The 1,070,233-nt window shown below is 40.9% G+C and overlaps 39 protein-coding genes, 2 long non-coding RNA genes and 3 other non-coding genes across 70 annotated transcripts; 26 read left to right on the top strand and 18 right to left on the bottom strand.

Annotated features, from left to right (window-relative positions):
- The first annotated feature begins 6,121 nt into the window (after positions 1-6,121).
- On the top strand, positions 6,122-35,554 carry fgf22 (fibroblast growth factor 22). Its single transcript, XM_085398917.1, has 3 exons — positions 6,122-7,247; positions 32,035-32,138; positions 33,592-35,554. The coding sequence occupies exons 1-3, from the start codon at positions 6,872-6,874 to the stop codon at positions 33,784-33,786; spliced, it is 675 nt and encodes a 224-aa protein (XP_085255043.1). The 5' UTR covers positions 6,122-6,871; the 3' UTR covers positions 33,787-35,554.
- Positions 35,555-44,774: 9,220 nt separating this feature from the next.
- On the top strand, positions 44,775-46,641 carry LOC146641056 (granzyme-like protein 1). Its single transcript, XM_085398189.1, has 5 exons — positions 44,775-44,966; positions 45,042-45,189; positions 45,268-45,409; positions 46,015-46,284; positions 46,375-46,641. Exons 1-5 carry the CDS (start codon positions 44,909-44,911, stop codon positions 46,540-46,542), a joined length of 786 nt encoding a protein of 261 aa, XP_085254315.1. The 5' UTR covers positions 44,775-44,908; the 3' UTR covers positions 46,543-46,641.
- Positions 46,642-54,812: 8,171 nt separating this feature from the next.
- On the top strand, positions 54,813-56,862 carry LOC146641055 (granzyme G-like). The gene is made up of 5 exons (XM_085398235.1): positions 54,813-54,903; positions 54,979-55,126; positions 55,208-55,349; positions 56,233-56,502; positions 56,594-56,862. The coding sequence occupies exons 1-5, from the start codon at positions 54,846-54,848 to the stop codon at positions 56,759-56,761; spliced, it is 786 nt and encodes a 261-aa protein (XP_085254361.1). The 5' UTR covers positions 54,813-54,845; the 3' UTR covers positions 56,762-56,862.
- Positions 56,863-70,254: 13,392 nt separating this feature from the next.
- LOC146641054 (duodenase-1-like) lies at positions 70,255-71,526 on the top strand. The gene is made up of 5 exons (XM_085398236.1): positions 70,255-70,312; positions 70,490-70,637; positions 70,735-70,867; positions 70,997-71,251; positions 71,362-71,526. Exons 1-5 carry the CDS (start codon positions 70,255-70,257, stop codon positions 71,524-71,526), a joined length of 759 nt encoding a protein of 252 aa, XP_085254362.1.
- A 9,264-nt stretch (positions 71,527-80,790) lies between these two features.
- LOC146641053 (serine protease 1-like) lies at positions 80,791-81,966 on the top strand. The gene is made up of 5 exons (XM_085397299.1): positions 80,791-80,851; positions 80,935-81,082; positions 81,172-81,298; positions 81,434-81,688; positions 81,799-81,966. The coding sequence occupies exons 1-5, from the start codon at positions 80,791-80,793 to the stop codon at positions 81,961-81,963; spliced, it is 756 nt and encodes a 251-aa protein (XP_085253425.1). The 3' UTR covers positions 81,964-81,966.
- Positions 81,967-85,123: 3,157 nt separating this feature from the next.
- Positions 85,124-86,551, top strand: LOC146641052 (mast cell protease 1A-like). Of its 2 annotated transcripts, none has more exons than XM_085397302.1 (5): positions 85,124-85,176; positions 85,275-85,418; positions 85,630-85,762; positions 85,855-86,109; positions 86,213-86,551. In XM_085397302.1, exons 1-5 carry the CDS (start codon positions 85,124-85,126, stop codon positions 86,372-86,374), a joined length of 747 nt encoding a protein of 248 aa, XP_085253428.1. In that variant the 3' UTR covers positions 86,375-86,551. The 2 variants fall into 2 exon arrangements, with proteins under 2 accessions (XP_085253428.1, XP_085253427.1); XM_085397301.1 differs by having other exon boundaries at positions 85,124-85,181; positions 85,271-85,418.
- A 4,894-nt stretch (positions 86,552-91,445) lies between these two features.
- Positions 91,446-92,563, bottom strand: LOC146641051 (granzyme A-like). The gene is made up of 2 exons (XM_085398095.1): positions 92,261-92,563; positions 91,446-92,184 (listed from the first exon to the last, which is right to left on the bottom strand). The coding sequence occupies exons 1-2, from the start codon at positions 92,561-92,563 to the stop codon at positions 92,020-92,022; spliced, it is 468 nt and encodes a 155-aa protein (XP_085254221.1). The 3' UTR covers positions 91,446-92,019.
- A 149-nt stretch (positions 92,564-92,712) lies between these two features.
- LOC146641050 (serine protease ami-like) lies at positions 92,713-94,728 on the top strand. The gene is made up of 4 exons (XM_085398094.1): positions 92,713-92,770; positions 92,855-93,002; positions 94,372-94,438; positions 94,530-94,728. The coding sequence occupies exons 1-4, from the start codon at positions 92,713-92,715 to the stop codon at positions 94,692-94,694; spliced, it is 438 nt and encodes a 145-aa protein (XP_085254220.1). The 3' UTR covers positions 94,695-94,728.
- A 2,637-nt stretch (positions 94,729-97,365) lies between these two features.
- Positions 97,366-98,970, top strand: LOC146641049 (uncharacterized). Its single transcript, XR_014909532.1, has 2 exons — positions 97,366-97,869; positions 98,706-98,970. It is a non-coding gene; the product is annotated as an uncharacterized LOC146641049 (long non-coding RNA).
- A 2,073-nt stretch (positions 98,971-101,043) lies between these two features.
- Positions 101,044-102,646, top strand: LOC146641048 (duodenase-1-like). Its single transcript, XM_085397304.1, has 4 exons — positions 101,044-101,199; positions 101,279-101,408; positions 102,124-102,387; positions 102,482-102,646. Exons 1-4 carry the CDS (start codon positions 101,099-101,101, stop codon positions 102,644-102,646), a joined length of 660 nt encoding a protein of 219 aa, XP_085253430.1. The 5' UTR covers positions 101,044-101,098.
- A 5,815-nt stretch (positions 102,647-108,461) lies between these two features.
- LOC146641047 (mast cell protease 8-like) lies at positions 108,462-109,612 on the top strand. The gene is made up of 5 exons (XM_085398246.1): positions 108,462-108,510; positions 108,589-108,736; positions 108,826-108,955; positions 109,103-109,354; positions 109,454-109,612. The coding sequence occupies exons 1-5, from the start codon at positions 108,462-108,464 to the stop codon at positions 109,610-109,612; spliced, it is 738 nt and encodes a 245-aa protein (XP_085254372.1).
- A 3,370-nt stretch (positions 109,613-112,982) lies between these two features.
- LOC146641046 (5S ribosomal RNA) lies at positions 112,983-113,101 on the bottom strand. Its single transcript, XR_014909841.1, has one exon. It is a non-coding gene; the product is annotated as a 5S ribosomal RNA (ribosomal RNA).
- Positions 113,102-121,970: 8,869 nt separating this feature from the next.
- On the top strand, positions 121,971-182,508 carry faf1 (Fas (TNFRSF6) associated factor 1). Its single transcript, XM_085397769.1, has 19 exons — positions 121,971-122,282; positions 124,599-124,667; positions 126,357-126,403; positions 129,093-129,358; positions 129,469-129,560; positions 129,838-129,929; positions 136,894-136,999; positions 142,579-142,665; positions 151,689-151,784; positions 151,890-152,013; positions 152,125-152,188; positions 152,368-152,449; positions 160,146-160,300; positions 164,529-164,665; positions 164,763-164,851; positions 168,440-168,520; positions 170,229-170,306; positions 173,467-173,682; positions 181,512-182,508. Exons 1-19 carry the CDS (start codon positions 122,223-122,225, stop codon positions 181,593-181,595), a joined length of 2,025 nt encoding a protein of 674 aa, XP_085253895.1. The 5' UTR covers positions 121,971-122,222; the 3' UTR covers positions 181,596-182,508.
- A 10,241-nt stretch (positions 182,509-192,749) lies between these two features.
- Positions 192,750-195,875, top strand: dmrta2 (DMRT-like family A2). 2 transcript variants are annotated; one of them, XM_085398815.1, is made up of 2 exons: positions 192,750-194,441; positions 194,813-195,875. In XM_085398815.1, the coding sequence occupies exons 1-2, from the start codon at positions 193,982-193,984 to the stop codon at positions 195,700-195,702; spliced, it is 1,350 nt and encodes a 449-aa protein (XP_085254941.1). In that variant the 5' UTR covers positions 192,750-193,981; the 3' UTR covers positions 195,703-195,875. The 2 variants fall into 2 exon arrangements, with proteins under 2 accessions (XP_085254941.1, XP_085254942.1); XM_085398816.1 differs by having other exon boundaries at positions 192,767-194,441; positions 194,816-195,875.
- Positions 195,876-276,411: 80,536 nt separating this feature from the next.
- elavl4 (ELAV like neuron-specific RNA binding protein 4) lies at positions 276,412-348,039 on the bottom strand. 10 transcript variants are annotated; one of them, XM_085398449.1, is made up of 8 exons: positions 347,410-348,039; positions 320,328-320,414; positions 314,387-314,633; positions 302,473-302,576; positions 297,082-297,234; positions 286,093-286,328; positions 279,641-279,679; positions 276,412-276,826 (listed from the first exon to the last, which is right to left on the bottom strand). In XM_085398449.1, the coding sequence occupies exons 1-8, from the start codon at positions 347,455-347,457 to the stop codon at positions 276,499-276,501; spliced, it is 1,242 nt and encodes a 413-aa protein (XP_085254575.1). In that variant the 5' UTR covers positions 347,458-348,039; the 3' UTR covers positions 276,412-276,498. The 10 variants fall into 10 exon arrangements, with proteins under 10 accessions (XP_085254575.1, XP_085254572.1, XP_085254571.1 ...); XM_085398446.1 differs by lacking the exon at positions 347,410-348,039 and adding an exon at positions 346,579-346,710 and having other exon boundaries at positions 286,093-286,318; positions 297,081-297,234; XM_085398445.1 differs by lacking the exon at positions 347,410-348,039 and adding an exon at positions 346,579-346,710.
- A 4,541-nt stretch (positions 348,040-352,580) lies between these two features.
- Positions 352,581-709,605, top strand: agbl4 (AGBL carboxypeptidase 4). 4 transcript variants are annotated; one of them, XM_085398442.1, is made up of 13 exons: positions 352,581-352,645; positions 353,909-354,031; positions 387,906-388,030; positions 502,662-502,756; positions 555,528-555,744; positions 602,475-602,514; positions 671,317-671,406; positions 673,006-673,120; positions 675,170-675,281; positions 689,910-690,062; positions 696,264-696,426; positions 708,940-709,033; positions 709,167-709,605. In XM_085398442.1, exons 1-13 carry the CDS (start codon positions 352,600-352,602, stop codon positions 709,252-709,254), a joined length of 1,461 nt encoding a protein of 486 aa, XP_085254568.1. In that variant the 5' UTR covers positions 352,581-352,599; the 3' UTR covers positions 709,255-709,605. The 4 variants fall into 4 exon arrangements, with proteins under 4 accessions (XP_085254568.1, XP_085254566.1, XP_085254565.1 ...); XM_085398440.1 differs by lacking the exons at positions 352,581-352,645; positions 353,909-354,031; positions 387,906-388,030; ... (1 more) ...; positions 555,528-555,744; positions 602,475-602,514 and adding exons at positions 627,688-627,780; positions 627,904-627,962; positions 629,048-629,178; ... (1 more) ...; positions 632,504-632,652; positions 635,341-635,554 and having other exon boundaries at positions 709,167-709,596; XM_085398439.1 differs by lacking the exons at positions 352,581-352,645; positions 353,909-354,031; positions 387,906-388,030; ... (1 more) ...; positions 555,528-555,744; positions 602,475-602,514 and adding exons at positions 627,694-627,962; positions 629,048-629,178; positions 630,207-630,684; positions 632,504-632,652; positions 635,341-635,554 and having other exon boundaries at positions 709,167-709,596.
- trnak-cuu (transfer RNA lysine (anticodon CUU)) lies at positions 457,234-457,306 on the top strand. The gene has a single exon. It is a non-coding gene; the product is annotated as a tRNA-Lys (tRNA).
- Positions 578,866-578,937, bottom strand: LOC146641041 (small nucleolar RNA SNORD36). The gene has a single exon (XR_014909800.1). It is a non-coding gene; the product is annotated as a small nucleolar RNA SNORD36 (small nucleolar RNA).
- A 244-nt stretch (positions 709,606-709,849) lies between the features above and the next one.
- Positions 709,850-725,888, top strand: spata6 (spermatogenesis associated 6). Its single transcript, XM_085398444.1, has 11 exons — positions 709,850-710,055; positions 713,070-713,207; positions 714,219-714,267; positions 714,400-714,441; positions 714,604-714,722; positions 717,116-717,196; positions 719,734-720,156; positions 721,314-721,416; positions 722,458-722,498; positions 723,206-723,369; positions 725,444-725,888. The coding sequence occupies exons 1-11, from the start codon at positions 709,975-709,977 to the stop codon at positions 725,556-725,558; spliced, it is 1,356 nt and encodes a 451-aa protein (XP_085254570.1). The 5' UTR covers positions 709,850-709,974; the 3' UTR covers positions 725,559-725,888.
- Positions 725,889-726,189: 301 nt separating this feature from the next.
- Positions 726,190-735,887, bottom strand: dnttip2 (deoxynucleotidyltransferase, terminal, interacting protein 2). The gene is made up of 7 exons (XM_085398438.1): positions 735,768-735,887; positions 731,391-733,408; positions 729,070-729,208; positions 728,754-728,849; positions 728,440-728,604; positions 728,164-728,273; positions 726,190-727,142 (listed from the first exon to the last, which is right to left on the bottom strand). Exons 1-7 carry the CDS (start codon positions 735,840-735,842, stop codon positions 727,046-727,048), a joined length of 2,700 nt encoding a protein of 899 aa, XP_085254564.1. The 5' UTR covers positions 735,843-735,887; the 3' UTR covers positions 726,190-727,045.
- Positions 735,888-737,308: 1,421 nt separating this feature from the next.
- On the bottom strand, positions 737,309-744,878 carry gclm (glutamate-cysteine ligase, modifier subunit). Its single transcript, XM_085398995.1, has 7 exons — positions 744,535-744,878; positions 742,664-742,726; positions 741,737-741,821; positions 741,330-741,386; positions 741,046-741,248; positions 740,788-740,902; positions 737,309-740,297 (listed from the first exon to the last, which is right to left on the bottom strand). Exons 1-7 carry the CDS (start codon positions 744,673-744,675, stop codon positions 740,128-740,130), a joined length of 834 nt encoding a protein of 277 aa, XP_085255121.1. The 5' UTR covers positions 744,676-744,878; the 3' UTR covers positions 737,309-740,127.
- A 5,436-nt stretch (positions 744,879-750,314) lies between these two features.
- Positions 750,315-753,336, top strand: LOC146641036 (C-C motif chemokine 20-like). Of its 2 annotated transcripts, XM_085398084.1 has the most exons (5): positions 750,315-750,419; positions 750,802-750,915; positions 752,392-752,503; positions 752,682-752,772; positions 752,860-753,336. In XM_085398084.1, exons 2-4 carry the CDS (start codon positions 750,852-750,854, stop codon positions 752,770-752,772), a joined length of 267 nt encoding a protein of 88 aa, XP_085254210.1. In that variant the 5' UTR covers positions 750,315-750,419; positions 750,802-750,851; the 3' UTR covers positions 752,860-753,336. The 2 variants fall into 2 exon arrangements, with proteins under 2 accessions (XP_085254210.1, XP_085254209.1); XM_085398083.1 differs by lacking the exon at positions 750,315-750,419 and having other exon boundaries at positions 750,748-750,915.
- A 7,541-nt stretch (positions 753,337-760,877) lies between these two features.
- On the bottom strand, positions 760,878-767,798 carry LOC146641035 (serine/threonine-protein kinase NIM1). Of its 2 annotated transcripts, XM_085399276.1 has the most exons (5): positions 767,740-767,798; positions 765,840-765,942; positions 763,956-764,258; positions 763,348-763,616; positions 760,878-762,335 (listed from the first exon to the last, which is right to left on the bottom strand). In XM_085399276.1, exons 2-5 carry the CDS (start codon positions 765,859-765,861, stop codon positions 761,583-761,585), a joined length of 1,347 nt encoding a protein of 448 aa, XP_085255402.1. In that variant the 5' UTR covers positions 765,862-765,942; positions 767,740-767,798; the 3' UTR covers positions 760,878-761,582. The 2 variants fall into 2 exon arrangements, with proteins under 2 accessions (XP_085255402.1, XP_085255401.1); XM_085399275.1 differs by lacking the exons at positions 765,840-765,942; positions 767,740-767,798 and having other exon boundaries at positions 763,956-764,370.
- A 131-nt stretch (positions 767,799-767,929) lies between these two features.
- pole4 (polymerase (DNA-directed), epsilon 4, accessory subunit) lies at positions 767,930-770,287 on the top strand. Its single transcript, XM_085398429.1, has 4 exons — positions 767,930-768,325; positions 769,298-769,382; positions 769,811-769,852; positions 770,018-770,287. Exons 1-4 carry the CDS (start codon positions 768,077-768,079, stop codon positions 770,029-770,031), a joined length of 390 nt encoding a protein of 129 aa, XP_085254555.1. The 5' UTR covers positions 767,930-768,076; the 3' UTR covers positions 770,032-770,287.
- Positions 770,288-777,816: 7,529 nt separating this feature from the next.
- ccl44 (chemokine (C-C motif) ligand 44) lies at positions 777,817-781,070 on the top strand. The gene is made up of 5 exons (XM_085398929.1): positions 777,817-777,988; positions 778,861-778,990; positions 779,675-779,819; positions 779,938-780,018; positions 780,135-781,070. The coding sequence occupies exons 1-4, from the start codon at positions 777,925-777,927 to the stop codon at positions 779,974-779,976; spliced, it is 378 nt and encodes a 125-aa protein (XP_085255055.1). The 5' UTR covers positions 777,817-777,924; the 3' UTR covers positions 779,977-780,018; positions 780,135-781,070.
- A 2,579-nt stretch (positions 781,071-783,649) lies between these two features.
- On the bottom strand, positions 783,650-795,969 carry slc1a6 (solute carrier family 1 member 6). Of its 3 annotated transcripts, XM_085398465.1 has the most exons (12): positions 795,872-795,969; positions 795,672-795,742; positions 789,360-789,626; positions 789,121-789,258; positions 788,713-788,920; positions 787,980-788,022; positions 787,647-787,775; positions 787,356-787,540; positions 786,985-787,218; positions 786,635-786,829; positions 785,317-785,451; positions 783,650-785,070 (listed from the first exon to the last, which is right to left on the bottom strand). In XM_085398465.1, exons 3-12 carry the CDS (start codon positions 789,580-789,582, stop codon positions 784,872-784,874), a joined length of 1,689 nt encoding a protein of 562 aa, XP_085254591.1. In that variant the 5' UTR covers positions 789,583-789,626; positions 795,672-795,742; positions 795,872-795,969; the 3' UTR covers positions 783,650-784,871. The 3 variants fall into 3 exon arrangements, with proteins under 3 accessions (XP_085254591.1, XP_085254590.1, XP_085254592.1); XM_085398464.1 differs by lacking the exons at positions 795,672-795,742; positions 795,872-795,969 and adding an exon at positions 793,070-793,196; XM_085398466.1 differs by lacking the exons at positions 795,672-795,742; positions 795,872-795,969 and adding an exon at positions 791,224-791,713.
- A 4,759-nt stretch (positions 795,970-800,728) lies between these two features.
- Positions 800,729-808,976, bottom strand: tax1bp3 (Tax1 (human T-cell leukemia virus type I) binding protein 3). The gene is made up of 4 exons (XM_085398640.1): positions 808,781-808,976; positions 803,336-803,455; positions 802,368-802,445; positions 800,729-802,225 (listed from the first exon to the last, which is right to left on the bottom strand). The coding sequence occupies exons 1-4, from the start codon at positions 808,817-808,819 to the stop codon at positions 802,076-802,078; spliced, it is 387 nt and encodes a 128-aa protein (XP_085254766.1). The 5' UTR covers positions 808,820-808,976; the 3' UTR covers positions 800,729-802,075.
- Positions 808,977-810,481: 1,505 nt separating this feature from the next.
- On the bottom strand, positions 810,482-815,228 carry hsh2d (hematopoietic SH2 domain containing). The gene is made up of 6 exons (XM_085398909.1): positions 815,190-815,228; positions 814,568-814,758; positions 812,710-812,799; positions 812,438-812,603; positions 811,999-812,259; positions 810,482-811,551 (listed from the first exon to the last, which is right to left on the bottom strand). The coding sequence occupies exons 2-6, from the start codon at positions 814,690-814,692 to the stop codon at positions 811,087-811,089; spliced, it is 1,107 nt and encodes a 368-aa protein (XP_085255035.1). The 5' UTR covers positions 814,693-814,758; positions 815,190-815,228; the 3' UTR covers positions 810,482-811,086.
- A 4,832-nt stretch (positions 815,229-820,060) lies between these two features.
- LOC146641029 (ras-related protein Rab-8A) lies at positions 820,061-826,370 on the bottom strand. The gene is made up of 8 exons (XM_085398391.1): positions 825,871-826,370; positions 825,319-825,379; positions 824,403-824,463; positions 823,812-823,889; positions 822,893-822,982; positions 822,726-822,791; positions 820,636-820,686; positions 820,061-820,502 (listed from the first exon to the last, which is right to left on the bottom strand). The coding sequence occupies exons 1-8, from the start codon at positions 825,992-825,994 to the stop codon at positions 820,413-820,415; spliced, it is 621 nt and encodes a 206-aa protein (XP_085254517.1). The 5' UTR covers positions 825,995-826,370; the 3' UTR covers positions 820,061-820,412.
- Positions 826,371-826,516: 146 nt separating this feature from the next.
- On the top strand, positions 826,517-828,092 carry LOC146641028 (small ribosomal subunit protein eS27-like). The gene is made up of 4 exons (XM_085398392.1): positions 826,517-826,656; positions 827,352-827,460; positions 827,549-827,659; positions 827,752-828,092. Exons 1-4 carry the CDS (start codon positions 826,651-826,653, stop codon positions 827,778-827,780), a joined length of 255 nt encoding a protein of 84 aa, XP_085254518.1. The 5' UTR covers positions 826,517-826,650; the 3' UTR covers positions 827,781-828,092.
- A 3-nt stretch (positions 828,093-828,095) lies between these two features.
- tpm4a (tropomyosin 4a) lies at positions 828,096-850,276 on the bottom strand. 3 transcript variants are annotated; one of them, XM_085398388.1, is made up of 9 exons: positions 849,934-850,276; positions 847,270-847,395; positions 833,007-833,140; positions 832,755-832,872; positions 832,576-832,646; positions 832,389-832,464; positions 831,316-831,378; positions 831,012-831,081; positions 828,096-829,263 (listed from the first exon to the last, which is right to left on the bottom strand). In XM_085398388.1, exons 1-9 carry the CDS (start codon positions 850,045-850,047, stop codon positions 829,181-829,183), a joined length of 855 nt encoding a protein of 284 aa, XP_085254514.1. In that variant the 5' UTR covers positions 850,048-850,276; the 3' UTR covers positions 828,096-829,180. The 3 variants fall into 3 exon arrangements, with proteins under 3 accessions (XP_085254514.1, XP_085254516.1, XP_085254515.1); XM_085398389.1 differs by lacking the exon at positions 828,096-829,263 and adding an exon at positions 829,894-830,099; XM_085398390.1 differs by lacking the exons at positions 847,270-847,395; positions 849,934-850,276 and adding an exon at positions 840,531-841,110.
- Positions 850,277-866,366: 16,090 nt separating this feature from the next.
- Positions 866,367-898,903, top strand: LOC146641026 (disintegrin and metalloproteinase domain-containing protein 10). Its single transcript, XM_085397499.1, has 15 exons — positions 866,367-866,575; positions 868,696-868,843; positions 869,091-869,209; positions 869,815-869,970; positions 876,564-876,649; positions 877,456-877,578; positions 881,888-881,980; positions 882,252-882,420; positions 888,581-888,744; positions 892,087-892,258; positions 892,386-892,530; positions 892,779-892,962; positions 895,691-895,790; positions 896,131-896,351; positions 897,991-898,903. Exons 1-15 carry the CDS (start codon positions 866,515-866,517, stop codon positions 898,093-898,095), a joined length of 2,046 nt encoding a protein of 681 aa, XP_085253625.1. The 5' UTR covers positions 866,367-866,514; the 3' UTR covers positions 898,096-898,903.
- A 138-nt stretch (positions 898,904-899,041) lies between these two features.
- lpl2a (lipoprotein lipase 2 a) lies at positions 899,042-904,662 on the bottom strand. Of its 2 annotated transcripts, none has more exons than XM_085397500.1 (10): positions 904,409-904,662; positions 903,380-903,576; positions 902,931-903,110; positions 902,621-902,732; positions 902,293-902,526; positions 901,583-901,825; positions 901,222-901,342; positions 900,705-900,923; positions 900,345-900,452; positions 899,042-900,253 (listed from the first exon to the last, which is right to left on the bottom strand). In XM_085397500.1, the coding sequence occupies exons 1-10, from the start codon at positions 904,506-904,508 to the stop codon at positions 900,232-900,234; spliced, it is 1,536 nt and encodes a 511-aa protein (XP_085253626.1). In that variant the 5' UTR covers positions 904,509-904,662; the 3' UTR covers positions 899,042-900,231. The 2 variants fall into 2 exon arrangements, with proteins under 2 accessions (XP_085253626.1, XP_085253627.1); XM_085397501.1 differs by having other exon boundaries at positions 903,380-903,453.
- A 5,805-nt stretch (positions 904,663-910,467) lies between these two features.
- Positions 910,468-917,540, bottom strand: lpla (lipoprotein lipase a). The gene is made up of 10 exons (XM_085397738.1): positions 917,324-917,540; positions 916,354-916,559; positions 915,823-916,002; positions 915,195-915,306; positions 914,417-914,659; positions 913,584-913,826; positions 912,620-912,740; positions 912,280-912,462; positions 912,072-912,179; positions 910,468-911,540 (listed from the first exon to the last, which is right to left on the bottom strand). Exons 1-10 carry the CDS (start codon positions 917,421-917,423, stop codon positions 911,489-911,491), a joined length of 1,548 nt encoding a protein of 515 aa, XP_085253864.1. The 5' UTR covers positions 917,424-917,540; the 3' UTR covers positions 910,468-911,488.
- A 24,976-nt stretch (positions 917,541-942,516) lies between these two features.
- On the bottom strand, positions 942,517-949,942 carry safb (scaffold attachment factor B). Of its 2 annotated transcripts, none has more exons than XM_085398141.1 (21): positions 949,647-949,942; positions 949,253-949,349; positions 948,938-949,002; positions 948,638-948,853; positions 948,492-948,551; positions 948,366-948,405; positions 947,132-947,558; positions 946,702-946,745; positions 946,507-946,616; positions 946,258-946,407; positions 945,856-945,944; positions 945,582-945,631; positions 945,396-945,481; positions 945,137-945,279; positions 944,837-944,987; positions 944,500-944,696; positions 944,230-944,398; positions 943,779-943,852; positions 943,638-943,696; positions 943,501-943,555; positions 942,517-943,409 (listed from the first exon to the last, which is right to left on the bottom strand). In XM_085398141.1, the coding sequence occupies exons 1-21, from the start codon at positions 949,797-949,799 to the stop codon at positions 943,289-943,291; spliced, it is 2,556 nt and encodes an 851-aa protein (XP_085254267.1). In that variant the 5' UTR covers positions 949,800-949,942; the 3' UTR covers positions 942,517-943,288. The 2 variants fall into 2 exon arrangements, with proteins under 2 accessions (XP_085254267.1, XP_085254268.1); XM_085398142.1 differs by having other exon boundaries at positions 944,882-944,987; positions 949,647-949,941.
- Positions 949,943-950,567: 625 nt separating this feature from the next.
- On the bottom strand, positions 950,568-959,779 carry malt2 (MALT paracaspase 2). Its single transcript, XM_085399113.1, has 17 exons — positions 959,328-959,779; positions 958,723-958,877; positions 958,383-958,549; positions 957,136-957,266; positions 956,832-956,976; positions 956,563-956,750; positions 955,332-955,428; positions 955,076-955,126; positions 954,692-954,781; positions 954,398-954,601; positions 954,064-954,241; positions 953,908-953,982; positions 953,650-953,777; positions 951,979-952,128; positions 951,734-951,891; positions 951,434-951,571; positions 950,568-951,256 (listed from the first exon to the last, which is right to left on the bottom strand). Exons 2-17 carry the CDS (start codon positions 958,857-958,859, stop codon positions 950,813-950,815), a joined length of 2,481 nt encoding a protein of 826 aa, XP_085255239.1. The 5' UTR covers positions 958,860-958,877; positions 959,328-959,779; the 3' UTR covers positions 950,568-950,812.
- Positions 959,780-970,895: 11,116 nt separating this feature from the next.
- mrpl54 (mitochondrial ribosomal protein L54) lies at positions 970,896-974,107 on the bottom strand. Its single transcript, XM_085398335.1, has 3 exons — positions 973,900-974,107; positions 973,555-973,711; positions 970,896-971,548 (listed from the first exon to the last, which is right to left on the bottom strand). The coding sequence occupies exons 1-3, from the start codon at positions 974,024-974,026 to the stop codon at positions 971,416-971,418; spliced, it is 417 nt and encodes a 138-aa protein (XP_085254461.1). The 5' UTR covers positions 974,027-974,107; the 3' UTR covers positions 970,896-971,415.
- Positions 974,108-974,206: 99 nt separating this feature from the next.
- fam32a (family with sequence similarity 32 member A) lies at positions 974,207-977,004 on the top strand. The gene is made up of 4 exons (XM_085398336.1): positions 974,207-974,366; positions 975,707-975,851; positions 976,642-976,695; positions 976,822-977,004. Exons 1-4 carry the CDS (start codon positions 974,293-974,295, stop codon positions 976,888-976,890), a joined length of 342 nt encoding a protein of 113 aa, XP_085254462.1. The 5' UTR covers positions 974,207-974,292; the 3' UTR covers positions 976,891-977,004.
- An 87-nt stretch (positions 977,005-977,091) lies between these two features.
- On the bottom strand, positions 977,092-979,208 carry fh (fumarate hydratase). The gene has a single exon (XM_085398334.1). It carries the CDS (start codon positions 979,145-979,147, stop codon positions 977,648-977,650), a length of 1,500 nt encoding a protein of 499 aa, XP_085254460.1. The 5' UTR covers positions 979,148-979,208; the 3' UTR covers positions 977,092-977,647.
- Positions 979,209-980,355: 1,147 nt separating this feature from the next.
- On the top strand, positions 980,356-990,984 carry hdgfl2 (HDGF like 2). Its single transcript, XM_085398617.1, has 16 exons — positions 980,356-980,594; positions 981,207-981,283; positions 981,792-981,933; positions 982,279-982,494; positions 982,948-983,070; positions 985,004-985,072; positions 985,176-985,356; positions 985,512-985,596; positions 985,722-986,019; positions 986,098-986,231; positions 986,334-986,401; positions 986,528-986,598; positions 986,694-986,795; positions 988,535-988,691; positions 988,801-988,918; positions 989,859-990,984. The coding sequence occupies exons 1-16, from the start codon at positions 980,523-980,525 to the stop codon at positions 989,956-989,958; spliced, it is 2,013 nt and encodes a 670-aa protein (XP_085254743.1). The 5' UTR covers positions 980,356-980,522; the 3' UTR covers positions 989,959-990,984.
- A 263-nt stretch (positions 990,985-991,247) lies between these two features.
- ap3d1 (adaptor related protein complex 3 subunit delta 1) lies at positions 991,248-1,016,990 on the top strand. 5 transcript variants are annotated; one of them, XM_085397564.1, is made up of 35 exons: positions 991,248-991,591; positions 994,920-995,015; positions 995,883-995,963; positions 996,177-996,257; positions 996,377-996,484; positions 996,652-996,781; positions 998,729-998,868; positions 999,003-999,076; positions 999,193-999,242; positions 999,636-999,685; positions 999,923-999,971; positions 1,001,702-1,001,847; positions 1,002,170-1,002,318; positions 1,002,430-1,002,660; positions 1,002,956-1,003,187; positions 1,003,324-1,003,469; positions 1,003,683-1,003,824; positions 1,004,929-1,005,000; positions 1,005,127-1,005,202; positions 1,005,388-1,005,587; positions 1,005,876-1,005,949; positions 1,007,103-1,007,126; positions 1,010,034-1,010,202; positions 1,010,384-1,010,527; positions 1,011,113-1,011,166; positions 1,012,807-1,012,911; positions 1,013,189-1,013,344; positions 1,014,055-1,014,102; positions 1,014,522-1,014,542; positions 1,014,850-1,015,039; positions 1,015,548-1,015,636; positions 1,015,891-1,015,976; positions 1,016,338-1,016,459; positions 1,016,633-1,016,712; positions 1,016,815-1,016,990. In XM_085397564.1, the coding sequence occupies exons 1-35, from the start codon at positions 991,496-991,498 to the stop codon at positions 1,016,908-1,016,910; spliced, it is 3,807 nt and encodes a 1,268-aa protein (XP_085253690.1). In that variant the 5' UTR covers positions 991,248-991,495; the 3' UTR covers positions 1,016,911-1,016,990. The 5 variants fall into 5 exon arrangements, with proteins under 5 accessions (XP_085253690.1, XP_085253694.1, XP_085253693.1 ...); XM_085397568.1 differs by lacking the exon at positions 1,011,113-1,011,166; XM_085397567.1 differs by lacking the exon at positions 1,007,103-1,007,126 and having other exon boundaries at positions 991,249-991,591.
- A 4,499-nt stretch (positions 1,016,991-1,021,489) lies between these two features.
- Positions 1,021,490-1,033,200, top strand: cdc34a (cell division cycle 34 homolog (S. cerevisiae) a). The gene is made up of 5 exons (XM_085397818.1): positions 1,021,490-1,021,916; positions 1,030,406-1,030,492; positions 1,030,719-1,030,816; positions 1,032,037-1,032,171; positions 1,032,326-1,033,200. Exons 1-5 carry the CDS (start codon positions 1,021,734-1,021,736, stop codon positions 1,032,552-1,032,554), a joined length of 732 nt encoding a protein of 243 aa, XP_085253944.1. The 5' UTR covers positions 1,021,490-1,021,733; the 3' UTR covers positions 1,032,555-1,033,200.
- A 7,366-nt stretch (positions 1,033,201-1,040,566) lies between these two features.
- LOC146641015 (C2 calcium-dependent domain-containing protein 4C) lies at positions 1,040,567-1,048,615 on the top strand. Its single transcript, XM_085399114.1, has 2 exons — positions 1,040,567-1,041,923; positions 1,042,770-1,048,615. The coding sequence occupies exon 2, from the start codon at positions 1,042,819-1,042,821 to the stop codon at positions 1,044,073-1,044,075; it is 1,257 nt and encodes a 418-aa protein (XP_085255240.1). The 5' UTR covers positions 1,040,567-1,041,923; positions 1,042,770-1,042,818; the 3' UTR covers positions 1,044,076-1,048,615.
- Positions 1,048,616-1,064,217: 15,602 nt separating this feature from the next.
- LOC146641014 (uncharacterized) lies at positions 1,064,218-1,065,470 on the top strand. Its single transcript, XR_014909766.1, has 2 exons — positions 1,064,218-1,064,756; positions 1,064,842-1,065,470. It is a non-coding gene; the product is annotated as an uncharacterized LOC146641014 (long non-coding RNA).
- The last annotated feature ends 4,763 nt before the right edge of the window (positions 1,065,471-1,070,233 follow it).

The raw sequence follows: 1,070,233 nt of genomic DNA, 5'->3' as shown, positions 1-1,070,233 counted from the left end.
TGACTGACCATCCTCCTCCTCTCAAACACATGTTGCTCCGGGAGGACACTTCGGTACTTCCCGAGAACCTCACAACCACTACCAGATGTGTGTTGGGAGAGATACCGACATCTGCCACTTCAATGGGATGGTGCTACCTCTGTGTGTGTTAATGTGGAAATCCCAGAAATACAGTATGTCGGCTTGCATGAACAGCAGCAGTGTTTTGCAAAAGACCTTCAGAAATATAGGAATTCCAACTCCCAAAAACCTGCCTTTGTAGTGGTTCTGTTACACTAACACACATTTGAGGAAGGTCTATGACTTTTGCTGAGAAATTTTAAGAGAGTCCAAAATTTTCGTTCGATTTTCACTAATTTGGTTATGTAAGTTTTACCATCAGAGAAAATGTTTAAAAAATGTCATTTATATGACACTAAACATTTTTAACTACTTAATTTTCTGTGTTTTCAGCAGCATCGGTGAAATATTTATCTGCTGCACAGTGTGGTGTACTAAAAGATGAATTACGTTTGGCCTGTAGGTGGCAGTCTCACCACAGCCATTCAAGATGGGGCCTGAAGTCAAATTGGTGGCAAAGGTGAAAATGACTGTCTTACACGATTATTGAGTAATAAGCAGTAATGTGGCCGAATTCTCTATGTACTAGTTATATATACTAAAATCTGCTTGGATTTCTTGGATTTTCATTATTGTAGTATCAGTCATCTGTGTGCAGATCTAAATACTGAATATTAAGCGGGTAATGTAACAAATTTGCACAAGATCTTTTATTGTGTAAATGTTAATTAAAATGCACATTTGGTTTAACGTTCTCTTTAAGGAACTTAAAGCTTCTACACTGAATGCCATCAAATTCAGTCAGGTGAGTATGACTTTTAAAGTACAGTAGTACAGTATTTACACTCCTGCAGTTATTCTGGCAGTTACTTGATCTAAACTTCCAGGAAATATTGCATTCTATCTTACCTTTATTGCCAGTGAAGTAATCTGAGGCTCGTAGTGAAACACGTAACATGCTCTCCTGCTGTCTAAGCCCAGAGTACTCGTTATGGCCTGTTGGAAATTATTGTCTTCTTTTTCTAGACAGCTTTTGAAGTTCAACTTTCATATATTTTAAATTAAGTGTGACACAACTTCAAATTGAAAGTAAAACTGAATTTATTTCATTCACATCCTGTATACTTTCTGACCCCCAGCAGTGTCAGCCTCCCCTTGTCATGCGTCCATAAAGCATTCTTAAACACTTTAGCAGCTCTTTGTGTCTCGGCAGGCTGCAGGTTAACACAAGCACTACTTGACAGAGAGAAAGAGAGAAGGGAGGGGGGCCAAAGAGGGAAATGAGGGAAATGAGGTCCGGGCAGTACATCTTTTCTCAGTGGAGGCAGCGGCTGAGAGCACAGCGGTGGGTGTCTGCTACTGAGCTGTAGGTGAGGATCAGGAGGTGTTTGTTGCAACGGTTCACGAGCAGGGCCCCTTGACAGCCTCGTTTGATGTGGTTTGGCCCCTGTCGGCGGCTGGCTCTTTGCACTGGTGTGACAGTCATTGCCGGGTGAGTGACTGTCAATGCCCCGACCGACAAAAGAGGAGAAGACAGGCATTCATGGGGCCTGATAATGGCCAGGCCAGGACAAGGCTGCCATTCTCATACACTTTGATCATGTGGATTCTTTTGCACACCTTTGTAGGGGCTCCCTATTTGTTTAACACATTGAAGACGGCGGTTTTTGAAACTGCTTCACCTGGTTAGGGAAACTTGATGGAGAGATGTGTGTATTGCTAAATGCCTTTGGCATGTTTTTGTGTGTGCTTGTTAACCTCTCCTTGGTGTGCACTCTACATCACTTACATTGTAAAAATGTGGTAGCTTGTGTGTGGAAAGCAGGCTTCTTCACCCAGCTTCTCTATAGAACTTCCATACATGAACCTCGGAATTCATTTTTTAAAATATATATTCTACTCCAAGACCATACATTACAAAAACTGCTCATCCCATATCCATTAATGTCCATTACAGGGAGACTGACCTCAGAAGAATCTTGTGGTCTTATTTAAGGGCTTTTAATGGACTGATGTACTCACACTACTCTTACAGATTTTCCACACTCGTCCATCTTAAGATCGACTGAGATGTGAAGACGTTAAAATGTCCTGTCACGTTTCGTGCCACGCATTTACATGTTTATCTTTTTGGAATAATTTAGGAGAACCATGGTGTTGGGCCAATCTCCATATCAAGATTTTATTTCATCTGTGTCTTTTTTTATATGCCTCTGATAGATCAGATTATCTGTCTACAGAGGTTTAATCATTCCTAACAACAACTTGTGAAGAACTGTGAGTCTGCATCTCTCAGAACTTTTGACACCATCAGATATACAATCCAGTTATCTTAACATTGCTGACAATAGACAGTAGTCACGAAGCAGGACATGCAAATGTCCTCAGTGGACAGCATCCGTACATTTGTCAGCCAGCTACATCTCACAGATAGCGAGCACACCTGTGCTAGCTCTAGAACAACAACTCTTGGACGCTCTGAAATGATAAGCAATTACTGCCACTGAGTGACATGTATGATACAACTTCCTTAGGTGAGTGTTTTAATATTTTATGCTTTGGAATAAGAGGAAGCAAGGTATTTTATCTGTGACGATTCTTATCTAAAACAACGATAACAAACACACCAAAGTTTTAAACTAGCACAATGTGAGGCTGCTTAAAAGCACTATTTCAAGGGTAAGTAGCTACAGGAGAAAGAGCGAGACAAGGATTTAGCAGGAAGGCAAAACAATTAATAATAGGGAGCTATTACTGAGGGTTTGTCAGTTCTAGGAAGGGGGTCATATTTCAGACCCTTTTGAAGACTTTGATGGTACAAAACAGGCCTCATTATAGAGATATTATCTCTATTCATACACTTACAGAGCCGCTTGGATCCCTGCTGGGAGAGATTAGGTTCCTCTACTTGGGAACATCCTCCATGGGTGCCGGCTCTCACTGTTTTCAGTTCATGGCACACCCACGCTGCATGGCTCAACTCCGTTAAGGGGGAAACTAATCCAGGATCTTTTTAGCCATTACTCTTTGGATGACATTGCTAGTCTTACGGTTGGTCTTTCTACCATGTTTTTTTGAAAAAACAAAACAAAAAAAACAACAACCTCAAGCACTATTAGATGGAATACGTTGACATTTTGTGCAGAGATACATGGTCCCCAGGGGGCACATCTCACTGACTTTCTCAGTCACCTGATATTTCCCCTTTCCAGGCATGGCATTTGTGGTGTTCTCAACCACTACCGGATGGATTGCCATCATATTCTGCTCAGATATTCTTGCCCACACACATTAGTATGAATTGAGATCAATTCTTTAACCTTTCTGCTACTGCCATCATTAAAATTGTAATTTTTTCCACTGCTTCTTAAATGTCTAATTAATGGTATTCCTTTATGCAGGGTCTGTATTTGGAAATGATAGCATGCTCGTGCAATGATGCTTAGAGCAAAGGTCTAAGAACTACTACTATAGCCTCAAAAAGCCATTAGCACCAGTCCCGCATTTTTTCAAAGCTCCACTTGTGCTCGTTTCTGCTCTATAAAATTAGAAATTATGCATCCCTACATGCTGACTGGATTACAAATTGAAAACATAAACTAGACTCTGAACAAAACTAGCTTAAATGGAAATTTAATCAATTCTTATCTGTTATAATTGTGAATCACAAATTGCTGTAGTTTTTGACATCAAACATTCACACTATAAAACATCAAGACATTGCATGCTAAGATATTAAAACAAAGAGACACGTTATGCTTGTGTGTGTGCTCTGGCACTGAGCTCAGACTCCAAAAATGTACTTCTAAGACGCCACAAAGCAATCTGCTGCCACATCTGATTTTCACATGATGACTGAGCTTTGTTGTTGACCTCAGGAGGCGCTCAGATTTTTGACAAGTTCTGCTCTACATTGGAATGATTGTATGATTTTAATTACAGGAAATTTCAGAATAGGAAGGACAACTGGGACTTCCTTGGGACTCTTTTTGCCCATTTTGCTGTCCATGGCTTTATGTCTTTGTATTGTTGTGTTTTGGCAGTGACACAAACATAATTATTTGTATTTAATTATTCTTTACTTTAAGTGGGCTTCTCTTCTTGACTAAAATACTTTTAAAAAAATTGTATTGCACATTTTGGGAGTGTCTGACGTTGTTTTGAGCATCATTAGTGAAATATTGTAAAAGTACATGTTGAGGCCAATGAAGAACTTAGAGTAAATAACATGTGCAGCAACCTGGGAGCTTCCTTTGTCCAAGAATAGTAAGCAGAGGGAATTCAGCAAAGGGAAAAAAAAGGGGGCTTTTGTTCATGATGAAGCAAAGACCTTACGTCAATTTCATAACAAAGACCTTCTTCCGACCGGGCAAAGACAGAATGTTAGGTTGGCTGGTGTTTCTAAATTGTCTGTAGGTGTGAATGGGAGAGTGACTGGTTTTAGCCTTGTGATAGACCTCTTCAGGATGTACCCTGGCTCTCTCCATATGGCAGCTGGGATAGGCTCTAGCCCAATCACGACCCTGAATTGGATAAGCGGACAAAAATAGATGGAGAGATGCTTCTCTTCGTCTGCATGTTCCTCTTACTATTTTAAGTGATGCTGATAAGCTCGTTTAAAGCTCCTTTAAATTCTGATAAGCTGAAGAGAAATGGAAGCAACGTTTTTAGATTTATGCTGAAACTAGTCTTTACATGGAGGCTGGCAGGCACCAAGTTCAAGATCACAATGGCATGTATAGGAATGGTTTGAGCGATCTGGGATTAAAAGTTGAGCGTAATTAGTATGTGACAGAACGCTACAACAAAGGTGGACATCCAGGCAATGATATACCTGCTGCTCGGTCTGTGGCTTCTTGTCAGACTCGGGGACCACAACATTGTTTTTTGTAGACATTTCCCTCATTACTGGGTTTCAAAAATGTCGGTTTACTATTTTAGTACCTGGTCAGTACCAGGTACTATGACCTAATATGAAACCCTGAAAGCTGGGGCAAACTGTGGCCATACAAAAAGGGCTCAAGTCTCTAGCGGCAGTCAAAAAGCCCACAGAGTGTGAAGTGACTGTCCCACTTGTGAACGTGAAGCCCTCGGAAACACCTCCAGCACTGGACAAGTGTGGCCTCAGGTCAGGGTGCTAATTGAAACGAGGACCCAAATAAAGAAAAGGAGATGAGTGGCAAAGCTAATTGGTAATTTTTTTCATCTTGTGTTCTACGCTCTTACGCATACTTTTGAATCGCATTAGTTGTTCCTGGCTGCTGGCTCTATGTTATATTCACCATAAAGATTAAAGAAAAGAAGAAAGGAAGTGAATCTTTTTACCAAAATGACAAAATTTTCCATAAATTTCAAAACTATTCAAGAGGTTTTTGTTAGTTTTCTTTATATTGTTAAAAATTTTAATAAAATAACGCATTGACTGTGCTCGTTTACCTTGATCTAATCAGGCTTATTACACAGCCTCTAAAAACAGACAAGTGGGTGAACTCACAAAAAAAAGGTGTTCTTCATTTCCATCCTGCTCTGCCAAATTAAATGGTAAAGATCAGAGACGCCGTTCCATTGAAATATTAACAAAGGTGATCAGAAAGACTCTCAGACTTCATCTGGACTAGGTCTACCAACACTCACAACCTGCTCTGTGTTTCTGACTGCTTGATGATTCAAACCAGCAACCATTAAAAAAAGGGGGGAAGGCTCCCTTAATTTGCCCCATGTGCAGAGTGAAAGTGTCAAAAAAGGTTTAACTGGACAGCAATCGAGCTGATTTGACTCTCACCGTTCACATCTTGAAAGACAGTTTGAACCTCTCCAGGTGTCTGTAACCACAAAAAGCAGAAAAAATCCTCAAGTTTAAAGGCAAACTACCTATTTCTCACAGAGCAAAGTTTTCTGTAAGAGATTAAAATGAGGATGGTGTTTGATGTAAGGCTTCTCATTTGTTTGAAATGGTTATGAATGAGTGCAGTGGCCCCATCCCCCCACCCTTCTCCTGGCCCTGCCCAGGATAAAATGCAGGACAACTGAGCCGCTGCCTTCACAGAAGAGAGGACTGACTGACTGCACACAGCAGAGCGTGGCTTCGCTTGCCTCACTGCTTCGCTGCCCTGTGCTCGCAGACTCTGACACACACAGACACACTCTCGCTGCCTCTCTCTGTCACAAACACCTCCCATACTCACTCCCTCTCTTTCTCACTCACTCTTTCTCTCTCAGTATCACATACACACACGCACACACGCACACACACACACACACACACTAGAAGTAGTCAACTCTTTCTCTGCCACGGGTCAGCAATTCAGACAGGCAACTTGTTCCTACCCAGCTGGAAACAGCAGAGCATTGCAAGGTGCACGCACACATGCTTAAACTGGCACAGAAACACACTTGTACATTTACACTCACTCATTCAAACACACGTATGTGAATCCTCATAGAGCCCAGGACTTTAATTATGGACCAGTGAAGAAGACTTCAGTCAAAGGAAGAGACGACAAACAAGCAAGGAGCAGCATCAAGGAGGAACTTCAAAAAACTGGATTTGTTAAATTGCGACACTTTGTTAAAGGAGGAGAAAAAAAGAATAAAAAAAACACAACTGAAGATGACAACTGGAGGAACTCTGGCAAAACTGATTCTGTAGGAAGGAAGGCCCGCTTTCAGCTCAAAGTGGAGACTGGCTGTGACATCCAGAGGATTTGCTGTAAGTGCCGCTTCCCTTCCTTCTCTCCCTCCACAGGGACTTCTCCTGATCATCAGCATGCCTACAGCTTGCACAAGGTGCACCTTGGGAGTCTGACCCACCATGTGCAGATGGACGGCGTCCGCAGTTAATTTCTGTCCTGAAGCTGCCCTCAGCACCACCGCTACAACTGCAGCCTCTGCCGGTCCACATTTCCCCCTGCCTAGTGCAGCCTCACTCTGCCTGGCATGCTTCACCGTGCTCTTGGTCACCGCTGGTACTGTCACGGGGGCCTGTCCTCCTCGAGTAGGGCATGAACCCCTTCAGGTGCTCGCAAGCGGAATCAACTGTTCATGGACACTGGAAAGGCACACGCGCAGTTATAATCACTTAGAGGGTGACGTCCGACTTCGGCGACTTTACTCTGCCAACAAGTTCTTCCTCTGCATTGACAAAACCGGCAAGGTGGACGGCACTCGACGTAAAAACTACGCTGACAGTAAGTAAAGTGAGAAAAAGTTGCATATCTGAAATTTGTGTCAGAGGGAGGATGCCCTGTGACGTTTTCGGATTTATTTTTATGGCTGAACTTTCTTATCTGTTCACTTTTACAGCTGTTTATGGGGATATCCCTTAGTCATATCACTGCTGAGCAATTTGTGTTGCGTTGTTTAGAGCAGGGCGGAAGCGTTGCTAGGTAGGAAGGGAATAACCTAGAGATGGTTTAGACCCCTCGTGGGACAGCAGGCACTGAGGAAAGACAAAGTGGTCTTGGAAAAAAAAAAGTTTCCCTTTCACTGGGAATTAACCTGTCAAAACTGTGGTGAAAATGCATCAGTCATACTGAAACACATTTCTGAAACACTTTTTTCCAACACAGACCAATTTGTAATCTTCACAGTTCATCTGCTCTGTTGGTAAATGGTAAATGGACTGGTCCTTATATAGCGCTTTTCTACTCTATCTGAGCACTCAAAGCGCTTTATTGTGATTTTATATGGCTTTCTGTGGGTGTGCATGCAAGTAGGAATTTCATGTAAAATTCTCTAGCAGTGTGGCTTTGCCCCGAAACCCACATTATGTCTGACGAGTTAAACAAGATAAACTCAACTGGACGGGCATATTCAGACAGATCTGTGTCGTTCAGTTTGTAATCTGTCGGACAATCTATGCTTTGTGGACACTTGAGAAAACCTTGTTCATGCAGTGATGGTTTCTTAACCACCATTACTTGACCAGGTCAGATGAACTGATTCTGGTCATGATCTGACCTTCCTCTCCATTAGTCACTGGCTGACTGACTTATTGGACAGCTCTTAGAGACATTTTTGCCTTTGACTGTAATATTTATGTTTGGTTCTTAATCCCTTTTTATACAAGGGGGTGAGTCAGAGTTTTTCCATACAGCTACTGGGGGAGAACAGCTGCTGCGTCCAGCTAACAAGCCAGTCAGTCTGTTGCCACCATTTCAGTGATCTCCAAGCGGCAGACTGGATGACATTTGTTAACCTGTCGGGATTAGTCACCTGGCAGAACCTTTAAAAGCCACACACACTGGTATAAATTCAAATTGAGATGAATTATTACTGTGTTAAATTTGGACCCGTGGGCATATCCAAGTTGGGACATTATTCTTTCACATTAGTGGTAATAAATGTCAGCTACCATAACAAAATACTACTCCCAAACTTTGCTTGTATTTGACAGTTTGACAGAAGTCATGCCGAAGGACTGAAAGACATTTGGCAAAAAGAAGAAATTGACATTTAAAATGTCTTAAAACAGCAAAATTGATTGTGAAATGTATGCTTTTTTACTTTTTGCCAATTGGGTCATTTACTCTTAGGAGGCTGTAGTAGCCATTAATGAAAAAGTACAGTCCCCTTAGATGTAATGTCCTCATACACTTTAGCCATCATCCTCTCATTTCCTTTGGTGGAAAGAACGGTTCTTTCGGCACTCACACAGAATGAGGGTGTGTTCTGCACCCTGAGCTGAGCACCGTGCCAAACCAGCGGTCATGTAGGCTTTGCCTTAGATTTAACAAAATGAACCTTGTGGTCAGCCTGTGGTTGCAACTCACACTGGGACAGATCTGGTTTAAGACCATTTTGAGATCTCCTTTTCTGTTTAAGAGCACTGTTACTCTTGCAGAGACCTTGAAATTAAACTGTAAGTGTCCTGAGCAAGAGAATTTCACTATGCTATAGACTGGAGGCAGAACAAGTAGAAAGTTATACATGGTAAATGACGTAAATCAGGTACTAGACATGAAAGACAATGCATTAGTAATCTTTTTTTAAGATTTCTAATAAATTGAGATATATTTTTTCCATCTGATTTAAAAATAGTGTAATATATATGATGTAGCTTGTGGGAATCTACTTGCAAAAACACATAGATCCTTACAGAGACCAATACCGAGAGACCCAGTACTAATTCTGCCTTTAATATACTTGTGTAACCTATAGCGTTTCCTAGTGCTAGTCTTAGCCCCATCCTCCACCTGCTCCGCACTCTGTCCTCTGGTTTGCCCTTACACTCTTGTCGACACAGCTCTGCTGCCCCGACAGCTTTGCCTGCTACACCCAAGCACCGTCCCTCACCTCCGCCTCACCAACCTCAGTTTTTCCAGCCCCAGCTCACAACTCTCAGGTGCAAAAACAGTTGGAATTAGTCAACAGACTCGCTGCTAATTGAGGCTGGAAAATATTGTATCAATCCCAGTGGAGTAGGGGCATGGAACAGCTGAGGGAAGGGGCAAGTGGGAGACATGCAAACTTAAAGGGCTCGAGGATTTAAAGGATGAGACAGCTGGACGGGGCTGAAGGGAGATAAAGAATACAAAACACGTATGTGGCAAATAAACCTGTTTTTATTTTACAGTCTTCAGTTTTAATTCATGATGAACGACTTATGAGTGTGACATAAAGAGCCTAAAGTCAATTATCAAGTCATTAAAACAGCCTTGTAGTTGAAGGACAGTTTTAATTCTCTTTTTGTACGACTATGTAGAAGCAGACTAAACAGCCTGAATATATATCAGTTATGAGCCCCCCCCAAAAAATAAAATCAAAATCAAAAAGAATTATTTCATGTGAGTATGAGTGTGGAAATACACAGAAAAATCACACTAAAACAAAAACAGTAGACTCCATCCACAAAATTTCCTCAAGTTTTTTTTTTTTTTTTCAGTCAGGGAAGTTGTAAATTATCGGCTATATTTGTTAATCAAACTAGAGACAAATCAAGATAAATTATCTTGCTATGATCTGAGTACATCCTGTCAACCTACATGCTCCAATTATAGTTCCACATATAATAAAAAAAGATTATAAGTGTTACTAAAAATAACTTGAAACAGCCGCACGAAGAGTCAAAGTGCAGTCCTTTGAGAGACCAGAAGGGAGGGTGACAACATGTTTTTCTTTTGAACTATGGTAAAGCAGAAAATGATCTAGAGGGAAAAACACACCCAAGTGTTTACAAAAGCTTCAGAGGCAGGTACACATCATATCCTGTCATGGGCTACTGATCGTAGCCTGCTAATTAGACTGTCCTGAAGCACAACAGCTGCGCAGACACACCCGGCAACTGGTTTGTGATCAATTACAATAGTTATAGCCTAGTGTATTAATACAGCATATGTAATTATTAAAGTCCAGTTTAATTAACAAATGAAGGCTACTTGTAATTGTAATTGTCAAGTCTGTGATCTATTTACAAAATCTTTTTTGGCAAGCCACCCTGTGTATATTTTATTGCATGTTTTAATTTTTTCCTCATATTTTAAATAGATGGACTAAATGTGTGTGGCTACAATCATCAAACACTTGGTCGGCCTCCAGTAGCATCAGCCAGTTCATAAAGTGACACCGCTACAACTGCAAAAAGTCACTGTGGCCAGACTAGCTTAATTTTGCCTCTATAGCCTCTCAGCTCTCGCAGCCGGGGTGTGATGTATTTACTAAATTTCCCTTGGTGTGCAACATGTTACTGTTTGATGTGAAAGTTTTCCAAGTTCATGGGTGTATTTGACTTGGAGCAAAACCATGGGGTGAAAACCTTCCACCCAACTGAAATATGTTGTGGAAATTATTAAAAGTTTTCATACACAGGGGAAACTGTCACTCACAAAAGAGAGACTGACTTGAATTTTAAAATCATAAAAGGACAAGACAAGTGTGGCGGACAGTATTGCAAAGACAATATTTTTGTTTTTTTGTTTTTTTAAGATGGACAATGTCAAAAAAGGATGTGGAGTAGGAGCAAAAAAAAAATTTATCTTTATTTTTTAACTGTAAAACTCAATTTATTGCATTTTACAGAGAAGTAGTTTGTGAAACAACATTTGTTTTTATTTACATTGTCATGCACGTCTTAGCACAGATATTTTCACATACACAAATTTTAATTGTTTAAGTCTCACTTGTATATAGTCATGTGCTATACTGCTACTCATTTGTGACATACTAAAGCCCTAGTTGACTACGCATGCATAGCGCTTTAAAGCAATGGCAAAACAAAGCATCAGGCAATTTAAAAATACCAATGTTCATCATCGACCCACGTTTTACTTTGGGGACAATGTCACTAAACAACAGATTTTACAAAATGTCTGTTCTGTGCTGTCTGCCATTTTAAAGGTGGAAAGAGGGTTATTCTACCCTGGCCTTTTTTTTAACCTCACCATGACTCACCATTAATTCTGCTATAGCTCAGACGGGGATGTGTGACTGGATCAACAGCACCAAGGCTGGAGGGGCCAAAGGGGGAAGCACCTGGCTGAAGGAAGTACTTTGGTGTTTTGAATTGGAAGAATACACATGTTAATGAGGCTAGGAGAAGGGCTGGGGCGTGCTCTGCTTAGTATTGAGGTGGAAATTAAAGGCTAGAAGAGTGCTGGAGCGCTTCCCGTTGCTCATTAGGCATTAAGGTTTCCTCTGGGTTGTCTCAACTGAGAAGGGATTCGTGGACATTTTGGATGCCAATAGGAGGGTAAAATCCCACGAATCATGCATTAACCCCCCAGTCTTCACTGTAAAGGCACGGCCACAGCTTGTCTGAGAAAAAAAAATGAAATCAGTACTTAAATTGTGGTTTGTGTTATTAAGAGACAAAAAACCCCCACATAAAACATCACAGATACACGTTTATGTTTAACAGGCATGTTAAAATCCTTCATACAAATTTACAGACTATCACTGTCCTGGGAACATTGGAGGACAAGAGTGTCAGTGTCAGGCTAATTAGCAGAGCATCCCTGGTTTCTGCCACATGGGTTTGATGTCTTGAATGGGCCCTAGAAATGTAGCAATTAGTAGCTAACAACCTTTAGTAGTCTGGCTCCAGCTCCTCTCTGGGGTTTACGGGGTTCATCAGCAGGTTTATAGAGTCTGACTTTGGCACTGACAACCGAGTCCTTTATAACATCGCACAGCTATGGACATCCTGTGGGTGTGAAGGTAACACAAAAGGGAAGACTTCACAGTTCCAGCAACCAACAGCTTGAACCTTGACACCATTGACTGAAGACGTGCTCCTTAAGTTTGTAAAAAGCAGAGAATGACTTGATAGCAAGATAGAAATACATCAATATCCAAATGGTTTTACCAGAAAAGTATTAAGGTCCATAGTAGACCAAGACTACCTATTCTATAAATATTAATTGGGCCATGGAGGATGAGTAGTTTTTGCATTACTTTTCATCCCCTTCGCATAAGGAGACTTGTTGCTTTCCAAAAGCTACACTATGATTTAGGTGCTTTAAACATCAGTGTAACGAGCAACAATTATTGCCAGTAGAGCAACGCAAATCTGAACATGTTCACAGCCAAGCTCTTCATTTTTAGAGTGAAAAATATGGCCTTTTCCTCAATGTGAGCACATTAGTGCTCTTATTACAGTAAGAGCTTTTTGTGGAAGGTGTAAAACATATTAATGAAATCAGCTGGGAACAGACGACTAGCTAGCCTTACTCATGCAGCACCACATGTTTGAAATCATTCACCAAAGGAAATATTCATGAAGGAGCAGCTGCCACTTACATCTCGAATCGTACACATGCACACACACGTGCACTGACGTAATCAGCCCACTGAGACAGAGGAAAGCGGTCTTGCCTCAACCTTAGATAGACCAAGACATTTTGACCCTTCCAATAAAGCCTCTCACCTCGCCGCTTGAACTGAGCCAGACATCATGTCTTGGACGGCGTTTAACCACTGGCCCAGGAATAAAGAAGCTGAAAGAGAACCCCTGCTGTAGATGGGGGGGAAAAGAAACAACTTGGCATCCCTAAATACAGTCATGGCTGACTGACTACAGCTACAAGAGTTTAAAGGTGTTTGAATTTAACCTAAAATTACTGGAAGAATTGCACTAGGAATGCAATGCACCTGTTACCCTTAAAGCACATATGCCTCTCTGTAAGGTTTTATCATAAGAGAGCGCAATAGGAGGCTATAAAACCAGAGGCTATTCTCTGAGGTGACTTTCAGGTGAATCTGGGGCTTCTCTACCATATAAGTTACAAGAACACGTGGAAGCTCTAGCGCGTGCAGATTTTAATCTCTCTCACAAACATAAACAGATCAACCAAAGCCTGCCTATCAGCCTGTGTGGCAAAATATTGACATGCTGTTAGGCAATTAAGTCATAACGTGTGTGATTTTGTGTACGACTGCAGAATGACAATCACACACCTTGCGTCTACTACGGGCTAATCGCAGTTACATCAGTGCTAAAAGTTATTAGAAAGTCAACATTAATAAGTCAACATTCTTTATCATGATGTTGTGTCATGTTTTCTGGGCAATTTAAGATTATGTTAAGAAACTTTATGCCTGACTAAAAGTCTACAGTCAGGCAAAGAACTCTTAAAAATGTAATGCTTATTTAAATAAAATCGCACTGTTAAAACTGGCTTTGGATGGTGAATGTTAAGGGGATTACCAAATTTGGAACCAAATGTAGAAATGCATATAATATAACTTGCAGCTGGATTGGACCTTAAAGGAGAAAAATCTATAAAATCAAAAAGGTTTTACTGCATTTTAACGATATTTGGTTCAAAATAATGCAATAATATGTAAGATATATTCAAAAAACTGAGGCAAAGAGGTTACCTTAGGGCTATTTTCACCATACTTACAATCAGTGTTGGTCAAGTTACTTGAAAAAGTAATCAGTAACTAATTACTAATTACTTCCCCAAAAAAGTAATCCCGTTACTTTACTGATTACTTATTTTCAAAAGTAATTAATTACTTAGTTACTTTTTAAAAACACAATTTACAACCTGAATAGGTGATAAAGCGATAGATCTTTCAGCCCAATTCTACTTTTTCTGCATAATCCATCATACAAAATGTAATCAAATGGAAAAGTCCCTTTTTAAAACTTGTTTTATCAGTTTTAATCTTTTAACTTTATGCATCAAGCAAAAATTTAATTATATGCAACATTCTCTGACTGGAATAAATTAGTTTAACATTTAATCCTATTTTCTGCACATTCCAGCACATAAAATATTTTTTTGTGTGTGTTTACACTCACTCTTTCAAATAGATGCAAGTAAAACACAGCAGAAAATAAATAAAGTCACAGACTAGCGGTCCTGTTGCTCTATTTTTACCTGTAAAGCAGGAGTACGGTAGGCGGAGGTTTACCCTGGTGCAGGTGTCCCGCAGCGGTCAGTGGAAGGATACAGCAGTTTCTCTGTGAGTTTCCCATTACGTCATAGCGCACTAGGTGCTTGCTTGGAAGTTTAGGGTTTTTTTCGCTGTAAAAAGAAGTTTTCTTCCCACGCACAACGGATGCTAATGTTTTTGTCACTTTTTACGGAATCAAACTCAAAGTAAGGTCAGTACTTCCACGCTTTAAACGCTGCACCTCATACTCTCTCCCACACTCGATATATGATCCATTGTTGATCTGCACACAGCTGTTGCCACGAACATGGCACTTGCTTACGTCACTGTCATGAGACATTCTTGCAAAAAAATCACGGTTTTAGTAACGCAGTAACGCAGCGTTCCTACGGGAAAGTAACGGTAATCTAATTACCGTTTTTGCATTAGTAATCCCTCACTTTACTCGTTACTTGAAAAAAGTAATCGGATTACATGCCCATCTCTGCTTACAATATACTTACAATACAGCACATATTGAGGCAGTTGTTGTTGTTATTTGGCCCAAATAAAACTGAATTGAACTGAATTAGATTCAACTAGCTGGACTGAATAATTGTGTTCTAAGTTTGTTTCCTGAAAGTAGTAGCAGGATAATTAATGTAAATGTGAGAGACTAAAAACAGCAACTCTGGTTCAGTCTGTGCATTCCAACATCCTGAGACCATGCAGTCTTGTCTGAACTGCATTACAAACAACCCATACCTGCTTTTTATCTCTGAGGCCATTTCACTAAATGAACATGGGCAGGATGTGAATATCATGTCAGCTCCTTGAATGTGCGTGTACGTTCCCAACGCATGTGCCTGTGTTTATACGTGTGCCACTGCAGGAGCATGAAGTGGACCCTAAGCTGAAAAAGATGTGCGTTTCCGTTCCCTAATGGTTAATATGAACCAGACCTTACCTTGTACTCAGTTCAGACGCATGCATGTTTCTGTGTTTGCATGCACACTGACATGTGCGAGCTTGCGTGCACGTGGGTGTTTTTCTCATCTGAAAGGCCACGTCCTCATTAGAACACAGAAGGTGGTACAAAGCATTGCAGTGCTATAGCTGAAACAGCATAGTCAACATCATGCATCACACCGCTTTTCTATAGCTCTTGGATCTTTGCACCATCGTTCTCCTTGCCTTGTTATTTTAGACCTACTTTTAAAAAACAGGGACGAATGGGCTGAATTTTCAGAGCTCAATGTTTTTTATTTTTTTGTTCTGCAGTTGTCCAAAGCTGAGCAAAAATATCCATATGCATGTGAAACTCAATACATATGAATGTCAGTCTGTACATATCGATAAAAGCATACTTTCACTATTCTTTTTTTGACTGCCGGCCTTTCCTACCTGTCACCGTCTCTCTCCAGCTGTATCCATTTCCACCTTTCCTCCCCTGCAACGGATAGGATTGAGGTCAGGGCCCTTTGGCCAGTGGAGCAAGTGACAGCTCTGACAGGTTGCCTGATTTCACTCTTGTGCCTTTTGTCACCTCCTGTATGCCCTTCTCATTTTAATAATATAAATATGGGGCAAGCTCAGGCCACAGAGAATATTCTGTGTCCTGGTGCTCAGTCACTGGAAACTCACTGCACACCTGAATTGCATATGCACATACCTAAAACTGGCAGTACTCTCCAAACTAAATCAGGTTTCTTTATTTTTTAGCCTACTACTGAACAAATGCACTGGACTGGAAAACTGCAAAAACTATGTAGGATTTAAATGACAGTTATTTAAAAATAATACTGATAATATAGTACTGCCATATACACATGCCAGCCAACGATGTATCACGATTCGCGTTATCTTGGATTGATTGTTGAGATTAAAAAGGTTTCTCGGTTTTAAACTTTGTAAGTACTGTTCTCATTTTATTAGACTTGCTGCAGCAGAGGACAAGACATTTGTTTCTGTTGTTAGTATGTGTTAAGCACCAAAAACATGCACTGGCCACTGGCCAGCGTTCAGTGGACCTGTTTAATCTCCCACTTTGCTTTTCTTTTAACATGATCAAGTTTCTGGTCCATCCTGAGAAGCTATTTTTGAAATTAGGAAGGCTTGCTTGATGGAGATTATTACTGTATTCAGTTGCACATTCAGGGTGCACAGTTCTTCTCATGGCCAGATGTGTATAAGTAGCCAAGTGTTCCCCCTTTATGAAGTATTGTGCATTCACAATGAAAAATACTATAAAAACTTCAGGATGTTTGTTTTTTATACTTTAATTAATTTCTAAGCTTCAAAAATGTAGAAATATACAGAAAAGGTCTTCTAATTGTATTTATTTCCTAGATTTTGAATTGAAATTGGGAAATTTGTTGTTACTGACTTCAACCTGGCATTAATATCGAATGCATGCATTTTTTGAATAAGTTTAAGCAATTAAGCTGCATTTATCATACCTGCCTGCACACACATTTTTAGCTCAGGGTTTTTATTTATTTTGTTGAAGAAACTTTTTCACTCAAATTCAAAGGTTAAATCTATTTGAAAGTGACTGCAGCTGCTTGGTTGGTTCCACTATCAGTGATCTTTATATATCTTTTTTCACCAGAGCATCCTAAAGATGAGGGTAGAAACCAGCAAAAACAATGTCTTTCCCTGAGTATGCTTACACCCACTGAATCCAATCTGAACAACCAACCATATAAGACACAGATGCAATTCACCTGCTTAGTGTTATTTATTAAGTAGCAGGGTAGATGACCTCAGTTTAACGTGGATCCCGCCATCCCTGCTGCGCTCCTGGGGTATCTTAAAGTTCAGGAAAATTCAGAAGCTGTGAGTCACAAACCTCTGGCAGATCAGCTCATAACTATCTGTGAAGCCTTTGATAGTCTGCCGTCCGCTTGTTACGGATGTGATGCATGATTTGGAGGCAGTTTGCTCTCCCTGGTCTCCCTCCCTGATTAAAGAGAATGCCTCCTGGTCGGAGATTACAGCCACTTGGTACCACACAGGCACAGACGAACAGGAGTGGTGCACACTGTGGGCTTCGTTAACCTTTTTCACCTCTCCAATCCCTCAGTTTGACTACAGCAGGCCTCCACCCCCACTAACCTAAACCTTCCCAGTCATCCTCTAGTATACCCTCTTCTGGATAGCTTGCCTCCCCATCTGCTCTTATAAATTTAGGGTTTGGTAGGGTCTGATTCGGCATCCTGGGGGTCCCTAATGAACTGATTGAAGTTCCATTACATACAATCAAAGCTTTGCTTGGCCAAGGAAGCTTGTGTTCAGTGATATAACAACCATGGATGACATGCTGACAGAACCTCTAGACACACTAATGACTCGGAAGTGTGTGGTAAAGAAGAGCCCAGTGTTTTATTAAGAGTAGAAGCAATGTTTATGAGGAGTGAAATTGTTCACATGCACACACATACAGCTGCCTCCCGTGACACATGCACAACGTATCCAGATGTGGATGGTGATTTTGGAGTATTGGGTCAGTCTGTCTGGGGATAAATCAGACAGGCTAATCTGTCCTGTGAGGGGATGGAGGGTAATTGGTCACATTTGACCCCCCAACCTTGCGGACTGTGGGAACGCAGGCTTTATCTACCAGCGGTAATTGGCTAATGAAACACTTCCGCAGCTCTTCCACTAGATTGTCATCCACCGGTTGGGATAGGGTGAGGCATATGTGTGTATGTGTATGTGAGTGTGGCCGGCAAAAGAGGCCAAAAGGCATGTATGTGTGGGTGAGAGTGTGTGTCTGTGTGTAGTCTAGAGAAAATGGCAGGATGCGGAACTCCCTTTGGCCATCTCTACAACTTTATCAACAGAATCAGTCTCACGACGCCTGCAGCATACTGATACATTGACAGACCACACATTAATGGTTGTGTGGTTGCCATTACAAGTTAAATTTAGTTTTCAAGTGGAAATAGTTAATGTTATTCAAATTCAATTTCAACTGATGCCAGGTCTTTTTGTAATGCACATACCAATTTGTGTTTGCAGCATACAGGTTATATCCTTTCTACCACGGTAGATAAGGTGAGTATCAACTAACCCACCGTGGTTCAAGTCATGTAGATTTTGCGTTTTGTAGTCATTTTGTGTGATCATTTATCTGGGCAAACTCATGCCCACATCAATTTAAAGATGGGAAACTCAACAGGGAGAGAGTGAGATGTGGGGGTAGAGGGTACTAAGAAAAAAAAGGCTAAAGTTACAGTCGTGAGACAATGTCTCTGAGGTCCCATCAAGTGAGCCATTCATAGATGCAGGTCTACCAGTTTGTGGAGCCAAGGAGACACTCCGATAGAGTGGGGCCCAGGGTGGCCTTGTCTTTTTGTCCCAAGCTGACCCCTGCACTCCTGCTTGGCCTCTACGCCCCTCACCTGGCCTGTCCCAGCGCACTGGTAAGAAGATACCTGTAATTTGCTCTAATGGCCTTTGAAAGACCTGACTAGGCTAATCCCTGGAGTACTTCTCCTAGCACAACCGTATGAAAAGGTGGGGGTAACTGGGCCGAGTGTGAGTCCTGAAAGAGGACCGGTCTCTGGATTGTGTGTGAGAGAATGTCACCCCTTGCGGCCGGGGCTGGGGCAGAGGGAGTGTGGGAGTCAGCTTTCAGCAGATCACCACCATGCGGCTTGTTCACAGGCTCCGAAAACCTGCGCACTGGCTTGCACAGAGGTAGATCGGCTCGGCTTTACACCTCCCTCAGTAGCCAGTGTGACAGGGAGGTAGAGTGGCCTGAAAACCTGCCTGAACACAACAACATCAGGTTATACACAACTTTGAAAGACTGCACTTCAAATAATTTTGGAATTTTCTCTGTAACCTGCTCTAATGTTTGTCGTCGTGGATGAAATCAGCAAAATTAGCAATATACACAAACTGATTCATTTATTGCTGCAGGGCTGTGAAAAGCTAAGAAAAAAGCAATAACAATAATAATAATGATAATAAGAATAATAGGAATAGAAGTTCAATTCAATTCAATTTTATTTATATAGTGCCAAATCGCAACAACAGTCACCTCAAGGCGCTTTATATTGCACAGTAGATCGTACAATAATAGATACAGAGAAAAACCCAACAATCACATGACCCCCTATGAGCAAGCACTTTGACGACAGTGGGAAGGAAAAACTCCCTTTTAACAGGAAGAAACCTCCAGCAGAACCAGGCTCAGGGAGGGGCGGGGCCATCTGCTGCGACCGGTTGGGGTGAGACAAGGAAGAGAGGATGAAAGACATGCTGTGGAAGAGAGACAGAGATTAATAACAGATATGATTCAATGCAGAGAAGTATATTAACACACAGTGAGTGAGAAAGGTGACTGGAAAAGAAAAAACTCAATGCATCATGGGAATCCCCCGGCAGCCTACGTCTATTGCAGCATAACTAAGGGAGGATTCAGGGTCACCTGGTCCAGCCCTAACTATATGCTTTAGCAAAAAGGAAAGTTTTAAGCCTAATCTTAAAAGTAGAGATAGTGTCTGTCTCCTGAATCCAAACTGGAAGCTGGTTCCACAGAAGAGGGGCCTGAAAACTGAAGGCTCTGCCTCCCATTCTACTGTTAAATACTCTAAGAACAACAAGTAGGGCTGCAGTGCGAGAGCGAAGTGCTCTAATAGGGTGATATGGTACTACAAGGTCATAAAGATAAGATGGGGCCTGATTATTTAAGACCTTGTATGTGAGGAGCAGGATTTTGAATTCAATTCTGGATTTAACAGGAAGCCAATGAAGGGAAGCCAAAACAGGAGAAATATGCTCTCTCTTTCTAGTCTCTGTCAGGACTCTTGCTGCAGCATTTTGGATTAACTGAAGGCATTTCAGGGAGTTTTTAGGACTTCCTGATAATAATGAATTGCAGTCGTCCAGCCTGGAAGTAATAAATGCATGAACTAGTTTTTCAGCGTCACTCTGAGACAGGATATTTCTAATTTTAGAGATGTTGCGCAAATGGAAGAAAGCAGTCTTACATATTTGTTTAATATGTCCTGGTCCTGGTCAAAAATGACTCCAAGGTTCCTCACAGCGTTACTGGTGGCCAAGGTAATGCCATCCAGAGTAAGAATCTGGTTAGATACCATATTTCTAAGATTTTCAGGGCCGAGTACAATAACCTCAGTTTGATCTGAATTAAGAAGCAGAAAGTTAGCGGCCATCCAGGTCTTTATGTCTTTAAGACATTCCTGCAGTTTAACTAATTGGTGTGTGTTATCTGGCTTCATGGACAGATAGAGCTGGGTGTCATCAGCATAGCAGTGAAAATGTCTTCTAATGATGCTGCCTAGGGGAAGCATGTATAGCGTAAACAGAATTGGTCCTAGCACTGAACCCTGTGGAACACCATAATTGACCTTAGTGTGTGAAGAGGACTCTCCATTTACATGCACAAATTGGATAGAAATGATATAAACCACTGCAGTGCAGTACCTGTAATACCTACAACGTGCTCTAATCGCGCTAAGAGAATATTATGGTCGACAGTATCAAACGCTGCACTAAGGTCTACCAGGACAAGCACAGAGATGAGTCCACTGTCAGAGGCCATAAGAAGATCATTTCTAACCTTAATTAAAGCTGTTTCTGTGCTGTGATGAGCTCTGAAACCTGACTGAAACTCTTCAAATAAACCATTCCTCTGCAGATGATCTGTTAGCTGTTTGACAACTACTCTTTCAAGGATTTTTGATATGAAAGGAAGGTTGGAGATTGGCCAATAATTAGCTAAGACTGCTGGGTCTAGAGATGCTTTTTGAGTAAAGGTTTAACTACAGCCAGCTTGAAGGCCTGTGGTACATAGCCGATTATTAGAGATAGGTTGATCATATTTAAGATTGAAGCATTAATTAATGGCAGGACTTCTTTGAGCAGTTTTGTAGGAATGGGGTCTAAAAGACACGTTGATGGTTTGGAGGAAGCAATTATTGAAGTTAACTGAGAAAGATCAATTGGAAAAAAAGAGTCTAAATGAACATCAATGGTACTAAGAGTAGCTGTAGATAATATTACATCTGTGGGATGATTATTGGTAATTTTTTCTCTAATGATTAAAATTTTATTTGTGAAGAAGTTCATGAAGTCATTACTAGCTAACATTAAAGGCATGGTTGGCTCAACAGTGCTGATCCATTTAAACGAACATAATCATCCGGCTGCAACCAGGTTTCTGTAAGGCAAAGTAAATCGATTTGTTGATCAATTATTAAGTCATGTACTAACAGAGACTTGGAGGAGAGAGACCTAATATTTAATAATCCACATTTCACTGTTTTACTCTTTGGTTCAGATGTGGATACTGTATTGTTCTTAGCAGTAGTAGTAGTAGTAGAAAAATCACGGCTGAAAATAAGATCCAGGCACTGAATATGGACTGAAATTTTTTTTAAAAGACAGAATCTTATCAGTCTCATCTTAACCCTCATCTCTCCTGAGAGTTTAATGGAATTTGGGAAAGCAAGTGATACATGGGCAGGGAAGAGCAACCCTCTGCAAGTCTTTTCTCTCCTTTCTTCCTGTTCTTTCTATCCACCGTCCTTTTTCTTTCTTTTGACAGGATGGGCCACATACAAGGGAATGTATTTGGACAGAAAGCACACATGCAAACCAGTTTCGCTGTGTCCTACTTCCCTGAGTTAGTGGCCTTTGTATACAGTTATATTTAAATGACAGCACACATGCATACGTGTGTGCTGAGTAATTAAGAGACTGACAGCATGTTTACGTCTGCAGAAGTTCAAGTGCGTAAGAAAAAGGGTGCAAACGTAACCCTGTTTCTTATTTCCTTTGCTGTTATCTTAGTTGTGTATTTTTTTCAATTTGGTTTGATCAAAGCCTTCATGACTTCATCTGACTGAATTCAAAGCTAAACTAAGCAAGAGAAACACTGTTCAGGCTTCCAGACAGTCTGAGCTCATTCAAGGAACAGAATCAGATCTCAGGCCAAGGTTTTCAGCATACTGGATGCGCTTCTTTGACTAACATGTGGTGGATGATATGACTGAGGGTTGGCTAATTCATCTACTCAGTATGTTAGAGATTTTTTTTAGGGTTTTTATTTACTTTCTAGCCCTTGTCGGGGGGAAAAAACACTAAAAACCTACAAACTCAGTGTTTGTGTGTCACTGCCTTTCATGTTTACTGTGCGTGCGAATAGCCCAACCCCACTCGGCTTAGCTCAGGGCAGACATATCTTATAGCTGCCGGTAAAAGGATGAAATAAATCATCCCAACCCTGTAAGAGTTAATAGGTATGATGCATGTCCGGAGACCCATTGCAAAGGGGCCAGCAAGGAGGGAGAGGAAGACCTAGCCAGGGAAATAACTAGAATGAAACAGCAAAACCACAAAGGACAGTGAAAATCAGGCTGACTATTTAAAGACATTGAGAAAAGGTGTGACAGTGATACTTTCATATACAACACACACACAATATCCATAAATCCTGAAACAGCAGTCTCAGAGAGGCAGCTCCTTTTAAAGAGACTGTAAATTTTCTATTGCTGTCCAGAACTGGTTGGTCTATTAAGCCACAGCGGGATTGCATCATTTGTATTTTAAACCTGATCACCCTCATTCAAACAAAAATAAATGTCACCATGATGAAACATAGTCAACACTGACTCAACTAAAGGTGTGTATGTATTAATGAAAATGAATATAAAGTTCCACTGGATTAAATGCCCCCAGAAATGAGGTCAGCTGACTTCCTAAATATACAGAATGACCACATTTTCCATCGCTGGGAGTTTCTTCTTGCCTTATGGCATGGCTGTAAGATGACAGCGCTAGGATTGTGAAAGAACGCTTCAAATGGATTGGCCAGCACAGATTCCAGACTTTAATATCACTGAGAATATGGGATGTGCTGGAGAAGAGGTTAGTGGTCTGACTATCCAGGTCATCATTACATGGATGTTGCATGAGCCTATTGAAATAAGCATAGCATAGCATTTAACTGTGAGGCTTTCTTTTTGGGCATTGTAATAAGAATAAGAATAATAGTACCCATTATAGTAGTTAAAAACATGAGATTATTATGTTACTTAAAGCAGGAGATAGCAATTATTATGGCATATAACTCACAGAACTATGACCAAGAGTGCTACAGGAGTTTCAGACAACACATCAATGACATTACAATGTTAATTAACGCATATTTTTCCTTGGATATCTGTTGATAATGTTTGGATTTCAGGAATTTTGAACATAAAGCAACTGTGAAATACACACATGAACATTTATCTTTTTCTTTTTGCTCTTTTGTTTCTCCTTGGAGGAATCGTTTGTTTGAAGTTTCACTGGATTTCATACAAATCTGTGTTGTTGCCATTTGGTGGCAAAAAATACACTGAATCAAAGTTGTGTGATGGGCAGATGATGAATAATTAAACCTCATAAACTCACATGAAGCTGATGAAAGCTTTGTAAGCTCTTTATTTAAATGTAAATATTGTTAGTAATTCACTTCACATCATATTAAAGCATTGTTTATAGCCACTTTAACATTATTACTACTGGCTTGTGCTATAATTGACCCACAATATAATTCCATTACTTTTAAAAAATACAGTCTATTGTGGACAAAGAAGCACATAGCTGATTGTATTTACTTCACTTTGGAGATAACTGTAATACTCGTCATCCTGAGGAGGACCGGGTTAAGTGGCTTAGCGCAGCGCACTGGACAAAGAAAGCAAACTGGTTGTCCTTGAGAATGCACTCTGTGAGTGGTTTCCAGATGTAGAAGTAGGCATGTTAATCTGTGAGCATGTGATTAATATTGGAAACCAAGAAGGAAAAAAACCCTTTGCCACATGAAAACAAGGACTACCTTGGAATGGAAGACAATCCGGCAACTGAGAAACGTGATGAAATTGTCCCAATTCCACAATTTGGTTGATAAAGTAAAATTCACTGGAAGAAACCTTAAGTCACAGTTCATGTTTAATATATTTGGCTTAGTGTGCTTGAACGCAGGTTTTCAGCTTGTGCTTCACCCCCATCTAGAGATCCCAGAGTCTCGGTCTGCAGGCTGAAATAGACGTAAATGACTAAGCGAATGTCAAGTCAACCTTCAAAGTTATGTGGTTATTCAGAGAAATTAGTTTAACTAAACCATACCTTAGACATAACATACTGATAATCTGAAGTCTCCTTTGAAAGGGATTGGTATACATATTCATATTGCAAACCATTTAAAACCAACTGCTCACTATAAATATTTTTTTTCTTATCTCTGCAGCCCTGTCAAAATCTACAAATAAAATAGAAGATCAGCTATCATAGTAGCTTCTCATTGCAATGAGATCATCACTGCACTGGTATCACTTGTGTTCCAGCAGTGATATCAGACTTCTAATATATGAGCCTTATAAATAGACTGTCCTTCCCCTACCGATCAATACGATCGATAGGAAGTGTTTAAATTTCAGAAGCTAGCAAGCTATTGTTTGCCTCTTTACTATTTGATTACACTGCTTTAGCAATGCTATTTGGTCATATAATCAGTCTTTGCATATAATTATTGGGGTTGTCTTGTCAAGATATCAGCTTTGACCTCTGGTCTATTATTTCCCATTACTTATTAAATGAATGAGAAATATGGAATTGTGGCCTGAGTTTGTTTGGTTTCCTTCACATTGCAGGTAATGTTGGCCCAAAGTGCATTAGATTTCAGGTTAAACTGTTCCCTTTATTTATACAGTTAAAAGAGCTAACATGCAGAGAAGAGAAAGTTTCCCATCTGAACCATGAGCCATGAACCATGCATGTTTTGTCATGCACCATTACCATTGGAATAATCACAAGTCTGTTCTAATTACAGCTTTTTCAGGAAGATGACATATAAACCAATCCAATGGTTTGTAGCACAATTATATGACTATGTTTGTTAAATTTAAGCCACCTTATCAGAACTGTTATCACCAACACAGATTTTGCGTGTCTTTTGTCTTTTTCTTGACATAATGAACTCCACAAAACGAGATAAAGATGCATACTTTGGAACAGGATATTCCTGTTAGCATTCATGGTGTCATGCTCAGTTGACTACATGAAAAGTGATTAAGTGAAGAATGAATAAAAAGGCCTCAAAAGAGCAGTTCATATTGTGTCTAATTTGAGTTTCAAAAATAGCTGGATAAAGCCATCAAAGAGGCATTCTGGATTTACTATAAACGAAAGGTTTGATTTTGTTCCACGCATAATAAATGTGCAAATTTCACCCTGAGTTATTTGTGTTTATTTACATTTTTTTTCCATCTTTTTTTCCGATGGTGTCCAAAAACCCAAGGTTACTTAAAATTGCTGGAGCATATTTGTATTTTGGCAGGTGCATGTTAAATATTTAAATCTGGGATTAGCCAAGCAAAACTTTGCTTACCGAGAAGACCCTCCAAATTATTTACTGTACATTCAGGCCTCAACGTGCAAGTTTCCATATCACTGCACCTGTCAAGGCCTCCACTAGAAAGCTGGTTCTCATGGTAATCTCTCAAGGTGTTTAAAGGAATAGTGAGTGATGTAGCCTTTGTCTGTGCCGATACACACAGACGGCTGCTTTGCCCAGTACCAGACCCTTTGAGGGGGTCATGGCAGATCAAAGGTGCTGGTCACAGCCATTAGGCCTGGCAGCCCGAACCCGACATGAAAAGCTTGTTTTGAAAAGAAGGGCAGAAGGAAAAAAACAACAGGGCCCTCTTCGTTTAAAAAGCAAGCAAACTGTGAAATAATTGAAAAGGTATGTCAATCAAGACCAGGAGCACAGCGGGAACTCCAAGATTCCCAGGCTCTGCTCTGGTCGAGCACTGAGCCATGGAGGGCGGCTCAAGGGGGCAACCCAAGAAATTAAAGACCTGGGAAAAGGAACAAAAAGAAGACAGGAGGAAAGGAGTAGAAAAATATCTTTTTTTGCTCCGTCTTTCACTCTTTTCTACTCTAAATTTGTGATGGAAGGAACTATTTTGCCACAGTTTGCATAGCCCTATTCAAAATGCTCGGTCATTAATAAGATCTTGTCTAGCTCTTCACCTCTCAGGTGAGTAACAAAGACTTGTAGGGGAGTAGGGTGGAGGGGCTCAGGAGGCTTCTGCCCCCACCACCATCTCATAACCAGCACCTTCATCCTGTACTCCCTCCTTCCTCTTCCCCCATACCATGAGTCTGACAAAAGGGAACGCTGTGAGTGTCTCTCTCTTTCTGCTTTTTTTCCAAGGTCAGAGAAGGCTTGAATGATCTGACGATGGGCTAACGTCCAAAAAATGGGGGACGGAAAGAAAAGAAAGAGTAAAAAGAGACTGAGTTAAAGACTTTTTCTATGCTTTTAAAAAAAACCCATGGAGAAGAAGTAAATGGCAAGTCCACAGTTGACTAGACATGTATAGTGCAGGATTTGCTTGTAATGGCAGCTTGAGCTTATTGACAGTCCCAGCCAAAACATGTCAAAGGTTAAGAGATCGTGCCAGTTGCAAGTGGGAAGCCAAAAGTGCCTTTTTCATGAGCTCAATGGGGCCATCAGTTGATACTTGTTTAGCAGAACGAGGCGAAGAAGTGACCTTCAGTTTCCAGTGCAACTCACTGACAAAGAGTTAATTTGTCTTCATTGTGTTTCTCCCTCTTCCATCAAACTGGGATTTTGTTCGACATTTGAAGCAGATTTTTGAATAAGAAATTACTCACAACTATATATATTTATATATATCATTATCTCAAAGTGTAGTGATCAATCAAAACAAGTTTTATGAAGTACTGAATCACTGCCTTACTGAATTTCAAAATGTTAGACACATCCAGAAACAGGGGCAATTTGTCAAATGGAATTTAATCTGATTTGCAGAGGCCATATCCTCATGACTATCTAATTTTAGCAAACTGACTTCAATCAATACAACAGTTACAGATAAAAACGCGTAGTGCCTGTAAACCTATGTCAACATTATTCTTTCTGTGAGCGTAGAGCACTCCACCAAACTGACCTTTGGATTTCAGCAGTTAGAATAAGCTCTCTAATAGCTTGAAATACCTCACTCTGGTTTCTCAGGCTTTGAACACAATGGAGTGACTTTTCAAAGGGGGGACTGTGAGTTATATGGATCTAACTGGTCTTTATAGATGTGTGGTCAAGCGTCCAGAGCCCAAGTGATTCTTCTAGACAATGTGAAATCCCCATTCCATATCCTCAGATCTTTTGTGTCTACCGGCTACAACAATGAGTACGAATAAACTGAATAAAGTGTAGCGCATGAGACCTGGAGTAGGCCAGGAGAATATTTAAGGTGTTCCTTAATAAATTCCTTCTAGAGAACGCCCAAACCCATTGCAAGATCTATTAAAATAAGAAAAAAATACAATGAGTTCTTCAATATATATAGTTTATTTTTTATGTCCCAACATTAAAATTCAATTTAACTTTATTTCTATAGCGGCAAATTGCCCCAAGGCCCTTTATAATTATGCTCCTTACCCATATTTGCTTTAAACCTGATATGTTAAACCTGAGCAAACGTAGCTCTTTACATTCAGGTCCCTGCATTGTCTCCGACGTGACAAACATGCTTCCATCGCACCTACTGTGCCTGGAACTCAAGCCAGCAAATAACGACAATTACTGCTGGCACCACTTTCAGGCACCAACGGTTTTCATTGGCCTGCACTAATCCCCCATAAACCCTTGCAGTGCAACAATCACCAGCAGAGGCTCAGCTAATTGCTGATGAGTCCCTTGCACGCTCCAGGTGCCACCATAGCACACCCGGTGTTTGTAAACAGCACTCATAAAAAGGAGGCTACCATCAAAGTGGCAATGTTTTCTTGGAGGATCAGAGACAATGAGGAATGATGCGGGTACAGCTGGGCAGCTGATACCTGGATGGACTCCTTGCCTACAGCTTTGCACGAGCAGAGAGAGGGTTTAATTTATGTGTTCCAGTCAGAGAAGAAAAACACTCAACAGGGGTTTGTGTACTTTACCCCCCCCCCCCCCCCCCCTTTTTTTTTTTTTTTTTTACTCTGTACTTCTTTGTATCACCTCATATAGACTATGACTTCACTTGGTAAACATGACTAGTGATGTTCAGGGCAAAAAATCCCTGATGTCAGATATTTCTGTGCAATACAAATACAGGCCATTTACCATTTCTGTGCTTAAAGTTTTTACAGCTCTGCAGATGTTCTGTGTTAGAGCAGCAACATTAGTCTGATGGCACTGATAGCCGCCTGGGGGCATAATCTATATGCAATTTTGTATTGTGCTGTCATTTGTATATGATTACCCAGAGATGCTATCATTTTGTCTTTAATACTGAAATGCACAAATGTGCACAGACAGAAAGATTTTGGTTACTATCAATGGTGAGCGTTGGGGTGCCTCTGTACTGACCTCCTTAGTACAAATTGGAGCCAAAAATTTCAAATTTGGATACTTCACTCCAACATTCCTATTGGAACTGAATTTCAGTCAGGTTCTTGGGTAATTTGGCGTACCTCAGCTTTTTCCCCAAGAATGACTTCTTGACAGACATCTTCCACTGAGACCATTTCTGATGAAGCTTCAGTAAACAGTAGATGGATCAACTGAAGAGCCAGATGCATCTCTTAGGCCATATCTCAGGTCTTTGCTAGATTTTTTTTCCTGTTTCATAAGTACGTGACTTTCAGATACAGTTCATCTGATAGTTTTATAAGGCCTAACATTCATGTATTGTCCTCAATTTGTTTTTTATTTTTTATTAGTCTAGTTTCCTCAAATCTTTTAAAAATGTGATGCACACCATGGTGAAATGTATCAAGTTTTAGACTAATAGCTGTTTAGCAAAACTTGTTGGCGCAAAAAATACAATTTTATGTCTGTCAAACTGTAAATACAAATACAGAAATGAGAACAAATAATGTTTTTGACAGGCTCCTAGTAACAGAGTGGCTAAAGATATCAGTTACAAACGGTTCTTTGCTAAGTTGTCAATTATGTATAGACAAAACACTGGCTCATCCCTTGAATATGGAGCCTTTTTTAATGTTTGAAATATTCATAGGCCAGTGTTAGGTAGATTAATGAATAAAATAATTCCCATGAAAATGGTCAAATACGAGGACTGTATGAAAATGAGTGAAAAAGCAGTGAACAAAATTGAAAGACTCTTAGAAAGCATGGAGAACTATTAAACAAGACGATTAGTCTTGGGTTCGCTCACCTCCTTGAGAAAAAATTGGCTTCTTGGAAACAAAATATAATAAAATTATAGGTGGCTCAAGAATTTTTCCTATTAGTTTATGTTTAGAAAGAAGTATAGTTCCATTATTAGTGAACAATTTAGGTAGAGGTATACTAAGCAGGAACCAAAGGTCTGAAAAATCAAGGAGATGCATTATTATTATTATTATTTATACAACTCATATTATTCAGTCTAAATGTTAAGATTAGCATTTGCACTTAGTATCTGAACCGTCCTGTACAAATAACTGCACAAATAAACAGACTTTAAAAACACACTACAGTGCAGCACCTGCAAAGCCACTGTTATTCTGTTATTTGCATTTCTTTTTCATCAGAACTATTCAGGAACTTTGTTCGGTCACTGCCCTGTACAAGACTTGTGGTTCTACCAAAATAGAAGAGGATTGGTCAGTTGGGAGACCTGTGGCCCAATGCTGCTTTTATGACTCATCACCATCACTCATTTCCTACCAGCTTGCCTCATGCAGAACTTCAGCACCTTGATCTAGTGTTGTGTATACCCACTTCTGTCCAAAGCTAAGAAATCTTTCTTTTTCTTACAAATATCCAACTGTGGCCTTTTAGCAACAGAAAAGAAAGCATCTTTTCTGCTTCTCTGGTTTACAAGGCATAAGAAAAAAGGATTTGCACCCAACAAACCAAGACATCAAAGTGCTTTTGAGATTATTTGCAGGTAAAGTAAGGAAGAAAAATCAAAAGAAGCATTAATCTCTATTAATTAGCTCCTATTAAGGATGCTGTGGTAAGACAGGACATCTCTAAAAACAACTAGGTAGAAACCTTCACCTTGGAGGTTTTCGCAGGGTGACATAAGTTACCACCAGAGACAGTAAACAACAGCAGCATGACCAAAGCATGATTGTGAGGGCTGCTTCTGGAGAGTTGCATGGATGCAATTCGGCAGGATGATTATGTTCACATTTAAGTATGACTGATAGTAGGGCTGCAATGATTCATCAAGTAATTCAAATAACTCAATCATAAAAAATCTTTTACATAAATGTTTTGCTTTGATGCTTTGTTTAACGAACCTGCTCTGTAGCACTCAGTCATCACCATATGTTTCACCCGTATGTTTGTTTTCCCAACATATGGGTGAAACATTGCTTAATTAAACTTCTATGAAAATATAATTATAACCAAATTCAAATTCAAATTTTATTTGTCACATACACAGTCATACACAGTACGATATGCAGTGAAATGCTTAGACAACTGCTCGTGACCTAAAGAAAAGAAGACTATGAATAGGATAGGAAATAAATATGAAAATTAAAATGAAGGGTAAATTTAACTAGGAAGGAATAAAATAAAATCTAAAAATTAAAGTTAAAAATAAAATAACTGCACAACAAAATACACAATACACAAATACACAGTATAGAAATATATAAGAATATATGAAGAAATATAGAACAATAACAGCAGCTGTACAAGTACTAAATGGTAATGAAGAAATATAATGTCCAGGGTTGTGCAATCCACATGTGTAAGTGACTGGTGCAGTGCAAATATGCTTAAAGTGATTTGTTTAAGTGACTTGTGATAAAGTGATTCGATTTGATGACCACACAGTGTAGTTGTGCAGTGGCCACTAGTGTAAACAAATGTCCAGAATGTTCAGTGTGTGTGTAAGAACCATATGTGTGGGTCAGTACTGTGTGGTGGTGTGATTGAGAGACCGTATCGCCTGCGGGAAGAAGCTCCTCCTCAGTCTCTGTGTTGGTCTTCAGGGAGCGGAATCGCTTTCCTGACCTCAACAGAGAGAACGGTCCGTTGTTGGGATGGCTGAGGTCCTTCACGATCTTCCTGGCCTTGGTCCAGCACCGCCTGCTGTAGACTGAGTGCAGGTCAGGGAGCTCAAAGCGGATGGTGCGCTCAGCCGATCGCACAACCCTCTGTAGAGCTCGTCTGTCCTGCATGGTGCTGTTCCTGAACCAGGTTGAGATGTTTCCCGTCAGGATGCTCTCTATGGTGCACGAGTAAAAGTTCCTGAGCACCTTGGAGGGCAGTCGGAAGTCTCTCAAGCGTCTGAGGTGATCTGATAGGATTGCAATTTTTTGTGAGACTCTTGTACATGTCCTGCCTGTATGTGAGCTTTTTGTCCTGGACTCTGAAATCCATGTGTTGTAGATTGGCTATAATCTAATCTTTTATAAACCCCCATCTCCCTCTGGATGCAGTTAATAGTTTAATATTACTAGTTTCTTTTTTTTCCTTTTCCTTTTAAACATATATTTTGAAATGAAACCTTTATGAGTGTCCTGGACTCTCTCTCCTCAGAGCATATGGCCGTCTGATAAACTAATCACTAATGATAGAATGACTTTTGATGGAAGAAGTTCCCAAATCTGGATCTTTCTAACCTTGCCCCTTGTTCTCCTTTTATTTTCCAGGCTTGATGGAAATCCGATCTGTCAGTGTGGGAGTTGTTGCCATCAAATCTGTCAGCACCGGGCTGTACTTAGCTATGTCCAAGAAAGGCACGCTCTTTGGATCGGTGCGTATACAACCTGGCAACATTTTTCTGGAGGTCAAGACTTCTGGACAGGGAAGGAAAGTTGTTGGGGTTGCAGGATATATATGAGTCCCAAATGAATGCCACCCTATGTTTGATGTTCCCGAAGAGAGGGAAAATCTGAGAAATCTTCTGATGGAAAGTTCAGAGAGATGTCAGACTGTTATAATCAATCATGGCTGTACACCTGCACCTTGTCTGACTATACAGAAGCTTGAGCTGGCTTGCTCCACCATCAAAACAGACAGCAGAAAAAAGAAACCTAAGCAGCAATGACAAATAGCCAGCTGGGTTCATGTAAGTCCTTGCGTGCCATCTGCCAATTGTTGTTTTGTAAAGCAGCTTTCAAAAGTAATCACCACTCATTGTTAAACTCAAGCACAGTTCAGAACTGAGGTGTGTGGTGTCTAGCTCGTGTACTTAAAGCTTGAAGACGAAAACATCAGGGATGAGTGATAAGACAAGTGCCTCCGACCATCTAACACACAAAATAGGACATAAATAGACCCGATGGAGGACTTTACAAAATGGCAGATGAATCACGGCATGCTCACTTTATCCCGATGCTATCACAGAGAAGGCCTCGTTACAGGAGCCTGATAACAATCTGGAAAAGGGAATGCAGCAGAGCCTCTTGTAACTGCAACATCTTTTGAGACCCTTACTGATAAGAAGCTGTAACCACCCGTGGAAAAGTGGCTTTGCTGAAGGTTGAATTTTTAAGTGCCTTTAAGAAAAAAAACTTTGTTTTATTGTTATAATGTGATTAATTTGAGAACACTCAAGGTTCAGTTAACCCAAATCACAAATAAAGACACACACCAGCCACCTGCTTCGTCACAGTCACGTCTTTTCACATTTGTAAGTGTTTTAAGCTCTCATGTCTAAGGTTTCAATTCGACGTAAGCGAACAGAAATGAATATGTCCTTCCAATAATAATGTCCCAGTTAACCAAGATATTTCACAGAACTCACCATCATGTGTCTCTGTCAAAGATCACTTTTTAGAAAATGGTCCCAAAGAAAATGAAAATGTCAGGTGTAAACATATCTCAAATAACCAGAATATTGTTTCTGGAATGCAAAGCCTGTTCCTATCCTCTAAAATAAACTGCACAGAAATGATGGAAAAGATATTTAAGAGGTGAATGTCTTCTAAAGGGTGAGGATTGGGAAATTCTTTTCAAATTTGGGTTAACCAACCATTTAATTCTTACTTCCACTGTCTGAGAAAAACAACCCAGATCACTACAGTGGATAAACTCACTGTATATACTGCAAACACCTGGAAATCTTTTACTACAGCAACTGTCATTAACCTTTGTACACTTGAAAGCTGGCCTTGTACAGAGAAGGAACAGCAGTCAGCTGTTAGCAGTAGGTTAATTGCTCACACCCTCTTTAATGTCTCTTCTCTTTCTTCCTGCAATCACAGGTGAAGTACAACCCGAGCTGCAAGTTTAAAGAACGCATTGAGGAGAACGGCTACAATACATATGCTTCGCTTCGCTGGAAACACAGCGGCAGGCAAATGTTTGTTTCGCTGAATGGGCGCGGTAAACCGAGGCGGGGTCACAAGGCTAGACGTAGACACCCATCTACTCATTTCCTGCCTATGCTCCCCTCGTAGCAGTCCAAGTCTGAACTCTGACCAACAACTGGATGGCTCACCTCCTTCCGAGGACTAGTGTTGATGTGGCTGTGACACAATGTGTATTTTTATTATTCCATCCTCTTGTCACATAAATGTACATTTGCTGAGGTCTGTAACATTTGTAGAGGTAGTATAATATCTACTCTTAAGTTATTTTCTGCATTTTCTAATGATGTTCAGTAATACAGCACAATACAGTAGAACTACGTTACGTTCAGACATCCGTCTTGCCACCAAACCAGCTGTGTTTGTAGCGCACGTTTGAGGTGAGAGGACAGAAGGGGAGATAGCGAGACAGGGGCTTCCAAATGATAAAATTTGGATTTGTGAAGAAAACACATCACTATTAAAAGAGACCCTTATAAGTCAGTGGGCAGGATCAAATTCTACTATTAAAAACATCTGCACAGTAGCTCTGTTCCAACAGCTTGGCTTCATTTTGCTGTATATTTAGCCTCACAAAAAAGCACTTGTGAATTTATCATTACATTGCATCATGTGCAGGTCTACCTGAAAAGACATTTTTTTATGTATTCGCACTGCATCCAGCACTGTTTTCAATGCAGTGTGTGAAATAACATTTTTGTAAGGCTAAGTATGACTACATTTATGCAACAAACCCTGACGAGGATTAGTGGAAGAGAGCTGACGGATGGATATGCAATATTTTTTTAAATAGGGATAAAGTATCATAATGAATGGGTTAATAAACGCAATGAGAAAACTCCAAAGAATCAAAAAAAGGGGGAACCTCTACTCAGCAAAGTCCATGGTACAAATTTTATACATGTTCACTGTTGCTTGGGAAAAAACTGACACCACTAGAAAAAAGATAATGACGTGCAGTTGAATTGTACTGACTCAAACACAACGATAGTTGTACTGTTCTGTGTGTATATGTTGATATATGTCAAGAACACGACAGGAACTAAGCTAACTACTGGGATAACATGCTGGATTTCTTGACATGCCCTTTCAACGTCTGTGCATGCTTCTGTCACTCCGCTTCTCTCATTCAACCTACAGTTAGTAGATTAGAAATCAGATAACAGAGAACTTTAATTTTTAATTTTGGTCTTTAATTCTGTCGTGAAATCGCTGACATCTGCTTTGACTCATTTAACGCTTTCTAGCAGCAGTAGGCAAACACCGCGTTGCATAGCAGCAGCTCCATTAATTTTGTACGCCATAGTAAATGGTTTTTACAATCTGCTTCTTTCAAGTCTTTCTAACGTTTTCTCGACAACAAGGCTAATAGAACATTTAATATATTTAAAACTTTTATACTCTTTAACTGTTTGAAGTTGATGTTTATTGTTATTGTTGACTTTTTTGTTGGATTGTAGTCCTACTGTTTAAAATAAGGGGAAAAAAATAATATTCAGTCCATATTCAGCTCAATTTGTATTACTACTGGATGTTGGTACGTTTGTGATCCATTTATCATAAGCAGTTTTCCACAATAGAAATTAAAAGCCGTGTGTGTATATATATAACAACAGATTCTCAGAACAAACAGTCCCTGGATCCATTTCAGTTGAGTAAAGTAATTTGAGTGCCTTGGTTCATGGTAATCTTCAATAAAGAAAAATGTGGATACGTCAGCAGTCACAGCTCACGTGCTTACAAGCCTTATTTAAATAGTTTTTTTTAGTCATGAAGAGCCACAATGGCATTTTTATCTGCTATGGCGCTGATTGTTAAGAGTTGGTAACATCTCCATCACAGCACTTCGACATAATCCCCCTCTCATCATAATCATGAAGAAACTCACAGCGGGAGAGGCGTTGATGTGGAGGACCTCCCCGTGTCTAATGAAAGCTCTGTGGTTATGAACTATGCAGCCGAGCATCAAGATCATTTACACACAGACGAGACCTTCGGTGGCACAGGAGGCCACTCGGTCTTTTCAGTGAACAGAAAGGAGAGTCGGGCATGAATAGTGGGTGTTTGGGGTGAATAAAGGCCAACCTTTCAGCCTGTCATAATGTGAGATTACTGTGACGGGGTACATGTCTGGTCAGAATGGCGTGAAGTCACACTGTAGTTCAGCTCTGACGGTCTGGGTGCGACGCAGAATATCGGTATGGGGGGTCTGGCAGTACTGTTGCCATGTAAATGTCTTTGTCCTCTGCTGTGCACACCAGAGGTGCACTTATATTTTTGAGAAGTAAATAATATTTGCAGTTCTTGCTGATGTGGGTAAAACTTTCACTTAAAAGAACGTTACCTTAACTCTGGAGAGTACTAGATGAACTTTTTACTCCATTTCTAGTCTGTTCTCAGATTATCTAACTGTCTGCTGACATAAAATTTAGAAAGTAAATAAGAGGAGGGTCATGCATGTTAACAAGCTATTGAAGCTTTATTAATATGCTATTATACTTTATAAAGTCCATTCAAAAATAGGGTTGCACAGGACAGAGAAATCCCATTTTCTGACTGATCTCCTGATTGACTCGCTTCTTTGTCAGTGTCCTCCATCTCCTGTGCTCTACCTCTCCTCTTTCTTCCTTAAACCGTCCAAGAATCTCTTTCTCCTTGGCCTGAGGGTGCGACTGGCTGTTGGTGCCAGTTCCACGGACAGCAAATGGGAGCTGTAATTATCATTGCTCCACCACTGTCCTGTCAGTGTGCTCGCCAGCAAAACAAGAGGGGAGCCTTTGGAAGTCCTGATCAAAAGCTTTGGCCTTTGATCATGAAGCAAAAGGAAAAACCTAAACACTGTGCAAAATCAACAAGGAATGTCCCAAAGAGAAAGACCTCAGGAGAATGCAAATGACAGCCATCCAGAACGCATCCTCAGCTCCTCCTCTGCAGTGACGTGCTGATGTCACTAACACAGGTGTTTGGGCTGTGTTTGATCTAACCCGCATAAGCAGAGGACTGAGGGAGTGAGTCACGCACTGATGTTGTTGCACAAGTATCTAAAGACAGCACATGGTAAGCTGCACAGCAGGTAATGTGTTCATGTTTTTGGAAAGGCCTCAGAAGGTTCACATTTTGAATTTGATGGAAATATCTGTATACTTATATCATAGTAGGGTATGTCTTCACATCAGTAAAAACATAAAAAATAGATGGGATTCTGCATGACCCAACACAATTAATGTTCATAGAGAAGGTAACTTTGTAGGCAACAAAATAAATTTGCAGCTGACTGACAGAAAAAAAGTAATAATAGAAGCCCATTTTGAGGGCCTCAGCCAAAATCTACAGGGGCACAAGTCATGCTGCTTCAGCGACAACAAACCACAGCCTCTAGAACCTTTGAAACCCTGTGTGGTCATTTTCTCTCACAGTGACTGAAAAGAACTGTGGTGGGTGGGAAAGAGAAAAAAAAAAAGAGCCCTTCTTAATACCAATCTTATGTATGTAGACGAAAATGGGAGAAGTGGGAGGGGTTGGGGGGTGGCAGACAGACTAAGGCACAATTTTAAAGCGCTTATTGAATTGCCATTACAGCTCCTGAGACTAATTGTGGCTGTTGTGTGTCTCTCGGTGGCCTAGGGGGCTCTGGAGTGGCCCTGTATGCTCTTACTCAGTGGGGTTTTCAAACCGAGTGGCCCTGAAAGAGAACAGGACCACCGTAGATCAATGGCAAACCTTTCACTCTTTCACAGGCCCTCACTAATCCTTCTCATTTGTCTGCCATTTGTTGAGGCACATTCACAGCTCCCTGAATTTAGGATTAGGGCTTGTTTTGTTACAAAAACAGCCCAAGTTATAAAGCTGAATAGATGGACTGAAGGGTGGACGACAGATGAGTGTGCATGTGAGTTTTTGAACATGTTTGCATGTGTGTATGGTTATTATGTATACACTGTTTGTATGAACAAATTTATGAGATCACAGTGCCTAGTCATCTATATGCACATGATTTGTGGCCACGACACACATGTAAAAATATATGGACATTTCAAGGTGAATTCTAGCATTAAAGATCAATAAAGAGATGTAAAGGGGCAGAAATAGAGGCAGTCACACTTAGAGAAAGTGTATAGATAGATAGCTAGCAGAGATCAACACTCTTTGACAGCTGCAGTTGGTCCTTCCATTTTTAACCAGCTCACATCTGCACAATACGTATATGCGAAAATCCTCCTTCACCTAAAATTTCAACACTCTGGAAATACTAAATATGTCGCAGTGCTGCTGTTGCTATTATATCCAAGACAGGACGTGGAGAACTTTCTTCATATTTCTGCAAAGGCCTTTTGCTCTTTTCAAAATGTTAATTCAGTTTTGTATACATGTTTCATGTTTCTCAATGTAGTATGAGTATGAGTATGAGTGCATGGATTAGCAATGCACATATCTATATATCTGTAAATACATCTATATTAGTATCTGCATCTCTCTCTCTCTTGCTGTGTACATGTGTAGTCACATTTATTTGCACAAAGAGAGAGCAAAGACAGAGTTCTCTGTCCTGAATCACCTTTTGGAAATAAACTTTTCATAAAAAGGAGGAAAAGCAAGAACAAATTGATTCATCACACACAAATACCTGCAAAGGAAATACAGTTTCATTAAAGCTGCTGCAATTCCCTTTGAACTTCAGAGTTTTTCTCCATTGTGTTCTGTTTGAACCTGAGAGTGTGCTTTGACAGACTTGGCAGTCTGCTACACGACTATCAGACTGAGGCCTTCTCATCACTGACTGGATTAGTGTTCATGTTTGAAGCCACTTAGTAGACTTTAGACAGGGCTGCTGAGTGGCATATGCGCCACATTTCCCCTTAAGCCCTGCCATGCCATCCAAAGGTATGTGGTGCTGACTGGCCAAACGCCATGTCAGGCATTCTTTGAATATCTGCAGCCCTGCCAGACACCAGGGGATGTTGTGAGGAGATGGATGGTAAGACGATTGTGTGACAGCAAAGTTGATCCCTGAAAAAGAACATATTAAAGGCTAGAAATACCAGTAACAGTAGTGATTTCTTGCTGAGAGCTACACAGAAGTGACAACAACACTTTGCCACTTATTCAGTGAGGGGATCAGGTGGCTCTGTTTTGCTCTAGGGAGACATTTCTCATATGTTTTAGGTTCACTATTCCCCTTGAAAGAAAATGTCTCTGCAAATCACTACAAACCTTTTCGGTGTTATCAACATTTGCCTATGATGAAATAGCTCCATCCTGTTGGGAGTAATATCTTTCTGGATAATAGTTCCACCATCCATGGGGCAAATGGGGGTCACAGATTTTTTAGGTGAGTATAAAAATAACATAAATTATGCACAGGCAGCAGTCTGAGCAAGACAAGTTGTTCCCAAGCCAGCTGAGAGATATGATCTCTGCAGCAAGTCCTGGTTCTTCCCTGGGGCCTGCTCCCAGTAGCACATGCTCGAAACACCTTGCCTAGGAGGCAACCAGCAGGAACCTCGTCAGTCACCTCAACTGGCTTCTTTCGATGGGAAGGAATAGCAGCTCTGCTCAGAACCTCTCAAATAACCAAACACCTCATCCTGTCTCTGAGGGAGAGCCCAGAGACAGGATGATCAAAAAAAATTACCACCACTTGTATACACATACTTATTCTTTTGGTCACTATCTAGAACTCACGACCACGAAATGGGAACAAGAAATGACAGGTAAATCGAAAACTTCGCTTTCATGCTTAGCTCTCTTCACCACAACCGATCAGTACAGCTTTTGTATTACTGCAGAGGCTGCCAAGCACAAATAAAAAATTAAAATGAAAAAATATGTTTATTAATTTGCGATCTTTTCTTACTGACTTCTTTTAAATCACAGATTCTAGCTACGTGTTTCCAGCGCAGCAGGTTTTTATGGCAGCTTTAACTAATTATCTGCTTGTTGCTATTAATATTATTTACTTCTCAAAGGTTTATGAGGGTAAAAAGAATGTATACCTGCTTTAAATTTTGACTGCTAATCAATTAACTGATCATCTGTAGCCTGACCACTTCTATAAAAGCATGAATTTTGAGCTTTGGCAGATTGCTGAACTGTTGCAAAATTAAAGAAGCTACTGTTGCTGCCATTCAGTCAATTTCCAGGCTATTTAAAGGCCACGGTTCCACAGTGATAATGATTATTCACAAATGCAAAACATTCAAGATGGATGCCAGTCTTCCCAGGAGTGGATGTCCTAGCAAATTCATTCCAAGTTCAGACTGTGCAATGCTCACAGAAACTGCAAACAAACAAACAAATAAACAAGAGTACAAGAGAAACCTCTTAGACTCACGAGCCTCAGTTAGCATGTCAATACGATAATGTCCAAGTTCTGTCTGACCAAACCGCGAGATTTTTTGGAACAGTGTGGAAATCTGGCCATAATGCACACTGCACAGATAATCAGCACAACACCAATACCAGCTGTCATCCACGGTGCTGGAGGGCTGATGAGTTTGGTTTGGTTTGCAGCCACAGGACTTTGACACCTTGCAGTTATTGTGCTCCTCTTGATACCAAAGTATTCTAAATCAAATGTGAAGCCATCTGCGTGACAGGTTTGGCCAAAACAATGATGCAGACCACAGCAGCAAAACTCTACAACATAATGGCTAAAAAAGAAAAGAATCAAGATGCTGCAGCGGTCCATATATTTGACCTTAATCTCACCTGTCCAGACCTCAAGATATGGTAGCTGTGCATCTGAGATTTGCAACGAAATCCTGCAAACCACAATGAAATGAAGCAACATAGTGAAAAACAGCGGCCCAAAATGCCTCCACTATGGTGTGAACGACTTATAAAGTCATATAGAAAATAATTAATTCAAGTTATTGTCGCTAAAGGTTGTTCCAAGACATTGAATAATGGAGTCTACTTAGTTTTTCTGCTTTTTGACATAGTTTTTGTTAAATAAATAATGCCTAAATAATTATGTATTATGATGTTGTTTATATGAAGTTGTATTTAAATAATTTTAAGGCCTTATAAGAACTAGATCTGTACCTTAAGCCTTAAATAGCTCTCATAGCTTTACCAAGCTTTTAACTGTAAGCAGCAGTGATACTGTATATTTGCAGTAGACATTCTAAAAGACTAAAAAAAAAAAGCAGTGCACTCAGCAATCATGCTATTGGGTAAACCTGTTTAGTCTAATGCAATCCAACATGTCAGCTCCCTTTGTTTATATGCTCATAGTCTGTACTTTGTAATAATTTTGTCCTGGACTGCATTACACTGAAAGTCTAGCTAATGTTCTGGATATTTACAAACATAAAAAGAATATCAGAAATACATTTCACAATAACACAGTCCAGTAGAACTTCACTCTTTGTATACACGTTTTAGCATCTGTCTTTCCTTTGCGTTCCTCAACAGCTGATCTTGGAAGTACAGTGTCCAGTTGTTTGGATGAATGGTTCTCATATTTTGGCTATTGTTGTGCACTGAATGACTGTACACAAACTTCTCCTGTATAGACATTTAGTAACACTGGGTGGATTTTTATTTGCTTAAAGAACATAAGTTGTACCATTATTAGAGAAAGATCACAAATGAAAAGGTGATAATAAACAAGAAAAAAAGGCTAAAGGGGAACCTTCTACATAGTTTGGTCTGCTTAGGCAGGCCACATGTTGGGTTGAGTCCCAGTCAACATCATGAGGTTGTCTTTGGCTGTTAGTAAAGGGAAAAGACCAAAGTCAGTCACTTCATGCAAAGTTTGCGCTGTGCCAAACCTATCCACCCTACTGCTCAATTCGTGCCGTGTGTGAAGAAATTCTTCATGCCAGTGAAGCTAGACAGCCTCTGTGTTTTGTCACTGTACGCATGGTGATATTTCTTCAGCACTGTGTTTTTTTTTTTCCAACTTCAAAGATTAACAGGCATTTATGCACAATATCAAAATGTCGTTGCTTTCTGCAGCTGAGGTTAGTGTTGGATTAAAAACTCACATGTTGTGTCACGCAGCAATCGTGATGTGTAAAGGTCTTTAATCATTATAGTTGCGGAGAGAATTTGACACTGGCTGGAAAAACCTAAGGATGCTGCATCCAACATCTGCAGAGAAACAATCTTCCAGTCAAATCTTACTAAGGATTAATACAAAAAAATGACATTTTTTCTGTATCCTGTAGTATGAATGTTTATTAGACTATAATACAAATAGAGCCAGAAGTGACATTAAGAGGTTTTTGGACACGGAATTAGCAGAGACAGGCCGCTGGGACACCTATCAATCAAAGCTACCACGGCTCTTACTTCCAAAATGTAAAAAAAGACTCTCCATACTACTTTTTTATAAAGAGATAAATTGGCTTAGAGGCCATTTTTTTGCATCGAAATGAGAGTAAATGGGGACTCTGACTTTTTGGACAACTGGGAGTTTCAACCGGCATGTCTGAAAATACCAAAGACAACGACAAATCAGTCCCGCTCTGTTAAGCTTTGAACATTGCATAAAAGAAACCAGTGCATCTCATAATGATTTTTTTTTTTTTTAGCATATGACTATGTGTCCCTTTCTACATTCTTGTGCCTATTCATAATACAGTTGGTTTAATAGCTAGTGAGGACAGACACCTTCCACTATCGAAGTGCCAGTAAGAGACATACACACACATCCAAAAACGAGCCATTCAGGATTATAATATTAATAATATAAATGGAGAGGAGTAAGTAAATCTAGATATCCTCAGTTATTTAATGTTTCAGTGTCAGAGCTGTCTCATATTTTCTGGCAAACGTTGAATAATGACATTTAAAATCAAAATAAATGAAATAAAGATTAACATTTGTTCATAACTGCAATGGAATAACTTGATTACTGCTTTTTTCCATAAAAGACAGACAAACACAGCTTGTGTTAAGAAGAGCGTCTCCATTTGTGACTTTACATCCATCACTTTTATAGTGATGGATGTATGGCTCCCTCTGATGGTCAGAGAGCAGAGCAGCTCAAAAGCTTAGTGACCTATGAACTTTTTTATGCTCAAAATTATGATGTATTTAGCAACAGTTGAGCTGTACACATGTAGAATATGACATTTGATGGTTTGCAGATATTGGAAGAACAATATCTGCAAACCAAGTATATGTAATAAGACTGATTTGTGATGTATATTGATTGATTGATAAGGTGCAGTGTAAATATTTCAGTGTGTGTATATAATATATCTCTGTATGTGTATTTGCTTGACAGCCCTACAAATGAATGAAATTGCAGTAAACTTTACTGACTTTTACTTACTGTACTTACTTTTATTTGAATTTTGCACCACGTTTTGAAAAGACAGACTAGTTTAACTAGTTTAATATCTGTGCAAAGGTGTGGCTGGAAACTGTGACTTTAGTGACTCATTTAGTTTTCACAGTTTTTCAAAGTGTGATGTTTCTCACAGCTACAGAAAACAAGAAAAAAGGCGAGCAGTTGCACTTTTAAACCTCATTAAACATGAGTTCACTTGGTAGTGAGAGGTCCAGAGTTCCCTTTAAACTGCAAAATAAAACTATAAAAAGAGTCATAAATAAATGAATGTGTAAAGAAAAGAAATAGAAAGGAAGTCCTGTTGATGAAAACCCCGAGGATTGAGCCAGCAACCTTCTGATGGTTGCTCTATCTGTCCACTTTTACAGTTCCCTATAAGCCTCTCTAAAAGCCTTATAGAGAACTCTGCTGCCCTCTGCAACATATCATGACGTATTGAACAACAACACTATGGAAAGAGGAAAAATGTAATAAAACATCTGACATAAAATGTAAAAATGTGTGACATATTTATTAATATACATTTTTAGCAACTGAAAGCACTCTATCAAGTGCAGTGTGCATGTGTTTGCATTAAGTCTGCATCACTCACAATAGTAATCAGCATAATTAGAATCACTTATTTGAATCAAACCAAACAGTAACATTTTAAACAGCTAGACCTCTTCAACTCCGGTAATTGCAAAGCTGCTGCTGGAAAAGAAAAAAACGTCAACAGCTCGTGTACGTTTTACAGTTTTAAAGGTGTGATGTTTCTCGTTGCTAGAGAAAATGACAAAGAGAAAATGGGAATACTTTTCGATTAATTTAATGTAAGTTCATTTAATAATGAGGGTACAGGACTTTAAAGATCAAAATAAAAACCACAAAAAGAATCTTAAAAAAGACTGCCGTGATAAATGTCTGACAAAAGTTTCAGAAGAGAAATACACCGGATGTGTTGTTAATGAAAACCACAGACAGACTGCAAGGTGATGCATAATGACTGCACCTCACAGGCACAATGCACACTCTGCAACTGTTTTTGCTCTTCCTACCAATTAGTTGTCTCAAACAAAATGGTAAAAATTTAGTATCTTATCTTTTTTTCAAAGAATGTGAGATAATTGTTATTCTTTTTCTTTTTTTTCCATTTCTTTGCAGCAAGAAGAGTTCAATGCTGTATATGGCATCAATGCAACACAGGATAAGGCACGTATGTGGAGGATTCCTTGTCAGTGAAGACTTTGTATTGACTGCTGCACACTGTGATGATTGGAAAGTTACTAAGATCCTACAAGGAATCTGTTCATCACCTAAATATGAATATTTCTGCAGACTTCTTAATTATTATCAATGCAGGAAATGTTGTTCTGGGCACCCACAATCTCAAGAAAGCTGAGAAGACCATGATATATCAAATAAAAAAGAAGTGCAAGCATCCTTCTTACAAGAATGCTAAATCTGGAAATGATATCATGCTTCTCAAAGTGTTCATCAACTCATTTATTACAATATTATATGTTGATATGATATGTATGATATATTTGAAGATCTCAATTCATAAAATTTCAAGACTGTGATTTTATGTATTTTTGTCGTTGTTGTTGTTGTCTCCAGCAAAATCAAATAAAGATATTTTTTTCACACAGGGTGATTCTGGGGGTCCTCTGGTATTTGACAAGAAGATGGCACCCATATACAAATGCACACACACACATGCACACACATACACACACATGTGTGCATTTACACTACTTTAACATCTGACATGTGACCGTGAAGGTGTAGCTGGAAAATGTGGTTTCATTGACTCACAGACTCAACATATACGTGTTGATGAAAAGCCACAGAAACATTGCAAGGTGATGCATAAAGCAGACAAACTGCCCCCCTAAACAACGACATTTTACTTGACTTCCACGCATCATGCACGCTCTACAGAAGTGTCTTCTATTCACAGCTGTGACATGCCTCATACAAAATGGTAAGATTGCAAAATATTTTTCTTAAAGTTATGCAAAAACTATATTTCTCTCAGTTTTTCTTCATTTATTTTCAGCACTGGGAAGTGAAATCATAAATGGCAAAAAGGCTGATGAAAAGTTCATGCAGTATATGGCATCAGTACAAAACAACAAAATACACACATGTGGAGGATTCCTTGTCAGTGAAGACTTTGTAATGACTGCTGCGCATTGTGCTGTTAAGTGAGTAACCACCAAAAGCGTGTCACATTCATCTAAATATAAATAATTATTTTGGTTTCTCATTCATTATTCACGTAGGAAGCTTAAATCCTTAAGTGTTGTTCTGGGTACCCATGATCTCAAGAAGGCAAATAAGAAAATGAGATATGGAGTAAAAATGATGTGCAGACACCCTGCCTTCAAGGAAGTTGCAAATGGGAATGACATCATGCTCCTCAAAGTAAGTATTCATCTATTCAGCCTCGGCTTCACAAAGGATATCAGACGTTCTTATGAATCAATCAATAATAAAAATAGTTAATACAGGGAGGAAAGTATAAAATAAAAATAAAAGAATAAATAAAAGAAACATAATTAAAAGAACAACAAAAAACCTAAACATTTTCTGGCACTTTCGGCCAGCATTTACTGTCAAACCACATGATCAATCACCAATTACATGATTTTGTTTAAGCTTCAACCAATCAAAGCACATTTGATTGTAGTATAGGTAAAACCAACAGCAACAATAATAATACATGAAATTACTTCTTGTTCCACAACAAAACAAACAAGCACCTTTTCTTATTTTTGCTGTAACAATAATATACATGTCACGCATTATTAGATATATTAATACATCTAAATACAAAGACGATAATAATAGTATTTTAGAATAATTTGCCTTATGCAAGTCGCTACCCACATTTGTGCATGCACTATCTGTTTGAGAGACATGCAAAGACAAATATTGGAGAACTTTAAATACACACAAATTTGACATCTTCATAACTGATTTCAATTTTAATCATTTATTTTCTGAGGTTTTTGATTTTATCTTTCCAGCTGTCTAAGAAAGTTTCCCTGGGTGGCAAAAAACCAATTAAGCTAATTCCACTTCCAATTCAACAACTAAACCTGAAGGAAAAGAAGATCTGCAGTGTAGCTGGATGGGGGCCCACAGAACCTCGTAAACATCGATCTGGTTATGTTAATGAGCTGCAAGTGTTGGATGTTCCCATCATTAACAAGGACGAGTGTCAGAAGGTGTGGGGACAAATTCCCAAAAATGTTATTTGCGCCGGTGGATACAAAGCAAAGAGTGGAATCTGTCAGGTCTTTTTTTCATGTTTTCTTATCAAAATAGTATAAACATCAAAATTATTGAAAAACAACAAATTAATATTTGATATTTCTTCCTCACAGGGTGATTCTGGTGGGCCTCTCATATGTAACAAGTTGGCTGTTGGCATTGTTTCCTTTAACAACGACAATGGCTGTAACTATCCAGATGTCCCAAACGTCTATACAGACATATCACAATTTCTTCCTTGGATCACAGATATTCTCAAGAAAAAAAAATGCAAAGGGTAAAAAATATTTTAAATTGTGTTATGGGTGTATTGTAAGACTGTTGGGCAAGTGATATGTGAGCTGTGTAAACTGCTTAAATTCAGCAATATCTAACATTAAAGGGCCTTTCAAAAAACTGCTGATGACTCTTTTCAATGTCAAGCTTACACTAGAACATCAGTAACATAGTAGCTTTGAAGTGCGCAAGTTAGTATGATGTAAAAAAACAAACAAAGGTTTGTCATTAGTTGTATTACACAAACTAATTTGTCAGAAAAAGAATAAAGATCCATTGAGAATTCAAAAAGGCTCATAAACAGTAATATCCAGCGCAAATTAATCTCATTTCATTACAATCTGACCAATACTGTAGGAGGAGTGATTCTTATGAAACATGGCCAGACACTTCACCATGGCTAAAACTCCTCAATCCACATCAATCAGAAAAAAGAAAGAAAGAAAAGTGTATAGTTTTGTTTGACATCACAATTGTACATGGCTATTGAGAGGTCGAGTGACTTCACAAAGAAATTTGATAATTCATGAATTAATTTCCTGTATTTAGTAGACTTTTTGCACATTTTATTTTACATCAGTTTATACTGTGCATGCTGTTATTTATGAAAAAGAAACCAAAATCCAAATCCAATTTATTTATATAGCACATTTAAAAACAAAGAGTTTGCCCAAAGTGCTGTACAGAGACAAAGGGGTAAAACACAAGATAAAACCACTGACACCCACATAAACACATAATAACACATAACAAACATATCAACTCACACCAGTCTAAATGCTATCATAAAAAGGTGTTTTTTCAAAAGAGACATAAAAATAGGAAATGAATATGCCTGTCTGATATTTAAGGGGACTTATTCCAAAGTTTGGGAGTCATAATTGAAGACGCTTGTTGTCCTCTACGCTTTAGCCTAGATTTTGGAACAACCAAAAGCAGCAGGTTGGCTGATCTAAGGGCCCGTGAAGGAATATAAGGCTGAAGTATCTCGGAAAGGTAAGGGGGAGCATTTAGGCATTTATAAACCAGCGTTAGGACTAGAGATGGACCGATCCGATATTAGGTATCGGTATCGGTCCGATACTGACCTAAATTACTGGATCGGATATCGGAGAAAAATAAAAAATGTAATCCGATCCATTAAATATCACGAAAGCACCTCACAAAACTTGCAACACGCCGTAACTCACCTCAGAACGTTAGCAGTCGGAGCAGTATGCATCACGTGATAGAGCAGCTGTGGCATGCGGGACCTGTCGGTGGTCTGGATAGCATGCAGAGCTTCGCTAGCAACCTGGCATTTCATCTCCGACAAAGTTATCCCCGAGAGAAGTAAAGCAAGTGTGTAAGTCCATCTCTGAATGTTTGTAAAGCATTCCCACGTTAAGCTTAACAAGCGACTGCCTCTCGCTCTCCGGCTGCTACTTCAATCATGAAACTGCTTAAATGATCAGCTGATCGGCTTTTCTGTCGCGAGTCCGTGTCTCTTGTTTGTTTTTGGCCCACTTTGCACCAGAAAGAGGAAACCAGCGGCTGAACAACAGCAGAACGTTTAAGCTTGATAAGCTGTTGTTAGAATTTATTTAATATTACTTTCTACACCAGGATCTTTTTTTATGTAGCTGACGCTGGTAACTGTGCAGGGGCGGATCTAGCAAAGTTTAGCCAGGGGGGCCGATAGGGCATTAACAGGGAAAAGGGGGCACAAAGACATACTTTTCTTTCTTATTCTCATTTAAAATGTCGAGCTTTTAATAAATAATTATCTGACACCCAAAGTTTTAATTTGATGTAAAATGAATAGAAGTCAATTACTGTATATAGTGACTATTAAGTCTAATATATACCCTAGTAAGCTATAGTACTTTTTACTTTGGGAAGGTACCATCTGTGCAGTCTGCAATTTTGTTGAAGAAAGATGTTGAATCTATTTAATATTTCTTGAAAAATAATTGATTTCTGTGCATTTTTTTTCACACTGCATCAAATTAAGGTTGATTACGTCGATTAAGCATCATGAGGGGCGCGTGAGGGGTGGTTCCTTATTTTTTATTTATTTCTTTTTGTTGTTGCTGGGAGTTGGAACCCTATTAGTTAGGTTGCTTAATATTTACGCTAAGTACTCTTTAAAATACCAGAATAGGGAGGATGGTGTAGGTCTAAGTTTATTAGATTGATCAGTATTGCTGAACTATGAAATATTTTTTTTGTATACAGGTATAACAGAATAGCTTTAGTGTAGTTGTTGTTTTAAACTTGAGTATGAACTTGCAGACTTGCAAAATGCAGCAAGATATTTTAAAAAACAGTTTTGTTGATTAAAAAACACTATATCGGATTCATATCGGTATCGGCAGATATCCAAATTTATGATATCGGTATCGGTATCGGACATAAAAAAGTGGTATCGTGCCATCTCTAGTTAGGACTTTGAAATTAGCCAAGCCAACCACAATTCCCAAGCGGGTTGCATGAAATATTATTAGGCCTAAATGCAATCACTTCCATTTTATCCTCATTGAAGCTCAAAAAGTTCAGAGCCATCCAAGCTCTGACATCTTCAAGGCAGTTCAGAAAGATTTGAATCGAGCCTGGGCCGTTTGGCGCTAAAGGCAAATAAATTTGGCAGTCGTCTGCATAGCAGTGAAAGGATATTTTGTGTTTTCTAAAATAGACCCCAAAGGGAGCACGTACAGTGAAAAAAGAAGAGGGCCAAGGATTGAGCCCTGTGGCACCCCACAAGAAAGAGGGGCTGAGGTGGATTCAAATTTTCAACATTAACACTAAACGTTCTGCCACTCAAATAACGAAGTTATTGAACGAAGCCAATCCAGTGTTACACCTTTGATGCCAACCAGGCGTTCCAAACAAGAGATAAGAATACTGTCGCCAACAGTATTAAACGCTGTAGTTAGATCTAAAAGCACAAGGCTCACGGTACTTCGACAATCATTGGCTAAACAGATATCGTTACAAAACCCATAAAAGTGCTGTTTCAGTGGAGTGTAGATGTTTAAACCAAACTGAAAAACTTCCAGGATACCATTAGTACGTAAAAACGTATTCAGTTGGGTAAAAACATTTTTTTTCCAATAACTTTGAATGGAAAATTTAGTAAAGAATGGAAATTTTGAAATAGGTCAAAAATTTGAGCAAACTGAAGGGTCACGGCCAGGATTTTTAAATAAAGGGTTTACAATTGCATGTTTTAAACCATCAGGAAGTACACTGGAAGTAATATTGATATTTATAATGGCAAGGACTAAGGTTCCAATCAAGGGAAAAACCTCTTTAAAAACCATGCAGGGATAACATCCACGGGAGAACCAGAAGGTTTAATTTGACTAATCATCTCGTTAAGAAGTGTAATTGAGACAGGTTTAAACTGGCAGCTGAACAGGGACTAAACATGCACGGGTCACATGTAGGAGGTACTATTGCTGACTCGACCTTGTTTACAAAAAGAGAAAGAAACTGATTACATCTGTCAACAGAGCCTTTTACCAAAACTAAAATCCAGACACTAATTAAATTTCAAATAAAATATAATGTGTGAATGAGAATATGTGGCTATAATGTGTCAATAGTGAGCCTCATATTAAACAAAAGTCTTTTTGTTTTTTTGTTTTTCCTTTTTTTGTGTCCTGTCTGGCACTGTAGCAATCAGAATTATTGTCTGAAGGCCAACAAAAGTCATTTTGTATACAAATATTTTTGCGGCCCGCGGTCCATTTTTAATTGGCCCGCAAGTAATTTTATAAATAGAATAGAATATGGCCCACACTTCAACTTTTGCTTGAGTGTATTGCACCTCTTAGTTTTAACACCAGGGGGAGCTGCTGTTGATCAAGGCAGTTGCTCCACCAAAATGGACAATCACAGAAGAAATTTACCCCAAGTTACTAAACATGGCAGAACCAAAGAAGCGAAAGGTAGAAAAGTGAGTGCAGAAAATTTCAGACACGGTGGGAGAGTGAATATTTCTTCAAATAATTCAAGGGGAAGTGTATGTGTTTGATCTGCACTGAAACTGTGGCAATTATGAAATAATGCACCACGTCATTATGAAACCAAACATCAGGCCTATGCATCCTACACTGGTGCTGAGCGAGAGCAGCAAAGGGTAGCTCTCCTGCGGGGTCAGCAACAGTATTTTTTTTCGTGCTCAAATTGTCCAGGAAAAGGCTCCAATAGCCAGCTATGAGGTCGCCCAACTTATCGCAAGACATGGCAAGGCTTTTTCAGATGGAGACCTCATAAAACACGGCTTCGTTAAAGTCACCGAAATAATGTGCCGCAGCTGGATGGCCCGATTTACATACCCAGCGCAGCTGATACTCACCAGAATAATTTACTAAAATTATATGGACTCCTGTTATTAAGTCCAGTTCAGTCTGTTAATGTTGATAATCGTTTCAAACGGACGTTAATAGATGTTTTGCTAAGCCTAATAACTTAAATAACAAACTTGAAATGTACCGTCCCATTTTCCCCTTTATTGTTTTAAATGGATGCAAAATAACTTTGTTGTTTGCAAAACTTGTGCATAGGATTTTAAAATCGACAATTTATATTTGCTGTAAATCCTCTGTCTAAGAAGAAATCTGAGGCTGCTGTTCTGAGAATGAGCTACCAAAGCTTTTTCTGAATAAATCAATAAACATCCATTTATGGAAAGCTGTGATGAAGGCAGTTTTGTCTTTAATTATATTCAACAATATAACACATTTGACCACTTTTAAGTGATTTTTCTAACTTTAATACAGTAAAGTTAAGGTTATATACCTAATTTATACCTAATTGGCCCTCAGTGAAAAAAGTTTGGACACCCCTGCTTAGCTTTCAAGGGCAATAAGATGACTGCTTCATTATTGTAAGGTGACCACCACCAAAATGAAGCAAGATTGTTTTTGTTTTTTTCACAGTTTACAACCTTTAACATAAAGCTACTGTTAACATCTTGTTAGTCTACTGTTGCTAATAATTAGATAAATAATTATGACCTCCACACACTCTCTTGCTTATAGAAATGTGCAACGCCATAAAATTCAAAATGACTTTTTTTTTTTCTCAAACTGGTGCATTTTCTCAGTTGAAACATTTTGTATATTTTTGTGCTCTATTGTGAATAAAATACGGATTTATGAGGGCCTCTCTGCTTGCCTTTCTGCTTTTTTGGTTATGTAAAACTGTGGTTGTATATCACATATCTGCAAATAACAATGCTTTTTTGGGTTTTTGTTTTTTTGTTTTTTTGGTGCAACTGCACATGTAGTAGTATGCATAAAAACCAGTGATGGGAATAACGGCGTTACAAGTAACGGCGTTACTTTTTTCAGTAACGAAATAATCTAACTAATTACTATTCCTATCGTTACAATGTCGTTACAGTTACTAACAAGAAAATGCGGTCCGTTACTATTTTTCAACAAACAGACGGTTGAAGCTGTGTTCAGTTTACTGCATCTTATATCAGTTGCACGGACGTAGCTGCCTACGGACGCTACAGCTTTAAGCAGCTGCGCGCACTCCCGCGCTAGAAAGTGTTCATGATCACTTTCTAGCACAACACCTGGAGCTAAGGGGGCAAAACAATGGCAGGAGTGCTGCTACTTGACTGAGGAAAAATAAAGTAGTCGTGGTAAGCCAATCACATGACCGCTTAAAGACAAAGCAACAAGGTGATTTATACCAGTTTATAAATTGTGTTGATAGGGTCATGATAAACAATGTATACGCAGCGTTTTTTCCTCAATAGTTTTGTCACGTTTACTGTCTAAGGACAGCGCTAGCAAGCACTCTGCTTATGATCAAAAAAACAAAAACAAAACAGAGGACGTTTTAGGAGTGATGGCGAGAGAGAGAGAGAGAGAGAGAGAGAGAGAAAGAGCAGAAAAAGAGAGAGAGCGAGTTTTGAGATGTTTTTGGAGTGTGTAGTTAATGTGTTGTCTTGTGTAGTTAGAGTGTAGTGTTGTGGATAGTTTTGTGTTGTGTGTCAGAACAATGAGGCGGCTGCTGTCTCCAGGTAGAAACAGGAGTGATACACCTGCTGCTGTCAGACCTGCAGGCTGTGATGTTCTCCTTTATAGTGGACAGAAATTATTTTGTGCGGCATCTTATTGAATGCAGAACAGCTGATTGTTCTGTAAATAGTTTGAAATGGTTATTTAAAAAAATCAAGGTAAAAGGTAAATGGATGCAAATAACTTTGTTGTGTGCAAAACTTGTGGATAGGATTTTAAAATTGACAATTTATATTTGCATTTATGTATGTGTAATGTGTATATATAGACACGTGTGTGTGTGTGTGTGATTTACATTGCTGTGCTTTAGAGCCACCATCTACCGGAACCAAATTCCTTGTATGTGTCTGCACATATACTTGGCCAATAAACAAGATTCTGATTCTGATTCTGATTTAAAGTTATGAAATATGATTCATTAAACATGTCTGTGGTTGTTGCAGTTAAAGATATAACTTTTTCTACTCTGATTTTATGTTTTTTGTCTGATTTTAGATCAATTGTGTTAATACAGTATGTTAAAATGAAAACATAACTGTAAATTCAGACATGTGAGGTTGTACTGAAAAGAATGATACAAGACAAAGTAAATATTTTTTAAGGTAAAATGTGGAGAGAAAATCGAAAGTAGTTAAAAATGGCCAATTATACCCTGGACCCCAGAGGATTAAACGTTTTTTTAAAATAACGCAATAGTTACTTTTCAAATAATTAATTACTTTTAGAATATTGTAACTCAGTTGCTAACTCAGTTACTTTTTTTGAAGAAGTAACTAGTAACTATAATTAATTACTTTTTCAAAGTAACTTGCCCAACACTGATAAAAACTTAAAGGAGACCTAACAAGGTTTAAAATTAATTAAAACAATGCAGTAAAAGTATCAGAGAACAAAAATCATATAAATAGAGAATTAAATAACTAATAAAATAGAGATAATAGATTAAGTATATGTCAGTTGCATCACATTTACTATATTACTATGGTAAATAACATACCGATAGACTGACAACTGTACAATAAATATATAATATAAATATATAATATATATCTTTGTGCATATCGTGTGGAAATTATCTGTTTGTTAATGACTTTTTAGGATTTCTTAACCTGGAAGATTGAGTACGCATCAAGACAGCAACCTATATATATTTTTTATTTTAGAAAACATAGTTTAGAATTCAACTTTATTGTCATTGCACATTGTTTCTTCATGCTGGTCAAATTCAACAGTAAGATACTGTCACTACACTAACATCTTCGCTTGTAAAAATGATGATAATTTTTGATGCTAAGACATGTTTCACACCTTCAACAAACACACACATGCAGACATGTGTGCATTTAGAGGAGATAAATGTGCAACAAAATTTTGAGAGGAGAGAAAGATAGGAAGTGTTAAATGAAAACCGCTTACAGATTGCAAAGTGATGCATAAAACAGGCAAACTGCCCCCCTTAAAACGATTACATTTTACTTGACTTCTATGCGTCATGCACAGTCTGAGGAAGTTTCTGCTCTTCTCTTCTTCTCTTCAGGCTATGACATGCCTTATAAAAAAATGTAAGATTTCAAAATATGTTGTGAAAATATTCTCTCTCAAATTTTCTACATTTCTTCTTGGGCACTAGGAAGTGAAATAAATAAATAATAAATAAATAAATCTCTAATATGTGTACTTACTGCACTATGTGTCCATTTTTGAAGTTCATCTCAAACTTCTAGAAGCAACTACACATTCAAATGTAATATACTAGCAGGAAATAACAGGAAAGAGGCTTGATAGAGAGAGCATACTGTAGTGATGTTAAAAGACTTATTTAATCAACTGTCACTGTTGCACTTTTCTGTTGCACTGTTGTGTCTGCACCCTCTTGTGTCTTCTGTTCTGTCTTTCTTTGTTTTTTGCATCTGACATGTGACTGTGAAGGTGTAGCTGGAAAAAGTGGTTTCAATGACTCACAGTTTTTCACAGGTTTTGGTACTCTTTGGTGTTTCACACCTTTGCTTGGTTTTACAATATATATATATATATATAAATTAAAAATTCATTACATTTATAATTCATTACATTTAAACTAATTTGGTTCAATTAGTTAATTAGTTAGTTCAAGTTTATTTAAGAGAAAAAATAAAATCACATGTTTAGTGGAGATAGATGATTGATGTGGGAGGAGTGACTGATGGGAAGTGTTGATGAAAAGCCACAGAAACATTGCAAGGTGATGCATAAAGCAGACAAACTGTCCCCCTAAACAACGACATTCTAGTTGACTTCCACGCATCATGCACGCTCTACAGAAGTGTCTTCTAGTCACAGCTGTGACATGCCTCATTCAAAATGGTAAGATTGTAAAATATTTTTCTTAAAGTTATGCAAAAACTATATTTCTCTCAGTTTTTCTTCATTTATTTTCAGCACTGGGAAGTGAAATCATAAATGGCAAAAAGGCTGAGGAAAAGTCCATGCAGTATATGGCATCAGTACAAAACAACAAAAAACACACATGTGGAGGATTCCTTGTCAGTAAAGACTTTGTAATGACTGCTGCGCACTGTCGTTTTGAGTGAGTAGCCACCGATACTTCAAGCAATGTCACATTCATCTAAACATAAATAATTATTTTGTTTTTCAATCATTCCTGCAGGAATCCTAAATCCTTAAGTGTTGTTCTGGGCACCCATGATCTCAGGAAGGAAAATAAGAAAATGAGATATGGAGTAAAAATGATCTGCAGACACCCTGCCTTCAACAAAGTTGAAAATGGAAGTGACATCATGCTTCTCAAAGTAAGTATTCATCTATTCAGCCTCGACTTCATAAAAGATATCAGACGTTCTTATGAATCAATCAATCATTAAAAAGGTTAATACAGGGAGGAAAATATAAAAGAAACAGCAAAAAAACCCTAAATCATTCAGAGAAACATTTTCTGGCACTTTCTGCCAGCATTTATAATCAAACCATTCAAAAATTATATGATTTTCTTTAAGTGTCAACCAATCAAAACACATTTGGGCGATCGTGGCTCAAGAGTTGGGCGTTCGCCGCGTAATCGGAAGGTTGCCGGTTCGAGCCCCGGCTCGGACAGTCTCGGTCGTTGTGTCCTTGGGCAAGACTCTTCACCTACCGCCTACTGGTGATGGCCAGAGGGGCCGATGGCGCGATATGGCAGCCTCGCTTCTGTCAGTCTGCCCCAGGGCAGCTGAGGCTACAACTGTAGCTTGCCTCCACCAGTGAGATGACTGGATGTGTAAAGCGCTTTGGGGTCCCTAGGGGAGACTAGTAAAAGCGCTATACAAATACAGGCCATTTACCATTTGTTTGTAGTACAGGTAAAAAAAACAAAACAGCAACAACAGTAATACATGAAATGACTTCTAGTTCCAAAACAAACAAGCACTTTTTCTTAATTTGCTGTAATAATAATAAACACGTGACACATTAATAGATATATTAATACATCTAAATACGCTTGTGATAATGATAGTATTGTAGAGTAATTTGCTTTATGCAAGTGCACGCACTTTCCTGTCTTGAGAGATATGTAAAGAAAAATACTGGAGAACCTTAAATACACACAAATCTGACATGTTCATAACTGATATAAATAATCATTTTTATTTTCTGTGGGGGTTTTTTTGTTTGTTTGTTTGTTTTTTATCTTTCCAGCTGTCTAAGAAAGTTCCCCTGGGTAACAAAAAACCAATTAAGCTAATTCCACTTCCAATTCAAAAACTAAACCTGGAGGAAAACAAGATCTGCAGTGTAGCTGGATGGGGGCCCACAGAACCTGGTAAACATCGATCTGATTATGTTAATGAGCTGCAAGTGCTAAATGTTCCCATCATTAACAAGGACAAGTGTCAGAAGCTGTGGAGAAGAACTTTAAAAAATGTTATTTGCGCCGGTGGATACAAAGCAAAGAGTGGAATCTGTCAGGTAATTTTTTTCATATGAATTATCAAACATAGTTTAAACATCAAAATTATCAAACAAAAACAAATTAATATTTGATATTTCTTCCTCACAGGGTGATTCTGGTGGGCCTCTCGTATGTAACAAGTTGGCTGTTGGCATTGTTTCCTTTAACAACGACAATAGCTGTAAATATCCAGATGTCCCAAACGTCTATACAGACATATCACAATTTCTTCCTTGGATCACAGATATTCTCAAGAAAAAAAAATGCAAAGGGTAAAAAATATTTTCCATGTTATTGTGGGTGTATTGTAAGACTGTTGGGCAAGTGATATGTGAGCTGTGTAAACTGCTTAAATTCTGCAATATCTAACATTAACTGTATCTAACAAAATATCTAACAATATCTAAGCAATATCTAAGCAATATCTAACAAAAACTGCTGATGACTCTTTCATTGTCAAGCTTACAAATAGATCAGTGACATAGTAGCTTTGAAGTGCACAAGTTAGTATCACGTATGAAAAAAGTCAAAGGAGGTTTTCCTGTGGTTCGTTGGTTGTATTACATAAACTGACGAGAACTAATATCCACTGACAAGTCAGAAAGCTCATAAACAGTCATATCCAGGGCAATTTCATCTCATTTTACTAAAGCCTGCCCGATACTGGAAACATGAACAGGCACTTCACCAGGGCACAAACTCCTCAATCCATATCATGAGATAAAAATGTCATCAGAACAAATAAAATTTTAAAAAATGTATAGCTTTGTTTGACATCAGAATTGTACGTGGCTATTGGGAAGTCAAGTGACTTCACAAAATTTTGATAATAGACTAATTTCCTGTATTCAGTAGTCTTTTTTCACATTTTATTTTACATCAGTTTATAGTATTTAGTATTTATTTATTTGTCAAGAACAATGAAATTGCGTTTGGGGCTTCCATACAACCCAAAAAAAAGAAGAAAATAATAAATACCCCTTAAAACCCAAGTGTACATATTTAACCCAGTGTGACTCCAATGCAATAAGACAATCCTTAGCAATAATGTTCGTAGAAATTCAGACAAAGACCTGAGAAACATGACAAAATACAACAATGCAACCCATTCAATATTATTGTACTGTGAGATATGATATCAGATATGATAGTTATCTATTTAAGAAAGAGGGGGGGGGGGGGGGGCAGGAGGGGGAAGAGAATAAAGATATGATGCACCAATGCAGACCAGTTCATTGCTATTAAGAAGTTGGATATGGTTATTGTCCGTGAGAGGGGGGCAGAGAGTTCAGGAGCCTCACAGCCTGTGGATACAGGCTGTTGGCCAGTCTGGATGTTCTGGCCTGTATAGACCTGTACCTTCTCCCTGAGGGCAGCAGATGGAAAAGGTGGCGCGCAGGGTGATGTTGGTCCCGCAGGATACTGTGCACCCTCCTCAGACAGCGAGTGGGGAAGATATTACTGATCTCTGGCAGACTTGTTCCAATAATTCTGCCAGCTTCTTTCACCACCCGCTGGAGTGCTTGCTGATCGGCCTTGGTGCAGCTGGGGAACCACACTAGAAATCCATACGTCAGAACGCTGCTGATGGCACAGTTGTAGAAGTTCAACATCAGAGATCTGGGAATGTGTGCGCTCCGCAGTCTCCTCAGGTAGTAGAGGCGCTGTTGGGCCTTCCGTACAACTGAGGTGATATGGTTGCCCCAGGACAGGTCCTCGGTCACAGTTACCCCCAAGAATTTAAAACTGCTCACCCTCTCCACCGCCTCACTGCCAATGAAGAGAGGCAGATGGTTGTTATGACCCCTCTTCCAGAAATCTACAATGATCTCCTTGGTCTTTTTGGTGTTTAAGACCAAGTTATTGTCGTGGCACCATGACTCTAGTTGTTGCACCTCTGTATAATGTGAATGCTGTTATTTATGAAAAAGAAACCAAAATCCAGACACCAGTTCAATTTCAAATAAAGTATAATGTGTGAATGTGAATATGTGGATATAATGTGTCAATAGTGAGCCTCGTAGTAAACATGACAAAAGTCATTTTGTATACAAATAATCTTTGGAGCCCAAAGTTCAGACGTCAGATTGCTCCACACACTTCATTTCAGATTATTTCTACACTTGGAGGTTTATGATGTCATCGAGAGGAAACATCCCTTATATGGTCATCTCAGGTACACAACTCTGGCCGTCCATAACTAAATCATTTATTTTGTCATTCATGGATGCCACTTGGATGGATGTGAAATTAAATAGTCAGTGCCTTATTTTTTATTATGCTGTTAAAAAAATAAGAGAACCATATAGTCAAACAGCGCTTTATTTTATACACTTCGAGCACTTTATCTACTTCACATCTATGATCTAACCACACAGGTACAGGGAGAACATGCAAACCTCACATATAAGGGTGTAAGGCAGGGTTGGAACAAAGCCCCTTCTTGCTAACCCTTCACTCAAGCACAATGCTACCCTTAAATGGAACAGGTATGGCATGGTGTAATGAAGTTCAGCTCTAAGGTGTGAACAATAACATCTGATGTTGCTTCCTTAAACAGCTAATTTAAGTGACTTCCTAGATGGATCAGTTACCCATTGCTTGAAGAAATATCAGTGCAATGGAGGAAAACACAGTAATAATGAATGAAAACACTGAAAATTGAAACAAAGACATTTTATGGCACCACGATGGCATCCGTTTGCTCTTGCAGTGAGATTTTGGACAATTTAACTCCCATTTTCACCACTAGGGGACAGTGTTTTACCAGAAAGTTTGAGTGATAAACAAGACGTGTGTATTTGGTCTGAGATCAGGGTGGTAAGAGGTTACAGAAGAGCTTACAGAAAGAAGTTTCTGGGTATAAACTGGGGCTTCTCTGTACTGTTTTGTGTTTTTACACAGCCCAGTGATAAACTGCAGGTGTAGATTGATTTCTTCCTCTTAACTAAAGACAGTTACAACAGCATGCATTTAATAAGAAGAAAATAGCTTGGTGGATAGCTTTATACCTTTCAAGGGCAATAAGATGACTGCTTCATTATTGTAAGATGACCACCACCAAAATGAAGCACCTAGATTGTTTTTCTTTCACAGACAATTTACAGCCTTTTATATAAAGGTACTGTTAACATCTTGTTAGTCTACTGTTGCTAATAATTAGATAATTAATTATGACCTCCACACACTCTCTTGCTAATGAAAATATTTGCCATAAAATTCTCAAACTGGTGCATTTTCTCAGTTGAAATGTTTTGTATATTTTTGTGCTCTATTGTGAATAAAATATGGGTAAAATATGAGGTCCTCTCTGCTTGCCTTTCTGCTTTTTTGATTATGTACAACTGTGGTTGTACATCATATATCTGCATTAAAGAACAATGCTTTTTTGTTTTGGGTTTTTTGGTGCAACTGCACATGTAGTAGCATGCATAAAAACCTAGAGAAGGAGACCTAACATGGATTAAAATTAATTAAACAATGCAGTAAAAGTATCAGAGAACAAAAAATCATATAAATGGAGAATTAAATAACTAATAAAATAGAGATAATAGATTAAGTATCTGTCAGTTGCATCACATTTACCATATTACTATGGTAAATAACATACTGATAGACTGACAACTTTACAATAAATATATAAAATAATAGATAGTTATTATTTTTTCGGGCTTCCAAAATCTGTCTTCTTTGTGCATATCGTGTGGAAATTATATACAAATCTCTGATTCACAAATTTCATTTAGCCTCTTTTAATATTCCTTTCCCATTTAACAAACAACCACACTAACATCTTCACACCAGTCAAAAGTATCACCAGTTAGTCAGGTGTATGCATTTTTCAAATACACACACACACACACACACACTGCTGGCAGTCAGGAATTAAGAAATTACTTGCACATGCCACCATAACACATGCAAAAGCAAAGGTGGTAAAACCTGAAGACTGACGCTGTGGTTTCTCTTAGTCATCTAGTTGTAGCAGTGTAAAAGGGAACCAAAAAAAAAGTGGAGCAAAAAAGAAAAACAACAGCTTTGATCTAACAACATTTGCTGAACTCATCACATTCTTGTCAGATAATGCTATGAAAGTGTTTCAAGCTTTGCAGACCATGGTATAAGACACCTTATCTTATATCACGCAATCATCACCATGCTCTTCCTGCCTGAAGCAGTTCATCCAGGTCACCAAACAAACAAAGTATTTCCAGAATGTTTGTCTTGGCCCATCACATTAGAGGCCCATAATACAAGGTTTATAATGTGAGGTAGTGTAAAACTTCATTAACCAGAACATCAAACTAAGGTTTCTCTGACAGATTACTAGAAATCTAGGACATAGTTGGAGTGGTGACATCCATCTAGAGCGCTTTCTCTCACAATGTCACCAATATCATCTGGCTGAGAGTGAGAGTGCTACAGCATGTAAATAATGCCATCATCCACCCCCTACAAGAGCCTGGTAAGCAAACTGAAGGGGGTCATGAACATTTTCCACTTGTGAACTGATGAGAGCCAATCTCTCCAGTGGCTTTGTGACATGTGAGGTCAACACAAAGTCACTCTGAAGTCAGTAAAGTCAGAAGAGGTGGCTCTCTTTCATACTAGCACCAACTACTGGAGTAAGAAATGTTAAATCTTTAAATTTACTTAGAACATAACATATAAACATGTAAATATATTAAGGTGTGCCCCCTTACTACTATTTAGTAGTAAGCTTATATTTTAATATTTCACTTTCATCACTGTGATATTGAGAACATTGACGTTCTACATGAAATTTGTTATCTGTGGTTTCTGTGGTTCAGTTATACTTCGTCACAGTGAATGTAAAGTTTTTCAGTGAGCTTTGAGCTACATAAAAAAAATAGCTATGTGCCCTTTGTGTTATTCATTTATGAATTGTTGATCAGCAGTATCCAAAAGGGTATAAGGTTTCGAAAACAGTGTTCAAAAGCTGAGATTAAAAAAATAGAACTGCAGCTGTACCGCTCTTATATCTGTGGGTTTAAAACTGTCACCATCTAATCTGATATCTAAGTTTGCCTGGAAAAGAGGGCACGAAAAGCTTGTCTTACAAGAAGTGATACTACAGGTGTAGTCACCTCAGAATAGCTTTACTGTGATTGCAGTGCAAGTGTGCATTAAAAAAAAGATATCTTTCCATTTGACATTCATGCCCGTGAGTTCAGAATCTTTGCAATGCCAGAACTTACATCATTGTAACAGTAATGTGATTACTGAATTTAGTGAATTACTGAATTTAATATAATAGCACGCTGCATGCCAAATACGCTTGGGCAAGTTACTAGACCCAAGTTACTCTCAGATGTATGCAGAGTGTAAACAGCACTTGAGCATAGAAAAAAAAGTGCCTGTATGAATGAATGGGTGAATGTGGTATGTTGTTTAAAGTGCTGTGAGTGCTTCAAACAACATACCTCAAGTAGAGGAGAAAAGTGCCGCGTGAGAACCAGTCCAGGAACTATTCAACATTTACATTAGTGCGTTGCTTAAAAATGTTATGTGATTAACCGTAACTTACTTTGGGGAACACATTACATTCAGCAATATCAATGACATATAAACCACTCATAAAACACTTACTTACAAACAGTGAAGAGAAGCAGGTCTACAGTAGCCTAGTAAGAACAAAGTAAGGCAAGAAAAGGAAAGAAAGTAATTCAGAGAGAACAACCAATCGATCATTCTGACAGACTTTGGTTTTTATAAAAGAATTAAAATGTCTGTTTTTACTGATTAAATCGATCTGACTTGATTAGTGATTATAGAAGAAGAGGAGGTCTAAAAAGACACAGAATGTGGTTAAGACTGGCGAGGTACTGTGCAGTTATGATAAGCACGATAACACCAATGTAGCTGACGCTGAAATGTTTGTGTGGGTTGCCATGACAACACCAAAGTGAATCTGAGATCGTTATTGTTTTCTATTTGTTTTCTTTATTTGCTTCTCATGCTTGTGTACATTTGCAGTAGGAAAGGTAATCTATGAATCCAGTGATATATCCTGCTTATAAGAAATGTTTCTGTTAAAATATTATTGTGAAGTAGTCACTTCCTGTGAGTTGCGGGAACCGGAAGTTGTGCGCGGGAGAGACAAGACAGAACGGTAACACGGCGGACTTTTCGGAATATACAACTTTTCTACTGCTGGTTTTACAAGGCGTACACGGTAAAAAATCATTATGCTGTTATTTGTTTAACACTTGTGCACCTTGTGAAAGGAAATAAGTGGCTGAGATGAATATCATATGTGCTATCGATATTATTTTACTTGTTTCTAGTTTTCACGGTGCTCCATGATTGTGAGAGGAATAAAAGAATTGTGGACATCAGTACGAAGCGTGGATTCTTTCGACCAGAGTAGAAACAGTGAAAACGTGTCCCAATCCATCTGGAGGCTTCGGTGTGCAAAGCTCTTCTCATCCTGCAGCAAGCTACAGGTCTCGGTTGCTTCTCATCCTGCAGCGAGCTACAGGCTTCAGTGGACACGTTGCTTTGCATTTTGTGACAACCAATCGGGAGCTGCAGATTCAGCGGACACTCCAAGAAGCGGTTTCAGGCTAAAGCGTGAGTCCTCAGGCTATATTGCGCAGTTATTATGCCTCATGAGTTGATGGATAGAACATGAGCTACAAATTTGCTGTAATGGACAAGGAATTAATAGTGTTCAAATTTCGGATTGTGTAAAAAAAAACAAACAAACAAACAAACAAACAAAAAAAGAAAAAAAAAAAAGGACAATCTGTTGAAGTTCTGGAAATTATTGTTGTTTTCTTACCTGTTGCTTGCAAGCTTCATGAAGGCTGAAACTGAAAATTTATTTGCTGTCATACGTAAGAATCTAAGCTAAGGTTCCTTTGTGTTAATTTTAATAATTCTCCGCCTATTACATCCATTCTTGTAATTACTTCAGTTATCTTGTCCTCTTCATAAGATACCCCCTTTATAGTCTGAAAATGTCTAAAGATGGTCATAGTCACCCTGATGTTATGTCAGAAGTACAAGATGCAGGGGATTTGGAAGAGGAAAAAAGTGTAGTGTCTGAGAAATCTGAGACAAAAGCAAGAAAATCCTCTCGTGAAAGGCGATTAACGCCAAAAATGCAGGAACTGAAAGATCAAGAGTTAACTCAAAAGGAGAAGAGGTTCAAAGCAACATACGAGAAATGGAAAAGCAACGTAAGAGACATTCGCACAAAGTTAAAGCAAGTATGCTCTGAGAGTGACATGTATGATATGACGGATGAGGCTGAGAAGCTTGAGTCTGAATTAAAGGAACAGTATGACAGAATTCGACTCCAAACCTCACCAAGTCAAGAATTTCGAAGAAAGATCGATGCATGCTCAGCCGTGACGGCCGACTTGCTGCAGCTGATGAGAGTACGTCTGACTGAAGATGAAGGTGAGTTTGACACGGTGGCGGAAAGATCAAGGTTACGCATGCTACTTGATAATGAATATGCTAGGTCCATATATGGATCCACAGCCTCCAGAGTTACTGCACCCAGCTGTCACAATTCTAACCATCTCTCAGAGTCACCTAGCATTCCAGCTATGAGAGCGGAAGTGGCTGCTCAGCTGGCTGCAAAGAAAGCCGAAATTGATATGGAAGCTGCCATCGAAGCTCAACGTCAGCAGTTGAGAAAACTTGAAAATCAGAGGGACATTGATGTAATTCAGGCAAAGCTAAATGTCTACACTGAAGAAGAGGGAAGGGATGGGACACGCAGTCCTCCATTCAGCAAAGTGAGTGATGCACACCCCTTCGCTCACCACATCCCAGATCAAGAACGGCAGGTTGTGCAAAACGAGACATCATTGGTCCAATCGCTACAAGAGTCATTAGCTCTTACTCGCTTGCCAACTCCAGAACCTTCTGTATTCTCGGGCGATCCTCTGAAGTTTACAGAATGGAGCATAAGCTTCAAAGCCCTCATAGAGAGACGATGCTCTGACCCTGCAGACAGGCTATTCTACCTGCAAAAGTACATAGCAGGTGAGGCAAAATCCTCTCTTGAAGGCAGCTTCTACAGAAAAGATGAAGAAGCCTATCAACAAGCATGGGATAGGTTAAATGCTAGATATGGCCATTCCTTTGTAGTGCAGCGGGCTTTCAGAGATAAGCTAAATGGGTGGCCGAAGATTGGTGGAAAGGAATATCTCAAGTTAAGAGATTTCAGTGATTTCCTCCAAACATGTAGTAATGCCATGCCTCACGTAAAGGGCTTACAGGTTCTTAACGACTGTGAGGAGAATCAGAAAATACTAGTCAAGCTTCCTGATTGGGTGACATCTAGATGGAACCGTTATGTCACAGAGCAGCTAGATCGGGGCAACGACTATCCAAGCTTCCATGAGTTTGCTTCCTTTATCTCTAAGGAGTCACGCATCGCATGCAATCCAGTGTCATCCTTACATGCCTTAAGGCACTCTGCAGAGGCACCAGCAAGAGAGATGAAGCGTTCAAAAGCAAACACGTTTGCCACAAATGTGAAACCCCCGATTCCATCAAGCTCCACCGCCAAATCTGACCCTGGTGAAATCAAGTTGGGAGATGCAGGGAAACCAAAGAAATGGACCACACCAACACAAAATTCCAATAATGGCCAGTGTATTTGCTGTAGTGAGAACCATTCCATACATAAATGCAAGAGGCTTATGGACATGTCTGTAGAGGATAAGAAAAAATGCATACTTGAAAATAAGTTGTGTTTTGCATGTCTAAGAAAGGGTCACAATTCTAAAGACTGTAGGAACAGGGCCATGTGTGGCATATGCAGAAAGAGTCACCCAACGCCATTGCATGAAGATCGTTCTACAGCAGCATCAACACAAGGCGCAGTTGAAGAAAGTACGTTGTCATTATCATGTTGTGTGAGTGGAGGTGAAGGTGGGAGTACATCAATGATAGTCCCAGTGTGGATCTCAACACTTAGTGCTCCGGACACTGAAACCCTAGTGTATGCACTATTGGACACTCAAAGCAGTCACACATTTGTTGATCAGGAGGTGTGCGAAAAGCTACAAGCAACAATGGAACCAGTGAAACTTAAACTTTCCACCATGATGGGGAGAGACTCAGTCGTGAAGAGTCAAAGAGTATGCAAGCTCAAAGTTAGAGGATTTTCCTCTAATGTTTCCATCAGTTTGCCTCCAGCCTACACAAGGGACTTCATTCCCCTTGACCGCACACATATTCCCACTTGCCAGACAGCCAACAAATGGAAACACCTTGTAAGCATGGCCCAGGAGATACCCCCGTTGATGGACTGTGGTGTTGGATTGTTGATTGGATACGACTGCTCCAGAGCGTTAATTCCAAGAAGGGTCGTCACTGGGGGTGACTATGAGCCTTATGCTATTGAGACGGATCTTGGTTGGAGCATTGTGGGAAGCGCACCACAGCGTGTGCAGGCTAAAGATGTGACTGGTTTTTGTCATCGAGTGTCTGTCAGAGAGGTGCCACCCATAACACCATTTGCTGTCATCAAGGCCCTGGAGTCTGATTTTGCAGACACAAAACCTGGTGACAGAAGCATATCTCAAGAAGATATTTGCTTCCTGCAGATCTTGAAAGACAGAATCCAACAAAATAAGGATGGTCACCTGGAGATGCCTCTCCCTTTCAAAGCACGTCCGCATCTCCCAGACAACAAAGGGCTGGCGTTAGTACGGCTGAAGCATCTAAAGAGGAAGCTGGACAGAGATCCCAAATTCAAAATAGACTACGTGAGATTTATGGAAGGTGTCTTCAAGGATGGAGATGCAGAGAAAGTGGAAAACCAAGCAGAGCTGGGGAAAGTCTGGTATATCCCACACCAAGGAGTTTACCACCCCAGAAAACCAGGAAAAATCAGAGTGGTTTTCGACTGCTCTGCAAGGTATGAAGGCACCTCCTTAAACGACCATCTGCTAACAGGACCTGACCTCACAAATAGCCTAACAGCCGTGCTGTGCCGCTTCCATAAACATCCCATCGCAGTCATGTGTGATGTGGAGAAAATGTTCCACAGGTTTTATGTGAGCGAGGATGATAGAGACTACCTGCGGTTTCTCTGGTGGGAAAATGGAGACACAAACTCTGAACCCAGAGAGTACCGCATGAAGGTTCACCTGTTTGGAGCATCATCATCCCCTGGCTGCGCCAATTATGGCATGAAGCACCTTGCCAGCCAATGTGAGAAAGAGTACCCCTCCGCAGCTAACTTCATCCAGAAACATTTCTATGTCGACGATGGTCTCATAAGTGTAGAGTCGGTGGGTAAGGCAATTGAACTGGTCAAAGAAGCCCAAGCCGTGTGTGCCAAAGGAAAGCTGCACCTTCACAAATTTCTCTCCAACAGCCGAGAGGTCCTTGACTCTGTCGATGTTGCAGAGCGTGCTACGGAGGTAAAGAATGTTGATCTTAATCACGAGGATTTACCAGTTCAAAGAGTGCTAGGTATAAGGTGGAATGTTGAAAATGATAGCTTCTCCTTCAAGGTGTCACTTGAGGAGAAACCAGCAACGCGCCGAGGGATTCTTTCAATTGTGGCCTCCTTGTATGACCCTTTGGGGTTTCTAGCCCCAGTCATTCTTGAAGGGAAAAGAGTGCTGCAGGAGATGTGTCAGAGAGGCACAGGGTGGGATGAGCCACTACCCAAAGGCTTGAAGTTAAGGTGGGAGACTTGGATGAAGGATCTGGAGAACCTGGAAAGAATTGAAATTCAAAGATGCTTCATACCTGACAGCCTTGGCGAGATTCAAAGAGTCGAGCTTCATCATTTCTCTGATGCAAGCAGTCAAGGGTATGGCCAGTGCTCTTACATCAGAGTGGTAAGCAGAGAAAGGGTATGCTGCTCCTTGGTCATGGGCAAGGTGAGGGTTGCACCAACCAAAATAGTTACCATACCGAGACTTGAGTTAACTGCAGCAGTAACCTCGGCATCTGTGAGCAGCATGTTAAGAGAGGAGCTAGAACTCAAGGTTGATGACGAATATTTTTGGACAGACTCAAAGGTCGTGCTTGGTTACATCAATAATGAAGCAAGAAGGTTCCATGTGTTCGTGGCAAACCGCGTGCAGAGAATTCGAGAAACCACCGATGCACAGAAATGGTACTATGTTGACACAGGAGAAAACCCTGCTGATCATGCCTCGAGAGGCCTCAAAGTAGCTGACCTCATCAAGTCAAATTGGTTCTCTGGTCCCAGCTTTCTATGGGAAAGAGAGATAGCCACAAAACAGGCTACTTCAGATTTGCTGGTGGGAGACCCAGAGGTGAGGACTACTCAGGTGTTGAAGGTTGATGTAGCAAGGCAGTTTGACATCCAGAAGCATCTGCTGCGGTTCTCAAGATGGACTACAGCTGTCAACGTCATTGCTCGTATCCAGCGGCTGGCAAAGAGGATCAGGACCGCTGAGCCTTTAAGCGTGGAAGAGAGAAAGCAAGCTGCACAGACTCTCGTCAAGCTTGCACAACAAGATGCCTTTCAAGAGGAGTTAAACACACTCAGCCAGAAACTAGGAAGGCTGCCTTGCAACCACCAACTCTTTCAGCTTGACCCATTTCTCCAAGATGGCATAATGAGAGTAGGAGGAAGACTGAGGAAGGCATCTGTGCCTCTTGAGTTAAGACACCCAGTGATCCTTCCTAAAGATGGTGCTGTTACAAACCTCATCATTGCACACCATCATACCAAGATACAACACCAAGGCAGAGGACAAACCCTCAATGCCCTGAGAGCCAATGGTTACTGGATCACTGGTGGAAGTAAGGCTGTAGCCCAATACATCAGGCAGTGCGTACAGTGCAGGAGAGCCCGCGCGCCACCAGAGGAGCAACGGATGGCAGATCTACCTAGTGACCGTGTTGATCCCACACCACCATTCACTTATTGTGGTATGGACTGCTTTGGTCCTTTTCACACCAAACAAGGTCGCAAAGATCAAAAACGGTACGGCCTCCTCTTCACATGTTTTTGCTCAAGGGTAGTGCATATAGAGATGTTGGAGGATTTGACGACTGACGCATTCATCAATGCCTTGCGCTGCTTCATTGCCCTTCGTGGAGCTGTTAGGCACATTAGGTCCGATCAGGGAACTAACTTTATGGGGGCAAGAAACGAGATGGCAAAGGCTCTGAAAGAACTTGATAAGGAAAGAGTGACTGCATACCTAGCAGAAAATCAGTGCGACTTCCAGATGAATACGCCCCACTCTAGTCATGCTGGAGGCGCATGGGAGCGTCAAATCCGGACAGTGAGAAGCGTACTGAGCACAGTCCTTGCCTGCAGTGTGGGAAGGTTGGATGATGCTTCATTGAGGACATTCCTTTATGAAGCTATGTGCATCGTGAATAACCGCCCACTCACTGTTGATAACATCAATGACCCCAAAAGCTTGGAGCCACTCACACCGAACCACTTGATCACCATGAAATCCTCAGTCCCACTTCCACCTCCAGGTAAATTCGTCAAGGAGGACCTGTATGCTAAGAAACGGTGGAGAAGGGTACAGTATTTGACTGAGCAATTTTGGCACAGATGGAGAAAGGAATACCTGGCCAATATTGCTCTGAGACAGCGATGGCATACACCAAGACGTAATGTGGAGGTGGGTGACATTGTGATTCTCAAAGAGGAAGATGTTCCTCGCAATGAATGGAAACTTGCTAGGGTTGTGGAAGCACATGAGGATGATGATGGACTTGTACGGAAGGTGACAATCCAGACTGGTGATCGGAAGTTAGGAAAGGGAGGCGAACGCCTCGTCCAACCCTCAATCATTCAGAGACCCATTCAGAAATTAGTGGTCCTGGTGAAAAACAGCTAAATGGGAAAAATGTCATTCATTGATTAGATTTCCCTTCTAAAATAGAAGTTGTCATTATGCTGTACTTCATGCACATGTTATGGAGATGTAAAATCTACTGTTCATATTGTTGAATTCATTTGTTGAGAAAAGAATATTGTTTATGTCAATGCAAGAATGTTTAAAACAACAACATGGTGCTTGGGAATTACCATTGATATAATGAGAAATGCAAGTGCATTTACGTTCTCAATTGTAATAATCAAAGGTAATTGGTGGGAGTGTAGCTGACGCTGAAATGTTTGTGTGGGTTGCCATGACAACACCAAAGTGAATCTGAGATCGTTATTGTTTTCTATTTGTTTTCTTTATTTGCTTCTCATGCTTGTGTACATTTGCAGTAGGAAAGGTAATCTATGAATCCAGTGATATATCCTGCTTATAAGAAATGTTTCTGTTAAAATATTATTGTGAAGTAGTCACTTCCTGTGAGTTGCGGGAACCGGAAGTTGTGCGCGGGAGAGACAAGACAGAACGGTAACACGGCGGACTTTTCGGAATATACAACTTTTCTACTGCTGGTTTTACAAGGCGTACACGGTAAAAAATCATTATGCTGTTATTTGTTTAACACTTGTGCACCTTGTGAAAGGAAATAAGTGGCTGAGATGAATATCATATGTGCTATCGATATTATTTTACTTGTTTCTAGTTTTCACGGTGCTCCATGATTGTGAGAGGAATAAAAGAATTGTGGACATCAGTACGAAGCGTGGATTCTTTCGACCAGAGTAGAAACAACCAAGGTTCCAAATGAAGGGCACACATACACCGAATAAAGGATGTGGTTATAAGTCAAAATAAGAACGATGATAATCATACTTGACAACACAGCAAACTGCTGTATAAAAGGGTCTCCTTGACACCCCCGGAGGCTGTTTCAGTGGCAACATGGAAAGTCTGCATGCATTTCTGCTGGTCTATGTTCTGACATGTCTGGGACAACTAGGTAAGAATGACATTAATATTATTCTCTGCCCATTATCACTATCCCTGCTATTGACAAAATATGTGAAAGAGAAACTATGTATATACACAGAGAAAGTGTGTCATTTGAGAGTCATAAGAGCGTGTTAATGTGACATTTACAGTGTTTTGGCTTACTTTATTTTCCATTTTTTTGCAGGATATGGAACTGACATCATACATGGTAAAAAAGCGCCAGATAAATCAATGTTGTATATGGCTTCTGTACAGAGCAGCAAGGGTCATGTATGTGGAGGATTTCTTGTCACTGAGGACTTTGTTGTAACCGCTGCACACTGTGACACTGTGTAAGTAATATGTTTTCTTGTGAGGCAGTCTCTGATGCGCGCCATTAAAATAGTTTTCTTAAACATATTCACCACATCTCAATGATTACTTGTTCAGGAACATCACACATGTTGTTATTGGCAACCACAATCTCCAGCAGGGCAGTGATATAAAAATAATCGTCGAAAGGAAATTCAAACCCAGCAATTTTAATGATGTTTGGCTGGGTGAGGACATCATGCTCCTTAAAGTAAGTATATATTTACACAAACAACCATTACAGGTGATGTAATTTATGGTTTATTTATTTAGATTACATAAATACTACAAATGTACTAGACATCGACATTTCTAATTCAATGCTGTTGTGTGTCTACAGCTGTCTAGGAAACCTCAACTAGGCTGCAAAGTACAAATAATTCAACTTCCATGTGCTGAAATAACCTTGGAAGAAAATCAAATTTGTCAAGTGGCTGGATGGGGAAAAACTAAAAATGGTGGCTCAGTTGTCGATGACCTGAGAGTGGTGAACGTGTCCGTCATTAACCCAGAAGTCTGTAGGGAACAATGGCCCGGTCTTCCTGTTAATGTTATCTGTGCAGGTGGATACGGCACAGACAAAGGATTCTGTCAGGTATGGCTTCTGTCCTTTCATTGTCTATGTCTACTTGTTTCCTGTTGACAAATAGCTGAACAACCTAAATTAAATATGAAATGAAAACTGAAAATCCTCCTTCCTCACAGGGTGATTCTGGTGGTCCTCTGGTGTGCAACGGTTTAGCTGTTGGTATTGTTTCTTTCAACAAATATCACAACTGTAACTACCCAGATGTGCCCAATGTCTATACGGACATCTCAAAATATCTTCAATGGATCAACAAAGTTCTGGCAACTACAAAACCTTCCTAAAAATGTATTTTTGCATTACTACAGTAGAAGCAAAAATAAACATTTTGCTCTCTGTCATGATCTCTGGGTTTTTAGCTTTGTTTTTTATTTCTATTTACTCGTGTTCTAGAGTCGTTAGCCCTTGAATTGTTGTATTTTAGATCTGTTTTGTTTCATATTTATTGTACCGCCAGTGTTTCCTCAGTCTTAACCACCCTGCTTTACTCTAATTTAGTAGAAATTTTAGGGATCTATACTTTATTTATTTATTTCTCTGGCAACATTTTACTCTTTATTGTGCATTTTTACACACATTTCTGTACTTTCTTCTTTCTATTCCATACAGGCTTGTTACTTTATGTTTAAGATATTTGAGGGGAGTTTTTATTTCACATCGCTATCCTCCTTTCAACATCAAACTGATCTGAGATTATCCAATAACACATAAAGGACAATCCTACTGGTGCTTATCGCATACAAAGATGAAAGGTGCAAAAGCATCATTTATGTGTCATTCATAGCACTATACTCAGGGGTTAAAGAAGGCATTGACAGTGAAACTGGTGCTTCAGCCGTTTCTAGGTCATAGCAGGGTTAAGTCTGGCTGGTTCATGATTAGTATTTAATATTCTAACCAATTTCCTGTTTCCTGAGGGCTTGGAAGATGTTTGGGTCTTCCTCTGGACCTTGCCAAAGTGGTGACATACCAGAGTAAATTGTACTAATTTGTTTAAACTGATAATCTGCTTGTTTAGAAATGGCTCAATTAGTTTCTTGGACATTGTTATGAGGACCTAGCAAGAATAGCTCTGCACCTTGTCAAATTAAGACATTGTAGAGCCTTCACCACCACTTATTAAAAGATTTAAGTGAGGGTATGTATATATTTAAGCCTCTATATAACAATTTCACTCTAAGTGGATTAGAGAAACTCCACAATGCATTCAAAATTGTACACCAAAATCTGGTTTCCAAAATTCATAAAAGTTGTACAATCATTCCACCTTAAAAAGAAAAAAAAAAGAAAGAAAGTTCAAAGAAATGATTAAAAGCCCAAAATTACTATGGCATTCATACCCATGGTGATTATATGCAAACTAATGATCACAACTTCATTTCCAGCTCAGCTGTCACATGAACAATCTGCAAAGATTTCGTTTACCCCACTTGCAGACTTTCAACACTTCACATGGGTGGCTTGATCTGGAAAGATGGAACCGCGGTGTGATATATGCAGACATTTCAGTTTCAGAACTGTTACAAACCTAAATTCATACTGTGTGAACTGACAACTTATTTCAAATTGTTTCTGAATTTTTACTTGAAGGGAACTTGTAACTATTAATAAAGATGTAACAATTCATTTTATTCGTAATTGATTTTTGGAGACAGCTGAAGCTAAGTATGTGTGTGTCTCCTCAGCTTTATCAGATAACAGCTAATAACAGGCCTTCTATAGTATTGGTGTGTAAAAAGAGTGAGATAATCTAAGGAACTTGGAAAGACATCCAGTACTTCTTTTTCCATTTCTTGAAGATGTTTCAGCTTTCATCCAAGAGCCTTCTTCAGTTCCTTCTTAAATTCAGAAGAAGACTCTTGGATAAAAGGTGAATCAGAAATCTAAAGAAGTTCAGTCACTTTCTTTCCAAGTTCCTCAAACTACCATGACCTGGGTGACTGAGATCCTTCCCAGTTTGATAGTACTCTCTCTTCAGCTTTAAAATTAAATTAACTACCCAAGCGTTCTATAATATTGCATTATTAAGATAAGATTATTCAGTCCCAGATTTGGAAAATATATGGTTAAAAATTAATTTAAACACATTTATATGGCACATTTATATTTATATTTTTATATTTTAAAAAATAGCTTAAGTAAATACAATGGTGTGTAGTTCAATAAAATAGAATGCTGGCAAAAATGAATGGAAGATATATCCACAGTACATTCATAGAAATGTTTGCAGTGGATGAAACCACGGTGATGATGAATATCAAGCTGTTTTAGAATTATAACATTTGCAGCATTTTTAGAACATATTTTGATTGCTGATGTTTTATAATCGTAAGTAATCATTGTATATCACTGTTTGCCTGCTGAAGGCAGTTGTTTGTAATCAGATTTGTAAAAATCAACTAAACTATTCACCAGTAGAGGACAGTGTCTTACCAGAACATTTTACTACAGCTGTGCGTACAGTAAAAAAAACAAACAAGAAAATTCAGCATTTTGGTCGGACATCATGGTGGCGTAGTGTTTAGCATTACTGTCTTACTAAAAGAAGCTTTTTTTTTCTTTTTTTTTTGCGCCTGTCCCGTTTGGCTCTTTTGCCATCAGAATTGTTGTCTAAAGGCAAAGAAAGATGCCCAACGGATTTACTTTACCAAATTGACCATCCCAGCCTTGCCGTAATGGTCCATTTGATTCACCTTTTATTGTTTATTTTATTTTCACTTACTGAATACGGGACAGACTTGACTGGGGGAAAGAAGGGGAGAAAGAAAGAGGGAAAGAGAAACAGCTGAGAAGAGGGACGGGGGAGAAGGGCAAAAAACAAAAACCAACAGAACGGGCAGAGAAAAAAAAATGCATATATCAATCACCTGGATCACCTGCTGAGAAAGAAAAAAGAAAACAAGCAGAAGAGAACAAGAGTAATAGAATAAACAACATCACAATGATATATGGGAATATGACAGTAAATACTAAATATTAAACATTATTGTGCAGCACGTAAGATCAACAGAACACAGTGTGCTTTGAGGTAGGAGCCAAAAAGGGTGTAGTTTGTGGGTGTGATCACCCGTGTGTACACCTGTGAGCATGGACGCGCTTGTTTTTTTTTTTGTTTTTTTTTAAAAGGTTCCTTCATGTAATAATCTGCTAGAGGGTGTGGGGGGGGCACAGCCCCGTCCTCCAGGGCATGAAGCAGGCATGGAGGAGATCAAAACTCCAGACATCCAGAGGCCCCCAGAACACAAGAGACCAAGGAAGACCAACAGAGGGGCAGCCGCGCCACTGTCCCAGAAAGAGCTGAGGAGAGTCCCAGATGAGGGCTCACTCAGCAGCCGCGGAGCAGAAGCCAGGGGGAGTTGCAGTGACGCGCCCGTGAGCTCCGCCGGCAGCCAGCCGTGCCTGAGTGACCGAGCCCCAGGCCGAGAGGCCCCGATAAGCGGCCGCCAAGGAGTGAGCCGGTGTGTACCTGGACGCCCATCCCCAGACACAAAGAACCACCAACGCACCGATGTCTGAGGGAGTCCGCCACTGGCAGGGGAAGTGGTGGTAGGGGGAGATAGGCCTCCAAACTTTGGAGGGCCTGAGATGTCCCCAGAGAGGTGGCGTCTGATACCCAACCTGACATATAGACACAGACATACAGGCACACACAGATACAAACATCCATTCCCACCCTCATGCTCTCATATGCACTTACTCCACACTCAACCAACGTGGAGACAGACATAAAGAGACGCTGTACACACAATCACACTCCCCAAGCGTACTCTACAAACCGGGTCTAGGTACCCTTGCCCCTGGAGGGGGAACTGCACCCAGACCCAGGTGGTGTTACCCTTTTCCCTGCGGTGGGGGGAGGCAGACCGCCCCGACTCCGCAGCAGCAGGAAGGCCCCACACTCCAGACCGCAGTCGGACGGCCAACTCCTCCTCCTAGCCCCCCCGCTCCAGCAGGTCGCAGAGAATGGGGGTGAGAGAAGAAGCTTTATTTTTTAAGGTTCCTGGTTGGCTGGGGTCTTTCTTTGCAGTTTTGCATGTTCTCCCACAGTTCAGAGACACGGTTATTAGGTTAAGTAACAAACTGTAGCTGTACAGTAAGCAAACAGTCTCTCTGCCAGCCTTGCAAGAGACTGATGACCTGTTCAGGGTATCTTGTCTATCAACCTCTAACAGACATGACAGGCTACAGCCATGTAACTCTTGATAAAGTTTGATAAACTTTTAAGAAAAAACTTATCTTTTCAACATTTTACCAATTTTACTTGCAATTTCAAAGATATTGCATCCAGTACAAAGTTGCAGATGTAACATTATAGAGTCTCAAGTCAAACAATAGTTTTACAATTTCTATTACTTGAAGTTTATATTAATTTTCTACTTATCTTTATTTTTGCATAAAAAGACAAATAAATAATACTGAAATTAAAATTGGGAAACAACTCCTTTGTATTGCTAACACAATATCAGCTCTTGAAAAGCAGCTCCAACAATGGTATTACTAGCCAAGAACCCAGAGTGATGTTAAATCCCAATATACCCTCATGTGACCCGACTAAATAAACAGAAATGGATGAAATTATCCCACAGAGGTGATATACCAAAAGTATCTGATCTTGTCTAAAACCCGAGTCTTCTTTAAGCATCATTTCTTAAGCTGTTAAACACAGTTTAGACTTTTGTCAATCGTTAAATAAACACATAGAAGATAATGTTTGAATGTTACCTGTTATTTACAGTTTTTTACAGACGCTAGGACACATGTCTCAATACTTAGGTCACGTTTGCAAAACTCCTCACACAGTGAGCACAACAGAAGTCTATGTGGGCCAAACTGAGGACCAGTTATCATTGTTTTGGCACAAAATGCATTCAATGACTACATCTCTCAAATTTCATGAATTATTTTCTCACTCAGACACAACAACTGCCAAAAATCTTTGTACGTACAGGACATTTTGCATGTGCTTACATACTGTTTTCAAAACTGTTAAACTTATGGCCAAAAACAATAACACAATGCAAAACTTGAAAAGACAGCAAAATGCAACAGCAATATTTTATTGAAACATATTTTACAGTTTTTTACAGCCGCTAGGACACATGTCCCAATACTTAGGTCACTTTTGCAAAACTCTTCACACAATCCTCCTAACTGACCGTCAGCTTGGCAAAGCAGTTCATTTCACATTCAAAATGCACTACAACTACCAAAACACTTTATTCAGGTCTCAAATAAACTCATTCTTCCAGAACACTAGCAAAGGTTGACAGCCGACAAACACACTTTGTCACCCACAAAACAATGACCTAAAAAACACTAACAACATGTAGCATTACACAGTGTTTTCTTGTGTAAAACAAGGACACATCTCTGTTTATAATTTCAATATATGTTACTGGAATGAATCAGACATCATGCAGAATTCGTTAATATTTGTTTCTGTATTTTTATTTTTTTGCACTAAGTAATCCCAAAATACAAGAATTTGTATACACACCATCCACTGATACACATACAATAGTAATGCTAATCTACTCGGTCTTCTCCATTTGGCCACAGGTTCTCATCCACATCACATCTTATGTCATCTAGGGCAATACACCTAGGAAAGAATCTCCTGGCTGCCAGAATTGAAGGAGTTGAACAATTGAAGGAGTAACACCTGTGTAGATGTTCATCTACAATGAGAATAAGCTGTGGCTGGTTAAACTGCATTTTTAGATTTAAAATATGTTTCAATAAAATATTGCTGTTGGATTTTGCTGTCTTTTCAAGTTTTGCATTGTGTTATTCTTTTGGCCATAAGTTTAACAGTTTTGAAAACAGTATGTAAGCACATGCAAAATGTCCTGTCCGTACAAAGATTTTTGGCAGTTGTTGTGTCTGAGTGAGAAGATAATTCATGAAATTTGAGAGATGTAGTCATTGAATGCATTTTGTGCCAAAACAATGATAACTGATCCTCAGTTTAGCCCACATAGACTTCTGTTGTGCTCACTGTGTGAGGAGTTTTGCAAACGTGATCTAAGTATTGAGAAATGTGTCCTAGCGTCTGTAAAAAACTGTAAATCTAAAAATGCAGTTTAACCAGCCACAGCTTATTCTCATTGTAGATGAACATCTACACAGGTGTTACTCCTTCAATTGTTCAACTCCTTCAATTCTGGCAGCCAGGAGATTCTTTCCTAGGTGTATTGCCCTAGATGACATGAGATGTGATGTGGATGAGAACCTGTGGCCAAATGGAGAAGACCGAGTAGATTAGCATTACTATTGTATGTGTATCAGTGGATGGTGTGTATACAAATTCTTGTATTTTGGGATTTCTTAGTGCAAAAAAATAAAAATACAGAAACAAATATTAACGAATTCTGCATGATGTCTGATTCATTCCAGTAACATATATTGAAATTATAAACAGAGATGTGTCCTTGTTTTACACAAGAAAACACTGTAATGCTACATGTTGTTAGTGTTTTTTAGGTCATTGTTCTGTGGGTGACAAAGTGTGTTTGTCGGCTGTCAACCTTTGCTAGTGTTCTGGAAGAATGAGTTTATGTGAGACCTGAATGAAGTGTTTTGGTAGTTGTAGTGCATTTTGAATGTGAAATGAACTGCTTTGCCAAGCTGACGGTCAGTTAGGAGGATTGTGTGAAGAGTTTTGCAAAAGTGACCTAAGTATTGGGACATGTGTCCTAGCGGCTGTAAAAAACTGTAATGGAAAAATGTAATGGCAGTAGTTATGAGTAACCTACTATTTGTTCATTTTTGTTCAGCCAATGTAAATGCACTAATTCTATACTTTGAGAATACTGATTGCTCTAACAGAATCTGGTAACTGTGAGATGTGTTTCTGTGGTTTAGTCATAGTGTATCAGAAGTGACAAAACTGTTTCAGTGAGCTCATAAGTATCCGTGATCTAAGAATGATAGAATTTCTTTTCTATTATGCATTAGAAAAGTCATCTTCAATTGATGCTTTACTGTAGTGTTCGTCAAGGTGAAGGATGGGTTGTAAAAGAAATGTTAAAAAGACAAGAGATGTTTTTTTAAAAACGTTTTTTGGTTGTACTGCTACTCTATTTCTGAGTTTTTAACTTTCAGTTTCTTATATATATATATATAGTGTTAGTTTCAGTGACTGTGACAAATTTATAACATTTGTGGTATGTCAGGAGGTCTCGGTATGTAGAAGAAAAAGCCATATAACAGAAACTCTTTTTGCCATTAGGCTGACTGTTAATATGAAACCAATGACGTGCAGTAATGAGTGGAAATAGCTTTTCAGTTAGCAGCTGTTAGAAGTGACCTTAATAGTAAATAAAATAATGATAACTGGCATACTCTGCTGGTGCCATTGCTTCTAAGTTTGTGGAACTGGATGACGTTTGCTTTTAGTTTATGAATTACTCAATGTAGCTACACTAACCACTGACTTTTTAAAGCAGGAAATGTGTCACTTTAGATTGCATTGGGTTTTTTTTTTTTTACTTTGACTGGAAGACCACTGATTCTGATACCCACGCTGAAGATGAAAACTGGTTTCTGTGGTTCATTAAGGAATTTGAAGAAATGCTGTTGCACTACCAAAACTCTAAATAACAGAAAGATGACAAATGATATAGAGCAAGGTTTTACTTGCTTAACTTGTTTAACTTCACAAACAGTGAGGATGAACATATTCATAAGAGCTTGAAAGATGAGTCCACTTCTTAATCATTTTATATTGATTAGGAAGTAGATGGTGCTCAACTAAGTGATAGAAAATCTCCATCATGTTGCTGCACATATCAAAGAGTTCATCTCCCTCAGAAAATAGAGCTTGCTCATCTTCTCTATTGCAGTCTGCATTTTTCTTGGATCAACCTCTTGTCCCGGTAAGGATGCGGGTCATGTTGTTGTCCTCTTCTGTCGAAATTGAAACACCATCTATGTTCTTATACACATTTAAAATGAGATTCTTTTTAGACCATTCCACAAGACTACTTGAATCATGTCATTACGCAGTGAATACTTTTACTTGAATGGCATTACCTTGGCCAGCTGTGAGAAATATTGGAGTAATATATCAACACACCACACACAACAAGCGTACTTTTTGTCAATTTTTGACTAATAAACCATTAATTTGGCCTTGAAGACCTTGGGGGACCTAAGTCAAATTTTAATGTGTCGCTAAGATGACCCCACTCTACACCAGTATTGGCGGCAGCATACTGCAATATTCTGGCAAAAATAGAACGAATCCTTTTTTCATGAGAACGTGTCAATATTTGTGTATGCACATGTTCTTCTACTAACTTTTGCAACAGTTCCATAATCATGACTATAGGCACAGTTTAAATTATAATCTTATCTCCGGTTCTTGCAGTTCATAGTTTGATGCAAAATATCACTGTGTCAAGTGTTCCTACGGCAAAGAAGCCTTGCATCTGCCTTCTTTACTTGTTAGATTAAATAAACTACAACTCTCGCAATGTGTGTGAACCATTTTCATAAAAATCTGAGACATTATAGTCCAAATAAACTGAAATTAAAAACAAATAAATATAACTATTTCTGAATTCAGTTAACCAATTATATTAGTATTCAACTCTAAGGTGAATTGGACCTGACAGTCCTTGAGGAAGATGGGAATAATTGAGTCCTAACTGTCAAGTATTACTGGAATTAAGCCAGAAGCCAAATGATACAAACTGTGTTTACAAACCAGGCCTTAAATCTAACAAATACAGAATATGGACATGATAGGTCAGTGAGCTACAGCCATAACTATAAAAGAAATACTGATACTGATCTGGTAATAATGTTGCTTCTGTCTAAAATAGAAATAGATATTTGCTACAGCAGTAGCTTATTAATTACTTGGTCTATTTATTATATTGACATTATCCAAATAATGTCAACATTACAAGTTAAGTGTTAATTACAAGCAATTAGTCGCATCTTACAACACAAGGCTAACAGACTGTGGGGTGGCTGTGGCTCACTAGGTAGAGCAGGTCACCTGCTAATTGGAAGGTTAGTGGTTCAACCCCTGTATGATCCAGTCTACTTACCAAATATCCTGGGCAAGATACTAACTTGATACAGCCACTCGTGAGTGAATGTTAGATAGAAAGCACGAAAAGCATGGGGGAAAAAAATGTCCTTGCATAGAACAAAAGCTATTTGATTTGTATCTACAGAAGAGCAGAAGGTCCGTATAATAATACTGAAAGCACCAAATCAAGTGTCAAATCCCAAACTCATACTAAAAGTGAATGCAAAACGGTGTCATAAGTAAGAAAATAAAGAATAAATAATGTCAGAATAATAAACCTTCTCATAACACTCATAATACAATCTGTTTCAGACTGCTGAGGTAAAGTAATTAGGACGAACTAGATCATGCAAGGATAATACAAATGCAGAACTTGCACGCTTACTTGAGCAAAGGATGTGGTTAGAAGTCAAAACACAAAAGATTGTGCTGATACATGCCAACAGTGGAAACTAGCCGTATAAAAGGGTCATCTTGACACACCTACAATTACAAATTAACTGCCATGATGCAAGGTCTGCAAAACATTCTGCTCATCTATGTTCTGAGATGTCTCGGACAAATTGGTAAGAATCACAATCCTTGGTTGTTTTTCAGTGATCATTTAATGGAGCATCAGCCTAATTTTGACGTTTTTTTTTTGTTGTAGTACATGGTAGTGACATCATAAATGGGAAAAAGGCCCCAGAGAACTCAATGCAGTATGTGGTCTCAGTGCAGAACATTGATGGCCATATATGTGGAGGTTTTCTTGTCACTGAAGACTTTGTGGTAACTGCTGCACACTGTGACGTTGAGTAAGTAATCAGTCTTCTCGTGATGACCTCTTTGACTCGTGTAACTACATCAATTTAATTGATGGCTCTTAATGATTGTCTTCCTTCAGAAACCCCACACATGTTGTCCTTGGCAGCCACAATATCAAGAAGGGTTATCAAATAAATATTGAAAAAAAATTTAAGCCCCCCTCTTACTCTAACATTTGGTGGGGTAATGACATCATGCTCCTTAAAGTAAGTATGTATTCATACAATCAACACTTTCAAATGCCATAATTGTTGATTTAATGATTTCAATTCTAATAACACTGCTAATATGTTATGGAATTAAGAATTTGGGATTTTTTTCTTTCTAATGTGTTTCTCCAGCTGTCTAGGAAAGCTCGGCTCGGATGCAAAGTACAAATAATTCAACTTCCGTGTGCTGAAATGAACGTAAAAGCAGATCAAGTGTGCCAGGTGGCTGGTTGGGGAAGAAATAGAACTGGGGGTGAAAATATTGATGACCTGAGAGTGGTGAGCGTGTCCGTCATCAACCGATATGTATGTAGGGAACAATGGCCCGGTCTTTCTGCCAGTGTTATCTGTGCAGGTGGATACGGCACAGACAAAGGATTCTGTCAGGTATGGCTTCTGTTCTTTCATTGAATGTGTATGCTTGTTTCTTGTTGACAATTACCCAAACAACCTAAATTAAATATGAAATGGATATTTTCCCTATTTCTTCCTGACAGGGTGATTCTGGTGGTCCTCTGGTGTGCAACGGGTTAGTTGTTGGTCTTGCTTCTTTCAACAAAAATTACAACTGTGCTTATCCAGATGTACCCAATATCTACACAGACATCTCCAAACACCTTAAGTGGATCAATTGGATTCTGCTAACTGCAACATCTTCCTAAAAATGTGTTTTTGTGTTGCTACTGTAGAAGCAAAAGATAAATGAATAAAAATATAATGGCTGTCTGTCATTACCAGTGTGACAAAATATCAATAAAAATCTATCCCAAATTTTCTGTCTAATTTCCTTTTGTAATAGTCTTAGTTTACAAAACAATAAGAAACAAGAATACTGTAGAGGTCATTTTTGTCTCAGATGAAGTCCAACTAACGTCTTTTTTATATCTTCTTTGAGATCTAAAAAAATACAAAATGCTAACTGAATACTCTGAGAAAGCTTACTTCAAACATTTTTTTTTCTCCTGTACTGATACTCGCTGATGCACACAGGGGCAAACAAAAGCTACGTGAACTACGTGTTTTGACTGCCATGATTAATCGTTAATACAATTATCATAGTTTTTAAGATATTTATGTAAACTTTAACAAAATTTGGTTAAAAATGACAAATTTGGATCTAATGAGAAAGATGTAAGAAACAAAAGATGGAAGAGTGACTAGTCCAACACTTAACAAAGCAGTGTTGGATAGGTCTTCTACCCTAATTATTTGATTGAAGAAAAGTTTAACCCACCTATTTTATCACCCACAGGCTTGACTTTGCCTCAGAGGACTTGCTGCAGTTTGGGGTCCACAAATTAAATTCAGTTCACAAATTTTCTTTCACTTTGACTCTGTCTTTGGCTCAGTTTTACAAGGGACTTTTTTTATTTGGCTAAATCTGGCAAATACTTTTTTTGATTACAAGCGCAAATATGCTAACACTATCTTGTAAAATACTGCCACCTACTGGTGAAAGACAAGTCACAAGTTTGTCACATGGCTACCACAGACAGCCATGCATTCACAAAGTCAGACGTATGGCCAATTGAGAATTGCCAAGTAACCTAACAAGCATGCGTCTAGACTGTGGGGGGTAACAGGAGAGAACCTGTGTATAGGGGAGAACATGCAAACTTTATACACTAACTTTATACAGAAAAGCCTCAGCCTGTGGATTCAAACTAAGTAAAAAATCTCACCTGCCTGGCTTATCACACTTGTTCTGTTTAATTCAGTTTTGTTTATATAGCACCACCTCACAAAAACAGTTGCTGCAAACAGTTGCGCTTTGTATTGTAGGGAAAGACCATATAATAATAGAAAGAAAACCTCAACTATCAGATGTACCCTTATGAGCAAGCGCTTGCAGACAGTGCGAAAGAAAAACTCCCTTTTAAGAGGAAGAAAAGTTCAACAGAACTAGTCTAATGAAGTCTGCCTTGTTGGGGGTGGGGAGAAAGAGAAGAGCGTCATATAACAGATAGTGTGTAATCACACTGAGAATGTTAAGAGGTGAGCGGAAAAAAAATATTCAGCGCATTAGATGACTTAGACTATTAGCATAACTGAAGTATGGTTCAAGATCACCTGATCCAGCCCTAACTGTAAGCTTTATTCAGTAATGCAGTAGGAGACACAAAAGTGGCAACACTTTTGACACACAATTCTGCATTAGTAAAGTATTACTAAGTGCTTAATTTATCATTATTTAAAGCATTACTACTCCTTAGTATGTAATTTACAAATACAGATGGTTGGGTCTGCGCTTTCACAGGCCCCAGTTCAGAAACGTATTCCCGTTAACAAAGCAAGACAAACAGCTCAACCAGTTTTTCACATGCTAGCAAGGGAAGGATCTCAGAGCAGCCCTTCTGCCCTCGGTGTTAGACCACTTTGAAGAACCATCTCTCCTGCAGCCTTTTATTTCTGTGACACACAGTTTACACAAACACCCACTGTAAAACCCCCCTATGGTTATAAAAGACAAGGCACTAGGTGTGTGTGTGTGTGTGTGTGTGTGTGTGTGTGTGTGTGTGTGTGTGTGTGTGTGTGTGTGTGTGTGTGTGTGTGTGTGTGTGTTTGGGGATGCGTTTGTGTGACCTCCTGCTCACCAAAAGGGTCAAAAGGGCAGGAAGCTTACTAAACAAGAAAACAGAGCCCTCACATAGGATGTGTCTCTATAATAAACACTACAGCCTCCCCCTCCATTCAACAGGCTGGGGAGGGGGACAGAAAAAAAGGAATGTCTTGGATCATACAGTTTGAACCAAGACTTACAAATTTAAGTACAATAATGGCAACATTTAACCATTTCACTCCAACACAGATATAAATATTTCGTTTGGTTTATAAGCTTAAATACAGCATGTTTTTGGTATGTGTTTTTTGATGACCTTAGCCATATTTTATTTTAAACGAAGAAGCCTTAGTATAATTATGTTAAAGTACCCTATAGCTCTAACGACTTCATGTATCTTTCTCTCGTAAGCCCCTTTTTTCAAACTTCGACTGTGGGCCTAGCTACATTTGTTCTTCAAATCTCAGGTGTGCTATGTTTGCATCTAGCAATACATTTGTATGTTGTGTATCTCTTTGTGCTTTGTCTGTATCACTTTTCTGTTGTGAAGATAGCTGAGACTTGTTCAACTCTTGAGGTACTTTCATTTACTTTTATAAATGCTTTATAAGGCAAAAATAGTCCTCACTTTAGATGAGGTCACAAAATACTTAACAACTAGTAACTGTCTCCGATTACTGTTTGTGATGCAATGAACATATTACTTATCTGTTCTCATAAACTGCATACTAAAAAACTGCATACGATGACCTGGATGACTGAGAACCTTCACATGCATACTAATGCTTTATAAATAATGAATTAAAATGGCCTGCATTTGTATAGCGCTTTACTCAGCCCCTAAGGACCCCAAAGCGCTTCACACTACATTCACACACTGGTGATGGCAAGCTACATTGTAGCCACAGCCACCCTGGGGCGCACTGACAGAGGCGAGGCTGCCGGACACTGGCGCCACCGGGCCCTCTGACCACCACCAGTATTAAGTACTTACTGATACCTTACTAATGCTTAAGAGTCATTATGTGTGTGTTACCAAAAAGTGTCATGCTGAAGGACCTTTACTGAGAAAGAGGTATACATTTAATAACTAGTTTTGAACAGTGCTGATAACTGGAAGTGTTTGTTTTGGAAAGTTACCACATTTACCAAAGGAAGTCACTGCAGCTGCGATAAAATGGATAGGGATCAGTCAGTGCAAACCACATAAAAGGGTTTGCTACACAGTTCCATAGTGACAGAACGAATATCTTTCTGCCAAGATGTATGCTTTGCACCAATTTATGCTAATTCATGTTTTGACGTGCCTTGGACAAAATGGTAAGCCACACTATACAAATACTTTTAGCCATCTGCAAGCTGAATATTGACACTTTTAACTCATTTTGATCATCTTCTGATGTCTTTAGCACTTGGAAGTGAAATTATAAATGGGGAAAAAGCTCCCGAGAACTCACTGTTGTATATGGCCTCGGTGCAGAACAACTATGGCCACAGTTGTGGAGGTTTTCTTGTAAGTGAGGACTTTGTGGTCACTGCTGCACACTGTGATGAAGGGTAAGTAATCAATCCTGCAGGTAATTTGTGGGTCATGTGATAAGAAATCATTTCAGAAGTTCCTATTAATATTAATATGCAACACTTTTCACCTGCTGCACAATGTATGTCACAATTTCTCCCTTAAAATTATACACACACGCACACAAACACAGATAACCATTACCGTTTAGAAAGCCTACTGATTATCTCTGACTTGCAACTTATTTAGGAATCCAAGGAGAATAGTTCTTGGCACCCACGATCTCAGCAAGCCTGCTGACACCGTGAAAGATGTAATCATGAAATGCATACACCCATATTATATAGGTGTTGGAAATGGGAATGACATCATGCTACTCAAAGTAAGTCGATTTTTTTTTTTCACTTAATATACAGAAGACATATTTGTGATCTCTAGAACATTTGCATATACAATCTCTTAATCTGTTCCCAGCTTTCTAGTGAAGTCCAACCAAGCAAAAGCATCCAAATTATTAAACTTCCCTCTTCTGAAATAAAGCTAAAGGAAAATGAAAGATGCCTTGTGGCTGGGTGGGGTTTGACAAAAATTGGCGGTCCATTAGTTCACCAGTTGAGAGTAGTGGATGTGTCTGTTATCAGCCCAGAGGTCTGTAGGGAGAACTGGCCGGGTCTTCCGGATGGTCTTATTTGTGCTGGTGGTTATGGCACAAACAAAGGGTTCTGTCAGGTATGTTTTTTTTTTTATTTGTTTGATTTTTAAGATTAACTGCTAACTCATGTGTACTTGAAACAGTGTATAAAAAATGTTTTCTCTTGAATAACCCTCAAAGGGTGATTCTGGTGGCCCTCTGATCTGTAATGGTACAGCTGTTGGAGTTGTTTCTTTCAACAAATGGGGCAGATGTGACTACCCGGATGCACCCAATGTTTATGTGGATATCGCAAAACACCTTGACTGGATCAACGAGATTCTCAAGAAAAAGCATTGTTAAGTCTTACATAAATCTTTGCTTTGACACACTGTTATTGTAGTTGTGCGTTTAAATCGCTTTGTGTTTTATGTAGATGCAGAATAAATAAATGTTTCAAATATTTCTCAGCAGACATGTAATTGTAGCAAAGTTGCTGTAGTGACAATATTATTGTGATGTCATTTAGCTCATTTTAACGCAATAAATCACCGGTAAATGATTTAGGGGACAGTAAAAAGGTTCCCCTGGAGTCAGAAACAAAAAAATGCAGTCTTTGCTCAGCATGATGCAGTTATTAGATGAGATGAGATCAGGTTTCAAGGTTGGCTGGGTAGTTTTAAGAGTGCACCCTGGTGCGCACCCTATGACGGCTAGGATAGGCTTGAGCTCTGTAACCCTGGGTTTAACAAGAAAATGTAATTGCTCTGAGCGGTTTTTGATATGGGCGACATGGGCGGTTGCCCAGGGCACCCAACAGGCCAGGACATGCTAATGCTAGCTGTGTTTCCATAGATCCTAACTGATCTCAGAGCGGTGAGAGCAGACCAACGGTACTTTGGCTTGTGAGCTGCTCTCCATTCAGCTTACAAACACCAGCGGTTTAGCCACAATTCGCATGCACAAATCACCAGAAAAAGCAAAAAAAAAACTGCTGGACTCTCAGCTTGTCCAGCTCCAGTCATTGTTAAAAGGAGACAGACACACCCAGACACTGTGAGACTGACCCATGCATTTGTGCTTGAAGCGTCACTTATGTCTACGCGGTCATGACATCGCATCATGTGTTGATTGAAGGAAGTGCAGCTTTCAGCAACAATACCTGATTGCGGCCACAGTGGCAGTAATGTAAAGACTGGATGCATACATAATATATGATATATATATATATAATTGACTGGCAAGGAGCTTTAGTAAAGTGCTGTGTGAAATGAAAGGAGAGTGAAGCCTTAATGTGTTTATTTTTAGACCAGATCTTTTTTTTTACTATTTTGTTCTGATATGTAAAACCTTTGAAAGGAAAGGAGATTTAATTTCTTTTTATCATGAAGATGGATATATGTTTGTTGTCTAATTACAGTAAATCTTAATCTGGGAAAATGTTATTTCTGTGGTTAATCTAGTTGGCTGTAGAGCTCGGAGATAGTGTCATTAGGCTGTATCAAGAGTAAAAAAAAATCAGCAAAAAATCTCAGGTCATTCATCACTTTTTTTGGTTGTTTTTTTCTTTTTGTATAAAATCTAAATTTAAATAAACACACAAAATTAGAGATTATATGTATTTATAAAGGTATAAACCTCCAAAATAATCCACCAACAAGAACAGAATTACACAAGAAGGTGCAATGAGCCTGTCATATATCAAACTGACAAGATAAAGTAAATATTAAACATTGTGTAAATTATTATCCAACAGGGTGTGGGGGGCATGTAAGTCAAGCCAGCTCAGACATTGCTGGTATTAGGACTGTTCGAGTCAAGTTTTGAGGATATACTGACGAGAACTGGGGTACTGGAAAAAGGCTGATAATGTTGAATTAATTCAGTGTTACTGTGCCAACCAACCTGGTAAAAGGAGTTATATGCAATGCATCTGGGAACTATGGTTGAGGAAAAAGCCAACACATTGACCAAGAAACACCACCAGTAGTAGCTCAGTGCATTAACATTAATAGGAGATACCTGCTGTGTGCTTGCCTACCCCTGGGTCACAGCACAATAGGAACAATATTGAGCAATACTGAAATAATGAGCCAACCCTAGTAGAAGAGAGTAGAGGAAATGAACCAGATGAACTTGGCACATGCAATGACAGATGAATATACTGAGCTGAGGATGAAGATTGTGGCCAGGTTAAAGGTAACCACCCAGCCAAGATGATGACGTATAAGAATGTCTGCTGCCCTCTGCTGGCTATAATGAAGAATTAGACAAAGGCAACAGTTGAGCTGTACAAATACAGAAAATTGCATTTGATGGTATATTGATATGGCAAGAGAAAACATAATGTAGTATTTTACAAAACAAAAAAATCTAAGCAACCAGATCTTTACTGACTACTGGGAGTAGCACATGCTCTGCAAAGTTTCTTCTTTCCAAAGCTTTGATCGTCTCTTAATTTATTTCTTGTGAATTCTTGTGAATCAACAAATTCATTTAAAAAGCAAAGTACACTTAAACAAAAACAGCTACAGTGAAATACTTCAACATCATCATCATTATTGTCGTCATCGCCATTGCTGTTGTTGTTGGTGTTGATCAAAATATTAACATCATATTTGGTGCTAATAAAGAAGACGGTGGGCGAGATGGACACAGTGACCAGTCCAGTACCTGACAACTGAAAAGTGACCGTGTGTTTATCAGTGCCTTAGTTCAGCAGTCTGTGGTATGGTACAGTAGACACTAAATTGAATTCACTTCAGTTTAAAAAGAAACAAACAGTACTGATGTTATTTTTTTTTTAACCAGTGAAATTGGTCTACATCATGTAGACAACAAATAAACAATTAACTAATTAATTAGTAAATAAAAATATAAATTTATTAAGTTAATGTAAAACACTATTCACTTGCAATAAACAGAAGTATGGAAGAAATACAGATTAATGTGACAAACTGTGTTGCAATGCAGGCACTGCAAAAGATCTGGAACCACAAAAGATAGCATGATTGAGCAAGATATCACAAGCTGCATATTCACACTATAAAAAGGATGTGGTCATAAAGGTCAAGATAAGAATAAAGGTGACAGTGTTCTAGACATGCAAGCAAATGATGACAAATCTAGGATGTAGTGAAAAGAAGTGACGTTGTTATTTTACATTCTGTCAGTGGTCTGCAAGCATTCACTGAATTTAGCTGCTTCATAAAATAACGCATAAAGACATGCTAGAATTAAAGCCTGTATGCTAGCTTTGGTTTTCAAGTCAATAATATTTACTATTTTTGAAATTTTAATTGCATTTTATTCACACTTACCTACAATTAAAGACCAAATTTATGATGGAAGAGGTCAATCTGAAAAATTGCAAATGGTATCCACCCTTATGCAGTATACCGAGTTACAAAAGTCCTTCTAACGTCTTCATGTCTGGGAAACTTACAAAATTACATTTATCATTTTCTTTTTTTTTTTCTTTTGTCTTTTTCCTTCCAGTGTTTAACCTGACAAATAATAAAGGCTTAGAAACTCTGATTAAAAAAACAAACAAAACAAAACAAACAAAAATAGTAATTATATCCCCTAACCCAATAAAGATAAAGCCTCTGCTTCTACTGACTCTTAATGCTGTCACAGTGTTATTCAATATCTTAGAGAAGTTAAGGTCAGACTCAGTGTAGCCAACTTTATTAACATTTATCAATTTTCTACTAAATACAGCCAAAATGTCATAACTGTGAGTTTGGGAAAGCACATTGAAGTTCAAATCTTATCTGGTTTGTGGTTTTTGTGGTTCATCTAGTTTGCTGCTGAAGATTATGCAAAAGTTGTCAAAAGTTTCCAAAGCAAAGTATCATGGTTTTACATCAGCCTTCTTGAACTTTAGCTCACTAAATGAATCTAAATCTGTTATTGCAAGTAAGATATTCTCACAAAATGCGTGTGGGTTCGTTTATTACAACAAGCCTGGAGTAAACACCTGAAAAAAATAAGAGTGAGAGCTAAACAGCTTTTAAAATTCACTGGGGTTTGTACATTGCTTATTTAAGTGTCCAATAAAGTGTTATCTATGCAGAATAGTGTAAACCTGCAAAATTTAATTACCAACTGGATTACTAGTTATGAGCTGAAAATAAGTGAGAAGTGTCTGATATGACACCAAGTGTTTACTGGATAAAAATTGTGTTTTTCTCATTCGGTTGGCAGTAAATAATAAAGAAATAAGATTTATTGAGTGAAAATAGCTTTTCACTTCACAGCAGTTGACTCTAATAATAAATTAAATACTAGTTCAAACAAATTGCTGTCTAAATATATTTCATTTATGATGCTGTTTTTACCTTTATGGAACCGGATGATATTTGCTGTTAATCTACTAATTGTTTTAAGTAGTGCATCTTTCTGTAACTGAATTAGTTGATATAACATGTAATGGTCCTAAAGATCTTTGAAGATAGATAACGTATTAAGACATAAATTCAAACTGAGTCTACTATTTAACTTTAATGGCCCAACTCGTTACAACTTATATGGTACTCTTGGAATCCTAGAGTATACAATGAATGAACAAACGCATTCAAGTTGAGCCAGCTATTTATCTACAAGCAGTCATCTGGTTTTATTTTGTAAAACCAAGAGGAAGACACATTTGGTAAGTAAATACTACAAAAAGTTTCTTTTAAATACACGTAGCAGTTTTAATCCTCTAGTTTTATCAACGTTATCAGATTGCCAGGCAGCCTGAAAGACTTTTTAATTAAAACATTAACACAGAATCGATTCATTTTCTTTTACTTTCTGAATAATATCAATGCTACTTTTCATGAAATATTTTCCAGCTCTCTTTGTTTTAGTAATATGCAATGTTCAAACCTACAAATGTCTTTCATCAGAGTTTTCATATGATTTCAAAGGGATGTCAATTTCACCATGCTTTCTATTCTATATAATAAGAAAATGGCAATAGTTAATGTACAGTTAAAGTACAGACATGTAAGGCTACAAAATTCTTTAACCTGCTTGTATCTGTGAAATTGTTACAATTCAATTTTAAAACAATCACAACGTCTTATCTTTTGCATAGTCTGTTAAAAATAAATAAGGCAATATTTTTCTTTTCCCTCCAATAATCTCCGAACGATGATGAATATCAGACTTTTTTTTAATCGTACTTCAGGAAAACATCTTGATAAGATTCAAGAATAATTACTTTTTGCCATCTGGTAGCTTGTTTACAGAAATTACAATAAATAATATTAGGAATAAAATGCCTTTAACTTGAACACTAAAGGACTGAAAGACTGAAACATAAATTTTACAAAGATGACTTAGGAGACTTAGGAATTACTGTAAGGTGATGACACAATTAAGGAAATGCACTAAAAAGAAGAAAAGAAAAGAACACGAAAATGACAGATGTGTTGTTGTTTTTGTCATGCCACAAGCTTTATTAGAAAGTAGAAAAGCTAGAAAGTTAATTACACAATATTGTTGTTTTTGGCCTTTTCAAGCAAAATACTTAAAATGAGAAATGAAATAAACATTAAAGCATACTCAAAAAATTTTTTTTGTCATTTTTGTCAAAACGTCTGCTTACAGATTTATTTATTTTCAGCTTAAGTTTGCAATACATGCCATGGTGAGTCTCTTTGGCTAATCTCGCTTTGTTTTTTCACTTTCATTTATCTATTTATTTTTTGTATACATTAAAAAGATCCTTTTCCTGTTTGCATTGTAGCTGTCTGCAACAAACAAGAGCATTCACATTTGGAGGTACTTTGAGTTATATGATATTTGGAAAAAGTTCATGTTTGTGCCAAATTTACCTAACAGACTAACTATGGGCGGCTATCATGTGGACAGTCTGTAAAAACTAAAATATCATAAAGAAGAGGAAGAATGAAATAAAATGGATAATGTTCAAGTAAGTGGTTAACAGTGACAGCAGCTGCCAGATTTAAAAAGCATCAAATATGCCCATCTCGCTTAGCTGGTACGGCTCGATTTCACTGATTTTTGGTTTCAGATGACTTCATTGTTTTTTTGATCCACTTTAGTTGTTTCTTTGAGAGAAACGAGTAGACCGCAGGTTTTGTCATGCACCGATGAGATCCAAAAGAAGTGACTCCAACCAACATTCCGTAGCACAGCAGTGGTCCTCCTGAATCCCCCTACATCAGCAAGATCAAATATATGATTAAATATATGAACAAAAAAATAAAAAGAACATGCATCTGTCATACTTACATAACAGCTAGAATCGTTTCTTTTGCCAAATGTACCAGCGCAAATCATGTCCCTGGTGATAGAAGGGTTGTGGTTGTAATAATCACAAGAGTTGCACTTCTGTCTGCTGATCACAGCTACATGGCCACCCTTGAGGACATCTGATGTTTCATTGTTTTCAGTTTGTCCCCATCCAGCCACCAGACACCTTCTCCCATCTGCAGGCCTTTTGACTATTTTCCCCAACTGTAAGTATTTCACGGTTTTGGTTATCTCTGCTGGTTTCTTAATTTGTATAACATACTTAAATAAATTTATACACATAGCATAATCGATGTGTTTCACATAGCAAATCAGTTATCTTTGCATTAACAAACTTTTCAAAATTATCTTGAATAAAGGATGTGGTTAGAAGCACTATAAATGTGTCAGCTTGACACGCCTACAATGAAGTGAACCGTTTTCCTGGCATCATGCACGGTCTGCAAATAATTCTGCTACTCAATGTTTTGACATGTCTCAAACAAGCTGGTAAGAATTACAGTTTTTAGTCATTATTCTCCAAGCATTTCATATGGGCATTAGCATGTTTTGTTTTGTTTTTTTTCTTTGAAGCACGTGGAAGTGACATCATTGGTGGGGAGAAAGTCCCAAGGAAGTCAATGTTGTATATGGTCTCAGTGCAAAACAAAAGTGGTCATATATGTGGAGGATTTCTGATCACCGAAGACTTTGTTGTCACTGCTGCACACTGTGATAATGAGTAAGTATGACCATGACCGTGATCATGTGACGTATGACCCTGAAGGTAAGCGAGTCATGGACTAAAGTAAAACAGTATGTTGGATGTGCCACGCAATGCTCAATTACATGGGTGGGAACTAGTGTGTTAGCGCAGTTAGCTCGTTAACGTGTTGGCCGTCTAGCCCCACGCACGGGGCAATCGGCGGTAGCTCGTTAACGGAGATTTGTCGTGTTGTGGCGTTAAGGTCATTTCAACGAGATTAACCTGAAAGCACTAGTGGGAACACAACGAATATGACTGCACATTTACGCCGACATCATCCTAGTGCAAAGACAAAAACAACAAGCATGCTACTAACTTTAGCCGAGTCATTTAGACAGCTGTTAGCACATGATTCTCCTTATGCTGCTGAGAATATAGCCCAGAAGAAGCGGATAGTATAGCTTTTATTTTGGAAAGAGACATTTCTCTGTAATAAACTCTCTTTTCCAAAGATGATTCCTCAATCAGATACAGGGCTTGCAATATCGCTAGCCCGACGTCCTGGGGCTAGCGATTTTTTTCAGTCGGGCTACCAAAATCTATCTCTTCCCTGCCCGTCGGGCTATTGTAGGAAGGAAAAATATATGTCAATGCTTTTGCATTCTTTCAGAAATGTAGCTGGGTAATTATGTCTTTGGCATCGGTGAGCCACTGTCAATATGTGACATATTGAAATCGCGTTTGAATTTGCGCTTGTTTTTTTGCTTTCACTTTGCAATTGTGCGAACTGTGTATAGAGAGCGACAGCACTGATCTGTGAGTGATGATCATTTGTGCACCAATTCCTCTGACATCGTCTTATTAATCGTTAGCTTACTATGCAAACATGACAAGTGAAATCTCCCGCAGCTTAAACATGTGAGAGGTTGATCGTGCAGAGAATCGCTGAGCTTATGTGAGTGCGTGTGTAAAAGCAGCAGGATATATATTTTAGTTCTGCTGAGCCAAATAAGACAGGTCAGGGTGAAGAAGTGACAGCCAAAGAAAAGCTTACCACAAAACGGAGAAGTTATGACAAATCAGACTATAAGGCAAAAAGAAAGTGCAGCTTTATGGTTTCATGGACAAAATAATTTCTGTGGCTGCAATATGACGAGCTAAATAACCAGGGCTGCACATAAGTGGTCCGCAGGTGCGCATTCGCTGTCAAAATAAAAAACACGCACAAGGGTTAGGGTTAAATTTAAAAACTGTACTTTTGAGTTAAAATATATATTTATAATTTTAATAAATGACAAATTAAAAAGGCATGAACATTTTTTTGTATCAAAAAAATATCGAACCGTGACACCAAAGTATCGAACCGAACTGAAACGTGAATTTTGTGTATCGTTGCACCCCTAATAAATATACGTCTTCCCGCCAACGTTATCTGTGCAGGTGGCTACCCCACACACAAGGGATTCTGCCAGGTATGTTTTCTTCTTCTTCCTTTCACTGAAATTAATAACTGGTCTCTCGTTGTCAAATGTATAAACACCTTAAAATTCTTCCTTTTCACAGGGTGATTCAGGTGGTCCTCTGGTGTGCGCAGGATTAGCTGTTGGTATAGTTTCTTTTAAAAAAGGCAAGTGTAACTACCCTGAAGCACCCAATGTTTATACAGACATCTCAAAATACCTCCTGTGGATCAATGCAATTCTGAAAAACCCAAATAGTTATTTGTAAAACTACAATTGTTTTTCTGCTGTATTGCTTCATTTTGCTGTCATTTTCTTTGTGTGACCAAAAACAGAAATAAAAATTGTATCTGCTAGTCCACGGTCTGGTTTTATTAGTAACAATATCAGAAGGGAAATATTTCATTAAAACAATAACAAGGGAGTCCAGAAAATAATTTGGTGTCACATGAAGAATAAGCAACATATAGTAGTATTAAGGTTATCACCATTACCATTTCAAGATGTTGCTGTTTTTCCATAAGATTAAAGTGACATCTTTTAGAGACCAGTATGTGTCACCACAGTAGTGAAAGTACATCTACACTGCTACACTGACTGGAACTATTTCACAGAGTGAGAGTGAGATGTCAAATAATCAATAGTGAAAGCTTTATTTTTGCAATATATTTGGCAGCTAATGAGAAACAAACTAAATACTAACGAATATTCAATGTGTACATGACTGCTGAGTGAGCAACAGCAATAACCGTAAAAGAGACACTCATGTAAACAAACTGTAATCTGCAATGCTAGTGATGGGCAGATCAGGTCAAAATGTTATTAGTATTGATGCCATCTAGTGGTGTACAGATTGATACCAGTTTTTCCTATATAAAATACGTTCTAGAATCAATTCTCATATTAAAATATTGATATTTTAATAATTTGTGGTAAATTAGAAGTTTATGATTGACAGGAAAACAGTGGAAATTAGCTATATTATTGAGATTGTCTAAATGATTGGTAGGAACTACTATTTCTGCTTGTCATGGTGATATGAGAAATAAATGCATCACGGCTCACATAGTAATCAAATCTGGCAGTCATTTAATCTCTTATGCATATCACTAAAATAGTTTAGAAAAAGTACCGACTGCATCTTAAGGATGTAATTTTGCTGAAGGAGTAATGTGTTTTTTAAAATTTGTTCACAACAGTGCTCTAACTGTACATCACCAAGTTGATTAAAAGAATGTATAGAGCATTGTTGTGAACTAATTTTGTACTGTGGTAATTTGTACATCCACATGCTTTTAGAATGTTTATAGATATGGATGGTCCAGTTTTGGATCACTGGGTGGTTGTCATACTCCGAGAGCAGGCAGGACTCAAACGCAGACTCCGAATGCAGTTCTGTGAATTTATATAAAATGATAGTAAGCCCCAGGGCAGACCCAGGACACCCAGGACCAGAGATTATATCTCTCGGCTGGCCTTAGAACATCTGGGAAGGCCTTGGTGTTCCCCTGGACAAGCTGGAGGAGGTGGGCTTCTCTGCTAAGGCCGCTGCCCCCGCAACCCGGCCCCAGATAAGCGGAAGAAGATAAATGAATGAATGAATGAATAACCAGAGTAAACATAAAATGCTCTTTGTAAATGATTATTTTATTAAATAAAGAAGAATTGTTATCCAAATCTACCTGGTCCTGTGTGAAAATGAAAATGCCCCTTTTGTTAAAAATAAGTCAACTGTGATTAACCACATTTTTTTAGTTTAGTTTCACTAAACACACTCAGGCCCAATTACTGGCAGATTGGTAAATCAAGAACTCAGTTCAATAGAACCCATGTGACAAATCAAAGCAAGCTAAGAGAACTCAATAAGCAACACTTCATACAGCAATCTAAAGAAACACTTGAGAAACAAAGTCACTGATAACTCTGTGACCGGCCTACCAAAATTACTCCAAGCGCACATCCATGAATTATCCAGGTCACAAAAGTACCCAGAACAACATTAAAGAACCTCGGGCTTCACGTGTCTCAGTCAAGCTCAGTTCATGATTAAACAATAAAAAAAGACTGGGCAAAAATGGCATCCATGGGACAGTTCAGGAGAAAACCATTGCTGACCAAAGAGACATTTGCTAAAACATATCTTGATGATCCCCAAGACTTGAAAGACTGGACAAATACTTTGTGGAATAATGAGACAAAAGTTTAAATTTTGGAAGGTGTGTGCACTATTACTCTCTGGCATAAAACAGCATTTCAAAAAAGAAAAATAATACAGAAAGTAAAATATGTTGTGGTTGTGTGACGATCTGGTTTGGCCTGCTTTGCACAAACATCAATATACACGTGCATAACACAAATAGGACCATGAAAATAGGTCATTACACAACTACAAAAACTGCCATGTTTGCTAACCGTACTGCTCTTCTGGATATCTTGATTCCTGCATTCCTGTTTTTCAGTCTGTTAGAAATGATCATGGAGCTTCATCACGTGCGCTCCAACAAAACAGTGCTTTTAATTATATTTTGTGAGTTAGATGTATCAGGGATCCTGCACAAAGTACTTCTGTGTGTGTAGTTTGTATACATATATCTCCATGTACACGTGATAGCATTTAGTCTACATCACTCTGTTAATTAAGCTGGAGCTCGGAAAGAAAAGCGTCTGGACTTCCAGTTTCTTGAAGACGTTTCACCTCTCATCCAAAAAGCTTTTTGAGTTCTAAGAGCATAAAGAGTGATTCAAATGTTCTGTGAAGATATGAAATGAACGTTGAGAAGACAGGAAGTGAAAACAACCCCAAAAACCACAAACCACAGACAGAGTGCAAGGTAAAGCATAAAGTGGTCAACTATCTCCCTGAAAGATTTTTCACCCGACTTCCATGCATCATGCACGCTCTGCAAGGGTTTCTGCTCTTTCAAACTTTGACGCTTCTTACGGTGTGTTCACACCGAACGCGATGGACGCGAATAGAGCGTCAGGTTTACATGTAAAGTCAATGGAAAGGCGCGATGACGCGCGATTGCGGGTCCCGCGAAAATTCGGAAGCAGATTTGCGTCGCGAAAACGCCAAAACGCGTGAAACGCGCGTCAGTGTAGCGCGTCTGGCGCGTTTGACGCGCGAATAAAACCACGCGCGTGAGTTTTTGTGTTGCACTTTGTGCATACGCGCGTTTCGCGTCTACCGCTCGAGTTGGAAAAATCTGAACTCCAGCGTCAAATCGCGCCGCGACAACCAATCAGGAGCCTGGTGACGTGGCTGTTACCTAGGTCAAAGGGGCAGATCCAGCCAAAGCCTTTCATACTTCAATGGAGGGGAAGGCTAATCAATGCGGTAGCAAACAACTCGGAGCTGTACAACACCAGCTGCTTTCAGTACCGAGACAGGAATAAAAAGGACCGAGCTTGGAGGAAGATATGTGAAGAGATCGGGCAACCTGGTAAGTTCATTCATTTCTCTTTTGAAAGTTTTCACTGACCCGGGGAAGCCGCACAAAAGCTAGCAAGCCACCGCTATTTTCCCACTGACGTACAAATACCGTTCTGCTTTTATGCATGTTATCATTTAGGAATATATTTTATTGTTTATTAATAAACAGCACACAGTGGTCCCGCTGTTCATCCGTCACTGCTTTGCTTTTTCGCTGATTTTTTATTGCACAGTACAGCATTGCATTCTGCAGCCTGATTGACAAATCTCCTGCGCTTGCCAAATTTATCACGTTTGGTTTTGATAACCATCGCGTCCAACAGAAAAAACAGCACAAAAACACCCATAACTATGAGCCTCATTCGGAAATAGACACCTGCACCGTGAGGGAAAAAGGCGCACGAAAGTGGCGGGCAGATGAAGACAAACCGCGGCATAATAATACTTTTACGTTTTGCAATCTACAAAGGTTTGCACTTTGAGAATCAATTGTGAGAACTGTGACCAGGGGCTAGTTATTCTGAGAACCCCTGCAATAAATGAGGGACCACTGTCTACTCTACGATTATTATATCCAACCTGTTAACATTTAATACTGTATTGATAGAACCAACTGATTCTGCAGCAGAGCATCCCCAGTCCCTGAGCTCCTGCTGCTGCACCCACAGATATGTACAGCAAGCACTGATACCTTTTTAGTCGGTGGGATTCCCTTGTGATCACCTTTACTAAATATCTACAACCAATCTGATTATATCCTGTTATTGGTTTTTTTTTTTTTTCAATGTTGAAATTAAAATCTAGTAGCAGCCTTCTCATTTCTTTGTGTTTTGTGCTGTTTTACAGGCCCACAGAGGAGGACGGCTCCGAGGCAGATGAGGGACGGGTCCCAGGACGGTCCATCGGCGGTGGAGCTGGCCATCCTGGAGTCCCTGAAGAGGCCACACCAGTCTCCAATGGAGCATTTCCTCCTCAGCCTTGTTCCTGCTCTGGAGAGCAGCTGGTCCTTTTTATTCCTGTCTCTCTGTAAATTCTTATATTTTATATATTTATGTTTAATGTTTTTCTGTTTGAGACTTTTAATATTATTTTAAATAAATGTTTATAATGACTAATGTCTCAGTTCTACTACACAGCAAATGTTGGCACATGACTTGACACATGTAGACTTTATTTCATATTATACTAATGACAAAATATACTGATACAGTGGGATGCAGAAGTTTGGGCAACCTTGTTAATAGACATTATTTTCCTGTATAAATCGTTGGTTGTTACAATAAAAAATGTCAGTTAAATATCATACAGGAGACACACACAGTGATATTTGAGAAGTGAAAAGAAGTTTACTGGATTTACAGAAAGTGTGCAATAATTGTTTAAACAAAATCAAGCAGGTGCATCAATTTGGGCACCACAAAAAAGAAATGAAATGAATATTTAGTGTATATCAATGTGTGTGTCTCCTATATGATATATGGGGTGCCTTTGTCTGGATGTGCTTCCCATCCAGAGCTGCACAGCACAGAGGAAAGTTCCAGCGCTCCTGGAATCCCTCTGTGATGGAGCGCCAGTCTCCAGGTGAAGGCACAGCCATGAAGTCGTCCACTAGACAGTCCCAGATGGACGTCGCTGCCTGGGGGGTGATCTGGCTCACCGTGGACACACCGACTCTGAAACTGAACGCGATGGTCCTGAAGGAGTCCCCGGTGACAAGGAACATGGACAAAATTGTTCAAAATTAGTATTATGTGTACTGCAGTTACAAAATACATTATTCAAATTCCAAAATACTTTTGTGATGTCAGATTTAAATCACAAAACATGAATCTTACATAAAACCTTTTGTAATTATAAGGATAATTACAAAATGTATATTAGATCATATCTAAAACAGTTGTGTTTTGTTTTAACTTTAACATATCATAATTTGATTGGTAGCAACTTTCACAACTACAGTGAGCCAATCACTCATAATTCCTAAACATGTCAATCAGGTAGGAATGAAGTAAAACATTAATAGAAATAAAGAGTTGTGTGTTGACATGTAGCCCTTTCCTTGCTTAAATCATTAATATTTTTGAAAAATTAATCTGTGATAAGACAGCTTATCAAGATAGAACCATGTAACTAGAGATGAACCAAACTGTTCACAGTTTTATCTAACTCTGTTTTAATAAAGGCTGTGACCCCTGCTATAGAGTCTGACAGCTGCAGGGATTATATACAAATATTCAACTATCCCAGAATTAAACCAGGTCTAAATAAAAAGGAGTGAGTATCGCTGCAAAGGTTAACTCAGTGGTCCTAATGCTACAGTTTGATATCAGCAAACACCGAGCGCATACATTGATGTGACACCACAGCCATGCTATCATTCAAACACTGATAACAGCATAAATCGAATTAAATCGGGACTTGATGAGACCTTCTGAGTATCACTAGAAATATTATAAAGAGTCGTCTCTGTACCACAGTTTGCTTTCAGTAAACACCGACAGCATTCACTGTTAGCATAGCACATCCATGTTAGCAGTGTATAACTGGATGGATTAGCATATTAGCACAGATATCAATAAAGGACTACCGTATTAAATAGTTTTACTAACCTCAGGCAGACGGACAGGCGCTCTGCAGGTGGGATTGAGCGTCTGTAGTTGGTGTCTAGGCGGGCAATGCTGGGACCGACGAGGGAAAGCAGGTCCTCAAACTGGCCGACGGTGATAGCGCTGGAATCGGCCGTCATCCAGGCGCAGCTCCTGGAGCAAGTGGTGAAACTCACCAAACTGCTCATGCCTCTGGAGGACCTGATGGACCCAGGTATGGCGAGAACGTCTTTTACGCTGCTGCTCTGCTCTCCACAGTACATAGAGAAGGGAGACTCTCTCTTCAAGCGCTAGCTCGATAGCTGCCATCTTGCAAAACCAGGTCTGGCACAACTCCCTCCCACATTCCTCCCACATTTCCGGTTCACGCGCGTCAAAATATCATATTTTGATGCGCGATGGATTTTTCTTGGACACGCGTTGAGACGCGAATGTACACGCGTCAAATTAGGGGCGTTTGGGGCGTTTTATTCGCGTCCATCGCGTTCGGTGTGAACACACCGTTAGACATAATGGTAAGCTTTTATCCATTTCTTACAGATGTGCAAAAGTGTGTTGCTTTTAAATTTTGCACATTTGCTTTCAGCACTGGGGAGTCAAATCATAAAAGGTAGAAAGGCTGAGAAAAAGCAGATGATGTATATGGCATCAGTGCAAGACAACAATGGACATATATGTGGAGGTTTCCTTGTCAGTGAATATTTTGTAATGACTGCAGCGCACTGTGCTCCCAAGTAAGTAATCAAAACTCTTCATGCAACCTCAAATTCATCAAAACATAAACGTTCAATTTCTGTATTATCATTAATGTAGGAATCCTACAAGTGTTGTTCTGGGCACTCACAATCTCAAAAAGGTTGATGACACAATGAGATATGATGTGAAGATGTGCAAACATTCTTTTAAGGATGTTCTATCTGGAAATGATATCATGCTTCTCAAAGTAAGTAGATAACTCCTGAATCTCATAGACATGCATCTCTTAGGTCCTGTATCAGGTTTTTGCTGCATATACTTACATGACTTCCTGATATTATTTATCTGTTATGTTGATGCTATATAGATAGATTTTGTCTTTTGTTTTTGTTTTAGCCAAGTGTTTGGCTAGTAGCTGTTTGACAGTCACCATGTTGGTGCACAAATACCATTTTATGCCTGTCAAACTGCATTATTCTCGTCACTGTTCAAAAAGAACTCTAAAAACCTGAAATGTTCTGAAAATGATGAGGTATAAGAACTGGATATGAAATGAATTTTATGCATTTCAGCAAGCCATGTGTGAAGCCTGGCTCCTTGGAAGCAAACTATAAAGAAATAAGTGGTGCCTCAACACTTTTACACAATACTGTAGTTTATTTTAAGTAACTGGCCCTGGATGTATTACTCATGGGAAAGCACATGAAAGAAAGAAAGTTCCTTATTGCTTGCCTTTTGCAATATATGTGATACAAAACAAACATGTTTTTATTTAGTTTAACAATGTGTTGCACATTAATAGGTATACTAAATGTTAGTGATGATTATGTATTGTAGTACATATTGGTTATTCAACTGACCAGCTACACATGTGGACACTCTGTTATGGTTTGGATTTAAACCCTATTAAATTTGCCTTAAGTATTTTCTTTTCTATCTCATTCCTTATTTTCTGCCACTAGCTGTCCAGGAAAGCTCGCCTGGAAGGAAACAAAGTTATTAAGCCAATTAAACTTCCACATCCAAAAATTAATCTAAAGGAAAACAAAACCTGCAGTGTAGCTGGATGGGGGGCCATAAAAAGTAACGGTGAAAGTGTTGACGAGCTGCAAGTGGTGGATGTCCCCATCATTAACAAGGACAGGTGTCAGAGTGTTTGGCAGAATATGCTTCCAGCTAAAGTTATTTGTGCAGGTGGATACTTTAAAAACAAAGGAATCTGTCAGGTAACTTTTTTTCTATCTACAACCTATGATAACGGTATTAACAAAAGATTGATGATTGATGGGCAAATCAAATAATAATATTTCCTCCTCACAGGGTGACTCTGGTGGCCCTCTGGTGTGTGACAATTTGGCAGTTGGTGTCGTTTCCTTTAACAACTACAAAATCTGTGACTATCCGAATGTCCCCAACGTTTATACAGACATATCAAAATTCCTTTCTTGGATCAAACCCATTCTTAAGAAAAAGAAATGCTACTAATCTCTGGCTCTCTTCCACAGTGCATCTTTTGTCCTACCTTCCTTCCCTGGGCTCCAACCAGTCATGATCATTTTGTTAGATCTCAATGAGAGTTTTTGCTGTAATCAGAGCTAGATTTTCACCATTAGGGGGCAGCGTTCAATTAACTTTTCACATCTGTCAGAAACAAGAAAATGGAGAGTTTGGTGTGAGATCAGAATAGTGTGTGTGGTGAGAACCATTTACTTACTGAAAGAAGGTTCTGGGTTTAAAGTTCCTTGTTGGCCAAGGTTTTCTCTCATAGTTTACCGACACACTTGTTTGCTTAATTGATGCTTTTAGATTTTACAGTGAATGGTTTTCTGTCTCCTTGTGTTACGCCTGCAACCAACTTGCAGGCTGTCCAGGATGTACCTTCCCTCTCACACTATGATAGCCAACTCTTCCTTCTTGACACCAACCAACAGCACCTCCTCTGTGAGATTACTGCAGTATTTCATGTTTCAATATGAATATCATTTACATTCATTTCATGCAGAGAAATGTAATCCTGAGTCAAGATGTTCTGTTACACTGTCAGGTGTCAGGAATGATTAAATCTCTTTAAGCATTTTGGCATTACAGTGAGTCCAAAAGCAAAAAATAAAACCTGAAGCTTGAAACTGTATTTTCTCTTACTCATGTCATTTTCAAAACTTTTTTGGGGAACTTTGCTGTGGGAACATCCAAGGAACAGGCCAAAGGCTTTAGTTTTTTCCACTTTAAAAAGCAAAACATTGCTATAGATACAAAAAGAAAATTGCTTCAACCTAAGACCCGTGACGATAGCCAAAAAAAGTCTCAGAAAACATGGATCACATATGAGCCAAAATATAAAATGCCCTAATACTAAAACCATGCATATATGAATTCGGTATCTCAGTAATGTTTTAGTTCTGCACGCAGAACATGCAATATGTCTAACACCTTGTGAATATGCATGTATCTGCATTTGCTGCTGTACTTGTGGCTGTTTGTCTAAAGCAAGTTTTTTTAGTCAGCAACATTTTCTAGGCATTTATACATGTTCAATCAGATTGAAAGATGGGAGATAATATGACTCTTATCTGCTATATGCTATGGAGTAAATGTAACTGCACTAGTTATTAGCAAGCCATTGTTGTTTTAGTCATTAGCCAGTGTGAATGCAGTGTTTTCATCTCCGTGAGAATGCTGACATTATGACCGGTATCTGGTGACTGTGGTTTCTTTGATTCAAAAACAGTTTATTACACTAATCACATGTGTTTTGGTAGCTTTGGCCTATGCAAATGAATAATGTTGTTTCTTCTTATGCTCTTCATTTGAAAAAGTTGTCCATTTAAAATTAAGTTGTGATAGTAAACAATTTCTTTGAAGGTAAAAGGCGAGGTAAGAACTAAGAACATTCACTTTCTGATCTGATATCCAAGCTAGCCTGAAAATGTCTCTTCTGAGAAGTGATGTAAAAAAGAGAAGGCTCGTTAAAAACAACTTTTTTTACACCAATGTGTAAAAAGAAAAGCCAAAAACATCTTCTTCTGTTCCGCTATCGGTTTCTCTACTTAATCAATCTGCTGATTAACTCATCTGCTTATCAAAGGAACAGAAGCTGATTTTTTAAGACTGAAGAACACACTTAGATGTGGGCAGATCTTCGTGTCAGCCGGATAATGTACTCAGCCTCAATCTCACCATATCACCGACAGTGCCATTCTGTTTTATTCACAGCTTGTAAATAAACGTATTAAACCTTTCCCAATGCTCAGGGTGTGGGTCCATCCTTATGACAAAGTTACAGTGTGTAAAAACTTCACCTCTGGATGTCTGTTTACTTAATCTCTCGAAATTCCAGTGCATAATTTTATCTATGGTGGTTGCTGTAGGACAAACGTTTTAAACAGTCAAGAAAGAACAAAAACATTTAATATAGGATACATTCCAGAAATCCTTCCCATTGTCTTTTCCTGACCTCTTGTCCTTGAGCTGGGTATGAGAAGTAATAAGAACTTAGGAAAAGAGAAGAACGGTGAGCTGAGAATCTGAATGACCTTACACTAGTCTCCTTAACAACGTGGCAAAGTACAAGGGATACAGCCTTAAGAGATTCAGCATGTGGACAAGGGTGACAAGAGTGAAATCAGTTCTTATCTAAGAATGACAATTATGGATGACATTTGGATGAGGTAAGGTAATGACTTAGCATTTGACATGGACTTTTTAAATTCAGAAATACAGACCTCTGCTGAAAGCTTTATCAGACATTTCAGTGAGCTAAATTGTTGAATAGCATCTTCTAATGGCTGAACGGCAGACACTCTGTCCACAGGCCAATGAGATTTGAACTATACAGCAATAGATTATATGCATCATGTACTACAGCTAAAGATTTTATAGGAAAACAAATGCAAAATAATAATATAGTCAGACTAGTAGTACAAAGACTAAATGCATGAGAAATCAGCAAATGTGTGTGCAAAGAACAGTTTACGTACATGTTCTACAAGCAATAGCTTATCTGGATCCTGTAGTGTCTGCGGTTCATCTAGTTTGCTGCAGATCTCAAAGATAATGCCATTCAGCTGTGTCAAGCCTGGCATCTGCCTTCTTTACTTGTGAGTATAGTTAAACTACAGGTCAATCAATGTATGTGAAAAACCAGAGGAAAGAAAATCCAAAAATCTTGGAATAAACAAATTTTAAACACATTGTAGTTTGCTTCCACATATGTCTATATGTTGCCAGTACACACTATACTATAAGGCTTTTTGTCAGTTTTCAACCATTACATAACCAAGATAACCTTGAAGACCTTGGTGGATGCAAAATTTATTGTTGACTTGACTCCAATGACGTGCATTGCTTCCGTTAAGTCATATCTTAGCCATTTATGTGTAAATGGAAAACCAATGAGTCTGATGATAGACCTGAAGCAGGAAACTGGTTTCTGTGCTTCGTCATTGAAAGATGCAGAAAATAAGAGAAAAAAGCAAAGAAGAAAGTCACAAAAGTCACTGGCAATGATGTATAATCCAAAATAGCCACTTAATCATACTGACAAAGTTTGATTTCCACAGTAAAGTCTTTACATCTGAGTTTCCACTCGTTAAAAGTATCCAAAGTCACTTGATTTGTACCTACAGTTGACCAGGAGGCCAAAAAGGATATTGAATGAAACAAATCGGGAGGCCTAAAGTGTCTTAAATTTCAAATGTTAAACTAAAAATAAGCAGCAAATAATGATGGACAAGCATGTCTGTCCTTCAGACTGATGTGGCACTATGATTATGATCATGCAACACAAGTGTGCAAACTTAACTTGAACAAAGGATGTGGTTAGAAATCAAAATATTGTAGATAATAATCATACTTACCAGCAAAACAGACTGTTTCGCAAAAGGTTCATCTTTTGTGTTTCGAGTGAACACAAAGAAAAACAGGAGCAATAGAGACCAAAACAAAGAACTAACAGTTCAGGAGGCCAAAAGTGTGGCCACTGGCGAAGACAGAGCAATTTTGGAAGCTGACCAGGAGGCCAGCAATGAAGGCGGAGCAGATCTGGGTCTGGAGGCTGACAATGATGACAAAAACCATCGGGCGACAGGACTGGAGGCCGATGGTGGCCGCAAAGATTGCACCCCCCAGGAGGTCAACGGAGACCCTTGAGTGAAGCAGGTCCAGACTGTGCAGTGACCACTGACTCGAGAGGAGTCCAGACCACTGGCTTGGGCGAAGCAGGACCAGACAGTACGGAAACCTATGACGCAACAGGACCAGACGGTGCAGGCTGGGGGTGTGTGTGGCACAAAGCAGGTTCAGGCTGCCCTTCAGACTTGTGCTGAAAGGGAACCAGTGGCTTGAGTTCAGGTTCTGTTGATGTGAAGCAGTGCAGAGTCCGATGCCAAAAGATGTCAAAAATCTTAGAAACTTTGGACAGAATATGAGCCAAAATAAAATAATGAAAAATAATGCAAACAATAAATAAATATCAATAGAGTGTTGCAGTTTTAACCCACATGCAATATGTATAAAACTTTGTATATATATGTGAGTATCTGTATTATTATTATTAGGCACAGTGGTTAGCACTGTTGCCGCACAGCAAGAAGGTCCTGAGTTCAATTCCACCATCAGGCCAGGGTCTTTCTGTGTGGAGTTTGCATGTTCTCCCCATGTTTGCGTGGGTTCTCTCCGGGTACTCTGGCTTCCTCCCACTGTCCAAAGACATGCACTTAGTGGGGATAGGTTAATTGGTTAATCCAAATTGCCCATAGCTGTGAATGTGAGTGCAAATGGTTGTCTGTCTCTGTGTGTTGGCCCTGCGACAGACTGGCGACCTGTCCAGGGTGTACCCCGCCTCTCGCCCTATGACAGCTGGGATAGGCTCCAGCGCCCCCCGCGACCCTGAAAAGGATAAGCGGACGCGAATGGATGGATGGATGGATGTATTATTATTATTAATATTATTTTTTATTATGCTGTATTTCTTTGATGTGCATGTGGTTGTTTGTTGAAAGTCAGACTTATCAGCAACATTTTATAGCCAGTTAAACTTGATGTGTTCAGTTAGCATGTTAACAGATGAGCGATAATGCTCGACTCTTATCTATATGTATCAGTTGCTGTTTTACTTATTAATAGCGTGAATGCAGTAGTTTTATTGCTGTAACTGACAACAATGAAATTCATAAATCTGGTAATTGTGATTTCCCTGATTGAAAAACAATTCATCACAGAATTCAAATGTGGTTCAGCAGCTTTGATCTATTCCAGCGAATAATGGTGGGGTTTTTTTTAGTTATTTGTTTAGGAAAATCCTCAATATAAATACCAGTTGTGATTGAATTGAAAGTCCTTATTGTCATTATACAAATTATAACAAGATTTAAAACAGCTCCATAGTGCACATGTGCTTAGCGCATTCTAAAAAACTATACAATAATATAACAATAAATATAATATAAATACACAGCACCAAGTAACACAAACAGACCGCCAGAGAACGATGATACAGTCAGTGCAGATACTGAAGTGCAAATTACGTTTGTGCAAGTTTTAGTTGAGTATGGTGATATCTTTGGGGAAGAAGCTATCCCTGAGTCTGTTTGTTCTGGCCTGTAAGGATCTGAAGCGCCTGCCAGAGGGTAGTAGGTTAAAAAGATGGTAGCCGGGGTGGGTATTGCCCTTCAAGATGTTTCTGGCCCTGCTGAGACAACGGGAGTTATAGATGGCAGACAAGGATGATTTTTTGCGCTGTGTTTACCACCCTCTGCAGTCTCTTCCTGTCTGCAGCTGGCATGCCACACTGTCACTGCATAGGTGAGCAGGCTCTCGATGGTGGATCTGTAGAAGGTCACCAGCAGCAGGGTGTTTAGTTGCTCTTGTGATGGTGTAGTATCCACAAAGTTAAAACTCAGTTAAAAAATATTGTTTTGCAAAGGTGAGACTTTAAAAAGGTATCGTAATTACACTGTTTCTGTATTGTGTTACACTTTCACTTTCTGAGCTGATATGTAAGCTTGCCTGGGAAAGAAAGCACACAAAATTTGGCTCCTTAAAAAAGTTGTTTGATCAGCATTTGGTCATCGGATGTAAGGTTTTTTTTCTTGGTTTTATGCATCCATAATAAAACACAAAAAAGACATTCGCAACATTTCTCACATTTCTCAAAGTGGGGGTGGCTTGGGTGGGTGAAAAGGATGTGGTTCAAAGTCAAAATGAGAGTGATTATTATCATACTTATCAACAAGGCAAAACACCCTATAAAAAGGTCTCCTTGATGCTCCTACCAGTAACAGTTCACCGTTTGGCTAACATCATGCACGGTCTGCAAAAACTTCTACTGTTCCATCTTCTTGCATGCCTCGGTAAGAACTGCAAGTCTTTGTTATCAATTTCCAACCATTTGTTGGGACATTAACTTAATTTTGGTTTTACTTTTTTAGGGCATGGAAGTGATATTATACATGGGGAAAAGGCAGCAAAGAACTCAATGCTTTATATGGCCTCAGTGCAGAACAAACATGGTCATATATGCGGAGGATTTCTCATCGCTGAAGACTTTGTGGTCACTGCTGCACACTGTGACAATGAGTAAGTAAGTTGTAAGTAATCCAACGTCTTTTGTGGTCAGTACGCTTTTATAAAATGTACTGACCAAGTCTCATTGATTACTTCTTCAGGAACCTTACACACGTTGTTCTTGGAAGCCACAATCTCAACGACCATCATGAAAAAATAGAGATTAAAAAATCCATCAAGTTTGAAAATTATAGAAATGTTCAATATGGTGATGACATCATGCTCCTTAAAGTATGTACATATTCATAGTTGTAACAGTTTCACATGAATTATAAGACCCTATATTTGTGGCGTTATAATTCAAATTTCATCACAGCAAAAGGGTTACTGTATGAAAACAGACATTTCAAATTTTCATTTCATGTTGTGTGTCTTCAGTTATCTAGGAAAGTTCAGCTAGACCGCACAGCAAGGATAATTCAGCTTCCACATGCTGAAATAAAACTACAAGAAAATGAAGTGTGCCAGGTGGCTGGATGGGGTTTCACTGAAAATTACACTCTACCTAATGAGCTGAGAGTGGTGAACGTTCCTGTCATTCAACATCAAATCTGTAAGGAAAACTGGCCTGATCTTCCTAACAAAGTTATCTGTGCAGGTGGCTATGGAACAAATAAAGGATTCTGTCAGGTATGTTTTCTGTCTCTTCAATATATACTAATTAGATTTTGCAAAATATATAAAACACTTAATATAAACTGACAAAATTAAAATATGTCCTCCTCACAGGGAGATTCCGGTGGTCCTCTGGTCTGCAATGGGTTCGCAGTTGGTGTTGTTTCTTTCAACAAAAATTTAAACTGCAAATACCCAGATGTACCCAATGTCTATACGGACATCTCAAAATACCGTCAATGGATCGACAAGATTCTCAGAGGTGTAATTTAAGCATTCCTGATTGCTCTGTCGATGTAACCAAAAGTGAAAATTAAAAAGATTCTGCTACTTCGCTCTGTCAAGCTGACCTAATTGAATTCAAAGCTCCTTATCACTTTATTCTGTCACCATGGATTCTTTCAATTACAGCAAGTGTTGATGTTCAAGTTATCTTTTATTACAATGTTCTAAATGTATTTTATGACCATTGGATGTAGATAACTTGTAACTTTATATGTTTCTGTGCTTGTAATTCTGCTGGCGTGCTGTCTGTACTGTTGTTTGACCCCCAAAGTTAAATAAGCAAATGAAAACAGCATGGTTGTGTGCACCTCATTTTATTTCAGATTTCCACAACAAACTTGGTGTCAAAAATAGAATCCCATGCCTGTTTGTATTCAGGGTCTATAGGAGACTTGAGCATGCTAGATAAAATTAGACAATTGTGAGCATGGCTAACACATCTGGTAAAGAAACCCCCAGTGAACAGGAAGCTTTCATGTTTACGAATGGGGTTTATGGGAAAAATATGGAAATTGAGCTATCAGCGTTTGGGTAAAACATTTCCACAAAGAGGAACATTGAGCTTGATGCAGCTAATAGATCATAAATCATAAAGTAAAAGAAAAAGAGCCAAGAAATAATTAAAAGAGTAATAAATAAACAAAAGTGTAATCACAAGTTGTGAAACACAAAAAGGGGAAATGACACCTGATTTAATTTTTTTCACTATCAATTGGGAAGCACTCAAGTACTCCTGTTAATTCCAGTGCTCCTCCTACATCTGAATAATTCCCTGAAGGTGTACAAACGAGTATTAGGGCCACAATAAGAAAAAATAATTGAGAAAAAAGTTGAAATAGTATTTCAAGAAAAAAGTTTAAATGTGGAGACTACAGATTACAAACTGCCATGGTTGCTATATCCTCTGAGTGAAATTGTACTTCAGAATCGGTTTTGGTAACAGGAAGGAAATGATTTCTCTATTAGCATGTAAACACAATGTGGTGATCAGTATAAGAACATTGATAAGATGGTGCAGAAAACTGCATCTGGATGGAAAAACACACAATTGTTGAAGAATGAATTTGCACACAAGAAAATGGCTTGTAATGGACAGACAGAAAGGTTATCGATAGTTACATCTATAAATGCAAGGGGATGTATGCTGTATGACAAAACGGCTGATCAATTTGTTTCAATAACTCGCCTAAACAAGGCATTTTATAGAGGGTATAGCAGCCGTAGCAGTATGTCTTTGGACAACAAGGGTAATCCTCACATTTCAACCTTTTTTTTCGAAATACATTTTTGACTCTAATCTCAAAATTCTGACTTTATTCTCAAAATAATCAAAGGCATTTTTTCTTAATGTTGTTCTAATATCTAGTGAAAATGTGCATAGTAATGAGGCCTAAACAACACAGACTGTATCTATATAACATAGAGACCATCTATGCTCACAGTCATCCTCTCTGAATTCAAACCCCCAAGCTTTGCATCCAGACCTCAGTCATTTGCACACTCATGTGTCATCTGATTGCAGTCAACATGTCAAGATATTTATCAGGTAAAAAAAAAAAAACTAAAGATTTCTTCCCATTTGTGTAAACCTATGGCTCTCCAAAAATTACTTTTCACTGACTTGCTGTATGAATCTTTCCTCTGAGTCTAAAATAATATCTTTCCAATCAAATGTTTGCATTTCCAATACGTCTATACAAGGAAGATTAAAATCACTTTCACCTCTCCCCACTGCATTCTCAAAATGGCTTCTGGCTAGTGTCTGTCTTATTATATTGAAATTGCAAATCTTTTCATACAATTTCCAGAAAACCATCCCACTTTCCAAAGTGAAAACTCTTTTTATAAGTATGCAGTTCACAGAATTGATGAAGCCATGTAAGAACTATGTCTTTGCTACCTGGTTTGGGACTGTGAGCTGCTGATTCGATTTCAATTCAATTTCATTTAAGCAGCACCAAACAACAACAACAGTTGCCTCAAGGCGCTTTATATTGTAAGGTAGACCCTACAATAATGCATGAGGGCCAGCCATCTGCCGTGACCTTGGGGTGAGGGGAGGAAGACAGGATGAAAGACATGCTGTGGAAGAGGGACACAGATTGATAACAAGTGTGATTCAATGCAGAGAGGTCTATTAATACATAGTGAGTGAGAAAGGTGACTGAAGAAGAAATACTCATGCATCATGGGAATTCCCCAGCAGCCTACACCTATTGCAGCATAGCTAAGGGAGGATTCAGGGTCACCCCTGAATCCTCAAATGGACTGATTACACTCTTATGTTCGAACTTGCTTTTCCACATGGCTAGACTGTGGCTTGCACAGAAGTCTAAAAACAAAACACTGCTCAGATCAGATCCGGGAGGCCATTCCTGCCGATCACACCCCTCCAGGTCTCACTGTCATTGCCCACATGAGCATTGATGTCTGCCAGCAGGACAACAGAGTCCCCAGGTGGATCACCCTCCAGCACGCCACACAGGGACTCCAAGAAGGCTGGGTACTCTGGACCTCCATTCAGTGCACAAGCGCAGATGACAGTCAGGGCCTGTTCCCCAACCTGAAGGCCCAGGGAACAAACCCTCTCGTCCACTGGGAGAAACCCCAACGTACAGGCAGCAAGCCGAGGGGATAATAGGATACCCACCCCAGCCCGCCGCCTTTCACCAGGGGCAACTCCAGACTGAGACAGAGTCCACCCTCTATCCAGGAGACTGGCTAGAGAGCCCAAGCCGTGGTTTGAGGTGAGTGCTCTCTGTTTCAGGAAATAACTGCCATCCTTAATCAACACAGGATTTTTTGAACTGTCAGGTTTGCAGACAACATGGCACATATGAGGAATGGGAATTCTTCATGTGTGCAGGAAATTTAGGGAACACTTATAGTTGATGTCTTAATTATGCAAATAGCTACTATGAAGTTGATGCTTCCTGTTCTGTCAGACAGAAAACAACTATTTGTATCAAGTTACATCACATTGTCTGAAATAAAATCATTATAATAAAGTTAAATACGTATATTTTTAGATAAAATCTTTAAGTATAATATATAAGATAATATTTCGAAGTCACAAAGGTAAAACTCTTTAAAATGTCATACCAAATGTAGGTCAAATGAATAAACTATAGATCTAAAAAAGAAAAATACATTTGTTCAATGTTCTCTAGGAAAAAATGAGGATCCTTTTTGTCGCTGGACTTTCACAACCAGAGAACCGGCCTGAAGAAACCTGTTACGAAGCTTTTAAAAGTCAGCATTTTCCAAGTTTTAGAAATGTTATCAGTGAGTATTTACTGAAGCTGTCTCCACTGATTGAGCAGCAGCGCCCTCTGCGGTTTGTGTGTAGAAGCGAAAAAGCTTACAGCACCTGGTATTCCCAGGCGGTCTCCCATCCAAGTACTGACCAGGCCCGACCCTGCTTAGCTTCCGAGATCAGACGAGATCGGGCGTGTTCAGGGTGGTATGGCCGTAAGCGACGGAGACACTATATAAAAGACCTTTAATAGGTGGCAAATACACAGTTCAATAAACGTTATTGTGATACATTTCATATGTTACAGCGAAAAGATGCAAACCTTCGTTATTAACTGTAGCTTCAACATTGATCTGCGAAAAAATGCTTTTCCTGCAGTAACATTTGGATAATAACACATGTTAGTTTATTAATTACAGCACAGTACAAGTGATAGAATGCATTTAAAGCATCATGTCAGCAACAGTCCTACCTTTGCTTCGTATGGTTCAGTTTCCCAGTAATGTCCCTTAAAAATGCAAGGTCAAGTGTCCACTCATGATGGGAGTCATGACGTGCCCAAAGCCGATCACCTTTGCACATAACGTCTGCTGGTGAATGATGCAGTGGTAATGCATAAAGTTTGGGAACTCTGTGTCACCTTTACAGTGAGCGATGAATCCTGTATGTCTGACGATCATAGCAGGAGCTCCGTCGGTAGTCAGCGATACCAGCTTTTCCAAAGGTACCTTTTTCTCCGCGAAAAACTCCTTCACCGTGTTAAAGATGTCAACTCCACTCCTAGTTGTCTTTAGCGGCAGTAGTGTCAGAAGTTCTTCTGATTTTCCTCCCACCAAGTTTCCGGGTGCCAGTGTGTGGCCGTTACTAAGCAACCGCGAGTTAGCAGCAGCAAACCAGAGATAGAGGAAGAAAGCTACCAAAATCAAGCCTCTGAATTTAAGATGTTATTCTGTATCTCTGGATAATTATTCAGATTTCTGGCTCTGCTTCTTCACTGTTGCTTAATTTCGGTTTGCCAGTGATAAGCAAGGCAACAAAACGATGTCAACACAAGAGCAACAAGCTAACATCGGCAAAGTTCTCAGCTTTCTTCGGGAATGGGACCGCGGTGACATGAGGGTCCGCGGTCGCATGTTGAGCACCTTTGTGACTCAAAACACGGGGAAGACGTTTTATGAGCTGGAGCTGGAGTTTGCGCAGGTCGCCAGTCTCTTCCTAGCTCGACTTACCACATGGATGAAGCTCACGTATCCTTTATTCAGCCGTGGTCTAGGAAAACTGTTAGTTTTGGACATATATTTTTTGTACAGCTCAAAAAACGTGTCCTGGGTGGGGTGTAAATATTTCCAAATAGTAGTGGGATTCGTGTTTCCTTGCGTAAGTCCTGCAGGATTTATTTTGAAGACTTAAATGAGGCTTAATTTAAGTCTACTGCTGGTTAAACCTGCACGGGTTTGGGACTATCTTGATTTTGAGGGGCCTGCATAACATGTGAAAACAACACATTTAAATCATAAAACATATTTTTTGTTATACACATACAGCCAAATGGTGCTGAATATATTCTAGCATAAAATATCAGAATAAAGTTTTCAGAATGTGCCTGCAACTGGACAACCCTTTACTAATACTTCAGTTACATGTTAGGCACCTTCCTGGGACTTCAGCTGAAAGCACTTGGGATTTTCCTGTCTGCTTCTTGTCAGTAAGTGACCCAAAATGCGGGACTGTAATCTGCAAAAATATCTTTAGGCCAACAGATGTTTTCTTTCAATAAACCATCTTTCTGATTTGATCAGTGATCAGTATCTGATGAACTTCCTGGAGGATGGGGGAGCTCTCACTCTGCTGGACATTTTGAGCCACTCTCAGAGCAAAGATGATGACAAGGCCGGAGCCATCAAACTTCTACTCACTGTCTCAAAAGCAGGTCGCAAGTACAAGGAGATCATCTGTGAAAGTCACGGTAAATTTCACATTTGTCTGTGGCATATGTAAATTTATTTTAGATTTTAGATCAGATTTTAAAACAGCCTACAATATAGTTTATTTTATCAGTAATGCTTCTTTTGCTTTGTTTCCAGGTGTTAAAGTCATAGGCGAGTGCCTGTTCACATCAAACAGAGATGAAACCAAAGAGGCAGCGTCGGTCCTTTTGGAGTCCCTGTCCCACGGAAATCCCAGATATCAGGACCAAGTCTACAAATATCTGATTACCTGCATGACTTGTAGCTCACCTAAATCCCTGCAGCTTATTCTGCACACCTTATGTATCATCCAGGTGAAGCCAGCCATCTGTCAGTGTGCCCCAGAATGGCTGTGGCTACAATGTAGCTTGCCATCACCAGTGTGTGAATGTGTGTGTGAATGGGTGGATGACTGGTTGTGTAAAGCGCTTTGGAGTCCTTAGGGACTAGTAAAGTGCTATACAAATACAGGCCATTTTACAGAGTATGCACAAAGCTGTATGTTACTGCAGTCAGTCTGTATGTTGCAGAACTGATTTTTAACATTTTTTCTTTTGCAGCGAAAAATGAAAACAGCCCATTACAGCATTGTAGAGCCTCTGCTTAACACACTCAGATCCCTACACCTGGAAGTTCAGGATGAAGGTAAGCTGACACGCTAATTTTTAAATTTATCCTGAAATTTCTTTGTATCCTGTGAAATAACAAATCATTCCATTAGCCATTGTGATTGTGGATGAAAAATTGCGATCCTGTTATTATTAATCAGCTTTTCTGGTTTTGTCTCTTTATATCTTTGACAGCCATTAAACTCATCTTAGACCTGAAGCATTATGATGTGAAGGCAGTTCTACTGACTGGTTTGGTGGCTCTACTGAGGCCTATTAAAGAAAAAGAACACCAGCATCAAATCAGCAAAGGTGACATTAGAGTTTGGTTGTGCGCTGTGAAAGCCTTTAATATACACCTCTTTCTTTTGACCAATTATGGCCGCCTTTTCATATTTTAATTGGTGCCTTTCTGCAGTTTGTGATACAGTTACACAACCCATAAGTGAATGTGTTATAATTTTGTAAATGAGCCCTAACTTGTCACAGTCATTTTCATAAAATTTTTTATTGACAACCTTATACAATCTTGTCAGAATCAGAGATGACTGAGATGACTGGATCTTTCCCTGTACTTGTACAGCAAGCTGCTGCAGCTAAAACAATACGGTATGGAGTCCAAATAACCTCCTCAATCACAGTATAACACAAACTCAGTTAAACTTCTGGGATATCTCTCTGTCCAGTTAGCAAACAGAACATAATGTGAATTGTTCAAAACCATGATGGCTTTGCAGGTGGTTGCCAAAGACCATTGCTATCATGCCGTGCTCATGGAGCGTCATGTGGATGTTATGACCAAACCTTTAGAAACAAATCACACACTCATTTACATACATACATACTTATATCTTCTCTAACATTTGCATTACACACCCACAGAAACTCAATGAGGACAGTATAAACAAAAATCCTGAGTTGTTCACGATAGATGCAAGGGGAACAACTCAAGGTTTGGTATCTTGCCCAAGGATACTTTGACTGTAGTAGCCAGGTGCTCAAACCATTAACCTTTGAATTAGTAGACAACCTGCTCTACCTCCTAAACCCCAGCTGCAGTGACAAAGTCATAAGCTAAAAGAAAAACTAGAGAAAAATCTGTCAGGAGGGATAAGAAGAGAACAATGGTTTATAGTCACCACCTGCAAAACTATTTCCTTTTTGGCAGGTGTCGTGTTGTTGCCTTGTTACCACTTTCTTTGGTAGCAAAAAGGGTGATTTAGAGTGACAGTGGTTTATACTTCCCAGTAAATAGATTGAGATGCATGAAGCTAAACTGACTTTTTAGGCCATGGTTTGATAAAACCATGACATAACATTTTATTCATGGCAGTGTGATAGCTTTATATGTTGTAATAAAGTAGCTATCTTTAGCTGCTCCCATGTCACAAGGGTTCACAATAGCCAGTAGCTCCCCATGTTTGATTTGGCAGTTTTATGCCCGATGTCCTTTCTGCATTTTAATGATGTTCAATATTTGTTAAAGGCTGCTGGCTGAGGAAGATCAAGAGCTTTCTCGTGAGCTGCTCTCTCTTGGAGTGATCCAGCATCTTCTGCACACTATGGGCAACAGAGAACATCCTGATGGCCAAATACAAGCCAGTCTAACATTAGAGGTACTTCAGTGTGTGTGTGTCTTCTCAAAAAAGCAGGCTGATGACACCTATGATGATTTCTCACAACCATTTGGTACAAATAAAAAAAAAATACTATAAAGCGCTTCAGCCTTCTATTTTAAGACTTCACTTTTTTTTGTTCTTTACTTTTTCTTTTCAGCAGAATAGGACATATTCACAGTTGTAACCCAACTGCTTTTTGAGAGCTTCATTACCTCATGCTTGAATGTGGTCCTGTCAGCAATCTACTAATGCATGTCTACAAAGCAGGACAGTTAAAGTCATTATGTCTTGCCCAATTTTCAACTGTTTTTAGATGGTTTGAGTTTCTGTTACTGTTCTGATAGAATTTTCTGATTACTTATGGGTTTTCTTATCACTGCTTCTTGGTCCCCACTGCCTCCACCCTCTTTAAGAAAAATGTGTAAGCAGTAATTTGCAATTATTGTGTTCCAGTTTTTTTTCTTTTGCATTAAATTAGAACCAGAAAGTGCCAGCCTTGTAATTAAGTGGAAACAGAGGCTGCTTTTCTTGAAGTTGGGCTGTTTGTAAAAATGTGTTTGGTTCATCTCCGTTTCTCATTTGTTTTGGTTTTGCATCTGTAGAAAGAAACATTAATTCAGACATATGAATATCAGCTTCTGGTGTCTGCTTTCATCTCTGTGTAGTACTTTGTCGTCTCCTTCCCTGTTGTTGAGGACCAAGTGCAGAGAGTGATGGGCAGCGCTCTGTTTGCAGAGTTCAAAGTAAGCGATAACCTAAGTTAAAGGTGCATTGCTCCAAGTCAGTACCAACAAATATAATCACAATCTTTCTACAGAACAAAGCTGACACTGTATACATGAACATGAATGAAACAGAAGCAGAAATGCTGCTAACAAATCAGATTAACATGTCACAAGGTAATGATTTTACTGTTTTATTTGACAGCTGATTATTTTCCTATATTTCCTGTACTATGTGAAACTAATTGTATTCTTTTTCTTTTTTCAGTTTTAAATGGTAACAAGTCTGACAGCTGACCAGAGGAAAAATCGTTTCATAAACGGATATAAATAAGGTTTTTAGAAATGTTTGTATTAATACCTATAACCTGTTCTACCATTTGTTTTTGTATTAAGAAAAAATATTCTATCTATCACTAGAAAAATGGGAAGTTCAGTCATTTATATTAATATAGCGAGAAATGGCTCGGACAATGGAAGCTCTGTCATAGTTTTGGGGCTTCTTCTCAAATAAATACAAATAAATAAATAAATTTGCAATTTATATGTGTTTGAGGTGTGTGCGCACACACACACACACACGCGTGTGTATACTCGCTTGAGTCAAATTTGAGGTCGCACTTTTTAACTCCCACCCTTTGGGGACACCGGTTTCTGTTTGGTTTAGAAGCAGGCTGACAACTGAATTTTACACCTCCAAATCCACAGAAATAAAATAAATCACTTGAGATTTTCATTTCATTAAGCAATATTTCTTCATACAGTATTTTTACCTTCCTATTGGGGACTGGGAATGTTTAATGTCCCCTTTGGTGTCTTCAGTGATAAACCAACACAGATAAACCATTTTGTGCCACTTTTGAGGACCGTACTTCCCTTTGGGGTCTTAAGCAATACACAGATACACTAACTATTTTACTTCAGTTTGGGGGATATTACTTCCCTAAAGGCAAGTCCTTCAAAGTAAGTACAATAAAATGTAAGGTTACAATTTAACTACCCAATCTAAAAATAATCATTTTGCAATTAAGTATGTTAATTTGACAACATCCAAGGGATTTGAAAGAACTTAAAATATAGGTGTCTGTGAAGATTCTCAGTCATCCAAAGAAAAGCGTCTGGACTTCTTTGAGTTGCTTGAAGACGTTTCACCTTTCATCCGAGAAGCTTCTTCAGTTCTAAGGGTCAAATGGTGGAGAGTCATTGTGAAACCTGGCCCCACCCTATCATGTGATTTCCTGAGGTCAGACGGCCCAGGATGTGAGCGTTAAGGCGTCTGGGAAGGGATCTCAAAACTGGATTATAGATGGCAGACAGTTGGTGTTGTAAACCAACGCACACACACACACACACATGCAGACGCACGAAACACCTACACTGATACGCCCTCACTATCACCCTCCCTACCCCGGATCCAACGCCTCCTCCCATGCTTACCTCCCATCCGATGTGGACACCAGATCAGCTGGAGGCGCAATCGAAGATTGCAGCAGTGATGTTTGTGTATTGTATGTACGGTTGGCAAGGTCTGTCATCTCGGTTGTGGGCAACTGCAACTGACAAATAAAGGCTATCTCATCATCATCATCATCTTTGATGTTTGATTGAGTCCAGCATCGAGTTTCCACACTGTGTAATAAACACTGGATTTCCTGCACGTTTCAGTAGTTGTTCTGAAGAGGTGAAAATTTCCATGTGTTGTTCAAAGACAGGAAAGCTGTTTTGTCTTGTTTCTTGTGCAATATTAAACACAAGATTTGCCCGAGCTCATATTTCATTACACATTAAACTCATGACCAATGTCCTGTGGTGATCAAATGAAAGTTAAGGCTGCTAGTGTCAGGGTTGGTTGATGGAGGACCCAAATGCAGAACGTTCTAAACACAGAAAGTGTGTTTATTTACAAAAAGCTATGAAACAGTGCCAACAATCCACAGTGTGTTCCCAATTCCCAGGCCTTGATTCCTTTCCTTGATATGTGGTAAAGTTTTGTCCTCCTTGGTGCCTATGTACACAGTGTGCTGCTCCCGTCACATGTTTCCACATTTAACCTAGAAACGAGAGATGCCACATTTAGTACAGTCCTATCCACCGTCCACTACTCTCTTAAGTAGGGCTCCTTGATAGACACACACACAAACACACACACACTCACTCCAACTTTTACACAGGGAAGCGAGGGAACAGGAGCAGATCACACCAACAAACAACCATAAGCATTCCAGAAGACAAATGAAACTAATAATTATTCATCAAACCCCAAAATAACAGACCCAGGCCCATGACAGTTCGAAATCTTAGCATACAGTGTTTATATGATGCATACTGTTATTTTAATATCTATTGTAAACTAGGGCAATGAGAACTTTTTTCCTTATCTGCTGCAGTGGCTGATTAAGAAGCGTGGGACAATACTATCAACTACTGCCTGAGATTGAGATAATTACTTTACAGCATGGCTGGGATGACAGATTGCACTGGATACTGTGAGGATTTCAGTCCCATTTGTTGAACTACTTCTTGAAAACAATAATTAACTAATGTGGTTTCAACTGTAAGAAAGGCCTCTCCAGATGTTGTCCTGGTGGTGGAAGAGGCCAAGGAACTCTTCTGGGAATCGATCAAAGAGTGCAGGGAGATTTCTAAATACCAAGTATGCATATTGAGAAACAGCCAAGCGTAGCCAACGCCTGTTGCTTTGGCGTGGTTTAAACAATGCCTAAGATAAAATGTTATAATAATAATAATAATAATAATAATAATAATAATAATAATAATAATAATAATAATAATAATAATAATAATAATAATAATAACTTTTTATTTTATTATCATTTAAAATATTTAGGAGCTTTAGTAAGAGTGTAATCGAGCACATTTCATTTAGTTTTCCTGGGAAGGCCAACTAATTTGATTTGTAAGTTTCAGACTTAATAACTGGGACCACTTTAGTTTTACTTTGTAAAGCACGTGGACACAACTTTTTTAAAAAAGTACGAGTCGTTTTCGTATTTATGTACAAACAATTAAATAAGGTACTGAATTACAGTTTGAACATTTCGGTAGCCTATCCTTTTTAAATTAAAAGGCCTCGATGCTTCACAATGCTTCTGTTAGACATCTGGAGAAACGTCTTGTGTGTTAGCCACAGAGTTTTCCACTGGTTACGTACTACAGCGGGGACTGTATTAACAAGGACTGAGGACTGTGTTATTGGCCATATTATTTCAGTAGGATAAATGATGTATGGGTCTCCTCTAGTGTCCAAGAAACATATTACTCGTATAGATGACCAAAATTTTCTTTGAAACTGTGCATGCGGAAAGAGGAAAAATAATAACAATACCACTGATGTGAAAATATATTTAAAATATTTATTTGAATAAAAGTTAAGATCTCTACTTGTTTGTGAAACCACCCAACGCACCGGACAGTGCACTAAAGATGTGAAGAAGAGCGTGCAGATAGGGTGGAGTGGGTTTAGACGAGGATAGCAGCAAGAGAGAAAAAGTCTCACAAGTGAGACCTGCGATGTTTGGTTTGGAGACTGTGGCACTAACAGAAAGACTGGAGGCGGAGCTGGAGGTGACAGTATGAAGGTACCAGGCAGGAGCTAAAGAGGGAAACCTGGGATTGCAGTAGGAGATTCATGGATGCAGTGAAGGAGGATTGCTGTGACAGAGGATGCTAGGGATAGGGTGAGATAATCCGCTGTGGCGAAACCCTAAAGGGAGAAGGTTTGCTCATGAAAGAGCCTCACATCGGTGGCTTGGTTTAATCTGTTTCAAAAAGCATATCATGAACCAGACAGCAGGCGGAGTTGCTGACCTGGAGGAGGAGCCTGTTACTGCATGGGCTGGCTGTGTGAACTCTTCACCTATGTCACATTTACAAGACTGGTCTATAAAATCTAAATGACCTTACAACTCTGTAATAACACTTGGACAAAGTCATATAATTTCTGATGTCGTGTTACTCCTAAAGCTTAGGCATGTGGAAGCCCTGGCTAATAGAATATTAAATATGTATGACTTCAGTCTGTAGATATGTGCATAGTAAACATATTTATAGTGGTACAGTTATTAAGGAGAGAAGTGCTGATTTCATGCAGCTACATGAAAGTTAACCTCCCTTTATCGCGTTTGGGGTTTTTTACGACAATCTGCGACAAAATCTCCGGTTTACGTCAGCCGTAAAGCTGACAATAGTGATATGAGATAACTGAACACTGTAACGTTACTTTACAGCATTTTGTCTATTTGAAGCAGTTAAAAATCAAAGAAAGTTCAGCATTTCCCAATTTGACAGCTCGTTCACTCGCCGCCACGCCTAAGCAAACAGTTTTACCAGCACTCAGCGTCCCTGTGTGAGTACAGAAAGCAGCGAGAGCCAGTGGAACAAGAACTGCTTTTAGCCAGTCATTGCCATGGCCTCCGAAAGCGGCGATAGCAACATGGATAGAGAAATGATTCTGGCCGATTTTCAGGTGAGTGTCATTTTTTCTTAGCCCCTCATATTGTACGAGGTGGGCATTAATGTGCCCGTTGTTGTTGAAACGCCTCGGACTGGCGTGGTAAACAGCAGACCTGAGCTGGTGTTTCTGTGGTTAGCACGCTGTGCTAACACACTGACAACTTGCTACCTGATTATGAAGAAGCCTGTTATCTGTGTGACCAATAACTACATAACAGAAAAGATGACCCAGACAGATGACAACAGTCATCTAATCTTTTGAATCGTTTACATATAACGATCCAACTACTACTGAGAGGGAATTTTCGGGGCTAGCCGCTGCTGTCAGCTTGTTTACACATTGTTTTGCCAGCGTTTCAAATCCTTATCAGAAACTGTGTCATCCATAAAGACTCTAAATGTTAAGCCCAGTTTGCCGTGAACATTGCGATAATGGCGATAAACCTTTGCAAACTGGCAGTAATTTATGATTCTGTTTATCTGACGGTCTTTACTAGAACAGCATATAATCGTCATCTTCTGTTTGTGTTTAGCTAACTGTACGCAAGCTCCCCGGTGAAGAGCTTGTTACTGTAGTTTTGTTTGCAAGTTTACTTTAGTATACTGTTAGGGAAGTAAGTGATTTTTATTTTTATAGCTCTTTTCGAGACAAAGGACCGTCAAAAAGTGCTTTAAAAAGGTGAATGGGTAAAAACTAGCCCGCACTATTCGCAAAGTTGACACACATTAACTAAGCAAAACAACCCAAAATCACAACCACTACTTAAATACTTATCTAAACAATTTAGTTGTTTTTTCTAAACAGTGGTAACCTCTTCCATATTTTGGAGCTAAGGTTTGGAGGCAGAATTCCCTTTTGTTTTCAAATGGGTATGCAGAATCAAAAGAAGGCCCCAATCTGAGGACCTGAGGGATGCAGTGGGCCATAAAAGTCAGAACCAAGATTTGAAACCGAAATCTAAACCTGGTAGGAAGGCAATGCAAAACCCTTAAAAGTGGGGTGAAATGTAAGAACTTAAAAGAATGAGAATAAAAGCAATCCAAGCAAGAGGAGGCAAAGTCTTAAACAAGCATCACCAATTGACTTTTAGAGTTTAGTAATATTTCTCAAATGGAAAACAAAACAAAACAAAACACCAGCATATCAGAGACTTAATGTGAGCATTAAATGTCAAAGACTGAAAAGCAGACAAAATATCCCATGATTTAGCATGTCAGGTTTTAGATTGGATAAAGGGACCCCAGTTCCTGTCTGATTTGGCAGTAATGCTCTGAGGAGCAATAATTAGATGTGCTGTCTTTGTCTGCATTTAACTGTAAAAAATTATTCAACCAGATCCAGTTCACAAGGTTTAAAAGAGAGGGAGACTATACAATGAAAGCACCAGAGGACTTAAACCAGATCGTTGTACGAAGCTGGATGATGAGAGCAGATCTGAGCAAACATCTTGCCCACTGAAACCAAAAGCATTCTATCAGCAACATATGAAGTAAACTAATCCAAGACAGGGCTTTGACTTGTGAATCAAGATCAGTGGTATCAAAGGCTGGGCTAAAGTCCAGGTTATGTCTAGCCAGCATGATAATATACTTTATATACACACACAACTAGTTTGCTTTGGATTTTATTCTTGATATGTAGTACTGGGCTGTTGGTTTCAACACCGCATCGCACTTTGTTCTGAATTAATTTCTTGCTGTTAACACCAAATTTTCCTGGTATCAGCAGACAGCAGGGACATGCCAGTGTTACTTTGCTTTTTTGTAGATACTTGAAGAGCGCTTCATCATCAAGTAAAAACTTTATGAATTCTATAGAGGGTCATTTTAAATAGGCATAAAATGTTCCTTAATGTTGGCATAAATATTGTTTTAAGTATTAACTGCTCCTATTATAAAGAAAATAGACATTTCTTACACATGTCTAATAGGTTGAAATGTCATGCTGGTTTAAAGACCAAAAGACCAAAATGCTCAGTACATGTTTTACTGTTTTACTATCTGAGTCTGTTTCTATTTATTTATTAAGGTTTTACATTTAAACTAGACCTACTAATTTATTTCAATGGTACTGACATTAAAGCCCATGTTTGTTGTCATGCTGAATATGTATTACTGAGATTCTGAGAAACTGGCAACCTTGTTTTGATCAAGACATCACTGAATGTTCATAATCGTTCTTAAGACTGTTACCATTTCACGTTGCTTTTATGGGTAATAGAGTAGTAGTTAAACTGTAACTGTTATTGTTCTTTTCACAATTAGAATTTGATCTCATACGATGCATTAGTCTGCTGAATTCATTTTTTGTTTTGCTTTCCCCTCACAGGCTTGCACTGGAATTGACAACATTGCAGAGGCAATCACTCTGTTAGAGCTTAATAACTGGGATTTAGTGGTAAGTTCATTATCTGCAGGCTCTATTGGGCTTTACTCTTGGACACACGGACTTAGTCTGTCTACAGGGCAGGTTCAAGAGGGCAGTTAACATCCAGTAGCGCACACTGTGTAACGGGCAAATGATTTCCTCATGTAATCCCGTCAGGTTTGTATTAATTCATGATGCACCTCTCAGCATGAAGTGCATATTGGAAGAGGTCAGTCTATATTTAGATAGATGCTGGCAGGAGCTCAAAGCAGGCAGCGAGATAGACAGTGGGGGCTGGACTCACTGCGGCTGTAAATCTGATGGCTCGCAGTTCTTCTGCAGTAGGTGTTAGTTTTTGTAAAAACAAATGTGTTTGCTAAGTGTGAGTGTGGAGTTTCACCCCAATACCTTAGTACTGCATCTGCCAGCAAGTTGGAGTTTGTGGTGTGAAATATTGCCATTGCTCTTATGTGCTTACTGTCCATTTTATTTTATTTTTAAATTTACAGTAATAAAAGCAGACGTGATTTTTTATTTTTTAGGAAGGGTGACCCATTTGCAGCTGTTTTTAGTGTTAGGAAAGATAAAATAAATGGATCATTACAATGCTGCTAAACTTTTTATAGCCTGAGCATGTTTGTATTGAGTAAGAATGCACTGTCTTCTTTTTTTTTTTTTTTTACTTATCAACGCACCTAAAGCTACCTGCAATGCCAGGATCTGACACTTAACTATCAGTGATTCATTTTATTATTTCTTCGAGCTTCTTCCCACTGTGACATTTTAAAATGTGACAGAAACTGTTTAAACACAAATTAATAGCTCAGAAAAGAGAAACAAAGTTGTGACTTTAAGTTGAAACCGAAGCCGGTGGAAGCTTCAGTCAAGAGACAAAGAGTCGTGTTCATAAGTGCTGAGGTTATGTTTGTTCGTGATAACTGCCCACCGAGTTTCTGGCAGTTCACCAGCCAGTAATGTGTGGCATTTGATAAACAGCAAAGACAGTTATAAGACCTAAAGATAATGACTGTATACTCCAATGAAGGCCAACTATAGCATGTTTGATGATGGGGCTGGGTGTTTTTTTGCCATTATTTCACAGTTCCTTATACCTTTTCTTTGCAAGAAAATTCTAGTATTGCTTTTCATACAAACAATGAATAGTGGATATGATTATAACAGCGCTTACCAGCTTTACTTTGCCTGTTTGGCAGTGTAGAATAGTGAGTGTTCGAGAGGAATCCAAACAATTGTCGATTCAAACAAAAGCAAACTGCAAAGCAGACAGTGGCTATATTTGGCCTTTCATTTCCCTTTGTTCTGATCTTTCACTCTCCTTCAGTGTTTTTTCTTCTTTTAAGTAACAGAATTTGTAAACTTTCAGAACGCACAGGTCGGACTCTACCTGTCAGCCTGACAGAGTTTGCAAGTCAGTCAGTATAAAATGTGTAAATTTTATTGAAAGATATTTAAATTTTCATATATATACATATATATGAAAATAGACCTAAGACCATAGAGGCCTAAATGAAGTTTGTTTGCCAAAAGTAGTTTATTACAGTAATTACAGTTAAAACCTGTTTGGTGATCCATGCTGCATCTGCCAGCCTCTTTGAAATTAGTTCAGTTTACGTTGGTTGCATATTTTGTCATGGTGTTATTTGGTGTTTGAAGGCAAAAGGACAACAACTGAAATTTTGACTTCTGCATTTATTACAGGCAGCCATCAATGGGGTCATACCACAGGAAAACGGGATCTTACAAAGGTAATAACCACATTCTCAAAAATCTGCTCTAAATAAGAGAAAACGTACCAGCTCACCTTTTAATTCCAAGGGAATGCTGCATAAGTTCAGAACACTTTTGTATTTTTGTCAAACCGTAATGACCAAGTTAAAGGTTAGACGTAATCACAGGCAGATGTGCAAACACATAAATGAGTTTGGGGATTCCCAAAAAACTCTCAGTGAAATATGTGCCTCTGATGTACATCACCTGCATACGCGAGTCAGAAAATAAATAAGGAAATCTTAACCAAAATCTGACTGTGTTTGCAGGAACATGAAGTCCTCATCTCAGTGTTGACAAGGCGTTGTGAACTTTATCACGGTTATAGTGGATACAGAAGTGTAGCTCAATAAAAACAGTCACACGCAGCAACATCCAGGAAATAATAACCTAGAGTCTACTGAGCTGCAGGGTATTGCTTCTGCTATGATTTTTCTATTCTGCTTTTTAATGGAGGATTGATATTAAAAAAACTTCCTGCAAGGAAGCTTTCTGCTAAGAATCAAGTTGAACACAGTTTCTGATTAGAACGGGTTTCTTTTAAGAGGGTTTGTGCCATTCACTTTCCTTCAACAGTTAGTTGTTACTCATGAGCTGATGCATACACATGCACACAATGCATGTGTGTATGCGAACATGCACACATGCATGCATGTGCACGAGTGACCTATTGTCAGCTCTTGGGCCATGAATGCAATTAGTTAATCTAGACCCTCCCACTGGAGGCATCCCCTTAACCGTTTTATTTTGCAAGTCACTTGTGCGCACGTGTGCACATGCATGTGCTGTAGTTTGTTTTCAGCTCTTGCGCCATGTGGATATTGCCAGTCTTTCTTGAAGGCACACACTGTCACGAACACATTCACTCAGTGGCTGGCATTGGTATGAGTAGGCCAGAGTTGTCCTGTAAACAGACTCTGATGACGTGACCTGATCTGGGGCCAGTTGGAGGGTACTCCAGCACTGCTGTCTAAACAGTGTTTCTGTCTTTAATCGTGTCTTTATAACTAAGCAATTTAAGAATCATAAGCAGCTTGTTAAGAGCGTTAAATATGATTTTCTCATGAGACTCCGCTCCGTCATCTGTTGAAATCATGAGTCCTGTTATAGGTGAAGGCCTCAGTAGTTTGGTTTAGATGGAGAAGAATGCCATCTACTTGTAGTAAAGGATAAAAGTACGCCCAGAACACTATAAGAGATATTTTAAATGCCTTTTCAATAGGGATCTTTTTTTCTATTCATTTTGACAGCTCTTGAAATCAGCCTTATTTCCCCTCGACACTTTCAGCATTAAAAAAAAGATGATCTTGGCAGGATCTCTCATATTTGTTCTTTAATATTTGTTGCAAAATCTCTTTTTTTTTTGCATCATCTGTCTCAAATGTAAACCATCTCTGATTTTAGAGCAAATGTACAGTTAGCACCTTCAATTATTAACATGATATGCTTTTTATTGTAGTTTTCACACATGCATTGCAGCCCTAAACTTTTCTAGTCACTGCCTTATGAATGTGCCTGTCACAGTTGGATTGGCAATTATGTGATATTTAATCTGCCAACATTTCAGTACAAAGTCTAGGTGTGATATCTGATCTTTGACAGTCGCACAGTTAATGAGTTCAGTAAATTCAAAGCTAACGAGTGGTTGTCCTGTGTCCTTGCTGCGTGCTCTACTCAGGTATTGCCTAAGTCAAACCGAGTATTTGCAGTATTGGAAATGGTGAGAAAGGAGAACTTCCAACTATGTCCTGACTTGGATTTCCCACCACTTTTCTGCAGTTCATGGCACATGTGTTATCTCTGTTCCTTTGTTGGTATATTTCACAACAGCCTGATGTTGATTGCATATACACTATAAAACATCAAGAGCCATTATGTGAACCCGTTGTTTTAGTTGATTTCCTGCATCGATTACACGTAAAATGTTATCTTATTTTCATCTAAGTTACAAGTTTATATCTATAAAATACAATTTCATTAATAACACAAACAATGAAAGTCATTAATTTATCAGCGCACGTGTGAGGAGCTGTCTTTGAGTGTGCAGTATTTGTAACTCAGTACATGACATTCTGATTTTAGGAAAAAAAATGCTAATTTTTAATTTATTGGTGGATTAATTTTATTTCTCACTGAGTTGATGAGCAGGGGTGCAGTTAGATTATTCTAACATGGTTGGATCTAGTCCTTTTCCTGTTGCTCAGGTTTGTTGTGGAGGTTTTTATGGCGGACAACATACGGCTCAGGCCAGTGACTTCTCCACTGTTGTTAAACTGATAAAATGTTTAAGCATGGCTTTTGCGCTTGCGCAAGCCTGTTATGCCTGAAAGTTTCACACAAATTTCTGATAGGATAAACTGATGACATTAGGTATCCAAACAGTCAAAGGTCAGCTTTATTGCAGCATCATAATGTTTGCCAAAAGCAGTTTTTCAGTCATTATTCAGCACCATAACTGAGGGGCACGAGGGGAGATTGTGACCATATATGTCTTTTATTGAATTGGTTATACCTGCTTTTGCTGCCTAACATTTAAAGTAAATATTCTGTATGAGTTTACACAGACATGGAGCTGCACTATAACTTGAATAATTTGAAGCAGCATACAACCACAAGGAAGTCATTTTAGTTCTATTTTGAATTTCTTTTCTGACCGTCTTCCTGTAGTAACTTTTCCAGTGAGGCGAGTCAGGCCACAGTGTACGGACCTCCTAGCCTCTCAGAAGCAGCTGACGCAGCAGCAGGAAGCGCAGTTCCTCCCCCCTCTTCTTCATCTTCGTCTTCTTCACCTCCATCGTCCTCAGCTTCAGCTTTTTGCCCAATCAACCCTTCTTCCCGACACATCGTAGAGCGTCAGTCCCGGATGCTCAACTTCAGGGTCGAGTACCGGCAACGCTCTGTAGAGCTGGTGGTTGAGGAGGGCAGCACAGTTGGTGAGCACCGCAAACTCGCACAGATGTACCGTGTCCATATTTAACGCTTTCACACTGACTTTTGCAAACAAAAGGTCAATTTTCCTTTCTTTGTCTAATCCAATCCATAGGAGAAATCAAACAGATCCTTGAAACAGAGCTTGGTGTTCCGGTGTCCAAAATGCAGTTGAAAGGGTGGAAGAGCGGAGATGTGTCTGATAGTGTGAGTTTAAAGCTTTAATTTTTATAAAGCACCTTGAGGTGACTACTGTTGTGAATTGGTGCTGTATAAATAAAGCTGAATTGTATTGAATTGAATTAACACATTAAGACACTAAGAAAAATGGCGATATAACACAAGTCTGCTCCTTCTGTTAATTGTTTTACATTACCAGACAGGTGTTGCATTTAGGAGCCGATCTAATTTATATTGTCTCTACAGCTATAACTCATTCACAGGACCTTTTTACAGTTGTGTATGTTTATGTGTGTGTACTCAGATGGTGTTGAGAAGTTTACACCTGCCCAAGAACAACAGCCTGTATGTCCTGACCCCCGACATTGCCCCTACTGCCAGCACCAGCAAAAACAGGTACTCTCTAACTCCCATCCTTATTATGGGGATAAATCCTTTCTTGTCATTCTGCTGCGTATACACTATAAATTATTATAGGTAGTGGCATGAGTGCAGTTCAAACACCAGGTGGTGCTATATCTCCACTTATAAAGAGGAGAGGGAGCCAATGCTGCTTTCATAGCTTTATTAGGAGACATTTGACCTGGCAGTGCACATTCGCTTTTCACATCCTTTGTGACATTTTGAGAAGATGAGAGGAACGTCTGGTGCCACACTCTTTGTGTGTTATGCAAATAATAATTTTGTCGTCCGTCTTTGTCATCTTCGCTATGATATTGTTGCTTGCCAAAGGTTTTCCTTTGCATCTTTCTCTTCAGAAGTTGTGTATGTGACAGCCACACTTCATATCTATTATTTATACCTTGCTTGAAAGATCACACATTAACACACAGTAACAATAGAGATTTTCTGGGAAAGCCTGTGAAGTCGGTGTTCTTCATCCAGAGGTTTCTCGGGTTGTCTTAGTGAATGCGTGACAGCATTAGCAACCTTTTTCTCTGAAATGTCAGGCAGCTCAGGATAAAGTCGTAGCCGTAATACAATCATAGTTGGCAGCTGAGCATGTGATTGGTCTTTCATCAGTATCAGGTAAACATCATCCAAAGAAATAATATATCTGCTTTATTCTACTTGGTTATCACAGGATGACAAAGATCATTTTTATTTTTTATTTTGAGGGGATTGGACGGATAATGATAGATATGAAGGGTACACATTTTTTTGTTTGTGGGAATATGTCTTTAAAATATTACCTTGCACTATTTGTATGGTTGCAGTATTTGAGTTCTTTGTTTGTATGAGTGTTTGCTGTCTGTCATTGTCCCCGCCGTGTAATTTTGTGTGCGCTGTAATTTGAAGACACATCCAGGCAGAATGATTGAGGATGTACAGTGCCACTTCTGTGATTAATAACGGAATTGGTTTTCTTTTTTGAAGCTAATGTCCCCGAGGACATGGTCTGTGAGCTAAAAACAAAACGGGAAAGAAATGATTTAATGGAAATTTACCAGCAGTGGTTAGTGTTTTATGTGTTCTTCAGAATATTTTTAAAATTAATGGTTGAGCAGTGTAGTTTCAGATCCAGTACCGTTATCAGCATTTATCAATTTAACATTGCATTAAAAAAGCAGCTGTAAGGTCTTCTTGAGTGCATAATTATGTAATTGTGGAACCTAATAAGTTGTGACGTAGTCTGGGACATTTTGAAGTATAACATTTTGTGAGCAGAGTTTCCCGTGTCTCTATGAATCATCTTCAAATCATCATCAAAAGCTCTGTGGCTAGTACGGGGCATGTATCTGCAATGAGCATTAGTTCGTTTGTTAGAAGATCAAGAGGGTTTTTGTTTAGGTTTTTTTTTTTTTTTTTTTTTTATTGGCATGTCATACATTGACCTCCAATTCTTTTTAATCTTTTCTTTTTTCAGCTGTGAATTAAAAAAACAAAAATTGTACTGTAGCTCTCCCCTGAGAAAGCATCCACATGTCAGCAGAATACGTGTGGAGGAAGTAATTTGGCAGTTTGCTGCTTTCCGTGCTAGTTAGGCTAAGTGGTAGTTATACGGTGTTGTCAGTTAATGACCCTCCGTTGCTCTCTCTCTTCCCTGCCTCTCCTCATCTTCTCACTCGTACACCGACTGCTGTGTCTTTTTAGCAGCACCGCTGCCTTTCCTCCAAGTGTTATCGATATCATTTTGGGTGTCAGGAGCTCATTATTCTGTGTCAGCTATTTTAGCGGCGGACAGTTGGGGCTGAAAGGAGTGGGTGGGCTCTTGTGTATATGCACATGCAATTGTCTATTAACGTGTGCCTGCGTGCGTATGGTGACCATGTTGGCATACTGGGAGCGGATAGGTGACAAATCACAGAATGTGAAGGGAGCAGTCCCCTGTAGCGAGACCAAACAGGCTGTTGGCTTGTAGTAAAAATAAACTGTGGTCACACCATATACACACAGTTCATGTGAAGTGTCTGCAGATTTGTTGTAGCAGAGAGATCTCAGTGCAAGAATTAGTGTCATACCATCTCAAAGTATTCATGTCTTATGAATGAACTGATTTGGTATCAAATGACCATAAATGACCAGTTCTTGTGTTATTTGTGTTTTAAATATCTTATAATATTTGATTTACTGATGAAAGTGGCAGTCTTCTCATTTTACTCATGCAACATAATTAGAGGAATTAAGGATGAATCAAATGAGTATTACAATGTATGAGGGAAAATGAGAAAGAGGTTGATTTTCATGAGAAAATCATGAAAAACGACGTGTGTGCCTTTATAAAATCTGAAACTTCACTATGGAAGGAAATCTGTAATTCTTATAGTGTGTATATATCTTAATGATTATTTTTTACTGTTGATTATATTGTATCCCTGCCTTTGAGAAGCTTTAACCACGGCCCTGATTTCAGTTTCACTTCTAATAAGCAAAACTGAGTGCAGCACTTTACGGGTTAACATTAAGACAAAGGTCTACTTTTATTTGTTTTTGACCTACTGTCCCACAAGTTTCTAATAAAATGTAGCCTCCCAGCATGTAATTATTATCTAATTAACCATAATTAATCCAAATATAGCAGAATATCTAATTAGTAACATTAAAAAAAACTATGTATCTCATTTCCCTCTAAGTAATCTATTTGTTTGTCTCAACTTGGATGGATGTTGCACACACTAAAGCCATTTTCAAACAGGCATCCGGCAACAGTGTTTGCTTCAAAAATCCACACACGGAGTTGCCTCTTTATTAGTTGCACTTGTAGTCTGCCACAATTCGGTACAAGAGCTCTGCTATAAAACCTATTTTTATTGTGTTTAACCTTTTGTGGAGTGTATAATGTTGTTGTGTATGTATATTTAGAGTGAAAGTGGTGTTGTGCTCTAATAATGCACTGACAAGTGGTTCTTGTCATTTATGAGAATATTTGAAAAGCCTTTGAATATAATACAAGCCAGAAGATAACTGCAGCTAAACCTCAGTGCTAAAACATCTTATTTAAAACCATCGCAGTGGTGTCAACAGAAACATTTTAGGTATCCCAAAGTCGGCTTTATGGCAGAGCAGTTTTATGGGATTTCTTTAGGTTACATGGTGCATGTAATAGGATGACCACAAAGTGTAAAAATGGGTGGTTCGTGGCACTCGGGCAATATCTTTTTGACATCTAGGAAGAAAATAGCGGTCATACAGACTGTGTTATCGAAGTTTGAGCTTCTTTTAATTTGGCTGGTAGCTATGTTCCATATTACAGACTGCAATATGGCGTGCACTGAAAATGTTTATATATTAAACATTATGATTTTGCATGATTGATATTCAGTATCAAAGCCAAAAAGGGGGGAAAAAACGGTGTAAGTACATTTTTCAGACACATTTTCTAACAGGATTGTTTTGCTTGTTGAGACATATTCATTTTTAGCTTTTGTTGGTTTCAGAGAAGCAGTATAACACACAGCAGGTATGACAGGAGTATAACGTGCAGAGACGTAAAGTTGCTTGATAATATTTTAAAACTGGTATATATGAATAACCTTAACTTAACTTAATAGTATAGTTATGAAAGCAGCAAAAAACATCTCTTAGTGAAAGTTTTCTTCTAGCTGCTAATGATTTTTTCCAAACAAAAAGCAAAAAGGAACCACTACCATCTAAATAAAATGGCTTGTAACACACATTTTGAATGAGAGTAATGAACCTCTCACTGTCTCCCGAACTATATTTGCTAGTTTGTATTTTTTTTTTTAATCTGAAAAGACAGTTATCCACCCAAATGTAATTTCTCAGTGCTCATAGTGAAAATTCAAATCTCCCGTAAATGGTAATATCCAAAGCAATTACTTTGTCGAGCTTGGCTCATGCTGTACACAGACCTCCACCAAAACCGACTGATTAAATAGTGCTGCACTGTCATTATGATCCCGCTGAGCAAACTCCTTTTGGTTGTCTTGTTTGATTAGAAATAAATCTCGAGGCTTCGGGAGGTATTCCTTTGAGCACCGATTCATTTAGATAGTTATTTAGTTAGTGAAGTGATGTGCAGTTAGTAATGGTCTGAAGTTTTTCTGTGGCCATGTTGATGACCGCATGTGAATACAAGATGGTGTTAAGGAGGAGCTAATCTCGTGCATAAATGATGAAGGGCTGATGAATATTTCAATGGAGCCTGTTTCCTTTATTGTTTATTCTCTGCTCCAGCTCTGAGCAGGCACGTGTTTGCCGAGGAAAGGTTATTTTAATTTGAACTCTGGAAAGGAATTTGAAATTAAAAAAGCGATTCATGAGGTTTTTTTATGTATTCTTGTTTTATTGAGCTTTGCCTGTCGGCTTACGCTTCACCTCCGCGTGTCAGCTGTCCAGTCTCAGATACACAGATACTTCAGGGAGATAGCTAACTGGTCAGCTAAAGCAGTGATGCGAAGGATTGTGCGAGTAGCACAATAATAACCTTTTGGAAACAATGGCAGATCAAAATAGAGCAGAACCTGAATGGTTTCACATTTTTCTGCTTTGTTGTGGATGCAAAATATGGAGGAGGTAAGCAGACTCTCGTGTGCGCCTCAGAACCTCCTTTGTACCTGTTAGGGGCATAAGATGAGCTGGCGTGTATTCTGCTGGTTGATGTGTTTTTTCAAGCATTTAAAGCAGCAGCTGAAACACGCGTTATGGTAGTTCGTAAATACCAGTGAGCAGTTTTGGTGAATGTTTATGGGACAGCGTATGCGTGTATGGGTATTGGTGTTTTGTAGGCACATGTCACATTGTGTGCATGTGTGCGTGCGTGTGCGTCTCTGTGTCTGGCAGTGCTAGTTTAATAAGGTCTAGAGTCTGCTCTGTGCCGCGGGGACTCACAGCTTAGGCGACAGGCTTACCTCAGAATGAAACCAATCTGTTTAGCCTGCTCTTCTCCCCCTGCAGAACGCTCCATTTTTGCTGTCCATAAAGTTAAATGACATTTTCCTCACGGCACCCTTATGCCATGTCAAGTGCCTCCGGAGATGTTCCGGGCCGACCTAGATGTCAACGAGTGTGTGTGTGTGTTGAGTGAGAAAGGGACCTCTGAAGGCAGAAGCAAACACTGCGACATCCACATTTCAACCCTGCACTGCTTGAAGGGCCTGCTTCCCCGAGAAGACAGCCGCTTTGAAAACACAGGTGGTGAAAGCGGTCCAGACAAAGGGATGTTAGATTTGAAACATGGTTGTTCTGTTTATATGTGAACCAGCAGGCCTTCCTTAGACAGATGGGAAATGACAAGGAGATGACTCATCATGAGTGGCAGTTTGTTTCCGGTCTGAATGCATTTGATATTTTAAGTAGCTATATTTGTACTATAGAGCATGATGAGTGATATATTTTTCAAAGTAAATCTCAAACAGAACCTCCACCCACACACACACCAAATGGCTCATCAGCCTGCCATAAATGACTGATAAGATGTTCCTTCTTTGCTTGGAAGGACAGAGTAACACTTCCACTCAGTTTACCCTCTATCTCTGCCTATTTAGGAGTCTAGCCGCTTGCCAGCAGCAGCTCGGGACTGTGTCCAAACATAATCGTGATATTAGCTAGATCCTTATTTATATGTCCCTACCCCTTCCATCTCTCCTCTCTCTCACACACACGCACACACATCGCTCTCATCCGTCTGCTCGGGCCTATTACATATGCATCCATCCTTCCCACTTCACACATTTCCAATCTTCTCCAGTTAGCTACAACAAACATTACATTTACATATTGATTTCGTAGTTTTAGTCAATGTAAATATGCTGTCATTACAGTAAATTTGAGCTTCTGTTAACATAAGCTCGTCCAGATCTGTGCAGATTAAGGGTGTGATTGCATAATTAATGTGTGCGCTACATATTAATTCCCCCATCCCTCTCTTTCTCTCAACTCTTCCTCCTCTTCTTGGGTTCTGAGCCCTGATTAAGTGCCTGTTTCGGCCTTTAAGCCTCCCATTGCTATTCAGCCTCACAGACCCAGCGTTTGCTCAAAACGCTACTTAACCTCACAGCTTATTGTAAATTAAGCTTCCAAAAGTTGATTCCCCCACCTCTTCTTCTCTAACACTGCTGTAAGTTAGTAAGTGAGCTACGGGTGTCGGTCCAGAGGCAACATCTTAGAGCAGCGGTTGTCTGTAAATACCGCTTTCACAGATTAATATGAAAGTTTCTTAGTAAATGTCTGCTGGACTTATTTGCAGAATTACTCTGAAACTTTTTCACATTCAGTTTTAGTTTTGTATTATTGTTATTTTTCACTTTTAAGTTGGTGAAAAGAATTTCACGCTGAAGGGAATGCAAATGGAGATAACTATAGCATAGTCAGTCAATACATACTTTATGACCTGCCTACAACAACATTAACAGCTTTCTAGATACATCTATTGTAACTGTAACTGGACTAGGTTTAGGCTATTTCAGATTTTTGACTGTGTTCAGCTAGTTCAGGATATGCCACAGCAAAATGTTGCTTTTTATTTATATTTATTTTTTAGTTCTGAAAGTACTGTAGGCCTTTTCTCCTGTTTTGTTAGCGTTAAGGCAGATTGATCGACTCCCCGCTGTTAATGTGCAGGTGGTCATAGCTGTTGGAGCCTGCTGTGCTGAACATAGCTCTGGACAGGCTTGTTAAGACATAACCAGAAAAGAGAACGACTTACCCCCCGAGGAAGCACCCACCTCCCCACAGGCCAGCAGGCTACCACTAGTCGACAAGTTTCAGCTTGCCCTTTACTCAACTCGAGTCACTGTTAGCAATTATGTATGTTTGTCTTTGCCCTCTTCTTTCTCTTGTGTCATTGTTCTGTCACCTCATTTAGGTGTTTTCTCTCTGCATCAATCTGTGTTTTCATTTCCTTTATAGCATTTATCCCTATTTCTTACGGTTTCCAATGTTCCCTCTTCTCGTTTAGTGCTCTTCAGGATTCATTAAACCAAAACTTCCTGCTGGTCATTAGCCACCGTGAGGCTCAGAGGGACTACAACCTCAACTTTCCCGGCTCCAGAACCATACAGGAGGTATGGACACACACACCACATTAGATATCACAGTGTCACTTTCTATGCACACATACGCACAAAGTCTCTGTAATGCACCCACATCATGCACTCACATAATATTATTGTGCCTTATTCTGGCTTCTCATAATACAACTTTCATTCCATTTGCCAAACATTGCTAGTCTATCTCAGCCATCGATTCATTATTCATCACAAATGATCACATTTCAGAGCACATAATTACTCTCACAGCTGCGCTCTGGTACAGCCCCCTCGTTTTTTCTGGACTCCCCCAGCTCTGCGTCTTTCTCTCTCTCTCTCTCTCGCTGCAGTGTCAGCAGTCTAGAAAGCCATTTAAATGACTAAACATTGTTTGATCTAGGCATGTGGGTGCAGTGGAAAAAGACAGTGCGTTCGCTTACTCCATCTGAAACTAAACAGTAGCCTTTGCAGCCTATGAAATATTTATGGTTACTCAGCTAGGACCCAGTGTGAGTCCAGTGCATGTCTTTATCCGTTGGTTATTGCTATCACAGCTGCAAATTGATTAGATGTTAAGGAACATGGGAAAGTAAGTGTATGCTTGCTTGAATGCGAAGACGAGTGAGTGTGTCTTGCTGTATCGGTTTTTAGGTCCTACTTGTGTTGAAATCTGAACTTGCCTGCATATAGAAACATGTCTTTTAGGCTGCATCCACACCAAGGCCAGATTTAGACACAGGCAATCTTAGAGAGCTTACGACGTAACCTATGAAAGTGGCCGACGGAATTTATGCTTGTGCTGGTGCATTATGTGTTAATTACCGTGTGGTCACATCCCAGTGTTTTCACCACTAAAGCATATATCTGACCACACTACTGTGTCCTTTTAGGTCCCCTGAAGTCAAGTATTTTGAAAACTCTACCAAGCTAAGATTTAGTTTTAGTAAGGACGGGTTGATCATAAATTGATCATGCAGGCACCAACATCCAACTGCTGACTGATTGAATCTCATCAGTCACTATCTGTCCTTCCGTGAGTCATCACACCCCATCACATGACCCTTTTGTGGGAGAAAACAAAAGCATTGGTCTTGGCAACCAGTGGTTAATTCAATGAGGAAAACAAATTACAGGTGTTGCTGAGCCTGGTGTTTATGCTCTTAGCTGTTCTACAGCTAAACTGTGCATTTTATTAAGCTACAACTTCCTACCACAGACTGTCCAGGTGTACGTCAGTGGACATGTAAAATACATTTTTAGGTGAATGGACAGATATTGCTTCAGTTTGTTTATTAATGGTGCAGAAACTCTGTTTAATATGAAAACATATTAGAGTGGATATAGCCATACACAGCTGCCCTGTGCTGTCCTGCTCTGCTCTGGCAGGGAGAGACCTGAGCAGGAAACATTTATTAGTCAGTGTTTGCTAGCCAGCTGCTAGAAGTAAGAACTTTAACTCTGTCTTACAGTACCTCCTTGAAAGTTTAGGTAATTTAAACTCAATTTAAATGATTTGATCTCAGTGTATCAGGATGTTTAATGTCTGTGGATTCTTTACATGCCTATGACTAGTTGTTTGTCAGTTTAGATGTGCTGAATGCTTCTGTGTTTTACATCCAGACCAACTGTTTTCTCAAAAGCAAAAGTGAAAGGTGTTTATTCTTCCTTGTTCTCTACAACCACTGCTGTTCTGGCCTAGGTCCTCGTTGCAGTTCAAGATTACACTAATAATAATCAGGCTGCACGCAGGGCCTGTAATGGTGCTAATTGAACAGATTAGTATAACCAGCATCTGAACTGGAGGCAGCTCGCCTCCCTGGACTTCTCTCTCTTCTCCATTTGCGCTCTCATTTTTTTCTCCTCCTTCATCATCTCCCCCTTTTTTTTTCCTCACTCTCTTCTCAGGCAGATGGTTTTGATGAGCACCCACTGTGAACCTTAAGTGTTTCTGCTGGGATTACAAACACTGGGGAGGGGTCCCTGTGGTGTGGGAGGGGGGAACTGTGGACACAGAAAGGAGGCAAAGGACTGTTGGCTTGGTGGGAGTGCTGTAAGAGGCCACGGGGGATAGAGAAGGGACCATGTGGGCTTAAACAGGCCTCCACGTTGCGGTCCTTTCCTTACAAATGCTTGTCTTTAGGCATCTCAAGGCCCCCTGCGGGGAAAATGAGACCCAGAACTTTAACCTGAATATATCATGTGTATACATCATGTAAGGGCTGGCTCAGAAACGTTTTCGGAGTCAGAGTGAATGTGAAAGAGTAGTTGTGGAGTGGAGTTGCTTTAGTATGGCTTGCCTGTGGGAGAGATGAGGAAATAGACTGAAAAAAATATACAATAAGAAGAATAATTAAAGACACCAGCAAGAAGGGAAATGCTGTTCTGTCAACAGAAATATCTTGGGACGCAACAAAGTGGTAACAACACATATTCAGCCTGACTGACACTCTTTTCTGGTATACTGTGTCCAATCTCACATATGGACACCACTACAGAGCACCTTTCTTTCCCCATTCTCCCTTTTGTCTTTACTGAAGACTAACCGATGGTCCCTGCTTGTGCATATCAATAAGGATGGAGTCTTGTCTTCTTGTTTGTCTTTGCCAAAGACTGTGGCTTTGCCTTGTGGCTCTCAGGGAACTGCCCTTACCCCTCCCTTTCTATTCCTTCATTCTCCATCTCTCTCCCAGTGTCCCCTTTCCACTTTCTTTCTTCTCCATCTCTAGAGCTCAAGGCGGTGTAGACTCTGATTGGCATTACCAGACTATACTGTGGGGGTAAGTTGCTGGCTAGCTTCTGAGCTAAGCTGGAGAGCAAATGTTTGCCAGGGAAGTAGAGGGTAGAATAGGCATGGCTGCCGGGTCCTGAGTTGTCCGTGACCAGACCAGTTGTCCTGGGGATTTCCCTTGTCTGCTGCCCCCCCACGCCCCCACCCCGCCCACCCCAGGGCTTGTGGATGGGCCCCATCCTTGCTCCGCAGCTGGGCGACATATAGGAACCGAATGCAGACAGGGGCTAGAGAGCTGAGAAAAGGAGGGTTGGATCGAAAAGGAATGAAAGAAAGGCATCTGGTGCTTAGGGGAGATGAAGAAAGAGAGAGGGAGCTTGTGACTGTTTAACGGAAACCTTTCCTTTTCTTTGATTTGCTTCCAGGCAAGGATTACAGGCAATTGGCATTTACAATGATTGGATCATTAATTTTGCCGTGAGGCATATTGCCCAGCAGCTCAGCACCACTGCCAGTTTAGCTAATGTTGTGTATAACTGGCTCATACACCCTTGCCTCATCTCAACATGAACAGCCGCACACAATTTGCAGCACTGTGTTAGACTTTGATATAAATCCCTTTATGCTCCCTTAAAGGCATTTTCTTTACATTTTATCTTCTCTGTGTAGAAGTCAGGTTGATCAATACCTTTCACAAGCCGCCGAATCGTTCGACCACCAATGCCATGTTTTGCTTAATACACCATGCAATGACGTTCCAAATGTAGGCCCCTTGTTTAGAGACAAACAAGTCTGAATTATTTGTAAGTAGGAATTTGCTATGGAAGTGTTACTGAGAGGCAACTATTAAACGTAATTGTTTTAGTTTGTTTCAGTCTCACTTATCAGTCAGATGGCTGTTGCGGTAGACAGGGGGCAGCATTAGACAGTATTGCTCCATGTGTGGTTGGATTGCAGCCCTCAGTAACAATGCTCTGTAACCGAGGGCTGCAACAAGAAATTCAGCTAGCTGGGTTAAGGCCAGGCATTCTGTCAAGCTAGTCTTGGGTTCTTATCTGTCCTTAATTTTATTAATAATTAGTTTTCTTTCAGTCGTTTTTCACAATATTTCATATGTCAGGAAAAGATTGAGTGACTCCCTTCAGATTTTGACAGTGTAGTTTCAGGTGGACACGCTTGCTGTATAGATGTGGGTGGGGGTTTTTTTTGTGGTGAGATCAGATTGTCCTTTGCCAGGTGTCTTTCACTCTCTGTCTCCACTCTCCTCCTCCACCTCTCACCTTCACTCTCTCTGTGGTGGGCGTAAGTTTGTTGTTTCTCTGATGCTGCTTTAACCTCTGACTGCAGTCTCTTCATTACTAGTGTTTATGCCTCTCCTTTCCTCCCTTTTCCCCTCTATTCATCGGCCGGCCAGCCGGTCAGTCAAATCCCTGTAGTCTGGCTGGTCAAACATAGATATTACACTCTGTAATAACACTGGCCACCCGCTTTGACCCCAGCCTGCTGTCCTGATCATAGCCTCTTCATAAGGATAGGCACCGAGCCGTATGGTGTGGGATTTACGACGGAAAGGCAAAGGATGGACTGTGCCACTCATTTATTATTGTTCTTTTATACTTCTCCCTCCATGTTTGTACTCTGAATTGCTTTGCCGTGCTTTGCCCATCCACAGTGAAATAAAATTATGTTTGTGACTGATAATGTGTAGGAAAAAAATATTCTGCTCAAAAACTATTTTAGCTTTGATTTTTGCTTTTGTTTTAAGAGGGTTGATGATTTGTGTTTCCACAGGTTTGTTTTTGTTTTGTTTTTTATGCCAGTAAAGATTTTCAGCTTTAATATTTGGGACAAAAGTGTTCCTTACTTTGTTTTATTTAATTTTTTTTGAGCATTTCTTTTATAAAAGATAACAAGAGTCATTCTGATTGTGCTCCCAGACAGTTTTTAAACTACATATAAATGCAAAGTGCGGTAATAAGTAGTATTATGGGACAAGCAGCCGAGCATTGTCTATCTTCATAATCTTTACAGTTCAGTGTGCTGCACAGGCTTTCCTGCTTTCCCCGAGATTGGCTTTGACTTTGTGTTTGTAGCGTTCTTTAAGTTTCCACCTCCATGACCAGCAGCCCTGAATATGCTCAAGGATCCATCTCTTCTCAGTGCTTGTTACATAGACAGGATTTGCCCTGTGTGTGTGGAGGGATCTTAGCTCCACAATAGATAGTTTTCTCAGCATCAGTGTTCAGCCCTGCGGGCCTGAACGGCAGAATCCTGCAGAACAAACGCACTAGAATCCACGGCCGCCAGCGTTCAGACACCGACAGGGCTTTGATCAGGGTTGACTGGCGCACATCAGGCTGGCGTTAGGGCTTTAAACCAACAACCCAGCAGCCGGTGTAACGCAACGCTTGACGGGACAGGCGCTTGCTGGCTGCTAACTGTTTAAAAGCAAGGAGTGTTATTAAGTGATGCAGATACAGCGTCCGCACATGAATGGGAGAAGAGAAATACTGTTCATTTCAGAGCGTGGGGCTGTTGTCGCTGGGAATTAGCAGTGGCATCTGAAGAATGCTGATAACACTGGCTGTCTCTTTTCTGTCCTTCTCTCTCCTTTGACTTCTGAAGCCCTTTATTCTCTGCCTCTTCTGTTCTTCCGAGCGGAGGATGCCTCCTAAAATTTACAGCGTTGTATGCAACGTAATGAGGCAATCATGTTGACGCTAAAACTGACCCACCCGCTGGCTAGAATATAGAGAAATATCAAAGCTCTTTGTGTAGAGTCAGAGAGGCAGGGCATGCTGTTGTCATTACGGATGTTACATGAGTTTTGTGTATTGCAAGTATACAGTAATATTCAATAAAATACAATCATTTCCTCTGTTTGCAGGTGAAGAGAAACATTTCAGACTTGACCAACATCCCAGTCCGGCATCAGCAGTGGGAGGGATGGCCTGCATCAGCGTCTGATGATTCTGTAAGACACACACACACACACACACGCGCACACATACACACACACATACACAAATGCAAAAAGTCAGTCAAACTATTCATCGGGGAACATTTTCTGTGGGTGTTTGAATCAGTAAAGGTATGCAATGACGATACGAGCATCTAAGCAGTGATAGTGAAAAATAGATTTTTGCTTATTGCAGTGCTCCCCAGGGACGGTTTTTTTCCCTGTTTATTTGTTTTGTTTTGTTTTGTTTTGTTTTTTAGTTAAATAATCCAGAGTGTTCTCATTTTTGACTGACTGGAACCTAAGTTGGATTTCTGCAGATGAGTCTATTACTTGAAACATGGTCTCACAAATTGGTCTTAAAACATATTTTAAATCTTGGGAGGAAGTCCTAAAATTGTCTGTGGTTTCTCAAAATGGTGTCATTGCTCCATGAAATAAGTTTGATTTTGATACAGCAAGACATTGCTTAGATGTGATTCATGATTTAGCGGCGTTTCTGTTGATTCCAGCTGGATGAGATGGTCAAATAAACAAAATTCCTTAGGATTTTTCTGAGGATTGGTCTAAGGTCAATCTAGGCAAGCAAAAAAATGTTAAAAATTTATTTTTTTTCCCCCAAGAAATCCACTCGTACTGTGCTTTTACAAATCTGTCACATGGTTCAAAATCTGTGTGCCTTTGAGAAAAAAAAGAATAAACACCCTTCCGGTTTCTGTCCATTGGTTTTGCTAGAGTACCCGAGGCACAGAAAATTGTTCCAATCTCTAAACTGCGCCAAAACAGCTGTCAGAAGTATGAGAGTAAGATGTTAAAGGTAATTAAGACGTCAAAGATGGTTCCCATTCTGTGTCCTCTGTCTGTGGACATTAAAGCTCACATCATTCGGTCCCGCTGACCTCTCTTGTCTCAGGGTTGCCCTTCCCAACCATTCACCCTACACACAGTCAAGCTGATCAGAGGCGGCCCTCATACAGAACCTCGAAGAACCTCTGACCCCTTTTGCCTCACCCCTTCTTTGGCAGCATATGTGTTCCCATGCTAATTGTTTGGGATGTTTTCATGCCTACATTGAGAATCTGTTGTGCACACATTCTTCCAGCTAACAATTTTCATTTTGGTCTTTGTAATTGTTTGGTTTGGTGTATTTTTTTTCTCTCCATGCATTATCATATGTGTCTTGTGCAAGAATTAACTGTAAAAGCGATACATACTTGTGATTCATATGGATAAACTTGTTACTTTGTACAGTGTTATGTGGGAAGAGTCTGTTACATTTGTTACCTATTAGTCATATTACTCAAAGTGGATAAACAATGACTGAACTGGTTTTTTTTGACTCAAAGTAAAGCTTTTAGTACTGACAGTGGAAGCAAATACAACACACCCATTAACCTACATAAAAAGGATAAAAGGTTACAGTTTTACACTACCCAAGACTGTTTGCTGTATTTTGTTCCATGACAGCTCAGAGCAGCCAATTGTAAATCCAGTAACCACCAAACAAACCATAGGGCTACGATGCAGATTTTCCATTGTTAGCATTATCTTTGGAGACTTGAAATTATGCGATCAGTAAACAGCCCGGGATTGCAAAGGAAATACAAATCTTACTGCAAATCTGAAAGCACATTTTGGACATGTGGCACAATGACTGACCTCAGTCTTGAGTGGAAATGTTTGGTATTATTCCACCAAATTATTTACTTTTCAGAGTCGGAGCCACATTATGCACTAATAGGAAGAGTGCTGACATTTTCCAAAATCAAAGTTTTTTTTAAAACAAGGAAGGAGGGCATTTTGTAAAATGTAAATAAAAAAACAGTGCAGTAATTTATAAATAATTAAAACTGTAAAACTCATTGAAAATAATACAGAAGCAACATATCAGTGTTTTGAGGGAAATTATGCGTTTTTGTTTTCAAATTTATACCAGCAAACTTTCAAATAATTCACAACTTACTGGAAATGTACATTTGTCTATGTACTGTATATTCAGCCAACCACAAAAAAAGGAATCACTGTTTTTCATCTATTAAAATTAGATTATTATTTTCTTGGGTAAATTGGTAAAAAGTTGGGAAATATAGGGAAAGAGCAGAGGGAAATGACATGCAGGAATCATCACAGTAAGGACTCCTCTCATGGTATGTTCCATAGCAATTAATCATTTGAAAATACTTAGACGGGCTCTGAACATTTTAAAGTATAATCATTGCATTTCATGCACTATTGACCTAACTACTACTATCTAGCCATGCGCACTCATTTTCCAATTCCAAACCAGTAAGCTGTACCTACTAATTTCAGTTTAAATGTAAGATATGTAAGAAAAACACTTGATAATTGTGTTTTTTATATTTGCACTTTTGTTCTCCGTATTCTGGTTTTCAGCGGGCCTCAGCTTGTCACACTCAGCTGTATATATAACGGCCAGCGATTGCGAATAGATTATCATAGGCCCGGTTAGCCTTTGACTAGCACACATCCGCAGTGTCTGTGTTTCCTTGGATGAAGTGATATTAAAAAGTATAGAGAAGAGACAGAAGTGCAATAATGGCCTCTGCACTAGCTATAGCCCTCTTATTGAAACGTCTGAAGGTATTAACAGAGAAAGCCAAGGGCTTGGCTGGCCTAGCAGTCGGGTAGGGAGCCAGTGTTAGTGTCTAGCTCATTAGCCCAGTCTCATCTCCCGGGGCTTGGGCCAATAAAGATGGCAGTCAGAGGCCCAGGATTGCATTTAGCTCCACGCACTATCCTGCTTGCAGTGGAATCGATTGCTACTCAACTCTTCTGTCTTGTGCGATACCAATGCATTCACCTGTGCAGTTATTATTTGTGTGTGCATATTTGCATTTGTGTATTTGCAAATGTGCCTTTCTTGTTGTACACACTGTGTCTTGGGCTATCGAACCCCAATACTGATCCAACCGAACTGTGTCTTTAGAAAAAACATTTCCTTTGGCTTTGAAAATTCATATTTTTCACTTGAATTCTTGGTCAAATTATTAGTACTTTTTACTTGTTTTTTTGTCTTTTGTTTGTTTGGTTTTTTTCCCAATATTGCAAATTTTGTTTTATTTAAATAAACTGTTGATTGAAGTACTAAAATAATTCTACATTGTTTAAGAAAAGGTATAACATATTTAGTACTGATACAGAAAATTTGTAATTGGATTAGCAGGAATTCACATGCTGACTGTGACAGTGTTGGGGAAATTGCCTTTGCTTTAGCTGTATAGTTGCTTTCATAGTCATCTAGAGCACATTTATGTTTATATATATATCATAGTTCATCTAGCTGATCAACTGCTCAGAATATCAGTTTCTTCTCTCAGTTATTCTTGTGCTGTGAGAAAGTTATTTGAGTTGGTGTAATGTTAGTGTAATTATGTCATGTATTGTTGGAGTATAGGAGATGGTTTGTTAGAAAGAAATTCTCACCTTTCCAGAAAACTAGTGGTTACGTGATGTGTCAGCCCCTGATATTGTTCACTCAGCACGTTTCATTGAAATTCAAGGTCTGATGGTCATCGGAAATTGGATCAGGATGCATAATGGTTTCATGGCAATGAATCACAGATTAGTTTATTGTCTATTGTTATTGTTTTTGCTATGGGCTCTTAGAATAAAGGAATTTAGTAGGGCTGTGCGATATGACCAAAATCTCATATCCCGATATAAGAATTCTATCGTCCGATAACGATATAAATCACAAAAATGTAACATTTTCTGTAAATTCTGTGAACCTCAGGCAGCTCAACTTGCGGGAAGTTTTTCCAGCTGCGCGTCATGTAGCTGGAGTCGAGTGTTTTAACCGATGCATGAAACTATACATTTTTAGACATAAGTTGTAACGGCCGCCGTTTTCTTTGTAAGTATTTATTACACGGCGTGCTGCGGAGGAAAGCCTGTTCTAACGTTTGAGTCTAAGGTTTATTTTTTAGCACCTGGCGGCTCTTTTTTTAATTCTCATCTGTAAATAATCTGCTCTTTCACGTGATTCAGTTTATTTTGAAAAGTCTCAACAGGATCTTGAGCTTTATTGTGAAAGGTTTATGTGGAACATAAACAAGCGGACACGCGATGCCGTTACCGTCGTTGTTGCTAACCAAAACGCATAAAAACAGGCGCTTGTCCGTCCATAGTGTGGTTATATTAAATATAAGAGAAAGAGAGAACTTTAAGAAATTAATATAGCCACTACAGTGACCATCAAAACGATGAAAAAATATTGTCGTAAACAGTTTATTTTGCGACACCACGAAACAAACGATAGCGTAAAATGAAACGATAGACGTTTTTATATCGTCATAAATTCAGTATTAAATGTAGTAAATGGGACATAGATATTTCTTTATAGATATATTACTGCTACTATCTATATATAAATAAATAAATAAATATCTCTATCTGTCTGTCTGTCTAGATATGTATAGATAGATAGATAAGGTAGTAAAAGTCACATTGCTTTAACTGCTGTACATTTTATTCCTAAGTAATTCAAATTCACCATCAAACACGACTGCCAATGTGAACACATTGCTATTCAAAGCATATAAAACATTTTCCCAGTCTTCTGTATCGCTTCTTAATATTCCATAAATAATTTAATGTCCCCAGTGTGACATTTACCCAGAGCACATTTGGTTGACAAATGTGCAGCTGTTCATGATGAGCAATTTAAATGTTTGTTTCTTGAACATTGTTTTGGGTGCCATGATTACAATGTTCTTATAGATTCATTAGAATCCAGTTTGTAATATTTACTAGTAGTAGAGATCCATGTGGGCAAAACAAATGGTTTTTGTGACTGTTTATTTTAGCATTTGCTTGAATTTTCTTTGGGTTTACTGCATCACAGACATCTTGACGGAACTGGAAAAAGTTCTCAGTCAGAGAAAAAGTGTGTTGGACTTTGCTATAGTTTAAATTTGATTTAAAAAAATTATTTTCTCCAAGTAGAGAAAAACGCTTACTCTGGCATCATTTGGAAATATTATGGTCGTACTGCCTTTCAATTTTTTCTCGCTTGTGTGGCATTGACAAAGCTGTTCTGAATATAATACTGATGATGGAAATTAACTTGCTTTGCTATTGCAAATATAACGGTTGAACCTCTGTCCTCGCCTTCTCTGAGACTTTGCCCTTAGCATTTCAGCACAGAGAGTCTCTGCACAGGCTTCATCTCATTGGAGCAGCTCTGATTGGCCGTCCTTCCTCCCATACCTGTTGGAGTGATTGACAGCCAGTGGGACATCCTTATTACGTCCCCCCCATCTCTGCACCCCTCCACCACCACCCGCCCTTTCTTCTAGCCTGTAATTGCTGACATTTATGCAGTGTTTCATGGTGTTTGCTAATGTATTAATGCCACAGAGCCTCTGAGGTGCCGTGGCTTGTAGGGCAGCACCTCCCTCCATTTCCCAGCTGGCATTACTGGAATCTTCCTCTACCTGATTGGGGCCTATGAAACCAGTTATTGACAGGTGGGGGGACAGCTTGTGGTTTCCATAGCATCAGGGCTCAGCAGTAAAGTCAGGCAGAGCCACCCCCCCTTCGTCATGAAATTGGCCTTCTTCAGGTGAAATTCAGTGCTGACTTAGTCTGTCTGTATCTGTTTTCTTTTTGTTTCTTGGTGTTATGCTCCCATCTCACTGAACCTTTTATTTGAAGAATAGGATCCTTTTGTCCTGACCATGGTCACGCTGTATATCTTCCTATTGCATCTCAGCCTAGAAACAATGTCATTTATTAAATATCTTAATAAATCTTAAAGGTGGAGTTTAAGTCTTCTATCTCCTTTCTTTTTAAACTTCCTCTTTTCTTTCTCTCTGTTCTTCTCTTGCTCTAAAAATGACATAGTAGAGTAAGGTGGTATGATGAGGTTTTGGTTGCCTTCAGTGCAGCTGTCAGTGGTAATTATCTCATACTCACAGCCAGACACCTAATCCAAACACTGCCTACACTGGAAAAGAAAAAAAAATGAAACACAGAAAGAATGAAGGGAGGAAAAAGGAGGATAGAGTAGAGGGACAAAAAAAAGGTTGACTGGGAAAGCAAAAGGAGGGAGGGGGGGTGTGAGGGAAAGAGAAAATTCTTCCCCTGTATCAGCCCCTGAATGCTTAGAGCCTCAATGAAAGTGTTAATTAAAAGAATCCAAAAAAGAGGAGCCAGTTCCTTTTGTGTGGAGATGTGGGAGAGGGTCATTTTGGGGGTTAACCTCATCCCCTCAGACCCTGTGCCCTGCGGCGCTTCAACCTTGTTTCCACGTTTCACCACTGAGCCGTCAAGCTGCACTTGTGTACCTCAACATCGGGAGAAGCCATTGGGTCAATGTGAGGAAGAGGACTGAGAGGCACTCATCTCTCTCTTTTTTTTTCTTCTCCTTTTCCCCCCTTTTCACCTCCCCTGGTTGCATCCATGTCAGCCCAAACCCTCCAGGCTGTCTTTGACAGGGGAAGTGATCAACTTTATTTATACACTTATTAGGTGCTCAGACAAAACCCTCTCATTGTGAGTGGCGGGGGTAAAGGGTTTATGGGGCTCTGCTTGCCAGTCTGTGTTAAAATTCTCACGTTTGATTGCCACTCATAGGCAGCGAAGAGACGGGGCCATTCCTTCACGTCCTTAAAGTTCAGAACCTGTGCATCTTTAGCTCAATAACGTCAGTGTTAATTCAGCTCACAGACCTGGCACCCATAACGTCTTCAGTGGTTGTAGCTTTTCATTAAGCGTGTTGCTGGTTTTGAAAAAGCAAATTGCGTTTCTACATCGCTTAATTTTTTTTCCCACTTTTTCAGTAAATTCTTTTGTGATGTTCTGGTTTCTGATTAGAATGACTGATAGATCTAATGAAATAAAAGAAGTAAATAGGTTAGAGTTGAGTTACTTGAGCACAGACGAGGCAATTCAGTTAAGTGTTCTTCGTAGGTGTTCCTTATGTTAGGGTTGGCTGGATCAGCTGTCCTTGCTGTGACACTTGTGTGCTTTTTATTGACAATAGTACACTTGCTACTAATTGGTAATGTGCAGGAAGTACAGTCGGTCTCTTCTCTCGTCTGTATGCGCTTGGCTGTTTGGTTTTCTTTTTGTCTGGGAACATTCATCTGTTCTTGGCCCCAAAGGGAAAAAAACATAAATTCACAAAGAAAAGGACAGTCAAATATTTTTGCCCCAAAACATTTAGCCTTTTTAGTTAGTGTTATATGATGTGCTCTTGCAAACAAAGCTCCACGGTGGATTTGTCCCTTTAGAGGTGATGTCATTCTTGGTTTGTTTTGTTTCAATATTGCGTGAGAGTCTAGCCACTGCTTTTTGGAGCAGATTTCTGCGCTTAAGACAACACAGAGGAGGAATACTCATCAAGATGTTATTCTTTCTCATATTGTCAGGGGAGATACTCGGTGAAATATCCCTTCAGTCAATCGTTGCTCGACTGGTGGGAATTTGAAACGCCAATATTATAGCCAGTTTTAGTATATCCTCTGTCAACTATTTGAAATGGTGCAATAAATGTTTTTTCAGCTCCCAAGAGTGAGACTGAGTTCACTTGCTCTTTTTAGGAGGGAAAAAAACCCAATATGTAAATAAATGCTATCATTTTATTTCTGTATATGTTGTAAATGTGATTGCAAAGGGACAAAGAGTATAGTTGTGGTAGATTTGGGGGATATGGACACAGCTTCTCATGATTTCTTGATCAGTATCTATGCAAATTTTTCTTAAATAATAATTTCTACCTTGTTCTTTTTTGTAGAAAATAATTTGGTTATTTTGTGTAATTGCTAACAAAAAAGCCCTTTTGTTGATTTGTTATATGGTGAAGCACTGTGGATTCTACGTAAAATACAAAACCGCAGCATAAAAAGCAATTAAAATGTTCAAACTAATCTCAGGATGAGTATCGCAATACTGCCCAACCCCAGCAGCGCCTACACTGACTCAACTAGTCCACAACTGTGCAAATAGTTTTGTATAAATATTTGGTTCTTTTGTGTGCAGCGCACTTACTTTCTAACAGTCAAAAGATAATTAAGTGCGACGTGACTGCACAGTTCTTATCAGTGCCAGGCAAACAGAGATACACTTATAAGTCCGTGCTTGTGATAAGGTCTACTGGTTACACTGCTCTCTCCTGCTCTAGAGAGCTGACACCAGCACGAGGAAGTACTTTTAATTTAGGAGAGACACAGAGAGGAAAACTCCATTCAGCCCGTGTAGCTCTTTTCAGACTCAATTGGTGTTGCGTGTAAGCGTCTCTTGATTCAGCCATGTCCAGCTGCTCTTTGTGTGTCTCAGCACTCGACAATGGAGCAGATAAGAGGACCTCTGCAGGGGATGAGCAGCTCCTCTGGCTCTTATCACACCAAGCTTACCTACCCTGCCTCAGTGCTGTTGTTCTCTCTACCAGAACAGTATTTGCATGTGGGTTTTCAGTTCAGGTGCCACTGAATATAATGTTGTGTTATTATTAAGTCTCAGTATATTCAGATTGGAAGATCTAAGATCTAAAAGCAAGACAACTTTAGTTTCATTCTGCAACAGCCTTGTCTCTATTGCTGATATCCCTTGGGGTCTGAGCCAGGAGACTCCTGTAATGAGTCCCTGCTGAATGCTCACATTTTCAGTCCTGGTTTTGGATTTGGGAGCTCATTAGTCAGGTTACCTTCTACTATAGACCACCACTGCACTTATGGATCCTGCAGGTGTACAGAAACCTCATTGTGGTCACGCCTCATTAGAGAGATGATCAAGCCTTTGTTTGAAAATACAAAGTATGTCATGATACAGGTTATGCTTCTGCTGCCTGGGGAAAAAGGCAAACAAATGTAAGGCACAACTACAGAATCAGTGGTGAAGTTTGCCTTGTTTTGGTTTAGGCATCAGTTTTAGGCAAGTCATAAGCAGTAGATACCAACACATACTTAAACTTGATGACATTATTATATTGTGTTGAGTAAACGCACACGGTCGGCAGTCATTCTTAATTGTTGGCTTCATTCTTTTGTTCTGTTTCCTTTGTTTGTTTGTTTTAGATGACACTAGCTCTTTCTGGAATCAGCTATCCCTGCCATCACCTGAGTGTTTGTCGAAGGTCCTCGCCAGCTAATGCCCAGGAACCCACAGAAGAGGTAAATTGACCTACGTATGCCACCGCACGCTTCTGAGTTATGCATTTCATCCCCTAGGCAACTTTCAAGCATCAGACATGCTCATGAAATGCTTCTTATTTACAGTGTGCGGATGTCCATATGATCAGCGACAGTGAGGGTGATGATTATGAAGACGCATCAGAATTTGGTGTGGATGATTCAGAGATGTTTGGAGTGGGCTCCTCGAGCTGTAGGAAATCACCTATGAGTACGTAATGTGAACCACTTGTAGAACTCAGTTATAGCAGCCACTGTAGTATTAACCTCCAGATACAGCATGTAAAGCCTGACCATATAATTATTTTTGTCCCTTTTGCAGTGCCAGAGAATAGTGAAAATGAAACTGATGCCTTAATTCACTTTACTTCTGAATTTTCTTCGAGGTGAGCGGTTGTTATGCTCAATTTAAAATGGCTTTGAAACCTGACAAAACTGGATAGTAACAATGTTTTAAATAAGAGTCGTGTGTGTGTGTGTGTGTGTGTGTGTGTGTGTGTGTGTGTGTGTGTGTGTGTGTGTGTGTGTGTGTGTGTGTGTGTGTGTGCGTGCGTGCGTCCTGTAGATATGGAGAGACCCATCCAATGTTCTTTATTGGGTCTTTGGAGGCAGCATCTCAAGAGGCCTTCCATGGCAAAGCCAGAGATGTAAGTAACCTTTTGGACTATTTTGGGTCTCACAGGAACATTTTTAATATACTCTGAAAAACTTGTGTTTTTCTTTGAAGCTTCATATTCTTATCCCTTTTAATTTGGGCTGTGCAAGTGATACGAGGTACTGATGTTACAAATGATGGCCTGTCCTTTATCACTGATGTCATTTCTCCTTCATGGAAGAGTCGCTTTTTTCAGGTTTGAGTTTTCTTTGCTTAAGATAACATGACAAAGGAACACAAACAGAGAAGGATATTATTAATTCTGTCAAGGGAGATACTTTATTTCTCATAACTTCTCTTTTGTTACTGGGCTGGGGGAAATTTAAAACGCTAATATAATCAGGAACTTTATTCACCTGGCCTACATTTTTTACATTTGGGTTAGAGTTCATTGTTAAGTTGGGGAAAGCTAGATGAATCTGGTTACCATTATAGATGGATGCATAGGGTAATCAGAGATCACTGACGCCGTGCTGCTGGTCTGTTGCACACATAATTCAGTCCGCTTATGTAGAATGATATCTATGGAGATCTCATGAGACACAACTTTAAATATAAGTCATTTAGTTTTAGGCTTAATGCCAGTAAAACCAATCCAATCCAACCCAACTTTATTTATATAGCACTTTAAAACAACACAGTTGACCAGAGTGCTTTCCAATAATAAAACAGATAAAAGTTAAAAACCATACACTAAGCAGACAAAGAAATAAATATAAATAACAGTAAAATAAATACATAAATGAAAATGATAAAAATAAATCAGTATATATATATTAAATATTAAAACATGAGTAAAATAGACAATAAAATATACAATGAATAAAATTAACAAAATAAAAAAGATTAAGAGCAACAGCTGACTACAAACTGACTCTGGTACTACTCCTAAAAAGCCTTTGAAAAAAAGTGCGTTTTTAAAAGTGATTTAAACATTTCAAGTGTTGGGGCCAACCTAATATGGAGGGGCAGTTTATTCCATATTTTGGGGGCCACAACAGCAAAAGCTCAGTCCCCCCGGTGTTTCAGTCATCTATAATAGAGGTAATGGAGACCTGGTAATATTTTCATCTCTAATTATTTCCTCTCTTTATATTTTGTTTCCAAGAAGTCAGACTTCATCATAATTCTTTAAAGTGGTCTTGACCAATAGTTCCCCAGGTCCTCTTAAGGTCTCCTCGGTTTTTCTTTGGCCATTGTCTCGTTTTCAGTCCAGTCCTTATACTTGACCATTTATAGAGAAATGTTTTTGGTTTTGTTTTTTTTGTTTTTTGTTAAACTGCTCAACAGTGACCTAGAAATCATTCAACCACAAAAGGCACCCAACTTAAGGGATGAACCAGTGATGTGTCTACACATAACGGACAACTGGGCAAATAACCAATATGAAATTATGCTTTTAAGCACTTTGTTACTAGCAGCTTGTTGCAAAAAGCATGTAATGTGTTCCCATTTGTTTAGCTGAATTTATGAAACATGTCAAAAGTACCACAATTTGATGAGCATAAACAGCATCTTTACACTAACAAGGTGTTTCCCAACTGGCTTTTGGGCCTGGACAAGTGGAGGCCAATAGACAAAGCGGTAAGCCTGAAAATAACTATCTATACGAGGGATGTATCTGGAACTTCAGTTGATCCATATGCTGAAGCCTTATCAGAAATGGTCTCGGTGGATGTGTGGCTGTTAAAAAGCCATTCTTAAGGAATGGAAACAGAGAAAAAACCCTGAGGTGTGCCAAGAACTGGATGAATATTCAGTGGCAAGAGGTCTTATAGGGATGAATCCAAATTTTACATTTGGTTTAAATAATCGTTAATCTGTCTGGAGGTGGTCAGAGAGAGATAAAACAATGAGTCTCTATAGCTCGCTGGGAGCTCTGTCGTGGTTTGCAGCTGCATTTCAGTCCGTCGTGTTAGGGATCGTTCCTTGTCCACCATGCAGTACCATCTGGAAAGCGTCTGATTGGCAACGGCATGACAATGATCCCAAACACACTGCCAATGCAGTAACAGCAAACCTTGATGAAAAAGAAAAATGCATAGTGGAACACTATCAAACATGGATTGGCCTCCCCAGAGCCCAGACCACAACAATTATCAAAGCAGCGTGGGATCATCTTGACAGAGAACGGAACAAAAGGCAAAGCCTGTAGAACTATTACTGAGCATTACATTCCAAACAAGATTTATTAGGAGAGTGCATTTTGTTATACACTGTATTTTTGCACATTTTGACATATTGCCAGACAGATTTCACATTTTCCTACCAAAGTATAAAGAAATAAAAAGTGGCTCAAGACTTTTATTGAGTATTTCTTGAAACTTGAACAATTGGAATATCAGCATGAACAAAACTTGTTAGACACAGTGTGCTAAGAGTAACTGAGTAAATGATTAGTGTGTGCAGAAGGCATGACGATAATCTATGCCTTACTTTCCATAAACCGTAAAATTACATTTCTTTCTAAAAAAAAAAGTCATTGATGATGGTGATGTTTAATGTATGTACCGTGGATGTGGCTTGATAGCGAAACTGATATTAGTTATCAAAACCATCATCAAATTTTCACCCCGACAGCTGAGGCTTTATTTTTAGCTGTCCACTTTCCCCCTTGTTTTTCAGCTTTTGTCCTTTTAAGGATGCTTGTATCAACGGACAGCTTGTGTGGATTACAGCCTTATTAGACTGTGAGGACACAGCAAGATGTTCTGGGGGTTCAGATCACCAGGCACACAAAGAGGGAGGGTGAAAAAGATGATAGCAGGGCCACAAAATGAAGGACATGGTCTTAAAAAGCAGCGTGGAGCACAAGAGAAAGTTGGACGAAAAAAGGCTGTGCGGGAAGAAAGAGAAAAATAAGCAAATGTGATTTTGGGGGATAAAAGAAAGGGAAGGAGAGAGTGTGAAATAAACAGAGATGTAGAAAAAAATCTAAAGAGAAGCTTGGCATTTTGCCTGTTTCCCAGCTGATCTCCTCTCCTAAGCCAGCACAATATGGCTGATGTCTCTCTGGTGTTCACACACAGTACTGTACCACTGTGCTCTAAACAGCATGAGGGCAGAATAGTATTCATTTCCACTGTATTTTGTTTTATTCTGGGTGAGCTTGATTTAGCCTGCCAACTGTGCTGTGGTTAAAATGGCTTTGGAGAAGCTGGATATGTGCAAAGATGTTGCACGAAAGCAGAAGCTATTTGATCTGTTCTGTGTTTGTCCTGTTTTGTCACAAACATCCGAGATGACAGGCCAAAACAAGCTGCTTTTCACGGTTTCATTACACAGTAGCATATGTGCACAATTACACCGTCCCCTCTTCCATCTATCCGACAATCCCATCCCTTGCTCTTTTGCTTCCATTTGAAAAGCAATCTAGTATTTGTGTCCTCGTAGTAGAAAAAGCCTACTTCATTAAGGGTATATTAGAGTAGGGCAGGTTTGACTGAAGGGGTTTTTAAACAGAGGAATCAGTCTCACTCTTTCATAGCCTGGGAGAGGCTAATCACTAAGCAAAACACTACATTTGATGAAGTGTTTCTGAAGGTGTGTGTTGGGGGAATGTTGAGATAGACTCAATCCATCCTTAATGAAAATGCTTTGGGCTGCTGAGCTGAGCTGAGCTGAACCCTCTTGGGGATCAGTGGTTAGTCAGAGCGTACAGAGAGATAGGCCACCCATCACTAACCACGATCCTCACTAAATCCCCATCAACGCACTGGTTAATCACTCTAACCCCACGCTTTTTCGCTCTCCACTCTGCTCTCATGTCTGCCACACACAAAGACACATCAAAATTCATAGCCTTGCTGAAGAGCGGAGTTGAGGGATTTATCGCTGCCAAGTATCTGCTTTAAAACCCAGCAATAGCCTCGCAGAGTCAAGAGGAAAAAGCAGCGGTCAGTCAGAATGGCATATGGCGCGTAGATGTACATGTATCTCTGTCAGCTTGTGAAATGTTGATCACAAGTGGCTTTGATTAGTTATTGACTGCACCTGAAATGATTACTGTCAGGTGTAAATGGATAGATTAGGGGCTACATCAGTGTAAAGTTTTAGATATTGATATATTTATTCTACATTCTCTTAATCCATCAGAATCATCGATGATCAGGAGCTTGGATAACCATAAGACAGCTCCATCCCTCATGTGTCAGAACAGTTAGATATACATGTGTGGCCATTACAGTTAAACATTAAATGTGGTGTGCAAACTCAAACTTGTCCATATTCTTATAGTGTGGACTTTAACTACTTAACTTCAGTTGCGGACTTCATATTATTTCAGTGCTTTCATAATTGTTTGGAAAGACTCTAAAATGTGCCTCATGGCTGCCCATCGATCACAATGAGTTTTCCCACCGTGTAGGTCATTTGAGCTCTTCAATTTGAAGTATTTGCTTTTCCAGACTGAGCCGGTCATCTAAAGAACAATCACCATCTGGATTTCTCTGTCCTTCGTTTCATCTGTACATGTCTGTATCTCATTAACTAGTCTCTCCTGGCTTTGTTCAACACGCTGTATTTGTGATTAAGCCTCTTCTTGATGTTGCAAAAATGTCATCCACAGAAAAAGGGCCCTAATTAAACTAAAAGCTGTTGATCGACTTCAGTTCCACTACACGGTTTCCCTAAAGAGGCTTAAAATAAAATAAAAACAAACAAACAAAAGAAATTGGCAGTGTCACGTTTATTTCTGTAATTGCTCTAAAATTCTGATGGTGGCAAAATAATGTAACATGGATGAATCGTGGCACAAGTTATCTTCTCCTTGACTGCAAAGGCCCCTAACACCAGAGACTGTGGCTTCATGTGGACTAAGACTTTGTGTTTATGGGTGTGCCGTGAGATTTTTAGCAGCAAGTTGTATCTCTTCATTCATGTTTAAAAAGGGCAAAATCATGAAGCTAATTCTGGAGTGATATCAGACACAGCCTGTAATATTGCAAGCTTGCTTGGTTTATTTCATTCACCAACAGAAACTTGGCTATTTGGGTCTTCCCTTCGTAGCCATAGAGACGACCTGATCATGACAGAAACCGATGACATTGTTTTTGATTGTTTCTCTTTATGAATAACTAACTGTAAACTGGCTATATTAAATGTTTTTGAAAGTATAAATGTTTGGGCATAAAGGCACATTTTATTTTTTTTATTTTAACCCCTGTGCAGACACTTTTTGCAGAAAAGGTGAATTGAAGCTGGACTAAAAATGAAAGTAATAACTGTACAGTGTCCGTAAATCACAGAGCGCTCTGCACACACCTTGGTGTCTGTTGCTCGCAGTTTCAGTCGCCTGAGCTGACAACTTCATTATCTCCACGTGTAAATTATATAAATTAGTCTGCAAATAAAGCCTTTTTAATATGTGACAGATCACATGTTAAATTCACTTTTTATCCTCATAATGAAGGACGAGTCCACCTTTAATAGAACTTGAGTAAATTAATAAATTGTGTTCATCTGTCAGCCCAGACCACATATTATATTATTTACATCCCAGGGTAGGAGATGCTGCTCATTATTAAAAAAACATTTTGGAAGTCCAGTTTATGTAAACCTATAAATACTCCTGTGACTGGCTTAGTTAGAGTACTACATGAATAGAGGAAGCAGCATTCTTGAGGTGCTTATAATTGGTCATCGGTCATTTATAATACGGGCAGATTTGGAGTGGGATATGAGCCTGATCCGCTTACACCCCTTTTCAGGTGATTTCTAACAGTAAATGGGTTTTATTATTAACATCATTGTGTTTTATCAGAATTTTTTTTTCTTTTTGCATACATGCACTTTTATCTCAAGAATCTGAAATAAATAATCCCTTTATTTCAAACAACTAAAAAATAAAACAGAAAAACCTGCTCTTCATATTCACACATGGTAATCCGCATCCCTAAAAGAAAAAAAAAAGGCAAGTGGAGCAATTAATTAAAAAGGAAAAGTGAAACAAAAGACCTGCATGTTTTATGATAAAAAAAAAAAAAGTTTTTGTTTTAAAACAATGGTTAAAAAGTGCCTCATTCAAAGGACCGCCTCATTACGAGAACACATGCTTTTTTTCATATTTATAGACGCACATATTTCATATTTTCAAACTTTCTGCTGGGCCGTCTTCCAAGAAAGAGGTGCACTGATTAAACAGCAAATGAAGCGCAACGCTATTCTACAGTGTGTGAACTCTTTTGTTTCTCTCACAGCCTCAAAGCAAGCTTAGCTTTAGGTGAACAGGTGTGAGGAAGGGCTATGGGGTCACTATCTAGCTCAGGTTGGACCTAGTAATTTAGCTGAACTGAGGGATTTGCTCCTCCCCGCTAAGACAGGCAATACAAAAGATCTGAGTTGAAAGCGGAGAGGGAACAGAGGGGTACGGACAGTTTAACTAAGATGAAGGAGTTCAGTTTGCCAAAATGCCCACTTTGATTAGTCTTTACACTTGCTCTAATTGAGCATGCATGTGTGCGAGCATGAGTCCCGTTACTCGCGGGCAGCGGAGTTAAGTTTGCGCATCTGTGCGTGTGTGTCGGGGACGTCGGCGTTCGAGTGTGTATCGGGGTTTTGTTTTTTTGTTGGTTTTTTTTCACGCTGTAAAACTCTCCCTCTCCTCACACTCATTCCTCTCTCAAGACTGAATTTGCTTGTCTTCTCAGCATGAGTGTTTAATCTTTTCAGGCTGTTGAATCGGCCTAGTGAATGAGTCCCCAGCTCCTTCTCTCTAGCAGCCCTGGAGATTATTCTAAAGCACTAATCGTTGAGCAAACACAGCAGTGCTCTCCCATTCCTATTCTACACAGGCCACAGTATAGCACAACTTCTTCTTTCCCTTCTCCTCACGTTTTACGCCCTGTGTAGATTTTTCGCTTTTTGGCGCACGTAGCCTAGATTACTGTTCCCAAGGAACAGACCCCTTAACTCCCCTTTCACAGCCGTGGGTAAAAATGAACTAAGCAGAGAGTGCGAGTTTTTCTTATTTGTTCTTTTATAGCAAGAGAAGTGACATGTAATTTAAAGAGCATTATTTCCAACATTGTCCCCTGGAACCTTTTATGTTTGTGGGTGTGTTTGTTTTTTAATTAGATTGTCAGTAGGGAGAATCTACCAGGCTTATATGATGGTGTCAATATCCTTGGATTTGGAGCTTCGTCAATATTGTCTGGCCCTGCCGCTACTAACCTGAACAGGCTGCTGGCATTTGGTGTAAAATAAATAGAGTGATTTGTCTGTTTTGTTTTCTCCATATCTTTGTCGCCTCCAAGCAAAGTTTTATTTACACCGCTCTCCATTTTATTTTGCGTGGTATTTGCTTTTTTGCCAGTTGTGGTCCTACCGTGGTCTTTAGAAGTCCTGCTAGCTCTGCGCCCAGTCCTCTCTGCCGGTGGTCATGTTATGTTCATGTAATATGGACATGTCTCTCCAATAATGAGACGCCTAGTGCATGGCTGACAGAGCAGCACCGATCACAGATATGACATTTATTATATTGGGGAGTGATGAGTTTTAGCTAGTCAAACTTCTTCCACAAAGTCAACTGTATACTTTGGTGTTTGGTTCCACCTATTAGCCACTGAACAACTGATTGAAGACAAAAATAAAGGATCAGCTGCAGTGACCCTTTGCCTTACCAAATGTCCTAGCACAGTAAGAGGTGCAGTTTGCTCCCACTCTGATTTTCAAACTGTTTCTCTCCACAGAGAAAGCTGCTGGCTATCTACCTCCACAATGATGACAGTGTTCTCAGCAACGTCTTCTGCTCCCAAATGATGTGCGCTGACTCTATCGTCTCTTACCTGAGCCAGAACTTCATCACATGGGCATGGGATGTCACTAAAGAAGCTAACAAATCCAGGTACAATGTTAGTCAACCAGCACGCTTGGAGTGCGATTGAAGACGTATCTTATTCCAAGAATCCTATTGTTTAATGAGTCCATTTTTGCGTAATTCATTTGTGTAAATAAAGTTTTAAGCTCATCTTGTGATGTTTGAGTTGTCGGATCAAATATTTAAATTGTAGAAACTGCAGCTACTCGTGAATTCTGTTGCAAAGCTAAATCTGGCTGTGTTTTCTGGTTGCCAAATCTGACTGTGATGCTATAGCTAGGGGAGAAAACAGTTTGGTCAGTGAGTATGATGGCTAAACGGTAATAAAAAAAAAAAACCTAAGGTTTTAAACACTGAATTAATTCTCTGGAGATCCGGTAGTCTATCAGAATCATGCTGTATTTAGAATTGCTTTAGCCAGCTGTAAAGTTTAGTAATGCAATAAGAGAACCTTTAAGCCCTGACTGCATCCTTAATCCTTATGTTTTATTTATATGTGACTTACTGTCCGCAGGAGCCGACTGTCTGCATAAATACTGAGGTGTATCTAATAAAGAGGATATTGAATGTATTTCAGCGGGAGAGAAGCTTGATCATGAGCTGAGGGCTTTGTGAGCTGTCAGAGTCCTCTGGTTGGGAAGCAGTCTGTTGCATGCTACTATCTTGTCCCCGCATTATTGTTCTGAATAGTTTTCTTAGAGAAAGTAAATTTAGTTTTCAGTCGTGCCTTCATCCTGCTGTTGTATTTTTTTTTTTGTGTGTGAAGCAAGAAAATCTTGGACTTTAGAGAGTGAATCCTGCATATTTTGGGTAGCGTTTAGATAATAATCCAGAAATGCTAGTGTAGGTGGAATCCTATCTGGCAAATGAACAGTGTTTAAAAATCGGTTTGACACATCCGTAATTGCTGGCATTCATCTTTCACTCCATTACTCGTACTCTGTATCTCTTTCTTCTCATTCTCTCTTCAGCCTCATTCTCTTTTTGAAGCTTGGAGGTTGCATGCTAACAAAAGGCATTGTGTTTGCACGGTGAGGCCCCTGATTGGGCAATCTTGACCAAACTGTCTGAATAGAGGGTCAGTGGGAGATGAAGGACTCCGTTGGAGTCCAAACATCTCTATCTCTCCAATTTATCCTGAAAGTCCTAGCTTAGCTCCAGCACCCTGTGTTGGTATTTTACAACAACACCTGTTTATTACATTGGTTCAGTGAGTGAGATATATATTTTTAACAGACTATTAGATCTCTTGCAGGTTCAAGTGTTGAACAGAGGACAGGTTTAGGTAAATTTGAACCTTTGTTTCACATTGTAAACAAGGAATGCTTCATGTATTTCATCCTTCCCTTCATCTTTAATACTACATATTTTACTTGTTTCCTTTCTGATATTTCTTTATTTCTCTTCTATTTAATCAGCTACCTCAGCTCTCTCACTCTACCCTGAACCTCCAGAGTTAAGCCTGCCCTCTGGTAGCAGTCATTGAGAAAGACTCGCACCCTGACCTCAGCTCTCCATTATTTCTTTTAAGGAAACTCCCTCCTTTCCTCATTCCGCACTCCTTTCTCTCCCATTGGCCTCCTTTGCTTTTTGCCCCAGCTGGGCCTTTTTATTGCACGTTAAAAAGGAGGCAACATCTGGAGCTTTTCATCACACACAGCTAGTCGCAGCTTTGCTGCTAACGCATGCATGCACATGTGCGCACTAACTCGCTCACACATCCAACTGCTGCTCGGCATTCTCACGCTCTTTAGCTGATCTAAAGTGACTGGTGATTGGCATCAGTCACACAAGCTGTTAGAAAGGTATCCTGATTATGTGTGCGTGCATTTGTGTGTGTCTGTGAGCGAGTGATAAACCTGCTGATATTGGAATGTGCCTGTTGCTTAGCTTAATCTATTCTCACAGGCCTACCAGTTAAATGATTAATTATGCATAAATGCAGTGCTGCTGATTGGATGCCAGTGTAATTGTCACTCGTGGGAAATGAATCTGATATATCGCCGAGGCAGTATACTGTCATTGCACATGTAAGTAAATAAACACATTGAAAGTCGATTATTTGTGTTGTGTGCGCATTCTCATAATACATTACAGTGTAAGAATATGCACTAAGGTGACCTTATGTTGACACTAGATTTAGTGTTTTAAACATTATACAGACCTGGCAGTCTAATGTGATTACCCGTTTGGTCTATAGCAATACAGGCGATCTTATTAGAGAATAAAATAAAAAAGAATAATCCTTTAATTGTCCCACAAGGAGAAATTTGGTTGTAACAGCAGCCAAAAAGACACATATACAAACAAACAGTACACAGGACACAGAACAGAAACATACAGAAACAATTTTTCTTACAAATTTCATATTTACTAGCCTTTAAGTGTAAACTTGTGTCTTAACTGCTCAAGGCAGGAACAGACCGTTGTGCGAACCTGTTCTGTACACTCGACTTCTTCTCTTGACATAGTCTTCCCTGAAAACATAACTCGTTTGGTGGGAGAACAAAATGTCACTTTCAAATCAAAACATGTCCATGTTCACTCTGAAACAAAGTGTGTATGACACAGTGAGCTATCGGAGCATCCGGTTCCCATACTGCACACGTACAGGTGGCTGGCAAAAATATTCCCTGCAGTGCTACTGTACTACCCTGACTCATCAGCTGCTCAGTGGAGCAGACGCCAGGTCTAACCGGTCTACTCGCATCATAGTGCATCAGTTTGATTTGAAGAAGTGCAAGCTGACAGTCCAGGAAAACATTTACTGTTATAGCTGTCGGGATCCGCAGTGAGAAAATAAGCTGGGATGGGCAACAAATTAGAATCTGTCAGTCACATTAGCCACCGAAGCATTTAATGGTAGTTGCAAATTCCATGCAGGTGTTTCTTCTGCATTTAGTTAGCCATAAAAGTTTTTAAAGGCCGCAGGTTACTATGTTATATTAGGGCTAGATGAGACAGGCCGAACTGTGCAGCTCATTTCCTGGAGTGACTTCCTCCTGACATTAAGTGTTGTGGCCATACTTATTCTTCTTTACGTAATTCCATAAGGGCTTCGTAGTTCTTCCTGTTTCCTAGTTTCGGTGTCCGTCTTACCCTAAACGATAGTGGTTACAAAGTACATGTAAGTTGTGTTTTGAGATTGTGCTGTTTTTATGTTGTTGTGATTATGATCATCATTGTGCTGAACTGACTTCCTTAGTTTAGAGTTAGAAACCAAAGCAGGTTAGCCTGTGCTTGATTAGAGGTTTAAGATTGGGTTACCCTTCAAGTTAGTGTCTATTGTTCCCTGGCCTTTCATTACAGGTTAGAGTTTCCCTGTGAGCTTTTGTTATATTGTGGCTGGGTTGAGGTCTGAACAGGGACAAATGTCAGAACAAAATGATCTAAGATTTAGGGTACCCACGTTTTTCATTGCAAGGTGTGGGTCACACAAAGTTCAACATTTGGAAAAAGTTTTTGTCTGCATTGTATTCCAAAGCTCATTTCATTCATCTTTCAGTCCAACGTCCACACTTTAGCTGGTTTTGGCATGATTATTACTACTACTGCTATTGTCCTATTGACTGGAAGTACTCGATTTCACCGTTTGGAAAGTCTGCAAGTAGCTCCCGCAGCTTTGGCTTCATCTTTTAATGAGTTACACCCCCTCTCAGACAGCATCCGCTCTATCTATCTTCTTCCTCTGACCCGCTGTCCCGCCATCCATTCCATTACCTCTCTATTTTACCATGCAGTTATTAAAGTAGATCTTATTAAAAGGCAGGAGAAAAAGCTAATCTATATTTGCATTCAGTCTATAGCAATTCATTAATATTATGACATTTACAGGGAGCTTGGCGGGGCTCTGACTGCCTGCTACCCTTTTCCCTCTCTGAAATGTTAATTTAAAAAGTTCTGTCTTTGTAATGGAATAAGAAATCCTCTCTTGCCCTATCAATTCTGGGTGTCTGGTGAGGAATACTAATTCATCTGTGGTTCCAATTGAGATAGCATGTCGCCCTGATGGAATAAGAAAATGCAGAATTGGTTTTAAAGTCTTTAATGCCACAAGTTGTGTGTATTTCTCTTTTGTGCTGCAATCTGAAAAGCACGCACCTCCCAGTGAAAATATGTGCACGAATACTTTATCGCTCTTTAAAATTGTTTTTATTGCAGGCTTAAATATATGCTTATTACCAAAGGAACAAGCAGGTAAAGTAAATAAATTGGGGGGGGGAAAGTGAATTAGATAAATTTCTTTGTCTTCCAGACTACTCACTATGTGTACGAGGCACTTTGGCAGTGTGGTGACACAGACCATACGGACATACACGACAGACCAGTTCCCCCTGCTCCTCATAGTCATGGGGAAACGCACATCCAACGAAGTTCTAAATGTTATTCAAGGTAATTCTCATTTTATTCATCGTACAATTAACTCTGTTTTCTGTAATTATCATGAAAACAAACTCTTTTATTGCCCTGATTTTCTTTTCTAATTCAGGCAATACAACAGTGGATGAGCTGATGATGAGGTTAATGGGAGCAATGGAGATCTTCACAGCACAACAGCAAGAGGACATTAAAGACGAGGTAAAGCTTGAGCGGAATCAGACAGTCTGTTCGCAGGAAACAAAAACATCAGCCTCTGATCCTTAAAGATGGAGAAAAGACTTTATTTCTTTGTTCTTTCAATAACTACTTGGTTCATTATGGACCATTTGCTCTTTCAAATGGAAACATATGCTCGTGTTTCCTTGTAATGCTGTTTAACAGTAGCTAGGAAAGTTGTACAAAACTGCTGTTGACTAAACTAACCAGTTTGCTACTATCTATAGTTTCCACTGTATATAGATGACTTCATATTTTTATTTAAAGGAGGTACTGTGGCCTGGGGAGCACTTCCAAGTATACCAACCGAATTCTCAAATGTACAGTTTTTTGTGAGAGTCACGCTTTTGACATTAATGACATCGTTTCAAGCTAAAGCCGTGCTTTATTGGTTGGGATAAGTTGCAGACTGCCAGAGGTTTCTTCCTGTTAAAAGGGAGTTTTTTTTCTTCCCACTGTCACCAAAGTGCTTGCTCATAGAGGGTCATATGATTGTTGGGTTTTTCTCTGTATGTATTATTGTAGGGTCTACCTTACAATAAAAAGGGCCTTGAGGCGACTGTTGTTGTGATTTGGCGCTGTATAAATAAAATTGAATTGAACTTCTACCATTTATCTTATTTTAGTTGGCTAATCTCAGTGGCTCCAGTAACTGGACCAACTTTTAACATTGTGCAATAAATTGCAACATGTCAGAGCACATCAGAAGGCACTGTTAAAATATGGCTTTTGTTATAATGACTCGAGAACCATTCAGCCATTTCATCCCCTTTAGTTATCAACTAGAGTCTGGCTACTGCTAACGTATCTGTTGACCTCCTTTTACCCAAAGAGAAAATGTAATTAAAACATGATTAAAACATTCCTTCCATAGAAATGATAAGGTGGAGCTAGCATTTTGTGTCCTTCCCACGAATCTTAACAATATGAGACAATGCATCAGTCACTTACAACGAACTTAACTAATTTATTAACTATCATCTCATATGTTCACTCAACTCCTTTTGACATGAAAAACACTGTAGTTACTTTTAACTTAATGGTCCTCATAGCTTAGTTTAGACATTCCCAAACCATGTGAGTGCCATGGTAACTGTTGTAAAGGATATGTGAATATTACTATGGTTAAGTCTATAATTGAAAACTGACCTGTGTGACTTGAAGCTGACTTGTTCAGATTAATAAAAAACAATAACACATTACTAAGCTTTAGAGTAATTTAATCAGCACTGGTGTTTAGTCTCTTAGTATGTCGCAGAAGTTTTGGTTGTGTGAAATCTTTCGTAGCTGCCCTTTCCACTTTTATGCGCGTTTTCCACGGATTTTTGTCAGCCCTGACTACACTGTGCCTCTTTTTTGACTACTGTATCTATAGATGACAGATGTCAAGCTGTGTTAGGTTCAGCCATTATGTTAAGTCAACCAAACAGCCTTTTTAGCAATTCGCAGCGCTATTGTGGGAGTCATAGCATCTCAGTTATGGGAATCGTGGCTGAGGAATGAGTTGAGTTTCACACACACCCTGAGGGTCAGACTTGCTCAGGTGAGCTGTGCCCTGCTGAGTGACAGCTACTCTCTCTGTGTTGTTATAACGTCTGTAATGCTCTGGCTTTGTTGTGGATTTGTCACTCTTAGTCGCTCGTCAAATAATCATTAATGATAGGATTTAAAACAAGAAATATTCAGAGTTTGTACATAAAGTGTTGGATCCTGGGGTTCTTTTCTTTTACAGGATTAGTGCCGGTGCTCTGTGTGTGTGTGTGTGTGTGTGTGTGTGGTTGTGTGTGTGTGTGTGTGTGTGTGTGTGCCAAAAGAATAGTACTATTACCAAAATTAAACACTATAAAAATGAAGTAATATATGACTATTTATTCATTATTAGTACCATCAACCTCAAGATTTTCACTGACAAACCTCATTTTCACGGTACCTGCTTTTGGGTGCTGGTGTATATGATTCTTTCCCTGTGTCTCGTCCTTCTTCTTCCATTTTTCTCCTTTCCAAAGACAAACTCAGACATGAACACAGACACCCAGACATTCCTCTTTGACAGCGACTTTTGTGTCAGTCTGGAATCGGAGCAGCTGGAAGGCCACATTGTGATTTCTACCAGCCGTACTGACTCGCCAGTCATTTGTATGGTTTTCTGTGTTTTAGCTTAGTAGTTAGTAATCAAATGACTACTCGATGCAATTTTGTGGTCTACATCTGTCAGCATTTCAGGGTTGTTGTTTTTTAAAGGTCGTTTTCGGGTCATTAAGCATGGATTTCATAGGAAAACTAGCCAAAAACTAACCATTGTGCAGTTTGTGCTGATTTGGTTGAAGAGTTTTATATAAAAAGAGTATACATTTGAGTCGAGTTTCATGGTTAGGTGAACTAGTGTCCACAGAAAGGATCTGATTTAAGCCAGGGCCCTCTGTTTGTTAAGTGACAGTGCGCATAAAGGCTGATATTGCGGTCCAAAAGGAAATAATTGGATATAAAATTTGCCCTCTGGCAAGTAGAGCTCAGCCACTTGGTTCCAAAATTAAATTGCAAAAAAACCCAACCCAAAAACCGCCATATAAAGCGTCTTTCACTAGTTGTTATTTGTGAGCAAACATTAAATATGTGACAGCTTGCTTTTCTGAACACCAAGTGTATCATCACGACTAAAAGACGGCACACGTCTTGCCAACTTGAACAGTAGCCAAGATATAGTTGTGGAAAATCTGTTTCTTTTTTCCTCCAAAGTTAAGGCCCTGAAAATCACATGGTGTTTGAGCATGTCAGATAAACATTTCCCTTCATGCCTCCTCACTTTAGGTTATTCAAAGTGTTTGAAAACATTCAACAGCAGGTCAAATGAATGTAAAAATGAATATCAAACATGAATTACTGTGCGACTTGTTTGCGTGACTCGGGGGCAATCTATTGAAAGTAGCCACTTTTGATGCTTTTGTCCCTCTGTGCCATTCTTTTACAGTTTCCTTTCAAAGTTCATCTATTATGTAGCCCAAAAGCACAAATGTATATTTGCATTTTCCAATTCAGTGCAACAATACACACTGTCATTTTGCTTAGCCGCTGCCTGGTTTCACAGTAGCCCTCTGATCATCACAATAAGCTTACTTTGCCATATCCGGGCTGACACACAGCGTGGGCCTTCAGAAAATAGAAAACTAATGGCTGTGCGCTGTTAACACAATGGACACTTGTATTTAGTCCCAGTCTTTATAAAACACTTTGTAGCCACAGCAGGTAGAAAGAGAAAGGCCGCCTGTCCCTTTCCCTCTGTACAAACAGGAAGAGAGGCAGCGTGAATAAAAGAAAAAGGGAGGGTGAAACTGAGATGAGGAAACATAAAAGGGGCTCGGGGTCTGGTAAATGACAGCCCAGTCAGAATGAATTCCCTTCTGTTGCTACTCTTTCATACCTGGTGTTTGTATGTAGCCGCACTTGACATGCTGTTTTCTGCTGCTAGCTTCCACAGCCGGCACTTCTGCTTAGATGTTTTGTCCTCGTGTATCCTTTATTATGCTGCTAGTTAATGGGACCGACTTTCTTTCTTCCCCTCTCTCCACTCAGGACGAGCGCGAGGCAAGGGAGATGGTGAAGAGAGAACAGGACGAGGCCTATCGTCTGTCTTTAGAGGCTGATCGTAAGAAGGTACTTTCAGAATAATGCAGTTGTGATCAGAAGTTGACGCACACTTATCATGGGCATGAATGTCATGTAGGTTTGTGCTTTTAATGATTCCTACGAGTTGGTCCTCTTCCAGGGTAGAATGATGGCACAGCATACATCTGTAGTGACTTTCACAAACAAGAACTGGGTGCACAACTTTGAATTTAATTTGTATTTTCTCTAATCCACATGGGGTAAAATGTCTGTGTATATATAGGCTCAAATATATACACCATGTCCACTAGCAACTTTGACCAGACACTAAAAAACAAACTTTTGGCACAGTTATGGATGGATATTTGACCACCCTTCTTAGCAGAATTGAAGAAGTTCATTTAAGTTGGTTGGTTTTCTTGGTACAGCCAAGCCCCACCTTTTAGTCCACGAATTTTAAATAGGGTTGAGATCGGGGCTTTGCAAAAGCCATCCTAGCAGCTTAATGTTAGCCTGTTTTATCCGTTTCAAAACCAGGGATCATTGTCCTACTGGAACACCCAATTGCTTCCCAGTTTGAACTGTCCAGCTGTTGATTTGAGGTGAAGTTGAAGAATTTGGAGGTAGTACTCTTCCTTCATTGTTCCATCCACTTTTTACAGTGTAGCAGTACCACTGGTAGCAAAACAGCCCCAGAGCAGAACGCTACCATCACCATGCTTGATAGTTGATACAGTTCTTAGGTTTAAGCCTCAGCTTTATTCATCCAAACATACCTCTTGCTATTTTGGTGGAATAGTCAGTCTTTTTCTTGTCTGACCATAAAGGTTTGCGTCATAATACAGCTGGGTTGTCCATATGTGCAGCTACAAACTGTGGACAGTGATCCTAGTGATGCTTCCAGACCATGAGAAAGTAAAAACTTGTATTTATATACAGGTGTTTAAACTCCTCTAGTGATCTTGGCAGTTGTTTAGAAATGGCCGATTAAGCTTCTGGTAGGATGTACTCAAAGCCCTGACCTCAGCCCTATTCAAAATTTGTGAACTATGCTTAAAAGTCGGGTCTGTGCCAGCAAACCGGCTAATTTAAATGAACTCTGTAGTTCTGCCAAGAAGACAGAATTATGCCAGGAGCTTGTTGATGGCTACTAAAAGCATCTGGTCGAGTTTCAACTTGCTAAGAGACATTTAACTAAATATCATCGGGGATGTATGTATATATTTGACCGTGTGTGGATTAGAGATAATCCAAAGTATGTTCAAACGTGTGCCCAGTTCTTGCTTTCGAAAGGCATTAAAGATGTACAGCGTACAGTCATTCCAGCCTGGAAAAAGGATAGTTCAAATCCGTTCGTGCCCCTGATGAGTGTACGTAAACTTCTGACCACAAGTGCACCAGTTATCTTTGTGTATCACTGTCAGTTCTTAAGTGTTGTTTTTGAAGCATAGTATTAAAATCAAAATGAACCTCAAACATCAGGTTTAGAGTACAATCTACTCCTACTGTGTTACTCGGTTTAGTTGAGGTGTCGTAAATAATAAGAAATGCCTTATTGTTGTTCAGTGAGATCATAATGAGCCAGTGTGTGTACAGAGCAGCTCATTTTAACTTTAAATTATGCTGTGCTTGTGCAGACTACAACTTGCGTGTCTAGAACAAAGTTTTTGTTGATCAGTAAGTTAGTTTGTCAAAGCAAAGTAACAGAAATGAATCCAATTAATGATTTGTTTATGTTTTTGGGGGGTTTTTTCAGAGAGAAGCCCAGGAGAGAGAAGAGGCCGAACAGTTTCGCTTGGAACAGATGAGAAAGGAGCAGGAGGAGGAGAAGGAGGTGAGTACGACAGCCATAATTATACTAATTATACAGCAAACATAGGTAGCCAAAAGTGTCAGTTAGTTACTAGTTAATTCGTACCGAACAAGTTTGCTATTATTCCACAACAGCAGCTCATAATTCGGTTGAATTAAAAGAGAATTTTGGACTCGAGCACATTTCAAAATGATCACATGAAAATCTACTATTAGCTAACGCACTAGTAGTATGATTTAGCAGGGCTGTACCATTGTGCTGTTGTTTATGTCCCTTTTCTGCTTACTCAATAGTAACTCAATTAAATTGTGGTTTTGGTGGAATCTGCCAGTCAGTGAAGCCTGTGTTGTGTCAGTATACAAGCACACAGCCATTTCAGAGAAATTAAATATCCTAATTACAGCAAGGCCGATCCCCATTAATGTCACCTTCAGTGTACACAGTTATTGTCCTGGTTAGCTTTTTTTATGCTGATATAGCACACAGCCTCATATTCAAACCCGAGTGAATAAAAGAGGCAATTCATGTACACAGACCTATGCACAAACATACACCTAAGTAAACACACATATTCTCTGGAAAACAATTATTGTCTGCAAAGACGGGGCAAGCGCACACACACGCGGCGGACACAATGTCACGCACACAGGAAAACAATAATTGTCGGTGAGGATGGCACCAGCGTCGTGATTGTCTATTGTAATACAGTGTAGTCCTCGCTGATTGCTGTTTGCTCTGCAGGTCAGAGCCCGAGGGCAGCGAGAGGTATTGGGTGACCCGTCTTGCTCAAATGATTTGTCACTTAAGTTAAACAGACGACAACAAAAGAGCCCTGAACCTGGCCTTCTTAATTATATCACTGTAGTCCACGAATCAAACAGTGCATACATGCTTGTGTATTTTCGACAACAATAGCCGGGATGGCGTTGTGTTTCCTACTTATATTAATTTTCTCTGCTCGAGCTCAAAGGTTTCCATGGCGTCTCCTGTGCTGACGCGCTGTGCTGTGCTACTGTCTAGATATCCATAAATATGAGAAGCAGCAGCAGCTGGTGTACCGAGACAATGGCAACTTAAGTTTCCCAAACTGTTAAAGGATAACTTTATCATAACGTGATCCTGTTTTGTGTACCAGTAGTTCTGATGGACGTCGGTTCAAATACACTACAAAAACCAAATTAACAAACAAACAAAACTGGGAATTCGCTTTCCCTTTATTTAATCACTATTACTAGTTGTGAATTCTTCTCCTAACTGGAGACAAACATGTGAAAACTGATTATACAGCAAACCTAGGTAGCCAAAAAAGTGTCAGTTAGTTACTAGTTAATTCGTACCGAACAAATTTGCTATTATTCCACAACAGCAGCTCATAATTCGGTTGAATTAAAAGAGAATTTTGGACTTGAGCGCGTTTGAAACGAGTAACTTGGATTTTAGCATTTACATCACACATGCTGCTCTTTATTTAAACAGTCTATGGCGGCAACTGGTTCTTTTATCACTCCTCGCTGTGCTGGTGCCAACTTAGTTATCCGTCTCCTTAAGGAAGGCGCGGCGTTGCCTACCACGTGAGCCGTTTTAATTGGAATAATTTATTGTTTGTTTGTTAGTGCTTGTTTACAGTTTTCGGTTGAGTTTACAGTAGAAACTGCAGACACACCAAAAACACCAGTCACCACCGGAGAGGGAACAATGCTAGTGGGAATGCTTTCTCTGTGATTTTATGCCTTTGTGCGAAGAAACGGGAGATGAATATGGGAGCCAGTGAACTGGGGGTTGGGGCGGGAGGGGGTGGAGGGCATGTGTGTTTCATGCGCCTGTGTGGACTGGCATTATTATTTACCTCCGTCAGGGGGTCATAGCATACAGTTGTGCGGCTGTCGGGTGCACCTATTTCTCCTGCTCATCGTCTGTTTGCTTTCTGTGGTTAGCCGAGCGGAGCTGGAGAGGCAGGTAAATGGACGGAGAGATGCTCCCGATTATTTGTGCGGCGCTTCCTGGGCCCGAAGCTCGAGCAGACGTGTGCCTCGTGGTTGCTTTGGGGACGCTACCTCTAACTCGCGTGGGCGTTTGTGCTTGTGTCTGTGGTTGACTAGCTGTCTGCATTTGTATGTCCATCACCTCATGCGCTCCTGTCTGTTATTTGTGTGTGCGTATGTGTTAGCTTTGTCCCCAGGGACAGCTTTAACTCAGTCAGCTTCAGTTCTTGTACCTGAGGGAGCTGATGGCGGAGCAGCACGCGCTCCACCCTGCCCACCCAACACCAGAAGCTGCTAATGAGCTACTGTTGTACACTCTTATGAAATATAATTGCATTATGGTGTGTAAATAAAGCCGGGGCGTGTTGTCACAGCATATGCTCCCCGGCTGGCCAAACAGGAACAACAAGCCAGGGGAGGAGGAGGTGAGGGGTAGGAGTAGAAAGGAGACGAAGGCTCCAGGGAGCAGTTGAAACATGGTTTTTGGAGCTCAGGAGGCTTGATTTGCTTTTCTGTGGAAGATGACGGTCAGTCGTCACTCATGAACCCTGCCCTTTAGCGCAGACCCCGTTAGCATCTGTAAAATAAGTGATAGCTTCACATGAAGAAGATCTTCAAAGATCTTCCTCTTACTAGTGAGGGTTTTCCACTATCTGCAGGGGTATTTGACAGTTTTTTTCAGAGAGTGACAGAGCAAACAGCAAGGCAGCATGAAAGAATGAAGCACTTGGCTGCTCTTAGCATACTGATATGCTACTTGGCAACCTTCTGAGCTACAACAGGCTTTAGGGAACAGGGTGAGACACAGGGCAGCTAATTTAATAACATTCTTAGGGCAAGAAGATTGTTTAATTAATGTGAAATAATAGTGCTGCAGTAAGACTCTGAGAGCAACTTCTTGGCTTGCCTTTCATATATGCTTGGAAAGCGTGTCATCATCTTTATCGCTGCCAACGTTACTGTTGATACTCCGGTTTAAGTTCACTGTAAACACAGAGAGAACGAGATGCGTATTTTTACTGAAGTCACTGGAATAATCAGGCTGACTTTGCTGTTTAAATGAAGGGAAGGCAAATAAACGCTTGCAGCAGCAGTGCTGACTGCTGCATCTCACCAACACCTGTATGCAAATCTGTGTTTTCAAATTCATTAATGCATTTAACTGACAAAAACAAAAACGCTGGCTTTTCTTGTTTCAGGCAATCCGCTTGTCATTGGAGCAGGCCCTGCCTCCAGAGCCCGATGAAGAGTCAGGCGAGCAAATCAGCAAGCTGAGAATCCGCACACCAAGTGGCGAGTTTCTGGAAAGGCGTTTCCTGGGCAGCTGTAAGCTCCAGGTTCTCTTTGACTTTGTGGCCTCCAAGGGATACCCCTTTGAAGAATTCAAGCTCCTCACGACCTTCCCTCGAAGAAATGTGAGTGGTTTGCCTCCTCTCTTACAGACACGTCAGAGCCGAAATCGCTTCTCTGCTCCTGTTTTACTGCAAAGTGAGGACGCAGAATAGAAAAACGGCTTTTTCTTTCAAGAGTTTGTTTGATCTTAAAGAACAGGCCACAGTTCCTCTGTGGATTTAGCCATTTCACAGTATTCCTCAGGTAATTAGCTCCAAAAGTTTTGAATGCATTCTTATGTTTTTTTTGTTTTTTAATTGCCCGTATTTATGTCGAGAACATACAGGCAAATAGGGAATGATTTATCGGGATTCTAAATATAGAGCTCCGACCTCTTCTTCAAGGTCAAATAAGGTCAAACATCCATTAAAAGTCTTTTATCTTTAAAAACGTGCCTAAAATTCTAATTTCTTGGCCATATTTTGCATGTCAAATTTAACCCCTGATGTCACTTTAACATTTCATATTTGCAGTTTGTTTAAGTGGACCCAACAAAGTGTTGTGTCTGATGTCTTAAAGTACCAAGAGAGAGAAATATAGAGAAATATACTGCAGTATATTATACAAGAAGCTGAAATCATCCAGTTGTCTTTCATTCAACTGTTCTTTGAGGATCTTTATCTTTTTTAAGAATGACTTTGTATCCTTCAGATGACTCAAATCAGCATCTCCGCTTGTGACACCCACAGCCCTAATTGGCTTTTCCATTTGGGCCTCAGCCCAACCTCAGGCAGCAGCTGTGTATGAAGTGCAGCAGGGACAATAGTTCAGATAATCTCTTGTCACTGTTTGGCGATTTTGTTTTCTTGTTCTTTCTTTTTTCCCTCCGTTATTGCTTCGTATTTGTTTTACTGTTTGTGTGCTGCAGCAGTAGCCCCGCGTCGGCGCCTTTGTTTACTCGCACCTGTGACGGGGAAAGTTAAGCCGACTGTTTATCCGTCCACCTGCGCACACGTATTATTCAGTGAATATTAATTAGTATCAGTCCACTGTGAATACAGTACACTCTGACTGTGTTAGGATACAGTTGTCAGCACTAAGAGTAGTATTCTCTGTGGCTCTTCTGCTGACACCCTGCATCACTCAGCTATCTACAACCAGCCATTTGAGGGCTCGGTCGCTACGCTGTGTGGTAGCGAGCTAATGAGCACTGTTTTAACTACCAGTTTAATTAGCCCTGCTGCTGGAAACAAAAATGGGATTTCCATTAATCAAGAGTGGAGTGCATGTGGAGGGGTGGTGATTGTATAGAGGTGTGTGTGTGTGTGTGTGTGTGTGTGTGTGTGTGTGTGTGTGTGTGTGTGTGTGTGTGTGTGTGTGTGTGTGTGTGTGTGTGTGTGTGTGTGTAGGCTTGCCCAGGCAGTGTGCCATCGTAGTCTGTAGAGACCGCCAGGGCACAAACACCTCAAAACAACACACACATTATCGCGCAGCTCACACTCTCCATTTCATCACTGATCGCACACTTCAACACATGCACAAATATTTTCAAGCAAACACATGCCCCGCTCACAACTTTGTCACTTAAAGGATTCACAGTTGTCTCTTTATAATCAAGAGTAAACATGTGTTTGAGACAGAGATAAAGATGTGTCTGCATCGCAGATGAAATTCCGGCAAAAACAGGATGGCAGGATTAGAGGGGGAGAGAAGCGAGAAGAGGATGGTGACTGCAGAACTAGTCGGAAAAGAGAACAGAGAAGACAAAAGCTTGAACAAAGAAAAGATTTAATCAGAGAAACAGTCTGAAAGAGAAAAGGATAGAGAAGACAAGTGGAGAAGATATTAAAAAGAAGAAGATGGGAGATTATTCCAGAAAACAGAAAGGCGAGAGATTTGGAGAAAGAGAGGAGGGAAGTGGCTCAGTGGTAGTGCCAGTATAAGGCTGTGAACACAGGCCCCTGTCTAATCCTGCAGCTCTGTGTTGTAATTAAATGAGAGAGAGCATAGAAAGCCTCCATCCCGTCCAGACGCTCTCACTGTTGCTTTGCCAGGATCAGAGGATAGAGGATAGACCACTATTGCATTTGTAATACTGCACAACTGTTGAAACCTTTTTTTTCTCCTCCCTTTTTTTTTTAGTTTTCAGCAGCTTTGTGCAGTGTCACTCTTTCTTTTGCTATTACCCTCCTCGTCAGTCTTCTTCGCGTCACGTCCACTCATTAAGCTGCAGCACAAATTAGTAGATCTGCTCAGCCCATGTTTAGAAAATTAAGCAAAGCTGGATGTCGTGTTTAGTTTTGGGGCGGGGAGCGGGAAATGCGTACAACTTTGTTAACCAGGAGCAAGAACGGTGTTGTGTTAACACGGGTTTTGCAAACTTCATCCTAAATCACACGGACGTTCGGATATGTCTGAATCATGCTTTTGCCACCTTCCTTTGGCTTAGCCAATAAATGTCTATTAGTCTCCACTTTTTGGACTCAGTCTCATCCTCAACATTTGGTATCAGTGGCTTATCTCTTCAGCACTACAGCAGGCCTTACACTGGCATCATTTGTACTAGGCTTAGCCGTGCTCAGGGAACTAACCCTTTCTCTGTTTCTATGACTGTCAGCGAGTTTGAGGAAGAGGAGGGGGGCTTTTAGTGTTTCAGTTTTCAGCTTTTCATTCAAGAATTTCCTCCGTTTTCTTTGATACTTGTTGAGCACAAACCTCTGCTGAAAGGCCCGAGGTCTTCCTTCAGCGTGCGGCGAATATGTTTAGACTGCCGTTATAATAATTTGCAATAGGCTCTTCCTGGCCGGCTGCTCGTGGATACCAAAACGCTGTCAAAGCGGCGTATTACTTTTCCCATTGTGATACTGTACTCTCTTTCACCTTTGCTAATCCTTCTTCCAGCTCCATCGGCGAATTTGCCCGAATGATTCTTAGACAAAACCTGAGATGCAGTAAAAATAAACAATGGCACAGAAGAAGCTTTGCTCTGCGCTGTAATAGGTTTTACATCTGTTGTACTGGTATGTTTTGTTTTTCTTGTCCTCCTATCTGAACAAGTCGTAGGAAGACTCACAGGAAGTTGAGCAGCAGTTTATTTTTAAAGTGTTTTTTTTTTTTATAAAACACATTTTTATAACATGCAACATGGGTTCATGGTGCTGTGTGGGGCTTCATCCTTGAGTACAAATCTAAAGTGTGGAGACGAGTATCCGTCCAATCTCTATAAGTTCCTCTTGACTGAAAGAGGCGTCTGATTGGTTTCAGATACATTTTGCTGTGCTGCAACAGATGTAACGGCCCCCACAGAGTCCTGATCTCAAATTCATCAACTCAGTCTGGGATTAAATGAAGAGACAGAAGAAAGTGAGGCAGCCAAAAGCTGCAGGAGGAATGTGGCAAGTTCCCTAAGACACGCTGGGAAAGTGTACTTCAAAAAAAAAGCGATCATACCAAATGATGTGTTTTGGCATTATTTTTAAAAGCATCGACAGTTTAGTTTAAGGTCCTAAAATGTTTGGAAAGTTCTGGAAATGTAAGATGCACATCGTGCACTTTCAGTGAGACTTTTCAGAGATGATGGTTTAGCTTTCGGAGATTGATTTTTAAATATAAAAATTATACAACAAGCTAGAAACCTTGAAATGTTTTATTGTGGAAAAGAAAAACACATTTCTGCTGGGAGTAGTATTAAAGCTGGGCTTTACCCTAGGGATCTCAGCCCCCTCTTTACCTTAACCTTCTCCTCCTACTCTTCCTTCCAGCTTTCCCTCCCTCTGCCTCTCTGTTCCCTCCTCTTTCCTTCGCCTGCTGTCTGTACACCTCCCTCTCTTCTGCTCCATCTTTTGTATTTTTACTTTTTGGTCTCCTGCCACCCTGCGTTTTTACCCAAATCCCCCTTTCTTAAAAAATCCTTTAGATAACTTAAAATATACCTTTAAAAAACAGACGAGTGGAAAATTAAAGGAAAAAAACTAAAGTCCTTAATCCTACACTGAGGGTCTCGGCTGTGCTCGGATAGTTTGTCCCGTCACAGGAAAGCGACACCTCAAATTCATACAAAGTCGCTCTGAATGAAACATTGTTGACTGCAGTCATCTCTTCAGTCAGCGGATCTCACACCTGCACATAATTTTGCACTGACATGTTAGACGTCGTTATTCTGTTACGACTTCCAGAGACGTTGGAAATCAACGAAAAGCCAAATTGAAGGTTTTGTGGTGGAACGTGGTGGCGAACCAACACGTTACACAAAATCTTTGTTTGTTCTTGCTTTGGTTTGTCGCTCATCTTTATATCTATAAGTGCTGTAGTCTGTCTTTAATTTTCCTCACTTTCTTCTTCCCCATAGCTCTTTTTTTCAGCTTTTTCCTTCCCCTTCAGTCCCCCCCCCCTCCCTCGCAGTCTGTGCGGTGCATTTGTCCTTTGAAGTGCCGTATTCTGGTCTGTTCTTTTCTGTTCACGCCCCAGCACTACGTGCTGTCAACGCTCCTGGCAGCAGATAATGATCTCCCACTGCTTTTGTAATTGGCCAAATAAACACTTGACAACACTAGTTTAAAACAGACAAGTTATTTGGTTTTAATTAACATAGCAGGGCCTGTAATGGCTTCATTAAAAATGCGTTATTTCAGCTGCACGTTTGATTATGTTGGAAACGGACATCTTGAGGGCCTGTGTTTATTTTCCCTTTCTTTTCTTTCATGGCTGAGCGTTGCTTAGTGTCGCCTCCTCTGTTATCAGTGTTGTTTTATTCATTTGAATTAAGTGACTTACAATTGTGCTATTTATTTAAAACTTCACATTAAGTGCTAATTATTTTTTTAACTGTGTTGAGATTTGCTTTTCGATAAGGACAAAAAAAGGGGGGGTGGGGGGGGTTTATGGGTTTATGTTAGCCGATCATTTTACGTCATATAATTTTTCATAAGAAAAAAGAGATAAAATAGCAAAGATTGCAGAAAAACACCATCTGTCTTTTTGTTCGGATCCTGGGTTTTTAAATGCGAGGATCCCCAGTTATTATATTTCCTCTTTAGATTTCGCTTCTGCACAAACACCGCTTATTTCAGTTTTTTTATTGTGTTAATTTCAGTATTTCTAATTAACAACTGGAAAATCTTTTTGCGGGCGGTTAATTAGTTCTGTTTTTTTAATTTTTTTTTCCCTAAATTGCTATTTAGTCAGATGAAAATAATATAATATTTTAAATTAGGCAGACAGTTTCCCTTTCATTTCCCTGAATGATTTCTGAAGTGGATGATTAAAATTTATATTGACTCAAGGTTAAAAACAAACTGCAAAAAAGGGAAATAGATTGTGTCTGTCTTATGTATGTATGTATGTATGTATGAATGTATGTATGTATGGCTGTGTAGGCACAGGAGAAGAGAATATGGCTTAGGCATAGCAGAGGAAAAACAACAGCTTTGTTTGTTGACAGATGCCTCCATGCTTATGGTCTGTTAATTGGATAACAATGTAAACAATCACCGATGGTGCCCGTCTCCTGTGTCAGTGTGGCATCTTGTTTCCCTACTTTTCCTTTTCCGAGTCAGATGCTGCTCTCCTCCCGCTTGCCTCTCCCCCGGCGCTCGGCGAGCACAAACTCTCTTCCCGATTTTGCTCAGAACACATACACTCACACATTCGCACGTAACCCACAGACGCACATCTTCACGCGCACCTGCTCCACCCCGAAGCCTCATTTACTCCTACCTGATGCTGCGGTGTCATAACAGCCTGTCGGGTTCATTAGCATGGCAGCCATTTGTGAGGCGCTGCTCCCGAGGTGGGAAAAGGAATCCAGCAGCTTCTTTTTGATCGTTTTCCCCCACCGTCGGGATGGAATATGCTTGCTGAGAATGCACGGGTGGAAACAAACATATAATCTCTTCCTATCGTCTCGCTCTGTGCTGCGAGGCTGTCGACGGGGTGAGGGGCATAAAGTTGATGTGGCAGCCCCTCCCTGCCCGCACCGGGCTCTGAAGGATCCCGCTGAGAAGTCAAGATGCTAAATGACACCTTGAAATGAGGATAAAGAGATGAAAGGGAGTCCAAGGCCTTCTAGATCTAGTGTGACATTTCCAAACACCCATGGGAGATCGAGGACGTAGTATCTGATGCGGATTTGTCCACCTTGTCTAATTTAATTGCCTTGAATACTTTTTTAGTTTTGCGAAATTGGCGCCTAACAAAGATTTGAACGTGCCAATTGAAAATATAAAAATGTGTTTATTTAATTAGACTTATAATACATTTATTATATGCTCAGAAGGTGAGCACAGGTGATGTCGTGGTTCAATTAATGGTCAGAGTTCACATTTCATTGCCTACAAAAGTCTGTTTTAAATCTGTTGCTTTGCTTGTTGTGAGGCCGACCTTTACTGTGCTCGGCTTGCCCTCTGACCTTCTAGAGCAGGTACAGGGAGCTGGCTAATTATCCCACCGTGAGTTTAGAATAGGATCTCTAATCAGAGGGGCTGATGCAGCAGTGACCAGATAAGCCTCGGACACATCTCGGTGTCACACCGCCTCGCCCATTCAGCCCAGGTGTTAGATTGGCCCGATGTAACACAACCCCGCCAGTGATTAGCTCACATAAGCTAAGAGGCCCACAGGGGTGGTGGGTGTCAGAGGGAGAGAGTCGGGTTGTCCTGTTTTTAAAAACAGAGGTCAGACCTCCTTCATGTCGGCTAACTCGATCAGCTCCGCGGTGGGTGGTACTGCGTCGTGTGGAGTTTTCAGAGCAGATAAATGTTTTTTGCATTATGAGAAATGTTTCTGTTAAAGAAGAAATTACTCACATAAAATTCTTCTCTGGCTTCCCACTGCACTCAGTCTGTGTCTCACACACAGACACACACTCCTGTCCTGTAACCTTCATCAGTTTGTTCTGGATTGGAACCTTTTTAAGAAAACAAACCTAATGGTCCGCTTAGGGAAGCAAATCTCTCAATTCTCAGGTTACTGCTTAGGATTTTTAAAAACACGATGTTAGAATAATACACAACGTACACACTCTCTTGCAAACACACACACATTAAATGAATTTAGCACTAAAACCACACTGTTTTAAAGCCTGACTCTTGGGAATAGATGGTGAGACAGTCACACAGGGACTTCAGTGAATGACCGAGGCCATGGTGACACTAGTGTAGATAAATCTGAGAAGGTATTTTAAATAGTTTGATAAAATTAAAAACAGGGTTGACAGATTTGATCATTTTGTTGGTATTTTGGCTCATTGAGTTGATTGTACATTAGGAGAGAAACCTTTAACAGCAATGATTCAGAAATGTCGTCTTTAAGAAGTAATAGTAAACAATTGCACGTTCCACAGTGTTACACTCCTCTGACACCCCTATTGGCTTTGCCAGTCACAGTGCAAGAGTCATGTGGGAGGCGCATGGCCTGAACGTCCATATTGTTCACGCTTGAAGACGTGTTCATAAAACCATTTGGGGGTTCACCGCTTTTGGCTGCTACAACTCAAGCTAGAGCTCATCATGCCCTCCTTGTTTGTGCTGCAGTCTTCAGTACTGTACTGGGCCTGGGGTAACTTTAAACTAAATTCACTAATGACCAAAAAGGCCAGAGTGCACCCCCTCACTCAGGTTAAGCTCTCCGCACAATAAACAGAAACCGTGGAGCAAAATAACAAACAAGTGAGGGCAAAACAGCCACCTAGCTAAACTCCAAATCAAATGAAACCACATTGAGGAGAGCTTTACGAGTGCCTGCAGCAGAAATTGGCTTCAAGTTAACGTCTTTGTTTTATGCTGCCGATCGTAATCAAGCAATCTGAGGATTGTATTTTGGGGAAGCTGTGATTAGTTTCTGTATTTGCAGCAATCTTTTGCTCAGTCTAATGTTGTCTCCCCCCCCCCCAAAACACCACCTTGTCTCTTCTCAGATCACCCAGCTTGATCCAGGGTCGACCCTGTTAGAGGCCAAGTTGTTTCCACAGGAGACGCTCTTCCTGGAGGCTAAAGAATAAGAACAGGCCCTCCGATCCCCGAGAGGTCCGACTGACTGACTGATGAACTGGCTGGATGCACACTCGTCACCGAGCATGGCCCCCACACATCAGTCTGGGCCTCAACTAGACACACACACACAGACACATACACAAACTACCATCTCAGACACACATAAACACACTGGCATGCAGATCCAGTGACACACAAGTTGAAGTAAGCTTCTCTGCCCTCAGCCTGGTCGTCGTACATGAATGCCTGATGTACACGTGTTGCACAGAGGAGCAAAGACAGTACCACAAGCACACAGCCAAAACATTCACCTCTACACCCCCCCCCCCCCCCCCCCCCCAAAAAAAAACCCTCCCCTCACACTCTTCTCGACTTCACGTTCCCAAACTGCTGTGTCATTGTTTTCTCTCACAACACAAACACCGTACAAATAACAGCATTCAGAGACTGAGTAGACAAATCTTTGTCACACACAAAAAAAACAAATAAAAAAAACAAGGACTTGTTTCCCGTTTCCTCATTGAAGACACCGAGGCTGCTTTTTTTAAGACATGTTTTTTGTGTGTTTGAAATTAAAATAGAAAAGGCTAAAAAATGTAATTAAATAAACTTCGAGAAGAGGCGTAGCTCCGCGAAGCCCGGGCCGTCTCATCTCCATTTGTGTTTACCCACTGAACCTTTTCCCCAAACCGCCCTTCTAGAGCTGCACACCTCCGTCTGCTGTCCAGGTGGGGTTGGGACGCGACACGTCGGCCCCATCAAGCTCCGTTCTTCCTGGTTTCCGCATCCACTGCCCCAAAAGCCAATAGATTGCTCAGTTTTTAGTTTGTTTTTTTTCTCCTTTGAATCCTTTTTAAGTTTGATGCTGTATTAGTTTTAGTTTGATATACATTATATAAAATATATGAATATGAACATCAATTTGTCTCAGGCGAAAATCTGTTGAACCTTATCGCACGCATACACACGTCTTCTTTCGTCATGTGAGAGGATATTTTATAAACTGGAGATCTGATTTTCTTCAATTTGTGTCACAACTCTGGGGTAATACCGAAAGAGGGAAACAAAGCCAAGGAAAAATGTGTGGCATTTCTATGCTTTTATTAAGTGTGTGTGTGTCTGTGTCTGAACGGGATTCCAGTCCTGCTCTGATTGTGCATCTTCACTTCTTGCAGATACCAAAGTTTAGATTTGCACACTCACTCGTAGGCCTTTTACTTCTCCTATTATTCTCATTCTTACATGACCTGCTGAAATCAGCCAAACTGCGACTAATTTCCTGCCTTCAGCGAGGGGAGATCACACGGGCTTAGCCCTCCATCTGTAGCGGGGCTCCTCTGTCAACTAAAGGCAAAGTTTAAGAACCCCATCAGAGTCATAAATGCCATAAACAAACTACTTCAGGCGAAATGCTGCTCCCTCGTGAATAAGCGCTCAGACTTGGATTATACTCACACATATGTAATAAGACAGGACTAAAGCAGACTTGGCAAAAGGATTGCTGTTTAAATTGCAGTTTCACTGATTATATTACAGACTTTTGTTTTGTACTTAACAGTGGACACTGATGGGAACACATTTTGTGTTCCCACCAAACACCGCCTGTTCATATTATTTTAAAAAAAACTGATGTGCTTTTGGAAGCTGTACCTCTACAGTTAATCTTTTGATCGATGCTTATTTGAAGTGTGGACTCTGGTCTCAGTAGCACAGTTTGTTGTTTTTCTTTCTCTTTCAGACAATTATAGGACCTTGTGTCTGACTTTGACTATTTTTGGAGTGTGCATTAGTCTTCAGAATAACTGGCAAATATTATATATTTTTATTTCTTTGGATCAGAAGAGAATGTATTCCTTTGAGAGACTAGGGACCTGTCTGAGGTGTACCCTAGAACGGCTGGGAGAGGCTCCAGCAGTCCCCAAGATCCTCAAATGGATGAGCAGAAATGTAACATTTCTTTTCAAAGAGTAGTTATTACAATAAGAATATTAAAATTATCCAAAAGTTATAACATGTTACATCAGTCAAAGTGAAACTTACTGATTTAAACTACTTTTAGAGGAACTCTGTCTCTCTGAGGTGCACTGCAGACCTAGAGTAGTTTAAACCAACTTTAAGTGCTGGGTTAGATTAAACTATTATAAATAAGTGGAGGAAGCAACGTCTGTTTAAGCTATTTAGAGGTAGTCTTACTTCTGTAGGCTTCAACTTTATCCTCTTCAGTGAATGAGACAGTTACCGCTATGGGTGCTGTCTTTAAATCTTGTGCTGTTCGTGGTTGAGTAATACATGTCTCAAAGAATTATGTGTCACCAGCAACAATTTATAGTCATCTCTTTTTGCTTCGGTAAATCTGGACTACTGGTGTGTTACGCACGGTGAATATATCACACAAGCATCCTGTGTGTGTTTGTTTGCCTCTCTGTGGCTGCCTTGTTTCTCACGCGAGGAATGAGTCGACCTAATGTGCTCAGCAAGCCGCACTTCCAAAGGTTCGACCCGACAGGAGCTCCTCGCTGAAGGCAGCTTGAAAGCGGGATTGGGAAAGATGCGCTGCAGGGCAAATCCTCCTGACTTTGCTGTTTCTTTCTGCATGCCAGAGAAGTGTAATATTTGTCATCCAACACTGGGGAAAAAAGACACAACAAACGCACCTGTATTTAAAGTAAATAGCTGCTATTAGAGTGGGAGAGCTAATAGCAGAATCCATTTCAAGCCAAACTTGTTGAGCCAAAGTTGTGGCGCTGACTCTTGTGGCCAAGTCAGTAATGTTGGCATTTACTGCATTTGCAGCGCTGGGATATACTAGTTGAGAGAGAAGTAGTAATTATTATATATTTGGTTTTCCTTCTCCATATCCATGAACTCAACAACCTCTCAGTCCTGGGCCTTACACTGCATCCTGCCTAAACATGTGTTTAAAGCTTCATATGATTGGTCGGGACCATCCTGGTTGGCTTCCATTCATACCCAAATCTTGTCACGATGTGTTGTTGTAGCTGAAATGTTTCCGTTTAAACGTGAGGAGCTCGGTTCAGTTCAGGAAAAATGCTGAACTTTGCTGAAGCTCTAAGGGCAGAAGTTAAATGTCTATGGCTGACATTTGTGTTACTCAGATTTCACTGTACCGAGATAAGAGTTGAGTGCGCTGGCTGTACCAACACGTGCAGCTTGGGGCGAGGGTGAGCTCAGGGCGGGGCGAGGAGCTCAGTGACCGTGAAGCTGAACGTGTTTATGAAAGAGGCAGATGCACCTCTGCTCGTCTGTCAGAGAGCCTCTGCCTCAGAGAGGGGCGCACATAGTGCAGCTCCTCTCGACTGTGAGATTACAGTTTCTGTCGTGCAGCTTTTTGAACGCCATGTACATAAGCATGTTCATTTGTACCGCTGTGGCTAATGAGGCTGCAAGGGTTGGAAATGCCAGTGAGGCCTAATGATATTTCTCTCTGGTACCTGACCAAACTTGTCTTAAGTTAACGGGCAAAAGTCACCAGGTTTAACTGGGGAGAGACAGCTGTATGAAAGGGTTTGTCAGCAGTTGAATGAGTCAAAAAAAAATTAATTAGGCCTCTGTTGACTGGCCACTTCTAACAGGAGGACAAGTTTATAAGGAGCTCTGTCAAAGGTTTTTGTGACTGTTTTTCTCAAGTCCTGAATTTTTTCCACAGGTGCTGCATCTCGTGTTTTACCCTTACATATTGTTCATATTCCATTCCTTCACAGTATGGTTCGTGTCTGTTTGACCAATGCCAAGAATTCCTTCCAAATTAGTGTCTACAACAAACTTTCAACTAGAGATCTGTCACTAATCAAAAAGACAGGAAGCAAAGCTGAAGATGCTAAAAGGTCTTCACTGCTAGTGACCAGGAGGGGCAGTATTAGAAAGAAGTGTATTAGAAACAAGTCGATCACAGGGAGAGCTCAGTTTGAGTCCTTTGGAGACAAAGTTAGAGAGACGAGACTGAAGTGTGTGGACATGTGCAGATGTAGTGGATATACTGCCATGCGGGAAGAAAAGATGAACACCACAAAAACATTTCAACTCTCAATGCAGAGAGTTGGCGTGACAGAGGAGGAAGATGGAGGCAGATGTCCTGCTGTGGCGACCTCTAAATGAAGCGGCCAAAAGAAGAAGAAACTTCCCATCTAACATTAATAAAAGGGCGAATAATCGTTAATTAATGTTTTTGAGAGCTGGCGGAGTGTAAGTGAAAATGGTAAGAATATTCTGAAACTGTTGGCATTTATTATATAACCACGTTTCAGTACTATAGCCATTCATTTCAATAATGGTTAACACTAAGAGCACAAAACCTTCCAACTGCAAACTGTGGGTTCAAAGCAGTGATGAGAAACTTTGCATGTGTTCCTGCACTCGATGATATACCAGCTCAGGTGCTTTTATAATCTCATGACCCTGATCTGAGTTTGCTCAGATTAAATGCAGTCTAATGAATTTTTGTTGCGTAATTTTCAAAGCACGAGCACCAACAGATGGGAATCTAATGTACTCACATTTATGCATCACTTATTTAGTCTCGCTGCTCACACGGATTTTTAATTACACATTCAAACAGCCCTTGGTTCTGTGCACTTCAAGCACTTCATCGACCTCACATCCACAGCCAATTTAGAATCGCCAATTAATCTGATGTGCATGTAAGAGGAAGCTGGAGAAAACCTGCAGGTACTTGGGAGCAAACTCCACACAGAAAGGCCCCAGCTGGGATTTAAACCAGGAACCTTCTTTTTGCAAGTTGACAGTGGTAATGACTCCACTATTATGCTGCTGTATTTCAGATCTAATGTCTGTATCACAGCACCATCTCGTAAAGCATCCTCTGACCTCTGTAGGACCTCTGTTCCTTCCTATTTTACCTTTTGTTGATTTGATCCTTCAAAGACCAGCAGGTGCTTTTCTCTGTGGGAACACAAACAGTTCTCGTGACATTGTCAAGGTTTCACTTTAACTCTGCTTTTTTTTTTTTATGGGACAGTGGTGACAGACATGACAGGTGCAGTTTCACCGTTTTAAGATTCCCTAAAACTACAATTTTCCTTTATTCGACCAACGCTGGGAGAGCCAGCTCAGTAGACACAGGTCACATTTGACCAGCCTCAATGTACAGAAATTTGTAGCTACTGCACAAAATATAAAACTTTTAAATATTTTCATTTTTATATATTTAGGGTCTCTTGAAATGTCAGACGTTCCTTTGGTTCAGCTTCTCCAATCTGATCTTTATCACGTGACAGAAAATTGAACATCTTTAGGTCTCAGACCATGTTGAAGTTGTTCTTTCTCTTTTTTTAAGCATTACAGGCAACAATTTTTTTTGTTAAAATAATCAGTAATCTAAATAATTCTATGTTGTTGCCCTGAAACACCTCTCACTGGGTTTTTGGGGGGCTACATTTTAGGCAAACTTTGGCTGGATGTCTTAATCAGTGTCTGTCTAGGCAACACCCCTTAAATCTGACACCAGCGGGACAAGAAAGTGTCTGTGTGGTAATGAGCTTACGCTGCCGTCCTACGCCGCCACAAAATCAGTGGTGGCAACATCAGGTTTCTGTCTTGATTCTCTGACCACAAAAGAGGAAAGCGTCCATGATGTTTAACCAGCTCCTTTGGGGTCAAGAATGCAGCCCACTGGCGAGGGAACAAAATTCCTGACACAAGTGATCCCTCCTCCCTCCTTTTTGAAGTAGGACCCAATGAGATCTCAGAGCATGGCAGCTCCTTGAATCACAGGATCTTTGCCCATATCCCAGACTGGCCTAACCTGGAAGGTCACTCCGAGTTTACTTTCTCAGAGTCGCGGGCCCTGCCCAAAGAAACAGAATCTATGCAGCTTAAACTGTTGGGTGGGCACAAAAGGAGGGTCATCTCTCCCTCGCTGTCTCCCTCTGTTTGCAGCTCTGTTTGGAAATGACACAATGGACATGTAAAGACTGTAGTTTTTATCTTGATTAAACAAAAACTTAAAATAAATTAATGTAACTAATCTAATGTAAAAACATGAGGCTTTAAAGTGCTCTAAATTCTCAAAAACAAAAATGAATGTGTGGGCACAGATCCTTCTTCAGGGTTTCAGCTTGTATGCTTCAATTCAGAGAGCTGTTTTTTCCCCTCTATGCCAAGTTAAATTCCAGATATTCTGATATAGAAAAGAAGAAGAGTATACTTACATTGATTTAAATATGTCTTCTCTGTGTTTCTTCTTATTCTAATACACGGTCCGGGGTGTTAGTGTGAGCAAAACCGCAGCAGATGCCACCTTGTTAGTTTGACACAAGCTCTAAGTCAATAAAGATTATTCAGTTTTATTGGGTTAATATCTTGAAATAAGAGAAGCGAGCCTTCATTAAAATAATTTAAGGTTTTCTGGGTTGGCAGGCAGTTAAATCCCCATGCTGTCTATAAGGAGTTTTTATTTATCATTTAAGGATTTAGTATGACTGTTCTCCAGCACTCATCCATCCTGCTTTTTTATTTTTATTTTTTTTACTAATATTTTTCCACCCCACGTGTCACATTTTTATGCGCATGTACAGGCCCCGAAACAATCCCACATGGGTCAGTAAGTGGTTTCATTTACTTGCATAATAGGACAAAAATGAATCTTCATCTAGGATAATGAAAATTAATTTATAGCCTGTTATGAAGAGTGTCGATGGGCCTTGGAAAATTATATGTAAACCTTATGCTGCCGCTGTGAGGAAAGCAAGAATGTCTCGATTTATGTCACATTTACAGCAATCGGGCAGCATTCTTGCTCCTCAGTGCCAAAGGGAGTGATTCCTTATCGCAATGCAGAATTGTAGCCTTTTTTTTTTTCTATTTTCAGTAGCATTGGTAACTTCATTTTATTGCTCGGATGTTGAGTGAAATCGTTACAAAATCTCAAAAATTATGTTTTTATTCTTTAGTGCCGTTTTATTTCCAAATATTTTAAATATTCCTTTCCTTAGCAGTCGCATCCACCGCAGAGCTGACGGTAGCAGGGGGCGCTCTCTGGTCTAATTAAACGTGTTTAAATGTACAACCGCTTGAAAAACAAAAAACGGAACGTCCCTTAAAAAAAATTTATCCTCCAAAACCAAAAATAACTAAATTTACCAACATATCCTTCTTATTAGATTTTTTTTTTAAAGAACAGTTACATATTTTTACGCCTGAATGTGAAAATGTCAAATAGAAATCTTGTGAATACAGATGCAGTTTTATATAAAAGGTTAATAAAGCATCTCGTAAATAATTGGTGAAGATCTGTTTTTTTTTAATGGCATTGAATTCCCGCACATACCTACAGACCATTGCGCTAATAGATTTATTTTAAATATTAATTGAATAATTAAATGTGCGTCAACCATCCCTCGGCCGCTGCTGTGCGCTCTTGTCGCTCAGTTTTCTGAGGACTGCATCCCTCGCTCATACCTCCAGATCTGTCTCCTTAAAACACCACAGAGGCCTTATAAAAACCTGTGGTATTCGGATTATCAGCCACATGGGATAAAGCAATAAATGGACCAGTGGGGTCCTGAATGGGTGCAGTGGCGTGAAGGGGAGTAATTACAGCTTCATATTAATTGTGTTTTCTCTCTCTCTCTTCTGGGCGCACATAGACACACACACTCTCACACACTGAAGCGAAGCGACGGTGACATCTAGGAGGGCCAAGTCTTTGTGCTGAACACTTCAAGTTTCAAAAACAAGGCCAATTGAAGCGGCGGAGCTCAAAGCCGACACCATTGTAGGCGAACACATTGAGTTTTGATTGGGGACAATGGTGTTTCTCAAATTTCTAGCAAAAAGAAAGCCATACTCCATCTGTGATCTCAATGAGCGTCTATTCATGAGCTTCCTTCTTTTCTGCGCCATTCGTTGGTGGAGAAAAGGAGGCAGATGTGGAGGGATAGAGCAGGGGAGAGTGCGTTTTAATTGGCTGCAGTGTGTAGGTCTGTCTCTGTCCTCTTTTTCTCTCGCTCACACTCACACACACACGCTGGAGTTATATGCGACTATAGGCTGTGCAATAATCTCGCCGTGTTGATGAATACTTGTAGCCCATTCATTAAACAAAGATAATCCCTGCCAACCTACCTCGGGGGCAGAAAAACGTATTTTGTGAGAGTGTGTGTGTGTGTAAGAGAGAGAGAGATTGCCTGAGTGCTGGCCAACAGTTTTGGCACAGAGGGACCCTTCAAATCTTTGAAATATTCATACGCCATGGCAGGGTTATCCCCCATTTACAAATAAGTGTTATTCTAGCGGGTGAAGAGTGATGCTTGACAGACCTCTGTCTGCCTCTTTAGCTCAAGTGCCTCTTCACCGTCTGGCCTCACTCAGCCAGGCCTGCGTAAATTTAGCCTATATGTTTGACTTTTGCAGGGCTTGGCGAGTAACCGGTGTCACTTTAGTCGCTTTGTTTGTTTCCTTTTCACACTGCGCTATTTATTCTGCAGCACTGCTTTACTGCAGGTTGGTTTTTGGCAAATGAAGCCCACATTTTCACCAGCCGAAAACCTAAATAAAACGCTGCTTACAAGGAATCATTGGTACTTCTCTGTGTGAGCGCAGAGCCTTTCTAAATCATGAATACAGCCAGAGTCCGCTTTTATGACATCATAACTACTACAGATATGGCAAATTTTAGTTATCTTGTAAAGGCATTTCCTTCTTATGTAGAAAACTATAGATATCACACACACAGAGCCAAATAAAGTGCATTTGTTCAAATATTTGGCCTTGAAATAATCATTATCGAGGCTGTTCATGCTTAATGAATTTGCCTGGTGTGCGTGTGTGCGTATATGAGCGCACGGCAGTTTTAAACTCCCACAGCATTGTGTTCTGTGGCTCTCTAATCTTCACTGCTCTCCTGACTTTGCCTTTAAGGGAATGCATTTAGACCGATCCATTTCCCCAGCTCAGCAGAACTGGTGTGAAGTGGCAGGTTAACAACCTCTTGTCTATAAACCCGGAGTATTCCTCGGTGTGCCCGTCAAGCGTGTAAATACTTCAGCTGAAAGAAGAAAAAAAACTCCAGTGCGTTTCTTTTCTCCGCGGGCCCTTGTCTAACTGCTACTCTAACCTCTGCCTCTGTGTGACAGAGCCGGCTGCTGCAGCGGGAGAGCGCGGGAGGGGATCCGGGCCCAGCCGGGCTGCAGGCGGGGCAGCGGCAGTGGGAGAGGCCGCTAGAAAGCCGCACCGGGGTGCGGGGGCAGCGGAAACATGCTGCTACATATGTTGGGTCAAGCATGGCCTTTGTTGTGATCTTAAAAGGGTGTTAAAAACCCATTCGTCTGTAGCCTTCCTGAAAGAAATGAAAGCATCGCATAGTTTTTGATGCACAGGCCTAATGAAGTGGTTAAAAGAATGTCGGATTTTTTTTTTTTTTCGAAAGTGCCCACAGTCACTTTTAATTGCGCGGGGGGGCATTTTTAATTGGACCAGTGGGAATACCGGTGAAGCTAATCCCCTAATCATAATACATATTTTTCCACAAATGAACTTAAACCAAACTTGACGTGGACGAGAAATGAGCGGTAACTTCAACCAGAGGCGGCAATGACGTAATTAAAAGTCTTGCGACGATATTAAAACAGCAGAGAAGCCTTATGAGCTCCTCCTGGATAAATATAGCTCAGCAAACACGTGTCAAGTCCAAGTAATTGTCACTTTATTTCTACTGTTATTAAGAGTGAAAATTGCGCGTAATAAGAGAAGCTGATGTGGAAACCTTCCTGTTTGCCTGGCTGTACTCTGAATGCGCAGTTTTAAATCAGCCATCCTGAGGTGAGGCTGTAGGCCCATAATCTCTCCTGTGAGCATCAGGCCCTTTCTGCTGTGTGCAACTTTCACTTGCGTGCAGGACGGGCAATTTTTATCCGAGTAAGATCGTCGCCCATGCAGATAATTACTTTGAATGTCAAAAAGATGTAGTTTTAATATCGTCTCTATTAGCCTGTTGGCTAGGTAATTAAGGTGCAGATGACAGCGGCGAGGGAAACAGATGGCATTTGCTTACAGTGATTCAGAAAGTAAACAATGAGCCTGGGAGGGGAGAGAGAGGAAGGGCTGCACACACTCGCTGCTGCACACCGAGCAACCATTTCTTCCAGCTAAAGATGTTGTTGTGGATCACAAAGACTGTTGTCGGCCTCTAAGGTGCAAGCAATTGTTGATGAAAGAAAAGGGGGGGAAAAAGCAGAACTAAACCATCAGAGCTATAACTTTCAAAAAATCCGAGTTCCAGTAGCTGCACGAATCATCAGTGAACAGGTGAGGGAGCAGGTGGCTTGCGCGCGATGCCCTTTTTGTAGCTCTGTGCGCGGCGGACTTCTTAAATCTCAGGAAGCATTAGAGCGTTATCGCTTTTCAGGTAATGGAGGGTGACTGGAGGACAAAGCAGAACCCAAAGGAGAGCGCTTATTTTATGGAGGACAACAGAGGAGGGCGGAAGCAATTTGTTAATCCAGTTTTTATTTTATTTTATTTTTCCCCGGTTCATAGAAGGAGCAGAGCAAAGAATTAAAACGGAAAGCCGCTCTTCTGTCTTTAAGCGTTATCAATACTGCTGTCATTATTATTATTATTATTATTATTATTATTATTATTATTATTAATAATAATAATAATAATAATAATAATAATAATAATAATAATAATATTATTATTATTATTATTATTATTATTATTATTATATCCGTTCAGGTAGTATTTTATTTTTAAAACTCGCCGAGCTATGAATGATAAACTAATGTTAAAATTTTTACCCAGCGATTACTTACTTTTTATTATCTAATCAAAATGCTTTTGCAATAAATAAACAACTACTTTTTTTAAATGCAATTTTTTTTTTTTAAATGCTGAAATAAACGGAAATTTTTTTTTATATATGAGGTGAACAAAATCAGAGCAAACGAAATTGTGGAACCTAAAAAAAGAAAACACTATTTAAAAATTATTATTATTTTTATTATTATTATTATTATTATTATTATTATTATTATTATTATTATTATTATTATTTCAATAACTAAAAGAGAAACACCTAATATAGAACCAAAGTCGTCATTAATAATTTATGTTACCGTTTCAAGCTTCAAATGTGGAGGAAAAAAAGACAAAAAACGAAATTCGGATGAAAACTGGTCTAACTCGCGTGTTTAAATCACCAAGCAGAGAACAACATATTCATGCAGTCCGCAGTATATGGATGAAACAAAAAGTGGCACATTTTCTGTACTTTTTAACTTTTAAACGGATCATGTGCGAAACAAATATTTAAAGCTTGGCGTTGACATTAATGTGAACGCTCTGGTTTTCCCGCGACATTTAGCAGCATCGACAGCTTCTTCCACTTTCTGTAGCAAATATATTACGAAAAAATATATATTGTGTGTCGACAGAGAAAAATCTTGCCTCTTTTTGAACCAATGAAATAAATGATACTTACCTTTACGGATGAGATTACAGTCACGCATCATCTTTTATTTTGAGTATTTTAAGTCTTAAAAATATTCTGCGATTGGATGTAGATGCAGGAATAGCGATTTCATATCCTAACAATCATGTCGCCAAGTTAAACTAGTTTTTAAAATCGAGATATATACAGAAACTTCCTGGAACGTTTGAAAATTTCCTTCATTTTAAGTTTTTTTTTTCATTACATTTCTAATTGTCCTGTTTGGCATCGCACCGGAAGTCTGGTTTACCACAATAATGGAAAAAAACACGGGCTATTGTTTTAAATCTATGAAATTCTGTTTTGGGGGTAATACACTGCATCGATTTGAGCTTTCCGGGAACTCCCTTCAGATTCTTAACACTTGATATTTGGAAAAAAGAACTCAGGTGGACACAGTTGAAAAAAGAGGCAAGCCAATCAGATTGCTCCTTCCCCCTTTGGCCAATGACAGACGCCACATTGTTGTCAAATTTGTCTAATGAAAACGTAGGAGCAACAATAGAGAGAGGAGAGAGGGATCTGTATCCACTGACAATCTCTGGAGGAAGTTAGTGTCTCAGGCTGCGGCGAGTAACAACCTCAGCTCCTCCTGGACAGTTTGAACTTTCTGTCGGGGAGGAATGATCGCTCCTCTCTGCTCAGACTCTTGTCGGATTTAAAGTTGACTTTAAAGTCAGATTTTTGCTTCTTCGGCAGAGAACACTTGGACAGTTTCCACCAGACTTTCGATCATAAATTGTTATTTTTTTCCCCTCCTGTTTCTGTCTGACAGCAGAAATCGGTGGCTTCACCTGTTGCCCGGAGGTGCTAAGAACCGCCGGACAGATGTGATCAGTCCAACGTCGGTTTAACTAAAGCAGATCGTTCAAACGTCGCCGATTTCTCGTTAAAACGTTAGTTTTGCTGGTGAGGAACGCGGGCATGGATCTGAGACCGGAGCTCCCCACAGCCTCCTCCGCCTCACAAATCCACCCCGGAGCGGCGGCAGCGGCCGCGGCAGCCTCCATTCCGGTGTCCATGGCCGGTAACCTGCTGCGAGGGCCCCCGATCCTCCTGCGGGCCGCAGACAAGTACCCGCGCACTCCGAAGTGCGCCCGCTGCAGGAACCACGGCGTGGTGTCCGCGCTTAAGGGCCACAAGCGCTACTGCCGCTGGAAGGACTGCATGTGCGCCAAGTGCACCTTGATCGCAGAGAGGCAGCGGGTGATGGCGGCTCAGGTGGCGCTCCGGCGGCAGCAGGCGCAGGAGGAGAACGAAGCCCGGGAGCTGCAGCTGCTCTATGGCACGGCGGAAGGACTCGCTATCGCCGCCGCCAACGGCATCATCCCACCCCGGCCGAACTACGAAGTGTTTGGTTCCGTCAGCAGCGAAAGCAACTCAGGTGAGCGGATCAAGCTTCGCTGTAATGTTTAAGAAGCGCGTGAGAAGGTAGCAAATCAGTGTGTTAAACTAAAAGGCTTTATCTGTCATCAAACTGCGACTCTGTTAAACGCAGAATCATTTAACCCTAAACATTGAGCCTAATCAGCTGTCACAGCATAAATGCTGATGATGTTTGTTTAACCTTTACAGATTAAATTCTGATATTTGAGCTCACGTGTTAAATCTGCTGTTTGAATACTGGTATGTCTGTCGCTTTACTGCCTCTTTATTGATGTGATTGTTGTACTGATTATGACTCTGTGCTGATACGCTTTTGATGGCCTTCTGTTTTATGCTTTCATTCAATCTTACACACTCTGGTTCTGTCAGCAGATTCAAGCATCCAGAAGTATGAGCTGTTTCCTAAGAACCAGCTCTCCGGGTCCGCCACACCTCAACCATCTGCGGGGAAACCGGCTTCCACCGAAGGTGACTCAGCCCCCGGCATCTCGTCCCCGGACGGCCGCCACGGAGGCTCTGGTTCGGAGAACGGGGATAGCGAGTCTTTCATCAGCTCACCGGTATCCAAGCCTTTGAAAGACGGAGAAGAAACTCCAGGGTCCGTCAGCTCCATCGGCTCGGATTCGGGTTCTGAGACCGACAAAGACGAGCAGGAGCCTTCCCCTTCCTCTGCGGCCTCTCGGCACATGAACGCCATCGACATCCTCACCCGAGTATTTCCCAGCCACAAGCGAAGCGTCCTGGAGCTCGTCCTGCAGGGCTGTGGCAAAGATGTGGTGCAGGCCATCGAGCAGATCCTCAACAACAGCGGCGCTCAGGGCCCCAACAAGGCTGGGCCAGACGAGACGTGGACGGCAGAGAGGATGCTCCAAAATGCGCAGCAGCCTCCGGCTGCATCCGCAACCACAACAGCCCCGACGAGGCCCATGCTCCCCGGGGCTATGACGCTCAGCAACCGCTCTGCGTTTTCTCCTCTGCAGCCAAACGCACCGCACTTTGGCGCAGACCCTAGCACCTACCCGCTGGGCACACACTTGGGACTGAACCCGCTGCGGCTGGCCTACTCGGCGCACAGCCGGGGACTGGCTTTCATGACACCTTACTCCACCACCGGGCTCATGCCCACTTTGGGCTTCAGACCTCCAATGGACTATGCATTTAGCGACCTGATAAGAGACAGGACAATGCTGCACAAGGAGCAAGGCTATGCCAGCGGCCTGTATGGGCCTTTGGTCAACAACACGCCGGAGAAACAGTGAAGCCGGTGGACTGATCATAGAGACACATTCCATTGTATTTGTAGCCACAAGTGTTGAAAATGTGTGATGTGTTCTGGCTACGGGCTGCTGTACATAATAGGATTATCTGGCTTGTAGTCAAATGATCTGAGAGGGATTTAAAAAAAAAAAAAGAAAAAAAAGAAGAAAAGAAACTAAACCACGTAACTCTCCAAAATAATTTTATATGTTAGACCACAAAAGTTTGAATGGTAACCCCTATGTTTGAACTTTACTACGCCATCAGTAAAATGACGTAAAACCGAATGTATTTATAGACTGCAGAATGAAATGAATCCCTATCAGGCTGGAAGAGTAAAAACTAAACTGACACACAAAAGCAAAAGTACGAAGTACGAAGAAATTATTTATCAAAGAGTTCTGACTTTTTAGAGCCTATCAAATTTTACCACATACACGCGCGCGCGCGCACACACGCACGAGTAAAATAAGTTATTAAAACACGTAGTTTACTTGTTAACCCCGTTTCCTGCTGTAAAAGTTGATCTATAACGTGTAAATGCCATTCATGTTTCTTTTTCTTATGTATTATTTCAGTTATCTCACCTTTGTATTTCATTTTGTCTTTAGTTTATGTCCAACTGCCTGTATTATATATTGCATTTGGTAATATGAAATCACTATGCCTATATTTGACTTTTCATTTATCCATTAGTCAGCGCAAATATTTTGTGACAAAGTGTTGGATTCAGTTAGTTCCTCCTCAGATGTTACACGCTGTGCTGTCACAATGTATCAAAACGCTGGAAAAAAATAAATGTTATTTTAAACAAGTGGAACATCACACTTATTAATGATGCTTTCACGGATAAACCTTTCCTGCGTAAAATCTATTTATTCTGCAAAGGTCACCCCAGATATTCTGATATGGAAAGGACACAGAATGCTATCAATTTACAGCAAATCCAAGGCATTTCATCTGGATAGATAGCAGGGTTAAAAATGACAAATATAACAGTACATTCTACTTCTTTTTTTAACAAGAAAAAAAGGACATTTTCTACAGAATCTTACAAAGCAGACAGAATATTTTATATTTATAATCCAGTCAGTGCCAATCTGGCTCACAACACGCACACATCTGACTTGACACAAATAGCCAATATTCCCACTATAATAAAACATTTAATAAACTAACTCCTTTGGGGTTTTGACTCTTCTGGTTCACTCAGGGTCAGACACAGATGTTTTTTCTTCTCGCTCTTATATAGTTTGCCCGATATTACTACAGCCACCAGCATAGTTTCAAGTACATGTAGAGCGAAGCTTTGATCAATAAGTAGCTGTACAGGAGAACAAAAAGTATTATTGTTACTGGTATGAGATTATATGCTTCTGTAACGCGCCAGCAGGTCAGATTCAGCTGGTGGACACCCGAAGGTTCCTATAGTTGGTTTACAGTAACGTTCCCTTCATTAAATCAGCGTGTTGTATAAAATAGTGACAGTTACATTTTCCAAACTACATTTGTTAAGGTGACTATGCAGATTAACTCTGTAGGTGAAACAGTTGCATGACTGCGTAACGTCACAATTGCCGTGAAATCGCACACAAGAAGAAAAAAGTGTAAAGTTTATGACTGTAACTGGAGAAGAAGGTGAAACAAATTAAACGTTTATGAACAAGTAATGCTTTCTTTACTCTTATATTATTATTATTATTTTTTTTGAAACAGTATGACTTTGCATAATTTAATATCCAAATCCTCTCATGATGAGCCTCTCATTCATGGTTATAATAATAATAATAATAATAATAATAATAATAATAATAATAATAATAATAATAATAATAACCATTTTTTATTTTATTTTATTTATTTTTTTAGCAGTGCACGTATCAATTCTAAATCCTTCCCCCAGCTGTTAAAATAACGTTATCATGCAGAGCGGCGGGCCTTCGTTTGTCTGTGGTTGGAATGGATCGCGCCTCAGTGGACAATTACTTCACTCATTCAGGGATTTCACTGCCGCCACAGAGAAGAAGAATTTTCAAACAGCAATGGCGCCATCTACCGGCCACCATGTGTTAGTAGCAAGCCCCGTCCCCCCAACTTTTGTTGCAGACCAGAGCCGGTGAAATGCGTGATGCTCATTGGCTGAGCACTGGTAAGATCCCATCGTGTGCCTGACAGTGCTGCAGGTGAGAGGGAAGGTAAGGACTGGTTCTGGGAACAGTAAAAATGCTAAACTGGAAGTTGTTCTCAGCCCGTATTAACATTATTTTTGTGACATGTTGGAGAGGCTTAAAATCGGGCGCTTCTGTCATTTTTTACATATCGTGTGAGTGATGCGATGTTTTGGGTGTAATCACCTGAGACAACAGGACCAGTAAAAGTCATTTCAGACAGCAGGGAAGCAAATGTGGAAGAAATTCCCAAAGATGAAAACAAGTAAAAGCTTGTTTTTATTCCAAGAGTCTGAAGAAATCAAATAGAGTTGTAATAGTTTCAAACAGATCAATGAAACCTCACCATCAAACAGGCCGTCGTGCTGTCAAGGCTTTTGAATGGTGGATGAGCACTTAAATCATTTCACATCAAAGCTGGTGTGTATAACACAGACAGCACCACTAGATGACAGGATTGTCTAACAAATAGCTTCTGCAGTGCCGCTATAACAGACTGCTCCTGACAGGCAGTCTATAAAGTCCAATATTTCGCAGCCCTACACCTGCATGCTTTAATGCAGGGGTGGGGAACTCCAGGCCTCAAGGGCTGTTGTCCTGCAGGTTTTAGATCTCACCCCGGGTCAACACACCTGAATCAAATGATTAGTTCATTACCAGGCCTCTGGAGAACCTCAACACATGTTGGAGAGGTCATTTAGCCATTTGAATCAGCTGTGTTGGATTAAAGGCACATCTAAAACCTGCAGGACACCGGGCCTCGAGGCCTGGAGTTCCCCTGCCCCCGCTTTAATGGGATGTTGCTTCAAAATCTAGAACAGGGGTAGGCAACTCCAGGCCTCAAGTGCTGGTGTCCTGCAGGTTTTAGATGTGCCTTTAATCCAACACAGCTGATTCAAATGGCTAAATGACCTCTCCAACATGTGTTGAGGTTCTCCAGAGGCCTGGTAATGAACTAATCATTTGATTCAGGTGTGTTGACCCGGGGTGAGATCTAAAACCTGCAGGACAACAGCCCTCGACACCTGGAGTTACCTACCCCTGATCTAGAATATTAAAGAGATGATTTTATTTTCCAGTGCCCTTTTCATGCTTTTTTTCTTCTTTTTGGACTTAAACAAATCCTGACACGTGTATTTGCGCATGTGTATGTTTATATGTAACACAAGTTATGTAGTGGCTTTGATTTTCTTCTCTTTCTTGGAACGCTACAGCGTCCTCTGCTGCCCATTTGTGCAATGCATTGAGTAAAAACATTTTAATTCTGCAAAATCTGAATATATGACTTTTTGTAGCTTATTTTGTGAGTTATAAAAAGTGCCAAAGTGGTACAAATATTATTCACAGAGAAAACAGTAGTAGGATGGTCATACTGAGTGATAGTTCATGGTTGATTTTATTACAGAGCCCTGCATCTGTTCTTCATCTGCAACATGGAGATTTGCTGCAGTTTTTAGATGCACGGCCACAGCGTGTGAAAATTCAGCTCAAATGGACACCAAGAAGTTGGAGATGGATGAAAAACAGAAAGCGGGAGCATCAGTTTGTAGAGAAAGCTGGTTTGCTACACTGAGCGCACAACTATATTTTCTGTGCTTTGTTCTGTGTTCACTAATGAATAATTAGACACAGGCAGATAAATAGCCACAGGCTCCCGGAGCGGTGCAGAGAAAGAGACAGACAGAGAGAGGGAGAGAGGGAAATCCATTTAGGTTATTACTCCATACATAAAACCCATTTTCATTTTCTGAGACACAGTTTGGTTTACTGTCAGAATAACAAATAGATAACAGGAAAACAAACCAACACAAAGACAAAAACAATTGCGCACATTCAGTTCTGAATTTAGTGGCTCGACTCCTACAGCTCAGTAAACCCGCAGCAAAATGGGGAAATAAATAAACTAAATAAGAAATAAAATTGGGCTCCAGGATGCGTTTTACGTCTTTTGCCTGTTCACTAATAATGCTGAGTCACAAGCTGCCACTGATAAAATAAGTAAAAGCTTTGATTTTGTGCAAACTAATTGTGGAATGTTCAGCATTCAGTCTTAACTTGGTTTTTCTTTATAAAAGACTGCATTAGCTTTTATTAGGATCTCTGCCATCTTGGGCCCCACTTTGTATGCAAACCTCTCTTAGATGATATTGATTCAAGAAACCTTTTTCCCATTTCTCCTTCAGAGGTTTCCTTCATCATTGCGCCCCAGGGAGCGCCAATCAACAACCTAACACCAATCGCCCCTCCCACACAGACTCTTCTCTCTGCCATTACATTTTGCCCCCTTTGACTCTTTCTTAATAAAGCTTCCTTACATCAAAAAGTGACAAGTCATTTGGGGAAAGTGAACCACAGGGCCACCTATTGGCAGTAAGATAAAGTGATGCTTTAGTGGTAAGCTGGCTGTGGGGGCTAGTTCCACACCTTCAATATTAGGTGCCTCAAGTGTGGGTAAACAACACATATGACCAAATTTTCAGGCAGCGAAAGCTGGTGGCACAAATCTAATGTGTGAGGTTCACTGCCTGATGCAGCGCTCCAGTTTTACTGGCTATCTGCAGAGTGCTGTTGTTATCATTTCACTTGGTGGTTTCAGGCAGAAGTTAGCAATTCTTTAAATGAGAAGAGCATCTGCAATCAGCATAAATCAAGTGGACTACTTACTTACTTTCCACAGCCGAGACTGAAAATGTGGATTTTGAGCAAAAACCTGGAGATTAATGCCCTTGGTTCATATCAGCTGCTTGATAACCAAACCACTAGCTTGCGGTTGTGCATGTGCATTATTCATTGCATTGCAGCTGGTAAATCTTCTTTAAAGATACATAGGGGAAGTGACCTATTCATGAAACACTAAAAGGCACATGGGATCAGTCAGGTCAAAGGGATGCGTCGCACCGTGTACATATTCAGAGTTAGATTTTGCAGCTGCAAAATGCTACAACTTTACTGTGTATACACTCACTGCCAACTTTTTTTAGGTGCATGCTTGTTGAAACAAAGGAGTGATCTGCCAACTCAGTGGGAACAACTTAGTGCATTTAGGCATACGTAAATGGTCAAGATGACCTGCTGAAGTTCAAACCGAGCATCGTAATGGGGAAGAAAGATCCATGAATGTGGCGTGGTTGTTGGTCCCAGGCAAGCTGGTCTGAGTGCTTCAGAAAAGGCTGATCTACTGGGACTTTCCTGCACAGCCGTCTCTGAAAGGTCTGAAAAAGAGCTAGTATCCAGTAATCGACAGTTCATTGGATGAAAATGCCTTGTTGCTGCCAGAGGTCAGAGGAGAATGGCTACACTGCTCTGAACTGATGGGAAGGCGACAGACACTCCAACAACCAAGCAAAGCAGAAGAGGATCGCTAAACGCTTGTCGAACCTTGAAGCAGATGGGCTACAGCAGCACAAGAACACATCAGTGGCGCTCCTGTTAGCTAATAACAGGAAATTGGGGCTACAGAAGATTGGAAAACATTAGATGTCTTAGTATCAACGGAGCATATCAGCTTGCTGACCATGTCCAGCAGGATAATAAGTTTGCTCCATTAAAGCGCCTCCTGTTAATATCAGAACTTTCTATAATTATCCCTTCAGACTGTAAAATGGTTTAAAAGAAAAAGAAGAAGAAATTATATTACAATAAGGTTAACAGGCTTTTAGAGAGACCATCAGCTGCTGTTTGAAAGTTATCTGTACACTGCAAATACCCAGCTGGCTTGTGTGTATTATTAGTGTGTTGGTTAAATCTGCTGCTGTTTTAACTACAAACGCTGCCGGCTTCGTCGCTCTATGTGGCAATTAAGCCTCAGAAAACTGACGCTGGTTGAAACGCACATATCTAAAAGTGTTCTTAAGAGCACATAAAAGAATTCTCATTTTCTAAGAATCTACATCAGGGTTTTTTCCCCCCAGTTTCACAGTCCCACTGGTCTCAAATTCAACTTAGCTCACAGATGACCCTTTAAACTGTTTCCTCCAATGACAGCAGTGATAATAAAGTAGTCGGTGTGTATGAGGAAATTGAGGAGCGTGCTGGATGATGTGTGCACGTCGCTGGCAGGGAGCTCACTGAGACGCTTCATATGAGTTTTAAGACTAAATGGACGTCAAGCTGTGCCGACACAGCTTGAGCACACTTAATCTCCTCAAGTGGAGAGTGTCAGTCAACACTGCTGGGGCAGATAAGGAGTGCTGGAATGTAACAGTGTGTCTGTGTGTTTGTGTGCGTCGTGATTTCTGCTTGCATGTTGTACGTGTATAAAAGTCTGCAGGAAATGCAGTTTGTTTCTTTTCAAGCTATTACGGCTTATGGTAGGATTCCTGTGTTTTCCTCCCCCTCCCCTTATTTCTCTGTTTGTGTCACCTGTGGGTGTGGCTGCACAGATCACCACCTTTCTGCTCTTGAGCTGTCAACACTGCTGATTATCATTCCCGGCCTTCCATTCAGTTATTGCTGGGTTGTTTCGATCACTATAGTCGTATGAATATTACTTTAATCGATTTAAGAACATTACTCCTTAAAAAGTAAATTTCTTTGACTACCTTTTCCTTTCTTGCCTGCCAGTCAGATGCCACACTCAACTTCTCTTCACTACAACTTTTCTGTCCACTGCCAACCTACCACACAACTATCTGGTCCTTTTTAAATTCCACCCGTATTTCCATCCAGCCTCTTCTTCAACTTTCTATTAAAATTTCTGCAAACTCTATTCTCAGTTTGCGTGTCCCGCATTTGGGTTGGTTTCTGCAAAGCTTTCAGACAAGAACCTTCACAAACTTTATCAAGAAAAACTATTTCTTACATTCGTGTTACTGGTAATTTAACCCAACCTCCCCACCTCAGGGACAGTTCCAGGATATTTTAAATTGGGTGTTATGGGGGGAACAAGAACAAAGCTTGCCTGTGTGTGTGGGTATATGTGTAAATTTACACTTTTTACTTAAGGAAAAGTTACAATCCTACTAAGTAGTTTATTAGTGCAAAAGCACCTAAAGTAAACGTGTCCATTATGTAGAACGGCACTTTTCAGATTGTATACAGTACTATATATATACTACTAGATCATAATTTTAATCTGTTGATGTGTGTACATCCAGCTGTTGGTGATTTTAAGTGCTTATATATTGCTGGGTAGTTTGAGCAATAATAATGCAGTTAATCTGCAAAATAATTAGGAATTAAAGCTTTAAAATAAAGTGTACAAAGAGAATACTTGCATTCAAAATATAATGGTGTAAAAGAAGAAAGCAGCTTAACATAGAAATACTTAAATGAAGTAGAAGTACATTAAACTTATACTTGAGTCAAGTAATTTAGTAAATTTACTCGGTTACATTCCTGTTGTTCTTACTCCTACTCTAATCCAATGATCCCACCCCCTGACATGCCCATGTGCCACTTACCCTAATCCTAAAATCAGGTCTAGGAAGTTTAGGAAGGGGGTCACCACCAGGGCCAGACTGGTAATCTGACATACCGGGGATTTTCCCGGTGGGTCAACACACTTTTGGGCCGATAGACCGGCCTGAAGGGCCTCTTCCCACCAGCCATACAAGCACTGACAGCAGCCCATTGGTTCATTTTTATTACTCACGCTGGATTGTCCAATCAAATCTCTCAATGTGACCGGCCCCTCCTCTACCTTTGCTGCGAGCTCTCAAAGTAGCGAAAAGGTGAAGCTGGAAAGCTAAGAGAAAACAATAAAGACACCAATAATAGATGCAGCAAAATGTGTGAACAGTAGGACCAGCAACAACTGGTAACCAGGCCTCACAGTCACCACAGGCTGCTGACAGCACGAGCTGAAGTGAGGAAGAGGAAATTCATGTGGTAAGAAAATAGGAGGAGGAACATAATTGGAAGGGAGAGATTCAAGGATTCAAGTAAAATGCATAAGTTGCTAAAGAGTAGCTAACACAAATCCAGAAGGAAACACTAAAAGATGAAGACACTTGCACTGCAGATATGTACTCAGTTGAAGGATGGTGTATACTTTAAAAAATATTTTTAAAAATGTATGTGTGCTGTATGACATTCAGCAGCGTATCTACATCGCTGTATATGCAGATTGAAAACGAATGTGTGCAAAAAAACTTTGACCTATAGGTCTCCCAACGTGGCCGCCGTAACTAACAAAATACACTCTTGTCATTCCACCCCATGCCCCCATATGGAATATACATGCAGTGTACTGTATGTGATATGTTAATAAATTCTGAACACACGCTAAAAAGATGCATGCCTCTCCCAAAGCTCCCATTCTCGCTGTTCCTCATCAATGCTTTCTGCTGAAACGTACGATTTGCAAAATGCAGTTAATGAGTTGTTGAAGGCTGAGAATGAATCCCATTCTAGCCGTAATTGTGTAAGGTTTCCCGAGGGGGCAAGTGTGTGTGTGTGTGTGTGCTCATACTAGATGTTTTTTGCATGTGCACTTCAGCGTGTGTGTGTATGTGTGCTCACGTGCTTGTGTTCCTGATGCCTTTGTGCATGTACTTGTGTGTGTTTGTGGGAGTCATGTGAGCTTGTTAGTGAAAACAGAAGCATCTTTAATCTTCATTTGATGATTCTCACTTAGTGCAGGAAGCGGAAAACACTGTAAGAATGAACACAGAGAGAGGGAGAGGAGTGAAAATGTTCTTGATTGTGAGGAAGAAGATGCTGAGGAGGAGAACTCACCAGAAAGAGAGCCAGACAGGGAAGAGCTGTTTTCACGCAGACCTACTTCTGTCACTCAGTCTCTAAATTTAGCACGTGCACTTTAACATCTATGTACAACATTTGTGTGCGCACACTCTTAAATAGTCCCTGTGTTTGTTTATTTAACTAATAGTATGAAGGACTGAAATGTGACACAAACGCCCTTACTCACTCTCCGCTGATGACTCACAGAGCCTAATATTAGCACATCCTTTCCTACTGGAGTAATGACTGTAGATGGGACATTTGATAGGTTATCAGCACTGTTAGTGCAAGGGCATTTCCAGGATTTTATTTCTCATCCAGATGGCATGGAGGCAGGGACCAATAATAAGGATGAAGGTGGAGGAAATCATATTTGATCAGGAATGAATACAGTGCAAAAAGAAGGTCATGTTCGGCCCTCTGCACAAAAGTTTAAACACTGTCTTTTGTACTGAATATTGAAAAGTGGCAAAAGACAAATAATTCTGTTTAGCCTAAAAGCATCACTATGTAGAGCAGCGCTTTTCAGAATGACATACACCATATTACTGCAACTTTAAGGTGGCGCTGGGATGCAATTTTATCTACTTAAGTACGTACTCATGTAGTATTTAAAAAAAAAAGTTACCATAGTTCCTCTTTTTCTCCAGCACTGACACACCTTTGCTTTTTCTTTATGTGGTTCACCTTTGTGTTCATCTTTTTTGGTGCGTTTTCATTTCCTGTGGTCCGAATCAGCTGATGAGTTTGTAAACTTGCAGCTTTTTCTTGTGGTTTATCTTTCCAATTTAACAAAAATGTAGAGACGGGCAAAGCGAGGCTTTCTGAAATAACGTGATTCTGTGAAACAGGCACAGACGAGCACTGCACAAAATGCCAAGTCTACCATATATGATACGTGCATTTTTGAGACATCCTCAAATTCCTTAAATGAAAAAATGAGAGTTTTCTGGCAAATTGTTTACAGTTCAGGCTTTATGGGGCTGAAAAAAAGGTTACGCATTATACCAGGCTGCCAATAATTATGATCGACATGTTGTGGATAAATTCAGACGCAACAAGCAAGAAAAATTTGAAATTGTTGATGACAATGAGCTGTGAGATTTTAATGAAAAGTCTCCCTGTTGTGTTAATATGCGTGAGGCGGTTTCAGTTGCTCAGTAATTCACAGCAACGCACAACAAACCACTTTATAAAATAGAATATATCCAGTAAAGGCCACCGTGTTTATTGCTATAACCACATAATTTTATGTGGATTTGCTGGTAGGCTTCCACATCTTTCACATCTCTGTGGAAAATGTTTCATCTAAAGTTGAAAGAAGTGAAAATAGAATAGATAGATGGATGGGGAAATCAAGTAACAATGTCCAAATTTGTCAAATCTAAAAAATTTTATTCAAAAATATTTTGTTTTCTTTTGTTTTGGACTGAAGTGCTTTTCTGATACTATCAGTCAGACCTAGAAGCAAAAAGAAAGTCACCTTTTGAGATTGGGATGAAATGCACCAAAACCTCAATTAACAGCCATGGCTGTTTTGAGCAGGATTTATAAAAAGCTTTGAAAATGCCAGAATTTGAAAATCACAAGAAAACGTTCAGTCAGCGTATCGGTCAGATGTGTCTTGGGTGGGAGCAACAAAAGTAAATACAGGAAGGAGCTGATAAATGTAGTCATCTGACTAAATATCAATAAAACGATGCACCGTGCTCTTTGTCTTGCAACAGTTATCGTACTTTACACATCTGTGGTGCTCTGCTGCATCCCAGAATGCAAACCATAGCTAGCTATGGGAATACCTTTAAACTGGGATAGACTGAGGTCAGATCACATTCTCACAAGTTTATTTGGAAGTGGACTGAGACCACCTCCTCTAATGTGTTTTGGTTCATACTGAAGTGTGTGATCCATGTTTACATCTGCACAAATGGATCACACCAACATTGAAGACTGCACTAGGGTTTGCATTAATCAGTTCCACTAAGATCAGCCAGCTTTCACCCGTGGATCTGTGGCGTGGAAGAACTTTTGTCTGCGGTGATGTCTGGCCACCTCTTTGTTCCAGCACTGCTGCAATGCAGTGACTTGGTGATCTCTTCACTTTTCATTCAGCACAATGAAATCCAGTTAGCTTTAGCTGTGTGCAACTTTGTGTTTGGTGTTAATTAGCGGCTCTTAGCACATTAACGTGCTAAAATAACACAGTGAACACAGCAAATGAAAATGCTTATTGGCAACATCTTAGGATGTTGTGCAGCAGCACAGAGATGTTGTCAAACATTAGGCCCGAGGGCCAGAATTAGCCCTGCAAAGTCTCCAATCCAGCCCACTGGAAAATATAAAGGACATAAATTTGGGACTTTTAAATGTATTTTAATCATTTTACAGCATTTTCCCTGCTGATAAATACCTCCCCCGAGACAATTCATGCTATACCAAAGTAATTATGTAACAGTAAATGAACAGAAACTTTCTGTTTTGTAATTACAGCACAGTTTGTGGAATGAGCTAACAAAACCTTTTTCTGTAATTGTTTACATTTATTTCATTTGCAACAGCAGCATTTTCTTTGTCATGTTTAAAAACTGATGAATATTGTTAAAGTTGCACAAGTTTTTTATATTTAATCATCTCAGGGATTAAATGTGTAGTTAAACTTCTTTTTACTGACAGAAATGTCATTTACTTTTCTTTTTTTTTTACCCATTTAAAATCAAAATGGCCTAGGACGTGAAATTAGTTCAACATCCTTGATTTCGAGTCTTGTCAGTGTGTGAGAATCTGCTTCACGTTATTCACAAATGAGGTAAGTTGTTTGGAAAGAAATAAGTCAAACATATGGATCTGTTGTCTTAATTAGCACAGGATCAAACCGTTTGCTTCTAGCACATTGCAGCAGATACACTTCTTCTGCGCTCCTCGGACATGTTTTGAGTTTCTCAGGTATGGTGGTTTCAAATTGTTATTATTTGGGCAAGCTTACTGTGACATGAGAATCATTTTTCCACAGCAGGTGCTCCATGGTATATCATTATCAGAGCACAGTGATGCTCCTGTGACACATTAACACTCATGTGCATGTCAAGTGCAGCAGAAACACTGAGAGTAGGGGTCGTCGGTGCCTCTTCTACAGGATTAGAGTGGAAAAACAAACTTCAGGCGTGCAAACCACAAAGAAATCCACACTCACGGAGACACACAAACATGGACCAGAAGAGTGATGAATTATGTTGCTGGGGTCTGTGGTTCTCTGTAAGTAGAAGTGAGAAAAGTGAAGATAGCAGGAGAAGTAAGAAAAGACAGACAGGAAGAGATGAAGAGGAGAAAAAGAAGGAAACTGGGTCAGGCAGGAGAGTGGAGAGGTGGGGCAGGGGGGAGGACTTGACTGTAGAAACATTATTGACACCTCCTTTCCTTCTCCCCTCCTGCCCCCTTTAGCGTTCACCCCCAGTCTCTGACCAGCAATTACACCTCTCCAAATTATGATCTATACCGGTAGAGTGGACCTGACCGTGGATGGAGATAGATGAAGATGGATTGAACTCTATCTCCTCCCTCTTTCTCGATCTCTCTCACACTTTCCTCTCACACTCTCCCCCAGGTTTGCCGATGGAGACAGATGGCGCAGGGCCCCTGGCCTTGCCTGCTGCAGATTGATTATTGATCAGGGGGACAGAGATGGATCGAGGGGTGGAGAGGACACGGAGGTGCGGGGTGGGAGCAGTGGAGTTTAAGCAGAGGTGGAAAAGTGAGAGTATTTCAAAGAATTTATGTTTTAAGAATATAGCTGAAGCACCACTGGAGAGGGAGAGAGGAAGAAGAAGTGGAGAGGAGGGGGGAGCAGGGTAAAGATGTGGGTGCAGAAAAGATTTTCTTTGGCTCAGCTATCAACCTTGAGAGGGAGCTATTGACTAAGCTCCAGATTTGTAGCCCGACTCTAAAGGGTTTTGGTTCTTTACAGGATTTCTAAGTTTATAGCTCTTTTTTTGTCAATGAATGTCCCACTCTCACTTTAAATAGATGCTAATCATTGCTATGTGTGCGCACGCTGCATATCTGAAAAGCAAACTTTGTATGAACGAAGAAAAATAGCTTTATGTGGAAACTTGTCGGCATGCTGTTTTCATTTTTAAGGGTCACTGGATTCATTCTGACGATAAGGAATTATCGAAGTTTTCATTCCACTTAGATAAAAATATGACAGCACCAAAGTAACTCTGGAAATATAATTTTTACATTGTGTACTTATCATCAGTGTTTGTGTGGATACTTGCCTTTGTGTTTATGTTTGTTTGTTTATGGGATGAGCGTGCTGATGTGCTGGGAAGGTGAAGCTGTCTCTCCTTGCCAGACAGATGGCTATCAGCAAGGCTCCTGAGAGTGAGTGCTGCTTTACAGCAGAGCCAAGAGGTTAAGCTGCAATCTCCACTGTCTCTCTTTCTTATTTTTTCTCTCAGTCGCTGTACCTTTCATCTTCTCTGTGTGCATTTATGTGTGTGCGTGCGTGCTCATTTATTCCCTTTGCACTCCTATGTGTGAATATCAGTGTGTGTGATAAAGGAACAGAAGGAGCCTGTTGGCTGGTACGCGTGAGTGTGCTGGAGGCAGATACTGGAGGAAATAAACGATATGCAGGCAGCTGCCCAGCTCAGAGTTTACACTGGGTGCCATCACTGATGGCCATTCCTGACTGTGTGTCCTCACAAAGTCATTACTTAACTTAAAACGAGGGGGAAAAAATCACTTCTGTAATCACAGAAGTGCTCACGTAGCCAGTTTTCTAAATATAGACAATATATTTTACTGTCTTCCTTTCTTCTCCCTTTTAACTCCTTCGCGCTTGACATTCCACATCACTTCCATATGTGCTCCAGCCCCTAGGCAGAGTGGGAGTAATATCCCGTGAGGAAGCATCCTTGCAGGCTTCAGGGAGTGGGAGGATGGACAGGATGGATGCAGGATGGCTGAGTTTGTCCCTGAAGGCTTTATTTAGCCTCTTACAGCCTGAAGCAATATTGCTAAATTAACAGCTGTGTTTGTATGTGCATGTCTATTTTTGTATAAGGGGTTTTGATAACCAATCACCTACACAGTGTACGCTGGAAGCATTTTGTAGGTGCTACAATCCAAAGTTTGTGCAATACAAAAATATAGAGAGTCCTCAGTGGTGTTTTATTTGATTTTTTGCTATTCAGGGTGGACCAAACAACTAAATGTAGCTTGGAAAGGTTGAAATGTAATTATGGAAAAAGCATGAAGAATTTTGCTTTTTATGTTATATAAATAATACACAACACAAGAGACAAATACCTACATTGCATGATTTGCATTTCTTCAACAAACCTGAATTCTCTAAGGGAAACTTGTCATTTCCTTTAGTAGTCTTCACGAATAGTTCTCCAGGCTTCTTGAAGGACATTTAAAGCTCTTCTTTGGATGTTGGCTGCCTTTTGTTCTGTTCTCTGTCAAGATGATCCCACGCTGCTTCAATAATGTTGAGGTCTGGGTTCTGGGGAGGCCGATCCATGACTGATAGTGTTTCATTGCATGTTTTTCTAGCCAGGTGTGCCTTTGCGGCATTTGCAGTGTGTTTGGGCTCATTGTCATGCTGAAAAATGATTGTTCATAGTTCCATCAATTCTCTATCTCTATCAAACACCACTGGCTGAAATGCAGTCTCAAACCATGACAGAGCTTCCACAGTGTTTTACAGATGGCTGTAGACACTTTCTGTTGTACCTCTCTCCTAAACTCTCCTGTAAACTCTGATGATTTGGATTTATCATTCCATAAAACCTGTCAAGTGTACTTGATCCAACACTGCATATTTAAATGGCTAAATTGCTTCATCTACATGTTCTGAAGTTTTCCAGAGGCCTGGTAATGAACTAATCATTTGATTCAGGTGTGTTGACCCAGGGTGATATCTAAAACTTGCAGGACACCGGCCCTTGAAGTCTGGCGTTCCCCACCCCTGCACTAAAGGGACAGATGCATTTCTTAGGTCTTGTGTCTGGTCTTTGTTGAAGTTCTTCTCCTTACTTAAAGACATAATTTGCTTCATCTAGTGTAGATCTTTTTTTTTTTTTTTTAAGACCTTCCACATCTTTTTTTGTGCTCCACTTGTTCAGTGTTCTCAAAATTTTAGGGACACACTGCACACCACACGTCATGGTCCTGGACCTTTTTGGACTTTAAATCTGGACTTTAAATTAAATGAAAAAATTTCGGTTGGATTACTAGTTTGCATATTGTGTATCTTCTCATCTTCATGTTATTCCTAGCATTTTCTGTCTTGAGTGTTTAGCTCTAGTTGCTATTTATGTTAGTTTATTTGATTTCCTCTGTGTTTCCCATCTTATCTTTCTCTGTCTATTCCCCGATGTTAAGATATTTCATGTGCCTTTATTTCCCTGTTTAATTATAGTTCTAACATTCTGTTTTACTTTGGTAGTTACCTGTGTCTTGTATTTAGATTTACTTCCCCTTGTTGCATTACCTTGATTATTTACAGCTGTCTGTTTTCCCCAGGTGTGCCTATACTTCTTGTAATTAGTCCTTTTCGCATATAAAGCTTCGGTCCCTCCTTTGACCTTGTGATGATATCTGTCATACCCTGTATTAGTCCTTCCAGTTCAGTTAGTGTTTCTCTGGATTTTTGTGTTTCAGACTGCTTGCTATTCACCATTAAAGGATATACTTTAAATTTAAGCCTGCCTGTTTGCCTGTCTGCTTTCAGCTGTTGAAATATGCCAAGTTTTTGGCTAATAGCTCCTCTGGAATCACCTTGTTGGTCCAAAAATAGTATTTTGTGCCTTTTTCATAGATTCAACTAAAGTAATGGGAACAAATTATGTGCTTCTGTGACAGGCTGCTACTAGCAAAGTGCCTAAAGATACAACTTAAAAATGGTTGTCTGTTACGAGTAGACACAACACTGACTCATCCCTTGAGTTGGGTGCCATCTTTATGCTTTTTATGTTTGGATGATTCATAGGTCAGTGGTTCAACAATCAACATAAAACAAAACAGACAAAAACAAAAAAAACATCCCTCTGAAAATGGTCAGGCACAAGGACTGGACTGATAGTGAATTAAAGAAAGAAGCCAAGATCCAAAGAAAAATTCTGAAAGACATTCAGGCAGCCTGCCCCTAACCCTAAATATTGCTCAAGAATACTTTGAAAATATATTACAGGAAAGTGTTGCTACTGGGAGGAAGATGTATAGAAATGAGGGATGGGGCAAGACTTTTTCAAAGTAAAACAATTAAATCTGAAGGGCCTAAAGCAAGAGTGATTACTTGACTTCACATAATAGCCATAAACGTGTCTCTAAAATAACGATAATAGTATAGTGCAATAATAAATTATAATGTCGTTCAGTGTTTGTCTGATCCCCCGCTTACAAGCTCACTCTTTCAACTTACAAAAGCTGCTTGTTGTTATTTGTATTCAGGGCTTATCTCTGCTGTGCTGCCCCCAGGTGGCTAAAGAATCACTTTAAGCTGGTTAAAAACAGATTTTAAAGCTAAATTATACTGACAAGACAAAGCAAGTCCCGGGTTTACAAGATGATAACAGTAATGCATATAGTCTTAACTTTCACTCTCGTTCTTGATGCAGGGTCTCAGCGCTGGCATGGTTGTAAAGTGTCAACATCAACATAAATTAAATATACAAGTGCTTCCTGGGACCATGTAATGTGAGTGCATTGTTGCTGAAACTACAAATCTACATTCATATAATATTTATTACACAATATTTAGACTTATCCACAGTCCACAAAACACAAGCTGGTAGACCAGCTTTTGATAATTTAGCTGAAGTGTGTAATACATCCTGACGTTTAGCAAGTTAGTGTTTACAGCGTTAAAAGGCTGCTTTCAGCCACATTACACATGCACATCTCCAGGACTGACTGTGTGGCAGTGGGGTTAATGAAGTTTCTCTCTGCTACACCACAGAGGAGAATTATCTAGTGAAGCGGGAGATGGCTGGCTCTCTTTCCAAGTGTCAACAAACAGTGGGGGAGTCCTCCATAAACGACAAGACGGAGCTGGTCACATTAAGCCGCATTATGCTGCCGTCTCACAAGTATTTGGTGAAAATGTAATCAGTCTCGCCACACAAGCAAATGAGAGCAGAAAATGAGCGGGGATGTGCAAACGCACTCCCCTATGTGAATACCAGTAAAAGTAGCTTCACTAGTATACTGGATCTACATCTGATGTACTAACACACTCATGAATGCAGACAAATACATATAAGCTGACCAGCCATCCCTTAGATCACAGCTGGGGGCGCATAAATTCTCCCCAAGTCAGTGAAGGATCTATGGAAATTGTGCAAATTAGGTGGAGAGGAGAAAGTGCACTGAAGAAAAGAAGCATAAAAGGAGTGTAAAATACCCTCAAGGCCTGCTTGTGTATCAAAGAGCATGGCCAGCTGTGTGTTTAGCAGCGTATGAGCATCAACAAAAACACACACACATATGCAAAACCATCAGTTAATCACTAAAGAAATCTCTCCACCATCTTTCATTGAAAATGAACTGAAATTGTGTTGAATAAATATATAAATTTCATAATGTTCATGGAAGGAAATTCGGGAATATGTGGACAGACACCGTGAGGACGGATACTCTTCCACCAATGTTCATGTATATGTATGTGTGGATATGAATATGTAAGTATGTCTATGTGCATGCTCTCAAAGGGTTTTGCTGTGAAAGAAATGTTTTATTCACGTTTCCTTTCCTGATGTCCTTTCCTGAGAATCTACTTTTTCTGTTTACCGAGAGACAACGAGCCTGACCTGAATGAGACAAGTGGAGAGAGAGAGAGCGAGAGAGGCACAGTAAACATCTGAAACCAAGCCAATCATGAGAGACAATGCAGAAGCACTACAGGTGCAGATTTGTATGTGTGAGGCTCTGCTTTGGTGATGCGTGTATGTGTGTGTGTAAGTGTGTAAGACTGCTGTTGTGCATCCAAAGTGACACATCCCTATAAAGTCCTCACACTGGTTTGATAGTGGAGTTTGTAAGGTTGTGTTTTGCGTGTGTGTGTGTGCACATCAAGCTAGAGGAGAGACAAATTTCTCACCTTGGTTTTGATGTCTATTGTTGTGTGATGTGTTATATATCAATAACATGTTCCTGTAACTGCCTTTCTGAAAAATGCTTTTTGTCTTTTTGAAAAAAATCTAAGGGGTGGAGGCCGGGGACAGTTTCTCACAAACAGGCATACCAGGGCGCGCCGTGAGGAATAGTGATTCACAAATAAATTCTCAACAAGTGCTGAACTTTGATGCAAAACTGAGAGCTTCCATTTAAAAAAAGAAAGAAAGAAAAAGCTCACCCCATACTTCATCATCTCAAAAAAAATATGCCTTCAGTTAAAGTGTTTTTGTTTTCTTGAACCATGGACTCGGGTTAACATTTCTGACCGTACCATCATTTGTTAGCGTCAACAGTAAACAACAAACGCAGCTGGATATATAATAATGGATTGGATTTATATAGTGCTTTTCAAGGCACCCAAAGCGCTTTACAATACCACTATTCATTCACTCTCACATTCATACACTGGTGGAGGCAAGCTACGGTTGTAGCCACAGCAGCCCTGGGGCAGACTGACAGAAGCAAGGCTGCCATATCACGCCATCGGCCCCTCTGGCCAACACCAGTAGACAAGTAGAGTAAAGTGTCTTGCCCAGGGACACAACGACCAGGACAGAGAGCCCAGGGATCGAACCGGCGACCTTCCGGTTACAGATGCGATTCCCAACCCCCTGAGCCACGGTCCCCCAGTATATGAAGATCTATTACATTGTAAAAATAGGTGTAAAAACATATTTCTAAGGCCAAGGGTCCCTTTTTGCAGTCTTTAATGAATATTTGAGTAGTACATAACCTTTCTTGTTATTGCTAAAGTGTTGCTACTCATCTGCACCAAAGATAAAATGATTATATTGGCATGAGAGCAATTTACATAAATGCTGCACACTGTATCTAAAAGATGAATATAGTAACAACGTCCTACTGGTTCTATTATTTGGGTTTGCCTGGCTGTTTTCACATTTGCTAGCTTGCTGTTTTGAAATTGCATGAGACAAGTGAGGGGCAGATCTGACACCGCTTGGCGACAACACCCCATCAGCCTTTTATGGCTGAGGGGTAAAATAACAAAAATTGAATTGAAAGCACCATGTGACATGGCTAACTGTCAACAGAGGGATTAAAAATGTTACTGAAAAATGCGTTGGCTGCTTAGCGTTTATACATGCATTCAACAAAAATATTTCTGTGCTAATGTGAAAGTGCTGTTGGAAACTACATCTGTGCAGTTTGCTTATTTTATTATACCAGACATGGTGGGAGCTGGCCGTCAATGATTCTGGCCTTCTTTGCTAACGAAATGAAAAATTTCTTCCCATGGTGCTCACACATGGTAACTGATCTCAAAGAAGTGAAAACAGAGCCAACAAATGCTTCATAGCATGCTGGTCTCCGATCAGTCTCCCATCAAAGACCAGAGGCTTGTGAACAATGTACAAACAAGCAGAAAAAGTTGGTTAAACTTACGCCAGTGTTAATGGGACATGGATATGTCCTCAACATGCTGGTTCTGTATATTTAAGCGGAAATTGAATCGAGTAGAGTTAAACCTGTTTCCTGACTACAAACTGGAAAAGACAGAAGCTTAAGAGAGAGGTAGCTTTTACTGATTTTAATTGATGTCTGTCTTTTGATTTCACTGGACAAGCAGTGCTTGCCTTGCTTGACACTGTTAGAGACTTTTGAATGGTCTGCCATAAATGTGCTTTATTCATCTTCTAAACTTCAATGAGGTCTATTATTTGCAAATTGAACATTGCATTCAATAGGACTTGAAAAGTAGTCACTAATATTAGTCATTAAGAGAGCCAAGTGCTATTTTTTTTATAGACATCTATGCAATCTGACTTCTTTTTGCAACTAGAAGAGTTGGCCCATGCTGTCTCTTAGAAAGAATTAGAAAAGTCACTTTTGCCTCAAAATGGTTACATTTTCAGACCCAGAAGCTTCACATATCTATTATGTAGATATGTGAAGCTTAGATGTGTAGGCTATGATGCTACACAATGCATAACAGACTAGTTAATGTGTGTTTTCAGGTTATATTATGCAAATGTTAGTGTTAAATATGGCACTGCTGCTCTTATTGCCACATTTCCCCCCTCAACTCTTAAAATGTGACAGTGACGAATGTCCTTGATAGAAATATGAATTGTCTCACACTGTGTCAATAGCGAAACAGGAGATGACAAGTCTATCCTCTCAGTCAGGGCATCTGTTGTCTCCCTTTTTCTTTTTATCACTGTTTCTTTGACTCCTGCTCTTTTCCCTCTCTCTTTTTTTTTTTTGCCTGTCTACATGCTGATACTATGAAGGGGGAGAGGGGTGAAATGGGAGGTGCAGATGCTCCTCTGAATGAGAGTTTAGGACCTCCATATTGTCTGCGAGGTTGATGAAAGGACAGAGAAGAAAGACAGGGAATAACGAAGAGGGTGAATGGAATAGAAGAAAGGGGGTAAAAATAAATAGTGAATAATGTATATTGCTGGCCTCCTAATGCTTTGCCGTTTAATACAGGCCTAAATCCCTCAACTTCTCGTAAAAACTTCAACAATTTCGCAGTCGAGTAATCTTTCGATTTAATAACCTTAAGCTTCCCTAGCTCCATAAATCTGACGTTCTTACGCCTTCCCTCCCCAACCTCGCCCTCCCCTCCTCGTCTTCCCTCCTTCCTCCCTCATTCCAAGCCTCTGTGCATTTTATCTCCATAATAGCACAAAGCGGAGCGAGCTGCCTCGGTGGGAGAGATAAGGGAAATTCCCGCCCGTATTTTAATAGCTTCGCTCAGCTATCTCTTCCTACCAACTCCTCAGGAGCTGCCAGCCAGCGCACTCACCTTGGACACAGCACCCAGAGGAGAATCCTACAGAAAGGCATGACTGCCGAACGCCTGGTGTGAGAGAGAGAGAGAGAGTGTGTGTGTGTGTGTGTGTGTGTGTGTGTGTGTGTGTGTGTGTGTGTGTGTGTGTGTGTGTGTGTGTGTGTGTGTGTGTGCACATGTGACAAAGAGTGCGTTGGTATTTGTGTGCTCAAGTGTTTGGGAAGATATACTTGTGTGTGCATGCAATTTGTGTCAATAAATCTTTTTTGTCATATGAATATCTGTGTTGTTTAGAATGCAAGCGACAAGGAAACAATCTGCAAGATTCAGCTGAAACATTTGGTTGCAGTTGGGTTAAGACATTAATTTCAGTCAGAGATCAAACTTGCACTCTGATACTCAAATATGTGGTTTACACAGATGTCTTTCATACATGGATTCCACATGAACACCTGCTTTTGTAGCACACTTTGACAAAAGCAGCTGTTATTAAAAAATTGAATACAAATCAAAATTTACACGTGATTCACACAGAGCCAGATCAGCCTTTGTACTGATGTTCTGTGAAATAAATAGCCTGTGCTGTCTTTGATGTTCATCAGATTCAAAATGCTGTCTTACTGTTTTTGGTGTCACTATTATCAGTTTTTGTGCTGATGAAAACACAGCACCTATTTACAGATGGAGTAATACAGGATGCAACTAATAAAAACAATTAATTTTATCAACAACCTTAATAGGAGTGCAATTTACATTCTCCCTATTTAGTTTTTTACTGTAACTAAATAATTTAAATTTTGAATAAAAGGAGTTAGCTCTTACTTATGTAAACCTTTGCTGTTACTAATGTCTCTAGGGTGTCCAGGTCAAGAACTACATATCCATGATACAATCTAGTTACCATTCTATACCAACTTATGGCTTATAAACAGCCAAAGGCCTCATCTGATAGATATGTCTCCAGCTGCTTTTTTCTCACTCACAGATGGTGTTACAGCATAGTACAGTGTGGAGATCTTAGCGCCTGCTGCACAGGTGCCCCATGCAAATAGCAGAGTCTCTAGTGACTGCAGAGAGAAGAAAATTATTCCTCCGTGGCTTCACACCTACGCCTGATCCCAATCTTCACACTCACAGGCTCACAGACTTTGAGGCACATTTCATTGAGAGCCTCTGTGTCCCATTGTTAAACAGTCAAGAGCACGAGGGCTCTTACACAGACATTTTGAGCTCTTCATGCATACTTATGCAGATCACAGGACTGTGACGTTAAACACAGGTTTACAAGGGGAAATCCAAAGGCAAGGACAAGAACAAACAAGGAGGGAAGAAGCAACAAGCCTCAGTGTTACAATGTTTTGCTTAATGATGCCATCTTAACAAAATTAGTAAATTCATTAATTGCCCTGCTACGAACTGCAGATTTGTCCAGAGTGTAACCTACCTCTCACCCTATGGCAGCAGTCCTTTAAGACATAGATGCATATGCAAAACTGTGACATCAACATAGCGCCATAACATTAATATTTTGGCTCTAGATACACAGCTGACTTGCTGTGGTCTTCTCCGAAATAACAGGTGTTGCTATTAAGAAGACTGCTGGAATAAAAAAAACTTAATGGAAAAATTTGTATGGCATTCAAACAACAACACAATCAAATCTCTTTTAGAGTCCTCTGCAGGAAATCTCGTCTTTTCTAACTATTGTAGCGAGGGCGTAGATTTGGCATGGATGGAAGGGACATGTCCCCACCAATATCCAGCGATTATTGAATTGTCCCCACCAATAATTTGATTTCGTCGAGTAAAGAAAAACAAACCTGATAGAAAGAAAAAAAAACGATCTGTCAACGTCTCGTTCACCCAGCGGTGCAGAAAGAGTTAAATTACCTTCTCTACTGGAGTCCTACGTCATGTGAAAAATATGGCCAATGTGATTGGCTGTGCCTTTCAGGGAGCTCTGTTTAGTTTTAGCAGCGGCAATTTAGCAGTGCTATGAGGACCTGCAAGGAGGAGAGGGTGGCAGCACAAAGGAAGAACCTGGATATAAGAAAGTATTTTTCAAAGAAACCTGTAAGTCACTTAAAGCCAAGTAAACTCATAAAATGTGTCCGTCATAATAACGTTACAGGCAATGTTCCCTCTAAGATGTGCGCGTGCGCAATTGCGCACTGCTGGATTAGAACGATGCCACTTTATCCCATAAATCACGCGATTCACATTCACGTATATGCGCAGCTAATCAACGTGGTTGACAGGTTATGACACCGGTGTTTTAGCGAGCAAAGCCGCGTGGCTGATGTGGAGTGAAGCCACGTTAATGACAACGTGTACAACCATTGGAGACACTAGCAGGACAGACAGAACAACTGACGGGAAAAGTGTGGACTTTATACCAGTTTTTAAATTATGTTGATAGGTCACGTAAAACCAGAGTTGTGCTAAAAATATCTGCAATGTTTGTTTGTTTTTTTCCTGAATACTGTCCTTGTTTATTTTTACTGCGGGAAGAAACGTTAAAAACGGCCTTTGATAAGGAAAACCTCGAAAGCACTCTCCGCCTGTGAGCAAAAACAAAACCCCCACCCTTTCCCATTGGTCGAAAAATGTACCATGTCGACCAATCAAAAATTATATGGCAGCATGGCATTTAAGTGTTTAGGAAGGGGGGAAGTTTTAGGAGTGACGGTGGTGTTTTGAGATGTGAGAGATTTGCCACGTTTAGCGCAAATCTTGTGTAGTTGGTGTGTAGTGTAGTCAATAGTTTTGTTGTGTGTGTCAGAACAATGAGGCGACTGCTGAATGTTACAGGAGTGATACATCTCCTGTTGTCAGGCCTGCAGGTATCAGGCTGTTGTTCTCCTTTATCTCATAGTGGACAGAAATTATTTTTTGGAGTGGCACAAATAATTTGTGTGCTGATTGTTCTGTAAATAGTTTGAAATGTTTATTTAAAAAAAAAAACCCTTGCCTGCATTTTTAGGTAAACAGCTGCAAAAAACTTTGTTGTTTGCAAAGCTCAGTTACTTTTTTGAAGAAGTAACTATATAATTAATTACCCAACATTGGTCTCTATATACTGTATTTTGCAGACAGAGAGTTACAGGACAAAAAAAAGAAAGAAAGTTGTGTTTTCAAAATTGGTTAAAAGTTATTTTTACTTCCAATAGTGTTAAGATACTACACAGGTCATTAACAAGATTTCTTTACATTTTCATTGTAAGTGGGCTAAAGCACTTAATTAAAAGTAGTCTAACATAAATGTAAATGCTGTAATTTTATTATTTTAATAAACCATGTGACTTGGATGGATTCTATGCTGGCGTGACCACAGTGCACACGTCTGCTGTTGCTCACAGTGGTCCAAGGGATCGCTCAGGGAGTTTGTGTGTTCGCGCAGACACATGAAAAATTAGAAGGAACATTGGTCACAGGTGACTGACTGATGTTTTGGTGCTAGATTAACTAGTATTTATTATCATGACAATTGTTAGGCTGCTGATGTAAATTGTTTCATTAGTGTATATTTGACAAAGAATCTAAATTGACATGTCTCACTTTTTATATGGCATGAATCAATGTGTTATTTTATCATGTGGCAATATGTCCTAGTGCAGTCAGAGGGGAAGAGCCAGGGCCAAAGGTGAGGCACATCAAGCACATAATAATAATTTTAATCTGAGGATAAAACGCATGTACTGAGGATGAAAGAAGCTTCAGTGCTCTCAGAAGACTAAAAACATGGCTAAGGTCAACAATGACTCAAGTGAGATTAAACAATGCTGCTGTATGTCCACCAGGAGAGACTGGACAGTATAGATGGCAAACCAGTATGCCAGCAGTTTATCTCAGTTAACGAGAGGAGAAGGCATGTGTTTGGCTCCTTCACATAGCGGACATTGAGTTGTTGTGTAGGGCACCAGTCGTCCATGTCTGTTGCTGTAACAGTAGTTCATGTTTAGAATAAAAAAGTCCCAGCTCACTGATTTGATCGGGGCAATAGTGCCCAAAATGTTGCATAATTTTGCTGGGAGATCTTTTACTTTGTGGTAATCTTAGACGAGTTGTTTTATGGACAAAAAACCAGCAGGTCATTCTGTGTTCCCTTAGTGCTAATGTATCAGAGATGTTGGTGTATTATAACTGAAGTAATGTTGTTAAGTCCTTAAAGTCATATTCTTTTATTGTCATGACTCTATTTTTATTTTTGTATGATACCTGATTTATATGGAACATGGCTGAAGGAAACTAAAGCCTAAAATACTTAAGTAATTTAACATTATATAATTCACATATAAAAATATGAATTGTAATTTTAAATGGTTTAAAAGCATGTAGAATAGCATATGTAGGGTAGTATATTTCTCCTTTTTTTAAAATTTTTTTTTTTTTATCAAGAAGCAAAGACAAAAAGGAAAAAAAAGAAACAGGGCAGGGTTCGATGGTTGAATCATCCGTCCCCACCAATGCCAAAACCAAATCTACGCCCTTGTATTGTAGCCACGTGGAAATGGATTGCAAAGATGCCTGTAGAGACATGCCTGCACACAGATGTACAAGCAGCTGAAACAACGCCAAAGTCCTGGTACACGAGCTATAATGGCATCACTTTGCTGAGAGGGCAAAAATAGCAACCCTACACTCATTTTAAGGGTGGAGATTTGAATTGGGCCCTTCAGTGCTAACTGTTTTGACTGAGTGCCCAGCCGAGCCGGAGGCACCAGGGAGGGATAACTTTTAAGAGGAAAAAAATAATGTTCCTTATTTTTTTGGTTTTAGAGGCAGAACTAGAATGAAGGTAAACAGTATTTTGTCCCAGAAGAATCAGTCACTAATGGCATTGTCTCCTTCAGGGACCACTTACCATAACAAAAAAAGCACCTGTTTTGGAGTTCAGGAACTTCATTCATTTTAATCTCTTGCACTGAGAAATTAATGAAATCATCAGAGGCACAACTGTGTTTTCCATTTAAGCTGCTGCAGCTGATGTTATTATCTAGAGTGCTTTACAGTATGTGGGAACAAAGTGACCCGGTGGAGGAGACTTAGGACTTGACAAACAACCGATACCTGTGGGAATCAAACCTGTAACTGCTGGCGTACCCCACTATCCATTACCATCCATTAAATATAAAGACCTTTTTCTTGAGAGACCTGATCCAAAATCTACGTTGAATCCAACAACAGTCAGGAATGTCCTACGAAATACTAACTGACTGATAGACCGTGCCTGTTTATAACTGCTATAGCATTATTTACTGTAGGTGATGTGGATTCCATTTACCTATACTAATTAACACTTCAAAGGGAGATTTTAAATTTGCATTCCACTGTCAGGAAATCCTATTACATTGTTTTGATGTGTGCCTGCCAAAATCGAGCTTGACGTACAAAAGCCCACATGTTCTAATAACTTTTAATCCATCTGAGTCAATAGACATCAAGGTGTTTATGAATATTAGCATCCTCTGTCAGAAAAATTCCTGACACAACTATTCCTGACAACAACTGCTGGATCTTTTAGCAAAAAAAAAAAAGGAAAAAAATTAGGAACAGGCTCAATTCCATCACACCAGGACGTGTGGGCTGCTGCGTTATGATAGGCTGCTTGCCAGCGAGGCAGAGTGACAGAGTGTGGCGCTCACACACTGCGATAACACTGTATTCCTGCCAGAGATGCTGCGGGATCACTGACATAGTGTGTGTGTGTGTGTGTGTGTGTGTGTGTGTGTGTGTGTGTGTGTGTGTGTGTGTGTGTGTGTGTGTTTGCATGTTCTTGTAAAGCACTTTTGTCTGTATAGGAGCGTAAAAGGAGTGTTTATGTAACACAGTATGGTGAATGTGCATTTTTGTGTATTTGCATTTGTTTGTTACAGTGAAGCAAACACACACACAGAACCTTGGTTTTGTTTTCACTATATTAATGAAAGCAATTGTAAGCAAGTGCACACAATATTAATAATATTTTCATCCTCATAAAATTCTAGCTCAAACTTCATGCTTAAATGCAGAACCTCTCTTTGCCAAGAACAACACAGAAGCTGAAGACACAAACACATTTGGTGCCTGTTGAGAATCCAGATTTTCACTACATGCACACAGGAGCACACACACCTTTTATGCCATGTTTAATAGCATCCTTACTTCATGGGAAGGGATGAAACATACACAGTTGTTTGTTTTCCATTTTTGTGCAAAGACGGAACGAAACATTGTGTTCATAATGCCTCCTCACGTCCTTTTTAGTGTGTGTGTGGTTGTGTGGCGAGAGTTTCTGTGGGTGTGGCAAGGGTGAGGAGGTGGCGGTGATGTCTGAAGAGTGAAAAAGAAGAGAAGTGAGTGGAAATAATGGGGAGCTGAGTTTGGATTAAATGCTGACATTCTGCAGTTCTTAGTGCCCAAAAATACACCATCACGCTCTCTCTCTCCCCCACTTTTTCTTCAGTTTGGCAGAATACTCTGGCACTGTTGGGGTAGAAAGGATTTGCCTGTAATTCACTCAGCTTTTATGTAATAGTCATTTGCAGCATTCCAGAAAGGCGTTTGTGGAAAAGTGACCGAGTCAAGGCACGAGCTGGGTAACTTGGACAGCTGCAGCAGGAAGAAGCTCCTGGTGTGTGGAAGATATGTAGAAAAAAAGTATCAGGAAGTGAGAGATGATGGTGAAAAGAAAAGGCAAAAGCCAAACTTTCCAAGGGGAGGACACATATGGGACTCATGTCCTCGCTGCAGGCTCAGACTGTAGCTTTAATGCATGCTAGATTGGGGTTTTCCACTGTGTCTTGCCTCCTATCTAGTCAGCAGTGCTGCTCTAAACCAATCTTAATGGCTGAATGTATGCCCATTTCTTTCTTTGTGCAACCTATTGCAGATATGATATAATCAGTGGCGCATTCACTCCCACTAACCAGAACAGAACATCTTTCGGCTGTAGGTTAGTTAATGTGAAACCGCTGTTCACTAAGATAAGGTTTTGCACATCACGCAGCAGTATTTTAAAATTTAGCAGAGAAATGTCTCTATCCCGGAGGCTACTAAATTATTATTTTTGTAGACTTTACTTGGATCCTTGTCACAGTATGTTTTTTGGAAAATGTCAAGCCTGGTCATACCCTCCCCTCCCTTCTCCACTCATTATCTTGGTGTATGTTTAGGTGTATGTTGCTGGAAATTGGGCAACACGCACTCATCAAACAAAGAAAAGTACCTCAAAAGTACCTCATTAATACTGTTTCAAGAAAGTATGTATGAACATGTTCTTGAGCCGCTCTTTGTGCTTGAACTCCTGTTTGCAGTCGCTCCAAAATCTTTTTCCCTTCCTCAGATTGCTTTGTCATGCTGTTTCTGAAGCTTTTTTTTTTTTTTTTAAATTTCTAGGATCCTAATTTTCCTCCTGTTCTTGGATTTATCCTGGATTTTATAAATCACAACAACAGTCACCTAAAGGCACTTTATATTGTAAGGCAGACCCTACAATAATACACACAGAGAAAAACACAATAATCATATGACCCCCTATGAGCAAGCACTTTGGTGACAGTGGGAAGGAAAAACTCCCTTTTAACAGGAAGAAACCTCCGGCAGAACCAGGCTCAGGGAGGGGCGGGGCCATCTGCTGCGACCGGTTGGGATGAAAGTTAATGTAATTATCAGTGGTAATTTCAAGTAAAGATAACCATTTCCATATTTTGGATTACACATATTCATCCATTATTTGTCACTAACACAAGACTTTAACAAGTTAATAAGTTTAAAACTTCTTTTCGTTTTCTCTTTGACTACATGGAGGTAATTCCATCTCATCTTGTAGGTCTCCAAAAGTGGTCTTTCATACACAGAAAGCAATTGCAGGCTTACTGTTTCGTAACTGTGACACATTTATATTAAGATGCCAATTTCGTGCTAAATTATTCTATACTCATACATGGTTTTTTGGGTAAAGGTCAGTTACCAAAAATATTTCTGCAACTGTTCCCAAAATGAGCATAGAAGCCAATCTGTCTTCGATGTCAGGACATTGTGCTACAAACTCTGCTTATGTTTCTTCTATGTTTTTGCAGTGTTTGTCTTAAGCACAAATCATATTAGACCGTGAAGAGAGAATATTAAAACTTTCTATTCAACAGAAAAGCCGTCATATAATCCACCGCCTGTCTTTCCAGTGAAAGCATTGAAATTTAAAGACGTTCGTTTAAAACTGATATGTTCTTCTGTCGTATTTCTTCTGACCCTGAATATGAACACAATCAGCCTGAACTCCAGATTCCCCCTGACTTATGTAAACTTGATGTGAACTCAATCATGAGGGATTCTGACTCTTGGCCTGGTTAACTACTGGTTAATTACATCCTCAGACACAGGTCATAGTCAGAGCGTGAGCCAAACGTTAGCCACCGCTGACAGAAGTTGAACCCAGCCATGCCTTTAGCTTCTTTATTGCACCTCATCAAAAAGTATGAGTTGATTTGAGTTCAATTTTTTTGAGTTGCATGCTGTGTTTTTATGTTATTAGCCATAATGTCAGCCTTGGTGCTTTTCCTGACCTAAAGTATCCTCAGATTATCCTTTCTTTCACTTACCATCCAGTCTGGACTTAAAAACGACATCTGTTCTCTCTGTTCCCACAATTTAACATTACAGCTTTACAGTCTTCTGATCTCCTCTCCTTTTCTACACAATCAGAGCTTTAAAATGTCAACTGAAGCTTCTGTTAAACCAAAGGCCATCCCTCTTTAAAGAAAAGAACTCCATACACACTGGAAATATTTTTGTTGAACAGGAAGTGACATCTTAGTTGCTAAAAGTGTCATTTTATAAGTTGCAATTAAAGATTTTAGCGATCCAGTCTATAAAAATAATGATAAATTTCTCCAATTTGCAATTCAGGGTTGTATCCTTATACTCGTCTTCAACTTCTGTCACTTTTCTTAGATCAAAATGGGGCCCTTCATATTTACATGATCATTCTTGGAATTAGCCATAATTAGTCCTATGATGATATACATTGCTGTTTCTTGTCAGAAATATAAAGGTTGTAAAATATCTTTTCTTTTCTGTATAACAACATCCCACTTCTGCACAAACCTACAGTAGGAATCTACACACAAGGATGAATGCAGGATGCACCGGTCAATGTTTCTCTTTGTTAACCACCTATTGGTTGAGACAGTTTGTGTGACATCAAATGTAGCTTCTGCAATCGGAGTTTTTATGTTCAAGTTGGTAATTTTACTTTAGTATCTGGTTGTTAATGGTGACTAGCCAGTTTAGTTTTCTATCTAAACAAGCTAATATTTTGTAATTACCCTAACAAAGGCCAAAACCCATTGGTTTTGGCCTTTGTTAATTAAGTAATTAATCATAGTTACTAGTTACTTCTTCAAAAAAGTAACTGAGTTTCAAGATTCTTAAATTACTTGAAAAGTAACTATTGCGTTACTTTAAAAAAAAAAAAGTTGAACCCTTTTGGGGTCCAGGGTATATTTTGCCATTTTTCATTACTTTTGATTCTCCCTCTACATTTCACCTTTTTACAAGGCAAACTATTTACTTTCCTTGTTTGGTATCATCCTTTTCAGCACAACCTCATGTGTCTGAATTTACAGTTATGTTTTCATTTTGACATACTGTATTAACACAATTGATCTAAAATCATTCCACGCAATGCTAACCTCTAACTCTGCTAAACCTTGTAATGCCTCTTTTCATGGGTGCCTAGATGTTTAACTTTGGAGAAAAACCACTCTGATCATTTTATTTGCTCTTAGAGTATTTGGATATGTTTTAACCGTCAGTGGATCATCTGTGTTGTTTGATCTTGGGAACTAAGGAGTCTTTGGACCCAGAATTGGCTAATGACATCAGATTTAACCAGTGGATAGAACTAGGAATATAATCAGTGATCTGTAATCGCCTCTAAAAGCTTCTGATTTTCTCAGAGACTCAGTGGAGTCAGCTTAGTTTGACGATTTAATCCTAAAATTTTATTTACCGCTAGCCTGCCCACCTGAATGGCTAACCTGGTAGTCCCAGCAGTGTTGTGATGTTTTGTCAAATTGATTTGTTTAAAGTTGAACACGAGTGAACAAGATGCAGTAAAAAGCGTGGAAAATATTTTTCTTGGTGGTTTGGGCACATATTAGAAAATTTTTCTTTTACAAAATAACATGAAGGACACAGTCCAGCTGTCATGACAGTCACGTTAGCATGGCCTGTGACCTGTCAGTCTAAATAAGATGGATGGCCCAAGGAGAAACGGGAAAAGAATACATATGAAAGCTTATTGTGCACATATGGTCCATTAAGCACTTTCCTGCGTGTTTTTATGGCTGGTTTAATCTTTTTTAATCTGTCAGAAAATCAATTTGTTAACGTCGCTGCCATGTTGCAGACTGGAGCACTCCATCACACATCCATAGACCTTGTCCGCCTGAGCAAGGCATTGTGCTCGATCCTCGTCATCAGAAACTGCAATACGGAGATAAATTAATGTCTTGATGGATGGATAGAGGAGGAAAAGACAAAAAAGCAGCAAAAACACAAGCAAGTTTATGTGAAAGTGAACAGAAAGATATATAGACGGATAAAAGGCAGATAAAGTATCATATTTAAGTCATTTAGATATTAATAAAGTCAAAACAATGAATCGGTGTAAATATGATTGAATTCTTGTATAAAAGTACATTAAATGTGTAAAAACAGAATACAGATGTTTATATGAAAATGTGTAAATAATGTAAAAAAATTAATAATCATCATCATCATCATCATACACAACATCATACTCCAATACATATAACACGGCTTTTCTTCAATAAATTATTTATTAAAATGCACATGCTTAAAAATAAAACTGTATTAAATTTAACTGGATGCATAATTTAGCAGAATCTCTTGTAGCCTTTGGTCAAAATGGTCGACTTTGCTTTCTGTGACATAGACAGCAAAAGAAAAGAAAGGAGATAAATTGAGCTTCATTTTTTAAAACCGCCAGTCTAAAACCCCACAGTTGAACCAGTGATTATCCTGCGTTCAGCAGAAACCAAATAAGTCCTGTAATTCCTCCAAAGGGCCGGGATGCTAAAAGAGCTAATTTGACAGAACAAGTATAAGAGAGAAAAAGTATTTTCTGTAATAATCTGTGGATTTAGTGGGAGAAAAGGAGGATACCTGGGATAAAGCAGGGGTTTGGCTGAATCCATTACACCAGTGCTGTGGGATTATTAACACAGCCAGGAGTCACTGGGGCTGATAAATACCCATATGAAGACATTGCAGGGGCAGCGAAATGTGTCATTTCCACTCCCAACAGCATGGAAAGGAAGAAAACCCATTAAAATTGCATGCAATTTATTTGTCAGCTTAGAAGAAAAAAAAGTCTGTATCTCGTAAAAGTCTTTTTTTTTTTTCAAAGCAGGAAGGCTATTTTCCCCTTGAGCTGCTCGGAAAAGGAATACGCCTTATTAGCCTCTGCGACACACAGAGCGTTATTTGGTTATGCAGCGAAGCCTAAAACAGAGTTAGTGTTTAAAGCTGCTTCGTCCCTCCATCTCGCTGAGTGATTACCTCTGTCAGACCTTCAGCGGACCACGCGAGACACACACAAATGCACATAAACAGGCAGACACACATACGCAGCCTTCAACAAACTTGTGAGCTCCCACATGCACACACAGAGCATAAAACACCTGCCCCCTAAAACGCCTGAGAGCTCTCATCCTGCTTCTCTGCCACACCTCAATGTGCAGTAATTCTAGAAAAGGGCCTCTTTAAAACTTGCGACCATAAAAGTCAGACACAGTCGGAGCCATTAAACGCCTGGTGTGGATGCTGGGATGCATATGCAGCTCAAAGCAAGGGAAGCATTTCTAGACCATTAGTCTAACACTCAGATCAGTAGACAACAGAAAATGAGCTGCCTATGAAAATGTGTTTTACGCTTTGTGATGCAAATGCGGTAAATGAAAAAAGGGCATTGGTGAGAGACACTCAAGCAAAGTTATTTCTGAGATGAATGCAAGAAAAGGACAAAAACTGAAATAACTAACATGGCATCGTTAATGGGTTTTTGTTCAGAAGTAGAAAGCAGTTGGCTCGCAGTAAATCTCCAGCCAGTCTCTTCCTTCCCTCTCCTTGAACGTGATAAAACTCAGGAGGAGGACGAGGAAATGCAAGCCAGCGCTGGTGGACGCTGATCTTCTGTTTAGCCCCGTCTTAATTAAAAACGAGAAAAAGAAAAAGCAGAAAACCTGAGGATATGCTACTTTACTCTTCTCCCTGAGCCCTTTCCAAGGACTCCCACTAAATGTTTAATTTCAATGCAGACAGTGACATTTATCAGTGGGTTTCCAGCTCATAAACAGCCTGCTCCCTGGATAAAGGCATCTTGGCCTGAGGTGGGGGGAGAGACGGACGTTTACAGAGATGGAGGGAGACAGAAGAGACAGAGCATCATGGCTTTCTGACTGAAAGAGAGTGAAACAAAAAGAGAGACAAGGAGAAAGGCAGACAAGAGACAAGATTTCCAATTTGATGAAGACCGTTTTCTCTTTGTCAGTGTCGGTTTGATGAACAAGAGAGAGGTGGCAGTAGCCTTTCACAGAAACACTCCTAAGAAATAAAGCTGCAAACATGGAACGCTACATTTGCTGGTTGAGATAGCTCAACCTGCTATTGCTGTAGCTAAATAGCTGCAGAGTTTTTAGGCCGGATACTGCACTCTGTGCACTATTGCCCACTGATAAAGTAAGTATAATGTTCAGACTTGGCACCTGATGAGTTGTTGCCAGACAGATCCCAAGGGTTGTTTCATTTCACTTTTAAAGTGAGTCCCAGAGACGCACGTGACATGAAATGGATCCAGTTCACAGCTCACGAATTCAAAGATGATAAAATGATGATATCAGGCTTGGCATCATAGCAGTGAAAGAGGAAGTAAATCATTTCTACACCAGACTACCTCCCTGGCCTTTCATAGTCAGCTCCTCCCTGAAGTTCTGTCTCAGCTGTTTCTGTACCAGTATTATTTTATCACTGTTTTCCTTTTTCATTCTTCTTTTGTACTGTCCACAATATGTAAAACCTTCAAAGTGAAAGAAGGTTTACTTTCTATTTACCATGACTGAGCTGAGCAGGCTGAAATCTTATAAACAAATATACCAGCTGCACGTAAGAGAACTGTGGAAGACTTAATTTTCATTAAATCTCATTTAAAATTTGAGAACAGTTTCCTTTCTGGTTTCAGGACTTGCCAGTGAGGTAACTTGAAAAGTTCCCCTCACCTATTCAGCACATTGTCGTTTGACCTCGCACAAAAGCTTCGTTGGATCCATTTGTAGTCAGGTCTGGTTAGACACAAGAAACAAATGGAGAGCAAAAGTGTCCCAGGTGAGAGGGAAGTATGCTGAAAGCAGTGCTATCATTACCTGTCAGATGGAAGAGATTGTTCCTTTGAAACAGGGAAGACTACTTCAAATGACTTATGCTTATTTGCACCCTCATACTCCCTCAATTCATCCAACTCGCTCTCTCTCTCTCTCCTGTCTACTTCCTCAAGGCATACATTTTCTCCTCTCCATTCACATGTCAGTTCCTCCCTCCACAATCCTTCCCCTGCAGATTTATTCAGGAATACGAAATGAAATCCTCTTGCACTTTTGACTTGTATTAAATGCCTTCATTCAGACTGAGGCTTGTGAAAACGACTTCCACTGAGGAGAAGTCAGAGCACACAGTCTGTTAAACATGCAGACTGTATACGCTCAACTTAGACGCGCTCCCTAACACGTGTGATATGAACTGACCTGTCAGATGGTGGAGTAAACAAAACGAAGGGGCGTCAGGAGGTTACAGACTAAAGAGGCCTATTCTAATACTCAAGATGAGCCATTAATAGCCCCCCCGTGTCTCTTGCAATCCACTAGTATGGGTCACATTCACCCTCTCTAGTTCCACACACTGCATCAGTGTTAACTTGGAGCACGTTTAAGTTTGATGAGTGTTGAGACACTAAAATGAAATGTCTGCAATTTGTTCCCCCTCGTGGGAGAACTTAGAGCCTGAACTGAATATCCTTCAAAGCAGTCCTTCAATAGTAGTAAAGGCAAATCACGATAAAGGTAATGTCATCAGTTCAGCTGTGTGAGAACTACAAAATCTTTTCTCCTTTCCATTTCCTAACATACCTTTTTCATCGTTTGGCTTTCTGATTGGTTTATCCATTAGTGTGAGTGCTTTTGCCGTATGATTGACATCGTTTTAAACTCACTCCCGAGTGCATTTCTGAAACAGCTGACTGCGACTTTAAGACAAGGTGTGTTTGCGAGACTGATGAATCAGCGTTGCATTCAGCAGCCAAACAGATGTTGTTTCCCTCCTGTTAGCCGAGAAATGCCTACGGTGTCCTGCACGGGACATTTGGCACCCTGATGTCTGTCATTATTCATCGTGAGAGGGTTTCCAATAACAAGGGCAGGCAGGGGGCATTTTTGAGCACACTGTCCACAGAGAAATGCGTACATAATGCATGGTGCTGCCACGGGGCATGCGAGGCACAAAGTGGTCCCTGCACAGTGTGATCTTGCCTCCATAGCTGAGCCAAGGCACCAAAGAAATAGTGTGAGATTGAATCCTTGGAACGAAAAAGGGCTTCGATGCTAATACATAACTTTGAGCAAGACCTAGAGGTAGTGGATGTCATGTTGATATACAAAGCTCTGAAACCTGGGGGTTTTATATTAGGTCTGCAAGGCCTTGGAGAAAGATCTTTTTTTTTTTTTTTAAATCATGCAAAATAAACGTTTTTTTGTTCTTTTTTTCTCTTTAGTGGTTGGGTACTTAAAGAGCAGAAAGTATCAGCCTGTGTTGTCTCCACAGCTGCACTCTGCAGCAGAAGCAGCAGGCATTCACTGCAAAGTGTGCAGCAATTATTTACCTCATTCTTTTTCATAAGACATCCAGGAGAGCTGTATCAATGGAGGGAAAATGGAGCGATGGGCAAATAGAAAGGATGGATAGACAGAATGAAAGCATCAGCTCTTTAACAGAGTCGTCCTGTGGGAAAATGTAAATAATTTCACTTGAGTGCTTGAACTAAAAGAGAAAAAAAATCTAAAAGACAGTTAAAGTGCTGTTAACGGGGGAATAGGTGGGAACTGCATCTGACTGTAGATTCTCTGCATAAACTTCATCTCTGACAGATGAAGTTAATACCAAAAAATATGTTATCAAAAAGTGAACAAAACTTTCAAGAAGAAATTTTCAAAATCATGAAGTTACTTTGAATTTAATTAATGTCCTGCCTGGATGCATTATGTTGTTATGGAGGTAATTTTGTGTGGGTCTAGTAAACGCATGAGATGGATTAGAGATGGGACGCATACTAACATGTAGAAGTTCTCTTTAAACTGAACTTTGCAGCATCTCGTTATTATTCTCAGCTGATGATTGTCCTAATTGTTCCGACAGGGTCATGATTCCGCTCTGCATGCAAGGCTTCCTGGTGTTGTCCAATAAAACACCTAAAAAACAGAAGGCACTTTCAGGTGTTTCATTAGGAAACACCCAGTCTTTGTCTCCACACCTCCTGTACCTAATGTTTTGCTCTCTTATGTTGGTCTCTCCCACTGAATCATTCACTTTATATAGTGAGATCTACACGGTTAAACATATATATGTATATAGTGGAGCCTCCCACCTCTCTTGCCTCCTAATTGTCTTATTTGAACTACTGCAGGTGTTTTCTGGACAGAAGCAGGATTTTTTTCTGTCAGTTATCACCCTAAGTAGAGAATGTCCATCTCTTTTCATACATCTGCCCCTTCTGCTGAATTTTTAAAGACTTACAGGAGTTTTCAAGTTTTTCCAAATGTCTTGAGGAAAGTCTTCATTTCACGAGTTTTCCTCTGTCAGAGCAGTCAAGGCTTTCCCCCTACCTTGACTAACAGCTTTCTTTTTTTTAAAAGCAGTATGTCCATCAATACACTACATATACTACTTTACTGATCAATAGCTATGAATCATCGGGATTCATTGTTTCATTGTTTGTTATTCTCATCTAAAATAAACACACCTTCCTTCCATTCAAGGCCAAAATCTAACACTCTGCTGTTCTCTTTGCTTGCTCTCCATTTGAAATTATATAGCTAATTTACCAATTATTTACCTTGTTAAACTTCACTGTACTGAACTCTTGAGTTATTTATGCAGGGTATAAATATTTTGTCCTGGTTAATAGCTGTTTCATTCTGTGGGCCACATTCTGTCGGCATTCACCACATTAACACAAAGCACATAGTCTCCAACGTATACTTCTCCTGTTATTGAAGTAATTATTGGGCCCCAGGAAGGTCAACAGCGTAGCTTATTAGCTTTCACTCCAACTCCAAGACTTTCTGTCCAGCTGCCTTTAATGTTATGCATGCAAAGCTAAATGTAGCATTAGTGGAGCCCGGGAGAGCAAGGTTTGACATTGATGACTTTGTTAAGGGGAACATATGTTTGAACAGATCGCCCCCTCTATTAATATAGCCTGTATGCAATCCCCACGGCCTGAAGGCTGGGGGCAATGTATGTCTGCATGACATTATACAGAAAGCGAGCGAGAGGGGTGGTCAGCCTGAGTGCGGGAGAGGGAAAGACAGAATGGGGGAGAGAGGGCATGCATTGTCAGCATTTTAATCGAGTGGAAAACTACAATTTTTAACTTGTGCTTTGCACTTCTTCAAACCTTTTGTAGACTGAACTGACACACAAAAGAACAGATTTACATTTAAAACTGGTTGATTTAAAAGCAAACAATGGGCCAATGCAATACTCAAAAACATTAGTACTGGATGTAACAAATTACAGAGTAACTGTAAGTAGTCTGAGTGCTTTCTAGTTACAAGTAACATTAAAGGTTGACTTTGTAGTTCAAATGCTCCATACTCTCACTTTGTGTTGGTGCAAAGAAAACCCCCAAAAAACAAAGTTTAAAATCTCCGATGCATCATTTTCAGTCTCTCCTACTTCATGACAGATAGACCACCAGAATATGAGGTTAAGTCTGTATTCTGAAGTCTAGAAACCATCTTTAAAGGTGTAAAGACCGATGGAGCAGCCAAAGCCCATGTAAAATAACTATTACAAAGGTCTCTTCTATATTTTAGATATATTGCTATACTGCTATATGTACAGCAGTATGATAAAGTAAAAGCGTTTTAAGTCATTGTTCTATCGACGTTTATCGAGTCAAAGAAACATAACTTTCTAGACTAAAAAAAGAGGATGGACAGATGAGAGTAGGATGAGTGTACCACCAGGAGTTTGGATTTCAGTAGTGATGTTGACGACTTTGAGCACACTGAAAGATTTTTCTGATGGGTGAGTAGTTTGTGTTTTTTAAACGACTGGAACATTGTTACCACTATATTGAAACTATAGACTCATACACTAATATCTAGTAGTTAATCCACCAGAAACAATTGTTGGGTACCTGTGGTTAGGTGGTTCCTCTCTACTGTTCCATGCTTACAAACATGACAGTTGCCTTTATGTTACTTCAGCAAGGCTAAATCTGTTTTGGGCTTGTGGTAGCCTGGTTGAAGAAGATGGTGTGAGTTTGTAGCTTGAGCTTAAATAGATGTGTCCACCGACCTGATCTCTGACTGTGGTTGTTGTCCATGGTGCTGATTTAAAAACTGAAATGATCAATAATCATCAGTAAATGTTGCTGCTTGTCTGTGGGTCTCTCTGCATTCAGTTTTCAGAAGCTGCAAAGCTGAAACCGGTCACCAAGTTCCTGGGATATAAACTTGGTGACTGGTTTCAACACAATAGAGCACGCTTTGCAGCTTGCTGAAGTGTTGGGTTGCTTTTGCAGAATGCTTAGCGTTATCCAACTGCACTGTGAAACTCTGATCAGTTTTACAGCATTTAGGTGAACATGAGCAGAGAGTATAACAAGACTGTTAGCCCTGCACTAGACTGGCGACCTGTCCAGAGTGCGCCCTGCGTCTTGGCCTTAAACTGAATCAGTGGTTAAGAAAATGGATAGTGAAAAAGTAGTCTAAAAATTATGTTCATTGCTTGAAGGTTAACTCTTTAATAGCAGTAATCTTTTATAATCTACTATAACTAGTTTGTCATTACCGAACATTGCTAAGTAGAACAAGCTATTCAGTAGTGTGGCTGAACACATTTACACAACACCCACAAACACAACACAATTGTACACAATACAGTTCTCACCACCATCTCTTACTCACACGCTCACAAAAATGCAAATACAGTGATATAGTGCTTGTAGGCTTTAAAAAAAAAAAGGCTACTGCTCCGAGTAGCATCAGGCAGTTATATCGTATTTTAATCAACACTAAACCCCCCACGTCTCCCTTCCTCCCCTCCTTGTGAGTGTAGTGTTGGCTTGTGGGTAAATGAAGACCGTTTTGCAGCGTGAGCAGATGGTGAGCATTGAAGTGCCTGTTGACAGGTAGCCTATAGCTTGTTGTCTGAGTTGGCGTTATCACACACGCAGCGAGACACACACACACACACACACACACACACAGACAAAAACACCTATGCGCACACACTGCAGCAGCTCTGAGCTTTAATTGGTACCCAGAAGGGTTTGATGGAGAGAGATGGAGAGAGAAAGAGGCAGATATGAAAGAGGAAATGAACATCAAAAACGAAGACCAGCTGGTCAACTATTTACCTCCAAAGCAGTGAAGGGAAGAATTTACATTTAATGCTGAATTTTACTGGAAGGGGAAAAAAATGAAATAAGCAAACATGTGAATTGCTGTGTGAAGTATTAGTTTGCACCCCTGAGATATTAAGACAACAACAACAACAAAGGCCTTGCTGTCGATGACAGCTGTCATGGAATCACAGATATCTATCTGCGTGTTGGTCTGTCAAACAGCTTTTCTAAAAGGCTTTCTTCAAAGCGATAACTCACAAATTCATCGTTAATTTCATTTTGTGACATTTGTGGTATTAACTGAATATCATTATGTTGTTGCTGTAGTGCCTGCCTGTGGGAGTGTTTCTCAATCAGACAGTAGGGGTGGTATTTTTCCCCTCGTATTTCAGTAGGAATTGCTCTTTTCTGTGCCTCTTTATGTTGGCTTTTGCTGCTGGAGCTAACTATCTCCTTCTCTCCTACACTCAAAGATGACTCATAATTACTCCTTCACGCAGCAGCTGGATAGTTGACTGCTCAGGAAAAATTATGTTCGGTAGTGCCAGAGGCTGTGTTGCATATGTAGTAGTCTGCTATAACAGCGTAGACTGTTGTCCTCAGCATAAGAATGGTCTAAGTTCATGTTTTTGATAATAATTGAGCGTTTAACCTCATTCAAAGTTCATGCACAAGCCTGAATTAGAATCAGAAATAAAGAAGCAAGAAAAGTGGGATAAGAGTGGACCTTGGATCAGATCGACATACACTATACTGCCAAAAGTATTTGCTCGTTTACCTTCACACACACGAACCACTCTTAATCCATAGTGTTTTAATATGATGTTGGCCCACCCTTTGCATCTATAGCAGCTTCAGCTCTTCTGGGAAGGCTTTCCACAAGATTTAGGAATGTGTTCATGGGAATTTTTGGGAATCATTCTTCCGAAAGCGGATTCATGAGGTCAGACATTGATGTTGGATGAGAAGGCCTGACTCAGTCTCACTTCTAATTAATCCGAAAGGTTGAGGTCAGACTCAGTGGAGGCCAGTCAAGTTCGTCCACACCGCACTCACTCATCCATGTTTTTATGGACCTTAGTTTGTGCACTGGTGGGCAGTCATGTTGGAAAAGGAAGGGGTAGTCCCCAAACTGGTTCCACAAAGTTGTGAGCATGACATTTTGCAAAATATCTTGGTTTACTGTAGCATTAAGGATTTAACGTCTAGAAAACAACCCTGCACCATAATTCCCCCTCCACCAAATGGTCAAGGTCAAGGTAACTTTATTTATACCCATAGGCAAGGTAAATTTGCTTTACAGAAAAAATGACAGCATTTGGCATCCCTTTAAAAACACACATACCTAGTAAAGATATAAACCTCACTGTGGCACATATATAGTAATTTTAATATTTTGAATCAAAAACAGTTCTTATTTAATTCAGTGACAGCAATGGGGACAAAGCTATTTTTATAACGCTTTGTCCTGCATCTCGGAAATAGAAACCTCCGTCCTGAGGGAAGAAGCTGAAATTCACCCCTTAGAGGATGGGAACCATTTTTAAGGATTGATAAAGCCATCCTCTGTACCTGCTTAGAGTACAGGGAGGCTAAACAAGACTGTGGCTCACCTATCAAACGACTGGACCATCTCACTATCTGATTTAGAGTTTTTCTCTGTGACAGAGGTCTGACCAAACCATGCCACCAAACAAAAGGATAAAACAGACTCAATAAAAGAATGATAAAACAAAGTTAAAAAATTTTTGGTCAATGTGGAAATGAGCAAGTTTCCTAAGACAATAAAGGTGCTGGTGACCCTTTTTACAAACTGATTTGCAATTTTGATTAAAGTTCAGTTTTTCATTGATTATGGTCCCAAGATATTTATATGATTGTACTTGCTCTATTTTCTGACCTTTAATTAAAGTGACTGCATGCCCATTTTGTTGTTTCCTAAAATCAATCACCATATCTTTTGTTTTAGATATGTTCAGCTGGAGATAAGACTCCTCACACCACTGAACAAAGTCATCAATGACTGGACCATGGTTATGTTACATGACCCTGCATTTAATCATTAGTTATTATTAATCTCTGGCTCTCTTCCACAGCTTGTCTTTGTCCTGTCTTTCTCCCTCACCCAGAACCTGTCACGGAAGATGGCCACCCATCGCATTGCCTGGTTCTGCTGGAGATTCTTCCTGTTGTAGCGGGTCAACTAATTTCTGATTGTTGGGGTTTTCTCTGTATTACTGTAGACTCTTCATCTTACAATATAAAGTGCTTTGAGGCAACTTTTGTTGTGATTTGGCATTATAAAATTGAATTGAATTGAACTGAGTCAGACAACTACAGTTCTCCTGGCAACTGCCAAACCCAGACTCATCCATCAGATTGCCAGACAGAGAACAGTGATTTGTTCACTTCAGAGAATGCATGTCTACTGCTCTGGAGTCCAGGGATGGCATGTTTTATACCACTACATCTGACTCTTTGCATTGGGCTTGGACGAAAGTCTTGGATGGAGCTGCTTGGCCATTAAGCTCTCTACCCATCTGGTCTTGAGCTAATCTCAAGGCGACATCAAGTTTGCAGGTCTGTGGGAACTGATCTTGTATAAACTTGGCAACCTGTGCGCACTATGCACAGCAGCATCCACTGACCCCGCTCTGTAATTTTAGTGAGGAAATGCTGGAGCTGCTGGAATTCCTTGAGCTCCTGAGAATGACCCATTATATGTGAATTCTATGATTTGGATGGGTGAGTGAATAATTTTAGCAGTATAGTGTAGGTACTACTGGACAGATGACTGAATAGAGAAGCAGGATTACCAAAGTGGATATTTTAGACTCTGAATTTGCATTATATAACTGACTTCAAAATACAATGGTATGTAGATGTAACAATTGCACATGACTTCATGGTGTAGTGGAGTGAAAGAACCCTAGTTTAATCCCAGGAGGAGACACAAATCCAATTGGGAATTAAATCAGGAAGGGGACCCCGTGTAAAAAAAAACAAACAAACAAACAAACAAACAAAAAAAAAACACATGCAGAACCACCCAATGCTTTTTTCCCATATTAATAAAGGGGCTATGAAAGTAGCTTCTTTATGTTGCAATTGTACCAGAGATATTAAAAGATAGAGGATTTTTTGAGTACCATGTCTCTATGGTTGATGACCTGCCTCTCCTACCATAAAGCCGGCAATATCCAGCTTCCTGGAGACATATGAGCTAGTTGTCGTGTTGCACTGATTCTTGCGCATAATTGAAGTTCAGGACTATTTCAGCTGTGCGATGGCAAGCAAACAGTTGGAAAAATGTCATTAAGCATACTTATTGTTTGTCTTACTGCATCCATATTGTGAATTTGGCTTGAACATTGCTGAAGTGCTCTGCTGCAATGAACCTTAGAGGGTGATCATGCTGACACTCTGGACTGAGACATAAATTATGGCTATGAATATCCTCCCATTCATTTAGATAGGTGCTTAGCCTTATTAACCGCAAAAAGTGTCCAGAGGTTGCCGAAATCTGTCATTATTTCAGCAGTGAGCATATTAATTTTATCCTGTTTTGGATAGGTTGTTCTTGGAGTACACAGTCATGCAGGAAACAGTATTAGTCTGCTTTTAATTAAGCTCATCTGAGAAGGGCAAATAAGGTTTCCTAATGTGCTTGACTCACCAGTAATCATAGCTTGAGGTGTTAGCAACAGGCCAACCAGCTTATGTGCTAACACCTCCAGTGACTCATCTGACAAGGACCAATATCTCCACAGCTCTCTTTTTGTTTCCTGTTGACCCGACCTCAAGTCTTTTTTCAGATTTCAGGATTTTATTTTATAACTCAGCTTTTTTTTACTTTTCTCAGACATGGAAAAGGTAGAAAATGTTTATTTTTGCATCAACAACATGCCCAGCATGAATCTTGTGTGATCTTGCAGTGTGAGTGATACACACTGAGTGTGCGTTTTTGTGTGTTGTGAGCCTCGCACAATCCAAGCAGTGGTCGCTGGCCAAATGGCGCATGGAGAAGCTTCATTTGTGTAAGTGGCCACTGGGGGCGGTGTTAAGTGTCCTGGAGGGTCTCCAAGGTTATTTTACACACACATACACACACACTCTCACACACACTCACACACACACTCAGAAATGAGCGTGTGTCCTGGAGGGACTGCGGGGTCGTTACCCTACTAATGGGGCCATATGGTCACAAAACAAACACAAACTGTTCCTCCTCTCCGCCTGTAATAAGGTCATGAAAATGCTGGTCTCAATCTGATGGAGAAACCAGCTGAAGAAAATGTGCCAGAGGATGTGGACTGAAGTCACCATGAGGAAGGTCAATAACCCACAGCATCTCTTTTCCACGTATGTCTCAATATGGAGTTTCTGTGAGACTTCGAGTTCTTTGATACAGATGAGGACATAATTATTACTATTTCCTGTTAAATAGTGCTGTTAATTTTCCAAGCATCCTAGTTTTATTATGAATGCTTACATTACTTTACTTTGCATGCAGAAATAAAAGGATTTCACACAAACCACAAACTACTAGGGACAAAATTATTAGCCTGATATGCAGCAGTTTCACAGTCTCACACACGTCTCCTGAGCAATCCCAGCCCATCTTTCTTTGGCTAATCTTAATTTTCCACAGATTTGATGATTATGTGGCATGGACCTTGGTCTCAATTTTACCCCACAGTGGGATTCAGTGGGCTTTGGGCAGACCAGTCAAAAACATTCACTTTGGTCTTCTGGAGATAGTTCCAAATATTAATGGGCTGTTGTCATGTTGGAAAACAAAACGACAGTTCAGACACAGTTTTGCTGCTCACTGCTTGAGGTTTTCTTTAAAACTCTTTATGATTCCTTCTACCCTGATGAGATTCCCAGTTCCAGGCTCACTGAAGCATCTCCAAAGCATAATACTCCCACCACCATGTTTCACTGTGGGGACGGTGCTCTTTGGATCATATGCTTCTCCCTTCTTTCTGCAAAAATAAGCAGCGCAGGGCTATGCTAACTTTACATATCCATCTCCTGCTTTATGATCATTAGGAAATCTTTTTCTCAAGTTTGAACTGATTTTGTTTTTGGCATGATGCAAGTGACAGCATAAATCCTGTTGAAGCTTTTGTGGAAATTGGAAAAATACCACTCAGCTTTGACTTGATTTTACAAGTGTTACAAAATTAAAGCCCATCATTGCACAGCTGTTGCTAAGGTTCAATAAAAAGGTTGTTTTTGTCACGGTGCTTGTGTTTCAGTTCTTGGTTTAATATTCTTTGATGATTGCTATTCCTGGTTTTGGTTATCTTTCGTTAGTTATCTTAGTTCTTCTTCCCTTTATATGTTTCTTAGCCTGTTTTCTCATGTTTTCTCTGTGCCTGTCCTGGTCCAACATCTCATTCCCAAATCAGTCATGTTTCAGTGTGAAGCCCGTGTCTTTGCATATGTGTTGTATTTCCTGTTTTACTTTGATAGTCCATGTCCTATGTCAGTGTATCCTGCTCTGCTTCCTGTGTCTCTTTATGTCAGATTAGCTCCAGCTGTGCTTCCCTCCTGTTTTTCTCTATTAGTTGTCACATACTCCGCATTACCTGTGTGGTCCTCACCTGTCATGTTTTGCCAGGTTAGATTATGTCATGTACTCCCAGTTTAAGTTTTTGTTTTATTTCTAGTGCTCATGTATTTTGTTTCTTAGTTTGCTTTTGCTAGCAAATAAAAGCTGCCGCCTCTAAGTTAAATACACAGAGTCCTGAGTTTGGGTCAATCCACTGCCTGCCACACAGCTAACCTTGACATATTTCAGGGGGCTAATAATATTTTTGGTATTTTCTAAGCTAATTTTGTTATTTTGTGCTAATGGTCCAACAGGATTGTGTTAGGGCTTTCCCACGATGGTCATCATATACTTTAAATGGTGCAATAAATGGTATTTTAAAAAGCCCTTTAAGGGTTCTGCTGACATGCACAAGCGTCCCATACTGCAATCATCACTGCTCACACCTGGAAAAAGTTTGAAGTGGATTAAAAGATAGCCTGTACACCAGAAAGACAGTAAACTAAATATTAGCTCATTACAGCTGCAGCACAGGGAACCACAGAGGGACTTGGCGTACTGAAGAACTTTGGAGGGAAAGTGACTTTTCATCACAACCCTGTCGCCTCTCACAACAACGCACTGAAATTTGTGAGACCAACAAGCTGACTTATCCAGTCATCTGCAGCAGTCTTGCCTCCTTAACAAGAGAATATTCTGTTTACTTACCATCATTAGCTTTGCCAGCATGTAGCGCCCATCACAATGCAGCTTAATTGACCTGGAAAAGGAGCCTTGTGAACAAGAATCTCTGCTTTGTCACGGTTGTTCACCACGTCCCACCAAATACAGCTGATAGACTTGGAGTTGATTGACTTGATTGATCTGTCTGCTCACAAAAGGTCAGAAAAGAAGCTTTAAAGATGTTTCATTATTGCAACTGTGTGGTGTAATGTTGCTTGTTCGAAGTGTCTGTTGTTTGACCTTTTGTGCCCTTTGTGATGGCTTTTTCTGCTGTACATGTACCTATTTTATGCGATAGTATTTTCATAAATTTTACCATCAGCATCACCTTTAATTGTTGTACCTGGTGGCTGTTGAGATTGGCAGTGTGTTATATTTGAGATGTTGAGTGAACTTATTCTGTTCAAGTTGTTGAAGCTAGGGGAGGACTGTGGTTTCAACTCCCAACCAGTGCCTGTGTGTACAATGGCAGTGGGAAATATGTGGAAAAAGTGTCTTTTTGATAAAATGTGACCAGCTTTCAAAAAAAATGCAAAAACTTCCTTTACTAGTAGAAGCTAATGCCACAACGAACATTTGTTAGACTGCAAATGTTTGACCATTAAAACAAATGCACATTTCTATGTTTCAATGGTAAATGTTTTGCTTCTTGATTGATTGATTCAACAGTGAGCTACATGTACTTCACACAGTTCTGGTACAGTTCAAGGTACGGCACAGTCCTAAAGACAATTATACATTCATGTCTTGATGCATTCTCAATCATCCAGGAAAGTAAATCTCCAAAAGTTGATTCTGTTCATCTGGGCGTAGCGTTTTGTGGGAGAAACGTTTCGTCACTCGTCCAGGTGACTTCTTCAGTCTCAGCTGACTGCAGGTTTCCCCAATCTTATGAACAGTACATTTGCATAATGACTGAAACCAGCCCATGAGTACCATTCAGAGAGTTGGGGAATGGCTGCAATCACAGCATGTATGAATATACATTCATACATTTATTCTGGAGTAAACGTAGTTGACGTTTCAAATTTAAAACTTTTTTTTGTACGAATTACATTGAGTCTAAATTTTATATCATTGTCAAGACAAATACTGTAACTCGTCATTTGGTCATCAAGGCTATCTCTGTTATTCAATTCATGTCAAGTTGTAAATGTAGATTTTTAGTCTGATTTTTTTTTTTTTTTAAACCATTGGTTGTGTTAAGTAGATGTTAGGCATTGCTAGCAAGCTTTTCAACACGTTAACAGTCCAGTCTCTTTTTCCCCCAACTTTCGTTTACTTTCAAATTACTGAGGACACAACTCTACACTGAGCTAAACCCCTTGTAAGTAGTAAACCCACTGTGGACTGTTACCATCATGACATGGCAGACAGGATTTGGGCCCCAATGCAAGACACAGGGAACAGGAAATAAACTCAAAAGGCAGCTCTATGCTAAACTCTAACAAAACACAAAACAAAGGCTGTCCAGGAACAAGGAATTCAACATCTAGGGAAATACAGAGCTGAGACACGCACAACCTCAAGGAATCAGCGATGACGCAATAAAGACCTGAGGTAAGCTGAGGGAATAAATACACAAAGTGATGAGGGCAAACAGGAAGACAGTTGAACCTCACAGATGTAAAACTCGAAATAAAGCACCAGAGACTAAAGACTAAAATAAAACAGGAAGTACCTGAACTTGGGAACAAAAACGTGGTTTTGAAAGGGCAGGAAAAACATCTTGGGGAATTTCAAATTGCAGAATCAGAATAAAATCACAAAGAGAAAATGAGCGAGAGCTCCAAACTCACAATAGCAAAGCAAACAAAGCAGAAAGATACAAAGAAAACTAAGAAACAGACTGAAGATATTTAGCAATAACAGAACTCGAGATGCAAAACACTGAGTAAAAGACCCCGAACCATAACACTGCAACTTTTGACTATATCGTCAGCTGTCCTCACAGTGCAGGAAACAAAAGTTAAGTATTAAACTTATAGCAGTGCTCAATCTCAATCAATGACAATGGTATTAAGTTAACAGTGGAGACTTTCATATTGTAAAAGTTGTTTTCTGCTTCTTTGATTTACAGTTTTCTGCTTAAATATGTCATTTTTTGAGAGGTGCAGTGAACAGTAAATGCTATTCTTTTTTTTATTTCTGCTTTTTAAGGCATTGCAGATGTTGTTATGCATCTGTGCATATTATTTACAGCTCATCCAATTCATGGTCACTGGAAGCTCGGAGATTTGAGAGGTGGGGCATAGACTGGACAGGTCGCACCAACCATTTCGTATTACCTGAGATTAACCTTTGCTATATGAAGCTACAATCTCTGCTGAATAGTTAACTTTTACATGTTTAAAGCACTCCGCAGTCCAGATTCTGATGATGCATGGCACCAATTTCAAGTGTTTTCATGCAGACATGTAGACATATTCTTCTCCATATGTGGGCATAATTTTCTTAAATATTCCACAAACCAGCAAAAAGAAGATCTATTACTCTTTGTATGAGAAGATATGAGAGATTAAAATGGAAATGGGATAATGGGGAATATAGTCTTCCTTTCCCTAAGGACTGGAAATATGGAGCTTCTGTCATTCATATCATAGTTCTAAGACTTGTAAGCTCATTTGCAAACTTTATGATGGATTTGCAGGTGTAATGTAAGTTTTTCTTATGTTATTCATTAGCATGACACACAAAACAGTAGTAGGTCCATACCGCTCATATAAATCGGGCTAATACAACTCATATTATGCCATTTTTAATAGTTTTAATATATTAAGACTTGCTGGTTTTTACAAAGCCATCCATCAGTGCCTGCTAAATGAGAACAGAGTGCTTTTGTCTACTTCAAGTTTCCCGAGGTTTATCTACATTATTAATCACTAATACATATGACTTGTTGATTTATTGGGAGAATAAATGAGGCATGAGCAGATGTTAGAAAATAGATGTGGCACACCTGACCACTTGGTGGGGTTGTTAGTCCAGCTATCTTGCGTCAGGTGAAAGGGCAATGTGGAGACTGTGGATATGCCTACAGACAGTTGTAGAGCACTTGTGAATATGTATAAATGTGTCATGTTTACAGAGTCACAGCTGTTGTTAAAGTGCAACAGTGAAAGCTTATGCAATCGTACAGTCCCTTTCCTCCAGGTGGAGTCTCTCACCCTGAGCCGAAAAAGGCAGAATTTCCTCGTTTAATTATTTCGTTATTGCAAATCCCCAGACATGCGCGCCAAATGACACCAGTTCATGTATATTAGGGGTTTTGGATCAAAGAAGCAACTGCGACATCCTCCTAGGAATAATTATTTAACAGCGTCTGATACCATCTGTTTCTAAAAAAACAAGGTGAGGACGTCCAAAAAGGCCACATGAATATATTTAATATCAGTCGTGAAGATTAGTAGTGATTAATGTGTGTTGACAGTAGATAATAATGTCAATATTTCTGTATTCATATTCAGATTTTGTACTGTCCCAGCCCTGGAAAAACAAAGTGACTAATCATAATAATGTCATCTGGAGACTTTAATAGATGCATTAGGATTGATATATCCCTGGGGTGAATAGGTTATTGCTCATAAAGCAAAATCACGAGCGCTGGCAATTAAATCAGATAGCATTACAGATTCATTTAAGAGACTTCTAGATAATGGAGACATACGGAAAATGGTCCAGTACGTCGTAATTGCAAAAAATGTAAAAGTTTGAGCAAGAATACTTTAAAGAGATTATGATAGTAGTGTTAGGTGTCTGGAACGGGGAGAACCGGAGCCCCGTTACTTCGGTGCCATTTCACCTGTTTTAATTACTTTCATTTTTTTCACAGAACCCGTGAGCGTGAGGAATTTGAGTTAAAACAAAGCAAAGTACACAGATCCACTGTGTAGGTGTTTTATTGTGTTTTTTCTCTAATAAAAAGGTCCATATTTTACTCTGAATTGTCTTTAGTCCATGACGGGTTTGGCTGTTTTATTTTTTATTTAAAGAAAAAAAGGTTAAATATATTTCCATTTTTAAAAAACAATTTCCTAAGACACTTGGCACCTTGGTTTGTGGCAAACAGCAGTCAAATAGAAGTAAACTAACTATTTTCTGTGGCAAATTAATACACATCAGAGTATTACAGGCTGCAGAACAATGTGCATTGTTGGGGGAGCAAGCAGCAACCCCTGGAGATAAAAAATCAAGTCAGTGTGCAAGTGCTTTTAGCACTTGCACACTGACTTAATAGCTTGCAGTTCTTTGAATTGCCCCTTGAGCCTGGCTCCAGCAGCAAATCAATCCTATAGGTTACATTACACAACTTTAGAGCAAAACAATCATGTTCACAGTCTAAAAGTTGTTTTTTAATGACTTTTCTATTTGTTTGTAAGTTTAAATAGTGTTGAGGCCTCAGTTTATTCACCCTGACAAAGATGGCTGTAGCAGGTAGTCATCAGAGCTTTTAGATTGTGCTTGTGACAACTAGTGCATCTTAAAATGTGGTTGTTTAATGCACTTATATTGTATTTATGAGCCACTCTTTCCTTTTCTGTTTTGGTATTTGTTTTGGTGTAATACATATTTGGACACTGGGGGGCAATCACCTCATTGCATTCGGGCCTTTATATTTTTTTCAATTACCACCAGATGGCGATACCTGTGGCTGCAAAACGACTATAGATTTTCTCATGTTTTATGATTCTGACATTGCTTAAGAGTTAAGAGTTGTAGATGTAAAAACCATCTTTGGTTACTAGCAGTTTGCCACTTGTCTGCAAACAGTTGCTAACTATTTGCCAAAAAAAGCGACACAAACTGGAAGTAGAAAATGTTCACCTTCAAATTAAAAGCTGTCCCTCAGTGTTGTAGCAAACATTATTTTGGAGAAGTTTTCTGTTTCCAGTTTGTGCCATACTTTTCACAGTTCCGCTGCTGCCTGGAGGTGTAAAAAAGTCGGCATGTTCCAGATAAGCTGTGGGCGAACACCGAAATCTGCTAGCGACCAAAGCAATCATAAAGAGGTTTTTTCCAACCAGAAAATGAATTCACATTTTCCCCTAGTGGACGGTGGTTGTAATGAGTCACACAGTAGGTCTGTGTCACTGAGGTTTTAGCAATCGACTTGCAGCAACTACCACCGACCATAAGTAACCACTCACTAACCAGTCAGTAAATGCACATTTTTGTCTCCACGACAGGTGATTGCCAAATGGTCAAAGACGGGTCTTTAGGCCAGTGTGACTGGGTTTTTTTTGTTTTTTTTTACTTGACCCTATATTAAAAGATAAAGATTTCTTTATTGTCACTGTACTTAGGCATCGTAAAGTGAATTGTATCGTGTCGCATCGTATTATCTCCATGATTGTCACAAGTCCAAAACTGTCACATGATTAAGAGTCAAGTGACTTAGGAGTCACTTGACTTCTGAAAACATGTTCCCGCTGAGCTTATGAGCTCTTTCATTCACTTTGGGACATGTTCAATAAAAAAAAAAGTCTGTTTTGTAAATGGTGGTCATACTTGTTTCAGAAAGAAAGATTATTCCCAGGTATGTTCACAGGCTTACCATCTGTGAATGTCTCGTATTATTAGTATCATTACTATCTTAAAATAGTAACCTTCAATTCACTCATTACATCCCATTGTCATTACACCTGTATGAATACAGAGTAACAAAATACAGTTTGCATCTAATCAGAATTGCAAGAGTAGTAAGTGCAATAAGAGCAATTATATACAGATCAAGTAGCAAATATACAGGTGTACTACTGGCAAATGCACGTATATGCTGATATATACAGATAAGGGTAGTATAAATGGTGGAATAGTTATGAACAGAATTATGTACAGAGAGACCAAATATACAGATGAACTACAGTAAATGTACAGATGTACTGTTGTATACATTTGTACAGCATACAGATGTTTTATATTGCTATACAGATGGGCAGATATACAGATGTACTATGAACAAATATACAGATGTGCTAAATATAAACAGGTGTGCTACATATATGCAGATGTACCGGTGTGTGGTAAACAGATCTACAGAGTGCTATGAATATATTCACAGTAGTGGAAGCATAGCTCTCTGAACAGACTATAGTGAACAGTGTACGTAAAACGGGGACGGTTTTGCTCATCGTAGGACTTCAGAGACCAGTAGGTTACATCACAGCAGCTACGCCCATTGTTTATACTATCTGTGGTGGACAGCCACTATATTGTGTACAGAGGCAGCTTGCTAACCAAGGTAGTGTCAGCAATCCACTTCTCATTCAAATCCACATCTGTCCCTAAAAAACTCCATAATGTCTTTCACAGTGCTGAACTTGAGGAAATCTATGAACCACTTACATTCAGGTTTGAGTTAAGGAAAATATTCAAAATCACCTTCTACAACCAAATCACCTGGCATCTTGACACATATTGGCAGTTATTCGTGCAGTTATTTTGAACATAAACCTTTACACTGACTTTGCAGCAAAAATAATGTTTTTAAAATCATTTTTCCCCTGAGAGGCATCTTTCTACATCGATCGCCGCTGCTGCTGAAGTTTTGCATAGATTTGAATTCAGGTCTTTTTGGGCATCATCTCTCTTCCTTATGATGTCTCTTATATCACTAACCACATTCTCTTTGGGGCAAAATAGATGTTAGAGTACAAACTAGACTTTAAACTGAAATATTTAACGTGTCAGGGCTTTTTAACAGGGACACACACACACACACACTCTAAAGGTAACTCTTGTGGTCCTGGGAGACGTTTCTCTATCTCACCTAGGAAAACTCTGTATTTTGCTTGGCAGAAGATAGCTGTTTTCACACTTAGTGTGACTGTGTTCATCTTAGGATGAGACAAAGGTGACAGTTTGCATTTAAATGTGTTTATCATTGGGGAGAGTAAATGTTAAAATACACTACTGGCATGTGTGTATGTATGCGCTCCAGCTGCTGTTTCACGGCAGATTAAACCCTCCTGTGGTCAATTTGCTCTCCCTAATGTCAGGTCCCCTCCAAAGACTTGAATCACTTGTAGCCTAGCAACCGTGGCCACAGCTAAGGGAAGCGCAGCCATGCATGCAAAATTCCACCTGCTTAGGTGTCTGTGCGCGCCTATATATTCTGTATGAGTGTACGCCTGTGTGCTTCCATCCTATGTTGTGTGAAGTGAACACTTAAGACTATTTTCAGATGACTAGCAAGAAGAACAGTTACACATGACCAAAAGCAGCCACCCCACCCCTTCACAGTTGTCTTTTAACGTTGGTTTTTTCCACGTAAACCTCAATATTCATTTCTACAGTTCATCCCTCCATCCCAAACTCTTTCCCATCGTGGAGGGCGGCTCTCCAGGGAAACCAGCCAGAGCTGCTAAGAGCCTGGGCTCGGTGCTTTGTGGTTGGGCAGCAGCAGATGCTCTCTGGCCTCTCTGGTTAGAATCTCCGTTTTCTGGGACCTACCCTGAGTAGCTTCAGGTATAAATGGTTGTAAATATTCTCCAGATAGCACAATCAACCAGGAATGAAAGAGTACAGGATTCAAAACCAGCTGATCACCCACTTAAAAATAAAGCAGATGGTATGCCTTATTTTGGGCAGGATTCACTCAAACACTGGGCAGCTTGCTGCAGCTCTTTTATCATTAAGAAATACAGAGAAAGAAAAGAAAATTGTACATGTGTTAAATAATAAAAGCAGCTCGTTTCCGTGTCTTCCTGAAACACGGACAAAACTCTGCAGCGTTCAGACAAAACAAACAAAGCACAGAAACAAGGACATGTGTAAGTGTTGTGTGTGGGATGATACACTTCAGTCAAGCTTGGATGGCAGCTGAATTGGTTATTTGTTGTGCTTTGAACACAAAATCTGGCTTATTTGTTGACCAGAACATCGAAGCGAAATAAAAAGCTTAATAGCTGAAATTTTTATGTAGGCAAAACACACACGGTGGGTTGTGTTTGGACAAGATATGAGAATTTTGCATTCATCTTAAAATAGTAACCTTCATCTGATTGGATGGATTGGACTAGGTTGGCCCACAAGCACTGACGAACTCGGCCTTCGGTTTCATTTCAGTTGCAAAACTGTTAACTTCTCTTGTAGGGCTACAGCTCTTTCTCCTCACATGCCTTTCACCTCTCCTCTACCTTTTTCTCAGCCATTAATAGCACAGTTTCCACTGGCACCCTCTTGGCCAACAGCACTGGAGGCCAATGTTGTTGACCTGGGCCCTGACTCATCCAGTATGGAAATATCATTTTTTATGAGCCAAACTTGCCTTTTTGGTAATATAGTGCTCTCCAGGATAACATTTTGCCACGATGACACACACAACTGATACTGTGCAAATGATGTCAGCTCCATAATCACAGCTGTCAATAAAAGGATTTTGTGGAGCCTTCATTTCAAAAACGTTTCTAGAGCAAAAAGGATCTTTTTGATTAATCACTTAACACACAATCTGAGACCAGGATAGCATTTGCAGGTGTGTATGACTGCGTGTGTTTGGCTGCGCTTATGTGAGAAGAAAACAGGGGGAAAAGAGAGAGAGAGGGAGCTGTAGGCAGAGCGACATGAGCCAGCATCAGCACTAGATTACATTAGCAAGGCATGAGGCAGCGAGAAGGTCAGCGAATCAGATACCGGTTCAATATAGCAGCATGCAGCTCTGAGGGCAGGAGCTGAGCTGGTCCGCTATCCAAGCGGATTGCTGAGGAAGCCTTGTCGTTGCAAATGCGTTTAAGAAATTTGACCATGTTGAGAGCGGACGGAAGAGCTGACTTCTGAAAATGGCAGCAAGTCCATGTCTATTTCTGAGGGCGTACAGGAACTTTGTTGCCAAATAGATGTATGAATTAAGAATACGGAGGAGCTGTTTCGGTGTTTTTGTTGTTTTACATAAAACAAATTACACCTGAATACCGTTAACTTTGTGCTTCCACCTGTTTGCGAACATCTATACATGCTGTAGTGTTTTGCTGATCTTGTAAGATGCTTGTGGCCTTTGTAGAAAACCGATGAATGACTCAAATTTGATAGATTACATTATCAAAGTGAAGTGATGCCCACACTACATCCTGCACAATTTTGGCTGCACTACAATTTGTAAAAATCAATTACAGCTACATCTAGCTACGAGCCGTGCTGTGAATGAATCTAGGTTTTGAGTGGCTATTAAGTCTCTCATAGATCATATTGACTTAGATATGGTCCCTCTAACTTTTAATGGCCAGCACTTACAGTAGATGGGTAGTTCAGCACTCTTAGCCCATTATACTGTTAGTGGACACACACTGCAATCAGGAGGGTCAAAGATTTTAGTGTGCTCCATCAGTGAAGTGCACTACTCGGTTGGATTCTAATTGACCTGCTGTAAAAGGAGTGGACGAGCTAGACCTCTCCCAGTGGAAAAGTAATAATCGCTAATTGTCAAATCTGCCAGTAGGGGAAACCACATTACATCTATGATTACAGAAGTCCAGATCATTCACAGATAAATTCACAGAATCGCTCACATTTTATTCGCATAAAATAAAATAAGTGTAGATAAAAATATCTGATTAGGACTGCATAGCTTAAATAATTGAAAGACAAAATGGGGACTTTACATTTCTATTAGAGAGACTGTGTAAACAAAATAAGATTGTTCTGGGGGTGGGGGCATCCAACCACAACATCCAACGGCATTTTACAATGCACTGCTGCAAAATGTGCCAGTTAGCATTTGGAGGTGTACGAGTTCAAGAAAAAGAGCGAGGTGAAAATGCCTTCAAATGACCAACTGATCACATTGACAATATAGAAGGGTTGTATTTACACAAATATACAGATGGCAAATATTCCAATGCATCCATGCACACACGCTGATGAAAATTAAAGTATTGTTTATCTCACAAACAGTATGTCCAGTTATTTGCAGTGTTTGAAATCTGTTTCGTGATAACAAAGGACAACGCACAGACTGTGCAATCATAGTGAAATCTAATATGTGTGACATTTCAGAGGCAAGACTCAAGGATATTGTTCCTGAGATTATTGACTGTCGTGAAGAAAAAAACATTTCAGGAAATCACAACTATGTAAATGTTTAAAGTTTAAAAGCTCAGTTTTAGTGTTGGCCATTGAACCGTTAATCAATATATTTGTTTTTTTGCTAGCAAACAAAATCCCAATCTGTGAATCAAGCGCTGTGTCCTCAATCGATTCAGTTCAATCCAGAGGTGCTTCGTTGGCATGACAGTTTGCAAGCATCAAAATACAATTTGCGACAGAATGAGCTCAATAAGCAACTGTACGTCACGCATGTGTACAACAATCAAAGGACTCCCTTTGAGTAAGCATTTGGTGATAGTAGAAAGGAAAAACTCCCTTTTAACAGGACGAAGCCTCTGACTGAACCAGGCTCAGTTTGGGGTAAGAGGAATTATATCTCACCTGACAAACAGGTTACCGTGACTTTTTGTTTCTCTTGTTCGATTGGCTGTTTGTAGTTACTCAGGATGTGAACACTGGGTCCACACTGGGATCTGTTTGCTCATCACTCGTTACTTTGAAGCTGACGATTGGTCCTTATATTCCACTACAAGCAAGAGTGGCCTGCAGACTGGCTGTACCACATACTTTTGCCCCATTTGACAAGAGACACTCTGCAGGTAGAAGGGCCAAAGCTGCCAATGGACTGCCAACATACTACTATCATCAAAACTGAGAAAACTTTATTCCGCTTCACGTTGACGGTGTTTTGTCATCACCCGACTTTCTATGTCACCTCATCACTGCGCTTCCTGTGTGATGCAATTTAAGAGATATTCTGGCAATTCATACTTGGGCCATGCCAAAGTATATAAAAGTACTGTACAGGCGACTCCAGCAAAGCATTTTGCCATGATGACAAACACACACACAAGACTGAAATTGTGCAAATGATGTCAGCTACATGATCACAGCTGGCAATGAAAGGATTTGGTAGGGAAATGCTTTCTTGTCTTAATTTCTCAAATTAAGCTGGAGAAAAAAGGATCTTCTTGATTAATTGGTTAACACATAATCTGAGACCAAGATAGGAAACAAGATAACAATCTTGTCTGCTTTGGTTTCGTTGATTTGTGTTATAACTTGGTTTATCCTGATTGGCGTTTGGAAACCAGTGTCGTTGTGAGGTGCCTGTGTGGAGGCACAAAAATCACCATCCCAGCACCAAATGACGCTGGGGACTCTTTTCTTGGCTCATCTCGGTTTTGGAGGGTTTTGGAATTGAGGCTGTTTTGGCGGCTGGATTTAAGGTTATTTAAAAATGGGGCGCTGTCTTTTGGATGCTGATTATCACTGGACATCTGCCTAATTCTGCTCCACAGGAATTTGTTGGTGTTTTCCTGGTTTGTTTATATTGTGTCCTGTTGCTGCTTTGATAAAACATATATGAAAATATCAATCAAATTTGCTCATTTCAATGTGCATATCCACTAAAATGCTGTGAGACAGTTGGCAGGTGTATATGAAGTTCTAATGTATGGTGTATTGTTTTCAGGAGTATTGCATTGTTTCGAGTGGAGAGTTGGCCTGGATGTTTTCTGAGTAGATTGTGCCGTTATGGACTTTTGTTTAAAGATTTCCCCCAGTGCGCTTTTCATTTATGTTTTATCTCTTTCTTTTGGACACTTGTGGTAGTGTGTATTTAGTGTATGCAAGTCTTATATCCACTGTTATTCAGTACTGTTTTTAAATGCAAAATGTATTTTCCATCATTTTCATTTAGAGGTACATGCCCTGACCACTTTCTCTTTTATTTATTTAATTTTAATGTGTAATGAATCCTCTGTAGTGTTTTTTGTTTTGACGAGTCGTGTGTGATCGGAAAACATATTTGGTTTTGATGCAAATAAAACTGTTTTGAGGATAGGAGCGAGAAAAGTTCATCATTTTGTGGATGCGGTTTGAAAATTACATTTTGTGTTTACAGTTCTAAAAAAAAATAGCGAAAGGGTTCAAGAAGTGTGTCTTGGCTATTTTGGCAAAATTGTTGCAAGAATCCTCTCCTAGCAATTTTAGTTTAATTACCCAGAAAGTCACCGCATTAATGTGGAATTCACTGAGCTGTATTTACTGTTAGATGCCTTTTTATGGGCAAAATTTTGCAGGATGATCATATCCTCATAATCTGATTCCATCAAAAGAGCATATTTGAGAGCATGTCTTTTGTAGATGGGAAACTCACATAAGCTATAAATCCTAACACCAAACTGACAAATGTTATGGATGTCAGTTCTTGCAAAAGACACCAGATACATACATATTGTTTGTTCTATGCACATCGCAAATCCATTGCAATAAGGTTTAGCAGTACATGTAAACATGCATGGTATAAGATCAATGCAGGGAAAAGTATTTTTCCTTAAACTGTTATTTAAACAACAAATGTGCAGTAAGATAGTACAAAACAAATTAGACTCAGTCTTGCCTTCGGTGTGTCAACGTTCGTAAGACATTCGCATCATACTCAACGTTGTCTTGAGCTTGAACCCGGCAGCCTGGAAATGTGCAAAGCAGGGCGTTGTATTCACAGCTTTGCAAAAAGTCTGTACAGCAGAGCACTTGCACTTGCGATTCACAGGAAATGCACTGGCTAGAAGTTTTAACAACTTCATAGATGGTGCTTCAACAAGCTTTGTGAGTGTTTAAACAGTTAAAAAAAAAACCTGAATCACTGCTTAGGCTTCATAATATAAATGATATACTGTAACTTCCTTATGAAGAATAAATGCTTTATCATGCCTACGTAGATTGTAAAGAGTCTGAACTTTTCAAATCTCTTAGGGAAGATAATACTCTTAAAACTACTGAGTGAGCACTCAAGTGCTACAGAATGGAGCGCTGTAACAGCTGCAGTTGGTTTTGTGTTTAGTCACAGTTTTTGTCTTTTAAGCAGAGGTGTGGGCCCAAATGACTGCAAGGAAAATGCACCTTATCCCAATTTTCTGCTTGTTTAGTATAGACTAAAGGATGATCACAGAAGGGGTACATGGCCAAGTTGTTTGGGCTCAGATTATACTTTGGTAAAATAAAGAATAGTTGTTGGCTTTTTGGCATAAAACTCATTGAAAGATTTTGTCTGTTGTACACTCAGATTTAAATACAAAGGTTTGCTGTGCTTTAGTACTGTTTTTCAACAGTATAATTATAATAATAATAATAATAATAATAATAATAATAATAATAATAATAATAATAATAACAACACAAAGATTACTTACAACCTCAAGGAGACTTTCCAACAGCGACACAAATATAAGAGTATACTTTGAATAAGCAACAGGTTCACATCCTGTTGCCATTAGATAATTTTAGATTAAATATGATCAAATTGAATTTGAAGCTACTTGATTTTTGTTATATCTTTACTTCTTTAAGCATGACCGTCACTTCAGGTCATGAAGAAATCATATAAAATCGTTAGAGAGATACAAGAGTTAAAGAAAAATCTGAATGTGTCATATTAATATTTACATTTTGAGCCACCGCATGGTGCCAGAACAGCTTTAATGCATCTTGACACTGATTTCAAAAGTTTCTTTAACTATACTAATTAACAATCATAATTCATTGTTTTGTTTTGTTTTTCATTTTTTTATTGTGGTGATGTAGAGTGTTATCTAACATGAAGATGGCAGGAGTACTCTGAGGAGCTGATAAATTAAACAAATGAAAGAGAGAGGATGGATGGAGGAAAGGATCAGGAAGTAAGGGAAAGCTGTGAAGTGGAAAGGCGACTGGCTCAGATGACATACCTGTGGAGGCAGGGAGTTGTCTATGAGAGAGGACAATTGATTTTGCAACTAGATTGGAGGATGACACAATTCCTGAGGAATGCAAACGGTAGCTACTGATTTTCAAGAACAAGGATGATGTGTAGAGCTGTAGCAGCTACAGAGGGATAAAGCTGATGAGTCATACCATGGAGATATGGGAAAGAGTCGGGGAAGCTTGAGGTGATGATATGGCCTCATGCTGAGGAAGAGTACTACAGATGTGATGTTTGCTTTGACAGTTTTGGTGGAGAAGTATAGAGAAGGCCAGAAGGAACCCTGATCTGGTACTGCCTGAGGAACGCAGGAGTGGCAGAGAAGTATGCAAGTGTGGTGCAGGACAGTGTGAGGTGTGCAGTGGGAGTGACAGATGGGTTTAAGGCTCTGAGCCTTGTTTGCGATCGTCTCAAGCTACATTCACACTAATGCGTTTTTGTTTGAAAACGCATCGTTTTCTCTCCGTTTTGACCTCCCGTCCACACTGAGACGGCGTTTTCCCCCGAAGGAAAACGCAGCATTTTAGAAACGTTATCAAAAAGGAATACATTTGAAGGCGGTGCGTTTGTGTCGCAGTGTGGACAGCAAAAACGGAGACTTTCGAAAACGATGACGCGTGTTAGTCATGTGATGCAGTCATGTGACCAATTAAACAAAGATAGCCGAGGGCATTATACAGCAGTTGTGTTCTTTGCTGTCAATTTTGACAGGCCTATTAAAGATTAATATCAGTTTGTACAAGCTCCAGCTAGCTTTTCTTCAGATTCTTTAATTCTCACTCACTTTTGCAACTTTGTACTTTTGTGTTACTCGTAGCAACAACTCCACCTCATTGTTAGTCCATTTAAAAAACTCTGTGCTTTTCTTCAACCTTTTGCCGCCACGTTTCAAAGAACCGCAAAATAAATAAACGGCAGACAGAAATGAGGCAGGCCGAATCTTCTTGCGCTTCACACATGCACTGTACTGGAACGTAAGCGTTTTGGCCATTTCAATGTGGACGCACAATTCTGTGAAAACGACTGAAAATGCCAGTGTGGATGCGGAGCGTTTTCAGACGCCATTTTCAAATCTGTCCGGGCTAGTGTGGACGTAGCCTCAGAGTCTCTGAACAGAGCCTGGAGACGTGGAGGCATGCTCTGGAGAGAAGACGATTGAAAGCACAGTAGATACAGTAGGTGAAGGTGGGTAACTTCAAATACCTGCAAAGCAACAGACAGAGCGCAAGTCAGGTGAAGAAGAAAGTGCAGGCAGGCTGGAAACGAGTGCCAGAGGTGATTTGCAACAGGCTGTGCAGTTTGGAGACAAAGTTAGAGAGCCAAGGTTGTGATGTTTGGACATGTGCAGAGGAGAGATAGTGGATATACTGGACAAAACACATTGAATACAGAGCTGCCAGCTAGGCGAAAAAAGACCACGGAGAAGATTCATGGATGTAGTGGGGGAGGACATGCAGAGTGTTGTGGTGACCCCTAAAGAGAGCAGCCAAAAGGAGAAGAAGACGATAAACGTGTTACCCCAGACGCAAGTCCAAAGATCTTCAGTTAGGTTTACATCTAGTAAATATGAAAGGCATAACATATGGTGGTGGCACTGACCTCTCTTATTTGAATAGAAAGACAATCTAAAAACACTGTTGATTTGCAGTCACCGTTCCCTCTAGGAGAACAAATGAGCCAAAACTATATACAGTAGGTGTGTGTGTGTGTATTAGAATCCAAAGTGCTGACTTCAGAATGATAATTATAGCATAAAGTTTAGCATGTTAAGTAATCCGTTAGCTCCTCTGAAAAAATTGTCAGAAATTGTCAGTCTGAACTACTGAACAAGCAGCTACTTGGATCTGAGATGAAAGTCATATTTTCTCCACGAAGGGAAAGGATCTTAACAGTTTTCAAGGCAAGCATCTCTGTAATTGTTAAGTTTGTGTGCGTGTGTGTGTGTGTCCCTGCTGATAGGAGCATGTGGCAGACGTTGTCATTGTTTGTGTGTGAATGTGTATTTGGCGTGCTGGGCCATCGTTGGAAAGCAGAGCGAGAATCCTAGAAGCTGTTGGAAGGAGATGATTGGCTTCAGAACGTGGTGGGCCCTTTGTGACAGATGGTTGGGTGCTGGGCTCGCAGAGCCGAAATCACCCACTCACACATATGTGGACTAGCACAAGCCTACACACACACACACACATATTCAGGACAGCGTTTAAAATGCCCACACATACATGTTTGCATGTGAAGCTCTGCGAAAAAGGTGTGTGGTCTTTATGTATGTACATCTGCCGTAATAAGAACACTGAAACCAACCTGGAACATTTCATATGCATAAAAGGTCTAAAAAAATGCATATTCATAGAGCGATGTTACTTAACAGAGAGGGAAATGAGTAGACACACACAGCCTGACAGTAAGACAGATGCACAGACAAACATTCAGGCAGACGGGCATGAATTTGGGAAATGGCATGAAAACAATATGTGCTCCAACCAGTGCCAGTGTTTTGGTTTTGCTGGGGGTTTGCAGCCTTGGGTTGAACACAATAAAGCTTTGCTGTGTGTCTCTCTGAACAAACAGGAGGGGATCTGGTGCCTGCTGCTTCTGCTAGCCAATACTGCTCTCACTGTCACCGCCACCGTCATCACAGCCATCAGCGTCGTAGCAACAAATAACACCACTCTGCTTGCCATAGGAGTGCACACCATTACTAATGCCAAAATCAAGCATCCAGGCAGCGCTTGTGAAACAGTCAGAAAGAGAAAAAAGGGAACTACAGGTATGTTTGGTCTTGGCCAGTGCATAATGTACTGTACATAGAACCTGGGGCAGGGATACTGAGGAGGAGCAGCTCAATTAGGAACAAAAACACAAATAGTGTATGCAAGCTCTATGAATTTTTTATATCAAGATGTGAGCAGTTTGGCTCAGATCCTTGAGTGAAATATTTCTTACTAGAAGACCAAACTATAACCATAGACAAAAAAGAGGAATTCATTCAGATGCACTAATAATAATAACTAAAAACAAAAGGCACATGATCCAGATGGTACACCTCACCTCTCATCATCAGCCTATATATAGGTTGTTGAGGTGGGTGGAAGTTCAGTATGTAACCCTCTGAGTTGTGTTAAATTAACTATTTCTTTGAAAATGAAAAGATATACCTTAAACATGCACTTGGAAAAATGTCATCTGATTCATGACATAAATCTTGACATACTGCTCTCCTCTATAAGCTGCCTTTATAAGTGAAAAGTATCGCTATCTGCATTGGCAATACTGGGCCGGTATTTGCTTGTTATTGGAGCTATACCAAAACTTGATTGGCTCTTAATTCACACATGCCAATAAACCTACAAACCAACTTGAACATCTGAGGATTATGTAACACTCACTGACCTATCACTGGCTCATTTACATGGCTAAACTGCTCAAGACAAATACTCTTGACAAATTATTCCTACAAAATGGAAAAACCCTCTGCTTGTTTTAGCCCAGTAAAGTCAAACCAGCACTATAACAATCAGGACACACTGGACAGACCCAGTCCATATATTTGACCTGTGTGGAGGCTCAGAACCCGTTCATAGATAGAGCCTGCTCAGTCCTCTGCGTATGATTTATTTAGCACAGATTAAAAGGTTTACAGTTTTCCCGCTGTCTTGTTTGATTACGATGGTCCAACTTTCATAGTTGGAAATCAGACTTGAGGGGGCTTTCAATTTGAAAATAATATTCAAGCCTGTAAAATAATAAAAGCGACTCTAACAACGTATGACTCTGTATTTGCTTTAACCCACTCAACTGCTTTGATGTTGACTGCATCATAATGCTAGCATAAACAAACAAACCCAGGATAGCAGGTGAAGCGACGTTACCTTAGCGATGGCAAATCATAGCAAATAAGCACCTGCAGAAAAACAGTTTAATGTAGTGTGTAAAGTGGTGAGTATGAAAGTGGTCCTCACCCACATTGTCGGGGTACATCTAATTACAATTGTGATTCTATTAAATGAATGTGTTGCAGTCATGGTAGTGTAGCACTTTTTCCTGTTTAATGTTTTTCATTTTCACAAGTAAAAGTTGGATTTATTCTGAAATAAACAAACCAGCACCTTTTAAAAAACAAACAAAACGGATCTGCTTAGCTCCTTAAATACAACAATTACAACAATAACGTACAATCAGCCCTCCATCATCAGGACCTTTAAAGAAAAATTGGCTGCAAGTTAATAGAGGTGTCATCTTTTTTTCGCTAAGCCACTTCAATAAGATGTTCTTCTTTGAAGGATAAGTGAAATAGAGTGGGATGGAGTAAATCCTGATAATATATAAGACCAGCATCTTTGCAGTTTACGATGTGACCAAAGATAATAATTTAAGGTAAGTCAGTCTAGACATTTTAAAAAAGCACACATTTACAAAATGCTTTGTATTGGAGATAAAAAGGGGTTGGGTCTGTGTCCCAGCATTTTGAGTTCATTTTGTGATTTCTTATATTATATTGAATGTATGCTTAGTTCTTGTGATGCCGTTATTAGTTAGGGTTTGGTTGAGTTTCATTCTGGTTTTGTTTCCTCTATAATTCTTGATTCATTCCTCATTCATTAGTAGTTTCTTGTCTTCTGTGTCAATATGTCATCATGTGTTCCTTGTCTGCATGCATCATGTTGTAAAGTTTGTGTGCCGTATCGAAGTCTCTCGTTGTTTCCTGTTTTATTTTGAAAGTCTGCTGTTTCCATCTTCGGTGTGCGTAGTTTTACTCTTCCCCTGTGGTGTCATTATATTGATTTGTCAGTTGTTTCCACATGTGTTTCCACTTCCCCTGATCACCTCCTGTGTGTATTTAGTCTGCCATGTTCCCAGGTCTTCGTGTATTCATGCCAAGTAGCCACATTTAAGGGTTTTTCATGTTTAGGGTGTGTCATGTTTTCTTTCTAGTTTTCTGAGTTTGGGTTATTGTTTAACTTTGCCTTTGACTTTTTTCTGTAATGTTTTACCAGCCTTAATAAACGTCTCATCTTCTATTAAGTTTGAGTTTTGTTTTAGAGTGTCTGCGCTTAGGTCCACCTCCTCTCCCCACACAGTCAGCCAGACTGTGCCATCTTGGCATGAAAAATATCCCAAACTGAAGGAAGATGTTTAAAACAAATTCAGAGAGCTGATCCACTGCAGAGGGCTGTTTAACAGTGTAGAAGCTACATCATCAAGTGCTGCTGCCTCTGAGTTTAAAACAAATTGACCTAAGGTCAACAAGTATCCTGGAAAACTTTCAGTGTTTTACGGTTATGTGTATATAACTATAGAGACATTAAATGGCTTTGAAATAGATTTCAGCCAGAAAGTAAAAAATTAAACAAGGAATAAAGTCTCTGATGATGCTCATTACAGAAAGCCAGAGAGTTGGTCTCAGAGATGGTTTTACTATCTGCACTCTGAGGTCAAAGCCCTGTTGGAAGGATGTCTGCTGATCTTTGAAAGCGCTTGCTGTTATACAGCTGATTAGTCAGATGGCTGGTATCTCAAAAAAACGGTGGAAGAGGAAATTTGCTGTTGCAAAGTAGTAGAATATAAATACATTAGGAGACATGCACAAACCACATGTACAATGGATGCACAGATTCCTATGAGTCTCCCAGATTTCTTGGAAATGAAAATGAGCATTGATGGCATCAGTTTAGTTTCCAAGCATCATGCCATAAACCTTATCTTGGTGGAAAATTTTGTACAAATGTACTACATCTAATAGAAAAGTATTTGTTTGTTTGTTTTTTAATAGAAACTAAAAACTCTCATATCTTGACCTAAATGCAACCCAAGAGAGCCCAACAGTGTCTTGATTATAAACCTTATTTCCTTTTCCTGTGACAGCTAATAAGAAAAACGTTAAATCCAAGCTGATAAACCATATGCCGATGACAAGAAAAGTACAAAAACCAGGATAACAGAAAAGAACTGGGCAACAAAGGCAAGAAACACCTTCAACACACACGAGGGAAAACAGATAAAGTGAGCGAGGGAAAAAAAGGCTTTTTTCTTATTTCTAAAATTTGTGTCTCCTCAACTCCTCCGTCTTCCGTCCTCAGACAAACAAGAGAGGGGAGGACTACGGGATGAGTTAAAATCAAGGATGCACAGGTGTATCCTCTGTGCATGGATACACAAAGAATACACTTTTTTACCTCCGGCATATAACAGAGGCATGGCAGGCAGCTGGAAAACAGGAGGACTCTTTAAACAACTATTTGTTTTAATTTTTTAAAGATGGTGAAACTTTCAAACCTTCTGCCTTTCACTGTCGTTGTGTACGTGATTTAAAGAAGGTCACGCTGGACTATGCTGTAAATTTAATTAAAAGCATCCATAAATTTAAAAAAGTGTCATGGGCGCTGATGCACCTGAGATCGTGAAATATGACCGGAGCTGGGCTATAATCCAAAGAATTACGAGGCATTTTTGTCAAACATCATATTTAATTGAACTAAATTTAAAATGAGTCTGCAAAGTAAGGATGCCTCATTTTGTTAAATGCCTGCTTCCTCAACTCCTCTGTCCTAGAGTTTCTTCCTCACACAGGACGACAGGAGTTAGGGAGAAGAGAAACAGAGGGATGATTGGACAGGTTTGAACAATGAAGGTAGAGCTTGCTTTTAATAAATGTACCTAAAAGCTGACAGAGTACTTTTAAGCATCAGAGTTCCTTGTCACATCACTCAGTTACACAACTAAAAGCTCACAATGTAGATGATTACACTGGCGCTAGTTCAGTGGGCCTGTACATTATGGGAACGTCAGCCGCAAAAATAACACATTTAGCATTAATTATGACGCTAATTGGGCCAAAGAAGAACTTCAGCCAAAGACTGCATAGGGACAGCAGCTTGGGCTTATAAAATCCACATGAATCATAGTATCAATTGCACCTTGTTGTTGTTCTTATTGCACTTTAGCTCTTGATGCCTCTTCTGTCTACTTTACAGTCAGTAAGCCTATTATCAAGTGTCATTTTAGCCCGTTTGCTAATCACCATCTCTGCGAAGACAATACGGCTCCCGTTGCCACGGAAAAGTGGCCAGTGTGTCATCGTCTAATCTTTGCATCCACTGCCATTGCTGACATTATCACAGCCATCACCGTTACAGCAAAAACAACACTTCATTTGCCAGAACAATAAAAAAAAAAAAACCACCATGCAAATAGTACCTTCATTTTTGCACTCTTGCCAGCAGTCACAATCATCATTACTGATCTGGAACTGACGGGGTTTTTTGGGGGGGGGGTTTCCTCCATAACAATCGAAGCCATAAAAGCTGCTTTTCGTTGTCATTGCGAAAGCTTTTTAAAAGGGTGGTGGGATTTTCAACTCCACACAAGCTTTGGCCAAGGTCAAGCATCTACTGCAGCAGCGGTCTGCAGTGAGCTCCCGATGTCTAGTTGCTGACAGAGAGAGAGAACACGAGCGAGAAACAGTCGAGGGTGTCATTGGTGCTTCCACTATCTGTCCTGGCAGTTTTCTTTATTGGGAAACCACACTGTGACTGGAGAATGCCCTCATGATGACAAGAATCTTCCCAGATGAAGTGCCCTTGAGAAAGACATTGAATCCCCACCGGCTCCAGGCAGCAGGAGTGCCGTTCTGCAACTGTGAGCCTGTTTCCTGAGTTCCCTTTGAGAGCTGAGCAAGTGAAAGGGAGATTTTTCTTTCTTCTTGCCAGGTGTTTTCATGTAAATAAAACAAGTATTTTTGAAAAGCTCAAATATCAAATACTTTAAAAAAGCCTATAGCTTTATATGCAAAAAGAAATAATGTGTGTGAAGTGTGTTCCCTTTTACTGCAGCATGCATGCAGGTTAAAACAAACACGGGGCAGAGATGGTTCTGTGCACTGACTGCTAAGTCATTTGTAATCTTGTACTTGTGCAGATCAGATTCTGTGCACCCTGTTTGTTTATCATTTAAATAGTTATATCTGTGTCCTTGTATTAAATGAACATTATGGAATAGTCATCATTATTAGGGTCACTTTGTGACAGGCTTGGTACATCAAACCAAAACTGAGACAGACTCAGATGTTCCCATGGGACTGCGTACATTATTTACACACCATCTGCTGGTCCAGTCATCAGCAGATGAAGTCCTGTCCTGTTTGTCTCTGTTGTATAATATACAAAACAGCTTAGTTAATTTTAAATTACAGTTTTTTTGCATGCAAATGAGCAGACTAAGATATTTAAATCTTCATCTGCTTTGATGAACTCTTCAGGTAACCTGTCTGGTTCACCATGTAACTGGATGAAAAACTGATACTGTTATATACCCCTCAAAAATTCGGATCCATCATAAGATAAAATGTGTTTGAATTAATTGCTGGTACTTGTTGCAGCTGTCAGCTAGCTGTTGCTTTTAAAATAAGCCCTTCCTAGATGGCTGCTTAGCTCTTTGTAACTCATTTATCTTCAGAGGGCACTGTAAACGGAGCAGAGGTCAGTATATGCTTAATGTATACAATAATGCTGCATTAGTCAGCACAGTCAGTTCATCTTTAATGCTGTAGGATAAATGCTATCTTTAGTTCTGTGTCATGAAAACACATTTACAGTTTCTGTAGTTTTCTATAGCTAAGGTGGTGAAGACACGTTGCATATAATGAGTTACAGTAATTGTTTTCTCACATTGTTGTGTAGGGATTTTGGCCCACTCTTGTTTATGACGTTTCAGTTCACCAAGGTTTGTAGCCATTCATTTATACACGGCTTTCTTAGGGTCTGGCTACAGCATTTCATTGAGATACTGTATGGAACTGTTATTGTCATTGTCCTGTTACGTGACCAAATTTCATCCAAGCTGTCAGAAAGATCACCTTGACTATAAAATACTTTGGTAAACTGAGGAGTTTGATGACTGCATGATGCCGAGGTTCTCTCAAATCATCACCTTTCCACCACCATGCTTGATATGGTATGTGTTGCTTTTGATACTGTGCATCATGGACATTAAAGTCTTGGGTTTGTTCAAATGCAACTTTGAAACATGGCAGCACCGTTTTCAAGCAAACAGCACTTGCTCAGTTATACTTGTACGGTCTGCCCTTGGGGTGAATTTGCTGAGATACCCACACCTGAAGGTTCAGACCAAAACTGCCAAAACTTCTGCTTTATAGAGGTGCTCCCACTCACTGATGATCAAATGTCTATCAGAGATCAATGTGCATTTGTTTACCAGCACTTGGCTTCACATGTCTTCAAATGTGCATTACATATATTATTCTGTTTCAAACCTACGCCCAATTTTGAATCACCAGTTAACTTAATCTGCATGTCTTTGGGCTGAGCACCCAGAGAAGACCAACACAGCCACGGGACACCTTCGGAGAAATGTGTACATGCAAATAGCTAAGACAGATTTTTATTTTTATTTTTTGACCTGATCTACTTAGATAATTCATCGGCTTTTCACAGATCTCTGTGGTGGCCCTGAGAGGCCAAACGGACTGCAACTTAAGAAAACACCAGCAATAAGAAAAACGCTGCAAAAGCACACAAAACACAACGGAAATAGGAAAAACAGAAATAGAAAAAAACAGATTTCCAAAAGCACAAGGGAAGTGTTTCTGGGGAAACAATAACTAAAATATGCTAAGAATTGTGCTGGGATCTATCGGTTTTGTGAGGAAAGAAAAGATGAGAGGCAAGTTAACCTAACTATTAGCCTTAAAATCAGTCATCAGTATTATATGAATCATGATAAAACACACCTAGCATGTTTTGGGTTCCTGCAACTGGTCCGTCGGGTTATTGTTTCCCCAGAAACACTTCCCTTGTGCTTTTGGAAGTCTGTTTTCGTTTTTCCTATTTCCGTTGTTTCTTGTGTGCTTTTGCAGTGTTTTTCTTATTGCTGGTGTTTTCTTAAGTTGCAGTCCGTTTGGCCTATCAGGGCCACCGTAGATCTCCTATAACACTTCAGAACATTTTAAAATGATTTACAGTGAAAGAATATTACCAACAACATGTTTTTGTTTCCAAGATGCTGAAATTCAGTTTAGCTTTCATTTGTCTTTATAGCAGGATAGAAAACAGCACGGGGGCCTTCTATACGATGACACAGTCGCTCTAACTTAGCTTAAAGTTTAGCAATCCCTCTGCTGAAGGCTTCAACAGCACTCACGCTGAGAACATGGAGAGGAAGGAGTTGCTCTGCTTCAGAGCAGCTACAAGATGAGCAGAAGACAGCTGCATTAAGAAAACATTAAATAAACATCTCTCGGCACATTTGCCATCAGAAATTGGGCTCTGTTTATAAGATTTGTGTCGCAGCGCATTCCCTGCGTTGCATATTGCTCCACTATAGCATTGCATTGGTGAGCTTTACATTGCTGTGATGCCACGACACACTGTTCATCATAACCTTGTAGCAGATTGTGTGCAGAAGAAAAATGCTGCCTCTGAGCAAGTACGGTATGATCCCATGGTGCTCTGGAAATATTACACTGAAATTAAGAGACTTCACAGGAGAGCATATTGCAAGTAAAGCCCTCAGGGGCTGAAACTTCCTGAATAAGATCAAGTGCTTTATTAGACCCTGTGATTGTCACTTGCTTTCCAAGGAAGTACGGCACTGACAGTTCCACTTTTCACACATTTCATTTTAAAAAGTATTATATATGGAGCAATACAAATCTACCAGTGAATCCATTCAAACACAGCCTCAAGTAGAAGCCGCTTAAGTGGGCGACAAAATATTTGACGTTAGAAGAAGGACAGTCTGTGGGTTTGTTTTCAGCAAGTGCTGCCCAGAAAGTTCACTCACCTTCACTGAAACAGCAGGCTCTTGCTCGTTGTCACCTCTGTTAATTAATTTTCTCGTTACTCATCGGGGCAGAATTTTTCCAAGATAGTTTGTTAGTTGATGATGATAATAAAAAGTGCCACTCAAACGACAGCAGAGACGATTAGGAAGTAAGGAAGAGGTGTCGAGGCGAGCTGTGAAATCGGCTCATTTACACCAACAGACAAGAAAAGCCATTCAGAGAAATTACGGCTAGAGCTATTTCTAATTTCACTTAATGGCATACAGATTTCTTGAGATGCTGATATCCAGGAGGGAGCCTTGCAAAAAAACAAAAAATCATTATCAGGAACATAAAAAGGTGTGACATATCACACAACAACTATGAAAACTACAGCTGAAGTTTTTAAAAAATAGCATCCTATAGTGACTGATGGCAAGAATGCATTTTCAAAGCTAGGCATCATTACGGGGATTGTCATAACACTGTCGCGGCTCCATTTTCAGGCACAGAGGAAGTGGCACTTTAAGGAAGGTGTTAAGAATGGTGGGGGGTGGGGTAAAAGTGAAAAAGGAGGTAAAAGATGCCTGCAATCTAGATGTCTAAACTGCTGGCAGGAAAAATGCCTCTTAAAGTGCAGCAATCAGTCGTCAGAAGACTTAACACGATGCTCTTCGTTGCAGAAGGAGATGTTTTCAAAACTAACTTAACACACGATGAGGATTGCGTGCTTCAAAGTAACAGGCTAACTTTATGATTAAACGGACAGTCCAATCAGTCTGATCAGTGCGTTAATGCCAAGGCACAAAGCGAAGTGGGCCACAATCATCCGAGTGCGGCTCAGTTAATAAATACCATATACCGAAGCGGCGCTCTCTTTTGATTAAGCTGCGTGAAATCTCCAAAGTGGACGAAGAGGTGACGAGAGGTATCCCATTAATGTCAGAGTGACTTCCAAGGAGGGCTGGAGGGCAACAACGGCTCCCCCAGGACAAAAAATTAGACTACGGAAGATTTGTCAAAGACAAGTAGCTCTTTATGAAATAATATGCTTCCGACTGCGAGGCTCATGCTCGTCATTTGGCAGAACTGCCTTCTACATCACAGCACTGCAGGATGCTGACATTCACACCATGGAGTGAGTGTGATCAGCTCTCACCCAGGAAGATGAAAAGTGGTTTATATAGAAACTGAGAGGCAGTATCATATGGTTGCACCTGGTGACAGAAGATGGTGAGAACTGAGCCATTTTAAACCCAGCAGCTCTCTTTAACGAGAGCACTTTCACTTCCTTTGCAATTTAAACATCTTGTTTGCATCAGATATTCTCAGTCATGCTGATTTCTGTTTTATCCACATCTGAGTAACGCAGCTGACTCCTCCGCCGAAACGGCACCGAAGCTGAAATCATCAACAGTTGTTTATCGAGCTGGCTATGCTTTTAAACTCCGAACAAGTCAGGTCAGGGGGAACTTAAGAGCAAACGCTGACTCATGCTGTCCCCATCTACTTTGGCCTTGATGACAGTGGAGGATCATTAAGTTGCTAACAGCAGGAGAGGGAAGACAAGCGTGGCTGAACACATCGCCGTCTAACAGCCATCATCTCCTCTGCCAGTGCTGTAAAGCTCTTTGGTGTGATTTTGATTATAAACCTGTAATGTTGGGTTGATCTACTGGGCATTAAAGCTAAACACAGACACAAAGTTTTGTTTCAAGGTTATTTCAATATCCACTTCCGTTGCTTCTCCGGTTCTGTTGATTTTATGTATTGGACTAAAATTGTGAAATACTTCAGTTGAGGTTCCCAGTTAATTACAGGGACAAATCGTCCTTTCCTTTAGTTTGACTCTTGAAGATACCCTATGCCCTATGGCCCTTAAAGCCATTATTTTTAAGACCCACCTCCCCGTACTCCTGTTCCCAAATTATCTTCTGGCATTAATGAACCAAATTATGACTACTGACAGATCAGGTGAATAACTTTGATTAGCTCGTAACATCAGTGCATGTTGGGGTCGTTGGGATAAGTTACGTTAGACAGTAACAGAAAGTTCTTATAGTGAACCCTGATGTTGATGAACCTGCATGTTGCGTTTAATAATTAATTATTGTATCTTTCCAAAAATTTCAATCTGATATTTCTCACCCAAAAAATTGACCATTACAAGAAAAAAAAATCCAAGTTACTGTTAGGGTCCCTGGGTTGTTGACCCAGTGTTTTGTGTTTTTGGTTCTTTGATTTTGTTATTTCATTATATTCTAGCTTTGCTTTATGGGTTTTAGGATCATTCTTAGTTTAGGTTCTCTGGGTGGGGTTGGTTAGAGTTTTAGTGTTCTGGTTTTCTGTCTGTGTTCCATAGTTGCTGTCTTCCCTGTCTGCTGTATCCCCACATCCAGTCAGTGTTTGTGTCTGCCCTGGTCCCACGTCTCTGTTCCCTCTGTAGTGCCTGCATGTGAGTCTGTGTTATGTGTTTCCTGTTTTACTTTGAAGGTCTCTGTCTTATCTCAGTGTGTTCAGTTTACGCTTCTTTGGTCTCGTCAGTTCTGATTTGTCCCAGCTGTGTTTCCCTCCTGTTACTCATTCCCTGATTGCTCCCTCTGTGTATTTAAGCCCTGTGTTTCTCTGTGTCTGTGTTGCGATCTACCGTTTATTTTGCTGTGTGTTTTGCCAGTCCACCGGTGTTAGTTTATTTTCAGTTTTTCCCAGTTATGTTATGTTTGCGTTCAGCATTAAAGCTGTTTTGGTTTAAGTTTGTCTCCGGAGTCTGCATCTTGGGTCCTATTCCTGTTTGCACACAGCCGTCATCTAACAGTTACAGTTTTTCTTGATTGCTTTCACCTGCCTAAAGAAACTGAAACCCACTCAGTTTTCATCATGACTATCTCAGCAGAGCAGAAGATACCGCTTGGAAATGTGTTAACCCTTTCTCATTGGATTGACACATTTTCCACACCCTTTAGCAAAACAGTTAACAAAAATGTCATTCAAGCAGTCCAAACCCCATTGTTTTAGCTATGGTAACCAAACAGAAATCACCTATTCCTAACTATTAGAAACTACCTAGATCGGTATGAAATCAATGCGCAGCTGTTTGACACTCCTTCACACAAATCTTCACTGAGCAATCAGTCTGCAGGCCTTCAAAGGTGCCACATCTGTATTGTTCTTTACCAGCATGTAAAGCATGGCATATTAAAGTGAGTCTCAAAAGTGGCAATTTCTCCTTCTGTAATAGATTTTATTTTGGTTTACATGTATTTTCTGTAATATTTCCAGTATTTCAGTTTTCAGTCACAGTCATGCTGTGATGCAGCAGTCAACTTAATCAAGAAAAACTGTAAAATCTTCTAAATGACTCACAAGGCTTATCTCGTACTTTCTAGCTTGAGTGCTGGTCATGGATTTTGCATTATTTAAAATTGATTTTATTTTGTTCATTTCACCTCTCAAATGTTTTTAATCCCAGTTCGAACCATGTAAAGCACTTAAAACTTTAAAGCATCTCCATCCAGTAAGAGATTGCTCGAGGTCTCTGTGTTTTATTACTACATTTTCTTTGTAAATTACACAGTATGCTGACTATGTGAGGAGGAGCACAGTGCCACAAAGGCACTCTAGTGGAGATACAGGGGGCAGTATAATCTCACTGATGTGGCTACACCTCATTCCTCCCTCTTGTCCTATAGCTGCACCTTACAGGCCTGACTGAGATCAGCACTGCGTTTTATGTGTGCAGTGTTACTACCTCATAGTTGTGACTGTCCCTGAGTAGCTGAAAGGTCACAGTGAACGCAGATTAAATCTGTGATTTACTGTTGCCGGTCTGTTGTGTGGTAAAACTACTTTTAGCTCTTTGAATCATGTTAGAGGGGATAAAAGAAGAATAAAACACCAGGGCTTCAACTAATGTTTCTGATAATTTTAAGAGCGGTCTTATAAGTAATTACTTGTTCATGATGCATGATCAATCATCCAGGTAAGGAAATCCCAGAAAATTTATTCTGTTCATCTCGATGTAGCGTTTTCAGTGGGAGAAACGTTTCGTCACACATCCGACTGACATCAGCTGACTGCAGGTTTCTCCAACCTTATAAACAGTACATTTGCACAATAAGTGAAACTAGCACCACTGATGAACAATGGGCTGGGATATCAGTTTCCTGATCATTAACATGCAAATTGTCAAATCAAAGACCACTGATCAATGGCCATGAGTACCATTCACAGAGTTGAGGAATGGCTGCAATCACGGCATTGTAAGATGGTGAAAGATGTACCCTTAGGCCCCCTCCTCAATTCAGAGATGGTCTTTCGCTTTTCACGTAAATGACCTCCTTGACTCCACGCTCAAACCAGCGTTCCTCCCTGTCCAGGATATGTACATCCTCATCATTGAAAGAGTGTCCACTGGCCTGTAGGTGTAAATAGACTGCAGAGTCCTGGCCTGACGAGGTAGCTCTTCTGTGTTGTGCCAGCCGCTTCACCAGAGGTTGTTTGGTTTCCCCGATGTATAAATCCTGGCAATCCTCCTGGCACTTAACAGCGTACACTATGTTACTCTGTGTCGCGGGACCCGATCCTCGGGATGGACCATTTTTTGGTGCAGGGTGTTTTGGGGTTTAAAACCACAGAGACGTGGCGTTTAGAAAAAATGCGTCTCTCCCAGATCGCCTGGAGCTTTCTTTAGACGCCTTCCCAGCTTTGACAAATGTCCAGCTGGGATAACCACATTTACTCAAGAGCCTTCTTGATGTGACGTTCTTCCGCTTCCCTGGCCGTTGTGTCTGTGGGGATAGTGTTCGCTCTATGTTATAGAGTCCTGATGACATTCAGTTTATGCTTCAGTGGATGATGAGAGTCAAACCTTAAATTCTGATCCGTATGTGTAGGTTTCCAGTACACATCAGCTTTTAGATGTCCCCCATTACTGATGGAAATCTCACAGTCTAAGAAGGCTAACTTGACACTTTTCATATCCTCCCTGGTGAATTTGATGTGTTGGCCCATCGAGTTAATGTGATCAGTGAATTGTGGTACATCCTGAGATTTCACTTTCACCCAGGTGTCATCTGCAAACCTGAACCAATGACTTAGTGGTGTTCCAGGGTAGGATAGAAAAGAGAGATGTTATAGGTGACTGAGTTGATCATACAGACATTTGGTCTTAAACGTTGGCCGTGTTTATATCTTTGGTAAACCATATAGACTTGGTGTAGATTCCCCTGGGTGTATAGCCTGTGGTATGAAGTCTGGTCAGTATTGTCCTGTTCTAACTGCTTCAGACGATCTATCACCCTCTTCCCTCTTCCTGTTACCACTTCTGTTTCAGGGGCTCATAAGTATTGGGTTTGGAATTGCTGTTTCTGTGATCAGTTACACTACTAGGATTTGTCTCAGTTGTCATAGATCAGTGGTTGTTGATCAATGATATGACAATTTACATATTAATGATCAAGAAACTGACCTCACGTTGTTTGCCAGTGGTGCTAGTTTCAGTCATTGTGTAAAGGTGCTGTTTATAAGGCTGGAGAAACCTGCAGTCAGCAGAGACTAATGAGTGATGAAACATTTCTCCCACTGAACATGCTACGTCCACATGGACAGAAACAATCTTTTTGGGAGTTACTTATTCAGTTAAAGAAAATGCAAATGGCCTCAAGTTTCCCTGAACCCAAGATAAAAATTAGTTTTCAAGGATAAAGAGCTGTTCAAAGCAGCAAATTGGTACATTTAAAAACTTCACTGTCAGGCTAAGCAATGCAAAGTAGATTTTGCCAAAAGATCTACATTACACACTAATTTAAATGTTTGAATAAGAACACTGACTATTAAAATGCATAATAAATGTAGCTCTAACCACAAAAACAAAGGTTGATCAACAGATACAAACAATTGAAACGAGTAAATTATTTTTACATTTAAGATGATATAGGATGATGAACTTTATACACTGTGACAGATGGAGGAGGCCTAGTAAAAAGAGCAACAAAGGACTTTCACGCAGAAGACTGGGGTTTGAGTCCTGCATGAAAGCTAGAGTTGATTTGACCTAGCTCACTTATTCGTTTTTAACGATTATTTCTAGTTTTTAGTCACAGATGACACTTGGACATCTCATCCTCAAGTTAGACCCTTTCACAGTGTTAATCACAAAAAGATTTCCTACCTTGAAGGGATGTGAGGAAAAATGAAACATCAGAGCTCTTAACACCTCATTTTATTGTCCCAACATTCAAAAGTACAAATAATTCAAACACAACAGTTTTATGAAAAAGAAAAAACAAACATTTACAGCAAGATTTTTATTTTGTTTCCAGTTTCAGAAATGACCTAAACTAGCAAGGATAACATGAAGTCATTCATCGCAGTAATTGGATTAATAATAAGAATAAGAATACTAAGAATAATAGCAATAATAATCATAATAATCATCATTGATAATTGTTAAGTAATAACATAAGCAGGAGAGAGTAGAGAGAGCCGCGGTCATGGGGCCCCGTGAACATTTTTTCGTCTTTTTTGTCTTTAAAGATTTCATTTATAGATTTTTCAGATAGTAAACAAACACGTCTCAGGAGGAAAATGAAAACTGACAAGAAGAGCCTAGTTCCTCTGTTCACCTTCCCTCCTCCACTACTGGCTGCGTTGTTCCTACTGGCAGGCTGCCACTATAAGGCGCTACAGGGGATGGTGTGAGCCATAGGGGTTGGGCATAGAGCGAGGTGACGCAGCCCCATGTTTCAAACACCCTGACATGCACACACATTCGCACACACATTCTGAGCTGTCTCAGTCACTTGCGCGCGCAGGTGCACTCAGGGACACACACATCTGTATATATGTGCCAAGAAATTAATTAAAAAACAAAAAAAACAAAGAGGAAAGCACAGACACTGAACATATGTATATACTGTACATACACACATGGATGTACTCCACACTAACAAACGCATGTGGACAAACACACAACACGCACACAGTTACTTAAAGGAACATGCATACAAACATGCACAAATGCGCGCGCACGCACACACACACACACACACACACACACACGTGCATACAGGGTTTAGGCGGAACACAGGCACGCATCGTAAGAGTTCAAAAGTCATACAGTGTAGGAAATAAGTTCACACATCAGAACATTCTACTGGGGTCGTTGCATAATTCAAGCTCCCGACTGCAGCGGGGAGCATGAAGGGGTCTGGTTGGTTGGTTGGTTTGTTGCTGTCATGACATTTTCGAACATTAAGCAACAGGATGGCAAAGATGACGGTTGGATAATGGTAATGATATTAAATGACCCAGCTTGTCAGATGAGTGAGGTGTGAGAGAGGAGGATGTACTATGCGAGCATGCGTCTGAGTGTTTCAAATGCTCTCCGCACACCTCCTTCATGTTTTCAAGTCTTAACAACAAACAAAAAAAATCCAATTTCTTATATTTATACTTCTGGAACCATTCCCCCTACCTTTCACCTTTCAAAATATATAATATATATCATATTAGAGTATATAAAATATAGAATCGGTACAATCCCTTTTTATACCTCCAGAGTACTTCTTATGTATAGCAACAACTGCTGGAAAGAACAGTTGGTGTGCAATGGTAACAATTTCTCAAAGCTTTGTTGGTACGTCATTTGAAAACATGATGAACATTCTTAAAAATAAGTTCTGACTCTTTGACCGATTTAGTCCAGTGCAATGAATGACCCTCGAACAACAATTTTTAATGTCTGTCTGCCCGAGCCTCCGAGAGCTGAATGTCATACAAAATGCTAACCGAAACGGAAAACTATGCTTTCAGACCCACATTTTTGCATAAGGTTTCATCACAAAGCGGTAGTAAGTGGAGGGAGGGTGTGGACGGAGTGGCTTATTAGAACTACACAAACTTATCACAGGTTATATTGAACCAGAACGACTGTTTATAACATTCTATTAAGACTAAACTTTATTGAAAAAGATCTAAAGATTTCATTTTAACAAGACAAGAAAAAAGCAATAGCAAATTGAACTATTAACTAGGTTATGCATAGCGAGTAACTGTTTCTAGTAATAAGGGAAGAGCGTCCCCCGACCCTCCAGACATTTTTTTCAGTTTTCTTGACTTTTAGATTTTTTTTATATTGTAATTTTGATATATTGGTACAAAGCACAAACGTACTAAAAGTTCTCTCAGTGCAGTGGACTACTGGAAGAGCCTCTCCACTAGTCGCTTTGTTCCCTTTTGCTCAGAAACGCCCCCCTCCCTGTACCAGAATCACGCAAATACACAGACAATGAAACAAACAAATAAATACATAAATACACAGATAAATTAATGAATCATAAATATAGAATAAATACAAATAAATAGAAAAATAAATAGTTTCAAAAATAGATAAGGAAACAAACCGTTAAACCAACACGTTTATACTCTAAGCTTTTGTTCGGTTTCTTTTGCCGCGGTAGTTAACTAAAAGTTAATCCAATTTTTTTTCTCCACAAGCAACATGACAACAATTGAACAGTTTCCTCACAAGTTTTTCTAAGTAACTGAACCACCACTTCATAATAAATTGTCATATGAAAAAGACAAGCTCAAACGAACAAAAGAACAGTGACAACTCAGATAGTACAGTAGATATTGTAAAACAAATGTAGACTATATATATATTTATATATATCATCTATTTGTACACAGCAAATAAAGACACAGTTGTCATAGATCCTTTTTAAGGAAACAAATATCTAGACTAACGGAACTAGCTAATCATCATTAAGTTTTGACAAACGTTTCACGCTCAGCAAGTAACCTAAAAGTCAGCAAACCAACAAAAAAAACCCCCAAAAACAAATAAAAAATTTGTTCAGTGATTCTTACAAGGCCCGATTTAGTCAAATCTGATTATTCAGTAAAGAAATAGTCTCACCAGATTTCTGGGCCAACATTAAACAAATATTAAACAAAGAACAGCAGCTCAATTCAATGCCAACATCAAAGTAGTTTTTTTTCTTTAAACAACACATAGAACAACAAACTTGGATATTTAAGATATGTGAATAATGTAGTATAGCACCTACTGTTGATCGCTAAAAGGAAGTTCTTCTCAAATGTAAGAGCGAAGAAAATGATATAGATAATGTATAGTATGCTTCTAAATGGATAGATGTGTATATATCTATTTACTGAGATCCCATATCGACTGATGACAAAAACAGGAAAACAAGCGGACAAAGGGTCTTCTTGCTTTGGGCTCTGGACTGTGAGGATGGTTAGGCCTCAGAAAGACCCCTCTCCCTTCCCTTTTGGGTATCGCTGAATAATTATGCACTAGTACATGTGTGAAAAATTACCAAAATCACCTGCCTCAGATTGCATCCTTTGTTCACAAAACCTTCCATCTACAAAATCGCTACCAACTTGGATTCCCCAAAAAACAACCTCCGATCCTATAAAGTACCACGGCAGAACGACAAGACAAGGTGGTGCCCCCTCCCACCCGCCCCGGCCCCCCCTAGTTAGCCAGTCAAAATATTTTTCTCTTTTTTTCAAATCCAGATTCTTGTAAAAATTCTTCAATAATTATTATTTTAATTATCATTTATAAAAATAGATCTTTCTATTTATTTTTATCTTTTTCTAAACGTGTTTTTTTTTCCAAGCAAAGAGATCTTCTCTTTGGCAACAGTGATATTTTTTTTTCTTAAATTACTGAACGTGTCATCAGCAAAGCTAACCCATCCCCTCCCTTGCCCCATCTCCCTGAACCCCAAGTGAGGAAAGACATTATGTTTTGTTTGCGATACAAAACAAAAACAATGTTAGAAATTTATTTTTTTTCTACATCAGAGTTACCGGGATCCCGTGGAATCCCGTTTGTAATCGGTAAGGGGACGCTTTGAAATACACGCTAAAAATGAATGAATGGTTCACCAATTTAAAAAAGAGCCGCCTCCCGTTTACTAGACGGGGAGGTATATAATACTACCGACAGTGGATCCGGATTTACAAAAGAAAAACAAATCCTGAATCAAGACAGAGAAAAGGCTCCAATCGAAAGAGGACGTTCTCTTCTCTGAAATAAGGGGATACAGGGATTTGCTACTGTTTTACACAGAAGAGAAAAAACATTATAACAACCACAAGAAACAGAAAGAATATACAACAAAGAGAAGCCTGCATTATCGCAGGAGCTTCCCAAAACTTGTGAACGTTTTCATCATTTCATTTTTGTAATACTTAGGCAACGTTGGCTTATAGGTCCAAAGTTATAATATAAGCCATTTCTAGTTCAATTTGCTTGATGGTTTGTTGGTTGCTTTATGTTCCGGTTGGAGTTTGCTGTGTTGGATGGCTGTAGTAGGGTGGTAGTGGTAGTGACTGAAGGGGCTAAGGGATGGGTGGAGGTGGGGGTAGGGGGGGTTGGGGGCAATTTTGGAGCAGACAAAGTCGCGGGGCAACTGCTTCTACCTGGTAAAGTTCAGGACTTGTGTGTCTTGTTAGTCTTGAAGGAGACTTGCAAGACGCGGTCGCCCAACCTGTAGCCGTTGAGACTGGCGATGGCCATTGCCGCCTCGTCGTAATTTGTCATGGTGACGAAGCCGAAGCCTTTGCACTTGTTGGTGTTGAAGTCACGGATCACCTTGACGTTGTTGACTGCGCCGAACGGCCCAAACAGCTGCCAGAGCACGCTTTCGTCTGAATCTGGGGACAGGTTGTACACAAAGATGCACCAACCGGTGCCCGTGTGCCCGGGGATGTTCATGCCAACCAGGCTGGTCATGCTGTCAATAGTGATAGGTGAAAACCTGAGAGGAGAGGCACAGTTGGGAGGAAGAAGAGAAAACGGCAAGCGTTAACTGGGCAAGTTGAGGCACACAGAGAAACAGTGTCTGCATCTGCTGTACATGAAATCGCCCTAACCAGTGAAAAACAAAAAGGTCCTGCCATGATCCTCGCCTGAATCGCACGCTACTCTCTACAGCCAAATAGTCTGGTCAAGCCACTGATCTCAAAGCCAAACCACACCATATCAGATAAACATGCAAGTACTCCGTACGAACGTATGTGCAAATATGTCAGGGCAGTCTGCATTCGTTTGCTAAGCTGCCACTAAATCCTGCAAGAACTCTTTGGCTCTGAAAAGTCTCCTGTCTGGAATGATGACGGCGCTGTGTGCGCTATGCTGTATTTCTGCTGAAGGAGATGCAGATGAAGGTTTTCTCTTTGTGCCCCTGAGTGGCTCCTTTAGGTGTTAAATTGCAGGAAGTCGCTGAATTAAACTGTTGCTAGAAATTCATGAAAGATCATGCACCAGCCTGCTAAATCTGTTGTCATTCGCCTCATAATCTTCTCCTTTTTCTTGTGATGCAAGAGATTTGAATCCTCAGTTGACTTCACTTAATTGCCTTTCCGCTCAAAGGAAAGAGAGAGGAGAAAAAAATACCCCCACCTTTAAATAAAAGGTAAATGAGATAAAAAGGTTCATTTCTTATGCCACCTCTCTTCAAGAAACGACTATAGGCATTATTGGGAGTGCTTTAATTGAGATTTCCGCTTTGCTGCAGCTGTCTCAGAGATGGCTGCTTTCTTAAGGAAAAGGAGGGAGGGAAGAGGGAGCAAACTAAATGGAAAATGGAAGCACTTTACAGCCCAGTGGCATTAAGGTACAAAGTGTATTCCTCCCCCCTTCTCCCCTCCTGCAGAGCGTTCTGATCTGTTCTACTCCAGAGCTCGTGGCACTGATCGATAGCGTTGCTTGCTGCTCGGGGCCCAGAGCCTCCTGTTTCCAGTGACTATATGTGGTCAATCACTACGACCTTCCTGCATGACTTTGGTCATACAGAGTTTGCTTGCAGTTGTTTTGGATGCTAATACTTGCCTCAGGTTAGCAAGATCATCAACCGTAAGGAGCTCTTTGCAGCAATTACACTTTTGTGATTTAGATCAAATTAGTGTGTATAATTAAGATGACATGGACTCATAGTTATAAATCTGCAATATTTTGATCTATTTTTTTTTTAAATTACCTACCACCACAAGACTCTTGCAACAAGAAACTAGGTTATAATAGACACCAAATCATGTGGCCTCCCTTTCTTGTTGAGAGGATCCTTTAGGATGAATCGTAAAAGGCCTCACTGTCTGACATGCTCAGCCACACTCAGGCCTCTCTTATGTTTAAAAAAACTTCATGCCAATTGTAAATTTAAGCTGGACAACGTCAGGTTTCTGGCTAAATGAAGGCTAGCTTACACTGGATTTGTGAAGGTGGAAATGAGTGTGCCTGTATGTATGTGTGCGTATGGGTGTAAGCGTGTATGCAAGCATACCCACCAGAGTGGGACCGAGCACTAACCAATGTTACAGACCAGACCACGGGTTGCATAGCAACTGTGTAGCTGACCAGATATCTATTCTGTCCTTTCTAACGCTAAACCATTTCCAGCTCTTAACACTTTCCTTCTCTTTCCTTTCAAAAAATAGCCCCAGATCACTGAAAAACACTTGCAACTTGATGACATGCTTTGCAATCAGGACCGCTAAATCAGACACCTATTTTCACCTTTTAATAAAATGATGTAAAGACTCGGGTTGAGGGTAAAGTGCTTACTGGAGAGCGTTAAACCTTTGAATGTCATATTGCATCACTATGAGAGTGTTATTCTGCAAAAACATGATCTTGTTTGGCAAAATTACAGGTTTTTAGAGGAACTTGCAAAGAGAAAATATCTCTCGAGCTAAACCTTGGGTTCTGTTTGAGTTTCTAAGCTGACTGACTGATGATGCCCCCTGTGCTTGCAACATGCAAGGTGCCACCGTCAGCACATGGAACATCTATCACCACAGTGGCTGCTGCTCTGGGTTATGTAACACCTATGCTGGTGAGAAAGCAAAATGAAACATGGAGGCGAAGGAAAGGAGTTTGAGCAGAGCAGTGCTGAGCAAAGCTGGAACTGTCTGCAGTGAAACAGCATTTCCTGTTTCCAGCAGGGATCCAGGTTCATCTAGCCTTATCAGAAGTCCTAGCTAAACTTTTCTTGAATTCTATTAGCACTACCAAGAATGTGTGCAAAATTTTTATTTTGTCATAGGTTGTATCTGACTGACAAAATGTTTGATTCTAACATACATTCACAGTGACAAATTTAAAATTTGACCCTAAAGGGAGACCAAGCTCTAGATTTATGGCGACAAGGCAGGAGAACCTGAATCCAGTAGAAATAAAACCAACACACCTAGAAATGAGAAGTTTTACACCAGAGAACAAAATCTGTTGAAACAACCCAAAACAATCCAAACAACACCAGCACTTTCATAATCAAAACAAAGCAAATTCATCACCACTGAAAACAAGGCTGATTGGGGTTTTTTTTTTTTTACACTTTGAGTGGTTGGGAAGGTTTTAAAGCCAACTGAAGCTGACGGGGGAAAAACATACAAACAAATCAAAGAACCAAGAATGCAGTTGACCTTGAACAAATTTGCAAATGCAAAGTGATTGCAAAAATGCAAGGAAAAAAATAATAAAAAATAAATAATAAAAACAAACAGGAAAAAAGGATATTGAAAAATCACTGAGTCAACATGGACATCTGGCATTGGGTGAAGTTTTTAATTACCTCTTTACGCCATAGGCCATATTAAGCAAATTGTCCAGCCTGTAAAGAGAAGGAGGGTTCTGGGGTTAATGGTGGGCAGATGGTCGACTCACTCAATGGAACTAATGTTAAGTCCCTGCAGGAACTGCATGGCCCTCCTCACTCAAGAACAAACAAACCCATCTATAGTTGGTCCATTACACTGAGGAGCCCCACCAGAAAATGCTATCATCAGTTAATCAGTGAATCTACAGTACAATCAGTATGCTCTGCACTCGCTCAGTCACCCACTGAGCTTCTTCGTAGGCCTCATCGTAGCCCTGCAATCGGGCACGTTAATATTACTGTAGGTGCGACCATTTAATTCTTACACAGCAGTTGACTGGTCACAGTTCAGGATTACAGTTGCACACATAACACTAAGGGCAGGCAGTGTGTTAGCACAGCATTGCTCTAGGCCATACTAGTATGATAGCCTAGCCGCAATGCTACACAATTGCAAATCGTAATCTTGCATGTGGGTATCCATACAATTTATGACACCACATCGATGGTTTATTACGATGGAGGTAAATGAGAATTTATTTTCAGGTTCTACGCTCCTGAATTTGTGTTAACTCGATTAAGAGAACACTTGAGATGGCAGGAAATGATCAAGAGTTCTGTCAGTGTAATGGTTTGGCATTTGAACGATGGTGAGCGAGAGAGGTGACGATGATTAGTCGTGTTTCTATGCGATGGGAAAACACAAAAGCACAACTGAATGTTAAACTAGGCGTGAAATTGTGAATGCTGTCTTTGTGGCTGGGGTCAACCTGTTAAGTGCTAACAGGTCGGGTGGAATGGCAGCGTGTTAGTCAGAGGGTGTGCTCTGTCTAAAAGGGTTAGATTTGGGGAGATGTTCTGCTTTCGTAATAATTTCTGCCTGCGAGCTACAGCCATTGCAGTCATCTGGGGTGAACTACTATTTGTGTGTTGTTTAAGAACCAGGCAGGCTTTGTGTGTCTGTCTGTGAGCTGGGCTTCGGAAACCTGTGGGCTGTATGAAACGTTGGCCCTCTTGGATGGATGCAGCCTGCTTAGTGACTCAATGACCTTCATTCCTCACTTGGGTCTGGCCTGTCTCATGTCTTATTAACTCCTCTGGCCTAATGGACAGGGGCAACGGCTTATTGAGCAACAGCTGGCCAGCGACGCCTCGTTCCTCTTGAAAACACTACAAACTCTCTGACTTTGATTCGACTGTCAGGGTTGTTTCTCCTTTTCTCTTGCTTCCTTGCAAAGACAGGAACTCACACAGGCACACAATCTTCCATGCGGTGCACATTTTAAAGAATGTTAAATTTCAATAATCTATATTTCAAGGCAACGTTATCACTGCCTTGAAATATAGCCTATATCACACACACACATCCTGATTATTTAAGCAGTTGTGCAGCCTTGTAGTAAATATCTTGCATATTAATAATAATAATCACAGTACTATTTGTATTAATCAGGTTAAATGAAATTTACTCTGCCTGTTAGAGATAACAGATTAGTAATCTTCTAATCAGGGACAATTTAACACCAGGATGCCAGGTAATTGTAGCTAATTCTCTTATAAATGAAAAACACTGCAACATTGTACTAACCTGTGTTCAAAAATATTAATTTCACAAATTAATTTCAAGACATAATCTTCTGAGGGAACTGCTCAATTTTGTAAATAAATTGATAATGTGGTGACCTACATTGAAACCCCTCATTGGAGGTAAATTACATAACCTTTTCACAGTTTACATAAACCTTCTGGGTAAATGATAGACCTGCTTATTGCTTGGCTTCATGGTGTGTCTGCACTGTAGCACTGTTCTCACTTAAAATTACCAAGCAGTACAAAAGCAGCCCTAAAACAAAGAACAAAAGTGGAGAAAAGGATATACGGAATTATTAAAACAGTAATTAGCTCATTACGTGGGGAGGGAACGAGCAGCCTGCTTTGTGGGTAAATGAGTCAATTGGAGAGGATGCTCAGAGGAGAGGCGCTCCAGGCTCGGGAGCATGAAGACATCTGCTGGCCGATGGGCCGTTGGGCCACAACAAAACAACCTGCTGCTAACACACTCTCTCCTTTCTCTCAAACATGTACGAATCCACACTGATGCAAGCTCGCCACGCAAACACTCTGCCAGCTTTTCACGCTGCCTCTCCAAGCTGGATGCAAACAATAGGGCTTTTGTGCTGTCTGTCAATGCATGTTAATGGTGGAATGGGCGTTTTTGTCTTTTCCTTTTTGAAACAAAAATCTGTTCAATTAAAATTGGCTCCTGCCCTGGATATAATAAGGCTAATTTGCTAATTAGTACCATTAGTTAACGACAGAGGATTGGAAGCAAGCGGGGATCTAGGGCTTCGCGTATTGTGCTTGAGTCGATTATGTTTGCTGTCTTGGAGAGGGACCGTACGAGCACATTATACATTAGCTTGCGTTACGGCAGGCCCACATGATTTACTCACACAGGACAGATGTAATTATCGCTGCAGCAGGATTGTACTGTGCCAAGACGATTTATTAAAAACTTGGGTCTCCTAAACAACATTCTTACTATCTAAAACAACTTTAGCATCTATGGTGGATTTTATTTCCAGTACTCGTTGCTAGGTGCACATAAAATGTGTCTAACTTCAAAAATAGTTGGAAGTAAGCAAAACAAGAGATCGGTTCTGAATAAATGCAGTTTTTCATCCTTAGTCCTTCTTAAATTTTGTTAAAAAATTGGAAACCACACATATCAACCCCATTTATAACTTTTAAGTGTTAAGGATTTTAGCAAAGGGCTCGGGAGCAGAGAGCAGGAACACAGGGACACGGTAAGGAAGTGTACTGTGGTTGTGAGTTGTGATGAGAAGCGACAGCTCTCCTGCAGAGCCTGTAAATTGGCTTGGCGTATCACAGACACACAGCCACGCTACATCGCTCAGGTGTCACACCAGGGAAGCTGCTCCAGAAGAAAAATACCTTCCAAGCTCTGACTTTGATGGAGAGTAAACAGCACGACCGGCTTAGTGTTATTGAAAGAGAGGAAATTGTGTAAGCACATATTCTGTCTTCAGTTCTAAAACATTCTTGTTGGATAATATGATAGTGTGCTGTTTCTGTTTTCTTATTGGTTACTCAGGTGAAAGGTAACTTGAGCTTAAGGAGTACGCTCAAACTACCTCTAGGTGCCATAATATGATGATGTTTGGGTCTTTAATGACAGCATATGACTGGGTAGGATGCCACACAGTGTACGAACTACTGTATATTAACTTGGTGTTAAGATTACTGACCTGGGCAAAAACATTTTTTAAAGACATGAAGATAACATTAATTTTGGGAAGCTGAAATGGGGTTAAAATTTAAATCCTGATATTCATTTTGTAATGATTTGTTTTAACTGGCCCTCTGCTGACTGGATTTAAGGCCTCAGTCTCTTGAATAATGTCAGCTTGTAATGCAGTCACAGACTCATGCAGTATTTATAGTATTTCATGTCTTTCATGTCTGGTAGGGGTGATAGCTTTCGGTCCAAAACAGTGGACAACATCGTGCAGAATGAGTGTAAAATTAAAGGACAATACCTAACAGTAAAAATGTATCTTTTTGTTTTGCAAAAATTATGGGAAAAAAAAAGATATTCCTAATATGTGTTTTTGCCCAGGCCTGAATATGCCTGGAAGCATCGACACAATGGCAGCATGATGAAATGAGGGGAAACATGTAGTTGTGAATGACAGAACCCCACAGTCTCTTATGAACAGTTCCTCTCTGATCTGGGTGGACCCACGCAGAGCTCTCGCTGACTTACGGACACCTGCACCAGGTGCAATGCTCACACCTGTTGTTCAGAGGATGCTTTTGCCAAATGACTGTTCACAGGAGAGAAAGTGCAGCATTGTTGTAACACAGACACTGGGGTGACTCATGCTCTCTGAATATAAGTGTTACCATAGATATAGAAACACAGATATTGTGTTTGTGATTTGATGTGTGTCTGGGTAGTTCTCATGCTGGACCAGTCAGGATCTGCTAGTAAACAAACTATAGAAATGACTTAATTCTGAACCCGTTTTCATAAAATCTGCTTCGTTAAAGGTGTGAGAAATTAAACATGATACTCGATACTGAATCGCATTCAACATGTCCAACTGTTACTCAAGCGTGTGTAAAGTTGAAAAGAATGAAGCTTATCAAAGACAGGAAACCTCTGACTCTTTCTCATCTTCTTCCACTTATTCAACTCAAGGTCGAAGGGAGCTAGAGCCAGTCCATCAGTTTAGTTCAGTTTTATTTATATAGTGAGAAATTCACAACAACAGTTGCCTCAAAGTGCTTTACATGGTAAAAACCCAGCAATATTCGAAACACCTTGTCTAACCCATGCATGTCGTTGGAATGTGGGAGGAAGCTAAAGGACCTGGAGACAGCATTCAAACTTTATTATTAATCTCTGCCTCTCTTCTACAGTGTGTTTTTTGTCCTGTTTTCCACCCGCCACACCCAACTGGTCATGGAAGATGACCGCCCCTCCCTGAGCTTGGTTGTGTCGGAGGTTACATCCTGTTAAAAGGGAGTTTTTCATTCCCACTGTTGCCAGGTGCTTGCTCAAAGGGGGTCGGCTAATTTTTGGTGCATCCCCAGTAGGGATTTGACCCTCTGGCAACAGTGCTAACCACGGCATCACAATGCTATAGAGCCCAAGTGTTCACAATTCTTTAGCATATATGTTACTGCAACAACATACTCATATTCTATTCTAATTTAAGATTAACAATATCTGCAGTATGGTTTGTTTAATGGTAACTGTCCAGCCTGTGGACATGGAGGAAGTGACTTGATGTACTTATCATGACTTAAGTGTGTAGAACAAAAAAATACCTTCCTACTTCATTAATAAAACAATTAAAGAAATAAAATTTTAAAAACAGAGCAGAGCAGTCGGCCTTATAGCACTTGCAAAAGCTGAGCAGACTGATATGAATAAGAGTATCTGGAAAGTTAATCTTTGCTCGCTGCATGGCAAACTGAATTTCACGAAATGAAATTCATGCCCTTTCAGACATGTCAAACCACAAATATGACACCTAAATTTCTAAATGTAGGGTAACACCTGATCCAGAGAGCACGAATAATTATAACACCTGATTGCATTGCAAACAATCATTTTGGCAAAAGGCTGCAGTCCTCGGACACACGGACATATAACGGCTACATAAAGCAATGGCCAATGAGGTATCTAACTTTGTATAATGATGGACACTTGGTGCGTGTTTTCCAAATCAGGCCTGTTGTTTGGAGTAGACATGTTTCCTAAATTGAATGCACTGAGTTTCACGTTGACCAAGAAAAATCTGTATGAAGTTTAAGACTGATAGCTGATCAGTAAACATTAAATCAAATTATTTTAGTTTCAGATTGTGCGATACACAAAGCATGGCTGTTTGTGAAGCTTTCTAGTAAATACTTTACTTGTTTTCCTTAATTTCTACATAAGCAGATGACATTCAACTTGAGATTCCCAACCTTGTGAGCAGATGGCCCAATCATGTTGTTGATTATCTTATGTCTACACTTTGTTTTCAATTTGCTACTTTAAAACATCTCTGAAAAAGAGCCTGGAAGGAGGAGGTGCCACTGGTTCTAGGAAGTATGTTTCAGTCTCTGAAATCCTGTTATTTTATTATTACTTTTTCTTTTAATGCATTTTTTTGGTCAAATTAGATACAAAAGACTCTGCAACAAGATCATGATGCTGTTATGTTATAGCTATCACTTTAAATTAGCTTTCTTTCTAAGAAATTGTGCTTTTCATCACTTTATAGCAGATGCCCGCTGTCTCAGGCTTCCAATTGTTTCAAAAATTTACCTGAAGTTTAACTGAAAGTGAATTAATTTGAGTTCATACAAGGTTGTAGATAACATCAAACTTGCGTTCTTATGTGGACACATTTGGATCCTTTCGGATTTTCATTAAAAAGGTCTTTTATAATGCTGCTGTTGCTCTTTTGTACTTTGGAGCATCTTGCGTCCGTCCTTAATAGTGCTCCAACAGTGACTCATGTAACATAATCACGTTAATTAAATGAGACTGGGAAATGGTCTGAGAAAGACTTTTACTTTTGGAACCAGGCGCACCCCAAATGGCTCATCACGCGATGTCTCTGACAAAAAAATCAGGCTGCTCATACTGGCTGTTCAAGGACAACCTACTGTCTGCAAGGCTGCTTTCAAAATTACTGAACAGTGGACCAGCCACTCCACTTCAACTGGAAATTTCCTGGGCTCGTCAAATTAATAGTAAAGATTTAATACTGGGTCAGCGCCAAAGGTTTGGAAACTCTGCATTAGACACATCACATATAGAGATATAAGTAACGATTGTGTCGAAACTGCCTAAAAGCCTCCCCTCCCCACCTTCTCCTCTGTCGTCCTCCTGCCCCTGTACTCACCTGAACCTCTGAGCCTGGTGGTGAAGGGGGCCAGGGTATCGGCGATTAGGTGACTGGTAGAGTTGTGACAGAAGAGCTTGGCTGGTCTTCTGGCTGGGGTTGTTGGCGAATTTGACCGTTATAGGCTCGGCAGCGCCCGATGGCTTCTGGCCATTCAGGCCCTTGATGGCCTCCTCAGCCTCTATCCTCTTATCAAAGCGGATAAAGCCAACACCTCTGGAGCCACCTGCGGGGCCAGCAGATCAGAAACAAACAGGGGCCCCTTTTACTTTACAGGTATCAGACAAAGGTTTACTGTCTATATATTTAAAAGATGTCTGTGCTGCTGAGTAGCACTCTTACTTTTGCACATGATTACTCCTATTTAAAGATCCCACACAAATAAACAATGACATCATGCACCACAGTGTAAAAGAAGCAAAAAAAGTAATAAATTGTAAAGTATTTTTAATGCAAATGGCTTTGTACTCTAACAGTAACACAAATACAGCCATACCCACACATACACACCAGCTACACACACTGTGGCACTGACCCAGAGGGTGTTTAAAGCCACAAAGTCACGTCTTTTCTTACGCTCATTCCAGTCGCAGTCACCCCTGCACGCCCTCCTCATGCACCGCTCTCCGTGACATTTGAGCTGTTTCCGTGGCGATATTTTTGACTGCCACCTGAGAGGAACATTTAGGGAAGCTCCCCTGGTGGGTCCTTTACTGGTGCATTGTGCGTATTAAGAAGTGTGCATCTCTATACGTGTACATGTACATGCGTATATGTGTACATATGTGTATCTATTAACGGATGCTGTGCCTTGTTTTAATGAGGCTGCCTGCATGGCCCAGAGGATGCTCGCGCAGTGACAGCAGCACTCTGCCGAAGAGACTATTTACATAATACTGTGTGCACACAGGCATGTCTATGTGACTGAGGCTGAATAAAAGAGAGGAAGTAAGGAAGAGGGGAATGTTGTGTATGAGCATCATTGTGTGCAGTCTCTCTCTCACACACTTAAAAGGCACTCCTTATTGTTATTCCACATTTTGTTCATGCCAGCCCGCTACTTCCTGTTGGCTCGTCTCATGGTACTCGCTCCCCTGAATTCTCATTCTGTTAAGCACCTTGACCATCTCACTCCTTTTGTTCTTTTCTTTTCTCCAAAGACGAGCACCAGAAGGTTATTTACTTTCCAGCCAAGCAGAAAGATAAAAACGCTCTACGAAAGCAAACCATTCATTAAAAATTACTTATCTTCTAATAAGGTGAAATCCAGTTTAAACATTTAAACCAATACATAAATGTGACTGTACTCTGGATTTACAGCATTGTGCTTTTCCCTCTCTCTCTGTCTCTTTCTCTATTTTTATTTTTCTTCAGGTAACTGATTTGCATATTCTCTGCAATTTTCTTGCCTCTTTCAAATACCGTGCTGAAAGTATTTTCTTAACTGTCACCACAACAAAAGGAGCTCAATTACTGCAAACTGTGGTGATCAGTGTCCTTTTGCAGCAGCAGAAACATGACTTGTGAAAGAATGGCAATATAAAAATAATTTTCAAAACTAATTTGCTCTCTGTAGTCTAACATAATTTGTTTACTTTTTCTGAAAAGTTTTTTTTTTAACTATATAAGCAACAACTTTCTGACTTTAGAACTTATACACAAAGAAACCTCTTACCTCAGAGTCTTTACCGAATAAAAAGCACTGCGAGGCTCAGATTTGAACCACAGCATTTTCTTTATGTCTGGTGGTTGAACTCATTAACTCTTACTTCATAAAAATGTTTTTTTAAATTCTCATTTTTTAACCTTTCTACCTCCCTCTCCCCAGACAGCCTTTCACAAATTCTCTTCCCTTATTTCCATTTGTGCCAACTCTGTACCTGCACATTTTAATTAGCTTGATAGAAGCAGGAAAACGAGCAATTCTAATGGGATGTACATAGTGTAAACAACAGCCTCTGTTGTTCCTACAGCTTTCTTTACATATTACAGTTGTTTTCATGCATATGTTGTGTGAAAAGTGGGGAACAGTGCGTTTGTTTCTGAGGTATAGTAAATAACAGTTTTTCGCTAATGGACGCTGGGCATTTAAATATCCCCAATGCCTTAGTTTACTTTGATAACTGCAATAACCCTACTTTTCTATAAGGCGCTTGGCAACTCCGAGAGCCTTGCTCAAGGGCACCTCAGCGGTAGTTAAGAAAGACGAGAGCACTGCTCATTCACTTCCTCCACTGAGATGAGTGCAGAAGAGAGGACTCTATTCGTCCTTTAATCCTCACACTTGTTTGGCCTTGAGCTCCTTCTAAGCCGGTTCTTGCTGGAGGGCCTCCAGACAAACGCTTGGCATACAGATGAAGGCCCGACACAAACACACAAACACCCATTCACGTGTGCACGCACATACTTATGTGATGACTTGAAGAGGTGCTATTAAGAATGAAGTGCGGAAAGAGGACTGGAGGTGTCCATGACCATTTTCGATGGAGCGTGACCAAACCGCAGTGTTTATATGAGAGCGAGACAGAGAAAAGATTTGTGTGTGTGTGTATTCTGTTTGTTTTATGTATGCACCAGCTTCTCTTGTCCTTGAGGTTGCACAGTAGCATTGTAAGTAGGTGAGAAAGGTTGGTTGGCAGGAAACCTCATCACCCATAATGCTGTACTTGTGCCTGTTGGCTCTGTTCAGTCAAGAATGCTCACAGATCATGTAATGAAACAGAATGAATGGGTTTTGCGACATTCACAGCAAAAATATTGACAAGCCTTAAAATTTAGAGTTCTCATAATTCCTCAGTGCGTCTAATAGTGAAAGTACTGCCACGTCACGAAGTTCACCCAACATCCCATTGGGGTGTCAATATGTGAAATGCATTCTGAATCCAATTACTGTTGCAGTGAGACCGCCTTCACTTCAACATCTGTTAGATCTCCACCGCCTCGTGAAATGATAAAGATTACATTTCTCTGATTTCCTTATTTCAGAAAATTTAATTAAAAAATACCCAAAGTCTCTTGTAGCTTTCAACCTTCCCACCCCGACTGTGACACAGAGCCCCAAGCCCATTTCTTCCAGGGTTTGCGTCACAAATATATAATAAAGCACTGAGCATTTTCCTAAAACAGCAGAGCTCTGCAGTTTTTAGAAAGTGTTACTAAGAGAGGACTAAAAGATTGTAATTGTTGGGGATTATATTCAGCAATTGATTAATACATGCTGGAAAGCTAGTTAGTACTTACTGCAGCAGTATGGCACATTTAGGATTTGGTCAAAATAAAATACAATGCCCGTGTTTATGATAGGAAAGAAAGACGATCCAATCAAATAGCACGGATCGTTAAAATGTTAACTTTTGTAGAGAATACTGGCGAACAAGCTGCAGATAATACGTAGCAGCATTGCTTCTTTACCGGTTTTGCTCCTTGGTGAAAATTGGTAGAATATAACGAGCCTTGAAAAACAATGCAGGTATTTTTAAGAAAGATAAAAACAGCTTCTTAAATCCATGCACCTGTTCTGTTTTTACCACTCTGTCATGCCATATTAATGTAATAAACCTTGAGAAAGGTTTATTTGTCTCCGGTTAAACAGAGTAACAAAAACAAACTCGCAATCTATGAAGCAAGCTTCCAGTCTACGAAGTCCAACCTAATGACTGTCCTTTCAACCAGCCCCAGAAGCCTAGGCCTACTTATCACCCACCAGCCAGCCATACAGGCAACATTAGAGCACAATGTACTTACTAAGGTATACCAATCGGTCTTTCTCACTCTCTCTCACCTCTTACTCTCTTTTTTTGCTCTCCCTCTCCTCCACAGTAATCAACAGAGGCTTATGTAACTCTCTCTACCTGTGCTTATCTCTCTCTAACACACACCGACAGGCACATTGGCTGCCTTACTAATAACACGCTGCCTCAGTCCGGGGAGGGGGAAACAGAAGGAGTGAGGATGGGGGATGAGAAGCGAGCGCTTGGCGTGGGGATGGGCAAGACCGGAATGAAAAGGAGAAAGGGAAAGAGGGGGGGATGAGAAGTAAGGAAGGAAAGGACAAAAGGAGAAAAGGTAATAGAGGAGAATGTTAGGAGGTGACAGAAAAAGGATGATGATGAAAGGAAACAGTGCTATTCTTGCTTGCTCCTTCCCAAACAAAGCCACTCTTTCTCTAAAACCCACTATCATTTCCCCAAACACTGACTGACTGACAGAGAGAAATGACTGCTCCTCTGAGGGACCAGAAAAAAGTGAGGTGAGAAACCTGGCTGCTGGATAATGAAACACACACACACACATACAGAATTTCTCTCTCTTTCTCTAGCTCTCTGTCTCTCACACACATCCATCTAGCACAATGTATTCTTGTAAGCAGGCCCACTCTGGCAGATGCATGCACCAGTGCTCGCATGCATACGCAAAATCTTGTTGTTTTCCAGTGTTCTGTTTTCCCATCTCCCCTCCTTTTATTTTTATTTGACGTACAATTGTGTGCCAAGAGTATCAAATTATTAGACTTGCCTTTCCAAGAGATTTTTAATATGGCAGAGACAGAAAGAAACTTCCTACTGGCTTCTAATTAGAGGCAGGGAAAAAAAATGCAATGTCCTTGTTTTAAGTAGCGTTAGTTTGCCTGGGTACAGATGGCATTTAAAAAAGCAGTGAGAAGAGAGGCTCAGAGACTTTGAAGAGTGGAGGTGCCCTGTGATTTGGCCTCTGTCAGAGCAGAGCTCCAACCATCTGTCTGGTGTGTGCGTACGCATGTATTGATGTGCATATCTATATGTGGTTTTGTGTGCGTGTGTGTCGACTATCACAGAGATGGAACGCACTCGAAAGATTACAGGAAAAACAAACTCGAGGCAGAGAGATGTGAGATGATAGCGTGAGTCAAGGCTGCAGTCATCCCATCTACAGGAAGAAGCTCTCTGCTCATATCACCTTGACCGTTCTGTTCTCTGCTATTGGACAGACAGAGAACAGGGAATCAGTGTGGTGTCAGTCTGTAGAGGAACATTCATTATTCAAGTCAGTAGAGGAGAGAACATACTAACTGTGCAGAGAAAGGGCAGTTCCTTTGAGGAAAAAAGGTATTGTTGTAATGCACAAGTACTATATTTACTTTTGCATTACAACAGGTATGAGAAGAACGGATCAAAAATGGGAACTAAGCAGTCGTCCTCCTCGCAAATGAGGCACTGACTGGAAAGACAAGCAAAGCTGAAGTTTAGGCTGTAACTGCAAACTACAGAATAAAGCTGAAGACCACAAATTAATATTTACATTTAAATCAAGACCAAAATTACAAGTTCAATCTAACTGCAGAGATGACGCCAGTGTAAAGCAAGTTTGTACTCTAGGTTACTTGATGGCTTTTATCACTCCCCACATCAACAACAGCTCTAAAAGCTTTTCTCCAGTTGACTAAATGCTTACAGCGATCTAATGGCAGCAGGGGAAATATATTATGTGTTCGGTCTGCAGCTTCTAAATAGAAATGGGCTGCGCTAAAGCGTTTTAAGCATATGCACCGCGAGTACTGTGTTTATATCATGAGCAACCAACTCCAGACTGCTGCAGAGTAATTCCACGCATCACATCTATGCATCTGAAAACATAAAAACGTTCGGTTATGACCTTCTGGGAGCGCATTTTCAAAACGGTTGAGCCCGTCTGATCACAAATTGTGAGACAATAAAATTAAATCTTTCTTGTTTCTCTTGTTGTTGTTTTTTCTCTCTTTTTCTGATCTAAAAATGTCACCTTACAGGGGGCAACAACTGCACTCTTTGTGGCTTCCTTTCCAAAGTCACCGGCAAAAAGGGTGTTTCAGGTAAAACGAAAATAGCTCTGATTAAAATATAATTTTGGCTAAACAGGTCCTGTTCTGTGCAGCATTATGCACACTGAACGTGGTCAGACTTTTAATACCTCCATAAACCTAATTTCAACTCTAGCATTGCATATTTGTGATGCTGCCTGTCGAAAAAAGCTTTTATACATTCTCAGTTTAATGCTTCTTTTTGCTGCCTATCATGCAACTTTCACTAAATATTACATATAATTTCATTGTGCGTGCAAGATGCACCTATTAGTATCACAGGCAATCCCCATCACGAGTTATATGACAGAATTAATGCTTGCTACTTGTTACCATGGGAATCTTTTCTCCATTACCTCCTTCCATCCCACACAAAGGGAAATGTGGCATCAGCCTTTTTACAGTCGGTCCTTACACACAAAGAGCAGCAATTTAGTTTCACATTAGGGCTGTCATTTGAAAAAGCTGTGTCTCCGGATCAATTGTATTTGCAGTCATTGATCAGGTAAGCATTGACCTCTGTGTGCATATGAGATGAAGACCTAAGAATAGCCAGCTATTGAACCAAAGAGGTCTCCGATATTGCATGTGTTTCAGATTGGTGTGTTTGAGGCTAGCTCAAATCAGCTGTCAGAACATAAAATCACGGCCTGACCGCCTTCCCCGAAGGTTAGACAGAAAGGCGGGAGGGGGAATCTGGCGCTATGCGGGCTGATAAAGAGACAATATGCTTATCCATTCAGAAGAAATCGATAGACAGAGGAAGGGGGAGAGATGGAGAGATACCCTTGTCGAGTCAATGTTGCGTTCGTGCCCTGAGTCTTTGGGGCAATTTGCCAGTTTTGGTGAATTTTGCTTCAGCCATCTCTGTCCACGAATGATGCTAACAGTGTTAAAGTTCCTTCATGTCTTCAAGAACAGAAGAGTGACTGCAGGGTGCATCCTGTTGATGAGGAGGGTCATTTACAGAACAGACTTCATGTTCCCAATTTAGCTGAGCAGGAGCTGGAGATCATCAGCCCATCTGCCGATGGTCACTGCAGAACATTCGTTACTTCAGCAGCTCTATGCAGCATCTCTCTGATGTAGTTTACATCAGCAGGGTAAGGGTGTGTTTCAAATCCATCCCCGGTTTAGCAGAAAGAGTGAATCACTGAGTGAATTGAATTTTAGAAAAACGCTGATAATTCACTGTCGACCTGCACCGAGACTTCAAGGTGCTGCACTGTAACGACGCTCTATCAATATGCCCCTAAAGCCAGGAAGACTAAAGTTTTGAGGACTTTTTTTTGAGGTGTCACCGTGACAAAACCGACATCAGGACATCCTGCGGCTGGCTAACAGGACAGCGATCCACTCATTGAACCAAAAAGCAGTCTGACACCAAGCACAAATCTCTATCCCTCTCGCTCCTTCGCTGCCTTTCTGAGTCTCTCCTCTTTCTTGTTCTGTACTTACATTTTGGCAGTCACAGGAGAGTTTTAATTTGCAGCCCATTTCTCTCTTTAATGGCAGTGAGTGTGTGGGTGGGTGTATGCGTATGCCTGTACAGTAACAGAGAGAAGAAAAAGATGAGTCAATGATGCCAGCATACTAGTCTCAGGGCCCTTCTAAAGTCCTCCATGTTTTTAATCACCAGCAACTCTAACATCTAATTAATCATTAACATTTCTCCTGCTGATCCTTAACCCTCTGGGGCCACCTTGAAGAACATCTCTCTCACACATAATCTTTGTGTCTGTGTGTGCATATATAGTACGTGTCTATTTCAATTGTGAGGCAGGTGGCCAGGGCAGTAGTTAGGATAGCAATTATTGTAAGTGAGGGTGTTCACAGACTAAAAAAACCCACCTCCTGCTCTCTGTGTGTGCTGACCAATATAACTTTTACACGAGTGCATGTGAGGATTGTTTTCCCAGTCTTCATTTACTGTACTATATTCATCTTGTACACGATGCGGATAAGCATAGCTTGTTTGCCTTAAATTGTCCGATTAGCTCTGATATTCTTTTCCAGACGAGTGATGTCAGCGTCGCCTTCTGTCAAACACAACAGCCAGTTTTCCAGGCATCATTAAAAAAAGATTCAGTCTGGGGTCTAATTAGATTTTTTCATCCAATGTGTGAAAAAAGGGACTGTGCAGGAGAGAGGAATGGGATATTCCTCAAACTACTGTACTGAACAAACATGCAAAAAAAGAACGAACTTTACAGGACATAATAAAACATCGAGATCTCATCAGGACTTAGAGACTTAGGCAAATACAACCTCAGCTGAACAAAAACACATGACATATTACACCGTGTCATTAATTGCTGAACAAAAATGCAGAAGAAGTATGCAGCATGGTTCAAGTTTTAAAATCCTTCTCTGTATGACGTTCTCAGTCTCTCACATTGTTGTGGAGAACTTATTTGCAGGCATTTGTTCATGCACAGCTCTCTTAAAGTCCCGCCACAGCATTTCAATCAGGCTGGGACCTAGTGCAGGTCTCACTAGGTGAGACCTGCGCCACTGGCACACCTTGATTCTTTTTTCTGGTGCAGATTTGCTTTTGTTTTGGGGATCACTGCCCTGTTGCATTACTCAATTTTGGCTGAGCTTTAGCTGTTAGAATGATGGCCTCACATTTGACTCTAGAATACTTTGTATACAGAGGAATACACAGTCAGCGACTGGAAAACAAACCCTAATCATTCCCCCTTTGAGCTAATTATTATGGCCAAACATCTCCATGTTGCTCTTGTCTGTCTGAAGCACATTGTTCCAGTCTTTAGAGAGGAGATGCTTTCTCCCGCCAACAACTTCAAACAACCCATACTTGTTCAGTCTTTTCAAATTTCACTGCCATGGACATTGAACATTTAACATGCTAACTGAGGTCTGTAAAGTCTGAGATGTGGCTCTTGGGTTTGTGCAGAGCATTGCATGCCCTGACCATGGTGTGAATTTGCTGGAACATCCACACCCGAACAGATCGGCAACTGTCTTGAATGTTTTCCACTTATGAATAATCATTCTCACTTTATAATGATGGACTTTGGCTGGTTTGACTTTGGTTTTGGAAAAGCTCTAAGAACCCTTTGCAGATGGTCAGCAACAATCGCTTCTCTACGATCATTGCTAATGTGTTTCCTTCTTGGCATCCTTCTCCAGACCAGCAAACTGCCCAAACTGCTGCTTTTATAGAGGTGCTCACACTTGCTGATGATAGATTAATCAAGTGCATTTGATTAGCAGCACCTGTCTGTTACTTACCCTCTAAGTGTGGACTTAGTTTTTCACTCTGCTATTACATCTAGTCTTTGTTAACTAAATGGATGACTAAATGTAATATCCCATATTTTGTTGTTAATCTGATGTTGTATTTATTTTATTTTAGGTACAGCTAATGACTGCAAGGTTTTATTATGCCCTGATATGTAAAACCTTAGATTTTAAAGAGGCTGTACTTTCCTTTTTGACTGTTGCAGCATTACATTTGAACATGCTAAGCGGTCAACTTTTAAACTGATCCTGTGCTAGACAAGAGTGATTACAATAATTAATTTAGCCTCTTGTGAACCTAGCCTTCAGCGAATGCACTGAGAGTTGTTTTAACGATGGCATGTGTCCTGAGCAAACACACATTTGGCTGTTACTAAGCAGATGTCGCCTTGCTGTGCAGCCGTGTGGTGTTTTACAGGGACTCCCCTGGCTTTAAAGTGGACGGTGGTGTGACAGGTCTGTTAGTTAAGAGATGGCCAAGAAATTTGCCCCATCATCTGAGTGTTTATGGATGAGGCGGTGTATCTCTTCCACCTTTAACTTCCGTTTCCATCCTCATAGTGTTCTCTCTGCTTCCTCTCACTTCACATTCCTTTTCCTTCCCCGTCTCTGCTCATCCTCTTTTTTTCTACCTCCTCCGTCCTCATCTGCACTTTCTCATTCTCCTTTTCTCCGATCCTTTGTGTTCACTTCCTCTGCTTTCCCCTCTCCTCCTGTGCTCAGTGCATACAGACAGGCGTGGACTTCACTGCCAGCAGTGATTTATTCTGCTTAGGCAAATGAGTGTGGCTTACAGCATGCTGCTCCTTTTCTGCTTCATCAGTACACATTGCAAATAACACTGGAGCAGGTTGGAGCCCGTAGGCACACACACACATCCTGAAATGGATCTAAGAGAAATGCTGGAGGGGTTCTTCTGCAATACAATGGGGTGATGTGATTCATTCCTGCGTTCTGGATGTAGTGGAATGTGTAACTGAGCATGAGACTATGCAATTCATGCCCTCATGTAATTACTATTTTCGCAGTGGCATCCCAAGCAGGGGTCACACGCAGAAAAATTACCTCTTATGGTCACTTACTCACTAGAGCTGGAAGTACGACCGAAATCAAAATATTTTTCGCACATTTGCACAGCATAACATGACTCACATTACTTTAATTAACAGTTTCTTACTAATTTGAGCTGCATGAGAACATTTTTCACTTGTACTAAAAAATTATCTTATAAAGTCCTGTAGTTGGAATTTTTGTTGAATTTGCTGAATTTAAAAAAAGTTATGACACATGTCATCGTGTTTGGGAACAGCTGTAGAAAAAGATTCTTCTTTCAAGACTTTATTTTGATTAATTGATTCAGATTTCTGTGACTCTTTCACAAGTTCAAAAGGGTTTTGGGTATCTGCACAACATTTTTTTATGAACGTAAAGAAGCGCAAAATGCAAATTAATAAATGCTCTCTTCGGTCACATCGATGCTGTCATTGCACTGGTGTGCCAATCACAGGAAAACATGACAACACCAGCTTAAATGGCATGAAGCTTCCTCTGGAAATTACATTATTATCTGAACGGTGCAGACTGACTGCACAGCACCTCATAACTGCAACCACAGGACTTTTATTTGATTTGTCCACTGGTGACTGAAATAAATAATGAAAAACATCGAGCTATGCTGTTTCAGTATTCCTGAATCTGGTCACACTGTCGAGTGAAATGTGACACAAAAATGTTTTTAGAATAAAGCATGAACGGTTGCTATTTTCCCTAAAAATAGAGAAGGCAATGACGAGGCAATGGGGAAATTCTGTAAACTTCCACATAAACAAGAGAGTATCAATTTATAATGGGTTCATGTGCCTCGGTGTTAAAGTGAAAGGGAGAGGAGGTGCTGCCCCATGGATACCTGTGACCTGGTCGACAAGGATACGGGAGGTGATGATGCGTCCGTACTGGGAGAAGAGCTGCTCCAGCTCCTTCTGGGTCATGGTCTTGGGCAGGCCGCTCACATAGAGGTTAGCGTCACGGATGGAGGCTGAGCTGGGTCGCGCATATGACACCTTTGGGGAAAAGAACACAGTGTAAGGGCTTTTATAAATAAATTAGAGCTTTGCTGCTTTATTACGCATAAAAATCATAAACAAGATTATAGCGTTAGAGGTGCGAGGCTTTTATGTGCGTGTGTTGTGGATGGGCAAGGATGCGGATCACTGGATCCACAGGGAGGAAAATGTGACTGTGTTTTCTGAGTACACCTTGCCTTAGGGATTATCATTGTTAGGAAAAGATTTAGCTGCTTAGAACACTGGAGAGATAACACATCATGCCTCCCCCAGTCTTTGCAGAAGGAGATGGAAACTTTGCTCCCCAGAGTAGAAACCACAGGTGTTTTACTTTGAAAAGGCAGCTCAGGCAACCAGGAGAAGAGGATTCTGACTTTGTCCAATACATAACTACAAGACAAAACCACGCTGCTGATGCTGTTCTGGGTGAAAATATGAATGAATAAAAAAGGCTAGAGCCAACATGTTTTGGTGGCAGGCATCAGTTTTCATTAGACTTTTTAGTGAATGCAATAGCATTCCCTAAAGATGCTATTTGTAAATGTTATATCTAATTCCTGGAATTGAATAACTGTGCTGCGCAGCTCACGCCACAAGTTCTCCACCAGTGAACTTCAACACCATCTTCATTTGTCGACCCGCAGCGGTGAAAGTTGTGTAAATCCCATTACTACCGCTGCTGACTGGAGCAGCTTTCCCTTGCAGTACTTTCATTACCTCTGACATGTGGAGACATAAGTCATCAAATAAGGTTAAAGTCAGGCAAATATTGTGGATATATGCAGTCATATCCTTGAGCAACAGCACGGAAATCCTTCTGAACTCTTACAGTGAGAGAATAAGATTGGGAACAGCTGGCTTTCCCCGTGTCTCACTTCTTAAAAACCTGCCACACATCTTCGTCTTTAGCCTCTCCTCTGTCTTCCTCTCTCCGTCTGCATCTCTCTCCTTTCCGCTGCTTGAATATTTTCAGTCTGCTTCCTTCCTCTTTCTCTCTCTTCCAGATTCTGCCTCTTTTTTTCTGCTCCTCTTTTTCTCCTCTGTACAGCTCTCCCTCATTTTCTCTCCTTGTCAGCCAACTCCAGATGTCTTATCCATCAACACCTCCTCAAGCTGTAAGCGGTATTGTGTACAAGTGTGGTGCGCTGCGTGTCTGACGCAGAAGTGGGTACGCGTGTGCAAGAAAGTTAGAAAAACTGTAAGTGTGAAGATTAAAGTGAGTATAAATGTGTCTCAGATTATGTGCATGCATGTCACTGTCAGCTCCTTTCACCTTTGGCTTTCTGCTTCCCCTCACACCTCGCTAGGAAAGCTGTGTCGCAGCCATTGCTGACAAATCTGAGGTGTCATGGTGAAGGAAACAGCGGCAGCGAAACCAACTCGAAGACGCTTCGCAGAGACATGTCACCCGAGACCATGTGAATCTCTGGGCCAAGCGTTTCCTTAGTAGTGTAGTGGCAGAGAGTGGGAAGGGTGTGACATGAAAGAGCGTCAAACTTAATTTTAGAATTACCGCGCTGCCTTTTAATTTACCTTGTTACCTTTAGGGTTTTTCAGTCTGTTGTGGAGAGAGAAAGCAGGGAAAGAGAGTAGTGGGAGGGAGGAAATGAAGTGTGAAAAAGAGATAGCGCTAGACAGAGATGCAGGGTTGTCTTCTGTCATTATGAAGGCCGCCTTTATCTCACGAACCACTTGAGGCAACCTCTTGTGTCGTGAGAGTGTGAGAGTGAAAATCTGTGAACTCAAACTGCTATAATAAAAGACTTCACAAAATGCACACTGTGTAAACAAAATTCAACTTCTACCCATTTTTTAAAATTGGGAAAAAGCTTGTTTTTACTTAAAAGCACGACGCACTGTGTGAGATTCAAAAAGCATCTCTGATGAACAAACAGGCACGTTAGTCAGATTCAAATACACGACTGTGGTTCATGAGTCTACCTGGCAAACTGTCTGTTGCAGTATTAATAATCAAAATCATATTATATATTTTCAGCTTTCCTCGATGTTCTATTGTATAACTGCATTTCTCAATTTGGAAAAAAAAGCCTCTATCTATGAGAATATTATGAATGTTGTGAAAACACAATATTCAGCTTGCAGTATTTTTAATACTAGCAAACTGTAACTTGATTCATCAGTTCGTCTTGTAAATCGTAGACACAAGATGGTATATGCATGCATTTTTTAAAAGGCATGCAAATTCCTTTTAAAAATCTTTAAGTCTTTAAAGATCCTCTTACTTAACAAATGATTTGAATATTTATTACTACTTTTACAAAACAGCGCTGGAGGAACCTTAAAAAGAGCTAATACGCAACAAAGCTAGGGAGGAAAAAAGTGAAAGAAATAAGGGATTTACAATAAAGTAACAACTGTTTGGACTAGCTGATAGTGAAAGCCACTTTGAAGGGCGGTGCTCCTCTGATGGGGATTTGTGCAGTCGCACACACAAGCTTGCACTCTGGTTTTTAGGTAGTCATGTCTCTCAGAGAGCCCTGCTACGAGCGCAGCTCATGTGGAACACACGCAAAAATACAGACGTGGACACATCAACCCGTAAACATTAGGGGTGCAACGATATTCGTATCGATATTGAACCGTTCGATACAGTGCTTTCGGTTCGGTACGCATATGTATCGAACAATACAACATTTGTAATTTATTTTATCAACTTTCCTTCTGACGATGCTGTCTGTGTTGAGCGCTCAGTGAATCTGCGTTCGACTACTCCGCCTAGGCTGCACTGTCGAGCGCAGATCCACTGAGCGCTCAACACAGACAGCATAGTCAGGAGGAAGAGCGCAGGGCAAGCTAGCAAGACAGAAGTTAAGCTCTCCTTGCAACATGGACCTCCCCCACCCTCATTCAGATCTGGCGTTTGGAATTATTTTGGTTTTCATGTGACGTATGACCCTGAAGGTAAGCGAGTCATGGACTAAAGTAAAACAGTATGTTGGATGTGCCATGCAATGCTCAATTACATGGGTGGGAACTAGTGTGTTAGCGCAGTTAGCTCGTTAACGTGTTGGCCGTCTAGCCCCATGCACGGGGCGATCGGCGGTAGCTCGTTAACGGAGATTTGTCGTGTTGTGGTGTTAAGGTCATTTCAACGAGATTAACCTGAAAGCACTAGTGGGAACACAACGAATATGACTGCACATTTACGCCGACATCATCCTAGTGCAAAGACAAAAACAACAAGCATGCTACCAACTTTAGCCGAGTCATTTAGACAGCTGTTAGCACATGATTCTCCTTATGCTGCTGAGAATATAGCCCAGAAGAAGCGGATAGTATAGCTTTTATTTTGGTAAGAGACATTTCTCTGTAATAAACTCTCTTTTCCAAAGATGAGTGATTCCTCAATCAGATACAGCACTCACAAAATCGCTAGCCCGACGTCCTGGGGCTAGCGATTTTTTTCAGACGGGCTACCCTGCCTGTCGGGCTATTGTAGGAAGGAAAAATATATGTCAATGCTTTTGCATTCTTTCAGAAATGTAGCTGGGTAATTATGTCATTGGCATCGGTGAGCCGCTGTCAATATGTGACATATTGAAATCGCGTTTGAATTTGCGCTTGTTTTTTGCTTTCACTTTGCAATCGCGCGAACTGTGTATAGAGAGCGACAGCACTGATCTGTGAGTGATGATAATTTGTGCACCAATTCCTCTGACATCGTCTTATTAATTGTTAGCTTACTATGCAAACATGACAAGTGAAATCTCCCGCAGCAAGCTTAAACATGTGAGAGGTTGATCGTGCAGAGAATCGCTGAGCTTATGTGAGTGCGTGTGTAAAAGCAGCAGGATATATATCGTTAGCTTCATAGCATAAGTGCCTAAGTCATTGACTTAGTCAAATGACTTAGGCAATTATGCTATGAAGCTAACGATATTTTACTTCTGCTGAGCCAAATAAGACAGGTCAGGGTGAAGAAGTGACAGCCAAAGAAAAGCTTACCACAAAACGGAGAAGTTATGACAAATCAGACTATAAGGCAAAAAGAAAGTGTAGCTTTATGGTTTCATGGACAAAAGAATTTCTGTGGCTGCAATATGACGAGCTAAATAACCAGGGCTGCACATAAGTGGTCCGCAGGTGCGCATTCGCTGTCAAAATAAAAAACACGCACAAGGGTTAGGGTTAAATTTAAAAACTGTACTTTTGAGTTAAAATATATATTTATAATTTTAATAAATGACAAATTAAAAAGGCATGAACATTTTTTTTGTATCGAAAAAATATCGAACCGTGACACCAAAGTATCGAACCGTGAATTTTGTGTATCGTTGCACCCCTAGTAAACATCTCATCTTTACATATATATTCACTAATACAACACATTTACTCTATAAAATCCACATTTTAGACATCACGCACAAAATATATATGAGGCTCTTATTTTTTAAATTCGATACCAAGCCAGACAGTTTATGCTGTCCAGGGAATGGAGGGATTCCCCGTGGGATTCCCTATTTGCAAACAGGCTAATCCCATCCTATTAGATTAGATTAGACTAGATTAGATCGGATGACAGAAAGAAAGAATCCAGGGATTACCACAGAGCAACAGATTACGGCCCAGCTTAAAACAACATATCAGCAGGCACAGAGCACAGAGGATGACAGCAGAGAATACGAGGGGAGAAAATTAGATTAACAGGAGGATTGATACACTGTAAAACATCTGCTCAAACTATTACTTGTGAGGGTTCTTTAAAATGTGTTTGGAGGAAGGACAGCGCAGTACTGAGGCTGATATTACTGCTGTGACAACCACCATCGAGCCTGCAGATTAGTCTTGCCATTTAGAATGCAATAACAGAGCCCTCAATTATTTTGGACAATATGATGATTGATGTGTTTCTTCCCTTTTATTCAGAGATAACTATAATTTCACCTTTACATTCTGACATTTAAAAAGCAATTAGCATATCAACCATAGTCACAAGCTTTTTTTTAATGTGTCTCTTTGATTTAGATGGTCTTTTTCATTTCTGACGCTCATTGATGTTAATCCCATCTCACCCTCCAGCACATCCGCTAACAGCATCACTATCTAAAAGGGCTCTCAGAAATTAGAAGGAAGTCTTATAATTTAAGTTTAACACGACCTCCACAACTTTAAATTACTGAAATCTTTTTGTCCAAAGAACACTTTTCTTACTTTAATTGCTTGTCTGGTCGTTATGTAACAGACTGCGTCATAGGCATGCACGGTGTGATTTACCTTGATTGTTTTGGTCTGAAGTCTGAGTCCATTTAACGTGTTGATGGCTTTCTCTGCATCCTTTGGATCAATGTAGTTGACAAAACCGTAGCCCAGACTCTGTCCTGAAATGCCAAAAAGAAAGGAAGCATTTTAAAATGTGTTCACAATCCAGGTGTTTATGTTTCAGGTAAGGCCTTGCCTTTTCAGCAAGACAATGCCAAACTGCAGGATGGTCATACTAATGATATGAGTTCAGGTGCTATACAGTTTTATATATAAGGCAATACTTGGATTGCTGCCTTCCTATATATGTTCCCTGCTTGCAGTGAAACATGCTGGTCATTATCCTCTTCGACCGCAAGGTTGCTTGTTATTTTCTGTTCCATTTGCCTGAACTGAATTTGGCAAAAGAGCTTTTGTCCATTTAGCACCTTCGGCTTGGAACGAACTGCAGAACGACTGGAAAATGACAGAATTCATTTCATTAAGTGCTTTTAAAATTAAACTAAGAATCCTTGAGGCCAAGTCCATAACATGCAACTGTTTCAATTAGATTGTTTGTCATTTTAACAGAATTTTATTTTGTATTTTTCATTTATTTTTACATGTGTGTTGCTGCTGCCTGTATTTAATTGAGTAATTTTTGTAACTGCGAGGCACTTGCTGCTGCCTATCTTGGCCAGGTCTCCCTTGAAAAAGAGGTTTTTAATCTCAATGGGATCTTCCTGGTTAAATAAAGGTTAAATACAAAAATTAAATAACAAATAAACAGGCCTCAGCATCTGAGAAAGGTAGAAGTGATGTCAACACAGTTGCCCAAACTGACAAATTAATTAAAAGGGGTTAAATGACCTGTAACTGTTTAATTTTTAAAATTTAGGGTTTTTTTTTTTTTGTTTGTTTGTTTGGTTTTTTTTAGAAACAAAGTTGTTTTAAAAATTAACTTTATTTTGATTGTGCATTAAAAAAAACAGCCTTACCACAACACCCAATTATTGTGGTGCTTTTCTTTGGAACAAGCCGCCTGCTAACCTGAGACAACATGCATGTGTGCCTGGAAAATCCTTCACAACATACATGTGCCGTCGTTACTGCCGACAAGATCAAAGCGACTCCTGCCTGGAGCACCGCGAGTTTTGATGTGACTTTTTTTGTCATGTGAAGGCTGCTTTGTTGCCACGGCTGTTCGGATTTGTGCTCTAAAACATTTAATGAGTGAGACATTGTCTTTCCAGGTCTCTCTATATGAAAATAAAGGCATAATAAACACACTGAATACCCCCCAAAAACTGCTAGTTAATTATGGTGTAATAATGCACATAAACAAACAAGAAAGAACCTATGTGTTACTTCATGCCTGAACAGCCTTACTTGGTGTGTTACGCTCTTATTGTTGCACTTCTCATTATTATTTTTTATTGTACTTGTGTTCTTGAGCTCGAGGGAATTTAAGGCGCCGGAGCATCCAGTTGAAGTTACTCAAAATATATGTGTCAACTAGTGAATGCCTAAAATATAATGCGATAAATGTTACTCAAATTCTGTCTGAATTATGACAGCGAAACTCAGCCTAAGCAAATAAAGTATCATAGAAGGTACAAACAACATATTTGTTACTGTCTTTTCAGCTGTGCAAAACGAGAGGAAAAATACCACCCCCACTTCCCTCCAAGCTCAAAGTGTCTTAGACAGCAGACTCCCTTTGAGAGTGAAGCGGGCCTGACATCTCCCAGTGTTTCCCCAACAGATCAAGCCTTTCAACGCGCTTAGACTTTAAGCGGACGCCTCTAGCCGTCGGGGCGTTCAGTCGGCTAGTTTTCCACAAACAGCCCCCATCCACTAACGCCACACACAAGCACAAAGAATCCCAGGCAGTTTAAGAAGAGCGGCATGCACATATTCATGCTAATGGGAACAGACAGCGGTTAGTCAGAGACAAAGTGAATCACAAAATATGGAGCATGGCTGTTTCACAAAATAAATACATTTGGGCTATGGATATCACGGCGCAGAACAGCTCAGAAGCAAGCAGTGTAAGGGCCAGGAGGGACTTGTAGTCCTAACATCAAACAGCTGATGATTTTCTCTTCTTCTCCCCTCTCCTCCCTCTTCTCCTCTGGATTAACTGTGGATTATCAGACACTCTATTGTTAATTAAAAACCTGCCATCCTGGGGAGACTACTGCTATTTATAACTAACCATCCTCTTCTCGCTCTCTTCTTCCTCTCTGACTCTCAGCTGACATCAGGTGGCAAGTTAAGAAAATTAAGCATAGCTGGGAAATTATTTCTGGGGCTTCTAATGTTTTATTAAATAGTGTACACAAGAGACTATGAATAATGACGTGAAAGAGAACATTTGGCAAAAGTAATTAACTGAATGAATTAAAATAAAGCATAGCAAAATTGCCCATAAACTGTATTCTAAATAACCCAGTAGTGTCTCTAATAACGACTGCTCATATGTGCATCAATTGAATTTACAGTGAAATTCCAGATGGGTACAGTTAAGCGCCTGCTACGGAGATCACTCTTCTTTGGTGTTTGCTACCTCTCTCGCTCACTTTCCCAGCACCTTCCTCACCCCTCTTCTTCATCTTCAACAAGAAATGTTGAGGTTCGACAAGCACAGCCACCAGAAGGTTCTGGCAAAGAGCACTTGTGCAGCGCCATTGAGATGGGCCGGCTGTTTGAGTCATCCAGTCAGACAAATGGGGCCAAACTGGCAAGCATGAATGCTACTGCTGCGAGGGGGGGGTAGTCACAGTGTGGGAGGTGCGCATGCATGCGTGTGTGCACAAGTTGGTATGGAAATATGGGTAAGCACACATGTGAGTGAGTAATAGATGACACTTTTACAACAAACCCACCACTATATTTACTTTGATTACACCTCTGAAGACTGTGGTTTTCAGCAGCTGCTACTATATGTAAATGATATTTGCGTGTGTTTGCATTTTAATTGGGTGTGTATGTTGTATACGAGCTCAGGCTCGTATACATATCCTCCCGCCCCCACTTGCGTCTTCACTCCTTCTTTGGCAAGGTTAAGGGCCTCTGGGGCCGGAAGGAAGAGGGTGGGAACGAGGCTTACTGGCTGGCATCTTTCCCCAGGTGAACAAGGAAAGGAGGGTAAACAGAGGGAGACATCTGCCTGCAGCATCAGAAAATCTCCAGGAGGGGATTCCACCCACCGTTTCCAGCTTGCTAAGGAGCAGCTAACAGCAGGGAGCTGCCGGCAAACTGCCTGGCTGCCTGGAATTTGCACGGATTGGCAGAAGATGCACCACACTGGCAGATGTACATACATGTGCACACATCTAAACGTATAATCGCTCAATCACCACAAACAAACGCAGGTAGTAAAGCACGACTTCATGCCAGGACAGTAATACGTGGAGTGGTGGGTGGCTAGCGAGTAAGCACGCCATTGTTGTTGCATTTTCTTAGTTTTTCAGGTAATGTTAGCAATGGAGTGAATATACACGCAGAAGCATGCAATAAATAAAAAAGTGTGAGCAGTTCTATCTGTAACCTGCAGTACGATACACATGCAGAAGCAACGCACCGTACAGCTGGTTTTCAGCCTGTCACAGCACCTACCGTGTACACCTCAACACTGCTCAGCAGATCAGGACCACATTTGGATCACAGCATCAAAGTTCTCCCTCAACGTTCTGGCACATAAAAATGGCTGAGGACCAGTTAACTTACTGGAATGCAAGGTCAGCCGAGAGTAAACCAAAGTAAACCAAATACAAAGATGATTCTTCTAATACTCTAGCCACATATTTCCAAAGATTGTATCTATTGCCACTTTTCTTCTAGTTATGTCATCAAAGTTCTTCTTCACAGCTGCTAAACACCAATAAAAAATTCAGCTTAATGTTATAAAATGTGTTTGAACAGTTTAGAATAAACATATGAGACATTTAAATTATTTTCGTGTAACAACTTCCAGAGAAAAGTCTGAAAACTTAAAGAGATATTTGATAGACACAAACTTTTTATACTGCTGGAAAATGACATAATCAGTGCATCTAAAGGGAAAATAGAGAAGCTATTAAAATGGCATGATGAATAGCCTCTATCATGGTTGTAGCTAACAGGAAAATCTGCCTTCTGTTGATCAATTTGCTTAATAGATGCACTGACTTATATATTTTAAATGTCAATTAAAACCAAGAACCCAAATGATGCATTGGTCTTCATAATGGCCTTTTAATGAGGTAAGATATATACTCGCCTTTGATTTGTCAGCTGCTCACACTGCCATTTGTGCAAATTCTCCAGCACTTCTAACGGCTTAAGAAAATGCTTAGCAGCAATAAAAAGAGGCTTCTTAATAAAAATTATGTAAATTTAATAATGGCAAGTCCCAGAATAACACATATGTAATATATAAAATCAAGGAATCTAAGCTGTTAACGGTATTTATTGTGCATTTGCCAAAAGCTGTCATTACATACTGTATAAGCTCAGGTGCCCGTGCAGTGCTTTATCATTTTGTGCCACGCGTCCACTTTCGCTAACAGCCTAACCACATAGGATGGCAGAGTGAAGGAGAGGGGGCTAATTTGAACCCACCTCCACTCTTTTGGTAGACCTTTTTGTGCAATCTGACATAAATTGTATAGGAAGGTGGGCATGTTTTTCAGTGGTAAAAAATCACTGCTATTTCTAGTGAGGAGCTCTTTGGTGTGTTGGCGAGGAGTTATGACTAAGCCATTATTTGTTTCCTGAGGAGCAGCAGGTTGCCCAACGTGTGAGATGAGAAAATGAGTGTGCTTCGAGCCGGTGTCCTGCCTGCTGGCACTGCTATGTAATTTCACCTCTCCTTTCCCCTGTTCGTGCACATACATATGTACACACCAGAAGATGCAAGTGTGAAAGCACACTACCTATGCAAAATGACATACAAGTACCTAGATATAGTACATAATGGACACACACCAAAGACAAGTAGATGTTTCAGTGAATGTAGAGCTATATAATCAAGTTGGACAAAAAGGTATTCACCAATGACACTGTGAGATACACCGCATGGTGCACAATTATTTGCTGTGAGATACACACAGAAACAAACTCCTGTTATTATTTTCTGCCTTTTGTTCTATTATGTGACTAAAAGCCCTGAACTGCAGACATGAAAGCATCTTCATCACCATCTCCTGCTATCATCAGGCAAACGCACTATACTCTTTGATGTGAAGTGGACGCTACCGAAGGAAACGCACAGCTGTATGATCTTTCTGTTTTACAGTGTATCTGTGGTCTATTGTTCCCCACAAAATTCACTGGACTAGTGCAGTTATTAATCAAAAAGTTCATTTGAACTGCTGTGTTGTCAAAACAGACGTAAGCTGGAGCCGAACCAATTTGTAGAGCCGACGTGTTCAAATCCTATTTAATTCTTTATTTTTGGCTTTAGTTCTTTTGCAGTTTGTGACTTTCAGTGAAAATATTTCATGAAAACATCTATCTAATCTAAATATTTTTACTGCATCTATGTGAAGGAAACTTTACAGCCTTTCTATAAAAACACTGTTCCCACAGTTCCACTTGTGGACTGCAGCTGAGTCATTGCAGGACAGAAGAATGAAAGAGGGTGAGGGGGGTTTGCAGTGTGCAGGAATCATCAGAACTATGACGTTAACACACCTTGAGAGGACCTCTCCACAGAAACTGGCAAATCTGCTCGGTCAGTCTTAAATTTCAAGACGTTTTAAGATGAGGCCAAAGGACGAAAAAAAAAACATTTCAATTTGTCAAACTAAATGTGTCACATTCGCTGCTTGTGTCGTCTCTCATCCCTGACGTTTTGACCCTCGCTGCTGCAGCAACTTGAGGTAGTGCTATTTTTGATAGGCCAGCATTCCCCAACATTTTAAAATGTGCCCTGTCACCAGCTTCATGTCAAAATACACCTTAGAGACTCTCAACCGCATAGGGCATGGGCAGGGGTTTGCAGAGAATGATCACAAAGGGAACAAACGGCTGCCTTAGAGCTGTACAGTAAGTGTATATCATGTGGCAACAGCCCATTTAAATAACTAAATTCATAAACAGAGCCACATCCCCCCCACGCACGTATCTACTGTAGATCCCTCTCCCACTCACTCATTCAACACATCTTTTCCTCCTGGGTTGCCAAGGTAGCAGCCACTGTTGCAGTCAGGAAGCTCCCACTCTTAGTTCCCAAGGCCCTGCTTACACCAACACACACACAAACACACACATATACAGACACACGTAAACCACCCCCTCATGGTGGCTCCCAGAGCCTTGGGGCCAATGGACTGAAGCCTGAAGTGTGTGGGCTGGTTGGCTAGCTGCACAGCTGAGAAACAGGAGACGAGAAGCCCCCTTTAAGACTCGGATAACCCTGTTATGTCAGGAATGTAGAGCCCACCCTGCTGTACCTGCTCTGATACTGAGCAGAGTCACACCCTACCAACAGTTTTGTGGCTCACATTTGTGGGGACGAAACGATTGTCTGGGTATATCTCCTGCCTAGGCATAGTGCACTCAAGAGCGGAGGATTGGAGGGCAGGTTAACCAGCCTTGAGGCGCATTCGGCCTCCGGATCCGAAGTCGGCATAAGGGACAGTCACAACCTCTTTGTTCCATGTAAAGGGCACTCAAAGCGAAATGGGGAGGGACAGAGGCTGTCTGACGTGAGGGTCACAAGAGGAGTGGTGCAGCCAGGCAAACTCAGGATGTCCAATTCTGGGTCCCGAGCAGGGGGCGGGAGGAGATTGAATGAGGGAGGGTGCTACGACGGGGGAGACAGGACATTCTGGGACCTGGGACTCTGAAACTTTAATGTGTGTCTGCCTGCGTATGCACCTCTGAGCCTGGCAGGTCTCTTAATACCTGGCTTTGGAGATGTCAAATCCTTTTTTCATCTCTTTCCTTGTCAGCTTTGTTCACGCTATCTTCAGCCTTCAGCCCGGTTCAGGTTCAGATAAATGAAACCTGCATGTGGGATATAAACACCACACCAGATCTCCCACAACATGGTTTCAGTAAGCATTTGAAAAAGTGCGTAATGGTTTTTCACCACACGGAAAAACCTGCGCTTGTGTGATTTAAGTTTTCTGGAAGGTATAAACGTCAAACAAAGAAATAGCAGGTGTTTTATTCTATCACTCTTGTAATAATGTAGAAAAATAGCTTAAATATGAAAACGATTAGCTTTGCCTCCCAGTATGTCATAAATTTATCTATTTAAATATATAACCTGATGTTTATAAACTGAATATCTAATTTGCCCCCTTATGCAAGTGCAACCATTACGTCCTTGCAGATCGTGGTTAAAATGTATGTAACTAATGGAAATGTGCTCCCCGGCTTCTGCATACAAAGCAAGCCAAATCCAACTAACCTTAAGTGGGTTTTGTTGGGCTTTTTAGCAACTACAGTTCATAAAATGTATGCATCCTTATGTAAGAATAGATTTCAGTTCATAGTTCTCGAGCTGCTGTCTGTCAGAGGTGCTCCAGCTTGAACTACTCCACATCTGACATCACAGTCCATCTATTTTTCATGGCCAACATCTGCTTGGCTTGCTACATTGTCACTACGATTTGCATCAGCTCCCCCGATTCCATGTATAAAACCAACACATGGAAGGTGACTAGAGTAGTGTGCACAAAAGGCTTCAGTCAGTGTGCTTTAGGGATGTCTTTACAGGATGCGATGTATTTCATCTGCACAAACACAAAGAAGCATATTAAAGGTGAGAGGTTTACTGCGAAAACCTGAAAAATTCTGTGGCCGCATGGGAAAATAAAAACGGCACCACAGGCAGCCAGAACGGGGCCAACGACTATTTAAAGTAAAAGTAAAATATTTAATCTGTCCCCACAAAATAAGACTCCCGAGCTCTTGGCTAGTGTAATAATTGGCACGAAATGAGGATGCAAAAAAATGGCTGCCTATAAAAGTATAACCCCACTGCAAACCCTACTCCCCTCCCTAATGCAATCAATTCTTGTTCCAGCATGAAAAGCTATTTTCTTCTTCTCCATGTCATTATGAAAACAAATGCATTCAGTTCTCCGCCAGAAATGCAGCTGATGCAGAAAAATGATCCAGAACAATGCCTTACTGACAAGGATCAGTCAATTCCATTTCTTTCTGTGTGCATATGGCCGTGTGTAGATATTCGAGAGTGCTGATTCAGTGCAGTGCAAGGTCCGCATGGGTCTTTTCAAGCTATCCATAAAGGACCGTGTATCATTTTTTCTTATGTCTAAGAGGCAGAGCTTTCAGACGGTGAATAGTTTTTCAATAAAAAGAAGAAACACACAGTGGAAACATTTATAGTGCAGAGTCTGAAAGCCATTGTGGATTTGATGTAAGCATTTCTATACGTTTCTACTGCACAGAATTAACTGTAACAAGAACAACACGTTATATCTTTAAGAGCACTAGAGCTATGTGCGTGTAAGCTAGACTTAAATAAAAGATTAACCTGCATATCCCCTGTGTGTTACGAGAGCACCAGGTAGTTGTGCAAGCAGGCAAGCAGGTAGGCGTGCGGGGAGCAACAAAGACACCCAGAGGTGGCTTTTCTACCAGCTGAAGTCAGCCGGGGTGACAGACGGAGCTGAAGTGTCTACGCCTGCCTGAGCCTCACACCGTCCTGCCGTCATTGGAGCTGACAGGAGCGAGTCCACAGGAAGCTGAGGTGACGCCGAGGACCTGTCTGTCTCATACCTCTGAGAGGTCCGAGTGCTCACACCTTGTCAGCGAGCACTCACAGGTTAGCTGAAATGCAAACACTGGTGGTGGGAAGCAGATGACACAAATGCTGATTAATCAAGTAAAAAGGAAACCAAAGAAAGACTTGTGGAAATCCTTAGTATCGGATGAGACTCGAGAAAAAATCTAAAGCGCTGTGATTTTAAAAATTCTTTATTAATTCATGGATAAGTCAGTCCTCATCAGCCTATAAGCATTATAGCCTGATCAAGACACACTTATCCATGAATTATGGTATAAGGTCTTAATACCTTATAGCCAGATGGAGACTGGTTTATCTATTAATTAATACAAGGATTTTTTTTACATTTAATTTCTTTGGACTGGCAACAACAATACTGGCGGTTTTCATTAATAATAATAATAATCAGGAAGTCTTTTTATTTTGTTTACTCTCTACTTGACCACTGAGCCTACCCTTTAAGAGCTTCTGGACTGTTTAACATTTTCTTCCTTTTCTACCAGGACTATAGCAATCTGCCTTTTTCTGAGAAATGTTTGCTTAAAGTGAATTTGAAATAGCTGATACAAATGTACCAGGGAATCTAACCACTCCTTCTTGTGTTATGAACACCAAATACACTGGAGGAATATTTCAATCTTGTAAGGATTAAATTTTTAAACTGTTATCCAAGTGCATTTCTGAATAGTTCTGTGAATTTATTTAAATTCTTACACTTTGTTCTAGACTCGTGTTCCACATACTGAATATTAGAATATGAAGGCAGCGATGCCTCGTAAGAGCCAAACTCTCATCAAGATAGACCGCTCTCACGTTTCAGTCAGAAGTTTATCTTTTTTTTTTCCTTAAAAGTATATGGAGATATTTATGACAGCTGAGAAAGGAGGGGTGCAGGGTACAGGTGTATGTAAACCTAAAAAAGTGGTCTCTTAACTCTCCCACCCTCCCTCTTGAAAACCTGGCGTAGTCTGTTAATGATTTGGATGACTGTGAGAGAGCATGAAGCCTCTTGGCATTCCCTGCTGGAAGGGATCTGTACTTTGTTAGCCTAAAAGTTTGCACAAGAAAATTGCACCCATGGGAGAGCAAAACAGGCATCCACCGTGGGGGGGATATGGAGGGGAGGGCAGGATTTATTTATAGCTTTTTTTTGCGTTGATGCTAAGTCATCAGACAGATATTGTACTGCAGAGAAGAGAAGCAGAGCAAATGGTTTAGAAGTGAGCAAACAAATATTTCTACCTCTCTCACAGTCCTGCATTTAGGGCCCGAGTAGGTTTACGGCAATTTGGTTCGTTTTTAAACTCCCTGCAAATATCTGTTGTTAGCTTGGTTCCTCGCTGCTGCTCGGAAAATCACACTTAAGGGAAAAATCAGGTGGAGAGAGAATATGGCGATAGTGATGATGACAGCTTGTGGTATTCCGGCGTTATTTTTGTACACACCATCCTCCATTATCCTGGAGTATCTGACTCTCAGGCTCCATTTTGTGGCCATTACGGCAGAAGAGGAAGATGGTCCTAAAGAGGAATCGTACTTCAAAGGACGGGCAAGGAAGCGGCAGCGGTCGGGTCAGCGGCCGTCGTCGGTTCACTGTCAAAGCTGTCATTTCGACTGGCCTTTCAGTTGTACTTAATCTGTTATGGGGAGTCTAATTCTATGATTATATTTGCATATGTATCCGTGTATGTATGTGTTTACTCTCTTCCCTTTAGCTGCCGGCTTGCTATCCGAGAATGGCTTGGTGATCTCGACTGCCTGCCTAGTGCTCTTTAATGAGATTATCAGGAGAAGAGTGTCAGTAAGTAGGATCTAAAATGAAAGCCATTATGGAGCATTATCACAGAGCTCCACCACCCCGGCCCCCCCCGATCCATCTGCTGTACGGCCACCCACACAGCCACTACACCCAGATTACAGCCGTGATTAGCACCGCAAAGTGCTGCTTAATTTAAACACCTCTGGAGAACATGTGGCACTTTGCTGCATTGCTGATTCGCTGCGCTTGAACACACACACACACGTGTGCGCACGGAGGGCAAAGATGGATTTCTCCTTATACACAACGCATTCTCTCAAGTGCTCGAGTTATTTCGAGTGACACCGGACCGAAGGCTTGTGTGCAACTCTGAAGTGTTCGTGTCATATTTGATTTCTTACAGGTGTATACATTCAACACACAACTGACTGTTGCGTCTTCACCTACCTTTGATCTCGCAGCGTGCGAGCAGTGATGTAAGCTTTGTAATGTTTGTCTTTCTTAACAGCTACTATTGTTGTCACACTTTCTTGACAACAGCAAATATGAGGAAAGATTAAAAGAGCATATATGAAAACTTGATAGAAAGTGAGAATTGACAGATGTGTGCAGAGGCCGGACTTCTTTCTCACTGACGCGTCCAGTTTAAATTTTCAGAAGAGAAAGCAAAGCCTCTTCAGCTCAGTCAGATTGTAGTGATTCACCTTGTATTTCCCCTTTTCTTTGGACAAACATCGAGTGTGTTTACATGGACATGAATATGCCCATTATGAAGCTTATCCTAGTTTTTAAAATGCATATTCAGAAACTGACATTTACTTGGTTATGCAGGTATATACCTGCATATGTGCAAAATAAACATACTATCCCAGTTGTTAATACAGGCTGTCGTTTACATGTTAGTGACATTTACATGCAACGAACTTTAGTTTTGATACCTGTGATCACACTTTACAATAACTTCACTGTGATTATTAACCTGACTTGCTCCACTATAGAAATTGGAAAACCTGCATCCTGTAGCCTGACTACGTCAAACTTGAAAAGTGCAGAATTTCAGATACTTTCGGTGTGGCCATTGATTGTGTTTCTATTTACTTGGGATCACTCGGCTGAAGCATCACAGGCATGGGTAGTCAGCAGTATGAAGATGCAAAGATAATCATATTCACATGCACTGACAAAAAAAAGGACTATTTAAATAACCAGGATACTTACGTCCATATAAACACACTCATTGAACTGCAAAATGTCCTGATTTTTACTTCGACTATATCACATATGTATTTTTATTTTGGTGAAACCCACTTTTAAGACTCACTAGGCACACCTCAAATTATAGTCCAAATTAGCGGGATCTTTTCCTAGTTTCTAAAAAGTTAATATTTGCGAAGTACAGCATCAGTATCCCAGTGCACCACAAAGAAGTCTCAGTTTTGTACCTGTGATCTTATCGCGAACCAGCTTGCAGGACTCGATCTCGCCGATGCTACCGAAGAGGCTGCGGAACTCTTCCTGGGTCATGTTCTGGGGCAGGTAGTTGACAATGAGGTTTGTCTTGCTGTCGTCGTTTGTTGGGCCGGTCTGCATTGGTGAGGGGCAGCCACGGCTGTTGTTGGTTGGCCCATTGGCTGTGGTTCCTCCTCCACTGGGGCCATTTGTCACTGGAGCCTCCATGTTACTGATGATCTGGAGAAGGGCGGAAAAAGGGACACACCAGGAAAGGAACCACACAGAGAAAGGGTAGGAAGAGACAAAGAGATGTGGCCATCATTAACAACATTTTCTTATTAAGTAGCTGCAACACTGTATGTGTAGTAAGCCTTACAAGACTCTGATGATTTTCCAAAATGTTATTTTGAAAAATTATATTAAAAGTCTCAATGAAAAGAAGAGAATCAAGCTGTGCACCCTACAGCCTTTGCTGTCTGCAGGATGCACAGCTTGATTCTCTTTGAAACAATGAGACATTTCAACATTAAACAACTGCAATGAAAACTATATTTTACAGTAAATATTAGTTAGTTAATATTCTTCTGTGGAAAAAGTAATTACACCCTTGGCTTTAAAAAATCGTATTAATAGTAGTGACTTTTTTTAAAATATCATTGCCTATAAGACATTCACTAGACTAGCTCAGTAGGTAGATGGTGGCCCCGTGACTGGAGGGTCGGGGGTTTAAATCCGCTGAACGGCTACCCTGAGGTACCCCTGAGCAAGGTACTGTCCCTACACACTGCTCCCCGGGTGCCCAATGGCTGCCCACTGCTTCACTGAGTGAATGGGTTAAATGCAGAGAGGAATTTCCCCACGGAGATCAATAAAGTATACATTAAAATTCGTGATGGCACTTTCATCAGTTTTTCTCCCTACATGTTCCAGATGTTTGAAATCTCTCCAAAGAATTTCAGAAAGATTCAAATCTGAGTTTTATTCTTAAATCCTCTTTTTTTATAACTTTCATTCTTTTGTAACTTAATTTCTTCTTTTCGATTTGCTGCATTTGATTCTCTATTTCATATTTTTACCATGTTGGAAGGTCTACTTCCAGTTCAATTTCAAATTTCGGACGGATGGTCTCAAATTATCTTAAAGTGATGTGATTCATAGTTGGATCAATACCTGTGAGCACTGTTTAAAGACAAATTTTGTTAGATTTTTCTTTGTGACTAATGTGTTTGTCTTCTTAAAATATGAACACGATTAAAATTTAGGTTTTACATGTCATATGTCCAGGTACTACTTTTTCCCTTTTATTCCTGCCTTTATAACTGATGGTTAGGTGATGAATATATACATTACAGATAAGGGTGAAAAATTTGTCCTGCTGCTCCTTGGCAGGTAGCTCCATGCCCTCCTGGGTTTTAATTGCACCTTAGAACACATATGCATCAACACTACAATGAGCGGGTGGAGGGAGGTTTGGAGTCTTCTCCCATCCCCATTCTCTGCGGCCTGCTGGAGCGGGAGGGCTAGTAGGAGGAGTTGGCCGTCCGACTGCGGTCTGGGGTGTGGGGCCTCCCTGCTGCTGCGGAGTCGGGGTGGTCTGCCTCTCCCCACCGCAGGGAAAAGGGTAACACCACCTGGGTCTGGGTGCAATTCCCCCCTCCAGGGGCAAGGGTACCTAGACCCGGTTCGTAGAGTACGCTTGGGGAGTGTGATTGTGTGTACAGTGTCTCTTTATGTCTGTCTCCACGTTGGTTGAGTGTGGAGTGAGTGCATATGAGAGCATGAGGGTGGGAATGGATGTTTGTGTCTGTGTGTGCCTGTATGTCTGTGTCTATATGTCAGGTTGGGTATCAGACGCCACCTCTCTGGGGACACCTCAGGCCCTCCAAGGTTTGGAGGCCTATCTCCACCCACCACCACTTCCCCTGCCGGTGGCGGACTCCCTCAGGTGTCGGTGTGTTGGTGGTTCTTTGTGTCTGGGGGTGGGCGTCCGGGTGCACACCGGCTCACTCCTTGGCGGCCGCTTGTCGGGGCCTGGGGCCTGGGGCTCGCTCGGGCCCCTTTGGAGGTGGGGTGCCCCCGGCCTCTCGGCCTAGGGCTCGGTCACTCAGGCGCAGCTGGGGGCCGGCGGAGCTCACGGGCGCGTCACTGCAACTCCCCCTGACTTCTGCTCCGCGGCTGCTGGGCGAGCCCTCATCTGGGACTCTCCTCAGCTCTTACTGGGACAGTGGCGCGGCTGCCCCTCTGTTGGTCTTCCATGGTCTCTTGTGTTCTGGGGGCCTCTGGATGTCTGGAGTTTTGATCTCCTCCATACCCGCTTCACACCCTGGAGGACGGGGCTGTGGCCCCCCCACACTCCCTAGCAGATCATTACATGGAGAAACCTTTGGAATGCAAGCATGCTGATCCACACAGGTATGCACACATGGGTATTCACAGACGCGGACTAAAGCTTTCTTGGCTGCTGCCTCAAAGCACACTGTGCGCTGTCTATCTTGCGTGCTGCACAATATCGTTTATTACTTAGTAAATACTGATATCTATGACTAGCTAGTTTATTGTGATGGTGCTTTGTTTTCTCTATTATTATGTTGCTCTTTGTTGTTTGCTGTCTCCTCTGTTTGTTTTTGTTTGTTTGTTTTTTTTTTTTTTTTTCTCCATACAGGTGACCCAGGAGTTTTTTTTTTCTTCTCTCTCTTCCCCCCCCTTCTCACCGTCTCTTCTCCCCTTTGGTTTTCTTTCTTTCTCTCCCCCTCTCTCTCTCATTCATTCCCCCTGTCCTATTTATTAAAAAAAAAAAAAAAAAAATGACAAAGGATGAACTGAAGCTCTGCCATCACGTAATGTCGCATACTGCTGTTTCTGATGTCATTTAGAAAAAAAAAAAAGAAAAAAAAAAAGAAAAATTTGTCCTATATAATTAATGTTCTTTTCAGACCTAAAAAATGTGACATTAGCCTTGATCAGCGAAAAAAGGCCTGTGTGTGAGCAGTAATGCTGTCAACAAGTAATTAAAATGCATGATCAACATAAGTAAACCCTTGCACAGAGTCACAAACTAAATATGCAGTGAAAACAGTGCACACACTACATTCACCGTATCTAAACACTGAGAAATAAAACAAACGGCAGACACAAAGAGGATAAACAACTTAATATTCACGAAGGCAGTAAAGCCTCTCTGAAACGTTCTCTGATAGCTACTGAGGTTTGTGGGAGGGGGCAGCAACAGGGGCAGCCCTTCAGCTAACGATCTGACTGCTGATGCTGCTGCTGTGACAGAGAGAAGTTTGCATTTTCAAATCTGGCTTTTGCAGAGCATCTCAGGATCAAAGTGTTCAAAGAGGAACTGTGAGCCTGGTGTAAGTGTGAGAAAACAGGGGGAAAAGGGTGAGAAGGAGTAAGAGCCAGAGGGGGAGGTATTGCACTTTGCTTCTCTAACACTAAGAACACATTTATATTTATCAAATGCTTATCCTAGTGAATATTCCAACAAAATGCACAGGGAGCTTATGTAAACATTTGCATAAAGATAGTTATTTATCAAATTAATAGCATAAAAAAACTAATTTGAGATGGAGACAATCCTGATGAGTTTCCCTTGGCTCTGTCTCACACGTAAGCACTTCAGCGTTTTACTTTTAGAAACAATAATGATGTTGATGCTGCAAAAAGAGTCACGAAATCTACTGCAAGACTCTTGAAATCATAAAATTGGGCAAAAGCACCGCAAATGACCTAACATGCTGAAACCCAAATTAAGATGCAAATATTCTTTAATCTCATTCAATCAAATTTTTAAAGTCATCACTCAGATCTCTTCTTTCCCCTGCTAAGCTATTCAGCTTCCAGGCTATTTTTAACTATTCTTAAGTACACGCAGACAGCCTGCACTTGGAAGCAGGGCTAGTATTAGCAAAGGAGAGACGACACTCAAGCCGTATTTCGCTCTATTTCTGGATTATCAAAAGGCCGGACCTGTGTTCTAATAATATATCTCAAAGCAGAATTTAAAAATTTCCCAGTTTGTCCAGAAATAGTTTACGATGCGTGTACTTTAATCGCTCTGCTTTTATCTGTCGACGTGTGGTAATAAATGAAATGGCAGATGAAACCGTTAACTGTTGAGTTACCGTACAAACACCATATTATAATTAAGCATGCATAAAATTGGGCTCGTTTGGAGGCTGAATTGGTAAGTGAATTCAAAACAGATGACCTAGAAAAGTCAACAGTACATTTTAATGAGAAGTAGAGAACAACTAGAGTACAATGAGCCTGTGGTTTTTATTTGAATCTGTAAAACTGTGAGTATTTCTACCTCCTACCAACTAGACCAATAAAATCTTAAGGGATAGGACACGGCTGCTTGGATGGGTTAAAGCATCCATTTCTTCCCTGACCTTTAATATTCCTTTTATCATTCAGTATCCTTCTTTTCCTCTGTCTAGTGTTTAGTAGCAGCTCCAAAAACACATCAGCCTTAAATCTGCTTCCATCTTCTTATTTTTAACACACACACGCGCCAGCACACGCTTTCATGTATTCGCAGTCTGTGGCATCTGCAGTGAGTGGAAGAGGCACGCACTCAAAGGCACACACAATCACACATACAAAGAGAGAACAATGGCTCAAGCCCACAGCAGAAAACAAACAGACAGGGAGATGTCTAAAAGCTCTCAAGATGAGAGCTGCATGCAAATTGTTCTTTTGACAGTATCCTTCCCTACTCACTCACCACTCTACCACAACACAGATACAGAGACAGACTGAGAAAGACGGGGGGAGAGAGGGAGACTGAAGAGGAAGGAGAGAATAGCATCTAGCCATAACAGAGTTGATTGGAGAGAGCCTTATTAAATCTGTTTACATTCCCTGCTGGGCTCCATTCTGTCAGAGAGACTTTCAACTCCATGGGACGTTTTCTGAGGAGGTTTTTACACCAAAATGGCTGCCTCTAATTAACAGGGACCTGCCGAGTACCAGTAGCCAATTATATTCCTCTCCTTGTCCCTGCCTACCAGCATTTGTGCTGCTCAGCAGTCCACTTCATGTTGGTTGTGAACACTCTGGCTGTCCCTGCTCTCCCACTGTGGAGCCTAGTGCTGAGAACAGACTCGCTGCATGTCCTGCTGACTGGGTACAACACATAGCCAGCACTCATAGGCTCTCAGGCTCGAGATGCGGCTTCTTTTACTCACAAGTTATCCTGCTCCTTGTGTAGGAGGCCGAGCCAGCACCAGCGCTTCTGGCTAAAAGTAATGCATCTAAACTGCGTGCAGCTGTTGAAAGCATATGAAACGGATGTGAGAGCGCGTTAGAAAAGATCTGATATAAGCTGTTGCCATTAGGATGAAAAATATCAATACCCATTCGCTGTATCGAATAGATTGGCTGGACTACACCAGTGACTTATAGTCATCGTTTAGTTAAAGCAAAGCGCAGGCTGAGGGACGTATCGCTTTTACTTTTAACGGCTGCTCGAATCCTCGACGCAAGAGAGAAAATCAAATTAAAAGCCGGATATAAGAAGGAGCAAATTGAGTAAGACTTTCGGAAAGCAGATGTCTTTTAGAATTGCCCACATTTGCAGCTTTGCATGTTAATGGAATGGTAAATAACTGTTTTTAAGTACTAAAACGTAAATGGTTCCATATAAACAGAGAAAATATGAGACATCAAAGTGCAACACTCGTTAACGGCTTCCTAAATTATATGCACACGATGAACGTGTCAGCTTTTCACTCTTCTGTGCATAGCCCCCTCTACCCTCGCAACCCCGTCCATCAATCTCTGCTCAAGTTCCAACTGTCTCAGTCAGCAGCATCACCGACCAGTGTGCATTAATGTGAACACAGTGCAACATCAGATCATATTACTTCATGGGTGTGTAAAATGGCTGGGCCATCCATTTGGCAGCAGTAGTCTCCTTACCATCTTTGGCTGTGTCAGCAATCCCTTCTCTGCCCAGCCCTGGAGCTGTGGGAGCTCTGCCTGACGCCACTGTGTCTCTGTCGACCCCTATGGAGCGGAGCACAGGGAGGGAGGGATGCACAGCCCACCGTCAACATCATACACTCACTTTACAAGGTTAGGGTTGTAGTGGGACTTGGGGAGTGGAGGGGTTGAGGATGTTGAGAAAATGGCAGCTCACTAGAAAAACACAGTTGCACCTTTGCAGTCCCCATCAGCCGTAATAAAACAAAGACAGGTGGCTCAGGGGTTTTCGTATTTGTCTCTCCATTTATTTTCTCGTTTGTCGTAAAGTAAACGAATTCAAATGCTAACACTGGATTTGGTGAGACAGAAATGTGGCCGAATCTATTATTTCTTTCATTTATTAAAACTGACGCGAGCACCTTCGGAGCCGGCAGAATAAAACCGAATGTGTGTTGATGTTGGCAGATTGGTGTGGGGACTGCAATGACCTTGGCAGGGTTTATAATGAGGGTTTCCCTCTTGCTCTCTGTGGGTAAACAAGCCTGTGGTTGAAGAGACAGAAAATGCCACAAATGAGCAGGAAGTCTGTTCGCTGGCTCTCCAGAGCAGGGGGCTTAAATGCCTGCAGCTATCTACAGATGCTACAACAGCCAATTTAGCAGGAGAAGAGGAAGAGAGGAGGTATGACCTCTGCCTTCATTTACTCCTTCAGAGGGATGAAGAGCGGGAGTGAGGGATCAGATGGGAGGAGGTAGAAAAGGCAAGGGCTGAGTAATGGGGAAGACATTTCCAATACTTCAAAGAAAAGGAGAGACAGTGGTGGGGGAGGAGGAAGAGAGTCTGTACATGTTCTGTTGTCAATGTGTCTTGTAAACTTAGGCAGGAATGCATAATGGAGGTCTAAATGAGAGTGAACTGTCAGCTTCAAAAGAGAAAAAGAAGATACAGAGGGGCTGAGAGGTCAGGGTGGAAAGGAGGACAAGAAATATAGCTTCTCCTTGCCGACTGACAGAAGCAAAAAATGCAGATTTTTTGGGATCGTATGGGGGGAAAATCAGTTGAGCCACCTTTTGTTTTAATATGGCGAGGACCAAAGGGTTGCTATTGAATAGTCTGCAAATCTGACTGGTACAAATTAATGACAAACATTTTTTTTTGTGTTTCAGGCTTTTAGTTATGCTAATGTCAGTGTCATGCAGGTGTACCAAAGCCAGTAAGCGTGTATTTAAAATCATTTAAGAGAGTCAAGAGTGGGCAGTTGGAGGGATAGCAACTCCCCACATTAGTCACAACTTAAAACCACCACATACAGTGTCGTGGACCAGCATTCATCTCATTAGGAGGGCAGAGGGCAACATACTCTACAGTCAATTTAAAACAAATGTCCCAATAAATGTAAAGTTAAGTGGCTACCCTGAAAAAAGGAAACGTTAGGCAGAGGTGAAACATCCAAATCTTTTTCACCCATTCTGCAAAGCTTTTTATTTACATTGCCGTGTGCCGCAGCAAGCAGACAATGCAGCATTATCATAGCATGTACAAATGTGGTGATAAAAATGTAAGAAGCAGCAAGCAGATGTACATGAGTCAATTTAAACAGCTAACGCATAGTGGAAGGGTGCATAATGCTGGCAAAAGGAATATTACATTTTCTTAGAAGTGCATCTCATTTCGGAGACACTGCTCAGTGCTCAACCATTCGATAAAACAAAGAAAGTCTCTCTCACTCACACACACACACTTTCATCTTTCTTCGTAGTCTCACTGTCCTTGCGTTTATCACATGAACACACGTGTGCGTCTTCTGATAAAATCTCAAATAACACTGGAATAACAGCGCAATGCAATTACATTCACCAACCATTGAGATGAAAAACTGCTCATGGATACATTTTCAATTATTCAGGGAATACATTTCAGTCTGTGCTCAGATGCTGGGAAAGGTTATTATATAATCAATACACTCTATAACGCCATTAATATTTTATGCCACAAAAGTGCTTCCTGTCTCCTTGGGCTCCCAACCAGTGGTATCTGGGCACTGCATTTGAATAGGACGAGCCTTTTCCACCTCTAGCAGGGAAGACGTGTATACATTTGCTTTCCTCTAACACTGGGAAATACACTAGGCCCACACGCAGCTGCCATCCGTTTTAGTCTACCTTTTCCTCCATATTATGCACAAGACAAGCTCACATTTCTTTTCTCCACGTGCCTAAGACACCAGTGGTACAGTTTTACCAGAATTTAGATGACAAAGTCGTTTTAACTTCCGTTTCACGTTTATCCCTCCTGTTCCGCTTTTAGCCAATAAAGCTACCACTTTATTTTTCTGGCCTGGTGCAGCCCCCCCCCCCCCCCCCTTCTCTTACAGAGCTTAGACAATCAATTTACCCTGACTTGGCCAGGATAGATGGAGGCTATAGAGACTGTGGAGCAGACAGTATGCTGCAGGATCTCTCCACTGATAGACACACTGCCTGGCAGCTACAAAATGGAGCCAGCATGCAACCATCTGACTTTGCCTCATCATCTTGCTTTATATAATTTGCCATTTCCTTATGCCTTTTCCAACTTGTTTTATTCTTTAAAATTCTGACCAGTTTTTAAAATGAGAAACGAATGGATCAGGTCAAATTCTGGATTTGCTGTCAGCTACAGACGCACTGCTAATTACATGCCCGCCTCTTGCCACCACAAAGCAAACTTCAATTCTCTCTCAGTCTGACAAACTGAAACGGAATTGGAGTTCTTACCAAACTGACTTAGACACAAAGAGATTAATACGACTTTACTATCTCAGTTTCTCGGCCAGTCGAGTTCCGTGTAATGCTCTCTGCGCTATTGATTTTTATTTTTCTCTCCTCTCCTTTTCTTCCTGGAGATCTCTCTCTCCATCTCTCCACCTCCACCATCCTCTTCCGAGCTCTGAAATGTCCTGCAGGTCAGACGGATGCTGGGCCGGATCAATCAGGGAAAGTAATCTGGGACGCCTCATGCACGCAAGCACACACACAGACACATCACAGATACTCACCAACCCACACACACACACCCTTCCTCTGTTGCACTCTGGCCTGCCTGCCTCCAGTCTCATTGATCTGCATCTACTTCACCAAATGGATTCTTCTCTTCTTCTATCCTCCTCCACCTCTTTTCTCTCTGTGTGACTCAGAATAATAAATGTTCCAGACCGCGCGAGACGTGTACGTAAGCAATTTTTCATTTAACTTTGGCTTGACTTTTTTTTCCCTCTCGCTTCTTTTTTGTGATGTTTCAGTCTTCCAGTGAGATCGATGCAGCTTTCCCACACACTTCCTCGCAGCCCCTGGGTAATCAGCACATACTTGTGTAAGGTCAGAGGTCAGGAGATGATAGGATAGGGCCAATTGCTGTGGGTTATCTCAAGAGCTCAAGATTTCACAGACAATTATAGGACGACCCAGTGTTCTTATTTTCAGATGATGAAGCTCTGATGTATTCCTCAGTATCACTTGTTTCTGAGAGTCTGGCTGAACGTAAATACTGACACACTTTGCATTTGAATGTATATGAAGGAGTCATATAACTTTCTCCACTCTATTCAGATTTATCTGGTCCAATCACTTATATGTAATTTTTAAATGCATATTTTCCATACAGAGAGCATCCTTTAAGCACAGAGACTCTGAGGACCTGCATTGCTCTATACATACGTACAGTCGTTCTCATTCACACACACAGACACACACGCCAAAGTCTCCTTTGCTCAACCAAACTGTAGGCGGAACTGAAGCCATTTGTCCACTGGCTGAATCCCAACTCTGCACCAACGCATGCAGAAAATTGGTGAGCATCTTGACTCTGGAGATGACACTTCAATTTGTTGAGCTCCAGTGACTGGTGCTCTGCAGTTCATCCCTTGTGGGCGCATGAGATCAGCTGGACACCTGCCTAGCTGTTTGGCTGAAGCCTGGAGCACAGGGGACCGGGCCTTGGAATTGAAGGCCTGGCCTTGCCTGTCAGTCCAAGTCCCTGTCCCTTAGCCCCAGCCCTGGCCTCGCCTCTCAGGTCCTCATCACAGTTCCTCTAGTTTCACACCCGTGCCAGGGCTAGTCCCTTGCCCGATGCCTTTGACCCCTATTTCTCAGCCCTGAGCTGCAAGTCACTGCAGTGCCATCTTCCCAACAGCGGTCTTCCCCTGAAGGGCATCAAATCCCATGAACAGCTTCCCAGCCTTTGTTCCACTTCTAGCTAGTGTGGCCAGCACCTCAGCTTCCAGCTCAGTCAAATCAGCAAGATGTCTCTGCTGTGCATCACTGTCTGTCCTGCTGTAATCCCTGTGACTGATGGGAGTGATCATTGTCGAGGCCCTAAGCTAGAACATTTTGGTGGATTAAAGAGGCTAAATCATGGTCTCAGCTGCTACATTTCCATTTCCATCCTTAATTAAATGTAAATGTGGTTAAAGGTTTTAGTGGAGATGGTATCTATCTAACATGTGGGGTTTATTCACAAAGTAATTACCTCGTTTCCATGGATGGTGGAGAATAGGTTTGTGTTTGTGATCCCTGATATAGCTGTGATTTAACATGACACAAAATGTGTCCATCCATTTTTAGAATACGAAAATCCTGTTTGCAATGGCTCGGTTAACATTTGGTTACTTTTACAGACTGCGGCTCTTGTGACACTGCAACAGAACCTACAGTAGCGCCATGACAAAGACTTGCACTACTCTGAGTTGCATTTCAGGGAAAAGCTTATGTTTCTGTACAACACTCATTTCCGTGTTGAGCTGAAGCTGCTTTTCGCCGGGTGGGAACGGGGACAGAGGACGCAAAAACCGACAACAAGGCAGGCAGAGCAGGCGGGCTCATCTGACTGAATCAGCACCATGTGTCATGAGCGAGGACACCACCTCCACAAGTAGCTGGCAGGTGAACGCGGCCACGCACCTGTGCAGGCAACCAGCCATTTTAGTGAGATTGTCTCCTATCTTTAGCAAAACACACTAAGGAAAACTAGTGCATACATAAACAAACATATGGCATCATGCACAAATACACAAGATTCACTCAACCTCTCAAACATTCTCCCTGTTTCTGTGCCCACCTGCACATGTTGGGTCAAAAATAAGCAATTCAGCAATGCTTCGGTATCGCAACCTAACGCGTATTACTTGCTTGCACTACCTTATAGCCATGCTAAAAGTAACCTCCCCATAAGGGGAGACCAACAGAATAAGAAACTTGTACACTCCTCTGACTGAACTCAATTTTCAGCATAATTCACAGTAGTGGGTCTAATTAAAACTGGTTTGAGGCTGGAAGTGGTAATATTGGCTTTGTTTAACAGGTATTTAAAAAGCTATAAACAGCCTGGGGGTATACGATAAGAACAAAACCTACAGCACAGCACTTACAGAGAGAACAAGGGAGAGACAGGAACACTTGCCTGGCTGCTAAGCAGAGGCAGTGCTCGTCCTAATCTAATCACTGTTTCCCCCATCAGCGGCATCTCAGACACGGCCTGCCTGTGTGCGTATGTGTGCACGTACGTGCGCGTGCGTCTGCCTTGCAGCAAAGGCATAGAGCTAAATCACATAGACACCGAATGACCGTTGTACTGGAGAATTCATTCCACAGCCCTGGGTACTATGTGAGTGTATGCTGGTGTGTATATGCGTGCTCTGAACTAATCTGGTTATTGATTCGACTCTGAACCGGAGCTCATATAATCAAATAGCTGCAAGGGAAAAGGACAGCCGTCCGTCATCTGTCTTAATGAGTAAACATTTTGATGAAGGCAAAGAATAACTCAAAGCTACGTGTAGAGGCAGAGGAGGTTACAGCTTCACTGATAGAGTGACAAGCTGAAACTTTACAGCAATCCAGTGGCGGCTGCTCGGTAATCGTCGTCCTATGCTAAGCGATATTGAAATAGCAAACTATTTCATGCCTATTTCACGCATATGTACTTTGCTCTTTTGAGTCTTTGGTACAGATAGAATCTTGGCATCATTTAAAGCTTTTGTTACATTAACTACCATATAAACCTAAAAAAATAGCCGTCTTTTGAATATGCCTCGAGTCTGACACCTTAATATTTCAGTCACTTTTCTAAAACTATAAAGTTTCCCCATACTAGTAGCTACACAATCAGTCTGGAGTTTGACTTGTCATCTGTGAAAGTCTAATCTCAGTTTAACTCGATGTGAGAGTGGTGCAATCATAAATGGCTTCTACTGCAGCACGAAGATAGGAGAGCGAGACACACAAGCCTACATGTATACCAGCACAGCTAACAGACGAGGCCCGCGGCACACCAGCTAAACCATTAAGTGTGGCGTGCATTCAAACGAACAGATTAATCCCCCCTACTGCTACGTAGTGCAGAGTAATTGAAAATGTCTACAGGAGACTATCTCTGTTCATATACTGTGGCGTATGCTTAGGAGACAATGTATAGAGGGAGGTGGCTGATTGCCACGGAAAATTCAGCAGCAGCGCTTTTTAGTCTGACAGAATGTGCCGGAGAGCCGTGCATCTACAAGATAGCACAAATCTACCTTCCTACCGTTCCAATTTTCTCTCCCCTTTTCTTTTCTCTCTCTGTACCTCCAGTGTCGACTTGACAGGTGCTGATCATGACTAATCCTGACGTTTGTTGGTTACGATAAGGATCTGATGTACCATATTCTTCATTTCCATCAAGGTGTACTGTTTAGGAGGGATGACATTCCTCTCAATTGTTAAGGGAAAATGCGTTTACTGTAATCGTCCGTATTCCTTTCGGGACAAACAAATCTATTATCAGAGATGCCATCCCAGATCTGCGTAGTTAGCTCGCACTGCTGAACCTATGCTGGGTAAGTATGGTTGATCTCGGGGAAAATAGCCTTTTTATCAACCTCTTCTTCCTGTGTTTATTGTATGTATACATATATATATATATATATATATATATATATATATATATATATATATATATATATATATATGAGAAGATGCTGTAGTTTCGTGTGTTAGTTTTAGCATACACAGTGGCCCCTAGCTTTATGAGTTTATGAGATTTCCTGGTGTCTTGGTTTATTCCATATGGCAACACTGGTCTTTTTCCTCCTTGTGTTCGCATTGCTACTGAAGATAACTCTAAATGACGCTGTGTGGGATTCTGTTTTTGTAGGCCTTAATGTGTCTATTACCAGCAACAATGGTGCCATTTTGTAGCATGTTCAGTTGCATGTTCAATCTATAATTCATCTGGCTACAGAAATATATAAATGTTTAATATGTCAGAGGCGGTGAGGCCTGTCGAAAGCATGACCTTGAAACGTCCATTAAACATCACACGGCTACAGCACTGGGGCCAGTTAAGCTGCCAAAGCCAAAAAATAGGAAAAAAAACATGCAACGTGTACACACACACGCTCTCACTCTTACACATTCACACAGCCCGTCTGCCTGCTGACGCTTTCCACTGCTTTCTGTTCCCTTTTTTCCTGGGATGCAAAATGCAGATGAGACGAGTCAGCCGCTTGTGCACAGTCTCAGGAGAAACTGCCAGTCAAATCCAAACATCTGTATGAATACCAAAACACACAGGGTACAGTGGAGGATGAGAGAAAGAGAAGGAGGGGCGAGGGACATAGAGAAGATGAGGGAGAGAGTGGATCGAGTAGAACGAGCAGTAAAGTAGCTAGGAAAGCCAGTGTTCCTCTCTCTTTCTGTATTTTTGACTGAACAAAGAGCCATATACACATGAATACCTCTTTCCTCCCATTGTATTTTCCATCGGGATATTTATTCTGAAAAGCAGCGATGCACAACAAGGGCTCGGTCCTGTGTTTGCTAGTGGGCTGAAGCGCTAACACTCCCCAGCTGATTATGTGTCTGTCTGTAGCAGTTTGAGCTGCTGCCAAAGGAATTAGGTCTAGTATTTGTGAATGCTGTTCCCCTCACAGCAGAATGCCTCACCATGCCTCTCAAATTTCTAGCTTTTTTAAAAAGGAGAGGGAAAAAAAACATTTTAAATAAATGAAGGAAATCACTGTGGAAGCCTATTAAATTTTCAACGTGACCGTTTTGTGAGTCTTCATGTGTGTTTAGGCTTCGCACAAAAGGAATATTTAAAAACCAAAGCGTGCTAATTGGGACAGAGATTGTTACAGCAGCTTCTTATTCAAACAGGCTTTTGGCTCATTAACTGCTTCCATCCAGCTTTTGTTTAAAGAAAAGTGGAAAAGACATTTAAAGACAACAAAATATTTTTCGATGTACCACCAAAAAGCTGATAGATTGCATAATGTCGTCACACAAAATACGCTGCAGCAGTGGCACAAGCTCTTGGCTCAAAGTAAGCGCAAACCCAAATATCCTGGCATCTTAGTACTGTTATGTCACATGCAAATCAAATCTTTACTTTTGAAATGTCAGCCAGCTACATATTTATACATAAATGGGATGTGTTAGTCTCAAGGGATAATAAATATTTTGTCTGGGGTAATTCTGATTTCATTTTTTTGTGTTTGTGTAGGGGAGGGTAATTGTATCTTTTCAGGTGTACGACCTGTTTGGTCATCACCTTCTTAAAATATTTAACTATCAGATTTTAATCAGGAATATTAATTCCTGCAGAATCTGCACAGATGCATACATAGTTAAACTCCTTTTCTCTGGTTCACACATCACTATCACATCTATCTAAAAGTCTCCTGAGAAAACTCTCTATAGGATGTTTTTATTGGACTCGCTGCACTAAAGTTGCCATTATCCTTGCTGACTTCTCTCTACGTGTCTCAGCTTTGATAAATCCTTTTTAATGTGCCTGAATGGGTCTGGTCATTTACACCTACAGCTAGAGAGGCGGCACACACAGTATGAGACACAGTAACACCTACATACTGTATATAAACAACACCACGCAACGCACACAATGTGACCATTTGACATTTCATCTAATTACTGTGGATGTGAAAAACCTCTGCCTGTAAAAACTGAATCAACAACAGTAACAGCAGCACAGCCATAACTGTGCTCTCTTAACACGACAAACAGAAGACCGCCATAGGCCTTCTGCTTATTTTGCATTTGTCCTTGTCTAAAGTAAACTTTATAAAACTTGGTGAGAAATTAGTGCTGACAAGCAATGCATAACCAGGGACAATACAAATTTTTCACTTAAACCTAAAAGTCTATTTTTTATCTTCAGTATAAATTACAAGCTGCTAGTTTTGATAAATCCTCTTAAAAGCAAACAGCAAATCAGCACTGACCCAGGAGAGGAGTTTAAAGGAAGTCAAAGGAGGCTGTTTTTGGGGGATTTTGTTATTCTGTGACAAACATCAGAGGTCCGAGTGTTCTGCCTCAGTTTGTCAGCTTTGTAATAAGAGGCAACTTTCAGTATAGAAGCAAATTATTTCACCGAGTTGAAATATGAAAACATATAAGTTTGAAAATAAAAAGAAGAAGAAGTTTATTTTTTTTTGCTATCAATATTATTAATATCTGTAATTAAATATAGTTACAAAGGCAAAATATCTGTGGATCTGGTAATAGTGTAAGACTAAGTTTAAACCCCGCTATGATCATGATAACACCAGGAACAGTTAAAGGTCTGGTCAACAGTAAATAATGCAACGCAAACATTCACATTAAATCCGTCAGAGCGGATGTTTGTGTAAAGACAACTGGAAAGAAGATTAAGAGGCAGCTGTTCCTCTGTCCGAACCACTTCACCCCTCTCGCTTTATGTATTTGCTTGGTCTCTAATGAGGCTCTACTTAACAATGTCACTCTCCATCTGTACACGTGTCAGTCGGCCCTCTGATGCACACACGCAATCAAACACAAACACACAGAACCAGTCGTGCAGAAGCGCATGCTAACCTGTCACTGAACTGATGAAGCAGTGTTTCTTTATTGTCTGTGTAGCTCTAGTTCTGTATTTGTGAACTTATCATCCACATATTTTTCCTCTGTGTCTGCAAATCACTTTTATTGTTCCTTCAAAAACCTTACATGCTACATACTCGTACACCCATCTGTTCGTGTCTCAGGTCTTTGATCTTCAGTTACATTTAAATCCCGAGCACATGGTCAGTGCACTGTAGCTAATAAATTCCTCATACACCCCGCCCTATTAGCATTGATGTGTAACCTTCGAGCTTGTGGTGTTCTGCCTCGGGGTAATAGAGCCACTGCGCATTTGTGTGTATCTGTGTGTATTTTTGTAAAATGATGGCCTGTCTCTAGAGCAGGTCCCCCACTGGTTCGCATCAGGAGGCTTCATGGATGCACACTCATCTAATACCTCCAATACTAATGAATATTCCACTTTGTCACCCGCTCTCTCACTGGTCCTTGTCATTCACATTGTGCGTCCACCTCTTCCAAACTAAGTTGTGTCTGTATCTACAAATTTAATGCTGCACACGCTTTCTCTCACACCCCTACGTTTGTCTTCTTACGTCACCACTCTATCTGTGATACAGGCCTCTACACCCATGCTACACTACGGCTGCCAGCATGCCAGCTAGTGCCTGTAGCTGCGGCACCCAAGGAAGAGTCGCCTTCCTTTCAATTAGCATTTTGATTACATTCCGAAGGAAAACTAGCCGGTGAACGCAAATAAAAAATGTACTTGCTGACAAATGCTTCTGTTGTTCCTAGTGGAAATGCCCAAGTGAGTCAGTCCACTTTGATGATGGCAAGTGAACCATTATGAAAAAAGATAGATGCTAACTAATAATAATGACTCTGCGGTCATAGCATTGATGAATCGGCAACGAGGCTCAACTTTGTCTTTCTGTTTCTGACAGGTAAAAAAACAACTGGGAATAAAATGGCTGCTAGTTTTATTAGTCTACCTCTCACTCTGTCGCTTGAATGTGATGGATGAATGGGTAAATGGATGCAATGTTAAAGTGAAATTCAGCGAGAGCAGGCAAAGCAGAATACTTTAACAGCTTGTAATCATCACTCCTGTGCTGACAAGTGAGCTCGCGCACGCACTTACACATAGCCGTAAGGGGCATAAAACTTGAGAATGAGGGAAAGAATGCACGACATTATAATCTATTGTAATCCAGTCATGCGCGTAACTCACACACCTACTCCCATCTTTTCTTCAGCTCTGGCACAATACATGGACAGCACACCCTCGGACTGTCTATACAAGCGGCGTGACAGATAACATGGCTACTCATTTAACTTACATGCAGTACTTTGCATAAATGAATGGCAAATCCACAAAAAAGTCCAGTTTCCTTACCATGTAAAAAGACATTTAACCCTCAACCATGTGCGATCCACCTCTGCAGCACTATACACAGGTAAATATTTCAGAGTGGTGCAAAGGCTGGAAAAACAGGGGACACCTACACAGCCCTGACTTCAACATAAAATGGGTGCTGTTCCCCTCTTTTAACCCTTCCTTCCCTATTTCCTTACTTCTTTTCCTTCCTCCGCACGTTTCTCATTAGCCCGATATCCGTCTCCGTCCCTCCATCTGCCTCCCTCATTTTTTCATTCTGCCCACGAACCTACAGTGTAACCCCCCGCTGTAGCCCTCGTCCCCGTAAGAAGGAACTTAACATTCTGCACAACAATAGTTCAACAGTATCGCAGTGCTCGCTGAGCAAGAAGAATAATTCTGACTGACTGTGGGTGGACAGTATATCTACAACTACAAGCTACTCAGCTCACTATAGGATGCTCAAAATTAACCAGCAGTTATCATCGCACATTCAAGTATAGTGGCAGGCTGCCCGTAGCCTTCCTTACCATCTTAAACCCATTCCACTCCATTTGGGAGATGCTGGCCGTTGTCTCACGTTCTCTCTCTCCTCACACAACAGCTACAGCAACGCCTCAGAAAAGAAAAATCCCCTACTCTTTTTAAAACTCTTATTCTCCTCTGACACAGTCTCCTTATTTTTCCTCTCCTCTGCACTCTTCCTCTCTGCCTGATTCTGAGTCTTAGCAGCGAGCAGAGAGCAGCGTGCTGGAGGTGTACGGAGCAAACATCGCCTTCTTCCACAGATGCTGAGAGCAGAATGGATGTGAGTGCTGGGCTGCAGTAAGGCTCTCCCTCCTACCACCCTCCCTCCTTGCCCCCACCCCCTCTCCCCACCAACCCTCCCCTCCTTCCCACAACCACCTGCCCATTCGCCTGCTCAGCTGGAAGGTCAGAGCCCGCCCACGCCCACTCACTCCCCCGACTTTCTTTTAGAGTCTCTGATTGGCTTCTCGGCTTGCCCGTCAGCCCTCGGCCTCCCCTCCCCTCCATCAGTGTTAACACCTTCGCTCTCTGGCTGGCTCCGAGCCCTCCTCGGCACACGCCAGCCGCAGCCCGGTTTGGCAGAGAAAAGGCTCTCTGAATCCCAGCAAAGCAATCAATCGCTGCTGAGGTCTGTCTGTGCTTGAGTGAGCAGCGCGGAGCAGAGCGCTTACAGCCTCGGGCGCTATGGTAATAGGATGCCTGCGCAGCACTGTGTATATAAATTAGCTATTACTGGGTTGCATGTTAAAATCCCCCGTACATTTATACGACTGTGTGTGCATACAGGCCATCGCTGTCTCCCTCACTCCCTGCCTCCCTACTTCACACGCAGACACTTACGCACACGCAAAAGTAAAGTTTACGTTTTAAATAATGTTCGATTACTTTAATGCCGATTTAGACCCTTTAAACCTACGACGGCTTCAAATATAACAGAACGAAACCACGAACACGAACTCGCGGGAAGTCTGCACACACCTGTCCAAGCAGGTGCATCCCAAAGAAATGCAAGAGAAAAAACGTCTTTAAACGGGGTAACTGTTGTAATTTTGTTAATTTTTTTAAAGTAAGAAGCTCAAAGAAATGTTGTCCCAACATTTTATTATTGTTATTGTTATTATTTATTTATTTATCTTACCGCTGCGATAGGCTACATGGTCACAGTGAAATAAAGCTCATGTGGCACAATAAAGACACAAGCGAGTACTACGACATCTACTCACCATGACCATTCTTGTGACGGGCTGTCGGTGTCGGTGTTCTCGGTACTATAAAAGCCGGCGAAGTCAGGGAGGAGAGTCGGACAGAGGAGCAGCGGCTTGTTTTTTAAAGGGGATAAATGAACCGGGGTCGTGGTGTAGTGAGTCTACAGGAAAAAAAGGAATCCCCAAAACAAAACAGAAGCAAAACCGCGCGCGCGCCTGTGTGTGTGGAAGCCCCCGGAAGCCCTCGGCCAGCGCAAAAACACAAAAAGGCACTCCCCTTAAAACAAACACCGCGTCAAGAGGAAGGAAAGCAAAAGATTCGCGGCGAGCAAACACCGTCTACCTTTCCCCCAAAAGCCATTTACGGATTGTCCAGTCATCTCGCGCGTCTTCTCCCATTGGCTGCGGAGGTGAGGACGGGGCGGTGCGCTCGCGGATGAGAGCCTGGGAGGCAGGCTCTTGTGGTCCACGACGCGGGATGGCATTGAAGCATCGCGCGGGAAGACAGGTGCCAGGGAAGCTTTTTTAAGGAGGTTTCGTGTTCGCATATATGCACTACTTCACTGTTGATAATTATGCGCGAGTTGCACGCTCTCTAACACGTGCACGGAGTGTGTTAGTACGAGCGCGCCTGCAAGGTTATTTGCATGATTGCCGCAGTCGTCAAGCCATGTGTACACCTCTCCCCCTCCTCCTCAGAAGCCGTTCTTCTACAGTTATTTTACTGCAGCCTCATCAACCCCCCCACCCCCAAAAAACAAAAAAACTTCCAAATTACTCTTCTTAGAAAAAAAACCCCTACAAACTACAATCAAACTACAATCTAACCATTAAGCAGCAGGGCACACATCCCTGGTTTACTGTGTTGAAGAGCGAGCATATTTAATCAAAATGCTGCTATCATATCAAATTCATAATTACTGATACTGCCAATTACTTTGACAATTATGGTAATATTCATTACAGTTTAGTAATAATGAATATTAATGGGTGGGGGCAGCTAGCTTAAACTGTCTTTGTCAAGCCCCAAACCTGCCTCAGGTTGATTTTGTCCACCTGGCCTCTAACTCGGGCAGACAAGAAGAGGGAGCTCTTGCTTCCCTTTAACACAGTTACCTTGCAGGCAGAAATTCTTGGCTGAAGCTTCAAACCAGGCTACATACAAACACACACATACACACAAATGCGTACAATCAGAATGCAAATACGGAAAAACATGTTGCTTGACACCCTACTATACCTATTAGCACACATAATATATTCGCATGCACACATATTCTGGCTCCCGCTCTATAACACATTCAAACACCTTATGCTGTAGATGAACATAAAGCCTCATTTGATATCGCAGTGGCTATATCCTCGGGTTGCCAAGAGATCAAAACATCATCAGTTTCGCAGCACATTATCATATTGTTTTTCCTCGTGTTCTATGCAGCAATAAGAGGCTGTCAACTCTTAATCTCCTGCTGTTTTGTTTCAACTAGCCTTCAGCTATGCGAGGCCCAGCAAACCTAATGGAACTAGTGGACATCCATTAAGCTAAGAGAGGTATCTCCTCATCTTGCAGCTCAAAATATATCCTGATACAAGACTCCAGTATAATATACATATGTAATCTGAAAAGTTTGAAAGCAAATTGCTTTTATTGATTGTGTTTAGTATTAAAAAATGGTAATGGTTAGTTACAAGTCTCTAGCCACTGATTAAATACAACGTTTATTCGAAAAATAGTGGTAAGCAGTTGTTTAATCAACAAGGGACCTACAGTCCCACTGGACCACCTGGCACTACTTTTTGACATGTCAAAGCATTTGAGAATAACAGCACGGGTTATTATTTTCAGGTCTTAAAGCTAACCATCTACTGAAAATCACTTGAGTGTGAGTTTTTTGTGTCTGAAACTAAATTACAACCTCTGCAACACATGAAAGGGCCATATTCTACATATATAATCTACTGTAAAAACACAGGGGACGCACTATACACACAATAACTACCTTGAGACCTGAAATAACACTATGTGTATTTATACAATTTTAAATTGGGATTTTCAACCATACACTCAAGTAGGTTGACAAATTAGCTCCCAAATGAACACAGTGGGAAAAAAAAAACACTGTTAAAAAAACAGGGGGAAAAAATGTGTTAGGACTGAACTAAAGCTTCCCAGTTTCTCTGCTTCTTCCCTAACGTCCACCTGTCTGTTTAGCTACAACTAGCTAGCTAACCAAGCCATGTGGCTGACATACTAATGAGAAACCTTACTACGCCTTCCATTAGGTCGGAGCAGTAGACATGCACGTGCACAAGGGGGAAAGATGGGCTGAACAAGCTCGCTATTGTTTCAGATAGAATAAAAAAATATGCTGGCACTTGCAGTCTGGAGATTTGTACTGATCACACGGTACATAACATAAGAGAGGCAGAGTAATGTAGAATGAAGCACAATGAAAATGGATTAAAATAGAAGTGCATCTGTCTCTCTTCCTTTGTGATGTGCTTTTTATCTTTTCTGCCACAGAGCAGAGAGAAGCAAAATTTGCAGCTGAATAGTACAGGCAACAAACCCTCCGTCTTCTATCCATCTTTTATCCTCCTGCGCTGACCTTTGAGTTTAATAAAGGCTTTGGGTAGGACCCAGGAAAAGACATTCTCCACCCAACAGCCTTTAATATTCTTGACCAAACTGTGTTTTTATTGTTGCATTTTAATTCCCTACTGTAAGGAGTAGAAAGTCAAATCTATGGCAGTGACTTGCATACAAATCACGCCTATTTTTTTTTTTTTTAATTTTGTCTATGTGTTTTGTCAACTTTTAACTGCCAGTGTGTAGAAGCAGTAAAATAAAGTGGGTGATAATTTTCTTATTTCATAATAGACAGTGTTTGGAGGTTGTTTTTCTCTCCACTGTAATATAAACCAAATAACCTTTTCTCTAAATGAGAATATGATTTGAAAGTGAAAATAGTCCCTCGCAGTTGTCTTGCTTTGTGTGTCATTTTGCTAGATTGCGCTACAGGACAATGATTTTAAAAGGCAATGAAAGTGACTACCAGCTATAAACACAATCTGTTCTTTCCCGTGCGCGGTGTTATGGAGTGCGTGCAGGTTCTGTACACAGACGCATATCAAAGACGGAGCCATGTTGCTGCCATACTTAAGGACATACACTGAGCATTATAATATTGTGCGTGGACAGATGGGGGGAGTGGTTAAGATACTCTATCAAGGGCATTCATGTTGAGATACTCTCCAGATTGTATATTACAGTACAGCTCATTATCTCGTGGATCTGGCCTGTCTTTATGTACAGTTTATGTCTAGCGCACATAAACTGCAATGCAGCACTGGATAAATTTAAAAAAGCAATTAATGCTAATAACTAAACGGGCTACTCTTCTTAATTGCATTTTCATTTTGTCATACTTTGCACAAAAAGTGCCTAGTTTTGATTGGATGCATTATTTGGCCTTTTAGATGATGACTGATCGCTAAATCGTTTTTAAGCAGATAAATGATATTTCTTTCCTTTTGCAACATTTTGAAAGTTAAAAAGCTTTTGTGGCTATAACCCAGCAGGGCCAGCCACACTGTCAGCAATGTGAAGCCCCATCTCGCTTATTGGCTCTGGCTCTTATCCATAAACACACACAAAAAGGACAGCTGATTCTAGGCATACACAAAAATTTTATTCATGGAGCGTGTCACACTCTCACACAGTCTCTGTTGTACAGCTGGAGATGTAAGGCCTGCACCTCAGAAGTATTTTCATCCTGTGCTTCCAACCTGCTAATTCTGAAAGCAGAGAGCTGGCTAATTGTCATGAACTCTTCCTGCCCTCTCTTCAGCCCAGCTTCTCCTCCCTAAACCCCTCCTAGTCACAGACCTTAATGGATTAACTGCAGACTGCGTAGTTCCACTTACTCTTTTACTCATTCTGATTTTCCTGCACAAACTCAAGACGCTACATCTCTGCCACACCCAGAAGGATCTGTTTGTGTACGCGCAATGGGAGAGGTTTGCACAATTACACATACTAAAGCTGTGCTTACACATTATACTCTGGAAGCAGCCAACACCTAGCGTTCTGGTAACAAGTGCGAAAGAGCAGGTGAAGAATAGCGTACGCCGTATAGCAGGTTCGGTTTGAGTATGCAGTGTGCAGACAGTGATAATTGTGGGTGCTCTCGGTTTGAGTCTTGTTAACTGTCACACGCAGTGTTTCAACACCTGTCCTATGTTTCACTCTGCATAATAAGGCTTCTATTTAAAGGGAGAGAAGTGAAGCTGCCAGTTGAGGTGTTACCTCAAAGTGCTGGAAGAAAATACCTTGATAATTAACAAGAGAAGGAAAACTTGTGTTTGGAAGGAAAAACTCGTCTTCCGACAGAAAACAGTACGAACCTGAATTATCGCAGTATGGCAAAACACAGTAATTGAGGACAAAACGGTATTTTAACAGACCCGTGGAGAATAATAAAATACTTATCAGGCCTTGTTAATTTCGGTTTAAAAACATCCCATAATTCACAGCAGTCGACGCAGTAAAACAGCCTAATACATTTAATAGCTCAGCGCACCCTCCTCGGTGTGCCGTGGTTCACTTAGGATCTTTTTGATTTGCCCTTGAAGAATAGATTTAGTTGCTCTATTGAAGTTCTGGCAGTAGAAGCATCTTGCTGTGCTACTCAGACTGATGACTGCCTCTTTCCTGGCAGGTGTCCACCCTCTGCCGGTAACAATCAACAAATGAGAATCACAGCCTTCAGCTTGCCTATCTCCAGTGACAAAATCAGCATCGCCGGGTCTCGCTGCCAGACAGCTATTAACACGATAACATGTCTGTTTCTGGACAACAATGGGCAGTTTGGACTCTGCTGACTTTTGTTGCTTGGTTTCATTTTTAAGACGAGAAGGTTTACTTTCATGAAGAAATCGTACACACTATTTGGCTGATGCTTGGTAAGTCACAGATGCGCGGTGTGCCTACATCATCAGTCAAATCACCTCTTTTCTTTCTCCTCAAAAGCAGGCCCCACTGGGCTACAGTGCTCTGGCAGTTTAGTAATGGATTACAGCAGCTGGACATAGTCCTACCACAAAACCCGTGTCTATAAGCAGGACAAACAGAATCAACACAATGGCATCTTATTTAAGTGACCAAGGGCACATGATGTTAAATTATTTTGGAAGAAAAGGGATAAATGTACAAGAGTACAAAGTGAACAAATATTACAAATCTCAAACCTGCTGTAAAAATCAAGCACTTATCCTGCGTTCCAATGTAACCAAATCGAAACGAGTTACAGCCCTGTGCTCTGAATGCCTTGTTTCTGATGTTGCTCGTGTAAATTTTCATTTTGAATGATCTTTTTCCTTGGAAAAACTAATGAGTAAATCCCACACTGGCCTGCCATTTACAAATCTGTTAACTCACGGTAACCTGAGACAGAAAGAGGATCCCTCGAATGGCGGATGTTAACTAAATGTACATCACATTAAAGGCTTTTTTTCCCCTCTTTGGTGAAATTGAGCTAATCTAGTTGGTGCTTTCCTCCTACATCCTCTTCTCTCCGTGTCACTGGGCATGATACGCAGTCAGCTTAACCCCTGCCTGTGTCACTCTCCCTCGTAGAAACTCCTTAGATCAGAAATGAATTCTTCACGCTGATCCCGGAACAAGGCTGTGCTGCATTTGTCACAGCCACTTTCTTCAACTTTAACTCAAAGCTGTTTGGTATGGCTGGAGCTTTGCAAGCTGCAGAGATGTGACAGGGGGCTGTTTGAAAGCGCTGTCTCTATCTGAGGGTGTGTGCTTGTTCAGCCACTATGTAAACTCTGCACTCTTACAGTCCTCGTTTGTTGTTTTAATTCAAAATCCCTGCTGTTTTTCTACTTCTTCTTTTTTCTAATGCGTGAAAATATCAGGAAATATATATAAATACACCAAATCTACACATGAATGCATATAAACCGAACCTATTAAGCCAGCACTGTGATCGCCCCTCCCTTTTATATGAAAGAGATGATGGTCATAATGGTCTTTGAGGTTGTAACGGAACACAAATGAGAGATGGCTTGTGTAGGTGCCCAGAAAGGCTTAGCTATGCATTTGCTGTTGAGTCTGGCATGTGTTCTGGCACCGAGAGTGTATTCTCAACAGGACTCTGGTGGATTAGTGTCCATTTGGACAACAGAGTGGTCCACAGCTTGGGGTGACATTCAACTTCAGCAGGCCAACAGCTCTCTCAGTAATCATAAAGTTTCCGCTAGCTGTAGATGTATAGATAATGTAAAGATCCGTATTTGCATATAGTTGAAGTAAAAGATGAGGGGCAATCATTAGGACGCCGAGCTGCACTCTTTCTGTTGATGTTGTGCTCTCTAGTATAAACTGTATGTGTAAAATGAAGCCGTAGTGTGGTGGGTCAGTGGATCATGGGGATTTATTGGTGGGCTCTGGGGCTGTGAGGATGGCAGCCCGTTTTGCGTTTGATCCTGGTCGGGGTACAGCCATGCTCACAGGGCGACCGCTGTGGTCCATCTGGTGGAGGCTTTAATCACAACTCCCCCCACTTACACACACACACACACACACCCTACAGCAACACAGAACGCGCAGTGTTTCCCACTTGAGGTTCTTTAATTGCCGCTGCTCACTCTACGAGCATTTTATGTACAATATTTACTTTTTGTCGTTTCTGCAGTCATCTTTCTGCAGAAACGAGTCCCCTTTTTTGTTAGAAACTCTGCGGTGTTTAAAACCTCATCAAAAACCCTACGCTATCAGATCCGCATAATTTACACCACTGTGGCTTTTGATAAGAAATAACCTTTCAGAAATTAGACACATCCACGGTCCTTCGTTGAGCTGGCCATCGGCACTGTGCACCAAAACATGCCCACGCCGCACAAATCCAGCTCTCCAAATGTCACTTCATGCTTAACCGCCCTTTCTCATGCTTGAAGAAAAGCGAGTGGGTAATGCACAAGAAAAACCCCACTGGATTTCAGTTTAAATGCCTACATGCTTAGAGACATGTTTCGGTTATTTTGCGTCGTTGGAGCATTTAGCCGATTAAAGAGAAAAAAGTCATTAGAAGCAAACAGTCAAGAAATTATTTTCCCCTGTGAAAATACCAAGACGTTTTGTACAAAAGGCACCAGGCACATTCTGTAGTAAATCTTCGCTTTGTAACATTAAGTCAGGATAAATAAATGTAATTCTGCGAGAAAAGATGTTAAAAGAACGTTTTGAGAGAGCTGGTTTTCAAATGTAATAAGGTACAGATTATTAAAAAAGCAACACCTAAGGTAAATATTTTAAAGTCCTGAAAGGAAAGCAACATATAAAATGTATGTTTCCAAAAGGATATAAATATTATATTACAAAAGATTTCTACAGGTTCTAGATAAATCCCCATGATGTTGACAGCATTTCTGCCACTGGTAAATAGTCTGTCCAGTAATATTACCGTCGCTTTCTAATTTTAGAAGGAAAATATTGTTCAATTTCTGGTCCCGAAAGCCGTTCCTGTCCAACGACTTGGCAACCCGCCCTGGTATTCGAGTTTCAGGATAGAGCAATGTGCACTGACTGGCAGCCAAGAGGTGGTGCAAATTCAAACAAGAGAATCGATCAAAAGTTATGCTCAAAATTTAAATTCATACTGCCAAATGATCGGAGCCTCCTGAGTAGTAGAGATAACTTGTTGTAAGCCATCCTGCTGTTGAAATTTGGCATGCAAATTTATCACGGTGGCTCTGCTGACCCAAGTTATCAGCGAATATCCCAAATGAAGTAAATTTTGCAATAACATGCAAAAAAACCCAGATTTTATATTCCCCATATAACCCTTTATATCCGCCAGTATGTTTATTAGTAACTGTGATTTAATTGCATAATTTTCCCAGATAGCAATTACATTTATTTTGTAACTCTCTAACATCTACCCAGTTACTTCACAAATAATCATACATATTAAGATTATACAAGAAACACTGCATATGCTATGCTATTAGGGTACATTTATAATTAATGGAGGGTTTAGCAGATAAAGATGCTGCTGCTGTTAGTTGTTAGCCTTACCGCAGACAAAATATATTTGTAGGAGTTTTTTCAGTATAGCTGGATTTTGGTTGCATTTTATGCAAGCTAATCAACGGGGGAACCCCCCCCCCATCATTTTTTATACATTAAGTCAAGCCAACATATGCTCCAACTGTTAGAAACCAGTGAGCTGCTTTAACGTCACCGGTCATTCTTCATTTGCGTTATTGCACGAGTCAGCCATTCATCATTTCTGACAACGGATACTTTGCCTCATCCCCGGCAATTAACGAATCGATAAAAACGTGTTGGCTTTGAAACCATCAATTTTGAGAGAGTAAAAAACAGTGTTGTTCATCAAAATGCCAGCATCTCAAACGCAGACAATCGCTCAAGTATCGGCACCATTTGTCAGCTCAGCATCAACAGGCGTCTGGCTGTCAACAATGAGGCCCATTTCCTCACATCGCCGATCTTAAAATGAGTTCTCACCTACAAAATGGGCAAAAAAAGAGACTATCTAATGTTCTTTTTGTAAAGGGGATTTTGTTTGCATTATAAATTTGTGTCTATTGTAAAGGAGAAGACTGAGCTTAAACCATCTGATGAGATTATCATCAGAGATGGAGGCAGCGCAGTAAAGGTCTTACACTGGCTAATGCGTCTTTTGTCAAGGTTTATAAGGTTGACATATCCGTAGTACATTGACTGTCAGTTTTATAATAAATTCACTAACCCTGAATAATTCAACACACACAGCATAAACTGCTTTTTAAATGGAGAAATATGTTGACCTAAAATTACATTTTAGCCTCTGCCTTGGACTTCACTTCTGAATAGCATCTGAAGAAAGTTTCTATTTTTACATATTTATTGTTTGCAAACAGCAAAACACGAAGAACTCGCAACATTCGGGAACACAATAGCTCTTTCTCTCCAGTCTTGCCTGTCGCATTATTCTTTCTGTATTTATCCTCTTAAGCCAAATGAAATAACAGCAGCTGGATGTGAAAACATTGTCCAAGAGAGGGAACAAATTTGTTTCTGAAATTAAATGTTATATATTGCCAGGCAAAAGGGCAGCCCTGGGATTTTTTTAAATATTTTTTTGGAATTAAGGAAGAAAACTGAACAGCAAGAAGTGAGATTATTTCATTCAGTGTGCTGAACTGCATAAATGTGGCCACAGACGTGACGTAAAATCCTCACTACAATTTACAAGCCCACTACGGAATTATAATCCCCTACAACGTAAACTGTGATAATTGTGATGACTATGACTAAGTTAATCCATGTATTAAAAGGCTTGTGAGTCAGTGTGGGAATAACAGCAGGTTCTGCTTTACTTTCTGGTGGTGGGTGTGACCTTTTTTGTTTACATTTGAATTAGAGGACTACACGCTTCGAAGATGTCTGATCTGAGCCCTACTACTGCCGTTACATAAGTGGAGTCACAGGTGACCTTTGGCTGGGCGTGGACACATGACACTGCAGCGGCCTATTGGTGGGGTACTCTATTGTTTGTGTTTAGTATACAGAGTGGATAAGCATGAAAAAAAGGTGACAGTCAATGACGGTATGCTGCACACATTAACAGGCTTTCGAATGTGCTATGCTGTACAAAATAAAAAAGACTCCAAGAGAGAAAAAAATACAGTAAGGAAAAAAGCAAACAAGAGAAAATACACGTGTGTGTGTGTGTGTGTGTGTGTGTGTGTGTGTGTGTGTGTGTGTGTGTGTGTGTGTGTGTGTGTGTGTGTGTGTGTGCATGAGCCTGCAGACACCTGCTCCATTCTGCAGTGATGGCTCCCAGCGGGACACAGGCTCAGCTGCTGATCACTAGGCCCTCCCTGCAGCACTGGTGGTCACTATACGTGCATACACACACAACAAATCTGAACCCTGCAGGCCCCCCTTGCATTGCCCCTCTCTGTGCTCCCCGTAACTGACACACCACATGTGCTCATATCAAGTGCAAACATGACATGATGCCCACACACACACATGCGCGCACACACATATACGTGTAAGCTCTACAGTTTCTGTTCCTGCGATGTTGCGTGTAAATTCTCTAGCATATTTCCGTCATAATGTGCTTTAGCACCCCCCTCCTCTTATAGCCCCCTATAGCTAAACAAGCTTGGCTAAAACAAGCACGGCTTCAAACCATATTATTGTGCTACAGTTATAAAGAGAATATTACTGGCCTTCTCGCTTTAGCACCTTTTTCCTTACACTTTTCATTCTCAGCTGCTTGGCAGATAAATTAATGGTTCAAAATATTATAAACCAGCAGCATTTGCTTTTGTCAGATCTCAATGTTAATTAACTGCCATCGTACTTGTTTCGCGATTATTTCGGTCGATTCTTGCTTTTGCACATATCTCCATCTCCGTTTCCCTTCCTGTGAACGTTGTTTTCCCTCTGTGGCGTCGCTCAGTCTGCTGCACCTGTTTGTGCCTCAGTGACAGCAGGGTTGTGGAGCACAAATGAACTAATTTCCTGGATACAGAGAACACTGCAATCAAGTAGAGGGGAAATGCAGTGAGCGGCAGATGGAAGAAGCTAATCATTGTTATGAAATAGAGATGACCTCTAACTATCTGCTGGCTGTTAATATACCGTGGCTACACACGTTTGCCAACAGCTATGGTAGCCCCCTTTCTCTTCTTTGTCCCTCTTTGCTTTTCGTTGCTGCGTTGTTGATGAACGGCTTTAGGCAGCTTCTTTTTTTTTTTTTTTTCAAATGTTGAAACATTAAAGATTGGAGTTGTCAAACAAAGCCTTGTGTCACATAGAGAACAGCAGCTGCCTGCAGTGGGTAATCAGTGGAGCTTTCTACAAATTAACAGCATTCAGCTCTGAAGCACGGTGCACTGCAGGTTTTTAGATGTGGGCTTTTGAAAATTAGATTCCAGTGACTGAAAAATTGAATCATTTACAATTAAGTTTTTCTACACGTTATCTACATTTTACCCCCTTTGCCCAAGGTGGTCAACCAGGTCATTCTAGTGCTGTAAACCGATGTGGTGGGTGTGCTTACTCCGGCGTAAGATTTGCATTTGAGCTTCATTAATTTTATGCTCCTCTGTCTGCTGCGTGTGTTCTAATAGATTCAGAATTTAATTTTTTGGATGCTCTCTTAAACACGTTGTCCTAGAGCTTAAAACGCGAGACGTAAGACTGTGAACATGCGCACACACAGGCAGAAACGTTTAGCACAAACACGCACGTGAATGCTCTAAACAAACTGAAGCTAAACAAGATATTTATCCATTTATCAAAGTAGTAATTTACACCAATAGAAGATCAATCCAGTGTCTTAATTTTAAATTGTAACAATATTAAACTGTTGGATTGATTAAATGACAAAGAATTTTGCTAAATAATGAATTTGCCTCTTTTTAAAAGGTAAAGCAATGTTTGGCTGCCGCTGCACAATTAAAAAGACAAAACAAATAAAAAAGCACCAAGGTAGAGGTTGCTGCTTTTGAGGCTCTACACACCAAAGCCACCAGAATCTTCCAGCACATTCATCTAATGTATGCAAATGATCTTGCTGTGCTTAATGAAGGCACCATTAATCACTTTAACGATGGTCTTTTTTAACCAGGGTAATCATGCGCAGGCATACACGCGCACGTTGTCAAACAAATACACAAGTGTATGCGCCTACCTAGGCGCTTGATCGCTCACACACAGACACACACACAGGGATGTGGCTCATTGCTAGAAACACACTGATGGCGAATGTGCAAAATGCCCAAAAAGAACCATTTTACTAGAAATGAAGCTATTTGTGATGAGGACCCGACTGTCACTCAGTTAATAATAAAAATGTGTTGAATTAAAAAAAAATTTTATGCTGTTTGTAAATTTTAATGCAATGTGCAATTAGTCATCTGCTCATCATGCTCCACCCTGCGACCGACTGGTTATTTCTTTAAAATTCCATCTAATAAGATGCTGATAACAGTCAAAAAAATGTTTACATGTCAATCCCATTCACGTAATAAACTGAAGTAATTAGTTCCGTTGGTTTCAGGAAAAAATTCATGGTCTGGCAGCTTTATGCAAAGAGCTGATAACACTGTTGTGAGTCTGAACGGGCAGTGGGAAACACATGCTTTGTGCTGTGTATAATAACTAAGCACTGGACAGATGTCTTTGAACTGGCGTAAGAATTCAAAGCAAAAAGGCAAAGTGGAAAAACAGTTTTGAAGCTCAGCTCCTTGCGGACGCATTTCAATGCTTATCCTCGCCGTGTATTTGCATACACTTGACGGAAACCCCTGGATACAGTCAGCAGCATGACAGTGGGTTATGATGGCTTCCGGGAGGCTCTGGGGTGTGGATCTGAGCCAGTTTGAAGGGGAGCCGAACCAATGAAGAGCCCACAGCAGATTAGACACCCACAGCTTCATGTCGCTTTAATGCGGCGAGTCAGGGATTTTCTTACAGCTCTTTTGCCTAAACGCTCAGGGTTTTCTCATGCCCCTTTTTCTCTCTCGTTCCCGTTCCCCTGAAGTAATCGTTTCTATGTAAATTGCAGAGTAATGTTGACTCCGGCGCAAAATATCCCGACTATTTACAGTCTCTCTGCCTCCGCTTGCTAACGTGGCTTTCTCAGACGTTAACTGAAATCTAACTGATTTGACCGGTCTTCTAAAGTCACACACGGGCTCCTCAGGGTGTTCAAATGCATTCGTTGAATGTCGAGGTTGTCGTAAAAAGTCTGGAATTTTAACAGCTGCGCTTGTGGCCCTCTTTTTAATTTACTACACATCAATTAATTCATCGTCAGGCAGTAAGCAGATAAATGAATATTTTAGATTCCTAACAACATTGACAAAATTCAACAAACAGGAAATATATTACACTCACAAATGCACACATACACACATGCACGCACACACAAACACCTCAAATTCCCTTGATAACAGTCTGACTGGCAGAGGCTAAAGACAGAGTAGGCGTCCATAATTGAACAAACATAACAATGTAAATATTTACTAATACTATCCATTGGGGATACAGGCAGAATTCCACAATTGATTTGCTCTCTTTCTGCCCTTTTGTTCTTTTCCTCAACACACACACACACACAATTATCACACACACTTACTACTACCACTACCATCGCTTCTCCCTGATTCACTTCTTGTTCCTATGCCATCATTCATTAAAAGGATGGAGATAAATATTGGTCTGTCTATCCTCTTACCAGGGGTGACCTGTAGCCCATCTGGGCTGGCGATGACAGGAGATCCCTGGGAAATAGCGGCGAGTGCGTCTCAGGGACGGAGCCCACGCCACTGGCTGCTAGTCCCGAGAGCTGCCCGTACCTCGCCATCATCTTGAGATGCTGCTCACAGAACACACACACTCATACAGAGACACGGGAGGAGAAGGGAGGACAGAGACAGAAACAGGGGGGGGGGGGATAAAAAAGAGAGAGAGAGAATAGGTGTGAGAGAAAGGGAAGGAGAGCAGATAACAGCAGGTAGGAAGGACGATGGTAAAGGACAGAAGAGGGAGTGTGGGGGGTGGGGGACATGAAGAAAGAGGGAGGCAGAGGGGCATTACAGAACCCTTTGCTTTCACACAAATGCACGTGTGAGCATACGCACAGCCATACGCACTCGCGCTAACAGACATACCGTAGGCGCACATGAAGGCACACAAGCAATTTTAGCCCCAGGTGGACAATTTCACAAGCAAGCCTATGTTTGATGGGTTTAAAGGCTACCTTAGTTTTGTTACAATAGGAGGATATAAAGTCTAGACACTGGCTCGCCATTTATTATTACAAGGCGGGATGAGTGAGGGTGAGAAGCGTTGCGGTCCCCTTTTCTGCACCAAGCATCGTGCTGGGAAATATAATAAACAGCTGCTGTTATCAATCATCCCCTCTGTCTTCTAGCTACGAGCATATAGAAGTGTAAAGACTCGCGCACACACACACTGACATACGATAACACACATGACAGAATGGTTGGCAGCAGACACACACAGGTGAGGTGCGGAGGGAATAAGCAAATCCAAATGTCTTTACCTCATTGCTCAACAAAGCAGCGTTGAGTGTTCGGCTTATTTCGAACATGTTCAGATTCGGTGCTTTTTTTTTTTTCGTTCTGTCCTTTTATTTTCAGATTTTCTTCAGTTTTTTTGTTGTTGTTGTTGTTGTTGTTGTTTTTGCTCCTACCTCCTCTTTTTTTTTCTACAGTTGGGAGTCAGTCCCAGGAACACAAAAAAAGAAAGAAAGAAAAAAATCAAATCAATTTAAAAAGAGGGGGATAAAAAAATCCTCTTTAATTTTCTGATTCTGGAGTTGTGATATTTCAGTCCTCTAGTTTTTGTCTCTTTCTCCCCTGTCTGCTGATGCACTTCTGCTCGTTGTGGCTGTAGTGGTGGCGTTTGTGCCCAGGGTCTCCGCACACGTCTAAGCAGTCAATATGCTGTCTTTTAAAATCTCCCCAGAGTCAGCACATTAAAACAAGCAGTCAGGCAGTCGGTGGGTCGGTGGGTCGGGCTGGCGGGCTGGCTGGCTCCCTTATCTGTCCCCCGCACACTGGCTCACACAATACGCTCCGATCCTCACACTGCTCACTAACAGATTAGCCTGTCCCAAAACATTGCACTTAGTTTAAACTCCCCTCCCTTTTTTCTCTCTCTCTCTCTTTCTCGCTCTCTCTGTGTATCGCTCCCTCTGGCTCTCTCCTATGCTCTCGCTCTATCTCTCTCACTCCATCTCTCTCTCATCCCCCATTGCTCATGCACTGAGGCAGCTACAGTTCTCCGTGCTACCACAAGGTGGGAAGACTGTTCTAGCAGCAGCGACACCATCGCCGCCACATCCCTTCCTCTCCGTGCCACTCCTATCTTTCCTTTCATATTATCCTCTTCTCTCCTCTTTTTGGGTGTGTCTATAACACACAGATGCAGATTGTAAAGGAACATTTATACTTAGACTGGCTCTCGCTTCATCGTCAGATCGAACATTCAACCGGCATTAACTAATATTCTAGGAAGTGCGAAAACTCATATTGTTTGGGTCTAATTATGATGTAGATTACATTTGAAAAAGGGCTATCAAGGCTTTCCGGAAAGAAGGAAGCATTTAGTGCTTTCTTTCATGTGGCTAAAAAATAAAGTAATGGAATGTAGTCAAATCTGCACCTTCTGAGGAGGAACCACAAGGGAGTGGAAATTAAGGGTACCTCTTATTAATATCTACCAGCGATGGAAAAAGTGAGGGTTGAGCAGATGCAAGCCTCAAGGTCAGGCAGTTGTCCTTTTCCTCAGCAGGGTGTGGCACAGAGATGACGAAGCAGCTAGTCACAGACATGGCAGGAGATCCGAACTATGGAAGAGAAAAGCAAAATAAATAAATATTAAGGGGATGTGAGCCAAGAATATGAGTCACTAGATCCTTGAACTCAGTCAACAATACATAAAAAAAATACCACACCTGCATCTGATGTGGTAAACATGCAATTTGTGCTTATTTCTGAGAAACTAACAGAAAAAAAAGTAGCTTATGAGGGTGACGGTTTTAAAGTAAATGGGCTCATCGTCGTCTGCGCTAATCAAATCTTAGCTTCATGAGTGTGGCACAGCATTTATTCCCAGTGCTTTAAATGTGCTTTTTGCTGTCTTGGATCAGAGCAGGGAGAGCGGCCAGTTAATAGCAGCCTATTGACACTGAACCATCTGTTTAGGTGGATGCTGTCCAGCACAGTGGAGAGAGGGAGGAACAGACAGAGAAAGTGTCAGATAAAGGGAGAGGAGTGGGTGATGATGAATGGATGATAGAAGGGGTAATGGTAAGGTGTAAAGCAGTGTGTTAGCAAATTGCTACTTTTAACCGATGTTTATGTCAACAGGGGAGGGAAATATATGTAGAGAGACTCACACTCACATCAAGGATGCGGCACGTAATATTGTTTACATGTTTTAAATTAGCACATTTTCCTTTTCTTTAAAAGAAAATTGCTCGCTGTAGCAAGTTAAGTGATGGTGTCATTAACAGCATTACTATGTTATGGCACTGTTGCGCCGTCTTGGCTCCAATTCCACTTATTTTATTTATTTTTTCCTTAGAAAAGGACTGCTAGCCGCATCCCTGTTCCGTAAAGCCGCGGTCTCTGGGGACGGCTGGTCCGGCACAGCCCTGGGGGGAGCTGTCAGTTGAATCATTCAGAGTGAGAGCTGATTCCTCAGTCAGCTGCCTCTCAAGCCTTCCTCTCTGACCCAGCCTCACTCCCCTGAGCCCCCTGATTGCTGTCACCATAGTGATTCTCTATGTACTGCCGGATGGTCTCTACTTCCCTACTAAGCCCTCCGCACCCGGCCTCACACAACTGCCCATCTCCAACTCTGAGCCTCTTGTGCCCTGTGTTTTTTTATTTTTGCATGACTTGTTTCTTCATCGATGATGGACTATATGCGTGGATGTCCTCAGCTGGCTGGAGTAAAAAGGATTTCCCTGTAGTTGCTGGAATACAAATGTAGAAAAACACAGATTTCGTCCTCTTGAATACACATATGCCGGGATAAAAAAAAAAACCTCACAGAAATTCTTTGTGTCAGTGTTTTTTTTGTGGCACAAAGCTACAAATGCTGACTCATTTGATCAGTTTGCGATTCAGAAGAAAGACTATCTTTCTGAAAGAATGAAAAAATATATTTTTTGTATATTTTTTCCACTGATTTAAATGATGAGGTGTGTAATCCAGTCACTACCAAGCCACACTAACCATGACAGGACTGTCTACATGTGAAGCACGATCGTATGTTCAGAGGGGTCAAATATATTTTTATAGGCGTGTGAAAATACACTGTCATGAGAGATAATTAAAATTTGAGAGTCAACATGTGTGGAACCTCTCTTTTGTGTTATTCTGGTTTCGGTGATCCACTGAGCAGACACCAGTAAGTAGAAGTAAAGCACACATGCAACTTGGGGAGAAAGAAAGATTTCAACTTCTTCAGGCATTTTTTAAGAGGACACACTATTGTTGAATGTAAAGCTTTAAAAGAAGAGGAAAGCCATAAAAAGATTTCATGCACCTTTTCGTTCTCCTGTAATATCGCTAATGTGCATAGGCATTTAAATGATAAAACAAGTTTTATGTCCTGTCCTAACTTTCACTGCAGGATACCATTATTTCACAGGTACTGTTATAATGTCAGGTAAGTTTTTGGAATAAAATTTTGTCTTTCACAAACTGATGTGAGTTTCAGCCATGAGATGTAGTTACACCGAGTATCCATAGCCAGGATCTTATGGAACATCCGAACACTCCCATGCAGCCTCTCTATTTGATAAGAGCTGAGAAACAAGGGAACATGTAGCGTGTCTAATTCATTCTTCTCATGCTCCATAATTTAATTTCAATCTCTCTCTTGAAAATGAATGATTGTACCACCGTACAGCTCTTTAATTGGCATAGTGTTAAAGGAATGACATGGCATGGCGGACAGCTATTCAATTTTCAATTTTAACAAAATATTACACAGGAGCCCAGTATTCTCTTCCTGTCATCTGAGAAATAATCAGTCCGACCTATCTACTCAGTGGCCTGTTGATGCTCGACATCAAATACAGATCACACATGCACATGGGGAAAAAAAACCCATTGCCCTCTCTCTTGTCTTATTCATTTAGTCCTGTTACACACAGCTTATAACCTGAAAATTTGCAGCAGCCTGTATGCTCTTGCTCCAGGAGTTGTGCCGCTGCTCATTTGATGTACTTAATCAGGTGCAGCCTTTGTAATGGGAAAGGAATAGGGCCAGGCTTGATTGGCCTTGATGACATCTCTGCTCCAATTGTCTAGAAAATCTCCAGCTTTAATCAATCTGCAGGATAATTCAGAATCTCTGGCTGCTGCTTGCATTGATTGGCTTTTTCTCTGAAAATACCTTCAAAATGAGGTTTATTTCAGGTATGACTGCAATAAAACTGAGGAGGGTGCAGTATACAGATTACTATTTAATTTGCAATGGGAGTCTTGTCTAGTTTACTGATTCCTGTAGAATGTAAATGTCGCCAGTGTACATTGTTGGTGTACTTGTATGGCTTGTGCATGGGGCAACACCACAGGGCTTTGCAGTGGGTGATAAAAACTGCCAAATTCTAACCATCTATTGGCATCCAGCTAGGAAGCATCAGTGAACAGCTTAACGGACACTTTAGAAAGAATACTCACTACAGCCATAGCCTGTACATCATCCTGAAAAGCAGGACAAACTTATCCAGTGCCATGAATCCAACATAAAACTAGGTTTTTAAAAAATATTTATTTATTTATTCTTTTGAATGTATATTTGTGTGTGTGTGTGTGTGTGTGTGTGTGTGTGTGTGTGTGTGTGTGTGTGTGTTAGAAGAAGAATTACAAGATATCAAATCTTGAACCATAAAGGTTTTCCACCATTTTATTTAATTACTCTTAGCCTTGATGTTAATTCAGTATACGTTTGAAATGCATGTGTAATAAGAAGGAAGGCTTACTCCCGAAGTTTTCCAGGGACTTCGACCTTCTGGGTGACACCAGTTGTGTCTTATTTACACTCCTCTGGCTCCTCTTAAACTTTAGAGTTCAGTTTAAGATATTAGTGACCACTTTCAGAGCTCCTCATGGTCAGATGCCTCCCTAGATTAGTAAACTACTTCATCCAAACTTCATATAGTAGATCAGCTGATTAATACTTGTTGGCTATACCTAGATCCAGGTGCTGGAGATTGTGCTTTTCATGGTGTGCTTCCAAGTTCCAATGGATTTAAGATCGGTCGACCCTGCTGATAACTTTAAAAAGAAGCTTTGGACCTACCTGTGCATGTTTGGTTTTATCCATGTATTTTAGTTTATATTGTAAAACACTTTGCGTATACAGTCCTTCTCAAGAACAAAAGTCACAAACTTCACTTCCTTTCTTACTAACTTGAAATTCTGTGAGTGACCTTTTCAGAGTTGCAGTTTTTTGTTTGTCCTGAACCAACCATGCTTTGATAAATCACAGCTTACTTTCAATATTTAATATTTAATATTTAATGATTTTTGTAACCACTAAACAAACATAATCAAACACCGGGTTTATTACTTACTCATTGCCCGGGAGAACCGATTTCTTGGGTGTCTTCTGTGCAGCGGCTCCCTGATGAAGGTTGCAGCGCCTCTCCTGCTTCCTTTTGCTCCGTTGCCGTGGTAACTCCCAGAGAGCGTCGGCTGCTTTGTAGCAGATGGAGAGGAAGATGGAGGAGAACACTGTTAGCGATGTCGACGCTGGTGTGTAAATATGAGCTTTAACACGGCAACCTGTTCATTGCTATACAAACAGAGGGACGCGCGTGATAGCCCGTTATCTCACAATAATATGCGCGCGTGACTGGCTCGCTAGGTCTCTTTTTATGGACGCTAACGTTAAGCGTGTTAACCTCCTAGCTAGCAGGTGCAAAAATGTAAACACAGTCCTGTCACCAGCAAGCGTGAGCTAGCTGTGCTGCTGTTGACTTTATTCAACCATATTATGAGCTACATGTGCGTTTAGATAATTGCTGCCATGACAAAGTTAACCGCTGCATAGCCGAGCAGACTGTTTGTTAAATTGTGTTAGCTAGCTTTGTTACTCAGACTGCAGTGAGCTGGTGTGGAGCTAATTAGCTTTCCGTTGTATCTGAAGTTTTCTCTTGGTGATTAAAACCGGTGTTTGTCTCTTATCCTTCTAAATGAAAGCTACCGTAAATGAGCAGTTCTTAACAAATGGTACACGCCACTGTAATGGGGGGAGGATTAAACAAACAAAACGCACATTTAAACCAATAATAATATTTGTTGTGGCAGGGGTTTTATCATGTTTATCATAGTTCACTTATGCTTTTTTTTTTTTTAATTTTATCTTATTAATTACCATCTTTGGACTCCACAGTTGTGAAAAAAACCTCTTTGCCACCTTCCTGATTATTGTTGTTTGCATATTTGTACAAAACGCAGCTTTATTTATTGTTTTAATTTTAAAGATCTAAACTAAATATACTACTATTTTATTAACGAGCAACGGCGTAAGAAATGGAAATGAGTTACGGTATTAACTTATTAAAAGTCCAGTTGTACTTCACTTGTTCAAGGAAAAGTAACCATGTGTTGAAATTGTCTGTTGAAATGAACAGCCTAATTACCACTTAGTGCTAATTACTAATACCAATAAAATATATAAAATCAACACTTCTTATACTGTTGATGTTGTGGCGCTTCACATTTAACAACAACATTATGTGAATTAGTTATCCCTATCCTTATATCTTGTATTTTTTATAGACTTGGTGTGTGTGTCTCCTTTTTCATTCTAATAAAAGTCAACATGACAACAACATAAGAAAAGGAACCATTTCTTTTTTCTATTGGAGTAAATACCTGTCCTTACTTTAATAACAACAACTGTATTATATTATATGAAATTTTCATATACACCTGGGAACTAAGGGTTTACACACAGTGGTCGGAGACTCCTTTGAGTAAAGTTAAACTCTACATTTTGCACTTGTTCTTTAGGCCGTGAAGCTGGGGGAGAGGATGCCTTGGTGGGCAACGTAAACAAGCTGATGGTGAGCCCACCAGGATACTCAGGAACTCCACGAAAAGGACATCTGGTTTTTGATGCATGCTTTGAAAGTGGTGAGTAACTGCAAAACACAATATTTAACCTTTAGACATAATTACAGGGTGCACACTTGGATGGAAAAGCAAGACTTTCTCATGCTGGCTGACACTTTTTTTAAGCAGATTTGTTTAGCAGAAAAGTCAGATAATTGATAATTGTTAGATCAGATGCTGTACTGACAGCTACCCACATCCTGCAAGCACAGTGACCAAATCACAACAATCCCTTCTTCTCCATGCAACCCAGGTTCCCAGTGAAGGGTGGGTATATATGCTGACATTTGAAAAAAATCTATTGTTAGATAACACAGGCTATCTAACACAGGTCTTATGTACTGTCATAAGACCTGTGTTGAAGCCGAATATTATTGGTTGTCACTGCTGCCCTAGCACACTGACTGTAGTTACCCAAAAGCAATCAGTGGGTCAGCTTTAGCTAGATGCTGTTTGAACATTTGTACAATTCTTTTGTTATGTGATCTTAATATTTGTAGTTTAAAACAATTTTAAATCTGACATGCCTCTGTCCATTGTTAGCTAGCATCTTGTATATTTGCCCTCGCTTTGTATTTCCATGGCTGAATCTAAATTTTTTAAACAATAATTAAAAAAAACTCGATAGACAAAGTGGCAACCTATGACATCTGTTATTTATGTTCCTGGGCTGGAGCGTGGTTGTGGTCAGAATACAGTATTTGCTACCTTTTTAATTGAGCTTGCAAGTTTTAACAAAAAAGTTTGTGTTTGTTACATCACCTAGATTGTCTGCAATGTGGCTTTGCTCCCTTAGTGTCTCCATGTGTGTGTCAGCGAGAGCATAAACTAAACCTGCGATCTCTACATCATCCTGTCTGTTATCTTCCATTTCGTTTGTCTGAAATTGTTTTCTAAAACTTTTTATCCATACACAGGGTCCTCACAGTTCAGAAATTTTTTGTTGTTGTTGTTGTGAAAGTGGATGAGATGCTGGTACTATTGATCCCTGAAATCTTTTCACAGTAAACTGGGCAACAACCCTGTTGCACTCTGTTTTTTTCCCCCTGCCTTGTTTTTCCTTATCTAGCAGTTGAGAATCAATTTGATTTGCGTGTTTGACTGCAATCTCCTGATGAAGCTGTGATTTCTGCTTGCCCTAGCACTAATTTGGAAGACTTAAAGAAGTTCCAAGATGCAACTCGTGTTGTTAACAGTAGTAAGTGTTACCTTAATTTTATGGGAGACAGTCACATTTTTAGTTTTTACCGAGGCTGCATTAAAGCAGCATATTCAGCACAGCAGTCTCTTTGTTTAAGCAGTCAAACACACCACAGAGCTTTAGACACAAAAGATGCTCCACTTTTAATTTTTTTTTTCAGAAGTTGCTGGCGTTTCCCTTTTTATACACAACTACTATGTATGCACATTATATTGCATTTAGCTGCATTTTTATTTCATTTTCTAAATTGAACCCACATATTTGAACAATCTGGTCATTGCTGACAGAGGCATGACCAGAGAGCACAGAATGTAAAAACAGATCTCTGGACACCATCCGCACCATTAATAGGGACAAGTCCTCATTCTTACACTTTTATATAAAAGTTTCTGGGATTTTAAAATATTTACTAGGCAAAAATAGTAGTTAGCCCAGGAATTTTAAAATAGAGGCCGTTGTGCTGTTACATTCTAGATAACGTGTATAGCTCATGCTTAAATGTGGATATATATGCACGTAGTATGTAGGCTTGTAAAAAATATAGTGCTGTTGTTCAAACATTTACTCATTCTCTATATACACGATAAAATACAAATGTTTTACAATGCACATTTTGCGGAATACTTCATTGGCTCTTGTTCAAATTTGATTATTCGTTCAAACCTCTGCCCACACAGGACCGAACCATTTATATATTGCGTTACATCCACAAGAGGGCAAACCGATACCTGGACAGACATACTTATAAAGGCATATCAACTTAAAGATCTCTCTTAAAAGATTTACATTCCAACACATCACAAAACTAAACTAAACAAATTAATTAGGTTGTATTTAATAGGGATTTGACAACCTATTCGAGCTCTGCTGTGAAAAGCGTGGAACAATAATGATCTTTTCCCTAGCATGAAATGGAAAGTAACAAACCACCAGGGAGCTGCAGGAAGCTTTTATCAGTATATTATTTTCTCTGAATCTGAGGTAGTTAACGAACTCTCTGCTATGATTACCGCAGGAATATTGTTTATTATTTTGGGTCTTAATTGACTCATGTTGGGCCAAAACGCCATTAAATTTAGCATTTTTTAAGATTCTTGTTTTTTAGACACAAGATACAACTGCTTAGTTAGCTAACGTATGCTAATGTACCTGCTGTTATCATTTACTGTGAATTGCAAATATAAAAAGAAGGTAAAAAAGTTGGTATAACAAAAACCCAACAAATCATAAAAACATAATAGACAAATGTTAAATTTAACTCTGTTTACCTTTAGTTGCTTAACTGATATTGGTTCATTGGTTCAAATCATTTTCATTTTCTTCTTGTGTCAACAGCGATGTATCTGAAGTCTGAAGCTGGACTTAGGAGCACGCCATGTAGTTTTTTCTGACATTGACTCACACATGGTACAGCTATGTGGTATTGTGGTGGTACTGTGATAGCAGTCTGTTTGCTTCCCCTCAGCAGTGTCGCATTTGTTGTGGAGGAAATCCAGCTAGGTATTTTGTGTAGGTCAGAAGAAAGATAGCCACTTGTAGTGTTGATTATTTTCCACAATTAATTTTCATTGTTTGATTGAAAAAAAAAATCAATTATATAATTGAATTGAGGCTGCTGTACGCATAAAGTAAGATGAAGTTAAATATGCTCCAGATTCCTTTGTTAATGGCCTTGCTTTCTGCTAGTGGAGTGGCATTAAAACGAAAATGAAGAACTGCATGTTTTCAGCACCGACAAGGTCGGCTGGTTAGACCCACAAGCAGGCTAACACTCAAGCACCAAGTAGGCAGAATAAATCAGGGAACCAGCAGGCTCTCTTTGGGACTGAATCGCTGTGTGGAGATTAGGTTCAGATGGTGCTCAGATTTCATATTTCCACAGATAAGCCCATTTTGGTTTCTGCAGACTCAGATGAGCTTTAACTTCTCCCTGTTTACTTTCTGTTGTCTGACTTTGGTGTCAGTGTCAGTGTTGTTCTCCAGTGCTGATTCTCTGATGCACTTTTTCAACAACCTGGAGGTCAGTGGATTACTACTAACAATTAAGTTGGGTTAGGCTTATTCACAAGAGGAAAGACAATCTTTTATAGACATATAGTGGGATAGATAAACCTTATCAGACTCATATGTGAAGGAAAGTACAAATGTGTAGTAGTAGAGGGTTATATTAGGAGGATTTTTCTGCAATATCAGTGTGGTAATTGCCCTTTTTATAAATTTGCCTTTTTTTCCCCCAGATGACATGGCCAGAGGAGCTCAGACATTGATTAATGGGTGCTGAGCTCCCTCACAGGGATCAGCTAACATATACATGTCTGTGGCTCCGGATTTATCTCCTGAATGATTTATGGAATTGATATTAATCTCTTTCCAGTAAATGCATTACTAAAGTTAGAATATGGAATAAATTGATATTTGCCAGATATTCTCAAATTAATGCCCTGTTGCTGTTTCATTTAAACACTACTGGTTTTAACAGCATTGCTTTAAAGTTCCACTTCACAGTTTGTAATTTTGCTTTTTACAGAATTCTTTACATGTGCTTATTTTTCTACAAGTTATACTCCATCTGAAATCTATGTATTTGTCTACAATAGCACTTCTTGCTGTTCATATGTTTGTTGTGCTGCAAACAAAGTACCACTCTCTTTACTAAAGATAATATTACTTCTTAATTCTAAATTCTTAATTAAAATTTAACAAAATAAAAAGCAGAAATTTTGGCATTTTCTTAATTTATTTTTGTTTGTTTAACTTGTTCTGAGTTTCCTGAGGACAAAATTAAACATGAGGTAAGAAATACAAATGGAAATTTCTATAAATTTATCAGAGGAAGAGTTCTCTTTGCCCCTCTCTTAATCAGATAAATAATACTAACACTAATTACCCAGAATTACCCTAAGTTACTTTGTTTTTTAATGTATTTTTATTAAGTGGAAACTTGCATTGGGAGAAGTTCTTATTTATAATATTTCTGAACATAAGACTGCACAGATTAACTTTAAAAAAACAATCCTTGGATAAAAATGTAAATGTTGTGGTAAAGAAAGTACATGCAGTTAAATTGTGAAAGAGCAAAATTTGTTCCCTCATTCTTTAATTGTATTAAAGATGTTGAACAGCAGCACAAGTGTAGGTTCATCTAACCTGAGAATACCTGCCATATTGTGTTTACAGTAAATGTTGTACCTCTGCTCAAACTTTATAAGACAGGTTGCATAAGTCAAGAATGTAAAATGAGCTTCTGGTTTCATATATTCAGTCTGATATTTGTGATACGAGTGAGGGAGAGGAAATTGGAGACAAATATGTAAGCTCCTGCCACACATGTTCATTTCTCAAGGCAATTGAATGGGCCTTTTATGACAGTCTGTGTCTGTTTTACTTCTCTCAGACTAGATTGAATAGTCAGTATTTCAAGCACATGTTTTCATGTGAAAATGATGCATACCTATAGGAAGGATCTTTGCCCGACTCCTGATGCTATCTGCATCCCGTGTACATTTCCATAAAGCACAGCTTTTATTTTCTCGTCTTCATATAGCATAGAATAAAATCTAATTGGTTTATTAAAACAGACACTGGTTATGTAAGCTGTTTGCCAAAGGTATAAAACCTAATTTACATTTAGATGAGGCTTAATTCACTTTGTTGTCTGTGCTGTGCTGATCAAGTCAGTGATGGCCTACAGATTTACATACAGTGTGTCTCAGTCAACAGGCCCTTTGACACAGAGTCATTATAAACCATTAAATGCCTTTTACTGTACTATGCCTAAAAAATGAGCATGACAGTTCTCTCAGTGTTTGGTACAGTACAACTTGAACACTGTGGCTATTTTCATTCTCACTGGTTTTGTTGAACATTTTGGATTGTATAATTTGCCCAGTGTTATTAACACCCATGTAAACTTAGAGTTTTACTTACTGAGATCTTTTTTTTATGTAGTACAGTAGGAAATAGAAGATTTTGCTAATCTGTAAACATTTAAGCTCTGGCCTATTGTTGTGTATTGTGTCAAATGGCAGAGATTCGTGAAAGTGATAAAAGAAGTCTAATTGTTTTTAGAGTGAAATCCAAATGACATTCTTATCTTGTCTTGTCACACGCTCCAACTGTTGACATTTTTAGCCCAAAAATTCTTTTGTGAATGCATTCTCACAATGTCGCTGACTAAAGAGCCATCTGTCTGTACAAAGAACGACACTGACAGCGCAGGCCTATTGTTTTACTGCACCTCTGGACCATGCACCAGATATAATTAGGCACTCATTGATTAGACCGACCGCTCTCTGCTGACAATGGCTTGCATGATCAAAGAAATTCCCCAGCGGTGACAAGTGTTTAATGGGGTCTATTGATAAAGACAACTCATAGACTTTACAGTCAATTCACTCAATACAATCCAACTTATATTGCAGACTGGAGAACAGATATTGTCGAACTGCTATGTCCATATCGTACTACAACCAAAATAGTCAAGGCTGTCAGATACTGTTTGAAGTCATAGTGTTTCCTGAGCCTGAGTAATTAACCTGATTCGTAAATAATGTAACAGCTTGTTAGACTATGAAAGTAAAAAATTGCACACTGACTCATGGTAATAATTTTCTCTATGACTTTATCGGTGTGTCACCTCGTTGCGAAGGGATTTCGGCCCACCCTTTGCTACAATGTTCAGTTTTTTTAAGTTTGCAGGCACAGCTCTCTTAATGTCCCACCAAAGCATTTAAACTGGACTGAGGTCTGAACTGTGACATCACCACTGAATCACCACCTGGATTATTTTCTTTTTCAGCCATGGTTGTAGATTTGCTGAAGTGCTTGGAATCTTTGGCTGTGTCCAAATTCAGGTGCTGTATCCTTCGAAGGACCTGGCCTACCCGGTCTACGCAGGTCTTGTTGGATGACCTGCTGGTGGCCGAGCTGTTGAACAAATTTCTCTGGTGGCACGACAGTGCTAATAGCTGGTATGAGGTGTTTGTGCCTATATGTGTGGTTGTGCATTATGACCAAACGTCTCCATTTTTGTCTCATCTGTCCAGAGGAAATTGTTCCAGAATCCTTGTGGTTTGTTCAGATGCAACTCTTGTGTTTTTGTTTTTGTTGTTTTTCTTTGTTAGAGAGAAGACTTTTCTTTTGGCAGTCCTTCCATACAAGACATACTTGTTCAGTCTTCTTCTTATTGTGCTGTCATGAACCTTAACATGCTAACTGATGCCTGTAGGGTCTGAGATGTAGCTCGTGTGTTTTTTTATTGCAGTTTCCCTAAGGATTACATGGTCTGACCTTGGGCTGACTTTGATGGGATGTGTTCTCTTAGGGAGATTGTGTTGCTGTGTTAAGACACACCTGAATGCACCAGACAAAACAAAAATGTCCAAAACTTCTACTTTTACAGAGCTGATCACACTTTCTGATGATCCGTTAAAGTGCATTTGATTAGTTGCGCCTGGGTGCTAATTACCCTCTTAATTCATGTGAAAGCAGTAAGCGTGTCCTTAGTTTTTTACAAACAACAAGTCTTTTTCACATGACTGTGTATTAACTTCCAGTTAGATAAATAATGAATATCTTATCGAACTCTCGTGCACCACTTTGTACAGAAAAGCTACAGATAGATATTCATTACGTTCATATCATCCAGCATTTTAAAAAAAAGAAGTGTTCCTGTGCCTCAGGTCTACTGCATATGTTGCTTATGTAGCTCTAATAGTGACTTTTGAAGACTAAATAGGAGATTTAGAACAAAGATTTTTAAAAGATGTTAGAAATATGAGTGTTTAAAACAAGCTTCTGATCATTAAAACCCAATTACAATGCTGATTTCTACTCGTAGTGGTTCGGTTATACGTATTATATCCCTAATACTTGAATTAAAAGAAAGCAATTCAATGTGCTATTCAAAATTCACTTTTGACTAAAGATATGGCCACCATTATTAACAGATACTGGCGCGTTTTTACCTCGGGAACTATAAATGCAATGATGGTCAGCAATGTCATTTTACTTGTAAAACAAAGATTTTATATCATCCGGACACAAGCAAGACTTTTCCAATTAAGGGAATAATTTAATGTAAAACCAGTAATGTGATAAAAATGCTTAAATGTCCTTGTGGGTTGGCATATATCGGTAAAACATCCAGACCTCTGAAAAATATTATTTCCGAACATAGATGTGTTATTGGAAATCGTGATCAGAAAAGTCCGGTTTCCCACCACTTTAAGCGTATGAATCACAATGTGTCTTGTCTTAGTTATATTGGCATTGAGCATGTACAGCTTGCAAAAAGAGAAGCGGGCATTAATACTTAACTTTTACAGCGTGAACTTTATTGGATTTTCACTCTAGAGATTTAGCTACAAAAAGTCTTAACGAAGAAATGGACTTTGTCCTTTTTTATGACTCCTTGTATTTCAGTGTTATATTATATGTTCAGTTTTTCAGTGTATTTCTTATGGATTCATGTGTTTTCAGTTGAGGGTCATATTGTATTTACTGCATCTAATAATGCAAGCGCCCCTTTAGACTTGATGACGGGAATACCGGACGGCAGTGTAGTGTCTTATTAAGAGCTTTGATATTGTATTTTGTGTATATATTTCTTAATAATAATGTTTTACTTGACAGACACTATATAAGATGATATAGCAATTTTTTAATTTGTCTGATCAACTGCATTAATTTCAAATGTTAGATATTACTTGTTTTGAACTTCAGCATGTTATGGATTATGTTTTGTTTTTTGTTTATTTATTTATTTATTTTTTTGTGGAGACATATTTTTATGTTTCTGTCGCAAATTTTTTGTCCTATAAAAGATCTGGTTCCTGATTGGATGTTATGACATGTTGTGGTCATGTGACTGTCCACAGGGGATTTAAGATGGTCCTGCCTTGTGTTTCAACGTCTGATAAAGAGCAGGTAGGGATGGGAATTGATAAGAATTTGTGATTCTGATTCATTATCGATTCTTATCAGCTCCATTCTTGCAAATTAACTACATGCTGCGTTGTCAAATGTTTGTGCACATTGGAGGTATTCCCCCTCTTTGGTGTGATCAGTGTTGGGTCATTACTCAAAAAAGTAAAGTAAAAAAGTTATTACATATATTACACAGAACACTTTTCTTAAAAGTAATATAGTACATTACAAGACATTTGTTATACGACTCGTATACTTATGTTGTACTATGCGTTACTTTCACGTTACTCTGCAAAATGATCTGAAACACACTGTTTCATAATAACCGATTAGCAATATAATTTAGAGTGGTGCAGTGTGCGGATCGTTAATTACCGACACAGATTCTTAATAATAATTATCTTGTTAATTCTACTTAGGTATAAAACAATGTTAGTAGTCGTTAGAATTAGTTTTGACACCATATCAGTTTCAAGGTAAACATGGTAAGCATTAATGTTTACCATGAAACATTGAGCAGAGGTGATGAGTAAGTAATAGTAATAGCAATAATCTTCAACAGTTTTAAGTCTGAGCAATACAAAATGTGGTATTTATATTTTCCAGGAGAGCTCACGCCAAATTAATATTTAGGGTGTTGCTATTCTTCTGGGCACACATTAGGTTAATTTGGCTCATGTGCAGTGATGGATAATAAGTAATTTTCCCTTATTTTCCAATGCAGAGCGGGTTGGATTGATACACTGACATAAAAAAAGTCTAGTCTGAGCTGAAATTATATTTTGTTATATTTTTACACATTCATTAGCTGTTAGTCATCAGCAATAAATATTTACTGCCCAGATGATCATTACTGTATAAATTAAGGTTTCCAACCCTGACATTACTGCTTTGATGAAATATCTACAACCTCTTCATGGATTTACTCTAGATTATAAATAACCCATTATTAATAATTGATAAACAAAGACTTTCTCTTATTTTTTTTAAATTAGAAAACAATAGTAAATAAATAAATGTCTGTAAGGAGATCGGTAGTAAGATAACATGGAAAAAACAGTCCCTTTAGTCACTGCTTATGTAGGTTGGCTTATCTCATTTTGCTTCAAGTGTATTTTTCTTTTCTTCCAGCACTCAGCAGTGTGTTTAATTTGTCTGGCCTTATTTTCTCCCAGAAACTGTCATGTCGCAGTTGCAGCGACCCTCTGAAAAGTGATTGATTAGAGTCCCGACTAAAGCAAAATTCAGAAGACAGAGATCAAAAAGAGATGGTCGGAAAAAGCTTGAGAAATAAGGTACTACAGAAGGAAAGAAAAATATGAACACTTGGGGGTGGGGTGGCTGGGGGTCTGTAGCCAGTCAAGGGGGGAATGCAGTCAAGCTTGTCAGAAGATATTTATATACTCCAGAGTGCCCCATGAATCAGGATAGTTGAGTTTCCATTGATTAAAGAAGAGGGAAACGTTTTTACAATCAAGCCAGATGCTCAGAACGAGTGGTTTGGAGAGGCCTGAGTTTGCTGCAGTATGCAGCTCTCTCCTTCACCTCTTCTGCCTCTCTGATGAAACAATCCGGAGGGAGAAGCAGCCCAGGGGGGAACAAAGATATATAATTTTTGTTAATGCCTTTTTACTTGTAATCAGCATGAACATAATTCAGAATTTGTTTGACACTTAACTCCCCACACATGAGCTTTGTGCTGTCATATGGCCTTTTAATGGCTAGATTTTTTTTACTTTTCTATATCTCGCCGACCTTAGAATGCTCTCTCTTATGGGCTTTCCAAAAGAAGATCTATTTGTCTGAGTAGGAGGGAGCACTCCTGACATCTGATGCATTGAGAGGCACTCCCAGTCTCTCTGTCTCTCTTACATGTCCTTGGCAGCGGAGAAGCTTCACTGCTCAAATCACTAAATGGCCTCTCCAGTTTTCCCTTTTAGCAGTTCTCTCTCCTCTCTCTTTCTTTTAAGTCAGGCGCAGAGTATGGAGATAAATTTGAGTTGTCTTGGGACTGTTGGCAAGACCATTGCTTTTGATTTATGCTATTTATTGGCCATTTGTATCCCTAAGAAATTACTCTTTATTGTTACTTCTTGTTTTATTGTCATATTCTGAGATTTTCTTCAGGTATATATAATACCTTTTATTTCTCTTTTTGAAAAACTTCATGGAATATGAATTGGGGTTACATTGGCTTGACCCTGTGTTAAGTGTCCACGATGTATCAAATAATACACTTTCTTCATTTGGTACACCTGTTCAGCTGCTTGTTAATTCAAATGACTAATCGGACAGTCATGTTGCAGCAAGACATGTAGACATGGTCAAGATGACCTGCTGAAGTTCAAACCAATTTCTTCCTCATCAGAATGAGGAAGAATGTAAAATGACTTTGAATGTATTTCTTTGTATTTCAGAAACGACTGTGATTTTCCCACACAACCATTTCTAGGGTTTATAGAGAATTTTCAGAAAAAGAGAAAATATCCACTGAAAAGCAGTTCTCTTTGTGGAAATGCCTTGTTGTTGCCAGAGGTCAGATGAGAATGGCCAGACTGCTTCAGTCTGATGGGAAGGCAAAGGTAACTCAAATAACCACTCGTTACAACCAAGAGATGAAGAAGAGCATCTCTGTATGCGCAACATGCCAAAGTTTGAAGCAGATAGGCTACAACAGCAGAAGACTACAAGAGGTGCCACTCCTGCCAGCTAAGAACAGGAAAGTGGGGCTGCAGTTCATAGAGGTGCACCACAAATGGACGGTTGAAGGTTCGAAAAACATTGCTCAATCTGATGAGTATCGATTTCTGCTGCCAAATTTGGATAGTAGAGTCCAGAATTTGGCGTACACTACATGAACATGGATCTGTCCTCCCTTATATGATACCAGCTGCTGGTGTGTAATAGTGTGCACTCTCTTTGCATATTTTAGGCCCCTTAGTTATAACTGAGCATTGTTTGAATGACCACAGTATATCCATCCATTCTTTTGATGGCTGCCCCTTGCAGGATAATGTGCTGTGTCACAAAGCTCAGATCATCTCAAACCGATTTCATATACATGGCAATGAGTTCACAATATTTAAATGGCCTTCACACCCACTGGATCTTCATCCAGTAGAGCACCTTTGGGATGTACTGGAGCGCAATAAGATATTTGCATCATGGGTATGCAGGTGAAAAATCTGCAGCAACTTGTGTGATGCTATCAGACCAGAACCATGTTGAGTCTATGCCACAAAGAAGTTATAAAAGTAAAGGTCGAACTCGGTACTGGCCCAGCGTATCTAATAAAGTAGCCGGTCTTTATAGTTCAGTCTGAATGATTCACTTGTAAAGATAACCCCATATATAACCTGTATGATCATTCTCTGTAGTACCTCCCAGCTTTATCTTGTTGTTTTCGTTTTGTCATCTGTATTTGGCTCCTTCAGGTTATTCTCATGGCTCTCTGTTGTTTTTAGAGTTAGCAGGCAGCTATTTTAATCAGAAACAGTGCCAAAATCCTACTCTAAGCACCTAACAGCAGACAAAGTAAGGTTCTAGTTTGAGTAGAGGCAACAGTAGATTTAAACAGATGGACACACACACACAGATAACTCCACTATAATGCAGCTGTGACTGGCTGTCTTTTATATATGGAAACAACAACTCCTTGCATATTAATTTAAAGGTGATAACATGCCAGTGTTCTGCTGTATTTTATTTTTTCTAAGCAGAACAAATGCTAATAATCTAAAAATCTGCCTTGAACACATGGCTTCATTGAGGCTTGACAGAGTTTTTGCAATGCAAAGTGGTATCAGTAGCACTGAATGAATTGCAGAGTGATAAGCCCGTCTGACATTTGGGCCTGTTGCATATGGCCACGTCTAATCACTAAGTGAACACATTGGCTCAGTTTTGCTGCTCAGGAAGTACTACAAACAACCTCAGCGTTTTGTGAGTTAATTGTTGATGGCTCTGATTTGTGCAGCACATAGGAGAGCCCACCCCTTGCACATCTATTCAAAATGTCACCAAATGCTAGCAGCAGTAGGATACTTGTAAAAGTTTGAGTCACAAAAGGATTTGATTATCAACTGTATTCACGGTGTGGCTGTGAGATTTGAAAAGTCTGAAGGGGATGGATTTATCAGACCATGCCCCATTGTACCTGGAAGTAGTGCTTGGATACGAAAGAAGAGTTACATCCTGGAGATTAAATACAAGTATTCTAAGCACGATGAAAGAACAAATTAGTCAAGATATAATAGATTATATAGCGGAAAATAATAATGAAGAAGTTTCCCCAAGTATTCTATGGGACGCCCTAAAAGCAGTGATAAGAGGAAAACTCATAGGTTACAGCGCTAATTTAAAAAAGAAGAGAAATGAGCATTTAAGAAAACTCCAGACACAACTACAATATCTTGAAGATGCCCATAAAATAAGCGCAGTTACAAACTTACAATTAGAAATACAAAAGAAGAAAAACGAAATCGATGAAATTTTTTCAAGTGAAATACAAAAAAATATGGTTTTTTTAAAACAAAGATACTATGAGGTAGGAGGCAAATCTGCTAAATTACTGGCTTATAAATTAAAAAAACAACAATTAGAAAATACAATATATAAAATAAAGGACCCTCAAACAAATAACATTGTGTATAAACTTGAAGATATACAGTCAGCCTTCCTAAAATTCTACAAAGAACTATATACACAACCTAGAGTGGATATTAAAGATATGATATCTTTTTTAGATTCATTCGACTTACCAAAGTTGAATGAAAAACAGAATATAACCCTAATCAAGGACATATCTGAATTTGAAATTAAAAAAGCTATTACAAAATTGAAACCGAATAAATGCCCAGGCCCAGATGGATTCCCATCAGACTGGTATAAAGAAATGAAAGACGTACTGATTCCTTTGATGAGAACATCATTCAACTATATTTTAAAGACGGGAGTAATTCCCCCATCTTGGAATGAGGCTTCTATCTCTATAATAGCTAAAGAAGGAAAGGACAGGCTTGACTGTGGAAATTACCGCCCCATTAGTGTTCTTAACCAGGACTTTAAGATATTTACATACATTCTTGCCAAAAGAATTGAAAATATTCTTGTTCAGATAATTAGTTTGGATCAGACTGGTTTTATTAAGCAGAGACAAACGCAAGATAATGTTCGCCGAACACTACACGTTATTGATTATGTTAGGAAAAATAAAATTCAGATGGTCCTTATGAGCTTAGATGCAGAAAAGGCCTTCGATCGGGTTAATTGGGAATTTTTATACAAAGTCATGGATAAATTCGGATTCCATCAATCGTTTATCAGGATTATACAAGCATTATATAAATCACCAAAGGCAAGAATCAAAGTTAACGGGGCGCTTTCAAATGTTTTTAACCTACAGAGAGGGACACGTCAGGGTTGTCCTCTAAGCCCCTCACTCTTTGCTCTCTTCATAGAGGCCCTGAGTCAAAGTGTAATACAAAGCAATACTATTACTGGAGTCAAGATTAGGGGTCGAGAGCATAAGATTTCCTTGTTTGCTGACGATATTTTGATTTATTTGACAAATCCAAACACTACTTTCCCCAAGCTATTGTCACTTCTGGAGATCTTTAGTTCAATATCAGGTTATAAACTAAATATATCGAAGACTCAGATATTAACTTTTAACTATGAGCCCAATTATGAAATTAAGGCTAAAGCCAATTTGAAATGGGAAACGGAGCAGATGAAGTATCTTGGAGTAAATATTACTAAAGATCTGTCTAAGATATACAATGCAAACTTTAATCCTTTAAGTTATAAAATAAATGAGGATATTAAAAGATGGAATTTATTACCATTTTTAAATTTTGAATCACGTATAGATACAGTTAAAATGAATATCTTGCCCAGGATGCTCTACCTATTCCAAACACTCCCTGTAGAAATAACTGACAAACAATTTCGGGAATGGGACAAAATAATCTCTAGGTTTATATGGCAGGGGAAAAAACCACGGATTAAGTACCAAACTATTCAGTTGGCTAAAGACAAAGGAGGGTTGGGGTTCCCATGTTTGAAAGACTATTATATTTCTGCTCAATTGAGGACATTAGTGTGTTGGTGTAATGTAGATTATCAAGCGAGATGGAAAGAACTAGAAACAGTGACCTTAAAAGATTCTCCAATTCAGGCAATTCTAGGGGATGTGACACTTATTAAAAAACAAATTCATCAAGGAAACCAATGGATTAACCTACCTTTAAAACTCTGGTTACAATTTCTTAATAAGAATGATTGGATTGAAGAGGTTAGGATTTTAAGATGGTGCGCTTTTGATAGTGATTTTTTACCTAATGAATTAGACGTAAGATATAAAACATGGTCTGGACAAGGTTTAACGGCATATTGTATGTTTTACGATAAGGGAATTCTTAGGGACTTCCAATCAATAAAAGATCAATACCAGTTAAGTAAAACGGACTTTTTTAGGTTCTTACAAATTAGGCATCATCTATATAATTTTATACCTAAGAGAACAGATCTTTTTTCTTTACCTGTTCTGAGTATATTTGTCAAGGCTTATCAGGCTGACACAGGCCTTAAGGTGATTTCAAGATTGTACAAGGGTATACAAGAGGTTAAGAAGTGGAATACTACCTACATCAAAAAAAAATGGGAAAATGAAACAAATATAGCAATATCAGATAACATTTGGTATGAGCAGTGCGCTTTTCAGTGGAGAATTTCTAGTTCTAATACATGGAGATGTTACGGTTGGAAGAGTATCTGTAGGTTTTTTATTACCCCTGCACAAAGTAAACATTATTTTAATCACTCTAATTGCTGGAGAAATTGTGGGGCCCAAGGAGTAAAACATTTTCATCTGTTCTGGTCTTGCCCAAGGATCAACATTTTTTGGGTATTGATCCACTCTGAGTTGCAGATTATTTTTGGTATGCAGCTTCCCTTTAATTGGGACGAACTTTTGTTTGGATATTTATACTCAGTAAATGTAGATAAAATGTCTAAGCAGTTGTATGGTATCCTGAGTTTGGCTGCCCGTAAAATTATTACCAAGAAATGGCTTAGTGTGAAAATTCCATCACTGGGTGATTGGCATGAGACTGTACATGGGATGTTTAAAATGGAAAGAATTACCTTCATTAAAAGACTCCAGTTTGATATATTTAGTGAAATTTGGGGTAAATGGAAACACTACATCCGGTTAAGGAGACCCGATCTTGTTTGAATCTCTGTAACTATATATGCCACATTTCTGAATCGTTATGTGTTTATATGTATATGTTAGTATGTATGAGATTACAAGTGAACACATATGTAAGTAGGTATGTGTATGTATGCTTAAGAATATGGGTGTGTGAGTGAATATGTGTGTGCGAGTACATACACACTAGAGGGTACACCCGTCTGTTTTTTCTTATTTTTATTTATTTATTTTTTTATTATTTACGTCTGTTCTTGATTATATGTTTATTTTGGATTATTTGTGTTTATATAGGTTGTTTAATAAAAAGAGAATAACAAAAAAAAAGAAAAGTCTGAAGGGAAGAATATTCAGACATTTGATATTATATAAAGTTTTTTCTTTTTAACATTAAAAATTGCATCGTTGTTACTTCATCTGCATTGAAGGAAGTGGTGTGACCCAAACAGGTTTCACTTTGTGGTTGTTTTTAAAATCCAGCTCTAGGCTATTTTGTGTTATAAACATATTTGGAACATCACTATTCATTGGCTCAGGGCCTGCCTCTAGCGTCGTGATACAAGTGTGTCGTAAGTAAACATTACTGCAACCAGATTTCTGCATTGCACAAGTGGTTCTCGCGCACAAGGCCCCGGTGATTCATCCAGTAATTCATTTCCAAGCAATTCCTAACGCCATAAACACAGTTTCAGAGCAGGCGTCTCATTTTTCATCCAAGGCAAGACGGTACAGTTTGGGAAAATGGCAAGGATTTGTAATGCTTTACCACTTCATGTTTTTCAAGCTGCCTGTATTTATTCTGCTGATTTATTTAGAAAACCTCTCTCTGAGATGAGCTTCATTGATGTGCCAGGGTTTGTTTGATAACACAAATTCATGTTCAGAATATAGTTATACAGTGGAAGGATGAAATACTCACATGAGCAGCATTCTGAAAGAATACATTTTGGTTTAAATCCAGGCTGCTATCTCATAGGTCTGCTGCTCAAAGTAACAGTATAGAAAATGCACTCCTTGTGGCCAGTGTTGTTTGGCCAAATGCTCTTATCAGGATTGTTTCCCCCATGGACGTTTCAAATACCTCTTATTAGTGAACGCACTGGAATCTCTAAAAAATATGATGTTTTTGGTCATTATAAAACAGCTAGTGTCGATCCCTCACTTGTAGTGGTTCTGAATAAAGATTATGATGAAAGTATCATTAGCAAGCATTTATACATTTGTTTGGATCTGAACTTTGAATTTGACTGCTCTATATTTATCTTTTTCACTTGGTCGAGGGATGTAGGGCTGTTGCCACTTTGATTTATAGGTATCGCGGCACAGCCATCTGTAGCCAGTTGCTGTCTTCAAGAAGCTCCTCTGCTAATTGGAGTCAGTAATCTGGCAATCTCTCTGTAGGTGCCTTTTTAAGACAGTCAAATTTTTGAGTAGAATTATTGTACTATTATGGCTTGCTGTGTGGCACAGACCCTCCAAAAATTGTGTTTTGGTTTTAATTCAATTACATTTTTTGTATATAGCACCAAATTACAACAGTAGTTACCTCAAGGTGCTTAGCAATAATAATAATAATGATAATAATAATAATAATAATAATAATAATAATAATAGAGAGAAAACCCTAACAATCAGCTGACACTTTATGAGCAATGAATAGGTGACAGTTTGTCCCGTTTGGATCTTTAGCCATCAGAATTGTTGTCTCAAGGCCAAGAAAGATGCCAAGTGGATTTACTTTACCAAGTGGATCATCATGGCCTTGCCATATTGGTCCATTTGATTGACCTTTATTATAATTATGTATTTTTTTTTTCTTTTTTCGGTTGCTACAGACGGGACAGACTTGACTGGGGGATAGGACAGGAAGAAAGAATGAAAGAAAGAGAGGGAGAGAAAGAAAAACAGAGGGGAGAAGAGACGGTGAGAAAGGGGGGAAGAAAGAAAGAAAAACAAACAAAACACCTGGATCACCTGTATGGAGAAAAAAAAACAGAAGAGAAAACAAACAAAAAAGAGCAACATAATAAAAACAGCACCATCACAATAAACTAGCTAGCAGTAGATAACAGTAGATGCTAAGTATTAAACGCTATTGTGCAGCACCCAAGATAGACAGCGCACAATGTGCTTTGAGGCAGCAGCCAAGAAAGGTGTAGTCCGCGTCTGTGTACACCTGTGTGCATACCTGTGTGGATCAGCAGGCTTGTATTCCAAAGGTTTCTCCATGTAACGATCTGCTAGGGAGTGTGGGGAGCCATAGCCCCGTCCCCCAGGGCATGAAGCAGGTATGGAGGAGATCCAGGCCCCAGACATCCAGAGGCCCCAGAGTATGAGGACCCAAGGAGGACCACCAAAGGGGGGGAACCGTGCCACCCTCCTGGGAAGAGCTGAGTAGAGCCCCAAATGAGAGGTCACCCAGCAGCCACGGAGCAGAGGCCAGAGGGGGTTGCAGTGGCGTGTAACTCCCTTTTAAGAGGAAGACACATCTGGCAGAAGAGGCTCACACAACTCACACGACCAGTTGGGCGTGAGGAGAGGGAAACGTGGCAAAAGACACAATGTGGAAGAGAGCAAGGGATTAATAATACTTAATGACTAATGCAAATGCTTGGTGTATAAACACACAGAAGATGAACTTCTAGTATATATTTATGGGATGTTACTCTTGCATTAATTTGCAGTGTAGTTTATGGATGGAGCATTCTAAGCTAACCAGCATTAGCTGGTAAGTTAGGCAATCTTGTTCAGATTAGGCTTACTTTTGCTCCAAACACCAACATGATGCCTTCAAAAGGCTAATGTTGAAGCTTCAATATGCATAGTCCAAAACATCAGTGTCATTGTCCAAACAGGGGGTCTTCTCATGTAGTGAATGCAAATCAAGTACTGTGATCTTTACCATACTGTGAAGGAAAATATTTTTGGCGTGCTAAATCCTTCCAATTCACCAGTCACTCACTAATAATAAAGTTGTAATAAAGCTGCAGGCTGTAAAACCAAAACAGTGATCTGTAAGACACTAACACACACACTTATAAAGGTACAGGGAACTGCAGCCTCGTGATAAGTGGCTCCTGTAACTTTAAGTATAGAAATTTGACCCATTGTTCACATAAAAATAATTGAGTGTACTTTTAAGAGGCATCTGTCTGTACTAGTGTATTTTTAAATCTCTTTAAATTGTGTTGGATGTCATTAGCTATATCAAAATCAGCTTAAGGGTATAGGAGAGGATTATAAGAGAAGAACACATTTACATGTTTGAAATTAAGCAGTACTTGGAGACACTTCTGAAGTTATTGGGTCTGTTGTAATTATTAGAATTGTTCTCTTTTTTTATACAATGTGATGGTAAGTATACAAAAAAAACGAACTGAAATAGCTTTAATCATTACTTGAATCTGATTTTAATAACTGCGACCCAATCAGCATGTTACTAGACGATTTCCAAGTGCTTCAGTTCTCGAGGCTTCTGTCCAATTCTGCTCGTTTTGACTGTAACCACCCTTGAGTGCTGAGAAGCAAATATGTTTCTGAGTCCTCCCTTTCTACATCAGCTCACTCCAGTTATCATATCTGAATCATGAAGTTGGCATCATCCAGAGCCTCCTGCTGTGATGGAGAAACTTCATCCCAAAAAAGCTCCCTGCGCTCTTCTCTTCTCATGAATTATGTCTAAATGAAATTACCTAATTATGTCTTGTAATCTCCCATATCCGATGCTATGAAAAGGGATTAGGTTGTCACTGGATGGATTTGCTTTTATGGTATAGTCTAGAAAAAATGTATTTAGATGATTTTCTTATATATTTATTTTTCAATATCTGACTAATTTAGATATATTCATTAATTTCTTGTAATTGCTTGATAGTTAAATACAGTGCCTGAAAAATTCCTTGGTCTTCATCCAAGCCTTTTGAATGGTATTCACCACTGCCTTTCCTGCTTCTTCAGTCTTTCATTTTCTGTCCTTTTTGACAGTAGCTGCACTTAGTCTAATTCTTAGACTGAAATACTGGCCCATAATGAGAGATTTCATTTGACTTTCAGTGTAGTGTAGAAGTGTAGAAAAACCCACTCACACACCACCGGAGACATCCTCTTTCCTGAAATGGCCAACCCCTGGGTTGACTCTCCCCACTTTGCCTTTCAACCTGTTAAATATGGACCTATATGATTAGCACACATAACAGTGGCATGATCTGGCAAGTAAAACAGAAAAACCCCAGCCCTGGCGAAGGACATTACAGATAGAAACTGACTATTTCAAGTCAGTGAGCGGTCCTTTCTTAGAGTGATGCAATCAACTTAAGGTCAAGATCCATTTACTGCCATTTACTGGAAGAAAACTCTGTTTTTGGAGGCAGGCACACTTTTTTTGGCCTGCATTTTCAATGACCATGGTTCTCTGTTCATACTTGATTTTTTGCTGACCTATTGGTTTTTGGCAAGTGATTTCTTGCCTCTCTTGTTTCCCTTCTTTTCTTGCATCGGCTCCCTGTGTTCCTTAACTCATTACAGAGCAATCAGCCCCAGGTGTTGAAGTGTGTACCCAGAGGGAGCAATAACTGTAAATAAACACTACTGCAGGCTCTCCAATAACATGTTACCAAGATGATAACAGCCCTTCTTAGCAGGCCTATTGACCTTCTCCTTGCCTTAGGCTTGCAAAGGACTCCTCAGTTCCCAGTGCTTTTTATCTCAAAACCCTCCTCCACCACTAGAGCTATTACTAACGAAGAGGAAAAGAAGGAGGAGGCTACAATAAGAAAAGAAAGAAGAGAGAAAAGAGGAGAGGGAGAGTGCTTTGAGACACAAAACATGATAGAACAACAAAGAGATGACCTGGGCAGTTATCCCTTTGCCATTGCTGCCACCCCCTCTGTCTGCCTTCAGTCTTTGTAGGGCTCAACATAATTAACTTGTTAAAAGATAGCATGAAATTGGAACGGACTTGTGTTTACTCACTACACACCATATGGGAAAGATAAATACAGAGAAGGCAAAAGTGACATAGTGACGGTTAGACAGAGGGAACGTGACAGTAAGGGAACCCAAGAAGGGCAGTGGCCATATTCAGATAAAAACATCATTCAACTAGCTAACTTACTCTTTTAGCCTGAGAAACAGATGAAAGTTAAGATTTTGCTTCTTCATGGTTCACTTCCCAATACTAATGCAGAGAGTTTGACAGTAGCATGTCCAGAGCTGTGGGGCTGAAGCACTGTCTGGATGAGATTGATAATACAATTAAGCCAGTCTCAGTATGAATGCATCACTATGACCCATTACTACACCAACCGCTTCAGATGGAGCATATGAGTCTAGCTCTAGGCCCTTTTGGAAGGGAAAAAATACAATTATAAAAGGCTAGCTCGAAAATGTGTTCTCTTTAGAATGTGCAGGCAGGCCTGTACATCATCAGATATGTGTGGGCTGCCTGCATATCTCACTGCTGTCCTCAGGCCCAGCTTTCTTCATCTATATTGAAACGAGGAGCTCACTGGAGCATAGATGGACCCATAACAATATGAATTTTTTTTTTTCGCTTATTGTCCTTTCTTATTGTCTGCTCTTATCCTGGTGTTGTTGTATCTTCTGATTATATTCAAAATAATTTCCAATAATGTTTACAAAAACCCTGCCTGTGTGGTTGTGCGTTTGTGTGTGTTGCTGTAGAAGACATCAAGCTCATCAAATCTTTTATAATTTAAAGTTAAATGACAATAATCCATGTATTCAGTTCATTATTGTATTAAATAAAACACACTTAAGCCTGTAATTGTAGGCAAGCAGTACCTGAAGACTCAAAGTGGACACAACAGATAGTGAAATATAACTATTTATTGCAAGATGCAAATAGCATCCACTGGGGGGTTATAGAATGGAAGATATGTAAGTCCAGTTTTTAAGTTAGTAGTAGGGTTTGAAGAGAGAAAGACACTTGCTGAACAGCTGAACCACGGGATACTTTCAGCATTAATAAAATTAGCGTCATAAATATTTGTGAAGATGCGATTGAAGTGCAAACTTTCAGTTTTAAAAACTATTGCTTTGTAACTATTTAGTTGTTTAAAATAGTCATTTTTTACATAGTTCCTTATTTTCAGAAGTTTAAAGTTAATTGGACAAACTAACCAACTAACATAATATTAAGACTTGGAAAACTCATGGACATCATCAAACGCTGCCTTTCCTCTCTTAAGATGCTCTGCGAGGCTTGTGCTGCCGCCACATTTAATTGCTGCTTGTCTGTGGTTCTCTCTGCATTCAGTTGTGTCTTCAGTAACTGAAAAGCTGCTCTGTTGGATTGAGATCAGTTTACTGACTCAGCCATTGAAGAATATTCTCAGTGTCCTTTTGCTCATTATCTATTTGCACATCATCAATAAATACTAGTAACCCTGTTCCACTGGCAGCCATACATGCCATAACGTTACCTCCTTCAGGTTGGTCAGATAAGGTGGCATGCTTTGGTGAGCTGTTCTTTTCCTTCTCCGTGCTTTTCTCCTCCTTGCTGTTCTGGTACAAGTTAAACTCGTTTTCGTCTGTTCAATTATTTTCTCCAAACCTCTACAGGCTGTTTTAGATATTTTCTGCTAAAGTTGGTAAATTTGGCCTTCCTGTTCTTCAGTGTATCCTGTACAGTAGTTTGCACCTTGCTGAAAATGTGATTGATTGATTGATTCTTGTTTGTTGGCTTTGGTCATTGTATGTCGACCTCTTAAAGATTGCTCTTGATCTGTCTAGATGTTCTAAAGGGTTTTTCTTAACAAATAAATAAACAAAGAAAGAAACAAAGAATTCTGCAATCATCTGGTTCAGTTGTCTTTAGTGGTCTTTCAGGCCTTTTGCTGAGCTGGTGAGTGAATTTCAGATGGCTTTTAGTTTTTCAATGCTGGCCTCCTTCATTTGTACCAACATCTGTTTGGGCCACATTATTGAGACTTCCAGTGAAAAGCAACCAAATGCAAGTTCCACACTTGAAGTCAACTCCAGATACAAACAAAAACATTATATTGGCCTAATTTGTCATGGAATACTAGGGCCTTACTTGACAATGAAAGGTCAGTCAATTGGCCTGTATTTGTATAGCGCTTTACTAGTCCCTAAGGACCCCAAAGTGCTTTACACATTCAGTCATCCACCCATTCACACACACATTCACACACTGGTGATGGCAAGCTACATTGTAGCCACAGCTGCCCTGGGGCGCACTGACAGAGGCGAGGCTGCCGGACACTGGCACCACCGGGCCCTCTGACCACCACCAGTAGGCAACGGGTGAAGTGTCTTGCCCAAGGACACAACGACCGAGACTGTCCGAGCCGGGACTTGAACCGGCAACCTTCCGATTGCAAGGTTGCCAAACTGCCAACTCTTGAGCCACGATCGCCCATGTCCAATTATTACTGAGTGTCTGAAAAAAGACAATATGAATGAGTTTACAAACCATAGTGACTATTTCACAGAGCTAACTTTATGTAGATAAGTCACATTAAAAGAGGAAGTGAAGTTATTCATTGTCTTAGCACACAGGTGAACTCAGATGACGCAAATGAAGAAGGATGGTCTCCTCCTTGGGCACAATGCAAACTCAAAGCAACTCCTTGGGGTAAGGAGGACGTGATCTGGTTCTACTCTACCTTAGTCAAGGAGAATCTGAAATCAATGGGCATTTCCATGGAACTTCAAAAACCCAGTCTGTATAACACTGAGCTGTTCTGGCATTTAATCAAGAAATACCAATCCTCTATTGCCATAATGAATATCTCTCAAAATGCTACTATGACAGATTTGTAAATAAAAGAATTTGCTCTTTTTACCTTTAAGAAGAAAATAAAAAAGCAACAAAATGAGTTTGAAAATGACTTTCATGAGTTGCCATGAACTTGACATGTGTATTTAGCTTTTAATCATGAACTGAATGCAATTATATCATCATACATCCCACGCACTTTGATTCTTGCAGCTAGGGTTATAATTTTAAATTCACATTTTCATTAGTTGTAGTATTATCATGTGTATGTGGTTTAATACCAAGATGGGACAAATGTAACTGAATGCAGCATCAAAAGAGAAAAAAAAACAGCTATGATTCATATTTAAAATTTTCTGTTTATTGCAAAAGAAATAAGCTGCATTAAGTACAGGACAGGACTGTAATGCTATGGGCACCAGCAGACAGTATAGCTGCAAGGCTAGTAGGCTGCACTAAGATAAATAAGTCACAGTTCTGTAGCAGTGATTTCTGGGTCTCCTATTTCAAACTGTACAAGTATTTTCTCGAGCTATAGTTATTTAAAGCAAACACCAATTTGTCACTTGTGTGTATTCTCTTACTAGGGAAGGTCAAACAGCTGGCTACAAAGGGGGACAGGAAGTATGACTTCCTGGACCACACTTTAGATAAGGTAATACTAACAACAGCATATTAACCCTTTAAAGCCGGTCGGAGCGGGCACGCTCCGTTTTGCGTAACTATTTTTAAATCCCGGTAGCACTGCAACCAAGTAAGCTAGCGCAATAATTTTTTTTGCATATGAAACCGGAGGATTTGTACTTACATCTTATGCCATCAGCTTGCCCTAGGTCACAGTTTCCTTCCACATATGGCTTTGCAAAAATTGCATAAAAAGCACTTGCAGCAACAAAAACATAATATTCTAGAATCAGCTTTTGCTGATCGGCTGTTCGTAACACTTTCTCCGTCCATCAGCGCGAACTATCGCATGTCCGCCATGACCTGTCCGAAACCGGAAGTGATGTCATTTTGCGGAAAAGTAGTTTTTTACCATCAGGGCCTTATGAGCCTATACTGGTGTTTTGAAAAGTTATGTTTGACTTTATGAATTTCTGTATTGTTTCTGGGATGCTTAGGACTCAAATTGCACTGTCCATAAAAATTATGACCAGAATCGGTGACAAAGGGCAGCCCTGGCGGAGCCCATCATCCGGCAGGAATGAGTCCGACTTATTGCCGGCAATGCGAACCAAGCTATTGCAACGGTTGTATAGGGATCGAATGACCCGTAGCAATGGCCCAGACACCCCATACTCCCATAGCACCTCCCACAGGGCACCCCGAGGGACATGGTCGAATGCCTTCTCCAAGTCCACAAAACACATGTAGACTGGTTGGGCAAACTCCCAAGTATCCTTGAGAGGATAAAGAGCTGGTCCAGTGTTCCGCGACCAGGACGAAAACCGCATTGTTCCTAGACCCTTATGAGGAAAACATCAAGGGAACAGTTTACCCTGCCCGGGATAGGGTCCCGCCCTGGAGCTAGGCCCGGGGAGGGTGCCCGAGGGCGAGTATCTGGTGGACGGGCCTTAGTCCATGGGGCCCGGCTGGGCACAGCCCAAAAAGGGAACATGGGCCCATCATCCCGCAGGCCCACCACCCGCAGGAGGCGCCGTAGGGGTCGGGTGCATTGTGTGCCGGGCGGCGGCCAGGAGCGGAGGCCCTGGCGGACTGATCCCCGGCTACCAAGACTGGCAATTGTAGTTGTTATGATTCCTAATTTAGAAATGGTAATTCCTTAATTTATGAAGTGTAAAAATGCTGTCATTAAACAAGTTATATGTGAGCTTATTAATGAAGAGAAAAGCATTTGTATATGTATGTATTAATTTAGAAGTAATACTTTAAAAATGATGAATTCGCTACACACTACTAGCTTACATATGCTTTATAATGTGTAGTTTTTATACTTTGTTATTGTGAAGTTTGAAGTTTTAATGTTGGCTTTTGACAAGTCCGGACTGTGTCTTTTCTCTCTGCATTTAGACAATGATAAGATAACTGGCTGCTTGCTGTAGCCTCATATTTACTATATGGACAAATATGTTTAAAGATGCGTTAGTTATGTCAATGTTTATACCGCAAAAGCTTGAACTTGTCCTTTAACTTAAAAAAATCCCAACAAAACAAAACAGAAAGCATCCTTTTAAGGTTATACGATAGGCTGCAGTTTATTATACGTGTTAGTTAGTTAGATTGTGGAAACTTGGAGGTGACCTCTTTAATCTTGCCTGAAGATGAAGTGATAAGGCAGCAGGGGAGAAGGCATGTTTTGAGAAGTCATGAAGCAGGAGATTGATGTTGCCTCAGTGACGATTTGCCTTTAGACTGGAAGAAGAGAGAGAGACAGAGCAAAACCAGACGTTTTGCTGCAGGTCTTAACTGAGCCCCTTACACTGTGGCTGTCGCCGCTGCTGGCTGGAATCAATTCTATCTTTATCGGTCCCCCTCTTCTGTGTCCAGGAATCTTCCTCACACCACAGAGCAGCTGGGGGGAAAAGCTGATGTGTTTTCCAATAATGAAATGGAACTCAGTAAAAAATAAGTTTAAATAGGTGCCTGGCTGGTCTCCCTCAGCAGTTCAGACCTGTTGTAATCTATAGTCTGATTTTTAAACACAGTTGCTGCCTTGTCTGTGCCTGGCAAAAGAAACTGAATGAATTATCTGAAGTTGTTCTATTATAAGACAGTCTTTGTTTCTGATATATGTATATATCTATATCTATATATATGTATATGTATATATATATATATATGTTAGAGCTGGGCGATATGAGATTTTTTCATATCACGATATGTTTTTTTCATTTCAGGCGATAACGATATCTATCACGATATAAGCCAAATAACTATATTTGTAAGATTTAAATGTGCCGTTGCTCACAAGTAAAATGTGAAATAATCAGCAGCTTGTTTTTATTTAAATATTTATTTCCCATAATAAGTTCAACAGGGTAGATGTACTTAAGGAACATGAGACTTTTTCAGATAGATAAAGGCAAATATTGCAAACTACACAAAAGGCAGCCGCTAAAGCGTCTAAGTTTCAAAATAGAACAAACGAAACAGACTACTAAATTGTCAATTCCACTTAGAAACAAAATATTAATTCTAAAAATAAATCTTAGTTTGTTTTACAGAAGAACAGACAAAACTGACTAACTTTTGTCAATATCAAATAAACTGAGAACTAAAAGGAAATTCTCAATCTCTCCTTGTTGTATAGCTGAGCTTTTCAAACAGTTTTAACAGTTACTTTAGTCTGACAAAAGCCGAATGACGAATTAGCGCTTCCAGTCAGAGACTGAGGCTACGTCCACACGTACACGGGTATTTTTGAAAACGGAGATTTTCCGTTTTCGTTTTAAAAAATAATCCCGTCCACACATAAAGGGAGAAATGAAAGAAAACGCTGCTATGAACATGCCAAAGCAGCAGGTGGCGCTAGATTCCTAACCGTGCAGAAATGTTGGCCAATCAGAAGTCTAGAAGCCTCGGTGGGAAAAAGTAAACAAAGCTGGGGCATAGAAGCAGAACAGAGTCGTATGTGTGGAGGGACAGTAACTGTGTGTATATGTAAGCATTTAAACACTGCAGAGAGTACAATTAACAGTAACAGTATTGTAGAAGTTAATTTCTTTTTTTTTTTCTTTTTTTTTGAAGTTAATTTCACCGAAACAATAACGTGGCGCACAGTGTGACGCATGCACCAGTTTATTGTATTTCCAGACTTGCTTTCGGCACAGTTTACAGTGCACGCTACTCTGTTTTTTGTCAGACTTGAAATAGCCGAAATACCTTCACACTACGGAACTTCTATGGCTCTTCCGTTCGACAATCTCTCCGGCGTTGGAACCATCATCTGTTTTCTCTTCGGTCACGCTCGGTTGATTTTTCTAGTCGGCACACTCATTTCCTCCATTAGGCGCTGGCTCCATTACCCGCTGGCTGCTTCCCAAACAAACACACGTGCGGCTTGGCACTTGTGCTGTACGTAACAAGTCACGCGACGTGACGCTGCGGCTGTGATTGGTTCGGCTCTGCGCTACTTAATTTGGATTGGCTGACCTTTTTTTTTTTTTTTTAAGAGGACAAGAGCGGCGAGGTCTATCGTGATAGCTTAATTTCTCTATCGAGTAAAAGTTATATCGCGATACATATCGTTATCGTTCTATCGCCCAGCTCTAATATATATATATATATATATATATATATATATATATATATATATATATATATATATATATATATATATATATATATATATGTTTATATAGATATATGTGTGTATATATATATATATATATGTATGTGTATATATATGTGTATATATATATATATATATATATGTATATGTTTATATAGATATATATGTGTGTATATGTATATATATATATATATATGTATATATATATATATATATATATATATATATATATATATATATATATATATATGTGTGTGTGTATGTGTGTGTGTGTAATTCACGTAGCTAAACTAACATATAGGACATGGCAGTCCTTACATCTGCTAAGGAGGATACACTGTAACTACACAGTCTATTTCATTTTGAAACAACTGCTTATTACTATTCTAATGGCTGGCTGTGTGAGTGAGTTCCACCTCAGGCCTGAGGCGGGCAGGCCTGCTGCTGCTGTATGATGATCCATCTGCATGGCAGAAACCATCCATCCAGTGGATAGCTACAGGCTGCAGGCCGGCCCATTGTGTGGGCTGAGCACTGTGACTGCTCCCTCTTGTACCTCTGTAATGGGATTACATTAGCCAGGTTCTTCTGCTCCCTCTCCAGCTCCCTCTTTTTCTGTCTCTCTCTCTGTCTCACTCACACACACACACACACACACACACACACACACACACACACACACACACACACACACACACACACACACACACACACACACACACACACACACACACACACACACACACACACACACACACACACTCTGTGAGCCCATGTGTGAATGACTGACTGTCCACTTGGCCAAGTCATGCTTGCACCCTGTTTACTTGCCTATGGCCCTGTGTAATGATGCAGGTTTCATACCCATTTCACTGATACTTTTGTTTGCAACATATAGTGTCTGGTCATTTACACCCTTGCTGAAAAATATGTCAGATTTTTCTGTTTTTCTTATTTATTTTTCCTGTTTGTGTGAGACATTGAGAGACACAGAAGGCGAAGAGAATCGGGGGGAAAACATACAAGTATAGAGAAAGACTGAGGGTTTTGTTCAGGGTTTTCCTCAAGGAGAAACTGTCATGTGTAAAATCTTGTTGGGAACCAGCAATTGTGTTTTGTTGGGCTGCACCAGCAGGGCTAAGCTGTTCATTGAAAACCAATTTGTTAATGTCTAAACGCTGCGCTAGTTTTCCCTCAAGGACGAAGATTGATATTCAACATAACCTGCCAAGACACCAATGAAAAAGAATATAGAAAGAGATGATACTCAAGAGGAATTATGCAAGAGATCTCAAGGACTAGAAATTGTTTCATTTTTTTCACCCTTCTCATCTTCTCGCAGTCTGGAGTTCATTAGCTTCTCTTACACTTAAACAATCTGTCTGCTTCATAAAGAAGCTAAAATAATTTTTGACAAATCTGGTGTACTTGGAATCTCTTTAGAACATCATACGTGATCCGCATAACCTATTTTAGATTTATCTGGTTTATCTTTAATGCTTTCCGTGGGCATTTCAGAAAAATCAGCTAGCCGTTAATGCTGGTTAAATACAAAATGATATAGGATTGATTAAAAGGGTCAGACTACCAGCCTACCAAAGCGTTTGAATCTGGAGGTAGCCACCATAAAATTAAAACGGGGATCAATGGCGTGTCATATCCCTACTGCTCTGCGAGCTGAACATGTAATTCTAAACTTCATGCTGCAGCCATCTCTCACGTCAGGCCTTCGAGCATTAGGCTCAATAACCCAGCCGCCCAGGGCTACTGTTGCTAACTATGATACTGTATTCATAAACAGCAGTGGACCACGTTTAGTTTAGTATCTGTTTCCTGTGCAGAAGTTTAGCTATTGCATAGTGTGTTTGGGTTTTGATGGCTTTCATCAACTAGAAATGTTAATACTTATTGTTAGCAAACGAATACACGGGGAAAAATCCTGGGAAACCTGTGCAAATGGTGTGCTATAAATCTATATATAGATATATAGATATATTATAGCCTGGTTTGTAATAAACAATGTCTTAGATAAAGAAAGAACATATATATTTATATATATAGTCATGTTCTTTCTTTATCTAAGACAATGTTTATTTTGAGCCAGACTACAATCCACCTACTATAATCCACTTCATTTTCAGTGCAGTGTTTTGTAAAAATTTGTCCATAATAAGGAATTATAGTGGAGCCTCTGAATCCCGAGAAAGCAAATGAAATTGTGGTCACGGCCATTAAGCCACCTATTTAAATTTTAAACGCTTTAAAGGAAAAATCTCGGCATCATTTTTAGTTTATTTCCAATTAACTGTTCGGTTAAGTAATGTTGGTAGTAAGTAATGATCTAATCACAACAGAGAGGAAAAAAAATCAACCTATTGATCCCTCATATAATGGTTTAAAAGCACTTACTAAGTCTAAAATCTTAAAAGAGTAATGACCCCAAATAAATAATTAAAATGCCCTCAGAGAATGGTTGGGTTTTCAATATTGAATAACATTATTAAGAGTCTGATAGAAGGGATGACCTTTGGAGGCCATTATTAACTTGTTCTAATAGGCTGTATTTGGCAGCATTGCCTCTATGAATAGCTGTGATGTTGGTATGACAGACGATCGATTTAATGTCACATTTGTTTGGAGATGGCGCTGCGTTGCTGTCTATCTAATGTGTCTATGTTACTGATTTCTACCTGCAGCCAGCTCTGGTTTAACCCTCAGCTTGTAATAGCTTAGTGTGAGAAACCTAGTGCATGCTTGCCTACCCCCCAAACAGCTGTGCTTTTCATGTGATGAATTTAGGGGTTTTTTTCTGGAATATTTCATTCCATATTGCTACAGGTCACTGTTGTCATGAACACGTGATAAATGTGCCAGGATGTACAGTAAACTTTTTCCCCCTTTGGTTAAATACTTTAAAAAAGTCTACTCTGGAAATTGGGTTTTTTTGAAAAAAAAAATGTACAAAAGACTAATGGAAAATATTTTCCCTCAAAGAATATGTTGACAATAATTTGGGGATCACAAGAAAAGGTCATCTTAGAAACACTTGTTTGTCTTTCTTTTAATTGTTCCACCTTTTTGTTGTGACAGTATTTCTATAATCTTTCCTCCTAAACTGGCTGAACAGAGCTGGTGCATGTAGTTCTCTTTATACATGCACAGCTAAATACACACCTTCTGACTTTCTTTGCAATCCTTCTTTTAGCACCTGTAAGTTGGACACGATAAAGGTCATGAATCGACACTCTTTGCCTCTCTCTCCTTTCCGCAGACTGCACGTCTACATTTATTATTGTCTCTCTTGCCTTACTTTCTTGGGATTTATACTCTATGAATTCGACTCAGCACATTTCAGTTGAATAAGCAGATGAAGTACAAGACTTATATACTGTGTCATAGCTTTTCCCAGACACTCCCTAATCAGACTAGTGGTCTACAAAGACAGATTTTCGTTCCTGCACTGGTGTGTTGGAATGAGATGCCACTCACCATTAGTGGAAGCTGTTATTGGATGCCAGGCTTTAAATGTAAATACGAATCAGTCATCAGCTTATTGTTTCACAATAACACCAGGCAGTTTGCTTCTTACTGCTTGTGCATTTCCATTATGTGCTGTATGAATTGAAATAAAACTTTACATTTATAGCTGTGACATGAGCGAATGTTTTGCTTGTGCTCAATTTTGCTATTACAGGAATGCTGCATTCACTTTCACTTCCCTTTCTTCACTGATTCTTTTTGCCGCACATCTTGTGTCATCAGACATAACTTAAAAATACTTGCCTCGTTGACTATAGGTCATGAGAGCCAATGAGGCTGAACATAAAGGCCTAAAACAAAGACCTAGTGTAATGAGACGCACCATAAATGGAGAACAGAATCAAATGAATTGTATCCCAAAAAGTCACTTTTTTTCCCCCATCACGAAACAAAGTTTCAGAGGAAGCATTAATGTTTATTTGTCAGTGCACCTGGTGATTTTCTGCAGTCCTATATAACTTAATGATGGCACGTCTGTGTATAGTTTCAGTGGAGCAGAGCAAAGTGGGTGTGTGGTCTCTGTATGCATGTGTGTGTGTGTCACAAGCTGACTGGTGGATTAGCTGTCCGATGGCAGAAGGAGAGGGATCTGCTTTGACAGTGTGGTAGTTAGCCCATCTGTCTATAATCTGCTGTGTCAGTGTGTGCGTGCTGCTGCTTTGGTACTACCTGCCACCAGGTGGTCAGCAGTACCCCAACGCCCTGAAATAAAGCTGCGAGGGAGGTGGAGCCTAGTGGTCGGGACACGTTCCCAACAAACTTGATCAGCTGTTGCTTGTATGCTGCACTACATTCTAATACTTAAAATCACAGAGATGATTGGTCACATTTATTGAGTTAAGAATAAACTGTTATATAGTCATTATTATTATTGAGAAGACTAACAGACTTTTAGCTCTTTTTTTAGCTTTTACACTGGCAGCCAATAATTTGTGCATAAGGGTTTCCAATTAATGTGTGCAGATATGAATTAGAATAGAAACATGAGCCCTATATTTAGAAAGCCTGTCTTATAATCAGCTACTACCCACCCAGCTTAAAGACAGCTGTGAGAATTGGAATATGGAACATATTTCCCAGTGGATTAATTATATTTCACTGATCATATGGATGTATTTTATTCTTATTAATTTTGCTGTGAATAGTATATTGTGTGTCAAATATGGATTGCTTGAACACCCTGTGGTCTTTCTGTTTCTCATACCTATGGCAGTAAATGTCTGAGAGTAATTCTACTTGAGCATTAAGTTGGTTTGGTTGCAGAAAAATACGGAGCGTAGTCCGACCTGCTGCTTTGTCAGGCAGAGTGGATTCCAGTGATATTTACTTTTATTCAGCAGGAGAGAGAGAGAACTTTCATAAGAAACATTCAGAATTAAACTTAACCAGATGAACAAGCAGTTGATTTCATAATTCATCTGTACTCTAACATTAACTCATAGTTACGTCATAGTATAGCTGCTGTTGAGTCTCTGATGCTGAGAGGGTTTTGTTAAGACCATAGACTACCTTGTGATTAGAGCAGGGTGATATGACCAAAGATATTTATCACGATATACATTTGAAAATTTGCGATAACGGACAATATAATTGACACTAGACAAAATACTTTACAACTCTACAACTTTGTTAGTGCAAAAAAACCCATCAACGTATTTTCACGTAAACAAGCAGCTGTTTTTTATGTGCATTAGTTATATAAAAACTTAACAGTGCAAATGCAAATTCCTTGCTGACAGTTTAACCGAAAGGCATTTCCAGTGGAAACTGGCCAACATATCCTCAGCATAACCATGTTTAATATCCACAAAACTTAAAAAGAGGTTATACACACACAATACGGTAATATTATGTTGAAGCACAGTACGTTTCACTCCGCGAGGCTCCTGCCAACGATAGCCGTAATGCTCCGACAATCCATCAAGCGGTGCGGGTTCATAGCTTAGCAAAGTCGTACTAACACATTTGACAGATTGCTGAGCGCCGTGTACCACATAAAATCGTTTCGAGGTCAGTAAACACAACCAGAATTCATACATAAGGCACACGGGATTATAAGGGGCACTGTCGATTTTCAGAAAAAAGGATTGATTTTAAGTGTGCCGTATTTTCCAAAAAACACGGTAATAACGACGGCCCGCTAGCATGCCCTACCAAAAATAGTGCTTTGTTGTGTATCTGACAGACAAAAGCTAAACCAGTTCCACACCATTGAAGTTGCAGCATTTTTACAAACCAGTTCTGGTTCATCTGTTTCATTCAACAATTCGCCCTTCTCATTCTCCGTCGCCGCCATGCTTTTTAGGCCATATGCATATGAAAACAAAAGCACTGCACATGCACATTTTACCCATATTCTATCGCGATATTTCATTTTCTTATCGTTGCCCAACATTATACCGGTATTACCGTGAACGGTATGATATGGCACAGCCCTACTTGTGATTGTCAATTTCAGTGCATCAGTTTTGTAAAAATTGTTGCCGAGGTGTTTATGATACAGAGCCAGCTGTTTTCTCAGCACAAGAAGAGCCTACGACACTCCTTCCTTCCACAATTGATCACTTCTTTGATCCAGATGCTGTGCATGTTTCAAGCAGCTCTACACTGAGAAAAGATTTCACTCACTCTGCTATTGTACAGTAGCAGAAAAAATAGAACGTCAATATATGATGGTCAGTGTTGCTATTGTGCTGCCATAAATTCACTGAGGAATAGGAAACCTTGACTTGGTCACATAATATGCATATTTGGGTGGCTGTTAATAAAACAGGTTGGCTTGTGTGTCTGCATGACATTTAATGTGAACACATGTCTTTAAAAGCACGTCTTAGATTTAAAAGGAGCTGTTCTACAGCATTATCTTGTCTTGGGATTGCCTGCCTGTCTTTCTGTAAAGTTTTGTGTATATCGACTGAGAGGATTTAGCAATACTGAAGAAGCGAATCACTGATCAGTTCTACAACATGCCAATCTAAGTTGTTTTTTTCTTCCCCTCAGGGAACCTGGGTCGTGTTGACTACATCAGTGAGTTTGAATTTGATCTCTTCATCCGGCCTGACACCTGCAACCCCCGATTCAGAGTGTGGTTTAACTTCACTGTGGAGAATGTCCGAGAGACACAGGTTAGCGTGCTTTGGCCTTTTAGTGTGTTTGCTGGCTGTCTCTGTATGTACCCACGTCTTCACTTATTAATTAATTTAGAATAGACAGTGCTATCTAACTTATCCCTTTCACACATAGTGGTCATTATAGTGGACAGCTATTCAAAGGCTGTTTTCTTGTATTTGTGTCAGTGTTGATGGTATACTTGCACATATTGGACACTGATGTGCCACTCCATACTGTCAAAACGTGTGTTGTCCACCTGTAAAAAACTCTTTAAATAGTACACGTTTTTAAAAAAAAGTTCAAAAATCTTTTTTTTATGCCTAAAGATGAATAAATATATGAGGAAAAAAATCCTGATTGAGGTTGTCATAAATCATGCATGAAAGGGTTAATGTAGATTTTTTTTTTAGGTGTATACTCAAACAACTATAAACTTACAGCAATGTTTGCATCACTATCAACTTCTCTTCTTACTTTAATATTACATATATCTAGGGCTGCTCGATTATGGCAAAAATGATAATCACAATTATTTTCACTGAAATTGAGATCTCGATTATTTGGCGATATTTATTTAACAATAACAATGTATTGGATAATGACTTTAAAGATTGTCAAAAAATAATATAAAATAGTGTGCAAATACTGATAACAGTGCAAATGTTTGCAATATAAAAAATAAATGAAAAATGTAAACATCTATGTTTAGTGAACTTTGCAGTGTTGCTCTGTGGTGCAGCTACGACACTGTAGCAAAGTTTACACACTATGTCTACTTGATCTATGTCTGACTCCGCGAACCCATTATGTTTCCACACCACTGAAGTTTTTTTTTACCTCTCTTTTCAACCAACGGCAGTCACTCTCCTCTCCAAATAACTTCTGCTTAGCTTTCCGAGCTTTCCTCGGGTCCTCTTAATTGTTGTGACACGTGTTCGAAATGCAGAGAGGTGCGCTCGATTTGCCACACGGAGCAGCGCGAGAGTAAAGCACGAGGGAGGGTTCCTAATAGTTGAGTGAATGCTGACCGGCCCAGCAGCCAGACCCTAAACTTTAACAGGTAACAAAGGCAGTGATGAAGCTGCAGCCTCGATTCTACTTGTTCATGTTTCTAAAGTAGAATTGCTGTGGCGATCCCTTTAAAGTCTTTGTGGGCCGGATTTCACCTTTGCTTGGCGCTGGCGGCTTTTTGTTCCTACCTAAATACTAAGATTAAGATCATATATGTACTCTTATTAGGATAGGGATTTGTGGTGGTGTGTGGGGCTGTAGACTGCAGGTTTACAGTGTAATAGTATAACAAATTACTTTCCCCTGGGAGTAATTGAGTAAAGTACTGCATTACTTTTAAAAAAAGTATTCTGTGTAATATGTGTAATACATTACACATTACACTGATCACAACAAAGAGGGAAAATACCTCCAGCATTCAGAAACATTTGACCATACAGCATGCAGTTAGTTTACACAGATGTAATGTCTTTGATATGCTGCTTAGTGATGGCGGTGACTCTCAAAGCCGAGCGAATGAGAGACCAATGAGAATCGATAAGGAACTGAATTGATAGGTGATATTGATAATGCAGTCTGAAATGCTAAATTCTTATCAGTTTCCATCCACAATTATATGTCATATTCTATCATTTGTCCACACCTAAACATGTGCAGCGTAATCTGTCGCAATACTTCCCTGAATCTTACATACTTCATTTTTCATTTGAAAGTTGAAACTTTTCCCCCCTCAGAGCTAGTGGTAGAGGTAATGTTCAATTTACTACCTCACTTCTTGTCACAGCCTCCAAACTTCCTGCCGCTGGCAAGCTTGGAGCTGGTGATTGGCTGACAGACGTGGTCACATGGCAAAGAGATACACCACGTGTGTGTGCACCGTGTGTGGCTTAAGGGGATGAAGGCTTGTTGTATCATTTGAATATAACATTGCAGAATAAAAAGAAGGAAAAACTGACAATATTGGCATTCAAGTTTGACTGCTGCAGTGTAATTTGTGCACAGCACAGCAGTACTTGTCAGGTGTAGAAAAAAATGAGATAAAGTAAAGAAACAGACAGTCTGGAGACAGCTAGATATAAAGACAGAGTTGATTAGATAGAAAGAAGCAAAGAGACTGGCAAAACGATAGTGAGGAAAAAGCAAATGTAAAGTGACAATGGAAGGAAAAAAGGAAAGTAAAACATAGAGAATGGCAAGGAGGGATCCACAGCGTGCTGCTGTCTTCCTGTAGCTTGTCCAGCCCAGTCTATCTGAGGCTATCAGGGCTATCAGCCCATCTCCCCGCAGTGCTGTAGTCAGCACTAATCACATTTTATGGCACTGAGATGAATGGGAGGCCTCGGCTTGGAGCCGGATCGATCCCAGGACCAGATAGACCAGCACCTGCAGCCTGGGCCAATAGGATATTTGCTGTTGTGGCCAAATGACAGAAAATGTGTGAGACAGTGACAGAGAGAAAGGGACAGGGAAGGGAAATGTGACACTGTAATGACTGGAGATTTATAAATATCATAGATAATAATATGCTGTATATTGTGGTGCATGCATGCAGCAGGCACAGAGGTGACAAAAACAGGTGAACATCTATCCCTATTGCACCTCCCTGCTCGATCTTTCTTTATAGACCCCCTCAAAAGCGTTTTTTCATTAAAAAACGGTTTCTTATCTGTCCAATTTCCTTCTTCAAAAAAGGTCTTGTGTGAATTTAATCTACTCCAGTGGAAGGTGTTGTGGTTAAGTGCTGCCTGTGCATTTTGTCAGAGTGTGCGTATGTATACACAGGCAGTGTGATTAGATTGTGTCTGTGTGCCTGGAATCATCAGAATTCACATAAATCTTTACTTTATATACTAATGACTGCAATATTGTTGTGACATGAAGCAAAAAAAAAAAATAAAGCTGAGAAATTTAATAGAGAAAGAATAATAGCATGAGTAAATAAACCAGCTAAGTGCAGCTATAGTATGGGGGAGAGGCTGTGCTATAGAGATATCAGTGGGTTCCAGGGAAGAACTGGGCTGTTGGAGTGTTTCATCCAGCTAAGCCTTGCTAACTCTCAGCCTGAGCCAAGGGAATGGGGAACAGTAAAAGCCCGTGATATTGGAAGTGAGATGGCCATTTTGAAGGAATGTAAGCTGGTGAAACAGATTTGGTCTGCCTCAATCAGCTTAGCAGCTTTGTGGAAATTGGCTTCACCGTAGCACCGGTTATGATGGATGGCCGGATGGATGAATGTCTCTTTTTTTGTATGTCCTTCCTTTTTGTGTGGTTATCGAACCACTCACTTACCTCTGAAAGTTAAGACCAATTCTGGTTATGTTGGTGGCAATGAGTGGGCCATGTGACTGTTTGAAGCGGTGTTAATTTTTCAGGAGAGGTGCACAAAAATTGTTTTCTTCTCAAAGCAAAAAGTACAAAGTTTGTGTATTACTGAAACACATGAAACGACACGAGCCCTTACTTACTATGACCTGTATGAAAGCTTCGCGTGATTTAAATTATGTTTTAATTTCCTGCTTATATTAAAATGAGCACCCACAAAAGAGGCTTTAACCTTACCCTTATTCTAAAATGAAATTTAATTTACTTTAACATACAAGATCAGAGACTAGTAACTGCTGTCTTTGTTTTCACTAATAATAAGCAAGTAAGGGGGAAAAGGAGAAAAGAAATTATACAATACATATGGAATTAAGTAAACTGAGTTAAAATCAAAGTTGTCTGATGTATGGAGTCTTCTTCAAGTAAAAATTGCAAGAAGCCAGTGAGATAGGACCTTTGAAAAAAGTTTCATACTGAGTGAATTTCTACCTGATATGTAACTTCTAGCTACCACGATTTCATTCCAGTTTCTGCCTATGTTACCATCAGAAACCAGTGGGTGAGTTGATATGAAACTCCACTGACTAAGTTGATATGCTTTCCCATTCAGCTGTAGGGGTGTACTTGATGTCAGGTTCCGTGAAGGGCACGGCTGTGAGCTATTATCGTAGGAGCCTTAAGGGAGCCATTCATAGAAGACAGGCAGTAAAACCTTGCACCGAGCGCCTTCAACTCCTCCAACTGCTGCAGGGGTGATTTGTAAGCCTCACTTGTCCCAGGAAAGCACAGTGTAGAGCAGTTACTCTCCATAATCAGGAAAGAGGATGAACAGAAGAAGAATAGGCCATGTGTTATATAGACTCCCCAAAGAGCCATCATTACTTTACTTTTTCAGACAATGCTCACCTGTTCAAATTAGTGATGTTATGCAATTTGTCACGGGAGAAGTAAAAAGTTAAATAGGATGTTAAAACTCTCACCACGCCATTAATGACTTTGTTTCGCTAATGCTTATTTACCAGTGCTACGTTTCTGTCCCTGCTGTACTGTATTTTATTAATAAGCTTACATTATTGAAACATTTCTTCAGTGGTTCAGAAGTCCTTGTTCAAAGTCTCACTTTAAGGACCTCCTCCTGGATACATTGCTTGTGTTTTCACTTTGACTGGTGTATAAGCTATTTTACTGATCATAGAAGTTGTTGTTCCAGTGATAACTTGATTTGTTATGTAGCTATGTTGTCGTACGAGGGCAATCCCAAAAGTAAGGCCTCCTATTGTTTTAGAAATACAAACAACCGCTTATTTTCCATGATATTTACATCATTTTAAAGCTTGAAGTAGAGCTGGTCGATATAAGATTTTTTCATATCACGATATGCTTTTTTCATTTCAGGCGATAACGATATATATCACGATATAAGCCAAATAACTATATTTGTAAGATTTAAATGTGCCGTTGCTCACAAGTAAAATGTGAAATAATCAGCTGCTTGTTTTGATTTAAATATTTATTTCCCATAATAAGTTCAACAGGGTAGATGTACTTAAAATGAGGCTTCAGTTTAAGCAAAATAAAGGCAAATATTACTAACTACACAAAAGGTAGCCGCTAAAGCATTTAAGTTTCAAAATAGAACAAACAAAACAGACTACTAAAGTGTCAGTTCCACTTAGAAACAAAATATTAATTCTAAAAATAAATCTTAGTTTATTTTACAGTAGAAGAGACAAAATTGACTTAACTTATTTAATATTGCTTTGGAAGCGCTGTCTGAGAGAAATGTTTATGTCCAAGGAGTTGGTAATGAGGATCCATTACTTTAATTAGCTGCTTGAATCCTTCATTGTCGACCGTGTTTATTAGTAGCATGTCTTTAGCAAGAGAGTAAGCTATGGCATTCGTTATGTTGCTATGTCTCTTAGCTTTTTTGTCATATGGTAAGACGCTGGAGCTTTTTGTCAGACTTCAAATAGCCGAAATACCTCCACACTACGGAACTTCTCTGGCCTTTCCTTTCGACAATCTCTCCGGCATTGGAACCGTCATCTGTGTTCTCTTCGGTAACCTGGTCACCCAAGCTCTCGGTTGATTTTTCTCTAGTTGGCACACTCATTTCCTCCATTACCCGGCCGCACTTCGGCTGGCTGCTTCCCAAACAAATACACATGTGTGGCTTGGCACTTGAGCTGTACGTAACAAGTTACGTGACGTGACGCTGTGGCTGTGATTGGTTCGGCTCTGTGCTGCTTAATTTGTATTGGCTATTCATTTTTTTATAAGAGAGGAAGAGAGAGAGCGATGAGGTCTATCGCAATAGTTTCATTTTTCTATCGAGAAAAAGTTATTTCGCAATACATATCGTTATCGTTCTATCGCCCAGTTCTAGCTTGAAGACTTATTTATATCCCTACATAATCGCCATTTCGGTCGATGCATTTTTGTAGACACTGTGGCGGTTTTACAATGCCCATGTCATAGCCGCTCGCCGCCCTCGCAGAATCGCCTTCTGGACAAATGTTCTTTCAACAAGTTTTGAAGGAGAGCGACACTGTGACGGGCGACATGTGGGCGTGCAGTGTCGTGGAGAATGCTTACGCCCTTTCTCAGCATTCCTCTTCTCCAGTTCTGAAATGCCCTTCTGAGTTTTTCCAGTATTTCACAGGACCTGTCAGCATTTATTGTGGTCCCAACAGGCAGAAAGTCAACCAACAATACCACCTTTCGGGCCCAAAACACAGTTCCACACTGCGCACATTGTGCGTAAGCATTCTCCACAGCACCGCACGTCCACATGTCACCCGTCACACTGTCGCTCTTCTGTAAAACTTTGGTGAAACTTCATCACCCACCCTACAGTCCGGACTTCGCACCCAGTAACTACCACCTGTTCCCAACGTTGAAAGAGCACTCGTCCGGAAGGCGATTCTGCGACAGCAGCAAGCGGCTATGACATGGGCATTGTAAAACTGCCACAGCGTCTACAAAAATGCACCAACCTAAATGGTGATTATGTAGGAAAATAGATAAGTCTTCAAGCTTTAAAATGGTGTAAATATTATGGAAAATAAACAGTTGTTTGTATTTCTAAAACAACAGGAGACCTTACTTTTGGGATTGCCCTCGTATAAGCTAGTTCAGATCCAAACTAAAAGCCACACAAACTGACCAGCATCTCTCAATCTCTGTGAGGTGAAAGTTTCTTTTTGTGAATGAACTCCAGTGGTTCTGAAAAGAGCATTTCCTTTCCACAAGTCAGGGATTTTTTTTACTATTGTCAAACATAAAATATGAACATTAAATTAACATTCACCTCACTGTTGGACCGGTGCTGTGTCCTTTCTTGCTGGAGTAGAGCTGCAGGCTTTAGTGAGCTTGAAAAACATTTGATGTGCTGTGCTCTTGGCTGAGATATTTTAGATTTAGCAGCAGCTCAGGCAAGTAAGTAAAAATGGCAGACTAACAATATGAAAATGTGTTAAGAGTAGAAAAGCCCAGACTCCCAACAAAACCTACACGAAGGAAAACCCTGAGGAGCATAATATGGCCTCTTTAAGACTCAAGTAGAAGGAATGAAAGAGAAACACTAGAATGTAAGGAGAGAGTAGACACCGGCAGGCTAATGGATATGATGAACTTTAATTGTTTTTTTAAATCATTATTATTATTTCCCATACAGAAGAAACAGAAGCAGCATTAGGAGTGGTGTATTTCTGAGAAGTAATAGTTCTGTAAAGTCAGCTGCTGGTTGTTGTTTATAACATCAGTGCCAGTCTGGATAATAGATTTTTTAACGACGCTCGCTCCTCCATCAGCTGCTGACAGTGTCCTGCTTTAGGCCTGTCGCTGCAATTTCTGTGTTGATGAACACATTGAACTTCACCTGTGCTTCCCCCTGTCTTCTCAGGTTTGCAGAGGTGTTCAGGGACCCTCCAGCTCCCATGTCTATTCTGCTTCTGTCTCATTCTCTGCAGTTCTTGCATCTCCCCACTGTCATGTCTAAGTTGTGATGTCCTTCAGCAGTGACAGTGGAACAAGGGCATAGACAGGTCTCTGGTGAGCACATCGGACGAACATGGGCTAATCGCTGCTGGCGTAGCGTGTCCATGAGCATGCACTGCAGACAGCTGGTTGGTGGCAGCTTCTTGTGGCAGGACCACTTTGGGTCTGTTTATGGGAGGGTTTGGTGGATACACAGCCGTAGGATTAAACTTCCAAACGCTGCTTGTCAACAGGTCTGCTTGTCTTTTTCCCCCCTTCATTTGTATGCCTTTGCATTGCCTTTTCTTTTTGCAGCATATGGCACTAGGTAGATAGGCATGCGTCCTGTGGTTGTGGTCCTCTTCTTTGAAAGTTCATTTTTAAGCTTCTCCTCTTTACATTCTCCAAAGGAGAGACATTGGCTTCTATTTGACTCTGCCAAAGGGATTATTTCACTTCAAACACATCACATGGGCCTAGAAAGTTTAGGATCCTACTTTCACACCCAATAAGGAAGTTATGGAAAGACTTGTGTGGTTTTGAAAGACATGCAAGGCATCAGACGTTTGTGTCAGAGAGTGTAGGGTTTTGTGAGCGACCTTTTTCTGCTAAGGCATGCTTCCTTATTGTCAAAGCTGATGCTCCCCAGATCACTTCATAATGACATGGACAAAAGGATATGACAACAGCAGAAAATGAATTTTCAAATTGTCTTCCTGATAGCAAAATGAGTTTTCCCTGGGTTATCTCTGCTGACGCAAGGTTCCTTATCAAAATTCATTGCCTTATTTTTTAGCTTGATTCACTTTAAAAAGGAGGTACAAAGCTTAAGGGCGTGTTTTGAAATAAAGCAGACACATTTTTTTATTAGGCGTTTAGATTCTCTTTATTCAAACAGCAGAGACTTATGCATTGCTCTTAGCTCATAGTTTCCAAAGACTTAAAAAAAAACCTTTAAAAACTGGATTACTGGATTTATGTGCCCAATACTTCCGTTTCAACTGTGAGCCTACTCATTTAGGGCTTCCTTTCAAAAATATATTAATTATTGGCAGTAAACGTAATATTTTTTGGAAAACCTCAGTTTTCATGTTTGTCAGCTATTTTAGTGGCATAGGGGAATTTGTAGATGGGGTGATTCATCAGGATAATCATCAGTTGGCCAACCCAGGATTACAACAGTGTGAGATGCTGCCAAAAATGTGTTTTTGGTATTTTATTTGCAGCAGGTGGATCCGCAGCTTCTTTGAATTGCCATGTGAAGCCTTGAAGCTTTATAGCCTGGTTAAAAAAAAAGGTTTGTTAATAACTAATATCTCACTCTATGTTACATGTATAAAGGGGAGAAAATGTCATAAGTAAGGTGTTTAAATTGTATTAGGGTTTAGTGTTTGCATTACTACGTGTTGATGGGCCTGAGTGACTGCTAGGCTTTACTGAATTAGTTGAGATGAAGCCTAGCAGATATCTAGCATGGGTCATAATCTAAAACTGCAGTTCTTCACTATATGGACAGTGAAACTACATTTAACTCACCACAATACAGAATAAATAAAAACGGTAAAAAAAATATCTGGTTCACACAGCCTGTTTAAATGAGGTGAACGCATTAAGATGTATATACTAAAGGACTGAATAAATTAACCACCAACAGTACATATACACCCATTTGTGTGTACCCATGTATGTACACCCGCTAAATAAAGAGCACAGATATGGTGCAGTTTAAAATGCTGCCTGTGTTTCGAAAGGTTCGACTTAGAGGCTTGTTGCAGCAGGGAGCCAGCAGGCCTTTGCAGTCCTTGAATGGAGAGAAAATGTTGCAAAGCACAGCATGGAATTAAAAGCAAAAGGGGAAGGCATGGAAGGAACAGAACGAGAAATGAGAGCAGTGAGATGCTGTAAACTGCTTCTGGAGGGGCTTATAATAATGTTGTTAATATATGAACTTTTTTTTCTTTACCTGCTATATTGGCACAGTTAAATGCAATGTTCTGAAAAGTAATTGCATTCCACTTTTGTATAAATTTGCAGTGTTTATTGATTTTATACTGCTCATTTATGCAAATCGGTGGCAGTTTCCAACACAGTGCTATTTACTGTAAATATTAGCAAAGTTTTTGTAAATATAAAACTTGCCAACCAATCCTCTATTCATCCCAGCTTTGCTCATCTCAGTCCAAGAAGTAATCAGAGAAAGATAATAAGCCTGAATTGAGAAAAGAGGAAAAGAGGGAAGAGATGGAAAGTAAGCGAGAGGATCGTTGTCGAGGTTTCAGCAGGAGGCATTTTATGGGGACTCAGTAAGGGCCTTGTGGAGCTGCTGTGCATCTGCATGAAATGATGAGCCTGGTGTCAGGACATGGATCATCCTTTTACACCGAGTAATGAATACAGATTGCACACCGGATAGAGAGGCTCTGCAATCTGCTGCACCACAAATGAAACAACTGCCGTTCTAATCAAATAGTCTTTTCATGCCAGCGCAGCCCTCAACTTGGGCTAAATTCAATTCCAGATTCACAGATTTGCGGGTTGGGGGTTGGGGAGACTTGCGAGGCAAGAGGGAGTTATAAATGTTGTAATTAGAGTATTGTTTAATGTGTACGTGTGTAGACGTGTGTGATGTGTGCGTCTGTTGCTGTGGGGGAGGGGTGGCGGTAGGAGGGTCCCTGGCATCGTGTTGTCGTTAACCGCTTGGTTATTTTAGATAGCAGTTGGAGGAATGGGTCCAATCACAGCAAACACATACACACTAACACACACCTGTGCACAAACGCACACATTTAGCTAATTATGCCAACTAGTGGCTTGGGAGAAGACGTTCTCTGTATTCTGTATTTAGGGAACAGCGAGGAGCTTTGAAGGAGAGCCGCAGTGCCTCTTTGATGCTGCTTTTGTTTTTTGTTTGTGGTTTAATAATTTAATCAAGCCAAACGTCCTCCTTCTCTCTGTAACTGTCTGTTGGTGGAGGCTAATTACTCTGCAGATTGTTCTCCTGGTGCTAGAGATGAGAGTTTAGATCCAGAGGGGGAGGGGGGTGCTGATGGCTGTAATTTAACAGTGTACTGATGGGCTAAGCTGTCTGTCGACTGCTGTTTTATTGTTTCGGGATGCTGCTGACGAGTTACTATTCTAATATGCACCATCTGATGAGAGTGCCTGCAATGTTGTGCATTGCATTAGTATTCTTTGTCTCCACCATCCATCCATCCATCCATCCATCCATCCATCCATCCATCCATCCATCCATCCATCCATCACCAGGATCTTCCTCTCTGTATGCACACTGTGTGTCCGCAACTGTCTGGTGAGTGGTACCTGGCTGGAGGTTGCTTGCAGTTGCTAGGTGAAATTGGATACAAAGAGGTATATGTTACTGCGCGAAAAAAAACGCTTTGTAATTGCACTGGTCTCAAACAGATCGATAGTTTGCATGGAAGATGCCAACTTGTCTGCAAACACTCAGAATCAGATGACAGAAATTTTATTAATCAAAATTAATGAAAATCCAAATTGAGTTGTCATAGCAGCATACCTACAACAGACAACAAAGCAGCTGTATAAAAATGAAGTGTGGAAATAGAGATATAAATAGAAGGGAAAAAAAACGTGACAAACATAGAGAGCTGCTGCAACAGGCTGCCACCAGGACGGTGCTACAGTTGTTTTTATGCAGTGCGCTCTTTGTGACAGGTAGAAACCACCAGCAACCATTTGCCAACCGTTTTTCCTGAGCAACCAGGTGTGATTGTGTGACTGAGGCAAAGAGATTGAACAAACAATACATTTTTACAAGTAAAAGTGACTTGTTTAGCTGTTGTGCTACGTTTTTTTTAATAACCAGAGCCTTTCATCACAGAAGAATGGAATCCAGCCGATCCTGTCAAGGACCAGCCTAAGTGAAATGGACCTTTAGGCTGAAGTGATTGATTTTGTATCTAGGCAGCCACATCCACAGCTAGTCATACGATTTTGAGCTTACAGAAATCTTTGGGGAGGATTGTGATTCGAGATTGTGGATTTTGATTTAACCTCTTTTGATCTTTTGCCCAAAACACCAACCTCTAATAAGATTACAAGTTCACAGGGAGCAACCACTTCTCCACAAAATATTTTGTTTATAAGTTTCATAAACGTGATTGATGTACCTGAATGATATAAGAATAATAGGCTTTGAGCAGAGAATATAATCTATATTGCTGTCAGGTTAGCATCAGTTGTCACACACTATTGGTGTGCTTACAGCATCATAGTAGCTATCGTTTAAGCAAGCAAGATGAAGGCCCATTTCAGTGTACTGCACAGTGAGTGACACACCACATAACTGGAACGATCAGAGCTTCAGCTTTCGTTACATTTCTACATCATCCACTTCAATTTCTGCTAAAATTTTAATAAGAATAAATATTGACCTGGGATTGATGGGCTTAAACCCATTAAACACGTGCTGTATCAAGCTATATCTTTATCTTTCTCTCCCTGCTTGCTAGCTTATTTGTGTCTCTGTTGTTAATCTGGAATAATAGTTTAAGATGTTTATTTTCGATGTACAGCAGTTTATAAACTTATTTCCCTTATTTAATATAGAATACAGCACAACACGGTTGCTGTCTTTAGTCAGCATTAACAACAACTGACTGTTCTGCCATCGCATGAAAATTTCATTCCTCATCCTTAGCTAGGCCGAATCATTTAACTGATTTGATTTTAATGCTGCTGGCTCGAATTAGTGCTCATGTTATTAAATCAACAGTAAGACTAGATTAGTACATACAAAACAACTGCATAATGTTAGACCCACTACAGTGGACAAATACATCCTTGGCAAAAGCGACGTTTGTGTGAATGTTACAGTGAAAGGGATCCGAAGAGCTGAGAATGCTGGAGAAGATACTCAGCCTTTGGATTTCTTTGGAATTTAGTATGATATTTTTCACTACATAAGATAAAATGATACAAATAAAAAGTTAAATATGTTAGCAGTGCACTCGTGTTAAACATCAGTGTTTTTATTAATGCAAACAGACACCCTACTAATTTGACTTCTTTACCTCCTGTGATGGTCCTTATCAGACAACGAAGGTATAGCGATCTTAAGTAAGGAAAGCAAATCAGCAAGCTTCTTAATTAAACCGATGCATTATTACCATGTGTAACGGAGCTTCTTCAGGACCACCCCCTAAATGTTGATTTGTGACTACAGAGTAAAGTGCATCACAGTCAGTGTCTTGTTCAGTCTTGTCGTTGGTTGTCAAGTAGTTACCCATGGGTGGATGGGGTGCCTTGGTTATTATGCAGTTGCACTGTGAGTCTTTGCAAAATTGTAAAATAGAGGTTAAAAGAGAGGGTTTTTATCTTTCTCTATTTCTTTCTGGGGGGGGGGGGGGGTTATATTAGTTTATCTCACCTTCTTGTTTTTGTGTAGCTAGAAGACAAAAATGTGAGTGAGAGAGACAGGTAATGCTGCAGAATTTGGAGGACAGATACTCAGACTGCTCTCACACCCCATGTGGTTAGGTCAGACTAGTTGCACTAATTTACTCCAACCCACTGTCAGTGACACTGGGTTAGCTAGCTAGCTGCATGTTGCTTGCTCACCCAAAGAGCAAGCTTTGAGGAAAGACATTTATGGTCTCTCTAGTGGCAAGAGCATGCATACTTAGTCACTAATACACTGATATAGAAAGATATAATGTGTTTCCTGAGAACAGGGGTATAGTGCCTGTGTTTCCATGTGTATGTGTGATAGCCAGTGGCTCATGAAGAATTCTGTCTCTTGCCAGCACCTTGGGGTAGATGTTGTCAACATTGTGCAACTCTGTAAATCAAGACTGAGGTCTCAAATGTGTGTTTTTGTTCTGTCCATCTTAGGAGTCTGCAGGTATGTATTCACAAGCCAAATGTCAATAAAACAAAACAGTGATTATTCAGTCTGGTAGGCACTGGCTGTGTGTGTGTGTGTGTGTGTGTGTGTGTGTGTGTGTGTGTGTGTGTGTGTGTGTGTGTGTGTGTGTCAGAGCCTCCAGGGATTACAACTTCCTGTTCTGAGATGCTTTGGTCACATCTGCTATGAATCTTTCATGTGTCAGTGGTGGTAACCTGCTATGGGTGGGCACATCAACAAAAACACACACAGTTGTATTTCATGTATTTAACTGCAAGAGACTGTCAGGGTATTCTCTGTGATGCAATGCGTTTATTTCACACTGGTGCATTTCCAAAAAAATGTGGTTGTTGTAGTTGTTAGTGTCAAACTAGCTATAGGTACTTTCATTCAGGAATCTCTCAAAGAAACAAACAATTTATCAGAGCAACTATCAGGAGCTTTCTGCAGGAGTGAAAAGTAAAAATATTTTTTTCAAGATTAGTTGTTTACTTTTCATATCATGGATATTTTAGGATCAAAAAAGTATAAAAGAGTGTAAGGTCTTATGGATTTGGTCTTTTCCTTCTCTACCACCTCCAAAATGTGTGCTGTCAAGTTCTTAACGCGTTCAGCAAAACTGATGTTTGATATGAAGCCGGTAAAAATCAGTTTTGTCTTTTGTCCTTTGTTTCTTGCTTCGTTCAGGCCTCAGGGACCTTCCGGAGAGCTTGAGGCAGCATTCATATGTTGGTTTATGTGACGTTTTTTGTTTTCTGAAACAAGCTCGCTTTCTGATTTCTTAGTTTTTTGCATATTTGCGAAACTTACGTTTCAGATCACAAAAAAATCAATTTTAAATGATGATTTGATTTTTTATCTTTGTCTAATAATAACATTTGTTGCTCTGAAATATGCACGCCTGACAACTGTGCAGAACACTAAGAAATCAGGAGGTGATGAGTGTAAAATTATCATAACCTGGGGAGCTACAATAACTACATTCATTTGAAATCTGCCAGGTTCTAAATAAACATCAGTGTTTCTCTCACACACCCGGACTCTCTTCTTCTTCCACCTTTTCAGCAAAAGAAATTTTATGGTCAGAACTTTTGTCCAACAGCAAGCATCCTCAAGTTGCAAAGCTTGGCTCTACTCTCACAAAGGACCGTCACTTTCATAGATTCTAAGCAAAGCAAACCTTATAGGGCCTCTCTGTAAAACACGATTTAGATTGGCGATCACTGTGTGATACAGACACCTCACTGCTTTGTTCAGCCTGCATGTGTGATATCTCCACCATGGCAGCAGCTCTGCTACAGAGTGTTTTGAGAGTAAACAGATGTTGTTTGTCTTTGTGATGCTGCGTTTTAGCATCTCCTGGGATGTAGTGGACCTCTGCTTTCCTGTAAGCTCACAAAGGATGAAAATAGCTCAAACAGATGAACAATGTTTCACAACAAAAGTAGGGCTAGACTTTCTTTTACACCACAATGCTCATGGTCAACATGGATTGTGGTGGTATTGCTAAAATAAATATAGTTAAAACCATGACCTTTCCTCGTGAGAGGGATTTAACTGCATTTTCACATGCAAGTATAAATTCTTTGTCAAAGTGTCAGTAAAAGACTCTACATTGAACACTAATTTGCACAGATTAGTAAGAAATAACCAACTAATTGGTGTCTTCCCACCCAGCAAAAGCTCTGTGAAAAGATGTTGAAAAGACAGCTTTGCATCTAGCAAAGTTGATATTTGCTTAAACAGGGAAAGGTGAAAAGTTGTCTGATGAAAGTTTCATCAAAAGATGTCTCGAAAGTGAATTCCTTTTATGTCAAATCTTTTGGTTGAAAAGTGGAGGACATCTTTCTTCTCGGTTTCTCTCCAAACTCCAAACTCCTCAGACAGCCAGCAGATTTGAGCCCAGAATCTTCTTGCTGTGAGGCGGCACTGCTAATCAGCGGGCTGTTGTTGCTCACCATGCAATGCAAAATGGGACACAACCCCAAGAGGAAGACAAATTATATGTATATAGTAAGGGTGCAACGATACACAAAATTCACGGTTCGGTTCGGTTCGATACTTTGGTGTCACGGTTCGATATTTTTTCGATACAAAAAAAATGTTCATGCCTTTTTAATTTGTCATTTATTAAAATTATAAATATATATTTTAACTCAAAAGTACAGTTTTTAAATTTAATGTTGCTGAAACAACAAAGTAATAAAAAAGATAAATATATCTGATTGAGGAATCACTCATCTTTGGAAAAGAGAGTTTATTACAGAGAAATGGCTCTTTCCAAAATAAAAGCTATACTATACGCTTCTTCTGGGCTATATTCTCAGCAGCACATTAAACATATCAGGTCCCCACAAGGAGAATCCTGTGCTAACGGCTGTCTAAATGACTCGGGTAAAGTTTGTAGCATGCGTGCTTGTTGTTTTTGTCTGCTTCCACTTGTCTTTGCACTAGGATGATGTCGGAGTAAATGTGCAGTCATATTCGTTGTGTTCCCACTCGTGCTGTTAGCGTTAATCTCGTTGAAATGACATTAACGCCACAACACGGCAAGTTAACGAGCTACTGCGGATCGCCCCGTGCCTGGGGGTGGACGGCCAACACGTTAACGAGCTAACTGCGCTAACGCACTAGTTCCCACCAATGTAATTGAGCATTGCCTGGCACATCCAACATACTGTTTTACTTTTGTCCATGACGCGCTTACCTTCAGGGTCATACTTCACATGAAAACCAAAATAGTTCCAAACGCCACATCTGAATTAGGGTGGGGGAGGTTCACTTTGCCATGTTGCAAGGAGAGCTTAACTTCTGTCTCGCTAGTTTGCCCTGCGCTCAGTGAATCTGCGTTCGCATACTCCGCCTAGGCTGCACTGTCGAACGCAGATCCACTGAGCGCTCAACACAGACAGCATCGTCAGAAGGAAAGTTGTTCAAATAAATTAAAAATGTTGTATTGTTCGATAAATATGCGTACCGAACCGAAAGCACTGTATCGAACGGTTCAATATCGATACGAGTATCGTTGCACCCCTAGTATATAGATATCAGCATCAGTGTCTAACCTCACAAATGCGCTTCTGTAAGAATGGGTATAGTGTATCTTATGGGGGCACTGTTACCATTAACATTTTATTATTCATTTTTAAAATTGCACTCACTTTATTAGTTCAACTGCTCTTTGGCGCATATATCTGATCAACCAATCACATTTTAGCAAGTCAGAACATGTTGGAATGCAGTTGTGGTCAGTATGACCTGCTAAAATTCAAATGAAGGAAGAGAGTTGATTTAAGTGACTTTTGAATGTAGTATGGTTGTTTGTGCGAGGTGAGCTGGTGTATGTGTGTTTTGAACTGCTGAGATTTTTCCACACAACCATGTTTAGGGTTTACAGAGAATGACCTGAAAAACAGAAAATGTCCAGTGAGCAGCAGCGGGGTGAAAATGCCTTGTTGAATCAGAGGTCAGAGGAGAATGGCCAGACTGCTTTGAGCTGATAGGAAGGCAGCAGTAACTCAAATGAGCAGCAGGTCCCTGAGGTCATGTGATCAGGGCCTGCTGGCAATACATCATACAAGGTTGAGAACTAAGGGCGACAGAGTTCTTCCAAGCGTCTGGGACTCTCTCCCTTTGAGACCGAGATCTGTGGACTTGGTGATCTGTTTTTTAAAAAGCAGCTAAAAACTTGTTGTAAAGCACTTTGTAAAATTTGTATGCGGCCTTTCATAATAAAGGCGTGGCTGTGGCTGAGGAGGCAGAGTAAGTCATCAACCAATCGAAATCAGATCGGTTGGTGTTTCAGTCCCTACATGCTAAAGACTGAGTTTCATCAGAGTGTGAGTGTTGGATAGAAAGCATTTAGACATAATAAAAGTGCTTGTGTGAATAAGACATGTCTATTTACTGTTTCTAAATAAAATTTGACTTTACTTTAACCACTCATTACAAGCTAGCTATGCAGACAAACATCTCACAACAACATCGGACCTTGAAGCTGCTGGACGACCACAACAGATTCTTCTATTGTCAGATAAAACATGAAACCGATGTTACCATTTGCACAGGCTCATGAAAATCAGTAAACAAGATTGGAAAAAACATTGCCTGGTGTGATGAGTCTTGATTTCTCCTGGGACATTCAGATGGTAGGGTCAGAATTGGTGTAAACAACACAAAAGCATGGATCCATTCGTGGTAGTGTAATGGTGTGTGGGGTTTATTTTAGTACCAAATGAGCATCATTTAAATGCCACAGCCCAACCCATCTTCTGATTGCTACTTCCAGCATGATCTTAGTTTGGTATCTTGAATATGACAATGAGTTCACTGTTCTCAAGTATCCTCAAAGGTCACCAGATCTCAATCCAGCAGAGCACCTTTGGCATGTTGTGTAAGGGTAGATTGGATGTGGAGCTGACTAATCTGCAGCAACTGCGTGATACTGTTATGAACCAAACTCTCTGAGGATCGTTTCCAGTTCCTTCTTAGATCTGCGCCACAAAGAATTAAGACAAAATTGGTATGAGAAAGCCGAACCTAATAAAGTGGCCAGCCAGTGTGTCGCTTCAGAGTAGATCCAGCCAAAACTCAGTATGTAAAGATTTTATATGAGAAATTTGATTCTTTCTAATACATCAGGGACGTTTGTATAGAAGATCAGAATCAGAATCAGAATCAGAAGATGATAGCTGGAGAGCTACATAAATGGCAAGAAACCGATTGTTCCTCTCCACTCTAATTGTCCTATCATCATTAGCCAGCAGTGAACACTGACAGGCTATGTGTGCTGTCAAACCCTGAGTCCCCAAGGAGAAGCTTGCCTCTGTGGCTACTGGATCTGGCAAGCATACATCAGTACACTAAAATGAAGAGCCTGAAAAATGTCAAGAACCAAAGGAATGAAGGAAGAAAATGAAATGGGGGAAGACATAGATAAAAAAAAGACAGTGAAGAGTGGAAGTTTGGTGTATAATGAGCAGTTGGAATGTGAGGATAGCTGAATTAATCAGACTGCTAGAGCTCATACAAAGTAGGCAGAATGCTTTTCATGTGACAAATGTGTAATTAAGAATGATTTTAACCCCCCCTCCCAAACACACACACGTATACACACATGCACACCCCTTGATGGACTTGAAGTGGGCGGGAGGAACAAAGCATTTTTGTGATTCCCTGCATGTGTGCGCGAGTGTGTGCTTGTGTGCATGTGTTTTCAGACAGAGTGCGCACAAGTGAGATGAGATGGAAGCTTTAATTACAGTCCTATTAGAATAACACCAGCCCCCATTGCTCACTGATAGTGAGCGATAGGATGGGATGTTTTCATTTTGGCACCTAGCCCTTTTTTAAAGTTTTTTTTGAGCCCACACACAAGATATTTATTTTGACTTCTCATTTTGTCAGTGACAGCAAAGATGTTTGATCGCTGGCTATGGAAAGCCTGTCTACAGATTTTGTGTTATCCACTGTGTTCTGGCACTGTTAGCTGGCATGGATTTAGTTTTCACCTACTGTAACAGGGCGTGGACCAAATCAACTCGGGGGGGGGGGGGGGGGGGGTGGATCACTGTGACTGTCCTGTTAGAACGACATATGTTTAAAACTTTGAGGTTGAAGATAAGAAGCCTTAAAGTTGATATAGAAATAAAGGGTTTTTATCAATAAATGGAAAACAGTCTAAAAAACTAAATATATTCATATATTTGTGTGTACTTATACTTAGTGCAATACTACTATAATCAGTACAATAGTTGCATTTAAGTCAAGGATTTTAACATTAATATTAATATGTATTCACTAAATGTTTCACCCTCCAGTTTACAAATACACTTTAATGCCAAAAGTATTTTCTTAACTAGCTTCACAAGCATATGAATCTAAGTGACATACCATTCTTAAACACTAGGGTTTAAATGATGTCTGTCCACCCTTTGTATCTATAACAGCTTAAATTCTTCTGGAGAGGCTTTCCACAATGTTTAGGAGTGTGTCAGAAGTGCATTTGTGAGGCCTTGCTCTAATTAAAGGTGTTCTGTTGGGTTAAGGTTAGGACTTCCAGACTCACTTATCCGTGTCTTTATGGACCTTGCTTTGTGCACTGGTGCACAGCCATGTTGGAACAGGAAGGGACATTCCCAAACTTTTCTCACAAAGCTGGGAGCAACAAATTGTCCATAATGTCTTGGTATACTGAAGCATGAAGAGTTCCTTTTGCTGGAACTAAGGAGTTGAGCCCAACTCCTGAAAAACAACCTCCCCCAAACTTTACACTTGGCACAGTGCAGTCAGACAAGTACAGTTCTCCTGGCAACTGCCAACCCCAGACATGTCCATTGGATTGCCAGATGAAAAAGTAGGAATCATTACTCCAAAGATCACGGGTCCACTGCTCTAGAGTCCAGTGGCAGGTGCTTTACACCAGCGGCCCCCAACCCCGGGCCACGGGCCGTTTGGTACCAGGCCACAAGAGTTCAGGCTCGGATGTGAAATTTAGGGTTTTCAGGGCTTTTATTGGTTTTTATCGTTATTTGTTTTAATCGTTTTTATCGTTAACTTGGTTTCCCTGGCTCTTTTCCTGAGTGTTCTGAATAAATCTTCTTTTATTTGGTACCGGTACTGGTTTTATTTTGTTGTATTTATCCGCGACACCTCAAAGGCCGGTCCGTGAAAATATTGTCAGACATAAACCGGTCCGTGGCGCAAAAAAAAGGTTGAGGACCACTGCTTTACACCACTTCATCCGACACTTTGCATTTTGCTTGGTGATGCAAGGCTTGCATACAGCTGATTAGTCATGGCAACCCATTCAATGAAGCTAATCTGAAGACCACATAAAGTTTGGAGGTTTGTAGCGACTGACTCTTCAGAAAGTTGGTGACCTCTCCGCATTATGTGCCTCAGCATGCGCTGACCTCACTCTGTGTTTTTAGGTGGCCTACCACTTGACTGAGTTGCTGTCATCCCAATCACTTCCACTTTGTTATACAGTAATACCACCAACAGTTGAATATTTGGTAGCAAGAAAATGTCACGAGTGGACTTGTTGCACAGGTGGCATCCTATCACTGGGCTCCTGACAGTGACCCATTTTTTCCCACCAATTTTGTAGAAGCAGTCTGCATGACTAGCTTCTGGTTTTAGCGATTGGAACACCCTTATTAATTTGGATGGGTGAGTAAGTAAATTTGGCAATATAATGCAAATATAAGCATATCTTTGATAAGTGCTCTTTAGATATGGATATTTTAACATGTTAGGCTTCTCATTCAATTCATCAACATGATATCACATCCAAGGTAACAGGTATGAGGGAACAATAATGAATGAGACTCTGACATGCCCTGCAGCTACACTCAAAAAAATATTTATGCCCAATATGCTGACTTAATGTAATTTGATTACATGTAAATTTTCCATGTAATTTTGTTACATAAGTACAACATAAACCATATTAAATTGAATGGAATCTGTTTGAATGAAATGTACTTGATTGGTATGTATTCAGTTAATACAAAGTATAAACCTTTGATTTTATATATTTAAGTTGCCTTATTACTCAAAATAACTGATACATGTAGTCAGAACATTTTTAAAAGAGGGAAAATTGGTGATGGATTTAACAAACAAAGATTGTTTGTTTTTTTTACCCCCCAGCAAAACATGTATTGATATGCTTTTTTTTGTGTAACCACTGTAGAGAGAACATCACAACACATTTTACCAACACAAAAGCTACTAGACAGAAATGTGGCACAGCACGTGAAAAGCTGTAGACTGAGAGTTCCAGCTGCGCACACAAACAGCCCAGAACAACCAGACCTTCCGATAATTTCAGTGCTTGTTGTCTTAACTTCACTGTCTACAATGAATCTCTCAGAACTATGTCTGAAAATGTCATTTGTTGAACTGATGCATAACCTGCAAACAAACAGCCCATCTTTATCTGGCAAAGCTCTCGTCTTTGAGCGGAAAACCCCGGCTTTCACTTTTGCTGGGGACTTTACCATCTGTATCCTGTGCTTGTTGCTTGTCAAGCTTTTTTTGCATACTTTGTCACAAATTTAGAAGTTATGGTAGAGAATAAAAGTAACATAAAAAAAACATGCACACTCATCTACATGATATATATAGTCCATGTGCTTTACTTGTTGCCTTGCCTTGAGTTTGGAGTTCAACAGCTTGGCATGCAAGGGTTTCGCTTCTTTGAACTGTTGCTTCACTGAGGAATCTGAGTATTAGTGATGACATCAGCTCCACTCGTTTTGCGGTTTGCGTTTGATTTTAGCTTTAGCTAGCAGTCCATGTCTGCATGCTTTCACGTTTAGGTATCCTCAGTAAAATCCACGACCATGAGATGGCTCAAATTTAAATACGTTAAAGCGTTTAACACCTCGTTCCCTGAGCACAGCAGCCCCACCCATCTGAGTATGATTGGTCCCCATTAAGCTATTTTCTTAGCCATTTTAGCAACTCAGTTTTCCCGCAAGAAAAGTGCTAAAGCCCTTTAATTTTATCCAATAATAAAGGGTTTGTTTTTTAAGGTTTAAAAATGAATTTCCATAAATAAAATGATAAAGATGCCTTTAAGAGTTTTAGAATATTTAGAATCTAAATATAAAAACGCCCAGGGCAAGTTTTTGTTAAAAAAAACTTCATAATATTTTAGAAAGAATTAGGCTTAATCCCCATTTATTCACTTGGAGCTGCAAACCAAGAATGGTTAGATTTCACCACAGATGGAAACGGGTGTGTTCAGCTGCTGATACGTGTTGTGTTAAAAGTCATTCCTGTTGCGTTCACAGCATAGTTACTTGTTATTTTCTGAATGCATTTGGCCATTTTGTACTTACAATTCATTGCATCATCGTTTCATTCAGGTTGACATTTGCCAATATTAAAACTCATTTATATTCTTTTGCATCTGATTTCCTGTGACTAAACTGGAAGATCGCTGTGGGATTAAAAATTAATGTAATTATAATCCAGCATAAACTAGTGGGATCGGCTTCATCTTCATTGTTACGTATAACAGTGTATATTTTACATTTTTATTCCTTGTTCAGGATGATGAAAAACAGTGAACATACTAATCCACATTGGAGGATTTGAAGAAAGCCTCTTTTTAAAAAAAGAAAAGAAATCACAGTATCGAGTCTCTTTCTGCATATATGATGTCATATTTTTGACATACAGTACTGTGCAAGTCTCAAGCCACCCCTCATTACCTCCACCAACAAGGTTATGTTTTTGGTATTGTTTGCGTGCGTGTCATCATTCTGTTTGTAAACACGACAGCTTGAAAAGTTGGAGTAAAGTTTGAATATATTGGGATTAAACTTTGTAGGGATGTAGAGCTGGGTCATGTTAACAAAATTTGACCCACTTCCACCGAGGTCTTCGAGATCAGCTTAATGATTTATTGATTAAATATTGATAAAAAGCGTTACAAGTTAGAAACTCAGATTATTACAAGTGTGGAGTGCATATCATCATTAATTTAGCATTTAAGGATTAAAAATATCATGTCATATTTGACCTCTGACCTCTCCTTCAAGACCAATAGATTGATCTGAAGATCAAAGTGATGATAATGCTACATAGATCTTTTTAAAACTATGTTTACTACTGTTTGAGTTGACAATATAGGAATTCTAAATATCACGTTACTTCGGACCTCAGATCTCTTATTCAAGCTCAGATACGGTAAACTATCATAAAATGTATCTTTAAACTTAATTAAAATTTTGTTACGTTTGTTTGTATTGGCAACATTTAGGAAATGATACTGGTATATAGAGGGTGTCTAAATATTACATTATAGTGTGCATCTTAATATATCTGATGTCACTTTTACATTTCACATCTACATTTCTTTAACGTTGACTTGATAAAGTGTTATATCTTCAAACAAACTTTGAGAAAGAGAATGATCTGCTTAGTTACATTGAAATATACTGTAATATATTATTATATAATAATCTAATAAGTCATTAATGCCAAATCAATACCGTCTATCCATTACCTACTCTTATCTGCCATGCTACCCTTATCTGATTTTTACTGCACTACAAACTTTTTAAAATACATTTAAAAAGAACAAAGAAAATACAGCAGTATTCTGTTTAAAGTAAATGCTGTCCAGAGAGTGAGCTGTCTTGGTGTTTGCACTCTTGCAGTGCTTCTTGTTTATATTTTGCTTGAAAAGTGGGAAATCCATAGATGCAGCAGTTTACTGCAAAATGCAAACATACGTGGGATTACAGTGCATAAGGCAAAAACAGCCAAGAAGATCTGTCAAGAATGTTGAGGTTTGGACTCTGGGGGGCCAATCCATGACTGATGGTGTTCCACTGTGTGTTTTTCTATCCAGGTTTGCTTTTACTGCATTGGCGGTGTGTTTGGGATCACTGTTATATTGAAAAATGAAGTTGTTGCAACCACTGGCTGAAATTCAGCCCCAAACCATGACGGAGCCTCCACCATGGGTGTACCACTCTCCTGACATCGTCCATACAGGTTGACAATTTGAACCAAAGATTTCAAATTTGGATCCATCCAGACCTGCTGCTACTGATTTTAAATACAGCCTTTTCTTTGTGCTTCCCTTCCGGGAGAATAGCTTCTTGACAGCCACCCTTCCATTAATATCATATTTGATGAGGCTTCGGTGAACAGTAGATGGATGACTGGAAGGGTCAGCTGCATCTCTCAGGTCCTGTGTCAGGTCTCTGCTGGATTTTTTTCCTACTGCTTAAGGACATCTTTAGATAGTTTTTTAGGCCTGCCACTTGTTCCTCTGTTCTTCATTTTCCATTTTTTTAAGGACACATTGCACACCATCCTGAGATGTGCAAAGTTTTTGTCTAAAACTCCTTCGGAATCACCTTGATGGTGTAAGAATACTTCTGCCTGTCAAACTGTGTTATCTTTAATAAATTATTTGTTTTTGAAACAGTAACAAAGTACCTAAAGATTCAGTTTAAAATTGGTTTTTTGCTAAGCTGTCTGTTATGTGTAGACACAACGCTGGTTTGTCCCTTGAGTTATCAGTTTTTATCCTTGAGTGATTCATAGGTCAGTGTTAATTATTAATCATTGAGGATAACCTTCTAATTTAGATTACCAGCATTTAATTATATAGTCACTTATGTCCTATTTTTCCTAAATGATATAGACACATAGCGGTACTGTGATACTACATAGGTGTGTGCAAGTGTTTGTGGGTTAGTTGACTGCACAGAGGAACCTCTGCTGCCTGTCGTCAACCCAGCTGCATTAACCTCAGCCTCTCTGCCTGCAGGGCCCACCACTTCTATTTCTATGCAACAAATACAGGTCCTGGCACAGGGCACCCTGGCAGCCAGCATAGGTAATGACTTATTTACTGTTTAATGGCTGTATACTGCACCACAACAACAATTAATGTGAAAAAGCCACACCACCAGGTGGTGGAGGTTATTTTCTCCTTCTAGTTTTATCTGAGCTCTGCCTTCTGCTCTACCCTGATAAACTCCCTCACACCTTACCTGGAGACAGACAGACTGACAGCTACTTTTACAGACTCTGGCATAAAAAATACACATCTTATCTTGACCTTACTTTCAACTAAAATTCTATTTGATTCTATTCTAATTTGAAATGAGCTACTCCTCTGTGTGTGTACCACTTTGTTTTCTGACTTGGTTAAATATGCCTCCTCTTTTTAATCTCCAAGACACAATTGTATGCCCATGTGTGTGTGTGTTTTGATTTTATGCACCTCCCCTTCTTTCCGCCGTCTTCTGCCTTTTATGTCGTCCTCTGTTGTTCTTCCCAGCTCTCCTTAGCTTTCTGAATACATCACTCAAGCAGTGAGATGTTGCAGGCACTTTGTTGCTGACCATGGTGCTGAAAGCCTCCTGCCTTCCAATTGTCAGAGTGTTCATTTCATGGTTCATATACTCTGTTCTCCATTTGTCAGAGTGCCATTAGCCCCCACGCTTATTTCTTTAACCCCTTCCCATACAATAACAAATCAAAGGCACATTTGTTTTACCTCACAGTAACATCTCTCCTGCTGCTGTTGGGCTTTCAATTAAGGCGTGGCATGTGTCAGGTGTTATTTGAGTTGGGTGCAGAACATTTAGCTCGGAGTCTTCGTGTGTGAGTTTCTGCTCTCTCATTCTGTGCTGCTGTGTTGATTTCAGAGGCCTAATTATGTTGAACTCAGTGCCCGCTTGTTTGCGGTTTGTGAGTAATTAAAAAAGGCAGACAATACAAGGCAGTGCGTATTTAAGTCCTCCTTCTTGCGAGCAGGCTTGTTCAGTCATTTTCCATTCTGAATCACAACAGTCATCACGACTTGTGCAAGCCTGTGTGCTGCCTCCATGTGGCCACGGTAGGTTTCCAGTTTCAGTGGGAACCTTTTCTACATGGCCAAGAAACACGCACATGCACACACTCTTGTGTTAAGGAGTCTTGACTGTTTGCCATTAAGCTTTTGATGGCCCCTTTAAATGTACGCGATAACATGGTAGCAATAGACCTGCCAATTGAGCTTTTCATTTGGTTGTTCAAGCAGCAGTCTGTACAGATACACGATTAGACATTTACATTTTTAATGAAGATGTGTTTGTCACCGATATTGAAATGTATAAGCAAAGGAGACGAGGATCAGAAACACCTTCTGTCTGTGGATCAGATGGCTTCAGACGATTTTTAATAGGGCTGTTTCATCACGATGTAAAATCACACGTAATTTGGTAAATGTACAGCATGCTATATTTCAAGTCTTATGTAAATACTCTTTCACCTTACACCCTAACAGCTGGGTAATTCTTTCTCTATTTCACTCCCTTGGATGTCCTGTTTTTCTTCCAAATTGTCCTTCATGCCAAACTGGATTTGTGAGCAGTGCTATGCCAGTTGCTAAGTAAATGTGTTTTTCAATCTATCAGCTCTCCAACCACCCCTCTCTTGTACTTTTCCCTCGGTCTCTGGACTCCCTCCAGTCCCCTGTGTTTTTAGGGCAATCTCCACGTTGTCGCATCTTTTGCTTGCCTTCGTGCCTTCCTACCTAGCTGCCCATTGCCCCTGCCATCACTCCTCGCAGGTCTCAATAAATAACCCTGCACCTCTCTGGCCCTCAGCTCTACTGGCTTTTGCAGGAGCACATTTGTTAAAATATCACCTGCTGTAGAGGGGAAATTGATACCGCTGCAATGTGCTCAGAGCGATAGAGTGTTGTGTTGAGTTAAAATGCCACAACACAGACAGATGTAAGAAAGTTCAGAATTTCAGCAGAAAAGAAAAACATCTCAGTAGGTCTTTCTATCAAATGTGTTTTTCAAAGGCTACAGTTGTTGAACAGTTAAAGTAACAGAATGCGGGGGTCATGCAGTTTCCTGCATGACAGAGAGAGCAAGAAAGACGAAGAAAAATGACATCTAAACATATATGAAAAGATGCCGCATCAACTTTTAAATGTGAAAAAATGGTTTTGTTCTCTTTGGTTCTACCCCATTTCTCCAAAAACAGGCCAATGATCAAATGAGACATCCCCAGATGACCAGGTAAGAGGAAGAAGCAAAAGTTCCTCTCTGAAATCTGCTATTATCCAGATGGCACCATTAGCGATTAAGCCAGAACATTTCTCCCCTCTTATAATTGACTCCATAGGCTATTAGGCAGGTTGGCACTAGGCTAGGTCCACTGGTGCACACTCCAGATGTTCTCTTTGTGTGTAGGTGTGCGTGCGTGTGTGTATGCAAAGTGACAGGAGGAAAGAGAGTTTGGCTGATGTTGTGGGTGCTTGTGGTAGGTCCAAAGCTGCCTACAGATGGACATAGGGTTGGGTGGGTGCTGGGAATAAGTCACATTCAATTATATCAACGTCTCTATCAGTCTGTCTGTTTGCAGTCTCTCCATCTCTCTCTCACCCTGTCTGTCTCTCTTCTATAGCCTTGGGGGAAGAAAGATTAAAGTGTTCTGTTTTCTGTGCAAGATCTTTGTCTCTGCTTTTTGGGTTTATCTGAAGATTATATTATCTCACATCCGTTGTCTGTCTTTTAGTGTATGCAAGCAAAGTGATGTTCGGCAGACTCTATTAAGTGCTGGTACTATTATTAAATTGGAAATAAAGCTGAGAGATGTAATTTCAGAGTTATTTGTTTGCATTAAGTTTCGTGAAACTGGCTTAACGTTTGTTGTACAAAGCATTCTGCTTGTTTTAGTAGTAAAAATATCCACACAGAATGTACGCATCCTTCAGTGAACGTGGAGAACAGCCATATTAATTGTGTAGATTAACACGCCGATGTACCATTAACAGCTCCCCCAGTCACCGTCTTATCATAATCAAAACTAAAGGTTTTCACAGGTTTCCAGCTTTAACCGTTTGAAAAGGCTTTTTAAAGAGTTTGTATTACATTACTGATTGGACTTCCAGTAATCTTTTTGAAACTAAAAAAAGAGCTAAAAAGCTATTAATTATTCATCTCCCGGCGGCTGGTGGTAAAGACGAGAGGCACTCTAGGGTTTCCATCAGCTATTAGTAAACAAATCAATGCTGCAGGCTGAGCTCCTTGTCAGTACAGAGCTATCTGCCCTTTACCATGACTTTCAAGTGAAGGCCAGAAAAGGACCTACATCAAAAACTGCCTTTTGAGCAAAAACAGGAGCATGCAAGGGGAAAAATGAAAGTTTATTCATTAAGCCGTCAAGTTTGGTAAACTTATGCATGAATCTTACATGCACAAACTGCACATTTAATTTATTCACGGCAATAATCTACAGTAATTTGTGAGAAGAGTTGTAGTTAGATTACCACTTCAGCTGGGTTGGTTCAGCACATTATGTCTCTGTGAGCAGTCTCTCACGAATTTGTCATGACCCACCCAACAATAGGTATTTGATGTAATCAAAGAACACAGTTTGAAGCCCCTAATCCAATTTCTTTGGCAAGATACATTGTAATTTGGTATCGTTATAATTATGAACTGAATTGTGAACTGTCTGTAAGGGAATTGAATTAGCTGGCAGAAGAGGAGTAATATGATTGGGAACTGGGAGAAATCAATACAGCACTGCTCGTCATCTCAAAGTTGACCTGAATCCTGCCTGAATGTGTATCTTTGGGGGATTCAGCTTAATTCAATCTGGTGGAGCTAACACGCTCCCTGTCCCCTCCACATGGCTGACAACAGCTCTGTCTTGATTTAGACTGCTGGGTAGGAACCCTGCTGGGGGAAGTAGCTGCTGCTTGATGTTCTCCAGCTGATTATATAAAATGCAGTATATGTAGACATGTAAGCCCGCGTGCCACGCCTCAGACTAACTGCACAGCGCTACATCTCTGCATTTGACAAATAGCCCTTCCATACATCCTCAGCTGCTTTGACGAATGATTCTACAGTATAGAGATTCTCATTCTCCTGGGTGAAGCCCACAGTAATAGCTCCACCCTGATGGAGGTAGTTGCCTGACGGGAGATGGTGAATGCGGCAACTGCTGCTGCCACGACCACAGCGGTTTGCTCTGATGGATGAGGCAAGAAAACCTAAAGTGCACAAGTTGTGTATGTGAATCTGCCTTAAAAAAAAAAAAAATCCAGGTAACTACAGAATCATGCACATTTTATTTCCACGTTTCTTCATATTTACTTCTTACTCTGCAGGCAGTGGTGTACTATAGGTTTATTTGTCTTTCTCTCAGTATTTTTAAATGCCCATATTAACTTAAGGGATACATATATCACGAGTAAAAAGGTCACAATTCAATTGTTTCGTTTAAGGGAAAAGGGCTGTGCCGTGTGGAGCTTGACATTCCAATACAACCTGCAGCACTCACTATAGACCCTGATAAGAACTTGATAGGTAGCTAGAGATGCTCTCCAATAACAGGAGCAGATGGTTTCTTGCCATTATTTTATCTTTAAAGATAAGAGTAAAGAACCTAGGTTGTGCTGTAACTATGTAATCAGAGCCAAGAGGAAAAAACACCTCTAATGCCAAGGAGAGCCCAATGTCAAGAAAATCAATATATCCACCCCCTCCCAAAATCAAAGCCTTTTTCTCCTCCCTGCACTCTGATAAAAGCTTTGTCTGTTGCGTAAAAATCAAAGCAAACAAAAGCCGGCATCAAACGCGTACAAAATGCTTAATTATTTTGTTTTATTTATGAAATCTGTCCGTTCTGTCTAGACTCGGCTGCACTGTTACGCACAAGCAGACCGTTCTTTCAATTGGGAAGTGTCTTTTATTTGAGTGAGTCTGATTTGATTGCGCACATTGTGTTGTTTGTGAGAGAGGCTCGTAAAGGTTATACAGTCCGGTGAAATGCTATCTCATTTGCGAGCAGCAGAGGAGCATGTCGCTGGAGCCAGGTATAGAATGGACTCGGGAATCAAATAACTTCTCCTGTCTTGTTATTGGGGATGCGCTGATAAGATGGGCTAGGGGAATGGTGAAGCAAGATTACTAGGCTGTCTTTTAACAGACTTCCTCGTGACGATCAGCCATTATACTTATGCATACTCATTGTACTGCATCAGCTTTGTGAAAAGCACCTCAGCCTTTTGCTACATTACCTATACTGCGCCCTGATTCACTGAGCTCTGTCTGTTTTGACACCCACTTAATTCCCATGAGTTTACTGCAGATCCTTCTCTTCTACGCTTAAGTGTGTGTATGTGTGTGCAGAAGGAAAGCAAAGGGAAATCATTGCTAGCCTGGGAGAAGTGAAAAAGCTATTCAACAGGGGCGCCCACGGTGGCAAAGCCATTTCCAATAATGTCCCCTTTCTGCAACAACAATTGTGTTTAACCCCAATGGCTTCAGCTGCCCACTATTTGTCATCCCACCTCTTCTTCCCTCACCTCCTTCTGTGGCTTTACATACAGAGGCAAAAGCAATGAAAATATAGTTTATGACTGCATGGCTCATACATTGTCTGACTCATACTGCTGTTCTATTTTTCTTTTTTTGAGAAAACAGCAGGAAACTGGTCAAAACAATGCACTAGGAGCTGGTTTTACAGTATGTAAAGCATACTGTAAAGCAATATGGAGAATCACGGTTACTTTTGATTCTTTACAAACTTGAATTACCTTCGTTTCTGTAATTTGTACTATTTCCTTACTAATAGTAATACTATGCTAATGAAAATGTTCATCCTCTTATGTGTACCTCTATTTTTTTAACCACATTGCTTCTTTTTGCAATCTCTCTTCCACCCCCGCGCTCTCTGTAACTTTGCCGGCAAGTTGTCTGTAGAGGTGATTTATCTCTCACTAAGGTCCCCTTGCATTCACACACACACAGACACACACACACATACTCAAAGACGCATGCAACAACATGTGCACAGACATGCGAAACACACACATGCACACACAGGTAAGGGTGCATCCTTTAATTACAGTTTCAGTCAGAAGTAATTAAAGTTTTATTTCTAGTGGGACAGCTCAATACCCATCCCCCAACACAGAGACACCAACACAGATGCTGAACCTGCTTTTGTCTTTTTTCCTCCTTTTCTTTGAGGTTTTAGTAAGAACAAGTTTATTTCCAAGTCGCTGGATATCACTTTTGCAAAACACTATATCTGCATTTATTACAGATATGTCTTTGATAGCTCAATGTAAACATTTTTCCCTCTGTTTTTAATTAATACGAGTAGAATTTTCTTTGCAATATCAGAAAAGAAAACACAAATACACAAGACTGAAAATATGTCCAGGCAGTCCAGATTTGTTTGGCTCAAAATCATTAAGTTAAGTGCTGCTGCTTGGATAGCAGAATTCACAGTCTACTACTGAAAGTTTTTCCCTATTTTCTCTGTCCGCTGGGGGTTGTGAATAAGATATGTAGGATTGAAGGAACCATGGTGAGAAGGAGGAGACCTTGCAAAAGGATGAGACGATGATTTGTGGAGGAACAGATAGGCTTTGCACTGTAAGCTGGGTTGAAGAGCAGATTTGGAAGCGGTAAGACTTTTGTGTTGTCATAGAGTGCTGACAGGGGCAGCGAGCTGAGAGTTTGTGCGTATTTATATGTATGGCTGTTTGAGCATATTCAGGGTATGTGTTTATATGTTTGAGTGTGTATGTATGGCACAGATGGAAAGACTTCTCAGGGATTATTGTGTAACTGGAGGAGAGAGGTGGTAATTGCATTTTAATTACAGTGTTGATGGTTTTCTGCTCTGCCAGATGGAAGGTTCTTTAGATATAAGCCCAAAATAAATCAGCCCTTAGGTGACTAGTTACCTGTGAACTGAGTCTCTACCCTTGCCTCGTGTCACAGGTGACGATGATTAGTTTATGCTAGTTAGGATTCACACAGGACTCTGTGCCCTTATTTAGTTGCTGCAACCAATATATATCCAAGGTCATATTACTTCCCATCACTTCACTTTAAATAAATATCACCAGAAATCCAAGGTAGTTTTGGATACATAACCAGAATAATGCCCATATTATATATTTCTTATCATAATTGAATCTATTTTTCCCTCGTTCTGCAAAATTTGGGACCCCATGCAAAAGGCACCTGGGCAGAAACAGTCCACACACCATCTCAGTGTGGCAGCCGACATCCTGAAAGGGAAACTTAAACAGAAAATTAATGAAGCTGAAGCTACACAAAGGTGTGTGTGTGTGTGTGTGTGTGTGTGTGTGTGTGTGTGTGTGTGTGTGTGTGTGCGCCACCCATGTTTTCCTAAATACACAAATAAAAGATGCTGTCTCTCCACTGAGTGTTTCATTACTTGGACGGTCCCAGACTCTATTGTCTTTGACTGGAGTTTGTGGGTTTCAGTGGGATAAGACTGTAGCAGCACCAGCTTCAGGTTCCAGATGAAGTGACCCTCCAGCTCACAAAGTACCAAAGAGAGCGTACCATCAGCAGCTGCAGTCACAGATGGTGGATTTAATATGTTAAAGTAAGGCATAATTCTTACAGCAGCATCCTGATGGGCCTTAAAGTAGGGGAAACAGGAGACAGGAAGAGTCAGTGCAAAGTGGTAAGGGGTGACTGGATTCTCAGAATAAGAGCGTAGAGATTGCTTGATGGTTTAATGATCCCGTTGTTTCATATGGATGTAAAAAATTATTGTAATTTATCCTGGCTACTAAAAGTCATGGATTTCAATGGATCGTTATATTTAGTTGTTCAATCTAGTTGCTGTCAGTTTGTCAGTGTGGCCACAGAAAAAAAACGTTGTGACATTGAAACTCTTTTAAACTCTGCCATCTATGAAAATCCGTTTTTGTTTGGTTTAGATTAGTTTTTTTCTTTTAATTCTCTGTGCTTAAAAGAGCACAGGGACAGTCCCTTTAAAAAAAAAAAGGTTTTCAGCACATTTCAAATCTATACAAAAAAGTAAATTCATCAGTATCAGTATTTGACATGTTATCTGTTATTTTTAAATAAATATCGCAAAGATATTCTAAAATGTGTCAACTGTGGGAACTGTTATTTTTAAAACAGGCTCTTTTTTCCCCCCGGTGCTCTTTGTGTATATCTAATGGTAGTGGCAAGACATTTTGCTTTACTAGCACAATAGCAACTTTATGAGAGTGACCTTTGGCAGCTTGCTCATTGAGATCAGTGTGCCAGTCCTGAACTCAAGATCTCACCTTCTCAGCTTAATGAAGCAAATATGTCTGCAGTATAAAAGCCAGAGTCAGCGATTTTAGAAGTCGCTGTTACTGTCAGGGTCATTTGTTTTTATAATCTTGACTTTTCATCATAAAGTCACACTTCATTTTCATTATTGCATAATAGCCCATTATAGTCATCTCCAGTTGAATTTTATTACTAATTCAGAAGTGGATTGTGTGCGATTTTAAAATGTGCCAGTAGATATTTCTGTGTGAAATGTGAACAAAATGTGAAGCAAAAAAAGTCAACACTTCTCAGAGGTGCAGCTTTGAGGGTATAGTTTAAGGTCAGGTGAAAGAATTTAAGGTCACCAATCAAGGTGAGTCCCCCAGCTGTGTGCTTTGTGACAGGATGACCCTCACTGAGCTGTATATGTGGCACGACCAACAGTCCTCTTGTCCTGTAACTTATTTTGACCTGTGGCTGTTTTTCGCTCCCCATCTCTCTCCTTTGCTCCATTTTCTTTTTTTTCCTGTACTACTTCCTCTCTCTCACTCTCTCTCTCTCACTTCTTTTCTCTTTACAAACTGTCTGGGGAAGATAAAGCTGGCTTGATAAGCTGACTTCCATCAAAAATTTTCCCCCCTCTAAGGTGCAGACCCGTACCTCAGAGGAGAAAATGTATTTATATACCATTTCCTCACATGCCTGCTCCCTGTATGGCAGCGACCTAATGAGTTTTTGATACAGTAACAGAAAACACCTGCTCTCTTTACCTTTTTTACGGTTGTATTGCAAATTTCAGCAATGGCTAGGACATGTAAAGAGTGGTATGGTTGTATAAGGAGCCACTGAGATGCTTTTACCACCTCTTACAGCAGTGATACACATTTATTCTGGCTCAATAATGTCATTTTATTCTCAACAGTAGGGTTTATCAAAGATTTTTGCTTATGCTTTAAACCTGCAACTACTTTTAACCTTTCAATTAAGATTACTCAGAAGCACCTTTGCTGTTTGGCGTGACTGTGGACCATGTGTATGTGTATGCACGGACATTAAAGGTAGCACTAAGGTTGTAGACTTAATGGTATCCGCACGTGGGTCATTTTAATAAATTTGCCAATTATAGCAGGATTTATTTTTATCTAGCCTCCAGCCAAAATCATTGCTGTTGTGATATTTTAAGCACATTATTGGCTTTGGCTTCACCCAGCGTGGAAACCATCCTGTGTCATTTGCAGAGATATTACCTGTGTGGCTTGTAGTGTGGTAAAAACACAATGGCACCTCTGACAAAATGTTCCCAGAATTAGATCCACTGACTGTACTGATTTTCAAAGCCTAAAAAAGGCAATAATAAGCTGGCACATAATTATTTTCTCTGAACGTTGATCCATTTATTCCTCACTGTTACGTGTTAGTTCCAACGTGATTGTTGCAAAATGCATTTTAGACCCAATAAATTAACATGGGAAATATATAACTTTGCATTCAAAGTATTATGTTATTTGAGATCTGCATTCCTTTTCGTTTCAGCCTCAACAGATAATCTGTATGTGTTCGTATTAGTAGCCAATAATAAGCCAGTTTATTAGGTATATCTTGCTGCTACTGGTTTGGCCCCTCTTTGCCTTCAGGACTGGAAATATTCCTCACAGATTTTGGCCAGTATTGACATGTTAGCTTCATACAGTTGCTCTAGATTTGGAGCATCGTCCGACTGGAAAAAGCCACCAGAGGATGGGTACACTGTGGTCATAAAGGGATGGACATGGTCAGCTACAACACTCAGGTAGGCTGTGGCTGGATTGGTGCTAAGGTGCTCAAAGTGTACCTGAAAAATATCACCCACACCAAACATCAGTGTTCTTAGCTAACAGGAGTGGCTGCTGGTGTCCCCTTCTGCTGCTGAAGACCGTCTGCTTCAAGGTTAGGCGTTGTTGTTCAGAGGTGCATACGTACCTTGGTTGTAACAAGTGGTTATTCAATTTACTGTTTCCTTCCTATCAGCTTGAAGCCGTTTGGCCATTCACCTCTGACCTCTGATTTGCATCAATAAGGCCTTTTTTTTATTGAGATCTTCTGCGAGCTGAATATTTTCTCTTTTTAACAATTCTCTGTATTTTCTATTCTCTGATCAGTCTCACCTTTCTTTCCTATTTTGATGTTCAATTTGAACTTCAGCAGGTCATTTTGACCATGTCTGCATGGATAAATGCACTGAGTTGCTGCCATGTCATTGGCGGATAAGATACTCCCAGGTGTACCTTACAAAGTGCCTGGTGAGCATATATAGTGAGGGTATTTTACTCAGTTTGGAGTACAGAGTTGTGAATGAAAAGTCTTACTTCTGTTCTATTTGAGGGAGTGTGCATATTTAGTTGGATTAAAGCTGCTGGCCTGTTTGTGTGATGTCTGCTAACGCATAGCTCAGTCTGATCTGCTTACTATTGACTAAAAGTCTAGTAATCCGTTGACGGTGGAGATGAAGCATTACATGAAATCCTGCTGCCTCAGGAGTTGAACTAACCAGTTACCTAGTCTTCCAGTGAGTAACACTGTGCAAGATGCTGGGCCAGCTCTAATTACCTTAACACAGAAAATAAGTTAGTTTATAATAATTAGATTTAAATTAGGGATTCATGAAATGTAGCTGCTGTGTGGTAGAGCTGCCCTTTAAAGTCAGTGCTTCAAATCATCAGTTGAAAGTCTGTGTTTCCACTCAGATTCTTTCAAATGAGCATTATCCATATGACCATTGTCTTTAACTGAGAGATGGCACAGACAATACTCCTCTCACTTGTCCCTTGATTCTAGTTGTGAACAAACTGGCGATGGGTTTGATTCAATAACTGTTTGGTATTTCTGACTAAGCCACGCTGGTGAAAATAGCTGGAAGGCAGATTGTTTTGCCCTCTGTGTGATGCAACGTAAAACCTATGAATACTAGGACTCAGTAAAGGTGCTTTTTCACAGAACAATAAGTTGTTTGTCTGCTGACATCAGGAGGAAACATCTCTACCAGTATATGGCACAGTTTCTATTTTTCTCAGTCCCATCTTGGTTTGAGATTAGATTTTTAGAGTTACAAAAATTTTGCGTCAGACAGTCATTATCAGTGGGAGATTTCATGTGACCAAAGTGCAAATCATTTAAAAACCTTAATTATTTTTCTAGGCTGTTATTAGTGTGATGGTCTGCTATGGTTTGGATAACTGTCGCACTTTTTACCAGTTATTACTTTAACTACTAAGGTAGCAAACAAGAAAAGAAGAGCACAGTAGAGGAACGATGATGGGATATTGTTGATAACTCAAGAATGAGGCAATGTAGGATTTTCAAAGTGATACCAAAGTGATACCTCTACAAAAAATCTCAGTGTCCTCGATCTCAAAGTCAGAGGTCAGACGTCACATTTTCTGAAAATCTTGCAAATAACCATAATAATAAAATAACGAGGCAACGTAGGATTTTGAAAGTGATGCCATAGCTGCATCTACTACTACTAGGAGGCTGAGGGGTAGCACTGGCAGCCACCGGTGTTTTTCCTACTTGAGAAGAGTTTAGGTTGACAGAGAGACAACGAAACACTGCATTTCCCCCCTGCTATGTGTGACCTGCGTTTGCACAGTACGGTGGGTTGGCTGCATATAAAGCTTAACTATTTGCTAGTAGGATCTTTGAGACTGAGCAGCATTCATCATGAGTCAAATGGCTCCTTGCGGACATGTTAGTATTTGAGATTATACAAAATGATGGCCTCTTGTGTGAACAGGCTCTTTCCCTCTTCGTCTTTTGCCTTCTTTGTATCACTTTCTACGTTCTACACATGAACACACTCTTTTGTGTGCGCACATATGCACAAATGCATTTGCATCCCTCGCCTGTGATGTGCCAGTGGTTGTTGATAATGAGATTCCTACAGGATGGGAAACTCCGGGGAGACTGACGGCCCACTTTAAACACTGCAGTCTCCCTTTTCACTCCCGTGAGACGCAGAGGATGAAAGGACAATGGGAAGAAGAGTAAAGACAGACTCTGTCACATACATAGACACACATACACACATTTAAAAAAATAAATAAATGTGGGCCCTGTGGTTTTACTGAAAAAATAACACAAGCGATTGTTGGCTGCTAAACAAAAGAGCAATTTGTTAGTCTTTTGAGTAAATCATAAATAAAGAATGTCTCTTTAAAGTTACAATAAATGCAGGAAGAAGTGCAGAAGAAAATTCACTGTATTGTCAAAGTACGCATGTTAATTGATGTGCACTGTCCCCTTTTAATCAATAAATGGTAGCTAAAGTGATAATCTGTTTTTGTCCTTATGAAATGTCTGTATTTTTCAGTTGAGGCATTTTTATCTGTATATCTGATCACACATATATATAGAGAGAGTGAGAGATCTGACTGGATGTGTTTCATCTATTTTGTCTCTGCCCCGTCAGAAAGAGGATAATTACACTCCTTTTGCTGCCGTGTCTGGTTGTCTACTCATAGTTATGCACGCGTTTCCAGAGTGCTCAGAGCCCCTGTAACATATACAATATATCTCACATACACAGGTTTGATGAAGTACCTGGTGCCACAGAGGACAAACAGAACTCATTTCCTGTGACTGCCTTTGGACCTCATCTCTATTCTCATATCCTCCCTTTGCTCAGAATACAATAAAGCCACTTTATGGTGCATCCAGAGAAGCATGTTGTTGCTTAATGCATTTTGCTCACAGTTCTTTTCAGACTGTGACACTCATCTAGCCTTTAACAAGACAGACACGTTTCTGGCAGCAGACTGTTTGGAGCTGTACATAATTTGTACTGTAAACAGTAGGTCTGCCATGGATTTAGTCTGTATGAGCACCACAGGTTTGTTATTCCATTAATATTATGGCAGTACTTATAGACCACCTTTTGGCAGATGAATGTACTGTACAGTATTTTGGAGTATATAGAAACCATTAATACATGCAGTTTAAAAATGTATGCAGTTGAAGTTGTTTAATTTTGATGCTGTTGGTAGATGCCAAAGTTTTCTGTCAGTTCAGACATCGTAAGACAAGGGAGCTAGAAGTAACGTAAGACGATTGGCTGATTGGTGTTTTCCTCAGTTTTAAGTCATATTCCCATTACGAGGTGTGCAGTCTGAGGTAATAATCCTGTCTAAATGGAAAACATGGCTTGGTCATAATCCAGCTGCCTCTCAGTTCCCTTAGTGTCTTCGTTAAACAATCTACCATGGTAATGAAGTGCTAATCTGCTCAGCTCTTTACACAAAGCATCTGCGTGTCTCCTAGAGGCAGAACAGGTACACAGCAGAGTTGCCTTTTCTTTGTTTGCCTGTTGCATTTCAAGTGAAAATGCACTCTAATGCACAGAGCAGGCATAAAAGTAGCTGTAATCATTAGGGTTGGAACAACGGACGATGCCATCGTCCAAAATGACAGGGATGTGCCCCCTTGATACACACCCTCACATGACTAATATAGAAAAATATATTTATTACTGACTTCCTGTTGATTACTTGCTGGGATTCCTCAGAGATCCAGTTGAGCTGTAGAACTGATGAATATGTTTTTTTAAAGAGTGTCAGCCAGAGAGTTTTAAAGGGCAGACTGGGTTTATTGTAATTGCAGGGTTTTTCCTGCTATAGAAAGGCTTAATGGCTGCACTCAAGTGTTTTTGCAGAGTACCTTAAGCCAAGTAAACACAAAAGGTGATTTTAAGAAGGTAAATTCTCGATGGGAATGGCCTAAAAATCAACAGTCACTGCTGTAAACAGTGTTTGCGTGATTAGTCCTGAAATTCTCCAAATTACACATCCTAGACAGGATCTGGACCTGCTACATCATCACAAAAGCTGGCCTCTCCAAAGGGGAAGATTTCAAACGTTCAGTTAATCCATGTATACTTTCAGTAAATCTCAAACATATTTAATAAGATGAATGATTGAAGAGTTAACTTGGTTCACCACTCTTTGAAAGACTGAGCAGGCAAGTATTTAAACAACTTAAGAATAACATTTGTCTACATGTCATTTTGAAATATATTTCACACATTGTTATCAAACGATTCATCCAAATACCTTTTGGTACACAGGGGACAAGACACAAGAGATCCAATGCTAAACTGCCAACTGCTTCAGGCACTAGGTGGAACTCCACAAAGGAAAAAATAAATCAGGAAAACGTATTTTAAAAATTGCTGCTTGGCCTTAAGAAAGAAAGTGCCAGTGCTAGTGAATACCTTCAGCGAGCTGAAACTCTACTATGCAAAGAAAAAATATTTAAACAAGTTCCTGAAATGTTGCCATTTCCTCAGGGCCCAGGCCCTCTTTAAAATGGACTAAGGAAAAGCAGAAAACTTTCCTGTGGTCTGATAAATCAAAATTTAGCAGGGTACATCTGGACAATAACAGATAAGCACCATACAACGTGTTATCAAAATAAGCATTTGTGACAGTCTGTGGGTGTATTATTGCACATAGTGTGGGTCAACAACTTTCTGTACATAGAGTCACAGCGTGACCCTGCAGCAAGACTTGGGCCTCTTGTGGTCCTGATGATGGCATTAAAAACCAGATCTGGCTGGATGAAGATGTTGAGCTGTGTGATTTTGCAAAAGTTCGACCACTTATTAATGGCACCCACAAAAGTGGTTTTTCGCTCCACCAAATCAAAAATACAGGACAAGTTTATTACAAGGTGAGGTTTAATTTACTTGGGAATGAACTAGTTTGTTGTTTTTGTTTATCAAATGGACAAAAATAATAGCAAACTAGACTGCGGGTATGGTTAGAGTCGGTGAGGTGACACAAACTCAATGTCTTATCTGGAAGCAGACCAATCATACTTGCATGTGTACTCACCCCCAAAGCCCCATTTTAAGCAAGAAAAAAACGGAAAAATATAACAAATTAAGCCCCAAACTGTTAAGTAGCTAAAATCCTCAAGGAAAATGGAGTAAAATAATTGCTTTCAGCCATTTGTCTCCTCGGCTCCCTACTGCTCACAAAGTGTTCTTAAAAGACGAGGCGATGACACGCAGTGGTAAACATGCTCCTGTCAACACTGGGCTGCTGGTATCAAATTCCAAATGAATTTATTTGCAAATAGTGCAATTTTTTAGTTTCAACATTGTGTTATTTTTAGTTAAACATCCATTCATAAACATTTCTCCTGCTGAATTGGGTTCAGCGCTCCAAAACAACAGTCTAACCACAAACATAATTTCTCCTATATGTCCTGCACGTGTCATGGAGCCTCCAACCAGTAGGACATCCCCAAAATACCTCACCTAGGAGGGTTCCAGCACGTATACATGTCAGATGTCTGTAGGTGAGATGGGTGATGGGGTAGTCACAACCCTCGTCCCCAGACTCGTTCCATTACAGGATGGCTGTAGTTAAGGAGGTAGAGCAGTTGTTAATCGACAAGGTTGGTGGTTCTGCTCTGCATGCCAAATATCCTTGGGCAAGATGCTAACATGCATCCATTGGAGTGTCAATGTTAGATGGAAAGTGCTGGTGAGAATGGGTAACTGACACACGTTGTATAAAGTGCTTTTAGTTTATACAACATGGGTTTTCTACTCAGGTAGAGTATAAAAGCTCAATATAAAAAACAGGCCATTTACCATTTACAGAAGGTGTGTCAGTGGGATTGAGGAGATTCCTTCCATTGCCTGGCTGTGTCCTCATTTGAGGTGAGCAGCACACTGTCCCCACTGTGTGCTGTGTGAACAGGAAGCCGCTTCCCCCAACTGAGATGCCACAGTTGCCCCAAGGACACTTGAAATTGTGGCCTAACCAAACTCCTCCAACACCCAGGTTTTTGCTTCAGTTACTATCCCCAGCCTTCCTCAGGGTACTTTCAAGACTCTACTGGAGGTGAGAAATGTAGGTCTTGCAGTCTGGGGCCTTCTGTCTGGGGGACAACAGCATCCAATGTAATCTCACTACATGTTTGGGTCCAGCATACTCCACCATTACCTGTTCCAGTTTACTACCAGGTGGTGATCAGCCAACTCTTTGAGCTCTTCTCCCCTTTTTCCTGGAGTGTTCAAGACAAACACCTGGAGGTCTGATAATACAGTCACAAAATTGACTGTATTATCCTTTTGCCTGAACGTGGTGTTTGTTGTGGACAAACTGTGGTCAACACAGAAATCCAACAACTAGCTGTGACCCTGACCCTACCAGGGGCAGGCTGCCCTTGACAATGAAGCTACTGGGCTAACTAACCCCCTCACCACTACGACAGTGGTCAATTAGGTTTTTTTCTCAGTCAAACAACTTTTAAATTATTTGAATACATGGCTTTTTGTTTTCATGTTTTAATTCACATGTTATACAGTAGTCTTGATTTTTGAAACCCCCAACCAAGCGCTAAGATCCAAACCTCAGACACCACCAAGCCCTCCAAAGAAAACCTTGATTACATTAGGCCCACTTGCTTGGTTAACTAAAAGAAAAAGGTGTCTTACTGTGGAAAAAAGGTAACTCTGTTTTTGACAGTTGTGCACAGTGAATAAGCTAATTCAAAGAATGACCTGCTACCCTCACCATGTCTGGTGGAGTCATATTTTAGACCAGTGTCAGATTCTAAATCCTGATAGCATTGCCTGATTTTTAATAGAACATTCTATCTATCAACAGCTTTTCCAATCATTTTCCTGGAGCAACACATACATTTCATATTAGGCTGCTGTGCACCGTAATCTGTGGCATTAGCCGTCTAACTATATTAATCCATTTGCACTTTCCCCTGTTGATTAGAGCACATGTGAAATGTGACGGTGGTTGGCTGGTATAGGGCAGCAGTTGCCTGAGGTGGCAGCAAGAGCGTGAGGTTTCATACCCAGCCATGTCCACATTCAGATCATGATTTATTACCCTCTTACCACACACGCACACACACACACTTGTGCATAAGCCTACCTTTAGCTATAAAGATATCGACAAAAGCACAAACACACACGTGTACAATGTCTGGCATTTAACAGTGCTCACAAAAACAAGAATAGAACAACAACAACGATACACGTGCAGCACATGAATCCATACAGTATGCTCAAATGCAAAGTGTCACGTGTCGGCATTTACGTTTGCACTATAATTAATCATACTCCCAATGTGTGCCTTCATGTGCAAGTGTACAGCAGAATGCCAGAAAGCTTCTGTTATATTTTAAACTTCCGAGTCTAGAGAAAGTGCTAGCACGTGTGTGTGCAGTATAGCGCCATTGCATCAGAGTCAGTTTCTATGTGTTTGTAAGCTCATCTGTGGTAAGCAGTAAGTGTTCGTGAGTGTGCCAGTGTCACTGTGCACACTTTAATATCCCAGCAGAAAAATAGAAGTTGGCTGATAAGAGAGCAAAGAGAACGGCAGAGAGAGATCAGAAATCCCATACAGTTGAGAGCACTAGTCCATTGCAAGTGTGGCAGAGGTCATAGTCAATTTCAAAAGGAGCAGGTCTTGTATATTAGAGTCTGGAGAGATGGGAGACCCTCCTGCTCTCTATCATAAAGGGCCTGCGCCAGAGCAGGGCCAGATGTGATCAACATGGACCTTGTGGAAATCCCTACTGAACTGAACTATCTTATTGAGGGTCTGCAAGAACAATAGCAGCAGAACATGTAGTCTAAGCCTTGCGTTTCTAATCATTATCCACAAACCCACAGGAATCGCTCTCGAAAGCTTAGAATAGAAACGCTGCTCTGTGAAAACGTACACATAAAACATACCGCGTTGCTAAAGCGGTATAAGCACACAAAACTGTCTGCGAGCATGGTCAGTGATGTCTGCCTAAACCTTACCCATCAATGTAATTAAAGTTACACCGTCCATGTTCAGTGTAATGAATTCGTGTTTTTCCTTATTAGTCAGTAGGGTTTCTTTTTGGGGTTAAAGGAGCTTAAGCTATGTTAGTTTTTCACTATTCAGATAATACTCGGCATAGTCAGAAGCTTTCACTGTTTGGTTTGTTCTCACATGGAGACACAAAGATAAAATAACACTTGGCACATATTTTAACATTAACATTATTAAATACTTACTCTGTTAACAGCAATGTTAATTTAACACCTAATCCTTGACTTGTGGTAATATCGACAACTAACCAGTGGGTTGGATCTGACTGTGTTAATGACATCTGACAGTCCCTAAATTAGGAGGCTGAAATCTGTCCACTCTAGCCGGTTGGACTGATGTCAGTTTCACTGACAAGCTACTTCAGAGGCATACATCAGAGAATAGACAGTGCATAATGAATGGCACTTGGAAAAATCTGATACTTTTCTTTGAGTTATAATTTCAACAATGTGCAGGCGCAGTACGAAAACAGTTTGACTGAACAAAAGTTGTAGGTTCAAGACAGACGAGTGTGGCATATCCAAACACCACTCCTACACTTCTTTTGTCAAAACCGCTACAAGAAGTTAGAAGTTGAGTCATAAGACTATGTTGAGCACTTGATTTTTTAACAACTGTGCTGTGTTGGTTTTGTTTTGTGTTTTACATGTGAAACAGATTAGAGATGGACCGATCCGATATTACGTATCGGTATCGGTCCGATACTGACCTAAATTACTGGATCGGATATCGGAAAAAAATAAAAAATGTAATCCGATCCATTAAATATCACGAAAGCACCTCACAAAACTTGCAACACGCCGTAACTCACCTCAGAATGTTAGCACGTCGGAGCAGTAGGCATCACGTGATAGAGCGGCTGTGGCATGCGGGACCTGTCGGTGGTCTGGATAGCATTTGGAGCTTCGCTAGCAACCCGGCATTTCATCTCCGACAAAGTTATCCCCGAGAGAAGTAAAGCAAGTGTGTAAGTCCATCTCTGAATGTTTGTAAAGCATTCCTGCGTTAAGCTTAACAAACGATATATGGAACGACTGCCTCTTCTCGCTGCTACTTCAATCATGAAACTGCTTAACGATCAGCTGATCGGCTTTTCTGTCGCGAGTCCGTCTCTCTTGTTTGTTTTTGGTCCACTTTGCACCAGAAAGAGGAAACCAGCGGCTGAACAACAGCAGCACGTTTAAGCTTGATAAGCTGTTGTTAGAATGTATTTAATATTACTTTCTACTCGAGGATCTTTTTCTACGTAGCTGACGGCTGGTAACTGTGCAGGGGCGGATCTAGCAAAGTTTAGCCAGGGGGGCCGATAGGGCATTAACAGGGAAAAGGGGGCACAAAGACATACTTTTCTTTCTTATTCTCATTTAAAATGTCTAGCTTTTAATAAATAATTATCCGAATCTTACACCCAAAGTTTTAATTTGATGTAAAATGAATAGAAGTCAATTACTGTATATAGTGACTATTAATGTGATGTCCTCCCGATTTGCATACAATGTGAGCCATCAGGGGTCAAAAGTGTCCCCACTTCATTTGACTGTTTTTTAAAGTATAAAGTATAAATTGTCAATCAATTCAGTGTTACACCTTAGTTTTACTTAAGACCAACACATTAACACAAAATTTACTCAACATTTTACATTTTAGGGCCACCAGACCTTCTTTACAAAAAATAAACCCTGTTTTTTAGCGAAAACAAATTGAGAAAATTAAATATTTAATTGTTTAGATAATTTTGACTATCTGAATAACTAGAGAGTGCTGTATGTTGAACTTTAGTGAGAAAGTTTTTTTTCAAGCGTTTGAAAATTTTTAATGGCAGCAAATAATCACACTGGTGGTCCTCAGGGGTCAAAAATGTCCCCACTTCATTTGACTGTTTTTTTAAAGTATAAAGTATAAATTGTCAATCAATTCAGTGTTACACCTTAGTTTTACTTAAGACCAACACATTAACACATAATTTACCCAACATTTTACATTTTAGGGCCACCAGACCTTGTTTACAAAAAATACACCCTGTTTTTTAGCGAAAATAAAACAAGAAAATTAAATATTTAATTAAATTAAATATTTAAAAAAATTTTTTTTTTTAAAAAATTCTCACTAAAGTTCAACATACAGAGTGCTGTATGTTGAACTTTAGTGAGAATTCTTTTTTTGAACCATTTATAAATTTTAAATGGCAGCACATAATCACACCTGTGGTCCTCAGGGCTCAAAAATGACCCCGTTTGCTTTGAAGCAACAAGTATAAAATATCATCCATCTCTGTGTTTCAAGGTTTTATTCAACTTTATTCCAACTCATTGCCTGACAGTTTTCTATATTTTGGCATGGTAGGAGGGCATGAGTCTGAGTGAAGGCAAACTTTCATGAGGACAAAGGCGTGTCCATATTTGACCCAAGTGCAGGAGGAAGCTCAGGTTTATTCCTCTGCACTGGTCCCATCATGGACAGCATTCTTTCTGCAGTTGCAGGCCAAGGGGCATATACAGTAAACAAGCTGTTACAGGTGATTGTTTTCTTTTGGAAACCTGCAATGTTAGGGACAACTCGTGTCCTGACTGCAGGACAGACGGTTTGCCATCGCACACGAGCATGTTCCATGTACAGCTGGACCTGCATCACATGCTGCCCATGTTTTTGTCTCAAAGTTCCCTGGTTTACTTGGATGTTCTGTTGGAGGGGACAGAGTCCTCTGAAGGGGACTTGGTGCTCATACAGTCACATCAGTACCAGGATCTTACATCACAGCAGGAGGAACACCCACTTGTGTTTCAAGTCAAGTCAACACCAACACACATCATACACCTCAAATGGGAGCACGTTTGTGTCATGAACGACGATCATCTATTGTGTCTTTATCAAGAAATTATGTCCTTTTTGTGCTTCTATGATTAATCTTGTGTCAGCATGAAAACTTCTCTACCAGACTCAGGATGTCATAAACTGGCCGTAGCGACTCTACTGGATGCACGGCAGTAAGAATCAACACACCCACATATGCCTACAGCTGCATTCGGTCCATTTTTCTTCCTCTCTTGTTGTCCCTCCTTGTTCATCATTGAGTTGGCTGTAGAGCAGGTCATCTGCTAATTGGATGGTTGTTGGTTCAATCTCTGTGTGCTCTAGTCTGGAGTTCTTACCAAGGTGTCCTTGGGCAAGTTACTGAACCCCAACTTGGTCTCTGATGCATCCATTGGCATGTGAACGTTAAAAAGCAGAATACAAGCAGAATACACTGTGTATAATGCTTTCAGTACTCGAGTAGAAAAGCCACTGAAGGAGTATGGGACCTGGCACATGTGCTTGGACTGTGGTAGATCATCTTTCTCTGAGGCACATGAGAGAGTCATGCATCGTCTGTCACTGGGAAGGTTAGAAGACCAGATCAGTGTTTCCTCACATTACTGCAAATATTCCTCTGTCTCAGCTGATTCCTCTTTCCTGCTTGATTCTTTGTCTTCATCATAATTGAAATGGATGATGTGTAGTCCTCTGACACATCTTCTATTTCAGTTTCACATTCTGAAAATTCAAGAAACTTCAAGAAGCCCAGTCACTTTCTCTCCAAGCTCCTCAGACTACCATGTCCTGGATGCTTGAGAACCTACTTGAACATAGTTCAGATTCTTCATCACTTTTCTTCACTTCATAGCCTTCTTCCACTTCTGCAGGTGGCTGATGTGCTTTTTCAGAGAAAGGGTAGCATGTGCTCTAAATATTGACAATATTTTCTATATCTTCTAACCCTGGATCTTCCTGAACATTGATTCTTCCTCCTCATTATACTAGAGGACAATATGTGCTTTGTCCTACTGGTCATTGCTTTGCACAACATGGTAAAAAAAAGTATGCTCATCAAAGTATGCAAATCTCCAGTGCAATGGAGGCTTTTGAGGATACTTTCTGTGTATGTATTATTGTAGAGTCTACCTTACAATACGAAACACTTTGATGCGGCTGTTGTTGTGATTTGGCGCTGTATAAATAAAATTTCATTGAATATAGAGCACCTGCCTCCTCATTGTGCTGCCTGTTGTGGTTGTTATGACCAGTGCTTGACCCCACACATCAGTGATCCAAGATCAAAGATGTTTGAAAACAGTATGGTGTGAAAATACGGCTCTTTGCAACACTTTGTACTTTGGGGTCATTTTTGTCCACGAGGACCACCAACGTTATAAAATTCAATAAAAACCACATAAATAAATCAAATTACTTGAAACTTATTCCAATCATTCATAGTATAGTAATGAATAACTTCTGTTATTTTCAGCCCATTTGATGAATAACAAATACATTTTTGATAGCAAAAGATTTCTTTAGAGGACAAAAATGACCCGTGGACAACACAAGGGTTAAGTCTAATATATACCCTAGTAAGCTATAGTACTTTTTCCTTTGCGAAGGTACCATCTGTGCAGTCTGCAATTTTGTTGAAGAAAGATGTTGAATCTATTTAATATTTCTTGAAAAATAATTGATTTCTGTGCATTTTTTTTTCACACTGCATCAAATTAAGGTTGATTACGTTGATTAAGCATCATGAGGTGGAGTGTGAGGGGTGGTTCCCTATTTTTTATTTATTTATTTTTGTTGTTGCTGGGAGTTGGAACCCTATTAGTTAGGTTGCTTAATATTTACGCTAAGTACTCTTTAAAATACCAGAATAGGGAGGATGGTGTAGGTTTAAGTTTATTAGATTGATCAGTATTGCTGAACTATGAAATATTTTTTTTTTGCATATAGGTATAACAGAATAGCTTTAGTGTAGTTGTTGTTTTAAACTTGAGTATGAACTTATACAAAATGCAGCAAGATATTTAAAAAAAAAACAGTTTTGTTGATTAAAAAACATTATATCGGATTCATATCGGTATCGGCAGATATCCAAATTTATGATATCGGTATCGGTATCGGACATAAAAAAGTGGTATCGTGCCATCTCTAAAACAGATGCTCGCTAGTTTCTTCTCTGTATCTACAAATGCTGCCATATGGGTAATTCAGTAATTAGTGCAACTGGAAATACCAAGCTAATGGGCAAACTTGGGTTTGTTTTAATGAATTCGCTACGATGCTATTGTATTCTGTTAAGTTACACTGAGTTGATCAGTAAACTAATTTTTTCATTTAGTGAAATTATGAGTTTACTGCCAGTGTGTCTATGAGTGTGTGTTCTGCCTTTCAGCAGACTTCGCTGTTGGTTTTCTCTGATGGTGTTTTCCCTTTGCTCTCTGAATTAGAATAGTGACCTCACCAACCAGTTAAATGTTTTAATAAATGAATATGAAGCACAGCTCAGCTCGAGTCATATTGAAACTTTGCTCAGTACTGCGGTAACTGTTGGAAAGAGCTTGTTTTCTTCTATCTATTCTCGAGCATCATTGTGGTGCGATGGGTAGGTGGCTCTGTATTGTAGGGGTTTATGTTTTTGTTTGGTAAGCAAAAAGTTGCCGGTTGAATGCCAGCTGGAGATTCCGATGGCATTGAGCCTGGTTCTGCTGGAGGTTTCTTTCTGTTAAAAGGGAGTTTTTCCTTCCCACTGTCGCCAAAGTGATTCCTCATAGGGGGTCATATGATTGTTGAGTTTTTCTCTGTATTATTGTAGCATCTACCCTACAATATAAAGCGCCTTGAGGCAACTGTTGTTGTGATTTGCTGCTGTATAAATAAAATTGAAAATAAAAATTGAATTGAAACTCTGACAAATCAAATCTGCGGCGCTACCTGCTGTAGTGACCCCTTGTGATTAAGTAGTGCTGATCAGTTATGGCAAAAATCACAACCCTCATTGTTTTGGTTAATATATGCACTCATTAGGTGTGCCTTACTAGCTCCGGGTTGGACCCCCTTTTGCTTTCACAATGGTATAATTTTTGTGACGTTGTAAGTTGTTGCTGGATACATTACTCAGAGGTCTGGGTCCATATTGACATGATAGCGTCACACAGTTGCTGCTAATTTTTTTGGCAGCAAATCCACAATAAGAGTCTCCCGTATACAGGTATTCAACACTGTCTCTCTCCAATTTTTTCCTCCCACCTCATATTTGTTTCATGGTAAAATCACAAGTCCAGCTCCCTGACTCTGTAACCTCATCATTTTTTGTTCCCCCCTTACATCTTACCTACAGTTAAGAAGCTCTGGAGAATCACCTCGTAACCTGAGTGGCTACTTGACACATGTGGGAGCAGGTGTTTGACACTGTGACGTCCGCAAGCCTAAATCCAAAGTCACCATAGCTCACAGTAGCGAGAGTGCTATCTAGCTGTCAGTCAGTGCTGTGGTGCAGGCAGGCACACAGTCAGTGGTAATTGATGTGAGTGGAGTTGACATCCTGGGCAGAGCGCTTCAGGTTGGTCTCTGACTGGGGCCGAGCAGCCCATCATTGCCAGTTATTAAGCAGCTTGCGCTCTGCTGCACTCACTCAGAGGGGAACAGCCTGTCTCTTGCTGTTTACATATGAATGTGTGTATGTGAGAGGAGTGCGGGACGTTGGGGTGGTTGTGTGTGTGGGTGTATGGGTGTCTGAGTGCGTGTTAGCAGAGAAGAGGGAGCCAGAACACCAGACCCTAATAGGTTCCTGAATCAACTGAGTTCATACAAGAACACAGGGCAGTCAGCGGTCCTTAAATAAACTCTTAAGTCAAATCCAGTTTTCTTCTAGAGGGATCAATAGTTTGTAACTGCTACACTTCGCTTTTTTATCTTTGTGATACTTGACTGACGGTTGGCCATGGTGAAGTTGTAGGGTCACGCCAAAGGAAGCCGCTCCCGAGTTCAGGCTTGATTGGCTCTCTCCGCTGTCTGTGCTTTTCTGGCTGGCTTGTTGGCCAGTTGGCCCACTTGTTAGCTGACTTGATATTGTTGGCTTGTGTGCTTTACGCTGCTCTGTTAATGTCCTGATAAAGCTATCTGTGTTGTGCAATGTGCTGGGACATCTGCCCTCTGCTGAGCCTGTGTTGCTGCTGCTGCACTTTGAGTTCTTTTATTTTCTAGTTTGTAAAACTGCTTCATACACTCAGAAGAAAGGCGCGTCTCTGGATGTTTGCATTTGTGTTGGTGAGGGACGTGCTGTGGTCATTGTAAGTGCACGAGTACCAACCTTGTTTTAGTTGTACTGTTTCAAAGTTTAACTTTCTGCTTAATTTTATGATTCACGTGCACTTCAAGTCTTCTAGTGTCAGTCAAGTTTTTTTTTGACTACTTGTGTTACACAGTGTATTAGTACAGCATAGTTTAACTCCATCTGATTTTATTTTGCACGCGATGGCCTAGTTTAATTGATTTATAATTTCCTCTTAGTGTGTTCTTTCATTTATTGTTTCTGGGAAGCACATTATAACGCTCATTTTGGAAACTGCAAATAACAAATAAACTTTATAGTTATTATATTGGGTTTTTTGGGGGGTTGCATTTCTAGTTTTTAGCACAGTCTTTAAAGAAAAAGGGTTTGAGTTTTCTCCACCCGAGCCATATCTGGTGCTCCTCTTATGCGTCAGTAATTTCCCACCAGTGTTTTAATTCTAATCACTGTGACATTTTACAACAGAATAGTCGTACAAACAGCTGTCTAGTTTTGCGAACACTAATTACCACACACACACTCCCAGATGCCCCATAATCCAAGTTCACATTTGTGTCTCTCCAAAGCAGCGCATAACTCTGTGAATGCTATCATAAATAGTGAGTTATTACAACAGCTGCAAATAAATTTTCTTATTTGACAGAGTGGTTCATTTTTGTGCAAACCATAGCTTCAGTTCAAAGACAGTTGTTAGACGTTAACTTAGTGGTTGTGGCATTTCTGCAGAAAATGAGGACTGAGGTTCCACTAATGGATTGAAAGGTTGGAAATTTTTAATGGGTTGGGATTTGTACCTTGCACCTTGACCAGCTGCTAGAATCTGGTAAAAATGTTTTTGCTTTCACCTTTCTAAATCAGCTTTATTATTAGATTTATTAGATTTTCCCCCCTAACATTCTGTGATTTGCAGTCATTTTTTCCCTTTACGCCCAAACAGAGCTGTCCATGGTCCTGAAACATTTTTGTCAAAGCTTAGGGTTACTCTAAGTTGCTCTCCACACTCAGATAATGATCCTAACCTTATGAATATTAACACAGACTTTGCCGTACTGGAGGAAAGCCCAGGATTCCTTCATGAATATTAATGAAGGGTCCCGCAGGATCGTCTGAAATCTCCTCACTGGTTTGGTGCCCTATATTCAAAACTACCTGCTGTGTCAGGGGTCTGCACAAACATTGCATAACAGAGATGTGTTCACAGTGTTTATAGCAGCAAGTGGGAGAAGGCATATAGGGCTATGTCTTTATAGTAGGCGGTGTAGTGGGTAGTTTAATACTTTAGTTTGATCCTGGCCACTGTGTGCCCTTTAAACTGTCCAGGGTGCTGAAATGCAGGCCCTAGCTTGGCTGCCAAGGGAACAGTGAGCACCCCCTGATGAATACCGCGATGGTCTTTCCCATTGTAAATCACAGCACACTCGGTGAATATTAATGCTGGCACCGCGATTAGCTTGAGGAAATATTCATGGCTGTTCCAGTGCTCTGAGGCACCCCAAAGAGTCAGTGAGTAATATGATCCGCTCCAAACACCTTTCCACATGGTTCCTCAGTTTATGTGGTGAGAGTATAATCAAGTTGTGTGTAGCCAAATCTGCATCAGTTATGCATGGGAAATATGTCATTAGATTTACAATGATAAAAGTGGTATAGACCAGAAAACCAAATGCACTTTTAAAGGGCAAGCACACCCACATACACCAGCACACATTTACGTAAACTGTGCATCTGGTGATGACAGATTCGGTGGCTCATCTGGGCCCGGTGGAGTGTGAAGAGCCACCTCTCCCTTGCTCTCTTTTTCAGAGACGCACTGACTGCTGTGGTCTGGGTCTTGGCTGCAGATCTCAGACACTGCTCCAAATCCTGTCAGTCAGCCTCTGCTGTCCTCCATGGTTGAGAGAGGCAGGACAGCAGAGCAGATTTCTCTGTGTTTTTCTACACTGGTGAAAGCAGCGCCTGCCAACACACATCAGCACAGCAGCACCTGAAGGCAGTTGACTCCCTTTTCATTACTGCAAGCCGAACAGCTTGTTTTGGGAAGGATATGTTTTGTGCGAGCCTGTGTTCGCATGATTGGATAACAGGCTGTTATCAAAGGAGACAAATTCAGATAGATGATCTACGGTTTTGCAAAATATCTTACAAAGCAGAACAATTGCTTTTTGTTATAGGAGCTTATATTTTGAAACTCTGCAGAAGTGTAATCATGCTATAAATTTGTTGTATAGCAAAGGCAAAAGCTACATATTATACGTTAAATGAGTTGCTGTGCACACCATGAAAACTAAAACAAAGAAAGCGCCGACGTAACTCTTGTTTGTAATAACACTGAAAGGTGACATCGTTATTGAATGGCTATCTTCTTATGAATTCAGCATCAATTTCTGTTTTCACCAAAATGTTCTCATAAGATGATAAGCATTCAGACATGAATGGTGAGTGTTTCTTATTAGCTTTAATGGCAGCAACTGGCCTACTGATGATTCTTTTTTTTCTTTTTTGGTACACAATCTGGTTTCTCCCCATGCCCAATTATTCTTCTTCTCCACAGGAGGCCTGGAGGAAGAATTCAGGACTCTCTCCATGATACATTTCTTTCTATTTCTGGCAGCCGATACCTTTTGTTTTGCACGCTGTCGTTCTCTGTGTCTGTGTGACTCTCTCTAGTCTCTCCATCTCTCTCACACTCCTCCTTTTGCTGCTGCGAGGAGCCTGACACTCTAAGGAAATCAACTTTTCTGTCAGAGTTTAGATAAATATAAAACTACACGGAGAGCCAACAAAAGGAGAGACTCCTTTTAATGGTACCTCTGTGGTCTTTATTCTCACTCTCGCTCCCTCCATCGCTTTTCTCCTCAATGTCCTTTCGATCCATAATTGGAAATTTCCTCTGCCTAGCCCTGTCGGAGTGAGGGACAATGTGGCATCCATGTTCTGTGGAGCATGGTCAAAAGAAATAGAGCATTGTCTCATGTAGACGAGACAACTATGGTCTGGGGACTTATCTAAATTGAATATCTGTCTTGTTTTTTAGGCTTATAATGAGAGTGACACACAGAGCACGGGGGTCTTTCGCACCACTGACAGCCATGCTCTCTTTGAAAAGTTGACAGATAACATGGAATAAGATACATGAAAGTACACCCACTGTGGGAATATTTCCATCCAACTGTGTATTATTACCCAAAACAATGTTTACACCCAATTACAGACGGGTTTATCATGTGTCTGTGTTAGTTAACCCTTTAAAGCCGGTCGGAGCGGGCACGCTCCATTTTGTGTAACTATTTTTAAATCCCTGTAGAACCGGAACCACGTAAGCTAGCTCAATAATTTTTTTTGCATATGAAACCGGAGGAGTTGTACTTACATCTTATGCCATCAGCTTGCCCTAGGTCACGGTTTCCTTCCACATATAGCTTTGCAAAAATTGCATAAAAACCACTTGCAGCAACAAAAACATAATATTCCAGAAACATGGTTTGCCGATCCGATCAGCTGTTCGTAACACTTCCTAGGTTGGAATAGACGTCAGCGCGGACTATCGTATGTCCGCCATTACCTGCCCGAAACCGGAAGTGACCTAATTTTCACGGAAAATGTAGTTTTTTACTTATAGGCCTTATAAGCCTATACTGGTGTTTTTAAAAGTCATGTTTGACTTCATGCTCTTCTAAATAGTTTCTGGGATGCTTAGAACTCAAATTGCACTGCTTTAAATAGTTTATTTTGATGCACATGTTGTTTTCTTTGCAAATTTGCATTATATGAATTATTTTCATTTTTTCTGCAGTATATAAAAATTGGTGTATCTCAAAAATAAAACTATGAAGACACTCAAAATAAATTTCCTGTTGTTGAAAACTATTTTTTGCAACTTTTTAGTATTTAAAGTTTTGAGGGATAAACCTCTTTAATTTCTCTAAGTAGAAATATAAATACAGAAACAAAAATGATTTTCAATTTTTTTGTAGTTTATTGCACTTTTTTGCAATTTATGTAGTTACTATGGACTTAATGCATACATATTATTAAAATTTGGGCTATAACAGTTGTATTGATGTATAGCAACTTGAAATGCTCCCAAAAATGGCACTACAGCATGTAAAGTAAGCTCTGGCGACCTTGGTTCTATGGTAGGTCTTAATAATCCAGTTATGTATAGGCAGCAGTGTTTATTTTTACTGCTGACACTGTAAGTTCTGAAATTCTTACTTCAAGAAGGTCTTTTACGGCTTCTTTTACCATTTTGCTTTCACTTTCACGCTTCCTTTCTCCACTCCCAGCATACTCTTTCTTCAATTGTAATATCATATTTTCACCAGCAATGACCTCTTCTTATTTGTGGTATTTTCTTTTGCCTGTGCATCTCTCTCACTCCCCATAACTCACCAAAGACACAGTGACACTGCGCTTCTAATAGCACTTTTTCTTGATCTTGTTTTGGCTGGCTGCTTCATCCTCCAGTCGGTAAGATAGCACAGCTAAGATCGTTATTAAATGGGCTCGTTCCTTTAACCTTGGCTTCTGATAATGTCGTCTTTTAGAGGAAATTAAAGTTGGTTGGGAAAGCAATTGAGATATGAGAAGAATGGGCCCGGCTTCCAGGTAGAGCTGTTACTGCATCGGCCCTTTTTTTAGGCACAGTGATAAAACACGCTGTGGTCATTCGTTTTCTTTGTCCGTATCATATCGCGGCATCATTCAGGATAAAGAAAGTTTCTTATGAAATATTATTCCATCGCAGAGCATGCCTCATGGGCAGGATTACTGCCCTCCCCTTCTTCGGGGGAAAGGGGACGTTTTAGCTGCAATGAAAATGTCGATGTAAAGAAAACATGTCAGTCCAGAACAAGAGTCTGTGTATAATGAGCAGGCAGATGGTCTTAAGGAGAATACTAAGCAATGGTGATGACAGACAGGCTGACAGGCTGGCACAGACCCTGCCACTCAGGAGACTGGGGGAGAGGCCAGGGCAGTTTCTATCACTGTCAGTGCCCTCACTCACTCTCTGTGTTTGTCTGTTCTTCTCTCACATCTCTCGCTCACACTAAAACTCCTTCTTGCTTTATTGCGGAACTTTAAAGAAGTGTTAGTATTTGATATCTATGATATACCTGGCACAAATTCCATCTAGACTTCATCTCACGTCTGTGGAGCATCCTGAAGCTGAAAGGATTCTGCGAGCAGGGTCACAGTTGATTACTTTTCTTTCTCTGTTTGTTTAAAACATTTAGGGGGGATAGTTTTCATTTATTTTCCTCCCAGCTATGACTCGGTTAATCTTTCCCCTCAAGAATATGGAAACTGGTGGAAGACAAATGCACAACGCATCTTCATATGACTTCTTGCTAATGAATTTGCAAATTAACACTAGCTGGAGTAAAGAAGGTGAGAAGCTCTGGCTCGGAATAGATGTGCAAGGTCTTGCGAGTTTCTCTGTTTGTTTTTTTTGCCATGCTGCAAATTAAAGTGGTTACTTAACTTAAAATAATTATTTTAACAACCAAGTACCGATACAGTTGCACACAAGCAGAAGCAAACCCAACTTGCTTGTTTTGCACTTTTTAATGCCAATGCCTTGTCAGTGTGGTTGGAAGAGAGAATAAAAAAGAGGCCGTCTGTCCTTATAACTCAAACGGTGGACTAATATGATGGAGCAGAGCAATACAGAGTAAAGCAGAGCAAAGCTATATATAGGACACGTTGGTTCCAGTGACCATGGCTCTTGGATCCACTACAGACCTTGAGAGCTTTCACTTTTGTTCAGCCTCCAGAGGTACACGAGCTTACTGTTACCCTTCAGGGAGGTATTAAACTGATGAATACTGCATTTCAATGAGAAACGGAAACTCCTACTCCTAAATTTATTTGACAGAACACGGTAACCATGTACACCTTTCTATTTTGGTGGCCTGGCTTTGCTGCCTCCCTTTAATTCTGTTTGCGCCCGAGCCCCATTGAATTATTCTGCTCATTTAACCTTTTTTTAAAAAATTCATTTCTGTCCCTTCCACTCGAAAGTGAATTTCCTCTTACTTGGCTGTTTTCTTTTTTGTATAGAATTTTCTGTATGCGCTCTGAAGCCTTTCTGACATTACCTGATAATGTCTGCTTGATGAATATATGCAGCTTTGTGTTCACAAATGCCTTTATGTGTGCACTCTCCTATAGGTTTGTCCTTCATTTTACTTCCTCCTGAGTTCGAGTGTCTGCCAACCAGTCCTCTGTGAAGGTCATCAGTAGAATTGGAAAGTGCACTTTGCAGAGTCAAACAGATGCAGGGTGCAGATAGTGCATTGTTTATCTAATCTTGTATCAGCACTGTAACGAAGTACAAACAAAGTCCTTACACAATCAGATGAGAGCTCAGAAGCTTTTTAGACTGTCAAGGACTTGATGTATCTGCCCTGGAAGTTGCGATTTGGCACTTGCAGAGAGTGGTCATAGTTTCCAGTATTTTGGATATATCTACCTACAGATCTTAAAACACATACTCTCCTTTAAATATAGAGCCTCTCTTCTCCTTTGCCCTCCTTTCTTCTGCTCTGCTCTGGTCTCCTCTCCTCTCCTCTTTTCTCCGCCTCAGCTCTCTCTGATTTCCCCCTTGTTAAGCAAATGAGTGCTCCAGAAATTGACTGCGATTTCCCCCTGCTTGCAGAGGCCCTGAGTGATTGTGTGCTAGTCCAGAGCTGGAGCTGTGGCCCAGGCGCTCTGTGGGCTGAATAATGATGGCAGCACATTGACTGAGGTCTTAAATTAAGGGTACTTATCTTAATTGAACATCTGAAATAATGTTTTATTTACAACAAAGGGAAGGTGCCGGAGAAATGAAGCGGCTTGCTCGGCACGATTTCTGCCTCCGCCTCACTTGCTCTCTCTGCCGCCGTGGTTGGTTGAACTCCAGTTGCTGCAGTATACATTTGTGATGAGCTTTGAGTGAATTTGATCTGGTACTCAGGAATGTGACGGCTGGAAAGCCATTTTGCCATCTCATCACCTGCCTTAAAACAAACAAAAACAGTCTGAAATTTCTTCTTTGGACAAATATGATTCCTATTATTTCATTATGTTTTTTTGGTCAGGTTTGTGGGCTGTGATGTAACTCATTTAAATTAATCTCAGAAACAGATAAGTAAATTCCCAGCTGTAACAAAGACTAAATGTACAAATGGCTTTTAGTTAAATAATCCATTTTCTCTGCTTGTTATCAATACATTAATGTGTCTGGGATAGCTTTTAAATTAACGATTTTAATAAAGTAGACCGAGCTTGGCAGGCCTACAGTAATATGGCAGTGCAACACATGATTAGCTCAGACTTCACAGTGGGTGTTCATGGGGAGAAGGGTATGTGTGTGTGTGTGTCTGGACTAAAAACAGATAGTACAGTAGCTCTCAGAAACTTGATTATAATGATGAGGTTTTTCCCACAGCATTAATCAGTTGTATTGTTGCCGCAATTGCCGTGATTGGCTCCCCATCAGAGCGATTATGCTAATTTCAGCCAACCAAATGTCACGTCCAGCCTCCAGGCACACCTTTCGTGCTCTCCCAGAGGCAAAGCGGCTGCCATCATTGAGATAGCTGATATTTGACTGAGCACTGGCATACCTTCTACTGATCACTTCAGTGATTACATGAAATTACTAGTTCTGAGGAAGAATGGCTGAAGATAGCAGTTAGCCGCCAGGAGTGAATGAGAAACAGGCTGGGAGAATTGATTGAGATTTTCAGCAATTACACTTCATTCTCTGTGCAAAACATAGACCATATTGGATTTTTCTATCGTGTCTCTCCCCAAGTATGGTGGTGCATTAGAATAAGACTATTGATAACTTGCGTAACAGCAAATTTAGGGTAACATTAATGCTTTGTATAAAATGATATGGGAACCTATTTAAACTTTAACTTTGGGACCTTATGAAATTCTTTGTGAAGGCAGAACTGAGTGCAAGAAAGACTAAATGAGAGCACAGGGTGGTAGTAATAAAGACCCCCAGAGGCACAGAGGGAGAGTGTGAGTTGAGGTTGAGGGCGAACGTCTAATGCCTTTTTACAGGGACAGTGCATTTGTTGATCCATATAAACACATTAGTAGTTTGTGAGTATGTTAAACAGTTTTCTTTGTCTTTTTATGCACGTAAACCTGAGCATGCACAGTCCATGTTTTTATAAAGCACATGTTGGGGGGCGTTCACTGCAAAAAGGAATTTTGCATGTGTAATTTGCATGCACGCATTTTTTGTGTGTGTGTGTGTGTGTGTGTGTGTGTGTGTGTGTGTGTGTGTGTGTGTGTGTGTGTGTGTGTGTGTGTGTGTGTGTGTGTGCGCGCGCGCGCGCGCGAGTATGTCGCTCCTCTCCAGTCATGTGTGCCATCTGCTACCTCTGCAGGTGGCACCACCCAGGGCTGATGTTGTTGATGCATCATCACACCCTGCTCCATCACCTGTCCCACACTATTACCACACAACACACTGACTAATGAACCTACTGGATACAGCTTCCCTCGTGAGCCCAACGTGCGTGTGTGCGTAAATGTGCAAGTACAGTAAACGATTCTGTGCAGTAGCCACTATGTCTGAAGAGTTCATTTACCTTTATTTATCGTTCATACTAACACAGTTCATGACCTCTAAATGTCATTATTGTTCCTTTATTGGCAGTGGTCTTCTTTCCATTGTCTGCATCTGAAACTATAATTTTAAGTGCTTGTAGCCAATGTTCCCTTTTATCTTCAGGACTACAGTATATGAAGAGTAATCCTCCACAGGGAGTGATCATATGTAATGGATGGCTTCACTGTCACCACCATTTAGCCTTGAGAACCTAAATCCCACGTCTAACTGGAAGATCAGTGGTGGACTCTGTGTGCTGTCAGTCTAACGGTGGCCTTCCTGAGTGAGGGTTATGCTATGGAATGACAAGCTGCTTATCAGACCAGTTTGTCATTAGGAAGCTGTTACCTGAGGAGTTAAACCACCCAGGGACTTTTGAAAGGCCTGACTTCTTGCTGTCTTATTCCTTTTTGTGACTTTGCTCGATACTGAACCTTGCTTTCAGTGTCTCAAATTATCCACTTTCCTCAAGTCTCTCTATGAGCTGCTTGCTTTTTTCTCTTAATAGTCATTCCCTCTGTTGAGATTATCGCGTCACGCACTGACCTTGCTCAAGGGCACCTTGACAGCAGTTGTTGAAGGAGACAACAGCGTCCCTCATTTTCTCTTTTTCCAAGCCGCTTGCCATTTCTGAACCGGTGACCTGCTCATATCGCAACCTTAGCCGCGTCTGCACACGTCATTAAAAGAGACTGTAAAAAAGTCTAAGGGGCAGTTTTGGCTTCAGTAAGATTTAAATTCCAACCTCAGGGCCATTCAGCAGGCACTCACTGCTTCAGAGTGCTTAACACCAGGAAGTTAGTTCCAAACCACTTCTCCTAATTAACCTTAAATAAGTCCAGTGTTAATGTTGCAGAGATGCTCGCTTTTTGTGGTTGTGTGGGCAGAGGAGTTGGTTTGTGTGCGTGGTGCTTCTGTCAGTGGAGAAAATAAGAGCGTCCTGTCAGGCGTAAACGCAGTGTAGATTTGAGTACGTTCTCTGTCCTTGTCCTGCTCTTTCTCCTCTTCTGTATATGTCCTTTTCTCTTTTCCTATCTTTCCGCAGTTGTGCTTTCCATCATGTTAATCCCCGTTCTGCCATTTTCTTCTAACTGACAAGTCTTATGTCAGGCTTCTAGAGAATATTTGTCCTATCTTTTGGCAGCTCAGTTGGAAAACGGTCTTTTTTAGCTGATGGACTAGCAACTATAATTAGTACATATATGTTTGAAATTATAGTAATCTAACTATTGAAGTTTTTCTGGTTTGTCTTATGTTTTTTTGTCGAACAAGTATAAAACCCTAAGAAAATATGATCCAGTGAAGCATATCTGAATAGATGTTTTCTTAGTAGCTGATCCTGTTTCTGTCGCAACTGTAACCACACTAAATGCAATGTCACGGTGTACAGAAGAACTCTTATGAATCACTGCAGCAGGGTGAGATGGTTATTCACTGAAGGTCAGCAAAAAACCACAACAATAACAACAACAACAAAAATGATCTTTCTTCAAGGTTCAAGGTTCTTTATTCGTCACATGCATAGTCATACAAGTATAACACAGAGTGAAATGTAACCTTTCTTGTTGTCTAAATAGATTTTTCCACCTTTTGACTAATTTATTTTTGGTTATTTAAGTTATTGCTGCCTACCTCTCAGCTTGAAGAAGTCTAGCCATTCTCCTGTGTCCTCTGACATCAACCACAGAACTGCTACTCACTTCATATTTTCTCTATTTCACTCGATTCTGTCATCACATGAAGTGGTTGTGTGGCGAACATCTTCTTAAAAATACTCAGATCAGCTTTCCTGGCAACAAAAACACATTTAAAGCCACTAAATCACCTTTTTTTTTTGTCTGTATTGAGTTACATTGATTGGCTGATTTGATTTTCGCGTTAATGACTACTTGGAACAGGTGCACCTAGTGGCTCGTGGATGTGGATCACAATAATAGTTGCTTGTGGTATCATTATAAGTTCACAGATCTTCCAGTGATTTTAATGATCGCTAGCAACAGAAAGATAAACAACCTCAAACATTGACCTCACCAGCAATACATCTGTCTGATCAGATGAAGAGAAGACAAGCGCACAGATACTTCTATTTCTTACTAGTTCCCAAATTAGCACATTGATGCTAATAGCATTAGTCTTAAAGCAAAGGCTCGACAAGTACCCTTTCAGCTCATGCCTCAGTCCTATGGGTACAATGAGCTGAGTGAGTGGACCTACAGCTCAACGATAGTCACAATAAAAATATCAAGAACAAGGTAGAGTGCAAACGGGTACAGATAAAGGACAAACAGTGTTATTTTCCTAGATGTTGATTTATTTGTTTTCCATTTCATCTCTCTACCTGCTGTGCTTCCAGCCACTTTACATAATCTTTATTTCTATGGTTCAAATAGTCTGCTATGATGGATTTCTCCGGGCTTTTATTTGCCTTTGATGAATAACATACAACAGAGAAGGGAAAAATTTCTTTTCTTTTTCTTTTTTATTTACCTTTTCCTCATTTTTTTGTCCGTTTATTCTAACACTGACCCTTAAATCTAATAGCCTGTTGTGCAGTTACTCAAGCTGCTTTCAGACATGAACTTTGGTGAACAGTCAGGTCCAAGTGTTGCCTGGGGTTGCCTTTTTTCACAACAGGACTTTTTGTGTGTTCCTGGAATTACTCACCTTCATTTTTGGATATGGTGACACATGCAGCATGCAGGAGGCAGGACATATGATTGCCATTCACTTAATTCCCCAGACAGTTACTCGCTCTATTCACACATGGGCTCAATCAAACATTACATGACTTTGTACTAGGGAACTGTCAGGGTAAAAGCCATTTAACATCCAACTCGGATGGATTTAGACATTTTTTCCTCTCACATACAGCACCACTGGGTAATATCTGGAAAACTTATGTCGCAGTGCATGTGTGAAAATGGCTTCATGGCGTTACGGCCTCGTGCCTGTGTGTGCTGCCTTCAGCACTTTTGGAGCCTGGGATACTCCTGGCAGGCTTAGCGCTGGACCACTGCCTCACATCATCGGGATTTCCTTCGACCCCCCATAATGTTAATTATCTTATCGAGCAGAAAAAATCTCCCTATGATTAATGTAAGATATGTGCTTCACTAAGGGTTGAGGGTGCGGAGCGGAGGGAGGGAGGGATGGAGAAGTGGGAGGAAGGATATAATTATTACTGATAAGTATCGATCGGCCATCTCTGCCCCTCTGTTTGCCCTCCTCGCCCTACCTGCCCTTCCCTGCTATTGAGTTACGGGTCTGCAGTGCCTAAGTAATTTGTAATGGGCATTCACTGTGGCAGTGCAGAAATTCTATTTTGTGATGGCTAGCTAATGTGATCAGGACCATTTTAAGCTGTTTTTTTGGTGCTCTGAAATTACATCTGTTCCTCTGAGGGCTCTCTCTCTCTCTTTGTCTCCCTCACTTTCTCTTTCTCCCTCCGTCCCTCTCTGACTGATGTGATTAGATGGGCAAACTGCACCGGCTGTTTGGGCTTCCTTCCTGTATAACACCCACCCACTCACACTCTCCGTCTCTCACACACATACACGCACAGACGCACGCACCAACCTTGATACGGCCGCCTTGTCCCAAATGTTCCATGACCCATCTGCCATCTCCGCCCCTCTTTCCATCTCTGTGTCTCGCTATCTTTCAGCCTATCTCGCTCCCAGTGAGTCACCCTGGTTGGAGAAATTAGCAGACTCAGTCAAACTGCTCATCTCCACCACTCTCCAGCAACGAGAACAGACTGCTATGCCAAGACAAAAGTAAACATTAAAGCACTGAGATTATCTTCTTCTTCTCTGGCAAATGTTGTCAGTCACGTTGTTCAGCTACCATAAATGGCCATGTGCTAAATTAATGTTCGGCATTTAACATGTGGAAAGAGGCTTTTGTCAAACTCATAAATATCATAATGAAGTTTAGCTTAAAGAATAAGAGAAATTTTCTTCTTTGGAGGCTCAGATATTCAGCAAAGATTTGGAAAATAATTAAAAGTGCAGTTTGTTAGTCAAATGTCACTTGCTGATTGGTGGTCAGGCTCTGCAGGCATCTGTGGGATCCCTTTAGTGTAATTTTTCAATGTGCTGGGGAGTCTCTGTAAAGTGTCCCATAGACCAGCGGTCCCCAACCTTTTTTGCGCCACGGACCGGTTCAATGTCAGACAATATTTCCACAGACCAGCCTTTAAGGTGTCGCGGATAAATACAACAAAATAAAATGATACGACCAAGACAAAAACTGTGGTATTTTGTAAATATAATAACAAATGCAAATTCACTGTGGAATTGTGTAACTTTATTAGCAGCGTCCTCCTGAAATGCGCCAACAACATTGAGAGTAACGTCCTCCCCTCTGCTCCTTAATGCTCTCTGGTCGCTATGGTAACGTGTAAATATTTATTTTAAAATAAGACACACAAATACAATATGGGAAAAGACCCAGGGAAACCGAGTTAACGAAAAAAAACAGAAAACCATAAATTTCACACCCAAGCCTCAATTCTCATGGCCCCGTACCAAATGACTCATGGAGTGCTACCGGCCCTTGTCCCGGGGGTTGGGGACTGCTGCCATAGACAACTAACTAACATCTCTGCATGCCATTAAATCAAACTCCTGCACACTGTCTTGAATACAGATATGTCTGATGAAGATCTCCTAAGTGAATCTTTGATCCTGCATCCAGCTTCGCCATCCTGAACTGCAACTGATGACATTAGCTCTCGTGCTAGTCCAGAGCTGACTAATGCAGTCTACTAATGAACCCTGAGTTGCTTCCGATGTGTTCATCAGAGTGTGAGAGTCAGATAGAAAGCTCTTGGACACAGAAAAATGTGCTTGTATGAATGGTTAAATGAGACATCTTGCATAAACCGAGTAGGGTAGAAGTGCTCTGTAAGAACCAGTCCACTTACCAACTTTGGGATAGCATCCTTTTTGGAGAAGCGCGGGGCTAGCTGGCTTGCTAATAGATTAGTTACTTCATCACAATCGACGGGGCAGTAGTAGATTAGTAGTAGTAGTAGAAAAAATGTTCTACTCGGCTCCTTTTTTATTATTATCATTATCAAAATGTATCTGTAGTGAATAAAAATCTACCTTTGAATGCATGCACTGGTTCCATATTTGTGTGTACGCCCTGGAGATATTGTAAATGGTAATGAATCTGTTTATCAGTGGTTCCAAAGCCAGAGGATACTTCTCTGAAGGCAAAGAGAAGGCCCTAATGATGCACAAACATTAAAACGTCCCAGCTTGGTCCCAGTTAGTTAGAACAAACATCCACTTACAGCTCACGCTTCCCTCAGCCTGCATCGAAGCACAGCAGCCCAGCCCAGTGCCAAAGTGCTGTCAGAAAACTGTGCTGTCGTCAAGAAACATATTTATTTCCTTTCTGCCCGCCTGCCCGCCAATCCCCACGGAGCTGTTTAGTGTGAAGGCAGAGATTTGACAGAGTGGAGGCAGAGAGGGAGACTGAGGGCTTTTGCACATTTATGTGTTAGAATCAAAGTGCTTTGTGTGAAATGGGGAGTTGGTGAGTTTGTGTGTTAGAGGCTGTGTGTTCATGTGCCTCTGTACATGCGTATGTGTGTTATAGCTGCGGCAGTGATAGTTGGCAGCAGGTCTGTGTCTTGCTGTGCGGTGGCTCAGGGGTGCGGCTCACACGAGGGGTGGAGGGAGTGATGAGAGGAGGAAGTGGGGGAGGGTGACAGCCGAACGCTCGCCCTTGGGCTCCCCAGACGCCTCACCACTGAGGAGGAGGGTTCAATACTGCGTGTGTGTGTGTGTACATGTGGGTGGGAGGATGTGTGCAAGAGAGACCGAGAAAGTGGGTGCACACACATACACATATGTGTGTCTCTAAACACTCAGATTCTGCTGATCCAGCAGCCTCCACTCAGCTCCCCTTCCTCGCCTCTCTCTTCCTCCTCCTCCCCCACTTCTCTCTCCTCCGCTCCCCTGCTCTTTATGGCAGAGCACGCAGGTCACCTTCTCAGTTGCTGAATTTAATACTCAGCTGGAGAGAGGCAGGAATAAGGGAATAGAGGACTGGCAGAAAAGTGAGCAGTGGAATTTTTCCCTCCTTTTAGAAAGGATTTTTGAGATCATTTCAGAGACGGATTGTAAAGAGCTGCACGCTGCAGAACCTATGAGCATTTACAAATACACATGAAGGGGCACATGCACACACACGTGGTGGCACACCGAGGCTCTAGTGGTTGATTAGCAGTCGGGTCACCTTTCTCCAGCTGTGAGTGTGGTTCTTTTAGATGAAAGTGATAAAATAGGGAACACACTGTAGCTGCGGGCACACGGCAGATAGCAGTGGCCACCGCACAGGGAACACATCACTGGCTGCTCAACACAACACACTTTCTGGGCAACCCGTGTATGTCATTGTCCAGTATTGTATGAAATCCTGAGAAAAAAGTGATTTACTACTAGGTAGTTTTGTTAGTTGAGATGATAAGCTGCAGGTTTTTAGCATATAAAATCTTTGCATCCCACAAGATAAGAGAGAAGTACAACATTTTCTAGCAGCAGCAGCAGCAGCACACGAGGCTTCTCTTATAGTAACAAATAATGATCTGACTAGTCAGGACAGTAACGGCGGTGAAAAGTTCATATTCTTGGAACTCAGTAATAAAAGTGCCTCTTTCTGCCTGCCGCTGCATATGTAAGGAGCTCATTTATGCCATAATGCTGTGATAGTACTCCCGCTGGACCTGCCTGAAGTACAGGCCAGGAGGCATAGCTGTGTACATATCAATGCACAGTTTCTATGAAACCTTGAAAAGCTTTAGTTCTTTTAAATGTTTTTCAGATATGTTTTTTGAAAAAGGCTTATAAAAGTTTTAGTTTTCAGTGGTTTTGACAGCTTTTATTTTTTACTTCAGCATATTTATTTCCTTTATTTCTTTTTTCTGATGTGTTAGTGATGTTTATGATTATGTTACCGTTTTGAAGCGTCTACTCGTACATGTTTCTATCCATTTTGCTCTGCATTTGGCCCTCACTACTCATTAAGGTTAAGTGAGAGAACTTGTGTGTGTGTGTGTGTGTGTGTGTGTGTGTGTGTGTGTGTGTGTGTGTGTGTGTGTGTGTGTGTGTGTGTGTGTGTGTGTGTGTGGACTTTGTCTTCACCTGGATGGCAGAATTCCTCCTGTTCAATCTCAGCTCTGTCAAACTCACTTACCTTCCACCACTAACAACAGATGTCTAGCCAGCACATCCTGCACCTTAGGTTGTTGTTTGTGCCCTTAGGTTTTACACACACACACACACACACACACACGCACGCACACGCACAGAACGTCAGTCAACATCAGTAGCTAGCACCTTTATTACTGCAGGCAATAAGTCAGTGTAGGGGTGTGAACTGAAGAAGATTTTGATGGAGTCTAAGACGAGGACAAAACAATCCTCACAAGAAAACAGAGGTGCAAAGAGCTGATGTTCAGCCTTGTTTGTTTCAGACTACTGTATAAATGACAGGAACTGAATCATTTAAGTATACAGTTACTGTAAAAGTAAAGTGCACGCTCATCTGTTTTACATATCAAGACACAATAAAAATAATCTGCTCCTTAGCAGGTCTTAAAATGATTAAAATAGAAACTCAGGTAATAACTGCATCATATATACATGCATAAATACACCATTACCTGCACCTATATAGGAATTAAAAGGGTAAGTCAGTTAATACTGGTGCCACTATAGTTTCTTTGATTAGTAGCTAGCATAGAGCTGTCCTTTAGTATTGACACAAACATTATATTCCTCTTAAGTTTTTTTCTTCTGGCAGCTTGTTCACCTACATGGGTGGTTTTATGTGTTACCACTTTCTCTTTAACCTGTAGCTCTGAATGTGATGCAGTCCAAATGTCTGATTTTGTCTGAGTTCTGTTGTGGCATTCTGCCCTCAACTCCATTAGCATTGAGAATGAGTGTTATGTGATGCTTCTGTTTCTCCTTTGCTTGTCTACTACGCTTATTTTCGGCGAGTCAGCTCACAATATGTTACTGCACTGCAGTTGGTTGTAGATCTTGGATGGTTCTTTGGAGAACGGGACATTTATTCTTTTGGCTTCTGCGTCTTATTAGTTCGTTTGCCAGCAATGCGAGCCTTTGTTTAGTCATCTCCAGGGTCTCCATTAAGCACAGCCCATTGTATTTCCTCAATATTCTCTGCCCTATCCTTGATTTTTACATCAGTCTGTGTGGTAGACAGCCAGAAAAAAACTGTGTGAGTCTTGGTTTTGTTAACTTTTAAGTTTGTCTGTAGAGTTGCATTCAGGACACATCCGTGGTATAGTAACAGGGGATGACAGATATATTTTTTCCTAAAGTCTGGGCCTTCAGACAGCACAGTGTCTTTCTCAGTTACGATGGTCTCTGTGTCAGATTAGGTGACTATAGAGTCATAATCTCTGTCATTCTTGCCATCTATTACAAAGTGCATGATGTCATCTGAAGGAGGTGGCAGCACGTGAAAATAGATGATACCAACCAAAATGCTGTGCATGATACTGGCTATGTTCTTCCATTCACCGGTTCCACCCCCCTATGTCTCTGTTTTAGTTTTTCAAGTTTACAATCGTAAACATTTGGCAGAGCATTTATGGCCATATTGGTCAGCCGCACAAATGAATCCAAAGAGGGCAAAAAAAGAAAAGCCATAATTGTACTGTTGTAGGCTCATTCTTTCAATTACTAGTGGTTACTGTTACTGGTTACTTCTAAATCAATATCTCAAATCTAATCAAACACGGATTAATTTAGTCCCTACATATTTTTGATTTGTCTGTGCTATCTATATCGTTAAGCCTAAAATAGTCTATTTTAATTATAACTGTCACTGTGTCAGTTATAAGTGATTATAACGAATGCTTTTGGCTTCTGGTAATGTACATTTAATATTTTTTATGTACAAACAAATAGTAAAGAAAGTTGTTGAAACTACATTTAAGATACAATGAGAAATGTGCATAGGAAGCTGTCTTTGCCAAATTCAAAAAGGGATTAACTGACTTACTGATGTGTGTTGCATTTAACTCTAACCACCCATACGTGTCCTCATTTCACCCTCTTATTGAGTTTTCAGTTTAGTTGCATTTGTAGCCATTATGCTGATGAAAGTTGAAGTACGCTGGATCATTTGCAGTTTGACTGTTTCGAGATCTTCTGTTTAAAATGGGTAGACTGAGTAGCATGCTCCCGTTAAACAGTAAAAAACAAAGTGCATATTGCTGTTTTTGCCAAATAACCTCTGGCTAACATCTCTGGCTGAGGACCAGAACACACAAATACACATCCACACTCACTAACTCACAGTCCTCCTGTTCCTCTCTCTCACTCACTCACTCACACACACACACACACACACACACACACAGAGCTATTATAATACTGTACAATGAGTAGCCTTCTAAAACATCAATAGCTCCCCCTGTGGCAACTGAAGCTGCTGCTGTTTGACTTTGAGCTAAAATGCAGTGCAGCTAAAACTGTAGTGTCACTACTGCTTAACTACACACACACACACACACACACACACACACACACACACACACACACACACACACACACACACACACACACACATATATATGTATTTCACACACACACATATATATGTATATATATATATATATATGTCAGGCCTAAAATAAAAATAGATTTACATTATTAAGATTGATCCAATTTTTGATTTTTAGCTTTAAATTTCAACTTACATATTGTTGTGGTGACTCGGACGCCATGGATTCATTCAGTGCTGATGATTACAGCTTGGCTTTGTCTTTCGCAGAAGAAGATAACCGTACTTTCAAATCTAGCTTTGTTTTTTTGGCTGACTATTATGAGGTTCTTTCCCCACATCTCCACTTATTAATTCAGTATTATTTTAAGACAGACAGCTATTTTGTGAAATGGATAAAAACTGCAGTGTGTTTTACGGCTACCTTCCCATCAGGCCGAATTTATTGGCCTAGCTATTGCTTCATTCTTTGTGATGACCTTTATCTGCCCCTCTTCTCTCACTGGACCCTCTGATTACTTCTGAGTGCTTTTATAATGCGAAGGTATATGCAACCATAATGTGTTAGTAGCTGTTTAAGCCCAAACGAAGGTTATATCAGTACTAGGTGAAACATTAAATGCAAAAATGAATGAAATTACAGCCAATGAAACTGCATACATTTCCTGTGGCGCATCTTCAATGTATAGGAGGTAAATAGATGACTATGTGCAGATGAGCCGTGTGAATGTCTGCGTGTGTCGTTTCATTTGGAATTGGTTTCTGGGACGGTGAGACCGAGATGACCAAATATATATTGCGGTCATTTCCTTTTAAACAAATCATTTGTGTGTGTTAGCATGTCCATTAACCCCGGCTGGAAAAATCATTAATTTTTCCTGAGTGAACACATTAGTCATCAAGTCGCTTTGCCGCTGTCTGTTGGTCCCGCAGCTTCTTGGATACAGGCTCTGAGACAGAGACAGGGCTCTAAATCACTTAACCGGAACGGCGATGCTGCAGCAGACGCAGTCAAAACGAAACATCAGACACGTGAGCCCACACAGATATGCACACAGGGAGAAAACTGCACATAGAGGCATGGGCACAAATGCATATACATCTGTACACACAACGACAGGGCTGCAACGATTCGTCGACATAATCGATGATATTGACTATACAAATTAGTCGATAGTGTCGATGTGTGATACACTATATAATGTAAAGGTGTTTTGGTAATTGCAATACACCACAGGAAGATATGGGGGCAGTATCGCCTACATCATCTGCCACAACAGCAGGGGCATCACAGCCTGGCTAGCTCAGTCGGTAGAGCATGAGATGCTTAATCTCGAAGTTGTGAGTTCAAGCCCCACGTTGGGCACTATTCTCTCACAATTTCAGTGTATTTGTACATTAAAGGGATATTCTCATAGCGAGGGTTGTAAAAACAATTAAAATATAACTGTCAAAATGACTTTTAAATATCCTTTCTTTTTCCATTTAAAAACTCGTTGACATCAAAAATGTGTTCTTCGTTGGTATGAAGGTAAAGACATTACACATAAAAAACACTAAACATTAGAAATCACACAGTTAAGTTCCTTGCGTGTTTACATTAATGTTTGTACAGTAATGTTTATGTTAGCTTACATGTCAGAAACTGCGCAGCATGATGCTAGCTAAGCGAGCACCATTTCAGTTTTGTTAGCTGAAATGCAAAACATTAAACTGGAGAAGCGACACTGTCTCTTAGTTTTTCCCCTCACACATAAATATCATAGTAAACCTCTTCTACCTAATGTTACAGTTAATCTGTGGGTCGGCCCATATCAATAATTGATTATTTATATAATCAGCTAAACAGTTTAATTGGCATTGAACACTACACCATCTGAGAAACTATTAATTATATATAACCAAATTTGTGATTAGTAACCATCTTTTCTATTTCTTTTTTGTTTTGCTAGTAAAACTAGTACTAGTAGTTTGAAATCTTGTAAAGCAGACTTCAAATGGCTTCAAATGGCTAAAGTCGTGACAGAGAGCATCTTTAGCAGGGTTATCAGCAGCTGGGAACATCATCTCAGAGCACGTCTACTGAAATCATGAAATCATGAATTCATGAACTCAATTATTTGTAAACTTTGGAAACTTGTTATTTTGGATTCAAAAATCCAGTTAAAATCCAGTTATTTTGGATTGTATTTGAATCTATTATTGAACTTATTATTTTTTATTTTTCGTTTAAATACTAGTAGCACTTAAATTTGTATTACTTTGTATTGTCTTTATTTCATTTTTATTCTGATTTTTATTAGGACATTTGATTATTTACAAATTCATACGTTTCCCGGTTAATTATTTTAATTTGCTGTAGGACGAGACAACAGGGTGATATTCACAGGTGGGCAGACTGGAACAGGTGAGGTAGTGGAGCCTAAAACAGGAGGTTTGCCCACAGGAAGCGGAGATAGCTGTTATTGAAATAATCGTTGACTAATCGACAAAAAATTGGCAGATTATTCGACTACCAAAATAATCTTTAGTTGCAGCCCTAATACTAACACACACACACACACATAGCTTGTCCTGTTGCCAGGCTTATCAAGACTTTTATTATGCCTCACAATACTGGGTAATTAGGTGTCCTCTGCTCTGCCTGTCTCTCTCACTAATGGTGGAGAAATAGACCTGTCACTGTTTGGGCACTCAAAGATTCAACAAATGCTAAGCAGTAATGGCTTGCTTTGTATCCTGTAATCCATTGCATTGACAGCAGGGACACTTAAAAAGAAGAGACCCCCCCACACACACACTTCTCCTCTTTCTCTCTTTCATTTGACTTCTACCTCTGGCACCTGGCTGAAACTTAAGAATTGCAGTTTCAGAACAGTGCATGATGAGCTTTGTCTTCATTTAGATGTTGGTGAACCACACTGTGATGATATTCAGTATGCCGAGACCACCTATAGCTGCACAACAGATATATGCCTAAGAAAATAAGACTTACTCAACACTTTTTTTGTTTAAGTAGATAAAATTCAGTGCTTTTATCTAAACACCCACTAGCAGTCTTAGGTGGTGTCTACTGTGGGTCACTTTGTGAAAGAGGAGAATAAGGGGAGAGGCTGTGGAGGGCAGAGTGAACTGCATTACAGAGGAGAAAAGATGAGAGGCAACACCAAAGGAGAAATGTGGAAAGACAAGGACATAAAGTGGGAAAAATACTGTGTATGAGATGAGGATAGAGGAGGTTAAACTGAAGAGAGAGTTTGTGGTGTGTGGTTAATTCCTGTTTTACTGATCTGGCAGTTATATGGCAGCTGAGACCCGCATACTGCCAGAACCATGCCTCCAGTCTCCTCCCCTTACCCCCAGTCTTCACTCAATCATTGTCTTGACCTGCTTACTCCAGTTCATGGGCTCTGGGGTAACTGGACTGGAGCCTATCCCAGCATAAGGCGGACCAGTCCTTCACATGGCCACCAAACAAGCTTTCGCACCAAAGCTGTTCTTGTAATGTGATTAAACTGCCTAAATAACTCTTCATGTAATATGTTCTCATTAACATTGGCAGCGGTCAAGGAGAGTGCATCGACATTGGGGGTAAAATGTATGTGACTCAAACAGGAGAGAATGGAGGATTTGCAGTTAAGTAGCTGGGCTGTAAATGGACTGGCTGCCAATTGCATAAGGGAGCTCATTCCACAGGCAGCATACTGCATGATAGCGTAGGGTCATAGTGAGCTGTCATGGACCAATGATCTATTTCTCTACCTGTCAACCCCTCAGAGGGAATGAGACAAGAGAGAGTAGCCTTTCCCTCACCTCTCCCCCTCTCTTTCTGTCTCTCTCTTTTCCTGCATCTGCGAGCTCCACAGTGAATGTTGTGACAAGAGGCAAACTGCTGCCTTTAGCAAAGATGTGGTTGCACAAACAACCAACTCAAATTCAGTGAGACATGTTATTATTTTTAAGGTGTATTGTATTGTATAGTATAAATAAAATTGTATGTGATAGTTGGCAAAAACAAAATCCCAAATCTGCCAGCAGGTCTCCCAAATTAAATGACAAAATATGTCGTTTGTAGCTGTCATCAGGAATGACAAGTATTATTTGTCCTGACCTTCAGCTGAACAGCATCATTTGTCAGTGTCTTCTAAAGCTGTTAATGAGTTCTCTGCATAAATGGCAAAATAACAAAACAAAAATAAATAGAAAGCTAATGTTTTGGGTTAGAGTAAGTTCTTTGTTAGGTTTATCTAAAGTATTTGTTTAGAGCCTCCGAACACTTGAGTTTTTAACATTTCTGCAGAGAGTCTGATATCTCTGTTTTTCCAAATCTACCCATCTTAGGTTGACATAACGATCACAATCCAAGGTCCCCCTACAAGGTTTTTCCTTGACCTTTTCACTCTTTGCACAGCCTTCATCAGCGGATAGTAATTTGATTACATATATATTTTCTGTGTAATTTCACAATGCAACATGTTAAATTGAATGACATCTGGAACCTCAACAATGAACTGTTCAAATAAAAAACCTTTGATTTTAAACATTTCATTTACTCAGGCTTTTTTTTTTTATTGTGATATATTGTAGAAATGCAAAATTTTGCCTAATTTTCAGTAAATAATATAATCGATGAAACATGGTGCAGCTTAAAGCATAAAAGGAAGTTGGATGTTTATTTTTGATTTCTTTTAAAACAGTGGAAGCACAAATAAATGCTAATAAATCAAATGAGGCATTAAAGTGAAAGAAGCAATGAGTAAATTAGGTAAACAGGTGTCTGGTCTTTTTCTCCTCAGACAGATCACTACACTATATTTTTACCTCTGCTTGGATGTGTTTGTAGTGTTACTTACCTGTTGTTTTTCTCATGAAAATATTGCATGATGCATGTTCTTCCAAATGAATTGGACAGCACATCCTAATCAATAATCAAATATCCCAAAGAAATAATGTTTCTCACAGATACCAGGTTGAAAAGCAAATCCATTTGGAGTATTGCAGCTGTGCTCAGGATGATTCCGAGAGCCTCATTTATCAGCCTTTTGTAAGCAAAGTGGTGTATTTAATTTGCGTGCATGAGCATTTTTACACATAGAATGTGATTTATCAGTATTATCTTGTGCATTAGAGTGCGCATATATTTAGAAGCACTCCTGAGCAAGTGTATGCAGATGTCTCTCACAGAGAAGAGAATTCCAATGAGATGTACAAAACTCTCAGTCCAATCAGAGGAACTGCTGAAATCGTATCAGTACACAGGTGTTAAAGCCTACAACTGAGAAGTGGCTCAGGCTCAGGCAAATGAATGTCAGTCTAACGTGTCCAAATAGGAGATATTTAAACTTCTCCTTGTTTTGAGCTCTAATGCTCAGTTTCAGTGTTTGTAGCTTGAAATGGAGCTGCTGGTGCACCTACCCCTTTCAGGAAGAGGTCTGTGAGTGACAGAGAAAAGCAGCCAATGGAAGCAGTATGTGGGTCATTCAGTTAACAGCAAGGCACCAGATACAGATCGAGTAGCAATGTTACTTTTAGTCTTCTCTCGGAGCAATCGTCTCACGTTCAGGTATAGCTAAATATACAGGTGACAACAACAACAACAAAAGATTCGCACGAGAACAGCCTTAACTGGAATTCAGCTTTATTTCAGACTGCTGTAAAGGAGCTAACAGAAAGCTAGCTTACATTAGTTTGTACTGAAGCACAAAAATAAACACGAGAACACAGTAGCCCACAGCTGCTTGTCATGTATTGGTGTAAAATTGACCTTAAAGTTTACACAGTTCCCTCAGCGTTATATTTTATACTTATCTTTGGCCTGTTGGTTTGTTTTGCAGCGGCACGTAAAGCGACCAATGCATACACTTCATTATATTACTGCAGCTCAAGTATTACAGCAAGTGTGCTAGACTTCCAAAATAAAAGTTTCTAAGACGTATATTTGGGGCTGTAACTGATGCTGAATGTAAAAATAAAATGACCCTTCAACAGATGTTTCAACAATTGTCTCTTTTAAGAAGCAACTTGGTGGCGAACACATTTATCTACATTTTGTTTGACCTTCAGAATAAAAGCTCACAAATACTGAAGTCACAAGGCTTATAAAAGATTAGGAACTATTCTGCGTGTGCCTTATTGGTTCCTACTATGAGTACTATTGTGTTAATAGGCTGTGTTTACACTTAGTGACTAACAACCAGTGCATACATGTTACTTCACCTTTTAAATAACTTTAACCAAATTATAATTGACCGTCAACATAAAATCCTTGAGAATTTTAAAGCTTTGGTGGCTTCTCACACATCCTGTTAGTTCCTTTTGGCTGCTGACAACACAAACAGCAGCTGGTGCTGTGGCACACTCAAAAAAATTTCTGAAAATGTTTTTGCTCTTTTTATCCTTGTACAATATTTTCATCTGGTTAGAAAAGCAGCTGAAAAACCATAATGAAACAAAATTAGCAAGCACTTTGAGGAGATAATGTTGATCAGCACTGTCAGTTACTGTTCGTGCATGCACAGAAAGTTATGAAGTTGCTACGTTTTTTGTATTAATATTATTCAGTTCTTCTTCTCTCTGTTATTATTATTTATTTATATATTGATTTATTTTCAGTATCTTTTAAATTTTGCGAAAGGCGTAATTGTTCTTTCACAACACTGCTTTGGTCTGTCATACTTGTATTTACACAGTAGCCTACTTGTGTATAAAATATATACAGCACTGCTGTTGCCCCGCTAAGCTTTTTGACCTATCATTAATTGATAATTAGCATTAGCGTTTTATTTTAAAATCCAGTTTTTACAGTTTGTCTGCATGAAACATTTGATTCCTGCTGCTGATTTCAGTGCTGGTACAAATCCTACAGACGGTTGTTCAGAAGCTTCCATCACTTGAGTTTAGTTCCATCAGTGAGAGAGAGAGAGAGAGAGGGGGGGCAGTTCGAATGCGCCAAGGCCTCTGCCTGCTGGATAAATAGGGCTGTTCTGTAGTAGATAATGGCTGAGTCACATATTATATTTATCCGACTCAATAAAGCAGGAGCAGGCAGGCAGATTACTCTGCCCTGAGTCAAGGAGATAATGATATCTGGCTGCTAGCTGGCCCAAAACAGGCTCCAGACAGACCAACAGACAGGGATGCAGGCAGAAAGTGCTGCTAAAGGAGTTGTACATAGATGCTGTTAGCATGAGACTTCTGTGGCCTTCATAAGCCGAGGACTGCTTGTGTCAGCCCTCTGCTGGTCCGTGTCACCTCTCCTCTTACCTCGCACCTGTATGTTGCTTCTTCCACGTTCAAGGATTCAAGCTGCATGTGTGTTGACACTGTACATCTGCTACTCCATATCTACGCAACACATAATTTCTACACAGGCTGCGTAGCCAAAGCATCCTCTGCAGAGTGTGCTGATTAGAATAGCAGCATCTGTTCTGTCAGACGCACAGGGACAGCTGGAAAACATAGCTGAAACGCCTTCTTTGTAAGCACTCCTGTAGCATTTTTTAAGTGCAATAGTTTTTATAGTTTTACTATTTTGTTTTTGATTTATCTATTTGTTTCATTCCAAAAGTTTGATAATTGGATTTGTTACTTTTGTTGTGTGTAGTGATAAAAACCAGAGGCAGTGAGTACCTGGTACTTTTATTTTGAAGTTTTCGACAGAAACAGATGTGCAGATGTGCTGTTTCCCAGCGGTTTTGTGCTACGCTATTGTAGTCTCACAGTAGCTATGACACAAACACTTGAGGATGGTGAACACCATTAAATTAGATCAATAGCCTCTATGTAAGAGGGTGACATATCAGAGGGCACCCCAGAATACCTTTATTATTATGTTTTCGAATAAGAACATAAAAATATTTTTCATAATAATAGAGTTGTCTGAATTGAGGTCAGAAGTTCTGGACCGTAATTAAACATGGGCGCCACAAACCCTGGTGGCGTGGGCATTGTGGCGCTTTTATAATCTTGCTAACATAGTGATAATGAAAACTCTTCTGGTGTTGGCAAAACAGTTGCTTATTCCTCCAGTATACAGCAGACCTTAGATAGATAAATAGATTAAACTGTAAACAAAGTCTTCTTTGCTTAATATTTTTGTCAGTGCTGAGTAATCAGCATTTCTCTTGTGATTACTTCAGTATTTTACTCTGAATAAAAGCTCAACAGAGGAAGCCTAATTTGCAACAAAGCAGCACAAATAGCCTCCGAGGTACAAGCTCTGCGAAGACAGCTCGCTCTGCCAGGGAGAGAAGACACTTGAAGCTCACTTTGTTTCACTTTGTGTCCTGTGCGCCTCTCCTTGCTCATAAAGCTCTACATTTAGCCAACTCTGTCCCAGAGTCCTTTCCAATTTCTACCTCTTTGAACGTGACGAGTGATAAGGATGGATTATCGCGAGAGCCGAGAATTCCTTAGGATAATCCTTCACAGACAAAACACTGGGACATCTCTGCTCTCTTTCTTTCTTTCTGTCTTTTTTTCTTGGTTATAGCAGACCACAGTACTCAAAGTGCTGTGATCTGTTGTAGCATGACTGTTTGACTTTCTAAATTTGTTTTAATCAAGGCTTTATAGAGACATGATTTGAGTATCTTGGGTTCAGAGACACCAGTTTCTCTGCTCTCTCTGAATCCACTTTTACTCTGCGTGATTGCTACAAAAATGTCTGTGAGATTACACGAGCGCTGATTGAGATGTCGAGGCTCTCGAAATGTCTTTGGAGAACAACGCAACAGGACAATTTACTTTGCTTTTAATAAGAGTTATCGCTGACTGTTCCTGCTACTAGTACTATCCCCAAGATGAAACAGCCAAGTTATTAATGAGAACAAAAGAGTTTGCATGAAATTTGCATTAAAACAAACTGTGAACAGTAGTAGTGAGACTAAAAACGTAATTACTAAATGATTTCAAAAGCAATTTAATTCACACATAATTTCTTAGTCCAAATGGTAAATTATGTGATTTGTTTCTGTATAAATGCTAAAACAGATCAATTCGTAGTGTGTAAAGCATTAATATCTACTGTTGAATTTGAACAGTTTTTTTATTTGGAAACTTCTGCGGTGGATTTAGATGTCTGGGCAGAAAAATAGGACACTTGTGTGGTATAATCAAACAACTAATACTTTTGTGTTGCGTAATTGTATTTTATGGGCTGTCTCTGCATTGTTTTGCACTGATTGCTTCATTCTTTTCTACTGGAATATAAATATGAACTGTGTTAAGCTCCATAACAACATTTGCAGAGTGAGATTGCTACTGCTGTGAGATTAGTAAATGAATGTTACTGTAGTAATGAGAAAGCCTCCCCTACATGCCTCTCGCAGTCGGTGATAAACCAAGGTAAGAAAAGGGAGCAGGGAGCAGGAGCACAGCGAAATGGAATAATCTAATGTAATTTTTATGCTTGGCTGTCATGTGTTGCATATAATTGAAGTAAGATAGGAAAATTTGTTGATTTGTGTCTTTGAGTTTATTCTTGTGAAACTTTGGTCTAACTGAAATAGTTGAACTTTTTCTTCTCACACATACAAAGAGCAGTTTTTACGATAGACTTCAGAGGGCAGTTTTCTTTAACTTGGCCAAAGTAGTAAATGAACTGTGGCCAAAACCTACTCTGACCCTTTTCAGATTTTGGTCCATATGTACATGACAGCATCACACAGTTACTGTAGGTTTGTTGGCTGCATTTCTCATTTGGCCACATCCCAAAGGTCCACTGTGAGCTATTGACGCTGGGCAGGATGGTGCTTTCATGTTCTCTGCACCGTATTCTGACCCTTCCATCTAAAAGTCTCAGCAGAAACGCAACACTCAGACTTGGCTACATTTTTCCAATTTTAGTAGGTTTGGCCTCTGCTCCCTGTTCTTATCTAACAGGAATGGCATTTGGTGTGGTCTTCTGCTGCTTTAGGCCATCTCCCTTATGGTCCAACATGTTGTTCTTCTGCATACCTTGGTTATGGTTACCAGTAACTAATTACTATTGCCTTCCTATTAATTCATTTTCAATTTAGTTTTATTTATACAGCACCAACAGTCGCCTCAAGACGCTTTATATTCTAAGGCAGACCTTAAAATAATACAGAGAAAAACACAACTCCTATGAAAAAGCACTTCGGCGACAGTGGGAAGGAAAAACTGACTTTTAACAGGAAGAAACCTCTGGCAGAACCAGGCTCAGGGAGGGGCGACAATCTGCTGTGACCAGTTGAGGTGAGAGAAGGAAGCTTGAATACTTGACTTGACAGGACTATTAACCTGAAGCAGTCTTGCCTCCTGTGACCTCTGCTGCTCACTCTATATTTTCTCTTTTCAAACCATTCTCTGTAAACCCTAGAGATGGTTATGAGGGAAAGTCCCAGGAAATCAGCGGTTTCTAAAATGCTCAGATCAGCCCGACTGGTACCAACAATCACGCCAAGTTTAAAGTCACTTAAATCACCTTTTAACCCCATTCTGATGACATCTTGTGTCCAAAGTATTAAAAATGGTTCTCTTTGCTGACGATACAAACATTTTTTGCTCTGGTGATGATCTGCAGAATTTATTGGAGGATATGACTAATGAAATAAGTAAAGTGAAGTTCTGGCTTGATAAAAACAAATTATCATTAAATTTGAATAAATCTAAACTGATGTTATTTGGAAATAGTAGTTTAAATACAAATGCAAAGATTCAAATAAATGGTGTTGATATTGAAAGAGTCAGTGAAAATAAATTTCTGGGGGTAATAATAGATGAAAAACTTAACTGGAGAGCTCACGTAAGATATATTCATTCCAAAGTATCACGAAGCATTGCAGTACTAAACAAGGCAAAACAGGTATTCGACAGAACATCACTTCATATTCTCTACTGTTCACTGGTTTCACCATACTTAAGCTATTGTGCAGAGGTCTGGGGCAATAACTATAAAACCACATTACATTCACTTTTTACTCTTCAAAAGAAAGCAATTCGAATCATCCACAATGCAGGTTATAGGGAACATACAAACTCACTATTTTTGCAGTCTGAAATATTGAAAATTGACGATATAGTGAAATTCCAAACAGCACAAATTCTATTCAAAGCAAAAAATAAAGAACTGCCAGGTAATATTCAGAGTATGTTTTTTTTGAAAGAAGGAAGTTATAATTTAAGGGGTTTTTGTAACTTCAAAACAATGAAGGTACGTACTACAAGAAAAGGCTTTTGTGTTTCTGTTCAAGGAGTGAAACTATGGAACAAACTGAATATGGAATTAAAGCAATGTCCAAACATAAAACTGTTCAAAAAGAGTTATAAAAATATGATCTTCTCGATCTATAAAGAAAAGGAAAATATTTAAATTAAGTGAATGTCTCTATTTAAAAACAAACAAACAAAAAATTCATGATGTGATATTATAGTATATAGTATATCAGAAATCTGTTCACTATTTTTATTACAAATTATATCAGTAAGGAAGCTGACTAAATATTCACTGATAATTTATGGGACAGGGGTGGGATTAAATAAGTGTATACTTCTTCCCACTCCCTTTCAACATGTAAATTAATCAGAATGTTTTTTTGTATGTAATTTGTATAGTATATTTTTCTCTCTTATTTCTTTTCTAAATGTACTTGTATATTGTTCACATGTTGAAATAAATTACCAATCAATCAATCATCTTTAAACTCCAGCAGGTCATCTTGACTATGTCTCCACTCATAATGATAATTTTCCCATGTGACTGACTGAAAACAATTTGTCATATGCATACAAATGCTCATTTAAATTTGACTGACAAATGTAAATAAAAAAACCCAATGTGTATACATACAAAACAGTGGGTTAATATATATTCAAAGCAGATTAAGTTTATTCCATTGTTTATGTTAATAATATTTAATCCAAATAGGGGCAAAATGTATAACAGCCCTTTGTGAGTGTATAAATCTCTAATCGCTAATCCTTAAATTTCTGATTACAGGTAAATGAACTTCAGGTGGAAGATGTTTGTTCTTACTCAGAGCATATTACTCTAACACTAACCCTAGTTTATAATAATGTTACTAGATTAAAATATTGTGTTATTTTCTATTTTCTAGAAAATAACACAAAAACAAAAGAAAAGTAATTTGCATAAAATGAATGATTGCAATAACCTAAGTCTCCATGTTGTCAATCAAGTCAACTGCGTCACAGTCATTCCCACTGGCAGTAAACACGGATTAAAACATTCTCTCTGGTCTTAGAGTAGTTTCACCTTTCAGGTCTCCAACAAGCACGGTAAGCACAAACATAGGACACTAGTAATAAGAGTGACACAAAGACAGAAGAGAGAAGACAAAAACTCACATGATAGAGCCTCAAAACTGTGTGAACAAACGTTAACTTTGCCACAGATCCAAACCACATTGGAAAGTAAAGTGAAAGTTTTCTTCTCAGGATGCTGAAATTATATCAAAGCACTAAAGATCCATGCCCCATAAAGGACAAGCAGGTCATTTGTGAATTAAGAGATGCTGAGTGTAACTCACTCTTGCACTCTAAACTGTTCAGGAAGTTTCTTCAGTAGATTTTTGGGTGACCCAAATAGTGTATATGTAATTATATACTAAGATGTATTTTTTTTAAATTTGGGTTTTTTTAGTAAGTAAGTTTGCAACCAAGCTTTATTAGAGTACCAACTAGTGCTGCAGATTATTTTAGTAATCGATTAATCTATTGATTATTCCATCGATCGATCAATCGATCAATCAATCAATCAATCAATCAATCAATCAATCGAGTATCGGATAAGAAATACTTTTATCTCATTCATGCACAATAATAAATATTCAAAAGTGAGAAAACACAAGTCTTTCAAAGTGAACTTTACATTGTTTCCATTTTAGAAATTGCAATGTTTTAAAGTTTAACTGCATATAACATCTATCAAAAAACAAAAAAAGCAACTAAACCCTTTGAATGCATGTACGTGTAATGTTAAAATGTTTTTTTTAAAGGAAACATTTTCTTAAATACAAAATATATAAATAATCTCAAATACAGTCAAAGGTGAAAGTCAAATAAAATAAGACATGCAATCTAAATTGAGCCATAAATCTTTACTCTGTCTTCTTGGAAGACTTTCTAACATTAATAGGAGGCAAGTTTTTGTACTGCTGAAAACAGATGTTATGATGGTGTAGGTGTTAATACTTTATGTTAATAATATGTCCTACATAACAACCCTCAGGTCAGTGGCTCAGACCCACTGAGCAAAGTGACATCGGTGTGACGTCTTTTATAAGTCATTTTTGGACGTACAATTTTGGTCCACTGAAGCGGTTGTTTTCTAACACCCAACGACATCTTTTTTTGATGTCTATTAAACTTCTAGTGTTGGTGTCCATAGGACCTCTGCGTACGGGCTATTTATAGTCCAGATGTCGTCGTTGTGAACGTCTTTTCAATGTCAAACTCAGATGTCGTTTTTATAATCCTTCTACATGTATCAGGTCTGTAGTATCATGTTTCCAGAGGGCATGATTACTGTACAGAGACAGTTATGTGACTTCTCCAAGATGGCAAAGATGAAATGAACCATATACAATGCAAATGCTCTTTTAAACTTATTAAACACATTGTACTCTTTTTAAAAGGAACTCCAAAAAATTGTTTAACATTTTAAAATGGATTTCAATGTTTTTAAGATTTGAACACATTTTAGTAATTGATAGTTACAAACAAACAAGTTGGCTAATTAAAATAAAATAAACCCTTTAAAGAAAAACAAGAAAATGTAAAATAACAAACAAAACCAAAAATACTACATGAACTGAATAAATCAAAAAGCTAACACGTCATAAATCCTGTTTGTATATAAATAATCCACAGTGAAAGCACTTATAAAATCAAAAATATTTGTGTTTGTTCATGTATTTTTTTAACACTTTTTAAATTTAACTGCATGTATACAAAATATTTCACACATTCAGATATGGTGTCTGATAGCTGCAATATTTAGATACTGGTTTGTTTCCATATTAGCACGTAGAGTATACTTGGCAACAGAAACAACAACACCCCCCAAAAACACACAGACTCCGAAAGGTTGAAGGATAACTAACATTCACCTGGTTCTGTAACCATTTTGTAGCACACAGGTGTTCAGAGGTCACACGTTAGTCGTTTTATAGCCTATCTAATATCTAATGACTTGCCTGTGAAGATGTCACCATAGTTATTTGGCTGCTGCCTCAATCTAACGCGGCAGAAAGCTCACTGAGTGCCTCTTGGAAGACCTCCCTGATTCTCTCTGAGGATTTCCCAGCAGCTCTCAATGGTCCTTTCTCTTTAATTCAATTTCAGAAATGCTCCTTCCCCTGAGAAGCCCTCTGAAACCTTCCTTCAAATTATTTTAAAAGAAGGGAGACTAAAGGATGTAAGGAATCAAAGTCGCCTGAGGCAACATGGTGTTTCCCTAAGGTTGTGTGCTTTGGGAGAGGTGTGGCAGGTATAAAGATACTAGCAGGAGCGCTTTTATCATCCTTGAATGTCATCACATTTAGGTTGGGTGCAGTTAAAAATCCAGACATTTTGCTTTGACGTTCAGACGTCTGGGGTCAACACCCATCTGTAGTATTAAATGGATTAACATGCACAGTATTTCATCAACTTCATAAACATTACCTTGTTTTAATGTTTCTCCACTCTGTGCGGGGTGGGTACAAACAAACGCAACACAAATGTGGTGAAACAGAAAGCAGAGGAGAGAAGCTAAATTAAAGGCACTTGTACCCCTCTCTCAAACCTATTTCCCCCTCCTTCAGTGTTTGTGCTAAGTGGAGACCTTGCACCCTCCGACCAGTTCATCCGCTTCGCTGCGGTCCCTCCAGACTCCTTTTAAAGGTGCTTTCATTTAATCATTTCTTTAAAAAAGCTTTTTTTTTCTAGGGCAGTATGAGGTCACAGATCACATCAGAGCTGCTTTCCAACTCAGTGACCATTTAATCAAGCCGAGGTCCATTTCGAAGCCACTCTTTTCAGACCACCTTTTCTTCCTGGGGCTCAGGGGTGAAGTCTGTGGCCCCAGTCGTCCGAATCCCATTCCTACCAAAGCTTTAGAGGGGACTGGGTGACTTACACCAATTCTCCAGGATTTACAGCTTGACTGAGTGTCCCATATAGCTACATAGACTCACCTGAAATGTTTCTGCTTACCTCTGACCCGAGCAGATGCGGTCCTACACAAAAAAAATTGTTCAGAGTGACTTCAATGTTTCTGAAGTATTTAAGTTAGAAGTTCATTGATTTACAGTTCTGTTCAAAAAGGTTTGAGCTGTAAAATTTAGGTGAGGATTTTTTTTAAGAATTTTAGCCATCATAGTATGGAACGCCAGGACTGCCATAATGAATTAATTAAATACACCATTAAATAATTAATTAAATGTGGCAATAATTAATTAAAATTGGAATTAATTAATTAAATAAATAGTTATGACACATGTAATTAATTAATTATTGACACATTTAATTAATTATTTATGTATTTCACATTTTAATTAATTATTGACACATTTAATTAATTAATTATTGACACATTTAATTAATTATTTATGTATTTCACATTTTAATTAATTATTGACACATTTCATTAATTATTGACACATTTAATTAATTATTTAATGATATATTTATTTATTTCATTTTGGCAGTCCTGACGCCTGGCTCTCATCATGAAATAATTTTATCTGTCAGCCTCACCCATCAAACTCAGGGGGCGGGGTTAACGCTGATCGAGTCAAAACCATTGCTTTGGCCTGGTGGCCATTGTTTCTAGCACACAACAACCGGCATGTGGAAGCTAACAGAACTGAGCTTTGAAAAACCCTGTTTGTGTGTTACCAAATACCGTTTTAATATTTTTTTAGCTGAGAATGTAGTGGTTTAATCTTCATGTGTCTGGTCGGTTTGTCAAGATACAGCCTCTTTGCAAAAGTGTTTCGATGATTTCGGAGATGTCTGCCCAGTCTCACGGCAAAGCGTGGGATAGACCCGCTCGCCTCGCAAGCAATCCCACCGACAAAGCGCAGGCCCCGGTACACAGCTGTAGTAACCCCCGCTGACTTCTTTTACTGAGGTTATATTTATCGGTGTTTTATTTCCTGATGTTCTTATGTGTCCTACGTGTTTCAGTCGCCAATTCTGAATTATAACTAACATTAAAACATGTTTAAGGAGGAGAGAGAGCAAATAAATCTGTTTAACATCTGATCTTTGGGTTTTTGTTCAGTAATCAGCGTGACCTGTGTATAAACACATAAAAGAGATAACGTTGGTGTTTCTGTCATGTAGTAACTGCTGGCTTTAACTGTACAAAGGTTGTTCGACACTATGAAACACATACAGACTTCATGATGTTCGGCTAATATTTTTATTGTGAATATTAATCATGCTGACCTCGCTCTGTACACCACGCAGCGAGGTCAGCATATCCACGATATCCTCAGCTCCATGAGTTAACACAAAGTTTCCCAGCTGACTATCTAACTGCCAACTATTCCAGAGACGTGAAAATATACAGCATAAAGAAAAGTGTAAGAGACTCAGCAGCAGATTAGAATAACAGTTATACATTTAATAAATCACCAAATGAATCCAAGAAACGAGCAAACCTGTTCCGACAATTTGAGTTTGTGTTCCCTCAGCTGCAGACTCGCTGCTGTTTAAATGTTTGAAAAGGAAGATTAGATATAAAAAACGTCAAACATAGACTCAGTCTGCCTTCACATTTGATATGAGGCCAGCACGTATAGTGGCCTCAGCAGGCTATTACTGAAATACACGTGCTATATCATAAACTATGATATAAATAGGGAGGTCCTATTAACATGTTTAGTTTTAAAGGACACCTTCCTGCCTTTAGTCTCATTCATGAGCAGTATTAGTTTTCTTCTAACATCCAGAAGTCTGCACAATGTGTTTCATAGTTTGTAACAAGCCTTTGACAGGTAAACATAACATGACCGAAAAAGAAAAAAAAAAGAGAGAGAGTGTTGACATAAGAAGAGAAAATTCTCTCAATTATGGAGACAGACAAATGGTTCATTTATGTTTGATGTGTGTTTATTCCTCCCTAAATATCGTCGGTGAAGTTTGCCATGCATGTCAGATTTTCCTGCGCATTTTTATACCTCTGCCAACAGAGAGAGAAAAAAAATCACATTCTAACAGACAGCTGGTGCTTAGAATACAGTTGAATAACTATTAAAAAACAGATGATATTTAGATGATAGTTCAGTCTAACACATGTGCCAGTGAACCATTAAACGTCTGTGAAACTATGCAGTTATGAAACGTAACTTTAACCTCAGCCAAACCGATTTGCTCAGTTGTAAATAAAACAGCGAAGTAAACGTGACCCGACAGACAGAACCTGAGTGAATGAAGTCCAGCGTTTAACCACTGAGAGCTAAAACTCAGCTGAGGTTTGAAAGCTGTGTGCCGGTGATTGGACATCAGCCGCTGATAAAGCTGGCTCGCCTATAAAGTGCTCTGTAAGGAAACGAGCTCCAGCAGCTCTGCGCTCGGGGAAAACACTATATTTACTTATCTTGTGCAGAAAAATGCGCTGACATTGCGTTATATCGAGCACCGGCTGCCCAGTTAAACTGTGACTATCACCAGGTAACTAGGCGTGTTTCTTGAATTAGCAGCAGGTGTTAAACAGCTGACAGATGAGGAGGAGGATGCATGCAGGTAAACTGAGGGTCTGTTAAGCTGATCGCTGGTTTCGTGAGAAAAATGTCAGCTCGTTCTTTATGTTACAGAAGCACAGAGACACAAGACCAGGCGGAAAGAGACGATCGTTCGGTGAAAATGAGAATCTGCGAATGCAACATGTGGAACACGGAGAGTGGAATATGTAAACAAACCGGTTAACGTAACCCCCTCGGTGCACTCTGCATGCTAACTGTTAGCAGAGCTAGTGAAATCTCTGAAAACATCTGAGCACTTTTGCAAACATGTTCTATGTTGACAACCTGACCAGACATACGTGGCGACATTCGCGGCTAAAACACTGTTAAAAGTGTAGCTGGTGACAGAAAAACGGGGTATTTTAAAACTACACCACCACCATTGCTGCTTGTGATTTGATCTGCATTCTGGGATAACTGGCTGCCCCAAGTCTACACAAGCAATCGATTTTCTAGGATCGACCTGTTTTGACTTACTTTGCACGGCAACCAATCAAATGTTAGAGAAGCTGCATGGGCAGCGTTAACCCCGCCCCCTGAGTTTGATGGGTGAGGCTGACAGATAAAATTATTTCATGATGAGAGCCAGGCGTCAGGACTGCCAAAATGAAATAAATAAATATATCATTAAATAATTAATTAAATGTGTCAATAATTAATGAAATGTGTCAATAATTAATTAAAATGTGAAATACATAAATAATTAATTAAATGTGTCAATAATTAATTAATTAAATGTGTCAATAATTAATTAAAATGTGAAATACATAAATAATTAATTAAATGTGTCAATAATTAATTAATTACATGTGTCATAACTATTTATTTAATTAATTAATTCCAATTTTAATTAATTATTGCCACATTTAATTAATTATTTAATGGTGTATTTAATTAATTCATTATGGCAGTCCTGGCGTTCCATACCATAGTTTTAATATACAGTATTAAATAATTTAAATTATATCATATAATGTAATGCCGTGTCAGTTGAATACCACTTAATCACTTTTTTACAGGATGCTGAAGCTCATCTTAAATATATTGAACATGGAATACAACAAGCTAGACAGAGTGTGTTTTAGTTCTTCTATGGGTGTTTTGTAGAAATATTATTTTTATACAGGAAGCCACTTTATTCTGAGGTTACACATTATTAATTGGCTCCACACAGTGGTGTCACATCAGGATTTTAGTCCTGGGAAATGGCACTAGACAGTCGGCAGAGTTGGCTCTGTGGAAGTCGCACCATCCAACATTTAGATGATGACTTGACAGTTCTGGATTTGTGACTAAGTGGCCTATTTTTTGTGCTGGGTTGTACTGAACAAAATCTTGATGGGTATTGTAGAAGAAATCTCACATTGCCTGAACAGCTGACATAATTTCTATGAATTAGAAATCAGAAAGAAAACCGATAAAAAGCTGAGGGAAAACATGTTTTGTTAAAAATGTAGGTTATAAAATGCTCAGAATGGGTTGTTTTTCAAATGTAGTGCATTTTTAGGGCCCGAGCACCGAGAGTGCGAAGGCCCTATTGTATCTGCTCCGTTTCTTATTATTATTCACCCCAAACAAGGGCCTTTTTGAGGGCCTAAACATGCTCAAAAACTCATGAAATTTTGCACACATGCCAGGTTTGGTGAAAAATTTTGTATTTTAATGGTTTTACATATGAGCACTGGGAAATGGCTCTAGAACGCCACCTATGCCTTGTTAAATGCAGCCCTACGACCACATCGTTTGAGCTACATGTATGAAATTTGGCACACATGTGTATCATGCCAAGACGAACAAAAAAGTCTGTGGGCCCATTGACGCAAACCCAACAGGAAGTCCGCCATTTTGGATTGAATGTGACATTTTGGCTCTGATTTTACCGTTTCGATGCCTCGAACTTTAACGAACTCCTCCTTGGCATTTGGTCCTATAAGCTTCAAATTTGGACAGTGTCAACTACACCCTTGTGCCATGTTAAATTGCGGAGCTTTTGAGTTTTCACAATACTATGAGGCCGTGGCGCCATGGCGAATTTCGATGACTCGCCATGAAAATCTTATTGCCTCTCATTTTGTCATACATTTTCTGACCTTGACCAAAGTGAACACATATGATAAGGCTCCACCCCTGAACATATTTCAACTGCCATATTTGACATCAAGGACAGCGCCACCTAGTGGGAACAGGAAATGTCATGTTTTACACTTTGGGGTACAGTATTGTGATGGGTGACACCTGCAGCCTCAAATTTCTCCAGGAAAGCCTTAAGGAGTTGGTCTTGGGTTACAGTGAAAACTGTGACTTTTCGCGAAAGGGTGTGACCCCAGCAGCATGGCGAACTTTGATGTCACGCCATGAAGAAACAAATTAGTATAACTCAATGAAATCCAGTCTGATTAGTACCAGACTTTACAGGCATGATGTCACACCCGCCCTGAACAGATTGATGTGCCCATTGTCAGGAATATGAAGAGCGCCACCTAGTGGGAAGAGGAAATGTCATGTCTTACACTTTGTTGTACTGATTTTCACAGGTTCATAGTGGCCACCTCAAAAGCGGTGAATATCACCATCAGTCCTTGATGATGCTTTAGTGCAAAAATTGTGACTTTAAACTGAACGGCGCACCCTGGTGGCAACGCTGTTCACCATGAAAAATGAAGTGGCTTTTGAGGGGCTTGGAAAGTTTATAGAGGCTTGAAATTTGGCGCACTCCTCCATTGTGCTTAAGGCTTTGTTGTTATGTGATCATTTTCATTGAATAGCGCAAAATGGCTCCACAGCGCCCCCTACAAAATTTCAAAACATCAGCCCCAGCTCTGTGTTTTATGTATGAGTCTGAAACCTGGTAAGCTTATAGGAGATATCAAGATGTACAAAAAAGTCTCTTGGAGCAATATCCCAAATCTAACAGGAAGTCAGCCATTTTAAAATGAATGTGTAATTTTTGTGACATTTTCCCCTCTTTCCAGGCACCGTTCTTTGACGAACTCCTCCAAGGGATTTCATCATATTGAACCAATCTCCAGTGTGTGGAATCTAAAGACCTTTGTGATGTTAAATTGCGAAGGTTTTTACGTTCAGGAAAACGGGGTGGTCATGGCGGCATGTGGAGTTTCAATCACTCGCCAAAAAGCAGTAATCTGCTGTCACTCAAAATCAAAATGTCCAATATGTCCCAAAGGTCGCAGGCATGATGAGACTCGAGCTCGGAAATGTTTGTTATGCCATTTGTCAGTAATGGTTAGAGCGCCACCTAGTGGGACGACTATAATCATGATTGAATGAGATGAAATGTTAGCTGGTGGTTGAATGCATGAATTTCATCAATGTGACATCAGATCGGAGGTGCTGGTTGTAGGTGTTGGGCGTAGCTCGACGCGATGGGGTGCGAGGGCCCTCATAACGCTGCTTGCAGCTTTAATTTTGTATTGTAATGGTGATATTTAATGAAAAGGCGTTAAATGTAATTTGTGTAATTGATTGTGAATAACATATCAGTGTTCTGCTTCCCAGCTTTAGTTTGTGAAATTGTATTCAGAAATAAAATATTTGTCTAAGAAATTTTCAAATAGGAGATCATTCCTATTTTCATAGTATCATCGTTCTTATTATGCCATGGAGCAAGAGCATTCGTAAGTGTACATTCAATTCAGTTAAGTTTGTTTGCTTTCCTAGTTTCATAATCCCTGGTGAGATATATGTATGTGCTATTCTCAGTGAATGTTTTAAAGAGCAGTTCTTTTGCTACATTGATATTCCTTCACATCAGTGCAGGACTAGATTGGCTTTGATTGGGTTGTCTGCAGGCAAGATGTGGGTGATTATAATTTTTCCATAGCTTTAAATGTAGGAAGGTCTCCCCAGTAAAACACCAGCAGGTCCACGGTGGAGTGTAAATGTACACTAAGTTATCGTTTCTACATAGTCTTAAATAACAGATACCACTAATGTTTAATTTCAAAAACTGTACCAGTACCGTATTTTCCGCACTATAAGGCACACTTACAATCCTTTAATTTTCTCAAAAATCGACAGTGCGCCTAATAATGCGGTGTGCCTTATGTATGAATTCTGGTTGTGCTTACTGACCTCGAACCGATTTTATGTGGTACACGGCGCTCAAAAGTCTGTCAAAAAATGTTTTAGTACGACTTTGGTAAGCTACGAAGCCGCACCGCTGGATTGTCGGAGCATTACGGCTACCGTAGTCAGGAGCCTTGCGGACTCGGAGTAATCTGGGTCCAAAACTCTGTCTGCTTCCGGTCCCAAGTCAAACAAACACTGCGGCATCACTGAGAGTTAAAAACTGTCTAAATTCTTTCATCTTCAATAAAATGATCAGTGTTGCTTTTTTAACAGCTGTAACAATTATGTTTAACATCCAGGCATCCATGAAAACAGAATTTATGAAATTTAACAGAGTTACAGAAGTTAGCAGGAAGTTAGCTCACTAGCTTCGCTAGTTACCTAAACTTAATATTACATGTTCTGAAAAATATAAAAGGTGCAGCTCTGCTATCACTTCCAACATAAATGAAGATAAGAAGCTAAACAGCACTGACATTTGTAGAGTTACTGAAGTTGGACTAGCTGGTATATAATGCTGTGCTATGTGATCGTAGCGACACAGCTGCTATGTTAGCATAACATAAAGCATAACACAGTGAAGCTGGAAGATGAACGCTAACTTTTTTCCACTCTATAAAACTTAACGTGAGAGTCCCCAATGGTTTTTGACAAATGCAATCGCATGGCAGGATGCTGTAAACAGACTAAACTTCAGTCAGGAGAACAACTGAGATAATCCATCCACAATACAAGGTTAGTCATTAATATACTGCAATAACACGGGAATAGAGCAGCTGTGAGAGAAGTCAACATTAATGAATCAATAGTACGGAAGTGGAGGAAGCAAGAAGAATGAGTTGAGTAAAGTTTGACTTATCTGACTGTTTTGTTTCACTTAATGTGCCTTGTGGTCCGAAAAATACGGTTAGTGATAAGATTTCAGTTTTTTCATCTTCTTGTTGCTGTTTATTCATGATATAGACAAAAGCAGATAGTTATCCTATGACCAGCAGCTTAACCACAAAGTAGCACACTGCTGCATAAAAGTTGCCAATATTCTGCTGACTCGATGAGGGCAGTTTTGAACCTCCTCTGTCATTAACATCAGCACAGAACTGTACACCGGGAGCTTCATGGCATGGGTTTCTTTGGCCGAGCAGCTCCTGTTGTAGCCCAGTACTTTTGTCCATATGATTCATATTATATTTCTGGACTTGTTATTCTGAAATTTGAAGGACCGCCATAACCCTTTCTATTCGTGTCGCGGTCTTTTTCATGTTTATAATAAAAGTAAATCCAAATGCAGTACATAAGGTTCATGGATTTCTGTATCAGATGCCAGTCCAGCCTTTCAATCAGCACAAATAAAGACCTGATAGGTAAAAAGCTAAGAACGCCACTATGCAATATAAAACAAAAGCTAAGCGTCATACTCTATGCACAGGGAACAGGAACTCTTCTCAGGCTGTCCCCTCGAGATGTGATCCAATTTTAATGAGCCCGCCAAATGTCAATAAAAGCATCGTATGTGTGTTTACTTCTTACACTATCAGCTATGTAGTGCGTTGACAGATAGGACCAGAGATCATCATGGAGTACAGAGCCCACTGAGGCATGCACACTCACATGCATACAAACAGACACGCTCAGAGGTACGACTGCTATAAACAGGCCAAGCTCCTCTGTCATTAACATCAGCACAGAACTGTACACCGGGAGCTTCATGGCATGGGTTTCTTTGGCCGAGCAGCTCCTGTTGTAGCCCAGTACTTTTGTCCATATGATTCATATTATATTTCTGGACTTGTTATTCTGAAATTTGAAGGACCGCCATAACCCTTTCTGTGATATTTGTTTTATTTACGTTACAGATTTTCAGTGATTATCGTCTTATGCAGTCACGGAGCTTCTTATTAGCTAGTCCAGGGGTGGGGAACTCCACCAGTCTGCTTTAAGTACACGAATCTGACTTTTTTTTTTACTATTTTATGTATGCTTGGTTGATTTTATAAAGACATTTCCAAAATTATCTTTTAACTAAATTGATGGGACCGACTCAGCAGCAAAATTATTTGAAATCTCAGACAAACATTGTCGAAAGGTTCTTCATCCCTTAAGTCTTTATTTTAACAATTGATTGGGGCAGCCACTGTTTAAACATCAAGCCCTCTTCCCCATTCTGACTTGCCTGTCTCACAGTCTTATTTAAAAAATGCATACTCAGTGCTGTAATCCTGAGGATAGTTGATTAGCAGAATGAAGATTTGCCTGTTAATTTTTATACTGACGGCATACTTTTTAAGAGTACTGTGTTCTTTATTATTTTAAGCTGTGTTAGTCTATCTGCCATGTGTGCTGGTGGTTCTTCATTGATCTGTTTTGCTGCCGATCGATGATGGGTGGGGTATTTTCCATGCCTATCAGACTGTAATCAGTCAACTGAAGGAAAACTATCACTTTTTGTTACGCGTGATGTTTCAAAGGTTACTCCGTGCATTAATTCCATCATCCATTCAATAAATATTGGACACATTTTTTTGTCTTTTGCTTTCTTTTTTTCACCCCTCCATATCCTTGAGTGATGATGCATTTCCTTGTAGAAATAGCTACAGCACTGTTCCACTGAACCATTAGGAGGCTTAAGTCATTGTTCATCCTCCGACTCTGTGCCGTCATTCAGCAACTTCTTCTTTGTTGTCTTTTCTTTTTGCTTATCCGAGGTGCAGTGAAGCAGCAGATGCTGCACTGTTGTCCATTATGATGCTTTTTCATCATTTGCAGACAAAGGAACCCCTAAAATAACGTGCTTTGTTACATTTAAACAACTTTCCTTGGAGGGAGATATATAAGTATGTGGATTTGTGTCTTTGTGTATATATGTTTGCCCATGTTGATAATCTTGAGGTAGAGATGATGGCTTTTTTACAGCCTCTCTATCCCACATGAGAAGACATCTGTATACGTAGACTTACAGTTGAGACTGCCATGCCACCAGTGGCTGAAGGTGGACTGATTGGCATAAAATATCAAAATGATTTTACAGTGATAAAAGAAACAATGACACGAGTTGTGAAATACTTAAAACCCAACAGAGGACGTGTCATCCAATCAGACCAGCATCAGCATCAGTGCCAGTATTTTCAGACATTCAGCAATAGACCTGGTTTAGGTCTACTGCTGGCTTACAGGTGCAGACTTGTAAACGGTGCCACCCATTTACATTTTTTCCCGTTATACACTAAAAAACACAATGAATGTTGGGTCTCATAGCTTTACTTTCCTCTCTCAATGGATTCTCGTTGGCCTCAAATTACAGCCCACCCTTTTGCTGATCAGATCATCAAGGGTTGCAATGAGAAGACCTGTTCAAAGTGAACGACTGCTGCATGAACTGCTGAACAATGTGCTGAATGAATTTGCAGTATTATTCTCATATTTATTTCAGCTTTATTCTTTTGGTTAGCTTTTAATTCCCCCACCATATCAAAATATTATAGATTATTGGGTATTTTTCTTGGCATCAAAGTGTGAAATTCTAGTATCATGACAATGCTGTATCTAAACAACTAGACCTTGTGTATTGCAGTGATGGTTGTTTTTCAGAAATTGGAGGAAACAGAAGAGGAGTGCCTGATATTCTACGGGGGCAACAGCCATTCACAATATTTATACTGAATTTAGTTTCTCAGCAGTCTGTGCGTATCAGCCGGGCTGTAGGGTTAGTAGCCTCACAGACCCACCTCCACATTCTCAACAGTGACCTGTGACATCACTTCCTGCTGATGCAGCGCAACTGTCAGAGTTGAGCCGCGGTGTCCTTCAGCCTCCATCCTCTCCCAGTCATGTAACTGCTGTGAAAACAGATGCAAACACAGACACACTCAACACACTCGTTTGCAGCCTTTGACCTCTGTTTTGTTCGCTGTTTTCAACAAGCCTTCAAATTAGTCTAAATGTGTTATATCAGAGCGAGTCAGAGTGAAGGCCTTTGGCAGCAGTGCAGAAAGATGAGACTGAGAATACGGGCTGCCAGTAGGACTGGACTCTCATTAACCTCCCTACCTCCTGTCTCTTCACCAAATCTCCTTCATCAGCTCATCCAGGCCTGAAGTGACACATGGGCCTCTGGAGTGTCAGTAGCGATAAAGATGCCGCCCCTTCAGTGTTTTAATTGGAACTTCTGCTGTTGATGTGTGAACAGCTGTAGGACAGCGAAGGGCAGATCTATCATCCCTGCCCTCCGCAGACCGCCTGAGGTCAAAAGGCAGCAGTTAGTGTGGCAGGAAAACCCCCAAAGCTCCTGTTTATTTATGATTTTATTGCTACACTCCTGCCTGCGCGCCGTCCCGTTCTCTCATCTGCATATTCACGTCGTCGTGAAATGACTAAGGAAAAGTAAGGAGGAATTTGGGGTGGCTGAGCGAAATAGCCAGCGAGGATATATTTATAGACCCAACGAGGGGCTCACTCACACTAGTTGACACACACACACACACACACACACACACACACACACACACACACACACACACACACACACACACACACACGCAGTCAAACACTCACACTTCTGTGAATCCTCTGCTCTCCCTGCAGACACAAATCCATTATTCATTTCAAAATGACTCATTTTTCGCCCCGTGGCTCCTGGCAGTAGTGTGGTGCCTGACCAAGGGGGGTGCTTTTCTAATTAATGCAGATTGTGGAAGAAAACAAAAAAAAAACATATTTACTCTGATGCCTGATATTACAGCAGTGCAGGCGTGAAACAGTGCTGGTGGCGAAATCGAGTTTTTGACCTATTATAACCTTGCACACTCAGGGCTATAGCTTGTTTTCAGAGGATAGATCAGCTGCGCTCTCCCTGCTTTATTCTAGGGTAGCCCATCTATTCGTGTCGCGGTCTTTTTCATGTTTATAATAAAAGTAAATCCAAATGCAGTACATAAGGTTCATGGATTTCTGTATCAGATGCCAGTCCAGCCTTTCAATCAGCACAAATAAAGACCTGATAGGTAAAAAGCTAAGAACGCCACTATGCAATATAAAACAAAAGCTAAGTGTCATACTCTATGCACAGGGAACAGGAACTCTTCTCAGGCTGTCCCCTCGAGATGTGATCCAATTTTAATGAGCCCGCCAAATGTCAATAAAAGCATCATATGTGTGTTTACTTCTTACACTATCAGCTATGTAGTGCGTTGACAGATAGGACCAGAGATCATCATGGAGTACAGAGCCCACTGAGGCATGCACACTCACATGCATACAAACAGACACGCTCAGAGGTACGACTGCTATAAACAGGCCAAGCTTGAGGTGGGGCCAATTTATTTTAATTCAAATATTTGATAAGGTAAGACTCGGTGCAGCTTTGCATGCTATTAGATAGCAATCTAAATAACATTTACATGTCATTTACGTTCATTACTTTTTTCTTTTTTTTTTAAAGAGTGGTGTCAGCACCGTGTGCATATTAAAGCTCATATTTATTCCGCTAGCCAGCATGGTTCCTTTGCAGAATTTGCAAATGAATGCAAATATGGGTTTCCTCCCTAGACAGCTTTTGAAAGGTAGTGGTTACAGGAAATGGTTTTCAGTTTCGCAGACAGACATAATTTTGGAGGAATGATGTCTTAGTTGATTTCAGTTTTTGGTCGAATAAATATCTGACCTCGGCTTGCTCTCGTGAGATTTGAGGTACTTTTCTGATATATTATTGTAGCGATTGCAGTACACGTTACTTGCAGCAGGTCAGTTTTGTTGTTTGAGTACATTCATCACAACCCAACCTGTAGCTTTCTGAGCAGGTGGCGAAATGGTTTACAAAAGTTTACTCCATCTATGACTTTATTCTTCCGCTCTGTGCTCATTACAGGAGTTTTTCAATACAACTTTATTTAGGGATCCAGCCTCGGAAGTACTGTCAATTAGTGCTAGCAAGAATAATAATGAAACCATTTAATTGCATTAACATAATGCCTTTGAACGATCATTACCAAAAATGGTTGCGATAATAAAGCAATTACTATTTTGAGACAGCAATTAGCCTGGCACGTTTCTCCGATGCTATAATTACTAACAGCAAGAAGAATGTGGATGGATGTATGTGCTGTAAGTTTGTGAAGGAGCTGGAAGCAATGGGGAAGATGAAGATGAAGATGGGCAAGATAGGCTGTCAAAGACCGAGCGTATCATTCTGAACATGCTATTCCCCTCTGACACATCCACAATAACCCTCAAGAGAAGCAATCGCTTGCCTGTGTCCGCACACAAATTTCGATGTTGTTTAGCGCACATCTCTCCATTACGAAAGATTTTTTTTTTGTTTTTTTGTAACGGACGAGATGTTGAAACGGAGGGTGTGAGACGGAAGGAGCGAGGCAGGCATGGATGGAGGAAGGGAGGGAAGAATGAGAAAGAGAGATTGGTTTTCATGCCTGGTAGTCAGCGAGCCTGTAAATCTCCCAGGAGCGTAGTGGAAGACAGCAGAAGGTTGATAGTCATCCATCACTCCTGACAACCCCGCTGCTCTGGAAGGGCCTGACAGCACAGCCCTGCCTGAGAGAGAGAGGGGGGAAACACAAGAAGAAAGATAAATAGAATGAGATGCTGCTTGCAGAATGAGCAAATTAACTCTTCCATGTTTAAAGCAGAAGGCGAAGTGGAAAAAGAAGGTGAGAAGATAAATGTCTTGAGGGAACGGAAGGAGAAAAGGGGAGAAGTGCAGCAGTTGGCTTTTACAGCTCCTGCGTTCATCCCTCACTGAGTGCCTATGGCAGCGGCAGTGATGCTACTGAGGGAGTGGAGGTCGACAGTCTGGAACTAGCTCTGTCCTCGTCGCAGCAATAGAGCAAGAACATGAGGCTCTATCTGGGAAAAAAACGTGGTAACTTGTTTTCTGCAAGTCGCCTTTTTAATATCATGGTATGGAATTAGTAATAAATTAGATTATTTACTTTCTATTGTTGCCTTGGAAGCTACTGTTATCTTTCTAAGGCAGGGTTTAACCATGGCAATGGAGCCTTTATTAATGTTAGTTTAGATCTGTTTCATGTTTGCGTGCGTACTGAAAAAAATACACCAATATTCATGAGTAACTTCTTTCATATAAGGTGTGAAACAGACAAAATCCTCATTTTGCAGATGATAAATGGTTTTACAATGAATATGAAAAAGGGTGATGACATTTGATTTTATTCTATTTCTTACTTAAATTTGCTCTTAAAGTAAGATATATCTGCTGGAACTAAGTACAAAAAGAAAGTACTGCTCTGTTGTCACGAGGAGTGGCCACAGTGATTAGCTCTGCGTGTTTGACAGGGTTTTATTTCGGACGCCCTTCCTGACTCAAGGAAGATATGATGGAACAAAGAAAATAACAGAAATGTTCCACGTCATGCTCATATACAACTTTTGCACTGTTTGAATTTACACAGTTCATTAAACGTTGAAATGAAACCACAATTTTCCAGAGTTGACTGAGTCATCTAGCATCATTACACAACACACAGTACATCATCCACCCGTCTTTTGTACCACTCAGGGTCACATCACATCTATTTACCCATTTTTGCTCTGCCCTAATCTCCTTGGATCAGAAGGGTTGTTCCAAACACGTGTTGCCAACAGGGAAGTTATCCTATGGCAAAGTCAACACTCATTAGATGATATAATTACATTTCTCCCTTCACTTTTCTTCTTTACTTTTTAAATTTTCAGATTTTCAGATAATATCGGGCTCTGGAGAGTCAGAGAACTTGCTTGACTTAAAAGAAAGTTCACAGATTTGCCAACTATTAGCCTATCAGCACAATGGGCAGGATTAACACACAATATCATGTTGTTGAAGCTGCATGCCGCAACATGTATCTTTTAAACATCCGGTTGTGAATGGGGTGGAAGGATGAACTGTTTTTACGAGCTGACAGTTTTCTCTGATATCAGGCTAACAATTTCGTCTTTAGAAGACACGTACAGAATCGTGTCAAATGGAAATAAAGGATACTTTCATACTTGGTGTGTTCATGACTTTGATGCTAGGCATCGGCAGGATGGTGATAATAGGGGAACTGGATGGAGCCTTATTATAAGAGAGAGGCCAAACAGCCTGTCAATTAAACAGACATAAAGTCTCCACATATCTGACAATCTCTGGCTATCTGACCATGACGCGTTCTAGACATATCGACTTCAAAATGAGCACTCGTGTGTGCACGCACGCACACACTATTATTATAAAAGCACAACATGGATTTGCCATCCTTTAGTTGACTACCTATAGTCCTCTTAAGCTTGTGCACTGTGCGGTTTGGTAGCTAAATAAGAGCAATAAAAGGTGTTTATCTGTTTCTCATTGTTTGTGCGGGCTGCAAAATATGCATTCATAACACAAAGAGCTACCGTTTTTCAGTTCTGCTGTTTGTTAATCTGCGTGTATGTATGTGCCATATGTGGCTGCGTGCTTGTGTCTGTGCGTGTGTGTGTGTGTGACCTCCATCAGTGTCAGGAGGGTATTGGCTGTTGCTGTCACTCAGTACGATAGAAGCCCTAATTAAAGAAGTTCCAGTTGTACATCGCTTTACAATGGAAGGGGGAGATTGCCTTTCAACTCTTTGCCCAATGCAGAAACTTCCTCCTCCTCTGGCTGAATAAAAGAGTCTGATACAAAAAGCCATGAATGCCTAAACCAAACAAAAGCTCTTTAAAAGACTGTCACCATGCTATCTGATATCTCCTGGAACAGCACTGCTTTGAATAAATCTTTTTCAGTGAAGGAGGGAGAAGGAAATTAAAAGGTGACATTTAAAAGGCTGCTGCTGGGACTCGTGGCCCCCAGGATCAATAGCTAGGTATCTCACAACTTCCCCCGCATATTAGCTCACTTTTCCACAGGGCATCTCAGACTGAGTACAAACACACCAAAACTACTTTAGGAATATTACTGTGTTGTTTTGCCGGTTTGCATGTGAAGGTTGGCTGAGAAGCAGAAGGTGGCAGGGCACAGCCTCTTGCTCTGCGTCTCTGTGTTTGTGTACCTGTATTGCGTTTATGGGGTCCCATCTTCCTCCTCATCCTTGTGTCAGCACCTTGGGTTGACATTGGTCATTGGGGACTGAAACTGTCAGCAACAACATTACACTGTGGTAAAGAAGAAAAGGCGGGAAGGTAAGAAGGATCAGGAATAGCAAAGTGTGTGTATGTGTGTGTGTGTCTGACTACTGCCTGTGTAAGTGACATTGCTGACATTTAGTTGCACTGGGTGACATTGTCGTCACACGACTTTCTGAACAATGTGTCAAGTTATGTATAGCAGACTTACTGAAGGTCATGCATGTGCTCCCGAAGGAGTCATGCCTGTCTGTCTCGTTCCTAACATGTAAATGTGCGCGCACTCAAACAAACACACACACACGCACAAACAAGTCCCGCCTGTGACCTCCGTCCTCTCCCACAGGCGCTCAAACTGTCCCTTAGTGTTCCCCTGTCATACTGTTATCCCCACCTATCCCCACCTGCCTTCCAACCTTCCTCACTGTAACCAGGCTTTGCAGCAGCTTAGCCACAGCTGAGCTGCCCTGCTTGAGCAGGCCTCCGACACAATGTCACCCCGGGGAATCACCCCAAAAGCAATGAAAAGGTCTTCCTGTTCTTCTGTAAGTGCTGGAATAAGAAAGTAGAAACATTTTAGATAGATTCAACTGCCTTTTTCTTTTACAGTTGTTACCTGTGTCTCATATACATTCAGCTGAGTGGCCTTGCTAGTTTGTGGACCATGTTAGGCTGAAATGAAAACTACAGTTTATTAAAACTTTGGGATTTATTTTCAGAGCTTTAACCACACACTCTTTTGGTTATTGTAACAATGTGCTCACTGAAGTAGAGGCAGATGAGAAAGTAGCTAATTAAAAATGTATAACTGGGTCCAACAATATGGACAGTCAGTCACTGAGAATGAAAGTGTTCTTACATTATCTAAGCTACTTTATTTGGACTAGAAACCTATTTTAATTAGACAGGAAACTGCAAGTATATAATCTTTTAGGCTGTCTGTACCCTGTGCTTTTCCTCTAAACAATTTGGGTTTGTTTACAGCCTGTTCGTTGCCTCATTGTGCCTATTTATAGCCATATAGTCTTTACAGTGTTAGCAACTACTTAGGAAAGTGTGTTATCATGTTGTATTAAATTGTAGAAAGCTTATTTTAGGTGCATCTTCATTCACAAAGGCTCACCGCAGTGGATGGCTCGGCATATCTGATTTGCTAGATTTGAATTTTTATCTATATCTTTACCACAGATGCCCTTCCTGACGTAACCTCCGAGGGATTTGTGTCTCCTCCCAGTCTTGAAAATCTGACATTTCACGTGTTAGACGAATGTGTAATTGTTGTTTTTCCACACAACCTACACAGTGGAGCCACTATAATCTGTTAAATTGTATTGTCATGTACTATTATAGAAGTGATGGCAGAGCGTGTAAAACTGAAAACTTTCATAGAGCTACGGCTAGCACAGCTTCTTTCCAGAGGTGTTAACCCAAGTGACAGGTGCTAAATTTCGTTATCTGTCCATATCGTATCAGTTTTAAATGGCACCTGCCAGGAAGTGACATCGGTTACTGAAACACACTGAATATTCGGGTAACTTGCATAATGTTCTCACAGTAAAGCAGAGCAACTGTGACATGCACTAGTACTGCCTTAATTGTCACTGATACAAGAGTAAAAAGTTCTGCAGTATTCAGAATGGCCCAGACTACATTCCTCATTTGCACTTACATCTTTTCATTTATATTAAAGATGCTCTTACTCTTTGGGAAATGTTTACATGTTTTCAGTTCTTCTAGCTAATTTAGTTAATAAGTAAATAAATAACACAGTTCCAGATTATCATACTAATCAGTTGCCGGTTGCACACTGTCAGTTCCAGTGGTTTTTCTTGTTCAACACAAGTCATTACATCAGGTGTCTGCAAACATTTTCTTTAACATTGTTGTTATGATGAGCTACAGTCAGCCGTTATCAGTCATCATTTCACTGCTTGGTTTCTACTTCCAACGACATGTGCAGCAAATTTCTTTACACAAATATGAAATATGCTATAAAAATGTTTTTTTTTATAATGAAATAAAATCCAACTCCTCACATTAATGCATTAGGATCAGTGCAATGCATCTATAGTTTATATTAGAGTTGTTTTATACCTCCGTTCAGTAGACATTTTCACATTCTTGCCATTGGTGATCTTTTTAATTGTAACTGATTAATTTAGACTCATTCAGTTCGTCTGATATTATTTAAAAATTGTTCTTTTTTGTATCAAATAGAATCTGTTTTAACCATAATAATCTGCACTATACGGTTTTTGCATTTATGATTGGTTGGGTGGAACTCCAGGTGTGTGTGTGTGTATTGTCCTCCTAGTGATGTCAGTTAGTCCCACCACTGTGAGTAGCTGGCGTGCTGTGCGTCACTGATCAGACTGATCAAAGACAACAAGAGGGGAACAGGCAGAGCTGCCAGCAGCTATCAGCCTGCCTATCTCTGATGGCTACGGACAGGCCTCACAGATCTGCTCGCTCGTGTTACGCTGTGACGAAATCACAATGCAGCCAAGGTGATTCAGTGAACCACAGTTTGGCGAGGGTTGCAGGTAAACTTCGCCTAATGTCTGATGTTGTCTTAGCCGAATTGCTGTTTGGTTTGTTTAGACCAGCAGACAGAATTTCGTGTGCAGTACTGTGGGAGTAACAATGTTTCTGCGATTCAAAGTAAAACATCTCAATTTGCTCCAGTGTGAGATTCCTTGGAGCAGTTTCAGTTTTCAGTTTCTTGCACATAGACCCATCAGCACAATGGATTCCTGCCAAAATTATAATAGCACCGTCTCCCTAAGCTGAAAGCCTCCTGCAGTAACGACATAGACACTCTGCACATTAAAATCTTCACTTATATCTTTATTTCTTTGTGCATAAAACAAAACAAAGAAAAATCAGTCTAACAGGTATTCTCACCTGGTTTCTATAGAGCTGCAAAAACATTTCAGTGGGGATGCTTAGTCATGCACCTGTTAAGTTATCACAGGTTTATTTAAACCATTATGTTAGTATACATCAGTAAAAAGCCCTTCTTTTCTTGGAAGCACTCATTCTGTTTTCTTTAAAATGAAATAAAATCCAACTCGTCGTATTAATACATTTTGATCAATGCAATGCATCAGTAATTGAAGTTAATAAACCTACAGGTGTTTAATTAGAGTGCTTTTAAAAGTCTGTTCAGTAGTGATTTTCACATTTTTGCTCCATTATTATGTTTTTCCTCAACCAACACCGCCCAGAGGACAAAGTGCTCACGCTCTCTGCAGAGGTCTTGATCTACACATTTAGAACGATTTCTTTAATAATTCATCCAAACTCCTTCCAGGAAGGAATGCTATCCGGCCACACGCTGGATCAATGGAGATCAAAAACAGCATTTGGTCCTAAATGCAATCCTATCCCAAAGCGGCTCCAACGGGGCTATTTTAGTGCCAAGTCCTGTGGCCGACCGACTGCTAGTGGTCTCCATTTAAAGGTTAACAACGAGGTTGCTAGAAATCAGCTTTTTAGACATGTATTTAAAGCCAGTTGAATGAGATGTCTGTTCTTTCTTTAAAACTGATGCACAGCTCACACTCAAACACCTGCGACACTGTGCTCAGATGAATCAGTTTCAGAAGAAGTGCTGAATTCAAGATTCAATTTTTTTTTCTTTTTGGCTTAGCAGGGAAGCATTTCTTGAGTCATTGGTTTTGATTAACTACCTCATTAAGTCCCTGCAGATACATTATAGTTATTTGCTGCTGTGAGAGAGTGAAAATCTTACTTATTGCACCATTAAGGTTCATTTAAGTTTTGCATGTCGCATGATTCTGTTAGCCAAATGAGGTTCAACTGGTATAATCCAGACAAAAATGCCTTCATGCCAGGTTTGTAAATATTTCTTCTCATGACAACATTTCATGTAGAACGGTCGTTTGCAGAAATCTTATTAGTCTGATTCTCGCATCCCACGCTTAAGGATGTCTGCTGTCATATCTATAGGGTGTCTCTGCGATGTTTGTGTGTGTGTGTGAGAGAGACACCGCAGAGACACCTGTTCCAGCTTGCCGTTCATCAGTGATGAGGACGGTGCAGGGTTTTGACACGCTCTGTGGACATGACAGCTCAGACAGGATGGATGTTAATCTCTTCTAACTGCTCCCAGCCTAATTAAATCTTCCAGGGTAGCACACATGTGCAGACGGTTGCGCGATCACCAATACTCAACACACGTGGTGACTTCTAAATTAGTCTTGGTTGTGAGTAAGTTTTAACGATCGGGAGAATTGGCCCCGCAGCACTTTGTTTGATTCTAATTCTATGAAATTCTGTGTGTGTGTGTGTGTGTGTGTGTGTGTGTCAGACAGAGAGTGTGAAAGGGAGAGACAGAATCTGAATTATAGTTACTGTTACACTATACTCATAAACACACAGAATTTTACTGCTTTTTTCGGTAGTTTGCAACGTTTAAATATGCAGCGCTAATTGAGACACATGCAGGGTAGCAGTAGCACTCTTCTTTTTGCTGTGACTTATATAAACCAAACTGGGATGGTTACAGATGCACCAATCTGACTCCTTCAGTTTTTTAATTTTTATTTTGCATATTTGCACGTGTTAGTTACGTGTGTCTGTGTGGAAGCTGCCATTGAAATGTAATTTCCTGCAAAGGATTAATAAAGGATCTCTATCTACATTGATCACAATAATCTTGGCTTTGTCTATCCATCAAAACTCAGTACTGATCGATTAGCAGTGTTAATTTATTAACCCGTGTTTTTTTACTCAAAGGAAAAAAGAACAGGAATTAATCTCTTTCATTTTTTTATGGCAACGCAGCACCGGGCTCGACTTAAATATTGCTTTTCCTAACTTTGTAAAATGCGATCTAACAACAAAAAAATACAAAATTAACTGGTGTTTATTACTAAAATCATAGATAACAAATGGACAAGGAGAAATAAAATAAAAAATATTTCAGTATGCTCATTGTGTGTGCAGTGGAAAGGTGAAGTGGACAATATATTGAAAATGATAGTGTGTTATGTGTACACCACAAGTGTTACACTAAACTTAATGAAAGTAAGCATGAGTGAGTAGGAGAGAACAAAAGCATCGTCATTTCAGCTTCTTCAGCCATGTAAACATTATCGCAAACATACAAGAGAGAAGTCGTTTGTGTAGCCAGCGTGAAATACCTCACAACTGCTGACCTCTTGCTTTTAACTATGTTAGCTCTCCTGATGCACTGTTGCTGACATGTGGCATGTTCAACACTGATCAACATGGAATTGAATTGAATTGATTGGCACCATAGATGAGCATTGTTCAACAATCAGTTGACCAGTCTAACCTGTTGAGCCAGATTTGGATGGAGATCAGATCTAAGTGTAGGATTGGTGGATATCTGTCCACTGACATGACTTAGTAAACAGAGAAATTCCTATATGGTCATATCATATCACTCACGTTTCTCTGCAATGACTCCAGGTTTTCCTTGTTATTAATTTATATACCTTATTTAAAGGGTACCCATCAGTCTTACCTAGAGCATACTGTGAGTAACTCGGACCCCACACAGTTGTTTATGGCTTTATTTGTGACCAATGTCCCAGCGTTGTCAGCTCTCCAGCTGTCCTCACACACACCTCCTCTTCTGGTCTCCGACCTCGCTATAAAAAGGGAAAGACCTTGTTAGATGAATCACCTTCACCTGTTCCTCCAACCTCCATGGCACCGCCCGTTGAGCTCACTGCACCACCCCTCATGCAGCTGAGCCAGGGACCACACCTCTGCCACACATACAGTGCTCTGCATTTTTGTAGTCTTTACCTTACAATATTAAGCACCTTGATGATACTATATCAACAAAATAATTTAATCATCATTTAAAAACTGCACTTTGCATTTACTCTGGTTATCTTTGCCTAATATTAAAATTTGTTTAACAATTTGAAACATGTAAGTCTGACAAACGTGCAAAAAAGGAAACACAGCAATGCTCAGATGTGCTCAGGCTTCGCTCGAAAGTTCACATCCACACTCAGATATCATGCTACTTGCACATACTTACTGTGCTGTGTTGTTTGTGTTTGCTGGTGAAATGGGTGTTTCTCTGGTACAGGGGTCGGCAACTCTGGGCACACGTTCCACAGCTGGCACACGAAGGGTTAACTGATGGCACGACCATAGCTGGGCTGGTTATCCAGCTATGGTGATTTTTCGTTTTTATGGGCCGATCGGGGTTTTTTGTTAATTTCTAATTAATATTAATTTCTAGCATCAGCTGATGTTTGCTGGAGCCACAGCTGTAAAAGCTGCTGGTCATGATGTCGATCTGGATATGTGGTGAGAGGGAAACATGAAGATGAAACCAGGAGATGTCCTTACTGAATCATCAGAGCTGAACAGGTGATGGAGAAACAGGTTTACCTTTTAGTTAACATTAATGAGTTGAAGGGAAGTTATGAACTGTTTCTGAGAGACAAATAACACCAGGATCCTTTTCTAAGTAGCTGACAGCTGGTAACTGTGCAGGGGCGGGTCTAGCAAAGCTTTTGCCAGGGGGGCAGGTAGGGCATTAACAGGGAAAGGGGGGCACAAAGAAATACTTTTCTTTCTTATTCTCATTTAAAATGTCTCGCTTTTAATAAATAATTATCTGAAGCTTACAACCAAAGTTTTTATCTGATGTAAAATGTATAGAAATCATACATATACCAACAAGACAGACATCACTGTCACAACAGCGTTTGTTTTCATTCAAAGGCTTTATGGCTTTTCTTATAATACTTGGTGGGCCAGTCTCTAGTCAAAATGCCCGGGACGATTTTTGTCGGCCCGGGCATGCGCCTTATTATGCGGTGCGACTTATGTATGAATTCCGGTTGTGCTTACTGACCTCGAAACAATTTTATGTTGTATATGGCGCTCAAAAATCTGTCAAAAATGATTTGGTATGACTTTGGTAAGCTATGCAGCCGCTCCGCTTGATGGATTGTCGGAGCATTACGGCTACCGTAGTCAGGAGCCTCGCGGAGAAATACGTACTGTGTTTCAACATAATATTACCGTATTGTGTGTGTATAAGGACCCCAAAATTGCACCTGTTAAGAGACATGCGTATGAAGCAGATTTTAAACTCAAGGCTATCAGTCGCACAGTAGAACATAGAGCAGCTGCGAGCGAATTCAGCATTATTGAATCAATGGTACAGAAGTGGAGGAAGCAAGACAAATGAGTTGAGTAAAGTTTGACTTATCTGACTGTTTTGTTTCACTTAATGCGCCTTATAATCCAGTGCACCTTATGGTCCGAAAAATACATCTAACTTTTGTGGATATTATACATGGTTATGCTCAGTATATGTCAGCCCATTCCCACTGGAAATGCCTTTTGGCTAAACTGTCAGCAAGGAATTTGTATTTGCACTGTTAAATTTTTATATAGCTTTAATGCACATAAAAAAACAGCTGCTTGTTTAAGTGAAAATAAATTGATGGGGTTTTTTTGCAGCACGGTGGCACGGTGGTTAGCACTGTTGCCGCACAGCAAGAAGGTCCTGAGTTCAATTCCAACATCAGGCCGGGGTCTTTCTGTGTGGAGTTTGCATGTTCTCCCCGTGTTTGCGTGGGTTTTCTCCGGGTACTCCGGCTTCCTCCCACCGTCCAAAGACATGCAGCTTGTGGGGATAGGTTAATTGGATAATCCAAATTGTCACTAGGTGTGAATGTGCGAGTGAATGTGAGTGCGAATGGTTGTCTGTCCCTGTGTGTTGGCCCTGCGACAGACTGGCGACCTGTCCAGGGTGTACCCCGCCTCTCGCCCTATGACAGCTGGGATAGGCTCCAGCGCCCCCCGCGACCCTGAAAAGGATAAGCGGAAGCGAATGGATGGATGGATGGATGGTTTTTTTTGCACTAATAAAATTGTGGGTAAAGTATTTTGTCTCACACCAATTATATCGTCAGTTATATCGTTATCGCAAATTTTCAAATGTATATCGTGATAAATATTGCCCTATTGGACAGTGATTACTGGAAGTGTTTCTGAGCTCATGCAGTGACTTTACCTGCCAGAATCATACGTTTTTTTAATGTAGTGTTGCCTGAGTACCTGAAGATCAAAAGCATCCTGTATTGATTTTCAGCCTTGATCCTTGCAAACAGAGATTTCTCTAGACGCCTGGAATCTTTAGATGATATTATTGTGCTGTAGATGATGGCATATTCAAAGTCTTTGCTGCAGCGCAATTATGTGGTTTTTTTGCAGATTTGTCACTCTGCCCACTAGTACCACGTCTTTTGTTACCCCCATCCCAACATTTTTGACATGTTTTGTTGACATCAAATCAAAAATAAGCTCAGTTTAAACATTAGATGTGTTTTCAGTGCTCTACCATGAATAAACTATGGGTTTATAAGATTTGCAGATGACTGCGTTCTGTTTTTATTCACATTATACAGCGTCCACAAGATTCTTAGAATTTAGGGTATATTGTTGTTTTCTGTCCAACACTTCTAATTTGTAATGAAGCGTTCCAGCTTGATTTCATATATCTCATAGTAGTTACACTTGTTCCTCAGTTTTTCTGTCTCATGTATGATCTTTTGGCTTTTGCCTCTTTCTGGACCATTTTGCTCGTCTCTTGCTGCAATTCTTTGCTCCTACCGACTGCACTTCCATGTATGAACTAGGCCTGGATTAAAGGATTTGGATTTTACTCTCTCTGCCTCTGGTGTGTCCTGCATTTTTGTTCTCTCTCCTGTGGAGTTGTTACAATATTAAAGTCATGAAAGGTGTTAGCGGATGAACCCTGTTAAAGGCGGTACTGAAAAGATGCATTGAAAAGTACTGCAAACATACTTTTAAAGCACCAGGAAAAGAGTCATTTCTTTACCATCACATCTGTCAGTAATTTGATAGGGTTTTCACACAATTTGTTTAAGTTGATTTTGTTTTTCATTGGATTTTTTATTTTATTTTTTTTTTACATTTTTTGGATAGCACAAAGAGATGACATGACATGCAGTGAACGTTTGGTCACCTGAGAAACAAACCAGTTCATGTTACTCACAGCATCTGAAAACTGAGCTCTCAGATCACACATTTTTTGAACAAACAGAAGCATCTTGAATCCAAGAAGGAACATCGGTTAAGTTGAAGCTCAGAAATCTGTGCAAGGAGCATGCGTTTGAGGGCAGACGTGCAGTTTTGAACATGAGCAGAGTTTTAAAGGAGAACAGTGCAACATTAAAACAAGAAATCACTCTCTTCATTAAGCAGGATATTGTAATCCCATGGGTAAAAAAAAAAAGTGAAATAGGAAACAGAATCTGTCATCCAAAACCACAAGAATTATCTTTGTGCTTGCACATGTGATAAGAAGATGGAAACACAAACACCTTTCCTTCTTAGGAAAGGAACACCAAAATGGAACTGGTCCTTTGAGTGTGCTTAAACAAAACCTCATAAAACTGCATTCAAGTTTGTTTAGACTCTTAAATTTACACTTGAGGAGAAAATTACTCTCAGGTCTAAATAAGTGCAATCTTTTCTGTTCAAAGTTTTTTGTTTTTTTTACTGGATATTTTCACAGTATAGAATATATAAACAGTGTCCTGCATCTGTTGTAATCTCAACTGTCCGCTTAGCCCATTTATAGATGCATCACACAACCACTTACCCACCAAACCAGACTTTAAGACTTTTTTAAGTAAAAAAAACAAAACAGAAACGATAAGCGCTCCAAGAGTGCAAACCTTCACCATGGTAGCTCAATCTCTGAGCAGTACTTACTTTTAAGGGAATAGTATTAAGTATTAAACATCCAACAGTCAAAATTTTTAAGAAGTTAGTTTTAAAGATAAAAGACATTTTATGAAAGTTTGATTTTGTCGAAAAGGTCAGTAGTTGAAAGTAATGTGATATTTAGAATCACCACATATCCCCCGCTATGTAGTCAGTACAATTTATTGACCTTGAAGAAGTCAAATGTGAAAAGCACATCACGACTGAACAGTTCAGGAGTTACATGTTACAACTGCTTCTGTTCTGCACATGTCAAAAAATCGTCAAGGAGAATGCGTGCTGGATTTTAAAAGATTGCATCGTGTTTGAGTTTTTTTGTAATCCAGTGAGAAAATGTTAAAGGGAGACAGTCCTTCCAGTTGAGTTGCATGGCCAGTGAAAGTGCAGAAGGATAGCATGTTACGATTGTGAAATGATGTGCGCCTTGTAGTGCAAGACCAGATGTAGGAGTGGAGGGTTTCATTGCTTCTTTTAGTATTTAAGAGAACATATTGTAAATTGACTGCCAGAATTGATGCAGTCTTGGATAAGTCCACAACATCTGTAATGACTTCTCTGCTGTAGTGATCTTTCTTTTGTTATGTTCTTGTCTTTACTCTGTATAGTAGTTTATAGTAGTAGAAGGCATACCTTCAAATGATTTTAATACTAAAATATCGTCAAGCCTCTACCAAACATCTGTTGTTACGCTACAATAGCAGATAGAGATCCAATGGAATAATGTAACCCCGAATGTTGAACGTGGTAATACACATCTTCTTTCATTTGTCTGGTACGTAAGTGGTCCAGTGATACCCTGCTTTTAACCATTCCTCGTGTTTAATAGATTACACACTGACTTTCTAATCCAATTTCACAAATCAAAAAGAGCTGGAGACTTGTATTCCTCCCTGTCTACCTACATACAGTGGGGCAAAAAAGTATTTAGTCAGCCACCGATTGTGCAAGTTCCCCCACCGAAAATGATGACAGAGGTCAGTAATTTGCACCAGAGGTACACTTCAACTGTGAGAGACAGAATGTGAAAAAAAAATCCATGAATCCACATGGTAGGATTTGTAAAGAATTTATTCGTAAATCAGGGTGGAAAATAAGTATTTGGTCAATAACAAAAATACAACTCAATACTTTGTAACATAACCTTTGTTGGCAATAACAGAGGTCAAACGTTTACTATAGGTCTTTACCAGGTTTGCACACACAGTAGCTGGTATTTTGGCCCATTCCTCCATGCAGATCTTCTCGAGAGCAGTGATGTTTTGGGGCTGTCGCCGAGCAACACGGACTTTCAACTCCCGCCACAGATTTTCTATGGGGTTGAGGTCTGGAGACTGGCTAGGCCACTCCAGGACTTTCAAATGCTTCTTACGGAGCCACTCCTTTGTTGCCCGGGCGGTGTGTTTTGGATCATTGTCATGTTGGAAGACCCAGCCTCGTTTCATCTTCAAAGTTCTCACTGATGGAAGGAGGTTTTGGCTCAAAATCTCACGATACATGGCCCCATTCATTCTGTCCTTAACACGGATCAGTCGTCCTGTCCCCTTGGCAGAAAAACAGCCCCATAGCATGATGTTTCCACCCCCATGCTTCACAGTAGGTATGGTGTTCTTGGGATGCAACTCAGTATTCTTCTTCCTCCAAACACGACGAGTTGAGTTTATACCAAAAAGTTCTACTTTGGTTTCATCTGACCACATGACATTCTCCCAATCCTCTGCTGTATCATCCATGTGCTCTCTGGCAAACTTCAGACTGGCCTGGACATGCACTGGCTTCAGCAGCGGAACACGTCTGGCACTGCGGGATTTGATTCCCTGCCGTTGTAGTGTGTTACTGATGGTGACCTTTGTTACTTTGGTCCCAGCTCTCTGCAGGTCATTCACCAGGTCCCCCCGTGTGGTTCTGGGATCTTTGCTCACCGTTCTCATGATCATTTTGACCCCACGGGATGAGAGCTTGCGTGGAGCCCCAGATCGAGGGAGATTATCAGTGGTCTTGTATGTCTTCCATTTTCTGATGATTGCTCCCACAGTTGATTTTTTCACACCAAGCTGCTTGCCTATTGTAGATTCACTCTTCCCAGTCTGGTGCAGGTCTACAATACTTTTCCTGGTGTCCTTCGAAAGCTCTTTGGTCTTGGCCATGGCGGAGTTTGGAGTCTGACTGTTTGAGGCTGTGGACAGGTGTCTTTTATACAGATGATGAGTTCAAACAGGTGCCATTCATACAGGTAACGAGTGGGGGACAGAAAAGCTTCTTACAGAAGACGTTACAGGTCTGTGAGAGCCAGAGATTTTCCTTGTTTGAGGTGACCAAATACTTATTTTCCACCCTGATTTACGAATAAATTCTTTACAAATCCTACCATGTGAATTCATGGATTTTTTTTTCACATTCTGTCTCTCACAGTTGAAGTGTACCTCTGGTGCAAATTACTGACCTCTGTCATCATTTTAAGTGGGGGAACTTGCACAATCGGTGGCTGACTAAATACTTTTTTGCCCCACTGTACCAGTCCACCTGTAACCATGAGTCCATGCAGCAAAGGTAGTTTCCATTCCTATCCACGATAGCTTTCTTTCACCCCTGTTTATCTCAGTTGTGCAATTATCTTCCTGTCACTTTGTCTTTCTGTGTGTTCTGGTGTATCTACCTGGCTACTTTTTTTCTCCTCGCCTGTCTCTCACTCTCGTTTTGTGTATCACTGTGCCTGTGATTAAGTCGTCTATTTCTTCCTTATGCCCGTGTCTCTGTCATCTGTCCAGTCTTAGCTCCCTCTGAGTTAAACAGGCCGAACAAATAGATTACAAACAGTGGGTAGAGTGAATCTAAGGAGGAAGACAATCTGAATTTGTTGTGGATAAAGAATGAGGAAAGAGGCTGTGCAGTCAAAGAAAGCCAGTGGAGTCAGAGTAAGGCTGTATTTGCCTGAGGGGAAAAGGCTGAAAAGTAGCTCTCGCAACAGATGTGCGGGGCAGTAAAGTGTAATTGAAATGCCAGCAGCAATGGTCTTATCTCCCTGCTACAGGAGCCTGCTGCCAGTCTCAACATCAGTTAGATGTCATTTTACCTAAGTCTGAATCAGCCTGCCACAATCCGCAATCCCCATTCCTCTGATGCTAGACAGGAAAAAAAGGGGAGAAATGAGGGGGAGGGAGAGGAGAAAGAAGAGAAGGGAGAGAAGGGTGGGGAGTCTGTAATAGGATTTCAGTAGCATCCAGTTAACTTCCACCACCTGGACTTAGTTGGTAATTTGATATGCCCCATCAATAGGATTCATTTAGCTCACCGCAGCATTACCATTGCCATTCATTTAATTTGACTTTTTCAAAAATATATTGATTTATTTCTCCCTCCACATTTTCCCACTCGTCATGATCCTAATCACAGTGGAGGAATGAGGGAAGGGGTGTTCCAAAATATTCTAGCTGTAAAAAGTAGACCAGACCAGAGGAGGTGAAACGCCAGACACCATGACTTTCCTCTGCGCTCCAGGCAGAGCTTAATGTTTTGGGCCTGGCAGCATCCCTATGGGGAGAACCATAATGTCCTCCCAGATTAGAGGCTGGCACTCCTCGGAGCTGCTGCCTTTTATCGGGAACTTTGTTACCACAACATGGGATCATCTGCAGGATATTAAAGCTGCCTTATTTCCTAACTGTAATGTTAATCTTTTGTGATTTTGTTTGTTATCTGTGTTGCTCTGACAACCTCCATCTGAGATTTTTCTTCAGTTACAGGTTTATATTTTTCAGTCTTTTTCATGCAACATGTGGCAGAAATGATTGGAAAGGGGTTGTTTTTATTGCTTTAAACGTCACGTCTAGCTGGATTCTAATAATTATAATCACATACAAACCCAGGCTTGTGATGGTTTTGTGTTGAAAAAAGGTTTTTTGTAAAATTGTATTCTGCCATTCTTGAAGGCCGGACAGGGTGTTAAGTTCCTTTTTCTTAATCAAAATGCAAAAAAAAAATTTTTCTGTGTATTTGAACGTCTCATATCTTTACAGCTGCTGATTTTCTCATTGTCTTCTTCCAACCATCGTTTTTGCATTATATTTTTTCACTTCGGTGATATGTTGCACTACTACAAACAAAAAACCCGAAAGGGTATTTTAGATAAACTAAAATAAAAACGAACCTTTATGCTACAGGTACGTTAGGGAAAACAGTGGTTAAAGACTGTGGCAAGACCAAAATTATTGCAATCAAGCAATAATCTTACACTCTCATTGCCTTTGAAATGGTTGCTTCCAAGACAGGGACAGGGCTGCAACCACCGCTTCCTTGGTGCAAGCGTTGGCAGTTCGTCTTGTAATTGGAAGGTTGCCGGTTCGAGCCCCGGCTCCAAGAGTCTCGGTCGTTGTGTCCTTGGGCAAGACACTTCACCCGTTGCCTACTGGTGGTGCTCAGAGGGCCCAGTGGTGCCAGTGTCCGGCAGCCTCGCCTCTGCCAGTGCGCCCCAGGGGGCACTGACAGAGGCGCACTGTGGCTACAATGTAGCTGCCATCACCAGTGTGTGAATGGGTGAATGACTGAATGTAGTGTAAAGCGCTTTGGGGTCAATAGGGACTAAGTAAAGTGCTATACAAATACAGGCCATTTACCATTCGCTTTAAGACGTTTCACCTCTCATCTGAGAAGCTTCTTCAGTTCAAGGGTCAAATGGTGGAGAGTCCCAGATTTAAGCCCTATGGGAGTGTCTCCCCAAGAGGGACATGGACCCCCTATTGATCCTCTACCTAATCACACGAGCTGAGGTGTGAAAACGGGCGTAGGGCACAATCAGCTAAGGTTTCAGGTGAACTTATTGTGAAACCTAGCCCCACCCTATCATGTGACTTAGTGAGGTCAAATGGCCCAGGATGTGAGTGGGAGTTAAGGCGTCTGGGAAGGGATCTCTAAACTGGATTATAGATGGCAGACAGTTGGTGTCGTAAGTCGGCGGTGGCTTACCTTACTCCTGGAGGGAAGATGAAGGGAGCATCCCAACCATCTTTTAATCAAATTTTGAATTTGGGATCTCAGCTTGACAGAAAGGTTGCCAAACCATGTACTGATACATGTAACAGATAACAGAGTCAACAGCTGCTGTAAAAGTAGTATAAAAAATATAGTTCAATCACTGATATAGTTTGCGATTGAATGGGGCAAGTTGTCAGTTACATACAATCAGTTTTTTCTAATATTATAATTATATAATAATAAGTGTGATAAAAAAAAACACATCTGATACCATCTGTTACAAATCTGTTTCCATTTTCATACAGAGAAATTCACGTTAAGCAGAACTGAACATCGACTGCTTCCACTCAAATCCCAGCCGAATTTCACAGATCTGAAACTGAAATTCAGAATTTCCTCCACAAACAGTGACATGCATCGCAGATGAGTTGCATTCATCCGTGCAAACTAATTCGTATTGATTCCAACATGTTGGCGATCTTTCTGCATTTAAAAATTAGATGGCAGTTATTTGCAAACTTTCTCCAGTCAATCTAAGAGTGACTGAAGTTTGTCCAAGTTGGTTCCAATTGCTTGGAGACAGGTTGAAGTTGCTGAATGCTTATCCTCTGGGCAACCAGGTGGTCCCTGTAATTACTTCCAATCAGTCACCAAACACAAAAAATAAATCCTTGCATCACTGGAAACTAGACATTTTATTCAGTTGTGACTAAGCCATAAAACTCATCAGAATTACTGCAATTATATTTTTTTAACGTACAAAACGAATTAAAGTTAATCTCTACACAAGCACACAGAGGCTCCGTGTTCGTTAAGTTAGGGAAGTGTGTCTGATGTTGTTTGATTTATATACCGCATTATTCTACTGTTATAAGACAGACTAGAACACTGAGAGTAACAGAAAAAAAATAGTTAAAATTATACACTCTTTGAAACTGAAGCTAAACTGATTTGAAAACCAGAATTTAAAAACTAAAAAACACCCCTTTAAAACGCTTATGATTACTCTGTCAGGAACCCACTTGTCTTTATGCTGCTACTAGCTTTGAGAATTTTTTATGTTTTTTCTTTCAGAGGGTGATTTTCAATGTGGTCAACTTCTCCAAGACAAAGAGCCTGTACAGAGACGGCATGTCCCCTGTAGTGAAGTCTACCAGCAGGCCAAAATGGTAAGTTTGCAACGACATAAGCAGCATTTCTAGAAGCAATATGTTAAATAATTAGTGCTCCGATTGTTGTTTAATATTGTCCTACTAGAACAGAGTATTTATAGACTTTCTGCAACTTTGAAATACTTTTCTTCTCCACCTGGCAGCTGACCCACACATTCCTAAGCACATAGACAGACACACACACACCCTAAAGACTGATACTTTAGATTTCCAGAGTGGATGCGTCTGGGTGCATTAGCATGTGATCCATTGGTTGCCAGTATGATGGCTGTCTGATGTAATAACGCTTGACTGATGGATGCAGAAATGTGTGTGTATGGTTGCATGCATATATATATATATATATGTGTGTGTGTGTGTGTGTGCGTGCGTGTGAATGGATAGGTATGGCAGGAGGGAACAGGGAGGGTGCGGTGGGGTTGGGCGTAGCGTCTGCCAAGCAGACTGGTGTATCCAGTGGGGCGAAGAACAGGATAGCGTGATGAAGTGTTGCCATCCAAGAGAAGCCCTGACATCTGTCATCAGTTGATGGAGGGCATCCGCAGAAACGCCAGGCATCTGCCACCCTGAGCTGTGTGCGTCTGCTAGCCTAGCGCTCGCACCGACCATGCCGTAGCATGCCGGTCGCAGGCTAATGGGAAGAGACAATGGGCACGACACCAGAGAAGTGGAAAGATGAACTGCTGTCTGCAGTACAGTACAGAACAACACGATGCAGCTTAGCTCGGCCTCCTGGCTCCTTCTGTTTTGATTTTATGTAGTAGTTGCAAGTTTGTCTGTTGTGCGTGTAGGGGTATGGCTTTATCACAGCGCACCAGCCTCTCCCATTGTCTCCTCCTGCCACTGACTGATTTACAAGTGAAGCTAGCAGCCGTTTGCTTTAAAATCTGTGGGGGGTTTTTTCAGGTAAGTTTATTTATACTGCCAAATAGGCTACTGTGACGACAGTTTAAATCCGCAGTAATTTATATGATAATTTCAGGTAATTAATGTCCCAGGTGACGAAAACCTGGTTCTGCATAGCCTTAACTTCTCATTTGACATAATCTTGAATTGCTGAGGAGTTAATCTGCGCAGAGCCCTCATTGGGTCATTTAGTTCCCAAAGCTTTTCTAAATACACTAATCATGCAACCTTGCCCATGTTTATGTTCCAATCAGCGCTCATAAAAAAGTGTTTAAGTGACAGACGCAGCAGGAGGTGATGTTACTGAGGCCTGACTCCATTTACCTCCTCAGGCTAATACTGTTTTAACCACTCCTCTCAGCACTGTGGCGTCTAAGGGGGCATAATGTCTCCTGCACTCGTAGAGATATTTTCCACTGTCAGGGGCGTCCAGGACCACAGCTGACATTGTTTGTGTCCCCACAAAGTGGTCAAGATGCTTTTAACACAACCTCCTCTATTTGACTTTCCATGAGCACAACAAAGCGCAGACAGCTCCTAAAGTAGCAATCTTCTTTTTGACAGCTACAGATATGGAATAAATAAAAAGGCAGAGCATGGAGAGCTTCGCCTGTCTGATCCAAACTCACACAAGACAGGATGAAGAAGGTACGAGAGAGAGAAAGAGAGAGAGATGGAAAGAGAGAGGCAGACTTGCAGAAAAAGACAGAAAGGATAGAGGAAGAAAAACACAAAGTACAAGAAAGAGATTACTGAGACAGGTAGACGGGGGAGGGGAGCGGGGAAAGGTTGCCCTCCGACTCCCACCGCCCACCACCCAATGTCTGTATTTATCAAAAGAATCGTCAGTATTAGCTCAGGAGTTGAAGCCTTTATCTCCCTGTGCAGGTGCCTTATGTCCTGGGGCCCCAGCATCGCTTGGTGCTAGAGGCTGCAGGGCTCAGCTGGCTTCGGCTAAGCTGGGCATTTCAGAGAGAGACAACTGGCAGATTACAGTCCAGCAGGACGTTTGTTGCTACAGGTGGAAGGATCTGTCCTCCATCCCTTACTCCATCCCTTTTTCGTCCATGACTCCTCCAGCTGTGAGCTGACAGGGGTCACTGTATTTTATCACATTGAAACAGAGCTATAGGTTGCAAATATGTTGTTGAATAAACTAATTTAAAATGACTACAGTTTACATTAATCCTTATATGATTGCCAAGGAAGTTTTTCAAGATTGAGTTGACCGTCAGCTTTAGCAAAGAGGTTCCTTTTGTCTTGTCATTTGTGCTTTATTTGGTACTGCGATTTGGCTCGTGGAATTACAAATCGATTTCAAGTTCAGTGTTTGCAAGTCAAAGGAAATAGAGTGAGCCATATTTTCTCATACTAGTCTGTCGAGCACAACAGCCCCCTTGGTGACACTAGGTGCCAACCGCACTCCCTGCGGTCTGCTAGTTGTTAGACTGCTAGAGCAAAGAATTGCTCAGCATCCTTATTTTCTGGGATAAGCTAATTAGAAAGTCAAAGAGCGTGGTGTAATGCAGCTGCTGGAGGCCAGAATGCCGTGGGGTGGGGTAATGGCCAAGACGGTTGCATGAGACTGACTGCATCAACCGGCAGATGCCTCATGCAGAGTCTCGTGTGGGAGTGGGGTAAGACTAGAGAGCACAGGACGACGGCACAGAAAGTGGAAGATATTTTCAGCCTTGCATGAGAGGGCTACTGCTAGCAGTTATTTTTGTTTCATTTAACATGCAGATTTTAAAAAAAGTTTAAATGTTAATAATAAGTCACGGAGTCCAGCGCAACCACTTCAGATGTCTTGTTTTATTTATCCAACAGTCCAGCCCCCAAACATCAGTTTGTAGTGTAAATTCTCACATTTATGAACCCCAGAGTGGAGACTGTTTGGTTGATAAGTGATCGATTAACTTTATGATCAATAACTCTGATCTGGGCTACGATACAGCAATTAGTCTAGCAACTGAGTGGCTTTATAACCAGCCAGCATCATAAATAAAGTTTGGTTTTACAAATTATTTAAGCTTTACACTGTACAGCAGATAATTTAGATTTTACATTTGTTTTGGATATTATTGGGAATTTGAATTCCCCCCAAAAAGATCTGCAGTGTGCCTTTTAATTAACTTTCCAGTTTTTCGACACTCAGTAGGTATATGGATAAAAATAGCTACACCTCTAACTGAGCCAGCAGATGAACAGTCAGAGTTGGAGGAAATAGGTTGCCAAATATTGCTTCTAAAGTTAGAACCAGTCAACCTTGGGCAAGGGTAAATGCTTTTTTCCCCTTTTCTTTATAGGAGTCAACAATAAAACAGAAGCCTGCTTTTCAAGCAATTGTGCTCAGCTCCAAGAGACAGACAGAGTTAGTCAGTCGATGAGTCAGTCAGCGTCGTTTTGCTTCTCAGCCACAATCCTTCCTGTAAGCGTGTGATGCAATAGCTTAGTGAAATTCTATTTGGAGATGTCTGTCTCTCCATCCGGGTGAGTGTTAGCAGTAATTGTTCTGTCAATCAGCAATGCTGCTTCTCGCTTGTTTTCCTCACCACCTGGTATGTCCTGGCAGAGGGTGAGGGGCAAGGAGAGGTGAGACACGGGGAATAAAGGAGAAAGGATACCTCCCTCGCTCTATGTGCCGCTCCCTGCTCACCTTTGGATGTCTTTACAGTGTTATATTTGTCCTCTTGTGCGTCCGTTCTCACCTCCCTCTTATGTCCCATGTTTTCCTTGGTTTGTCTTACTTCTGCTTACTTTAATTCAGTTTTTCTTTTATGTTCATTTTTCCCCGTTGTCTTGTCATCTCAACTTTTTGCATAACTTTAATGTACCGTATTTTTCGGACCATAAGGCGCATTAAGCGAAACAAAACAGTCAGATAAGTCAAACTTTTCTCAACTCATTCTTCTTGCTTCCTCCACTTCTGTACCATTGATTCATTAATGTTGAATTCTCTCACAGCTGCTCTATTCCCATGTTGTTGCAGTATATTAATGACTAACCTCGTATTGTGGATGGATTATCTCAGTTGTTCTCCTGACTGAAGTTTGGTCCGTTTACAGCATCGTGACATGCAATTGCATTTGTCCCTAACCATCGGGAACCCTCTCTTTAACTTTTATAGAGTGGAAAAAAGGTTAGCGTTCATCCTCCAGCTTCACTGCGTGTGTGTTATGCTAACATAGCAGCTGTGTCACTAGCGATCATGAAGCACATCATTATATACCAGCTAGCCCAACTTTAGTAAACCTACAAACCTCACTGCTGTTTAGTTTTCTGTCTTGATTTATGTTGGAAGTGATAGCAGAGCTATAGGTTTTAATTTATTCAAAAATCTCTCAGTCAGAACATGCTATATCATGGTCAAAGGAGCTTGCAAAGAAAGCTCCTTTGACTACGATGACCTGGATGACTGAGAACCTTCACAGAGACATGCTATATCATGTTTAGGTGGAAACTAGCAAGCTAACTTCCTGCTAACTTCTAACTGTGTTAAATTTCATAAATTCTGTTTTCATGGATGCCTGGATGTTAAACTTAATTGTTACACCTGGTAAAGCAGCAACGCTGATCTTTTTTTTTTTTAAAAGATGAAAGAATTTAGACCGTTTTTAACTCTTAGTGATGCCGCAGTGTTCGTTTGACTTTGGGACATGAAGCGGACTTTTGGACTCAGATTACTCTGCGAGGCTCCTGACTACGGCAGGTGTAATGCTCCGACAATCCATCAAGTGGTGCGGCTTCATAGCTTACCAAAGTCGTACTAAAACATTTTTTGACAGATTTTTGAGTGCCGTGTACCACATAAAATTGGTTCGAGGTCAGTAAGCACAACCTGAATTCATACATAAGGCACACCGGATTATAAGGCACAAAATTTTAGTTTTAAGTGCGCCTTATAGCCCGAAAAATACGGTGCACGTCTTCCTTCCCTCAGCTGCATTTCAGGTATTGGGATTTTCAATGGCTCTGTAAACTGCGTTGTCATAATGTCTTAGTAAGAACTCATAAATAGCCTCACTGTTTATGTTTCATATGCTTGAAAGGGAAAAAAGTATCAGCCACTATAACTGCTATTTAAATCCCCAAATATCGGTACTGGTATTGTTCTTAAAAGCACCTGTTTACCCATCCAGAAGATATGGAGTAACAGTAATTTTGGTTTACCACCTACCAAGTATATTAATTTTTAATTTTTTTAACAGCTGAAAACTTGACAGCAGCTCATCCAAGACCTTGTCTCTCTGCTGCAGCTTGAAGACACTGTGAGAGTGAAGTAAAATTATGGTGCTGAGGACTGGAAGTGAGTTGAAAGTCTTACTGTAGGGTGACAGTTTTCTGGGGTTTTTCCAGTAAAAATGTCCCCTTTCACATACAAATAGCTACGTAATGCACAGTTAATCTTTAATACCTGGTTATAAATGCAATAATATTGACTGGATTTGAGAGGATTTGTAGCAACAAATATCCAAGTCAGGCGCTCCCATTTCACTCGAACCAACAGTTTTATTGTTTATTGTGTTTTAAAATTACAATTAAGTTTATTAGAAATGTAGAAAAATAAAATCACAGAAAAAAATCAGCACCAAACTGGGAGAACTAGCCCTTCTTAGAGTTTGTACTTGTAAGGCCTGCAGTACGAAGGAAATTGCACCTGTCAAGCTCATAAAGAAACCTCTCATCCAGCACCTGACACACATCCCAGACCTCTAACTGCCGTAGCGCTGAACTGAGCCATTTGGGTCTGAAAATGTGTAATAGTAGCGAGGGAGATGGTCCCTCTATCGAGGACAGAGTGTCAGGCAATGAATTGAAGACAGACAGACTGTAAAGCTTGTGCCAGAACCACAGCAGAAAGGCCTGACTCCTCTTTACATTCAGTGTGTCCGCACTTCCCTCTCCTCTTGCCGCTCCTCCCCAGCCACTGAGCCACTTGCACAATTAACCATGTGGCATGCCTTTTTAATAATAGACCTTTTAATTGTCGGCGAATGAAGAGTGATGTAAAATAGCTAATAGCTTGTGCTAATTAATGGGGGAATTGAACGCTTGTTAATTAAGGGCAAACAGGACAAGGACCGGCTCAGGTAATTTGAGCAATAAAACCGAGACTAATGATTGATTTCCAAACAGACTCGCTTCATAAAAACATCAAGCGACCCCGGCTTTGCTGTTTGAAAACACTCGCCCCACCGTATCCTCCAACCACAGTCACACGCATATAAGTATACACTGAGGAAATATAAACAGACATGTCCTGGCTTCCTACATATGACTCCCAGTAGATGTGATATAACAAGACAAATAGTGTCTTCAGAATGCAATATAAAGATTATTAGCCATAACAAGTGTCTCGGCGGTATTATACAATGTCCGATTTGCTTGTTTCATACTAAAACTCACTATGTTAAATCGAGTAATTCCACGTCTAGTTATGATATTTAGTACTTGCCCAGTTCTCAGTTTGCACATGTCCCTATGGTCATACTTAGACATGAGCCATGGCGATCACATCCACTATCTTCCTCAAGAGACCCGAGGAGCTTTACTGTCTTTTCACATCCATATTTCTCAATTTCAGATCTTTACTGCATTGTTCTACTGTACCATCATTTTTATTACACCTACAGTATACTGTGCCTGCAGCTACTATCTCGATGTTGCTGGCCTGTGTGTTTAATTTAAAATACAGACTGCGTTCGGTGCTGTTTCTCTACTCTCAGGTCCGTTTTGGAAAGGTGAACCGTAGCAATCATTTGACCGTCTGTGGGTTTTCATATAAGAATTTTAAATTAAAAAAATGCTTTTTATGATGTTTCTCTCTGTCAACATTGTCCGCGATAAGGGAGATGGACACAATCTTTTAATAAAAACCTGAAAAAGTGAAACGCACACACTTGTAATTATCTGTGACTGGATCATCTGAAAAGAGGAAATTGACTGATCTTTGAGTCAGAGTGAATATTTGGAAAGAGAAGAAGAGAATACCTGATATACCGGCAAACTTACTCTTGACTCTTACCGAAGTATAGAGTGACGTTCTGGCCACTTGTGCCTTTCCAGTTGTCTTCAAAGAATTGAGAGAGGAAAGTGATCACAAAGCTCTGTTTTATTAGAGGAAATGGCATCGCTCTCATTTTCCTCTTTTAGTTTCCATCTGGGAGCCTTTATTCTTTTTCGGTAGGACCAACTGCGAGACAGAGGGGGAGCAGCTCCAATCAAAACAATCAACAGCACGTGCAGCTTCCTTGTTCACAGAAACTCATTAGTATGCTGCCAGAGGTGGTGAAAGAGGATTATGTGGGAGAAATAATGGGACAAAATGTAGCAAATAGATTAATAATCTTTTGCATGAGGATAAGGATGTGCACAAGAGTTTGTGTATCTGTGGGTGTGTGCACAATAGCGCAAATGCAGTTTTGGGAGAAAGTGTGTATAGTGGCAGAGAGGCAACTTGCTTCTGACTCTCCATTCAACCCACAAAATGACTTACCTGGACAGTTTTATGTTTGTCTGGAGGAGAATTAAAAAGGCACTTCATTTCCCCTTTTACAGGCTGGGTACGCATGTCAGCGCAGCCCTCCCTGAAAGCACTCTAATCTAAATGCTTTTGTCAGGGGAGATTTGGTAGATTGCACTAGGCAGAGGTACAAATTGGTTGTGTCATCTTATAATGAACTAGGTGAGGCGTTGCAGTTTTTCTGCAGCCAACAGTCCCCTGATTACTGTATTGTGAGTCACTGCTGCTTTTAGTATTGTAGGCAGAATAGCTCACCTTCACCTCTCTTTGTTCAGGAAACTTAATCTCATGAACATTGCAAAATGTTTTGTCGTAGTAAGCCCAGTGTGACAAAAGACGAATTGTTCAACAGCTTGTCCAAGAGAAATATTATATACATGCAGCTGGCTTTACATTGCATATGTAGCAGTCCGTCGTGCATGGTGTGCAGAATACTTTGAGATGTTTTGAGGTGTTGATGCTTGGCTATAAATTGTTTGAAGCTTATTGAGTGTGCTCAGCACGTCAGCGCATTGACCCCCTGACTTCAACACAAGCATTATGGATATCTCAGCAGTTTCACAAAGCCATGCTGTCAGGTGTTTACGGGACATATTAGGACACTCCTGGTTGGTATCTGCATTCTGTCATAGACAGGAATGTGTGAGTGGGAGTGAGTGTATGTTTGTGTGTGTGTAGCAGGCACTGTGATGAATTCAAATGGATCAGCTAAGTCAACAGCGGTGTGGCAGAGGTTCCAGTTTCACTGATGTTTCAGCACGGCCAGATAAAACCAGTCTTCTCGCTCCTTTGGAAAAGGATTTTGATGGAAATCCTCCTGGTTCCCCTAATTGCATTCTTTAATTTCTTGATGACAAGACTTCTCTCTCTTAGCTCATTTGAGAATTTCTTTGCTTTGTCCACATTTAAATCTGTGCTTAAACTTTTTTTTGTGGCTAGTCACCTTTGTATTATTTATATAAGTTATTGAAATGAGTATCCTCTCTGTGCTGCTCACTGTGTCTGGATGTCAAAGAAGTGAGCGGCGAAATTAAGTGTGAAGTCGGGGGATTCGCCTGTCTCAAAACTCATGACTGGGATTTAATTACTCCGTCCGAGTTAAAGTTACAAAAGGAAAATTATGTAGGGAGCGAGGTGGAAACTGGACAATTTAACATGTGAAAGATGTATTTATTTAGTCTCCCTCCCCTAATTATGTAATATACAACAGTCAGACACAAGTTATGTTTATTTTTCAACAGTCTTTGATTTTTTCCGTCTTCTTGCTGTCACTATCTCGTCACTGTCCCCTGTTGCTCCTGTGGTTTTCTTATGCTTGCAATGATGATCACATATATCACAGTTTCTATCGACCACTCAAACAGCAGTTTGCCGGTGAAAAGTATGTGCATGCAAGCCTGAAGGTAGTGTTTCAAATCAGAGACACAGCTACATGTAGGAGCATGCTCAGTGTTCACAGGGTTGTACACAGTGAATTTGTTCCCCAAGGTCAGACTGTCGACATGGAGTTCTGCTTTAATGTCTTTAGGCTTCTGAGGGAGAACATTCAGTACTTGTGTTAGATCCACAGACAGATGGAGTCACCATGACATCACTTATTGGTTAGTGAAGACCTGCTTATGAAGCCTCAAGCTGAGCGCTTTCCACATTTGCAACTTAACTTTTTGAAATCTGAAATCAGACTGAAGACTGAAACTGGTCTAGTGTAAAAAAAAAAAAGGGGTGGAAAGCACCAAAAGCCAATATAGTTATGGTAAGACAAGCTGCACCATGAAAAGGAAATTACCCCGTCTCTCTCTCAGGTGTGCCTGTCAGGGTTCATTAGTGAAATTTCTTGCCTTCTTAATGGGGTTGGGAACATCAGTTGTGTTGTGCAGGAGTCAGGTTAGTTCACAGCTGACAGCCCTATTTGACAGCTGTTAGAATTCATATTATGGCAAGAACCAATCAGCTAAGTAAAGAGAAACAACAACACATCATTACTTTAAGAACTGAAGGTCAGTCACTCTGGAAAATTACTATAACTTTGAATGTGGCCCCAAGTGCAGTTGCAAAAACCATCAAGCGCTACCAGGAAACTGGCTCACACATGGACCGGCCGTAAAATGAAACGATAGATGTTTTTATATCGTCATCCGATATATATCGTTATATCGAACAGCCCTAGAGTCGACATTAGATCAGTGGGAATCTGTGCTTTGGTCTGATTAGTCCAATTTTGAGATCTTTGGTTCCTCAAGGCCTGGGAGCTTGAGGGTCCTGTGCAGTATCTTAGCTGTTCCTAGGACGGCGCTTTTCTGCACAGACATCTCCGATGTTGTTCCTGGGATCTGCTGGAGCCACTCGCCTAGTTTGGGAGTCACCGCACTTAGTGCTCCGATTACCACGGGGACCACCGTTACCTTCACCCTCCACATCCTCTCGAGCTCTTCTCTGAGCCCTTGGTATTTCTCCAGCTTCTCGTGTTCCTTCTTCCTGATATTGCTGTCATTCGGAACCGCTACATCGATCACTACGGCCGTCTTCTTCTGTTTGTCTACCACCACTATGTCCGGTTGGTTAGCCACCACCATTTTGTCCGTCTGTATCTGGAAGTCCCACAGGATCTTAGCTCGGTCATTCTCCATCACCCTTGGGGAAATCTCCCATTTTGACCTCGGGACTTCCAGGTTATACTCGGCACAGATGTTCCTGTACACTATGCCGGCCACTTGGTTATGGCGTTCCATGTATGCCTTGCCTGCTAGCATCTTGCACCCTGCTGTTATGTGCTGGATTGTCTCTGGAGCATCTTTACACAGCCTGCACCTGGGGTCTTGCCTTGTGTGATAGACCCCAGCCTAAATGGATCTTGTGCTTAGTTCTTTCTTCCGTGCTGTCTTTCAGTCCAGCTTTGTCAAGCCACTGGTAGGATTTCTGGATGTCAGCCACTTCCTCTATCTGCCGGTGGTACATACAGTTCAGGGGCCTGTCCTTCCATGATGGTTCCTCGCCTTCTTCCTTTCTTGGGTTTCTGCTGCCTGAGGTATTCACTGAGCACGCTGTCAGTTGGGGCCATCTTTGTGATGTATTCGTGGATGTTCGTTGTCTCATCCTGGACTGTGGTGCTGACACTCACCAGTTCCCGGCCCCCTTCCTTCCGCTTAGCATACAGCCTCAGGGTGCTGGACCTGGGGTGAAGCCCTCCATGCATGGTAAGGAGCTTTCTTGTCTTGATGTCAGTGGCCTCTATCTCCTCCTTTGGCCAGCCTATTACCCCAGCAGGGTACCTGATCACGGGCAGGGCGTAGGTGTTGATAGCCCGGATCTTGATATATATATATATATATATGTATATATATATATAATCCCCACTCGCCCCTGCCGGCGGTCTATCCTCTACCACAGGCCTGGGAGCTTGAGGGTCCTGCACAGTATCTTTGCTGTTCCTAAGACTGCACTCTTGCACCCTGCTGTTATGTGCTGGATTGTCTCAGGGGAGTCTTTACACAGCCTGCAGCTGGGGTCTTGCCTGGTGTGATAGACCCCAGCCTCTATGGATCTTGTGCTCAGAGCTTGTTCCTGTGCTGCCATAACTAGTGCCTCCGTGCTGTCTTTCAGTCCAGCTTTGTCAAGCCACTGGTAGGATTTCTGGATGTCAGCCACTTCCTCTATCTGCCGGTGGTACATACAGTTCAGGGGCCTGTCCTTCCATGATGGTTCCTCCCCTTCCTTGTCATTCTTGGGTTTCTGCTGCCTGAGGTATTTACCGAGCACGTGGTCTGTTGGGACCATCTTCCTGATGTATTCGTGGACGTTTGTTGTCTCATTCTGGATTGTGGTACTGACACTCACCAGTCGCCAGCCTCCTTTCTTCCTTCAGCATACAGCCTCAGGATGCTGTACTTGGGGTGAAACCCTCCATGCATGGTCAGGAGCTTCCTGGTCTTGATGTCAGTGGCTTTATCTCCTCCTTATTCCAAATGTTCGAACACTGAGCTACTAATTGTTTCGCCGTAAATCTCGATGCTGGGTTTCGAAGATTCCATAGGTCCCTCATTGTATTCATGTAAACTCTTCATCTGGGGTTACACGCATTGTAGCAACGGCGCCCTATTTTCATCTCTTGCTCACCGATGCCGTCTTGTTCCAGTAGCCCACTTCTCATCAGGTTGTCCTGGTTCCTTAACACCTAAAAGGAACCAACACCTGATGCGGACCTTGTTAATCTGTGTGTGTGTGTGTGTGTGTGTGTGTGTGTGTGTGTGTGTGTGTGTGTGTGTGTGTGTGTGTGTGTGAGTATTACATTCAATCCTATTGGGTATACATTGATGATCAGAAATCATCCGTGAGTTGTTTTTCACAAACACTGTAATAAAAGTGGCCTGTAATTGACGTATATGTGCTCAAATATAAACATAATATTCAAGCATCAATCTAGCTGTATCTTTTGAGTGAAGTGGCTGGCTGTTTTGTAATGTCAAATAAATGGCTCAAACTGGAGTACACCAGCAAAGCCATTGTTTTCCTATAGAGAGAGCACTAGAGCAGTGCAGACCAGCCAAGTGGCTTGTGTGGTATGTGTGCTCCTGCCTGGGTGGCCCTGAGTGTGTGCACAACATGTGCACATGGCTTCCTCTGAATGTGTGCATCTGTTTGTACTTGCTTGTGTTTGTGTTTGTCAGCAAGTTTGTTGACAACACTGTAGGACATCAGGGTGGGATTGCTCTGAATGTGAGGAAACAGCTCATCTGAATATAGATGGGTCCCATCTGGAGGCGGTTGGCTTCGGCCCTTCATAATTTTGTAAGCAGCTAAGCATCTGGGGCCCGCTAATGAAACTAAAGGCATAGCAAAAGGCCCTGGGCTACCACCGGCTGCCTGTAGCTGTCAGGAATGGAGGGAGGACCCCATTAACTGCTCCTTCCATAATTCTTCCTCTGCCCCACTGCAATCCGGAAATATTAAATATTTAGGTATTAATGTCTCTCCTAAGCTTTCAGACTTAACTAAATTAAACCACATCCCACTTCTAAAGAAAGTAGAAGGCGATCTGACTAGATGGAAATCTTTACCCATATCACTCATGGGAAGGGTCGCCACTATAAAAATGATGATCTTACCAAAAATAAATTACTTATTTTTGATGATCCCTAACAAACCATCACAAGATTGGTTCAGATCTCTGGATTCATATATTTCCAAATTCCTTTGGAAAGATAAACCCCCGCGTATCAGCTTAAAAACGCTACAAAGAACCAAGGATAGAGGAGGATTAGATCTGCCTAATTTTCACCAATACTTCTTAGCCAACAGGCTTCAGTTCATCTCAGAATGGTTAAAACATACCTTCTTAGTTGAGCCCTGGCTAGATGTTGAACAGGCACTATGCAAGGATCTAGAGATTTCAGACCTACCATTTATTAGCTCAAACATCAAAAGACATGAATGCTTTAAAAGTATCAACATCAGCTTTTCTCTGACAGCATGGTGGGAGTTTCTAAAAATAACGGAGTCTTCATTAATCCCATGCAAACGTACACCTATCTGGAATAACCCTGACATATTACAAAACAATAATATGATTAATTTCCCAGAATGGAGTTGTAAAGGAATTAAATACTTAGAACATATATTAGAGGGAACAGAATTTATTCCATTTGACAGACTAGTTGCACAATATGGGATCAACAAGACAAGATTTTTAGAATATCAACAAATTAAATCCATAGTAAAAAAGAAATTTAACCTCAGTCAAGTTGAATTACAAACACCACTAAGTGCGGCACATTTTCTTACTCTTAAATCCCCCAAATTATTATCTAAAATATACAGAACACTTTCTAAATTAGATGACTCAATATCCCTTCCTATTGCAAAGTGGGAAGCAGATTTATCAGTCAGCTTAGACCAAAACTTCTGGTCTCAGATTTGCTTAAAAACCTTTAAATTAATTAAAAATCCCAGTCTGCAATTAATACAATACAAAATACTACATAGAGTGCACTATACAGGTCATCGGATGTTCAAGATGGGCTTTACATCTTCCAACAACTGCTCACACTGTCAAGGCAATACACCAGACAATTACATCCACGCTCTTTGGTTCTGTCCACCAGTGCAAAAGTTTTGGCGCGAGATATGTGAAGACTTATCAAAGTGTCTGAAATGTAACATTCCAACTTCCCCCTTAGTGTGTTTACTGGGCAGCTTAGATAATGTCACTTCAGAAAAGAATATCGCCCATATGGTTTTCACTGCCCTATGCATAGCCAAGAAAACAGTCCTCATGAACTGGAAAAATAAAAATAATCTTAATTCTAACCAATATAGAAATTATCTATTAGATTACATTAGTCTTGATACAGCCTCTGCCACCACATCAGATCAATTGCTCTGGACTCCTTTTATCAGCTCCATCACCTAGTGGGGGTGGGGGGTCATAGTTTGGTCCCGCCTTCACTGTTGTGATTGGTGTGGGGGTAGGGACAGGCTTAGGGCGTCGGGGGGTTCCCCGGAGGCATCTTCCTTGGGGGAACCAAACCCGGGGTAGCGGTCATGTCCGGTTGGGGGCTCTGTTGGCTCTCAGGTGACTGTTTCCTCGCGGCTGCGTGCAGCGGGGCTAGGGGAGGGTCTGTGCTGACAGACGTGGGTTACTGACCTGGTAGCCTGGCTGGCCCTGGGTGGGTCCGGGATGGGCGTGAGGTTCTGGGGGCGCTCCATCTCTGGGCTGGGGCCCGGGCCGGGCCTCGGGGGCTTGGATCCTGGTTGGTGTGTTGCCGGGGTTGTGGGCGGGTGGGTGCATGGGGGCCCGGCCCTGGAGCAGGGTGCCGCCGGTGCGTCGAACCGCCTGGGGGGCTCTTCAACTGGTGGGGGAGATGGTCACATCTTGCAGGAGCTTTCCTCTCTTCAGGAACTCTCTCTGCAGGAGGGGGAGATACAGGAGAGGTGGAGGAAGATCTCAGCCTGGGCGTTTACTGTCTTATGTAGTCTGGAAGATGAGTGGATGGTGGGGTGGGTGCAGTTTTCTCTGTGGTGGGGTTGGGTGGACTGTCCCGGGCTCTGTGGGGCCGGGAGGCGCTGCTGCACTGGGCCCCGGTCTGGATGGGCCTGGGCCCCCTTTCCCTGGCGGGTCGCGGAGTGTGGGAGTGCCTACTGGGGTCAGCGGGGGAGCTGGCCCCAGGGAGGGGTTACCTGCCCCTCCCTTCCTTCCCTCCCCATCTCCAGCTGCCTCCCTCTTCCCGCTCCACCACAACCACCCACACACGCAGGGCCTTGGAGTAGGGGTATGTCACCAGGGTGCAGAGGAGGCTACCCCCCCCCTGTCCCCTTCTGGCTGCCTCTGCCTCAATTTTATCCCACAACTTAGACATTCACATCATTCACACTCTCATTACACATACATATAGGATCTTGGGGGTGGGCACAATCACGGAGTCCAAATTACCATCAGGGTGTACACCTCACCCCTGGCGTCGTTGCCCACCTCTCAATTTTAAATACACGTAGACACTGAGGGCTATCAGGAGGGACTATGCGCTTACCTGCTGCTCCTTGGCAGGTAGCTCCATGCCCTCCTGGGTTTTAATTGCACCTTAGAACACACATGCATCAACACTACAATGAGTGGGTGGAGGGAGGTTTGGAGTCTTCTCCCACCCCCATTCTCTGCGGCCTGCTGGAGCGGGGGGGCTAGGTGGAGTTGGCCGTCTGACTGCGGAGTGTGGAGCCTCCCTGCTGCTACGGAGTCGGGGTGGTCTGCCTCTCCCCACCGCAGGGAAAAGGGTAACACCACCTGGGTCTGGGTGCAGTTCCCCCCTCCGGGGGCAAGGGTACCTAGACCCGGTTTGTAGAGTACGCTTGGGGAGTGTGATCGTGTGTACAGCGTCTCTTTATGTCTGTCTCCACGTTGGTTGAGTGTGGAGTGAGTGCATATGAGAGCATGAGGGGGGGAATGGATGTTTGTGTCTGTGTGTGCCTGTATGTCTGTGTCTATATGTCAGGCTGGGTATCAGACGCCACCTCTCTGGGGACACCTCAGGCCCTCCAAGGTTTGGAGGCCTATCTCCACCTACCACCACTTCCCCTGCCGGTGGCGGACTCCCTCAGGTGTCGGTGCGTTGGTGGTTCTTTGTGTCTGGGGTGGGCGTCCAGGTACACACCGGCTCACTCCTTGGCGGCCGCTTATCGGGGCCTGGAGCCTGGGGCTCGCTCGGGCCCCTTCGGGGGTGGGGTGCCCCCGGCCTCTCGGCCTGGGGCTCGGTCACTCAGGCGCAGCTGGCTGCCGGCGGAGCTCACGGGCGCGTCACTGCAACTCCCCCTGGCTTCTGCTCCGCGGCTGCTGAGTGAACCCTCATCTGGGACTCTCCTCAGCTCTTACTGGAACAGTGGCGCGGCTGCCCCTCTGTTGGTCTTCCATGGTCTCTTGTGTTCTGGGGGCCTCTGGATGTCTGGAGTTTTGATCTCCTCCATACCTGCTTCACACCCTGGAGGACGGGGCTGTGGCCCCCCCACACTCCCTAGCAGATCGTTACATGGAGAAACCTTTGGAATACAAGCATGCTGATCCACACAGGTATGCACACGGGTGTTCACTGCTCGTAGACCCAAATTACACCTTTCTTGGCTGCTACTTCGAAGCACATCTGTCCTGCGTGCTGCACAACAACATTGAATATTTAGTATTTACTGCTGTTTACACTTAGCTAGATTAATGCGATGGTGTTGTGTTTAGTATGTTGCTTTGTTTTTTTTTTTTGTCTTTTTTTGCTTGTTTTCTATTCTTCTCTCAACAGGTGATCCAGGAGATTTTTTTTTTTCTCCCCCCCTTTCTCACTGTCCCTCTCCCCTTCTGTTTTTCCTTTCCTTCCTCTTTCTTTCTCCCTTTCCTATCCCTCACTCATGTCTGTCCCGTCTGTAACATCTGAAAATAAAATATAATAAATAATAAAAACAAAGATCGACCAAATGGACCAATACGGCAATGCCACGATGATCCATTTGGCAAAGTAAATCCATTGGGTATCCTTGTTGGTCTTCAGACAACAATTCTGATGGCTAAAGAACCAAATGGGACAGGCGAAAAAAAAAAAAAAAAAGGAATGGAGGGAGGACGATAGGAATGAGGACGAGTGGAAATATGGATGGAGGGAGACATGAGCCAGGAGGAAAGAGTGTGTTGAGAATATTGGAGGTCTTAAAGAGACCTAGATGGCTCCTTTGAGACAACAAGCAAGAAAGCCAAGTAGGCCATTAGAAAACTGAGCCATAAAATGAAGACAGTGGTGTCTTTATTGTGGCCCATTAACTCGCATGTTCATGTGGAGATAGCTGCACTGTGTGCCACCGTAATGAGCAATATAACGATGCCCCAGCATAGAATGATGCAGTGTTAAAAAAAACACTAGTTAAGTAGAATCATGTTAACTACTAACATCAGCTTTTGTGTGTGGCTTTGGACTCCAGTAGCTTACCTGAATTGTGTGTCTGTCTTACAAGTAAATCCCAACAGGATATTCTCTTTTTATTATCTGTTACTTTGTATCACTTCAGCTTTCATTTCTTTTCCTAAAACTAAAACACTTTTCCATGAAATACTTCTCGAAATTCCTGTGTAGCCTGAAGTATATATATTTTTCCCTCTGCTTGCTTCACATCCTTGCCTTCCCTCCATTAATGTGAATGACCCTGAGCAGCTGTGCTGTCCACAGTGGCTGCTACTTGTGGTTTGCTTAGGGAATGGAAAGCCATAGGCCCTTTTCTTAAACTTTATTATTATTGGTCCTTTATTCCTGTGTCAGTCTGATTTCCCAGTGGAAATGAAATGAAAAAGCAATTGGTTCTCCTTTTTATTACTGTCATCTGTGTTTTCTGGTTCAGAGAGTAAAATTGCTTGATCTCAGAGAGTTGCACTTTTACCCCCCCACCCACCCCTGTACGAAGTCACCGTAAAGAAAAACAATAACAGGGAAAACAACAATAAGCATCAAAAAAAAATTACCTGTCAAAATGAGCGTGTCTGAAACTGGAGGGCCGCCAACATGCTGACACCCACCAGTTGTTTATGACGGGATGAGTCAGTTAGTCCGATGGTGGCCTTCTGTATCTGCCAGCTCCCACAGTTCAGGAAAAGATGTTTAGGAGAGATTAGGATCATAGACGATGAAGGACAGACATGCAGAATGCAGAGGTGGAGGGGGCAGTAAGTCGAGAAAGACAAAAGGCGGAGAGTGAGGAAAAAGTGTTAAAAGATATTTTGTGGACAAAAAGAAAGACAAAGGATTCCCTTGAGGTTGTGGCTAACCCTAAAGAGGCATCCCGATGGGGGCTCCTCATCTCAGCACCTCAAATCATTTATTCATTGGCTTCATTAAGAAATAAATTCCAAGACTGCTTAAAGATCGATCTCCAGGTCACTTTCTGTCATCGCTATTCCTAATGAAAGCCCCAGTGCGTATTCATTCTCAGCTGTTTATGCGGCGTTTGTGGAACAGTTAGTGTTAGCTAAACAGTTAATAGTAATTTCTTGTCATGTCATTTTACAGACTTCATTAGTACCGCAGCAGACGATCAAAATGAATGACACTCGATAATTTGCGTAAATACTGCATTGCTCTTTGATAAAGCAGACAGTACCCTTCACTGCCAGCCGGTGTCTCAGCAGCATCGTGGGTTTATTTAACTTCATCTAACTTCACATGCAGCACTAGACAATACAACAGAAGAGTGACTGTTCCCTGGACCTTCACACGTGTAATTACAATCGAGGAAGATAATTAAAGAGGCGGAAAGGAAGACAGATCTTGTCATTTAGGGAACAATGCCGTCCAATCTACTCATATGTATTCTACTTCCTGAATTATCAGCTGACATGATGGCACAATCAGGAAGAACGCTCCCCCCCCCCTTTTTTTTTTGTTGATATTTCTCACCTACTGGTCATCAGTTACACAAGGAGCTGTTTGATTGAAGCGCCTTCTGTGTGTTTGAGATAATGATATGATAGGTATAAGTTAGAATAGAAAACAAATGTCCAGCTCCACTGGGTAAAAAGAGCTATGCCAGTAAAATGTTTGTTTTTAACCATTTTAAAACGCCTCCAGACACATTTCTAGCACATATTTTGAGGCGTTACCTAAATTAACTTTAACTTCAGTGATTGCTTAATAACCCACATCTATTGCTTGCAAATAGGTAGACATTGCTGCAAATAAAATCTGGTTAGCTGGAGAAGTAATTGATTCATTTACTTCTGGGTGGTACGTCACCAGCTACGTTCAGTAGGGTTCATGTTTTAAACCCAGAAGCCATCTCTATCTTTTATATACAGTCTAAGGGGCAGGGATAGCTCAGTAGGTAGAGTGGCGGCCCCATGATCGGAAGGTCGGGGGTTCGATTCCCCTGAACAGCTACCCTGAGGTACCCCTGAGCAAGGTACCGTCCCCACACACTGCTCCCCGGGCGCCCAATGGCTGCCCACTGCTTCACTGAGTGAATGGGTTAAATGCAGAGAGGGATTTTCCCCACGGGGACCAATAAAGTACACTTTCTTCTTCTTCTTTCTATGGTCAAAATGGGACTTGCAGGGAGCATTTATGTATAAGAAACATGCTGAAAGCGTTGCCACACTACCCAAGGACATTCTCTTGAAGGCAAATGTAGGAATTCTGTAAGTGATGCTAATTTTTTGGATATGCAGCTAATAATTAGCTCCAAAACAAAATTATAGCTAAGAATAATGACTGACAGAATGTTTGTTGTCAGTAGTTTTAATCGTTGAAGGTACCAAAAAGCACTCATGGCAGAAGTTTAGTCTTAACAAATTTACTCTGGAGGGAATTGTGCCTGTTTACATGAACTCCCATATAATTTCTGTCTTGACCAGCAGGCCCAGGAACATTATTTTTACTAGAGAAACACCAGTAGCATAGCTCAAAACTCAAACCTGTGCAGTTAAAAGTTCTGAGTAAATAACTGGTGCATCACAAACACATTTTTTTTTCAATTTTAAATGGCGTTTTGTTAAATATGTGCATTTTCCTGAGTGCACATATTTTCCACTAAGAGCTTGAAGGAGTATTTATGAGGACCGGCAGTCTCTAGACTGTGGATGCTGCGCACGTGTGTCCGCAGAGTTGGATCGTAGAATAGACAGAGATAGAAACAGAGATTGAGAGTCTATAGAGTAAAGGCATAGGGAACCAGTCATGCATTCTGTTCAGCCGCCTGTAAAAATGACTGAATATATAAATGAAAATATTTTTGATGCATTCAGCGGGAAGGTCAAGGTTCAAATGAAGTTTTTGATGTGGGGCCGAGACTAAAATATTGAAATACATATTGTGCAAAGTTTAGACACTATTTAAAATGTAAATAAAAACTGAATGCAATGATTTGCATAGCATTAAAATGATATATTAATATAATATTAATATTATCTATGCATGCTAATTTTAATTTTTTTAAAGAGCGTTCTATAGGTTTCATGAGATTAGTGTCTGTATACAATACTAGTAAAACTCTTGAGTCACCCCCCATTTCTCCATCTTTTGCTGCCAAGAAGCCAGACTTTCTTGTAATATTTTTTAAAGTGGTCTTAAACAGTAGTTCTCTGGGCTCTCTGAAGGTCTTTCAGAGGTTTTCTTTGAACACTGACTGCTTTTCACTCATTTTTAGTCCAGTCCTAGTATCTTTTCCAGAGGACTGCTGTTTTCTTTATTCATACTGACCTCTGAATCATTCTAGACATGTTCTCATTTATGTTGTGGAAATACTTAAATACACCCAGGAGTAACAGTAACATAAAAAGTAACTTGTTTCCAAATGACAGAATGCCTTCACTTATCTCAGATTGATGAACCTGGCAATACTAAGTGTCCCATGTCTGAAGGGGCTCAAATCTATACGTATATAAGTCTGGTCAATGACCAATTGTAGGAATGGACCTAACATATGTTGTCGCTGTCTAAATAACAGAGGGGATCGTGCCAGCATACATTCATGTGCCCCTACATCTGTATATGTGTGTGTTTTTGTTTGTATGGAGTGGGTCTTCACTCACTCTGGCACCTTCCCAGCTCCCCATGGCCAGACCAGCAGCTGGCAGGCAGAGATTGCCCACTCATCAAGCCACTTTATCACTAGGCCCGTGGAGTTCAAGGGGCCTGTCAAAGACCAAGCGGAGGAGGCTCCTCACTCCTTTTATACCAGCACACTTTTATACCACCGGTGTTAATTTGCAAAACTTGGCCAATGAGCTCTCGAAAAGAGCGGCTGTGAGCAAAGTATCGCAGATAGTTTGACAAAGGCTTAAATAAAGAACAACAGCTAATGTCTTTGGCAGTAAGGCACGCTTACTTACATTTGGGATTTCTTGCCTTCTTGGGAAGGTGCTCGCTTCCAGTTGAAACAATATAATGTTTGGGAATTTTGCTGCTGACAGACACAAACACAGCTAACTCGCACGCTTTCTTGCCGAGAGCAGCCTTCAATCCTCGCTAAATTATTAACCAACAAAAAATACTGGCTGTCACCTTGTTGTAGTGGTTGGTTGACAGGCATAGCACAGAGACTGTACCGCTGCTGCTCGAGACCTTACGCTTTCACGACGAGGTATCGAGAACTTGAAGCTGAGCTTTAAGCCTTTACTTCTGCGCCTCCACACTGCAAATAAGAAACTTTAAGATTGCTCTGACTGTTGGTCCTAGTAGTTTTCACTCCTGATCTCCTTTGTGTGTCTCACCCTCCCTAACACACTCCCTCCCTCCTTTGTCCTACTTAGCCAGCAACTGCAAAATCACTTATCTTCACCTTGCTTCCTCTGTCTCCTGCTAATACACATTAGCAGCCAGCAGCCATATGTAATAGGACTGTGTGTGCCCCTGCTGGTATAATGGCTTCTCTGACACTTCTCCCATTAAATGTGGTCAGGCAGTGCTACACAGGAACCCTCTGCGCACGCTAAAATATTGTTATGTAACTACCATAAACAAGCTGGCCGGTGTCAGTGACTTTGGGAATATGTGGGGGGCTATTTTTGGTTTATTGGACCTTACCTTTTTTTCTCCTTGTCTTTATTTCCTCTGACTCTCCTTCCAGCCTCGCCTGCCTTGGGTTATAAAAACCTTTTATCATAATAAGGTACACGCAGCTGCATTAGGAAACTCATCAGATTACAGTGTGACTAAGTGGACATGTCTGCTATATCTAATGGACTTTTTTATCTTAAAAACCGTGTCTGTACAGTACCACATACAGTACAGTAACTAGATAGCATCTGCTGCTCCATGGGCTGTGTGTGGTGAAGCCCGGGCTAAGTCTCGGATAACGTGATCATCGGCAGCATCCTTAACTGTTACCGTGACAAACGAGAGCTCTGATTCTGCCTGATAAGCGACATATTCATTTGTTTAATTAAAACAGCTTGTCTCATCGTAGTGAGGGGTCAGTTTAGAGAATGTTAGAATTAAAGCAGGTAATTAAGTAAAGCTCCAGATAAGAAACCCCACAGAGGTAGCTGCTTCTGCCAGTAGGGAAGGCAAACCTAATCTATCCCCTCTGCAATCCCACAAGGTCGTTCACTTTATTAAAGTCTGATGCCACTACCGCTGCCCAGCAGCCCAACATGATGAAATATTTTATATACTTGTTGGGAAGGAGGGAAAGAGGGAGGAAGAGGTAGCACGGACTAAAGTCTATAGTACTACTACACAAAATTAAGGTAATTAAAGACTGCTTGTTATCTTGTCTATGAGAACAGGAAAAGAACTTGTACAGCAACGAGCACCTTGACAAAGATATTTGTTTGGCCAATGGAGTGTGGCGTTAATTATCACAGGCTGATTAAAGGCACCGAGCAGGAATGGATGTCGTTTGTCTTGCCAGCCGTAGACTATACGGCAGCTAGCCAGGTCATTATTTTAGGGACCTTTTGGGGCAATTTTAAAGTCGGGGGATGGTTTCTCTAATGTTGAGTGAGTCAGTAGTGTAATGGAATAGCGGGATAATTAGTCAAAAGGTGTGTTACAGTGATGAAAATAGATGCTACTGTAGCAGAGGATAGTTCAGATATAAGCTTGCACTCCATGCTTTGCAGTAAAAAAATTTACAATTTCTAATCAACGAATGCAGGTGGAAATGTCGCTCTGCAAGCCCAGCTAGATCTGTGGCGAACCAGGGCTTTCTCTCCAATTCACTCAAGCTCTGAGCTCCCTGGTATTTCTTAAACGATTAGGTCTCGGAGTCCAAATGTCACAAAGTGTTGTAGGTCTCAAAACACCATTGTGTTTTACTGCAGAGTGATAAAAAAAGCCTGTTCCTATCAGGTTATTTCATCGGTTACATGTGTGCAGCAGTAATTTCTTTGATATATAAGGAGGTAGATCGCCAATGAAGATCTACCTGAACCTACTGATTCACTTCTTTAGAGAGTTTTGATGTCTGACCATTCAAAAGAATAACCAGAACCTAACATACCATCTCAGATGATAGATTTGCAGGTTTTTGAGGCTGCGAGTTTGGCGTTTTGGGTGTTACAGTAGCACCTGGGTTTTGGGGGGGGTTAGCAGTGATTGTGTTTGGATGAGATGGTGTAATGCCAAATTTGTGCAGATTAAATACGAAATTCCTTGCAAAGATTCCTTGGATGATCTTTTGTTCAGTTAAACAGACGACAATCCATAATATTAATAAAATAATTGCATCAAAATTGATAAAAAATGAGAAAACCACTTAACTGGCTCGTATTAGCTGAAGTACTTGCAGGCAGAGAGTCACTGCCAGTGTGTCATACATAATTTTAGCCTCAACACAATTAAAATACATTGAGATTGAGACATATCAGTATTTTCCATACCTTCCTTTTGCATAGTGGAGATACAAGAAGAGTGTCTCACCTTAAGTGGCCATGTGAGAAACAGTTTTTGGTACTCCTGCGTTACTTAATATTTCAAAATCTAAAGTAATGATATGAAGGAGATTCATATCAGTTAATAAACTTAAGGGGTTTCTTTGTATCTACCTTTCATGTTTAAGCAGATTGAGTTTAGCATGTTATTGAGACAAAATAGATTAAAGTATCCAGTCTCAGTTATAATGTGAAAAGGTTTACCAATACGCTTCATAATGGGCAGCCATAAATTCCTATTCCCATACACGTCCATTATCGCTCTCAGGTTTTGTAAACTAATGTGCTGACTTATAAACTGGCAATTTATGTAGGTGTAAAGATAAATGCCAGTCAACATTTTTCCCGAAATGTTGCGAAATTTATAGTTAAGAAGTAGAATAAAATGAGTACGAGGCTACTAATCAAATATGCCTGATTCATTGATCATCCGCAAACGTGACAATGAGGGTTTAGCAGGTTGCTGGTCTATAGCATCCAGGTGTGTTAACATAATGCAACATGCTTCATGGGATTGCATGTGCAATGCTCAGAGTCTACTAGCCTCATGGAGCGGTGTTAAATTTTAAAGTTTAATGCAGTATGTTAGAAAAAGACAGAACAAATTTGGCTTGTTTAGCGTTGAGCGGAGAAAGCCTCTTACACCTGAAAAGAAAATGCCAACAGCTTAGGATTACAAAATTCAATCTGAACAAATCAAAAAACCTCTGGAACGATGTCCTGTGGACAGACAAGACCAAAGCAGAGATGTTTGGCAATCGTGCCACATTTGGAGATAATCCTCGTACCAACTGTCTGCACGGTGGTGGAGGGGCAATGATTTGGGCTTGTTTTGCAGCCACAGGACCTGGGCACCTTACAGTCATTGAACTCCTCTGTTCACAAAGGTATTTTAGAGCTGAATGTGAGCCATCTGTCCAACAGCTAAACCTTGGCCAAAATTAGGTAAAGTAGCAGGAATATGATCCCAAATACAGCAGCAGATCTACACGAGTCCTCAAACTGAGTAAAAGCTGTGGCAGGACCTTAAGAGAACTGCGCATGTGGAAATACAAACAAACCTCAATGAACCAAATCAACATTGTAAAGAAGAGTTGTCCACAATTTCTCCACAGATGTGTTAGAGACTAAAGTCAGAAAACAATTACCCCAAGTTTTTTCTACTAAAGTTTTGAATTGTGGGTCGTACATGCAACTTGAATTGAACTTAAAAAACATTATGAACATCATTATTGTTATTTTACCTTAAAATAACTTGAAAATTCTTTTAAGGCTGCACAATTTTAAAAGCAAAAATCGTGTGACAGCATGTTTCCAACATCTGGCTCAACCTGCTTTTGCTTCTTTCTTCACTGCTCGGGTTCCCGTTGATGTTGATCTTCTTTTTGCAGTTGCCAAATCCTTCAGCTTATCTACAAATACATGCAGAGGGGTTTGTAATTATGAAAGTGAGGTAAAAGTTGCCAACAATACAGGGAGTGCAGAATTATTAGGCAAGTTGTATTTCTGAGGAATAATTTTATTATTGAACAACAACCATGTTCTCAGTGAACCCAAAAAACTCATTAATATCAAAGCTGAATGTTTCTGGAAGTAGTTTTTAGTTTGTTTTTAGTTTTAGCTATTTTAGGGGGATATCTGTGTGTGCAGGTGACTATTACTGTGCATAATTATTAGGCAACTTAACAAAAAACAAATATATACCCATTTCAATTATTTATTTTTACCAGTGAAACCAATATAACATCTCCACATTCACAAATATACATTTCTGACATTCAAAAACAAAACAAAAACAAATCAGCGACCAATATAGCCACCTTTCTTTGCAAGGACACTCAAAAGCCTGCCATCCATGGATTCTGTCAGTGTTTTGATCTGTTCACCATCAACATTGCGTGCAGCAGCAACCACAGCCTCCCAGACACTGTTCAGAGAGGTGTACTGTTTTCCCTCCTTGTAAATCTCACACTTGATGATGGACCACAGGTTCTCAATGGGGTTCAGATCAGGTGAACAAGGTGGCCATGTCATTAGTTTTTCTTCTTTTATACCCTTTCTTGCCAGCCACGCTGTGGAGTACTTGGACGCGTGTGATGGAGCATTGTCCTGCATGAAAATCATGTTTTTCTTGAAGGATGCAGACTTCTTCCTGTACCACTGCTTGAAGAAGGTGTCTTCCAGAAACTGGCAGTAGGACTGGGAGTTGAGCTTGACTCCATCCTCAACCCGAAAAGGCCCCACAAACTCATCTTTGATGATACCAGCCCAAACCAGTACTCCACCTCCACCTTGCTGGCGTCTGAGTCGGACTGGAGCTCTCTGCCCTTTACCAATCCAGCCACGGGCCCATCCATCTGGCCCATCAAGACTCACTCTCATTTCATCAGTCCATAAAACCTTAGAAAAACCAGTCTTGAGATATTTCTTGGCCCAGTCTTGACGTTTCAGCTTGTGTGTCTTGTTCAGTGGTGGTCGTCTTTCAGCCTTTCTTACCTTGGCCATGTCTCTGAGTATTGCACACCTTGTGCTTTTGGGCACTCCAGTGATGTTGCAGCTCTGAAATATGGCCAAACTGATGGCAAGTGGCATCTTGGCAGCTGCACGCTTGACTTTTCTCAGTTCATGGGCAGTTATTTTGCGCCTTGGTTTTTCCACACGCTTCTTGCGACCCTGTTGACTATTTTGAATGAAACGCTTGATTGTTCGATGATCACGCTTCAGAAGCTTTGCAATTTTGAGACTGCTGCATCCCTCTGCAAGATAGCTCACTATTTTTGACTTTTCTGAGCCTGTCAAGTCCTTCTTTTGACCCATTTTGCCAAAGGAAAGGAAGTTGCCTAATAATTATGCACACCTGATATAGGGTGTTGATGTCATTAGACCACACCCCTTCTCATTACAGAGATGCACATCACCTAATATGCTTAATTGGTAGTAGGTTTTCGAGCCTATACAGCTTGGAGTAAGACAACATGCATGAAGAGGTTGATGTGGACAAAATACTCATTTGCCTAATAATTCTGCACTCCCTGTAGACATGTGTAGATGTGCAGTCAGAAAAATGCCCTTTCTTATACGTGATATCGCTTTAAGAATTCTACATCATGTTGTTTGGTTGTGTGTGTTGGTGTCCGATGGTTCCACGGTGTCAAATATTTTGTTGCTTTTCAAGATTTTCTTTCTTAACAGCTAAAAAGTCAGCCATGGTTGCTTTGAATTTATCAGGTCTATTAGCCTTTTCTCTTGTTCTTTCTTTCTGTCCCTCGCCTACTCACACAAAAATGCACCCAACACACACACTGGAACATAAAAATACAGCCCACCGCACAAGCCCTCTCAAGGCCAGAAAAACAAATATGCCCATTTTCCTATTTGATTGGGTGTCAGCGTGGGGAGGAAGGGGGACAGGTGTGATGCATAAAATGACCCTGCGACTCCATCACGCGCACGACAGTTTTATGGTGAGGAGGTGTTTCAATCACGCTGCTGCCCTCGAAGGCATCAATCAATACAGACACACACACACACACACACACAAACGCACATGCCACAGTCACACCAACACACATTCACCTCATGATACCGGCGAAAAGGGCAGCCGAGTTGTTGAAGTACGCTCATTTGCACAGGCATGAAATGAAGTAAACATTAATTTAGATATAGTGTTTTACTGTTTACTTGCTCATTTATTGGATTGCATATTGAATCTTCAAGTATTCTTGAAACAACGTGGAAATTTACCATCAGGAAAACTAAATTAACTGATTTTAAACATCGCCTTTTTAACCTTCCCCAACCTTTATAATTTTCTCAACAGAAAAGGTGCACAATGCAAAATTAAACTTCATCAAGTTACAACATCAAGGTGCAAATGATTAAATAACTAGTATATCATTATTCTGTCGGTAACCCTGCAATTAGCAGTCTAATTCATTCCTTTGTCCCTGCAAACCTTTTCGCTGTACATGTTTTAGTAGTTAGCGGCATAGTATGCAATGAATCTATAAGGAAAAATAATTATTCTGATAGCGGATCTCCACATGTCTTCTGCATTATACGTAATCTGCAACATTGTCGGGGTTGTTTGTATCTCTTAAACTATTAAATCAATCAAATAATTGCAAACAAGCCCTTCTATAAATGTTGGCACACGAGAGGTAAATGCTGCGGAAACAAACTTTCAAGTTATTTTAGAAAAACCCAATATTTGTTTAGTGAGGTGCTTTTCGACGATGGCTTAAAAATCTGTCAGTGCTTTATTTGACCCAGGTAATCACATAATAATTGATTGGATTTATATAGCGCTTTTCTAGGCACCCAAAGCGCTTTACAATACCACTATTCATTCACTCTCACATTCATACACTGGTGGAGGCAAGCTACAGTTGTAACAAGTGGCTATAAATGTTACTCACGTTGCATTATGTGCACATTGCTCAAAGACTGTCCGCCATATTGGATGTGACACAACCACAGTTAGTGGGGGAAGAGTGTCTGTGCCATGACAGCTTAGCAGGTGGATGGCGGAGGCTGTCGCCAGGGGAAAATACGTCTGGAAGAAGTTGTTGAACCAAAAACCCTGGTTGCAAACAGATTGCTTCAGCGACTTTGTGTGGAAGATTACAACTAGGGCTGGGTATCGTCACTGAATCGATATTGAACCGTTTGATACAGTGCTTTCGGTTCGGTACGCATATGTATCGAAGAATACAATTTTTTTAAATTTATTTTATCAACTTTTCTTCTGACGATGCTGTCTGTGTTGAGCGCTCAGTGGATCTGCTTTTGACTACTCCGCCTAGGCTGCACTGTCGAGTGCAGATCCACTGAGCGCAGCACAAGCTAGCAAGACAGAAGAACTGTCTTTTCCAAAGATGAGTGATTTCTCAATCAGATTAATTTTTTTATTATCTTGTTGTTTCAGCAACATTACATTTAAAAACTGTACTTTTGAGTTAAAATGTATATTTATAATTTTAATAAATGACAAAAAGACACGAACATTTTTTTGTATCGAAAAAATATCGAACCGTAACACCAAAGTATCGAACCGAACCGTGAATTTTGTGTATCGTTGCACCCCTAATATCTATAGATATCTGCAAAATGTCGATCTCTGTCTTGAGAGCGTCAGGTAATATGTGTGGAGAGCCACTCCACAAATATAAAAATAAACTTTTAATCGTTTTAGATTTTATGTGCGAGGAGTGGAGGGATCTTTAACATAGAAATGCTTCATAAAATGTCCATGGGTTTGTTTTTCAGTAAAGTACCAATAAATAGGAAATTATACTGGCATCTGCACTTATTTTACCAATACCAGCTGGTGGTTGCTTAGTAACTTTACACAGTCTGTTGTAGTATGTAGATATTTATGTGTCCATGTTACACAAACTCAGTGAAAAACCTGAAGTTTCACAATGCTGTGCTGGGTCCAAAAGCCAAAGACGTAACACAATCCCAGAAGGAAACCTCACTGACTCATTTCACCTGTCACTCACACAGCTCTCCTTAGAACATGAGCTGCAAGTAGAAAAATGTATTCTGTTGCACAGCTGCTCAGGCGTACACTGCAGATCCACGGGATAAGGGCTTCTGTCATCATGCTTCAGTCCTTAGAGCTACAACAGTAGCACAGTGTCACTAGATAGGCCTAATTCTGTTAACCACATTAATCATGTTAGTTTAGGAAGTTAATATGCAAAATTGAGTCTGATGTATACGTCATTAGTTTATCTGGTATTTGGGCTCAAACAGCCGTGTAGAGTGAAGGAAAGTTGTTAAAGATCTTCCTGATGGGGAGACATGCAGGTTTTAAATTTAAAATCCATCCAAGTGTTTTAAAAAACCTGGATTGTTAAACATATTGCTGTCACTAGGTGAAAAAAAAGTATCAATTAATTCTGGTTGGTGTCATTGATGCTGTGAGAACACAAAATGTATCAAAATTTAGATTAAAAAGTTTTTTCCTTAAGTTTTGGCTGACCGCCACCCTTGAGTATTCAACCTTGGAAGTACATGATTTTGGATTGGCAGCACAGATGGATATACTGGCAAACTGCAACCTCTTTTGGAGATTGAACTATAAATTACTCTAGCCTTCGTCCAATCCATTTAGTAGATGTATTAATAAGAAATATTTTACTAAAAAAAGTGACAACTTTGACCTGCTTGTAGCACCAGAGGAGATGGGAGGATATAACCAAACCCAGATTCATTGTCTGAGTGTCGTGAATGACTTTACAGAATTTCATCCAGCAGAATTCAGCCTGGGAAAAGTAGTGGAGCAACCGAGAAACAAAAAGCCAAGAAAATTAAGTTAAACAACGGATGTCCAAATATACAGAGAACAAGATAACCGAGTTAGAGCGTAAAGTGTTAAGGCAGGAAGACGGGTGGGGTTTTAAGTGTGTCTGTCTTTTGCAGCACGCCTAAATGGATATCCAGTATGTGTAGCATTTATAGCAGCAGTAATTTCCAGCATGTAGGGAGATCTTCAGGTGGGATGCTTAGACTCTGTGTCTTCTGGTAATTCTTTACCATCTCAGTTGATTTGACTTCTACCGTATGTGTGACACTATTATATCTCAGAGCCAAAAAAAGAAAAATTCACAGTAGCTGTAGTGTGTGGCTCCAGCGATGGGGGACACGCCTCACTGTCTTTTAGCCACTGCAATGAAACACGGAGTGCAGGAAGAAGCTGTTTGTGTATGGGTGTGTGTTTTAACCAGTGAGAAGGAACGAGACAAAGGCAGGAAGGAGGGGTTGGCATCATGCATACATGTGAGTGTGTGCTTGTGCGTGTGTTGTGAGGGGTTAAATGAAAGTCAGTGCGCACACATGGGGCATCATAAGCAGACAATGAAAAATGAGAGTGGAGAAGCTGTACTGCGAGTTTCCCTGTGGGAACAGCTACAAACAGGAGTACGTACCTTTGGCGATAATCGCTTTGTGTGTGTGTGTCTGTGTGTGTGTGCTTGTGTGTGAGCTAAATGAAAACTGAGGAATGAATGTAACAAACTTGGTTCTGACCGTGTGTGTGTGTGTGTGTGTGTGTGTGTGTGTGTGTGTGTGTGTGTGTGTGTGTGTGTGTGTGTGTGTGTGTGTGTGTGTTCACATTAACCCTTTTTAGATCGCTGAGGTGGGCATTTGATTAAAGCAGGAACTGATTTCCTGGGAATTTCATCTTCTGAGGGCATTAGTTCACCATCCCTGTGTAGTTTGTTTAATAAGCCACCTGTAAGAGAGGTGCCGAAATGAGTGTTAAAGTGATGCTGATGTTGAACATCATTTGGTTTCATATGTGGTTCAGAATTGAAATATTTTTTTCATATTTCTGATGACTGTTTTGGATAAGGATGTTTTTATAGTTGTGCTTTTTTTATTCAAAAGAAAGTGCTTTTAACTCTAGATGTAATATGTAGTATTAGGGAACAGGCTAATTAAGACTGAATGAAATGTTTGCATAGTTGCTGAGTACTTTACTAATGTTACTTCAGGTGTAAGGTTCGTTAGCTGAAGCATTTATATGATGTTAGCCATTGTAAACATTTAAGCCTATGCCAGCTGTCTCAAAAATAAATAAAATAACAAACAAAATAAACAAAAAACAAAAGGAACAAAAAAAAGTTTTATTGCAGTCGAAGGCAAAAAGTCCAAAAAACAAAATACTCTCCTCCAGGGCAAAAGCACAAGATACAGAAAGGTAAGTCCAGAGCTGAAGCACATAAGGAGGACAAGCAGGATAAACAGACAAATAACACAGAAGAGACAGAACTCTGTGACAGCGAGACAAAATAAATCAGACAAAGTAAAAGCAGCAACTGATAAACACTAGACAAGAAGACAGGACACGCTGGGGAGGCTTGACTAATAAATACCGAATCATGAATGAACTGTAAACAGCATAATCTCTCTAACCAAAATTCAGAATGCTAAAATAATAAAACTCAGTCTGCTATAAGTAATGATAGATAAGGCTCTAAAGTAACGATGAAAAGCAAACTAAAACTTTTGAATAACAACCACAAAAGTCAAAGTAACCCAACAAAACACACAGACCATGACATCCCGCCTTCCTTATCAATGAGTTGGGGTGGAGCTATCGCAGCAGCTGCACTAATTGCCATCTTCTATGTGTAGCTTTTCCTGTGCTTGTAAATGTCCTCAGTCTACTTCTTCTTTAGTATTTAAGGATAGACAAGAACACTTGCTAAAACTCGCTAAAACATTTCAAAAAAATCCAAAATGGCTTTTTGCTTTATCTTCTTTTTTAATCAAACCATAATATTTTTTTGAAACTTTCTTAAAAGAGATTCAATATTTTGTTGTTGTTGTTTTGAAAGGCGGTTGCTCTTTTGCCTCTGAGAGGAAATGAAAGGTGGGCAGTCAACAATTACTCTCTCTCTCTATCTTCTCTTTTTACCTCCGTTTCCTCACACATGAGTTCAGAGTGCTACACAACTCCTTGTCTAGACAACAACCATGTACTGAAAGCAGCACATCAGTGACACGGTAGCAGCAATTGTAGTCCTTTGTCAGTGTCTACAGTGGAGCGGTCCTGGCCCTTCACTGCTGTGGGTTCAGAAGCAGTTCAACAATGCTTAAAGCCCGTATACAACCATGTAGTTAATAGGCTTAAAATGATTCTTTGGGTCTCGCTGTTACACAGCCAGAATAGACAACTGCTTGATTAAAATTTAAAGTGGATGCGGTATATGTGGTGTACAAGTAGAGGAAGTGGCGAAGGCATTAAAGGTCATTTGGGTTCTTGCCACATGCCTTCAGGTCTGTCCACGCTGGGTGTTGATTACATATCAGATATCGTGTTCAGCATTTTGATCTGATCCCTCGCCTAAATTAAAGATGCACTCATGTGGCTCATTGCCCTGCTGTTTATATGGGTAACCTGCCTATAAAGGCTGCACTCCCTGTTTCTGAGAAAGACTTGAGAGAGTTGAAAGTAGAGTTTTTGTTTATTTCTTTTTTGTCATCACTCTGCGTTCATGAGCTACGCTCCTAATTCTTAAAAAGTCGGAAAACACTGTGTAAAATGTGAATAAAAATTAATAAATAAGTGATTTGGAAATCTCCCGAGCTCACATTTTGTTTATAATACAACACAGAAAACACATCCGATGCTTAAACTGAGACATTTTAGTGTTTCGTAAAAAATATTAGCTCATTTTGATTTTGATGGGTGGAACAAATGTCAAAAACTTTGGGACGGGAACAACAAAAAGCTGAGAAAGGAAGTGGTAATAAAAAGAAATGGCTAATTAGGTTAAGTCTAATACAGCTGAATCTACAAATTGTTAAACAATTTAAGAATAATGGTCATCAGTGCAAAAGACTGTAAATATCTATACAGTAGATAATATCATACTATCAGCACTTCATTAAAAACATGCATGTCTCTGCCATGGGAACAGTTCACCGTCCATGACTGCAGGTTAAACCTCTATCTGGCAAAGAAGAAGCCATATGTGAACATGATCCAGAAATGCCAGCTCCGGACCAAAGTTCCTTTACAACAGACTGAAAAAAGTGGAAAACTGTGCTGTGGTCAGGAGAATTAGTTGTCTGGACGCCGTCTTTTTAAGTGAAGGACTTGCATATTTCAGCAAGTCAGTTCTAAACGGCATACTGCATGTATTATAACAGCATGGCTTCGTAGTACAAGAGTCTGAGTGCTGAACAGTTTCACCAACTAAAGAAATAAAATGAAAAATACGACAAAGGAGACCCAGGACTGTTGAGCTGTCAGAAAGGCAAGTATGAGACCACGTCCAGCAGTTAGTCCCCTCAGTTTCCAGAGGTTTATGAACTGCTGTTAAAAAAAGAGGGGATGCTACACAGTGGTAAATATGGCCAACTTTTTGGAGATGTTTCACTCCCATCAAATCATTTTAAAAATGGTGCATTTTCTTAATTTCAAAATTTGCTGCATTTTCTAGAGTGAATAAAATATGAATTTTTATTCACATTTTACAAATCATCCCAACTTTTTTTTTTTACCTTCATTGCACATGAAATTCATTTCCTACAGTTATTGAATATTTTAGCTACCTGTCTGCATTACTGTATTTCAGTGTATCTCCTAGTCCTTTTTACTTAAACCGTTTTCTTTTACACAACTGAATGTCTTTTTGCGTGTAAGTCTTTTACCCAGTAAGTTTTCTGGGCCGCTCTAAGGACAGGCATTAATCCCACTTACAAAATAACTTAAACAAGCAAATTTAAGCTTTTTTGATTCTGATTTTCAAGTGAAAGGTTGGAGGTGGTTTGAGTGCCTGTGGTTAGCTATTTGTACCAAACCACAGTCATGTCTCAAAGATTTTTCACGTGCAAGGTTAGTGTGATCTGACACACATTAGATGAAACAGTGATGCAATAGCAGAAATACAGCACTCTACCCATTCTGCATCATTTTGAATGTCGAGTTTCCTGTAATCCCCTATTAATGACAGTTGCAGAAGTGTGACTTTTTTGTTGAGGACGTAAATGTTTATCCACACCTGAAAGCCTATTGAACCTCAACTCAAGGCATAGATAAAATCAGAACATCATTTCACTGACAGAATAAAAATTTAGATTTTCATAGCAATATAGTTGTTTTTGCTGTTTAAGTCGGAACTGGTGGACAAACCATTTGAGTCACATTGCTTTAGACAACACTGATGGTCTAGTCCAGGGGTCGGCAACCCTGGGCTCGCATGCCACAGGGTTAAGTGATGGCACGTCCATAGCTGGACTGGCAATCGGGCATACCGGGCATTTGCCCAGTGGACCGATGGTGATTTTTCGTTTTTATGGGCTGATGTTTTTTGTTGCTGTTGTTTTTGTAACGGTATAAACAATGAAAGGTGGTGGATTGGACAAATGCTGGCCAATGTGTAAAAATAACTCAGTTGTTTGGTGGTGACTATGGCGGAGTTTCCACAGAGGCCAGCAGGTGGATGAGGAAAAGGGGAGGCTGGAGGAGGAGAGACCCGAGGTGGCCGCCGGTCCAAGTGTCAGGTGAACTGAACTTCAGGTAAGAAGTTATGACCTGCAGTCTATCTGGGTCAGATAAAGGAACACAGTTTGTCCCGTACTTCAGCTAGAATGGAAAAAGACACAAAGCTGGAGTTATTCTGCATCTTTACGCTGCTTGAATGAGTTGAAGGGAAGTTATGAACTGTTTCTGAGAGACAGATAACACCAGGATCCTTTTTTTTCTGTAGCTGACAGCTGGTAACTGTGCAGGAGTGAGTCTAGCAAAGTTTTGCCAGGGGGGCAGGTAGGGCATTAACAGGGAAAGGGGGGCACAAAGAAATACTTTTCTTTCTTATTCTCATTTAAAATGTCTCGCTTTTAATAAATAATTATCTGAATCTTACAACCAAAGTTTTCATCCAATGTAAAATGTATAGAAATCATACATATATCAACAAGACAGACATCACTGTCACAACAGCGTTTGTTTTCATTCAAAGGCTTTATGGCTTTTCCTATAATACCTGGTGGGCCGGTCTCTAGTCAAAATGCACGGGCTGATTTTTTTGTCCCAGTCCAGCCCTGGGCACGACACACAGTGAGTTAATCTGAGAAGGTGCATTAAAAAATAAATGGCCGGACCAGCGGTGCATATCACAAATTAGCTCGCATAGACACATTAGTTGTGCCGCTTCTTAATGACGGTATCTTAGCTAACACCCCCAACTACCAGATTCAACTTGTAATTGGCTAAAAATAACTTAGCCTATGTGTTTTCGGGACTTTCAGGTCTATGGACCAATGGTTTCTTTTCTGATCAAACCAGAAAGCTTTAATGAGCTGCTGGATTTTTCTCGCGTTAACTGGTTGGACACAGAGGACATTGAAATGCAGCTGATTGAACTGAAAAGCTCGACTTTGTGGGGGTCAAAGTTTGCAGAACTGTGAACACAGCTGGAATCCACAGCTATGCGTGTTCATGGAGCTGCATTTTCACCTGCTGGACATCACTACCTGACAAGTTTAACTGTCTTCAGAACATTGCAGAAGCCTTATTGACAGTATTTGGCTCTACACATCTGTGTGAGCAGATTTTCTCTCACATGAGTGTCCTCAGGTAGACGTCTGAATGCTGGACACTCAGAGACCTTATTTTTCGTATCATTGTTGTGAGGAGACCATTAATAGCATTTGCATTTTCTGTTGTACAGTTCATTTGCTGTTATGGCGTTCTTGTTATGGATAAAAAGTCTTTTTTTGTTTCAAAATAGCTGATAACTATTCGCTGATAGCTGCCAACATCTACAAACAAATATAATTCTATAAAGTTGTTATATATAGTGTTATCTTATAACAAATTCAATTCAAAAAAAGACTCAAGGAGTTGGATATTTTGCAGGTTGCTCTATAACAGTGGCATTTTTACATGTTCCTGATTGAATCTGCTCCACATTATGCTAAGACATGCAGTCTGTGTGATGTAGTTTTTCACTACAGTCGAATTGTTGAGGATGCGGGTAAGGCTTGCAGAACAAACACCATTATTAGTGTGGGAGTCGTTATTCTTTAAGTACAGTTTGGTGTTCACCTCAGCACACAGCTCAGCTGCAGTGAACTCCGCCCAGCTTCAAAGTGGAAAACAGCTAAACTGTAGATGAGGAAGGATACAGAAACACCTTATCTGAATTAGCGCTTATGATATTAACAACAACTAGATTCTGACATATAATGTGAGGAGCTACATACGTATATACTAAGTTATCCACTCGTTTGGTGTCTGGAGTAGTTCTGTTAGTCTGCACTATAGGCCTCCGTGTTATTATTGCCCCTGGTCCAGGCAATACTTGTACATCACAGTCTCATTCCAGAGAGCAGCAACAGGAATAACATATAACTGTCTAGTTGGTCTGTTCTTATCTCATGTCAGTCCAAACAGCACTCTCCTGACAAGTGGTATTTGACTCAGTCAGTAACTGACACGCACAGAAAGAGAGCAAGAGAGAGAAAGAGACAGACAGACAAACAGGGAGGATGTAGAAAGAGGAGAAATGAGAGAGAAGGAAAGACAGGCCATTCCACAGCACCATGTGAACCTCTGCCAATCTTTTCATCGCGTATGGAACTCTTTTTGTCTGATAGAATAATCAGCATGCACTCGACAGGAGAGTGAAAATTGCCATTCACGCACAAAAACATGGCAAGGATCGTCAATTATCTGCTGGGTTTGTTTTTCTGTCTCTGCCATCCATTTGCATACGGTTCCTATGAGAAGGTGCTTTTGATGTAGTTAGCCGATTCTGGTCAGTATGATATTATGTGAATGTGTCTTATTAGCGCGCAGTGTGTGCAGACAGGGAAAAGGTCATAATGTTTCTTTGTTCCCATAGCGCTTTTTCCTCAATTAAGGCTAATCACCAGAGCCCAACATTGATCCAGCCTCTCAGCTTTTCTCATGCTTGGATTCTGATGATCAGCGTGTGTGTGTGTGTGTGTGTGTGTGTGTGTGTGTGTGTGTGTGTGTGTGTGTGTGTGTGTGTGTGTGTGTGTGTGTGTGTGTGTGTGTGTGTGTGAAACAGGGAGAGAGTGCAAGTACAGCAACACCAACAGAAATCCTGTATGCACACGTGCCCGTGTGAACATGTGTGTAAGTGTAAATGGCATTCTGTGATCTCTAGCACATCGAATGATTTACCTCTGTGGTGTAATGGAGCAATTTCTCTTTTTTTCTCCTTTTCCCGTCTCTCCTTTTCCGATCCGTGCTAAAATATTCTCCCGTTTAGCTCCATGACACGTCATCTGTCACTCAGAACAGTGAGGGAATGGGCTCATCTGACAGACTGTGTGTGTGTGTGTGTTTTTGTGAATTGATCATGGTCAAACAGATGTAATCATGAGATTCTGATGCACACTTTCATTTCTGATAATTATAATTAGGTAGTTTTCTCATGATGACAAAAGAATTCACAGTAGGCGGAGGGAGAATGATCTGTTCATTGTTAGTTTTACTCTTTTCAGATGTTTTGTTGACAGTAAGAAAATATGGGCTACTTTAGACTTATCCTTTAAGGCATTCAGGGTTTGTCCTCTTAATGTGGCTTATGTGGTCTATGAGATTGTAGAACGTAGTAATTTGTCCCGTGTAAATGGCGGACTCCGAGCCTGCAGGCAAATGCCAAGCTCAGTTTGTGTTTTTTCAAGCCAAATGTGGCATACTTTGTTTTCAAATGAAACTGTAAAATACGAGTACTATATCATTGTGTAGATTCATGCTTGTTTTATATATTTATGTCTTTGACATTCAGCAGGCAGCTGTGTGCTGTGGTGGGAATAATAGGCTGGCTTTTTGAGAGCCATAAGCCTTTAAGGGTAATACAGCTCTGGCTGCTCCAGCCACAGGCTCTCGTCTGTAATAGCCTGTAATTCCTTCTGTCTGTTATACTCACCTACATAGCCTGACAGCATGCACTCACTTGGACAAATATGCACACAAATAGAAGTGTGCAAAAGTTTGACCACTTTAGATGTTTAGATTCCAACCCATCTGTCGTATTCTGATATTTCATATTACATATGAATTTGAAAGTAATCAAATGTATTTAAACATTATTCAACAGGACCATCAGAATTAAAATGAAATAAATAAAATTTAAAGTAATACAAATTAAAGTGCTAGTGTTTAAACAAAAAATCATTTGCAAATAGGAAAGTAAAAATGTCTTCTGTCCATAAGTTCAAATAATCCAATTAAATCCAAAAGATTTTTTTTTTCAAGTCCAAAATTTACAGGCGGTTCATGAATTCACGATTGCAGCAGTGGACTTGGACTGGAGTGAGGTTTGTTCTTATCTTTGAGATGAGCTGTTCCCAGCTGCTGATAACTAACGTTAATATTAATGCGAGAAAACAAGTATCGCATTTCACTCCAGTTTGCAGGTGTTTTAAATTCTTGTGCACTGTAGTATGCTGTTGTGGAAGGGAGCTCATATTTGTTCTTCTTCATTATTATCAGAATAGAAAATCCCCTTGTTATCATCATATATTTTTGTTGCGCCCAACATGGGGCTCAAACCCATGACCCTGAGGGTTAAGAGTCTCATGCGCTACCGACTGGGCTAGCTGGGCTTTGGCTTATGTGCTGTTTTGGCAGCTCGTCTTGGCGATACTGGTATAGCATGGCGCGTCAGCAATAAAATTCCAAGTCAACGAAGTGTTTCTAGTCTACGTCATCGATTATGTGGATGAATTGTTGCAGGCCTGGGGGATAGTTTCTCTTTTGCAGACCATTCAAACCCTTGAGGTGAAAATCCCAGCACATCAGCAGTTTCTAAATTATTTAGATCAACCTTTTTGACACCAACAACTATCTCTGTATTCTGTATGAATGCAAAAAGTGGAATATGACACATATGTTTATCAAAATAGAAAATAGAGTAGCAGCTGTTTTCTGAGTCAGGAACCATGGCTTTTATTATTATTATCATTATTATTATTATTATTATTTGGGAAGAAAACATTAACAGCATTCTGTTGTTTAAGATAAAGCCCATGCACTATTTTCACTCATTCAGTAATATATCAGTTTCCTGTGAGGTTCTGATCCACATTCAATGTTACAGGCTGTATACTATCTACTTACAATAGATGGCAGTAAGCACACCTCCAGGCAGTCAGAAGCACCTTCTACAGAAATGCAATCAGCAGCAAATATATTTTAACCCCCTAATTATTTAAAATATTTCTCTCCTTTGTTGTCAGACTCTTGTCAAAGCCACTAGACTCCACTGACAAAAACAGGAATCTTACCTCACAAAACACAGGAGTTGCTGGTCTTTTAGAGCCTCAGTCCATTAGTTTGATAGTGTTACTGTTAGTGTGTGACTTTTCAGTCTCAGCCGGTTTGTTTAGATCCAAACTAACATTTAAACTCAAGTCACACAGCAGACTCACAACTCCTGTTTTCTGTGAAGTGATGTTTTTATCCAGTGGTTTGAAAAGATCGATTTCTTTCTTTGTGCAGTTTCCACAAATCAGTGAACTTCGTCGACTGTTGCCGTACAAGCAATCTTAACGTTAAGCTGATGTGTACATTTAAGCCTCAGCGGCGCTGTTTATAGATGGGATTTGAACCCAATGAGAATCGATAAGAGGATGGATAAGGAGTTGAATTGATAATCGATAATGGTATCGGAATTGCTACATTGTTATTAATTCTCATCCCAACTCCATAGTGTTGAACTTTGAGCGCGAGCGTGGGCTGGGGCTTCATGAGCGTGGGGACTTTATCTCTTTTGAAAATATACCAATACATATTTTTTAAACTTGGTATATAGCCTATAGCTAAATTGTAGGACTCAGACAGATCGTTGATTTCAGTGTCAAGCAGTTAGTCTGTGATAACGTAGAGAGAATACATCCATGTGCAACCTACCTGCTTAATATATCAGAAAACTAGATATATCACATATCCACGCGCACACAAATGCACACTCATGTGTATGCAGACATGGTTGCCTGAATCGCCAGTTCGCCTTTTCATCTGCCCACCTGTTGAGAAGAGAAGCGAAGAGAAGAGAAAAGAAGAGAAGAGTTCAGCAGTTACTGTAGACCAGGTGTATGTGTTTATTGGCTCCAAAGCTCTGAGGACATATGTGGCCCTCATCTCGTCTCCCACACAAGGCACACAGAGTGTTGCTGCTACCATAAGCCAACAGAAAATGTGTGTTTGGGCGGATGGGGGCTGAATGGTATGGGTGCCAGACTCTCTCCCTGCAGCCCTGCGGTGGCCGGAGAAGTTAATTGGCAGCATCTGGCTGTCTGTAAGCCCAATCGCCCATCCATGCACCCCCTCCCTTCCACCACACCCCGTTCCTTCTCCTCCATTTTTTCCTCCAGCTCTCCCCTCCTGTGGGTTCTGCTACCCCCGGCACTCACATGATGACACCAGTCTGCCTGCAAGCTGTGAACGTAAACTGTGTGTGTGTGTGTGTGTGTGTGTGTGTGTGTGTGTGTGTGTGTGTGTGTGTGTGCGATATAGCGGGGAGTATGGAGTCAGACAGGGCAGCCAGGCTCCCAGCTGTCACCGTCGTGCCAAGGGAAATGCAGCCAGACAGGTTGGCATCTTTGTGCCAAGACCAGCAGGGCCCCGAGGGAGGATGAGGAGGGAGAGAAGGACGCAGAGGGAGTAAGGAGGGGGCAGAAGACAGAAAGAGCTTTTGGATGAGTACAGTTTTACTGATCTTGTGACAGACACAACATGGGGTTTGTGCACTGATCACGCTATGAGCAACTGTGGAAGGTGTTACTAGCATGACCTCAGAGTTACCTCATGTGTCAGGCTTTCTTCTTTAAAAAAATGACCTACTGTGGTGTAATTGCTTACTTAGATTGTTTTCTGTGAACATCAAAAGTGATATTACTCAGAGCTGGAACAGCAGTACAATAAGACTTACAGTGGGGTAAATAGTTATTTGACCCCCTGCTGAATTTGTAAGTTTGCTCTAATTTTTATGGTAGTTTTATTTTGATGGAGGGAGGAGAAAAAAAAACACAAAACAAAAAACGTTTGACATAAAAATTATAAATTGATTTGCATCTCAATTATTGAAATAAGTATTTGATCCCCTACACCCTAGCCAGATCGGCTGATCTCAACTCATTATGTGCACATCTTTTCACCATCTTGGCCAAGACCAAAGAGCTGTGACAGGACATCAGGGACAAGATTGCAGACCTGCACAAGGGTGGAATGGGCTACAAGTCCATCAGCACGAAGCTTAGAGAGCTTATTTGTAAATGGAACAAATATAAGATGATATTAATGAGTCACTCTCGGTCTGGAGCTCCATTCGAGATCTTGTTCATGGGGTGAGGATGATCATGAGAAAGGAAGTGGATCAGAACAAAACTACACAGGAGGAGCTTGTTAATGATCTGAAGGCAGTTGAGACCACAGTCACTAAGAACACCATTGGTAACACACTACGGCGAAATGGATTTAAATTTTCCAGCACCTGCAGGGTACCCATGCTAAAGAAGGACATCTAAATGCTTTAGAGAAACTTGGGAGCAAGTGCTGTGGTCAGATGAAACCAAAATCGAGCTCTTTGGTGACTTGACTGCATTGAGGGGCCAATGAATGGGGTCATATACAGTAAAATCGTGGTTGAGAGAACCTCCTTTCCTTGGGTTGTGGATGGGTCTTCCAGCATGACAGTGACCCAAAAGCTACCACGAAGGCAACAAAGGATTGGCTAAACCATAAGCACATTATCGTCATAGAGTAGCCTTGCCAGTATCCAGACCTCCATTTGGAGGTAGAAGGTCTATAGAGGGAGCCAAGAAACCCAAAGAATTTTGAAAGTGGGACAAGATCTCCCCTGAGATATGTGCAAATATGTGCTAGCTAAAAGGGTTTCTCCACCATACTTATTTCACTCAGTGGAATGCAATTTAATGCATAACTTTTAAGTAATGTGATTTGTTTCTGGGTTTTCACTCTCCATTAAAATTAAACTACCAAGAAAAATACTTAATTTCTTTGGAAGTGAGCAAATGTACAAATTCAGCAGGAGATCAAATAATTATCTCCCCCAGTGCTCAAGTACATCTGTTTCAAGAGGTAGCCTTTAGCATCATGTAGCTTGTTGATTTATAACTCATTTTTCTAAAGGTGTCCAAATTTTCCATCTTCTTTGATTATTTGTATATCTTTTTTTTTTTTCTTCAGTTATTTTTCTCTTACGAAAAGTGTTTTTACTGCTGTCACTCAGATATTTAACGTGCCCATAACCTTGGCAAATGTCTCTGTCAAAAATACTCTATCAGGAAGTCGTAGCACCTTTGACTAAAAATGTAAAGTTTGCTATTTACAAGCCCGAGGTCGACAGTCTTATTGCAAAATCACCATATTTTTTTTCTTATTTATGTTGGTCATCATTGCATTATTCATTGTGATCACTGGAAAGAGCTGCAGAGCTGTGAGCTCATCTCTGTCCGGAATAAAAAGTGATTTCAGACGGTGTCACAGAGTATTTGCTGCGTTGCCTTTCACTGAGTAATTCTCCAGAAAAAATGATCTCATCACTCTCACACCTTATTTCAAATACACACACACACACACACATAAAGCAAGTACACGTTGCTCGCAGGAGCGGAGATGTTGCAGCTCGAGCTCATATTGCCTGACTCATTCTGACATCAGAGGGTAGTTTCAGTTTTACAAACAGCAAAAACTGCTTAAATTCAGTAAAAGGACTAGATGTTGTAGTCCCTGATAATGCATTGCTTTAAAGAAAATCCATGAAAGTGTATGATTCAAACTGCTGCTTGTGTAGGATACTAGAAGACAGCAGACCACCACCAATTTGGAGAAAGTGGCACAGTTTTAATTAATTGTTCCAGGTCAACACTAACATTTAATGCCTTGTGGGCACTGTAGAGCTCACCTGTTTGAGCCGGTGACCCAAAGGTGCAACAGCTGGATGTGGGTTGGGTTCCACCTTATTCTCTGTAGTGTCCTGTCAAAATAAAGGTGCAAATGTCATTAAAAAATCCAAAACAAAACACTAGTTCGTGCAGTTTTGACTGATAATTTTTGACAGTTGAATCATTGAACTGTATCAAAATTAAAAATACACATGTCACTGCTGCAAGTGTTTTTGGATGGAAAGATCTCCCTCATGCAAAACTTAGCACGACAGAAAAATGTTTTTGAGTTTAGCGAACAAACTTTTACTAATGAAAAATGCTTTGAGCACAAATGACATTTACTGATTGTGTAACAAATTATGAGACAACAGATACTGAAATTATCATTTAAATGAAGTAACAGGTGTTTCTACAAACACGTATATACTCAAATCTTTCAATTTAGAGGTGCTCATTAAACCTACTGCTGTATAAAGCTACAGGTGTTTTTTGTTTTTTATGAAACTCCTAAAAAAAAGCTTGAAGCTTTCTCAAAACTGGGATTTTAAAGTCGCCCTTTTGAGTTTTGCTAATCTGATCTCGTGCTTTGAATTTTTACTGGCATTTCAGTTTGCAGTAGATGTTTGGATTATGGAGCAACTTTGAAAGAAACTGCACGTCCCTTCATCCACTACAGGGACACGAGTTGGGTTTTTTGTGCTGTGATTTCTGTGGACAGCCTAATGTTTAGTGGGCAGAACAGGAACTTATTTCACAGGATAGAATGACCACAAGATTCTGGCCATTGTTCTTAAACAGTGAACAGTAAGTACCTACTTTATACACACAACTAGAAATCGAAGAGTCAGGTTTAATATGTGGATAGAGCTTGTTCCGTTCACCAAACTATATGTGCATCCTGCAGGTGGTCTGCAGTGAACCTGAACCACTTGACAGTTAGAATATATGCACCTTATATACCCTAAAAATGTCTGTGTGTGTATCTGATGTCTGTTGTTCACATGTCTGGTCTTGTTATTATTACGACTTTGTCTGGCGCCCGTCTGTCTGTTCCATTATATACACACACACACACACACACACACACACACACACACACACACACACACACACACACACATACTGATAATGTAATGTGAGTATAATGTTGCACTCTGGGAAATGCTGCATCACACAGTTATTGGCGGATGGTCTCGTCTCTCTCCTCTCTAAAACACACACACATGCATAAGCCCACTGCCAGCCTGTCTCCTCCCACTCCCACTAGCTTACACACCACCACTCACCAGGGGCTGAACGCTGACATCATCACATTGTTAGATTAGTGTGTGTGTGTGTTTGTGTGTGTGTATGACTTCTTTATGGTTCCTTGCTAGTATTTTTCCTGTACCCACCATTATTCCAGACGAATGTGCACCTGCCCTGTTGCACCATGGGAGACCAGTGGCGCCACAGTGGTGAGGGCACAGTGATCATCTGCTTTCTGCTAATTGCCCTGCTGCCCCAAAAGGCGCAGGGGAGCTAGCCACCAGCAGACATAGCACGCTTAATCTGGCTGAGACCCCCGTGGGATATATTTTGGGAATGTTTTACTTTATTTTTTAATCAGACTTACATGCAGGGGCACTGCAAACGTAAAGTATGTGTCATTTATTAATATTAAGTACTGTCCAAAAGTCTCAAGATACTCCTTGTTTGTTTGTTTTTCGCTGGAAAAATGGGAAATAGGTGCAGCAGTTTTTAGGGAAACGTGCAAAAGTACACAAAAACACAAGTTTCTACAATTTTAAGGAGCTGGAAACTCTTTCAGACATTTTTTCTTCTAATTTAGTCGTCTTAAAAGTAGACTTCACATATATTTCCCCTGGCTTCTTAAATGGCGTTCAAAGTTCTGCTTTGGGTGGTGGCAGGTTTTTGTTCCATTCTTTGTTAGGATGATCCCACACTGCTTCAACAATGCTGAGGTTTTGGCTCCGGGGAGGCCAGCCCATAACTGATTGTTTTTTTTTAATTGTGTTTTTCTATCCGGGTATGCTTTTACTGCACTGGCAATGTGTTTGTGATCACTGACATGCTGAAAATGAAATGTTTTCCAAGATTACTGGATGGTGGATCAAAATCTAAGTCGATCTATTGTGATGGAATAATTTGCTGCCCCAAACCATGACAGAGACTCCATCATATTTTCAGATGGATCTAGACACAAATTTCCAGCACCACACCAAATACCTGTTGTCACTAAAGTAAAGTAATTTGGCTCCCTGTTTCCCTTCCTTAAGTGAAACAGCCCTTCAGACCATTTTGATGAGGCTTCAGTGATCAGTAGATGGATCAACCAAAACCGGTCTCACGACATGTCTTTCAGATGCTGTTAATCCAAAGTTGACAGCTTTTTAGGCCTGCCAGGTCTTCTTTTTTAGTTTTTAAAAAAATAAACTGCACACCGTGATCAGATATGTCGATTTGTCCACTTACATCTCGTTGGAACTCAGCTTGGTGGACCAGTAATATAATCAGCCAAAGAAAATGTAAATAGTCAGATACACAGACTTAAAATGAGTGAAAAAGCAGCCAATGTCTAAGAAAAGCTTAGACATTTTTAGATGAACCTTAGACAAAACTGAGAAAATTGCAATAAAATTTAAAATACGAGGGGTGCCTCAAGACACTTGCACAGACCTCTGCACATATTATATTTCCTGTATTCCTTGAATTACTTTTAAGTATTTCTTCCTCAGTTTTTCCTCAACTAACCTGCACAACCTTCAAAGCAGCTGTCTTTTCCTCTTAGATCTGTTTTAGCACAGCAAAGTGGGTAGTGTGCGGTGCAATTTTGCTTTGTATTAACCTTGAGAAATGGACAGCTCTTCCTATTTCTGAAGATTTCATCTCTCACTCAACAGTGTGGCCCTCTGCTGGTCCATCCAGGCACTGTTACAGTGCTCATTAGTTAAGTTGCACAGTATATTAAGTCATACTATATATTAGTTTAATCAAACCTTGAAAAAAATTGATTTGATTTGATTTGACTGTACTAACGTAGCTTTCTCACACTAATGAATAAAAAAAAGTACTCGAGACTGAATGATGAAATTTCAAATAAAGGAAAAAAAAAGGATGAAATGAAATGAAAATAATATGTATTTATACACCACATATTTTCCTCATCGCCACTATTTCAGGGTACATCAGTTACAGCAGCTACTGCAAATCCTCCAACACTTTCATCTCTTTGTGCCGACTCACAGGTGATAAGTATCCCATGCATGAGTGCTGTGCATCTCTCACATTTTTTTAAATTTAGAGTGGAACAGACTATAAGTTTGAGGTAAAGGCTCAAGGTAAAGAATTGATCATTTAAAAGAAAAAAGATCAAGTATTTAAGAATAAAATCACAGTCTCACAGTTGAAGTCTTCTTTTTTTGTTTCATCTGGAAAGTAAAGTCGACTGAGGTTTGGAAGACAGCATGGGGAAGATCGTGATGTGAAAAAAAATGAATTGCTGGATGAAATGAATTTTAACACACTCAAAGTGAGAGACACTCAAACAGACATGCACAGATAAAAACATACTTAGACACGACCCCTCCCTGTGCATTTAGCATATCAGCAGAATAAACAGGATTCCTATAAACGGCAAAGGTGTTTTATTTAGATGAGGCTTCGAGATTTATGACTGCTTTCAGTGTTTCATGGAAATAACTTCACATTTAATGTCTGCTGCATAATCTGAACTCGGGATTCGGCTAACTCACCTTAAAATTCAGCTAGGTTTAAAAAGCTGCCAATCCTGTGACGGGTCATCCAATTAAATACAGTGGTAATACGTAAATATCGGTGCTAATATTGGTGACTAGAGAGATTTTTACAGTGCCCCTAACAAGAAGCGTGTAAAAAAGCCATCTGATGGATGTTCACCTCTGAGGTGTTTGGATGCAGCCATCGGGTGAAAGTGTCGTATTTTTTTATATTGCATTCTCATCAGGGGACTGTTTCTGACCTGAGATAGCTGCTAACGGCCCGTTGTCTCCACAGGTGAGCACGGCTCAGCTCTCTCGTTACTGGAAAGTCTATAATTCACGAGTGTTATTGCTTCCTGCAAAACCTTATTGCTGCTAGCCAGAGTACTCTACCAGTAGCACTAATCCCGAGTTATTTCACCTCATCAGCGCAGACTGTAATGTGCATCTTCTCTATTTTATGCCCACACACACACAAAGACACTGCAGCAGAAAATTAACCTCTGAAATCAGTGGAAGCAAATGTTACACCAGGTCTCTCCTCAGCGCTGCCGCACTTAAGACACCAAATCACAATCGATGACTCCCTTCTCTACATCTGATTTTCACTCCTCACTGGCTGTCGAAGTTAGTCCCAATCTAAAAACACATTCTCGCGAAGCTGCAGTCAAATAAATATACAGTACCGCCACATACAATATACAGCAGGCCGACCAAATTACAAAGCAAGCCCAGGTTGCCTAGTAACAGTGTCTCCAGAAAGCTTTGTTGCAACTTGATTTGCATCCAAAAAAGATAGATGGATGCTCAAGGAATATATATATGCCATCATGTTTGCAAACACGTGCACACTCACTTCCTCACACATGAAAACGCACACCTACATGGGCGACACTCCTGAGACGATTCGGAGGCTGTTTTCTGCTTGACTCGGTATGCAAAACGAAAACACGGAGCCTTGCTTTAAAAACAATGAGCCTATCTAACATCTGGCATCATTTTAGAGTGCCAAGAAATATTGCCTCTTCAATTATTGGCGCAGTAACACAGAGGGAATAAAGAAATATATCATTCGGTGTGAGATATTTGCCAAACGGACTAACTATTTGCTTTAAATAAGCTGGTGGGGATCCGTGGAGCTTGACAGCTGCACGGGCATATTGGAAGACATTTAACCTTCCTAACAGTTGACAGGATAAACGTTTGACAAGCTGAAAGTGACAACAGTGATGGAGAAAATAAAAGGGAGTGGATGAGAGTGTGTGCTTGTGTGCCTGGGCCTTGTGTGTTTTGTCCTGTATGTTTTTTTGCCTTTGTGAGAGTGCTCAGAGCAGCAGTGATTGGCGTGTCCTCTATGCTTGATTGATTTGAAAATATAGACAAGATGTCGCCCGTATGAAAGCTACCAATTTATAAGCCTTCATCTCAAAACTTCAGAGAGACGCCGGCACCATCAAAATCAGAGCAGGAGTTTGTAGCTACCAATGGTTCAGAAGTAGAAAAGCCCTGGCAAGCAAAGTGACACCTCGCTAAAGGCTGCCTGCTAGCTCTATAAATCCTCTCCCTTTGTATTCTCCTCCTGCCTCTTTCTTTTTTGTCCCTTTCTCTCTGACTTTGTCTCTTTCTCTGTTTGTCATCCACTTTCTGCCTTTGTCTAATGTTTCAGTCTCTCTATTCCCCTTTGCTGCGCGTCCCTCTTTATTCCGTGAGGCTGTGATGAGACACCCTGGAAGTTAACTTGTCCCACAGCTCGCTCCGAAAGGAATGACCTTGATGTAGCTCGCGCGCAGTTCGAGTTTGTGGTGTTTTTCTCGCCGTGTGACTCTTTGCATATTCTTATTTGTGTTTGAGTTTCTGTGTCTCTGTAATCACTGAATTGTAAAACTATGTGTGAGAGCCTTATCGTGCGCAGGGAGCTTCTCAATTTTTTCCCCCCCTCATTCCGTGCAGTGATAATTCTGTTTGGGAACTGTACCACGTCAAGAGATGGGCAGGGGAGAGGCACATGGAGGTACCATTTAGATAAAACAAATTGCCAGCTGCCGAGCAGGAGCAGTCACCTTTCAGATAAAAAAACCAAAGGGACTGCTGTGAGCAGCGGTGTGCATGTGCCCAAGATTTTGTGCATTTTCACATTTGTGTGTGACTGTGGTATCTAAAGGAGGTGTAGCTCCGTCCTTAGCCAGTAATCCAGGCTTTCCAGGCAGTCTTTTTCCATAACAAGTCACATAGCCATTTTCTCTGGCCTATAACTATAATGCTGTGATGGGACAAGCAGCAGTAATTAAAATCAATAGCCAGGACTTTTCCAGTCTCCGGCAAGGTCACGCGCTGCCCAGTAGAGAGAGAGCGAAGGAGAAACAGAAAGAAGTGGGATTGCATGAATGGGCAGAGCCAAATGGGGAAATATGTGGAGAGGTGAGGTGTCATCTTATTTTAATTAACCTGCACCTTGGAGGGCTGGCACTACTTTAATGCACTAGTGTGGGCACTAGGGGGTTGTACGAGTGTGCATGTGTCTGTCAGTGTGTCTAGTTTGTCCTTGCCAGCCATTACTTCGAGCCCATGTTACCACGCATGAATCAGGTTCCTTCGGGGGGTGGTGGTGGAGTAAAATAGTATATTTTTCTCCATGTTTTTTCAAGATTTACCATTTTCCTTTGTCCAGCTTTAAAGGCTGTAACATGACCCTGTGAGCCTGCTCCAGTAGGCAGAGTGGGTGTGGTGTAGCTAGCCACTAGCTGCATTTGTATTCTGCTGAGGACGCTGCATGCAGAGACATTTTCCTTTCGCCTCCTCTAAAGGAGTAATCAGCCTTGCCTTTCACTCCCTTCTGCCTGAAAGAGGCTGAGTGATTTAGCTGGTTTTGTTTCAGTAGGTACCTGCAGGGACATCTTCAAGTGGTTGCATGTATGTGTGTTCACTGTAGCTTTCTGTGTAGGAACTTTGCCGAACCGGGTATATTAGGGGTTTGCACAAACATATGCATTTCTTGTTTGTCCTTCCTGCCCTCACTTTTCAGGCCTGAGTCAGAAAGAAAAGTCTTTTCTGTTAGAGTCAGCACAGAGCAGTCTGTCCTGTTTGTTGATTATCAGGTCCTGTTCCTATCGCAGCCCTGATAGCATCTCCATCTGATCTGTTGCCAGACTCGCTAGCTCACTAGCCAGCCCTGCCATCTCACAGCCGCTCCGCTGTTAGCCGCCACCCCTTCCTGTATATCGCCGTATCAGTCTCAGATCTGCCATCACCCTGCTCTCTCATCTTCTCCTTATCTCCTTATTCCACCTTTCTCCCTGCTCCCACTACCCCAAACCCACCAATCACTCATCGCCCTCATATTTTTCTTCTTTTTATCCTCCACTCTCAGAGCCTCTGCCAAAGCTCCTACGGCAGCACCGTTGTTCCCCATGCTTGGTCGTCTTTACAGAAACTGTCAAGGCAGAGTCAGTGAGTGACAGGACAAGACATGTGAGACTGGTACAAAGATGGAAAAAATGAAAGAGAAGAGAAGAAGAGGGAAACTTGCATGCTAAATTCTCCTCACCAAGTCTTAATAGTGAATACTAAACAAAAGAAAGAGAGGAAGACAAAGACAGACAGATGAAGAGCAGTAAAGGAAAACATGTTGAGTAGGCAGAGAAGTTTTGTGGACTGCAGCAGTGCTGTCCCGGACCCCATCGATCATCCTTAAGGTGCCAGGATCAGTCAGCTTTATTTAGCTCTAAGCCCAACATACACAGTGCACAAGCACAACACACAAACAACAGCACTTAGTATCACACGCGACGCCCAAACGAGATGCTTACATGTTTCTAATGCCATTTTACTCTTCTAGCTTCTCACAAGCTCAAATCATAACTACAGACATAAAATATAAAAACCCGAAAACCATTGAAAAAAAAAAAGATATATTACAATAAGGTCTTAGTCCTTTGTGGTCACAGAATGTCATTTTAATTACAGAGTTGGAACATGAGTTGGCCACATTTGAAAGTCACAGACATCATCTGTAGAAATTCTCAACTGACCCGACATCAAAATTAAGCTGTCTTGTTTTTGGCATATGTCATTTTTTCTTAATTTAGCAGGAGCGTCGGTGATGATTACCCTTCATTTTATACTCATGCTATAAAAGTGTCACTCAGGCTGATTATTGTTTTGAGTGAAATATCTTTATCTGCTGATTTTACCACAAATCATTTTTTTGTTTGCCTGCACTGGTTGATGCAGAATCTGCTTATATTTGCCTCTTTTAAAATGCTACGTCAGGAATGCAGATTTAAAGCAAGTCTGAAAGAGAGACATAGTCGAATGTATCCAGTTAGTTTATAATTCATCAGTCTTTGTATTTATTTGCATTATATTGCTGGTGGCTTTTTATTGAATACCAAGTCTATGAGTTTTGTTACATTTTGTTATGTATGTAATTTTGCATTAAATCGCTGTGTTAACTAATTACCACAACCAGTTCTCTTTGTATTTTTTCACTGTTGGCTCTTAATTTTGTAGCTTCAATTATACAGTATCATGCAAAAGTCTTGCCACTCCCGTGTCTTCATATCTGCTGTGTGTTCTTAAATATTTGAGGAAAATTGACACGTGGGGAACAAAAGACAACGTGGCAGGCCTAAAAAAACATCCACAGGAGATAAAAAGGGTCTGAAAGTCACAGAAATAGGAAAGAAACCCAGCAAATAGAAAAAGAAATCAAGAAAAGTACCGTCAGATTTTGATCCACCGTGCAATGACATCTGGAAAGAGTCTGATTGGCAACGGCTTCATTTTTCAGCACAACTACTCCAAAGACACTGGCAGTGCAGTTAAAGCATACCTGGATAGAAAAACACACTGAACGGTCTCATACATGGATTGGCCTCCTGTTGTTTACAGTTCTCGTTAGACTCTGTTTCTGTCCTATATGCACGCATGTATGTTTCAATAAATTGCTGCACCTATTTCTTATTTTCCTAGAAAAATATAAAGATATGACTTTTGCACATTACTGTATATTATAAAATTCTAGAGTTTGCCATAAACAAAACAGAAAAGTAATGCATTTCCAAGCAGATAATTACCAGCTGATATCCTCCTCATTCCTTCAGTTGTGTTCCTCCTTACCAGCTGAACTCTATTTCTCTGGAAGAAGACACGATGGCACATTGATGCAATTTCTGCATTATGATTTCTAAGTGCTCTGTATCCATTACTATACATGTCTCTGTTTTCTTGGAAAAGTGCTTTGGTCTCAGTGCTCCTCATATTTTTGCTTGCGGTTGAAATTGTCCAACAAGTTTTAATATTAGTCAAAGATAACCTGACTAAATACAAAATTCATTTTTTTAAATTATGATTTCATTAATTAATAAAGAAAAGTTATCCAGATCTACTTCGTCCTGTGTTAAGTCATGAATTAACTATGATTAACCACCTTTAAAAAAAAGTTTCTCTGAACACACTGGCACTGGATTACTGGCAGACCTGTTAAATCAAGAAATAAAAGCCATTTTCCACCTGCGGAGAAAACTTGGAGCAGTGGTGAACCTTCCCAGGAGTGGCGGGCCGACCAAAATTACTCCAGGAACACGTCGACGACTCCCCCAAGAGTTCACAAAAGAGCCCAGAACAACATTAAAGAACTGCACTGTAAAATATGGTGGTGGTAGTTTGATGGTCTGTGACTGTTGTGCTGCCTTGGGACATGGAAGACTTGCTGTGGTAAATGGAACCATGAATTCTCCCGTCTACCAAAACATTCCGAAGGAGATGTTCGCCCATCGCTTCGTGATCTCAAGCTGAGGCGCACTTGGGTTCTGTAGCAGGTCAATGATCTAAAACACACCTGCAAGTCCACCTCTGAATGGCTTAAGAACGTGTGGCCTAGTCAAAGTCCTGACCTAAATCTGATTGACATGCTGTGGCATGACCTTAAAAATGCTGTAAATGCTCGAAAACCCTCTGATGTGGCTGAATTACAACAATTCTGCAAAGATGAGTGGGACAAAATTCCTCCACAATGCCATAAAAGACTGATTGCCAGTTATCGCAAATGCTTGATCGCAGCTGTTGCTGTTAAGGGTAGACCCTCAGTGATTCGGTTTAGGGAGGCAATACCCTTTCTCATGTAGGTTTGGTTTTTTTTCCACTTATTAATGAAACACACCTTCTTTTAGAAACGGCAGTTTTTGTTTACATGTGTTATCTATCTGATCTGAAACATTTAAGTGTGACAAACATTCAAAAAATAGGAAATCAGCACTGTAAATGACCTTTCTGATTTCTCTGTATTGGGTTTATCTTTTGTCGTTGCAGGCAAAGGCTTCCTGCCAAAAATGTGTACTACTACCGCTGCCCTGACCACCGACGCAACTATGTCATGTCTTTTGCTTTTTGCTTTGACCGAGAGGACGACGTGTATCAGTTTGCCTACTGCTACCCCTACACCTACTCGAGACTGCAGCATTACCTGGCCAGCTTGGAGCGCAGGAACCTGCCTTACCTGCAGAGGGAACAACTGGGACTCAGTGTGGTAAGAGTTAGGAGCTGGAAAGTGCCGTGAGCAGCTGGAGGACAAAGTGTGTGAGGGGTGCTTGTGGTTATGGCTTGAGCAGAGAAGTCGAGTAGTGGTGAAAATTAGAGATGGAAGGGTTATAAGGCATCTTTTTTATGTGTGTTCAGATTAAAGAGGTCCAGATTGGTAACTCGGGTGTGCCTGCCGGTCATAACTTCAGCCTCTTGTGTTATTATTAGGATTGTTGCACTCTGAGATGATAGACTGTAAGCCTCTGGGTGTGTGTGTGTAAATGGCTGTGTGTGTAATCAGCAGAGCTCTCACCTCAGCAGTAGCAGCTAGTGTATCATAGATGCTGCCTCAAGTCTTGTCTGCTCTTATCAAATAATTGTAGGAGAAAAACTCATTAGAAATGCTTGAGAGATTACGACTTTTTCTTCTGTCCTCCAACATTTGTCAGGGAAAGCTTGCTGCAAGGGGTTACTATGAAAGTACAGGTATTTATAAGGAGCACCTGACCATGAAATGCAGAAAGGACTTTGAAAATTAGAAACCATGGCATGAAACAGCTGATAGTATGGTAAAAAAAAAAAAAAAAAAAAGCAGCAGTAATATCTCTATAAACTAAAGATCTCTTGACCTACAATGATAATAACAGTGTGAAACTGGGTGTTTCATATTCTGATTATGGTAACATTTGTGGTAAGATCCTTCTGTGTAATTCCAGCGTTGACTTGGTGAGGTTATTCGGTGTAAAAGCTTACACTGGTGTCAAAGAGAAACTTGCTGCTTTGATGTACGACTGTCAGCAATAGTGGGAAATAGTGAGACACTTTTGGGCCGTCGTTTCAGAATATGATTAATGATTGAGTCGTGATGATTCTAAATTAGATGACATAAATCTAGTGGGTTTCTTTTAACAGACTGGCACGGTTTAATCAAGCATTTATAACTGCATATGACTAGCATCAACGTCAACATTTAGCTAATTAGCCTGTCATTACATAATACAAGTTAGCAAAGCAGCTGTTCTACTTATCCTATATTTATACTAGTGCTGTTTACACAACACAAAACTTTTTCTAAATAAAACACAATTAAATAGACGCACAGTTAACATTGTGTTAACACGGAGTCCCTGCAGTTTGCTGCTGTGATCTTTGCATTTCTTTCCCATGTCACATAACCCTCCTCGTATGTCTGTGTTTTCTTGCATTGTTACGTAGATGCTTCACTCTGCGTAGTCAGTATCTCTTTGGTCGGTTTGCAGCGGCTCTGGGTCAGGTTATCACAAGGCGGTACGCTCGAATCATCACACAACACCTTGTGATTGCAGCTCTAAATGGAGACCCATGTTTATAGCCCATTGCTGCCATGTCTAAATATAAGGACGTTTTTCATTGTTTGGAAAAAAATTTTTTTCCCCCAAACTGGAGTCTTTCCACTATTAAGAAGTACTTTAGGTGCCTAAAGTGATGCAAACATCAAGTGACATGGAAGGTAAACATGTAGTCATGTAAATAAGAACATTTTTCTATGCAGTCCTTTGAAAAACTTACTGTTTCCGTATGAATTTAGAGGGTAAGTAGCAGCCCGGAGAAAACCTTCTCTCTAAAAGAAACACCACAAATTTTGGACAGGCAAGTAAACAAAAGTGGAAATACCTGGCTGTGTTGGATGAAAACCAAACACAAAACACCTCACACCAAGTGTCACACGGTGGTGGATGGGTTGTTGTGCTGCCACAGAACCTGGAGACCTTGGAGTCACTGATTCAACCATGAAATCTTCTTCTAATGTGAGGCCACTGTTACGGCTGAGAGGGCCAGGCTGTGGGTGTGGACTCAAATGCAGACACAGAGGGAGGCAAAACGGGTGTGAACACAGTGCTTTATTTACAGTGCCTAGTTAGGGGGTTGGGAAGCGCATCTGTAACCGGAAGGTCGCCGGTTCGATCCCCGGGCTCTCTGTCCTGGTTGTTGTGTCCTTGGGCAAGACACTTTACCCTACTGCCTACTGGTGTTGGCCAGAGGGGCCAACGGCGTGATATGGTAGCCTCGCCTCTGTCAGTCTGCCCCAGGGCAGCTGTGGCTACAACCGTAGCTTGCCTCCACCAGCGTGTGAATGCGAGAGTGAATGAATAGTGGTATTGTAAAGCGCTTTGGGTGCCTTGAAAAGCGCTATATAAATCCATTATTATTATTATTATTATTGTTAAATTACAGAGCAGGAAACTATGAATGCTATGAACTGTGGAAGCTATGAACTGAGAACTATGAGGCCAAACTATGAACATGAAACTCTGACTGAATGCTATGACTAGGTGCAAGATTTCATAGACGGATCCTGGGAATGGAAAAAGGGGCAGCGGCTTGGGTGGAGGTACACAGTCACTATAATGAGAAGAGACAGGCAGTCAGTGGCAGTCTAGTGAATCATAGCCGAAGGATTAGACTGTGGTGGTTAGGGCGTAGGTGTAGATACTGTAGGTTCAGTGAATGCTTAAATTGCATTGATTAGAATATACTGGACATTCAAAGCTAAGATTCAGCGCACTGTGTTAGAGGCTGGGATTTGATGAATTCATCATATATACAACCTTTGATCATCATTTATGTCCAGTTGAGAATGAATCTGTGCACTCACATATTAAATGAACTGAAATCAGTAGTGTGATCTCCAGTCTTGATATAATGAATGAGAGAACTGACAGCTGTTATTTTAATCAGCCTGTCTCAGTTGATTTAACTCTAAGTATCACAAAGTAATGTGGTAACATCTGGACTGACGAGTTTACTGTCAGCATTTTAATCGCTAGTTTAAAGGCTGTAGGCTGCAGCCATTGCTCTAACACTGTATAAATGTAACAGGCCTCAGTGCTGGTTCTAATAGTCTGAGCTGCTTCCAGCTTTATTTGTGAAGAGCACAGCAGCTTACAACACACGTAGCTAGCTCGTACAGCGGCGACGTAAAATGTTCATAAGCTAAGATGACCTTAAAATAACGGGGCTACGTGCGGTGATGCTAGCGTTAGCCATGTTAGCACGTTATCTTCAACAGGTGGTCAGACTGCGTAAACAGGCACTCAGTCAGAGGTTGCGCTGCAGGGTCCCTTCATTCTTCACATATCCGTGTCGAGCCGAGTGTAAATCCCGAGGCTGAACGGCCTTTGTACAAGCACACACGCTTCTTAGCAGGCCGAAGCTATGAGCTAGCAAAATCCAGGCAGACAACCTGTGTCTGTCCAACCAATCAGAGAGCTCCTTACATCCGGTGTGGCTAATTTGAATAGCAGCAGGATTTTTAAAATGAAGTTACAATTCAGCCTGTGCGCTTCACTGTTTTCACTTCATTTTTAAGCGACTTGTTCTGCGAGCAAAACTGCAGGGAACAGAAAGAGGGCAGGCTTGGTAGATTTGGCTCACAGGATCAGTATTAGTATTCATAGTCATTGAGACGTTTTATGACCATATTTTTCTCTTTATGTTCTCCGGTCCTGGGTGGCAGACAGCCTAGCCCCGCCCTCTCATACCCTTTTTTCTCCTGCCATTACCTGCCCTTGTCTCTCACAGACACATATGCTACTCCACACATACAGGTCAGGGAGAAAGGGATGAGAAGGGATGAGGAGAGCTTTCTGGCTGCATCAAAGTTTAAAGACGGATTGCTGTAATTTCCAAGGCAGAGTCTATGGAAACGACAGGGACACCACAATAGCTTTAACCTTCTAATGGGTACAGTTATCTCATAAGGATGGAAATAAGAGCCAGGGCCATTTGCACTGGCATTCTTCTATCTTGCTGACTAATTTGTTTTATGTAATGTATTCCTCTGAATAAAATCTCTGCCATCCAGCCGGCACTGGGAGCGTCAGATACTGTACCAAAAAAGCAGAAAAATTGTAGTTGTCTTCTTTCTTTTCCTTCTTTTTTTTTTTTTTTTTTTTTTTTTTACCTCCAGCTCTTTTCATTATTAAGTGTTTACTGATTTATAAGACAGGTTGTTCTTCTTTTCTTTTCTTTTTTTTAACCCAAATCAGGTTTCACTAAAGCAGAGTGATTTGAATTTAATGTGTAAATTACATTGAACCAGACAGAATGTATTCCAGTTGAGGTGCACTGGAAAAGACAATTTAATTAAGAGAGAAAGCGAGAGATTGAAATAGAGGGACAGAGACTGACAGAGAGATGTGGGATGAATGAAAAGGGCAAGCCTGAAGGATGTGAATATAACTTTGAGATACTCAGTTCTGAATTATTTTCACTTTCACCTAGTTTTTCGCCTGCTAATTAAGACCTTACAGTAATACTGGGATTCACCTAACTTTCCTTACTGCATATAATAGTGAATAGAAACTCCCTACACCTCCCGCGAGAAATTTCTTTACTGCACATCACCTGACATGATAAAAAAACAATCCTATCATCTTGTTTCTTTTTATCATCATTAAAAGCAAAAGAGAACGCGAACAGTTATTATCTTAACATTGGAGTCTGGAAAATCCCTTAAAGTCTCCCTAATCGACTTTAAACGGTAGATATTTACTACATGTATTTAGCTACATTGTAATAAAATATAATACAGCTTTGTTTTGGTTTTTTTGCAAGCATGTTTGTCAGAATCTCTTGTTTGTGCTTCCTTCCTACCGTATCTTACATATTAGCAAAGCCGTTCAATCTTGTTTTTTTCCATCTAAGAAATACTGATAAATGTGTTCATTTTTCAGCTTCTGAGACACCAAATCATCATATATGCTTTCATTTCCTCACGCATAGATTAAAGTATTGTATCACCTCACCAGCTGGAAGCTATCAGAAAATAACACTGACTTCAAACTGTACTAAAAAAAAAACCCTGAGCAACAAATACACAACACGTTCAAGCTTTTATTTTGGCTACTTTATTATAGATTTAGCATGATTTCTGTCCTCTGACTCTTCTCTTCTCATATAATCTCTTACAAGAGATGTCCTTTCTCACATGTTGCTCACAGCAGTAGAAATCTGTTTGATGTCCACCGATGCATTGCATCATGGATATTTTGTCCTCACCTCTTGAAACAGCTGCAAGCACTGCAAAGAAAAAACTTTTGCAAATCTCTGATTAGAGACCCTGTGTGTAAATAACAAAGGATGTCTCTGTTATCTCCAGTCACACAGTAGTAGGAAGCTGGCTGGTTACAGACCATTTAATGTCCAGCCACATTGGACATTTATGTTCTCAGATGATCCCCACAAAGCCCGAGTTTTGGGGCTGCAGTGCTTGTAAAAATGTCTCTCTAAAGGCCAGAACTTGGTTAGCTTAGCTTTGCTTAAAAGCTGACAATGGGAGGACATAAAATCCTTTACAAGCAAATGAAAGCTCACAATTGGATCTTTGCTAAATTTGTTTAACACCAAAGTGTAAAAGCAACAATCTTATGGTTCGTAATTGTTTATTGAGACCAAGCAAACAATTGAGACTCCAGAAAATTACTGCTAGACAAGAAATAGTGTTATACTTAAATCCATGTAAAGCAGCTAGGCTAAGCAAAGGCTTTATGCAACATACTGTATTAACAACACGCACACCTTGATGTGATTTGGCGCTACGTAAATCGAACTGAATTGAATATTTAATGTACAGATATCACATTGGTCTTAATCTTTTCATCTCTCAGCAGGAAAGTCTATCACTGTCACGGGAGTGGAACGGACTCAGGCGCAGACTGAGGTAGCACAGTTCAACGACACTTTATTAATCACACTGGTGCACTATATACACGTGAAGGGGGGGGAAACACCAGGGTCCCGGGGATCACTTGGCTGGGGAGACACACTTCTTCGCACTCGCTCTGCTCCTCGTCCAAACAGTCTCCACACAAGCAGCTCAGCTCACTCTCCTACTCACGGGGTCCAGGGGTCACAAAAGGGCTGATCCAGGTAAACCTGTTTACACAGACGAGGGTAAGTCGAAGGCAAACACGGGAACAGTAGAATCGCAAGGAAGCCAGGCAATACTAACGAGAGTTACTCAATATTCCAGCGACGAACAGCTCAGAGCCCCAGCCTTAAGAGCCAGAGAACTGCAATCCGCTCGAGATCAGCTGCAGGTGCGTGGGCCAAGGGCAGGAGCCCAATCAGAGCTCCGCCCAGGCAGACAGGTAGGAGAGACAGAGTGAGAGAAAAACAACAAACACTTGTGGCCACACTGGGCTGGCCGGGGAGGCACAGGGACCATGACAATCACTATGTTCCCAAAATATCAAACTGCTATTTCCAAGCATATTTTGTATTTTTGTTAAAACATTTCTTTTAGGTTATTTAATATCAGTTGTATATATACATTGGTGTAAAGTTATCTGGAAGGGAAATTTGTCCACAAGCAAGCTTGAAGACAGGATTGTCAAGGAAAGTCAGGCTAAGAAGCCTCATAAGGATTGGTCTGAGCGTGGTGTAGGTCCACTGCGCACAGACGTCTTCAGGAAAGGGAATAATTTTGAATTTCAAGACATTCCCGAACAGGAGACAATGTCAGAGGTATCTTACCTGGACTAAGGAGAAAAAGCACCGGGCTGATGCTCAGCCTTCTAGTTAAAAGTAAAATTTGCATTTCATTCGAAAGTCCTAGAGTCTGGAGGAAGAGTGGAGAGGCACAGAAGCCAGCGTGTTTGAAGTCCAGTGTGACGTTTCCACAGCCTGTGATGATTCAGAGTGCCATGTCATTTGCTGCTGTTGGCAGCGGCTGATCCTCTCTATTTTATCAATTCCAAATCCAAAGCTTTATGGAGATGCTCATTTCTTTTTCCAGCAGGACTTAGTGCCTGCCCACAATGCCAAAACTTGGACCAAATAGTTTGCTGACAATGTTCCTTCCGCCAATTCGCCTGACCTGAACCACCGGTCGAGAGGGAGCCGAGAGACAACCGACCCAATAATAGAGGCAAGCTAACGAATGCTATCAAAACGTCTTACCTGTATGACAAGCCTGCTACAGTGCACTGCATTCACTCAGTAATTTATCGCAAACGTCCCAGACAAATTCAGTACGCAAACTAACAACGTTTCTGTATTGTAAGTCATTTTGAGTCCCCAAAGCATCAAAACTAAAGCCACAAGTGCAATATTCCACTTCATGTATAATTAACTTTTTGATGAGATTCTAATTGTTTGAGAGCGGTATATATCAAGCATGTAGGTCTGTGTGTATAAACTGATTCATTGATTATGCAACATTATGCACTCCACACTGTATATAAATGCCACTTGTTTTGCACATATTCAACTCTGTATATTTTATATATTTTATTATTATTATTATTTTATTTTATTTTTTTACTATTTAATTTGTAAAAATTAAATAGTAACACACACACACACACACACACACACACACACACACACACACACACACACACACACACACACACACACACACACACGTAGGAAAATATTTAGTATACACATCCAGAAATGCATACACTATTATATATTGTACATATATTTATTAGTTTCAGGTTGGCCATTCTTGTATTTTGCTCGTTTGTGTTGTTGTGTTTGCACATCTCTGTTGCTTGTGGGGCTCGCACACAAGAATTTCACTCGCATGTGCTGTGCCAGTGTGCCTGCACATGTGATGTGACAATAAAAAGTGATTTGATTTGATTTGATTTGATTTGATATTTGCTCAAAGTGAATTTCCCAGCATTCATTCAACACTCATGCCCTTTAAAGCCTCTACACAGACATCCATAAAAACACACACACAAAGACAAATACCAGAAGAATTTATTTTACTCCCTAGAGGAGAGGGTTTTGGATTCTTCCCATTCCTTCTCTGTCGGGCTCACAGCCCTGCATCTGCTCCTCTGGTTCTTGTCTGTCTGAGCTTTTCCTTTTGTCGACCGTCCTGACAGCATGTGAGTAAAACTCTCTCTCTTTCTCCCCCTGAGGCATCTATGTCCACGGAGACACAGAGGAAGAGACAACATGCTATTGACCTTCTACTAAAAAGCCTCTTTGAAAAGATGCCTACCATCTCCTCATTTTTTTACAGTCTTCAGGTGTCCCCCAGCCATGCTGAATTGATGGCACCTTATTTGCCCACCTTGGGTGTTTTTCTTCTTATCTCATCAGTAAGCGGTGTCTGCCCAGGAGTTGCAGAGGCAGCGTTTTCAGGTTTTTCTTGTATTGGGAGGGCAGAGCTATGACACTGTTAGTCACCTCTGACACAGCACAGCCTCCGCCTGTAGACCAGATGGGAAGAAAGTGTAAAAGAGCAACCTCGGGGTGGGAGGGGGAGAAGAGGCCGCTGACCAACATAAAGCCTCCGTGCGACTTACCAGGCCTGTCCTTGCTCACTGTTACACTGTGATTCAGCTCACATACACACATCAAGTGAAACTATTGATCTGAGAATCACAGTCCAGAGATGTCACATCCACTCAGTTCCATTTTTCTTTTTTAAATCTCACAAATCAAAGCGAGATTATGATTGATCACCTGTGCTGTGTTGATGAAAAGCTGTGGTCACTGTCAGCTGCAGTGACTTAACATTACTTAGACTGTTGTGATTGAATTTTAGACCTAATCCTGTCTGCTATCAGTGTTCAGGTACCATGTCTGGGTGTCTGCTCGGTGGGAGTGGAGTCTCACAGAGCTTTTTTCTTCTTTTTTTTTCTCATCCCCCTGCATCTGGAGCATGAGGAGTGGAGTGGAGTGGGCAGTGCAGCTATATCTGCCTGGCTGCCTCCCTCTCTCTTTCCTTATCTCTGTGTTTGTACACCGTGTGCCAAGATCCAATCAATAGCCACTCCAGCCGTGGAGAGAAGAGAAGGTCAGCAGCCACACCGGAGGAGCCGGGTTAGGCAAACTGATGGAAACACAGGAAGCAAACCACGGGCTTGGCATCATAGACTGCCACTGTGCTGATAAGAGCTCCTATTACATGGACATTTCATAATTACGTTGTGTATTTCACAAGTGATCTCGACTTCCTGTTTTAAACCTGCAGAATCTGTATTAGAAAACAATAATAAAGATATATTATGAGTAATAACTGAGCCATCAGACACAGCAGGAGCTGCACTTGTGTCTTCACTACTGAACATAGTGATTGGCGTTCATATTTTTCCAGCGAGGCTTTTTCCACACATCATACATTGTCATCAACTAATAGAACAGCACCATTGTGACAGAGTGCCAGTTTTAATTAGAGTAACTAATTCATGCCAACTTTCTGTGAAAGCAGGCTCTGATATCTGAGTTCTTGACACTGGAGCTATTCTGTGAATGGCTCTGTGATTGGGTTGTAATGAAGAGAGCCCTCAAACAAGTGACTGTCTCGTTCAAAGGCCAGCCCCTGAATAGCCAATCAGGACTTCATCAGCATGATGTGGTGAGGTGAGGTGATGCAGTTTCAGTGGTTAAAGTCCAGGCTGTCTTTGTTTTGAAAGCCATCACGACACAAATAGATTTGACCATATATTAGTATGCGAGCGACACATTCTGCCGCATTCATCACGCTGTCGTTATTTTTCCCTTCTCGTTACAGTACCTACAAGTCAGACAGATGGGTCGAGAGGCAATCGGAAATATTAGCTATATTTCCCCCCAAAAATACATTTGTGGTTAGCATATATTCAAAACAGACACGAGCACTTCACCAGCCAAGCAAGCTGGCGCCACTCGAGTAAGTAAACTGCTTTTCCCCGAGCTGAGAGGTAAACAGCACAAGATAACAGACTTTTTTCCCTTTAGTGGCAGACTGTTCATGAATGCATTAGCTGTGGCCTTAACATCAAACAGGAGAAAAATGTATTTTAAAGAGGAAAATGCAAACGCAAAGGACGAGGCGTACACTTCTATCAGCGGGTGGAAATTTAATTTTCCCTATACTTTTTTCTCCCTCCACTAAGTTCTGATGAAGTCTTTCTTTTGTTTTTCTTTTTTCTTTCCCTGCCGTTAACTTTACAGGTCCTCGCGTTACCTCTTTGCCATTTCCTTTCCTTGTTTTTGCATTTGTCATAAATTGTTCTCCGTTGGCCTCGGGAAGTTTTCCGTTTTCTTCTGGCAGCAGCTATTAGATATCTGGATGAAAGAGCTAGACTCTTTATCGTCTAATAATATGTTAATCACTGCCTACAGTGGCCCGGCATCACAACTGTAGGGAAATTCCTCAAAGATGGAAAGGTCGTCGTCGTATCGTTGTGGGTTTCTTGGCAACGGCTCTTGTTTTTATTCTGCTTTTCTATTTTGCTTCATTAGCGAGTGACCCTTAATATATGAGACGCTTCTGAATATCATGTGGGCTGGCGCAAGAATCTGAGAAAAAAGCTTAAGCCCTGGCTGTCCTTTAGCCTCGGATGCTTGTCTAAGGAGGCCGATCCAGAGGGAGCAGAAGATAAGCAGGTTTATGATCTATGTCCTTATGTTATAGTGCTGTATGGCCTCATATCTTCAACCAATGGTTCCCCCAGGATACTAGATGCTTTATTACGCATCTCCACCCTTGCATCTCTTCCATCTCTCTGGTGATCAAGAACGCAGTAATGAGGGAGAGGTGCCGAGGACCATGGGGAGGATGGGGGGAGTGCACGATGCACGGCTGTTAATGTGTAGCCTGCTGTGAAAGCGAGGGCGTCTGTGTCTGCGGTGTGTTTAACTTTACAGTTTAACACAGTCCAGCAGCACTGTGTGTCGGAAAAACAGGAGGGATAAATAGATTAAAGTGTCACAGGTGAACCTTTGCGAGTTGGATGTGTGATGTTCACGCAATGCTGACCCCTTGTTGATCCTTATTATAAAGCTGGCACAAAAGCACACAGATTTCGGGTTACCAGACAGAGATAATATTTATTTTGGAAATTGGAACTTATTCACACCTTAATGGCTTAGGCCTCCGTCTCTCTTTCTCTGTTCTCTCACCCTCTTTCTCTAGCCTCCTTTGCTTTTGCATAAATAGGAATTAAGCTAATGAGAGGTGATGTCTACTGGTGTGCGGTGCACTGAAAAGGAGAATGCGGTTTGTGAAATGAAAGATGACAAATTTTTAAAGCGATTCATTGTAGTAGTCTCTCTCCTTCTCCTTCTCTTTGTCTTTTCACGTCTCCCATTTCTTGGTCTTCACAGGCAAATCTATTCCCATCCTCTCAGCTGCGTTACAGCCATCTATCTGTCCTCCTCTGCCAATGGATATTTACTCCGTCGCTTTCTAGATGACTCTCAGGATGGAGCGTTGAGCAGCGAGCGCTCACTCTGTCTCATTTGGGTGTCAGGACTCAGTTCCCCAGAGGGGACACAAAGAGGAACAAAACAGATAGCATTCAAGGCTTTTAATAAATCAGAATACACCTTTCTGACAGTGTAATTGCTTTCCATTGCCCAAATTCACCAGCAAGCAGGAAAAGGAAGGTAAAGAGGGGAGAAAACAAGAGAACAAAAAAAGACAGGGAGAGGAGAGTAACGCCGAGCGGGCTGTACAGTAGATCATTTGTTGGAGGGAAAGAATGAAAATTAATGAAAAGAGAGTTGCTCGCCCTCCAAAGGCAGCCAAGCTTGAAATTCACTTTGAGGGAAACTTAATTTGTTGTAAATGGGCAAAAAACATATTACTGCACAGCGCAAGGGGCTGCACGGTGTGTCCGTCTGCTGCGTCTGTCTGTCGGCATGTGTTTGTGGCAGATGAGGAACGCTATGCTCTGAATAGCTCAGCTGAGAGGGGGGAAACACAGGAGCCTGTTAATAACTCCAGTAACAGCATTCTCTTTCTACATGACTGCTCTCCAGCACTCGCTTCTTGCACGTCTAAATACAACTCCAGGATGTGGAAGCGAACTTGTCAAAAGTTGCTTGCGAGGAATAAAGTTTGGCCCGCTCATATATGTCCTTCTGTGTGCGTGCGTGCATGTAAGCATGTACGCAGATGCATGCATGGTTTTGTGTTTGCTTTGCCTGGCAGGTATGAGTCACTAATTGAATCAGCTGATTCAATGGCCAAATTAATTATGTAGAGACGGCGTCTTAAAGCGACGGCGTACTGAAATCGTCGTTCTTTTCAGTGTAAGCAGAGTTTACTTGCTGAGATGTGGCATGAACTTGAAAATTCACTCTACAAAGGCTTTAAAACTGGAAGATATCCACTTGGTTTGGCTTACTCAGACTGCTGAAGCTTCATATTACCTTTTTGCTGAACTATGGGAAATTATCTTTGCATGAGCGCTGTGGATTATGTCTCCTGTCATTTACATTGAAATCGCTTCAGGAAGGGATTTTGTTGCAGCCAGAACGGACATTGTGAACAATTACAGCAACGAAAAAAATCAGATTAATGTAAATATGTGAATGGAAAATGGGGAGCTTATTCTATGAAGAGCAATTTTTAGTATTGAATTACACTTACATCAAGCATAAAAAATGGATGTGGTATTATGTAAGGGAATGCAGTCCAGCTAGGTCAAGATTAACAGCGATGAATATCCTGGATATTGGATTGGAAACAGATATTTATATGCATATAGTGGCACCTTCGTCCTGGGTTAATATCCGCCATTTGGCTGGGGCCTTTCTGTGTAAAGTTTGCATGGTCTGCGCTAGCCTTGGGACAGCCTGACGACCTATCCAGGGTGTACATAGCCCTATGTTAGCCCTATGTTAGCTGGGTCCCCCGTGACCCTAAACTGGATAAGCAGCAGAAAATAAATGGATAGCAGACAATAGCCTCCAAGAAAAAAGGAGCATCCGTGGTGAGGAAATTGGGTTGTGGATTATAAGTAGGGCTGGTTTACCTTCACATCTAAGACCTTTTTGTATATGTGAGATTTTTGGCTTCTTCTGCCTGTTAAAGTGAAGGTTTTCAGTCATTCAAAACAGCGATGGAAATACTACTGCGCAGGCTCGATATTTGCCACATGTCAGGATATTCTCACTACAATGTGATGGATGAACATGAATACTGTGCAACTTTTAGCAACAAACTAGTTTTAAATTGTATTTTTAGGCACTTTGTTACTAGCAGTCTGTCACAAAAATGCATAATTTGTTCCCATTTTTTGTTGACTCTACTAAAATGTCAAATATAACGCAGTTTGACAGGCATGAAATATGATTTTGCATCAACAGGGGATTCCCAAAGAGTCGTTGACCAAAAAAAGCACGATGTGCAGTGTGTACTTAAAAATTTGACAATACTGGACAAGTGGAGGAGAAAAGAAGAAATTGGAGTCTCTGTCAATGTGATTTTCTTAAAAAATGAATAAATAAATAAAAAATCCAGCAAAGACCTGATGCAGGACACGAGAGCTGCATCAGACCCTTCAGTGGATAATCTACTATTGGCTAAGTGTCATCAGAAATGATCTCAGTTGAAGGGTGGCTCTGGATGGATGGATCTGAAAATTTTGACTCGGATTATCTTCAATATTTACAGAGGTGGTGAGGAGAGAAGTACAACAGTGAGTGTTGTGGTGTTCGGGATCTTGCAAAATTGGTTAATTATCAAGTGTCAGATCTGTCAGATTTTGATCCACTGTGTAATAGCACCTGGAAAGTGTGTGATTCCTGTCCACTACCTAAACTTACCGTAGAGCAGGGGTCTTGAACTCCAGTCCTCGAGGGCCGAAGTCCTGAAACCATGTGTCCCTGGTGCAACACACCTGAACAAAACTAGTAGGTCATTAGCAAGAATATAGAACCTGACTGCATGCTGAAGTGGCAACCCCTAACCCTACTCAAGTAAATGTATGTAATACAAGTGTTTGGAAAAATATACTTCTAAAAGTACATTTATTGCACCATGTTCATTCACTCATGAGCTGCTGTAACAGCAGCAGGGACACATGGAAAAGTTTCAGGACACCGGCCCTCGAGGACTGGAGTTCGAGACCCCTACCTTAGAGACTTGAAGAATGAATTTTGACTTTCAACCTCCTTAGGATTGTGCAAACTCTGTTTTTGCCTGATATACTGTATTTCCATTTATATCAGAATCAGAATCAGAATCAGAATACTTTATTGATCCCTGGGGGAAATTATTTTTTGTTACAGTGCTCTATTTTAAACCAACATTAAGACAAGACAGACAATACGCTAACTAAGAATAGTACAATATATACATATATATACATACATACATACATAAGTCACTCATAAATAAATAGTTGGAAAAGAAACATGTGTAGTTGTAGCAGCAAACAGTGTGTTAAGTAGATGCGTTGTACAGGGAGATGGCCACAGGCAGGAATGATTTCCTGTGTCGTTCAGTGGTGCTTTTCGGTAATCTCAGTCTCTCACTGAACGTGCTCCTGTGACTGACCAACATGTCATGGAGTGGGTGGGAGGTGTTATCCAACATTGTCTTTATCTTGGACAGCATCCGCCTCTCCGACACCACCTTGAGGGAGTCCAGCTCCATCCCCACAACATTGCTGGCCTTACGGATCAGTTTATTAAGTCTGTTGGCATCTGCGACCCTCAGCCTGCTCCCCCAGCATGCAACAGCATAGAGGATCGCACTGGCCACAACAGACTCATAGAAAATCCTCAGCATTTTCTGGCAGATGTTGAAGGACCTCAGTCGCCTCAAAAAATAGAGACGACTCTGGCCCTTCCTGTAAAGTGCTGTGGTGTTTTTAGCCCAGTCCAGTTTATTGTCAATGTGTACTCCAAGGTATTTATAGTCCTCCACAATGTCAACACTGACCCCCTGGATTGAAACAGGGGTCAAGTGTTTCCTGGTCTTCCTGAAGTCCACGATCAGTTCCTTGGTCTGCAGCTTTTTCCAATATCCCCAGCAAATTATAAACAACTAAGGGTGGCTTTCACAGTACTGTGTGTTCCTGGGGAATTAATTTCTTATGTTGTTTCCTATGTATGAGAGTGGTGGCATTAGTATCACTTAATGTGACTCCATATAGTTCATATGTACCAGATTTGATTTTATTGAACTCCCTTTCGACGCAGACACGTAACTTCTGTTATCTTTCAGCACTGTGATCCATTTGGACTTCCTCGTGTGCTGTTTGTTTGTTTAATAGCAGCAAGGGCAAACAGAACTGTTCGAACAATTTAAGTGTAGTGTAGGCAGCATGTGAGGTGGAAGGTATGATGTTGAATCTCTGTTTGTTGGTAATTAAACAGCAGCAGGTGGTGAAGAGGCTGTGGCAAACTTTTATTTCATCTTTTTGCTTTTTAATGTTGGCAGAGTCAGTGGAATCCAAATTGGATTCAACAAATGAAAGTGATTTAAAGTGTGTTCCTGTTCATTTTTATTGTTTATGATGTTGCCAGTATATGCTGAATGAATATGCAGCATTTTTGTGCTGGCACGGTGATTGTCGTGCTTTGGAGCCTGATCGTTGTTGAAAACACCTACTTGATTTTCACCATTATTAAAACTTCAAAGAATGAGTTTCTGCAAAATACTGTAGCCCACAATCTGTTTGTTGCATCCATGCTAGTTAGTATTTTTGCTGTATTAGGCTATTTTTAAGTCTTAGACTCGGATGATTCAGTGTTTAGTGATAAGCTGGAGCCAAAGCTGAGCATAACTGACAGGTCATGGTTAAACTACACAATTGCAGACTTTCTGGGGTTTTATCCTTGCCTCCAGTTATAGACCTCACAATTCAACACTGTGTGGCTGTTAAGAATTGTGTATGAAGCAGATCAGATGTCACATATTATCAAACTGTTGACCTAAGCCTGTACTATAAGCTCTGAGCTTCCATTTCCCCAGCGTTCGTACAGCACAGGCCCTCAAGTGGATGAAAGGGTATGAATGCTTTATGTTCTTACAAGTCAAGTGTGTACCACAAGTCCTCAATCTCCGTGTGCAGCACTCAGTGATGTACTCTATGGAGCCTGGAAGAGTCAACATTTAGATGCTGTTAAGTATATTGGCTACACGGCTTGGTTACAGCACTTGGGTACTAGACGTTTAATTACACTCCAGGCAGGAAATGGCAATATGCTGAATATTTTTAGGAGAAATCAGATTTTTCATGTGGAATGTGAAACCCTCTCCAGCCCATTGGCCTCTCATCTCTCCCCGGGCAAGGGCTCTGGCTCTTCACCCTCCCCCAGGCTCAGCCCCTCTTGGGCCTGGAGACCCCCGATAACAAACAGGTCTAGCCAAGCCACTGGCCTCCCCCGCATCTACAGAGGCATTTAGTCACCACAAACAAACACCTTGCTCTCATTCCAGACAGGTCCTTTTCCTTCCCCTCTTCTTTGCCATACCACTCGCCACAAAATACATTTTCTCTTTCAGACTGTCCTTTTTTTTTTTTAACCTGAAGTGAGAAGGAGAAAAAAATGAAGGAAGTGATAGGTCCCATTTTTCCTCCACTTTTCTATTCTCTCTCGCCTCTCGTGTTTTTGCTCCCCCACTGCAGCATGGCCACAGCCTGTGTGTGTGTGTGTGTGTGTATTTCTCCCCCATGGTTGAGTGTCAGCCTAAGTGCGAGAGAGATGGATGCCAGAGTCCCTTTCTCTCTCCTAAGGTGCCATGTGTCCCCTCTCTCTTCTGCCGGGCTCGTCTGCACCTGCATATTATGATATAGTGCCTCTGTTCAGCCAGTCGATTGCCTTTAACAGGACTGGGGCTCACTGGCCAAATTGAAAGGGATTGCAGCCTCCTTTTCATCAGAGTCACAGGAGAGCAGGGTGCTGGGTCTACGGGGCACAAGGGGGCATGGAGGAGTTATCCAGGGTCTCTTTTTTCTCTTGCACCCACTGTCACAAAACATTCTCCCTCCTTCCTTCTCTCTGTTTTTCTGTCTTGTTGTGTGATGCCATCTGATGTCTGTGGAAACATTTTATGGGAAATGAGTATTCTGTTTCCCATCAATCCATTTCTCCATTTCTATACAAGGAGTTCGTATTGATAGCGAGGAGGGGGGAAGAAAATCAACAATAGCCTCAGAGAAAAATGTCTTCATTTTCCATTTGTTTGCCTCATACTTTAGAGACATGTCATATACGTGTGTCTTCTCTTTTCAAGTTTGCCTTTTCAAATCTTTTGTGGAAGACAGAGCTTGAAAGGACCCATCTCTCTAATGAAAAAAAAATCTTACTGTGCTTTAATGAGTAAGCAACACTTATACATACTTTCAGCTTGTTATGTCTGTGGAGCGGCAGGCAGACAAGCCAAAACAAGTCAGTGAAAGAATACTTGAGAAACTAATTCCACTACATTAGTAATGATATTGATTAAATGCTAATTGTGTCAAAAGGAATGAACTGTATCCCACTGATACCATTGAGGCGCTGTTCATTAGTCCCAAAAGAATCAATAAGTCAAGTAAAGTTCCCAGTGATGTTTTCTTCAGCTCGGTGCATTATGCATATGCTCAGTTTTGCAAACTTTTCATTAATATAAAAGTGTTTTGTCAGTTTAATTACGCTCCATAATTTTGGTTATTATTTCCCTTTCTTATGTAGCTTTGTCCTGTTACAACCTGCTGCTAATATGGCTCAGTGTTAGTGATGTGCGATACCACTGATTTCCTTTCCGATCCGATACCAAGTAAAATTCGATACCGATACTTTGTACAAAAACGTATTTTATTTATTGTATCTTTTATTGTATCTCAAATTATAGCGTCATAATGATTACAGGACATCAGATTACTTGTTCTTATCACTTAATGATGCAGAATTCATCATATAGAAATAAAAAACCTGAAGTTGTGCGCTATTTGAACACCTTGCCTGCCTGCAGCACTAAAGGACTCCGTGAGAGACGTCTGTCTCGCCCTAGCAGCACCTGTCCATATCCACTCTTCTTCTTCAGTTCGCCTCAACATACGCTCGTCATATTCTCTGATATGATTTACTCTGAGGTGTTTGACAAATTTGTGGTGTTGCCACAACACCTCACTTTCTTGCCACATGTATCGCAAACCACGTCTCGGCTGTTTGTGGATTTAAAATACGTCCCTACGCTCAGCCATTGTTTTGAGTGCGCACGCCAAGGGGCTGCGACACATTTATACAGCCATATTTCGCACATGACTATGAAAGGCGGAAGAGGAAGTAGTTCCTTCCAATGTAGACAATCCGAATGATATAGTTTCTTTCCACTGTGTTCTTGTTAATGATAAACTACAAATTTACCCTAAATTACTAAAATATCGATATTTTAATGTGAGAATCAATTCTAGAACATAAATGACTGGTATCGAAGGAATCGATATTTCGATATCAATCCGCACATCACTACTCAGTGTCACTTTCACCTAATCAAATCAGTTTCGTCTAAATTGATCTGATTAAATTAGCGTCACAGTTGCTCGTTCCTTTCGGCTTTAAAAGTTAGCTGTAGCCAGAATCACGTTTTTGCATCAACATAATCTATCGTTTCTGTCTCATCGTTTGAAGTTTTCCCCAGCCCAGTTGTCCATTACGAAGGACAGAAAATGAATGCATTCAACACACTGCTTTGGATAATAGATTGACAATATAGCCAGACAGATTACCGGTGCCAGTTACACAGATTTCTCCCTGCATGCTAAGTTTCAAGGGAAAGACTTGACTACGGTGACTGATGGCTTCAAATAGCAGCGGATGTGTGCATGAGTGATGGAGAGAAGACTTGTTTCCCCCTTCCTCGCATCCCCACCCTTTTCCCCGTCTTTGCTTGGTTGCTGTGGAAACGAGCGGGCAGATTTGAGGCTCCTGTCACCTATTGTTCCGGTAAAGTTGCTAAACTTTAGTACCCACATGACAATCTCGCAGGGACGTGTGAGAGCACGCAAAAGAAAGGTTGCGCGCACGCACAGCCACGCTCACAGGAACTCACGCTTTCAAATCAAGACCTACACTTGTACACCGGGCAGACACACTCACTGGTCTTGAGAGAAATCTGCTATCTATTTAGTGTATTGACCTCAGGGTTGAGTTGTTTCTCTCTATTGACTTTCAGAATGGTTACGGAAAAAGAAGGACCAGGCTGGGAGAGGACAATAGAGAGGACACCTTAAAAGGAGTACCTTTTTTTTCTGCTTGGTGTGTGTTTGATAGAGATTCCCAATAGTATGCTATTGTGGAGCTGTCAAGCAGCCTCCCCATGAATGCAGAGTGACGTTCAAGAGGTACATAACGCCTTGTCTGGGGCTCCTTCAATGTCCATCTTCTTTCATTCATGGATCAATAGTTGTCTTTATTTTGGATTCCTTCTTCTTCTTCTCTCTCTTCCTCCCTCCATTCATCTTTGACAGAGCAGCCCTAAATGTCTGCTTTAACTAGCTGCTCACAGCCCTCCTCAAAACACATTTACATACACATCAATCACGCTGTCAAAGGTAAAGGCATGACGCCGTGTAAAAACCAGAATTGGATTATGGCCTTGTCTCATCTCTGACACTGACTGCTTGGCTGGCTGGCTGACTAGACTGCTGATGTGCAAGTTAAGCAGCCTGAATTGTTATTGTCTGGTGGTTTTCCCATAGTGCTTAGTGTTTACTGCGTGCATGTTTCAGTGGACTGAACGAGAACTACAACACCGAAAGAAGTATCTATATCTCTCTTGCCTTTACATACATGTATTTAACTTTGCTTTTAAAGCTAGTTCTCCAGCATCATCGGAGAAACATAACTTTTCACTTACATAAGGAGGTGATTGGCATGAGTGGAAATTTATGAATAAATCTGATCGACCAATACCTGTGCCTTGCTCCTCGGCTGAATTAATGCTATGCCACTGGATAGCTGAAGTTGTGCAGACTGTCTAAATATTAGCAATAACTCAGTGTTGCCTGATATCTTAGCACTAGCATAGATCAAATCAAATCAAAATCAAATCAAATCACTTTTATTGTCACATCACATGTGCAGGTACATTGCTACAGTACATGTGAGTGAAATTCTTGTGTGCGAGCTTCACAAGCAACAGAGTTGTGCAAAATACAATAACGTAAAACAAGCAAAATATAAGAATGGCTAAATCTGAAACTAATAAATATATGTACAATATATATATATATGCATACAGTATATGCATTTCTGGATGTGTATACTAAATGTGTTTTTCTGCGTGTGTGTGTGTGTGTGTGTGTGTGTGTGTGTGTGTATACATATTTTACAAATTAAATAGATTAAACAATAAAATAAAATATATAAAAATATACAGAGTTGAGACATGTGCAAAACAGTGGCATTACTGTACAGTATGGAGTGCATAATGTTAAAGTTCCAGTAGTGAAGCTGAGGTGTCTATGAAGTGTTCAGCAGTCTGATGGCCTGGTGGAAGAAGCTGTCTCTCAGTCTGCTGGTACGGGACCGGATGCTGCAGAACCTCCTTCCTGAGGGAAGTAGTCTGAACAGTTTATGGCTGGGGTGACTGGAGTCCTTGATGATCCTCCCCGCTTTCCTCAGGCACCGCTTCCTGTAGATGTCTTGGAGGGAGGGAAGCGGTGCTGTTGCCGTACCAGGTGGTGATGCATCCAGTGAGGATGCTCTCAATGGCACAGCGATAGAATAAATAGAATAGATTATTAAGTACCTCTTAATAATAACACAAATCAGCGAATCATGTGGCAGCAACTAAAAAAAATGTAGGCGTGGTCAAGACGAGCCGCTGAAGTCCAAACTGAGGATCAGAGTGAGAAAGAAAGCTGATTTAAGTGACTTTGAACATTGGGCGTAGTTGTTGGTGCCAGACGAGCTGGTCTGCTTTCAGAATCTGCTGATATACTTGGATTTTCCCACACAACGATATTTGGGGTTTAACCTCCTAAGACCCGAACTCTTCCACGGCATGCATTTTTAAATTCTCTTTAATATTTGGTCACATTGGGGCCCGATGAATGTAAAAACAAAGAATTACCAGATTTTTTTTTTACCTTATTTTTGTTTTTAAGAAAAATGAGAGCCACATATGAGGATATTCGTTTAAAATTTCGATAGAACAGTAGCAGTATAATGTCCTCATAAGTGGATATCAGGCTCTTGTAGAGCAAAATTCAGTATTTTGGTCTATAATAACCCAAAATGTGATGTCCACATACAGTGGGGCAAAAAAGTATTTAGTCAGCCACCGATTGTGCAAGTTCCCCCACTTAAAATGATGACAGAGGTCAGTAATTTGCACCAGAGGTACACTTCAACTGTGAGAGACAGAATGTGAAAAAAAAATCCATGAATTCACATGGTAGGATTTGTAAAGAATTTATTCGTAAATTAGGGTGGAAAATAAGTATTTGGTCACCTCAAACAAGGAAAATCTCTGGCTCTCACAGACCTGTAACGTCTTCTGTAAGAAGCTTTTCTGTCCCCCACTCGTTACCTGTATGAATGGCAGCTGTTTGAACTCATCATCTGTATAAAAGACACCTGTCCACAGCCTCAAACAGTCAGACTCCAAACTCCGCCATGGCCTAGACCAAAGAGCTTTCGAAGGACACCAGGAAAAGTATTGTAGACCTGCACCAGACTGGGAAGAGTGAATCTACAATAGGCAAGCAGCTTGGTGTGAAAAAATCAACTGTGGGAGCAATCATCAGAAAATGGAAGACATACAAGACCACTGATAATCTCCCTCGATCTGGGGCTCCATGCAAGATCTCATCCCGTGGGGTCAAAATGATCATGAGAACGGTGAGCAAAGATCCCAGAACCACACGGGGGGACCTGGTGAATGACCTGCAGAGAGCTGGGACCAAAGTAACAAAGGTCACCATCAGTAACACACTACAACGGCAGGGAATCAAATCCCGCAGTGCCAGACGTGTTCCGCTGCTGAAGCCAGTGCATGTCCAGGCCCGTCTGAAGTTTGCCAGAGAGCACATGGATGATACAGCAGAGGATTGGGAGAATGTCATGTGGTCAGATGAAACCAAAGTAGAACTTTTTGGTATAAACTCAACTCGTCGTGTTTGGAGGAAGAAGAATACTGAGTTGCATCCCAAGAACACCATACCTACTGTGAAGCATGGGGGTGGAAACATCATGCTATGGGGCTGTTTTTCTGCCAAGGGGACAGGACGACTGATCCGTGTTAAGGACAGAATGAATGGGGCCATGTATCGTGAGATTTTGAGCCAAAACCTCCTTCCATCAGTGAGAACTTTGAAGATGAAACGAGGCTGGGTCTTCCAACATGACAATGATCCAAAACACACCGCCCGGGCAACAAAGGAGTGGCTCCGTAAGAAGCATTTGAAAGTCCTGGAGTGGCCTAGCCAGTCTCCAGACCTCAACCCCATAGAAAATCTGTGGCGGGAGTTGAAAGTCCGTGTTGCTCGGCGACAGCCCCAAAACATCACTGCTCTCGAGAAGATCTGCATGGAGGAATGGGCCAAAATACCAGCTACTGTGTGTGCAAACCTGGTAAAGACCTATAGTAAACGTTTGACCTCTGTTATTGCCAACAAAGGTTATGTTACAAAGTATTGAGTTGCATTTTTGTTATTGACCAAATACTTATTTTCCACCCTGATTTACGAATAAATTCTTTACAAATCCTACCATGTGGATTCATGGATTTTTTTTTTCACATTCTGTCTCTCACAGTTGAAGTGTACCTCTGGTGCAAATTACTGACCTCTGTCATCATTTTAGGTGGGGGAACTTGCACAATCGGTGGCTGACTAAATACTTTTTTGCCCCACTGTATGTGGACGCCAGGTCCTAGGAGGTTAAAGAGAATGGTCTACCAAACAGGAAATATCCACTAAATGGGAGTTTTCTGAGCAGTGGATATGCCAGTGTTGATGCCAGAGATCAGAGGAGAATAGCGAGACTGCTTCAAGGTGACAGGAAAGCAAGAGTAAAACAAATAGCCATATGTTACTATAGAGGTAAGCAGAAGAGCATCTCTGAATCCCTTCAAGCAGATGAATTACGCAGCAGAAGACCGGTGACAGGTGCCACTCCTGGCAGCTAACAGCAGGCATTGAGGCTATACTTTCCACGTATTCACCAAAATTAGACAATAAAAAACCAGAAAATGTTGCTTGTTTTGATGAGTCTCAATGTTTGCTTCAACATTCAGATGGTAAAGTCAGAATTTAGTGAACGTAACTTGAAAGCATGAATTCATCCTGCCTTCTGTGAAGAGTTCAGGCTGGTTTCTTTGCACACTTCGGGCTTCTTACTGCCAAATGAGCATCGTTTAAATGCCACAGTCCATCCTTTTTTGACCACAGTGTGCTGCCAGCAGGATAACACTCAGTGTTACAAAGCTCAAGTCATTTCAAACTGGTTTTCTGAAATGACAAATCTGCAGCAACTGTGTGATGCTGTCACATCAATACGGACCAAAATCTCTGAGCAGTTTCCAGCACCTTGTTGAATATGTGCCCTGACAAATTAAGGCAGTTCTAAGGAAATAAGTACTGCCGAGGTATACCTAATAAAGTGCCCAGCGAGTGTATATTAGGGTTTGGATTGCATTCAGACATTAAAAAAAAACCATGTTTAACTGTGAAAGGGTTGGGGTCTGAGTTAAAGAAACGACTCGACAAAAGGTCAGTGTGATAAGAAGCATTTTTGATGTTTTGATGTTGGTAGGAAGCGGGGAAACAAACAAGCATATCAAAGTCACACAGTTTCAGCTAACTATCCACTCAGTCCTCATCCCTAAAAGCTTTTGCAGCTAATAGCAGTACTCACATTGTTTTTCAGAGACAACAGTCATAATTCACACAGCCACAAGAGTGAAGAACTTTATTTATATAACTGCTGCTGTTTTTTTCCCCACATGAAAACGCTTTGCCACAACCAGACATTACAACAGACCCACAGCACATCAGTCAAAAATATAAAAGTACCAATTAACCTAGTAGCATGTGGTCCACTGAAAATCTTTAATAAAAAAAATGTAAAAGTCTTCTGAAGTAAGTTCAAAACGTTCAAGCCTGAGGTTAAGGGCAACGAATGTGAGGAGAAGAAGGGATGGGCTGATGCAGAAAGCCCTCTGTGGCCGAAGCTCGGAGACATGTATCACCAGGCTCATCATCACGGCTCATTTGAGTGTTTGATCCTAGCAAAGGCACTCACTCCTTGATGCAGAGTTCATATCACCCAAGGGTGGCGTCTCCGCAGTTTATATTGGCAAACACAGTATGTCGAGAAAGAAGAAGTTCAACCCCTGAGGTATTACCATCTGCTGGTATAGCCCCCTTATTCCCGCTTTCATATGCTGGTAATTAAGAAAAACTACACTGTACTGTAAATGCTATTTTTGCAATAAGTGTGAGCGGGTTGAAAGACTTCACAGGAGCTTCAGCTTGTTAATTAGAGTATATTTATGGCAATTTAAGGTGCTTGGAAGAGACTAACAGAAAGAATTCTTAATGTCTGACCCTGAGAAATTTATCATCACTCCCGCTACTGTGAATACCAACACCATCGCCCGTCCAACCGTGTCTTAAGCTGTTGCTGTTTAATGTGAGCAAATTCTCCGTGTTCTCATTCTGAAAGCAAGTTCATTCACAAGTGGACGCTAGCTATGTATGGTGTCATATAAGGTTGGCAGATTTTTCACCATTGTGACAGTTAAATGTGATGATCTGCCCTGTTTTCACTCTCTTCCCTGCTACTGTCTCATGGCGGGGAGTTTGACCACAAATATTTCACTATCCAATTACCAGGTGAAATTGGCTGTTTAATTTTACAGCCTCAATGAAGGCGCTCTATCAGAGTGATGGCTATTCAGTTAGCCCCCTAACACTACCCCCGGCAGCCTGCTCATCTGAGAAAATGCTCTGTGTGTCTGTGTGTGTACGTCTCTCTGTATTTTCGTAGGTGTGTGTTCGTAATGTGCGCAGGGGAGAGAAAAAAAAAGCGCCAAAGAAGTATAATCAAGCAAGGTGATGATAACTTTGGCGTTGTCACAGTGATCCATTGTCTTGCCTCCTTCAGTAATGAGCTGGAAAAAAAGGACAGAGGAAAGGGGAAAAGCAAGAGGAAAGGCTCAGAGTGACTATTAGATTGTGGAGGAAAAAAATGATTGTACTTCAGTAAACACAAGTAACAAAAGAAGTTACTATCTGAAATCACGCATCAGCATGCGCCTGTCTGTCCGTGATCTAACTTTAAATCGGTGGACTGGAAAATTTCTACAACTTTGAGCAATTCAATTTTATTTATACAGCGCCAAATCACAACAACAGTCACGTCAAGGCGCCTTTTATTGTAAGGTAGACCCTACAATAATACATACAGAGAAAAACCCAACAATCACATGACCTCCTATGAGCAAGCACTTTGGCAACAGTGGGAAGGAAAAACTCCCTTTTAACAGCAACAAAACTCCGGCAGAACCAGGCTCAGGGAGGGGCGGGGCCATCTGCTGCAACCGGTTGGTATGAGAGAATTTTATTGCATCATGGGAATCTCCCAGCAGCCTGCACCTATTGCAGCATAACTAAGGGAGTATCTAGGGTCACCTGGTCCAGCCCTAACTATATGCTTTAGCAAAAAGGAAAGTTTTAAGCCTAATCTTAAAAGTAGAGATAGTGTCTGTCTCCTGAATCCAAACTGGAAGCTGGTTCCACAGAAGAGGGGCCTGAAAACTGAAGGCTCTGCCTCCCATTCTACTTTTAAATACTCTAGGAACAACAAGTAGGCCTGCAGTGCGAGAGCGAAGTGCTCTAATAGGGTGATATGGTACTACAAGGTCATTAAGATAAGATGGGGCCTGATTATTTAAGACCTTGTATGTGAGGAGCAGGATTTTGAATTCAATTCTGGATTTAACAGGAAGCCAATGAAGGGAAGCCAAAACAGGAGAAATCTGCTCTCTCTTTCTAGTCCCTGTCAGTACTCTTGCTGCAGCATTTTGAATTAACTGAAGGCTTTTCAGCGAGTTTTTAGGACATCCTGATAATAATTAATTACAGTAGTCCAGCCTAGAAGTAAGAAGTGCATGAACTAATGTTTCAGCGCATGAAAATCAAAACTCATATGTTATTTGAATTTGTTAAATCACCTTTTATAGGTAGTGTCCTTAGTGCTCCTGTTATTTTTAGATCTCCCAGTGAAAGTACCATCATAAATACTTGGACTTCTTTACTAAGTCGAAGCAGAAATCTTCCAACTTGTGTTCCACGTTAGGGGAATGGATAAAGTTGTAGGATGAGCAAAGGTTATGTTTTGGCCAAAAAAGACAAGCCCGCTCCTGGTTATGCTCCTGCACTGATATGCTGCATTTGAACCCCCTCACATAAATGCTGGTTCACTTTCACACTACCGCAAAGTTCACTTTCACACTAAAGGTTCAAAGACATCTAAACGGTCCATAATGAAATGTATGCAAGCAGTGAGAATGGGAAGCTGTCCAGAGGTCCACGAGGTCACAGTTTTTAAGGGAAAACTGGCCAAATTCAAATCAGGCCCATTCATCCATTTATTAGCTTTTTCCTGCTCATCTGGCTCAAAGCTGCCCAGACTTTACTTCCCCCTATGACTGCCACCTGCTCTTCTGGGGGAAACCTTCCCAGGCTAACCAAGAAACATAATTTCTCTATCACCTCCTGGTCCTGTCCCAGGCTCTCTCTGCACTTAGAAAAGCTCAAAACAGGTCAGGTATGAGGCGTCCTGGAGGCATCACATTTAGATGTCTGAACCAGGTCAATTGGCTCGTTTGAGTGTGAAACAGCAGTTAGTCCATGCCTTAGGCTGGGCCCAGACTCCTTTAGAGGAAGCCCACTTCTATCAAAGATGTAACATAATAATACAAATGGAAATTCATGTATGCAGAATGATATTTATTTATTTTTTTAATTGTAAGAATATTAAATAGCCACTCTAGTTTAAAAAATATGATTTTTGGGACAGTTATTTCAAGATTCTAGTGTTATTCTTATAAAAATAACTGAATAGCAAGTAGCTCTAGTGTGCAGGTAATTCACTGTTGCACTGATCTGTGTCTGATCGGTGGGGCAATAATTGTATGTCAGTTGGCTCCACCCAGGATTACAGTAGGTTGTGTTCAGGTGTGATCTGCTTTTGTTACCTGCAGCTAATAATTGCTTTTTTATTTAAATCATTAATTGTCAGATTTTGCCATATTTCTTTTGAAAATAATCACTGATTAATGAACACTGATTTGTCTTTACACCAGCTGTCTACTGATATAACAGCTAAAACACTGAAGAAGCATTAGCACTGACAAATTCCTGTCAGACCATAAATTCACTGTCGGCCGAGTCGCGAGTTTCTTTTGATTAATTTATCTCCAAACTCAAGAATAACAAAATGAGTTTGTGACTGAATTTTCCTAATTGTTTTGTAACTTACCATAACTGTGCTTAAACTGGCACTTTTGCAGCTGTCTGCAGATCTTCCTCATCTCCACATTTTTAAATGTGAATATTACTCTGAAGAATTGATTTTTTTTTTTTTTTTGTAAATTAGATCGCTCCAACATGACTTTGAGGGTTACCAAGGGCACGATAGAATTACCAGGTTGGGCAGATAACATTGATTTTGATCAAGACTACGGAAAAGAGAAATACGGGGAAGAGAGGAACAGCAAGAGAAGGAACAGAAGCAGTCTGTCTGCAAGACATCAAACTTTCCTCTCTTTCTCAGATCAAAATTACCACCTTAGATTGGAAAGAGAATTTTAATTAGAACTCGGGGCTATCTCATCTCAGAGTGTGTGTGGAACTAAAAGACTAATTCCCACCACACACTCCCATATCCCCCACCCCTACCTTCACAGGCCACTTTGTCCGTTATTTAATAGGCTCTTTGTTATCTATCTACTTGGCTTTGCCAGGTACTTAGAGCCCCCTCCAATGGAATATTAGGTATTCTGATGAGGCAGGCAGCTGTGGGCTCCACGCAGATGGTGCCTGCTGTAATCAGCCCTCTCAAAAGAACGGCTCTCGTATCTCTTCCAAACGTATCCGTTTTATGATTACAAAACACAGACCTGCAAATTGTTATGAACAAGATAGATATATTTACTGGCAGCATAAAATACAGTGGTGTCCCACAATTCAATCCCTTTCAGGTTGATTCGTATTGCTGAGTGCACTCTCTAAAACGAGGACGTTTAGTAATAGGGACTGTGAAAAGCATTCAGATTCACCCTCTCCAAATGGGTTATTATGTGTTAGAATTGGTAGAAATAGGAATGCTGTACAGGGTATTTAATTTGTTTGGCAGAGTGGTCAAGGAGAGCTCCGTAACCTTAGGACAGGCTGTGCTTTTGGTGGATAAAACTAGTTGGTTAAGTCGGAAATGGCAAATATCCGTCCACACTCAACAACAAAAGCACTTAACTGTGCTAATAAGCAGTCCAAAACAATCAGAGAGGAGAGGAAAAGAGGTCCTGTTAGTTATGCAACAAGATTAGCCTGCATGTTCTGTCTAGACTTAATTCAGGCTTAACTTACACTTGTGGCTTTGCAAATGTGTGAACAATTCAGCAACAAATTACTGGACTGGGCTATAATTTTCCAAACAATGCACTCATCTCCACATTAACTCTTCTTCAACAATAAATACGCCGCATTCATGCAATTCTTCATATTGATAATTCACCAATGACAGACACTAAAATCTGTTACTTATTGCATGCGTAGTGACTTAAATCCTTTCCTCTTCCTGAGACGGTGCAGATGGCACCAGTGTGAAGAGATGAAAAGGTTAGAAGCTGATACTGAGACCTCGTTATGTTTTCTGACGAAATGCGTCATCTCATATTTCACTACTAAACTCTTTTTAACAACTAAGACCTGCTTTAGCTAAGCTAGCTAACTGTTAGCTTAAACCTTCCAGCCAACTGTTAGCTAGCTGGAAAGTTCAAGTTTAAAATCAGCCACTCAGCTAACTTGTGTGGTTTTATAATTCCCTGGCCGTAGCATAAATAATGCATGTGCATATTTAAATAGTGTAGATCAGAAAGAAATTCCCTTTTAATGTAATTTTAAAATGATCAATGCATATCAATAATTCATACTAAAATTCTCTCCTTTTTTAAGATGTAGCGTAGACTACTATTTCTATGTTAGATATGAAGGAGAGTGCACTTAGAGAAAGGTCGCATTGCCATTAGTGGGTTATATTCATAACAAACACACACACACCCTGCTTTGAATATTTTCATCATAACAGACTAGAGCGGTAAGAATTGTCAGGTGTTGGCTGGGACCTTATCAATGAAGCGGCTCAGATTGTAATTAGTGCTATAATCACCTCTGTAATTCAACCACTGCTCTGTATCTCACCCAACTTGCTGCTCATCTCCCACTCCTGTTCCCTCTTCCTTCCTTTCCTTTCCCCCTTAATTCCAAATAACTCTCTCCAATCTTTTAGACTATTTCTTTTCTAATCTTACTTTTTTTGTCATTCCTGTCCTTATTTCATCCCATTCCTCCTCTCATTCTGTCCTCTTCCCAACCCAACTCTGTCCTTCAAGTCAAATGAGTGAATTCTTCTCATTAGTAGTGCACTGGGCCAGTGTAGCCAGAGGGAGATGAGCGGTATTAGAACTGAACAGCTCAGCAGAGCTCTGAAGGGTCAATGAGCTGGTTAAGAAGTAATGTTTAATACTAGGCAGTTAGGCAGTTGGGTTGGAGGATTTGCAGTTCGTCTCATTTCTGCAAAGGTGATTTTCTCTATAGCTGCAGTATCTGTTTTGGGGATGGTTCAGCATTGTTAACACCAGTGGCACTTAATGTGTCAGTGGTAGCTAAAAAACCACACGCTCAGCCACAGCGCTCCCAGTTGTTGGAATAATGCCGGCTGCCCTCTGGTATTGTTTGGCATGCCTTTTTTTCCTCCTCCTGTTTGATAGTGTAACATGTTTCTTCAGTAGCCTCAGCCTGGACAATCTGCTGAGTGCCAGAGCTTCAAGACGGTCGGTGTTTACATTCCAACACTTCAGGAGGTCTTTGGTCCTTTCCCACCAACGGTTAGCAGTATGGCCCTGCTGAGACATGATGGAAACTGCAGAAGAAAGACACTACTCTATCTGCTGAGGAGACACCCTCCTCCATGTATATGTGCATGTGTATGTGCATGCTTTGGTTAGGCACTCCCAGGGATGAAAGGAGAACATGTGGTTTGGCAGTCTTTACTACCACCATCTTCACTCCATCAGACAAACCTCCGCTGCCATGAAAGCCTATGGCAAGCCTTAGCTGGACTACTTAAACTCCCATTACCTGGACTTCACGTGAAGAGTAGGGCTGCCACAAACGATTATTTTGATTGTTGATTAGTCACCGATTATTTTTGCAATTAGTTGACTAATCGGATTATGCATCCACTTCTGGCTTTTTAATAACCACCCAAAACTTGCACATGTGAGTTTGGGCTGTATAAGTATGTATGTACCTTAAAGGAGTGTAGTGAGCGCATCTAGTAATGTTAATGGCTTAACTTTGGCAGAACTTTTGTAAACAAACAGTTTCTTAACAGGAATAATAATGTTTATTAAAACAAAAATAGACCCGGGGGTTGGGGACCGCTGATTAAGAGGACCCGAGGGAAGCTCGGAAAGCTAAGCAGAAGTTATTTGGAGAGGAGAGTGACTGCCGTTGGTTGAAAAGAGAGGTAAAAAAAAAAACTTCAGTGGTGTGGAAACATTATGGGTTCGCGGAGTCAGACGTGGATCAGTATAACCACCAAAAATGCTCACCACCTCAGAACAGTCTGTACTTACAGTAAACATGGACAGACAAATGCTGGCATTTAAAAATGAACCGGGCACATTTCAGAGTGGAGATTGGCATTGTTCGCCATTAATGCTCGTGCCAAGACTCACCAGCCTGCAGACTGAGTTCACTGAGTGTAAATGGGAAAAAAATGGGTGGAGGGTGTGTTTGACTAATGAGCATATAAATCCCCTTGATTTACTCAGACCCTCAGCAGTCATGACAAATAGAAATAAATATGCAGAGCTGCAACAAAAGACTGGGTTTTGTGCAATGATATGAACAGCTTTCACAGCCATAACTTCTCTCACAACGTCTTAATGTGTCTAATTAAATGCAGTTTGCACTTAGGTGTACCCATTAAAAAAGATTTTTAAGATTTTAAAAAAAATTTAAATCATACCTTAGTTTTATTTTCTTGAGAGGTGATGAACAACAACAACTATGTTGAAAAAATCCTTTTACCACAAGTCATGGATCATGAATTAAAAATAAAAATACCCATTCTATTCCAACTGCAGTGCAATCATTGCCGTTCAGTGTTGTGGATGTTTGCAATGTCATTTCGTTTTTGCTTTCAGAATTGTTAAATCCCAAAGTGCAGATAATAACAGGTCTCTCATATAGTTGTGTTGGTAAAGGTCTGAAGCAGGATTTGTGATATCTTCTGAAATGTAAAGCTTATTCAGATTCCTATATATTTGTTTAAAATGTGCAGTGCTGTAATGTATTTGCTCGTCCGAATCCTGCATCCCCTACACAAATCCATCACACTGCTATGAGGATAAGCCAGAATGGGCCTTCCTTTCAGCACAACGCATGCATCAGGTTTGGCATTGTGCTGCTTTTAAGAGGAAAAGCAGCAAATTTGATTTACAAATATCGAAGCTAGCCGCTGCACACATACTCCAGCTTATTTCTGAGGTTGAGACACACGTTAGAGGATTGTGACTGAATTTTGCCACTTTTGTACTTTTGTTGTATAAAGTTGCAGATGGAGAAGCGCAAAGCTGATAATGGTATTGGTTATTCTCACATAATTTTGATTGTTACTATGGAACTGTTATGTAGATTTGGCCAACAGTAAGAAAAGCAGTGAGTGCTCCTGGTAGGCTGTGGAGTAAAAAATATCATACACTGCTGTTTGACAGGTTGTGTGAACACACCTGCCTAAACAAAGGGTTGTATTTACTCGTGTTTGAAAGAAATCAGGAGGAACTACAACCGTCTGCCCTCCCAAAAACTGAGCTTTATTGTGCGTGCACACACACCTACACACAGATCATAATGGAGCCGCCACAGGGCCACTTGGCATGTAGCCTTTCTGCGCTGTTCTGTAATGTGATTTGTCCTGACTATTGATACCCCAAAATGCCCCGCTCTCCTCCCTCAGCCCTCTCGTTAGCCTCCACCCACCCCACTTCACCCCCACTTCCAATTTCCACACTAACCCAATTAGCATCTCGTCAATAATGCTCAGCATTTCATTTTGCTGCTTTAATTAACAAATTCAATTTGCTCGAAACTGCTGTGAAAACAAATTAAAAGCACGGCAAATTAAAAGCCCTCAGTTCCAGCGGATATAACTAAGGTGATTACAGATGCGTCAAACGACTGTTTTCTTGTTTGTTTTATCTCAGGGGGCGGGAAAGAGGCTCCTGAGAGGAGGGGAGACCTTGACTGGGGTTCCTGGGGCAGTAAAAGGTCTAGAAATGCAAGAGAGAAAAGATAGGCCAGGTTAAAAAAGAAGCTTTGCAGGGGCTGGGGCCAGAGCTGGTGGAGGCAGGTGCAGCTTTACAGTGAAGCAGTGCTGCTCATTAGCAACACAGATTCTGTAGGTGTAGACAAATACACACATGTGAGGCTTTAAAATAACCAAAACTAAGAGTAGTGTTTTTGCAGATGATGTTATAAACATGTTAATATAATGCAATTATGGATGAGGCTAGAGAAAGATTAGTTTAGCTGAAAAAATATCTCTGGATGTCAGGCTCAGTCAGTGATGTGTCATGTAATTGGTTATGTAATTTCCATACACACTCAATAAATAGCCAAAGTATCAAGACTTTACTTTTAAGTAGAAGTACAGATACTACTGCTACAAAATCCTCAAGTGAAAGTGAAAAAGAACAGGCTCTAAAATCTACTCAAAGTTAGAAAATAAAAAGTAGCTCTTTGGAGGACGTTTCTACAAGCATTTTTTTTGCAAAGCTAACTGAACCTCAGGAGTTCAGTCTAAATTTTAATTCTAACAAATGTGCTCAGTTTGAATCAGTCATGTTGAACATGAGCAGAGAAAAAGAAGGAACATTTAAAAAAATCTCCATTTCTCTACATTGTAGAGAATGACTTTGTCTCTAAACAGGAAAATGAGCAGGGAATATGTTAAAGTGGAACTCAGCAGGTTTGGGAACCCTAAAATCAGCTGTAATGGCTCAGTGTGGAGAAATGAATCACAACTGACAATAATTTCTAATGTAAGCTCCAGTAGATTTTCTTAATACACAGGCTGTGATCAGCTGACCTGCTCCTCTTTGTGGATGTACACAACTGAATTCAACAAGATGTAAGCAGATGTTTCCTGCATGTCCTGCCTGATTTCCATCCTACAATGACGGTATACCATTTATGCTGTCTTTTTATTAGACTGTATGAAGTTGCAGTTCAGTCAAACATAATCAGCTTAACTTCAAATGCATCTCTGCTTCACTTGATCTAACTTAACTCGCACCATAAGCACCACAGCCACTGTGCACCAGTCACGCACTGTTCTTTACTTTAAATCCATCACAGTACAGCAAACTAACCTGTTTATCCTGCACTAACCTGCAGAGTATTGTCATGCAAACTTTAAATAACACAGTCTACCTGAGTTTGTTTTGCAGCACGTTTTACATATGAAAAAAATATGTTCTGGTTCACGTGTCTTCATTCCTACCTTCGTACCAAAACAAAATTCCCAGCAGTCAACAGAAAGGCAACAACACATATTAGCTCTCATTCTGTTATTACCCCTGCCGTGCTGCATTCCTGCACAGGCAGGTTACACAGGAGTACCCCAGACCGGCCCAGTTCGCACACACACACACACATGCACATAAACTCACACAGCTATTAGAACTGGCTGTAAGCCAGGTACCTGCGACGGCCAACACAGCTTTGTTTGCGTTAAATTGATTTTTAGGTTCCAAGTCACATGACACTAGCAGGAAGTTGAAGCTTTCTTGACAGAGTGAGACAGAGAGCAGGAAGGAGACTACTGTACAGCATAACTTTCTCTCGTCCCTTTCCTGATACACCCACTGCTGCTCATCAAACAAGTGTCCTTTGAACACCACCCCGTCATCTTTTCTAGCCCCCCTCTCATTCCAGACTGTGATTAGAAGTTACCAGACACCAAACAGTGCATCCATCTGCTCCACACATCAACATCTGGAGAGTGCGTTGGCTGTTTTGACATGGGGAAAAGATACACACATCTCTTAAGTCTCGTAGTTTGATTTCATGTGTGTGTGTTGTTTTTGTTTGCTTGAAATCGTGTTTCAATGCCTCTCCCCCAAACTCTCCCCCCACCTGCTTCTCTCTACACTGCTAGCAGCTAATTATTGTCCCGCTTAATTACCAGTAACACAGCGGCCCAGCCTGCTCCAGCTTTAAAGAACTATTCAGCACTCCACTCCGATACCTGATTGAACTCAACTAAATGGGAAAGTTGTGCCGGAGAAAACGCTTTAGTCACACAACATTTTGTTTCATTTCTTTTCTAATATGTCTCCCACTGTCTGGTTACTTGAAGATAACAGACATTTGAATTTGTTGTGTAGGATATCATGAAAAATAAAAATAACAGGTTTTGAAATGGAAAATGGCAGCAAGAAACAAGAGAGTAGCACAACACACGTGCACGGGCACGTTCACCACTGTTGTTGGATCCATAAAGGCAATAAACCAATAGAAAAGTACACTTCTCCTGACCTTCAGCTCCAATTAGGCCCCTGAGAACAGATGGGTGAACTTTTCAACCTTTCAACTTGTCTATTGATACTCCAGTAGGGCAGGCCTGAAGACAGGGAGAACGGCAATCGATATTCAAGTTCAGTGTTCTGAGAAGAAGAAGAAGAAGAAGAAGAAGAAGAAGAAGCACAACTATAAGTTTCAGTCGCAAAAACTTAACACCTTTGAAGGATTGAGACCCCGTGTGGAATAATCTCAGTCCCGTTTTTCAATCTCTCACAGTTGATTGATGACTGCTCACATAAAATGACTATAAAACCAAGGTGGATTTTCCAATATACCACTGGCATTGGAGTGCTTCCCAAAGATAAAACTTTTTACCACACAGTAGAAGACATAGCATGCTGTCATATAAATGAAAACCTGCTCTCTAGGACTTGTTAATGAGGGATACAGTGGCATTTTTTTACTGTGTGTTGAGCTAGTGAGCTAGATAGACCAGTATTCATTTCAGCCATTTGTTCCACTGACATGACCAAAGAGGCATCATTTAATGGGAAATAGTCTTCATACATTTAGTGTATAGTAGATTAAGTCTTGGAGAAGCTGGTCCAAGATTATTTTTATGTATTTATACATACCGTTAATAAAACTAATTTAGTTCTAAACTAGATATGTCAACAATGATTTATGATTTAAATGATTAATGTTCTTCCTTACTAATGGTAGGACAGCAAGGCATTTATCTGTGCTCAGTAGTGATGTAGCGTTGTCCTGAGCGAGTGCCTGCGACCGACGGGGCATTGATTCAGCGTTCTCTAGTAAATACCAGGTCACTACACCTGCACTCCATCAGGCAGGGGTCAATCACAGCCCAATGGGGAAATGATGATAGGACAGAGTCCATCTGAGTGGGTGTGTCTTTATGAGGGTAGTTGTGTGTATGCTATCGTGTATGCTATCAGTGTCCTCAAGTCATTGATTCGTCCCCAGTGTCAAGAGTCTGTCATCGATTCTATGCCGGGTCAAAGTGGAAACTCTTGGCTCAGCAGGGGCTCTTAAGTTACCCATTTGTGCAGGCATGTGCACTCATATCAAGGACATGCGTAACACAGACACACAGACACACTGTATACGGCTGCCCTGTGAATGCATGATCCATGGAGAAAAGATAAACTCAGTTTTGGATCACAACATGACAGAAACTAAGTCTTGAACAGAAAAGTTGATCTGATTTTTCACATGTCATTACCTGGGCAACCAAACACCGTGGCAGGTATGACCAGACTCCTTTTCTGGAGTTGAACAGGTGAGAGGGACTGGGAGCAAGTTTTGTGGAGACACTGTAAAGCAGGGGTGCTCACACTTTTTCCGCATGTGAGCTACTTATAAAATGACCAAGTCAAAATGATCTACCCACTACAAAAATCCAAAACATATACTTATTTATAAATATATTGAGGATTCTTTATATCTACAATGTATATACATGCATAACCGCAATATCCAATATTTCACAACACAATTAACTATGTAAATTTTTTGTCATTACCTGAGTTTACTCTGATGACTTGCACTGAATTGAATCAGCCAGGGATGCATAGTCCGGACAGTAGCTGCTGACGGCCAGGTTTAAGAGAAAAAACCGAGAGCTAAAAATTGGAGTTAACTCGCTGACTAGCTTGTCAGTTTTACTACACTTCGCGCCGCTGTTTGCGCATGCGCAGCGACCTAAGCGTCAGAAAAAATCTGCTGTCATCTGACTGGCTTCCCTGTATCAATCAAGTGACGGGATGGATGATAGGCTGGCATCTATTTTTTTTAATGCCATGCGATCTACCAATACTACCTTTGCGATCGACTGGTCGATCGCGATCGACGTATTGAGCACCCCTGCTGTAAAGGACTCACAGTTTGACTGCGTAAGGAGTAGGGATGGGTATCATTTAGGTTTTATCCGATACCGGTGCCAAACCGGTACTTTTGAAACGGTGCCGGTGCTTAAACGGTGCTCGAACCGGTGCTTAAACAATGGAGAACACAAACTTTGTCCAAAAACCTCTTATGTTTTTATTTTTAGCAGTCTCTTTTTTTCTGCAAAATGATAACCAAGTTAGCCTTTTCTGTTGATACAACATACCTCCTTTGGTTGGAACCGGTGCTTAAACAATGGAAAACACAAACTTTGTCCTAAAACCGCTCATGTTTAGCAGTTTTTTTTTTTTGTAAAAAGATAACAATGTTAGCCTTTTCTGCAGCTATAGGGCATATATGGTATCACTCTATCAAACAAGAAGACAGCCACATGTAACTACGACGATGTTTGCTAGTGCACCTTACATGCATTAATTTAATAACGTGGTTAGCCTACTCAATGTAAATTACACACGAACAACATTAAGATACTCACCCAGAGAAGAACGGCTGCTGCTGCCATCATCATCCGTCACACTGGCAGGGCTAGGGGCCAGGACTCTCCTCTTCGGGTTCTTGGGGTATGTTGCTAACCCCGGGTCCGATAACAGGCACCACTCCCGCAGTAGATGTGCTTGGTGTGGGGTCTTGCAGCAAGCTATCAAATACGGTGCATTTCTCAGCTTTTAAAAAAACGCTATGCATCGGCAGGTGTTTTGAGATTCGAGGTGTTACCTCCTTTGCGCATTATCAGCTTAAAGCACTTGTTGCAGGTTGCTGAGTTTGCATCTTTTGCTGTGAAGTACAGCAAGACTTTTGACCGCTTTGCCTTGGGCATTTTTAATCTGTAGCTCTGCTCTAAAAGAACGTACGTACCTGGTATCAAGAAAAAAAAGCACCGAAATGTGCGCTGCTTTTCAGTCTGGTTACTACCGTTTCCCTAGTAAGGAGTCTCCAAGGCAGCTTATCTGGTCTTCATCAGGTGGCAGTGCCTCTAAACTTTGGACCACTTGACGCCATAGTTCAAACCAATCCCCCATGTAACTGTATTTTTAGTTGCAAAGACTAGGATTAAAGTAGGAGCTCTCACTTGATCAGCATAATGCTGAATACAGGGCAGTTTTGAACTGGGAAATCTGGAGTCCTCTGAGAGGCACTGTGAAAGTTTCACAGTGCTGTGATATGCAGCAGATAAAAGAAGACAAAGACAGTTCCCTGAGGAGCTCTTGAGCTACAGATATCATTCCTGTACTCTCTTATTGGAGTCATTTTTTGAGATAGCCATTCCTGGTGTTCCAGCTCTTCTTTTTTTGTATTTCCTTTGTTTGGGACTACCACAAACAGCACACACTTGTCTTCTTGCCTGAATGTTTGCAGTGCAGAGAGCAGAGATCTAAGCAGGTGATGTTTGGAATCTGTGCAAGCAAGCTCAGTCAGTCTGTTGAAGAACAAATGTAGCTCATTGGCCGACATCCACCTCAGACATCTTACTATTGCTACTGAATGTCTTACATTCATAGCTTCAGTTCTAAAATGGTTAGCCTGTGTTTTCAAAAGACGCATCAACATGTAGCACTGCATGTTTTTTTCTTGATATTTTAAATAGCGTCCCAACTTTTTTTTTTTTAACACACTTGTACATCTTGTCCAAAGCTTCTTTAAATAAAAGGGAGCAGATTAGTTTTGCCGTTGGCTGTCACAGCCAGCAGTGCCCTTGTCAAACTTGCACACTGCCAGTCAAACTTGGATAACACACCCACATAAGTGATGTCACATCCAAGGCCACTCAAAGTATGGTGTTGAGGGAACATTTTGTTACCATCTGGCTGGCGGAGCCAGTATCGGCCAACTGAATCAAGTTATTGCCTTTAAACTGACAGTTTGAGGATTTGAAAAAAGATAAGTGGGCCACCATGGTCATATAGTCTGCACCCATGGGGTCCTTGATCAAAAAACAGGAAATCTGACAGACTGCCTCGGACAGAAATATGGAGGAAAGGGTCCTTACAGCCAGCCTAGCTGCTCTTTTAATTGGTCTTCATGAATATTTAATGATCAAGATGGAATTGAATCATGTTTTTTAACTGCTATGAGAAAAGGCAGTGGTGTGCATGCCTCTATAACCTGTACAACATATGAACATTCTTTACATCGTGCATGTGTTTGACTGAATGCTTGTATGCATCTGCATGTATTATTTGTACGCGCCAGCTGTTGTGCATGTTATCAGATAGCATACTACAGTCCATAGTGTTAGAGGCACCGCTGTAATGGCAGCAGAGAGCTGTGTGCCATATGCAGGTGGCAACGGCTGTCCTTTCTTCCGCTCAGGAGGAAGCTGCTCTCAGAAGGAATAAATCTTTTATTTGGTTTGTTGTATTTTTAACTGAGGGCTCCTGGTCACGCAACAAAGGCCTGCTTTCCATCCCCTACGCTCCCATGCTTTTTTTTTTTTTTACCTTTTCGAAGGACCACGACATGTATTAATTGAAACTGCCATAGACATGGAGGCATGATCCCATTTTGAATGATAAGAAACCAGTAGAGAAACAACATCTTGGGGGGGGGGGGGGGGGGGGGATCCTTTGATATATTTATCTGATGCCTGAGATTATAATCTTTATGTTTTATTTTTTAAAGTCTCGTGTTCATTTGTAAATTTTACCCACTAAGTTTGCAGCTTACGAAACCTCATGTCCTGAAAACCTGTATTCCTCTGACGTTATGATGTACTTGAATTTAGGGGGACAGACAGCCACACCCAAACATAACCTAAAAAGCTCATCCCATTAGCTCATTCTTACCTCATCTCCCCTCTTTGTTACCAAGGGACTATGAGTAAGATGCAGCTCGACACACAGACACAGGCAAATGCAGCAGGTTCCTTTTTTGCCTCTAGAGTGCTACAGATCATTTCAGTCCTCGTGTTTGTGTGGCGGTGGTGGGGCTTAACTCTATAAGCGTCCACAGAAGTCAAAATAGTGACTCACACAAGGTGATTGGACAGTTTTACCAGATGAGGTAGACAGAGCGAAGACAGGATGAGAGGACCAGAAAACAATGGAAGATTAGTCAGGCTGCTGAAACAAAGATGCTCTTACTCAAAATCCCATCAACCATCGACCTTCACAGTGACCCTGGATATATGATAGGAAGCTGTTTGTGAGCGTGTTTGTGTACGTGCGAGTGTGTGTGCATTTCTGGGACTCGGGGGACAGCAGTGAGACTGGATGCAGATGTCTGTTTCCTGCAATCTGACACCATCGACAGAGCGACAGAGCTGGGGGTAAAACCAGGATTGGTACAAATATGCACAATTTTATGCATAGTAACAACTGATGCATAACAAGCTGCCAACACTTAGACAAAATGCCTGTAACTTAGCATACTCATATCAAATTATATGCAATGTATACGATCAGAAAGTTCCAGGAATCAAAAACCATCCTGATTTAAATTTGTCTGATCGCTCCATCAAGATGATCTTTTCTTATACCTCCAAGTGAGGCTATGTTTAGATCACTTCTTGGAAGTTATGACTATTTGCACTGTGCAAAAGCTGAGATCATTAATAGACATTACAAAAGAAATTGCAAGCAAACAAATATCATTCACATTTGATGATGACATGATGAATATCAGAGCAATCATGACTGTTTGCTTCTCTCCATGAATGACATGACATAAATGCAGTGGTTACTTTGTGTGTACTTTCCTCAAAAAGTAACTACTCCTTTTATTTACCTGAACTGCAGAAGGTGTCTGTCCCCTTTTTTATTTTTATCCACTTATCCAGTTGTTGAAGTGCAGTTCCCTTTCACAGGGCGCGAATTGGGGTAAACCCTGGACAGGTCATTAGTCCATCAAAGGGACCCGCATTCACACCAACAGGGAATTTAGAATTCCCAATTAATCTAACGTGCATGTCTTTGTTCTGTGGGAGGAAGTCAGAGTGCCCGGAGAGAACCCACACATACCTAGGGAGAACATGCAAATTCCAGAGATTCAAACCCAGAACCTTCTTGATGTTAGGGAACAATGCTAACCACTGCACCACCACACCACCCCAGACTGGTTTCCATGGTTGAGAAAAATAATTTCACAACACATAACCCAGTCAAAAACACTCAAGGAGGTAGTGTATATCATTGTCAAGGTCTACAGTCAAGAGACTACTTTGTGATGATTACATTCAAGAACAGGAAGGTCACTTTGTTAGAAAACATCAAAAAGAGCCAGCACCACTGTGAAAACATGATGAAAACTGAGATGAACTTGTACTGGAATGATGAGAAGAGTAAAGCATAGAGAGTTCATGATCTGCAGCATGCTACATCATCTGTCGAACACAGTGGAGGTAATGTCATTGCATGGATTTGTATGGCCGCCAGTAAGACCATGACGCGAGTGTTTACTGATGCCGGGACTTCTGATAGAAGTAGCAGGATAAATTGTGAACAGCTATACTCTCTGCTCATGTACAGACAAATATTGGAGATAAGACAGTTTCACATTTTAAATGGAAAGTGACCCAAAGCATGCTGCAAAAACAACCCAAGAGTTTCTCAGGAAAGGGAAATTGTCCAGATATTGTTTGATTGTCCACATATATACAAACCTACCTGTATATGCCACTATACACACAACTGGAGATAAGTTATCTGAATTTCAGGAGCGAGATCACGCTTCCAAACACGCCCTGTCCGGTTCTTATCCAAATGTGATCTCCCAGTTCTACAAGCTGGTCGTTCTCATTTTCGTGCCCCACCCTCCCTCCTTTTTTAAAATTCCTGCACTTCTCATTAGTACAGGGGGATCTGCCTCTGAGACCTTCCCCAATCTGCAGTTCAATTCACGTTTAAGCCATTCACCTTTATCTACTGAAAAACGCAGCCAAACCTAAAATGAGGACGTGGGCCCAGCTAGTGAATGGGATATACACTTGGTGGCCGTAGCGCAGGCTATCTACTAATCGAAAGACTGGTGGTTTGATCCTCGGCTGCTCTAGTCTCCCTGACAAAGTGCCCATGCCTTGAGCAAGATACTGAATCTCAAGTTGTTCTCCAATGTGTTCATCAGAGTGTGAATGTTAGATAGAAAGCAGATGTAGAAAAAAGTGCTTGAATGACTAATTGTTAATGGATGAATGAGGCAAGGTATAAAATGAGGTATAAAATGCTTTGAGTGCTCGAGTAGAAAAACGCTATATAAGAACCAGTCCACTCCAGTCCTATGAACTTTTGCTACTACTGTTAATAAAAAAAAAAAAAAAATTATAATAATTATAATTATAATTATAATAATAATGCTATTATAATTGCTATTATATAATTGCTAATAATGCTATTATAAATTACCAAAAAACATCCCTATACAACATGCTGTAATATTTCCCAGTTCACAGAGGTACACTTTAGTGTCCTTCAACGGCATCAAATTCATTTTTAAAAATTGAAAACTGTGAAAGTAGTTGGGTGGTGGCTTTAGCAGTGTAATTTAGCCATATTGACTTTAAATTAATTTGAAATGAGCTACAAATTGATGGCTGGGATTTTAGCTACTCATCCCTCCCACCCCTGCCAGGCGGGGCCTCTGCCTCCTCTGTCCGTTGACTCTCTCAGCCTTTCTTTTCTGTGTGATAACAATCAGCAAATATGAAAAGTAAATTCTGGAGGAAATGTTGGCAAATGGGTTTTGGGTAGATTGTGAATGAATATTTAATTTACTCATAAAGCAGGGGTTTAGTACATTAATGGCTTTTCCACTGCTGTCACTCGATTTGACTCCTTCCTCCTCCTCCTTTTCCCACCCAGATTAGGATGGTGACACCGTCTGCTATCTGGCCTGCTGATTGGTTCTCTTAATGAACTTATTTATACTGATCAGAATATTGTAGATTCGGTTTTTTTATTGGGAGGAGGGGGTACATTGTTGGAGTAATATTATAAGCCTGTTTATTACACACACACATATGTGTATATATATATATATATATATATATGTATATATATATATATATATATATATATCTATATATATGTGTGTAATATTCAAGAGAGACTAATCGAAACTAATAAAAAGAGAATCTAATAAAGGCATTTATATAGAAACGCAGCGGTTCATCTTTTAGTCAGAATATCAATTTTACATTTTGTTTGAAGTCTTTGCAAAATTGCTTCTTTCCACTTATGGGCGTAAAGATCAAATATTGAAGAACAGAAGCACTGACCCAGGCTTACTGCTAAAGTTGCCTATAAAAATAAAAAGTTAATTATGGTCTCCTATAACACAGTTTTAAGTCAATGTGTGACTCTGGTCTCTTGGTCTGTCTCTGTGTTGTTTACTGTGCTGCTGGCCACAGAGCCCCAGAGTCCACAATGGCTGGCTGGACATGATGACAGCTGGAGTGGCCGTCACCTCTGGCTCCCAACTGTTTTCTTGTTTTCTGACCTAATAACACTTAAACTGGCATTCAGTCTGGATTCACCTGCGGTAAACAATGTGTGGATTTGAGGCTGACGGGTTTCTTTCCAAATAATAATTTCTCCTTCTTGGATTTTTATTCAAACGTGCACTCCATCAGTCATCAGGTCGGTGTAATTAGTATCTGTTAAGCTGTCAGCCATAAAAGGTATAATTTCATTGCAGTCAAATATCAAAAGATTTTTTTTTAAGGATGAAATCAATCACTTAGTCAGAAACAAATATTTAATGTATTTGATTCATCAGACATTATGGCAGTGAGGGGGCAGTGAGGCTGGGATGGCTTCAGCCAGGGTGTGATCCCCCAGCTCTTGGCTATGTTTGATGAAGATTAATTCAATCCTATTTTCTGCCTTGAAATGCTTTTGCTAATGTGATTCTGTCTGTCTTGCTCCCTTTTCACTGTGCGTATGTTTGTGTGTGTGTGTGTGTGTGTGTGTCTCCTAAGCACGTTATTCATGTTGAGGACTAACAAAAGCAGCAGGAAGATAAAGCAGTGGTAGTGTGTTGTAATTCTCTACCACAGATTCAGTATCTGTATATACGTACTGGCAGGCTGAACGGCGCTTACACTTTGAATTTGGTGGTTACAGATTGAGTAAGAGTGTGTGTGTGTGTGTGTGTGTGTGTGTGTGTGTGTGTGTGTGTGTGTGTGTGTGTGTGTGTGTGTGTGTGTGTGTGTGTGTTCGTAGGAGAGTATAAGAATGGATGGGCTGAGTATGAGAATAGATTTTAAAATGTTATCAGGGTTTAAAGTGCCTCGGCACTCTGCATGTTGTGCGCACATATGTCTGATTTTCTACAGCTGTACAATAATCTTAATAAAATCTGAAACATTTTTTAAATGCCACTTCAGCAGTCACTCCACCACAGTTTCACTTGCAGGGATTTCTAGGGCCAGTAGAGGGTGCTACACAATCCCAGTGATAATTGAATCAACCTCTCTGCTAATGCATAAACTTCCGTTTTAAGAAACTTAAGACGAGACATTTCTGCATTTGTTTTTTTACTTCCTGGTAATTCAACTTCTACATGCGTGTCTGTTTCACATTTGCGTGTCTATTTCACACGTGTCCATGGACGTCATAATGCAGAGCTTGATCTGGACCGTGTAAATCTAACAATATACGTCCAAGCAGACAAAATAAGAAAGAAAAATATATAATTTTTTAAAAAGAGAAAAAAAGAAATAAAAATAATGTGGTCTGTTGCTGTCCAGCAGCAATTTTAAGAATAAGAGGTGTCAGTGTTTCTCTGTGATCTCTTAAGGTGGTAGCAACAGCCCTGTGCATGTGGATGTCTGTAGACGGTAGGGGCTCTGTGTGTGTGTGTGTGTGTGTGTGTGTGCGCGTGTGTGCGTGTGTGTGCGTGTGTGCGTGTGTTTGTGATCTCAGCTTGTCTATGACTCATGATGTCACAGTGACCTCTACCGCATACGTGGTCTCCCATCACAACAACTGTACCTCTTTCACACAGCACTACAGCCACATGTGCATTCACATGTAACATGAATATTTACACTGCTCCATGTTCTGTATGGGAATGTGAGTGTGGCATGAGTGACATTTTACTCAAGGCTTCATAAGTAAATAAATCTACCTGTAAAACAACCTGCATGCCTCCACCCTCTCATATTATCACATTTCAGCATCTTTTTTTGTCAGACCACTAAGAAAATACTTCTCAGCTTTCTCGCGATGGTTCAGTCTCACTAAAGTAAATATAGGACTGTAACCTCCTTGCAACTAGGAAATATCTGTGTATCTGCAAGTTGCAGAGACCAGCTGATTTCCATCTACTGCTTTTGTCATCTTTTGATTACAAGGCAGTTGCACGGGCAAACTGTCTCCAAACAATCACAGTCTGATCTGGACTGCAGTTACGCTCAGGCTGATTTGTGAAAGTTTGCAATTAATTACTGTCTGATTTATAAATGCAGAGTGTCGACATGTTGGCTCTGAGTAGGTCTGTGCCAGTGAGCATAACTCATCTGCAGCGTGTCTTTTTGTAATGAGGGACTCGGCGCAACTGGTTGCCAACTGTCTGCACTGTGGTTATACTCCGATTTAAAAGCAAGATTGTTAAGCACCTGTTTTATGTTGCAGTTAAATAACCGTCCTGCAGTAACTACATCAATACTTATGGAGGTTCTGAATGTAATTGGTTAATATGAATGTCAATTTCTGCCTATGTAGACGGCACTAGATTTGCGATTTTCACTTATTTATCAGTTAATTGCAGCGTTATCACAAACCGATTGTATGAAATTGCTGTTTGACCCCATTCAGTTGCAGACTGACTCGGTCTTATTGCTGTTTTATTGTCATCTCAATGCATCAAAGTTGCTTTGAAAATGAAACTGGCTGCGAGTGGTCACAGATCTGGTCCCCGTCTTCAACGCAATCATGAGGAAATGAGATTGCAACTTCACTCTACACAGTTGCAGAAATTTTAGTCATGTCACCATCTCCATCCTCCGTCTTCCCTGTTTTTTTTTTCCTTTAATATTTTTTTTTAGCACAACCTTATTACAAACCACTGATACCCACATTTTGTCTACATAAAATTTCTCAAAGCACATTCTCATCGTTATCTTCATCCCACCACTTGTATCGAACATTTTGGGTAAATTTTATAGAATTAAAAAACTGAGTAGTGTGACTCACTGCATTCTTGATTGTCAATACAGTGGCAGATGAAATGCACTCAGTGGACCTCTTTCCACTTGTATTGTATATTATAAGTCACTCTGAGTAAGAACATCTGCTAAATACTAAAATAAGTGTTTAGTAGGCCTATCAGAGAGTTCCACTCCAGGCAGTGCTGTATTTGAAGAGAGAAGGACTCCAAGTATGTTGAGAGTCTCTTTGCTTATCCCTCTCAGCAACTGGTTAGTGTGGTGCTTGAATATTAATGATGTCTAAACCCAAAAGCTTGCGTTAACTGTGACCTAGCCATACCGTCTCTCTCACTCTCTCATGCACGTTTATGCATACACACGAATGCGTTGTGTGTGTGTGTGTGTGTGTGTGTGTGTGTGTGTGTGTGTGTGTGTGTGTGTGTGTGTGTGTGTGTGTGTGTGTGTGTGTGTGTGTGTGTGTGTGTGTGCATACTTTCCTAAAATGTGAAGATCTTTCCCGTGGGGACTAGTGGATGAGGAGGGCTGAGGTGTTGATTACTGCAGTGCTTGACAGTCAAGTGTACATGTCTGTGATTTTGTGTGTGTGTGTGTGTGTGTGTGTGTGTGTGTGTGTGTGTGTGTGTGTGTGGGAGGCCAGCAGGTTAAAGAGAGGGGTAGCCAGCTAGCACCCCCCTAATACTCCTTCTCAGCTGCCGAAGTCGTCAAGTGTAAAATTGCGCACTCTTTCAAACGCACTCCATTGAAACCGAGGAGATCACACTTCCACGTGCACCCACTCACACACATGCACACGCTGCTTTGGGAAACAAGTTTGAAAAAAAGACAAGATTGGTTTTGCAAACTTGTAGATTGCAAATAGACTGCAAACTCAACAATGGTTTGAGTAGTGTCTCAAACCATTTTTGAGACATCACAGTACTCTTAAAATACAACTACAAACACAGCCACACATGTTAACAAACGTCGATACAGAATTACCCACAGAGCGTCAAAAAAAGACAAATAATAACTTTAGTAAATAATCTTATTTTACCATCAACTGTGAAAGCTGTTAAACTCAGCAAACTAATTTGGCAAATTTGAGCATCTCTGCAGGGTTTATAAATGAGAACTGTGATTGATTATTTCATGACATTTGACTTCTTTTATTCTCTCCTTTTCTTCCAGCAACAAAGGCGTCTAGACCTGTTAACCATCACCAACTCTGGTAGGTGCCTGAATTTCTGTGCTTGGATTTCATTGTCACCCACAATCCAACCACCGCAGGACAAAAAACACAACACTAAAAGCATTCTCTGATGCACACTCAGTATTTTATCTGTTTCATAATCTGGTTTGATATTGACTTTTCCAAAAAACATAATAAAGCAAAAATATTTCGCTCATACCCCACTATAACTGCTTAAATGGTTACTGCTTGAACAGCTGGGCAGTTGAAACGCAGCGATAAAACTGTTTGTGTTGTCAAAAACTGTGTTGCAGAACCACTGCTGATTTGATGGCTGCTTGTCAGTTATTTGAGCGTGTGTTAAGGGATCCTGTCTCATGGTGTGATGATTTAAATGTCCAGTAACTAAAGCTTTCCACCTTGGGATTAAATGGAAGTCATGATTTCAGCTGTAGTGAGAGCAGTCACAAGTGCAAGCATGTTCCCTAAACAGATTTTCAGAGTATATAGAAGCATGTTTGTGTGTGTGTGTGTGTGTTTTGTCATTTTGAATGTCTAGCAGAATCGTTTAACATGTTTTATTGTTCAAAAAGTATATTCTCTCTCTCTCTCTATCTAAAATGCTGCATTTCATGCCCTATCTCTTTAAAGCCCCCATCATGAAAAGCACCGTCTGCTTTGATTTTTCAGCTTGCACAGAGAAAACAAGACCAAAAAAACACTGGTTATGCACCACAACCCAAGGTCCTGAATATAATGACAGCCTTAGAAAAGATGCCAGTTACTAACATTTGAAGCACAATCAGATCCAGAGCCACAGACTTCTGCAGAAGTTTCTACATAGTTACAACTTATATTTGGATGTGTAATGTCAAAAAATTAAAAACTCAGGTAAGTTATGTTGCACTGAAGCATAAAATGTGACCCACACCCATTCCTTCTTTACTGGTCTCTTCTCCAAGTTTATACAGTTTCTGTATGCCACCCAGTATTATGACATTTATTAGTAATAATAATGTAACAGGAAACAAATCTAAGCAGGATATGAGTCATACAAATCCATCCTTCCATTCTCTTCCAATTATCTTTATCAGGGTAGCAGGGGGCCTGGAACTTATCCCAGTTACGATGGGGTGAGACGTGGGGTACACGCTGGACAGGTCACCAGTCAGAGGCAGGGCTAAAACAGAGAGACAGACAACCATTCGCACTCACAATCACACCTATGGGTAATTTAGAGTTATCTTAACTCCATTAATTAGTGGAGTCTGTCAATCCTATCTCCTGACTTGCATACAAGACCCACTCCACCCTTCTCCAGCTGAGAATCACTGTATAACAAATGTATATGTAATAAACTAAAATCCTAATTCTGATGAGTGAAAACAGTGTCCATCAAAATGCTGCAGAAATAGACAGTTTGCAGACATCTTGCCTGCTCACTTTTCACCTTGCTTCTTTACAACTTTCTGTCTTGTGTTCACACTTCTGCTTTGCTCATACCTGAGACATTTTAAACATAGAGTTAGTAGAAACAGCTCTGAGTAAATAAAAGTGGCAGACTGAGAGGCAGTGGGAAATACTCTGTGTATGTTGCATGTTTAGGTTGTCTTGTATATCCCTGTAACTCTGGTTAACGTCTAAAATCCTTGCAGAAGCACAACTACAATGATTTGTGCTCATTCTCATGCACTCCTCCTCCTCCTCCGCAGTCCACATCACTGAACCAAATATGCACAAATCCTGCTACAACATCGTAGATTGTATTGGCGCTGATAATAAACAGACAACCAGGAGCAAGCAACTTTAAAATACAAATGATTTTAATATATTCATTATGTAAATGCTGATTTTCATTCAATAGTAGCTTTTAAAACTGAGTAGGTGAAAAACAGGATTTTTGTTGTTCATCTGAAAATTTCAGCATCTTATAAGAATTTAACATTTTCTGTCAGTTTCTCTTTGAGAGGATAATTTGTTTGTGAACAGTTTGTTGGTGGATTTCGTCTCCTTTTGAGCTGACACGAGGCACATAATGTGCGTACGTTTTCTGCAAACTAGTTGGAATTACATCCACCATGTAGGTAAAACTCATAACATGTGGTTATGCACACATATGGTGCTCCAAGTTTGACTCGATGTGGAAACGTATCACGAAGTAGTTGCGATGTTAGAAATCTATGCCAGTCTCTCAGAAAAGCAGCTGTGTGAACAAGGGATTTACTCAGATGGAGAGCAACGGGGGGAAAAAATTCAAAAAACAGGGGAGGAGAAACAGATGGTGACGGCATGAGAATACAGAGACCCATATGTCTAAGGTATCTGGATGATCTAATATGCTTTGATTAGAATAATGCATATGTGAAGCTCATGGAGACCCGGTTAATTTAGCAGGTTTGCTTTGCAGCTGTTGCTCAGGCCTTGAGTTTAGGCGCAACCCACCCATGGCTTCCACAGTTTGACAGAGAGCAGCCGCACAGAAAGAAAAGGTGGGGAAGTTGAGGAAGAGTGTAAGAAAGATTTTCGAGCGTCACTTTGCGTGGTCGAGTGAGAGAGAAAGGCATCACGCGCCGTCCGGACATCGAATGTTTAGAGCTGAGATGTGATATAGCACATCAAAAACACATTTGATTAAATGCAGTGCTAGACGTTGTCAGCGTATTTACAAATGCATTTCTTCATCCCACTATTGCGTCTCAAAAGGATGTATACATTTCCATGTACATTAGTTTGTAGTGAATGAATGTAGCCCGCTTTGAAGAATATCAGAGCAAGGTAGGTAAGGAAAACAATCTGTCTTGGAATATATTTTTTATGGATGGTTTATGATTTACCTATATAGCACATCAAAAACACATTTGATTAAATGCAGTGCTAGACGTTGTCAGCGTATTTACAAATGCATTTCTTCATCCCACTATTGCGTCTCAAAAGGATGTATACATTTCCATGTACATTAGTTTGTAGTGAATGAATGTAGCCCGCTTTGAAGAATATCAGAGCAAGGTAGGTAAGGAAAACAATCTGTCTTGGAATATATTTTTTATGGATGGTTTATGATTTACCTCAGTTTGTGCAAAAAAGAGAGAAGCACTGATTCTTCAACATTGTCGTCCTCTTTCGTCTTCAGTAAACGCTGGTCATTGCAGGTCTTGTTCTTGTCTCTTCTGCCTTTTGAGCACAGCTATTGTCAGGCCCCTGAAAGAATTCTGGTTAACTGTTTTGTTTGTGTACGCTTTTGGTCAGAGGTGAAAAGGATCTTCAGCTTGTGTTGTTATGAAACATAGAACAGCTCCTTGAAGCATGTTGTTACCTTCAAATATCACCTCTAAGAATGGGAAGATGTTTGCACAGTGGCTTTCTCTCTGTCTTTTTGTCCTAATGATAACTTAGGGACTAGAAAAGCGCTATATAAATACAGGCCATTTACCATTTACCATAACAGTGTTTGTGTTACTACCGTGGGTGCAAGTGAGCAAAAACAACAGCGTTTTTAAAGGGAAGCACTGCTCAGCAAGACGTTTGATAGCTAAATCTTTAATCCTCAGGTGTGATGTCCTTATGTTAACTGCGGTGGATCTTATCTGGTTAACCGGGTATCTGGTGTCAAAAAACAAAATTGTAGTACAATCATTGTAATCATTCTAATAGTATGACAATGATAGGCTGTTTAGTGTAAGCTATACTTGTTATTTAGCACTATTGTTGTCCAGTTTGAGTCCATGTTGGACTGGTGCAGAGCAGGCAGTGGTCTTCATGGCCACTCTCAGGGCCCCAGTATAACCGCTGCTTTGATTGCTTCGCCCTCACCACAGATCTCGTATTAGCGCCTACGGCACAAGAAGAAGTCACAACAGGAGGGTTTTTCGTTTTCCAGAAAGTCTCATCTTTCCAAACTGTTGGAACGCCTTCCACTGTATAATCTTTGAATCTCTGACTTCCTGTACTGATATGTCATTGAAATGGTGAAAAAAACCGAGTCAGTTGTACACTTGTGTCTTAAACTTGGATGTGGCTACAGCATGTGTGCTTCTCGAGAGGTGCGCAACCTGATGAACTGCCACCAGAGCGATGTCACTTTGTCGTGTTGTGCTATTCACCATGGGGAGAACGTTGAGCATAATGGGGCCTTTGGATTATCAAACTGTAGTGCAGGCCGTGGTGATGAGGGGGGGAATAACCATGTGAAAAATGTGAAAAAAACAAGAGTTAATTAGTGAAATTGAATTGATGATATGCACCTTTTTTTTTTGTTAATAGTTAAATTCAACACAGATCCTTTTTTTATTGTTAATGTTTGATAAAAACTGTCAACGTTTTTTCTTCTTCTGGAGTTGGACATGTCAGAAAAAGTGTGAAAACCACTGAGTGAGATCAACGGTAGCAGCTGTCAGTTTAAATTTAGGCTGATGATGCTGTTTAGTTTCCTGCATTCACACTGGCTAAGGCCAGGAACACAGTTATGATAGCACACATGCAGTAACATCTGTTTACATCTCGTTACATTAAATGGTCTAAATCAACAAAGAGTAGTAAACCTAAGAAACACAAAGAAAATAACTTTACTACATGATTTATTTTGAAGTGTTTCTTTTCACCGTGCTGCACTGCCACGCCCGTTCTTAGAGTTCTCCCACGTGTTAAGTCCCACTTTTACACCTGATTAATACTCTAATGACTCTGTAATTGTCTTACATTATGCCAAGTAGATTTATGGCCTCTTTCTGTTTCACATTCTGAGATCTGTTCAGAGATTTGTATCATCGTTCTTGCAATGATCACCGTCAGTAACCCTATTTGTGCTTGGGTATGACTCAGCAGACCTTTGTATCATAAATAGATATGAGTGAGTCACAGCACTCTCATGACCAAACATTTCCTACCTGTTTGGGTAATTGTGCTATCATAGCTCTTAGCTTCTGATAGTCAAAATGGAAACTTAGGTAACACTGATTTTTATTCCATAGAAGCATAATGGAAATGTCCATTAGTGATTTTTTTAGGGCTTGGATATTGCTGATTACTCATGTCTGAAATCGGGGACAAATTTTGGTCTTTATATTCTTTGGTTCCTTCAGAGGTTGACCTAAATGGAGAGCAGAACAGCTTTCTACTGTCTTGGAAGTGCAAACATTAACAAAGCATAAAAAAAGAGAAATCCCAAAATTAATACAAAGCACAAGAATAAATTCAGATGAACAGAGGAGCACAACAGATGAAGGAAAAGAGGAAGACGCTAAGTAATCAAGATGCTCAGCAAGACAGGAAGTAAGAACATCAAGTAAATACCAAAACAAGAAGATCCACACTAACTAAACATGATACAGGGACAGTAGGAAACAGGAGCACAAAGAAGAAATGCAAACATGGAAACACTGGGGAGACTAGAGTAATAATGAAATCAAGAAGGCAAAGTCATGAACCAAAAGTCCAGGACTGTGACAATTTTTTTCTTCTTCTGATCTGTTGCAATCTAATTCAGTTACTGCATCAAGGCGCTATCAGTTAACAGGCAGAGTTGTGAACTACTACACTTTGGAGCCGGTATGTGACACAAATCCCTTTGGGGTTGGATTAGGAAGCACATCCAGAGTAAAAGTCTGGCATGTCAAACATGTGGCTCCACATATTTGAATGCTTTAACACAATTTCATTTTTTTTGATTTGTTTACCACTATGCAGCTTAAAGTTTTAGTTCTACATGACGACCTAAAGGTTTGCACCAGATAGCACTGCCTAATAACTGCTGGGCAACGTGTTTTTTTTTTTTACAGCTATAAAATGTTTTCTGTTGCTACATAGTTAATCTAAGGCGATAACGAGGTGTCCTGTTAAAATGACACTTGCTTATTTAATTTACATTAAAGCTGCTTGAAACTCGCCACCTCCTTCTTAGCTCTAGCTTACAGTAATGTGCACAGCAGGAGTGCCTTCCTTCAGGGTTTAGTCTACACCCACAGAGGGACCCTCTACAGACTGAAATAGCTTTCAATTATTTCTTACTGAAAGGATTCCTTCTCTGACCAGTGTAGAGCTCAGTGTGCTGTGCAAATTAATGCAGGTCATTATTCAGGTTGTTGTTATGAGTGGCCTTGAAGGGAAGTCTATTATATCCTTAACTTGGCAGACATATTTTATCATGCCCTGCTGCTTATTACTATTCACAGTAGGTGAGCAGATGTGCACATTTACACACACAGACACACACACCGTGGATGTGTGAAGGTTATTATGATGGCTGTATGAAGAGCAAGTGAAGCTTTCAGATGAGTGATTCTGATAGGGAAACACAGGCAGGACACTCTCTCCTTCCCCCTGCAGATTAAAGGAGTTTCCGCTCCTTTGCTCCTTTTCTCCTCGTCCACCAACCACCTGCCTCCCTGTTTGCCGTTGACGCTTCGTCCTCTGCTCGTTTGACTTAACGGCACTCGTTATCTGCAGCGATTTATTAGTAATCTTATTTTATCACAGTGGCATTGTTGTGAAACATTTGCCCGTTCTTTCTGCATCCTTTTCCTCCTTTCCTTGTGGTTTTATTTACTTTGCCTCATCTTGCTTCATAGCGTGAAGAGGAGGAATCACAGGGTATAAATAAACTAATAGTCTCAAGTGGCTTCATAACGTACTGTGTGTAAAGGAAAAGAAAAAAGAAAAGAAAAGATTTGATGAGGATTCTGCCCCTGCCGCTCTGTTAGCTTCTGTCTCTAATGATGTTCATTAGCCACTCTGAAGAGTGACTCACACTAAAACACATATTCACACATAATAAATAAATCTAACTGAGAGCTAAAGTGACACCGCAGCTTCCAGGTTTTGTCCCGAAAGTAAGAAAATCTCATTCAAAGCGCCTCTGACGGCATGTTCATATATTTACATGAATAATAGATTTTTTTTAAATGATCTAATATAGTATATTCAATATTTATGTCTGCACTGGGCTTCAATAAACACTCCTTCCTATTCTGGAAGCCCCCAAACTGATGTTAGCATACTACACGTCACAGCCCGACAGAGCGGAGGAGTTGCAGCCTTTCTTTGTAGACCCTGGAGATTAACATCCAAAAGTTTTAGTAATCAAAGTACCTTCTCTACCACTCTTTTAGTGGAGCTTTATGTCTTTCTGTGCTCACAAAGAAATCCTCCTTAACTTGTGGATGACATGGCGTCTTAGACTGTAAACCCCGGGACTTCAGAAAGACCACTGCAAGAAATGCTGACTGAGAGATTGTATTGATTAGTGAATAGCTCGTTAGTCGTTTCTGAGGCTACCCTGACAAAAGCCTGCTCGAGTGTGTGTATATATATATATATACACTTTATATATACTTTATATGGTATATTCAGGTCCTATATACAGATATTTAGGAAAGCCAAAACAAAACACTCAATATCTGATCCCTCCATCTTTCTCATTTCACACACACTCCCACACACAGACCCACTCAAACCTCACTCGGCCTTCTTTAATTGGACACTTGAGCGGCGCACGACTGCATCTGGCTCCTGTTGAACACAGCCTGACATTTCAGACTGCTGACCTTTCCAGCCCCGCCACAACTAAATAATGATTAGTCCTGGCAACTGTTCCACCACAGCAGCAGCCAGGTACGTACACACACATTAACGCATAATGCACGCACACACGAACAGGCACAAGAGCGAACAACAGCAGCAACACCTGCATTAAAGGCTTTGTCTTTTAACAGTGAGAAAATGGGGTGCAGGCATTGATTTGAGAGGCCATTGTCATTCTTTTGGCTTATCGATTAGATTGTCCTTTTCCATATCTGCAGTCAGCACCCAATAATGTGTTGTTCTAAATTAACTCTGCTTGCCTCTGTTTAGTTTCTCCTTTCCCCTTTATGCACTCTCAGCATTACAGTGGAAAAAAGGTCAATCATATTCATGAGATCTGGGCCGATTTGAGAGGAGGGTGTCTGAGTGCGTGCGTGTTCTCATGCGCACACTTTTGGGTTTGTGCACAGAAGCGTGCAGCATATGTGTCTAACGCAATGAGGCAGCGTGGAGATAATAGGCAGTTCTCAGATCTCTCTTCTGACTTTCTTTTCTTTCAGTCTATCACTTCTCCCTTTGTATCTCCATTTTCCTGCTGTTTCTGTCAGAACAGAATAGAAATGTTCTTCATTAGAGTCCGTCTTTTTACAGATATTCTTTGTGTTCTGTGCTTTGCTTTCACCAGACGAAACCACAGTATATATCTCTTAGGTCAAAGGTCACATTTTGAACACTGAGTGTGTGAATCTTTCATTACAGATATGTATAGCTACAGGTCGACTATTGTAGCGTGGGAAGCATTTTAAAGCAGTGGTATGCATATGGTGCGTAGTATTAAAATTCTAAATATTATTGCATCTTGGTTAAAGAGGCACATCATTTTTTACCCTTCGGTCGTAAAAGGCTGATGGGGTACCGTCGCCACCCCGCCGGGCGGACGCCATCCAAACAAGGCGGCGTAGGAGCTTCAAATTGGTACCACAGATGTGTCTGCTAAAAATCTCGGAAAAGTTTGAATCTCAGTGACCTCGACCTAAAGGTCAGGGTCAAAGGTCAAGTTTTATGAAAATCTTGTCAATGCGATAACTCGAGAAGGAAGTGACCCAGGATTCTCAAATTGATACCGTAGTTGTGTCTATTAAAAATCTCAAGTTTGAATCTCGGTGACCTCGACCTGAAGGTCAGAGTAAGTTTTCTGAAAATGCTGTGAATGTAATGACTTGATTTTGAAATTGATACGATGGGTGTGTTTATTAGGAGGCTGACGAGTAGCGCTGGCGGTTGCTAGTATTAACTTTGTTGTTTAGATAATATGTAAAGGATCTAGAGCACGGAGGTCAAACTCATTTGATTATCTTGCTCTTAAGTAGACCAGTGAAACTCATCTTTCTGTCAATAATGTCTTAACAACATAACATAAGAGCTGTGTGAACATTATGTCTCTGTTTTTATACATAATAAATAATTAAATGCTGCTGTAATAACTCATATTATGAGAAAGAAATTACACAAAATGTCATTTTTTTAAAAAAAATTTGCTTGTTTGTTTGTTTTTGTTTTTTAACTGTTGACTTACTTTTAAAAAATCCAACATTAGTGAAAAAACAGCTCATTTAATTATTTTACTATTACTTAATTATGTTGATGTAGTATAAATATCCATGTGGGAGATTTTTGTCAGTAGGAAAATGCTGTAAAATGTATTAAAAATACAGTTTATGTCCTCCTTCACATTTCCCAAAGCTGTCCAGTGGGCTGGATTGTAGTCCGTGCTCGGCTGATTCAGGCCCCCGGCCCTTATGTTTGACACCCCTAACTTAGAGGATTCAAACTAATTCATCTTATACCAATTTCAGACACAAAGCTGCTGCTTTTTCCTACATGTCAAGTTATACAGCCCTGAAGATTGCACATAACAAAAACAAGTTGATTCTGTTACTTACTGTTAATGTAGGTTATCCTGCTGTGAACTGCAGAATAAGAATTATATCCTTTAAACAGGAGGAAATGAATGAATGAATGATAACTTCATGTCTTTGAATTATATGTATAAAGTATTTAATATTACAGAGACGTAGGAAAAAAATGCTGAATGTTGACAAACTGTTAATTGTTGCCATCGTTGACTTGGTTGACGTTGGTCCTCTAGTGTTTCATGGATGTCTGTCTTTTTAAATATTATTTTAAAAATTCTCCTCTGTACTCTACAGTTCTAAGGTGGAAATGCTCAGCCATGTAACTCACTGCTTCTTATGCTTACAAAAACATGAACAGGTTAAAAACGTAACCTATAAATTCCCTGTATTGTTTTCCACAGACACGTACAGTCTCTACAGTGTCTCAGTATTTCAGAAAACACCAGAACACGTTGTCGGTTTCTTTGAACTGAACGGTCTCCTGCATGAGTTTGGGGTCAGCAAAGTATTTTTTCTCTCATTTGTACCATACAGCAGCCTGACTTTCTTCTTTATTGAACAGATAAAAGTCTCTGACCAAAACAATGCAGTGATGTATTGTGAAGTCATGCCCTTGTTGAGGTGGTTCATTTAGTTTGAATCTGATGTACTTTTCATGGCCTTCATGAAAATTGCATCTGTTGAGTTGAGCCACAGTATTAGTGTCCAAAGACTGTCTCTAAAACGTGACATCCTTGCTTTGTGAAATACAAAGAGATTATTATTTTAAGTTTATGTTGGTACAATTTCTGATTTACTTTAATGAAAAGATGTTTGTGCCAGAACAGTAATCTTTCCGTCTCTTGCAGGAAAAAAAATAATTAAAGTTAACCCGCTGGTGTGTACCAGTTTCTTTTCGCTCGGCTGTAGACTTTCATCAGCTGATCTTTATCTGTCAGACCAAATTCCCCTTTGAGTTGGGCTCAAACATAAGAAATCTGCATTTATTTATGACGTTTTTCTTTTCTACTTCCATCTTTTCATAGCCACACATCCTGGAGCTTAGAAGCAACAAAGCAATTACACTTTTGTCTTTAGCACCTTTTAGCCAAGCTCACTCTGTTTCTCTGAAATGTTAATTAGGTCTCCTTTTTTTTTCTCCAGTTGGTAACACTGTTACACTGCAAAGCTATTATGCTGTATGATGTGTTGGTCTAAGTACTTCTGAGCTACTTACACATTGCTGCCCTATCACCTGGTCCACCTACTGTAGTCTGTAGCAGCTTCGGCACTGAGAATAGTCTTTTTTGCTGACTTCAGAGGAGGAAGAAGCATTTCCAGCCAGCCTGGGTTTATTGAGAAAAGGTGAAAAAAGAACTGTGGAACAACCTGCGTGTGACCTCCTGGTTCCTGGTGTACAAACCTGAGCTGATCAAGTGTCTCGATGAGTGCAAGCTTGGCTGACTTTCAGAATGTCAAGCTGCAGAGATTTTGTTTTCAGTGGATTGGAAGTATGATTTTACACCTAGAGGGAAAAAAGGAGGAAAGAAAAAGTAGGAAAAAAGGAACCAGATTATTTATATTAAAAATACTATCTGGCTTTTGTGTAAATGAGCAGCTGTGAAAACAACACCTCCTGCCCTGATTTTATTCTTTCTCTGTGAATTTGCATATTTTATCTCCCTCATCTTTATTATGGGGGACCTATGCTTCCATTTTGATGTGGTTTAAGAAACAAACAGTGAAAGAGATGAAGGGCGGGTGGGAGGAAAGAAAAGGGCTGCGCTGGCCGCATCATATTGAGTATTTTCCAGTTGATTTTGTTGGAGGCTTCTCAGCAGCGTACCTAAATAAGCAGCAGCATGCTAATGAATGGAGAACGAGTGTGATAATTTACCAGACAAAGAATGGAGGACTGTGAGAGAGAGCCAGAGGCAGAGACAGAGGCAGGGAGAGAGTTAGGGGCAGCACGATATTGAAAATATTTTGAAATTGTTTGTCATCTAACAATTATTTAACACCTGTTTCTATATAGCCCATATGCCGGGAGGTTCTTTTTCTCAAGCTTATCCTGATAATGCTTAGAATAAATATTCGCTGTGTTACAAATACAGTAATTTCATGCACTGTTCCCACAGCCAACCATGTGTTTCATGTTTTTGCATACAGAAAAGGGGAGAGAGATGGGGGGGGGGGGTGGGGGTGTAGGGGCTAAACTCAGAGGACACTAAAATGACAACATAGAAGCACAGACTCTGTCCTCTTTCTAAAAGGACGATGTGACGAAGGCAGTAAACAGTCTGTGAACAGGCTGTGGGCTCTGAGATTATTTCTTTGTCACCAGCAGAGCCACCAGTGTTGCTGAGCACTGCTGTGGAGCAAATCCTCCTAGAGAGGACTGATTGGATTTTTGTTCCAGGGAGCCTTTTGTGTTAGCAGCATAGGGACTAGATAATAGAGGCTGATGCCATTCTGTCTCTGTGTTATGGCTGGTGGAGTGAGTTTTTGCACTGTGTGTGTGTGTGTGTGTGTGTGTGTGTGTGTGTGTGTGTGTGTGTGTGTGTGTGTGTGTGTGTGTGTGTGTGTGTGTGTCTTTAAACAACTACTATATTACTTTTTCCAACTTATTGCAGTTCTCCTTGCTTTAGAGCTTTCAGGATGATAAGTATTCATTTATTTAAGTTACTTTACTTTCTCTTTTAATCTATAGTTTTGACTATGACGAGGCATTAAAAGTACCGCACTGTTAAAGCAGGACATACTGCTGGTATACATACAGTAAACTGCCAAGAGACTCAATGTCTGGTTGAAGGTCATTTTCAGCCTGAGTCCTTCTGTCAGATCTATGTTTGGAGCATGTGGCACAACGGGTGTGTATGTTGAGTCCTGAATGTATAAATAAAAAAATATACATAATTTATTTCTGTAGGGGAGATTCTTTTTTTTAATTGCCGCTCCAGACGCTGAAGTCTTTTCAATCTAGAAAGTTCCTCAGCTCATTATGTCTTTCTGCTGTTCTGTTTGTGTGTGTGTGTGTGTGTGTGACTTTGTACTGACCTCTGTTGGAGACCAAGGAACTATACAGATAGAGCTTTACTGGCCAATCATAGTCAACAAACCGCTTATAGCAGACATTCAGGAAGGGAATGGTTATGTTTAGGTTTCTCGATAATTCTGCTTAACTCTGTGTTTCTTTTTTAAAAACATGTTATTTGGAGACTGAATGGTTTTTGTTACAGGAAACATTTTACCATTTGTACCTGACCTGGTTCCTGCTCGGTGGGCTGACTGCAGTGTGCCTGTGTGTTTCAGGCCTTTCAGCGGGTGATTGCCAGATTTGTGTTGACTGTTTTCTCATCCATAAAACTAAATGTGTCTCTCAGCACCGGGAGACAAACAGTGTTTCCCATTGTCACATCAGCTGGCATCCTGCATCTGGACAGCATGACATCTGGCTTTCTTTTTTACACTGAAAGCAAGAATCTCAGGAAGTGTGTGTGTGTGTGTGTGTGTGTGTGTGTGTGTGTGTGTGTGTGTGTGTGTGTGTGTGTGTGTGTGTGTGTGTGTGTGTGTGTGTGTGTGTGTGTGTGTGTGTGTCCTGGCTGAAGAACAGAGAAAATGCAATGTTATGCTGTTTGTGTTGTCTTTTTGATGTAGAGGAAAGAATTTTTTGGGAAATATCTGACAGGTAGTGACAGGTAGGCATAAAGTAGGGCCAACGTAAATGGACACCACTGCATATATGTACACAGATTTAAATGTGTTTTGTCACCATTATTTTTTTAACTGAAACAGGTCCATTTGCATTGCAGATTTAGATATAAATTAAGATGTTAATGGAAGCATAGAAGATAAACTCTGCTGTCCTTTAGAGACTCACAACTCTTTCAGCGGAAATTAGTGCAAGAAAATAAAGTAATGTGGGGAAAAAATAAGCAGATTGTTGGCTTTTTATATCCTTTTTCAAACACAGCAGCTGCACAACATTAAGCTCAGATTCAGTATTAACCTGCCCAGGTGTACAGTAAGCTGTAGTGGAGAGATTTGAGGTCAGTGACCTTGCCTGTCCTTGACTACTGTGTGTGGGCGTGGGTCTGTGGATGGCCAGTTGGTGGTTAAATAAAGGCCGTTAGTTGTCAAAGCTCTTTGGCCCTCATCATGCCCCTGCAACCTCGATCTGATCCCCCACCCATCACCACGGGCCTTCCATCCCCCAGTGAGGAGTGGGCTGCTGGTTGGCCCAGGTTTTATCTGCTATTATCTGTCAGATGTTATGCACCCATGAGCCTGGCTGCCCCTCTGCATGACGGGCGGCTTTGGTCGCTCGTCCAATCCCAGCGGCTCCCCGCTGTCTGTTACAGCTGCAATGAAAAGTTCTCTGGCTGCCTCCGTCTCTGTCTGACAGCTGCCCTGGAGGAAAGGGTAAGAGAAGCACAGGGAAGAGGAGGAAAAGGGGGGAAAATACCATTAAGATGAGCTGTATTCCCACAGACCAAAGCCTGCCCACCAGCCATGTGCTGCAGCTCACCTGGCTGCCAGATAAGTGGAGATTAGAGGAGAGGAGAAGGTGGAAAAGGTATTAGAGGCATAAGAAAAATTCTCTCTGAAACCCGGGGACAGCCTTGATACTTTTAGGATTTCTTGTGTCGTGCCTGACATTTGATGCCGACGCAGAAAGGGCACAGAGGCAGACAGCCCATGCTGCTATTACACAGATAGGCCAATCTGCACTCTTTCATATATTTCTGCTTGTTTGTTCCCTGTAGTCTATTGTTCGACTTGTTGCTGCAACTGTATAAATTACAGTTTAGCGAGTTTCCTATCTAGTTAGCAGAGAATAACAGTCTGGTGACACTGGCAGGATCAATGCAGGTCCACAGCAGGAGGCAGAGTGGCCCTAATGAACTGAATTGACTGGTGCTGAAATATGATCAGTATTTCTCTGGTGGTCATTATGTTCCTCGTGAAGAAGATCAATGTCTCCTGGGTGAATCACTGAGTATGCACAGCATGAAGTCAAGGCCTGCACTGATACCATTCTAAATACTTAATGAAGTATTTATTCACAATAAGCTTTGCCACCGCATGTGTTTGTGCTCCACACACGTCTTTCTTATTTCTGTCTCGCTTTCAGTCAAAGGTCTGTTTTTCAGGCCCCGCAGCATTAGTAACTGATGTCCTTGTATGAGACTGCGCTGTTCATTTCATGGGCTATCACTTTTTAAATTGGTGAATGCCTTCTTCATGGTTGATTAGTAATTCATGCAGAGCTAATTAAGAGGCATAATAAGAGAAAGCCTGGTGAGATGATTCAAACCAAAATAGGAAAATGGTTTTACCCCGGACAGTAAACAGTTGTGATTGATTGTAGCAGAGCGTTGACCATAAAAGACGTTTATGCCTCTCTGAACCCGTCATCGTGGAACCGCACATCCATATCTTCATTTTGCTCGGGGCTACCCCCATCTTGGAGTTTATTTCCAGAAAGTTGCCTTAATGATCCCTGGCTGCCTAATGCCTGGCATTGTCACTTTGCTGATTGTGGTGTCTGCATGCTGTGGCTGCCCTGCCAACAATCATCACGCACACACCTGTACCAGCATCTGTCCAACCTGCAGACAGGCACAGGTGTTGCCTTTAGATTGGCTGTCGACGTGCACTACAGTTACTGCGCACACTTTCTTTCCATCTTCTGCTCTTTTTCTCTGTGCATTTGTGTGTCGCACATACAAACGCACACACGCGGGGCTGTAAACTTTAACTGTCCGTCCATCTGTCCGTTCGTCTTTGGGAGCTCTTTATGATTCCAGGCGCAACACTTCATTCATGACGTGTGTGCCCACAGTCTAATTCCATCATCAGCATCATTACTGCTATTATCCCGTGTCTCCCTTTAATGCAGGCTAATGGATGACCAATAAAGATAGATGAGCCTGGCAGTGTGGAGCTAATAGGCAGGACATGATGTCTGGCTTCTGTCCTGACTCGAGTCTTTAGCCGATCAAATTCCCCCACATGATAAAATAAATCAGAACAGACTTTGTGGGCTTGACTAATTGTTAAAAAAAAGGAGCATTATCGATTTATTAAATAAATAGCAGCTGTGAATTTATTTTCTAACGGTTAAAACTCAACACACAACAATGAGCACAGAGCATTTCACTTTAAACTGTTTTTGTTTAACAGCATTTTCGGTGTGCAGAGGTCATTTCAGACCTAGATTTGAAGGCTCCTCGGTGGCAATAACTTGCAGATATCCTCGGCCCATGTATTTCTGTTTATACATAGAAAGAGAAGTTGCATAATCACATAATTATATATGCTAGAGTTTGTTTATTTTGATAAATATCCCAGTCCCGCTCTTTGTCCTTTGTAGTGATAATTTAAACATATTATTTTGTCCCTCTCCAGTCCTCTTACTCTAATAAATTAGAATATTTAAAATTATACAATATTAACTGCTTGGGTGGCTTTGATTTTTTTTTCTTTTGTTCCATATTGTTGCAAAATCCAATAGAAATCGTAGAAAAACAGATCATATGTTAAGTAGTAATCAATACTGAAGAAACTTCATAATCAGTCAGCGGTTCATTGGGGTAAAAAAGTGGATTTAGTTTGTAGGTTTTATATAAATTGCACACGCCATCCTTACAGACTAAACTTATGGTATAAATACTATGTTATCATATTTAGTTTTGAATAAAATATTTGTACATAAAAATGCATTATAGCAAGCAGTTTAATGTTTTCAAGGAGCTAAAAAATCTGTAAAGCTGATTAGAGATACCACAGATAATTCAACAATGCAGAGCAATGATAGTGAAGTGGAAGACCAGTGAACATAAAAGAGAATATATTCCTTCAATTTCACTGTCTTCATAGGTGCAGTGCAGTAAAGTGAAAAATATTTATCTTTGTGCATATTTGTCACACTTATGCTTATTTTCTTTAATATTGTTGAATCATGAACGCTGACATTAACTGAGGCAAGCAAGGACCTGCAGTTCTTTAGATGTAGTTCTGGGTTCTTTTGTGACCTCATGGATGAGTCGTCGAGTAATTTTCATTCACCACTGTTTCGAATGTCCTCGATTTGTCGGTAACTGCTTTCACCGTGGTTCTCTGAATTCCCAAAACCCTAGAAATGTCTTCGTAACCCCTTCCAGACTGATGGATTTCAGTGACTTTGTTTCTCATCTCTTCTTCAGTTTCTTTAGCTCCTGGCACGATTTCTTTCTGATCTTTTAGTCAAGTTCATTTTGTCAGACAGGTTATATTTAAGGGATTTCTTGATTCAACATGTCTGGCAGTAATCAGACTATCGAAGGTGAAATCAGCTTTCAAAAACGTGTGGTTAATCACAGTTGGTAAATGGCCTGTAGTTGTATAGTCCCTAAGGACCCCAAAGCGCTTTACACTACATTCAGTCATTCACACACAGGTGATGGCAGCTACATTGTAGCCACAGCTGCCCTGGGGCGCACTGACAGAGGCGAGGCTGCCAGACACTGTCCTCTGACCACCACCAGTAGGCAACGGGTGAAGTGTCTTGCCCAAGGACACAACGACCGAGACTGTCGGAGCCGGGGCTCGAACCGGCAACCTTCCGATTACAAGGCGGACAGCCAACTCTTGAGCCACGATCGCCCAGTTAATCCTCGATTTAATAAATGGTGGGGGTGGAATGGGTGGTTTATTATGGCCAGGTAGGTTTGGATAACTTGTTTTCCTTAATGAATGAAATAGTCATTTAAAAACTGCATTTTACATTTACTCAGGTTATCTTTGTCTAATATCAACATTGCCCATGTCCACATGCAGATACTGTCGTGGTTGACCCAGCATCTAGTTTTAGGATGTTTCGAGTTTTCTTTGAGATGTGGTTCATGTCCTGTCACTGTATCTAGTCCTCAGTATAATATTGTTTCTTGTGCTTCTGAGTTTCCCTTTGTTTCCAGCCTGTGATCTTTTGTGTGTCTTTTCTGTTTCCCCAGTCGGTCATGCCTTCATGTTTGTTAATGTCCTGTCACTGTATCAAGTTCTCATATCTTAGTCCTTATCTCAGTGTTTGTTACTTCCTATTTTATTTTGAAACTCCCTGGTCTTGTGCGTGTTGTGCTTAGTTTTGCTTCCCTATGTCTTGCTAGTCTGATTCCGTTCAGCTGTGTTTCCTGCTGTTTCCAGTCTCCTTAATTACCTGGTGTGTATATGTTGTCAGAGTCTCTTTTTGTTCTTTGTCACCTTATCCGCTGTGGTTTTGTCCTCCTTCGGGAGTACGTTCTCCTTATTGAGTTGGAGGTTTGGTTTTCCTTGTTTTGTTACCCTTGTTATTTTGCACTATTAGTTTAATAAAGCCATATTTCAGTTTACCCCTATGTTTGGGTTCTATCTCGGTCGGCCACACAACCAGACTTGACAGATACAATTTCTTTACAAAATGTTGCCAATTTAGACTGTAAAGTACTATCTTTAGCATGACTTCGCCATTTCATAAGCATTTGATATTAACCTAAAGTATACAGGCACATAGTCTTGTCTTTGAAGCATAAACTAACAAATAAATGATGATACTCCTCTCCAAGCTACAAAGCATGTATAAACAATTAATATATTTAACTTTACAAAATCTGGAGTTTCAGTTCCAACTGAAAAGTTGTTTTTTCACTCTTAAATTTTCTATAGTTTGTACACAGGCTATTGTTAAACGTGTCAGAGTTCCAACTTTGCCTCAGGATATCAGATATCCTCATCTCAGCTGCTGCTTTTATGTATCTGTCATTCACCACTCCGGTATGTCCCGGTAAATATGGAAATCCTGTATACATGTGTCCATCATTACTGATAAACAGCTTTATCATATTTATTATGATTGTAGTTGCTTATTATTATACTGATAAGGAACTTACCAGATGGACTCCAACTAAACTTTCTTATTCTTCACTAAATACTAATTTAAAGGCGGTTTTGAGTTTGCCGCTTGCGTGCAGTGTTTTCTCACCACGCAGTGCACGAAGGAAGCAGAGGAGATTCTCACAGCTGGTAATAATGAAAACAAATTCAAGTTGTTTATCGTCACTGATATCTTCAAATTAAGGTTGTGGTAACAGAGCACTACATAAACGCAAACAGTTACATTTTGCTCCCTATCAGAGAGGTGCCACTCTCCCCATTACAAGTTAGAGTACAATAAGAGATGATTTTCAAGATGTTATTTCAACCCAGAGCAAAGGAAGATTTAAAGTAAGATCTCATCTTAGTTGAGTATATTTCTCCTAGGCAAAAGTGAGCTCAATAGAATATCAGAATTAGATTTTCACCACTTTCTCGAGCTTCTTAATTTCAACTCCTGAGAAACGGCTTTCCTCTCATCTCAGGCTTATCCCAGTGTAAGATCCTGAAATACTTTTTTCCCTCCCTCATTGCACTGATCTGTCTGATCTGTATTTGTCTGAAATAATCAACTTTTAAGATAACAGTACAATCCAAAAGCATACTGGATAGACTTATAAATGAGCTTCCATAGTAACAGAAATTTGTCACAGTGATCAAATTCAAGTCTCGTAGTATGTTTTATCTGTTCACACTTCTAAGACCTATATATAAAAAACATTTTGTTATTGATGTATCAGAAATCTAATTATGCTTGTGTGTCATTTAAAATACACATCTGCTGGTATGGTTTTAATAATATTTATTTTCAATTTAAATCAAAGATGTAAAACTTCAGTTTTCATTTATCATTCTCACATTTTTTTCAGCAGTATTGACACCAAACAGTTCATCAACCATACATACATTATGGAAGCCTTTGCTGAAAAGAAAAGAACAAGGGACAATGTTTCCCTGCCTGTAACAGAGTTACTGGGGCCTCTCCCTGGAGCCAGCAAGCAGGGGTGCGAATACTTGTTTCCCCTTTGTTTGATGCACGTACATTTGCCTGCTGGGCAAGAGGGTTGTTTCCCTGTTCCTTAAGGTGGGGAACTAGTCCTATTATTTGCAGGTATGATCACATGGGCAATGACAGTGAAACCTTGTGGGGTGTGATCTTAGGAATGGCCTGTCAGATCTGAATCTGAGTGGTGTTACATTGCTGGATTTCTGTGATAATCATAGTTTGTCCAAAACAAACACATTCACTTGGCACTAAGCTCTGTGGCAGGTCAATGATCAGTTTTGTGTTGATATAACTGGAGCTGTAGCAGCACATCTTAGACACTGCGATGTACAGAGTAGCGAAACTGTCAACTGACCACCACCTGGTGGTGAGTTGGGTCAGGGAGTAGGGGCCTGGTGCTCCAATACATAAAGTGAGGGTACATGAGGTCCCGGTCCTTGAGTTCTTCAACTCCCACCTACAGCAGAACATCAACAGCATTCTGCAAGAGGCTGGGGGGACTGAATACAAATGAACCGTGCACCTCCACTGCTGAGCCACCTGACCATAAGGTGGTTGGTGCAGGTGGTTGGTGCAGGTGGTGGACTCTTGAAGTGAAGGGAGTCAAGATTAAGAAGGAATCCTATCAGACTTGGTTAACCTGTGGGATAGTAGATGCAGCTGAAGGGAATCAACAGAATGCCACATTGACAATACCTGAATCAAAAACTTAGGTATGGAAGGTATTCAGAGAGGTCATGCAACAAGACATCAGGAGAAGAAAGCAGTGAGAATCAGAATCAGAGAGACTTTATTTATCCCCAAGGGGCAATTAAGAGAATGTAGTGCTGTTGACTTGAAATGAGGACAGGCCAGGCAGTGGAAGCAATACTTTGAGGATCACCTCAATCCCACTGACGTGCCTTACATAGAGGAAGCAGAGTCTGGTGATGAGGGGATGACTTGAGGTTACCGAGGTAGCTAAACAACTCCTCAGTGGCAGAGCTTCTTGTCGTGGAACTCTGTTAATTATGCTAACAGTCCGTCCAAGAAATCTGTGCTAGAGACTTAGTAAGGGAAATGCTAGAATTTTATTTGTGTTCCTTAATACTAATTAGCAGGTATCTGTCCCTGTGCAGCACACTCATAGAGAACATGGATGCACCTCGTTAATGTGCAACTTCCCAGAATAAGTTACTAATTTAGCTGCCACCTTATTTTACAAATATCAACATTTCTGGCTACAAAAAACCCCCAAGATGACAATATTTTTATTTGTAAAATTTCGGTTTCGGAACAGCACATACGATGGCTGTCACTCTGACTTCAATCAACAATGAGTTATGGGGCTTTAACACAGGATGTACAGTGGGGCAAAAAAGTATTTAGTCAGCCACCGATTGTGCAAGTTCCCCCACCTAAAATGATGACAGAGGTCAGTAATTTGCACCAGAGGTACACTTCAACTGTGAGAGACAGAATGTGAAAAAAAAATCCATGAATCCACATGGTAGGATTTGTAAAGAATTTATTCGTAAATCAGGGTGGAAAATAAGTATTTGGTCAATAACAAAAATACAACTCAATACTTTGTAACATAACCTTTGTTGGCAATAACAGAGGTCAAACATTTACTATAGGTCTTTACCAGGTTTGCACACACAGTAGCTGGTATTTTGGCCCATTCCTCCATGCAGATCTTCTCGAGAGCAGTGATGTTTTGGGGCTGTCGCCGAGCAACACGGACTTTCAACTCCCGCCACAGATTTTCTATGGGGTTGAGGTCTGGAGACTGGCTAGGCCACTCCAGGACTTTCAAATGCTTCTTACGGAGCCACTCCTTTGTTGCCCGGGCGGTGTGTTTTGGATCATTGTCATGTTGGAAGACCCAGCCTTGTTTCATCTTCAAAGTTCTCACTGATGGAAGGAGGTTTTGGCTCAAAATCTCACGATACATGGCCCCATTCATTCTGTCCTTAACACGGATCAGTCGTCCTGTCCCCTTGGCAGAAAAACAGCCCCATAGCATGATGTTTCCACCCCCATGCTTCACAGTAGGTATGGTGTTCTTGGGATGCAACTCAGTATTCTTCTTCCTCCAAACACGACGAGTTGAGTTTATACCAAAAAGTTCTACTTTGGTTTCATCTGACCACATGACATTCTCCCAATCCTCTGCTGTATCATCCATGTGCTCTCTGGCAAACTTCAGACGGGCCTGGACATGCACTGGCTTCAGCAGCGGAACACGTCTGGCACTGCGGGATTTGATTCCCTGCCGTTGTAGTGTGTTACTGATGGTGACCTTTGTTACTTTGGTCCCAGCTCTCTGCAGGTCATTCACCAGGTCCCCCCGTGTGGTTCTGGGATCTTTGCTCACCGTTCTCATGATCATTTTGACCCCACAGGATGAGATCTTGCGTGGAGCCCCAGATCGAGGGAGATTATCAGTGGTCTTGTATGTCTTCCATTTTCTGATGATTGCTCCCACAGTTGATTTTTTTCACACCAAGCTGCTTGCCTATTGTAGATTCACTCTTCCCAGTCTGGTGCAGGTCTACAATACTTTTCCTGGTGTCCTTCGAAAGCTCTTTGGTCTTGGCCATGGCGGAGTTTGGAGTCTGACTGTTTGAGGCTGTGGACAGGTGTCTTTTATACAGATGATGAGTTCAAGCAGGTGCCATTCATACAGGTAACGAGAGGGGGACAGAAAAGCTTCTTACAGAAGACGTTACAGGTCTGTGAGAGCCAGAGATTTTCCTTGTTTGAGGTGACCAAATACTTATTTTCCACCCTAATTTACGAATAAATTCTTTACAAATCCTACCATGTGAATTCATGGATTTTTTTTTCACATTCTGTCTCTCACAGTTGAAGTGTACCTCTGGTGCAAATTACTGACCTCTGTCATCATTTTAAGTGAGGGAACTTGCACAATCGGTGGCTGACTAAATACTTTTTTGCCCCACTGTAGCACTTTAACGCTTGCTGCTGGGTCCAGCACACAGTTCAGTCCCAGATTACCCCAGAGCAGAAGGTGGAGGTGAAGCATAGCTGCAGTTTCCAAAACTTTCAGTGGGTATCTGTGTTTTCTATGCATTGCTCTTTACCTCAAGAGTTTTAAAAGATTCATAAAGCTATTAGCACACAAGAAATCTAAGGTGCACTTAAACAGGGCGCCAATTTACAATAAGCTATGTAACTGTCAAAAACAGAGTTATTATAGTTTTTTTTAGGTTTTGTTTTTATTTGCTTTTAAATTTCATTTTCAGTTTAGTTTAATTTTAGTTTCAAGTGTGGGTACGCTCACTTCAGTTTCCTAAATATAATTCTGTTCATGTGGATGAAGCGTTTTCAGTGGGAGAAACGTCTCATTTAAGTGACTTCTTCAGTTTTTTGGGATTTCCTTATCTGGATGATTGAGTTTTTGTTTGTGAATTTGATAACTGGAGTTTGAAATTGATACCGTGGGTGTTTCTCCCCTAAATCTCTGATGCATTTGAATCTGTTCCCTTCATCACGCGGGGTCACCACAGCGGGCAGCTCCACGTTTGATTTGGTGAATTTTTACACTGACACATCCCCAAAAGGAATTTTTGTCTCCTCCAAGGATGTTTTGCTTGTTAGGCAAATATGTAATCACTACGATATAATTTATTTACTTTAGGCACAAGATATAAACCTTTCCTGCATTTTACCATCCTGCCTGCTGACCAGCTGAATGGATCCTTTCTGTTGCCTGCACAGGCAGTCACTGCAGTACACAGCGGTCAACATTCACATTTGTTGACCCTTTGAACCCTAGTTGCAATATATATATATAATCAATAAGCTAAATAATTACGCACACCCCACTTTTCAGTTATTTATTTGTAAAAAATGTTTGGAATCATGTATGATTTTCATTCCACTTCTCACGTGTACAACACTTTGTGTTGGTCTTTCACATGGAATTCCAATCAAATTGATTCATGTTTGTGGCTGTAATGTGACAAAATGTGGGAAAGTTCAAGGGGGCCGAATACTTTTGCAAGACACTGTATCTGTTTACCAGGCTTTACAGTTGTGTTTCTTTTGTTATTCCTAAACCAGACAAGAACATTTGTCTTAAATTAGTTTATGAAAGACAGAATTCAGAATCTAATAAGCTTCAGATGTGAAAAGGATTATCGGGTGGGGTGGGGGGCCGGGGGGAGTACTGTAGGCAGCAATTTTTCTTTCTTCTAGAAAGGAAAAAATATTTGGATGATGTAGCTGTTGTTGCTGATGATGATTGCTTGTCCTTTTACATCCAGCTGGTTATCAGAAGGTGAAAAAAGTAAAAACACCTGTGTAGGTTGACCGTGGTAGTTTGTGCTTTTATATATTTAGAACTAAATCAATACGGTGTTGTACATTTATTGGGTCTGCAATATATTGGTAATTGAGACTGGCAACAGTTACAATAAATCTTATTACACCAGTCAGAAACATGACACACATACCGCAAATTCTCAATTATTGATCTCATGTTTTAAACCACAGTCTTTAGTGGATTGCTGCATTTGTGTCCTGTTTTATTACTGCTGCACATCTATTTCTTGTGTTTACAGTATTTAAGGTATGCTCATCGTTTCTCTGAACGTACTGCAATCTCTGGGGCACCTTTGTTGAAAAAATTGTTTACATTTTCATTTAGCTTCTCCAGGCAGCAGGAATGATATCGTGAGGTTTTAAACACTGGTGATGCTCCAGAAACTGACCCGCCTTATGCTGAAGGGCCCAGCTTTAAGGACGGGAGAGCCACTGAACAGAAGCTCAGATTAACAATAATCCCTTGTTCAACTTGTTGAGAACTTGCTCAAATCTCTCGTCTATCACTCCCATTCCTGTTTTATTTTGCCGGGTGTGCCAGACTGCTCCACTTAGTGTAGACACGCAAGATACCTCTGCCTCAGCCTCAGCCTTCTAAATAACTGTCGGTCCATTCGCTTTAAAATGTGGAAGAATTCAGCTTTTGTAAATGTATAAGGAATGTGTTCAGCTTTGACAGTTCAGCTTATGGATTCTTCACAGAAAAGTGAAACGAGCTGGTCTCTCAAATCAATAACTGGCAGATGTAACTCTGCACTGAAAAGAGTTTCAAGTGCCGCTCCAATAACTGCAACAAAATGAGAGGCGACGTAATATGTTTTTCAGAGTTATTGTCGTTTCTTTGTTTGTTTGGAAATGTTCTTGTATACATCAACAGACTCAGGGACGGGTCACACAGGAGAGTGAACAAACATCACGGGGAAGCTGGCATTTGAAAGAGGCCTAATCACAACTAAACTAAATGCCTGAAACTATGAAATGAAATATCAGACGTGTGTGTGTGTGAGGGGGGGGGAGCCTCTATATAGTTCTGCATCAGTTACTTTTCAATTACAGCAGCCCAAGCAGAACGAAATTGTTAGTGTCATTTATCGACTGTGGTGCCCTCCATTAGAGTACCAACTGAGAGAAATCCATCCTGTTGTATAACCACCTGGCTGTCTTACAATAACAAAGAGTTCATTTCTGTCAGCTGGCCTTAAGTGTTTTGGGTGTTATACAAGGAACAGATGAGAAGTATACACCAGGAAACGCAGGAAAGCACACAGAGACCAATAAAGTCTAACCAAGCAGGTAATCATCTTGATGGCTTTTCTGAAACAGTTAGAAGACAGAGTGAAATACCAGAGGTGCCTAAATGAATGAGATGACAAATCATAAAAAGTTACAAATATTTTAAATATAAATATTTATTTGAGCAATTTTAAAATTAATAAAAAAAAATTTGTTGCTTTTGAATACCTTCGCACCCGAGCACTTTCTAACAGCACAGTTAAAATCATGTCTATTACTTATGCCTTGATGATCTACCCTGGTGATGTGGACCAGGCAAGAGTAGCCGAGCGCAGACAACATCCCCAACCCCCCTATGTGTATATTTTTTTAATACTTTGTGAGGAAAAACTGTCAACCATATCCAAAGTGCAGGACCAAAGAGAAGTAAATAATGTATGCTTTTATTAGATTCTTTGAAGACGATATGTGCTACGCGTTACCCGTTTCAAATGTGGAAGATTTCAGACCTCTGCACAAAACAGATTTTGATAATCAGAAGGTGTATCTGGTTCACAGAACTGAAGAGAATGGCAGCGCAGGCCAGCCGTGCGAAGCACAGATCCTTGCCCTTGCAGGTAAGTTGTCCTCCTAACGCAGGAGATTTTGTCTTTTTTAACGCGTCTTTTCGCCGTCTGACCAAGTAACGCTGATGTGCGCGAAACTCAGGAATGTGTCAAACCAAGTGTTTTCTTTTTCCTTTTTTTGACCCGATCTGTCAGGACGTGATCAGCTGGAATCTGACACCGATAGCAACAACAACGTCCTCGGCTGTGGCTAGCTAGATATGCTAGTTAGATATGCTAAGATAAGTTTGGTATGTAGTCATACCTTGTTGTCGGTGTTTTATATGTTCTTTACACTTACTGCGCCGTGTCTCTTAAGTTACCCCTCTTGTTTGGGTTGGGTAGTATTGGTTGTGTCGCTAAATACGTGGCATGTAACGTTAGCGACTCACAACGGTTGTTTACAACACGAAGCTAACGCTTGCTAGCTTGCTTGGTTTTTATTCGTTCCGTGTTAGCATGCTACTGCCGACGTACAGACGCAAGGCTGTCACCGTATTATAAACATATTTGACAGCCGGTGACTGATCTGTCATTATTTTTGAGGCTCTCAAATGTAGTTGAGATGCCAATCCGGCGGCTTTGGTGGGCTGCAGTCTGCATGTTAGCTTTCTTATCGGCAGATTCGTGCCACAGAGGGGTTGCGGTGCTGCAGTCGTTGCAGACTACATACAGCAACCTGTCAGTAACATGTCAGCATCGCAGCCGTTTCATGTAGGTTTATCGTGCAAATGTGATGAAGTGTGCAGGTGAAATGCTTTTGCTCGTGTTTATTTGGAGTTGTAGAAATGTTTGCTCACGGTCGTTTTCTATGCACGATCTTTAGCTACATCACTAATCCCCGAGTCTGATCTGTCTGAGCTGGGAGATCGGTACAATGTCGCCAGCCCAGGACCATTTGTACCGCAGTCCTCTGACATGCTTACATTCCTACCTCATTTAATGCTAAAGTCGCCTTGATGAGGCAGAATGGAGAGGCTAACCAATACAGATGAGAGCACTTCCGTAGATACTTTGAAAAGCATACTTTGAAAATTCATGCAACTTTTTAGGGACTTTTACGAGTTTATTTTTGCTTCTATTTCCGGGGCTCACAGATACAGTAGAAGAATTTGAAGACAGTATAACACAAAAGAAGATGAAAATTCCCAAGATGTCCATGAAGAATTCAGGAAACTCCATCGAGAACAATTTTGGAGAGGAAAGAATGCCACTCAGGCATAAAAAGGTAGGAAGATCAGAGGTACACTGTGGTTGTTGGGCATTGCAGCAAACATATGTGTCTGCTGCAATGCACACATATTGCATCATTTATACCGTCAATCATGTATAAATGATCTAAATCAAAAGGTGTTTAGACTTGTTTATGTTAGTAGTATCATGATAGTCTATCACACTGGGTCCGTGACATGCATTTGAGTATACTTTACATTAAAACTAATTGCATTAAATGTCATCTTTCAAATAGAAAAATTACTCAAGCTTTGCCTTTTACTGTGTCAGAGAAAACCCAAAAAAGTTAAGTAGTGAAAAAAGGCCACATCAACACTCCAAGTATGGGAGCATGTATAACTTCACATGTAAATTTTTTGCTGCGATGCTCTGATATCTAAATATATCTATCAATGATACGTCACATTTTCATAAACTTGGCTGACACCCCAAATCCCCCACACTATTTTTACCATATGCTGGATTAACACAAATTCAGCACTCTGGACAGCTGCCCTTTCACAGACAAATCCTCTGAGCGGCTCATGAAAGAACTCTGTGACTCCTGTCCTCCCATTTCCTATTGAGATTCGCATGTCAAAACAAACTGTTTGAAGTCTGCCTGTCGTGTCATTTCAGACAGATTTGTGGTTTTACGTAATATTTTTCTTCTGTTTTGAGTGGCGTCAGTCATATATTTAGTCAGAGTCACAGCAAAGGATTTTACACAATACTATCTTGATGCATGCTCAATCGTCTGGGTAAGAAAATCCCAGAAAATAAATTATGTTCTTCTGGATGCAGCGTTTTCAAAGTTGAGACTGAAGAAGTTGATTGGATGATTGATGAAGTGTGTCTCCTAATGGCAACACTATGTCCGGATGAACAGAATCGACTTTGTGGGAATACTTGTACATATGAATAAATATTTTAACAGGCCTAACACCAGAGTTCTCAATGTCCATGACATATTTTTTTAAATATAGGTCAGATTTCATTTTGCCCACCTATGTCGTCTCCAAATTGAGTTCTTACTCTCCTCAGGCCCTGTCACAGGACCATGGACGCCCCCTTTCTAACTCATCCAAAAGCCTAGCGGCGGTAGTGGCTCGCCTAGAGAGAAATGCAGCCAGCTCTTGTATGGAGGGCGAGGAGGACCTGGATGAGGACCGGCTGGCTGAGGTGGGAGAGGATGCAGATGACGAAGATGATGATATGGAGGCAGAGCATCAGCGACATCATCACCAGCAGCAACAGCAGCATTTGGCGGTGGACACGGATTGTGTGCCTGAGGTGGCTGCCGCTGTTGTTCCCAGAGTTCTGTACGAGGAGCTGGTTCACAGCTATAGGCAGCAGGAGGAGGAGATGAGGAGGCTACAGCAGGAGTTGGAGAGAACCCGCAGACAGTTGGTGCAGCAAGCCAAGAAGCTCAAGGAATATGGCAGCTTGCTGACAGAAGTCAAAGAACTGAGGGACTTCAACAGGAGACTGCAAGACGTACTTCTCATGAGACTGGGCAGCGGTGAGAGACCAGTAGCACCCACACACAAGCCAACAAACCAGTTACCAGTACCACAAAGTTGATTAGTGAACTTTAACCTCGTCAGTTGTTAAAGAAAACATTTATATTTAAAATGAATACATATATAGTAAGGAAACTGACAAGTGAAGTGTTTCTTATACAGAAACATCTGAACAGCAATAAAGTCACAATTTCAGTGGAAGGAGTTTAGCAGCAAGCGTGAGGATAGATATTAAGTTTAGTGTTCACTTTATGTCCACACAGCACAGTAATTTTACCATCTCTCTCCTGACAAGGTCTGGATGACAAATGCAGACAATAATTTTTTTTTTTTTGCAATTATGTGCAAAAAAACAAAAAAAGTGTAAAGATGAATGTCTGTGAAGGTTCTCAGGTTCTCTCATCCGGGAAGCTTCTTCAGTTCAGAACTAAAGAAGCTTCTTGGATGGTGATGATGATGATGGCTGAGTGTCAGTCAGTTAATCTGCTTAAGAACTGATTCTTTTATAAAACGAGAGTCCTACCTACTTTATAGGTGTCTTTAAGTTTGATTTTTGTTACTGTATATGGGTGCCATAAATGTGCACATTCTATTATTGTCGCTGTTGCTGCTAGATAAGCCCTTACAATATTAGAGAAAGAACCAGACGATCCTCTTTGAGCAAGAAATTGGTGAGGGCGGGAAGGAAGAACACTCTTTTAACTGGAAGAGAGCTCTGGTTCAGGGAGGGGCAGCTGTCTATTGTGAACAGTTGGATGTGAGGAAAGAGGAAAAGAGAGACGAGGACAAAGCACCGGTGGGAAAACTACGTTTTGATTTCACACAAGGCTTGAACCCCAGTCTGTTGGGTGAGGCTCATGTGACCCATTCATCCAACAGTACCTTGTCCCTCTTTTGCTTCTCCCACCACCCACTAAGTATTTATTATGTCTTTCTCTCACAGTACAAAAGTTCTAAAGTCCAAACAAAGTGATGGTCCTGGACTAATGTTATTTTGATTTAGGAATATTAGACACGCAATTATATCAGATAAGCCTAAAGAAAAGCACTAAGCTTACATTTAAATCAGATACAGTTTGTATAACCCAGTGTCCCATACAGATTGATCATAATTACCATAACAGGACTGGTTTCTGCCAGAATCAGGATAAGATAAAAACTGAAGAAACCTTTGGGGAATGATGTATACATGTGGAGAGAGATTATAATCCAAAGGGATTTTAACAGGTCTATTGCTGAAGTGGTAAATCCAGTACTGGAAGTTGAATAAAATGCACTTTGGTTGTGTGATTAAAAGTGGTGTCATTGCAGTGCACAGTGCTGTACATACTCGAGCTCTGCCAGATGCTGGTCTTAACCTCAGACCCCCTGCAGATCTGAACAGAGGCGCCCAGCTACTGGCTAGACCATCTAATGGACAGGCTAAAGATTAAAGCACCCTGGGGTGCTGTCAGGCAGTGGATGGAGTGCGCTGACCGATATTAAAACTCATCAGCTACATTGGAGCTTAGCGTGGCCAGCCACCAAGCCAGCTTAGTTACTGGGCTAAAATAACTGCCTGTCACAAGGCACAGGCAAGCCTGTGCCCAAGGCGCATAGCAAGCAAACAAGCAGGTGGGCACTGCTCCAGCGGTGAAGGCAAAAAACCCCTCACTACTGTAAGAATTCAGGTGCTAGTAGCTGTTTACACCTAGCATTTTTTCCCTCGTTTCTGCTGTATTTTAGCATGTTTTAGTTTCGCCAAGTTGCGTTAAGTGAAAACAGAGGTTTGTCGTTGCTTTTATCTCCATAATTGTTAACGTCTCCTTTATCTCCTAGAGCCTATGCATGACAATGGCACCCAGACAATCAAGGCTGAAGTGGTTGAACCTATTGTTGAGGCCCAGGAGACGTGCAGAGAAGAAGCCAACACCAGTTCCAGCTACTCACCCTCACCTAGAACAGTATACACCTGCAACGACGGCAAGGTACGTTTCTCCGAACTAAGAATTGCTGCGTATTTAATTGCATTTCCAGTTTTCCATTTTCGCTCCAACTAGTACACGAAGAAAACTTTTATTATTAATTTGTGTAATTTCTTGTCTGTGCTGTTTCATGGCTGCATAAATCTGTCTTTTCGTGCTGACATTAATTCTTTAAAGCAAAGTGAAAACAAGAGGATCTTGTGCACGAAAATTCAAACTGATGTCATAAAAGTGATTGCAAGGCTGTTAGCATAGTCCAGTTAATTTCATATTTTCTAATGTAGGAAAAAGAATTGTTCTTGAAGTTCACTCAGTAGTCAACAGGCCTGTTTTTTCAATTATGTTTGCATATATTTAAGTGAACTTCTAATTTATAGAGTAGAAAGGGCACTAAAACTCTGACTATGATGGTATCTTAATAACCAATTTTGAGAGCTTCGAATCATTTGGTCCCCTTTCATTTTTCCTTGTGGGTGGCTGTGAACAGTATCCTGATTTTACAGGAAGTGCTGCGTTTCCTCTTAACACCCGTGAATCTGGGAACATGCTGTCATTGTTGATCAGTCCTTTCCCCTAGCTGCCTTACCCTTGCAGGTAAACAAGGTTGAGAAGATTATTATTGTTCCTGCAAGCGCAGCCAGCATCGTCGGTGTTTATTAGCCTGTTAGGGTTCTTTACTGCCCCCACTGCTGTAACTCAACCAGCGTCCTGTCGCTGATGACAGGGGGGGAATTGGTAGTACAAGCTCTGGGGCCTGCAGCCACTTCAAGCGTGAAGAACACTTGCAAATTAGAACTGTCCTACATGAGGGACCCCATATTAATTATTTGCACGAGAGGAATTTAAAGTGACTGACAGGTTAACCCTACTGAGAGTGCGCTGGAAAGGGTGGGGAGGGGTCGTGGAAAAAGAAGAAAAAGAAGAGGCTTTTTCTACCTCGAGGGCAGTAAAAAGCTTGTCTGCTGGCCGGGGGCCTAAAGCACATTAGCTGCACAGGGAAAAGCCTTTTGGATGCTAGCCTAAAGACTTTACGGTGATAAGAGAGTAGGGAAGGGAACGAGAGTCACATATGCAGCCCCTCCGGTACAGTAGCTCACCTAGAAGACCAGGGCAGTCTGCCATGGCTGGCAATCAGCTTGAAGTGTTTGGTCCAGGCTTACGCAATGTACAGTGACTGTGTAAAGAGCCACAGCCTAAGTTTGTAATGAAGGTAATCCGTGCTACAAGAAGATAGTGGCCAGAGCTTGTTTACGTATCCTAGAGGGTGAAAGTGACCCTTCTTGGAAAGTTTGATTTAGTCTAAGCGGGAGGTGAAAGCTGAATGTGTCCTGCTATAATTAGCATGTACTCTGTTTGTCTTCACACTACCAGAATTTTACTAGTCTGTACAAAATCGCTGAGATTACACCACAAGACACAAGAAAAAGTAAAGCACCATCAAGCTGCAAACACACACACACATCTTCTTCATTATATTTTGAAAATATTTTGGGGAAATGATTAAGGAAAATCTTACGTTTTAAAAGTAAGCAGTCATTTAAAATCAGTGAAAGGTTGAAGAAAGCTGTTCCAAAGTTTTTGGACTACAAACTCAAAACAGCAGTCCCCTCTGGATTTAAAATAAGAGCACAGAACAGTTAGGAGACCCTGATCAGATGATCGCAGAGGCCTACTGCTGTCAGTAGCTCAGATATATATGCAGAAGCTTTGCCACGTCGGACTTTATATCATATTAAATTTAAAAAAGGGGTGATGTGTAAGGGCCTGCTAATTTTTGTAAGCAGCCTAGCTACTGCATTTGGGATCAGTTGAAAACAGGCTGAGGAGGATGTATGTTTGTACTAAAAGTTCCAAATCATTGGATGGCAGTAAAGGTTTGATTTTTCTATTTTTCTAACCAATTTGTAGCATTTATTCACCTATATCACATTATAAAAGCATTGTGTGATTTTTGACTTCATGACAATAGCTTATCATCATATTATATCCACCGTCCACTAATATTATGCATGATATATTATTACATCATGTTGCTTAGCGATGAACCTACCAGTGGGCTAAAAGGACCCATTTATAGCATTTATGCACCTAAAATACATTAGGGACACCTTTCATTTCACAACAATAATATGTAACTTTTATATTTTTATAATAGTTTTACAAATTTCACAGCTATGGGAAATTTGGGTGAGTTCAATTATACATGCAAGTTTGTTATTTTTACAGAAAAATTATTTTTCTGCCCCAAATCATGAAAGACAGATGTTTCTTTTTTTAAGTTGTCTTCATGCTTTCCCGTTTGTCTTGTTTTTTCTCTTTTGGTCAAGAGCTATGAACATTTCTGTTCAACCATATCTGACTCAAAATCCAATTGCTGTGTCTTCCAAATTCGACCTGTAAAGAGTCACAGTGTAACTGACGTTTGATCCTCGAAGATCTGGGTTATTCCCACTTTTTTCCCCCACAAACAAACAGTTGAATAGATGTGAAGCTGTAATGTTCTTTATCTAAAACACGGATATCTACTTTGTCTTCTGTTGACTAAAAATTAATAAAACTAGTTGAGTGTCACAACAATAAATCCTGACACCGTGCCGGTGACAACATACTGTTTGTTGTATAATGAGCCGTAGATGGAGAAGAAGAAGTTTCCAGTTGTGCTTTTCACAAACCTTTGTTTTACGTCTCTAGGTACACCTTGGTGGTGGGATCTGGGTGGAAGAAGAGAAATGGCACCAGCTGCAGCGGACCCAGGGAGATTCTAAGTTCACAAAGAACCTGGCTGTAATGATCTGGGGCACAGAAACCCTCAAAAACCGCAGTGTCACTGGAGTGGCCACTAAAAAGAAAAAAGATGCCTTGCCTAAACCTCCACTGTCACCCAGCAAGCTGAAGATTGTCAGAGGTAAGACAAACTTTTCCTTTTTCTTTAAAATGTATATTTCAAACGTTTGACAAACCCTTCTTTGGACGAGTTGCAAAAATGTTTTAGTAAAGGTAAATTCTTTAGCCTTAAGGCGAGGCCAAAATGAGCGGCTTTTAATTTGATGTGGTCTGATTACTCACACTCACTCCTTCCCCAGAGTGTCTCTACGACAGAGTGTCTCAAGAGACAGCCGACAGTGCAGAGATAACGCAGAGATTGTCCAAAGTGAACAAATACATTTGTGAAAAGATAATGGACATCAACAAGTCCATCAAGAATGAGGAGCGGCGGGAGTCCAAGCTGCTCATCAGACAGACAGTCAAGATGGAGAACTTCACCTACGATGGCATATAGTGATCAACTGTCACGCCAGCGCCTTCTGCCCCGCGTGGTCTGCAGGATATTGAGGGGACTTGATATGGGTTGTCGGGGGATGCTGTAACCATTTCAGGAGCGGTCGTATTACTTTGGCACATCGGATTGGTTGTTATTTGAAATGTTAAAACAAAGAGGCCCCTTCGCCCGCCCCTTCGTAAAGAACCATCATCACATTTCTGTGAGCCCGCTTTTCTAATTGGCCAACAGACAGCTTTACCCAGTGGTTAGAAACTGAACATGTGAGCTAGCTTGACATAGGCTGGTGTGAGTGTTTTTATAAGCTTTACAGTGGCATTGGTACAGAGATGCAGATTCTTGAGGTTTGTGCATGTGTGTCAAAAGAGAAATTAGGTGTGATTATTACTTTATTGTTCTGTGTCAGAACATAATTGTTGAGTCCTTGAACTTTTAAAAAGTAAGAGATTATTTCCCTGGGCGAACGAATGATGCTAGTTTGCATTAGAGCTTAGATGTGTGAGAGGTTGACTGTTATGGTGACTACTCAATAACTGCTGGGAGTTGGTGCGGTTGGTACTTACTGCATAGAATGGGACATGAGGGTCTCAAATGCACAAGTCTTAATTAGTAACAGCCATATTTCATTTTGCAGCAGAGATTCTGTTGCTCCTAAAGAGATTAATTATGGGCGTGTGCTCCCACTTAACCGTATAACTTTATTATAAAGACAGCTTACTGAGATTTAATGGGACTCTGTCGAGTCTCTAGAATGCTGTATTTGTTTTTTATGTTTTTTTAATGTTAATCTTTATGAATATTTGCCATCCACGAGGGAGCACAGGAGACGTTTTGATCGGATATCTGTGTGTTACTTTAAGGAAACTTGACTGTTGAGTTGCAGTGGTACAGGCATGTTGAGACCTAGAAAGGCCTTAAATGGATCTGGCAATCACCAGGCACTGATAAGCTCCTGGGTTTTCTAGTATGCTGTGATTGTAAATGTATTGTAAGCTGAAGTCACGACGCTTCATCTGCACTTTGCTGTGAGAATGTACGAGGTGGCCAGGTACTATTTTCTGTGTAGTTCACACCATTAAGTTTGGCTGAGCCGGGCCGCTACCCGGATGAAAATCGAGGCACAGCTCTGGTCATCGTCTTGTGGAAGCGGTGTTAGCTACGGGTAAAGCTGTCTGGGATACTATTTTGCTGCTGAAGCTGTCTGGCCCTGCTGAACCCCATAATAACCCCCTCTTGTTTAAGGCACGCCACTGGGGAATTAGAGTAAGGTTGCTCCAGTGACAACTTTCCCTGAGCTATGCCATCAGAACTTTTAAAATTTAGTCTCTTTCTTGTTCTTTCATGTTTTTATTCTCCTCTTCTGTTCTGTGTGTGTGTGTATATCTATGTATACACACACACACTTTCTTTTTTCTTTTTGATCCAAAATGGCTTGGGTGGCAATCTGCAGGCTGGAACTAAACGCTGCAGATTGAAATCTCAACTGTGACCTAGCTGTGGCTAACTGTGAATCTACTGCAGAGCTGCTCATCAAGCCTTTCTCCTCCTCACAGTCTAGATTCTCGTTTGTCTGTTGATTTATTTTTCTGTATCATATCGTCCGTCTCGGTTTTTTGTTATTTCAAAAGTTCAGATCAGCCTTTTCTTAAGCTACTTTATTTCAGTGTACATAAGCAACTCTTTATTATTATTATTATTTTCCACCAAACATTGATATTTCAGTTTGTAGTCTCGTTACAGTTTCAAGCTTCTGGACAAGTTTGGTTTAGCAAATTGATGTTGTAATTCCACGTTACCTATCAATTTCTTGTGTTTCTTTGTACACTTTTTTAATTTTTTTATATGAATTGTTGGCTTTAAGCTTGACGTTGTAATCGAACTTAGATCAGCTGAGTCTACAAACATATGTTTTAAAAAGAAAACAAAAAGTATCCCTCTCTCTTAGCCAAAGCGATCTCTGGAAAATGAGACGAGGCTTTTCTTAACACCCGATTTCAGCCGAGCCTGTACGTTATATTTACTATATCTGTTATTTGGCAAACCTCACTTAGGATCTACCTGATGATCACGCCATAGTATAAAATTCTGTATTGTTAAACCATTGCGCTCCAACGGTTGAGATGCAGTAGTTAGATCAACACAAATCATTTACATTGAATGCACTTTAAATGGGCAAATTCTTCGATCTTAAAGAAATGTTTTTGTGGTATTTGTCCTTTATTTTTATTTTTTTTAAATTAAAAAAAAACAAACAAACAAACATGTCCTCATAGATTAAGGCCTAACAATCATTGTATTATCATGAAGCACCTTAAGACATTTTTTTATGGTTTATTATGGCAAGAATGAGTTTTGGTACATTTTGATTCATTTGTCAGATTTGCCGCTAACATGCTTGATAGACTTTAGGGCTGCCCCACCCCCCACCCCTCCAGGAGTCGGAACATTCTTGGTCGACCTGAAAAGGAAACACTCACTTTACAGGAAGTGTCAGTCACTCATGGAAACTTTTTTTTTTTCTCGCTTTTTTTCACACACAAAATCCAAAGCGTAGGAAGGTGACAGATAAATATTTGTCTGTCAGTCATCAACCTCAAACATTGGTTTTTGTTTCAAATATGCAAGTAGGCGAATGTTGGCCGCTTGGCATGGCCGCCGTCTTTAGACAGCCTGCTTACTGGTGATTGCAGCACAATCAGAATAATTACCTCTTTTGCTGCTGTCTGTAACAGGCAGAACGCTTCGTCCATGAGTTTGTATAATTTTTTTTCTCTGGTATGTAGCACGGTGGTAATGGTGTTACTTACAATGTTCTGTCTCAGCTTTCAAACCACTTTGTCGTGCTTGACAAAACACATTAGAAAATATGTTAAAATATATTTTGGATGAATTAGATCACGGTCACAAAAACTGTTCAGCTAGGAAGATCTTTGGTCAGGGGCAGCCCTAATAGATTTAACAGGTTTCTTTAAAAAAAAACTGCATTTCAGTAAGTTAAATTATCTCAATAGTTTAATCTGCAACTCCGTCATGGTCTCGAAAAGGAACGGTTTAGAAGAAAAAAACTTAGTTAGAAAATTGATAACTACTACTATCTGCAAAATGTGATTCGCCAGTATAAAAACTGACCAATGAAATGTGCAAGCTGACTGGAATATGCGCTTTAAACTGATGCTGGTAATGTATAAATATGACTCCTATAGAGATAATAGTGTATTTTTTACAAATGAGTGGTAATTGTGAGCCAAAGTATTGAATGCTGAGATCGAGCTAAAGACGGGGTTTAGAATCAGCAGGGTTTGCACAAACAAAACAAATTTTTAAAAAATGGCCCCGGCCACAGTAACCGAGCGTAAAGCGCCACCTTATAACGGCGATGTGTTATTGATATACTGTTTGAGGGGGTTCCCTAGAAACGTCCCTTTTTCGGTGCCCTCTGATTTCTCGTTTTGTTTTTCCCTGTACAAAGGTTTATGTGCGCTAGGCTGTGCATTTTAAAAGAAAAGATTTCTGCTGTGCAAAGTACCTTTGCTAAAATTCTAAGACATTGTTGTGTATTGTATTTGTGTTTGTTTCTTTGTTGTTTATGCCAAAATGGGAGGGGTGTGGTTAAAATGATGCTTAAAGAAAGACCATTAATAGAGCTATTACATCATCAAAAATGTTAAGGCCTGTTTCCTGGATGGCCATTAAGCCTAATCCTTTAACTAAAACCACCTTCAAAGGATGAAAGCTGTATGGAAGGACTGTATGTTTTTAACCCAGATTTTGCTTAATCTGTAAAGGCAAGGCCGTTCTTTATCAAATGTACCGAGTCACTTGCAGAAGAGCGGTTTGGGTTTTTAGCAGCATATCAGTAACATACTGTACCGTTTTATTCACAAGCAGAGCCACTAATTTTGGCTTTGCGTCACGACACCAGACCAGTCGGTGCTTTCACCGTTACACTTAAGTAGTGATAGGCAGGAAACGTAACCGTGGCGGCTTTGCGATCGTCTTTTTATGCCACCTTTAGTTCTTTTCTCTCCTGACTTTCATGTGGACGATCCTGTCCTCCTCGCTGTTGTTTTGGCTTATGTTGTAAACACCTGTTTAAGCTGCAGAAGGGAAGGAGCTTTGGGTTGCTTTTTGACAGTTTGATTAAGGAAAAAGCGATCTGGTTTTAGCTTCACTGTGCGAAACAAGATAAATGGCTCTGTGCCACTGTTTTCGGAGCTAGGTGTACACGAGACACACGTTTGAGCCACAGATACAGTGTCAGACTTGGTTTAAAATGAGAAAACGGAGAGGAACACATAGTTAGGCCTATATTTTTATTACAGTTATCAGAAAATTTGTATACAATCCACAAACCGGTTCTACTTCATCTAACTTCACCGTCCTACCTCATTGTTACTCTGGTGTTTGTTTGTCAGTGACTGTAAACTATGTGTGTATATTAAAAAAAAAAATCTATAGGAAAAGGTATACCTGGTTACTCTCAACATGTACAGCATATTAAAAACTTGTAAAACACCTCAGTACACAAATATCATTCTTAGGAGGAAATCAGTTTTATTACCTGCTTAAAGATGCTGCTGTAAAGGGGTGTCTGTGTGAGGGGTCGTCTCCGAATATATATCTTCGCTCTTTGCTATGTTGTGCAGTTGATCAGTGGTTGTGTTCTGTCTCTGTATTGCATTCTGAGATTTTTACTGGTTGACGGTGCTACCAGCAAACAGTTCGAAAACTGATCTATCGGACCTCAAATGGTGCTGTTTTTCTATGTTTTTATCGTCATACGGCTATGTTTTATTCAGGTGTGTCAACCGCCACTATCCCCTCAGCTTACTCGAATTCTAAAGCCAAAATATTTCACAAAAATCGATAACCCTGCTTTTACTGTATCAACTATATGCTATCCATCCAAATATTGTAGATAGTGATTATATCCTCAGCTGTGAGTTTCAGAAGTACCTCAGAAGTTGCCGATTTCAAATGGATGCATCTGCTTTTAGCACCTGTTGTCTATCAATTTACATTGTTGCAGTGTATTTTCGGAAATATGCATTTTTACTGATTAGATCAGGTTACACTATAGATAATAGATGATTATTAGCTCACACTCAGATGTCGACGATGTGAAAGTTAGAGGAAGCCACTGTTCACTGGTCGCATGCCACGCAGGAAATCTCAGTCAGACTGGGACGATGGAGTAGAAGAGGTCCTCAGCAAAAAACAAAACCACACGTTAAGTTTGAGTCCATGTTAACCTCAGATTGTGTTCTAGAAGAGGGATGAAATGACAAAATACCCACGTAGAGGAATGTGTCAACTTCTAAAATTTGGACCATGCCAAAAATGCGATCAGGGTATATTCACGAAGACTGTTTTTTGTCGACGTTCCTGTCCTCTTGAATAATTATCTGTGATTCCCCTGTTGCATCGCTTTTTCCCTCACCGTCACTTAAATGTAATTTAAATGTTAAAATTATGCATTTAGTGTAAGAAAGTACTAACGATTGACTTACTGTGAGTAATTATACAAAGTGCATTATATTTTCTTTTACCCTGTACCAATGGAATCTTTTCTGCACCAAAGTGTTTTTCTGTTGTTTTGTTTTTGTTTCTTTTATTGAGAGAAAAGGGTTGTGTCCCTTTTCAGTATGTTTCTATGTTCTTACTGATGGTTATTGTTTTCATTTCCAACCGTGCTGGTGAACATGAAATGTGCTGGTACCTCTCTACTGTGGGAAGAGCGTGTGTTCAGATACACAGCAGTCGTTTTCACGGAAGCACTTAAGCCATTCGTTGGACTGTTTTAATAATAGTTCAATTGTAAGCTTTGCTCTGGTCCAGGGTATTGACCCAGGGAGTTTGTGTGTAATTGAATTCCTATGCAGGTGTTGAGTTACTTACCTGGTACCACATCACTGTCGGGTAGAGGGCCAACTGCGGAGATGGAAAACTGGGCCTCGAGATTGAGTTAAAGGGGACAACGGCGACATGACAAATCCATACAGACCTATTAATGACATTTTCATACTTGTATTAAGTGAGCTATACAGGGCTGCTTGGATATCTACCTGTCTGTATTAGGTATAAACGCATTGCAGTGATCATTAGGGAAAGACAGGGTTATTACTGTATGGAGTATTTCCAGTTGGTATGATAATGTGAAAAGAATTTCAAGACTTTTGGAGTTGACACTCCCTCATTATTATAGCCTCCCAGAGGCAACCCTACATTTTCAGAAAATGTTATAAGTATATGCGATAGAGAGTGTACATGTCTTTGCTAAACCGGCCACACCTCTGCTATGCGAGCAAGTCTTTGACGCTTAGCATCCTGTTCTGTGTTTTCTCTTGCTGCATTCAGGAACACCTGTTTAATGTATAGATAAACAGAAATAAAATTGAGACTTTTATTCTATCAGCACAAACCTTGTGTCTGTGGTTTTTTGGGGGGGTTTTTTTTTTGTTTGTTTGTTTGTTTGGTTGGCTGGGTTTTTGTTTGTTTTGGGTTTTTTTGCTCATCTTCCTTTGGGGGAAACTGTTAGATAAGACTGAAGAAATGCATCCCCATCCTTGTTACAGCCCTTTCTTCATTTTATATTTATTAATTTTTTTATTTTTTGATGTGAAGAGTTTGTTTTTATGCATGCTAGCAGCATCGCTAAACCAGTTTGGTCCATGCACCCACATAAAATCTGGAAAACTGGAAAGCTCCTTGAGAGGCAGGCCACCTAGACCAAACAAGTTCAAGTATCTTGGGGTGTTATACACAAGCGATGGAAAGGTGGAGCGTGAGCTGGTGAATCATCGGCAGCAATGTGGGCATTATACTGGACTGTTGAGATGGTGATGAGCCAAAAAACCAAAGTTTTCAATTTACCCACTGATTTGGTAAATGGCCTGTATTTGTATAGCGCTTATTTATGTTGCATCCCTCACCTATGGTCATGAAATCTGGGTGGTGACTGAAGGAGTCGGCCGAAATGAGTTTCCTCTGAAGGGTGGTTGGGCTCAAACCTCCGGAGGAATCTTGGAGTAGAGCTGCTGCTCCTGCTCATCAAAAGGAGCTAGTTGAGGTGGTTCAGGCATCTGGTTAAGATCCTTCCTGGGGCGACTACCCTTGTAAGTGTTTTGGGTGAGCCAAGAAACTGCTGGAGAGATATTTCCAGTCTGGCCTGGAAATGCCTCAGAATCCCTCGGCAGGATCTGGAAAGTTTGGTTGGGAAGAAGGATGTGGTGAATACCCTGTGATCCCACTTCGTAGAAGAGAAATGGGGAGATAGATAGATGTACTACAGGGTTGGTCCACCGTTGAACCTCAGAACTGCCTTACTTTTCGTGGCATGGATTCAGTTAGATGCTGGAGGGATTCCTCAGAAGCTTTGGTCCATATTGACATGATCGCAGCCTGTCTACAGATTGGTTGGCGGCACATCCCTAATACGAGTCTCCCGCTCCACTACATGCCAAAGGTGCTCTATTCGATTGAGATCTGGTGACTGAGGAGGCCATATGAGTACAAGTGTCATATTCTCGAAACCAGTTTGAGATGAGCTGAGTTTGTGACATGGTGCTTTATCCTGCTGGAAGCAGATGGGTTCTTCGTTTTAGGTTTTTGGGGGGATTTTTTGCATGCATCTTTCAGAACCTACAGCAAAGAAACTGCAGTGAAACCCCCCTCCTTCTTCTTTTTCTTCTTTCAACTGACCCTTTTAGGGGTCGCTACAATGGATCATCTGCCTCCATCTCTTCCTAGCATACTCCTCTGTCACATCAACCATCTGCATGTCCAATTTAACTACATCCATAAACCTCTGAAATCTTGATGTAGCCACTTTGATGTCACCCATCAATTTTGAGCTTCACAGTTGGAGTTTCAGTGTTGGTATTCTGTTTCCAGATAAAAGAAACTCCAATAGAGAAACATGTCAGTCGTAAAGTCACCCCAGTCAAAATTATTGACTGAGCCCAAACCTTTTGGGTTTCAATGGTGGGAAGTTGGAAATTTTAACATGGAAGTCTGTAGGAATTAACTTTCATTTGCAGCCATCCTCTAGCGACACCTGCAGTTGATGTCACTTCCACATTGGATTCATTTTTCACCTCTGGAAGTTGCCTCTTGACTACCGTGTTGTTCACTGGCACATTTTCAGAGGTTGGAGGTAAACTAAACTGAATCAAGGTTAAAAATTTCCCATATCTTGAGGTGTAAACTTAGTTTGAGTCTTAAAGGTGTTATTTTTACGCTGCAGCAGCACATAATTGATGTCAAAAGAGTTTCTCCATTTTCAAATTGGGGGCTGTGTGTGCGGAGTGATTCTCATAAAACCTGAATGACCCTTAGGCTAATGCAAATTCTTCAGCACACAGAAACCTAACCAACTTTTAATTTAAATGGAAAAAGAGACATTTTTAAATTTAAGTTGGTCATACAATACCAGAAATTTACGTTTGCAACATGTCACCCACGAGTTTAACACAACTAAGACTGAGAGATTTCCAGACCGAGGCGGAGGATGAAAGTGTGATGTGTAGCTTCACAGAGGTGTGTAACCGTTTAAGTTCTTTGTGCCTTTTCACATCTTACCTTACATTAGTTTTCCATCGTCACAGGCTGTGTAATGGACTTCCGTCACCACACAGATCAATCCACTCGCCTGTACGTTTTGCACTTTTATTCTAAGTTTAGTGCGTGTGGGGTTAACGCACAATGTTTTCAATATCATAAACGACATAACAGGGTGATTCAAGCTGCACTGTGCCACATGACATGCCGATGATTGGCAGCTCTGTCTCTAACGTGTCACTTGTACAAACCCTATTGCATTAACAGCTGAGATGTATAGACCGAGATAACACAGAAATGGGGTGTTGACACATCAGACTGATTGTAAGATAGCTCTTTTTTTTTTCTTTTTTTTTTGCAAATGAATCTAAAATGAACATTGTCTCTGAATGTCCTCCTTTTTGTATAGTCCACAATAGAAACTGATGGGAAGAGTGCCTCCTTTCTTTATATACAGACTGCACCTCCTTCATTTCTCCCTGTCCCTCTCTCTTGTCTTGCACACTGAAGCATTTCCATACATTATTGCCTCTGTAAGCAAGTGTGTCACGCGCCCAGGCTTTTCCTACAGCCCAAGAGGACTTCTCAATGTCATTATCGCTAAAGCCTGCCACATGTCTATAATGTATTGCTGCCTTTCTTTATTGGCAGCGTGATGATTCAGTAGTGGTGATGATGGATTAGTGCTGGCTGGGTCGAGCTGGGCTGGGCTGAGTCCGTCCAGACTGGGCTGGGCTCTGCAGCCTGGCTCTCTGTCGCATAAACACCATGTACTCCTCACACACTGCAGTATAGAGGGAGAGATATTGTATTTATGTCACACACACAGTCTAATGAATATGGTCATTTCGGTGCTTTTATGGAGCTTCTTGGAACATTGTCTGATTCATCGTGTTCACCTTTTGAATTTAATGCAGACATGGCGCACGCAGCAGCTCTGCATAATAGGTGGCAGTAATGCATTCTCTTTATGACATTGTTAGTGTTTTGAATGGGGAAATATAACCGCATTTGCCTCGTGGAAGGGGAAGTTCAGAGTGGGTGCGCCGTGTGCATATGTTACCTCAGAGTAACAAGGTTTGTTTCCACGATCATAAACACGTACACACTGGGTTTAGAGGAAGGACGAATAGTGGCATGTTTTATTGCTGAATATGAAACACAGTCCACAAAGCACATCCACCCAGACTGAACTAGATTTAACGGCACACTGGCCACCAACTAAAAGTCTAAACCCAACGCTCAGGACTTGATTATAGGATTTTGAGTCTCTCCACGCCAGCTTCTTGTTGTTCGCTGTCATGGCGGTTTGGCTTCAGCCGCAGCACGAGAAAATAAATGGACATTAGTCTTAATTTCTTATCGCTTTCAGCAGTATCTGACCATCACCGCTGCTGCTGTAAATCTTTCCCGCGCCGGCAGACAGAAGAAATACATCCCGATCCTTGTTGCAGCTCGTCACAAGCACGATGGAAATTTGAGCACACATGCAGCAGTTAACATTTTCAGTATTGTTGATCAGGCCCTATATTAATTTTGTCCATCACCGACTGATGCGATATATTGACTTTAATTCCCTTTGCACTAAACTGAGTTATTTCGCTTATCCTGCAATATTTTCTCCCCAAAGGCAGGGAAGGTTTTTCTCATTATGGGAAACAATTAACTAAGTAACAAAAGAGTTGAGCTTATGCTTTTCTAATCGATTCTCGTTCGTGCTGTTGTTGTGACTGTAGGTGAAGGAGTTATTTGTGTTTTTCATTTAGAGCAGTTTGGTAGTTTTATCTGTGTACCACCTATTTACACCATGCAGAGTATTTATATATATATATATAGTCAAGTAAAATATGCAAGAGCCTTCATTGCCATCTCTGCTGCTTTGTTCATTTCAAAAGTTATTGCAGGTGTGACATCAACTTGGTACTTTAGCAATTCTGCCTTTGGTCTTTGCACACATTGATGAAGCACCACCCATACCTTCACCCATCTGGGTGTTCATACATTGTCAGTTAGCTGTACGATAAGATACGCTGGTAGGTCTTGACTGTTAAATTCCTTGCTGCCAGCGATGTTCGGAGGTCCTTATCGTTTTTAAGGAGCTTATTTTGCTGCTTCAATGATAAAAACTGGAAAAGTTTCGAGTCCATCAGCCCCTCCAGTAAGTGGATGCAAAACTCTGCTCGTCTACCCTACACACATTCGTGCACATGCATACATACCTGTGAATGCACGCACACACTGGCGCATGCATACTTAAATACGGAGCATCCAAATGGCCTCTATTAATGCAGATGGCTCTCCCAATTAACAAGATTCAAAGCGATGATGAATTTTTCACTCTCTGAACAGTTAAGCTAATTATGGCCCAAATGAAGCAGGTTCCAGTGAATCGCCATGGCAGAGGCTGCCAATGGCAGACAATGTCACTGTCACAGTGCCACTCTGCAGCACCACCCTAATCACTACGGGTGCTTAATATTCATCTCCCACTGCTCTCTCGTCGCCTCCATCCTTCCTGTCTCACCTCTCGTCTCGTGTATCCTCTCTTCATTTCTCCTCCCTCCTCTCATCTCTCCTCCCGCTTTCCTCCACTGCCCTCCTTACACGAGTCCCAACCATAACCCCTCTGCACCCACCCACCGACCCACCCACCACTTTGTGCCTCTCTCACCATAGATGTGTTGTTCATAATGGAAATCAACTAAGTGCGCTAATAGCATTTTAATGATAATTTAATGTAGTAAATAAAACTTGTTACAAGCTAAGCAATTTTGCTGGATTTCAAGGGCAATCAATCTGTGTCCAATACAATCTGCTCACCTCCTTGATGATGGGTGTTGGATGTCAAGAGCATGTTTTCTCTCATGCAAGCTACAGATCAAACTACACTTGTCTCGGCAGCTACAGATGCGCAAAATTCAGCGGAAAAGCACAAAAAGGGAGCCGTGTGTTAAAATGATCGGTAAAGTTAGTATAACAGCGTGTTCGTATTATTTCATACTTCAAAGGCTTAGGGTTGTGTTAATGTTTTAAAAGTTGTGCTTAAATCAGTACAGATATTACACATATCCTTTAAACTAGTGGCTCTAAAAACGATCTGATAACTGCTACGAGATAACTTCCACATACAGTATGGACCCCAGAGGTCTTTCCCCCCCTCTGTTGCACTTTGTGTATCATTTGACATTATCCCTTTTCATCATAAGGTCTTTTTTTGAAGCAAACTTAATGCCCGGTGGTTATTCGTGCCATTTTCTTATTTGTTGTTGATTCAGATTATAATAATCAATTCTCCTCAAGAAATTAACATACCTGAGTCATTTCAAGTCTGCTTAGCTTTGTGAGTCATTGTTTTCCATTAAAAGAGATTAGATTTGCCTTGTAATCAAAGATGAATGCTTCGTTTTGCATTTGGATTCTTCTGCATATTATTTTATCAAGCATACCCCCCAGACCAAACAAATTAAAAATGATGAGGAGCTTGAGCTAGAAAGAGAAAAGAATAAAGTGAGAAAGAAAAACAATTTATTTTCTCTTTTAATGTTCTACCAGTGGTCATTTAGCTAGCCTCTTTATTTAAATGGTAATGTGAAGCCGACTAAACAGGCACGACGAATCAGCCCGAGAAGAGAAGGAGACTTCAAAAAAAGAAAAAGAAAAGAAAGCTGTGCTCTTTTCAGGCTCCAGGAGTTTATCTGGGTCTTTCCTCCTGTCGTCTGACTGAATGAGGAGCCGATTGAGCGACAAGTATAACTCTTCTCAGTGCTGGACTATAATTAATTAGGTGGGATAAATTATAGCATCTCTAGCGAACCCTGGTACACATGCACACGGAAGCACACTCGCAGCAAATGCACTCTGTGCACTCCGTCGTGCAAACACGCATACATGCTTAACCAAACGCGTTAGTATCGATGAACATTGGAAGTGAAAAAAATGAAAGTGAAAATAAACACATGTGACAGTTATGATTAATTTCTATTCTCATCACGCCTACGGTTGTGTAGCATACTCCCTTTATGCTACTTTAAAAAATAATTATATATGGATGAATATGTAATTTAGTCATAGAATGAAGCTATTACTCATAGCAAAGTGTGGAGGATGAGTTCAGCAGTCTCACAGCCTGAGGAAAGAAACTGTTTGGAAGTCTGGTGGTAGTGCTTGCCAGATGGTAGCAGGTTAAACAGGCTGTGGTTGAGGTGGGTATTCTGTTTTGGTGTATTTCAGGCTGTGCCTCACCTTATCTAATCTGTCAAAAGAAAGCACGTTCTATCACTTTAATAAAGATGAAATACACATGCTGCGAGTGCTCAGTGTACAAAAGCCCCATTTAAGCAATATTATCGACCAATTTCTGAAACAATAACTTGATGTAATAAAAAGATAATCCCTCAACTTTCATACTAAATGTGGATTGTTATGTCTAATTATTATTAAATGTGTTATTTTCATTAGAAGCAACAGTATTGTTGGTCTCTTGTTTCCAGACAATGAATCTAAGTGTGCCCTCTTTACCACCTGCACACCCTAAAAGCCCTTCGATGGCAAACAAGCTTTTATTTATGTCTGTTATGGTAAAAGTAGAAGAAGTTCAGGCTCTGCTTTAGCAGCATCACCACATAACTCCTGCAGATGGATTGAACAACCGTCGCTGCTGCTGTAAAATGTCTCCACTCGTCCATCAGTCTCTAACATCTCCCATCGGTGCTTTGCGCAGCGCTGCTGTCTGATGGGATATGTGGCTGAAGAACAAACTGACACTTGTCTTCTCTGCTCACCGTCAACCCGGACCCCAAATTCGTGGCTATGAATTACAAACACACACCACGCAGACACGCGCAAACGCCCTGCCAGCAGGTGCTTTTAATGGCCTAGTGTTAATGAGAGTCTTGTTTAGAGCTGTCAGATGACCCTAGGCCACGCAGGCTGACACTGACTCCATGTTCACAGCTCTGGAGGTCACCGCACAGTTTACGCAAGAGTGTGCACGGATCAGCGCGCGTGTGTTAGTGCTACACAGGAAATCATTTATCAAACCTAATTGCTTTTCGAATCAGTATAATAAAGTTATATTAAAATACCTTCGTTCTTTAAGTTTAATATTGAGTCATTACTGTTGATGTAATCATTTAAATCTTATCTATGGAGTCCGTTCTCATTGTTTGATTGAAGCTAACAAGAACAATCAAGACACAGGCTCAAAAAATAAAGAATAAATGATAAGAGTAAGAATAATATTTGGCAGCGTAAGTTTATAAAATGATTTGATCAAATAAAATTATACACTTTATATAATCAGTTCATTTTCTCAGACTTTAACAGTAATTTCATCCAGTATATTTATAACAGCCACAAAACAAAGTTGTAATGGTGCCTTTATGAATCCTCAAACAATGTTTTTCTGAAAAATACAAGAAAAAATTCTCATTGGTAAGTATTCAGATCCTTTGCTTAAGCGGTGTCATAGAAATAATCTGTCTGTGAAGGTTCTCAGTCATCCAGGTCATCGTAGTCAAAGGAGCTTGCAAAGAAAAGCGTCTGGACTTCTTTAAGTTACTTGAAGACGTTTCACCTCTCATCCGAGAAGCTTCTTCAGTTCTAAGGTCAAATGGTGGAGAGTCCCAGATATGATAAAAGAGCATCACCAGTAAAACTGACTAATTATGAGTACAAAGGTAATAACTATCAAAAGTAAAGGCTCTCGTTATACAGCAAATGGCTGCTTTTCTACTATTACTATTATTATTGAGGCATGAATGCTTAAGTAGGTTTTTTATGTTAAGGCTGGTTGACGGTACACAAAGCTCCTTATGTAACTTATTTATGTTATACAATAAATGAACTTATAGCAACATGTTGCATTTTATGAGCTCATTGCAGTCTTTTGTCTCACTTCATCTTTAAGTTACAAGTAACTACATCTGTTTAATGAATCTAGTGGCGCACGTGAAGTCAAAATGCACAAAAAGTGGCATCTGCTCAGAAATTCCTAAATAAAGATCTATGATAAAAATTAAATATATATTCAATTCATTGTAAAATTGGTTTGTAAAACTATTTTTTGTACTGTCTCTGCTGTCTTTTTAAGCATTAATTCAACTTCATTAATATATTTTTAAAAAATCAATGGAAAACAATCATGAAGAAGTAAAATGTGACGGGATGAAGGTAAATACTACCCTCTGTTTTTGTGACTTTATGTATATGTATGTATCTGCACTAAAGATAATATCAGTGTGGCTGAAGCACATGAATGCATGAAGATTTTAAAACGCTCTTTTTTGCAGTTGCAGTGCTTTTTGAAGTTTCACCCTGATATAATCAATTTTCTCCTTTTTTTTCTTTCTCTGTGATATTTTCCTTCTGCATCTCCAGCCTGTGTTTTCCAACCTTTAGCACACTTGCTGTTATTCTTCCTTTATGTGTTGACAGTGAAAGTGTAATCTAGCTCTCTGTGTGGAGACCAATTCACAGAGTGGGAAGCGCCTGTGTGGAAGCCAAGCTGCGTGTGTGTGTCTGTGTGTGCATATATGTGTGTGTGTTTAAGTAAAGGAGACTCAAGCTGACAGTTTGCCAGCAGCCTTGCACCTGCACACAGCTAGGTGTTGATCTCAGATGGGGGGGTGAAGCGGGAAAGTAGGAGGGGAAGACAGGCGAAGGGAAAAGGAGAGGCGGGGATCCAGCGCGAGGTGTTGGGGATGGATTAGAAAAGACTAGTGAAGAACACAGGATAGGAACTGTGAGAGGTGGCGTAGCTGTGACATGTAATTCCTGTTTTTATGTCTCTTCTCTGTACACGAGCGTGCACATGCCACAAGTGGAGGGAAAATGTGTGGCTGTGACAGGCGGGGCAGGAAAGCCAATTGGATTGATGCATTCTTTCATAGGAAACTGCCAAGTACCGAGTGCAGTCAGGGCCTCATTTGTCAGACTCAAGGAAATAGCATTACGGCGTGATGTTTCACTCTGTCTTTGGCACACACATCAACAAACCTCTGTTTCAGGATTGAAGAACTGATGTTACCGAAACCCGCCGCAAAATTTAATTGCGGGTTAAAGTGGCAGCGATGGGATGTAAGCGTCTATATGTCATCTCACTCACTGCTGCGTGGTACTCAAGTGGTGCACTTGGAAGATCTTCGGCTTCTGTGATAGGTTTCTCTGTTTTACATTCACTGACTTGTTAACCTTTCAGCAGCGGCGGTGAGTTTGCCGCTGCCCACAGAGCAGATAAACTTAGACAAGCTCTCTGGAAGATGCTCGGGAGGAAGACAGGGCGGCTCAGTGACGCTGTCAGCGTGACGCACTGTTGGATAACCTAAACAGGAAGTCTGTGTCACTGATAAATCAACCCATTAGATCTTTTTTTTTCTCACAGGGGATTACAAAATCAAAATCAAAAATTAAAAGTGCAAAGTGGAAAAAAATTTACATTTTTCAGGTACAGAGTGATTTAATCCGGCGTCCTGTTCTGTTCCTACTGTAGTCGAGATCCTGCTGGTGACAGGAAGTGTGACAGAAATACAAAGAGGGTTCATTTGAGCTGACATGTGTCCAGTGTTTGTGTGTACCCATATGCTTGTGTTGCCTTGTTTGCTCCCTCCATCATCACTGCTATCAAAAACCGCTTGTTGCTTTAGTGTAAAATAATAAATGCAGACTTGTTTCTTGTCTTTAACGGTTTGTTTTCTTCTTCTCGTTTAGTGCATTGTGTTTCCCATGTGTCTGCATCGGGGGTGGGTGAACTGTTAAAAAGTAATCAGTAACCTCTTTCCAAGTACAAAGTATCATGCCGTACAATTGGACAGCGTCATAAAGTTTTATTCAACCAGAGAGATTACATTCATTCTCTCTGTCTTGCTCACTGTGTCATTCTGTCTGTCTGGTCGTTGGGGTGTGTCCCAGCAGGCTTGCCGTAGACTGGCAGAGTGTTGATCTGAGTGTCAGTGGGACTGGGGGTCTCCTTTCCCAGCACTCTTCTCTTCCACCAGCTGACAGACAAGGTCAGGGACTCATCCCGCCTGTCTTTCTTGGCTCCTGACAGCCTTTCCTCGGGGAGACAAACCCCAGACAACCCTGCACAGCCTGGCACGCACCATCACCAATTAATATTGCATCACCATTTTCCAGCCCGCTCCCTTTAAGATCCGCTTCTCTGGGTGCGATTGGGCCACCTGACTCGCTTGTTTCTTGACCTCACTCAGCCTCCATGAATAATGGGGAAAAAGCAGATTGGTCCACATGTTTTACTCATCTTTGTCGTTGTTGACGATGTTAGAGCTAATGAATATTTATGTATGTTTTAAATTAAAATTGACTTATTTTCACACAAAGTAGATTTATTTTATCCTCACCTATTTCAGAGATGAAGGGTTTACTGTACCGATGCCCTTTACATTTTTCTTTCAACTTTCTAGCAGCATTGCTCGAGGGATGGTAATGTCACACAGCGGTCAGTCCACCACTTTAGATCAGAGCAAAATAGCTCAACAGCTCTTCATTAGAGTGCCAAGACATTTTATTCTGACAACACTGTGGCCAGCCAATGAACTTTACCAGTTTTGGTGATCCCCTGATTTTTTTCCTCAAGCACCAGCAAAAGGTTCACAAAAAATATCTCGAAAAGTTTTGAATGATTTCCCATTAAAAGCTTTGATCTAGGTGAATCCAGGTGAGGGGCGATGGATTGGGGGGATCAAGAGAAAGAGAAAAGAGGGCACAGGGAGACAGAGATCTGATGACATGCTGTAGTGGTATATAAAATTGTGAAAGGAGATGAGTGGAGAAGAAGTGATGAGGGCATCACATGAGTCTATAACAGCATAACTAAGGTGTGGTTCAAGGTCACCTGATCCAGCCTTACCTGTAAGGTTTACCAAGAAGGAAAGTTTAGCACATCTTCAAAGAGCCACAAGCTGTAGCTTACTGTAGACTCTTACTGTCCCAGTACCTGTTTAACTATATCCTTTTTTACTATGTACGTTACTTGTAGTGAATTTTTACTTTTAAATGCTACATAAGAGAAATTGCAGAAATCTGTATCTACTGTTAATATACAGTAAGGGTTGAAGCATTCTAATCAAAAAATGTGTAAAAACTAGTTAATTGTTTCATCTTATAAAAAAAAAAAGTTACAACCTCAGGATTGAAAAATGTTTGTAAAAGTCATATCAGAAGAAATACCCTTTCATCTCCAGGGGGACAATAAGGTTGTTTTTTTCAATAAATGTTCTCTCAAACAGTACACAGTCTGTACTGTTAGTAAAATATAGCACCGTATCCATCTTTGTCTGGCGTGTGATGCCTCGGACAGACCCATCAGAGGGAGATTATTTTATGGATTTCTTCACCGCGTTGCCACGTTTTATCATTCTGATTGTGGAGCTGCTGTTTCGGCCTTGTAGCTCCATTCTTCAAACTCTGAACTACTTGCGGTGAGAGACATAACGCCTCCTGCGACCTTAGCGGATGACTTATCCTCCTACCTTGGGGACTAAGTAATGTGCTTGTGGCTCTGAGAATAGCTACAGTGCTGTCCATCTGGGCAGGGGTCGGGAGCGGCGCGGCGTATTTGTCTGAATCACAGCTCCTGGCTCGCCTGTTTGACTTATCCTCTCATGCGTAGACACACATGCAGTTAGCTGACATACGGGCACACATGCTACTGATCAGTATAGCGTGATAGAAGAGCGCGGGGCCCATGTATGACACCTTGGCTGCTAAAGCACTCACCTGGCTTCTCCTCGATACTGATTTATACTGGCCCTGCAGGGGTGGCAAAAGCACACGTGCACAGATTGTGCTCTAGATCACTTCTTCTGGGCGTGTTTCTTGAAAAACTTCAGCCACGAGTGTGTGAAGGAGAGGGAAAGAACAGGAAAGGAAAGTCAGCCTGAAGTTACGGCTACTTCTCGTATCCCGTCACAGGAGTCAGCGGGAAAGATTTTCAGCAGAGGAGCTGTCTGTGTGTTTCTGATTTTATTCACAAAGCTGACTTCTTCTTCTTCTTCTTCTCAGCTCGTGTCTGTGTATTTGTGCGTACGCACGTGTGAGCGTTGCACAGATCGCTGATCTCTCTGAAGTCCTGTTTGTTCTCCAGATTTGCCCCCACTACAAACATTTCCCTGATCAAAGCTGCTGAAAAGGCCTGTCACTTCAAACAAAGTACACACACACGCACGCACGCACGCACGCAAACACACGCATCCATCCCAACGCAGCCCTGCACGTTGTCATGGCAACCTCGTTAACTCTACACCGACCGTCACGCAGTTATTGCATCAGGCGAGCCAATCGGGAGTGGGAGGAGAAAGACGCAAAAGGGCGTCAGGAGCGCAGTTACAGTTTCAGCTGGTTTCATTTCACATGTGCAAGTTTGGTTTTTCGCCGTGGGTGTGAAGGCGGCCACGCAGCTGCTCTGAGCTGCACACGTGTGTCACGGGTTTCATTGAAAAAATTCACTTCCACTATTCGGTTTCACCGCAGCAGCTTTTTTACCCTTTCGGCAGTTACACAACAGTCCAATTTTTCAAGACATTCTGTAAGACATTTAATTTCCAGAGATAAGCAGCGATGTTATCTGAGACATTTGATGTCAGCTTTATCGGGGAGTTGTATTAACAGCAGGTGATACGCTGCGTTTAAATCCTTTCAAGTTAACTTACAGAGAGATTAGTGAAACGGATAACTGTTAGATTTTTTTTCTAAATCCTACAAACAAAACCAAAACTTGTCAATTTGTCCTGTGGATAAAATTAAATCTGTTCTTTTATTTTTACTACGCTGATATTTGGACTAGAATGCAGAGTTTACCATCAGTGTAATTCAAGTATGCTAATATATTCAGCCTGGGAAAGAAATTGGCTACTACTGTACAATCATGTTGTTTTGATTATTCTGTTTCAAATTGTTTATCTATGGACTGGATTCCCGCATTAATGGAGGAGGCTGAATGCATTCGTTATCCATTTGCCATTAAAGGAAAGCAAATGAATAAAGGATTTTTTCCAGGCCCCTCCCGACCTGGATTGGAACACACTCAGTCCAGCTTGGATCATATTTTCTTTTAAAGATTTTGCTAAGCCTAAAAATGATCCATTGCGCGTCTTTATCCTGTCAGCAGGGATTCACGATCACGAATATTCTCATATGAGACTTTTACCACATTTTCCTGCATCAGCATCAGACTCCATCAGATTATGTTTGAACAAGTGTCACATTTTTTGGAAAAACTTTAACGTTATTGCACGTTAACCGCAGCCATGTTGAATTCATTTGGCAGCTACTGGATTGACAGACATGCCATCGCACCACATTGATTTTTCTCCCCTCCTTTTCATTAAACAACAGTGGCTTTTAAAGTAATTTGCGCTAAGGGCAACCAGTGGGAATGTTGATGCCAAATCAGGATCACAGCGATCAATGAGCCAGACTCATCAAACAACTGGCAAGATGGCAAATCCCAAACGACAGCTTTAAAAATATTAAAGATTCATGCAAAATCTTTCCAACATCCAAAAACGGGCCGCTTTCAAGAGGCTGACAGGAGCGCGTGCGAGTATCTGTCTGAAAAGCGGAATGAAGAAATGCCTCTAACTGGAGCTGATATTCAGCTGAAAGCTTTGGAAATCACTAAAGAGCTGAACATACCCACAACCGAGTTCAAAGTCTGTGTAACCGATTGATGCGCCGAAATGGACTGTGCCTCCGTTGCGAGACTTCTTGCCCAGAACTTCCTCTAAGACTTCAGAGAGAAGCTACTGATTCTGATAGAAAGATGATTCTCTTTGAGATGTTAAAATGGAATTAGAAAAGCCTGCAGGCTATAGTTTGGCAAGTTTGCTGTTTTTATTTAAATAACTCGGTTGGAAAAATGCGATTATTATTATTATATATCAAGCAATATTTACTCATTTTGATTTATATGTTATGCTTTTTTCTTCTTACAATGAAGTATATCTTGTTTTACACTTTACCTTCAGATTGTTCGGGGCAGCGGCATAAACTGAACCTTTTTAAAAACATAGATTACAGTTTAAACTGAGCAAACTCTGAGTAAACTGCTTTTTCTCCAGTGTTTTGGTGCCTTTGCCATCCAAGCTGTCTTTACAAGCTGCAGATGTAACAATAGCCCGTTTGTCTGTGTGGACAGCTCGCTGCTTAAACCAGTGCAGCAGAGTGCATGGCACACAGTTTGTTTTTTATATGAGAGGAGTTCAGCCAACTAAGAAGAGCAGACTGCAGCTGTTAAAATGGAACACACAACTGTCAAGGATAAAAAATGCCAGAAAGTGTACAAGCGGAAACAAAATACTGCTGTTGGGAACAAACGGAACATATTTATTTTTGCTCTCTTTTTTATTTTTATGTGTGTGTGTGTGTGTGTGTGTGTGTGTGTGTGTGTGTGTGTGTGTGTGTGTGTGTTACTCATGTTGTGGGGACATCAATCTTTTTACTAAGTCAAACCCCGGGGAGCTGCCTCTGTCATGTGGACAAAAAACAACTCCCACAATGCAAATCATTAAATTTTAAAATGAACGCTTGGTTTAAAGGGACAGCGAGCCCAAGAATCACACACACACACACACACACACACACACACACACACACACACACACACACATATATATATATATATATATATATATATATATATATATATATATATATATATATATATTAGGGGTGCAACGATACACAAAATTCACGGTTCGGTTCGGTTCGATACTTTGGTGTCACGGTTCGATATTTTTTCGATACAAAAAAATGTTCATGCCTTTTTAATTTGTCATTTATTAAAATTATAAATATATATTTTAACTCAAAAGTACAGTTTTTAAATTTAACCCTAACCCTTGTGCGCGTTTTTTATTTTGACAGCAAATGCGCACCTGCGGACCACTTATGTGCAGCCCTGGTTATTTAGCTCGTCATATTGCAGCCACAGAAATTCTTTTGTCCATGAAACCATAAAGCTGCACTTTCTTTTTGCCTTATAGTCTGATTTGTCATAACTTCTCCGTTTTGTGGTAAGCTTTTCTTTGGCTGTCACTTCTTCACCCCGACCTGTCTTATTTGGCTCAGCAGAGCTGAAATATAAATCCTGCTACTTTTACACACGCACTCACATAAGCTCAGCGATTCTCTGCGCGATCAACCTCTCACATGTTTAAGCTTGCTGCGGGAGATTTCACTTGTCATGTTTGCATAGTAAGCTAACGATTAATAAGACGATGTCAGAGGAATTGGTGCACAAATTATCATCACTCACAGATCAGTGCTGTCATTGCAAAGTGAAAGCAAAAAAACAAGCGCAAATTCAAATGCGATTTCAATGTCACATATTGACAGTGGCTCACCGATGCCAATGACATAATTACCCAGCTACATTTCTGAAAGAATGCAAAAGCATTGACATATATTTTTCCTACAATAGCCCGACGGGCAGGGCAGAGAGATTTTTGTAGCCCGACTGGAAAGATCGCTAGCTCCGGGACGTCGGGCTAGCGATTTTGCAAGCCCTGTATCTGATTGAGGAATCACTCATCTTTGGAAAAGAGAGTTTATTACAGAGAAATGTATCTTTCCAAAATAAAAGCTATACTATCCGCTTCTTCTGGGCTATATTCTCAGCAGCATAAGGAGAATCATGTGCTAACAGCTGTCTAAATGACTCGGCTAAAGTTAGTAGCATGCTTGTTGTTTTTGTCTTTGCACTAGGATGATGTCGGCGTAAATGTGCAGTCATATTCGTTGTGTTCCCACTAGTGCTTTCAGGTTAATCTCGTTGAAATTACCTTAACGCCACAACACGGCAAATCTCCGTTAACGAGCTACCGCCGATCGCCCCGTGCGTGGGGCTAGACGGCCAACACGTTAACGAGCTAACTGCGCTAACACACTAGTTTACACCAATGTAATTGAGCATTGCATGGCACATCCAACATACTGTTTTACTTTAGTCCATGACTCGCTTACCTTCAGGGTCATACGTCACATGAAAACCAAAATAATTCCAAACGCCAGATCTGAATGAGAGTGGGGGAGGTCCATCTTGCAAGGAGAGCTTAACTTCTGTCTCGCTAGCTTGCCCTGCGCTCTTCCTCCTGACTATGCTGTCTGTGTTGAGCGCTCAGTGGATCTGCGCTCGACAGTGCAGCCTAGGCGGAGTAGTCGAACGCAGATTCACTGAGCGCTCAACACAGACAGCATCGTCAGAAGGAAAGTTGATAAAATAAATTACAAATGTTGTATTGTTCGATACATATGCGTACCGAACCGAAAGCACTGTATCGAACGGTTCAATATCGATACGAATATCGTTGCACCCCTAATATATATATATATATATATATATATATATATATATATATATATATATATATATATACCAGTACCAGTACCTGGGGATCCCTGGCCAAATGGGAACCATTAAGAGGCTGCTAGGAAAGCAGCAACCACCAAGTACCTGCAGAGGGTCAGGCAAGTCCTGAGGAGTCAGCTGAATGGTAAGAACAAGATGTGGGCTATCAACACCTATGCCCTGCTCTTGATCAGGTAGACTGCTGGGATAATAGGCTGGCCAAAGGAGGAGATAGAAGCCACTGACATAAAGACAAGAAAGCTCCTTACCATGCATGGAGGGTTTCACCCCAAGTCCAGCACCCTGAGGCTGTACGCTAAGCGGAAGGAAGGGGGCCGGGGACTAGTGAGTGTCAGCACCACAGTCCAGGATGAGACAACGAACATCCACAAATACATCAGGAAGATGGCCCCAACTGACAACAGAAATGTTGCTCAGTGAATACCTCAGGCAGCAGAAACCCAAGAATGACGAGGAAGAGGAGGAACCATCATGGAGGATAGGCCTCTGCACAGTATGTACCACCAGCGGAGGTGGAGATGTACCAGATAGCGGAGGTGGCTGACATCCAGAAATCCTACCAGTGGCTGGACAAAGCCGGACTGAAGAGCAGCACAGAGGCACTAATCATGGCAGCACAGGAACAAGCTCTGAGCACAAGATCCATAGAGGCTGGGGTCTCTCAAACCAGGCAAGACCCCAGATGAAGGATAGACCACCCGCAGGGGCACGAGGGGAATTTTTATGTGGAAGTCAGGAACATTAAATGCACAAATATGTATATGTTTAACTATCTCTGGTCAATATGTAAACATCCCTAACAGGGTGGAACACATTCAGAGGCAATGTTTCATGAAACTACCTGTAATTACTATTTTATCCATCCCTGAGCTTGACCGTAATGGATTTCATATAGTTAAACATGTCAGTATTGAAACAAATGATAACAAAATCTATAAAAAATAAATCTTTTTTTATTTTCCAAAAGTTATGAAGCTAAAATGTTGCCGCAAAAAGAGAATCACCCAAAGGTTTGTGAATAAGTGTGGTCTAATTCATAAATGCAGACAGATTAACAACACTGAAAAAAGTGAAACGTCTAAACGTCATTTAGTTGAATTTAAATTTTATATTGTCGCAATCGAAAGTTCAGTTTTCTGGTTTGAAACTGTTTTGTTTTTTTTCACTTTACCTAAATTTAAAACTCACTTACCCTAGAAAAACCAACAGAAACAGTTTGCCCTTAAGTAAATATCTTTAAGTCAAAGGTGATTGTGTCATGTGACTCACATTCCTGTGTCCCCCCATTACCTCACTTCAGCAGTGAACATACGCTGAACAGTTCCAGACAGATCTATACTCTTAAACACACCTTTGATGCACTGCAGAAACTGTTTGTGGAGATAGAAACAAAAACAACGACACGTAGAATCTGTAGTCTCAGTGTCAAGCATTGGATTAGCCAGAGAGACATGTGGACACTGCATTTTTTTGTTTGTAATCAGAAACACTCGAAAGAAGTATAAAGAATTTCTGTTAGATGTTATTGTGATGGAACAGATTTAATTTGATTTGAGAGAAATTAGAACCACAGCATCTGATTTTTTTCCCCTCGATTGTTCAAAGGGTTCTGTGTGTTATCTTCATTTTATTTAGGAAGCAATGAGAACACACGGTGTTAGAAATGCTGTTCATGTTAAAGGCTGTTACATTACCAATTTAAAGGTGAGCTGCTCAATTTGGCATATTTTTGTTAAAAAAGAGGGGTTTGGTGGGGGTTGGGATGGGGAATCATTTTTTTTTCAATTTTGTCTGGTTTATTTTTGTTTGCTTGTCTTTTCGCCCTACGCAACTGTTGTGTTGCTAAAAAAAAAAAGATAACATAAAAATTTAGTCCTTCAAAGGAGAATTTATCTTCATTTCTAACAAGTTGATTTTAACTTCAAGAAATCAGCTTTTTTTGTAAAACCACAGCTTTTGTTTTATTATATTTTAAGGAATAACATAGATTTTTGTGAAGCTTTATTAAGTAAGTTGAATGAGGACATAATAAACCAATTTTCAATTACGTATAAGTAGAAATGGTATTTCATTACACTGACTAAAAAGTATAAGTTGAATGAACTTAAAAGATTGCATGTAACAAAATTAGAGTCAGGTTTTACCAAAGCAGTTAGTTTGTTTCAATTTACATTCATGATTCTGGAAAAATAAAGATTTTTTTAAATACAAATTTACATTTTCAGTCAAATCAAACTTGTAGTCTTAGTAAAAATAATAAATTTAGCTGTAACAAATTAGACTGATTTTTTAAAAGTTGGTTCAAAAGAACATTTTTTTCATTGAACATATTTCTCCACCAATAACCGTAGCTTTCATGCTACATGTCTCTTTGCACTAGGGGACTCAATACAGCTGGTTGCTAACTGGTTGTATTCTGGTTACATGCTTATATAACAGCAAAGCTGCCAAACACCTGTGTCAGTTAAAACCTGTCCTGCAGCAACTGCGTCACTTTTTGTGGAGGAATTTCTGAACTTGACTTTCAGATCAATTCTCGCTGCACTTTGAATGTAATTAGTTATCATAGATCGCATTTAATTGCCAATTTGATTCAGTCACAAAAGGATAGCAGACTGACTTTATCTTATCATCATTTTATTGTGGTTTTGATCCACCAAAGTCATTTTGAAGACAGCATCTGTGGTCCCCCCTTCAGATCTACATGGATAAAGGTGCAGGCTAAAGGCATGATATTTTTTTATAGGCCATGTCTGTCATGTTTGGGTAAGGTTTAGGTTACAGCATGGTGGTAGAGTATTTAGCACTGTCACCTCACCTCAAATTCAGTCTGGGGCCTTTCTGTGTAGAGTTTGCATGCTCCCACATCCTTCCACAGCCCACAAACATGCATGAAGGTTAGGTTACCTGGTGATACGAAACTGAATGTGAATGTTTGTTTTTCTCTATGGGTGTACCCCACCTCTCGCCTCTATGCTAGCTGGGATAGGCTCCCCCACGATCCTGAGAAGGATAAGTGAAAGAGAATGGATTGATGGTTGTCAGCCTCTGTGTGTTAGCCCTGCGACAGACTGGCGGCCTGTCCAGGGTGAACCTCTGGGATAGATTTGGTGGGGTGGGAGACTTACCCCTATTTACTTTTTCGGTGAGTTAGATGGCACATTTACTGCAATATTACAGACAGATAGCTAAGGATCTCCTTACAAAGAGATTAGCTTAGCACAGAGGCTGGGAATAGGGTGGGGGTGGGGGGGGGGGGGGGGGGTGGGGGGGGAGACATTTGTGCAGGCCTTGTCCAAAGCTCAAAAACACACTTGTCAGCACCTCTCATGTGACACACTTTGTTTTACAAGCATCAGTCACTCACAGTCTGATCATCAGAGTGAAGTTGGCAGGCTACCAGCAGAAATGTGGCACATAAGTATTTGGGGAAAGATAAACTCTTGTTAAACTTTCAAATGCAAACCAAGCAAAAGAACAAATGGAATGCAGTTTGCAAATATCTGGCTTTTGGAGTCCCAGCGGTAGTACTAAAAAGACTAACTGCAAGCTGGTACTACTTTTAAATCTATGTGTTTGTGTATTTTCATGTTCCAACACAACCATTCCAGCGTTAACATGCTAAAATATTAGCCTCCTAAAAGAACCGAGCAGCAGTAGCAGCAAAATAAAAGTGCATCTAAATATTATGATCATATGCACAAATTGGTTTAATCTTAGACGTTTGCTGCATGAAGTGGAGTCTCTTTGTGCTCTTTCCTTTCATCTTTGCAACTGTGTCCTTTAAATTGTTGACGCGAATTATGATAGAATATGGTTTTAATAAAGAAAAAGGGCATATTATCTCTTTGTCTCTGTTATTTTGTTATTGTTTTTTGCGTGTCCCAATGGCCTGTTGATTTGAGACAAGCACTAAGTGGCTGTTAATGGCACAAACATGGCTGTGCTTTTAAAATAGCAGACCGCCCATTAGACTGGTATTAACAAGGTAATGGCCTGTTACTAAACTGCTGAATGACATTGTCGCTGCCGCCAAGCCGAGCTGATGGCCGCAATGCACACATGATCACACACACACAAAGCCTGCATATATTTCTTCCATAAACAAAAAAGAAATGCGAGTGATTTGCATGCTGCGTATGTGTGTAAGCAAAGTTGGAGAGGAGTGAAAGTGATTTACAGTAACTTTGTGTTGCTGTCGAGACGTGAGGAGAAAAAGATGAGAGACAAGAAGACAGAATCTAAAAGAAAGCGAAGGAAAAAGACAAAAAGAATGAAAGACATAGCTGGAAGGTGTTATGGTAGTTATTAAAGCTGGGATGCACTACGGTTGTTTACCTCAGCCTGACTGTATTGTTGTGGCTCAGAAATTATTGATAGGTACGAAGAGACGGAGTAATAAAGAACTACACATCAGTCCTGTCTGTACATCTGACTGCCTGTCTGTTCTGCTTGTCGGATCGGTTTTAGTAACCGTTTCTCTTAAAAGCAACAGTGGCCCGAATGACATTTAAGAACAAACTCTGTCCTCGTCGTCTCTTTAGAGCTCGAAAACAGGCGGAGATGTGTTGCACGTATTGCACGTTGGCTTGCACGTCGTATGTTGCATTCTCCGAATACACGGTTGTGTACAGTACACACACACTCTTACACTGCGGTGCAGCGATAGGGCAGCGCAGTAGGGGGTATATCCCTGGGAAATCATTTCTCCCTCTCCTTTCTTCCTATTTGTAACTTGTCCTTTCAAGCAAGACGGCCCTTAAAGTTCAGTGGCGCATTCTTCAAAAAAGGCTATTACTGGCTGCCTCTGATTCTGTATCATGCCGTGCATAGACCAGCCATCCCTCCTTTTTATGTTCCTCTCCTCCTGTCATCATTTTCTGAAGCCAAGAGAGGAGAAGTCAGAGTTTCAGAAAGGCCCGCAACCAGTGCCTTTAAACCCTAAGCAGTCCCGCCTCTGACTTTGCGCCAGACGGCCATATCCTATCACCAAAAGGGCCTATTGCTTTTGATACATGAAAGAGCTCCCTCTTTGTCTCTCTCTTAGTGGATCTTTGTCTTGTCCTCTGTGACAAGTGCCTATCGCACCCATGCTCAACACTTAGGGGCTTTCATAAAGCCGCATGTGACTGCAAAGAGATACGGGCTGCTTCTAAACGGCATGAGAGAACCACGCTGTTGTTGGCCCTGAAGACCAGACAAAGAGTAAAATAGATCAAAGCGAAAGCAAACAGTGGTCGCGAGGAAGGCTTTCTCAACCCTTTCTGGCCTATAACTGAGTTTGTTTTATCCTAGGATTTAAAAATAAGGATGTCCTGTGTTTTGAAGAACATGAATTTGGAAAAAACAAATAGATTTCAAGCCAACAGATGCCATCAAATCTCCAGTGCAACACGGCACACACGTTAAAACCTCCAAATGCTGCCAGAAATTTTTACAGTGCATAAAATAGAAGAGTCATAGAGCTTCCACTTGAGTGCTCATTTGTTGGCAGAATGTGACCAGAGCTCGCACTGGTGGCTCTCTGCTCTGTGGTCAATGATGACCAAAGGCCTGCATTTCACCACCACCTCTCAGTTAACATAATTAGAAAGCCCTTCAGCTCAGGCTTGAATACTGATGGCTGGCTAGCACCTTGTTTAGGACCGCACGTTTCCCCTCCGACGCTCGTCTCCTCCCGTCAGCGTGTCTCACTCTGTCACTCCCATCGTCTGTGACCTCCACTGTCATCACGACTGCCCTTGAAGAGCAGAAATCTCTCCATTTCACAGGGACCAGCCATAAGGGGGCTTGATTGCGGCAAATTGATCCATAATCACACAGTGCTCAGTGCTTTTTATCCTGCCGCCTCTTCATCTCCACTTAAGAGGCCCGCCGTTGGCATATTTACATGCTGTCTTCTCGAGGGTTTCCTCTGCTGCCACCACTCTGTCTCCCTCCACCCTTCATCCCTTTTATGACTCTCCCAATTTTCTTGTCTCTCCTTCACTTTTTCCCTCCCCCTTTCCCGTCTGGATGCGATGCCAGTCGGACTGACCGTTCCCGAGGCCCGTGCTGTCTCTCTGTAAAAGGCACACACACACATTCAGACACACCTCTGACCAATGCATCTCTGCTTTTGATTGCGATCGTCAGCTTCACACACACCCAAGGTGGTCAAGAGGATGAAGGAAACAGAGAGGGAAACGAGTGCAGAGACGAGCAGACGACAGGATGAGTTTGTAAAGGGAGAATTCAGAGGTAGAGGCGGTTTAATCTAGCACATACTCTATCATACCATATGTCTTCGTGTCCCCTTTTACCTTTGGCTCACTTGCCTTTGTCTTTCTGTCCCCCTCGTCCAATTCAAAATTACTTTTCTCCAATTTACAGAGGGCTTTCAAACAGCAATTACGCTGTCATGTTGAGTAATACAATTTACAAGACGTAGCCCATAATTGAACAGTGAGCTCAATAAATAAAGCCAAAGGCAGCAATTAAAATTTTTGACCCACCATTGTAAATTTTCAGATAACACAGCAAAATAACATGTACGACAGTGGGACAGTTGAGCTTTTATGGAGGCAGCTAAGCTTTTGCTTCTCCCTTTCAGCTCAGGCTTGAGGGAGAAAAGCAAACCATTATGAACCCTGAGAAGGGCTCCCTACCTAGTAAGCAGTAACAGAGTTACATTGATATTATGTACTTTTTCAATGCTGCGCCACTCAGTTCTTGCTATGACTTCTTCACAAGCTTCTGACTCATCATATCGGTTGTGACATGAATCAGGTGCGAAAGAATTTCAGATACGCTCTTCTGTACAAGACTTGGACTGAATGCCAACGAAGCCGTAGAGACGAACCCCGACAAAGAACCTGCCGGGCGACTTTTGACACATTTAGTGATTTGGAATATATCCAAGTTGTTGTTATCGTTATGACCGCAGTTATCTTGAGCTGAGGGTGAAGAACGATGTATTTTGGCTTTGTTTACAGATCATTAAGTCATCCCACTGTAACAGTTTTTAGGATCCCTCCCATAAGATGTCAGAGTGCAGCATGACTTTGACATATTTTCTGTCTTTAACTTTCCTGCTTTTGATTTCTTCTTTAGTGGCATCATTAAGCGTAAGAGTGGATTTGGGAGTTTGCGCTTTCACAGATTACAAATAGCTTCGTATCGCTGCAGCCTAGCTACACTGGTAAACTAACTTGGGCAATCAGGAATTAATGCGAGTGTGTTTTTATGCAGCAGTTTATAGGCGATGCCCTTATGCAACGATCTTATTCACTCGCTAAGCAAATTATAAAGTAGCTGAGTAAAGTTTCTTGTGTTTGTTTTGCTGGTTTTTGGCTTCTCTTTGTTTTCCTCTTCGCCTCTTGTCTGTTTGCTTCTCTGTCTCCCCCTCACCGTCCTTTCTCCTTTTATCTTTCCAGTCGTCCTCTGTGTTTCCGTCCTCACACCTGTCTGTGTAAATATCCTCCACTCTGTAGATTTCATTTCTTTGTCTGTTCAGAGAAAACACCAGGATTCCTATTTTCATGACAATTAGTAACGTTCATACTGTTTTCCTCCTTTAGGCGTCTCTCCTCCGCTCCCTCTCCCACCCCTTCTCACCTCTCTGAGAGTTTAGCTGTGTAATGTGTGGTGTGTGAAGCGACAGGGGATGCTTTATTAATGTGTGGGGAGGCCTTGGCGGTACCCCTGCCTCCCCACAATAATATGAGATGAATAAATCTGAGACACGCCACAGGCTCTCGAGCACCTACAGGCGCAAACACACCCACATGCACATACACAGAACTTAAGTCGCGGACCTGGTCAATTCCTGGGGAAGAAAACAGCATCATAAAACTCTTATCACTTTAGAGCCCTCTGCTCTTCAGCACACACCGCCATCTCTCTCTGTCTCCGCTTTTTCTTTTTCTTCCTCTCTCTGTCTCTCCGGTTGTCCTTGAGGTGGCAGAGGGGTGGTGTCAGCAGGTGGAGTGGGCTGGGGGTGAAGAAGCACAAAGCTTTGATGCTTGTTGGGTCTCACTCAGCTGGGCAGTATACAGCACCGCAGCTCATCCCAAGGCTCTGTATAAATTCAACGCCAGTGACAATTTACAGCTCGCGCCCATCCTCAACATGACACACCAAGCAGAGCTTCAAGCGTGTCTTGTTGCCATCTCACCAAAGAGAGGCTAATTTATTACAGTGTAAAATCCACAGAGCAGAGTTAGGGGGGGAGGAAGAGAAATAGGGAGGCCTTGGTCTGGAGACTTGGTGTATAATATGCTTTTTTAAAAACTGTGTATATGGAAAAGGGCTGCAGTATATGCAGGAGCACATTATCCCTCCCCGCAGTGTGCCAAAGTGTTTAGATATTCCATATTTCATCTGCTTTAATATAAAACCAAAGATGCTATTTAGGGTCCAGTAAAGTGAGGATAGTCACAGTTTAGTGCCTTTTACGTCAGAAAGTTTGGACATCAATAATATTAAAGCACAAGCTAAGTCTACCTCTATCTCCCTGAATCAAATTTAGTCTTAAAAAAGGGTAAATGTATTTAAATATATGCCATGTCTTCCAGAAGGTCTTGACGGGGCTTCCTTTGTACCCGCCGAAGAAGAACGATGAAGAAGATCTCAGTTAATTACATCACGTCACAACTTATGAGACTGAATCCCAAGTTCCCGAGCCTGCTGTCACAGAAAGAGCTGACCAGCACAATCAGGGCTGACCTTCAGAATCCATTAGATTTATGTTGTTTTTCACTGGCACTTTCCTTCTCGCTGGTAATTTCCATATTTATCAGAGCTGATCATAGTTTGACATCCTTTAATTTTTTATTTCCTCCTGGCGAGCTGCGAGAGAATGAGCGGTAATGTGCAGTTAGTGCGGCTCGTGACTTTGGCAGGTGAGAAATATGCTGAGGGAGCTCTTTGATTTGGTAGCGTGGGCATAAATTTTGCCTCCGCTGCCTTCACTCACTCATTGTCAACTCCCCCTCCGCCCCCTGCTCAGCCGCCTCCCTCTCACTGTAGCGTACGCCTCCATTCTCGTTCTCACCTAACTCTTAGATTTTTTTTTGTCATGTTCTGAGCTGTTGTGACAGGCCAGTGGAGCCGTGAAGTTAAAATTAAAGAGATTCGTAATTGAGAAACATAACCTTTCACGTGTAGGCACTCGACCACGTCTCCATGGCGGGATGAAGAATTTACGTCACAAAAACGGCGCCTGATGGATCGCTAACATATGTAGGTGCTGTATTTTGATAGATCACAATTACAGCACTTCACATAAATCACAACACTGATGTACAAATACAATTATATAATAAGTAGAGTCAATATGATACTAAATTTAATACACTTAAATAGATACTATATATAAAGAAATATACGCATTAAAAAGGCCAAATAAATAACTATGGTTAAACTAGTTGCAGGTAATTGATGTAATCCAATTCAGTTGTATTTATATTGCGCCAAATCAAAGCAACGGTCACTTCAAGGCGCTATATAGCAGATATGAAACCCCAACCACTATGAAGAAGCACTTGGCGACAGTGGGAAGGAAAAACTCCCTTTTAACAGGAAGATGCCTGCAGCAGAAGCAGGCTCAGGGTGGGGCGGCCGTCTGCCACGACCAGCTGGGGTGAATAACAATAGTAACAACAATAATAAAACCACTCGTGACATAATATGTAAAATAATTGTTTACTTTTTCTTCTTCTTTGGGCTGCTCCTGTTAGGGGACAGAATCATCCTCCTTACGTCACACCGACCCCCTGCATGCCTTCCTTCATCATATGTCCAAATCATCTCAACTTTGCCTCTCTAATGGTTTGTCCAAACCCTCCGACATATTCATTTCTAACCAATGCATAATGGAAACATCTCTCATGTTGAAGACGCACCAGCCGTCTCATCCTAACACATGCTTATGTTTCTTATTTCCAGCACTGTGTGGTCATTTGCTATGGCTATGTATATTTTGGTTTGGCAAATTAGCAAACCCCCTCTTTTTTTCCCCCTGCATGTGGCTGATCTGTGAGTGCCAACATGAGACACAGAGGACAAAACTATCCGTGTGTTTATATAGTATCACCATTTTTGGCCATGATTTTGAATTCAACCCAGAATAGTTATGAAATGTTTACTAAATCGGTCAATCAGCTGTCAGTTTTTACAGATATTTGCACTCATTAATCCTTAAGTTAATGAGTTATGGCAAAATATAATGTCACCTGCTGGTTCCAACTTGTCATGTCTATATTATTTGATGATTTATATTTCTTTTATATCAGCTTTGTAATAAAACTATAGTTTCAAAAAAACCATTTTGGCTTGTCAAACAACTGAAGTGAGAGTGATGCTAGTTTGACGTTTCCTACTCTTGAGGAAAAGCATTCATTGGTGGAGGAATGTTCTCTGTTTGTACTTTGATTCCTGAGAACTGTCAGCAAAGACAAACAAAAAGATTTTTCCAGAAAGGCGAATGAGATCATTTGTGACGCCTTGAGAAAGCTACCTTTCTTTCTCTTTCTCTTTTCCTCGTGTCTTCCAAGCTGCTCTTCCAGTCTCGCTCCACAGCCACCCGGCTGCTGATCTCTACTGACACCTTGAGGTCAGGAGACGCTTCTGCACAACTATGCTCGACACTCAAACGAAACTTGACCCTAACCTTTGTGTTACCTTTGTGCGACACACACCTCGGCCCGATTTCCTTTTATGTATAACCTAGCTGTGGTGCTTGTATCCTCCAGGTTCCCTGCGGGTGTCAGTGTGCCTATGGAATAGTGGGACTTAATTTTGTGCTACAGTGCTTGGCTGCGCACAGTCAGATACAGAGGAATGCAGAGATACAGACACATAAACACAACAACTACTTGGGGAGCATTTGTGAGAGCCCTGAGGAGACATAGTCTCACACACACACACGAGCAAACACACGCATACACACAGATACTCACAGAACGATGTGGGATAAACAGTACATCCATTGTAAGCTCCAGGAGCCTGCTGGAAGAGATTGTTTTGATGAAGCAGCAAGGGCACACTAGCACTGAGACTAAATGTAGCATGGCTATGATGGTTGAATTCCCAGACAGTCGGGACCTTGGCAGCTGCCTCCAGTTTGGCTCACAACTTTCTGGGTTCTTGGTTTTACTGTAGGGAAAATGGCTGTGTGCCTTTTTCCCTTTTCTGATTGCAGCTTTGCACTGTACAGTGAGTGTGTGTATCTGAGTGTGTGCGATGGCTGTGCTCTTGGTTCTGGAGCCTACACGGTGGCCCGGGGTCGAGGCCAAAGTAGAATTTGTAAGTGATGGAATTTCACAGACACCGAGCACCCAGCGGCCAGCGAAACCGCAAGCACTCACATTTACAACAAACGCCCTGCCCCGCTCCGCGGAGACTCCTGAATGGCAAAGCCATTTGTCTCTGTGAAGGGCAGAGGGAGGAAAAAGCGAAATAAAATCAGAGGCAGAGTGCTTAAATGGAACAATGCTTTTTTTGTTTACGACTCCAAACTCCTCAGACAGACACGCGTGTGCTCCCACACGCAGAGAAGCACACACTCATTGCTCTGAGGTTAAATTGGAATTAAAGAGAAGGAAAGGTGCATACCCTGTTGCTAATTAGCATTTTCTGTGCTCAGCAGAAGAGGTGGAAGAATCGATAAGATATTAAGTTTGTGTATCGCAATGAAGCTCGCAATCACTTTCATCCATTAGCAACAGCAGATTAGAAGAGAAACACGAGCCAAGAAAACAGCGAAACTTTAACCTTTGTGGTTTGAATGAATAAATCCTGTTTGGCTTTTTTATGTTATTTAGCTTTATGTTGCTTAGTTTTCAATATTAGTAATGCAATCATGCTTGAGATGATTAGAATATAGTCATTCACACTGGTATGAAGAAATATGATGTTGATGTTTAACCTCAAAAGGTTTAGTGGTCCTTGTGTGTGCAAAAATACACCAGTAAAGCGGAAAAGCTCAAGAAAAGTCAAACACATCTGTGCAACAACATCTCCAAGGAGTATGTGTGGAGCGTCGAGCCACAGAGAATTCCTTAGCAAGCCTGAAGTCTTAACTCAAAGAAGACCTCTATCAGGTCACACCTGTTGCAAGCAGAGCCTGACCCTATAGATGTATAATTCACCTTATCTATTGAATATTCTGTGGCGTGTGTTGGTTTGATGATTGATTCATGTGTATCTGGCTGAAAATAGACTGTGAGGTCAGCCTGTGTTTTGACCCAACCTCTCACACCGGACTTTTATGGGTTACATGTATATCTAAGTTTAATACCAACTCTCAATTGTTATTTTGTGTCCGAGAATACGTTTTTGGAGTTGCTCTAAAGGTCTGCTAGAATTTTATGCATTAACAGCACCACCTCTTTCTCCCTCTGGTACCCTGTCTTTACCTTTCTTCTCCTCCTCGCCAACTCCTCTGACTACCCCTGTTTAGACCACATGAGTGCAGAACGGGAGAAGAAGCTGGTCTTTCTCACCGCCCGCGTTCACCCCGGAGAGTCTCCCGCCTCGTTTATTTGTCAAGGTAAAGTTTTAATGGGAGGTCATTGATTCAAATGCAGAACCACTCACCTGTGTGCACAGCAGCGTATGTCAGCATGCACTGCACAATGCGGTACGTATACATTTTGCTGTTAGTAACCAGGATGTTTATTGATACTGTTGACTCATGTTTTACATCACTTTTTCAAAAATTCAAAATCATCGTTGCACGCCCTGAAAATGAAATGAAAAAAATGAAGATTTATTTTATAATCCGTGGTTTCTCCAGATGATGTAACGGCTCAAAATCCTTGTTTAAAGATCTTTCGTTTGTTTAATTTTTTTTAAACTTTTTATTTCTATTAAAGAGCCCGTTTACCAAATTATCACAAGCCTCAGAAAAACAAATATCAAGAGTACCAAAATGTCTGATCTCCAGCTGAGATTACATTATTATTACATTATACCTCATTAGCCTTTTTCAAACTGGAAAATTCTTTCCAAACATGTTAAATGTAGCACAATCACATTTGCAAAAAAAAGTTGAGACACAGTGTAAAATGTAAACATTTAAATAAAGGTGCAACGTAAACATGTCAAATGTTGGAAATGAGAAATGCTGTTGTTGTCATCTCAATGGTCTTGTCTGCTCCTCTTGTTGTATTTTTCATTTCATAAAACACTAAATGCTTCCAGACAGATCTGGACTGCACACAGGCTGCCTGTGCTGTGGATAGAGGCAAAACAAACCATTAAACCAGACTAATTAACAGACTAGCTCATCGTGCTAAAAAAAAAGCTCAACATGTGATCAGTAATAACACATCTCTGATATTGTCTGGAAACTATATGTAATGAAAAGGGATGAGCAGTCTGTCCTTTCACACTTACAAAGGAATTATAATTCTGACCTTGCACCTGAGTATAATATGCTTGAAACTTAACAGAAGAGATACCTGAGCCTATATTTCTCTATAACAACTCGAACTATAGTCCTGAAATACAGTGGTGTTGTGGTGTCTTTGCTCCTGAGCTCTGGTAACTCAAAACTAATAAAGCATCTTGAAAAACTAGGAACCTTTGGGAAATTGTCTTTTAGCAAGATTTAATGGCTCTGTTGCTCCTTTCCATCGGCTCAGAGTGGTCAGGTTAGCTCCTGCTGGGTTCCTTTGTTTATAGGTAATGGGACTGAAAAGGAAAGGTAAAGTGTGCTCTCTCTCTCTATCTATCTATCTATCTATCTATCTATCTATCTATCTATCTATCTATCTATCTATCTATCTATCTATCTATCTATCTATCTATCTATCTATCTATCTATCTATCTATCTATCTATCTATCTATCTATCTATCTATCTATCTATCTATCTATCTATCTATCTATCTCAGTGTGCATATGCATTATCATGGATCAGATGAGCTGGCTTTTAGTCCGCCGTGTGTCTGTTTTTCCAGCGCCGTCAGCTCCATTCCATTTGTATCGATTTAGGCTTGACGTCTCCTATTCCTCCCTCGATTCTGATGATGCCCCTCGCTGTCCTTCCTTCTCCTTTTGTTTCTCAAAACTCAATTAACTGCCAGCCTGCCTTTGGTTTTCTTTTCAAGTCTATTTTCCTCCGTGTGTGTGCCTGTGTTTCATAGGTGTGATTGACTTCCTGGTGAGCCACCACCCTGTTGCTCAGATCCTGAGAGATCATGTGATCTTCAAGATAGTCCCCATGCTAAATCCCGACGGAGTCTACCTGGGCAATTACAGGTACACAAATGTGCATGTTTTAATTCTTAATTTTAAACCGTCCCTACACTAAGTAGAACTCACACATTACATGGTTTTGTATCACACTCTGTGGGGTTATATCCTCTTAACTCCACCTTTAGAGAGCTTAATGAATTCATATAGCTCACAGCAGTGCATTTGTTAGAAGATAGTATTTGGCTGTAGGGCTGTTCTCTTTGCCTGTCTCTCTGTCCATCCTCTCCTCCACTCTGTCTTTAACACTGCTGCTGCAGCTCTGTGGGCATCCTCCTCTCCTCTGTTTTCCTCTCCTCTCATTCCCTTCTTCATAATTGCCTTTTACTTAATAGGCTCAGCCCTCAGAATACTAATGCTCACCAAGATATGCAACACACTCCCACTGTGTTTGTGAACGCCATCTAGTGGTGGTGCCTTGCCCCTGTCCCCAAAATACATGTGCAGGGATTCTTTAGTTGCTTCCCACAGTGACAATCTCAGTAATACCATTCAGTGCGACTGGTGATGGTTCAGGCTATTGTCATTGGCTTGTTTTTGCACTGAGTGGTGATAACCAGCATATTGACAGTAGGTGAATAGTTATAGTCCTCATCCGTGGACACAGACACACAGAACGCATACACAGAAACCACACAGCTACCTCAGCAGGACACAGTGGAGAGCAGACTGAAATGGATACATGCAGAGCAAATAATCAATTGCAGTTAACCTGGGATGAGTATTTTGTTCATGGCTGGCTGCGTTGCTCAGTTGCCCTGCAGTATCAGTAACTCCTGTGTCATTATCACTGGCTTTAGCAAATGTCAAAGATCGACATGTCACAAAGCACAGCAGATTAGGGCGCATATTTAGATGTAAGCATCCCATTATGGCAATTTGACACTCCTGGTAACACTATAAGGTTGGGCGCCACAGCAGCCTAATGTTTGGGGCACGTGCCACATCATCCGTGGTTCAGCTGCCGGTCAGCCGGACTTTGATTACAAGTTCAGGCACTTCCCTCATTCCCAGTCTGCTTCTAATGCGTCTACTGTTTCTTACCAATAATGCATCATGTGTATTTGTTGCAAGGATTTTTTTCCTCTCTTCAAACACTTGCCGAGCTGAATCGAGTAAGAATTTGTGGCCTACATTTTTCTGTCCTGAATCAATCTCAGTTTACTATGTAGGGCATCATATTTAGCAGCTGCCCTTTTATTAGAGGATTTGAATTTCGAGTGTGCAATAAATGCTAGTATACTCGTAGTAGAAAGATAGCCATCGTGACGCCACCCACTGGTTACAGAGCCCTCAAGCTGAGCGTTGGTGTTTTGCAACCATACAGTGAAACCGAGGACACCACAAGCTGATTGGCTAATGAATTGTGACTGATAAATAGTTAGTTAGAGAATGCACTTTACGATCCTCCTTTATAACTTTAATAGTTTTATTCAGTAAAAAGTGAAAAAGCCCTTAAAGTCATCAGAAATGTATTTACTGAGGTCACAGAGGCAAGGAGTCGAGGGCTGTTTTGTGTACAGTCAAAACCTATTTGCAAACAGTGAAGTCGCCCCCTGCTGTCCATTAAAAAGAATGCATGTTTACACATTTTACAATTTACACTGATGCTGCTTCCATCTTTTATTCCGTGTTTGTATATTTGGAGCTTTTTACAAAGAAACCAAAGTGCTGAAAAAAAGAAAAAAGATGACAATTTACAAACCTGATATCCTGAATGTTTTAAAGAAATTACTCAGTCATTTAAGTAAGGAAGTGATTTCAGGCACAGGGATGCTTTTTTTTTTTATATCATTTTTATAACGCGGCAGTCTCAGCATGTGATACTAAAACCATCTTTTAATTAGTGAAGAACTGTATAAAAAAGACAAGAGGTCACTTTTAAACTTAAGCTTTGAGCAAGTGCAACTTTGCACCGTTTGTGGCCACAAGGTGCCTTTAGTCATTTGTAAGGCAAACCGCATTTGATTTTCCATTATCTGTGTGTGTGTGTGTGTGTGTGTGTGTGTGTGTGTGTGTGTGCGTGTGCGTGCACGCGCATGCTTGTGTGTACAGGTGTTCTCTGATGGGCTTCGACCTGAATCGACACTGGCAGGATCCCTCTCCGTGGGCCCACCCCACACTGCACGCTGTGAAACAACTCATAGTGCAGATGAACCAAGACCCGGTGAGTGTGTTCTCACACACACACACATGCACGCGAACAGACACAGTCCTCTGTTATGTGCTCAACATTCCTTCTCCACAGTAGCGTCTACTGAGCCCAAGAACAGTTTTCTTTCTCCCTGCTTGGTTCAGCATGTTTCTCCAGTCTGTGTTTAGGGTGTGTGCGCTGGGGAGCATGAGGAGGCCAGTCAGCACCTCTAGAATGTCAGCTAGGCTCTCCTGGCCATTCAAAACATATTACTGAAGCAAGACTGTGTGCTTTCAGTCTTTAAATCTACTGTAACTTTTTCCTTCTCTACTTTGAGACTTTCAGTTGGAGGAACGCTACACAGGGAGGCTAGGGATTTTTCATCTTTGTTCCTGATGTTAATTATAAGCAGAGCGGCAGGTTGGTGGGATTACTGAAGGTCAGCGTGTGTCCTGGGAATACTCTGCCCTTTTGTACACTCCTCTAATCCTGATAAGAGAGGGAGCAGGCTGGGGCGGGATGCAGGGCAGGCCAGAGATGGGGTGAGGCGCGGGGCTGGCATCGGGCAGATTAACCTTTTCCCTCGACGCTGACACGCTGATCGATAGACTCTGTCATGGCAGGGTGATCCACTCATGCCTGTCATTCACACACACTCACACACATACTCACACATACTCGCCTGAGCAAACAGACACAGAATGTACACAAACAAACAGCCACAAAACTGCAGCACTGCTTAGAAACATGGATGAGTGAATGTAATGTGTTTTCATCCTGAAACGCGCGTTCTTATTCTCTGTCAGATGCATTTCGTTTTTAAAAAGATACTATACCGAGTCTTTTTCAGCACATTTGCACACATTCATTCTCAAGCAGATACAATTAATGGAAGATTGTTTTACAATAAAATATGCTAATTGTAGCAGTACTGCTGGGTAAATGAAGAGCCCAGTCGATATCACAGAATTAGACCATATGTTTCCCGAGTCCACTCCTGCGGGTCAGAAGACTTGAATTCCTTCTCCTTTTCTATTGATAACCATCCACCAGCACTTGTCGTGCTGTAGCCCCCTTCTCCCCGATGATTGCCTTCAGTCTTGCAGAGTTAATTTGGAAGCTTGGGCAACCTCTCCTGTTCTGTCTCTCTTTCGCCACAGCCAGTTAATCAGACACACTACTCATGTCTGGGGCTCCCAGATGCCAGTTTCGATGCCAACTCTGCAGCCAGGAGGCCCTGTGCTGCTGCCCTCCATTCATGCTCATCTCACTCAGCGGGCATAGAGTCTAATGAGGCTACCATGGTTGGAGGGCTCTGCTGGAGGACTCCATTAACAGGAGAGCAGCAGCAGCCACAGCAGAACAGTTGGGCTAAGCTAGCATACTGTATGTGGTCCATTTACTAGCTGGTAACTCTGCGTGGTTATTTGTTTAAAATACAAAAGCTAGAATAAGCTTGAAGACCTGGGAATCTGGATTATTCATAACACTACCAAACAATTAAGCATTGATAACACTTAAACCATATTAAGGAAGCAGTTGAGAGACTGTTGAATTAATCAGTGACTGTTTGAGCCGCCGCTAAAGGAGCAATCGCTAAAATATAACTGATTGCCCCTCTTAACATTACACAATCTTTGCTTGCTGTAAAGTATAAATTAAACATAAATATCCTGACCCACGCTCGCCCGTTCTGTAGAATATTCATCATCGTATAGCTTTAAAATATCCAACTGGCACATTAGGCACTGCAGTACAGTTCCCCCAAATTCAGCACGTCAGTCAAACAGGTGGGTGGCAGCTTTCAGGGACTGCAGAGTCACAGCAAGTAAACTAAAAACAGTTTGAACAGCAGCCCCGGTTTGCCATTTTAATGTCGCTGCTTCATGTTAGCTGTCTAAAAAGGTGTTAAGAGTGCAGGTTTTCATAATGATGCCTTCACAGGGCAATTGCAGTAATGTTAACAGTGTCTGCTGGCTACAGATGACCTTTTAAATGGTAACGAGTTTTCCAACTCATAACAACAAACTCCAACATCAAAATTCAAAGAACTTAGGTTTGCTGGAATTGCAGCTTCAACTTTTGACATGACATGAGAACATATAGTGAGCCCTATGAAAAAGAAGTATTCCATTACCATAGGACTTGAGGTAAGGTGCAACCAAGCGCTGCTAATGCTCTTGATTAAGTGATCAGCAGAGAGTGTAAGCACCGCGATAAAACCAGGAGTTTTAGCAGTTTGCAGGTCTGGAGTATTCAAGTGTGTGTTAACATAAACCCAGGACTAGACATCACAGTAAAGCTATATCAGACTCTACAGGCTTCAGGCTTCAGTTAGCATGTTAAATGTTAAGTTTTAATGTTTAGAAAGATTGCCAGGAAAAAGCTCTTAAAAAACAACAACAAAAAAAAACCATGTGCAGCTTAGCTTTAGAAAGTTGCATCTGAACAAATCACAAGAACTCCTTCGTATGGACCTGACCAAACTGTAGATATTTGGAGATAATGCACAGCGATTAAGAGCAAAAAGCAAACACAGCATGTCAGCACGAACACCTAATACCAGCTGTCAAGCACGGTGGTGGAGGAATGGTGGACCCAGGCATCTTAAAGACATAGAGTCAGCCGTGAACACCTCTCTATACCAAAATATTCAAGTCAAATGTGCATCTGGCATTCAGTGTCAGATGTATGCTGCCATGCAATATGAAAAAGTTCCCAAACACAGCAGCAGATCTACAACAGAATGGCTAAAAAAGCAACTAATGAAAGTGTTGCAACGGTGCAGTCAAACCCAGGCCCAAACGAAATACTGTGACACGATGACTTACTTACAGAACTTACAGAAAAAAATTCCCTAAGATTTTTTTTTAGACAGACTTTTTTCTCTTTTTTTCTTTTGAAATGGCAGCAGATACATGTAAGTCGACTTTTGTTTTGTTTTTTCTGTGTGTACATCTCTGTTTGCATTTTGCCTAATTTGGGTGGTTTGCTAATACAGCTCTAACATCATGTAGATAATTTGTTGACCTCTTCTTATATTCAAAAGTCCAATATGTGTCTCAAACCTGGATTTCAAGATCAAATCCAGATATGCCAGCGGCAATAAGTCACCACTTCAGGGCGTAGTTTATCATAAGCAGTTTATGCATTTAAATGAGCATCATGACATAAAAAGTAACGATTAGCCAATAAATGTTGCGATGGAAGATCGAAATGTCGTGTAACAAGTTAACAGTTCTATCTCATCTCAGGTTGAAGTTGCTGTGAGCCATTATGAACATAAATCTGACCCCAAGGCCGTGTCACCACGACTTCTTTACTTCTTTAAACACCCACATTTCTATGCATAAGGCATCATAATTCAAAGTCACAAAGGAGCCTACCAGCATTCAGCTTCAAACTCCATCTACCGTTCTTGAGACGCATACCTTAGTCACTCCAAAGTGATTCCCAGTCATTGTGAATGCAGCAACACTCGCTTTCTGTTGGTAAAATAACTTCCTTGTTCTGTTCAGGCAATGACTTCAATAACTGTAAGGAGCTTTCCAGACAAGTGCCATTTAAAATCAAAGCTTGTAGCAGAAGCAATCTACACTGCATTACCACTGATGGCTGAAAACTTTTATTTGACTAATATTTATGGAGAAATTCAACACTTTTCGGAGCGCACCCGTGTTTATGCAGAATCTGACCTAAACAAGAACTGATGTTTTGAAAATCAGAGACTTAGGTCCCATCAACCAGCTCACAGTTTCTGGTAACTGTTTTTATTGATCTATAAATGCAGAAAAACTGAACAGCAACAGTTTGGCGGGAGGGAAATAAATTAATTGCACCCAAAGAAATAGTGCCCGCATAAAAATGATGATTAAATATTCCTCCTGTGGAGGAAACTAAATCAAAGTGTACAGGTGTTTGCAGATATAGCGAAGCAGTGAATGTTTCATTTTAAAATAATCTATTCATCAAACATAAACAAATACACTGTTTACCCCAGTTTGTAATTCCTCAGCATTTAAAAAACAACTAATGGTTGTCAGCCGATTTTTTCTGTATGATCTCCAGGAGATGTGTGTTTACTGACATCATTTTTACTATGCTCCAGTCACAGAAAACAGTGCTTGGAGACAGCAGCACCAACACAATTTGAAGCTGCTTCGAAGACGGGGACCAGGTCTGCGATTGCTCGCAGTCACTTATCACTTAAAGACAATTACAGTAGCATGCAGTAAAAGATTCAATTCATTCAATTTTATTTATATAGCGCCAAATCACAACAACAGTTGCCTCAGGGTGCTTTATATTGTACAGTAGATCGTACAACAATAGATACAGAGAAAAACCCAACAATCATATGACCCCTTATGAGCAAGCACTTTGGCGACAGTGGGAAGGAAAAACTCCCTTTTAACAGGAAGAAACCTCCAGCAGAACCAGGCTCAGGAAGGGGCGGGGCCATCTGCTGCAAACATTTGGGGATGGAGTCTGCTATCACTTTGCAATTAAATGGGATCAAGTTGACAATTTTTATGCATTTTTTTTGCAATACTCCAGTGATGAACTTTTGTCAAGAACAGAAATATCTTCCCAAAATACAGGCAGAGTTGCTGAAGGATGGCAATTTAGCTGCAAAATGACATGCATACTCACCAACCTCGGCTTCATATAGGAATATAAGGAGAGCTGACTTCCCTATTGCAAAAACACACATTACACACGACTGACTCAAATTAACTGTTATAAACGAGATGGTTATTATTTGAAAACGTTCACTAATCTGTCTGAGAGTGACTGCAGACAGTCCCAGTCAGACCACAGTTATTTGGAGACAGGTTGCCTTGCACCAGGCGACTTGTGCAATCGCATAACGAGTAATGTGGTTGCCTCCATGTTAAGGGTGTTGCACGGTCAACCTCTGGGCGACCGGTTGTTTACTGCAGCTGTTAGCAACAGGTATTAGCAACCACTGATTTTTCGTTGTTTCAAGGAGGTTGCTGTTTAATTTTCGCTCTAGTGTGACTGAGCCATTTGTGACCAAGAAATGTAGGCAACATCTCGACCCTGCACGTGACTAATGTTACTCTGTATATTATATCAAACAGTGTAAGAGTGTGAACTATATTCAAGATTTGAGGTATTTTTCCAGCGCTATTTGCGTGCTCAATTGGCTTAAGTAGATAAAATGTAACCTTTCTGTAAGGAGCCAGTTGCTTGTTGATATTAGAAGCTAGCGTTGCACACTGAGGCTCTATTCACACATTGGCAATAAAAATGTGACACATTATTTTCAGTTAATTTGTTGACAGGTGATTAATTAGAAACCAATCTCTCTCTCCATTGTAGAGGATTGTAATAAGATAGTTTAGCTTTCTGCCCAAAGGTTCTCAAAGGCTTTGCTCAGTTTTTTTTTTTTTTTTTTGGTTTGGTTGTTGTTTTTTTTGTTTTTTTAGTTCAGTATTGATTTAAATTACTGCCTGAGATTTTAAATGTCACTACTGATCACACTGAGAATCAGACACCTGCACTTCTTTGGCGCACTTTACATGATTGAATCAAAATAAGTCTCACCAGATTCCTGAAGTAAAATCAAAGGGATGAGGTCTCACAAGCTGGATGTACCTGACTGGTTGTTACTGGGGTAAAACTCAAACCTTACATCAGTAAATTTAAGCCAACAATAAACGTCGATCATAATCACTCCAAAAAGTGCACGTCGTCCTTCACTGTCATCACCGCTGTGCTCTTGTTTATGCTGCTTTGCTAATTTCAAACTGTCTCGCTGGGCATAATGATGGAGTTTCACACAGTGCAGTGGAGACAGTGTGGATCTTTTGTGTGCTCGCCGTGTCTTTGGGAAGTGCCCTTTATTGTAGCACAGGGAATATTGTTGCCAATTAATCAGTCAAAGACTCCCATTTGTTTTAGGAGTTTGTGTGGTTAATATTTCTAAGGTAGCAGGAAAGAGGTCCCTACTTAGACGCGGAGAGTGTACTCAATTGCCTGTTTTATTTTCCATCCATCCATCCATTTTCTTCCGCTTATCCGGGGCCGGGTCGTGGGGGCAGCAGCCCAAGCAGAGAAGCCCAGACCTCCCTCCCCCCAGCCACCTATCCAGCTTATCCGGGGGAACACCAAGGCGTTCCCAGGCCAGCCGAGAGATGTAATCTCTCCAGCGTTTCCTGGGTCTGCCCCGGGGCCTCCTCCCGGTTGGACATGCCCAGAAAACGTCGCCCAGGAGGCACCCAGGAGGCATCCTTGTCAGATGCTCGAACCACCTCAACTGGCTCCTTTCGATGTGGAGGAGCAGCGGCTCTACTCTGAGCTCCTCCCGAATGGCCGAACTTCTCACCCTATCTCTAAGGGAGAGGCCAGCCACCCTTCAGAGGAAACCCATTTCCACCGCCTGTATTTGTGATCTCGTTATTTCGGTCACTACCCACAGCTTGTAACCATAGGTGAGGGTAGGGGTGTAGATCGACCAGTAGACCGGTACAGCGTCCACATTACTGCAGCTGCAGCCCCAATCCGTCTGTTGATCTCTCGCTCCCTTCTCCCATCACTCGTGAACAAGACCCCGAGATACTTAAACTCCTCCACTTGGGGCAGGGTCTCGTCCCTGACCCGGAGTGGGCACTCCACCCTTTACCTACTCTGGGCAAAGGGTGGAGTGAGACCTGTTTTATTTTTATTTTTTCAAAGTTCACTTGGCATCAGCTTGAAACGTGCGTACATAGGTGGAGGACTGTAGTGTGGTGGGGTGCCAGGAGCCTCGGGTTCACCCTCTGGTGATAAAATTTGCATCGCTCAAACACAAGCAAACCCTCGCATACTCGTGGGTGCAGAATGTGTAGGACCACATTAAGATGCTCATTTTGTATTCTTATAATAGTGTAAGGGTTTGTTCCTATTAAAGCCACAGGAGCAGATGATGAGCTGGTGATACATCACTGCTTCCAGTCGTAATTGTTCATATGCATCTGTGCGTGTGTGTTTTGTGTTTTTTGACGTAGTAAATGTAATCGAGTAAAGCCCATGTGCGAATGAGACCTAAGCATTTGCTTATAAGCTGCTTGTAAACTTTCCCTCCATCCATCTCAAGGCATATTTGCTCAGACTGTTTCAGAAAATTCCATCATTTACCATCTGCAGCTGAACATTGGTCAGCAGGGAAAATGGCTGAAAGAGTCAGTGATGCAAGGAGCTATAATCTGTTCCCAAGCTACCCTGTTGTTTGTTTTGAAAATAGAGAAATGGAGAGGGAGGGGGGGGAAGAGAAGAGACCAAAGAAACAAATGGACCCATATCCTTCCTAAAGCGTTGCTTTTCCAGCTCATTTATCAAAAGCAGGAGAAGAATTCTTTTTGATTGGCTGATTACCAGAAGCACTGGCCGATGTATCCCCACCAATCTGACGTTGCCATTTTGGATAATTTGTTAAGGATGACAAAGAGGTCATTGTTGCTTTGGCTTATTTTTGACCTTTTTAATATTAGAAAATTAATTTTCTCCCCGAAACAAACGTATTAGGTCCTGTCACAGCATCCAGATTGATTTTGCACCTTGAAATCCTCCCTAATGCCCTACTTCTTCTACACTGACTGCTCCACACTCTCTTTTTCCACATCTGTCTCTTTTGTTCAACGGTCAGAATCGCCTTATGTGTGAAGTTAGCGACCTGTGTGTGCGGTTTGCACATCTATTTGTCTTTTTCTTCGCCTCTCTGTCTTCTCCCTCCCCTCTCTCTGTGTGTGTTAAAACGTCCTCTGGTGTCAGCCAACCATTTCTGATCCATTTCTGAGATTTACGGCCAATTTTTCCCCATCATCCCTGCGTCGTTTCTATTCCTCCAACATCCCACTCTTTATTCTCCCTCCGTTGGAAGCTGAATTGTCTGCTTTTCACAGGAAGATACAGATGAAGCTCTCATACTCTGGCGATTTTTATGCGATTTTTCGCAACTTAGTTCAAAGGATTTTACCTTATCTTAATTTTTAACATAATATTTCAGATTATTTTTTCTGCGGCTCCCCTCTTGCTCTCTTTTCTTATCACATTTTCCTCTCTGTACCTATTACGCTCCTTCGCTTCCCCTTCCTGTGCTTTCCTGGCAAGCCCTCCCAACAGATGTGACAGCTTATGTGACACTAAAAGGGCTGAAGCAGAGAGCTGCCTGTGCCCGTTCAGCCTGATTACAAGTCACCTCTGTGTTCATAAACAGACAAATACCACCATCAATTTGAGAGCATGATGCAGACTGAGAGGGCGAAGGAGAGAGGAGAAAATCAGATAGATGGAGACAGACGGTGGCAGAGTTTTGTGTCATTTACTCTCATCCATGAAGCAGGTCATGCCATCTGCCATGTTCTGTCACTTCTACATCATTAGTGGGTCACTAACCATGTGCCCCTGTGACCTGAATCAGCTCCTCTAACTAATGAAATAAGGGTTAGACTTTTACACTGTTTAAGTGTCATTATGTTAATTCCTTTCATGCGGGAAACTTTCCCCGGCAAGAATATTTAACGCTAACTTGGTTCCATAATAGAACAGTGCCTTCTTCATAGAAAATATGCTGTTAGGAATTGATTTTGCCACCTGACTTGGGTTTGGAAGTGACCATTTTCTGGAAAGACCTATCAAGTAAACTGGTTTATTCGATAAGGTCCTGTGTTGGAATCCAGGATCTAGCTGACCCCGTGTCTGCGTGGTTTCTCTCTCGTTCACAGTTGAAAGACATGTAGTTTGTGGGGTTAGGTTAGCTGATGATTCGACATCGCCCATAGGTCTGAATGGTTGTCTGTGTTAACCCTGTGGCAGACTGACCATCTTTCCAGACTTCCCTCGCTTGGATAAGCGGAAAAGAATGGATGGGTGGACGTATCCAGATATATGTAAGCACAGGAGGCCTCTACATTTTGAAGAAGTATGCAATACACCGCAAACAGAGACTGCTGGTGATTGTTTCCTATAGTGGTTTTTTGAAACATCTCTCATTGGTTTGTGGACCCCATTTTACATAAAACAGACGCAGCCAATAGGTGTTTCTAGATGACACCTAGCAGAAAGTTAGCAGTCTGGTCAGAATCCAACTAACAATCAAAGTATCCAAGCTCCTGATAAATCCGCGGTTTGTTTAAATCTCTGAAGATGGAAATTAGGCTTCAGTCACAGAGGCCTAGAGGTTGGTTGTTGACCCCCTAGCAACCTCCAGGAAAAATGTATATTCCTAGACCATTTGAGGAAAGGTTGCTGGAGGCTGCTGGCTGTCATTGAGTGAAATTGGTGGCAAAGAAGATGCTGCATCACAGATCTCCTCGTGATTGCTAGCAGATTACAGCGGCTGTCTGTAGCCTGCATGGAGGATGCCGACTTGTCAACACTTGCAAACTTCCTTACAAGTGGTGGTGAAAATGCCGCACAAGTCAGAACCAGAGACGTGATGCCTTCAAACTGAGCTGTGGCTTTTGAAAAAAGCTGGTTGCAGCGCTAAGACTCAACTTTTACTTTGAAAGCAAATCATCTGTTTCTGCTCAGAGAGCGATTAGCATCTTCCATCCAAACTACAGGCAACTCGGCAATCTGTTATCAACAAGACCAATCTCAAAGAGGTTTTCAGTGCTGTGCTACATACTCGTTTGTGACCAATTTCTCACAGCGACAACTACTAGCAACTTGCTAACGGTTTGGCTAGAACAAAATCTTTTTTTGCACCATTTTATTTAAGGTATTTATTTCACTCGCTGGGCCCACGTCCTCATTTGAGGCTTGACAGGGTTTTAGTAGGTAAAGGTGAATGGCTTGGACATGAACTGTGGTTTGGGGAAGGCCTCGAAGGGGACTGGCAGCGGCTCCCGGGCCTGGCAGATCCCCATGTACTAAGTAGAAGTGAAGACGTTAAAGAATTGAAAATGGGAGGGAGGAAACGAGAACAAACAGCTTGTAGAACTGGGGGAACATATATAGATGAGAACCGGGAGGAGCGTGTTTGGAGGCGTGGTCCTGCTCCTGAAATTCAGATACTTTATCTCCAGTTGCTTGCATCACGCTTACTTGTGCTGTATAGTTTAACAGGAGGAGTGGCTTCTGTTGGAGCCAGACTCAGGTCTCTTCTTTAGCTTTATTTTTCCGCCCCTGAGCTCACGTTTAAAGTCCCTTCATTGTTTTTGAATGAATCAGCTGTGAACTTGTCAAAGGGGCTAGCAACGTCCCTTTCTTTGTAACTGCCAGTGCTTCATATACTGCCATATTGCAGACAGAAAAATGCACAACAGTCCTCCCACAGGTGTTATACTGGATAATTAATGTGGGATAAAATGCATTATGCTAGTAGACTTAACTTTTTTTCTCCTGAACAAGCAGCAGTTCCCCTTCTCCCCAAAAGGTATGCTGCTGATGCCAAGAGCTTTATTCAGGAGCTTGTAATCCTGCTTCAATCAGCTCCTTTTTCCTTTCCGTGTAAAGATAAGCCCAGCATTTACGGCCCTCATCGCACCCCCGCACCCTGCTCTAATTAATATGCAGCAGATAAGTACTTGTCTGACAAAATTCATTCATTTGACCTTCTAGGTTTTACACTAAACTGTTTTCCGCCACTGCAAGTTCACCGCAAGTTGAGAGTTCCCTGGAGTTTCTGCGGCTTTTGTTTCTCTCTGAGAGGTTTCATTTGGACACTCGCTCACTCTCTGTTTCTCTCTCTCGCACTCTCAAATTGTCTTCTGACTTTTTTTCAGTAGTCTCTGTTTCTTAATTGCCCCTAATTGCTTAATTACAATTTCAAATGAACAATTTTGGAGGTCAGAGCGGGTTGTTAATTGAAGCATCAATCACACTGGTGGGGCCTTCAGAACCGTCTCAGTTTGATTGGCAGGGCATTAGCTGAACATTGTATTAAGCATGGACATGACATTGTGGGGGTGCCATGGCTGTTACTGCCTCTTTTTTAGTGTCCTTCACAATATAGTGCGAAGGAGACCTTTGTAGCATGTGGCAACCATGTGGGTTTAGATTAGAGCATTGAAATGATAGAACTGAAGGTGATAGATCAATAGACAAGATAACTAACTCCCCCTGCTAACTAACAAACAGAAAGACAGACAAACAGAACCGATTACAGCTTCCTTCCTTTTGGGGAGAATAATATGTACACTATAAATCTAAGGAAAACAACGGCATGAAGGTATAATACAAAAATATGTGTGGGATCATATGCCTGACAGGTGTGTTCACCTGTCACAGAATGAAGAGTTATTACACAGCTTTATAGCGCTTATAGATTTATCAGGATTATCTGGTTGTCTCACTTTGTGAACATGAATATGTGAGTCAGGTAACTCAACTTCTCTCTTTACAGTGTTCCTGAAGCTCAGCTTTTTCTTCCATGAGTCTGTGGGCTCGCTTTCAGTCTCCAGAATAAATTGGCAAAAGGAATCTAGAAAAGGCAGTCAGTATACTTTGTGTACTTTGGGGCATGGTTTGTTTTTTACTCTAAAATTAAGTTGCTGCAGATTAATAATCTCTACATGCATTACGTTATGTTGTTGAGGTCATGGGGGGAAAGGAGCCATCGCAGCTAGAGTGAGCCAATTCATCGCAAGGTTAACACACAGAAACGGACATCAATCCACACCCATGTCGATGTTTATACAGCCAGCTGTCAGATAAACTAACGTGTATGTGTTTGGGGTTTGGGAAGAGGCAGGATAACAATAACCCAACAACATTTAAGATGAATTCTTAGTTGATAAGATATTATTTTGTCTTCTGGCCTCAAGAGACATTGCCTAGAGTCAGCTGGCAGGCTGTTCACAGTGTTATTTATAATAGTTTTTGCATTTCTACATACATTTGATTAAAGTGTACACACACCTAAGGCTCACTGTTATTCCACACAGCCATGTAACACCCGTTTAACCTCTAATCTGCACCCAATCTACCATTTACCTGCTTGCCCGCCCTCCTCCAATCTAGCCGTTTCTACCTTCTCCTCCTCTTATTCCTCTCACTCCTCCCCCTCCACATATGGGGAGAGCCAGGAGATTATTAGGCTGGTTTCCCCGGCTTGCCTGGCACACCTTGAGCTTCCTTTCCTGCTCTCTCCCTTTCTGTACTTTCTCCATCTTCCTCCTGATTTGCTTTTGAATTCTTTGCCCTCGCTCTTTTATTTTTACCTTTTGTTTTACTTTAAACATACATATGCATGTACATATACTTAATACACGTCTCCCTCCGCCTCCCTCCCACCACCACCACCGCTGCTCAGTTGGCTGCATTTACCTTCGTTCCATCTTGCTCTTTTTTTTGTTTGTTTTGTTTTTCTCTTGTTTCTCCCTTCCTCTCCCCACGCTCCCCCTACCCCACCCAACCCTACCCTCTCCTGCTGCTGTTCCTCTCCTCTGGGGCTCCATCCATCAGGTTGTCGGGGGCTGCTAGCGGCCGACTCCCAGCCACCATATTTCACCGCCAGCCAGCCAAGCAGCTGACAGCACAGCCACCGCCAGGAAATTGCTTTGGCTGTGAGCGGAATTTCAAACACAGGCACACTGCGTCGCTTGGGCCGCCCAAGCACTGCTTCCCTCTCTCTCTCTCTAGTCTCTTTCCTGCCAATCTCCCTACACACATCTCTATGTCTCTCTCTATCTCTTTCTGTCTTTCTCTCATTTTTGCCCTCTCTCTGTTCATCTTTATATACTTATTCTCTCCTTTTCTCTCTCTTTCCACCCCCATCTCTGTGCTTTTCTGTTTTCCCACCGCTGCCCGACTGTCTCTCCACACACTCACACATACGCACAGCCATGCGCATTGTTTTCCTTATATGCCTTTTGTCCATCTTTGCTGTTCCCTTCTACTTTTGGGTTTTCCTACCTCCATCCTTCCCTTCTTCGACCCCTCATTCACTCCATACCCTCTTCTCTCCTTTTCCATCCTTTCATTCTTCCATCCCTCCTCCTCTTTACGACCCACAGGGGAACAAGGTGTGGTAGGGAATCGTTAATGAGCCGAGTGGGAAGGAGGGAGGGGAAGAGATAAAGAAGGAAAAGAAGCAGAATGAAAGGATAAAAGTAGGAAAAGGGGAACAATGTGATAAGATAGAGGAGGGATGGCGCTGGCGGGTGTTGCTCTGGAGTTAAGGGTCTGGAGGTGTGTGTGTGTGTGTGGGGGGGGGGTTGTGTGAGGGCTTGTGTGCTTGCCCTTGTCAGAACCAGTGTAAGACTGCTGAAGTGAGAAGGTTTTAGCCAAGTGAGGTCATATTTGCCAGTCCTCTCACCACACCTTGTTTCGCTTTAGGATTCCAGTTCAGGAATTATAATCTCAGTGTGAGATAAAAGCAGGTCTGTGTTTATTTTGAATTGTATATAGTTAAATTACACAGCATGTTGTCATTTATTGAGAGAAATGCAAAAACCAGATAAACCGCTACTGCCAGATAATACTATAAATACTACCATCCACATTTTGAGTGATGCTTTGACAATTAGTGTGTACTAGTGTGTCTTAATAACTTGAAATGGCACAAGAAAGAAAATCTGCAAGTCAGTCACAGCTGTAGAAAACAAAGGTTTGAATGTGGAAAGAAGAAAAAATCGAATACTTTTACAATAATTATATACTTTAATGTTTCCAGGAGCCATCTAACTATTGTTCTCAGTTTGTAGACAATCACACCCATTAGCAGTGCTTTCAGAAATAGAGTGAATTTACTCTTTGTGTCACACTCAATTATTTTTCTGTGTGAACTTCATGTTGTCACGTGTTTTAATTAAACGCCATTTGAATTAGTGTGACTGCACTTCTTTAAATTGGCTGTTCTGATCTGCACTCTGATTGTTGACTCAAAAAAAAATCAAATCTTGTGACGTTGCACAAATCATGTTAAATCTTTCAAACTGGAATGTTGTGATTCTCACAGCTGGTAGGTAGAGTCGGTGTTTGTGGGAGGCATCTGGAGTAATACTCATGTATGATGATGGTCCTGCATCTTGTCATATTATAGCAAAGGTTGTAGCTGGAGGTCAGAAAAATATGTCATTTATTTGTATCATAAGATAAAAGTCTCTCTCTCTCAAACTGTGTGTGTGTGTGTGTGTGTGTGTGTGTGTGTGTGTGTGTGTGTGTGTGTGTGTGTGTGTGTGTGTGTGTGTGTGTGTGTGTGTGTAGACTGAGTGATAGCAGAGTCAAGCTGGAGAAACAGATCTTATCAAATCCATTTTACACAGAGTGTACTAGAGAGAAAAGACATTACACTCTCAATATGAAGTCGGTATTAACCTGATAAATACATTTGGTGTGCGTGATGAATCTGCGACGTCCACCTGAGCGTGTGTATTTTCACGATATTGCTCTTGGCTCACCCGACCATGTACGTACTGAAACCGTGCCCTTCAGAAGGACAGCCTGATGGAAGTTATGTGTGGGTGGTTGGCTCCTTTTAGGTATCAGCGTATTTTCGGTGTCTGGAGGGTTTTGTTGTCATCCCATGGGTGAAAGCCTCTCTCCGGCGAAGTATCCCCAGAGCCGAGAGAGGACTTTCCTTACTCCCAGTGGAGAATCTCTGATGTGGAGTGTTGCTCACTGACAGAAAAGTATCCCGGCTAACCTGATGTTTTTTATCATCTGTCTGTTTCCCTGTCCCTCTGTTCTCTTTCTCTTTTCCTCCATCAGAGAGTCAGTTTGGAGTTCTACATTGATGTTCATGCCCACTCCACTATGCTGAACGGCTTTATGTATGGCAACGTGTTTGAGGACGAGGAGCGCGTCCAGAGACAGGCTGTCTTCCCCCGACTGCTGTGCCAAAACGCGCCAGACTTCTCCTTTGTAAGTGATACAGACAGACAAGTGGGCTCGGGACCAAAATTACACCAGCTTCGGCCTTCGGGTTAGCTTGAAATGAGAACATGAAATAGTCATATCTCAGCAAATTCTGGCAATGCTGTGTTCACCGAGGCACTTAATTGCCAACTGCTGCAACCTTAGTGGCAGTCAGTTGAGAACTTACGTAGCTTGCAATGGGTACCTTTCCGTTTTTACTGCATGCCTTTGAGGTAAGATGTTGATTTTAAATAAAAACACCTGCTTGGTTTTAGGTGAGAGGAAAATACAGACTACACACATATTAATTAAGAGTGTGCTTTGTGCCCAGCAGTCACGAGCAAAAATATGAAAATATCCTCTGTATTTTCGCCTGCGTAGAGGATTTACTGGCAGGGGAAATCCACAAGAATTGCAGTAATTTTTTTAAATGTTGTGTTATACGAGGTTTCAGTGCCTCAAGCAAAACAGACTTTTGTTTTAATCAGAAACGGTCAGAAATCTATTTAGATTTCAGTCAAATGGGATAATGCAAATTTGCTGCCTTTACTGAACAGAGTCGTACGCAGACCCACTCTGAGCATAGATCGTACAAATGCATGCATTCCAGAAACGATTTTCACCTTGTCCAAGGATTAGAGGAAGGGTGAAGGGAAGGGGAGCAAAAAGAGGGAATGCTGAAGCATAAGGATTACGAGAACAACAGCTGGAATGCTTTTTTGCATAGCGTTCGGGTTTCCTGGAGTCCTAAAGAAGTAAAATCTAAAAAGGATTCTCAATTGTGTAAAAATGCATATACTCATAATGGTGAATGTGCATTTATGTTGTATCCAAGCACAGAAAACAAGCAGAAGGTCATGACGAAGCACAGGACTGTAAGTAGGCCAGGAGACTCTGTGTGAGTGACGCAGGTGTTCTGCTAAAGCGCCCTCCTAGGTGGCTAAAACTGAGTTTATTTTGGACGGGAAGGATTGTGCAAACCGAAGGGGGTGAGGAGGAGAAACAAAGGACAACAGCAAAAAAGAACAGAAGGGCACGTGGGTGGAAATATTCACTCAGTGACTGTGACGCTCCTCCACCCTGCTACACGTGCAGAACCTTATAACACCTTTTCATACAGATACATTATCCGCCAAGCTGGTTCGTCTCAGCCCCGGGTCCCTTCCACTGACCTTCGTTCTCTCGGTGACAGTGACATTTCATAGCAGATCCACTTACACACATCATAAAGAATAACCTTTATTGCCCATTGACACATAGGGAAGCCAGACAGGCAGATGTTCAGCCACACACGTATGGAAATGTCACTTATTGTCAGCGTATATACTCTATGCCGCATTACGAAGGACAAGTACGACGCTATTTCTGGAGAACTTCTCTCGTTTCTCTGTATTGCTTGTGTGACAGCTGGCCCAGGGGTCATCTCCCTCACTGTGCTTTTGTCCCTGTGCCCATTCAGCAGCAGCACAACACAATCATGGCAAACTCCCACTGGTGGCAGCCAAGTCTGCATTTCAGCAAGGCAACTCTCAGTGCACCAGAGTGGAGTGACAGTGAATGGAAACTTTTTTTTTCTATGCACTCCTCCCAAGACGGCATCATAGCCGTGTAGTATAGCTGACAAGCTCAGAACTAAAAATAAATGTAATTTTTCCCCTGCTTTAGCCATTTACAGCCAATCTTTGAAATGACATTGTACAAAACTACTTCAAAGAACTTCCGAGGCACAAACACGTTTTCACTGAAGATACTAATCACAGCAGCTTTTTAAAAAAAATTTCTTTCATTGGTTACTTTAGAGTAGATATGACTCAATCAAGATCTATATCTATGTAAGAAGTGGACTAACCCAACTTCTGTTCTACAAGGACATACCGCATTCACTAAGTAAAGAAATCACTAATAATAAAAGTAGTGATATCAGTGAGACCTCCACTAGCTGGAATGGTATCCAGTATAAAAATCTGACAAATCAGACATCTACCCACTGTGGCGACCCCTTGTAGCAAGGGAGCAGCTGAACGTAGGAATATCATTGTCCAGTAGACACGTTCCTTTGGATGTTTGGATAGCTGAATGAATAACAGAATGCCAGCCTGAAAGTGATCCACCCATCATCTCACATTTGCGGAACTGTGACCTGGCCAGCCAATGGAGGCGCTGGCCCAAATGGTGGCACGCAGAGGGAGCAGGCGGCAGTGTTTCGGCCCGAGTGCCGGATGCAGCTAATACAAAATCTGGCAGCTCGGCTCGGGTCCTGGTCGATACCGTCACAGCCGCCCCCACTGACGTTCCTCGACTTCATGAGAGTAGCTGATGTCCGGTTTGCTCCGTGCTGACTCCTGGGGTGAGGCCAGCCAGGACACAGCCTACCTCCACACCCATACCCACTCTGCAGGTGGGAGCAGCTGGTGCCAGAATCCCACCCCCAACCCCTCCCGGAAATTACGCCCCTGTCGTGCTCAGCCACCTGCTCTGCCAGAGCTGGGGGTCGTGGCGCCGGAGGGGCATGCTCTGTCTGAGCCGGCGGACAGCGAGCCAGGGATTCTGCACAGCTGGAGACAGGGGAAAGTGCGGAAGGGACCTGCCCTGGCCGAGTCGAGGGTCTGCGCACCAGCTGGACCTGCCTCGCTTCCACCAGAGGCCAACGCCGGCTGCCTGCCAAGTCGCCTGTAAGCCTTGGCTCACGTCCGCATCTGCTGCACCACCACCGCTTGCCACGCGGTCAGCCTGCAGACCAGCTCCGTTGCCTCCGCTGGAAACGCGGTCGGCACCCGGGTCTAACACATCCCTGCCGCTAGACCATGGGCCGAAGATGCCGACAGTCGTGGCTGATTCCCTCTCCTACTCGCAGTAGGTTCGGCCGGATGGCTCCCCGGCCTCAGTCGGGTGATGGGGGTATGTGGCGGGGCGTGGTCTGTGGCGCCGCTGCGGTGAGGCTGACACCGACTAAAGCGGCATCAGCAATTACACCTCACCTGCATTGAAGAAGAATGAACTAGCTCCTGTTGTTGTTGGTGGTGTTTGTATGGGGCTGACAGCTGAAAAGCAGCAGCCGTGAGTTGTAGAGACATCAACCGGGAAATAAAGTGTTTGAAAGTGCGAATATGTGGTTGGGTCTGTCATGGGTTTGTTACAGCCATTCAACCACTTCACATGATTTTTATTTGATTTTCATTTATGGAAGGCTAACCTAAGGTGTTAGTAATACTTTTTATGTAGCCGGAAAAGTTGCAATGTGCCACAGTTCAGGCTGTTTGCGCTGAATGTCCTCCCTCAGACTTCTGTTAGTATTATTAACACTCTGTAGGAGATTTAATGCGCACTGTTGGGAAACAAAGCACACTCCTCTGCTCCTGACCTGATGCCCTGCCTCGTTTTTGCACTCTTCAGCATTGAGCTGCTGAAATCAGTTTTAACTGGAAACCAGCTTTCACCACCAGAGATGATCTTCGACATGAAGGTGTCATGGTCCTGGGTCTATTTTCGGGTTTTTGGACTTTCCAGTTTAGTTTATATCAGTATTACGAGATTCCAGGTGTGCTTAGTGTTTGTGTTACTTCTTGTATTTGTTCCTGTTATTGAATTTAGTATTGTTCTTTGTGCTTTGCTTTTAGTTTTGCTTCCTGCGTCTTGTTTCCCGTGATTTAGTTCACCTGTGTCTCGTTCTCCCCAGCTCTTCCACTCCCATAATCCCTCTTCTGTGTAAATATAGTTCCCGTCTTCCCCTTTGTCTTTGTCAGAGTGTCACTTCACTTTCTTCTCATGTATTCCAGCTCCTGGACACTAGATTTACTTCTCACTTGAGGTTTGCTCTTGTACCCCATTTAGTATTTTCACCACCACTTTAATAAACGGCTTGATTTTAGTTAAACACACTCTGCCTCTTCGTGTCTGCAAGAGAAGTTTGCATTCATGTTTTGTGGACATTTAGGAACTGAGGTGAAATTTAAGATGTAGAAATAGTTAACTTGCAAGCACAAGCTTATTTCTACATAAAGCAGACTTGGTAAAACATTAGTGTTTATTTTCTGATTCATTAAAGGTTTGGGGTGTGCGATTCTTCAACAGAATGTAAGGAATTAACTGTGATGAAGTTATGCCAGAGATGTCCGATATGTTTTGTGCTGCAGAGCTATCTACTGAATTACGCTAACCAGCTAGCCTCATCTCATCTTCTCATCTCATACCACTTTGAGATAATGTTGAGATAGTAAATCACTAACATCCAGTTTGTCCTCACTCCAAGAGAGGAAGAAATTGTGCTGCCCAGAGAGTTGCATAACTAGGATTGTTTTTAGCCTAACACTAGTTGGGTGCTTCAATGGATGGGGGAAAAGGCACGGTCAGGATCCTGTTTCTTGACTTTTCCAGTGCCTTTAATACCATCCGGCCCTGTATGCTTCAAGAAAAACTGAACAGGATGGAGGTGGACCCCTGCCTGGTGGCTTGGATCTCCGACTACCTCACCGACAGACCACAGTACGTCAGGCTGAAGGACATCACGTCTGACACAGTGGTCAGCAGCACAGGAGCACCACAGGGAACTGTGCTGTCCCCTCTTCTCTTCACCCTGTACACCTCTGACTTCTGCTACAACTCTGAATTATGCTACATTCAGAAGTTTGCAGACGACACAGCCATCATGGGGTGTATCTGGGATGATCAGGAAGAGGAGTACAGAAGTCTGGTGAGGAACTTTGTCGCATGGAGTCACACAAACCACCTGCAACTCAACACCTCAAAGACTAAGGAACTGGTTGTGGACTTCGGGAGGTCTAGAGCAGGTCCACTGCCGGTTCAGATAGAGGGGGAGGAGGTGGAGGTGGTCAACAAGTACAAGTACCTCGGGCTGTGGGTGGACAATAAACTGGACTGGTCATGCAACACAGAGCACCTGTATAAAAAAGCCCAAAGCCGACTGTACTTCCTCAGGAGGCTGAGGTCTTTTAACATCTGCAGGAAGCTCCTGAGGATGTTTTACCAGTCGGTGGTTGCTGGAGTACTTTTCTATGCTGTGGTGTGCTGGGGGAGCAGCACAGCAAAGAAGGACTCATCCAGGCTGGAGAAACTGATCAGGAGGGCTAGCTCTGTGGTCGGCATGAAGCTGGACACTCTGGTGACAGTGGCAGAGAAAAGGACATTAAAGAAACTGATGGACATTATGGACAATGCCAGACATCCTCTGCACACGGCCATTAACAACCAGAAGAGTCTGTTCAGTGACAGGTTGCTTCTCCCCAAGACAAGAACTAACAGACTTAAAAACTCCTTTGTCCCACATGCCATCAGACTGTTTAACTCCTCTCTGGAGGGGAGAGGGAGGGGAAACAGGAGGACAAAGGAGGGGGGAACAACTAAGCTGTAGTGCCTCTTCACCTCACTGTGCAATACCTTTTGTGCAATACTTTTGTAAATAGTCAACGGTGCAATAGACTCAATGCTTGAAATGTGCAATTCACTTGTATTTTTATTTTTATTCCTATTTATTCTATTTATCCCCTTCGTATATTTTATTTATATTGTCTCTGTATTTATATATATATGTGTGTGTGTGTGTGTATTATATATATATATATATATATATATATATATATATAATATTCTGTAACTCTGTAACTTCTGTCGGTGCTGTGCTTTTTTTTGGAAATCGAATTTCCCAGAGGAACCCACCCGAGGGATTAATAAAGTTCTATCTAATCTAATCTAATCTAAAACACTTCCTCAAACAGTCACACCAGGCAATGCAGGGAACTTGAATCCTCTGCATGGTTTCTCTAGCCAGTCATTGTGCTGTGTGTTGTGATTTTCTTTTGATAATTTCTAAGCTGTAGCCGTGTTTGGTTAAAACAGAACCTCTAAGGATCCATCAGAAACAACAGAGATGTACTCCACTTTTCAGAAACTGGTGACAGCAAACCAAAAACCAGCACATTGGACTGGAAGAAGGTGTCTGTCCATTCAGGCTTTTGAAAATAGTGTGACTACTTGGTCTCATGTCATACACCTCTTCTTTCCAGATTAGGTTTTCTGGGACTTTGGGAAACATATTGTAGTAGAATTCTGTAGTTTTTATACTATTTGTTGCATTACAGACTTAATGCAACAAATGCTATAACATTCTCCAGACTCCAGCATCTCTGCCGACATAAAGACTTGAATCTAAACCTTTAATGTATCTCAGTTTTTTTCCATCTGTTTCTCTAGTCCAACACTTCCTTTAACCGTGACGTGGTGAAGGCCGGTACCGGTAGGCGTTTCCTTGGCGGTCTTCTCGACGACACGTCCTACTGCTACACTCTCGAGGTGTCCTTCTACAGCTACATGACAGCTGGCAGCACTGCTCCTGTTCCCTACACTGAGGAGACCTGTATCCTTCACTGTGTGTGATCTCTCCATCTTTAAAGTGAAGAGACCAGCAGTAATGTTCTCTCTTCATTTCTCCTCTTCCAAAACACACCAAACAAGCACTGTTTCCGCAGCAACAATCTCCCACTGAAATCAAGCCAACTGATCTTGTAATCACTGGAGTCATTATTTTAATGTTTGTGTTTTGAGCGTTAGCGCATGTGTGTGTGTGTGTGTGTGTGTGTGTCAGGTCATGTGTACTCACTAGAAAAGCATGTTGATCTTTTGTTGCCTCTTGTTGCGACAGATGTGCAGTGACAGAATAGGGATGTGATAGCTGTGTCTATTGATTTCATTTACAAAAGAGAGAGGAGAAAAAGGGGCGACGGTTTCTGTAAAACAGCGAAACAAACGGGATCTCTGTCGGCTACAATCATGAGCGCAGCCTTACATTTATCACGGAGACTGAAGGTCACAGGTGTCTTAATGGAGGCGGACGGGAGGAAGTTTTCCTTCGGCTGACCTTCTCAGGGCTGAAGAGCTCCTGAAAGCTGGCCGATGGGGGTTTGATCTTACCGATAGAGTGAGTGAGAAGAGGGAGAAAGAGAGATTTAGAGAGTGAGATAAGGACCCTACATATGAAAAGTATGTGCTCCCCTACACATACTCCACAGGCGAAGGGGTGGGTGGATATAGATGCAGCCCTAGTGCCCTCTAGTGCCAATAACTAGCAAAATCTGCCTCGCCAAAAGAAGAGGCAAGTCACGATTCATTAACACATGGAAAGTTAGATATAGGAAGATCAGTTTTACATATGCATCACTACTAGTCTTTATGGTAATGTTGTTTTTTGGTTTTTAAGTGACAGACGAGAGGCTGAATAAAAACAAGTCTTCTCTTCCTGCTTATAGAGGCTAAAAAAATGCATATTGTGATGTTGCATGTGTGTTTTCCACAAAGGTTTATGACTTTAATGCTTTTGATAGAAACATCTCAGCTCGTTGCATTGCACACATGGAAGAACCAGCATGTGTACGCACATAGAGCAGCCACAGAAAAAAATATGGTAATACACGGAAGAGACAAGTGTCTGGCTGTTATGCTAAACAAAATGCACATAACAAATTCCACTCTGTGTTTTCGTTTGAGGTGGCGGCGGCGCTGGGTTCAGAGCCTGTTCTGTTTGTGTGTGTCTGTGTGCATTTATTCTGAAGGTCAATTTATGAGAGAACCCACGTCTGTTGGGAGGACTTTTTTCTTTGTTTTCCAAATGTGTGTGTGTGTGTGTGATGTAGGTTGTGAAAAGTGAGGGTTCCGAAGAGGAGGAGCTCCACAGGGTGGGTACGCAGCACAGGGACCTGGTGTAGAGTGGAGATTGAGGTCAGGCAGGTTGAAGAAACCGACCATGTAAGTTTTTATGCCCCAGCAGTCAGCTCGATGGAGCGTGCAAATCATCAACAGAGACCTTTAGCATCTGCCCCCCCACCCACCCACCACTCCTCCCCTTTCTTGTTTCTCACCTGACACAAACACACACACACACACACATGCACAATCCACTAAACTAATACATGACAAATAAATAATAACCTAGGCCCCTAACTCCTACCACCTTCCAAAAATGCTGCCCACGCCCTTTCATTTTTCCTGACTCTCCTCCACTGCTGTGACTTGTAGCCACCAAAATTGAAATCTTAACCTTTCACACAGCCGAGGCTTTTGTCACAGTTTGAAGGTGCTCAGAAAACAGCGTAATTCAATGTGTGTGTCTGTCTGAGTTTGTTTTTTGATTCCTCCTCTCCTTTCGTGCGTCTCCTCTATTCTGTCCTTTCCTCTCATCTCATCACCCAGAACATAACAGCTCATTATATCATCTAGTCAAGCTGAGAATCCTCTTCTCTGAAACAGCAGGGACAACCTCTATTGTGTGTCTGTCTTCTCTTTGTCCTCTAATCATTTAACACCTGTGAGCCGGTTTCCATGTGTGCATGCTCATACCTCCTCTAGCACCTATATTTTCTTTATGCTTGCATGCTCTTCTTGCAGCCACTTCCATCAAAGTAAATACCACACAGCAAACTCACAGTAAAAATATTTTAGCCTTGTTTATTGTCTGCACTTTCTTCTTTCTTTTTAAAAAAAAGTAAAACTGCATTTTTTGCAGTTTTTCTGAGGGACCTTCCGGTTCACACCGTGGAAGTTCAGCTGGAAGGGAAAGGGGATGAAGGTTGAGATAAACTGGGATCTTGTTCAAAACTCTGCGTGATGCTTTCTGTTGTGGGTTTGTGTGCGTGTGTAACATAGCCAGTGTGTTTTTCTTTTTGTGTAAGCTTTGGGAGCCTACTTACCTTGTGTGTGCGTGTGTTCTTTTTCCTGTTTTATCTGAGCAACAGTGATCTCTTTGACTTTGAAGAACTAGTTCAAAATTTCTAAAGCCATTAAGAATTTGCTTCCCTGGAAGATTTTGCACTTGTTTTTCCTGTTTTGAAGGGAGCGTCGTTGCTTCTTCTGTCATAATAGAGTCAGGGTTTTTTTTTTATTGTTGTTGTTGTTTTTTAAAGGAGCAATGCACTTTTCTTTTGTGTTCTCTTTCTGCAAGTTTTTTTTCCTTCAGTGGCGAGATATATACAAAGAAAATGGCATTCTTCTCATCAAAGGTGGTCACTCCTGATTTAATCAAGCAACAATGTTTGGGTCTTTATTCACAGCAGTAGGTTAGATGCACTGATACAGCATGGATTGACAGCCAAGACAGTTGGCTTTGACATAAATAAAGCTACATATCTGCACACTCTCAAACACATGTGCATACGCACATAGACAAATAGGTGCTCCTCTTTATCTTCATGCGTATGTGATGTCTGTCTGCCAAAGCAACAGCACTCGACAGGCACCTCACCATAACAGTGGGACTCCATGAATACCAGAGCTGCCAATGGAACACAGTATGCATCAGTGAACCTGACACCCAATGGACAGGCTGTGACAAGTATGCAAATGATATAGCTTGGAGGCAAATATGCTTCACTACCACACATCATCCACATCACATCACACAGATACGCGCAAATGGATAGGTGCTCACATATGCAAGCCAGCGCACATAGACACCCGCATCTACACACACAGTTGATTGCACAAATCTGGTTGCCATGCTCAGATGAACAGGTGTCCTCATATGAGTACTCACAAAGATGCACAAACACATATGTACATCACCTGTGTTTTTTTTCTTTTTTCTTTTACATATGTTGATAAGGCTGGAAAGCCTAAGAAAGTCTGCAGATATTATTCGCTCTAGAAAATGCAACATTTCTGCTTTAAAAAAAGTGGTGCTGCAAATGTGCAGTTGAAAACTTTTGAAGTACTAAAAGAAGTTCAATTTCAGTTCAGGTTCAAATACTGAGAGGAATCAAGAGCTTCAAAATACAGTGGAGCTGGAAAAGTCAGCTGACGTGCAGCTAAAGTGCTGGAGATAAAGGCACTGACATTAAATTTCAAATGTAAGAGCAACAGAAATCAGTCGAAATGAACTGAGAAGCCACAGAATCCACTGTTAACATGTGTTTGAAAATTTCTTAAGCCTTTGATTTAAGTCCTGAAAGTAAATAAGGAGAATGCTAAAGAAAGGAGACAGAGAATAATGGACTTGGCCATATATTTGTTTTGGAAAATAATTAAGTGTTTAACAAGGAGTGTCAAAAAACATGACCTTTTACTTTATTTAGTAGCCCAACACGCTGTCATCCCAAAACGTTGGCCACCCAACCCGTCGGAAACATTGGAAAACAATATCTAATACCAGGAGCGTCATTCTATTGAATTCCATCCACACTCCGGCGCGTATCATAGGGACCTTTTGGGTTACTATGAGATGCCTCAGGACGTGACAAATTGTCGGTATGTTACGCATTGGGAATGAGAGCGTTTAGCTTGTGCTCTGAAAGTTGCAGCTGAACTTTCCTCCACACTGACTAGAAGAAATCTTAGTCTTTTCCACTATTGAAAACATGAAGTGCTGAGTTTGGGTCAGAAGGTTAACATGACCAGTCCAAAGCCTCTTAAGCTTTAATTACTCTTGAACCATTCTGACCTTTTCTGTCTTCAATTCAATTCAATTTTATTTATATAGCGCCAAATCACAACAAAAGTCGCCTCAAGGCGCTTTATATTGTACAGGAGATACAGAGAAAAACCCAACAATCATATGACCCCCTATGAGCACTTTGGCAACAGTGGGAAGAAAAAACTCCCTTTTAACAGGAAGAAACCTCCGGCAGAACCAGGCTCAGGGAGGGGCGGGGCCATCTGCTTGACAATTCACTGTTAGAATTCACAGGCCCAAACATAGCTACTACCACCACCGTCTTTCATGCGATTCCTACGCTGGAATGCTGTGTTTTCCTTCCTCGTAACAAAATGCTTCTCATTTAAGCCACAAAGTTGTATTTTGGTTTCCACCCATCCACATATTGTTTAAGCAGTTTTTGAACTATTCATGTGACCTGTAGCAAGCTGCAAATGTCCTTTTTCACAGAATTGTGGCATTCACCTTTCAGCCCTCTCATACACACGATTGTTGTGTAGCGCTCTCCTAACGGTGGACCTATACACATGAACATCGACCAGTATGAAAGGCCCCTTTAAACACTTACAGATCACCCATAGTGACCTCACAGACCGCTACAGACCGTGTTCTTCGGGTGTTTTTTATGCACTGATCAGAATGTCTTGAATTTGCTCCATTTGTACAAAATCTATCCAGCTGTGGATTTGTGGTGTCCAAGCTATATAGATATGGAGATATGGTTCAGTGCTGAGTCGAGCAAAGTCTCATTTTTTTACGCAGTGTTTCACTTCCATAAACCTGTGCTGTAAATGTCACAGCTGATTGTCAAACCTTTAAATGAAAACAATTGATTTTAATTTCAAATTGAAACTAACCACTAATCCACATACATTTCCACCCAACAGATAAATCATATTTTCCTCAATAAATAAATTGCCAAGTCCAATATATTTTATCTCTTCTGTTCAGTCGGGCCCCTTTTTTATGTAGCTTTTGTGAGCACTTGTGTGAGCATCACTATATCTAGTTGTTTTTATTGTTTTTATTTTTATTTATTATCAGTTCTGTCATAAGATTGTACCACTATAAAAACAAATACATAAAGGATTAATGACAGCAATAAGAAAGAACATAAAGACACACTTTGAGCTATAAACCACAGGTACCAGATGAGATATGTGTGGATATTTTTAGTCACATTTTGTTTTTATAGTACTTTTCTTTTATGAACTTTGAAAACAGAAGCAGTCTTTCTTAACTAACAAAAAAACTGAAAAAATAATAATAACTGGCTCATAGAAATAGCATCCATTATCTCGTTTCAGCGATGATTCAAAAGATTTTGATATTAGTGAATACTTTGGGAAAACAGGAGCCTTTTTTCACACTCATTTCGTTACTCGGGCTTCGGCGCTTGTCTCCTTGGCAGTGTCAGGTCCTCCTGTCAGGGATTTAAATCAGCTCCTGTTTGTCCCTTTGGGTAACAGGACGTGAGGTCTTTCAGCCTACTGATTTGCTACTGGGGACAAAAATGTCCCTTTCTGTATTGCTGTTGTTGACTACCCTCCTGATTAGCATTGATAATTAGCTCTCTACGTGTCAGTGCAGTGACAGGAGCTGTCAGTGGCCCGTATTGATGACTTGAATGTCCCCTTGCTTGTCTCCTCGTTAACTCCTGTCCAATCTCGACAGCATTCTCCACGTGTCTTGTTCATTTTACCACTAGGGGCTTTGCTGTCTGCTCATCACCTTGTCTGTCTGTCTGGCAGGACCAGGCACGAGAGACATAGCAGTGAAAGCCGCTAAATGCGGTGCTGACAGCAAACAGCTGCAGTAAACAAGTCATGACGCTCCCCATCCCCTTTGTCTCATGCGTCCCATATCTCATCAGCGTCTTTGCCGGCATGCCCTTCAGCCATGACAGTGACCGCCTATTGATTAGACAAGACCGTTATGTGTACCAAGATGTTAAAGAATACACACACCTCAGCAACAGATCCTGACAGGCTGCACACACACTCGGACACCCTCTCTATGTCCTTCCCAATAATGGATAATGATTATCCAATGATAATGATAATGTTCTGCGCTCCAGTTAATGAGACAATATTAATAATATTTTGAGTATTAGTCCTTGTGTTATTCAACAGAGACTCCCTCAGAGTGCACCGAAGCAGCTAAAGCAGCTTTTCTAAATATTTCCACCACCATCCACCACTTTAATCCTTGCTACAGCCCGCCGACTGTTTCCTGGCTCGCACATGCATCACTTCCTGCTGGAGCAGCAGTCTCATTCCAGACCCTACGGTTTCCCCCGGCAAAGTGCCAGGCAACAGTCAGGGCATCCTCTCGGTCTCCGACCATTTACCCTGTGGAAGAAGTTCTCCTTCAGAGGCTGACCGTCCATCACAAAACCTCCTGTAATAGACCGTGAGTCGTGACAAGCCAAGCTGAGAGGCCATCTGTGCACGGTGGGGTCCGAGTGATATTTTTGTCGCCGAGCGTGCTTGGCCAGAGAGCTCAGGACTGGCACCAAGCTCTGCTGAGGAAAGAGAACTGAGGAAAACACCGAAAACTTTCCAGAGGTCAGAGGGAATACGCAGAGTGGGTTTTGCACTTGTTTATCAGTATCTGTTTACATCTTTGACTAAGGGCGTGTTTGTGTGCAGATTAATAACTACATATTTACATATCTGCTATTCTTAGTCACAATATAAGCTTGAAATATTAGTCTGCGGGTTTGCTGGTAAGCTCATAACTTTGGTCCAACCAAGAGAGTGTATATAGTAGCTGACATAGTCAGTGGGATGTCCACCTTTGCTCTGTGGTCTTACAGGCATCAGCATCTTGGTTTTTTGAATTTGGAAGATCAAGGGGTTGATTTGGCTGAGAAACCCATTACACTGCACAAATAAGTAGACACACACTGCTCTGTCATTGGTCTAAATTATATCATCATTTACAAAATTAAAACAGCGCTATATTTCGATTAACTTAAAAGTAGAGACAAAGTACATAAACTCATCACAAAAGTGCTTACAGAAGCTGTAATCAAGCAGTTGGTAGGGCTGTTTTTCAACAGACTACACAATTGCTCTTCTTTTTTGCAGCTCCTTGCCGTTAGAAGTTTTTACATCTACATGATGAATTTATTCCAGATGGTTTCTTGGCTTTACCGAGGCCCAGTTTAAGATGAATAAGCATTATTTAAACTACAGGGTGGGCCATTGATATGGATAAACCGTAATAACATGGGAATGGTTGGTGATATTAAAGTCCTGTTTGTGGCACATGAGTATATGTGAGGGGGCAAACTCCTCAAGATGCGTGGTAACCATGGTGGCCATTTAGAAGTCGGCCATCTTGGATACAACTTTTGGTTTTTCAATAGGAAGAGGGCCATGTGACACATCAAACTTATTGGTAATGTCACAAGAAAAACAATGGTGTGCTTGGTCTCAACGTAACTTTATTCTTTCATCAGTTATTTACAAGTTTCTGACCACTAAAATGTGTTCAATGTGCTGCCCATTGTGTTGGATTGTCAATGCAACCCTCTTCTCCCACTCTTCACACACTGATAGCAACACCGCAGGAGAAATGCCAGCACAGGCATCCAGTATCCGTAGTTTCAGGTGCCAACCATTCCCATGTTATTACGGTTTATCCATATAAATGGCCCACCCTGTATTAATCCTACAAAGGTAATCATGAAGGGTTATTACATCTCAAATGCTAAAATGTTTTAAACATTTTCTGCTCGATCATGCCCAATTTGCTTAAGATTTTTATCACAGAAGGTCTGGGTTAAATAATGGTTGCTGAGAAATTTTAACTTCATATATGAAGTACTTTTTAGAGTCTGTCTTTTTTTAATGGTTGGTTAGCCCACGCCCAGCATGGTGAAATTTGAAGCCATGTTTGATCTTGAATATCTAGAAAACTATTAAAGATAAAAGCCTGAAATTTTGACCTTTCTCACCATCAAAACGAATCAGGATTTCTTATTTGGACAGGTACAGGTACTGGCTAGGTAAAATATGAAAATAGTTCCAAAGTTCCATATTTGAGCACACACAAATAAAAACACTTCATATTGAAAAAGACAATTAGTGACAATTTCTTAATGGCATATAGTTGATTTCATAATAATGAAAATAAAAAATGCAGAATTCTTTTGAATGTTAAATTCAGAGGAAAATGCTATTTTCATCCCAATTTCATGCTGGATTGAGCAAACATGACAAGCTGTACAACAAAAACCTAAATGTCAATAGATAGTCTAATCTCAATACAACACTTTTCAGATGGTACTCTTAATTAAATATTTCATTTAGTTAAATATATTTATATTATTCATTTTCAAGACTAGCTCTACCTAGACTTAGTTGAGACCTACTGCCTTGGAGCAGGCATATAATTCAGGTCAAGTTTAAAATATACAATAATATTTTCAAAAAGATATATCTTGATAAGTCTGCTTATCCTCTTCAGGGTCGCGGTGGGGGTTATACCCTGGAGAGGTTGCCAGTCTGTTGCAGGGATACACTCAACCATTCGCACTCACATTCACAATTATAGGCAATTTAGAGTTTCCAGTTAACCTGTCCCCACTAACTGCATGTCTTTGGACTGTGGGAGGAAGCCAGAGTACCCAGGGAGAACCCACGTAAACACAGAGAGAACATGCAAACTCCACACAGAAAGACCCCGGCCTGAAGGTGGAATTGAACTCAGGACGGGGTCTTTCTGTGAGGCAACAGTGCTAACCACCGTGCACCATGCTGCCTTATCTTGAAAACTATTTGATATATTACACATATATTTGCAGTAATTGTTATGTATGTCCAAACTTTGGATCATAGATTTTTTAAGGAAATCGGAGATGGTCGAGAAGAAGCCCCATGGTGATTTGAGATGTTAAGACCGAGAAGAGACTAAACTTTCAAAAGGAAAATTTGCCCTTTTTCTCAGATATGTGTTTCACCCCAGAATGAATCACAGATTAACTCTTAATTTGTGCCATCGTCATGTCAAAATGATACTCTCTTGATATTACTACAAACTGACAAAACAACATAACCTCTTTCGTCCATCTGTAGTTTCATTTCAACCTAATCAGTATCATCAGGTAGCAGCGCCGAGACAGACTGCCAGGCCCCTGCCCACACACATGCACACACACATTCACAGCAAGTCTGGCCTGATGCAGGACTCACAGACAAACAGCCAGATGGGGTATTAACATAGAGTGTGGAGTCGTGTGGAGAGTGTTGCCATGAGCCTGCCGGGTGAAGAATGAAGTCGTGTGCAAACTCCTCAACACTCACATCAATGCATCATCAAAGGCCAAGGTGACGGGCTCTTTCCGTATTTACAGGCCTAACTTACCAGGTATACCGCTGGGATTTTGTGTCTTTGTGTTGCTTGAAGTATGACAAACTACAAAGCCAGAAGGGTACACCAAGACAGCCTGTTCAAACCGTGGATGGATAGTTTACAAGTTAACAGCTTTGGCCAACTATTTGTCACTTTTATAACGATCATAATTTATGTGGCTTAAAAAGTTCGATGGGAAAAATAAAAATGACCAAATCATCCATCCCATTTTTCCCCTCATCATGCTAAAGCTCTTTCTTCTTTTTTTTTTTTTTTGTATGCCAGTGGTTTCAATCACATAAATAGATAGTCTCGCAGATGACAGGTCATATCTGAGTATCTACAAGGTAATGACAAGGAAAAGTGACAGATTACGTCTCTGTGTTGTTCCATCATGCACGAGCCTTTTGAAGAATGGAGCTAGGTAGAAGTGAGTGCCACATGATAGGAAAAACCCTCATAAATATGTTTTGTTCCAAGTTCTGCATGGATGGATGTCTCGTAAGGATGAATATGTTTATATATAGTGTGACAGGGTGGCTAGATTGATAGGCAGCTGGCACTGATTTTGGTGTTTTTACAGTTCACTCCCTTCAGTGACTACATGAAATGTACGTCTGTTAGTAACATTGTTCTTATTTATCTGAATTTACTCTGTCCGCACTCTTGGTGATTGGGGACGTTGTTGGCATTCGGTCGTTCACTATTTCTCCATTATCTGAACCTGATTGACATCATTACTTGTCTTCCTAGCCTAATGATCACAGGCTTAGCAACAGCACACATGGACGCCTAGCTATCTTGTAAAAGCAGTCGAGTTATTGATATTGTTCCTAATGTAGTGAGAGACAATTAAGCGAGGGAATGATGTGTGCAGTCACCTCTGAATTTAAATGAGGCTTCAGTGTATATGTAATTGCTTTTGTGTGAGTCATACCACCATCATGCGTTTGGCTGGGACAGTTCTGCAGTGTGTTGTAACCTGAGGACTAGATGCTTCTCACCAGTTATGTACTGTACCTCAGTGGGTGTGTTAGTGATGACAAATGGGATTCTAATCTAAAATTTGAATGCGCCGTGCAAGAATTAATTAAATCACAAATATATCTAGGTCTTAAAATGTATCCATCCATCTTGTTTTTTGATGCATATCTGGGTCCAAGTTCTGGGAAGCGCACGGATGCCCAGACCTTGGTCTTCCTGACCACCTCGTTCAGCTCTTCTGGTGGACCACCAAGGCGAGCCCAACCAAGTCAATCCACATCACCTCTCGAGCTGCTCCTGGGTCTGCCCTGGGTCCTCCCCCTAAGTGGACATACCTGAAACACCTCACCTATTAGGTGTCCATGCCCAAATCAGCTCCTCACACCATCTCTAAGGGGAAGTTAATTACTTATTTATTCATTCTTTCTGTCCCTACCCGAAAGATAGGATAGCAAAGATAGGAAGTTGTTGACTGGTTGTGCAGTTTTGCAATTGTCCTCGAATGTCCTTGAAAGGTCATTACTTCAGCTTAAACTTGTTCTCAACGCAGACAAAACAAAACTCATGTTGTTTTCTAAATCAAGGAGACGAGCCCAAACAATCCCATCAGTAACCACTCTTGAAGGTAATAAAATTGAGTTGGTTCACACCTATAAATATCTGGGAATCTTAATTGATGACTTGCTTACCTTCAAACCACATGTAGAGAATCTTGTGAAAAACCTGAAGTTAAAATTAAGATTTTATTTTCAAAATAAGTTGTGTTTCTCTTTTAATACAAAGAAGCGGCTTGTTGCTGCAACATTCTTGCCTGTGCTGGATTATGGTGATATTCTATATATGAATGCTTCTGCTCAATGTCTTCGAATGGTTGATTCTGTGTATCATGCTTCTCTGAGGTTCATCACTAACTGTAAATTTCAGACTCACCACTGTGAGTTATACTCTCAGGTAGGATGGCCTGCTTTGGTAAGTTGGAGGAACTCTCATTTATACAGTTTTATATATAAGGCGATACTTGGGTTGCTGCCTTCTTATCTATGTTCCCTGCTTGTAATGAAACATGCTGGTCGGTATTCTCTTCGTCCGCATGGCTACTTGTTGCTTTCTGTTCCATTTGCCCGAACTGAACTTGGTAAAAGAGCTTTTGTCCATTTAGCACCCTCGGCCTGGAACAAACTGCAGAAGGAATGGAAAATGACTGAATTCATTTCATTAAGTGCTTTTAAATCTAAACTACAAATCCTTGAGGCCAAGTCCATAACATGTAACTGTTTCAATTAGATTGATTGTCATTTTAACTGACTTTTTTATTTTTGTTAGAATTTTATTGAATTTTATTTTTTATTTTATTTGTATTCTTTCACTTATTGTTGCATGTGTGTTGTTGCTGCCTGGGTTTGAGTAATTTCTGTAACTGTGAGACATCTGCTGCTGCCTATCTTGGCCAGGTCTCCCTTGAAAAAGAGGTTTTTAATCTCAATGGGATCTTCCTGGTTAAATAAAGGTTAATAAATAAATAAATAAATAAATAGCAGCTTCAGTGTTTGATGACCAGGACGAAAACCACTCTAATGGATCTGAGTCTCAATCACCCAGGCATAAACCTTCTCGGGGTGATTGGAAAGGTTTAGGTAACTGTGACCTCATAAAGCATGACCATGGCATTCATATGCCAAGGTTAACAGTGAAGTCTGGACAGAAATATGATTTATGCTTGACTTGTTCATAAAACATACAGTTGTATGTGGCGTGTGGAAGCTTCTGTTTGATGCTTTGCATGCATGTTGCAGTATCATAATGTTAAAATGAAGTGAAAGAAAATCAAAATATAAAGCTTCAGAGACCATAAAATAAAAACAATCAGAACACAGTTGCTGTAATCATTCACTGAGCTGAGGGCAATGGCACAATTAGCTAATGATTCTTGTCAGTTTCATATTACATATACCCATTTGACCCATTTTATTCATAAAAATGAGGATATTTCCAGCTTTATGCCTCACTCCACACTTTCCTCTTGGTCATTTGCACCCTTCCTATAATGATTCATTGTTTCTAAGGCTCATTCAAAGGCACTTTGCTTTAACGCCATGTCCTCAGACATGAAGTTGGGCAGGAATGTGGCTCGAACCTTCCTGGATTACTACAAACTCAATAACTTCGTTAAGGACAACAGACCAACTCCTATTCAAAGGTAAAACTGTATGGCACTAGAATTAGATATTCATGAAAGCAAATCTATCTGTGACTATTGTCAAATCTACTTTTGTTTTTCCTCTTCTCTGAATTTCACGCTGTCACTGATGTTCGTCTGTTTTTGTCTCCAGTTCTGGGGTGATGTCCCAGACAGGCAATGGTGTTGGCAGAGACACAGCAGACAGAGAGAAGGAGAAGAGCGAAAGTTTCGGGAACTAGACAGCCAGCCAGACGGACACAGGCTGAGCATGTATAAAATGCAGAGCACTGTGGCAGGAGAATCCTTCACACTTCATTGTGTTTATAAGCTCCACATCTCCCTGGCTATAAAGACTTATTTTCACAGATTTGTAACAGTGGGATGGCTGGTACTTGTAGGACTAAACCCAGAAGAGGCTTCCTCCTGGGTTATAAAGCATGGACTGTTGAATACCAAGAGGAGACAGACTGGTTATTCATCTATGTTTCCATCCAAGGCCTTCATTTGGCAGCTCATTTTTTTGTTGAGAAGAAAAAAGTGCATGCGCTCCTGTTGTCCCCCCCCCTTTTTTCCCCCCAATTTAAATTTTTATCTCTGATTGTATTATAATTAGTCATTAAACATTAAAGCAGTTAATTATTATTTGTACTTGTTGCTCTATTATAACAATAATATTGAGGAGAGCTTTACAGTATATGAAGAATAACTTCAAAGCTTTTTAAAATTTTTTATCTGTGTTCATAGTGCTAAAAAAGAGCATTTTTACATGGTGACTTGAGGTTTTAGGAAACACGAACACAAATCCAGGCTAAAGTGCGGCGATGTGAGCACACGTGCAGTGATTGTGTGTGCGAGACAACACGCTTTTGATTCGCCACTTCTCTGTCACGTGACCCCACATCCGCTCCGTGACTGTTGCTGTTTGGCAGCTATGACAACGAACTTTGAAAGTTAGATGAATGGCCTCGGTGAAGAAGTTTTCCTCCTCTATAGTGTATCAACATTGTCTGAAATGCACGGTGTACTTGGACATTCAGGCAGTAAGTGCGTCTTTATGCTGCTGCTTTGGTACGAAATTCAAAATGTGACCTGATGCCGTAGCTTATTAACGTTTGCTAGCTAGCGAGCTTACGTCCTCTTTCAGCAAACCTTCCGTTACGGTTCCGTAAATACACAGTTAGCTTACCAGCTAACCCTAACTGATACACCAGGGTTATCCTGACATGTCTCATTAACTTACTAATTCCTCCTTGTCGTTACCAGTAACGTTAATACTGATGCTGCCGTAATTATTCTAATTGAGTCACTGCAATTAGTGCAAACAGTTAGAGATGATACGAAAGGCATGAACGTAGCATTGGTTCTTTTACGTATTAATATTTATGTCTGAGTCACTTCAGTATTAATCTGTTTATACATAAACCATTAATAGAAATATTGATGTCCACTAATGACCCCGAGGTTCTGCTGTAAAAGTTGATTGTAGTGGTTTGATGTCCATTAGGTGTTTTTAAGTAACTGAAAGTAATTCGTTTTTTCATAATTTATCTGTGTACGATAAGCGTCATTTCCTGTTTCAGTAAACTTTGGGTTGACCTTAAAGCCCACTTTATGCGTGAGGATGATTTCCGTCCCGTTTATTGCTTCAAGTTCATAAAAGTCAACACAACTGACTGTCACAAAAGTAGGTGTCAATATGAAATACTTACCATAGAATACGAAATTGGGAAAATGAAACGGAAGGTTTACAAGACAAGAGGCCGAGATGGAGGTTGCAGAGTTGAAGATGCTAAAAGATCTTCACGACGAGGGACAGCATTAGAAATGAGTACATCAGAGGGACAGCTAGTGTTGGACGATGTAGAGACAGAGTTAGAGAGTCAAGGCTGAGATGGTCTGGACATACAGTGGGGCAAAAAAGTATTTAGTCAGCCACCGATTGTGCAAGTTCCCCCACTTAAAGGTCAGTAATTTGCACCAGAGGTACACTTCAACTGTGAGAGACAGAATGTGAAAAAAATAATCCATGAATTCACATGGTAGGATTTGTAAAGAATTTATTCGTAAATTAGGGTGGAAAATAAGTATTTGGTCACCTCAAACAAGGAAAATCTCTGGCTCTCACAGACCTGTAACGTCTTCTGTAAGAAGCTTTTCTGTCCCCCACTCGTTACCTGTATGAATGGCAGCTGTTTGAACTCATCATCTGTATAAAAGACACCTGTCCACAGCCTCAAACAGTCAGACTCCAAACTCCGCCATGGCCTAGACCAAAGAGCTTTCGAAGGACACCAGGAAAAGTATTGTAGACCTGCACCAGACTGGGAAGAGTGAATCTACAATAGGCAAGCAGCTTGGTGTGAAAAAATCAACTGTGGGAGCAATCATCAGAAAATGGAAGACATACAAGACCACTGATAATCTCCCTCGATCTGGGGCTCCACGCAAGATCTCATCCCGTGGGGTCAAAATGATCATGAGAACGGTGAGCAAAGATCCCAGAACCACACGGGGGGACCTGGTGAATGACCTGCAGAGAGCTGGGACCAAAGTAACAAAGGTCACCATCAGTAACACACTACAACGGCAGGGAATCAAATCCCGCAGTGCCAGACGTGTTCCGCTGCTGAAGCCAGTGCATGTCCAGGCCCGTCTGAAGTTTGCCAGAGAGCACATGGATGATACAGCAGAGGATTGGGAGAATGTCATGTGGTCAGATGAAACCAAAGTAGAACTTTTTGGTATAAACTCAACTCGTCGTGTTTGGAGGAAGAAGAATACTGAGTTGCATCCCAAGAACACCATACCTACTGTGAAGCATGGGGGTGGAAACATCATGCTATGGGGCTGTTTTTCTGCCAAGGGGACAGGACGACTGATCCGTGTTAAGGACAGAATGAATGGGGCCATGTATCGTGAGATTTTGAGCCAAAACCTCCTTCCATCAGTGAGAACTTTGAAGATGAAACGAGGCTGGGTCTTCCAACATGACAATGATCCAAAACACACCGCCCGGGCAACAAAGGAGTGGCTCCGTAAGAATCATTTGAAAGTCCTGGAGTGGCCTAGCCAGTCTCCAGACCTCAACCCCATAGAAAATCTGTGGCGGGAGTTGAAAGTCCGTGTTGCTCGGCGACAGCCCCAAAACATCACTGCTCTCGAGAAGATCTGCATGGAGGAATGGGCCAAAATACCAGCTACTGTGTGTGCAAACCTGGTAAAGACCTATAGTAAACGTTTGACCTCTGTTATTGCCAAAAAAGGTTATGTTACAAAGTATAGAGTTGTATTTTTGTTATTGACCAAATACTTATTTTCCACCCTGATTTACGAATAAATTCTTTACAAATCCTACCATGTGGATTCATGGATTTTTTTTTTCACATTCTGTCTCTCACAGTTGAAGTGTACCTCTGGTGCAAATTACTGACCTCTGTCATCATTTTAGGTGGGGGAACTTGCACAATTGGTGGCTGACTAAATACTTTTTTGCCCCACTGTATGGAGTGGAGCAATAGTGGCTATAATGGACAAAGTATGTTGAATATGAAGCTGCCAGCCAGCAGGAAAAGGGGGGAAAGACCACAAAGAGGAGGAGAATTAAAGGAGGACATGCAGAGGGTTGGTGTGACAGAGAAGGATGCTGCAGATAGGGTGAGATGGAGGCAGATGATCTGTTGTGGCGACCCCGAAACGAAATAAGCTGTAGAAGAAGATATGATAGGATATAGGCCGAACCTTGAACCTGCATAGTTTCTGTGTATCTATTAAGTTAGATATAGCAAAATTTGACACTAATGTTTTCCACATTGTTCCACAAAAACATTTTCTTTGACCTTAAATTACCAAGATTGTGTTACCCTAACAGCAGTAACAGTAGGAAGTCTTGATTGCACATGGATTGCGTATTTTAGTAATTGTTTATTAACTGCTGTTGTCTTTGGGATATTTGCAAGTGTGCTTCTCTTGATGAATGCACTCTTCCAAACACGTTTGAAAACCATAATAAACGAACACAGTAGAATTTGTGCCCTGTTATACTGTTCATAACCAGGTCACATGCCCGGGAGTGCTACTGTCTAAGAAGTATGATATCTACCTCCGTGTCTGCATCATGGGCCAGTACAGGAAGACTGCCTGTGTGCCTCCGGACTTCCCTTTGCTTTTCCAGCACAAACTGGTTTTTGTCAAGGTGAGAATAAAGCAATTTATTATAGAAATAAAGGACGGCTCCTTGATTTGGGCACAAGATTTCCATCTGCCTGTGGGAGTTTTAGACTTGGCAATAAAAGTGTACATATGATCATTAAAGTAAAAGGAAATTCAGACAGACATAGATTTACCCTACATTAGTTATAGTGTACATTAACAAAAATATGAAAACATACAGTATTAAAGCCTTATCATACAGTTTTTGCTCTTAAGACTGTCAGAATCATCTTATCATTATAACTTTGCATTAAATCTTAATAAAGTTTGTGCTGAGCTAAATTTGCGTTTTTAATGCACAGCTTAACCTGTGATAATTAACACATGCGGGTGACATGGGCGGAGTACATAAGTTCTTATTGCTAAGTGGTTTTCACACATTAACTCCAAGGATGGAAGGCAGGACGGCATACAAAATTTGTCCTTGCTCACATGTAGCATACACCTGTTTACCTGCTCTTATCTTTGCTCTGCCACCACACAATGTGTTTTATTTTTTATTTTTTTTGTCAAGGTCAGGGTAAAGCTATTTGCTACAGAAATAAAGGATGCCTCCCTGTGTGAGACACAGGATTTCCATCTGTCTGTGGCTGTTTTGTTTAGACAGGATGCAGGAATTCTAGTGGCTTTATGTCTATATAAGCTTTACTTTTATCTACATTTGATTCATCTTAAGAGGTGTCCATAAGTGTTTTAGGTGCTTTTTAAAAAAAAAACTTTTTTCTTAATAAAAGTGTTACCTATATGTTTAAGCCTTTTGTTCTTTCTTATGTGGGCCAGCATTCATCCATAGTTAGTATTCAGGTGGTGAAGGATTATGAGCCCACTGTGCCTAATAACCAGCAACCCTCCAGTATGAACATTAGTGTCCTAACTCTTAGTGAGAGGGACCTTGTTTTCCCTGGGGAGACTGGTACGCTTAGATACTGGCCTGTCCGCCAGATCTTGTTATAAGTATTGATTTGCTTTGTCTGTACTCTTTGTGTTTTCCCAGATATTCCCCGGCGTTGTTGACCCTGCTGATGTAGCTGACCTCCTCGAAGGTAAACGGCCTACTGGGATTTGCTTCCTCATCTCTTAGTCCCGAATCCTATCCTATGAAAGCTTATTGGCTATTAGCTGAGATACCGATCATTAGCTCACAGTCTGTTTATACTTTCCTTCCTTCCTCTTAGCTGACACAACATCTTTTGAGCTGATTCAGTTGGTGCCTCCAGGTATGCTTTCTGATGATACCAAATGGGCCTCTTAAGTCCCCACTGTATCCAGTCATTACACTGCAAAACAGGATATTTAACTTGGACTGTGTGTGTGCATGATCCTGGGTTTTTTGTGTGTGTGTGTGTGTGTGTGTGTGTGTGTGTGTATATGGGTTATAGAAGGTGAGGTACTTGCCACAATGGAGGAAAGCAGCAGAGATTTCCTGTATCCAGGTCCCAGGTGGAGCTCAAGAGTCGCAGAGCGAGAAATACTGATGAAAAGATCATCCTCATTTCCTGTAAGCGTTTTCTGTTTATGCCAACATCCTAACATTTATCACAATTATGTGTTAGAAAGCTCTAAAGAGGCCATATAGGTGGTTTTTTGTTTTTTAAAGTTATACGTTGAGTGTGAGCATTAAGGCCCGTTTATAAGTGACTTACTGCTACTTATGCAAAAATCAAAACATAACTTTAAAAGTGTCTTTACAGCAATTTTATGATCGATCTCATATATAGTCAGTGAAAGAAAATAGTCAAAGGTTTTTTCTGTGTTGTACACTAACAAAAAAGATGTTTGAATTCTTTACATGCATGCATATTTTAATCCCTTATCATACACTTTGCCCTTTTTTGTTTTCTGTTTAATGATTAAAATCATCTTAACTTTTCATTAAGTCTTCAGGACATTGAATTAGCGCTAATATGAAGCCATTTTCGCACACGCTAGCACACAACAGGATGCATTCCACAGCAAACACAGTTAGGAATACTGTGCCTGCTGTAGGGGAAGGTGCAGGAAATGATGCCCTCCCGCTCACTGTAAATTTAACGGACAGTTATATGCCAGCAAATCAGAGATTCCTCAGAGTTTGGACCTGGAAACTGGCAGGTTCAGTGTCCGGTCTGACTACATCAGTCATTTGCATTCTGACATGCACCTTTGTCAGGTAATGTTTAGAAAAGTTCAGGGCTGCAGTGTATTTGTGAAAACTGCTTAATAAAAGTCAACAGCACGCCAAGTATGGACAATAAAGGTGCAAGGAAAGTAAATGCAAACACAAGAGAATCCAATTGGAGGCATCCCAAATAAATCAAAGATAAGAAATAAAGGTTGTTTAATATCCTGTCAGTGCATAAATGTACATGTCAGATAAACATAAGCCACGGACACTGGTAAGTTTCAAGTTATTTTACAGCAGGCTGGTAGTGAGCCTTTACTATTAAATACTCAAATGCCAATAAACGGGATAAATGTTCTCTTTAGGCATACAGCTTTATCTAACCTTGTTTTTCATCTTTGGTGAAGAAGCAGGAAGCAGAGTTTTTCTTCAAACAGAGTTTCACAACCCAAAAGTCTCCAAAAGAGCTTGTATGCTGTGCAAAATGTAAATAAAAACCAGGCTGCAATATTTTGGACGTGATTTAGACACAATTCTGTGGTGGAAATCGCTGTGTGGGCCTGAGAAAACTTTAAAAGAGCACAGTTTGTCACCATATCAACAAATGCAAATGCAAAAAATCCACCATGCAAAGAAAAAAACAGATGCAAACGAGATCCAGGAACGCTGCTGCTGCATCTGGGTTCGAGCTCGTTTAAGATGGACTGAGGTTAAATTTAAAAAGCATCTCACGGTCTGATGAATAAAAATGTAAAATTCCTTTTGCAAACGTGGACGCTGTGACCTCTGAGCTTGAAAAGAGAGGACGTCTTTTTTTTTTTGTGGACATGTGTGAAGTTTGTTACATAACATCCATTCTTAAATTTTCAAGTAGTAGTCAAAGTCAAGGATTTAAACTTTAGTCTCTCACTGAAGTTCGAAATGTTCCATTTGGCAGTTAAATGCACGAGTGTATATTTCATGCCTGTGAAGGGTCCTGATAGTAATTTCAAATGGCACAATACTGAATTAGTTAAAGGAAGGAGGATATTCCTGTCAACATAATCCACGTGTCACAAAGACCGCACGCCGCGTTCACCACGGGATCCAGTTTGAGTGGCACCAATATTGCTCGTGTCATTCATTGTTGCTCACTCTAAGTGAGTCTCCTCCTAATCTCAGTGGCTCTCGCGTCGGTGCACTTGACAGGCAGCTACACCACCAAGATAACCAGTTCAAAAGAACTGTCTTGTCTTAAACTGAAGTATTGTCTTCAGAAAATATGGCATTTTCCTCGTGCAGCTGTTGACTGTCTTTGCTATACAGACATGAAAAAGGAGCTGAGAACTTCCTGTCTTTTCAGTCATTTTTCATCTTTTTTCTTCTTTTTTTTTTTTTTTTTTTGCTCCCCCCTCTTTCCTTTTTATATCATCCAAGTCTTCTCTATACCTCTTTCCTGCCATACTTCATCTCTCCATGTCTGCGGGTTGCTTTTCTATCCTCCCCTTGTCCTCCAAGGCACTAACTGGCAATATTTAAATGTCTTTAAACACCTCCCCCCCCTCACCATTGCTTTTATGTATTTGTGTTTGAGGTCCTACATAGCAATTTAGATGTCTTTCTCCAAATGCTGTATTATTTAAACATCACTGGAGCCTTTCTCTTCTGTGAGATTTGTTTTTCTCAACCCAGGCGCAGATTGAAGATTTGCAGTTGTAAATTGGTGTTCCAGGCAGCTCTGTTATTTGTCTTTTTGTCTTCATCTCCCTGTAAAAACCCCTGTGTTTCGTCTATTGTCCCTCTCCCTCTAGGGAATCTCCCCTAAAGTAGTGTTTTCCACGACATCAGTCATAGAAGACAGTGATGGGAGAGACAACCGGACAGCCTCACCTGTAAGCGTCTTTTTATTTATTACATCTTTGAGGTGTTTGCAAACCCGCAGTCGCACACTGTGTGTCCAGTTTTAAATTAATTGTACTTTTGCTGCGTGCTCGGCATCGCCGTGCCAGCGTTGACCACAACTCGAACAGCGAACGTTGATCTGTGGAGGGCTCTAATAGGAGGTATCGCTTGCCGCCACATACGACCGTTTCCACTATACATATCCAACTTCTATTGTTGCCATGGCTACTGCATTTATCCATCCATACTGGCAGTGTTTCAAGGGTATCTGTTCTCTGAATGTAATTACAGGGAGGCAGATTGGTGATGCTGATAATGAGGCTTGTCTCACATGTCCGAGTGCAGGGAGTTAGAACAGAATCAGCCGGTTAGGTTTGTTTTTGGGTTTTTTTTACTGTAATCATGCAGATGATGGGTCACCTATAAATCTTCTTTGTGGATTTTTAAGGTTTACTGTGCTTAGGTCGGTGCAATGACATTTTAAAATCTTTTTTCCCCTGTTAATCATCAAAAAAGGAAACTAGGAATGAAGTTTGCCACGGTTTTCTCATCTTAACTTTACAGCGGTTTGATTTCTTTGCATGTGGGGATTCGATGGGTTGTTACTGACATCTGAAGAGAATTTAATATCACTAGGACCTGGCGTCGTTGTTGATGTGTTCAGTTCTTATTTTGTTATGTAGGACAATAAGTTGTATATCGAATCATTCTAAAAACTAGTACTAGCCTTAAGCTGCAGCCACAGGTATAACAGCTGATTCGTGGTCCTGTATGATTCTGCGTACATGTGCAGAGTGTTTGCGCAGGTTATTTCAGGAGATGAACGCCGAGAGGGTGGAATAATGATGAAAAAGGTATTAGCAAAATATTTCACCAGCTTTCTAGTTACGAACATGTTATCCATCACACAGAGGCTCACATTCCTCCTCTTCCCCCCTTCCCCCCAAAAAAGAAGAAAGAAATGCTACGGTGAATTTCCCCGGTGCGGTAACCTAACCTATTTGTTTAAATGGGATGTCGGTGACAGTGAAGCAGATTGTCAGCGTGTTCCTCCTGGCCCCTCGGGGTGGATGTCTGGATCAGAGCACCACTGTGGCTGTCAGACAGTAGAATTTCTCCATTTTCTCTCTCCTAATGGCTCTTCAGCATCTAGGCAGCTCCCTGACTACCTGCCCACCCAGCTGACAAATCATGTCTTGTTCTAACAGAGATCTGGAAAAATTGTGACTTTCAAAAAAATCTCTAAAAGTGTTCTGATGAATACGCTTTTTGTGTGTTTTCTCATGCTGTGTCCTGAATCCTCTTTAAACCCTTTTATCTGACTTACAGATGTTATGCTAATGTCAGTTTGTGACTTTGGGTCACACCAGAAAATAATTTAGCCACTTCTGCAGTTTGTGTGAGTGAAATGTTGTTAAATTTGGTACACACATGAAAGTGAGGATGAATAGCTTTTGCAGATATGTCCTATAACGTTCCAACTAGCACCATCACACCGTCACACTATAGTTGGTGAAACTCCCCCAAAAACCCAACTTTTTGTTTAGTTCACTTAATGTTGACATGAATTGTGCTTTTATTTAGCGCAGCATGCTGAAATGACGATTGTCAGTATTAAATCTTGCTTATTGCCATTGTTGGATTTGCAGTATGTAGTCATCTCAGCTTGATGAGTGCATTGATAATTAGCTCGATGTGCCACTGTGCAGCTTTACAAAGCCTCTTGCATGTTTTCTGTGGACTGTATCCCGAGCTTTGTTGAACTGTGTCTTTATCACACAAACCCAGATAAGACTTCTCCACTCAGCCGGCCACAGGAAAAAAAATGATTCGCTCTCGGTGACCATCCACCAGTGAAGACGAAGAAGAAAAGAGGAGCCAAAGGAAGTCAGAGATGGTGGGGGATTAGAGGACGAGGGCATACTTGTCTTAATTCTGTTAAATCCGATCATTCTCAAATGGCACCAGCCACAATGAGAATTTATTCATCATTCGGTTTCTCTTAAAAATAGTTTTAATGTTGTGTGATTTCCCTAATTAGCATTTAGATTATCTTTGTTTTACAGCCAGGTAGTGCCTCTTTATCATATTAGACTGGAGATGGCCATCAAATGCAATTAACATTTTATCTTAACTTATTTATCCCCGGCTGGCATTACCTGCAGGAAGTGGGATATTGCATGGGAGAATGATGTTAGTGGCCATTAGAGTTATTGAAGTAATTCTGCAGAGGTTGTCTCCATGGCAGTGCTGACTGCGAGAGCTGTTGTTGTAACACTTAAGCTGAATGATTTAGCTAATGGTTTAATGGTTTTGTCCAGGGAGAGCAAGTCTGTGTCAAGAGTGAGAGCAGCTGCCTTAATGGCTAAAATGGCCGATGCGTCTGCGAAGGAACAAACTGTGCGGTTTGCAGAGAAACCGCTCAAATCCTGTGTGTCTCCTTAAAATTAAAATGTGAAGCTAGTTCAAAATGTTACAGCAGCATAACATTTTTTTTCCTCTCTCATGTTCTGTCACTTCACCCCAGTTTGGCTGTGTTTCTCCAGCGAGGCCATCCTTAACCCTTTCCAGACGGAGTTCAGCAAAAAAGCCTACCAGCGGGCATTTTTCCAAAGCAGATGGTGGGAAGTGTGTCTCTTTGAAAAGTGGGAAGGACAAGCTGAGTGTTGATGCTAAAATTACAAACTCTGCACCGTCATCAACATCCAGGCAATCCCCGCCAGGCCGCAGTCCTCCAAAAAACAAGAAGGGAAAAAAATGCGCCCTATCCGGAGTTTCTGCCGAGCGCGGCTACCAGCAGCCCACCGTTTCCTCAAGGACGCGAGCCCTGTCTCCTTACACCCACCGAAGGATGTGCCAGCTGTCCGAGGATGCCAGGCAGAGGCTCAGCCACCTCCAGCTGGGGCCTCACTACTTTAGGAAAGAAACCGAGAGCCCGACGCCCTTCTTGGTTTGTAGCATTAAGGGAAGAATAAAAAACAACAACTTAGCATAATGGTTCATTTAATGCCAAAAATACACAGCAGAGGGGTTATAAGATTAATGGATTCCTCTGCTGATGTAGTTCAAACCTCAGTGGGAGCGCCCCAAAATTTTGCTTAATCTAGTGAGCGGATTAAGTGGAGGGCATATTAAGAGAGCATCTTAATCTTTTTACCTGAGCCGTTAATGGATTTTGACGTCACGTACATGTTTCACTGTGTATGCGTGTAATATGGCCTATTATCCTCACCGAGGGGCTCGAGCACACTTTTAATAGCGCGCGTCCTGCATTTAGGTCGGGACGCTTTTATTTGTTAACACTTTAATTATTGCCGTATCGCTGCTGTTGGAGGTTTTCGCATGAAAGGGAGTGATTTTTGTGATCGCGCAGCCTTAGGGGAGTGCGTGCGATCGATGGACAAGAACAACACAGCCTTTAGTCCTCCGCCCCTCCCCTCTGTTATTTCTGCTTCTTCATTTACATCAAATCTAATCCCGAGATATGAATATCAGACTCCACTCGCACGCTGTCATTAAAGAAATTATTAGGTGCTGCGTTTGTTTTTGTCACACACATGAATGGAATTAACTAGAATACAATGGGCGTTTTATTAAGGACAGGAGCGTGCTTTTGCGCCTCTGAATTTCCTGGGGGAATCTCCTTTCGACAATTAACTCTGGTAATTGAGAGTCAAGCTGCAATTAACAAATAGATACCTAATGAAGTAGCCCCATTAGCCCCATGGTGAATGCATTATCAGTGCACATTTCAGAGCCTCAGCTCCTGGGTTGTGTGCAAAGGGAAGCTCAGCCCTACAAAGAATCAGATGTGTTTTTCTGCGTAGGTTTTTCTTTTGGATTTTTAGTCGGAGAATGACTAGGAGATAACAGTGGGAAGAAACAAGTGATTGTGGTTAATGTACACTGATGTTTATTTCATTTATCCGCTGTGACAGGAGAGACGCGTCTGGATTTGTTGTGCAAAGTGTTGCGGTTAAGGTTTTAAAAAGGGGTAAAAACTCCCCAAAGTCCTCATTGTTCACTGGCGTTGTTTTACTGCACATGCAAAGTAAGTTAATTACGTTGTATAAAAGGAAATGAGCTTTTATTGTTGTTTGGTGCCAGGTTTCTCGCTGCAGCGACGTCTCTGAGATGGGAACGTTTTCCTCCTGTGCACTAAATACTAGCGTTCATCGGCGCTCCGTGAGCTTCTCGGCTGACCCCACAGGTAAACCTTCTAAACACATAAACTCAGTCCATGTATTGTAACACATTCATAGCTATCACATAGTGTATTTGCTGCAGGGTTTGTTTGTTTTCAAGCGTTTTTGGACAAAGCCCTGAGTGTGCTGAGTGCTTTGTCCAAATGCAGCCATCTGGATTTGGTCTCATAAAAAAATGTGTTTACTTTCTTTTTTGGTCTGATGCCTTTAATAACATCCGAACGATAACATCGTGTAACAGTCTTGCAGATTGATTTCTGCTTTGGTTTGTTGAGCTCGTTAGGGGATATCAGTAAGTATGACGATCACTGATCAAATGCTCCCAGAATTCTTATTTCCTTCAGTCCTTTCAAATGAAAGCTACTACAAGTAGACACAGATGTAAATGCTCATCAGGCCCAACATTAAATCCTGCTGCCCAAACAGCTTTTACCTGTCGGGTTATGAACACAGCACCTCTTGAAGTGTCCCAGTGGGGTTAGGGTTGTTATTCAGGTCTGCATATTATGACCGGGCCTGTGCCACTGCATCCCGTGGGAGTGATTGGTATTTCTGGAGTTTCGATGCCATCACTCTGAGTCACATTCCTCTTGCTCTTCCTGGCCAGCTTTTGTGTAATGGTGGGGCCATAAACAGTGTAAGTAATGGATGTAGCTTCTGATCCTGAAAAATGAAGCCATCATCATGGTTCCACCCATCTTTTCCCATCTTTTTCATAAATAAGTGGGATCCAAAATCCTGCCGAGGATGGCCGTTGCCACCTGGACTCCAGTTATTTTGTCCATGTTACAGTAGCACCCATATGAATGCTCGGACTCAACGTTTCCCAACATTGCATATGAGCAAAGCTATTCTCTTCAGCTTCAGTGGTTTGATTTGATTGGCTCGTGTGTGCATATGCCTGTTTGTACAGCTGTTCTGTGCTGGAAAAGTTTCATTTATACTTGTTTGTGTTGAAGAAATAAGCGGTGCTTCTTATTTAAAGGAAATACTGTAGGCTTACTCCGAATTGTATATTTTCCTAAAAACTTGCCTTTTCCTTTCAGATTCTTCTCTGCTTGGGAGTTACAGGCCAAGAACAGCGAGAGTAAGTCCAATTATAATATCAGTAACTGTAAAATACAATGAGTCAGGAATACTTCTGGTGCTACAGGACATCAGCACAACACTGTTCTGTAGTCTTCTCATTCTGCAGGTTAGGTTTGGCGGTCCATGCAGCTCTGATTTTAGTCATTTTATGAGTATCAGCGACAGATAAACACATTTTATTTATATTTTATTTATATTTAATATTCATTGTTTATACATATAAATTAGCCCTGTTGTTTTGACACTGTGGTCAATTTCAAATCTAAACAATCATCATAGAAATTATATCGATGAAGTTGTCAGCCTGTAAAGTGGTCTGATTTTTAGATTTGAATAAAAAATGATCAATAAATAATGTAGATTTAATTCCTGAGATGTGCGGTTTGAATTCCTTGGTTGGGAAATGTTTCAGAACACGCGATTAAGGTTTGGTCACCAATAGCTTCTAAAAATGGCCTGTATTTGTATAGCGCCTTACTAGTCCTTAAGGACTCCAAAGTGCTTTACACTACATTCAGTCATCCACACACATTGGTGATGGCAGCTACATTGTAGCCACAGCTGCCTGGGGCGCACTGACAGAGGCGAGGCTGCCGGACACTGGAGCCGGGGCTCGAACCGGGCAACCTTCCGATTACAAGACGAACTGCCAACTCTTGAGCCACGATCGCCCTCTAAACCCTTTTGCCCTCTGAAATCTTCTAGGTGGAATCGGGATTTGTGAGGGAGGACTCTCCTCCAAAGACTCCATCCCGACATGAACCCCAAATTAAAGGCCTGCTTAGAAGTTCTGCCTCAGCTCCCTCCAACCTGACTGTACAAAACTCCAGAAATCCTTTGAGTCGCAGCAGCCATTCCCTCAGAGAAAGGTAATCCTCTTTTCTTAAAAATATTTAAAATGATTGAATGTGTCAAAATTAAAACCATTTATTCCTCATTTTAAAAGAATCTAATGGCCAGAGAACAACAAAATCTGATTTAATTTCTCGTCATTATTCTCTGGACAAACTGAAGGCAGGTGTCATGTCTTCATTCATTACCAAAAAGTCAAATAAAAGCTGTCAGAAACTATTTGAATGGCATATCTGAGAAATGAGTAGGGGTTCATTCACGCTAAAGCTGACTGTATATAAGTGTAGTCTACTTTGAAGCACACAGACAGGTTAGAAAGCTTCCAGCATCACCAACCTCTGCAGTTTTTTGTTGATTCACATGCTGATGACAGAAAAAAGCAAATACGCAGTTAATGCGGTGCATGTTTGTAACCCGGCGAAGCATGAAATCTTAAGGTGTTTATCAGGAAAACACTGTGAGGATCACCTCTGAGCCCCAGAGTTAAGTTTTTCTGGCCACAAAAAACAAATCTGATTGTGTTCATACTCGAGGTACACACAGGAGTGAACATAATCCTCCTTTTTTTGTGATGTTTGCCATGAATTTATCCTGATCCATCTGTGTAAATCATTTGTTTGCTCAAAAGATCTTAAAAGCAAAACATGCACCTGTAGGAGTCTCATTACAGTGTACAGCAAATATATGGAAATCCCGTGAGATGTTAGTCATACGCTGCTGCTGCTGGTGCTGGTCTGTGAGGTGTGAGTGTCTGTGTGTTTGTACACGCACATCCAATCTTTAATTTTGATCACACTCGACAGGCAGGATGAATTCCCCTCCACCTTTTAAATTACAGAAGCTGATGTCTTGTCATGTTTGTTCATTACTGAGAGAGGAGGCAGAGAGAAGGGAAAACAAAGAGGAAAATGGTATTGATTTGTGTTTCAGCTCGAGACTGATGCATTTGACCCGATGCACACTTTAATACATTCAGAGAGACCTTGTCATCGATCACAGCAGCTGCGAGTTGACAACGCCGATGGGACCGATGCTCCGTTTTGTTTGTTTGTTTGTTTCTGCTTCCCTTTTCCGTCCGCTCAGTCCATAAGTAAACAGTGGAATCAATGGACAATCTTAAACTGCAAAGTAAATTGCAGGAAATGAATGATACTTTTCCCTCAATTGGAAACGCGACAGGATTTGCTGGGTGGGAGATTAGAGTGGGCCTTTGTAGATTCCCCGCGACAGGGAGAGGGGCACGTCTTACCACGAATCTTTGATCTATAAAGAAAATGACAGATGCCAGTGGCAGCGTTTGCCCCCTAAGCCCCGGAGTCTCAGTCTATTCATGTCTCTGGATGATTTGTCCTTGATGACTTTTTGAAGCAGGTAGTGTGTTTATCTGATTACAGATGAAAAGCTTCCTTTCCGACACGAGCCGGGCCGAGACACCAGTCAGTCTGTCAGTCATCACCCCTCCGCCACCGACAAATGAACGTGGATGAGAGGCGATGCCGGAATTTATTTTTGTTAGTGGGATCTCCAGTTTCGTAACTGTCCGCGGTCAACACGCAGACACATTTACACTGGGCCGATGGAGTCCGTTTATGCCGCCAGTTTAACGCGTAGCTGGTCGAGGCCCCACAAAAATGTAAATGCGGAGGAATGAAAGTCAAAATGAGGGTTTAGGTGGAGTTTTAAATGTTGTTTATGAAGGTTATGCACTACCAGGGTGTTGGCCCTGTCAGCCACTCGTCTTACCTTGGGTTACAGCACAGACTAGTGGACAAAAGAAGGTCTTGTAAGGAGAACAGTGTTTTTGTTAATGTATTTATTAATGAAGAGTCTGTGTTGATCACACACACACAATGTTAATTAAGGATTTATTAGAATAAAATTTTTATCTTGGGGACCCTTAAAACAAAGTCTATATCTATGCTTAGCTCTGAGGAATAAACTTTGAGGGTTGAAGACAAAGATCAAATTAAGACGAAGCTGTTGCAGCAATTTTTCTGTCTGTTTTTTGTTCAGTAAGGCCTGATGATAACCTGACACAACGACCAAGATACCTGTTAGTGAAAGTTTTCCATCTGCCTCTTTGTGTTCCAGACTCAGAGCCAGTCAGACCAGTCCTCCACACTGGGAGCAAATCCATAGCCGAGTCCAGAGGATTCTTCAGACTCACAAAACAAACCTGGACCAAAGAGCAAGCTTTGACCTTTAACCCTCTGATCTGACTTAGAAGAGACCAAATTATGGAAGTTGCCGTACTCAGAGTTTTAATTATTAGAGCAGTAACTGATAATGCACATATCACAGTCATATTTAAAAACAGAGGTTCTGCAGGCTACCAGTTTTGTACATACAGACACTAACACGTTAGCCTGTCACAGATATGCACATGTATCTTAATTAAGCTCTATTTCTTGTTCATTTAAATTGCAAACCTTCCCAGCACATGCTGATTTGCTTTTGTTGGTGCAGAGGTTACGTTCAAAAGCATCGAGGCACCACTTCACTCCCACCTCTCAGCTGGGCTCTTTTTTTTTTTTTTTTTTTTAAAGAAAAAACCTGATGCTGTAACCAAAGTGAGACATCGCCTAATTTCGCTAAAGCTGTGTGTGAAATTGGCTCAGGTATAAAGAAGCTACAGTTTATGTGCGTGTGCGCGCGTAGGAAGTGACATAGTGGATGTAAGCTGCAGCTGTTAAGGGCTCATCTCTTGCAACACAAAGAAGAGACAAGACGGTAGCCAAGAGCCACTGTTGGGATCCAAGAGCTACAAGAGACTGCAGAGATTTGAGAGGGAGAGTGAGGAGGAACAAAGGTAATCCTGAATGAAAGCACAGCAGACACAGAGCTTTAGCTTTAATGAAAAAAATTAAGGCATTCGCTTTCACAGCCTTACACCGAAACATCTGAAGTGTGTGTAATGTTTCTGTGCTACTGACACACAGGTCGTGTGACACAGAGGTATTTTATTCTGCTGTCAGAGTGAAGGCTCGTTTCACCTTGAATTGGAACTACAGCAGATGACGCAGTTTTGGTTCTTCGGCAGCTGTTTTTGTGAGTGGTTGTTGTTAACATAATGCAACATACAGCTGCACGACTTTACAGAGACTTGTAAGTGGAGGGATTTAACCATGCTAAGGTAACTTCAGGGTTAACCCTGATTTTTCAGTATTACAGGAGCAATAAGTTTAACACCAAAATTTCAGCAAAGAACATTTTGACAACCCCAAAGTTTTTGTTTCAGATCACGAGCTCTTAGAAAATTAATGAATTGCACCATGATTTTTAAATTTTTTTTAATTGTTCATGCTGTGTATGCTGCACAGCAATTAGTGGGACTGATTGCTGTGCAGCAAAGCATTTACACTTGAATTGATAAAACTAAAAGTTAAAAGATAAAACTAAAACTAAAAAGTTCAGATGTAAATATGAGCATGTACACCATATTTAATGAGGACTATACAAGGATGTTTTAAAATATTGTTCTTACTGAATCAACTTGTCTGGGACTGTGTGTTTTATACAGCCAGCCTCTTGATGTACACACATGTAAACAGTCTATCCGAAGTGTCATGAATGAGTGTTTAATTTCCAAAACATTAAAAATGCTTCAAAAAGCCATTTTGTATTGATGAGCTTCATTTCTAAATGAGAGAAACGCCCCTCAGAGTCACTGTTCATCACATCAAGTCTTCAGATTTACTTCTTATGGAATTTCTTCTTCTTCCTGTTCTTCTTGCCAGCTTCCTGTGCTGCTTTCTCTGCCATAACATGCTGGTACCTCTTTTTGTTTTTCCTGGGAAGAGAAGGAAAGTGTGTATTTAATGTTTGTCTTTTTGTATCCAGTAACTGTGGCTTGTAAATTAGTTTTATTTCTCTGCCGTAGCAAAGGTAAAGATCACTAAATGTACGAGTCAGATAATTCTACGCCTCAGAAATGAAGAACTGGAACAGACACGTGTTGTAAATGTCTGTAATTATTTGTGACGGACAGAAATATTTAGTCCTGTGTTTCATGCTTATCTTGGTAAGCGTGAATAAGAAGTCACCTCGTTCAAAAAAAGCATTTCACCTGTGAGGTTCTAACAGCTAATGGAAGCGCTACGAATTTAACTGGTAGTGTGGTTCCCCTGAAGGTGGACACTGCCCCACCCTGACATCATGTGTCATTCAGGTAGGTCAAGGTGTGAGTGGGAGTTAAATTGCCTGGGAAGGGATCTCAATACTGCGTTACACGTAGCTTAGGCCTCCACATTAGTTCAGCGATGGCTGTTCCAGGCGGATGTAAATGACCTTTGCTCCTCAACAATTCACATGCAAAAATTCACATGCTGTCTCATCATGTGACTAACGACTCCGATGACGACGGGGTGGGTTAACGACTCAGGACTATCTGGAACATGACAACCTCACTAAAAGTGAAATATTTCATCACCTGTCAGAAGCGAAGAGCCTTTTGGATGACGTGAAACATCTAGAAACTTAAAAAGAAGTCTAGTTGCCGTTAAGCTCAAGTGGTTAAAACTACCGTGATGTGAATGCAGACCCACACGGACAAACCCATTTAAATTTTACTTTTCCAACTACACCTGAGGATGCACAAACTAAATGTCTACAATAATTTGTCGGCTGACATAGTGGTGGCATTGTGGTTCCTTTTATGCTCTTAACCATATATAATTTAAAGTGACTGAAAAATATATAATTTCTGTTAATTTTTGAGTGAGTATTTCCAAGTCTACATGCCCAGTGGAGGTAGAGGGTGGAAGGGGAGATGTCTCATAATAAAACCACACCCACTGCAGGTGCCCACTTACTGTCTGAACTCTGCGTCAGCGAGCAGCTCCTCCACAATGGTTCTCTTCCTCTCCTTCTTAGGGATACGGGAATGATAGAAGTCAGCAGCGTTGTCCACCACTGTACCAACCTGCAACACACACAGGAAAACATCACACTCAGCACACGCACTGATATTGATAGTGTAGTCCCTGAGTGCTCTGGACTATAAAAACAAAGTTAACCAACTTTTACAAAATCAATATTGATAACCACGAGTGTAAAGAACTAAGAAGCAGGAGGACAGTTCCACCGACCTGAAAGTATTTGGGAAAGCCATCTCTGTCGTTCTTCTTGTAGAACCTCTTAGGATCCAAGGATGCTCTCATCTTCAGCACTTGGAGGTCTCCTTTCAGCTCCTGAGTGATCTCCGGGGCCTTCATGTTAAACCAACCATCCCCTGTTGACTTCTCCCTCTCTGCCTGGGGAAAGAAAAGTGATGCAGACTGCTAAGAAACAACGTTTGTGATGACTACCGTTTACTCTTTTAGGTATGTGTCACAGGTGACTGCACAAATGCAGAGAATAAAACTAGAATCGACCAATCAAAGCAATTTTTTTTCAAACTTACTCTGCGTTTCAGCTTTAGGGCATGTTTGGATTCACTGTATGGCGGCACAGCATCCTTCTTTTCAAAGTCTGGTCCAATCACACTCTTCTTCATCACCTGTGGACATCAACACAAACCACAACTCTCAAAAACAACTGAACTGTCAGAACACTCCACTGCTCCAAGATAAAAAGGTCAAAGTCAGTGAGAACTGTAGAGAAACCTTTAATAGCGCCACCTCATCGCCCTTGCATAGCTTTGGAGTTCATTATTCATTCTACACCACAGATCACCTTCAAGAAGAGGGGGGAAAGAAAGAAATCAATCGCTTATTTACCTCATCTTGGATCTTCTTTTCCTTTAGTTTTTGCAGTGAACTGGAGACAGGCTTTGATTTGCTGCCATCAAAACTGATGTATAAACCCCCGAGCTCCTTCACTTTGAGGCCGGGGTCAATACGGCTGGACAACTCTTTCCTGAAATTAATAGGCACAGGAAAAAAAATTCCTCAGGAGGAGCAGTCGTGTCTCATTTCTCACCTCTGCACAGGTATAATAAAATCTAACGATGTGTCTGAACACCTGGCTCCACCGTCTGCATGCTAACCTCACAAAAAGATTAAACCCAAAATGAGCTGATGCAAACATATTCAGCTGTGCTGCAGATACACTGCTGTCCTCAAATAATAAAACACCTAAAAGTGCCGCCCCGTCGTACAATACATGATTGTTTATAATAAATGTTATATATTTACAGTCCCACATACACAGTGCATGCTGCCAGATAGCATATAACACCAAATGTGTCTCAATGCGCAGCTGCAAATAGTCCCTAACATTATTGTACCTAAAAGTTTTTAAACACCACAGAGCTCTGAGGTCTTAGGACATTATTTTGGCTTGATTTTTTTTTTTTTTTTTTTTTTTTTTTTTTTTTTTTTAAAAAGGTTAATTTGTGCTTCAGGTTGCTGCTAAATTTCTTCATCGGCGCCATCATTATCAATGATACCTGGCAACAGTAATATGATGTAGTAGAGGTACTGGTGCGGATTTTTCCCCAAGCTAATAATTTCTCGTTTCAAGTCTCTATGCTAAGCTAACCAGCGTTACATTTACTGTGTGGAATCGATCTTCTCATCAGAGAAGACGGTAGGGCTGTTCGATATAACGATATATATTGGATGATGATATAAAAACGTTTCATTTTACGCTATCGTTTGTTTCGTGGTGTCGCAAAATAAACTGTTTACGGCAATTTTTTTCATCGTTTTGATGGTCACTGTAGTGTTTATATTAATTTCTTAAAGTTCTCTCTTTATCTTATATTTTATATAACCACACTACAGACGGACAAGCGCCTGTTTTTATGCGTTGTGGTTAGCAACAACGACGGTAACAGCATCGTGTGTCCGCTTGTTTATGTTCCACATAAACCTTTCACAATAAAGCTCAAGATCCTGTTGAGACTTTTCAAAATAAACCGAATCACGTGAAAGAGCCGATTATTTACGGATGAGAATTTAAAAAAGAGCCGCCAGGTGCTAAAAATAAACCTTAGACTCAAACGTTAGAACAGGCTTTTCCCCGCAGCACGCAGTGTAATAAATACTCACAAAGAAAACGGCAGCTGTTACAACTTATGTCTAAAAATGTATTGTTTCATGCATCGGTTAAAACACTGGACTCCAGCTACATGACGCACAGCTGGAAACACTTCACGCAAGTCGAGCTGCCCGAGATTCTCAGAATTTACAGAAAATGTTACATTTTTGTGATTTATATCATTATCGGACGATAGAATTCTTATATCGGGATATGAGATTTTGGTCATATCGCACAGCCCTAGAAGGCGGTAAAAAAAGTTGTCCTTTCTGAAGTGTCAAACGACTGTGTTCAATAAAGTATTGCTCAAAATTGGTTCTGCCAGAGGTGTCTTCCTGTTAGAAGAGAGTTTTTCCTTCCCACTGTCGCCAAAGTGCTTGCTCATGGAGGGTCATGTGATTGTTGGGGTTTTTTTTCTCTCTTCTCTTTTCACCTTACAATATAAAGCGCCTTGAGGTGACTGTTATTGTGATTTGGTGCTGTATAAATAACATTGAACTGAAACTTTCAAACCATTTAATGAAATAAAGTGTACCTACACATCTACATTTTTTAAATCTGATAATCATCTACATCGGGGTGTCCAACTCCAGGGCTCAGGGCTGGTATCCTGCAGGCATTAGATGCGTCCTTAATCCAACACAGCTGATTTAAATGGCTAAATGACCTCCTCAACATGTCTTGAAGTTCTCCAGAGGCCTGGTAATGAACTAATCATTTGATTCAGGTGTGTTGACCCAGGGTGAGATCTAAAACCTGCAGGACACCGGCCCTGAGGCCTGGAGTTGGAAACCCCTGAGCTAAATGGTTACCAAAATATTCTAATGTATTTGGTATTTTGATTATTATCAAACTATGAAATGACCCCTCTTGCTCTGTAGATGGAGGTATTGCTTTCCTTGAATAGACCACTCCCATCTGGATAAAAATGTTTCATTACAGGATAAAGATGAGCACTACAAAACCATTTGCCTTGATTCAAGTGACCATTGCGCCCAAACCACAGATTCCAAAGGTTCAGGTTTTTCCTTTAATCTAATTCCTCTAATGTACTTACACATGAGAGTTTCTGCTCGAGAACAGGACTTTAGCATCGTTGTCATCATCCTCGTCCTCGTCGCCAGCCTCATCCACAAACTCCTCGTCTTGCTCCTCCTCCTCAGGTCCTTTCTGCGTGCTTGCCTCTTCATCCCATCGCTCCTCTTTGTAGTACAGCTCATCTGCGTCTTCTCCCGGCCGCTTGTCAATCATAAACAGTCCCTCAATTGATGCAGCTCCAGCTTCTGACTTTCTGCAAATTCCCCCTCTCCTCTCCTTCCCCATGTATCCCGAATCCTCCTCTTCAGAAACTTCCCTCTCCTCCTCATCCTCCTCCTCCTCATCACTGCTGTCCAGCAGACTGACTGCTGTCCTCTTCTCCACGATGACGTCTTTGGGTTCAGAGTCAGAACCTGCTGTAACCTTGTGCTGCTGATATGATGTTACCTGAATGGACTCAACCACCTGCTGAGATGTGCTGACTTCCATTTCCTCCCCCACACTAGGCCGGTTTTCTACGATGACATCATCATCCACAGACTCATCTGGCAGAGGTGGGAGGAGGTCCACAGCTTTCTGCGTCTCCTTGGCCTCCTCTGTGGTTTCCAAGGCCCTCTCACATGTTGTTTCTGTAACTGATTGGCAAGGCTCTAACCGCTCTGGTGATGGGACTGTTTCCTGCATCACTTCCATCTCTAAAGTGTCCTCGTCTTTATTTCCAGCAGACGGCTCCTCCTGCTGGTTTTTGCTGACCACTGCAGGCTCGCTCACAGGTTCTGAGGGAGATGCATGGGAATCTTCTTTAGAGGCGAAATCCGTTTCCTTTTTTCTACCCGCTTTCGTGGACGACAGTTCGGTACTATTCACACCCTCGTGATCTTCTACCGTTTGGCTCTCATCTTCCTCCACCACCGTTTCATCTGCATCCTCAGCAATCAGTGTGCTTTCTAATTTAGAATCGTTTAATGTGCTGCCCTCCTCGGCAGATTCTGATACATTTTCTACAACGATGCTGCAGTCCTTGGCTGAGCGCCTGGAGGCCGGAGCACCCCGGCTGCTGTTCCCCGAGCCTGTGCGGCTGCTGCAGGGGGTCCCTCTGGCTCGCGTGGAGCTGGGGGTCCCCACTTGGGAATGCACATCCATAGCGTCTGAGTCTGAATCCATGGCTCTGAGAGTTGTCGACCTGGTCCTCCCACTTCTGCGACTGGTCAAACTGTAAGTAGGCCCGGACTCAAATCCTTCAGAGTCACAAGACGGAGGTTCACTAAGCTCTGCAGGGGCTGCAGCCTTTCCTCTCACTGCCCTGGTCTGTCGACGTGTTGGAGCCGGAGACTGAGAGCTTCCTGACGGCTCGTCTAGATGCATAGGAATGGGACTAGTTTTTCTTCTGGATCTCGTAGCTCTGCGAGTAGTGGACTTGGACACATCAGCTCCTGACACACTGGAAATGCAGCTGTCAGCGTCGGAGAGCTCAGACTCCCCAGTTTGGGGTTTGGCAGACGATCTGGTACGAGCTTTTCTCTGACTTCTGGTGGCTCTCTGGGAATCGGACACCACGGAGCTGCAGGACCCGGTGTCCAGCTCCAGGACAGCTTTTACATCTTCCACCTTGACACAAGCAGCGTCTGAGCTTTCAGCCTTCTTTCTCGCACTCCTTAGACCACGTTTTGATGCAGACACTGCAGATGAGCACGACTCCACCTCAGATATCTCCTCCTCTTCCTTGTTAACTTTGCGGGTCTGTCTCCTCCCCCTGGTACGCGTCACTGGCAATTCAATGTCGGACACCACTGAGCAGCAGGACTCCGCCTCTGACACATCCGCCTCATGGATGGAGCCCACCGGGGTGGAGGGCTGCTCTGGACTGTGAAGCCTTGAAGCTCTGCTGCATCTCTTTTTTGTGGTGGTCGAGGGAGAATCTGAATTTTGTGCAGCACTTTGCTCAAGCTGACTGCAGGACTCCAGAACGCCATCGTGGGTAGGACTTTCTGCTTGCTTAGTAGTCCTCCTGGTTCTCCGAGCAGTGGAAGGAGTGGCCTGTGTGAAAGAAGCAAGGCACAGTTAGTGGTAAGGCTAGTTTACAGCAACATGGCTGAGACGATAAGCAGAAGATAAGTCTGGTGACATTTTACTGTCAAGAACTCAGACAGAGAGCTTGATATCCTGCAACAAATGCACTAGTTTCCAATACTAATGTGTCACAAAAAATCCTGTCTAATGAACGGCATGTACAATTTACACCTGGAGAGGCTTTTAATGGCTTCCCTCTACATCTGATCGCTTGGTCTGTAACAGGCCAGTACGTAGCCTGAGATCCTCAGACAGAAACCTTTCATCTGTTTCCGAGGCATGGCTGAAAATGCCTCACAGTCAAAGCCCTGAAGCTTTGGAACGAGCTGCCCAAAAAAATCCAAGTATGCAGAGTCCATAACCTTCTTTAAATCCACTCCAAACACTTTATGCTAGATTAAAATCGTAGCTTTGGTACTTCTTGTTCAGGTGTTTCATGCATTTCCTTTTTCCAAACATAACGCTTCTCTTTTCACCCAGAAAGTCCTGGTCAGCAGGGAGCACTTCAACAGGAAATCGAACCTCATTCAGGCTTCTAGCTTGTTCATCTGATCTTTAGCGGACTGCAGGTGGGGGAAGAGCTGTCCTTTTTACAGAGCCGTGGTTTTCACCTTGCAGCCTTGCCCCCCCCACACAGAGGCTTTTAATTGCTCAGTTGCCAATACAAGTTCCTTTCTGCCCTCACGGACTGCAAGCCCTGCTCTTACAGCAATCTCTGTTGATCAATCACTCCCGAGCAGCGCAGCAGTGAATCGTCTCCTTATGCTTGCCTTCTTGATCAGAATTATCATCCTTTAACTTTTATTTTTAGTCTGACATTTTTGTTTTCAATTTGAGTTTCAGTTTCCAGACTAATTTTATGAATGATATTTTCAGATTGTCATCCTCCTCCTTTTGTCTGCTTCCTTCAACACATGTGTCACTAGGTCTATAACACTACACTATTGGGCCAAATATGTGTTTTAGGTTATTTAATAATAAAGGATGCTTTACTCATAAATATACACTGATTAGTGAGTTATTAATTTTTTTAAAGAAATTGATGAGTTTCCATAAACTTAGAATTAATCAATCAAAAATATGCATAACGAGGTGCTGGTTAGTGAAAGCCGCCATGTTTGACTGAGCTGTACAGTGACATCACCCTTCAGGCGTCTAACACACGAAAACATGTATAAAAATGTTGCGTTACTCCTAATGTTGTTACAATTACTTATTGTCAGTAGATTAGACACGTGACCCTGGTGTTTTAAGACAATAACAGCTAAATTATGCAAGTTAATGTTGGGCTCCAGTGTCACGTTTCCCTCTGACAAACAGTTTGTTACAGTCTCACACTGTGTGACAGTTCATTCGCTAAGTGTCCAAGTCCAACGGAGTTAGGTCCACTCTAACGAAAGTTTCATAGTCCTACAGCCTCCTCTACATAAAACAGACACGGACACCAGCCGAGGTAAACAGCAGACTGACAGCCTACACGCCAGAGCTGTTTGTCCTACAGCGGCCACCGTAGACGGGATTATTGCACACTTAAACTGGGAGGGATAAATAAAAACGTAATTCGGCTGATCGAACGCCTCGGTCTACTGACATCTAGTGGTGAAACCGTGCACACTAAACCTTTAAAAATTTCACAGCAAAATAGTAAAAACAATACAAACACACTTGCAATAAACATATACAACCATGGCTAAAACTGAATTTTTAAAATTCGTTTTAGTTTTTAGCCTAACAGTTAACTAAAAAGGTTTTTACACCTACTTTTTAAATTCTCTACAATAAACTTGGCCCAATGTATTTGTGCATTAACTCATCTCCACCATTATGTGGCGTTAGAAATCCTAATAGCTATATTAAGCTAACAGCTAATAAATAAACAGTTAATAGCTTCTCATTACCACCTTTTTCTTGAGGTTCGCGTAGTTTTGTTATACAGAAATATAACTGGAGTCGAATATATTAATGTGGGCCTTCTCGTGATCTACTTTTAGCACTTTATGTGGAAATCTGTTGATTTTTAGGTCATATTTACACAATAACATGAGATGTTTACTCAAGCAGCACTTTATGAGAGTTAGACAGAAAACACGAGTAGGAGAAGAAACTAAAACTAAGAGATGCTGTTACTTAGTCCGCATGTTTCTGTTTTCTGCGCGGATCCCTCACAACATGAACACAAGCTGGTACAGGGTGAAGTCCACGTGAAGCTGGGGCAGATCCACACATCAGCTCTCACACACGTGCCAGGCGTATAACTCACTACCTGGACCTCCAGGTGACACCTGAACATCTGCAGCTTCCAATAATCTCCCTCTGTGACACGTACCTGGACCTCAGAGCGCTGCTCCGGGTCTGTTTTAGCTGGGGAGCTCACACGCACTCCTCTCCTGGTGGCCACCATCTTGCTCTCTCACAACTCTACTCACTTCCGGCATGAAGGCTAGACCCGACTAGTCAAATGAACGGAAATGAGACACAGGCCTAACAGCAGATCACAGAGCAGCCGACTAACTCTCGAGTTGTAGTTTATTTATTATAATTATTATAACTATTGTAATTGTTGTATTGGAAGAATTACTCAGTGAGAGTTAACTAGGGTGACCAAGAGGACACTTGGCCCAGTCATGAAGAACTTTAATAATACAGTTTGCTTAAAGAAAACTTCAACATATTTAAACGATGCCTTCTCTGTGAGGTTAATGAATGGTGGAATAAAAAATGTCATGTAGGCTTTTACAAGTCAACAAATGCAAAAATAGAGGACGGTTGGTCACACTAAGTTAACATACAATCCCTAATTTTAATATATCCTTTGATAAACTGCTAAGAATCACTAATTGGGCCCATCTGTGTCAGTTTTAAGCAACTATTAACGTTTCCAGTTGGGTTTAGACCGCAAAGAGACGGTTAATTATTAGATATAAAAGCCTAATGCTCAAAATCAGGAGCAAAACAACCTAAATTGCATGCTCTGTTTTGATAAAGGAGCACAAAATGACAAAATAACCAAAATTGTGTCATAAAGCATAAAAAAATTGGGGTGGGGGATACTATCTACTACTATGTTCTTTATTAAAACAACACAAGCTTGCATATTAAGCCAGGGGTGTCAAAAATAAAGCCCGGAGGTCAAAATCGGCCCGACAAAGACTCAAATCCAGCCAGCTGGACAAATTCTTAATAATTCTTATAAATAAATAACATATTGCTTCATATTTTCTGTGAATTAGTGAAACTTTGTTTTATACTTACAGCAGTCAGGCAAATAAGCTGCCGAAGTTTTTCTGCAATTTTACACCGATATTTCTTGCTTGTTTCTTTCTTTACTACAGCAGCTGAAATTCTTATGTTTAGACATTTCAGCTAAATGTTTAGCTAAACTTCTCACTGACGCAAAGGCTAATTTAACCACTTTAGATCCCTCTATTAAGTCTTGTATCAGCAAAGGAGGTCTAGCTGCATAGGACTTAGGAAAGTATACACTTGGTACACCTTGCTAGTGGCTTAGACCCCATTTAGCCTTCAGAGATGCCTTAATTCCTCAGGGTCTAGTCGGCAGATTTGCTGGCTGCACATCCATGATGCTGATCTCCTGTTCCCACAAAGGGGCTCTGTTGTATTGGACCATGGAGATCATTTCAGTTCACTGATTATCACATAGAAGAAAGCAGCTTGAAGTTGAGTTTTGTGACATCAGAGGGTGGGTGGACCGAGGCCATAAAGGGATGTACGCGGTCAGCAACAACGCAGGCAGGCTGTGGTGTTTAAACCATGCTAACTGAATCATAAACTTGCTGGCGTAACATTACAAAAAGCCTGTTTTTTAATCGAATCAATTCAAATGAAGACTGACCCCAAATACTCTGCAGGAGGAAATTATTCACCAGTGTTAATTATTTTATTTCATTAACATTTACACAAGCCCAATCTTTTTAAACCCCTCACCCCACCGTCGATTCCAGGTCTTCATTTTATCAACACCCAATTCATGATATACTTACAGGAGACACTTAATGTTAAACATGTTTTACAGTACGAGTAAATTCCGAGGAGTTCCTGGACCCTGTCTGCGATTCACAAATACAAACGTATTCCTCAAAAGTTTTTTCACATCTCCTCGGCACGGAGATTCCAGTGCTTTTAAACGACACATTTAAAAGTCATTTACTTTTAAAATACTCTCCCTCTGATTAATCTCATGAGCAAGATTGGGAGGTGAGGGTAAAATTTTTGATGTCATCTTAAAAAAAAAGTACATGGTTAAAAAAAAAAGAAATGAAAAAAAAAGAGCATAACAGAACAGAGTTATATGAGCTCACATGTCTGTCTGCTTTACAGGTTAAAGTCTAATTCAGACTCCCATCATACCACCACCCGAGTACCCAACCGTCACACGCATGTTAACGGTTTTATAACCGAAGGAATGTAAATATTATATAGCATGAAAAATCCCGCTCCCCACAAGTTATAATTTCCCTCTTTCCACATACGCTTCTCCAGAGGTGGGACCAAGTCATTGTTTTGCAAGTCTCAAGTCTTTATCCTCAAGTCTCAAGTCAAGTCTCAAGTAATGTCAGGCAAGTCAGAGTCGAGTCTCAAGTCACTGGTGTAAAAGTCCGAGTCAAGTCACAAGTCTGAAACTTTGAATTTCAAGTCCTTTCGAGTCTTTAAAAAAAACAAACGAAAAAATAATGTTGCAGTTATATGCTAAATGTAAATATTAGACCATGTAATTTTAAAATCTGTGTTTTTCTCAACACATACAAAATAGTGAACTTAGAAAATATACACAAATTGTGAAATTGCACCTCTTTAAAATGCAGCTCAATTAAACTTAGCTCCAAGAATAATTTTCACCGACAGTTCTGAGATACGCTGCATGTTATTCTTGGATGCGGTTGTAGGACCAGCTTTAAAATCGCATGACAAAAATATCATACACATTAAAAAAAAACTGTATCACCAACGTAGCCTGGAAAACATTTGCTAGTTAGATGAAGTCAGCTATCTCATCTTAGCATATTTATATGCATATTTATAATTATACGGTTCTTGGAGTGAGTGCATACACTCATGAAGTTTAGTAACTTCAGGTCACTGCAACAAGCCCAGGTACAGTTTACCGACGGATGGGTGCAGGACCTTGAAATGCACCGTGTAGAACGAAAGACCATCGTACGTATCATAAGTTTACCAGTCTCACAAATCGTCTTCATAAATACACATTCGTTAACCGTTTATTAATAGGACCTTTGAGCTCAACGGTAATTAATTAGTAGTGGAAATAATTTCTGGTAGCATCACAGAAATGTAGCAGTGACAATAATACTGTATGCTGTAATCGTACTGGGCAATTAGTGATACAAAAAACCTGTTTTATCCTGTGAATAAAAGTATGTGTTTTTGTCAGTGTACCATAATAACAGAAGCGAAACGCAATATTGTGTCAGGACAATTCACTATTTATGCACAATAAATAAAGGAGCATAGCGCGACAATTTCTGTTCAGCGCCAGACTTGCTTGTAACCTATATCACCAATTATGTTAAGAAAAATGACGCATTAACTACAACAGCAGACTGACCTTTGTGTAAATGCTTGGAGCAGACTAACCTGTGAGCTGGAGTGTTCTAGGACGTTATATTTGATCTTTGAATGGCTGCAATCCAGTCGCCTCTTTGTTACTTCGGAAACATGGTTTGAACAATTTCTCTTCAACGACGTAATCCGATAACAACCGATCTCTTTACCCGTCGGCTTCCCGTGGCTGTCATGCGACCGGCTATTGCAGTTAATAATACAACAGCTTCTTGACATTTTTGTGTTTCTTTTTATCGCTGTATAACTGATTTTAATTGAAAGCCTGCGTGCGCTAGTACCGCTTGCCACGAGTTCCCAGAATCCTTTGCGGTTCTACCCGTGAATGACGTCACATTTTCAATCTCCATATAATATGCATGTTAAATTTTATATTTGGGGTAAAATATCAAGTCTTTTCAAGTAAACCGGTTCAAGTCCAATTCAAGTCGAAGGTCATTGGTGTAAAAGTCCAAGTCAAGTCACAAGTCTTAGAACATTTTTTCAAGTCAAGTCTAAAGTCATAAAATTAATGACTCGAGTCTGACTCGAGTCCAAGTCATGTGACTCGAGTCCACACCTCTGCGCTTCTCTTGCTTTAGCACTTATTTCACTCAGACTGGTATTTAAAGCATGATTCACACAGACACGGGGAAGACAAAGCAGGGTTGATAACAGGAGGAGCAGATGCGAGGCACTTCATATCAGAGTATGGTTGAGAGACCTTCGTCATGGAGGTTTAACGAGCAGCACCTTTAAAGCGGCCTCTGGTGCGCTGATTTACACCAGATCTGTTACCTTACTAGTCACGGTGAGTCACCATGTGTTAATCTCAATTTATCAGTCTTTTCTCTCAAAGCTGACAGTGGAGTTGATCTTTGCACGTTCATGTCCGACTTTAAATCTCATGGAGACAGTGGTAAAGAACACCCGCGTGTCTTTAACCGAATGAATCACAGATGAGGAAGATGCAACCCGTCCGTACAGTTAAACAATGACTTCATGATTCATAATGATTGGCAGCACCCATTATTCAGAGCTGTAACTTTGCATGTGTGTGAATAAAAACGGAGGAAAATGGCTTCATCCCGCTCTCTCTAGTTTGGGTGCTAGGTGCTTGTCTTCTTTGCACTGACGAGGTAGCCCTTAGACTTGATGATGCCCCTGCTCTTGACAATAACGTTGTAGCGCAGGACCCACTCCAGCCTCCAGTCACCGATGTTCAGGTCCTGCGCTCCCGCCCTCACCGCCTCCTGAAACGTGTCTGCAGATATCAGCTCTGGAAAAAAAGAAATCAGTGCAAAGAAGGAGCAGTTTAAAACTCAATAAATAAATAACAGTCACAGTTTACTGTAAACTACAGAATGCAACTTATACTACACAAAGTGGGAAGTCACAAGCATCCCACTAAAGCCACTGAGCAGCCCAAGGACAAAGGACATGGAGAGGAGACAGCAAAGCAGGGAGACAGAGCAGGGGGAAGACATGCAATAAATGGCCTGAGACTGGGTTAAACAGCCAGGCCTCTGATTACCGGGTCACCTTATCAACCCTGCAGGTATACCTGCATCCCTGGTATGCGTTTTTAATCTTACAGGAATGATTTAGCTGCTCAGAAAATTTTCAGTGTTCTATTTTGTTTGAATATTTGAATTAGGACAAAACTTGAATTGGAATAAATGTTGCATTTATAGAAACATTAGCTGCATTCCAGTTTTACTTAGTAACAATTTAAAAACAACTATATGTCCAGCCGTCAACATCTTTACCTTTGGGATCATTGTGCGTCAGCAGCTGGATATCAAACTCCTTAGCAAACGCTGTCAGGTCTGGAGGCATCACGCAGCAGGAGGCCAGGTTGACCTGGTTACTGCTGGGCTTTATCTGCTCCGAGAAAAGGAAGGTGATGAGGGAATCGTAGCAGATAACAGATCGTTGTTCTCATGTGCTATCCTAATCAGAAGTCAGCATCACTTTTGACTGGCGATGACAGATTAAAGCTCGCATGTACAAAGCTTCCCACTGACCTGAGCCCACTTATAGAGCTGTTCCAGCAGATCTTTGTCCAGGTCAGAGGTGCCAATAGCAGCGATCTGCTTGCTTCTAACCAGAGCCTCCAGCTCCTCCCAGGCTGGCTGAAGGTGGGCCAAACTTTGGCTGTCGCCGTCTGAGGGCCCGGGTGGAGCAATGATAACAGAGTCAAGCTGGGACACTGCCAGCGTCTGGCAGGCTACGGATAACAGACAAATAAGGCTGTAGGTTTTAAGAAGCTTTTTGTTTTTTACTTTTGTTGAAGAAATTTAAAGCTCACCCATCTCCACTGCGTCTTTGATGGAAGACTGACCAGACTCATGCAGGAACAGCTTGACTGTGAAAACAACAAAGCATGAATAGCTGGTTCCTCTGCTGACTGCCACTTCTATCACTACCAACTCTATTCTGCAGTCAGCCAGATATTAGGTGGAGATGCTCTGAATTAATCCATTAGTTATCTGAATCAGCAATTTAATTTGGATATTATCTGATCGACAGGAGGACGTGTTGATTAAAAAAAAAAAAAAAAAAAAAAAAAAAGGTGTGGTGACATCAAAGTTCATGTCGACTAAAACGTCAACCATGACCCTTGGCTTAAATCGCCAAGCTGGGTGATGAGGTACCTACAGGTCAGCGAGTAACTGGCTGATCCAGCTCTCTGCTGGGACAGCAACCAACACTGACCTGAAACCTTCAACTCCTCTCTCTCTTCAGGTGTGATTGCGTCTGTTGCCTCTGGTATGGAGAACTCCAGTGTGTCAGTCAAGTCCTGCATTAGACAGTAAAGAAAAGCGGTCTGATCACCGCCCTCATCCGACATGAGAAATGTGGCACGGCCAGTCTCACCTGGTTTTTACTATATGTGTATGTTGTACATATGTACAAATATACCATTCAGGCCATAAATATGACAGAGGGACAGGTGACACTGGTGAGGAGCTTTCTCACGTGCTGAACCGTGAACTTGAAAGATTTTATTGGTGGCCATAAGCGAGAAGAGACTTGCATTTGGATATATTTAAGGCCTCTTACTTCAGCTCTTTCAAACCTCCCACTGAGTCCGGTGGGCCTCGTGATATAAGCCGAGGCAGATTAGCTGATCCAAGCAAAAAAATACCCACAGTGGGAGTGAGTTCAGCAGGAGAGCTGGTTGACTACAACAGTTCCTAAAGCCTCCTTTATTTCATTTCAGTATTTTGAGACCATGATAAAAGGGTAAAAACACTGCATCCAATGCCCTCCAATTTATTTTAAAGTTAATGGGGAAAAAACTCCTCCATAAAAGGTTACGTCCCACCCCCCCCCAGTCCCTTAAGCTAACAGACAGATGCACATTTGGTATGGCGCCTTTGGCAGGCAGCACTGCATGAACATTCACCATGACAGCCTAGAGCCTAGAGAATTTCTTTGATGTCCATCTACATCTATTGCGTTATTTTACTTTCCCAAGCACTGGACTCCATCTGACTGACAGTGAGACATTCACCTACTGCAGGTCTGACTATCGCAGCTGTGTATTACCCAAAGGCACAAACTCTCTGACAAACTGGTTTATATATTGGAGTTAATTACTACGGCTGAAACATTAGAAAGCTGAAATAGTTTTCCCACCTTGGATGACAGCTTTGTTGTGGAAATCCATTCGCTCAGCGAGGCTTGAATGCAGTCTCGAAGCTGAAACATCAAAACGGACTTACGGTTAGGCCAACGACCATGAGACATGCAGACAACTGGAGCTCATCAGCAGACTCCCAAACAGCTGGAATATGCTGCTCCGAAAACATGACAAGTAATGACATCAGCTGGACCGACTTTAAAGGTATCCAATATCGGTCCAGTTTAAGGTGAACTGAATGCTTTGTTTATATAAAGAAAAGTCAACCTATTAACCTATGAACACAAAGATATTTGTGACATTTGCTGCATCAGTTGTTTTGAATTGAACGAGTGAGACAGGTTCATTAGTGTTGTGAGACTTTGAAAGACAAACTGTGACTGGTTTAACAGGATTTGTAGCTGCTGAAAAATGTCTTTAATAACCTTAGCTTTGACACCTCGCTCATATCAGCCAGATATCACAAATGGCAAAAGGCTCACAACTTATTTAAGGTGGTCACATGATTGCAAAGTTGGCCACACATGAACACACATGTAGTAATTTGTCCTACAGAAGTAAATTACATAACTGAACACTGCCCATAGTTTGTGCAAGGCAAGGGCTGCAAAAGACTGTGTCGAAAAAATTACTTCCTAAAGCTCGATTTTGCTCCCTATAGCATTTTGTGAGAAGTTAGCCACATGTGTCGTGTTCCAAAACAGATTTTCAGTAATGACCTTAAAAGCCTACCCTGTGATAACTCATTTTTTCCCCTGTTGTGGCAGTAAAAGTTGTCTTTGATTGCAGATCTTATATAGAGAGAGCCACCAAACCACCTTAAACACAATTCTGACTACAGAAGACAAACGCAGGATCACACTTCATGAAGAAACACACATACAGGACGGAGAAAGTCTTATTACACTATTCAACATGCACTGCTCTGCACACCATTTGCAAAAAAACAAAAAAACAACAACAACAACAACCTGTCCACTATGCTATGGCTGATAAAAAAAGACTACAAGTGCCACTTTAGGGTAAGTTACACCCAAAATGTAGCCAAGAAAACTGCAAGCCATGTCTTTATTTTTGAGGATTTAATGAATGAATGCTGTGCTGAATCAGGAACAAGTCGAAACCAAACCCTCCCAGCAGTCCTGCCTTTATATAACACTGTAAACAATTCAGTTCACCAACTATTCAACTTTCAACTACTAAATCAAAATGCTGACAAAGGATTTTATTAAACGAAATGTTTAAACAGTTACAGCTTCAACAAAAGTGAAGATTAGTAGTTTATGTTTAGACAGTTATGTAACTATTAGGCTCTGGAGCTCTGACATGTTCTGTTCATTGTTTAGCCGTGAATGACTCATAAACCAATCAACCGCTGTATCAATATGTTTATTACTGACACATGAGCATTTTATGAGAGTAGAGCACACTGTAAGTGCTGGTTTTGTTGTCACATTTCAGGCTGTCAGTTAATCATATCACCTGCGGGTAATACACCTGTTTGAAGCTCTCGGGTCTGTATTTACAGTGGTTTTCACAGCCTCGTGTCTGTAAACTTTTACCTTAGGCCGGATCGTAAAGTTGGTTACACTACGAACCTTTAACACACTAGTAAAATTAAAGTGAAACTGATGAGCTACACCACTTTAGCCCACATATGCGTCTAAACATGGACGGATGGGATATGAAATGCATATTTTCGAATGTATTTCAGTCATATTTCTCTTCATATAAGCTCTATGTGTAACCTTACCCAGGCCTATCAGTTACCACTCGTCGGTATCAATATCAGGTTGAATAATTAGCTAGGCGCTAAGCTAACGGGCTACATGCCACTGCCGTTTCCAACCGTCTTGTTATGTTTTACCTCCTCGCTGGGAGAGCCCGGACACTTCTTTTTCAGGCGACTTCGGTTGACCAGATTCCCGGTGTGGAGCCTGAAGGTCTTCGCGTGACTCAGCAGCATCTTCGCCTCAGTGTTGGTGTTGGTAGTGTTTTGAGAATCCATGTGCTCTCGGACGCTAGGCTAACAAGCTGCTAAACTGTTTAGTTGGCTGCGGTGAAATGTGACATCAGTAGTGTTGTCACTCCGTCAATGACTGCTGGACAAGCACACTGCAACACAGACCCCCACCGGCACTGTCAAAATGATGTGGTCAGGATGACTTGCACTCCGCGCTGACTAGCTGGTTTGGTTGTTACTCGTAAGCCGGTGTGTCACGCCCACATAGCGGCGGCGGTGGAATGAGAGAGCTGGTCCGGATAACAACATGGAGTGACATCCAGCGCACCGCACTGGATTCATGGAGCGGATTCTTGCACCGAACAAGTCCCACCACTGGATGGCGGTGTCTAAACATTACTAACAAGGCATTTACTCATTTGCCTTCAGTGCCCGGCTTAATTCTTTGTGGCGTGAATTCAGCAAGGTCCTGAAAATAGTTCTAAGACATTCTGGTGCATATTCACATGATAACATCACAGAGTTGCTGCAGATTTGTTGGCTGAACATCCACAGTGAAAATCTCCTGTTCCACCAAATCCCAAACGTGCTCTATTGGATTGAGATGTAATGACTGTGGAGTTCATGTGAGTCATTGCCATGTTAAAGAAACCAGTTTGAGGTGACCTAAACTTTGTAACATGGACTGTTATCATTCTGGAGGCAGCCATCAGATGATGGGTTCACTGCAGTCATGAAGGGATGGACATTCTCAGCAACAACACTCAGGTAGGCTGTGGTGTATAAACAATGCACCAACAAAAGAGTGCCAATATGCACAGGTGAGCCTGTGCAAACTGTAGCCTCAGTTTCTTGTTCTTAGGTGACAGTGGTGGAACCTGTTGTGATCTTCTGCTCATGTTGCCTATCTGCTTCCAGGTTTGACATGCCGTGCATTCAGAGATGCTCTTCTGCATACCTTCGTTTTAATGAGTGGTTATCTGAGTTGCTTTCCCATCAGCCCAAAGCGGTCTAGTCATTCTCCTTTGACCTCTTGCATCAAGAAAGCATCTTCCCCCAGAGAACTTTACTTGATATTTTCTATTTTGGGGATCATTCTCTGTAAAACCCTAGAGATGGTTGTGTGGAAAAATCCCATTAGTTTAATAAATACTCATAAAACAACGATGCCAAAGTCACTTAAATCATCTTGGTTCCCAATTCTCATGCTCAGTTTAGCAGGTCATCTCATCAACATTCTTAAATGTACTGGTTTGCTGTCATCTGATTGACTGATTATATATGTGCATTAAAGAGATGTACCTAATTAACTGACACTACTGTGTATAATGTCGCTAATGCTTTATTTAAACTTGCATGCATTTTCAAATTTTCAAATTCAAATTTAATTCCAATTTATTTTCTAATACTTTTGACTTTTTATAGGTAACAGCTTTAGTTAATAGTTTCTATGATTTTGTATTTTCTAATTAGTTTTTAATTAAGTTTAGTTTAGATTTGTTGTTTTCACTTGTTTTTTGTTTTATTTATCCTTTATTTAACCAGGAAACTATGATTCTTTAAAGATTTAAAAGTCTCTTTCTCAAGAACGCCCTGACCAAGAAAGACAGAAGTACAGCCAACAGAGTTGCACAACCTAGAACATACAGACCCACACACACACAGGCAACAAAAAAAATATGCAAAGTAACAACACTAAAATACAGCCGATAAGCAAATACAACACAAAAACAACCAAAGTTTGTGAACCTCAGTGGCTATGAACTCTGAAACATCAATAAACATCATCGCATTGGGCCAAAGAAATAAGTGAATCACGTTCAGACAAAACCTCTACAGTCAAATCATTCACAATCACCTTGAATTCATTTAGTGAGATCAGTTCCTTAAGTGTTTTGTTAACTTTGGAGCTGTTTCCAGAGGGAAACAGTTGCAATTGCATTCGAATTCTCCTAATGCTTTTTCTAAATTCATTGTGAATCTTTGGAACAGACAGAAGGTATAGGTCTGGGGACCTAAGACAATAACTTCCCACATTTTTCTGTAATTAGGATGCGATCTAGCAAGAATAGTTTTATAAATAAGAACACAGCAGTGGTTGAGAGAGTCTATGAAATGACAAAGCAAACCATCGACCTAAGCATACAACATACAGTGGTGCGTCAGAGTTTTAAGGTTTGTAATAAATCTCCGTGCTCCATGATAGACAGAATGTAAACATTCTGAAGATGCATGCAAATACACGTAAATAACATGACCATAATCCAGGACTGACACAACGGTGGAAGCAACGGTCTGGTTCTTGCCTCAAAAGACTGTTCGTGCATCAACTATAGTGATGCACGAACAGTTCAGCGGCTCGGTTTTGTCAGCATTTGAAGCAAATATTAAATCACCCAGGCTTTGTTTCCAGCTAGCAGTTTTCTCATTTTGTGTTTATTTTTCTTTAGCTTAACTGTCAGTCTGTTTAGCATGTTTTAATATAAAGGGTTTTTGTCAGGGAAGAGTTCTCAAGAGTGCAGAAATAGGTGTTACACAACACTTTGTGAAAACAGTCAACTTACTGTCATGTAGACAGTTCAAGCCTCAGTAAACATTTGCCTCAACAAGCAGTTTGTGCTGTCACTTTTAACCGAACTGCCAAAGACTGTTTTCATTTTGGTAGCTTTGAAAGTACACTTTATCTCTTCAGTTATTTTTTTTCACAAGTCTTTTTTCCCCCAGTTAATGAAAGTAACAACTATAATAACATTGTTCCCAATTGGCTGTATCATTTCTTGTACTTCTTGGCACGGGAGAGCATTATTACACAAGAAGGTTGTCCTGTCTTTATCATACATGAAGATTGGCACTATATGAGTCTGAACTGCTTTTGCTTTGCATGTTAAGATTTAAGTTAGAAACCGTATAAACAAAATGTAAAAACAAATTAGCTCCACTTTATTCGCTGCTGAATAACGTCCATGCATTTGTTCCATCTAGTCCAGACTCTTGTCATCGATTATCAGGTTGTTCTAAAAGCTTAGCTTAGTTATGCTGCTTTAGGTTCGGGCTGCTGGAGGGAATTCCCATGATGCACTGAGCATTTCTTCTCCTCTCAACTCTTTTCACCTGTGATACGTTTGTGCCAAATCTGCACATCGTTGCTTTCTGTATGCTTTCTCCTGTAGTTTGCATTATCCAATCCTCGATGAGGTTCTGCTGGACACCTCTTCCTGCTGAAATGCAGTTCTTCTTCCCCACACTTGAAAAGTGTGCTACATTTGCTACATTTGGCACATTTGGTAGGTTTCCTGTTAATACTTTTTTTACTTCGGTCTTTTACTATGACAGCCAGCGATAAAATCCTAAGAATGGGAAATGCAATACTGTGAGACATGGTATAAATATGCAACAGTTAGAATAAAACTTAATTAAATAAGAATCTGCACCATAGTCCTACACTGTCAAACTCCTAAAATCCCAGCAATGAGAAGGGCCACTGTGCAGTTTGTGCTTTTAGTTATGATATTCTGTCACATTGCAGATCATTTATCTGCACTTTACTCAAGAAGTACTTTGAATGCAGCACCCAGAGTAAAAAAACGAAGTTCTGTAAATCCTCGCTTCTGCCCCCGTGTTTTCACTCCGAGGCTGTTTTTCGTGGCATGGTTTGTTCTGGTAAGCCTTTTCTTCGTTACAGACATGCCGACATGTCACAGAAGGAAAAGCCTAAGGCTAAAAAATAACATTGAGTTCCACTTTGGCCCTTGACATTCGTAGTCCTTGAAAAGAACACAGCAATTTTTAGAAATGTGAGTGTTGGCCTCTCGAGTAAAGTACAAGCATTTACTTTACTGTGATATACAGGAAATTAGAAAGTGTGTGTTTGCTTATTTTTAAGAAGTCAAGAGAAAGCCCTGTTTCCTGTTGGAAATGACACAGCCCTCAAGCACAAAGCGAGGTCAATGAAGCTAAATCCTTTTTCCAGTTTTGGTGTAGAAGTCTGGCCAGAGTGTAGACACTAATATCATCTAACTCTGACTGCGAGCCAAGCGTTTTCAGACCTTTTTAACCTGGTATCCTGGTAGCCTGACCTCATAAATGTTCTTGATGAAAGCCAGGAAATTCCCATGAGCAGGGTTCCAGGGCCCACGAAACGCGAGGGCTTTTATAGCTGCATATTTGGAGGTGACTGATTCACAATCAGATATTTGCTGAATACAGATATATGGTATCTAAGAAAGCAGCCCCCGGGTTTCTCCCACTGTCCAAAGGCATGTTTGTTAGGTTTAGGTTAGGTGTGAATAACTGTCTGGCTCTCTGGACTGAGGACCTGTCCAGGCTTCAGCGCCCCTGCAATCCTGACTTGGATATGCAGCTAAGAAAGTGGATGGACTCAGAAGTAAAATTTATAAAGTAGCCACATGTTGCAGCCACAGACCTGCAGGACGTTCGCCATCTGATAGATGCATATTGAGAATCTTGTTTGTATCAGCGTGTTTCAGAGGATGCAAGAGGGACTCATTCTTCAACAGTGTGTACTAAAAAATGGACAGTGTGTTCGTATCTTCTTTGTTTGTGCTGGGAACTCCCATGTTTTAGCCACTCGGTGGTATTTACACGATTGCTTCTTGGCTCCAACATTTAAACCAAGAGCACAAATATTTACCACTAGAATATTATCCCTGGCAGTGTGATCTAGGCCTTCCTGGAAAGTAATATAAAGATTGACAAAAAGCAGAAAAGTTCAATGTATCAAAGGGAACCTGCCATGCTCTTCGTCTTTTGTTTTGTTTTTGCATGTATATACTAGTTTAGTAGCGGATGCTTATGTTATACTTGGCCAAAGTTTCATATAATCAAGTCAACTTGTGTACAAGTAATCACTGTGAGCCTGGAGCTCCAGTTAGAAGGGTTTTCTGATCTTGGCTCTCTGTGTTGTTGTTTAGAATAGATTTCTGTAGTATGGTCATGTATGAAACAGTGAGAGCACAGGAGCCCCAACACCTGCTGTTCAAATCATCTGTTTGCAAGGAGCAGCCAATCAGGAGTACGGTGGCTTAAAGGGACACAGGTGGTAAAATGGCTTTAGACAGAAAAGCCCAGCATGAGATAAAGGATCTGGACTGGATGGGTAAAATTTATGACAACTTCTCATGTAGCACCAAAAAGAATCTCTTCTCAGGAGTGGTATAAACAGTAAATGGTTGCAGCTGGTATTAGAAAACACACAGTAAACCAACTTTGGCCGCTGTCATACATCTGGAAAGCTTTAGTGCTGTGAGACTGGATCAGTGTTTGTGTGAAGAACTGTAAATCCCAAAGCCAAACCTCTCTCCTTGGTCTTGTTCTCTAAACATATAATTTTGAAGGCGATCATTTTCATGCAAGACCCCCTGCATGACTCCGTCCTAAACATGCGGTGCAGCCAGTGTGAGACTGAAATAGATAAACTCCAATTTTATCTTCATTTTTGTCAGGCACACCTTGTCTGCGAGGAAGTTTGGCGATTCGCGAGATGCATTATCATGAAAGGCATTGTTGTACATGGGGTGTGAGTCAGTTGCTTAACACCAACTGTCATTGGGTGGTACTGACATGTGTGTTGACGAGCGTGAGATTCCCTTTGCCCACTCCAAAACAAGTGGCATTCAGGGATGAAGTTGGAGCGCTGACAATTCTGAGTGGGTGTGGCACAAGATAATTTGGGGGAGGGCACAGCATGATGTGCAATATAAGAGTGCTGCTCTTATATGGACCAACATTTTTCCTTCTAGGACATCTTTTGAAAGACTGGATGTGATCAGGTACGTTTCTCTGAAGGCTGATAAAACAAGCAGCTTGTGCTGATCTTTCACAATCTGGATTTTATAGAAATGTTTTTATGTGTTCCACATGTATTGAGGTTAAGCCAGTCTGAGCGATAACAAAAGAGTAGGGGTTCTAGCTGTAACTCCCGCTTTTTTGCAAAACATCACTCAGAGTGCTTGAAGAGGAACAGCTGTCAGCAGCTGGAAGCCTGACAGGGGTCAAAGACACGACTGTATTCTTTCACAAGAGCTTGAGGGGAGGGATATGCTTTAGAAAACAATTGAATGTTTGCCCAACATTTACAAAGCAGTGGGAGTGATAGAGTCTAGCTCCAACTTTCAGTTTGACTTTGCTCTTTGTCTCCTTGTGTTTGTGCAGTGAACAACACATCAAGAACAGCAGCAACAGCAGGAAGAACAACAGCAGCCATGAAGTTTCACGCTCTTGTCTTGATTTTGCTCTTCGCCTGCATGTACCTGAGTCTCGCACAAGGTAAGTGCAACAAAAATGGTCTGGTTTCACGTCACAAACTGCAACATTTTCGTTTAAATTTGGAATGTTTACAGAATGCACCGAAACGCAACCATGCAGATTTTTACAGTATAGCTGATAAGCACTATCTGTGATAAGTGGATCAGTAAAAATATGCACCCATAGTTGGTTTGAAGTGAGCATTACTATGTGCTGTCTTGTTTTAATCATTTCCCCATGCCACATTCCTTTAAAACGTTTTAGTGAACGAGATAAATGCTTCCGCTCCGAGCCCTTTATCACAACGCTTTAAGCGCAATCTGTCATCTTGACTTCATGTGGCGACTTTGCTTCAGATTTAAGCAGCAACAGAATAAGTAAAGTTAAAGATAAAACAAATTCATAAAATAATGGATGTTTATGTCTAAGAAACTGTCGTTTTTGGACGCAGCTGTAACATTAGAGGAATACAGACATTAAATAATCAATACTTTTGATCCATTTATATGTGTAGATCTTTTTAGTAGTTGTGTACTGTAAGAATCTAAAAGGATCCTAATACTTTTTTAGCCAAAATATAAAAGCAGTCATTGAATTTCCAGTATTTTTAGACTTTAGCGCAGCTCTGTTTTTCATGTAAGACCACCGCTGTCAGGTTTTAGGGCATTTGCAGTCTTTTCTCAACCAATTTTCAATGCTGTGTTTTTTCTGAAATCACTGAATGCCCGTTTTTCCCCCTTGATGGGTTCTTGGACCCCAATGTGCCACTGCATTTAACAAATCCTGGAAGGACTCCTCGTCTTAACAAAAGCTGGCTTTTTCTTTCTTTTTTTTCTTAGTGCATGCTGTGAAATCAGTTGCAGCCTCTGCCAAATATGACAGTTCGTTTTACATCAAAAAAGTAGCTTTACTGAAATGTAATAAAAATTAAATATATATAAATTACAGTATAAGCATTTTGGCTTGGCGTTTACACAAGGCTGCTTCATCCAGCGGAAAATACATTCAGCGATGGTAAAGATAAGGTGATAAGACCGTGAAAGGCAGCTAGATGGCATGCACTCGCTGATGCCAAAAACTCTGTTTCTGTTCCCGAAATAGATCTGTGCTACTTTTATTGGGCAACATGGAAATTCTCCCGGACACTGCTGGCCGAGGTCCAGATCTGTTAAAATCCTCAAAAGGCCCAGTTATATAAATTCTTTATCGTGGATGTATGGATTCTTAGACATTATATTTTCCTTTTTTGTTCTAGCAAATAGTCCAAAAAAATAACACAGGACTAAATCGGGACCAAAAAGAGAAAGTTACGTTTGTTTTCATAGGCTTTGGGCAACGAAAGCCACACACACACACACACACACACACACACACACACACACACACACACACACACACACACACACACACACACACACACACACAGTGATTGCTCAACTTCCCCAAGAGCGACATTTTCAAGTGCGATAGTTTATAAATCTCTAACTTACTTTACAGGCTCGTACGGGAACTGCTGCCTCGGCTACGCCAAAGAAATTAGAAGGAAGGCAAACATCATCAGTTACACCAAGCAGGAATCAGATGGTGATTGCAACATCAAAGCAATTTTGTGAGTATCAATTTTTAAGTCCTTAACCTTTGACGCTTGCTGACCATTTGCTGTTCGCACATCGTTAAATTCCACCATAATAAATTAGCAAAAGTCCTGTTTACTGAGGAAGTGACTGATCCACATGTGTGTCCACGACTTGACATCTCTAAATAATGACGTCCATGTGTATGTTTAGGTTTACGATGAAGAGAAGGCCAAAACCTGTGTGCGCCAACCCAAATGACGAATGGGTCAAGAAGGAGATGGGGAGGCTAAATCCGCAATAGGTAAAAAGATACAAAACATACTCTCACAATGACATACACTCTCAGTGACAATGCACATTAATCATCATAAACCCTGTGTCTTTGTAGGCCACCAAAAGGAACAAAAACAGAAGGAGAGAGAGAACAGCGGTCTCTTCAGGCCTCTGTCAGGCATCGTATATCATCTTTAACGAGATGGATTGTGTTTCAGTAGATTAGGCATTTCCTGTTGCTGATGGTGAATCATGTACACGGTTCTCTGATACAGAAACAAACTGTATTCTTAAAGTTATATCCAGTATAACGAAAAGTCTTTTATATGAACAGTCTATGATAGTGTTCCCTTCTCTGTGATGTGTAGCACCTGCTAGGAATGAGCCACTCTTTGGCAGCTTTGAAATGTGAATAAATGTATTCTGTATGTGAGAAAAGAACGTGTGCAAAAAAACACTTTAAGACTAAGCTGAGTTTGTTTTGTTTTTATATATACGTCTATATCTACGACAGAGTTCCTAATTTTTGTATCAGCACTCTAATTGTACTCTGTGTTTTTCTATTGCAAATAAAGTCCAAAACAAACAAAAACTCTGGTTTCCATAAAAGTGAATAATTAATTAGAAATGCATCCAGCTGCTTTAAATCATTTTGCTTTGTTCTAGTGTTTTCCGGAAGATTCCAGTAAAAGGAGGCCAACTCGCCTTTGGTCCAGTAATCTCGAACATATTTTTTTACCCTCAGCTTCAGCTGATAATTGACTACATGAGCCATCTGTCAAAGCTATAAAAGAAGCTATTTGTTCTACTGTACACTAAATCCAGTGTTCACTAGCTTGATGAGAACATCATTAAGATAAAAGTGAATGCGTTATCTCAACCGTTCAATCCAGATGGGATTAAAGCACAAACTTAACATACTTCACGTCTGTCTTAAAACAGCAGTACATGCTGCCAATGAAAAGCTCGAGTGTGTTTCCATTCTTAGTGAGATGTCCGTATTACTCACAGTCATCCCATGAGGATGTATTTAATTACCAGTCACAACTCAAGGAAACCTGCTGAAATTCACTTGGGAAAAATAGCGATAGTTTTTGGTTTTAACTACAAGTCCTTAAGTGAAAAACTCAAAACTAGACTTGATTAAAAGCGATTTAGTAAATACAAAACTATAAAAATCAAATGAAGCATAGCTTTTATATATGTATTAAACGTCAAATGTAATAGAAATAAAAGTATCAGAAAATGCAGAAAAGTGCATTATTATATATGATAGCAGGTCACCTTATTAGGTACAGCTCCTAATGCATATAATAATCATGTATTTAGGCATATAAATGTGGTCAGATGACCCAAAATTCAAACTGAGCATCAGAATGAGGAAGACTTAAGTGATTTTGAGTGTGGCATTGTTGTTGGTGCTGCTCATGCTGGTTTGAGTATTTCAGAAATTGCTAATGTGCTGGGATTTTCCCACACAACTGTGCGTGTGGTTTACGGAAAATGATCTGAACAAGAGAAAAATATCCAGCATGCAGCAGTTCTCCTGGGAAAAATGTCTTGCTGATACCAGAGGTCAGAGGAGAATGGTTAGACTGCTTCAAATGGAGAGAAAGGTAACAGCAACTTTTTCTTTTTTTTGCCTGTCCCGTTTGGCTCTTTTGCCATCAGAATTATTGTCTAAAGGCGAAGAAAGATGCCCAACGGATTTACTTTACCAAATGGACCATCCCAGCCTTGCGGTATTGGTCTATTTGATTCACCTTTTATTACTTATTTTATTTTCACTTGCTAAATATGGGACAGACTTGACTGGGGAAAAGAAAGGGGAGAAAGAAAGAGGGAATGAAAAACAGGGACGGGGATAAAGGGCAAAAAACAAAAAACAAACAAAATAAGCAGACAGAAAATACATATATCAATTACCTGGATCACCTGTGGAGAAAGGAAAAAGAGAAAACAAGCAGAAGAAAAAAAAAGAGCAACATAATAAACAACATCACGATGATCTATGGGAATATCACAGTAAATACTAAAAATTATTGTGCAGCACGTAAGATCGACAGCGCACAGTGTGCTTTGAGGTAGGAGCCAAAAAGGGTGTAGTTTGTGTGTGTGATCACCCGTGTGTACACCTGTGAGCATGAGCACACTTGTATTTAAAAGGTTCCTTCATGTAATGATCTGTTAGAGGGTGTGGGGGGGGGGCCACAGCCCCCTCCTCCGGGGCATGAAGCAGGTATGGAGGAGATCAAAACTCCAGACATCCAGAGGCCCCCAGAACACAAGAGACCAAGGAAGACCAACAGAGGGGCAGCCGCGCCACTGTCCCAGAAAGAGCTGAGGAGAGCCCCAGATGAGGGGTCACTCAGCAGCCGCGGAGCAGAAGCCAGGGGGGGTTGCAGTGACGCGCCCGTGAGCTCTGCCGGCAGCCAGCTGTGCCTGAGTGACCGAGCCCCAGGCCGAGAGGCTGAGGGCACCCCACCCCTGAAGTGGCCCGAGCGAGCCCCAGGCTCCAGGCTCCTACAAGCAGCCACCAAGGAGTGAGCCGGTGTGTACCTGGACCCCCATCCCCGGACGCAAAGAACCACCAATGCACCGATGTCTGAGGGAGTCCGCCACTGGCAGGGGAAGTGGTGGTAGGGGGAGATAGGCCTCCATACCTTGGAGGGCCTGAGATGTCCCCAGAGAGGTGGCGTCTGATACCCAACCTGACATATAGACACAGACATACAGGCACACACAGATACAAACATCCATTCCCCCCCTCATGCTCTCATATGCACTTACTCCACACTCAACCAACGTGGAGACAGACATAAAGAGACGCTGTACACCCGATCACACTCCCCAAGCGTACTCTACAAACCGGGTCTAGGTACCCTTGCCCCTGGAGCAGGAAACTGCACCCAGACCCAGGTGGTGTTACCCTTTTCCCTGCGGTGGGGAGAAGCAGACCGCCCCGACTCGGCAGCAGCAGGGAGGCCCCACATTCCAGACCCCAGTCGGACGGCAAACTCCTCCTCCTAGCCCCCCACTCCAGCAGGCCGCAGAGAACGGGGGTGAGAGAAGACTCCAAACCTCCCTCCGCCCGCTCATATGTAGTGTTGATGCATGTGTGTTCTAAGGTGCATTTAAAACCTAGGAGGGCTTGGAGCTACCTGCCAGAGAGCAGCATGTAAGCGCATAGTCCCTCCTGATAGCCCTCAGTGTCTACGTGTATTTAAAATTGAGAGGTGGGCAACGACGCCAGGGGTGGGGTGTACACCCTGATGGTAATTTGGATTCCGTGTAGTGTGCCCACCCCCAAGATCCTATATGTATGTGTAATGAGAGTGTGAGTAATGTGAATGTCTAAATTGTGGGATAAAATTGGGGCACAGGCAGCCAGAAGGGGACAGAGGGGGGGGATGCCTCCCCTGCACCCTGGTGACACACCTTTACCCGAAGGCCCTGCATGTGTGGGTGATTGTGGTGGAGCGGGAAGGGGGAGGCAGCTGGAGATGGAAGGAAGGGAGGGGCAAGTGACCCCTCCCTGAGGCCAGCTCCCACACTGACCCCAGTAGGCACCCCCATACTCTGCAACCCGCCAGGGAAAGGGGTCCCAGGCCCATCCTGACCGGGGCCCAGTTCAGCAGCGCCGCCTGGCCCCGCAGAGCCCAGGACAGCCTACACGACCCCACCTCAGAGAAAACTGCACCCACCCCTTCATCCACTCATCTTCCAGACTACACAAGACAATAGACACCCAGGCTGAGATCTTCCTCCACCTCTCCTATATCTCCTCCTCCTGCAGAGTGAGTTCCTGAAGAGAGGAGAGCTCCTGCAAGATGTAACAGCCTCCCCCACCAGTTGAAGAGCCCCCCAGGTGGCTCAATGCACTGGCAGCACCCCGCGCCAGGGCTGGGCCCCCATACACCCAGCCGCCCACAACCCGGCAACACACCAAACAGGACCCAAGCCCCAAGGCCCAGCCAGGGCCCCAGCCCAGAGATGGAGCACCCCCAGAACCCCACGCCCGTCCCGGACCCACCCAGGGGCAGCCAGGCTACCAGGTCAGTAACACACATCCGTCAGCACAGACCCTCCCCCAGCCCCGCTGCACACAGCCACGAGGAAACAGTCACCTAAGAGCCAACAGAGCCCTTAATAGGCCATGACAGCAACCCCGGGTTGAGCCCTCCAAGGAAGGTGACAGCAACTTAAATAACCCCTTGTTACTGCCAAGGTGTGCAGAAGAGCAGTTCTGAATGCACAGCATGTCTAACCTTGAAGCCAATAGACTAATCCTGCTGGTGGTGCTACTGTAATGGTAGGGGGGATGTTTTCTTTCTATCGGCCGTGTAGTACCAGTGCTGTGGTGTTGGTACCATTGGGCTTACCTGAGTTTTGTTGTAGACCATGTCCATCCTTTTATGACCACAGTGTACCCATCTTCTGATCGCAGCTTCGAGTAGGATAAACCTCCATGTCACAAATCTCAAATCGTGTCAAACGGGTTTCTTTAACATGACAATGAGTCTGTTGTACTCAAAGGAACACCACAGACACCACACCTCAGTCCAATAAAGCTTCTTTAGGATGTTTTGAAATGGAAGATTTGCGTCATTGAGGTTAAGCCGATAAATCTGAAGCAACTCTGCGATGCTATCATGTCAATATGGGCTAAAATCTCTGAGGCATGCTTCCACCACTTTGTTGAATCTGTGCAGTATAGAAAGGAGGCCTAACCTGGTACTAACAAGGTGTACTTAATAAAGTGACAAGTGAGTTTAGCATGTTAGGAAAGAATATATTCAAGACCTCCTTAAAAGGAGAAACTATTATATCACCAAAACTGGCCTCATTGTGCATTTTATCACCTCATTTTGTTTTACAGCAGCCTTTTAATTTATTTAGGACAAGCTTTCCTTTTTGGAGGAATGTTGCGTTAAGGTTTATAGATAAAACACCCACACAGAAGTCTACAGATTGAAACTTCTTTACATTTTTACGCACCATGTGTGAACAATAAAGTTTACACAAAATGTATTTGAATAAAATTCTGGCACAGGTCTCTTCAGCATCAAAGGATCACAACATGTGTTAATGGAAGCCCCAGTCGACAGCGAATCTGATTAATTAATCTTGCAGTACAACCAAAAAGCAGAAAGTGGTCTTTTGAGGGTCCAGGAGGTCTGGGGCCAACTGTTTTCCAACAGTTTATGATCCAGCCTTGCAGCTCCTGCAACATCTGGCAGCCGGGGACAACGTTCATCCCTCACACATCGAGACGTCAGTCATTTCGAAGAACGTGATGGATGTATTGGGAAATGTCTCCAGACGTCAGCACCAATTTCAGGGTATCATGGTCTATCTAAACCACATGTCCCTGAGTGAAAACACAGCCAAGTATCTTTTTAATCAGGTCCTTAATCCTCCCACACCCGCACCCCAAATCCTCAACTCACATTTTTTTCCCTTTCCTTTTATTCAACTGTTTACTTTCAAGCTTGTGCGATAGTGTGTGTAGACATGTTCGACATGAGGACATGACATTAGCCTCCATAAAACAGGAAGACTGATCAATAAACTACACGAGCAGGCAGAAACATTTTTCTTCAAAAACGTAATACTCACTCGTTTGTTTGTTCTCTAAGTATTTCTGGGGCTGATTCGCAGAGTCAACAGTTTAGTTAGTTAGTTTAATTTCTTCAAGCTGGAACAAAATCCTTCCTCTTCTTTGTTCACTCAAATGTAGGACACAAAAAATGGAAAACTTTGTCTTTAATTTTCCCAGCATGGAAGGATAGTCGGCTTCATCAGTGAGTTGCTCAACAAATTTTGTCATAATTTAGAGCTTAACTTGACCTCTTAATACCAGTGCTTGGTGAAGAGAAGCAGAGGTCTCTATATTTGGCACTGTGTTGATAAGACCACTGAGAAATGAAGATATCTGAAGCTGGAAAATTCTCTTTGAATATGAGTATATGCTCTGCTAACACTCACAGGTCAGTGCCCACTGGGGTGACTGGTTTTAACTGCTGATCCCAGTAGATCAGAAATTATTATGTCTTTAACGCTGAAATCCTTTCAATGAGATAATAATTTAGCTCTCACATGAATCACCAAGTTCAGATAAGGATGCATACTTTAGTGTTGGTGTAATCAACAACGGTTGAGTACAGGAAACAGACAAACTTCATTACTCGTCCTCATAAAGCTGCCAGAGTTTCACAATCGATTGTCTTCTCGGTTCAAATCATATTTCTGTGAGAAAAGTAAACTAGTTAATGTTCAAAGAGCCGCAGCTAAACTCTGAAGGTGAATGTTGCTCATCCTCCTCAGTTTTTACGTGACAGACTTTAAACAGCTGTCTGTGCTGCAGGTAACAAAAGTGCTGAACATTTGTTGTAGTTTTAAGAAATTAAACCCTGAGACGTGTTACGTCTTGCTCCTATTTGACAGACACTTAACTTTCTCTTCTTTCCTTGGAAGAGCGCTCACATTCAATGGCTTCAAACAAACAAGCAGCTGCATACTGAAACCAATCAGTGCAGATAAAAGCAGCTGGCTATGCAATAATAAATATAAATTAAGGGTCTTTGTTCATGCTGATATCAAACTAAAACTAAACCATTTATCATGTCTTAAAGTGAGGTGGTTTAAAAGGTAACGACTTTGGGGAACTTTTATTTCTCTGGTGGAGAGATTAGGAAAGAGAATAAGCAGGGAGGTGCACATACATATGTTTAACATGCAGTCCACTATAATTGCAGTTTTCTTTGTTTTCTTTTGCAAAAAACCTCATAGTTAGTACAAATTGCCCATATTAGGAATGTACTGTTTACTATTTCACAACCATCTCTGCTCTGATTTGTCATTCATTCGGAGCTCAGGGGTTCTCTTTTACTGCCAAGTACCATTTCCAACAAATGCAAACTTGCTTACGAAGACAAAAACTTGGCTCTTTGTGATAATCCCAGAGGATGAGTAAAGGTAAAAGCAGAACATTAATAATGTGAAAGGAACAAGTGTAAGAGAAGAGGGAGAAAAGCAAAAAGAAAAAAAGACTAAGACTTTGATTATTATGTGATCATATGAGCAAATTCATAGATTTGTCCTTCTGGTCTCCGGCTTTACATCGCACAGAAAAATCTTCTGCTTTTGTTTGGTGAAGCTGAGTGATATGTCACGCTCATTTATCTTTGAATGTAAACTCTGGTGGAAAACAAGCAGCTTACTTTGCAGCCATGCCCGTGTAACCTTTTGAACCCCTTTTTTCTCAATGTTAAGTTCACAAAGAAAATTAGCGATTAGATCTGTGAGCAGTTTAATGAATGACTCTGCTGAGACTTGATGATAAGAGCTTTCTCAGGTGGAAATGATAACAGACACTTATTGCCCACTGGTACTGAACAAGAGCAGAGTCATAAATAAACAGCGAGTCAGGACTAATTCTTGGCACTTGTTCGGATCTTTGTGATCTCTCTATATGTCAGCGCTTGCCCGCGCAGTGTGTTCACATTCTTGTGCGAACAGGCTGCGGGTTGAGGGCTAAATATTTTATTGCAAAATATAAAGCTTATGATAGTGCCAAATACCCATCAGAAACAGAGCAGGTGTGTGCAGTCATTGACAGGACTGACGTCAAGTTGTAATGTTACTGGTCCCAGAGCTATACCTGGTTTAGAGAGACTGCTGTACCCTCAGGGAGAAGTGCAAGTGATGGGAAAATGAACCATCATTAACTGGAGAGAGAGCCAATTCGTTTTTATATGCACTTGGGGTGAAATGACACGTTATGTTCGCAGTGCACACTTTCATTTTTCATAAACTCCTTTTACCGAAAGGGCTTGAATTGACTCCAAAGTCAGTTCCTGAGAACTGGCTCGAGAGTCGAGGATTTATCGAATTTCAAGGCTTACAAATAAAGAAGATCTCATTTTGCATCCCAGTAGAAATTGCAGTTTTTAACAATATAAATCTGGAGTCTTGCATGCAGCAGAACGAGACGATCACATTGTCCTGTGATAACATGCCTCCTGCTGGAAGGAAAGAATCGGGGGAGGATGTCCAGATGAGGAGATTAGAGGGGAAACAGTTTTAAATTACTGTTTGAAAATAACTTTATTCTGTTTAATGAATCTGGCCTTAATCTTTGCTAGAATTACTGATACAGCGTGGCTTGAAGCTCAGGGCAGCATCCCTGGAGGATTTATGAAAACATTGCTTTAAAATGTGAGCAAACATGAGAATAATTTACAAAGATATGAAAAAAATAGATATAATAACACCAAGGTATACTCTCAACATTCATTGTGCGCTTGACTCTCCTCCTTAGTGAACAACGTGAACTGCATTTATAATCACTTTTACGTCACATGCATACCCAATGAAGGCATTTGAGGCATTTGCTGTAATGCAAATGCGGTAGGCTAATTTTACAATTTATTTTTTGTTTTCTCTCTTTTTCTTATATTTCCTCCTGATACACATTTTCTTTTTTACTTTCTGTTGGGCCAAGCATGTTCCCTTGTGGCTGTCTCATTAGGCTTACCTGGATTAGGTCAGATTTATGTCCTGACTAAGAAGGATTGGAAAATGCTGATAGCCATTTAGTGATTGATAGGTGTTTTGCGTCAGTAATCTTGCCGTTGGTGATGTAATCACAGGCATGTCCTGGTCTATGAGCTGTAATTGATTTACAATGTGGAAAACAACTGTCCACTCTGACGTCCACATCCACTGCCACTTCAGTCTGTGTGTAACATAATACCTGGACTGCATGAGAGCGCACACATGTGATAAAGTCGCTTTGGTGCCACAAATGAAGGAGTCCGGTGCAGCTCTTTGTCGTTATAGTATTGCACATACAGTGGAAGGATTGTGTTTGTCAACTGATGCTGCAGACCACTTGCTCGGACTCTCGTACTCATCTGGTTGGAGCACAGAGTAACCCACAGCCTCGACCAACCTCCTCTTCTGGACTCGATGGAGGAGGATCCGATAGGCCCCTGTCAGTGGATTCCTGCAGTCCAAGCAGGGGTTATTCTGGAAATGAAGCGCCACGACCCCGAGATCCGACAGCAAACTCTTTACCTCTTGCTCTTCCACGCACAGAGTCTGATTTGTCTGTGCAAAGTGAGCAGGAGACAGTGGCAACGGCGTATAGGGACGAGGGAACTCAATCCCCTTCAGCCAAGCACTGTCTGAAATCTGCGTTAAAGAGGAGCGATCAGCAGGCACAATCCGCAGCATGCCTTTGATGACCAGCTGGCACGGATCTGGCACATAAGAGGGGATACGGTAAGCCCCCTGGAGGATGCAGCGCTTCAGCCTGCCCAGATTTTCCCCATAAAAGGGTAAAGTTGCTGTTGTCATGAAGTACAAGAGAATACCTAAAGCCCAAATGTCTGAGTAACATCCGGAGTATCCCTTTTCCTTAAAAAGTTCAGGAGCAGCGTAGGGCGGAGAGCCACAGAAGGTGGTGAGAAGCTCAGCAGGGCTGCTCTCTGTGCTGAAGCCAAAATCCCCAACTTTGATGCAAAAGCTGGTGGTGTAGAAGATGTTCTCCGGTTTCAGGTCTCGGTGGATGATGTTGCAGTCGTGCTGAAATGTGACACACACATGGACAATTTTAGAAAGAGTTCTCCTTTAATGCTCACAGAGAACGCCAGCGCACTGGTTTATTTCTGCACTGTGGGGCAAAACACTGATATAGCAACATTTCTTTGCTTCATCTTATGATAAGTTATTAATGCATTTGTGTTGGATATCTACATTTTGATTTAAAGAGGATTGATTTTTCACTCTGCTCATTTTGATTTTTGGACCCTATCAGAATAGCTTTGCAGTCAGTGTCAGAAGTCAGTTTGTGTCCGATTGACTGAGGCCACTCTGACATTTAATATGAGCAGCTGCTAGCACTTAGCTGATCCCATTATTTGAAACTTTGCCCACTATAACAGCTTAACTAACCTATTGTGAAGAAAATGAGACGCTCAGAGGGGATAAAGACGGACAGGGAACTAATTAACTATTATTATTATTATAACACCCACATGCACTGATGAAGCATTGTTTGGCCTGGCCATTCCAGGATACATTTTCCTTCTGCTACACAGATGTGGCTCATGTATCGAAATCTCCCGAATCAATAATTTTTACAAAGAAAAACGTTATTGGGAGCAGATATTGTGAGTTACTCATGACTCAGACACCTAAATTACATGCTTATCATCTGTCTACACTGCAACTATCTATAATACACTTTAACTAATATTTATTTATAATGCATCTTCTGGTTTTAGTTTATTTTAACTGAATTAGTGACTCTTAAACTGTTCTCTTTGTTTACTCATCGAGTGGTCAGTGGCGCGGTCTCTGTGCTCTACCCTGCATGTCAAAGTATCCTTTAACACGATACTCAGATTTGACCCAGTTTCACATTCTCATCTCTACTTATTGTTAGAGGCCTTAAGGTTTCAATCTGATCACGTTAGTCTGGCACATTTTGAGTCAAGCTGGGATTTTTTAATTCATTCCATGCTTTCTCTCCACATTTCAATCAGCGAACATATCACAGACTCATGCTGTGACCAAGGGTGAAACCGAAGCTCACCATATGCTTAACAGCAGAGATGATTTGTGCGAAGACCAGCTTGGCTTCCAGGTCGTTAAGCTTCCCCCTCGTGGTGATTCGAGAGAACAAGTCTCCACCGCTGCCGTACTCCATGACCAGATACAGCTTCCGGCTCGTCTCCATCACCTCATAAAGGCGCACTATGTTGGGGTGGCACAGCTTCTCCATGCAGCTGATCTCTGAGGAAGTCAGAGGCTGTTTCTTCTTATCCAGATGCAGCTTGTCCATGATTTTAACAGCTACTCTCTCTGAGACAGGAGAAGGGGAGGGAGAAGGCTTAGCTGTCAGTGACAGATTTAAAGAAGGTCTGATGAGGTTAAGGACTGAAATAAGGACGGATGTACATTTAGGAGATTTAAAACAAGAACAGACGAGACGCATCTGATCAAAAGGAGGGGAATTAGCTTTTAATAGGATGATTGTTGCAGCGTTTTTTAAAGTCTGCACTGATTTATGGTGCTCTTGAACACTTATTCAGAACACTGGAATGTGAGTGAAGCAGGAATGAGTTTGAAACACATAAAAAAGATGACTAACGGTGACTGAATAACTGGGACGAACATCCTAAATAACTGACGGTTCTTTACCTTTCGTCAAGGCATGGATGCCCAGCCTAACTGTAGAGAAGTTGCCTTGCCCGATTTCTCCACGCAGCTCGTAAAAGCCGATCCTTCGACCGAGCACGAGGTCATTGACGATCTTCTCGTTGTGGGTCATGTCATAGACGATCCTCTCAAACGGAGACTGCGCTCTCCTCTCTGCGTCAGTCAGCTGCGGGGTGGCACACGTGGCAGCAGAAGCCAGGGGCTTGGCTGGTTTTTGCGTCTTCGGAGAGTCATCTTTGGATTTTTTGCTCGTTTTCTCTTTCGGCCATAGACGCATTTTGACGGCTTGGAAGTAAAAGCAAAAAAAGTGTGAAAACGTTGCAGCAGTGCTGCGTGAAATAGCAGAAATATTAGGATTTCCTTTAGATTTGGACCGAGACGACATCGCTTCTTAGACAAACACCTTTGTGTGTGCAAGTAGAGCTGTATGGGACATGGATAATAAGGTTGACCTCCATGCTAACTTACCTGGTATGTAACTGTACATCCCACATAAGTCAAAACATCAGGTCTGTATTCTGCCTAAATTTAACCCGAGTTTCTATCTGCACTTTTAAGCTGTCAGTGGATATTATTGAAAATGATGCTATGATAGACAAGAATGTGGCAAACTGGGTTTTAATTTATTTTGCTATCACTCATCTGCTTATGTTATATTCTTTTGCTTTAGGAGAACAAAAACAAAGTATAATCTGAAATGAATAAAACTGAATCTCTTCTCCTGGTTAGAGCTTCCACTCACACCGTTTCTGAAAATACTAACATTGCACCTCTGCGGTGTTAGTGTTGTGACCACTATGCAGGAAACAAGATTTCTGGATCACGGTAAATGGATTTCAATATGTGTGTTTTCATTTTTAATGGACAAAAGCAGGATGTTGACCGTTTTTTCTGCTCTGGGAATTGAAGTTTTCATTTTTTTGGACACAGTTCTTAAGAATCAGCACGTTAATTACAATTTTTTTTTTGATAGTGTACAAATTTCTCTCAAACAGAACAATGCTTTGGCTCGAACGATTGCCTCGTACAGCGTTTCTTTTGTTTTTACAGGAAATTGTGCAGTACAGTCTGAGCATTGCATAGAGTCTCAAATCTGACCCAACAGTCAGGTCAGGTGCCAGACCGGCTACTTGAATCCTGTGTGGGCGTCTTGGAGAGCACGCATAACCTCTCAAAAACGACTGTGAGCAAAATGAACCAGCCAGTCAAGTATTACCAATAATAATAAACAAATATTAAACATTACAGTGTGATTATGTTCTTCCTCCTCTTGGACTTTGTCGATCAAATATAGCCGAGGATTACTTGGGTTTTTTAGATGGAGAATTAGTGCCATTTAGCTTGCAGACAGCTATTTATAGGATGCTAATGAAGACTAGACTGGCAAAACAAGAATGAACAGAGTTGCCAAATTAGGATTACACTTCCACGCTGCGTATGAAACTGAGCAGGCAGATGATTATTATCAGCATTTGGATCCATGTGAAACTGCTTTTCTATTATTCTTGTTAAATCTACCTGTAAATGTAACAGCTTGTATGACTGGAGCGATGTAGTCACTGTGAAAAATAATAGCAATGAATGAGATTTAATGAGTAGCTTTGAACCATCTTTTGTGGAAAATTCACATATAAGAGTGGAGATATATTCAGTTGCCAATCTGGCGCTTCTGAAATAAAATACAATTTTAAATCATCCAAATATGGGTTTTCTAAATCTAATCACCAAGGCTACAGTTGATAAGAGATTTTATACAGATGATTTAAAGTACTTTTTAAAAAAGTACATCTAATTTTAAAAACAACATGAAAAAGAAACGAATCACATTAGCTGATCAATAACAGTAATAAAACTAAAATATTTTACCTGTGAGCTGCGAGTCCTTCATATCTCTTCCTCAGAGTGTAACACCTGACTGTGGCTGAACATGTGAATGGAGCTTCAGTGGACTAAAGCAGTCCTCACAATCCTATTAACAGAGTGTATTAGTGGAGTGCTGACATGACCTGACACAATGGAAATGATGCAAAGATACTTTCAATGAATAAAAATAAGCATGCCTGCTTTCATAATGATGATAATGCTCATGTAACTTACACATGAAAGCAAGTTCGTGGGCGTTCTTTTCATTAGACCATATTTATTGTTTGTCAGATGGCAACGTCAAGCTCTGACAAAAAATATATAAAAATATTATAAATAAATAAAAACTAAAAAGTGTTTTAATAACTTTCTGGAATAAAATAAAGTGCTAATGAAAACAGCTTCATACATTAAAATATTCAGGTAAGAAGAGTTTAATGTGCTATTTAGATACTCTATTGCAGGTGGACTGGAGCCTATCCCAGCTACTATAGGGTGAGAGGCAGGGTACACCCTGGACAGGTTGCCAATCTGACACAAGGCTAACACAGAGAGACGAAAAACTATTCACATTCATCCCTGTGGGCAATTTTGAATCACAAATTAATCTTTGGACTGTGATAGAGCCAGACTACCTGAAGAAAACCCACGCAAACACGTAGAGAAACATAAAAGAACTAGCAGATTACTAAAAGCCCAGCTTTAAGCTTTAATAGCTCTTTAAGCTCTTTAACACTTTAAAGCCTGAACCATATTAAGCATATTAATATAGTGATTTTCTCAAATAACTGCCAGAAAATTATTTTGTTTTGCAAATATAGCGTTTAGGGAACCTTCTGATGAAATAAGAATAAATTAATTAATATTAATTAATTTAATATTAATATCTTATTTGCTACATCTGGCTTTTTTGCCATTTATTCCTTAAAAATGCATATAAGGGAAGATGTTTTTATTTATATAGGCAGAAGAAGAAGGTTTGTGGGTCTAACACTGTACTCATCGGCGAAAGTGACAAGTTACCAGAGAATCATAAGCATTGCAGATTTTGGTGATTATGAGGGAAACTATCACAAGGAAAATAAAGCGGCAGTATATTCTGAAATAGAGGTTTTGTAGACTTTTGATTTTTTTTTTTTTCAGTTTTACACAGGAGAAAATATGATGTGAAGAGACACAGACATATATGTCTGTCATAATTGGCTAAAAAATGCTAATATTGTCAGATATGGATGAAAAGAAGGTTTGAGAATCTATGAATTCATTCAATTGAAACTCAAACACTGCTGTCAGATAAAACAGCAGCTGAAATAACAGAGAATTAGTTAATAGAGACTATCACATGAGACCATAAGAGCAAACTTCAGCTTCCCATTAATCATGCTGTATTCACATAACAAGAGAGAGCTTAAAAAGATTGCAGGTGTTGTGATATTAGATGGTAAAGTGTTCAGCCATAGCCATACACCACATCCACACTTGGATGACCTCTGTGTCAGCTGATGAAGGAACCCACACAGTGCGTTGAATCTAACAGCAACAATAATCATTAAAAATAGAGCTAATACTGGACACCAGAGACAAACAAAACTTCAAATGAATACAATTTTACTGACTTGTCATTAAAGTCTTTATAAGCCATTTATATTTCACAATAGAGTTCACAATAAGTTCACAATAGCGTATACTGATGCACATTACTATGCAGTTGTTTTTAATAGTTTGTTCCCACTGCCCCCTAGTGGAAATATTGAGGAGTACAGTTGAGTTTTCCCACTTTTTGGTAAATGTCACAAAAAAAATAACATTTAGCGCATACACAAAATAATGTAAAATTACAAAGTTATAAAAACGATATATTTTAACCATACAATAGCAAAGTGTTATTTGTGGCCAACTTCACCTGCGACTTCGTGTCTACACTCGGACCCCTTGGTTAGTAGGGCTCCGGCTACACCCCGCTATCTAGGCGGCAATGTGCGGTGAATGACGTTTAACTTTAGCCAATAGTGAGGCCTGGATTCACAATCTGTCCAATCACCGAAGAGGATTAGTTGGCGGGGCCTGCACTCACTGACGAATCAGCGCAGGCCTTATCACGAAAGCCCGGAACCACATGCTGGCGCGCGCCCGCTGCTGTTGTTGATGTTATTATCTGTGACATGTAGCTATTAAACTATAGTCGTTTCTACGTGTGTGTTTATTTCTTAAGTCATATAATTAGCGCAAAATATCAGAAAATGGCAGCAACAGTGACGACGAGTCTTGTGACCGCAACGGAGCACGACCCTGACCGGTGTGAGAGTGAGGAGGAGACCCGCGGGGCCGAGGCGGAGGACAGCGGCCAGCAGCAGCAGACGGGCCCAGTCACGGTGAGCCACAGCCGGCTGTCCAAACTCCCGCTGTCCCGCATCAAGGCTCTGATGAAGACCGACCCAGACGTGGCCCTCGCCAGCCAGGAGTCTGTGTTCATCATCGCTAAAGCCACGGTGAGACCACTGATATCCTAACCGGTCCTGGTAACACGAGTGCTGACTCTATATGACGCTAACAAACTTAAGTGCAGATAGTAAATAATCTATTTTCTATATGTTTCTAATTCATTTTAGTTTATTTATCAAATTACTGAAGTATATTTAAACTTTAGTGTAGGTTAACCTTTGGAATAAACGCAGAGTTTACTCATGTTAATGTCTAACTAAAATGTTAGAGTCAAACTGAACAATCATCATGCTAGATAGGGAATGAAAGCTAGTAGAAGCAAGATGGGATACATGTGTGAATGAGAGGGAGACAGGTGTAACAGTAAAGCTGCAAGGAGCAGAGGTAGTGAAGGTAGATGAGTTTAAATACCTGGGACAAACCGTGTTCAAGAGAGGTCAAGAAGAGAGTGCAGGCAGGGTGGAAGTGAGTGTTGGGAGACTGTGTGACAGAAGGATAGCAGGGAAAGGGAAGGTTTACAAGGCCTGGTGTCAGTGAGATGTACGGTTTGGAGATGGTGGCGGCAGGAACAGAGCTGGAGGTGCTCAGGTTTTCGTTGGGAGAGACCAAGAGGGACAGGATTAGAAATAGAGTGTTTTAGAAGGACAGCTCAGGTTGAGTGCTTTGGGGTTAAAGACAGACTTCAGAGACAATGGTTTGGACATGTTCAGAGAAGAGATGGTGGATATACTGGATGCTGACTGTGGAGCTGCCAGGCAAGAAGAAAAGAGGAAAGATCTTAGTGGAGGTTCATTGATGCGGTGAAGGAGGACATGCAGAAGAGCATGCTAGCAATAGGGTGGCATGGAGGCAGATGATCTGCTGTGGTGACTGTTTAGGGAACAGCCAGTTGTGCAAAAACAGTTGCATATCAGCACAAATATATTTTATCAGTGGCTTATGTTAATAAAAAAAAATCTATTTCTGATCGTTTCTCTGGTTCATTTTGAATGATTTCTTTTTGGTTTCTTTTTGTACAGGAATTGTTTGTTGAGATGATCGCCAAAGATGCTCTAGTGTATGCACAGCAAGGGAAGAGGAAAACTTTGCAAAGAAAAGACTTGGGTAAGTGGATTAAACATGTGCTTAATTCCATTTAAAGTCTACTTGCATAAATAGAAAATGGGCTGGTGCTTGTATAGCATTTTCCTGTTCTATCAAAGAACATCAAAGCACTTGTGCCTGTGTGCTTCTAACCTAACCGGGGCACAGTCATCCTCCAGCGGTGATCAGTGTCTTACCCAAAGATAATTATACAACCTGCTTCATAAGCCTGAATTTGACAGTTGTACATATTTCTCAGAATAACAACTACATCACGCTGAGATTTGACTTGAAGAAACAGGACGTGCTTTAATTTTAGGCCCCTGTTCCTTTTCTGTGACTGTCATTGCAATACTCAGCATTTTGCAAAATGTTGCAAATTCACAATTATATGACACCATGAGTAAAATATTGTGATAATATGGTATCATTTGTTTTCTTTTCCGCAGACAATGCAATAGAAGCCATAGATGAGTTTGCATTTCTTGAAGGTAAGCCATACAAAGACAAAAGTAGAAAACAACTTTTAAAGTTGTCTGGATTACGATGCTGATTGAATTCGTCACATGCACAAAATTCAGTATTCCACTTAATATTGAATTTATTGCCTCTGTTTTGAACCAGAATATGTTTTACTGACTTTATTTTTTCTGCAGGCACACTGGATTAAAGACTGCTTCAGGAGACTGGTCAAAACTGTTTGCAACCATCCAAGTTTTTATTACAGGGTCATAATTCACTGTTGGAAACTTTCTGCTACTTTTCTAAGTCAAAATCTGAAATTCAACATTTATTAATGCTTTTATACGATGGTTCCTCAAGATTTTTCATGCTTAACTTTGAAGACTTGTGATGGAAATGTGTACATTTTTTGTATATACTTGTGAAATACTATTCACTGTACAAGAAATAAAAGTATGTAAACAACAGAATGAAGTCTGTGCAGGTGTGTGTCACACTCAGCATTACTGGTAAAGCTGTAAGAGTAATAATATCAGGCTTCAGTGGAGTTTTCCAATTTAAAATCTGCAGAGTGACATTAAAAGCAAAAAGATTCGTGCACTGCAAACTTGACCCCAATTTTAACTAGTTTTTCAGATCTCCCAGAGGTAAACAAGAGATTAAGCATCTTCTGAATAAGGTTCAACATAAGAAAAATGAATGACAAGCACTGTGAGCAACACTCACAGCTGAGAAACTGAAGTGCATACTTTAAATTCCTTTTTTACTCCTGCACAGTTCAGGGGGATGTATTTTTGTTTGTTTGTTTGTTTGTTTGTTTTTAAAGCAGCCTGCTCTAAAGTAAATGTGCTCATCCAGTGATGTCAGAGCTATCCAGGGTCCTGCCCTTGCTAACACATTTGTAGAATTTCCTCCTTGTATTTAAATAATAGAATAACATCTTGAAGTTTTTGGAGACAAATCAGATCACCAATTTTTTTTGTCTGTATAAATGTCTTGAGCCGTCTCTTGTCTCTTTATGTTTCACTTCTAAGAAATCAGACTTGTAATAATTTTAGTGGTTTTGAGAGCAGTTCTGCAGGCTTTCCTTTCATTTTGACTGCTTTTTCACTCATTTTCAATCCAGTCCTTGGACGTGAGCTTTTTCAGAAGAATGTTTTTTTATTAAGCCAGTTAACACTGAGCTATGAATCATTCAAACATAACAAAGGCGCCCAACTCAAGCAACAAACTGGTGTTGTGTATAAATATAAAAGAACACTTGGCAAAGAACCACTTTTAAATAGTATGTTTTTGCACTTTGTTACACAATCTGTTCCCTTTTCTCATGTTCAATCTATGAAAAATACCACAGTTTCACCAGCATAAAATAGTATTTATAAAACTTATGTCAGGATGGTTTGCTGTGTGTCCTTAAAACATTTCAGGAAATTGGTTCTGTGAAATTCAAAAGAAATTGCAGGCTTAAAAACTATCCGATCAACAGCACTTGAAATTCATGTCCTTAAGTAAATGTGGCCCATCAGCTGCTCCATCTACTGTTCACTGAAGCAGGCAGAAAAGGCTGAGGTATGCCAAATTACATAAGAGCTGGGCTGAAAAGTGATGAATCCCAATTTGACATTTTATCAGTGTGTTTGGAGATTTTAAGGAGAGAGGTACACTACTGTCGTCAGCCATCTGTAAAACAATGGTGTCTCTTTCATGGTTTGGGGCTCCATTTCTGCCAGTGGTGCTGGAAATCTGGTCAAACTGATGGAATTATGAACACAGAAAAGTACTACACCATACAATACCATCTGGAAAGTGTCTGATTGGCTTCATTTTTCAGCACGACCGTGATCCCAAACACACTGCCTATGCAGTAAAAGCATCAGTCATAAATCTGTCTCCCCAGAGCCTGTTAACTGTTTTTAAAGGACTTTAAGGGATTTCTAAATGTCTTTGTTGTTTACCCTTCCCTTGAATCCTTGTCTGTTATCTCCCAGTGGGGACATAACTGCAGTAAACTAATTTGTAGTAAAGAATGTACTGAATTAATTTTGTTTGATATTTTAAATTTGTGGTGGAAAAAAGGCTACTCTCAGCAGAACGGCCTTTACTGATGTTTACTGATGCCCCGGGGTATTTTGGCTCTACAGCAGCCTCAAGGTCAGCCTAGTTTTTAGAGTTTTCGACTGCATCTCCTGAACAATTATTTCTGCAAACTTGTTCTTGTCATACTTTTCATAACAAATAAAACTGCAGGTGACACATGAAAGATGCTCTGCATTTAAGACGATGGCGTATTATGTGAGATGTTTATTTTTTTCAAATATTACTAAGATAATTCTCTTGGAATAAATATTATGTCATTACCATTGCTGGAACATTGAGTTTTGGACTCTTACAGAGCGCACCGCAGCCAGTGGTGAAATGTTGAAGGTCAGATTTCTTGTGCAACACAGCGACCCTCGAGTTTGCATTAGGAATGTGTTGGATCTCTGTGGACATAAGATGTGTGCTTTTCTTCTTGGCAGCAATTTTTAAACATATCCAGAGTGTCCAGTTTCTCACTCCAGGCTCAATCAAGACCTTTTGAGTTTTGGTAGTGCGGATTTTCAAAATAAATGCTCGAGTGTGTTTAAGCAGATTTTCTAGGTTTAGTGTTTCGGGTGTGGGGAGGGGGGGTAATGAAACAGAGCTGTGTGAAGCACAGATATTTGGGTCCCGTCAACTCCCTGCAGAGGAATGCCTGACTGGCACAGGGGAGCATGCGGTGCTCTATTCTAATAAAATATAATCGCATGTTGAAGCATAATTTTATTTCCACAGTCGATTAAGACATTCCATGAAGGAAATCTCATGTGAAGATAAAATGCAAAGCTTTCCCGTGTCCAAAGCAGAACATGAAATATGAATCCAGGGCCGGTTGGCCTAATGATTCGCTTTTATAATAATGGGGGGAAATGGCATGCTGGGATAAGCTTTAACCCCTTGGCTTTTTAAAGCTTAGTTATTTATAACAAACTAGTAAAATTAAAGTGGCATTTAATACAGCCAAGACCTCTTTTCAATTTTAAGAATTTTAATTGCACTTATTTGCATTCTTTTTATTTAGATATGCAATGATTACCATAAAATGGACACAATAGCTCTATCACAAGGTTAAGCATAGGATTTTGCAATGCTCTCCACATGCTGGCATTGACAACATGATTTTTAGCTGCTGCGGGGGAAATAAGTATTTCTCTCCCTTTTTAAGTCATAATTTTAAACACTTATGAAAAAATGAAGGAAAGAAGTATCCCCTTGGAAAATATGATTTATTACTTGGATTAATTCTTGTTGGCAAGCGGAGCTGTCAAATGTTTCTTGTAGTTGGTCACCGGGTTCGTGTGCACTCAGTGGGGATTTTTGGCCACTGCTCTTCATAGATCTTTCACAAATCCTTAAGTTTTCTAGATTATCACTTAGCTACACAAAGCTTCAGCTCTCTCTATAGGTTTCATACCACTCACATTACTGATGTCACCAAAACAGTCCATTTGTCAATATCCTGCCCCAGTCTTCCCTCACTTATGAAGGACACCTTGAGATTCTTGAAGTTCTCCATTGGGGGCAGTAACTTGTCTCTGGATTGGAGTGAACACTCCACCCTTTTCCAACTGAGAACCATGGCCTCAGATTTGGAGGTTAAGCTGCAGGTGCTGCACAATCCTGTACCCTTTGCAGATTTACATCCCCAATGCACAATGCTGCCACCGCCTGTTTGGTAGGGATGATGTTCTTTGGGCCATAGTCAACAGTCATTTCTTTCTAAATGTTCAGAGCCCAATTTTGGTCTCATCTAACAACCTTGAAACGTTTCTCCGAATGGGCCTTCTTGAGCAAGTTTTCAAACCACAACCTGGCAACTTGTCACCATTGGTTTTCTTGGTGAGCGGGGTCCTGCTTTGCATTCCTAGGGTTATCCCTTGTTGTTCCCATGATCACTGATGATGCACATCTTGGGGTACCAGCCTGAGGGCGATTGACAGTTACTCTGTCTTTCCTTCATTTATTAATATGCACTCTGCAATCATGTCTCCTATGTCCTTAGACAGCTCTTTGGTCTCTCCTATGGTGGTGAGGTTTAAAAAGGAATTGCAGGTTATAACTTGTCCTTGAATTTTGTGCACTCATTTCATTGGAACTTTTTGCTCAGTATTTTAAGCACAAAAAACAATGAAAAAAAATGTGCTGTGCTTAATTCAGTTTTCAAAATTGCATTCCACGCCGCTTGTTGTCTGTTTTGTACACCTCCCAGTTTGCTGCCTTGCAAAGATTATATCAAGCATTTGCCCCCCTGCATCTTATCCCTTACAAATCCCTTTTTGGGAGCACAGTCCGATCTGTTAAGACCGTGTGTCCAGTTCAGTGGGTTGAGCCCTCCATCATCTTTTGGAGGTCAAACTATGCCTCTGTACAACTCCAGCTCTTAACATTACTCTGGTCACCCCGATCGCTCACTGCTGTTATTTTTATTTTTGATTTCCCTCGTGTTTCTGGGTCGCCACACCTTGACAGGAGATATTTAATCACTGCAGAGATATCCGTAAAGTGTAGGGCTAACAGGCAGACCTGTAGTCATGTGGAAGGTATGTTTTTACAGCTGAGATTCCAACCTGATTTCTTGGGTCAAATTCTTGAATCCCCCTCTCTTTTACATGCGCACGCACACACACACGTACACAGCTTTACCCCAAACACACCCCTCAGTCAACAGTCTGCATATTTTCATATCCAGGGTTCCATAGGAGACATTTTGTTGCCATGTTGTCTGAATATTTCTTGGTATGTTGCAGTAGCCAAAGGATAATTTGTTCCTTCTTAAGATCTGTTGAGCCACAGGAACTTAGACAGCCCCACATCAATAAAATCCAACAAAATGTGTCCATTATATGTGCTACATTAGTGTCTAAAGCAACATTTCTCTACATGAAATGCAACTCATTGTTCCAGCACTGCCCTGCCAGCATATTGAAAGTTTGTCTAATGCATTCTTTTCTAAAGTACAGTAAATCCAGAGTATTTATAGTAATGAAGTTTGATGGGTTTGAATTTGCAAGCTTAATTTGTGTGACAAGAAGGGAAAATATCACCTTTACCCCCTTAAAATATCCATATAATTATTTAACGGCTCTTTTCTACCAGATTCACCCAAACAGTTTTTTAAGCCTTGTCAGCGCAGAATGAGAACAATGTACATTACATTTCTGTGTCAGCTTTGTTTGATGATACTTCATGTTTCTCCCTGCAGATACATGGCCAAACCTAAATAGCAAGGCACCATGTCAACTGAAGTCCTTTCATCTTCCCAAACCATCAACTATGAATGTCAGGCATTGGTGTCAATCCAACACGAATAACTTGCCACAGCGGATCAGAGTAAAGCACAGTCATGAGACCCCGCTACGTTTCTCTTTGACATACGCGCTCCATGTTAGTTGTCAGCCTGGGTATGACGTGATAGCTTTTGAACAAACAGGTGATATTTCCTTAACGGTGTAACAGAGTAACTCCACACACACCTAGAAATGATCACTACAATTTATTTTCACATAAATTTTCACACAGCGGATGATGCCAACTATGAATTTCAATTTCTAGGCTTGCACGAGTCCAAAAACATTCTTTAAATATGATAGCTGTGATATATTGTCTGTGTATTATCACTTATTGTGTACCACACCTATAAGAGCTATAATTCTTCTTAATAAGTTATTAGTTTTCCAGACACGTTAAGTGCCTTCAGCCCTATGATGTGGGAATATTTGTGCATCTCTCACACTTAATCCAGCCTTTGATTGATCACTTTATACAATGTTGCTGGCAGCCTAATCAGACTTTGACAAAGTGTGTTTGTCATTTTTCTCGATCATAGGGCCAGTTCAAAGGAATACCTTCCTGAGACAGATGCAGGCCTACATCAGTTTCTCTAGTTCCTGTCTGTATAATTAGATCCTGATGTTGTTTTCTGTTGAAGTCTCCCTGTAATGGATGTGAGTGTGCTAACATAGTGCCTCCAGCGTATTCGTGTGGTGTTTGGTTAATGAAACAAAATAAATGAAACAATGTTTTATAATGATTTATGGTTAGAAAAGGAGAGACTACAAAAACATTTAGGACATATTTTCAAACATCTGAGTTACTTTATTAGGTAAATTTATAACATTTACTTGGTGACAAGTTTGCATCAGCATGAGCCAAGGCATGCAAACGAAATTATAGTAAGAAAACCAGACTAGAATTAAAAGGCCTCAGATTGGTTTCACATTGTTGCCAGATTTTCTACGAAGGTCTGGACTTTGACTGAGCCACTGCAACGTTCTTTTGTTTTTCAGTTGTAAATTTGCTGCTGTGCTCGGGATCATTGTCCTGCTTGCGTGACCCGACTTTGGGCCAAGCTTTAGCTGTTGAACAGATGGCCTTACATGTAACTCTGGGTTGCTTTGGTATACAGAGGAGTTCGGAGTCAACTCAATGACCGTAAGGTGTTCAGGTCCTGTGGCTGCAAAACAAGCTGAAAGTATGAGGTGTTCATGCTGACAGCCTGTGTTTGGTTTGGGCTAAATATGGCACTATGGCCAAAACCGTGTCCTCATCTGTGGAAAGAACACTGTTTCAGAAGTCTTGTGGTTTGTTTAGATGTAATTTCACAAAAATTAAGCTGTGCTGCTATGTTTGTTTTGAATGGAGGAGACTGTTTCCTAGCAACCCTTAGAAACAAGCTATGGTTGTTTAGTGTTTTTCTAATTGTACTACCATAAAGTTTAACATCTAACATGCTTAATGAGGTCTGTAGAGTCTGAGATGTAGCTCTTGGGATTTTTGCACATCTGACTCCAAACAGAACCTCTAAAGCTTCAGCTTTTATAAAGGTGCTCACACTTTCTGATAATCAGTTAGCAAGTGCATTTGACAAGCAGCATGGCTGCCACTTACCATCTGTATTCCACCAACAAAGGTGCTAGCCCTTTGTTTACTTTTTGAATGACTGCTTACAGCGGTGCATCATTAGCATAGAAACGTAATGTTAACATGAAAATTAACAGTGTAAGAGGCCAAGGAGCTCAAAATGAGCAGATAAAGGGATATTAAGCATGTTAAATGAGAAAACTTTTTTCTTTTATGTAGCAGTTTAAGCCTTTAAAGCCTGAACCATGAAATATCATAATGTTTTGTGTTTAATGAACCTTCTGATGGCAAAAAAGTAATAAGATATTTGTATCAGATTTGCTACATCAGACATTTTTTTGTATTTCAGTTTTTGAAGGAAAAAAATCACACTGATGATATATGAATAACTCACAAAAACTTGGCTTTAAAGAGTTAAAGGAGCATAAAATGTATCTAAAAAAAATAGATTTCATGAATCTGTCTCAGACTTTTTGATCTATTGTAAAATGTTACATGAATAACATTTATTGCCATTTAAAATGACAACTGAAAGAGACATTTTTAAAGCAATCACTCATATTAACATCAGGATAAAGATATACTAAAGGAGGCAGACAGAAAACTCTGTGGTAAGAATGATCCAGATAAAGTTCAGATACTACCGCTTCCCCTACAGCCCGTACAGCTGCAAACCATTTTACATTCATTTTGTTATTTGGAAATGAAAAAAAGCCAAATAACTGGATTTATCATGGGAATTAACATAAATGCTGCATGTTGAATACTTCTTGATAACTCGCCTTTTATCTATTTTGGTTCTCAATGAGAAAAATGCAGGAAAGCAAAGGAAAAAAGAATGAAGGAGTAATTTAACACCCTAAATGAAATAAATCAGGCCTGGCATCTTGAGTGAGGAGACTGAAAGGGAGAAATGAGGGAGAGGTGAGATGAATGTGAAAGAAAAAGAAGGAGGGAGTTAGTTGAGCATAAGAATGAAAATGGATAAACAGACGGTGGGAGGGAAAGACAGTAAGACAAAAAAGAGAGGTGGTAAAAGTGAGTGAGAGATGGGCAGGGAGGTATAAAGAGAGGGAGGGAGTAGTATAAGAGAGGCAGCCATAGAGGGAGAGGTGACAGAGTAGATTATCCTCCTCTCCTCTCCTCCTCTGCCAGCCTCATCATGTTCATGCTGCAGATGTTGACTGTTATCTCTCTGACTGTTATCCTCTTGGCATCTGTAGAAGGTAGGACATAACCATACTTTCTATGTGTGTGTGTGTTGCATGGCTTGCATGCACCCTGCAGGTGGACACTCTAGCATAGACGGTGATGGCGAAGACAGAAAAGGAAAGAAGAGGGAAAGAGGAATAGCAGCAGCAGGAGCAGCAGGGAGGGAGGCATGGATGTAAACAGAGGAGCAGAAATCACATCACACACACACACACACACACACATGGAGAAAAGACAGCAACTGTGTCAGGGCTCAGTTCGCGTGATCGTGTTGTCTTGTCTGTTTTCTGAAATGTAGTCAAAGCGCTGGAAGTGCACTGATGTGGCTGAGGATGGCTTCAAAATCATTTGTGGCATTACAAAGCAGCACTGTCCTATTTTGCTCCTGCTGCCTCACATCACACTTTCAGTTGTTTACAGATTTGGATGAAGGGACATCATGGCATTCCTTACACACAAACACCTCGCTTTTTCTACCACTTTCTCCCGTTTCACTGGCATGCTCGTATGTTTCTCAGCACAACGGGATGCCATTATAATTCCTCTGGCATTCTAGTGTGTGTCCATATGTGACTCTGCGTATATGTGGGGCATGTGCAAAATACTCTGCTTCGGTCTTTGCTAATATCAGAACAGGGACTTGACAGTGCTGAAAAACTATAAATATGAACGCTCAGATTTAGGGTCTGATAATCTGCAATAATTTCTATTATTTGAAACTTTTCTGCCTGGCGTGATGCTGCATTAGCATCCCGTTTTCACAAAAAAGTAATTGAATGTGAAATCTATTCAATGATGTGAAACACCTGAAAGTTCAGCATCATTCTGGCAGTCTGCTTTCGTTTCAGTGACTCATTTGTCTTCCTTTGTCCGTGTTATTTCCTAGCCATAGGTGTGCAGATGAAGAACGATGTCCAGTGCTGCATGCTATACTCCCACGGCAAGGTGCGTACCAAAGATGTGTTGCGGTTTGAGGTGCAGACCGAGGGGCCCGACTGCAGTATACAAGCCATCATGCAAGTATTTCAACTATCCACTCCTGGAGCTAAAGAGCACACAGCAATCTGCAGGAATGGAAAATATGCCTCTCGTTAGAGGAGGGCAGAGCTTGGGCTGAGAGGCATTGTCATCTTTCCAGGTCATGTTGTTATGGCAGGGCTTAGAGCTGTAATTGCCAGGGAAGTGAAAAAGGAAATATGTGGGAATAACAAGCCATCTGAAAATACCTTCTGAGCCAGCTGAGCCCTGCTGCAGCCAGTCAGTCAGTCAGAACAGCAGGGTTTATTTAAGTAAACTACATTGTGATACCTATTGTTTCCAGCAGGTCAGGGAAATCTGATGAAGCTGGGGAATGAAGAGCTTGCTTATTCATGTGGCCCAGTTAACAAAAGCACTGAATTCTCATCCGTTGGATACGAGGCATTATTTTCGTTACCTGTTTTAGTTTGATCGCAATTTGTTCTTCGTTATACTAGAGGGGGAAATACAAAATTCCCTCTTTATCATCTTATAGTATATAAATATTCATTTTAATTTGGGCTATAGCTGGCAAATACCTTTGTAGATCTCAGCATGATCTTCTCCTTCTTACTGCAGCACATTCAAATCGGTGTGTTTCCATCCTTTGTCTCGAGTCTTCAGCACATCCTTGTACTGTCATCCTGCAACTTCTGCACATAATTTGCATTTGTCTTTCAAAGACTGTACACGAAGAAGGCGGTGAAGTGTGCAGACCCCAGAGACCGAAAGGTAAAGAGGTTGCTAAGAAAGCTCATCCAGAGACAGAGAGACAAGGCCCGCCAAACCAAATGGTTCCTTTCTGACAACCTTCCTGTCATGTCAGAGGTGAGACGCAGTCTGTTACACGGCTACTTTACTGTATTCTACACCTGAGATGTAATAAAGGCAGCTTGATGAAGTGAAACTGAGGAGTGTTGCAAAGTCATAATTTCCATGTCTTCAGGTCAAGAAGGACCACTTGGTGGTTCTCAGTGTGGAGTGATGGAGCGATGGAGGAAATATGGAGGAAAAGTTGTAGTCATAAGTAAGGCTCTTTTCCGTATGTTATTACTCATATAAACTTGGTATGTAGGCTATATGTAAAGTAAATCTCTAAAAGTCTCATCTGGGATTTTGAGCTGTCTTCCTGTGTTTCTGCAGGCCAAGTAAACTTTCAGCAGCTTGTCATCTTTACATGTCAAAGCTCGCTGACTCTCCAATCATCGTGTCTCTCTCTCTATCTACACTATCCGTCTCCCTGGGACTGGACCTGGGCAGCAATACATATTTAGATATTTAAGAATGAACTCTGCTTGAAATATTCCCAGTATGTGGCTGGAACATTCTCAACAAAGGGGGTGTTATTTGTAAGATATGTTGCAAAGATTTTTTTTAAAATGGCTTATACTGTTATTTGCCAGAGACTGCCTGAAAGTGTCTCCCTCTATAAAAAAGCATAACCACTCCTGGCTGATGTGAAATCAGTGAAACAGATGTAATGAAATGAGCAGTGATATGAATATTGTATATCACCAAGATACTCTTATGGTTATTTGTGACTTGTATACCTTAAATGTGTAATGACACTTCATACAGTAAAGTAGATGGGGTTTGGTTACGGTACACTGAGCGTGCAGAATATTGAGATAACATGTCTCCAGTGGTATGGTTTACAACTCCTTTTTCAGGCTATATTTGACTGTTTATAAAAAAAAAAATCACAGTTGACTCAGAGTGAATGTTTCACCTGGATGCAACCTTCAATATAGCTCAAGAGCAAATGTTCCTAATATTTTGTCCATTTTGTATATTGCGTGTTTGTAAAGTCCTGTATGAAATGTGACTCTAACACTAGGCCCTCAGGCATCAGCGACAGATTTAAGTATCTATTTGGAGTTTACATTTCTACGTTTAAACAATAGTTTGTCACTAAACTATGCCAAAGTGTTCATGATTCAGTTCACCACATGGCCAGGCTGTTAAAACTTAGAGGGCTCGACTGTGTGCGAAACACACAAGCATTGCATCGTAGGAGAATGCACTATATGTTAAAACACAGCATCTCGAGTGAACAATTTTATAAATAAATCTGAAATAATAACTAGAAGGGCTGCAGCGTCTTTTTTCAATCTTGAGATGTTTGCGTATCGCTTTCTACAGCGTGCTACTGATGTAGCTCAAAGTCAAACAAAAAAGAGTAAAATCTCTCACAACTGCACAGACATTCACTTTTATTTATATAACATCAAGTGTTTTAAAGGTAAAGACCCTACAGTAATACAGAGAAAACAATCAAATGACTCCCTATGAGCAGTGTTGGGAAGGTTACTTTTAAAATGTATTCCATTACAGATTACAGAATACATGCCCCAAAATGTATTCTGTAACGTATTCCGTTACGTTACTCGATGAGAGTAACGTATTCTTAATACGCTGGATTACTTAATATATTATCATGCTGTTTACAACTACGTGAATGTACTATTGCTGTGATTTATTACTGTTACTGAAGGCTCCGCGGCTCCGAACCGTAGTAAAGGACCTCTGGCTAATACAGTGGGTTCCGTGTCGGGCTCGTAGCCGAAAAATAGCTTTACTTTGTTGTCTGGGTCAACTTTGCTTGCGAGAGACAGAGAGAGGCGTTGAAAGGCTGCTCCAACGGAACTTATTGTTTCGGAGGAAAACACCAACACAGCGTACAGTCGAGTCTCAAGAGCGTACTTACACCTGGGCTCGTCAGGCACTCTTCTTGGCTGCAGTGGTTATTATTTTATTTACATGCTTCCAGCTCCCGTTTTTGCTTGATGACAACTCCTACTTTTCCTTTTTCTCCCTCCCTCGCTCACAGACACATAACGGGTACGGCAGTCCATTCTCCCTGCAGCACGGACTACACTGCCCATGATGCTACATCCTGTAGCATTCTGCCTATTAGCTTAGCACAACAACAACAAAAAGGCGCTCTCTCACCCAGGAAACACAGAGAGAGCGTCGCCCTGTAACCATGGCAACCGTAACGCTGCCGCCTGGAACAACAGAACATAGCTGTCAAACAAAACCCAAACAGTCCTGACCCGCCACAATATGAAACAGGGAAGTACCGCCGTGTAATCCATTTATTTCAACAAAGTTACTGTATTCTGAATACCACCTTTTTAAACGCTACCTGTAACGGAATACAGTTACTCATATTTTGTATTTTAAATACGTAACCGCGGTACATGTATTCCGTTACTCCCCAACACTGCCTATGAGTAACAGAAGTAATTATTATAAACAGCTACAACATTAAAGCTACAGCAAGTCGTTTTTGAGGTTTTATTTAATTGGAAAAAGGAGATTATGATTGAAAAATGATAGAAAGATAAGTATGTGTAATTACATCTCCCAACAAATTGCATTTTCATAAACTTAGAATTAATCCGTTAAATATAGAAGTTGGCAACAGTTTTAATTTGCGCCTGTACAAGTGTTAATTTTGCAGACCAATAACTTTTGTCATAGTTTTTGCCCACAATCTCTTTTTTCAGACAAAAACAAGATAAAAACTAAGGCATGAGGACAAAACTATGATAAAATGTACTGACACCAATAAAACGAATGACAATGACATGAAAATATTGGGGAGATCCAATCAGAGGTAATCTCCTTATAAGATTAGATCCACACATTTGAGCTGCCATCAAGAAACAGTACCACTACCTCTCATGAAAACGCAACAAAAAGGAAAACAGGAAAAGGAAATATAAGAGCCTTTGTAAAACATGTGAAGCAACTCTCACCAGATTTAGTCTAACAACACTAAAACTAACAGAACAGGCAAGAGTTAAGAATATCCTCAAAATCTCTCCTTGGTATTGTTGCCATTGGTCAGAAGTGAGTTTACCTGACTCACTGACTCATATTGGACTCCTCCAAAGTTTTACAGCCTCCTCAAGAGTGAAATAACATGGACGCATATTGACAGCTGCGGTAAACAATGGACTGAAACCCTACAGTCACTACATATAAACAGGAGCCACCGTAGGTAGGATTGTACACTTGGGATCGCTAAGAAAACAGAATACATTTGACTGCAATCTGCAATCTACTGACATCTAGTGGTGAGATTTTACACAATGTAACTTTAAAATAAGATAATAATGAATTGCTGTTTCATTATGTTTATGACTCTGAAAAGTCATTATACATAATGAGAATATTTATTTTAGGTACTTTAGATATACTTTAGATATATATATATACTTATGTATATACTTTTATACAACTTGTCCTATATTAAACTATGTAAATAGTGCTGTTATTATTTGTACTAAAGAAAAAGCAGTAAATTGTGTCTTGTGTTTTGTAAACAGTTTTCTAAACTGATTTTATTTCTGATTAAATATTCTGGTTTCCCTATCACATCCAGCAGTGACATATCTGTAGTGCTTACAGCAGCACAGCCTGGGTTAACTTAACTATTAGCTTTTATATAAAAGGATTTCAAACTTAGATGAAATGTTCGTAATAAAAAAGAAGAATTCACCTCATCCATATGTGAAATTTGTTTTTCATATAACATTTGACCCACTGTTTTCTCTAAGAGAGCAGCTGAGTGTCTGGAGGGGAGAATATCTTCCACAAGGGGTAGCCACAATCACAATAATGAGAATCACAGTTCATTTCAGTTCCTGAGACATTTATTTATCATGTTTTTTCACACGCTGTCCATCAACATGTTGAGCTGCTCCTTCATCAGAAATAACAATTCTACTGAAATAACTTAAAGCAACAAAACTCTAACCTGCAAACAAAAACTCGAGACCTCTTAATGGGCATGAACTGGTACAAAATCAGACATGTGTATTCACACCATCACTTTTATAATTATGCACAACACTGAAACAACTGTGTAGGTTCTCAAAAGCATTCACCAAGTTTCTTCACTGCACTTTTTCACAAAACCATCAACTGTAAAGTAACCAGCAACACTTCAATCAAAATATGCCAAAAATCCAATTACATGTTGAGTAGATAATAACATATAATGCAGAAAACACAGACCGATTGGTGTAATAGTGTACTAATGTTTAAAAACACTGTTGCTATCAACAGGAGGAAAAAAGAAACCGAGAATATGAACACCTTCAGTATTGCAGCTATTTCTGTTTAATTACTCCTTTAGCATTGCAGTACTGTGCCCATATAGCACCAAATAAATACAAGAAATACACACCAATATCCATAAGAAAGCACTGGGGGTGGGGAACAGTCTATAAAGTCATTTAAAATATATCAACTAAATAAAACAAAGGAGTAAAAGTTTTCTTTTTCACTTGTATCCAGTGTTTAACAGTCACAGTTTTACAATTAAATCGTGTAAGCACACTTAAAAGAGGAAGGAAACAATACTGCTGCTCGTGTATTTACATCCAGCTTTATTTTTGTGTAGTGCTGTGGAAATCCCACATCTAAGTCCTATTAGAGGTAGTCATTATTAGAATGACAAAAATGGGTGTTTGCAGTGGACAATGTTTAGTCATGCAGAAGAACTGGGCGAAGTCTAAAGAATAAATTCACAAGACTGAAAAAATAAGCTGGTTTACATTATGAATGGTGTTGTTTCTTTAATAATGCTGTGTTTTCAAGCTTGAAAGTGAGATTATTTGATGGCTTTGAACTGCATTTCAAAAAAAATAAAATAAAAAAATCACAGGATGCTCCTAAACAACACGTGAACATTAGTTTCTGTCATCAAGCTGTCCCAGGACAGGCGTCACTGTGTCGTATTTCCCAGATAAGCTTTTGTATTTGAGGGAAAGATGTGAACCTCAAGCATTGGCTATCATGTTCTCCATCACTGCATCATGCTAATGCTTCTGTATGTTCATGCCGTTTCATGTGATTCCCTCGCCTTCACATTGTGGTCTCGCTGTTGAGATGATTGACTATGTCATTGTCCTGGCAAATGAGCTGATAGGGTTTCTCGTTCTCCTCGATTACAGAGTTGCGCACCTCGGCGTCCTGATTCTGCAGCTCTTTGCGGGAAAGGTGCTCCACAATGCCGGCCCCGAGGGAGTCACCGAGAACATTCGTGGTAGTACGCAAACGGTCCCTGGAGTCACGAGAGAGAGAGAATAAGTGAGAAAGACTAAAAAATGACTGCATATATAAGTGGAAGAAAATGGATGGATGGATGCTATGAAAACAGTTGCAGGCTCTCTTATCCATCACTCTGCATTATGCATCGATAACCTTTGTAGTTGTGGGACCTCTGGGCTCTCTGAAGCTTTACAATGACATTTAAGCTGGCACAATCCCAGACCAATCCCCATCAAGCTGACATTTAGTGGGAACTCACAGGAACCAATCCACAGCGATGATCAGCGTTATGTCCTCCGTGGGCAGTCCCACCGATGTCAATACAATCACCATGGTAACCAGGCCAGCCTGAGGAATGCCTGCTGCTCCGATGCTGGCAGCCGTTGCTGTGATACTGAGTGGGCGGTGGGAGGGATGGAGAGGCGAGTGAATGCATTTAATAAAAGGAAACAAACAAACAGCACATGTGCACTGCTGGTGGGTGTAGTAGAGTGTGATAAAAGCACACGAGGAATACTGTCTCTACCATATGTTCTTTAAAATGTATTACACATTTTTGTTTAATAATAGTAATAGCAGAAACACACTTTTAATATATGTTTACATGTTTATTAACCTCTCATTTCCCTATCTAGTAATAAAAAGTGTGATCAGAAAGAGGAGTAAGCTGGAGCAAATCCCTATCTCACGCGTTTACCTTGTTCTGTATTTGTGTATGTGTTGTATATAGGGGACAGCATGGAAGTGCCAGAAACTGCAGTTCCTTAAATGGACACTAGAGGTTTGATGCAAAATATTTCCATAGGCTACTATGTTAAAATGACCAACTTAGCAGCAGAATTAAGCATGTTTACACACATAGTCTATAGATTAGCACCTCCTTCGTAAACACCGTATGGATATTCTTGCATACCAGTTATAATTTTTAAAATTGTATTGAAGCTAAAATCTCAGCAATTTCAAGTGACTGAACTCGATCTAAAGACTTTATTTTCTCATTTTGCTGAGTGAACTTTGAGTATTTTATTTGTAATAGTGTGGCAGTTTACACACCGGAGCCCTGATTTGATCCCAGGGCAGACACAAAGCCCTTGGTGGGTTGCAGTAGGAAGGCCATCCTCAGTAAATATTTGCTAGTTTAAATATACAGAGCTGCCCGTTATGGCAACCTCTCGTGAAAAATGGAACAGCCAAAAGCAGTAGGAGGTATTTAAACCTACTGGCCACTTTATTAGATACACTTGTTCAATGGCTTTTAAAGCAAGTATCTAATCGGCCAGTCACATGGCAGCAACCCTGTGTGTTTAGGAATGTAGAAATGGTCTACAGCAGCAACACACCACACACACCTATGCCACCTCTGACAGCTAGGAGCAGGAAACTGTGGCTACAAGTTGTAGCACCAATGTTGGACAATAGAAGATTGGAAAAATGTTGCCTGGTCTGATCAGTCTTAGTTTCTGCTGTGACAGTCAGAGAGTAGAGAGAGCGATCATCTCTTTATGACCACAGGTTGCCCATCTTCTGGGAGGAAAGAGAGGGCTCAGCTGAGTACTAGCAAACCAAAGTACTGTTACCTGATGGTGAGAATCTGACCAAAGTTTAGCTCCATGCCATTGACTTGAGCAATAAAGATAGCTGCCACTGCCTCGTAGAGGGCGGTGCCATCCATGTTAATGGTGGCTCCAACGGGAAGGACAAAACGCGTCACTCGTTTATCCACGTGGTTGTTTTCTTCGAGGCAGCGGAAGGTGATGGGCAGGGTAGCAGAGCTTGAAGCAGACAGGATGAGACATGTTAGCATTACCATAAACACGAGCAGAGACTGGCCTTTAATGCTGCTAAACACAAAGGAAGTAATGCAGTGCTTCTTATGATGAGATTCAGAATGAATGAATAACAATGTTTGAATTATGCAGAAGCTAACCTGGAGGAGGTTCCCAGAGCAGTGATCAGTGCCTGCAGCAGGCCGCCAATGAAGCTGTAAGGATTCTTCCTGGTTACCAGGAAATAAAGCATTGGCAGGACAAAGAGGCCGTGGATGAGAAGACCCACGATGACCGACACAGTGTACATCCCAAGCTGACTGCCCACTTCTGCCAGATCCTTCATCTCCACAATCTTCCCAGCAATCAGAAACAGGATACCTACTGGAGCATACCTGCAAGTTTGGAAACATTGTTTTACTATAATGGTAATTTTATTGGGTTAGTTGCTTTTATAGACTAAAGGGAGAGTTTTCTTCAGTTAAGTCTACTCAGAATCTTCATATGGTGTGGATGCTGGGTTTTTACTAACCAGATGATGATGGCCACCAGCCTCATGATGGCTTCATTCAGGCAGTCAAAGAACTCTCTAAGAGCCTGGCCCTGCTGTTTCATGTTGCCAATGACCAGACCGAAGCACATGGAAAACACCACCAGACCCAGAGCGTTTACTCCGCTCGAGGAGCCAGACACAGGGACGACCTCCTCCACAGTCTCCTGTGGTTGAAAACGTTTTACACACAAATCAATACGCACTGTAGTTTTCTTTTTCATAGTGATTAAAGTATTGCACTTATACCTGAAGATGCTTGTAGACACCCACCTGTATGGTGTGCAGCACCGTGCTGAGGTTCATGCTCAAGGCAGAATCGGTCACATTGAGCGAGTCGGTGAGGTTCAGGGTTACGGTCACATTTCTGGTGTAAACAGTCTTCTTGTACACTGTTTTATACTGCAACAGACATGAAATGTTTTTAAGGTAGTTACATAGCAATACATGCAATGTAATAGAGATTAGGAAAATAAAACTATATGTTTATCAAATTTTTGTTGATCAAGATTTAGAGATAAAGGAGATTTTCTTTCTTTAAATGAAATGAAGTGTTCCATAATGAAGAAGATATGAACCATGGCTGGGATGAAAACAAAGGCTTACCTGCTTGAAACAGGCTTCTACCAGATTAGGAGGAAACATGTTCCTAGAATAGAAAAAAGCAAAGATCAAATGAGCCACATATACATAAATAAATATGCCTAAAACCTAAATTATTTTAATAACCAGCAGGGGGCGACTCCTGGGGTAGTCTATGGGAAAACAGCACTCAGTTGCTTCACTCTGACCTCAGTAAACACGTTCCTGCTAACTTTATGGGCTCAGTCCAAGTTTCAGGTCTCACTGAAAATAAGATTGAGTCATTTTTGTAAATCACTGTCATTCTAAAAGTCAGAAAGATGCTTGTGATGTGCTGTGGTTTCTCAGTTTCAAACAAACTTCACTAACTGATCGGTGACATCATGGTGGCTGTGCCCATCTTTTACACTGTCTCTGGCTAAGTATAGCTCTGCAGCCATTTAGCATCGTTCAGAACAAATAAGGGAAGCAATGGAAAGAGCCTGACTCCATCCAATTGTTATGTCTGCCATCCAAACATGTTAGGTTACAGCTTGTACCTTATAAAGACAGAGGTGTGAACACCATTGGGTGTTTTGGAAGTTATCCTGAGCTAAGTAATTTGATTACTGGCAGTAGCTTCATATAAAAAATAGTGGTATCAATCTATTAATCCATCTCTTAACATTCTTGTTAGACTGCTCTCGTAATATGAACTGCGACTGTCTGTGGAAACACTGTGTAACCTAACACATGAGTCAAGTTTCTGAGTCGTTACCTGATGAGATCCAGAAAAGCATCAGTAGCCTGAACAGGTTCGATATTCCCACCGTTGGCCACGGGGCTGTCCCTGTTCCCTTTCCCCGGCTGGATGATGACGACGATGACAATGCCGATAAACACAGCAATCAGCGTGGTCACCATGTAGTAGACCACTGCGTGCAAACCCATCTTACCAGATGCTTTACTGTCCAAGGAGGAAATGCCTGAGGCAGAGAACATTATTTTCTCAGTGGACTGATGAAAGTTTGAATTTGATGTTAAATTAATCATAGAAACAGCTTGCTGGTAAATACTGAAGACTACGATAGGATATCTGCTCTCTTTCCGGATCTAGACAGTACTGTGCTGAAGCAGTGTGGGAAAATAAAACATATTTGCTTTTAAGTGCTCATTAGAAGCTAACCTGTGATCAGACTGGAGACAATTAGAGGTAGCACCAGCATCTTCAGCATTCTCATTAGGAGCTCCCCAGGAAAGGAAAAGTACTTGATTTCCCTCAGGGACAGATTGTAGGGGCGTAGAGCAAAGCCCAGGATTATACCTGGCAAATAAATAAATTAACTAATAAATAAGCATCGAAATGCACAAATATAAAAGCACAAGCGGAAAAAAAACCTCCATTTGTTGTTCCTTTCCACTCACCCAGAGCCACGGCAGCGATGGTGAACAAAACGAACAAGTTCCTCTTCAGGAAACCCTTCACACTGGCCTTGCTGACGGAGCTCATCCTCTCCTTCATGCTGCTTGCTCTCCTCTCCATGGCCCTGCGTAAGCGCCTCCTCAGGTCTACTCTGTCTGGTAAGGGTGGTTTTTCTGTGTCCTCGTTTAGGAAAAGGCTGGCACTGGTGGGGGGCTTCTCGTTCATAATAAGCTCCAGCACCTGGTCCAGGAGGCAGGTCTCGTGTGAAACTAAGAAAAAAATAATAAAAATTATTTGGTAAGTGTGAAGTTTTTGTCACGTGTAGTTTCTGGAGGGACGGCACGCTTTAAGACATTCACAGAATATCCACACACATCGCATGTTGCTCAATTGCTCGGGGTGAAAAAAAAAATAGAAAACAGGATGAAACAGCTGCTGCTGTGTGAAACACTGAAGCACCTGTTTAGGATTACAAATCAAAACCTGACCTAGCTGTGGCACAGTAACTAAAAAGCCTGAACCATGTAACCTACCAGTGCCAACTGAGATGGAGAAGATTACCAAGCTGAAATAGTTTTATGAATACACAGTTTTCTTTTTTAGTGTTCAGAGAATAAACATCCCCTTTTTGTGTATAATTTGGTTCAGTTTAGTGGTAAAACAGTTGGTGGACAAAACATTAATTGGCCAGAGTTTGGATTAATCTGTTCTTCAGCATCTCACCTGCCACTTTGTTAGGTACACCTTCAACTTTAACTGTTCATTAATGCAAATAAACCAGTCGTATGGCAGCACCTCAAAGCATTTAGGCATGTGGAAATGGTCAAAGGGGCGTGATGAAATTCAAACTGAGCATCAGAATGGGGAAGAAATGGGAATCATGTGACTTCTGATGTGGCATTGTTGTTGGTGTCAGATAGGCAGAAACTGAGGTCTGCTGGGATTTTCCATCGCTAGAGTTTACAGAGAATGGTTTGAAAAAGAGAAAAAAAAAAGTTCTCTGGGTGAAAATACCATGTAGAGGTCAGAGGTCACAGGAGAATGTCCAGACTCGAGCCGATAGGATAGCAGAAATGACTCAAATAAGGACTCGTTATGCTCACATCGTTTTATTTTACTGTGCTCAACAATCACCAGATCTCAGTCAAACACAGCACCTTTGAAATATCGTGGAGCAGCAGAGTCGCATCACAGGTGTGCAGGGGCAAAATCTGCAGCAGCCGTGTGATGCTATCATGACAATATGAACCAAAATCTGCGAGAAATGTTTACAGCATCTTGTTAAATCTAAGGCACGAACAACTAACTAGCAAGGCATTCCTAACAAAAATATGTATGAGCACTTCAATATGACCTCATAGTGTACAATAGCTTGTTTACCTAATTTGTCAAAAAAACAATAAAGACACGTTCAAGAGCATGAACTCTAAAATACACACTGTCACTATGACAAAAAGCAGACTGCAAGCATAGTTCTGGTTTTGCAGTTACAAGCAAAGCTGGACTATGTGCTGGTTTAGTCTTGAACCGAGTAAGCAAACATGAGCCGTGTCTTTTTCAAGCCTTGCTTTGCAGTTTTTTCTATGCTTAAAGCTATAAAGTAGACTTCTTGATGCGTGTTCAATCATTCAGGTAATAAATCTCCAAAAGTTGATTCTGTTCATCTGGACGTAGCGCTTTGTGGGAGAAACGTTTCGTCACTCATCCAACTGACTGCAGGTTTCCCCAATCTTACAAACAGTACATTTGCATAATGACTGAAACCAGCCCAGTGAAGGAACGCTACGTCTAGATGAACAGAATCAACTTTTAGAGATATAAAATAGACTAAAACCTAACATGAATAACGAGCTTTTTCAGTCTTACCGTGTTTCCCTTCTCTCTCTCGGTGTGTGTGTAACACATGGACGCTGCTCGCACTTCCTCCTATCTAAGTAGGCTACATTGTTTCCTCTTAGCCAACCACTGCAAACAAACTTGAAGTCCCACAGAGCGGGTAATAAACAGGCAGTGTCCTCATCTGCTTATTCTTCACATCTACTATAATCACTGACCTCACACAAAAATCATTTTTTCATTCTTCCCCAGAGATAAACACTTTATTTTGAAAACCAAAAACCGAATCTACTCAAATCATTTTATAAGGTTTGCATCAATCTATACATAATCTACATGTAGTAAAAAAGAAAAAGTTAACCACGCAAAGAGATGGACGTCTTCTTAGTTCTCTCACAGCACGATTCAGACCTGCTGTCTATAAATGTCTGAACGAATGTGTAGCGCGGTCACAATGTTCTACTATCTGGAGGACTGGAGTGGACTGATAACCCCATTCTAGTGTGTAATGGATAAGAGTGGATGAAGCTGCCAGTTTCTACAGCGTCACACTAGAGTAGGAATGAAAACAAAATGTTCAGTCGTGAAGCTCAGTAAAGGCAAGACTAATGAAAAAGGAAGTCTCAAGGAAGGAAAGGCACTACAGCGAAGGGCTGAACATTAAGGCAGTTCACAGGTTATAATATAACAGCATTACTACATAAATCTTGTGATGAACACAATTAAATGATCAAAATGTTCCTTTCTGCCTCAATACAAGTCAAGCAGTGAGAGAGCGGTTTGATCGTAAGCTGCACCGCATGAGCTAATTTTGTCAGGCTGGAGCTGACCAGAAACTTTCAGCTGTGAGTCAGCTTAATGTTTCTTTTTTTAAAAACTTCTCTGTGCTTCATTAGTATTCACATGCAAAAACCTAATTCCCAAAATATCCAGATGCTGATCAGGCTGCAAATGAACAGAAAGACTGCAGAGTTTCTGTTTTAAATCCCTGTTTCATTCACAGTTTCAGTAAAAAAGCTGCAGTTCCAGCTGCCTTAATTTTTTTTTGACAAATAAACACTGAAACCTTAACTCAACAACCAGGAAATATACCATAATAAAAGGGGCATTGACCCCAGATAATCATCAGGCGTTTATTATAATGAAGAGATAATATTAAACTCTGAAATCCAAGTGAATACTGACTAACAATAAATCTGTCAAAACATGTGAACTCATGGTGGATATATGGCTGGCAAAAGTCAAGCAGCTTGTAATGCAGGACATAATTCATGAATACTAAACAGGAAACCCCCAGCATGTAAAAAAAAAATTTAAAATTAGTCCGTGTTCCAATGCTTTATTATTATTATCACTTATTATACAACACAGTCTCAATCTGTGGTAGTTTTTGAAATGCTCAAAACCTTTAATGCACTGATTGTCACCAAGCACAAAAGACGACGTTTTGGGTTAAAAATGCAGATTTTTCCACCTTTTTTAACGCTTTCTTGGTTGCCATGGTGAGGTCTCCCCACACTTTCTGCTTCTGACATGAAATACAATGCTTCCTAATTAAATATATTACTTACAACGTTACTCTCACTCACACAAAAAAGATGGAAATTCATGTCCATGAGCGCAAAACACAGTTTGCCTGGTTATATTACAGTTGTCATATTTTGTAAACTACATTGATACTATTCAAAACACTGATTAATTTATGCCGATGAAACACGACAGCTTTCTTTAAAATCAGACCAGGTGCAGGTCTTATTCTGTCGTGGTTACAATCCCAGCAATTTCTCTGTGAAATTGAGAAATAAAGGCAGGTATTTTTCTCGTGATCGCACAAAGTAGCGATTGGAAAAAGCCTTTAAGCTGTCTGACTACTCACCACTCATGTTTTAGACTTTGAGTCAAGCAGTCCAGTTAAAATCAGGTAACCGTCAGAGCTTCACCGCTGTGGACGAGAGGGTCAGGATGTCGCGTGTGTGAACCTCCGGAGGTGAGTGGAGAGTTTGTCTCAGCTCAGCTTTCATAACAAGACAGACATGAAAGACCTCTCATATGGCCTGACCTTCTCATACACACACACACACACACAGCCAATATTTTGTGGCGTGTGACAAATCAAAGTCAGACAAATATGCCTACATTCCTATTTCTAATCGTCAACACTCCACACAATAACCTTTCCATGTCAAACAGCATTCAGTAGAAAATGACACAGTGATGTACATGATAAATGTCCAGATCACAGCGATTCAAAGGGGACTATTGATTTTTCCCATGAAGGTTGAATTATTTCAAACTCTTCACAGCCCGAGACAATAAACTGTCAGTGTAGAACAACGTGTAGACAGGAAAGACAACAATAAAGAAGTTGAATCTTCTCTTTGACAGTAGCTGGATCCCCTTTTGCCTTCCGGACTGCTTTAATCCTTCGTGGCAGAGATTAAAGAAGATGCTGGAAGCATTTCTCTGAGATCTCCATATTGACATGATAGCATCACACAGCCGATGCCACCACATCCCAAAAGTGGTCTGTTGGACTGACTATGGAGGCCATTTGAGTACAGTGAAGTTCCCTTCTTATCTGTCGAGAGTCCCACCCAGTGTGGTCTTCAGCGGCTGTATTCCATCTGCTTCAGGGTTTAACGTGCTGCACATTCAAAGATGCTCATATGCACACCAACAACAAGCACCCCAGTTTTTTTCTCTGTAAACTTCATGGTTGTGAAGGAAAATCCCAGCAGATTATCAGTTTCTGAAATACTCAGACCAGCCTGTCAGGCACCAGCAACCATGACACTTTCAGAGTCACCTTTCTTTCCCATTGTGATGCTCAGTTTGAACATCAGCAGGTCGTCTTGACCATGTCTACATGCCCAAATGCACTGAGTTGCTGCCATGTGATCGGATGATTAGATATTTGCATTAATGAGCAGCTGAACAGGTGAACCTAATAAAGTGAGCAGCTAAGATAACAAACAAACAAACCCATCTGCACTGCATACGTCTTTGTTTACAGTTTTTCTCAGTCGCTTTGGTGCGTTTCTCAGAACACCATTAACATTTGCACAGCAGTTAGTGCATTTCCCAAAACAATTAGTGCAAACTGCAAAACCTAGTGGATAGCCTGCAAAAGCACGTCACATGCACAGAATTGATTATCCATACCTCAAAAGCAAGTATCCATGTCAATGAAACTGTCAGTGCCATCAAAATGAAAAGTCTTGACACCATCTTTATGAACAAGATAGTCAAATGGCATTGTCATGTTTCCACTATGACAGTTTATAATTTCAGTGTTTCCCATTGCAAAAACAATTGGTGACACCTGAAAATGCTGACGACAGCACTATGGCCTACCTGTACAGCCATCTGAAATGTGCAGTAAAGTCACTGTAGATGTTATGGGAGTCTTGGGAGTAACTGAGACACTGAATACGTACGTTTCACATTTCCATTGTGTAGAAGTGTTTGTAATCCTACAGAATTGTGCAAAAGAAAAATATGCTACAGTCACTTGTTCACTGTAGAATACATGTAAACATAAAATCACCAATTTGGTAGAGCCTCCTCATGAGTGACAGCTGTAATTCACCTGAGATCAATTGTTCAATTTCGGAGACATTTCCAGGAAAAATGATACAGAAAGGTATAGGATTTGCTTGACAGATGGCCAATATTTGGCATGTGATAACTAGTTCAACAATTTTGTGTGTGATGACTTAAGCATTGGATGTATGACTATTAGTTTTATTGGGAATGACTATTCAGCATCCATAGGTATGATTACTTTTGACTGACATGACATAAGCAAATGGAAATGTCAGAAAGCAGCAGGGAAATGTATGGAAGCAACTGATTCATGTCTAAAATCATTTGCAGTTTGTTCAGAGAGAGGAGAAATTGCTACTATGATGTGCACAAATGACTGAGTGTTGTGGAGGTTGAACTAATAGTTATGAGAATTTCAATTCTGATCTGAGAAACGCACCAAAGCGACTGAGAAAAACTGTAATACAATCTGCTTTCTCTATTACAGCAAACAAATTATGTTACCAGTCGAGAAAATACAACTTTAGTGCAAAAGTCTTTTGGATGCAAAGAAGCCAAAAGGTGGCAAACATGTACCAACCCTTCAGGAAACAGAAATATAGAGCTTCGTTTCCACTCCACTACATCTTTGTTTCCAAATTATTTGTTAAAAATAGAGAAAGGTGAGAATTAGTATAGCAGTATAGCAACAGGAGAAAATTCAATCCAATCAGACACACACATACATTCAGGCAAGAAATGTGTGAACAGTGGTCTATGTGTCCATAGATAGATAGATAGATAGATAGATAGATAGATAGATAGATAGATAGATAGATAGATAGATAGATAGATAGATAGATAGATAGATAGATAGATAGATAGATAGATAGATAGATAGATAGATAGATAGATAGATAGATAGATAGATAGATAGATAGATAGATATTTACCCTGTTTCTGTTTCTAGATGTGCTGAGCTGTCATAGATCCTTCCTGCTTTCAGTTGTCCTCCTTCAAGTCGCTGCAAGACACAAATTAAAACTTGACACAATCTTGCTACAACTTTGAATCTGACGGTTTTATCTATGATGCCTCCTGTAATTACAGATTAACTTGCTCCAAAAACGATTGGAAATAAACTCTCACACACCTCTTTCTGTCCAAGACGTTCCTCACACAGTCATGTAGATGCTTTCCTCTCCACCAAGCAGTTGATAATGAACAAGTGTCGCCCACCCACTGTACCCCCCCCCTCCCCCTTTCATCTTTACTGTTAACTCCTGTTTTACTGTGTGTCGGTTTCTGTTTGTGCGTGAAGCCTCCAGCCAAGCTGAGCACCTGGGAGGTCTGCGTGGGAGGAGGAGGTTAAGGACTCTTCGGGAGAGAAAAATAACGATGAAGATAAGCCGCCTGCTGCCCATTCACGAGCACCAAAACTGTGCGAAATGCTTCATCGCAAATCAGCTATCTCGGTGGGTTTCATGATCACGTCACATGCCCTGGTGGATAACCGGTTTATGTGTGTAAAACAGCACAACAGATCCACAATAAATCTCACGTGTAACTACACGGCACTTATTGCTATGACAACATGCATGTGCTAGTTAGACTCTGGGGGGCTCGTGTATGCCTAACCCCGATGCCATCCAGCTGACCGGCTTTTTACTCGCACTCCCACGCATCATATCCACGTTCACAAACGATGGATTAATATGCATGAGCACATACAGTGGGGAGAAAAGTAGCTTTAACATGCAGTCATATAATATACACAACTGTGTGGCACGAACAAAGAAACAACAAGCCAACAAACTGCGCAGGATTTGGAGACGAGTTGAAACATTTTCTATTTGTTTCTTTACTCGTTTTATTGTTATAAAATAACAATAAAACGCCTCTTTCTTGGTCAAGTCACTGTCGAAAAGGAGACTTTAATCTCAACGAGATAAATAGAGGATAATTAAAAATACATAATTAGATAAATAAAAGCCATTGAAAAAAGCCATTAAACATAACAGTGGATGAACTTTTATTTTTCAGAGTGAAACTATTCAACAAACAGAATCAAGATGTTGTAGAGGTGTTTTAATTTAATTTTATTGGGCACCACCAAATGTGACTGCTGAGACTGGAGACTTTGGAAGCTGTTCTGGAGCTTTTAATTGACAGTTTGGTTAAGTTTGATGTTCAGAGACAAGAAGACTAGAAATTTAAAACTTATTAAAACTTTTGCTATGTTGAGTTTTTGTCAACTGTTCCAGAAAGATTTAAGAAAGATTAGAGATAAAGAACAGTCTCAATCTTCACACCACGGACAAAAGGCAGCTCTAGAACCAACTTCTTCTCCTTCTTCTTCTTCAATTTTGATTCCTTTATGATTTTTGCTTATTATGTTTTATTGTAAAATGCATGTTATTGTAATCTAGCATTGTCAGAAGCTAAATAGAACAGCTAAATAGACAGGACTGTACATAGGACAGGACATTCCTGTGAAAAAACTAAACATACCCTGACTGCTTACATGGGAATTAAAAGGGTAAATACTTCTAATCAAATGCATGCAGTGAACTTTACCATCCTTCATGAATACTGAAGTTTGGGGGTTTTATTGTGTCTGTGTTAATGCCACAATCTTCCCAGGAGTAGAAATCACAGCAAGTTCACCCCAAAATCAGACCACGCAGTGCTAAAATAAATGGAAAAAAAACAAAAGTTACCATACTAAATGTTAATCTTCATGACAGTACAGTTAAAGAAAGACTGAACAAAATCAGTCTTTAGAAAGCTTGTCAGGTGAAAGCCTCCTCTCTCTAAAAAGAACATGGCAGCATAGCTTAGCTCTGCAAAGTTATATCTGAAAGAACCACAAGGCTCCTGGAACTGTGACCTTTCCACAGATTAAACTGAAGCAGACATGTTTGGCTATAATTCACAGTCTGACAAAAGCAAAACACAACATATCAGCACAAACACCTTTTACCAGCTGTTAAGCACTTTTGGTGGATGGATTTTGTGAAAAACAAAAGATTCAACATGCTGCAACGGCCCAGTCAAAGTCCAGACCTTAACTAAGTGCTGTGAACTGCAACATTATAAAGAAGAATAAAAAAGAATGGGTCAAAACTCCTTACAGTGTTGGTTTCACAAGCTGTTGAATCATGGATGTATTTAGATTGTCACAGGACTGCACAGAGTCCTTTGGAAACTTTCTTTTTTACATGACTGTATATAGAATTCAGCTTTAAATATATATTTAAATATTTTAATTTTAAATTTAGGAGCATCATTCCTAAACTGATGAACTGTCACAGAATGGTAAGCTCTGTAACATTTCATTTTTGAGAGACTCTTTAGGATTCTCCTTTATTGTCAATGTCTCCAACATTCAGCTTTCAATTCAGCCTTATTTATGTTGCGCAACATTTCAGACTGAAAGGTAAATCTTTACAATGTTCTAAAGAGAAACCCAACAATATCCTCGGATCACCAAACCCCCCTCCCTTTTAACAGGAAGACATCTCTGGCAGATCCAGGCTCAGGGAGGTTGACCATCTGCTTTGATCAGTTGGGGTGAGTGGAAAGCGAAGACAAAAGAGAGATGATAAACAATTTAGTTTTTAATGGCGGTAGCAGCAGATCAGTAACGTGCAGCACTTGAGCTAGAAAAAAAATGCAGAAAGAGTGAAAACACAGAAGGTTACAGAAATAGTGCAACATACTAATAAATGCATGGTGGATGAGAGAGGAAAGCAGAGAAGATGCACAATATAGCATCTACCCCAGCATTTTGAGCCTATATCACTGAACAACAGATCCAACCTTAAATATAAGATTTATAAAAAGGACTTTAGGCCTAATTTTTTAAGTAGACGTGGTGTCTGAGTCCAAACCGGGAGCTGATTCTACAGAACAGGGTCCTGAAAGTTGAAGGCTCTACCTCCTACTATACTTTTTAGAACTCCAAGAACCACGGGGATATTATGAGTCCCACAGGCAGCCAGTGATAAGTGGCTAACAATTAGATATAAATATGGTTTTGTCAGGTAGTAGAGCTATTAAACAGCCTCGCAATAAGGAATTACAACAGTCCAGCCTAGGATCGGGATACCTCTGTAGGCTTCCTTCAAGTTCCAATCTGGCGTATGACCACAGTGATAGGAGCAGTCCGCATTACCATGGCAACCCAATTATCCTGCCATAACGTGGGAGGCATGGATCATGTATGATCCATGTTTAGATAGTGTAATTATTCACCCGCTTGCAGGAAGAAACATTTGTCTTAGTGTTATTTTTCAGCAGCAAGAAGCTGCATTCTTACTCATGTCATTATAGGTGGTTCGTTTAACTACTGCTGACTGGTAAATGCTGATTAAATAATCACACTGGAATCAAATTAGGGGCTCGCTGTTACCCACTTAATAGCTGTCCATTAGTTACCTAGCAACACACAAGGTATTAATGTTGCGGTATTAGGGAAAGCCAACCTAGATAGCGAGTCTGAGCTTTAGCTGGTGTTTGCACAATCGCATTCTTGTCTCACAACATGGTGCAATAGTATTATGAAGCCCAGGTAAGTGGAATGGAGCATGCTTCCTCTGTCCTGATAAACATAACAAGCGCACACACACGGCTCGCTCATAAATTATTTCTCAAAGGGGGGATTTTAGCTAAGCGGTGCCCTAAATCGACCCTCTCCCATTATGTGTCCAGATGTTATTTTAAGACTTTAAACATTACACAGCACATTCAGTTCAGGTGTTTGGTCCTCAGAGCACAAATAATTCACTGGCAGTGCATTACACAACACCAAAAACAGCTTTTCCAAAACAATTTAAAATCACAGTAGCCCTGATCTATTCGAAATTAATAAAATACAAATAAAAACAACATTTCCTTTTTTTTAAATTTTCCCCTTAAATAGCTTTAATATTTCACCTTAAAATCTAGAAGTACTGGTGCGAATGTTTACTTTTTATTGCCCTGGAACATAAGTGTACCCCAAAAAAGGGTTTACAATTATGTAGCTTGCAGGCAGAGAAATGCACTTCCAGTGTTATTTTGAACACATTTGTCACTGCGCAAAGTGGAAAATGAAATATTAGAGGCATATGCAGTTATAGCAACACAATGGAAAGGTTCCTTTCTATGAATTATCTGAGACCTCTGTTCAAAGGTATGCTTTGAATAGCTGATAGCGGACACATTTAAGAGATAAAAGAAGAGGTCACTATCAAAAAGCCTTGCTAAACACGGAAAGGTCAGGGAATAGATTCTTTGCTTTGAAATGTCAGCTGATTACTCTTTAACTGGCATGACGAAGCTATCTGAAGGTCCTGCAACATAAAAAAGAGGGGTAAAGTAATCAGTTACTGTATGTCTGTTATTCGCAGATTTTAGCACGTTTCACACATGCGGTCCTTTCTATTAACATGACATTATCTGAATCTGTTGGTTTCGTGTTCGAGCACCCTGACAACGTTTGGATCAGACCCAATGACATTAACATATCAAGATAGTACAACTCTAAACAGCGTTCAGTCGGCCATTGTTGAAAAAGCAGAACTCCTTTTATATCTGACAAACATTCCCTTTTCAAATGTTCTACAATGAAACAAACAACAAAAATACCAAAACAAACTTTGTAAACTGCCAGATGAGCACAAAGTCTTTAGCAAAATGTTTGAAACATAAAATTTTGCAGGCTAAACTTTTATAAAAATACCGCTATACTGACATTTTCTGAAGCAGTGGTTTCCAACAGAGCAGTTCGTCAAAAACTCTTAGAGAATCTAAGATGACATGAATTTAAAATACTGGGAGGCCCACATGTGCCTGTAAATCGACTCTACAGTACAGTATGAAACAATAAATGACCAGCAGCATGTTTGTTTGGTTTTTTTTTACAGTTATACAGGTATTTTATTTGAGCAAACCATTTATTTTACAAACTTGATTATTGCTTGTATAATATTGTAAAAAGTTTAATATTTTATAAGCAACTTACATATGGAAAAAAAAAAAAAAATTAAGTTCACCCAAAAGTAAAAGAAATGTAGCAGAATATCGGTTTCAGTACGAAAAGGTTTCATAGCAAACATACTTATTAGAAGTAAACCAGTCATCTCCAGTGTCATTTATTACATGTTGCAGGAAAGATGCACTAATGAGATCATACCACACTGGTAAATTGGAAATGAATTATTAAAACTTAGTGTTAATACATTTAAGGCTGCTGTGCACATTTTCAAGTTAACAAACAACATTCACTCCTTCTTGGCTGATTTACAGTTTCAAACTGGACTTTTGTTCAGTGACAAGAAACAAAACTATTTAAACCTCGAAACAGTCTCAGTGGAGCTAACTGCTGAATATCATCTCCTCCAGGAAAAACAAACAAACAAACAAAAAAGCATCGTTCTCTTTCTGAAGCCGATAAAAGGTAACTGGAAGCAAATATGCCGAAAATGAGAAAGCTGATTTGACAAGCGTGCATCCAGAAACATCCAACATGTGAAGTAATGTTCATATGAAACACCTTTACTGTAATTCTGGCTGTGTAGTTACTTTAACAGATGAGAGGATGTTACACTGAATGCAACTTGAAAAATGTGATGCATCAGTAGAATTATCATTAGGAAAAAAAAACACATTGGAAATTGGCTCTATTGACATTTTTTGCATAGATTTTATACAATACACTGTACCATTATTTAAAGAAAAAGAAAACTGGAAATACTAAATTACAAAAACTTTGATTTTACTTTGGCATTTGTTGCTGTGTTAGTGGCAGAAAAATATTGGTTCTTTAACTGAGATGAATAAACAACAGTGAATTTTTCTGGGTGTATCCAGTGTGTCCAGTTTAACTTTGGTCAGCTGCTGGAAAACAAATTAAACTCGGATTGTTCCCAAATAACCTTGTGGACAAATTACAAATTACTTAACAAATAAATTCTAAATGTGTGAATGACTTAACACTCCTTGCAGAAGAACCGGTCTATAAAATGTTCTCCAAATGCTAATTTAAATTGCTTTAAGTACAAATGAAGATGATAATCGCTACAAATATCTCAAATGCTGTTATTCAAGCAGCGTCATTTCACATAATTTACTGAGATCAGTTATAATTGGATATGCCACAAATGAGAGAAAAAAACAAAACAGATAACAGTCTCATTTTCTACAGACTGATCTGAATGAACAAACTGATCTGTCTCAGTTTGTTTACTTATCTATTTTTGCATTACTGGAGTATAAAGGCCACGGTGCAACTATTTGGGGTAGTATGTGTTCTCCAAGTGAGTCTTCATTCCTTGGCTATGGCATTAGTCTGTGTAAAAGTAGAGCCACCACACTAGTGTTTGGGATAAGAGCACTTAGAGTGTTTGACAGCCTCCTCAAGCGACTTCCTGGTTACTAGCAGTCGTACCACATCCTCTCTCTTCTTTGTTAGTTTTTTACGAGCCTGATCATGAGTCACCATGGTCATGTCCCAACCGTTCACCTGGAAAGAAGGAAGGAACTTAGTTTGAAATAAAAAGAATCAAATACCAAAAGTAAAAGTCATCACAGCACTGCTCCTGAGGTACACAGTGCCATCTTGTGGATCAACTATTCCAAAAGAAAAACTTCATTTCACTAAATACCTGCATTATTTTGTCTCCCATCTTCAAGCCGGCCAAGTCTGCTGGGCCTTTAGGTGATATCCTGGTCACATAAATGCCCTGTGAAAACAAAGAACTCATCATTTCATTTTTTTGCCACAATTGGAGAGCAGGTCTGGTTTAAAATGGGTAGTCCAAAATAATACAGAATATCCCTGAAGGCCTTTGCCTTCAATACTGCCAGTCTGGCAGTACAGGAGGAGGATCCCAGGGGGAAAGCATCAAGTGCTTAAAGTGTAAAGGATACACTAGCATAAGAAATTATTTTTGTCCCATTAAAGTAAAACTAGGATTAAAATAAAGAGAAAAATGGACAGAGGCCTGATCTGTTGTTAATTTAAGGGCACAGAGGACATCTCTCACAACAAAGTTCCTGTAATGCTCAAAAATATGTTAATAAAGGAAACAGTAAAAGTGTAGAAGCCAGTATCTAAGTCTTATTCCTCTCTAACAAATCAGCTGGTACATTTCTGTGCAGTCAGCATGACTTAATGTAAACCTGAAGTCTTCCTCTCTGTAGCTCTGCTGAGTTTGTTTAGTCACCACCCGAGGCCATGAGTAACGTGTTCAGGCCTTTAGTTAACCAAAACGATAAGTACTTTGTGGATACTTGTACCACTAGGCTTTAGCGCAATTGCAACTTGTGGGTGGATATTCAGCGTCTTGCCAAATTAAGAATAAAATCCACATAACCAAAACGAGTGACCCGAAGACAGAGCACCTCATCATCTTAAACTTTGATCACATTTATACTAAAATCCACCGCTGTATATGTATAACCATGACAGAAAACATGGAAAATATATAATTTCACTTTTGATAGGGTCATTTGTGGGTTTATTCCTTTCGGCTACATCACTATTGTCTACAAATATTCTATTAAGAACAAAGGGAGAGAATCAAGATGAAAAAACTGCACGTAAAGAGATGATAGCTGCAGATAAACTCACTTTGTCAGACTTGTCCTCAGAGAAGGGATTCTGCCCGGGGTCCTGGTCTATCCCTCCTCCGATGCTGAAGCCAAGGATGAGATTCTCTCCTTGCCGCAGCTTCTGAATCTCAACTCGTTCCTGTTTAACAAAAGAAAACAAATTTAAAAACATTAAATACTGTTGAGGAAAATATTGGGTAGGCTTATCACCAAGCTTTCTCGCGTGCTGCTCAGTCACGTTTGCTGAAATGTTCTTGTTTCCATCACTGCTAATGTTAATACGATAAACTCCAGTTAAATTAGGTTGACAGGACCACGGAAAGAACGCAATTGCTTCCCTTCACATTTCACTACGATCGGATAAAAACTCTTCACTATGAAGGTAGAAAAACGAAACACTTCCATACCCATAAATAATCAGTGTTGGGCAAGTTATTTTGAAAAATTAATTAATTATAGTTACTTGTTACTTCTTCAAAAAAATTAACCGAGTTAATAACTGAGTTACAAGATTCTAAAAGTAATTAATTACTTGAAAAGTAACTATTGCGTTACTTGTTGTTTAACCCTCTGGGGTCCAGGCTATAATTGGCCATTTTGACTACTTTTGATGTTTCCTGGTTTAGCTTTCGTCCGTCAGATACACAACAAAGCACTATTTTTGGTAGAGCATGCTAGCGGGCCGTCGTTATTACCGTGTTGTTTGGAAAATATGGCACTTAAAATCAATCCTTTGATTTTTCTGAAAATCGACAGTGCCCCTTATAATCCCGTGTGTCTTACTGTATGAACTCTGGTTGTGTTTACTGACCTCGAAATGATTTTATGTACACGGCGCTCGAAAATCTGTCAAATGTTTTAGTACGACTTTGCTAAGCTACGAAGCCGCACCGCTTGATGGATTGTCGGAGCATTACGGCTATTGTTGGCAGGCGCCTCGCGGAGTGATACGTACTGTGCTTCAACATAATATTACCGTATTGTGTGTGTGTGTGTGTATAACCTCTTTTTAAGTTTTGTGGATATTATACATGGTTATGCTGAGGATATGTCGGCCAGTTTCCACTGGAAACGCCTTTTGGTTAAACTGTCAGCAAGGAATTTGCATTGTTACATTTTTATATAACTTTAATGCACATAAAAAAACAACAAAAAAAACCAGCTGCTTCTTTAAGTGAAAATACATTATTAGTTTAAAAAAACCCATCAAAGTTGTGGAGTTGTAAAGTATTTTGTCTAGTGTCAATTATATCGTCAGTTATATCGTTATCGCAAATTTTCAAATGTATATCGTGATAAATATTTTTGGTCATATCGCCCTGCTCTACTCCCAACTGACATACACATCGCAGTAATTACAGAAAGATGGACAACTTATCTTCCCGTCAGGTAGTGAAGCACCGACTTATCACCACAGACTCATTTTCTAGATTTCAGTGCAGGCAAACGATGGATCTCAGAGGCTGTTTTTTCTTAACTCGAGTCCAGACAGACGGGCCCTACCCTTGACACTGACAAGCAGCTGCAGTTTCACTACATCGCAGAGACAGATGACTCAGAGAGACTCTTCAAAACACAAAGACTGGCTCTGTGTGCGCGACAGTGAATAATCAGACAGCCTCTCAGTAGTGTGGCTGATCCAAAGTCTGACAATGACTTGAGCTGCTTTTCTCAATGTGCCGGATTCACACAGTCTGCGTAATCACAAGGACCCTACAGGCAGACTTAAAAGTCAGCATGTGTATGCTACAGTATTTTTGACGTGTTCATGCTGTTGGCAAACCGATATACTCCATCACAGTGAGAAGTCTTTCTTTATATGCTAACAATGGGCAATTTCAGCTTGTTGCTAGGTGGTTGCTAGGGATGTATAATTTTATAGACATGAATTGAAAATCACACAACATTTTTAATAGCTGTTATTTGTGCATTAAAAGGCGTACACCAGTCTATTATGACTCCTCATAACATCTGATATAGATTAGAGCTTTCAGGGGGCTGAGGTGTACCTGCACGCCAACACAGGTGATTTAGTTGTTCGAGACTTGATGAAAAAAAAAAAACAAACATCTAGTAAGTTTGTGTATTACAGTAAACCTGCTTCAAAGGTATTTTTGTGTAGACCTGTGACATAATACTTATATGTACTGTATAAATTTTATTTCAAATTATGTAACTCTAACAGCTAAAGCAAGAAAAATACATTCCCACCTTTCGAATCCACTGACTTTTTAATGCATAATAAATGTAATATATTTACTGAATTCATGCGAATGATGTTGTGCTGTAAAAACTTTTCAAGTTACAAATTCTCAAAGTTAAAAAAGTAGGTCAAAATTTTGCAATTTAAAATTTGCCACATTTCTTTCCGGCATTTTTGATTCCTCATAACTTTATAAGTGCAAGAAGGAGCCACAAGAAACTTCCAGGCAGAAACAAATTTGACATTACCTGTAAAAATTTATTCAAGTTACATATTTTAACATTTTCTTAGCTGAATTATCAGGGGGAAAAGCTCAAACATGGAGTGTCTGTTATGCTGCCGTTATGTTAAATTGGTCATGCAGTTTTACTATTGGTCCTATGATATATCAAAAACAAAAACATTATTCTGAAAATAAAACAAACTTTTGGATTTATGTCTTTAGGTTTTGGCCCCTGGAGAGGGGGGGTGTGTGTGTGTGTGTGTGTGTGTGTGTGTGTGTGTGGTACAATGTTATGCAACTACCTCCTGTATGAGAGAATTCATGACTCAAAAAATGTCTGAAAAGTTAACGGGAATTTAAACACACCCACACGTCCTTTGAGGGCATTTCTTCACTACCAGACACACTGGACCCACTATAGTTCGCTTACCGTCCAAATCGTTCCACAGACGATGCCATCTCTCATCTCCTCCACACATCAGGGGGAAGGGGGGAATTATGTTAAAATGCTCTTCATAGACTGCAGCTCTGCATTTAATACCATAATTCCCTCCACACTCACCACCAAGCTGGAGCATCTGGGACTCAGCTCATCTATGTGTCAGTGGATCTCCAACTTCCTAACTGGCAGACCACAGGCAGTAAGGATGGGCGGACATGTCTCAGCCTCCACCACTCTCAGCACTGGAGCCCCCCAGGGGTGTGTTCTGAGCCCCCTGCTGTACTCTTTGTACACATATGACTGTGTGGCCACTACCAGCTCCACCGCCATCATCAAGTTTGCTGACGACACCGTCGTGGTGGGCCTGATCTCTGATAACAACGAGACGGCCTACGTGAAGGAGATTAGGAATCTGGAGAACTGGTGCCAGAGGAACAACCTCCTTCTAAACGTCAGTAAGACAAAGGAGCTGATAGTGGACTTCAGCACTAAGCAGGAGAGGAACTACCAGACCCCCGTCATCAACGAGTGCCCAGTGGAGAGAGTGGACAGCTTCAAATACCTCGGAGTTCACATCACGCAGGACCTGTCATGGTCCTGTCACATCAACACCGTGGTGAAAAAGGCCCGACAGCGTCTCTACCACCTCAGACGCTTGAGAGACTTCCAACTGCCCTCCAAGGTGCTCAGGAACTTTTACTCGTGCACCATAGAGAGCATCCTGGCGGGAAACATCTTAACCTGGTTCGGGAACAGCACCATGCAGGACAGACGAGCTCTACAGAGGGTTGTGCGGTCAGCTGAGCGCACCATCCGCTCCGAGCTCCCTGACCTGCACTCAATCTACAGCAGGCGGTGCTGGACCAAGGCCAGGAAGATGGTGAAGGACCTCAGCCATCCCAACAACAGACTGTTCTCTCTGTTGAGGTCAGGAAAGCGATTCCGCTCCCTGAAGACCAACACAGAGAGACTGAGGAGGAGCTTCTTCCCGCAGGCGATACGGTCTCTCAATCACACCACCACACAGTACTGACCCACACATACAGTTCTTACACACACACTGGACTTTCTGGACTTTGGTTTTGCACAACACTGGTCACTATATTCTTCATTTCCGGTTAATACTTGTACAGCTGCTGTTATTGTGTATATATTTATTTATATTTAGATTTCTTCATACATTCTTATATAGTTCTATATTGTGTATTTTGTTGTACAGTTATTTTATTTTCAACTTTAATTTATATATTTTATCTTATTCTTCCCAGTTAAATTTACCCTTCATTCTAATTTGTGTTGTACAGTTATTTCATTTTTAACCTTAATTTATATTTTATTCCTTCCTAGTTAAATTTACCCTTTTTAATTTTTCATATTTATTTCCTATCTTATTCATAGCCTTTCCTTTTTTGTTTTCTTTAGGTCACGAGCAGTTGTCCAAGCATTTCACTACATATCATACTGTGTATGACTGTGTACGTGACAAATAAAATTTGAATTTGATTTGAACAAAAAACAATGATAGTAGAGTAGCGCAATTATTGCGTAAGTCAGGACTTCTATCTTATAGTATTTCATTATAGGAGGTGGCTTGATCTGAAGTGTGTGTCAACCAGCAGGGGCACAACTGAGTGATCATTAAAAAAATATTATATTAAAGAATTAAAAATGTATTTTAGAAGACATTACAGAAACTGATTCTTACACACAACTGACTAGACTATGATTGGGATAAACAACCTCCCTGCCCGTGCACACTCTCTGATGCTAGGGGACACAGGCAACAAGGTGGATGTATTGGGTGGGCATGGATCCACCCTCATCCAATCCCCACAAATCACTGACTGCTGTTTTATTTGATCAGGACAAATTAAACGCAATGCCTCTTTTACGTCAATATTTCAGTCTATTTATACAAAAGGGACTCTGGGGGGGACAAATGTTGAGCTGCAAAGGTCAAATAAAAGCAAAATAAGATCGAACAACAGTGATTTATGAAAATATATAAAGTTAAACAAAGATTTGACTCTGAAAAACTTGACTTATCAGTTAGCTCAAATCACAGCAATTGCTCAGATTTCCTAGTATTGATAATTTAGTGCTTGTCACACACTCTGCTCTACAACACAGGCCTGCTAAAATCCCAGCTGTCCATCTCCAGCTAGATCTTCAGCTTTGGAGAAGACCAGGAAGCCTGATTTACAAAGGTGGCGACGCCCATTTTCATTAACAGCAGTTTTCTGACGATAAACTCAGTTGTCTTTTAATTAACGGTCAACTTCATGTCACCCTTTGTGTCCCGCGTTAGTGCCCACTTCTTTGCTGCAGTGATTTAATGAGTTATTCGGTTAAATTTAACATTACTGGGTACATAAAGTGCTCATATCTGTTCAGCTGCTCTCACTCAACTGCTTTTAGCTAAACAAAGAAAGTCGCTCTGCTGTTAGCAAAAACTCCAGTTAGCTGGTTAGCGCGTGTAGTTACCCAACATTAGTTAATTCAGAGTTTGCACCGAAACGGTTTGGTGCTAAAGTCGGGTGAGAAGCTGAACAATAGAGTGCGGTTAAATGTGGAGAGCCACAGCCCTCAAACTTACCACAACAGCAGTCACCGGCTGACCTGGGACGAAAGACATACTCTCGCTGAGATTTTTGGCTTATATAGAGAAGAAACTTTCCGCTTCTGCTGTTTTAAAAACTAAAGACACGTCGATTCAGATAGCGGGACTACTTCCTAGATCCTTACATGAAACAGCGCAGGAAGATCCCGAGCTGGAATCCAAAGGCTTTAGGGATGATGTCACGTCGCCCCCAGGCGTTCGGGTTTGCGTGTTTTGTCTCACCTTTGTAGCCAGGGAGGGCGGTGTTTAAATGCTGGCAGTCGTCCCGTTGTGACTCTAAACAGAAATGAAAACAAATCGAACTCATTAAGGGGTTTTTGCTCCTCCTTTGCTCAGGCGAACACCGACAGCTGTTTTCCTTATATCGAGTTGGCTAACAGCGACATCTCGGTCGATTCTGTTTTCTTGATCGCACTTAGTCGACAGGATATTCGAAAATTAATTATACTTTGATCATGGATTTTGTACGACTTTACTTTACTTTACTTTTCACTTTATTTTTGCGCTCAATCACATAGATGACAATTTCCTCTAGAAAACAATATAACAAAAAATATTTAGAAAAACCCTCCTTATCGAGGCAAAACCCCCCAACGATTTTTATAAATATTTATGAGTGTTATATAGATGTTGATATTTGAGATTTATTGCTTTTGTTAAGCTGATTTTTTTTCTCTTACACAAGCTCATAATAATCATATAATAGCTACAGCACTCATACAGTAGCTGGTGAGTATATACGTGTTTAAAATAGTCTCAGCTATTAGTAACTGTTTCCTTCTGATTTAAAGTAATAAAGTAAAACACGAAAATAGTAACCATTTAAAGCCAGACACCTTGACGCTGTTGTACTACTCATTGTGCAAGCATCCTGTGTCTTTTGCTGCCACTAGATGGTAGTCCGTAATGATACAAGACTTTTCTGTCAGTACAGTGTGGAGGGATGAATAAAGCATGAATCTCCCAAAGTTGATTCTGTTCATCTGGACGTAGCGTTTTGTGGGAGAAACGTTTCGTCACTCATCCAAGTAACTTCTTCAGTCTCAGCTGACTGCAGGTTTCCCCAATCTTATAAACAGTACATTTGCATAATGACTGAAACCAGCCCACTGAAGGAACAATGAGCTGGGAGGTCAGTTTCTTAATCTTAATTATGCAAATTCTCATGACCATTGATCAACAACCACTGACCAAAACCCACTGATTGAGCATACATCAAGAAATAAAGAATGAACATTAGAAGTGCTTTTGTCTAGCTCTGTATTCTTTTAGCTATCTAGCTATAATTTTATTTGCCATAAAATCAAAATAATGTTTTTAAGAGCGCACTGCTGTATGTTTCCACCTGTAAAAAATGTACCAGTTTGGGTGTTCTCTCTCTCTTTCATCATCTCTATCACACTTCTGATCAGAGATCTGCATGTGATGCAGCAGCATGCCACCTTTACTCAAAGCAGCTGTTATTTCTTATTTGCATATGCTACGCAAAAATTCCCCTGAGCATGTTTAGACTTTAATATCCTACCAAATAAGTGTATAAAAAACTTTAACCTCAATTTGAAAGCATGTATGCAAAGATGGCAGGAGATTGGCTTCAGGTAGACATCTATGTAACAAATTTATTGCATTATTCATTTTAATGTGACACCTTTTGTCTGAATAGAGTTTTGATGTATGGAACATTTTAAAAAATATATATATATATAATTTGGCACTAAATACATTTGCATGAAGGAGGCAGTTTAATCTATCCTATAATTTTATGCATAATAAATATTCCTTGCGACCTAAATGTTAAAGGAATAGGAATATTATGAGGCTGTGGCAGCTGTTGGCTTAGCTTAGCTTAACTTAGCATAAAGACAGAAAACAGGATGAGGCATCTATCCCGCCTCTGTTATCTTATACAACAGGGAAAAAAAGAAAACACACGGAATGATTTAATTAGTAAACTTTAAAGAAACCGATAGGCACATTTTGTGTCTAGTCTAGCTGTTTCACTGTGTTTCAGTGTCTGCATTAGCCAGTTGTAGACACATCCTAAGAATGAAAGACTGGTGCAATGCTTTGACATTAAGCCTCTCTTTAGGTGAACAAAGGTCATAAAGATAAAGGATCATAAAGGTTGGACGAATGCAGTATTTTCCACTTCCTCTCCTTTGCCCAGATGAGGATACATGTACACATTAACCTCTTCCTTGACTTGACACACTTGTTTATTATAGTTTCAGGTGATCACTGTGACCTGTCCATATTCACTATATTTTATGCACTCTATTTTCTCATGTGGGTCCGTAGCCTGGAGCAAAAGGTGGAGGTGGCATATATTCTAAGGGTAACATGTCATCAGTCAGCTTCACAGGAGTGCAGCTGGAGGAAAGTGGTGGTTCACAAAAGGTCAGATCCCTCGTGATCTCCTGGTACTCGTGCTCATCATTTTCACCCCTGTCAGTGTTAATCTCTTCGTATGAATTATCCTGCAACGGGCCCCTCTTCTTTTGGAATTTCTTCTTGAAGTTCTTTAGGTTGGTGACGACTGACGGCTTTACTTCTTGATTCCTCACTTGCTGGTTGTTGGTAGTGGGCGGTTGTTCGGAGCCTGCAAACGTGGGCAGATTCTCAGGAGCAGAGACTGTTCTGACAGCCTGATTCTGCTTCAGAGCCATGCAGTCTCGAGAAGGGACTTCGGGAGGCTGGTTGGATGGAGGATTATCACCTGTATATTTCTTCCTGGGTGTTGGGACAGGCTGCAGATGAACATAAAGACAAACTTAATTTTTTTTTTAATTTTTAGATCTCTTTACTTCTTATTTTGAAAGTTAATGAAAACCTCATCTCAAATGTGCATCACCACAAATCCATCAACACTCAGGGTTACATTTACTTCTAATTTGTCAAAAATCTAGACTTCTCAGTCACTCACAGCAAGTAGCTCATTGATAACATGTTTTCAGGACCTGTCTTCAGTTTTTAGAAAATATTCATGCTACTATTTCAGTTTAAATCAAACCTGATCATCATAAGCAAATATCCTTTTACATGAAGATTTAGAGCCATACTTATTCTTTAGATTCGTATAAAAGGATGCTAACTGCAAAGAAAAGCTTTTTAGATGAAAATCTTTTAACCATAACTTTATCAGACAATGTACGGAGATCTTTAGCTTGAACAATAGTTTTCAAGGCCATTTTTACCAGTGCTGGGGGTGGAGAGGTATTGTGCTGAAACTCATCTTCCAAAGAAGGGTAGAGTCTATTTGTTTGGCTTTTTGGAGGCAAAATTGGTGAGTTTCCCAAATAATTTGGGCGGTGAGGAAGGGCAGGTGGGATATCCTCTCTTGACCCTGGTGGATTTATGCTGGGAACCTGGAAGTTGTTTGGTGGCAAACTGGCCCTAGAGTCTGGACCTCTTGAGCAAAACAGTAGTTCTGCATAGTCAGTCTTGTCATTAGAAGCCTGAAAAGATGTAGAAAAGTTACAGCACAGATGTTTTATTGTAGTTTACACAATTAATCTTACTTAGCTTAGCTTGATTAGCTTATGCTGAGCTTATTTAATGTACTAAAAAGTAAACCTGTAATTTACAATAACATAAAAAAGCATGAATGCAGTTGAGACAAGCACATTTTCTCACCTGTCCACAAGGAACAGTCAGCACTTGAGTGAAAGGCATGATGGGAGTTCTACGATGAAAGTCCACCAGGTCATGCAGAAACCGGTGATACCTGTTTTCCCCCACTATGATGTAAGAGCCATGTTCCAGTGCATCAATCATAAAGTGTCTGCAGCGGTCCTCGGCACTGATTGGTCAGTACATTAGAGTGAACAGAGTGGAGTGTCAGGGTCACTAAGTGTGTGAGCACATTACTTTAAAAATAAGGTTTCCGTCATGCTGAAAACACTCACCGATACGAGAGAGTGTAGCCGATCCTGCTCTCACTGACTCTGATGAGGAAGTAACCCGGCGGCTTAGCCATTAGCAGTTCCTCTGCTGTCCTACACAAAGGACCACAAACAAAGGCCTCTTTCATGCATGCACTTCAATCTTTACATTTTATGGTTTGGGGTTATTTATAAACCGTAGCTGTCACTAAAATGTGAATCACATCATAGTGGGAATCAGCCTGGCCTTTGGGCATATTCTACAAATAGTTTTTGTATATCATATGACATAGTGAAAGAGTTCACACCTACAGCCAATTTAGAATCACCAGCTAGTCTAACATGCATGTCTTTGAACTGCTGAAGGAAGCCAGAGTACCCGGACAGAACCAGCACAGTCAAAGGAAGAACATGCAGACCAGCTGGTGGAGTCAAACCTGTGACTGTCTTCCTGTGCAACAGTGCTAACTGCTCTGTCACCATAATTAAAGATACTAAACTATCAAAAGTATACCAGTCCTTTTTCCAGCTATATTTAATAACTGATCTACAGCTTTAAAACATGGTAATTGTGCAATACATCCCATATAATCATCTCTCATAGTGCAATTGTACAGCACAGGTTTGGTCTCATATTAAGTGAAGTAAGCTACTTTCAGCTGTTCCCTTATTCACAAGACGTCAGGACGTCAGGTATCTTTGTTTAACGCTGTATCCCTAAAGGGATTTGAGTCTCCTTCCAGGATGGAACCATCTTTCACATGCTAGCTGAGTGCATCAACCATTACTCTATGGAATTACTGTGTAGTGACCAAAGTAAACCGGCAGAGTGAAAGATTAGTTTCAGTCTCACCGCCTAAAAATAGAGTAAAAAAAACCTATAGGAAAAGTAAATGCAAATCTCTGCTGACACATATTTGTGCCTAGATGTTCAAAGGCTATTAGATGGGCGGTTGAGAGAAAAAGAGTCTAACCCTGTGCTTTCCCAGAAATATCGGAATACCGTGGCATGTGAATGATTTAACAGTTTAATAAACATTAATAAAGAAATGTAGCATTTACAAAATGTTCAGTCAGTTAGACAATCACATCAGGTCATGAAAACTGATATCTTTCAGTCTTAGCTCCTCATATTTTGGACTGTTTGCCTTCCACTGGAGTAGATGGAAGGTAATGATATAGGTATGATATGATATGAGGTGAAGACGTGCGGCCTTCATCAGGGTCATTACAAAATACCAAACAGTGTGTGTTTAAATAAAACAGTATACTGCAGAAAAAAAGTCAAATGAACCAATCACACATTCACTCATATATTAAAAAAAAAACATCAGTATTAGAAAATCTAATTAAAAACATAAAAACAAAATAGATTCTTATTCATACCTGCAGGAAATAAACTCTTTAAACAAAATATCCAGAATGCTTCTGTCTTTTCCCTGATAAAGTTCATATTACCGACTCTTTAATGGTTTCAATGCCTATAAAAAAATAAAGGCAAGCTGCAATGTTTTTCATAAAATGTCTTGCAACAGGACTGGTTAAATGATTCCTCTTTGTACAACTTAAATGTTCATTAATTTTCTCTTTCAGGGATGTTTCTCCTATAGATGTTGCATTACATAGGCACTATGTCATATAGACCACATTTTTAGTTTTATAAGCGATGAAGCCTTTAACATTGATGATGTTGCCACTAATGGTTTTACATTTTTATTGTACTAGCAATTTATGCAAGACCCACATTTAGAATGACCTTGTAGTTTATGAGTTATCAGGGTTGTTTCTGGGGTTGAAGGGTCCTGGAAAGCTGGAATAACCTAATGTTCTTCCCTCTTTTATAATGATAATGCGAGCACAATTATATATCTCATAAACTTACTTTCTGGAAATGATCCCATGAAACCACTCCGGGACTACACCGTTCCTGATGACAGACTGGAGCTGAGACTCTGTGAACCAGGTGTAAGGATCACGTTGTCCCTGAAACGTCTGACTTCCCTCCATCCTCCTGCGTAATGGTTCATTTAATCGACAGTTATGGCTAATGGAAAAGTCACTGAGCACAAAGACCTGCAAATGAAGAAGTTAGTATATTTAGTCTGTACATTAACTACGCACCTACAGTAGAGACCACATACAGGTGTGAAAGCTGGGTGTTAATATGCATTTTAAATATTCATTGTTCCTGTTGCAGGTGAAGTGCTCTGTGATGTCTATCAACAGTTCCTCAGGTGAATTATTATTAGTTCCCGTGCATTTTAACAATCTCAAACATAATGCAGTTTTCCTTTAAAATGACAAAGAGCTAAAGGATGGAGTCTACTCACTAATACCTTTGTTTACAGCAGTACCTGTTGTAAGACTTTATCAATTATATTTGTGAATTCATCTTAAATTTGCAATATGAACACATAATTCATTACAGAATACTGATTTTGTGAATAAAACTCAATAATGTTGCTTCTGGCGTCAAATACAAACTCATAGGAAAAGTTACTCACCCTGTCTGGCAGCTCCGAGATAGAATGACACGGCTGAGCTCGCGCACCTGAAAAAACCTGTCTGGGGGCGGGGGCGGGGCTAAAACCCTACTCGATCCAAGTAGAATACAGTAAATTTTTAAGTACAGTAGAATAGTTTTTTTAAGAGACACATAGAAAACACTGAATAGCATCACTAAATAAGAAATTAAATTATTCAGATACTCCACATACGTTAAGGCTGAAGTTGCATGTCTTGATTGTATCTGTGGCTGTATGCACACAAGCACACATGCGCAAAGCTGTGGAGAAAATGACCTTCAAGTGATTGTTCTGACTTAACAGATTGGAGATAAAACACAAGTGAAAGGAGAGGCTACAGTCTGAGTGATTTTAAGCAACAACAACAAAAAACCTCAAAAGACTTTATCAGTACTTTCCAGCTCTCCCACGTTACTCCAGGGCCAGATTTTTACAGAGTGCCGAAAAACAATTTACATCTGGGAAACTTCCTAGACGTCACTGACGACATGCAGTACGTTCGCATCCCACAGCATTTTATGTAACTTATCATTAGTAAAAACATATTTTTTTTATATGCAGTGCATGATATACAGGTGAGCATCTTTTAAAGAAAAATAGATCCTGCTTTCAGGCATAATAGGTGACTTATTGACTGATTTATGATTCAATAAAAAAAAATTCCTGTAATATCGACATCCGCTTCAGAGAAAATCCACCGCCCACCTGACAATTGTTAAAAAGAAAAAAGTCAGAGCAAAGGTCAAAGTCTTTCTGGTGTGAAGCAGAAGTGTTGCGCTCCAGTGCAAATCTTTCTGCAGGGCTCTTCTCCATTTATACACAAAGTGCCCCCACCTACGCACTCCACCTCCTCCACAATTTTATGAAAAATACGTTTTTGGGTTTGTTTTTTTTTTTCAAACCTTGGTGAAGAAAGTTATCAGGGAACCACTAATGCTCATATGTCTTCTCCTCAAGCAAACAGGCCCCTATTGTACACCTTAAAGCTTCCTTAAACTGCCAACTACTGATAGAGAAGAAAATAAACCAGTGCCACATCAGAGAGGAGAACGCGGCAGGGAGAAGTAGCCTCAGTCTAATCATGGTTCCATCAGCTGACTAAAGTGAAAGCTGCAGCTCAGACTGCGGGCATATTCTTTCCCTGTTTGTAAGGCTGAGGAGGAAGTGCACGAGTACAATACGCTTGCTTACAGAGGGTGTGGAATAGATGGCATGCTGACTCCACAAATCTCCTCATTTGTACAGAAATAATCAAGTCTCTCAAGATCCCCGTGATAATATGAGGCGATAGACTGCTCCGCAGTTTTTGCGCCACTTCGATGCCGTAGGCTACACATTTGCATATTACCATGTGGTAGAGTGGCAGATTCATTTGCAACGCAAAACTCTACATCACGGATGGGAAAACATCAATAAATAGATTTCAGAGAAACTGGATTATAGGAACCAAAATTTTCAATTTGTACTGGTGTCATGGTGCAACCAGTTAACCAATTGATGATATATAATGACATATACAGTGTATATATATTAATTCTGTTTATGGGACTGTGCTCTGGATCTGTTCGAGCCACTTACCTAGTTTGGGGTCAATGCTGAGGTATTTACTTCAGTGTACTCATGGATGTTTGCTGTTTCATCCTGGATGGTGGTTCTGATACTCACTAGTCCTCGGCCGTCCTTCTTAGCAGACAGTCTCAGGGTGCTGGAATTCCATCTCATCCTTTAGCCAGCTGATTATCCGAGTCAGGCATCTGACTGCTCAGGACTTGCTTACTTTCTGCAGGTGTTTGGTGGTTGCGGCTTTCCTAGCGGCCTCTTCGTGATTCCCACTTGCCTGTGGGATTCCCAGGTACTTGTAGCTGTCCTCGGTGTCGTCTTCTGGTTGTGCAATCCTCTCAGTTCTAACCATCTTCCCTCTCTTTGTTACACTTTTCCAGCCTGAATGACATTGCAATATGTCTCATTTACTCCTGGCATACAGCTTGATGTAGAGGATAACAATTGTGCCATCCTGTAGTCGGTATCCGTAGCAAGTCATGTTAATGATCTAGCCTGGGCGGTTCAGGCCTATGCAGAACAGCAGTGGGGACAGCATCTGTCAGTTTGAACAGGTCATCTTGACCTTGACTACATGCCTAAATGCACTGAGGTGCTGCCATGTGATTGGTTAGATGCATCAACAACCAGCTGAACAGGTGTACCTACACAATTAAAGAAAAACATCAAGAGTACTTGTCCTGCAAATGTTTTGTGTTTTTGCACAGAAAAACATACTGGACACATTTAAGAATCTCATTTTTAATAAATCATCAAAAGTACACATATCTACAAAAAGTGTAGATCAATAAGATTTACGAAACTACAGTACAATCATTGTAGATCTTATTTACAATTGCTGAATTATTTACTTTATTCCACATGAAGCCCATCAGCAATCAGCAAAGAAAGCCAATTGTAGTTCAGGAATGCTTAAGATATGTGAACACAGAACTGTCACATTTGCAAAAGGGAGAGAATTACAGAATAAAGCAACGGCAGACTGTAGCTCACAATGCTGGATTTTCATCAAGCTGTGAACTGATTTTAACTGAGAGTGATTTTAAGAAACAGCCGAAACAAATTTAAACCAGCAAAGCTGACATTTCCTTAAATCCACAGGAAAACCGTTTTGTTACAGGTTTGATTGGATGACTCTTCAGCACCACTTCAAAGGACCAGCTTATCTGGCCTTTGACGTGATTTGCTCAATTTCCTATTTTTTGTCCTCTGATGAGCTCTCGATGTAATTGCATGGAGTGACAGCAGAAAATAATAAAACAAGATCAAGGATCCTCTGCACAATTCTAATCTCAAATAAAGCTCATTAAGTCAACTGTGCAAAGCCTTTTGAGGTTTCCTACGCACCAAGAATGCATAGATTAGATGGTCATAATACTGGACCAAAACAACACAGGAGGAGAGGTGGAAGAAGGTGGTTTCCAAAAGCATCAGAATCTACGCAAATGCATAAACAAAAAAACAAAAAAAAGTTCAATCACTAAGTGGGAATGTTGTGAAAACAAAAAGAAAATCTCTAGATTTCTGGTTTCAGTGCTCAGATGTTTTAAAGAAGCCCAGAGAGGCTCTGTGGAAATCTTGTGCATGCAAATTCTTTGCTTTCAGTTAAGACTTGCAATAAACACAGACAATAAATGTTAAGAAATCTTTTTTTTCCCAAAACAGAAAGAAAAAGGAAGAAAAGTGCATAATCAAGAAGAACATAAAAGGGCACTTTGTCATTTTGGTGCTATGATTTCTTTCACTCCATAAATACTGCTACAGCACAGCACATATCCAAGGCCCAGGAAACAGTTGTGTTTATGTTCCCCCATTGGAACAGACAACCGGAACAAGTACAAATGCATAAAACCACACTTTCACCATTGCTGTGACTCTTTCTGCTGTGTAGCTGAAGTTGCCTCCAGGTGGTCAGTGTAGGTATTGCTAAAACAGTGTGGAAAGCAACATGAAAAAGGAGCATGTGTGTGCCCTTAAATTACCCCCCTTTCTAAAAACCCAACCCTACTGCAGACATGTGAACACAAGAGAAAAATCAGGGCTCTTTCATACATTACATTGCACATTAAAGAGGACTGGAATGTTTTAGCAGAAGACGCGAGAAGAAAGGACACGTAAACCCCACTGTGGATATGATGAGTGACATGTGCTGGCATTACTCTGTAATACGGTGAATCATAATAAATTTTTATTTATTTATATATATATATATATATATATATATATATATATATATTTTTTTTTTTTTTTAATATATTTACACGATGCATTTACATAGATGTGGACATTAAGGAAAGAGCTAGACCACCCTGTCAGGACAAATATCTAGTATAATATCTTGTGTGTGTGTGTGTGTGTGTGTGTGTGTGTGTGTGTGTGTGTGTGTGTGTGTGTGTGTGTGGGGGGGGGGGGGGGGGGGGGATTGTACGCATCACTTTGGAAGCACAGGTGACAATCGAAATATTATAAAAACACATGAGTGTAATACACGTATTCTTTAAGTATAATCTGGTCTTTTGTTGGTCATAAGGATCAAATACAGCGCTGCCTAAAGGTTTGTGGTGACTGGGGACCGTCCTTAAGGAAAAGGATATTTGTTTTTATGTAATAGCGCATTAAATTAATGATAAATGGAATTATTCATCAGGAACCATCACTGAGCTTTAATGGAAGATCAAGCATACATACCCTGTTTTCAGCAACCATCGCCTCTGGCTTCGAATGTTGCATCGTGTCACCTAACGCAAGTTTATCATGTAAGAAGCTGAAGAATGCTGTGCTGACTAAAGAAGCAAACGATGCGGCTAGTTCAGCGTCTGGAGAATCAGCCTTTGTGTGTTGGATTAAAGGCTCAAAACGCACCTGAAAAAGTTATATTCTTGATCAAAGAAATGCAACAGCACTTCCTACTCACTTCAAAACTAGTCTAGACAAATACATTCTTTTAAAAAGCTGCCAGATGAGGAACTGTGAGGCGTTTCTGTGTGTTTCTCAGACTTGTCCTATTGTTGTTCAGCTGGGCACTGGGGTCTCCCACTTCTCTTTCTCCTCTGGTTAGTGCTCTTCTGTGCACAGAGTTTTGGCAATGTTGTACATGCAACGTCCTTAATCTCTAAGAAGAAGAATACTTTTTCTTTTTTTGTATCCAATCCATATGGTATTTAGCTGTGCACAATCAGCTTTTGAACATGATAAACTCAGGAAATGGCTGCTTAAAAAATTTGCCTCTCTAGTTACGTAGATATTAAAACTCTCTCAAATTTGATGAACGAATCCCTTAATTATTATCCGTCACTGCCGAAAGGTTGGATCTTTCTTAGTATTTAAGGACGTGACCGTTAAGAATCTTTCACTCTTGTGCCTACACTGAAAATATTAATTAATGGGGGGTGGGGGAGAAAAAAAGAAATGAGATTAAATATGTAACAGAGCCCACAGCAGTTAGATCCACAGGTATTAAAGGAAGACTGGTAAACCAAGGCGGGGGGGTAGACTTTTCCTAATTACATAATGACGGGACAAATCAGAAGGAGGAGGAAGACAAATGAAGAAGGATAAAACAGATCAGCGTGTGCTCTGTCCAGTTATGTCCAGTGGGGGGACACGGTTAAGGCGATGGTGGTTGCCGACGCACTCGTCTTCTCACAGCAGCGTGCAGCGGAAGAAACTGCTCTTCTTGGGTTGTTCTGTAATCTTTACTCCTTGATTGCTGCCCTGTGGGTTGTTTCCCTCCTAAAATGCACAAATGTTAAAGCCCATTAATTAGAAAAACATCCAAGACACCAGAAAACACCATTAACACCATACCTACTGAAACTACTGTGGGTAAGCTATTAATAGAGTTTTCACTTCTCTACTTTCTTACCAGCTTCTTGTCCATTTTTGCCTTAATGTCTCTGGCAAGCGTTAAGAAGGCCTGCAGACCAAAAAAAACCCAGAACATATAAGATCATTACACCGCATCGAAGCAATAATTCAGTACAATTATCACTAAGAAATAAATAATAAACAACAAGACGATGTAATCCCAAACAAGTGTTCCAGCAATTATCACAGGGAATCTAAAGTGTTTGGACAATAACTCGTTTTTTTATTTTGTTTGGCTTTTAACTCAGAGTGGTTTCTTATTACCCTCTATTTATTATTAGAATAATGAAAACATCAAAAATAATCAATGTTTCATTGGATGTGTTGTTTTGGTGCCTTCTATGGCAAACGTGCTATTAAAAAGTGCTCTATTAATAATTCATTTTCCTCTTAGGGTGGTTTGTTTGTGCGGTTTTGAATACGGTGATTAGATTCAGGCACAGCTCAGAACAACCACACCGAGACTCTTTGGAGGAGGTCGTTTGACCCAACTACAACGTGTAGGCTGCAAGTTTGAGAGTACCACACATGTGCCGAGGGCAAAAACTGTAGTCATTAACCACGAAATGAAGTGAGGGCTAACTAAACTCTCCCTGTAATCCACTGTCAGTGCGTCCCAGGGCGGCTGTGGCTACAATGTAGCTGCCATCACCAGTGTGTGAATGTGTGTGTGAATGGGTGGATGACTGGATGTGTAAAGCGCTTTGGGGTCCTTAGGGACTAGTAAAGCGCTATACAAATACAGGCCATTTACCTTCATACTGTATTTGTTTTCAAGATTGTTTATTGTCCAGATGTGTCTGTGGCGCAAACTGATAATTCTTGTGTCTTTTATAGTTCCACATTTGGTTTGGTTGGAGTTTTCTCCATGTGAAAAGAAACCGAATACAAAAAAAACAAGGAAAAGCTACGAGTTTACAACAAAGTGCATGTGCATGTGAAAACGCCCCAAGACCAGAGGAAACCCAGTGAGGGCAGTTTGGTGTGCTGCACTCAGACTTCCTTGCCTCTGGCTTTAGGACTTTGGGGGAGACAGGGATATTAATCTGAGCAGTAAGAAGATATGTGGAGGGATTACACTTATTACGATTGAAAATTGGGGAAATCCCAGTCGTGTCAAAGCTCAGAAACATTCCTGCGGCCTGAATACTGAATTACTAGCTGCTGGAATGCGACCATATTACTCGATGAAGGAATTCATCTTTGCTATATCTCTTTGTATCCACTTTGAAGGAGCAAAAGGTTTGGATTCTGTGGCTGCGCATGATTAATGGATTCTGACCACACTGCAGCTGGAAACTTTCTCTAATGTGTTTAAAGACACAGAAACTCTTAACCATGTCATGCCATAATAGCCACATTCATTTCAGATAAAATTATCTCCTTCTTTTTTACATTATTAATTGTAGTTATATTCATGGTGTATTTTGGTTTTCATGTAATTGAATGTTGTAACTTTGTGTATTATGAATGTAAGCCCAACAAGGGACAATAGTTAGAAATTAGCAATAGCTATAAACTTATGTGCAGTACATCAGTTTCATGCTTTATATTTGGACTATGTTAAACTGCACTGTCCCTTTTAAACAAAGAATAAAAAGAAAGATTTAAGATCATTATTTGATCATATTAAAAGTTTTGATTTATTGGATCTGTAGTACTTTACCTTTCAAAGTTATTTTGAACTGTTATATTCTACCTATATATTTAGTCACGTCGTTTATGCTTCAAAGAAAAACTTAGCTAAGAGTATCAAAGTCATTTCCCAACCTTTGGGATAAATAAATATTATTATTATTAATAATAATAATAATAATAATAATTCTTTTTCTTATAACGTATAAATATTTGGTTTTAGGTATGCTTGTAATATTCTGATAGAGCTGCTTGAACCTGCTTCCTGCTAATAGGAAGTACAATTGTGTCGTTGTCCGGTGTGGATTTCAAGAGTTAAAAATGATTTAACATCTGAGCTGTCGCACATGTGCTGTCCCCTAGTTTTACAGAGTAAAAACATAAATTAAGCTGGCCATCTTCCACAACACCACTTTCAACAACTAGCAAATAATTACTGAAAACTGAACTCACATTCTCCACGTTGATGTTCGCCTTCGCACTGGTCTCCATAAATTTGATACCGTACTCCAGCGCCAGCTAACAGCAGAAGAAAAGAGTCATTAGTGGGACTATTCAGACACTACTTTTATTTTGCAGGGACCTCAGAGTAACATTATCACCGACAAATCAATTCCCACCTTCTCTCCTCTTTCTTTGGACACTTGACGCTTGTCATTAACGTCACACTTATTCCCAAGGACCATCCTTTCCACGTCTGCTGATGCATGCTGTGAAAAAGAAACTCATGGTGAACAGGTAGGAAAGCTACCTCATATATACTAAGAATATACTGGTATGTTTTCACCTTGTTCAATGCCACCAGCTCACCAGTAAATAAGAACATTGTTACTAAAGGTAACTGATGTTGATGTTTATCTGCTGTGTATTTTACACTCATTAAATACTGTGTTGGTTATTTATAAGGCTGACGAAGAAGGCCTCTGGATTTTTTTTAGTTATTTATTTTTTCACCAAAAAAAATCTTTATCGTGAATGATTAAAACTTTTGCATGAATCTGTATGTTTACATTTAATGTAGTAACATTAAAATAGTTCTGCTATTACGTTATAATTATAATTTTGCTTCTCTGGTACAACAGGGAGAATGAATAACAAATAACAATGCAAAACATGGGCATAAACATCAGCTATTGTCCAAATTGATATTCTAAGCACAAGAAATTCAGATTTGATACCAATCGTTGAGCCCTAACACAAAAATTATAATTACAACTATTCTGTAAAACCCAAATAGATTAAGCTGCTTAAATAAACCTAGCCCTGCAGGAGGATTTGGACTTTTATTTGTTGACAAAATTACAAGGAAAAGGATGTGCAGAAGGCAAAACAAGAGGGTTCCTGCAAATCAGGGCCTAGCACAATAACTGCTTTATCTTAATTATCTGGGTATAATAATTTTAATCGTAACAGAAACTGAATCAAAACTACAGCGTTACTCTATAGCACTTTGTAGAAGATCAAAATCAATAATTAACCAAAGAGGAAGAAATCTGAACAGAAAGAACTAGAAAAGTACGAGTAATGCAAGGTTTTTACCTCTTCTATATTCCGTATCCAGTTCTTGATGTTTTCAAAGGACTTCTCATTGGTAATGTCAAACACTAACATGATGCCCTGCAGAGGTCATAGAGCAGAAGACATAAGAAAACACAGTAACCTAAGATCAGTGCTGTCATCGCGTACTTCTTGAATCTATCTGATCCACAGAAACAGAGCTGAGAATCAACTCTAATGAAAATATGCAGCTCATGTAACCACTGTGAGATAACCACTTGTTATTAATTAGCACTATGTCAATAAAACGAAACTGAGATGAAACATCGTCGACCGGTGATGAATCATGTTGTGCTGGAGCAAAGTAAAAGGACTTTGATCAAAGGTAAGAAGGTCCAATTAGGTTTACAAATACAAGCATACTAACTGTATGCTTGTAGGAGGGACTAGCAAAAACTGCCAAGGTGCTGTAGTGAGCACACCTGATTTTTCAGGTGTACATGGCATTAACAACAATGTGGGGTGTGGTTCTAGTAGAGGTTTATGCTGCAGTACATACATCATTTCACCTACTCCATTCCCAGAGATTATCTCAGCTAATGTATCATCTGAAAGGCTAACGATGCAACTTACCATGGCTCCTCTGTAGTAGGCTGTTGTGATAGTCCTGAACCTCTCCTGTCCTGCTGTATCCCTACACAGAAGATACATCTGTTAACTGTCCTCACAGAACACATTAAGGGTATAACAGCTTTTTTAGAGATTTTTTTAAAAGCATACAAAATAAGGAGCAGGACCAAGTTTCCGAGTGTTCCATACAAGTGTTGGTGACTTTCCTCGCTTGACACAATCCTATTCTGGTCAGTTACAGTAGTAGATACTGTCCAGCAGTTATACAATAACTTGTTCAGCTAACACCAACAATGTGAGGTCATTACCGTTTGTGACGCTAGGTACCCAAGCCAAGGCTGTGTGGTATTTTGCTTTTGAATTTATCTCAAGTCTTATGAATAGGGGGACAAAGAAAATAATTCTAAGACTATCAAGTACTTTTTGTCTTTCTCTAAAATATACAGGATTAGATTTAGGGTAAGACTTAACATTAACCCCAAGAAGGGTTAGACCAATGGTGGCCAGACCAAATGTGGGGAGTACAAAGAGTCTGTTTGATTGGGAACTTTCCATCTGTAAGTTAATAAATACACACAGAAAATACAGGTATGGCAGTGATCATGTAGATAAGTAAATACAAGTAAATACCTGTTTTTAACGATAACATTGTTATGAAACATTCTTTCTGATTTAAATAATTTAAATAATAAATTTCTGATTTAAATTAGTTTGTGTTGCTGTCAAATTGCATTGCATCATACTGAAATGCTTCTTCATCAGAAATGCTTCTCATTTTAGAACAATTATTCTAAACAGTAAAGAGTGCAGGCATGCTGAATTATGCTGCTGACTTTCAGTTTGAAGGCAGCTTAATATCACTGTCATCCATCACCAAACCCTGTCAGATGAAGACAATTTATGGACTTGTCTATCTTACCATATCTGTAGCTTGATCTTCTTTCCATCTAATTCTATTGTTCTGATTTTGAAGTCAATACCTGAAGAAAATAAAAGTCACATCAATTGTCTTTTAGAAGCACCACAAACTTTGCCTGACCACCCCACAGACAGTAACAATATCTGTTTTTAATGCACGAGATAATTCACACTTTTGTAACGTTGGCAGCATGAGTGCGAAGTACAGGGCAGTCTGTCATAAGGGAAATGACAGTGCCAACTATCACTGTTAGCTTTGAAGCATGCTAGCTCAGTTTACCCCTGTTAAAGTATTTATTACGATAAAAATGTCAGGTGGGGTGCACTCTCATGGAAATCACATATATTTGAGGTTGCCAAATATTCAGGCCGGTTACAACGTCTGTGAGGTTTCTGGAAAGCCCCTCTAACTAGCCGGTTGAAAGCTTCCTGACTAGCCTGTAGTACAATATGAATGCTAGCCAGAAAAGTTAGCAGAATTAGCCTGTCGGGATGGGCTACTCCTATGTCTCTTTTCGTCCAAAACCACACCGATAATTCGGCTTTTACCCACCTATCGTGGAGATAAACGTTGAGTTGAAGGCATCTTCTGAAAATCTGAAAAGCACGCAGGTCTTCCCAACGCCGGAATCGCCGATTAAAAGTAGTTTAAACAAGTAATCGTAAGTCTTCGCCATGTTATTAGTTAGCTTACTACTGCGGATATCCCGCCCGTCGCGTACAGGGAGGCGTCACTTCCTGCGAGTTTCTTTTGGACAAATCAAACGTCACTCCCCACTGTCGTCGTGGCTGCTCTCCCGAGGGGGTTTGCTCGTTTTGATGCCTGTGTCCACCCGGGAGAGTGTTGTTAATTAATCGCTTAACTAACCACTGCTCGTAAGAACACAATACTAAGCCGCTGGTTATGTGTAGTCCGAAGGAAACTGGAAACTGCACACAATTGTTTAACCCTGAGAGTTTCTAAGAGTTTTCTACTGTAGCTTTTAATTTATTGTTGCTTCTTATCTTTTTTTATTTATTTTTTTTACAACAGGTGTTTTTAAGACCTGTTTAGATTTTGTTTTAAAAAATAAATAACTAAAAGGCTAAATTAAAGCAGACCTTTTCCAGTACACTTTCCATTCTCTTACAGCTGTGCTGTTTGTTAAACACGTAGTGTGCATTCAGCACGGACCTACTTAGGCCCCTCCCTTACACGAAGCCTCCGCCTACTCGATTCTTATAACTCAGACCTACACCAAACTACAGGTGGATTTAGTGACGAGCATAGCGGGCTTAGTTTGCTATATCATTTATTTACATTTGACGAGAAAACCGGACGATCTGAGCAAAAATGTCTGTAAGTGAAAATCTTATTATAATTTTTAGATTTGACTGTTTTTGTTAGAAATATTAGAAAGTAGAACAGTTCTGACTGACAGAAAGATGCTTTAATAGTATTTTGTGAACTAAGAAATACAACATTGTACTGAATTTTAAAAAGAGTAGCAATAAAGTGAGTAATATTTTTTTTAACTCTTGTAATATTGAACTTGTAGCAACATGTTATATACTGTTATCTGCCCATTGTTCTTGTACTGTACGAATGATGCTTGGGCTTGTCTGGACATGTTGCTCCTCTAACTAGCAATTCATTCTTCAGACTGTAGGGGGCATACGGCTATAAAACATATTGCGGTACATCTCTTAAGACAATCCTGTCTTCTTCTTTCACCTCAGCGGATCATCTGTCTTCATCTCACCCTATCCCCATCATCTTCCACTGTCACCTTTATCCAGTATAGCCAATATTCAGCCTCTTCTCTAATTTCCAAACCAGTTAACCTGAGCTGTACAAATTCCTGTCAGCTATGCCTCCTGTCGTTTTGTTAGTGCTGTCTCCAAACCATACATCACAGCAGTTTTACCATGATCTTGTAAATAATCATTTTCATATTCTTATCCCTCCATTAACCCCATCCTGTCAGTAGCAGAACAATTGAATAGCTCATGTTTAAAAAAAAAAAATAAAAAATGCTCTGCCTTTTCTTGCAGCTGGCTAAGGATCTGATGCACCCAAGTTTTGCCGAGGAGAGGAGGCAGCATAAGAAGAAGAGGCTGGTGCAGAATCCAAACTCTTACTTCATGGATGTTAAATGCATGGGTAGGAATTTTGGCTCATGGTGCAAAGTTTTAGGATTTATTTTTAGTTATGTGTGGCAAGCTCTAATTGATCTGCAAATGCTCATCAGGGTGTTACAGGATCACCACCATCTTCAGCCATGCCCAGACAGTGGTGCCCTGTGCAGGCTGCTCTATAATCCTTTGTAGGCCACGAGGGGGGAAATGCAGACTGACAGCAGGTAAGTACAATGCCAAAAACAGTAGCTTTGAATAAGATCCTCCTAATTTGCTTGCAAGACCTTGCTGAAATGTTTGACATTTCTCCCTCTAGGCTGCGCCTTCAGAAAGAAACAGACATGAACAGTAACGAACCTGGAACCATGCAGCAGAAATACCCAAGGATAATCGAGGCTGAGCGATGCCATGTTGCAAATCCTCAGCAAATAGAGAAATTGCCTCTATTTATCTAAATGAGTACGATTTGACCCCCGTGTGGGGCTGAATGAGACAGAATCATCTGAATGCATGTACACTCCAAAGCAGATTGACATAATGAAGCACTTTCCTGTAAAGACATTGTCATTACTTCTTCTGCATGAGTAAAATGCAACAATCAAATTTGCAAAAAACTTCAGACAAGTCATGATTTCTGTAAAACATTTTAATAGGTTGACATGGGTGGGGTGGGGGTGGGTGAATGAAGTATTTCATAACAGTCTCAACCAAATGTGAGGCACTCTCAGTGGCTCTGACATGAGATGAAACCACGATGACCATCACAAAAAAAATAAAAACATTTCATGAATTGTCTGTGTTGTGTGTGTTCTTTGGTTTTGAGAGTTCCTCTGGCAAAAAGGAGTGGTGTAAATGAAACAAAACCCAAGGAAAAAAAAATACAACTTCTCACATTACCTAACATTATTCTACTATATACAATAAGTATCCATGGTTGATAAAACTTGACTGAGCTTCCAGTGGTTTGGGGTTTAGCTCACTCATATTGTAAATATTGGCTACACAATGGCATATTGTTGGTAATGATGCATTAGGTATCAGTGGTCAGGACGTCCGCATCAGGTTCAACACCTTGGCCAAAGAGGCATTACGTTATAATTAAATGTAAAGAAGTCTTAATCACTGAGCCTTGTTATCAGGTCATCTGTTCACGTGACTGTTGTGCTGTTCTAACACAAAAAGAGACTGAGACGAGCACAGATCTGTCAAATATCTGTTAATTTGCAGCCACTGGAGATAAAATGGAATAATAATAAGAAAAAAAATGTTGACTAACTTCAAATCACCAGTAGGTGGCGCTTAAAAGCCACACAAGACTGAGCAAACCCCTATGCCATATGTAGCCTATGTATTAAAAATAATCAAAGTGTAATGTATGTGCACATAATGTGTAAAATTAAGTCTGTTTAAGTGGTTGAGTGACCAAATCTGAGGTTTCTTTGGACAAATTTAGTGCCAGTTCTTTGTAAGTGGTCAAAAACGAATTTCTACAAGAACATCTGTAGGTTTAAAAAAAAAATAAAGTAGCAGTGGATTCAAAAAATCTTTATAAAAAAAAGAAAAAAAAAGTTGTGCTTGGAAAAAAAAAAAAAAAAAAAAAAAAAAAAAAAAAAGGGGACAAGCATTAAGTTAATCCCCCTTTAGGTGGGGAATAAAGATTTTACAGCTCGAAAGGCGGAATGGAGTCGAACGTTTAATGGAATGTTAATGACGACCTCATCCTCTCCAGCTTCCTCTGTGTGTGTTTATAAGCTGTTCAGCTCCTGCAGGGTCTGGTCCAGGACTTGGTGCATGCCCAGATTCTCCTCTTTGGCATGTGATAGTTTCTCTGGGGAGAAGAAGAAGAAGAAGAAATATGACACGGTGAACCCTCAATCACCAGTTAGCAGTGCTCGCTCATTTCATGCCACTGTAATCTCTTCGTGAGGTTTGTCACACAGCACCCCTTTTTTTAAAGACTGCACAAAGGTCGGTGTTACTGGGCAGATGTTTTGCATAACTGGTTTGGTTAAGTTGTGCCACATGCAAAAAATAAAAATCAACCACTACAGAGTACCTTTCATGCATAAACTGCTGGAAGACTGTTAGTGGGATCATACAGGATGGACTTTTTAAAGGACTCGTTTGCTGCACAGTGAAGTCATTCGTATATCCCACCTTGTGGAAATGGCATTAAGATCTATGCATACTTTATGGACATAGAAATCAGAAACTACCAAAGCGTGTAGATTAAAACCCAGGTGACTGCAAACTATTAATCCACACTAAAACCAGAAATGCTCACCTTTGTAAAACTGATATTCAGATGAACGCATAGAGTAACAACTAATCATAAAATACACTGTTAATAAGAAAATCATAGTAACCTATATAGTTAGCTCAGACTTTGCATCAAACAGTTCATAATTTCCTTACACACTGGCAACAAACAAACAAAAAACAGACAAAAGCTGCAAACTAGGAAAGAAAACGAGCTTTAATGAATTATGTTTTGCATAGTAAGATGAGCAGAGGCACATACGATCAGAGGAGATGAACATTTAGAGGCACAGCAGACAGAGAGAAAGAGCGAAACATGTCTCTACAGAGATGTCATGTCATTGAGGGCATGGTCCAGCTCCTCGCTAATGGCCTTGTACTTCAGCTTCTGAGCATACAATTCATCTGGACGCCAGAGGTCGACAAGAAGCAGAGGCAGGTGCCAACGACAGCAGCGACACAAGCAAGCCGAAAGCAGGACGAGAGCGAGAGACAGATGGAGGCAAAGAGCAGAGGGAGAAAGGAAGAGACAAAAAAATAGGTCAGCCTTTTTAAAGATGCAGAAATGCTTGGAAGAAAGAATGATGAATACCTAATTATGCTCAAAGCTCTTCACGTTTGTTTTTTGTTGCTGGGGGAGCTTTGAGCATTTAAGACTTTTGTGAAAGTCTCATAAAACTGATCCAATAAATCCATGAACTCAGCTGCCTGTGGTTCAACAACTGAACGATCCTGACCTAAAAAAAAAATATGAGTACATTCTGTCCTCTTTGCTGCCGCTGCAGCTTCGTGGCTGACATGGAATACTTGTCCTTCAGTAACAAGGGTCTTTTATTAGCCTGTCTTAGTGAAATAGTTTCCATACATTTGGTTCCTGTGGAAAATCCTCTTTTCCACAGGAAAAAAAAATTCCAGTGATGCTGAAATAGGACACCTCTTCTAGAACTCAGGCCAAAACTCAGGTAAGTGATTTTGCAACTGTGTATGAAGATGTGCTCGTAGTTCATCAGCAAATAAATCACCATTTAATGAAACTGAACGCATCTTTGCAGGTTCACTTAAAGCTAGCAGACAAAATGATTTGGGCTCTGGGTGGCTGTGGCTACAATGTAGCTTGCCATCACCAGTGTGTGAATGTGTGTGTGAATGGGTGGATGACTGGATATGTAAAGCGCTTTGGGGTCCTTAGGGACTAGTAAAGCGCTATATAAATACAGGCCATTTACCATTTACATGTTCTGTTAAAAAAGAAAAAGATTTTGGGCCACAGATGCTGCAAATCCCCCAAAAACCTCAATATGAATGTGACTCTCGTACCTTCCAGGTCATCGATGCTCTTTTCCAGTTTGGCAACTGTCCTCTCGGCAAACTCTGCACGGGTTTCAGCCTGGGAGGAATTCAGACAAAGCAAGTCAAAACAAACTGATGAGCGCCAACAAACACATCCATCATGAAAGACTGCAACAGGAGAGCTTTTCAGCCAGCCTTGCTAAGCTTATGGAAATGTCACATTTAACATTTTAGTGATGGGGGGGAAAATGCTACAAATGTCTCTGAATGACTGGATTATTCTCACTATTATAATTTTATTCTTAATTCTGTGAAAACACCATCATCTCACCTCCTTCAGTTTGTCAGTCAGAACTTTGATCTCCTCTTCGTACTTGTCTTCTTTTTCTGAGTACTGGTGACAGACGGAGAGGCAAAGAAACAGCATTAGCTCACACTTAGCTTTCAGCAGCAAACGTGCACACAATGGGAGCACAAAACGGCACCATCCCAGGATTATTATTGCTTTGAGAGCTCATGGCGCCACTCCCTCGCTGGCACGTAACAGGAAAGGTGTTGGCTTGTCCTGGGAACAAGTTCTGCTGTTACGCTAACCACTGCAGGTCGGTTTCAAAGACAAGCCATGCCATATTTGCTAAAGAAAAGTTGTCATGAGGTAAACCTGGCATGAGGTAAACCTGGCATGCCGTTGCACTGCATGCCTGTGCACGGGCGGGAATGAAGCAGACACATTTCTGAGTGTGGCAGGTTTCTACTGGCTGCTTATATACACACACCTGAAACACCTTACGTAGCCAGTAACACCACTCATACACACATGAAAAAGAAAAAAAAAGCCTCAGTGGCTAATTTGTCATGCGGTAGATAAGTTGGTGTGCAAACATATATTTAAACAGCTGCATATCAAAGGAGTTCAGGTGCCGAGCTCCCTTATATAATAGCTTGAGTGCAAAATAAATGGTTTTAAGGAGGGCCTGATGATACACAGTTATAATGGAGGTAGTATGAAACAGTCCTTTGCCATGTGGTCTCTCTCTCTCTCTCTGAGGACAGCTCACCCAAATTACGGTGCACCGAGCCATGAGTAAAGCCCTAATGATAGGATTCGTGTGTGCATGGTGCCAGACTTGGTGTTCAGTATATATATTTAGTTTTTCTGTTTGTGTTTGTGAAAGACAATGAAAGCAACTGCCTAAAGTTTTAGTTTGTTTTGTCATATTATTAGATGTTCACAAATCACATTGATGCATTTTGACAGGAAACCTTTTTTTCCTCCTTTACTGGATAAAATCAGATTTTTTTTTCTATATTTGGAAGATTCTTGTTTGGAAAAACATCACCAATCTCCAGAAAGCCAAAGCAGAATTATTACTTCTTAAAGTGTCAATGCATTTCGTCTTGTACCTTCTCAGACTGGGCTTCTAAGGACTTCAGGTTGTTGGTCACATTTTTCAGCTCCTCCTCTAGGTCACTGGCTTTACTGTAAGGAGAATCCCACACATACTTTGTTTTAATCTGCGAGCCGCACAAGAGACCATGCATCTGTATGAGAGTCAATGGATTTATACATTTGTGCGCTTATTGCATTTACCATTCTGAGAGCTCGGCCCTCTCCTCAGCTCTCTCCAGCTCGCCCTCCAAGATCACCAGTTTACGAGCCACCTGAGAAAGAAAAAGAGAAATATTTTAAACTCAAAAAACTAAGAGGCTATTAACGATCTGAATAAGGGAATTTCTCTCTTGCACTTAAGCCGTCACTGTCAGAATCACCTCCTCGTATTTGCGGTCGGCCTCCTCTGCGATGTGTTTGGCCTCCTTCAGCTGCATCTCCTGAATCTCCATCTTCTCCTCATCCTTCATCGCTCGGTTCTCAATCACCTTCATTCCTCTGGGATGACAGGACACAGCGTGAGGAGAGGACAGACTTTCTTTTGTGAAAGTCAGGTGAACTAGATAACACATGTTCTCCCGCGCAAGGCAGACTTTTTCTCCACTTGTGTCTAATGCGAATAAGAAACTGACCTCTCGCTCTCATCTGCAGCCTTCTCTGCCTCCTCCAGTTTCTGCAGCGCTGTGGCCAGTCTCTCCTGGGCACGGTCCAGCTCCTCCTCCACCAGCTGGATCCTACGGTTAAGAGCTGCTACCTCACCCTCTGCCTGCAAAGGAAAAAAAAAAAAATAGGAAGAACTTTAGTCATGCATTTATTCAACTTTAAGTCACCCGAAGTTGTCTGTCGTCCTCCACCATAAAACAGGAAGAGAAGGAAATGACACAATGACAGAAGTCGGGGGAAAGAACTTTTCACCCTGTTTTCAGCAATTGTTGCAACAAAAATCAGTGAATGTCCAAACCAACCAGAAGGACGTAATTTTAAAAGTAAAAGGGAATAAAAATTAACATCTTGTAGATTTAAGCAAGGCCTGTGTGGACAGGATATGGTGATGTCCTGTCTACACTTCCCTAACAACTACTGTTATCAGGAGGTTGAATCTCTGTCTTTTTTTTTAACTTAGTTCCTCATCCAACAAATTGATGCATCACTTTAAAACCAAACCACATCTATTATGAACAAAAGTCCAAAAATGAACTCAAGTGTTGCATATTTCACCACATGAAACACTTTTTTTTTTTTTAAAGCTGTCAATGGAAGAGCAGCTATACAGTCACACAGTACAATGCCTACCCAGAACTCTGATAAAAATATTTAAATACAGCCACCTGAATATAATCATGGTGCTATGACGACAGGGAAATATTCACCCTTATCATTCATATCCTAATCCTCACTAACAAAGTGAATCCAAACAAAGGCTGCAAGTGAGTGAGTGAGTCAGTGAGGGGGAGACAGTGTAATCTACTCTGTGTGCTCTCTGGGGTCACTCGGGTTTCTCAAATCAAAATGTGACGGTTAAAATGTGAAATGGAGGCAGCTGGAGGTCGTTGGGAGATTCGTCCATAAAAGCAGGGCCCAACTAACCGTCTTTAATGAGAACATGCTGCATCTGGCTGGAAAGTGTAATTCCTTACAATGTAGCAGGACGTCTGAGCGAAACATTTAGACAAACTCAATTTCCGGTGATGCTCAAGCCACAACTGGGCAAAGGAGGGAGAACGAATGGGCTTCTGCTCGTCTGCCCTCGATAAACAAAAAGCCAGAAAGAGGAAAAAAGAAAGCAAACAGACAACTACACAAGAATTTCCTCTGTTGGTCGGGGAGTTTATCCAACAATCATCTCCTTGGGAGTTGCATTCAAAGTAAAAACTGACCTCAGTCTTAGCATAACACAAAGAACCTGCTGTTAAAATGAAAGTTCACAACCAGACCGATAAGTTGCTGAACCATTCACTGAAACCCGGAGTACTCACACAAGTTTATTATGTTTACAACCTCGCAGGCTGTATTCTCTGCTCTGATGAGGGCAGCAGTTAGTAGGTCAGTGACTCATTAGCCAGTTTTTCAGTCCAGCAATCGCTCTGATCAACCGTCAGTGTCTCCACCATTCAGCTTACAGGCAGAGGAGTCATTCTGCGCAGAAACTGGTGACCGAAAGTCACAAATAGAAAATGAGATGACTGATAAGAAGGACCAATGCAAAGAACAGAGAGCTTAAATATACTGAGACTTCCATTCTGTCATAGACTCGATATGTTCAGGAAATCCAAGCATGATGGCACAGGCTTCATTCTCATTTTTAGTATTTTCTCCATCTTGCATCCATCTAATCTAATCTTGGCCTGGTGACCCGCCACTCCCACCGCCGGTCGTCTGTGTGTGTTTTTTTTTCCACCCTCTTCTTCATCCTCTCCCAGGTCCTCCCCTGCTGCACAGAAAGCTCACAGGGGAGGCCACCCATACGAGACAGGAAATGTCTGCCTAACTATCGCTGATGTGTCTCAAAACCGCTGGCACTTGACAGACGTTGAAAACCGAACCGGACACAGAATGAATGAAAAATCATAAATCGCTCAGAACATCTTGAAATCTCATCAGCAGTGTCGCTCGCACAGGTCTGCATCCATCGACGCCACATCTGGCTGCCCAGAAACGTTACCTAGTATTCAACTGCAACCTGAAATAACAGATATTGGTACTTCCTGAGCAATATCCAGCACGCAAACAAACATGCTATTCATCTGTTTTAGGTCAGCTACGTTAGCGCACCAGCTGCTGTAATGTGCTTCCAGACACGCACATGCTCTGCAAACATGCAAACAGACACTCTTATTGCACCAATCTCTGCCTCTCTCAAACACACACACACACACACACACACACACACACACACACACACAATTACCAGCTATCCAGTCTCCTACCCAGTAAACTGCGTTCAAGTATCAAAACAGACAAACATAAAAACCTCAGCTAACACCGGTATGGTGGCAGTGACAGAAATGTGTGCAACCTGGTGCCTTATCTGCCATCTGCTCATAGCAAAAAAGGCAGGGAGTGGGGGAGCCCCATACAGACAGAGACACCCTTGTGTCAGGTTTAAAAGGAAAAAAAATGAATGTATTTACAGGTTATCTCATGCTTCTAATTGACTGAGCTGTGAACAAAGAAGAGCCTTTCCTGTAAATCCTGAATGCACAGTTTTAGCCACAGACTCTTTTGCAGCTTTAGAAAATCATTTAACCTTGGCCGGTGCAGCCACAAGCCCAGCAGCAAAAGCGGACTGAAAAGTATTCAGAGCCTTTGTGCGAACACGATGTCAAAACAATGTTACCATAAATGCCAAGAAACAAGAAGTAAGGTTAACGACGAGCTTTCACTACTCATCATATAGCAAATGAGGATCTTGAAAAAAGGTGACAGGAAGTACGCTGCCCAACATCCTTTCATTTCCTCCCTTTGATTGTTCTTTCTTTCACTGCTCCGTCTGTCTCTCTGGCCATGCCCCTTCCTTTAGCACCCACTTTTCATTCTTTGGCTGCCAGGGACGCACCCTGCCTTATATGGTAAAACAAACTATGGAGAATGTTTGTGGTGGAGTATCAGGAAGACTGAGGCAACAACCACGCAGACTTTAAAAGATACTGGGACACAAGTAGCTGCTCTGTTGTCACCGTAAGTTAATATGTCACCAGCTTTCTAAGTCAGGAATGGAGCTTTACTACTCAGTGCAACCAGCAGGCTGTGTGGCTATTAGAGCCACAAGATTCCTAAAGCTTTAGCTCAACATTTCGGGAACTAAATTCTAGTGTGAGATTTAAAAAAAAATAAAAATAAAAACCACTGTTAACAGTCTCAAAACACAAAACTTTGGGCTGACAAAATAGTTCCCAGCTACAGTGGAGACTATGGATAAGCTGCGGATTTAAAGAGCCTAACTGCCATCATTCCCAGCCAATAAATAGTGTTAATTAGTGAGCTTAGATGGGCTGATTTCAGCAGATTACACTGACTGACTGCCATAGTTTCATTTTATTGTGCAGCAAGAAAGCAGTGCAAGATGTTCCATGACATTAAGCTACCTTTTTAACAGACACTGCATTAGTAAGTGGCACAGACTACGGTACTACTGATGGCATGGAGTGATTCATCTGTCTTAGTTGAAGTCAGAGCACTCGAAGTGAGGCTGCAGACTGCTGGGAGTGACTTAAGAAATACCTGAGTGTATTACATATGTTAGAGACAGCATCAAGGACAAGTGAAAGAGGAATCTAATTACTGGCTGATTTCAGGGCAGTGGGCTAATGAGCGGCACAATGCTGTTGGGGTTCAGTGCAAGTTATTCCTGACTGCCTGCTGCTCTTAAAGTTACTCTGTGTTGGTTCGTGACAGAAAGTGTGTAATCATTTCCCACAAAGATCTGGCATGCAAAGAAAGCTGCATAAAGTATAAGCCAGTCTGTCATGAAGTATGTAAAAGACGGTTGTTAAACATTCAGACAAGCATCACAATGAGCTCCTTCAGCGCTAAACAATTTGTCGCCATTTAAAAGCATGTACTCAGACTTTTAGGAGGATCTCGACTCTGGTCTGAGTCTTCAGCTCAGTGTGTCTAATCCTAATCAGAGGCTGATTGCAACCCATTTGTGAACCGCACCACCAGGAATCCACAAACCATAAGAAAAACCAAATTTTTCCAGCGTTGATGCAATCTAACTTTCCAGATAAATATTAACAGGGTGATTTTTACCTGCAGGTCAAATATGAATCCCGGTAATCCGAGTTTCCTTCAGGTTACCATTTCCACTCTGCATTCACAAGCAAACAGACTCGCTGAAGTGACTCACTTTCATGGACTCTAAAAGCAGTTCAAACAACTTGGTGCTGTATACATGCTATTTAACGACATTACAGCAAATTCGCCTGTGCTAGGACTAACCGAACAAATATAACCCACTCCTCGTTTGAATGAGAACCCTCAGCCTTGGCCTGCATAATCAGCAAAGCCACAAGCCACTTACATGGGAGTGTTCCCCAGGATGCCAGCGACTGCCAAAAAGTATCAACATGTGGCAGTTATATTTGGAAAGTTGAGCTATTCCCAGGGAGAAAGTCCAAAGAAAACAGTGAAATCAGGAAGTAATTCTTTCCACAGAATCTGCTGGAGACTCCTAGAGGCCCAGCAGAAAGCCTTAGCTGACCGCACAAAGCAACAAACGAACACCTTTAGCTCAGCAGATGAGTGTGGGGACGTCGTTTTTCACGATAAGCATTTTTTTGAATGGCTTCCTGCAATTTACTCTCGATATGAGATGCAAGTAAACAAATACAGTTGCCATAAGCGTAGGATGCAACTTCAGTGTGTCTAATTAAATGTTGTAGTGCAAAAAAAGACTGCAGACTTCTGCTCTACATGGAGAGAATAGTGTTAGTAACTATAAGAACATAACAGGACACTAAAGATGAAGTGGCACATCAATGTAGAAATACCAACTTCACCGAGCACAGTAATCTTCCTGTTGATCAGGGCTGGAGCCAGGGGACAGGAAGTGTTGGGAGTAGAAGCGCAGGAAGTACTGGACCAGGGTCGGCAGCCGACATCCTGGGAGGGTCAGTCGGAGGGAGGGCGTGCGTGGGGATTCCTCAGTAAGAATTCCACTTCCCTTTTTATATTTATTTCTGTATTTCAACTTGCGTGTGGTGAAACACTGATGCTCACCATGGCAACTGTAAGTTGTCCTCACAACAGCCTCAATTTCAGAAAAGGAAGCAGTCTCTTTTTCTTATTTTGGTCATGACTGATTGTTTAAACTAATCTTGTCATTATTAAGTGCCTGACAGAAGGAGAAGCACTCAAATTTGCTTCCATGTTCCAAAAACAACTAATCTGCTTCATCTGTGCTCTTTACAGGACTCCGAACACAGTCAAAACGATCACCTCTGACCCGACTCTGCTGCGAAAACTGAACGAATTCATGTAGAGAAATAGTGGCTATAAACAAAAAGCATCACAAGCCTTTGACTACAACCTTAAATCATTACCGAGAGGTTAAGAAACATCCCCAGAAGCGTCAAAACCACAATAACATGAAGCAATTTTCTTTATCAGCGAGAGACGTAGCCAACGTTTTTGTACTCCCTCACACATTTTTAAAGAATGATTCATTACACGCAGCAAGGTTCTTGTTTTGATCTCCCCGCACTCAGAAGGATTTTCTGTGCCAAGGAATAACTCCAGGTTGTCCTAATTATTCACACATGGGACCACACCAGCCTCGCCACACAGTTGCACCCCTGTGTTCGACTTTGAATGGAGGGACATGTGGGACATCAAACTGCTTGTGCACGTTAATCCTGACAGGAATGAAAATTTTTTTTTAAATGCAGCATCCACTCTGAAGATAAGAGTTTAACCACACCCTCCCATTTCAGTGTAAACACACTATACAAGACATACTTATAAGTACTGGTCAACAACTATAAGTCCACCTCTGAAACCTGGTTCATCAGTTTTGAAATGCTGGACCAAACTGACCAGCCAGTCTGTCTCATATGCAATAAAAAATTTTCTAACAATTAATTTCTTAAAAAAAAAAACACAACCCTTTCAGCTCTTCATTGATGTGAGACCACACATGCACCCTGACAGCAGATGTAGTTATACGGGGCATCCCCATATCATTCATTCATTCAGTTACCATTCCTGTGTCAGTGTTTTGAAGTTCATGCTGCAGTTTGCACAAACATTGAACAGAAACACTTGTAAAGTACACAAAGCACCCACTGAACAACCACAAACTGCAACACAAACAAGCCAACTATGAAGCCAAACTTCTTAAACCGATACGGTATGTGAGTCCATACCAAAATAATTACCCACACGCCCATTGGCCAAATTAAAAAGGTGGCCTGTTACCTAATAGCCATCCTGTAACAAAGGGCTTTGCCTTGCAGCAGGCCCAACTCCTTTCATCAGTTCAGCTGCCATATCTTTACTGCCACACCTTCCCCTCCCACCCTCCTGAAGTCTTTCTCATTGTCCTATCATTAAAATAACTCCTATGCAAAAAGTATGGCACCGTGTGCCATAAAGCAGCACGTGAAACGAGTCAAAAAATGTTGCCTAACTGTGCTGCTACTAAGCGTTTTTCTCTCTCTCCCCTCCAGCCACTACCTTTTCTGCATGTGAAGCCATAAAACTCGGATGTGGGCACAGTCAAGAGACAGGCAGGTGACAGACCCGCCAATTACTCAATATATGAGTCACATCTGACACATTGAAGGCAATGGTTAAAGACGCTCAATTTGTGGAACTTTAGCAATGACTAATTTCAGCCCAAGCTGAGCAAATAACCCAAACTTTACAGTTTAATGTAAAGAGGTGTGGAAAACAGCTTTCAGTTGTTTCATTGTTCAACTTCACCAATTTACAGTTTTATAATAAAAAACTTAAAGGTGATCTCAACTGTTACTGACTGTTGATTGACTGATCAATGAAGCAGCTGATCTTTTGCTTCTAGCTGAAAACAGCAACATTTTTAGAGCTACTCCTTTGTGTCCCTAATAACAGAGGAGACACTCTTTAACTGTGCCCTGTATTTTCCGATCATCTGTGGAGGCCCGAGGGTCAGCCCTTCAACCAGACAGCTGCCGAGGGAAAACAGCCACCCTTGCCGAAGTGCCTTTGAGCAAATCAGAGCGTTAAAAAGTGAATTCCATTGAAATTCCATCAAAACATTGTCCCATTAACCCGCAAACCAAATGGAATCTGACTGAAAATATAGTCACAATTATGACACATGTTTGACTTTAAAAGAAATAAACTGGTCAGGCTAATAGATTCGCCACAATTTGCACAATCACTTCAACGCTGTCTACGTGGTCTAATCACTGTAGTTTCACAGCGGCCTTCAAGTCACACGGAGCATGCGCGAAGAGCTGTAGGAATCCAAACTTTTTTTTCGTTGCAGACCAACGCCTTGCATTGTGGCACATTCACGCCCGCCACCAGTGAATCAATGACATGAGACTAATAAGACTTTCTAGAGCCCGAGAGGCGAATACGAACAATTCAGTCCGTGTTTAATGATTATAATACATGGGAAATGGCGACAATAGAAAAAGCTAGAACAATAGAGGAGTTGATTGTCTCACTTTTTCCCGGAGCTCCCGTTCACTGTCCAGCTCTCTCTGTAGGACCTGAGCCCGATCTTCTGCGTCGTCGGCCTGCTGCTGCAAACACTGAATCTTTCTCTTCACAGCATCCAGAGAGTTCACACCTGCCATTGTTTACTGTTTCCTTACTTAACTTAAGACTAAACGTAAAAAAATAAAACAGTTATGACTATGTATATGTTGTGCAAAAACGAGGCCACTGATTCCTGCTTATTTGGTCTATTCAGAGTAGTTGAGTAACAGAAAAATAAGACTTTTGTTCGTTGATTTAAAAAAAAAAAAAAGAAAGGAAAAACGATAAAAAATAGGCGTGAGTCCGGAGATAAAGTATGAGGAATGTAAAGGAGTCACTCAAGTGCAGCAAAAAGTTATATAACTAGGAAGCGTGAGTGTCCAGGTGTTCCCCGAGTGTTTCTTCTGGATTGTAGGAATGAAAAGTTCATGAGCGGCGCAGAAAGTGGTCCTCGGGAATGTAGGTAGCCGTTTTGGTCCGGACTCAGCTTCAGTTAGAGTTTGAGGAGCATACAGAATAAGCTGCGCGGTGAGAAGAGCGCCAGACTGTGGCGGAGGAGGAGAGTGAGTGATTGGGTCGATGACGCCGAAGAGGGCGGGGCTTGAGAGTGAGTGAGTGTGTGTAAAAAGCTGATCCCTGTGACTGATGTGAGCACTGCTGCGAGACTTTGAAAAGAAAAAGGAGAGCCAGGATGAATTACTTTCAGTCATTGTGAAGGCGCAGTGTCCATTGTTTAGTTGTCTCACACAAACTTGATGTGACAGTTAAATTTCCCCTGAGTTTGTACCGCCTCCAGTGAAGTGTGAATAATTTGAGTATTTCCTCTTTTAAAAACCCCCACACAATTATATTTCATTCTGTCATCGTGGACTACTGGTTAAAGTGCCACTCTGCATATACCATTCTAACTTCATGGTGGAAATCCAAACCTAAGCAGCAGCGATTAATGTGTTTTGGATGGCAACAGGTTATTTAACCTTAAACGACCACGTGGTCACAGAGAAGCTGTTGCTCCATTTCAGAGGGGTCATACAACTGGCCTGCATCAAGCACAGAATACAGCTAAGGAGAATGATTAAAACTAGTGAGGAAGAAACACTTATCAGTGAGGCTCAATGGAAAAAAAAAGGCTTGTGTTTGCTATGGGGCATAAAGATAGGACAAAGGTCACGTGGTCTGATGAGTCCAGATTTGTCTTCTTCCAGAATGATCAGTGGATCAGGCAGATAAAGTGATGCATCCACATGCATCTACTGTACAAGCCTGTGCTGTGGGGGCAACACTAATGATCCGAGGCAGCTTTACCTGACCGGATCCAGGTTCAGTTAACATGCCCCCCAAAAACTGAGGTCACCTGACTACCTGAATACACTGAATGACCCGGACTTTCTATCAATTGATTTTTTTTCTTCTCTGATGGCACATGCATATTTCAAAATGGCATGCTAGGGTTAGTTGGGCTCAGACTGTGCAAGTATCCTTATTATTCTTGACATGAATATAGAGCAGGGGTAGACAACTCCAGGCCTCGAGTGCTGGTGTCCTGCAGGTTTTAGATATCACCCTGGGTCAGCACACCTGAATCAAATGATTAGTTCGTTACCAGGCCTCTGGAGGACTTCATGAGATTTTGAGGAGGTAATTTAGCAATTTGAATCAGCTGTGTTGGATCAAGGACACATCTAAAACCTGCAGGACACCGGCACTCGAGGCCTGGAGTTGCCTACCCTGATGTAGAGCAAGGGGCAACCTCTAGAGGTGAAGCTAGCAGTAAAGTACCAAAAACGGCAATACCTTAAATTGCCACTTGAGGCTTGCTAAAAGCAGGTAAATTTAATTGGCTCAAATGTTCAAATACTAAACTTCACTGCAGAAATAAGCATGTTTAAAGCCAGATACTAACGCGGGTTTTTTTTGTTTGTTTGTTTTTTCCTTTTATGACCCATTTTAATTAACTAAAGTGATGCACAACTAGGCCCATGGTCACACTGAGCAAACATATGCCAGCTAGGTTGCTATACTATCTGCTAAATCCGATCTTACCTAATATGAGGAGGTCTCTGAAATAGACCTCTCGGCCATATTTGAGATGTTGGTGTGTTTTTTCAGCAATTTTAATGCAGTAATCAGACAAATAATATGGCAGTCTACAGATACACGCAGCTAACCCAGGTTGCTACTGTTAGCTGATAACCTATCTCTAGATCTTCTCGTCCATATACGGTCACTTCAAGCTCTAAAAAAAGGGAAAAAATGGTGAGACTTCTCACCAGGTCTGCACAAACCAACGGGTAAGGTCACAATGGCTATATCCATCTTTTATTTACAGCATCTGGTCTCAAGTGACCACTTGTGTAATAGAATGTCATGCCCCTGCTCAATATGACAATAAACACCTAGATTATTTCAGTGGGCAAAGACCAGAAATTGTGACTGGTGTGCTGGAATTTAAAAGAAGACGTCAGAATAAGTATTCCTTGGTGTGTTGCAGGCCATTTAAACAGCCCAAGATGAATATATTTCTAAATCCTTTTCAAAATTTTCATTATGTCGAATAAGACACCACCGGTGCCCAAAGGAGTACACACACTGTTTTTGCTGAGGACACGTGATTACTTGTATGCTGCTTAAAGAATGTGGCCATATGTGGCCCCGGCACCCTCCAGATGTAGTCAGTTATCTTGGGTTGACACCCACACTAACCAGTAACCTAAGCCACTAAGCCAAAAAGAAAAAAAGGGGGTAGCTAATGTAGGAGTGCAAAAAAGTGCTGCTGGTTCCAAAAACAAGACTCCATGTTCAAATACCGAGCTTTCAGAGCATTAAGAAACATGTCTACAGCCTCGTGCAAAAAAATAAGATTTCCCCATCTAATATCAACTCATGGGAGTCTAGTCTTTTTTGTAACATCCTCATGGGTACTGGAGTTAGGGGTGTAACTTCTTTGATAGACAGGCATCCAGACACAGGCATCTCTAGCTGATATCTCTGGTTGGCCTCACATTCACTAACTGCAGTCACTGAGCTCGACCCCTCCACTGTGTTTATGCTGTTGGTGCCATTTGGTGTATTATATTACAGCTTACTTGTGCTTACAGTATTTTATTACTTAGTTACCATTAATTAGCTGATATCTAGATTGTACAGAACAGTTTATGGACAGAAATTGATAGCCAAGCCTTAGCTGATAACTCAGCACTGCCCTTACATTAATGATGTGTATATATATCCATCCATCCATCCATCCATCCATTCGCTACCGCTGATCCTTTTCAGGGTCGCGGGGGGTGCTGGAGCCAATCCCAGCTGTCATAGGGCGAGAGGCGGGGTACACCATGGACAGGTCGCCAGTCTGTCGCAGGGCCAACACACAAGGACAGACAACCATTCATACTCACATTCACACCTAGTGGCAATTTGGATTTTCCAATTAACCTATCCCCACAAACTGCATGTCTTTGGACGGTGGGAGGAAGCCGGAGTACCCGGAGGGAACCCACGCAGACACGGGGAGAACATGCAAACTCCACACAGAAAGACCCCGGCCTGATGGTGGAATTGAACTCAGGACCTTCTTGCTGTGCGGCAACAGTGCTAACCACCGTGCCACCGTGCTGCCCTATATATATATATATATATATATATATATATAAAATTCCAACTTCTGACCTCTCAGTAAACCCGCAACTCTCTAAATAGAAATGTGTTAGTGTTTGTCTTGAAGCAGAGAGCAAATACAGAATACATGAACCACTTCCCTGCTGACTGATGATGTGCATTGTGTGGGTGTAAATCAAATTTATTCTTCATTTTTCATGTTTCACTGCTTGCCCTGCCTGTGTTTACCCCCCATCGGCTCCTATTCACACGATCAGCCTGGGAGCTTGAATATGTCGGGCGGACGGGCAAGTAGGCCAGCAGATTTCAGCCGAGGCTCATCTCAGATTCAGTCCTGCTGTTCTCAACAAGAAGAACATGTCTCACAGTCAGTCTCATGTGTTGATTGAGCTGCTCTCTCTCTGATTTGGCCCTTGCACCAGAAAAGCTGGAAGCATTGATTTCATTAGACACAGGAGTGTGGGCCTTTCTGTTTGCCTTAGCTACATTCCTCACATACCAGAGCCCCCCCTGCCTGTTCTCTGCTCTCTCCGCCCGGCTGACCAGCTTTGCCCTAAAACTGCGACTGTTGCTGCTGTGATTGGTGTAATCAATGCCTGTACCAAGACCACATGCGCTAACTTTACTTTTCACTGCACTGTGTTTAAGTACTTAGATCTATAAGGATAGACTCTTCGTCTGGTGGCTTGAGCTAGCAATAAACAGTGATGACCTAAATATCAGCACGTCTGCTCTGGTGCCCTTTTTCATGAATCATAAACGGTTTGCTTGCAGGAGCTGCTGGCTCATTCCTCTGTTTTCCCAGTCGTTTTCAGGTTTCCAATTTTGGTCGGTGTGAATTCAGATGCGTAATGACTTGACTGCTTCCTCTAATAAGTGACATGTGGAGGGGAATTCATGGAAGTGGAGCAGAGCAGACTTCATAATTTGATGTCACTCTGTACTCTGTGGTAAATCTAAAAAAATGCCATAGTGGACATCTATTTTTTAACACAACTCGCACTGCTTGAGTTCTCTTTCCAAACACTATAGGACACCCAAGAGTGATAGCTACAGGTCATGCTCTGGGTTTTCAAGGGGCCCACTTGACCCAGTTTATATGTGAGGCTTCTCAGAACCATCCTGAGTTTATTTAATCACTGCGTGAGGATAAACCAGCATGTCTCAGCCCCTAGGTCTATGTCTATATAGCAGGCACTTCCCTTCTCTTTGTGTTTAGTGCAACATCACATTTCCCTGGGATATCCTCCATGAGACTAAAACAATACCACATCTTAGTGGAAGGTGGGGGAGGTTTGTGCATGACTCTTCTCTCTCTGTGCTCACTTTGCTTCGTAATGCTGTGGTACTGCTTTCCCCTACTTTTTATTAAAATGCCATTTAACTGATAAACAGGTATACTGTAAACAGTATTGTATGTTTGTGATATATGTGATTCCCCCTTCCACCCATACAAACACACAGTAACGGACACAAGCAAGCAAACACACAGCTGTGCTGCATGAATCACCACTGACAGATATACAACCATGTGGTTTGTGGTGATGCCAATCTAAAATATGACCGCCTTTCCCAGATTGCAGCTGATTAGGCTCAGGAGAACTGCCAATTCCAATGTTCTGCTACATTTACTCAATTAACTGTTTCTGTCCACAAACAAGATCCATATAGGATTTCTCAGTGGTGGTTACATTTATTTACATCTTTACATGAGAAAAAGTAAATACTCCAGAGCCAAAAAATGTTGCCATTGCAAGTTTGAGTTTAGTTAAAGGGGAAGTCTGTTTACAGCTTTTGGTCCAGCTGTGTCTCCATCATTTGGCTCTGACTGCAAGACTGCGAGTTTGACAATAAAGTAATTTGGTGGTGTGAAGTTAGAAATAAAAAAAGCTTATCAGACTTCTTTCACCGCCTCCTTAGTCATGCCTGAAGTTTGTGGGTTAAGCTACCTGAAGCTACAGCTAGAGGTTGAAATGCATTGTTGGATATGTAGGCAGTGTGCTTCTTAACGAAGAATTAAAAAAACATAATAGCTTCCAAATGTTCAAATTAGTCAGCTTGGACATGAAATGCTATTAAACCTGCTAAGTCGTTAGAACAAAGTCTGTTTGATGTGGGACTGCACTGATTTCCACTGATGTAAGAACAGCCCAAGTAATAGTGCTGCATTCACAGCGAGTGAGTGGTCGTCTTGTTCCCTGTCTCTTGTAAGTGCAATGCAGTGAGCTTACAAGAGGCAGGTTATTGACTAATTATCTCCCCTTGTGTCCTAGATGTGCCCATAACTTGCACATTCATGTATCAAACTGACTTTTAAATGCTACATAATTTATTTAGTTAAAGTCCAAAAGCATCATAAATACTTAAAATATTTAAAAATCCTTAAAGTACCAAAAGTGAATTTAGGCATATAAACTGTTTTGTGTTGTTTGTTTTAATTTTAGTTATCACCTTTAGTAAATTGTATTAGAACATGTGAAGTGGCACAAAATGAAAAACTCTTATATTTTTTGCATGTTTGTCCCTTTGCTATCATGATTGCAACATCTGCATGCAATTTGTTGTAAATGTCCCTCCTCATGTTTGTGTAACTGTAAATGTCAGAACATATGTCATGATGAGGCTTACAGTGTGTGTGTGTGTGTGTGTGTGTGTGTGTGTGTGTGTGTGTGTGTGTGTGTGTGTGTGTGTGTGTGTGTGTGTGTGTGTGTGTTTGGGTGAAGGGATTATAGTTTAACCGTGTGCTCATCTTTCAGGAGTGGCTGCACAGGAATGTAACTGTCTCTGAAGTGCTCCAAATCGTTCACCGAGGATCAAAGCAAAGCCACAGCTGGTGCCGGCTTAGAAAGAGTCCAGCTGTGGAAGAATGGTCCCTAGTTTTCAGTAGTGCCACAGTAATGTGTGCATGCCAGAGTCAGATGAAACAAGTATTAACATCCTTTGTTCTTCTTTACGGGATTCAAGGATTCAGTGACTGTAATGGTCATGGTTATTTGGCAGTTTGATTTCTAGTTTAACTTTGAGTAAAGTGTCCTGAAAATGAAGTGACACCGAACCCTCCTGTGTGTGTGCGTGCCGTTCACTCACATCTGCAGCTTTCTTCTCAGACAGTTCCAGTTTCTCCTGAGCATCTTTCAGGCCCTCAGAGAATTTGTCCAGTTCATCTTCCGTCTGCTTCATCTTCTTCTGCAGATCCAGTAACTCCTCCTCCAACTAAAACAAAGGATACTGTTAGTGCTGTTTTTTTCATTTTAACTCAGTTTAGCATGAAAACCTTAGATGAACCTCTATTCTATTCTAGTCTATTCTAGTGTAGTGTAGTCTGGCCTGGTGTTGTATTGGATTGGATTCTATTCTGGTCTGGCCTGGTCCATTCTAGTCTCTGTTTTTTTCTGTTCTTAGATTCGATTTGATTCGATTCAATTCTATTCTAGTATAGTGTGGTCTGGTCTGTTATGTTCTCTTGTGTTCTGTTCTATTCCCTTCTGGTCTGGTCTATTCTAGTCTCTGTTCTGTTCGGTGATTTGGTATTCTATTCTATTCTATTCTATTCTATTCTGATGGAGTCTGGTGTGGTCGGTTCTTCTATTCTATTCTTTTCTATTCTATTCTGGTGTAGTCTTTTCTATTCTATTCTATGGTGATGGAGTCTGGTGTGGTCGGTTCTTCTATTCTATTCTTTTCTATTCTATTGTATTCTGATGGAGTCTGGTATGGTCGGTTCTTCTATTCTATTCTTTTCTATTTTATTCTATTCTGGTGTAGTCTTTTCTATTCTATTCTATGGTGATGGAGTCTGGTGTGGTCGGTTCTTCTATTCTATTCTTTTCTATTCTATGGTGATGGAGTCTGGTGTGGTCGGTTCTTCTATTCTATTCTTTTCTATTCTATTCTATTCTGATGGAGTCTGGTGTGGTCGGTTCTTCTATTCTATTCTTTTCTATTCTATTCTGGTGTAGTCTTTTCTATTGTATTCTGATGGAGTCTGGTGTGGTCGGTTCTTCTATTCTATTCTTTTCTATTCTATTCTATTCTATGGTGATGGAGTCTGGTGTGGTCGGTTCTTCTATTCTATTCTTTTCTATTCTATTGTATTCTGATGGAGTCTGGTATGGTCGGTTCTTCTATTCTATTCTATTGTATTCTATTCTATTCTGGTGTAGTCTTTTCTATTCTATTCTATGGTGATGGAGTCTGGTGTGGTCGGTTCTTCTATTCTATTCTTTTCTATTCTATTCTATGGTGATGGAGTCTGGTGTGGTCGGTTCTTCTATTCTATTCTATTCTATTCTGATGGAGTCTGGTGTGGTCGGTTCTTCTATTCTATTCTTTTCTATTCTATTCTATTCTGGTGTAGTCTTTTCTATTCTATTCTGATGGAGTCTGGTATGGTCGGTTCTTCTATTCTATTCTATTCTATTCTATTCTATTTGCATTCATCTGAGCACTGAGACCATCATATTTATTCTCACAGATGAATGAACCTTTGCAAAGATATAATGATGAAACTTTTATCGAGTTAACAACTGCTGAGCAAAATGATGGTTGAAAGGAAACCAAGTTAAGCAACTGATAAAGCTGCGGTGGCTAATTTGCAAGCAGAACTGTGTTTATGATGTTTGGAGAACATTTATTTAAATGGCATCACCCTCTCATGACAAGAACTCTGGTATGCGGTCTAATCTCTTTTCTCTTTCTCCCTTTTCTTCTCTCTCTCTCTCTCTCAGGGTTAGCTGTTCCCCCTAATCAGTGTTCCCCTCTGAGTCCATGAAGTACATCTGATAACCCTGCTGTGTCCCACACTGCCGATCTCTTCTGGGCTCTAAAAATACAGCTGTTATCAGCGAGAACACACAGACGCCTGGAACCATAAGTTGTGTGTGTGTGTGTGTGTGCACGCATGCACGTGTGTCTAATCCTCCATTTGTGTGTCTATGCATGTCCATTTGCATGCTTATTAAGGGTCACACAGTCTCCATAATGGCTGTTCTTTTAAATAGGTCCTCTCTATAAAGCGGTTGAGGTGGACTTGTTTTCTTTTCCCAAAGACCAAATCCTGATCCTGGGTGGTCTCATCACTTGTGTACCGGTGGTGCTGACCAGTTCAAGTGAAGAGAAGTTCAAACTACTGTTTTCCTGCAGATCTCCTTTAGTACAGCTTTGTTTAAAGAATAAAAAAGTAACGAGTGGAAACTGAAAGCAACGATTTGCACCTCATTTGATCCAAAGTCAGCAATTTAATAACTTCCAAACTTTCCTGGACCTGTGGTTGGATCATCTGTACTATGAGGCATTCCTCAGAAAAGAAAAAGAAAAAAAACTTAAACTACTTCCTAAAATATTTCCCAGCAAAGTAAACCAGTAAATTAACTGTGAAGAATGTAGAATAAATAAATGTAAGAACTGTTTACACACCGTGTCCTTGTAGGTATGTCTGGTATGGTTTGAATGTCGTGATTAGTTTAAGAACTGGATAGAAAGAAAAGTCTTCAGAGAAAAGCACATTTACTGGGTGTGGACATTTCTTTTTTCATGAAAAACTGTTTTGAAATAAATTTCGCTTCAGAAGTTGCAACTAATCAGTAAATCTATAAGTAAACTATAAACTTAATCTATATATTTTTGCTTAATATACAGTTCTAGTTGCGTATTTCCAAAATCAGATCAATATCCCTAAAAAATATCTAAAATGTTTTCTATATGCGCTGGAATCCCTTGTGATCCATCTCTTTCTTGCTCTGTCTTTCCCACCTGCTTGCATTTGTCCTCTGCCGCCTTCTTGTCTGTCTCTGCCTGCTCGGCCCGGTCGATGGCATTCTCCTTATCCAGTTTCAGCATTTGCATCTTCTTCTTGATGGCCTCCATGGTGGCTGCTCGGCTGGATTTTCTCCCTCTGAGATGTTTAAACGCACCGTTAAAAGTTTGGGCTCTCGCTGAGATGTAGGAGATTCAGCCTTGCTTGCAGTGCAGGAGAAAGCTCGAGCTGAACAAAGCTGCAGAGAAAGCGAGAAAGCAAGAGAGGCAGAGACAGAAAAGGAGAGACAGATGGAAGGAGACAGAAAGAGCTGTGAACAGAGATGGAGAGTCAAGCCCTATAAGGATGGTTATTTAAACTTCAACAGAACCTGCCTCCAGTCTCCACTCACCACCCCTATCGCCATCCTCCTCCCATGTTTCCCCCTCCCTCCCTACATCCATCACTTTTCTCCATCCTCTCACTCTCTGTCCATTCCTCTCTTCATTCAGCCACTCACCACTCTGCGTCCACTCCATCCTTACTCCCTGGCTATCACTCTCTTAGACACACACTCCACCCTATCAAACCCATCCAAGCTCGCTCTCAGGAATGGTCTGGCTGCTCCGCTCTTCAGCCGTGGACGATCTCCTTATTTGGGTTGCTATGTTTTCACAAAGAGACGGAGATCAGACGCGCAGGTCCTGTTTCCACATTTAACCCCCTGTCAATGGCTACAAGTCCTGCTGGCACACAGCATCTCGCACTCAAAGCCTTAGAGAGTGCGTATATAAGACAAACAGAGATAGACGGGCAAAGTAGAAGGAGACAGGTAGAAAGGAGACTATAGAAAGGAAGTTTCCATGATGTGATCGCTCTATTGTGACTTTTAAGCCATTTAAAGTGAGGGTGTTGGCTTATCCCAATTCATTACTGTGTCAAGAAGACTAAAACAGAATAGAGGCATTGATGTGGTCTGAAAGGAGACATAAAGGAAACTCGTATGGAAGACAGATGCAAAGATACTTTTTTCGGAGATTAGTTTGTGCCACAGTAGTACAGGGTAGTTTGATGATTCAGCCTTCACATGTTGCCTTTGTCAGAGTATCATAAAGCTGTTTTGGTTTTATAACTCTATGATAATTTCCCTGCTGCACTTCTTCAAGTGTGATCATCTGCGTGACGATGGATTACGGCATGCTTTCTGAAACTTGAGCTCTGCATTCTGTGTACCTGATACTTCAGTTTGATGACTGAGGGACGAAATCAGACTGAGAGATTGTGCAAAGAATGGAGACCAGTGTCCACATTCGCCTACACAGAGAGAGAAATATGCAGAAAGATGGATGGCCCTGAAGAGAAAAGACCTGCATGAGTTTGTATTTGCATGGACACATGCGCATATATTACCCAGGACTGGTTGGCTAATGTTAAACTAGTGGTTCAGTAAGACTCGTTACACCAATAAAAGCTTTATTTTCATGTATTCTGTAGATTTGTTTTTAATTATTTTCTTCATATTTGTCTGAACGATCCTGTGGCTGCTTGTAAGTTCGGGTCCTCTTTTGGGGCCTTTACTGTTTCTGTTACATCTGCTCTCTTTTCAGCACTATATGTTTTGTTTTCTAAGTTATAGATCTTCCATAGGCGCTTGGACTGTATCAAAAATCAGATATTTGACAATTTTCTCCAACTTAATAAAGAGAAGGTAGTGCTTGTGCCCTCAACAGATTTGTGGTAATGGAAACTCTAGGTTCTCCTTGACGCTTTTGCAAAATCTTCTATCTGTCATGGCTTAATATTTGAGTCAGCCTTCCCCTTGGAGGCTCATGTTGACTCACTCTTGCTTTTATCACTTTCAAGTTGCCAATGTGAGTTCTTTCGTACCACGCTGTTAATTGGAAATTGTTATTCATGCCTTTATTTCATCAGAATGGACATGAGGGAATGTACAAAGAACTGGAAAGATTTGAGGGACAGATTTGTTTGATTTTAAAGGTGCTCTTTGTAAAATATCACAGCTAGACATCAGCAGATCGCAGACGTTGCAGTCAACTGAATTCTGTTTTATGCCTCCTCTCAATTAAAGTGCAAAATCCTATCTATGGTGGCCACTGTAAGACAAACAACTCTGGCCACCTTTCATCTATAGTGAGTCATTTCCTTGTTCATCTCAGCAGGTTTCCAAGTCTATTTTCTCTGGAGACTTTGTGAAAGGAGTCTGATATGAGCCGATGAGTCTGTGAAACTCACTTGTTGTTGTGGATATCCTGAGTTTTTCTGTTGCTAAGCTCTGCTGTTTTTGCCACTGTTAGCTGCTAGCCAGCATTAGTGGGTCTTTCTTTGAAGTGGATCTAAGGTTGATCAATAAATCAGTAAATACCAAGCTGCAACTTTCAAGGCAAAAAACAAATTCAAAGTTAAATTTCCTTTCAGTTTAGTTCCATTTTATCTTATCTATATAGCACCAAATCATCCCAAAAGTTGCTTCAGTGTGGTTTATAATGAAAGGTCAAGACTCTAATAATAGAGAGATAAGAATTGCGCTGGGAGACACTTAAAATAAGTGGAGGATCTATCGGTTTTGTGAGGAAAGAAAAGATGAGAGGTAAGTGTAGGCTAACTATTAGCCTACACGCTTACCTAGCATATTTTGGTTCCTGCAACTGGTCCGTCGGGTTATTGTCTCCCCAGAAACACTTTTGCTTTTGTAAATCTGTTATTCCTATTTCTGTTTTCGTTTTCATTTTTCCAATTTCCGTTGTGTTTTGTGTGCTTTTGCAGCGTTTTTCTGGTGTTTTCAGTTTCAGTCTGTTTGGCCTCTCAGGGCCACCATACAAAAAGACCAATCTCCAGGGTTAAAAACAGTCCCCATTAGTCACAGTGGTTATGTCAATATTTTATGGATAATTTGTGGTAAAAAACTGAAAATTTAACTAAACATTAGAGTCTGAACTGAACACCTGAAGCCGGTCCAATTGGCTGGAACTGAATAATGTTGATATACAGATCCACTCAGAGACAAATTGTACTAGAAGTCTGTGTGACCAACTTGACAAATTCTCATCCAGCAGCTCATCTGTACAGAACAATTTTGTTCATTATAAGTTGTCGCTTAGCATCTGGCAACATTTCAAGGTGACTGCAGCTAAGAAGTGAACACAGCTGGAGCAGTTTAAAGTTGTGTTTTCTCCTGTCTAAAATTAATCTTGTCTAGATTACCTGTCGTGTGCTTCACCTTCATGTCATCTTGTTGTGAAGCGGTCAGTTTGCTTGTATTAGTGAAACAGCAGAGTAGCTTTTCTTGACATTAGTTTAGGTCTCAGGACAAAGACTAAACCAGATTTATGTGAAGCCAGCTGGATTTCAAATCTCTGCTGCGTGTTTGCTGTCTTTAAAAAACTGAATTCTGGAGGACAATCATCTATAGAGATTAAATGACTCTCTACAGACATTCTATGTCAGGGTTTTTCAACATATGAGAATATTTTCTCTTAATAAAGAGCCTTTAAATTCATGTCTTAATTACAACAGTTACCAAGATAATCACATAAAACCTGAAAGCACTGACTCTGGACATCTATGCGTGTAAATACAGCAGCAGCAGAAGTTGCTCTGGTTTGAGAAGCAGCAGCTTTAAGTCTCTTACACATACTGTGTGAATGTAGCCCTGCTCCACCCGACTGCTCAGCCAGTAATTCAAGAGTATAATTTAGTGTCTTCAATATTTTCTCCCGATGTTCCAAGTATGCTTTCTCTTTCTGCAGCTTAGCCGCAGAAATGCTGCGGAGGGGCCCAGACTAAACATGAAGATATTTTGCAAATGCAAGCAGAGCAGCCAATGAAAGTGAATGTTTTTTATCATTATTTTTGATGGAGAACAGAATACCGGAGAGGATAAAGCAGCCAAAAGGCAGGACTTTCTGCACTGGAGTTCCTAATGCAAAGCTAAACAAAACGGCATCAAAGCTATTGCACAACTGAACCTCCAGTCCCTTCAGCAGAACAAGAGGTACTCTTTGTACATGTGCGTAAGTGAACTCCTGTGGCCTTGGGGTGGAAACAAAGCTCATGACTCTGCTAGACAGGACACCACCTGGACTCTGGTGATACGCACACACAGACACACATGCACAGATGGTGAGGCACATTCCCTTTGTAACTCAGAGTCTGTACGGGCGGAGGCATGTTTCCTGTATGACGACGAGGTTAAATGACGTCAGAAGCCTCCCATCCACCTCTCCTAACCCACTCACACAGACACATACGTGCAGTTATTTCAAAAAATATTCTAATGACTTACATTTTCTTGACTTGTGCTTTAACCATAACCATACTTTTAACCAACCTCAAATATAAACCTGCCCTAAACTGATTATTTACTTTGAGGGGACTTAAAAAAAATTAATGCATGTCCCCATGTATAGATCCCCTCAAGGTGATTAGTACTTACACACTCTTTCTCCACAGGCATTTCAGAAATGTTTGACTCACAGCTAGCCAATCAGAATTGACCTGGCATGTCTCAACTTCTCTTTGCTTTGGGGTAAGTAAACACATTGTTACGGGCACCGATTAAGGTGAAATCGCAGACGCAGCTGCATGTTGTGACCTCATTTCACGTTTTAGTGTTTTACAAATTCTACCTTTGTTCGAACATCTTGAATTCAGAAGCTGCCCAACCCAAATGTCCTGATGAACGTGTTGCAATGAATGGAGTAAGTCTCAGTCAAGTCAATCAGCTTTTAAATTAATCCCAATTATTTCCAACGCCTTTGCAATAATACTTAAGCTCAGTAACTCTGTAATCACAGCACAATGAGTCACTGTGTAATGAAGAATTGTTGTCAGGTCACCTAGAGACTAAACCTGCCACTCAGGTTCAGGTGGTGAGCATAAGCGTGAAAATGACTGCTCATATGTGAAGTGGTGCGATCTGGGAGTGAGGTGACTTTACTTTCTCCGGTTCAGCTCTTCCACTGTGACCTACTACACCAGAGTGTTTGCTCAGTTTTCAGGAATACACTAATATTAGCACTGAAAAAAACTATCCTGGAGTGTGAATACCTCTGAGCTACTGAAAAAGACACAACAGAGACTGTACTTTCTGAGAGTGCTTAGGAAGAACAACATCACACAGAGACTGCTGGTGTCTTTCTACAGAGCCTCCATCAAAAGCATACTAACGTACTGCATAGGCATATGGTACGCTAGCTGCACAGTGGCTCAGAGGAAAGCACTCCAGGGAGTAATCAACGCTGCCCAAAGGACAATCGGCTGCCCTCTCCTCAAACTGAAAGACCTACACAGTTCCCGCTGCCTCAAAAGAGCCCATAACATCATAAAGGACACCTCACACCCTGGACACTCCATGTTCGAACTGCTGCCTTCAGGTAAACGGTATAGAACAACATACACAAGGACTAACAGACTCAAACACAGTTTCTACCCAATTGCAATATCATGTCTCAATGCTACTAAAAGTAGATGACTTTCATTGCCCCTGTTGTCATTTGTGCCCTTGATGTTGGAATGCTTTCAGACATGTTTTGTTGGATGCGCTAACAAATTGACTGAGTGATTGATTGTTTGAGTGATATATCAACTAGGTCGTATGTTGAGTGTCTGTATGGGGCCTTAGGCCTGGATTGCTTGGGTGAATTTACTGTATGAGAATACTGTATCTTATATGTATTTCTATCTTTTATATCCTATTTATTATGGTTTTTAAGTATTTATCTTTCGTGATGTTGCACTGACCGGAGACATCTTTCAATTTCATTGTACTTGTGACAATGACAATAAAGAATATTCATTCAAAAAATATCCTGATATAAACAAGAAACTTGGGTTGGGCTCAAACGAGCTGCCATTATTATGAAATATCGACGATTATGACTGATGATCATTCAAGCAATTACACCATTACCCACTCACTGTCTGTGACTTTTTCATTATGCAACAACTTCCTGTGTATAAAACAAGACAGAACATTCCCGACTAATGAGCCGTATACCTTTCGAGGAAGAACAGGACATGCAAAGGCAGAAAGAGTCACAGACTACGCAGAAAAATTAGAGGCTTAAAAGGAAGTTATGACAAATATATCTAAAATAAATATTAAAGCAATTAAACGGTGGTGTTTGGTGTTTTATTAGAACATTATCAGTACTTCAATCTGTTCAATATTCCCTGAGTAAAGAGAAAAAATCCAGGGAAACATCGTAGAGTTTCCATTGACCAGCTGCAATTTAATGATGCAACCAATAATCCTTACAGTCACCCTCTATGTTTTACAGCTCACAATAATCCTTATATTTCCTTATTGTAGGCCCTGGTGCATTTTCTGTCTAAAACAAGCTAAATTTTGGGCTCTTCCTCCTTTATCACTCTCCCTTTAAGCCTACTTTCTTCTTCACAAGCTTCCTCCCAAGCAGAAGCTGGTGAGTGGGACTTCTGTGCTGATATGACCATATTACACATATCCACTCTCACTGACATGTCTAGAAAAAAAATACTGTAACTGATTGTTAAAGATGAACCCTGAGCTAGCTGCTCTGGATCAACTTTACTTGTGTTTGTTTAGAACATCCATATAAAGACTTCAGGTGAACAGAAAAATCCAACATCCGAGCTTATGACACATATAGAACAAGGTACTTTTTATTAATTCCCATGGGTGCACAATTGTGGATGGAGCCACATGTTAATTTGGCACAGATAACAGGCCACAGACTCTTCGTGAGCTAACGCTCGCGTTTATCCGGGCGTGCAACCGGAACTAGGAGTACAACAGCACGTGACCCCCCCCAGCATGTGGCTCCTCCTGGCCTTGAACCAGGGACCTGTCACATATGACGTGAATGTGTTAACCATGCACCACGGAGCCACTTTATATGGCATACAGAAGCCACAAATATATTAGGTGAAGTCACAAATAAAATGTATTTAAAAGTATGAAGTGATGATAGCTAAAGCCCTAAGTAAAACTGACTGAACTGGGATAAACTGAGATACGCTGCAGAAACTGAAACATAATAAAACCACAATAACTCCTGTAGATCATAATCATAAGCGCTGACAAAAAGACAGGAAGTCAGACAGGGGCACAGTAGTAATGACCTCATAGTGATGACACACCAGCTGCTGTGCCAGGAGCACTGCAGTCAGATCTTCAGCACAGGCCTTATAAGGACAATATATTTGACTCATTCTGTGCTGTGTGAATGACTGACAGACTAACTGAAAAGGGGATGACAAGAGTAGTGTTCATTATCACCACACCACACATCTTCCCTCTTCTTAATCCCTCTCATTTATTTCCTGTCTCCTCCCACACTCCAATCCAATTCTTTCCTGCTTCCTTCTCTCTCCTGCTGTCTTTACTTGGTTCCTCTCTCATTTCCCAGCTTTTAACCGTGTTTTCACCTTCTGTTAAGTAGGAAGGTCAGCATGAGTCCTACACAGACACACATGAACACTGTCACATACACACACATCTGGCTGTAGCTGGATCTCACCACTTTGCTGGGAGTGCAAAAATGGAAGGAGGAGTGCTTTAAACAGGCAGGGCCGAGAGAGGATGAGGATGGGCTGGGCCTCCAGCTCCAGAGTTAGAGAGAGGAAACCCCTCCCACAGGAAACCAGCGCTCCACTCCACATGGCCTTTTAAGGTAAAAAACTTCCCAAAACTCTTCTCGCTTGGGAAAAGGGCTAAGATATAGTCATATTTAAAGCTACAGAGAGAGAGAGAGAGCTGCTAAAGGCAGGGAAGAAGACCCAATGAAAAGCAAGCAGAGGAAAATTCATGTGCTTGGAATTTATTGTGTTATTTTTTAAGTAGCACACCTCATTTGTCAAGAGCCGAGTCAGTTTCCTCAAGTGTTGCTAGTTTAAAGTCATATTTTCATAACATTTCACTATCAGGGCTTTTATGACTGAAAGCCTTCATTAGCTCTGGTTGTGATTGTATCTTTATGACCGAGTCTTTGACCTGCTGCATAGTCAACATTCATGTCAATTATCTCGTGTCTGAGTCATATCACGAGGGGAGGGGTGTGGGAAACAGACCCCATGCATTTCTTACACATGGGAAAACTATCTGCAATTTAAAGGAGATACAAACAAAAGATGCGTCCGCAAAGTGAGCCATTATGAGAAATTGGTATTGTCGAGAGACTTGCAAAGAATTCCTAATGTTTCTGTCGGATGTCCTCTTTGTGAGCAGTTACTGGATAACAGCCAGAGAGAAGTTTACTGTCAGCGTGGATGTTTCAAAGTCTTGCACACAAACAACTATTTGGCATTTTGGCCAAAATGCAGTTGTTGTTTTTTTTAATTTCTTTAGCAATGTAAAAGAATAAGGGAGAGCTTTAATATATGATATTTGGAATTTTGTGTGTATCAACATTTTACCTGTTTAACAGACTCACTGTAAGGAACCAACTTCCTTTGGGAGGAAAAAGCAAATTCACATAATTTAGAGTAGAATGAACTTTATTGTAGTTAAACAAGCGCAACAAAATTTAGACTGGCATCCCTCCTATAGCCGTGATGGAGGCCGTACCTCAGGGAAAAAGACATTGCCCAGTCTGTTTGTGTGTACCATTTGCCTAATGGCAAAACAAATGCATGTATAATACTTTGCTTAAGCTCAAGGTTAGAGGCTAATGTTATGTGGTGAGTCTCTAACGGTCTCTGAGTACTTCTGTGTCTTACAGACGGTCTCTTGGATGCACTGCCCTTGCATTTAAACCCCATGGTTTCATTTACTACTTTCACCAGCACACCTTATTTTATGTGTGTGTGCATTTCTATGCACGGCCCTATTTTTGATGGGCGCTGCCTTGTCTTGCCCTATGTTATCTGACTGTTTAACATTGCTCACAGCAAATGTGCAAATAAAGATCGTTGTCTCGAATGCCTGTCTTGCACCAGTTATTCACAGTTTTATCGCCTCATCGCGCTCATTTATCAGAAGACGGGCTGACAGGGAAGTTATATTACTTCCCTGTCAGAGGTGAGATGACACACATTTTGTCATGAATGGCTAACAGTGTGAATGAATGCAGCATGGATCATAAATTCATCTAATTTCACACTTACATTATAATCTCTTATAGTCCTGACTAAATGATCTAATATGATCTCCACCTGCAGGAGCTGCCAGCTTTGCCTGTCTGCAGTTTGGTGCTGGATGGCTGAAAATAGCTCCTGCTGCTGGAAATGAGGTTGATGAGAGCGGTGAGAGTGAACCAAAACAGTAAAAATGTAGGTTGTAAAACCAAGCCCAAAACGATGGCCCATAAACCTCCACAGAGCTGAGGGTATAAAATGAATCTCTGTGGGTTCATTCCAGCAAGAGATCTACACATTAGACATAAGAACCATTGTTCATATAAAAACACTGATTAGAACATCTTTAAGAGTAAATTATTTGCCTCATATACCACAAAATCGCACACATATAACAAACTTCTGAGGCTTTTCCTTCATTATTGTATGTTTAAGCAGCATTTGTACAGACTTTATCCTTCTTAAAGGTATTCTAGGACAAAGTTTTCACCATATAAACAAAGGCGTGTTGCAGAGGTTATCAAGGCTCTCCAGTTAAGAAGCCATACCGGAAAATGCATGACGTTAGCCTGATAGGCTGCAGATAGCTGCCAGCATATCCCAGTTAATTAAAACCTGAAGTGCTGCCACTGCCAGCTCGGTCACAGGAGGTCAAAGGTCACCGTATGAGTGATCGTTAGTCTTCCTGGATTAGAAATGAAACAAGGAGGTGTGGCGAATGCATGAAGACTGTGAGAAAATCACGACTGTAAACACTGCAGCCAAATCTAACAGATGTTACACATTTACTTTTTGAGTCAAGCTCTCTATTTAGACTGTAGCTTTTAGTGTAACTCCTCACTGGATGAACTTCATACTCTGCAGTTCGTCCAGAACGCTGCTGCCAAAGCCTCTTTTCTCACCCGTCTCCTGTGAAGCCTCCACTGGCTCCTCACATAAAGTCGAAATCCCATTGTGGAGGAACTCCTGAAGCTCGTAGACCATTTCCAGCCTTCCTCATCTGCACGGTTTGGGCTCAGTTTGTGACGGTGGGCTCTTCCCGTCCTTCAGCAACCTGGAGTTCACCTCCCCACAGCCTGACCTGAAATGTTCTCCCTCCTGATTTCGCAATGTGGAACTTCTTTGGTAAACTTTTGCTCCTCTCTCTGTCAGCATCTTTGTTTTTCAGTCAAATCATTCCAGTATTGTTCTCAACACTGATTATCTCTCTCTGCCTCATTAAGCTACATTAGCTTTTGTACCTCTGTTTGACAAAGTTGTAAAACAAAGCAATAAGCATCATGATGTAAACCAGAGACCGTGCGTGCGCGTGTCTTTTTGCCTTACCCACATATATTTGAACACATGGCTTCATTTAAAGACTAATGGCTGGGGTCATTTGTCATCAGCAGTACAAACAAAAGAGGTCTCACGCACACTAATGCACACATATTAGTTTATGAGATGTGTATTTTCCCCTGCAGCTTTTCAAAATCAGCTCATTTTATGATGTTTCAGTGTAGCCACACTCCATTTCTTTCAGTGCTGCCACAGAGAAGTACGACAAAATTTATGCTTATATTTTTGCTGAGTCGCACCCATTCTCCCTCTGTCCCTTGTTGGGAATATTGCTGTTTTCCATTTGTGGAGGTGTCCCCTCCTTTTCCCACTGCCTCCTCACCAAGCGTAATCACATTTTTTTGAAGGTTTGTCAACAGCTCCCTCTTCTGGGCTTGAAGAATATGACGTAACGTGTGCTGATTACTCTCATTTCTTTGTCGCAAGTGAGACCAATAGGAAAAACACTCACTGGCCACCTCGTTAAGTACATCTGTTCGACTAATTGTTAACACAAACATCTGATCAGTCAGTCAAACAGCAGCAGCTCTTTTAGGCGTGTAGACATGGTCAAGATGAGTTAATGAACTCAAGCTGAGCATCAGAATGGGGAAGAAAGGTGATTTAAGTGACTTTGAACGTGGCATGGTTGCTGGTGTCAGACAGGGTTTTCCAGAGATTTTCCCACATCAACTAACTGTTTACAGAGAATGGTGCGAAAAACAGAGAACATCCAGTTCTCTGGGTTAAAAAAATGCCTCACATCAAGGATGTAGCGCCAGCAATTCTGCTGCAGACGTGTGATGCTATCGTGTGATTATGAACCGAAATCTCTAAGAAATGTTTCCAATACCTTGTTGACTCAATGCCTCAAAGAATTAAGACAGGCCTGTAGAGAAAAAGGCTACTACTTCAGGGTTGTCAGGAGGCAGGCAACCCCTGACACGTAAATCCCCACCTGCAGCCATTTAAAGTCAACATGCATGTCTTTGAGGCATGTAAGGTTATACGACACGCATCGACTCAGTGAGAACATGGAAATTCCAAAATCCAAAAGCCCGAGAGCCAGGGTACATCTTGGACAGGTCGCCAGTCTGTCACAGAGCTAACACAGAGAGACCGACAACCATTCACCCCTATGGGTAATTTAGAATTAACCCCACTACAGGCAGCACATTGGAGTGGTGTTTAGCACTGGTGCCTCACAGCAAGAAGATTCTGCGATCAAATATGCAGGCTGGCCAGGATCTTTCTGTGTGGGGTTTGCATGTTGTCCCCTTGTTTGCGTGGGTTCTTGCTCAGTACTCTAGCTTCCTCCCACAGTCCAAAGAAAAATTTAGTAAGGCTGCACAAAACTATCATGTAACGTAATTCTTTTAACTGTAAAATCCTGGCTGGGCTTGCTTTCACTCATTTCAAACTGCAACATTTCAACATGATGCTGACTGTACTTCCCAAATATGTCAAGGTTATTGAATGTGTTTTGGCATCAGAGCTATTAGAGCCATATCAAACAAAGTTTATCAAAATGTTAGTTTAACGGGCAGACACTGCTCCAATCTCTGCTGTCGGAAGACCTCGTCTGCCCGTTTGTATTTTGGGTAACAGTTCGTGACATGACCTGACATGACAAGGCCTTCAAAATCTATTAACGATTCTTAGTTTTATGAAATATTGAGAGATTTGAATGAACAGCATTTGAAATGTGTTTTGCCACAGTGCACAGCGCCACACCTGTCTCCAAAAAAAAAAAAAAAAACCCTCACAAAACTACAAACATATCCTAATGTTACTTTTTTAGTCATATGAAAAAAGAGATTAAAGGTTTATAAAGATTTCAACAAAAGAAAAAGGGGAATCACACCTACAGCCTTACAAGGAATATGAACAAAAACTGCATATGACGTGTTTACTGTAGGGGGAGGCATTGCATTGCAAGTGGACAGCCATGTGTAGTGTTTTTCTCTTTCTGGATGTACAATGTGAGTCCACACTGAAATACAACTACAGTGCGCTCTTCAAGAACTCCATTATTTTATACTGATTGTGATCAGTGTAAAAGAAGCCACTGCAAACAAACACGATCCTGCAGATAAACTTCTAAATGTTTTGCCAGCGGCGATATCAGATGTTACACAGACAGCGTAGGATGCCAACTCATCTATCTGTTTAGCTCAAGTTGTGGACACAATGCTGTCATTATGGAGTCTAACACAGACTGGATATTGTGCGCTGCATGTTATAAAGAAAGGGAAAGCCGTGGCCCTTTGTGAACTGGGTCATGTCGGTAAAGAGGTTCACACTTGTCTCTGTCAGCAGAATGATGTGATTTGATAATTCCCATAACCTATGAACCCCCCTGAGAACCAAAGAAACCGTGATCCTTTGTCTCAAACTAACTATGTAGACATTTGTAGGGTCACACTGGATGTCAGGAATAGTGTTGGTTTGAATTAGCCTTGAAGGCCACCAGAAACTCCCATGAAAAACACTTCAGCGAGTTAGAGACGAAAAACCTCATGAGACCACCTCCTGCAACTCGAAAAAGGAGAAACCGACAGGATCGGTTACAGTAGCGTGGCCTTAAAAAAAGAAGAAGAAACTTTAGGATACTTGTGACATATGCAACAAGTGATGAGATCCATGCGAGCAGGAAACCTTTGGAAAGGATTGATTTGAAACCTGAATTCTTTTGTTTCAAGAATGTGGCATTGTAGCGCTTTAAAATGTTCCAAATAAAGCAAACTTTGGGCTATAAAATGTTAAGTCATGGTTACATTTCATAAGAAAAACGCTGAGATAGTGTGTGAGTTAACCCTCTGTCTAAAGCCAACATCCTTGAGTAACCTCTACACTTCATAAAGGTAATGATAGGAAGCATAAAGGTTATGGGGCCTCTCCGAGAGCTGTAAAAGTTGCTTGTTTTCAACAGACAACTTCTGATTTTGTATTTTTATTCACTATATTTGATGTCATTTAAGCCGTTTCCATTTTAAAATAATAAAAAGCTCACTCTGACAACCCAAAGGACACATGAACACACCACGCATGTGTTTAGTTGCACTTTGTTTTATTGATAATACAACCACAAGCAGACTTCTTGATGATATGTGTGTGTGGCCAAAGTTGTGTGAGCCTGGTGGGTGTGTCTTCGAATCCGGGTGATTCCTTTTCAGCCAATCACCGGAACCCTGGAGACCTTTCGGGAAGCCTGCCGGTGAATGATTAAGGGATGGGGGAGGGGAAGCTCTAAACCAGGCTGTAAAAACAGACCTGTTGGAGTAAACTGATAGTAATATGTTCATCTGTAGTAGCTTATCCGGCCAAGAACCCGTCTGCAGGCCAAGTTTGAAATCTGTGGCTGGATGTGACCCAGCTGAAACATCCATCCAGTATTAGTAAATTTCAATATTAGCTGTATTAAGTGAGGACGTTATCCCACTGTCTCTTAGAAAGGCAGATCTTATGTGTCCACGTGTGCACAGACATACTATAAAACTTCAAAAATAAAGCGGTCTGATGCATAAGACTTAACTGGACAAATTTCTACTACTACACCATGAGAACACAACATAAGGACAACTTTGCATGATCGCAAAACCGGGCCGACTGATTTAGTCCTTCATAAACAATAAATATTAAAACAGGAAGGATGAGTGCAAATTAGGTTTACAGGAACAAAAAGGAATCAAAGTTAAACATGCAATAAAATCTGCTGTGGATTCATAAAAAAATAAAAAAATAACAAACATGGCTGCTAAACTCTAACAATATGGAAACCATTTTAATCCGGTCTGATTCACTTGGCTCCAGTTCCCACTGAGAGCTCCAGGATGTCGATAACTAGAAATCCTTCTCCGGGACAATGTGAGGAAGTCCCGTAAGACGTTTTTATCAATGCAAATATCATCAACACAATGTGATATGTCAATAAAACCTCTCAGATCATTTGTACCTGTTATTTACTTAAGACTGAAACTGTTTAAATATAGAAAATAAATAAAATAAAGTTGCTTCCAACCTGCGTTCATTTTATGTTGTCAAGAAAGCAAATTAGGACATCTGCTGACATACATTTGACAAAAAACAAACAACAAAACAAAACAAAAGCTCTAAATGTAAAAATAGATCAAACTTATATTACATCCTCTTAAAATTCTAAGATTTTACTTATCACGGCAAAATATCAAACATCTGGTGCTCAGCAGGTCTTAAAATCAGGTAAATATGAGCTGAGATGAACAACAAAACGTGTCGGGGAGATGGCCTCACATTTGTCAGGTGTCCAGATCCCAAAGCTGCAAAACAAGCTCAAATGATCACCCTTCCTCCCCCGTGGTTGACAGGTGGTATGAGATGCTTGTGTTGATATGCCGTGTTTTGGTTTTCTCCAACATGGAGTTGTGTGTCTGCGTTAAGGCCAAACCATTTTGGCCCCATCTGCACAAAGGACATTGTTCCAGCAGTCTTGTGGTTTGCACAGTTGCAACTTAAACCTTAACTGTGCTGCGTGAATAATCCTTCTCACCGTATAATGTCGACTTCAAATTCTTTAGAAACTGCAAACCTCTGCTTTTATTGAGATGCTCAGATTTGCTGTTGTTCAGTTAATGAAGTGCTTTTGACCCGACTCCCATTTTCCCTTTTAATTCCTATGGAAGTAGCAAGGGTGCACTTATTGTTTTTCCACACAGCTTCGTCATTTTGGCTTTGTTATGGTTAAATAGATAATGCCACAAGTAAAATGTAAAAACTATTTACCGGTTTTTAGCACCTGCTAAGGACTAGGTGATTGTTATTAGTTTCTGATATGAAACAAAAAAAATTAAGCCATTTAAACAGTTTTTACCATAACTGTATAAATGCACAACTCTAAGCCATAAATATCCACACATTAATTTAGTAGCACTTCCCACATCCAATCTACGCTGATTATGACTGCTTTCTTTACCATTACATAATCCCTGATTCCCGAGATCTCTAATTATGTGGCAAACTGTTGTAAACATGTTGCTTTTCTTGTTGCAGAAGTGACACAGGTGGCTTTTATTTTAAGCAGTAAAACCTTTGTTTTATTTGCATCACTTCCAGGTCGACTGATGTCCTGGTTCTGCTATTGTTCTAAAATCTTAAACTGTCACCTCTTTGCTCAGGATGAGGACACAAAATACCCTTCACACAGTGTTAGTCATGCATATGATTACTTCCTTCTCGTATTTATTATGAGAAGGAACCATTTCAGCACTTTCTTTTCTACACAAGGGTCAATAATTAGACCTGTGGGAGACATCTTCCTTTTTCAGAATCATTTCTGAATCACTGCAACACTAAAAACTGCAACATGATCAAGCAACTTATTTACAGCTTGTATGCTTTCTTTTACCAAACAACTACTGTGTTATTCTGTTGACTTTTAATCAGAAAATGTGCCTCTTTGAATTTGATTCCTTTATTTATATATCTATCCAAACCTAGTCTCTATATGTGGAAGAAGTAATTGGCCCCTAAATATAAGAACTGGTCGTGCAGCCCTTGGCAGCTATTACTTTTACAGGGCAAGTTTAGTGAGGTTTTTTTTTTCCATTAACAAATGAAATCATCATTTAAAAAATGCATTTTGTATTTAATCTGGTTATTTTGGCTACTAAAAAAATAGTTTGATGATCAATAACCTAAAAAAGGAAGAAATCTGAGGGCGAAGGGGCGAATACTTTTTTCACAGCAGTTCTATGACTTTTGATTCTGTCACATTTAATCTTGCCCACCAGGAGCTCTCTAACTCTGGGGAAATTTCATCTTGAGGACCTTTAGTTCCTTTAAATTCAACTTTTATCCTTTTTTATTAGTAGTAATTGATCTCCCCCCCAGAATATGCTGGTTGTGAGGGCTGATTTTTTGGACATACCAGAAAAAAAAAAGTGAGAATCTCTGCGCTATGCTAACTATTTGAGAAACATATCTCACAACTTCATTTGAAAAACTTCCTGCAACTGCGCAGGTATCTGTTAGCAAACAAGTCTGAATGTGCCTCTCCAGTGTGTCAGTGTTCATATCTTCCTGTGTCATGGCTTGAATTTTATAAGTAGTCACATTCCAGTGTGGGAAACCACAGGTACGAGATAAGCCGAAGAGAAAGGTAAGGAGAAATGAGATGAGAAAGACATAGAGAGGTGAGGAAAGGAGAAGAGCGCCCCAATAAGGAGACGATGGGGGTCCAACACTGCTGTTTGCTGCTTTTGCTTGTGGGCTGCCATGAATGGATTACAGGTAGATTCTAAATACTGTCTGAATAAGAGGTCTTAGGACTGCACCTAAAATAAGCAGGGCTGTTTGTAGTCACATGTGCGTATGTGAGCGTCAGTCTGCCTGAGTGTCTGTGTGTGTATGAAATGGCTGTGTTTTGGTGGACTGGTCTGTCCTGGGCGAGACATGTCTCAACCTGTCCCCTCAGGAATGCTGTACAGAAGTGTGCTCTTGCAAAGTGTTATCAGCAGTGGAGAAAAATGTTTTGCTCACTTAGTCTTGCTTATTGGAGTGCATTATAGTGTATTTATGCGGGAGTCACTCATGATGGGCAACTAAAAATGGCTGCAAGCTACAGGGAATTATAATTTTCTTCCCTCAAGGGTTTCTGCAGTTAGCCAGAAAACACTCAGTAGATGGCAGATTAGTTTTAGGCAGACAGACAGTTAAAATTGTTGTGATTGTGCCAAGAGGATATTGTCTGGAAAGATTATTTAGGATAAATTTGGGTTTATTGCTGGATTTATTTTTTCCCCTTGGAGCATGAATGTGCTTAGCAAAGTTTGTGTCATTATAATCTTGATCGGAAGTCATGTTGAAGTCCAACAAGTTATGTATATTCAAAATGTTTAATATTTCTTTGCTTTAACAATGAAACTAATTAAAAAATCTTCCAAAAAGAATAAAGATATTTTTGAGAATTTAGAAGCAGCTACTTTTGATGCTCTCATTCAAGAGGGGGAGCCCCACATATCTGATTTAGCAAATTTTTACACCAGATGCTTCCTGGCACATCCTCCAAGGAATATGTATCTATTTGTCATTGAACTGTGGATGTTTTTCTTGCTATGCCCATGTGTAAACCACTGCACTATAAAGCTACTAATAGAATGAATAGCAGACTTGGATTCATGTCTAATTTTAAAGTAACTTTTTACAAACCATTGCTTACTGAGAGAGTGAATGTTGACACTTAGTAACAATCACATTTCTGGTTTAGGTTTACATTAATAAAGCACAGCAACATTTATTTCAAAACCTTAGCATCTTAGAATGGTCCTAGATAACAAGGCTCAACTCCAAAACAACTCCCCTGCTGTTTAACCTCCAACAGCTGCAAACACAACTTGCTGGAAAACAAAACAGAGTAAAGATTGTGTTTAAAAAACCGAATATGTTTCCTGTAATAAACAAGGATTTTTTAAGATTAGGAATGTGTCATCTGCATCAGGATTGACTTTGTGGTGTAGTGTGCCAAGTACAAATCACTCTGTAAAGGCTGCTTACAGTCATGACCAAGCTTTGGCAGTGGTGCAAATTCGGGACCTTCAGATTTTGTTCATCTGATCTTTTTGAACATGTTTCTATTATATTTCGAACCACAATGTGATATCAGCTTCTGGACTGTTATCTTTATTTATGGCATACTATTCCTGCCTTATCAGTGCTTGAAGCTGGTCAAGTGTTTCCGTTTGATCCCCTGCTTTATAAGGACCGACCAAAGGTTCTCAGTCGGATAAGGTTTAGTGAGCTTCTCAGTTGGCTAGCATGGTGGCGTTGTGCTTATAGCATTGGTGCCTTACAGCAAGAAGGTTTGGGGTTCAAATACACCATCTGGGTAAGACTTTTCTGTGTGGATTCTCTCTTACTCTGGCTTTTTCCCACAGTCCAAATACATGCGGTTTAATTAGTTATCCTAAATTGCCTGTAGGTGCGAATGGTTGTCTGTCTCTGTGTTGGCCTTGCAACAGACTTGAGACCCCACTATGACCACTAATTAGATAAGTTGAAACGGGTGACTGGAACTTCTCAGCAATAGGAACATAATGTTAATTTGATTTATTGTAAGCCTTTAGTTATCACTTTTGCTTTGTGAAATGGTGCTCTATCATTTTGAAAACGGTACAGATTATCACCAAACTGTTCCTGCATCAAGCAGATGCCCACAAACTGTAATCAACTACAAGTGCGGATAAGGCAGGAATAGATCACTATCAATCAGGATTTGGCTCAGATGCTGATATCCAGCCATAGAGAATTGCAGTCACAAGCTGTTAAAATCAGAGTTACCTGAAAATTAGAAACAAAAATACTTTCAAAATGTTGCTTTTCCTCAGTAATAGGAACATCTTCCTTTCCAACAGGTGCCGTGAGTAGCATCAGTCCTTACATAAAGTATTACGAGGGCTTGTCTTACGACAGGGAAGATCTTCACAGGAGGCACTTGAGAGCCAAGAGAGCCACACAATCTCAGGACTATACACTGCATTTGAATTTTACTGCTTTTCACAGGTAAATTCATATTTCCGTCTGGGCGACTGGTTGAAAATGTCTGTCTATATGCAACTCTTTGGTTAAACTATTAGGAAATACCTGATTGTGCAAACTCTTTGTTGTTGCTCCTAAACCTGTAACACATGTCAGACATTAGTCACTCATTAGTCCATATATCTCAGGAGATTATAGATCTGCATACTTCCCACAACACTACAAAGCTTTGACCACATCTGTAAGCTGTTTGTGTTTTTCTTCCCTTCAGGACTTTCCACCTGCTTTTGAGGCAAAACAGTGCAGTATTTTCCAAAGACTTTACACTGGTCAGTGAAAATGATTCAACGTATGTTGATCTTTTCCACATCTACTCAGGAATACTAGAAGGTTGGTATCAGAGAGATATCCTGTCATCCTGTGGGACTCCAAACAATTTGTCTACATTTGCAAAAAAAGAAAAAGGAAAAATCTATTTAACCAATTTCACTACAATCAGAATTTAACCTCGGCTTGATCTGGAAAGTTCCACCTGAAGAAACATCTTTAGTAATAGCTCCACATTGATTAGGCCAAAATAAACCGTGCTGGGCACAAGGATAAAAGATCCTCTGAAGAATTTCAAAAGTCCTCATTCAAGTCTCAGGTTTCAAGGTTTATTTTCATATGCAATGGAAAGAAACAGATTTCCCTGTACAATGAAATTCTTTCTTTGCTGTCCACAGATGCCAAACAGAATAGATAAATAAAGTGAATTATAATTTAGAAACCATTATGAAGAACTACGCAATGTACAACAAAAGAAATACAACAGAATATGCAAAATATATAAAAAGATTTTAAAAAGTAATCTGAGCTGCAAAAGGCTGATTTCTCTCTTACCCCATACCTCACCTTGTGTGTGCAGTTGCTGCCTCCTGTATTCAGGTTTCTGTCAGTATCATATATAATCTCACGTCCCTCTAATCCCCGTCTCTCCTGCCCTGGTCATGCAGGTGAACCTGCCTCCGCCTGCCATGGCTCTGTGTTACAGGGACAGTTTGAGGGAACTATCCATACAGAAAATGGGACTTATCACATAGAGCCATCTGACAGATACACCAGCAGTCCAGCAGACCACCACTCGATAATCTACCGTGAGGACGACATGGGTAAGACTGCTTCGACTTCAATGAAAAGGTTGTCCTGCACTCAAACTTCTAGTGCCTCTGGAGTAAGGGTCCCAGTAATGCTCACTGTGCAGGATATTTGTGCATTTGCAATCCAAATGATACACCATGACCTGAATTTCCTGGTCTTTGGCATAAACATATCAATAGCTTGATTAATGGCCCTTTTGGCAGTTTTACAGCAACACGTCTTTCCCACTATTTTTCATCCTCAGTGCTCCTCGCTTGTGTAGTATCTGCAGCCTGTAGTTCTCAAACTAATGTTACTACAGGTCAGTGTAGTACCCGGGGACCTTATAATGTAACAGAAAAGCCCTTTAAGAGGGGGTGTAGGGGCCCTCACTGCCTGGGCACTGGCCAAAGAAAAGATAAACCAAAGATGGTGTGACTCTTGAAACAGGAGGGGTGGGTGAGGCTTGGGCCTAAATCAGGAGGAAGAGGAGTGAGAGAAGGAGGTAGGTTTCTAAAATAAGGAGAAGAAGAAAGAAAGGCAATATGTGGCGACTTCTTCAGGGTTTGAGGGCTTTGGAGACAATTTCTACAACAACAGATTAAGATGAATTTGGGTTTGGCTAAGGATCATATGATCTATCCAGATGGGGTACATCAGACAACCGTCAAAGAGTATATGAATCAATGTGGATGCCAAAGTGTGATTCCCTTGCTGAAGGTGCACATTTGCAATAGTATTTAGTATTTATTTTAGTATTTATTTATTTATTGTCATTGTCAAGAACAATGAAATTGCGTTTGGGGCTTCCATACAACCCCAAAAAAAGAAGAAAATAATAAATACCCCTTAAAACCCAAGTGTACATATTTAACCCAGTGTGACTCCAATGCAATAAGACAATCCTTAGCAATAATGTTCGTAGAAATTCAGACAAAGACCTGAGAAACATGACAAAATACAACAATGCAACCCATTCAATATTATTGTACTGTGAGATATGATATCAGATATGATAGTTATCTATTTAAGAAAGAGGGGGGGGGCAGGAGGGGGAAGAGAATAAAGATATGATGCACCAATGCAGACCAGTTCATTGCTATTAAGAAGTTGGATATGGTTATTGTCCGTGAGAGGGGGGCAGAGAGTTCAGGAGCCTCACAGCCTGTGGATACAGGCTGTTGGCCAGTCTGGATGTTCTGGCCTGTATAGACCTGTACCTTCTCCCTGAGGGCAGCAGATGGAAAAGGTGGCGCGCAGGGTGATGTTGGTCCCGCAGGATACTGTGCACCCTCCTCAGACAGCGAGTGGGGAAGATATTACTGATCTCTGGCAGACTTGTTCCAATAATTCTGCCAGCTTCTTTCACCACCCGCTGGAGTGCTTGCTGATCGGCCTTGGTGCAGCTGGGGAACCACACTAGAAATCCATACGTCAGAACGCTGCTGATGGCACAGTTGTAGAAGTTCAACATCAGAGATCTGGGAATGTGTGCGCTCCGCAGTCTCCTCAGGTAGTAGAGGCGCTGTTGGGCCTTCCGTACAACTGAGGTGATATGGTTGCCCCAGGACAGGTTCTCGGTCACAGTTACCCCCAAGAATTTAAAACTGCTCACCCTCTCCACCGCCTCACTGCCAATGAAGAGAGGCAGATGGTTGTTATGACCCCTCTTCCGGAAATCTACAATGATCTCCTTGGTCTTTTTGGTGTTTAAGACCAAGTTATTGTCGTGGCACCATGACTCTAGTTGTTGCACCTCTGTCCTATAGTTTGTCTCATCATTGTTGGATATAAGTCCGAGCACTGTAGTGTCATCTGCAAACTTAACAATGAGATTGGACGCGCAGGAGGAAATACAGTATCTGAATTTTTCCAAGAAAGCTTTTTACTGGAAACATAATTCACATTGTGCAAGAAACCCCGTCTCCCCCCACCGTTTCTCCAGAAGTCTGCACAGACTCCGCGGCTGCCTTTCCTCCCTAATCCTCCTGCCGTTCCTTCAGCGTCTTTCAAAGCTGTATCCAAACTTTGCATGCGATAGCATCGCAGCTGTTAACATCCTGCTCTTTCATTCACAAGGCCAGCATATCTGCAGGAAGCTGTGAAAGATTTTGCAGATGATAAATAAACAATCAATGCTTCTAAACAAAGTGGTAAATTAGACCACGAGATGGGTGACATAATGCGTCTGCTCTTGTGTATATTTCCACTTCCCGTGGGTGTCGTGTGGAGGCAACAAGGGACGCATGAGGAACTTTCAGTCCCTGATGCCATAACATGTTTCAGATCTGGGGGACAGGTCAAGCCAGGAGCGGACATATTGCAGCAAATCATCATAGTGCAGTGTGGTAACATTAAGGAACATATGAACAATGTGCCAAGTCATTTTGTCTGCACTGTGGGAACCCTTCAGCTAGTCTTCCACCCATAGATGATGGTCAGTATTGTCCTGGTCATTTAAAAATTTGAATAAAAACTCAAATTATCAGTATCTGTTTTGGCTAATGCAATCATACCATTAAAGGTCATTAAACTACATGCAAAAAAGTTAAAATGCATAGACATATCTTAGGGACATACCCACGTACTAAACACTAAGTTATGCATGTAAATACTATCAAAAAGGCAATAAGAAACAAATTTGTTTAATTTCAGGGCTGCATAAATAAAGATAGAGGAAGCTGGTTGCCCCCTAGATGTGTAAAAAAAACAATTATGCAGTTTATAACTATCAGTGTAACAAATTAACAATACCAAAAAGGAAGGAAATTTTTTCGTTTTACATTTTTATATATCTTTTAAGTTTACCTAAACATATCATTGACTTTCCATTGTGATTATGAGAATTCACTTTTTTAACATTTCTATTTATTATGAATCTTTTTAGCCATCTAAGACATCTTAAGTACTTTGGAAGTAAATGGTAAATGGCCTGCATTTGTATAGCGCTTCACTCAGTCCCTAAGGACCCCAAAGCGCTTTACACTACATTCAGTCATTCACCCATTCACACACTGGTGACGGCAAGCTACATTGTAGCCACAGCTGCCCTGGGGCGCACTGACAGAGGCGAGGCTGCCGGACACTGGCGCCACCGGGCCCTCTGACCACCACCAGTAGGCAAACACGGGGTTAGTATCTTGCCCAAGGATATTTGGCATGCAGCCAGGAGGCAGCCTGGGATCGAACCACCGACCTTCTGGTTAGTGACTGACCTGCTCTGCCACCTGAGCTACAGCCACCCCAGTACATACAGTGTTTCAGGGAATGTGTACTCATTGCCCCTGAGATCGTGCATAGGGAGTTACTTGCAGTTACTTCCTACTGCTAGGGAGTAGCCTAGGAATGATGGGTAATTATTAACCTCAAATTCCTTTTGGTTAAATGAAAAGTAATACATATCCACATTTATTAGAACTTTTAATGTTTAACTGCTGGGTCCGTAATTGCTCAAACTGAAAGTGCCTTTACAATCAGGAAGTAGTCGTTGCCCACAATATATATCCTCTTCAGAACATCTACTGAGGATTTATTTTACATTTTGTAATCTTACAATGACATAAATGGACCTTCAAACATCTACTTTTTTGTATTTACTGATCTATTACATGCAAGCTTGGAGAATTTGAGAAATAACTCTCACCCCGGCTGAACTCCTGATATTCCAGCAATACAAGAAAGTCATTAAACATTTGAGTCGGTGCTAAAGTCGCTTCAGTTGTTGCATGCAGGTGATGCTCTGGATGGAAAATGTAAGAGTTCTTAGCTCTTGAAAATGATAGTTGTCCTTTTTGGCATGTAGCACACAAAGGGAGGTATTTTGTCTGAGTTTTGTTCTCACTGCTTAAAATCCAGGTGAGGGTGCTTCCTAATCCGAGTTTCCAGGAGGCAAGTCTCACATTGGGTAAATCTGCACAACAGGACCCCACACAGACTTTGCATTTTGCTGTTTTAATACCATTTAATCTGTTCCAACGTGGCTAGACACTTCAGTCTTGATTAATTCAGAAAGGTTCAGTGCATTTGTGAAAATGGCTGAAGATGCATCAAAATGTTCTTACATTATTTCAAACAAATACTCAGCAAGTGTCATTCATAGTGGGAAGTACCTTTAGCTGTATTTAAGTTTCATAAATTGCATAAATAGAGAAGACGTGGGTTGATGAGAAATATCTGAAGTAGGATCACCAAGCAACTTCCCAGTTAGTGTGCAAATGACATCATCGGGCAAACTGTGACTCCACTGAATAACTGTTAGATCAAAGATCTAATTTGGGCAACGACCATGTGTTCATGAGTAATGTTCACCCCCTGGAAACAGTTTATCTGATACTACTGTATCACAGATGATGCTTGTGACACTTATACTTTTGTTAAATTAATATTTTGACAACAATGAAAGCAAGTACAATAAGAGACAGAGGCTATGGGATAAAAGAAAGAGAGATCTAATGTCCAACATGGGCCCGGGAAGGACAAACGACCTGCCCACTGTGTACAGCTGGGATAGGCTCCAGCCCCCCAGAAAATAGAAGGGGGGTCCAACAAGCTCATCTGGCCCCTAAAACAGTAACTTTAGGCCAAAAACGGAGCTCTCCTATGCGCACATATTTTATTCATTTCCATCCTCAGTGCCTGTTCTGGACCTGCTCCCAAACAACCCAAATCTCTTCACCACAATGCAACAATTTATGCACAGGAAGAGCATCCATTAAAGATTTAACTGTTCTGTGATTGTGTGGCAGGATTGTAATTTTTGTTTTGTGTGTAAATAATGTAACTGTTACACTAAAAAGCTGGAATAAGACTTTGACTCTGGATTGGATTATCTACATTTTTCTTCACGGTAGAAGTGGCTTCCAGCATCTGTTGGAAATGAGGGTCTTGGCTGAAATGTGACACTGATGTTTTTTTTCATCTGGGAAAATCCTTTTCTGTTTGCCCTGACTGTACAAGAGGCCATTCCAATTAAATCCATTTAGTTGCTGTCTTTGGTTTCCAGTTGGAAAAAGGTGTTTATTTCTTAACAAATATTATAAAGAAGAAACTATTTGCTTGCAAGTTTGACTACACAAAGATTTGTCTTCTGCTGTGAGACTCTTCAACAGACTAAGGAAGAGAACATGGACATGTGGTCTGGAAATAATTCAGTCTGTGGGTAGTCGACACCCAGCATTTAGGCCTCCGCATCTATACCCACCCCCACTTGTGCCATGTATAGGATGAATTACGGGGTTCTGATTGGCTGAAGGACTTTGGTATAATGGTGTGATCCAATCATGTGTTCTCTCACTGTAGGTTCATGCCTGAGTGTCTCTCACACACAAACTTTGCATTACCCCTTAAAGTCACTTATCATCATGTCATGTGACTCTACTGTAACTGTGGATTTCAATAATATTTGGTCAACATTAATGCAGAGTGGATTACATTACTTTCCATTTGCACTGGTTTCCTGACTATAAACCTTGTACTCTTTCAGTGTGAGCACCCTTTGACTTCTTGCACTTTTGTGAAATTCTGCGGCTTTTTCAATGCAACATGATGCGCCAAAACATGCAAAAGCAATACCCCCCGTGGCAGCAGACCCATCATTATTGCATCAGATTGAATGAGACAGCCTTCCCAGAGGTGTTGCAAATCATGGACAATGGTTTAATGAAATCAGAGCAGCAGTTATAACATCATTTCCACATGTGGCTCCATTGCTCTCACTCCAGACCAGTGTGCTGGTTTCCAAATGCAGGCCTATTTACAAATTGTGTGAGGGTGCTTCTGCCCATGATTGCTGCACGAATGGTCGCTCGTGCAACAAGGATCCAATCCCCAGCTTTTGCTATCGTTAGCAAATTCAAGAGTGGAACCACATGACTGATCTGCATCATGTGATTTGATTTTCGTGTAAGTTTCCAGTTTGAGGGCCTTTCACTTGATATTTTAAATATTCTGTTGCTCTTTTTTCTAATTGCTGATATTAACTTCCATTTGGAAATGACTAAAAATAAATAAAATGAAGTACAGCAGGAACAGGTCTAAAAGAGAGAATTTCAAAATTTCCCAGCAAAATCCAGAAACAGCTGTAGATTTTTTCTTATTAGAGGAGTAAAGTCTTTATTGTGACCTCATGCAACTATTTAGTAGAGAATAAGGATTGCACAGGGTTGTGGTTGGGGTACAGGGTTGGGGTTAGTTCTAGCAATCAGTACAGGCAGGAAATTTTTCTGTGCAGTCCAGTTCTTACATGCATATATTCAGTATTTGTTCACTGATCATTGCCCCTAGAGAAACAAACATGCAGAGCAAGTTATTTACCATTATCATGTCAGCACAAATATCTTCCAAAGATCACACTGTGGCCGACGAGTACATCACATCATGTGTTTATTTTGATCTTTCTAAATTGTTCCAGTAAATTTGAATAGTTGCAGGTGGAGCAAGCCTTTGATCTCTGCTCAGTTATTTAGCATGACTGAAGAGAAAGCAACGTGAATAAACGTGCTCAAGGACAAGCGTCACTCATTGGCTTGGCAATCTGCAACTTTCTGTGTATTTGGCTAAAGGCGAGGTAGAAGAACAGTGCAGATTCTGTATTTTTGTGACTGTAAATATCTGTGTTTGTTACTAGCTCTGTCATACATGACGTCTGCCCCCGATGGATTCTGTGCTGCAAAAACTCTAAACGTCTTCGCCCAAAACCTCAGATCCAGTCAGGTATGATCATCCAGACATAAACTGAATGAAGAATCTACTGTATCCACTTTCCTCCTCTTTCCTCCTTTGTAATCTTTATTTATAGCCAATCCTATAACTGTTTTTGGAAGAAATTCACTCGTGTGTCTGATTCATCTTTTATAACTGACCATTCATTCACTTTTATTGGGCCTCGTGAGTCACCGGGTAAGTTGCTGTTTATAACTCCAGAAGGCTGTTATCACATCGCCGGTAGCGTGGTGACCAGCAGGGAGCTGAGCGGCCGCCTCACAGGCGACCTTGGCTGTAAAATGATAAGAACAGCTGTTATAAACATCTGCTGTATCAATTAATCTAATATTCCCCATGGGCACGTGGAAAATTGTTAACCTATGACCAAGTGGGTGGTGCTCTCAAAGTCTATTGTCAACAGTGAATGTTGGGACATTAGTATGAATCCATTTTTAACAACATACCTCCTGTCAGACATCACTTCCACTGTTTGGTCATGAGATGTTCTCAACAGATGTTTTTCCCCATTTAAGCATCCAAGTTGTGTTCCTGCCACTACCTGTCCCCGCTCCCACTAGGTCATGAGTACGAGCTCTGTGTCAACATTTACTTTGAGAAAGTCTCACTTTCATCTGCTTTCATTTTCTTAAACTCTTGTATGTGCAGTTTTTGCCACTTCATGACATCTTTCTCCCTGAATCAGATCTGTAATTTCAGTACATTCTGTTGAATATTTGCTATGGAGAATAACAAACTTCAAATCGGTCTCCCATCGGTTTTTCTTTTGCATCACGTCCTTGCATTTTTATCCACAGGAGGCACCAGTGAGCCGGGCGAGGAGAACTCTGGATGAGTCAAAGACCACCTGCCTCCTCCACGTTCGTGCTGACTACCTCTACTACAAAAGATTCAAGTCTGTCGAAGCTGTTGTGGCTCAGGTGAGAAGTTCAAAACTGCTTTATTTGCCACTTAAGAAGTTTGGCTTCAGATATTCAGGATTGCTGCAAAGGTTAGAAAGATTCACAAAAATCTAAATAGAAACATGTAAAAAAAAAAACAGAGCTAAGAATAGTTCTGATTCTTTGTGCTTTTTTGACATCACAAACAAAAGATCCCCTGCCTTTAGGGCCACAGGGCGCTCGTTTAAGAGCACAGTGTTTCTCTATTGGGACATCCTGCAGGAGCATCAAATCACAGCACATTTCCCCTCCTGTTGGCAGAACTCTCCACGCTTTGTTTACACACTCTGAACTGCATTTGGTGTCCTGGATTTTGGGTACACGGGTCACTTAATGTCATTCGTCGATAGTAAAGCCTTATCCTAATGAAACAAGTGCAATCATTAGTCAGACTTTAAGTTATCATTCAAGCCTCTTGTTTCAAAATACAGGCAGACAAAAAAAAACTATACTAAATCTATGTTTGTTTACTGCTTATCATCCTTTTTGTAAATGTACCAGCTAGTAGTTCAGTACACGGCGTCAGGCTTTACCTGCTATCATATTATTTAAATATCAAAGGAGCATTATGCTGGGCTAAGGTTGGATTTTGGTCACGACTTAAACTTTTGTCTGATTTTGTATCGACCAACATCAAAGGATTGAGTGGACAACAATTTGTGCTGCATTATTTACCTTTGAGATAGTCAACAATAAAAGTGTTTGCTACCTTGACGCCGAACGAAGATGCAAATGCCAGGCCCCGCTCTGACGCACACAGCAGCCGTGGCGCAATGCACTGCAGGGACATTATGTTGCACTGGCTGCAAACATGGCTAAATGAGGCTCTGTCAGGTGCAAAGACCTGCGCCAGAATTGTTATCATTTTTCTAAATAGTTTCTTCAGTATGTTCTTTAAAACATATAACTGACAGCTATAAAACTGCCATGCTGAGAACAAGGTGAAGTTTAGATGTTAAATGCATGGTAAATGGTGAACTGTCCATGCTTACATTGCTTTATCTTGCCTTCCCTTTTTCACCAACTCTTTGAAAACTGAAGCCAAGCAGATAATAACTATGGCTGGCTCTGCCTACCCAAACACGGTCTTTCACATCAGAATCAAAGTTTTAGAAAATCATTGATAAAAATGTGATGAATGGTAAACAGACTGGTTCTTCTATAGTGCTTTTCTGGTCTAACTGAGAACTCAAAGCGCTTTATGCTTTGACATAGGCGATTTTTCTCCAAGCACGACATCCCAGTACACTTCAGACCCAGCCACACCCTCAGACAAAAACTGGTTCATCCCAAGGACAAAACTCTAAAACGCAAGCTAAATATGTAGTGCAGTGCAGCGAGGAGTGCTCAGACCTCTACACTGGAGAAACCAAACAGCCACTCCATAAACACAAGGCACAACATGGAAGAGCCACCTGGACATGACAAGATTCAGCTGTGCGTCTGCATCTAAAGGTCAAAGGTCACTCTTTGGAGTATGCCAAAGTTCATATTTTGGACAGAGAAGACAGATGGTTTGAAAGAGGAGTAAGAGAAGCCATCTATATCCGCTGTAAACCACCATCTTTGAACAGAGGCAGTGGGTTACAACTCCAACTGTCTGCCACCTACAGTGCAGTTTTGAGATTCCTTCCCAGGCACCTCAACACCCGCTTCACATCTTGCGTCAGATGATCTCAAAGGATCACTTGAAAGGGTTGGGCAAGGTCACACAATGGTTTTACCCGAAACCTCTGCTGATAATGACTCACACCCTTTTTCAGACTTTGGCTCACGTGGTTGGGCACATGATCAATGCACAATCTGATATCGTCATGTTGGTGTTGTTCCCAGATCAACATAGTAAAAGTTGTTCCAGGATCAACATTGCAAGTGACCAATCAGAATGTTGTGACGTCATACTTTTGCGACTTCGGGAAAAACCGCGTAAAACAAAAAACTGTACTTAAGCTGCGAGAAACCACCTTTATCCGCCGATCAACGGACCCTGACCCTAACCCTTTAATAAACGCTGAGCAGAATTGATATTGTCCTTGCAACATTGGAATTTCATAAATGCACGAATGGCTTGGCGCGCCAAAGAATAACGTCACAACAATGTGATTGGTCACTTGCAATGTTGATCCTGGAACAACATTTACTATGTTGTTCCAGGAACAACACCAACACGACGATATCAGATCATCCCATGATCAATAGTGGGTCAAAGGGACAACTCCCACTACGGATTAAATACCTGGGACTCTCCATTTGGTTTTAGAACTGAAGAAGCTTCTCTGACCAAGTCCAGTCACTTTCTTCCCAAACTCCTCAGACTACCATGACCTGGAGGACTGAGAACCTGCACAGACATATTTATGTATCATTCATCCATTCACACCGATTTATACAAGCACTGCTTTCTATGCTTAAATGCTTTCTAGGCCAAGCTGGAGGTGGCAGAGATGATGTTTGGATTTTCACTGGGAATGACAAAGGAGAGGATTAGTAATAAATATATCAGAGGTACAGCTCAGGTTGAGCAGTTTAGAGAAAGAGTTAAAGTGAAGGCTGAGATGGTTTGGATATGTGCCGAGGAGGGACTGTGGATATACTGGACAAAGAATGTTGAATATGGAGCTGCCAGTTAAGAGGAAAAGAGGAAGATCAGAAAGAAGATTCGTGGATGTAGTGAAGGAGGAAGGTTGATGTGAGAGAGGAGGATGCGATGGAGACAGATGATCTGCTGTGGTGTCTCTTGAAGAGAGCAGCTGAATGAAGAAGAAGAAGGCGACAGTGCACAGTGCATCCGCTCTTTTCTTTATTTTTAAACAACACATAAAGCTTAAAGCATGAAAATCCCTCCTTTGTAATGTTGTACAACTGTTGCAGCTGTAGTAAAAGCCAACTCTGAGCTTACAGATGCAAGCTAAAAACATTTTTAATACTTTCCAGTTGAGCAGGCATTGAATTTAAAGGACATGCTGGGCTAAAATTCAATATCAATTCAATTTTATTCAATTTTATTTATACAGAACCAAATCACAAAAAAAGTCACCTCAAGGCTCTTTATATGGTAAGGTAGACCCTATAATAATAAAACATACAGCGAAAAAGCCAACAATCATGTGATCCTCTTTGAGCAAGCACTTTGGCGACAGTGGGACGGAAAAACTCCCTTTTAACAGGAAGAAACCTCCGACAGCACCAGGCTCAGGGAGGGGCGGGGCCATCTGCCACGACATCAGCAGACAAGCAGCTAAAAGCTTACTTTCTGCCGATGTCCCCGCATTGCCTCAATGCAGTCAGAAACATAATCAGACAGAGAGGTCACATGATGCATTACTTTAAATTGAGTTTAGTTACAAGATGATACGATAATGCAAAAACCCACTTCAGTATGATTATCTTTCTGATTCCTCCGAATTAAAAACCAATAAAGAGTCATTATTTTTGTGATAAAACAAGATAAGTGCACAGATGTGAGTTCATGCTCCCACGAATCTCTTTTTTGACTAATTAAATCTCTTATTAGTCAAAGTCAAGTCAGTTAATGAGTAAGTCAGTTTGTCCTTAGTTTACTTGTTATTCTCTCTGGAGTTTCTTGTGCTGTCCACCCTTTCAGCACCTCTTTGACCCGCCTCAGATTCTTTCCACCTTAAACAAGCACATTTGTTGTCTCTGGTTCAGCGCCAGACCTTTGTTGCACAGAGTGAGAAAATATACTGTAACTGATGCCGTGATGGGATCGTTGAATGTAAATAAGCAAAACCTTGTTGTCAGAGGCTCCTGTCCCAGTTTGAATGTCTCCTACATCCAAGCTGTCAATATTTACATTCATGAGCATTTTCCCACAGGCGCTTTTGTACGTTTGTCTCCTGCTGTGCAGAATCAAACCTGCGCATGTGACCGGTGTGCACATGCTTTGCTGAAACTGTTACAATCTGTGCCAACCACAACAAAAACACCCAGTGCTTTATATAATACCTGACGCGACACATTTACATATATAACAGTCACATTGTTGTCAACAGATTTCTATTGTTCAATCTTTTCAAATCAGCAGGAGAAGGTTATCTTCAAGACGAAAATATCAGTTATAGCACTGAAAGGATAAAATGCTAAACCTTCTGAAAATCTTGTTTTTATTTATAAATGAGATAGAATAAGTTATTATGATATATCACTTAATGTTTTCATTTTTCCTTTTCTTGTCTTATTGTGACTTGTTAAAGGCAAAAAAGCTAATTTTTTTTAGCTTAATTCCAGAGAGATTCCTGTTGTTCTCGCATTAACTGTGGTTTCTCAGGTCGCCTCGTACATCCGGGCTGTGAATGACATCTACGACAAGGTGGACTTCAGTGGAATCCAGTTGATCAACTTTAAAGTCAAGTCCCTCAGAGTAAGCTTCAGAACAGTGCACAAACTCCACAAACCTTTGAGCAATGTTCTTCAGTTGCTGATCGCTGATAACACAGTGAAGCTTTTACACATTCAAAATCATGTCATGAACAAGCTTTTTATTGAGATACTTGGGTTCATGCATCAGTCGGTGATGGTGCCCATGTGTCTTCTTCTGGGAGTGGAAGTGAGTCACAGCAGCAAAATAAGCTGAAATACAGGACCTCAGAACTGTGGTGTGTTTGAGTGTTCCTGTGTTTGTCTGTCTCCAGGTGATGACAGAAGAGGATAAAAATGACCCGCTGTCTCCTCTGTACATCGGCCCCGAGAAGCTGCTAAGTCTGTACTCGGAGAACAACTGGGGCAACTTCTGCCTGTCCTACCTGCTCACTGACAGAGACTACAGTGGAGTGCTGGGGCTTGCCTGGGAAGGCAAAGCCGGTGAGTCAGAATCACTTTGGCACTTTTACAAAAATCATAAACAAATGACTTCTTCATGTAACTAATGCATATGCAGCATGGTGGAAACACTGGTTTCCACAGGTACCGTAAATGTAATATTGTGTTTGGTTTCCTCACAAAAGAAGCACACAAAGAATTTGGAACACTTGTTAGGCTACGAATGAACCTTTACTCATTCACTAAATAATGCACAGAGCGAGTCAGGCTCCTGGAAATACGTCCACTGTTTAATAGACTACAAAATCATCGTGTAGCCCTACCTACAGAAGTTTTACGAACCATCTATTGACCGAGACCATCATGCGTTGGACCAGTCAGTGTTAGCGTTGCAACTTTGCCACCCCAGTACAATGATTTAATTAACCGCTATTAAAACATCAGTATAAGCTGTGTTTTGGCTCCTGAATACGAATACGAGCTAAACTCTGGACTTGGAGGAACAACTCAACATTTTTCAAGAATTGGACAAAATAAACTCATTGTTTTTCCACGACACAGAGAGAATCAGTTCTCTTTCTCACAGGTAGCAGACATCATGATGCTATCTTCATATCTTCATCTGAAAGCAGTTTTACAAAGACCAAAAAATGTCATTATTTATTAAAAATCCAAACTTTTAGCATTGGTAAGCATTTTCCAGCAGTTAATAGAGACTAAAATATTTGCTGGAGCATTTCTATACTGAAAAATTAAAAAGGATGCATTGAGAACATAAGCCAGGCTCAGCGTTATGCAAATACATTATACAGAATTATACAGAATGTGTGGATATGAGCCAGACAGTGTTAAAAAGTTTGTAACCTGGAAAAGGAATATTTAAATAAGAATGTGCATTAAATGAGGTATCGTAGTGGGTGTAAGAACTATATACAGTGGAGCCCCGACTTACGAAATTAATTCTTCCCGAGGGTCTTTCGTAAGTCGAAAATTTTTCGTAAGTTGAAGCACCCATTGCGCGTTTTGAGTGAGGCGATGCTGAATGATAGGCTATAGGCTAAATGCTAACTAGGACAACAATATGTCGTTCAAGTGGAACAGCGAAGCGAAAGTACGGAAGCCAAGGGGTTGTCACCCGGAAGGCATTGTGGGCATTGTAGGCTCAGCCAATCAGAGCCAACGGATTTCGTTACTCGGGCATTTTGCCGTAACACGGGCAGAAATATTGCTGTTCAGTGCCTTTGTAACTTGAATTTTTCGTGAAACGGGGTATTCGTAAGTTGGGGTTCCACTGTATATAGAAACACATATGTTTTATTATGTGCTGGTTGCCCTAAAATGCATCCAAGCATAGTTTTCCTTGTTCAAATGACAATGTTGCACAGTTACAGGAATTAGACAGCTCCCATTTCAAGGCTTTCATACATGCAGTATTCGGGTCTGAGACATTGAAGTAATAATCCTCAGTTATTCACATACAAACCTGCATGTTGCACAAAGCCTTTCTTTTGAAAACATGATGAATTTATTATTTGCATGTAAAATAATAATAAATAAACTCCCATCCCACTTTGCCACAGTATACCTGGATTAGTTCGTACGGTTCAAGCATTAGTCAGCTCCCGTAGGTGTGCAGTATCATTGGTGTGCTGGAAGGACTTGACCACATGTATGAGAACTGTTGCAGTAGGAGGTTCTTGCTTGGGTCTATGTCTCACATTCAGCATTTGATTGGTTAAACTCAGGGGCGTGAGAGCAGACCACCAGAATTACATACGATTAGGGTGCGCTGAACCTTTGACACACACACACACACACACAGCCGCTCCTAGACGACTTAGAGAGGATTGGAGCTGCATTCCACCACATGATTGCCATGGTGACATCTCACATAAGTAACACACACACGCACACACACACAGTTACACTGTTAGGACTTTTCAGGCTCATGTGATCTCCCATAGACACAGCAGAGAGGTTTGACCTCCACAGGCTGATACACTCGACCTCCGTATGACCAGTTTCTTAGTGGTTTCACCACTGGCCCTTAAACTCAAAGACCCCGTTTCCATCTGCAGCCTCAGCAAAGTGCTGCATTCACACACATGCGGACACACACAACCCCCATCCACCACACCAAACTCCTCCTCTAACCCCTCCAAGTTGCGTTTTTCTATGTTAGTGGAAGATGGGGGGTTGGGCTCAGCTCAGAGTTTCGAACCACACCAAGACATTAATTTACCAGACATTACGTTTAGCGTTAATGAATCTTTACAATGGCCTCGAACATACGTATACATACACAAAGGAGGGGATATTCACCAGCTATATTAGACATGGAGAAACTTTAAAGGAAATGCTGCAAAGAAAACTTGAGAAAGCACGGGGTTTTTTTTTTCCATTACCATGGTTTGCTTTGAAAATGTAGCTTGTATCTGTAAAATAATTGCTGTATGAAAAGCTAGACAGAGCACAGCTGCTCTCCTTTAGATCCGACTCTTATTTGTGGTTAATCACCTTTCAGCTGGTGCCGGGGCATTCAGTGTAGGACGTTTAGATCTTTGTCACATGTCACCCACCCCCACCCACTCCCTTTGCCTGTACGCCTCTCTGTCAGCTTTCAAACACGGACAAAATGTCAAAGTGCAGTAAAATACAATGCAATGCATGGCATGCAGTTTGGAAAGCAGCGAAAGTATCTAATTACTATTAGGCCAGTTATTTGCTCTGTAACTGTCAGTAGACCAATTAAAGGCTTTATGTGTGTTGTACCAAAAAAAAGTCTTATTCAGATCAGGTGCATAAAATCTCAGCTATAACAAGCTGTTTAATAACCTTATTCTGTACTGGTGGCATGCAGGGCTCATAACTTGTGACTGAACTTCAAATTAGTCGTCATTCTGTCAGTGATTTTTCACACTGTAATCTGGAGAAATATGTGTGTAGTGAGTGGTAAGAACTAATAATATATAATATATCCACATATATATGTCCATATAGCCATATATATCCATAATATATATAATAACAAGAATAATATAATTTCTTTGGTTTCTTCCTCAAACTTTAATCATCTAGGGTCTCTCCTGACACAATTAACTAGAAAAAAAAAGTACTTTCTTAAGATTCAATGATTTTTTTGTTGTTATTGTCAATTTCCTGCATGTCCAGTACATGCAGGAGAATCAAAATACTGTTGCTCTCTCTCCTTATTATAGAGAAGAATTAGGAAAGATGAAGGACACATAAAAATCAAACCTATGTACAATGGTAACAGCAGTAATAAAATGAATGCGTGCAAATAAACAGCAGTGGCAGCCTTTTCAATGAAATAGTTTCATTTTGTTATACTGACATTATTGGAGCTGAAAAACATACAAAGCGTAAGACCCCGGCTGATTAACAGCTGTGCTACACACCCGTCAGATTAAGTCTTTAGTCTTTGACCAATAAAAATGCTTGAAACAGCCTCATAACACAGCAAATAAACACACACAACTGCAAGGTCATTGAACTCTGGAGACAAAGACAGCCTTGAGCGGAAGCCTGTATAGACGTACATTATTTACAGTACTTTTGGTTGCCTTCCTGAGTAGTACCAGCGTATTATCTGGGAACTAGTTGTTGTTTTTGGAACGCAAAATGTTCACTGCATCTGCTTTTGCTGTTAAAGGTCTTATTTGGGTACTCCGACTCCCCCAGATGTGTTTAGGTCTAAGGAAAGACCCTTTCCGTCGTTGTAGCGTTTGCTCATTTACATTAAAACCATGTGTGTTTGCTTGTGTGTGTGTGCTGTGTAAGCATCTCAGTGTTTGTGTGTGCTATGATGTTAACTGATGCTGTGTCACCATATAAACTTTTTTTCTACCGTTAGTGTATGTATACAATATATACACGCATGTTTCCTGCTGATGGTGAGTGCGTGTGTGTGTGTCGGTGTGTACATTAGATTTAAGCGAGCCAGATGATTGTTTGCTCATGCAGACTGTGTTTATCCAGCAGGCTAATAATAGGACTCTTTCAGTACGCGTCCTTTGTGTGTCAGAGACGAGAAGGAGAAAAGGAGAGGAACAGAGTGCAGGCCGACTCTGCGATCGCTTGCACGCTTGCTGCCAAAACCCACAGTGGGGACCTCTAAAGTAACACTCTTTCTAGGAAATGCAGCCCCTTGAATTAGGGGGACCATTTCAGGTCAAAAGGAGGGAATGGAGGAAAGAAGCAGCCAGCATTCTTCATCAATGTGACTGGAAAAGCCGTGCTCGGCAGTTTGACTTTTAACTATGCGGAGGATTTATAGTAATGGCAGTCTATCGTAATTCTTTTTGTGTTTTTATCTAAAGCTTAAAAGCCTCAAAGTTTCAATTCCCAAAAGATAAAATAGCCTCAAACCTCCTTCGCTTATCTAGAAGACATTTTATTTGCTACTGCTTCCAGCCTGGTGTCATAGGGTACGCTTCTGTTTTTGCTTTCTTACCTCTGATTGTCCCTGACCCTTCCTGTCACACTTACACCCACTGCGTAACAAAGACATGCAGGTGGGAGATCCAGATGCCAGCGACATTTTCCCACAGTCCGCGATGACACCTGGTGTGCTCGGTTTTCTCAGAAACGGACACGTACCTTGCAAGCTTTTCCCGCCAAAATGGTGGCGCTGATAACATTATGTAAGAGGATGTTACATAAAAGTCACGAGACTGCCAAGACCTGCAACCTCAACCGACACACGGGTGCACGGGAACCAATGAAAAGATGGGGAAGTAACTCCCCAGCTGTGCTTTGAAAACGCGGGTTAGACTCCTCCAATGTTCGGTGTGTTGTTGACAATGAGAAGAACTGAACCTATAAGACTGAAAATTTAGTTAGATAATGTCAAACTACTGGTATTCACATCATACTTTATCCAATGAACAGTCTTTCTGACCTATAGGTGTGCAGCCTGACCAATCAGACTGGTTTCTGTAAAGCTAGCTCTGTGGCTGGCCAGCTGCAACATGACATCACTTCCCAGATATCCCTCCATGTGATTGTGGACAGCTGTTTGTAATTGTAAGAATGGCTTTCAATGGATATTATGTAAAGTGAAAGGCAATGATGACCACCACAGGCTTTGGTGTAAAAAAAGGAGAGTTCACCTGACTCTAGCCACACCTCAAACTGGAGCCACAGTAGCAGAGCACTGTTGGTTTTAAAGTATTTCCAGTAGCACAAGGTCACTTATGCAATCTTATCACCCTGTAAAGTAACAGGTGCCAGGCTTTAATTAGATCTGCAGCTCGTTTCTGCTGTGATTGTAAGATCTTCCTTATCAACTCAGGAGGCATTCATGAGGTTACAGCTTTGCAGTGACCTGTATTTCTACCTTCCTCAGCTGCTTCAGTGGTTTTTAAAATCCTATGTGGATCATTTGGTTGCAGCACTCAGAAGCTCCCTTCACTCACAAAGTTGCAACAGACGGTCGCCCCTCCCACAGCCTGGTTCTGCCACAGGTTTCTTCCTGTTAAAAGGGAGTTTTTCCTTCCCACTGTCACCAAAGTGCTTGTTCATAGAAGATTGTTTGATTGTTGGGGTTTTTTGGATTATTGTCAATTATTTACCTTACACTATTAAGCACCTTGAAGGCATTAGTGTTGTGATTTGCTTCTATATAAATAAACAGAAATGTATTAAATCGACAGCTATACAAAGATATGAACTAATTACAGTTGCATATAACATAACAAAACCCTCTGAGACCTCTATCTCATCAACATGATCAATACCTGCCATCATTTCAACATGTTATGGACAAAACTCTTTTTTTGTATAAAATTAACAGTGTTGTTAACAAAAAGTGGCCAAAAATGGCCAATGCATCAAATGCAATACAAAAAAAAAAAGATATATCATCAAAATATATCATACAAAAAATGATACAGCAAAAAAAAAAATGTGGATTTTGTTCTAAGGGTTAATAAACATCTGAGTTCCCAAAAAATCTGAATTCTCTGGCTATTTTTGATGGGTTGGGTCTTACAGGATTGAGATGAATTCATAAATGTTACATAAATATATGTAAAGGTTTTTCAGGAGAACGCTGAGATAAATCGGAATGTTCAGAAGTTTCAGCTTTTAAACTATATTTACTTTAAGTATTAACTTTAAGTGTCACATACTCAGTGAACCTCACAATCTCAGATATTGTCTTTTATTTTCTTTATCTAAGGAAACTGGGGAGGAGTGTGTTCAAAGCCTGCGACCCTCAAAAACGGTGTTAACTGCACCCTGAACACAGGTCTGGTCACAATTCAGAACTACGGACAGTTTCTGCCTCCTCGACGAGTCCAGCTGACTTTGGCACACGAGCTCGGCCACAGCCTTGGATCTCCGGTCAGTCACCACGAAAAACACCAGCAAAAAAAACAAAACATGATTACAATTCAACCATACAACTTATATAAAGATTTTTTCATATATGTCGGAACTTGTTGATGTCAGTTGTGGTTTAAATTATATCTAGAAGGTCGAACAGGAGGCCTTTTGTAGATATTGCAGCTGCAGACAGAGCAAGTTGTATTCAGTTGTATTTATTAAGTTGTATTTATCTGAGTGTACTGATAGCATTTCAACATCTTACCTTTAAAAAGTACATCTCAATCTTCTGTGCTGCTATATCTCCATGGTGCAGCTAGCGTATGTTGCTCCACGACCACAATTTCATGTTCATGTAAATCAAATTGTGGGTTATTAGACAGATGGTGCTTTTGTTGAGAGACAGTAATGACTTAGCATTAGCCTAGCTTTAGTGACAACAGTGCTCCATGCACCAAAATAAGGCCAGGTGATTTCTGACTGAAGGATTACCTGTATTGGAATCAGTCTTACTCATGGTTAAAAACTCTATTGAAATGAAAGCCAGATTGCTCAGCACCAAGAAAACAAAATCAAATATATCATGCCTTTTCTTTTCTTTTTTTTAGTGCAGCCAAATCTGCTGCTGTTTCTGTTTGTTGTACTAATGAGTGACGGTAAAACGTGAGGAGACTTTTCATTCGATTTGCACGTTTCATGGGTTCAGTGTATCCTGGATGTCTGTTTGCTAGTTTCAACCTGAATCATTTCCATCTTTTATTTAAACATAAAACGTCGTTGGCTGTTTGCTGAACGTGACGAGTCGCATATTCTCACACGGTTGTTTGCACTGGAACAAATTGTCTGTGAATGATTCACTTCTGTGGGCGTTGGAGACCTTGTCCTTTATTGACTGGTTTGTTTTTATAGGGACCCCTGTCTCAGTCTCACTGGTACATCTCAAAAAAGGGAACGGGAGGAGCTCTGATGTCAGTCACTTGTGTCCTATGGTTACTCTCTGTTTGTGTCCATAAGCAGAGCCTGGCAGTCTCTTCCGCCACCTCAATAACAGCACACATGTTATATAAGCACACAAATGCCTGCACCTCAGTATGTGTGACAGCTGCTAACACCTCCAACCTTTCTCCTGCTGCCCAAAACGCCAGCAGCACTCCACACTCTCTTTTCACCCTGCTCTCTATTATTCATATTACCACACACTAAAGAGCCCTCCGAGGCATTCCTGAGCAGATTAGCTCTGCTATGTCAGACCCTGCTGCCTTTTTATAAATTAAACTACTGTAAGCACACCTCGGCCCCTCTAATATCTTTGCTCCTGTGACAGCCATGTTTCCAGGCTGCATAGGATTGAGGAAGACATAAAGACATGTGACTGAAGGTCTCTCCTGCAACTTCATGGTGGAAAAAGCACAGGGGTGCACTGTGATGGGGAGAAACTTTGATTAAAAAGACGCTTTGGCTTTCAGAATATTTCTCTTCCAAACTGTGTATCTCTACACTGATTTTTAAAAATGAATTCATCAGGTGAAAGATAAATTGAAATATAAAGAGGACATCATTGATGGGTTGGAAACAAGACCAAAGTTTGCAAAGGCGACCTTCACTATCTAAACCATTACACCTTGCAACTGTAAGTCAGCAACAACAAAATGAATTTTTGAAGGTCATTTATCAGACTGGCTTCCAGGTTAATATCTGAAAAGTTATATCTTTTCTTTGCTTTACCTCTAATATAATGGATAAAAAGAAAATAACTATCAAAACCATCAAAGCAGATTTAGGCAGCAAGTCTTAATTTGCATTAAGTTGAAACGTCTTTTTTCAGGTGTAAAATGTAAATAAAAACAAAATGCAATGATTGGCAAATAAACTGATCTGCAAGGCCAGTAACATTGTGGGGATGGAGCTGGACTCCCTTAAGGTGGTGTCGTAGAGGCGGATGTTGTCCAAGATAAGGACAATGTTGGATAATACCTCCCACCCACTCTATGACATGCTGGCTAGCCACAGGAGCACGTTCAGTGAAAGACTGAAAAGCACCACTGAACGACACAGGAAATCATTCCTGCCCGTGGCCTTTACAACTGTAAACACTGCAACAGTTACACCCTTTTTGCACACGCTCTTTTCTACTCAGTAATGTTGTTGTCAATATTCTAGATATATATTTATAATCACCTCTGTCAATCCTTGATATTTATTATTGAGTGGTTTGTATTGTTGTATTTGTACTGTGCTATTTCTTACATCTGTAAATCTGTAACATATTGTATTGTTAAATAGTCTAGCCTGTTTCTGTTACTGTTATTCATATTCATATAGGAGCACTTTTAAGTTTTTCCCCTGTCCCCATATTTGTTTACAGGTGTTGCTGCTCCATAAATCATATTTACTTAAACTGTATAGTCATTGATTGCTTTATCCTTTGTGAATATTTTGTTGTCCCGCTCCTTATTTTCTCATTGTATTCTGGGGGGTGTAGTGCATAGAGTTTATGTATATTTGTATAAGAAGAAACATTCAGTACCTCATAAAATACAAGGAAATAGCACACCAGGTTTTTCCTGAATTGGAAAAGCTTTCTAGTATAAACACTTATCTTTGTTTTTGGTTATGTTTAACCTAAAATCACATCGTGTCTGTGAAAACAGCATCTGTAGACTGCTACAGGTGCTCAAAAAGTAAACAGGAAGTGCTGTTATATACATTTCTGCAGAGGTATTGAACACAGCTTTGCTTTTCTTCCTGTTTTTCAGCTTTAAAGAAAGCGTAGTTCTGGTATACACTAGAAGCGAATACAAGGTTTGGTGTAAAGTCTGAAGCCCCCACAAAAGAAACTGAGGCATGAGAGTGGAAACACAATTCAAGTTAGTTTTATGCATGCTGAAAGAAAGAGTTCCAACATCTGCTGTGTTGCAGTGCCCTGGCAAACCCAGAGCTGCAGATAGTGACAGATAAAGTGACGACTGTATAATCACCAGTGTCTTTCAACCTAATCTTAAACATATGCAAAAATATCCACATCAATGCCGTTTCCCTCAGCATGTTTGCATGTTCACTTCAAGTCTCTGCATTAGACTAATAATTCATCAGAGACTTTGACATGCTAAGAGTATGAGCTCCAGAAAAAGAGGAAGCTCTAGTTTTATTGCACATGTGGAACACATCATTAGATGGACAGGGGATTCAAGATTTGTCTTTTTGCTCTTAAAAGTAAAACTGCCCTTTCAGCTGAGGCCTGCTGATGGACATGACTGGAAAAGCTCCTCATCGTGATCAGTGAAGGAAGTTGATTCCCCGATCTATATTTAAGAGGTGGAAGCAAATATCTTCATGCTTGCCGTTTTGTCTGTGTTTCAGCACGATGAGGGCGCTAACTGCGGGAACCTCGGCTCCGATGTCGGTAAAGGCAGGTACCTGATGTTTCCTTACGCCACAGACGGGGCGCGTGAAAACAACGATAAATTCTCACCCTGCAGCATCAAACACGTTAGCAACATCCTGAAGCTGAAGAAAGATGACTGCTTCACGGGTGAGGAAGAAATATCAGTGTCCTGCATCCTGTTTACATTGTGCACTAGTTGCTGCAGCCTTCAGGCTATATCTGTATTTGTGTATCTGCTCATGTGTTTATCTGCTTGTCTGTTCATTTTGGGCAGTCAGTGATCAGCCCATCTGTGGAAACCAGATCATAGAGGAAGGTGAGGAGTGTGATGTCGGTAACAAAGATACAGATCTCTGCTGCTACAGTGCTAAAGAGCCTGTAGGAATCCAGTGTCACCTCAAGCCTGGTAAAATCTGCAGGTACTCCACATGTACACAACATCAAAGTGTGCGAAAATGATTTCCAAAACTGTAATTAGCTGTTCAGGTCTTTCTGAATATTTGTAGTTCAATCATGTATGGATTTGAGGTTAATAAATTTAAATATTCATCATCAGTCTTTCATCTAAACTATTTATATTCTAGTTTCGAGATGCGGCTTTGTTTAGTTTAGATGTAGCTCTCATGTGCAGCCATGTTTGTGGTGTTTTTTCTCTTCCATTCATCAGTCCAAGTCAGGGCCTGTGTTGTGGTCAGAAGTGCGAGTTTAAGCCAGAGGGTCAGAGGTGCGACGAGGAGACAGACTGCCAGAAAGCGAGCGTGTGCTCAGGACTCTCCCCGCTCTGCCCCAAGCCAGCTGCCAAGGAAAACCTCACTGTGTGCAGTCAGGGCACGCGTGTCTGCCTGAATGGGGTGAGGCGGGCACATCCACCACACCAGAGCGTTACTTAACACACTCCGTTACCCAATGAGGGAAAGTGTGCAAGTGTGCAGCAATGTTGCAAAGCATGTGAATCTTGACCTTGAAAGCAGCACATGGCAATAGACTTTCAGTATAAGGTTCATTTAGTAGCTTTTCCAGAGATTTCTTTTTCATCATGTCCACTCGCCAGACACCTTATAAGGTGAAGATGGGCACAGTGTGGTCATAAGGACATGGTCATAGTTGGCAAAAATACTCAGGTAGGCTGTGGAATTTGTCAAAGCCAAATTCTGACTCTACCATTAGAATGTCGCAGAACTTCAAAGAGACTCATCAGACCAGACAACAGTTTTCCAGTCTTCTAAGGTTCAATTTTAACAATCCCGTACACGCGGTTTCTTGTTATGAGCTAATAAGAGTGCCACCTGGAGTGGTCTTTTGCTACTCTGGTTCATCTTTCAGAGACATGAAAAAGAGTTCTTCATATGTTGACACAACCTCTGACATCAACAAGGCATTTTCATCCATGAGACCTGCCAGTGAGTGGATATTTTTTCTTTATTAAGACCACTCTCTGTAAACCCTCGACATGGTGGTGTGGTAAAATCCCAGCAGATCAGCAGTTTCGGATATACTCAGACCAGCCTGTCTGGCAACAACTCTGCCACATGATTGGTTCATTAGATATTTACATTGTTCAGTTGAGCAGCGGTTCCTAACAAAGTGTTCAGTGAGTGAGTTTGTTGTGTTGTGTGTCAGCTCTGTCTACACCTAATATCGTGATCATACAAAAATATCAGTGTCAATGATATTTGTTGTATTTGGCACAACAAGCAACCTTTTTTTGATAAAACCGTGTCGCCTGCATACGCAGAAATTCACATTACAATTCAGCCAGAGTCTCACTTATTTTAAATAAAAGTTAAGAAATTTCTTCACTTGAAATCGTTGCTGCAGAAAGGTGATTTAACTGCAAACTAGCCTTGCTTTTATATAGTAGTTCTCTATTGCAAAGAGACGTGTTACAGATGAGTTGCAATCATCAGTGCAGACTGACTCAGACTGATTGCATATTGCAGACAGAATGCTAACATATAAGCAGTCTGTCTACTTTTATAGAAGAGAGCACAATTATTTGCAAACACTCACCAGTGTGTCTGAGAGTGCAGAGAGTGCAAGTTGCCTCCCATCAGCTGACTTGTGCATTTGCCTTCTGATTAAAAGTGATTGAGGGCGTTGCACACAAATAAGTTCGGCTGTTTCCAGTTTCTCATTTAAAATACAATCAAGTGCTTCCTGTTTTTGTTTTAGGTAGCACGAAATGAAAATTATCTTGAAATAATCAGAACATTTAAAACCCACTGTCTGTGCTTACTGGCAGGTATTACAGGTGTAAACAAAGGTGCCATTTTAACACAGCATTTCTGAAAAAAGAAGAGAAAAATCCTTTTTAACCAGCAGGATAACAACAGGATCTCCCTCCAAAATTAAACACAGACGTTACTCTGTCCTCTCAGCAGGAGAACATTTATTCCAGCTGTGACTGTGGTTTTCTGGATATATTATTCTCCAGATGTTCTAACCTCATCTAACCTGGATGACCTGATCCGGGAACATAAAATATATAATCCCAAACGTAAAACATGATAAAAGGCTTTTAAGAAGATGTAAGTAATAGTGTAAACCAAGAAAGGTAAAACTTATCTTTAGTTAAAATTCTCAAATTCATCTCTTTTTTTTCACTGACACTGATATATTATTTCCAACGAAACACAAAAGAGAAAAAAAAACTTCAAACAAACATATTCGGTTCATCAAAACATGTCAAACATAAATTTACTTCAGGCTTAAAAAACAACAACAGTGAAACACATCTGTGATGCAGATCCCCACATTACAAAGTCTCAGAAAGTAAGAGGCAGTTTCTAAACTCTGTCGAACACTATATAAGTGTCTGTAAGTGTTATATATACTGAAAAAGTTAATGCAACACAAGCGCCCCAGTACCTCTTACCTGTCTGTTTCCCCAGTTTTCTTATGAGACATTAGCCAGGAGTGGTTATGAATGGCTAAATCTGATGTATTAACATGAAATGAAAAACACTCCCTAAACTAGCTCATGTCTTTTTGTGTGCGTACGTATTTGAGTATTTGAACTAGTGTTGTTTGAATTGAACCTGGTATACTTTTCTGTATTTTTTCTTGACTTCAGATCGTTCTTTAATGCCCTAGGCTCTGTATGACATCAAAGAGAGCACATATGTCTAATATGGTGCATAGGCACATGGCTTGGGCTGTGAGGAAAGAAGCCCCGCCCACCTTTAGTTCAAATCTCCTGTTTGTGGGAGGTAGCCAATGAGATATAAGAATGCTTAAATCGAGGGTCCAGTGTACGATAAATAAGGACCTTTATGAGCTCTGGTAGAGTCCTGTAATAAAAACATGGATCTGGAAACTAACATAATAGGTCCTCTTTAAAACATAAATATAGATATATAAATTTTAATTCAATGCTAATTCGCATGACTGACATAAACTGTAAGGTAGTGAAATAATCCAATTACCTACCAATCGAGTCAATATTTTGATCATCAACAATAGACGTACTGATATTGATGAACTTGAACTGGCTCTTATTTGTCTTAATTTCTTACATCATAGTTCTCCCAGCTTCTTCTGACTCTACATCCTAACTGTAGTATCTGTTTGTCTCTGAAGGTCTGCACTGGCTCGGTTTGTGTGAAGCACCACCTGGAGAAGTGCGACTGTCCCGGAGACTCCATGAGGGAGAAATGCCACATGTGCTGCCAGAAGCCCGGTAACCATGGGAACATGTGTCCTCTGCTACAGAGGAATGTGTTTACACGCTGTGTCTCAACAACTCAGGCTGTGTTAATTAGTGCTGAGGTTACATTTCTAAATGATTGTGTTCTTTTAGACCAATCTGTGTTCACAGATCGTAGTTATTAAAGGTCAACTGTTTCTCAAACTCCAGTTTCCATTTCATATTGTCAAGTTTTGAGTAAGTGGCATATCTCTTTATGATAAAAAACTTGCTTTTGTAAAGTATAAACAGTATTTATACTCTCTCTCTCTCTATGTGTGTGTGTAATGTTTCTGTAACTTGATTTGATTTCCTTTGTTTGTATTTCTTGCAGATCAGCCTGAGACTTGTGCAAGCACCACATCGTCTGTTCTGTCCGATCACTTCCACAAAAAAGTGTTGCCCCTGGTGGGTGGTGCGCCGTGCTCTGGAAACCGTGGATACTGCGACAAATTTCACGTATGCCGCATCCTCGATGCAGACGGCCCCATCGCGAGACTGAAGAACTCCTTTCTTCATTTGGATGACTTCGACGACGTGGGAGAGTGGATGAAGGTGGAATCTACATTAGTGCGATAACATCAGAATAAGATAAATACATTGATTGTCAGGTTTCGCTGCATAGCAGGCACAGTTGGACCCAAGCGCAGGACCCAAAAAATGGCTTTATTTCTGAAGGTAATAGGGCAGAGTGGACACACCTGAGGAACACAGCTGAACAGAATCCGACTGACGAGACAGGGGAAGCAAAACTGAACATGATACTTGGACCTTAGACTATTAAAATAAAACAGGAAGAAACACTGAGACTAAGACATGAGGGATAGCTGGGTCTAAATAAATATAAATCTGCCTACACCTCAAAAATGTATTCGATCTACACATGGCTATAAAACATGCAGCTTGTCTACTAGAAGCTCCTCTACTCTACTTGTTGAAGTATACTTGCTCATCTGTATGAGTCTGTGAACTTTAGGTTAAAAGCTCTTAGGTATAAGAAAAGGTGCTTGTGAGAAAGATGGTTGTAGTAAGAAAGTACTTTTTGTGCTCAAATACAGAAGAAAAGTCCTCTTTCCTTCAGATTAGGTATGATCCAAAAAAGAGGTTTACGACTGACGGCCTGTAGATCCACGTGATGAGCCCATCCCATTATTTGGCTGATATGCATTTGGCAGCTGGAGAACATTTGTTTTCTCTATCGGGGCCATATGTTGTTCATATCTGGGTGTTCAGTGTTCAGTCTTAAAACAAAGTAGAGTCTTTTCTACAGTTTCTGGGTTGAAATGGTGTGGAAAGCACGTGCAGCTGGCCTTGAAGCATGTTTTCTTTCAGCCAGTGGATGCGTCAGAAGTGTTACTCAATCAGTAGAGTTACCCAAAAGATCAGCTACCATATGTGCTCCCTGTGTAACAAACAGGATGTTTAGCCATTGTGTTCATTTGAATAAAACAAGTAATTCAAAATAATATAGACCTTTTTTTTTAATCCCTCTTGGTATCCTATTGGTCACTGGGAGAAACTGTGCATTTCCCAACCAGTAGGTGAGTAGTTGCAGGAGGTTGTTGGCTGTCACTGTGTGACATCAGTCACAAAAGTCACAACCAGTGGAATACTCCCTTTTCCCTAGCAACTAGTGGTTGCTAGGTAGTCATCAGCCAGTATATAGGTTATTGTGACTGGGACCTAACCAGTATGAAACCACAAAGCATTATAGACTGAAACTTTTGAAAGAAGAAACTGCACATGTAGTGTTTTTGTATCTGCTTCATAAACAAAAAGAGACACGATTGCAAAAGAAAAGGTAGATTAATACTCAGTGATAACATGGTAATAGCACAGTAATAACATTATAATGGCCTGTAATGATATTTAATTATAACATTATTACTAAATAATAGCTTTGTATCAGTGATGGGTTCTAGCTTAGTGATATTAGACTGATTTATGTAATGGGGGGTAATAACTGAGGGAATAATATGAAAGTGAACAATAATGAACAATAAGGCAAAATCAGTGAGGTAATATTTTTGGTAAATAAAACCTTTGAACAATAAAATTATTGTTTCTGCTCAACATTTTAAATTAAAGATTAAATTAAAGATTTTTATTCTAGTGATCTTAATCTTAATCTTAAACCAAACGACACCAATGCTTCCAGCTTATTCGAAATCCTGTTTCTGTTTATTCTCCTCAGGCTCACTGGTGGGCCATCCTGCTGGCTATCCTGACGCTGTCTGGAGTCATGGGCTGCACCGTCTGCCTCTGCAGCATTAAACTGGACACACGTAACTTGGAGTGACTTTTTATCCCTGAAGACTCTTGAATAAACGTCCTTTACCTGAGATCTTCAGGTGCCACGTCGAGGAGGATTCATCAGCTTTGTTCAACTGCCCAAAAACTCAGCCATGTTCACCGATGTCTTTGTGTAACTCTTCACATTTAGGAAAGACGCAAGAGTCTCCTGTGATGTATGTGTTGTGGAAAATGTTGCTTCTTCTGCTGCCAAATGTGGGTCAGTCAGCTGCCCCTCAGAAAGCTGAAGCTGCAATGTAAAGCCATCTGTCACTACAAAGCCTTAAATGCACGGAGCATGTTTAAGACACTAATTTCAGCTATGAGGAGCATCCAGCTTTCCATCTCAACCATAGCAACACCTGCAACTGAAGGGTCTGCGTGTACATAGAGTTTGACGGTACTTTCTTTCAGTAGATACTATTTTGCAAATCTTTGGGCAAATACTGTGTTTTACTCTGCTACATTTATCTTCAATCTTCTTAACAACCTACATAACAGTTTAGAATAAGATATAAAACAAACTTATCTACGAGGTCAAACCAGCAAGTTCCAACCTTTGTGGTCCTGTAAGGAACCAAAGTGTGGTTAAACTAAAGCTGACGCTGCAGTTTACGGTGTCCTTACTCAGCATATCTTTGGGGTCACCTTGACACATGTAGCCAAACACGTGTCACAACACCACAATTACAAGGACTTGCAGAAACAACACCGCTCGCTGGGCTGAATCCAGGACTGCTTGCACTTTTATATCAGAAACAGTTGTGAGTGTTTAAATTGTTAAAACTGTTTAGATCAAACACACTTTGATAATATTTTTTAACGGAACAAACAGCCTTGAGATGGTAAATAGGACTGATAATTATATTTTTTTTTATACTGAGCGAGCAAGGAAGAAAAGTTGAGCATTTCTCTCGACCTTTAAAAAAAATGCAAGCTCAAGATGACCTCTCAGGCGACACGCTGGTTTTATTAAAGAATTTATACAATACAGAGACGTATTTACAGCTATGTACAGTGATTACATGAACACACTTTTTATAGATCAAATTCACAGAGAGGTGAAAATATATAACTAGCAGCGCTCCATATAAGAGACTCCAGTATCTATATTATAGTATTTACATTTATTGTACAGGTGAGTTGTTTTCTCTTTCCCTGTTTTAAGTGCAAAATACCTTTTTATAAAAGTCACAATTATTACAGTACAATACCTCTGAAGAACTGAGGTTCAAGTATTGCTTACTAACTGGAAATGCATAATTGAATGAGCATGAGCCAAAAAATAAAATCTTATCCACAGCAGACATTGCACTTTACAAAGACCACACATCACAAACATTAATAGAAGCTTTGCTTTCGAGCTCACACCGAATATTACATACTCGTTAAAAGAAGGAAGCCATTTTTAGAAGAGTATCCAGCACTTCTTTGAGGTGACAGCTTCAAAGTAACGTCTTCTTGCAGGAGTGAAGCAGTAAAACATGCAAAAGCATTTAAAATAACACCTTTTTCAGCTTTGAGTACTTCAGTATAAGTTCATACAGTAAGAACAACGGACGCCGAGTTGGAAGGCAACAATAAAAAGCCGAAAAGCTTCTGCTGCTTGTTTACAGTAAGGCACACTGATACAGGTCCCACAGTCACATACAGCGCTGAGAGTCACAGTGGTGAATGCTCGGTGACTCAGGTAACTTAGTACTTACTTAGGTAACACAAAAAGGTAACTAAACTACTGCTTAAAACACACAAAAAATACACCTTTAATATTATTTTTCCTCATTTTCAGAGGTGTCACTCTATTATATTTCACAGTGGTTCCTTTATATGAAATATTATTATTGTACTACACATCAGGGCATTAGTACCTCTACAACCAAACTTTGTTGATCTGGCCTGTAAGATTTACTAGTAGTACAACAATCAAGCAAAAGTCATTAAATTACTTTTTTTTTTTTTTTTTTACAAAGTATGACATAGTATTCACATACATATTGTTTTAAACATTATACCTATTTGGATATATACAAGGTGATAAAGGCTTTCAGATATTTACTGGTGTATAAAAGTTACTAGTGTATAAATTATCTGCTAAGTGCTGAAATGGACAAAGGGGATGGTGGAGAGCGTCTTGTCTTCACGATCAGTGGTTCTCCAGAGTTACTCTACAGACAGAAGCAGCAAATGTATTGTTATTTATCAGCGTTAGCAGTAATGCAATGGTAAAGAGTAGGGTTAACACAGAGGCAAGCTCACCTTCTTAGAGTTCGCTTTCTGTTCGTCCTCCACGGATCCTTACATTTAACAAACGTGAGCTCCTGTGTCAGCTTCTGAGCGTCAGGATCTTTTATGCAGAACACCATCCTGTGGGAGAAATTCATGAAATACTGCTTAACTGTGCGTGTTCAAGTAGCTCCCTGAGATTCTGCTTAAGCCTGTGCTTTAAGCTTGATATATTTTAGCCATAAATCCCAGTAATAGACACATTTCTATGAGGTCCATCATGGAAACTCCAACACTGGCATTTCAGGAAAACTCAAGGGAAGCCTCGAGTTTTTTGTCTTCTGGCAGACAGACATTATTTGGTAACTACACCTTTAATGTTCTGCAACTCACTTTTGTTGCGTCTCGCCCGCTCTAATGCGGATTTTGTGAACCGCCACGTTAGCGCCATCTGAGCTGCCAGACCACCAAGAGGAAACCATCTTCAGCATGCTTGACGCAGACCAGCCGTTTGTCTCCTCCCATTTAAACTTCAGCATCAGCAGGTCACCGATGTCTTTCTCCGTCACCAGCAGGAACGAATGTGTCTTATTTGTGACAATTTTCTCCTTTCTGCCAGACACAGGCGGAAAGAAATGTTGATCTCCACGCATACACATAGCCAGCATGTTTTATTTAACTGAGGCTTGTAAAGTATGTGCCATAAAAGATGATAAAATGGCGATGAAAGCACGCGTTAAAGGCCCAGCAGTGAAATGTGTTTGTGTGTGGTTGCCTCTTTCTGTTTATGGTTTCTGTCTCGTGCTGTTTTCTTTGATTACTGTGCAAGTGTTAAAAACAACTCGTAACTTGAAAAATGCAAGTCACTGTGCAGTAATTCTTCTTCATAAGGGTTCAAACCCTCACTCACAGTTTAAGCTGCAGGTTTTCAGCTTCTCCTCTGGTTCCATACAGCGAGACAGTAAGCGAGGGCTCCATAGCTGAGCTATTCACCTTACTGGAGAAGTGGATCTTCAGCTGATAGTGGTAAACTGCAAAACAAAGCAACAATTTGCACCATTTAAGGACCTGAAAGCATGCGTGTAAATTAACGTAATAAAACTGCTCCAGATTTAATGGGTTTAAGTTTCAGCCGAAGCAACTAGAATCTCAAAAGTCAACAATCCCAGAAAGTATGAGATGTTTTTTAGATTATTCTTTGCTTTTTGTTTCTGCAAATATATCAGCTTTCATGTGATAACAGCGATGATATTAAAGAGCATGCCGCTGACCTCTGAAAGGCATGGAGGATCGTGTCTTGGTGTACATCTGAACGCTGCGAGGCTTGCGGACCTTGTTGATGTCGTAGCCCACCGTGTTGCAGCGGCTTTTCCGGCAGCTCAGGCACATCCCGCGGTCGAACATGTCGTTGCTGCCACATCTGTACGCCATGGCCGCTTCCTGCTCGTTCAGCAGGGAGTCGATGAAGAGGTGAACCGAACGCTCGTGTTCACACTTGACGGCGTCCGACACAGCTGAGGAGGAAAGAAATGGATGCAATTTATTATCTGCTCTAATTCTCTACATTGCATACACATTACTTTTCCATTCAGTAGCTGACCGTGCTCCGGGTAAATTTACTTATTTTTAATCTGACCTTTCCTCAGCCATGTTTGGGACCCTCTGTTTATTTTCACACTGGTGTGAATGACGTCATTGTGCAGCTGTCATTAACAATGTCCACTGCTAAGATATTAATGACAGCAGCAAGCAGTTACAAGCTTCTAAGCGGCACACTCTGTGTATAGGCACTTATGTGTTTCTAAAAAATGTGCTTAATTTTGTTTTATTGTGGCTGAACCTCTGATCTGATTGCTTCATAATAAAGTTCATTAACGCTTTAACTAACTTTACCTGTTTCTTACTCTCTTCGTAAAAGAATACAACAATCACTGTGCAGATACAGTAAAATCAGGGCTGCAGTCATTTTAGTTATTTTTACCAAATATTCCAAAGTTGGCGATCTTCTCCAGCGCTCCCCTGAGGTTGCAGCCCGGCTGGTAGCTGCCTCCGTTGGGGTAAATGTCCACGTGGCCGACGGGCTGCTGGATTCCGATGCTGAGACCCAAAGAGCCGCGTGTGAAGGTGTGAAGGACATCCACGAAGTGAGCATCATCTGGGGAGAGGCGCCTGTGGGCGTGTTCGCCCTCGAAGTCGGGACCAGCGGGATCCAAACCTTCAGACAGAGACGAGGAGGACCAACATTACACGACTTTATTGTTGTGGTAATAGCTTTAAAACAAACATCTGAAATCTTCTGTCTTGTTTACCGGTGATTCTTCCGACTTTATTGGTTGCATGGCTGCCAGCAAATCCGGCCACGTGGGCCCCGAGGCTGTAGCCAATCAGGTGAATGTTCTCAAGAGGCATGTTGGTGGTCTCCTTGAAAATCAAAAGTAATTAAGTTAAGGAGAGTGTAAGAAATACTCCACATTACCTTTGGGTTTAATTTCATTCGCTTTTTCTTTGTTACTCATATAAACACATCGTTTAAATACTTGAGGTTAAATAACACTAACTCATCGATATTTTAATGAAAGGGCATTTAATGAGACCTGTGAAATCAAGAGCTTAACTAACCTCGATCCAATCGATGAACTGAGCGATCTCCTGCCCCACTGCTTTGGTTTTCTGAGCTGCGACCACATAGTGATTCTGAGCCGAGTTGAGCCAGTCCACCACGATGACGTTGGCCGTCTGCTCTCTCTCATACAGTGCCGATACCAGTTTAGGGATCCAGCTTTCAAACATACCACTCAGCTGTTGAAAAGACAAACAAACATCAATCCTGACAAGTGAAACTAGTGTACGCGTGTAATTTAAGCCACCTCCAGATCAACATGTCAGGAAATACTTTGGCTGGTTGTCAGTCAATATGATTTTTTTATTTTAGTGAGATGCCACCTCACCAGAATTTGGTGAAAGGTATTCCCGGTCTTTTATTCTCCTTTCGATTCAAAAGAAAACAAAGCTCTGGATATTTTGGAAAATAGGGGCAGGTTAAAACAAGCTGAAGCATCTCTGCTTACCGTCCAGCCATGGATTATGAGAAAGGTTTTGGAAGTGCCGTTGAAGGTGCAGGTTGCCAGGGAGTCGGGTTTTCCTGGAATGATGTAGCAGAGGTCATCATCGGGATGGGATGGCTTGCGCAGCGAGAATTTGGCAACAGTGGCATTGCTCTCAGCCTTGTGGCCAAAAAAGCCTTTCACAGGATCGAGGAAGTTACCTGACAGAGAAGATTATCCAGTTAGCTGGATGGTTTAAGAGAACTTTATACTCTTAAAAAAATAAAGAAGGGGAAACAAATCCTCTGGCTTCCTGGTGTTTTGATCAGATATACAAATCTTATCTAATAGTCTGGCTGGAAAGTCTGAGAAGTCTGACCAGCTAGCTGAGTTGCTGGTGGCAATAAGGTCCGCCCCCAGGGCCCCTCAGAAAATGAGCTTCCACCTTAGAGGAGATCAAAGCTCAGGGGTTTAAGGAGTTCACTTGGTCAGGACTGAGCTCCACAGAGGCTCATAAGGGTTTCTCAGCTTTGTTCCTGCCACCTCACCGAATATAATCTGCCCAAGTTTCTGTGGTCCTGCTGGCACAGTCAGCTGACTGGGCCTTGTACTGGTTTTCAAAGTGTGGGGAGGCGGAGACCAGACCCTTGCAAACAATTACCAAAATAAAGGCTCCAATAGTTTGAGGATCATATTGTGAAAATAAATAGACATGATGACACCCGGATAAATCAGTTTGTTGGGATAATTTGACAGTCTGACACATTTCAGTTTATTTCTCTAATTTCCAGCGTTAGCTTCAATTTCAGAGCGTCTCTTCCAGGGAATAGTAAGTGAGGAGAGTATCAGAGATGAGTTTAGTCATAGACACGTGACCTAAAGTATGTCCTATAGCGCGTTGATATCACTGGCAAGGTAGAAACTACTGTACACACACACAAGCACTGCGCTTGGTTTTCACCAAGTTACAGTTACACGGGAATTTTCACCTCACGTACCTGCAGAACTACAAACATACAGACCTAAATGTGGATGAAGTAACTGACAACTCACCAAAAATTGAATCGGCGAGCTCTTCCTCCAAGGACGTCACATTTTGCACAGCTGCATTCAACACCACGAAGCACAGAAACCGCACTTTCCACGCTCTCATTTCTTTTGCACTTTATTCCTTTTGGAGAAAATATCTTTAAGGACGAAATCAGTCAATGAAACGCCGCAGCCCGGGAGTGTACGCAGTCCTGTAGTAAGGAATAAGCCCGCGCGTCCTGTTGCGCGCAGTGCGCTGATATCTGAACCACCTTGAACTGTCTGCGTCTTAAATAGCGCTTCTGAAGTTCTGACAAGCCATTGGCTGCTGGCCTCGGGCGGGGAATGGAAAGTAAATGTGTAAACTAAACCATTAAGCCTGCTTTATGAGGAGCGATAGCAACAGTGTTTGGCAGTGTAGCGACTCATTGAACCCCGAGAAAGCGCTATTTATTTTTTAAATGCATTCAGTGTATGTTTCTACCACACGACCACGGCCAGATCAGCAGGAGACACTGATTAGCATAAACGTTTGCATTGTTGCAGTGCTTCCTGTGTGATTAACTAAATCTGTAAAGAAATGCACTTTCATATTTAAATAGTGTAACTAGGCTGAATTGTATACATACATGGCTTTAAACCGATTTTTATAAGTCAAAGGTTCCACATCATTCAGATCATTCATCGTCATGTTTGCAGGGCTCCACTACTCAGAAACAGTTCTTATTCAATATTATATTATTTTTTTAAACTGGAAAGATAAGACTGAAACCTAACTGAGCAATCAGTGAGGTTCTTGCAGTAAAGTTAGCCGCCATTGCTTTAAAACTCTGACCTTTGACCTATTACATGTGATAGGTCAATACCTAACCTATTTACTTACCAAATAGGCTAGGTATTGCTGATACAAGTTTAAGATTATGGACACATATTCATGCAAGAGTAGCTGGCTTTACAGCTGCTGAGTTGTTGCCCAAAACGTCAGGACAAGACACTAAGAAAAACTGGGAAGGAGGCCGATGAAGTGATGGTTGAAGAGTCAGAAGCGTGTTAAAGTCAACTGCACCATTTGCAAGATATAAAAAAATTACTGGTGCAGTGACTGATATATACTATGTATGTTTGTCATGGTCGGACGGTCCTTCCCGGAGCGACCTGTCTGTGTGTGTATGTGTGTGCTTCTCTCTCTCTCCTCCTCCACCCAGTGGCTGACACACCTGCACCTAATTTGCCATCCAGCTGTCACTGATCATCCTCGTTGTGGACTGAGGTACTTAACTATGTGTCCGGATGGCAGTCGACGCTGGATTGTACTGGAGGCTCGGAGGAAGTGATACGGAGCAGAAGGTTGGAGAGAAGGAGTCCGCTGGATTAAGCCCTCGGAGGAGAAACACACTCAGATAATCACTTGGGAGACTCACCTGCACACCACTGGGAATTTGGAGATGATCACCGTTGGATTTTTGTACTTCGCTTTGTGACTGTCTTTGAGCACTGTAAATAAACGCACTGTTTGCTTCGCATCCAGAGCTCCGCGACTGAGTCTGTATTTCCCCCATTACCCGTGACAATGTTAGAGTGTGTAATAAATACAGTACATACCAAATTAATATAAGTTCGGATCTTTTTTTAAGTCCATTTTAATATAATTTTCTAAATAAATCCAAGTTCTTGATTCTGACTGCTAAACTGCTGCTACTTCACACTTTATTCACAAATCACTTGTGATCTGACTCAGACATGAGCACATATAAAATGATCATTCGTGAAATGGGACTCCCTGAAAGCTATTCAGATCACAAAAGACATATATAATTACCAACATACAGTACTTTACTAACCTATTATTGAAAATACCTTCTACACAGTGGCACATAAAAATAGCATTATGAATTTATTAAAGTATGGACTTAAAATGTGAAGCGCTTGCAGATTTTGAAAAATCCTCACCATACAGTATTTAGAATCAAATATATTTTAGCAGCAGCTGTTGTGTTAAACTCTTTCAAAACAGAGAATAATTTTAACATTTTTGTTGTGATTTTTATTCCAGATCTGTGGAACTCTCCAGGTCACATTAAAACATGCATATTTAAATGGCCTGTATTTGTATAGCGCTTTACTAGTCCCTAAGGACCCCAAAGCGCTTTACACATCCAGTCATCCACCCATTCACGCACTGGTGATGGCAAGCTATGTTGTATAGCCACAGCCACCCTGGGGCGCACTGACAGAGGCGAGGCTGCCGGACACTGGCGCCACCGGGCCCTCTGACCACCACCAGTAGCCAACGGGTGAAGCGTCTTGCCCAAGGACACAACGACTGAGACTGTCCGAGCCGGGGCTCGAACCGGCAACCTTCCGATTACAAGACGAACTGCCAACTCTTGAGCCACGATCGCCCCATTTACATTAAAACTGCAAAAAAAAAACTTATATTCAGTTCATTTAAGATGAATATAGCCATAAAAATGAGCGTTTGATGGAGCATCTAACTTGGACCATGAGTAAAACCCTGCAAAATCAATAATAATACCCACTTTTAGCCTCACCTGGACTGGACACCAACAGTACAGTCTTGAGATTCCTGCCCAAGGGCTTCAACTCCCAGCGCACCTTGAGTCAGGTGATCTCAAGGTCTCAGAGTGGTTTCATCCAAAGCTTGTAGTGCTAATGACACACGCCTTTTTTCACACCTGGGCTCATGTGATGATGCATATGATTAATAGTGGGTCAAGGACAACCACCTAAGGAACAAACCCCAACTAGGGTTTAAAAACCTGGGACTCTCCACCCTTTGGTTTTATGAAGAAGCATTTTCAATGAGAGGTAAATGTCTCCAAAACACTTAAAAGACAACTGTGACCTGGATGACCGAGAACCTACACAGAAATATTTTACATAATATCTTCATTTTTGCTCTGTTACATGAGGTGCAGGCCATACTGTGTAATAAAAGCTCCACTCCTCTTCTTCCTTTTGCACACACTCTCCAGATGTTGGTATTGCAACAAAATAGCTGGCTTCATTACTTTTTATTCTTCTTTGAATATGATTGGATTTTCCTTGAAAAACAGTGACTGCATTTGTTTTTCCACTCCTGCCTCTGCAGCCATTTCAGGGGAAGCACTCGTCCCCTGGTGACTAAAGGGCAGTGAAGAACATGCCGGACCACAGCCAAGATTTGTTGGTTCCAGCTGAGATGAAAAATGGGCAAACAGTAATTCCTCCTTAAAGTTTGGAGACAACAGAATGTCTTTAATTTTATGTACTTCCAAGATTATTTCCCAAGCTGATTTCTAGGAATGGCACATGTTGCATATGAGAAAATCACACAAAAAAAGACGAACAGAGTAAAACTTTGTGTTTTTTAGGCTTATAAAAGACAGCAACAGCTTTAAACCAAGCAAAAATATGAATAGTTAATTTGTTACCATTTATACATGCAGCGTTTTTCCTGAGCACTAGTTTCAGATTGGAGAGGGCAGCAGGAAAAATGTAAAAGTCATCTTTGTGGCTTCAACAACACTTGTTCACCAGCAACAGAAAGTCATGAGGGAAAGTTTCCACAGTGACCACAAGGACAAAAATGCTTTCCTGTACCTTGACCTTACACTTACTCACACCAAGTTCTGTTACAACTCTTTAACCTTCTTTGTGTCCCAGAAAAGTAAATGAGCAATGATGTTAGTGATACTTTATGAATAATGGGAAACGGACTCTAAGAAACTCTTTGGCTGAAGGTTAGAAATCCTGTTATTCCCCAGTGACACTGCCAAAAGAAGAAAATACTGATTTCTACAGTCCCCTCACATTGGATCAGGCATTTTCAGAGTATCAGAATTATAGAAAATGAAACATTACAAACAAAGTCGGGGGAATTTTTGTTGTTTTGTTTGGAAGATTAAATCACGCCATGACCTGATCAACTTTAAAACTAAAACAGCCGTCAGCTGACATTCAGATTGTGCTTTGAGAGTTTAAACAACTAGAATATAAAAAAACATCCACATCTCATTTCATTATCCCGGTCCAGACTCCAAATGTTGCACAACAGCTTTCCTCTTTTTAGGAAAGTTTAGGTTTAGGTGAGCTGTGGGGCTGTGGGGGCACAGCAAACCCACACCTATTCAGGTTCAAGTGGATGTGTCTACACAGGGCATACAGCATTTTGGGCCTTTGGGACTACTACATGGTCCACAGTGTACTTACCCATAGAAAACCCACGTGGAGCCTCAAAGGGGAAAAAACTGCTGTGGGCCCTGCTTGGGCACACCCATTTGAGGCCCATTTGAGGGTGGAGAGTCCCAACCAACAGAATATGTTGTTTTCATATTCTGTGAAAGTTCCCCAGTTTGAGCCTCGGAGGAGACACATGTGAGGCCCCAGCACCGAAGTCCACAGTGTGGAGTGGGGCTGAGGTGTGCGTTACAGGTGTGCCTGCTGTGGACCCGTGCGGGAAAGCTGTTACTGAGCAGGGATAGCTCAGTAGGTAAAGTGGTCGCCCCATGATCGGCAGGTCGGCGGTTCGAATCCACTTAACGGCTACCCTGAGGTACCCCTGAGCAAGGTACCGTCCCTACACACTGCTCCCCGGGCGCCTGCTTAGTGGGCTGCCCACTGCTTCACAGAGTGAATGGGTCAAATGCAGAGAAAAACAAGTAATTTCCCCATGGGGATCAATAAAGTATCCATTATTATTAATATTACAGTCTTTATACACAAGGGTAGTAAAAAAAGAGTGTTTACATAAACAATTCTTCTTTAGGGTAAATCATCATCTGTTGCCAGGCAACATCATCTGTTGCCTGGCACCTTATCCTTAATTTTACAGTACTGTGGTGAGCACTGATTTATGCACCTATATGGCTTGAGTCCTCCTAGCTATGGAGTGTACTTTTAATGAAAAGAGCAAAAGCAGTTTTAAGAACTGTATCAGTGGTCGAAACCGTTTTAGCGGCTGCTCAGGAAATGGTAACACGTGGGAAGCTGAAAGTATCATTTATTAAAATATCCGAGCACGCATTCTCAGTCAAACTAAACTGAAATTGTTTGAAAATGTACAAGCATGGCTCTCTCCACAAATACAATCAAGTACCAGGCCATAAAACTGCAAGTCAGCAAGTAGAGAGCATGAGTGTATCTCCAGCATTCTCGGTTGCTATACTTTTAATTTATTATCAAAGTAATCTATATTTAATTTAATTTATTTGTATAATCACAGGTAGCACTCAAAGTGGCCAGAATATTTTTCTAGCTCTTTTCACAGCAAGATATTTTTTTCCTTGTCTTCACTAACATTCACGATTTCAGTTTTATCATTTCATGAATGCCACACATGCAGAAGCTTTACTGGAATGAAAATGTAACGTTAGCTTCTTCTTCTGCCTCAGTTTCACCATCCTCTGTAATGCCATTCCCCTCTCACTACATCCACAAATCTTCTCTGGAGTCTTCCTCATTTCCTCCTGCCTGACAGCGCCATATTCAACATCCTTCATCCAGGATCTCCACCATTCCTTCTCTCCAATCCAATCCATCTCAGTTTTGCTGCTCTAACTTTGTCTTCACACTGCCCAACCTGAGTGGTCACTCTGATATACTTATTTCTCAACCTCTCAGAGTCTCAGAGGTTAGATAGGGCGTCATCTTGGCGCCCTATCTAACCTTCTCCATCAACACTCTGAAAGCAAACATTGCATCTGCGCTGCACTGCTCCTCACTAATCATCACCCTTCGTCTTAACCTAGCTTCAACAGCTCTTCCCCATATCTTCATGATGTGGCTCATCGGCATCGCCACAGATCTGCACATCACTCCTTGTTCTTGAGAACTGGTACCAGAACACATTTGCTGCATTATTTATATGTATGAGTGATGCTGATACATGTAGCCTTCATTATAAGGCTCTGTTCTTTTGATAGCAAGGGCTGTTGACCCCTACCTAACCAGCATCTGCACATGCTCAAAGTAGTGGTTCCATCAACAGCTAGAACTGGGACCAATTTGATCGATCCTTCCAAGGTCTCGCCCACAAAAACACAAACCGCTTGAATTGTAAAAAAATAGAGATGACAACGGGAGCCTGCCAAAATATATTACAGCTTTATATACAAATATATAAATGTACAATCAATAAATACAAGGTGAAGTAATCTTGAGATGTATTATGGCTGTCGTTTATGTCAGTCCATCACAAATCATAAAGGCTTGGGTGATTTTTTTGTAATGTTTGACCTTTTAGTATATGGCTATAATTGAGTGAAATGAGGTAAACTGTTTCAGGTGAGATGCTGTTGACCGAGAGGCGCACTTATCCTTTAAAATTTGATCAGTTTACCAAAACTAAAAAAAAATGCATATCCTTATTGGAGTGCAACCTCGATGACCTTAACATCTGAACTGCTTCGAGGGGCGGAGAGCCTTTTAAAGTGACCAGTGACACAATAACCAATAAAATCAAAGATCAAGCAAGACTTCAAAAGATCAGATATTACCATGTAGCTCATATTTGAAAAGATACTGATTAAGGTATTTACAAAGACCACTGTGATTCTCCATTCAGTAGATTGTAAATGCTTCTTTGGTCCCTGTTGATTGTTGGCAATTAGTGGTTAAGTAAAGACAAATGTTGGGCAGAAAATAATCACTTTGGACATTTAAAAAACATAAAAACCAACAAAGATGTGCCAAAATTATGCCTATCACTCTGGATTATTTAAACATCAATAATAATCCAAGTTCACAAAGGCTCAGAAAACACATCGCTTCTGTCAAAGTATATCAAAGTCGGTATAAACAGTACATATAGGATACAAAAAGCAAAAATAATGATTACAAAGCAGTTCAGCTACTTAAAAATGTCAGCACATCATCAAGAAGAAACATGCTACAGCAGCGTGATTTCTAGCACTGTGGATGAGGTTAAGTTGGTTGCACGGGAAGTTCAGTAAATACAAGAGCAGGAGAAGAAGAAAAAAACACAGCAAATCTCATATGTGTCCAGTTATTTGCGAAGGCTTTCCCAGCGTTGCTGTGTGCTGCCCATCTTTGGCTACGTGTGAAGGGACAGATGATACGCGCGGTGGGTGTTTGAGTGCAACTTCAAGCTTCCTGCTGCCCAAAAAGGCTGCCCTTCGTTTTAAGCTTGTGCGCCCTGGGAAGAAGAAGAGTAGAATGAGACATCTTGTCTTTGATAATACGAAAACAAAGCTCGCAGGACCTAAAGAATGCTATCTATAGGATTCAAATGTGATAATTGTTTTATTCTTGTTGCTCTTGTTTTCAGATTTCATCTCCTCCTGGCCTCCACACTTTCCTCTGTCATGCATATCCACAAACATCTTCGGGCCGTCCTCCTTTCATCTTGCCTGGTAACTCCTCCCCTCTTAATACATCCAGTAATTCTCCTCTTTGCATGTCTAAACCTGCTCAATCTCCCCTGAACTGCCCAATGTCTCTGCCTAAAACTCTTTCTAATACATTTGTAACTGTTAATTAAAGTTTAATGATCTATTTCTGTGGTTCAGGTTTGATTTACTCATTTTTCCACTTCCTCCAATTTATCAGGTATGGGGAAAATTGAGTTCTCTACATCTCTCTAACAAGATAAATCTACTTTTTACATTTAGGCAAACACTTAAAGATTTTATTTAAAGTAGAAAATGTTTCACTGTCTTTAACTTACAGTTTTTCTTTACGGCTCTGTTTGTCTTCCTTTGACTTGACAAAGACGGCGTTCTCTCCTCCCCGGGTGAGGTCAACAAACTCTCCGTCCTTTGCATTAAAGATCACCCTGAATACACACAGAGAAAAAAAAACATTATTAACATCCTAAATGATTATTTTTCCGTCACAAGACTGCAGTGCATAAATGTCAGCAGGTCTGAACTTACTTGGACTGAGTCTCTCCACACTTGATGCGAAGTTTTCGGATGTTGAACTTGGTGTTGCCCCACCAGTTTGACCAGCTGATGTACGCATCCCGCTCCCAGCGCAGCTTCACGATCATCAGGTCTCCGATATCCATGTCGGTGGTGATGAGGAAGGATTGAGTGGTGTTACTGTTCAGGGCTGGTCTGCAAGGTTAAGACAAGAGAAGCTGCTCAGATTTGAAGGTTCTCTACACGGATTGTTAGATTTGTCTACCTTTTCTTGTAATCTACATGTGCACGTCTTTGCAAACTTGGTTTTAAAGTTATAAAAGTAAATATGTATGCTGTTTAATGTACTCACAGAACAAAAGGAATATCTTCCTTCTCTCCATTTGTTCCATACAGGGAAATCTTCATTGGCTGCTCCGTGAAGCTCTGCTTGTTCTGGCTGAAGAAATGTGCCTTCACCTGGTAGTGGAAAACTATAAGAAGGGGGGATCCAGTTGTTAGAGATTAGCCCACTTCTCTTATTTGACTGCTCCAAGTTTGTTTATCACTAGAAAAGCTTATGTAACCTGGACCTTTCTCTATCTCAGTGTGACCTTTACAGACTGGCATTTAAAACACGGATTTGCGGTAAATCCTGGCTGGTTTCATTTGCAAAGCCACATAAATGACTAACAGCCAGATTCCCAGACACGGCTCAAGACGTGTACCAGATTAGAGGAAAAATTCAATCAAGATCTTTGTTGAAAAAAGTCACTGAGTGGCGAATGAGGCTTGATCCATGTTGGAGACCCTATGTATCTACAAAACATGCTAAGCTGTCCACACAAAGTTTCTAACAATAACACTGTTGGCTTGTGTCAATAAACTTTTCCATTGCTGGTGTCCACTGGTCTCACTTTTCCTTAACATCCCCTCCAGATAAAGGAAACACCCATGACACCTTCTCGTAACCTTCTGAGTGCGTGATACTTTTTGTACACGTGTCGTTGCAGTAAGTCATCTTTCCTGGTCCACAAATTGTGCACAGCAACACTACCAGTACTACCAGTAATTCCAGCTTCAGGAAACCACATGCACACTAAGAACACCACAGAACAGTAGCTCATAGACTGAGGATTACTTTAATAAAGTATGTGAATGGCTTAAATCATTATAATCCTCCATAAAGTACATAAAACCAGCTGGAATTTTCTTCAGCTGTTAAATGTTAAATTTAATCTCTTTTGCACTGCAGGGAGCATCCATTCATTCTACTTTAATATCACTGACAGATACTCAAATCTTTTCACGTGCACATCCTTTTTCCTGGTTTTTACCTTTGAAAGGCATCGTTCCACGAGTCTTGAGGTACATCGTTGTGCTGCGGGCCGTGCGGACTTTTTTCACGTTGTAGCCGATCTTGTTGCAGCGGTTCTTCCTGCAGCTGAGGCACATTCCCTTGTTGAAGGTGTCTTTGGAGTTGCATCGGAAGGCCACGCTCTGCTGCTCGATGTTCAGCAGAGAGTCGATGAACAGGTGGATGGAGCGCTCGTGGGAGCATTTGACAAGCTGGTCCATATCTGCGAAACAGAGAGCAAAGAACGTGTAAGGTTTCTGCACATCGCCCAGGTAACGTCACGCAAACATGGAAAATTACTTCCTCGTGTTGGACTTTTACTGTTTTTTTAACACATGCTGACCCACAAGCCATTTCCCACTTAATTCTGCTCTGCTCTGTTAAAGTACAACAGCTGAGGGGGCAGAACATCAGGAGGTACTTTAATCTCTGTCACAGTGCAAGTCTGTTATGACTGGAGGCAAACACGCTTTAACTGCGGCCCTGAAAGCTTTTATACAGTCAGTGTCTGTTGATGCCACGTAAACTTACAAGAACTGTTACAGACATTCGTTAAACTGATCGTTTATACAATTTAACCGATCACCATTATCTTCTGTTTTTGCTCATTATACTGAACATAAACACTCACTCTTGGTGTTGAAGAGCAAAGATTATGTGATGCTGCATGTGCTGTTATGAATCCAGGTTATATTTGTATTTGGCTGTGTGTTATCATCAGTAATCAAATCAAACCTAAACAAAGTGCTTCAAAGTGAATATTTGTAAAAGTGCAGTCAAGAGCAAAAAGCAAGGAGGGTTTGTATGTCATACTTTGGAGGCCTTTGATTCCTTCTAATGCAATTCCCATCAAAGTGTTCTGGATGTCGCAGCCTGGCTGGAAGGTGCCTCCGTTGGGGTAAATATCTATGTGACCCACTGGTCTCTGGATGCCAATACTGCGGTCCGGGGAGCCCCTGGTGTTGGTGTGCAGGACATCCACAAACTGGGCATCGCCTCGGGACAGTGTGCTCTGTTCATCCGCGTGCTCGAACGTGGGGCCGGCGGGATCCAGACCTGGAGAAAAAGAGGGATTTGTGTTTTTTTTACTGTGTCACAACAAAGAAAATATGGATAGATTTGGATGTACTAGAAGAAAGCGATCACTTTTATAGATAGATTTACTAACAGAGCTGCACATATTATTCTTGGCAGGTCAGACGGATTTCAAAGCTGGAGCAACGTCATAGTGGCAAAAAAAACCTGGAGCCACTAGCTGGCAGGAGCTCAGTAGATGTAGATACACATGCATGCCCAGATTATGTTTCACTGGCATGCCGAGGTGCTTTTAAGAACGGCACTGGAAAAAAATACTCATACATATGGTATGGTATGTTAACACACAGGCACTTACACTATATTTAGTATTTAATGGTATCTGAAAACAGGTCACAGTGCTTACAGCTAAAACACCTTACACAATCCTAACTGTAATGATGCAGTTGTGTGAGACTGTGCTGTCAGTCGGAACAGAGGGCAACACTGACCCATTGTGCTAATAAATCTATAATGTGAGCAGATAATAATCCATTTGATATCTTAATGCTCTTACCTGTGATCCGGCTGATTTTGTGGTTGGTAAGGTCTCCGGCAATTCCAGCAACATGCGCTCCCAGACTATAACCCAGCAGATGAACTCTGTCCCAGGGCAACTGCAGCTCGTTCTGAAAGGTAAGAAATGCGTCAGAAGAACATATTACACTCCCTTAAAACAGTTTGTAGAGAATCCTGCAGACTTGCAAGAGGGATCGAAACTATCTGTAGGTTATAGCTTTTCCAAATGTTCACAGAATTTTGGAAATCCTCCAAAAAAGGGGATCATTTTATGTAATTTGGGGTTTGCCAAATCTTTGCAAGCTTCATGTAAACAAATTCTTCACGCCAGTTCCCCTTTTAGCCTTGTTCAAACCAAAGCTGCGCTCCACTAAGCCTTGTTAGGAGACGCTGTTGTGAGCCACAAACGCGGTCATAAAATATTTTTATTGGCATTTAAAATCATAACCAGTAGGAAAACATATCCGCAGCAGCACCACAGGGTACAAAACATTACATCATGTAAAGCAACTTTCTCTGGCAGCACACTGACGACAAGTCAGCGCTGTGGTAATATGGGCGTCCAAAAAGAAAAAAAAATGTGTTAAGTTAGTTGTCAACCGCTGCTTTTCTGTGAGAGCACTCACTTGTATCCAGGTAACAAACTTGGCGACGTCACGACCCACTAGTTTGGTGTAGGCGGCAGAGGTCGGGTAGTGCTGGTTGGCTCGGGACAGCCAGTCCACCACAATCACATTAGCAGTGGGTACACGGTCATACAGAGCAGACACCAGCTTGGGCACCCAGCTCTCAAACATCCCTGTTACCTACAGGAACACACAAAGCTAGTGTGAGCTCAACTGCAGTATGGCATGATTTATTCTTGCCTTAGCCCTCGCTCTGTGTCCTGTTGTTGGAGAACAGCCAAAGCATCATCAGGTTCAAATTTTGCTGCCTGACTGGCCATAAATCACATTAAAACAGAAAATGCATGGACTTCCTATCATTCCTTACCCAGCCTGTTTCCTCTTACAAGTGTAGCTTTGTATTAAGTTTACAATTCTGCCCCAAAAATAACAGTACAATTGGTAGGTTTGGTTTTTCAACATCAGAACAAAGTATTTCTGTCATTTGCAAAGAGCAAAACATGGCTGTCAAGTGTGCTCAGTGTGACATACCGTCCAGCCGTGTATCACAATGAAGGTCTGTGTTTCTGGATTAAAGTTGCACTCCTTGATGGTTTCCGGCCTCCCAGGTACTATGTAACACATGTCATCATCCGGGGTGTCTGCGGTGCGCAGGGAGAACTTGGACACGATGTCGGTGAAGTCGGTGAGCCATTCAGTGGTATTCAGCAGTTGATCAATGGTGACTGTGGTGTTTGCTGTTACAACACACACAAACAAGCAGTGCTGGATTGTTATGATATGACAGAAAAGCGGGTGTCTGTTGACAGGTGAGACAAAGACACTTTTTTACGCTGTTATTAAGTTTCAGTTAAATGCAGCTTTTCAATAATGACGGAAAACTCTTCAAAACAATACGGTGACATAGTTTTTTTAATTAAGTGAATCAGCATCATTCTTACGCCTCGGACTGCTGATGCATAAAGCATTGTGAGCGGTGGAGCAGTAGGAGTGTAAAGCGTGGCGGTGTCGCCCCCTTTTGTCTCCTGGATTCCCACCAGCACAAGTTTTGAAAGTTTCGTGAAAAAATGAAGAATGTGGATTTTCCGGAAATAAAACTGGATCTTGTAAAGTAAACAATAATAACTTTTTCCCTATGAGACAGACTATGAAACTGAATTTGCGTTGTAACTTAATTAAATATGAGCATCGTGTTTTTCTACTCTAATATTTTTCATGTTTTATAATAAAACTGCGAAAATAAATGTGCGAATATTTTTTGCTTTTAGTTTTTCCTGTGTTGATGCCTTCTGCTTTACTCTTTCCTCGGACAAAAGCCTCTTGGCCGCAGTCACACATGGAGCTAAAGACCTAAACTCCGTCCGCTTATTACCAGGTTATTACCGGTCAACACGGTGCAGCGCGCATTAATTAACCTGCATCCATTTACTTAAACAGAGCAACATCGGGGTAATATGATAATAATAATTTAAGATAAATAAAAAGTATCTCAGCCACTTACCAAAAGCGGTGGTGTTGGATTCAAGGTCTGAAGAAAAAGTTGCAAAGATTTTTCCCAAAATTATCCAAGCAGTTAAAAAGCAGATATTTTGTTTTCCCATCTTATTGATGTGTTTCTTCGAAATGTTGCTGGATGCTGGTGGAGCAGTTGTAGATCCAGTTGATGTTGGACAGGTCAGAAAGTGGTGTGAAGCTGGAGCTGAGGAGTGAAGTTGCTTATGGTCTGTCACAGTTGCCGCTACAGGTCATCTTTATTGGTGGCTTATTTGAATATTCAAGTACGATTGGCTGGAGGTTCGAGGGCGGAGACTGATGTTTACCCCAGCTCTGAGTGAGCGAGGAGAAGGAGAACAGATCATCCACATCCCTTTACAGAAGAGCTGGCTGCACGGCAGAGTGTTTTATTTACGCGGTGATAACAGGGTTAGGTATGAATTACCATTCAAGACAATGGATTTTTAGGAAAACACCAGAGTTTCCTCACACTTCAGCCAAACAGTGACATTTAAAACAGCATATTAGACTCATTAACTGGTGTATGGATTTGGATGCATGTGTTATTATTTTATGCAACATATGATCATACTGCTGTCCGTCCTGATCAGGACATTCTTGTAAGAGACTTTTAATCTCAAGAGTTTTTCCCCTAGAAGGTTAAATAAAAAAATTATGATCGACCTTATTGAATTAATATAAAAATGTTACCAAAATAATTAAAAAAGTATATTCAGAATCTTTACAATATACAGCTAAACGTCTTGCTGTAAGTTTGTGCTTCAAATAAAAGTGAACAAAAATGAGGGCAGGGGAAAACCAGCCCATTGAGTCATGACTTTAGTTGGGAAATGAACAATCACGCAGTCAGACAGTACGGATCGAGGCAGGGGAATGAATCCAATGAAAACATGTTGTGTCAGCGTGGAAGTGAGTGTTGGTAATTTGGTTGGACTTAACCTTTTAAATATCCAGATGGAGAGACGTGTGCTTGTGGGGAAACATCACTTCTGTGAAGCCTTGCGTGCCACAATAATAATTTTTTAATCATAGGCTACCTGGTGCCATGTTTTGTTAGTAGAGGTCGCTCCGTCTTTATGGTAAACACTACAAGTACTGGCTTTAAATACTGGAGTACATATTTCATAAGTTAAATATTCATTTTCTAGGTGTGAATTTATGGTTCAGTTACCTAGATTACGTTTAATTTTTAATGACTAATTAATGAAACTGGTCACAAGCCAGTGTACTCCTGATGCCAGCCCTGTCCATGTCCAGCACTAGGAGGCAGAAAAGGCATTCAGATTGTCACTAAGAAGAAAAATCATTTGTAAAACACAGAATAAAATATACAATTCATAATAAATGTATACTTATAAATGTATTATGAGCTTAAAAATACATTAACCTACTTGATGTTTCCTATTTCAAGATCAATAAATCGTCTACATCAATAAATCAAATCACTTTAAATTCTAAATATTTCTGCTTGTATAAATGATCTTTTCTTTTTTATTTCATATTCACATTTTAAACTACTTTGGCGGTGGTACTGGTATAAGTCTGATCTCAGCCAGGTGTTTTCTGCTTGTGGCATCATTACCCCAGCGGTTATTGTTGTGGAGTTGACAAAACAGAGCTTTTTGCAAACAGGAGAAGTGTTCCTTCTAACACATCTTGTGTAAAAAGGGGCATTTTAACCCTAACAGTGACGTTTTCCAAAACCAAACCAAACAGCTACTAAAACAAAATGTAAAAAATGAAAATACAGCACGAGCCCTATGCAGGAACACAAACTTGTGTCTTCTTGATCAAAAATCTTGTGATGTATTCACTGCAGACATGCCAACAAAGATGCTGCGCTGCAAGTTGAGAAATCACACTAGAGGGGGGACCCAGTGCATTAAAACATGACAATGCTTCTTATCAAGCATGATGAAGTGGGAGTGAAAGCGTGTTGACACAAAACAGATCCAAAGAAGCGCATCGACAAAGTCTTTGAAAATGCGCACGGGGCAGTGAAAAAATCCCAAAGAGATGTGAATCTGGAGATCTTTCTCCCGTGTGAGTTGAAGGCTTTTGCATCTTTGTGCCCCTCTGGCCCAACCTCTGATAATCTGTCCACGCCTTCAGCATACCTCCAGCAGATCAGAACAGCGTGGGTGTGCTACAGAGCCCCCTCTCTCATTGGTGGACCTCTGGTGAGCCATCAACTGTGTAGCAACGCCAAAAGCACGACGTGGTGTCTAATGCTTCACAGTGTCTTTGTTCTCTTTGGGTTTAGAAGAAGAATTTAATACCATTTCCCACCCCTATACCATATATAAATAAAACAAGCTGCTTAGATGCATGTGCATACTTAAAGCCTTTTAGTGAGGGCCTCGGGGGAACCAAAGCAGCAGTGAAATCAAAAGCATGTGGATGTTACGAGAACTGCATTTCACTTTTACAATGATTTTCATGCCAAAACACCTGTGTGAGAATATTTTGTGCCTCTCTTCTCCAGACAGAGGCCAACAAACACAGGCTGACTTTTAACCTAGATTACCCACAATGTAATTGTATAGTGTGTTCTCTGTTGTAAGCAAAGTTTATCTGTTTGATGTGAAAGATTAAAATATGTGGAGACTGAAAAGGATTGTGCACATTCTGCACACCTTTTCCCCAACACTAAGTTGTTTAATTGACAAAAACATTGCCCTTTTAAACGAGTATAAACAAATTCAATTTTAACGAATAGACCTTCCTCTCTGTGAATCTCTGACACAATATCTCATCAAATAAAAGAGAATAAGTAAGAATAAAAGCCAGCAAATGGGTAAAGTGGACCACAGAGACACCCAATCTGCTGCACTGACAGCAGAAATATCTTTACTTCAGTCTAAATGGAAAAAAAAGTTTGTAAAAAAAATATTGTAAATAAATAAAAACACAATAGCCTTTTAAAATTAGTACTTTTTACTGCCATGAAAGTTTGCAAAGAAAGTGAGAAACTATGTGCTCAGTGTGTTCATGACTTTCATCCTGTGTCCGTTAATAGATTTCTTCTTCTTCTGCTTCTTCTTCGGGTTGCTCCCTTTAGCGGTCGCCACAGCAGATCTTCTGCCTTCATCTCACTTGCCTCTGTCACACCAACCATCTGCGTCGTCTCTCACTACATCCCTGTACCTTCTCTGTGATCGTCTTCCTCTTTGCTTCCTGCCTGGCAGCTCAGTCTTTACCATCCTTTGTCCAATATTTCCACTATCCCTTCCTCTGCACATGTGTTTACAAGGAATAAAAAATAAATCACCCCTGCTCTGTTTTTCTTTATCTAAATATAATCCTTTTGTTTGTGTATGTGTGTGAAAGCTTGTGTGTGTCAGTGAATGCCAGGAAGGTGATGCTTATGGCCTGACCAACAAGCCCAACCCAGTGATTAGACAGAAGAGCGACGCCTATCCTTCAGCCTTTGATCAGCCTCGATCTCTGCTTCTAGTGTGGTTACAGTACCTTGCCCCAAGGGGAGACACATGCAGATAAACGACAGGGCCAGAAAGAAATAAGATGAGATAATCCAGAACAAACCTCAGTGAAATGATGATTAAGATCGTGGAAACAAGATTTTATTTTTCGCAGCTTGGAGATTGATAAAAGTCAGAAGAGAAAGTGCTGTAGATGGACAGAGAGAGAGGGAAGAGAACAAAAAGTCAATGATAATTACTTATAAAAAGCAGAGGAAACAAATTACCAGTGTTTTTTTAGTTTGTATACAGATCTTCTGCCTTTCTAAGCTCCAATAAGTCTGGTTTTGACTGCTGAGGAAATTAAAAGATCACTGCTGAGAGAACATAGATTTCCTGCCGGTGAGGAATTTCTTCACTTTGCTCTTGCAGCATTTTCATCTGAAGCCTTGCAAATCTAACGGCTGCACATTTGTTTCACATTCCTCAGCTGGCTCTGTTTGCACGTCTGAAAGATTATGCAGGCTGTAGCATTTGAAAGTACACAAGAGTGCAGACACTGCAGTACTTAATCCACAAATCATGCCTGGGCTCTGTGTGGTGTTTCAGGACTAATTGCAAATATTTAAATTAGTGGCTTCATTAGTTGCCTTATTTGTTTTGTTTTCCTTCCCGCAGTACTTACATGTGTTTACAGGGTTTAAAAGAGCGCTGTAGAAACACCGCCGCTCTGCAGGTGTATTTACATGTACAACTCAAGCCTTTATTATACGAACATACAGCAGGTCACAGATTTTAAAGTCAGGAGAAGTAAAGCAAAAACCTCTGAATTAAGCCTGAGTATAAACGATCATTTTGACGACTCACTGAGAAGGCAAAAACAGGGATGTGGTTTCATGAGACCACGCAGCGTAAATATTCTTGGTGAAGAAATTTGTGGGGGGCCCTGAGTTTCAGAGAGGTTACACTATGTGTGTACAGTAGATGGCTGCTCCTCATTACAAGGGGTGCTTCCTTAACAGCTAACTGCATGCGTTTTCCTTTTTATTGTCCAGCTCAAGGGTCAAGAGCAGATGCTCATGCCTACGTGTCACAGTGTGAGTGAATATTTGATGTTAAACTTCCTTCCTAGATTCAGAGCACATTTGCAATAAGCCCAAGGCCATCCTCTTATTGTTTTCAGCGCATCTTCGCATCGTGTTCTCCTCTTATCCAAATGTTTCCACTTGCTTTCATTGCCATATCTTTTTAGACTCAACAGGAGATTGAAACACCTACAGTCTCAACAATGCCACCAGTTTTATTTACAGTGTACTGTAAAACTCTAAAACATAGGAGGAAGCAGTATTCGGTTAATACCACAGTTCACTTGAACCGTAATTGCCCTAAACCGTAAATCCATTAGAAAAGCCAGATTTGCTGTGCAGCACTGAAAAGTAAGAAAGCCCTCTCAGTAGGAGTCGAGCCTTTTACGAGTTGCTCGCTAAAGACCCATTAAGGTCATAAAAGAGCCACAGAAAGAGTCGAGGGAGAGAATTGTTTATGTGAGGAAGGCTGTTTCTTATTCTTCTGTGACATGAAAAGGCTGCATCGAGCACTCGTGCTGGCAGTTTAATGAGGAAAACTGCTTGATGTGCGAAATGTGGGTGTTTGGCCACATGTATAAGCGCATGGTCATTGCGTAGGATAAACATTTTTTTGTGTGGTGTCAGGTGCAGGCAGGAGTGGTGGTATGGAGGACCCAAAGTGCAGACATTCAGAGGCAAACGTGAACTCAAACTCAGCTTTATTGCTAGATGGCAACGCAGAACAGAAACTAAACAAACTGAGACTACAGATAACTAACTGGCAGACAGATGACCAGAACACACAACACAGGATGATGGACGCCGACAAAATAAAACACAGGGCTTAAATACACTGAGGGAGCAATCAGGGAATGGGAAACAGGAGGGAAACACAGCTGGGGCAAATCAGGGCTAACGAGACAAGGGAAGCAATCCCAGATACATTAACACGAGACACGGACTTTCAAAGTAAAACAGGAAACATAACACAGAGACGCGGACTTGACCCAGGTCTCCTAACACCTTGCAGGTGAGCCATCATTGATAAAATTAATCTACCATTTTTGTGCAAGCAGGTTCTGCCTAAATGATACTAATGCTTATTTTAAAGAATATATCGTTCACAAACAGACAGACATTTTTTGTCCAGCTGTAACCTTTTTTTTCATTTGCAGAGAGTTTTTTGCTCGATCAAACCTATGGGCAGAAATCTGTGCCATCAGACACTGAATTTGAATAAGTTCAATTTGAATTTGAATTGCTCAGATTGAATCTGAATTGTAACTTGAATAAATGCTTTTGAAAACTGAATTTGAATTAGGCTAATTTGAAATTGAATTTATGGTTTGAAAATGATCATCACTAATTGAAATTGAATTTTATATTTTGAAAATGAATTGATTTGCTTTGAAACTGCATTTTATCCTTTAAAAATTCAGCTCTCGAATAATTTCAGTTTCACTTCTCACCATTCAGTTTCAGTTCTACAATTCAATTTCAGTTCCAAAATTCAGTTTTTTGGAACTTACATCCGGTTCCGGTTCAAGCGCAGATTAATAGAACTACGTTTTACTAGCGGACCGAAAGTGTTACTGACGGGAATCTACAGCGTCTTGAGCTGAATTAAGACTTCAGAAGTCATTCGTCATGTCGAATGACCAGCGGATAAACTCTCAGGTTGGTAATAAATGTATTACATGTATAAGAACAAGCGTCATGTTAACAAATGATAGCCGTAAGGTAACTTTTATGCTTATTGTAGCTGTTAGCTAAAAGCGCTAATTTAGCGTAGTTTGCCCTGAATTCAGATTTGACAACAAATATGATCGACTGTTTCTAGTAGAATTCCAGAGTTGTCATCTTGGACCCTCTCAGAGTACCCCCTCTGTATGCTTGCAGAGACCCCTACAGTAGGGAAACATGCAAAACGGTGTCCAAACCTTTGTGTTTTAGCTTTATTTATGTCTTATGCTGGGCAGACACTGTGCGATTTTTTTTCAGTCGCGCGATTCAGCTTCTGCTCAAACTGTACGATTGACTCGCAGGGGTTAGAAGTTCGTAGGTCACGATGCAGGGTCTCACACTATACGGCCCGATGCTCTGATGCGACCCGAGTGCTCACACTGTGCGTCCATAAAATGAAGGTTATAAGAGAAATTCTGTTGCTCGCTCTCTCTCTCTGTCTTTCACTCACACAGACACACCACCACCATCAACTTTGCTAAATTGCTAATGAAAAACATTGATCAGGCAGCTGTGATTGAGCAGCAATGTAAATCCAACTATTTTCACGGTTGTTGTGGTCGTGATAATTTTGTTAGGCCACATCGAAAAGGTTCGGGTGAGCTTGCCATAGTTCTACAAGTTGTGCCTCCATCGCTTGTGTGTCCAGATCACACGCTGCACTGCCGTGCTGCGCCGTCTTTTTCGCTGACATTTGTGTTTGCGCGTGCGCAGTGTGAGAAGCTGCGGCGACACCCTCACGACCAAGCGATTGATGATCGGGAGCTGGTCGTGAGGTGTTAATCGCTTCTCGTTACCCCACGTATACTACACGACGCACGATGAAGGCCAAAATCGGGCCGATCGCCAAAACGGTCGCACGACTCAAAAATCGGCTCAAAATGGGCCAAAAATCGCACAGTGTAAGCCCAGCATAACACAGCATCCCAACTCTTTAGCTAACTTAATAACTTTAGCTAAAGTGAATAGTTAGTCTAATTCATTAGTGCAGCATTACTGGATCACCTCTGTTTGAAGTGATATAATATGATATACAACTATCACTGAAACAGCAAACTTTGTAAATAAGCAAACAACACTTCTCATTCTCTAAACGTTTGGCCACAGCTGTAGATTACACTATCAGTGCTTGTTCACTCTTGACAATAATAACATTTCTAAATTTACTTTGTGCATTTACAGGTAAACAATATCTAATATTTTATTTAAATGACTGCTTTGTCTTTGAAAAGGGTGAAGAGCCTGAGGCCGATGACAGTCCAGTTCTACTCTAAGTACATCCTTACAGTGGCTCACAGGACTAGGCCACATTCCTGTCCTGCCAGAAGAGAAGAGAAACTTCAGAGTCTTCATGCAGTTCAACCACACCTGTCATATTCCGTATGACAGGGGTCTCAAACTCCAGTCCTCAAAGGTCAAAGTGTCATGCAACTTTTCCATGCCCTCGAGGACTGGAGTTTGAGACCCCTGCCGTATGGTGTTCATGCTGTTTTCTACCCCACAGTTACAGCATGTCTGACTGCCTGTTCAGCATATGCAAAAATATATGATGAGTTTAAGCATGTGATGACTAAGGCCTTCCATTATGGTGTTTGTCATCACATGTCACAGACATCTGGATGATCATTTGGAATAAATAAAATACTAAAAACGTGTTACTTCATCTTTTATCTTTATTATTATTGTTCTTATTTTACACTTTTCATTGTTAGGCATTAGGTTTATTTGTAGTAGTCCTTTCCAACGTCTTTCCCTCTTCCATGTTACTGTGTCAGCTTGTCAGCATCTATTTGGGTTTGGAAGTGGAACAGAAAGTAAAGAAATCCAAAGTGCCATTAAAACCAGGAGAGGTTCTTATATTTCAGAAGAAGGGATTAATTCAAAAGAAATGACCTCAACGCCATATTTTATTTAGGAACCCTGGAGAGCACTTTGCAAAATAACACATTCTTATAATTTCACCCTCAGATGAGCCAAGCTACGACTGTCAGGGAAGGTGATGTAGGTACAGAGCATATGAGAGTGGTTAAGTTAATGTCTCTTGTCTAGATGAAGGCACAAGAGGGATCAATGGCAAGGCGTAGAGATTCAGTATCTTCAGTCTTCAGTGGACACTCCATTTCTGGCACAAAACACCTGTAAAAAATGGTCGATTTAGGAGGTGACCCGACAACTTCAGCCTGTCAAACATATTAATGGAGCAGTGTGTTTAAAAAAAAAAAATTAATTAAGCATGCACTCAGTACCCTAAGAATTATTATGGTAGTTAAACACAGTGATAGTTGTATATCATATTATATCACTTCAAACAGAGGTGATCCAGTAATGCTGCACTAATGAATTAGACTAACTATTCACTTTAGCTAAAGTTATTAAGTTAGCTAAAGAGTTGGGATGCTGTGTAAGACATAAATAAAGCTAAAATACAAAGGTTTGGGCACCGTTTTGCATGTTTCCCTACTGTAGGGGTCTCTGCAAGCATACAGAGGGGGTACTCTGAGAGGGTCCAAGATGACAGCTTTGGAATTCTACTAGAAACAGTCGATCATATTTGTTTGTCAAATCTGAATTCAGGGCAAACTATGCTAAATTAGCGCTTTTAGCTAACAGCTACAATAAGCATAAAAGTTACCTTACGGCTATCATTTGTTAACATGACGCTTGTTCTTATACATGTAATACATTTATTACCAACCTGAGAGTTTATCCGCTGGTCATTCGACATGACGAATGACTTCTGAAGTCTTAATTCAGCTCAAGACGCTGTAGATTCCCGTCAGTAACACTTTCGGTCCGCTAGTAAAACGTAGTTCTATTAATCTGCGCTTGAACCGGAACCGGATGTAAGTTCCAAAAAACTGAATTTTGGAACTGAAATTGAATTGTAGAACTGAAACTGAATGGTGAGAAGTGAAACTGAAATTATTCGAGAGCTGAATTTTTAAAGGATAAAATGCAGTTTCAAAGCAAATCAATTCATTTTCAAAATATAACTTGTTACTTACTAATATTAGTCACGTTTTTTCTCTTTTTAGTCATAAAACATTAACGAATGCCTGATTCCAAAAGAAAGCATATTTTAAAACACCTAGGCCATTCACTAAGACTTTTCCCTCAATAACCTCTCAATGAATGCTTATTAGTCATTCTCTCGGAGTGACCCATTGGCGTATTCTTATATTAACAAATCACAAAAGAATAACTGGTAATAATAAGTATGGTAGATCTTAGAGATCTGTGCATGACCAGTAAAGTGGACAACTACAGTGCTGATCATACTTTAGGCTTGCAAGCTCTACATCTGCAGCTGCTAAACATCTGAAGCTTACATTTTAGTCATGTATGTATGCACATGATGCAGATGCACATGTACAGTGCTGCACGCTCACTAAAAGGTCCGATTCCATGCGTATGGATTGCTTAATTTTGCACCTGTGGGTGGTTCATCCATATTATATGAGTGGAATGCAGCAGATGAGAATCCTGAATGTGACGTGTGTTTCATCTATGACGACAGCTGCTCGTGCTGCTGTTCATTGGGTTTAAAGGACATGTGAGGAGCTGTGAGTACAGCCTGGTGTGACTGAGGTTTCTCAAGTCGCAGATGTCCCAACTCAGGAGGGAGAATATGTTTCATAATTATTGGATTTCATCTCCTCCAGAGGATACCACCGTCTGGGAGGCAGAGGTGAGACAAGGCTGCATGAATAAACAGGCATATAGTTGTTGGTCTTCAGACTTCTCATTTTGTTGTGTTGAAATTTATACCAACTAAGTTTAAAGGTTTTTTTTCTCTATAAGCATTTAATCACCTGATCTACTGGGTTGTTATTACTGGCTGATTTTCTTCACGGTGTTCCTCTTCTGCAGCTTCATCTGGGAACAAATCAGTCTTAGGTCTTCACTTGGTTTCTTCTAAATGTGGTTACAGAGTTTCAGAGTTTGGGAGCCAGGAGACATAATTTGCTTCATTGCATGTCTGCGCATGTGCGATTTTTATGTTGTTTCAACATCATGCAGAGCCGACCTCACGCGGAGGACGAGGATTTGCATTCTGAAGGTGCTGAGAAAGAAGTGAGGTCCCACCTTTTCTACCTCATCTGTGCAAACAGCTCAAGGCTACAAATGCAACTAAAATCTGAATATTGGATTAAAATCAGGGCTGTACTTGCACTGTGAATAAATCAAGGCACTAGGTTTGGCAGGTAAAAGAAAGGAATGAAAAAACACAACTGGTTCTTCTGCAGTAATTTTGGTCCTTATTTAAAGATCTCTGATCAAGCTTTGATACCATGTGTCCTTCATAGTATCAGCTACTTTATTTTGGTTTTAATCGGTTTTATTCATAAAGCACCAGCATCTTGTAGGAAGGCGGTCATCAGAGTAGGGCAAAGAAAAGTGATGAAAGAAAAACATAAAGAAAAAACAACCAAGACAAAGCAAAAACTATGAGAGAGGAGACAAAACTAATGGGATAGTGGCAACCAAGGCAAGGTTCAGAATCATCTGACTGAGCCGTAAATAAGATTCAACATTAAAAAGAACATTTTAAACTTAAGTAGAGAAGAAGTCAAATCGTCTAATTTTCCAGCTTACGCTCTTGTTTGGAGTTTTACGTTTGTTAAAACATAACAAGGATGTTTTCTCAGCTTTGTTTTCCCTCAACTGTACAAAGAAGCTCCCGGTGGATCTCCCTGTGATGATCTTGGGTCTGGCCTTTCAGACCAACATATAGGAGAGCATTGCATTACATTACAACCCCTCCCATCGTGTTATCACACATGTAACACTTCAGAGTCAAGAACCATCCATCCACTTCCGCTTATCCTTTTCAGGGTCGCGGGGGGCACTGGAGCCTATCCCAGCTGTCATAGGGCGAAAGGCGGGGTACACCCTGGACAGGTCGCCAGTCTGTCGCAGGGCTAACACATAGGGACAGACAACCATTCACACTTACATTCACTTGCACATTCACACCTAGTGGCAATTTGGATTATCCAATTAACCTATCCCCACAAGCTGCATGTCTTTGGACGGTGGGAGGAAGCCGGAGTACCCGGAGAGAACCCACGCAAACACGGGGAGAACATGCAAACTCCACACAGAAAGACCCCGGCCTGATGGTGGAATTGAACTCAGGACCTTCTTGCTGCAACAGTGCTAACCACCGTGCCAGCGTGCTGCCCCGAGTCAAGAACCTATCACAGCAAATGCTGCATATGAGCTCACTGGAAGCCTGATGTGAATTCCACAGTGTTTTTCTCTCTTGTGGGTTTGTCTCTCTCCAACATGCAATGAGATCCATTGGTTTTTGATCAATGGGGCGAATGTGGCCCAAGAGTTGGCAGTTTGTCTTGTAATCGGAAGGTTGCCGGTTCGAGCCCCGGCTTGGACAGTCTCGGTCATTGTGTCCTTGGGCAAGACACTTCACCCGTTGCCTACTGGTGGTGGTCAGAGGGCCCGGTGGCGCCAGTGTCCGGCAGCCTCGCCTCTGTCAGTACGTGTCTCCTCGAGAGATGCGTGAAATTATTTTTCTTAACTACTGAAATAATTCTGTCATCGTGCATTTTTTGTCTTCTGTGGTCTTTCAGGCATTTTGGTATCGATGTGCATCCATTGTTTTTAAGAATGTACCAGCTTGTAGATTCAACCCTCCCTAAAGGTTTTTACAATCTTTTTTAAAACAGTAGTCACCAAATACAAGTGGAATTAGCTGCAAATATTTTATCTGTTTAATTTGTACCAAGGGAACAGGACACATCTGGGCATGACAGCTAAAAAAAAAGCTGAAGGTCTGCACTTCAGTCACATTTAGATTGATTTAAAATCTCCTGAGGTGGTGCACAAAGGCACAATTACACAAAAAAGCTGTCTTTGTGCGAAGAAACTGTATGATCAAGGAAAGAGAGACAACCATGTCTGTAAAATCAAAGATGCAGAGTAAAGCTTGTCGAGACCCAAACATTATACACATCAATCAGTCTTCAGCTCCGAAGCTCATAGAGCCTCTCTGAAGATGTAAGAAACACACGTTGCATTCAACTAGCCCAACCTGCTGTTTCAAAAAATTTAAAAGTAATTAATGTTTTGAATCCCTTTAAACTTTAAAGCTCTCTCCGCTAAATCAACACTACAATTTTCAGATAGACAAAAGATAAAACTCAATAGATAAAAATCATCCGAAACAGATGAAAGGCAGCGTGTTTCTGTTTGAGTTTACTTCCGTCGATGATTCTCTAAAAAACGTGAGTCCCATATTTGTAGCTACCTGCTATGAACTGTCTATTTCTGTAAAATAGGTCTTTTTTTTTTCAAAGAAATACAAAAGAGAGACGCCGCAGAGACACGCAGGACAGCCCAGACATCAGAAAAAATGTAATTTTCCAAAGGCCAAGAATCTGGGTAAATGATGTTTCACAGCATGGGGGTCGATGTTGAGCATCAGTGTGTGTCTGAGTGCATTCCTCGTGTAGTGACCTCTGTGTGAGTGTGTGCACGGGTGCTTGCAAACCATATTTCTGCCTTGTGTCTGTGAAGTTTCTGCAGCTACGTCCAGGCTCTCTCGTTGTTTTCCGCCTCTCAGCAGTCAGTGATGTTGATTTAAGCGGGACATTCAACATCTGGCGGACTGTTTGTTCTTAAGGAGTGGCCAGTCAGGGTGAGAGAGCCGTCCTGTTTTAACCTCGCTCACACAACCTCTGTGCCCCTGTCGTCTGTCCTTTTTTTTTTCTTACACCTGTCATTTGGGGATTTTTTTCTGTTTGCTTGTTTGTTTTGCTTTTGCACATAGAACATAAATTAAACAATCATTAAAAAATATATACTATTAATTTTTACACTTGCAATGACTGCCACGCATAACAAACTGACCTAAAAGCTAGATATTACCAGTCTGTTTCTATCTACGACTATAGGATGCCCTCTGGTGGAGAAAAAGGAAAAGAAAGAGGAAAATCTGGAAGATTTAGGGGCTTTTTTTATGATTAAACTAGTCTTAATGACATTGTAATTAAGAAGTAGCCCTCAATAATTTCCCCCCCAAGTTTATTTGCTAATTCTAATATAGTTTCTGCATTTTAAGAGTAAGATATCTAGGCTTACTGTCAATGGTCACTTTATTAGGTACACATCACTAATACTGTGTTGGACCCACTTTGTGCCTTGTTAACTAACATGTTTACAGATCCAATAAGTTCCCGAGACCTTGCCAAAAGATTTTGATCCATATTGAGATGTTAATGTCACACAGTTGCTACAGATTAGTTGGCTGCACATCCGTGATATGAAGCACTCATTCCACTGCACCCCCAAGGTGCTCTAGTGGGTTGAGATCTGGTGACTTTGGAGGCCGTTTGAGTTCAGTGAACCAAGAAATCAGCTTGAGATGATTTCAGCTTCATGGCATGACGTGTTTTGTTGCTTGAAGCAGCCCTCAGACGATGGGTACACTTTATGTGGCCGTAAAGGGATGAACATAATGAATAGCAATACGCGGGTAGGCTGTGAGCCCTGCGACAGACTGCCGACCTGTCCAGGGTGTCCCCTACCTCTCGTCCTAAGACAGCTGGGATAGGCTCCAGCGCCCTCCGCGACCCTGAAAAAGGAGAAGGGAGAGGATGGATGGATGGATGGATGAATGGATGGATGGGGAGGCTGTGGCATCCAGGCTTTCATGTTGTTCACATCAGATTCTGAGCCTACCATTCAAAATGCCTTTCAAACTCAGTACAAATTAAGTCCTATCAGACAGGGCAACATTTTAATTTTGGCAAACCCAAATTGTGGCCTCAGTTTCCGGTTCTTAGCTGACAGGAGTGGCACCCAGTGTTGTCTTCTTCTGCTTCGAGGTTCAATGTGTTGTGTGTTCAGAGATGCTCTTCTGCACCTTGTGACCTTTCCTATCAGCTTAAGCAGTCTGGCAATTCTCCCCTGACCCCTAGTATCAAGAGGCCAACTTTCCCCCAGAGATCTACGCTCAGTGGATATTTCTCTTTTTCAGACCATTCTCTGAGATGATTGTAGTGGGAAAATCCCAGTAGATCTGCATCTTTTATTACTTTTTTACTTTTCTGAATCACTGTATGTGTCACCCTTAACACTTAACAACAGGATCCTAGGACTCATATTTAACATTGTTATATTTACATCAATAAATAAATGACCACGCTTAATATTTTTCTCCAGTTTGTTTGTTTTTATCTTTTTGCTAGTCCAGAAATATCAACATGTTAAAGGCTTTGCAAACATACAACAGGAAAGGATTATATATCACTGTGAGACATCATTTTGACCTCTGTTCATAACACCCACAGAGATGAGCACACACAGCTGTCACAGCTCCACGTATAGCTCCTTCCTTTTTTTCCTTTTTATTTTACATTTCAACAAAATAAAGCTACTTGTAACCTTTCTATGTTAGTTCTTTATTCCTGAAATTGAGTTCCTGTATTTTAACTTTTACTTCACTTCATCAAGACTCAGCAGATCATGTGTCATATAGTATGATACAAACTGGTGTTTAAGGTCATCCTAGCGTGTTCGTTCTTTTAAAGTGAACAAGCTCCAAAACGAGTCATACACTCTTAGTTTACAGCTTTATATTATTACTTTAAACAACTTGTGAGTACTTAACATTTCACACTAAATATGCAAAGCCCTTGTTTTTATTTTGCGCTCCCGAAACTCCCATCACCCCTGTATTTAGTCACCTGTGTAATCACAAATTAGTGTTTTAAAAAAGTGCAGATCTGAAAAGACAGCGCAACATATAAATGTTCATTGAACTTACTGCAATGTCTGCAGAGAGCCTAGGTGGAGTGCAAACATACAGAATGCAACACCAGATCTGACTATACACTTCTGATACACTTTAATACAGCGGTCCCCAACCTTTTTTGCGCCACGGACCGGTTTATCCCCAACAATATTTTCACGGACCGGCCTTTAAGGTGTCGTGGATAAATACAACAAAATAAAACTAGTACCGGTACTGAAAAAAAGAAGATTTATTCATAACACACGTGAAAAGACCCAGGAAAACCGAGTTAACGATAAAAACGATAACAAAATAATGCTGAAAACCGATAAAAACCCTGAAAACCATACATTTCACACCTGAGCCTCAACTGTCGCGGCCCGGTACCAAACGACTCACGGACCGGTACCGGTCCGAGGCCCAGGGGTTGGGGACCGCTGCTTTAATAGACCTCTCTGCATTGAATCATATCTGTTATTAATCTCTGGCTGTGTCCCAATTCAGGGTCTGCATGGTGCGTACTATAAGTACGAGAAGTGTGGAAGTGAGAGGCTTGTGAAATGGGACGGTATACGCTTCGTCGCGCTGTTCAGGTTGCCTAGCAACCATGATACTAACACATGATACTAGCGAGACAGCATTGTTTGACAGAAATGAAGGAGAAAAATGTTTTTCTCCTTTTACATATATATATATATATATATATATATATATATATATATATATATATATTAGGGGTGCAACGATACTCGTATCGATATTGAACCGTTCGATACAGTGCTTTCGGTTCGGTATGCATATGTATGAACAATACAAAATTTGTAATTTATTTTATCAACTTTCCTTCTGACGATGCTGTCTGTGTTGACCGCTCAGTGAATCTGCGTTCGACTACTCCGCCTAGGCTGCACTGTCGAGCGCAGATCCACTGAGCATTCAACACAGACAGCATTGTAGCATGCATGCTACAAACTTTACCCGAGTCATTTAGACAGCCGTTAGCACATGATTCTCCTTATGGGGACCTGATATGTTTAATATTGTGGCGAGCTCAGACAAGGAGGAGACAGAGGTATCGTTTGGTCTTGCTTCCCGTGAGCTAGCCAGGGAGCACAGCCGTTTATTGACATCTGCAGAAGAACACTGCCGCTAGCTAACTGCTCAGCAACCGCATAGCAACAACAACAACAACAACACACAAGGCGCCCTCTGACCCCGGAAGGACACACCGTCGCAGCGAGAGGGCGTCACCCGTCACTATGGCAACATAAACAAACCATAACTGTACAAACAGAACCCTGAACAGCCCTGACCCGCTACAATATGCTGCTGAGAATATAGCCCAGAAGAAGCGTATAGTATAGCTTTTATTTTGGAAAGAGCCATTTCTCTGTAATAAACTCTCTTTTCCAAAGATGAGTGATTCCTCAATCAGATACAGGTGTTACCGCGCCAGATCCGCGGCCCCGAACCGTAGTAAGGAAACCTCTGGCAGTTACTTGAAGGTTCCGTAACTGACTCGTAGCCGGCAACAGCTTACTATACAGGTCAACTCCGCTAGCAAAAAGATCGAAGGAGGCGTAGGAAACTGCTTCACCGAACTTTATTTCTTCTCTAAGGCACGAACACCGCGTACAGTGGGCTGAAACAGTTTACTCACAGCGAGCATCGCCGACACAACTCTGGCTGTCGAGGGAGTTATTATATTCCTTTTATTTATTTTCTTTTCGTCTCTTCTGTAGCTAACCGTTACTTTTCCCCTGCTCCGCTCTCTCTCTTTACACACACACACACACCAGGCAGTCCCGCTACACACATCCCGAATACATTTCCCATCAGGCTTCATCCTTAAAGGGCCATGCCTGTAACACAGGGCTTGCAAAATCGCTAGCCCGACGTCCCGGGGCTAGCGATTTTTCCAGTCGTACTACCAAAATCTATCTCTGCCCTGCCCGTCGGGCTATTGTAGGAAGGAAAAATATATGTCAATGCTTTTGCATTCTTTCGGAAATGTAGCTGGGTAATTATGTCATTGGCATCGGTGAGCCACTGTCAATATGTGACATATTGAAATCGCGTTTGAATTTGCGCTTGTTTTTTGCTTTCACTTTGCAAATGTCCAGGTGCCTTCTTTTGGCGCACCGGCCAGTCACGACCGGCGGGGGAAAAGTCACTTGGGTCAGAACATGGGGTGCCACCATCATCCCACTTCTGACACCAATGTGGCGAGCTCAGACAAGGAGGAGACGGAGGTGTCGTTTGGTCTTGCTTCCCGTGAGCTAGCCAGGGAGCACAGCCGTTTATTGACATCTGCAGAAGAACACTGCCGCTAGCTAACTGCTCAGCAACCGCATAGCAACAACAACAACAACACACAAGGCGCCCTCTGACCCCGGAAGGACACACCGTCGCAGCGAGAGGGCGTCACCTGTCACTATGGCAACATAAACAAAACATAACTGTACAAACAGAACCCCGAACAGCCCTGACCCGCTACAATATGCTGCTGAGAATATAGCCCAGAAGAAGCGTATAGTATAGCTTTTATTTTGGAAAGAGCCATTTCTCTGTAATAAACTCTCTTTTCCAAAGATGAGTGATTCCTCAATCAGATACAGGGCTTGCAAAATCGCTAGCCCGATGTCCCGGGGCTAGCGATTTTCGCAGTGGGGCTATTCTCGGAAAAGTGGTTGCAGGAGGTGAGCTGGCTTCAAACAAATGATGAACGCACAGAGATGTGGTGCAGAATGTGCCGTGAAAATCCCACTCTAGCGGACAAAAACAGTGCTTTTTATATGGACGCAAACGCGCGTTGCAACTTCTTATCTGGTGCGTGTCTTTTATTTTGACAGCGAATGCGCACATGCGGACCACTTATGTGCACCCGTGTAAATAACATAATGTTCTGCCGGGTGTGTTGTTGGTTTTCTCTCGATTTCTGAGTCGACAAGCGCCTTTGTTACTGGGACCAGTCATTTTAAGAAAGGCCCCCATTAGAAGCCATGAGAAATGCAAGAAATGCATTATTGCTCAGTCTGCAATATCTTTCCCAGAACAAACACCAATTGCAAATAACATACTAAAAATAAACCTGAAAAATCTGTTTATAACAGCGTACTATGTTGCAAAGAGTGAACTACCACTGGCAAAATTTAGCAGTCTTTGCAAACTTCAAAAAGCAAATGGCCTCGATCTTGGTTCCACTTGTCTCTTACCCGTGACTTCAGCGGAAATTTCAAATTCAGGATCTGACACAGACTGATTCATGTCCTACACAGTTCTTACAAGTTCATAGAAATTTCTGTTCAATTAGAACCAAGTATTTGAGTTGATGATTGTAATTTTTATACAATGTTGGAATTTGTTTTTCAACAATTTTTTGATTAATGTTTTGTTTCCTTTACAATATTATACATTAAAGTATAATATTGTAAAGGAAACAAAACATCAATCAAAAAATTGCTCTCTTTTTTATTCGGGCTACTTACATTTATTTTGGGCTACCAAAAACTGAAGAGTCCCTGCCCGAAGGGCTACCAGGGATTTTGAAATTTTGAGAGCCCTGAGATATATTTATTTTTTTAATTACTTTTGTTTCAGCAACATTAAATTTAAAAACTGTACTTTTGAGTTAAAATATATATTTATAATTTTAATAAATGACAAATTAAAAAGGCATGAACATTTTTTTGTATCGAAAAAATATCGAACCGTGACACCAAAGTATCGAACCGAACCGAACCGTGAATTTTGTGTATCGTTGCACCCCTAATATATATATATATATATATATATATATATATATATATATATATATATATATATATATATATATATATATATATATATATATATATCAATACATGAGCGGGACACAGAAAGGAATTGGCAAGAATACCAGAGGCGCAAAACACCAGCTACTGGTAGACAGAACAATCAGCCGAGACTGCAAGACCAGACTGACCAACCTGTGCACTGCCTGGATTGATTACAAGAAGGCCTATGACTCAATGCCCCACAGCTGGATACTGGAATGCCTAGAATTGTACAAGATCAATGGGACCCTAAGAGCCTTCATCAGGAACTCAATGGGGATGTGGCGTACAACACTAGAGGCCAACTCCAAGCCCATAGCACAAGTCACCATCAAGTGCGGGATCTACCAAGGAGATGCTCTGTCCCCACTGCTGTTCTGCATAGGCCTGAACCCCCTCAGTGAGATCATTAACAAGACTGGCTACGGATACCGACTACGGAACGGAGCAGTTGTCAGCCACCTCCTGTACATGGATGACATCAAGCTGTATGCCAAGAGTGAACGAGACATCGATTCACTGATCCACACTACCAGGCTATACAGCAATGACATTGGAATGTCGTTCGGACTGGAGAAGTGTAGTCGGATGGTAACAAAGAGAGGGAAGGTAGTCAGAACTGAGGGGATTGAACTACCAGAAGGCAACATTGCAGACATAGAGGACAGTTACAAGTACCTGGGGATCCCGCAGGCGAATGGGAACCATGAAGAGGGTCAGGCAAGTCCTGAGGAGTCAGCTGAATGGTAAGAACAAGATCCGGGCCATCAACACGTACGCCCTGCCCGTGATCAGGTACCCTGCTGGGGTAATAGGCTGGCCAAAGGAGGAGATAGAAGCCACTGACATAAAGACAAGAAAGCTCCTTACCATGCATGGAGGGTTTCACCCCAAGTCCAGCACCCTGAGGCTGTACGCTAAGCGGAAGGAAGGGGGCCGGGGACTGGTGAGTGTCAGCACCACAGTCCAGGATGAGACAACGAACATCCAAGAATACATTGGGAAGATGGCCCCAACTGACCGAGTGCTCAGTGAATACCTCAGGCAGCAGAAACCCAAGAAAGAGGAGGGAGACGAGGAACCATCATGGAAGGACAGGCCCCTGCACGGTATGTACCACCGGCAGATAGAGGAGGTGGCTGATATCCAGAAATCCTACCAGTGGCTGGACAAAGCTGGACTGAAAGACAGCACAGAGGCACTAATCATGGCAGCACAAGAACAAGCTCTGAGTACAAGATCCATAGAGGCTGGGGTCTATCACACCAGGCAAGACCCCAGGTGCAGGCTGTGTAAAGATGCCCCAGAGACAATCCAGCACATAACAGCAGGGTGCAAGATGCTAGCAGGCAAGGCATACATGGAACACCATAACCAAGTGGCCGGCATAGTGTACAGGAACATCTGTGCCGAGTATAACCTGGAAGTCCCGAGGTCAAAATGGGAGATGCCCCCAAGGGTGGTGGAGAATGACCGAGCTAAGATCCTGTGGGACTTCCAGATACAGACGGACAAAATGGTGGTGGCTAACCAACCGGACATAGTGGTGGTAGACAAACAGAAGAAGACGGCCGTAGTGATCGATGTAGCGGTTCCGAATGACAGCAATATCAGGAAGAAGGAACACGAGAAGCTGGAGAAATACCAAGGGCTCAGAGAAGAGCTCGAGAGGATGTGGAGGGTGAAGGTAACGGTGGTCCCCGTGGTAATCGGAGCACTAGGTGCGGTGACTCCCAAGCTAGGCGAGTGGCTCCAGCAGATCCCGGGAACAACATCGGAGATCTCTGTCCAGAAGAGCGCAGTCCTGGGAACAGCTAAGATACTGCGCAGGACCCTCAAGCTCCCAGGCCTCTGGTAGAGGACCCGAGCTTGAAGGATAAACCGCCCGCAGGGGCGTGCTGGGTGTTATATATATATATATATATATATATATATATATATATATATATATATATATATATAGAGAGAGAGAGAGAGAGAGAGAGAGAGAGATATGATATATGACTGACTTTAATTATTAAACATTCGCACATAAATAAGTGACGTCATATTGAGTACTTTTGACAGTTCACTCTTCGGCCGCTCCATCTTATTAGGGAAATTCCATATACATAAATGAAAATTTCAAAACTCAACCCCATCATTTAATTTGTTTTTGATTGAAACTGAATATTACTTAAGATAAGATAAGATAACCTCTATTAGTCCCACACGTGGGAAATTTGTTTTGTCACAGCAGGAAGTGGACAGTGCAAAAGTTATGAGGCAAAAATTAGAATACAATAAGAATAAATACAGTACACAACTGTACAGAATAGAATAAAATAAAATACTATATACAGTAGAATAAAATAAAATAAATATACAATAAGATAAAAATAGAATACAAATACAAATACTATATACAACTGAGTAAAAATACAACGATGACAGAAAGGATTATTGCACTTAATATTATTGCATATGTATGGATGTGTGTGCTTGATCAGTTAAAGTCTTTATTATGGAGTCTGACAGCAGTGGGGAGGAAAGACCTGCGAAATCTCTCCGTCCCACACCGTGGGTGCCGCAGTCTCCCACTGAAGGAGCTGCTCAGTGCTGTCACAGTCTGCTGCATGGGGTGGGAGATGTTGTCCATCAGGGATGACAGCTTAGCCGCCGTTCTCCTGTCACTCACCACCTCCACTGGGTCCAGAGGGCATCCTAGAACAGAGCTGGCCCTTCGGATCACCCTGTTCAGTCTCTTCCTGTCCCCAGCAGAGATGCTGCCGCCCCAGCAGACCACGCCATAAAAGATAGCAGAAGCCACAACAGAGTCATAGAAGGTCTTCAGGAGTGGGCCCTCCACTCCAAACGACCTGAGTCTCCGCAGCAGGTACAGCCTGCTCTGCCCTTTCCTGTAGAGGGCGTCTGAGTTATGAGTCCAGTCCAGTCTATTGTTCAGATGAACACCAAGGTACCTGTAGCTGTCCACAGCCTCAATGTCCATACCTTGGATGTTCAGTGGTTGCAGTGGAGAATGCTTGTGCCTGCGGAAGTCTACCACCAGTTCCTTGGTTTTACTGGCGTTGATCTGGAGGTAGTTCAGCTGGCACCAGTCCACAAAGTCTTGGGTCAGACCTCTGTACTCCTTGTCGTCCCCATCAGTGATGAGGCCGACTATTGCAGAGTCATCAGAGAACTTCTGCAGGAAGCACTGGGTGGAATTGTGGGAGAAGTCTGCAGTGTAGATGGTGAAGAGGAACGGAGCCAGAACCGTTCCCTGTGGGGCCCCCGTACTGCAGACGACCCTGTCCGACACAAAGCCCTGAGTCCTCACATACTGTGGTCGGTCGGTGAGGTAGTCCAGGATCCAGGTAGTGAGGTGATGGTCCACTCCAGAGTTCACCAGCTTGTCCTTTAGAACCGAGGGAAGAATGGTGTTGAAGGCACTGGAGAAATCAAAGAACATGATTCTCACAGTGCTTCCAGCGGTCTCCAGGTGAGCGAGGGAACGATGTAGGAGGTGAATGACGGCATCATCCGCTCCAATGCCAGGCTGGTAGGCAAACTGAAGTGGGTCCAGTGATGAGCTTATTAGGCGCCGAAGCTGAGCCAGGACCAACCGCTCCAGGGTCTTCATCAGGTGGGATGTCAGCGCCACCGGCCTGTAGCTGTTGAGGTCCTTGGGGCGTGAAGTCTTTGGCACTGGTACAACACAGGAGGTTTTCCAGAGCTGTGGGACTCTTCCCAACCTCAGGCTCAGGTTGAAGAGGTGCTCCATCACCCCACACAGTTGGTCCGCGCAGGACCTGACGACCCTCGAGCTGATGCCATCTGGACCCGCTGCCTTCTTGCCATTAATCCTCCTCAGTTCCCTCCTAACCTGGGTGGTTGAGAGAGACAGGCTGGAGCCTTTGTGTTGAGTGTGTATTGGATGCTGCAGTTGGGGGTGGGGGGGAGTGAGCAGGGTGAATAGAGGAGGTGTGAAGTGTCTGAGGTGGAACAGCAGCAGTGGGGGTGGGTGAGTCTGCAGCCGATGTTGCAGACTGCCTCATGGCTGAGTCAAATCTGTTGAAGAAATGATTCAGTTCATTTGCCCATCTCACATCCCTCCCAGGCAGAGAGTTCTGCTGTTTGTGGCCCGAGATGGTTCTGAGGCCTCTCCAGACTTCACCAACGTTGTTTTGTTGAAGCTGGTTCTCCATCTTCTGCCTGTAGCTCTCCTTCCCATTCCTTATCAGTCCCCTCAGCTCTCTCTGCACCCTTTTCAACTCCTCTTTGTCTCTGGATTTGAAGGCCCTCCTCTTCTGCTTGAGGACGGTTTTAATTTCTGGGGTAATCCAAGGTTTGTTGTTGGAGAAACACCGTACAGTCCTGGTAGGTACGGTGTTATCCACACAGAAGTTTATATAGTCAGTAATGCATGTAGTAAGGCTGTCGATGTCCTCTCCGTGGTCATCACAAATCACCTCCCACACAGTCGACTCAAAACAATCCTTAAGAGCCTCCTCGCTCTCCTCTGACCATCTCTGTACTGTGCGGGTGGCTGGTGGCTCCCTGCGCACTAAGGGCTCATACACAGGGACAAGGTGCACCAGGTTGTGATCAGATCTGCCCAGGGGAGGGAGAGGTGATGAACTGTATGCCTCTTCTGCATTGGCATACAGTAAGTCCAGTGTTTTATTGACTCTGGTTGGGCAGGTCACATACTGGGTGAAGGTGGGCAGTGTGGAGTCCAGTGAGGCATGATTGAAGTCCCCTGATATTATGAGAAGGGCTCTCGGTGATTGTGTTTGCAGTCTGCTGACCACAGAGTGGAGAGAGTCACAGGCTGCATCCGCGTTGGCCGAGGGGGGGACATACGCTGTTATCGCGATAACATGCGAGAACTCCCGGGGCAGGTAGTACGGACGCATGCTAACAGCTAACAGCTCTACTTAAACTCTCTTAAATTAACTTCCAATAAAAAAGGTTTATCATTGATTGAAATTCATTCAGATTGTTTAACGAATGAGCTGTCACAACTTTCAAGTACAAAGTTGTTATGAAGTCTGTCACATTCCCCCCTTTTTTTCTTTTTTTATCCTTTATTTATTTATCCTTCTTATTTCATTGTACTGTATATTGTTACTCTTATTTGCCTTGTATGTCTACTGTACAAACTGAACTGGAATGACTGACTGTTCGCTTTATAAGTTCAATAAAGTTTGGAAGAAAAAAAACCCTCTTCGGCTGCTCCCTTCTGCCGTATTTTGCGGCAAAATTATCCACACCCACCGCCGGGCTATGAATTGTGGGATATATGGGACCACAAAGCGTGCATTGGACCACGCTTGATATTTGGGGAAATCAACAGCGCATTTGGAGTATGCATTTGAAGCACACTTCGAATTGGGACAGCCGTCGTCGAGTGGCGGTGACGTAACCGCACTTGAAATGCGTACTTCAAGCGTGCAGACCCTGAATTGGGACACAGCCTCTGTCTCTCTTTCACGGCATTTCTTTATCCTGTCTTCCTTCTCTCACCCCAACCGGTTGCAGCAGTTGGCCCCGCCCCTCCCTGAGCCTGGTTCTGCCGGAGGTTTCTTCCTGTTAAAAGGGAGTTTTTCCTTCCCACTGTTGCCAAAGTGCTTGATCATAGGGGGTCATATGATTGTTGGGTTTATATCTGTATGTATTATTGTAGGGTCTACTGTACAATATAAAGCGCCTTGAGGCGACTGTTGTTGTGATTTGGCGCTGTATAAATAAAATTGAATTGATTTGATAGTTTGATTTATACCACTATCCATTTAGGTTATATGTATGAATCCAGTCAATAATAAAACAGCCAAAAACTTGGGTTTCCTCCTGTAAAAATAATTAATTTCAACAGTAAAACTGTTCTGTTTGCTAGTGAAGGACCCAGTTACTCAGACCTGAGTGTCCTCCTAGTTGGTGGTTGCTAAAATGATTGCAAAGTGTACAACGCTGCTCTGAAAACTTCTGATTGCTCAGGTCGACAGGTTTCACCTAACAAGTTGGGAAATGCACATTTTAGCCAGGCGTCAAAGCTTGTTTTATGACATAATTTTTCTGACCACATATCTGTATTAATTTCCATTCATAACCTTCTTTAATAATAATCAGGCCTCATACCGCTTCATTTCTGAGAGCCACGAGGACTGTTTCATAAACTAGGACAGGACATTTTCACTGCCATGTCCAGTAACTGTTGGTGCAATTTTATTTGCAAAAGCTAAATAAGCGAGTACCACTGATGCCACAATATCTTTAAAAATCTGACAAAGATAATGCGCATGTGCATTGTACAGTTTTATACCCGTGGCCCGAGCTTCTGTGCCACCGAGTGGCACAGAAAAGGTTTTAAAAACATCCACAAAACTAGAAAGACATTTGAATCACGACCACACATTTAATTCTAGAATTTATCACAAGTCTAAAAGGAAAACTAGAAAAACAAAAACGTTACAAGCAAGGAGAAACAAAGTGTGACATTTAATTTTAAAACGCTTTCATCTGCAACAAACTTTCACTGAGCATCTTTTTAAAAATGACGAGAACCTGAAACTCTCAAATTATTTTCAATAAAGTTTCATCAAAAAACAAAACAACAACAAGAAGAAAAAAAACCTAAGGGCTTGGATACAGAAAGGAGGCTTGTGAGGTTAGGTCCAGGAACTCAGGCGTCTAAAGCCTCTTTCAGACATGCGCTCTTCTTCATTGAACTGACGGCAACAACGTATCAGCATCCTGATCACTCGTCCTTAAAAGACAAAAAATAAAAATGTGGAAATCTGTCTAGGTCAAACCTAGAAACATCCATGTATTATTGAAGCCAGCAATATTACATATCACATGTCTGAAAAGGGTTTAATAAACATCTGAATTTATTTTACACGCACGCACACACACACACTCACGCCAACTTGCGGATGCATAACAGCTGTGATGTACAAACAAGGTAGGGCTGTATGATAAATACACTATCACTGTATCACAAAAGGATAAACACACTTCCATCGAAAATCGATGGGAATTGTGCCAAAAAGGAAAAAAAAATAATCCTGATTTAAAAAAAATGATTTTTTTCTTTTCTTCTTCTTCTTTTTTTTTTTTACAAAAACAACATAACCACATCATTACACAACCGTCTCCAGACAGGCATCAGTAACGGCGGCCGAAAGCTCCGCCCTGCAGCCCGCTGCCCTGCATCAGCTGGTTCTGTCTGTTAAGCGCTCCGGACAGAGACTGAGATGTTCCCGTGTTCATGTAGCCGCCACGGCCTCTGAAATCAAAGACACACCGACATCAGCTCTGTTGTGAAACCAGCGAGGCTAGCTGCAAACAAAGCAAGACTGAATGCAGAAGCTACTCACCCAGCCATTCCTCCTCGTGTCATGTGGCTCTGTCCTGGGATAGCTCCATCCCGACCTGGAATTAAAAAAAGAAGAAAGATCCAAGTTAAGACAGCAGTGCTTTTATAGCTAATACCTTAAAGTGCAGGTTGACCTACCTTGCCAGGGTCTGTCTCCATCCATCTTACGGTTAGAATCCCAGTCACGACCGCCCTCCCTAATAAGACAGGAAAACGGCATTAGTGGACTATAAAAGTTGCTTATTGCGCTTGAAAAGAAGCCAACAGAGTGATATTCACCTGGGATTCATGCGCTTGTCATAGCCTCCACCCCAGGAGTCTCTTCCGTCTCTGCCGTGTCTTTCTGAGAAGTGCTGCAAAAGGACAAGACAGCTGAAATTTTCATATTCTCACATGTGTCTGCATATTCTACACACTAAAAGTTCAGCGTTTAGTGGCTTTTGCTGTTAGTTAAAGCTCTGAACCACAGCAACATATCAATACTGTGGGAGCTCACTTTAAAGAGCACTCGTGTTTGATATCCACACGCCAGGCCTGTGAAGCTGCAGTGCTCAGCTCAACTGTGTTTTATTTAACTTAAGTGGCTTTGTCCATGTTCCACATCTAGACTTCAACATGCAGAGTTTAGGAGTCAGGGTGGTGCCAACAATATATATTTGTGGTTTTTGTAACTCATGGTGTTTCTTTTCCTAACAGAATAATATCTGGGGGGAGGATGCAGGGTTCTTACCTGACCATCTCTGTCAGCACCCATATTACGGGTGTTGTCCCGCCTGTCCATCATCATGTCGTCTTGGTAACGTCCCCTTTCTCTGTGATCAAAATCCTGATAGCGACCGAAGTCTGAGCGGCCGTAACGGTCATCCATGGCCATACGCTTATCAGGCCAGTCATCCTTCCTAAAAAGGAACCACAAAAACCACGAGGATCGACCAGTGAGCAAAGCTGTATCCAGCAGATAAACGCAGCATGCATCAGTGTCACACACACGTCACTGTACCTGCCGTCCATGTCGTAAGGCCTCTTAACGGGGCGCCGCTCCTGTTCATAGCGCAGCTGCTCCTGCTGCCGTCTCAGCTCCTCGCGCTCCCTGAGGATCCTTTCCTGCTCTCGCCGCCTTTCGTACTCAATGCGTAGCCTTTCACGCTCCAGGAACTGACGCTCCATGCGATCTGCGTCGAGGCGCTGCTTCTCAGCCTGCAAATGAAATCATTTGATTACAGTTAATTCATACATTTTTTAGAACTAACAGGGATTAAGGTGAGAAGTGTTTATATGGGAGGAATGAAAGAAAATGTAGTGATTATGTGCAGAGTGCATCGGATTGAGAGTTGTACCAAAGGACGCATATTTGGAGGCAGAGAGGAGTCATGTGACGATACCTCCAACCAGTGTCTCTTCTTCATCAAGTGGTTTCGCTCCTCCCTCTCCCGGAAGAGACGGATGCGCTCACGCTCTCGGTCAGGTCGGAATTCCCGATTGCGATCACTGAATGAAAAAAGAAAAATCAGCTGATATTTATTATCCGATCAAAACCTGAGCTAACTGCTAATATATAGAAGTGTCTTTATGAATACATTCTGTGTTGTTAAGCTCCATGATGGGCTAAGTGTTATTTCTGTATTCATGATCCTTACGTGAATCTGCGTCTCTCGACCTCTCTGATCTCCCTCTCCCTCTGCCTTTGTCTCTCCCTCTCCCTTTGCTCCTTAATCTGATCAAATGACAAGATGTCTTTCCTCTCCTTACTCGAAGAAGTTCGGTCCCGACTCTTGGTGCTCTGAAGAAAGAGCAGAAGAGTGTGAAGACGGGCATGATCTAACCACTTCATGCATCAACAAAACAACACTGATTAAGAGGGAGATGGCAGTTACAGGGTCATTAATCATTACTTACCCTCTCCTTGCTTTTGCTTTTGGTTTTGACACTGATAACAGGCTCTCCCTTGGACTTGTCCATAACTACAGTCCTCTCATTTCGTCCTGTCAAACAATCAAAATTATTAATGTCAAGTATGTAATAAAGGTTGTTTTTTTGTTTTTTTTAATCATGTCCAGGTGGAAATTCTAACACATCTCACACCTTTGCCATCTTTTCCTTCTCCCTCAGACTTCTCATCCTTTCCATCAGACCTGCAGAAACATCCATATTGTCAGAAATCATTGAACAGTTAACCTGATCCTTATCTTGGTTTATACAAAGGGCTAAATGTCTGACAAACTACCCAGACACATGGCATGCTAAAAATATAAATACACCTGTGATATTTAAAACCTCACTGGGCCAAATTTTCCCAGCAGAAGAGGCACTTTTAGCGATATCACTCAAACACAAGTCAACGGTCTGGCAGTCTTACTTGGAGTCAGTGGAGTGTCTCCTGTCAGTGCTAGACCTCTTGGGGTCGTTCTTGTCAGCTGGCTTCTTCCCTGCAGGTTCATTTTTAGCCTGCAATGTTTAAACGGGAACACGTTTATTCACAAGACCAAGCTCAACATCAGCGTGTTTAAAGAAACAAATACCTCTGCCTTCTCTACAGCTTTCTAATTACTTCAGATCATTTCTAATCTTTGCCATTTCCAACCATTTTATTTGCTGCATGTTTTTTTTATTTAGAGCTAACACTTTAGTCTGATTACAACCATCAGTTTAACAAAGTTTTAGGCATTGCAATACAACTAAACAGAAAACAGACTGCTGCTTCCAAATGATCAGACTGTCAGATGAAATGTTAGTTACTTCTCCTTCTCCCCACACTCACCCGCTCCACAGAGATCATCCTGCCATGCAACTCGGTCCTGTGAAGGTGGCTGATACACTTGGTTGCTTCCTCTGTGGATGACATGGTGACAAACCCGTAGCAGCGAGCCCCGGGACTTTTGGCATTGGTCACCACCTTAGCTCCGACAACCTGCAGGACATTTATAAAGCCCATAAATATTATTTTTGCGTCCATGCAGAAAGTAACTGTCTGGTGACACTGGTGAGAGACTGTTTTCAATCGACTAACCTTGCCATATTTGCTGAAAAGCGTCTTCAGATCAGTCGCTCTGGTAGTGGAAGAGAGGCCACTGACCCACAGATTCCTGCTGCTGCTTGCTGCGGCCCCAGCTCCAGCACCTACACATGTGCACCATAAAATTAATGAGCACACAGCCACTGAAAACAAGACCACCAAGACAAAGAAGCCATTTGATTTACTCACCCTTTTCATCCTTCGACTCGGTCTTGCCATCTTTCTCCTCAGAGCTAAAGAAGAAGGGGAAAAAAAGCCATCAACCTACAACGGTGAGGATGTTGGCGAGGACATCCACGATCTTCTGGCACACATGTTTGTATTTCTGTTATATAGCATCTCTCATTGCCTACAGCGATCAACCCAACATGTACCATAGTGCAGTGATGTATTGGCGAATAAATGGAGTTATATCCTCTGGCAATCCGAATAGTTAGGTTTTTAATGGATAATAAAGTGGGACAGGTGAGTGCAAGGAATGAAAAATGGGGGAACCAAAACAAAACAAATGTACAAAACGTTTTTACCTCCAAAAGAGCATCCAAATTTTGCTAGCACAAAGGGGCCAAAGCAACAGAGATAACCATTTTTGGTTTCTAGTATACAGAAAGCAACAAACCTCTTTTTCTGATCATCGCCCTCTACAGAAGAGGACTCTTTCAGTGTCGAGGCTGAATCCGCAGCAGCTTTCTCTTCTGTCTTCTCATCCTCCTCAACCTTCTTAGCCCCCGTTTCTGAATCAACAGTTTCAACCTCGCCGCCCTGTTTGCTTACACTAACAGCCTGCGACATTTTGTTTTCACCGTCAAGTGTCTCTTCTGGGGCGTTCTGTTCCTCCCCAACCTCTTTGGGATCAGTCCCCACAACATCCCCGCTGCCCTCCGCATCTCCAGCGGCAGTCACGTTGGACTGGGCACCTGTGTCGGACACACTTTCTTCCCCTCCGGCGGTGGCTCCTTGGTCTTCTTCAGGGCTCGTCTCGTGGCTCTGGTGTTGATCTTCGTTATGCGGCTCAGATAAACAAGACCCGGCTACTTTGTCATTTTCTACGGATTTAACAGGAATAGAATGGCACATAGTTTAATCACTTCTGAAACACATCAATGGTTAACGAGGAACTGGCAAGGCCTGGATTAGGAACGTCATGACCACTGGCCTGTGCTCTTAGAACTATGTATTAAAACGATGGCCCTAAAGAGAGACTGGAAAAGGGCCCAAAGGCTGTTGGGACAACCGAGCAACTAAAGGGGCTAAAACTCATTTCTCAAGCTCAACCACTTCACTCTTTTCACCTGATCCAAGACAGACAAAGAGTAGAGTGCTGAAGAGAGCCACAACATCAGCAGTACACCGGAGGCTCGCTGAACTCCATCTTCTTTCAGCCTTTGAGACTTTTCCAGCGTCCATTGGTAGTGAGCAGACCTTCAGCTCAAGTCCAGCAGTTTCTTATCCAGCTGATTTATGATTCACCGTCTTTAAAAAGTCGTAAGAGTTGACAAATCTTGATGCATCTTCTTTGCCTTGACCTTCACGTGGCAACCTAGAAACACTACAATCACCTGCACAGCTTAAACCTCCCTCACCTTGAAACTGAATTGCTGGCAGTGTGAATCAACTTGTTAACCACAGTCACGTGAGCGTGTGAGAAGATATATGGTAACTTGACCGATATTTACAAATGAACAAAGAAAAGATCATATGTGGCTAAACAAATTTCAACACCAAGTCAGCAATTCCCTTTGGGCTTCCAGTCTCTCTTGTTGGTTGAAACTAAACAAAGTGTTTGCATTTTCAAGCTTAACACTGCACATCTACACCTCAACCTTATGATGAGCCAATTTCTTTTACAGTACCTGTTTCTTCTTTTGTGTCGTCAGCCTCTGGATCCTGAGCCTTTAACACAGAAAATTATGTCTCGTTCAAAACGTTATCGTGTTTTAACAGGCTCTGCAGGCGTAAGAAATACTTAGTAAACCTACCACATTGGCTGCTGAAAATGTTGCATCTTCATCCTTATCCAGCATCTCAAATTCATCCATCTGTTAAAATATATTCAAATAAACTAACATTAAAACAGAGTTACAAGTAAAGATTTAGCAGACAGGTTTCTAGTATTATCTCTCACCTCTGGACCTCTCGTGTCTTCTTCTGACTCGAGTGCCCTGTAGTCATTTTCTTCATTCATCCCCGAGTCGTCCTCTCTGTAAAAGTTCTCGCTTCCATACTCGTCATCTTCAGCCGGTATTCCGTTGTCATTGTCAGTCTCATCCAGAATGTTCATGTCAAGGATGTCCATGTCCTGCATGTTCTCATGTTCATGCTCATCCTCCTGATTATCCTCCTGATGAGACAAAGACGTTTTTAATACATCAGCCGTAGCATCCAAACTGGAGGAAAAGCAAGATAATCCTATCAATAAACTTACGTGGCCATCGCGGGAATCCTCCTCCATAGTGCCATCCTCCGGTTCATCGTTCTCCTGCTTGGTATCTAAAAATACACTTTAGTTTAGTCTTCGCCTGATTTTGACAGGCGTCTAAATCTCTCCCACGCATATTCTGTTACCCTTGCTCTTGCTATACTCTTCTTTTATAACGAAATACCGTAATTGTTCACGAATGCTGCACAAGCACGAAATACAACGACATGACATATTACGTGCCACCTGCCTTGCAGAAGCCTCTCGGGCACAGCAACAAACGGAAAACATGCTGTTTTAAGAGCTTGCTGCAAACCTTACCTCTGGCAGCGCGTTTAGGTGTGACGTTGGCCTTTTTGGTGGTCAACTCCGGAGCGACGATAATCTCGTCCGGATTCCCACCCTCTTCCTCGATTGCCTGTTTGTCAAGAGCACGGCAAAAACGCTTTACAGGTTGTACATTCAAGCAACAGTTGAAATAAAAAACACGTCAAATAGGTGAATGCACGCAAATTAGCGGCATTAGCGAGTTATTTGGTACAAGCGCATGCTAGCACTTAGCATACATTTAGGGTCAACGGCCTCGTAGCGTAGTACGCTCGAAATTTTGCGGCTGTGTGAGCGTCAAACTAAACTTCTATAATGCAGGCCTTTATGTGCATTTTAAGCATTGTTATTCAGCGACTGGCTGTTTAAGGGACTGTAAAATTCAGACCTTTTTAAGACGCTCTGATAGCACGCTCTTCACGCCCGTCGTGTCCAGGTTTCGTTTCTTCAGCTCGGCCTTCAGGTCTATGACCCGCAGCTCCGACAGTTTGCGCACTTCTGCACCCTCCGGCACCTCCACATCTGCTGATGGGTCAGCCATCGCAAGACACGGGAAAATATCTCTTCAGCTTGCAATAGTAATAATAATATTCCTTCAAAGAGCCGTGTTTACTGGCGCCGCACAACGAATGGAAGCAGCGGGATTACTAAATTACTGCAAAATGGCGGATGCTGCAAGCAGAGGTGGTGACGACACAGCGCAGGCGCAGTGCAGCGATAGTGCGGCGACTGGCACCAATCAGCGACAAGGATCTGATGGCCGGGAGAGCGCAGAGTATAGTAAAGTAAGCAGCTGCTGTTATTCATGCAAGCGTTAAAACACAGACAGCTATTTTAGTTAGGAGCTCTTCTTTTCTGCTCCCATCATCTTCATCCTTCTTACCCTACCTCTTACATCCTCCTCTGTTACACCAAACATATCCACTCGCTCCACCCACTCCACCCTACCTGCACTCTTTTTCACATGTTTTGTGCACTTTCCCTTGCTTTGGATGGTTGACCCCAAGTATTAAAATTCTTCCTCCTTCACTGTTACACCTGTCTCCCTCTCATTCAAACACTGCTGACTTTTATTCCTTTTCTCTCCAGTGCATACCTGCACCTCTCCAGGCCATCTTCCACCTTCTTCCTATTCGTGTCATCTTTGAACGTCATAGTCCATCTCTGCAAGCAAGAATGATCTCAGATGTAATCTCACCCCCAACTTAAACCCATATGTCCCTCCAGCTGCACCTCACCACTGTCTTACTGTCTTCATACATTTTTTTCTAATGCATGTTACAAAAAGGTTAAAGGTATAAAGTTTATGCTTTATTCTCCTGTTTTGAAGGCAGTCTTTGGGTTGCATAACATTGTTACAAATCCATAATAATAAAAAAAAAATTACACAACTTAATGCATAGTTAATACAAAGATCAGAACTTAAACGGCCCCCATACAGTCCGGGCCGAATTTAAAGAAATGCCATATTAACAGGACTTGTCTGTCAAGCTTTCCACACATTCATGATTTTGTACTGCCGATTTATTAGTGGGTAGAGGCTGAATCTCAGTCTCAGTAAGAATGAAAATTGTACATGTCACTGAACTTGTAGTTTGAGTCATTTACTTTACTGTGGGGCAAACTTTTGCTGGCAACAAGAGGTCGAGGGTTATCTAGTATTTCAGGACTGTCAGTCTCCTCTGGCACATTGGCACTCCTGGGTGATGTCGGGGAGCCACCGGTGAAAGACACACTGGCACTTTGTGCATGATGTGACCATGTGTTTGAGGCTGTACCAGTCAGGGACAAGTCTTCACCAAAGGAGGAGCATCCGGGAACGTTAAAAGAGTCGAGGCTGAAGGACGAGGAGGCAGAGCTGACGTGAGCTGCTCGGGGTTCGTGGAGATTGAGTTTGGAGACCAGTGGTTTGCCGACTGTTACTTGCTGCCTTTCTTGCACTTCCTCATCCATGTTGGAGTAGGTGTAATGAAGGCATATTGTGAATGTGAGCTCCCTCTATAAAGACAGTAAAAAGCACAATTTGTTTTGGGGTTCTTTTTAGCAGTTATGAAAAAGTATCGGCTTCAGTCTTCCTGATTTTTAAGTGAGCTGCAGCAGGCTTGGCATTGGAAACGACTGCTCTGAGGTCATAAATAGAAGAACTTATTGTAAAAATAGGGGAAAATGACAGACCTTGAGTCTCTGCAGGCTGCGGATGTGCGTGTAGAGACTGTGGGTTTCTGGTGAAGGAAGCTCCTCTTTTATCAATAATAAACAGCCAGCTTCCAGTAGAGACTCCTGATTGCTCTTCTTCAAATCAATGTCCACATCCTGCAAAAGTGATACGAAAACTCTGTAAAGCTCAGTGCATTTTCAATTAGATGCTTGTGCTTTAAGGAGCTGCAGCAGCAAATTTAGTCCTGGGTAAAATCTTGTCTGTTCTGTATTGAATCACAAGCTTTTTAAATCTAAGTGGAATAATGTGTCACACACCTCAGGGAAATCGGTAAGCTGAGCCGAGCAGGAGACTATTTCATCGGGTTTGTCAAGTATCCGAGTGTAGATGACCATGACGTTGGAGAATTCTGCAGCAAATCCAAGCTGAACCTTCACTCCACAGTCAAACTGGAGGTAACGGCTTTCAGGGAGAACTGTGAAATAAATAAATAAATAAATAAATACGAGTAGAAATGTGCCTTTTGAAATATTTCATCATTTCAGTTAATACTTTTTTTTACCATGTGCAATAGCCCACTGCAGGTTTCGAGCTGAAGAGGATGCAGAACACTGAGAAACCTGTATCCTGTCAGTGAGGGAGCGTCTTTCAGAGAGATTACTGCGGAGCTCCAGCGCCTGCCGCCCTCGTGTGATTACACAGCGACCCATGTCTGAGAAGAAAAAACAAGCTTTAATATTGGGAGCACAGATGTGACGTGTCTATTTTTCTGTTGCAGGACATTATTTTTGTTTAAAACACTTTAATAATAGGACTAATATGCATTTTAAAAAGGGTCATAGATGATCTTAGAGCTTTAAATAACTGGAAGAAATCAATTTAATAGTTTTTCTTGCAGGCTGTGTCACTAGATCTTAAATCTGTCATAAGACTAAACAGGCCATAAACTCAACAAATAATTGTAAAGATATTTAAAATAGAAATGATGCATTCGGTTTGCAGTTATAGTTTGCACCATTCAGTGTGGTTTACCCCAAAGGGTTCACAGTTTTTTCATGCTGCAGCATGTATAAGTGGGATATGACTGGACCTGCAACATCCTCCTTGTTAAACAGCATTTAGTGGTCTTTCAGGTTTCTCTTCATATCCACGTTGGCATATTGCTACACCTTGACTCAATCCATCTAAGTCTGGTAAATGTTGCCAATGAGTCAACATGCATGATAAGTACTTACATGAAAAATCAGTGAGTACCTCCCCACTGACCCCCTTGGAATCAGCTTTTCTTCCTCCAATAACTTTGATAAATTACAATGAAGCCATGAAAAAATTTACCTTCGTTCTATGAGCCATTTCCGGGTCACATGCATGTTAAAAACATAAAAGTGGCTTTAATAACGGTGCTCACAGTTCACACACATTACAAAGCTTCACCAAGGGTTCGAGCATCGTGCCAAAATCGAAAGGAATCAGTTTGTTGTTGATGCTCACAAAGTAGGAGATGGATATGCAAATTTATCCCAGCATTTCAGTAAGTGTCAGGAATAATCATTTCTCACTCCTCACACGACTTTGCAGAATTCCTGCAAAATGAAGGATGTTGAACTGTTTTCACAGTTGAAATAACTTGAAAAGAAAAGCGAATGGACTGTAAGTTTTGTGAAGACGTTTCACGGCGCATCCAAGAGACATCTTCACTTCTAAAACCGTCGGAGGTGTTTAAACCCTGTTGGGGTTATCCCTTAAAAGGGTCGTTGACCCACTATTAATCGCGCTTTATCACATTAGCCAAGACATGTCTCAGTGACACCTTGCCTCATCCTATCATGTGACCCATTATAGTAAACTGACACAATATTTTGGGGGAGCTTGCAAAGGATCTCAAGACTGCACTGTAGGTGGCCAACAGCTGGTGTCAGTACCCAGCCACTCTGTTCAATGATTGTTATTCACAGTGGACACAAATGGCCCCTTTTACTCCTCTTTCAAATCTTCTGTCTTTGAGTTCCAAAATGTGAACATTGGCATCCTCGAAAGAGTGACCTTTATCCTTTAGGTGCAGGTGTGCAGCTTAGTCTTGTCCTAAGGACTTAAGAAAATCTGCAGGAGCAGTGCGGCACTGCCAGAGCAGTCTACTCTGAACGTGAAGCCAAACTGAAATTAGATATGTTTTTTAAATTTTTTTAGTTGAGGAATATTGCGATTATATCGTACAGATTGTCGAGTGCTCTACCTTCAGCCACTCTGTCGAGCATAACGGTGACCTTCTCGTCTTCACAAACTCGCTGTTTGAGGAAGTTTATGAAGATGCCATTTGACACGTCTTCCCTCTTCACCTCATACGCTTCAGCGTCTACGCATCTAAAAGACAGCAACTTTCACATGAGTTTGACCTTGTAGCCTGAAGTAGAAATACACAATAAGTGCTAGAAAACAACACCCGATACTAAAGAAATTCAAAACTGAACCGCATTTAGGACTGGGAGCTTACGTGGCATAACCAAACACTATATTTGCTGTGACCTTCAGCAGTCCAGGCTGCACGATGACATCATCGTGTGGGTTTCTGAAAAAGAAAACGGACAAACAGATTCAGAGGGTCTGCGCTGATTATAATTTCATTAAATAAAAACAAAACAAAACATACCTTTTGCGACACATGTCCAGCAGGAATACATTAAGACCAGTCTTTTTCTCCTGCATCTTTGTGAGTATATTCTGTACACACAAGCAGTGCTCTGATGTGTAGGAGACCGGAGCGTCAATGGGAACCATGAAGCTGTTTCCATAGTTCTCATAGCCATGACCAGCAAAATATAGCAAACCTTCAGAAGTAAAGAAAAACAGATGCAATTATTTATCCTAGTTGTATTCTTTTTTTAAAATTAAAAGTAGATTTTACAAACACAGTGCTGCATTTATTTTATCAGTAAAGCGCAGCGCAGTCGCTCAAATTGGACAGACGTATGCAGCAGACGTACCGTAGACTCCTTTGTCAAGCAGCAACAGGAACTCAGTAACAGCGCTGTGCATCTCCTGCCAGTTGAGATCGAGCAAAGAAACCACCTTGAAGTCCAACTGTCGAAGAAGGTTGGTCAACTCGTGGACGTCAGAAATGGGAGCACACAGCTGCGTGTGGTAAATGTAGTTCATGTTACCAATCAGAAGAGCGACTTTGTCTGTGGCTGTGGACAGGAAGAGAATGAGCAGTGAAATCCACCACAAATCGACAAAAGTAAGACTCGGTATTTGTCTGTTTGCTTGCGTAAATTCACCATAAACGTCCTTGGCAGATGGGGGCGAACTGGCTATCTGTTGAAGCGGATGTGTTCCTGGTAGGTAGGTTTTGTGGACTTCCTGTGACTCTGAGAACACCAAAAGAAAAAAACATGCTGTGTTATCTGATAACTAACAGTTTGTTTAACATCTCGTTTTCACTTCTGTAAAGCCTGGTAACCAGACTTACTGTGTACTTCACATTAACCCAATTAACCACAGCTATCAGTAGCTGTTTTTTAGGTTACACATGCACACTATCTATAAATACCACTTTTTAATTACCTGTTATATTTAAAAAGAGGAATCAAAGTCAGACAGGACATAGGAATTACAATACTGCGGTAGTTCCTCTAAATATTCTACCAGAAATTAAAGAGTACCTAGACCGCGGTCAACCTCTACCCAGGAGGCGTCAGTGACAGAACTGGGGCCTGCATGAAAGGGGAAAACAAGAACAGTTACCACAGCACGGTACTGCGATTTTGTAACTATACAAATGTGAAGTGTCAGACTTATTGTAATGTGCTTTTACTTATTTACTTCATGCAAATATAAAACATTTTAACATTAAGAGCTTACTAAATTTTCTCATTTATGTTTACATTCCTAATTTAGAAAATACAAACAATGGCTCACCGATGGTGACTGTTGCCGTGCTGCTCCACACCTCATGATACAAATTGAACACCTTGCAGGTGTACTCTCCTCTGTGTGCTGTGGTCACACATGGGATCTGCACAGATACAAAACATACGCCACATAGAGCATTAAGCTGACATCAAGCTACAACTTGCAGAGACGGAAAATGAATGTGGAAGTGCTATAAACTTGTAACTCCTAAGTGAGTATGGGCACAAAAGTGATTCCCGGCACATGGAGTGATTTGGATCCTTACTGATAGTCACATCCCTCGTGGGAGACCAAAAAGCCATCACGTGACAGCCAAAATGTAAATATTTAGGTTTTAAAATGCAGAACCCAGAAACCAATAGATGCTCACGTGCCTATCTCCATCTTTTATATACAGTCTATAACCGATATAACAATCAGCTGCATTTTAATGTGAAAGTTTTAAAAAAAATTAAAGGTGTTGCAGACATGTGACATTTTGTTACAAATGTTAAATGGACTGATTCTTATATTTATACTTTACTTGAGTAGGAGACGTCTTTTTGCTTTCTATCCAACACTCACCGAGGAATGCATCTCAGGGTTCAGTATCTTACCCAAAGAAACTATGGCATGCAGACTGGAGCAGACAGAGATTGAACTAGCAACGTTCCGATTAGTAGATAAACTAGAATACTTGCTCTATCTCCTGAGCCACCCAATTTAGGATCAAGTGAACGAGGTTCCAGTCACAGAGGTCACGCAGTCGCCACCCATCCAGTAAGCGCTGGTGGAGGTTGATATCAGTTGCTCGGGAAATTATTACTAAAGCCCAGGTCACACAGACCAGTCAGTGAACTCCCAGGAACCGCTTGCCACTAGGGAAAAATGTATTTTCCTTATCTGGTTGATAAAAATTGCTTGGATGGACATGACAGATGTGTCTACAAGCATTGCGCAGTTAATCTGTGATGTTGAGTCATAACTTCTGCTTTTAGGTGAATACGGTATTCTCTCTGCAACAAATTTCATTCCCCACACAGCTCCAGGACCCATCGCCACATAGTTGTTTTCCATCCCAACTATATCCACATGCACAAAAATACCCGTCTTTCCATCGCAAATGGTGAATATATCATATCCAGTGCGCATGACGTCACATGTAAATCCACCGTGCTCTCTAAGTGAATATAATTCAGTAGTTTTCATATCCAGTAGAGAAGCAGCTCTGTGCAGCATAGCTGTGCTGCTTACTTACCCTGAGTGAGCTCGTCTTTTGTTGCGGCATGGGCACTTTGTTGTGGTACCACTCATACTGTGCAGGTGGGTTTCCCTCTGCAGTGCACTCCAGGACTAGAGTGTCCCCCTCAGAGGCTGCCTGGGACTGCGGGCGCTGGCTGATATGCAACCCGCTCACTGAACCTGGAAACAGACTGCTGCTGCAGCCTGAGAAAATTCACCAAAACATTACATGACATGCTGAAAGATAAATTAAAACAACGTCAGAGAAGCAGAAGGAAGAAGAACCTGCAGAGATGATCAAACGAACTTGAGCCCACTTGGAGAAAACAAATTTCTCTCCATGGCTTATCCTGCAGATATAGTGACCCTGGTGGGTGGGGCTTAAAGGGCAAAGAACCAGTTCTGAGGAATTTCCTGATTCCCCCAAAATCTATAAGACAAAAGAAAAAAAAATCAATATGCATAAGAGTTCATAGCTGAAACTGTATTAAGATATTAAGATGGCAAGCTATCTCATTGGCTCTGCGGGTTTATGCAGGAATCTTTTCCCTTCTTTTTATAGTCCATTAATCACAAAAATTTCAGTGACCTCCTGTTTGCCTTTGAACCACTGGTAGCCGAGTCCGGGGGGACCAGAGGCCCTGCAGGTCAATACCACATTGCTCCCAGGTGCGGCTTCCTGGGACTGCGGCTGCACTGTGATCTGAATCTGCTCTGCCACTACCACACAAACACACAACATGAGCAAATCATCAGATTTATGACACGTGCAAAACGACCAATACTGCTGTGCATATGTGAGTAAATCAGACTCATTGTAAATCAGTGGGCTCGTGCTTGCTGTTTACAATCTGCATACTACCTGCATACGGACACACCCCCATTTCTTTATATAGGGGAAACAGTTTACCTGAAGATGAAGTGGAAAGAGTTGTGATGTTGTAAGAGAGAAGCATACATCGCCGAGGCAAAAAAGAAGGAAAAAATGCGACTGGGGAAACTTAAATAATGGTGTCTGAAGTCTGAGGAGGTAGCCAGAAAAGGGGCAGCTTTCCAAAGAGGTTACACAGGCGTGATTACTCCAATTACTGGCTGAAATAACGAGGGCGCCGAATTACTTTTCCCTTGAGATGCTCACTAAAAGTTAAACTTGATATGAGAAGACTAACAGGGTATAAGAAAAATAAGAAAATGGGTAGAGGGAAAGGAGCATGTGATCTGTCAGCCGCAGATGATAAACTTACTTTATGAAACTGGACTGTAAGTGACGAATCCAGTATAGCCAGAAGTCATGTTTAATTAAAGATAGGATGAGATAAGAGATACTGGAATGTATCTTTTACATTTAAATGTGTTTAAATGTAAAGGTTAAAGCCTATACTTTACCATTAAGCATTCTGTTTTCTTTACAAGTCATTTTATTTTTAAATGTTGATGTATTTTGGGGAATTTTGTGGCTTATGGGGTTCTGGAAAACTGTCTGTAATTATCAGGGTTGGGGTTAGCCTTATTATTCGTAATAGTAGTATTTCAGTATTCATTTACGCACAGATTTGTGTGTATGCCCTGTTAGTAAATGAGGGTCAGTGGGTTTACTGTAGTCAAATGGCCTCCACAGTCACATGATTGAGATGACAGTTACAGTCATTAGAATTAAGGTAGTTCTGAAGGCAAAACTAGTGAGGTGTACCTAATAAAGCGGCTTGTGAATGTGTTTTACAGTTACGTGGTCTAAACAGGACTGTGTCTTCCTCCTGTTTATAAGGAAACAGTAGGCAACAGTAGCAGTAAGAAACAGACTTTGCATATATAACAGCCCAGTGACTTCTCCTTTACCTGCAGTGGTGAGGAACTGCACAGCTTCCTGGTGCTCCATCTTCCTCAGGCAGTGGAGCAGGAAGTCCAGGGAGCAGGAACGCTCAGCCAGTAATGTCAGCATGGTGCGTGCCGGGCTCCCTGCAGCAGTCAGCACCTGGAGAGAACAGCTGGTCAGCTCCCGCTCACTGCAGGAGACAGGGCAGTGTGTGATGTTAGCAGATGGTGGCATAGTCAGTCTTTAGGGGGATCCATAACCCCCCATAACCACACACCATACAGTAGAGACACGGCTTAAGTTTTAGAAACTGTGAATAAAGCGTAAAGCTACCACCTTCACGTGATGCCTTCAAGGTCTCACCTGCAGCGGAATTTCGGCTGCTCGGACACCGCGTTAGCTAGCTGCCTCCATCCACAGGTGGAGTTGTCCAACATCTTTGCCAGCTTAATTAGGATTTCGTCGCTGAGAGTACCGATGCTCCTTTTCCACTCCTCCATCTTCGTAATTCTTCACTACTAACAAAGCAGGACATCGAATTTAAACTTTAGGAGCTAAAATCGCCGAGTGACTGCGCAGTCGCGGTTTCTCTAACGCTTCTCCCTCGAGGTGTGACTGACAGCGGTGATCTACAACATTGCTTTGATTGTTGAATGAATGCACTACTTATTCGCCTACGGAGCCGAAACGCCACTAACCTACGGGTTGTAAACACAGCCTCGGGTTTTCCCGTTTCTTACTTTATGAAAATCCGCCTATAACTGCACACGCCCGCGGATCATAGCACCGCCGGGAAGCAGGATGAAGACTTAACAACGAAACCCCCCGAAATTGAACTGAGTTGAACTCATACCAAACTATCAAGACGTCCATTAATAGCTGCGCCAAGTGCCGCTTCCGCTATTTTGCGCTACTAAAACCTTAGTTTTTGGGGGGATTTTAAGCCGTTAAATGAGCGCTCGACTTACCAGATTTACAACAAACCGGTGTTCAAATCTCAGATACATAGAAAGAGGAACAGAGTTACTTTTACATTAACGAGATAGATGATGCATCGTGATACAATCACTCTTCCAATCTTGCATGATTTGTTCCCCAGATGAGTCGCTTCTCATTTCGGTTCCTCGTTTCTGCAACCCCTGCTGCGCGCAGTCATTTGCATGAAGCGTTTTTATGGCAACACCACCACTGTAGCTAGTATTTAAAGATCAGCGCAATAACTATTACAAACTGCGACCCAGAGCTTTTCCTGTGACTTGGGGTTGGGCTGAAAAGCACCGACTTACCAACCGTGAACACAGCTCTACATTACAACCTAAAGTGGTGCCACATTTGGATACCTAATATCAGTTAAAGACCGCGGTAAAGTGAGCCGTCATTTGTGAGCCGCGGTCAAGCCAGCCGCCTCCTATCCGCTGCATAAATTTCCTTGCGCTTTTACACCAGTCTTTACGGTAGCGCCTTTTCGCTTTATGTGCCGATTGAAAGCCTATACCCGCGCACACGTGCACGCGCGCGCACAAATTACAATGTAACGGCCCGATACAGTCAATACAATTATGGAAATGTCAGAAATTCATTAAAAATCATCCTGAGTAGTTGATGTACAACTTTCAACACATCCCCCCTCTGGGACACCTACTGTACCTGTGTGCCAAGTTTCATCCAGATTTACTGTAGAATTCCTCAGAAATTAATGGAAACATTTATTCAATCTAATACAGTCAATGCACTACAATTGTGTCAATTTTCAAAAATTCATTAAAAGTCATCCTGAGTAGTTGATGTCCAACTTTCAACACATCTCCCCTCTGGGACACCTACTGTACCTGTGTGCCAGGTTTCATCCAAATTTACTGTAGAATTCCTCAGAAATTAAAGGAAACTTATATTCAATTCAATACAGTCAATACAATAGAATTATGTCAATTTTCAGAAATTCATTAAAAATCATCCTGAGTAGTTGATGTCCAACTTTCAACACATCCCCCCTCTGGGACACCTACTGTACCTGTGTGCCAAGTTTCATCCAGATTTACTGTAGAATTCCTCAGAAATTAAAGGGTACTTTATTCAATTCAATACAGTCAATACAATAGAATTATGTCAATTTTCAAAAATTCATTAAAAATCATCCTGAGTAGTTGATGTACAACTTTCAACACATCCCCCCTCTGGGACACCTACTGTACCTGTGTGCCAGGTTTCAGCCCGATTTACTGTAGAATTCCTCAGAAATTAAAGGGTACTTGTATCCAATGCAGTCGGCCAATACAGTAGAATTATGTCAATTTTCAAAAATTCATTAAAAATCATCCTGAGTAGTTGATGTACAACTTTCAACACATCCCTCCTCTGGGACACCTACTGTACCTGTGTGCCAGGTTTCAGCCCGATTTACTGTAGAATTCCTCAGAAATTAAAGGGTACTTGTATCCAATGCAGTCAGCCAATACAATTTAATTATGTCAATTTTCAAAAATTCATGAAAAATCATCCTGAGTAGTTGATGTCCAACTTTCAACACATCCCCCCTCTGGGACACCTACTGTACCTGTGTGCCAAGTTTCATCCAGATTTACTGTAGAATTCCTCAGAAATTAAAGGGTACTTGTATTCAATGCAGTCGGCCAATACACTACAATTATGTCAATTTTCAAAAATTCATGAAAAATCATCCTGAGTAGTTGATGTACAACTTTCAACACATCCCCCCTCTGGGACACCTACTGTACCTGTGTGCCAGGTTTCAGCCAGATTTACTGTAGAATTCCTCAGAAATTAAAGGGTACTTGTATCCAATGCAGTCAGCCAATACAATTTAATTATGTCAATTTTCAAAAATTCATGAAAAATCATCCTGAGTAGTTGATGTACAACTTTCAACACATCCCCCCTCTGGGACACCTACTGTACCTGTGTGCCAAGTTTCATCCAGATTTACTGTAGAATTCCTCAGAAATTAAAGGGTACTTGTATTCAATGCAGTCGGCCAATAAACTACAATTATGTCAATTTTCAAAAATTCATTAAAAATCATCCTGAGTAGTTGATGTACAACTTTCAACACATCCCTCCTCTGGGACACCTACTGTACCTGTGTGCCAGGTTTCAGCCAGATTTACTGTAGAATTCCTCAGAAATTAAAGGGTACTTGTATTCAATGCAGTCAGCCAATACAATTTAATTATGTCAATTTTCAAAAATTCATGAAAAATCATCCTGAGTAGTTGATGTCCAACTTTCAACACATCCCCCCTCTGGGACACCTACTGTACCTGTGTGCCAAGTTTCATCCAGATTTACTGTAGAATTCCTCAGAAATTAATGGGTACTTGTATCCAATGCAGTCGGCCAATACACTACAATTATGGAAATTTCAGAAATTCATTAAAAATCATCCTGAGTAGTTGAGGTCCAACTTTCAACACATCCCTCCTCCGGGAAACCTGCTGTACGTCTGGGCCAAGTTTCAGCCAGATTTACTGTAATATTCTTCAGAAATTGCAGGGAACTTATGTTCAGTGCAAGAAAGGCTGAAAGACGACCACCACTGAACAAGACACACAAGCTGAAACGTCAAGACTGGGCCAAGAAATATCTCAAGACTGATTTTTCTAAGGTTTTATGGACTGATGAAATGAGAGTGAGTCTTGATGGGCCAGATGGATGGGCCCGTGGCTGGATTGGTAAAGGGCAGATAGCTCCAGTCCGACTCAGACGCCAGCAAGGTGGAGGTGGAGTACTGGTTTGGGCTGGTATCATTAAAGATGAGCTTGTGGGGCCTTTTCGGGTTGAGGATGGAGTCAAGCTCAACTCCCAGTCCTACTGCCAGTTTCTGGAAGACACCTTCTTCAAGCAGTGGTACAGGAAGAAGTCTGCATCCTTCAAGAAAAACATGATTTTCATGCAGGACAATGCTCCATCACACGCGTCCAAGTACTCCACAGCGTGGCTGGCAAGAAAGGGTATAAAAGAAGAAAAACTAATGACATGGCCTCCTTGTTCACCTGATCTGAACCCCATTGAGAACCTGTGGTCCATCATCAAATGTGAGATTTACAAGGAGGGAAAACAGTACACCTCTCTAAACAGTGTCTGGGAGGCTGTGGTTGCTTCTGCACGCAATGTTGATGGTGAACAGATCAAAACACTGACAGAATCCATGGATGGCAGGCTTTTGAGTGTCCTTGCAAAGAAAGGTGGCTATATTGGTCGCTGATTTGTTGTTGTTTTGTTTTTGAATGTCGGCGAGGATTCCGCACGGCACTCCCCTCCATTCACCTCGCGAATCTCCGCTCTCTTCCAAACAAAGTCGACGAATTACTGCTCTTAAACCGGACTAACAAGGACTTTGCACGCTCTGCTGCCCTCTGCTTCACTGAAACCTGGCTCAGTGAGCGAGTCCCAGACGCTGTCTTAAATCTGCTGGGCTTCCAACTTCACCGGGCGGACCGCGAAACAGAGCTCTCAGGGAAAACAAAGGGTGGTGGAGTCTGCTTCTACATTAATGAAGGTTGGTGTACTGATGTCACAGTGTTACAGAAACACTGCAGCCCACACTTGGAAAGTTTTCTCATCAACTGTAAACCTTTTTATTCACCGCGGGAGTTTTCTTCCTTCATGCTGGTCGGAGTTTACATCCCTCCACAGGCCAACGCGAACAACGCACTGTGCGAGCTGGCTGACCAGATTACTACCCTGGAGAGGAAATTCCCGGATTCCTTTACAATTATTCTTGGGGATTTTAACAGAGCAAACCTAAACTACGAACTCCCTAAATACAGACAGCATATAGACTGCCCCACCAGGGACAACATCATACTGGATCACTGCTACACCACTCTAAAAGATGCCTATCGCTCTGTGCCCCGGGCAGCTTTGGGACATTCTGATCACTGCATGGTCCATCTTATTCCAGTTTATAGGCAAAAACTCAAACGTGCCAAGCCTGTAGTCAAAACTGTGAAGAAGTGGACTAACGCAGCAAAGCAGGAACTGCAGGACTGTTTTGACTCCACTGATTGGACTGTTTTTGAAGCTGCATCTGAGAACCTAGATGAGCTCACGGACACTGTGACATCATACATCAGTTTCTGTGAAGACGTGTGTGTGCCAACAAAGACCTTTTGCACATACAACAACAATGACCCATGGTTCACTCCTAAACTCCAACATCTTCGCAAGGCCAAGGAGGACGCTTACAGAAGTGGTGACAGGGTCCTGTACAAGCAAGCCAGGAACACACTGACCAAGGAGATCAAAGCAGCTAAAAGCATCTACTCCCAGAAGCTGGAAGAACGGCTCTCAGCCAACGACCCTGCGTCAGTGTGGAGGGGCCTGCAGGAAATCACCAGCTACAGACGCCCCCCACCCACTATTGAAGCAAACAAAGACCTGGCCAACGAGTTAAACACTTTCTATTGCAGGTTTGAGACGGACAGACTCCCACGCCCCACCCTCCCCTCCCCAGGGACATTGCTTCAGACATTGACCCCCAACACACCTTCCACCTCTCCCCCCTTCACCCTGCCCCTCCCCAATCAAGACTCAACGACCACCCCCACCCTCCCCAATCCAGACTCAACGACCACCACCACCCTCTCCAACCCAGACTCAACGACCTCCACCACACCTCTCACCCCCCTTCCCTCCTCCCTGAAACTAAGAATACACACTCAGGATGTGAGCCGACTATTCCAGAAACAGAAGCCCAGGAAAGCCCCCGGACCAGATGGCGTCTCACCCTCCTGCCTCAAAACCTGTGCTGAACAGCTGGCTCCCATCTTTACTCGCATCTTCAACAGATCCCTGGAGCTGTGTGAAGTTCCCTCCTGCTTCAAACGCTCCACCATCATCCCTGTTCCCAAGAAACCCACCATCACAGGACTGGATGACTACAGACCTGTCGCCTTGACGTCTGTGGTCATGAAATCCTTCGAACGACTGGTGTTAGCCCATCTGAAAGACATTACAGGCCACCAGCTGGACCCTCTGCAGTTTGCCTACCGGGCAAACAGGTCAGTGGATGATGCAGTGAACACGGGGCTGCATTACATCCTGCAACACCTTGACTGCCCGGGAACTTATGCCAGGGTCCTGTTTGTGGACTTTAGTTCGGCTTTTAACACCATTGTGCCTGAACTTCTTTCCTCCAAACTCTCCCAGCTCAGCGTGTCACCAGCTACCTGTCAGTGGATCACCAGCTTCCTGACAGACAGAAAGCAACAAGTGAGGCTGGGGGAGATCACCTCTGAAACCCGGTCCCTCAGTATTGGTGCCCTCAAGGATGTGTCCTCTCACCACTACTGTTCTCCCTCTACACTAACGACTGCACCTCCAATAACTCTGCTGTCAAACTCCTAAAGTTTGCAGATGACACCACTGTCATTGGCCTCATTCAAGATGGTGATGAGTCTGCATACCGGCAGGAAGTTGAGCGGCTGGTACTCTGGTGCAGTCAGCACAATCTGGAGCTGAACACTCTTAAGACTGTAGAGATGACAGTGGACTTCAGGAGACATCCCTCAACTCTGCTCCCCCTCACCATATCAGACAGCCCTGTGTCGACTGTGAAGATCTTCAAGTTCCTGGGTACAACCATCTCCCAGGACCTGAAGTGGGAGACCAACATCAACTCCATCCTCAAAAAGACCCAGCAGAGGATGTACTTCCTGAGACAACTGGGGAAGTACAGTCTTCCACAGGAGCTGCTGATCCAGTTCTACACTGCGGTCATTGAGTCTGTCCTGTGCTCCTCCATCACAGTCTGGTATGGAGCAGCCACTAAACAGGACAGGAGCAGACTGCAGCGGACTGTACGGGCAGCAGAAAGGATCATCAGCACCCCCCCTGCCCTCCATCCAGGATCTGTACCTCTCAAGAACCAGGAAACGGGCAGGGAAAATCATCGCAGACCCCTCACACCCTGCACACAGACTTTTTGATCTGCTGCCCTCTGGCAGACGGTACAGAAGCCTGCAGACCAGGACCACCCGACACAGGAACAGTTTCTTTCCCCTCGCCATCTCCCTTCTTAACAGTTGACCTGTCACACTGCTCCCACTGCCAGACTGCAACTGCACCTTATGTACATTTTGTAGTATTCATTCCACCTCATTCATTTCTGTATTTTATGTATATAAGGTTAGATTCGTTATTTATAGTTGGTTTACATAGCTTTGTGTATGTATGTGTAATGTGTATATATAGACACTTGTGTGTGTGTGTGTGTGTGTGTGTGTGTGTGTGTGTGTGTGTGTGTGTGTGTGTGTGTGTGTGTGTGTGTGTGTGTGTGTGTGTGTGTGTGTGTGTGAGATTTACATTGCTGTGCTTGAGAGCCACCATCTACCGGAACCAAATTCCCTGTATGTGTCTGCACATATACAGTGGGGCAAAAAAGTATTTAGTCAGCCACCGATTGTGCAAGTTCCCCCACTTAAAATGATGACAGAGGTCAGTAATTTGCACCAGAGGTACACTTCAACTGTGAGAGACAGAATGTGAAAAAAAAAATCCATGAATTCACATGGTAGGATTTGTAAAGAATTTATTTGTAAATCAGGGTGGAAAATAAGTATTTGGTCACCTCAAACAAGGAAAATCTCTGGCTCTCACAGACCTGTAACGTCTTCTGTAAGAAGCTTTTCTGTCCCCCACTCGTTACCTGTATGAATGGCACCTGTTTGAACTCATCATCTGTATAAAAGACACCTGTCCACAGCCTCAAACAGTCAGACTCCAAACTCCGCCATGGCCAAGACCAAAGAGCTTTCGAAGGACACCAGGAAAAGTATTGTAGACCTGCACCAGACTGGGAAGAGTGAATCTACAATAGGCAAGCAGCTTGGTGTGAAAAAATCAACTGTGGGAGCAATCATCAGAAAATGGAAGACATACAAGACCACTGATAATCTCCCTCGATCTGGGGCTCCACGCAAGATCTCATCCCGTGGGGTCAAAATGATCATGAGAACGGTGAGCAAAGATCCCAGAACCACACGGGGGGACCTGGTGAATGACCTGCAGAGAGCTGGGACCAAAGTAACAAAGGTCACCATCAGTAACACACTACAACGGCAGGGAATCAAATCCCGCAGTGCCAGACGTGTTCCGCTGCTGAAGCCAGTGCATGTCCAGGCCCGTCTGAAGTTTGCCAGAGAGCACATGGATGATACAGCAGAGGATTGGGAGAATGTCATGTGGTCAGATGAAACCAAAGTAGAACTTTTTGGTATAAACTCAACTCGTCGTGTTTGGAGGAAGAAGAATACTGAGTTGCATCCCAAGAACACCATACCTACTGTGAAGCATGGGGGTGGAAACATCATGCTATGGGGCTGTTTTTCTGCCAAGGGGACAGGACGACTGATCCGTGTTAAGGACAGAATGAATGGGGCCACGTATCGTGAGATTTTGAGCCAAAACCTCCTTCCATCAGTGAGAACTTTGAAGATGAAACGAGGCTGGGTCTTCCAACATGACAATGATCCAAAACACACCGCCCGGGCAACAAAGGAGTGGCTCCGTAAGAAGCATTTGAAAGTCCTGGAGTGGCCTAGCCAGTCTCCAGACCTCAACCCCATAGAAAATCTGTGGCGGGAGTTGAAAGTCCGTGTTGCTCGGCGACAGCCCCAAAACATCACTGCTCTCGAGAAGATCTACATGGAGGAATGGGCCAAAATACCAGCTACTGTGTGTGCAAACCTGGTAAAGACCGATAGTAAACGTTTGACCTCTGTTATTGCCAACAAAGGTTATGTTACAAAGTATTGAGTTGTATTTTTGTTATTGACCAAATACTTATTTTCCACCCTGATTTACGAATAAATTCTTTACAAATCCTACCATGTGGATTCATGGATTTTTTTTCACATTCTGTCTCTCACAGTTGAAGTGTACCTCTGGTGCAAATTACTGACCTCTGTCATCATTTTAGGTGGGGGAACTTGCACAATCGGTGGCTGACTAAATACTTTTTTGCCCCACTGTACTTGGCCAATAAACACGATTCTGATTCTGATTCTGATTCTGAGATGTATATTTGTGAATGTGGAGATGTTAGATTGGTTTCACTGGTAAAAATAAATAATTGAAATGGGTATATATTTGTTTTTTGTGAAGTTGCCTAATAATTATGCACAGTAATAGTCACCTGCACACACAGATATCCCCCTAAAATAACTAAAAAAAAAACTAAAAAAAAACTACTTCCAAAAACATTCAGCTTTGATATTAATGAGTCTTTTGGGTTCATTGAGAACATGGTTGTTGTTCAATAATAAAATTATTCCTCAAAAATACAACTTGCCTAATAATTCTGCACTCCCTGTAGGTCTGTTGACAGAGCTCTGTACAGGTCTGCTCGAGCTGACCTGAAAAGGGGTCCCACCTGTCCAGCAACAACACATGGCATGGAATAATAGACATCATAAACCACAGAGGCAGAACTGTGAAAACAGAAAACCTGAGTGTGCAGCTAGCAGAGGACATAAACAGCTTCTTTGCCCGCTTTGAAACACCACAACAGCAGCATTCATCTGCCTCAGCCCTGCTCCCATCCTCATCCTCACCTGGTTCCTGCACCGCTCCATTCACTGTAACGGAGCACGATGTCAGATGAGTGTTCCTAGCAGTGAACCCCAGGAAGGCGTCCAGACGGAATACGTGGTAAAGTGCTAAGACCATGTGCCCACCAGCTCACCCTCATCTCCACCAGAATCTTCAACCTCTCACTGGATGAAGCAGCCATCCCATCCTGTCTAAAATCAGCCACAATCATCCCAGTACCAAAGAAGTCTCCCATCACCAGCCTGAACTATTATTGCCCTTTGGCCCTCACACCGGTAATCATGAAACTAGTCCTTCAGCACACCAAGGATTACCTCCCCCCAGAATTCGACCCCCACCAGTTTGCATACCGTGCAAACAGATTCACAGAAGATGCCATCACCCTCCACTCGGTGCTGAGTCACCTAGAACAGCGGCAGAGCTACGCCAGAATGCTCTTTGTGGACTACAGCTCACCCTTCCACCACTCGCCCATTGAGAGCCTACTAACTTACTGCATCACAGTATGGTACAGCAGCTGCACTAAGGTGGATAGAGCCACCCTCCCAGCATGTTTGCAATGAGTAGGAGATGCTCTGTATCTCACTGTACAACTGTATAGTGACAAAGGTATTGGGTTCTTTTCTAAAAATTGCTATAAACAGAGGAACCCAAACTGATGAAAAGTGGCGAATATTTTTTTTCAAATGACTATTTTTAGTGGATTTTTGATATAGAAGCAGAATGACAGAATGTTAAAAGAAGTTACTTTTAGTCATTCTAAGCTGGGCATTGCGTTCTCTGGCTGTTCAAAGCCATGGAACTTTAGACTTTCCAAGCAAATAATGATGGCCATACTGATGTTCTTTTCAGTACATTTTACTTTATGTTCATTTTCATTTTTATGATGTTTCTATTTTTACATAATTCCTCCCACATAGCAAAATTGGTATGGCCTGGATCTGTCCCACACAATGTGCTTACACATGGCCTGCGTACCGCAAAGAATGACGGCCCTATGGTGGCCCAGATCTGGTTTACCAGAGGTGGCCCACACATGAGCCAGCACAAGGCCAGTTGCAGACACACTGCTGGCCCTGTGCTGGCCCAGAACAGTTTCAGCTCTGGCCCCAGATGTCAGCCTAATGTGTACCTTAGCCATGTAAGCCATGTAATAACAACATGTGCTGGAACATAATAGTGCAAAAGTAACATGACGAAACTCTGTTCAGACAGTGAATGGACTGATTCTTATACAGCACTTTTTTACTCACCCATATTACTCAAAGTGCTCTATACAACATGTCACATTCACCCAATCAGGCCAAATGTGGCATGCCATCACATAAACAGTGCCATCTTACCATGCCAGAAGTCAGCCAGCAGTGCCGGCTTGACACCAGATCCAGGCAAGACCCGTCTGCTATGTGGGATGACTTGTTCTTTTGGCATTTTAGTTGTGGATTGTGTTTGGACTGTGTCTCTTGCCCTTTCAGTATTGTTTCCTTGTGCTTCTAAGTGTCCCTTTGTTTCTTTTTAGGTTATGTAGTATGGGTTAGAGATATTTTGTATGTTGTTTTTGTTTAATAAATCCGCCTTTTGGATTATTCCCTGATGTGCCTGAGTTCTGTTATTTAGTGTCACTTTGAAAGGACACACATCCAGCATTGACATATAATTGTTCTTTCAATTTTTGATAAAGATTACAGTGAATTGAGATGTAACTTGGCCCAGAGGTACGGTAGTACGCCCAGAGTAAGAAAGTGTTGAAAGTTGGACCTCAACTATTATGGATGATTTTTAATGAATTTTTGAAATTTCCATAATTGTAGTGTATTGACTGTATTGAATTGAATAAATGTTTCCATTAATTTCTGAGGAGTTCTACAGTAAATCTGGATGAAACTTGGCACACAGGTACAGTAGGTGTCCCAGAGGAGGGATGTGTTGAAAGTTGTACATCAACTACTCAGGATGATTTTTAATGAATTTTTGAAAATTGACATAATTCTACTGTATTGGCCGACTGCATTGGATACAAGTACCCATTAATTTCTGAGGAATTCTACAGTAAATCTGGCTGAAACCTGGCACACAGGTACAGTAGGTGTCCCAGAGGGGGGATGTGTTGAAAGTTGTACATCAACTACTCAGGATGATTTTTAATGAATTTTTGAAAATTGACATAATTCTACTGTATTGGCCGACTGCATTGGATACAAGTACCCATTAATTTCTGAGGAATTCTACAGTAAATCTGGCTGAAACCTGGCACACAGGTACAGTAGGTGTCCCAGAGGGGGGATGTGTTGAAAGTTGTACATCAACTACTCAGGATGATTTTTAATCAATTTTTGAAAATTGACACAATTGTAGTGCATTGGCTGTATTAGATTGAATAAATGTTTCCATTAATTTCTGAGGAATTCTACAGTAAATCTGGATGAAACTTGGCACACAGGTACAGTAGGTGTCCCAGAGGGGGGATGTGTTGAAAGTTGGACCTCAACTATTCAGGATGACTTTTAATGAATTTTTGAAATAAACATAATTGTAGTGCATTGACTGTATTGCACTGAATATGAGTTTACTGTGATTTCTGAGTAATATTACAGTAAATCTGGGTAAAAACTGGCCCAGAGGTAAAGTAGGTGTCCGAGAAGAGGATTGTGTTGAAAGCTTGGCATCAACTTTTAAGAATGATTTTTAATGAATTTTTGAATATGCAACCAGACTGTCACGATGGCTGTATTGGGCTGTTCCATTGTAATTTGTGTGCGCGTGTGCGTGTGACTGTTCACGCGCGTGCATGTGTGCGCGAGTCTAGGCTTTCAATCGGCACATAAAGCGAAAAAGCGCTACCGTAAAGACTGGTGTAAAAGCGCAAGGAAATTTATGCGGCGGATAGGAGGCGGCTGGCTTGACCGCGGCTCACAAATGACGGCTCACTTTACCGCAGTCAATTAAAGCAATGGGACAAACTCAACTTTTGAATATAATTTCATTTTTATTTATAGACAGTCTGCACATTCACAAACAGGCAAAGTGATTTGCAAAAAGAAAACAAAACACCATAAACACATGTTCAAATGATTTAATCCAAGTTAAACACAATGAAATCCTTTTTTTCTACTTTTTGCCACAAAGTAACTACTCCAGAGCGTTCTAGTATACAACAGAAATGTTGAAAATTGTTACTACGACTTCATGAAAACTGGTCAGATTTGATTTAATGAAGAGTTTGTCTGAAGTGAGACAATAACTTCATTAGGTTCATATGATGTTCAGTTTTTGCCTTCTTGAAGGACTCCTTTGCAGTTCACGCTGTTATATCACCACCTTTGTTTAACACAAGAGAACGTTTGCATCAAACAGAACCAGCGATGAAGAGACAAAAGTCTCTCAGCTGTCAGGTGGGATAGACTGATCCAGAAGTCCGTTTCTGTCATGGTAATTCAGTCCAGGGTGTAAAACACTGCTGTTGCCCTCAGTAAGTCCAGTGAAACCCTACAACTTCTTCCCTTTATGTAGTCTGTTGAAACGCCAAATGTTTTCCTTCCTCAGACGTTTCCAATACTCCCAAGAGTCCGACTCGAGCTCGTTCAGCTTTTTGGCTGCTCCCAGGTTTAACTGGAACAACCTGAGTGAAAGAAAAGAAAAGAAAGAAAGAAGTGAAATATAACAACTACAACAACAACTCACAAAGAAGTTCCCCGATTACTTAAGCAGTGAGTCGATATGTCTATGATACAATATCAACTAATATAAAAACCAAAAGCACTCATATTTTGGAAACGGCCAGCATTCATAATCACTGCAGGTAGAAAGGCTGTGGATGCCTTTGAGTTTAAAAATAGATGTAAAAGTTAATTCAATATAAAGAAAATTACCTACAAATGGCACAGATTTCACACAACTGCCAGCTTCTCCTAACAAGTTCTGGCCGATTGCAGACTTTTTGCTGTAAAACGAAACATCCACCAAGCTCAAATTTTTAAAAACACTGCACACATTTTATGTTTTGCCCTTGATCTCGCTAAGCTCTCCTTTTTTCCTCCTCTTCTCTTTTCCTTTATTCTCTAGCTGGTCACAGTTAGATGGCTGCCTCTCCTCAAACCTGGCTCTACTGGTTTCGTCCTGTTTAAAGGGAGTTCTTCCTTCCTGCTCTCGCCAAGTGCTGCTCATACGGTATCGTCTGATTGTTGAGGTTTCCTCTGTAATAAAGACCTTGAAAGGCCTTTATCTTTTAGTTTAAAGCAGCTTGAGGTGACTTATGAGTAGAAATGCATTTTATATTATGTATATTAAAAATACAGGCTTATTTTCTCTAGATTTCTTTAAACAGTCTTCAAGAATAGTTCTCCGGCTTCTTAAAGGACATTCAAAGTTCTTCTTTGGATCTTGGCTGGCTTTTGTTGCATTCTCTGTCAAGATGATCCCACACTGTTTTAATAATGTTGAGTTATGGGCTCTAGGGAGGACAATCCATGACTGCATTTTTCAATCCAGATATGCTTTTATTGCATTGCATGCAATAAAAGGTCTCATCTGTTAGCTAGCTGCTAACCCATAGTTTACAAATGGTTGTGAACACTCACTGAACCTGGAACCACTTGTCGAGTGTCTTCATATACTTTCATGGACACAGTGCACAGCGTGTTGAAATATGCTATAGATGTTCAGCTGGTCCAGCTAGTTTAGCTAATAGCTCTTTTGGAATCCCAATGTTGGTCCAAAAATACTATTTTATGCCTCTCAGCGTATTATCTTTGGCATTTTTTGTAGATTCAGCTAAAGACATGGGAACAAATGCAGCATATAATAGTGAATCCCTTGCCTAAGCTGCTTTTTGTCATGCTTGAATGGTTCATGAGTCTCTGTTAAGTGGCTTAACAAAAAAAAAATGGGGGAGGGGGGACAGCCAATGTCCAAAGAAAAACTTAGAAAAAGTTCCCTGGAGAAAAAACGAAATACAATAAAGACATATAGTCATAGTCCCAACTCTGTGCTTCACTATTAAGAATAAATGTACTGTGGTATAACTGCTGAACAGATGTATTCTTATCACAGTCTGTGAGCTGCAAGAGGAACTCATATTTTACTTGATAAAGCAATGCATGTCTTTTATTGAGAGGTACTGGTGTAAGTAGTTCCCCATTCACTGCCATCATTTTCAGAGGATCGCACCGTGGCTCTGATTAGTGGCACGATGTCTCATTCTGTACCTCTCGATCACTGCTGCAGCTGTGTTTCTGCTTTTAATTTAATCACTGATCTTCCACTTTGTGTTTCGATATTTATAAAGATCTGGTGTTCACAGTCATTTCAGGAGCAGGTTTATACATTTGGACTAAATGGAAATCGCACCTGCAGACAGATTTGTTTCAGGAATCACAAGTTTCCTAAGTTTTATATCAGTTTTGGAATTTTTTTGAAAACCAGTAAACTTCTGAAAAATGCCTATTAATTAATTTAAGCTAAGGAGGCACAACCAGCTTCTGGAGCCAGATGTGGACTTACTTTTCCCAGAACATCACACCATTTATTTGTTCAGTAAATGGGTGAAACTTCCACTGGATGTGTGTACAATGATGACACAACGAGGGAAAACATTAAATAAAACATTAACATAACGTGCACTCTCACCATTCAGGGTACTCCTCAGGAGGCTTCAGCTTGGGGTCTTCCCCTTGTTTGAAGATGTTGACCCCTACTGCATGAGATGTGAGTCTGACAGGGTCTTTACACACCTCTGGACCTTTCAGTTCCTCTTTCATCATGCCTTTACCCTTTCCCTTGGCCGCTAAAAAATGGAGGAAGAGATTTGTGACTCAAATTAGACTCATGTGGAATGAAAAAAAAAATCCACACAACATTTTAAATTTAATGCGATCTAAATGACACATGCATCGACATCTCCCCTTTTTGTTTTTATATAATCGCACACAGTAAAGTAAACAAGCTTGGCACACAGATGTCCTCTTTACTCACCAACTTTCTTAGCATATCCACATGTCTGTCCTCTGTTTAATATGCTCACCCTGCACAGAAACGACGTGTTGTTTCCGGTGAGGCACCGCGCTACCGGTGCTATCCGTAATAAACTGTACCGTAACATTTTTACTTTATTTTAAAAACGAACTCCACCATGCTACAATTTGACATTCAGTTTTGCCTCAACTTCCGCTTTCTGCCTCGTATTTGCCTCGTTAGAAGTAGAGTACAGCACCCCCCGTGGCTGGGAAGAAACACCGCAGGACATTTTCATGCATACTTGGGTCGCTTCCTTTCACCTCCCAATAGGTGGCAGCACTGATCCTGATCCGTCTCTGTCAGAGCAGAAAGCAGAAGAAGACGACGACGACGACAAACAGCTTCTCGAACATGTCTGAGTACGCTACAGTCCAGAAAAGTGCCCTGAAATTAAAGGGTGTGGGAGATATTTCTGCTGGGAAAAAGTAAGTCTTAGTAGTATCAGCGCTTAGAAGAAAATGTACGAAAAAGACATCTCTGTCAAGTCGATGAAATACTTCAAATTATGTGGTTGTGTTCGTACCAGGCTATGGTTAGCCCTTTTGCTAGTAGGAAAACAAACCTCTTTGTTCACTGAACGTGTGTGGATATGAGTAATATTACGTAATATTTGAAGAGGCCAACAAATATGAAAATAACATTTAAACGCATGCTTCGTGGCCTCAGAGCTGTTGATAGTAGAATTATGGACTGTAACAGAAGGGGTAGCTAGCTAGCTAGCTAGCTAGGCAAAAACAAAACGACCGACTAATATATACTTTCTTTTGCACGACACTGGATACACATCCCTTTTAAATGTTAAAATCTAAAATACACAAAACAAACTGACTAGTTAGTTGTTCAGAAAACAGGAGACACAAGGTTTTGAACGCTAAAGACAGATGTGTGTTACGTAATACATGATTACTGCTGTAGTTGTGGGACTTTGCAGGCCTTAAGTGCTTACAGGATCTTTGTGTATTCAAATGAAACCTGTTTTTAGTGGTATTTGACTAACATACTCAAAAACCCCCCAACTTGAATGGTATGTGCAGTACTGTGCAAGTCTTGTGGCACCTCTCATTTCTTTGTGTTTTTATTTTTATTTTTTGCTGTAATTGTTTTTTTAGTTGTGTTGATGAAATAGTTGGCCAGGTGGTATGAAGGCATTTCAAAGGTTTTTATCTCACCTTAAAAATAAGGCAAATAGAAAAGAAGAAGTTGGAGGCCTAAAAGAAAATTCATCTACAGTGGATGAATAGTATTTGAAAGTGTTGTCCTTAAGAACATCCCAAAAAGACCTGATACAGAACCTGAGAGATGGCCCTTCAGTGGATCCATCTACTGTTTGCTGAAGCTTCATCAGAATTGTACTCAGTGAAAGGGTGGCTGTCAAGTAACCAGTCTCGAAGAAGGGAAATGAGGGGGAAAAGTATATCAAATTACTCAAGAAATGGAACAAAATCAGTGGCACCAGGTCTTATGGAGTGAAATTTTTGGTACAAATTGTTGTTAACATGTGTGGAAGAATTCAGGAGAGAAGTTAAAAATGGTTGTTTTGTTTTTTTTTTTTTATCCCAAACACAGTTAAACATTAGTAGTCACCATTGGTGCACTCGATTAAAAAAAAATTGCTGCAGCTATTTCCAATTTTTCTGGCAAAACATTTTTTGAAAAAGAGGAGTGGCTCAAGACCTTTGCACAGTACTGTCCTGCATGTACATTTTCTTGCACAAAATTGGTAATAAATTATGAGGAATAATAATGGTGTTTCTCTTATTTTTAGGAAGAAAAAGAAGAACAAGGAGAGCAAGCATCGCATGGAGCAGGTCGTTACCAGCCAAAGCGATGAGGAGGTGAAAACCAAGAAAGTATATCTTGACAAAAGGACACCGGCACAGATTGCTTTTGACAAGATGCAAGAGAAACGGGTGAGTTCTTTTTCTCCAGCGTTCAAGGGATTGAATTGTGAGGGGAAACAAAGCTAACATAAGTATTAATAGATTGTAGAAGTTTCTGTTTAGGAGAAGTGAATTATTTGTAAGGTTGGGTTCAAATTTGGCCCTTTTCAGGACTGAAAAACAAACTTGAGCTGCTTGAAAACTGCAGCCAAATCTATTATTCTCTGAAGTAAATTATCTAAACTCAGAATCTCTTTTGTTGTTTAGGGCAGTATTTCCTAAAGCCATCTTTATTGTCAGTATCATGAATTATAGCAGGGTTTCAATAACAAATCTGCACCAGGTCTGCCAGTGGAAAAACATCAATTGCTAATGATGTTTCACTAAGGTATTGATAATATTACCTCTAAGAGAGAGCCAACAAGCTTAGCACTGTACAATAATTCCAAACTAGTGTAGTTTTGAAATACACATTTGCCTAATAAGCAAATTCCCAGTTCATTTCTGAAAAGAGACCCAAATCCCTTTGGGAATGGCATCCAGTGTGAAAATCTGCCAAATCAACTTTGGTGCTACCTGCTGCGGTGACCACTTGTGAACAAAGAAGCATCCAAACCTTGACTTGTTATGTAATCTGAAATAAATTCTTACTGTGTGTGTGTCAGTCAATCTTACTCCCACTAAATCCAGTAGTCTGTGTTAAGTGTTTTGGGGTTTTTTTTCTCCCCTCTGGCAGAGATTTAAAGATTGTGAATGTGTAAAATGAAAGTTCTAATGTAAATTGTTTGGCATTACATTTCTCTCCATTTCTTTTTAACAGCAAATGGAGCGGATTTTGAACAAGGCATCAAAGACCCACAAACACAGAGTCGAGGTAAGAGCTTCCTTAACTCGGACTTTCAGAGACATAGATTTAAGACAACATTTACATAAAACTTAATATCAAAATTGCATATTTCTTAATAGAAACAGTTTGTGACATTATGTTCTTGTTTATCAGGATTTTAACCGTCACCTGGACAACCTGACAGAGCATTATGACATCCCCAAAGTCAGCTGGACCAAATAAAACCGGCGCAAATGTTCACTCTTGTTTCATCACTTGTACAAAATGTTTCTGCACCACGTTTTTTGAAATGTATATTTGTTGTTTACAATTAAAATTCATTTGATTTCAACTTCATACTGTTGTAATCCCTGGTGTTTATACAGCAGATGTTTAACCAATCATGCTAATGTGCGTGCATGTAAGCAAGGAAAAAAATTGAAATAAGACTGAATTTATTTTAATAAATGCATTTCATTTAACGGACACATGGCATAAATGGCACACATCGTGTAAACCAAAACACACGAGGTACAATGTTATGTAGTGTTTTGAAGCAACCACAATGGCACTCCGAGCTGCAATGGTATCGACTACAAGCTGAGGAGGAGTTAAAAGTATTCTGACTCTGGAAGAAAAAAAGAAAAGACTTTACATGTTTACATGTACAAAATTAAGTCATATTGATGATGAAGCTTTACTGCTGCTACTTCTTAAAACATTCCCTGTTAAGACACAAAGATAAAAGGTGTGTAGAGCTGCATCAGCTGTTTCATCCATACCAAAGGACCATGACACAGTGCACTTTGAACTCTACCAGTATGCCAGATATTACGCAAGTTGCGTCATACAACAGTATGCCAGATTTTTTTGTTGAGAGATGAAAAGTTCAGGATCCAAAAAAAAATGCTTACTCAGTTCCACATCTGATTTACTTAAATACTCTTTTTCTTTTGTGTAAAAGAGTTTTGTTTTTTTTCCTTTTCCCTGGGTTGTCAGTTTACTTTGGTCCCAGCATGTCACTTGGCTTCACCCACTGGTCGAACTGCTCTTCGGTCAGATAGCCCAGCTCCACGGCCACAGCCTTCAGGGTCGAGCCTTTCTTGTGAGCCGTTTTAGCGATGGTGGCCGCCTTGTCGTACCCGATGTGTGGGTTAAGCGCTGTGACCAGCATGAGGGACTCATTCATGAGCTTGTTGATCCTCTCCGTGTTGGCCTGGATGCCCACCACGCAGTTGTTGGTGAAGGAGACGGAGGCGTCGCCGAGCAGCTGTGCGGAGTTCAGCACATTCTTCACCATCATCGGCTTGAAGACGTTGAGTTCAAAGTGTCCGTTGCTGCCTCCGACGGTGACGGCCACGTGGTTCCCCATCACCTGGGCTGCCACCATGGTCATGGCCTCACACTGGGTTGGGTTCACCTTGCCCGGCATGATGCTGCTTCCTGGCTCATTCTCTGGTAGGATGAGCTCTCCAAGGCCTGAGCGAGGTCCTGACCCCAAGAAGCGGACGTCATTGGCGATCTTCATCATGCTGACGGCCACAGTGTTGAGAGCCCCGCTCAGCTCTACCAGGGCGTCGTGAGCTGCCAGGGCTTCAAATTTGTTGGGAGCGGTTACAAACGGCAGGCCTGTGAGAGAAGCAACGGTGGAGGCTACCTTCTCAGCAAACCCAATGCGGGTGTTAAGTCCCGTTCCTACAGCCGTGCCTCCAGCTGCCAGCTCATACACCCTGGGCATGGCTGCCTTCACCCTCTCAATGCTGTATTTCACCTGCTGGACGTAACCGCTGAACTCCTGGCCCAGCGAGAGCGGCACAGCGTCCTGAGTGTGTGTGCGCCCAATTTTGATGATGTCTTTGAACTCTTCAGCCTTTGAAGCAAGTGCGTCGTGCAGAGTCTGCAGGCCGGGCAGCAGGACCTGGTGGACCTCAGTGGCTACTGCAATGTGCATGGCTGTGGGGAAGGTGTCATTGGAGCTCTGACTCTTGTTGACATGGTCATTGGGGTGAACTGGATCCTTGGAGCCCAGTTTCCCTCCCAGGATCTCAATAGCCCTGTTGCTGATCACCTCATTGACATTCATGTTAGTCTGAGTTCCAGAGCCAGTCTGCCATACCACCAGAGGGAAATGATCATCGAGCTTACCGGCTGAAACCTCATCTGCAGCCTGGACGATTGCCTCAGCTATTTTTGGATCCAGGCCGTACTCCTTGTTCACCTGAGCAGCTGCTTTCTTCAGGACACCAAAGGCCTTGATCACTTGGATGGGCATTCTCTCACTTGGTCCCCCTATCTTGAAGTTCATGGTCGATCTGACAGTTTGGGCCCCGTAGTATTTGTCGGCCGGAACCTTGAGCTCCCCAAACGTGTCCCGTTCAATCCTGTAGTCCGAGCTGGCCATTCTGGACGTGCAGATGTGGAGTTTAGAGGTAGCGCTGAGCCTCTGCAGAGTCAGGAAGTTGCAGTTAAACTGCTGAACGCGTCCTAAAGACCGAAACATGGCTTCTCACTAGAGGTGATTTCGGGGGGAGGTCAACGTTGCTTTCCACATTGTAATATGTCATTGGGTGATCAGGAAACTGATCGGCGGTCAGCCAATCGCGAGGCAAGAAAGGCGGGATTTCCGCTGTGGCTGTCGTATCACGAGAAAACGAAGAGACAGCTTCATCCGGATTAATGAAGCTTTCCAAACATCCCACAACTCTATTTCCGGTACGACAGGGAAGTCTGTTTGACTTAAAAGAATAAAAGTCGAGAATTTAAATAATTCAGTCATTTAAAATTGAGCGTTTAATCAAACCTGAAGACGACTTTTAAATACATTTTGTTGTGAAATAAGTGATATTGGGTATGTGTGAAGCTTGTTGGGATTGATGTGCTTATATTTTTACTTTTAAGAATGTCTGTCTTACTTCGCGTTTCTGTGTTTTACTATTTGAAAAGCATAAATTATAAAGACTCTTTATTGTCATTATACAAGCATAACGAAAATGCAGCCACACCACCCTTACATGGTGCACAAAATTTCAGTAACAGCCAAATATACTGACATGTATACGCATACACATATCCACAGGTTTAAATAGTGATGCAGTGTTTAGTACTATAATCTCACAGCAGAAAGTTCCCAAGTTCAAATCATTTCACACATCCGGGGCTTTCCTGTGTTGAGTTTGCATGTTCTATCCTGGTACACTGGCTTTGCTCGACAGTCCAAAGAGGTGCATCTAAACTGAACACTGAATGTGTGCGTAAATAGTTTTCTGTGTCTATCTGTCCAGGATGTACCATGCCTTACTTCCTATGACAGCTGGGAGATTGGATAAGCAGAAGAAAATGGAGCGATACATACTTCCCCACATATGTATGTAAATGCATGTATGTATTCAAGGATATTGCACGTTTACAGACCATGAAATATGCAAATAACATAGTCATAAGTATATGTCTATAGTATGTAAACATGTGGAACTGAACTGTATAATTTTGCATATATGTATTTAGTTTGTGTAAATTTAAGCTACACTCTTAAAAACAATATTTTCGTGATTTTTTTGTTGGTGGAAAACTAAAATTTGTTTAATCGCGGCCAAAAAATGTTTATATGAAGGAAAAGATAATTTACTCTTTAATTGAGTCGTTTTTTAAAGTCTTTCTTTTGAAGGCTAACTTGGCACCCTGGAGCGGAAACGGTTAGTACGTAGCGTCTGGCTTCACGCAGCTTCTCGCGGTAACGTTAGTATACTGTTAGCTTGGTAGCTAACACCACCGTTTCCAGGTTTCGTGTCGACCTGAAAACATCAAACCGAGAGAGACACAGAAAGACTGCGTATCTTAAACCTTTTTAAACCCAGGCTGTGCAGAAGAGAAGAACAATGCCACACAACTTCCAGCCCGGAGACCTCGTCTTTGCTAAGATGAAGGGATACCCCCATTGGCCAGCCAGGGTAAGCAAGCAAGCAACGTTAACAGCAGCAGCAGTCTGAGAGGCGGAGGAGGGGGTGGGCTGCTCTGCACGGGACGCTGTAGAAGGTTCTCTGTAGATGTTCTCCACTACGTTTATGGATACAGACAAACAGAAAGCGTAGGCTTACTTCTGCAGGGCTGACAGGCTGCAGGTGTGCACAGGCCCACTGTCAGCGTATGAGCGGCAAAATTTGCATGAGATGCTCGTGGCCTAACCTACACGGAGACGTTCACCACCCCAGCTAACGTTGTTTTTATGGAGATGACGTTTAAAAAAAAAATTGTGGATTTTTTCCCCCTCCCCTTTTTAAAAACTTGCTGATATTGTAGAGCATATTTCCCTGCGCATTAAAATGGATAAAACGACTATCAGGTTGCGTTTGTTGTTGTTTTAACTGCTAATTGCACAAATGGCCAAGGGGCTGACCGTTGAAGTGGCACATTTACGGGGATTCTGATGAGCAGAAACAACTTTTCGAGCCACAGTTGTGTGTTCAGTCCTGTGTCTGCAAGTGAATGTGTGACATGTCATCTGTTTGCTCTCTTCATTGAAAATCATGCTTTTAAAAATTACGATTATTTTTTTTAAACAGATTGAAGATGTGGCTGATGGAGCAGTGAAACCACCTCCTAATAAAATCCCCATTTTCTTCTTTGGGACACATGAAACGTAAGTACACAGAGACTAGAGTTAAGTGTATTTGCAGAACTGTTTAATCTTGGGTGGATGCAGGTGTTGTAAACTTGCACATTGGCTGAAATTCATCAGCCATGTTTACTTTTTCTGGTTAAATTTGGTAGTTCCAGTTTTGAATTTAGGCTCAGGCTCACCTGTTTTTTTTTTAAAAAAATCCCCTTTGGTAGAGTGACGTTGGCACATATAACTACTTTGATGTGAAACTACTGTTAATTTGAGTCAGTCTTAGTGCGCAGTATGTTTCCACAAGATGTGTTGACATATTTGAACTGGTGAGACACACCATCTGTTTGACAAGATGGCACCTGCAGTATTTTAATCTGTCACTAGGTGGCACAGTGATCTGCTTCAAAGTCTGGAGTCGAACACCAGCCTTCCTAAACACAAGTATAAACATCCTGTTCATTACTGAAAGCCTGGGACATCAGATTGTTTCCCGTCAGTTTGCTTCACGTTTTCTTTATTTTCTCTGTTTTCAAAGAGCATTCCTCGCACCAAAGGACCTTTTTGCCTATGAAAAGTACAGAGAACGATATGGGAAACCCAACAAAAGGAAGGGATTCAATGAAGGCTTATGGGAGATCCAGAACAATCCACATGCCTCCTACAGCGCCCCACCTGTAGTAAGTCTCTGTCATCTTCCCAAAATCCTGAAGCAGGCATAATTCAGCATGAAATGTAAAAGATACTGGAAGCGCATTTGTTTTTTCATAACCCTCATTTGGGTGATTTTTGTGAGCATAGATTTAGGATCTGCAGGATGTACTTGGTAGCGACTGGTTTGATTCAAATGAATCTACTTTTCCTTCTCATGAAAAATTCCTTGTTCAGACTTGGAGAGACTGTGGCCTGTGTGACCTTCACCAAAGCAGCTACTGTTCTTCACCAGTATCTTTGCTGCTTCTCCCCTTTTTGTCGCCCTGTTCAGATATTTTTCATTATTATATTTTATTGTGTTTTGTCTGCAGCCAGCTAGCTCATCTGACAGCGAGGCTGAAAATGCAGGAGGAGGAAGCGACGAGGAGGACGATGAGGAGGACGCCCCGGTTCCTCGGAAAGCACACACAGGAAGTGAGGTTGATTCAGATTCTGGGAGTGAAGACAGAGGAAGGGGGGGCGGAGGAGGAGGAGGGGGCGGAGGAGGAGGAGGAGGAGGAATGAAGCGAAAGCCACAGGCTCCTAAGGTAATTATACGAGGATTATATTGTTAGTGGATGTGTGTCATTACAACTCGTCCAGTGATTTGATTTAAGATTCACTCCTGTTGTTTTTGATGTTGAGCTTGATTAAAATAAATGGTTTCCTTGGTCACAGTTTGGGCCACAAAGAAGGTTTTTCTGGCACCATACGTGACCAACTACCATCAGCAGCAGCCAAGTTACTGTAACAATTTGTCATTCATGAATAGTTACCGAGAATTTGAAGAGTTGAAAGAAGAGCACACATTTTCTGGTGGCTTTTTTTTTTTATAGCCGATGTTGTCGCAGCAGTGACGAAAGCTAAATGAGCCAGAAATTAAGGGATTTGTCTGCATGACTTGAATATTTGAGCAGTGAGATTATTTTTATATCTCAAGTGACCTATAACTGTTCAAATTTTCTGTTTTCTCACAAGTACTTTTTTTTTTTTTGTTTCAGCGGCCTCCTCCTCCAAAAAAGGCACGAGGCTCATCGAGCGACCGAGATGAAGAAGAGAGTGGATCTCCTTCTGAATCAGAACCCACACCTTCGGAGTCTGACTCTGGGAAAAACAGTGATCAGGTAATAACATGTGCGTACTAGGGCTGCCACGATTTGTCGACTAGTCACGATTACGTCGACTATCAAAATCGTCGACGACTGATTTAATAGTCGACGCGTCGTTTGAAGCTTTGTAAGATCCCAAAAGACGCAGGAATAAGTAGCAGGATTTAAGAGTGTAATAACGGACTGAAACAGAAGATGGCAGCACTGCATGTACAAGGATGCCAGCTGCCGTTAAACCCCGAAGAAGAAGAAGAAGCAGCTGTGTCCCAGAAATCATAGCGCGGCCCAGCTTAGTTTCCAACAATGGCGGCAGCTAGTTAGTTTTAATATTACTCTTATTATTCTTTCTGGGTCAGAAAATAAACGTTTAACGTATTTTCAGGCGAGAATGTAGCTGTGTAAACCTCAAATATCGGCTCAGTTTATCAGGACACCACATATTTTCAAAAGCGCTCCGACGTTTTCGGAGACGTCTGTTACCCACTAGCTCGATAGCTAGCCGGGGGCTAGGTCACTAGCGCGGTGAGAACACCGGACTCCCGGCAAATTGTTTTCTAACCCACCGCCGTCTTTCGCTACTCAGGTTAAATATATATGAGTCACTTGGATAAATTAAAAATGTTGTTGTTTGGCTTTTTTTTTTTTTTTGTATTTTATTTGTTCCTGAGTAAATCGGTTTGTCTGAGATTAAAGTTATAGTTTTTACACAGCTGAATAAACGTCAAGCAGACAGCTGATTATCAAAAGTGTGAGATGCTGGAGAATATACTCTGTTGTCCTGTTATATTTTAGATAGCAAGGAGTTCATTAAACTTCACCGAAACAATCTGCAAATTTCATTAAAATTGAATAAACTATCATCTTGTCTTTATTTTTAGTTAGCACCTTAAACACTTAAAGCTGTAAGCTAATGATAGTTATATAAGAGCAGATGCTGCTGGTGCAATAAGCTGTAGTTTTACGTCCAGTGGATGATGATCTGATTAGTCGACTAATCGCATAAATAATCGGTGACTAGTCGACTATCAAAATAATCGTTTGTGGCAGCCCTAGTGCGTACGCGCGTGATTGTGGAGGAGTCTGATGCTCAAAGCCACTTTTGGTTGCCTCTCATTCGCAAATGGGTTGCTATAGCCGCGTGTTTGATTTGGTAGATTTATTTATGTTGGATGCCCTTCCTGACACAAGTCTCACCACTCAGCTGCCAACTTGGTAGCACCTCTGTAGTCGCTATTTACAAATGAAATGAAATGAATTCACGGTGCATTCACGGGTCTTTGGATGGTGGGAGGAAGCCGGTTAGCACTGTTGCTGCACAGCAAGAAGGTCCTGAGTTCAATTCCACCATCAGGCCGGGGTCTTTCTGTGTGGAGTTTGCATGTTCTCCCCGTGTTTGCGTGGGTTCCCTCCGGGTACTCCGGCTTCCTCCCACCATCCAAAGACATGCAGCTTGTGGGGATAGGTTAATTGGATAATCCAAATTGCCACTAGGTGTGAATGTGAGTGTGAATGGTTGTCTGTCCCTGTGTGTTGGCCCTGCGACGGACTGGCGACCTGTCCAGGGTGTACCCCGCCTCTCGCCCTATGACAGCTGGGATAGGCTCCAGCGCCCCCCGCGACCCTTGAAAGGATAAGCGGAAGCAAATGGATGGATGAAATTAATTTCTTTGGTCATGGTGGCATAAAAACTGCACATACAGAACGACCAGTCAGAGTTTGGTGGGTTTTGCCTCAAAGTAAGGTTTTAAAGCTTTTTTTTTAGGTGCAAGGTGCAGTAAATTACAGCTTTATATCAATTAATTTCCCAATTTTCTTCCCATTTTCCAATATGGCTTTTCATTGGCCTTTTCAGGGCAGGGAGGAGACAAACCGCTGTTGTGTATTTCTTTCGTGTCTCTCTTATAACGTCTCAGCTGCAAATCATTTGATGTTTGTTTTTCTTCAACAGGATTTTACTCCAGAGAAGAAATCTGGTGGACGAGGTGTGAAGAAAGCAGGAGGCAGAGGGAAGAAAAAGGTGAACCAGAAGGCCCCGTCACAGAAAGAATTACCTGTCACAAAACTCGGTGTCTTCTCTTTGCGTTTCCAGCTTTCGTTACTTTTTCTCTGTGACCTTGCAGAAGGCTTCGTCCAACTCTGATTCAGACTCTGGATCGGCATCGGAGAAGAAAGTAGCAGACAGCGACTCGGAGGACGAGAAGCCTCGACCGGCTCTGTCTGGTTCAGAATCCCAGTCTGGCTCAAAGTCTGAATCGGAATCAGATCCTCCCCCGCGGAAGGGCCCACAGGCTCGCAAGAAAGGTGCGAGTTTAGTTTTGCTCTTTTATTTACTACAGTTTCATCTACAATCGTAGCGATGCAGATAGATGTTTAGAAGGATGTTTAGAAGCAATTCTTTGCTCGTGAGTTAGTGCAGAGTTTTTCAAAGTCTGTGCTCGTGTCTTTCTGATTCACAGAGAAGCCGGCGCCAAAGCCTCGAGCACGTAAACCCAAACCTGCGCCGGCAAAACGAGCGCCTTCATCGTCCTCCGACAGCGAAAGGTCAGGCTGCTCCCAGGATTCCTTCTTAACGATTTATGCACCACAGGTTAATACAGTAAGAGAAATTCTACTCCATACATTAGCTTGGCATAATTAAGGTTGCCTTGCCCTCCCACCTCTCGCAGTGATAGTGAACCCGACCGCATCAGTGAATGGAAGAAACGAGATGAAGAACGCAGAAGAGAGCTGGAGGAGCGGCGAAAAAAGGAGGAAGCTGAAGAGCTCCGCCGGCTACGTGAGCGAGAGAAAGAGGAGGAGGAGAAGAAGAAAAAAGACAAAGATAAGGCTAAAAAAGAGAGTGACAGTGACAGCAGCAGTAGCTCAGATGAAGGTATAGACGATCACCCGTTGAAGAAGTCCAAGAAACCCCCCCCACCACCTATCCCTGCGCCCTCAGACTCTGATTCTCCGCCACCAGCTGAGGTACGTCTGTTAACATAGAGTAATGTTTTTGCTTTTGTTAAAGAAATGGGATTATACGTGATACTTTCCCATCAAAAGGTAAAGAAGCCACCCAAGAAGCTAGACAACCAGAAGAAAGCAAAAATAAAGAAAGAAAAGGAGAGGAAAGAACGAAAAGAGAGAGAGCTGAAAGAGAAGAAAGCCAGACGGTCAGAGGAGAGGTCCAGAGCGAGGTGAGTGCTCAATGGGGAACAGACTACTGCATGCACAGCTCATCAGGAGGTGGTGATCAAACATTAATGTACACGGATCACAGAGTTTCCTCTCTGTCTTAGGTCCAAGCCTGAAAAGCTGAAACGCAAACCAGAGAAGCTGCCGGAGAAGAAGGTGGAGAAGAAAAAGGGTCAGTGACTCACGCTGTTGGCTGAAAACATGCAGTGTCATTTATATAAGAGAGAGAGACAAGTTCAGTTTTCATTATCAAGAACGGATAAAGATATAATTTAGTACTTTGTGTGTTTATTTGCAGAGCCGTCACCTGGAGAAAGGCTACAGAAGCTTCATACAGATATAAAGTTTGCACTTAAAGTGGACAACCCAGTACGTAACGCTTAAGACGATGATTAATATGGTCACATAAATGTTTTGGGTTTCTTTTTATTCTGGCGTGAAAATTTGGTTTGTGTGGTTTTCAGGACATAGAGCGATGTCTACAAGCACTGGAAGAGCTCGAGGCTGTTCCTGTCACCAGCCAGATCCTACATAAGAACGCTGAAGTTATTGCCACACTAAAAAAGGTGAATTTGTTTTGTATTGCTCCACTGTTCTTTCTAGGTCCACAGCTCCTTTTGGTGTTTAAGCTGGAAAACCTGTGCTAAAATTTACTCAAGTAGTCAAAACGCAACACAAGGTTGGTTGAGCAGTAACTGTTTTGCCCTTGTGTTTTTATTCTTAAACACTTGTAGAGTAACTTTGCATAAGTCACCGTTCACAATAATACTTATTTATTTGACACTGGGCTTTGATGCAGTCTGTCCAAAACAGGGCATTTTGGTTCCTCTGCCTTTAAGCCAGTTTTTAAATATTTGATTGGCTAACTTTAAGCAGTGTGAAGCTTTGGCTCGTAGGGATTACTTACACACACGCTGACATCAATTGTTTGAAGTTTGATCAATTGTTCATGTGTATCCATCTCTGTAAAAGTATGTACATGACAGGGAAATAATAAAAGGAAAGGCAGGAGTCTTTTTTGGGAGACTCATTGGCAACTTTGTTAGTTACAACTTGCTATGACAGTGCTGGATACTCTTCTGCTTTCTAAACCGCCTTACTTCTACATGGCATAGATACAACAAGGCAGGAACTCCAGCAACACTTAAAGGTAAAGAGGAACAACTTTATTAACTGACCAGCGTGTTTCGGCTTGTGGCTTTCATCAGGGTCATAATAACATAGAAACAAATTTGTGTTTAAATAAAGTACAGGAAACAGAAAAAAGGGAAAAATGTTTTCAAATGAACCAATCACACCTTCACGGGTAAACCAGCTGACGTATAACAGGTTGGTATTGGTTAATAGGTTAATTGGTTAAGTCACAGCTCAAGTGGAAATTGGTGAAGTTGTTGCTATGGATATGACAAGGTCGGGTTCATTTCACTGCAGGGCAACCTGCATGTGGCGAATAAAATTTGAACTTGAACTTGAAGGTGCAGCACACGATGGCATCACACAGTTGCTGCACATCTGTAATGCAAATCCTCAGCAGATGTGCTCAAATGGATTGAAATGTGGTGACTTTTGATGACTGTGAACTCAGAAGATGGGTACAGCATGTTCAGCAGCCATATTGTGTGTTTTCTCTGTAAACCATAGAGATAGATGTGTAGGATCAGCAGTTTCTGAAATACTTAGGCAAATTCATTCAGTACCCAAAGTTACTATAGTTAACTAAAACTGTACTAAATATGGAGAAACTGTATATGGGGAAAAACATTGTAGTTAAAAATAAAAACTGGATTTTTGGAAAGATTAAAACTGAAATTATTGAGAATTTGGAAAACAGAGAAAATATCCTTATGTTTAGTCTTTGTTAGTTTTTGTTAGACCATTAAAGCCTCATCAGGGTTTAATGGTCATGTTTATTGAGACTTTGGACATCTACCAGACTGAGAGTCAACTGCTTTCAAAAGGTTTACTATTTTTGTTGGAATACTTGTACTGATTTTCCTAAATCTTGCCGCTAGTAGATGCCCTCCATACAGTAACAATTAAAAAAACTAAAGTCACTTAAGTACCTTCTTCTGATGCTCAGTTTGAACTTCAGCAGGTCATCTTGACCGTGTCTGCATGCCTAAATGCGCCGAGTTGCTACCATGCGATTGGCTGATTTAGATATTTGCTTTAATGAGCAGTTGAACAGATGTACCTAATAAAATGTTCAGCAAGCGTATGTTTAGCAATCTACGTGTTTTTTATTTGAACAAATTCATATAAAAAATGTTACCGGACTTATTTGACATGTTTGTGTTCATTTTAGATCCGGCGGTATAAAGCCAGCACTGCAGTCATGGAAAAAGCTAGCGACGTCTACAACAAGTTAAAACTGCGTTTTGTGGGCAAGGCGGAGGTGGCAGCCAAACCTAAAACTGAGAACAAGGAGCCAGAGAATGAGGAGAAAGAGACAGAAAACACAGGTAAAAGCACTCGTTTTGGATTTACTAAAATCTGGATTCTACTGTTTTCTAGTGCACTTTCTTTGGATTTGTGTGCTCGCTTATTTAAATCTGATTTTGCCGTGAGCAGACTCCACACCTGTGAATGGGGAATCAGAGCAGAAAAAAAATGACACAGAGGGAGAGGAAAAGCCAAAGTCACCCATACAAGACGAGAACAACGTTGATACGGCTTCAAGTCCAAACAGGTGAGCGTCACACGTAAACCCACCTGTGACAGGATGCGAGCTTGGGTCACATTAGCAAACGAGACACATTTTTGCTATAATCGGATGATGTCATGTATGATGTTTTCAAGCATGCCTGCTCTTCGTTAGACAATTAAACATAGGGAGGGGGGTACCATCTTAAATTGCCTGTGATTGGTCACAGGACCACAACCAATGGGAATAATATCCAATCAGAACTATATCTCATACAGGACAAATAGTTTATAAATAAATAAGAATATGTCAGAATAATCAGAGCCTAGAAAGACAAATAAGGGAAGATAAACATCGTGGCTCAAGAGTTGGGAGTTCGCCTTGTAATCGGAAGGTTGCCGGTTCGAGCCCCGGCTTGGACAGTCTCGGTCGTTGTGTCCTTGGGCAAGACACTTCACCCGTTGCCTACTGGTGGTGGTCAGAGGGCCCGGTGGCGCCAGTGTCCGGCAGCCTCGCCTCTGTCAGTGCGCCCCAGGGTGGCTGTGGCTACAACGTAGCTTGCCATCACCAGTGTGTGAACGTGTGTGTGAATGGGTGGATGACTGGATATGTAAAGCGCTTTGGGGTCCTTAGGGACTAGTAAAGCGCTATATAAATACAGGCCATTTACCATAAACATGTGTCAGGCAACGTCTAACAATAAAACTCAATACATTTGGTTGGACACACATGAAACCTACTCACTCGTTCACTATGTGTCTGCTATATAAAATAAATTAAATTGTATGAAAGGTTTTTGAAAAGCACGCTACACAAAGTATTTAAAGACACCTTCGGTAAGAGGTCTTATGGTGCCGTCAGGTTAAGTGTAGGAAAACTCCTAAAGAGGCGCCTGCATTGTTGGATGCATGATATTTACTAAATAAACATTATCGGGCGTAATCTTGTTTTACGTGTATTGTTACGACTCTGCGATCCTCTTCAGGCGAAGCCCGGACAGCTCGGCCGAACAGCAAACGCACACGTACGAAGAAGAGGACAACTCGATCTCTGCGGAGACGGAACAACCTGCCGCCGAGAGCTGAAAGCATCCCTCACCGACCACTGCAGTGGACCAAGTGCTAAAAGATGGTGGCCTCTGTTTAACATGACGCAGTGCTGCTGGCCCAACAACATTGCAACACACACCCAGCATTTCCTACCTTATCTGTTACTTCATTGTTCATGTTTTAGACATTTTTGTACTCTAACCATACCAAACCAGAAAAGGCCCATTTTTAGTCCATTTGTTCATCACATCAGAAACGACATGCTTATTAGTGAGCTAGATAACGGCACCACGCAACACTCGTTGGTTTCCGAGATGTACTTTTTCTTTTCTACGACACTCTGGCCGTCCTGGATCCTCACTCCAAACTCCCGCCAGCTCCTGGCTGCTTTCTTCTTTCTAAAATCTGAACTTTGGTCTTTCATACTGTGTGTATGTCAAATGATTACATTTTTAGCTCTTCTATATAGAGCGGGGTAATATGAGATGAAACTGAATCTGATGAAGAAAATGGGAAGAAATGAGTTATGCTTTTTTGTGTGTATGTGTGTGTGTAGCTCTTACATCTGTTGGCTTCTTTCTTTTTCTTTTTTTTTATAAAGCCTGCAAAACATCACAAAGGCCTCCTATCTGTGTGTTTGCCATAGTGGGAGGGGTAAAATGCTACTTGTCTTTTATGTTAAGTATTTTTTTTAATTCTCTGGTCTTGACCCAGTGAATCCAGTCTGAAATGTAAAGAGTCACTTAAAACTGTTTTCTGGTTGAGGTCCACCTACTGTTTTTATAGCCTCGTTTTCAGATAGATACAGTTTTGTCTAAAAATAATAATCTATGTGGAGTTAAACACCTTGTACTCTCCTCTCCCCTAGTGTCTGCTTAATAAATGGAATAACGCACACATTAAAAACAAAAACTGCCCTTAAAAGCTAATGAGATCTCATGTAGCTGCAGCCTTTTTTTGACATGTTTTTTTTCTGTCATGTGCATACAGCCGGTGTTTTTAGTGCTATGTAAATTGGTAAAGTATTTCTATCACTAGACTTGAATAAAAATATCAGCATGGTTTTGGTTCTACTACATTTTTTGGTGTTTTGACCTGCCACATTGACAGTCGTTAGTGAGTCATTATTCTCACATGCTACACTGACTGTGTTCTGATAAGTGGTTAAAATATCAGTGGAGTTGTTTAACTTTTTTAGGATTAAGAGAATAAACCTTCTGGCTCACAACAGACGCTAAGTGGGGAGGACGGGGTGGGTGGGGAGGACGAGCCCTTTAACTCAACTGATTCCCACATGAGAATCTCGCATAATGCTCCAAGTCAGCTGACTTTAGACGCCATTTTGTCAGCCATTTCCTACACCGATCCACTGCCAGCGTCTCTGCACAGCACAGGACGGCCCCGTCTGGCCTCAACTTCATCTGCCCGGGCTCAGTAAACAGCAGCGGACCCCGCAGCACATCACGGCACCCGGGTGGATGAGACACGGTGTAGCGCGTCGGTCGGCACCCCCTAGATCTCTGCAAGGCGCTCGGCCCCGCAGGACAGAAGCGGTACAAAGTCGCAGACAGTCATGGCTTTGAAGATTGTCAAAGGGAGCATCGATCGGATGTTCGATAAAAATCTCCAGGATTTAGTACGTGGCATCAGGAATCACAAGGAAGATGAGGTAAAACGAGCAAACCGTGACACCGGGGTGTTTTAAGCTTTACGTTCATTAACGTTTTTATAAGTCCAGCACACACACTGTACCGTTACCGTTATCGCTGACCAGCGGGCTAGCGCTGGGTAAGTTAACGTTAGGTAGGCTGGAAAGCTAGCGTTATCGTCAGCGGCTAACGCCGCTGCCTTGCTGGCTGGGTGGTAAACTGTCCTTTGCTTACTAACATGTTATTGGTTGCGACCTGTTACTGAGTCGGTAGAAACACAACTTCTCGGGTTTTAATAGAAAAATGCTGCCAACGTTACTGACAGCTAGCTAGTCTAGCTAACAGGCAGTTAGAGGAAGCATCTCGCTAGATCATTAAAGTTTACCAGTAGATTACTCACCGAGAGCACACCAGATATGCAGATATTTAGGCTCTTGTCGTTTATATTGTGAGCTAAAGGCTTTTTACTGTCAGGCCCGTTTGGTGAGAAGTATATGCAGTCACTTATTTGAGTTGACTTTGCAGCCACTTGGCCTCTGAATGAATGCTGTGATGAGTTGGTGAAGAGAGGCCTAATGTTTCGAGGGTTAGCTTAAAAATTCTAGTTGTAACTATTCTGGATTCGCAGATTAAATCTGAGCCTTTATATAATCTCGAAATGAGTCATCCAACATGTGCCGTGAAACGGCTCCTCATCCCTGCCACAGAGCTGTGGGTGATGACAGGCTCATCAAAGCATCTTGCTTTGAAGGGGCAGTCAGAGGGTGTGTGTGGGGGTTAGCCATCTGTTAACATCTGTCACATCATCCTATCTCTCCTATAAGCTCTGCGTTGGCTGCATCTAAACATATTGATGCTGTGAAATGCTATGTCAGGTAGTAAGGCAGGGTGGGTATGAAGTAGAGCCAGATACTGATATTGGCCCGTCTCAGACAAGATGCTTGGAGTAATTCGGAAATAGTCATCACACAGTTTGTCGAGCAAAATGCTCCAATTCTGTTGTTTACAATACTCTCAGGACTGTCTGCAGCATATTTATGAATGTCAGTCTGTCCAAGTTTCCACCAGTGCATGGGGAGGCTGCCATCCTGGGTCCAGCAGCCAGATCTTTTCTTAACTTTTTAACTAGTTTGTAAAATTCATAAACAAACAATAAGCACATCATATCCCTATTTTATCTATAACTCTAACATACCATATACATTCTGGCCAGAATACAGTATATCATACCATACCATATATACCATATCATATATGTTTGTTACACACTATATATGTTTGGGGGTTTTGTTTAACTTCCTTAAAAACTACATTGACTTTGGCTCCGTTATTAGGTGAACTATTCACCTAAAATCTGCCAAATCAAACATGCACAGCAAACCCTTTTGAACAATGGAGCAGTTCAAAGTAGCTTTTACTGTGAAGCACGATCCCTGATTGCTTCAAGCTGTACTGCTGTGTGCGCGCACCTACATCGTTGCTGTAGGGAAGATGCCAAATGTCAAGGTGGCACGTCTGACCTCAAGACTACTTTGAGATTTGATTTCTTCTCAGTATTGTTCAGCTAGAAGCACTAAACCGGCTTTATAGATGCTTTACTTTTACATTATATTACTTGTATTAAGACACAAATGCTGTCTGTGTCTATATTTGAGTTTTTGGAAATGGAAAAACAAGCATGTGGGTCAGTTTTGTCGTTCCAGGACGTTAGCGTTTGATCTCTTGCTTCGCTGTATAGTCTGAGCTGTTCACCAGTGGAAACCCAACCCAGGCAGCCTAGATAAGGTGGTGGTTACCCAGTCAACAGTGGGCAGTCTGCTAAAATATTAATACGCCTCTGTGTGTACTCTGAAGTGTGTGCCGAATATCCCACAGTTTCTCTGTTTGTTTTACACATGTGTGCAGAGTTTGTGCAAAGTTTCTGCATAGTTCATTCATTCACTGTCTCTCCCACGTCTTTGGAACAGCATCTGTATTGAATTAAGGTGTGAGGATTGGAAGTATGAATTTTACTCGCCTTTGTGATAGTGATCAGATTTTAAAAAGAATATAGCACTAGTTAGTTTCATCTAAGCCCAGTCATTCGTTTCTTGGAGCGTGCACGCCTTCAAATATATCTCCACCCCAGTATGTGTTACTGGCAGGAAGGTTGTCTGTGTTGGCCTTATGTCAACTATTTCAGTTATTTAAATTGGTTCTGGATGGATAACTGAAGAAGATTGTGATGGAGAAGCACTCTGTATATGCGTATGTCTGTTTGCTGATGGTGTGTTCAGGCCTTCACTCTTGATCGCTACAATTTCTCCAGGAGCGGGAGTAGCAGAGCGTAGTGTCCCCCCCCCCCCTCTAACACCACCTCCTGTCACTGTGCTGTCTCATGACTGCACACACATGACCAGCACACTCTCACACACTACAGAGCTATATGTGTATGTGTTTGTTTAGCAAGGTTGGTCCTTTCTATAATGGTTAAAAAAAAATTGACCTCAGTTTGTTCTGCACCGTTGAATGAAATGTGCTCCCAGTATTTTAGGAGAACTGATGTGATTTAGCAGTCATTATGAGAGTTGAGATTTCATTGTTATTCATTTTCCCAGAAATGGTTTTCTGGGAAAAAACTAATTTATTTAAAGATAAGTGGATAGATGGATGGATGCTTTGATAAACAGATATATAGATGATGGTGCTACTGATGCTAGCATCCTACAACATAATAAATACAATTGAAGATCTCTTTAACTGTGTAATTGTAGTAATAATGATATATAAAAGTGGCTGTTATTATTTCTTAATGTTTTTACGTTGAGTAGGATTTTTTTAAAAATTTAATTTCTTTTAATTGTTGGTCATTATAACTGAGATAATGTTTTCGTGGAAGAGAGAGCTGAGCACACCTCATTGTTCATTAGTATGGGTGGTGGACCGAAAACATCTAGCAGATTTGAAAACGGATAAATCCACACGGCAAACAGCTCCAGTGTAAGGGGTTTAATTTGCTGTGTGATGTCCCAAATTAATGGTAACTCTCTATTCATCACAAGTTTGAGTGTGAGCTTTGTGCACGAGATGAATGTATTTTCAGAACTGTTTATCAAAATATATTTATACCTGGCCCTGTAAATACCTACATACATCAAGCCACATGTGATAATCTTGTAGGTTAGTGGTAGAAAGAAAGAAGCAGTTAAAGTTGGGAAAAACACTCATTCAGTTCTTGGTTAGTGTCTTGGAAAGCGACAGCAGAAAGATCAAAATTTTCCAGCCTGCTCGCAGCCTCCCTCTCCGGATATCAGTCCACCTAATCTGATCTGGTGTCTGTTGTTTGCCCTCTCCTTTGTCTGCCCCCAGGCCAAGTACATCTCCACATGCATCGATGAGATCAAACAGGAGCTCAAGCAGGACAACATCGCTGTCAAAGCCAATGCTGTGTGCAAGCTCACCTACGTAAGACCTCTCACCCGCCACGGATTCACCGACTTTGTCTGTCAAATCTACTCTCTCTCACACACACACACACACACACACACACACACACACACACACATGAGCTATTGTATACACCTGTCAACATAAGCCCACCATGTGGCTTCGTTGTGCTGTAGCTTAGTAGCAAGTTATGCTGTTGTACTTTTCTTTACAGCACACCTAAAATTAACAAAGGAAAAAACTAAAAAACACAATAAAAAGACGAGACTCTGTTTATAACAACTACTTAGTTGTAGTGCAAGAATACTTGGCATATATTTTAATTCACAAATGAATCCTTCATCTGTCCTAAATCAGCTCCACTAGCATATTGTGACATATTTTGTTGACATGCACACAATGGAAAATTGCGACTTGCTGTGACACTGTAGATGAAAACCACACAAAAATCTGTGGTTAGTATCTTTTCTACCCAAACAGAAACAAGCTGAGTCAAATAAAGCCTTATTTCCTCTTATACTTTCATCAGATCAAATGGAAGTGCTACTATTTCGCAAAGTAAAGTAGTGCATTTTTACAAAAACACATTCAAGGCTGTGTGTGTGTTTCTTGTTTTTGTTAAGATTAGTCACTTCACAGCCAAACGTCGAGCAAGTGACACTTACTGAGAACATTGTCCAATTCCCGTTGAAATGAAATTGCTCTGTCTATTTATAGTCAAGGTACACATTTAGATTTAGATGTCTTGTTGTGGCCGGCATCAGTATTCACTTTGAGAGCTTTCAGCCCAAATCAATTATTCTCTCTCTGTACCTCGCCGGAGCAGCTTAGAGCTCACCCTCTTCCTTTTAGTCACAATCTATGTCTGTCTCCTCTATGTTGCAGCTTCAAATGCTGGGCTATGACGTCAGCTGGGCTGCTTTCAACATCGTTGAAGTCATGAGTTCCTCAAAGTTCACGTACAAGGTAAGTCTGGGATGTCAGGATTGGTCGTGGAAGTGCAGGACAGAGTAATGCAAATGGAAAGGAAGATGCACACCCAGAATTTACAAAGTGATGTAGTCACAGCTGAGTGAGCTGTATAAGTGGATCTCTGTGGTGCTGCAACAGGCTGACGAATGTTTGTAGTAATGTAATATAATAGCAGTATGTTCTTTATGCTTGCTTGCTTTCCTACAGAGGATTGGCTACCTGGCAGCCTCACAGTGCTTTCATGAGAACACAGACGTCATCATGCTGACAACCAATCAAATTCGAAAGGTCAGCGATGCACATGTTTTGTGAACTCTGTAAATATCTCCTTACTGTTAGTTTTCCCTCAGCTAATATTTTCTTTCTTTTTTGTTTTTCTTCCTATTTTTTTAATCTATTTCTCCCAGGATCTCAGCAGCCCCAACCAGTATGACACAGGTGTTGCCCTCACTGGTCTGTCTTGTTTTGTGACCCCTGACTTAGCTCGGGACTTAGCTAATGACATCATGACATTGGTGAGTAAGTCCTGAGGTGTACCCACATGACTTCTGCTCTTTTCTCTTTTTCTTTTTTTGCTCGTTACCATTTACTTCAGTCAAATAAGCTGTCATTCCAGGGTTGTTGTTTTTTTTGTTTTTTTTTTACATCTTTAAAAATGTGTATTTACTGTCTTCTACTGCAGATGTCCCACACTAAACCTTACATCAGAAAAAAAGCTGTGTTGATCATGTATAAGGTGTTTCTCAAGTATCCCGAGTCCCTGCGCCCAGCTTTTCCCAGGCTCAAGGAGAAACTCGAGGACCCAGACCCAGGTATCAGAAAACACAGTATTTATCCAGTCTGCTAGGGAACGTTTGTTTCTCATTTCCGCTCATGAAAAAGAGAGATCATTTGCTGGTTTTTCTAGTACATTTGATTTGTGCCCCATGTCCACAAACCTTTTGTTTTCACTGAGCTTTAATAGACACAGCTGGAACTTTTGGGGCCTCTGTGTACATGAACCGAGCGCCACATGATATTTTTTTTGGTTAAAATCATACTCTCAGATTTGGGCGATGACTGTCTTTTTTTTACTAATCACATCGTGAGCCAATCAAGCTTTTCCTAAGTTCATTTGGAAAAAATTACAAAAGGTACAGAAAAATTTGGACAGTGTTATTATTTTTAAGGTGCTGTTTTTAAGTATTTTTTTAAGTGTAGTTGTTAGTAACTGTTGATTGTGTATATAAATGGTGGATTAAGCCACCTTGATGTCACATTTTACCCAAGATTAGCTGTTTGGTGGCTGCTGAAGAAAACACTAGAATTTGACTCACCACCACTGAAGCACATTTTTTTTGGATACTTTAACAAGACAATAAAGCTTCTTTCAGGTTTATGTGTAATTAATTTAACGCAGTTGTGTCAAATACTGGCATATTTATTTCCCTACGGACGGCGTACGAAAAGGGGTTTTCAGGCCAACTTGACTGTGCTTGACATGGATGACGCTCCGTGTTGGTCAAATGCTGATTGGTTGACAAATGGGCCAGAACAGGGAAGGGATCGATGGCAGAGTTCACTGGGAATTGAAAGAGCTTGGGAAAAAAATTTAAAGATCCAAAAATACAGCATGAAAAGTACAGATTGTGGCTACAGTGGATACTTCTCGTTGTTTGTAACACTTGGTTTCACTTCATCATTTAGTATGTCATAACTTTGCTTTGCTCAGCGGCTGGCTGACAGAATAAGCAAGAGTCGCCCACATACTGGTTGTAACATGTTGTGCAGTGCCCCCATCCACAGCAGACGCTGACTCCAAGCAGACAGGCTGTCCATGGACTGCTAGTGGACGACCAAGGTGTTATCACTGCTGAAGCATCATTTTAGCTAAATTCACAAGGGTACACCACAGCAGATGGAGCCTTGGCTTTTTTAGCCCTTCTGTGTTGGTTTTGAGTTCTAGATTATCAGGTTGCTGCTTTTTGGTAAATTTGCCAAAGTTGGCCTGCTCGTCTTATGTTTCCGTACCAGCAATAGCTATTCCCGTGGACTTCACCGCGTCGTTCAGCTACCGCTTCTGTGAGTCTCACATCCTTCCAACAGACTCCAGCTGGGAATGTTAGTCCTTGTATTGTTATCTGCTGCAAACTGGACAGCAGCTGCAAGTAGAGCTTGCACCAGATGAAGAAGTGGTTTTGTGAGTCACTCCACTAAGCTGTCTAAGGCTGCAGAGCAAAGCAAGCGATACTGTCACCAGCTGCAGTCCAAGACACTACAGTTGGACTTGCAGGGGTCGAAAGACTCGGTGGAGAAGCAGCTAATGGTTAGCAACACCAGAACTTTTACAATAAAGTATACTCCAGAAAGCATTACAAATTAAGACTGTCCACAATATAAGACATCAGATCCCCTAACTGAACCCCATAAATGATTCAGCAGCAACGAATATGTGATTAAAGAAGGCTTGGGTATGGTGCTGAGCCAGGACTTCCAAGACTGCAAGACAATACTGCTGACTCTCTTCTGGTTTTAGATGGTTTCATACTTACTACTCTACTCTATTTAATATCTCACTTTTTTATCCAGTTATGACGACAGTACAAATTCCATTCTTTTATTATTACATGCTTTGTTTTGTATGTTGGACTGCAGTCATTGGACATTACATTTTTTTTCTTTAATAACAGACTACATAGTTTTTCAATGTTCTTTTAAAGAAATTAAGCTTTTGTAGTTTTCAATACTTGTTTCCTGATGTTATATTCCTTTCCTTTTAGGCGTCCAGTCAGCAGCAGTAAATGTCATATGTGAGCTGGCCAGGAGAAATCCTAAGAACTACCTGTCATTGGCCCCGCTTTTCTTCAAACTCATGACTTCCTCTACTAACAACTGGGTTCTCATTAAGATCATAAAGCTGGTAAGACTTTACATTTACATTTTAGTAGTTAGTAACTGAATAGATTTAAATATATACTTTTATATATTTAGTGTACCAGCTTCTGAAAGGTGATTGTGGACAAACAAAATCCAGAAATTCTGTGTATCTTGTAGTTTGGTGCACTCACACCGTTGGAGCCACGGTTGGGGAAGAAATTGATTGAACCTCTAACAAATCTAATCCACAGGTGAGAGGAAATTCTCTTTTATTGTATTTCCCGTAGACGGTACAACAGTCTAATCTGATAAACAGCTCAATAATAATTCTAAACTTTCTCACCGTCCTGATGTTTTTCTCTCACAGTACCTCTGCCATGTCTCTGCTGTATGAATGTGTCAACACTGTGATTGCAGGTCAGTACAGCTGTTCTGTGGGTCACATCAAATCTCACTTAGCTTAGTGGCCCCAGCCCCATGTTTATTTCATCGTTTCAGTATATTTTTGCATCTGTGTTGAGAAATAAGCTTATACATTGATCTTCAAAAAATACAGTGTAGTGTCTTATCTGTATTTGCTCTTTTCAGTCCTCCTACGTGCTAAAACCACATTTTCTTAGCTTTGCTTGAATGAATAAGTGGAATTTGTACAAGTTAAATTTTAACTTGTATACTGGCGCTTAAACATCCTTGAGATTTAGCAGAGGTCTTTTTCCTCACGTGTTCTGATCTTTATTTGTTTTGGGTTTTTTAAACTTGCTCATAAAAAATCGTTCTCAGATGTAATTGTTTCCTTGTGCTACATTACAGTGTTGATTTCTTTGTCCTCGGGGATGCCTAACCACAGTGCTAGTATCCAGGTAATCTCCTCAGTTCCTCTCTTTCATCAACATATTCACGTGTTTAGTTGCAGATTTTTAACCCTTTCCACTCCAGTTGAATCACAGTGCATGCCGTCTGATCCAACATAGCTTAAGTAGAAACACAGCAGCCATCAGACAGGCCAGAAAGTCTCACAAAGCTCCTGGTGTGGAAAGGTTTTCCGTGGTGATAACAGATCTGTCCCTCTCCCTCTCTGTTTTTTGTCTCTCCCACAGCTCTGTGTGCAGAAACTGCGAATCCTGATAGAAGACTCGGACCAGAACTGTGAGCCCTCTGTCAATGCCTGCAGTGTGTCATTTTCTCATTGTCTGCGTGTTTTTGACTATGGAACAGTCCACCCTTTTAGACGACAATAACATAGACCTCCTGACTCTGGATAACTCGAACATTACTACCTTTTCACTCTCAATTGGGCGTCCTGCTTGGAATACCATTGCACTTAAGTCACATCCACCCGGTTTCCAACAGAATAGACACAAAAAATTACCCAATTTTAATTTTTTAAAAATATTTTCTTTGCTTCACTCTAGAGGGGCTTAAATTTGTTATACTATAAGTTGTTATTACATTCTCTTTGCACACAGCCATTTGGAGCTTAGATTTCTACATTCGGGTATTCGAGTTGTCTGGATCTTAAAACGTAGATAACTGTGCGTGTGTAAAGTAAATTGTAGACTCCTGGTCATAGGCTACATCCACTCTAAAATGTTTCCCATATCAGTCCTAAATCACTGTAATAGTGAGTACTCAAAGGCATAAAGTCATGCTTTTTAAAAGGAAAACTTATTAGTGTGGACATGGCCTTAATAGAGTAGACTGTGAACCTGTGGTTCAATGTTTTATCCTTTCATTGATCACTGCTGTGCCCCTGTTTCGTTTCACAGTTATACTTGGGTATAAAACTTTCCAAAACATCAGTGAGTAAAGCCGTAAATATGTAGCGATTCCCTTGTGACGATGCTTAACTGGTAAAGTATTTAATCTCAGGGCCCACTTAAAAGCCCTGAGTAAATTCATGTAGAACACTTGTTGAATTAGGACTGAGTAAAAGTCAGGTCACATACTTTTTGGTGATGATGCCATTAGATGGAGTGCAGGTAACTAAGGGTTCAGTCACATTTAGGCATGTATCATTATTGGGTTATTATTGCCAACCAGTCAGGGTTGGCAGCATTATTATTATTAATAATAATAATAATGATAATAATGATAATAGTTATTAATATTAATTATAAATGTTATTGATAAATACTTGGTGAGCTTAAATGAGTCTTCAAAAATGCAATGCCAGCTGAAAATGGAGAATTTTCACCTTCAAAGTAAAAGTTGTGCTTTACCATCTTCTTCTGCCTCTTCCATGCAAAATAAGGGCGACCATGGCAACATGCTAGCAACCAAAACGGTCACAATTAAAACCATAGGTTAAAAGAAATATGTTTCAAAAATGTGTGTAGCTTTTTCTTGTTCAGCACATCACTGAACTTCCACAAGTCCACATCAGTGGTCACTTCTCTAATCTAAGCACTGCAGTGATCAGCTTCACTGATCCAAGGTCAGTATAACACCCTTTTATTGATCACAGAACCTGAGAGGGGGGGGAATGAGCTGCCAGGGGTATGAGAAAGGATAAAGCAAAACAAGACTGTGTCCCAGTGTGTGTTGTCCCGTGTGCGTGTTTGTATGTCCTTTCCATCTTTTTGTGTGTTTTGTGTTTATTTCCTGTTTTAATTTATTTTTGTTTTTGCTGTGTGATTTATATTTTTTATAGATTAGCGAAGTGAAGATGAGCATAGAAAGAGTTCATAGTGTATTAAAGTTATTACATACATATGATTATTACTGCAGTCACAGTAATGTAAAGCTAATCAGGTTTAAGAGTGATGGCATATAGCAAGGTGAACAAAATATACTTGGTAACGTGTGGAGATTTCAAGGGTTGTTGTGTGTCCTTTTTTAACTACACTAAGGTAGCGTGTTTTTGCGTATTTCTGTAGTGAAGTATTTGGGCCTGCTGGCGATGTCAAAGATCCTGAAGACCCACCCCAAATCAGTGCAGTCTCATAAAGACCTCATTCTCCAGTGTCTGGATGACAAGGATGAGTCCATCCGTCTGAGAGCTCTGGACTTGCTCTATGGCATGGTATGCAGCCAAACTTTTGACTTTTGTTTTATTCAGTGTTCACGAAAACTAATGTTGAATATTTTTAGATCCGGATTATGCTTGTTTCAGTCTATTCTAAAGAATACGGTGCAATGCAATACAAAAAACAGAACTTTCGCTGTAACTACTTTGCTGTAGCTCGGTATAATAAAACGGCTTTGCTAGCACTCACACACTAAAGTGTCAAGTACAATAGATACCGTAAACTGTTACTGCCAACTGTAGAACTCTGCAAATGGTGCTGTTTGATCTAGTAAAGTAATAATTCTCTGTGGTCACTTGTGGGTTCTGCTCTTTGCAGGTGTCCAAGAAGAACTTGATGGAGATCGTAAAGAAGCTGATGATACATGTAGACAAAGCCGAAGGAACCACCTACAGAGATGAACTGCTCACAAAAATCATTGACATCTGCAGTCAGAGCAACTACCAGTATATCACCAACTTTGAATGGTTAGTTTACCAGCAGCACTGTCCTGTGCTTCACTCTGAGGTGTGTCAGTTTGCTTTACATTTGCTGTTTGTTGTAGTTATATACACGCCCTCTCCATGTCTGCCCAACAGGTACATTAGTATCCTAGTAGAGCTGACCCGACTAGAGGGCACACGGCACGGCCACCTCATTGCCTCTCAGATGCTGGATGTGGCCATACGAGTCAAAGCCATCCGGGTCTTTGCTGTTGCCCAGATGGCTACCCTGCTGGACAACGCCCACCTGCTGACAGGCAACATGCAGAGAAACGGCATCTGTGAAGTGTTGTATGCTGCAGCCTGGATCTGTGGGGAATTCTCAGAGTAAGTCATTAGAAGTAGTCAGTATAGTTGGTATATTTAAACTCTCTGCCTGACGCTAAAGGTTTGGCAAACAGAAGAGACAGAGCAAATACCGTTTTACTCTGTAAGAGCAGATGAGTCAGGACAGAGTTAATGCAGTCATATAATATGTAGTATGTAGTGTGTTGTGTGTATTTATTTTGCACAGTCACAAATGTGTGTAACCCAAACACTGTACTGCTGTATCTGTTTGGGAACCTTCCTGAGGGTTGAGAGTACCAAACCTGAAATAACAGAAATCTTCCCCTCGTTTTAGACACCTGGAGAATCCCGTGCAGACTTTGGAGGCCATGCTGCGTCCTAAGGTCGCGACCCTACCTGGTCACATCCAGGCTGTATATGTGCAGAATGCAGCCAAGCTGTTTGCCACCATCCTGAAGAACCAAGAGGGGAACACAGACAGCACAGCTGCACAGGAAACCAGCCAGATGATGATAGACAGGCTACCACTGTTTGTCCAGAGTGCTAACCTCGAGGTGCAGGAGAGGGTAAGATAAATGAAGACTGAAAGAGCCAGAGTCCTTACAGAGCCTGACCTTTAATGCTTCACAGATTACAAGGTTACCTACTGCATACAAATCGGATAAATACCTGCAATCTACAGTTCCTCTCCTTTTTCCTCAGGCGTCCTGCATCCTGCAGCTAGTTAAATACATCCAGAAACTGCAGCAGAAGGATGTAGAAGTAGCAGAAGAAGTCAGCGCGTTGTTTGCTGGAGAACTCAATCCTGTAGCTCCAAAGGCACAGAAGAAAGTGCCTGTTCCCGAAGGGTACGTTGGCTCAGCACATGAGATAAACAAAACAAAACTGCAATATCACATATTTTTACAGTTTATAATCTTTTTGCTTAAAATGCAGTGTTTTTGTTTCTCACCTTTGAGGTGTAGCAGCAAGAGTAACTAAAACGTTTCGGCATTTATGCTGCATGTGTCTGCTTTTGAGTTTTTCATAATGGAATACAACAACCATGTTTGTGTGTGTAGGCTGGACCTGGATGCTTGGATCAATGAGCCTCCTTCTGAAAGCGAGTCTGAGGATGAGCAACCCAAGGCTATTTTTACCAAGGAGGAGCCCAAACACTCTCGCCCCCGTCACACAGAGGTGGACGAGAAAGAGCTGGCAAGGGTGCGTAGGTTGGTCTTTGTATCATTGATAAACTGCAAAGAGCAGTTATGATCCAGGACTCCATGTCCAAATTAGTTTTTTGTTTTAGCTTGTAACATTTGAGGTGTTTAACCTTTTTGTGTTGTTACTGAAATTTTTATAATGTCAGCTGAAAAAATTGCCACCATGAGTAAGAAATAGTTTCAAAGCAACTTCTCAATTTTAACTGATGGAACATAGAACAAAAACAGTACACAACTCTGACTTTTTTGTTGTTGTTTTAACGGACAGGATTAGTAAAAGTCTCATCATTTTCATACCGTTTTCTTTTACAAAGTGCTGACTAATAGAAAGAGTAGAGTATGGTTTAAAGTGATCATGGAGGAAAAGAGGAACAGAGATGTTGGCCCTGCAGTCACTACATGTTAATGCCACCTCAGCAGATGGGTTTCCCTTAAAAAAGCCTTAAAACCAGTTGGACTTGTGCTTTCTTTATCAGGGGAAATTGACATTTGGTTTTCCATCTTCCCCTCTGAAATAACTTTTCGTATCTGAATTAATTTTGTTCTGAGTGTTGCTCTGTGGCTCTTCTGCCACCTAAGACAGAGGTTTGAGGTTGGGGAGGAAACTGTCTGCAGATTGGACGAATCCGGTCCTGTAAGCACTAATTCCAACAGTAGGAAATCCCACCGTGTGCACTTCTTCTGATCTGTAGCAGTCATAGACGCGCATCAAGACTTTGAAGCAGAATTGTAAGGTTTGATCTTAGTTTTAGAAAGTGACAGACCGACGATGCTGCCAGCACTGTTTCTAGTCTTGGATATGAATTATTTATTGTTTCGGTACATTACTTTAAATGTTGTTATATGCCAAAGCCTTCAGGTTTTTTCATCATTGATTTTTTTTTATTTATTTTTTATTTTTTATTTTTTTTTAAATGAACGGTAACATATGTGATAAAATGGTCTGTGACTGTTTATTAAAGTTGCCATTGACTCAGAATCAATATTAATCTCCTCAGACTCACAGTTAGTAAATCTGGCTTCCCCCTTGGATCCCAGCTCATGCTATAAGTGACGTAGGCTGTTCGTGAATTCATATTATATTTCTTGTTTCCACTACAAGAGGAGAGAAGCCAGAAAGCAGGAGCAAGCCAACAACCCATTCTACATCAAGGCCTCTCCATCTTCTCAGAAGGTATGCTCACCGTCTTCAGTAATTACTTTGTGTTGGTAGTCATTTTCACTGCACAGGGTATTTAGTAAAAGTAGTTACGCTCATGTATGGCAAAACCCTTTTTGAGATGAATTCTTTTATGTGTAGGTGTACCAGGAAGCTCCAGGAGTGGAACACATCCCAGTCGTGCAGATTGATCTCAGCGTGCCTCTCAAAGTCCCAGGTGGGACACGCAATCCTTATATTACTACAAAAACTAAAAAAAGGAACCCCAATATAACTATCATAACTTCACCTGAATCTAAGTGCAGCCTTACTTGCAAACATACTGTTGTGTCACAATTTTTCTATTCGTATACTGAAAATTATCAACGTTACCCTTAGCTACAACTCCCTCCCACCCCACAGGTCTGCCTATGTCTGACCAATACGTTAAACTAGAGGAGGAGCGTCGGCAGAAAGAGAGAGCAGAGAAAAAGAAGAAGGAGAAGAAGAAGAGGAAAGAAAAACGCAGTGGGCGAGGGAAGAAACACGACTCAGGCCCAGAGAGCGAGGAGGACATCACACCTGCACATGTGGTCGACATTGTTACAGAGGAGATGCCAGAGGTAGGCATGTGGTGACATCAATGGAAGAAGACTTTTTATAAATACTAAGTTTAAAACATTCTGTAAGTTGTTGTTGAAGCCTTCTTTTTCCGCCTGGTCCTTCTTTCTATGTAGTGTTGAAAGTTTTATTACTTTATTATTTAATTTAGTTAATGTTAATTATTTTACACTGACATGTTCAAGGAAAATCATTTTCACTCAGTTTTTTATAAATATATTTTTACTGTATCATCACAAAGATCACTGGAAGTCAGTAGCTCAGCTAATCTCTTGTGTTTTGTCCTACAGAATGCCTTACCCAGCGATGACGATGACAAAGACCCCAATGACCCTCACAAAGCCCTGGACATCGACCTGGACAAGTGAGTTTTATTTTACATGTGTTCGACCTTCATCACTTTAACTGCTGATTTTGAAGATGCTGAAGTCATCATTTTTATATCTAAACTAGTCTGCCAGGCACTGAAATTTAAGATTTTCCACCCAAAGTTGTTGTTTGTGTTGTGTACCTTGTTTTAAAGCTGGAGGATTTCTAGTTTGAAGTCCAGTTATGTCAGAAAATAACTGAATAGTGAGTTCAACAGAGAGCTGTTTGAAAGGAATCTATCAAAGTCAAACTGAAAAGCAGACTTTAGGTTAAATTCAAGTGGTTGAACAAAGAAATCGTATCAACAACCAGATGTAGCTTATTTACAGTCCTGTGTCATTGGGGCTGTTTTGTGGACAGATTTAGGCTGTTTTTTTGAATTAAGCATGTAAAAGGTTTGCAGTCGATTCCAAGTGTAGCGTTTGCATTTGGAAGCAGTTCATTCAAATTCAAATGCAAAAGCCGTTCTCAAAGGGGATCTTATTTCAAATGAATCGAGCCAAACCTAGCGTGCACAAATAAAACAAATTTACTAGAGAGAGTGTGGGAACATAAGAAGTGGCCAAATCAGCATTTTGGAACATTCAGAAAAAAATGAAGCACCTGTGAACATGAAAAGGCCCAGGCCATGATGTAAGTCAGCAGTGGTGCATGATCGCAGGATGCTTTCCATGGTAAAGAAAAAACACATCACAGCATCTAGGCAGGACACTAATCTCCACAATGTAGACACACGATTAGCCAAAAACGCCTTTAAAAAATAATAAGCCATGAACTTTGATTCCCTGCAATTATGTCAAGTTGTCCAATTATATTTGAGTTGATGAAAATGGAGGACTTTGTATAAAAATGACCACTGTGGTCAATGCTAATATTTTTCTTAAATCCTCCAAATTTAACCTAAAAGTTGCATTTTAATCCTTTTGTTTCAAACCTGTTGTTTTGGTGTACTGAGGCAGAGAGATAAAAACTGTTGCTCTCCAAACATTTCATGAAAGTGTAGTTTTAGCATTTACTCCTGAAGCTTTCCAGTCACAGCATTAAAGCCAGTGTGACCGGCCCTCTCCCTCCTCGCACTCCTCCTCATGCTTTCTGCTTCCTCTTTTCTGTGCCTACACACATCCATTACTGCCTCTTTGTGTGGGCAGCTTATTGGAAACAACTGCGCGCAGGTGAGTAGCACCCCAGCCATAGGGCCTGACCTCTGACTGTGCACAGGTCACCTTTGTCTTTCTCTCTGTCTTGCTTTCCAAGTAGCTGTCCTGCTCTTTTCAACTAATATAGCTGTCTGTTCCTTACCTATCTGAAGCTTGTAATGTCCACTTTCTCTTTTTGCTCTTCTTCCCTTCGATCTGTTCTTTAGTTGTAGCATTTGACCTAGTGATGCATAACGATATTGTAGTATCCCGCCTCTCTTAAAACTGCTTCTTCTTCTTTTTTATTTTTTTTAATGTTCTTGAAAATATCAGCATCTCTATTTCTGAACAAGCAGTTCTGATTTATCTGTCCTTAAAGAAAGGGAAACAAAATGATTTCCTAGAAAGAAAGAAAATAAGAACTGGCTGCTGATGTTCTCAGGACTTAATCTTTCACCCTTTAAATTCCCAGAATAGTTTCCTAAAAGCATGTTGGCTCTTCTTTTTCTTGTACTGGGCAATCGGCATCAACATGCTTTTAGAAACCTATCCCAGCGGTTCGACGCAATAGTGTAATTCTTTTCTCTTAGATCTGCTCAGCTGAGTTTAGTAGACTTGGCATGCCCCCAGACTGTCTCCAGCTGTTTTTAAGTGGATACGCTTTGCCTGCCCTCAGTGGAAAAAGATGTGGCCTTAAGCCAAGGATAGAATGTGGATCGTTTGAATAATGTGTTGATGAGATCATGCAGGACAAGCTGTAAACAGTTTTGGTCTTATAAATTAATGTTTACTTACAAAAACACATGTGGAAGTCTTTCTTTTGGATTGTAATTCTAAAAGAAAAATGACACCACAAAAGCAAGGTTACTTAATTCTAGGAATTTAAAGCTGAAAGAATAAAACCAAAAAAGAAAATTTACTTAAATTGGAGACTGATGACACAGCATGGTTTTATATAATATCTATATTAGATTTTATATTATATATAAAGATTTTCCAACAGGGGGCTATAGTGCATGCTACTAACTCCTAATTTCCGGCTTTTAAGACATACAGTGGGGCAAAAAAGTATTTAGTCAGCCACCGATTGTGCAAGTTCCCCCACCTAAAATGATGACAGAGGTCAGTAATTTGCACCAGAGGTACACTTCAACTGTGAGAGACAGAATGTGAAAAAAAAATCCATGAATCCACATGGTAGGATTTGTAAAGAATTTATTCGTAAATCAGGGTGGAAAATAAGTATTTGGTCAATAACAAAAATACAACTCAATACTTTGTAACATAACCTTTGTTGGCAATAACAGAGGTCAAACGTTTACTATAGGTCTTTACCAGGTTTGCACACACAGTAGCTGGTATTTTGGCCCATTCCTCCATGCAGATCTTCTCGAGAGCAGTGATGTTTTGGGGCTGTCGCCGAGCAACACGGACTTTCAACTCCCGCCACAGATTTTCTATGGGGTTGAGGTCTGGAGACTGGCTAGGCCACTCCAGGACTTTCAAATGCTTCTTACGGAGCCACTCCTTTGTTGCCCGGGCGGTGTGTTTTGGATCATTGTCATGTTGGAAGACCCAGCCTCGTTTCATCTTCAAAGTTCTCACTGATGGAAGGAGGTTTTGGCTCAAAATCTCACGATACATGGCCCCATTCATTCTGTCCTTAACACGGATCAGTCGTCCTGTCCCCTTGGCAGAAAAACAGCCCCATAGCATGATGTTTCCACCCCCATGCTTCACAGTAGGTATGGTGTTCTTGGGATGCAACTCAGTATTCTTCTTCCTCCAAACACGACGAGTTGAGTTTATACCAAAAAGTTCTACTTTGGTTTCATCTGACCACATGACATTCTCCCAATCCTCTGCTGTATCATCCATGTGCTCTCTGGCAAACTTCAGACGGGCCTGGACATGCACTGGCTTCAGCAGCGGAACACGTCTGGCACTGCGGGATTTGATTCCCTGCCGTTGTAGTGTGTTACTGATGGTGACCTTTGTTACTTTGGTCCCAGCTCTCTGCAGGTCATTCACCAGGTCCCCCCGTGTGGTTCTGGGATCTTTGCTCACCGTTCTCATGATCATTTTGACCCCACGGGATGAGATCTTGCGTGGAGCCCCAGATCGAGGGAGATTATCAGTGGTCTTGTATGTCTTCCATTTTCTGATGATTGCTCCCACAGTTGATTTTTTCACACCAAGCTGCTTGCCTATTGTAGATTCACTCTTCCCAGTCTGGTGCAGGTCTACAATACTTTTCCTGGTGTCCTTCGAAAGCTCTTTGGTCTTGGCCATAGCGGAGTTTGGAGTCTGACTGTTTGCGGCTGTGGACAGGTGTCTTTTATACAGATGATGAGTTCAAGCAGGTGCCATTCATACAGGTAACGAGTGGGGGACAGAAAAGCTTCTTACAGAAGACGTTACAGGTCTGTGAGAGCCAGAGATTTTCCTTGTTTGAGGTGACCAAATACTTATTTTCCACCCTAATTTACGAATAAATTCTTTACAAATCCTACCATGTGAATTCATGGATTTTTTTTTTTTCACATTCTGTCTCTCACAGTTGAAGTGTACCTCAGGTGCAAATTACTGACCTCTGTCATCATTTTAAGTGGGGGAACTTGCACAATCGGTGGCTGACTAAATACTTTTTTGCCCCACTGTAAGTTTACCAGCTCTTATCACTTCAGTATGGAGGACGTTATTAGGATCGATCGACCGTGTGGAGCTCTGCTAGAGGAATGTCTTGTGCTTTGAATGAGACCTGGCTGCTTCACAGTGCAGAACATGTGCTTGAGAATGGTGGATTGCTGCACCCTACATGCCTTGTTCACCTTTAACAATTAATACTCAAGGAATGCATCTTTCAGATGATGTAGCCCAGGAGGATCAAAATCACCTCCCAGTTAGAGTTAAAATATGTATCTGTATGTTTTGTTTGTGCAGGCCGCTTGCAGACAGCGAGAAGCTACCGGTCAGGTCACATCGTGCAGCGGGGGCTCCAAAAAGCTCTGCTGAGGATGGAGAGGCAGAAAATGCCACGCCACAGGAACCCAAGAAGAAGAGCAGCAAAGAAAAGAGGGACAAGAAGAAAGATAAAGAGAGGGATAGGAAGGTGAGGTTAAGATGCTGGAAACATTTCCCACCTTCTGGTCATAAATCAGATTCACGGAGCACTCAGAGCGAGGGGAGAACAGTAGTGCGCTGTCAGCTGCGCCGTCACAATTTGATGACTCAGTGTTTGCATTTCTTAACCTGACTGACACCGACTGGAATATATTCTCCTGTTTTCACAGAGGAGCAAAGAAGAGAAGAAGAAGAAAAAACACAAACATGAAGAAAAGGAGGAGGATCTTCTTGGAGGTCAAGCAGAAGAGCCCGTGGTCCAATCGGAAGAAACGAAGGAGGTGGAAGCACAGCCCACTTCAACTAGTGCTGAGGTACGCCTTTATAACATGTTGGACCGAGGATGTTTCCTACGCGGCGCCGCAGTTTGTATCTAACATCCAAACACTGGTTTTAATTACCAGATCTATAAAATTATAATTAAAATGGCTTAAAGGATACCTTAAGGCAGTGGTTCCCAAACTTTTTTGCTAGGTCCCCCTTTGTTTTACAAGAAAAAATTTTTTTTTTGTTTTGTTTTTCCTTTTCGTACCGCGCCCCCCTGCAATGGCTCTGCGCCCCTCCTAGGGGGCGGGCCCCACACTTTGGGAAGGTCTGCCTTAAGGAGTGCTCTACAAATTCTGTCAAATGGTTAAATGCAAGCAGACACGTTTTATCATGTTCATTAACTCGGCGCTTCCATTGCTTTTTCCCAGCCTGTCTTTCAATCGGCTATAGCGATCAAGTATCAGTTTCCTCGTAGCCGACTGTGCAGTCTCTTGCCAAATACTTGATTTATTCATGAAACAGGACAGTGTATTCTCTGTATCCATTTTCATGAATAGTAGTAAGACACAGAACCTGTTTGGCCCTCACCCCTCTCACCTCCTCGCGCTCCTCTCCCTCCCTTCCTCTTTTAGGTTTCGGACCTGGATTTCTGGCTCTCAAATGCTCCAGTGCCCTCTAACACCCAGGTTGAGTCACGCCCCTCTTTCTCTCTCTCTCGCTCTCTTTCTGTCTCTCTCACCCTGTCCTGCCCACATCTGTTCAGTTTCATGACACGGTTTTCAATCAACCTGCCTCAGACATTGGTGTAACCATACATTCTGTCTCTGCTGCCCTTCAGTTGTTCCTTTTTTTTTTTTTCCTCCCCTCTGCATCTTTTGACACTGCCTCTCTTTCACAGGGCTCACAACACTATATTCTGTCATTTTCCAGCACCCTTCTGCTTTCTAGCATGTGTGTGTACACAGTATGTATCTGTATTTGTCTCGCACTTCTTCTTGCCTTGTGTTGTGTCAGTCATGATGTCAGAACAGGTGCTGTTACTTTTTATTGTTTTGTTTTTGTTTTTTGTGATCTTTATTTATTGATTTCTTTATTTTTGAAGAAGTGACAATGGACCAAATGTCACTAATATGTCTTTGAACCAGTGTGGTCCTGGTACCCCCCCCACACACACACACACACACACACACACACACACACACACACACACACACACACACACACACACACACACACACACACACAAACTCCAAACAGAAGCTGGAGTTATTTTAGTGGTAGACAGGATATGTGAGCTTCAGCTAACAGTTATTGCTGGGATAGCCTTTCATGGTTCTAGGTTGGACACCAGCACCGCAGTGGTGGAAGAGGGGTAAACGGCTCCCCAGAAATTGGCCCAGAGTCCTTTCCTCTTACGTCACCACTGTATGAGCACAATATCCACTCTCCATTATCTCTTCAGTGTGGGGCCATAATTATCTTTGTTTCTGTTTGAAAACAAAGTAGAATTTCCCAAATCAGCTGCTAAACTTCACCTTTACTAATAGACTTTTTGATGACTTTTTTCTTTCATTTAAAAAAAATAGGAAAATTACTTTCTCAGTTGTTTTAAATTAAATCTATGTGGCCTGTGGTCATGCCAGGACAGCGCTCTCACACCATTTCCAGCTTGTTTAAATAAGCTAAGCTATCCAGTTGCTCCACTATTTCATCCTGACTGTTCCATGAAAAGACTGAATAACAGGCACACTGTTTCCTTAGCTATACATGTAACATGACTGTACGCTCAGATCTGTCAGGCCTTTTAACTTTCCCTTTGGGCATTTCTGTTATTAATCATTTGAACTGTCAGCCCAAGAGTTAAAGCTGCCCCAGTAATATGCATCGATGTCTTCGTGGAACGCTTGTTTTTGTTCTGGCTGTCACACCAGCGTCCCAGATCATACTATTGCATATATTTAGCTTGTCAGTCAGCCTGCTTCAGTTTCGAGCAGCACCCAGTGTAGCTGTTTAGTGCAGTGGATCCAGCAGTTGTACAGCAAAACCACTGTAGGTGTAGAGGTCCATACAAACATGATATGCTCATGTTTAGCGTTCTTCCATGCAATACTCTTGGCTCATTGTACCTGATGTTTGTTTGTGGTGTCACTCAGCTCAGTAGGTTGCAGGTGATCATGAATGACTTCTCTTATGAATGACTGAGTGAACTCACTAACCTCACTTACCTATGTCAACACAGAAGTGGTAGAAAGTTTTGCATGTGTTAAACGCTGTGGTTGTTCTTGTTTGTGTGTTTATTTGGTGGCGTGCTGGTGTATCTGAACAGGAAGCAGCAACAGTAGCAGAAGCAGCCCCAGCGCCCGAGGCGCCTGCTGGCACAGCGGCCGACTCTGAGCCCGAGGAGCCCAAAGACACCGAGACGGAGGAGAGTGTGAGTTAACGCAGACGAGGCAATAGTTGGAAGGAACAAAGTTTGACAGCACTGCTTGAGATTCCAGTTTAACCCCGACTGGACTCGGGGAATTGGCAACTCTAATTCTGATACATTTGTGTGAACGATGTGTCGCAGACCTGCCAGTTTCTGTGGGCTCTGGGGGAGTAATTCTGCCACTTTGTGTTTTATTTTCATTAGCATTAACACTCAATAGCGATTAAACATCACTTCAGGAAATTTATCTCCTTCTCCTTCTTTGGGTTTTTCTCTATAGAAGTCCTCCAAGCACAAGAAGAAGAAGCAGAAAAAAGAGAAGGAAGAGAAGGAGAAGAAAAAGAAAAAGAAGCATCATCACCATCACCACCACAGCGATGGAGGTGGAGAGGAGTCTGTGCAGAATGGCACCGTCGAGGAGGAGGAGCCTCTGCCGGTCAGTGTCGAACAACCACAACATTAAACTTAACCGATCATTACTTTTAATTTGTAAACTATGGGTTAGGTTTCCTAAATCAGAATTGGTACAGCAAAATGTACACGTACAAAGAATTAGGCTCATTCTTTTTCTTCATTGCTCTCAATTTACTTAACAGAATAGATAAGAAACATTACTGATAAAAGCACGACACAGACAATAGCAATTTGTATAGCATATTTAAATGTGCAGTGCGCCAAGATCTTGGAATAAAACATTTACCAAGCTGGGGATGGATAACTGGTTACTATACAGTATATACATGAGGAATTGATGATATAGATGTATAGGTATGTACAATACCATATTGATACGTACAACAAAACATTATGTACAGCACTCTTTGGTTTTAGCATTTGATGGATGTTAAAGTAGAGATGATATGAGTGAAGTAAAAATTAAATTGGCATCTTTGTGTCATTCCTCTTCGATTGAAAACAGACAAACAAAAGCTTACTGACCTCAAAGACACGAATAACTCAAAGCCGCATGTAGGCAGTATAATTTATCATCATTCATCTGAGCTCCACTGGGTAAACCCACTTACTGCTGCCAGCACACACTGCCTTCCTTGTTATATAGCAGCTAGGTAGGAGCTCCTGTTGCCTAGTTAGCATGCTTAGTGGCTGAGAACGCCTCCTCTGACCTGAGCTCTTCTCTCCTTTCAGCCCATGTCCAATTACTGCCTGCTGGCTGAGAACTCCTACATCAAGATGGTGAGTGATGGTGACTGCGATGCCAGGCTTTGGAAATTTGTTTTGCTCTCAATTTGTTAAAATAATTCCGGTCTCATTTTGGCCATGGAAACATTTAATTTTCGAATTTAATTTTTAGCATCCAAAGCTGCTCATGCCTTCTCCAATCTAATAGTTTGCATTGTTAATTAAAATGCAACAAGGGAACCAGATTGTGATAAATATTCTGCTTTATTTCGACATTTTGGGTTCTTCTGTTTACTTTAGTGAGACAATAAATAAAATAATTTTCTTGCTACATTATAGCGCACATTTCTTTCTAGATGCTGAGAAAGAGAAACGTTGTTGTTTCCAAGATCCAGCATGTGGAGTAATTAGAGTTAAAAAAACCAAAAAGAACTATCATATACAGATTTCTTTTTCTCTTCCTCTCTTTAAAGATGATGGAGGATGCTGATCAGGTATTGGTTAAAGTTTTGTCCTAGATGTGTTTCTCTCTGGTCTCGTTGCTCTTTACAGGCCTTCCTCCTTGGGCAGACTAATTTATGTTTCTCTAGCGCAGCAGCGCTCGGTTTCTGAGAATGATTCTGTCCTTGTGATTATCTCCTTGTGTTCACTTCTTGGAAATGGTGATGTGTGCTCTGGATCTGGGTAATGACTCTGATTTGCCTTGTTAACACTGTGTAAAAGAGAGGAAAGATGAGACCGTAATTCACTGTTCCAAAATCCACGTTTAGCACTTTCCTTGTTTTCCCTCTTCCCCGTAAGGTGTGTGACATCCAGGGGAACCTACAGGACGGCAGTCAGGTGGTGGTGTCTGTCATCTTTGAAAATAAGAGTGACAGCTTCCTCAAATCCATGGAGTTCAATGTGCTGGACTCTCTGAACTCCAAGCTGCAGAGGCCAGAAGGGTCAGGTCCACATGATGGCCTTACCGTCCCCTTCCAGCTTCCCCCTGGTCAGTTATTATCTAAAGAAAAATCGTGTATGAATCCATCCATCCATGACTGTGAATTAAAAGCCCATAGCCCCCCTCAAATCTTTAGTATTCATATTTTGGAGGGGCATCCAATCAGAAGTAAGTTAGCTTAAACTGTGGTTGAATTGAGCTGAAAGAGTTTTTGTTTGTTTCTTTTGTTCAGGCAGATTATTATCTGAGGCCCAGGATAAGATAAATTAGTATTACTTAAACCATGTAAAGCTAGTCTAGCATAACCCAAGATGGAAAATATGGGGTTGGAAATGGGCATCATAGTTATCCTTTGCTATAATATTGGCTTACTAAAAAAATAAAATAAAACAAGCATTTTCCTGGTAATTGTAGTGGGGCTTTTCAGAATAAATGTCCATCCTTTTTACTGAGTTACAGATGATTCAAGCAGCAACTTAAAAAATTGTATTATATGAGTTTTTAAAGTTGTTGAGTTCCATGATTTGATGCTGAGAGCTTCTGTTTTTTCTTGTAGGAGTGTCCAATGAAGCACGATTTGTCTTCACTGTGCAGAGCATCGTAATGCCGCAGAAGCTGAAAGGAACCCTCACCTTTATTGTAAAGGTTCGTAGGAAAAGCAAACAAGTGCCGTGTATACTAAAAAGAAAACAAAATCTAATGAAAAAGCTGAAATCCAAATGAAACGCAAACAAGATTGACAGGATTTTTTATACATTATTATTAAACCTGCGGCTTAATTAATTCATCTTTTGTATTTGTAATACTAGAGTTGGCCTAGTAGCAGATGAGTTAATTCTGAGACCTATGAAGGAATCAAACAGGTGTTTTTAATATGCCGTTTTGCTCCATTCCCACAGAACGAGGACTCCTCCACTCATGAGAAACTGGACTTCAAACTGCACTTTACCTGCACCTCCTACCTGATCACTACTCCTTGTTACAGGTTGGTTATGCCACTCCTCCATTCATATCAGAGTTTCAGTGAGTCATTTAAACTTTTTAAAGAAGCTGTTGAAACTCCTCTCAAAGTGTTTCCAGGGAGAAATCTTTGGAGTGGGAGAGTTTGTAGACTGAGTGGTGAGACTGTGGTTTAAGCGTGGCAGTAGAAAATGGCCATCTTTGAGGAAGAATAAATATCAGTAAATTTCACTTGTACTTGTTTTAAGATAGAGCTTGTGTGAAATTTTAAATTAAAAAGATCAAGAACCACGGTCTGGGAATCATTAAAATCTGTTGAATCTTCGTTAGATTTTAGTAATGGAGAAATCTAAAACTGACTTCTTTTTGTTCTTTTGCTCTCTCAGTGATGCGTTTGCAAAGTTGCTGGAGTCGGGAGATCTGAAGAGCAGCTCTGTCAGACTGGAGGGAGTTAACATGCCCTTCCATCACCTTCTGGCCAGGATCTGCTTCCACCACCACTTTTCTGGTACCTTTACATTATCACTTTTTTCGGGGGACCTGAAACCTGTGCTACTTCACATGCAGGAAATTACAATCATCAGAGGGGAATGTTTGAAAAGTGTATTAATGCTGGGTAATTTTGACATTAATTCTGATGCGCTGCATTTGTGATTGTGCTTCTTTCTCGTCTTTGATTAGTTGTGGAGAGGATCGACTCCTGTGCCTCCATGTACAGCAGGTCTATCCAGGGTCACCATGTCTGTCTGCTGGTCAAAACTGTAAGCGACAATAACATAAATCTGAGTTAAAACCGAAGATGAAAAGAGTTTTCAGGTGGTGATGCTGACATTGTCCCCCACTTCTCTCCCCCTCTCTCCCAGTCTGGTCAGACTGTGTCCATTGACGCTAAATGTGACGAGCCAACGCTGCTTGGGAATGTGCTGGATGAGATCAAGCAGACCTTCTCTCAGTGCTGATTGTGTCTGACAGCCGAAGGGTGCCCCACCCTCCACCCTACCGCTCCATCCCGCCCCTCCCTCACTGAAACACAACATAATCACGTTACGAAACACTGCGACTGGCACTTCCAGTATCGCCCTATTTATTAGTCTGCAGATTTGCAAGATTTCTTTCCCCTTCTCAGCTTCTCCAGCGCCCCACACTTTGCCCCTCTTTGCACTCTGTGGTCACTCCCTCACACTTGATGTTGCTTTACAGACTCATTGTGTACATGCTTCATCTTCTCTGCAGTGTAATTTTCATTTTTACTTCCTAGTTTTCGAACAGCCGCCCTGTTGCACCCCGACTCTGACTGAGCTCCCGTTTCTGGACGCCTGGCGTCCTCTTCTCTTTCCTGCGTCTCTTTCCGCCCTCCACTCTGTCGGGAATTCAATCTGTGACGGTCGCGTCATGTAATGTTGACAACTGGACTTTTGCTGTTAATGGTTGAATTGTATTTTTACTGTTTTGACGTTTTTGTCTTTGGTTTGTTTTGTTGTTTTGTCTTTTCTTTTTCTTTATCTTTGTCTGAAACCTGACTGCGCCTTCATCTAATCCCCTTCTTTACTGCTCACTAAAATCTGTGTGTGCTGCTCATCTGTGTAGGCCTTGAAAAAAGATAAATCAGGTGATTGACTCTTTTTTCGGACTAGATGGGCGCTATAACCTGCTCACCCACCACTGACCTGGTGCCTGGAGAAGACCAGACACTGGGCAAGTGCAATGAGAGGAGAGCAGAGGTGAAACCAAAGCTACAAATAAGGCATGGGTTTTAAGCTTGTATCGGGGTGCTTTTGCCCTACTTGCCTCTTGGCGAGGCTCAGAGCAGATCTGCTGGTGTTTAGTTGAACCGAATCCTTGTGTCTCTACGGGTGATTGTACAGTAGTTCAGTAGTTTTGCTCTGTGCCTTAGCCCTGCAGTCTGACCTACTCCGGCACTTCATAAGTCTTGTAGAGCCCCCACCTCTCCCCTGAGTGCACTGATCCAACAGTGCTAAACTGCAGATTGACCCTCCCCAAGGACTTTGAACATATCATTCCTTTGGCAAATCCAGTGCAATGTGAGGTTTCTATTACACCTGACAAAGCCACCTGTGTTCTACCACGCATGGATGGTTTAGTTATTGTATAGAAGATGTAATAATATTGTAAAGCAGGATGCTGTTCTTTGTCTGAAGGCAGGTCGTCACTTGGCCAACGTGTTCACGGAATAATCTGACATAAAGAGCTGACATCACTGTCCTCTGTGGGGGGGGGAAAGACAACCTGTGACAAGTTAAAGGACACCACACTTATACTCCCAGTCTGCCTGTACTGTTTCTTTTAAAACTGCTGGTCTGCATATGAGATTGCTAAAAGTCATTTACTACTAAGCGGACGCTGTTAACTGGTCAGTGGCTTGAGGCGCCCTGTGAGTCAGTATTAATCAACACGGCTTCCACAGTAAGGAAGCGTCGCCTCTGTCAGCAGCAGCAGTTGTGTGGTTTTTGTCTGTCCTCGTGAAATATTTGCACCCGTCTCCCTCTCATGCATCACAGAAAAAGCCAGCTGACCCACCCATATAAATCCCCCCATGTTTCTTTTTCCCTCCAGAAACTGCCTTGCTACTTTGTGTGTATGTGTGTGTTAGGAGAGACTTTAAAGAAAACACAACACCCGACTTCCTGCTGAACTCTGTTTGATGTCTTCATTTGGATCATTCATGTTTAAAGCAACCACCCCGTCCACTTCAACTGATCCTTGTAGTAGCAAGAGTGAAAGGAAAAAAAGACTTGGTAGCGTCTCTGTTCATATATATACTGGTAAGGCCCTCCTCTCTTGCATTTGTCTGCTATTGTAGATAAGAAATATAATGATGTCTGGCCTGAAGGTCAAGTCAGCCATTCCACTAGATTTTCAGTAGTAGAGTCTGAAATCAGAGGTGATCAGCTGTTTTTCAGGAACGTCAGTAGAAAAAAATTATGTACGCGCTCCCTGTTCCTGAAAATGATATCCATGAATCTGAGAAACGACTTCTCTAATCACACGCTGTCCTAATACTGATCATTCTGTGCATACTGTTAGATTAAAATTTGTATATTGCATGATTAGGAATGTACACTTTTATTTTCCTTGTTTCTTTCCCATGGTCATGCTTACACAGACAAAGATGTCATTCCATTTTCTCTTGTTTTTCCTACTTTTTTTTTTTTTAAATGAGGTTTTCTTGACCATTCTCTATTTTTGATGGTATTGTGTTTTTATCTATTCTAAGTGCAGACAATTAAAAGAAGTGATACCATTGAATGTTTTAAAATTATTAGTCACAGGGGAAGGAAGGGGGTTCTGTTTGGTGTCGCACCACTGAGGACATGGGGCTCACAATAACAGTAGAACAGGTTACGTGAAGCAGTGTACTGAGAGGCAAACCCGCTCTGTCTTAATGCTCTGTTGGTTCAGCTGTAATGACTTATTCTACCAAGTTTGGCTTGTGACATTGAAATATACTCTCATATGACAGATTTTTGAAGGTCCTGTCTTTTTATTTCTTCATATTCAACTCTACAATGTCATATTCAGAAGGGGACAACATAAATTACATTTCCTTCAAAGAAATTCCACTCAACAAAAAAATAAATAAATAAATAAAAGCTGTAAGAAGATGCTGTAGTCCTTTTGTTTGTGTGTGTGTGTGTGTGTGTGTGTGTGTGTGTGTGTGTGTGTGTGTGTGTGTGTGTGTGTGTGTGTGTGTGCGCGCGCGCGCGTGTTAAAGTGAGCCAATAAGCATACAAAAAACTAGTTTTGAATGAAATGATAGAAACCTGGAGTGTATACGTGTAGATGAAGATATGTTCTTGGCAAATTAATACCCGTCTCTTTATCAATAAAGCAAGATGTGCCGCTTTGAACTTCAATTCCCAGAAAGCCTAGCAGCAGAAGTAATCGAGACCCGTGACTGACAGCGAGCAGCTGAGTTGAGAAAAGTTGAGCAGACAAAGCCTCAGATTGAAGTTTTATGAAAAAATTGATTGTTTTATCGAAATTGCCGCTTGGCCAACCTCCCTTTCCTCCTTAAGGCACCCGATAAAAAGAGGAGGCTGAAAAGCTTTCGGTAGCAAAGATAACCGAGATCAAAATGAATTTCCGGTATAGACTTTCAAAACAAAGCTCGCGATTCGAACTGTATTTTTCTCTAAGAGCAAGCAAAAATGGACACTTATGTATGTTTAACTAGAAGTACATTAAACGACACAAAACCTAAAAATAAAGACTCTACCTTCATCATAAACAATGAACATCCTAACTGTAAGGTCTTAAGAAGTTGTTTACCTGAGAGAGTGCAACTAGGGTAAAGGTCAAAAGAGAGAGGGGTAAATTGTGCAGTGCTGTGAGAAAGTATTGGCCCCCTTCCTGATTTTTTTTTTCTTTCTTTTTTTTGCATATTTGTCTCACTAACATGTTTCAGTTTAAAGAAATGTTAGGCAAGCTAAACAAATGCAAAATGCAGTTTTAAATGATGGTTTCATTTATTAAAGGAGAAAAGCTATCCAAACCTGCCCTGTGTGAAAGAGCTAGTAACCTAATAACTGTTTGTGCCAGCCAGTGAGATCTGCAATCAAGCATTTGTGAAAACTGGCAATGAGTCTTTCACACTGCTGTGGAGGAATTTTGGTCATGAGAAAGTAAGTTTATCAGACCTGGACTTTGATTAGGCAACCACAAAATCAAAACTTTAATTTTCCTTTCAAAGGTGGACTTGGTGAGATATTCTCCTTCAGGATTTTCTGGCAGACAGCAGAATTCATGGGTCTATCATTTACAGCAAGTCGCCCAGGTCAATTCCATTTCCCAGATTGGATTCCGTGGACCGACACCCTTTCTATTTTCAAGGTTTAAAACTTTTGATAAAGCATTTAGTTGGGGCTGGATCAGCTGACCCTGACTCCTCCCTTAATTATGCTGTAACAGGCCAATAGTCAGTTGGGGGCTTCCTGTGATGCACTGAATGTTTCTTCTTCACTTACCTTATTCACTCACTATGTGTTTACACCCCACTCTGCATTTAATCAGTAGTTATTATTAATCTCTGGCACAAACACAAATGTTTGTGTTGTTCCGTTTTCCTTCTCTCACCCCCAACCACTCGATGGATACCCCTGCCTGAGGTTTCTTCCTGTTGTAAGGGGTTTTTTCCTTCCCACTGTCACCAAGTGCTTGCTCACAGGAGGTGGTTTGATTGTTACAGTTTTCTCTGTACTATTGTAGGGTCTTTATCTTGCAGAATAAAGTGCCTTGAGGCGACTGCTCTTGTGATTTGAAAAATGAAAGCATATTTTAAAAACTTTGTTTTGTATTTATATGGGTTAAACTATGATAAATATATACTTTTATTAATGACATAATATCACAAATTTGTTTGACGATCTCAAACAGACAAGTTTGAAAAATTAGCAAAAAAATAAGAATTCAGGGGGGGTCACAGCTGTCTGATATGGGCTACTGATACTTTAGAGTTTTATTTTGAAGAATGTCACCGGAAATAAGGCAAGTAATGCCTTCGACTTGATAACGGTAGGTTCATGGTCGTTGGGGCTCCGTTGGATTGTTCACAACAACAGAGAGGAAGGCGCACCAGCTCCGGCCAAATAAAGCCCAGCCGCGTTTTGGCACCGCACACAAACGGAAACCAACCGTTCCTGCGTGACGAGCGCCGTTCTTCTACTGTTAGCTGTTGTTTGTAACGAGCTAGCTTTGTCCTTCGCAGTCACAGCTGTGGTGGGTCGCTGATATATTTTTTTTAATATAAAAATCGCCGTGGAATATGGCTCAGAATAGACATCATGTAGCCAGTTCCCAAAAAGCATTAATGTTGGAGATGAAAAGTCTCCAAGATGAGCCGGTCGAAGGGTTCAAAATAACTTTGGTGGACGAGTCGGACCTGTACAACTGGGAAGTAGCGATATTCGGACCCCCGAATACACACTACGAGGGTGGTTATTTTAAGGTGAGTGGCTAATGTTAGCTAGCAGTCCGTCTATTGTTCTTTAACTGGTTAGTTTTACTGTATATTTCAGTAATTTGATCATACAGGGCAACCAAGCGACCAACCTCACCCTTCATGTAACCGTTTCCACCAGCAGCAGGTAATAGTTAATAACGTTAACTTGGCTAATTGCCCCCTGTTTAGCGTTATTGTGACAAATACTTCTTTATTTAACTTTAAACCAACAAGACTCCATGAGAACTTTGTTGCTTGGGCATATTTTTCCATCAAAACACAGATTAGGTCTCTTACAGATCTGACATGTGCCCGAGTTACTTTTTTGTTGGCTTGAAACAAAAGGTTGTTGAGCATAACCGCCTCCAGCACTACCTTGATAGTTAAGCTCATCATCTATCTCGCTAATTCAATCCTTTTCTTTGTGTTCATCATTACAATTTAGCAGCCCTGGCTTGAGTACTTTTTTTTGTTGGTTATTCAAATGTACCATACATACATGCATGGTACTAACCTAAATGGCTTCCAGCCTTAACTTGTCTAACTTGTGTAGTGACTCATAATTTGTTTTCTCGTCTACTTCCTCCCTTGAGAGTAAAGATGCGTTGGTTTTGTTCCTGTTTAACAGAATTTGTGCTGATTATAAACCGCCGCCATCGTATTTCCGTCTTCAGAAGATTTCTGCGGCTGATGTTTGAGTGTGCCATTTCTCTGCCCTTTAACCCCCTGAGTACTGACCATTAAGTAGTGTTTTAAAGTTCTAGTACAAGTTTTTATATTGGCATGTCATGTTTTCTAATTCTAACGTTCAAACGTTGCAACTCACTGGAGTCATTGTTTTTGGTGCTGTGATGCTCATCCTGGAGGGCGATTGGATTCATTACTTTGTTTATGTTTAGTGCAATAAAGCCCCAAGTAGCTGTGCTTCAGATTTTTTTTTGTTTTTATTTAATTTAATTTTTTTTACTGTGTATAAAAAAACAAAACAAACAGATGACAAGCCTTTTATTGACGTGGCACAATAATGTTTGCTTGAAACCCGAATATAATTTGCAGAAAAGCAAAGTAACAAATTCTGCACGATTGCTTTACAATGACTTGGTTTTATTTCCTCCCAATGCTAAGCCTGTTTTGTATCCATACAACAGTTGTTAAGCTGTAAATGATTAATATTGTCTGCAGACCTCATGTAACACCACCCTTCTTGCACACTGTCCCTTCAGCTGTCCTGAGGTTTTTTTGTAGTTCCAGTTCCTAAGAAGCAGTCTTCATTTTGCCTCTGCTCTTTTTAAAGCCTGTAAGCGCAAACGGAGGGGCCCGACCAGGCTCCCGTAGACGGTGTTCAGTGGGTCTGTGTGGTTGCCGTGTACAGGATTCCTTTGTTGGGCCAGGAATGCACAGCTTGGCTGTGAAATCTGCCGCATGGCTGTGACTCATTGTTCTGTGCTGGGTTTCTATCCGACCAGTTTGCAATATTCAGAAGAGAGAAGGGAGGGGGGAAAAAAGAGGAGAGGGAAAGAACCACCTCTTTTTGGTGTTCCCAAAACAAACAAAGAGTTATGACTCGCTGTGAGGCCTGTTCATCTGAAGCGGGGCTGATACTGACGTCACGTGCAACCTGGCTGACTCAGGCGTTTATTTCACATGGGTGTTTCTTTGAAAAAGGCACACCATGACGAACACATTATGCATGCAGGCGGGCACGCACAGAGTGGACCGAGACGTATTGAAGTGTCACTCACACAGGATTAGATAACTGTCCTGGTTGCTTTAGTAAACACACGGTGCAGAAGTAAACACACAGTGCCTGATAATGATAAGCTGACCATGACCTGTGACTTTCATATACTCGCTGGTGCTAACACCCATTTGCTGACTCTGACATTTCTGTGTATTCATGTGAGGAATCCATTTAGGTTCTGAGACTCTGACGTTTACTGACTTTGGCCTGTAGTAAGCTGTGGTCTTGGGACATGAACAGCTGAGTTGGCCAGAGCAGTGGTTCCCATACTAGGTGCTGAGAAAGGTCAAGGTGTGCTTGGGGATTTAACGACACTACCTGAAAAGGACTGATAATTAGTAGTGGTGGGGGGAAAGAATCAATACAGCATAGCATCAGTATTTTTTGTGGCAGTATTGAAGCGATACAGGGACACCAAATATTGATATTTTCTTAAATGATATCAAATATTTTGGGAATACTGGAAACAAGAGGACAAACTTAATTATCTCCTAATTAAGCTAATGGCTCAGTCACAGGAGTAGAAATAGGGCCGCAACCTTCTTGCAACTACAAATCAAAGCATAAAAACGGTGGCTGTCTGGTGATTGCATTTTTTTTTTGTACATTCTGCAACCGATTGATTGGCGACTAGGCTGCCCGTACCCTCATGGTGTTTCACGCTCACGACCAGTTTTGGTGGCGAGGTGATTGCACAGGTTAAAGGAGGCACTCTTTCTGCAAATGTTTGCAGTCTGAGTTGTACTGACGGCAATCACTCTCAGAAATAATTGATGTCTAATTTATAAATGCAGGCAAACGGCCAAGATCTAAGTGCAAATGGAATTATATGTGTGTGATATTTTTATTTTTTTTTTTGACAATTTATCACAGTAATTGCTGTATTATCAGAAACTGATTGCATCGTATTGGCAACTTGACCCCATTCAACCACAGACTGATAGCAGCATTGACGATCTCATTTCGCAGCAAAAGATAAACTAAAGCAAGATAGTGTTATCTTATTTAAAACTGACAAAGTTTGAGGATGTAATTTGCGGTTGGAAAAAAAGGTGATAAATGTTAAACCTTGCAAAATGTTAAAAGTTGCATTAATATTGTATCAGGAGTGAAGTATTGTGATAATATTGCACCGTGAGGCTTAAATATGAAAACTTTGGTAATGCAGAGAGTTTAAAAATATTCTCAGTGCAGGAAACTGTGTGTAGATTACACTGAGTGTAATGAGTGTTTGACTCTCTCACTCTGCTTTTTCTTCTTCTTCTTCTTCTTTCTCCTCACATCTGTTTGTCCCCGGGGATAAGATTTGAGTCACACAGCTAAAAACACTCCACGGCTTTAACAGCTTACTCACCAGCCCAAATCATAGGAAGCATAGTATCACGTATCGAGTGTGACTGCTGCAGAACTTTAGATGTTTGCGTATTCACAGATTTATCTAGTGAGCAGCGACTTGTTGATGATTTGAACTTGAATTGCAGTCCTTTAAAATTAGTTACAGAACATGGACACAATACAAATTCAGCAAAGTTTAACAGCTGTGACAGTCAGAGACGTCACGAAAGAGGCACTGCACTCAAATAGTCCCGAATTGATGCAAGAAGGCAGATGGAATTAGTTTTATTCACCTTTGACTGGTGGTTCAAATATAAAAGTGCAATGTTTTATGTGCAGGTGAGCACTGAAGTTCAGGCTTTAACAATCAGTGTTTTTAAGATGGCTAGTGCGGCAAGAATTGCTTCTGTAAGGACTTTAAGCTATTGTCCCACCCTGAACACGTGCAAACACTACAGTTTGCATCACAAAGTGCACCACTTCCACAAGTGTATTTAAAGCTGTGGGTTTAATTTTGCTGTCGGCAGTACATTTGATGTCTGCCGAAAACCATAACCATTAGCCACAAGTGAAACAGCCCAGACATTTTTAATTTTGCCAAACGTTTTCTAGAACACACTGACATGAGGCGGGGTCGGCCAGGTCACCAAGTCGTATGACAGAGACATTTTTACTTTGCCTGAAACAAAATAGTTAGTTCACCATTTGCTACATTTCTGTATATTTGTACTGCTTCTAATACCTCTGTGTTGGAATAACCTAAAGCATTGAACTGATCGTAGCTCTGTACTCTCCAGGAGGAGGTTTTTGTTTTTTGCCCTCCACTTCAAAAGCAGCAAAAGATGCAGCATTCACTATTTATGTCCACAGATACCGTCATCTAATTATGCTTCGCAGGAAAGTTTCCTGTGGTGACTTGTAGATCTCTCACTATGTGTCAAGTGGCACAGGTCTTTTGAAGGTTGGGTGGAGGGGCTGTGTCAACTTTCTTACTTGAGGTCATAGTGTAAATGAGGGATCTGCAGCTAATACTCTAAAAGAAAATACCTTTAATCTTTCAAGTCAAGCGTTTTTCTCGACTGACAGACCCCCATGTTCACAGCTGTTATGAGAGAGGAGAGCTGCCCTTTGGTTTTTGCCCGGGCCTGTCTGTTTTTGTTTTAAAGCACTTGACAATCAGATGACAGACACTGTTTGCGATCAAGAAGCTGACTTTGTAGTTGCACCTTCCTAATATGCTACAGAATTTGTACATGTTCTCTGTTAGCCTTGCAGTAGCAATAGAAGAGAGTGTAAAAAAAAAAAAAAACCTAACCTGACTGCAGTGTGCCTGGCTGAGCTGTTGGAGTCATGTTTCCCCCTCTGGCTGTGTCACAGAGAAACAAGAGCAGGGTAGAGGGGAGGAAAAAACCCTCCAAAAAACAGGGAATATTGAAGGGGCCAGATCAAGAGCAGGCACAGCCCTTTTCCTTGCAATGCCCCCCCGCTTTGAAGGCGCAGCCTGCTGTGAGCAGAAGTGAGTGTGAGGCTCTGGTAGACGGTTATAACCATCCCCTGAAGCCCTGGCAGTGTGTTCTCTTCCTCTTCCTGTTTGGGCCACTGGTGCAATAATCATCTCTGAGACGTGGCTCGGTGGGCTTCTTGAAATGTCCTTGTGCTAAGATCACCTAAGAGTTGTTTGAAATATATCTGTATTACAGTTTGCAACAACCAGAAGGATGAGAATTAAAAACAATTGAAGAGAAAGGGGAGTCTGTTGGATCTGAACCTGTTAGTCTCACAGATCTGCACGTGCTGTGTGGAATCTGCTCGGTGCCGGGGCCGTTTTCCTTGTCCTGCATATGCGTGAGAAAGGATAAGGTCTGTGGGGACGGTGAAGAGGTGCACAGGGAGAGCAGAATGATTTGTTCTGTTCAGGGTCTTTGCATTGACCTGATTTACTTCGCCTCGCTTGTCATTATCGGCAGGGTGGGCGTGCTCTTTCTCTGACTCGTTCCTTCCTCGAGGCAGCTTTTCAGGTCACAGTCAAAGATTTTCATAGAAAGAGGAAACTGATCTTCACTGTCTATGATGCGACAATAACAAGGGGAGTGTTTTATAAGTTTTTTTTGGGGGGGGGGGGGGTTTGCCTGGCAAAAGAAAAATCAGCTGCACTTCCTGTCAGCTTCTCAGATGAGATGTTCAAAGTGAATCTCCTTCTGAGAATTAAGGCTGTTAATTGGCTTCTCGGGCCAATTATCAGGCATGACATGCAAACCAGCATATTTCAACAGATACTCTGAGAATAGCACTCTGTTTTGGGTAAACGTCTTGGTTGAGCAGCTGTATGGGAAGAGACTGAGGTAAAGACTCGGAGCAGGACCGTAGATGCATTTGAAAAGAGAACGCTGATATTGGGCATCGAAGACCCTGCTGCAGTGTCCTCGCTCCTTCTCCTCCCGTGTTTCTTATCTTCTGTCTGTTTGGAGCTGAAGCGGCTCACAGCTGCAGAGCAAATAAGCCAACCAAGCAGCCTGTCTTTGCTTGGGCCACTTCTTTACCTCATCTATGCATTATCTCCTCTATCCACATCCATCTGCAGCCATCAGCTGTATAATAGGTAGTCATATGTAAGGTAGGTCAAAGAGCTGTTTTAGAACAGGAAAACAGTCTGAAGCCTCTTGCTAAGCTGCAATGTGAAATCGCACTCTTTCCTTTTCGCTCATGATTATTGTTAATGCATATCCCTACCTTCCTGCTTTCTTATTTGCTCTCAGGCTCGCAGGGTTATGATGAATGGGACTATTTTATGGGAAGGGTTGCCACATGGGTCTCTCAGCCCGAGGTTAAAAACTGAGATATTGATTCAACTTATTTATTCAGACGTACAGATTTGGCTGTTTCTTGACGGGCAGGGTGAGTTTGTCTCACCACAGAGCTGTGTTCTTCTTTTGAACTTCCCCACAGTTGGATAGAGTATCAGATTTCTTCCACATCTCATCACCTTTTGGTTTCACGGTATCTCGGTGGCTTTGAATAGATTTGGATGAAACTGCTTATATGGAAGGCTCTCTGCCAGAGGTATAAAACAAATTTTAATGGTGGTTTGGGGAGTAATTCTAGTTTTAATCCATGATATGTCCTGTGAAGTAGTTGCAACCATCTTAAAGAAGCATGTTAGAGACTCATTCACTGTTTGTTTGGGGAAAAACGGGCACTGGAAGGATGTTTCGGCACACTCGGCCAAAACCAGTCCTTGTATTATCTGTTGAGTCAGAACAGATGAAAATGAAGGAGCATTTACATAACACTTTTGTCTACGTTACCACTGAAAGTGCTTTAGGCTACAAGCTATATTTCCCCATACGTTCATACTGTGCTTTAGTCTTTGCATTTTGGCTGTGGATATGCAAAGCTGACTCCCAAAAGGCCCACCTGACCAGGAGATTGAAACCCAGAACTTTCTCACTGTGACCGAAAGTGTTGTTGAATGGCTGCTGATGATTAGTGTGGTTTATTTAAAACATCCTTACCGGTAAATGCTGTCACTGTCAGCTTATTTATTGAGCTCTAAATTACAGCAGATATTTGACTATCTATGGACATGCTGTGGAAAGGGGGAGCAACGGAGGGCCAGCTTTCCAAAATATACAAACTAATGTCTCCTTTGCCCCATTTCCAGCCAGGGGACTGATATGATCTTACTGCTTATATTGTTTTGGACTAAAAACTAAGCAATCACTGTTGCTGTATGGCCTCCTCCCCCTTCCTCCGCCCGCCTGGCTAGCTGCTATGTGTTGCACTGCTGCTAGGCTGTAATGTGTACAATGTTGGCTTGAACTCTGCACTCTGATGGGTCGCCAGTTATCTGGCAAGGCCGGTCAAACTCGGGGGTTTTATTTTTTTCAGGCCCTCTTCTCTCAGGATTGTCAACACTTCCTCTCTGCCCTGCTATGATATGGAGAGCGCAGGTTAGGATAAGCAGGCTGACTGAATTTATCTTGTGTTGTTAGTCGGGATGTACAAACTCACTCCTTCATGACAAAGACTCTTAAATGCAGAGTATTCTGTGACTATCAACAAGTCACTCAGTGTTTTGCACAGATAAAACATTTGGCTGCATGCTCGAGGGTTAAATTAGGCAAAGCGGTCAAAGAAGGCTCAAAGCTTATAAAATTATATAGAGCCCAACCCCCTTTAGTTCAAATGAAATCCCCCTCGACCTCCTCCAACTACTGCTCTTCCAACACCCCTGCTGCCAGTTCACTCCCTCTCCTGCTAGTTGGTTCACTGTGGCGAGGACCAGCTGACCATGCCGAATCAGCAAATGTACACGGGTGTGTGTGAGAGAGACTTTGGCGGGGGGGGGTCAGAAGGTTTCATGATGTGAGTGATGCGTTCGTGTATAATAAGTCCTGTTGGTGTGTGTGCTCCGTCACCGTCTCTCCCATGGCACGCTTTATGGAAAACGGAGGAGTGGTCTTCCACACAGGATTTACAGTGTGTGTCTGTGTGGTTGTTTTCAGTGTGAGGACACATAATGGCAGAACATGAGTGTGAGTAGTGGATTGTCTTGGGTTGCAGTGACAGCTGGAGAGGACAAACACAATGTCTTTATACCAGCACCATTACCACCCCCCCCCCCCCCCCCCCCCCCAGCCTCCGGTGTTTCTCTAAGCTCCACGCGCTTTGCAGCTGAACGGACTGCAAGCCTCCATCCCTCCCTTCCTCCACACCGTATTACATTACACTGTCATTAGCTATGTTTTGCACTGACCCTGTAGTAGGTATTTAGAGGTTTCTTTCAATCACGACTGACGCTGATCAGCGTGATTGTGGAGGTCTTCAATCAGCTGCTGCGCGTTGGCACCAGCGCTGCAGTGTAGGGCTTTGTGAAGAGAAGCAGTCAAAATAAAGCCCTCTCTCCTTGGCAGCTGTGTCTGTACTTGTGTGGTTATCTTTTTGAGGACCACTTCAGAGTTTTAGACCTTGGAAGAGAGAACATTATGGCTTGGCTTATCTGACACAGGACTGTTTGGGGCACATGTTAGGTTGGGTTTTGATGGTTAAAGTAACGCCTAGGGCGTGCATTATGTCAGTGAGTACCCCGACAGAGAGCCACACACATGCATGCTTTTATTTCTTCTGCAGAATCATTCAGACTTGCAGTTGTTTCTGACCGTGCGTGTGCGTAGATCCATTACACAATGTAAGCAAATGGCGCCAAGACTGTCTTTAATTAAAGACAAACTGTGGGTAAAGCAATCATCTTGTTGCTCGGTTGTACTAATTAGTTGAAATGGTTACCAGGCGGTGACAAGGGAAATTGGTCACAACTTGTCTGTTCATGAGAGAGAGAGAGAGAGAGAGAGAGAGAGAGAGAGAGGTAAACACTCGTCCTGTCAGTACGCTGCTAATAGGTGTCTTTTCTCACCCCAAGGCTCGGATCAAGTTTCCCATCGACTACCCGTACTCTCCACCAGCTTTCCGCTTTCTCACCAAAATGTGGCACCCGAACATCTACGAGGTAAATCTGAACAATTTTAAAAATAAAAAAAAGAGAGAGAGAGAGAAGTGACTGTCAAACGTTGACATTTTTGTGATTCGAAGTAGATTTTTTTTTTTTTTTTTTTTTTTTTTTTTTTTTTTTTTTTTTTTTTTTCCAACATGTAGCCCTAATATTTGAATCTTTTCGCGCTTCTTAAAGGTGACTGCTTGTCTGAACATGCTTGTTTACTGTCTCATGTCCCTAGAACGGGGATGTGTGCATCTCCATCCTTCATCCACCAGTGGACGACCCACAGAGCGGTGAGCTGCCATCGGAGAGGTGGAACCCCACACAGAACGTCAGGTACACGTCAGGCTCTGGAACAACTCAAGGAAAAAAAAAAAAAAAAAGATGATGATCTGCAGAGATTTTTTTCTTTTTTCTGGCTTGTAGCGAGACCATAATGAATTTTTAATTGATTCATTTAGATGCATAATGCATTTTGTGTCTGTCGGGATTTTCCTTTAATCATAGAGTGGGAACGTTTGAACAGATCTGGAGATGCACTGGCTGTGCACCTGCTAAAGAAGGTCATTGGCCGTGGCCAGTCATGCTGATCATGGAGGATCAGGGGAGGAGCTAGACAATGTTTGTAGCCGAGCACAGACATTTTCTTACATTCGGGCGGCATTGTTGTCTTTCCTTGCTACTGGATGTAATACCAGCTCTATGGGTACATTTGTGAGCCTCTAAACAGCTTCACCATTACTCAAGTGTGGTGGCAAGACAGCAGCTACATTATGTACTTTGGAAAATGAATTTCTTTACTGCAATTTTGTCCACAGTAATGAAGCCTCAGAGCTGAATATTACAAAAGCAGTGCTGCATTTTTGCCTACAGAGCAGAAAATGTAGATGGCTGAGTCCAGATCCTGTAGCATGAAAACAGGATGATTGCTTGAGGCCTTTTCTCAGCTTGCTGCAGTTTAAATGCAGCAAACACCCAAACATGATGTTTAATTCATACGTCTTTATTTCTGATATTTGCGTGACACAGATTGAATTACTTGGTCCCTCCAGATTCTCAGTTGTCTTTTTTTTCTGTGCTCAGCGTAGACAAAATCCACTACGGCTGTGTCTTTCATAAAGGATCCTCCGACTGCTGCAGACAGAAGCGACAGATACAAAAGCAGCTTAATATTATTTACAGGAGGAGAGTGTGTAAAAATGTTTTGGAGGATAAAACAAACTGCCCACGCATGTTTGTGTGACTGGTCTCTTAATCACAGCTGTGTTTAGGCCAATAAAGTCAAACGCAGCAGCAGAGGCAGATGATCAGAGGGTTAACAGGCTGCTCGTCTGACCCTGACCTTCATCTCCCTCCTTCCCTCCCTCACCCTCTCTCCCTCTTTTTGTCTGTGTATGTCTGTCTTTCCATTTCTGTACACTTCTGCTTCCTGCACTCAGTGTCTCTTGTCTCGTCTTACCTCCATCTTTGCTACTCTCCGCCCCGTTTCCTTCTCCTCATCCTGTATTGCCTTCAACTATTTTAATCACTCGTTCCGCTGTCGGCCTCTCTCTCAGGACCATCCTGCTCAGTGTGATCTCTCTGCTGAATGAACCCAACACGTTCTCCCCCGCCAACGTGGACGCCTCCGTCATGTACCGAAAGTGGAGGGACAGCAAGGGCAAGGACAGAGAATACATCGAGATCATCAGGTACAGGAAGGAAGAAAAACGCACTCGGCTGTCTCCTCACTTCAAACGTTTGCTTGTCTGTACAGTAGAAACAGAGCGCCACAACTGAACTTGCTCATAGCCTCATTTTTATTTATTTTTTTCACCTCTTCTGTTTCTTCCTTGCGTCTTACAGAAAGCAGGTGGTGGCTACCAAAGCGGATGCAGAGCGGGACGGTGTCAAGGTTCCTGTCACGTTGGACGAGTACTGCGTCCGAACCCAAGTCCCACCCACGGACGACGGCTCCAACCTCTTATACGATGACTACTACGATGACGAGGAGCTGGATGATGATGATGACGACGAGGATGACGATGAGGACTGTTGCTATGATGAGGACGACTCGGGCACTGAGGACTCCTGACCTCGCCCGCCCTGCGATATCGTCCCCCTGCTCGCTGTTCTTGTTCTCAACACCCCCATCCCACCGCTGACCGCCCTCTTCTGTCATGAACTGAACTTTGAATCCCCCTCTCCCCCCTTCTTCCCCAGTACTCACTTAGCACAGCCCCCGTCCACCTTCTGTTACATGTGCAGTCACAGCGTGCGCACTAAAACCCGATGCATTGAAGAAAAGAAGGCTACAGAGTTTTTTCTGCTTGTTTCTTACATGTTTTATTTTATTTATCTGTTCTTAGTAAAGGTTACACACAATATGCACACTCAGCAGGAAATCTTCAAAGTAATAGTTTTGGTTTCCTCACCTCCTGTTGATCTGCACTTACTAAAAATTAGCTTAGCCTTTTAGCTTCGAGTCCTATTTCTTCTGCAGGCTTTGAGTGGAACAAATCTGATGTCTGAGTTAATTTTGGTGCAGAATGGTCACACCTGCTCTTAATCACAGTCATCAGGAGACGGGTTCAGGTCGGAGTAAAGCAAGATTTGTGAAGAAAGCTAACGTAGGATAATTGGCCTGCTGTGCGTATGTGTGTCTGCGCGAGTTGTTGTTTTGTTTTTTCTTTTTCTAAAGCGGAGTCGTTTCCGCCTCTGAGCCCCGGATGTGTGTGTGACTCTACTCTAGTTTGCAGGCTGTTCAAAGCCCTGCCATGCCTCACCTCTGACCTTTTAAGCCGCAAGGCTTGTGCTGCTCCACACATGAAAGTTGTCTGCCATTCACACTCTCTTGTGCCTTCCCTCACTCCCTAATATTCCACATGTGACTGTCCAATGGGATCCATGAGTCAAACCCCAGTCAGCCAGGCAAGAGGAAAGTGGCATAAGGAGTCAGTCAGCCCCCCCTCCTCCCTGCTCTTTTAATTCTCAGGTGGCGATATTGTGTAAATGGCGCCCTCCTGATGGAGGGAACTTATTTATAGCGGCACCTGTCAGATTTGTCCGAGGTGTGAGTGAGGAAGGTAAGATCGAACAGCTGAACTAAAGAATGGCATGTAGACCAGAACCCCAGAAACGTCCTCTACCGACTGCCACACGGCCTTCGTCGTACAAGCACGCGCTACTAGTGGCTCGGATGCATTAAGAAACCGCCAGCCCAGCTCACTGCTGCTCGTGAAATTTAACGTACTGTATTTAACAAACCTATGCAGTCAGTGCTTGAACTTACTCAATATGCAGTGCTTTAAGCGTGTCAGTAAAGCTGAGCTTTGCAGCGTGTCCCAAACTCCAGCTCGAGTCTCACAAGCCAGCCACGTGTCCTTGGTCAGAGACGGACATGTGAAGCTGTGTCGGTCTGTGGTTTGAGATCCCAACTCCTGAGTAGCACAAGTCTCCAGAGCTGAAGAGTTGCATTGTTCACTGCCCTTCACAGAGCTCGCCCCCTGCTGGCGGCTGTGTGTACTGGCATATTTCTTTGCGCCAGCCATTTTGACTCATCAGTATCAATGAATCCTGTTACCTCAAAGGCAAACGGGTGGCAGCTTGATGCAGGATGTGATTCAGAAGAATTAAAAATGGAGACAGATGGGGGAAGGAGGGGGGGCGTCTTGTTTTCAGTCTACTGTACACCATCAGACCCTCTCCTAACTGCCAAGAGTGCTCTGATACACCCCCGTTACCACCACCCAACAGTATTTCTGATGAAATCCTGACTGTGTGTGTGTGTGTGTGTGTGTGTGAGAGAATACTTGCTGATGGGTTTTTTTTATTATTTTATTTTTTTAGATGAGCTGAAATATGTGGAAAAGAAAAGCAAAAATGGGAAGGTACTGGGATGGGGTTTATCTCTAAGCATGAACAGGAGAATGTGGTTCTTCACTAGCATGCTGTTATGATGTGTTTGTGGTTTTAGACCTGCTATAAGGGTTGGGATTGTGTCCAAGGAAAAATGTCCTCTTAACTCAATTTTATCTGAGCTGCATTTGGAGGGGGGGGGGCTGCTTTTCTGTTTTCAGGGTTGTTGGTTTTTTTCTTTGTAATTTGTGGTAAAGGCTGCAATGTTTTCTCTTATATGTATTGACTTTATTGTTAAGAGCCCTTTTGTTGTTCATATAAGACTGAGTAAAGATATGAACCAGTTACACAGATATGAAACGGAAAAGTTGAACAGAGCCAAACTGAGTCGGCACACCATGCAGGGATCGTTACCCGCTACTGTTTACGCCACAGAGTTGTCATTACTGTATAATTGATCAGTGTTTGTTACATAGTTTATGAATGAACCCCTGCCTCTCTATTGTAATGGTTTGTGAGAATGGGATTTTTTTTTTTTTTTTTTTTTTTGGGTCAAACTACTGTTTTATCGTCCTTGCTCCCCACACTCTGAGCTCTGGTTGGTGGCAGCCTCACTGAGGGAAACCCAGCAGTTAAGAAAACAACAAGAACCTCAGGAAAAAAACAAAACAACCACCAATAAACAAACCCTTTTCCAGCTGAGTGAACCTGACCCCTGGCAGTCTCACTTTTTGGCTTCAAAGGACTGTTTACAATCTACCTTGATATGCACATGTGGATATTTTGACGATCACTTGATATATTTTTTTTTCCTCGTTTTTCTTTTTTTTCTTATGGTTTGTAAATCTATTTAAAATCTGAATAAAGCTCTTTATTAGATATTGGCTGATTTTTATTTTATTTGTGTGCGTGCGTTGGAGATTTTCACGGTCTCATTGGTTTCTGCATTTTCTGTGTCGTCTTGCAGTCACTGAAATGATGATAGTGAATACCATTTGAGGGAAACTCAGAGTTGTCTTGCAGAGGTAAGACCTGTTTCCTTTCTTAATTCATTTTAAAACTTCTGTTTGAGTTGAAGTGTAAGGAAAGCACGTGATGAGGCGTGTACCCCGTAGTCACCCTGCTACACTCAGAGGGTGGTGGAGACTTTTAAAGGATTTCCTGATGCTTTCTGTGTTTTTTGTGTTACAAACGTGAGTTTGAGCTTCGTCTCCTCTAAGTGGACGCATTTTCTTTTTCATTTATTTCTTCTGTGTAGGACCTTTTGGATCTTAGCCCAACTGAGGTAAGAGTCCAGCTGCATGCTCTGTGAATTATGTTTAAACTTAGCTCAGTGTTGCATGAAAGACCCTGGACCCTACAGAGGTTGTGCAGGTAGTCCAGCTCCTTCAGGATGGCACATCAATACATACCATTGCCAGAAGGCTTGCTGTGTCTCCCAGCACAGGCGCAATAGCATGGTGGAAATTTCCCGAGACGGGCAGTTGCTCTAGGAGAGTTGGAGAGGAGCGTAGATGGTCCTTAACCCAATAGCAGGACCGGTATTTGCTCCTTTGTGCAAGGAGGAACTGCCAGAACCCTACAAAATGACCCCCAGCTCGTTACTGGTGTGAATGTTTCTGACTAAACAATTAGACTTGGTGAGTGTGGGCTGTGGGCCCTATTTTCACTGCCTGGCTGCTGAGCCAGATTGGCATTTGCCATAGAATACCAGAGTTGGCAACCACTGGAACCCAGTGATTTTTCACAGATGAGAGCAGGAAAGTGTGGCGAACATTATGTTGCCTGTAACATTGTGCAGCATGACTGGTCTGTTGGTGGGCCAGTGATGGTCTGGGGAGGCATACCCATGGAGGGGCGCACAGCTTTCCACAGCTCTGTGTGTCGGATAAAATCCTTGGCCCCACTGGGTCCTGGTTTCCTCCTAGTACAACCTCATGTGGCGAGAGTAAGGAGGCAGTTCCTGGAGGATGAAAGGTTTGATACCAGTCACTGACCCCCTACACCTGAGCTAAATCCTGTGGAACACCACGTCTCGATTCATCCAATGCTGCCAGGTCGCACCTCAGCTGTCCAGCAGCTCCGTGATGCCCTGGTCCAGATCTGGGAGGAGAGCCTCCAGGACACCATCCATCATCTCATTATGGGCATGTATACAAGCCATGTTGAGGCCATACAAACTAGTAAGTACCATTCTGAGTTACTGCAATGACATTTCAGCAAAATGGACTAGCCTTTCACGTCAATTTTTTAACTGTAATTTTTGGGGTATGTTTGAATTCAACCCTCTGTAGGTTTGCTTTCATTTCCATCAAACAAACAAGTTCTGCAGTGAACCATTAATTCCTTTTCTCTGTCCCATTTCTTCTTCTTTTCCTCTCAGCTCGGCACCTGCCTCACAGGGTGAGGAGGATATCTGTGGATTCTTTTTAGTTCTTCATCATTGGAACTGATGGAAATTAAATTGAAATCTAATGTGCTTTCAAAATGTTCCTTTAATTTTTTTTAAACCAGTGTATAAAATGTTTCCATACGGTTCTGGTAACCTGATAAATTCTGGGACTGACTGAGATCGTTTGTCATTTTTAATAGGAAAAGACGCCACTCTATTCAAGACGAGGACACTTGAGTGACATAAGACATGTCTTGAGGGTAATTTTTCAGCTTTTGGCTAAAATTGGTTTTACTTTTTTGTGTTAAAACCTTTCAGGAATATCAGGGCTGTGCCTCTTTATCCTTTCATGCCGTGGTCATATGAAGCATGTGTGGCTGATTTGCAGAATCTTTACTGGCAGAGTTGAGATGTTATAATCTTTGTATTCAAAAGTTTACTGTGATCTGCAGTCGTACTGAAAGAGAATAATTCAGTGTTCAGACCAAGGACTTTGGTCTGTCAGTAAAGAAAGGTGTGCAAATAACCAAAACCCAGAAATAAAAGTATTCTGACTTGCTCCTGAGCTGGAGTTCAGCGACGACGTTTCTAATTTATAAACAGATCACAGTATTATTTATACTGCATCACGTACCTGAATGGTGTTTGATAATCACTCAGTAATTGTGCCTGCTCCAGAGTGCAATTACTTTCTGGCTTCCTGTGAGTACGTCTTGCTCTATTTCTGGTGTTTTATTTCATTGTGGGGCAATAACACCCTGACATTCAGTGATGCCTGTGGTGGTGGATGTATTTCTCTCAAGCCTGCATTGGTTTTTTGTCTTAGTTGCACATGTTCAAATAGGGGAGGATAAAGATCTGCACTTGCAGATCTGAACAATATTTTTTCCACCATGAATTCAGTTTGTTTCTGTTTAATGCCTCTAGGGGGCAGCATCAGCTTGCTTCTTGTGAGCTTTGAGCCGTTTCAGTGGTCTGCGCAAAGCTGAGGGAGATTTTTGTTTTTAAATAACTGATTTTTTTTTTGTTGTTGTCTTTTTCCTTCTTGTTTTTCTTATCTTTTGACATGTTTTTTTCTACCTTTCTTGGAGGCACTTTGCATCCTTGAGAGTAATCTGTGCCATATTCAATATTTCACCATCTTTAAAAAAGTGCAAATGCATCATCTGGTCATTTTCCCTTTTCTCATCAACCAGCGTGCCTGTTGAAATGGACTGTATAGCTGACATGCTCTACCCTTCTATTCTCTTCCTACACTTGAGTTATATGGTTTATTATCTCCACGCTATGCTTTCTGGTAGAGTTGACCCACATTTGGCTGTCTGTAATATGCTGCTTGAAAATGAAAATCATGAATCTGAAATGCCATGCGGGAGCTTTCAGCTGACAAAAATGTCGATCAATAATAGAGTAGTGCACACAGGAGTATACTTTTCTCATTTATGTGCTAACGCTCTCCCATGCTCCTAGATCTCTGACGGTGATACACCATTTTTTCTGCCGAGCCGATCAGATGTGTTTCCTGTGTCGACGGGTATGACCTTTTGCCCTGCGTCCACCCAATCAAAATGCCAGTTCAGTGGACCAGAAAAAGCAGGCTGCTGAGCAGGAGCTGGATGCCACGAACAGTGGCTCTGGTTTCACGCTGTGACCCCGAGCCACGTGCGTTACTCAGTTGCTCTGCTCCAACTGGCAAGCATCTGAGCTCGAGCCGTCTGTGACCTGCATGGACAGCCTGGAGGAGGTGACGAAATGAGAGTGAGAGGATAGAGAGTTGGTTATTGGGATGCTATGTCTGTGCATAAGGCGGCAGAAGCTGTCTGTAGGGTGGGAAGAGGCTGGCAGGAGGGAAGAAAGATGGATGACGACAATAAAGAGTGGGCCGCTTAATCTTATTTCTCTTACAAGAGAGACCTGCGACCAGAAACCATAACAAGAATGTAATTAGCAGGAAGAAGAGGACAGTAAAAAAAAGTATTAAAAACAACATTGTGAGATTTTAGCATTTCTTAGAGGAAATAACAAATCTAATCTATGGTATCTGAAGCCAGTTCTACTGAAGGTAGTGCAGCATCTTATGTTAGCGATCTCCTCGATCCTGATTTACATGGTATGAGAGATGGCTTGAAAGCTTTTACAGCATTGCTTTGATGAATGAATAACAGGGAATGGCTGTTTTTCTTCTTCAGTGAAAAGGAGGTCTGTGCAACCTTTTCACGCAAAGAACAGTGATGAAGCATACCGCACTATTGCGTGTCTGCTGTGGCACTAATGGGTTGCCATACATGCTAAGAGTAAACACACTCAAAGCGATGACGGAACAAGCGACTCTACGAGGAGGAGCACTGAACCTCCTGCAGAGCTTTGGTGCAGCTTTCTGTGTACCAGCTCCAACTTCTCCCTCCCGTCTTTCTAGGAAGCCAGTCGAGCGTCAGCAGAGAGGATGCCACAGTGTTGAAACACACTCGGGGGTTTGTCCTTTAGTCACAGCCTCGGCGGTACATCTGTCCATCCACAGAGAGAACAAGCAAACACGATCACACTGACTCAGCTCTGTATTATTCAGTGGGGCAGGCCACTTTGGTACAGTCAGGTTTGTAATAGCTTCAGTGTTCCTCACATTTTCTGACAGAGTTGTAGGGTTCAGCCCCTTAATGAGAGCAGAACAGACACATTAACCTTTTCTCAGTAGATTCTCCGCCGCTGGTGTATTGATCTCATTATTTTGTAGAGGAAGCTGTTCGCAGTGTGAGGCTGGAGTTGTGCACAGAGTAGTAGCACATTCAGAAGAGGTAGTTTCAGTTTTAATGAGCCTCGTTTTCTATTACACTTTTAAGGTAATATATTCACATTTTAATTTATGCTGTAGTGTCCAAACCTTGGTTACCTGATTAGTCTGTGGACAGAAAATGTGATAATTGGTTAATCATTTAAATAAACTCTGAAGCCAGATGGTGCAGACATGTAGTTTGGTTTATAAACAGACATGAGTTCTTAGAAAGAAAATAAATCGAAAGTAGTTTAAGGCTCTGACGCTCTCCGTTACGCACCTACTAAACTGACAGCCTCCCACTGTAATACGGGCTTTGCTTAAAGAGGCATCAAGTGTCTCTATGGTGATCAGGCAGCTCTGGCATGCAGTGGATGAGGGTTCAAATGTGTCTTTGCAATCTATAATAATAATAATAATAATAATAATAATGGATACTTTATTGATCCCCATGGGGAAATTACTTGTTTTTCTCTGCATTTGACCCATTCACTCAGTGAAGCAGTGGGCAGCCCACTAAGCAGGCGCCCGGGGAGCAGTGTGTAGGGACGGTACCTTGCTCAGGGGTACCTCAGGGTAGCCGTTAAGTGGATTCGAACTGCCGACCTTCCGATCATGGGGCGACCACTTTACCTACTGAGCTATCCCTGCCCATATATGGTAAGTGCCCCCTCCAGATTACATCAGCCGGTGACCCCTGGCTGGACCTCCTAAGACGAGATGTATAATTATGTCCACTCCGACACTCGAGTAAGAATGGCGGTTTCTTGCACCCGTGTTTCAAAAGGATTCCGCAATATTTAAATTCAAATGTCACGACATGTTGACAGACCAGTGTCGATCAATTCTGATTTTAAAACAAAAGCACCTGCACAACTCCGATTACACACATTTTATGAGGTATGGAATCCTTGCAGGGGGATTAATGTGCGTCATCCACTCCAAAACTATTCAATACAATATCTGATGATGCCCTCGGCGTTTTATCAGCTGCCATGCAAAGGTTGCATGTTTTTTTTTTTATTGTATCCGTTGTTTACTAAACTATTGATTGCCGTCACCCTCAACCATACCTATGCTATATAGACCAGGTAAAAATGACCTGTAATTTGAGGAAGCACTTCGACGGCTAGTAAGATCCATTTGACTTCATATCTGCTGAACTCTGTCTGCAAAGCATCTGCTGTTGTGTCCTCAGTGTCACCGTGAACTTGTTGACATGCTAATGTTTGGCTGCTTCTCCTCAGCACATTAAGAACCGACATTGCAAGAGAATTTAGTCTAATTATTATTATTATTCTTTTTTCTGAGTTTGTTGAAGAGAAATAATGTATCCATGACAGGCTACGGAGAACCTTTTATGCACTTTGAACTCAGCGCGGAGTTCAAATATAGCTGTTAGTTTACTGTAGAGCGCCTGTTTCCCCTCAGTGAGCTCCCAATTAGTTATGACAAGAAGGGCAACAACACGACCCATGGCAATCAAGCTCGTTTTCCATGCGCCTGAGGCACAGACAGGCAGAGATGCTGACACCTATTCCAGGTCTGCGCGCGGTAAATGTTGGCTAATCACTTGTTTGCAAAGCGCTTGTCAGAGTCACCAGACACGGACACTCTCCATCTGCACATTTCTAAGTTGGCGAGCCAGTCTAGTGTTGCTGCCTATTTACTGATCTCTGATAAAGCAGCAGCAGCCGTAGCCCTCTCAGTCCACGGGCTGTATGGCACTTGACTCAAAACCAGGCAATCTGGACAAATAAAGTGCCTTTTGTGCTGCAGATCAATGAAGTCAGCCCTATTTTAGACAAATGTATTTGTTGCCATAGCAAAGTTTCCAGGGAGACCAATAGGTCGGGTTAAACGCGAAGAGAGAGAGAGAGACACACACACAAAAGAAGAGTTAAAAAAAGGTCAGTCTAAAGTTAATTGGACCAGCACACAGTTGCATATGCTCCACGTTGCATTGTCTGCTTGTGCTTTTTTCTGGTCAAACAGCCCCATGTACATATCTATCTCTATAGAGATAGATATGGATATATGCAGAGAGAGAGAGAATGAATGATTGGAACATAAAACCTCAGTGCTGTGCGCAAAGGTTAAAAAGAAAACCCCGGCAGTTAACTGCAGTGACTCTTGGGGACTCATGTAAACCCAACCTGTATGATTCCTTTCCTCACAGGAGCAACTGGTGTTCTTTCTAGCTGGTTCTGCGGAAACGCACAGTTTGATCTTATTGGTCAGCTGCATCTGTGTGCCATCTATAAAACGCACCACAGGCGCTCCGGAGCCGAGACCGTCTGAGGGCGCAGAGTAGCGCCACGGAGCGCACAGACTTATCCAAGGTGTGTGTGAGAGGTTGAGAGAGAGGGGGAAAAAAGCACACCTGTTACTGAAGAAACGAAAGCAAAGTGAAAAAAGAGGACTGCGTCTTCCTCTGTATTGCTGTAAGTATCATAATTTTATTACATAGCACAGATATCAACATTATTGAGCTTTTCGAAGCAGACCAGAGGAAACATGCAGGCACCTGTTGAACTGTCTTTTCATTACTGAGTTTTTCTCTTAAAAAACGAGTTCATGTGATCGTTCAATGTCGAAACGTATCGAATATCTATATGCAGGAGCGTTATTAATGCATTTGGTAAAATAATTTATATTTGTGAGCTTTTCTTTTCTTGTCGTCTTCCCGGAACTGAAATTAAATTAGATTAAAGCATAAGTGCAAATTAAAAGTTTCCAGTTACATCATTAGGGAGAGTTTCTAATTCAAAGAATGCACTTTTAAATTTTGCTCATTAAAACGTGACCGTGCGATCGGAAATCGAGAAGTAAATCCTTTGTTGCTGATTTATCCGCAGACTGATTGCGTTAGTCCGTAAAGACACTCTGTTATTTAAAAACTACACAAAGACTTTATTCCATGTGTTGGAGATTTAATGTAGATGGATTTATTTTATTTTATTTTTAGTAATGCTCTGTCTTTTGTCCGTTCAAAGGATTCTCTCCTATTGTTTATAAGCCTAGAAAACCTTTTTAAAGAAGGGTTTGTCCGTATGTTCGACACTAAACAGAAAGTTAAGCTCAGGTTCAGTGTGATAACGCTATAATATTTCCTGTTTACTCAAGTCTTGTTCCTGTAAACGCCTGCGGTCCTAATCACAGACTGCGTTTCAGCGCGAAAGCACTCAGGTGATATTTTTATCCCTCTTCTCTCCGTGGAGTGACGCTCTGATCGTTTAACCCCCCCCCCCTTCTCCCTCTCCCCGCCCACCCATGTGTGTTAATTGCAGACACACCTGACTGCACCTACTCCACACATCCCACTTTCCAGTGGGGACCATGTGGGTTCTGGATAAGATCCGCGGGTCGGTGGAGAGTGGTGTTCTGCGACAGGGGGAGAACGGGGACAAGAAGGGTGGCACCCCGACCTACAGCAACGTCCTCACCCCCGACAGGATCCCAGATTTTTTCATTCCTCCGAAGTTGGTGAGCTGCCCCCCAGAGCCCGAGATCCCCGCCGTAAAGCCCAAAGAAGGCCTGCACCCGTCCACTTCTGAGCTCACCATCGGTAGTGGGAAGATCAGCAGTCCGAGAAGCCCACGTTTGGTAGCCAAGATTGCAGGAGACACCAAGAACTTGCTGAGAGCTGCAAACCGCCACATTATACAGATAGAGAGTGCTGATGATGTGGTGGCTGGAGACACTAACGCAGACCCCCAGTCGCAGACTGCAATGTCTCTGCCTTATGTCCCCAAGACCCAGACGTCCTACGGGTTTGCTACCTTGAAGGAAAGCCCCCACACGCGCCGTAAAGAGTCGCTGTTCCACTGCGAGCTCACCAGTCCCATCACCTCCCCAAATACGCAGAGGAAGACTCCGGGCAGAAGCAGCGACACGGGAAACCACCTGAATCCAGCTGACTTTAACACCTCTCACATGAATCCCTACCGATACTTCAGCGGCGGAGAGAGCGACACCTGCTCCTCAGCCGAGTCCTCCCCTTTCAGCTCCCCTCTGCTCTCTCGCTCCGCGTCCCTGCTCAAGATCTTCACCCATGAGACGCAGGCCAAAGTGGTGAAAGCCAAGCGGACTTTCGCGCGCCACAGCTCCCTCTCCACCGACGAGTGCAGCTCGGCCGAGCCCAGCCCCAACGTCCAGCGACGGCTCCACGTCCCCACCTATCACGGCGGCGCTGGAGCTTCGGACCACGGCCTCCATCGGGAGCACACCATCAACCTGCACAAAGGCGGGACAGTGCGGATCAGCGTCAACTACGACTCCAGCACCTCCCGCCTTCTCATCCGCGTCCTGGCGGCGGAGAGTCTGTACGACAAGCACTTCGACATGAAGAGCATCAACTGCTGCGTGTCTGTCTATCTGAACCCGGGCAAGCTGCAGAAGCAAAGGAGCAACATCATCAAGAACAGCCGCAACCCGGTCTTTAACGAGGACTTCTTCTTCGACTCCATAAGTTCGACTCAGGTGAAGAGCCTCTCCGTGAAGTTCAAGGTGGTGAATAAAGGCACCAGCCTCAAAAGGGACACCTTGCTGGGAGAGCGAGAGGTGCCTCTGGGGAAGTTGCTCTCAGGGGTTTAAAGCTCCAGGAACTGAAGGTCAAAGGGGGGCAAAGAGCGAGGATACAGATTAAGCTTAAATTAGATGTTTGCACTGGTTTCTATGTTTTATTTATTCTAACAGTGACCATAAAGACAAAGGGAGAAGACAGGGAAGGACCTCCAAGAATGAAAACCAATCCCATAAGGAACATCAGCTTTAATAAATCTAAATAAACACTAAGAGCACTAAATAACCCAGATGTAGCCGATATGTGGACACCTCAAGGATTTATCATCCCAAGCTCTGCCTAACTCCCTCTCCCATTAATGAACACTCATTAAACCAAGCTGGGCTGAACAGCAACGGTTGAATTTGACACATGAAAGGTTTTCTTTCTGGCCGGGTCTCCCAGCCAGCTCCGGTTCAAAGGTTGGAGGACACCTGTGCTTCACTGCGCTCATCTGTGCGTGCCACGGTTTTATTATTGTAATGTGGCAGAAATCCGCAGCAGCACTGGATGCGATTCCCCATCTCGCCATGTGCTGCAAGGGCACAGAGATGCTTTTGTGAAACGGTGGGAGCTTTGAAGTGGCACTAGAGCCTGATGTGCAAATGACCCTTTGATCCCAGTTGCCAGAGCAGCCCACATTTACATGCCCATCAAAAAGTACAATTATAACACGATTGATCTTGTAAGAAACACTAAAGTCTATGTTATAACGATACAATTAAGGATAACTGAACGTTACAGAACATTTACAAATGTGGGGAAACGATGTCTGTAGAGTTTATAACCACCCGTGTTTAATCCTTTCCTTCAGCATCAAACATTTTAAAGAAAGCATTTGTCGCTGTCTTTTTAACACGTCATTGAACAAAACAGAGCAAAACCACCTGTATTCTTACAAGCATGCAAAATATGAAAAATAGCCTAGGTGTAAACAAATCATTTCTCATCTATTTTGATTGCAGAGCAAGATTCGGACACTATCCATGAAAAAAATCTTATGTTAGAAGCAGATTTCTTCACCTTAAAATATTCCTAAAGCTTAATTATAGACAGAAATGACTTGTTAAAATGAGATTTTTATTAGTGAGCAGTAATGTTTTGGGATTTTAATATTTTTAATAGCCTCCAGTCATGTCTGTAACCGTATGAAACACAGCTATGAGTTAATGAAAGTGGAGCAGCAAGGGAAACTGGTTGCAGTATATTTGATATACATATTTATCTGGTTGATGAAATCCTTATACTGTGATGAAATAGCGGTGTGGGCACTCCAGTTAATAACAGTCCGTCAACATGCAGTCAAGTCCAGTGTGGGCACCTTGATTAAACATCGACATCGACTCCAAGACCAGTTGGTAATTCTGAACTACAAGATAAAAAACGCAGGCAAATACTCAAATGGTCTTTCCCTCATTTAAAATTTCATTCCAGGTCGCTTCACTCTTCATTGTTTACTCCAAATCTCAACAGATATGAAAAAAGGACTCATTTTAAATATAGTAGCATGTAAAGGACATTTTCTAGTTTGATTATTACAAGTGAATGTAAGGTTTACACTGGACAAAGTGCTGATTTGCTGTTTGCAGCAGGACAAGAAAGTCGAACTTTTTAACTTTTTAATTTTTAAATTTATGCAACAACACAGTACTGTCCAATAGTCACCCCTCATTTCTTTATCCTTTTAAGGAAAATGGGAAATAAGTGCAGCGATTTGTTAAAACGTGCAAACATAAGTGGAAAAACAGTATACGAGGCAAAAACTGAGAGTGTGCAATTCTAAGGAGCTTAAAAGTCAATATTTGCTATGAACACTTTATATTCATCAACACAGCCGGAACTCTCAAAGGCAAGCTTTCTGCTAATTTCTTTAAGTGGTCTTCAGGAATAGTTCTCCAGGACATTCAAAGCTCTCCTTTGGATGTTGACTGATCCCACTCTGCTTCACTAATTCTGATCTGGGCTCTGGAGAGACCAACCCATGACTGATAGTACAGCTTAATTTTCTACCCGAGTATGCTTTCACTGCGTTGTTGGTGTTTTTGGGATCACTGTCATGTAGAAAAATGAAGCTCTTGACGATCAGATGCTTTCCAGATAGTACTGTACGGTGGATTGAAACCTAGTGGTGATTTTCTGTGTTCACATTTCCATCATTTTTGACAAGATCCTAGTTAAAACGTAGCCCCGTATCCGTACATGCCCAGTAGGACAGTATGCCTTTCAACTAAAAAAGATGTGAGCAAACGATGGTTTGTGTGATCAGCCGCTAGTAACAAAGTACCAAAATATACTTATTTAAAATCGGCTCATTTCTAAATTCGTCTTTTATGTGTAGACACATAGGTCAGTGGCTTAACAGACTCTGAAAATGGTCAGGTACAAGGACTGGACTGAAGATGAGTGAAAAAGCTGCCAAAGGAAAACTGTTGCTCAAGGCCACCTTAAAAATGACACGAAAGCCTGTCTCCTTGGGAGCAAATGAATAAAGAGATGAAGGGTGGATTGAGACTTTTGCACTGTACTGTACATTTGCCTTGTCGGCAGTAGACAAACGATCATACCATTGTGCATTGTGTAACTTTATTCAATGTCTCATTTGAGCAGATTAGAAAACTTGTGTCACAGCAAGTACCAGCTGCACAGTGTGAACATGGCGCTGGTCTTTGCATGATGTGTGCAAGGATTAATTAAACCCTAAAGCCTTACACTGTGGGTGTACGTGAGTGTGTGTGAGTGTGTGTTTTGAGCCTGATTTCCTTTCTTTTTCCTTTTTTCGTCTAAAGTTGTTAATTTTCTATGTCGTATTTTGTAAACTGAATGCTTTGAAACGACTCTTCGATGTATGTTGGGTTTGTATTGTGTATATACACTTGTCTGTGAAATGCTAATTATGCACCAGCGAGGGAGAAGTGCTTATGACAGACATTTTCAGATATACAGTTTCATCTTTAATGAAGTCCGATGGGGAGGAAGCAGACGAGTCAGGAAAGAGATGTCGAGAGAACAACCTTGTGTGCTTTAACGGGAGCAGCCGCCCCGCCTTCTGTTGCTGTTCTCTGTCGTCCTTCTGAAGAATTAGAAGAAATTGGAAGTGATTGCAACCTCGAGTGCCCAGCAGAGGAGAGCGACTTCACAAAGAAAATAAGTCAGAGACATCAGACTGATGCAAATTACTGAGAGTTCCTCACACGTCCACCCAAAGCTTCGTTTAATTATACGAGGACCGCTCTCACCTGGTGTTTGTAGCTCACTTGTAGCACCACTATCGTTGTGCTTCATATACAGTGACTCTGTTGGTTGGATTGTTATGGCGTGAAACTCTGTGATCTGTTGCAATCCCTGCTGCATACTTGTGTGCAACATACAGTGCCTGCTTGTAGACTTTGTTGTTGTTTCTTTTACTCAAACTTCCAAATTGTTTGGTTGTCGATGTTTCTTTTGCATGCCTAAAATGTTCCAGTAGTTTCAGTACTAAATCTCAGTGGATTCTTATTGTGCTGTTGTGGCTCTCCTTGTGCTATAGGTGAGGATTTCCTGCAGACACTAATGTGTATATAAAACTGCAGCTAATATATGGAGGGTGTGTTTGAGTGTGTTCAATTTTTATAACTGTTTTCATGTGGTTTATCTTTTAATAGAGTTGAAAACAATGCCTTTAATCTGGTATTTCTGCTTGGATGGGCTGTGCTGTTCTCGGTTAATATGTCACAGGTTCATACTCTGCAAATTGTGAGATAGACCCTCATCAGTACATACATCTTGTAACTTAAATAAATTCAACCAGTTAATTATTTTTTATCACAATGAATGCAAACCAAAGTACAAACTGGGGTTTTAAAAGTTTTTCTGAAGAATATTTTACCCGAATCTTTTATTATTCACATCTGACTCGCTTCATTTTCTTGTCAGCTTTTGGATGATATTTTGAACTGAAATCGCAAGGAGTAGAGGAGTGTAAATACCTGGGGTCAGTCATCCAAAACAATGAACGGTGCACAAGAAAGGGGAAGAAGAGCGCGGAGCCGGGGTGGAAATGGTGGAGACGAGTGGTTTATAAGATGGTAGCGAGATCTGCTATGATGTGTGGTCTAACAAAAAGACAAGCGGCAGAGGTGGCAGAGTTGAAGATTTTCATTAGGAGTAATCAGAATGGACAGGATTAGTAATGAGTATAGCAGAGGGTTGAGCGGTTTGGACATGAGCAGAGGAGGGATAGTGGATATTGTGGACAATGGATGTTGAGTATGGAGCTGCTGGGCAGGAGGGAAAGAGGAAGATACAAAGGAGATTCGTGGATGTAGTAAAGGAGAAGCAGAAAGATGATGTGACAGAGATAAGGTGAGATGGAGGCAGATGATCTGCGATGGGGACCCCTAAAGACGGCAAGAGCTGAGGCCAACAGGACTCGAGTTATTCATCTTAACTTTGACATTCAGGGAAAATGTCAGACCACTGTTTGAATTCTTCCTTGATGTCACAACTTAGCAGTTAACCACCAGGAAAGAGCTAGCTGATGATGGAGCTTGAAAAAACAACAGTAATAAGCTCGAACACACCATACGTACCAGATGTTACAACAGTTTACCCAGCAGCTGTCAGGGTATTAAACTACAGCATCTCTAATCGCCACTGCGCCTGTGCAGCTAACCTTTATTACATCAGCAGAGGAATTACCAGAATCAACTTACTACAATGAACTTTCCCATTATCCACCCTGCTGTTGTGATGGAAATCAGTCTGTATATTTCTGCACTCAATAGCTGTTTAATTAGACACAGGCCAGAGAGGCCTGACTGATGACATTTAAAATGAGAATTGAGAAAAGTGTCAATACCTGTGTGTGTGTGTGAGAGAGAGAGAGAGAGACTGAGCTGAATATTATACTGACGCTGACTTTAGTCACACTTCTTGCTAAGATTTGCTTGAAAAATATGCTGTATATATATATTTTATTTTAAATACACTGTGTTTCTCAAGTCTTCCTGTCTTGACAGGTTCGCTCTGGAAAATGCAGCTGCAAAGTGCCGGTCCGTTACTTGATATCGAATTCCTTCATTTCTCTGGTGGAAGTTGGTTTCCATGTGCAGTTGTTGTTCTTGTTGTGTTTCTGGACCTGTGCAGGTAGAGATTTTTATACTGTGACGCTTCAGCCACTTACAGATGTTCTCCAGTTGCTGTGTTAATGGGTGTGAAAAACTTTAATTAAAAGTGAAATTCAATGAATTCTCCTTCTTATCTTGTTATTGGTTTGATGTTAATGAGTGCTCTGACTTCAGGTGATATTTGAGCATGGGCTGAGGTTCTTGATCAATAAAACCTCAACTCTAGTTACAGTAGATGTAGTAAATGTTCATACATTTGTACAGACCTTTCATTTGCAAGGTGCATGTGACTGGAAGAATGAAAGCATCCATACGGTCCTGAAGTTTTCCCTCAAAGTAAATGCTCTATAATGCAATAATGAAATAATGAAAGGCATGTGCCCAACTCTCCTGCTTTCTCAAAGTAATCCCAATTTTCCTCCTTAAAATCCCACATCCCTGATTTCAAGCCTCCGTATTTGCTCAGTTGTTGCTCTGTATGCATCTTCTTAATGATTCAGAATGAGCAATATGTGAAGGCATAGGGTATATATAGATTGAGACATTAAACCTCTTATCTCTGACGTGTTGTCTGTAATTGCAGTGTAAAAATACTGCACAATCTTTCCATCTTCATTATCCTTTTGTTTGTTTGGAGAGGAAGCACGTGGGAAACATTCGGAGACATGAGCTGTTACATACGCCGGTAATAAGTGATGCTAATGTCACATTTGTGTTCCTCTGCATGCTTAGTGGTCGCTTGTTGTGATGAACCCAAAGTGAATGAGTCAACAGACAAATCTACAGCTGCCCTCAGCTCTACAAATAGTTTTCTGTCAGTAATTTATTTATTTTTTACATTTGGTGGGATGGTTTTAGAAGTTTCTGTTCACCCCAACTGGTGAAAGTGAAGCAAAGGTTGAATCTTATGTGATGAGCGAAGTGAGAACATATCATCAAAAGTACCCTGAGAAACTGAAGGAAGAAGTCAGCGAATCTTCTGAGGACCAAGGCAACTTTCATGGTAAATAATGATGTAGAGCAGGAGTGCTCCAACCACCACACACTGCTAGATGCCATAAATAAGGAGATCTGCACTGTAACTGTTAATTCTTTCCTATAATTAAGTCAATAGTTGCAGAGACGTTTCAGCATTAACAGTAAATCAAAGTGTCTGTTACATAACTGGGGAAAAAAGCGTGCAGGTGTTATAGGTCTTTACCACAGAGCTGCAATGAAACGTTTGTACTTTAATAAACTTAAATGAATTTGTTTAGCTTCGTGTCATTTAAATAATTTGACTGACATATAACTGCTATTTCTGAGTGTTTATAAAAAATAAATAAATGCAAATTTATATTGCCTAATTTAAAAAAACAAACAAAAAACGCCCAACTTGGCAACCTTATGACACAATGCTTTCTTTAGTTTAACTCCTGATAATTATGGGAGATCAGACATTATAGAAATACAACAACCTGCAAGAAGATTATCCATCAACCTGAATAATACTGGATTAGAGCAAACCTGTTGCCTGGTAGGTCATTTATTATTCCGTCACTTGTGTTTTCTTAAAAACTCTTTTGCCATTGCATTTCTAAGGCAGGTATACAAGATGAAAGGAAAAGCCCAGAAGCACATCCGTGGCCTCAGTGGTGAAATGCTGAGGCATCTCAGTTTATTGCATGCTCTGTTTTGAGCTGTTTGCCTACCTGTCGAGGTGCCACCCTTGTTGTGTTTGTGTGAAAAGTGTAACTGGACACTGGAGGTGGCAAGCAAATATTGTCGATTGAGGTGTTTCCACCGCACAGACAGACAAATAAACTAAAGTCTGGATTATGGCAGCTATCTAAACTACTCTCTCTCTCTCTTGCCTATTAGATTTCAATTTTCTTATCACTGTTACCTTTAAATTGAGCTGTGACTAATGGTTTCTGCTTTTTATTACTGTGGTGATACTAAAACTCCTGTTCAGGTCACAAACACCAGTTTGATGTATCATTTCAAGCCTGGCTCACACATAGTTTAAAAGAAGGATGTAGCCACTGTGACATCACCCAGCAGTTAATAAAGTCCCCTGTGAATGCTTGAGCTGAGCATTATCACTGTGACCATGCTGGTGTTTTTAAGCTGGACCTGATGAGCAAGGAGCGTGTTTACGGAGGTCACCGAGCACAGGAGCTAAGGAGTGACTCCCTGCTGGTCATTAAAAGATGTAGGTTTAAGGAGCATTTTGTCTACAGCTTCATTTTTAAGATCCAGAAGCTACATTCGTCTTTTATACTTGTTATGGTTTAGACCAGGGGTAGGCAACTCCAGGCCTCGAGGGCCAGTGTCCCTGCAGGTTTTAGATGTGTCCTTGAACCAACACAGCTGATTTAAATGGCTAAATTAGCTCATCAACATGTCTTGAAGTTCTCCAGAGGCCTGGTAACAAACTAATCATGTGATTCAGGTGTGTTGATCCAAGGTGAGATCTAAAACCTGCAGGACACTGGCCCACGAGGCCTGGAATTGCCCACCCCTGGTTTAGACCAACTGAGAGCCTTCAAAAACCAAAGTTTTCTACTTAGTTCTTTATGTTAATATGGTTAAAAGAAAATCTCCATAGTCTCCCATATGAAAATGCATTAAAATACTTTTTTTATAGCCCAGTACAAAAGTCTTAACCAACAGATTTGGCCTTGGCCATCTGTGAATTTGTTTTTTTACCTAAATCATCCACCTGGATAATCACAGGTGTCCTCACAAAGGCAGTTGGAGCCGATTAGTGTCCGCTGGCCTCATCTGCTGCTTCGAGTCACCGAACTAAACCTCCTCACTGTGTTTGTGCTGTCAGCGCCTTTTGGAACATTTGAATGGATTCTCGGAATAATATTATATCCTGCTGTACGGTGCAGACAATCCCAGATGTTTGTAGTTTAGTTTTGGTATGTGAAATTCTAAAATTGCCTTTATGTTTACTTAGCGCGAATTAGCACATGTGTGTCTGTCTATTGCACCCATATGGTTTATAAATTCAGTTTGCTAATGAAGCCTGCTGATAAATTAGCACCCTTTTATCCATATAAGCCAACTTCAGACCTCAAAAACAAACACGGTGATTTCCAAAAAGTCTAAAATAAGTGGGTGATCGCATGGTGGCTACGCCCGCCTTTTATACTGTTTAATTAATGGTCGATCCCTTCATGCATGTATCAGTGGAGCGGTACGTCTCGGTGGTCACAGGTCTGATTTTTAGCATCTCTCCTTTCGGCTCTAGAACATCTGCTCATGATTTAAGGAGAGATTCACAGAAGCCACAGCACACCAAGCTGACATACACATATCCACTCATGTAAGCTGGTGTCAGAGTGACTGATGGAGAATCACAAGTGTAAGCACTTTCTGTATCCTCTCCTCCACCACCTCATTCAGAAATTGAGTTAGCGCAAACAGCTCTGCCAGCTATGATTGCACATTTCCACTAGTTATTATTCACAATTGATTTATAATGCTGTCCTCTCCTGAATAAGGGTGGAGGTGGGTGGGGGTATGATGGCGGAGACACAGTGCAGGCTAAAGGTCTGGTATTGGGTGCAAGGTTCAGGGTGTGACATGGCGTCAGAAATGAGAACCTACGCTTGCTGGGGCAAATTTGATTGGGGCAATTTTCATCTCTGGCTTTCTTCGCTGGAAGGAGGAAAGGGTTAGGGCTGTTATTGGCTTTGAGATTACTATGGCAACCACAGAGGAGAGCCCTCTTTGAGTGAAGGAATGAAATGGGTGGGTGTGTGTGTGTGTGTGTGTGGGGGGGGATTTTAGTATTTCTGTTTTTCATTTCCACATTAAAATGAAATATTTAGTGAAGTCTTAAATTTGCGCCTGTCTGGCTACTTTTGTGTAGTTTCTGTATCTGGAAGGGGCGCATGATGTGCGATTACACTTCTATACCCAAATATCGATTTCCTGTCAGTTCAAAGGATATATCAAACTAAATACTGGATTCGAGCACTGTGGGGTCACCAAAGCTTTTTGAATCTTTTTGTTTGTGCTTTAGTACATACATTATTCTTTTTAGTGGACGGTTTGGCATCATTTGCTGTTTCCAATGCTTTTAGCCTTTTTCTGTTGTTGTGTCAAAACAAAGCTGTTAGTTTTTTGGCATTTAAACAGATTAAAGGTTATTCATGTTTGGTCACTTTTTAAAAAATGATTATAATTGTGTCATTCTAGTATAAAAATCAAATAGCAGAATTTCTTTTGCAATAAATTTCCCCACAAGTCACTGTGACCTGTTTGCACAATGTTGTAGTTTAAGTGCCAAACAACATGAAACCGTGTTCCTTGAGCTTCTGTGCGCTGAACGCTTTGTTAGAGCAACGTCGACAGCAGTGGGTCAGGCGCCCTTTTCTTCATCTTTTTAACATGTTAACATGATAACACACAGTTTCTGCAGATTTATGACTCCACAGCAGTGATGTAAATCTCCAGTTCCACGACCACATCCCAAAAGTGCTGCGTCGGATGGAGGTCTGGTGACTGTGGAGGCCGTTTGAGTAGTGAACTCATCGTGCAAGAAGCCAGTTTGATCCTCAGGTAGAGCGTAGCATTTAAACGAAGCTCAGTTTGTACTAAGAGGCCCAAAGTTTCCCCCACACCATCACACCACCAGCAGCCTGAACCTTTGATACAAGGCAGGATGGATCCGTGTTTTCATGTTGTTTACTTGGTCTGACTAATATCACGGGTCCATCAGTAAACCGTGTCTCATCTGCTTCTCCATATTTTATCTTCAGTTTCTGTCACCCTGTCAGGTTACAGCTGAATAATTACATTTAAAAATCGAGTGTAAAATTAGGATTACAGCTTTATCTAATGAACTGACGAGCACAGACAGAATAAGGAAATCTTATACTGTGAATGACCGAGCGGACTGAAATGACTCTTTTCTCCACGCCACTATTTTTTTTAAAAGATAAACGCGCACACATTCATATTCCTCGCTCCATTAGATTAAATGGAGGCTCTGCTTTTTATGTACCTGTTGCCATGGTGGATCGTGGTATTGGAGCTCTACCGATGATGGCTTTAACTCGAGCTGACGGTGTTCAGAGTTGATTGAACTAACTTCGGTCAGCCTTCTTGGAAATTCAGACTGGCTCATCTCAGCACTCGGACTTTATGGTTAGAGTTTGTTGAACCTCTTCTCTGTCTGGTCTGTGTTTTCCCAGCATCCCTCGTGCTCCTCGTTTTTGTCACGGATCCCTGTTTTGTGTTCCTCCTTGTGGTTTGTCATATATGGACTTTTGAACGAACCACAATTAAAAAGGATCATTAATTTCTTCTGCCAATGACTTCTCATGATGTCCAACAGTTAAACAGGTTTTTGGAAGATTTTCCCATTTAGTGATGAGCCTGAATGCATGGCCTTCACCTCTGGACACTGCGACGACTATGCTTGTCTCTTCCAGGTGAATTACAAAAAAAAGTATCATGAGAACAACATGCTATCCTTGGTTTCTGCAGATGCTTGTGTGCAGATAAAATAACTTTTCGTTTGGATTCAGTTTCCACATGTACAGTAGGGTTTCGGTGGAGATTCAGATTACTGCACAAGCCTACAAAAGTTACAAGCAATTAGAGCTGGGCGATATGAGATTTTTTCATATCACGATATGTTTTTTTCATTTCAGGCGATAACGATATCTATCACGATATAAGCCAAATAACTATATTTGTAAGATTTAAATGTGCCGTTGCTCACAAGTAAAATGTGAAATAATCAGCAGCTTGTTTTTATTTAAATATTTATTTCCCATAATAAGTTCAACAGGGTAGATGTACTTAAGGAACATGAGACTTTTTCAGATAAATAAAGGCAAATATTGCAAACTACACAAAAGGCAGCCGCTAAAGCGTTTAAGTTTCAAAATAGAACAAACAAAACAGACTAATTTGTCAATTCCACTTAGAAACAAAATATTAATTCTAAAAATAAATCTTAGTTTGTTTTACAGAATAACAGACAAAACTGACTAACTTTTGTCAATATCAAATAAACTGAGAACTAAAAGGAAATTCTCAATCTCTCCTTGTTGTATAGCTGAGCTTTTCAAACAGTTTTAACAGTTACTTTAGTCTGACAAAAGCCGAATGACGAATTAGCGCTTCCAGTCAGAGACTGAGGCTACGTCCACACGTACACGGGTATTTTTGAAAACGGAGATTTTCCGTTTTCGTTTTAAAAAATAATCCCGTCCACACATAAAGGCAGAAATGAAGGAAAACGCTGCTGTGAACATGCCAAAGCAGCAGGTGGCGCTAGATTCCTAACCGTGCCGAAATGTTGGCCAATCAGAAGTCTAGAAGCCTCGGTGGGAAAAAGTAAACAAAGCTGGGGCATAGAAGCAGAACCGAGTCGTATGTGTGGACGGACAGTAACTGTGTGTATATGTAAGCATTTAAATACTGCAGAGAGTAGAATTAACAGTATTGTAGAAATTCATTTCACCGAAACAATAACGTGGCGCACAGTGTGACGCATGCACCAGTTTATTGTATTTCCAGACTTGCTTTCGGCACAATTTACAGTGCACGCTACTCTGTTTTTTGTCAGACTTGAAATAGCCGAAATACCTTCACACTACGGAACTTCTATGGCTCTTCCGTTCGACAATCTCTCCGGCATTGGAACCATCATCTGTTTTCTCTTCGGTCACGCTCGGTTGATTTTTCTAGTCGGCACACTCATTTCCTCCATTACGCGCTGGCTCCATTACCCGCTGGCTGCTTCCCAAACAAACACACGTGCGGCTTGGCACTTGTGCTGTAGGTAACAAGTCACGCGACGTGACGCTGCGGCTGTGATTGGTTCGGCTCTGCGCTACTTAATTTGGATTGGCTGACCTTTTTTTTTTTTTTTTTTTTTTTTTTTTTTAAGAGGACAAGAGCGGCGAGGTCTATCGCGATAGCTTAATTTCTCTATCGAGTAAAAGTTATATCGCGATACATATCGTTATCGTTCTATCGCCCAGCTCTACAAGCAACATAAACTAAAGGCCACAGATCCAGTGCTGTTAGGTAACACAAAAGCACCGTCCTGTAAGTACTGCTTCTTTTACTGTTAGACTTGATTTCAGGCTACACTTTTGTTTAATTTAAATTTAGTTTCATTGTTTTATGCTGTGCAAAAGAAAACAGCATTTTTTATGTCTCAGCGCTTGTTTGCAAGCCTTTTTGCAGGCTGTCGAGTTGTCATCAACTGCCCCACTCTTCCTGTTTCTGCTCTGTTAGAATTATGACAAAACTATGAGAAAAACTACTGTGACCATATGCACAAATATGTGCAGAATGTATTAAGGGCTCTCACACTGCTTTGTGCCCTTTTATCTGACAAGGGAGGGGTCTGTTAGGAGGAATGACTGGTTAACTGGATGGATAGATGGAGCATCGAGAAGGTCTTTGACTTCCTGGGTGCAGCAGTCTAAGCAGAGATGCTTACACCTCCTGGTTCTCATTCTGGGAGTGATACCTGGACACTCCCAGAATTTTAAGACAAAGTGCCAAAATCAGTAACCTTAAATAAAGGCTGTAATTTTTGATCTCGTAATCAAGACCGACTGCTCAACACACTTTGCTCCAAAATGTCCTTTATGTCTGATATTGAATGTACAACGTAAAGGACAAATATTTATCAGCCACTCTGTTGTGTGTCGCTGTGTGGCAGGCAGAGTGTGAACCCAAATGCAGAGCATGGAAAACAGACCTTTTACCTTTAGCTTTAATGCTGGCACACTCAGGGGAAATAAAATACAAAAATGACCTGTGTCATGGAGCCAAAAAAAACAAAACAAATCATAATCTAAGAAAAGACATGGAAGGAGGAAGCACACAGGCAGAAGAGGGACGTGATAGAGAAGAAGGGGAGACACAGCTGGTGATGAGGCTAAGGAATAACAGGTGGGAAACACGACAGGAACAAATGAGGGACAATGAGACAGAGCGAGTAAAAGTGAACATCACACACCCACGACAAGAAACTTTGCAAAATAAAACAGGAAACACAGGAACAGAAACTAAGATGTGATCTTGACTCAGACATGAAGATAACCAGACCGGGGAAACAAGACTGACTACAGCGACCCGAGACAAGGGGACAGGACAGAAAGAAAACACACTGGACTAAAAAAAGAGGTTATAATAATGACATAACTATGCTACTAGTATTTTAAAGAACCAAACTGAGACACAAGCGGTCCATAAAACAACAACAACAACAAAATAATGAACTCTAAACACTGGGTTAAAGCTCCAAAACCGAGACACATTCAGGATGTGCAACATGTTGTAGTTCATCACAGAATAGTTTGCACACAGCTGGCCTATACGTGTGTTTCCCAAGTTAAATCACACTACAGGCTCACTGCGTTTGTTTGCTCTCAAACTCACAAATTCTCGTTCCTAAAGCACTGAGCAACATCAGAGTCGCTAATATGAGATTCTTGGTCAATTTTAAATGCACAAAATGACGAGGAAAGAACTCCATAAGATACCAAATGATGTGATAGCTTGAAATATCACTTGGCCACACACTTACATGCTGTTAGACAGTCCTGATCAGGATCTTATTGATCAGGATGCTGGAGGCAGTGGTCCTGTTGGTTGGTGTGATTGGGTCCTTTCTATCACGGTTATGCTAACATCAGTAATACGGTCAATGCTGATGATTTCCCATATTTTCACGCTTTTTCGCATTTCCATCTGGTGGTGAACAAGATTCTTTTGTTCTAACTGAATAAGCCTTCTTGACCTACCAGGGGATTTTCATTCTCATTATGTAGTGTATGGGATTTCTTAGGTTTCAAGAGGTTCAGCAGTACTGGGATTAGTGGTTGTTCAGGTAATAACAGACGAAGCACCAGGTGTAGTAGGCCTCTTTGTCTTGTTAAATGAAGGAAGCTGATTCAACACGGTCCTCCAAGCTGTAAATGTACCATTGGAAAATCACATTTTGTCCTCAAAAGCCAAACAAATGCATCTCTTGCATGAGCTGTTATAGTTGATTAACTGATAACTTGGGGCTGAATGTTCCACAGATGTATGCTATGAAATGTAGTTTTAAACACTAGTGCTAATGGGCTTGCTGCTTATTTTTCATGTACACAGATTAATGCAATGATTCATAAAATGAATCGTAATGGTGCTTCACACAGTGCTGCATTTTTACCTTTCGTCTTGTTTTCTAATTTTATTAATCAAGTTGCACTTCTTACTTATTGATATAATTAATAAAAGTGCTTATAGTAGCACTTAAATGGGGCGTTTTTGGCTGCTGTGTTTATTTAAATCTCAGTGTGGTGGTGAGCCGTTTGTGAAATACAGCCAGCCAAGGACAAGAACACTTGTTTTTCCTGCACTTCTCACATGACAGGAACCTGTGAATTGTGATGGATGATGAGTCGATTGAGCTGCTACGTCATCGTCGTTCTGGTTTGGAAAAACAAAAGTCAAAAACGACTTCCCACATGTGTAATTACAGCAATCTTACCATAGAAAAACATTATATTGCTCCTGTGATTTTCTGCAGAATGTCAATCCTGTTAACATCATTTCCCCCAAGTTTCTGTATGGTTACCCATTACTGTATCCTATTTTAAAATGTTCTGAGCATCATTTAGTTCTCACTTCCAGTAAAATGCCCGGTTATTAGTCTGTTATTTTTTTTAAATGCTTCTTTTTAGACCATGTGCCAGTGAAAAGCTATTAGGATCTTTCTGTTATGTAAGTCATCATGCTGTAACACTGCATCATAAATCGCAGCCTTTATCAGGTCTTACTGATTGTTGCCGTGATTCTCTTAAAACTTTACCCTGATTGGCCTGTGAATGAGCAAACTGTTGGCTACTGTGTGCACAATAAATCTGGCCTTAACGTTGCTCCTTTATCGTCTCTTTAACCGGCACAAAGTCTTGGAAGCAAACAAGCAGCTAATCAAGACAAAGCAGACTTTTATTACAGATCCACCAACACTACTGTAGGTGGATCTGTAATAAAAGTCTGCTTTGTCTTGATTAGCTGCTTGTTTATAGGTGTGTGTGTGTGTGTGTGTGTGTGTGTGTGTGTGTGTGTGTGTGTGTGTGTGTGTGCACATTTTTTCTTTATTTATCCTTTATTGATTCAAACTAGATTTAAAAGTGGCAGCCAATGAGAACAGGTCTCTAAAAACTAACTCAACAAACTTGGTTGAAGCAGTTATATCGCCTGATCCAAAAGCGCTGTGGCTCAGCAGCCGTGAACTCAAGAGGCACTTTAGCTGTACACTCTGTTAGGGTGAAAACTGGAGAAAATGTGCTGTCAAACCAAACCTACCATGTCACTGTTTCCATGGCAACACGGGGAGCGTTTGTCACAGGTGAGAGGGAACTGAAGATTGTTTAAAAAAAAAAAAAAAGAACAAGAGAAAACCCATCATACGGTCAGTGTGAGTGATTAGTTTGTAGTAGCAGGTTTTGCATCTGGTATCTATAAAGAAAATAAAAGAATAAATCAGTGTTTTTATTAATAATTCTTAAAATGGAAAATGTCTGATGCAAGTTTCAAAAAATCTAAATATTCACATTTGAGAAGCTGGAGACGGAATTTTTAATGTTGATGTTTAGGTTTCGTAAAATGATGAAACTTAATAAGGTGCATGTGTGAAATCTGACGACTGAGGGCTACAACTTTTAAGAAAGCGCAATCAGTATTCCTGCATCCATCCCACTCCTGTATTTACCAACATCGCTGTGGGGATAAAAGTGGCGCAGTGATGAAAAACAATGTTTGCATTTATCTTCCTTTATTTGTCATAAAAGACAGGAAATGCCCACCTCTTTGACAGCCAGTATTGATTTTTATTAAGGGAACAAAACGGCCGAAGCTTCCCCTTTCACTAAGAAAACACAATGAACTGGATGGAAGGAAATGAAGGCAGTTACATTAAATAGTCATCAACACCCTGGAGACAAGGCGAGGGCTATTTTCCTCCTTAATCTCTCATCATATTAGGGTGATATCTAGGGGAGTGCTGTAGCATTTGTTCTCTCACAAAGCAGCACATTATTCACCTCTTCCTGACGCGATGTCCTTATAAACAAAAGCACACTACACAGTTTCATCTCTGCAACTCTTGTTCCCTCAACCTTTTACGATGCGTCCTCTTCTAAACCTCTATTTCTTCTCACCGTGTAGAACGACAGCTTTCCGATTAACACTTTGAGGCCGGTCTGTAAGCTGTGGGCATGTCCGCACAAGCTGAGATATAAGAGGCTCCTTTTGCGCATTTGATTGCACAGAATATTCAAAGACAAAAGCTGCTGCACAGACAAAATTGTGCAATCCAGATAAAAAGTAGCTTTTGTTTTTTTAAATTGTGTGATAGAGTCCATCTGCTTTTCAAATCTGATGTAAAAGCTGTTTTTGGAGTCCAAATGTTCCTTCAGATTGCAAAAGTGAACACTGTGGCAGCGCTGAGGGTTTAGCTTTTCTCTCTGGGTGTTTAATAAAAAGCATTCCTTCTAGGGGTCCATGGAGGTTTTGTAGGGTTGCTGAAGTCAGTACAGTTGATATATAATGACCTGCCAACCTGTGATTTACTGCAGAGTGAATGTTGGGCAAACACAGCCTAGAAAAGTTTACCTTTGGATATGCTCACTTCTTACAAGTCACTGAATTTCACCCATGGCACGGTCACCACATTACTCTTTATCTTTTCCTGTGTAAATATCCTTTAACCATCAAAGTACATATTAAAAAGCTTTAATTCTAAGCTGATAAAACAGTCGCGTCGAGGCAGGAAACTTAAACACTGGAGTAAAAGTAATAATGGATTGGATTTATATAGCGCTTTTCAAGGCACCCAAAGCGCTTTACAATGCCACTATTCATTCACTCTCACATTCACACACTGGTGGAGGCAAGCTACGGTTGTAGCCACAGCTGCCCTGGGGCAGACTGACAGAAGCGAGGCTGCCATATCGCGCCATCGGCCCCTCTGGCCAACACCAGTAGGCAAGTAGGGTAAAGTGTCTTGCCCAAGGACACAACGACCAGGACAGAGAGCCCAGGGATCGAACCGGCGACCTTCCGGTTACAGATGCGATTCCCAACCCCTTGAGCCACGGTTGCCCCATGTAGACAAACTTAAGTATTCACGATGATGAAAAAAAGCCAGATAGCGAAGGCATGTAGGACACACAGTGGAAATGATGATTGGAAGGGAAATGCACAGAACAATATCAGGGTCACACCACCTACCTCTGTGTGTGTGTGTGATGGTCACCCTGCTGAACTGCTGCAACAGGCCTTTGTGTGGTGTCTGCATAGATGATGCTGCTGCAGTGATGCTACAGTTAGAGAAAGTGGAAGCAGAAGGAAAAATGCTGCCCTTTACTGTGAATGGAAATGGATAACATATTACTCCATTGGTATATAGATAACAGATCAGTTTTCTTTGTGGAAAAATCTACAGGTCTATACAGATTCTCAGCTTCATCGCCTGTTTAATTGGCTGTCTGCTTTCAACGGGACACCAGCTCTGTAACTGATTACTCTAAAGATATTACATGTGCACAGTATTCTCGAAAAAAAAAAATTAAACAATACTGTGCAAAGGTTTCAAGCCACTCCTCAACTGTTTCTAGTTTACTCAGAAAACGGGAAAGAAAAAGTTTGTATATTTAAAACGAACTTAAAAGTCAATGAATTGAACTTTGAACTCTCTTAAGCTTTCTTATAATTTCTTAAAGCAGTCTTTGGGAAAGTTCTCCAGGCTTCTTGAGCAACAGTAAAAGTTGAGTGACTTTTGTTTTGTTCCCAATCCACGCCTGTTAGTGTTCCTGTCATGAACTCAAGGTTCAAAATGGACCAAAATGCAGACACCATCACACGTAAAATAACTATTTACAAGAAAGTTTATTTTGATAACAGAAAATGCTTAACAGGTTGAGAGTCAGGTTAATAAGGGCCACGGGGAATCAACTACTGGAGCGGGGGAAGGATTGTCCAAACAAACTGGGTCACTGGAGTGGTCACAGCGAGAGACAGAGGAACCTGAGGGATTCTGAAACAGACGGAGAGGGAGTTACTGCAGGAGACATTTACTGGTGAGTGATTATCCAGGTCCAGGTTTACAAGCTCTGAGGAGGAGAGGTTCCAGGGAATTTCCAAAGAGTCCGAGGTTTAATGGAAGGCTGACGGGCAGGCAAGCAGGCAGGGAGATGAAACAGATATCCAGGTGAGTTAAAACCGTGGAAGCAACCACCTCTGAACACAGGGAAACACAGAGAAAGACAACTAGAAAGAGTTTCAGGAGGTCAGCCTAGTTACTGGCAAGGGAAAGGAGGTTGCACAGGTTTAAGAAGCTCTCCTGCTGATTGCTTGGAGATGAAGTGCAGGTGAGGTGCTGGAGGTCCCATGCAAAAAGGGAAGGACCAGCTGCCATAGGTGGAAAACCTCCCAGACACTCCCACAGACCATGGTAGTGAGTTTGTGTCACAGTCCCTCTGTCCTCACCGGTTGACTCATGCGTGTCTGTATGTGTGGGGTTTGGTTTTAGTGCAGAAGCAGGACTCTGCCTCCAAACTTGTTGTTGCCACTTCTCAGACCTTCAGTCCTTGCTGAATCATTGAATTGCTGCAGTTGGTAAAGTCCAGCTTCTATCTTTGTGATGTCACTGCTCACCAGCCTTTTCGCTGTGTACAGATCCTCCAGGAGAAGCATGCGCTGGAGAGCAGTGAGCTGTTTTGTGTCTGTCGAATCAAATGGATCTGTGGAAAACCCTGCCTCGAGGGGACGGTCACTACTGTTGGTCATATTGTGTTGTACATTTCACAGTAAATAAACACAATCAACTGTGACTTTTGGAGTCTTACCCTGAGCGTCTCTAGACCTGTGATCCCTGACAGTTTAGGATGACTGAAGCCACTGCCAGTCAGACAATTTCCACAAAATATGGTCGATTAAAAACCGAATGGTACCATCAATTTGGCGTTTCATCAAGTCTGACAAGATTCCCAGCAGCACTGGCCCCAAACTGGTGACAGAGCCTCCAGCTTATTTTACAGATGGCTGTTGTATCTTTCTCCTGACTTCCTCTGTGTAAATTTTAACTCATTACTTGATCCCATTGCCACTGATTTTCAGTCCAGTTGTAATTTGCCATACCCCAGCCTTTTCTCCCAGTTTCCCCAGTGTGAGGGTGCTGGGAAGCATCTCGCTCACTAAGGTGAAGCACACACCTGCAATGTCTAACAGGAAGTTTTGGTTTTGTTATGTTTTTGTTTTGAAGTCCTCTCTCTCTTTTGAGGTCAACTTCCTGAAGGTCTAATTCATGGAGTTCACCCATGATTACAGGCTAATGATGTTCACCTGAAAGGAGTTCCCTAATTATCCACTGTTAGTGGGGTAAACCATCAGATGAGGGCTGAGGGTGGGAGTGGGGTGAATCTTTAGTTTGATTTAGTTAGTTTGTGTATTATTTAACTGGGGTTTGTTTGTAGTCAGATGTATGTGAGGTGTGTTAAAATGACTGTAGTGTTTGACTGTATATGTTTATTTGTAGCTGGAGTGTGTTGGGGGAAATTGTTTAAATTTTATTGGTGGTGGTATGACCGGTGCCTATTTAAGGAGGAGGGATCTTGGGGTTGTTTGTGTTTTGATGTGTTGCTGCTGAGAGTGTGAAACCGTGTGTACCTGTAAGAGAAATATAATCAGAGCTCTGAAAAACGACTGAGGGCTCGTGTAGTTATTTTTTGCCGTCTGGGCCCTGTTTCAGGAAGCCGGTTTAGTGGAAAAACTGAGTAAGTATACCCTGAGTTAACGAAAACTCTGGGTTTTCGGTTTCACAAAGCGAGTTCAGCTGCAGCCTGAGTGAGTCACTATGACGACACACTCCGTGAAGCTAACCTGCCCCCTAGCAGGTTTACTACAACTAACCCTGACTGTCTCCGCCCCTTTGTCGGAAACCTGACAGTAGGAAGTGTCGGACATGGCGTGCCACTTCCTTGAAGAGCCAGTAGATCGTGAAGCCCAAATTCTCCGCAGAGCTCTCCGCCAGGAGAGAGTGATCAGAGCGCGTTTGGACATTTTATCATTTCCTGATGATTTTCTGTGCGAACGTTACCGTTTCTCAGCACAATCTATAATTTATTTGGATAACATCCTCAGGCCATATATTACGCATGTGACACATCGCGGACATGCTCTCAGTTCATTGCATATTATTTGTATTGCACTTCGGTTTCTTGCAAATGGGAGCTTTCTGTATAATATTGGTGACGCTGAGCACGTTTCCAAGGCTACCGTCTGTCGGGCAGTCAGGAATGTTACAGTTGCACTGAAACGTCTCCTGTACTCGTCTGTGGTGTTCCCCGGTCACAGACCCACAAGATTTATCAAAGAGGGATGCCACAAAATTGCAGGTATCAGGATGACCAAAACTTAATGTATGATGTGGTGATACTTGGACTACTACTTAAATTGCACATTTATTTTCAGGGTTCCCAGGCGTGATTGGCTGTACAGATGGCACTCGCATTCCAATCATTGCTCCTTCAGTAAATGAAGGAGACTATGTGAACAGGAAGTCTTTCCACAGCATTAATGTGCAGGTACATAGTTCCCTGTAGCATGTCAAACTAACAAATTATTTCATTATAGTAATGGATGCTAATTTGTGTTCTCTGCACTGTGAAGATCATATGTGATGCTGCCAACATTATCACAAATGTGGAAGCCAAGTGGCCAGGCTCTGTCCATGACTCACAAATATTCCGTGAATGTACACTGAGCACAAAATTTGGACATGGTGAGTTGAGAATACTTTAAAATATATAAAGACCAATTGCTTCAGGGACATTTGAACTGAAGTGTACCCTTCTGTCTTAGGAGAGTTCACTGGCTACTTGCTTGGTGATAGGGGGTATCCATGTTTACCCTATTTGCTTACCCCTTACCCTGACCCTGAACCGGGCCCACAGCAGCGATATAATCTGGCTAATTGCAGGACAAGAGCCAGAATTGAAATGACTATCGGAATGCTTAAGGCCCGGTTCCAGTGCCTGCAAAGACTCAGGGTCACCCCAGAAAGGGCATGTGACATTATTGTGGCATGTGTGATTCTTCACAACATTGCCACAATTAGAGGAGAACACTGTCCTTCTGAACCAAACATCAGCAGTGATCCAAACCATGAACATCCTGACCCTCCCACGGACATACAAGATGGAAGCGCAGTCAGAGACACCATATGTCACAATCATTTCTTTTGACCCATCACCTCAACATGTTGAAAGAAGAATAAACAGATTTTTTGTTCAACTGGCTTTATTGGTCGCCTGTATTTCCTGTACACAAAGTATTAAAAGATGTAAACCTCATAAAGTGTCTCTGTTGCTTCCTCCTCTGTAACAGCTGTCAATGTTTCTTCATTATTTTCCTGTAGTAAAGAAATAGACAACATTGCTGTTCTACTGTAAACTCATATAATCTGTGGAGTATTACTCACAACTGCATGTTGGTCTGGCTCAACAGGAGGCTGCACCAGATGCAGTACACCACCACCATCAACTGATAGAATATGAGGTTTATACAGGTCACTTATAACTTACAAGGGACCAAATGGCAATTAACAAACATACCAATCACCTTACACTTCATTGTCATTATGCTCTCAAAGACAACCAAGACTGAGGGAAGGCAAAATCAGTAGGAAAATAACTTCACTACAAAATAATCCATTATGGTAAAGAGTTTATCAAATGAATGAGTAGCACTGCAAAGGTGACTGTGAAGAAAGGATGTATGCACATCATGTATTATTTTGAATTTACCCCTTATGTAGGCACTTGTGTCTTGCGGGGTTATTGCCTCAGAGGATGTCCCCGCAGAGATGCCTTCGGCCACAGGGCGCCCACTGTTTTGGCTGAGGGCCAACTGCTCAGCCTCTGTGAGTGGTGGTGGTGGAGGACCCCCACCTGTTTTTCAGGCCTCCGCTTTTTTTCTGTTGGCTATAACGGGTCACATTTGAGAATATAGAGTAAGCAAATATGTACTTGTAATGTGCTCAGATAATTTCAATAAGTGCTTACAGAAAGAAAATTAATGTAGCCTCTAACTGCAATTGATTTACATGGGACAAACAGACCAAGCACTATGGCTCATAATACAATTACACCTTACCTGTTTGGACTATATTTTTATATTTCATTTTTACTTGCTGCCAGGCACGTTTGGGGCCTGTTGGGTTGCACCTGCGCTCACATCACATCACAAAATAAAATGTATGAAATAACAAATAAAATAACATATGATAAAATAACGTGTTAAATGGGTGGAAATCCCTAGATCAATGTTTATATTAACACTCATGCATTGACTCTGTCGGCTATGTTTTGCCATGCATGCTCCCTTTCTTTTGCAGCTGTGGCTGTGTTACTTTTTTCCGCGGAATTTGCATGTTATCGGCATATGCTGCCATCAGAATTTCGGCCTCAAGCGCTGTGAAATACATTGACCGCGCCTTCTTTCCCTCCGTCTCCATGGTGACTCGCTTAATCTGTGCTCCGCTTATCAGGGCTTTATGTATCCTCGTCCGCGCGCTTCACTTGGGGTTAAAGCAACTCCGCGTTGACTGAACTAATTGTTATCAGCCTTTCTGAAACGGAATATTCCGAGTTGGACAGTTCGGGGTTACTCAACCGTGAGTGTCGTTTTTCACTCTGAGTTTTCCAAACCGGCTTCCTGAAACAGGGCCCTGGTCCCCTTCACGTTACCTTGCGACCGCTACACCCTCCTTAAGAACGACTCCTTGACAGGCAACCCTTCTGTGAGATTATTTCAGATGATGCTTCAGTGAACAGCAGATGGTGCTTTTCTTTTATACTTGAATGATTCACAGGTCAGTCTTAAGTAGTGTAAGAAACAAAAAATGAAAATGTTCAGGTGCAAAGACTGGACTTAAAATGAGTGAAAAAGCAGCCAATGTCCAAAGAAAAAGAGCTCCAGAAAGCCTGGAAAACAAAAAAAGAAAGAAAGGAGTGGCTCAAAACTTTTGCACAGCACTCTATAAGCATTTCTTTTCTATTTTATTTTTCTTGAAACCACTAGATTGTGACAGTAAAATTCAAACTGTGCCCAACCCAGAAACATCTATCGACTGCTGCAAGCACACTTCAAATCTCTCCAAACGTCTGCTGCACACAAATAAAACAAGAGGAGATGTGGCGATAAAAGCTCTTCACACAGGACTACTCTTATCTGGGAATCTCTAGTAATTTATCAGGTTTTCTGCAATCTTAATCCCATGCCATCACGCCGTGCCTGTAATTTGTGAAGTTAACATTTCACCACAAACCTGTCATATTTTGCAAAAAACACAGAAGTACTGTGATGATAATGTGATAATGACAATGAGCACCTTCAACCTTTTTTGGTTTTGTGTTCTCCACCTCCTCCTTCTTTCTCCTTTCTGGAATGAGGCAGGAAAGACGCAGACATCAGGTTGTAATAATACTCCTGTGCAAACATTACACAAAGGAGGTGACCTTAAAGTAAAAACAGGAATTGGAAGAGCAAACCGTAGTGCTCTGGAACTTGTGTAGGCTTCTATTTAATTCACAAGGCATCCAGAACGGTTAAAATTTCATACTAAACCAAACACCTGCAGACTGAATACATGTGCAGTTACACTCCCAGATGTAACAATATGCAGATATGCAGGAGGCCTATTACTGAGACGGAGCACAGAGGGGAAGTAGAAATGCTATAAAAGACTGCAGACTATTGAGTGATGAAAGAAAGGGATGGTGTTTTGAGATGAAGTGCAGAAATGCCACGAGTGAAACCTGAATTCCTTTGAAGGTGTGGGCATTGATCTGCCATCAGCAGGTTTTTAAGCTGCCCGTTCTGAGACTCTTAGCGCTCGCAGTTATGTTGATCTACTCTTCATGGCCTGAGTAAACATCCAGGGGAGTTAGGCAGCTGAGAGGCTTTAGTGTTCTTTCAAGAACAAATCTTAATGGTTTATTTGCCATCCAGAATGCACTTTAAGATCCGTCTTTTAACAGACAGCCTCGATTTCCTGTTCTGGAGAAATCAGCGGCAGGTTGCCCGTGCTGCCGTGAACATTGTTTGCTGTCCAGATTAATCAGTTCTGATAAGAGGAAAAGAATAAAATGATGTGTGTGTGTGTGTGTGTGTGTGTGTGTGTGTGTGTGTGTGTGTGTGTGTGTGTGTGTGTGTGTGTGTGTGTGTGTGTTTTACGGATTAGGCGGCATACCTTGAAGTTGCCATGGTGACTGGCAGGCAGCAGACACCTGTGAATTAACATTAGTGCTGCAGCACCAGGATCTTAATTAGAGACGCAGGGAAAGAGCAGGATGGCCGTGCGATTCAGAGCGTTATCCGGGCGCTTTATCAGCGCGCTGCTTCCATAAAATCAAAGAGAATTAGCTTTCAAATGAACAGGTGTCAGGCACTGGAAGAGAGGGATGAGTGAGGACAGGTTTTTGCATTTACAAAAAAAAATAATCAATTTAAGCGTAATCTGGTCCTCGGGACATTTTATGGAGAGGAGCTTCTGAATCAGAACTGGAGTTGTGATCAAAACCGCTACAGGAACTGAGTAAATGGCATTTTTTTGACGCGGTAATTTTGCACCTTGCAGGAAAAAACCAGGCATGGAACAAGAGAAGCTCGTCTTTGTCAGGGTCGGGGTCTATGACCCAGCGCTTTCATTTGGTTTTTGATCTCTTTTGTTATAATTTGAAGATAATGTTAAGTTCTAGGTTCATTATTTAGTTGCCTCAAGTTTAATCTATTTATGTTTCACTTACGTCTTCTGGTTAGTCTCATGTATTTCTGTCTGTAAATTCAGGTTGTCAGGTTTGTATTGTCATGTCTGCGTCTTATGTTTCCTGTTTTATTTTGAAAGTCTGTGTCCTATGTCAGTGTAGTCGGCTTTGCTTCCTCTTGTCTCCTTATATCAAGCTTAAACGTGCTGCTGTTGTTTAGCACGACACCCGCTGGTTTCTTCTTTCTGGTGAAAAGTGGGCGAAAAGCCGATCAGCTGATCATTGATCAGTTTCATGATTGAAGTAGCAACAGGAGAGGGAGGGGGGAGGATGAGAGGAGAAGAGGCAGCTGTGCAGCACAGACAGGATAACTCCAGCTTTGTGTCTTTTTCCATTCTAGCTGAAGTACGTAACAAACTGTGTTCCTTCTCACCTCAATACAAAACGCGTAATATTTTCTCTGAATGAGGGACAATTCCGTTTTTTAAGGAGCCGTTGGCAACTCTACTATCTCATTGTTCATGCCGTTACAAAAAACCCCCCCAAAATCATCGGCCCATAAAAATGAAAAATCACCATCGGGCATACCGGGCCAGTCCAGGTATGACAATGGATATGACATTTACCCAACAGTATGATGATATTAATAGATAAACCGCAATAGACCCTGTGCACAAGAAAATGCTAACTTCCTGTTTTAAGACTAGATGTAGAGTTGGACGTTTCCGGTAGCTTAATTTTGCGGTCAATCGCTACTGCGAAGATGGACCCAAAAATCATACAAAAATCGAACACAACACCCGCGATAAACAAGGGACCACTGTATACAAATACTGAGAAATATAAAATTTGAATCCTTTCTCTCTTTTGCTCTGAGGTGCGAGGGAAAAAATATAGACAAGTTGATGAACATCATCTACAGATACATTCGGTAAATGCCCAAGACATCTTGAGTAATGTAAATCGCCGGAAACGAAGCGCCATACAGGAGTTTCCCCACCGGAAGTAGCATATGCTAAGGCGCACATGGTTTTTTGTAAAAACCCACCAAGTAATTTTAATTGCCTAAACCTATATATTTAAATGTATAATAGGAAAATGCCCATTAAGTGTCCAAACATTAGAATTTAGTTTCATGCTTTACATGTGGGTGAATGTTTTGTGTTTCATCCGCCACAACTTCATCACGTGTCTACCCCTACAAGCCAAGCTATGACATCACAACAGTGTTATTGGTCTGTAGCAATGAGGGTGCTGGAGGGGTATGAATATAGTGATGTAGAGGAAAACCAACA

This window comes from Rhamphochromis longiceps, linkage group LG23, assembly GCF_057381845.1.
Source record: "Rhamphochromis longiceps isolate RC_006_pf linkage group LG23, R_longiceps_female_GT1.1, whole genome shotgun sequence".
In the NCBI taxonomy this organism is placed as follows: Eukaryota; Metazoa; Chordata; class Actinopteri; order Cichliformes; family Cichlidae; genus Rhamphochromis; species Rhamphochromis longiceps.
Note: the sequence above shows the minus strand (reverse complement) of the source record. Positions and strands in the feature narration are given on the sequence as shown.

Bases quoted from the DNA above. Each gene is read 5' to 3' on its own strand.
- fgf22 (XM_085398917.1), top strand. From the start codon at position 6,872: ATGTGCAGATGGACGGCGTCCGCAGTTAATTTCTGTCCTGAAGCTGCC. The intron at 7,248-32,034 runs GTAAGTAAAGTG...TTTATTTTCCAG, and splicing joins ACGTAAAAACTACGCTGACA to GCTTGATGGAAATCCGATCT. The intron at 32,139-33,591 runs GTGCGTATACAA...CTGCAATCACAG, and splicing joins AAGGCACGCTCTTTGGATCG to GTGAAGTACAACCCGAGCTG.
- LOC146641056 (XM_085398189.1), top strand. From the start codon at position 44,909: ATGCACGCTCTACAGAAGTGTCTTCTATTCACAGCTGTGACATGCCTC. The intron at 44,967-45,041 runs GTAAGATTGCAA...ATTTATTTTCAG, and splicing joins GACATGCCTCATACAAAATG to CACTGGGAAGTGAAATCATA. The intron at 45,190-45,267 runs GTGAGTAACCAC...TTATTCACGTAG, and splicing joins GCTGCGCATTGTGCTGTTAA to GAAGCTTAAATCCTTAAGTG.
- LOC146641055 (XM_085398235.1), top strand. From the start codon at position 54,846: ATGCACGCTCTACAGAAGTGTCTTCTAGTCACAGCTGTGACATGCCTC. The intron at 54,904-54,978 runs GTAAGATTGTAA...ATTTATTTTCAG, and splicing joins GACATGCCTCATTCAAAATG to CACTGGGAAGTGAAATCATA. The intron at 56,503-56,593 runs GTAATTTTTTTC...TCTTCCTCACAG, and splicing joins CAAAGAGTGGAATCTGTCAG to GGTGATTCTGGTGGGCCTCT.
- LOC146641054 (XM_085398236.1), top strand. From the start codon at position 70,255: ATGGAAAGTCTGCATGCATTTCTGCTGGTCTATGTTCTGACATGTCTG. The intron at 70,868-70,996 runs GTAAGTATATAT...GTGTGTCTACAG, and splicing joins AGGACATCATGCTCCTTAAA to CTGTCTAGGAAACCTCAACT. The intron at 71,252-71,361 runs GTATGGCTTCTG...CCTTCCTCACAG, and splicing joins CAGACAAAGGATTCTGTCAG to GGTGATTCTGGTGGTCCTCT.
- LOC146641053 (XM_085397299.1), top strand. From the start codon at position 80,791: ATGATGCAAGGTCTGCAAAACATTCTGCTCATCTATGTTCTGAGATGT. The intron at 81,083-81,171 runs GTAAGTAATCAG...GTCTTCCTTCAG, and splicing joins GCTGCACACTGTGACGTTGA to AAACCCCACACATGTTGTCC. The intron at 81,689-81,798 runs GTATGGCTTCTG...TCTTCCTGACAG, and splicing joins CAGACAAAGGATTCTGTCAG to GGTGATTCTGGTGGTCCTCT.
- LOC146641052 (XM_085397301.1), top strand. From the start codon at position 85,124: ATGTATGCTTTGCACCAATTTATGCTAATTCATGTTTTGACGTGCCTT. The intron at 85,182-85,270 runs GTAAGCCACACT...TGATGTCTTTAG, and splicing joins GACGTGCCTTGGACAAAATG to CACTTGGAAGTGAAATTATA. The intron at 86,110-86,212 runs GTATGTTTTTTT...TAACCCTCAAAG, and splicing joins CAAACAAAGGGTTCTGTCAG to GGTGATTCTGGTGGCCCTCT.
- LOC146641051 (XM_085398095.1), bottom strand. From the start codon at position 92,563: ATGTGTATAAATTTATTTAAGTATGTTATACAAATTAAGAAACCAGCA. The intron at 92,185-92,260 runs GTAAGTATGACA...TTGCTGATGTAG, and splicing joins GAAACGATTCTAGCTGTTAT to GGGGATTCAGGAGGACCACT.
- LOC146641050 (XM_085398094.1), top strand. From the start codon at position 92,713: ATGCACGGTCTGCAAATAATTCTGCTACTCAATGTTTTGACATGTCTC. The intron at 93,003-94,371 runs GTAAGTATGACC...TGCACCCCTAAT, and splicing joins GCTGCACACTGTGATAATGA to AAATATACGTCTTCCCGCCA. The intron at 94,439-94,529 runs GTATGTTTTCTT...TCCTTTTCACAG, and splicing joins CACACAAGGGATTCTGCCAG to GGTGATTCAGGTGGTCCTCT.
- LOC146641048 (XM_085397304.1), top strand. From the start codon at position 101,099: ATGATGTATATGGCATCAGTGCAAGACAACAATGGACATATATGTGGA. The intron at 101,409-102,123 runs GTAAGTAGATAA...TTCTGCCACTAG, and splicing joins ATGATATCATGCTTCTCAAA to CTGTCCAGGAAAGCTCGCCT. The intron at 102,388-102,481 runs GTAACTTTTTTT...TCCTCCTCACAG, and splicing joins AAAACAAAGGAATCTGTCAG to GGTGACTCTGGTGGCCCTCT.
- LOC146641047 (XM_085398246.1), top strand. From the start codon at position 108,462: ATGCACGGTCTGCAAAAACTTCTACTGTTCCATCTTCTTGCATGCCTC. The intron at 108,511-108,588 runs GTAAGAACTGCA...TTACTTTTTTAG, and splicing joins CCATCTTCTTGCATGCCTCG to GGCATGGAAGTGATATTATA. The intron at 108,956-109,102 runs GTATGTACATAT...GTGTGTCTTCAG, and splicing joins ATGACATCATGCTCCTTAAA to TTATCTAGGAAAGTTCAGCT.
- faf1 (XM_085397769.1), top strand. From the start codon at position 122,223: ATGGCCTCCGAAAGCGGCGATAGCAACATGGATAGAGAAATGATTCTG. The intron at 152,014-152,124 runs GTACGTAATGTG...TCCCTTTTGCAG, and splicing joins CTGTAGGAAATCACCTATGA to TGCCAGAGAATAGTGAAAAT. The intron at 168,521-170,228 runs GTACTTTCAGAA...GGGTTTTTTCAG, and splicing joins TAGAGGCTGATCGTAAGAAG to AGAGAAGCCCAGGAGAGAGA.
- dmrta2 (XM_085398815.1), top strand. From the start codon at position 193,982: ATGGATCTGAGACCGGAGCTCCCCACAGCCTCCTCCGCCTCACAAATC. The intron at 194,442-194,812 runs GTGAGCGGATCA...TGGTTCTGTCAG, and splicing joins CAGCAGCGAAAGCAACTCAG to CAGATTCAAGCATCCAGAAG.
- elavl4 (XM_085398445.1), bottom strand. From the start codon at position 346,710: ATGATGGCGAGGTACGGGCAGCTCTCGGGACTAGCAGCCAGTGGCGTG. The intron at 314,634-320,327 runs GTAAGGAGACTA...GCCCTTCTCCAG, and splicing joins TGCTGACACAGCCAAAGATG to ATCATCAGTAACATGGAGGC. The intron at 286,329-297,081 runs GGTATCCATGGG...TTCTGATCTGCT, and splicing joins TCCTTGTCGACCAGGTCACA to GGCCCCGCAGGTGGCTCCAG.
- agbl4 (XM_085398439.1), top strand. From the start codon at position 627,779: ATGTATGCTTTTATTAGATTCTTTGAAGACGATATGTGCTACGCGTTA. The intron at 630,685-632,503 runs GTGAGAGACCAG...TTTATCTCCTAG, and splicing joins TCTCATGAGACTGGGCAGCG to AGCCTATGCATGACAATGGC. The intron at 675,282-689,909 runs GTGAGTGTGTTC...TTCCTCCATCAG, and splicing joins TGCAGATGAACCAAGACCCG to AGAGTCAGTTTGGAGTTCTA.
- spata6 (XM_085398444.1), top strand. From the start codon at position 709,975: ATGGCCTCGGTGAAGAAGTTTTCCTCCTCTATAGTGTATCAACATTGT. The intron at 720,157-721,313 runs GTTTGTAGCATT...GTTTGGTGCCAG, and splicing joins AGAGCCCGACGCCCTTCTTG to GTTTCTCGCTGCAGCGACGT. The intron at 722,499-723,205 runs GTAAGTCCAATT...GAAATCTTCTAG, and splicing joins ACAGGCCAAGAACAGCGAGA to GTGGAATCGGGATTTGTGAG.
- dnttip2 (XM_085398438.1), bottom strand. From the start codon at position 735,842: ATGGTGGCCACCAGGAGAGGAGTGCGTGTGAGCTCCCCAGCTAAAACA. The intron at 728,605-728,753 runs GTAAGTTTGAAA...TTCTTTCCCCAG, and splicing joins CCCTAAAGCTGAAACGCAGA to GCAGAGAGGGAGAAGTCAAC. The intron at 727,143-728,163 runs GTAAGTGGGCAC...TTCTCTTCCCAG, and splicing joins GCTGACGCAGAGTTCAGACA to GAAAAACAAAAAGAGGTACC.
- gclm (XM_085398995.1), bottom strand. From the start codon at position 744,675: ATGGATTCTCAAAACACTACCAACACCAACACTGAGGCGAAGATGCTG. The intron at 741,822-742,663 runs GTGGGAAAACTA...TGTCTAATGCAG, and splicing joins CAACAAAGCTGTCATCCAAG to GACTTGACTGACACACTGGA. The intron at 740,298-740,787 runs GTAAAGATGTTG...CTTTTTTTCCAG, and splicing joins GACGCACAATGATCCCAAAG to AGCTGATATCTGCAGACACG.
- LOC146641036 (XM_085398084.1), top strand. From the start codon at position 750,852: ATGAAGTTTCACGCTCTTGTCTTGATTTTGCTCTTCGCCTGCATGTAC. The intron at 750,916-752,391 runs GTAAGTGCAACA...CTTACTTTACAG, and splicing joins GTACCTGAGTCTCGCACAAG to GCTCGTACGGGAACTGCTGC. The intron at 752,504-752,681 runs GTGAGTATCAAT...GTGTATGTTTAG, and splicing joins TGCAACATCAAAGCAATTTT to GTTTACGATGAAGAGAAGGC.
- LOC146641035 (XM_085399275.1), bottom strand. From the start codon at position 764,358: ATGTCGTCTCGGTCCAAATCTAAAGGAAATCCTAATATTTCTGCTATT. The intron at 763,617-763,955 runs GTAAAGAACCGT...CTCCTGTCTCAG, and splicing joins CATCCATGCCTTGACGAAAG to AGAGAGTAGCTGTTAAAATC. The intron at 762,336-763,347 runs GTGAGCTTCGGT...GTCACATTTCAG, and splicing joins TCTCTGCTGTTAAGCATATG to CACGACTGCAACATCATCCA.
- pole4 (XM_085398429.1), top strand. From the start codon at position 768,077: ATGGCAGCAACAGTGACGACGAGTCTTGTGACCGCAACGGAGCACGAC. The intron at 768,326-769,297 runs GTGAGACCACTG...CTTTTTGTACAG, and splicing joins TCATCATCGCTAAAGCCACG to GAATTGTTTGTTGAGATGAT. The intron at 769,383-769,810 runs GTAAGTGGATTA...TCTTTTCCGCAG, and splicing joins TTTGCAAAGAAAAGACTTGG to ACAATGCAATAGAAGCCATA.
- ccl44 (XM_085398929.1), top strand. From the start codon at position 777,925: ATGTTCATGCTGCAGATGTTGACTGTTATCTCTCTGACTGTTATCCTC. The intron at 777,989-778,860 runs GTAGGACATAAC...GTTATTTCCTAG, and splicing joins CCTCTTGGCATCTGTAGAAG to CCATAGGTGTGCAGATGAAG. The intron at 778,991-779,674 runs GCAAGTATTTCA...TGTCTTTCAAAG, and splicing joins TGCAGTATACAAGCCATCAT to ACTGTACACGAAGAAGGCGG.
- slc1a6 (XM_085398464.1), bottom strand. The intron at 789,259-789,359 runs GTGAGTGGAAAG...TTTATTTGCCAG, and splicing joins CATCGCTGCCGTGGCTCTGG to GTATAATCCTGGGCTTTGCT. The intron at 787,219-787,355 runs GTTAGTAAAAAC...CCAAACTTGCAG, and splicing joins CTGGTGGCCATCATCATCTG to GTATGCTCCAGTAGGTATCC.
- tax1bp3 (XM_085398640.1), bottom strand. From the start codon at position 808,819: ATGTCTTTCGTCCCAGGTCAGCCGGTGACTGCTGTTGTG. The intron at 802,446-803,335 runs GTGAGTTTATCT...TTGTTTTCACAG, and splicing joins CTGAGGACAAGTCTGACAAA to GGCATTTATGTGACCAGGAT. The intron at 802,226-802,367 runs GTATTTAGTGAA...CCTTCTTTCCAG, and splicing joins TGGGAGACAAAATAATGCAG to GTGAACGGTTGGGACATGAC.
- hsh2d (XM_085398909.1), bottom strand. From the start codon at position 814,692: ATGGAGGGAAGTCAGACGTTTCAGGGACAACGTGATCCTTACACCTGG. The intron at 812,604-812,709 runs GTGAGTGTTTTC...CTGACCAATCAG, and splicing joins GGCTACACTCTCTCGTATCG to TGCCGAGGACCGCTGCAGAC. The intron at 811,552-811,998 runs GTAAAAATGGCC...GTTCATCTGCAG, and splicing joins CCTCTCCACCCCCAGCACTG to CCTGTCCCAACACCCAGGAA.
- LOC146641029 (XM_085398391.1), bottom strand. From the start codon at position 825,994: ATGGCGAAGACTTACGATTACTTGTTTAAACTACTTTTAATCGGCGAT. The intron at 822,792-822,892 runs GTGGGAATTGAT...TTCTGCTGTTAG, and splicing joins CCAAAGAAAGAGGAGAGAAG to CTGGCGCTGGAGTACGGTAT. The intron at 820,687-822,725 runs GTGAGTTCAGTT...TTTGGTCTGCAG, and splicing joins CGAACATCAACGTGGAGAAT to GCCTTCTTAACGCTTGCCAG.
- LOC146641028 (XM_085398392.1), top strand. The intron at 827,461-827,548 runs GTAGGAATTTTG...AATGCTCATCAG, and splicing joins CATGGATGTTAAATGCATGG to GGTGTTACAGGATCACCACC. The intron at 827,660-827,751 runs GTAAGTACAATG...TTCTCCCTCTAG, and splicing joins GAAATGCAGACTGACAGCAG to GCTGCGCCTTCAGAAAGAAA.
- tpm4a (XM_085398388.1), bottom strand. From the start codon at position 850,047: ATGGAGGCCATCAAGAAGAAGATGCAAATGCTGAAACTGGATAAGGAG. The intron at 832,647-832,754 runs GTGATTCTGACA...TTTCTTTCTCAG, and splicing joins CCGACCGCAAATACGAGGAG to GTGGCTCGTAAACTGGTGAT. The intron at 832,465-832,575 runs GTAAATGCAATA...TTCTCCTTACAG, and splicing joins AGGGCCGAGCTCTCAGAATG to TAAAGCCAGTGACCTAGAGG.
- LOC146641026 (XM_085397499.1), top strand. From the start codon at position 866,515: ATGGGGGTCCAACACTGCTGTTTGCTGCTTTTGCTTGTGGGCTGCCAT. The intron at 888,745-892,086 runs GTCAGTCACCAC...TCTGTGTTTCAG, and splicing joins GCCACAGCCTTGGATCTCCG to CACGATGAGGGCGCTAACTG. The intron at 892,259-892,385 runs GTGAGGAAGAAA...CATTTTGGGCAG, and splicing joins GAAAGATGACTGCTTCACGG to TCAGTGATCAGCCCATCTGT.
- lpl2a (XM_085397500.1), bottom strand. From the start codon at position 904,508: ATGAGAGCGTGGAAAGTGCGGTTTCTGTGCTTCGTGGTGTTGAATGCA. The intron at 902,527-902,620 runs GTAAACAAGACA...CTCTGTCTGAAG, and splicing joins TAAAGTCGGAAGAATCACCG to GTTTGGATCCCGCTGGTCCC. The intron at 901,826-902,292 runs GTAAAAATAACT...TTTCCTCCTCAG, and splicing joins CGCCAACTTTGGAATATTTG to CTGTGTCGGACGCCGTCAAG.
- lpla (XM_085397738.1), bottom strand. From the start codon at position 917,423: ATGGGAAAACAAAATATCTGCTTTTTAACTGCTTGGATAATTTTGGGA. The intron at 915,307-915,822 runs GTGAGTGCTCTC...CTTACCTTTCAG, and splicing joins AGTTTGTTACCTGGATACAA to AACGAGCTGCAGTTGCCCTG. The intron at 911,541-912,071 runs GTAAGTTAAAGA...TCTTCTTCCCAG, and splicing joins CAGAGCCGTAAAGAAAAACT to GGCGCACAAGCTTAAAACGA.
- safb (XM_085398141.1), bottom strand. From the start codon at position 949,799: ATGGCTGACCCATCAGCAGATGTGGAGGTGCCGGAGGGTGCAGAAGTG. The intron at 946,746-947,131 runs GTTTGTTGCTTT...CTTCTTCTTTAG, and splicing joins GGCGATGATCAGAAAAAGAG to CTCTGAGGAGAAAGATGGCA. The intron at 945,482-945,581 runs GTGTGAGATGTG...ATTGTTTGACAG, and splicing joins AGAAGGAAAAGATGGCAAAG to GACGAAATGAGAGGACTGTA.
- malt2 (XM_085399113.1), bottom strand. From the start codon at position 958,859: ATGGAGGAGTGGAAAAGGAGCATCGGTACTCTCAGCGACGAAATCCTA. The intron at 954,782-955,075 runs GTACTCTTTAAT...TGGTGTTCTCAG, and splicing joins AGAGGTTGACCGCGGTCTAG to AGTCACAGGAAGTCCACAAA. The intron at 953,983-954,063 runs GTATGTTTTGTT...TTTCTTTTTCAG, and splicing joins CTGGACATGTGTCGCAAAAG to AAACCCACACGATGATGTCA.
- mrpl54 (XM_085398335.1), bottom strand. From the start codon at position 974,026: ATGTTACGGTACAGTTTATTACGGATAGCACCGGTAGCGCGGTGCCTC. The intron at 973,712-973,899 runs GTGAGTAAAGAG...TCCATTTTTTAG, and splicing joins TGGATATGCTAAGAAAGTTG to CGGCCAAGGGAAAGGGTAAA. The intron at 971,549-973,554 runs GTGAGAGTGCAC...TCTTTCACTCAG, and splicing joins CCTGAGGAGTACCCTGAATG to GTTGTTCCAGTTAAACCTGG.
- fam32a (XM_085398336.1), top strand. From the start codon at position 974,293: ATGTCTGAGTACGCTACAGTCCAGAAAAGTGCCCTGAAATTAAAGGGT. The intron at 974,367-975,706 runs GTAAGTCTTAGT...TCTTATTTTTAG, and splicing joins GATATTTCTGCTGGGAAAAA to GAAGAAAAAGAAGAACAAGG. The intron at 976,696-976,821 runs GTAAGAGCTTCC...CTTGTTTATCAG, and splicing joins CCCACAAACACAGAGTCGAG to GATTTTAACCGTCACCTGGA.
- fh (XM_085398334.1), bottom strand. From the start codon at position 979,147: ATGTTTCGGTCTTTAGGACGCGTTCAGCAGTTTAACTGCAACTTCCTG.
- hdgfl2 (XM_085398617.1), top strand. From the start codon at position 980,523: ATGCCACACAACTTCCAGCCCGGAGACCTCGTCTTTGCTAAGATGAAG. The intron at 981,934-982,278 runs GTAAGTCTCTGT...TTTTGTCTGCAG, and splicing joins CCTACAGCGCCCCACCTGTA to CCAGCTAGCTCATCTGACAG. The intron at 986,232-986,333 runs GTGAGTGCTCAA...TCTCTGTCTTAG, and splicing joins GAGGAGAGGTCCAGAGCGAG to GTCCAAGCCTGAAAAGCTGA.
- ap3d1 (XM_085397564.1), top strand. From the start codon at position 991,496: ATGGCTTTGAAGATTGTCAAAGGGAGCATCGATCGGATGTTCGATAAA. The intron at 996,782-998,728 runs GTATCAGAAAAC...CTTTCCTTTTAG, and splicing joins ACTCGAGGACCCAGACCCAG to GCGTCCAGTCAGCAGCAGTA. The intron at 998,869-999,002 runs GTAAGACTTTAC...TGTATCTTGTAG, and splicing joins TCATTAAGATCATAAAGCTG to TTTGGTGCACTCACACCGTT.
- cdc34a (XM_085397818.1), top strand. From the start codon at position 1,021,734: ATGGCTCAGAATAGACATCATGTAGCCAGTTCCCAAAAAGCATTAATG. The intron at 1,021,917-1,030,405 runs GTGAGTGGCTAA...TCTCACCCCAAG, and splicing joins ACGAGGGTGGTTATTTTAAG to GCTCGGATCAAGTTTCCCAT. The intron at 1,030,493-1,030,718 runs GTAAATCTGAAC...TCATGTCCCTAG, and splicing joins GGCACCCGAACATCTACGAG to AACGGGGATGTGTGCATCTC.
- LOC146641015 (XM_085399114.1), top strand. From the start codon at position 1,042,819: ATGTGGGTTCTGGATAAGATCCGCGGGTCGGTGGAGAGTGGTGTTCTG.